Raw genomic sequence first — 886,597 nt, 5'->3', positions numbered from 1 at the left:
GTTTTAAAGAATATTTTAGAAGGAAAACATGTTGAACAGCCCATTTTCCACTACGCCCCCAGCCATAACTGCTACCATTGGTCCGTAGCATGTGCCTCTGCCTGCCATAGGAACCAGGTTGCCAGGCAACCTCACCATCTTATGCCCTGTATCATTACTTCAGGCCCTCTTTAAGCCTAAACTATGCATTTTATTGACATTATTTTCTCAGCAAGTTATTATTATCTTTTTTAAGGGAAAAAAATGTCATCTGGTATATGAGAAAACATTTGACACCCCAACATTTTTATTCATCAGCTTTCACTGGGCTATTCCAGAAATCTTGAACAGTTATCACTCACTTTTTGTTTTTTTTTTTTTAAGAGAAACAACTTCTCTTGACCACAAACCTTGCTTCCTTCAAGCTGTGACTTTCTCCTCTCTGTTCACTTCAGATTAAGCTTAAGTCTTCTCCCTTTTAAAGAGCATTTTTCACACTTGTGTTGCACCCTTGAGTTTATCCATCCTTAAATGGTTACACATCAAAACCCAAATCTTAAACGCAGCAGACATCAAACATTTGGAGGCCTATGCTTGTATGTCAAACAAGGCAGAGGGTGATCCCCTGATATTCCATAAGAAGCGGAGAGCTTGAAATGAAGCAATGCAGGCTCAACACGGTTTAAATGTTATTTTATTAAATACCTCTCATTCAAGGTTTCAATGTAACAAAGCTATTAAGATCTACCAACATTCAGAACAAATTGGGGTAATTGTTTCATTTCCCTAGGTCATGCAAAGATTCTGCATCAAATGCTTTTCCAAATTCTGTTAAAACGTGATATTTATAATATATATTATATAATGCTTACATTAGCCCCATAACAGTAACAGTGCTAAAAGTGTACTGCTTTGTCAGACAACTGACCATATCAAGCTAAGGATTTCATTAACTTAGGAAAAGATGGTTTTTGCTTTGCTTTTCTCATTTTCAAAGACAGTGCAAAAAGAGTTATTTTCTTTCTCCAAAGAGATGCACTAAATACAGAGTGATTTCCTTATTACTCATCAGGTTAACAGAGACAATGAAGGAACAGACCTAAAGACATGCATAAACTTTTTTTTTCTCTTGTGTTTTTTTTTCTAACTGCATTTATTTAAGATCAAATTCGTTTTCCCTTTTGTGGTTTTTGTGGCATCATAAGAAAAAAAAAAAAGGATCAAAACATTCTATCCCACTTCTCCCTCCACCTTATTAGGCTTAAATGTAAAAAATATGTAATCTAAAACACCAGTTAGTGCTGGCCCCTCTCACAACACCTTCTCAACATTCTCTCTCCCTTCCCATGAACATCTTAAGTTTTTGCAGTGTGTGATTCTTTCTTTACGTAGTTACCAAATTATGCCAAATTTGAAGGACACTATAGTCCCGAGCATGCCTAGTGCACTCAGTCTTGAAATTCTGTTTCAATGTAAGGAAACTGAAAGTACATGTTCACACATGCTGAAATTATTCAGTTACCCCCATCGTTATCTGTTCCCTTTCTCTCCAATGCGCCCATCACTAGCACATGCTGTTAAGAAGGCATACCTGTGCCAACACCCCAAAGATACAGGAATACGGTCTTTCACCAAGAAAGTGCTCAGTAGACAAGTTTAACACACACACACACACACATGAAAAGCGTTGCTTTATGTTTTCAAATCAGGATTTACTGACACACCTATCCACAAAACCATTAAAAAAAATCACAACAGGGATAAAAGATAAAAATCAGGGAACAATGCTGCCTTAGAGAGAGGGGGAATGGTTTACCAGCTGCCTGAGCAAAACATCCCCTCCCCCCAAGCACCTTCTTTATACAACTACCCCTTGATACACAGTGGATATATGTAGGCGCTCTGCTCTGTAGTCAGCGTCCGCTTTACATCAAGCATAACGATTGGCTAATGAACCAGCCATATAAGAAAAAGGGGCTGTCCATTATCAACTCCCACTTTCCCGTTGGGTTTCTGTTTCGTTTTTCCCTTCCAGACATTCTGCAGGATGGAATATGAACACCATTCCCTAAAGATCAGTAAGTACAGCCTGTGACACAATCCTTTGGAAAGGGGAGGGGGTGGGGGAACTGGAAATCTCATTTTTAACTGGGTTAGATGGAGAGAAAAGAAGGTAATTTGGGAGGTTAATGAGAAAAGAAAGGGTTTAACCAGCATGGCTCAGTTCTTCGATGAAATTTAAATTCAGAGCAGGTCCCTTATTCCCGCTCCATAAAAATCAGTAACCACAAAGCCCTATTCTGCAGGTGTATGGATACACGTACACACATCCGCTATGCATCAGACAAAAATCTCATTTTTTTTTTATACTCATGCAAGACAGAACAGCATAGGATTTCAAAGTCTGCTTTAGAATCAACCCATATTATCATTAAGGGGCAACAGCCCCATATACAAACCCCCACCATTACCTCCAGTCCCTACTATGACATTTCTTCCACCATTGCTGCCCCTAGGACAGACAGCAGCAGCCTCTCAGGCTTCTAAACATATGTTACACTTCATTTCTTTTCACTATTTTAATTGCCTCAAGTGGCTATTTGCCCCTACCCTTTGCTTCATTTAAAATCCATTATTTAGCATTTTATTTCTAATAAACTTTAGTCCTAATAAACTTTAGTCCTAAAAAGTATTTAGTTCCAAGAATCCAGCATCTCTTGCTAGAGCCAAGATTACAAAATACAATAAAGAAGAAACAACTGGGGTGGGGCAAGTCAGCTACAAGATGGCTGTAAATTTTTCAAGAAAAGAGAAATATATATATATGTGTATATATATATATAAACCTAAGCATTATTATTATTTTACTTCTTAAAGAAACTCTCCTCGTTTGTGCCCTACTTGCCCCTCTTTCCCCCGTTGTACTCTTTTTCTGGGGTTGGGGGGGGATTTTGTTTTTTTAAATCACAGAGTTAGCGGCTGCAGAGCTCAACAATGATGCTCCAGTGATTCCACGCCCGCCTATCAGCTGGCAGGGGGAGGGGCTTGGAAGGTCACCACTCATGCCCACATCTCACTTGCTAAGCTCGCTTTTGGGTTTTTGCATATTCTTGGCTCTCTGCCCAAAGGACCTGCCAAGCAGCGGCTGCCACCGGTCTCGCTGCCTCTAAAACAGCAGCATGAATATTCAGCCCTGTTTCACAAACAATATATATATATACTCTATCTTTTTTAGCAATTTGTTTTTTTTTTTTTTTTGAGAAATTTAAAAACACCTTCGTACAGCAGAAACAGACACGATGGATCCATGAAAAACAACAAGAAGCCGGCAGCTGCCCCGAGCATCGGAGTGCATGCAGGGTTTCGTGCATTTATGGCAGCCACCGGTTTATTTTTCAAAAGTTTTTTTTGTTTTTGTACTTTTTTAAATCTTCAGAACGAGCTTGACGGTCGCTGTCACTTGGGCATGCCGGACCCACTTGCCAAGAAGAGGTTTCTCCATTCAAAAAGCTGAATGCTGACCGAGGAGGGTGAGTTTTCCATGCAGGAGAGGAGGAAAGGGAAGAGGGAAGACAAGAAAAGATGGAATTAGACCGTGTTCTTTACAGACTTCATGGCCAAAATATTGAGCAAACTGGTATGCAATTTCAACAATGTGGCAACTTATTGTGCAAAGCCATAGAACTAACAAATATATCTTAGTTAATGGTAGCCAAGCCAGACTCAGCAAAAGTAAAAATTGAATTTATTTAGTCCAACACTCATTACATTTATTTACTTTAGAAGAAATGGATCTTCTCTTTGGGGTGCTTAACTTAGATTCCTTTTTTTTTTTTTCTAGAAGTGAATGACATGCATGTTGGAGGCCAGCTCTTTTAAACACAGGTCTCAGTCATGTCAGTACTGTACCCATGCGCTCATGTATTTGGATACTAAAGCATCGTGTATCCTTTAGGAAGGTGCATCCTTCAATCATTGCACTGTAAGCATGTATGAATTCTAGCACTAGTATGCCGATGTGCAGATTCTGTGACTCTTACAGCTTATTTATATACAAACCTGGTACTTGTTCACTGATATGTATATTCACTGTAAGAATTCTGGCTGTATATTTGACGGGGAGAGAATAAATTACTCTCACCAAATCTTGCCGAGCACCTTCATGTGGCAACTTCATTCATTATATAATATACAGGCCAAATCTCAGCCAGGAGATACTAACATATGAAAGGAAGGAAAAAGAAAAATTCAAGTTGCCCATGATGCCTCAGCATTAGGGAAAATGAAGGTTGAAGTGATACTGTTGACACGTAAAGCAAAGACAACCCTGGTGCAGATACATGTCATGCTGAACCATCCATGGACCTGGTACAGGAGGAGATAGAGCACAGACACAGAAAAAAAAATGAAGAGGACTAATTACAATTTTAGGTGGACCCCTGACAATAAAAGAGTTGGTCTACTGCCAGTTTTATACTATAAATCCTATATGTTTAAATCAAGAGGGTTCACAAAGAGCATACCAAAAATAGGAGAAAATGGCAATGCTATGAAAAAGAAAGCTGCAAAAAGCATTTCCCACAAATTTAAATTCTCTAATTGGAAAAATAAAAGCAAAGTAGTACGTAGGTGATAACAGCTTAGGGAAACAGTGGACTTAGAAAGAGAAAGAGGAGTTCCAGAAAAAAAGGTGTTGAAACAGCCAGAGCAATTGTAAGTGGCAAAAGGTGAGATGCTTGTAGAAGATAAGGCAGCAACACAGGAAAGCAAGAGTGATATAGAACAGGCCATAAAGCAGTGGCGTAGCCACAGGTGGGCCAGGGGCTTAAGCCCACCCAACATTAGCACACGTTTAGCAGTAGCTGGTGGAGATCCCAAGTTCTGCCAGCTGAAGACTTCCCCCTGATGGTAACGGAGACACTACTCTCCATGGGACTGTCACCTGCGCATGCTTGCTGTAGACTGCCAAGGTGGAAAGAAGCATTTTCCTGCCAGCTGAGATATTTTTTAGTGTGGTTTGGGGGGGGGGGGGGGGGGGGGGGGGGGAGAACACTTGGTGACCATCCACCCAAAATCTGTTGTCTGGCTACGCCCCTGCCATAAAGCCAAGTGCACAGGAAGTACTGAAGGCACACCAGGAAATGGTTGGCGGTTAAGCTTCAGGCCAGGACAGGGGAAAGACTAAGTTAAACCTAACAACACACATTTAAAAAAATGATAAGCAAGATTAACAAGGCTGTAATCTACATAGAAATAAACTGCAATCAATACTGTAAAGCAAAAAATCATTGAACTGTTAACATAAGGACACAGGACCAGAACAGAAGAAATGGGGGTGTTACCAAAAATTATTTAACTTAAGCTACAGTATGCTGCACTAACAGATGACAACCTTACATGTATATAGTTCAGTAACTATCTGAAAGTAACAGCAGAAGCAAAGCTAAAGAATAAGAAGGAAACCGTGAGGAGAAAGACCAAAACAACACATCATCAACTAAAGCTGAAACAGAAACACTCTTAAGCAGCTTATACAGCCATCCTTATACAGTATGACAGAGAAGCAGAATGGTTAAACAACTTTCAGAAGAAAATGGAAAAGGCAGAACGGTCTAAAACCAAAGAATCGAAAAGTAGGTTATGAGTAGGTCCAAATCGGAGGAATCCTGCCACGATGCCCACCTTTGGCTCAAACATTTAACGTCTCTCCACCTTGATCTAGCAAACTGCACAAACTGATCGAATAGAAGGCCACAACACAAACATTAGAGGTTAATAACAGGGAGAACATTTTTCCTTCCAAAGAGAAACTCAAGTAACATCCCCCCCAAACTACTATTGCTTACCTACAATTTATAACCTGTTCAATGCAGTAAAGGAAGCTAGGATATATGATTAGATATATTTTAATAGTGTCACAGTTAGAGTTCAAATTTATTTGCTATACCACCAACCATAGCTATCTCTTAGTGGTTTGAAATAAGGAAAACAGCTATTTACATTAGCATGTATTACAATTACAAAAGCAGAACATAAAAGCAGGAATTCAATTTGACTGCAACAAAAGAGGATCATATAGAATCAAAGATCAATTGATATTGAATAAAACCTTCATGACCAACTGACAGAAATACTGAAAGTCTGCACAGCATGGACTGTCTATAACCTTTGATAGCATCCCATGCTCTTGGATAACAAATTGCTGTGAAAATGTACAGACTGAATCCTACAGTGATCGAGTACATCAAGATCAATGTGAAAATATTGCAGACCACACTCCATCTGAATTAGGAATAACAAATACTATATCTTTATAACATCCAAGAGCTAGTGAGGAATATTTTAGGGCGATTCCCAATCACCTCTAATCACTGTTTCTTTGTTTGACATTCTGGTCAACTCACTGGGCTATGGATTTAGCTTTAATCCAGAGCTAATTTTTATTATTATTATTATAATCCTACATCAACATAACACTTTCTTAAGTTTACAATCTGGTAAAACAGACAAAACAGACTGACAAAGACACAAGACCTTTAAGTTAAAACAGGTAGCACTGCATTTGAATGATCGTTATTTAACAGAACAATTCCAAGTAATGAAGAGTTTCTCAAAAGATATCAGGATGACACCTGATCTGAGGAAAATGTGTAAAGGCAACCTTCCATAATGGAATAGGAAAAAAAACTGGTAAAACAGATACATGCAGATTCAGTAGCAACAAAGAGGCAAAGTTACATGTCTCATCATTGGGTATAATGTGTCGATATTAGAAGGCATATATACAGAAAGGCACCAAAGGTAGCACATATCATTCACTGGAAATGCTGTAAATATTTTAACATTACTGTATTAAAAAAACAAAAAAAAACACACAAAACAAACAAACAAACTGGGATCATGGCCCTGAAAGAATTGAGGAGAATAAAGAAATTGTGGTGATCTGAGACATTCCTATTTCCATTGATAAGAAGCTGGAAAGTCAGACACTGTGTGAAGGAGTAAAGCAGAAGGACATTGCAAACTAAAGTGTTGATACCAAACAACTATTCTGTACTAAATATGAAGAAAAACATCCTCAAGCACCAACAAATGTAATCAAAGACCAATATAATGTGGCAAAAAGATACAGAAATTGTCCTAACTCTATTAGGTGCCATCAGCCTGATTAAAAAGAAATCTCAATTACATAAACAAGTACATCAGGTATTTGAAAGCAAAAGCCAAACATGATACACAAACATTTGGAGGGTCACACATTTTGGGAGAGTCCTAATAATATTTTACGAGCAATCATATAAAATTCTGATATAGCTTCAAAAGTAGCTCTCTATTTCATATATTCTAACATTGTTTTATCATCTCTCTTTTATATAGGATGAAACAGCTCTCCAAACACACTGCAGATCAAAAAGCTCTGTGCAATTCTGTCTCAAAGTTCCAAGACGTCTTCTAATATAAATGGATACCCATTAAAAGTACAACAAATGATTTTATACTTAACATTGCGATCAGGTGGGGTTTATATCGAAGTGCTATAGTTTTGACAATGCTAGTTTGTTTAATAACCTAGCCCAAACTAAAAATCTCCCAGTAGTCAGTGTCCCTTGATGTTGAAAAGGCATCTGATTATATACAATGGCGTTATCTTTTCACAGTAGTGGATTGATTTGGCTGTGGCTCCAATTTCATAAGCTATTGTAACCAGTTGTAGAAATTGGTTTAATTTGATTACCTTACTGCTGGGAGAGCAGGGGGGTTGGCTGGAGGTGTCCTGGGTTGCCAGGGAGATATTTAACTAGGATGAATTCCTGCACATGAGCAGTTCATGCCAAAGAGACTTGCACTGACACCTGAGATTTTAAAAGTGCTAAAAATAAGTTTTAAAAGTATGTGCATTAAATCTAATTGCAGAATTTAGGTACTAGGAGATGGGATTGGTATGCTATGTACTCAAATTTGCTCAAGCCATATACAAATTAGTCTGTTTTTGGGAGGTTCTCATTTGCATATTTATGGGTAAAAATTGATAGAAATGTTTACAGCCTTAATGTTAGGGCATGGCTGTGATCAAAAATGTGAAGTCTGATCCAAAAACGAAGGGTTTATCTAGTGTTTTTGACTAAAAATTCCCATTAAGAGTGTCTGTATGTTAATCTGCATTCAAATAGAGCTCTCTGATTGGATGATCAGCTCCTATTAGAAATCTGCACGGTAACAGAGAGAAGAGAGCAGCTGAAGATTTGGACTGAGAGGACATGCAGCTTTGAGCTCAGTGTGTAAAAAAGGAAAGAATTGTTGTTTGATCTAAGTTGACTGAAATTATAAAAGAGTGCCTGATTTTGTGGTAAATGAGAAAATATGAGTGAAAAGAGATTGGTGGAGAATTACAAGTTTGAGGTTTCTCTACTGAGAAAAGGATCTGAATATTTCAGGATTACTTGAAGTTTATGAAGAATAGAAAAGGGTGAATTTCAGTTTAAGAGTGTTTAAATCCTATAAGCTATATAAAGGCTAGGTAGATTTAAGCGCCTGTAAGCAAGGAAACCTTAATATTTGATCTGAAATAAATATTTGATCTGAGATAAATGTTTGATCTGAATTATATTCTTTGGTGAAAAGGAGATAAGTTAGAAAAAGAATCTTTGGAAATCTTTGGAAGTTTGGTTATTTTATTTTCTTTAGCTTAGCACTCAGTCCAGGTTCCAGCTTCAGGCAGGCTGATCTAAAGACTCACACACTGCAGGGAGGCAGTATTTCTCCTTTTATTTTATGTTTAAGTTTAGGGAGAAGAATCTATGGAACACAACTTCTAAAGAAGAGATCTCTTGAAGACTGAGTCTGCAACTGGAAGGTTTCCTTCAGCTAAGTACTGTGAAAGAAAAGTAAACAACTTAATACAGGAGATTGAGGAAGAGAGAGAGAGACAATTCACACTTTTTCTGAAACTCCTGTTTATCACCCAAGTGAACTGAGATTTAATTTTGAAAATAAAGGAAGAAGGAGAAATCCAATTAGAATAATTATACCACTATAAGACTAAGCTTTTAAGGATGATGTTTTATTTTATGTTCACTCTGTCTCTTGTGAGCTGAGCACAGTTAGTTCCCTCGGCTGGCACGACTACATATTAGAGGTATTTTGATACTGTGTTAAGTCTTACCACAGACGGGTGACACTATGTTCAGGTACTCTTTGAATAACCCTACTCTAAGTTAGTCATTGAGAATATCACATTGGATGATATAATTCTGAATAGGAGCATGCACCAAAGTTGTCCTCTATCACCACTGCTGTTTAACTTAACAATATAGCTGTTTCTGCTAAAATATGGCAATCCCAATCTCTAAATGGCATCAGGCTCCCCGAAGTAGAATGGCTGACTATAAAATAACCCAATAAATAGAGTGTGATTGTGAATAACACCTTTCTACTTCTGAGGCTTTTTTCCTCCTTTTCAAGAACATTATAAGGTGATATTAGAAGAACCTTGTACACTGAATTGGTGAAGTTATATTTTGTTGGTTTCATGTTATCTACTACACTCTTGTGTTTAAGATTAGTGGTTAGAATACCAGCATCTACCCACTTTGCAATGGGATAAGCATGGTCGGGACACAGGCAGGGCTCCCACTTACACACATCATTTAAAGAACAGGATAAGTTATTTATTTTATCTATCAAATTTATATCATGCTTATCCAGCTCATCTATGCAGGTTACAACTAACACTCATAAAACCAAAAAACATATCATACAATAATATATTTTAAAAAAAACCCCATATAACATACAACTCTAAAAAATAAAAAGAAACCCTACATGTGGCCTAGTTAAACTCTTAAATAAAATGCCTCATGAAACAAATATATTTTAACTATTTTTTTAAAACATTAAGAGGCAGATGCAGCAACCAAACGTAAAAAAATCTAAATCGTTAAAGTCCCTAACGATTTTAAAATAACGAAAAATGCACCAAAAAAAAAAGTCACACATGCTGAGATCGGTATTGAAACGTACAATGTATCAAACAATCACAATACACATCGTTAATCGGCCCCCAAATCATGCGCAGAGCAGCCAAGCGTTATGTTAGCTGCTCTGCGCATGCCACAAACAGTCAAAACACAGTCAAATCACAAGCACATGGCTCCCAAATCAAATAAAAATAAAAAAGGATCGGGAGGGGGCAAGGGCGCTCATCAGGAGCGTCCTGTACGGACGGCCTTGCCCCCCCCCCCCGCTGCTCCCCACTTTCCGCCGCTCCCCCCACCCCGAAAAAGCAAAATTCAAGCAGCCCCTGCTCCCCTCCCTTCCTCACTACTCTCACCTCAGCTCCGCCTCCCGACATCCTCCGTCCTGTGCCCCGCCCCCTTTTGGGGTCGTCGCTGCCATTCCCCTCCTCCATCGGGCCCCCCTCCCTCTTACCGGGCCCGTGCAGCGCCTCTCTCCTCTGTCCGAAGGCGCTGCACGGGCAAGAAGAAAGCCTGATGCCTGCCTTTGCCCAGCTTCGATGGCGCGTCTTTCTCCTGCTGGGCCCACCCCTTTCTGACGTCGGTAACCTACGTAGGTTACTGACGTCAGACAGGGGCGGGCGCAGCAGGAGAAAGACGCGCCATCGCGAAGGCAGGCATCAGCTGATTCAGCTTTCTTCTTGCCCGTGCAGCGCCTTCGGACAGAGGAGAGAGGCGCTGCACGGGCCCGGTAAGAGGAAGGGGGGCCCGATGGAGGAGGGGAATGGCGGCGACGACCCCAAAAGGGGGCGGGGCACGGACGGAGGATGTCGGGAGGCGGAGCTGAGGTGAGAGAGTAGTGAGGAAGGGAGGGGGGCAGGGGCTTCTAGAAGTTTGCTTTTTCGGGGTGGGGGGAGCGGCGGAAAGTGGGGAGCAGCGGGGGGGGGGGGGGCAAGGCCGTCCGTACAGGACGCTCCTGATGAGCGCCCTTGCCCCCTCCCGATTCTTTTTTTATTTTTATTTTTTTATGTGTTTTCTGAGGTCCTTTGGACCAATCACAGCGCTTTTAGCTCTGCTAATGTGCTGGGATTGGCTCAAAGTTTGTTTATTTTTTCACTTAACACTTTTTCCTGGCACAGAGCTGTCCTAACGAGAGGTCCAGACCTCTCGTTAGTTTTCCTGCCTTTTTCCTGCGTAAAGGCAATCGGAAAAGGTTAGTGCATGTCGTTTCAATGGGGTTTTCACACTAATTGCTCATCTCCATTCCGTTTTCGTTAGCTGCTACTGTCGTCGGAAAATAGGCTTAAGTGCATGGAAAGGATAGGAAATTCTTCCCTGAGGGCTCATTTAACGATGAAAAACGTTTAGTGCATCTACCTCTAATAATGAATTCATTTGGAACATTTCCAGAGAAAGGGTGTTCCACATACAGTAGTTGGTCCAGCTATAAAAAATATGAACAATCTTTCTCAAGACGAATCTGCTGAAAAAAAGTTATGTGAATCCCTGCCACAGAGCTGGTGTAGGTGTGAGCACCTAAATGTTAGGTGAATATATACTCGGTTACACTAGTATTCTATAACAGAACCTAAGTTTCTACAAGAAGATCCAAAAAGGATAGGAATAGGGTAGGACAATGGAAATCCACAAGGAGCCCAAGGGAAGTCTCACAGTACAAAACAAAGAAGTTTACTGATAAAAGCACCACAGTTGGGTCTGTTCAATTGTTGTGCTTCATCAGTAAACCTCTTTGTTTTGAACTGTGAGACTTCCCTTTGTCTCCATGTGGATTTTCATTGTCCTACTCTACTCCTTTCTGGATCTTCTTCTTGTAGGAACTTAGGTGCCTAGGTTCTACCCTACTCCTCTTCTTTTTGGATCTTTGTCTACGTAGGGTATTTTTTCTGGTTTTGACTGTCGGTTTCTTGTTTCCAGATTAGGATGATGGCTTTCCAAGCGTGGGACAATGTTCTTAACTTTACCCAAGTTCCTACCACATGCCCTCAGGGTGCCTAAATGGAGGTGTCCAGTTAGAGAATTGTCCCTTAAGTATTTAACTGTCTGTGCTTTTGTGGTGGATTGAGGAGTCAGTGCAAGGTATTGTGGCACCCTGAACCAACTTTTGCATTAGCAGCAACCCCCTTGCACCTGCCCACATGAGTTGCCTTGCTGCCAGCTCCCTTGCCCACCCACCAGCATACCCCGACTCACCCCCGAAAGGTACTGGGGGTGATGGGGACAGGAGTAATCTCTAGTTACTCCTGTCCTGGAAGCTGTCTTGGGACCACATCAAGATCAGCAATAAAAGGAAAGGGAGAACAATGAGGTGGGTAGGACAAAATAGGAGACTGAGGGGCTCACTGGTAGGATTTCCAGATAGCTCCTGATCATCAGGGACAGGAGAAGACAATTCTGAGATTACATCAGTTGCATTCAAATGGGGTAAAATCAGGATTAGCTCCGAGTTTACTTCCATTGCATTCAACTGGGGTAAATTGGGACTAGTTCTATCCCTGATGACCTGAAGCCATCTGGATGTTGTGGAATTTTCTGGCCTTTTATTTTGGATCTGCTTATTTCTGTGAGTTTCCACTGATAGTGGCAAGACAGGAATTTCTGGCTGACAACAACCTGACAAGATCATTGCCATGACATCCCAACCAACTTTCTTGTTGCAAACAAACTGACCAGACCCTTCATTTGTCATGACATCCCAACTGTTTGTTACTAAGCAGAGGTGTGGCAAGGACACTAAGACCCTATCACAGGTCTCCTATGTACTTACAGGATTGCTGATTGGGTGATATATGAGGTGGTCCTTTGTGTGATGGGAAGGATATATAAGTAACTGCTCATCTAAAGAGACTCTGAAATAGTCAGGATGGCAGGAGAGGTTCGTCCTTGCCATAGTCTATTTCCAGGGGGGGGGACTCTTCCCCCCACCTTGATAGAAACTAATTCTCTATAGCTATGAATCTTTCTTTCATTCTTTCTTTCTCTGTCTTCTCTCTGTACGGTGACCGTTGTATGAGGAACAAACTCTTTCCTTCCTTCTTTTTCTCCTTCCTTCCTTCTTTTTCTCTTCTTTATATAATTAGTCTAATTACTTATAATTACCAGAGGTACTGATGTTAGATTTTGCAAGTTTGGTATAACTTGAAACTAATGTCTGACGCTGTGCTGGTGGGTGAGTAATTAAAAGACTATTAATTCTAATTCCTGTACAATTTTTTCTATAATATTTGATAGAATTCGTGTTTTAGCGAATAGCAAAACAAATTGCGCAGCCTAGTACATGGATTAGCTGTTTTAGCTCCTACATCAGCCCTCAGGTGCAAAAATCAGCCCCTTCTACTACCACCATTCCCAGTACCTCCCCCTTTCTCTTCTATCCACTCCATGCTACCCACCCATCCAGTATAACTCCCTCTCTCTTCCCTTTCCCCATCCATCATCATCCTTTCCCTCCCTTCCACCCACCTATTCAGCAAAGCGAATGCTACATACCTGTAGAAGGTATTCTCCGAGGACAGCAGGCTGATTGTTCTCACTGATGGGTGACGTCCACAGCAGCCCCTCCAATCGGAATCTTCACTAGCAAAAGCCTTTGCTAGCCCTCACGCGCCGATGCGCACCGTGCATGCGCGGCCATCTTCCCGCCCGAAACCGGTTCGTGCCGGCCAGTCTCATATGTAGCAAGACAAAGAGAAGGGAAGACACAACTCCTAAAGGGGAGGCGGGCGGGTTTGTGAGAACAATCAGCCTGCTGTCCTCGGAGAATACCTTCTACAGGTATGTAGCATTCGCTTTCTCCGAGGACAAGCAGGCTGCTTGTTCTCACTGATGGGGTATCCCTAGCCCCCAGGCTCACTCAAAACAACAAACATGGTCAATTGGACCTCGCAACGGCGAGACATAACTGAGATTGACCTAACAATTTTTCCAACTAACTGAGCGTGTAGCCTGGAACAGAAAAAACATGGGCCTAGGGGGGTGGAGTTGGATTCTAAACCCCAAACAGATTCTGAAGCACTGACTGCCTGAACCGACTGTCGCGTCGGGTATCCTGCTGCAGGCAGTAATGAGATGTGAATGTGTGGACAGAAGACCATGTCGCAGCTTTGCAAATCTCTTCAATAGTGGCTGACTTCAAGTGGGCTACCGACGCTGCCATGGCTCTAACATTATGAGCCGTGACATGACCCTCAAGAGCCAGCCCAGCCTGGGCGTAAGTGAAGGAAATGCAATCTGCTAGCCAATTGGATATGGTGCGTTTCCCCACAGCCACTCCCCTCCTGTTGGGATCAAAAGAAACAAACAATTGGGCGGACTGTCTGTTGGGCTGTGTCCGCTCCAGATAGAAGGCCAATGCTCTTTTGCAGTCCAATGTGTGCAGCTGACGTTCAGCAGGGCAGGAATGAGGACGGGGAAAGAATGTTGGCAAGACAATTGACTGGTTCAGATGGAACTCCGACACAACCTTTGGCAAGAACTTAGGGTGAGTGCGGAGGACTACTCTGTTATGATGAAATTTGGTGTAAGGGGCCTGGGCTACCAGGGCCTGAAGCTCACTGACTCTACGAGCTGAAGTAACTGTCACCAAGAAAATGACCTTCCAGGTCAAGTACTTCAGATGGCAGGAATTCAGTGGCTCAAAAGGAGGTTTCATCAGCTGGGTGAGAACGACATTGAGATCCCATGACACTGTAGGAGGTTTGACAGGGGGCTTTGACAAAAGCAAACCTCTCATGAAGCGAACAACTAAAGGCTGTCCTGAGATCGGCTTACCTTCCACACGGTAATGGTATGCACTGATTGCACTAAGGTGAACCCTTACAGAGTTGGTCTTGAGACCAGACTCAGACAAGTGCAGAAGGTATTCAAGCAGGGTCTGTGTAGGACAAGAGTGAGGATCTAGGGCCTTGCTGTCACACCTCCTCCATAGAAAGAAGTAACTCCTCTTAGTGGAATCTTTCCTGGACGCAAGCAAGATGCGGGAGACACCCTCTGACAGACCCAAAGAGGCAAAGTCTACGCTCTCAACATCCAGGCCATGAGAGCCAGGGTCCGGAGGCTGGGATGCAGAAGCGCCCCTTCGTTCTGTGTGATGAGGGTCGGAAAACACTCCAATCTCGACGGTTCTTCGGAGGATAACTCCAGAAGAAGAGGGAACCAGATCTGACGTGGCCAAAAGGGAGCAATCAGAATCATGGTGCCTCGGTCTTGCTTGAGTTTCAACAAAGTCTTCCCGACCAGAGGTATGGGAGGATAAGCATACAGTAGACCTTCCCCCCAGTCCAGGAGGAAGGCATCCGATGCCAGTCTGCCGTGGGCCTGAAGCCTGGAACAGAACTGAGGGACCTTGTGGTTGGCTCGAGATGCGAAGAGATCTACCAAGGGGGTGCCCCACACTTGGAAGATCTGGCGCACCACTCGGGAGTTGAGCGACCACTCGTGAGGTTGCATGATCCTGCTCAACCTGTCGGCCAGACTGTTGTTTACGCCTGCCAGGTATATGGCTTGGAGCACCATGCCGTGACGGCGAGCCCAGAGCCACATGCTGACGGCTTCCTGACACAGGGGGCGAGATCCGGTGCCCCCCTGCTTGTTGATGTAATACATGGCAACCTGGTTGTCTGTCTGAATTTGGATAATTTGGTGGGACAGCCGATCTCTGAAAGCCTTCAGAGCGTTCCAGACCGCTCGTAACTCCAGGAGATTGAGCTGCAGATCGCGTTCCTGGAGGGACCAGCTTCCTTGGGTGTGAAGCCCATCGACATGAGCTCCCCACCCCAGGAGAGACGCATCCGTAGTCAGCACTTTTTGTGGCTGAGGAATTTGGAAAGGACGTCCCAGAGTCAAATTGGACCAAATCGTCCACCAATACAGGGATTTGAGAAAACTCGTGGACAGGTGGATCACGTCTTCTAGATCCCCAGCAGCCTGAAACCACTGGGAAGCTAGGGTCCATTGAGCAGATCTCATGTGAAGGCGGGCCATGGGAGTCACATGAACTGTGGAGGCCATGTGGCCCAGCAATCTCAACATCTGCCGAGCTGTGATCTGCTGGGACGCTCGCACCGGCGAGACGAGGGACAACAAGTTGTTGGCTCTCGCCTCTGGGAGATAGGCATGAGCCGTCCGAGAATCCAGCAGAGCTCCTATGAATTCGAGTCTCTGCAATGGGAGAAGATGAGACTTTGGATAATTTATCACAAACCCCAGTAGCTCCAGGAGGCGAATAGTCATCTGCATGGACTGTAGAGCTCCTGCCTCGGATGTGTTCTTCACCAGCCAATCGTCGAGATAAGGGAACACATGCACTCCCAGTCTGCGAAGTGCCGCTGCTACTACAGCCAAGCACTTCGTGAACACTCTGGGCGCAGAGGCGAGCCCAAAGGGTAGCACACAGTACTGGAAGTGACGTGTGCCCAGCTGAAATCGCAGATACTGTCTGTGAGCTGGCAGTATCGGGATGTGCGTGTAGGCGTCCTTCAAGTCCAGAGAGCATAGCCAATCGTTTGCCTGAATCATGGGGAGAAGGGTGCCCAGGGAAAGCATCCTGAACTTTTCCTTGACCAGATATTTGTTCAGGGCCCTTAGGTCTAGGATGGGACGCATCCCCCCTGTTTTCTTTTCCACAAGGAAGTACCTGGAATAGAATCCCAGCCCTTCCTGCCCGGATGGCACGGGCTCGACCGCATTGGCGCTGAGAAGGGCGGAGAGTTCCTCTGCAAGTACTTGCTTGTGTTGGAAGCTGTAAGACTGAGCTCCCGGTGGACAATTTGGAGGTTTGGAGGCCAAATTGAGGGTGTATCCTTGCCGGACTATTTGAAGAACCCACTGATCGGAGGTTATGAGAGGCCACCTTTGGTGAAAAGCTTTCAACCTCCCTCCGACCGGCAGGTCACCCGGCACTGACACTTGGATGTCGGCTATGCTCTGCTGGAGCCAGTCAAAAGCTCGTCCCTTGCTTTTGCTGGGGAGCCGAGGGGCCTTGCTGAGGCGCACGCTGCTGACGAGAGCACGCGCGCTGGGGCTTAGCTTGGACCGCAGGCTGTCGAGAAGGAGGATTGTACCTACGCTTACCAGAAGAGTAGGGAACAGTCTTCCTTCCCCCATAAAAACGTCTACCTGTAGAGGTAGAGGCTGAAGGCTGCCGGCGGGAGAACTTGTCGAAAGCGGTATCCTGCTGGTGGAGCTGCTCTACCACCTGTTCAACCTTCTCTCCAAAAATATTATCCGCACGGCAAGGCGAGTCCGCAATCCGCTGCTGGATCCTATTCTCCAGGTCGGAGGCACGTAGCCATGAGAGCCTGCGCATCACCACACCTTGAGCAGCGGCCTTGGATGCAACATCAAAGGTGTCATACACCCCTCTGGCCAGGAATTTTCTGCACGCCTTCAGCTGCCTGACCACCTCCTGAAATGGCTTGGCTTGCTCAGGAGGGAGCTTATCCACCAAGCCCGCCAGCTGCCGCACATTATTCCGCATATGTATGCTCGTGTAGAGCTGGTAGGACTGGATTTTGGCCACGAGCATAGAAGAATGGTAGGCCTTCCTCCCAAAGGAGTCTAAGGTTCTAGAGTCCTTGCCCGGGGGCGCCGAAGCATGCTCCCTAGAACTCTTAGCCTTCTTTAGGGCCAAATCCACAACTCCAGAGTCGTGAGGCAACTGAGTGCGCATCAGCTCTGGGTCCCCATGGATCCGGTACTGGGACTCGATCTTCTTGGGAATGTGGGGATTAGTTAATGGCTTGGTCCAGTTCGCCAGCAATGTCTTTTTGAGGACATGATGCATGGGTACTGTGGACGCTTCCTTAGGTGGAGAAGGATAGTCCAGGAGCTCAAACATTTCAGCCCTGGGCTCGTCCTCCACAACCACCGGGAAGGGGATGGGCATAGACATCTCCCGGACAAAGGCCGCAAAAGACAGACTCTCGGGAGGAGAAAGCTGCCTTTCAGGGGAGGGAGTGGGATCAGAAGGTAGGCCATCAGACTCCTCGTCAGAGAAATATCTGATGTCCTCCTCCTCCTCCCACGAGGCCTCACCATCGGTATCAGACACAAGTTCACAGACCTGTGTCTGAAGCCGTGCCCGGCTCGACTCCGTGGAACCACGGCCACGGTGGGAGCGTCGAGAGGTAGACTCCCTCGCCCGCACCAGCGAAGCTCCCTCCGCCGATGTCGTCGGGGAGCCTTCCTGGGAGGCTACCACAGTCGGTAACGCAAGCGGCACCGATGTCGGAGACCTCACCCCGGGCAAGGGGCCAGCCGGCGCCTCACTCGACGGTACCGGTGGCGCAAGTACCCCCGGTACCGGAGGGGAAGGGGGCAACAGCTCTCCCAGGATCTCTGGGAGGACGGCCCGGAGACTCTGGTGCAGAGCGGCTGTGGAGAAAGACGTGGAAGCCGATGCAGGTGTCAATGTCAGAGTCTGTTCCGGGCGTGGAGGCTGTTCCGGGCTGTCCATAGTGGAGCGCATCGACACCTCTTGAACAGAGGGTGAGCGGTCCTCTCGGTGCCGATGCCTACTGGGTGCCGACTCCCTCGGCGACCCAGAGCTCTCGGTGCCGATACGGGAAGGGGACCGGTGTCGATGCTTCTTCGACTTTTTGGAACGAAGCATGTCACCGGAGCTTCCCGGCACCGACGAGGAGGACGTAGAATCCAGCCGTCGCTTCCTCGGGGCCAAGGCCGAAGAAGGTCGGTCTCGTGGGGGTTGTACCGCAGGAGCCCTCAGGGTAGGGGGAGACCCACCCGAAGGCTCACCGCCACCAGCAGGGGAATGGACAGCCCTCACCTGCACTCCAGTCGAAGCACCACTGTCCGACGACATCAGCAGAAGTGGAGGTCCCGGTACCACCGACGCAGCCTTCTGATGTCTCAGCCCCAATGCAGAGGGTTGATGCCTCGATGCACTCGCGGCCGAGGACGGAGGTCTGGAAGCTGTCGACGTCGATGCACTCGATACTCCCGGTGCCGATGAAGAGCCCGAGAACAAAACGTTCCACTGGGCCAATCTCGCTACTTGAGTCCGCTTTTGTAAAAGGGCGCACAGACTATAGGCCTGTCAGTGAGCGAGATTACCCGGGCGCACTGGGTGCACTTCTTGAAGCCGCTGGGAGACTTCGATGACATGGGCGGAAAAATCATGCCGGCGAGATCAAAACTCGTGATTGCGTAAGGCACCAAAAAGAGGAGGAGAAAAAATTCGACCCGAGGCCTCAAAAGGGCCTACCTCGAAGACGAAAAGAAACTTACCGGGGCAAAAACTGAAAATAGAAGAAAGGGAAAACGACCGAAAAGGTCTTCTTCTGAAATCCTTTTTTTTTTTTTTTTTCTGTAGCGAAAAGTTAAAAGAGACGCGCGAGGTCAACTTAAGGGGCGCGAACGGCGTAACACGACTGTACCGAGCGCGGACAAAAGAAGACTGGCCGGCACGAGCCGGTTTCGGGCGGGAAGACGGCCGCGCATGCGCGGTGCGCATTGGCGCGCGAGGGCTAGCAAAGGCTTATGCTAGTGAAGATTCCGATTGGAGGGGCTGCCGTGGACGTCACCCATCAGTGAGAACAAGCAACCTGCTTGTCCTTGGAGAACACCCCCTCTCCCAACCATCCATCCAGCATTGCCCCTTCTCCTTACCCTCCCATCATCACTCCATCTCTATCCCCTCCCCTCAGGTCCAGAAACACCTTCTCTCTTCCCTCCCCTCTCCAGAATCGCCCTTGCTCTCCCACCCACCAGTTCAGCATCCCTCCCTCTCTCTTTCCTCCCTGTCAGTACAACATTTCCCCTCAAAGTTTAAACCTCCTCCCTTCTTCTGTGACCTCCACCACTGCTGTCCCACTGGGCCTGCAGTAGCAAAGCTGCAGTAATAAACATCGTGGAGCCTCAGAGCCCATGTGTTCGCAAAAGAAATGTCTCTTTTAACACATACGGAATGCATCACAGGGGGCAGGGCCTTCGCAAGCACATGGGCTCAAAGTCTCCTGGTAATTACTACTGCTATTTGTTTGGTTGCTGAAGCGGGGACATCAGCAGCAGCTGGCATCCTTTATGTAGTGCGCCCCGAGTCAATGCCTCACTGGCTTTCTGTTAAAACAGCTCTGCCACAAGCTAAGTTTAAAATCATTTTGTTGTACTTTTAACGAGTCTCCACTGTATTGCACAAAGTTTTGAATTTCATAAAACCTTTGAATTGCAGGAAACTTTTGATCTGCACATGACTGTGAATGTGATTATGAATGAAGGGTGAAAAATGTTTAAATCACAAGATAAAAGAAAAAATAATTATTATTAATGCATTTGAAATTAAGAATACAAAGATAGACTTTTGGAGCTGTGATTATGCTATATCCTGATATTGAGATTATGGTTGACATTGTTAACATTTCATATGACTGCTCCTAAAATTTCATAGTTCTCTCAAAAACCTGTATGACCCTCTTAATGTTTAATTGTGTATCAATTACATCTAATGAACTCCCAGAGGCACATTGCAAGTGCTGACGATGCACACTGGGAGGAAATTTCAGAGAGAGAGCACATCTCTAACATACTCTGGCTCAGTCATGAGATTCATGTCTGTCATGGATGTCCAAAACTAACCCATTTGGAGACAATACCCCATGTGCACATCTTCTGTGAATATGAATCTCAGCACCAGTGTGCAATCTTTATTGTGCTCATTCTCCTGGATCCTTGGAATGCATCCTCTTTTTGTTACATTATCTAAAGTTCTCATCTGATCAATGCTCTCCCCCATACCTGTGTAAGTTCCTCACTGAAGAGGTGCAGCTGGAGCCCCAGAGCAGTGGTAGTGCACGTTCAGCCACTTGCTGTCTCGACGGTACCAGACCCGGGTCTCTTCAGACTGGGTGGTACGAGGTCGACCCTGCCCATCAATGTACTGTGTCAGGCGGATGTACGCAATGCAAGCAGCATCTTCACCAATGACATGCACATGCGGGTTCAGTATGGTGGTGTGGATGGGTTTGCTGTTTTTGGACAATACTGGCGGAAAGGAAAAAGAACAAAGAATCAATAAAGAGATGTGCTGACAGGTACTCACAGCTCAAATGGGTGAGCCGTCCCCTTTCACGCCCCCGATTCCTTAATTTCACCATTCCATCATAACCAAACTATTATGGTTGCTGTGTCAGTTCAACTGAATATGTAGCAACAAAGATCAACAAAACATTGTAGATGATGGGGCTCATTTTCAAAGCACTTAGACTTACAAAGTTCCATAGGTTATTATGTAACTTTGTAAGTTTAAGTGCTTTGAAAATATGCCTCAATATCATCTACTTACTGGACTAACAACACATCTGTGAATAGCTTTTGAGCCTTATGCTCTCTTCATTATGTCAGAAACAGACAGCGAAAGCCTTTCTCCACCACCGCCAACTCCAGGCTCCGCCCATTCTGCCTCGCCTCACCCTATGCTTGGAATAAACTTCCTGAGCCCTTACGCCAAGCCCCCTGCCTATCCATCTTCAAATCCTTACTCAAAGCCCACCTCTTCAATGTTGCTTTCGGCACCTAACCTTTATACCTTTCAGGAAATCTAGAATGCCCCAATTTGATGGCCCCTACTTGACTAACTGTATATTTGTCCTTTAGATTGTAAGCTCTTTGAGCAGGGACTGTCTTTCTATGTAAATTGTACAGTGCTGCGTAACCCTAGTAGCGCTTTAGAAATGTTAAATAGTAGTAGTAGTAGAGAGAACAATCACAGTGGGTTTAAACAGTTCAAAGTTAGCTAGGCATGAGGTTTTCTATATATTATTATTTATTTTGGATTTTGCTCACAACTTTAAACCTTTTCAGTAGCAGATCAAGGTGATTTACATTCAGGCACACCGGATATTTCTATGTCCCTGGAGGGCTCACAATCTAATTCTGTACCTCAGGCAATGGAAAGTTAAGTGACTTGCTCAAGATCACAAGGAGCAGCAGTGGGATTTGAACCTGCCACTTCTGGATGTCAAAACTGGTACACTAACCACTAGTTTACTCCTCCAAGGTGCAGCTCCCACAGAAAAGAAACCCCACCTAACAGCCACCTTTACTCTCTCATATTGCAAACAAATGTCATCAGTCTGAAAGGGCTTACAATCACTTGTTTTCCAGCAAACACATTAGTTAGGAATAGTGTCCATAAAAAGAGGGAATCATAAGGAATACAAAAGAACAAAGCAACAATGTCAGAAAGCAGCTGGAGAAAACTAGATTAACTCCAGGCTAATAAACAACATGGGGCCATCAGAGACAAAAAAACCCCAAAAAAACAAAGAAAACTTTATGAAATCAACTGATACTCTGGATTCATGGACTGAATATGAATGAGAAAACTAGAACATACAACTACCACTAGACCTTACAATGATGGGAACTTCCACATACAAAGTACAAATCAAGAGGAGATAACGTGTCAGTACTCGTGACAATTTAAAACTGAAAATTTTTTCTCTTTTTCTCTGTCATCTGACTGCAGTATTCACCCTGTCTTTTTCTGATTTCTCTTCTTCCACATTTTCTCTTCACCTGGCACCTGTTCTTTCATGAAACATTTCTCTATTTTTGCCTTCTTTTCCTCACCATCATCTTGCATCCTTCATCTACCGCTGCCCATCTATTGTCATGCTTTTCCACCTGCTCCTGTTTCTTATTCTTTTATCTCCAGTCTCTCTATCCTGCCCATTACCTGACCAGACCTCAATTTCCCAGTTCTTGTCTTTTAGCCCTCTTATCAGGTCTCCATGCCAACATTCTCCTTGTTCTCTGTTTCAAATCTTATTCCCACTTTTTCAATCCTTGATCTTCTCCCCCTCACTTCCTTTTCCAGACTATCAATTTCCCTCTGCCTCTCACTCCCCATTCAGCACTCCCATCTTATCTCCCTTTCTCTTTGAATACCATCTCCATATACCTTTCTCCCTCCTCCTCCACCAGACTACTTCAGCAGAAGCAGTAACACAGTACAGAGGAGACAAACAGAGAAGGTGCATGTTTACTAACCCAGTAGATGCTGCTCCTGCTTCATACAAGCTACACCAGAGCCACCAAGGCAAACTAGCTTAAAAGACACATGATACCTCCAAAGGAGCTGCAGGCTTTATATGTTGGACAACACTGCTTTAAGCAATCCCCCCGCCACTTCCTGGCAGCGAACATGACAACAGTCATGTGTGGGAGGCAGTCCAATCAGACTGGCTCATACACAGTGAGATGTTGACAAATGATACCGAGTTTATATCGGGAAAAATTGCACTGGCTTCCCATCAAGGAACGAGTTGCCTTCAAGGTCTGCACCTTGATTCACAAAATCATCTATGGCATAGTTCCAGAACATATGCTAGATTTAGTTGACTTACCACCCAGAAACAGATCTAATTTCTCCCGATCTTATTGAAACCTACACTATCCGGATTTTTTGGCCTCAAATACAAATCTACATATGTCACCAACTTTCCTTTCTTGGGTACTCGATTGTGGAATGCCTTACCTAAATTATTTAAATCAACCCAGAACTATCTAAAGTTCAGAAAATTATTAAAATCCATCCTATTCAAAAAAGTCTACTCTCCAGAAACAACATAATCAGATCAGTTTCTTCGGTTTCAGATAATCCAGAAACACTTAAATTTATTTTCTTTACTATTCTGCTGTTTAATATAATGCCAAACTTTAAGTTACTGTCTGTACTGTTTTAATATACTATTGTATTGTAGTCCTGATATAGCTGATGTAAGCCACATTGAGTCTACAACCAGTGGGAAAATGTGGGATATAAATGCTTTAAATAAATAAATAAATATGGACCCAATCAGAGATGGCTATGTGTGTTATGTGTATGTAGTAATTATTCTTTTTCCATACATGGTTGCCATCAGAATCACAAGAGGGTGGTGTAACAAAATAGCTCAGCAGAAACAATTTTAACAAGTGAAACTGAACTACTTTTGAAAAATTGTGTTTAGAACAATTTAAAATTTCTGTAGGTGTTGAATTGCATTCTGAAATTAATTTTTTTCATGGGGAGGGTGAGAGAGTGTTTATTTATATTAAATCTTTGCAGCACAGAATATTGCAAACCTTCATCAATTTTTAGCTGCTGAAAAATACTTTTAGCAGTGAAACTAAACACAGCCATCCACAAAAAAAAAAAAGAAATCATGACACTCAGAAACCCACTGGGAGTGCAAAGGCTAATGTTCAATAGGGAAGAGAGTCCTTGTAAACTTACACACAGAGGACAGCTTAACAGAGTAATACAGCAAATACAACATTAAAATAAAAACATCTGTAATTTGAAGTTCAAGATTAACATTCTCAGAACAGAGAAGCATAATCTAAACATGGCAGGATTAATGATTTCATAGAACCTAGGCAAACAAGTATCCTCCCTCCCCCCCCCCCCCCCCCAATAAAATAAAAACATTTTAAAATTCCCACAAACGGGGGATGGGGGGACTGGCAGAGGAGAAAAGCGCACAGTGATGGGGAGAACAGACTGATATCAGGGTAGGGGTAGTTCTAGCCCTTTTCTACCAACTCTTCTGCCATTAAAATCTGCCTTGGCAGTCAATGCATTTTAAACCTTTGAGAGGGATACTCAGCACTTTTCTGGTTTGCCTATATCTTAATCTTGCTCTCTCAAATTTCTATGGTAAAATCAAATTCAGATGCTCCAGATACCAGTGAGGAGGCAGAGGCAAAACAAACTCTGCCTTGTAACAGATTGTTTCTTCCCCAATACTACAGGGCAAGCAATTGCTTAACCACTGAGGAAGCAGCCTCTAGATTTGTCCAATGTGATGCAGAAAATGAGATTCCAGGATCCTATCTGTGCTTCCGGAAAGATGTGCAGTATCAGTATGTGAAGAGATCACACCAGTCAACCTTATGTGGCTTTTGATGCCATAGTAAATCGCTTGTTTACTCTTTCCAAAAGTACAAGAACTAGGGGGGCATGCTATGAAGCTACCATTTGTAAGGCATACATTTAAAACACAACTGAAGATGATATTTTATCACTCTAAGCTCTGGAATTTGTTGCCAGAGAATGTGGTAAAAACAGTTAGCATAGCAGCGTTTAGAAAAGGTTTGGACAAGTTCATAAAAGAAAAGTCCTAATCCATTAAAAAGGTGGACTTGAGAAAATCCACAGCTTATTCCTGGGATAAGCAGCATAAAATCTGTTGTACTTGTTTGAGATCTTATCAGGTACTTATGACCTGCACTGGCCACTGCTGGAAAAGACACTGGGCTTGATGGATCTTCGGTCTGTCCCACTATGGTGATGTGTATGTACTTATATACTATGAAGAGATACTAATCTTTGCAGAACAGCAGTTAAATACCATAGGCCCGATATTCACACCGTAGGAGTTAGCCAGACTGATTCCCATCATTTATGCTGAGCTGAGAAAATCAATGCGGGGCCATTTCAAGTGACTGGCATTGAATATTTGGGTGTTTTTTTTAGTTGCTTTTAACTTAGCCAGCTAAGCCGATATTCAGCGCTGGCTGGTTAATTTGAAACTGGCCTAAGATAGGCCTATTTTGACAGCCCAATCTGGCAGCCAAACTTAGCTGGTTATGCACTAAATATTAGCAGAAAGCCCTTTATTATGCAACATAACCGGTTATTCGCTCAGCGCTAACCAGAAATATTCAGCGAGAAATAACCAAAATATTAATGGATAGCCACTTAATTGCCATTTAAATGGTCATTCCTGGCTTGTTGAGTGGTTTTAAACATTGGTCGGCATGTCTCTCCGAATGGACAGGGCTATGAGGATAAGTTAGGTAGTAACCCCAGGGACTTGGCCAAAGAAGCCCAATGAATCCACCATTTGTTTTTCTAATTTTGGGTATGCAAATATTTAGGCTCTAATTTTAGAAACATTAGGCTCATTTACACACGTAAAAAGCAATGTTATGCATGTAAATTGCCACATGCATATAAGTAGCAATTTTAGAAAAGGAAAAGACTTAAATTTTGATATAATAGAATGCAGGGAAATAGATGTAGAGGTGTGTTCTGGGCAGTCCTTCAAAGTATATATTTATTTGTTATTTTAGAACAGCAACACACATCCTAAAACATATTTTAGAATGGAAATGTTTTTCTATTAGCATTGATATCTGCCCCACACATAGCTTTGCTTTCAGACTTATGATTTGAAGGACTGCTTGATGGTTGTGAAATAGACACCACTCTGAAAAGGAAGTCCAACTCCCCCAAGGATAAGAGTTACTTTTAGAGGATTTAGATTTCCTTTGCGGGTTCATCCCAGATAGTAGCTATAACATGATCAAGTTTGAGCTACTATCTGGGATGAACCCCCAAAGGAAATCTACTGTAGCTGCATTTCATTTTTGAAAAGGCAACTATAATAAAATGAGGAAAATGGTTAAAAAGAAACTAAAAAGATCAATTGCTAAGGTTAGGACACTAAATCAGGTTGGACCTTATTCAAAAATACCATCTTGGAAGCCCAGTCCAGATGCATTCCATGTATTTGCAAAGGTGGAAAGAAGAGAAAACAGCAGCCAGCATGGTTAAAAGGTGAAGTAAAAGAGGCCATTACAGCCAAAAGATTGTCCTTCAAACAGGGGCGTAGCTACAGGTGGGCCTAGGCCCACCCAATCTCAGCTCAGGCCCACCCTGTCTCAGCCTGTGCACCAATCAGGACTTTGTTTTTCGGGCTGACCTAGAGTCCGGCTTCAGGGGAGGACCTCCTACAAGCTTACCTTTGCGGCCAAGTTGGAGTGGATGCTGCTGCTGCTGCTCTATTGCCAGCAGCACTTCTAGCAAAATTGACCCGGAAAGTTATTTATTTGGAGCTCCCCCCTTCCCCCTGCTGTGCTGTGCTGCTGGAGAAATCTGGCGGTCTGCAGCAAAATCGGCCGGGAAGTTGTTTTATTTAGACTGGAGCTCTGGGCTAGCACTGCTTATGTCTTTCTAGAAACTGTCCATGCAAAACGTTCTTCCTCTAGTTGGGAAAGAAAAGATCAAAATCTCCGGCAGCTATGAGGAGACGTCAGGACCGCATCTCCCTCCTCTCCAAATAGGGCAATCGGATCAAGATCCTCTGCTCCCCTCCAGCAAAAAGAAACAGGTTTATTTATTTATTGCATTTGAATCCCACCTTTTTCCCACCTATTTGCAGGCTCAAAGTTTATGTATCCACAGCATGGATCAGAGGAAAGCGGCTGAGGAAGAAAATAGGGACTCCTCTTGAGATAAGATGAGACAGCCTTAGTCATTCAGCACAGAAGAGACCCCCGGCAGGCAGCAATAATAGACACAAAACATATAAATAGCTCCAGAAGTCTTCTGTGCTCCCGAGTCAGCCGAACTGGGAACGGGCCCAGTCTAGCAGAAATTTGAGAACAGGGTCTGGGGGGAGGGGGGTACCAGCTGCTCTAGCTTCAGGTAAATTCACAAGCCTTAAAGACGCTCTTCAGTTACTCCAGTGGGATAAAGAACAAAAACCACAAGAGATGGAATAGCTGTAAATCTAGAGGGGAAAAAATACTAACAATTTACAAAATTAATTGCAGCGGGGGGGGGGGGGGGGGGGTGTGGAATCCCAACTTTCAAAATGCTGAAATGTTTCCTCTCTGCTCAGGGCTGAAAAAAAAGCTTGAAAATGCAATACATTAAGAGATGTCAGTGAACCATCTTCAAGTGAAGTTTCTCGATAGCAGGGGAGGACAGGAGGATTAGGTTGCTGTTAGACAGACCCTTGTTTTAGTTTCTTTCACTCCTGCAGGGAGGAATGTCCTGATAAGAAATTACAATCCATCCTCAACCAGGGAAAAAAACACTGAAGGGGGAGCGGATTGCTGAATATCAACCTCATGGTGCCCACTCATATTAGCTCTGGGCCCACCCAAAATATGATGTCTGGCTACGCCACTGCCTTCAAAGAATGGAAAAAGAATCCAAATGGAGAAAATAAGAAGCAACATAAGCACTGGCAAGTCAGATGCAAAGTATTTATAAAGAGGGCTAAAAGAGAATATGAAGACACCGCTTTTAACTCTTAACCCTTACTCACTTGTTCAGTACCCATGTTTTATCATTCCCATCTTAGTAGTTCCCTTATCCCTTATTTGTCCTGTTTGTCTGTCGTTATTAGATTGTAAGCTCTGTTGAGCAGCGACTGTCTCTTCATGTCCAGTGTACAGTGCTGCATACGTCTAGTAGCGCTATAGAAATGAAAAGTAGTAGTAAACTTGCCACAGAGGCTAAAACTCACAGTACAACTTTTTCAGGTACATCAGAAGCAGAAAGCCTGTGAGGGAATCCTTGGGACCGTTAGATCATGAAGGAGCAAAAGAGGCACTGAAGGAGGACAAGGCTATAGCAGAGAAACTGAATGAATTATTTTCTTCTGTCTTTATGGAAGAAGATGTAAGAGATCTGCCTATACCAGAAATGATTTTCATGGGTGATGAATCGGAGGATCTGAAAGAAATCTCAGTGAACCTGGAAGATGTACTGAGCTGAACTGACAAATTAAAGAGTAGTAAATCACCTGGACTGGATGGTATACATCCAAAAGTACTGAAAGAATTTAAGCATGAAATTCATGATCTGCTGTTAGTAATATGTACCTTTTGTTAAAATTGTCCGTAGTACCTTAAGATTGGAGGGTGGCCAATGTGACAATGATTTTTAGAAAGGGTTCAAGGGGTGATCGGGGAAATTACAGATCGGTAAGCCTGACATTGGTATCGGGCAAAATAGTGGAAACTATTATAAAGAATAAAATTACAGAACACATAGACAAATATGGTTTAATGGGACAGTCAGCATGGGTTTAGCCAAGGGAAGTCTTGCCTCACCAATTTGCTTCATTTCTTTGAAGGTGTGAATAAACATGTGGATAAAGGTGAGCTGGTTGATGTAGTGTTATCTAGATTTTCAGAAAGCTTTTGATAAAGTTCCTCATGACTGACTCCTGAGAAAATTAAGGAGTCATGGGATAGGAGGCAAGGTTCTGGTGTAGATTAGGAATTGGTTATTGGACAGAAAACAGAGGGTAGGGTTAATGGTCATTTCTCTCAATGGAGGAGGGTGAACAGTGGAGTGCCACAGGGATCTATACTGGGACCGGTGCTATTTAACATATTTATCAACAATATGGAAATCGATATGACGAGTGAAGTGATTAAATCTGCAGATGATACAAAACTATTCAAGGTTGTTAAAACACGTGTGGACTGTGAAATATTGCAGGAAGACCTTATGAAATTGGAAGACTGGGCATCCCAATGGCAGATGAAATTTAATGTGGACACATGCAAGGTGATGCACATTTGAAAGAATAATCCAAATCATAGTTCCATGATGCTAGGGTCCACCATGGGGGTCAGCATTCAAGAAAAAGATCTAGGTGTCGTTGTAGATAATACGTTGAAATCTTCTGCTCAGTGTGAGGCGGTGGCCAAAAAAGCAAACAGGATGCTAGGAATTATTAGGAAAGAGATGGTGAATAAGACCAAAAATACTATAATGCCTCTGAATCGCTCCATGGTGTAACCGCACCTTGAGTATTGCATTCAGTTCTGGTCGTCGTATCTAAAATAATATATAGCGGAATTAGAAAAGGTTCAAAGAAGAGTGACCAAAATGATAAAGGGGATGGAACTCCTCTCATATGAGGAAAGGCTAAAGAGTTCTTCAGCTTGAAAAAGAGACAGATGAGGGGAAATATTTATTTATTTATTTGTTACATATGTATCCCACATTTTCCCACCTTTTTGTAGGCTCAATGTGGCTTACATAATACCAATAGGCGATCGCCAATTCTGGTATGAAGAAAATACAGAGTGACGTTGTAGTAGGGTAAAGTTCATGTGTGACAAAAACATTTGGGGATCGTAAAGAGGAGGAAAGGTTTAGTTATTTCCAGTATGGTTTTGGTTTTGTTGTGTTGCAGGGTTCAGGCATTTAGGTTGGATCATTAGGATATGCCTTTATGAACAGGTTAGTTTTTAGTGCTTTCCGGAAGTTTAAGTGGTCATAAGTTGTTTTCACGGCGCTTGGTAAATTGTTCCATAGTTGCATACTTATATAGGAGAAGCTGGATACATAGGTTGTTTTATATTTTAGACCTCTGCAACTTGGGTAGTGGAGATTTAGGTAAGTTTGTGATGATCTTGTAGTGTTTCTGGTTGGTAGGTCTATGAGTTCAGTCATGTATCCCGGCACTTCACCGTAGATAATTTTGTGTACCAGGGTGCAGATTTTGAACGCAATACGTTCTTTGATTGGGAGCCAATGCAATTTTTCTCTTAGGGTTTGGCGCTGTCGAATCTCGTTTTGCCAAATACGGATGTTAAAACGCAAATAGGAAGACATATTTTTTCACTCAATTAATAGTTAAGCTCTGAAAGTCTTTGCTGGAGGATGTGGTAATAGCGGTTAGTGTACCTGGGTCTAAAAAAAGGTTTGGCCACATTCCTGGAGGAAAAGTCCATAGTCTGCTATTGAGGCAGATATAGGAAGGAACTGCTTGCCCTGGGATTTGTAGTATGGAGTGTTGCCATGATTTGGGTTTCTGCCAGGTACTTGTGACTTGGCTTGGCCACTGTTTGGAAAACAGGATACTGGGCTAGATGGACCATTGGTCTGACCCAATATGGCTACTCTTATGTTCCTTGATTACTGGCAGGTATTTTACTCCGAACATCTCAGACTCTGATACTGTAAAATGTTTAATTACAATAGAAATGATTTGTACCATAGAACCTACTTTGAAACCCCTATATAAAATAGCACTCTGGTATTTAGATATATGTAACGAGACCTCCTTTTCATATATAGATCTGAATTCAAAGCCCAAATGTAATGATAAACAATAGACACAAGGCTCAGATGTTATAAAAAAAAAAAAACAGAAAGCTTGGCATCAGGTAGAATAGTGGAAAAGTGACTTCAAAGGAAAGCAATAGGGCATTCTTGGGGGCACTGCAGTGGACTTTATAAAATGCCCCCAGGTACACATCTCACCTTTGCTCCCTTACCTTGTCTGCTGAGCTCCCCAAAACCCACTTCCCCCAACTGTACACCACTACCATAGCCCTTACAGGTGAAGGGAGCAACAATATGTGGGTATGGTGGGTTTTGGAGGACTCAGTTTCCTCCACAAGTGTAACAGGTAGAGGGAGGTAGAAGCCTGGGTTCACCTGTCTGCAGTGTGCTGCACCACTACTACACTACTCCAGGGATCTGCATGCTATTCTAATGGACCAGAGTATAACATTGGAGGCTGGAAAATATTTTTAATCATATTTTGTGGGGGTGGGAGGGGGTTAGTAAGGGCACCTTTTTGTGCAGAGTGGAGGAGTAGCCTAGTGGTTAGTGCAGTGGACTTTGATCCTGGGGTAATGGGTTCAATTCCCACTGCAGTTATTTGTTATAAAAACCGGTCAAGTTCAAAAAGTCTAAGTTTTAGTCCTGGATGTTTTTGTTTTGTTCCACTATGGCTGAAAAATGTCTAAGTCTTAGGAACGCCCAAGTCCTGCCTTGAACACACTCCCTTCAGATTTAGACGCACTTCAGACGGACTTCAGAGAAAAAAGTCTAAAAAGAGTTTTCGAAAATACTGATGTTTTTTTGAGAAAAACATCCAAATGCAGACTTATGTCACTTTTTGGATGTTTTTCTCTTTTGGAAATGAGCTTGATAGTAACATTGTAAATATCAACAGATAAGGACCTGCACAATCCATCCAGTCTGCCCAACAAGGTGGCCAGAGTTGAATCTGGTGCACTGTACAGGTTCCAGTTCTTCATGATATAAGACTGGCAATTTTGGGGCCCAGTCCTACTTTCCAACTGCTTCAAAGCCCACTCCAGCCTTGATCCTGATCTGTTTTTGCCATTTATAGGACCCAGACCATAGAAGTCTGCCTGGCATTGGCCATACTTCCCAACCTCTTAAGCTGCTGCTCAACCTTGCTCCAGTTATGAGGTCATTTAAGTTTTGCTTTAATTGTATTCCATCCTTTTTCTATATAGTGTTCCTCTGTGTTTATCCCACACATTCTTGAATTCCATCACCATCATTTTTGTCTTTCCAACCCTCCTGCAGGACAGCATTCAAGGCGTCCACCACCCTTTCTGTGAAAAAGTATTTTCTGACATTGCTCTGAAGTCTCCCCCCTTAAACCTCAACTCATGACCTCTAGCTTGACTGCTTCCCCATCAATGAAAAAGTTTAGCTTGCATATTAATACCTTTTAAATATTTAAAAATCTGTATCATATCCGCCCCCAAGTGTGAAAGTGTCCTTCTGGCTTTTCAGAAATGTTATTTTGTTGCTATCTCATGCTGACACTAAATTATGAAATTACTAAATTACTGTAATAATCCAATAATATTGTCTTTGCTTGACAGAATAATATATTTGCCACCTCCTAATTCATTCACATCCTCATCTTGAGCCCCATGACAAAACATGCATCAACTCACAGTTGTCAAAGTAAAATTTATGGAAGTCCATGCCCTCTACCAGGTTCCCAAGTGCTTCCGGTTCAAATGAGGTTAATCCAGGGTCACAGATCTTCCTATAAACAAAACACAACTTTTAGATTCTTTTCTTTGTACTTTGCACTCCAAAGTACATCTGGCCTCCAGTCGGTAGCTGGTTCTTGATGTAACATCCTCAAGGAGTTAATAGAGGCAATTTCATTTAGATTATGAGGACAAGTTCCTTCCACCACATTTATCCTAATCAAAACTTGCATTCCTCCCCCAACCTGTAGCACTCTTTTGATCATCACTTGGTACCTCTCTACCTCAACTGTCAATTGGGACTTACGTGTAAGCTTCAAAGTCTCCATTGTTGATAGCTTCTATCAGCTGTTCTGTTATCTTGATAATTTCCTGTTTGCGCACTGTGGGTAGGAAAAGAAGAGTATATAAGAGAATGTAAGCCGCATTGAACCTGCTTTGAGTGGGAAAGAGCGGGATACAAATGTAATAATAAATAAATATATCTAAGCTTAGGTTGTAGCAAGCAGAAAATTGATTTTGTTTTTCTTTTAGAAATGCTTCTCTCTGACCAGTTTGGAGCACAAGAGCCCTGTCTTTGAATTTATGTCTACACAATGGGAAGATGAGCCGTTGATGTCTATCGAGGTGATGGAAAATCTGGAGCTTCAAAGAGAAATGGTGGGAGGAGTCCAACTGAGCTGGTGAGAGGAAAAGCGCATTTTAAAGCTTCTAATTCTGATACTAATGCTGAGTTTGACAGCAGCAAAGTGATAAAAGAGCGAAAAAAGTCAACAAATACATACTACTATAGGAGCACTGAAATTATGCATACCATTTCAGATAAAAATGAAACACATCCATATGTAGTAGCTAGTCCTGCACTGAATTTAGCACTACATATACACAACAGCCACAACTTTTAATGTGATAAGCTATTTAAATGTGGTAATAAACCTGGCATATTGCAAGACAAGAGATCCAATTTTATTGTAATGACTCAGAACAGGCAAGAATGATTCAGTACAAAACTAGCACCATCAGCAAAATCTTTGCAGACTAAGAATCTTAATCAGGCAAAGGATTTTGATAAGGCTACTTGCATATTTAATGGGAACAATTCAGTTGTCAATTTTAGGACCTCAGAATATAGAAATATTCTGATTTCAATACAAGGAATTATCAAATCTCTTGAGGCATTAAATGCTAGAAAAAAAATACGAGAATAGATATTCAGATCAATTTAAACCCTGTGGTGAGACGGCCATCCTTGGACTGTCAGTGGCACTTAACTGCACACTGCCACTGAAAATCTGGTGCAACTGCTACAGCATTATTTGTTTAGTGTTGGGGCAGTCTGGCAATCTAGAGTCAGGTGGCACTGGGATTTACCTGGTTAGTGGAGATACTCAGTACACTAACCAGGTAAGCGCCTGGATAAAGTTACATCCCCAGGTACTGGTCTGAATATTGCCAATAGCCAGATGAGTTCCAATGGCCACCTGTAACCCGAATATTCAATGCCAGTGTTTGGCTTGGGCTCAGCATTGAGTATCTAGGTCAAATTTGGCTGGCTATTTGCCCCAACAGCAAATATGTGTATAATGAAATGACAGCAGAGAAACTGCTCACTAACACATTTCATCAATGCTTTTTTTTCTAGTAAACAAAGTACCTGTATTCACATGCAGGATAATTTTAAAGGGTGGGGTGACCACTGAAGGACCTACCCCATAACAGTCATGTCCCCTGTAACCAGCCATAGAGTCTACGGAAAGGTAGTACTGCAAATATTACACCAGTCCTTAGAACATACCACTAGTTGTTAAGAGAGAACTAGCTGGACTGCCACAAATCTCTACACAGAAACTACATTCTCATGAAATACTTCACCTTAAACACATATGCAAAATATGGATATAGCCTTACCAACCAAAGAGTAAATGACCACGTATAAAAAATACAAACATTGAACTGGAAACCCCAAGAAGCAGACTCAGCCTGCAGTACAACACTGGAGAAATAGGTTAACAAAATGCACTTCCTCATGTACTATACAAAACAGAAAGATATCAGAGATGCTGCACATTCAAATTCCCAGAGCTGACATATTCAAATCACTAAACCAAAGCTAAAAATATTTTTCTACCTTTGTTTGGACAGCTGTGGCTCTGTAGCCCGGGCTCCCACATTTTACTGGGACTGAGCTATTGTGTGCTGGCATCAGCATGGGCCTCCACATTCTATTGTGGGAACTGAGGGGATTGGCTGTGGACACTGCTTCTCCCATGGGGGCATTAGAGCCTGGGCTATTCAGTAATACTTGGAAGCAATGGGTCAGTTTTCACAGGCAATGGAAAAGGTGCTGTGCTCAGTACCACCAAGTGCTCCCTGAAAAAAGTCCAAGCTACATTAAATGTAGAGCTAACAGTCAAATGGGCAATGACCCACAACCACTTGGCTCTTATAGACCCATATCACTGTTAAATCTGACTAGCAAGTTTAAGATGATGATCTTGCAGAACGAATTAAAAACGTATTACCTTGAGTGAATATTGATCAAACTGACTTTATCCCTGGTAGATAATCATGAATTAACATGAAAAACTCATACCAGCAATTACAGCTGAACCGGAAACAGGGGGGGGGGGGGGGGGGGACAACAACAAAGGAATGCCTAATTTGAGAGCTTAGATGCCAAAGAAACATTTGACAAGGTAGCCTGCAAAAGCCTGCAAATACTTACAGAAGCTACTGGCGAAATACAGTTTTCTGGGTAATTTAGATGCAGAGCCAGGATACTGATGACAGCAGATCAGGATTTAATCTACCAAAGATATTCTCTTTCTTCCATTCAATCTGCTTTAGATGTAGAAACCCCTAGCCTGCAAACTAATGACATTACGTAGACTAAAAGGGCAGCAGATTGGGAGAAAAACATTAAAGCTTGCCATGTTCACAAATCATATGCTTTTGTTTCTAAATAGGTCAGAAAGCCACCCCCTGTAATAACTGAGGCAGTTACAGAATTCGGCAACTTTTCAGGATTTCCCATGAATCTTTGTGATGTTACAAAAACTAATTTACCTGCTACAAATGCTACTGCTGATGTTGGAAAATTTGCATTCCCAATTTCTAAACATTCCAAAACAGGAATTTCACTGGAAGAGGGTAAAGGAAAGCAGCATTTTGGTAGGCAAGAACAGGATTTCATTACCCAACCAGCAGCTATACAGAATCATTGTTCAGTTGGGATTCAAGGATCACCCAACTATTCCTTATTGAAATAAACAAGGCAATATCTCCTAGGTCCTTAACAGCTTTATTACATTACACTCTGAAGAAAACTCCCTTGTTAATTAAGGGGTTTAATTTTCTTTTATTCAGAACCATGGTGCCTCCTTGGAGATTAACAAAAAAAAAAAAAGGTCAGCACTATCTTCAGCATTTCGCCCCCAGCTGGAACCGTACTTTAAATTCGCCGATGACACAAAATTATTCAGGGTCGTCAAGTCGCAGGAGGAATGTGAACGATTACAGGAGGACCTTGCGAGACTGGGAGAATGGGCGTGCAAGTGGCAGATGAAGTTCAATGTTGACAAGTGCAAAGTGATGCATGTGGGTAAGAGGAACCTGAATTATAGCTACGTCTTGCAAGGTTCCGCGTTAGGAGTTACGGATCAAGAAAGGGATCTGGGTGTCGTCGTCGATGATACGCTGAAACCTTCTGCTCAGTGTGCTGCTGCGGCTAGGAAAGCGAATAGAATGTTGGGTGTTATTAGGAAGAGTATGGAGTCCAGGTGTGCGGATGTTATAATGCCGTTGTATCGCTCCATGGTGCGACCGCACCTGGAGTATTGTGTTCAGTACTGGTCTCCGTATCTCAAAAAAGATATAGTAGAATTGGAAAAGGTACAGCGAAGGGCGACGAAAATGATAGTGGGGATGGGACGACTTTCCTACGAAGAGAGGCTGAGAAGGCTAGGGCTTTTCAGCTTGGAGAAGAGACGGCTGAGGGGAGATATGATAGAAGTGTATAAAATAATGAGTGGAATGGATCGGGTGGATGTGAAGCGACTGTTCACGCTATCCAAAAATACTAGGACTAGAGGGCATGAGTTGAAGCTACAGTGTGGTAAATTTAAAACGAATCAGAGAAAATTTTCTTCACCCAACGTGTAATTAGACTCTGGAATTCGTTGCCGGAGAACGTGGTACGGGCGGTTAGCTTGACGGAGTTTAAAAAGGGGTTAGATAGATTCCTAAGGACAAGTCCATAGACCGCTATTAAATGGACTTGGAAAAATTCCGCATTTTTAGGTATAACTTGTCTGGAATGTTTTTACGTTTGGGGAGCGTGCCAGGTGCCCTTGACCTGGATTGGCCACTGTCGGTGACAGGATGCTGGGCTAGATGGACCTTTGGTCTTTCCCAGTATGGCACTACTTATGTACTTATGTACTTATGTACTTTCAGTCACACTGAGAGGGAGAGGCAAGATTCCCTGGGCCTGGCCTTGAAAGGGGGCCTGGTTGACCCAGTGGCATGGGGGGCTTGAGCCTCTCCATTTTGGGCTCTGTCCCGTCCAACTGCAGAATGGCTAGCAGGGATACCCAAGCCCTGCCAGCCAAAGAGCTCCGAAGCCCGAACCGCCGCTGGTGTAAGGTCAGCAACATGCTTTCTACCAGCTGATTCCAGAATTCTGTGCATGCTCAGTTTGCACACATGAACTGAGCATGTGCAAGGAGTGTTGGCATCAATGATTAGAAAGCATGATGCCAACTTCTTTACACCAGGGGAGGTTCGGGCCATGGAACTAATTGGCTTGTGGAGCTTGGGCATCCCCACCAACAAAGGTAACAATTTTAATGGGATGTGAGGGAATGGAGCCAGGGAGAGAAGAAAAAGGAATGAGTGGTCACAGAGTCCCCCTCCCCCATGGGCTGCTGGCTATGTCCCTGCATTTGGTGTGGCGGGGTGGGGGGCCCCCTACGAGTGTTTGCCTCGGGCCTGCTTTTGTCTCTCAGTGGCCCTGTCTACGTTCCAAACTAGGGTTATCTGAAGCACACTTTTAAAGATAACTAATAACTTTGAAATTAGGCTTTTCTCAGAGATTACGATTGGTAAAAGAGGCAAACTACTAGAATTTGAGAAAACAGAAGGAAAAGGCAAATTAATAAAAGGCCCTATTTAATAAACTATAGTACAAATAGCTTGTTCTATTTCCCATGAAGTTTACTAAATGACGGTACCTCAGTTTAATAGATCATGGAGGAATTTAACTCACATTGCTGCAGCAGAGAAAAATTGCATGTTATGGACCACAGCAATGTGCGACTGTGGACTGACTAGGTTTATTTAAAGGGGCATTTAGCTATCTAGACTCCCCAGCCCAAATATATGAATTAAAACAAAATAACTAGGGCAGTACCAAATATTTGTATTCGATTTAGCCACGAATAATGCCCTGAATACATTATTCGTACTCGTCCGAATAGTGATTTAAATTTGAATACAAATAATCTGGGGCTTTACTGTGCTAAATCCTACTGAAAAACACTTGCTCTGATTTCACGTTGCTTCTTTTATTTATTATGTTAAAGCTCAATGCTCATTATTGGTATTCAGCCGAATAATATTTTTCATTATTCGTATTTGACCAAATAGTAAAATATGTTATTCAGTACAGCTCTAAAAATAACACTCCCAGCTCTCACTGGCTTCTTTTCACCCCAACAAAAACCCATCAAACTCCTCCATCTCCAGTCCAAATTCAGCCTTGCTCCTTCTCAAACCTGTCCCTATCTTGTTTCATCCAGTAAGGCCCCCTACTTCTAGCTAACAGAAGTCTGAAAATGAAGATGTGCAGAAATAATGCCCATTCACTTCTGTCTCACTAGCATCAAAGGGCAAATAGGAGCTGCAATGTAGCCAGAAGGCAGTGCTGGCACAAGGGTATCAGACACCCTAGGTAAAACTTCAACTGCGCTACCCCCTCCAGGGATGCGACAAAGCCCTACCGCCTCCATATAGGTCAACATCTCCCCTTTCACTTCCTACACATATGAAGTTGCCATCAACTCCCCTTTCCCCAACAAGTTGGAGAGAATCAACACTTCCTCTCCAACTCTCCGCTCTCCTCCCCAATTGGGAAGCATCTCATCTCCCCTTCACTACCTTCAACCCACATCCAGCACCTTCCCCCCCCCCCAACTCCTTTCCCACCCTACTCCTGGGCTGCTTGCTGCCTCCTACCTCCTCCTGCATGAGCCCCCTGTTAAAAAACAAATGAGAGCTTTGTGTGGGCCCTGTAATTACAGGCCCATGCTGAAGTGCTACCGCGTTCCACCCTCCTCTGACAAAGTCTGCCTCAGAAACACAGAAAAATGTAGGCAGATAAAGACCACATGGCCTAGCCAGTCTGCTCATCCATGCCATCTACACTCCCTATCACTCCCTTAGAGATCCTATGTACTTGTCCCAAGCTCTCTTGAATTCAGATAGTTTTCATCTCCACCACTTCCACTGGGAGGCTGTTCCACGAATTCACCACCCTTTACATGAAGAAGTATTTCCTCAGGGTACTTCTGAGTATCCCTTTTCACCTTCAGTCTATGCCCCCAGAGCATCCTTTCAACTGAAAGACTCACCATTTATGCCGCACATGTATTTATCATATCTTCCCTTTCTCGCATTTCTTCCAAAGTATACATATTGAGATCTTTATGTCTGTCCACATACACTTTATGATGAAGACCACCATCCACTTTAGTAGCCACCCTCTGGATTGACTCCGTCCTGTTTATATCTTTTTGAAATTGCAGTCTCCAGAGTTGCACACAATATTCTAAATGAGGCCTCACCAGAATCTTATACAGGTGAATCATCATCTCCTCCTTCCTACTGGTCATTCTTCTCGCTATGCACCTAAGCATTCTTCTAGCTTTCATTGTCACTTTTTCTACCTGTTTGGTCACCTTAGGTTCATCACATACGATCACACCCAAGTCCTGCTCCTCTTTCATGCACAAAAGTTCGCCACCCCCTAAACTGTATTGTCCCCTCTAGCATGCAGCCCAGTTGCATGATCCTGCATTTTCTTTTAGCATTAATCTTAACTGCCTAGTTCCAGCCCATTCCAATAGCTTCACTAAGTCCTTCCCCATGTTATCCACACCACCAGGGGTGTCTACCCTATTGCAGATTTTCGTATCATCTGCAAAGAGGCAAACCTTACCAAACGGCCCTTCAGCAATATCACTTACAAAAATGTTAAAAATATCCAGCCCAAGAATCAAACCATGTGGCACACTACTGATAACATCATTTTCCTCAGAAAGTGCTTCATGTATCACTATACTCTGTCACCTTCCAATCAACCTGTTCCTAACCCAGTCACTTTAGGGCCCATACTGAGGTCACTCAGTTTATTTATTAGTCATCTATGTGGAATTACGTCAAAGGTTTTGCTAAAATCTAAATACACCACATCTAGCATGCTCCCTCGATTCAATTCTCTGGCCACCCAGTCAAAGAAATTAATCAAATTTGTCTGACAAAATCTGTCTCTAGTGAATCCATGTTGCCTCTGGTTCTGTAATCCACTGGATTTCAAAAAACTTACTATTCTCGGTTTTAAAAGTATTTCCATTAATTTACAGACTTACTGGCTTGTAGTTCCTAATCTCTTCTTCCACTTTTGAGAAGAGGGACCACATCTGCTCTTTTCCAGTCCTCTGGGACCACTCCCGACTCTAGAGAAGCATTGAAAAGGTCAGCCAGTGAAGCCAGTAGAACTTCCCTAAGTTCCTTCAGTACCCTTTGGATGTATGCCATCCAGCCCCATCGTTTTGTCCACCTTTAGTTTAGCCAGCTCTTCACGAACACAATCATCTGAAAATCGTTCAGGGACTACCATCCCTCTCTCTGTTCCTATTTGTGTTTGTCTTTTAAGGTCCTTCCCCCAGCCCTTCAACTGTGAATACATAACAGAAATATTTAGGTTCTACATATTCCTCCCCTTTACCTTAGAGTCTCACAATGCCACTTTTGCACTTCCTCCTATCACTAACATATCTTTAAAAAAAATGCCATGACCCTCTCCATTTTACCATATTGGCTATTTTTTCTTCCATCTGCATCTTTGCTTAACTGACTACCAGCTTCTCTTAGATTTTCCAGTTAATGTCACTTGTCTTCCTCTTTCTATAATCTCTTGTAGTTTATAAAGGCTAACTTTCCTTACCTTTTCAGCTACTACTTTTGAGAAACCAAGGGGGCCTCCCTTTCCTCTTACTTTTATTTACTTTCCTTACAAAAAGGCTTGTTGCCCTTACTATAGCTCCTTTCAGTTCTGCTCACTGCTTTACACAGATGTTCCCATCTAGACTGCAATTCTTTGACGTAATCCCCCATCTCAATAAAGTTAGTTTTTTGAAGTCTAGAACCTTCACTTTTGAATGAACCACCTCCACACCCATCTTAATATTATACCACATCATCTGGTGATCACTGGATGACAGATGATCACCTACTATAACATCAGAAACAATCTCCCCATTGGTAAGCACTAAGTCCAATATGGCCCCATCCCGTGTGGGTTCCATTACCAACTGCTAGAACAGTTCCCCCCTGTAGAGAGATTCCAGGATCTCCGTGTTTCTAAAAGACCCCACAATAAGGATACCCCAATTAACATCTGTATTTTGAATGTCTTCAATTAAATCTCTGTCCATTTTTTCTGTCTATGAAGGAAGCCTGTATATTACGCTAAATGTAAACACATTTGTCATTCCCTCTTTACATATTGTTCCACAGTGCTTCTTCCTTACCCTGTAGGCCCTGCAATTGTGTGGCTTTTATATTACCTTTAACATATAACGCCACTTCCCCTCCCTCCCTTTCTTCCTATCTTGTCTTTCCTGAACAGATTATAGTCCGGTATAACTATATCCCAGTCATGGTTCTCTGTGAACCATGTTTCTTTGATTGCCACTAAATCCAATTAGCCTCTTCCATCACAGTCTCAAGATCTAAAGCCTTGTTTTCCATACTTCGGGCATTAGTATATACTGCTTTCCAGACATCACCACTTTTTCCCATTTGTGTAGAGGTATTTAATGCTTCGCTTATAAAAGGGATTGTACTTACTTGGTGGCTGTCACCACCCTACCCCAACAATTCTACTTTAAAGCCCTCTTCAGTAGGTTAGCCAGTCTGCTGCTAAAGACACTTCTTCCCTTCTTTGATAGATGGACACCATATCTACTCAGCAGTCCTTGGAAAAACGATCCCACGGTCCAGGAAGCCAAAATGCTCTTGACAACATCTGCCCGGTCACATATTGATCTCCAGGATGTGAGCTTCTCTGCCTTGGCCTTCACCCTCAACAGGGAAGATCAATGAGAACACAACCTATGTACTTGTCTGATTCATTCTCTCTCCCAGAGCCATGAAGTCACTTTTGATATGTTCCAAAGGGTACCTTATCAGTATCATTTGTGCCAACATGGATGAGCAACATTGGATAATAGTCATTAGGCTTGATGAGTCTCAGCAAGCTCTCTGTAACATCTTGAATTTTGGCACCTGGCAGACAGCACACCTCCCAGGACATCGTGATGCCTCTGTACCTCTCAGAAGAAAATTGCCAACCATCACTACCTTTACCTTTTGCCTCTTAGTGATCACTGATCCAGCAACTTAGGGGATTTCAAGTTCCAACTCCTCTCTCTGGGATGCTCTCAACCTCCTCCACTTCCAAGCTGCATATTGGTTCTTCAGTTCAAAGGCAGGTGCAGTCATGGTATTGATCCTGCAGGGTCTCGTGATCTGAGTCCTGTTGTCCTCTTTCAGAACAGCTTCTTCCCCACTTCTGGAAATGTTTGATGCTTCATGAAGCATTTCATTGATGTATTTCTGACTTTCGTGGATGCTTCTCTACCCTGCCACCTCCTCTTTCAGTTCTTTTACTTTTTTCATGAGGGATTCAAGCTGAAGACACCTTGTACATGAAACCATCCGCTCTCCTAGGATCACATTTTCTGTCTGCACAGACACAGAAGCCTAACTGGGGCAACAGCTTTGGTAACATGATGTTTCTCAACCATACTGCAGTTGCAGAAGTATTTGCACCTGTAGAAGGAAAACAAAAAATAGAGCACTACCAAAGTCCCTAACTTCTCTGCAGCTGTCTTCTTTTGTGTAAGGTCTAGCCCTCAGGAGTGCACGGCCTTCAAAAGAGATTATTTAGGTCACCTCTACTTTTGAAATGGAGGTAAAAAAAAGAAGCAAGCAAGCAAGCAAGCAAGCAAAGAAGCCTCTTAAAGAGAAAAGGGATAAGAGCTGGATAAGGCAGTGCTTCGGAACAGGCCTGTTTTTACAAGACCAGCACAGTGCTCACTCTGGTATAAGCTGGGGCCTCCATGGGAGGAGGTAAGGGGTCAGAACAGCATAACCAGCAGGAAGGTGGCTTCAGTGCATGCTGGAGCCAAGCTACCACCCCCAAATTCTGCTTCCCCTTTCACAGGATAGGAGGGATTGGACACTGCACCCTTGTCTCTACACCTATGAACTTCTGTCGGAGTAGGAGGAGTGAATAGTGGAGAAGGGTGGGAGTGTTAATGGGCCTTCATTTGGTTGAAACTTGAGGAAGCTTTAGGAAGGGACAGGGTTTACTTTGGGCAGTGGACAGAAGGCTATGGGGACAAGGGTTATGCTTGAGGGGACAGGAAAACAGTGAGTGGCCAGGGTTTTATTTTACATATTTGCACCTGGGGGGAGAGGTATAAGGGGGCATCATGCCCCTTTAGAATGGCCCTTTCCAGTCTGCCCTGAGAGCCTCAGTAAGCATGCTAACCTTCTACTGCACCCAGAGAAAATTTAGCTACCCCCTTTGAGGTATAGCTCATTTTCTCACAATAGCGTCAGTCACAAATTTTTTCACATAGATGTGCTGGCTGTCAAGATAGGTAACATTGATAGGTAGCATTGTATATTAACGAGAGCCTTGACTCAGATAGATTACAAATTCAGCAGGACACAAATCACACCTTTGAATCACTGTGGGTTGAAATTCCATGTATAAAAGGGAAAAAAATGGTGATAGGAGTGTACTACCGTCCGCCTCGCCAGGATGAGCAGGTAGACACAGAAATGATAAAAGAAATCAGAGACGCGAACAAAATGGGCAATGTGATAATAATGGGTGACTTCAATTATCCAAATATAGACTGGGTAAATGTAACATCGGGACACGCTACAGAGATACAATTCCTTGATGAAATCAAGGACAGCTTTATGGAGCAACTGGTGCAGGAGCCGGCGAGAGAAGGAAAAATTCTAGACTTGGTCCTTAGTGGAGCGCATGATCTGGTGAGGGACGTTATGGTACTGGGGCCGCTTGATAACAGTGACCATAATATGATCAGTTTTGACATCGACCTTGAAGTAACTGTACACAGAAAGTCAAATACGTTAGCGTTTAACTTTAAAAAAGGAGACTATGATAAAATGAGAAGAACGGTAAAAAAAAAACTTAGGGGGGCAACTGAGAGAGTAAAAACTGTACAACAGGCGTGGACGCTGTTCAAAAATACCATCCTGGAGGCCCAGGCCATACATATTCCGCAAATTAGAAAAGAAAGACGGAAGTCCAAAAGACACCTGGCCTGGTTGAAAAGTGAGGTGAAGGAAGCTATTAGGGCTAAAAGAAACGCCTTCAGAAAATGGAAGAAGGAACCGTCTGAAAATAACAAGAGACAGCATAAGGAGTGTCAAAGCAAATGCAAGGCGCAGATTAAGAAGGCCAAGAGGGAGTATGAAAAAAAGATAGCATTAGAGGCAAAAAAACATAGTAAAAATTTTTTTCGGTATATTAAAAGCAGGAAGCCGGCAAAAGAATCGGTTGGGCCGCTGGATGACCGAGGGGTAAAAGGGGCGATCAAGGAAGACAAAGACGTAGCGGAGAGACTGAATGAATTCTTTGCTTCGGTCTTCACCGAGGAAGATTTGGGTGGGTTACCGGTGTCGGAAATGGTATTTCAAGCGGACGAGTCAGAGAAACTTACTGACTTCACGGTAAACCTGGAGGACGTAATGGGGCAGTTCGGCAAACTGAAGAGTAGCAAATCTCCTGGACCGGATGGTATTCATCCTAGAGTACTGATAGAACTGAAAAACGAACTTGCGGAGCTACTGCTAGTGATATGCAACTTATCCTTAAAATCGAGCGTGGTACCGGAAGATTGGAGGGTGGCCAATGTAACACCCATTTTTAAAAAAGGCTCCAGGGGAGATCCGGGAAATTATAGACCGGTGAGTCTGACGTCGGTGCCTGGGAAAATGGTAGAGGCTATTATTAAAAACAAAATTACAGAGCACATCCGAGGACATGGATTACTGAGACCAAGTCAGCATGGCTTTTGTGTGGGGAAATCTTGCCTGACCAATTTACTTCAATTCTTTGAAGAAGTGAACAAACATGTGGACAAAGGGGAGTCGGTTGATATTGTGTATCTGGATTTTCAAAAGGCGTTTGACAAGGTACCTCATGAAAGGCTACAGAGGAAATTGGAGGGTCATGGGATAGGAGGAAATGTCCTATTGTGGATTAAAAACTGGTTGAAGGATAGGAAACAGAGAGTGGGGTTAAATGGGCAGTATTCACAATGGAGAAGGGTAGTTAGTGGGGTTCCTCAGGAGTCCGTGCTAGGACCGCTGCTTTTTAATATATTTATAAATGATTTAGAGATGGGAGTAACTAGCGAGGTAATTAAATTTGCTGATGACACAAAGTTATTCAAAGTCGTTAAATCACGACAGGATTGTGAAAAATTACAAGAGGACATTACGAGACTGGGAGACTGGGCGGCTAAATGGCAGATGATGTTTAATGTGAGCAAGTGCAAGGTGATGCATGTGGGAAAAAAGAACCCGAATTATAGCTACGTCATGCAAGGTTCCACGTTAGGAGTTACGGACCAAGAAAGGGATCTGGGTGTCGTCGTCGATAACACACTGAACCTTCTGCTCAGTGTGCTGCTGCGGCTAAGAAAGCGAATAGAATGTTGGGTATTATTAGGAAAGGTATGGAAAACAGGTGTGAGGATGTTATAATGCCGTTGTATCGCTCCATGGTGCGACCGCACTTGAGTATTGTGTTCAATTCTGGTCGCCGCATCTCAAGAAAGATATAGTAGAATTGGAAAAGGTGCAGCGAAGGGCGACTAAAATGATAGCGGGGATGGGACGACTTCCCTATGAAGAAAGACTAAGGAGGCTAGGGCTATACAGCTTGGAGAAGAGACGGCTGAGGGGAGACATGATAGAGGTATATAAAATAATGAGTGGAGTGGAACAGGTGGATGTGAAGCTTCTGTTCACGCTTTCCAAAAATACTAGGACTAGGGGGCATGCGATGAAACTACAGTGTAGTAAATTTAAAACAAATCGGAGAAAATTTTTCTTCACCCAACGTGTAATTAAACTCTGGAATTCGTTGCCGGAGAAAGTGGTGAAGGCGGTTAGCTTAGCAGAGTTTAAAAAGGGGTTGGACGGTTTCCTAAAGGACAAGTCCATAAACCGCTACTAAACGGACTTGGAAAAATCCAAAATTCCAGGAATAACATGTATAGAATGTTTGTACGTTTGGGAAGCTTGCCAGGTGCCCTTGGCCTGGATTGGCCGCTGTCGTGGACAGGATGCTGGGCTCGATGGACCCTTGGTCTTTTCCCAGTATGGCATTACTTATGTACTTATGTACTTATGATCTGCATGCACCTGCAGGCAAAGCAGTTCATTCCATTTATTTTTATGCTAAGATACATTATTGCAAAATAAGGTAAGTTACTATCAAGCAATTGTTCTGAATTGGAAAATAACTCATGTTATTGCAATAATGCAACAAGTAAATAGACATCAAAGATTTTTATAGATACCTCCATATTAAGGAGGCAACTCTGTAACTGCACACCTACCTTCATTTATAAAATACTAGTGTAACTGAATATATATGTGGGCGTATTGCTTGGGAGTGAGCACTTAGCCACAGAGCTAGTGTTAAGTGGGTGCTTCTAAATGCAGATTAATGGGCGTGTAATATGTTATTCTTTAAGTCTGAGCCCTGCTCAGATTCTAGCACTTAGGCACATATTCATGTACATACCATTATTCTAATCATTTATGCACATAATCGGAAAGCAAATGTTAGTGCCGATTTTATATAATAAGGGGTAAATTCTATAGGTGGTGCCTAAAAATCTGTGCCAAAATGTTTACGTGCTGAGCACTATTCTATAAAAGATATATGTCCTTTATAGAATAGCGCAGTTCGGTTGAATTCTGTATTTACGCGTGTAAAATTTTGGAATGTCCCCGAAATGCCCCTAGCCACGCTCCCCAAAATTTACATGTGTTAGGATTTACACGTGGATTGCTATAGTAGAATATGATGTGTGTAAATCCTAGTTAAGGCCAATTAACACAAATAATTGGTTGTTAGCAGCCAATTATTGGTGCACATTGGCTTAAGCAATTAAGTTGCGCTTGCAGATTTGTTACATGTGCTGATTTGCATGCGCAACTTTAGTCGCTGTTTATAGAATCCAAGGGTAAATCACTAAAACTTAATTCAAAAATCACAGCAGACAGAAAAGCTGTAGAAGGATCCCCATTTAAATAATTGCATCCAAAACCTTTCTGGAGAGAATATACTTGAATACTGCAGTGGCTGCATATCAGTTCAGCAACTCTAGAGCTTTTCTATGGAACTGGCAATGAGAGAATAAATGCCAGAAATGTGTCCATTAACATTTTCAAAATTACTATTTTGAACTCCTGTAAGTGCAATTTAAATTATTCTATAAAGGTATTATGGTATTCCTAACTGTGCTTTTTGATTAGGTATAATCCCTGAATAGAAGAGCAAGACATGCAGTGACCACAAAGCCAATCTCTCCCACTGTTTTACTGAATGCAGAGCTCAAGAATTTTTAGGCATTAATCTTTTATTTGAACAACATTGGTTACATGTTCAATACAGGATCTGTTATATTGTTTCTTGTACATAAAAGTACTTTTCTTTGGTCTCTCTTTATATCTTAATTCTTTGCTAGTTCCTTATCAGCCACATAGATGGTCGCAGGTACTAACCAACTTGTTGTACCTTCTCTGTGAAAATTTGTTTTACCTTGCTTCCTCCTGGGAATCAGCTTTTTGCTGTGTTGTACCCACTCTTTAGAATTCTCTTCCTGTGGATATTCGTTGTGAACCCTCATTACCTAAATTTAAAGTGCTCTTAAAAACCTGGCTATTTTGCCAAGCTTTTTCAGAATTTGTAGTTTGATATCTTTGCACTTTTATTTCCATTTTCCCCTCCACTGTGTTCCGTTATATGTTTGTTTTAGGATTAACTATTGTGTCCCAATTCCAATGTTTTTGTTTTATTGTCTGATGTTTGGATACTGCATTAGTACTGTTCTAGTATTATGTTCTGTTGATTTTGATTTTATTGTTCACTGCCTTGATGGCCTCCAAATGGCAGTACACCAAATGTTTCAAATCAATAAATAAAACAAATTGACCTGTCCACTGTAAATGAACCATCAATTTACAAATCATCTTACTGGAAGAACAAAACAATAAAACGAGATGGACCCAAGCTCAAAGAAGATTTGCTAGCCTATCTATGCCAGTGTTCTTCAATGTGAGGTCTAAAGACCCCCGAGGTCTACTTTCTGCCTCTCTACCAAAGCGCATGACAGGAAAGGGAAAGTGGATGTGGGGAAGAGCTGCATGCTTGAAGGACAAGGCATTATCTCAATAAAACAAAGAGAATGCATTTGTAAATGCCCATCTCCAGTGAAAAGCTGTCATTGACACACACTGATCAGCAGTGTTGCGGCCCTGAATGAGAAGATATTTGGCAGTGGCTCTCCTTCAGCTCATTTGGCTCCAAAAGTAGCCTGAATTTAATTAGTGAAGCCCACTGAGCTCTGCTAACAAGAAAGAAGTATATTATGTGCAAATAAACACTCTGGAAAGTGTCATCTAGGTTAATCATGTGGGATAAGGAATTGGAAGAAAATAGGCTGGTCTGGGATTCATAAAAATAAAAGGCTACATTTACTAATGAATGGCAAAGTTTATTACACCTGCTCCCCCAATGCTGAAGAGGTCATTTAAAAAAATTTTTTTTTAAAGGGATTCAATGCCCTGAACTGAAGATCAGTTATCATATGATCTTCTACTGCATCAGTTTAGGGATGGCACAGCCACCAAATCTCAGATCAGCGACGACAAAGCACCGGTGGTAATGAGCAGTGGTTTACTGAGAATACATATTTCTTCCTGCAACATTCAGCAGAGTGCCATGGAATATCATCAGTGTAACATTAATTGTATTCGGGTGGAGTACATGACAACCACAACAATATATCCTGGTATATTTTAAAAAACAGAAGGCTGCATCTCTGAAAAGGTTACTATGTTCAAGTGGCTAGATTACTTCCCATGTAGCCTTTCTGCATGTGACATCTGAAATTTTGTGCTAGGCACTCTAATGAAATGGACAGGGCTATGTATCTGAGAACTGTCCGGCTCTAGAATGGAAAAAAAAAAAAAGAGCACAGCCAGAGATCTTGCTGATCATGCATACCCTACCCTGTACTGCCAATGCATTACTAGAAAAGAGTGTACTCTGTCACTGCTTAAAAAAAGCTGCCCCAAATTCCCACCTGTCATAAAGAGTATTGCTTTAAAGCAGCTTACACTGCCACATTTCTACGTAGAAATTGAGAGGTTCCAGTTACAGCCAGCGGACAGTACAATGTAATCTCTACTTTTTGCACACGTGGGGAGAGAGAAGGGAACACAAGGATGAGCCAAATGAAGAAGTTAAAAGCCACTACTAGTAGTTCTACTAATCCACTACTGCCAGCCAATGGCTAACTTACACGGTGCACCGTTAACAGAAAACGGAACTACTGGAGTGAGTATGGGCTCCGACTGAGCACGCTCTAACTCCACTGTCTGTCCTGGGCTGTCCCAGGCAAGAAGTTTCTCTTCACATGATTGCGTGGCTGCAAAACAAACATAAGCATTAACCAAAATTTAAAAAAATAAAAAAAATAAAAAAAGAAGCCATGAAGCAGCAGTCAGAAATTAACGCAACACACAAACACATGAAATAAGGAAACGCTTCAGCCATAGATATGAAGACAGCTCTCTTTCCAGTCCCCCGGAGTGTCTGCTGAGCATACTCTGAAGGAACCAGAGAGCCGGTAGCGGTCAACACAGGTGTGGTACCCTCTGGGAAGCAGAGAGATTCAACCAGAGAAATGAATACATTCGCAGATCAGTCACTGAGGGAGGAAAGAAAAGGGAACATTGGAGCATGCTCACTGCAAACCCTTGTGGGGAAGGGACTGAGGAAATGGGGTTACCAACTTGCTTGTCTTCAGCAGCTAGTTCATTGCTGGTACAAAATTGTTTATTCGTTTTATCATACCATAAATATATGTATCTTTTTTGTCAAAACAATATCAACCACAGTGTCTTGAGAATAGACTTTTGAGTTGGTTTGTAATTTTTGGTCATTGATTTAACAAATTCATAGCCTTCATTATCTACACAGTCTAAGTTGGTACCAATCAAACATACATAACTGATCAAAACACTGTCACAAAAATAATTATCCCTTCAACTTCCTTTAAAATCACCATGGTCATAGTATTGAAAAGCTAGCAACTCCCAGGTGGGGAAAAGTGAAGGTTCAAAAGGAACAATAAAAAGATCAAGGGAGGAAAACCAAGAATTGGCCAAACATATCAGAACTGGAGACACCATCGCAACTAGCAAAACAGAACAGACATTAATGCAAAGAGAAATCTTCATGTATATATTTTTTGGCCTACAGTTTACTCTTGTTCCTATCTGGCTCCCAGCTCATTTGGAACTTGCCTCTATTGTGATAGGGCATCACAAGACCTCAATCACAACTATCTACAGTTTAACTCCATAGCATGTCCATCCCGAGGAGTAGAAGCCAGGCATAAGAACTGAATCCAGGTCCACATGGTAATGCACAACACTACCATGAAGCCACAGGGCCAGCCTCAATCTTTGAATCTTGATGGTCTTGCATCTTTTTAGGTTTATTATTTTGCTGAGGGGGGGGGGGGGGGGTCTCCTGCCTACCCATCAATATTTTTGGTACAATTGATTTGGTGTAGGAGCCCTGACTGACATTTGTTTACATTTTGCTACTGAAGCTCAGCAGGATCAGCGCATTGTGTTAATTTACATAGCTTTACTGCTGCACTACAGAGGAAGATTAACATATAAATGCTTTCAGAAGTGATCCAAGCCCTATAAAAGATGTGAAGCATGAATTAGAGCAAAAACAAAGCATAAAATTCTGATAAAAGTGGTATAAGCAGATATCTCAGGGTAAATCAAAGGGTGTATGTACATAGGAAACACAATATATAAACTGCTTATTATTTTGTTCAGGGACAGCCATACTAATACTTGTGTCTTTATCAGTATCCTATGCTACTTCTATCTTCAAATAAAAACAATCCAATCCCAAAATTCTGAAAAAAATCACAAAGCAGTGCAACTTATTAATAAACACAAAATATATTTAAAATCCAGGTGTGCTCGTTTTCGATGTTTATTCTTAAGATAAATAAGGGGTTGACAGTTTCTTAGAAAGCTTTTCCTTCTGGTATTCTTCTTTCTGGAAGGTACCTGCACCGACTTCACTGAAGCAATGGTCTATTACTCTCCAAGACATGATGGCGATAGAAAAGCTCTTGGCTAAAATGTAGAAACTGCCCTGCTGGGAAGCCTTCTTGAGAGTGAGGGGCCCATACTTGGACTCAGTGCCACACAGGGCAGCAAGTTCCCTTTCTGCGTTAAGGGCTAGATTCAAATTCCACATATCACGCCCCAAAAATTGGCACTGTAAATAAATATGCCTAGGTGTGTTTTTTTTCAGCATGGTTTATAGAATATGCCTAGCAGTGACTTGACTAAAAGTAGGTACAGCCGTTTATACCAAGTAAAACTTGGCATAAATTCTCACGTCTAAATTTGGTGCATACCGGGTGTATTCTGTAACAATGTGCATCGTTTTTTTTTTTTTTTTTTTTAGAAATGCTCACAATCTGCCAATTCCACACCCCATGGATGTGCAGAATATGCTCAGCAAGTTATGCACGTAAACTCTAATTATAGCCAGTGTCAATAATTGCTTCTTAAGTGGCAATTATCAGCATTGATTAGCTTAAGCCAATTGAGCACGCAAACCCAGAATATGATCAGATTTGAGTGCGAAACTCAAGTCGCACTATATAGAATCCGGAGGTACATAAGTACATAAGTAGTGCCATACTGGGAAAGACCAAAGGTCCATCTAGCCCAGCATCCTGTCACCGACAGTGGCCAATCCAGGTCAAGGGCACCTGGCACGCTCCCCAAACGTAAAACATTCCAGACAAGTTATACCTAAAAATGCGGAATTTTTCCAAGTCCATTTAATAGCGGTCTATGGACTTGTCCTTTAGGAATCTATCTAACCCCTTTTTAAACTCCGTCAAGCTAACCGCCCGTACCACGTTCTCCGGCAACGAATTCCAGAGTCTAATTACACGTTGGGTGAAGAAAAATTTTCTCCGATTCGTTTTAAATTTACCACACTGTAGCTTCAACTCATGCCCTCTAGTCCTAGTATTTTTGGATAGCGTGAACAGTCGCTTCACATCCACCCGATCCATTCCACTCATTATTTTATACACTTCTATCATATCTCCCCTCAGCCGTCTCTTCTCCAAGCTAAAAAGCCCTAGCCTTCTCAGCCTCTCTTCATAGGAAAGTCGTCCCATCCCCACTATCATTTTCGTCGCCCTTCGCTGTACCTTTTCCAATTCTACTATATCTTTTTTTGAGATACGGAGACCAGTACTGAACACAATACTCCAGGTGCGGTCGCACCATGGAGCGATACAACGGCATTATAACATCCGCACACCTGGACTCCATACCCTTCCTAATAACACCCAACATTCTATTCGCTTTCCTAGCCGCAGCAGCACACTGAGCAGAAGGTTTCAGCGTATCATCGACGACGACACCCAGATCCCTTTCTTGATCCGTAACTCCTAACGCGGAACCTTGCAAGACGTAGCTATAATTCGGGTTCCTCTTACCCACATGCATCACTTTGCACTTGTCAACATTGAACTTCATCTGCCACTTGCACGCCCAATCTCCCAGTCTCGCAAGGTCCTCCTGTAATCGTTCACATTCCTCCTGCGACTTGACGACCCTGAATAATTTTGTGTCATCGGCGAATTTAATTACCTCACTAGTTATTCCCATCTCTAGGTCATTTATAAATACATTAAAAAGCAACGGACCCAGCACAGACCCCTGCGGGACCCCACTAACTACCCTCCTCCACTGAGAATACTGTCCACGCAATCCTACTCTCTGCTTCCTATCTTTCAACCAGTTCTTAATCCATAATAATACCCTACCTCCGATTCCATGACTCTGCAATTTCTTCAGGAGTCTTTCGTGCGGCACTTTGTCAAACGCCTTCTGAAAATCCAGATATACAATATCAACCGGCTCCCCATTGTCCACATGTTTGCTTACCCCCTCAAAAAAATGCATTAGATTGGTGAGGCAAGACTTCCCTTCACTAAATCCGTGCTGACTTTGTCTCATCAGTCCATGTTTTTGTATATGCTCTGCAATTTTATTCTTAATAATAGCCTCCACCATCTTGCCCGGCACCGACGTCAGACTCACCGGTCTATAATTTCCCGGATCTCCTCTGGAACCCTTCTTAAAAATCGGAGTAACATTGGCTACCCTCCAGTCTTCCGGTACTACACTCGATTTTAGGGACAGATTGCATATTTCTAACAGTAGCTCCGCAAGTTCATTTTTTAGTTCTATTAATACTCTGGGATGAATACCATCAGGTCCCGGTGATTTAGTACTCTTCAGCTTGCTGAACTGACCCATTACATCCTCCAAGGTTACAGAGAATTCGTTTAGTTTCTCCGACTCCCCCGCTTCAAATATTCTTTCCGGCACCGGTGTCCCCCCCAAATCCTCCTCGGTGAAGACCGAAGCAAAGAATTCATTTAGTTTCTCCGCTACGGCTTTGTCCTCCCTGATAGCCCCTTTAACACCATTTTCGTCCAGTGGCCCAACCGACTCTTTGGCCGGTTTCCTGCTTTTAATGTATCTAAAAAAATTTTTACTATGTATTTTGCTTCCAACGCTAATTTCTTCTCAAAGTCCTTTTTTGCCCTCCTTATCTCCGCTTTGCATTTGGCTTGGCATTCCTTATGATCTATCCTGTTACTTTCAGTTGGTTCTCTTCTCCACTTTCTGAAGGATTGTTTTTTGGCTCTAATGACTTCCTTTATCTTACTGTTTAGCCACGCCGGCTGACGTTTAGTCTTTTTTCCCTTTTTTCTAATACGTGGAATATATTTGTCCTGAACCTCCAGGATGGTGTTTTTAAACAGCATCCACGCCTGACGCAAGTTTTTTACTCTGCGAGCTGCTCCTTTCAGTCTTTTTTTTCACCATTTTTCTCATTTTGTCATAATCACCTTTTCTATAGTTAAACGCTAGCGTACTTGATTTCCTAGTTTCACTTCCTTCAATGCCAATATCAAAACCGATCATATTATGATCACTGTTGTCAAGCGGCCCTCGTACTGTTACCCCCTGCACTAGATCATGAGCACCACTAAGGACTAAGTCTAGTATTTTTCCTTCTCTTGTCGGCTCCTGAACTAGCTGTTCCATGAAGCTGTCCTTGATTTCATCAAGAAATCTTATGTCCCTTGCGTGTACAGATGTTACATTAACCCAGTCTATATGCGGGTAATTGAAATCCCCCATTATTATTGTGTTGCCCAGTTTGTTTGCGTCCCTGATTTCCTTTAACATTTCCGCATCCGTCTGTTCGTCCTGGCCAGGCGGACGGTAGTACACTCCTATCACTATCCTTTTCCCCTTTGCACATGGAATTTCAATCCACAGTGATTCCAAGGAGTGTTTTGTTTCCTGCAGAATTTTCAATCTATTTGATTCAAGGCTCTCGTTAATATACAATGCTACCCCTCCACCAATCCGATTCACCCTATCACTACGATATAATATCTAAAGGGCAGTTCTAGAACTGTGCACCCCCACTTATGCAAATAGATCTCATACATATTCATTGTGGAAATCCTGAAAACCAGGCTGGGAAGGACAAGAGTAGAGGACCCCTGCTTTACAAAATTGAAGAGGTGCAGTTCTTGAACATTTCCGACATGGATTTAGAAGCATGCCCAGTATGGAAATTTTGCTTCTTTCAATAACTGTAAAGAAGAAAATATTAAGCAAAGGAAGTCAGTTGTATTATTAAAATTCGACTTATCAGCTGCATTTCATAAGGTCGACCAAGAAATACTTTTGTACAGACTGTCTGAATGTGGCAATGGAGGTACAGTGTTTGAATGGTTTAAGAAATTTCTGGTTAACAGCTCTTATGCTGTGAAAAGGAGGAGGATATATTTCAGGGTTTTTTGTGTTCACTATGAAGAGTACCTCAGGGCTCCACCCGCCTGTCTACTATTCTTTTAAATATTTTTTAATATTCTTTGAGATTAGTGGGTATGGGGGATCAGTTGTACTCTTATGTGGATGATATGTTTTTAATACTTACATTACCAGGAGACTCATCATTACGGAAGTCCAAAACTGTGTTGTGTATTGAAAAGGTTGAGAATTGGGTTTGTTCTAACAAGTTAAAGTTGAATGCTACTAAGACAAAAATTCTTTGGATAGGAAATAACTAACCTATTCTTTCAAACGGGAAGGATAACAACATAAGCACTGCCATACTAGGACAGATCAAAAGGTCCCATCAGTGGTCAATCTAGGTCACAAGTATGTGGCAAGATTCCAAAAGAAGAAAACAGATTTTATGCTTCTTATCTTAGAAATACACAATGGATTTTCCCAAGTCCATCTTAACAATGGCTTATGGACTTTTCTTTCAAGAAAATAACCAAACTTTACCACATTCTCTGGCAATGAACTCCAGAGTTTAATTACACGTTGAGTGAAGAAATATTTTCTGTTTTTTTTTTTCTAAATGTATTACTTAGTAGCTTCATTGCATGCCCACTAGTCGTAGTATTTTTGGAAAGAGTAAACAAGCAATATAAGTCTACTCATTCCACTCTACTCATTATTTTATAGACTTCTATCATTATCTCCCCCTTAGCTGTCTCTTCTCAAAGCTGAAGAGCCCTAGTTGCTTTAGCCTTTCCTCATAGGGAAATCATCCCATCCCCTTTATCATTTTTATTACCCTTACCTTTTCTAAATCTGCTATAATACAGTGACCAGAATTGCACTCAGTATTTGAGGTGCGGTCACACCATGGAATAATACAAAGGTACTGTAACATTCTAATATTGTTTTCTATTTCTTTCCTAATAATTCCTAACATTCTATTTGCTTTCTTAGCCACAGCAGCACACTGAGCAGAAGGTTTCAATATATCAACGATGACACCTAGATCCTTTTCCTGGGCAGTGACTCCTAATATAGAACCTTGTATCATATAGCTATAGTTCCTCTTACTCACATGCATCACTTTGCACTTGCTCACATTAAACTTCATCTGCCATTTAGATGACCAGTCTCCAAATCTCGTAAGGTCCTCTTGCAATTTTTCACAATTCTCTTGTGATCAACAACTTTGAATAATTTTGTGTCATCAGCAAATGTAATTACCGCATTAGATTTAGAGATCATTTAAAATTTTTAAAAATAAGCGGCCCCAGCAAAGATTCCTGGAGAATCCTACTATCTATCCTTCTCCATTGAGAATACTGACCATTTAACCCTACACTCTTTAAACCAGTTTTTAATCCATAATAGGACATTAGCTTCTATCCATAGACTTTAATTTCCTCAGAAGTCTTACATGAGGCAAATACCTTTTGAAAATCCAGATACACAATATTGACCAGCTCACCTTTATCCACGTTTCTTCACCCCTTCAAAGAAATGTAGTGGATTGGGGAGGCAAGATTTCCCTTGACTAAATCTATGTTGGCTTTGTCTCATTAATCCATGTTTATGTATATGCTCTATAATTTTTTTCTTTATAATAGTCTCTACTATTTTGCTTGGCACTAATGTCAGGCTCACTGGTCTATAATTTCCTGGATCACCACTGGAACCCTTTTTTAAAAATTGGCCACCCTCCAATCTCATACTGGATTTTAAAGATAAACTGCATATTACTAACAAAAGCACTGCAATTCTATCATACTCTGGGACATATATTATCCGGTCCAGGTGATTTGCTATTCTTCAATTTGTCAAATTGCCCCAGTACATCTTCCAGGTTTACAAAGATGTGTTTCAATTTCACTGACTCGTGTTTATGTTTATAAACGCATTTGATATACTGCTATATTTCTAACAAAAGGCCATAGTGGTTTACAAAAATAAAACCATTAAAGAAAGGCATGCCAAATTTTAGACAAAAAAGAAAGCAATCAACCAAGGCAGCAGTCAAATCAATTATAGCCAACTTTCTCAATTTCTCTATTCCTGCCTGCCAGGGTCTCAGGTCTCCAGCATTAGCCCTCTTGAGATGCAATATGCACAATCTATATGCATGAGACAGATCTGCATGCCCTACCTCCATGGCATGCAAATTTACCTCATGCTTATTCATTGTGGGTATCCTGAAAACTGGACTGGCTAGGTATGTCCGGAGGACTGGTTTGAAAACCCCTGGTCTAAACTGAGGCTTCCTGTGCCTATTATCTGTGCTTTATACTGATACTACAGTAATTTTAAAATAGCCCCCTTAAATGCTAGCCTATGGAACTGTATTAGAGAATTTATATGCTATGAAAAGCTATTCCTTAAGCTCTTTTGCTAAGTGAGCAGAGCAATTTAAAATAAAGTCCCTGAGGTTAATTATGTACTTCTAAGTCTACTTTTCTCAAGTTTAAAAAACAATTTCATATCAAATTCTTACCAGTGACGCTCTCTCCCTCTCTGGAAGTCCTCTCACAGTACCTTTTCTGGATAGTTTAAATATAGTAAATATATCAAAAGTTTTAGGTTTTGTAGTTGATTCTTCCTTGTCCTGTGAAGCTCAAGTGAACCACTTATATAAAGAGTGTTTCTTTAAGTTGAAACAATTGAAGACTATTTGCCTATTTTCATGATTCTCAATTTGCAGTATTAGTTCAGTCTATATTAGACTGTGCCACTGCTCTTTATTCTGGCATCTCAATAAAATTGTTAAATAAACTACAGTTGCTGCAAAACACTGCTGTAAAGGTTAATTTTTAAGAGATCATGGTTTGAGCATGACTCCAATGTCAGCAGCAGTTCTTTGGCTCCCAGTAAAAACTTGTATAATATATAAGTTGGCATGCCTGACATTTAAGATATTACATGGCTTAGCACCTGACAGTGTTACAGAACTGATTTTAAATTACATCAGGAAGAACAGCTTCAAGGTTACAGTCTACACCAATGTTGATTTTTATCCCCCTCTTTTAAGGGAATTAAATATAAAGGTGTATCGGAATCTACGTTTTCCTATAAAGCTGTAGAGGTTTGGAATGGTCTTCCTTAATTAGACTACAACCATCTTATGAGAAATTTTGTAAGCTTAAAACAGAATTATTTCAGAAATTTTTAAGTTGAATATTACAGAACTGTATCTTTTAGGATGGTATTATAATGTATTTGAGAAAAGTTAACCGTTCTGGACCCTATCTGGGGATGCTGTGATATATAAACTCTAGATTAGAAGTACATTTTTTAAAATGAGCTCATATCTTCAGAATGCCTTTATAGATCGCCATAGGATATGTGAAATTTGCACTAAAAGGAATTTAGTCATAAGATATATGATACTCAGTGAAAAAATTACTATGTTGGACAGAATTCTTATGTTGGCACGATATGTATAAAGAATCAGTGTGTCATGCTGCGTTGTATTATCTGGAATGTGTAATATCGCTGAAAAATATGTAATCTGCGCCTACACACATAGGTCTCCAACATGGTTTGCATTTTGGCACTAATGTACTTGAGCGAAGCGGAAATCCATAAAACCTTCCAGTTTCAATATGCTGTTTGGCATCCATGGTAAATTCTCTGATGAAAAATGCCACAGGAAAACAAAGAAACTGAAGTGACACCCAAAGAAGATGAGGTAGAGAAGCATCCATCTCTCATAATAACTAGGGATATGCATTCGTTTGAAATGACATGAAGAATGTCAATACAGGAACATGACAGTAGAGTGTACTTAAGATATGACAATAATAGTTTATTGCTTATGTTTGACTTATTCTTGCTGTACACTGCATCTTGAGTGAATTTCTTCAAAAAGGTGGTAAATAAATCCTAATGAACAGAATTAATTCTGGTTACTTGAAGAATCATAATATTAATATGGCTCACTATAGACCATTTCATAGTTTTCATATTTACTGCGAGTTCTATATAGCATAGTTACAGAGTATCAATATTTTATTGTGTGTCCTGACTACATCATAATAACAAGACGTCAATGAAGATTTGATTGGTAATCTAGATAAGGAGCAATAAGGATTATAACTTGCCATAGGCAGGTTGGTTGATTTGCTTATTTATTTAGAACATAGCTTGAATTTAGTGTGTTTTTTGATCAGTTAGTAACCTGGTCAAAATGGTTTGAGTCAGGTTATTTAAAAAACTTTTTTATGCGACATTACTTGGTATCACTTTTTCTTTAGCAATTCATATCCGAGGTGTTTCGCCTATCCAATTGGCTATATGAAAATGCTGCTTTCTGTGTAAGCAATAACTTAGTACAATCAATGAAAACAAAAAGAGGAAACCCCTTTGAATCAAAGCACAAAGCAAAAAAGAAAGCAGGGGACGACCAATACAGTTCCAATTCAATATTTCAATCAGTTGGTATTTGGATTAAGAAGGCCACTAATTTGTTGACTACTGAGGCAGGCGCTCTTGTGCCAAAAATGCAAATCTGATTTGAGATCGACTAATAAAATAGTTTTTTACCCTTGAGTTAGAACTATATTGGTCCTCCCCTACTTTCTTTTTTGCTCAGTTCAATCAACTCCACTAAATATGCTGAAGAACTTAAGGAGGAAATGGTTCAACAATTCCCCCTTCCCTCCACACCAGACTTGTTACAACACAGTCTTGTATGCTCCCTGAAGCCATGAAAGCATAACAGACAATTTGGACTTTGCTTGGTTTCAGGAAGGATATTTTTATTTTCCTTTGGAATTGTTTCTAATCTTTTAGCATTTTTTGCACAAAATATTTTTAAAAAGTACTTTGACTTGGACCTACGAAGTTCATATTCAAAGGGATATTAAATTTGAGAAAGATCCTCTTAAAATTAGCTTCTTTCAAAATTTACTAGAGCTAAATGTGCAAATTTATGTTCCTAGTTTCACTTGGCTCCTAAATTTAGGATCCTTAAACGCAGTTGGGATGAATTTAGGGCAAAAAACCCCAAAAGCTAAACACTCATTTTTGATACTGGGTAAATTCTAAGCAAACGAATGGCAGGCCTAAAATTGACTTACAGTTTTCTAAATATGGAGGAATTTTCAGTTGAAAACTTTACGAAAGTGCAATGAGCATATGAATTAGCTTGTGTTGTTGGTGCAGAGGTATGGTAATTGTTATCAACCTGGCATGAGTGTGTATGCTAACTCATACATTAACTGCATAATATGCTGTGTGTGACAATGGGCATGGACTGTGCATTACAGTTAGTGCATGGTATTTTATCAGGCACTGTCATTTGTGCAATTAACACAGATTACTTATCAGCATTCAAATAGGAAGTGTTATGTGCAATCACACTGTCACTACACTTACTGTATGGTAAAGCATTTTTCTATGTAACTCTGTGAGCACATGCTGGGAATACCCCAACAGTCAGCACAGGGCTTTTCCCATTTGTTAATTTTTGCATTTAAGATGCAACAGTGCAAACCTCTATTACACTTAGCGTTTAGCACACGCTTATTTTTAGCACGCACTAAAAATGCTAGTGTGCCTTTGTAAAAGGCCCACTAAACTTAGGAGCCCTCCTTTGTTCTCAATATCAGGCCTTATGATTACAATAGGTGAGAACATGGCAAATGATTGCATACCATTCGCTATATGATGAATCTTACGATATGGTACTCCTTTGATTATGTGTTGTGTTATCTGTGAACTGCTTTCTGCTTTTTTTCATACATGAAAATGTATTCACACATTATGGGCTTTGTTTATTACACATGAACATTTTGAGGAACATAGGAATTGATCATTGATCAGTACCCACATATTGCAAAGTACTGGTGACCTTTTCTAAATTTATTGGGGATAATTTTCTAACAGGGTACCTATAAAAATTTCCAAAAATATGCCTATTCAATAAAGGAAGGATAGGTGCTTAATGCCTATGTGCCCTTACAAAATAGGCTCTTAGGACTAGACATAGTAGTGCACAAATTTAACCTGCTCCAAGACAGCTCCAAATATATGTATGCACATATGTATTTTATCAAGTACACATGGCTCAATGCCGATTCCACCCATTCCACCCAAATTATGCCCCCGGGATGCCTGTGTGTGTATCAGAAAAGCAGGCATGAATTTCTGTGCACCCACTTTTACACATGTAGACCCCCATACAATTTTATAAGAGCCATTTCAGTGTGAAAGCATGCTGTATGCATGGAGAATACTTTATAAAATTCAAAACAATGTTCAGAAATTTGCCAGTATGTTGGGCAGACCTTCACATTTCTAACTAAACTTTCCTTGGGTGGACAAGAAGTTGTGGTATGAGGGAGGCAGAGAATGGTATGAACATTTCAAAATTAGAACTAAACCAAAACAAACAGCAACAATATAAATGCACAGCACAACAAAGCCACCTAAGTAAAATGAAAACATACAAACAGCAGACCAGAACTGCAAATGGGAACACACGGAGTAAAAGATGGGAACGCCCCCCTACTTTATAAGGAACTCATTTAAGATATGGGACGACCGATGAGGTAGCCAAAACATGAAAAAAAAAAAAGGGAGGGAGGGGGGAGAATGGATGGGGTAAGACAGCAAAAGCTGAGCGGACAAAATCAAAGATTAGGAAAGAAAGGAGGATGGGTTGTCAGAATTTGGGAAGATTTCCCCTCTGCACTGTCATGTTTCTAAAGAAAAAAGAAATCTTAAGTGTCAGTAATCCACTCAGCCCTGAAAGAATGAACAATCAGGAAATTAACCTCTTCAGGAACACAACACTCCATACTCTTCCTTCTACCACAAAATGAAGAATAGCTAAGGTGCTCCGAGTCCCACCATCCAATGACTGAGCATTAATTAGAGCACATGCAACCTCCTCCCACAAGGAATGAGAAATAATAGAGTGTTTCTGGTCTCTTCCCCCAACAACCTACCAATAATCAAAGTGCTGTCATTTTCTTTTCTGAATGAAAGCAAAGTTACTTACCTGTGACCGATATTCTGTAGAGACTCGGGAACCACACTGACAGGTGACATCTCAAAGCACCTACCATAAAATACATTTCTAGAATTTCCTAGGAAAAGCCTGAGGATATGCATCAGTTTCCTGTCCTTGTAGCTGTGTGTCTTTCCTAAGGTCTGTAATTAAAGCAATCAGCCAAATACAAGAACAGTAGAAAGGAGGATGTGACTGATGGTTTCCAAAGAACACCGGTTACAGATGGCCACTTTTTAGTCTCTGGATGACTCATGTTTAGGAGATTCCCTGGCCAAGAATTATTGTATCAACACAAAGAAAAAAAAAAGAAGAAGGGACAACAAGCGCGCCAGCAGAGCACAACTTTTGATAGGTTAGCATTTCCATTATTTTCTTAAAATGAAGACAACCTTAAATAAAAGATAACAACCTTTGCCGCTACTGCTTTAACTCTCAACATGATCTTGAAGAACAGCTTGCCAGTATGTAAAAAATGGAATGTCCGGTTCTGGACTAAATTCTATATTGCACCTTTTGAAATCCCTTCAAAGGCTGACTTCAAATGGACCACCCATGAATCCTTGATTCTGACTTTATAGGTCTTTATATGTCCTTTTAAGACCAAGCCTGACTGGATGTAAGTGAAGCATATGCAATCTGACCTCCAATTGGTGTTCTTTTCAACAAGCAATGGCAGGCTTGTTGGAGAAAAGGAAAGAGCTAGCTGTACAGGCTTTCTAAGTTTTTTCTTCTGCTCCAGATAGGAGACAGTTCTCATACAAATAAAAGGGTACAGAGCTTATTTATCTTTGTTGGATGCATGCAGCTGTGGCAAAAATATTGAAAGGTTGGTTAAGTAACCAAAGTGGAAGTCCATCATGACCTCAAGCAAAAGGTTGGAGCACACATATAACACCACACATTTGTGCTGAAATTTCATATTAGATAAGGCTACAAAGACAATCTCTCCAACTTGCAAACTGAAGCGACTGCCACATATACAAAACACCTTCCAGGCCAGAGGTCATAAGGGACTCATCAGCTGAGTGAAAACCATATTAAGGTCTCATGACAGTAGGTGGGTTCTAGAAGGAACATAAAGTATATTGCTGTCAGTCTTCCCTAGTATCCTGCTTCCAAAAGTGGCCAATCCAGGACACAAGTGCCTGTCAAGATCCCAAAAGTGTAAAACAGATTTTATGCTACTTATCCCAGGAATAAGCAGTGGATTTCACAAAGTCCATCTGGATAATGGATTATGGACATTTCATCTAGGAACGTATCAAAATCTATTTTAAATGTTAAGCTGCTTTTACTAGATTCTCTGCCAATGAATTCCATAGTTTAATGTTGAGTGAAGAAATATTTTCTAGAATTTGTTCTAAATGGAAAAATTATGTTCTTACCTGATAATTTTCTTTCCTTTAATCATACCAGACTAGTCCAGATTAATGAGTTGTGTCCATCTACCAGCGGAAGGAGACAGAGAAAATAGTTCCAAGGAAACCGCCCCTTAGGGTACCGTGCAGCCTGGAATGTTCAGTATTTTGAATAGCCAAGCAATGGAGCTCTGAAGTCTAGAAGAAAACACAGTTAATACCAAACAGGCAAACTCTTGGCAAAAAGGCAACTGCAACCTCCCCTCACAGTAAAGTAAGCGGGAGGGAATGGTCCATACTGAGCTTGCCCAAGCACATAGAGACCTACCCCTGAATCTGGGGAAAGAACTCCGTGATCCCAAGTAACAGAAGTCATACAGAGCTGGCACAACAGCAAGTGGCAGGAGATTGAATAGAGAAGATGAAGTAGCCAGTGCTGTAGGACATCCCACTGTACTGAAGCATTGTGGAACAGCCAGGGATACCTAAAGGAAACAACACTCTGATAGACTTCGGACAGGGAGGGCATCTGGACTGGTCTGGTATGATTAAAGGAAAGAAAATTATCAGGTAAGAACGTAATTTTTCCTTCCTTGTCATCTACACCAGACCAGTCCAGACTAATGGGATGTAACAAAGCCGTGTCCCAAAGAGGGAGGGGAGAAAAGAAGAATGCAGAAGGTTGAAAAATCAACAAAGCTATACACACAGCAAAAACAGATCAGCAGAAAAGGATTCGAATATTTGAACCACCAGGCTACCAAAATGGAACAGAGTTAGACACTAGAAAAGGAACTGAAGCCGTAGGACGTAAAATAAACATCCTGAGGAAAAGAAAAAAATTACATACCCCTGTCCTGAGAGTAGCAAAAGAAGCAGCAAAAGATACTCATGCCAAAGGACCCCCCTTGGAAGGAAGGAAGGCAACAGTCGTTTCCAAGTAACAAGGAGAACAACTGTCTCTCCTAGACCAGGATCCACTTCTCCGAACCCTGGCAGGATAAAGACTAACTCCCAAACCTGCCGGTCTGCCTTGAGTACAAGATGGACGGATGAAGCGATCCTAACAAGTACTAGGAGTACATAACCCCAAACAGTACACCATACTTCATAGAAGAAAGGAAGCAAGGCCCAGGAACCACCCAGACCTGCGCTTAGTGAGAAAATCAAACTCCACAGAACAAGAAGAGACTCCAGAGTCGAGAGAACCAACTAACTGGAGCACTAGTCTTTCCAGGAGAACGATGAAGAAAAGGGCAGCAGCATACCAGGGTACAACCGTAGAAAAAGCGTACTCCTCAACCAGCTCACTCTGGACTTAGGGATGAAAGAACAGAGTCAAGAGAACAAAAGGAGACAAAAAGAAAGAGTCGAGAGTCACACTAAAAGGAGCAGAGACGAATTCAAACTCCAGCAATGGAGAAGCTTCTCGCCAGCCACCAAGAGGCTACGGCAAGAAAAGGTGCCACAGGAATGGTAGCTAACAGGAGACAAGACAGCCTTGTCTAGCAATCTAAACTGCGGTATGCCACAGCTGCCGAGAAGTTACTGTAAAGAAAATAAAGAAAAGAGCTGGGGTTGACTGATAAGGTGAAACAGTGCCCAACAGGCAAAGGTGAAAATACGCTCCACAGTCAGAGACTGAACTGTGCTCAAGGGACAGAAACGAAGCTGTGCTCATCAGGCAGAGTAGTGTTCATGCTCAGCGAGAACAAATGGATTTGCACTCAAAGCACACAAACTGAGCCACACACCATGGGCAGAGAAAGAGTTGCACACCTCTGGCAAAGATAGAAATGCACTGAAGAAGCAGAGAAGAAGCTGAGAGTAACAGACAGAGGATGAGCAGTGCCCCACTGAAAGAGCTGGATGTTAGAGGTACTTGCAGAACTGAAGCTGCGGTAGCAATGGAACTGTGTATAAAACGCAGACAAGGAGCTACTTTCCACACGCAAACAAGGAGCTGCGCTCCTGACACCGGTAAGGAGCAGTGCTCCACATGCCAAGGAGCTATGCTTCCTACGCAGACATGAAGCTGTGCAGCACCTGCAATCACAGAGCTGTGCTCCACATACCACCCTGGAACTGCACCCAATCTACAGAGAAGAGTTGTGCTAAACACACAGAGATGGAGCTACACTCAACAGGTGGTGGAGCTGCGTTCCATACGCAAAGAGAGAGCTGCATGCCACACACAGACAAGGAGCTGCGTTCCACAGGCAGACACAGAGCTGTGTTCTACATGCAGATACAGGACTGCGCCCCACACTAAGACCTGCAGAGAAAGAACTACACTCAATATGTGACAATGGAGCTGCGTTCAACATGCAGAGATGAAAGGTTGCAGAATAAGCAGCGAAGGAACTTCACTCAACATGCCATGACAGAGCTGTCCTCAACATACAGCGATGGAGTTAAAGCCAACCTGGAACTATGGAACTGTGTCCAACACGGTGGAACTGCATGGAATAATGAAGCCGTGCTCAACATGCAGCGATGGAGCTGTGCTCAACATGCAGCGATGGAGCCGTGCTCAACATTCAGTGATGGAGCTGTGCTCAACATGCAGTGATGGAGCTGTGCTCAACATGAAGCATGCATAGACAAAGCCCCGGGGAACAGCCAGAGAAGAAGGTGCTGCCAGGAGGTCAACAAGAAAGGAGCACAACTTGTGGAAATGCAGATTTGGCGCTGCACTCCCCTGGCCCAGAGGAGCTAAAACTACAAGAAGAGAAAGCCCGTGCCCCAAGAGACACTCTTGGCCCCCAAGAGGTCTCTTGAGCCACAATGACCACCCTCCTAGGCAATCGAGATGGAGCAGCAGTCAATGTAGAGCAAGAACTCCTGCCAAGAGGGAGGTAAGCACCACAGATCTGGAATACTCAGACCATAGGGAGCAAAATGCAGCCGTAAGGCAGTGAGGAAGAAACAAGTCTCGCCTGGTCAGGAACAAAGAGGAAGCTGGCCACTAACAACAAACTGAGGAAAAACCAGCTAAGGGAGAGTCAAACTCCACACCTAGAACACAGCCACTTCCAAGAACAGAGCCACTTCCCTGTAGAAAAGTAGATAAAAGCATAGAGCTAAGAGACAATAATCCAGATGCACAGCAATAGATCTGCTCAGCAGGAAAGAACTGCGCCTCTTACAGAAAAAGGAAGGAGTGCCAAATGTACCAGGAGAGAGGCGCCTGAAACTAGAAAAGGCAAAATCCGCCTTTGCCAGGCTAAAATTCCCACCCGAAAGCAAGGGAATGCAAGGAAGAGCTGTGGCAAACTAGTCCTAAAAAGGCACATTCCCATAAAGAGACTGTGAGCTGAGTCCAAGCAAAAGACTGGCAAGAATGGCGCTCCCGAGGGTACTCAGAAGAGGGATTTGAGCTAGCAGTTGCACATCAAGGGCAACTTGGACCTCCGCCAGAAGGACAGTACCCTTCAGACAAACCAGAGCAGACAGGAGGGATCCATGGGTACGAGAGAACCAGAACCTCCCTAAGGAAGGGAGGAAAAACTACTGCCAAAACAAGAATCAAATAGCAGGCGTCTCCAGCAAGATGCCTGAAGCAGCAGAGACCGGACAGTCTGAAAAAGAACTGACCAACAGCCGCTGACAGGAATGAAAAAATAGCCCTGGACTAAAAAGACAGAGCCTGCAGCCAAACGGAGCCAGCAAGAGACTTCCCCCACTTTTGGAAATGGCAGATTAAGACCTCCGAACTGCAAGGGTACAAGTTCCAGCAATGGGGCCGCCCTCTGAACCAGCCGCTGTCTAGGACCGTGAAGAGGAGAAAAACAACTGAGTTTCGTGATCCAGACACGAGCTGTGCCCCACAAAAAAAAAATCAAAGCAACTGGTACCAGCTCGGAAGGGTCCAAGATCAGAATCAGACGCCGGCCAGCGAAATTCAAATAAACTTCGCAAGCGGCCCCCTAGAATACATTGCCAAAGGCGGGAAAATAAATCAGGTAACAGGCAAGAGAAAGAAGGAAAAACAAAGTTTATTCTTTTTTTGTTTTTAACAGTCTTCTTCACTAGTAACAGGAATAAATAAAGGTTTACCTCAGAGGCAGAAAAGGAGGGGGGGGGGGGGGGGGGGGAACCAAAAAGTTTCTTCTTCCTTTTTTTTTTGTAAACAACCTTCATCACTAGTGACAGGAATAAATAAAGGCTTACCTCAGAGGCAGAAATTCAGATATACCCACCACCACAGAAGAGAACAACCCCCACTCCATGCCATAATCAACCATCACCCTGCTAGAAAGACAGCCAGGGGAGGTAGGGGAGGGAACCAGGGTCACTGGATATCACCCTAGCTGGCAGATGAGGAACTCAGGACCACTGAGTATAATCTAAAACTAGCCCTAACATGGCTACCAGCAAACCCCTGGATCCACTGTCACCAGAAGAATCTGGGACAGGAGCTACCAGGCTGCACGATACCCTTAAGGAGTGGTTTACTTGGAACGATTTTCTCTGTCTCCTTCCGCTGGTGGATGGACACAACCCATTAGTCTGGACCGGTCTGATATAGACAACAAGGAAGTACTATTAGTAACTTGGTCTTCTTTTTCCACAATATGTGCCAACTGCAATATGTGGAATCCTTATAGAGTACATCTCAAGACAAGACTTTGAAACACAAAAAATATCTTCAGCTTTTATGCGAGACAGGAGAATGAATGCAGAGATCTGCCAGCATATCAGGCAACAAAGTTTCTCCATTTGAAATTGTATGATCTAATAGACTCCTTTCTAAAAGCCAGAAGCACTTGAGATATTACACTGGCGAGACCAAATAACCTATCAGTTCACTTTCAGCATCTAAGCAATGACGACAAAAGATTGAACATTGGGATCTTATCATTTTCATTACTGAGGTGTAAAAGGGGCACTCAGGGAAGACAAAGCCATAGCGGAGAGATTAAATGAATTCTTTGCTTCGGTCTTCACCAAGGAAGATTTGGGAGAGATACCGGTTCCAGAAACGGTATTCAAAACTGATGAGGTGAAATGGTAGAGACTATTATAAAGAATAAAATTACAGAGCATATTCAAAAGCATTGATTAATGAGACAAAGCCAACATGGATCTAGTGAAGGGAAATCTTGCGTCACCAATCTATTACATTTCTTTGAAGGGGTGAACAAACGTGGATAAAGGTGAGCCAGTCGATATTGTGTATCTGGATTTTCAAAAAGCATTTGACAAAGTACCGCATGAAAGACTCCAGAGGAAGTTGGAGACTCATGGGATAGGAGTGTCCAATTGTGGATTAAAAGGGGGGGGAGGGGTATTAGAGGGGATATATAAAATGCACAGCTTGGTGAATAGTATTGAAGTTGTGTTTGTATTGCCCTTTTCTATTTGAGACACTTTTCACCAATAAAAACATTCAAACATAAAAACTGGTTAAAAGATAGAAAACAGAGAGTAGGGTTAAATGGTCAGTATTCTCAATGGAGAAAGGTAGTTAGTGCGGTTCCCCAGGGGTCTGTGCTGGGACCGCAGCTCTTTCACATATTTATAAATGATCTAGAGATGGAAGTAACTAGTGAGTAATTAAATTTGCTGATGACACAAAGTTAATCGAAGTTGTTAAATCGCAAGAGGATTATGAAAAATTACAAGAGGATCTTATGAGATTGGAAGACTGGGCATCTAAATGGCAGATGACGTTTAATGTGAACAGGTGCAAAGTGATGTATGTGGGAAAGAGGAACCCGAACTATAGATACGTAATGCAAGGTTGCACATTAGGAGTCACCGACCAGGAAATGGATCTAGGCATCATCGTTGATGATATGTTGAAACCCTCTGCTCAGTGTGCGACGGCGACTAAGAAAGCAAACAGAATGTTAGGTATTATTAGGAAAGGAATGGAAAACAAAATGAGCAAGTCATAATGCCTTTGTATTGCTCCATGGTGCGACCACACCTCAAATATGTTCAATTCTGGTTACTGCATCTCAAAAAAGACACAGTGGAATTAGAAAAAGTACAGAGAAGGGCGATGAAAATGATAAAGGGGATGGGGCGACTTCCGTATGAGGAAAGGCTAAAGTGGCTAGGGCTCTTCGGTTTGGAGAAGATGGCTGAGGGGAGATATGCTAGAGGTCTATAAAATAATGAGTGGAGTGGAACGGGTAGACGTGAATCGCTTGTTTACTCTTTCCAAAAATACTAGGACTAGGGGGGCACACAATGAAGCTACAAAGTAGTAAATTTAAAACGAATCGGAGAAAATATTTCTTCTCTCAACGTGTAATTAAACTCTGAAAGTCTTTACCAGAGAATGTAGTAAAAGCAGTTAGCTTAGCGGAGTTTAAAAAAGGTTTGGATGGCTTGGGGAAAATCCATTGCTTATTTCTAGGATAAGCTGCAAAAAATGTATTGTACTGTTTTCTTGCCAGGTACTTGTAACTTGGATTAGCCACTGTTGGAAACAGGATGCTGGGCTTGATGGAACTTCGGTCTGTCCCAATATGGCAATACTTATGTACTTATAAGATTGAAAAATGATCCAAGCTGATGTGTGTCCTGATGGATAAATCCTGGGAAATTTGAAATCAAATTTGTCCTGGCCACAAGAGGGTTATGAAAATCAGTGTCCTGTCCCTTCTGAGTTTCAACAAGATTTCTACTACTAGAGCTATCTAAGGATGCATGTACAGAAGTGGAGGACTAATCTAGATGTCAGATCAGCAGGCTGAGAACTGGGGAAGTCAGGGTTCAAATTCTAATTCTCTCACTTAACTCTCTGTAAGCTTGGGCAGGTCATTTCACACTCCAATATATCAAGTACAAATGGATTGTAAGCTATATGGATCAAGGAAATATCTGAAGTGCAATATTTGTATGCCTTGAGCTTGGAATTGGAATGGCCTACAAATAAATCTAAACCCAAATAAATGAAATGGAAGGCATATAATGCCAGTTTGCTTTCTAGAGCTTGTGGTTTTCTGTTATCATCTGGAGCAAAACATCTGTCTTGGGGTTCCACACTGAAAGAAGATTCTGTTTGCTACACTCTGACTCAAGGACCACTTATGAAGATCCCTCTTTCTTTAAGCCTATCTTTAGGATTCAGCACTAGAGAATACCAGTGTGTCCCCATCCCTGTGAGTTCTGCCCCCATCCCAACCTCATCCCCATAAGCCTCGAACAGTTATGTAGTAAAACACCAGAGATATAGAAAGAGATGCATTTACTCCTGTACTGTGCAAAATATAAAGATGGCACATGCCAGGAATGGTGTTAGGGGAGTATGGCTACGGCAACTGCCCTTGGCTGCTGAACAGAGAGAACCCCAAGTCTGCTGGAAGCTGAAGAAAGTGCAGCCTGGTAGTGGGCTTTGGGATTCCCTCCCAAATTTCTGCCCCCCAGTCATGTCTAACACCTGCTCTGGCAAGGTGTACATTTCAAATCTGACATACTCTAATACAAAATAGAAAATAATATTATTTTTTCTAACTTTTGTTGTCTGGTCATTTTATTTTTTAAAATCACATTTGTCACAGGCTTTGGTTTCTGCTTCCCTGTGTCTTTTCTTAACTCACTCACCAGAGTCTCCTGTCCATTTGACATCTCTTCTCTCTCCATCTTCCATCTCTGTGCCCCTATCATTACCCATGTTCAGCATCCATTTTTTTGTCTCTATACTTCCCAGTCCATTATCTCTCCTATCCCTGCATCTATCATCACTTCTCTATGTCCATATCATCTCCCCCTGTGTCAAACATCACCCCTCCTCTATATCCCTATGCCCCCATTTCCCTGCTCTCCCCCATGACTAACATCTCCCCTCTGTATCCATATACCATCCCCATGCAGCATCTCCCCTTTTTGTCCCTGTCCCTATGCCCCCCATTCACATCATTTCCCCTCTGTTTGCTACCTTCCAGTGTCCAAGCTTCTCCCCTCTCTTCCTCTTTCACACCAATGTCTCTCTCTCTCCCCAACCCCACCAAGCTTCTTTCCCTATCTCTCCCCCCTTTCCCCACATCTGGCTCACCTGCCTGCCCTCCATCCCGATGTGGGTTCAGTATTTGAGTCCATCTTCCTTCATCCCCTTGGTGTGGCATCTATTTCCTGTCCCTTCCCTCCTCCCTACTGCAGGTCCAGAACGTCTTTTTCACTCCCTCCAGCTTGTTCCCTCCTCCCTACTGCAGGTCCAGCACCTGTTTTCATTCCCTTCAGCTCCCCCACTCCTCCCATGGGTCTCTAACCTCTCTTCCTTCCCTCTCCAGCTCCCTCCTCCTCCTCCTCACATCGGTCCAACACCTTTATCCCTTCTCTCCAGCTCCCCTCCTCCCATAGATCCAGTACCCCCTTCCCTTCCCCTCCTTCCATGAGTCCAGTACCCCTCCCTTCCCTCCCCCCCCAAAGGGTCCAGTACCCCTCCCCTCCCTCCAGCATCTCCCCCTCTCCCTATGGGTCCAGCCAACAACCTCTCTCCTTTCTGGACCTCCTCCCCTTGGATCTGGCATTTTTTTCTACTTTCTACTTGTAACTTACATGCTCTTGTGGCCAGGTAGCGATTCACACAGGCTGGTTCCATGGCCTTCCTTCCGCCATGTCTCACCCTCTCTAAAGCAACTTCCTGTTTAGCAGTCAAAACGGGAAGTTGCAGTAGAAAGGGTGGGATGCGGCACAAGGCAGGCCATTGTGAATTGCTGACAGGCTGCACGAACATATAGCAGTAGGTAAAAAGAGGTGAAAAACCTGCGGGGAGGAGGATGGGAAGTGAGCAAAGGACTTTTTTTTTTACCACGGTAAAAAGGTTTTTACTGTTCCCATGGGGTGGTAAAAACTTTGTTTTTGCGGTAATTCCGTTTGCAGTGTTACCATTACTGTGGATTTACCATGGTTTACTGTGGTAACCGTAACCATGTCATTCTTTATTGAGCACCAAAGGAACTGTTACCTTCTTTATTAGTTCCATGGCCCCTGTGCTTCAAAGGTGCTTTTGCTGTTTTTTTGTTTTAAAGACTCGGCCACATCTTGGAAGGCTGAAGGAAAATTTTTACTTATTTTCTAGATCCTGATGATTTTGGCAGCATGTGTAGCGGGATGGATCATTTTCCTTTCTGAGGTATCGGCAGCAGATCACATGGTTGGTTGTTTCTGGACATCTTTTGCCTAGTCTGACAATGCTTTGAATGTACTTGGTGGTCTTTTCTGCCATTGTCAGATAAATTAGATACTCAAAAGGAGGAGGAATTAAAAAGCAAAAAAATCCCAAAGAAAAGATGACTCATGGAAACGTTTACCTCCTGGTGGAGGAGTCTAGTATAGTGATAAGAAGGCCAGTGTTAATAAATCAAGGCTGATGGCAATGGGTTTCCCAGTAACTCTCACACCAAACACGGGATTTAACATTAAAATAAATTTATTCCAACATTAATAAGCAGATGCTCAGAAAACAAAAGGAGTAAATCATGACTGATGGCTTGTCAGACACCATGGAACAAGATGGACTTGCCTAAAAGAACATCAAAAATAAGCAAAAAAGTAAAACTCAACAAAAAAGGAACTAAGATGGGCAGAAACATACAAGAAAGAAATCTACCTCTGATGAATAAGTAGAGCAGTAGAAATGACATGTCTGTTGGTAAGGCAGAAAACAATTAACTGAGGCTTGCCAAACAATTACAGGGGAACTATCCTGTATGCAACAGAAGACTCTACTGGTTTTCCATAGAAAGCTCTAACACATGGCCTATGTGTGTAACATTGAATGACAGCACTCCTCAAAATGACTCCATGATTCACCATATCTTCAGAGATTGAGCTGCCCCTCCCCCTCAATGAAGCAGTTAACATCATAGAGCTCCCTGCACTTCAGAAATGAACATGCTGTTTTCATTTCCTTAATTTCAAGCCAGTCTGACAAAAAAAATCAAAATCACTTTTTTTCCAAATGCAAGACACATACGGTAAGAGGTTATGTTTGTTATATGTTAGCCTACTTCTAATAAAAAGCAAGTTACAGGAAACTGGGGGTGAGGGAGGGGGAATGCTAGAAGGCAGGAGAGGGCTGTGGAACTTACTGGACGAGAAATAGAGAGCAGGTGCAGACTCAGTCTGTGCTGTGCTCTCACTCTGACTGGACTCTTGCAGCAGCGAGGACCCATCTCCGGGGCAGAGAGGGGGCGCTGGCAACCATGCAAGGAATTAAAAACAAAACAAACCCTTTGTTATAGTCAATAAAATAAAAATAAAAACGAAACCAATGGACAACAAAAAAGGAAGACACTTCTCAAACATATCCAGCTCATCAGAATAAGGAGAGGCAGCACACAATGACAGGTCTGTCTGACACCTCTTGTCTTGCTCACCCTACAGTCCTCTCGTTTTACATCTGTACCGCTTTTAACCTTAGTCAGTGGATGAGACTCCCATGCAAGGGCAGACATAGCCAAACAGGGGATAGAATGACAGATTTGGTTTGGGGGGGGGGGGGGGGGAGGGGGATGGTGATAAAAGAACTGCATGATACATCAGAGAAATACAGAGAACTAAGCTGGTCACACCTGGAATGTAAAAGTTCTGATTTGTTAATTGTAGGCCAGTAGCATTTATTTTGCCCATGCAGCCTCTAAAAGGGGGTGGCGGGGGCAGAGCATACCAAACAAAACTTACTTCCAAAAAGTTGCTTTGACGCCTCCTTCTGACTTTTACCAACAACAATATTCACCCTGCCCCAACAGCTAGAGACATGCATCTGTGCCTTTCCTTTCACTGAAGGGCTGAAGTCTTGTGGTAACAGCCAGGTGAGACTTCAGTTCAGCAGCAGGTGGTCAGCAGCCCATAATTTCCCTGGTTGTTGGGGCAAGGTAAGTGCTGTTTTGGTGAAAGCCATTGGGAAGTGACATGGCAACTTTTAAAAAAGTAAGTTACGTTTGCTGCAGTCTGACATTTTTAAGTTTTGATGGGCTAAGGGCTGGCTGCCAAAGGCCAGGCGAGGGGTTGGGACGAAGGGGGAGTCTCTTCTCCTGCACCCATTATCATGGGGGAGGGGGCTATGCCACTGTTGTAGGCTGTTCATTTATTGTGTTTTCAGTGGTAGTTAGGAACTGTCACTGTTAAGCAGAGGTAGAAGAGCGTCTTGGACTCTCAGGGGAGAGATCCCTGCACATAGACATGGAAACCCCAGTGCATACTCTGAGAAAGCCAGTCAGTACTAGAAGAGGTATCTGTACCCAGAGAAAGACAGTGTGACCCTCCCATGCCTGTTAGTACTTGGGCCTGAATACTGTTTATTAGACCCAGGGTGAGGTGGCACAGCCACTGGCTGCTAGACTAAGCCCATATTCCAAAGGCTTGAGGGCGCATCACAGAGGAACCAAGATGTTTCATGCTTTGTGTACGACTAAGGCTCAGCTAGTAGTATTGCTTTTTGTGAATTACTTGTGCCTAATAAAGTTGTTGGACCCTTCTACTATGAACCCTCCTTTGTTACACACCATTACAAAAGCCACATCCTCAGGGGCAGGAAGGTGAGAGGAACACAAACATGTTTTCAAACCTGAACCATTTGCTTTACCCTGCGTACACATTTTAAGCTTCTAATCTTTCCACTAGCTTTATCTATCACTAGAATCTGTTGATTTCCATTTATAAGCTCTTTCCAAACTACTGCTTCCTACTTAGGAGTTACAGAAGAATCACAGGACCAAACAGAAAAACAGCATCACTCTTCATGCCCACAGCCCCCAGGAATTTCTACATCTTAAAATTACACAACTGCAGCTGTGTCTCGCAGGTTGCACATTGCAACTTGCCTCTTCCAAGTTCTAAGGCTTGTTTTCCCAGAACCATGATAGCTTATGACCCACATGTAAATCTTCTTGGTTCACTTCAGTACAGTGTTGGTGACAGAAATGCATTTGATAGTATAGTAAATGATGGCAGATAAAGACCAAAATGGTTGCCCAACAACGATTTGCCCACTTTGAATAGATATTCAGACATTACCATATCTTTCTACCCAATGTCCCTCCCCTAACCCATCAAAATCCTACCACTGCCTGTCAGAGTTGCAAAGGCCGATTCACACAGGTTACCCCCAATGCTATCTTGCTGTTTTGGGCTGTAGCCAGGTGTTTCCCAGTACCTCATTTCCATCCTCTTGCCACCAGGGATCCTCTCTGCTTATCACATGCTGTTCAGAAGGCTATCACTTCTGTCTCTGCCATCTCCTGTAGGAGAGCAACCCAGGCACCCACCACCCTTCATGTGAAAAAAAAGTTCTTCCGATAGTGTCCCTATGTTTATCCACTCAGAACGTTCTAATGTAACCCCCTAATTCTAGAACTGCAGCAACACCTTTTAGTATTTAAATATCTTCATTTTATCCCTCTGATTCACCTCTCCTCTAGGGTACACATATTTAGATCCCCGAGTCTCACTTCATGACTTCTGATGCAGACTGTACACCATTTTGTTACGCTTTCTACAGAATGCTGTTAACCTGTCTATCCTTTCTGAGAAATAGTCTCCAGAACTAACATAGCATTCTAGATGAGATTTTACCAATGACATGAACAGAGGCATGACCACTACCTTTCTTCTGTTGGTTATGCCTCTCCCTATGCATCCTAGCATCCTTCTGGTTCTAGCTACAGCCTTGTCACACTCTTTTCCTACCCCAAGAGCATCAGGGTTTATCAACCTAGGGTCTCTCTCCTTAACTCAATGGTGCACACACGTGTTTCTAAAGAACATAGAAAACATGGGTATGGTCGAGCCCTGAGCCACAAGCAAAGACCAGTTCTTGGAACCCTCTCTCATCCTGTGAACATTTAGCATTCTCCGTTCCCCATGCAGCCAAATCCTCAATGGCAGTAAAATGAGAATCAATTTCTTGCATGAACTTTAGTCTTCTTATAGAAAATCAATGTCTTAAGAGATGGCTGGAAAGAAAAACCCCTACCCATTTCTATATATTAGACTATAAGTGGATTCTGATGGTTGAGGTTCAAAATCAAAAAATCCACTCAGAAAAATCTCAATCTCAGAAAAAGTCTCATACTAGAGACCTTTTAATTTCACTTAACATGGGATTTGAGTGGTAATCACTATAACCTTGCCTAGTCAAGCGGGATCTGTGTCTTGTGTATCACAATTTAAAGCAAAGCAGAGAAAAAGAAGGAGGGTACTATGAATAGCCCTTCCATTGCTTATACTATCACAGTATTCAGGGCTAACTAGCTCAGGATGCATACTTACCTTTCACATCTTCATCCTCAGTGGTGGTGTTGCAGCTCTCAGTTGACCCCTAAAATGTCAAAGAGAGGACATTAGTCAATGAATTTTGCAAGAAAGTTTTGAGGATAGATACAGTCCCTCCTGTGATTTTGTTATCATTTACATACCTAGGAGTTTACTGCCCAGAGGGAAGGGAGATAGAAGTAGAGGTAGAGAGAGGACCCTGGGACTGGGGGGATCCATCACCAACAGGGAAATGGTTATGTGGAAGGAGGTGCCTGGGAATGCAACACAAAGGGACAGACACAGAGATCCTTATCGGTTTTCAGCACAGAGGGGAAAGACGTAGACATGGAGAGAGGTGCTGGGGGGGTGGGGGGGAGGTCGGGTCACTAAAAGTCTGGAATAAAGTGTGGAAGTTTGGCAGGAAAATATTTTGCTTTCCATGATTAAGTGCGGCGTGCACTTACCTTAATGCCATCAGTTGCATTATGGACAACAGTTGTTTGTGGTTCCTTAAAAAAAGGAGGAGGGAGAGAAGAGAGGAGGAAATATGTAAATAAACATTCAACTTAAATATTTCTTATCAGCAGTGTTAAAGAAAACACTGCAACAAACTGTATATTACACACATATGCCTACAGATATATATATATACAAGTCCACTGACAAAATAACAAGCACACGTACACAGATGTTCATATACATACAGACTCATACACCTGTGTATTTACACAGCAACACTAACACACAGACAGGGGCATACACAACATGTTTAAACTTGGGACTACAAAGTCACACTCAACTCGCACAAACAAGCAGACCAACATACAACACACAGTCAACATACAAGGATATACACAGGTATTGTCACACTCCAAGTCTGCATACATAAAGGTCCTACAGATACACACAGCAGCTCATAACCAGGTACAAAAGCATCTGTACACATTAGTGCGTGCATAATCACGCTGACATGTGTGAGTTCACGCTACATAGTGAGCTTATTTGCACATACAAACAAGCATACTCTGAAATGTGAACATACGCATGCTAATCTGCAAGTATATGAGCCTATTTAAAAGTGCCAGAGCTACCCAGGTCCAGGAATGAGATCTTGGGCTAGTCCTGAAATTCTGTCAACCCTATCCTGCGGCATTATTGGACCTGCAATACTGATTCCATTGGGCTAAATCTGGGACTATAAATACCATGCTGTCTTGGCATGCGAGTTCAACACTACAAATGGACAAAAGGTTTCCCTTCTGTAACTGGTTAACTCTGCAGCTCCAAACAGTCTACCAACCCACACTCTTTTAACCCTGTCAGTTGTCACTAATATGTTGACAACAAACTCGTTCATAGTAACATCACACAACCTCACACACCAAGGTAACACAATTATACACACACACACTATAATGGAACTAATTTATTTCTTAGGGTGGGGAAATATGCACTAAAAGGAAATGTGCAAGAAGCCAAAGGCCCAGCTTGGAGAAAACTCCCCTTCATTTATACAAAATACCGCCATACTAAGTTTGGGCCTAGGACAGACACAACAGTTGCAGCCACATTGATTTCACATTAATTTCTGTATGGTGTGGATGAGTTGCAAGCAACCTGTCTCCAGTTTCTAATAAGGTAAAAGCAAAGGAGCAGATCTGAAGAAAATCTTAATATTTAAAAGAATTTTATTCACTACAATCGATAAAAAACCAGGTGCCTATTTTTGAAGCCCTTTCAAAAAAAATTATCAATACATGACAGAGTATCTCATTTCTTTGATTCTCTTTTTCATATCATAAGATCTTTTATTATATGTCATAGTATCTGAGCATAATCATTTCAAGCACAGAAACTGACTATACGGTAAGTTTGATTTTAAGGATCTATGCTGATTGCTTCTAAAATCCAACAACTTATTTACATCTGTTGGTTTATGATAAATATCTGTCCTAAACTCCATCCTGAATGCCAATATTTATGTCTAGGAATGACACAGCATTGTTTTTTTTTTATCATAATGAATTCTTATCTAAATTGTTAAGCTATACATGAAATTCTTGAAGATCCTCTTGCCATCCCAGATCATAAGGATGTTGCCAATATATCTCTTCCATAAGATTACATTCTTATCATACTTATATACTGTAAAAAATATTTCTTCTTAAAAATCCCTATGTATAAATTTACCAAAGAGGGTGCCATACTGTCTCCCATTGCTGTCCCCTTAACTTGTTGATAAAAACACCCATTAAAAGAAAAATAATTCTTAGTCAGTGCAATAGATGCCAATTTGACAACAAATTCTGTATGTACTCTCAACAGAAAGTCCCTCTGCCTTGCTTCTTGTTGTGGTTAAGCTGGTGTATGATGACTCCACATCAAACATATCTAAGATAACATGTCCAGTGCATCTAGCGGTTCTCAGTATGGTAATCATATCTGCTGAACCATGAACGCAAGATGGAATTAGTTTAACAAAGGGCCTTAAAAATGTATTTGTGAATACGGAAAGCAGTTCTAGTACTGATCGTATAGCAGAAATAACTGGTCTACCTGGAGGTGATTTCAAACACTTGTGGATCTTTGGGAGTACATAGCAGGGGCGTAGCCACAGGCGGGCCCGGGTGGGCATACCCAATTTCGGGTCAGGCCCACCCAGCAGCAAAGTTCCTGACGGCAATTCCAGTCGCAGGCTCCGCTCGCAGTCGCAGCGGTTCCCACACGCTGCCTGCCAGTGCTGGCTGCCGCTCAATCTCCTTGCGCTACTAAGCGCTAACCCGGAAGTCTCTCCTCTGCAGGAGAGACTTCTGGGTTAGCGCTTAGTAGCGCAAGGAGATTGTTGAGTGGCAGCCGGCAGGCAGTGTGTGGGAATCGCTGCGACTGCGAGCGGAGCCTGCGAGTAGAATCGCCGTCAGGAACACTGCTGCTGGGCGGGCCTGCAAGGAGGGTGAGATGCTGCAGCTGCACGGGGGGGGGGGGGGGGGGGGGGAAGATGTCGCATGGGGGAGGGAAGACGGGGGACACAGCAGCTGCACAGGGGGAAGGGAAGATGGAAAGAAAGATGCTGCACAGGGGGCAGGGAATATGGAAAGATGAGGCTTGGTTGGTGGGTGAGGGAGATGCACGGGGAAAAAGGGAGAGATGCAGCAAAGGGGCAGAGGGGTGAGGAAGGGAGAAGTCTTGGCTGTGTATGAGGTGGAGGGGAGGGACACATGCTGCATACAGAGGGGATAGGTGGGGAGGGGGAGAAATGGTAGACATAGGGGTGGAGAGGAGGGAGAAATGGTGGGTATAGTGGTGGAGGGAGGGCGGAGCAGAGAAAATTTTGTGCCCACCCACTTTGGGCTCAGGCCCACCCAAAACTGGCTGTCTGGCTACGCCACTGGTACATAGGTCATTGGTAAGACAGGGTTCTTAACTTCTAAATAGTCTAATTCCGTTTGTGTGAGGAACTGCCCTTCCTATATCTAACAGTCCTTTAATTTTTTTTTGGATGGAGGGGGTAGGGTCATTTCTGAGTTTCTTTTAGTAACATACATGGAGGTGTCATTAAGAAACATTTCATACATCTTTATTAGGGGGAGGGTGATGCTGGGCAGCTGCCACTTGCTATTTCTCTTAACAATGGACATATCTATATTAGTAGAGTTATTTTTTGAAAAACAATTTTCAATTTTTTTATGAGGCTTTTAATATATAACAATTCAACAAAGAACAAGAAAAAGGAATAAAAAATACAACCATAATCACAATAATTTTCAATGTTCGAACAAATTTAAAAAGGTTCACCTTAACATTAAAAAGCATTGTATGATGGAGTAGGGCTAAAAGAAAGACCTTAAACTGTCTTCTCAGTTAAGTTCACATTTAGAGATTATAATATAATATTCCCTATTCTGTATTGGGGAAATCGCCCTCTCCCCACTGCTTAACATGGTTTCCATATTTATATTGTCTTTTGTTGATCTTTTCCACATTTGTCCCAACTGAAAAACCTGTTAGCTGAAATTAGCTCTGGATGGAGTTCTGTAAAGTGATGCAGACAGATCAAACACATTTTCTGAGTCACTTCTCAGCCTATGTGTTTGATCCATCTGCATCACTATACACAACTCCACCCAGTTTCTGTGCATGAAAAGATGGTGCTCAGATACTGTGACATATAATAAAAGATCTTCTGATATGAAAAAGAGACTAAAAAAAAGGGATATCCTATGTCATGTATTGATAATTGTTTCCAAAGGGCTTCAGAAATGGGCATCTGGTTCTTTTATCTATTGTAGTGAACAATTTTTTTTTAATACAAGATTTTCTTCAGATCTACTCTTTTGCTTTTACTACATTGGATCTTGCAGATCGTCTGCCCTATTTTTTTTTTTTGGCCCAGCCTCTAATAAGACAAATGCATTTAAGCTTGACTGCTTAAATACTTTAAATTTAAATGCTTTACTTTTTGTCTATTAGATTGTAAGCTCTTTGAGCAGGGACTGTCTTTCTTCTGTGTTTGTACAGTGCTGCGTACACTTTGTAGCGCTCTAGAAATGTTAAATAGTAGTAGTAGTAGTAATTACATGTGTTTGAGGGGAGGAGGAAGGGCCTTTGTCTTTATCCTTAGTAGCTTATAGTTGCTTAGTCTCCAGACCAGGACATTCATAATTTCCTAAGTGTTGTGGTTTTGAGATTAGTGATGAGGTGTAGAGAGCCAGACCCTTGTGGACACTAGCAATAGGTTTCAGAGAATTATGAATTGCCCTGAATAAATGGAAGTGTCCCATGGAAGGAAGCAGCAATGAGGAGCTGGGCACCCCAGATTGACAAATGCACAGGTTCCTTCATCATAAAGCACAAAAAGGGTCTTCTCAGACTGTCATAACCTTGCAAGCTCTAGCCTCACATCATGCAACTCTCCTAACTATATCCTAGGCCAGTTGTTGGCAGACACTTAGGGGCAAGTATTTCAAAGATTTGTCCAGGTAACTTTAAAACTTGCCTGGACAAATATTTCCTTTTCAAATTAGCAGCTCACATATTGGTTAAAGTTAGGAGTGGCGAAAGGTACTCCATAAGTGTGGATAAGTTCATCCAGGTAAAGTTAACTGAATAACTTATCAAGTATCTTGAACCAAACATCAAGCTGTTGCATACAGTAGTATGACAACTCAATGTATGCCACCTGTATTGCTGCAACTAGGCTCTGCTAACTACCCCCCCCCCCCCCACCAAAAAAAAAATCCCAGATCTTACATTACAGTAAGACATCTCTTTCTACCCTTAGCTCCTTAAATACACTTCCTCCCTCTCACCTAGGCATTTTATTCTATTGTTCTGTTGCTTCTACAGTTGAAAGGGTCCTTCTACAAAGCTGAGCCTTCTAGTGCCACTTATATTATATAATGGCTAGAGAGGACAACTAGCTCACTCCATTATTCCCAAAATGCAGAACGCTTTATCTCAGTCACGGCACCAGCAAATAAAAGCCTATGTGCCACTGAATGTGAGGCTGACATCACACTTCCCATCTGGAGGCAGAGCTGGCCCTACCATTGAGTGATAGTATTTTCTGCACATGGCCCCACTTTTTTGTCTTGCTTTTCAGCTCCTGCTGTCTTATGCAAATGAGGCCCCATATCTCCATGGGCTGCCCCTGTCTGTAGGAGTTAAGCACACTGCAACCCTATTTCTCCCTTGTGTGTCCTTCTTGCCTGTTGGTGCCACTCTGACCCCAAATTTGGCTTTCATTTCTGTAGTGCAAGAGAACAGACGGATGAACAATACCCACTGATCTAATCACTGGCTGGTCACCCGCAGAGAAGTTCTGAATGGGAACCTGCAGTCCCAACCTGTGCTACCATGAGCTGGCAAAAACAGTTACATTCCCCCACCCCTCTATGGCAGTGGTATCACCTGGCTCCAAGCTCACAATGGATAGACTGTTTCACTCTTGCGTTCTCTAAGGGTTAAAGAGACACAATCGGTGCTGTAAAACCAGGAATTTAAAAGCTGGCCTAGAAAAAGGGGGTGTTGGAACCAGGCAACTGCAAATGAGGCTAACATTGTCATAGCTCCAGTGAGACCAATTCTGATTGATCTGGAAGTCTAAAAGGAGGAGGAAACTGATGGGCCAAAACATCCCAAACATGAATCACCTGCAACCATCTTTTATATCTTTCAATCTTTTGACTGTCATTTTAACAATGCCTTTCAAGCCACATTAGAAGGGCTGGCATCTACTCAAAACCATGAGCTGGCAGAGATGATGTAAACTGAAGAAGGAGGGATGCAGCCACTAAAAATCAGCTGCTTAACTAGGACCAGGAGCATCCTAAGCCAGAATCATGCCACGTGTGACACTCCCATAGTGCCTCGCCCAGCCTACTGCACCATGGGCACTGCAAAGGAGACAATGGACATGAAGCGACTTTCACGCTCCCATTTCCCTTACACCCTGTGTACCACACCACTTACACAGCCCACGGGATGATCCTGACTAGGACAAGCCATTCTTGGCTGCTTTAACATGGTTATAAATCAAAGGTACTAGTACTAATCCTCAAGGTCCCCAAATGGGTCTGATTTTATAGAAGCTGAAATGTGCAAATTAATCTGGCTGTCAGACCTAATACAGCCAAATACCCTGAATATTCACTATAAATAACCTGGAAACCAGACCTGCATGGAAACTTTAATCATCAGATTTAATAAAACCAAAGACCACCAATTTTCAGCTTTCCAGTTTATTCAACCTGAGAATGTCCCTTTAACACCTGGAACTTCTGGTCTGGTGTTTGTTATGGGAGTAAGATGATTTGCCCCTACCTTCCCCAAGGCAAAAACAAACAAAGATGATGAGAACCACTGACAACCACTTAATCACCATGGACAAAGATTTCAAGCAAACACAAGACAGGCACAGCACAAGAAGCATTCCACATTCCCCACAGAACAGTCCAAGCAAGGAAAACCCAGGAAGTATAGAGGGGGAAGATACCATTGATGTCTGTAATGGGGTGTTTTCTTTTGCAGGGCTTACTATGCTGTTTTTGTTGTTGCTCTGTGGCTGAGATAGAAAAATAGATGGTTTAGTCCAGCTAGTCAAGAGTCTGAAATTTCACCTTTTACTGCCTCCTTCACCAAATCTTCTTCTGTACTCATCCTGGTGAGGGGATACACCTTTCATTGGCCAATTTCATCCAAAGCACCACAGAGCTCAGAAGCTACTACCAGGTTTCAACTAAATACCTGAACTTGGGTTTTTCAGTATGGTAATGTTGATGAAATGACTCATATGATTGTACACATCAATGGAGATGCAAATAAAGATATACAGGAACAGAGTTCTAAGTCAAAGTTCTAGAAGGAAGGGGTGAATGGATTGGGATGCTGCTTTCAGGCTAGTGTATTATTATGACAAATAATACACTGGCCTGGCACGGATTCTAATTCTATTCTGGCCAATCTTTTAGAGTATACACAGATGGGTTGTATTTATGAGCCATGCCAAGAAAGGCACAGCAGCTCTTAGAAAGGAGACTTAATTCTCTACACTCCCAGCACACATCAGCATGACCCCATTTGTGATTTATAAGTTCTTAGAAAGGTAAAATGAATACTATGAGACACATATGTTTGCACACTGGGTGAAGTTGCTATTATTGAATGTTTTCTTATATTCAGTTTTAATTAAGACTGATGGGCTTCCTTTATGTGTAACCCCCCCCCAAACAAAAAAAACCCAAAACCCTAACCAGCTGGCCTTTGTCCTCACTTTAGAGTACACCAAGGTAAGAAACATGGGTTAACAGCTTATCAGGCAGCAAGTTATGGACTACGATATCGACTATTTCAAGAATCTGAAGACAGATTTTCAATCCCAGCTAACATCCACAGAGATGCAGCACAGGCTGGGTTCATAATATCCAATGTATGTGACTGGAAGAGGCAATTAGACCAGAGTAAAGAGACAGAAATCCATTTGAAATTGTGTGTTCATAGACATTTGGGTGCCTAATTTTTGACTATTGAATCTACATTCCTCTATTTGAACAAGTTCTCTTTCTATTCCATCTGTCCTGGGTTCTCTAGTCCATTGTTTCTCAGTCCTCTCTTGGCTCACCACAATGAATTTACATGGGATAACTTATGTATATTGGCGAACCACTGCATGTAAATATTAGTTCATGCTTATTTATTGTGGTAATCCTGAAAAACCAACTGGTTGAGAAGCATGGCTCTAAATCTATTAATGAGCCAAGTAGCTGATGGGAACTGCACAAAAATCAAACTATGTGGAAGTTAGGCAATCACCTAATTAATACCAAATTACCTGTTTTTGACCTGCATATATAGATATACACATATATCCTGGTTTGTAAGGCTATTAGTCCAGTAACCTAGTTTAGCTGGTTCCCAGGCAGCTGCCTAGACATGGCAATGTATTCCTGTATATTATATTATTTTAGCTAACATTAGTATAATAGTAAACTGCATATTTTTTGTTAAGTCAGAGCCAAGTCATAATAAAAGTCAGATTCCTCACATTCCTTCCCATCTGATAAGGAAAGAGGCATCAACCAGAAAAGAGTTTTTCCCTACATGGTCAGGGATTTCCCTATTGGCTGATAGCCAGCCTGGAATGATCAAAGCTGAGGTATATCCTTGAGTGTCTTTCAGGCTCATTTTCGAAAGAGAAGGGCACCCATCTTTCGACACAAATTGGGAGATGGGCGTCCTTCTCCTAGGGTCACCTAAATCGGCATAACTGAAAGCCGATTTTGGGCGTTCCCAACTGCTTTCCTTCGCGGGGACGACCAAAGTTCCCGGGGGCGTGTCTGGGCGTAACAAATGCGGGACTTGGGCGTGCCTAACACATTGGAATCCTCGACCCATAATGGAAAAAAGAAGGGCGTCCCTGATGAGCACTTGGCCGACTTTACTTGGTCCCTTTTTTCGTACGACCAAGCCTTAAAAAGGTGCCCTAACTGACCAGATCACCTCCGGAGTGAATTGGGGATGACCTCCCTTTACTCCCCCAACGGTCACTAACCCCCTCCCACCCTCAATAAACAACTCTAAAAATATTTTGTGCCAGCCTCAAATGCCATACTCTGGTCCCTCGCAGCAGTATGCAGGTCCCTGGAGCAGTTTTACTGGATGCAGTGCACTTCAGGCAGACGGACCCAGGCCCACCCCTCCCCACCCCATATCTGTTCCACTTGTGGTGGTAAATGTGAGCCCTTCAAAACCCACCAGAAACCCACCGTACCCACATCTAGGTGCCCCCTTCACCTCTAAGGGCTATGGTACTGGTGTTCAGTTGTAGGTAGTGGGTCTTGGTGGGGGGGGGGGGGGGGGCTCAGCACACAAGGTAAGGCAGTTATGCACTTGGGAGCAATTTGTGAAGTCCACTTCAGTGCCCCCTAGGGTGCCCGGTTGGTGTCCTGGCATGTCAAGGGAACCAGTGCACTACGAATGCTGGCTCCTCCCATGACCAAATGGCTTGGATTTGGTCATTGTGGAGGAGTGGCCTAGTGTTTAGGGTGGTGGACTTTGGTCCTGGGGAACTGAGTTTGATTCCCACTTCAGGCACAGGCAGCTCCTTGTGACTCTGGGCAAGTCACTTAACCCTCCATTGCCCCATGTAAGCCGCATTGAGCCTGCCATGAGTGGGAAAGTGCGGGGTACAAATGTAACAAAAATAAATAAATAAATAAAAATTTCTGAGATGGGTGTCCTCAGTTTCCATTATCGCCGAAAATCGGAGACGACAATCTCTAAGGACGACCTAAATTTTGTGATTTAGGCGTCCCCAACCGTATCATTGAAACGAAAGATGGACGCCCATCTTGTTTCGATAATATGGGTTTCCCCGCCCCTTCACGGGGTCATCCTGAGAGGACAGTTCCTGTGGGGGGGGGGGGTTGCTTCATTGGGGGGCCTGCTAGCATGCAAATGCATGCTGGACAGGGCTCACCATTCCTCCCCAATGGTCTGCAAACCCTAACGTCAGCTCCGAGCTGGCGTAGAGTTTGCTGCGGCCAGCGAGCCAATCTTTGGAACGCTGGTCACTGATCATTGGGGATGAATAGGTTTAGCATGCATTTGTATGCTACTTGCGCTAAAAGCCCTGTTTTGTATGCTTTTGCATGCTAGTTGCGTTCAGCGCCCGTGAGTGCGTTGTTTCATGCTCTTGGGGGCTCTGATCATGGGGCGGTAGCAAATGCAGGCGCTAGTATGGTGCTAACAGCCTCTAGCGCCTTCATTTGCTTCTGATCATCGGCCCACCACAGAACAAGAGGCATGGCTCCAAAGCCCTCAGAGAACTAGAAGCATAGAGAGACAGCTCTGAAGTTAAGGCATATATGGAGTACCTGGAGGAGGGGAAGGACGTCCCTCTTGAACTCTCAGAGGAACCAGCAATAATGGACTGAGAAACTACTGAACAAGAGAACTCCAGCAAGTAAGGGTAGTGTGGGAGGACACATGTGAATATATGCTGTGTAGTGGGAGATGAACTGCCAGCCCTTGTTACAGAAGGGCTACTTACCTGAACTGGAGAAGTGAAAGTAATTCATTGTTGATATTCTTACTGAGGTGATGAACTTACTAAGATGAACTATTTGAACTGATTGGGGGAGGGGAACTGTGTGAAGCATTGTCAGGGCCTTAAAGACTATTGCTATGGGCGGCTGGGCCCGTGGAGTTTATAAACTGTTGGAAAGAATTGCTTTCTCAGACCATTATCTGGGAACTTTTCTCCTATGCCCAACTAAAGCCAATCCATGATGAGGGGAACTAAATTTCAGAGGAATCCTCTCCAGATCTGTGTTTTGTGAGAAGAAACAAGCATGCAGAGAAGGACCGGCTGACGCTCCCAGAGACAACAGCTGCTGTCCCGAGAGACTACAATAGTTTTAGCCCAATAAGCTGTCTGAAGAAAGAGCAAGTGCCACACTTTTTCAATGCGTGTATTTGTAGCTTAATTTTCAAAATATATTATATAGGTAGTCTCCCTTTGTATATTAAAGTGTATGCATGACTTGCAATAGTATAAAGTACTGAAAGTTCCCTCCAAAGATCATATGGTGAATGCTTCAAGTACTTTGATTCCCACACAGGTGAAGATAGTTTGAAACCCTCTAGACACAGGTGTTAAAAGAGAGCGGCTGAAACAAACTGATTTTGGAGGGAAGGGCAGCTGGATCAGCCCGGGAACTCAGGAGCTAAGCCTCGGCCTTCTCTCATGCCATCCACTGCAGTCTAAGGGCCGATGGTTTGCAAATTGTTGAAGCAGTTGACTATGATCTTATTTATCCTGAAGCCCTATTGATTAGACTAGATGTATTGTACCCTGTTTTTATGCTACTTGTTTAATATCCTCCTTTGATTTTTTTTTTTTGTCTGACTGGGATCAACTGTTGGCTACTATTTTTCTACTTGCTTTCCAAAATCAGTGGTTTTGGGTGATTTTAATATTCACTCTGATATGCTAATTTCTTTTCAGAGTCATGATTTTATTGCATTCATGGTTTCTCTGGGGTTTGACTAAATAGTTGATTCTGTTACTCATTATGCTGGTTATATAATGGATCTGGTTTTTGTTTTAGAACTGCCATCTGCTGCTTTAAACGCTATATTCCTCTGACTTGGTCAGATCATTCTTTTTTCTATTAACAAGGTTAAACCTACGGATTCTGAGAGGAAGTGATATCACCAGGAGAGATGGCTGCCTGAACTGAAGGCTCTGTTGTTAGCCGGCATAACTTCCCCCTGATATGCTGCTAGAGGTGCTACCTGAGCTGACTGAACTGAGTTTGTGTTAGTGAAGTCCTAGGGAGCATACACAGCATCTACAAAGCAGCTTGAAGATAGGAAGGCTCTGTTGCAGACCAGAGATCAGGCACTGAGAAGATCACGTGGTAGTGGCATGCAGGAGTCGCCAGACTGATGAATGGAGACTCAACATCGCTGGGAGCGTTGGTGGGAGTTACCAAGGTGGATCTACACGAGTTCTAAGAGGATATGAAAGTGGATATCTCCTTTGTGAAGACACAGATTTGAGATGCAGTCCAGGAGCTTAAATCTGATTGGCTGTGCTGATATGGGCACCCGACTCGATGTAGTGGAAAACTGCATGGACACTTGTGAAGAGGGGGTGCCAGGTGTGCATTCGAGTACAGTGGAACTGAGATTGGAGTATTTGGAATTGGCCAACAAAGTAGAGGACATGGAAAATCGTGCCCACCACAATAACTTAAGAGTGTGTGGAGATCCTGAGTCAGCAGAATACAGGAATGTGGCAGAAGTGATTAAGCGGCTGGCGTCATGGCTTCTGCAGAATGACACATCTGATCCACTGATAGAGTGAGCACACAGATCACTGGGGCCCTGGTTGATGGACAGAGTTAGAGATATTATACCAGATAGGATGCAGTCTAAGTGGCAGGGGAAGTTATTGAGGTTTATTTGGCAAGGGTGATGGTTACCTTGTTTTTGAGTAAGTTTTATTGGGGGATAGCAGTCTTGAATCTTAAGGAAGTTATACCAGGCAGTGCAGTTACATGCCTTATTGAAATGGCAGGTGCAGAAGTGTAAGTAATGGGTGGATTTTGAGCAGGGGGATTCTCTAGGTGTCCCCCTAATGCATTTACTGTGGCCCCTTGGAGGACTGGTGGAAGTAAGGCATGGGAGGCAGAAGTCCTTGTAGATGAACTACCTTAATGATATGGGTGCAAACTAGGAAGTGGTCAATGGAAAGGGAGAGATCAGGAGCAGAAGTGGAGGAGTAGCCTAGTGGTTAGTGCAGCGAACTTTGATCCTGGGGAACTGGGTTTGATTCCCACTGCAGCTCCTTGTGACTCTGGGAAAGCCACTTAGCCCTCTATTGCCCCAGGTACAAATAAGTACCTGTATATACTATGTAAATCACTTTGAATGTAGTTGCAAAAACCACAGGAAGGTGGTATATCAAGTCCCATTCCCATTCCAGAAGGGCTTAGTTCATGTGGGGCAGTTCTGAGATGCTTGTAGGGGAGGAATTAAAGATTTTGGGGACCTGCAAGGGGAATATCACCTGCAGTTGAGAGATTTATTTCCATATTTGCAGGTCAAACACTATATACAATCAAGTCTGTTGTTTTTAGAGTACCCTTGCCAGTCAGTCAGGTTTTTAGGATATCCACAATGAATATAAGATTTGTATATAATGGAGGCAGTGCATGTAAATCAAGTTCATGCATATTCATTGTGGATATCCTGAAAACCTGATTGGCAAGGGGTACTCCAGGACTGTACTTGGGAAACACTGGTCTAAGAGATGTAACACCTGGGGACATTGCCAGGTACAACTGGATAAAATTACTTCTGTGTCTTTAGAGGAGAAGGCATTGTGTTGGCATTGTGTGTTTTTTAAATACTGGAACCCTTGGTTCCAACAGAGTTGCATCTTCAAAAGCAACACGCACACAGAGATGAGAGAAAATAGAGTCATTATATGTCTGCTGATACCCTGCAAATCTATAGATTGTGGCAGTGGGAATATAGTACTGGTGTTATGCAAGTGAAAACCACTACTATTCTAAAGCTATAAGAACTTGTAATAATTCAGCTAAATATATATTTTCTCTTGTTAGTTCACTAACTTCACCATGCTCCTTATCACCTCAGGTTCCTTAGTTCAGGAAGCTTGGCCCAGTTTTTTTTTGTGGATAAGGTTAACAAGATAAGTCAGTCATTTGCTGATGGTATTTCTGTGGCATGTTCTTTAGTTGATGCAGATTTGTCTAAGAGTTGGTTGGTTATCTATTTAGCAGTTTGGTTAAATTTTAACCAAATTTTTGTAAATAAAGTGTTAGCTGATATGAATTCTAAAACATCGATCTTAGACCTAATTTCTTCTCCTTTTATATGGAATCCTGAAATGGGCCTCCATACATCTACACTCAACCCTTCCCACAATGTTGTAAAGATGCAGTGTTTCTAATTTTGATCCTCAGATTCTCACAAAGTATCATCCTCTTTTAAATACGCCTTTTATCTCTAAGGTTTCGGAAAAGGTAGTGGTGTTTCAATGACATCAATTTACTCCAACAATTGAGAAGTCATCAAATATTACTAAGCAGTGCTGCTAAACAAGTCTCAGTGCTATGGTTAATATGAAATCCAGATTCAGGCAAATTCATGATAGTTATCTCACTTGACTTGTCTGCTGTGTTTGATCTGGTTGATCATAGTTTACATTTACATGTTTATCAGCTCTAGGGGTAGGGGGTCCTGTTTTTGACAAGTTCGCTTCTATTCTAAAAGATTACTTTTTTTTTTAATGAGTATATACAAACTCTTCTTTCTCTTCTCATTGGTTCCACAGGGCTCTGTGCTAGCACCAGTTTTGTTTAATCCTTTTCTAACTCTGTTGATAACACTTATTCAGTCTTTGGGAGTGAGCCCTTATTCCTTAGTGGACAATATTCAGCTGGTTTATGTGGTTGATCCAGATAACGTATCCTTTGATGCACTGAAAATGTCTCTCACAAGGACTGCTAGTTGGCTAAAAGTACATCATCTTAAATTCAATCCAGGTAAGCACAAGGCGATGTTGATTACTGATTGCTCTATCTTCTCTGCTGTTTCATCCATTATAGAGGGATGACCTAACCCTAACTGCACTTAAAATCTTGGTTTTCATTTTTACTCAGCTTTATCTTTTGAACATCAAGTGGCAGCAACCACTAAATCTGCTTTTTATGCTATGTGCAAGATTAGATCTGATAAATCTTTTTTTTAGACCATTAAGTCTCCATTTTGCACTTCTGACTATTGTAATATCAGGTATAATAGTATTTGGCAGTCACTCCTCAAACGTTTACTGTTTGTTGAAAATACTACAGTTCATTTTACGTGCAATCATGTTACTGGCCTATGGAGTGAAGTTTAAAGTACTGTTATTAGTCACTAAGGAAGTGAAGGTAGGCTGTCCAATTTACATTTTGATGTTCTTATTTTGCATATACCTGGACAGGTTCTTAGCTCATAGACTGTCTATTTGTATCACTCCCTGATAATACCTATCATGAATCTACATACTCTTCAGACTTCTATATTTTGCCATGATTACTTTGGAATGCCCTGCCTAAATATTTGTCTTCAGAAGTCTACGCCTGAGTTTAAAAGCATGGCTGGAGACATATTTTAATGTAGCTTTTACAGGGGAGTAATACTTTTTCTTTTCTTCCTATTTAATAGTGTTATGATCATTGTAGACACCATACTATTTCAATGAAGGGCGGTATAGAAAGTGCTATATAAACACTTTAAACTCCCCAAACTATAGATGGAGTACTGCCACACTGAACGCTCTTTTCAAAGTGCCTCCATCTCCAACCCTCCTCCCTTCATTTTCTCCCCAGTCTATGGCTGAGTACTTTCATGACAAGGTTCACAAGATTAACCTTGAGTTCTCTGCCAGGACACCTCCATCTCCCCTTCCTCTACTTCATTCTCACAACCTTCTTTTGCTAGGATATCTCCATCTCCCCCTTCCTCTACTTCATTCTCACAGCTTTCCGTTAACCCCTGCTGCACTTTCTTCCTTTCCTAAAAACACCGAAAAACAAACTGCACATCTTTCGTCCTCCAGATTCACTACCTGTTTCTTTGATCCCATTCCGCCCATCTACTCAGCTCAATCTCTCCTTCTATTATCCCTTCTATCTGTCATATCCTCAATCCATCACTTTCCTCTGCGACTGTTCCTGATGTCTTCAAACATGGCTTTTGCCCTCTATATAAGACAAACGGTCCTTGCCAAAGTCTCCAATGGCCTGTTTCTGGCTAGATCCAAACTATCTGCTGCTTCTGACACTGTTTATTACCTTCTAGTCTTCGATATGTTGTTTTCCTCTCGTATCTCCCATCAAATGTTTATTGTAAGATCTCTTCTCTTCTCTTTATACTTAATCCGTTGGTGCTCTGATCATCTCCCGTGTTTTTTAGTATCATCTTTATGCTGATGTCTCCCAAATCTCTCTCTTTATAACAGAAATTTTAGCAGGAATCCAGGCCCAAGTCCAGTGGCGTTCCTATGGGGGCTGACACCCGGGGCAGATCGCCAATGCGCCCCGCCCCCCCAGGTGCAGTCCCCCCCCGGTGCACGTCGCTGGGGGGGGGGGGGTTGTGCCACGCGCCTGCCGACTCTTCGTTTTCATGCTCCCTCTGCCCTGTTGGAACAGGAAGTAACCTGTTCCGGGGCAGAGGGAGCATGAAAACGAAGAGCCGACAGGCGCGCTGCACCCCCCCCAGCAGCGTGCACCCGGGGCGGACTGCCCCCACCGCCCCCCCTTGGTACGCCACTGCCCAAGTCTCAACCTGCTTGACGGACATTGCTCCCAGGATGTCTCATTGCCTCTGAAACTGAACATGGCCAAGACTGAACTTATCCCACCTCTTCTCATCCTTCCTTTATGTCAGCTAATAACCATGGGGTTATCTTTGACTCCTCTCTCTCTTTCTCTGCACATATCCAACACATTGCTAAAACTTGTTGTTTCTTTCTTTGCATCATCATCAAAATCTGTCCCTTCCTTTCTGGGCACACTTCAAAAACCCGTATCCATACACTCATCACCTCAGACTCAGATTACTGCAACTTGCTTCTCACAGGTCTCCCACTAAACCATCTCTCTTCCCCATCTGTTCAAACGTTTGCTGCATTACTGCCAGTGTTGATACGCTCACATAACCCCTCTCTTTAAGTCATTTCATTGGCTCCCTATCCATTTCCATATACAGCTCAAACTCCTCTTATTGATTTACAAATGCATTCATTCTGCAGCTCTTCTCTTTTCCGCCATATACTCTTCCCTAGGAAGTCACTCTTATCTATACCCTCCATCCTCCACTTCCAGCTTCAGACTCTGTTCCTTTTATCTTGCTGAGTCATATGACTAAAATAGACTTCCCAGGTTGGTACATCATTTTCTGTCTCTGGCCCTATTCAAAGCTAGGCTAAATGTTCACCTTTTTGAGGTTGCTTTTAACTAGGGTTACTATATGTCTGGATTTCCTCGGACATGTTCTCCTTTTCAGGGGACTGTCGGGGGTCTGGACAGTATTTTTCCAGCCTGCTCATTTGTCCAGGTTTCTGGGTGGGCAGGCTAGCTGGCAGTCAGGTCTCAGGGTGCCCTCCCTAAATGTGCCTTAATGTGCCCTGGTGGTCTAGTAATCTTGCAAGGCCACCTCTTGAAGTCTCGACAGCCAGTTTGAAGTGGAAGTGACAGCGAGCAGATCAGCAACAGTGGAAAGGGCGCATTAAGGTATGTTCAGGGAGGGCACCCTGACTTGGGGAGTGGAGGTGGATGGATGCAGTCATGTGACTGGGTGCAGGGAGGGAGGGGGGGGATGGAAAAAAGACTGATGAGAGAGACGTACATGGAGGAAGGGGAAAGACAGCACATAGATAGAAGGTGAAGGAGAGAAGAGGGGGATATGCTGCTCATGAATGGGAGGGAAAGGAAAGGGGGACATGCTGCTCATTGATGTTAACTTTTTTAGAAATGTAAATTTTGTCTAGTTTTGTATTTAGCAGTGTACGGAAGAAAATGCATTTCTTTTACTTTTACCAGTATTGTCACTGCTTATAGAGTCTGGCTTTCTTGGGAGGGTCAAGGTGACTGTGCGGTGGCATTTTATTTTCTGTGTCCTCATTTTTTGTTTCTGCAAATATGGTAACTCTACTTTTAACTCTTAACCCCTATTCATCTATTCAGTACCCATGTTTGTTTTAATCATTCCCATAACAAATAACTCCTTCATCCCTTATTTATCCTGTTTGTCTGTCTTGAATAGATTGTATGCTCTATTGAGAAGGAGCTCTCTCACAAGTGTTTAGTGTACCGCACTGCGTGCGTCTAGTAGCACTAAAGAAATGGTAAGTAGTAGAAAATGTATTTCCTCCATAACATTAAGCTTGGAAGGTTACACTACAAACTCTTTTACTAAAGTCAGATGAAAGCCCGGAATGCAGAACCTAGAGTACGTTCCCCGAATTACAAAGCCGCCTTATTTTTTTAATTAACAAGTTAATTTATGTGTTTTTCAATGTATCAATGTATAATTGCTATAACACTATCCACCACGAAGGAACGTTTCATCCTAGCTAATTTTCTGAGTCAACTAAGCTGTAACAGTCCTCTGAACTGATGGCCTTAGTTCACATTTCAGACAAACAAATCCTTAGCTTTCAATTTCCTTTATTGTACATTCATCTCATTAGTTAACTTATGGCATCTGCTGGAAACTAGAATCATCTAGGTAGCTGTTCCCCATGGCTGCACAGAAAGTTGAACACAGTTTAGCAGAATACTAGAAAAATACTGGGCAGACTGGATGGACCGTACAAGTCTATCTGCTGTCACTGTACCTGAACCTAACTTGCCATGACTATGAAAAGGCATAAACTAAATCTATATAAAGTAAAATTTAACAAAAATAGTCTGAACACCATAAATGGGTTTTTTCTTACCAACCATTACCATCTTAACTGATCCATATTAGATTTAAAAAAAATAAAACACTGTTTTTATGGTTAAAAGTAGTGTAGCGGCTGTGTTAGTCCACTTTATAGACTAAAAACAAAAAAGGAAAATAAGATCGGCAAAAAAAATGATATCAGAATTTGAAAGCTAGTCAAAAATGTATGACATTAATCCAATAAAAAAGGTTATCATATTTTCAGTGTTTGATTTTTATTAATACGCTGCCTTTAAGATTGGCTAATTATCAAGTGACAGGAATAATTCTTTCTACAGAAGAGGATAAATATTTTCAAACAGTAAACCATGGGCGTAGCCAGACTTCAGCGGTAGGGGGGGTCCAGAGCCGAGGTGAGGGGGCACATTTTAGCCCCCCCCCTGTCACCATTGCCGCCACCCCCCCCGCCATTGCCGACACCTCCAACAACTTTGACCCCCCCCCCCCCCGCCGACGACCCTCTCAACCCCCCGCCCGCCGTCGCCTACCTTTGCTGGCGGGGGAACCCAACCACCGCCAGCCAAAGTCTTCTTCCTTTGTTTGGTTTGTCAGTCTGACGTCCTGCACCAGTCCTGCATCAGGACGTCAGACTAAGAAACCAAAGGAAGAAGACTTTGGCTGGCGGGGGTTGGCATCCCCCGCCAGCAAAGGTAGCAGGCGGCGGGTTGGCAGCGGGAGGGGGGGTTGAGAGGGTTGCCAGCAGGGGGGTCCAGGGCCAAATCGGCCCCATAGCAGCTACGCCCCTGCAGTAAACTGAAGCCTACAGAGTCCGATAACTAGGGGGTTGTTATTTGAAAATTTAGAGTTTACTTTTCAGGGCATCTAGTGCTTTGGCAGGCTAAGAAACACAGTGGGTTATCAGTGCATGTGTGTCATAAAATAAATTTTTCAAGAAATTATATGAATTCTGTTAAATGTCAAAAAGTGCCATCTTCTTCAGAATCCCAGCATGCTATCGCAAGCACCTTCATTACCCCCAACAGTCATCTTTCTCGCTCTATGTATATATAATGTGACCCACTGAGCAAAAAGGTGCCAAATGTTAGGTTACAAATAACAGAGGAAAAGGCTGTAAAAGTTTGGAGGGGGGGGGGGGAGGGGGGGACTTATTTTTGAACATTTTGTGTACTATAGGGACTATGCAAATTTTTTCACAACTTTGATGTTTTTCATGTTCTACAGCCTAAAAATTATAGGTACCTAAGGTGGGATATGTGATTCCTGGGGTAACTTAAAAAAAAATTGTAATTAGTCCATACCTGAGGCTGACATGCTGCAAAATTCTATAGTTTAAATCCTTCTATCTTGTGGTATATAAATAATCCACATACCTCACTTTTGGTAACTTTTTGCTCAGTGGGTCACACACACACACACACACACATACATTCTCTCTCTCTGTCACCCCCCCCCCCCCCCCCTGTTTTATTTCAAACAATATAAGTTTAAAATATGGAACAAAAATTAAGTTACATAATTTACATGGTGTTATCTGCTGATTAAAATTCCTTTTGTAGAAATGGTTTCTCCTATTTATTTATTTTTCGGTTTATCTATCACCTTTTCCTAAAAAGGATACCTATACCTAAATTCTCCCTTCCCTTCTTCAAGGTACTTTCTCACTTCCTTTCCCTTCCCCTATGTGCTCTTTTCTCTCTCTCCTCCCCCCCCTTCCCCCTTCCTTTACTCTGTTCTGTGGTTCACCTGCTTATGGAGTGTCGCAGCTTATTAAGATGAACAGCTACAACTACTGTGACCTCCACCTGGACCATGTGGCTTAAAACAGCATCACTATCCACCATGGCCCCTTGGCTTCCATGCAGCTAACATTATCCGACTATGACAGCAAGAGCCAGATGTTTGTCACTGGACTGCAGCAACAAAAATAGCTTTTTTTGGAGGGGGGTTAACAATCATTATAACCAGAAAAAGTTATCCAAATAGACACAGCCAGCCCCTATCACTAGGCATCTGCCTGAAGCAGCATAAATCTGGGGCACTACAAAGTTATCAACAGCACTTAATCACACCAACGGCTGACAGCGTGGTCTACCTGGGGACAGCTAGGGTCTTCAGCTGTTCCGGGGAAGGGGGGAGCTGAAGGTATAACTTGTCTGGAATGTTTTTACGTTTGGGGAGCGTGCCAGGTGCCCTTGACCTGGATTGGCCACTGTCGGTGACAGGATGCTGGGCTAGATGGACCTTTGGTCTTTCCCAGTATGGCACTACTTATGTACTTATGTACTGAATACCCTTGGGTTAGCCCTGCAAACAGATTCGATGAAGGGATGAGTGGGTTCTTACATTACATACTGAGTACATGGTATGGTTTTTCTACTTGCTGCAACATGTTCAAACAGTGTCCTGACTAAATGAAAAAGAAAAATATCATGCAAAAGGAGGAGGAGTTATGTGTTTATGAGTGTTGTGCATGCATGTATACCAAAATGTGTGGGTGGGTAGGATTCATGGGGAAGGCAGGGTGCGTATGTTAATGTATCACTTCTCGGAAATCCTGTGTAAAGTCATTTACAATTCTGTACAAAGGTATTTGAAAATTCTGTGCATAGTTTAGTTGTAAGTAATTTGATTGCACAGAATTCCTCCACCAGGTCTGAAATTCCCCACCTTTTCTCTCCACAGGTTCCACTCTATCCAGCTCTCTTAATCCCTCCAACCACAGTTCTCAATTCTCACCCCCACTCTCTATTCCTCTAACTCCCAGCAAGACCTCTAATTCTCTCATAAGAACAGCCATACTGGGTCAGACCAATGGTCCATCTAGCCCAGTATAAGACCTCTCTTGTCTGAATCCATGCTGACTTTAAATTTAAATTTGGTGGAGACAAAGTAAATTATTCATTCTGGTTTCTACTAAGGAAGATGTAACGCAACAACACATGAAAATATTTCATGGTGACAATTCCAAGGAACTAAAACAAATTTCAGTAAGTCTGAAAGATGTAATAGGTCAGACTGACTCATTGAAGAGCAGTGTGAGGGGGGGGGGGGGGTTATAGAACACTGCCCCTCACCCTTAAGAATAGACCTTCAGGTAGTCTCAGCCACCTTAAAACCACTAGTCCCACCCAAAGAAGGGAGACAATAGGGAGTGGAGCCAAAATGACAGGAACCAGGAAATATAAAAGGCAGGCCCAGGGAAGGAAGAACTGAAAACCCCAACATATGCTTTACGACACACATTTAGCTACTATGACCTGTCTGAGGTAAGCCAACCTTTTGATTTGAAGACTTGGAAGTCTTGATCTGAGGTCTGGCTAGAGCCAGACCTGGAAACCTAGTGATAGACTACCTGACCCTGTGAACTAACAGGCTTCATGATTAAGAGAATAAAGTGCTTGCCTTATTTTACAACTTTCTCCAGCTGTGATATTTAGAAGGCCTGCCCTCAACCCTTGCTCACAGTATCACATGTTATGGCAGCGGTGGGATTTGGAGCTTATCCTGCCTGAGGAAGCTGGATCCTTGACCTCTAGGGCTATTAATGATACTACACTGGGGCATTGGGCAAAAGGGGTTAGTCTTGCCCTAGTTGGGGGGGGGGGGGGGGGAGTATATCTAGTGCCAGATGGGCAGGTTTTATTTTTGTATACCTGTGTACTGTGTGGTTCTGGCCGCTAATGATACAGCAAAACTATGGAAGGGCAACTCCAGGCCTTAGTGTAGGGCCAGCAGCAGGTGCAACAAGTAGTACAGAGGCAATGGGAGTACCTGCAAGCCTTTCAAAGATCTCTGGAAGGCCAACATAGCTTTCTGACCCAGGTGACACAATCCTTGCAGTCTCCCAGGTTGCACCCTCCGCAGTTCCGGTGTTACCAAAGATGGTACCGGAGGATGACCAACTCTGAAAAAATCGCCCCGTCTTGTTTATTGGCCAGAAGTGTCATGAACAGCTCTTCTAGGGAATTTACTGACCAGTAGCAGCCAAACGGCATTCCAAGATGTCAATTTCAATGCGGAAGTAAAAGTCACCATTTTGGAGAGGGCAGGCTGCACCCAAGAGGCCTACCGTCAGCGTTTTCAGAAGAGATTCCTGCAAGTTAAAGAAACCCCCCAGAGTTTCTTCTACCGCCTCATGGAGGTGGCCTGGAGATGGCTGCAATCAGAAGGCAAGACAGGCCTGGAGATTGCAAGAGTCATTCTCCTGGAACAATTCCTTGAAGGGTTACCCCCACCTATAAAACAGTGGGCAAGGCGGTACCCTAAAGGACCCCAGAGTGTGCTTTAGAAGTGGCTGAAGCCTTATACCAGGTACATAGGTAAAAAGAGAAACTGAGTAGACAGTTTGGTAAGGACAGAAAGAGGATAGAGATAGAGTGGCAGTAGGGGAGGAGGATGAGGGGAAGATGCTGGGCACCTTTGAGGGGGGAAAGAGGGTGAGGGTAGGTCAGAGAAAGGAAGGGGTGATGCTGGTCATGGAGCAGGGGAAGAGAAGGGAAGGACAGATGCTAGACAATGAGGAGGGGGAGAAGAGAAGGGGAAATGCTGGGCATAGAGTGAGAATAAGCAATAGAGGAGGTGATTCTGGACACAGGGCATGGAGGAGGAAGAGGAGGGGGAGTTAGTGAAAGACTGAAGAAGGAAAGCTGTAAGTAGATGCAATATAAAAAAAGGGGGTGATTGAGAACTGAATGAGGAGGAAGCTTAGTGGATAGGGGAGCAGAAGAATGCATGGAAAAAAAGATCAATGTTAGAGATGAATGTAGAAGAGCAACTGAAGGTATGAGGAGTGAGAAAAGAAATAGCAAATGGATAGGAGACCATGTGAACAGAGTTAAGAAAAGACAGACAAAGGGAAATCAAAAGCCAGAGACGGGAAGAGATGATTAGAAAATAAAATGACCACACAACAAAGGTTAGAAAAACATTTTAGTGACTGGAATATGGCAGTTTTTTGAATTTACAATTGCATCTTTACATTTTGCACAGTACAGGGTGAAATGCATCTTTCTCAGTGTAGCACTATATGCAGAGTGTGGCTTCTTGGAGCTTCAGTTTAATTTTTGTCTACATATTACTGTTTTCAGTTAGTGGTAATTTATTCTGCACTTAGTAAGAGTCTGTCACTGTGCTCAGATGTGACCCATGCCAGGTATTCTGTTAGCATGGAGTTTTTATGTAGGGATCTGTACTAATCTGAGATGTTCTATTTTCCCAGTAAGTGTATTAACATGATAGAGCCCAGAAAGTGAAAGTGCCTTGGTGCTTTGTAGCTTTTACTATATGAGACGTGGGGTAAGGAATAATATATTGTAGAGGAATATATTCGAGTTATTCCCCAAGTTTTCCACGTCATCACTGTGACCCCTGACGCAGGTGCTAGTCACCGAAACATGGCCCGTGTCAGGTCTTTTTGTCAAGGCTCATTCATTAAAGAACTGTGTTCCATTTTTAAAGGCCCGTGGTGCTGTTTTTTTTGTTTGGACTTTAGTTTGTACTTCGTTCCCTCTCTTTTGCTATTAATGACAAAGCAAGAATCAGGCATTTTTTCATCTAGTGAATTCAATGGAAATGTCCTAGTTCTGCTCGGCACCCACAAGAGTCAAATGTACTGGGTCGAGGTCAGTATTTTTAATGTTATATCATGTTAGTCCTACTGCTACGTTTCAATTTGCCATTTCTAAGTCTACCTCATTGTATTTATGCTTATTTTTGGTCATTTCACTGTAAAATTGTAAGTTTTATGATAAACAGTACCTGCTGTACCATCTTGAGTGAAACTTTTGATATAGGTGGTTAATAATTAAATTAATTTATTTAACTGCTACAATTTTATAACCAGTGACGCAAAGATTTTCTTTCTTTATTTATTATATAAGCCTTTTTTCTTGCATCAACTGCCAAGCCAATGTTCTGAGTGAGGAGAGCCTCCCTCCCCATTCCTTAACCTGAACTTCTTGAGGAGGGCACCATCTCACCCCTTGCCTCAGGTAGCAGATTGTCTTAAGCTTCTGCCTGTGGGAGGAGGAGGCACACATCTGAAGTTTTTGCCTAAGCCATCAGGTACTTTTGGGATGAATTTGAGCTAAGCCCCCTTAATCTATTTATTTGTTATATTTGCATCCCACATTTTCCCACCTTTTTGCAGGCTCAATGTGGCTTACATAATACTGTAAAGGCATTTGCCAATTCCGGTAGTGAAACAAATACATGATGATATTGTGGTCGAATAAAGGTACATGTGTTTCTGGTACAATGGAGATAGAGGAGAGGAAAGGATATATAGAGGGGCATAATGGAACAGAAACGCCTATCTCCATGGGCGTTAATCTCCGAGAACGGGTCCGTGAAGGGGCGGACCGAACCGTATTATCGATAAAAAATAGACGCCCATGTTTTATTCGCCAATGTGTGAGCTGGGCGTTTTTGCTTTTCAGCGATAATGGAAAGGGAAAGTGCCCAGCTCAAAAACGAATAAATCCAAGGCATTTGTTCGTGGGAGGGGCCAGGATTCGTAGTGCACTGGTCCCCCTCACATGCCAGGACACCAACCGGGCACCCTAGGGGGCACTTTTACAAAAACAAATAAACAGGTAAAAGAGCTCCCAGGTGCATAGCACCCTTCCATTGTGTGTTGAGCCCCCCAAATCCCCCTCAAAACCCACTGCCCACAAGTCTACACCATTACTATAGCCCTAAGGGGTGAAGAGGGGCACCTACATGTGGGTACAGTGGGTTTGGGGGGGTTGGACGACTAATAAGCATTAAGCAGCACAATTGTAACAGGTAGGGGGGATGGGCCTGGGTCCACCTGCCTGACGTCCACTGCACCCCCTAACAACTGCTCCAGGGACCTGCATACTGCTGCCTGGGAGGAGGGTATGACATTTGAGGGTGAAAATAAAAAGTTGTGAAACATCATTTTTTTGTGGTGGGAGGGGGTTAGTGACCACTGGGGGAGTCAGGGGAGGTCATCCCCGATTCCCTCTGGGGGTAATCTGGTCATTTAGGGCACTTTTTGGGGCCTTATTCGTGAAAAAACAGGGTCCAGGAAAAGTGCCCTAAATTCTAGCTACAAACGCATCCATTATCGGCGAAGGGCGCCCATCTCTGTTCGGGTGATAACCACGCCCCAGTTCCGCCTTCGACACGCCTTCGACACGCCCCCGTCCACTTTGTCCGCATCCGCGACGGAGTGCAGTTGAAAGCGTCCCAAATTCGGCTTTTGATTATACCGCGTTATTCGTTTTTGTGAGATAAACGCCCATCTCCCGATTTAGGTCGGAACTTGGGCGTTTTTCTCGTTCGATTATAAGCTGGTTAGTGTCCATTACTAGTTTTGGTTTTGCTATGTTGAGGAGTGTAAGTGTTTATGTTGGGTCGGTGGGGTATGCCTTTTGAACAGGTTGGTTTTTAGTGCTTTTCTGAAGTTTAGGTGGTCATAAGTTGTTTTCACAGCTTTTAGCAATGTGTTCCATAACTGTGTGCTTATATAGGAAAGGCTGGATGCATAGGTTGCTTTGTATTTAAGTCCTTTGCAGTTTGGGTAGTGAAGGTTTAAGTACGTTCGAGATGATCTGGTTATGTTTCTGAGTGGTAGGTCTATGAGGTCTGTCATGTATCCTGGGACTTGGCCGTAATAACTACTGCTAGAGCACAAGCTGCATCCTCGACCTCCTTCAAGAGAACATTTGTTTTTGTCATCCCATTAAATAGGTGAATAGTATTTACCCCACATCCCGCTGAGTTTGAGCCATGTCTGCCATCTAAAATGTCTGCTGTGCTAAGGGTCTTACAATAACTTGAATGGCAGTGACAGTTTCACAGCGCATGAGAATCATAGGCATTTGTGCTTCACCCCCTATGGAACTCATTTTCCTATTTTTTGGTCTATGGTGGTATGAGCAATTGCCAATATTCCTGTCCTACTGAATCTAATAGAATTTCATGGCATTGCTGCTAGTTATCCCTGCTGTAGTGACATTCACCATACCAACAAGTTGGCAGATACTGTACAGGAAAAAGAAAAACTAGTTAACTTTTTTTGTATTTTATTTCTCTTTGTAACGAGGGTTTGGGACAGGGAAGAGGCACCTATGTAGTTCCTGTATATGAATGCAGAATGGTGATCCAGTTACACATGATTCACTCTCAACTGCTGGAAAAGCTGCAAAGAAATGCATACGAGCAGGCAATGTCAGTAGCTACCAGTTTATGCCACTTTGCTGGACTATATCAGACATAGAAACATTGTGATGGTGCAAAGCAACAAGACCCTACAAGCGAGAGTGGCTGAAAATATGCAAAGTGAGACAAAAGCCACATGTCCAAACAAACAAACTGCCCTAGATTTCTCACAACAAAAACAAGAATCCTCTCATTGGCTGGAGGAGCATATAAGACAAAAGAAATTGGCCAGGTTTGAATGACAACAACCCTTTATTTAGTAAGACCAATTGTGATTTATCTGGGGCATGGCAGGGACTGCTGTTTGTTATTTCTTTTGTGAGGACATGGACCAAGTGACACATAGATGTCCCCCCCCACCCCACTTTGAATTGACATGCAGAATACAGTGATGAGAGGCTGGCGTGCAGAGCATGAAGATGACAGGGTAAGGGAAGAGGATGCACTGGCGGCAGGCAGCTGAGAGTTGCTCACCATTAAATGCACACTGGAACTCGACTTCCGTTTCTGGAAAGAGCAGTTGGAGGGGGATAAAAGAGAAGGAGAAAGGAAATAGTAATAAAAAGGAGCAGAAAAGAGGCTACCAATAAATCAGCAGGGCAGCAGAAGAGGGGCTGGCTGCTTGTAACTTGGGGACAGGAAAAACAAAAACCAGCAGAGGGGTACACAGTACGAAAGGCAAATAGGAAGCAAAAAAAAAAAACACCAGACAAAATATTAAGCTTGGCCAAGTAGGGAAGCAGTTTTACAAGGGAGACAGAACCCTCATTTCAGGATGAGGCCCTCTATATTCATCCATCATCCAGGTATTAATGCACATCAAGGAAGAGAGCTGCCTTGTAAAAGGGAATGTCAAGATGCAATACCTTTGATCATATCCTTTCCAAGTAGACACAAATGTTGTTGGCTCCAACTGCCCAAAGTTAACCACTTTTTTTCAGATTACAAATTACGCACTGCCAAGCACACTATATGAAAAGTTCCTTCCCCACACACTGCACAGCCACACACTGCACAGTCTTGGGACAGGGACAAAATGCCAACTTCACAGCTCATATACTGCACAGCTCCACAACAGGGCCAGAAGACCCCAGTCAAGGCTAGATGATTTGGTAGAAGAACCTTGCTAAACTCTAGAATCCATTCTGAAGAAATGTTATAACAGATCAGTAAGCCAACTACTTTTCCAGTATTCCAAATTACTTATATAATAAACATGTAAAATGAAGTCTCCAGCACTGCATTAAACATCAATCCAACATTTCTCTGGTTCTGGTATAATCACAGAATCTCATCCCTAAGAATGCAAATGCTTCAGCTGAGCAAATACACTTCTATAAACCAACTAATGCGCCAGTACTGGGTTTTAATATCCAAGAGCAAGACATTTTACAAGTTTAGAATGCCTTGGAATGGCAGTTAATAACAAATTCATCATAAAATACAAAAATAACTGGACCATTTAAAATTTGAGATATAGGGTAATCACCTTACATAAATTTGCAGTGGAAATATTAAACACATGCCATGTATATTTTAGGGCTGTAATGCAATACCAGTTTCTTAGCAGGAGCTCTCTTCTCCATCAGTTTCTTACTCAAGAGAATATGAAGCACTTAAGTACTTATCTTTTACAAACACTAACATTTCTTCTGTAGAGAAGATCTAGACATCTCCAAATTCTATCAGCTGGTTTTGTACAAAAAAGGAATACATTAAGACATTTTTGACATATTGACACTGGAATGAACACCTGAATCCGGCCTTGAAGCTGTTGGATGGTTCTGTTGGGCTTTATATAATTTTGTTTATGACTACTAATCCAATTCAAAGTTTAGTCCAATTTTTCTGAGTCAGCTTTGACCAGCTTCCCATCATGTTCTATTTATTTATTTTTTAAAAATGCATAAACCTCACAATCTACTATTTTTGGCAGTGTAGAAGAAAACATTCTTAATATAAAACACAAGAACAAGAAAAGCTAGTTAAAAATGTTACAACAAAGTTTCTTCAAACAAATATAAAACCTTCACAATATCCTTTCTGGGTGTGCAATCATCGTACAATGAATTCAATTGAGTCTGCCTTCCAATGCCTGTATAAAGAGGAATTTTTTCAATACCTTCTGAAGCCATTTTACATTCTTAAAAGACCATATATCAACTGGCAAGGAATTCTAACTTTGGGCCCGCAGTATGAAAAATAGACGACTTATACTCATCTAATTTTATCACATGAAATGTTGGCACATCTTCAAGATCTAGATGGTTGATATACATGCAAACTTGCTATGATAAGCAAGTAGACAATTATTTAGAATCTCAAAAATAAGTAAATAAAATCTCATATTTAATCCTCTATTCAAATGGAAGCCATTGCAATTTGTTGTTAAATTTTTTTAAAAATTAAGGATAAAAGAGAACAATACAATTGTAGTAAACATTAGGAAAATTCAAACCAAGTACAACAAGACAAACCTTTGAATGTACAGACAAAACATTATGGACATAACATCTTCTTTCTTGCAAACATTGGATATACAATTGAAGGCAGAGGAACAATTTACATACAGCCACCCACACCCATAATCAATATCCAGAATCCAAGTCAAGCTGTGGTGGAAAGTTGGGGCAGGAATCAGTATGGAACGGAGTAAACTGCCACTGTGATGTCAAACTACAACAGAAAATATGCTGGGGATTATATGCTTGGGGTGATCAAGAAGAGGCTAAATTCTATCAAGGTGCAATAACAGAAGTAGCAGGACACACAAAAAACTGGAAAGGCATTAACAGCAATAACAAAAGACTTTACTGGTGCAAATCATCGAAGGAACCCAATGCGGTCATAATTAGGCAAGCTACACGCATCAAGGATTAAATTCTTCAAAGTTATCTGAACTGTGTATCATCAAACATGTGTCAGGTTCCCTTGATGAGTTGCTCCCATAAAGTTTTTGTGGTTGTCATACTACCTTTCTTTGCATATTCTGGCATTTGTGTTGTTGCACCTAGGAATTATATGCTAACCACTTTGTTCATTCCTACAAGAAACAATCAGTAATCTGATAGATTGGTACATAGTAGAACACCCATTTATTTATTGAAACATTTTTTAAACCACTCTATCATATAACTCTAGGCAGTTTCCAAGTCACATATATAATAAAATCATTGTAAGAGACACACTGTTCTTCAAACACAACACAAAATTAATACAGAAACATCAGACCTTAATTGTTGGCAAAAGCTAGTGTAAACAGCTGAGCCTTCAAACACTTTCGGAATTGTACAATAGAACAAGTTTTGTACAAAGCTTCAGGCAATGCATTCCAAAGAACAGGTCCTTCAAAACCAAAAATAGAAGAAAGATATACATCTAATCTAACCTATCGAAAAGAAGGAACTTCTAAATATAGTTTATCACCAGATCTCAAAGGTCTTGTCAGCATGTGAATCTTCAAGGAGTTGGACAACACTAGAGGCCCATTATCATTCAATGCTTTATGTACTAAGGTCAAAACCTTAAACGTGACCCTCCCACCCATCTTAAGAATTCAAAATCTAGTTGAAGCCTGATTGGAATTAACCATACATTTGAGATCTCAAATAATAATAAAGCCCTTCTGTACAGAAATTCTAAGTCAAAAAAATTTGATTTTATATATTCATGCTTGTAAATGAAGATATTAAGATCTTAAATTTTGTAGGAAAAGCACATGTTTTAAATCAAAAATTCCATCCTCTGGTATCTGGAGCATTTTTGAATATTAATTGGAACTCTGTGTCAAACTGTATTGCAAAAGAAATATATAGAATCAGGCATGAAAAGTGGTGATTCTATAGAAGGGCTGAGTATATTAAATTTACTAACAGAAGTAGTAACAGGACACCAGCAACTCATTCACCAGAGTTTCAAGTGATCATGAAGTGCTTAGGGCCTGATGCACTAAACATTTTGCTGCCCAATGAAGAAAGAGAAACTGGGAAAAAATTCTTAGGGGCCCTTTTACTAATCGTTGGTAAACCCACCATGGGCTAACTGTACGCCAATCTGGAGCTACCGCCGACCCAACGCGAGCACTGGCGGTAGTTCAACCCCCAGCGCGCAGCATTTCATAAGTCTGGGGTGTTGTCATCCAGGCCTTCCATTGAAGTTCAGTGATGTTTGGAGGATGTCGTGGACAATCTTTGAGCTACTTCTCTCACATATTTGGGACTGCTTTTGATGAACAGATATTGAAACAGAGCTTCTGCTGAGCAGCAACCCATGTTTGAAATGGCAAGTGTGAAGTTTTAGCCAGGTTGAAGTTGATAAGCTTGATTATTGAAGGCATTTTCCTGTACATTATTGATGATTATACAATGCACAGACAGAGTGAGACTGAGCAACAGTGTGCACTGTACACAAATTTGAGTTGGACACGTTTTGATTTTGTTTGTTTTCACATGGAAGGCTAAATGATGTGAGAAAAGCATCTATATATAGCCCTTTGAAAAAGTGGGCATTTTATTTCATTTGCTCATGGATCATGGTGGGTCATCACTGAAAACCCTTCCATATTTCACTATTTATTTATGACTGAAGTCTTGTATTCCTTTCCAGTCTAAGCCAGATAGGGTAGGTTATACATGATATGTATTAGTTTTTGACCTCCCCTTAGTTTTTGAGATTTTTGTTATTCTTGGGAAGCATTTTTTTTAAACAAGTGCCTTTCCTAAGATTCAAGGAAATACTAGCTAGGTCATTTCAGAACTAGACTGATTATCTCCAAATCTAGGCTGTGTACAAAAAACATATATAAATAAAACATATTCAATTAAAATTATCAGAAAATGGGGGAGGGGGACCATAAACAAGATATTGGTTGATGATATCTGATGTTATTTTGTTATGGTTGTAATTTGCTATATTACCAATAAAATATTTGGAAAAAAAAAATTATCAGAAAACACCATGAAACAACATTATGGCTGTGTTAACCAAACAACAAATTTATCCAGTTATTCAGCTGCAAGAAAAGGTCTGCTAGAAAAAGAATGCTTTCAAGTGCTTTTGAAAAGTGAGCAATGGCTAAGATATAAACTGAGGAAACATATTCCACAACTTCAGACCCACAAACAAAAAAAGAGAATCTCTATATTCTTTTAATCCAATGTGCCTAAATGAAATAATATCAAGCAGTCATTTGTCTGTGTATCTTAAGGATTATGTTAGTTTATAATCTTAAGGGTGGTGGGTGGTAGTACCTACTCTTCTAGGTTGAGTGGTGGAAATGTCTTGTTAATGTGCTTCATCAACCAAGCATATTTTCTCTGAATTTGCTAGTTCAGAGGAAATGGTACAGCAAGAGAATTCAAGATTTTTTCCTGTGTTTCTGATCTGAAAATTCTGGATTTAAAGATCCCAAATGATTCCCACTGAATCTTGTGTGTGTGTGTGTGTGTGTGTGTGTGTTTATGCCAGGGAGTAGGCAATGCACAGAAGCAGTCTAAGTTACTTTCACACTTGTTACTAAAAGTAAGTTCTAGATTAAAGGAACAGTCTAAAGATACCTACAGCAGATCCCAAGGAATGGTCAGTCCTTGAAGTGTTTTATGCAACATGTTCTGTACCCACAGAAATTATATATAGTGAAGCCCCCATTACTTTATCTCTGCCTCCTCATAAATTAAACATACTGAACTAATGCACCCAAAACACATATTTTAAGGAGTTTCTCTTTTATTTATTTATTTCCATTTGGAGTTTGTGTCTCCCAATCTCCCAAGGAGTCCTGGCCATTTAAGGGAGTGACTGGAGCTTCTGAGATCCTGGATGAAATAAATCAAGATGATGGGAAAGAGAAAGTCGATGGGATTTGATATACCACCTTTCTGTGCTTACAATCAAAGATGTTTACATATTATATACAAGTACTTATTTTGTACCTGGGCCAAGAGAGGGTTAAGTGACTTGCTCAGAGTCACAAGGAGCTGCAGTTGGAATCAAACCCAGTTCCCCTGGTTCTCAGGCCACTAAGCATTAGGCTACTCCTCTACTGGATGATCTGGAGATGTGTTACATTTGCTGAGACCAATAAACAATTGGAAGCTGAAGTTATGTCCAAGGTGTGACAAAGAATGTGGATATAGTGACATTTGCAGCAAGATTTAAGTCTCAAACCTATGTGGGAAGGATGAAGCAATATGTATATGCTGGGGTGAAAAAGAAGGGGATTCTTAAACCTCATGTTAAACACAGTAGTCTAGAACAGAAGACACACTGGTGTGCCACAAAAATTTGGCATATACAGCAAGCATGTACATTCTTTAAGAACCGTGAGAGAAGATCCACCAGCAAGCGGAAAACTCAAGCACCCCACGGTAAAAACAATAATTTGTAAAAAGTGGGAGTACGACCAAGGATACCAGAAACTGGAAGATGTTCTTAAATAAAAAACTTTATTAAAGGTTTGAAGACTCGACACGTCGTGTTTCGGCCGTCAGGCCTGCATCAGGAGTAGCAAAAGATACAGTGAATCAGCTGAAGAAGGGAAGAGCTGAAGGCAGGAGATAGCCCAGATAGCAGGAAGTGCAAATGACTTTTGACCTTTTCCAGACAGTTTATTCCAGAAAATGATGTTGTAGCTGAAGAGTAGGTATTTGTAACAACAGCTGACTTCTGCGGTCGAATATCGGTAATAGTGCATCTTCTAGAAAGCAAAATATTGCAGCACCTCCATTCCGACAACACAGGAAACAACCAGCCAGTTTCTGGTATCCTTGGTCGTACTCCCACTTTTTACAAATCATTCTTTAAGAACCACCTGTACCTGCCAGGGGTGTAGCCAGACCTCGCCGGAAGAGGGGGCCAGAGCCCGAGGTGGGGGGCACTGTTTAGCCGCCCCCCAAGCCGCCGCCGCCACATTGGACCCCCCTGCCGGCGATCCCCTTGAACCACCCTCCCGCCACCAACTCTCCCCCGCCATCGCCGCCTGCCCCGCCGCCGCATCAGATACCTTTTTTGCTGGCGGGGGTCCCTGAACCCCGCCAGCCGAAGAGAGTCTTCTTCAGTGCTGGAGTAGCGCATTCGTTCAGCTGTTTCAACGCCTTACATCCTGCACCTTGCATGTAGCCCCGTGCAGGACGTAAGGCGTTGAAACAGCTGATCGCAGGAACTTCGTTGAACGAAGGCGCTACTCCAGCGCTGAAGAAGACTCTCTTTGGCTGGCGGGGTTTGGGGACCCCCGCCAGCAAAAAAGGTATCTGATGCGGCAGCGGGGCGGGCGGCAACGGCGGGGGAGAGTTGGTGGCGGGAGGGGGATTCAAGGGGATCGTCGGCAGGGGGGCCAGGCCCCCTCAGGCCCCATGTAGCTATGCCACTGGTACCTGCCAGCTAAGGAAAGTAAACCCTCAATACTAACTGCTGCCACAAGCTCCATCTAGAAATATTGCAGGTCTGTTGTCCATAGGTTATGTTTGCTGCTTTGTTTGTGACTAGGCTATTTGCCTGGTTTTCCATTACTTCAGAAGTATCTGGCTGTTACTGAGATGACACTAGAATCCGAATATAAATTTGTTTTGTATGACAAACTGTAAGTAGCTCCAAGCTGTGTACAGATTCTAGAATGGGTAAACGTTTCTTGATATTGACAGTAACTTCTGTATGAATTTGTCTATCAATGAAAGCAATATCAAAAAACTGTATGCAACACATCAGTCTCAGATTTCTGAATGATAAAGTAAATGAGATTAAAACTTCTTTGAGAAAAAAAGTAAAATTTATCAACTGGTTAGAAAACAAATTCAATTTATGAATATTTCCCTTGCATCATCTTAACAATACAATATTTAGAATGTTCAACAGTGAATTTCAGTGCTTAGGACTAGATTCTATAAATCATGCCTAAAACATCAGCGCTGAAATGAAGTACGCATAGGTGTATTCTATAAATGCGATGACATTTCAGTGCAGTTTATAGAATACACCAAATGCCTGTTCACGTGACTAAATTTAGTCACGAGCAATTACACCAAGTAAAACTTGGTATAAATGCAGATGCCTAAATTATGCATGAACAAGTGTATTTTATAACCATGTGCATAGATTTTAGAAATGCTCACAACCCACCCATGGCCACACCCCTTTTCTACTATGCGACATAATTTACACACATCATGTTATAGAATACACTTAGTTCTGCAAGTAAATTCTAATTAATACCAATGTGTCAATAATTGCTTGTTAAGTGGCAATTATTGGCACTGGTTGGCTTTTTAACTAATTAAGTTGCACGTGCAAATCTAGAATATGACTGGATTTGAGTTTGCAACTTTAAGTCGCGCTATATAGAATCCTGCGGTTACTGCGTTACATCTGAACATCAGGTGTCACAACAGAAGAGAGGCTGAGAACCTCTGATCTAGAATGAAGGAATAAATATGGCACCTAACCTAGCACATAAAAACACAGAAGTATTAAATTCGAACCTAACACATACGAGCAACATAAAATACTCAGAGAGAAGTGCTTTAAATTAAAGAAATGCAACATTACCAAAATCTCTCAAAAGGGCAAGTTAGAAAAAAGAGGAAGAACACCCAATAACACAAAGGCAAGGACCTTTTCATTGTTATTAAGTTTATTTTGTACACCAAAAATCAACTGTACATTGCTTAACCTACAAGTAGAATTTATCTAACTTCTGCTCACCTGGATCAGGCCTAGCTGAGAAAATAGCCCTATATTTTATATCATGCCCACTAGAAATCAAGACTATCCTTTACTCCAGGCCTTTCTACAACACTCCTAGTTTAGAAGCCAGATTGACTCAAATCTAAAAGGAAAGAAGAGTCAACTGCATCACTTATAGTGAGAGCTAGTTCTCAATGAAATGGCACCAGCTAAAATGTTTTAAGGCAGCACATCCTGCCCATTTTAGTGTGAAAGAAAACCGATAATTTAGAGACCCCCGATATAGTGAAACCTATAATGAGAATAGGATGAGAAAGATTAAATTCATCAGAAAAGTGAAATACAAATAATAAATTAAATTTATATTAAGCATAAAGTCCACGAAAAAGAAGCCAAAGAGCATGTTCATCAGCTTGCTGTGTCCATCTGGCTTTTGCTGAAACTTAGTTATCGTCTACACTTAAATTATGCAAAGATATATAACAGTCTCATGCCCTATGTTTATCATACTCATTTCTAATACCATCAAGATCAGTGCTTCCCAAACTGTTCCCCAATCTGATCCCATTTTAAGACTTAATTCATATGACCCAAATGGCAATGAAACAAATAAACTTTCCTTTCCTTTCTCATTCACATCATCCCTGTCCCCCTCCCTTTTACCCAAAGCATGAAAGCAACAGCAGCAGCAGTCAGAACAGGACCCTGCGTTTCAGTAAGCACACAGATCACAACACTCTACATGAGTTTTCAGTCTAAAAGGAACAAGAGGAGGGAAGCAAGGCCTGTGAATGTTCTATGACTCACATGCCCCATATTGACTATTACTAGGCATAGATCACAGTGGAGATCCAGGAGGGGGAGCAGCCCTGTTTCAGTGACCCAACCCAAGGTGCCAACTCACAGTTTGAAAGTCACTGATCTAGATCCTCTAGATCAACAGCAGTCAACCACAGTCACTGAAGTGAAACAAGCCAGTCAAATTTTCAAGATTCAACTGCATCTGCTACAGAAATATTTCCTAGATATTTTGGGGATTCCAAAAGAAGCTTTTCCTCCAATTGTGAAAGCCTACTATATTACTGACATTAAACCAAATTCGGGAGTAGTTCCGGATTTAAATCTTACACAATTTCTTACACAATCACTAGAGACTGTTACTGAACGCACTACTCTCCTAGCGTCTTTTGCTTTCGAGACTGATAGAAATAATATCTTACGACTTTACTTCAGATCCATGGCAGCTCAGTTTTATGGACTGAAGATACAGATTTTCCCAGATATTATTAAGTCTACTCAGAAAAAAAGGCAAGAGTTTTTAAGGGCTTAGGTCTCGAATTCTCTCCCTGGGAGGAACATTTAAACTAAAATTTGCATGTAGATGTCTTGTCTCGTTTGGTAATACCCATTATTTTTATTTTATTTTAGTTACATTTGTACCATGCGCTTTCCCACTCATGGCAGGCTCAATGCGGCTTACATGGGGCAATAGAGGGTTAAGTGACTTGCCCAGAGTCACAAGGAGCTGCCTGTGACTGAAGTGGGAATCAAACTCAGTTTCTCAGTTCCCCAGGACCAAAGTCCACCACCCTAACCACTAGGCCACTCCTCCACTTTTACGTATCCTCCTCCACAATTATGTATTCTTTGACTCAGAAAAATTGAAATGCCTTGTAGTAAATAAGGAAAGTGGGGACGGTAAAGTCTCGGTGACACCAGTAGGGAGCTGAAACCGCTGATAAAGTTTGGAACCCCATCCTCCCAGTTTTCTCTAATTTTTCTTTTATATTATTTCCTTGTATCTTGATCACTATGTCTTTGTGGACTAAGTATCTATGACATTTTCTGAAAATCCATGAATGTATAATGGATGGAGTTTCTTTCTTTTTTTTTTTTTTGATGCATTGCCTGATTGCCTACATTTATTTTATGTGAATGTATTATTTTTGAAATCTTATAAATAAAATAATAATAAAAAAAAGATTCATTTGCATCCATTGTATGCAAATGCGTCTTGTATATACATTGCAGATATCCTAGAAATCCAACTGGCTTATGACACTCAAGGACCAGTTACCTACCCCTGCTTAATACCAATTTGAACACCTGGAGACAAATATTCATCATGGCACTATCCATATAAAGTTATAGGTATATTCAGTAGCAGTACCCGCATAAGTCTCGTTGAGTATATGAATATAAATTTATACAGTTATCAGAGAATTTTACATGGATATCCTATCCATATAAAATTATACATGTACACTCAATGGTAGCACTTACATGGATAGCAATGAATATCACCGTTATCCATATACGTTTCTAGCATGTCAAAAATCCTGTCTAAAATTAAAACAGTAAGCTCTGGTTGTACAGCCATTCCACTTGGGGGAAACTTTTTTAAAAATTATTAATTCAGTTGTCACCCACTGCCAACCATCATGGTCACCTGGTTAACAACTGTTTAACACCAAGTTCATATATATCAGTCCCAGACTTTGCACTGTATAGTTGAAGTCTGTAATAATCTAATCTGCTATTCTTCTCTCATGGTTTAAAAAAAACAAAACCAAAAACAGTTGTAAGAGGTAAGTATGTTTGTCGACTTAATTTCACCTAGGAAAGCAAATAAGTAAAAGTAAAGGTTTAAATAGTTTGTAATGGGATGAAGGGGTCATAAAAGTTCTTTTTAAGTGAATGGTGTTGCTTGATAATAGGGAATATAAATTGTTATGATCAATTTTATATATCTGGATAGCCTGCACTTTAAAATATATCTATTTCAAGTTTGTTGCCTTTTAACCTCTCTCCTTTAAATCTGCTGTACAGTACGAAGCTTGTAGGATATTGTAAGCCAGGCTGGCCAGTATCATTTTAGGTCTTGCAATGCTGTCCTGTTTACTTGTGACATTAAGGGCCTCTTATCAAGCCTCACTAGCGGTCCCCGTGCGGCAATGCCGACAGGACCCACTCAAAGTGAATGGTCTTTTGTTGGCATTACCACACCGGGAACCGCCAGCACGGCTTGATAAATGAGGCCCTAAGCTATCAGAACTGCTTACTGTATCTCAGCCGCAGAAAGCCAACTAAATGGAAAACAGATTTGCATGTATTATATCTTCTAAATTAATAGCAAAGCTTCTTTTTTTAAATACTGGAAAATGTCTAAAACCATTTATAGCTAAAGCACAACTTCATCTTGAATCTGTACTGGATTTTCTTTTTTGGGGGGATTTACCAGTCTGATTTAGATAAATATTACCTATGGTTAATTTGTAGAACCTTTCATCACTCACCAAACGCCTTAAAAAACTAATCCTCTTGCAATTTAATTAATTCCTAACCTATAGAACTTTGTAAGTCTAAGTGCTTTGAAAATGAGCCTCTTTATGTACTAAAACTGTTTCCCCTCAATGGGGAATAAAACTTAGTAAATCCCTTGTTAGAACTTACAAAAATGAAATTGCAGATGTGGGGAACATATCCTTTAACCACCTGGGGACAAATACATCTAGTTAATATGCTACTGGCCTCAAAGTGGCTATATACCTTCCAAATGATCCCCTTAAATCTAAAAAGACAAGATGAGTGCAAACTGGGTCAGCTATTACAAAACTTTATCTGGAGAGGGAAGAGACCCCCCCCCCCCCCATATCTGTCTTTGCAATTAGTACAAACACCAAAGACACATGGGGGAATGGGTCTCATTAACATTTGATATTTAACAATAGCCAGCAGGATGCGTCATATAAATGACTGGTACAGAGACAAAGGTTATTTTGCTGTAACTGGGGTGGAAACAACATTGTTATCAGGTATTCACTTTAGTCATATCCTGCATACAAGAACTAGATTACCTTCTCATATTTCTACTCATAACCCTCTATTTAAAGCCACCAGAGAAGTGTGGCGCTGGGTGTGCCGACATCACCGTTTTTCTGCATCAGTGACTCCATATTTGTCAATATGCAATAATCCTGCTTTTCCAACAGGTCTGGGACAGCAATGGGCGAAAACAGGATTGCAAAATTTGCTGCAGGGGCTTGACTCAGAGGGCTGTTTGAAGCCTTTTGCGGAATTGAGCCAGGAATATCACTTGTCTCCAAATTCTTATTTTTCCTACCTAAAGCTTAGATATTATGTCTCTTCTCTTGAACGGACAGATTTGACTAAAGATGTCCAAGATACACTGTTAGAGGCTTATACGTTAGGTGTGCAGTTAGCAGTTCCTCTAGCATTCTATCACCAATATCTCAAAGACACAACTCCTTATCTGGATTGTGGTCAGGGCCGTGCCTAGGGTCTCTGGCGCCCCCCTGCAGACTATCAGTTGGCGCCCCCTCTCCCCCGTGAAAATGATCGCTCACCACTTGCCACACTGACAGGAATTGTCAGCAATATTCTTAGAAACAGATTGCTATACATTGCAAAATAAGATAGCAGATGTAAATTCTCAAAGTGGACATATTCCAAACACTAAAATGAAAATAAAATGATTTTTTTCTACCTTTGTTGTCTGGTGATTTTCTTTTTCTGATCATGCTGGCCCAGTATCTGATTCTGCTGCTATCTGTCCTCTTAACTCCGTTTCCATGGCTTCCTTTCCATTTATTTCTTTCCTTTCCTCCTTTCTTCTTCATTTCTGGTCCTCAGCTTCTGCCTATTTTCTTCATCCATGTGCAGGTTTTTCTCCTCTCTTCCTTTTCCCTCATTTCATCTCCTTCATCTTTCTTCCCTCCCCTCTATGTCCAGCAATTTCTCCTCTCTCCCTGAGCCCTGCCCTCCCAATCCATGCCCATCCATGCTCCTCTGTCCCCTGCCCCCTCCATTCATCCTTTTCCAGCAATTCCCCTCTCTCCCTGAGCCCTGCCCTGCAATCCATATCCATCCATGCCCATCTGTCCCCTCCATTCATCCCTATCCAGCAATTCCCCTCTCTCCCTGAGCCCTGCCCTCCCAATCCATGCCCATCCATGCTCCTCTGTCCCCTGCCCCCTCCATTCATCCCTTTCCAGCAATTCCCCTCTCTCCCTGAGCCCTGCCATCCCAATCCATGCCCATCCATGCTCCTCTGTCCCCTGCTCCCTCCGTTCATCCTTTTCCAGCAATTCCCCTCTCTCCCTGAGCCCTGCCCTCCCAATCCATGCCCATCCATGCTCCTCTGTCCCCTGCCCCCTCCAGTCATCCTTTTCCAGCAATTCCCCTCTCTCCCTGAGCCCTGCCCTCCCAATCCATGCCCATCCATGCTCCTCTGTCCCCTGCCCCTCATTCGTCCTTTTCCAGCAATTTCCCTCTCTCCCTTCCATGACCGCCCCCCCTCGCATCCATGCTCTCGTCTCTCCCCTGCCCTCCCGCTCCCATTGTTCAATTCAACTGCCCGCCCTCTTCTCTCCTCCCAACATCCCTTTTCTTTTTTTTTTCTTTTTAAATTTACCTCCGTAGCGGTTCCGGCAGCGTCAGTGAAGGAGGCGGCGCTCCCGACGTCGCTAGCCTTCCCTTTGCTGTGTTCCGCCTTCTTCTGACGTCATTTCCTTGACGTCAGAAGAAGGCGGAACACAGCGAAGGGAAGGCTAGCGACGTCGGGAGCGCCGCCTCCTTCACTGACGCTGCGCTGCCGGAACCGCTACGGAGGTACATTTAAAAAGGAAAAAAAAAGAAAAGGGATGTTGGGGGGAGGGCGAGCGAGGTGAGCATGGTGCGGCGGCGCCCCCCAGAGGGAAGCGCCCCCCTGCCATGCTTACCTCGCTTACCGTGTTGGCACGGCCCTGATTGTGGTAGCTCGCTGGGTGGAAGATCTCGAGTGTGCCCTTCCCACATAACATTTACAGGCTTTTATCCAAAGGATAAACAAGCGGCATAAGGCTGAATCTTTGCGAGACCCGCCATACAAATTTGAATTGTAGCTGCATATTTCTCCGTTTTGAGCATTTAAATCTACAATCATGCATAATACAGCTTGTCTAAAGTGCCACTGGCCTAATGTGACTCTTGGCCATCAATTGTGGCACTGCAGAGAAGTGGTAAACTTTTGGCAAAGCATCTTACAAAATTTGGATACTTACTGGGACTGTTCGCTTGCACGAGACTCACTTTTTCTTTTTGGAGCATAAATTATATAGCCCCAATACCCACTGGATTTAAAACTTTCCTGAACTATGCAATAACCTTTGGAATAAGAGTAATCTTACTGCATGGACATTTTTTAAAGGGGCTTTTGACCCACTGTGGTAAAAAGGGCCATGGCGCGCTGGAAAAATGGCCCTCGCTGCTACTGCAGGGCCCTTTTCCCCGCAGCTTAGTAAAAGGACCCCTAAATGAGTATATAAACAAACACTGCAAATCATGAGTATGCAAATTAAAAACCACTGTACTAACAGTATAACAAAAAAAAAAAAACCCCAACAGATAAGAACGTTCGCACATGAGCTCACCAAAGTGATACCATATGATTAAGAAAGTGGTAGCAATACCATTGAAAAGAAAACATGTCATCCATAAGTAAATAAATATGCATGGCTTCTGTTTTTGTTGCTCTGAACATCGGTCAGTGCCTGGTTATCTTCCACATGACCACAGATACCCAGATATTCAATGCCAGAAGCCAGCTTGATACTGAATATCTAGTCTCAGTTCTGCCTAGGGCAGTCATCAGCTTAAAACAGCTGCTAACCACAGCTGGCTCAACTGATGCCTCAGAATCAAATTGTGTGTGTACGTGCAGGCAGACGGATGTGTAGCTCTCATTTTATATATTACATACAACAACTTATTGGACATGTTTATTATATATGTACAAGTGTGTGTGTGATTGTTGAGTTCCATTGGCAAAAATCTCAAAGGGGTGGCAGGGGGACCTAGTGGCCTGAAAGTAAATTGAGGGGAGACACAAGGCTAATATTCACCTAGGGTGCCTAAATATCCTTTCACTGTCCCTGGGTTTAAAACAGGCTCTGGAGGACATATCTATTAATATGTATTAGCTTGATAAGTCCAGGAATTACTATGTTCTGCATCTGGGTATGATCAACATTCCAGGTCTTTCCACAGTTATCTGGATTGGCCACTGTCAGAGACAGGAAACTGGGCTTGATGGATCACTTATTTGACTCAGCATGGCACTCCTTTTATCATTAAATATGACAACAGGTGTATTTTTTCAGACTGTGTTTGGTACGCATTCTGCCATGGGGTTCTACTCACACTAGTCATTGCTAGATTGAGATCTCTCAGGATGGGGCTGCTGCAGTAGGCAAATCACACTTAACAGAAGCATCTCATTAAGGAATTATTGACACACAGACTATAACACAAGTAGGATCTGGCTTGCATAGTGCATACAAGTTAAAAAATAGAAGTTAAGCTTTAGTTACATTTTCATTGTTTGAGTTAGAGGGCAACCAGAACCTAATTTGTGGTTTGTTAAGTATGTATACATACATGGTACCACTGGAGAACAATATGTAGGACATTTTAAATGATATATCTGTATGACTGCTGCTTTTATGTTTTTATGATCATTGTTCAATTATGTGTACTTGATTAGGAGTTAGGTTTGTTTTACCAGGTAAGACTTATGTCTCATGCGATTTTCAATAGCAGTGTGTTTGTAATGCTCCCTTGCTACATATGATATTTGTGCTTCAATTATTTTTAGCCTGTTATTGGGATCTTACGATGCCATTTTTTCATGCACTTAGATACTATAGTACTTATTTTCATGTGAGATTTATATACACACGCACACATATGTTGATTGGTGGTTTACACCATTACTAAAATGTTTCTGCTCTATCAGCGGCTTTATACATTTTTTACTCACATTTTTTTTATTGATGTAGGTTTTCACATAGTTTTCATGCTTATGGTTTGTTTTAGCACTTTATTCACTTTTTTGCTTCTTTCTATTTTGGTTTTCATTCCATTTTCTTGCGCATCATTTTTGTTTCCGTTTCAGTATGTTATCTATTAAGGCAGCTAGCCCATACATTAATATAGTTTATAAGTAGAATGTAAATCTGTTCTTCACTATCTTTGTCATTTTTCTTAGGCAATTTCATTCACCTCACTCCTTGGATTAGTTTTTTTGTTGTTGCTACTTCCAGTAGTATGGTTTTTATTTGATAATGGACACTTTCCACAATCGATGGACACTTTCCACAATCGATTTACTTATATTCCTGCAGATGTGTACGCTTTGTAGCGCTATAAAAATGCTAAATAGTAGTAGTATGTTGGATATGCAGTCATGGTTCTTTTCTGTGTATGTATTTTGGTTCTTAGCCATTCAGAAGATAGCACGGTATGTCTATTAACTTTATACATTTATATAAATGCACCTTATACATATTCACATTTGTTTAGAGTCTCCTCACACAATAAGCACTACACATTATTTATATTACAGTATGTTTTGCATACATTTGCACTTTCTGCATTAAATGCACTTGGGTTCCATGTTTTAAGTATTTATGGGCACCATCCTTAAATGCATTTTATATGTTAATATTTGCACTTTATGTTCCTCATAGCACGATTTTTATTGTGTCTTTATTCTTCTGTTCTTTTTGTATATTCCTTTATTATCCCTATGAGCATATGGCATTTATCATTTCATATTTATTTTTTTAAATTTGTTCAACTTCATTATTTTATTTTACTGGCATCCGTCTCTGCTTGTTTTTATTGTATAGATTTGCACATTTGTATATATTTAATTACACGTGTATTTTTATGTCTGTTAAGGACTCCTGATGAAGGCATAGGCTGAAACATGGACCCTGTAGAATCCATGATCCAGTGACTGCTTGCATACTACTTTGATTGTGCTGACTACAAGGGAATACATATAATAAAGACTTACCTACATTTCTTAATTCAACACCTTGGTCATTCCCACTCTTGGGCTTGCTTGTTCTGACTTTTGTGGGATTGTCTATCTTTTTTTTTGGACCAGCAGCTAAGGGCCAGCCCAGCCTGTCCCCTGCATGTAAAAAGCTGCCACTCCCCCCTACACAGAACACCCCCTCCTGGCCAATTGTCCCTGGTGGTCTAGTGGGAAGTCGGGGTAGGAGTGATCCCCTAATTGCTACTACCCATATCCATTCCACTGCCAAAACGGTTGTCTCAAGACAATACCTGCCCTGACTACCCACCAGGGGATGGATGGTAGGCCCGGGGGTAGGGGGAGGCCTATGAGTGGGCCCGGGCGGAGGGAGCTCAGTCTTTCTATGCATGAATAGGGAAGGGGGAGGGAGCCAGTCTAAAATTTTGTTTCCAGCTGAAACCAAAACAAGGCTGGTATTGGCGCTGAAGTGAAAACCGGAATTCTGTTGGCCTGTAGTTTGGGTGGGGGTTTAACTAGCACATAAATCTACTCCAGGATCTGGGTAAATGGCGAGTCTTCTCTGAGTTCACATAGTTTGATCTTTTAGCCCTCAAATTGCTGGTATCACCGAGGTTTTTCTTGATTTCATCTTGAGTCCACGTGACACATGGAGGCATATTTTCAAAGCACTTAGCCTTCCAAAGTTCCATAGGCTTCTATGGAACTTTGGAAGGCTAAATGCTTTGAAAATATGCCTCAAAGCCTTCCTTGCCCTGCGCCTTTTCATTGAAACACTCCCTCCCTCCCTCCCTCCCTCCCAGAAGAGCAGTCCTACTGGAAGTATAAAAGTTCTCTGAAGGCTCATCACTGCTCTGACTTTCTGGGGTTCTTTAGTGCAGTAAACGCACACACAGGCAGCAGCCCCCTTTCTGTCTCGCTCTGCTACCATGACTTTTCTTTTAGCTCTCCTATAAAAAATTTTAGTTCCTTTCCCTGCTACTCAATTTTGTTGATTGTTTACGGCTTTGATTATCCTTGGTGAAAAGTGCCTAATAAACAAACATACCTCTCTGAAGAATCAATCACATGAATATAGATAATAAACTATGAGGCAATTGTACAGCCAGTGTTACAGTTTGCCTGAAGCACAACAAATCTAAGTCAGGCCCCTTGATTGCCTGTAACATGTGGGGCTGCTCTCAATGAGATATAAACCTCAGCTATATGCATTTGGGTACTGCATGTATTTAACAGGTTTTATATATCATCTTACCAAATACTATGTATTCATTCAAATTGGTTTACAGTAATGACATAAGACAGAAAAACAGATATACAAGACCGAGTTCATTCTCAGTGAAAAGGAGACTTCTAGAACTCTGCTAGCTGAGGAATCTTGGCAAGTTAGAAAAATCGTTCCTTTTCATGTCTCAATACTGCTATTAGTGTATGTAAAGTCTTATGGGAGTATAATTAAAATGTTGTCATTTTGTTTTCTAATTACATAGTGTGCTTATGCTTGCTTTAGAGTGTACAGTTCCATAAAACTGACTCATCTCCCCCACTTTCTTTGCCAAAGAACACACGGTCTCATATACTACTAGTCAGTTTTACAGTGCCCCATATACTTGTCAAAAAGTGAGGAAATGACCCTCATTTTCTTAAAAAGGTGGCTTTAAAACATTAGGAAACCTGGTTTGTCATTCATAATAAACATGTCCACTGAGTTGTTAGGAGCACAAAGGAAAATGTTCTATCTGATAATTTTCTATTGCTGTGAACAGTCGGGTTTGCTGGGTGCATTCACTAATGGAAACTAATAGACCTGGAAGACCAAAAGAATCTGTGAGAAAGTGAATCTTAAAGTTTTGCATTTCGACAACTTAAGCCTTTCCCACCTGGTCCGAGTACTTACCTGGCTAAACATATAGGACAAACATACAAAGCAAAAAACAACAAAAAAACCAAAGAGAAATTAAACATGTTTCCCCAATATTTCAAGAAAGAGTTAAATTGAACTGTGTCAAAAGAGAAATGGAAAAATTTAAGACAGTGCTCGAGCTGTCACATATAATAACAAAGTACATTTGGCAAACCGGAACTTAGCAAACCGAGACCCAAAGGCTACACCGCTTTTGTGAAAAGAGCCATCATGCTGGTGAAGAAAGCAATCTTAATAGACTGGCTGGAGGTCAGGGGACCATCGCTTCAGACATGGAGAATCCAGATGATATCCCTATTGAGGATGGAGAGACTAATATGCAAAGAAAAACCTTGCAAAGAGCTCGATCTATATATAGCTAGATGGAGCCCATTCCTAGACACTATGCCTTCTAGAACAAGAAGCCAATTATTGAATGTATAATTTTGTGCCTTGTCATTTATTACGAATGTTAACATTTAGAATGGGGGGGGGGGGGGGTAGATGGGCTAGAGGGAAGGGAAGATAGGGAAGGGAGGGGGCAGAGTAGGGAATGATAGGGTAGGGAAGTTTTATAATGATGGAAGCTGTTACATTATAAAGATTGTATTGTTTAATACCATCAATAAAAATGATTTAAATATAATAACAAAGTACAACACGTGCACCCCAGCATTGTAAGCAACAGACATGCTAACTCGGCCAGCCTTGACTGTTATTTTGAGTGGACAGAAAGAAAACTGACCAGAAGAAAATTTTCTAGTCTGTTATACTCTTTCAACAGTCACCGAGATTAGACTTTATTGTACTGGGCTCATCAATCCACTCTGTAGTGCTTTGTAGAAGTGGATATGGATCTCCATGCAGCCATCTTGCATCTCCCTCAGTTGAGGCACCTCTATTTTCTAGAAAGGAAGTAGAGACTGCTCTTGTAGAACATGCTTCGATAAAATCTGAGAGGGTCTTTTACTAAGGCACTATCACATTTTTAGCGCACACTAAAATTGTGGGCACGCTAAACGTTAGAGACGCCCATAGCTTCTGGTTTTGAAACATTAAGTTTAAAGTGATTTGATGACAACCAGGTAGCAACTGTAGAGAGTCATCCAACTGCAGGGTTGCAATATTACAAAAGTTGAGAGCCATCCATATAATGTTTAATCCATAATTCTGCAGTAAAGTAGCAGCAGGGACCAGGAAAATACTGGACTCAGGACAGATCCTTGCAGAACTCCATTAAATTAGTTTCTTTTTGACATTGAATTCATTTTCCAAAATTATCTGAAAAGAACCACCAGTCAAAAATGAGCAGATTCCAATTGACTGCAATCATCTAAGAATACATGATCAATCAGGTTAAAGGTTGTCATGTCAAGGGAAATAAGAACAACTCAGTTTCCCTTCCTGTTTCAAAAACATCTGTAACAAAACCCTATATTATGCCCTTTCCTACAAGAAACTGAATTGCATGCAACACACTGATTTCATCTAAGAAATCAACAAGCTGCTCATGCACAATCCTTACCATGATTTTGGCTACAAATGGCAAATTTGAGATAAGTCAATAATTTGCTAATCTTCTGGGGTCTTTTGAGGCGTTCCACTACAGTGGCCATACCATGGTACCTTTCCAAGAAAATAGCATTAACCAAGGGCTGAAGGATAAACTTCAGAAAGCAAGACAATTAATCAAATGAATCACCATAGGATCCCCAGTAATGTATACATTATTCACAGATTATTTTAGCTAGTAATGCAAAAGATAACTAAATTAAATCCCAAGAGATTGCTTTTGAACCCAGAAACATCATCCACAGCATGACCTGAATTTGCAGTAGAGGGGAGGAGCAACAACCTTGGCTCTCAGCTAGTGTGGTTTTTTATTAAAAAATAAATCAGAAAGAGATCAGGACTATTTCAAGTTTGTAAATTAAGACACTGACTCATATAAATGACAAATCCTCTCTATATATCGACAAAGATTTTCCCCACATTGGGAATTTATGACACACTGAGTTAGAATCTTCATACAACTTGCTTTTTATTGCAAAAGATGCTGAAAGCTTGCTACTAGAGGAAGATATACTTATTTCTATGACTTGTCCTGCCATAAGGACTTAAATACAAGACAACCAATGCGTCCAACTTCTCTTACATAAGCACATGACTGCAGCTTGATTGCCACATTTTATGCTCACCTTCTTGTACTTCAGGAAAGGTTGAATAATAGTTAAGGCTGGGAGAACTTCTCTCATTTCTAAGATGTCCAGCTGTAGACTTAGTTCTGCCTTGAACTATATTCCATGCACAGTACTAAGAATCACTTCCCAAATGTGACAATGCTATATGGAAAAACATACTGATGCAGATTTTCATACTTCTGCACATTCCTTCCAACTAACCAGGAAAAATCTTCCATACAAATCAGCTTTAAGAAATGAAGAACAGGTTCTCCTTAGCCACTGGCCACAAAAATTGATAACCAGTTCTGTGGTGTTCTACTGTGAAATTTTGTCCGGGGACCTGTCTCCAGGTGTAAGGATCCAACAACTGCCACAGATGTCGCTTCTTTGATTCAGTAGCAGCGGCGTAGCCACAGGTGGGCCTGGGTGGGCCACTTAGGGCTCAGGCCCACCCAACAGTAGCACATGTTTAGCGGTAGCTGGTGGAGATCCCAATCTCTGTCAGCTGAAGACTTTCCCCTGATAGCAACAAAATTCTACTCTCCACAATACTGGCACCTGTGCATGCTCAGTTTTCAATGCATGCCTGCTGCAGACTGCCAAGGTGGAAAGATGCATTTTCCTGCCAGCTGAGATATTGTTTTGGTGGTGGTGATGGTGGGGGGAGAACATTTGGTGCCCACCCACTTCTTATCTAGGCCCACCCAAAATCTGTTGTCTGGCTACGCCCCAGTAGAAACTGAACCCCCCTCCCTGAAAAATATTTTGTCCTCCAGCAGCAGTTATAGACCCTTTTTGAGTAAAAACAAGTTCTTAAGTGGATCAGCTGCTCAAATGATTCTATAGCGGTCTTTTGCAAATCAGTCCCCCAGCAATAATGTCTCTCTGTTTCTGGCCACACAGTTTTCTTGACAGGGTCAGTTTTTGGTAAGAAAGTGTTCCAGATAGGGAAGAGTCCTTGTATAGGAAGTAGAGCTATTAACAAGATCATGACTGCTCAGGCAAGACCAAAAGAGCGCTGCATATTGAAAATCAAAACACAAAAATATCTTATGACTTTTGGAAAACCATATGTACAGGTATGTCTCCTACAGGCTGAGAGGCAAGAAAATTCTCCAAAGAAACTGCACAAACTACACTTACTTAGACTTAGGTCTATCTGGGCACCTTGGCCAGTGTCTCCCAATGTTCCGATCAACCACAACAGCTTCCATATCTTCCCAGTTGGTACCAGGGTACTAAAGATCTTTTTAGATAATACTACATCAGATCTTTTTTGGCCTTCCCTTTTTCTCTTTCCAGCTGTTGGTGTCTACTGCATTGGGATTTTAGGATGTCAGTAATTATGCAGCCTTATATGATATGTCCAGCCAGCAGGACCCTTCACTCAGCTACAATAAAATTTCAGAGCACTCACGAGTCACTTCTTTGGATCTCCTCACTAGCAATATGGTGGCACCAAGAATTCTTCACAGGCACTGCTGATGGAATACATCCCATGTGCTATCTTAGTAGTAATTTTCCGTGTTTCATAGGCACAGACTGCAGTCGACAGAATAGATTTATAGAGCTTAATTTTCACCTTCGTATTGTTGTAGCTCATATTTGATGCATCCACCGAAATACTGATGCCATCATGCCAAGCCTGTGACTGACATCTCTCTTGACACTATCATCACTGGACATAAGGTTACCAAGATAAGTGAAGTTGGAGGAGTGACCTAGTGGTTAGGGTGGTGGACTTTGGTCCTGGGGAACTGAGTTTGATTCCCACTTCAGGCACAGGCAGCACCTTGTGACTCTGGGCAAGTCACTTAACCCTCCATTGCCCCATGTAAGCCGCATTGAGCCTGCCACGAGTGGGAAAACACGGGGTACAAATGTAAAAAAAACAAACAAACAAACAAAAAACCACATCGTTGGTTACTGATAATTTCTATATGGTTTGACCACCAACTTGTATGATCTCAGTCTTTTCATTGCTGACTCTCAGTCCAATCTTCCCAGTGGGTTAGTTCCTGTAAGTTCTCTCTTATTTCTCCCATCAGTGTAATAACATCAGTAAAGTTCAAATCTGGGAGCCAGTTCTGATTGCTCCACTGAATCCTAACATCTGGTCTGTTCTGTAGTACACACCGAGGGAAGAATTTCAACTTGAACTGGCACATTTGGACAAAACTCTGAAATGCCAATTTACAAATCAGGCAACACCTTCATGTTTCTTTGCGTGTTTAGAAATTAATTGGAATGTACCTGTACTTTGGGGATACTGGGCTTATTTGGGGATACTGGGCTGATCACTTGTATTTCTTCCAAGTGATGAGCTATTTCCAAGAGGACAACAACTGTTGGCCTCAAAGAACTCTCAAGGTTTTTTATTTTTGTTACATTTGTACCCCGCGCTTTCCTACTCAAGATCAAGAAGAAACTTTGAGAAGAGAAAAATCAATAAAACAGTTAACCATCCTAGATGACATCTAGTACCCAAAGTTCCTAAACGTATTTATTTCAAGTGGCACCAACCTGTGGGCGATAAAAGGCCACATGCAGAGACTCACTTTGGGGCCCCTCTGAATAAGTCAGTAGAAGATGAAAAACAAAGCCACATGTGAAAAGTACAACTGCTCATGTTTAGGGCCGGTCCTGGCTCCAAGTCTAAAAGAAATCCTTACTTTTTCCCTTGACCTCTAATTTCATTCAGTCTCTAAAAACCTCTCTCTTCGACTGGTTTTTGATGAGCTCCATGTTCTTCCAAATTATCAAAAATAAAAGAATTGATGACCACTGAGGAACCTGACTGGAAGGGACAAAAGGCAAAAATCTTGATAACTACCCCACAGATTGTCCTGAAGCTATCATCCAGTAAGCACTCTGTTGCTCAAAACAGGTTGTGAAAGGCAAAGGAAATACAGCCTAGGTCTCTGTCGGGCCTGAGAATGCCTCTCTGTCAATTTTAAATTTTTAAACCAGGGGGATTATTGTCTTTGAAAATCAGGCCCAAAAGCAACTGAATTCAAGGCAAAACTTCTGGCTTTACAACCTTTTTATACAAGCAAATTTCATATGCCTAACCACATGTTCTTTTACAGGAAGGGTCCTTTCTACCAATATAGCTGCAATTTTGGCTACTTTGCACTAGTGGTGTTCCCTTATGAAACCCTGAGTCATGCTTATGGCTCTTCTGGCAGAAACTGCAAAACTTAACTGTGTGAACTGTTACTTTCCATGGCCCTAATCAGTCTGAATTAGCATCCCAATAAGCAAGTCTACAGGTAAAAGTATCCAGCTTTTCCTCTCAGGTTCATTATGTCATGTTAGATTTTACTAGTCTTCTTTCTGAAGATGAATAGCAAAGTCTTCCCCTCCCCCCACACAAGAAAAAGAACAAATAAAGGATCAAATTCTCTCTTTTGGACTGTTGGATAATTGAGCGAATAGAGAAGAAAAAAAATGAAGCTCAAGCTTCCTGCAAAAATGTTGTTGCCAGCCAATCAGCCTAAAATTTGAGACTTCCCCTGATTGATAGGAAAGCTTCACAGGAATCAAAAACACAACCGACACACCTGCTGGCTCTGAGGATCGACTCTCCTGTTCTGTGTGAAGCTCTTCACTGGAAAATCAGAGTCTATACGCAGCTTGTCACTGAATCCAGTGCTGGCTCACTCTCTGAGGAACCTCACTGTTTGTCACATAGAACCAGTTTCAAGGGGCTTTTGCCACTTAGAGGGTAAATGTCTAACAGGGCGCCATGAGCAAATACCTTCATAGCTGCTATTTCATAAAGACAAGAAGATGCCTACTTGTTTCTATAAAATACTAGTGGCACATAATGTGCCTTGAACAAAGCTGCCATCACTTAACACCTGCTGGAGAGCTAATGTCAATAAAGAATGCACTTTATACAAATACAATCATAAAAAAGGTATAATTTACATGCATACATGCAAACTCCACCAGCGCTCTGCCCAAAACTCCTACCCTATGCCAGTACATGCCATCATACCAAAGTGTGTACTTTTATGCCAGATTGTATTTTGTAAGAGGTCACTCATACACTTACGTAACTCATGAGTGTGGGAATGACTTTATAAAATTACCTTCAATATGCTAAGACTCACTGGAAAAATCTGACATACAAATCAAAAGAATAGGTGAGACTACAGCCAGAGTACCCACCAGAGGCCTAGATACACCAGAAAAGAAATCCTTCCAAAGGCAGATGGTCCTTCTATCTTAAGTATTACTGGCAGAGCCTATAATTCTTGGATACCAAGTCATAACTTTAGGCGTCCTCTAATTATGTTTTGTGTAGCCCAGGCAGAGGGAAGAGCCATTAAAAAAAAAAAGCACAAATATATATATATATATATATATATATATATATATATATATATAAATGTGTGTGTGTGTGTGTATTATTTATATGTCAGCATTTCTCAGATTTTGTGTATGTAAATGTCAGTCAGAAACTACATGTTTAAGTGCCAGCTTTTAGAAAACAATACACCAAGGAGCCTCCAATTAAGAACTGAATGAAGCAGCTTTACTTCTGGTTATTAGTTTAGTTTATTAAAATATTTTCTATATCACGTTTTCACGCGCCACAGCAAAATGGCCTATGGACAGGGATTTTCACAGCAGAGCGGTAAGCACAGTTGCCCCCTCAATGTTGGGTGTGTACTCCAAGCCCGAATGAGCACTTGGGTTTACACTTATGCCTACCTTGGAGCAAGCATAAATGCAAGCACACAACTTTTTTTGAGCTGTCAACATGAAAATACATGCTTATTTTTTTGGTTCCTGCCCAAACCATATTACCATTTAAATAATACACCCTCTGGCTTTTACATACGTAAACAGCAGCTTTCTAAAACTGCTGTTTATATGTGTTAATTCTACTATTTACACGTGTAAAGCCAAGTAAATGTTCTAAAATACTTCCGAAAGTCACAGGACAAACTCATTTTGCATGATAAGAATGCTACCACTACAGAGCAACTGCACAGTTTTTCACTGCTGAATTCAAAGCTCAAAACTGGTAAGGAGGACTGGCATTTATAAAATGCAAGAGTTACATTCTATAGTGCAAAGACACAGTAAACCAGCTCACTGTATTCCTAGGTCAAATCTGACAGGTTCTGTAGGCAGGATTCTAATGACCTAACACATGTGAATTAAGGCCTCCAACCACTACTGAGCAGGGTCCGCACCTGTAATAACTGTTTCAAAAGAGTGGTGGAAAGTTGGTAGCAGAAGACATACCCTACCTACATTTTTAGCTAGGTGGTAGAGACCCCCTAAGACATGAATCCAGACTTAGGCACTTGAGATGGCATATCTACCAGCGGACATACATGCTTGTCATAAGTCTAAGTTGGTCTCCAGTTCTAAATCCTCTCAACAGCCAGTCAAGATCACCTAGTCTAGTTTCTAATGCCATCTCACTCTTGAACCCTCTATCAGTCACAGCAAATGTAGGAATTTCTACGTGGATGTTTGTTTCCTCAAGTAACAGGTAGGTATGAACTGCAACAGAATTTTCTCTGAACAGTGGAATAAGGGTTCTACAGCTAACTTCGAACCAAACCTTTCTTGTCACAAAAAGACCAACCTACAGTGTTTAAAGTAGTGTAATACATTGTGTACCAGCATCCTGGCATGAAAAACTGACACTACTCTTCACTGCTCCCAATCCTGCCATTTCATTTCTTAAATGGTCAGCTTTGAGAAAATGGGGCTATTCTATTCATCACCACTCCTATGAAGCTACAGATTCATGAAGTCTCGCCACTTTTCTGCTAGAGATTTTAAAGTGTTATTGTATGCTAGAGGCCAACTTTAGAAGGGAAGCCAGGAAAGACCTCTTTAGAGGGGTTGAGCACCTCGTCCCTTAGATTTCAGTGTGCTGCAGCCCATTTTCCAATCTTCACACTGCAACATAAGTATTGCCATACTGGGACAGACCAAAGGTCCATCATCCTGTTTCTAACAGTGGCCAATCCAGGTCACAAGTACCTGGCAAGATCCCAAAACAGTACAATACATTTTATGCTGCTTATCCTAGAAATAAGCAGTGGATTTCCCCCAAGTCATTTAAATATTGGAATATGGACTTTTCTTTTAGGAAGCTATCCAAACCTTTTTTTAAACTCCACTAAGCTAGCTGCTTTTACAACATTCTCTGACAACAAATTCCAGAGCTTAATTACATGTTCAGTGAAGAAATATTTTCTCCAATTCGTTTTAAATTTACTACTTTGTAGCTTCACTGCATGCCCCCTAGTCCTACTATTTTTTGGAAAGCATAAACAAGTGATTTGTGTCTACCCATTCCATTACACTCATTATTTTATAGACCTCTATCATATCTCCCCTCAGCTGTCTCTTCTCCAAGCGGAAGAGCCCTAGCCGTTTCAACCTTTCTTCATAGGGAAGTCGTCCCATCCCCTTTATCATTTTGCTGCCCTTCTCTGTACCTTTTCTAATTCCACTATATCTTTTTTGAGATACGGTGATCAGGACCGGAATTGCATACAATATTCGAAGTGTGGTCACATCTTGGAGCAATACAAAGGCATTATAATGTCCTCACTTTTAATTTCCATTCCTTTCCTAATAATACCTAACACTCTATTTGCTTTCTTAGCCACTACCACACACTGAGCAGAGGGTTTCAACATATCATCAACGAGGACACCTAGATCCCTTTCCTGGTCGGCGACTACATTAAACGTCATTTGCCATTTGGATGCCCTGTCTCCCAGTCTTGTAATTTTTCACAATCCATTTGCGATTTAACAACTTTGAATAACTTTGTGTCGTCAGCATTGTCACACAAGCTTTCACTGGCAGCAAGAAAGCTATCTTGCCTCTCTCCACAATTCCCAAGGCAGCATACATTTGGAAAGGTAGTAAAGAATCACTTTTATATCAAATATTTCATGCAGAGGGTACATGTGTTTTTGAACTCACCTTTACTCCATCTGTTTTCTTGTTCAATAGACTCTTGGCAGCTGTAACAATAAACAGATAAGAGGCAACTTAAGAATATAGAAAAAGAAAATTGAACAGCTTTCCTTTTATCCTACCCAAACAAAGGTTCATCAAGGTGACAAATTCAACCCCCCATTTCCCTATCTACCCAAGTTTAGAAATGAATAGTAAGTTACCCTGTTACCTGCACCAATTTCTCATGATTGGTGTTCCAGTAAGAATACTGCCCAGTGGAACAACTTTCTTCACCTGCAACTGGGAAAATTATTAATAATTTTGTAATTCTAGCCCAGTTTCCGCCCACTCGGCCCCGATGCACAAAGTTTACCATGCTAGGAACGTTTACTTTAGACCAGTTGTAGACAGTCTAAAGCAAACATTAAGCGAGTAATGCACAAAGGGGTATTCCGTAGCAATAACGTGTGTCGTTAACTACTGAGAATCCTATGCAAATACAACACAACAAGCTCATTAATATTATAATGAGCATTCTGTGAGATGCACAGAAAGAAGTGCCTAACTTTAACAAGCTAAATTTTATGGCAGCTGCAAAGGTTACCTGCCTGTGCTCATCTCCTCTCTGTGCTCTCCCCATAGAAAATCCCTAGTGGTCCAGTGGACCCCATCTTGACCCCTCCCCCAGGCTCCAAAATCTCCCCCCTCCCGGTGTGCCCCTGCAACCTCTTCCTAGAACCAAAAATCCCTGGTGTTTCAGTGGACTACATCCCAACCCACACCACCAGGCACAAAACCCACCCCCTGGTGGTCCAGTGGACCCCCTTCTCAAGCCCTCCACTCTAGTGATCTCCCTCCACTTCAAAACATTGGGGCGTTTTTTTCCTTATATGGTGCTCAGTCCCTCCCAGTGCATCCCAGGATGCACCAGAAGGCTGGGTGCCGCTGTTTTGCAAAGGGTGGGCCCAGAGGCAGGAGAGAGGATGTGTTGCTAATGCTCTCTGCCTCCAATGTTTTGAAGGTATGGGGAAGGGGTATCACTAGAGTGAGGGGGTCCACTGTATCACCAGGGTTTTAGGGGGGGGGGGGCGGACAGGTGCAGGAGAAGGGGCTTGGGAGGGGGATCCACTGGATCACCAGGGATTTCTTTTTATTCGGGGGGGGGGGGGGGGAGGGGTCCACTGGACCAATTAGGGATTTTGTGGAAGGGTGGGGGTTACTAGACCTCCACAGCGCTTTTTGAGTTGCACGGGGGGGGGGGGGGGGGTTCAAGAGGGAGATCTGCTGGACTACGGTGAACCCCCTCTTGAGCCCCTCTCCTTGTGCAACTCAAAGAGCTCTGTGGAGGTCTAGTAACCCCCACCCTTCCACAAATCCCTAGTGGTCCAGTGGACACCCCTCCCCCGGTGCAATTGGAAAAAACAAAACTCTGTGGTGGTCTAGTATCAAATGTATTCGACAGTTCGAGTCACAGAGACGGATGCACAAAGGGGGATCCGTACACATCATTCGTATGCCATCCCCTTTGAGTATCGGTCGCTGTTTGCGACTCTGTGAGTTTTCCCATGGCACCTATATTTACAAGTTGCCTTTGCACATCTGGTCCTCAGTTAGTACCAGGGCTGCCATCTAGCGGCATATGCTTTTACTTGCAACATCCCAGAGGTTAGTTTTTCTCTGTTTCCCCTCCCAATTCAGCCACGGTAGCAAGAGTACTCAGCAACAGGCCAAAGTATTTCCAGGTATTTTAGGGTAGAGAAAAACCTGACTCAAATGAATGGGGTCCAGCACTTGCCACAGACCAGCCCTGGGATACAAGTAAATAATATCTGAAATCAGAGTATATTTTGTGAGGAAGGGACCTCAGTCCCAAAAACTACTGTCTTGAACGACTTGTTGGCCTTAAGCAGGTATCAGCGCTACCCAATTATACTGTTGGTTTTCTTTTAATTTTCTTTTTGGTAAAATGACACTATCTGCTCTCTGAAGTATGAGACCAGATTATCACTTGCCTTTCACTATTATTTTTATGTTGTACTCTCTTTTATTTCCCTAATATCTATAAAACATTTCTTTAAAAATCTTCACCAATGGTCCTTTCAAACTAGGTTTGGTTCAACATCTGTCCTGTGACTTGAATTAACCAAGAGGTGCTGATACAGAGATGCCAAGAATGAAGGAGGAGGGTGCGCTCTGCGGTAGAGGCTACTATGTCTAAAATACCTCTGTGGTTTTCTGTGTATACTGTAGCTGTCCCCCTACAGGGTGAATAAGGGGAATATAACAAAGATCCAGGGTGCTATGGTTTGGTTGGGAAGAACATGGAATAAGACCATACTGCACTGAAGATGGTAATACAAAGCAACAGCAGCAGTCAGGCTCAAAACTGGAGGTAGCTGGAATCAAAAACAACATGTAAACAGAACATCCTCAAAGAACTCCTCTGTGAAATACTACAATAGAACAACCCAAAAACACGCTTCGAAAAGGATATAAAGGGAATTTCAATAAAGGGTACCTAAATTTCGGCAGCACTTGCATGCACCAATTTATAGAACTGGTGCACTTATGCATGTGATGTCACAAACTGACATTTACTCACATTATGTGCTAAGCTCTATTCTATACAATTGGAGTGCTAGTCACATGGAGTGAATTCTATATTTGGCACCGAAAGAAGCGCTGTTCTATAAGCCATGCTTAAAGTTAGGCACAGTTTACAGACTAAAGTTTACGGCCGGGAATCGCGACTAACTTTAGGTACGGTCATTTGCACCAACTGAAATGTGCTCCAAATGTACGCATCTAAATTGGGCGCATATGCCCCCTTATTCTATAACAATGCACGTAAATGCTAGGAACACCCCTGGTTCTGCCCATGACCCTCCCATTTCCACGCCCCTCTCTTCTACTCACACAAAATCAAATCAGTGCCAATAATTGCTTGTTAGGCCAATTATTTGTGCTAATTAGCTCATTATTCAATTGTGTGCACAATTTTTGGTGACTTTTATAGAATTAGGGGGTTGGTGTGTAACAGCAAACGGGCTGTACCAATGAGCATGTCATGGGAGTTCTGCCTAGCAACAGGTGCCCATTACAGATTATTACTGCCATTGATCTGGCTTTGTGCTACTATTCTAAAACAGGTTAGGCATGCCCTAACGATGTGCTAAGTGCATTTTTTCACACCTACATTTAGGCACCACTTTATAGAATTGCCCCTACAGTGGGAGCAAGACAGAAGTCCTCTTGACATGTTGTCCTTTAACACAGAGATAGGCAATTCCGGTCCTCCAGAGCCCCAGGCAGGTCAAGGTTTTCAGGGTATCCACAATGAATACGCAGGAGACAGTCCCGCATAGCAAGGAGGAAGTGCATGCAAATCTCTCTCCTGCATACTCATTGTGGATAACCTGACCCACCTGGGGTTCCTGTGGACCGGAATTGCTTACCCCTGCTCTAACATGCTCCCTTCAAGGTCATTACTAACCACATATAGACCGGGTTCTATAGATCTCTCTGCATCAGTGGTAACATATCAATTTTCACCACTACTCATTTCTACAATGCTACTAGACCAAATACCTGATTCTAGTTACGAATTCTAAACAAATATAAAATGCAATTTAATATAATTAAGAGAAACGCAGTGGTCCACAATATTCCTGCAACCTATATTGAAGAACCCAAGTCTCTTAGAGCAGCTCAGGAGTAGACTCTGCTGTGAGAATTAGAAAATTCTGCAGCACCGTTTAAGATTCTGCTGATACTTCTATGAGCATTCTTGCTGCATACAATAGCCAATTTTTACTGAATCTCTTAGCAGGCACACAATTTTTACTTTTATAAAAGCCTTTCCTGCAGGTAAAACAGGATTTTCACACAGAAAAGGTTTTATAAAATTACTCCCCACGTGGCCCATGTAGGGTCACTTGGGTTGCCTCTTTACTACATTGTGGATTACTATTATTTTTTGGCCAATAAACGTTTTAGAAGCTCTTACTTCTAGTTTGCCTGTGTCTTTTGGAACTGTACTTTGACTTTTTTGTGGAAGTTGTGTGGAACTGTTTTTTTCTTCCACTCTTGGTTTGTACTTTAACATGTCCTCGTCCCTCTTCCCCTCTAGCTGCCTTTTCCCATTTCCTTCTCTTACAATACTCTTCTAGATAGGCTTTACTTTAATTAATATATTTATACTATTAATAATTCCAGCTCTTTAGATATTTTTCATCAGCCAACATTAAGCATATGAATCTGTTGTTGGATCCATCAGATACGCATGCTTTCATCCACTAGGCTAATTCACTTCAGCCAAGCAATACATCGGATGAGCATGTAATCATCATCCATCCATACTTTTCTTACTTTCAGTTTTTCAATTTTAGTTAATTTAGTTTATATAAATGAGTACTTAGCTCAGGGGGTCCTTTTACTACGGTGCGCCAAAGAATGGCCTGCGCAGATTCATATGCATAATGTTTGCTGATGAAAAATATCTAAGGAGATGAGCTTATTAATAGTATAAATACATTCGGAAATAACCAACAGAAAGGGAAGAAAGGACACAACAGAACCAGATACCAAGAAAAAAGGCAACTAATAAAAATTAACACATCCATGTCCCATACTGAACCTTACAAACCAATCCAAATGGGTTACGTAAACGCCAGATCAGTAGTAAATAAAACAGAGACTATAACAGACTGGATCACTAAAGACAATCTTGATCTCCTATTCATCACTGAAACCTGGATTCATGACCTTAAAGACCCCATAATCTTAGATTTATGCCCACCAGGATACAAAATCACCCACTAGACAAGAAACGGTAAAAGAGGAGGAGGAATAGCCATAATATACAAATCTGAGTTCACCATTACAGCCACAGCCAAATCCATTCTGCCACAACTTGAAATCACCTCAGTAAGAATTAATCACCTAAACTTACAGGAACACCTTAACGCAGTCCTGCTCTACAGACCGCCAGGCAACTGGCAAAATTCACAAACACACTTTATGGACTTCATCTCGAATACCTGTGTCTCTACATCAAATCTTATCATAATAGGAGATATCAACCTGCACCTTGAAGATCTCAACTCAACAAACAACCAAGAATGTGATCAGTTCCTACAACTATGGGATCTTCACAGGACAAACACGCAGCCAACTCACATCAAAAGACACATACAAACTCGATCCCAACTCAAACCTTATACTAACAGACACAAAATGGACACCTACACCATGGTCCGACCACTTTAAAGCAAACATCTCCCTCCAATGGCGAACGAAAGACTCACCGAACAAACAAGAAGGAAAAACCTATACCACGAGAGGAAAAATAGACCCGGTAATATTCTGGCAACAGATCTACTACAACGGATGGACAATAAAGGCAGACACAAACCAATTCCTCCTAGAATGGGACGATAGATGCAGATCCATATTAGACAATATTGCTCCAACCCAAACCAGAACCTCACACAGAAAGAATTCAATACCATGGTTCAATGAAGAACTGATAAAACTTAAAACACAAGTTAGAAGGTTAGAACATGCATGGAATAAAAAGAAAGACGACCCCACACTTAACGCCTGGAAACAACTCCAAAGAATACAAGTATACCATAAGACAAACTAAAAGATTATATTACAAAACTGAAATTGGACCAAACTACAAGGACACAAATAAACTCTTCCAACTCGTGAATAAACTACTAGATATTACACCAGTCACAACCAACAACAAAGATGTACCAGGAGCAGACAATCTCGCGAGATATTTCAATGAGAAAATCGTACAATTGCGACTTAAGATACCTGTCAGTACCATCGACTATGCTGAATTCCTTGAATGTCTAGACCCAGACCCTGGCGTATACTCAGCAGACAGAACCTGGACCAACTTCGAGACATTATCAGAGGACATCATCTCCCAAACACTCAAAAGATTTGCCAAATCTCATTGCAAACTAGACATATGTCCAAACAACCTAATGACATCTGCTCCTCAACAATTTATAACAGACATTACGAAACACTTGAATTATATGTTACAAAATGGACTCTTCCCGAAGGAAAAGGGAAATATTCTACTCACCCCCATACCCAAAGACGCAAAGAAAAGTGCCAGTGAACTAACCAACTACAGGCCAGTAGCATCCATTCCCTTAATAACCAAACTAACGGAAGGGATGGTGACCATACAACTCACAAACTATTTAAATAAATTCTCAATACTCCACGACTCCCAGTCAGGATTTCGGTCTAACCACAGTACTGAAACTGTTCTAGTGACACTCATGACTAAATTCAAACAAATGATTGCAAGTGGAAAGAACATACTACTTCTACAATTTGACATGTCAAGCGCTTTCGACATGGTTGATCACTGAATACTACTACATATCCTTGAGTACTTCGGAATCAGAGGTAACGTTCTCAATTGGTTCAAGGGATTCCTAACCACACGATCATACCAAGTGACATCTAACTCAACCACTTCGGCCACATGGATACCTGAATGCGGAGTCCCACAAGGATCCCCCCTCTCACCGACTCTATTCAACTTAATGAATTATTTACAAGTTGTCTTTGCACATCTGGTCCTCAGTTAGTACTAGGGCTGCCATCTAGCGGCATATGCTTTTTTTACTTGCAGCATCCCAGAGGTTAGTTTTGATGTAGTAATGATGATACCCTTGGTCAAACTATTATCAAACCAAAACCTCAACCCATACATATACGCAGACGACGTAACGATCTACATCCCATTTAAACAAGACTTAAAGGAAATATCCAATGACATCAACCAAAGTCTCCATATCATGCATTCATGGGCGGATGCATTTCAGCTGAAACTTAATGCAGAAAAAACCCAATGCCTAATACTCACATCTCAACATAACCCAAACTAATTCACCACCATTAACACACCAAACCTGAACCTTCGAATCTCGGACACCCTAAAAATTCTTGGAGTTACCATCGATCGACACCTAACACTTGAGAGCCATGCGAAAAACACAACCAAGAAGATGTTCCACTCAATGTGGAAATTAAAAAGAGTAAGACCTTTCTCCCCAAGGACCGTTTTCCGTAACCTGGTATAATCAATGGTGCTCAGTCATCTAGACTACTGCAACGCACTCTAAGCCAGCTGTAAAGAGCAAATAATCAAGAAACTTCAGACAGCCCAGAACACTGCAGCTAGACTCATATTCGGTAAAACAAAATATGAAAGTGCTAAACCCCTACGAGAAAAGCTACACTGGTTCCCTCTTAAAGAACGCATCACGTTCAAAATATGCTCCCTAGTTCATAAAATCATTCACGGAGATGCACCAGCCTACATGTCAGACCTGATAGACTTACCACCCAGGAATGCTAAAAGATCATCCCGCACATTCCTTAATCTGCACTTCCCCAACTGCAAAGGTCTAAAATACAAACTAATGCATACGTCAAACTTTCCCTACTTGAGCACACAGTTATGGAACGCATTGCCGCGCAACTTAAAAACGATTTACGAACTAACTAACTTCAGCAAACTACTGAAGACCCATCTCTTTAATAAGGCATACCACAAAGATCAACAAATGTGAATATATACAACTCCTCTACATATATTCAGAACTGTCTTACACTATCTGCTTTATATCACTATTGTGTTTATCATTATCATGTTACCCAATATCCTCCTGTAACACTAAATATCTATCTTCTAATATATTTCCACCATTCATGATGTACTGTAAGCCACATTGAGCCTGCAAAGAGGTGGGAAAATGTGGGATACAAATAAATAAATAAATAAATAGTTTCTTGCCCCCTTCATTGTATGCATGCTGAATGGTGCATTTTAGATAATAGGAGTTACTTTAATTAATGGCATTCCACTTTATTTTCTAATGATTTTTGTATATCACTTTGATTAGCTGTGAAAGATGGTATATTAAGAATCTAATAAACAAACTGGGTGGAGTATAGATTCAGACTGGGTGAGGACTAAACAATGCAGTCAGCGGGGGCAGATAGTGCATGCTGTCAAATGTGCAGACAACACAGGTTCATCTGCACGTTCGCTGTACCTGAAAATAATGCACACTGTCTGTGTGGAAACTGCAGGGAGAATGAGGGACAAACTCTGAGTAGTTACTGCAGAGCCCTTGCACTTAAGGCACATGCTTTTAGCTGTTAACCCACATTATATGATATGTAGTAGTAATCTAACGCTCTTTAAAGTAAATATGTCCCTTAGATTGTAAGCCCTCTGGGGACAGAAAAATAACTACTGCTTCCAAATGTAACTCATCTTGAGCTACAAATGAAAAAGGTGTGAGCTAAATCACAAATTTTCATCTTTTGTAGCTCAAATCACCAGACAACTAGTTGAATCAGTCACTGGCTAAGTGCCTTCTGATGTATGTTACAAGTACATACCAGGCAGGCCAATTCTACACATGACGCTCAAAATTGTGTGCACCCAATTTCCATGCACAATTTAATTCAGCAGCAATAATTGGGCACTAATAATCAATTACTAATTGGCATCAATCAAAATTTCCGCCCATATTTTTTAGGCACCAGGATCCACACGTAAATCCTAAAAAGGGGCACGGGCGCATAAGGGGCATTCCTGGAATTTACGTGCAGTTTTACAGAATAAGGGAGATCCACACATAATTTAAGGCACGAGAATTTGCACTAGGTTTTACTTGCTATAAATCCTCGCGTCTAGAATTGTTCATGGTTCCCAGCGAAAACTGCTATTCTATACACAATGCCCAACTCCGAGTGCCGTATATAGAATAGAGCTTAGTGCAAAATTTTATCAACGTCATATATAGAATTTAGGCCTTTATGTGCAGTGACCCCACCAAAGAATACAGATACAAGCTTGAAGTTACAGGAACGGTCAAGTGCAAGAAAAGCAATGCGTTGTCATTAACCCGTGACTGCTATCACTGAACAACTGCTTTAAAATAAGGTTTACTAAATGCCAGGTGTGCTAAGGCCTGCGTCTCATTGTAGAGAAGGGGGCACCCAGTTACTGTGCAGTTAAAGGAAGCGGAATTGAGAGAGTGGGTCAGAGGAAATGACCTATCGTGATATAAGGAGTCATTCACATATATAAGCAATACTATAAGACGCCAATGCTAGAATGGCCAGGGCCTCTCAGAAGCCACAATTGAGTCCTGGCAAAATTGCCACTAAGGGTGTGGTGATTAACTGAGAAAATGGTGAAGGAATGAGGATTTCCCCAGATTTCTCATGGGAGACAGTTAATGAAACCATCCTCTATCTGTTAAGGCAAAACTTCAAGATAATTCTGAGGTTCACTACAAGCAATAAATAGAATATTAAAAGATTAATAAATTAATGACAATAAAAAATTTTAAGTGAATAAATAAATGGGGGAGTCCTCAGTATAAAACAGTCTAATCCTACTAAAATGGGGGAAATTATCAAGAATTCAGGAGGGGGCTATATGTCACATCCAAACAATATTGGACAGCCTTCCCTCATCATTGCACACATCATAAGGCTCTCCTCATGTGTCCAAACCCAATGTGATATGGTATAAAAAAATGTTCTTCTTTCTACTCAATGTGTAATCTATAATAGTTCAGTCTTACAGATTTATTTCAGTCAAAATAATGAGCACACCGACATAACATGGCTAGTCAAAAATCAAAATAAAATATGGTAGTTCACTGAGGTCCCAAAAACACATGATAATAAACCGGAAGCTAAACTTATCTCAACTAGAATCCAACATGATTTTTGACTAGCCATGTTATGTCTAGTTATTCAGCTTCCTACAGATTGAGAATCGCTGTTGGGGCAAAATTCTTGGTGAAAAATCATAAAATATAGTTACCAGAAAAAGACCAATCAGCCCATCCAGTCTGTCTAGTTATCTTGGCACACACTACTACAAATATATCTCAGCTGCCAGCCATAGTGTGGGAAAGCTTTTAAAATATCTTTCTTTTAGGTAAAAATAAAAAGGCAAATGGTACTGTAAATGATACAAGGTAAAAAAAAACAAAAACAGAGAATGAAAAAAAAAAAGATGAACCAAAAATATGTAACTGTTTAAAATAAAATATTTAAAGTAAGACAACATGACCATGTTTGAACAGAATACATCAGGGTCCAACACTGGAATCAAGCTGGTCATTCCTCAGATGATTTGAGATTTTTAGAAGGAACAATGGCTAATATACTCTCGTGATACAGTAGCTCCCAAGTGCCTTAATAAGAAAGTAGAGTGGACTACTATTTAATATGGGAGCGGATTTGATAACACTGACATTTCTTTCTTTGATTGTTGGGTTGACATTAGCTGTTGTGCCCTATAAAAACCTTGGCATTTTTTGACAGTTAATCATAATGCCAAAAGGCAGATGTAGTCTCTTCCAGCAGGTTTGAGGTTATTATAGGGTAAAATTCATCAAAATATTCACTTAAAAAAAACATTATAACCTATGGCTTTAAGTGAATATTTTGATGAATTTCAACTGTTTTTGGTAAAACGAAAAATACTTTCTCTGTTATGTAAAAGGAGAAAATTTCGTTTATGGGATATTGACACTGAAGCACCCTGATGAAGCTGTTTGTGAAACTTGGATCCATGTTGGTGCAATGAATGGATTTCTTTGGACTTTTAATAATTTGCAGTAACAAAAGGGACCTTAATTTGAAAATCAGCTACCCTAAATGGAAGAACTACATTATCCTCAAGTTAAGATAAGTAATAGTTTCATTCAGTATTTTTGTAATTGACAGTGAATGATTCTTTTGAGGACAATCATGTTCAATGATAGAAAACAGGTCACCACTGCGAAGCTATCACAGATTGGGCACAGAGGTTTTTCTCCTAGCGCATTATACTTATACTAAAAAAAAAAAAAAAAAAGAAGTGTCATCTGACTCTGCTTTCTTACCATGTCTCTCAGTGGGTGTATATTTATGCAGACTGGTTAAAACCATATTTGATGGGTTGTAGTGAGTTAGCAGTTCTGATCTTAATGCATGTACATGACTTCTAAGAAATGCCAAAGACCAGATGCCATCTCTTCTTAAATGAAAGAACACTTAACTCACAGCACTATTCACTTGGAAGACTATTCCATAAGGTTGGAGCTGCTAAAGAGAATGTTCCCTTCCTTCAGGCTGGTGCAACACAGTAAGCATGGCAGGAGTGTGATGATGCTTTGGGGTACCAAAGGCTACTGTGAGCACTGCCCTTCCTTTTTTGCAGGCCCTGTCTACACTATACAGGTTGGCTTTTTACCGTCAAGCCACACGGTGCAGGAAGGAATTCGGGACTGTGAGACTTGCATCCAAGTTTCTTCCTGTACCATGTAGCAGTAGAGGTAGACTCAGCCAAGTAGGCAGCACTCATGCCAGCAGAAGTGGGGGTGGAGCTCTGCCTGCTAATTAATTGGATAAAAGTGTTCAGTAGGAGGAGCCACTAATGTGGCATCCAGAGTTGGTGGCTAGGGAGTGGTAGTTTGGGGAGCTGTAGAGGACAGTAAGGATATACATGGACAGTTTTGGTTAGTTTTCATTTTATTTGGCCTTTTTCCTTCCCAATTTTCATACTTCTGTTTGTTTCACACATAATATCTGTATCTGTTTATGCAAATTTATGCAATTTACAATCCAAAGATAAAACTAACCAAAAATGTATGTCCTGTGTATATCCCTACTGTCCTCTACAGCTCTACAAACTACTACTCCCCCACCCAGCTCTGGATGCTAGAAACCCTTACCCTTGAAAGAAAACACAATCAACATAATTGCTACCTATTAGTCACTGATCTCCAGTTCCTCTACTCAAGCAACTCCCAGCTCATCTAAAACACATTCCAAAAATAAAAAATATATATATTGAAAAATGAGAACAGGAACCTGCAACAAGCATGCAGATCTGGTTAGTAGATTCAGTGTCAATGATGTGGCCATAATGCCAAGTTAAGTGATACCCAATCAGCAGTATGCTAATATCAGCCAGTGGACATGTGCATTGCTCTCCATGGACATGCAAGCACCAGCATGCAGCTTCACTGGCAGTGAAAGCACTGGGGAGGAGAGGAGGGTAAATGTATCAGGGGAAGTGGCTTCGGGGAGTTCAAGTGGTTGGGAGACAGAATGACTCATGCCACATACCTTGCTCAGCCAAGTTGGCAGCGCTCATGCCAGCTGAAGTGGGGGTGGAGCTCTGCCTGCCAACTGATTGGACAAAATTGTTCAGTGGGAGGAACCACAATAAAAGCCACAAAGCGCCCAATCAGCAATGAGAAAGATTTGTAAGCCAACCAACAAACACAATTAATGTTCTGCTGATGCCTTCCTATTCAGTTGCTTCATCTCTGACTCTTCTGTGTGTGTGTGCGCACATGCATAGGAAGAAAACTAAGTTTTAAAAATTAAAGTTTCCTTCCTTTGCACGCACGCACACACATACAACACACGAGTCAGAGATGAAGCAACTGAATAGGAAGGCATCAGCAGAACATGGGTTTATATTACTTCAGCACAGCTGGCACACATGAGTTCTGAAAAAACACTGGAAACACAAGCAAGCTGTGACAAAAACACCAGCAGCTCATACTTTTTTGTAATTAAACACAATTTTCTTAGCCAAGCAAAAACCAGCCAAAATAAGCAAATGCTCCGATTGTTAAAGAGTCAGAGAATTGCTCTCAGCGTTGATTTTGCTGTTGGTTTACCCTGATCTCAGTTTTCAAGCACAGACTTCAATTTAAAATAAATAAATAAAAAATGCAGATAAATAGCAAAAGCAGAAAAGGTTGTCGGGATATTGTGCGCATAGCGCAGATTCTATAACGGCAATTGTATATGCAATTATTGTTATAGAATACTAACACTAAGCCCACATTCACACACCGAACTTTAGGTGCAAGCACTTATGCCAGCCAAACGGTTGGTTGTAAATGCTTGAGCCTAATGCTAAGCAGTTAGGCATGTAACTGCAGGTCTTCTACAGCCCACATGTGTAACTTTCTGACACACCCCTGATAAGCCATGGCCCTCCTAACTTCACACCCTTTGCAGTTGTGCACTTTGGAATTTGAACAAACAATTTATAGAATACTGACTAGGGGCAGCTACACGCAAGTGCTAATTGCTACCAATTTAACACCAATTGTAGCCAATAACTGGTCATTAATGGCAATTATCGGCATGTTAGTTAAGTTACACATGCAACCACCCTTATCACATAACTTGCATGTGCAACTTTGTGCGCTAGTCCCAAAGTTAGATGCACAACTGCTTCTTATTTTAGGTGCTTACCTGGAGCCTATTCTATAAAGAAAAGTAGGCACCTACTTCCTTTTACAGAATACTAGCTTAGCAGGACAAATACGCACATATATTGTAGACATGGCTGCAGAGCTGGTGTAAATACCCGTGCCTAGATTGATTTAAAAATCATGCTTAAATGATAGTATTCTATAATTTACACATGTAACTGTGCACATTGCCCATGTTCCACCAATGTGTATGCACACCTTCAAACTATTTGCCATCGCTGTTTAGAGAACAGCATGCCTAGCTGGAATATTGGCACCTATGCATGAATGTACGCATGTATGTGAATATAATCAAACGACAGGAGAGAGAGTCAAACTACACACACAGGAACGAAGAAAAAAAAAGAACCAAGGGCCATCAAGTATGGGACAATCAAAAGTCCTTTATTAAAAGGCCCGAGACAGCTCACCCAAGCCAGTAACCAGAGCTTTCCAATCTAAAATGCAAAACGTAAGCAGCACACTGTCAACATACCAGCGTCCATGCATTTTTATTTTTGGAATATTTCTTCATTTGACCCCTGACACGGGCTTATTTTGTTCACATGTTCGTATATTCTTGGTGTCTAGCGCTAGGCTCATCCTTAAGGGGGTAATTTTATAATGGGGTAAAAGAGGTTCTACATACTGGTATATGCTCCTGAGGGTGAAGAATGGGCAGATCTGGGGTGAGATCAGCACTTATGCATGTATGTGCACTGACTCCTACCAGCACATACATGTATGCACAAAGTTATACTTGCCTCATAGCTGTTGAATGTTTGCATGAGAACATTTGTGCAATACTGTGAATTGATCTAGGATCCTATTTTATGAAAGCACATGCAGGCATATTCTGCAGGCACATTTTCTCACTTTTTCCTGAGGATTACTATTATAAAATTACCACCCCCTTGCCTCACATGGTAGAATAATAAATAAAAGAAAGAACCTGTATTACAGAGCATATACATAAGAATGGATTAATGAGACAAAGCCAGCATAGATTTAGTCAACGGGAATCTTGCCTCACCAATCTACTACATTTCTTTGAAGGGGAGAAATAAACATGTGGAAAAGGTGAGTCACGCGATACTGTGTATCTGGATTTTCAAAAGGCATTTGACAAATTACATCATGAAAGACTCCTGAGGAAATTAGAAAGTCAAGGGATAGGAGGTAATGTCCTATTGTGGATTAAAAGATAGAAAACAGAGAGTAAGGTTAAATGTCAGTATTCTCAATGGAGAAGAGTAGGACAGTAGGGTTCCCCAGGGGTTTTGTGCTGGGACATCAGGGAGTGTTAAGGAGCTAAAATTTCTAGATGTAATAAATGACTGCTTCTTGGAGCAACTGGTCCAGGAACCAACGAGAGGGGGAGCTATTTTGGATCTAACCCTTAGTGGAATTTGGGGCATAGTACAAGAGGTAATAGTGTTGGATCCGATGGGAAACAGTGATCATAACATGATCAAATCTGAGCTGCTATCTGGAGTGAAGTCACTAAGGATATCTACTGTAGCAGCTTTTATTTTTCAAAATGGCGACTATGACAAAATGAGGAAAATGGTTAAAAAGAAGCTGAAAGGGTCAACTGCAAAGGTTAGGACTTTCAATCAAGCATGGCTGACGTTTAAAAATACCACTGTGGAAGCCCAGACTAGAAATATTTCACATATTAACAAAGGCAGAAAAAAGAGCAAACGACAACCAGCATGGTTAAAAGGTGAGGTATTAGGACTTTAAATCAGGCATGGACATTGTTTAAAAATACCATCATGGAAACCCAGACTAGAAGTATTCTACATATTAAAGGTGGAAAAAAGAGCAAATGACAGCCAGCATGGTTAAAAGGTGAGGTGAAAGAGGCTATTAGAGCCAAAAGAACGTCCTTCAAAAAATGGAAAAAGGATCCAAATTAAGAAAGTAAGAAGCGACATAAGCACTGTCAAGCCAGAGGAAAAGCACTGACAAAGAAGGCTAAAAGAAAAAATGAAGAAAAACGTGCCTCAGAGACAAAAATTTAGTAATGCTTTTTCAGGTATATCAGAAGCAGGAAGCCTGAAGGAAATCTGTGCGACCATTAGATCAGGAAAGAGCAAAAGAGGCACTCAGGGAGGACAAGGCCATAACGGACAGATTGAATGAATTATTTGCTTCGGTATTTACGAAGATGATATAAGAGATCTACCTATACCGGAAATGGTTTTCAGCGGTGATGATGCAGAGGAACTGAAAGAAGTCTTGGTGAGCTTGGAAGATGTACTGAGCCAAACTGACAAGTTAAAGAGTGATGTCACCTGGACCAAATGATATACATCCCAAGGTATTGAAAGAACTCAAACATGAAATTGCTGATCTGCTGTTAGTGATCTCTAACCTGTCAATAAAATCGTCCGTAGTACCTGAAGACTGGAGGGTGGCCAATGTGATGCCGATTTTTAAAAGGGGTGATCCGGGGTGATCCGGGAAATTACAGACTGGTAAGCCTGACTTCAGTACTGGGCAAAATAGTGGGAATTATTATCTACTATAATAAAACTCACCCTCAACATTCTGAGGACACTGACGTCAGTGAAGCCAAGCCCTGACTTCCTTCAAAAAAGTTCGAAGGTTCGTGGTGGTGAAGCCACCAAAATTGCTCCGGGCCCCGCCCTCGGGGGCGGAGCAATAGCAGAACGAAGGGGTTGGCAGGGAGGGAGGCAGGGAGGGGGGGGGGGAATCGCTCCGGGCCCCGCCTTCGTGTCAAACGTCATGACATTGGAGGCGGAGCAATGGCAGAACAACGAAGGGGTTGGCCAGGGAGGGAGGGAGGGGGGGTGTTGGCGACGAAAACCTTGCTAGCGCCCATTTCATTTGCTCTGAAACAGGCCTCTTTTACTAGTAAAGAATAAAATTACAGAACAATTAGACAAACATGGTTTAATGGGACAGAGTCAGCATGGATTCAGCCAAGGGAGGTCTTGCCTCACCAATTTGCTTCATTTCTTTGAAGGCCTGAGTAAACATGTGGATAAAGGTGAGCCAGTTAATGTAGTATATCTAGACTTTCAGAAAGCTTTTGACAAAGTACCTCACGAGAAAGCCCTGAGAAAGTTAAGGGGTCATGGGATAGGAGACAATGTCTTTCTGTGGATTAAGAACTGGTTATTGGGCAGAAAACAGGGGGTAGGGTTAAATGGCCATTTTTCTCAATGGAGGAGGGTGAATAGTGGAGTGCTGCAGGGATCTTTACTGGGACTGGTGCTATTTAACATATTTATAAATGATCTGGAAATCGGAACGACGACTGACGTGTTTAAATTTGCAGATGGCACGAAACTATTCAAAATTGTCATAACGCATGCGGACTGTGAAACTTTTATGAAGACCGTAGGAAACTGGAAGACTGGCAGATGAAATTTAAATAGACAAATGCAAAATGCACATTGGGAAGAATAATCTGAATCATAGTTATCCGATGCTAGGGTCCACCTCAGGAGTCAGCACTCAAGAAAAAGATCTAGGTTTCAATGTAGACAATACACCGAAATCTTCTGCCTAGTGTGTGGCTGCAGCCAAAAATGCAGTAGTATGCTGGGAATAATTAAAGCATTTTAGTGACAGTCTATATACATGGAGACAGGAGGGCAATGACAGTATATCTGATTGAAACATCAAAGCATTTCAGTGACAGTCTAACAGGATAGACGGTCACTGAAATGCCTTGATGTTTCACTCAGATATACTGTCATTGCCCTCCTGTCTCCATGCATATAGACTGTCACTGAAATGCTTTGATGTTTCACTCATATATACTGTCATCTACCAACATTTGCTTATTTCTGATCTGACGAAGAAGGGCAACCTTCGAAAGCTAATCAAGAAATGTATTAAGTTATGTCCAATAAAAAAGGTATCATCTTATTTTCTTTTCCATGTTTTATTTTATTTCTATTGATTACCTTTAAAAGTGGACTAACACGGCTACCACACCTCTCTACTGGGAATAATTAGAAGAGGGATGCAAATTAAGTCCAAACACATTATAATGCTTCTGTATCGCTCCATGGTGCAACCTCACCTTAAGTACTGTATTCAATTCTAGTCGCCGTATCACAAAAAGATATAGAGGAATTAGAAAAGGTTCCAAGAGCGACCAAAATGATAGAGGGAATAGAACTCCTCCCACATGGAAAGGATAAAGAGGTTAAGGATATTCAGCTTCGAAAAGCTAAGGAGGGATATGATTGAGGTCTACAAAATCCTGAGTGATGTAGAGTGGGTGGAGCGGAATCGATTTTTCACTCATTCAAAAGTACAAAGACCAGGGGACACAATGAAATTGCACAGAAATACTTTTAACACTAATAGGAGGAAATATTTTTTTCAATCAAAGAATAATTAAGGCCTGGAACTCATTGTTGGAGGATGTGGTAACGGCAGTTAGCATGTCCGGGTTTAAAAAATGGTTTGGACAAATTCCTAGAGGAAAAGTCCATATTGAGAGGGGCATGGGTGAAGCCACTGCTTGCCCTGGGATTGGTAGCATGGAATGGTGCTACTAACTGGGTTACTGCCAGGTACTTGTGACCTGGATTGGTCACTGCTGGAAGCAGGATACTGGGCTCGATGAACCACTGGTCTGATCCAGTATGGCTATTCATATATTCTTATAAATGCTCTAGAGATGGAAAAAACCACAAATTGTGTGTGCCATTCTGGTCACAGCATCTCAAAAATGATACAAAAAGCTTGAAGATGAGATAACTGAGGGGCGATATGATAGAGGTTTATAAAATACTGAGTGGAGTGCAACAGGTAGATGTGAATCACTTGTTTACTCTTGCCAAAAACACTAGGACTGAAGGCATGCAATTATTAAGCAGTAAATTTAAAACAAACCAGAGAAAATATTTCTTCACTCAAAGAGTTTTTTCTGTCCCTGGGTGACTCACAATATGTGTTTGCACCTGAGACAATTGAAGATTAAGTGACTTACTCAAGATCAGAAGGAGCTGCAGTGGGATTTGAATCTGGCTCCTCTGGTTCTCAGCCTGTTGCTCTATAATAGCTATTGAAGCTGCTTCATTTCTCTTCAGACCCCCAAACAAGACTAAGTCTGTCCAACTTCTAAAAGTCTTTTGTCCTTCTCAAGTAATGACAGAGCGTCCTATGAACATCCAAACAAAAAAACAGAATCCGAAAAGTTGCCCCAAGGAAAAGCAGGCAGAGAATCAGACAAGGGAAAGGGAATGGGACTTGATATACAGACTTTGTGCTTGTTTTTTTTCAACTACATTCAAAGCGGTTTGCATAGTATACACAGGTACTTATTTGTACCTGGGCCAATGGAGGGTTAAGTGTCTTGCCCAGAGTCACAAATGTCTCGGGAGAAAAGAAGAAACAGTGGGTGACAGGCAAGACCTGTAACTCAGAAATGCATCTAGCTGATGAGATAGCTACCAAAAATGCCACTTTTAAAGGAGATTCTTAAACATATCCTGCCTCAGGGACTCAAAATGAGCTCTAACTAAGGCTGACAACACCAGGTTGAGATCCCAAGGAACAGTAACCCTCCTGAGGCAGTCCCAGATGCTTAATGCCCTTGAAAAAAAATGACACGTCTAGATGCAGGACAAAGGATGACCCCAAATTGGGCCCCAAATAGAAGCAATTGCTGCCAACTGGACTTGAAGGGATGACAGAACCAAACCCTTATCCATGCCCTCCCCTGGAGAAAATCTAAGATTTCCCTCATGGAGGCATGGAGCAGAGAGACTTTTGCATCACACTAGTTCTCAAATATTTGCAAACTCTAACATATGCTAAGGAGGTGGACCACTTCCTGGAATTTAATAAGGAATGAATTCCCACTGAATAGCCTTTCTTCAACAACCTCGCCCACTCAAAGCCATGCCATAAACCAAGAACCAAGCTATGTCCAGCATTTCAACAGGCAACTGGAAGAGCAAGTTGACAGACTGAGGCAGAGGAAAAGGATCTTCAAGCTTTAACCAAACTAGATCTCTGTACCATGACAACCTTGGCCAATCTGGAGCCACCAACACAACTTTCTCGTGATGAGCCTTGATCCAATGAAGTACCCAGCCTATCAAAGGCCATGGAAGGATAAAGTACAAGATCCCTGCTACCAGCCACAGTTGATTGAACCAATGTGTTCTTTCCTGAAGACAACGGTTCCTTTCTGCAAATGAAAAACCTTGGAACCCTTGCATTAGTTGCAGTGGCCATGAGATCCCTGACTGGGAGACCCCAACATCTTGCAATGGCCCAAAATGCTTCCTCTGATAAAGACCACTCTCCTAGATCTAGGACATTTCTGCTGAGATATTTCACTTCAGACAATGCTGGACCCCACCACATGGGTCACTGAAAGCAAGTAGAGATTTTGCTCTGCCTATTCTATGAGCTCAGCTGCTTCCTGAGCAAGTGGGTGATTCTTGATGCCCTCTTCATGACTGACATAAACCATCACCTTTGCATTGTTGGACATGACTGACCACCTTGTGGTGAATTAGATCCTAAAATGCCAACCGACTGATGGACCATGTGGCCTCCACTTCGGTCCAATGTCTTTGGCAATGAGCTCCCCAGCCAGAAAGACTGACATCTGTGGTCACTAGAATCCATTCTGGGGTTTCCAGTTCCATACCCTATTCCAAATGCTGACTCGACAACCACCAATCCAAATTGTAGCACACTGCTTGCCTGAGAATGAAACGGAAGTATAGGGTATCTCAATGAGAAGACCAATTCAACAGCAAGGACTCCTGTAGAGGGTGCATCTGTGCTCTCACCCAAGGCATCATTTCAATTAAACTCTGGAATTTGTTGCCGGAGAATGTGGTGAAGGCGGTTAGCTTGGCAGAGTTTAAAAGGGGGTTAGACGGTTAAACCGCTACTAAATGGACTTGGGAAAAATCCACAATTCCGGGAATAACATGTATAGAATGTTTGTACATTTGGGAAGCTTGCCAGGTGCCCTTGGCCTGGATTGGCCGCTGTCGTGGACAGGATGCTGGGCTCGATGGACCCTTGGTCTTTTCCGAGTGTGGCATTACTTATGTAATCTTTCTAAAACCAATAAAGAAATCTGCATCCACCACAAGGCAAGAGTGGGGGCCAAGGGATCCCTTCAACACAGCTGTATGGCTTTCTTCTCCACCAGTATGGTTCAACATAGGAAACCTCTCATGCCAGGTGGAGCACAAGAGGAACGTCCATAAACACCAAATAAGAGTGGTGACAAGGTGAAACTGCGAGATCAGTAGACAAATATGATGTACCACCTGAGATAACATGATGTCTCTTTTTCCCTATGGGGTATGTTGATAACAATGCCCTCTACGTCCTACTGTTTCCCTCTTCCCTCCCATATATTCCAACTTCAACTTGCTTCACAGAGTCCTTTAAATTGCATCAGTACACATACCCCATAATGGGTTCTGGTGTACACTGTACTATACGTATAGTATCACAAGTCATAACTGCCATCTCTGCCTCTCTGCCCAAGTTTCCTCTTTCTTGTCCTACACAGACCCTACTTGAATACCTTCTACACTTGTCAGAGTCTGGTCTCAAGACCAACTCTGTAAGAGTTCACCTTAGTGCGATTAGTGCTTATCATTGTCGTGTAGAGGGTATTCAAGCAGGGTCTGTGTAGGACAAGAAAGAGGATCTAGGGCCTTGCTGTCACACCAGACGGCAAACCTCCTCCATTTGGAAAAGTAACACTTCTTTGTGGAATCTTTTCTGGAAGCAAGCAAGACTCAGGAGACACCTTCTGAAAAACACAAGGAGGCGAATCCAGGCCCTGAGAGCCAGAGACTGGAGGCTGGGATGCAGAAGCAACCCCTCCAGAAGAAGAGGGAACCAAATCTGACACGGCCAGAAAGGTGCAATCAGGATCATGGTTCCGCAGTCTTGCTTGAGTTTCAGCAAGTCTTTCCCTACTAGAGGAATGGGAGGATACGCATACAGAAGGCCTGTTCCTCAATGTAGGAGAAAGGCATCTGACACTAGTCTGTCGTAGGCCTGAAGCCTGGAACAGAACTGAGGGACCTTGTGATTGATCTGAGTGGCAAAAAGATCCACTGAAGGGGTGGCCCCATGCTCAGAAGATCCTGCGGACTACACCCATGTTCAGTGACCACTCGTGAGGTTGCATTATCCTGCTCAACCTGTCAACCAGATTGTTTATGCCTGCCATGACAGCGAGCCCAAAGCCACATCTGGATGGCTTCCTGACACAGAGGACGAGATCCGGTGCCCCCCTGCTTGCTGGTGTAAAACATGGCAACCTGATTGTCTGTCTGAATTAAGATTACTCGGTTGGACAGCCGATCTCTGAAAGCCTTTAGAGCGTTCCAGATCGCTCTTAATTCCAGGAGGTTGCAAGCAAAATATAAAAAACGTTTTGCCAGAGTCTTCTGGTGCATGTGCAGGGAGCACTGTACATGCGCGAACTGATTCCTGGGCCGACACAGACGTCGACCCACATGTTAGAACAAGCAGCCTGCTTGTCCTCGGAGAACATATGATATGTTTCTTAAAATACATTGAATGGTCTTATTACCTATATCTTTCTTCACTTCAAAGTCCTTAATCTTTGGTAGCATCTACAAGAATCATAGCTAAATTTGCAGATCTATACTTTAAACAGTGCTTGTAATCTAAACACCATTCCCTCTATATGGACCCTCCCCACTACTACAAGCTATGCGTTATGCAATTATTTCTTTTGACTAACAAATATTATTTACCCGACTTACGACTCAATGTCCTCTAGTATTCTCAGGCATTCTAAGGTAGAGAGGAGTGGCCTAATGGTTAGTGCAGCGGACTTTGATCCTGGTAATCTAGGTTTGATTCCCACTGCAGCTCCTTGTAAGCTTGGGCAAGTCACTTAACCCTCCACTGCCCCAGGTACAAAAACTTAAGATTGTGAGCCCTCTAGGAACAGAGAAAGTACCTGCATTTCATGTGTACAGCGTTGCGTACATCTAGTAACGCTATAGAAATGATTAGTAGTAGTAGAGGCGTGCCAAAGAGACTTGGGTTCACCAATAAGGATTTCAGTTCGAGCATCAGGGGGATAGGACCACCAGCATGATTTTCTCAACAAATGGAAAAGCTTCCAAGATAGCCAGCTTCGGGCTTACTCAGATACCTGCTCTGCTTAACATGACAATAGAAAGAAATAAAAGCAAAAGTCTTGCAATGGGACACAGGTTATTCTCAGGAACCCAGCCTAAGTGTTTTTTTTATGGGCACAGGAACAGCAACAAGGATTTTAGTCATAGCATCTGAGGGTGGGATCACCAGTAGGCTCCTCCCAACAGATGTAAGTTTCCAGTCAACCAGTATCAGGCTTGCTCAGATATTTACTCACTTCATATTGTTCCCTCCATTCCACGAACAGCCAAGGCTACTCTCAGAACTTACTTCTCTAGCCAATGGGATACAAGCTTACAGTTAATGAATAATGTTCTAGTTCCATTAACAAAGGAAGCATGCTGCAGCTGGGGCAATTGTCATGGCTGTCCCTCCTCTTTTCCCTATGACACATCTCTTTCTGAATAAGAATACACCACAAAGAATGAAGGGGCCAGCTGTGGATGCAGCACTCTGTGTGGCCAACTGTGCTGTCAGTCAGTTAGGATGGCGAGAGAAAAGAGGGAGAAAAGGGAGACGGAACAGTAGGACATAAAATACTTGCAAGCTTTGAAGAAAGGGGGAGGAACAGAGACTTGGATTCTAGTCTCAGAAGGGGATTATCAAAAATCTACACACCCCCGTCTTTAAAAGAGGTGGTTCAGGATAAATTGTGATAGCACATGGGATAATAAAAGCCTTCAGCTGATCTCCCTAAAAGGGATATGGTTCAGATCAGGGTATCAATAATGTAATCAATCTATAGCTGTAAGCCTGCAACTCATCCATTTAAGTTTCTTTAAACCAAACAGGACCCAAGAACATAAAAGTCATACTGAGCCGAGCCAAACCAAAGGACCATCAAGCCCCGAAACCCATTTCCAATGTTGGCCAATCTAGGTCAAAAGTACCCTGCAGGATCCCAAAGAGTAGAATCTATGCTTTGTTGCATACACAAAGATTTTGTACTCAATAGCACACTTGTAGACGCATAAGAACATAAATGTTGTCATACTGGGACAGACCCAAGGTCCATCAAGCCCAGCATCCTGTTTCTAACAGTGGCCAATCCAGGTTACAAGAAATGATTCAAAATTTAAATGATGGCACACTTAACAGAAGCCTCTAACCCCATTATTAAATGTGTAGTTTATCCCATTAAGAAACCTCCCAAGCTTTAGTAACCAGTCTCAGTCAACCAAAACAGTTTCAGGTAAGCAGCAGAGCAGCGCAATCAAAGTTAGACAGGACAGCAACACAATATTTGAAGAGCTGCCGACATTTTGAGGAAGATTTTCTGTGATTTCAAATGCAATACAGATTTTGCACACACTTTATATAATCTCCCTCGTTTGCAATGCATAAGCACGTTTACATGAATGTGAAATAAAAATGCTATTTTGTTAATCTGATGACACAGTACAGGATCCATGGCATCAAACAGTGATACTGGAAGCAGAGAAGTTATCCTGTTTTTGTGCCTTTACTGTATTGATGGCTCCTTAGTGCACTGCTGTACCAAGGGCTGTGATGAGACTCAAATATGGAGGGATGCAACAATTACTCCCAGCCCATTATCTCTTCTCATTGGCGATGGTGAAGTGGACGGTCTTGTCCATGTGACACAGACCCACAGATTTGACTCCACCTGAAACTGTATCCAGCAATATTACTTGTGGCATAAAATCACCAATTCTTTTCTATCCTCAAAGGGCTCATAATTAACTGGAGAATAAACACTTAAAAATTAAATCCCTAATGAGTAAGGTGTTTTCAAGCATTTGAGAGACTTTATATTGCAAGCAACAGCAAGCTCACTGGTACTTTATCTAATAATCGCTCTCCTTAAACATGACGACAGACAGGATTAAAGTTAACAGGATATTCAGAGACATAACTAGTTAAATCAGGACTGCTGAACATAACAATATAAACAGTAAATCTAACTTAACAGGATATATGCTTATTTCTTCAATAAAAAATATTCGAGAAAAAAAAAAAGATATGCTATTTATGTGGCCTGATGAAACTAGTTACCTTTAACTAGAAGGTCTTGAATATCAGTGCTAATTAACCAAGTTTTAACCTGTCTCCAACTTCTTTCAGCTAACTTCAAGTTGCCAGATCATAAGCTATCCAACATAGGTCAAAGTCAACTAGATAAATAAATCGCTCTGAATATTGAACCCACTGTTTTCAGCAAAATCAGTAGTGCGTCGTTCAAGCATACAAGCAGTAGCGCATGACAGCATTCATATAATCTCTTCCTCCTCCCTGCCTATCTGCTGAGCAGTTGACTCAGATTCATTTTTTAAATTTAAGGAATACCTCCAAATTCTGTCTTTTTTTTTTTAAGTTTGATATTTCATGCATGTGTTTTATCTACTTTGAATTATAGTAATGGACTCCTGATTGGGTTACCCAAAAACATTTAGAGAAGGTGCAGAAGCTGGCAGCCTGCTTTTCAGTTGGCCAAAGTATTCCGAGGGTAGTTCCCCTTCTTTGCTTTTTGAAATGGATGACTATTTGAGCCTGGGCACAATCATATCCGGTCATAAGGGAAGAGAGAAATTATTTGTCTTTCAGAAAAAAAGAAATAGTTAAATCGTGGCTCTTCTACAGAGGAACAGCTGAACCCTTTTTGTGGAATAGAGAATTCTTACTGCTGGTGGCTGTGTATCTGTGGGGAAGCCACTGATTTTGTATTTGCTTTTTTTCTTGTTATATTAATTTTAAATGAGGTTATTGCTTGTGATAATGTTATCTTGTGTCTCAAGACTCCCTAGGTGACTGTGAAGCCCAGGAGGAGGGATGGAAATCTTAAAAATGATATTAGGCGAGTTCCCACCCGGACAGTTCCCACCCACTAATTCCCACCAAGACAATTCCCACCTAGGACAATTCCCCCTTACGGGGACAATTCCCTTCAAGGACTTTTTTCCCACCCTCCCTAGCCTTTTTTTTTTTTTTTAACCGAATGTTTATTTCTTGTATCGGGTCCCAAAAGTCCTGGCAGTGCTTTTTTTTTCGTTTTAATGGCATCTGAAACAAGGAGGTTAGAGCCGCATACAGATGTACATAGGGAATATATAACAGTGGAATAACTTTTCATAGGTAGAGCAGTAATTTGTTATAAATCATAATCAGTGTGTCATTTTGAGGGGCTGAATTAGGTTGAAACCTAGTTTGGGGGGTGGGGGGGCATCTGGAAGGGGAAAGGGATGTGTAAAAGATAATGTTGTGTGGGGTGTGTGAGGGGGTACTAGCCCCCAAACGATGTGGAAAAGGGAGGGAGATTATTTGTCCTAGTGTGTTTTGTATTTTTTGGGTTATGGGTGGGAATTGTCCTCCCTGGTATGGTGGGAATTGGTTCAGTGGGAATTGTCCAGATGGGAACTGGTGGGTGGAAACTGTCCAAGTGGGAACCGACCTAGAACCCTTTTAAATATACTGGATGGGCATCCAGGTGTCCTGGAATATTCAATGCTTCTATACCAGAAAAAGCCACAACCAGGCATCACAGAAAAGGAAGGTGAGCAAGAAGCCAAAATTTATGAAGACGTTTTCATTTTAAAATCATTAGGACCAAACAAAGAAGAGAGCAAAGAGAAGAATGGTGAGAACAGTTACAGGAATCAAGAGATTAAAGACAGATTCTTCCCTTCTACTTTTTTTTTAACACCTATTTGTTGTTATAGTAGTACTGATACCTCTCCTTCACTATCAACCACAGCATTCTACCTGGCAAAGTCCATCTCTAAGAAATGCTGTTGGAACGGTCAGTCTCTTCTCTTTTCCATATGACCTGCTAGCCTATTTTACAACCTCTAACATTTAAGTAGCCTTCTGCTGCCTTTGCCATTATCACCTTCAGGACCAGAACAGTGAGCAAGGACCAGTGTGCATTCAAGGCCTAATCTTATAATCAGGGTGGAAATCTTACCTGAGAAATTCCGGGACACCAACATAGTTGTGAGGATTGCACCCTAGCACAAGAGAAGGAAAGCAGACAGTAATCAAACAATGAGACTTGTGCTGCACAGAAAGCACTAAAAGTTTATTTTTCAGTAAGAAAACTTCCTCTTCTGTGTTTGCCCTTTGTCATTTGGCAAATAACCAGCAGTCACATTCAGAACACCGAGGCTTCAGCAGGTCACAGGCCATTCCTCAACCAGACTCTTCCTGCTACTAGATATGGTTTTAGAAAGTCTGAGAGACAGATGCCTTGAGGAGGATCAATATTAGAGGGGGAACATAGGGCAGACACAGAGGTTAAAAACCTGTATCCATCACTAAATGTCTCTTGAAAAAAAAAACAAAAACAAAACGAAACTAAAAACACATAGGATTTAATATAAAGTGTATATATCATTGCTGAAATTCAGTAGGGTTTCCCTACACATCTGAGATTACAGACATCCCTTCCTAAGTATAAAGCTGATCTCAAAATATTCTTGCTTTCCGATACCATTGCCTGATCTTCTCTTAGCGCTGACCGGATGTGAGATCTACTGTGTGACAGCATACTCCAATTGTGGTTTCCTCCCCCCAACTGTCCTATCCTATATTGTAGTTCTACAATCCACTACAAAAATCAACAGGGGTGTGGAAATATAGAAAATCAAATTTATTCAAAAAAAAATGTCCCACCATAGACAAATCAAAATACTGATAATATATAGGAAGGAAAAGCCTGAAAGAGCTCCAAGTCCATACGACTTATAGGTATTTTAATGTATAGTTTTTGGGTGTTGGAAAACTCATTTGGATTGTAAATTTTGTAAAAGAAACATTTATGAAGGGAAGATGAATATAACATGCATAATAAATGGTGTCCATATAATTTTTTGGTAAGCAATACTATGAAATATAAGAAAGTGTTAGAGGGAATCCAAATTGCTAAACACTGTAAGATGGAGGTTCAAGGAGTCGAAAAGGATAACGGAAAATATGGTGGAGGTGGACATATGGCAGTCTATGCACCCAACAAACTAAAAGGTCAATTTTATGGTGAGTTAGAAAATCCTAAACATACAACAGATTTTAGTGATAGGTGAGAATTTCAATCTTACCATGAATCCAAAATTAGGTAATTCAAGGAAGGAGGAGGAATAGGATAGAAAAATCTTTAACATTTTATGAGGAATTTAAACATGGTCGAGGTCTGAAGATTTTAAAAAGAGGAAAAAATTATACATACTATTCAGAAGTACAGGGTCTTACTCCAGACTAGATTAATACTAATGGATACGTTAATGGCAGGAAAAGTGGTCGAATCACACCTTGGTTTGGGTAAAAGTTACATATCAGAAAGTTTCTAAAATGATTACCCTTTTCGCATTCGAATGAGAAACTTTTAGGGAAACCCGAGGTGTGGAAAAAAAGTGGAAAATGATCTGGAGGAATACTTCATCAAGCAAAATAATAATGGGGAGGTGGACCTTTGGGAAGGCAAGTATCCAACAAACCTGATATCCATTGCCGCTCCCTAAAAGTGGGAGAAGGCTAGGAAAGGGGAGGAAATGGAAGAGGACATTAAAATTCTAGAAGAGCTGCATAAAAACAAACCTTTCAACTAGATTATATGGACAACTTATGAGGGTCTGCTGAAAGTTACAAAAACTGGAAGCAGCAAAGGTAGTTTATAATCTAGATCAACTAAAACATACTTTGAGGAGGAGGGGACTAATGTAGGAATATTAGCAGCTCACCATTTGACAGCAAAAAAACTAAATATTGTTATTCTGATGGTGAAGACTACTGGGGGTGGTATGTCAGAGAGATGAGGATATTAGACAATGTTTTGTACAATTTTATAAAGATGTATATACAAAAGACCAAAGTATCAGAGATGGGACTAGCAGATGACTTACAAGAACTAGAGCTACCGAGGCTCTCAGGTAAATGCTCAGTTGATGGAGAAGGAGATTTCAGTTATGGAGGGGACAGAGGCTGCTAAAAAAATTAAAAGATGCGAAGGTTCCAGGGTTGATGGGCTAACATCTTAATGCTGTTCTTGGATGCCGAAGGTGCTGTCAAAGTGTAGCTCACTGACAGGGCTACAACATTCCCAGACCTCCCTGGAAGGGAAGTTGGACTCTGTGCTGCTGAAGGGGAGATGGTGGAAGGAGGTGTACTTGGTCTGGAATAACCTTCTGAGTCTAGCTTTGTTGCCCTGGTTAAGATCAGAGGTAATATCAGTGTCAGGGGTAAGAAGAAGAAACCTGATAAAATAACTTTAGAGGCAGTTTGAGATGCTATTGCTCAGTTACAAGACACTCTACTGAAAAGATCTGATAAATTCAGTTCTGGCCAGGAGTTGCCATTGAAAGAAGGTCATGCTTTCAGGATAGGCTTGTCACTCATCAAAAACTGAAAACCTTGAAGAACTATGCACATCATTTAAATTTATGCTGCCTTATTTTCCCTAAATCTCCATTTTTGACACCGATGGATATGTTTAAGAACTACCTAATGGGGATTTTGCAGATCCCCAAAGAATCTCTGCCACCTATTGTAAGAGTATATTATGTGGCTCCAACCAGCAGGAGGCGAGGCGACATGGGGCAGAGGACAGTTTTGATCTTTCTGGATGGATCAGGACAGTTATATCCAAAGCTATTTTGATCAACTCCTTTGCTTTTCAACCAGATAAAAACTGGGTCCTGAGATTGTATTTTCATTATAAGGACATTGCTTTCCTGGGTCAGGTGGTGTAGATATTTCCTGACCTCTGTAGGGCCACTCAGCTTAGGCAAAAGGCCTTTTTATTTTTTTGTTACATTTGTACCCTGCACTTTCCCACTCATGGCAGGCTCAATGCAGCTTACATATTGTATACAGGTACTTATTTGTACCTGGGGCAATGGAGGGTTAAGTGACTTGCCCAGAGTTACAAGGAGCTGCCTGTGCCTGAGGTGGGAATCGAACTCTCTTTGGCACTTAAGTCACAGTTTTTGGCAATCAAAAGGTCTTTATTCCCTGCAATTTCCATGTACATGTTTTGTTAAAATTGAGGCTCAAACTGACCAATTTAAGAATTTTCTGGAAGAACGGTAGCCCTCTGCTTGAATATTAATATCTACCCTTACCTCAAATGTGAAGTAAAAGTCTCATCTGATTATAATACTAGTACAGGAATAACAAATTTCCTTATTTTTCCTAATCTGGTTAACAAATGTTCTCCTGCTTAACTAGTATTTCAGTGTTCCTCTTCTTTATTTTCCTTATTACTTGAAAACTTGTGGTGTTTGTAATATATCATAACTATTTTTCAATTTACTGTTGTTGTAAGTAACATTTGTCTTATATCAAGAACTTTTGATTTATAACTTCAGTAAATGCATTGAGAAAACAAAAAATAATGGAAAAATGAGGCATAGTCAGGGCTTCTGATTTTAGGTTTTAACTGATAAAGACCAATAAAGTATCTGATGCACAAAATTAAAACAGGTGTTTGCTGGATAAACACTGGAAAAAACATAATTTTCTCTAGTACACTGAGACCTTTCCCCGACCCCTGGCTTGTTTTATATATTTCAATCAACTGTTGGGCCTGTGCCGACAATTACCATATTTGAATCAGCTGGAAAAGGTACTCAGCAATAGTACCTGTAGCATAAATACACCAATATTTTGTACCTTGAAAGAACCCCTAATTAGCTAGAACATAAACACTTAATTTTATCATGTAAAACCATAAGAACAGAAACCCTACGTACTTTGGCTGTGAGTAGCTATGTTTAATGCTTAAATAAGGCTTACATTTTGACCACTTATTTCTGAGTTAAAATATTCACCTCATTCTGCACACAGCTATATTGTTTTGATATAATATGAATAACCAAAGTTTCTCTCTTTATACTATGAATTTATGCTGAAATATTTGCTTCTGTATATGACTACTTTATTTCATACAATAAAGAGCTTCTGTTCAATTAAAAAAAACAACAACCCTAGAATTAGATTTAAAGATATCTGTTAGAAGTAAGAGTATGAATATGAATGTGATTGTACCGTGACTATGTCCACAGGCTTATCTCGGGAATCATGAGTTTCAAAAATAAAAAGATCTGACATAGAATGTACTGAAAGGGATCAAAGACTGGACTGGTTGGTTGAGGAAGGTTCTAATCAGATGCCAGAAGAGTTGGGATCAGAGGCTGGGCTACTAGGATAGAGAAGGTTAGAATTGGTCATCAGGCTGGTTGGGATCAGAAGGTTCTGATCAGACGCCAGAAGGATTAGGACCAGAGGCTGGATTGTTAGAAGGGAGAAGATTACAATCAGACACCAGGCTGGTTGGGTTGAGGAAGGTTCTGTTAAGATACCAGAAGGGTTAGGATCAGAGGCTGAGCTAGTTAGGATGGAGAAGGTTACAACTGGACAACAGGCTGACTGGGTTGGAAGGTTAGGACCAGATGCCTTTTTTTTTTTTTTTAAATTTAGGAAGCAGAAGTTGGTAAGGCTGAAAATACAATTATGGTAAAACACAAAGATTTTTCCCATGAGAGTTTGTGCCAGAAATCATATGGGTCTCACCTTCAGCTTTCTTCTGGCATTGAACTTTCTCAGGCATTCTACAGTCTCTTGTCTGTGCATCATGGACGCCACCGTAGAACGTTGCTGGAAAACAAAACCTCAAATAATCAGCAGTGGTCTTGGCAAGACAGTATAACACACAATCTGCTTGTTTTCATTTCTGTATGGGCTGCACACATACTAATAGGTCTGAACTGTTTCTTTTCCTTATTTTACCCCTCCAGATCTCCTGTGATTCTTTAGCCCTAACTGGGACCTGTCTGAGCTCACTGGTTCTTCCTCTCATCCTTGCCTATATTTCTAATTTCTCATTTCTAAATATGGCCTCCTCCCACAAACATACTGTGGAATAGTCTAATGCAGTGTTCTTCAGTGCAAGGCCCAAGAGCCAATGGCAGCCCCTAGAGACCTTTGGGGCAGCCCCCATTATCTTTCTGGATTTTTGTTCGATTACTCTCTGCTCTTCTACCTAAGCTTGTTACATGAAAGGGAGAAGTGGATGGGAGGAAGAGCCACATGCTTCAAGAACAAAGCATTTCTCAATAGAAGAAGGAAATGCCCACCTCCTTGATAATACCTCCAATGAAGAGTTCAAAGTCAGACTGGAAGGGATGGATGCCATTGACACACGCTGGTCAGAAGTGTCGCAGCCCCATATAGAAACATACACTATTTGGTGACTCTCCTTCAGCTCACTTGGATCCAAAGTGGCTATGACGTAAAATTAGTGAAGACCACTGGTCTAATGACTACTCAGAGAGGAGCATGAGCAGACAGCTTCAAAATAGCTTGAGAATACAGAAACCTGGGTGTTTGATATCCATGCATTCTCAGGAAATTAAGTCTAATTGGAAATGTATCAAACCCCTAGAGCTCACTAATAGCAACTCACACAATACCTTGCCCTGGTAATAAGCTGATCTTTGTGCCACTCATTGGAATACTTACACAGACCCATGGGTGCTTGAGAGCCTGATCGGCTGTGATTCGCTTTGCAGGGTTTATTGTTAGCATCTGGTTGATCAAGTTCTTTGCTTCTGGAGTAACTGTGTCCCACTCAGGTGATGGGAACTACAGGTGAAGAAAGAATGGAAAATGCTCATTATACCTCTATGTTTGCCTCTGAGCTGTAACAAAGATCTTTGGGTCTGTGTTAAAACTGCACACAGCTGTGTACAGCCAGTTGACTGAGCAAGTGGTCACTAAGGAGGCAATCCTATAATGGGGTGGTGCGTGCATTTATTTATGCACACATTATGTAAGTAAACGTACAGAATACTAACACTAATGCGCACATATGCATCTAAATGTCAATGCTCCCCCTAAACTCTATTCTGAAAGGGCATACACAGGGGCAGGGCATAGGAGGGTGGCTTCTTACGTGTGCACCTTACAGAATACTGTAAGTCACATGCACCCTTGCTACATCTGAGTGCCCACAGTTACACCAGGTGTTTTGCTGGTGAAACTGTGAGTGCCTAGATTTTGGGCACCTCAATTCCACATGATGCTGTCATTCTATAACAACATCTAGGCACCCCCCAGATGCCAATACAGAATAGCTCTCACCCTGTGGCATCAGGGTGCCTAAAGGGAGATGCTCACTAATAGAAACACCTAAATCCCTTGTTTTTATTTATTTAAACATTTTCTCTCTGCACGATTCTACTACTCTTGGTGGATGTTGACCTTTTCTGATTTTCAAAATATTGTGCAGACTATAGTTATATCAAGGGTGGACTATTGCAATTCTGTATTTGTTGGGCAGACTGGATAGACTGTTCAGGTCTTTATCTGCCGTCATTTACTATGTATGCATGCGTTTGGGGGTATCTAATGCTAGAGTAAAAGCTTTACAGGTGGCACAGAATGCTGCTGCGAGGGTGCTTGCAGGTGCTTTGAAGTGGGATCATGTGACTCCCACTTTGAAACAGGTACATTGGTTACCTGTGTGTTTTAGGATACAGTTTAAAGTACTATATTTGTTTCATCAGACTGTCTGTGAGAATGTTCCATGATATTTACAGTCTGTAATAAAATTGTTTTTATCCGCTAGGGTTTTATGGTCTGATTCAGTGAAGAAGTTAGCAACTGATTTGTTAGTGACTATACATTATGCTCTTATGAGGGCAGCTTTTTCAGTTGCAGGTGAAGTTTTATGGAATGCTTTGCCTGGCTAGTTGCACCTTTGGGCAAATGCAGGACAATTTAAGAAACTTTTGAAAAAGTATTTTTTTTTTTCAGGCTTTTGCCATGTGAGGCAGTTGAGGACCGGCAGCTATTAGTTGCTATTTTTAGGAGGATTTATGGAGATTGTGTTGTATTCTTTTCAAGAAGTTGCTGAAAACGTTCCTATTCGAAAAAACATACTCCATCAGTAACTCTGCTGTTTAGTCATTATTATTGTTGTTAGCGTTACATTCTTATTCTTCTGTAACATTCATGTATTGTACTTTTCTTCTTTTTATAATTCATATAAGCCACATTGTGCCTGCATTTGTGGAAAAATGTGGGGTAGAAATGAACCATAAATAAATACATAAATTTGTATTGTATGTGTTTTGATTTTATTATTATGTATGTTATGCTGCGAACCGCGTAGGTTTAAGTGGGGTATAAGTTTTATAACTAAATAAATACACTTATAATTTTAAAAGATGACACACGCACACATACAACAACATATTCACTAAAACAAATCCATCACTAAAACAATAAGGAGCTTAAACATCCAGCATTAAACCACCGTAAAAGCTTGGGCAAAAAGGAAAGCCTTCAAATGTTTACATAACTGAAGACGTGAAGTCATACCTCTTAAAGGGCAACAAATTCCACTGTCTCACACCCTCGATATAAAAAAAAATAGTCGAATGGTACTCATAGCCTAGTATGATGAAAAGTAAGAATATCAAGCAAAAGTTTGTCTGAAGAATGCAATGCACAAGCAGGCTGATAGAACTTCAAAGAATTAACCACAGAAACTGGCACATCCTTGCTTCAAGCCTTAAAAATTACCAACAATATTTTAAATCTGATTCTCCATTGATGGGTAACCAGTGCAATGCCTTAAGTACTGGCATAACATCAGCCAAACGAGGGGTATCAGTGAGCAAACAAGAAACGACGGATCTTACCTAGAGGTAACCCAAGATACAATGCATTATAGTAATCAAACAAAGGAGTGATCACACACTGTAGTACAGACCTAAAGTTAATGGGTGTCAACTGCTTCAGCCGCCTAATCTGACACAATTAAAAATAAAAAAGTTTCTGAACAGATGCACGTATCTGAGTTGAAAATGACAAACTAGAATCAACCAACCACCAAGTTACTTTAAGTTCTGCACGATGGGAATTTTCAAAGTATCAAATACAAAGGTTTCTGGAACCAAAGAAGAAGTCTTACCAAACAAAAATAAAATGCACTAGGAGCCTGATTGACTGACAGCCTTTTTCTCCACACAAAATGGAAGAAAAACTTCAGTAAATGAAGTCATTAAGTTATCTGTACAGTGAAAATAGAATATGAAACTTAGGATGTGTTTGTTCTTTCAAAGAATCTGATAACTAGATGACTTTACAGATGATGCTGGACAAGTCCCTAGAGTCTTGATCTTGACTCCCAGTCCACCAAGTAGGGCAGCTTTTCAAGCTATCCCTAATGAATAGGCAGAGAGATGTGCATGCAGTGGAGGGACTACACATGCAAATCTCCTTCATGCATATTCAATAGGGACAGGCTGAAAACCTGGTCATTGGTAGCCCTTGAGAACTAGGAGTAGGAGTGAAGATTTGCATGCACTGCTTTCTTCGTATGCAAATCTCTCTCATGCATATTTATTATGGATATCCTTAAAACCTGACTGGCCAGGTGGTTCCTGAGGACTGGGTTGGAAACCACTGCTCTAGAGCAGATGTTCCCAACAACCAACAGCAGGGGGTAAGAAGCACCATGACAGCACACCACAGCTAAGTGCTGCTTGTCTCCTGCCTTCGTTCCTTCTCCTCCTGGACCAGAAGCAGCTCTTTGGTTCTCCCCCGGAGAGGGGGGGGGGGGGGGGGAAGAGGGAAAAGTGCTGCTGGACTGGGAGATCGGAAGAAGTGCTGCTGATCCAAAGAGACAGAAATGGAGACCTGTTGCTGGTCCAAGGGGACAGAAATGAAGAGGTGCTGCTAGACTGGGAAAGGGGGGGGCCAAAAGGGATATGTGTGTGTGAGAGAGAGAGAAGGGGGCAGTGGTGTGTGTGTGTGTGAGAGAGAGAGAGAGAGAGAAGGGGGCAAATTGGATGTGTGTGTGTGTGTGTGTGTGTGTGAGAGAGGGGGAGGGGCATATACTGGCTGAAGGCAGATGGGATATGTGTGAGAGAGAGAGAAGGGGAGGGGCATACTGGCTGAAGGCAGATGTGATGTGTGTGACAGAGACAGACATACTGGCTGAGGGCAGATGGGATGTGTGTGTGTGAGAGAGAGAGAGACAGAGAGAGGGGGGAGGGGCATATTGGCTGAGGGCATATGGGATGTGTGTGAGTGAGAGAGGGGCATACTAGCTGAAAGCAAATGGGATGTGTGTGAGAAAGAGAAGGGCATATTGGCTAACGGTAGATGGGATGTGTGTGAAAGAGAGAGGAGCATACTGGCTGAGGGCAGATGGGATGTGTGAGAGAGAAAGAGGGGGTAGTCTGGCTGGGGCAGATGGGATCCATGAAAAAGAAAGGGCAGCCTGACAGAACAGATGGGATGTGTGAGAGAGAATGAAGCAGACTGGCTGAGGGCAGGTTGGATATATGTGCAAGAAAGAGGCAGACTGGCTGAGGGCAGGTTGGATATATGTGCGAGAAAGAGAGGCAGACTGGCTTGAGGGCAGGTAGGATATATGTAAGAGAGAGGAGGAGGCAGGCTGGCTGCAGGCCTCTATGGAAGAATAGGCATCAACTTGAAACACTTTTCCATATTTTCACTGAATTGCTGCCTCCAGACACTCTGGAACCTTCTCTCTTCCTCACTGAAACATTGTAAAATGAGGGCATAGGAAATACTATAGTATATTGGCAGATGCAGAAAAGGGATACTCACAGCTAATAAAAGCCCAAATCTCCCTTTAAAACTGTAAAAGCAAACGTGTGCCTAAATTTTACCAAGTTTTAAGACAGTCTACACTTTCAGTTTAAAAGTGGTTGTGGTTGAATTCATTGTATGTTCTGAACACAAGTTTATTCTGTGTCATTACTATATGCTATTTATTTTTAATTTTCATTTGGTGTGTGCGAAGAAAGGTGCCTAGGTTCATTGAGGACTATTTATAAAAAAAACAAAAGTACTTCACAAAAGCAAAGAACTTGCACATAGTGACCAATCAGATTTCGGTTTCATTTTCCCAGAGAAAATATAAAATTGGATTGGTCACTATGTGCAAGTTTAGTGGAGAACTTTTCTCCTCTTTTTATAAATAGGCCTCGTCTAAATCTCAATGTTCATTTTTACTCAGTTTGTAAGAACACATCACCTGTCAACTTGGCCTAACAGTTTATATGAGAGTGAAATGCAGGGGCGTAGCTATGGGTGGGCCTGGCTGGGCCCAGGCCCACCCAATTTCGGCCCAGGCCCGCCCCAGCACCCATTGCCGGCCACTGCTGCTTTTCCTGTTGAGCAGCAGGGCCGGCGCTACAAAAAGAAGAAACGCTAACGGCGCTAAGGAAGACGAAAAATGTTACAAAAAAAAAAAAGCGCGGCACCGGCAGGCACTGTCTAGGCAGCCTTGAGGCATTGGCTGCTGGCTCGCAGGCTCCTCCCGTCTCCTACGTCACTGCAGAGAGGGGAGGTGCCTGCGAGCCAGCAGCCAATGCCTCAAGGCTGCCTAGACAGTGCCTGCCGGTGCCGCGCTTTTTTTTTTTTGTAACATTTTTCGTCTTCCTTAGCGCCGTTAGCGCTTCTTCTTTTTGTAGCGCCGGCCCTGCTGCTCAACAGGAAAAGCAGCAGTGGCCGGCAATGGGAGCTGGGGCGGGCGCTGGCATGCAGGGCGGGCCTCGTCGAAGAAAAGAGGGAAAACATGGAAGAATAGGGAGAAAAAGAGGGAAAACAGATGGAAGGATGGGGAGAAAAAGAGGGAAAACAGATGGAAGGATGGCAGAGAATGAGGGAAAACATGGAAGGATGGCAGAGAAAGAGGGAAAACATGGAAGGATGGGGAGAAAGAGGGAAAATAGATGGAAGGATGGCAGAGAAAGAGGGAAAACAGATGGAAGGATGGGGAGAAAAAGAGGGAAAACAGATGGAAGGATGGCAGAGAATGAGGGAAAACATGGAAGGATGGGGAGAAAGAGGGAAAACATGGAAGGATGGGGAGAAAGAGGGAAAACATGGAAGGATGGGGAGAAAGGAGGAAAAACAGATGGAAGGATGGCAGAGAATGAGGGAAAACATGGAAGGATGGCAGAGAAAGAGGGAAAACATGGAAGGATGGGGAGAAAGAGGGAAAATAGATGGAAGGATGGCAGAGAAAGAGGGAAAACAGATGGAAGGATGGGGAGAAAAAGAGGGAAAACAGATGGAAGGATGGCAGAGAATGAGGGAAAACATGGAAGGATGGGGAGAAAAAGAGGGAAAACAGATGGAAGGATGGCAGAGAATGAGGGAAAACATGGAAGGATGGGGAGAAAGAGGGAAAACATGGAAGGATGGGGAGAAAAGAGGGAAAACATGGAAGGATGGCAGAGAAAGAGGGAAAACATGGAAGGATGGCAGAGAAAGAGGGAAAACATGGAAGGATGGGGAGAAAGAGGGAAAACAGATGGAAGGATGGCAGAGAAAGAGGGAAAACAGATGGAAGGATGGGGAGAGAAAGAGGGAAAACGGATGGATGGGGAGAGAGACTCTGGATGGAAGGATGGGGAGAGAAAGGGGAGAGACTGGAAGGATGCAGAGAGAAAGGGGAGAGACTGGAAGGATGTGGAGAGAGAAGGGACACTGAACAGAAAAGGGTAGAGTGATACAGAGACACTGGTTAGAAAGAGGGAGAGAGAGACATTAGATGGAAGGATCAGGAGAGAGGGTAGATGGATGGAAGGATGGGGAGAGAAAGAGGGAAGACGCTGGATGGAAGGGTAGGGAGAAAGAGGTGACACTGGATGGAAGGATGCAGAAAGAAAGAGGGGAGACTACTGGAAGGATGGGGCGAGAGAGGGGAGACTGGAAGGATGGGGAGAGAAAGAAGAGAGCTGCTGGATGGAAAAGGAGAGTAGTGAAAGACTGGAGAATAAGAGGAAGGGGCATGGGGAGAACAAGGGTGAGAAAAAGATGAAAAGCCATAAGTAGATGAAGGAAATTAAAGAATGGATAGTAAGAATGAATTAAATCAGGACAGAGAGAGAGAGAGAGGCAGAAAAATATTGAAGAAAGCAAAGAAAAAGGAGAGAAAAATGAGAAATGGCCAGGAAACCGTGTCAGAAGAGTTAAGTGAAAATGAAGGAAAGCAGAATCTAGAGACTGGGAGCGACACAATGAGAAAAAGTAAATGGCCATACAAGAAAGGTAAAGAAAATAATTTTATTTTTAATTTAGGATAAAGTAATATGGTACCTGTGTTAATGAAGTTTCAGAGACCAATACTTCCTTCCTTAGGTCAGGCGAGGATACCGTAACAGCATTATACTGACCTGAGGCAGGAGGTTTTGGCCTCTGAAAGCTCACTGAAAAGGGTGTTAGGCTATTAAATAAATTTTCTGAAATCTGATGCACTGAAAAGCAGCACTTTACCCTGTGTGACAAATGCATCTGATTAGCGTGACTAAATTTTGCTGGGGGAGGTGGGTAGAGAGAAAATTTTGTGCCCACCCACTTTGGGTTCAGGCCCATCCAAAATTGGTAGTCTGGCTACGCCACTGGTGAAATGTAACAGAACATGCCAACTGTGTCTTGGTCTGTATGCCAGTTGCAGTTACAGCGAATGCTACATACCTGTAGAAGGTATTCTCCGAGGACAGCAGGCTGATTGTTCTCACTGATGGGGTTGACGTCCTCGGCAGCCCCCTCCATCGGAAAGTTTACTAGCAAAGGCCTTTGCTAGTCCTCGCGCGCCCATGCGCACCGCGCATGCGCGGCCGTCTTCCCGCCCGAAACCGGCTCGAGCCGGCCAGTCCAGTATGTAGCAAAACAATACACTTCAAGGGAAGACTCAACTCCAAAGGGGAGGCGGGCGGGTTTGTGAGAACAATCAGCCTGCTGTCCTCGGAGAATACCTTCTACAGGTATGTAGCATTCGCTTTCTCCGAGGACAAGCAGGCTGCTTGTTCTCACTGATGGGGTATCCCTAGCCCCCAGGCTCACTCAAAACAACAACCATGGTCAATTGGGCCTCGCAACGGCGAGGACATAACTGAGATTGACCTAAAAAATTTACCAACTAACTAGAGTGCAGCCTGGAACAGAACAAACAGGGCCCTCGGGGGGTGGAGTTGGATCCTAAAGCCCAAACAGGTTCTGAAGAACTGACTGCCCGAACCGACTGTCGCGTCGGGTATCCTGCTGCAGGCAGTAACGAGATGTGAATGTGTGGACAGAAGACCACGTCGCAGCTTTGCAAATTTCTTCAATGGAGGCTGACTTCAAGTGGGCTACCGACGCAGCCATGGCTCTAACATTATGAGCCGTGACATGACCCTCAAGAGCCAGCCCCGCCTGGGCGTAAGTGAAGGAAATGCAATCTGCTAGCCAATTGGATATGGTGCGTTTCCCTACAGCCACTCCCCTCCTATTGGGATCAAAAGAAACAAACAATTGGGCGGACTGTCTGTGGGGCTGTGTCCGCTCCAGGTAGAAGGCCAATGCTCTCTTGCAGTCCAATGTGTGCAGCTGACGTTCAGCAGGGCAGGAATGAGGACGGGGAAAGAATGTTGGCAAGACAATTGACTGGTTCAGATGGAACCCGACACGACCTTTGGCAAGAACTTAGGGTGAGTGCGGAGGACTACTCTGTTATGATGAAATTTGGTGTAAGGGGCCTGGGCTACCAGGGCCTGAAGCTCACTGACTCTACGAGCTGAAGTAACTGCCACCAAGAAAATGACCTTCCAGGTCAAGTACTTCAGATGGCAGGAATTCAGTGGCTCAAAAGGAGGTTTCATCAGCTGGGTGAGAACGACATTGAGATCCCATGACACTGTAGGAGGCTTGACAGGGGGCTTTGACAAAAGCAAACCTCTCATGAAGCGAACAACTAAAGGCTGTCCTGAGATCGGCTTACCTTCCACACGGTAATGGTATGCACTGATTGCACTAAGGTGAACTCTTACAGAGTTGGTCTTGAGGCCAGACTCAGACAAGTGCAGAAGGTATTCAAGCAGGGTCTGTGTAGGACAAGAGCGAGGATCTAGGGCCTTGCTGTCACACCAGACGGCAAACCTCCTCCAATGGAAGAAGTAACTTCTCTTAGTGGAGTCTTTCCTGGAAGCAAGCAAGATGCAGGAGACACCCTCTGACAGACCCAAAGAGGCAAAGTCTACGCCCTCAACATCCAGGCCGTGAGAGCCAGAGACTGGAGGTTGGGATGCAGAAGCGCCCCCTCGTCCTGTGTGATGAGGGTCGGAAAACACTCCAATCTCCACGGTTCTTCGGAGGATAACTCCAGAAGAAGGGGGAACCAGATCTGACGCGGCCAAAAAGGAGCAATCAGAATCATGGTGCCTCGGTCTTGCTTGAGTTTCAACAAAGTCTTCCCCACCAGAGGGATGGGAGGATAAGCATACAGCAGGCCCTCCCCCCAATCCAGGAGGAAGGCATCCGATGCTAGTCTGCCGGAGGCCTGAAGCCTGGAACAGAACTGAGGGACTTTGTGGTTCGCTCGAGATGCGAAGAGATCCACCAAGGGGGTGCCCCACGCTTGGAAGATCTGTCGCACTACCCTGGAACTGAGCGACCACTCGTGAGGTTGCATAATCCTGCTCAACCTGTCGGCCAGACTGTTGTTTACGCCTGCCAGGTATGTGGCTTGGAGCACCATGCCGAGACGGCGAGCCCAGAGCCACATGCTGACGGCTTCCTGACACAGGGGGCGAGATCCGGTGCCCCCCTGCTTGCTGACATAGTACATGGCAACCTGGTTGTCTGTCTGAATTTGGATAATTTGGTGGGACAGCCGATCTCTGAAAGCCTTCAGAGCGTTCCAGATCGCTCGGAACTCCAGAAGATTGATCTGTAGATCGCGTTCTTGGAGGGACCAACTTCCTTGGGTGTGAAGCCCATCGACATGAGCTCCCCATCCCAGGAGAGACGCATCCGTGGTCAGCACTTTTTGCGGCTGAGGAATTTGGAAGGGACGTCCCAGAGTCAAATTGGAGCAAATCGTCCACCAATACAGGGATTTGAGAAAACTCGTGGACAGGTGGATCACGTCCTCTAGTCCCCCAGCGGCCTGATACCACTGGGAGGCTAGGGTCCATTGAGCAGATCGCATTTGAAGGCGGGCCATGAGAGTCACATGAACTGTGGAGGCCATGTGGCCCAGCAATCTCAACATCTGCCGAGCTGTGATCTGCTGGGACGCACGCACCCGCGAGACGAGGGACAACAAGTTGTTGGCTCTCGCCTCTGGGAGATAGGCGCGAGCAGTCCGAGAATCCAGCAGGGCTCCTATGAATTCGAGTTTCTGCACTGGGAGAAGATGGGACTTTGGGTAATTTATCACAAACCCCAGTAGCTCCAGGAGGCGAATAGTCATCTGCATGGACTGCAGGGCTCCTGCCTCGGACGTGTTCTTCACCAGCCAATCGTCGAGATATGGGAACACGTGCACCCCCAGCCTGCGAAGTGCCGCTGCTACCACAGCTAGGCACTTCGTGAACACCCTGGGAGCAGAGGCGAGCCCAAAGGGTAGCACACAGTACTGGAAGTGGCGTGTGCCCAACTGAAATCGCAGATACTGTCTGTGAGCTGGCAGTATCGGGATGTGTGTGTAGGCATCCTTCAAGTCCAGAGAGCATAGCCAATCGTTTTGCTGAATCATGGGGAGAAGGGTGCCCAGGGAAAGCATCCTGAACTTTTCTTTTATGAGATATTTGTTCAGGGCCCTTAGGTCTAGGATGGGACGCATCCCCCCTGTTTTCTTTTCCACAAGGAAGTACCTGGAATAGAATCCCAGCCCTTCTTGCCCGGATGGCACGGGCTCGACCGCATTGGCGCTGAGAAGGGCGGAGAGTTCCTCTGCAAGTACCTGCTTGTGCTGGAAGCTGTAAGACTGAGCTCCCGGTGGACAATTTGGAGGTTTTGAGGCCAAATTGAGGGTGTATCCTTGCCGGACTATTTGCAGAACCCACTGGTCGGAGGTTATGAGAGGCCACCTATGGTGAAAAGCTTTCAACCTCCCCCCGACCGGCAGGTCGCCCGGCACTGACACTTGGATGTCGGCTATGCTCTGCTGGAGCCAGTCAAAAGCTCGCCCCTTTCTTTTGCTGGGGAGCCGCAGGGCCTTGCTGAGTCGCACGCTGCTGACGAGAGCGAGCGCGCTGGGGCTTAGCCTGGGCCGCAGGCTGTCGGGAAGGAGGATTGTACCTACGCTTACCAGAAGCATAGGGACCAGTCTTCCTTCCCCCGAAAAATCTTGTACCTGTAGAGGTAGAGGCTGAAGGCTGCCGGCGGGAGAACTTGTCGAATGCGGTGTCCCGCTGGTGGAGAGACTCTACCACCTGCTCGACTTTTTCTCCAAAAATGTTGTCCGCACGGCAAGGCGAGTCCGCAATCCGCTGCTGGAGTCTATTCTCCAGGTCGGCGGCACGCAGCCATGAGAGCCTGCGCATCACCACACCTTGAGCAGCGGCCCTGGACGCAACATCAAAAGTGTCATAAACTCCTCTGGCCAGGAATTTTCTGCACGCCTTCAGCTGCCTGACCACCTCCTGAAAAGGCTTGGCTTGCTCAGGGGGAAGAGCATCAACCAAGCCCGCCAACTGCCGCACATTGTTCCGCATGTGTATGCTCGTGTAGAGCTGGTAAGACTGGATCTTGGCCACGAGCATAGAAGAATGGTAGGCCTTCCTCCCAAAGGAGTCTAAGGTTCTAGGGTCTTTGCCCGGGGGCGCCGAAGCATGCTCCCTAGAACTCTTAGCCTTCTTTAGGGCCAAATCCACAACTCCAGAGTCATGAGGCAACTGGGTGCGCATCAGCTCTGGGTCCCCATGGATCCGGTACTGGGACTCGATCTTCTTGGGAATGTGGGGATTACTTAGTGGCTTGGTCCAGTTCGCAAGCAATGTCTTTTTCAGGACATGGTGCAAGGGAACAGTGGACGCTTCCTTAGGTGGAGAAGGATAGTCCAGGAGCTCAAACATTTCAGCCCTGGGCTCGTCCTCCACAACCACCGGGAAGGGGATGGCCGTAGACATCTCCCGGACAAAGGAAGCAAAAGACAGACTCTCGGGAGGAGAAAGCTGTCTTTCAGGAGAGGGAGTAGGATCAGAAGGAAGACCCTCAGACTCCTCGTCAGAGAAATATCTGGGGTCCTCCTCTTCCTCCCACGAGGCCTCACCCTCGGTGTCAGACACAAGTTCACGGACCTGTGTCTGCAACCTCGCCCTGCTCGACTCGGTGGAACCCCATCCACGGTGGGGGCGTCGAGAGGTAGACTCCCTCGCCCGCATCGGCGAAGCTCCCTCCGCCGACGTAGTCGGGGAGCCTTCCTGGGAGGTGGCCGCGGTCGGCACCGCACGCGGTACCGACGTCGGGGACCTCAACCTGGGCGATGGGCCAGCCGGCGCCACGCTCGACGGTACCGGAGGCGCAAGCACTGCCGGTACCGGAGGGGTAGGGCGCAACAGCTCTCCCAGAATCTCTGGGAGAACGGCCCGGAGGCTCTCGTTTAGAGGCGGCTGCAGAGAAAGGCTGAGAGGTCGATGCAGGCATCGACGCCAGAACCTGTTCCGGGCGAGGAGGCTGTTCCGGGCTGTCCAGAGTGGAGCGCATCGACACCTCCTGAACAGAGGGTGAGCGGTCCTCTCGGTGCCGATGCCTGCTGGGTGCCGAATCCCTCGGCGACCCAGAGCTCTCGGTGCCGACACGGGGAGGAGACCGGTGTCGATGCTTCTTCGACTTCTTCTGAAGCATGTCACCGGAGCTCCCCGGCACCGACGAGGAGGACGTAGAATCCATCCGTCGCTTCCTCAGGGCCGAGACCGAAGAGGGTCGATCCCGGGGGGGCTGTACCGCAGGAGCCCTCAGGGTAGGAGGAGACCCACCCGAAGGCTCACCGCCACCAGCAGGGGAATGGACAGCCCTCACCTGCACTCCTGACGATGCACCTCCGTCCGACGACATCAGCAGACGAAGTCTCGGTACCACCGACGTCGATACAGTCGCCCGATGCCTCGGCGCCGATGCAGAGGTCCGATGCCTCGATGCAGTCGATGGAGCGGCAGCCAAGGAAGATGGTCCGGACGCTGACGACGTCGATGCACTCGATGCCTCCGGTGCCGATGCCGACGAAGAGCCCGAGAACAAAACGTTCCACTGGGCTAATCTCGCTACCTGAGTCCGCCTTTGTAACAGGGAACACAGACTGCAGTTCTGAGGGCGGTGCTGGGCCCCTAGACACTGAAGACACGCAGAGTGCCTATCAGTGAGCCAGATTACCCGGGCGCACTGGGTGCACTTCTTGAAGCCGCTGGAAGGCTTCGATGTCATGGGCGGAAAAATCACGCCGGCGAAATCAAAAGCCGAAATGGCGAAAATTGAAGCACCAAAATTTAGAGGGAGAAAAATCTCGACCGAGGCCAAAAGAGGCCTACCCCGACAACGAAAGAAAACTTACGGGGCAAAAAGTAAGAAATACGGGAAGGGCAGAAAACCCGAAAGGGTGTTCCGGAATGCTACCGGAGCGCTTCCCGAACTTTTCTCAAGGAAAAAAAGGACAAAAACACGTCGAAAAGGACGCGCGAGGTCGACTCTGTGGGGCACGAACGGCGTAACACGACCGTACCGAGTGCGGACGAAAGAAGACTGGCCGGCTCGAGCCGGTTTCGGGCGGGAAGACGGCCGCGCATGCGCGGTGCGCATGGGCGCGCGAGGACTAGCAAAGGCCTTTGCTAGTAAACTTTCCGATGGAGGGGGCTGCCGAGGACGTCAACCCCATCAGTGAGAACAAGCAGCCTGCTTGTCCTCGGAGAACTGTATTTGTTATGTATGTTGCCTAGTTAGTTAACTGTTTAACAATAAAATGTCCATTTTAAAATCTCTGCTGCTCAGAGCACGGGGGTAATCGGTTGAAATTTGTTCAACTTAGGGGGTACTTGACTTGATGTTGAGAAACATCGCTGTAGAGGATAGCCCCCCCCCCCAAAAAAAATGGGTTGGACAACAATTAAAAATTCTAATCGCAATTAATCACTTGATCAAAACTTTTGATCATGATTAATCACGGTATGCATTTTGGGCATTTCTCTCGCCCATTCCTACTGATTCTCTCCTACTGAACACAATCATCTCTCGCTCTCACCCTCTGCTTCTTTCCCTCATGCCCCCTTCACCAGCCTTCACCCAGATTCTCTCATGCCCCCTTCACTATGTTTACCCATGTCCCCTGGATTTTTGAAATGCAGACCCCCCCCCCCCACCGTCTACTGCAACAGCTTAGTTCCAGATTTTCCCTTCTTTTTCACTGCCTCAAAGTCCTTTTTCGTCCCCTGAACGGCCAGGCTCTGTAGCTACATGAGCTACACTGTGCAGGAAGTTGGGGAAGTCTTGCAGGACTTGAACCCACATGACTTCCCCAACCTCTTGCATGACGCAGCTCATGTAGCTGCAGAGCCTGGTCATACAGGGGAAGAAAAAGGACTTTGAGGCAGCAAGAAAGGGAAAATCTGGAACCCGAGCTGTTGAGGTAAATGTGAGGGGCGGTGCATAGCTCGTGTCCACGTAAAAAAAACCGCTATTAATGCATTAAAATAGTAACACTTTAATAGCGTAAAGTGTTAATTGCCCACTGATAGAGGTCTATAATGAGTGGAGTGGAATGGGTGGATGTGAATCATTTGTTTACTCTTTCCAAAAATATTAGGACTAGGGGAAACGCAATGAACCTACAAAGTAGTAAATTTAAAACAAATCGGAGAAAATATTTCTTCACTCAATATGTAATTAAACTCTGGAATTCATTGCCAGAGAATGTGGTAAAAACAGCATAGCAGGGTTTAAAAAAAGGTTTGGATAGGTTCCTAAAAGAAATGTCCAAAAGCCATTATTAAGATGAACTTGGGGGAAAATCAACTGCTTATTTCTAGGATAAGCAGCCTAAAATGTATTGTACTGTTTATGGATATTGCCAGGTACTTGTAACCTGGATTGGCCACTGTTGGAAACAGGATTCCGGGCTTGATGGACCTTTGGTCTGTCCTAGTATGGCAAAACTTATGTACTTATAACTGTATGTGATGCACGAGAAGTAAACAGTAAGAAAGTCAGCCAATCTCTTCCTCCTCCCCTTCTCTCCAATGCATTTTTATATCTGTGGTTGGTCTTTATTCTAAAGAAATAATTACAGGTCTATGCCTTATAGCTCCCTTACCTATCAAGCAACACCAAAGACAACCTAGCATTTTGAAAGATAAGTGATTTCCAGACAGCAGTGAAATGAAGCAGCCTGATCTAGGGGTCACCTCACAGCAGGGATCATGTTTAAAGTGAATTCACAAGATGGATCCTTCAAGTCACAACATAATAGAGCCTCAGAGTTACTTTCAATTCAGACAACTAGGGCAGGCACTGCTTGAAAAATTAGGTAGCAATGCCCTCAGAGCACGCAGTACAGATCCAACGGGTACTGTGCCTCTGACAGCTTCATTCTTACACTCCATAGCTTTCCATTAATGTAGCCACTGCCACCCTTATGTCATTATGGGCTTTGTGACATCACAGTTGTGTTTCATAGATCATGTGCGTCAGTATATCATCAGTATAATAGAAGAGCAAGTTATCATAGTACGAGGCTGAAAGAGGGGTATACTCTTGAGTGACGTAAGGAGATATTTCTTCCAGAAGGCAGTATTTCAAGTCCCATTTCCCTTTCCATAAAAGGAAGAGCTGTGCTAAGAAAACATGGAATGAACACCAAGGCTCCTCAGTTTTGGAGAGGTGAAAGTAAAGCCTGAGATCACACAGAATCTGCAGTGCTGCAACAAAAAGTGGGCCTTAATCTTCTAAGTGATTTACAGACGTAAAAAACATTGAACCAGCATGAACTGGTGGTATGAAAACTGCCCTCCCTCAGTACAGATAAAGGTCTATACCAGAGGCTTACCTGGACTCCGGCGGTAGGGGGGGCCAGAGACAGAGGGAGCGGGCACATTTTAGCCCCCCCCCCCCCCCGCCACCACCGACCCCTCCGCCGCCATTGCCAGACCCCCCCCACCACCAATGACTCTCTCCATCCCCCCCCCGCCGTCACTTACCTTTGCTGGCGGGGGACCCCAACCCCCCGCCAGCCGAGGTCCTCTCTTCCGTTGCAGGCTGCAAGTTGCAAAGCTTCCTGTTCTTCTGAGTCTGACGTCCTGCATGTAAAACGTTGTACGTGCAGGACGTCAGACTCAGAAGAACAGGAAGCTTTGCAACTTGCAGCCTGCTGCAACGGAAGAGAGGACCTCGGCTGGCAGGGGTTGGGGTCCCCCGCCAGCAAAGATCGGCGACGGGTTGGCGGCGGTAAAGGGGCCCAGGCCCCTGTGGCCCCACACAGATACGCCCCTGGTCTATACATGGTTCCACAACAGACAGACACAGTACAAGCTGCACTAAGAGGAGGCATCCCTTGGGGCATTTAAGATTTTTTTTTTTTGGGGGGGGGGGGGGGGGGCAGTGTTGTGTGTATATAGCATTTCCAACTTTCATGCATATTTTCCTGAGAAAAAAGATACAAAACCCTATGTATGTTTTATACCAGTGGCAAGTCTGCAACAAAAACTACTCATGCACTATTGTTTTCAAAACTGGACCAAAGCCCACGGTAAAAAGAATGTGCGGTCTTTGTCAGCATGCCGAAAGTTGAAAAAACAGACCCATAAAAGATAACTGCAGCTTGGGATAAATCCACATACCAAAGCCTTATTACTGTACATATAATCAAGGCGAAAGCAGAGTCCAGTTTAAGGAAAAGTGTCACAGACATCTGAAAGTAGCAAGTTACCTGCTGCAGAGGCCAGCTCTGAGCTTACTCCTCACTGGCTCTATAAAGTGAAGTGGAGAGGGTGGCTGATAGATGGGAGAAGACAGACATGACATTGCAAAGTTTACTTACATCATATGCTCCGGCTTTGATCTGCTGATATAATTTATGTTGATCTTCATCCCAAAATGGTGGGTAACCCACTAGTAATATATACAGAATCACCCCTAGAAGAGAAATTTCCATGTATCAGTGAAATTTATTCCAAGAGGTTAGCACCAGTAAAGAATAAGAGACCTGCGACGGCTCACATACTGCAATATGAGCTATCCGGTGCCCTGTTTTACCAAACTACAAAATAATCCAGCCAATATTCAGCCCCAGAGATCAGTGTTTTTTTTTCTCCTTTTTTTGTAAACACTGGATGCTATGGGTGTCTTTGAACCCAGAATATTCAGTACCAGGCCATATGTGCATACCAGTGCTGCATATCTGATTCTTTGGTGGCCACCAGAGCTATCTGGGTACTGCTGATAATCAGTCCTGGAGCTTGGATAGCTATCTGGGCACAATAGGACAGTTTTTTCTCTAACCTCACTCATCCTGGGCAGCACAACTGATTATAGCCGGTCCCTGGATAACTTCTAGATCCAGTCCTAGACCACTCTAGCATTATCTGACTAGTGTCAAGGTAGTCTGACCAGATATTCAGCAGCACTATCCAGTTAGGAGCCAATCAACAACAGTTAACTGGGTAGGAGCTGTTCCAACCTGGTTAAGTGCCACTGAATACTGACCCTAATGTTTTTAGCTTGTACTATTAGTACTCTGCACTGCTTCTTGTGCAGTAACTTATCAGAAGAAGCATCACCATCACAGCACAATATGCAAGCTACATTTCATAGCTATAGTCAATACTCCCATTTCCACAGAACTCCCGTGTTGTATGCACACACATGCACATATGTAGAACTTCAGGGGAAATCTACGTCACATACCTGCAAAAACCTGCCAGTCCCATTCACATGCACTTCCATCACGGACACAAGCCCTTCCCCAGATTTCCTCTTCCAGCTTTGCTTTTCCTCCTCCTTGCTTTTTAATGGTCTCCACTGCCACCCCCCCCCCCCCCAATTATCTCTCCATTCAGCTCTTTGCTCTCTCTAAAGCATCTCTACCCTCTATGCTTCTAGTTTCTCTTCATTTGTCACTGCAGCTCCTTCCCCAGTCTTCTTTCTTGCCCTCCACCCTTCAGTTCCATTGCTCAGTTGCTTTGCTTTATGTCTTGAATCTTTTCCAGCTCTTCTTCCCATCTACCTTCCCCTTCAGGCTAGCAGGAAGATGGGGAATCTAACTGTCCCACGCACATTGTAGATCCTAAGTACATAAGTATTGCCACACTGGGACAGACCAAAGGTCCATGAAGCCAAGCATCCTGTTTCCAACAGTGGCCAATCCAAGTCACAAATACCTGGCAAGATCCCAAAAAAGTTCAATACATTTTATGCTGCTTATCCCAGAATTAAGCAGTGGATTTCCCCCAAGTCAATTTAATAATGGTCTATGGACTTTCCCTTTAGGAAGCCGTCCAGATCTTTTTTAAACCCAGTTAAGCTAACCGCCTTTACGACATTCTCTGGAAACGAGTTCCAGAGTTTAATTACACGTTGAGTGAAGAAAAATCCTCTCAGATTCATATTAAATTTACTACTTTGTAGATTCATCGCATGCCCCCTAGTCCTAGTATTTTTGGAAAGTGTAAACAAACAATTCACGTCCACCCATTCCACTCCACTCATTATAGACCTCTATCATATCTCCCCTCAGCTGTCTTTTCTCCAAGCTGAAGAGCCCTAGATGCTTCAGCCTTTCCTCATAGGGAAGTTGTCCCATCCCCTTTATCATTTTCGTTGCCCTTCTCTGTACCTTTTCTAATTCCACTATATCTTTTTTGAGATGAGGTGACCAGAATTGAACACAATATTGGAGGTGTGGTTGCACCATGGAGCAATACAAAGGCATTATAATTTATTTATTTATTATTTTATTTATTGCATTTGTATCCCACATTTTCCCACCTATTTGCAGGCTCAATGTGGCTTACAGAGATCTGTTATGGCAGTGCCATTCCAGGGTGTCAGATACATTTTGTGATGCAAAGATATTAAGAATGTGAAATAGGTTCTAAGAAAATAGATATAGAAAGATGATTGTCAGAATGGGGTGGATTGGTGAGGTGGTATAGTTAAGCTATGGGTCCTTTTTGTAGGTCTTATTGAAGAGATATGTCTTCAGGGATTTATGAAAGTTAGATATATCGTCGATTGTTTTCAGGTCAGCTGGTAGTGCATTCCACAAGTGCGTACTCATGTAGGAGAAGGAGGTCGCGTGTACAAGCTTGTGTTTTAATCCCTTGCAGCTGGGTGCAGATTAAGAAACTTTCGGGATGATCTTTTGGCATTTCTGGGAGGCAGGTCCATGAGGTTTAGCATGTAGGTCGGGGCGTCTCCGTGGATGATTTTGTGTACAATTGTGCAGATCTTGAACGTGGTTCGTTCCTTAAGTGGGAGCCAGTGAAGTTTCTCTCTTAAGGGTTTTGCACTTTCATATTTTGGTTTTCCAAATATGAGTCTGGTGGCGGTATTTTGGGCTGTTTGGAGTTTCTTGATGGTCTGTTCTTTGCAGCCAGCGAACAATGCATTGCAGTAATCCAGGTGACTTAGTACCATTGACTGTACCAGGATACGAAAGATAGATCTCGGGAAGAAAGGTTTTACTCTTTTGAGTTTCCACATGGAGTGGAACATCTTTTTCGTAGTATTCTTCACGTGGGTTTCAAATGTGAGGTTTCGGTCAATGGTAACTCCAAGAATTTTCAGATTGTTTGAGACGGGAAGAGAAAAGTTTGGAGTGGTTATAGTGATGAAGTTGCTTGTATTATGCTGTGAGGTGAGTACAAGACATTGTGTTTTTTCTGCGTTAAGTTTTAGCTGGAATGCATCCACCCAGGAGTGCATGATTTGGAGGCTTTGGTTGATCTCGTTGGTGATTTTGCCTAGATCATGTTTAAATGGGATATAGATCGTGACATCATCTGCATATATGTAGGGGTTCAGATTGGCTAGTAATTTAGCTAAGGGTATCATCATCAGGTTGAAGAGGGTAGGTGAGAGGGGGGATCCTTGGGGGACTCCACATTCGGGTGTCCATGGGGCTAATACATCCGCGTTCGTTGTTACTTGGTATGATCTTGTGGTCAGGAATCCTTTGAACCAGCTAAGAACTTTACCTCCAACTCCGAAGTATTCTAGTATATGTAATAGTATTCCATGACTGACCATGTCGAAAGCACTGGACATGTCAAATTGTAGGAGGAGAATGTTGTTGCCAGTTGCAATTGATTGTTTGAATGAGTTCATTATAGACTCTAGTACCATTTCAAACGAGCTCACTTTTGTTTTCCATTCCTTTCCTAATAATACCTAACATTCTATTTGCTTTCTTTTCTTTTTTTTTTCCGTAAATATCTTTATTAAAGAACAGGTTTATACATGTAACGCATGTCACAACAACAAACACTGAGAGCAGTCATGGAGCAGCAGCTAATGTTTTAAGAACTAGCCAGCTACAAGCAAACAAAAACAATGCTTTCTATGTACATGAAACAACCTGTCCATTTTCTTTTTTCACCCAACAGACATCCCTCCAGCCTCCCAGCCTCCCCCTATCCCCCTCCCCTCCTCCTTCCCTCTTCCCTTCCACCCCTCCCCCCTCCTAGAGAAGAGAACCCTAAGAGCCATAGAGCAGCACCTTGCACAAGCACCATAGGGACCTATATACCCTGTAGCATTCCATAGCAGAAGACCGAAATCTCTGTTTCTCCCAACTGGCCATCTGTAACATCTTTGAATTCCAGCGTTGTAGTAGTGGCGCCTTCTCCTCCACCCAGTAAAGCAGTATAGTTTTCCTAGCTAGCATTAGTGCCACACGTATGAACCGGCCCTGCGAAGGGGACATCCACTGCTCACACAAGCTAGTATCATCCCCCAAGAGCAGGAGACTGTAGGGCTCCTCTACTTGCACACCGGTTACCCCTCTCACCAACTCAGGAACTCCTGACCAAAACTCTTGTAACTGCACACACTCCAGGAAGCGATGGATCAAGGTGTCCACCCTGATTTTGCACCGCATACATTTATCATCGTCCCAGAGTCCCATTTGTTGTCCTTTAGCTCTAGTGATATATGTACCGTGTAGGAGTTTGAATTGCATCTCCTGCAGCATAGCACTAGGTGAGGTTTTGAACGCTAACACAAAACATGCCGCCAATTCCCTCTCCGTAACGTCTTTTCCCAGCTGCTCCCCCCATCATCGCACCAGTTGCCCCCAGCCCGCACAGGGATGATGTTCTCTGCTCACTGCATACCAGATTGCTAATTTATTAGCTTTGGCCGGTTCTTGACAGAAAAGCTTATTCAGAAGAGTGAACCCTATCCCCCCTATCCCTAGCTGAAGTCAACGATGTACAGTAGTGCCTTAACTGTAAAAAGGAAAAAAAATCTGACTGGGATAGCCCCCATTGCTCCCTTGCCTGGTCAAACCATGAGGGGGGGGGTCCCTCCCCCCAATGAAACAAAGTGTCTCACATACCGACAGCCTCCCTTCACCCACGCCCGAAAGCGGGAGTTCCCGTTCCCCGCTGGGAAGCACGGATTATCAACCGCTGATAAGAAAGGAGACGGCCCCGAAGCACCTCCCACATGACATCTCCACCACATCCAGGCCTTACGTAGTGGCCGGCATAAGCAGTGCAGTCCTCTCCAACAGTTGCATCTGCAACAAATTGAAAGCAGAGTATGGGGACGAGCAATCCTCCCATATGTATCGTGGGGTGAACCTCCCCACCCCGGTATGTAATTCATGTATCCAGGGGTGTGCTGGTAAATTTTTAACAACAGGCTCTTTCTCCGGACGTAGCCAGCTCTGCAGTTGGAAGGGCCAGGGGTGGCCGGGTGGGGGGGGGGGGGAGCAACACTTGCCTCTCTCCTCCCTCCCTTCGTGTGGGTACGCTAGGCATATCTTTGCTGGCAACCAATAAATGGACTGCCACCACTCCCAATGTCTTGCTCTGATCAGCATGCTGAAACTTCTCACACATGCTGGAGAAGTCCCAGCCTACTGCTCAGAACTGGAAACAAGGAGCTGGGAGCAGCAACAGTCTATTTACTTGGCTGGCAGGGCTCAGCATCCCCACCAGCAAAGTAAAAGAGAATTCAGCAGGGGGCCCAAGCCCACATTTTGGAAGCCAGTTATTAAAGTAGCCATGGAGGGCCCTACTTTAACAACCGGCTCCCAAAATTCATAAAAACTTAACAACCGGCTCTTGTGAGCCTGTGAGAGCCTGCTCCAGCACACCACTGCATGTATCCATCTAAGCATTGCTGCCACATTGTACAGACGTAGATCGGGGAGGTTTAGTCCCCCTCTATCTCGGAGGTGAGCCAGTTTAAAAAAGCTTATTCGCACCCTGCGCCCCCTCCAAAGAAAGGAGCCTACACACCCCTTATACACTTCCATATCCAGGTTGGTGATCTGCATAGGCAGCATCTGCAACGGGTATAAGATCTTTGGGAGCATGACCATTTTAACTAAGGCTACCCTACTTAACAGTGTTAGAGGTAAATCCTTCCACCGCCGACATAGCATTTTGATGTGCTCCAACTTTTCCTGCACATTCTTACGATAGACCGCCTCCAAATCCCTGTGAAGGTATACTCTCAAATACTTCAGCGCACCCGCTGCCCACGCCAAGGGTAAAGCAGGCAGCTGTCGGCACGCACATGGGGAGGAGACAGGCACGGCTTTGGACTTCCCAAAATTTATTTTTAACCCCGAAAAAGAACCAAACTGCTGAATAAGAGACACCAGTGTAGGAACAGATTCTGAAGAATTGCCTAAATATATGAGCATGTCATCGGCAAACAGATTTATCTTAAACTCCTGAGACCCGACTTTAATCCCGCCCAGATTCTTTGAGTGTCTTATTTTTATGGCTAGTGGTTCTAAAGACAGCACGAACAGCATGGGGGACAAAGGGCAACCTTGCCTGGTACCCCGTTCTAATTTGAACTCTGAGGTTAATGCCCCATTAATCAATATCTGTGCCGTTGGGTGGCTGTACAAGGATCTAATACCTCCCAGAAACTCTCCCATGATGCCAAATTGTGGGAGCATCCAAAATAGATAGTCCCACACTATTTTATTGAATGCCTTTTCTGCATCAAAACTCGCTATTATGGCATCTCCCGGGGTACCCCCCGCATTTTGTAGTGCTGTCAGCGCGCGTAGGACGTTAGAAGAGGCATATCGCCCTGGGACAAAGTCGGTCTGGTCTGAGTGTATCAGCTCCGGCAGTATCTGCCCCAGTCTCTTAGCCAAAATACTCACAAAAAGCTTAATGTCCTGGTTGAGGAGCAAAACTGGGCGATATGAACCTAGCAAATCCGTGTCCCTTCCTGGCTTAGGCAACACCACCACATGGGCCTGTGTTAATCTGCCTCCTCCTTCCCCAGTGGTACACAGATGATGACATAGTTCCTAAAACAGAGGCCCGATTTTCCCACCCAGGATTTTATAGAACTCAGGGCCTAGTCCATCTGGGCCAGGTGCTTTCGCCAGTTTGAGCAGCTTTATAGCCTGGCTTATCTCCAGCACTGTGATGGGGCAATTAAACAATCCCGTTGCTCTTGCATTAATTGCGGTATGCTAAGATCCTTGAAAAATGATTCCCTCTGCGTTACATCCACCTCCCCCTTGTCATAGAGGCCCAGATGATCAAAAGCAAACACCGGCGTTAGTGGCTGTTAGCGCCATAGTGCAGGCGTTTGCTACCACCCCATGATTAGAGCCCTTGAGCGCGTGAAACAACGCGCTCGAGGGCTCTTTGCACAAGCAGCATGCAAAGGCATGCTAAACAGGGCATTAGGTATTCCTCCCCAATGATCAGCGGCCAGCACGCCAAAATTTGGGTCGCTGGCTGCGGCAAACCCTACGCCAGCTCCGAGCTGGCGTTAGGGTTTGCCAATCATTGGGGAGGAATGGTGAGCCCTGTCCAGCATGCAGTTGCATGCTGGCAGGCCCAAAATCAAACCTGCCACCTGCCAACAGGGGGCTGGAGGTCCGGCAGACCTCCGGTCCCCCCCCCCCCGACGATCCCACTCCCCCAGGTTCAGGGAGGCCTGGAGATCCGGTGGGTCTCCAGCCCACCCCAACTCCCCCACCCCCCCCAGCGTTGTCTGACCGATCTCTGGTGGTCCAGCGTGAGGATAAGTAGTAGTAGTAAGGACAACCCCCCTCCCAGCCCCCCTACCTTTAGTTGGAGGAGGAACGTAGCCTCTTCCTTCTGTTGACCTACAGCCCCCCCCCCCCCCCCCGTCGCTCGCTGGATGGCTGGGTGGGAGAGGGTTTGGCAGGCGGCCACTTGACATTTTCTGGGGTTTGGGGGGGCTGGAGATCCACCGGATCTCCAGGCCTCCCTGAACATGGGGGGGTGGGATCGTCATGGGGATCGGAAGTCTGCCGGACCTCCAGCCCCCGTTGCTCGGGGCAGGGGTAGACAGGGCCTGGTGGTCTCATGGACCTCCAGCCCTGTTGATCATGAGGGTTTGACAGGTTTGGGCTTTTGACAGCCCCGACCTTCAAACAAGTGCGGGAGGATTCTGCTGAGCGCATGCTTGGCACAATTCGCCCGCACTTCTACCCCATGATCAGAGATAATTGCGCTGCTTAAATTTGCATGCATTATCTCTGATCATCGGTGCGGTAAAGCCCCGCGCTGTTCCAGCGCTATTTGAAACAGCACGGGGCTTTTGATCATGAGGGTAAGAATGCCTTATAAAATTCCACAAAAGCCTTCTGGACATCCCCCTGTGCAGTCTCCAGCTTCCGTCCTAGCGATCTGATTTTGGTTATGACCTGCTTCGCCTCTCTTTGTTTTACCAATGTAGCCAATAATTTACCCGCTTTATTCCCCCACCTGTACATATTGAATTTGTACATGGAGATGTCCTGATCGGCCCTACTATTCAAAAGATCATTAATCTGCTGGCATATAACATTGTATGCCTTCTTCACCCCCTCGTCCCTAGTCACAATATGATGGCCTCTTAATTTTTGCAGCTGATCAGATAGAGACATCAGTTGTTTCTCCCTTTCACTGCATATCCTTGCTGAGTAAGCTAAAATCTTGCCCCTCATTACCACCTTGCCCGCTTCCCAATAGGTGATGGGGTCAACCGAGTCAGGGTCATTTTCTGTAAGGTAGTGATTCCACTCCTGTGCTATATACTGACGAAAATCCTGATCTAAGTAAAGAGTGGGGTTCACGCGCCACATCCTTGTTCTCTCTCCCTGCTGCCAGGAGACATCCACCCACACCAAACAGTGATCTGAAACTGCCCCATCCTGTATATCAGCCGCCACCACTCGAGACAACAAGGAAGGGTCAAGCAGTATGCAGTCTAGTCTCGCATGCACCTGAGAGAAAAAGGTAAAGTCATGATTATCAGGCTGCAATACCCGCCAAATATCCAAGAGGCCCAGTTCTCGCATGACACTTTACCCCTCTGTCCAGCCAGGTTTGCAATCTGGGCTTGACAGAGGAGCAATCTATTAAGGGATCTGCAATTATATTGAAGTCTCCCCCCACAAACAGTTGGTACCCGGATATGGACACCAGGTGCGCCAGCAGCCAGGAGAAGAAGGAGTGGGAGTACACATTAGGAGCACAAACAGAGCACAGGGTAACCTTCTTCCCCGCTATTTCCCCCACCCATATTACAAACCGCCCCTCTGGGTCCTAGATTAGTCTATGCTGAGCTATCTGATGCTTTTTGTGAAACAGAATAGCTACCTCCCTTTGTTTGCTGTTGAATGAGGAGAATGCTAGCTCCCCCACCCAGTTGCGCTTCAGTTTGAGGTGTTCAACCTGCAAGAGATGGGTCTCCTGCAGCAACATAACATCCATCTTCATCTTAGCACAATATGAAAGAATTTTTGTGCGTTTTAAGGGGAGTGAATGCTATCTACATTCAAGGTGCCGATCCTCAGATTACTCATAAGTTAGAGAGCTAGATGTCATGCAAGCCAGCCCTAGGTTAATATCAGATCAGTCGGGAAGGCGGCGTCCCAGCTGCACCTCTCCACGCTCCCCTCTATTGCAGTACAAGTAAAATCCCTATTATAGCAGAGCAACAAGAGGAAAAATAAACTCCTCCCAATGGCTACCGGGTCCCCAAGACTCCCCTCCCACCCCTTTGCCTGGCTCCCCTACACCCCCTCTCACAGCTCCTCCCTCCCCCCCAGACCATCCCCACCCCCACACACAAGGCCCAGTCTGCACAAATATTACACTCATCAACTTCATCATCCATCCTGACCCCAACACGCACACTCCTTCCACCCCTTCCTACCCCTCTCCCATAGTTCCCCTCCCCAACAACACCCAGTGTTACAACTACCCCTTAGAGGATGCTCCCTCTCCCCACCCAATCTTCCTTCCCCTCCCCTGAAACCAACAAACTGCAATATTGACCTCCTGTCCATGTCTGGTCTTCCAGGCAGTCCTCCTACAGCCACCAATACCTCAACAGCAGTCATCAATGCAGTCAATGAGGCAGCTCAGGCAAATACTGTATGTCAGTCTTTCAAATCAAATCTCCATTCGAGGGTGCTCAACCACTTATAGTCTGCTTTCGTATAATTAACTACAGCCTTCCCTCTTCAGCCAGTGTAAAAATTTCCTCAGGAGGCAGGTCCAACAAAACAGGACACAGGATCTCAGGGTCAGCGAAAGTCGCAGCCCCCTCAGCAGGTCCTCTATGTTAATCGCCCCAGAAAGGCCTTAAGTTTCTCTGGTGATTCCATGAATAGTATGGCACTTTCATGCACCACCCGACCTCTCGCAGGATATTGCAAGGAGAATTTTACTCCTTTATTGAATAATTGTGAGCAATATGGCGCTAAACGCTGGCGGAGGTCTGAGACAAGCGGGGAAAAAATCTTGAAATAACAGTAACTTATGCCCTTGGTAAACCACCTCTTTCTGCTGTCACCACTTAAGCATAAGCAGGGACTTTTCAGCATACTTGAGTATACTGGCAATTACCGGGCGTGGTCTGGCGGTTTGATCTCGGAGCACTCCCACACGGTGCACCCGCTCTACTCGCAGCTTTTGCCCCTCCTCGACTAGGCCCAATTCCCTGGGCAGCCAGACCTCCACCAAGTCCCAGATTTCCCTGTCCTTTAGACTCCAGCTGCTCTATTATTCTTATGTTATTTTGACGACTTCTGTTCTCCTGGTACTCCAGTTTGTCCTTCAGCAGTTTGCAGCATTTCTCTAGCCCTCCAACCTGGGAGGCCATGTCTGCCTTTGCATCCTCCTGTTGCGAAATCCTGTCCTCCGCCTGTTGTATGCATGTGTTTTGCGAGGCCACGCTCTCCCTAAGCTTGTCCATAGCAGCATGTAATTTAGACAGCTTATCATTCAAAATGTCCGTCAAATTCCGTGTCATTTCTTTTATTGTTGCCTCTTGTAGTGTGAACACGGGTGGAGAGGCAGCGCACCCCGATCCTCCCTGTTCCGCTGTCATCTTGGCCATGTGTACGCCTCCGCACTCTCGCACAGGCCGTGGGGTCTTCGCTGGCATACCTGTGTTGCAGGCTTTCCGGGGCGCCCCAAACTCCACCACTTTGTGCCCTACCCTTTGGCACTGCGAATCGCCACCACTTGGGTCCGTCACGGGGGTGGGGGGGAGCACATATTGAAGCAGATTTATCAGTAGGAATGGGGAGAGCAGCCAACAGGCATCCGCTCAGGTCGCTGCCATCACGTGACCCTCTATTTGCTTTCTTAGCCGCTGCTGAACACTGAACAGAGGGTTTCAATGTATCATTAACAACGACATCAAGATCCCTTTCTTGGTCGGTGACTCCTAATGTGGAACCTTGCAGTATGCAGCTATAGTTCGGGTTCCTCTTTCCAACATGGATCACTTTGAACTTGCTCACATTAAACGTCATCTGCCATTTAGACGCCCAATTTCCAGTCTCGTAAGGTACACTTATAATTTTTCATAATACTCTTGCGATTTAACAATTTTCAATAACTTTGTGTCATCAGCAAATTTAATTACCTCACTAGTTACTCTCATCTCCAGATCATTTATCAATATGTTAAAAAGCAGCGGTCCCAGCACAGACCCCTGGGGAACCCATTGAGAATACTGACCATTTAACCCTACTCTCTGTTTTCTATCATTTAACCAGTTTTTAATCCACGTGACTCTCCAATTTCTTCTGGAGTCTTTCATGAGGTACTTTTTCAAACGCCTTTTGAAAATCCAGATACGAAATATCAACCGGCTTGCCTTTATCAACATGTTTTGTTCACCCCTATGCTCTGTTATGCTGGAAGGGAAATACCAGGAACTCTATCAGCCACAGGCTTTCTGAACTGTGGAAGGCTTTTTCTTTGAACTAGTATAAGGATAAACATCCCTGACAGCTTCTAGCTGTTCTAGCTGTTGCAGCTCTTTGTGATCTTGCCTGCCAGTGAGCCCTCCACTGCCTCATGTATGAACTTCGAGAGTAAGCCCTTCATGGACAGAAAAATACCTACTGTATCTAAATTTAGCTTGCTTTGAACTACCAAGAAAGGTGTGAGCTTAATCCAAATCTCCCCCTACTTTGTGAGCCAGCAAGAGAACTAATCCAATCCAGCTCTGAGATGTTCTCTCAGGCTGGCAAAAGGCTGACGCGTCCCAGTGATTCGGCAGTCGTCAGCGGTGTGGTCTGTGACAGAAAAAGTGCAGCAGCTTAAATGCAATTTCTGTGATGCAAATAGCCTCCTGAAATACACTTACATTTAGGGAACTAACTCTGTAGGAATGATGCTTTTAGTCCTTTCCTCTAGCGACTCAAACACAAATCTGTGACCTTCCCCAGTAAAAACTAGTAGGAAAGCAGGTAAGCTGCTACTTCAGAAAATGTTGCAGGGTATTTTTATAACTATTACCTGCTCTCTTCCAAATAATAATCCCCCTTCTCACTCTTCTTCACTCTCCAGTCTCTCTTCTTCCATTTCCTGCTCATCCCTCTTCCTGTGTTCCTTTCCATACACAGAGGATAAGTGAACTACCATGATATTTATCAATGTTCTCTTTTTAGGAGTGGGGCTCTTTGCTTACTAGTAGAAAATAAAGGTACCGTTTTCCACAGTCTTCCATGCAAAAGATCTTCTGACAACATTTCTCAAAGAGGGAATAAAGCTCCATCATCTTTATATCTCTAAAAATCTGAATGGTTGCAGATATAGAGGCCCTTTCCTCTGCACTAAGCACACTTGGATAGGCTGCCTATACACGTTACTGGTTTTGTGTTCTAGAAGCTCTCTATGGCAAAATGCAAGAACTACCAATGCTAGGGAATGGAGTCAAGGAAAAACCTAGTAAAAATACAAATATCTCCAATGAACACTTGTCACAATACTTTGGTTGCTCAAAATCAATCTATTTAAACTTTAACAAAATGTCTAATACAAAGGAAAAAAAGTCTCAGAGAACAACATGGCCCGTGCCTTATTCTTTACTCAATCATTGGCTGGAAAAAACCTCTCTGAAAATATTTCAAATATATTTTTATATTTTTTCACACAATCTTGAATTTTTTAACCCCATTATGTTCCACTGTGCTTAGTAAATCAAAACTTAAGTTTATAAGTGGAGCATAGCAGGAATAAAAAATTCAAGATAGTGTGAAGAAATATAAAAATATATTTAAAACATTTTTAAGGACATTTTTTCAGCCAATGGTTGAGAGTGAAGTACAAGGCAAGATACAAGTACTTCAGCAAGTTTTAGCAGTAAAACAGAGAGATCATTCTCAATGTACCCTGGCTTAGAAGTAAGGTTCATAACTGTCATGGTATGTGCAAACCTAATCCACTCTGAAATAGTACCCTGAAGAAGAAGAGTTCGACAGGGCATATATGCAGAGGATTAGACCTTGGAGGAAGTTTGAAAATGCAAAGTGAATATAAGCATTCTTTCATCTGCCAGCAGGTGCATCTTATATGTTTTGCACAATTTTTAAAAATGTTTTATTCCAAACAAAAAACATACATCGGTTACTTGAAATCACAAATTTTGTTCATTAGGATTTTAAATGAGTTTGAACACATTGGGTACAATATTAAAACAAAATTTAGTGGGTGCTGTTAATTGGACAGGTCTGCTATTGGTAGTTTTGCAAATTTTTCTAGATAGTGCCTGCAAAAATTCCTCTAACTGCCTTGGCACTATCTGTCTGGATAGCATTACACCAGAGTTAAGTTACAGCATGGGTGGAATGTACTGTAGTTAGTTATTCCACCCTTGCACTAACTTAATTCTGGTGTAGCGCTATGTACCAGGGGTCTGTCTAATGTGCTGAATGGTCAGATCAGTGAAGGTTGGATAATCTAGACTGTAATCCGACCTTCGCTGATCTGACCATTCAGCATATACGACAGACCCCTAGTGACATCACATGGCTTGTCTTTCCGTTTTCCATACCTGGGACCTTACTTTTACCACCTTTGTGTGCCCAGACCCTGTTTTTGCTGCCTTTGTTTCTGCATTGTTTGAAGGGTTACCATTGTTTTCTGTATTATCCGACTTTTCATTTATCCAACAAGAAGTCAGCTTGGAGAAAAGGCGGCTGAGGGGAGATATGATAGAAGTCCAAAAAATAATGAGTGGAGTTGAACGGGTAGATGTGAAGCGTCTGTTTATGCTTTCCAAAAATACTAGGCCTAGGGGGCATGTGATGAAGCTACAAAGTAGTAAATTTAAAACGAATCTGAGAAAATATTTCTTCACTCAACGTGTAATTAAACTCTGGAATTCGTTGCCAGAGAATGTGGTAAAGGTGGTTAGTTTAGCAGAGTTTAAAAAAGGTTTGGACGGCTTCCTAAAGGAAAAGTCCATAGACCATTATTAAATTGGACTCGAGGAAAATCCACTACTTCTGGGATAAGCAGTATAAAATGTTTTGTACTACTTTGTAATCTTTCCAGGTCTTCGTGACCTGGATTGGCCACTGTTGGAAACAGGATGCTTGGCTTGATGGACCTTAGGTCTGTCCCAGTATGGCAATACTTATGTACTTATGTAAGTCTGACCCGTTTAACTCGTATAATCGAGACTTTACTGTATTATAAATAGCAGCGGTATTAGTCTGCTAACTGTACAGCAAAACAGTTTACTTTAAAATGCAGTCTTAAAGCAAACCATTTAGATATACTCATAGCAGCTGAATATCATCGCTTCAGAGCTGCCAGCAAGGACTGCATTCCAAGTACATTCAGCACCTTCAACCTATCCGAATACAAGCACTAAATATACTTTTTTTTTTTTTTTACACATCGCAGCTGGCATTAAAAAAAAAAATTCTGCCAATTTCTATGTTGCTCCCCTTTTAGCAAAAAAAGTCAATATTTCTTTACAGGCTATTTCAAAAAATTGAGCTCTCCAAGGCTAATTGGTTATAGGTGTCATCCAGTAGACAGCAACAGTGAATCTTGCAGCAAAGAGCATTTTAAAAATCATTTTCTTAGAAGTCTCTTGAACTATCTGTTGTACATAAGCCCACTAATGTAAACCCTATAAAGCCCACTATTTCACCAATGATGTGAAATACGTTGACCCAAATGGTTAACCACCAGTGGATATATCCATCACAGAGGAATACAGGAGCCCCTGAAACTACCTCCTCTCTTACAAAGAGAAGGTTGGATACCTTTATGCTCTATGAAAAAAGTATGCCATAAAATTTATACACAACTGCCTTAATATGCTGTAACTGTCGAACCACAACGCTCCTCATTCCTCCTCCTCCAGATGTACGACAGACTGATAATGTGCTTAAAAAATTCCTGTTCAATTATATTCGGTATCCCTGGGACCCATCCTCTCTTTTTTTGCTTGTGCTTTAAAAAATGTTGCCATGCTTAATGAACAAAAGTAAACTCTTGTTTTCCCAGTTCTCAGTTTCCAAAAATCTTATATTTTAGCTCATACACCAGTTTGGTGAATCAGTTTTGTTAATGAAGAGCTTGCCGCTTTCCTCAGTACCAGACTTTACTAACAAGTAGAGAATTAATATATGCTTCCAATATCAAGAATTCCTGGGATCTTACCACATGCCCAAATGTCCACAGGTTTACCATAGGGATCTTTTCGTAGGACCTCAGGGGAAAGGTAACCTGGAGTACCAGCAAACCCTGTTTGAAAAGAAACAATAGAAAGCACTGAAACACATTACACATACTAATGTTAACATCTTTTCTCCCACAACATCCATTCTTTTTTAAAACTATGTACATGGCTGTGGCACTAATGTTTTAGTCACTGAATTAAGATAAAAATTCTGGGACATGGGTTCAAAGCCTACTCTTCTGCTGACCCTATTTGGCTTTAAATTATATTTTAATCACCTCTTCCCTTCTGGGATCACCCATGTAGGGTAAGCAGCAACTGCCAGCCTGACTTTCCAACCCTGAGTTGGCTGTGTGTGTGAAGCCCCTTCCATAAAGAGGTTTTCAAAAAGATAGTTTGTGTGTTAAAACTCTGTGAAGCAGTTTTAATAAGACATATTTGTTTGCTGAAGACAGGATGCCAATTGAAATGAATCTTTTCTTGTTCTCCCTAACAACCCCAGTTAGATCTCAGAGTCTGCTATAGGAGAAGGGTAACAGCTATACAAGTTACTGAACTTCCTGTGTGAAAAGGAATCACTAGCTGTGATCGAATTGTACAAATAAAATCAGTACCCTTCTCCACCACCGCCAACTCCAGGCTCCGCTCATTCTGCCTCGCCTCACCCTATGCTTGGAACAACCTTCCTGAGCCCTTACGCCAAGCCCCCTCCCTGCCCGTCTTCAAGTCTTTGCTTAAAGCCCACCTCTCCAATGCTGTGTTCGGCACCTAACCCTTACCGTTCAGTGAATCCAGACTGCCCCAATTTGACTGCCCCTATCGGACCGACCGTTCACTTGTCTATTAGATTGTAAGCTCTTTGAGCAGGGACTGTCTCTCTTTGTTAAATTGTACAGCGCTGCATAACCCTAGTAGCGCTCTAGAAATGTTAAGTAGTAGTAGTAGTAAAAGTAAATGATTAGTGTATGTTTAAAAAAAGTTATAAACTGTGCAGGTGTAACAGAAATATTTTTGATAGTCAGGCAAATTTCCCACCCTGATACTTAGAGAGGGCAAGTGAAGTGGCCCTAGGGAAGCTGTGAGATTCATGAATGGGATGTGGGAGCAGAAAAACAAGGAAAGTGGAGTGTGGATTGAACTGGATAGAATAAAAGGTTGGCTGAAAGGCTGCAATTGCAGAGTTTAGTCCACTGAAGGCTGGGATTGTAAAGGAGTTAAAACAGAACAGAAAATTTCTGTGTATCTCTATCTGTACTTGAGAAGAGGGGGAGGGGTTCTCCTTACTGCTGGAAAAACTGCAGTTACAGGACTTGGTCAAAAGAGGGCTGAGGTTCCAAAACAGTGAACACAGAGGGGGTCTTTTACTAAGATATAATAGCGTTTTTAGCTCGCAGTAGATATCAGCTGGCAGTAAACACCGAGACGCTCATAGAAATATAATGGGTGTCTCGGCGTTTACCGCTAGCTGATTTCTACTGTAAGGTAAAAACGCTACCGTGGCTTAGTGAAAGACCCCCAGAGTGATTTCTTTGCTTTGTGAAATCTGTGACACCTGTCAAGAGTAGTACAGACCACAGCTCACAGAGGATTGGGAAATCCTAACAGAGTCATTCATAGAAGTTTTTGTTGGAATTTTCCTGGGGAGAAGGGAAAGAAATCTCACCCACCTCAAGTGGAAGCACCAGGCGCCACATATACAAGGCAAATGACGGAGCTGGGCTATGGGGCTCCTGCCAGATCAGTCCCTGAACCCAGAGATTCTCCTGAGGGGCATTATATGTGCAATTCAAAATAGCCATAATTTCAAATAACTATGGGATCCCATTCTACATAAACTGAAATCTTTCTACATTTGTACTGTGCTTATCCATCAGAGCTTTTCCAGGAGGCTAAAACAATTGTCTCTGAGCCAGTTGTTTGGCAGTGGTAACACAGAAAAGACATCTCAGTGTGGCTCATGGGCACGTCAGGGACTGGAAAAGATGATAAAATATCTATAACAGACCTCAATAGCTTAAAAATGTTCCAAGGAGTATTCCACTTTAACGTTAACACATCTTGTAGGAGATACTCCTCACGTAAGTTTGGTCAACATCACAACGGCCAAGGAAGGGATCTTAACAGTCTAGAAAGTTTATACTTAAAACATGAATTAGCTTTTTAAAATGAATAGTCTGGGCCAAACCTTCTATTTTTTTTTTAAATTTGGTAATATTAAATCAAAACTTTCAAGAGCAGTACTCTTAACAAAAGAAAAACAAAGTTATATTTCCTGGTGCACATATATCATAGATTGCCTATATTTGTGGATGTTTTATCAAGTGAGAGTTTTATTACATAAGACTTTTTGGCAGGTAAAAACTTCCTCACTGCCCAATATGCAACAGTCTATCATTCCAATGTACATAAAACTTTATTAGGGCACAATGGAAGAAACATGTCAACCAATCTGGTAATCTGATTGGCTAAAGGCCACAAGTGCATCACAAAGAAAGGCCAAACAATGCCATACCCAAGCCATGGGCTTGCTCAATTTAAAGTACATACTGTACATATTATTTAAAAGCCTAAAGCATGCTAAACAACTCTCTTCTGCCTGTGTTATAGAAAAGCCTACACTAGTGATAGGAAATAGACACCAGATCTCGAGAAGCTAGGCAAGTTTCAGTCTCCTGTCTTTCACTCCATCTTTCATACATGTCTACTAAAAAGACTTTTTTCTTCCTTTTTTTTTTTTAGCCCAACTGTTTGCTCCTTTGGGTTTAAAACTCAATTGGAACACGTCTCTACCAGGCAGCAGGAAAATTGCACTAGTATCACATTGAAAAACAAAGCAGGGGAATCCAAAATGGCTTCCATATGAGCACACAGAGAAGAGGCTCTCTCAGCACCCGGTGATCTTTTTACTTTCTTTGTTTCCTTCTTTCTCATGCCAAAACAGAACAGTAAGGCACAGGCTGCCTCCTGCATGCAGCCTTCTTCATCCCTGCGACAGCGCCAGATTACCAGCTTTGCTTAGTGACCTTCTCCACAACAGGGCATTCCGGCTAGTCAGGCTTTAAGGAAGAGTCCTGACTTTAGGAGTAACATTTCACTCAGCCCCATAGGTCCCACCGCACCCCTGGCGCAGCACAGCATGGCAGCGTTGGAGCTGCTAAGTGCTTTGAAGTATAAACACAGAGTTTTGTGACTAGTGGGAGCCCAATGCTTCCCTTTGCCCCATCGGTGGAACAAAAAAAAACAAACCTTATGGAAGATTCTGCTAAGGTTATCAAGGATACCTTTGAAGGAATTTCTAGACTGTCTGTCCCGCGGCTAGAAAGATCAGAAAAAGTGACACTTGACTATACAGACGACCCTGGAAGCTCTCTATCAAGTTTACTCTAGTATATGCCCTGCTATGAATTCAAATATTTCTAGAATCCAGAAGTTGGAGGCTCAAAAAGGGAGTTAGTATAGGCAAACTCTCAGAAGCAACAATTGAAACAAAGTCTTCTTTAATTCAAGATAGACTAGTTTATCAACACAAGATTGAGAATTTTTTAAATTATATTAGACATCTTAATATAAGAATTCTAAATTTCCCTAAACTATTGACATCAAGTCCAAAAGACTTATTTCATAGTTTTTTTTTTTGAACGAGACCTTTAATTATTCAGATGAGAGTCTACCACCTCTTCAAAACATCTATATTTCTGTGCCTAAATCGCACCCAGCCCCCGAAGCTGCTTGTTTGCTTGAACTTAATGGATATGCTAGAAAGTTCAATGGAAGGAGTTGTCTCCAGGTCTAAATTAATGATTTCCTTTGTTTTCCTCCAAGATAGAGAAGCATTAATGAGACTTTTCTTTAGAAAAACTGAGTAATTTTCTTGATGGTAAAATATCTACATTTCCAGTTGTATGTTGCTGGATCTAGGCCTGGTGGAAAAATTTCTTTCATAGAGACAAGTGATAAATATGGGTGCTAAATTTCGGTTAATGTTTCCTTGTAAATGCATTGTTTCTTTGGAAAATCATACTTATGTTTTTCGTGACCCATCTCAACTTCAGTTCTTTTTAGAGGGTAAAAGGAGCCTCTGCTGTAGTTTCACAACTGTGAAAATATTGATGAATGCTGCTCATCATTCTTTGTTCCTTTCCTGTAGGAATATTAGTTCCTCTATAATTTGTATCTTGGATCTCCCATTATATGGACTTTTTCTAGTGAAATGTAACTAGTTTTCCTTTACTATCTTTTTCTTTTGCTTACATTTCTTATAATGTACCATTATTTCTATTCTTGTAAAAGTTTTGAAATTAATAAAGAAAGGGAAAAGAAGAACAAAGCAAAGCTCAGACTGGCATCACATCCTGCAAATGCTCTTTGTCAGAACTGGTATGGCCACCCCCTATTGATGTGTAGGGTCACTGTCCACACTAGGAGCGCTTTCATGGTTCTGACTAATGCACACTCAAGGGGGATGTTGAACCTGTATATCGCAACACTAAAAATCCTGAAGGACATTGCTGCATGAAGTCCATTCTGCCTTGCCCCAGAGATAGAAGTTATGGTTGTTAATAAGAGATAAAAAGTTGGAGGAGAGGGCTCATATTGGACGATTTGACAGAAGTGGCTGCAGATAAATGGGTGACAGGAAAGGTGGGTCTGACAGGAGATAAAAGGCTGCAAAGGTGTTAACAGGACAGAATCAGGCTGAGAAGAGAAGCAAAAACAGAGAAGGGTTGATTTAGGAAAGAGAGGAACTTAGAAATGAACAAAACAGGGACACAGAGAGATGGAAAGAGATGGTGAAAAAAAGAAAGTACATCTGTAAAAAGTACATGTATACTTTCCATATGCGGACTTCGGAAATTTTTCAAAACAAAGTGTGTGCAAAACTACAGTTTGAGAATTACACCAAGAAATTAAGTGCTTATTTCTGATCTTTAGCATAAAACATATGGCAGGATTATTTTTACACACACTACTATATTTTCCTAAGTCTGTGCATAACTGCACTCCCCCCCCCAACCCTGTCCCCAGAAACAATGTCACTCAGCCTCTGTAAAGTAATGTGTGTAAAGGATGTTCACATATAATCTTATATGCATGTCAGGCATGACATCTGCTAATAACCTATTTCTGCACATGAAACACTCCTTTACCTGCAGGAATGGTTTTGAAAATTACTCTCATAATTTAAAATAAATTATTCATTCCATGGTAATTTTGACTCGCTGTGATTTAACTAGGAATTTTGTCATAAAATGCACTCTACAACTAGGCTGTAGCACCATTATTGAGGAGGTAGAAGGGGTTCCACTATTTATAATGTCCCCCCGATCTCCCTCACTGCAGCAGCTGTCCTCAGCCAGAGGTCATGGAACACAGTTTCATCTAGAATCTGGTATGTGTAGGCTCCAGTTTGGTTAATGGGTGGTTAATGGGTGTCACTATTGTGCAACTGCAGAAACTTCTTTCCATCAGGGGCAGTGCTTACAGTCTCCGCAGCACACTTGACCCGGGCCTGTTCATTAAGCAGAAGGTGGTGCTCAAATGAATGTCTCTCACGTGGCAGCGTATAGCACTGCTACTGATGAGTCTTTTTACATCAACTGTGCCTTTGCTCGGTAGATAACTGAAGAACCTCCCAGACTAACAACTATCATTAGACAAGGATAGATTTTACTGACTTCTTCATATACCACACGCTATACCCCTCCCCCCCCACACCTTTTACCCATATATGAGAGAACTACTAGCAGCTAGATTTCCTGAGCACTACCTGTTTGAGACAAACAATAATTAAAAAATATATACATTTGTTCTTACCAAACCAGGCCTGTTGGTCCCCCTGCACTTCTATGGCAAGCCCGAAATCGGCCAGTTTCACTGCAGCACCCTTGGTTTTACTTGCCAGCAGCAAGTTCTCTGGCTATGGATGGGTGGGGAGAGAAAAACATCATCATTAAAATCATCCATTTTTCTTTGGTTCAGTTTCTTGTTCAGAAATCCTTTTTTTTTTCAGCCCCCACCCACCATCTGCCTCTGAGAAAAAAAAAAATCTATCAGGAGGCAACTGATGCAACTCTGCCAAACAAGTTTACTAGACTGACAGGTTATCAATAGAAATCAAACAAAATAAAACATGGAAAAGAAAATAAGATGATACCTTTTTTATTGGACATAACTTAATACATTTCTTGATTAGCTTTCGAAGGTTGCCCTTCTTCGTCAGATCGGAAATAAGCAAATGTGCTAGCTGACAGTGTATATAAGTGAAAACATTCAAGCATTACTATGACAGTCTGACAGGGTGGGAGGATGGGGGTGGGTCGGAGGTATGCATGGGGACATCAAAGCATATCATTGATATTCTAACAGGATTGGTGTGGATAGGTGAGGGGTGGGGTGATCAACAGAGACATACAGCTTTATGGTTTATAATGGGCTAGGAACCCCAGATCCTTGTTAACTCCTTTCTGTTGGGTGTTAAAATATTCAATCATTCTGACTTCAAAGGTCTTACGTTCTTGTATGGTTTTAAAGTTACCTTTCATGAATCTCACTGTGAAGTCACTGGTACAGTGTCCTGGTCCTGTAAAATGTTGACCAACAGGCGTGGAAACCCTGCTGGCACCAGTATTGTTCATATGATGTCTATGTAAATTGAATCTTGTCTTAAGCATCTGGCCTGTTTCTCCAATATAGCATCCTTCGTTGTTTTCACTTATATACACTGTCAGCTAGCACATTTGCTTATTTCCGATCTGACAAAGAAGGGCAACCTTCGAAAGCTAATCAAGAAATGTATTAAGTTATGTCCAATAAAAAAGGTATCATCTTATTTTCTTTTCCATGTTTTATTTTGTTTGATTTCTATTGATAACCTTAAGAGTGGACTAACACAGCTACCACACTCCTCTACTAGACTGACAGATAAGACTTCTAAAACTAATGCAAGAACCAGGGAAACCCTTTACATATCTCCCCCACCCACAAAGATCATAATACTCCACAAGTGAATTTGAAAATGCTGTAAATAGTGGCGCTGCAAGATTACCCCAATTATCACAACACACAGAGATACGGTCAGTAAGGCCTTCATGAATATTTTCAAGACTTAAAACCTTGCTCACACCTCTCTACCCCTTCACACAACCACTGTAATATCATCTGCTTATTCTGTTTGGACTTCATGAAAGAATGTAGCTCACAAAAGCTAGGCAAGAAATTTTCTTTTTTTTTGCCTTTTGACCTTTTAGTTTCATACATACACATGTACTAATATTCACTTCATACTATCAGTCCTCAGAGAGAACGAATTGATATCAGCTGGTGGGTGAGCACAAATAGGACTAGAAACGAGGAGGAAAATACTGTTTAATTTTGCATAGAGCGACAGTATTTACTGGGTGAAATAAGTGTTTGAAGAGATTTTACCAAAAGGTATTGTTTTGCTATGAGAAGGTGAGAGCTTTTTCTAAAAAGCAGCGATAAGTGGCCTTTAATTCCCAACCTCCCCCCCCCCCCATTTTCCAAGGACCCCAAACACATTCTTTGATTTATAGACTTTAACCCTAATCAAGAGGTTCGGAGGAAAGACTTCACAAGAGTCAAATAGAGGATTAACATCAACATATGAGTAACCATGACTTTCTCAATATCCTAATTATAGTCCTTTTTACAGGTCATTAACTAAAATAAATTACACCAAATTTGAAAGATTTAAAAACCAGGTTAAGCATCCTTCACTCCCAACAACTTAATGCAACTAACAACTCAACAGCAGCAGTCCAGTTGGTGGAAGGTTATGTACGCCCAGTTCAAAAAACTCTTATCCCTCAGAGAAAAAGTCCGATTGCTGGAGAAAAGGGTATTAGATTGGGCGGAACCGATGCAGACAGAGGTACATAAAGATGACTATTACAGACACAATACAGTGGTTTCATCTCTCGTGCAGTCTTAAGAGAAGAAAAGTCACCTGGGTATCATCACCCTAGTATATAGCAGAAGCAATCCTACTCTCAAGATCTGCTCTCCATGTGATGCAGAATTCTCTTGCACAGGAGGAGATGTCTTTCCAGGAGAGAAGGCTTAGGACTGCCACTGTAGTTGGAGATTTGATCATTACGAATGCAGATAGCTGACAGATGGTGGGCATGAGGATCACTTGGCAACTTCCCTGCCCAGTGCAAAGGTAGAATTTGAGGGTATGCTTGGGAAAGCCAGCTGTCCTGGTACAAGTGGGTATCAAAGGTGCAGGAAGGTGCAGTAGGGATGTTCTGGAAGCCAAATTTAGGATTTCAGGTCGGAAATTGAAATTCAGACCCTCCAAGGTAGCATTCTCAAATAAACTCTGTTCAAGTGCAACAACCCTGAGGTAGGCTGAGCTCCAGAGTCTTAATACATCCACAATGATGTAGGGAAGTAGATTTTAGAATTACTTGCAACTGGGCAACATTTTGAGAAAAATGGAGCCCATTCCAAAGATATGGGCTCTATTTTAACTAGAGAGGAATTAGGCTGCCAAAAACATGGCATGCAGGATACAAGTTATAATATAATTTTTTTTTAAATTGGGATAAAGGCTGAAGTGGCCCAGGTGCATTTTAATAAAGATCTGAAAGATAGAAATGATTCCAATTAAACCCTATCTACTGGTGGACAGCTTGTGAATATAAATAAGAACCACAAATTAAACTGTCTGTATGAAAATGCCAGAAGTCTAAAAATTAAGACTGAAGAGTTAGAGTGCATGGCAGTAAAGGGATCAAGGGCATTGGAGCTGACTCTGTGGGTGCTGTGGGTGCTTGAGCACCCACAATATTGAGAAAATTCCTTGTATGTGTCCAGGGAGGGGTTATTTCCATTGGGCTTAGCACCCCCAATAATTTTGAAAAGTTGGCTCCTATGATCAAGGGTCATGGATCTGATATACCGCCTGTGATACAACTACAGCGGTTTACACTTATTATGCGCAGGTACTTTCTCTGTTCTGGGACAAAGGAGGACTAGGTGACTTGTCCTAGGTCACAAAGAACTGCACTGAGAATTGAACCCAGTTGCCCAAGTTCTTACCCACTGCACTAATCATTAGGCTACTCCTCCAGCTCCCCAGATAAGCATCAAAAATTATTAAGTAGTAAATCTTAGTGGAATACTTTAAAAATACTGAACAGTATAAACTATGAGGTACAATATAGCAGGACCTTCAAATATGGGAGACCACCATGGAAAATTGCATCACAATGGCATCTCAACCATAATTTGCATGACTGAACCTATGAGTCCAAAGTAATTTAATTTGGTGAAATTAAAATGCAAATATGTTTGGCTTATAGGACCAATGATGTAAATTATGGTTGAAATACCATTATGATGGAGTTTACTGTGGGGTATATTATACGTGGTTATATTATACATTCTATATTTACTCCTGGGAGAATTCTGCAGAATTTAAACAGAATTCCTCACCCCAGCAGAATGTACAAAATTCTGTAAATCTTGCTGGCATAGACTCAACTGTGTATGTGAACCAAGGGGCTGTACGGAGGGTGGATGGAGCAGAGTGAGGCGAGCGTGCCACATGCGAGATCTTGAGAAAATTAAAAAGTAATGGGACAGGAGGCAATGCTCTACTGTGGATTGGGAAATGGCTAAAAGATGGAAACAGAGTAGTACTGTGCTGAGACTGGTGCTTTTAAAATATTCATTAAAGATTGGAAACAGGGAGTAAGGTAATCAGATCTGTGGATGACTCACAATTGAAGCTGTAAAATCGCAAGTTGACTATGAGGAGTTGAAGAAGATATAATGGACCGTGGGACTGGGCATGTGAATGGCAGTTGAAATTTAAACGTGGACAACTGAAAAGTGATGCATATAGGGAAGAAATATCCTAACTATAGGTACTGGATGTCACCACCAAGGAAAAGGATCTTGGGGGTAATTATGGCCAATACATGAAAACTTCAGCTCAGTGTGTGGTGGTTAGGATCGAAAAAAAAAGGAGAGCCTGGAATTATTCAATAAAGTCCTCTGTATTAATCCATGCAAGTTGAGTACTCTGCGCAGTTCTAATTGCACCATACCTAATACAGTGGTGGAAATAAGTATTTGATCCCTTGCTGATTTTGTAAGTTTGCCCACTGACAAAGACATGAGCAGCCCATAATTGAAGGGTAGGTTATTGGTAACAGTGAGAGATAGCACATCACAAATTAAATCCGGAAAATCACATTGTGGAAAGTATATGAATTTATTTGCATTCTGCAGAGGGAAATAAGTATTTAATCCCTCTGGCAAACAAGACCTAATACTTGGTGGCAAAACCCTTGTTGGCAAGCATAGCGGTCAGACGTCTTCTGTAGTTGATGATGAGGTTTGCACACATGTCAGGAGGAATTTTGGTCCACTCCTCTTTGCAGATCATCTCTAAATCATTAAGAGTTCTGGGCTGTCGCTTGGCAACTCGCAGCTTCAGCTCCCTCCATAAGTTTTCAATGGGATTAAGGTCTGGTGACTGGCTAGGCCACTCCATGACCCTAATGTGCTTCTTCCTGAGCCACTCCTTTGTTGCCTTGGCTGTATGTTTTGGGTCATTGTCGTGCTGGAAGACCCAGCCACGACCCATTTTTAAGGCCCTGGCGGAGGGAAGGAGGTTGTCACTCAGAATTGTACGGTACATGGCCCCATCCATTCTCCCATTGATGCGGTGAAGTAGTCCTGTGCCCTTAGCAGAGAAACACCCCCAAAACATAACATTTCCACCTCCATGCTTGACAGTGGGGACGGTGTTCTTTGGGTCATAGGCAGCATTTCTCTTCCTCCAAACACGGCGAGTTGAGTTCATGCCAAAGAGCTCAATTTTTGTCTCATCTGACCACAGCACCTTCTCCCAATCACTCTCGGCATCATCCAGGTGTTCACTGGCAAACTTCAGACGGGCCGTCACATGTGCCTTCCGGAGCAGGGGGACCTTGCGGGCACTGCAGGATTGCAATCCGTTATGTCGTAATGTGTTACCAATGGTTTTCGTGGTGACAGTGGTCCCAGCTGCCTTGAGATCATTGACAAGTTCCCCCCTTGTAGTTGTAGGCTGATTTCTAACCTTCCTCATGATCAAGGATACCCCACGAGGTGAGATTTTGCGTGGAGCCCCAGATCTTTGTCGATTGACAGTCATTTTGTACTTCTTCCATTTTCTTACTATGGCACCAACAGTTGTCTCCTTCTCGCCCAGCGTCTTACTGATGGTTTTGTAGCCCATTCCAGCCTTGTGCAGGTGTATGATCTTGTCCCTGACATCCTTAGACAGCTCCTTGCTCTTGGCCATTTTGTAGAGGTTAGAGTCTGACTGATTCACTGAGTCTGTGGACAGGTGTCTTTCATACAGGTGACCATTGCCGACAGCTGTCTGTCATGCAGGTAACGAGTTGATTTGGAGCATCTACCTGGTCTGTAGGGGCCAGATCTCTTACTGGTTGGTGGGGGATCAAATACTTATTTCCCTCTGCAGAATGCAAATAAATTCATATACTTTCCACAATGTGATTTTCCGGATTTAATTTGTGATGTGCTATCTCTCACTGTTACCAATAACCTACCCTTCAATTATGGACTGCTCATGTCTTTGTCAGTGGGCAAACTTACAAAATCAGCAAGGGATCAAATACTTATTTCCACCACTGTATATAGCGGGGTTAGAAAGGGTAAAGAATAAGGGAAAGCAAAACAAAGGAGATGGAATGGCTTCTTATGAAGAAAGGCTAAACAGGTTAGGGCTCTTCAGCTTGGAGATGGCTAAGAAGAGACATGACATAAGTCTATATAATCATGAGTGGAGTGGAATAGGTAAATAGAGAAATGGCTGTTTATCGTTTCAAATAGTACTAACACAAGGGGACACACCACTGAAGTAATAGCGGAGTGGAGGAGCAACCTAGTGGTTAGGGCACTGGGCTAGACATCCAGGGGTGCCTGGTTCAAATCCTTGTGATCTTGGGCAAGTTACCTAATCCTCCATTGTCTCAGGTACAAAATTACTTAGTGATCCCAGCAGGGAAATACCGTATGTATGTATGTATGTATGATTATTATTATTATTATTATTTGTAGCATTTGTATCCCACATTTTCCCACCAATTTGCAGGCTCAATGTGGCTTACATTATGCCGTAATGGCGATCGCCATTTCCGGGTGGAGAATTACAAATGATATTACATTAAGGTGCATATATGGTAAAGTATAATACAATATGATATTGGATAGAGGTTCTTAAGTGACAGAGTAGATTATAACATTAGTTAGATAGTCAACTGTAAGAAGTTCATTTCTGATGTGAGAAATAAAGTGATAGTGTGAATTGTGCAATTTTCACTAGTATCCACTTGATTGTTGGTCCGGTGTAGGGGTACGATTTTGTCTAATTCATGTAAGTTTGTAGTCAGGATGGACCGTTTTGGTATGCCTTCTTGAATAGGTCCATTTTCAGTCATTTTCGGAAGATTGTTAGGTCGTGCATTGTTTTTATGGCCTTCGGTAGTGCATTCCATAGTTGCATGCATATGTAGGAGAAGCTGGATTCATATGTGGATTTATATTTAAGTCCTTTACAGCTGGGGTAGTGGAGATTCAGGAATGTACGTGCTGATCTGTTTGTGTTCCTAGTTGGCAGGTCTATGAGGTCTGACATATAGATCGGGGCTTCACCATGAACAATTTTGTGGACTAGGGTGCAAACTTTGAACGCAATTCGTTCTTTTAGTGGGAGCCAGTGTAGTTTTTCTCTTAGGGGTTTGGCACTTTCGTATTTCGTTTTTCTGAATATAAATCTGGCTGCTGTATTTTGGGCAGTTTGAAGCTTCTTAATGATTTGTTCTTTGCATCCTGCATAAATGGCGTTACAGTAATCTAGATGGCTTAGCACCATTGATTGTACCAGGCTGCGGAATATTTCCCTTAGAAAGAAAGGTTTGATTCTTTTTAGTTTCCACATTGAGTGGAACATTTTCTTTGCTGTGTTTTTCGCATGGCTTTCGAGTGTAAGATTCCGGTGAATTGTAACTCCAAGAATTTTCAGACTGTCTGAGATATGAAGGGTGTAGACTGAGGTGTTTATGGTGGTGGGTTTGTTCGTGTTATATTGTGAGGAGAGAATGAGACATTGTGTCTTTTCTGCGTTTAGCTTTAGTTGGCATGCATCTGCCCATGAGTTCATTATTTGGAGACTGTGATTGATTTCATTTGTGATTTCGGATAGATTGTGTTTGAACGGGATGTAGATCGTGACATCGTCTGCATAGATGTACGGGTTAAGTCCTTGGTTGGATAACGACTTAGCTAATGGTGTCATCATTAAATTGAAAAGGGTTGGTGAGAGCGGTGATCCTTGTGGTACTCTGATGTATCTGATGTAACTCACTTTCAGCTACTCCTGAAAAAGGTGTGAGCAAAACCAAATACATAACAAATAATAAAATGGGACGCATATTTAAATAAAGTAGTTTTCCACTTTATGTACAATTAAGCTGTGGAATTTGTTGCCAAAGATGTGGAGAAAACATCACAGGTGCATTTTAAAGAAGTTCTTGAAGGCCAGAGAGGTTTCCCACCAAACCACATGGCCAGTGTGAATGAAACGGTTTGCCACCTGGCTTGGAAAGAAAATTTTCTTCTTCACAGGTGTTTATGTTCAAGTATAGAGACTCACTCATTAAAAAAACTTGGGTGCCATTATTGTAAGCAAGGTGTACATTAACCAGCAGCTGGTTGAACATATACTTTTCCTATCTGTAGTTTTCTGGCAGCTATATGAATGGTAACAGGCTGAAAATCCACCTAAATGATCCTATACTATCTATATAATAAAAGGACAGAGGCAGGACAAGCCAGAAAAATTATCTGGACAGTGACAATACTCAACCACTATCTAGACACGCTATACATTTAGGTTTTGGTTTTTTTTTAATTGGATTTGCTGGCGGTAGCAGTTATAAGAATCGGGTACTCAGATCTCAAGCGAGAGTAGGGAGTGGGCCAGTGGAGTAACACAGCTGGACAACAGGTATGAATGCAAATTAAGTATTTAAGAAAATTCTTGGCCTGTTCCTTTCACAGGGCCGCGATATAGGGTAGAGAAACTTCTGCAGTTTAAGTACAGTTTGTGACTGCCAGGGTTACCATGCCCCAAACGCAGCCAACAAATCTGCGGTTCTCCACCGGCCAAACTTCAAAATAAAAACCTATGCAGTTCAGTCTGATAAATCAAATGGCTTACCATAGCTAGGTCACAACAGTAAGATTTATTCAGTCAAGGCATAGGCTGGGGTTCTCTTCTTCCTCCCCTGGCCTATCTTTTATATTCCTAATGGCTCCACCCCTCCCAGCTCACTTCCTCCCAGGGCGGCTCACATGCTCTTAAGGTATTCCTGGCTATTGAAGGGACAGGTCTTAAGGTGGCCCTGGCTATCGGAGAGACTTTCCTTAAGGGAGAGGGGCAATGCTCTGTAGACCCCCCCCCCTCACAGGTACGAACAATATCTGCATAAATTTATTAACTGATAGAAGCAGGTATGACCTTGAGAACCATGTTAATTCACTGTCTACAAACAATGGGCATACACTTGACTTTGAAATATTCTTATAGCATTCTGGTAATTTGAAATGGCAGTATGCAGGTGATGTTCTGCATGCTCTGAAGATTGTGTGGCTCCTGGTCTGAGACAGACCCTCGGACAGGGCCGTGCCAACACGGTAAGCGAGGTAAGCACGGCAGGAGGGTGCCGTCCTCTGGGGGGTGCCCCGCTGCACCATGCTTACCTCGCCCTCCCGCTCCCATGTCCCAACTGCCCGCCCTCTTCTCCCCCCAACAAGATCCCTTTTAAATTTACCTCCGTCCGGCAGCGATGGCGAAGCGTCAGTGAAGGAGGCGGCGCTCCCGACGTCTCTACTAGTCTTCCCTTCGCTCAGTGTTCCGCCTTCTTCTGACGTCAAGGAAATGACGTCAGAAGAAGGTGGGACGGAGGTAAATTTAAAAGGGATCTTGGGGGGGGAAGAAGAGGGTGAGCAGTTGGGACATGGGAGCGGGAGGGCAGGGGAGAGAGGAGAGTGGATGGGAGGGCAGCGATCATTTTCACGGGGGGGGGGGGGGGAAGGGGCACGTGCGCGCCAACTGTTCATCTGCGGGGGGGGGGGGGGGGGGTGCTGGGGGCGCCAACTGATCTTCTACAGGGGGGCGGCGCCCCCCTTGGAAGCCGGCCTGACATTGTAAATGCACTGACATTTAGGTTGGAAATAAAGTTGAGGCAGTCATAATTTCCAGCCTATTTTACAAAAGACATCACAGTGTGTATTTCCCTACAGGTGCAGCAGGATCAAACATTATCTGAAAGCACGTTTACTAAAAAAGCAGCATCACTCTGGGCCTTGTACACATGAGCAACAGGGCTTACATGTGGAGGTGCTAATTTTTGCTACATACATATTAAGAACAATATTCCAGATAATTATAGGTATAAGAGAAGGCAACTAAGGAGCTAAGCTCCTAAAAGCAATTTTTAAAAACATTTTAAAGGTCAATTTATAATACCAGAGGCCTAAACATGTATAGATGCTATGCAAAGCTTCTAAAATGACCTGTATCTCTAGCTTTTCGTAGGCAAACCTTTGTTCAAGGGGTGCAATGTATCGATGATATGGTCCTCTCGTCACTTAGGGGGTTGTTTACTAAAGCTTACCTCGAGTTATCCGCAGCAGGGCCCATAGGAATAAAATGGGCCCTGCTGCAGATAACTTGAGCTAAGCTTTAGTAAACAACCCATATATTTTTTTTTTGTTCAATCATTTTTATTAATTTGGATATAACAATAAAAAAAGAAATTAAGTACCAATGACTTAATAAAAGTTAGAACATGTACACTGACTTATAGAAAAATTATGGACAGTGTTTACATCATCTCTAGAATCCCTGATGCTGTTACATTACAGGTAATTATAACTATAGGAGTAAACATATTATTAAATGTTAGAGGTGAAGAAAAGAAATTATTACAACCCATATTTTTTGTTACATTTGTACCCCACGCTTTCCCACTCATGGCAGGCTCAATGCGGCTTACATATACAGATACTTATTTGTACCTGGGGCAATGGAGGGTTAAGTGACTTGCCCAGAGTCACAAGGAGCTGCCTGTGCCTGAAGTGGGAATCGAACTCAGTTCCTCAGGACCAGAGTCCACCACCCTAACCACTAGGCCACTGCTGCCTCTGAATGTAATATTGTCCTGCACACTAAGCTTGTCGCAGCAGCTATATGTGATCTTGGGGGCCTTTCCACGGATGTCTGGCCAGCTACTTCAAACAGTTGTCAAGCTTTATAGCTCTTTATCAGATAGCATATGTTCTTAGACCTTATGCAGTCTTTTCTTTGTGAAATGGAAATATAATTGGTCATTGATGTTTTCAATGTCCTTTTTATGCTTCACTTTGTTCCAGTAGGTTCAGAACGTCATATGCTAAATTGTGCTCCATTCTGTTGTTTCAGCAGTACAGTTTATGTATCTCTGTTCCCTTTTTGGTAGGGCTGTAGCTAGATGGTGGCACTGCTGCTGTAGATGTTTTGAAGCTGGCAGCAGCACTTTCCTAAAATTTACCTCAAGAAGTTTATTGTCAGTCTTTACTTATGTACTGGCTACTCTTTTTTTTTTTCTTTTCAATTTTTGAACTCCTTTATTTGGCAAAGTGGCTTACAGGCTACACTTCTTATGCAAGGGTTATATAGCTACTTCATTTTGTACATCATGGCATTTTAGTACAAAACTAGCTGTTGAGCCCTTAAAAACGGGCTAGTAAAAGGAAGGGGGGGGGGGTTGAAAGCCCCCCCCCCCCCAGAGTCCCCTCCGCCACCCCCCCACCCGGGCCGGGTAACTGGCTTCACTATTCAAACCGCCGGAACGCAGCACACAGCTCATCTGAGCTGCCGTCGGCCTTCCTTCTTCTCTGCGTGTTCCGCCCTCGTGTGACGGAACGTCGGCGAGGGCGGGACACAGGCAGGTAAGGAAGGCCAACAGCAGCTCAGATGATCTGTGTGCTGCGTTCCGGCAGTTTGAATAGTGAAGTCAGGTACCCGGCCCGGGTGGAGGGTGGGTGGCGGCGACTCCGGGTGGGTGGGGGGAGCGGTAGCGACCGCGGTTCCCTCACTCACAGGTGCGCAGGTTCCCTCTCTGTCACGCCCCTGTCATCACGTATTGACGCGGGGGCGGGACAGAGAGGGTCTCTACTGTGCATTTGCGAGTGAGTACGCCTCTTGCCATTTATATGTTTGATGCTTAGTGGTCAACAGTTTAACACAGTTGCATCTAGCAAGCAAGAGGATTCACATGCATATGATAAAAAATAATTGTTAGATAGTTAACAAATTTTAACAGCTGTTTGCAGTGCCAGATTCTATAAAGGTTGCTGAAATTTGCATGCCTAAGAAGCATGTGCAACTCAATTGGTTAACAAGTAATTAACAGTCAATAACTGGATGTTATTGATTATTGGTATTAACTTTCATAAATTGGGATTTGCAACTCGCTGTGTGCTATTCTATAACACAAGTTGCACAAAACCCATAGCACACAACCCAATACAGGGTGTGGCTTGCGCAGGTCAGGGCATTCTGAAAAGTGGCATGCTGTGTTACAGAATTTGGCAGAAGTACGCCCAACTTATATGCCAGGATTTACACCAGGTTTCAGCTGGTCTAAGTCCTCGCAACCAAAGTTGGGCACAGGAATCAGCGCTTTGTGTGATTCTATAAGAAGTGCTAATCCTGGAGCATTGACTTTTCTCAGCACCATTTACTGAATCCAGTCCCTTATGTACAGGTGCAAACATTTGATATTTTGCTCTCACTTTCCCAAGGTTCTGGCATATGTCCTGGTACATCAGCAGTTGTCCCATGTACGGTACATCCTTAAGGTATTGTTTCAACTTTGATTTGTTGATTTAAAGGTGATTTCTTTAGTACCTTCTAAGAATTTTCTGTGATTGTTATGATCTGCTGCTACTGCTTCTTCTATAGTATACTTAAATGTCATTTACCATGACACTGATCCTTTTGAGGCCTGCTAGAACATCTAGACTATCAGCATTGCCAAAAAGCTGTACTACCCTACTGACATTCTCTATGACACTGAATCCTGTGAGATGTTCTAGCAAGCCTCAGATGATTCAGCGTCACAGAGAAAAATCAAAGGAGCAGTACAGCCTGATGGCAACATTGATATTCTCAGCCATCTGTATCCTTATGCTAGTGCCAAACTCCATAATATTGTTCATCATCTTTTTTCATCTAACTGAACGTTCCAATATGCATCGTCAGCATACATGACTGAAAATATTTTTGCCTTGGCCATATCTAATAGAGTTTCTTTTATTATAGGGCATCTGACATTTAAATTTCTTCAGTCTTTGAAGATCCAGAGCTTTTCCCTGGCTTCTCTTCTGCTACTGGGCTGTTGATCGCTTCTTCTAAAGGCTCTGTCACTTAGATGATGATGCATTCTTTTACTATTTGGTTTACAGTCTTCGTTATTCCCTCTCTCAGTGTTATTGGGACCCCATGTGACAGATGTCGCAAATGCTGGAGGTGTAATGTCCCTGAGCAACTTTTTGATCCTTCAAAGACATCCCTGCATCAAGACAGAATTTGTGTCACGGATAGCGTTTGTTCTTGTGTACTAACTGCACCCAAGTATGAGTTTATTGAATGAATTTCTGGCAAAAGACTTAATTTACAAGATTCATGCATTCATGTGTTGGTCCACACATGCAACATAAGAGGCCATTTTATTAACATTTTTTGCGTGTAAAACCATTTAATGCATGTATAAAAGCTTTTATAAAATTATCCCAAGGGTTACGACTGTGAAAGTATGCATGGTGACAAAATGGCATGTACTTTTATGTAATGCGTGTGTGGGTGTATTCTGGAGGGGGGGGGGGGGGGGGGAGTTTCAGCAGAGAAGAGGTAAAGCCACAAAACATATCCGTTCTTTATAAAATATACACAGTTGTAGACTGAAGCTGCAGACATTTATTTACACCTGCTCAGGAGCTGGCATACAATCTAGATGCCATTTCTGATGGTTTAACGCTAGCATTTTATAAAGACACATGGGTGCCTGTATGTCTCTATTAAATAGGCTTCAAACAGGTACTCACTCTGCCTTAATACACAAGCAAACCTGTTATAAAATAACTCTCTAAAGGTACACGCTAGAATTCCAACTGGCATACTCTTTGCTTGATCTGCTAATAGCACACATTGGCACAATATGACATTATACAGTTTCATTTCGGATTAGCTTGGCTTGGTTGTAATTCTCTGGTGCTACGGCTCGCATAACACTGAAAAGGTCTTCCTAACTCATCACACTTGCAGTTGCACTCCCAGCTGTAGTCTATTTGGCACTCGATCTCTTGGGCTTAAGCATAAATTTCTTGTTGCACTGCAGATGCAACTTCCACAAACCATTTTGAAACATCACCATGTATTGTGTTTATGTTTTGTATGGCCAGAAGCTCATGGTCAGGGCTGCTGCTTAGTTCATTGTTGTCCATTACTACTATGTGATGTATCATTTTCCTTTCCTGTCCACTGGGTCTATTTACCAAGCTGCATAACTTGTTACTAATGAATGCATCCAATTACCAATAATAAGAGCCATAGTAAATAATGTACGTTATTGTATGCTGCAGGTTAGTAAATAGGCTCCTTTGTTTGCATTATCTGGCAAGGCAATTTTTCTTTACATAGTTTCATCACGTTATATAATAGACTTGAGTTTCTGCCAGTTTTATATCATGCCCCACAATAGCCACAGCTTAGAGCGCACAGTATGCTAGTTCTCTCACTATGATGCCTTGGTGCTTTCTGCATTTTTGGTTGACCAAAATGTTTTATGCTCATTATGATGCACCATTATGATATGTATGTGGCCTGTTGCTGGGTTAACGGGCGGGTTTGTCAGAATTCTCATCTGAATTTATCATTTGACTAATCACTCCTCAAATAATGTTTTAAAGTATAATTACATCAACCAACCATTTAGGCAGCCAGACAATATAGAGATCTAGTATCTCTGCACGAGAAGCGTTTATGTTCTGGTGGGCTTAATGCTTTTTAGTGATCTTCCCTATTTATAGGTGGATTATTTGAATGCTGCTGCTGCTGCTACTGCAGCATAGAGCATTCTGTGTTGCAACCCTTATTTTCTTACTTTTTCATTCAGTCCTTTTACAGTTTTGTGCTTCTTCCACTGTATTGTGAAAATTATTCAGTCTTTGGAAAACACAACTTGCCACTTCCATGATCTCAGAGACTGGAATTAGACTGGTAACTGTAGCTGAGGCATGAACCACTAATTATGCAGATTCCTTGTTTTCATTTGCAGAGGGAATCCCATTCTTACACCACATTTCACAAACACATTAAGGCTTGTTATTTTTTCAGTCATTTATTTCTGACGATTATTCACGAAATGCTCATTAAAGTGATTGTCGTAATACAAAAACAGCATACAGATAAATCAATAAAGTTCTGTTTTGTGGTGTTGTGTCTTTTAAATTGATTTTACTAAGGCGTGCTAACAATTAGCACACGCTAAATACTGCGCAGCCCATTATATACCTATGGGTTGCATAGTACTTAATGGACAAGCTTTGTTAGTGATTGCTACATCTGTTAGAGCGCTTTAGTAAAAGAACCCCTATATTTGTAAGCTGCTCAAGACCCTTGGGATGTGCAACACATACACTTTTAAAAATCAATTAAAATTGGGGCAGGGGTTCACGTGATGCAGTGAGAGCAGGCAGATGCTAGTCACACCGGCACCAGGGCCCCAACCTCCCATATAGCTGTAAACTGATTATTTTTTTGGACCGACCTGCCATTCTGCTTATTCCTGGTGTGGTGGCGATTTATATGGGCAAATTTAATCGGTGATCTGGAAGGGACATGTCCACAAAACTAGCACAGAAGGAGCAGGAGGACAAGACGGAACAGAGTCGGCGCTGGCTGAATTAACCAATATGGTGTTTTTAGCCCTTGGTCCCCAACTGGAAACATTATCTGCCCAGATAATTTATCTGCCCTAGAGAATTTAATGCCCTTGGAGGATCAGTCCCAGAGGTCCACAGATTTGGAGGCCTTGAAAGCGCAGGTTCTTCAGCACGTTGAAAACAGATCCTGCTGTGGGCACCTTCGCATCACAGGCATACCGGAGGCGCTGCCCCAATTCCGAACTCATCCCGGCTCTGGAGGGCTGTCTGGCATCTGAGTTCCTGATGCAGGACGGCCTAGGACCCATGCGCACATCTCCCGGACCAGAGGGCAACCCGGGATTTGCAGCCATGGGTGATTCACAATGAAGCTTCATAATTACATCTACAAGTTTGAAATCAGGCGCCAATATAAAACAAAGCATGAGGATCTGCAGTATGAGGGCCAAGCTGTGCCTCTCTTGCAAGATTATTTGTGCTGCTCTAGATGAGAAAAAGTTGTGCTTTATGTTCCTATATCCAGTAATCCTTAAGGTACATCATGAGGGTTGCCGGCATGTGCTGGATGTAATAGCTGGAACATATGATTTTCTTAACACTCTTGCCCCCTGTGCCAGAGGACCCGATTGAATATGATGCAGTATGCTTGGAACTTTATTTTTGCGATGTATATTTGCTGGACAAAAGACTCTGTTTTATAGATGACTTACTGTTTCTGGGAACGGCGGGTATAGCTCTGTGTGCTTGGCTAAGTTTGGGTTGGGTGTGTGGGTCTGCGGGACAGTGAATGTCTACTGTTTTTTGGCGTTTAATCTGGAGGCTGGGACCGCAGGGGCAAGCAGTGCTGGTAACGGCACTTTTCGGACTCATTGTTACTGTTTGATGGCACGTTAAAAATAGTTTCCTGGAATGTTTCTGGTATTACCGCCCTGGTTAAGAGAAAGAAAATATTAACATTGCAGAAACATGAACACAATGATAGTGCCTGTTTACAGGAAACAAAATTAACGGATCAAGAACACCTGAAATTATGACAGGGCTGGGTGGGAGAGGTGTTCTTTTCTTCACCTCCTCAGAAAAAAGCTAGGGTAGCGGTGTTAATTTGAAAGAACTTGCCTTGTGAGATGAAACTGGTATGTAAAGATGTTGGGGGTAGATATATTATGCTATTTCTTAATTATGGAAGGGTCCCCTTTAACTTGTTAGTGGTGTATGCGCCTAACAAATATGATTAGGGTATTTCATGGAACTGGCTAAGCTGGGAGCACTGGATCTCTCCATGCCTATGATCCTGGCAGGAGACCTTAACCGAGTTATAAGTACATAAGTATTGCCATGCTGGGAAAGACCAAAGGTCAATCAAGCCCAGCATCCTGTTTCCAACAGTGGCCAATCCAGGTCAAAAATACCTGGCAAGATCCCCCCAAAAATACAAAACATTCTATACTGCTTATCCCAGAAATAGTGGATTCTCCCCAAGTCCATTTAATAATGGTCTATAGACTTTTTCTTTAGGAAGCCGTCCAAAACTTTTTAAAACTCTGCTAAGCTAACTGCCTTTACCACATTCTCTGGCAACGAATGCCAGAGTTTAATTACACTTTAAGTGAAGAAATATTTTCGCCGATTCGTTTTAAATTTACTTGTAGCTTCATCGCATGCCCCCTAGTCCTAGTAATTTTGGAAAGCGTAAACAGATGCTTCACATCTACCCGTTCCACTCCACTCCTCTATCATATCTCCCCTCAGCCACCTTTTCTACAAGCTGAAGAGCCCTAGCCGCTTTAGCCTTTCCTCATAGGGGAGTCGTCCCATCCCCTTTATCATTTTTATTCCCATTCTCTGCACCTTTTCTAATTCCACAATATCTTTTTTGAGATAAGGCAATCAGAATTGGACACAATATTCGAGGTGCAGTCGCACCATGGTGCGATACAAAGGCATTATAACATCCTCATTTTTGTTTTCCATTCCTTTCCTAATAATTCCTAACATTCTATTTGCTTTCTCAGCTGCAGCAGCACACTGAGCAGAAGGTTTCAACGTATCATCAACGACGACACCTAGATCCCTTTCTTGGTCCGTGATTCTTAACGTGGAACCTTCCATGACGTAGCTATAATTCGGGTTCCTCTTTCCCACATGAATCACTTTGCACTTGCTCACATTAAACATCATCTGCCATTTAGACTCCCAGTCTCGTAAGGTCCTCTTGTAATTGTTCACAATCCTCTCACGATTTAACGACTTTGAATAACTTTGTGTCATCAGCAAATTTAATTACCTCACTAGTTACTCCCATCTCTAGTCATTTATAAATATGTTAAAAAGCTGCGGTCCCAGCACAGACCCATGGGGAACCCCACTAACTACCCTTCTCCATTCAGAATACTGACCATTTAACCCTACTCTCTGTTTTCTATCTTTTAACCAGTTTTTAATTCACAATAGAACACTACCTCCTATCCTATGACTCTCCAATTTCCTCTGGAGTCTTTCATGAGGTACTTTGTCAAACGCCTTCTGAAAATTCAGATACACAATGAGGCATATTTTCAAAGCACTTAGCCTTCCAAAGTTCCATAGGTTTCTATGGAACTTTGGAAGGCTAAGTGCTTTGAAAATATGCCTCAATATCAACTAGCTCACCTTTATCCACGTTTGTTCACCCCTTCAAAGAAATGTAGTAGATGGGTGAGGCAAGATTTCCCTTCACTAAATTCATGTTGACTTTGTCTCATTAATCCATGCTTTTGAATATACTCTGTAATTTTGTTCTTTATAATAGACTCTACCATTTTGCCCGGCACCGACGTCAGACTCACCGGTCTAGAATTTCCCAGATCTCCTCTGGAACCTTTTTTAAAACTCGGCGTTACATTGGCCACTCTCCAATCTTCTGGTACCATGCACAATTTTAAGGATAAATTACATATTACTAACAATAACTCTGCAAGTTCGTTTTTAAGTTCTATCAGTACTCTGGGATGAATACCATCCGGTCTAGGAGATTTGCTACTCTTTAGTTTGTAGAACTGCCCCATTACATCCTCCAGGTTTATAGAGAATTCATTAAGTTTCTCCGGCTCGTCAGCTTCGAATACCATTTCCGGCACCGGTATCCCACCCAAATCTTCCTCGGTGAAGACCGAAGCAAAGAATTCATTTAATCTCTCCGCTATGGCTTTGTCTTCCCTGATCGCCCCTTTTACTCCTCGGTCATCTTTTGCCGGCTTCCTGCTTTTAATACGGTCCTCACAAGGACTTTTACTAACCACACCCTCTCCAAAAGACATTACACAATGTGATACCCGCAAGCGAGCCTTCTCTGGAGTAGTCCCCACACTCTGGAATGAACTGCCTGAAAGGCTGCGCTTAACACAAGACTATCTCTATTTCAGGAAGCAGGTGAACGCTTGGCTCGTCAACCAGGCCTAACTCACACACACAAGGAGTACTCAGGCTGCATATACTGCAGCAGGACATGTTTACCCACTCCTACTCTAGCTGAGATAACATTTAACCATTTCTCTGACCTCATGTGCAACTTTCTTTAAATCAATCACCTTATTTTCTAATGCTTCATACTTTCTTACCCTTCTATATGTTACATCTTTGCTTTACCCTTCGCTATCACCTACAATGTTCTACTACTTATTGTGTTGACATTGTAAATAGTATATCATGCCATACTTTGTATTGTTTTTGAATATTTTTACTGCTGTAATTGTCTACTGCTCATGCTTGATCTATTCTTACTGTACACCGCCTTGAGTGAATTCCTTCAAAAAGGTGGTAAATAAATCTAATAAACAAATAAAAAATATACCTAAAAATTTTTTTACTATGTGTTTTGGCCTCCAACGCAATATTTTTTTTTAAGTCCCTCTTAGCCTTCCTTATCAGCGCTTTGCATTTGACTTGACATTTCTTCTGCTGTTTCTTATTATTTTCAATCGGTTCCTTCTTCCATTTTCTGAAGGATTTTCTTTTAGCTCTAATAGCTTCCTTCACCTCACTTTTTAACCATGCTGGCTGTCGTTTGGTCTTCCGTCCTCCTTTTTTAATAAGCAGAATATATTTGGCCTGGGCTTCCAGGATGGTCTTTTTGAACAGCATCCACACCTGATGTAAATTTTTGACCCTTGCAGTCGCTCCTCTAAGTTTTTTTTTCACCGTACTTCTCATTTTATCATAGTCTCCTTTTTTAAAGTCAATGTTAATGGAATTTCAGTTTCATTGTATGATGTTTTTATTTTGTATTCCAAGATATTTTCTACATATTTTTTGATCATGACTAATTCCCAAGTGATTTCTTGGGTTATTTTTTTTTTTTGCTGATTGCGAACTGCTTAGAACCTTGTGTTATCAGCGGTATAAGTATTATTATAAATAATAGTAATAATAGTATAGGGGCAGGGAACAGGGAGTCTGCATTCAAAGCTAATAAATGAGAAAGGGAACACATTTCTCCACTACTTCCCATCAGTAAGACTTATAAATGGGCAGAGCAGTGTCAAGACTGAACAAGAGGTGGAGCTGACAGTGTGCTGAATGGCCAGGGGCTTGTCTCACAAAAGAGAACCTTCTTGCTGCCTTCTCCATGAACCCAGATACAGAGATTCACATAAACGAGCTGCACACAACATGGCACTGGTAGGAGTTTTACAACAAAGACTGCAGAAACCCGAGGAACTCACAAATGTGGGGCACTTTATAGAACAAAACCGAAAAAGAGTCAGTAAAGTGTCCAAGTCCAGACACCTGGAAAAACCCTGCAGCACGAGAACAAGACCACAGGTTGCAATACAGTACAAGGACATCTCATACAGGATGTATCAGTAAGACATGCTGGACTAGGAGGAAAGCTCTATTAAGTTAAAAAAAAAAAAACCCCAAAACTAATATTTTCTCTGAGCAGAAGACTGAGGTACAGAAGTGGGGGCATTCTATGAATTTAAAACTTAAAATAAGCTGTAAAAGGAAGCCCCTGAAACTTCTCTATTGTAGAGATTCTCTGCAATCCTCTGCGTATACCCTGGGAGTCCTGTTTGTTTAAACCTACAATGAATTGTTGCCTGAAAGCAAACATGTCGTATGTGGAATTCTTGAATGAAATGAGATAGACGAATGCCGAACTGCTTCTTTTTTTAATACTAATACTATATTACTGCTAAAAATTAAAATTTGATATATTATTGGTGATTTACAATAAGCACATTAAACTTCACTTCTTATGTTTTCTGTTTCGTATCAAGGGCACATACAACACTTTTGCTTTCAGGCGACAAAATCATTTTTTCCAGAGGTTTAAATCGCTATCAGATTCCAAGGTGATATTCACTTTGAACAGGGCATAGAGGGGGTTTAAGCTGCATGAAGCAGCAGGTACTATTCTGGTCACATTGTTGGGCTCTGGACTTACCATATAGGTCTTCATCTGCCGTCATTTAATATGTGATGTCACTAGATAGATACCCCTTAGTGCACACTTCAGGAGTATGCCAGCCTGGCATAATAGAGGTCTATAAAATAATGAGTGGAATAGAACAGGTAGTCGTGAATTGTTGGTTACTCTTTCCAAAAATACTAGGACTAGGGGGCATGCAATGAAGCTACAAAGTAGTAAATTTAAAACAAATAGAAGAAAATATTTCTTCACTCAACGTGTAATAAAACTCTGGAATTCATTGCCAGAGAATGTGGTAAAAGCAGGTAGCTTGGTGAGGTTTTAAAAAAAGGTTTGGATATCTTCCTACAAGAAAAGTCCATAAGCCATTATTAAGATGGACTTGGGGAAAACCCACTGCTTATTTCTAGGATAAGCAGCATAAAATGTATTGTACTGTTCTGGGATCTTGCCAGGTACTTGTAAGCTGGATTGGACACTGTTTGAAACAGGATGCTTAACTTAATTGGCCTTCAGTCTGTCCCAGTACGGCAACACTTATGCTCTTATGTTTACCAACACATGGACATTGTATTTGCTAGGGTGCCAAAAAACTAGCTGAGAAAGAGCAACTTGACCTAAGCAATATTCTAACGGATATCCTCCACAGCTAGGCTACAATGCCAGAACTCCTAAATATCCAAATAAAGCTACTCAATGACAAGACTGCAATGCCAGATCTCAGTATACAAAGAAAACCTCTACAGTAACAGCTTTGTTGAACAGTCAAAGCGTTCCCATGCCAGATTCTCTTAAAACCCTAACAGAAGCATTTCACTGCCAGGATGCAGAAACAGTTGGTGACTCTATGAAATCGAGTCCGATACTGAACTAGAAAGCCTCACGATGCTAAGCTGGCCTACCGTCTAACCATTCATATTTCCTCTTCATTGTAGTAGCACCCTGAGTGCCTTTCTACAATTCATCATTACAGAAATATTACAGAAAATGCTTTTAAGGAGGAATTACTGTGCATTTTTTTTTTTTTTTAAATTTATAATAAGTTTACACATTTTTTTTACAAGACGTACTCTTGTTATTCAGAAGAACAGTAGGAAACAATAACACAGAAAATGAAATATCATAAAGGCGAATAAAATCAACTTTCTTAGACCACCATCATTTAGGAAGCGTGACTAAATCATAGAGGAGATTTTTCTATTACATATATCAACTGTGTATACAGCAATAGGTAGCAATAAATTCAAATATAAAGGCTACATGTGGTTACCTATCCTATGTTTCTATTTCCAACATTATTATTATTTTATCTTTTTTAAATCAAGAAAAGCTTTTAATTGCTCTGGGGAATAAAAAGTATATTTCGCCTCTCCATATCGGACCAAGCATTTACATGGATAAGCAAGAAAAAATGTTCCCCCTAAATTCAATGTTTCCTGTTTCATAGCCAAAAACAATTTTCTCCGTTTTTGAGTTAATTTGGTAATATCTGGATAAATCCACATTTTTCCCTTCAAAAAACACATTTGACATCTAAAATAAAGTCTTAGAACGACATTAAGATCTTGTTCAAACACGAAGGAAACTAGAAGTGTAGCTCTCTCAGTAGCATTCGCCATTGACTGTTCCAAGATAGCAGAAATATTATTCACATCAATATTTATATCCTCTCCTCCTTTTTTCTTCCAGGGGTTCTTAGGCAAATAATAGATCTTATTAAGAGGGGGAATAGCATCCTGTGGTATTTTCAAATTTTTAACCAAATATCTTTTAAATAAATCCAAAGGCAAAATCCCAGGTACTTTAGGAAAATTAAGTAGATGGAGATTTAAACGCCTGTTGAAATTCTCTATCTACTCAATCTTTTTATGGGGAGCTAATTTATCTTTTACCGTGGCAAACTTAAAATCTTGAAGCTGTTTCACATCATCTTGAATTTGTTTGACCCGAGTGGAAAGATCTTCTTTCACTGACTCAATTGTCTTAACAAGGTCTTCAATTTAAGATTCAAAGCTGTTACTTGACCTGAGGATTTCTGAAGTGTTGAGTCCATCTTGTGAAGCATCACCCAAATCTTTTCCAGATTCACCTCCGATGGTGTATCAGGGACTCCAGTCGCACCCCGAGTCCCACTCTCCAGGCTCTCTCGCTGCCACATTGGACCCTCGCTAGGAGCCTTGCCTGTTACACATCCAGAAATGTGCTGGTTGCCTCCCAGCGAAGCATTGGACGCTGGACACGGAGGAATGTTGGAATCAGAGGGGGGAGACAGAGATGTTTCGTGTCCCAGCAGAGACTTCGCTCCTCCGACTTCCTCTGCAGTAGGACTCACCCCCCTCAACTCTAATGAAGAGGCTCCGGCGAGGAAACGATCTAATCTCTGCTGGATTGGGGACGACGTCGAGGTAGGTGGAGGAACAAACCTCAGTCCCTTTTCTCTTTGTATGAGGCATATTTTCAGGAATAAGTAAAGAAGAAACCAGCTACGGATCAGCGTCTCTCACAACGCCAGGATCACACCGCCATCTTGACACGCCTCCACTGTGCATTTCTTAATCTGAAAATTGGGGAGTTTTCTCTGGTTCATAATTTTATAAAACATACCCAAAATGAAATGAGGAATAGAAAATAATTGAGTTTCACTGACCTCAAACACCACATCTCGAACAACTGCTGATTCTTATATCACAGGGCAGGCTGTAAGAACACATCCTGACCTTATATGTACACATTCACTAACAATCTCATACTCAGTTCTGCTCAGCTGGAGGAAGGATATTATCCTTCCCCTCCTCACACACACACTTTTCTTTTACTTTTTACTGTTTCCCACCCAAAGCCCATACAATCACCTGTTTTCTATCCCTAGAACAGGGGTCAAATAATTCCAGTCCTTGAGAGCCTCAAGCAGGTCAAGTTTCCAGGATATCCACAATGAATACACACAAAATAGATCTGCATACCAAGGAAGCAGTGCATACAGATCTATTTCTGCATATTCATTGTGGATATCCTGAAAACCTGATCTGCCTGGGGCTTTCGAGGACAAGAATTGTGTACCCCTGCCCTGGAACAAGCTCTTTACGATGAAGTCTGGGTTAGAAAGTGAATGGAGACAAACTCAGCAGCTTAAAGAAAGGGGCACAGGGAGAATCACTGTTTCATTTTTTTTGTTTATTTTCACCCCTGCTTTTCTCCCAAATACAAGAAACCAGGCATATTCTTTAACAAGTAGCAAATTTGACCTATTCTTCAACCAGATCTCCATCTGACTCATCTGCCAGTGACTAACAGAACTCTGTACCGAGTCCAGTCAATACATGGAAGATTCCCTCGAAGTCGGAAATAACTCAGATCACAAGCTTGACACTACAAATCATTAATTGCAGACCATTTGCTTCTATTTAAAATGCAGTCCAACTACCCTCCTCTCCTAACCCTGTGTTCAGCACTCTTCTGACAGTGTCTGCCACCTCAGAGCAAACCTTACCTTCAGATCCCTGTGCACAATGTCATGCTGGTGAATGTGATTCACGCTCTCCAAGATCTGGTGGATACAGTGACTGCAAAAAAAGTCAAAAGAAAATGGGAATTAGACACTTCTCAATTCCTAAGTTTCAGCACAGACACACACACACAAACCCTGTGCCCCCCCCCCCCCCCCCCACTCCCCATCAGAAAGCATTTCTCTGCAAGCTCCACATAGAACGAATGGAATAGCACATAAGACAAAATGGAGGACAAGAAAAGATTCCTCAAACTAGTCTTTTGTCTCAGCATAATTAAAGAAAATGTGAATGGAATTATTACAGGAGGGCCCAGGTTATTGAACCATATCCAGCCATTTTCAGACTTCATTCTACTTCCTTTAGGGGATTCTTCCATTTACTGAAGCAGCAAGAGAGATCCATAAGCTCCTGGCTGCATTGAGATATAAAGCTTTGAGCAATTGTTTTAAAAATTATTTGTACTTTTATTATTTGGAACTATTTTTGAAATGATACTCTGCTGCACTTTTTGTCATGTTAGGGTGTGGAATAGGAAGGTGTCACCCACATATAAATCCGCAGTATGTGTGCATAGCCCCCATTTATTTTTCTCTTCAATGCACACTCAAAAGTTGCCGCAGCCCAGTCTGAAACTTGTTGCCTAGCAACAGATGCAACAGGATTTCCGAATAAAGTGGTCTGGGATTCCCAGAGAGCGAGGCTCCGGATCTCTCCCCCCCCCCCCCCCCCCCTTAGGCACAAGATGTTTTCCTTTGTCTGCAGTGGGGTGGGGTGATGCACAAGCTTGGAGAAACAGCTGGACCTATTCCACATTAAAGACCCCCTGAAAGTAGGTAATGAGGGAAAGTCAGAAGGATCTGGGAAGACAATCATTTGACAATCACCTTTAATGTTTTATCTGCAATACATATTACACACATGAGCCCACAAGCCTCACTGTCTGCTGTTCAGGTACAGACACCACTGACATGGACAACAAAAATGTAAAAATACTCTAAACAGAGGAGTGATCTCCTGTGCTAATTATCCCCTTTAGCAAATGCACAATCCATATCACAGGAGCACACAGGAGAAACTATGCAGACATGCTCCATACAGCTACCATCGAAAATAGTAGACAATCCAAGCACCACTGAATTCTCCATTCCACAAAGAGAGAAAGAGAGCAGGAAAGTGCCAGAGGTGGTGAAAGTAGTAGTACAATCTATTTACCTAGTTTTTTTGCTCGCCACCCCCCCCCCCCCCCAAAAAAAAAAAAATTGCATGTGTATGTCCAATTCTTTCTTTGTTGATATGGTTTTTATTTCATATTTTGTACTGTCTTCTTGTAGCTTGTTAGCCATATTGAACTTGAATTTGTGCGGAAAATATGGGGTATAAATAAATAAAGAAATGCAGTAAAACCACTTTTGGGGAACTTGGTTACAAAGAACCCATGGACAACATTAACATCTCAAGTGTGCACACTGTTTCTAGCACTTTCACAGGAATAAAATCCAACACCAGTAAGCAGTCCCCTGCTAAAGTGAGACACCAGTGGTAAATCTGACTGCTTTTAAGATAGTAGAAAGTGTGAGAAAGCACATCAAATTTTGCTAGCTTAGTGAAATGCCACAAACAGGATGTATTTATTTGCAAGCTTCACTCAAGCATCAGAAACAGCAAAGGCTCCTGGGGAAGGAATGCATGTAGTTGAGAGGGAAGTGCAGGTTCCAATTCCAGCCTTGGAAATGCTGCAGAAACATCAGTGTCAACCTCTGAGACAGGGACAGAGAAATGCTGGGTTCTGAAAGCAGCTGTAGACAGTACTAGGAGCCTCAGCAGTGCATTAGGTCAAGCATGTGCACCTTAGCTCCAGCCACTAGGTGGCAGCTAAGGGCAGTCTAGCTGACAGCATATTCTGACATTTTCATGCTGAAGGGAAACACCTTCCCCCTCCAACTCTCCTTAATCTGTGACTATGCAAGGAGGGTAACTAAGCCTTAGAATCTCAAATATGCTACTGCACTATCTTCCTTCCTCAGTCACAGTGGAGGACAAAACCATCTGGCAAGAAGACAGGGATTTGTCCAGTCAGTGACTGCATGAGCAACTGGAGAACAAAATACTCAAGGAAAATCAACTAGACAACTAATCCTGTGAAGCAAGGACTCTGGCATGGCCCTACAAGCCAAAAACAAGTCAAGCCAATTTAACTGGTACAGAAAAAATACTTATCAAACCAAAACAAAAGTGTATTAGCCTTCATATCTCTCTCTCTCTTTTTTTTTTTTTTAAGTTTGTGTGATCTTTTTAAAATCTAATTTGCTTTCTTCTTTCCCATCTCCCTCATGTATTTTTGGCCTTTTTTCTTCAGTCTGTACATATGCACTCTCTCTCCCTCTCTACTTCCTGCCCATCTTTCTAGTTTCTCATATTCTCCAGTTCTTGACTATTAGGGAGCTAACCTACTAAAGAGCATAAAATGTACCTTTCTGCAGAGCTGTGTATATTTGCTATACGCTAAAATCAGGAAAATAAGCTTCCACTCTATTCCTTTTACTCATCCACTGTCTCACTTGCCTTTAGACTCATGCATCTGACAAAGTATTTCTTCTTAAATTCTTCCATTTTGCTTTGGATCTACTCTATCTCAGCCTCTCCTTCTACCTCATTCCTTCACAGTCTCCCTCCTGATTCTATCTCTCACATCTAGATCGCTCTATGATTGTCCTTCCTTCACAGTTCTCTCCTGCCTCCTCATTTCCTTTCAATTTCACCCCTGTCCCTGAATCTTCCCCAAGCTTTCTCTTTTCCCTGCCTCACTACCATATCTCCACAACTTTCCCTCCCACACTGCTGATAAGAGATCTGTGCTCTTTATTTCTGTGGCCAGAATCTAGAGACAGTGGTAGTGGCAGGAGGTAGGCAGAAGGAAACTTGGCTAATCTTATGCTTTAAGCAGATGATCAAAAGCCCCGCGCTGTTCCAAACAGCACTCTAAAATAGTGCTGGAACAGCGCGGGGCTTTACCGCACCGATCATCAGAGATATTTGCATGCAAATTTAAGCACGCAATTATCTCTGATCATGGGGTAGAAGGGAGAAACTTATATGGTGTATAGCCCTGCCCAGCACATCCCAGGATACACTGGGCAGGGCTGGGCGCCCCATTTTGCAGCGTTGCAGGAAGAGGAGGGAGGCAGGCTACCTTCCCTCCTCCAACACACAAGGTAGGAGGGACTGGACCACCAGGGACCCCTCGCTGGGGGACTAGGGGGGGCTGGAGACCCACCGGATCTCCAGCCCTCCTTGAACCTGGGGGGGGGGGGATCGTTGGGAGGGGGGGATTGGTTGGTCACCTTTGCTGGGGGAGTTAGGGGGGGCTGGAGACCCACTGGATCTCCAGCCCTCCCTGAACCTGGAGGTCCACCGGACCTCCAGCCCCCTGTCGCTGGCAGGTTTGTTGTTGGGGGGAATGCGGGCCTGTCAGCAAGCAAATGCATGCTTGAAAGGGCTCACCATTCCTCCCCAATGATCTGCAAACCCTAACGCCAGATCGGAGCTGGCGTAGGGTTTGCCGTGGCCAGTGACCCAATCTTTGGCGCGCTGGCCGCTGATCATTGGCAAGGAATACCTAATGCCCTGTTTACCATTCAGAGCCCTCAAGCTCGTTGTTTCACACGCTCGAGGGCTCTGATCATGGGGCGTTAGCAAACGCCGGCGCTAGTATGGCGCTAACAGCCTCTAGCGCCGGCGTTTGCTTCTGATCATCCCCCTGCAAGTTTGTCATTCTGTGAGGAAAACAGGAGTTCTTAATCTTTTTTGGTTCTCACACCCCTTTAAGTGATCAATTAAACCCTCACACCCCCTTCCTAAACCACGTGTCCACTAGTTACTACTGACAGCTATACATATCACTAACCATTGGCCACCGACAGTACTAAATTGTCACTACAACAGTAGTGCAGTTATACTATCCATAACAGAGTTTCAATAAACTGCCTCAGTTTTCAAGGCTCTTCTCCGTACCTTGGCTGACCTCTGTACACTATTGGTTTAAAACCCCTGGATAGAGCCAAAGCCTGGTGTTGGGCTAGCATCTGCTTGAGCCTTCTATGATTCATCAAGCTCTACTTTGCCCTTGCTGAGTTCATTGCAGAACCTGCATGACCTTTATAACCCCCCAAAAAGATGTTTTTGTTTTTCTTAAATGAGATAACTGGATTTCTTGAGATAGCAACAATTGGTTGGGTTTGGATTTAATTAACTGCCTTCCAAATTCGAGCTCAAAACAAGTTAGTTATATTTGATGTATTTGGTGGGGGGGGGGGGGGGGGGGGTTGAAATGAGATCACAAGGAGTGTAAGTGGAAGGCATGGGATTTAAATCCTGGCTTTCAGCCCACCATTTTAACAACCTGTCCACACCTCCATACCACTGACTCTTAAAATTCAGCAACATCAGAGGTTTATACCAATCATCTATATCCAAAGAAATTAGATTGTGAATGAAATGCAAAAGAAAGCCATTGTGTTTATGTTTATTAACAAACTATCACGAAACACCTAGCCACCCGCCTGGGGTTACCCTGCTGGGTCTATTCCCAGCAAAGTTCAGGTCCGCCTGCCGCTTGTGCTCTACACTAGCGCCCTCCTTCCACTGACTGGGTCACAACTGCCGCTGAGTGAGTCTCCCGCTCTCCAATTATCCTCAGTGATTTCTAAGTTACTAGAGCCACACTCCCAGTGGTCTCAGTTCCCAGAAGCACTCATAGACCAAACACACAAACCATCAGGATTCTTTATCAGTCCAGACAGAGGCAATAAACAAAATATTGTTTATTGTCTTTTTAAAAAATCCAACAGTGGAACAAAATAGTGCAATCAGCAAACAATAACAGGTAACTGAAATATGGATCAATTATAACAATAACTAAACATTTGTATACTATCTAAACAGTACCTGGGAAGATCAGGACATGTAATTCACCAAGCCTCAGCAACGAGTTCTATCTCTCTTTTCTCCCAGGCTAAGACTGAAGCAACAGCCAGCAACAATTGCTGGGTAATTTCAAACTCCAGGCCAATCAGAGCACAGTCAACAAGTTTTAAAAGTATACTGCTCACAGTACTGTAGATTCACTTCTTCACTAAGTTAAACTAAAAGAGGGTATGTATTTTTCTATAACAGCTTTAATATAAAACATGTACCACCCGATGGCCAAAACAGAGAAATGAACCTCAAGAGTTAATAAAGGCAATTTTACAGGTTTAAAACACACTGTTCTATCACACAAATATACCACCATTTCTGAATACAGGTCACATCAGTTTACAATGTACAAACACAAACAAATTAAGCAGAATGGAAATCAAAATATAATAGGAAATACTCATACACATAAGATAAACTTACGCTTAAGATAAAATTAAATTAAAACTTAAAAAATACAACTTTAAATAAAATAAAACCCTGAGATTGTGTCAGACCACAGGACAAACCAAAGCGTCATGGGCCAGAGGGTCCAAAGGCACACGGAAAAAAATGAGTCTTTAAAAGAACTTTAAATTTAGAAAAAGATAATTCTGAACGATTGTAAGGAGGCAACTGTTCCAAAGGAATGGTGCCAAAAAAAAGCTGAATTGTGTATAGACTCATAATGAGCTACTTTTGATGAAGGATGGACTAACCAATGAGCATCTAAACATCATAAAGTGCAAGAAAGGGTATATGGAATTCTTAAAGATTAAAAATAGGGTGGAGAACCTAAACAAAGTGATTTGACATGGGATCAGCCACATTTACGATCAAATTCCCACTGCTCTATCTGGTCTGTGTCATGTACCAAGCAATTTTCACTCAGGCAATCTGAAACTGGCCTAAGGTCTACTTTCTACAACAGAAAGCAATGCCCCAGTGAAAGCCTGCCTCCCTCCTCTTCCTGCACAGCTGATTAACTGTTGGAGGAGGGAAGGTAGCCTGCTGATTAACTGTTGGAGGAGGGAAGGTAGCCTGCCTCCCTCCTCTTCCTTACACAGCTGATTAACTGGCTGGTAGAACACTACCATCTCTGAAAAGTTGTATTTATTTATTTTTAAAATGTATATTCCACTCAGTCTTAAAAATTCTACACTTGCCTGCCTAGTGGTAGGTGGCAGAGCTAGACAAAGTGATGGGGCTCTACTGACTGACCTTTTCAATTTTCCTTTACAGTCTGGAGAAGTCCCAGAGGACTGAAGAGGGGTGCATATGGTTCCTCACCATAAAAGCAGCAGCAAGCAGGAGGTTGGGAACTACAGGCAGGATAGTCTGAGTCTGACCTCTGTGGCAAGTTGATGAAAACGCTTTTAAGACAGAGGATAGTGCGGTTTTTGGATTCTAATGGATTACAGGACCTGAGTCAGCATGGTTTCACTACAGACAGGTCTTGTAAGACAAACCTGATTAATCTCTTTGACTGGGTGATCCAACAGTTTGATTTAGGGGGAGCACTTGATGTGGTGTACTTAGATTTTAGCAAAGCCTTTGACATGGTTCTGAATAGCTGACTGAGCGCCTTTGGTATGGGCCCTGAAGTGACTGACTAGGTTAGAAACAGATTAAGTGGAAGGAGACAGAGGGTACTGGTAAATGGAGTTCATTCTGAGGAAAAGAAAAGAAGTTACCAGTTGTGTGTTGCAGGGTCAGTCCTTGGCCAGGTCTTTTCTGACCTTTTTGTGTGCAGAAGGGCTTTCTGGAAAGGTTTACCTCTCTGTGGATGATACCAAACTTTTTCAGAGGGTAGACATCTCTGATGGTATGGAGAGATCTACTGAAGCTAGAAGAATGGCCCAGAAATTGGCAGACAAGATTTAATGCTACAAAAACCCAAGATAGTGGTACAATATAGGAGGTGAAGAACTTCTGTCCGTAAAAGAAGAGCAGGACTTGGAGGTGACTTATCTGACAATCTTAACGTAGCCAAATAGAAAGAAAAGGCAACAGCCAAAGTCAGAAGGATGCTTGGGTACATAATGAGAGGAATGGCCAGCAAAAAAAAAGGAAGCGATAGTGCCTCTGTCTAAATCTCTGGTGAGGCCCTGTTTAGAGTACTGTGTACAATTCTGGAGAGCACGCTTTCAAAAAGATATAAAAAAGTTGAAGGGCGACTACTAAAATGGTCAGTAGTCTACATCATAAAGCATATGGGGACAGACTTGTAGAACTCAATATGTATACACTGGAAGAAAGGCAAAAGAGAGGAGATATGATAGAGACATTTAAATAACTCCATGGCATAAATGTACAAGAGGCAAGTCACTTTTAATTGAAAGGGAACAGAATGAAGTTAAAAGGGTATAGACTCAGGGGTAATCTAAAAACCTCTTTATGGAAAGGGTGGTGAATTCATGGAACAGCCTCCTGGTGGAGGTGTTGGAGACAAAAACTGCAAAACTGTATCTGAATTCAAGAAGGCATGGGACAAACACATGGGATCTCTTCGGGAGACGAGGAGATAGTATATGGTATGGATGGGTAAGAAGGGCAGGTCATATGGCCTTTATCTGCCATCATTTTATGTTTCTGTAAGATTTTAGACAGTGTTGGGGGAGCAGCTGGCTGTTTTGGTACATGCAGGTTACCGATGACTTAGGAAACTGTGGGAGGGAGATTCAAGCTCTTAGGTAAAAGAAATTGAAACCCCAAACCGCCAGGGTAGCATTCTCAGAAATGCTCTTCATTCCACAAGAGACAGGCTGAGCTCCTGAGTCTCAATGCAGGAAAGATGGATTTAGATTTGTAAGAAACTAGGCAACACTCTGGGGAATGGGGAGCTTATTCTTAAAAAAAAAAAAAAAAAGATACTCCTTATTACAGGCTACTGGCATCAAGGAGATAGAGTAGCTTTTAAACCACGGTTTTTAGTAAAGTATTTCTGAAAAATACTATCAAAACAGAAAGTTAGGGCATCCTGATAGAGTTTGCAATAAAGGCATAAGTAATCCAGGTGCCTTTAGGGAAGAGCAGACAAAAATTAGAGATCACAAACCATCCCTGTCCACTGCTAAGCAAGTTGTAGATACAAACACCACGCTCTGTAATGTCTATATACAAATGCTAGAAGCCTAAAAAATAAAATGTGAAAGTTAAGAGTATATACCACCAAAAGTACTGGCAGAAAGAGGATAACCAATGGGATACTGTGATGCCAGGGTACAAATTATATTGCAATGACAGGGTGGATCAATTAGGGGAGGGGAGAATGGCACTACATGTTAAAGAAAATATTAAATCAAATAGAAAACATTCTACAGGAACCAGACTGTAATATGGCATATTTATGTTTAGAAAATAAATGTGTTAAGGAAAAGAGAATAGTGCTGGGGGTACATCACCACCAACCTGGCTGGAATGAACAGATGAAATTTTCGCAGAAGTTAAGGAACATTATAATAATCCCTCAATTACCCCAATATTATCTGGTTAAACATCTTAACAGGAAATGCCAGGGAGCAGGATGAAATAAATGACTGCCTCATGGAGCAGATGATTAGAAATAGTGAAATGCACAACGTAACTTTTGGGCCACTTGGCAAAAATGTGATCATCTCTGTGAAAAGGTAACTAAAGTCTCCAGAAACAAAAATATGAGGTTTTAATGAATTCTGTTGGAGCAAACAATTTGTAATATAAGTTCAACCCCCCCCCCCCCCCATCCTTTTATGTGAAAAAAATAAAAAGTTATAAAAGTTCAAGTGTACAGCTTATGCAGACTGTTTATAGACCCATGACATGAAAAAAAAAAAATCAGCCACTCTCAACATTTTGGATTTATTACTTTAGTCACCTTCTCCCAGAGATGGTCACAAATGATCATAACATGCTCAAAGTGAAGTTAATAACTAGAGTGAAAATACTAAGGAAATTAACTCCATTAGCATTTAACTTTCAACAGGACAACTATCACAAAATGAAGAAAATGGTAAAAAGCTAAAACAAGCAGCTGTAAAGGTTAAGAATTTACCTTATATGTTGACGCTGCTTAAAAATACTATCTTGGAAGGCCAGATTAGATGTATCCCACATATTAAAAAAGGTGGAAGGCCAGCCAAACAACAGCCAATGTGGTTAAAAGGTGAGGTAAAAGAAGCTATTCTACCCAAAAGAATATCTTTCAAAAAGGATCCAAAGGAAGAAAACAGGACATAACATAAGCAATGGCAAGTTAGATGCAAAGCAATGAAGGCAAAAAGAATATTAAAAGAAGCTTACCACAGAGGCAAAAACTAATCATAAAAACTTTTTTTCAGGCAGATTAAAAGTAAGAATCCTGTGAGGGAGTCAGTTGAATTATTAGATCATTGTGGAGTAAAAGAGGCACTTAAGGAGGAGAGGCCACAGCAGAGACACTGATTCTTTGCTTCAGCCTTTACTAGGGTAGATGTAAGGGAGCTACTCATGCCAGAAATGGTATTTAGAGGCAACAATGCAAAATAACTAAAATAAATCTTGAGGAACGTAGAAAATATAATAGGCCAAACTATCTAAACAGCAGCAAATCACCTGGAGCAGATGGTATTGAAAGAACTCCAAAATTAACCTATCATTAAAATCATCTATAGTTCCTGAAGACCACTGCTTTATTACATTTATAAATGATCTAGAAATGGGAACAATGAGATATGATCACATTTGAGGATGTCACAACATTATTCAAAATTGTTAAATCATGTGCAGATTGTGGAAATTGCAGGAAGACCTTGGGAAACTGGAAGACTGGATATCCAAATGGGGGAAGAAATTGAATGTTGACAGGGGAAAAGTGCTGCATATAGAGAATAACCCAAATTACAGTTACACAATGCTAGGTTCCACATTAGGAATCATCAACCAGGAAAAGATTTACGTGTCATCATACGCTGAAACCTTCTCTCAGTATGTGGTGGTGGGCAACAAAAAGCAAACAGAATGTTAGGAGTTATCAGGGAAGGAATAGACAATAAAACAAAAATATTATAATGCCTCTATCATTCCCTGATGTGACCACACTGAATATTCTGTGCAACTGAGGTTACTACATCTCAGAAAAGATAAACTGAATTAGAAAAGGTATAGAGAATTGTGGCTCAAATAATTAAGAGGATGAAACGACTGTTACGAGTACATAAGTACATAAGTAATGCCACACTGGGAAAAGACCAATGGTCCATCAAGCCCAGCATCCTGTCCACGACAGTGGCCAATCCAGGCCAAGGGCACCTGGCAAGCTTCCCAAACGTACAAACATTCTATACATGTTATTCCTGGAATTGTGGATTTTTCCCAAGTCCATTTAGTAGTGGTTTATGGACTTGTCCTTCAGGAAACCGTCTAACCCCTTTTTAAACTCTGCCAAGCTAACCGCCTTCACCACGTTCTCCAGCAACTAATTCCAGAGTTTAATTATGCACCACTATCAGGAATCCACCAGAAACTCTATATTAAGCTCATACTCTTCAAATGTTTTCCTCGCTCCTTTACGAGGGAAGGCTAAGAGGTTAGGATTCTTCAGCTTTGAGAACAGATAGCTGGGGGAGATACGATAGGGTCTATAAAATCCTGTGTGGAGTATAAAGAGTAAGTGAAAATCGATTATATACTTTTTCAAGAAACACCATGAAATTTCAAGTATAAAACAAAATGGAAAAAAAAATATTTTTTCATTGAGCGTAAACCTCTAGAACTCTTTGCTAGAGGATGTGGTAAAAGCAATTCACATAGTTGGGTTTTAAATAGTTTGGCCCAAATCCTGCAATAAAAATCTATAAACCATTATTAGAGAAGATCTGGGAAAGCCAGCTCATCACTGGGGTTAAGCACTATGGAATCTTGCTACTTTTTGGGATCTTGCTCTAACCACTAGGCCACTCCTCCACATATCACCAATATAGGCGAAACTGAGTGTACGGCAAAGTTACAAACACCAATTAGGTGCCAAGAAGCAGGTGCCACACTGGGGTGTGCTTAGCACCAGTTCTAGACTGGCTTTTAGGAATGAGTAAGTCATTACAGAATACCAATGCAAACCTGCTTTGGTGGCACCAAAAGATAGGCGCAATCACTTACACCAGGTTGATGAGGTTTAAGTGGACGCATCTAGGAGCACCAATCAACATGCACAACAGAGTCTACTATAAGTTGTTCATATTGTTTGGCGACATGCCCATGACCCATCCGTGCTCTGCCCATGTGTACTTCCAACTTACAGTTCTCTGCTATAGTACTTAGATACTACTTTATATAATAGCACCTACTGCATATATGCATGTCACTGCTGTTCACTGGTGCCAATAAGAATTGCCCCGTTAGTCTTCTCAGACATGGCCTTAGTGGATAGTGCTAGCCACAGTCACAGTTCCAAAATCTGAAATAGTTTAAAAAAACTCAATATGTCTACTCCCTTCTGGCATAAGTCAAAGTGGTGTACAATATAAAAAAATTATATATATATATATATATATATATATATATATATATATATATATACACACACACACACATACATACATATATATATAAAGAAAAGGAGTATATATGTATATATACATACACAAACACAAAGAAAAGGATGGTAACTAATCACCCAGATATTCCATTTAAGACAATTTCAATCTCCATTCCAAAATAGTTCAAAAAAGGTTTCTTGCTTTACTTTCTTTTAGTATCTTCATCCCCTGCTTTCCTCTTCTTCCCGACACATATTTTGTACCCCACAGTTCCAGACTTACATAGATGTAAACACATTCCAACAGGCGATCCAACCCAACCAGAACAATGATGCTTGCAATATCTTCATAAATTTCATAGGGGTTTTGCAATTACCAAACACCGTGATACAGATGCAGCATTATTTTCCCAGATAAGAGCCACTAAACTGCTATACAGTCTGCAACACAAACTTATCATAAAGGCTTAAGACACTCAAAATGTACTTATGAGAGGAATACACATTCAAATAATGGCTGAGATAGAAAAAATGAAAGGAAGGTAATTTTACAAAGGGTCATGATGTCTGAGTGAGGAAGATTTGGAGAGAATATAAGAACATATTTATTTACTAAGAGAGTGGTGAATACCTGAAGCAATGAGTAATAATCTATCAACACGTGGAAGACAAGGCAACAGAATTTGCAAAACAAAATTTAAAAAATCTCTTTAAAAGGAAAGTCTGCTACAATACAAATATAATAGATAATACAGAGTACTATTCAGCAACCACAAATATGAAAACATGCTGCAGGAATGGAAAAGGAGAGGCAAGCTTAAACTAAACATGGAGATTGAGAACCGCACCACAGGTTTCCTAGTTGTGCATTTATGAGAATGCATTCAGTTCACATGGACACCTCAAAAATTTAAAACGGCAAATTGCTTGCATGCACCTAGACCTATGAATTAATAAAAATACAATTGATTTGCACAGGCAAAAAAATAAATTCTTGCTCGCATCAAAATGTATGGGAAAATGAAAAAACAAAATAGTTGTAATTTGCAGAAAATTGCTAAACTTTGCTTAAAACAATGAACTTTTTTTTGCACGAGCCACACACACCCCTGGCAACTGCTTTCATAATATGTCTTTCCTAGAACCAGCTGAAATGGTCTTCTGCTGGAAGATTACCGACAGGAAAGAAGATCATCTTTCTCAAGTCTTTCCTCTCTTCATTGCTTCCCATTTGAACACTGAGTCCAATTGCTTTCTGACCTTCCTAGCTGTTTGGCTTCAGAGTTGTGCTCCTACACACCACAGAGTTCTCTTCAGCCCTCTCAACCACCACCACTGAAAGCACCACATTGTAATAAATAGGAAAGCACATGACAGAAAATGTTTGGGGTTTTTTGGTCCCAGATTATCAAATCTTCCTCCACTGATAATCTGTCCTGAAGCAGATTATGCAAAACTTTGGAAAACTTGTAACATGGTATTTTCCCACTGATAAATGAATAGATATTATTTGATTAGCAATAGCTTAATCATCTGGATTTGGCAATAGTTGGGGCCAATTGCTGAGAGTTAAATTGAACTGATTAAATTTAAATCTATTCATTTTATTCTTATTTAAAAAGAAATTAAATAGCCCATTTCGATCCATAAGTTCAAGGCAGGTTACATAAAAGGCATCAAATCCATAAGATAAACACAGTTACAATGCCTCTCCAATAAAATACCATTTATAGTAAATACATTCACATTAAGTTTAACACATACCATTTATTTAAGTGTGCCACAGTGAAAAAAAATAGATTTTCAGCTTCTTTCTAAAAAAATTTTTTTATTTTTCTCACACTGTAGAATATTCAGCAATTTCTACCATTCTACTGGGGTTCTCCCAGTCAAGTCTTTTTGCATGTTCCTAGTGTCTCTAATTTTGAAACGAATTGCAATTTCACCTCTCCTTCTCATCTTAACATATACCAAGTGAGTCTGTGCATCTGTATTGGATAATTAGTAACTTGATCTTTGTTTCATACATTTTAAACTGTAGTTCCCCTTGGACAATTTTTTGGTAAGGTGTGGAATCTACAAGTTGACTGAATTTTGGTTTTGGCACATAAACTGGCCCGAAATCCACAGACTAGATGTGGAAATATGCAAAGACTGAACTGGAAACCCCAAGAAGACAGATTCTGCATATAGTACAACACTGTAGAAATAAAAATAGAAATGCTTTTCCTTTTGTACTGTGCAAAGGACAAAAATAGCAAGGATGGACATTTCCCAAAACTAACAGAGTAGATCAAAGGCTTTCCAAAAAAAGTAATGAGCAGGAAAAACTTTGTATAAGCCTGAGGGAACCAGAAGACACAGCAGCAATGGCAGCAAAAATTTGTTGCATTCTGCTACTGGCCAAGAAACATAATCTGAATAGGGATGATATGGACCAGCACCACAGCCTGGAAATTATCCTTCTTATTGGCCTCTCAGTACCAACTTTATCTGTACTGTACTATTTTGGAGATTCTGTCCATTTACCCTAATCATTTAAGGAGTGACTTTGTAAAGCATTTTCCACGTGTATATATGTTTCACACCTGAAAGGCAATTCTATAAAGGACATCTAAATATATGAACCAATTGCATGTACTTGCATGTATTAATGATGTCACAAATTGCCATTTACATGTGTTATGTGCTAGGCGCTAATCTATAAAATTGGAGCGCTAGTCTTATGCCCCCGGGTTCTATATAGCGTGCCTAGCATTCCACGCCAAAATCCAAGCATATTCTATAACAACGCGCGTAACTTAATTGGCTTAACAAGCCAATCAGCACTTAACAAGCAATAATGAACACTAATTGACAATAATTAAAATTTACACACACAAATTACTAAGTGTATTCTGAAATGCATAGTGCCTAAATTTTAATGCGCGCAGACAAAAAGGGGTATGGTTATGGGTGGAGAAGGTAAAATTATGTATAATCATACCTGATAATTTTCTTTCCATTAATCATAGCTGATCAATCCATAGACTGGTGGGTTGTGTCCATCTACCAGCAGGTGGAGATAGAGAGCAAACTTTTGCCTCCCTATATGTGGTCATGTGCTGCCGGAAACTCCTCAGTATGTCGATATCAAAGCTCCATCCGCAGGACTCAGCACTTAGAGAATTACACCCACGAAGGGACACTCTGCCCAGCTCACCACCGCCGAAACGGGGGAGGGGAATTAACCCAGCTCATCCCCACACAAGTGGGGGAGGGGAATCCGTCCAGCTCATCCCCGCGGAGCGGGGGAGGGACACCACACCCGCCGATGCGGGGGGATCTGGCTTATCCTGCAACCGCAACCGCGGGAGGAGCTGACTGACCCTAACACCGCCGAAGCGGGAGGGGTACAAAGCAGCCCTACAGCCGCACGAAGCGGGAGGGAGTGCCGGCAGAATTTATGTCTCAATCCAGCCCCGTAAAACGGAGGGGAGAGGAATGCAGCAGCTCACTGTAACACAAAGTCGTCTCAACTCTTGAAGAATCCAAGTGAAAGAAGAACTTGAACACGAAGTCCTCCTGAAGTAACTGAAGGCTAAACTTGAACCTAAAATTCAACCAGAATATAAACAGTACAGATATCTGGGAGGGGCTATGGATTGATCAGCTATGATTAATGGAAAGAAAATTATCAGGTATGATTATACATAATTTTACCTTCCATATCATCAAGCTGATCAATCCATAGACTGGTGGGATGTACCGAAGCAGTACTCACCCAGGGCGGGACATAGAAATCCCTGACCTCAACACTGAAGCTCCAAACCGGGCCTCCGCCCGTGCAGCCACAGTCAAACGGTAATGCTTGGAGAATGTATGAGCCGAAGCCCACGTTGCCGCCTTGCATATCTCTTCCAAGGAGACGGATCCGGCCTCTGCCATCGAGGCCGCCTGAGCTCTCGTGGAGTGAGCCTTCAGCTGGATAGGCGGCACCTTCCCCGCGGCCACATAAGCCGCTGCAATGGCTTCCTGGACCCATCTTGCCACTGTAGGCTTAGCAGCCTGCAGACCCTTACGAGGACCTGCAAACAGGACAAACAGATGATCCGATTTCCGGAAATCATTGGTCACTTCCAAGTATCTGATGATGACTCGTCTCACATCCAGATATTCAAGAGCGGAGTACTCCTCTGGGTAGTCCTCCCTACGAAAGGAAGGGAGACAGAGCTGCTGATTCACATGGAAGCGAGAACCAATCTTGGGCAGGAAGGAAGGCACTGTGCGAATAGTCACTCCTGCCTCAGTGCACTGCAGAAAAGGCTCTCGACATGAGAGCGCCTGGAGCTCGGAAACTCTTCTGTCTGAAGTGATAGCCACCAAAAAGACTGCTTTCAACGTCAGGTCTTTCAGAGATGCCCTCGACAAGGGTTCCAAAGGCGGCTTCTGCAATGCTCTTAGCACCAGGTTGAGATTCCACGCAGGCACCACTGAGTGCAGAGGAGGGCGCAGGTGATTAACTCCCTTGAGAAAGCGCACCACATCTGGCTGCGAAGCCAGGGAAGCACCCTTCAGGCGGCCCCTGAAGCAAGCCAGAGCCGCTACCTGGACTTTAAGGGAACTGAGCGACAGGCCTTTCTCCAGACCTTCTTGCAGGAACGCCAACACTGAAGAAATTGGAGCAGTGAAGGGAGAAAGTGAGCCTGCTTCACACCATGCTGCAAAGATACGCCAAACCCTGGCGTAAGCAGTAGAAGTAGAGCGCTTCCTCGCTCTCAGCATAGTGGCGATGACCTTGTCTGAGAAGCCCTTCTTCCTCAGACGCTGCCGCTCAATAGCCAGGCCGTAAGACCAAAGGGAGAGGGATCCTCCATCACCACGGGACCCTGATGTAACAGGCCCTGCTCCACTGACAGCCGCAGAGGATCGTCGACTGAGAGCCTGAACAAGTCCGCATACCAGGGACGTCTGGGCCAATCCGGACCCACCAGGATTACCCTGCCGGGATGCTTTGCCACCCGGTCTAGCACCCTGCCCAACATGGGCCAGGGCGGGAACACATAGAGGAGCTCTTGTGTCGGCCACTGTTGGAGAAGAGCATCTACTCCCAGGGATCGAGGGTCCCGTCCTCTGCTGAAAAAGCGCGGCACTTGGCCATTGGCCGATGACGCCATCAGATCTAGGCTCGGCTGGCCCCAGCGCTTCGTGATGTCCAAGAACGCCTGAGCAGATAGTTGCCACTCTCCGGGCTCCAAGGTATGGCGACTGAGAAAGTCCGCCTTGACATTCATGACTCCGGCAATGTGGGCCGCTGAAAGCTGCTCCAGGTTCGCTTCCGCCCACTGGCAAAGACTCATAGCCTCCTTGGCTAGAGGGGCGCTCTGGTACCTCCCTGGCGGTTGATATAGGCCACAGCCGTGGCATTGTCCGACAGGACCCGTACAGGCTTCAACACGAGTACCGGGATGAACTCCAATAACACCAAGCGAATGGCTCTGAGTTCCAGGAGGTTGATAGACCACTTGCCTCTGCAGGAGACTAGAGCCCCTGCGCTGTCCTTCCCAAGCAGTGGGCTCCCCAGCCCATCAAAGAGGCGTCTGTCGTGACGACAATCCACTCCGGGGTCACCAGAGGCAATCCTGCAGACAACTTGTCTGTCTGCGTCCACCAGCTCAGCGCCTTGCGCACTGCTGGGTCCACGGGAAGGCGCACAGCATAATCCTCCGACATCGGAGTCCAGCGCAGCAGCAGAGATAGCTGTAGTGGTCTCATATGAGCCCTGGCCCAGGGCACTACTTCCATCGTGGCCGTCATAGAGCCCAACAGCTGCACGTAGTCCCAAGCCCGAATAGGAGAGGCTACTAGGAACTAGTCCACCTGAGCCTGAAGCTTGACAATCCGATTGTCTGGCAGGAACACTCTGCCCACTTGGGTGTCGAATCGAACTCCCAGATACACCAGGGACTGAGTCGGGCGCAGCTGGCTCTTCTTCCAGTTGATGATCCATCCCAGGGAGCTCAAAAGAGCAACTACCCGGTCCATAGCTTTGCCGCACTCTGCATAAGAGGGGGCTCGGATCAACCAGTCGTCCAGATAAGGATGGACTTGTACTCCTTCCTTTAGCAGGAAGGCCGCTATGACCCCCATTACTTTGGAAAAGGTCTGCGGAGCAGTAGCCAACCCGAAAGGGAGGGCTCTGAACTGGAAGTGTCGTCTCAGGACTGTAAAACGCAGAAAGCGTTGGAGAGGAGGCCAGATGGGAATATGCAGGTACGCTTCCTTGATGTCCAAGGAAGCCAAGAACTCTCCTGCCTTCACTGCCGCTATAACAGAGCGGAGAGTCTCCATGCGAAAGTGCCTCACTTTCCAGGCCCGATTGACCCCTTTGAGGTCGAGGATAGGCCGGACAGAACCTCCTTTCTTTGGAACCACAAAGTAAATGGAGTAACGTCCCTTGCCAATCTGATTTTTTGGCACCGGAACGACCACACCCAGGCGGATCAGGTTGTCCAAGGTCTGCTGCACTACCACAGCTTGACCGGAGACTTGCAGGGAGAGAGTACAAACCCGTCTCTTAAGGGTTGGCAGAACTCTAGCTTGTAGCCGTCTCTGATGACTTCCAGCACCCACGCGTCTGAAGTTATAGTGGTCCACTCGCCCAGAAATGAGGACAGCCGTCCTCCAATCTGCACTGGGGCGTGGACCAAGGCCCCGTCATTGGGTACGAGACCCTGGGGGAGGACCGGAGGGAGCACCTCCGGGACGGCGGTCTCTGCGAAAGGAATGCTGCTTGGGGGAGAAATTCCTCTTGAAGGAAGAGGGGGCAGAGGAACCCGACTTGCCCGGGCGGTATGGAGGTATCGGGACGAGTACTAACCCGAGCCCTGACCTCTGGTAATTTCTTGCCCTTAGACGTGCCGAGATCGGTCACGATTTTGTCCAGCTCGACCCCAAAGAGCAGCTTGCCTTTAAAAGGCAATCTAGCCAGGCGGGATTTAGAGGCGTGGTCAGCAGACCAATGTTTCAGCCAAAGCCACCGCCGCGCAGAGACTGTCTGAGCCATGCCTTTAGCTGAGGCTCTCCAGACATCATACAGCAAGTCTGCCAAATAGGCTAAGCCCGATTCCAGGGCCGGCCAATCAGCCCTCAAGGAATGATCCGAGGGGGAAGCCCGCTGCACCATAGTCCGGCACGCCCTGGCCACATAGGAGCCGCAAACTGAGGCCTGCAAACTTAAAGCAGCTGCCTCCAAGGACGACCTTAAGGCCGCCTCCAATCTTCTGTCTTGGGCGTCCTTTAGGGCCGTGCCACCTTCCACCGGCAACGCCGTTTTCTTAGTCACCGCAGTGATTAAAGAATCCACGGTAGGCCACAGATAGGCCTCACATTCCCTCACAGCCAAAGGATAGAGGCGGGACATAGCCCTAGCCACTTTAAGGCTCGTTTCCGGGACATCCCATTGAGCCGCAATTAAGGTGTGCATGGCATCATGCACGTGGAAGGTTGTAGGCGGGCGCTTCGTCCCCAGCATAATGGCAGAGCCAACAGGGGCTGAGGGAGAGACGTCCTCCGGAGAGGAAATCTTCAAAGTGTCCATGGCCTGTAACAACAGGTTGGGCAAATCCTCTGGGCTAAAAAGCCGCGCTGCAGAGGGGTCATCCGCTCCATCCGAGCGGGGATCTATCTCCTCCAAGGAATCCGCAAAGGATCGTTGGGAGACCTCAGACACGCTGCCCTCATCTACATCGGAGGAGACAAAAGTCCTCCAAGGCCTGGAAATCAACCCGAGGGCGTTTACCTCTGGGAACCTCAACCTCTTTATCAGAAGAGGGAGCAGGGGCAGCGTTTTGCATGAGGAAAGCCTGATGCAGCAGCAAAACAAACTCGGGGGAGAAACCCCCCAGACTGTGCACTTCCGCAGCCTGGGCAACAGCCCTAGACGCACTCTCAACCGGCGCTCGCAATAGCGGGGGAGAGACATGCTGCGCATCCAAAATGGCGTCCGGCGCGAAACTCCGTGAAGGAGCCACGCGGGAAGAACGGCGCTTAACTTTAGCCGCTTTTGTGCCGTCGCCCAAATTAAGGGCGTTCATGGCATTAATGTCTCCAACCTCAAGGGCGGCCCCGAAGAAGCCGTCCGAGCCGCGTGGCCGGCCAAGATGGCGGAGGCGAGGAGCGGGGGATGGGCGTTTATGGCGGGAAAAAAACCGCCACGCCGGAGGAACGACCGGGACATTCATCGGTCACTAAACTATCACCCATCAAGGGCGAATCAGGTTGTAAAACCCCCGCATCCCCTCTAGAAGCGCTCCAGCGATCCGGGGAGCGACCCTTTGCGCCCTCGCCCTCCGACGCCATTGCCACGAGGAGAAGAATCGGGGAACCCCCTGCCCGCTATAAAAAGGTAAAATTACCTGCTTGCCGCTCCGAGCTGTAACGAACTGGTGTCCCAGTGAGTAGCTGCAATGAACGTTTAAAGAAACGTCGAATTAAACGCCTTTAAAGATGTTTAAAATTTTTTTTTTTTTTTTTTTTTTTAAACGGAGCCAGCGGGAGGGGGGAGAAAAGGAGGGACCTGGCACCACCAGGTTTGCACTTGCTCAAAAGAGCCCTCAACCCCAGGCCTCAACAAAACCTAAGGATTAGGCTTGGAGGCCTAGCCAGAGCTGCTGCTGTGTGTGACCACCACCTGCTGAGATAGAGAACATACTGAGGAGTTTCCGGCAGCACATGACCACATATAGGGAGGCAAAAGTTTGCTCTCTATCTCCACCTGCTGGTAGATGGACACAACCCACCAGTCTATGGATTGATCAGCTTGATGATATGGAAATGGGCATTTCGTGGGTGATCCAAAGTTTACATGCACTGATGCAGAATATGGCCCTCTGCATTTAAATCTACATGCCAGGATTTACACCATGTTTTCACTGGTGTAAATGGAGGCACGTAGTTTTAGGAGCTGGGATATCAACTAAGCATATTGTATATACTGTGCCTAAATCTAGGAGCTGGTTACAGAATATGCTTAAGCAGAAATGTTTTCTGCATGGATTTTTTTAGACACCATATACAGGAACCCCCCCCCCCCCCCCCCTTGGTGCATAACAAGTAGACAGCGCATGTGTGTCATGGATATTTTGCCAACATGCACACCTTACAGAATAGTATCAAATGTTCACTTAGGTTCGCCGGCTTATACCTGCTATTGACCTAGCATAGGTTTCAGCGTGCCAAACGCAGCTTTAACCTTTGACTATTTTATAATGGGTTAGGTGTGCCATAATGCCATTATAGAATTGGCATTAAGTGTGCCTCTTTGTTGCGCCTACATTCAGATGCCACTTTACAGAATTTATAAGTACCCTATAGAAAACAACCTTATATATGGGTAATCACTTTGATGGTCTGGAAAATCTGGCTGAGAATACAGACCCCCGGGTCTGGGTTGAAAATGATTATGATTAATGTAACAACTAAATCAAGGGAGACAAAAAGCCTGCTGCTAGATGATTCTGCTTACTGCAACTGCTGAATAATAATTTACTGGACATTTGAGCTAATGATGAAATAACTTGAGATAAATGCTAGACATAACACATATTTCTAAGCTAGCAGAATGATAAAGAACACGGAACTATGCCGTGTCCATGAATTATAACTTGCTTTTGGGAAATCATAGCCTTGTCAGCATTAAGTGACTTGACATGAATTAGAAAGATAATAGGTCAGCTTGTTACTAATATGCTGGATGGACAACTGCTGACATATTGTGATATTACAACAATTTTCCATGGTTCGGTTGAACTTTCATAAAGGTAATGATTAGTGAGTAATATTTTCCATATGATGCTGATAACATGTGATTCCTGAATCTAATGATGATGTAGCTTTGATTGCTTACCAATAAAAAGAAGAGGGCTGAATTGTAGGATCTCTGCGATTCAAGAGACTCAGGAGTTTGCTCCGCATTGGCCTTTGCTTTTATTTATTTATATATATATATATATATATATATATATTTTGTGTATGTGCTTTCTTTCAATTTCACTTCACCTCTTCAGGGGAATTTAGGATAAAGAACTGATAGGTTCCCTGGTGGGGGAGGGCATATAAAGATCAGCCTAACCCTACACGCTTTCAACTTCTCAAGGGGCCAAATACTACAAATGTAAAGATCTCAGCTGCTATTTCTTATATAATTATATATACTTAAGTTTTCCATGCAAATTTTATTTTTTTTTGGACCATCAGAAACAGCAACACCGCAGTGTACAACTGCTTTTCTGTTCGCTCCCAATCCTCACCACTCCTTTTTTTAAGACCATAAACTACATTCCATATATGAACTTAATTTTTTATTTATTTAGCTTTTTGATATCGGACCCACTGCCAACACAGCATGTTGGCACACTAAATAAGATAATGGACCACTACCCTAAAGGTGGTGTTGAAACACTGGCCATGTTGAAAGTGGGTCTGATATCAAGAAGTCATATATTATCCACTCCTACCCTAGCTGATAATGTTCAAGCACCTTTCTGACCTCACTTGCAACTTTCATTAAACTAGTCACTTATTTTCTTACTCCCTGTTACTCTATTTTATCAATCTGTGTGTTAAATCTTTGCTTACACACTATGCTGTCTATTAAAATGTTGTATTATGTATTACATAAGTACATAAGTATTGCCATACTGGTACAGACCAAAGGTCCATCAAGCCCAGCATCCTGTTTCCAACAGTGGCCAATCCAGGTCACAAATACCTGGCAAGATCCCAAAAAAGTACAAAACATTTTATACTGCTTATCCCAGAAATAGTGGATTTTCCCCAAGTCCATTTAATAACGGTCTATGGACTTTTCATTTAGGAAGCCGCCCAAACCTTTTTTAAACTCCGCTAAGTTAACCGCCTTTACCACATCAAATTCCAGAGTTTAATTACACGTTGAGTGAAGAAACATTTTCTCTGATTCGTTTTAAATTTACTACATTGTAGCTTCATCGCATGCCCCCTAGTCCTAGTATTTTTGGAAAGCGTGAACAGACGCTTCACATCTACCTGTTCAACTCCACTCATTATTTTATAGACCTCTATCATATCTCCCCTCAGCCACCTTTTCTCCAAGCTGAAGAGCCCTAGCCGCTTTAGCCTTTCCTCATAGGGAAGTCATCCCATCCCCTTTATCATTTTCGTCACCCTTCTCTTTACCTTTTCTAATTCCACTTTATCTTTTTTGATATGCGGCGACCAGAACTGAACACAATATTCGAGGTGCAGTCGCACCATGGAGCGATACAAAGGTATTATAACATCCTCATTTTCGTTTTCCATTCCTTTCCTAATAATACGTAACATTCCATTTGCTTTCTTAGCTACCGCAGCACACTGAGCAGAAGGTTTCAACGTATCATCAACGACGACACCTAGATCCATTTCTTGGTCTGTGACTACTAACGTGGAACTTTGCATGACGTAGCTATAATTAGGGTTCCTCTTTCCCACATGAATCACTTTGCGTTTGCTCACATTAAACATCATCTGCCATTTAGATGCCCAAGTCTCCCAGTCTTGTAAGGTCCTCTTGTAATTTTTCACAATCCTCCCGCGATTTAACGACTTTGAATAACTTTGTTTCATCAGCAAATTTAATTACCTCACTAGTTACTCCCATCTCTAGGTCATTTATAAATATGTTAAAAAGCAGTGGTCCCAGCACAGACCCCTGGCGAATCCCACTATCTACTCTTCTCTATTGAGAATACTGACCATTTAACCCTAGTCTCAATTGGCTGACTTTTATCCACGTTTGTTCACCCCTTCAAAGAAATGTAGTAGATTGGTGAGGCAAGATTTCCCTTCACTAAATCCATGTTGACTTTGTCTCATTAATCCATGCTTTTGAATATGCTCTGTAGTTTTGTTCTTTATAATAGTCTCTACCATTTTGCCCAGCACCGACATCAGACTCGCCGGTCTAAAATTTCCCAGATCTCCTCTGGAACCTTTTTAAAAAATTGGTGTTACATTGGCCACCCTCCAATCTTCCGGTACCATGCTCAATTTTAAGAATAAATTACATATTTCTAACAGTAGCTCCGCCTATTCATTTTTCAGTTCTATCAGTACTCTGGGATGAATACCATCCGGTCCAGGAGATCTGCTAATCTTCAATTTGTAGAACTTCCCCATGACATCCTCCAGGTTTATAGAGAATCATTCAGTTTCTCCAACTCGTCAGCTTCGAATACCATTTCTGGCACTGGTATCTCACCCAAATCTTCCTCGGTGAAGATCGAAGCAAAGAATTCATTTAATCTCTCCGCTATGGCTTTGTCTTCCCTTATCATCCCTTTTACTCCTCGGTCATCTAGCAGTCCAACCGATTCTTTTGCCGGCTTCCTGCTTTTAATATACCTTAAAAAATGTATTGTGTGTTTTTGCCTCCAATGCAATCTTTTTTTCGAAATCCCTCTTAGTCTTCCTTAGCCAGAGTAATGTAATACTACAATACACTATAATGTAGTATATTATGCTATACTTGTACTGTTATTTGAACATTTTTACTGCTGTAATTGTTTATTGCTTATGTTTGACTTATTCTTGCTGTACACTGCAGTGAGTGAATTCCTTCAAAAAGGCAGTAAATAAATCCTAATAAATACATAAATGGAATGAAGTATAAAAAGGACCAATGAGCATTGGGAGCAAAGAAAAAACAGTTGTATACTGCAGTGTTACTACTTGTCATTTCTGATGTTCCAAAAGATTATGTAATTGTATAAGAAATAGCAGCTGGAATTCTTACATTTGCTATAGAAAATAACTGCATACAAGTAAATATACTGATAGGCACTCAAGGGCTTTCATGTGATCAGAGGCACAGTCATTCCCAGTGGTGTACTCTGGGCGGAGCAGGAGTAAAGTTGCAATGTACACATGTACTTTAGAAAATATATGCATGTACAAGACTGCTCAGGCTTATAAGATGTGTGTTTTCTCAAAATCTTTGTAGGCACTTTATTATAAAGTTACCCAATAAAAGTATTATCTTGGCAACACGTATAAAACAGTTTTGGAGGACTGATCCTATGGTGTCATGCAGTTGGTTTTAGCATATGACTTAACCCATTCACAATAATAATAATAATAATAATAATATTTGGTGGATTCTCTTCTGCTATCAGCGCACTTTAAGAGTTTTCATCCTCTTATCAGCAGTTACAATTGCTAGGAAAAACTCTTAAGTGAGCTTCATTCCAATCTTGAAAAGGGTAAGATTGCTCTGCTTGTGTCTTTAGACTGCTTTCAATCTCATTGATCGCTCTCATCTCATCTGTCACTTGGCTTTCTTGGGCATCTTTAGCACAGTACTGCAGTGGTTTACTTCTCTTTTAGAACATCGGATTTTTACAGTAGTTCAATCTACATCTACCTCCTCGTCTTATACAGTTTCTTGTGGTGTCCCCCAGGATTTGGTTCTCTCTCTCTTTTTAATCTTTTCGTTGGTCCACTTGCACTGCTTAATCAGACCTATGGCATTAGTACCAACTCCTTATGCAGACGATTTCCTTATGGTCTTTTACACTACTCCTGCATCTCTTACTCTATGCCCCCTTCAGGATTGTTTACAGAAGATAGTGGACTGGTTAAAGGAACATCGCTTGATCCTCAATCCTGATAAAACAGTAGCCCGCTGGATCACAGGCTTTTCCTCTTTCATTCCTTCTCTAACACTGGTGCTTTTCACAGGCAAGTAACTCCTGTCACTTCATTCAGATACCTAGGGATACTTCTAATCTCAGCATTATCGTTTGAGCCGCAGATCTCCCAAATTTTAAAATCTGGTTTCTTCTTTCTCTGTCGACGCAGAGCAGTTCACAATATCCTGGATTCAACTTCACTTTCATCTCTGTGTTATGCCTATGTCAACTCCCGTTATGATTATTGTAACTATTTATGCAGGTATCACTAAGGCCAATATTAAACATCTCCAGACCCTTCAGAACACTGCAGCTTCTCTCATTTGTAATGCCAAATGGCATGATCATGTCTCTACACTGTTACAATGTTTGCATTGGCTTCCAAACGAATACCGGATTCAATTTAAAATTCTTCTGATGACATTTAAAATTTTGCATACAGCTACTCCTTCCTATCTGGCAACCCAGGTTATCCCTTATACACTCTGATGTACACTTTGTTCTTTAACTAATAGGTTTGTTTTGCCTCCACCTATGAAGGCAAGATGGGAATCGACACACTCCTATGCATTTTTTTCCCATGCCCCAGCCCTCAGGAACTTGCTTCCTTAAAACCTCAGGCTAGAGAATTCATATAAATCTTTTTGCGCACTTCTGATGACACATTTTTTTCAATTTGGCCTTCGGATTATGAAGGAAGCTTTGATCTGGTTTCAGGGTATCCTTCAGTTCACTGACTGATTTCTGCAACGGGAAGAAAACATGAAGGAAATAATTGATGACTTTATAATGAAGTTAATGTAACTGTACCAAAGTTTTTACTAGTTTTGTCTGTGATTGATCGAATGGTCTTGAGAATCTGAGCTTTACTATCTATTATGGAGTTCCTTGTACCTTAGGTTTGTGGCTATTTTTAATCATTTTAATTTTACTGTAAACCATTTTGGTTTAAGGAGAAATGGTATATCAAGTGTAATAAACGATAAAATATAATGGGGTTAATTTTTATAAAGCCTGTCCAGGTGTGTTTTGCATATGAAAAATCATATAAAACAGCACAGGGGTATATGCATAAAAAGCAGGTGCACCAAAACACAGTACCTGCTTTTAAACTATCTGCACATAGTCATGGCTGGGGGTGTAGATTGTATAGAGCTAGGGTGGAATTGTAACATACACACAGTTTATAAAATACACTGTACACAAAGCATAATCAGAGCTAGTGCAAGGGTAGTGGTGCTCTAGACAAACCTTCTGCTTTACATCTCCCCCAATTTCAAGACCCTAGCTGAAGCCCCATTCCCCCCCCCCCCACCACCACCACGATTTTTATAATTAAACATGACAAGTGATCACACTAAAATTCTAAGCCTAACACACACACATTTGTACCTTCTTTGAGGTGTAAACTTGTAGGAGAGGAACCTCAACCAGAACCATGAGCTCCTGTAGCTTAGGTTAAAAAATATGCTATTTATTCATGCTTCCAATTTTTACCTATTTCTTTTCAATTTGTATTGGGGCAGCTGCCCTCAGTTTTTCATTTTGCATTTCTTTTTATTTACTCTTATTTCACAAGAAGGCATTCTCTAATATGGATGAATATGCAATTTCTGCAGGACTGATTGACCAGCCAACCCCCTTCCAGGAAGCAGGCACTCCATTAAGATTGTAACTTTCAGCAAGTAATGTTTACATAATTAACACTCCACTGTTAATTGCTGCCAAAAGACAAACTGGTGCTTTTCTTATACTGCATAGCATTCACTGTGAAATGTCCTCCTTTCTCAAGGCATAAGCAGTGATTGGCTCAGGCACTGACAGGAAGGGGAACATTTATATGTAAGAGTTTGGAATGGGTTGCCAAGAAAGATAAAATGTTTACCTTCTTATCTATTTTCAGAAAGCTATGAAAACATATTTGACTTAGTTGCAATGCCTAAGTGTAAATGTATGATTTTGTTGGAAATCCATGCATATGTATTCTTCCATTGTGGAAACTCTTAAGATGTTAACCACAGCGAACCCTGCTTAAGGGATGCAAGCGGTATACAAAACTCCTAGATATGAATTAAAAAAAAAAAAATTTTTTAAGCCACCAGTTTTCGCCACTGGCTCGTAAACCCTGGTGGTCCAGTAGCCCCAAATCTTCCTCCCCTCCTGTGATCTAATCTGGCCCCACCCTCCCACCCCAACTTCTACAAGAATTCCAGGAATATTGGCCCCTCCCTCCTAGTGCCCCCTCTCCCTCCCTGTGACCTGATTCCCCCCCCACCTTTCAAAATAATCTGCCCAGCCTACCAAATAAGGAGACAATTCCCTTATTTGGCAGACTGACCCTGTCCAGACTGACCCAGGGTCCAGTGCATGGGGTCAGGCACTGCTATTTCCCATGATGGTGACACTGGAGAAAAGGGCAAGTACGCATCTCCAGACTCTTAAGGTACAGTGGGGGAAATAAGTATTTGATCCCTTGCTGATTTTGTAAGTTTGCCCACTGACAAAGACATGAGCAGCCCATAATTGAAGGGTAGGTTATTGGTAACAGTGAGAGATAGCACATCACAAATTAAATCCGGAAAATCACATTGTGGAAAGTATATGAATTTATTTGCATTCTGCAGAGGGAAATAAGTATTTGATCCCCCACCAACCAGTAAGAGATCTGGCCCCTACAGACCAGGTAGATGCTCCAAATCAACTCGTTACCTGCATGACAGACAGCTGTCGGCAATGGTCACCTGTATGAAAGACACCTGTCCACAGACTCAGTGAATCAGTCAGACTCTAACCTCTACAAAATGGCCAAGAGCAAGGAGCTGTCTAAGGATGTCAGGGACAAGATCATACACCTGCACAAGGCTGGAATGGGCTACAAAACCATCAGTAAGACGCTGGGCGAGAAGGAGACAACTGTTGGTGCCATAGTAAGAAAATGGAAGAAGTACAAAATGACTGTCAATCGACAAAGATCTGGGGCTCCACGCAAAATCTCACCTCGTGGGGTATCCTTGATCATGAGGAAGGTTAGAAATCAGCCTACAACTACAAGGGGGGAACTTGTCAATGATCTCAAGGCAGCTGGGACCACTGTCACCACGAAAACCATTGGTAACACATTACGACATAACGGATTGCAATCCTGCAGTGCCCGCAAGGTCCCCCTGCTCCGGAAGGCACATGTGACGGCCCGTCTGAAGTTTGCCAGTGAACACCTGGATGATGCCGAGAGTGATTGGGAGAAGGTGCTGTGGTCAGATGAGACAAAAATTGAGCTCTTTGGCATGAACTCAACTCGCCGTGTTTGGAGGAAGAGAAATGCTGCCTATGACCCAAAGAACACCGTCCCCACTGTCAAGCATGGAGGTGGAAATGTTATGTTTTGGGGGTGTTTCTCTGCTAAGGGCACAGGACTACTTCACCGCATCAATGGGAGAATGGATGGGGCCATGTACCGTACAATTCTGAGTGACAACCTCCTTCCCTCCGCCAGGGCCTTAAAAATGGGTCGTGGCTGGGTCTTCCAGCACGACAATGACCCAAAACATACAGCCAAGGCAACAAAGGAGTGGCTCAGGAAGAAGCACATTAGGGTCATGGAGTGGCCTAGCCAGTCACCAGACCTTAATCCCATTGAAAACTTATGGAGGGAGCTGAAGCTGCGAGTTGCCAAGCGACAACCCAGAACTCTTAATGATTTAGAGATGATCTGCAAAGAGGAGTGGACCAAAATTCCTCCTGACATGTGTGCAAACCTCATCATCAACTACAGAAGACGTCTGACCGCTGTGCTTGCCAACAAGGGTTTTGCCACCAAGTATTAGGTCTTGTTTGCCAGAGGGATTAAATACTTATTTCCCTCTGCAGAATGCAAATAAATTCATATACTTTCCACAATGTGATTTTCCGGATTTAATTTGTGATGTGCTATCTCTCACTGTTACCAATAACCTACCCTTCAATTATGGGCTGCTCATGTCTTTGTCAGTGGGCAAACTTACAAAATCAGCAAGGGATCAAATACTTATTTCCCCCACTGTACACTCTAGGAGGGGGTCAGGGGTGGTGCCACTATACTCCAAGAATTTTTCTTTTAAAGTTGGGGCTCCTAGACGAACAGGGATTATTTGTGGAAGTCATGGTGGTGGGAGGAGGGGAGGGGAAGGGCTGCTAGACTCCCAGGGATTATTTTTGGAAGTTGGTGCAGGAGGTTATCTTGGGACAGGGTGTTTGGGTCACAGAGGGATCTCTATGTCACCTCAGACCTGGTGGTAGGTTTCTGGCATAGTGCCCTCACCATAGACATCAGCACACACTCTATATTGCTGCTGATTAATTAAAAAGCTCAGTAACATGCATTTTAATGAGATATATGCTGATGTCTACCGAGCAAGTTAACCAGCACAGAAACCTTTTCTACATCCAGTAGCGATTAACTGCATGCTTCTGCCTGCGGTAACTTTCTGCATCGGCTCCTCTGTGATCTTGTATCTTGGAAGACTAGCCTAATAGTTACTGCAGTTGCAAGAGAACTAGCAGAACTGGGTTTGATACCCACTGCAGCTCCTTGTGACTCTGAGCAACTCACTCAGCCCTCCACTGTCCCAAGTACAAAATAAGTACCTGCATTTAATATGTAACCCGCTTTGACTGTAACCACAGAAAGATGGTATAACAAGTCCCACCCCTTTATCCTTATTTTTAACAAGACGTCTGTCACATCAGCCCATTGAACTGCTGAGAATAAATAGATTGTCCTCTGACAAATACACAGTATAAAAGATCCTTCATCCATATTTGTTTTAAACCTTTATTTATGCAAACAGCAAACTGGCCAACGGCCAAGACAAAAGAAACGACAAAAAAACACACTAAAGTGCACAAATACAGTATAATACATGAGCAGTAAATGACGAATAGAAGTCCCATGCTCTCTGGTTCTGCTTGATCCAGAGGCGCACGTAACAGTTAGCCAATCTCTGTAAGATTTTTAAGGAAAACACCCAAGACCCAACCATACAACCATTCAAAAGCCAGACATACCGAATACACACCTACTCTCTCCCCCCCTCCCCAAATAAAAGGCTGCAGTTCCCACAACATATACAGTTCAACACAATAAAAGGCCAGATGGTCCAGAAGAAGTAGATGACAAAACTGAATCATCATCTTAAAAAAAAATCTAGCCACACAACTACATGTCTACCACTATCTAGTTACCGCTAACACTAACAACCACTACAGGAATCTTGGGCCTCATCTTGGGCAAGTCAGTCAATAAACAATTCCCTATGATTCATATCATCAATGAATACCACTTAGACTTTCTGGGAATAACCTAGACCTGGCTGAATGAAAGCGAACGTGTCCCATTAACTGAACTAGGCCCACAGGATTCATCAGCTAAGAACAGGGAAGTGGGGTGGATGGGTAGCAGTCCTGATCTAAGATACAATCAAATTGTGCAGAGTTGCTATCCTCCATCTGTGAGAGTCTGAACACTTTTAATCCAGCTAGGAGATAAGGAAATGATCTGGCTGCTTGTGGTCGCAACATCACATCTGTGCAAACTCCTGAATCTGGTGTCAGAGGTAACTCCAAGCTTCCCTAGGTTAGTGATCACAGGAAATTTCAGCCCACATATTGAAACTCCAGACAACACCATTGCTACTTTCCTTGATACAATGGGAGCTCTAGGATTCACCCATGTGATCACATCACCAACCCATGAAAAAGGCCATATGTTAGATTTGGTGTTCTGCAAGAGGACGATTAAATTAAAGTAATGGCTAGACCCATGTCAATCTGGTTTCAGACCTCAGTATGAAATGCAGACAGTTCTTGCGCCCCTTTCCAACCATCTCTACAGAGCCCCTGACAGGTTATCTGCCTCAGTACTAGTCCTGCTGGATTTCTCAGCAGCATAATATCATGCTTACATGGCTGGTAGAAACAGGTATTTGGCAACAGCACAGCATCACCTTGTGTACTGAACTGCAGAGTACCACAGGGATCCATACCGTTACCTATTTTGTTTAATATCTACTTCAAGCCCTTGGCTGAGCTACTTCAGTTAACAGACCCAAAATTTTGTATCTATGTCAATGATGTGCAGCTAGGAAATACAGGAGAGGAAGTCCAAAGTACACTCAAAACTGAGCGAAAGTACAAAAAAAAACCCCAAAACACAAGGAGCCTTCAAGAGTGGGAGCGTCGACCCAATACTTTATATGTCAACAGACCCAACACGGTCCGTGTTCCGGCAGAACGGCCTGTGTCAGGGATCTATTAATGATGTTCAAGTATATCATATAGTCATGAAAGCTATGACGTGACCCACTGTCACAGTCTTACCGTGACTGAACCTCACTGACCCAGAATCCTGTGGTGATGTCTTCCCGCTACAGCGCTCGCCCTCTTCCTGGGGCATGCATGCCACAGCTCAGCAAATCAGGGCTGACGACAGGATGTCGGAGGAGGGACATCGTCAGGGCTGAGCATTTTTAGGCCAGCTCAGCCCCTCTTACCACGCCTTTGCAACAAGCAAGCCTTGTTCCTGACAAAGCTGCGCTCCTAGTTCCTGCTTAGCCAAGCCCTGTTCTCAGTTCCTGCCAGAACAGTGTTCCTGGTTCCTTCTGAAGTCTCGCTCCCGAGTTCCAGCTGTACCAGCTTCCTGCTTTTGTCTCTCTGTGTAGGCCTTGGAGGTGACCTCTCTGCCACAGTCGGCCCTGCGACCATGGCCCAAGGGCTCACTGCTCTGAAACATGACATCCGAAGAAGTTTGGCGTCTTTTCTTAGTGTCTTGCTCCATATCACGATATCTTTCTCTCTCTGTATGAGAGTGGATTTTTATCATACGAAGCCGTCATTTTTTTTGTGCAAATACCTATACATGAGTATTGTTTGGTTGAATTGCCAGACTGGGCGAGTCCTTCTGTGGACCCAATGTCTTTCAAGATGGCTGCAGAGGAGCTGGGGGCTTTCCCTCCATGTATGCTCCTGTCAGTACCTTCCCCTGTGTTGTCTGTCACTACTAGTGTTACCTCAATCACGGAGGGTGTTTTGATTTTAGGGCCTGCTCTACTCGGAGCATCCAGTTCTATCCAGTTCTAGTTGGATTTGGGCAGGGCAGTCAGACAGACATGCCTGGTCCCCTTGGTTATGGGGCCTAGGCCTGTCCTCTGTTTTTTTTTGTTTTGTTTTTTTAATGCAGAGGCATACCTCATCCCCTTACAGCTCTGGTTCCCCACTCCTGCTGGTGGTATGTGGCTGGGAACGCACCAACAGCGGGTCCAACACAGCAACCACCCTTGCCTTGCCTCTTCTGTCGTGGCCCAGGATAGAACTGGAAGGTGGCTGCCTCTCAATTTAAAGGTCACAGGTTCAAGGCTGGTTGGTGCTTCAATTAAAAATAAAATAATAATTTTAAAAAAGCAATTAAAAAAAGCAAAACAAGACAAGAGTTTAGGGTCCTCCAGGGAGGGCCACATGGGTTGGAATGGGGGAGGTTTGTTCCGCTTGTCCTCCTCCTTTGGTTGTAGCCACAGTGCCCCTCATCAAGCCCCTCTGCCTTCTTGGTGGGAGCCGTCCGGATACTGGGATTGATTTGATTGGGGCTATCCTATCCTGGGGCCCCCAAGGGACCGCGATATGATATGCTCCCTCGCAGGTATGGAAATGCTGCTCTCGCTTCTTATTCCTTTTACAGGAGGATCCAGGTGCTGACACCCATGAGATGGTCAGTCAATGGTCTGGAGGACCTGAATCCCTGATTACAGTGCCTTTTTCGATCATCCATAATCCAGTTCCCGTTCCATCTGATGTGGCTGCTGCATCTTCGGTTTTGCTGAGATTCTACATTCAGTTCCAGGTGAAGTTAGAGCTCCGTACCTCACAGTTACAAAGGAAACCTACAGTGTCAGTCTTCAGAGGCTCAAATGGGGAGGGAGAAAGGAAAAAGAAGTAGGGTGTATTCCTCTTCTGATTCCTCACTTTCTTCCTCCTCCTCTTCATCTTCCTCTTCAGTAGGTCTTGGGTCTTCTTCCGTCTGCTCGACAGGTACGATTGGCGTTCATCTGCCTTGGTAGCTATGACTGAGCTTTTGGGCTGTCCCTATGTCCATGTGGACAAAAAAAATTAAGAGGATCTGTATATCTATTTAAGCACAAAAAATATAAATAAAATCACAGTCCAAGGTTGTCTCAGCCGATTCGGCAACTTAGGTTTCAAGGAATATGGTGAATTGGATACAATCCTTTCTGCACCTGGCGAGCATAAGAATCCAGCTCAGTGCACACCTGTCCTTTGCCAAGCCGATACTATATTGGATGCTTACCAGCATTCTGGAGGGTGGTGTTAGCTATATTATGATGAGGAATGAAGGGATAAATGGAGGACAGCCTCCACATATTAGGAGGTACTCAGGAGATAAACCTATGCTTACCCACATGCAGAAATCATCTGCATGTGTGTGCCACCTGTGGTGCTGATCTCCTTGCCTCTAATGCTCTAGAAGGCAGTTCCTGTCATTGCAACATCTAGTATATGCCTACAGTTCCTTTATCTAAGAAAAGATCGCGAGGCCTACTACAACCGTAACTTATCATATCGAGATTGACTACTTTTCCATGCTGACTAGACTGCCGCAGGATGGATGGTAGTTTTTTGGACCTGGTGTCTCAGGTCCAAGCGGCTGCTAAAGTACCTTTTAAGGGTCTTTTCAAACCTTTACAGGTAGACTCATTTTGCATGTAGAGCTATTCCATTGGGCTAAGCTTATCCACCAGTTGTCAGCTATGAAGGCGAGGATTTTCCAAGATGTATCATTTTGACCCGCTGTCAGCTGGTATAATAAGGACTGTGAGGTCTGGTTAAGTCCTTGTCCGAGTTCTTTGGTATCCAGGCACGACAGGAAGCAGAAGTTTCTAATGCAGACTGGGAACATTTCAGATGCAGCAGGTTTAGCACAATCTGAAGGGTAGCCTAATGTCAGTGCAGTGGACTGTAAACCAGGGAACTCAGGTTCACATTCCACTTCAAGTTTCGTTTCAGCCTCTTGCTGGGGCTCCGGGTGTGTTGACTCATGGATACCCGAGTGGGTCAAGTCCAGTTGACTAGATTCATTCTTCTTCACGAACTGTCCCCCACATGTGTGGCTTGTGAAATGTGCCCAGACAGGCTTTGCAACAGGTGGGTCTTTTTCTGGTGGTGACTAATGGGTGGACAAGGTGATCAACAGACAGCTCATTGAAAGTTAACACATTACTTAGAGAGCTGATATTTACATACCCAGCATGTGCCCGGCATACAGAGCCTGGTTGCAGAGTCCTTCTCTTATTTCCAGCTGGCTCGTTTTGGCTTTGGTCTCCCAAGTGGCTGCCAAGGGACTGCGGTGCCTTTGCACCTATGGAGCTTGGAAGCTGAGAAGTTGGTTGATGCTAAAACACTTTGACCTAAGACCATTTGGAATGCTTACTTAGCAGGTTTTCATAGTATCGATTCCTTGCATCTGCGCACAGACAGTGGGTGAGTCTTGGGACCGTGGTCTAGTGTAGTAAATCCTCTATGCTGAATCTCTTGAGTTCATAAGGGGCGGTGGTGTATCATTTGGCTAGTCTTTTCCTTTTCCTGAAGGATGTTGGCATGAGAAGGCTCTCTCATACAGCAAATGCTTAGCAAGTGCTTGGTTTTGGAGTTCTGCCACCACTTCCGGATTCCCGAGCGCCCATCACCAACAAGACACTCAGAGCCTTGTGGCACACTTTGCCTGCTGTAGCCTTCCTAAGTTTGAGGTTGTTCTTTTCTAGCGGCATCCTGTTTGGCTTGCTTTGCTGCTCTGTGGGTGGGCTACTTGATACCACTTACTCCTCGATCATCGGGGGGGGGGGGGGTTGTTTGGGTTAAGTTCAGTTGTTAGTAGACATAGTTCATGTTAGGATGGACAGATCCAACAGAGACCAGTGCTGTGAGGGCCAGGTTTTGGTCATGCACCATTCTGTTGGACTGATGACTTGTCCTTACCTCAGTATTTCTGGGTATATGGACTGTAGACCTCCCTCCCCTCAACCTTCATTTATGCATGGGGACGGCTTGCTACCATCCTGATACCAGTGTGCTGCTGTACTCAGAAGTACTGTTCAATCTTTGGGCCTCGATCCTGATACCAGTGTGCTGCTGTACTCAGAAGTACTGTTCGATCTTTGGGCCTCGATTCCCTACATTATGCCCCTCTCCTTTTGCATTGTGGCTATGCCCAGTGTAGGTGCTGTGGGATTGGATAAAGGGGTATCAAGTGCATTTGCGGAGGAAAGTCTACTACTTCTCAAGGGTATGTATGGGGCCCTCAGTAATTTGGGATGCTTTAATCCTTTACATATAGTAGATGCAGCACCTCTTTTGGCTTTTGTTCCCTGTTTTTTCCCCTGTTCCTTTCTACTTGCTGCAAGTCCGGTAGGCGGCCATATTCAGTTTGGAGCCTGGGGCATGCCTGCATACTCCTCCAAGCTGCTGACTGGCCTGCACCTGGGACTGGATGACCGAAGAGCTAGTCTTTCCTGGTGGGGGTACGCATTGGCAGTTGGAGTTTACCTCAAGCAACTGATGAACGTGATTGTGGACGATTTGAGGATCCTGTTGGAATGCTTCCTGTTTACCATGTCTGTGGGGTTGGACATTATCCCTCGTCCCGCTGTGTTTAGGATAACTTGGACTGGGGTGTGGTGAAGATCAATTGGTGGACTGTGTGATGGTTTACTGAACATGGTAGTCATCGGTTTAAGCATCAGTGGGCTGTTGTCATGTGTCCTGATCTGTATGGGCCTGATGGTGTCCATTTGTCTGCTGTAGGTCTGGAACTGCTGTTGGAACAATTTGGTGGTATAGAGCTATAGCTAGTGCTTTGGCCTGCAGCTTTGTTTTCTGGCTGGGGAGGGGGACAGGCCAGGGCCTCAATGTTCACCCAGTGGTGTACATTCGGCCACAGCTCAATACAGATGTGGAGGTACACGTCTTCAAGGTTTAAGCCTTGCTGTTATGGCGGGTTAAGGCATTGCTGAAGACAGGCATCAACATTCACCTGCTGTTGTATATTGGGCCCAGCTCTTACTATATGTTCTAGCTTGTTGTCTTCAATCATTAAATAATCACAGACTGGTAACTACCTTCTCCATCTCAAGCATGAATCCAGTCAGCACTGTGCTTTTTCTCTTTTTTTTAGCTCCATTTTATTGGAACAATTTACTTTTGGCACTACAAGTGGAGATATTTTATCAGAAATTTAGATCTAACAAAAACCCATTTGCTCTCTCTTGTTTTTAATAGTTGATTTTTAGTTTTTGCAGTGGATAATGTTGGAGGATGGAAGGCATATGCTGACACCATTATCTAATACTCTTATCTCCTTATTTTATAGATTCTGATTGTATCTTTCCTGTTTTAATGGAGTTCTTTTCTACCTTTGAAATTGTTTTGAAGCATTGTACACTGCTTAGGCATGTTCCCAAATTAGGCAGTATAGCAAATAGCAATAACAATAATCACTGGTTATTCTAAATGGGCAGGAGCGATGTCCACTTGCTTCTGCCCAGCGCAACAACCTGTTCAAAACGGCTGCTGCGACCTCTAGTGGCAGCCTTGCAGTACTTGGAATTTCTCTGCTACAACCTGGAGGTTAACCGTGTACCTGCCAAGATTCAGACCAGTGCCCGGTTACCTCCACAGCTAACGTTAGGACAGCTTTTTTTGTCTCAGACAACTTACATAAAGCCATCCTCAATATCATATTCTTAAGGAATAGCTTTCCTCTACTGGCTTACTACTTTTCCTCTCATGGCCTTCTCTCCATCTGCCTTTCTGTTGTCACTGTTGCTCCTCTCCCCTCCAGAAATGGGGAAATATCTACTGTACCCGAAGATAACTCACCGTGCACTACTGAAAAAAGCATGAGCAAAATGTAAATCCCTCGGGGATAGCATATGATCCATCCTATGATCAATTGATACTTCATAACCACCGTTTTTCCAACAAAGCATTTATTTCTAAAAATTATATCCCACCTAAAAAGCTAACCCCCCCTCTTTTACAAAGCTGCACAATAATAACGACACAGCCCATTCACTTTGAATGGGCTGTGTCAGCATTACCACACCGGCAGCTGTTAGCACGGTTTTGTAAAAAAAAAAAGGGGGGGGGGGGGTAAGCAGTTTATTATAAAAACATAAAATAATATATATCAATAAAACCACAATGACCATTTATAATAGCACTCCTTAGAACAAATTATAACAATTTAAATTTCCTGAAAAGCTTCTACAAAATAATGCATTTTTAAAGCCTTTTTTAAACTGTAAAAGGGAAGCACAGAATTACAAAGGGCCAGGAAGAGCATTCCATAACACTGGATTTGCAAGAGAAAAAGCACTTGTAAGGGTGGTAGTGTAATGTATACGTCTCAAATCTGGGACAACAACTTTCCTTGCCATATCTGATTTCAACTATCTGTTAGCCTGATACAACTTAGAGAATGACACTGGGACAGAGCCTGCAGTAACTTCGGGGATGGGGACAGGGAGCAGCCAAACTCTGTCCCCGTGTTATTAGCCTGATACAACTTAGAGAATGACACTGGGACGGGACCTGCTGCAACTGTGGGGATAGGGACGAGGACAGAGCTTGCGGGGACGGTGGGGGGGGGGGGGGGGGGGGGGGAGACAAACTCTGTCCCGTGTCATTTTCTACTTTAAAGCCTGTTAATGAACTGGACTGTTATTTATGTTTGAGTGATGCCTACAACAATAATTTGATTTTTTGGAAAAAAACAAGCAAACATGCTGGCCACAACTAGCAAAATTTGCATGGGGTCCTGTGTGGATGAGACGATGGTGCAGGGAGGAGGGTTTTAGATTTCTTAGGAACTGGGCAGCATTCTGGGGAAGGGGGAGCCTATTCCGAAAGGATGGACTCCACCTTAACCAGGGTGGGACCGGGCTGTTGGCATCGGAATTTAAAAAGGAGCTACAGCAGTTTTTAAACTAGAAACTGGGGGAAGTCCGACAGTCACTTAAAAGTGCATGGTTTGGGATAAGGTATCTTTCAAAGATATCTCCAAAACAGGGAAGATAGGGTATCCTGATACTGAGGTTGAAAAGAGATGTAGTAGATCAGGTGTCCTTAAAGAAAAAGAAAAATCAGACAAAAGATTGCAAATTAATACTGTCAAGTACTGAGCATGATGTAAATAGGAACAACAAACAGTTTGAAATGTCTATATGCCAATGCCAGGAACCTAAGAAATAAGATGGCAGAGTTAGAATATATTGCACTAAATGAAAAATTAGATACAATAGGCATCTCTGAGACCTGGTAGGAGGAGGATAGCCAGTGGAACACTGTCATAACGGGGTACAAATTATATCGTAGTGATAGGATGGATCGAATTGGTGGAGGGGTAGCATTGTATATTAAGCAGAACCTTGAATCAAATATATTGAAAATTCTGCAGGAAACAAAACACTTCTTGGGATCCCTATGGATTGAAATTCCATGTGTAAAGGGGAAAAGGATGGTGTTAGGAGTGTACTACCGTCTGCCTGGCCAGGATGAATAGAAGGATGTAGAAATGTTAAAAGAAATTAGGGATGCAAACAAACTGGGTAATACAATAATAATGGGTGATTTCAATTACCCCGATATTGACTGGGCAAATGTAACATCAGGGCATGCTAGGGAGGTAAAATTCCTTGACGAAATCAAGGACTGCTTTATGGAGCAGCTGGTACAACAGCCAACGAGAGAAGGAAAAATTCTAGACCTAGTCTTTAGTGAAGCACATGATCTGGTGCGGGAGGTAATAGTGCTGGGGCCGCTTGATAACAGTGATCATGATATGATTGGATTTGATATTAGCTTTGAAGTAAGTATACATAGGAAATCCAATACGTTAGCGTTTAACTTTAAAAAAGGAGACTATGATAAAATGAGAAGAACAGTGAAAAAAAAAAAAAAACTTAGAGGAGCAGCTGCAAGGGTCAAAAATTTACATCAGGCATGGATGCTGTTCAAAAACACCATCCTGGAAGCCCAGGCCAAATATATTCCACTTATTAAAAAAAAGGAGGACAGAAGACCAAACGACAGCCGATATGGTTAAAAAGTGAGGTGAAGGAAGCTATTAGAGCTAAAAGAAAATTCTTCAGAAAACGGAAGAAGGAACCAACTGAAAATAATAATAAAAGCAGAAGGAACATCAAGTCAAATGCAAAGCACTGAAAAGGAAGGCTAAGAGTGACTTTGAAAAAAAAAGATTGACCCGGAGGTAAAAACACATAGTAAAAAAAATTTTTAGGTATATTAAAAGCAAAAGAATCGGTTGGACTGCTAGATGACCGGGGATAAAATGGACGATCAGGGAAGACAAAGTCATAGCAGAGAGATTAAATTAATTCTTTGCTTCGGTCTTCACCGAGGAAGATTTGGGAGAGATACTGGTGCCAGAAATGGTATTCAAAGCTGACGAGTCGGAGAAAATGAATGAATTCTCTATAAACCTGGAGGATGTAATGGGGCAGTTCTACAAATTGAAGAGTAGCAAATCTCCTGGACCAGATGGCATTCATCCCAGAGTACTGATAGAACTGAAAAATGAACTTGCGGAGCTATTGCTAGTAATATGTAATTTACCCTTAAAATCAAGAATGGCACCGGAAGATTTGAGGGTGGCTAATGCAACGCCAATTTTTGAAAACGGTTCCCGAGGAGATCCGGGAAATTATAGACCGGTGAGTCTGACGTCGGTGCCGGGCAAAATGGTAAAGATCAAAAATTACAGAGCATATGCAAAAGCATGGATTAATGAGACAAAGTCAACAAGGATTTAGTGAAGGAAAACCTTGCCTTACCAATCTATTACATTTCTTTGAAAGGGTGAACAAACATGTGGATAAAGGTCAGCCGGTCAATATTGTGTATCTGGATTTTCAAAAGGCGTTTGACAAAGTACCTCATGAAAGACTCCAGAGGAAATTGGAGAGTCATGGGATAGGAGGTACTGTCCTATTGAGGATTAAAAACTGGTCAAAAAGTAGAAAACAGAGAGTAGGGTTAAATGGTCAGTATTCTCAATGGAAAAGGGTAGTTAGTGGGGTTCCCCAGGGGTCTATGCTGGGACTACTGCTTTTTAACAATTATAAATGACCTAGAGATGGGAGTAACTAGTGAGGTAATTAAATTTGCTGATGACACAAAGTTATTCAAAGTCGTTAAATCGCAGGAGGATTGTGAAAAATTACAAGAGGGCCATACGAGACTGGGAGACTGGACATCTAAATGGCAGATGACGTTTAATGTGAGCAAGTGCAAAGTGATGCATGTGGGAAAGAGGAACCCGAATTATAGCTACGTCATGCAAGGTTCCACGTCAGACTGACCAAGAAAGGGATCTAGGTGTCGTCGTGGATGATACATTGAAACCTTCTGCTCAGTGTGCTGCGGCGGCTAAGAAAGCAAATAGAATGTTAGGTATTATTAGGAAAGGAATGGAAAACAAAAATGAGAACGTTATAATATCTTTGGATCGCTCCATGGTGCGACCGCACCTCAAATATTGTGTTCAATTCTGGTCGCCGCATATCAAAAAACATATAGTTGAATTAGAAAAGGTGCAGAGAAGGGCAACGAAAATGATAAAGGCGATGGGATGACTTCCCTATGAGGAAAGGCTAAAGCAGCTAGGGTACTTCAGCTTGGAGAAAAGGCGGCTGAGGGGAGATATGATAGAGGTTTATAAAATAAAATGAGTGGAGTTCAACGGGTAGACGTGAAGCATCTGTTTACGCTTTCCAAAAATATTAGGACTAGGGGGCATGCGATGAAGCTACAAAGTAGTACATTTAAAATGAATCGGAGAAAATTGTTCTTCACTCAAAGTGTAATTAAACTCTGGAATTCGTTGCCAGAGAATGTGGTAAAGGCAGTTAGCTTAGCAGAGTTTTAAAAAGGATTGGACGGCTTCCTAAAGGAAAAGTCCATAGACCATTATTAAATTGGACTATTTTTGGGATAAGCAGTATAAAATGTTTTGTACTTTTTTTGGATCTTGCCAGGTATTTGTGACCTGGATTGGCCACTATTGGAAACTGGATGCTGGGTTTGATGGACCTTTGGTCTGTCCCAGTATGGCAATACTTATGTACATCCTGCTACCAGCACATCTTCTAAGAAGACATCTTCTATTGTAGGAAGGACTGTGGAAGACATGAGAGCTAGATTGAATCCTGAGATTGGTGATGACTTCTTATTCATCCACAGAATAAAAAACCATAACAGTGCTTCATATGGCATATTTTCCCCTCTAGGGCATACAGAATGGGTTGTTATTTTATACCCATAGACATTTTAACAGTGTGAATTAGGATTCCTTGGTATAGTAGAAATCAGCTATTGTTGAGGTTGGGCGGGTAGAGGGTGGTGGTGGGAATGAGGGCTAGTATAGCTGCTTGTTGTTATTACTGTTTTCTATTTGTAATTTATACACAACAGTTGCACAGCATATTGTTCCATTTTATACTTTAATAAAAAGATTTAAATATAAAATCATAAGTGTTCGAGCCTTCTGCAGATGAGGACAGAGCCCACAGGGCGGGGACAGAACTTGCAGGGACTGGGTAGGGACGGAGACAGTGCCTGTGGGAATGGGTCGGGGATGGAGACAGAACCTGCGGGGATGGGGTGGGGACAGAGACAGAACCGACGGGGAGGGGGCGGGGACAAACTTTGTTCCCCTGTCATTCTCTAATACAACTGCACTACATTTCTCAGATATGCAGGAGAAAACCAAAAAACTCTGATACATCAGTATTAAGATCTTACATTGTATTCTATGCTTTACAGATAACAAATGTAATTGCTTTAATGCTGGCAAAACATGTTCAAATCTGGTGATGCGACAAATCAGATCACCGCCGCATTTTGATTAACCTGTAAAGAATGAATTTTAGACCGAGGCAAACCTAAGGAGCATTACAAAAATCTAATCAATGACTGGCCTAATGGCTCAGTGGCTACACTGCAGGCTGCTGGGCAACAGAATTTACTTTTTGTGCCAGACAGGGATACCACTAAGGCAGTGCTCATAGCCCCTACCGGAAAAGCCTACATGCCGTGACTCTACACCATCACCTACTGGCCCGTCTTTGGATGAATATGTACTGGGTTCTGTAGTTAGCCGCAATCTGAATCACTTTGCCAAGGACTGTCACTTGGTTGGACTAAAGTGAGCTAGGTTAAAATGAACAGTTAATGATGACAAAGCCCCAGTAGATGGTCCCAATTAAGCTGGATAGCCAAAGGAATAGAAGGAAAAGTGCCAAGCCAAAAAAAATAATGGAAAAGAAAACCAGAACTAAATTGCCATGAAATCTGCCTGCTGACAAATTAGAACGGATGGTTATTTGTTACTATAATTTGAGTGTTCTGACCCGTCTGTTGTGAGTATTATTCATGTACAAATCACTTACTGCTGATCTACATTTATAATCGTGTTATTACGCTTTAACACTACAACTGCATCTCACATCTCAGCAACCCTCAATTACAAGCCACTGCTGCACAAAATGACAGCCAACCAAGCAAAAGCACATCTCCAAGTAGAGGCTCAGCTCCTCAGTACAACGGAATATAAAGTTCTCTTTCCACTCTGATGGATCTCTAAAAGGACTAGCACCAAATGAGAGCAAGAGCAGGAACAGCTTCTGTGGCCTGTGATCTGGCAAAGGATTAGTTCAGCTACTCTGCAATCATCAACATGATCAAAACAGGTATAGAGGGGAGAACAGAATAGGAAATGGACACACTGAACAGATGGATTACTCATTGATTAAGGAGGCATTCGTATGGACTCTCTGAGATACTGTGCAAGTCAGAAAACAAGATTCTGTTCCCCTCCCTAGGTCTACACTTGACACACATGCCTGCATAACCCCGCTATGTCTATATCTCATAACCTCTTTTCTCCCTGAACACTATGAGTCTGGTAGCAGGTTTTTGTGTTTTTGTTTTAAGAAGCAAATGGGTTGTGAGGGGGGATTGGAATCTGTGATGCTACTGACGCACAAAGGAATGTTTCCCTGATGGATTCTACAGCATAAATCAGTCTGGACTCCGCAAATATCCACCCAAAATCCAGTATAATTAGAAAAAAGGAGAGAAGCTATGTGCACAAGACTTTATCCAAAAATGGACAAAATCTCAGGATGTGCTAGACCCAGCAGACTGAATCAGACTGGACAAAAAAGCCAAAACTTTCTCCCCCCCCCCCCCCCCTTAAATCTTGTAATCTTTTTCTCTGGAATTCACATCTCTGCTTTATTTTCTGTTCAGATAGTCACAGCCTATCAGCAGACACCTCATTAGTCATGCTTTTCAGAGTTAACAAACACCTAGCCCACAGGACAGCATGTACCCACTAAGACACCCAGAGAGTGCAGTCCTATGCTACCCCACCCCCTCAAGCGAATACACCCAGAACAACCTATGCTCACAAGGATGCCCAGAGCACAGAAAAAAATGGAAAACATCACTCCTGTGCAAATACTTTTGTCTCAAGCTGGATTTGTTGCTCTGCCATAGTACTACATGAGTCACTGCAAGAAAACAAGTTCAGGGTCCAGTTTCCTGCCCATAGTAGTGGTAGAGAGGGGGAGTGAGCAAGTACCGACAAAAGTCGCAACAGCTAATGGTCAATCAGCAGAACTAAGAGGGTTTTAAATTACAACAATCATATAACAAATATATTATATGATAAATGTCAGCAGGATACAAAATGATACTTCATAATGGGCAGCATGGAGGAACATTTGTATTACACAGATACTTTCCTAGAAAAGTTCCCTTCACGTAACAGGCCAGCAAAGGTGTGGGAACTGTAAAGCGGAATTTGGACATTTAAAAAACAACATATGTAAACATATACACATACATACACAGAGTCCAGAAAAATCAGGACCCTTACATAGTTTCAAAATCATTTGCAATTGTTTGAACCAGTGGCATACCTAATATACATGTCGCTCGGAGGGGCGGGACAGGGCGGTGCACCCCCCTCCCCAGACAACACATATAGGGAAGTGCATACATGCACCCCACAACGCAGGCAGAGAATACCCCCTCCTCCAAGTGAGAGGGTACGCGGAGCTGGCACACAGCTGTCGGCTCTGAAGGTCTCCTGTCCTGAACAGGAAGTTGACATCAGAGGGGGCAGGGGACCTGCAAAGCCAACAGCTGTGCACCTGCTCCATGCACCCCCCTGCTGCTGGCATCCAGTGTGGACTGCCCCCACCACCCTACCCTAGGTATGCTAGAATTTTGAACATTTAGTTTGACCTCTGAAAATACATTAGTCTAACTTCCCTTAGCAAATGCTTTGCGCTGTATGCTTTATTTTGTAGCAAACATTTAATTGCAACTTTATCTTCTTCACTAAACGTTATTTTCCTAAAATAGATCTTAATGGTCATTTCCTGAATGACATCATTTTGAAAACCAAGATCATCCAGTATTTATAGCATCTTGCAGCAACATTTGTTTTTGGGTTATTTCAAAAAAATTGAATCCCAACAACCAGGTCTTGCCTTGATCACTGAGACCTTGCTATTGTCTTCTGAAGATCCAACCTTGAAATTATTGTGCCCAACTGGGTATAATAATATTCAGCTATCTAGGTTTAACAAAAAAGGGGGAGGGGTGGCCATTATTTTAAAATCTTTTTTTAAGATGAAGATTCAGGAATCACTGAATAACGCAGGCTTAGAACTAATGGTACTTGAACTTTCCGATGAATGCTTAGAAGGTAAATGCTGTTGTGTTTTATTGTCCTCCATCCAAATGGTTGGAAGTGAGAGATGAGTTCTATAACGTAGATAAGAACATAAGAGTAGCCATACTGGGTCAGATCAATTGTCCATCTAGTCCAGTATCCTGTTTCCAAACAGTGACCAAGTCAGGTCACAAGTATCTGGCAGTTGCTTCCCCATGTCTGTCTTAATAGCAGACTATGAACTTTTCCTCCAGGAACTTGTCCAAACCTTTTTTAAACCCAGATAAGCTAACCACTGTTACTACATCCTCCAGCAAAGAGTTCCAGAGCTTAACTATTCGTTGAGCGAAAAAATATTTCTATTTGTTTTAAAAGTATTTCTTAAAAGTACTACTGAAGGGTTTTACTGGTTATGATTATATGCTTTTATTGGGTGATACTGACATTTAGAGAACAGTTCACATCACAGAATAAAAGATCTGCTAGATTTTTTAGAATTTTATATCTTTGTTGCCTGAAATTTCACCAGTCTCATGAAAAAGGTCATCATTTAGATTTGCTTGCATTTTCGTCACCCTCATTTCAATTTTGGAAGATTAATAATGTAGATGATTTGGTCAGACCAATTTTTATTGAAATTTACTATGTACTGGAAAGAGAAAAGGAAACGGAAAGTTACAATGCCAACTTCAGTAATTTCAAGAGGGAAAATAGCTCATGATAAAAATTCGATCCTGTGTCCATACAGGGTAGCATTTATTAATAATTGGAATATTATATCTAAACAGGTATTACATTTAATTGCTCCTGAGACAAGGAAACAAGTTACAGTTCAAAGGAATAATCCTTGGTTTGAAGCAGAATTGAATGCTCAGAAACAACAGTGTCGTAAATTAGAGCGAGTTTGGCAGAAAAATAGAACCGAGGAGAATAGGGCTGTGTAGAGAAAGGCTGTTAATTTTTATAAAGGTTTGATTAAATCTAAGAGAAAAACTTATTATTCTCACTTAATTGGTAAAGAATTATTTAATCAGAAGAAACTATTTCAGATAGTGAATTATTATATAAAACTGACTTTTATATCTCAGACGGATACTCTATCGTCCCCCTCTATGCAGTCACTAGCAGATTACTTTCAGGGAAAAATAAGTAATTTAAAAACAAAAATAGCTTTATTCAAAAAATCCTGAAAATTATTAGAAATCCCTCAGACTTCAATCTGTTCCTGCAGATGGAGTCTGGTTGGATTTCAAGCCCATTTATGTAGATAATTTGCGTCTGCTATTTAATCATTATACTACTGGTAAGAGGAACCCGAATTATAGCTACGTCTTGCAAGGTTCCGCGTTAGGAGTTACGGATCAAGAAAGGGATCTGGGTGTCGTCGTCGATGATACGCTGAAACCTTCTGCTCAGTGTGCTGCTGCGGCTAGGAAAGCGAATAGAATGTTGGGTGTTATTAGGAAGGGTATGGAGTCCAGGTGTGCGGATGTTATAATGCCGTTGTATCGCTCCATGGTGCGACCGCACCTGGAGTATTGTGTTCAGTACTGGTCTCCGTATCTCAAAAAAGATATAGTAGAATTGGAAAAGGTACAGCGAAGGGCGACGAAAATGATAGTGGGGATGGGACGACTTTCCTATGAAGAGAGGCTGAGAAGGCTAGGGCTTTTCAGCTTGGAGAAGAGACGGCTGAGGGGAGATATGATAGAAGTGTATAAAATAATGAGTGGAATGGATCGGGTGGATGTGAAGCGACTGTTCACGCTATCCAAAAATACTAGGACTAGAGGGCATGAGTTGAAGCTACAGTGTGGTAAATTTAAAACGAATCGGAGAAAATTTTTCTTCACCCAACGTGTAATTAGACTCTGGAATTCGTTGCCGGAGAACGTGGTACGGGCGGTTAGCTTGACGGAGTTTAAAAAGGGGTTAGATAGATTCCTAAAGGACAAGTCCATAGACCGCTATTAAATGGACTTGGCAAAATTCCGCATTTTTAGGTATAACTTGTCTGGAATGTTTTTACGTTTGGGGAGCGTGCCAGGTGCCCTTGACCTGGATTGGCCACTGTCGGTGACAGGATGCTGGGCTAGATGGACCTTTGGTCTTTCCCAGTATGGCACTACTTATGTACTTATGTACTGCATACTGGGCGTCTAAATAGCAGATGACGTTTAATGTGAGCAAGTGCAAAGTGATGCATGTGGGAAAGAGAAACCCAAATTATAGCTATGTCATGCAAGGTTCCACGTTAGGAGTTATGGACCAAGAAAGGGATCTAGGTGTCATCGTTGATGATACCTTGAAACCTTTTGCTCAGTGTGCTGCTGCGGCTAAGAAAGCAAATAGAATGTTAGGTATTAGGAAAGGAATGGAAAACAAAAATGAGGATGCTATAATGCCTTTGTATCGCTCCACGGTGCGACCGCACTTCGAATATTGTGTTCAATTCAGGGGGGCGAGTGTACTACGAATCGTGGCCCCTCCAATGACCAAATGGCTTGGATTAGGACGTTTTTGAGCTGGGCGTTTTTAGTTTCCATTATCGCTAAAAAAAAACAAACGCCCAGCTGAAAAACGTCCATTTTTTCGAAAATATGGTCTGTCCCGCCTCTTCACGTACCCATTTTTGGACATAGACGCCCATGGAGATAGGCGTTCGCGTTTGATTATGCCCCTCAATGTAACTTTGTAAGTCTAAGTGCTTTGAAAATACGCCTCTTAGTAATTCCTTAAACTATATGATTGTGTTTGTTAGCTCACAGGGTCTGCCTGTTTTCTTCTTCCTTGTGATCAGAATTGAACTAAAATTTTGGGAACTTGCGCAATATAAGCAATAAATTAGATTAGATTTTCCAGACACCGTGTGTGTATGTAAAGTTAAAGATATATAGATAGGTATACACACACCTGTATATTAGGGTTGTAAGTCAAGGAGAAATTAGGTCTTACCTGATCATTTTCTTTCCATTAGTCCTTCCTACTATTCCAGAACTTGTGGGATAGTTGTGTCCATCAACCAGCAGCTGATTAGTGTTAGGTTAGCAAGTTGTTTAAGGAAGTTGTGTTTATTCTGAGTTTCTCCTTACTGCTTGTCTACATAAATACTGAGAAGCTGAACTGGATGCCAAAAGAGATGTCTCTGCTCAGTTTTCAGTTGATAGACAACTATCTCAAAGGTTCTGGAATAGTGAGAAGATATGTAATGGAATTACAGTTTTTAACTGCACGATTAATCATATAACCCAAATTCAAAGAGTTGAAATAAAGTTAGAATGTACACAATTGTTGAATATTAAGAAACTGGGGCTGTATTGTGCTTAAAAATTGTAATAGCAATTAATCAAGCAATTAAAGTTATTTCATGTATTTCCCATTGCAGTTCTTTGTGACTAATCTAATCTAATTCAATCCTGCACTTCTAGATGCTCTAACTCTCAAAGGTCCAAAGTGATTTACAATACGAAAAAAGAGAAATTAGGTCCCACCTACTAATTTGCTTTCCTTTAGTCCCTCCGGACCGGCCCAACAAGACTGGTGGGTTTTACATGCCTTCCAGCAGGTGAAGACTGAGAACATTGAAACTTGACAGCCAATAGGAACAGAGCTCAGCTCCTCAAAGTCTCAGTATATCAGTAGCAATGCCAGAAGAAATGAGAGAAAAATACGAAAAATCTGTGCACCGCTAGACTGTACAGCCACGGAGAATGATAGTGCAAATGCATGCTGGCTAGGACCAACGCCAAGTGCATAGGAGTACCTATGCATGAAAAGAGGCATCTATAAGTAATGTGTCTTTTTTGTTTTTTTAAATAATAATAAACCTTAGTGAGGAAGAACACTTTCCATAAAGACAAATACAAGAAACCACTCTGAAAACATAAATCCATCAAAGAAGAAGAACTACAACTGAACAGGGAGAGAGCTGGGCCGGTCCAGAGGGACCTAATTTCTCCTTCCTTATCGTCCCTCCAGACCGGTCAGCAAGACTGGTGGGAAGTACCAAGTAGTCACTTAAGTGAGGGACCGAAGCAGCCCTGCCGACAGGACTCTTTGACCGAACACAGCATCCTGGCACACTTGTATATCCATTCTGTAATGTCGAACAAAGGAATGGAGAAAAGACCAGGTAGCTGCCTTACAAATTTCTACTGGACACACAAAGAATACTCTGCCCACGATGTAGCCTGACTTCTAGTAGAATGGGCCTTAACATCACCTGGAATAGTCTTACCCTTAAGAAGATAAGCTGAAGTAATGACTTCTTTAATCCATCTAGCTAAAGTGGCCTTAGATGCTGCCAAACCCTTGCATCCGCCCCCCCTTGTAAAATAAAGAAGCGGTTCAACCGTCAAAACTCTTGTCCACTTGACATACTGATGCAAAACTCTTCGAACATCTAGCTTATGCAGCAAACGTTGATCCTCCGACCCCGTAGAAGACCCCAGGGACAGCAGAACGATAGTCTGATTAATACGAAAAGAAGACAAAACGTTTGGTAAAAAAGAAGGAACAGGCCGCAAAACAACACGATCGTGTAGAAACTCCAGGAACAGAGATCTGCACTAAAGAGCTTGTAATTTATTATTATTTATTATTACATTTGTACCCCGCGCTTTCCCACACAATGCAGGTTCAATGCAGCTTATTCAGAGACGCGTCTCACTGAAGAAATGGCTACTAGAAGACTGCTTTCAGAGTAAGATCCTTAATGGATATGGAAGACAGTGGCTCAAAGGGAGGACGAACAAGCACAGAGAGGACCAAATTAAGATCCCAAGATGGAAAGGCAGGATGCAGAGGAGGACATAAAATACTGACACACCTCTCAAAAACCGAATAACATCAGGATGAGTAGCTAAGGACTTGCCCTTGAGTTGTCCTCGAAAACAAGACAAAGCAGCAATCTGAACCTTTAGAGAGGCCAATGCTAAGCCCTTCTGGAAACTGCTCTGAAGAAAGTCCAAGACTTGAGAAACCGAAGTATGGAGAGAAGAGATCTCCCGATCTGCACACCAAGCTTCAAAAATTTGCCAGATGCGCACATATGCCAAGGAAGTAGACCGACGGTGAGAACACAACATTGTATTAATGACAGTCACCGAGTATCCGTGTTTCATCAGCCGAGCACGTTCAAAAGCCAGGCCATAAGACAAAATCGAGCTGGATTTGGCATGAGCACCAGGCACTGAGATAACAGATCGATTGAGACTGGAAGATGTAGCTCGGGAGCTAGAGCTACAAGTAGTCAAGGGAGATCCACATACCATGGACGACTTGGCCAATCCGGAGTTACCAGGATTACTGGACCTGCGTGCCACTCTATTCTTTAAACAACCCTGCCTATCAGTGGCCAGGGAGGAAAAACACACACAGAAGTCCCAATGGCCATGGACAGAGGAGAGCATCCAGTCCTTCCGAGTTCTGTTCCCTTCTGTGTCTGAAGAAGAGTGGAACTTTGGCACTGCAAAGAGTCGCCATCAAATCCATCACTGGGACACCTCACCAGTGAACTATCAATTGAAACACCTCTGAACTGAGAGACCATTCCCCTGGATCCAACGTCTGCCGACTGAAAAAGTCCACTTGAATATTGAGTACTCCCGCTACATGTGATGCTGACAGATCTTCTAGATGACGCTCTGCCCACGAAAGAAGAATCGCTGTCTCCCGCACCAGTGCGTCTATCGGTGCTGGAAAATGGAAGAGACTAATACAAATAACAAAATTACAGAGCATATATATCAGCATGGATTAATAAGACAAAGCCAACATGGATTTAGTGAAGGGAAATCTTGCCTCACAATCTACTACATTTCTTTGAAGGAGTGAACAAACATATGGATACAGGCGAGTCGGTCGATATTGTGTACCTGGATTTTCAAAAAGCATTTGACAAAGTACCTCATGAAAAACTCCAGAGGAAATTGGAAGTCATGGGATAGGAGGTAGTGTTCTATCATGGATTAAAAACTGGTTAAACGATAGAAAACAGAGTAGGGTTAAATGGTCAGTATTCTCAATGGAGAAGGGTAGAAATTGGGTTTCAGCAGGGGTCTGTACTAGGACTGCTGCTTAACATATTTATAAATGATCTAGAGATGGGAATAACTAGTGAGGTAATTAAATTTGCTGATGACACAAAGTTATTAAAAGTTGTTAAATCACAAGAGGATTGTGAAAAATTGCAAGAGGACTTTACAAGACTGGGAAATTGGGCATCCAAATAGCAGATGATATTTAATGTAAGCAAGTGCAAAGTGATGCATGTGGGAAATAGCTATATCTACGTGATGCAAGGTTCCCCATTAGGAGTCACCGATGAGAAAAAGGATCTAGGTGTCATGGTTGATACGTTGAAACCCTCTGCTCAGTGTGCTGTGGCAGCTAAGAAAGCAAATAGAATGTTAGGTATTATTAGGAAAGGAATGGAAAACAAAAACGAGGATGTTATAATGCCTTTAGCAACCACACCTCGAGTACTGTGTGTAATTCTGGTCACCGCATCTCAAAAAACATATAGTGGAATTACAAAATGTACACAGAAGGGCGACAAAAATGATAAAAGGAGACAGGACAACTTCCCTATGAGGAAAGGCTAAAGCGGCTAGGGCTCTTCAGCTTGGAGAAAAGACAGCTGAGGGGAGATATGATAGAGGTCTATAAAATAACAAGTGGAGTGAAATGGGTAGATGTGAATCACTTGTTTACTCTTTCCAAAACTACTAGGACTAGGGTGGACACAATGAAGCTACAAAGTAGTAATTTTAAAGCAAATAGGAGAAAATATTTCTTCACTCAAAGTGTAATTAAACTCTGGAATTCGTTGCCAGAGAATGTTGTAAAAGCAGTTAGCTTAATGGGGTTTAAAAAAGGTTTGGACAGCTTCCTACAAGAAAAGTCCATACGCCATTATTAACATGGCAGATGGGAAAATCCACTGCTTATTTCTAGGATAAGCACCATAAAATGTATTCTACTGTTTTGGGATCTTGCCAGGTACTTGTGACCTGGGTTGGCCACTGTTGGAAACAGGATGCTGGGCTTGATGGACCTTTGGTGTGTCCCAGTACGGCACACGCTTATGTTCTTAGGATATGTTTTTTCACATAATAAGCTAATTATTTACCATTTTCCCTTTTGATCTTCCTTTCCGCCTTTGTGTGTGTTTGACCAATACCCTGTCCTGTAGTTTATGGAGTTGCTTTCTTGCGTTTGATGTTTTTGATTGTGATTTGCTTTGTAATAAGGGTGATTTTATCAAATCTGAATAAACATAAACTAAACTGTCAAACCTCGATACCATTAAAGAACAGAATACTTCTAATGCCCGACTCTCATGGGGTGGGGGGGTGGGCAGGGTTTTTTTTTTAATAGGAAGTCAGGAAGCATAGAACACACCACTCATTTCAAAATAGACTAAAGAAAAGTATTTTACATTACACTCCATTTCACCGCACCCTACCTCAATATCCAAGGCTTCCTCTCCCAACGCACCTTGCATCATCAAATCTAAGATCTTGTAGACTGAGTGCTCTTCATGCTTCAGCACCAGGCACTCTGTCCTTCCTATATAGTAAATACAGGGACCTGTCTCCCAGGATTCTTGCTGCTTATGGACAAGGTTTGTGCAGTGCAATAAGTACAGGGGACTGAGCCTCTAGGTCCATCAGATTTACAGTCTTCAAGGCGGATAGCTTTATGCATGCATTGAACCTCACACATAATCTCGGCTATGTCAGATATAATCCCGAGCTCTCTAACTTACTGCTGGTAATCTTCTTAATATTTGCACAGTGCCAAAGAGAGCCTTCTTCTCGAATGTATAGAGAATAATTTGTATAGGTAACATATCAAGATGTGCTTGAAAGGTCTTTAGAACTGGACCAGTTTCTGCATTTTCTTGTCACATCTGCTATGCAATCTGTGCAGCACCTGAGTCCCCTGTACCCTTCAACTGCACAACCCATTCAGCGCCTGAGTCCCTTGCGCCCTTCTACTGTACAACACGTGCAGCACCTGAGCCCCCTGTGGCTCTGTGCTCTATAATCAATGCAGCAACTGAGCCCCTATGGTCTTCTAGGTTCCTGCTGTGCACACAAAGGAATTCAGCTGCTAAGATGTTCTTTTTGTGAATCCAGGCTTCATTTGTACTGATGAGATCAGGCATAATATTACAAGGAAAGCCATTATGCTTGAGGAAAGGCTGCACATTTGAACACCTATGAATATGAGCTCAACACAGCCTTTAGTGGCATCAGAACAGCACTGGCTATTGAGAGGAGCTGATACTAGAAAATTAGTACAGGGACTCAGCTTCTAGGAGTTTCTGGTAAAGAATAAAGTATAGTGATTTGGCTCCTGAGAGATGATGTTCAAGCAATAAGACGCGACAGGCCTGTGGTGTAATTACACATGCTTAAAGGTATTGTTACAGCACAGGGCCTCATGTGTGCCTAACTGCACTTCAAGACAGTTCAAAGTATATTATTATTACAATTAGAAAGCTGATGACTGGAATACAGGAATACACAAAACCAAAACCAATATTTTCTCACTGTGTAAGTGCTACATGTTAACTGTGTTATTTCTTAGAATGATATGGTAGCTTTATACCTAGACTCCAGTTAACCAGTCGGATACAGGAAATAGGTGTTTTCTCTGTTTCTCAGTCACACTGAGGGAACAGGCATCCCAATCTCGCTGCCCAAGCATTTCTCCACTGACCATTCAGGAGCAGGAGAATCTGCTGGCCACCCGTACACCAAAGAGCCAACACTTCCCCTGCCCATAAATAGGCCCAGGGAATCAGCATTTCCCTGCTACTCAGTCACATCCAGGGACAGGGTCTCTGGCGCTCAACCAAGTCCAGAACAGGCGCTAGAAGAACAATCTCAATTTGAGTCACAGCCACATTACAAGACAGTGACGCAGTCCCTAATCGGACGTGGCTCTGTCCTTATGCAAGTTCCCATTTAATACTGCCTCTGAAAGATGGCAGCCATCTCTGCCCACTTAGTTTCAACAGTGTTGTGAGAGACCTTTTCACCTTTGAGACTGCAGTCTCCTTGTTATAATCGATAAGCAGAACTTGCTACTCTCTCCTCACACACCAGGTCTCTTCTGCAGGGAAGGGAGTTGGGACTAGAACACCGTCAGAGGAGGCGAAAGGGCCATGAAGACACAACAAACATGGAGTTGCCATAGCAACCAAGCTGAAGCAGGTTATCATAGCAACAGCAGTCAGACGCATGCAAAAAAGCAAACTGCACAATTAGAGGGGCGGGGGTTTATCAAAAGAGAACACTTCTATAAGTGAGGCTTTGCTCGGACAGAGACCACCAATAATATCCTCCCATCTTTAGGGGGCAGCAGGCCAACTGCCACACCAGACAATCATTGATCAAACTATCTTCACCTGGCATCTGCTTCACTGTAATACTCTCTGGCCACGATGTCTTCAAACAGCTCCCCACCAGTGACCCTGCAATCAGAGCCAGAAGAGAGAAGAGTGTTAAAAGGACGTTATAAGACAAAATCACAAGCACATCCCACACACCGCCCACCACAAATATGAATAGGATAATCTAATCTGATTTGCAAAAAGTGCTTTCAACAATTCATCTATCTAAAACAAAAGCAACAAATGCCCTATACATTATTTTACAAATACAGAGCTGGAGATGCCAAAAACGCTTGCTGGAAATGGCACGTCCCCCTTGAGGTGGAAGTAGGGTTGCCAATTAAATCCAGAATCTCCCAACAGGGTTGATCCGGTCTTGGCCTTACCTCAATGTATGCAGGAACACGTAGCCTTGCTTTTCTTAGGAAATCCAATGGGGAAATCAGAACAAGTCCCTGCATGCAATGGGTTAAGCCCAAGACTGGATCAACCCTGTTGGTCAAATCAGGATCCAGTTGTCAACCCTAGGTGGAAGTACATAGACTGTAGAACTGTTCATTTGGTATCACATTTCATAGCCCAGAATACTAAGAACACTATGGTCTGTGGGAAAGAAGTCTACAATTTCAGCTTTTGTTTAAAAAGTAAGAAAACAAACTCCTACAGCTCAGCATAGGTGTGAGGGATTAATGGCAGGTCCTGGATTATAGTAGGGTGAATACATGTTCATTAAAATGAGGCTGATGGGCTCATCAGGAAGGAAGGATGACACTCTTCTGATTTAGGACTGACATTAGAAGAAGCTCTCTTCTAATTCTCAATCAGGATAACTGTCCAGAGAAAGCTGCCAGGATCAGGGGTGGGACTGAGATAATGTGGACGAATATATGCTGATTAAAAGATGCTTTTAAGTATCTTAACAAAATTAAATCTGCCTTGAAGGACTGCTTACTAAAGAAAAGTTGAATCTTGGTGCACAGATCTAACAAACTTGGACACAGAAGAAAAAAAACTTCCCACCACCGCTAAGTAAATCAGAGATTCAAAAGAGGTCAATTGGGTGTTTTCTTTTCTGAAAAGACTAGTCAAATAGTAGCAGACTCTACCATCAGAGAACAGCTAATGAAAAGCTCCTTTCACGCCTTCAGCTACTTTAAGGTCCGGGCAACTATCTGGTGGTAATTTTAAATCCAAAAGAAGGACAATTACTCAGTCCATTGTTGCTGACATGAGGCATGTGTCTCAGCTAACCTGCTATGCTGTCATAGATAAGGTTATCAGACATCTCCGGTGTTCAAAGATTGTCCCTGAACTGAATATCCCTGTCCATTACTTCTGAATGAACTCACAACCTAGTTCATCTCGGCATGATAGATTCAACTGCTCTATCACACAAGTCAATTACTGAGACCCACAAAAACAGTCTGCATCATAACCCAGTGAGTTACAGCACTGAGCTGACAAACCAGTGCAAGCCCTGTACAAATCCAGAGACACAGAAACAGCTAATGTACCTGATTATAACTCACCTTGAGCTACTTACTACTGAAAAGGTGTGAGCTAAATCCAAATAAAGACTCCTAGAGCCTGTGCTATTAGCTACCCATTAGGAGCTAGCTGCTAACCATGACCCATCTGGGGAGCTCTTGAATGAATGTGCCAATGTAGATACAGCAGTGCAGAAGTGGTCAAACTCTTCCCACTTAGAGAGTCAAACCAAAATGCACATACCAAAGAGTCTCACATATTTGGATGACAAGGGTGACCCCCCTCTACCAGTGTCTCTCAACCCTTCCCCCTATTGAAAATCATCTCTCTCATCCCTGCCTCCCATTCCTTCTCATACACACTCCACCATCACCACTTTTAGCTCCCACACCCCCACCCGAATTCCTTGTGCAAGACCCAGACTTGGAACAGGGTTGGCTCGGGAGTCTAGGGTGAGCATCCTATCCATAGGTCAGGTTCTAACCTTGTGACCTCTCTGCTCTCTCCATTTCCAGGCCCTATAACCAAGTTATGAGCCTGTTCCACTCCAGCTCGTCAGGTTCCATATCAGGATTTCCGTCTACCTGCTTGACTGATTCCTGTGTCTGGTAAAATCAAAGTGCTGATGTCTAGGGTTTTGCTCCACTCTAAGACCAGTAATTTGGATTTAGAAATATTACTTGCATTTCCAAACTCCAAGCTCAAGCTAAGTTACGTATTCAGGTAGACAAGTTATTTCCTGCCCAAACTGGAATACAGTTTAGTTTTACCTCAGGCAATGCAGATTGAAGTGACTGTGAAAAGTCATAAGCATTTCAGTGGGAGAAGTAGGTTTTGAACCTTGGTTTCCCTGGTTTACAAACCACTTCTGTAACCATTAAGTTAATCCTCCACTAAGCATTTTAAAGGGCCGATGCTCAAAACCTACCGCCGGTGTTAGTGTGCCGCCAAATGCTTTAATTGTTTCAGTGTGGACGCTGAAACCATTAGCACAGACTGTATTTATACGCAGACATTTAGTACACTGCTGGGATTGTTTAAAAAAAAAAAAAAAGAGCTCTAAGGCGTGTTACGCCAGGCCGGGTGCCTAATGACACCTCTTCTTTCTTGCCAACCTGACCACCCTGCCCTGAATGGGCTTCCCTGTCACCATGCACACTCAGCATTGGCCTGACTTTAAAAACAAAACAAAAACTTTGGTGGTCCAGTAGACCCTGACTCCCTCCCCAAACAAACTATTAAAAGCCCTGGTGGTCCAGTGGACCCCTGACCTCCCCTTTCCATAAGTTTTGAAAAAGCCCTGGTGGTCCAGTAGGATTCCAGCCCAGCAGGTCCACCCTGGTAGGCAACCCCCACCTCAAACCCCTCAGTAACCGATAGGGAGGCAGGAGGAAGGAGAGAGTGATGCCTCCTCCCTCCTGCTCTGTGGAGAGTCATCAAAATGGCAGCTCCCCGCCCAGTGCATCCTGGAATGCATTGGACAGGGCCTAACTACCATATAAGTAAAGAAATCTGAGCACACTTTCCTCCCTTGGGTGGCTGAGCAGCTCTCCTAGCTCCTGAGAACCAATCAGCCATGAGGAGCAAGAAGGAAGGTTGCACCTAAGCTACTACCAGATTCATAAATTTCATGGCATGTCATGAAAATGTTATATTACACCAAGCAGTCCCCAAACATTTTGGACCGAATGCCACCCTGGACTTTTCAGATTTTGGACCTTCATCCTCACCCCGAATGAGCCTGCCCTGCCTGTGTCTACTTTAACTAGCAGCAGAGATTATAGGTACAATCCAGTCGATGGGAAGGCAGTAGGGGCGGAGGGTTGGAAGGCAGCTCTAGACACAGGAAAAATGGTGGTGATCTGGAGGAAGTTCCTATGCCATGGAAGTGAAATTTCTACATGTGGTGGGGGAGAAGGATCATAAGAGAAATGAAGCCCTCCAAAAGATACCCAAATAAATTTCTATGGGAGAAGCAGCTCCAGCAGCGGAGGTATACATACTTTATTTACGGATTATTTGATATACTGCTAACCGCCATGGCATCTGGGCGGTTCACATTAAAAGCTCAGACAGCATAAAAACGGTTACAAAAAAGAGAGAAGAGAAAGAAGCAAATAATGGGAGGGTACAAAACAGAGGGATGACTAGACAATGGGGGAAGAAACCAAGAATAGAGCGGAGGTAAGAAAGGCTGTGATGGAAAGGCCTGACTGAATAACCAGGTGTTCAAGAGTGTTTCTTAAATGTGGGATATGAGGGCTTCAGTTTAAGCAGTGTGTGTCGCATCCAGACATACAACAGAGGGGGAGGGGAAGTGTAATAAATGATGTTGTGAAGAACATAATAATCAAGGGCAGTGATAAGGTATAAGCAAACTTGAGATGTATTCCGGTGCTGATGGGAGAAGACCTTTGTATACCAGCAAGAGCAATTTGTAGGTGATCCAAAAAGATACAGGTAACCACTGTTCTTGCTGCAAAAGAGGGGTAACATGATCAAAGTTTTGGGCATTACATAAAAGTTTAACTGCAGTAGACTGTATACCTTCCCCTTTTATCTCCCTTCCCCTTTCATCTCCTCTCTTGATCACAGACACACATGAAAGTATGTGCACAGACACACACTAACATACCAACCCCGCCCCCAACACACATACACAAGCATTTACAAGCAGCATGCAGAGGAGTTGGATAATGTTCCACAAACCTTGCTCTGCCCACTTGTTCAGAGGTACAGAAGGTGAGGAAGGAGAGCTGAGAAGAGCAAGCCCTGTTTGTCTCCCACTTCGTGTGTGGCTCTCTATCTTTATCTGGGTCTGTGCTTGCCTATACACCAACTAAGTATTAGAATCAGGGGTGGTAAACGATAGCAATCAAAGCCGTGCCCCCAAATTTTAATCATACTTTTCCATTTTTTTTAAATGTTGACCTAAACAGCCTTTTGAATAGATGCTCAGCATGACTGATTATCCTTTACAACATGCTATTCAATTAGAGGTGGGCAACAATGAAAACTCTTAATCAAAATTAATCGTGCTATTAAAAGTTTTTATTAAATATGATTAGTCGTACCTCTGGGCTGGATGGCTTGGTACTACTAAATTCCCACTGCATGGAAATTTTTCAAACCTGCTGAGTATAATGAAAAGTTGTATACACACACTTCCTTTCCACGCATATTGCTCCCCGGGTACCTACCTTTCTCCTCTCCTATTGCATCCTTCCCCCTGTACATACACCCAAGTGTCTCCCCTTCTGCTATTAAACCTGTTAACCCTGACACACAGACACCCATTTCTCTTCTCTCCTGCTGATGACCCCCCCCCCCCCCCCCCTCGCATTTATCTTAACATTTATCTGGCTCTTCATAGGTCTCCATCAGCGAATCCCACATGCAACTGACAACGATGCCTTCCATCTGCTATATTATGGCAAGATGAAATAGGATAGGCAGGGGAGAGAAAGCAATACTGGACAACAGACAGAAGTTAAAAATTTTGATCATGATTTAAAAATGTAATTGTAGTTAAAATTAAAAAAATAATAATCACAGGAGCAGTGCACTAAATGCCCACCCCTAATTAGAAGGGATCTCAGAATCAGATCTCCAGGCACACTTTACCCTCTTTCATGCCCTGTCTTTTCCCAGGAACTAAAAAGTACACATGCCCTATCTGCATACTTCAAGCTACATCCTCATATAACCTCTACTCTGTCTATATCCTTTTAAAATCACCAAAGAAAGCGAACAATCATTTTGTGTGGCTTCTTTCATTTGCAAAGCAATACAAAACCTACATTTTAAAAAATTACTATCATTGATATGCTGCTTGAAAAAAAAAATCTCACTCTGTACCCATCGGCATTTAACCCCCTCAACACCTCCTCCCGGCAATTACACCCTTCCTCTTTCTCCAATTATTCACCCCTTTTTCACACTACTCTCCCAGAACCATTCATCTCCTATTCCACTGCCCATTTCCCACGCAAGGTTGCAGATCCCGTGTCCAGTAGCGTAGCCAGGAACTTTTTACAAGGGTTACGTCTCCCTGCTGCCCCCAGCTGCTACTACTACCCTCTGTCTCCCCCCCCCCCCCCCCAAATACTTTAAAATCCTCTTGGCTTTAGTCTTCACTTGGGCAACGGCACTCATAGGCTGGCGGCAGCCTGCTCCGGGACCTCCTCCCTGAACCATCCCACCCATTCTGATGCAATCTCCTGTTTTGTGAAAGGCAGGAGAGTTCAGAGAGGAAGTCCTGAAGTACACCGCAGGCAGCCTATGAGTGCCGCTGTCCGGGTGAAGAATAAAAGCCGAGAGGATTTTAAGGTGGGAAGGGCCAGGTCTGACAAGAGGTGTGTATGCCACTGACACACCTAGTTTAAATACACCACTCCCCATGTCCATACTGTTTTCTTGCTCCAAAATGTAACAAGCACATCATCCCGGGGGCAAAGGGATGAGAAGGCAGAGGACTCAGACCACACATTGCTCTCCTAGACCCAGTAGAAGGAATGGGGAAATGCGGCTTAAACACCCAAAATGTTTACTCAAGATAGCCAAGAAGAATTAAGCCTTGAGCTGAGTTTTGTTACCACTGCTATGGTATTTACAGATTAATGGTATATCAAAGGCTAAATCAAATAGGAAACTTGGAGTTGGGAGTGCTTTCCTGTGGACAGAAGACCAAATTGGGGTTGGAAATAGGAGACTACTTTTGCCAAGTTTTCGAAAGAGAAAAACCTGACACCTGCTGTGCTCTATGCCTTTCCCTTGCCCCCTCTACTGCTGCACCTTATCCCTCACTTCCCCCCCCCCCCCACCCCCACCACCATCTGCTAGGGTTGCCATCTTAGAAGAAAAAAATGACACATAGATATATTCTATTTCATAAACTCTGATGTTATGACAAACTAAAATTATGTTAAAGTTTTGATACCCGTTCAGTAAAACTAATATACAATCCCTCCACTGAAAAATACTATATAGAAACACCTTACCATACCATAATAGTACCAACCTCAAGGACTTAAAAAGCTCTCATGGAAACAGGAAATTGCATCAGAGGACGCGGGACATTGGAGAGGAACAGGAACGGGCCTGAGCTCGGCCGGAGGCAGAGTGCTTTAAATGCTTGCTGCCACTGATGCACGGGGAGGGAAAGAGAGGTCAGGTCAATGATTTTAAAAAACAGCTTCTGTAGTGCCGGTTTTGGGGGTCTGCCAGCAGCCAGCCTAGCCTTTGGAAAACTGGCCAGGCCGGCTGAGAAATGACCAGTTGGCAACCCTACCTGCACCTATTGAGGAAGCCCTGTGACTTAGCAGTTTCCCTGGCAATGAGGTGGGAGAACATGGTCTATCTGTGAGCCCTCTGGTTCTCCTGTTCAAACAGCCACATGAAGAACCAGGGGAGATAAAGTGGACTTGAGCCCAGGTGAGGACACAGATACAAAATTTGGAGTTACATGCTACTGAAATTGTGAGCTACAGTTCCCCCCCCCCCCCTCCCCCATGTTTCTGCTTGGGAAAATTGTTCTGTCATAGCCAGGCAAATGTGAATATGCACTGAGGGTGGGGGCCTTCCCACCTTGCGCTTTCCATTTCCCAAGAGAAATAGGGGAGGAATAGTGTGAGACAGAGCTAGATTTTTTTTATCCAACACGCTGCTGTGAATGCTGGAATAAAGTTTACTCTTTCATTTACTGAATTAAAAAAGTACCTGTATTTGGCTTGAGCAGTAACAAGAGTGAAAGAAAGGGAGAGATGGGGCAACCTCCTCTGCCCCAAGGACTCCTATACAAGTTTAATCACTTGTAGGATCAGTAGCGTAGCCACAAGTGGGCTGAGGCCCACCCAGAAGTGGTGCAGCTTTGCCGTGGCTGGCAGGTCTCCCCAAGCCCTGCCAGCTGAAAACTCACCTTTCATTATTGATGAGCTGAAAACTCCTAGCATCTCTTCCTCCCCTCCCTTGCTGATGATCCAGCATCTTTCCTAGTCTCTCAACACCCCCCCCCCTCCGCCCACGTTCCTTTTTAAAAAACTTCAATTCCAGAGGTTGCAGTCTTCCATCTGACACAGTCCTGCTTATGTGGAAACAAAGTTGCGTCAAAGGGAAGGGTCTGGGGCCAGAATGAACAGTGTGTATGAGTCACTGCTTGTTGCCGGTGACCTCTAGAACTGAAGAGATTTATTTGTGACATTTATATCCCACATTATCCCAAACAAGTTTGAGTTCAATGTGGCTTACAATAAACAGTATAGGATACATAACAAAGAATAATGCATAAGAAAGTAATTTGTTGTAAGAATCCAATTTTACAATACAATTTTTACAATTGAATACAAATTTTACAATTTATAAAGGTACACAGGGAGGGAGGTAGGAGAGTATTTGAGAGACTGGGAGAAATGCTGGATTACCAACAGGAGTGGGAAGGGAGAGGTGCTGGACTACAGGGTAGGGGTGGAGAGAAAATTTCATGCTCAGATCCACCCAAAATTAGCTGTCATTACTCCTTCATGCATAGGAGACAGCTCTTTTGGTGCCAATGGCTGCTGAACATACTACTATTGAGAAAGCTTCTTCACTGTGTCCAGACAGGGGTAATTTGTATTATGTTTGGAACCCCTAATCATTCTGGTGCATATGCCTTCAAGTCTTTTTTAGTCAATAAGTTCATTATCATGTAGGGAACTGGATAGTGCAGCAAACATGACAGTTTGTACCATATGGACTCAGTAGTGACAGAGGTGAGCACTGAGACTGGAGGATTTGTTGAACTATGAAGGAGACCTGTCCTTCCCTTTGCTTGCTATGTTTGCTTTGTGATGGAAAAGGAAGAAGCATCATTGTTTTCTTTTTGCATTTGTGGTTGGAACTGGATTAGCTTCTGAGAGCAAATAAAGGCCTGCAAGCTTCCTCCCTAGTGAAGTGGGAAGAAGGGGAGGAGAACAGGCTGCAAGGTACTTTTGAAGTGAATGACTTTTGGACTCTTAATTTTAAATAATTTTGTATTGGTTGCTACATGGAGTAAACCTCATTGCCCATTTTTCTTTTGAGTGCAGAAACCTATTATTGGGGGATTCCTTTGTGTGTGAGAGGGGATGGGGAGAGAGGTCGCACTCAGGGATGTAGAGGAAAGAGCAGTAGCTCTAATTCCTGAGAAAGTCAGAGACAAATGCAACTCTTAAAATAAATCAGCTGAAGTCCTCCGCTATCCATCTGCTGATCAGCTAAATACCTGCATTATGTGTGACCTCCACCAAATACCCAAGTGTCACTCGAGACCTAAACTCCTCTGAAAAAGACAACTATTTTGTGTTCCATGACTGTCCCGACTCCCCATGCCAAGACACAGGTCCATCTTTTGCCCCATCTGTTCCCTCTCTTTCCTTTGTTTGCCTCATCCCCTTCACCTTCCCTCTTCTCTTCTTCCACCACAGCTAAAAGGAAAAGCAAGGAACTTCGTACCTACATTTGGCGCCTACCACATCAGACAGTTCAATCCCACAGAATGAACTACAACATGCCCCACAAAATCCTATGCTGTTCTTGTAAGACCTCCTCACACCATACGATTCAAACTGATGGCAATGAAAAGATTGAGGATCAAATACAATAGAGCACATGGATCAAGGAGGATGGAAGGGAGAGTGCACCATGGACTGAATCAGAGGGGTAACTGGACTAAATAGGAGAAAGGTAAATAGAGAAAAAAAAATAAAAATAAATTCTTTCAAAGTATTTAGCATACACCTTCCCACTGGTAGATCAAAGCAAGCTATATTCAGAAACAATAGGCATTTCCCTATTCCCAGAGGGCTCACAATCTAAGTTTGTACCTAAGGCAATGGAAGGTTAATCAATGGACGATGCAGATAAAGGCTGCAAGGCCCGGTTTGCTTCCTCTCACCATAGGCCATGGATGATGTTTGGTTTTCCTTCCATTTTTACACAACTAAAGATACTCTGTGCTTACCTTATGCTTTATTCACTTCTTTTGCTGTTTTTCCATACATCTCCTTCCAGCAGGAGGCCATTTCATACATCCATTATCTTTTCAGTGAAAAATAATTTCTAATATTGTTCCTAATCTGCCCCTCTTGACCTCTAAAGATCATGATATCTTATTCTAGTGTCCTTTCTACTGCAAAATATATGCATCTCAGAGTCACTTTAACAACCTATGGGGCCCTGAGAAAACTCTTGTGGATGGACCTCCCTCGGTCCAGCAGTTCTCTCCACTCCCCCCTCCCCCCACTTCAAGTCCAGCAGCCCAACTTCAATAGCCCCCTGCCAGTAAGCTGCTTCCCAAAGAAAAAAAAATGCAGCATAAAGGCCCAGAGCCACTGTCTAGGCCATACTACTGATGGGTCTGCTGGTTCCACCCCTCAGATACAGGAAGAAAACATCAGAATAGGCAGGACCAGCAGAGCCATTAGTGGTATAGTCTAGACAGCAGCTCCTTGCCTTTGTACTGCTTTATTTATTTTGCTGGAAGAAGCAGGGCTAGCAGGGTGGGAGTGCAGTAAGGAAACTGCTGGACTGGGTGGGAGGAGGGCGGCTGGAAGGTAGATGCTGGACTAGAGTGCAAAGATGCCAAGGGTGGCCCTTCTCACCCCTATGAGTGAGACTGAAGGCCGATGAGATTTTTCCTCACAGTGAATTCAGGGAATACTTTTATTACAATGGTGAAGGGACTGAGGGACTGCTGGCTACTCTTAATGCCAAATGTCTTCATGTGCACCTAGAAATGGATTTCAGTATCGTGGGTGATATATTACATACTTAAACTCAATTATTTCAAACACTGACCAGGCAGTAAAGGTCATTGAGGATTCTTTCCTGCCCCCGCAAAGGCCACTATACCACCAGGCCCTTCAAGGTAGGCTCAGGGAGGGCTGCAACCAGCAACCGGGCAGAGCCTCTGGGCCCAGAGGCTCTGCTCAGTTGTCTGATGCAGCACACTGGTGGTATAGTGGCTTTTGCGGGTGCAGCAAAGAATCCCACTCTTTCCTGCCCACTGCTGCTACTCTACATGGCGGCGCCGGTGCTGCTGGGTATTAAAAATTGTTGTCAAGACTCGCAAGAGATTACTGTAGTAAGTCTCAGAAGCTATTTTGAAAAACACAGGTACAGTAGCGATAGCGGGCAGTAAAGAGTGGGGTTCATTCCTGCCCCCGAAGAAGCCACTAGACCACCAGGCGCTTGAAGGTAGGACCAGGGACAGCTGCAGCGGTGGGCACTGGACAGGTGGGGCCCCAATGACCTTTACTGCCCAGGGGTCCCCGTCCAGTCAGTCCACCCCTGGCACTTACCAACACTAAACCATATATACATCTATGGAAACAATTCAACTGCAGTGTTTCATAATTTAAATCTGATCAAAGTCTGCTGCTATAAAAACAACCACATCAACACACATCAAATCTGCAAAATATTCTAAAACCTTGCCTGATGTTATGACACACTAAGTACTACTATTAAGTAGTAAATTTAAAACCAATAGGAGAAAATATTTCTTCACTCAACTTGTAATTAAACTCTGGAATTCGTTGCCAGAGAACGTGGTAAAAGCAGTTAGCTTAGCAGGATTTAAAAAAGGTTTGTACAATTTCCTAAAAGAAAAGTCCATAAGCCATTATTAAGGTGGACTTGAGAAAATCCACTGCTTCTTTCTGGGATAGACAACATAAAATCTGTTTCACTGTTTTGGAATCTTGCCAGGTACTTGGACCTGGATTGGCTGCTATTGGAAACAGGATACTGGGCTTGATGGACCTCCGGTCTCTCCCAGTATGACAATACTTATGTTGTTGTAAAATTATATTAAAGTTTTGATGTCATCTCAGTAAGGCCAATATACAGTCCCTCCACTGCAAAACACTATGCACAAACTTGGTGCAAAAACACAACTCAGAACCTTACCATACCAAAATAGCACTAACTACCAGGACTCAAAGAGCAATATCTTTATCAGGGGGAAATGCAGCACTGTAAACATTACACCATGCCCTCAAACACCATTACACTACCTGATCAGAAAACAGAACAAATGGAGCTATTACAGATCTCTACACGGAAACTGCATGTTAACACAATACTGCACCTTGGTCACACGAGCAAAACACAAGCAGACCTACAACAAATATGAAACAAGAGACCACAAACCATTAATAGAGATATGAAGGCAAAAACTGAACTGGAACCTTCAAAAAGTCAGAATCTGGATATAAAGCAATACTAGAAATGTAAGATATCAAAGATGCACATTTCCAAATGCTAACACATTTCAATTAATAAAATCAAAATAAAATATTTTTCTACCTTTGTTGTCTAAGCATCATATTTTTCCATTCAGTTTGATCCAACTCTCTCTCTCTCCTGCTTTTCTCTTTTATTTTTACCGTCTTTCCAGGATCTCCTCCTGCCCACTTAACATTTTCTTCTCTCATGTCCACAATCTATTTTCCCTCAGCATCCTTCCCCTCTGCTTACAGTGAAACTGATGGCTAAGATGGCAACTCAAACGGCGGGTCTGCTTCCAGATCTTATCCATCAGGATCAGGTAGGTTTTGTGCAGTCCCAACAGGCAGTTTGGAATGTCTGTAAGGTTATGGCAGCTATGGGGTATTGTGCTACTGGAAATATTCCTTCGCTGTTTCTTAGTTAAGTCTGGATGCCCATAAGGCATTTGATTGTGTGTACTGGGGTTATCGATTCCTTTTATTAGATATAGTTTTGGGGAGCCCTTCTTGGATATCATAAAAATCTTATATAATAACCTTGTGTCAGCTGTGTTTGTCAATGGGGGTGGGGGGGGGGGCTCACTGATTACTTTTCTTTGGCGTGGGGCACCCATCAGGAGTGCCCTTTGTCACCATTGTTATTCATTCTCACTTTAGAGCCCCTCTTGATTGCATTGCAGGCAGACCCTGTGGTCAGTGGCCTCACTATTGGTGAGGAAGAAGTGAAATGTATGGCCTTTGCTGATAATGTGCTGTGAGTCCTCACTCACCCACACCACTCATTGCATCGGCTTTTGCACTTGGTGCAGTCCCATGGTGGAGTTTCTGGCTTGGCACTTAATCTTTGTAAATCCGAGGCTCTAGCCCTGGGAGGGTACCAATATGATGATTGCGGGGATGACTTTCCATTGAAGAAGGTGCATCATAAACTGGCTAGCATATCCTCAAGTGCTGCATTATATTAGTGTACTGGATAAATCTACTTTGAATGAAGATGCCGTGAATTTGATCTCTGAGACACTACTTTTGACTCGAACAACTAAGGCAGGTGTATCATTTTATCAGATCAGCTTACATAGCTTGGCACCTGCTTGGGGCTATGGCACTCTGGCTGGAGTTTGGAATCTGAATTTACAACCTGATGAGAGGGTTATGGGTGATGAGCTTCAGTTGTTCATGAAACATTTGAAGCATCTTGCTCGTACTGTATCCTTTAAGGAACAACAGAATACATTTCTGCTCCACCAGTATATTTCCCCTCATCGGGTGTATGTGGCTCGACAGACATGGCTGAATGCACATGGTATGGAGCTGAGCCGGCTATGCTGGTGCATATGTTCTGGACATGTCCCTTGATAAAACCTTTTTGGGTGCAGGTGCTGAATTACCAGTCTATGATCTTGGGTAGATGTCTTACCGCTTCGAGCAGACATTCAACTGTTCTTTAATTTTGTTTCTTTAGGCCTTATCTTCTTTTACACAAGGCCTTTTTTTGGCCAGAAAGTGCATATTGATGTGCTGGAGGAAGGCTGCTGCCCCTTCAGTGACTGCCTGGAAGAATGAACTCTTTCATCTAATGAGACTGGAGAGACTGATGTTGGACGGATCTCTCCTAAGGTGTGGAAAACCTTTCAACAAATTTGGTCCCCAGTGTGGGATCATTTGCCACATCATACTTGTAATTATCTGTTGAACCTGTAACTTGAAGTTCTTGTTTTGGGAGGAGGGGGGTAAAACTGTCTGTGTGCGTCATGACTGTCGGTTCAGCTTGACGTGAAGAATCAACACATGCGGTCTGACCCATTTGGTTTGTGTTATTTGGTTGGGGTAGGGGTGGTGGTGGTGGGAGGGGTGAAAATTGAAAATCACCATGTTGTATTGCCTTCTGGTCTGCTTTGTTGCTTTGTTGTTTTGCGTAGATGTAATAAAGATCAATTTTAAAAAATTACTTTGATAAAACAGAACTACAACCAAAGTCCTTCATTCCTCTTATAAAACCATATGATACTATACAATTGTATTATCTACTCCACACCCATGTGAAAAAGAAATGGTCTCTGGATCACACAAGCTTGACTATATTTTTGAAATACATAAGAGATGCTGTACTGGATCAGACCAAGGGTACATCTAGCCCAGTATCTTTCAACAGTGGCCAGTCCAGATCACAAGTACCTGGTCGAGTCCTAAAAAGTAGCAAGATTCCATGCTACTTTACCTCAGGGATAAGCAGTGGCTTTCCACAGGTCTACATTAATAATTATGTTTATGGACATCACTTCCAGGAATGTGTTCAAACCTTTTTCAAACCCAGCTACATTAACTGCTTTTACCACTTGCTCTGGCAACAAGCTCCAGGGCTTAACTATTAGTTAAGTGAAAAAATAGGAATTTGTTTTAAATGTGCGACTATGTAACTTCATGAAGTGCCCCCTAGTCTTTGTACTTTTAAAAAAGAGTAAACAAATCGATTCACATTTCCGATTCATTCCATTCTGGATTTTATAGACCACTATATCATATCTCCCCCTCAGCCATTCCTTCTTCAACCTGAAGAGCCCTAATCTCGTCAGCCTTTCCTCATATGAGACTCATTCCATTCCCTTAATCACCCTGGTCACCCTTCTTTGTACCTTTTCCAGTTCCACTGCATTAGTACATTTACTTACATTTTAAAAACACATTTTGGAAAATTTAAAGTAGAGTCATCACAGGACATTAATGTGTCACTAAGTTATCTACAAATCTTGGGAAATACCATGAAATGAGGCCAAATTCACAACAGGACTACCACCAGCCAGCTGGCAAGGACAAAGCTGAAAAGATGGACACTCCAACAGCTTGGAAAAAAAATGCTCTGACTTATCAAAAGTAGTGTACACTGAAAAAAATGAATTTGCAACAAGAACTATAAACAAAGTGGCGAAGTACATTTCATTTGTCAGTTTGACTGTATTGCTTCAAGAAGCAGGGGCTGTCCATTGGTATGGACCTAAGTGTGACTGACTGGGTTAGAAACCGATTGAACTGCAGGGAGACAAAGGTGAGAAGAAGTAAATGGAGTTCATGCCAAGGAAAGGGAATCTACTTGTGGTGTGCCACAGAGATCTGACTCTGGTGCAACATTTTCATAAGCATTATAGCAGAAGGGCTATCGGAAAAGGTTGGTGTTTTTGTACATGATACCAAAATCTGCAACAGGGGTGGAAGAAGAAAGAAGGGATCTGGAGAGTCTGAGGGATGCTCTAACTGGCAGCTAAGACTGAACACTAAGACTGGAGGAGTGGCCTAGTGGTTAGGGTGGTGGACTTTGGTCCTGGGGAACTGAGGAACTGAGTTCGATTCCCACTTCAGGCACAGGCAGCTCCTTGTGACTCTGGGCAAGTCACTTAACCCTCCATTGCCCCATGTAAGCCGCATTGAGCCTGCCATGAGTGGGAAAGCGCGGGGTACAAATGTAACAAAAAAAAAAAAATAAATAAATATAGTGTCATGCATTTGGGTTTCAAAACCCAAGGAAGAGGAAAGTATAGGTGGACTGAAGCTATGTACAAAAACAAGCGTGACCTAAGGGTGAACATATCTGACTATCCTACAGTGGCCAAACAGGTAAACAAGGGGACTACAGTGGGGGAAATAAGTATTTGATCCCTTGCTGATTTTGTAAGTGTGCCCACTGACAAAGACATGAGCAGCCCATAATTGAAGGGTAGGTTATTGGTAACAGTGAGAGATAGCACATCACAAATTAAATCCGGAAAATCACATTGTGGAAAGTATATGAATTTATTTGCATTCTGCAGAGGGAAATAAGTATTTAATCCCTCTGGCAAACAAGACCTAATACTTGGTGGCAAAACCCTTGTTGGCAAGCACAGCAGTCAGACGTCTTCTGTAGTTGATGATGAGGTTTGCACACATGTCAGGAGGAATTTTGGTCCACTCCTCTTTGCAGATCATCTCTAAATCATTAAGAGTTCTGGGCTGTCGCTTGGCAACTCGCAGCTTCAGCTCCCTCCATAAGTTTTCAATGGGATTAAGGTCTGGTGACTGGCTAGGCCACTCCATGACCCTAATGTGCTTCTTCCTGAGCCACTCCTTTGTTGCCTTGGCTGTATGTTTTGGGTCATTGTCGTGCTGGAAGACCCAGCCACGACCCATTTTTAAGGCCCTGGCGGAGGGAAGGAGGTTGTCACTCAGAATTGTACGGTACATGGCCCCATCCATTCTCCCATTGATGCGGTGAAGTAGTCCTGTGCCCTTAGCAGAGAAACACCCCCAAAACATAACATTTCCACCTCCATGCTTGACAGTGGGGACGGTGTTCTTTGGGTCATAGGCAGCATTTCTCTTCCTCCAAACACGGCGAGTTGAGTTCATGCCAAAGAGCTCAATTTTTGTCTCATCTGACCACAGCACCTTCTCCCAATCACTCTCGGCATCATCCAGGTGTTCACTGGCAAACTTCAGACGGGCCGTCACATGTGCCTTCCGGAGCAGGGGGACCTTGCGGGCACTGCAGGATTGCAATCCGTTATGTCGTAATGTGTTACCAATGGTTTTCGTGGTGACAGTGGTCCCAGCTGCCTTGAGATCATTGACAAGTTCCCCCCTTGTAGTTGTAGGCTGATTTCTAACCTTCCTCATGATCAAGGATACCCCACGAGGTGAGATTTTGCGTGGAGCCCCAGATCTTTGTCGATTGACAGTCATTTTGTACTTCTTCCATTTTCTTACTATGGCACCAACAGTTGTCTCCTTCTCGCCCAGCGTCTTACTGATGGTTTTGTAGCCCATTCCAGCCTTGTGCAGGTGTATGATCTTGTCCCTGACATCCTTAGACAGCTCCTTGCTCTTGGCCATTTTGTAGAGGTTAGAGTCTGACTGATTCACTGAGTCTGTGGACAGGTGTCTTTCATACAGGTGACCATTGCCGACAGCTGTCTGTCATGCAGGTAACGAGTTGATTTGGAGCATCTACCTGGTCTGTAGGGGCCAGATCTCTTACTGGTTGGTGGGGGATCAAATACTTATTTCCCTCTGCAGAATGCAAATAAATTCATATACTTTCCACAATGTGATTTTCCGGATTTAATTTGTGATGTGCTATCTCTCACTGTTACCAATAACCTACCCTTCAATTATGGGCTGCTCATGTCTTTGTCAGTGGGCACACTTACAAAATCAGCAAGGGATCAAATACTTATTTCCCCCACTGTACAAAAAGCCAGAATTTGCTTGGGTGCATAGGAAGAGCAAAGGCCAACAAGAAAAGGGAGGGTCTACTGCCTTTGAGTAAGTCTCTGGTTAAGAGTACAGTTCTGGAGGTCTCAACTTCAAAAGGATATAAACCAGCAGAAATTGATCCAGGAAGTAGGTTTTAATATGGGAAAGGGGATCAAGATATTTAAATATTTTCATAATACAAATACAACGAAGGCAGGCTTTGTTCAATGGCAAAAGAGGCTTTAGAAAGAGGCCATGGGATTAGGGTAAAGTTAGATAGATTTAAAATTAATTTAAGGAAATATTTATTTCTAGAAAGGATGGTGAACACATGGAACAGCCTCCTGATGGAGGTAGTGAAGACCAGGATTGCATCAGAATTCAAGAAAGCACAGACGATCTCTGAGGGAGAAGGAAGAGATATTAGAATTGAGCAGGCAGAATGGATGGGCCGTATCGTCTTTATCTGTTATCGGGTTCTATGTTTCTACAGAAATGTTGTGATTATATTGCTTCCACATTCATTACTTACGTTTTGTACTGAAATATAGCTCTTGTAAAATAAAATAAATATATATATATATATATATATATATACTAAGGATATTATATTTCATCTAGAACACTGAAAAAAAAAAGCATCAATTACTGTGGAAGACTAGAGCACACTTTCCAGATAATACTGGAAAGAGGCTCATTTACCAAAGGAGAGTATACTACACTAGTAAGACAAAAATGTGTAGATTTACCAATTAGAATACACACCATGGTAGTTTTCTTTAAAACAAAACAAAAAGTACCAGCAGCTGCCTTCACCTTTCATTCTGACAATTAGCCACAGTTCAAAAAAGTTCCCGGAAGGTGACCAGGCAGGAAATCTATATGTTTATTACCAATTTTGATATACCATGATTTAACACTGCCTGAAAAGAGTGATTTACCAGAGATGTACACCATCAAACCTATAAATGGCAAGTGACCGACTCACCTGCAAATGCGCAGTAGAGACTTCCCTCTCTGTCCCACCCCCGCGTCAAGACGTGATGACGGGGGGGGGGGGGGGGGGGGACAGAGAGGGAAACTGCGCGGAAGAGGAGGGAGGGAACCGCTGATGTCGCTACCGCTCCCCCCCCAAGGTAGCCGCTACCGCCCCCCCCCCCGGAGTCGCCACCCCCCCCCCCCCCCTTCACCCGGCCCGGGCCCTCTCTTCGTTATTCAACTTACAGCAGCGCCGAAACAGCAGCAAGCAGCTCAGCTTCAGCTCCCGTCGGCCTTCCTTCCCTGCCTGTGCCCCGCCCTCGCCGACGTGATGTCACACGAGGGCGAGGCACAGGCAGTGAAGGAAGGCCAACGGGAGCTGCTGCTTGCTGCTGTTTTGGCGCTGCTGTAAGTTGAATAACGAAGAGAGGGCCCGGGCCGGGTGAAGGGGGGGCGGGGGCGACAGGGGCTACCTTGGGGGGGGGGAGGGGACATGGGAGGTCTCAGGAGGGGGGGCCTTGGAGCTGGGAGGGCTGAACTGAAGGGGGCCTTCCATCCAGCTGGCTGGGAAGACGGCACGGGGGGGGGCCTTGGAACTGGGAGGGAGGGCAGGGGGCCCCTTACAGTTGTGAGGGAATGGGGCCCTTACAGTTGTGAGGGAGGGAAGGGGGCCTTGGAACTGGGAGGGAGGGAAGGGGGCCTTGGGAGCTGGGGGGGAGGGCCTGGGGCCTTGGAACTGGGAGGGAGGGAGGGCAGGGGGCCTTGCAGCTGGGAAGGGGGGAGGACTGGAGCCTTGGAGCTGGGAGGGAGGGACAGAGGGGGCCTTGGAGCTGGCAGGGAAGGAGGATGGCAGGGGGCCTTGCAGCTGCAACGGGAGGGGGGCCTTGGGAAAAAAAAACCATTCCAATATGCGCCCGTTTTAACGGGCTTAACGGCTAGTTCTGATATAAAGAGAGAGCGAGAGAGAGAGAATGTTCTTTTCACATAGTCACATTGTACATCCCTCAAATAGATCAGATCCTTGCAGCCCTGCTTATCTGGATTTTTTTTCACCAGCAGAGAACAGGATAAATCCTTTGGTTACTGCAGCCCTGAAAGTTTGCTCCAGAGGTACTCACAGGTCAAAGACGAGGTAGTGGAAACCTTCCTCAGAAATACTGTCATGAAGGCGCACTGTAAAAAAAATGAACAAAGAAGGGAAAAGCAAATTACATTTCATGAACTGAACTGCTGCAAAGCAGTGTCCTAGGAAACAGCGTTAAAGGACAATCTTTGGTCTCTTAGCTCCCACCTGCTCTGTGATGGTTATGCAGACTCAAACTTCAGGACATAAGTAACGGATCATCCCCTGCTACCAGAGGCTGTGGCACGAAGCCACCTGCAGAACCCTGTGGAATACCCTAAGCAACCTGTCATCTGCGGCATGGACTGAAGGGCAGATGTGGCAGCTTCCACTGTCTGCAGTATAATTACAGGTTAACATGCACCACTTAAAGCAGCAGCACTGGCAGAATCTCTCTTACATAATTCAGGAGACAGCTAAAAGCTCAGGAGACAGCTAAAAGCATTCAGATTTTTATTTTGCCACTTTCAGTTTTATTTCACTGCTGAGAAGTTGTCAGAATGAAAGGCTCTCTTACTTACTTACTCCTGGCCTTCCTTAATGTAAATGTCTCAGTGTACTGCAGTACGAGCCCCATGCAGGTATGACATCGACACATATAAAAGTGGAAATACAGCATGAACCACAGGGAGAGCGGTATGAAGGAGATTTTTAAAACAAGGAGGGGAGGGGGGGTTAGGAGGTACACATATGCTATTCCAAAAATGTATAAAAATAAGAAGTACAACAGGACAATAAAAAACAAAAAAAGAAGATAAAGGGGTAAGACAACAAAAAAGCAGCAGGAAGTGAACTAAAATAATAGACAAGCTGATGTTCTGAAGAATCCAGCTAGGACAGCAGCTAGCTTTCAAGACAAATGCAGAGAAAAACAAGAATGAAACATTCAGTCTTTATGGCAATACCCTACACGATTTTCTTAAAAGTGGTAAATAAGCAAAGCTATAGCCTGAATTACTCACCTGTTAAACTTTTGGTTTAATCCTGCCCACTGACTTCTTGGTCTGCATTACTAAAATTGTGACACCCTCCCCCACCATGTGTAGGGACACTGAACAAGAGAAGAGCAGCTAATCTTATTCAGGAACTGTATCCTTGTAGCCATCTGTAAAGCTGAGTGCTAGTTAGAAAAAAACAAAGGCGTCACTATGCTGATTTCCAATTTAACTGCTTTAACCTTGGGAGAAATGAAAGGTGATGAGCAAAGGGACAAGGGATAGCTGAAGGGCCATGGATATAAAAATCACCCCAAATTCAGTCTAACCACAATTCCCTTCATTCTATAATCCCATCTGCAAAATTGCACATATAGATTATAAAATTGCACATACAGGTTATAAAAGGCACTTAACTTAATTGGCTAATTAGGTGTGAATCCATATTAACATTAATTGGGACTAATTGGCCCTCATTTGCAGTTAGGCTATTCTATCACTAAGTGCTATAGTACGTAACTTTACTAGCAGTGTGGATGTGGAAAGGGCGTGACTGGGGTTTGCCAAGCACTGATGCACTAACCTTTTACAATACTGTCAGTTACACGCGTAAATGGTCGAACTTAAAATGCATATACGTCAACTTACGCTATACTTTATAACAGGACCTAAGAATGCCTAATGGTTAGTGCAGTGGCCTGAGAATCAGGGGAACCAAGTTTGAATCCCACTGCAGCTCCTTGTGACTCTGGCCAAGTCACTTAACCTTCCATTGCACCAGGTACAAAATAAGGACCTGTGTATAATATGTAAACTGCTTTGACTTTAACCACAGAAATGCCATATATCAAACCCTATCCCCTTCTACAGAAGTCGTACTTAGTGGACATTATCCTAGCACCTAACTGTAGCTGTCCTTTATACAATTACCTCCGATATTGCTGACTAGAATTATTCAATTTCAGGAGAACTTATGAGTTGACAGGAATTGTTTTACAAGTGCATTTTTTTTCCAGTTTACAGTAAAACTAGTACATATACAAATTGGCACTACTACAATTACATATGTTCGGTTGCTACACTCAGCAGTTGCCACTTCTATCAAAGAGAATTTGTATCACTTGCTCTCAGTTCTGGGATGATGAGAACAATCTGTTTTGTAACTCCAGAAACGTCAAATTCATTTCAGCACCCACTCTTGGTAACGTTTGGCCTCCTCTCACAAAGTTTTGCCAAGTCAGTGGCGCGTAAGCTTCACCTCACAGCTGAAACGGCTGAATATGCTGCCTGCCAATTTCTTACACCATGTCACTCTTCAAAAGACCATTTTAGCTAAGAAAACTCAAAAATCTGGCAAGGTTGAAATGTTCTCGAAGGGTGGAATCAGGCTAAAATGGAATGCACTGTATTTCAGACATTTTTCTCTCAGAAAGACAAAGTGCTGTGGCATTTATGTCCCTGCCTGCCCTCCAGAAACATCAACCCTCTTTCCTTTCTCCTCCCCCAGCCCTCCACTCTACCTAGCAGTTGGTCCCTGCTAAGTATGTAGTACCAGCATTGCTAGGGCAGGAACAAGACTTCTCCTGCCCTCCTCCCACAGAACAGAAATCATTTACTTCAATTTTCAATTTACCTGACTTTGGTGTGAGCGTATTGGAACTGTTCCTTGAACACCTGCCCTGAAATGAGTTCCCCATCTTACTAGTTCAGTTCACATTTTCTAATTTTGTTATCAGTTAAACTAATCTCACAATTACACATCTCAATGATTTCCTTCCTATATCCAGATAATTTGTAGTGTACCGTGAATCCAACTGTACCATGTCCCTCCTCTCAATGAAACTTATACAAGCACTAGACAGAATGCAGGAGGACCTTACCATAAGCTTTCTCTGACACCCCTTTCCTACTGCAGTCAGATAAAGTAGTCTGGCTGCCATGTTAGTCCACCTGAATGCACTTAGAGAAAGGTCAAACAAACAAAAGAACATAAGGTGATACTTTTTTATTGGAGTAAGTTAATAAATTTTTCACTCTAAGATGCCAAGGGTGGACTATCCAAATATAGAGATTTACTGCCCCAAACAGTGAGTTTTGAAGGCCAAAGAGAGATTTTTCAGACAGTGTGTCTGGGGTATAAATTTTTTAATATTTAAGTGTCATATAGCTTTGTAAGTGAAAAACAAAAAGCAACAAAATGCATTTGCCTTTCTTTGTTACCTAGGAAAGAAAATAGACAGAGTGAATGCAATATGCGCCCAATTTTCAAAAGGATTTACCCATATGTAAATTCTAAGGGCTGAAAATTGCTCAGCAGACTCTACCTTTTACAGCAGCGAGGCCCCGATGCTCAGAAGCAAATGCAGGCACTAGAGGCCATTAGCACCAGTCTAGCACCCACATTTGCTACTACAAAATGTTCAGAGCCGGCAAGCACATGAAGTAATGGAGCTCACCGGCTTGGAACACAATGATCATGCAAATGCATTCTAAACAGGGTCATAATTATTCCTCCCCAATGATCAGCAGACAGCGTCCCAAATAAGGGTGCTGCTCCTGTGGAAAACCCTACGCCAGTTCAGAGCTGGCATTAGGGTATGCCAGGGCATTGGGGAAGGATAGGAAGACCCTGTTCAGCATGCCCTTGCATGCTTCTAGGCCCCCCACTCCCTAAACACAAGGGCAAAGAGGTCTGGTGGACCCCTATACCCCCTCAGCCCTCCACCGTGAATACATTGAACCCTGGTGGGCCAGTGGGACCATTGCCAGGCCCAGCCTGCTCCCCCCCCCCCCCACCGAAAACTAGGCATGGGATGTGCTGGGTGGGGCTTAACCACCATATAAGGGAACACCCTTATATGACAGTTAAGCCCCACCCAGCACATCCCAGGATGCACTGGGCAGGGTGCCACCATTTGAAGCGGTGCCCACAGGAGGAGGGAGAGCTAGTCCCTTTCTCTTGTTTGAGGCTAGGAAACTCTTTTAAAGGCATGCAGGGGCTGGAGGGTGGACAATGCTAGACCACCATGGCTAGCATTTTTTGGGAGGCGGGAGTGAGGCCGGGCCAGGCAAGGGTCCCACTGGACCATCAGGGTTCAATGTATTCCCGATGAAGGGGTTATAAGAGTGGGGGGTGAAGGGTCTGGGGGTCCACCAGACTTCTAGCCCCTTATGTTTGAGGGGGTGGGTTGGGGGGGGGGGGGGGGTCTGGCTTTAGGTCTGACAGATCCGGGCTTTTCTCCTGCTGAGACCTGTCAAACCTCTTTTCTGCAGGAGAATTCTGCCTTGAGCGCATGCCCAGGCACAAACCTCCCACAATTTCCCCCTATGATTTACACTAATAACATGCCTATATTTGCACATTATTCACGTTGATCATAAGGGCGTTTTTTCCCTGCAATGTCCTGGCAGTAATTTTATGGAGCTGTTCAGAAACAGCACAGGGAACTGATCATCGACCCCTGAGAGCATGTTACTTTGCACTGACCGCCATGCTTGGCTGCTGGCACCACCCCAGGTTTAAACACGAGAACAGAAGTAGCTGCTCTTGCATTTAAACCAGTGGTAGTACCAAGAAGAGCACAGTGGTCAGAGCAACACACACTCTTGTCATTGTGAAGGCCCCACATGGAGTATTGTGTTCAGTTTTGGAGGCCATATCTTGCTAAAGATGTAAAAAGACTGGAAGCGGTGCAAGAAAAGCTACAAAAATGGTATGGGATTTGCGCTGCAAACCTTATGAGGCTGAGACTTGCTGACATGAGCATGTATACCTTGAAGGAAAGGAGAAACATGGGTGACATGATACAGATGTTGAAATATTTGAAATGTGTTAATCCACAAACAAACCCTTTTTTGGAGACGGGAAGGCGGTAGAACTAGAGGACATGAATTGAGGTTGAAGGGGGGGGGGGGGGGGCAGGAGTAATGTCAGGAAATATTTTTTCACAGAGAGGGTGGTGGATATGTGGAATGCCCTCCCGTGGGAGGTGGTGGAGATGAAAACGGTAATGGAATTCAAACGTGCATGAGATAAACACAAAGGAATCCTGTTTAGAAGGAATGGATCCATGAAATCTTAGAGGACATTAGGTGGCGACGCCGGCAATTAGGAAGCAAAACCGGTGCTGGGGCAGACTTCTAAGGTCTACACCTGATTGTGACTGAATAACGATGGGCTGGAGTGTACATTTTAAAGGGTTTCAATGTTAGCTTCAGAACTTAGTACAAGAACAGTGCTGGGCAGACTTCTACGGTCTGTGTCCTGAGAATGGCAAGGACAAATCAAACTCAGGTATAAAATATCACATACCATGTAAAATGAGTTTATCTTGATAGGCAGACTGGATGTACCATACAGGTCTTTATCTGCCGTCATTTACTATGTAAAAGCAACTGTCGCACGGAATACTAACAACCATGTCTTAATGCCCCTATCCAGGTGTGTTTTTTAATTTTATTAGGATTTATTTACCACCTTTTTGAAGAAATTCACAAGGTGGTGTACAGTAAGAATAGATCAAACATGAACAATAGACAATTACAGCAGTAAAAATATTCAAAAACAATACAAAGTATGGCATGTTATACTACTTACAATGTCAACACAATACGTAATAGAACATTATAGGTAATAGAGAAGGGTAAAACAATGATGTAACATATAGAAGGGTAAGAAAGTAGGAAGAGATAGAAAGTAAGGTGATTGATTTAAAAAGAAAGTTGCACATGAGGTCAGAGAAATAGTTAAATGTTATCTCAGCTAGGCTAGGAGTGGATAAACATGTCCTGCTGCAGTATATGCAGCCTGAGTACTCCATGTGTGTGTGTGTGAGTGTGACAATGTATCGAGCACAAAAACTAGGAAGCGTCAGTACTATGGACTTTTCTAAAATTGCATTGGTAACACGTAAAACTTCATTAAATCGCAAAAATTCATCCAGCTGCACTAATATAGATTTTCAACTATCTTTCCCAAGGTAGGCAAATTACATCAAGCAATAACTTGCCATATCTGTAACGTCTGCAGAAGATTTTTTTCAAGATGGGGTAAATTATTGATTGCTTCAAACAACTAGGAACGAATCCTGCTTCCAGGGAATGATTATGAATAGATGTTGAAAAAACAGGAATTGCAGCATCTCCTAAGCCTACAATAATATCCAAAGTACAGGGGACTTGTGTTTGACCATTAGGAGAGCAGGTTAAGTAGTAGTAGTAGTAGGTTCAACCACAGTGTTAGTAACAGGATGCAAAACACTTTCATTTGGCCAACCCAGTCTGTCACAGGCCTGCCCTTATCAAAATACCTAGTTTCTTTTATTTCATTTTTTATCAGCTAGAATGGAAATGTCCTGGAGATTGCAATTTCTCTGTTTTGCAATGATAGGGTGAATCAAATTGGTAAATGGATAGCACTGTATATTAAAAGACGGCACACAAAAGAATAAAAGTTCTGCAGAAAACAAAATACACTATGGAATCTTTATGTATCGAGTCCAGACTTATTTTGCATTATGGAATAAGTTTCTTCATAAATATGGCCAAATTTAAGGGTGGGGGATGGAGGAGGATTAGGAGTCAGAGTATTTTTTTTATTACATTTGTACCCCGCGTTTTCCCACTCATGGCAGGCTCAATGCGGCTTACATATTATATACAGGTACTTATTTGTACCTGGGGCAATAGAGGGTTAAGTGACTTGCCCAGAGTCACAAGGAGCTGCCTGTGCCTGAAGTGGGAATCGAACTCAGTTTCTCAGTTCCCCAGGTACTGAAGATGTAAGTAAAGCAGGAACCTGCTATGGTATGGGTATGGTTGGGGGGGGTGGGGTGGTAAGGATGCGTACATGCAAGTGTTATGTTAGTGGGGTATACAAAATTTCTCGACGGAATACGAAATCCACTGTTTTTAATTCTGGATAAGAACCCACCAGTGGGCGACTTGTTAGTATTTTATTTTGGTACTATTGTGGGTATATGATTTTTCTTGTATTGGATTGAATTGTTCCTCATCAGATTGAAACCTGTGGCTTTTTATTTTTTTCTTGCGCTGTAATTCTGATGAATTCTTAAATTTTAAAATATATATATATATATATATATATATATATATATATATATATAATTTTTAAAGGAATCTTTATGAATAGAAATTCCATGTTTATGTTTATTAAAACTTGATATACCGCCGTTAAAAAAAAAATCAAAGTGGTGTACAATTTAAAACAAACTCACATAGAAACTGGAAAGGAATTACAAAACAGACAGTGAATGTATAGTAAAATCAAAAGATTAAAGTTAAAACAGAAAATAGGGAAAAAAAAATAAAAAGGACCGCTAGTCCCATGTTTACAGCAACTGGGATTTACTACAGTCTGCCTCACTACAATGAGACAATAAATTGTTCAACAGAAATTAGGTAAACTAAAATTTGGCAGCAGAAAAATAATGGGAGATTTCAATTACCTTAATATTGACTGCTAGACATGCTAGGAAGGTAAAATTTCCACATGAAAGAAATGATTGCTTGATGGAGCCACTGGTCAAGGAATTAATGACAGGGGGCGCTACTTCAGACTTGGTACTTACTGGACTACAGGATTTGGTGTGAAAAGGAACAATTTTGTGTCCACTTGGCAAATGTAACCATGAACAACTGGATTTTATATGTGGCACCCAAAATCGAGCACCGATATTCGAGCACCATTCCAAGAGGTGTGCCCAACTAAACTGGCTAACGAGTCAATTAGTGCCAATAATTGGGTATTAACTGGTACAAACTTGATCTGGGCCCACCTCTTACTACGTGCTATTCTATAATGTGCGCCCAAATCCCACAGCGCAGAACCAGAAAGGGGGCATGGCCATGGGAGGTGCATGAGCTGGTCAGGGCAGTCTTAAAATTTACACGCAGAGTTAGAGAATACTGAGGATGTCCACTAAAATTGGGCACTGGGAATTACACGTGGTTTCAGTAGGTGTAAGTTCTGGCGCCCACATCTGAGCACTGAAATTGTTGCTCAATGTTATTCTATAATGGAAGCTCACTCAGTGCCCATTACAGAATAGTACTGAGTGCCAATTTTTTTCGGTGCTGATTTTTGAGCACCATTTACTGAATCTAGACCAAACTGCTTAAATCTGATTTATTAACTGGAAGAACACCAAAGAAAACTACTGCACTAGAATTTAAATTTCAAATGAAAATGAGGTCAATTGTTAAAAAACTAAAAGGAGTAGCTGCAAAAGTTAAGAGTTTACATCAGGCATAGGCAATGTTTAAAAATTCCAACTTGGAAGCCCAGATCGGAAGTACTCCGCTGCATTAATAAAAGGTAGGAAGGAAGGCCAAATGACTGTTGGCATGAATAAATGGTGAAGTAAAAATGCAACTGCAGCCAAAAGAACATATTTCAAAGTGGAACCAAAAGAAGAAAATAAGAAAAAACATAAGCACTGGCAAGTTAGATGGAAAGCATTGAAAAGGGAAGCAAAAAGAGAATTTGTAAAGAAGCTTGCTATTATACAGGCGAGAATCCTGTGAGGAAGTGGTTTGATTGAGGGGGTAAAGAGACATTCAGGGAGAACAATTCCTCAGCAAGACTAAACAAAATCCTTGCTCTGGTCTTTCCTAAGAAGGATGTTGGAGAGATATCCAACATGGGAAATGGTATTTAATGGTGATGATTCAGAGGAACTGGAACATCATGGTGAAAGAGTAGCAAATCACCTGGACTACATGGTATACAATTCAGAGTTCTAAAACAACTAAAGAAATGAAATTTGAAATGTATCATTAAAATCATTTATGGTACCTGATGATTGAAGAGTTGCCAACATGCCAGTTTTAAAAAGGGGCCTCAGGAATGATCCTGGAAACTACAGACTGGTGAACCTGATGCTAGTGCCAAATGGTACTACTACTACTACAACTATTTAGCATTTCTATAGCGCTACAAGGCGTACACAGCGCTGCACAAACATAGAAGAAAGACAGTCCCTGCTCAAAGAGCTTACAATCTAATAGACAAAAAATAAAGTAAGCAAATCAAATCAATTAATGTGAACAAGAAGGAAGAGAGGAGGGTAGGTGGAGGCGAGTGGTTACAAGTGGTTACGAGTCAAAAGCAATGTTAAAGAGGTGGGCTTTCAGTCTAGATTTAAAGGTGGCCAAGGATGAGGCTCAGGAAGTTTATTCCAGGCGTAGGGTGCAGCAAGACAGAAGGCGCGAAGTCTGGAGTTGGCAGTAGTGGAGAAGGGAACAGAAAAGAAGGATTTATCCATGGAGCGGAGTGCACGGGAAGGGGTGTAGGGAAGGACGAGTGTGGAGAGATACTGGGGAGCAGCAGAGTGAGTACATTTATAGGTTAGTAGAAGAAAACATTACTGAACATATAGACAGATGATGGATTTAGCCAGGGGAATTCTTACCTCACCAATCTGCTACTTTTTTTTTTAAGGAGTAAATGAGGCTAAAAGTGAACCAGTTGATAGTGAGGAGCATAATCGAACGCTTATCTCCATGGGCGTCTATGTCTGAAAACGGGTACGTGAAGAGGAAGGACAGACCGTATTTTCAGAAAAAAATGGGCGTCTTTTTTTTGTTTCGAAAATACGGTTTGTATGGACCAAATGCCATGGATTTGTTCATTTCTGAGCTGGTCATTTTGGTTTTTTTTAGCGATAATGGAAACTAAAACCGGCCAGCTCAAAAACGTCCCAATCCGAGCCATTTGGTCATGGGAGGGGCCACGATTCGTAGTACACTCGCCCCCCTGACATGCCAGGACACCAACTGGGCACCCTAGAGGTCAGTGCGGTGGACTTCAGAAACAGCTCCCACATGCATAGCTCCCTTACCACGGGTGCTGAGCCCCCAACCCCCTCCCCCAAAACCCACTACCCACAAATGTACAACACTACCATAGCTCTTAGGAGTGAAGGGGGCACCTACATATGGGTACAGTGGCTTTTGGAGGCCTCCCATTTACCAGCACAAGTGTTACAGGTAGGGGGGATGGGCCTGGGTCCGCCTGCCTGAAGTGCACTGCGGTACCCACTAAAAGTGCTCCAGGGACCTGCATACACGCAGGCCTCTAGGACTTGTTGCTGCTGTAGAACCTTGGCACACCAGTTGACACCTGAAGACTAATGTCTCCGAAAACGTTCTTTATTGGAATAAGCACGTTTACTCACAGTTAACTGCAGATCAGAGGTTGTGCCCCACTGGCAAAGAGTCTCCCTGGTACTGAGATTAGCAGTAGGTCAGAGCTGGCAGAATGCTGTACAATGCCCTCTTTTCAGCAACATTCAAGGGAAGAACTAAGTTCTGTAACGTGGGTAACACATGAAAGGGATCTAAAACTGTGTTACAAAAATGGCCACTACCTCATGGACTACTGGAAACAAAACAGAGCACACTCTGACCCAGTAAGCAGAGGGAAAAGCACCATGGGAGTAGAGCCTACCAACTACCAACATCATGAGCATTTAACACAAGCTAGTGGAATCACGGGGCCCAATACCCTACACTCACCACAATGCATTGCTGATGTGACTCTGCAGTGCGCATAACAGAAAAGGTGTCACACTCACCCGAGAGCCACATCAGAACCAGGGAAAGGCTGTCAGAGGATAGAACACATTCTGCTATCATGGAGGTGGGTACGGCATTTGTAAAGAGGGGTTTTTTTGGTGGGAGGGGGTTAGTGACCACTGGAGGAGTCAGGGGAGGTGATCCCCGATTCCAGCTGGTGGTCATCTGGTCAGTTGGGGTATTTTTTTGGGACTTGGACCTGAAAAAAAAGGGTCCAAATAAAGCGGACCAAATTCTCGTCAAAAATGCCCTTCTTGTTTCGCTTATCAGCTAAAGACGTCCATGTCTCCTCAGCCGATAACCACGCCCCAATCCCGCCTTCACCACGCCTCCCACACGCCCCCGTCCACTTTGTTCGTTCCTGCGACGAAGTGCAGTTGAAGACGACCAAAATCGGCTTTCGATTATACCGATTTGTTCGCCCACGGGAGAAAGACGCCCATATCCCGATTTGGGTCAAAATATGGGCGTCTTTCTCTTTCGAAAATAAGCTGGATAGTGTTCTTGCAATTTCAGAAGGCATTTAACAAAGTCCTACATGAGAAAATTAAAAAGTAATGGGATAGGAGGCAATTTCTATTGTGAATTGGGAGATGATAAAAGAGAAAACAGAGAGAGGAGAACTGCACAGTCAGTATTCTGAATGAAGCAAGGTAAACAATGAAGTAAACTTAAGATTTATACTAGGGACTAGGGCTTTTTAATATACCTATAAGTGATTTTGAAAAAGAAAACAATTGAGGATCAATCAGAGATAAAAATATTCAGATTTGTTACATCAAAAGTAAATTGTGAGAAATTGCAGGAGGATCTTACAAGAGTAGGAGATAAGCATGCAAATGGTAGATGAAATTTAATGAAGACAAGCACGAAGTAAAAAATCTCAACCGTATTTAAATTGATACTATGTTCTATATTAGGAGCCAGGCAAGCAAAAAAAAACGTTCTAGGCATCACCATGGATATGTTGAAATTGTTGATTCAGTGAATAGCAGCACTCAAAACACTGCACTGATGGGCCGATGAACAAAGGCAAACGCGAGCGGTAGACGCCATTAGCGAAGGACTAGCACCTGCATTTGCCTTTGCCCTATGAGCAGAGCCAGTGAACATGTGTAACAATGAGCTCGCCGGCTCTGAGCGCAAGTGGCATGCAAGTGGCAAGCGGATTGCTCTTGCCCAGAAGATGCCACTAGACCACAAGGCCATTTAAAGGTAGGCCCAGGGAGGGCCTTGGGTGGTGGAAGGGTAGAGAGGTTGGAGGTTGGGTGGCCAGCCAGCTCTCTTTCGGGAGGGACCCAAGAGGCAGTGTTTTTGGTATCAGTTCCAGCCAAAACTCAGTGGCAAATTTTGGTCACGGATTTGGTTTTGGTCGGCCTCTAGCACAACACTGCTGAAGGTAAATGTCCCCAATTTAAACTTACGTCATTTGAAGGAAAACTGTTTTTCCTTTTATTTTATTTATTAGGATTTATATTTACCACCTTTTTGAAAAAATTCACCCAAGCAGAATACTGCCTGAATAACTTGGACATAGGCAATAAGCAATCAGAGCAGTAAAAAACATTTAAATATCAGTACATACTATAACATCATAGGTGCCCCGTATAAGAGGCTTGGGGAGGCCCCAACCACTACTTCCCCTCCCTGTGGCCGCTTGCTCTCCTTGAAAGGCAACAATAAATCACAACCTTCCGCTCCATATGTTCCACCTGCTCACTCACTTGCTCGCTCTGCCTGCCAGCAGTGGACTCTTCAACTTCGTATCTGCAAACAAGCGCCAGACGCAGCAGCTCTTAATCCCGCCCTTCAATACAGGAAGTTACCTCATAGGGGGGTGCGTGCAACCTACTGAGCCGCTAGTGGCACACAGAGAGCTATGGTCCCGCGGTTTCTCATTATTTGGAACTACGAAGTTTGAGAGTCAGCAGCCGGCAGGCAGAGTGAGCAAGTGAGGAAACGGGTGGGATGCATGGAGGGGAAGGTATTTCTTGTTGAGTAGTAGTCCAGCAGAGCTGCCGGTGAAGGACTGAATATTGGAGGGGGGTAATGGTGCTGGTTGATATTGGGAGGGACGGGGGACACAGAGAAAAATAAGGTTTTGCTGGATGGTAAAGTAAGGGGAAATGAAATGAGGTAGTACTTGATAGAGGGTTGGAGGAAAGAGACTGGACGATGGTGGGAGGGGAAAGAGACAGGGGTGATGCTGGATTTTGAGGGGAGGAGAGAAATGAGGCAATATTTTGGGGGCAGATAATACTCTTGAGTGTATTTAGCTTGCATGTTACAATTATTAACAGAGATATGGGGGGGGGGGTCCTTCCTTGCTATGTTCAGAACTGCTGACACAGGTGTTGCCACCCCAAGGACTGAAATTTGCCATGCCACATTGTATCCCATTCCCACCCTGCCCTAGCCCCTCCCATTCTGCTCTATCCCCTCCCCACTCCAGCCTCCCCAAACATCTGAGTCACCAACCGCCTATGTATAACATAGTATGCTACTACCAAAGGGGAAAGCAGAGGAAGGTTATATAGACAGATAAGACAGAGTAACAGAAGTTTCATATGCTAACAATTAAATAATTGTGCATGAAATCATAAAAAGTGCATCTGTTGCAAGAAACTCCTGCTACACTTACAGCCAGTGCTAGTCCTTATATGTGTGAGTAGCTAGTTAGTTGCTTCTTTCATAAAGGCTTGGGAAGAGTCATGTGTTTACTTGCGTCCCCAAGAAGAGATATTACATAAACAAAAGCTTTTTTGGGAAAAAGGCTCATTGGGTGGGTGTCACATTGTATGATTTCCTTGGATACTCTTTGGAAGGACATAGCGAACCTGTGGCCCATGTCCTTTAAGATTCCTAAAGATCCGAGTTTAAATTTAGTCCTGAATTGTATTGGTATCCAGTATAGTTTTTGCAGAAATAGTAATGTGATTATGGAGCAGTATGCAGGTCCCTGGAGCAGTTTAAGTGGGTGCAGTGCACTTCAGGCAGGCGAACCCAGGCCCATCCCCCCCCCCCCCCCACCTGTTACACTTGTGGTGGTAAATGTGAGCCCTTCAAAACCCACCAGAAACCAACTGTACCCACATCTAGGTGCCCCCTTCACCCCTTAGGGCTATGGTAGTGGTGTAAAGTTGTGGGGAGTGGGTTTTGGGGGGGGGGGTTGGGGGGCTCAGCACACAAGGTAAGGGAGCTATGCACCTGGGACCAATTTCTGAAGTCCACTGCTGTGCCCCCTAGGTGCCTGGTTGGTGTCCTGGCATGTCAGGGGGACCAGCGCACTATGAATGCTGGCTCCTCCCACGACCAAAGGGCTTGGATCTGGTAGTTTCTGAGATGGGCATCCTTGGTTTCCATTATTACCGAAAATCGGGGATGACCATCTCTGAGGTCGACCTAAATTTTGCAATTTGGGCATCCCCAATCGTATTATTGAAACGAAAGATAGACGCCCATCTTGTTTCAATAATATGGGTTTCCCTGCCCCTTTGCCGGGACGTCCTGCGAGGACGTCCTCAGGAAAACTTGGGCGCCCCTTTCGATTATGCCCCTCCACCTCTCCTACAACCTCCTATCAGTCATATTGCAACATTCTGAAACACTTGGAATTGGTGCCATTTTAGCCACTGTAGTCTTAGTGCTGGCTGGCTGGCTGGCTAATCAAGTCACTTTCACAGTTTGCCAGATCTTGGTAGAGAGATCTTAAATGTTTGAGCCAAATGCTGGGGATTCCTTCTGGGCCAGGACTTTTCTAGTTTGGAACGTTTCTCTGCCTGGTTTCCAGCTCCTGTGCTATTACTCCCATCAAAATTTCTTTGATTTCTAAAATTGTTAAATTTACAATTTAAAAAAACCAAAAAAACCTACAGCCTCCAGATGAATATAGTACTTAAAATGGGATATAAAGAGTGAGCTAAACAAGAGAATTACCTTCCTCTTTCCTACAGCTTATATCTCCCACTAATGTATCAAAGAGCACTGTTGGCTTTCCTGGAGATTATTTGCATTGCCTGGCAACCTTCAGGTCATCTGAGATAACTACTCCTAGGTTTCATTCTTGTTTAACTGCTGCACCACAAATGCAAAATGGTTATGCTTTATTTTTTAATTTAATGCTCCTGCAATATTACTAACAATGATTTTGAAAAGTACTGCCTCTAGCACCAGGGTTGGACAAGATTTTGGTGCTCATAACCAGGGGCATAGCTTTGGTTGGGCCCAGGCTGGGTGGATGGCGGGGGGGGGGGGGGGGGGGGGGGGATCTACTTGTTCTTAAGGCCCACCAATAGCCAGTCACCCACACCAGCTATTTTATTTTTATTACATTAGTACCCCGCGCTTTCCCACTCATGGCAGGCTCAATGCGGCAGGCAATGGAGGGTTAAGTGACTTGCCCAGAGTCACAAGGAGCTGCCTGTGCCGGGAATCGAACTCAGTTCCTCAGTTCCCCAGGACCAAAGTCCACCACCCTAACCACTAGGCCACTCCTCCACTGTTGAAGAAATCCACAGTGATCGCTCCAACTGCAAGAAGCCAGCAGCATTATCTTAAGTCACTGGCGCTATAAACCCGCTTAGTCCTTGTGGAACATTTTCTGATATAATCTCATGAGATCAGCATTGGGCAGTCCTCTCCTGCCAAGATGCAATATGCTGAAGGTGCCAGTAACAATGGCTCAAAGTACTGCCATCGTCATGTAGCTTCTTCCTTGCAGTCAGGTTTGGGTTACTCTATGTCTTGGGGGATACTCACCAACTAAGGTATTTTAAAATCTTCATATGAGTTTTGATATCAACCTTGAAGTAACTATACACTGGAAGTCAAATACGTTAGCGTTTAACTTTAAAAAAGGAGACTATGATAAAATGAGAAGAACGGTTAAAAAAAACTTAGGGGGGCAACTGAGAGGGCAAAAACTGTACAACAGGCATGGACGCTGTTCAAAAATACCATCCTGGAGGCCCAGGCCAAACATATTCCACAAATTAGAAAAGAAAGACAGAAGTCTAAAAGACAGCCGGCATGGTTGAAAAGTGAGGTGAAGGAAGCTATTAGGGCTAAAAGAAACGCCTTCAGAAAATGGAAGAAGGAACAGTCTGAAAATAACAAGCAGCACCATAAGGAGTGTCAAAGCAAATGCAAGGCGCAGATAAAGAAGGCCAAGAGGGATTACGAAAAAAAGATAGCATTAGAGGCAAAAAAACATAGCAACATTTTTTTTCAGTATATTAAACGCAGGAAGCCGGCAAAAGAATCGGTTGGGCCGCTGGATGACTGAGGGGTAAAAGGGGCGATCAAGGAAGATAAAGACTTAGCAGAGAGATTGAATGAATTCTTTGCTTCGGTCTTCACTGAGGAAGATTTGGGTGGGATACCGGTGTCGTAAATGGTATTTTTTTTTTTTTTTATTCTCTGTTTCAATTTTAGTAATCTAAATAACTAACCTCTCTATTGCAAATGTTAAGATTACCATTAATTTATTAACACATACTGTTGTGTTGGTAACATAGTAGATGACCTGTACAGTCCATCCAGTCAGTCCAACAAGATAAACTCAGTACAAGGCAGTGGATCCCAAACCTGGTCCTGGAAGCACCACCCAGCCAGTCAGATTTTCAAGATATCCACAATGAATATTTATGAGAGATCTGCATGCACTGCCTTCACTACATGCAAATCTCTCTCATGAATATTCATTATGGATATCCTGAAAACCCAACTGGCTGGTGTACCTCGAGGACCAGGTTTGGGAACCACAGGTATAAGGTATGATGTGATACCACATACATATACATTATCTTGATTTGTTCTTGCTATTTTCTGAGCACAGACCATAGAAGTCTACCCAGCACTGGCCTTGTTCTCCTTCCTGAAGCTGAATATGTCTAGCCACATTCAGGGCAACCGCAGAAGTCTGCCCAGAACTGGCTTCGCTTCCCAATTCCTAATGTTGCCATCTAATCACCGTTAAGCTTGTTTAGTTTCACGCCTTCTATACAAGATTCCTTTGTGTTTATCCAACCCATTACCATTTTAATCTTCACCACCTCCTGCCGGAGGGCATTCCAGGTATCTACCACCCTCTCCATGAAAAAGTACTTCCTGATATTAGCACCCCTGTAACCTCAATTCATGTCCTCCAGTTCTACCAACCTTCCCATCTCTGGAAATGATTTCTTTATAAATTAATATCTTTCAAATATTTGAACATGTATTGAGCAAAATTTGCTCCCAGATATCAGTGTATTTGTACAGCAGGCTACAAGTGGGGGTCCATGTGCCTCTGGAGAAGGGGATTTGTAGGGGGGACAGACTGCCTCTGGGGAGGGGGCTCTGTACAGCAGGCTGCAGGGGAGGGAAGGGCACGTGTGCTCTGCTCTTAATCACAGGGAATGGGGATCTCTACAGCAGATTTTAGGGGGATCCTGTGCCTCTGCTCTCAGTAATCACAGAGAAGGGGGGGATCTGTACAGCAGACTGCAAGGGATCTCTGTCCCTTTGGTCTCAGGCCTCGATGCTCAGAGCTACCACAAGCTGTACTGTGCAGTTTGCACTGGATGTGCATACAAGTTATTGTATACAGAATACTGAGAGGGCTTCAGCACGGGTATTAGGGTGTGCAATACAGACGGCCACAAATTGCATTTAAATGTTATGAAGTCATTAGGCATTCTGTGCAATGCACAGATGGAAACACAGCAATGCACAGACTGAAGCACCTATCCATAACATTGAAAATTTTTCACCAGGTCCGAGGTGGCTTAAAGTGTCTGGAAAGGACAGTGTGTGTCTTACACATTAGTCACACTTGTATGAGAGGAGGATCCAAGGGAATTGCAAGACTTGTGCCTTTTGTGCCAGTTATAGATACACAACAGTAGCAATACATTGACAGGGGAATCAGAGGATTGTGTCAACCATACATCACTTTACAGCAACCCACTCTACATGTATAACACACATGCAAAGGGAATTTTTCCTGTTTCATTTTAAAGAAATTTTTTTGTGTTTCCTGTTTCTCCTGCATGATGGAACTGCATCTGCGCCTTCATATACATTTCCCCACCTGCCTGCTTGTTTGGCCTGTGCGCGCACACAACAACACTGTCGCTTACCACAAGACTGTACTGTACATGTTTTGGATGCTTTCCCTTTCAGACTAGTTGCAGGTTTTCCGTGCATCTCATTTGCATGGCATTAACTTTAAGCATTATACATTATTCACTCGCACATGGCTGTACCGCCGACTTTTGAGCACTGACCACTCAGTAATCATAGGGGAGGAGGATCTGTACAGCAGGTTGCAGAAGGGGCATATGCTTCTGCTCTCAGGCCCCGATGCTCAAAACTCTGGTGCTGTACTGAACAGTGCCGGAGAAACAGCGCATCTGAACTCCCTAATGCTCAACGTTAATGAGATGCAAATGTAGGCGCGCTCATAGAATAGACATTAGGGAGTTGTTTAGAAGTTAGGGGAAGGATGGTGTCTGGCACATGTGCTCAAGTGTTGTACGCTAAGCACAGCTCTTCAGCGCATGCCTACAACACCAGAGGGGAGGAGGGAAGGAGGAGGAAGAGGCGCTGGTTGTCAGTTACTGAAATACCTTTATCACGGGTGCATGTTCTGAAGCACACATTGGCATCTGTTTTCTGCGCCTCTAAATATAAGCATTTCAACTTTTTGTTTAGTTTAGAATGCTTATATTTAAACACAGGAAACAGGTGCCAAGGTGTGCTTTCATTTTTTGGGTCTGCTCCAGTGGTGTGCTGGAGCCGGCTCGCACCGGCTCGCAAGAGCCGCTTGTTAAATTTACTGACATCTTGTGAGCCGGTTGTTGGCCAGTGCAAGCCGGCTCGCCTCTGCTCCCCCGCTGCCCCGGTCGTCCATCATCCGTCTTCCTCTGCTCCCCGACAGACCTGGTTTCCTTCCTGCGCCGCTGCTTGCCTTTAAAAATTTTATTTTCTTTCAAGGCGCGCCGTATTTCCTGTTTGCGCGAGGGCGGAGCCACGATGTGAGGGAAGGGAACGGAAGGCTGAAACTGAGCTAAGCCTGCTGCCTTCGCTTCAACGCCGGCGCGCCTCGAAGGAAAATAAAATTTTTAAAGGCAAGCAGCGGCGCAGGAAGGAAACCAGGTCCGTTGGGGAGCAGAGGGAAGACGGATGATGGACAACCGGGGCAGCGGGGGGGGGGGGGGGGCTGGAAGAAGGCAGATGGAGGGGAGGAGGGCAGGGGGAGACGAGGGTTGCTGGACATGGGTGGATCATGGAGGGGATGGCAGGGGGAGAGGAGGGTTGCTGGACATGGGTGGATGGAGGGCAGGATTGCTGGACATGGGTGGATGGAGCATGGAGGGCAGTGAGGAGAGGAGGGTTGCTGGACATGGGTGGATGCAGGGCAGGGGAGAGGAGAGGAGGGTTGCTGGACATGGTGGATGGGGGGCAGGGGAGAGGAGGGTTGCTGGGCATGGGTAGATGGAGGTCAGGGGAGAGGAGAGGAGGGTTGCTGGACATGGGTGGATGGAGGGGAGAGGAGGGTTGCTGGACATGGGAGGATGGAGGGTAGAGGAGGGTTGCTGGACATGGGAGGATGGAGGGGAGAGGAGGGTTGCTGGACATGGGTGCATGGAGAGCAGGGAGAGGAGGGTTGCTGCTGGACATGGGTGCATGGAGGGTAGGGCAGGGGAGAGAGGAGGGTTGCTGGACATGGATGGAGGAGCGGGAAGGGAGAGAGAAGAAAAAATGCTGGACATGGATGGAAAGGAGGGAAGAGTGAGGAATGAGATGAGAAGAGGGAAAAGGAAGAGAGGAGAATAACTGCACATGGATGGAGAAAATAGGCTGAAGCTGGATCCACTGGACTGGACAGTCAAGTCTGCGGAGGATCCAGCTTTTACTTACAGATGTAGGGCAAGAAATGAAGAAGAAAGGCAGAAAGTAAAGAAATAAATGGAAAGGAAGCCCTGGAAACGGAGTTAAGAGGACAGATAGCAGCAGAATCGGATACTGGGCCGGCATGATCAGAAAAACAAAGTCACCAGTCAACAAAGGTAGAAAAAATCATTTTATTTTCATTATAGTGTTTGGAATATGTCCACTTTGAGAATCAGGTGCTCAACATTAAAAGTTTATTTTTATTTACTTATTTTTGGCATTTTATCCCACATTAAACATGAATTAGATTGCCCCCCCCCCCCCCCGGCTATAACCAGCTCTGCAATTTGGGGGGGGGGGGCGCAGAGGTGGACGGGGATGGACGCAGAGGTGAACGGGGGGGGGGGGGGGGCGCAGAGGTGGACCGGGGAGAGAGCCTGTTGTTAAACATTTACCAGCACACCACTGGTCTGCTCTGACTCGCACACGTTCATTTCTCACAACCAGAGTTTAAGGGCTTGCACGTTGTTTCCTTCTGTTTCCAAAACCAATAAAACTGGCAGATTTTAAAGAAAGAATCATGAGAAATCCTCTCTTCAAGCACCTTAACGCCTGCTCCGAGCTGGCATTATTTTTTACAGTGGAAAGGTGGCTTTGTTTTGTGCATGGTTCTCCAAGCATTGGGAGGGAATAGGAAATGACCTCATTTACATCCGTTTGACTACATTAGCATGCTATTTGGGTTAAACTTTGGCAAGCTCGTTGTTTCCCGCTGTAGAGTTTTCTGAGCATTCTGCGCTAATTAATACGGGCGCTAGTCTGGCAAAATGGCCTCTAGCACCTGCATTTTTTTCCGAGCATTGGTGCTTCAGTAATCACAGGGGAAGAGATCTTTACTGCAAACTGCAGGGGATCCCTGTGCCTCTGGAGAGGGGGATTTGTACTGGGGGGGGGGGGGGGGGGGCGTGTGCCTCTGATCTCAGTAATCACAGGAGAGTATGTGAAGGGGAATGGGCTTGTGCCTCTATTCCCTAATTATAGGGGAGGAGATCTGGTGCAGCAACCTGATACTGAGATCTGTACTTCCGTATTACATATAAAAAAAAAAAAACAATAAAGTATTTCTGCCAATTAAGCTCCTAGCTGAGAGAAACACAAGCTGTCTACTCTCCTCTGTTCCCACCATCAGAAAGCCTTATGCTAACCAAACATTTTTTTATATACACATATGAAACAGTTTAACTAAGTGCTGAACAAACACACACAGACCAACTAAGATACGAAGCTTATACAAGGCATTGACAAGTCAAACAAATCTTGTCCATATTGCAGGAGTGTGTGTGCATGCAGCACCAATAAGGATCCTTCCTGGTTCCTCATTCATCTAAGTGTAATACTGACACGCCTCCCAAGATGCACTGAAGAAAGGAGGGAGGAGACAGCACTGCATACAATACTGGCAATTCTAGACTCATTTAAATGGGCACTGCTCCCCCAAGGGAACAATTTCAAAAGGAAAGAACATGCTGGCTCTCAAGCTTTACTACAGATCGGCCTCGCTGCAGATAGGCATATGGAAACAAAGAGGGTCTTGTTGCTCTGAGTTAAAAAAAACCCAAAACTGATTTGTCTTCTGCTCAGACCCTCACTGCTTCCTTTTCCAACTCATGCTGGAATCTGGAACATGGGGAGGGAGTCAGAACACCGAACTACTCTTTGGGATGATATAGATATAAAATTACCTCCGATGGTAACACCTCGTGTGGCTAGAACCGGAGTGGAGGAGTGGCCTAGTGGTTAGGGTGGTGGACTCTGGTCCTGGGGAACTGAGTTCGATTCCCACTTCAGGCACAGCTCCTTGTGACTCTGGGCAAGAGACACTTAACCCTCCATTGCCCCAGGTACAAATAAGTATCTGTATATGTAAGCCGCATTGAGCCTGCCATGAGTGGGAAAGCGCGGGGTACAAATGTAACTAAAAAAAAAACAACCTCAAACACTGCTCCTTCTCCCATCATTTCTATAGTGCTACTAGACGTAAGCAGCGCTGTACACTGAACACGTAAGAGAAAGTCCCTGCTCCACAGAGTTTACAATCTAATCAAAACAGACAAACAAGGGATAAGGGAATTTACTTAAGGTGGAAATGATAAAACAAATAGCAAAAAAAGCACCAAGAGCCTTCAAAGACAATTCCTTTAATTGTATAGCCTGAACATCAATCTTCCATAAAATGACCCGATACTGGCCGTGTCTCGGCACACAGCGCCTGCATCAGGGGCCAAATGGGTAACAGCGTCAAAATGATAAAATGTGCAGAGAACAAGCTTTCTCCTTTGAGTGTATATTTATTTATTTTATTTATTGCATTTGTATCCCACATTTTCCCACCTATTTGCAGGCTCAATGTGGCTTACAGTATTCCGCTCTGGTTATCGCCACAGCGGAGTAAAGATACAATTAATAATTACATAAGAACATGAGTAACATAATAGGATAAAGCATTAGATTTAACAAGATCAAAAATGTAATAACAGTTAAAGCAGTAATGCGCTAAGGTTCAAATGATGGTATGTTTTATTGAAGAGATAGGTCTTCAGTGATCTCCGAAAGTTGATTAAGTTGCTCACTTTTTTCACATCAAGTGGTAATGCATTCCAAATCTGCGTTCCTATGTAGGAAAAACTAGATGCATGTGTTAATTTATATTTTAGGCCTTTGCAACTGGGGAAGTGAAGATTTAGGAATGTGCGTGAAGATCCTTTGGTGTTCCTGGGTGGTAAGTCAATAAGGTCTGACATGTAGACCGGGGCATCTCCATAGATAATTTTATGAATCAGGGTGCAGACCTTGAACGTAATACGTTCCCTAAGTGGGAGCCAGTGCAGTTTTTCTCTTAGGGGTGTGGCACTTTCGTATTTTGTTTTACCAAATATAAGTCTGGCTGCAGTGTTTTGGGCTATATGAAGTTTTTTGATGATTTGTTCTTTACAGCCAGTGAAGAGTGCATTGCAGTAATCCAGGTGACTTAGCACTAATGATTGTACCAGTCTGTGAAATATGTCCCTTGGGAAGAAAGGTTTTACTCTTTTGAGTTTCCACATTGAGTGGAACATTTTCTTTGTTATGTTCTTCGTATGGTTTTGCAATGTGAGGTTTCGGTTGACGGTTACTCCAAGGATTTTCAAGCTGTCTGCAACAGGGAGGGAGTAGTTTGGTGTGGTTATAGTAGTGGATTTACTTATATTATATTGTGATGAGAGAATGAGGCATTGTGTTTTTTCGCATTAAGTTTTAATTGAAATGCATCCCCCTATGCGTTCATGATTTGGAAGCTGTGGTTGATGTTATTGGTTATTTAATTTAGATCATGTTTGAATGGGATGTAAATCGTGACATCATCTGCATATATATATATGGATTGAGGCCTTGGTTGGATAATGATTTGGCCAGAGGTGTCATCATTAGATTAAAGAGAGTCGGTGATAGTGGTGATCCTTGGGGGACTCCACATTCAGGTTTCCATGAAGCTGATGCATTCAAATTAGATTTCACTTGATATGTTCTTGCAGTTAGGAAACATCTAAACCAGCTAAGCACGTTTCCTCCCACTCCGAAGTATTCTAAGATGTTTAACAGTATTCCGTGGCCCACCATGTCGAATGCGCTAAACGTGTCAAACTGCAGGAGAAGTATGCTGTTACCCGTTGCAATTGCTTGTTTAAATTTATTTAGAAGAGTGGTTAAAACTGTTTCGGTACTGTGGTTTGATCTAAATCCTGACTGAGAATGATGAAGAATAGAGAATTTTTAGGTAGTCATTGAGTTGCTTATTTACCATACCTTCCATTAATTTGGTTACCAAAGGAATAGATGCTACTGGGCAGTAGTTAGTTAAGTCATTTGTTTTTTTCTTTGAGTCCTTCGGAATTGGGGTGAGTAGAATATTTCCTTTGTCATTTGGGAAGAGTCCGTGATGTAACATGTAATTTAGATGCATTGTTAGGTCTGTTATGAATTGAGGGGCAAATTTTATAAGGTTGTTGGGGCATATATCTAGCTTGCAGTGAGATTTGGCAAATCTACTGATCGCTTGGGCAATAGTATCATCCAAGAGTGTGTCAAAGACTGTCCCAGTTTGATCAACTGGCTGCTCATCAGGGGTTGGATCTAGATATTCAAGGAATTTTACATAGTCAGTGGAGTTAGTTGGCAACGTAAGATGTTAACTTTATTATTTTCTCGTTGAACTATTTCTCAAGGTTGTCCGCTGATGGGGCATCATTGATGTTTGAATTAACCGGTGAGGTGTCTAATAGTTTTTTCACAAGTTGGAAATGTTTATGTGTATCTTTATAATCTGGCCCTATTTTAGATTTGTAATATGATCTTTTGGTTTGTCTAATGGTATATTTGTATTTTCTTTAAAGCTGTTTCCAGGCGTTAAGTGTGGATTCGTCTTTTTCTTCCAAGCTCGTTCTAACCTTCTGACTTGTGTTTTCAGTTTTTTTAGATCTTCGTTAAATCAAGGTATTGAGTTCTTCCTGCATGAGGTTCTAGTTTGCAGTGGTGATATACTGTCTAGTATACTTTGCATCTATTGTCCCATTCTAGGAGAAAGTATTTTGAATCTGTTTGTGCAGACCATTCGTTCATGTAGATTTGTTGACAAAATATTACCGGATCGATTTGGCCTCTTGTGGTGTAGGTTATACGTTGTTGACTTTGGTGTATATCTTTAATTCACCATTTTAGAGAGAGGTTCAATTGGTCGGACCAAGGTACCTCTGTCCACTTTATTTCTGTTATTACGAGATTTAAATCAGAAGAGAATTTGTGTGTAATGATGTCAAGTGTATGTTCTTTAATGTGGGTTATTTGCATGTTTGGCCAGTGAAGATCCCATAGTTGGAAGAAATCTTTCCATTCCCGTACATGAGTTGAGTTGGGGTCTTCTAAATGAAGGTTGATATCCCCTAATATGAGTAGCTTCAAGAAAGATACACACGTGTTCAATATGAAGTCCATAAAATGTGACTGGCGGTCATGCCAATTGCCCAGTGGTCTGTACAACAAGATAACATTTAGGTGGTCAAGTAGGTTGGAGTGATTAACTCTAATTGAGGCAATTTCAAGATGAGGGATTATGGATTCTGCTATTGTTGTTACAATGAAGTGAGATCTGTAGATAACAGCTATGTCTCCTCCTCGTTTTTCATTTCTTATCCAATGGGTAATCTTGTATCCTGAGGGGCATAAATCTAAAATAATAGGGTCTTTAAGATTGTGAATCCAGGTTTCGCTGATGAAAAGAAGATCAAGTTTGTCTGTTGTAATCCAGTCTGTTATTGTTATTGTTGACTGCTGATCTAGCGTTTATGTAACCCAGTCGGATTGTTTGGCAGGGGTCAGTGAGGTTCGAGGAACTGTTAATTTTAGTTAGTTGTCTGGTCTCTTGGTATTTGGGTAAGTTTTGATTTTACATTCCTTTATGTTGATTATATGCATAAGTAGTAGATTTTCCTTTGAGTTGATTATTGTATTTTTGGTGATGTGCCTTAAGTTTGTTTAGTCTACAAGCTTTGTGGATAGTGGGTATTTTGTAGTCTGAGAGAGGGGTGGTCAATACATGGTATAGTAGGGATAAGGAGTAGATTATTAGGAGCAGCTTATCAGTACACATTTTGGCTTTAACTTAATACGGTGCAGTAGGAGGTGATGTAGATCGTTTGACCAGCTTTACAGCACAGTAATAACTATTGAAGTCAGTGGACAGTGATACAATGCATTAAGAGTTGATGGAGATCAGAAATTAACAGTGCATAACCGTAAAAGTAGATGGGGTACAAAACTCAGTAGTATATTGTAGTGAGAGCAGTAAGAGATCGGTTACCATCAGCTCAAATCATATTAGTATCAGAGAATCATATTAGTAGCAGAGACAGTCCCTTTATAAGTTTGTTTCACAGATCTAATTATAACAGGACCGTCTCTGCTACTAATTTCACCATTCTGACACTGTTACATATTTGACCCCTGATGCAGGCACTGTGCTCCGAAACATGGCCCGTGTCGGGTCATTTTATGGAAGATTGATGTTCAAGCTACAAGATTAAAGGAACTATGTCCCTTTTTTGAAGGCTCTTGGTGCTTTTTTTGCTATTTGGACTTTGTTCTGTACTTTGGGCCCTCTCTGTGCTGCTGTTGGAATGATAAAACAGAAATGGATACTGAACAAGTGAATAAAAGCAGCTTCAAAAAGGTGGACTTTTAGCCTAGATTTGAAGACGACCAGAGATGGAGCTTGACATACTGATTCAGGAAGTTTATTCCAGGTGTATGGTGTAGCAAGTTAAAAGGAACAAAGTCTGCTCACAATTGAGAAGGGTACAGCTAAGAGATTTACCAATGAACTGAGGGGCAGATGCACTAAAACGATTGTTAAAGCCCTTCCCTTACCGATTCCTTAGCGAATCGGTAAGAAACGGGCATGCATCAAGGAAATCGCATGAAATTGAGCTGCTCACTGCTAGCTGATTTGCATGGGATTTCCTTCCTAGCCAGTCGGCCAGCTGAGCATGTGCAGAGCAGCCAAGCGTTATGCTGGTTTTAGCAGTCTGTATGATATGTGCAGAGAAAGAGAGGGGGGGGGGGGGGGGGGGGGGGGGGGCAAAGATGAACCCAAGGTTACGAGCTGATGAGACAGGGAGGATGAGAGTTTTATCCACAGAGATAGAGAATGAGGAAATAGGAGAGGTGGGTTTAGGGAGAAAGATAAAAAGCTCAGTCTTATCCATGTTTAGTTTGAAATGCTGGCGAGACATCAAGGTAGCAATGCCAGGCAGGCAGGCTGAGACTTGGGCCTGGATTCCAGCTGAAATGTTCTGGAGAGGTATATCTAGGAGTCATCAGCATAAAGGTGATACTGAAAACCATGGGAGGAGATCAGAGCACCAAGGGAGGAGATCAGAGCACCAAGGTAAGAAGTATAGATGGAGAAAAGAAGAGGTCCCAAGACAGAGCCCTGAGCTACACCAACTAATAGTGGGACAGAAGTGGAGGAGGATCCACCAGAGCTTACACTAAAAGTACGATGGGAGAGGTAAGAAAAGAAAAAAAAAAAAAAAAAGAGCCCTGAAATCCAAGTGAGGACAGCGTATCAAGGAGTAGGTGGTGCTCAACGGTGTCAAACGTAGCAGATAATTCGAGAGGATACAATAAAGACCTTTGGATCTGGCCAGGAATAGGTCTTTGGAAACTTTAGCAAGAGATATTTCAGTTGAATGTAGAGGGCGAAAGTGAGATTGAAGTGGATCAATAGCTTGAGATGAAATAAAGTGAAGACAACGGCAGTGAACAGTACCTTCAAGTATCTTGGATAGGAAAGAGAGGAGGGAAATGGGGTGATAGCTAGAAGAACTGGAACCTATAGAAACCCAAGTTGTTGTTATATAGGTCAAATCAGGAACATAGGGAGATGCATCTTTTAATGCTCTCCTCGCTTTCAACCAAAAGTGGTCCTACTCCACTCTGGGCAGAGGAAGCACCCACCTAGGGCAACAGAATTTGACGGAGTAGATATGGCTCCAATGTGGCACTTTAAAGTGTGGCTTTCAGCACACAGTACCACAGTGGCGTTCCTAGGGGGGCGGTGGGTGCGGTCCGCCCCGGGTGCATGCCGCTGGAGAGGGGGGGGGCCTGCGCCTGTCTGCTCCGCTCGTTCTGTGCTCCTTCTGCCCCGGAACGGTTACTTCCTGTTCCGGGGCAGAGGGAGCATGGAACGAGCGAAGCAGACAGGTGCACAGCACCCCCCAGCAGGTAAAAATGCACCCGGGGGGGGGGGGATCATTTCACCGGGGGAGGAGTCGTTTCGCTGGGGGGGAGGGCGCTGCACCGTTACATATGCTGAAGTAGAAGCGTAGTCCAGTGCAGTGCTTCACAACTCAAGGCACACCCAGCCAGCAGAGTTTTCAGGATGTCCATTAATGAATATGCATATGAGAGATTTCACTTATGCATATTCATTGTAAACCAATGGACTAGGTGTGCCCTCAGCATTGGGTTGGCAAAACCATGATCTAGTGGTAAAGTAGTAGGCTGTGAGCCAGGGTTCCAATCACACTGTGACAATGACAAAGTCACTTCACTTTCACAAACGTAAACACCATTTACTAACCCACAGTACAACAGTACACTTGTGAGACATTTTACCACAGGATTCATTAATACGTGGTACTGGTACCCCTGGGTTTGGACGGAAGGCAGGAGCAATTCCCAGTCGCTCCTGCCCTTGTGATTCTCTCTTTCAAAATGGCTGCTTCAACCTGCAGCAGTGCATGTTTAATGGGCCTAATGCCTTCTGAGGATGGGGAAATGCCCAGTGTGCTTGAATGCAATACACCTTTAACTACCAATGAAGAAGGTATGAGCTAAATCCAAACAAATTAAAAATAAAGTTGAAAAGGCACTTTTATTTCGTTCTATGGAAGACCCCAAATTTGCAATGGCTTTCTTTTCCTCTGATAGTTGTTATTAAGGGACTAAGTACACTTGCTATATATATCTTGTTGTTTTGTTTGTCTGTGAAGGCTGCAAGGAGGAGGAATGTGTGTATCCCTTCAAGCAGTGGGGTTCCCAAATCTGTCCTGGGGGAACCTCAGCCAGTCAGGTTTTCTTGATATCTGCAGTGACAGAGGTGAGCCAGTTGATACTGTGTATTTGGATTTTCAGAAGGTATTTGAGAAAGTACCTCATGAGCAGCTCCTGAGGAAATTAGAAAGTCATGGGATAGGAGGCAAGGTCCTACTGCAGATTAAGAACTGGTTAAAAGATAGAAAATAGAATAGGGTTAAATGGTCAATACAGTGCACTGCATTTAAGTGCACGTCGGATAAGCGCATGCCGTACTTCGGTCCCATTTTTGGCGCCATCAATTTCTATGGGGACAAACTTTGGTTTAGCGCACCACTGATAAGTGCAAGATTCGCTTATATGCATGGTTTAAGACCGCTCCTCTGCAGGAAAGAGTCCGCATAAGCGCACGCACGGAATATGGAAGCTGATTGACACATGACAAAGGGGCGGTAAATTTGAAATCTCGTTAACTGCCACAGGCAGAATAAGCGAAAGAATGTTGTTAAGAGTGTACACTGGAGTCAGAGCACAACTGTAAGACTAACACTGGCTGAACGAATAGAAGTTCTTTAAAAATTAGAAAACAAAGTCAAGCATCAATTGCAAAAGAATATGGTGTCAATCCCAGTTAAATTTCAAGTATCTTGAAGCAGAAAAAATCAGTTTCTAGAAGACTGACAAAACAATACAAATCCACACAGGAAACGAATTTGCACCTTGTGACATTTTCAGTGCTAACGAAAACAGTCTCTACTGGCGAGCGATTCCTGATGGAACACTTGCATTCAAACAAGCCGAAACTACAGTAAGTAAAGACTGACGATCCTCCTTTGCTGCAATATGGATGGGAGTGAGAAGTTGGAACCACTCGTCACTGGAAAGAGCAAACAGCCCCATTGCTTCAAGAATGTTAAGCGACTTCCTGTGTCATATGAGGTTAACGCAAATTCATGGATAACTGAGGAAATTTGGAAGCAGTGGCTAAAGAAGTTAGACACTAGAATGCAGGCACAAAGGCGTCAGATTTTGTTGCTTTGTGATAATTGTGCTGCACACAGGGATGATGTCAGGCTGTCTAACGTCAAGGTGGTCTTCCTGCCAACAAAACACTACCTCTATGATCCAACCTATGGATCAGGGCATAATAGCCAATTTCAAACAACATTATTGGGCTCTTGTGCTACGTTGTCTGATGAGCGTTATGGATGACCAGACTGGCAAGGATACACGTGATGTTGAACTGGCTTGTAATCTATCACTGTTGGATTCCCTACATATGGAGAAAGAAGCCTGGAATCATGTTACACAGGCAACCATTGTGAACTGCTACAAGTGGGCAAGCTTTGTTAAGGATGTGGAGAGGGACGAAACAGATGCAGCTGTTGCAAACACGTCAGATGAACAGGCTATTGACATCCCAGCCTGTGTTACTGAAGAGGAGTTTCATCACTATGTAGCTGCTGATTACAATCTACAAACAGCTGATGACAGCACTGATGTTGAAGTATGCGCCTACACGCAGGCAACAGCTGATGATGAAACAGATGATGGAATGAGCAGCGAGGCACATGCTGACAAAATTCAACAACCTCCTATCACTTTTACAAGACTGCTGGAGAGTCTCAACACCGTGTGGGCCTATCTGGAGGCCACTGCATGTCAGTGCTATGACAGTTTTTACAGCAGACGTAGTCTATGGAACTCACAGACACAAGAGTGTACAGAGGACTATGACTGATTACTTCAAGTAAGCCTAACGTCAGTTAACAAAGACTGTATACTGTATGTATAAACAGTACTGTACATATGTTTATCAGATGACAAACTTCTTTGGGTCATAATGGTTAAGTGCACGCTCCGGTTAACTGCATGTATTTCTTTGGTCTCAGACCCTTGCACTTAAGCAGACTGCACTGTATTCTCAATAGAGAAGGGTAAATAATGGGGTTCCCCAGGAGTCTGTGCTGGGACCACTGCTTGCTAACATATTTATAAATGATATGGAAACAGGAATAACAAGCGAGTTGATTAAATTTGATGACACAAAGATGTTCAGAGCTGTTAAATTACAAGAGGATTGTGAAATATTGCAAGACTGCCTTACGATACTGGGAGCAAATAGAATGTTAGCAATTATTAGGAAAGGAATGGAGAACAAAACTGAGATTATAATGCCTTTGTATTGCTCCATGATTTAGTCGTGTCTGAAACAGGTGTAGATTTTTTTAAGTACTTTTTTGCCCTGGATCTTTTTTTCTGTTTTATTATTTCTCAAAAACATCCAGATTTTAAGCCCGCCCAAAACAAGCCTCCAACAGTCCCTCTTGCGATTTAAACAAACTGCAGAGTTAAATATCCTAATTTTTGAGTTTTGAAAATCATGCCAGAAGTTTTTGCAAGAAAAACATCCATCTGCTGCTTTTGAGACATTTTTCTTGGAGAAAAGAAAGATGAGGGAGATATGATAGAAGTCTATAAAATATTGAGTGGCATGGAGCAAGTAGAAATGAATCGCTTGTTTACTCTGTCCAAAAATACAAGAACTTGGGGGCACACAATGAAGCTACTAAGTACTAAATTAAAACAAATCAGAGAAAACATTTCTTCACTCAATACGTAATTAAACACTGGAATTTGTTGCCAGAGAACGTGGTAAAAGTAGTCAGCTTAGCAGGGTTTAAAAAAGGGTTGGACAAGTTCCTACAAGAAAAGTCCATAAGCCATTATTAACATGGACTTGGAAAAATCCACTTTCTGGGATAAGCAGCATAAAATCTGTTTTTACTCTTTAAAGATCTTGCCTGGTACTTGTGACCTAGATTGGCCACTGTGGGAAAACAGGATACTGGGCTTGATGGACCTTTAGTCTGTCCCAGTATGGCAACGCTTATGGTCTTATGATATGAATGCACTATTTCCACTGCATGCAAATTTCTCTCATGCATACTCAGTGTGGGTATCAAGAAAACCTGAATGACTGGGATTCCTCCAGGACAGGTCTGGGAACCACTGCCTTGGAGTATGGGCTGATGTGCAGGCGCCAGCGGGGGTGGGGGAAGCATGCTCCTACTGCCAACTTCTTCCACCCTTGGGGAATTTTAATGCATAGAATTCCTTACCCTTAGGATTTTGATTTTGCAATCCGTCTGCACATGTGCACATGAAAAAACACATTGCTATCAGGCATATAAAGCCTTTCTACAATACTTCAATGGAAAGAATGCAGGATGTTTCCTGTCAATTAAGTTAGCATGCAGACCCTTTAAAAAGGTAGCATTACTTCTAAAATCCGAATTATATGAAGAACACTGTATCTGTTCAACTGTCATCCCAGTTATAAAAACTTCCCTGATGGAGTACTAAAGTTAAATTCTTCAAAGACTGCAGATTAGTGTTTTATATTTTTCATGGTTTTAAATTTATGGTTTGTATGTTACTGCTCAACTGTAGTTAGGTTTTACTTTATAGATCATTTTGGGACAACTGTTCTGAGAATTTAAACATATAAAAACATTATTCAGCAACATTCCAACCCCGAGACAAGCTCCCGAGTGAGCTGCAAACTCCTGCTCAGACCTCCTGCCACTGTCCCCATCCTGAAGAAAGCCTGGAATTCACAACATTCTCGTCTCAGAAGTGTACATGCATCAGTATGCTCCAGCTCTAGAGTTAGCGGTCTAGGAAGTGCTCCTTTGATAAGACACATTTTGGAAAGCCAGCAGCATTCATCTGTGCCATGCAAAATACTAATTTCCTGTTTCCTGGCTCCATGCTTCCCCCCTCAACTTTATTCTCAAGTCCTTTGGGAAGTGGAGCATACATAGCAGCAGAAGAAATTCTTTAGTGACCCTGCTTTATTAATATACATACTATTAATGTACAAACTTAGGATGTTATGTTTGATGATTTTATCACGTGTAACCTGTCACAGAACTTATTTGGACTGGTGTGATAATATTTTTCCAGAATAAAAAATTCACTTAGGTAGCAAAACATCAGCATAGCATTCTACTGCAAACAAGAGATATGTTAAATGAGGCCTACTGCAAACGTTTGAAAAAATATTAAACCCTTATCAATTAAATAATCTGCATAAAACTCCCAATTCTTTGCATTTACAGAAATTATATATCTGTATAATCTTGTTATGTTTTATAGAAGCTGAAAGGCACACATTTTCTTTGATGTATGCTCTATTTCTTTGAGGTGTTTTGATTTTGTGTTGTGATGTAGTAGTTTTTATAATGTTTATGTTTTATATGTAATCTCCTTCAAGTTCATTTGTTGACGAGTTGGAATAAAACAACTATCTAAATAAAATATCTTTTTCTACATTTTCTCCTCTCAATGGTCTCCATCACTACCCGCCATCTCCGTCTTAATGGAGAATGAACAGGCAGCTCTATGAATCTTTCTTGTTCTGATACTTTCCTCTCAGCACCACCTTCTGGTTGGCATGGATTGCTCTCTTTCTTCATCTCTCACAGTACTACCTCCATGGCAAACAGCCACAGTCAGACTCAACAGACCAAGTTTAAACCTGTAGCACTCATAGCACAGTTGCTTTTTCCATTTTTCATATGGTACAGAAGTCTTTGGAAGTTGAGGTATCTTTCAAAGGGCCCACAAAGAGATGATGTAGCACATGAACTCTTGAGATCATGCAGGAATCATTTTCAAAATGGTCCTCCATCACATGTCCTCTTCTAGACATGTGTGGGCTGCTGTTGCTGGGTTTCATCCACTAGCCCACTGAACATCATGGTTGAAGTACGTTAAAAAGTTTACATTTCTAAAACTGGTGGTAGGTCTCCTAAACTACATAATCCTTGCTGCACAGCAGACTCTCTGCACAGTGCTGATGTCACTTTTTACTGTACAAAACATGCTGATAATAGTACTAGTCTTGTTTATCATTGTCATATTTAATGCATATTAGCAACAAACTTAAGTAGAACTCACCACCAAATCTAAAACAATCCCCCCCCCCCCCCCCCCCCAGATACTCAAAACTATTTAACCAGCCAGGAATGGCTCCTGGCCAGTTTAATAGCAGTTAAGTGCCTAACTGCAGATATTCAGCGGGATTAGCGGCTAGCTGGTTAGGCACAGATTTTCAGCGCCTACCTAGATATGTTAAGCATTCAAAATATGCCACTTAAATATCAGGCCTATTTTTGACCACTAAAAAGTTAACCAGTTAGCGCTGAATATTGCTGAGAAATCTTCACTGGTTGCCAGTAAAGGCACGAGTTATATTTAAACTGTGTACTATAATCTTTTCAATCTTGAATGGCCTGGTTCCGGCCTATTTGCTAGGTTTAATAACTTTGTCACATCACCATTGTGGCTTATCAGACAGATTAGCTTTTTTATTGCAATTCCCAAATCCCATAGGGGTCATTTATAGATCCATTTTTGAAGGATCTTTTTCCTTTCAGGTGGCAAGATGGTGAAATTCTTTGCCCTCAAATATAAGGTAGATTAAATAGTGTAAGGCAACATTCAAAACACAATTGTTTAAACAGTAAATTAAGTTTTGTAACTCAAATTAAAGCATGTAATTCACAAGATATGCCTTGTTTGACCTTTATGTAAACTGCAATGAAGTCTTATGGGGATTTTGAGGAGTATAAGTGTATTATGGTATCAGCATAGCCGGTTAACTTTTTAGAGAACAAAATAAACCTGTATATTTGATGCCGGTCGCCAAACACGACCCGGAACTGAATATCCAGGTTTAACGCTGGTGGCGGAGAGTAAACATGCTCTGTTTTCAAAATCCTGGACATCTAAGAGAAGTACAAATGTGTTTGTTTATGGCAGGGGCTCGCAACCTGTTCCTTGGGACACATTCAACCAGTCAGCTTTTCAGGATAGCCACAATTAATATGCACAAGATACATTTGCTTAAATGGAGGCGGTGCATGCAAATCTCTCTCATAGATATATATGCATTGAGGATATCCTGAAAACCTGACTGGGTGAGCCTCAAGGACTGGGCTGAGAACCTCTGATTTATAATATCTTTTAAAGATGTGTGCACTACTCTGACAACACAGAAAAGCCACTAGTTTTACACTACCCAGGCTTCAGATAATTGGGCCTTGATATTCAAAGGATTTATGTTTCTAACTTTGAAAGTTATGCCCATAAATTGACCTCTCTGAAAATTTACTAGGGCTGAGTGCGTAAATTATTACTAAACTAGTAAAAGAGGCCCGTTTCGTAGAGAAATGAAACGGGTGCTAGCAAGGTTCCATGCCCCCCTCCCTATCTCCTCCGAGTTCCAGCCCCCTCCCCTCCGAGTTCCATGTCCCCCTTCATCCCTCCCTCTGTCTCCCCTCTGAGTGCAAGCACAATCTGTCCTACAGCAGCCCCTCGCCTTCCAGCTTGCCGGCTGTACTTTAAAAATTGTTACCTCGGGGTCCGGTGTCCGCAGTGAAGGTGAGCGGCGCTTCAGCCTGCCTTCCCAACTGTCTCAGCTCTGCCTCTGGTCCCGCCCTTCCAGAAACAGGAAATGAGGGCGGGACCAGAGGCAGAGCTGCGTCAGATGGGAAGGCAGGCTGAAGCGCCGCTCGCCTTCACAGCGGACGCCGGACCCCAAGGTAAGAATTTTAAAATTACAGCCAGCACGCAGGAAGGCTAGGGGCTGCCGCAGAACAGGTCGTGCTTGCAGTCGGAGGGGAGACAGAGAGAAGGAAGAAGGCGCGGGGGAGTGGATCTCGGAGCAGAAGGGGGGGCTGGAACTCAGAGGAGAGGGGGGCCTCAAACTCAGAGGGAGGACGGGGGGGAGGGAAGGGGCGATTGTGTACTCACCTCGAACACTGTGTGACTGGCTGGTGCTGGCTTCCCTTCCCTCTCACTTCCCATTGGTCCGTCCTCTGACGTCATCACCAGGGTGGACCAATGGGAAGTGTGTTACAAACCCAGGCATCCAGACGGAGGTGCAAATTATTATATAGGATTATTATATAGAAAGTGGATGGTAACAGGGGCGGATTTAGTGCGTGGAAACTAAGAGCTTAGTAATGATTCTTAGCACCAGGCTCATAAAACTAGGCAAATGAATGGTGGGCCTAAATTTACAAGCATAACATTTAAGATCCTGAATTTTCAGCTGAAAAGTTATGAGGCTAAATTAGGCTGAAAATAAAGTACAAATTTAGGAGGCTCCCTTAGGAGGATAGCATTTTCTGAATATTGGGTCCTTTGCTTTTTAAACCAGAATTAGGTCAGGCCAATGGCCTCATCAAGCATAGCATCCCACCTCTGACAGTGACCAATCTGGGTCACTCAGAAGTATCCAGCATAGTGGTGTTCACATCCACTCCATATGTCACCAAAGGGTCAGGTTTCAGGATATCCCTAATGAATATGCACAACAAATTTGTATGCTTGCTACCTCTCTTATAAATACATCTCTCCTATGCATACTCATTGAGGACATCCTGAAAATCTGATCCACTGGGAGCCCTCCAAGACTGGGGGTGAAAACAACTGATCTAACAGATCCTCAAGAGAAAATCCCCTCCCTGTTGTCCATCTCCCTGTAGTAAGAGGTAGCATTCTCCAGTCCCACCTGGTTAATAAACCTGACTTCCAAACATTTTTAAACCCAGTGAAAATGCTGGCCTTGACCACATCCTGTTACAACAGATTCCACAGCTCAGTTATGCCCTGAAAGAAAAATAATTTCTTAAATTTGTACTGAATGTTCTACAGTAGGTTTAAAGGAGTGACCCCTAGTGCCATTATTCTTTGAAAGGATAATTAACCATCTGCCTATTAAACCTGACCAGCACACTCATGATTTTATCATTCTTTGTTATATCCCTTCTCAGTTGTGTTTCTCCAATATGAAGAGCCCTATCTATCTATTTAGACCTTCTTTATAAGAGTTGCTCCATACCCTATTTTGGTTGCTTCATTCTATAGCTTTTCGTGTTCTGCTGTATCTTTTTTATTATGAGGTGACTATAACTGCACACAATACTCAAACTATTGGTCATTCCATAGATTTATTCAAATGGATCATGAAGGAGCAAAAGGGGCACTCAGAGAGGACAAGGCTATAGCTGTGACACTGAATGAATTCTTTGCTTCAGTCTTTACAGAAGAAGATGTAAGAGATCTACCTGTACCAGAAATGGTTTTCAAGGGTAATGATGCAAAGGAAATGAAAGAGATCTTGGTGAACCTGGAAGATGTACTGAGCCAAATTGACAAGTTAAAGAGTGATAAATCACCTGGACTGGATGGCATACACCCCTGGGTACTGAAATAACTCAAACATGAAATTACTTTGTCGTTAAAATCGTCGTTAGTACCTGAAGATTGGAGGGAGGCCAATATAACGTTGATTTTTAAAAAGAGTTCCAGGGTGATCCGTGCTTCAGTGTTGGGCAAAACAGTGGAAACTATTATAAAGAATAAATTATGGAACACATAGACAAACATGGTTTAATGGAACAGAGTCAGCACGGGCTCAGCCAGGGGAAGTCTTGCCTCACCAATTTGATTCATTTCTTTGAAGGTATGAATAAACATGTGGATAAAGGTGAACTGGTTGATGTAGTGTATCTAGTTTTTCAGAAAGCTTTTGACAAAGCTCATGAGAGACTCCTGAGATAATTAAAAAAAAATCATGGGACAGGAGACAATGTCTTTCTGTGGATTACGAATTGGTTATTGGACAGAAAACAGAGGGTAGGGTTCAATGGCCATTTTTCTCAATGGAGGAGGGTGAAGAGTGGAGTGCCGAAGATCTGTACTGGGACCGGTGCTATTAACATATCTATAAATGATCTGGAAATTGAACATGAGGCAATTGAATAGTTTTGTGCTATCTGCAAATTTAAAGTTGTCAAAGCACCTGTGAACTGTGAAAAATTGCAGGAAGGCCTTAAGGAACTGAAAGACTGGGCATCCAAATGGCAGATGAAATTTACTGTGGACAAAGGCAATGCACACTGGGAAGAATTATCTGAATTAATCAGTTACCTGATGCTAAGGTTCACCTTAGGATTCAGCACCCAAGAAAATCTAGGTATCAGTGTAAACAATACACTGAAATCTTCTGCCCAGTGTGCGGCAGCAGCCAAAAAGCAAACTGGATACTAGGAATTATTAGGAAAGGGATGGTAAATGAGACCAAGAATATTATAATGCCTCTGTATCACTCCATGATGCGACCTCACCTTGAGTACCGCGTTCAGTTCTGGTCATCGTATCTCAAAAGGATATAGCAGGATTAGAAAAGGTTCAAAGAACAGCAACCAAAATGATAAACGGGATGAACTCCTCTCATATGAGGAAAGGCTAAAGAGATTACGACTCTTTAGCTTGGAAAAGAGGCAAGTGAGGGGGGATATGACTGTGTTGTAAACCACTCAGGATTTTGTAGAACAGAGGCAAGTGAGGGGGGATATGACTGTGTTGTAAACCACTCAGGATTTTGTAGAACAGGCCAAAGTGACTCGATTTTTTACTCTTTCAGAAAGTACAAAGACCAGGGGACACTCAATTGAATTACATGGAAATACTTAAAACAAATAGGAAAAAATACTTTTTCACTTAAAGAATAGTTAAGCTCTGGAATTCATAAGAAGTTAAGAACAGCCATACTGGGTAAGACCAGTGGTCCATCTAGCCCAGTATCCTGTTTTCAAACACTGGCAAAGCCAGGTCACAAGTACCTGGCAAAACCCCAAATCATGGTAACACTCCACACTACAAATCCCAGGGCACGGAATTGCTTCCCATGAATTTGTCTAAACCTTTTTTTAAACCCAGATACGCTAACCGCCATTACCACATCCTCCGGCAAAGAGTTCCAGAGCTTAACTATTCGTTCAGTGAAAAAATATTTCCTCCTATTTGTTTTAAAAGTATTTCCATGTAACTTCCTCGAGTGTCCTTAAGTCTTTGTACTTTATTGGAATGAGTAAAAAATCGATTTACTTCTACTCATTCTACACCACTCAGGATTTTGTAGACTTCAATCATATCTCCCCTCATCCGTGTCTTTTCCAAGCTGAAGAGCCCTAACCTCTTTAGCCTTTCCTCATACGAGAGGTGTTCCATCCCCTTTATCATTTTGGTCGTTCTTCTTTGAACCTTTTCTAGTTCCGCTATATCTTTTCTGAGATACAGTGACCAGGACTGAACGAGATGCTTAAGGTGCGGACACAACTCCAAAAGCATCCTATGACTAGAGGGAGACGATGCAATGGTCTAACAAATCCTGAGCTATCATTTATGAAATTAAGAGCCCCCCCCTTCAAGTGGAAATCTACTGGTAATCCCTAAATTTTGTTTTCCTCTGCATGGGTTTCTCTGCTGTTGACAAGGAGACAGCCCTTTCTACAGTGCCAGAAATGCATATTCATAACCTTTTCTGCTTGCTGAGTCCAGCCACCCTCCCAGTCCAGCTGTTCTCACTTTCACTGGAACGTACAGGATGCAACAGCAGCAGCCCCCACTCGGATAAACTGGCTTTTAATTAAGAAGCTGATATTCATGATCACTATGTAAAACTGCAACACAAGCATTCTCCTAGAAATCATCTGCTCTGATTATCAAGGATTGATTCTGACAGGACAACTAACACAGGCAGACTGCAAGCAAGTAGCAGAATGGCCGGAATAGCAGGCAGCACGTACTTCTGAGAGGTCCAGAAACACCTCGAATGCTCTGACTTGCATTTAGTGCTGAAAAGCATGCATGTATGAACATACAGCCTTACAAGGCTGCCTTCTACTTGCTGAAGAGAATGTAAACAAGGAACCTTTTTCTTTTTCTTCTTCCCTCACATTCTCATTGGCACTCTTTGCTGCTGCCATCTGTCTAGTGGCCATTCCCACTGAAAATGTTAGACCTACTCATGCCACCCCTTCCCTCAAGGAGACTGTAGAGCCTGGGTTCGTAACACAGTTCCCATTGGTCCGCCCTGGGGATAACGTCACAGGGCGGACCAATGGGAAGTGAGAGGGAAGGGAACCCAGCACCAGCAACCGGAGGTGAGTACAGAATCGCCCCTCCGAGTTCCATGACCCCCTACCTCCCTCCTTCCACTCGCGTCCGAGTTCCATGGCACCCCTCTACTCCGAGTTCCACTGCCCCGGGTTCTTTGCTCCCCTACCTCCCTCCATCCCTCCTGCCACTCCCGTCCAAGTTCCACACCCCCCCCCCTCCTCCGAGTTCCACCGGCCTGCGCGAGTTCCACCGCCCTGAGCCTCCCTCCCTCTCTCTCTCTCTGTGGCCTCCGAGTGCAAGCAGGACGTGTGCGGCTGCCCCTCAGTTTCGTAAGCGCCGGCTGTTTAAAACTTTTTACCTCCTGGTCCGCTGGCAACAGTGAAGTCAAGCAGGCACGGCATGGCGCTTCACACTGCCTTCGCTTTCGCTTCTGTTTCAACTGTGCCTCTGGTCCCACCCTCATTTCCTGTTTGCAGAAGGGCAGGACCAGAGGCACAGCTGAAACAGAATCGATACCGAAGGTAGTCTGAAGTGCCGTTCCGTGCCTGCTCGAGTTCGCTGTTGCCGGCGGGCCATGAGGTAAAAAGTTTTAAAGAACGGCCAGCACTTACGAATGGGAGAACCAGCCGCACACGTCCTGCTTGCACTCGGAGGCCACAGAGAGGGAGGGAGGCGCGGGGTTGTGCAACTCAAACAGTGGGTGCATGGAACTCAGAGGACACGGGACAAGAGAGGGGGGAGGGAGTCCTGGAACTCCACCGGAAGGGGAGGGTCGGTCCTGGAACTCGAAGGGGAGGGGCGGGTACTGAAACTCGAAGGGGAGGGGGGAAGGGGAGGGGTGGGTCCTGGAACTCGGAGGAGAGGGAGGCAGTTAAGGGGGTCATGGAACTCTGAGGGAGGGAGGGAGGGAGGCAGGTAGGGGGGCATGGAACTTGGAGGGGAGGGGGGCTGGAACTCGGAGGAGGGAGGGAGGGAGGGAGGTAGACCTTGCTAGCACCCGTTTCCTTTCTGTTGGAAACGGGCCTCTTTTACTAGTTTCTTTATAAAAATAGCCTCACAAAATCTGCAACAATCACAAGTAAATGCACCTGTATACGTTTAGACCTTGTCAGGAGTTGGTGGTTAAATGAGTGAAGTCCGCGCATATTTTATAAAATACTAGTAAAAAGGCCAGTTTCTGGCACAAATGAAATGGGCGCTAGCAAGGTTTTCCTTGAAGTGTGTGACCGCTTGGCCCGCCCCTTTTGCAACGCCCCCCCCCCAGCGTCCGTCACCGTTCCCCTCCCCCCAATGTGTCTGTTGGCACTGCACCCCCATTCCACCCCCACCCATGTCGTCGCTGCCGACGGTCCCCCCTCTCCGAACACCCTCCCCCATCCAACTGACCTGCCGAAACAGAAGATTTTAAGAAGCAAGACGGTACTGCAAGCAGCCAGCAGGCATTGGCTGTACACTCTGAAGCCGCTCCTCCTGTAGCCTGACGTCAATGCCCCTGCAGGTCGAACCCGTAGAGTAACATCAGAGGCTACAGGAGGTGCGGTTTCAGTGTGTACAGCCAATGGCTGCTGGCTGCTTGCGGTGCCGTCTTGCTTCTTACAATCTTCTGTTTGTGTTTGGGCAGGTCAGTTGTGTGGGTGGGCATTCTGAGAGGGGGGAGCGGCTGCAGTGACGACCTGGGTGGGGTTGGAAGGGGGGGTGTAGTGGCTGCGGAGTCATCGTGGGTGGGGGTGAAGCGTTCACTGCCTCTGGGGGTGCGTGGCGGCAGGGGCAGGGAGAGAGGTTACAATGTTCTGTTAACGTTTGGGCAGGTCAGTTGTGTGGGTGGGCGTTCAGAGAGGGGGCAGCGGCTGTAGCGATGACCTGGGTGGGGGTGGAAGGGGGTGTAGTGGGTGTGGCGTCATCGTGGGGGTGGGGGGGTGGCGCGTTCACTGCCTCTGGGGGTGCGTGGCGGCAGGGGCGGGGAGCGAGGGGAATTGGTGGATGGCTGGAGGGGGGGCAGGAGACTTGTGCCGTTCTGTGGGTGGGGGGCGTGGCGGCAGGGGCGGACCTGGGTTCGTGAGTTCATTGTTTTGCTTCCCCGCCTTCAATGTCATCACGTGTTGACACGAGGGCGGGGCAGAGAGACATGGTGAGTCTGATGGCTTCACCACCATGAACTAACGAACTCTTTAGGGAGTTTGCTGTTGGCTTCAGCAGGTTGCCTTCAGAACGCTGAGGTAGCGTTTTATGTACAGATGGGGCATGGCTGAGGGCGGGTCTATGAGTGAGGGTGACTGGTCCTGACAGCCTAACCTAGGAAGACTACAGGAATTCAGTGCTTCACTGCCACGGAGTGAGCTTCAGAACGTTCGAGGTGGGATTTATTTATAGAGATATGTTGTGTACTTCAACCAGTGCTCCACCCAAACTGCCTCTTGAACATGCCTACGCTCAGGTAGTGAAAACAGGTGAGAATATTCTCCATGTTCCACTTTTTTTAAATATTTTATTTTTTAATTTTCTAAATATTAACAAACAGGTATCCACTTGTTGCAGCAACACGGATTAAACAATTATAGGTATAGATACTCCTTACAGAATGTTGTAAAGCAAAAGAAACAAATTTCTATTGGAGTACAAAGAAAAAAAAGGGAAAAATAAAACCTTTAAATCCTTCTTAGACCTCAAAAGTCTGAGGGGGAATGAGAGAAAATATTTAGGAGAATCCACAAGAAGTAAAACAAGAGTAATGCTTAACATGAGTTTAATTCACCCCATATAACACCACTATCCAACTTGGACTTGAATCTTCATCCCTAGAGATTGTTTCTATCCAAAAAGGACCACAGTTGTTCTAGACTGAACCCCCCCCCCCCCCCCCCCCAAAATTTAGTACCTCCATACTTAACCAAACATTTACATGTATAAGACAACAGAAACGATGCACCAATATTTTTAGCTTCTTGACGCATAGCAAGAAATGCTCTTCTCCTTTCCTGGGCAGCCTTGGGAACAGCTGGATAACTCCAAATCTTCTGCCCATGAAATAACACCTTAGCATTATGAAAATGGTCTCATGACATAATTAAGGTCTTGTTCAAAAACAAAGGATATCACCAAGGTAACTCTTTCCATAACTTCTGAACGTGATCCTTCTAACATTTGTGATAAATTATTCAGATCCAAACCTCCTCTTTTAGATACACTCCCTCTGGCTCATTACTTTCCAGAACTTTAAAGGAATTTGATACAAAGTAAATCCTGTTCCAAGGTGGAATCATTTCATAGGTAAACTTCAATTAAATACTTCTTTAAAATCTCTCCAGGAGAAATACCAGAAAGCTTGGGAAAATTAAAGAGACGGAGTGTCAGTCTCCTATTTTAGTTTTCCAATTGCTCTATCTTCCTATAAAAGAACAATTTATCTTTAGCTAGAATAGATTTTTTTTTTAATATTTATCTTTATTAGAACCACACAATGGCAAGAACAATAGCATCCGTAAAAGGAGATATAACAATACAGCGTAGTAATTTTTCAAGTTTGATTCCCCTTCCACCACCCTCGTCCCAACCCCCATACAATCACTGCGATGGACCAGACCGCACATGTTTCTTCATGGCAGTCTAAACCATAAATAGTAACAAACCATCATTCCCCTCCCCTCCCCAAAGTCAGTACTTCAAGTTATAAATTCAACAGATAGCTACGAGCACGGTGTGGTAAACAATCCCACAATGGGGACCAAATTTGTTGAAAGGACTTCCAGGCTCTAGGAGACCGCCGACTAAATCTCTCCATCTTCATTACATTGAATACTTCATTCCTCCGGCAGTAACTGATGGGGTTGCAACCTGTCTCCAACACATCAAGATAGTCTTATGCAGCAGAAGATTGTTTCCTTGTGATCAGGGCCTAAAGTTCAAAAACAATTGAATGTTCGCTCGGACAGGCAGGCTTCTGCCCAATATTGCTGAAAGGTGACGTCTGTACCCGCACCCAAAAAGGTCTTACTGAGTGGCAGATCCAGAACATATGCAATAATGTAACCGGGTCAGTTCTACAGCGCAGGCATTCTACCGTTGCTGCAATTCGCGCCAAAAAGGCCCGATGAGGGGAAATGTACAAACGGAGCAAAAACGTATATTGTTGATCTTGAAAAGCTAATTAATGTGTAAGATGCTTCAAGTGCTTCATGAGCAACCGCAGCTGATCACTTGTAATTCATTCTTCCATCAATAAAGTCCTGCTCCAAACAGTGGCCAAAGAGTCAAAGACAGGAGCCAGACTGCATAAGCTGATCTGATAAAGTGATAAACTTGCTTTAGAAGTGTGGGATAAGAGCAAAGTTTTAGAAAGTGAGTCTGCAGCATCTTCATTTAAGGTAGAAGCATCCAGCGCACATACATAGTGGCACGCCTGATGGTAATCTAGTCAGTCACCAGATTGCAGACCCCACTCTTCCTGAAGCTGTTCAAAGGATTTCACAGATCCATCACCAGGTCATGAACATAAGTCAAACCACGACATGACCAACGTTTTAAATACAACTTGGTCTCGTTAGGATCCAAATCCTTATTACCCCAGAGAGGCAGCAATATGGCAGAGGAAAAGGGAAGTTTCAGCTGCTTACAAATAAATTTCCAATCTTGGCGCATGTTTTTTTAAAATAGGATGTGCTGTAGTAGCCATCAATTGCAAAAGGTGTGCAGTATGAAGATAGTATAATAGGTGTGTTGGCGCCAGTAACTGTTGTTCCAGTTGAATAAGGGTAAAATGAGTTGTTCCTTTTATCCAGTCCACTAGATGCCTAACAATGCAGGCCACATTGTAGCATCTCAAATCAGGCAGTTTTAAGCCCCCCCCTTCTCAAAGGGGAGACAGAGTGGAGATAAAGAGACTCTAGGCCTTTTATTATATCAAAGAAATTTGTTAAAACTCATCCCAGTTAGTAAGGTACACAGGAAAGGTCTGTAAGACAGAGCCGTTGCGGGAATAACAACATCTTATATAAGACTATTTGGCCTGTGAGGGACAGTGGCAATGGTGCCCATGGCGCAAAAATATTCAAAGTCTTTTTGAGTAAAACAGTCTAGTTTTCCCAATAGGCCTCTGTCACCTTAATGGTCAAATAAACTCCCAGATATTTCATTTTATGCTGCATCTTCTTCAACTATACAGAAAAAAAGCAACACTGGGCCTTTAAGACTGGGACAATTAAAATTCTTTATTAATGACCCGACACGGGCCGTGTTTCGGCGTTAGACAACGCCTGCCTCAGGGGTCAAAGAAAAACTCAGTAATGTACACGTGGTCTAACTTCAATGCCCCAAACGTCAGTGAGAGATATTCGCTAATGGCCACACAGGCGGGAACAGAGCTCAATAAAAGAGCCTTCTCTGTCGCACAAAATAGCGGTATTAAAAAAAACAGAGAAGGCTCTTTTATTGAGACAGAGAAGGCTCTTTTATTGAGCTCTGTTCCCGCCCGTGTGGCTATTAGCAAGTATCTCTCACTGACATTTGGGGCATTGAAGTTAGACCACGTGTACATTACTGAGTTTTTCTTTGACCCCTGAGGCACGCGTTGTCTAACACCGAAACACGGCCCGTGTCGGGTCATTAATAAAGAATTTTAATTGTCCCAGTCTTAAAGGTCCAGTGTTGCTTTTTTCTGTATGCTTTTTGTGTATGCTGTTGTACCCTCTCTATCTGTGCATCTTCTTCAACTGAAATGGGTCACCCCAATCAGCATATTGATACCCTCCCAGGGCCATGGCCTCAGATTTACTAAGATTGAGAGGGAAACCAGACACCATGCCATGAAAGTGTATCAGGTGCAAAAGCCTCCTCAGTGATCGGGCTGGGTGTGTAAGAACACACAGCACGTCATCCGCAAATGCCATACATTTTACCACTTCCCTCCCAATAGTAAGGCTGCTGAACTCGGAGTCTGCCTGCAGTACAATCAACAGGGGCTCCAAAGCTAACATAAAAAGCAAGGGAAACAGAGGGCATCCCTGACGGGCAAAGGGAAATAATCCGCAAGTCCTCCATTGACTAGCTAGAGTACATTTAAAGTCCTGAAGAACTTTTACAACTTCTTTAAGCTGATAAAACTGAGTAGCAGAGTCTTCTTTCACATTAACCACAACAGTAGTCAGTGCAGAAATTTTTAAAGAAAGTTTTTACCTCTGCAGTGGACTCTGTCACAGTGGTGTTTAAACGTTACAGAACCCTCCAAATATGCTACAGGGTCACCCCCATGGCAGGCTCAGAGAATAACTTGGGCCCTGCATTGGCCGTATCTTACTAAGGATATAAAAAGTCTTGCAAGCGGTTCAGAGAAAAGCAACGAATATGGTATGTGGTTTACGTACCAAGACATACATGGAGAGACGTGGAGGGGCATAATCAAACGGGGCGTCCAAGTTTTCATGAGGGCGTCCTCGCAGGACGTCCCCAAGAAAGGGCGGGGAAACCCGTATTATCGAAACAAGATGGGAGTCCATCTTTCGTTTCGATAATATGGTTGGGGATGCCCAAATCTCAACATTTAGGTCGACCTTAGATAATGGAAACCGATGACGGCCATCTCAAAAACGATCAAATGCAAGCCCTTTAGTCATGGAAGGAGCCAGCATTTGTAGTGCACTGGTCCCCCTGACATGTCAGGACACCAACCGGGCACCCTAGGGGGCACTGCAGTGACTAACTGATGCACTAACTGAACGGAAAAAGCCCTTCCCTTACTGATCCCTTAGCGATTCGGAAAGGAACAGGCATGCGTGACGGAAATCGCATGCAAATGAGCTACTCACTGTTAGCTCATTTGCACACGATTTCCTTCCTAAGGAGGGGAAGCCAGTGCAGAGCAGCCAAGCATTATGCGTGGCTGCTCTGTGCATGCCAAAGACGGCTTCATACATGCCAAAGACGGCTTCATACATACAGACAAGCTGCATGTATAATAGCCGTCTACAACCTTAAATAAATTACCATCTACAACCTTAGAAAAATACAAGTCAAGGTGAAAACGTCCAAATGCTCGTCAGGGACGTCTTTTTTTCTTTTTTTAAGAGTATGGGTGAAGGACGTCTTTTGCTATGCCTCCGTCCCTGCAAAGGCAGTTGAGGACGTCCAAAATGTGGATGTTTCTGTGAGAAGGACGTCCATGCCTGGATGTTTCTATGAGAAGGACGTCCATGCCTTTGCTATGCCTCTGACACCCCCTTTATTTATTTGGATTTTGGATCACAAGTAGCAGCAGTGGGATTTGAACCAGCCACCTCTTGATTACAAGACCAGTGCTCTAACCACTAGGCCACTCCTCCACACCATTCCCTTCAAATTTGGACGTCCCTGTAGGGGGGGGGCAGTTCAGGACATCCAAAATGTTTGAAAGAAGGACGTCCACGCCTTCACTATGCCTCCGCTGACACACTCAAACCTCCTCCCCCAGGGATCTGCATACTGCTGTGATGGACCCAAGTATGACATTTCAGGCTGGCAAAAAAAGTTTTAAAGTTATTCTTTTCAGAGTGGGAGGTGGTCAGTGACCACTGGGGGAGTCAGGGAAGGTCATCCCAGATTCCCTCTGGTGGTCATCTGGTCAGTTCGGGCACCTTTTTGAGGCTTGGTTGTAAGAAAAAATGGACCAAGTAAAGTCGCCCAAGTGCTCGTCAGGGACACCCTTCTTTTTTCCATTATCGCCCGAGGATGCCCATCTGTTAGGCACGCCCCAGTCCCACCTTCGCTATGCCTCCGACAAGCCCCCGGGAACTTTCGATTATGCTGATTTGGGTGACCCTGAGAGAAGGATGCCCATCTCCCGATTTGTGTCGAAAGATGGGCGCCCTTCTCTTTCGAAAATAAGCCTGTTAGTGACCTAAACTTGTATACTTTGGAGGAAAAGAGAAATAGGGGCAATATGATAGATCCGTATAGATATTTGAAAGGTATTAATCCACAAACATTTTCCAGAGAAGGGAAGGTGGTCGAACTAGAAGACATGAATTGAGGTTGAAAGGGTGCCGACTCGGAAATAACGTTAGGAAGTATTTTTCACTAAGAAGGTGGCAGATACCTGGAATGCCCTCACACAGGAGGTGGTAGAGATACAAACGGTAATGGAATTCATAAATGTGTGGGACAAACACAGAAAAATCCTATTTAGAAGGAACAGATCCAAAATAGCTTAGCGGAGATTAGGTAGAAAAGATGGTGCTAGGCAGACTTCTATGGTCTGTGCCCTTATCGAGGCTGAATAGATTTGGATGGGCTGGATGGAGCTTTTCAGGGACTTTGAAAACAAATCAGAAATTTTAGAACAAGCCCACTTCTATGGTCTATGCCCTAAAAACAGCAAGGATAAATCAAGATCGGGTATACATATGATGTTATCACATCATATCATATGTAATGAGTTTATCTTTTTTGGCACACTGGATGGACCATACAGGTCTTTACCTGCCATCATCTACTATGTTACTATGTATTTTTACAAAAGCCTTTTCGTGAGTACAATGGGTACATCTGATTCAATAACTCCTCATATGTTAAAGCTGCACTGGCTCCCTGTTAAAGCATGAGTGCGATTCAAGCTTGGGGTTATGATTTTTAAAATACTTTATGGTACAGCTCCAGCTGATTTGGGAGTGACTCAACGCCTTTCTATGTGGTAAATCTGAGCGATTACATAATCAGGTTCTTTTAAATCATCCTTCTGTGCGTAACATTAAGTATGTTAGATTTTTGTCCACACCTATTTCATATCAAGCAGTTACCTTATGGAATTCTCTTCCTCTTGAGCTCCAAGTAATTAGATTATTAAACATGTCAGAAGTTATTGAAGACTTTTTTTTTAAGAAGAAAATTTATCTGCTCTGATTCTTAAGATTTTTTTTTTTTTACACAAAGGTTTGTCAAATGTACTGTTGAATAGTATGATCTATTGCAAGTATTATGAGAATTTCTGAACAGCTGGTTCAGCCTTATGTTATTGTTACCCGCAGTGAACCATAATATGGTATTTGCGGGCTATAAGACTTAGGTAATGTAATTTACTCACAATAAATAAATAAATAAATGATCCAGAAAGTGGAGGAAAATCCAAATGAGAGGATTTTGTATTGAGAATTTTAAGGTTTTGTTCTTGACAACACCTAGATCATTTTTCCTGGATGACAACTCTTAACATGAAAGTTAGCATCATTTAGCTATAGTTTGGATTATTCTTCCTTATGTGCATTGTCTATATTAAATTTCATCTTTCTCGATTCCCAGTCTCTCAGTTTCACCAACCTACTCCTGCAATCTCTCTGTGTCTGCTTGTGATTTAACCACTTTGAATAATTGTGTCACCTGTAAATCTGATCACCTCACCTGGTTCCACTTCCATATCATTATAGTGCCTAGAACACTCCAGCATTTAACTTTCTCGATTAAGAAAACAGACCTAGTTAGTCTGAACCCTTTTCAACAGTTTCCAATACACAACAGGATATTGGCTCCTCTACTTCGTAATGGTCATGGAACCTATTGAAACAATTCTTCTAGGCTCAGTGAGACATGCTTCCATGATTCCTGCAGTCCTCTTGGTGAATGCCACTTCTGAAACAAATGACATGTCATCTATGGGTGTCAGAATTTGCTCTCCTTTATCTGAACCATGGTTCTGTAATGTCCAAACAAAACAAAAAAAAATGTTTCCTTGTAAGAAAACAAGTTTACACTTTCTCACCCATATTTCATGCCCAAGTATCCCTACAAGACTGCAGACTATAATTCTAGCCTGCTGTAAAGGCTTCAGATGAGGCTGTTTTCCTGTCTCTCCTTTCTTTGGGTCAAAAGACTTGGCATCCAGCATTGCCATGGAAGCAGTGTTTGTGAAACCAGGATGAACACACAAAAAAATCTTAATAGAAACACTGTTCAGGCTTTGTGTTCCAAGCAAATGGGCCTGGTGAGAAGAACTGGCAGTCTGCCTCCATTCATTCTTTTGCAGTGATTCTTCTGAATAGATCCTGCAAATGTGTGACAGGAAAAACAGGAAGCGGGGGGAAAAAAAAGAGGATGGTCAGAACAAAAAGTGTGGCAAGTGTGAGCCAAGGTATCTTGGAGGATATCCTGGGTTACCATAGAAAGGCACGTAATATGGGCCTGTTAGCAGTAACTGTTTGGGGCTTCTTAGTACACAGCCAACCAGGTTATAATGAACCAAATACATAATTAAAGTATTTAAAAATCATAAGTGCAAATAGGCAATAACTGTATGGAACAGGCTTGTTCAAGTTCAGTCCTCAAGGGCCACAAAACAGGGCAGGTTTTCAGGATATCCCTGATTAATGTGTATGAGAAAATTTCTCCCGGGCCATGGGTTTATAATGCTACGTTCAAGATGGCATGCAAGCAGCATTATTCTCATAACCTGGGATTCAGCAAACTGTGGTACTGGGATCCTGCAGGTTGATGAAACCAGTGATACAGCAGGGTGTGGTAAAACGTGATCTTTTACCGCAACTTCATGAATTCCCCCCTTAATTTATTCCGACTTGACTTAAATTATCCCAACATGACAAATTATTCTGACAAAATTAAATTAGTAACCTTACTTACATTATCCCGACTTGACTTAAATTAACCTGTCACTTAATGTAAGTCACAGCAGGGAAAAGTGAGCAGACCAGAAAAAAAAAAAAAAGATTAAATAGTCCAAAACACACTCCAAATAAGCAGTTTATTGAACAGCAGTGGAGGAGTAAAAACTGCGCCCAGCTATCTAAATTTCGTCCTTCTGGAATGTGTTGGGGCCTAACATACCAGATGCTTAACTATAAAAACGTATACCAGCCAACAATCTGTTGTCAATTCATCCAATTAATCCAGAACACTTAATTTATCCCAATAACCTATATTAACCCAACCTGACTTAAAATAATTTATGTATTAATTACATTTTATATACCGCCAAAGGCCTACACATAGGCGTCTAGGTGGTTTACAATGTTATAATAAAACTAGAGGTAGGAGAGAGTAGAAGAAAGTGGGGGGGGGGGGGGGGGTAGCATTGATCAGTGAAACTGAGGAAAAGCTAAGGTGAACAAATGAGTTTTTAAGGCCTGTTTGAAAGCTGGAAGTGAAGGTTGGTTCCTGAGACTAGAAGGCAATTCTTTCCATAGTTTAGGAACTATATACCTGAAAGCAGAGTCATGGAAGATGTTGAGACAGAGAAGAGCGGGTCGGGAAGGATAAGCAGATCATCGTCAGCGGAGCAGAGGCAACAGAGCAGGATATAGGGAATAATTAAGTTGTTGAGGTAAACGGAGGGTGGGGGGGGGGGGGAGAATGAGACTTAAGTCATATCGGGATTATTTTGTCCCAATTTGACTTAAATTATCCAGATGTGATTTAAATTATTCTGATTTGACTTAATTCGAGTTGGGCTAAATTAACACGATTGGACTCAAATTATTCTGACTTAAATTAACGCAACGTCACTTAATATACCCTGAAAGGACTTCAGTTTTTTCAACTGGATTTAAATTAATCCATGACTTAAATTATCCTGACTTGATTTAATTTATCCCTACAACTTAAATTAAGTCACAGGTCAATTCGAGTAGGAATAAATTAAGTCATGCCAAGATAATGTATCTCAACTTTACTAAATTTATCTTGAAGTGACTTAAATTAACTAATTATTTAAATTATCCTGACAACTTAAATTAGAGCATGTTAGGTAAATTTTATTTATTTTATTTATTAAGATATATTAACCACCTTTATGAAGAGATTCACCCAAGGCAGTGTACAGCAGGTACAGTTCAACATAAAATCCATAATTTTCACAGCATAACAATAGCAAAACAACCAAGAACAAACTCAAACACAGCAAATGAGGTAAACTTGAAAACAGTAAACTGAAACCCAACAACAGAACTACAGTGAATCAGTATCAAAAACATATACATTCAACAGCACTGGAACTCAAATACTAGAGATACAACACAATGTTAGCACAATACCAATGATACACCCAATAAGCATACACTAGAACATTCAGCTAACATAGATATCACAACAAAGATTTACAACTCGGCTCACCATACAGCTGAGGGACCAAAAGCAGACATATGGTGGGAACAAGATGCTTGGTATAAAGTCAGCTGGGACAATTCGATGGCTAGCTAAACCCAAGGCAAGTTCGTTGCACAGTTAAGCAAGAGATAAGGAACTGATCACAGGTGCAGAATAAGTGTATAGGCTTGGGAGAAGGGCCAGGCTTTCACCTGCTTCCTGAAGTAGAGGTAGTCTCAACTTACTACTAATCATTTCTATAGTGCTACTAGACGTACACAGAGCTGTATACGGGACATGAAGAGACCGTCCCTCCTCGACAGAGCTTACAATCTAATTAGGACAGACAGGAGAAATAAGGGATAAGGGCATTACTAATGTGGGAATGATAAAACATGGGTACTGAACAACTGAGTAAGGGTTAGGAGTTAAAAGCAGCATCACAAAGGCGGGCTTTTAGCCTAGATTTGAAGACGTAGCTCCTCTGGGAGTAAATTCCAAAGCATGGGGGCTACTCCTGAGAAGGCTCGCTGGAGGGTATCACATCGTACAATTTCTTTTGACAAAGGCACAGACAGTGATGATCCTTGAAAGGACCTTAGAGGTCTTAAAGGTGTGTAAAGGGCTAACTTATTCTTTAAGTACTCTGGTCCATTTTGTCTGAGGACCTTGAAAATCAAACAGAGTTTTAAATTTAGCCCTATCAATAGAAATCAAACAAAATAAAACATGGAAAAGAAAATAAGATACCTTTTTTATTGGACATAACTTAATACATTTCTTGATTAGCTTTCGAAGGTTGCCCTTCTTCCTCAGATCTGAGGAAGAAGGGCAACCTTCGAAAGCTAATCAAGAAATGTATTAAGTTATGTCCAATAAAAAAGGTATCTTATTTTCTTTTCCATGTTTTATTTTGTTTGATTTCTATTGATAACCTTAAGAGTGGACTAACACGGCTACCACACTCCTCTACTTGAAATTTAGCCCTGTAAGGTACTGGTAGCCAGTGTAGCTTTTGCAGGAAGGTGTGATGTGGTCACGCTGCTTGCAGCCTTCTATCACTCGACTGTCATCAGAAGTCACAGCAGCCATTTTTTAAAACACAGCAGTGCCCCCTAGGAAAACAACCTACAGTGCACCACAGAAACTGGCATCCACACACATATGAAAGACTGGTTACATCTGCTCCAAACCTCTTGAGTGTACAAAAACCCATGCAGCCAATTGTATATTGGCAAAACCAGACGAACTGCCGAGGAAAGCCTGCAAGAGCGTAAGAGACACCACAAGCTCTGCAACACAGAAAAATCAGCTGTGGCCCTTCATATTAAAGCAACTGGTCATACAATTAGATTTGAGGGCACAAAAATCTTAGAGAAAGAAGACTGTTGGTGACCAAGAAGAATCAAAGAGGCAATAGAAATAGCAAGTCACCCCAATAACTTCAATGGAGACAAAGAGCTCATCCTAAACAAAGCATGGCAACCACTCATCCAAAAGAAATGTAGTGCAAAAAGGACTGGGGCCGAGGACAAATGTCTTCTTCCCCCCCCCCTCAAAGTCTTAGAATATGACCTAATGAAATTCCTGTCCCCTCTAGAGTCAGAACTGTCCCAATGAATTTCCAGGTTCATTCCCGCCAGAATTTAAAATTGTGAACAAAAATCTTTCCTGTCAACATTCAAAATTCACAGTCAATGGACTATCTCACCTCAATTTCCTGCCGAAATCATCTCAAACCCCAGCCAATCAAGTTTGAGGACCCACTATATATAATGACAAACTGCACACCTCACAACTGCAAACCCTGAAGAAATCTACAGCACGATGGCTGAAATGTTGGTTCCACTTACAAACAGCAAGACCCAGACAACTGCAACAATCATGACACCAGCTGCGGAAGCCTAAGAAAACAATTTAAGTCAAACCAGGATGACTTAAGTCACAAAGAGATACACTGGGTCCACTTGGGATAAATTATCCCCACATGACAAACTATCCTGATGTGACAATTATTCCAACATCACTTTAATTAAGTCAAAATTAACCCAACATGACTTAATTTAAGCAATATCAAGATAATTTAAGTCACGTCTGTTCTGTCCTCTGACAGCCTTTCCCTGATTGTAATGTGACTCTGGGGTGGGTGTGACCAGGGTTGCCAGGTGGAAATTTTTTTTCCAGCCCAATCCAGGCCAAAAAACAGCCCAAAACCCGCCCAAACACAAACCCCGCCCCTGACACCCCCACCCCCGCGTCATCACCCCCGCCCCCGCCGTCATCAACCCCGCCCCCGCCGTCACCGGCCCCGCCTCCCACGTCATCGGCCCCGCCTCCCCGTCATCGGCCCCGCCTCCCACGTCATCGGCCCCGCCTCCTCCGTCATCGGCCCCGCCAACCACGTCATCGGCCCCGCCTCCCACGTCACTAACCCCGCCCAAAACGTCACTAACCCCGCCCAAAAAACGTCACTAACCCCGCCCCCCCGCGGCCGAAAAAACCGCCCTGAAGCCCAAAAACAGCCCAAAAAAACCGCAACCCGCCGCGGGCAAAAATTTCCCGCGGCGGGTCGCGGAAAACCGCCCAATTGGGCGGTAAAACCGTCCACCTGGCAACACTGGGTGTGACACTTTTTCTGTCATTCTCACTGAAGAGTCACATGAGTGTTGCATTGTGGGGGGTGTAATCAGGCAATGTGACTTCACTAGCCTGTCTGCATAGAACTGTTATATGATTGGTTATACTGTTGCTAGTTGGCAGGCTCTGTTCCCATTGGTGGTTTTCCCCCTGCTCACTGGGTCAGAGTGTGCCCTTTTTCTGTTCCCTTTAGTCTGAGGTAGGCTCCATTTGTTAGACAGTACAGACCCTTTCCTGCGTTACCCTCTGTTACATAGTTTTTATCTTGAATATATCTTACTAAAAAAGATATTATACTCCATTCAACCAGCTCTGACCTAATGTTTTCAGAATCACGGAGACTCTTTGCCATTGGGGAAAAACCTCTGATCTACAGTTGACTGTGAGCAAACATTGTGTTATTCAAATAAAGGACTTTGAGAGATCTTCAGGTGTGAACTGGTGTACCAAGGTTATACGTCAGGATATAAGACTTAGAGGCCTGAACAATGTCAGGATAATTTATCCCAAGTGGACCCAATTTATCCTGACTTAAATTAACCCAACATGACTTAATTCAAATCAAGGTAAGTCCAGTTGGGAAAAATATCAAGTCAAGATAAATTAAGTCACATCAGCATAATTTGTTACAAAGGGATATATTATTTGATGACCTAACTTATACCATGACTTAATTTATCCCAACTCGATTTAAATTAACTGCGCACGAGAGATCCAAGATGGTCGACAGAATGAGACTAACAGCTGGCTGCTCAGAGTTGGTCTCTTGATTTATGCTTAATTGAAGAGGAAAAAGTAAGGGAAACCTTAACCTGCGCTCCCAAACTGGGATGAGTTTTAATCCTGTGATATGATGTTACATTTCAGGAGTGAGCCACAGGGGTTCTTACTGCCGTACCAGTTCAGATAGAGTCGAGGGGGCTTGAGGAGAGTGTTTTGCTCAGTCTGCCTGCGCGAATGTCTCTGCAGCTACTGGCATTTAATTTGCCAACTCCTAGCAAAGGAGGCACTTGTGAGTCCTATCACAGGAAGCCAGCTGGGAGCAAGCTTAAGATGGGGATCCCCGCTTGACTTGTTTTGGAGTGCGACAAGCCAGGAAGATCAACAGAGCTACAAGTTCCAGTGGTTAATCAGGCCCTAGCAGAGGAACGGTGACCAGAGCTTAAGCCAACGGACAAGTCTATATGGAAGGCATTCACCACACTGAAAAAAACCACAAAAAAACAGAATAATAGAATGGACCAAATGGAAGAATCTGCCGAGACTATATCTGCACGGGTTTTGAAGGATGAGACAACTGTAGAAGAAAATTTGGAGATCATGGAGATAGAATGTAAAAAAGCATAAGAAGATTCAAGTAGTTAATTAAAGGGCCCTTTTACTAAGTTGCGGTAGGGCTACTGTACGGGTAGTGCAAATATTGACCCTATTGCCGGGGTAGCGTGGGCGCCCGGCAGTAGTTCCGAAGTTGGTGCATGCTGTTTCCTGTGGTAGAAAATAATTTTCTATGTTCTACTATGAGGGGTGTTCCTGGCGGTAACTGGCAGCAAAGCTACACTGCTGCGCACTGCCTGAGCCCTTACCGCCTTCTAAACAGGGGTTGGTAAGGACTCAAGCAATAAATAGCTGTGAGCTAATTTTAATATTAGCATACGGCCATTTACTGCCCCATTTTTAAAAAGACCTTTTTCCTGCTGCAGTGAAAAATGGCTCAGCACATGCCAATTTTCACACCAAAACTAGCAGGCCACTTTTTACCGCGGCTTAGTAAAAGAGCCCCTAAGAACTCTACAGATACTCAGTACAAGTTGGAGCAAGTGGAAAATCACTTAAGAGCTTGCAACCTTAGAGTTTTGAACTTTCCTAAGGTTAATGCGATGTCACCAAGAGAATTATTTAAGAAGTATGTGACTGAAGTACTGAAATAACCTAGCAAATCTCTACCCCCTATTAATAAGATTTATTATCTACCATTTGAAAACAGACAAAGCACAGAGTATGCAGAGGTAGCATCAAGTGCAGGATTAGCAGCCGTCTCTCCAAATAGCTTGAATACAGCTGGATTTTAATAAACATCTCAAGATTTAGTAGAGTTCCGTCCCATGCTATGCTAGGCTTCTGGTGTCTTTCATGTTTAAATTCTTGTATGATTCAGTTTTGCATTGCTGCACATGGGTCAAAAATTATGGTGTTTTCCTGACAAGGGTAGAGAGACTCAGGAGCAATGTAAGTCTTTCTTGGCCCTCCACCCATGTATGCAGTAAAATAATGGTGCATTTTTTTATTCGTTTTCCACAAGTATTTGGTAAAAGCTCAGAATTACAATATATTTTCTATGATTCGAGACAACTAATTCTTGATAAGTTTCCTGTTCAGCTTGATGGAGACTCTCCTGTTTAGAAAGAGGTAAATCGGGCATTGTAAAATGTCACCATCTTAGGCCCTTTTTGTTCATATAACCTTTCTTTTAAGGTTCTCTCTGTTAATATTTCTGAAGGATCTCTATAATTTGAGGCTATGAGTGGATAACTCTTTTTGATATTTTCTTTATGCTGTTTCTTAGTAATTATTTCTATTATGTTACCCTATTTTCTAGTCAAGTATTTTACTGCTTGTAAATTTTGTTGAAACTTCCAATTAAAAAAATGTAACCGAACACGACTTAATTTATCCCATCTTTAAATTAACCCAACAACTTAATTTATCTCGATTTGATTTAATTTATCCCAATTTGACTTAAATTAACCTGTGACTTAAACTTAGTCACACTGGGATAATTTATCCCGACATCTTGCCATGTGGTCTACCATCATGACGCAAGTTTTAAATAAGTAACTAGTTTGGAAAAACAAAATCACAGAAGAAAAAAAAGCTGTTGTACATCTTAAGTGGCCTCGCGCGCAAGTTTCTGTTGACTATCATGGATCCGGCAGAAGTGTCTTTAAAATGGATAGAGAATTTAAGTTGAAAGTGGCAAACACTGAATGTTATCTGAACTGGAATGATGTGAGCTGCAACTGGACTTCAGGAGATGGAATATGTAATAGATTTCTCCAAATTAGGGGGTCCTTTACTATGCAGCGGTAGTATGTTTATCTGACGGTAAATGCAGAAACGCCCATTATATTTCTATGGGTGTCATGGTGTTTACCACCAGCTGATTTCTACTGCTAGCTAAAAACGCTACCGCGGCTTAGTAAAAGACCCCCTTAGCATGTTTATCTAGTGTAGTGCCAGAGACATTTGCAAATTAATCAGGAAAAAATAAAACTGAGAGGACTCTTTCGGGAGACCGAAGGCAATGAGGTAGCCCAGTGGTTCCCAAATCTGGTCCAGGACGCACCCCAGCCAGTCAGGTTTTTAGGATACCCAGGATAAATACTCATGAGGGAGATCTGCATGCACTTCATTGAAATCTCTTATGAATATTCATTGTGGTTATCCTGAAAACCCGACTGGCTGGAATGCCTCCAAGACCAGGTTTGGGAGTCACTGAGGTAGCCCATTCACATAGCTAGTTGTCTTATAAATCAGTGGCATTAACTCCTAGTCCTTGAAAGCCACAAAGCCAGCCAGATTTTCAGGATATCCCTAATGAATATGCATGAGAAAGATCCGCAACCTGTCTGACTTCCTCGATAAGATCAGCTTCCTCAACCCAAGACAGAAAAGCTTCCACCAACTTTTCAGGTCTAAGCCATTGTTGACTTTATCCATATTAAGGAGAAAAACTTGAGGCAGGGCTGTAGCTAGAATGTGGGCCCAGGCCCATCCAATCACGGCTCAGGCCCATCCATTCTTTCTGACCCTCCAATCGGCGCCAGTTGGCACAGCATTTTACTTCAGTGGCAGCGAATAATAGAAGCCCTCTGCTCTCCAACCTGCCTAATTTTTCTTGCCTGCAGCATGCAGTCTGCTTGAGAACCAGAACTCTGGACCTGGATGGTTTTCACAGTGAGAAGCCAGCAGAACAGAAAACCAGCCACCCTAAGTGCTGGTTTTTTACCAACAATCAGTTTCACTCCCTCCTCTGTTGGCATTGCGGTTTGCACCAGATCACGTGAAGACCTGCAGGCAGCAGTGATGGCATCCTCTGAAGGTAGCACGGGACCTCCTAGCTACATGCATGCTGATGAATCTGCATGCATGTAGCTAGAACACAAACTTCCTGTTTCCATAAGGTTCGGATCCTGCAGAGCTGTTAGTGCATATGCGGCTGGCAAGTACCATGCTGCCTTTTGAGGAAAACATCTGAAAATCTGGCCACTTTGCAGGCCTTAACGACTCAAAGTGAACACAACAGATCTGTATAAACAAGAATACAGTCAAAGTACAATGATCTATAATTCAATATCACGGAATGTGGTAACTCAGTGGAACAATAGACCATGGCAACTGAGGAATCAAATGTCAGCACAGAAGTATTTATTTATTTATTTATTGCATTTGTACCCACATTATCCCACCTCTTTGCGGCTTACAATACATCATGGATAATGGAAATGAGAAGAGAATAGATTTTAGGTGTTACAGAAGGATTTTGGTTTGCATGGTAATGGAATACATGATAGTAATATAACAAAGGCATTATTAACATTATTTCACATGTTTTGATCTTCATGGTATATCTTGTCGAAGAAATGGGTCTTTAGTAGTTTACGGAAGTTGGTCAGTTCATAAGTCATTTTTAGGTTGCGTGGCAGTGCGTTCCAGAATTGTGTGCTCATATAGGAAAAGGTTGATGCGTGCATTAATTTGGATTTTAGACCCTTACAGTTGGGGAAATTAAGATTGAGGAATGTGCGCGATGATTTTTTAGCATTCCTGGGTGGTAGGTCTATCAGGTCTGACATGTAGGCTGGGGCATCTCCATGGATGATTTTATGTACCTAGGGATCTGCATTTATCAGCACAAATTCAGTTTGTTTATTTTTTGCATATAAAATCAATTTAAAGTATGTTAACCTATGAATTAGTGTATATAAAGTTGATGTCCCATGTACTATGTTTTTAAACTAGAAAAAGTGTGATATGAACCAAGAAAAAGCTACAAATTCAAAAAAAATGAACTAACTTTTTTTTTCTGTACACAGAGGTTTCAAAGCCCAGAGTGGGAGCGTGTTAATCAACCATTCTGCAACACAATTAACTAGATCTGTCTCCTACAAATCAGACTGAACCTTCATATCAAACTAGGGGATAGCTTAGATCCAACTTAAACAGCCATCCTCGCAAGGGTTTGAAAACTGTGTCAGATAGGTTGGTCTGTCACTGATTATTGTAATCACAATCATACAGGTCTAATCCCATAAGTGGTTCAAGTGTGGCTAACAATCACATAACCATATAATCTAATCAGAAAAATATTGCATTCAGAAAAGTAAAAAATCCACCTATACTATTTTCAAATACTTCTGAAATTAAAAAAAAGCTTTTAAATTTCTATAAAATAAAGTATAAATCGGTGGTTATCTAATGAATAATGGATTATTAAACTGCTGAGTAAGGAAAGGAACTTATTCTGCATTCTCTTAAGACATATCCCCCTGCAAGAAGGAAAACCCAATATGTAAGGCGATCTTTTGAATGTAAATCCTTCCTACTCGAAAGAATATAAATTAACTCCACTAACTGTGGTGGAACCGGTCCATTAAGAATTTTAAATACAAAACAAGAAAAACACTATCCAAGCATTCATCGACAGCCAATGTAATTGGAGAAACATGATCAAACTTCTGTAATTTAAAAACTAACTTAGCTGCTGTATTCTGAAGCAATTATAATTGCACTATAATGCAAGCCTCAAGAGAATCAAACATATAAATGGCAAGTGACCGACTCACCTGCAAATGCGCAGAAGAGACTTCCCTCTCTGTCCCGCCCTCACGTCAAGACGTGATGACGTCAGAGGGCGGAACAGAGAGGGAAACGGAGTCGGACTGTCGGACGCTGCCGCTGGAGCCTGGAAACGAATATCGTGCGCACCAACCTCCACCCACCTCCGTATCGGGCCCCCTGCACTGACCTGACAGCGCCTCTACTACTACTACTACTATTTAGCATTTCTATAGCGCTACAAGGCATACGCAGCGCTGCACAAACATAGAAGAAAGACAGTCCCTGCTCAAAGAGCTTACAATCTAATAGACAAAAAATAAATAAAGTAAGCAAATCAAATCGATTAATGTGACCGGGAAGGAAGAGAGGAGGGTAGGTGGAGGCGAGTGGTTACGAGTCAAAAGCAATGTTAAAGAGGTGGGCTTTCAGTCTAGATTTAAAGGTGGCCAAGGATGGGGCAAGACGTAGGGGCTCAGGAAGTTTATTCCAGGCGTAGGGTGCAGCGAGACAGAAGGCGCTAAGTCTGGAGTTGGCAGTAGTGGAGAAGGGAACAGATAAGAAGGATTTATCCATGGAGCGGAGTGCACAGGAAGGGGTGTAGGGAAGGACGAGTGTGGAGAGATACTGGGGAGCAGCAGAGTGAATACATTTATAGGTTAGTAGAAGAAGTTTGAACAGGATGCGAAAACGGATAGGGAGCCAGTGAAGGGTCTTGAGGAGAGGGGTAGTATGAGTAAAGCGACCCTGGCGGAAGACGAGACGGGCAGCAGAGTTTTGAACCGATCTGCTGCTGCCTGCAGCGCTTTCACACGGAGGTGAGAGGCACTGTCAAGTGCAGGGGGCCCAGCACGGAGGGGGGAGGGAGCGGTGGCGAGGAGGGTAGCTGGAAATCTCGCCCGTTTTAACGGGCTTAAAGGCTAGTCATTTTATTTATTTATTTTATTGCATTTGTATCCAACATTTCCCACCTATTTGCAGGCTCAATGTGGCTTACGTAGTTTTGTTATGACATTGACTTCATGTTTCCTGCAGCAGCAAGAGGAGGAGAGGTGTGGCTTAGAGGCAAATTCCTTTGGCTGGTGGGGTTTTTCCTTCCTCTCCAGCCTTTTAATGGGTGCAGTAGGTTTGGAGGAGGCATGAGCCCAAAGTGGGCCCTCCACGCCCCGTGGCTACACCACTGTTGCACACCATGGTTCTGTCCCTGTGTTACACAGCTAGATGTGAGTTAAGTCTATAAGGAAGCACTGTCGAATCACACTATATTACTGTCCTGTGTTACACATATCAATGTGAGTTAGGTTTATATGGAGGGAGAGTACACTCATGCAACATTGATTATTATTGGAGCCTATGCTACAGAGCCACATCTCTAGTCATCGAATGCATGCTCTAAGGTGCCACTTGACCACTTGGTTTACTGCAAATCACAGAACAGATCACCAGGGCCCACATCATAGCAATGGCAGTGATACTTTTAAAAAGTTGTTGTGGCTTCACTAATACTTGCATCAATGATTCTTGGTACTCAAAAGTTTTCACAATGCTGTGGAAATCTGATTAATTTTATTTTCTAATCTGTAACCCCAAAAATAACTTAGAAGAAAGAGAAGTAACAGCTCTCTAATTAACCGACAGGCAGATGATCAAAAGCCCCGCGCTGTTCCAAACAGCACTCTAAAATAGCGCTGGAACAGCGCGGGGTGCTATCAGACCTGTGATCAGAGATAATTCATGCAAATTTAAGCAGCGCTCAGCATAATCCTCCCGCACTTGACAGGTCTGGGCTGGAGACCAATGAAAAGAGAAGGACGTCCATCTTTAAATCGGAAGGTGGACGTCCTCAACTGCCCTGTTGCAGGGATGGCCAAATTTCAAGGGGGTGTTGGAGGTATAGCGATGGGGCAGTTGAGGACGTCCAAAATTTGGACGTTTCTGTGACGGGGTAGTAGAGGACATCCAAATTTTGGACATTTCTGCAATGGGCAGTTAAGGACGTCCAAAATTGGATGTTTCTATGAGAAGTCTTTCTCATAGAAACATCCAATTTTGGACGTCCTCAACTGCCCCGTCACAGAACCGTCCAAATTTTGGACATCCTCAACTGCCCTCGCTGGCAGGTTTGCTGTAGAGTGGAATGGGGGCCTTCCAGCATGCAAATGCATGCTGGACAGGGCTCACCATTCCTCCCCAATGATCTGCAAACCCTAACGCCAGCTCGGAGTAGGCGTACGGTTTGTCATGGCCAGCGACCCAATCTTTGGTGCGCTGGTCGCTGATCATTGGGGATGAATTCGTTAAGCGCTGATTAGCATGCATTTGTAAGCTACTTGCGCTAAGAGCCCTCGAGCGCGTTGTTTCACGCGCTTGAAGGCTCTGATCATGGGGCGGTAGCAAACGCCGGCGCTAGTGCGCTAACAGCCCCTAGCACCGGCGTTTGCTTTAGATCATCTGCCTGTGAGAGGAAAGTGACAACTTCTTCCCTGCCATCTCCCCCCACCCCCACCAGGTGATACAGAGGACACTGCTTCCCAAACTCACCAATGTTTGGGTGTTTCAAAAGTCGACAAATCCGGGCTTCACGTTCCAATTTCTGATGGTCTAAAAGAGAAGGACAGAGAAGAGGGAATGAAATGCTGCTTCATGTGCAAATGTTTCCATTCACAGAAGCTGCCTCCAGCTTGAGGAGGCAGAACTCGATGCCAAGCTTGCTTTATTTTTTTTTTTAATACTGGGACACACATCTGAAATGAAAATTTATGCATAGCCAACATATAAACTATATCATTGTCAGAGGTAAATATAACTCATGGCCTTCTCTACAGTGTTCATGGTAGTTTCTAAGCAAAGTTTCCCCCTTTTATTATCTCCAGACAAGCAAAGGCTACAGGATTTTGTTTCTGATCAGGCTTGTGACAGATGTTGGATTAACAGCCCTGGAATCTGAAGACCTTAGTTTATTCAAAGAGCAGGTAGAGCACAAGCAGGGCCAATACAAGCCTCTCTCCCACACGGTCCCACCAGATAACCAGAAAGGTCAGCGGCAGAAGAACAAGTTTCCCAGTTACATTATAAAGTCTCTGGGCAGAGACATACCGTACCTTAATGGTACCACATATGCCTAGTAATGTCACAGAACAATGGGCTAATACTCAAAGCCAGTTCTCCGGGCAGCAGCATCTACTACCTGGATCACTAGAGTGCACTAGGCCCAATCCCTGATTTTCAGCAGCTTTATCTGGAAAATGCCACTGAATATCATGTCTAATCACCTCGGCACTTTCTGGGTAGTTCTGGGGTAGTGTGGAGGTGGAGTTAAAGCAGAGACAAAAGTTATCCAGGTATCGCTGAAATTCACCAGTATTCAGAAAACTATCCAGGCAAGTAAGCTCAGCTGCTCCACTTCAGAACAGTTAAAGTTAAAATGCTTCAGTCACGTTTGAAGTCAACACTGACTGTAGTGTTTAATTAATCTGGGAGAATAAATATCTCAGAACAGACATAGAGAGCACAGGAAGCAACAGTGCAAGATTTCCTGACATAGGAGCTAACGCAGGAAGCTATAGCATGTGGAAGTGTGTGGTTACTGAGAGATCTAAATGCAAAATTCTGTCCAAACAACTCCAAAAGGGGTTTGGTACAGAAGTTAATATACACATTACACATCACCGTAGCCCAGTAGCCTGTTCCAAACAGTGGCCAATCCAGGTCACTTCACTGGCTCCCTATCCGTTTCCGCATTCAATTCAAACTTCTCTTATTGACCTATAAGTGCATTCACTCTGCTGCTCCCCAGTACCTCTCCACGCCACCCCTCGGGTACTCCGTTCTGTTGATAAATCTCTCTTATCTGTCCCCTTTTCCTCTATTGCTAATTCCAGACTCCGTTCCTTTTATCTTGCTGCATCTCACGCCTGGAATAAACTTCCCGAGCCTGTACATCTAGACCCCTCTTTGGCCGTTTTCCAGTCCAAACTTAAAGCCCACCTCTTTACCACTGCTTTTGACTCCTAACCACTGCTCACTTGTCCTGTCCTTTTATCCTCACCTCTTTATTCCCTTACCCTTAATTGTTCTGTCTCCTGTCTTACCTAGATTGTAAGCTCTTTCAGCAGTGACTGTCTTTTTGTGTATGGTGTACAGCGGTGCGTATGCCTTGTAGCGCTATAGAAATGATTAGTAGTAGTAGTAGAATCCCTGGTCTAGATGGCTTTGTGCCAACTATAAAAGCCTCAAATTCTTGATCCTTGCTGTTAGATCTTATGTATGCTCATTAACAACTTTAGCCGCTTTATTTGTTGCCACCAAAGAGTACATTGCATCTCTCTCACAACAAAAAAATTTAATGGTTTCATCGTGGTTGAGTTTCGAATAGCAAGAGTTCTCAACCCAGTCCTCGGGACACACCTACCCAGTCAGGTTTTCAGGATATCCCCAATGAATATGCAAACTTTAAATCTTAGCTGAGTTCCCTGATTTCAATCTGACTACAAATATTTATCTACTTATTGGAGTAATCACTGTTATCAATATACATAATATCAAACTTCTTTATTAGACATATACTTTAGAAAAATTAAGTTTTATACATCGGTGACATTCCTCTAAAACTCTCTGGCCCAAACCTCACTACATTAATTCAATACTCACACTCCTTCCTACCAGCTATGTTGTACACGGTTGTCTCTCTTAATGTTCTAACCTCAATAGCTCTTAAGGTAAAATTATGTATAATCATACCTGATAATTTTCTTTCCATTAATCATAGCTGATCAATCCATAGACTGGTGGGTTGTGTCCATCTACCAGCAGGTGGAGATAGAGAGCAAACTTTTGCCTCCCTATATATGGTCATGTGCTGCCGGAAACTCCTCAGTATGTCGATATCAAAGCTCCATCCGCAGGACTCAGCACTTAGAGAATTACACCCACGAAGGGACACTCTGCCCAGCTCACCACCGCCGAAACGGGGGAGGGGAATTAACCCAGCTCATCCCCACACAAGTGGGGGAGGGGAATCCGTCCAGCTCATCCCCGCGGAGCGGGGGAGGGACACCACACCCGCCGATGCGGGGGGATCTGGCTTATCCTGCAACCGCAACCGCGGGAGGAGCTGACTGACCCTAACACCGCCGAAGCGGGAGGGGTACAAAGCTGCCCTACAGCCGCACGAAGCGGGAGGGAGTGCCGGCAGAATTCAAATCTCAATCCAGCCCGTAAAACGGAGGGGAGAGGAATGCAGCAGCTCACTGTAACACAAACTCGTCTCAACTCTTGAAGAATCCAAGTGAAGGAAGAACTTGAACACGAAGTCTTTCTGAAGTAACTGAAGACTAAACTTCAACCTGAAATGCAACCAGAATAAAAACAGTACAGATATCTGGGAGGGGCTATGGATTGATCAGCTATGATTAATGGAAAGAAAATTATCAGGTATGATTATACATAATTTTACCTTCCATATCATCAAGCTGATCAATCCATAGACTGGTGGGATGTACCGAAGCAGTACTCACCCAGGGCGGGACATAGAAATCCCTGACCTCAACACTGAAGCTCCAAACCGGGCCTCCGCCCGTGCAGCCACAGTCAACCGGTAATGCTTGGAGAATGTATGAGCCGAAGCCCAAGTTGCCGCCTTGCATATCTCTTCCAAGGAGACGGATCCGGCCTCTGCCATCGAGGCCGCCTGAGCTCTCGTGGAGTGAGCCTTCAGCTGGATAGGCGGCACCTTCCCCGCGGCCACATATGCCGCTGCAATGGCTTCCTTGACCCATCTTGCCACTGTAGGCTTAGCAGACTGCAGACCCTTACGAGGACCTGCAAACAGGACAAACAGATGATCCGATTTCCGGAAATCATTGGTCACTTCCAAGTATCTGATGATGACTCGTCTCACATCCAGATATTTAAGAGCAGAGTACTCCTCTGGGTAGTCCTCCCTACGAAAGGAAGGGAGACAGAGCTGCTGATTCACATGGAAGCGAGAAACAATCTTGGGCAGAAAGGAAGGCACTGTGCGAATAGACACGCCTGCCTCAGTGAACTGCAGAAAAGGCTCTCGACATGAGAGCGCCTGGAGCTCGGAAACTCTTCTGGCTGAAGTGATAGCCACCAAAAAGACTGCTTTCAACGTCAGGTCTTTCAGAGATGCCCTCGACAAGGGTTCAAAAGGCGGCTTCTGCAATGCTCTTAGCACCAGGTTGAGATTCCACGCAGGCACCACTGAGTGCAGAGGAGGGCGCAGGTGATTAACCCCCTTGAGAAAGCGCACCACATCTGGCTGAGAAGCCAGGGAAGCACCCTTCAGGCGGCCCCTGAAGCAAGCCAGAGCCGCCACCTGGACTTTAAGGGAACTGAGCGACAGGCCTTTCTCCAGACCTTCTTGCAGGAACGCCAACACTGAAGAAATTGGAGCAGTGAAGGGAGAAAGAGAGCCTGCTTCACACCACGCTGCAAAGATACGCCAAACCCTGGCGTAAGCAGTAGAAGTAGAGCGCTTCCTCGCTCTCAGCATAGTGGCGATGACCTTGTCTGAGAAGCCCTTCTTCCTCAGACGCTGCCGCTCAATAGCCAGGCCGTAAGACCAAAGGGGGAGGGATCCTCCATCACCACGGGACCCTGATGTAACAGGCCCTGTTCCACTGGCAGACGCAGAGGATCGTCCACTGAGAGCCTGATCAAGTCCGCATACCAGGGACGCCTGGGCCAATCCGGACCCACCAGGATTACCCCGCCGGGATGCTTTGCCACCCGGTCTAGCACCCTGCCCAACATGGGCCAGGGCGGGAACACATAGAGGAGCTCTTGTGTCGGCCACTGTTGGAGAAGAGCATCTACTCCCAGGGATCGAGGGTCCCGTCCTCTGCTGAAGAAGCGCGGCACTTGGCAATTGGCCGATGACGCCATCAGATCTAGGCTCGGCTGGCCCCAGCGCTTCGTGATGTCCAAGAACGCCTGAGCAGATAGCTGCCACTCTCCGGGCTCCAAGGTATGGCGACTGAGAAAGTCCGCCTTGACATTCATGACTCCGGCAATGTGGGCCGCTGAAAGCTGCTCCAGGTTCGCTTCCGCCCACTGGCAAAGATACATAGCCTCCTTGGCTAGAGGGGCGCTCTTGGTACCTCCCTGGCGGTTGACATAGGCCACAGCCGTGGCATTGTCCGACAGGACCCGTACAGGCTTCCACACCAGTACCGGGATGAACTCCAAAAGCGCCAACCGAATGGCTCTGAGTTCCAGGAGGTTGATAGACCACTTTGCCTCTGCAGGAGACCAGAGCCCCTGCGCTGTCCTTCCCAAGCAGTGGGCTCCCCAGCCCGACAAAGAGGCGTCCGTCGTGACAATCCACTCTGGGGTCACCAGAGGCATTCCCGCAGACAATTTGTCTGTCTGCATCCACCAGCTCAGCGCCTTGCGCACTGCTGGGTCCAAGGGAAGTCGCACAGCATAATCCTCCGACATCGGAGTCCAGCGCTGCAGCAAGGAGTGTTGAAGTGGTCTCATATGAGCACTGGCCCAGGGCACTACTTCCATCGTGGCCGTCATAGAGCCCAACAGCTGCACATAGTCCCAAGCCCGAAGAGGAGAGGCTCCCAGGAACTGGTCCACCTGAGCCTGAAGTTTGACAATCCGATTGTCTGGCAGGAACACTCTGCCCACTTGGGTGTCGAATCGAACTCCCAGGTACTCCAGGGACTGAGTCGGGCGCAGCTGGCTCTTCTCCCAGTTGATGATCCATCCCAGGGAGCTCAAAAGAGCAACTACCCGGTCCACAGCTTTGCCGCACTCTGCATAAGAGGGGGCTCGGATCAACCAGTCGTCCAGATAAGGATGGACTTGTATCCCTTCCTTTCGGAGGAAGGCCGCGATGACCACCATTACTTTGGAAAAGGTCCGCGGAGCAGTAGCCAACCCGAATGGGAGGGCTCTGAACTGGAAGTGTCGTCCCAGGACTGCAAAACGCAGGAAGCGTTGATGAGGAGGCCAGATGGGAATATGCAGGTACGCTTCCTTGATGTCCAAGGAAGCCAAGAACTCTCCTGCCTTCACTGCCGCTATAACAGAGCGGAGAGTCTCCATGCGAAAGTGCCGCACTTTCAAGGCCCGATTGACCCCTTTGAGGTCGAGGATAGGCCGGACAGAACCTCCTTTCTTTGGTACCACAAAGTAAATGGAGTAACGTCCCTTGCCAAGCTGACTTTCTGGCACAGGAACGACCGCGCCCAGGCGGATCAGATTGTCCAAGGTCTGCTGCACTGCCACAGCTTTGACCGGAGACTCGCAGGGAGAGAGTACAAACCCGTCTTTTAAGGGTCGGCAGAACTCTAGCTTGTAGCCGTCTCTGATGACTTCCAGCACCCACGCGTCTGAAGTTATTGTGGTCCACTCGCCCAGAAACGAGGACAGCCGTCCTCCAATCTGCACTGGGGCATGGACCAAGGCCCCGTCATTGGGTACGAGACCCTGGGGGAGGACCGGAGGAAGCACCTCCGGGACGGCGGTCTCTGCGAAAGGAATGCTGCTTGGGGGAGAAATTCCTCTTGAAAGAAGAGGGGGCAGAGGAACCCGACTTGCCCGGGCGATACCGACGGGCTTCCTGCAACCGTCCTCTGGAGGTACCAGGACGAGTACTAGCCCGAGCCCTGACCTCTGGTAATTTCTTGCCCTTAGACGTGCCGAGATCGGTCACGATTTTGTCCAGCTCGACCCCAAAGAGCAGCTTGCCTTTAAAAGGCAATCTAGCCAGGCGGGATTTAGAGGCGTGGTCAGCAGACCAATGTTTCAGCCAAAGCCACCGCCGCGCAGAGATTGTCTGAGCCATGCCTTTAGCTGAGGCCCTCAAGACATCATACAGCAAGTCTGCCAAATAGGCTAAGCCCGATTCCAGGGCCGGCCAATCAGCCCTCAAGGAATGATCCGAGGGGGAAGCCCGCTGCACCATAGTCAGGCACGCCCTGGCCACATAGGAGCCGCAAACTGAGGCCTGCAAACTTAAAGCAGCCGCCTCAAAGGACGACCTTAAGGCCGCCTCCAATCTCCTGTCTTGGGCGTCCTTTAGGGCCGTGCCACCTTCCACCGGCAACGCCGTTTTCTTAGTCACCGCAGTGATTAAAGAATCCACGGTAGGCCACAGATAGGCCTCACGTTCACTCACAGCCAAAGGATAGAGGCGGGACATAGCCCTAGCCACTTTAAGGCTCGCTTCCGGGACATCCCATTGAGCCGAAATTAAGGTGTGCATGGCATCATGCACGTGGAAGGTTCTAGGCGGGCGCTTCGTCCCCAGCATAATGGCAGAGCCAACAGGGGCTGAGGGAGAGACGTCCTCCGGAGAGGAAATCTTCAAAGTGTCCATGGCCTGTAACAACAGGTTGGGCAAATCCTCTGGGCTAAAAAGCCGCGCTGCAGAGGGGTCATCCGCTCCATCCGAGCGGGGATCCGTCTCCTCCAAGGAATCCGCAAAGGACCGTTGGGAGACCTCAGACACGCTGCCCTCATCTACATCGGAGGAGACAAAGCCCTCCAAGGCCTGGGAATCAACCCGAGGGCGTTTACCTCTGGGAACCTCAACCTCTTTACCAGACGAGGGAGCAGGGGCAGCGTTTTGCATGAGGAAAGCCTGATGCAGCAGCAAAACAAACTCGGGGGAGAAACCCCCCAGACTGTGCACTTCCGCAGCCTGGGCAACAGCCCTAGACGCACCCTCAACCGGCGCTCGCAAGAGCGGGGGAGAGACATGCTGCGCATCCAAAATGGCGTCCGGCGCGACACTCCGCGAAGGAGCCGCGCGGGAAGAACGGCGCTTAACTTTAGCCGCTTTTGTGCCGTCGCCCAAATTAAGGGCGTTCATGGCATTAATGTCTCCAACCTCAAGGGCGGCCCACGAAGAAGCCGTCCGAGCCGCGTGGCCGGCCAAGATGGCGGAGGCGAGGAGCAGGGGATGGGCGTTTATGGCGGGAAAAACCGCCTCGCCGGAGGAAGGACCGGGACATTCATCGGTCACGAAACTGTCACCCAACAAGGGCGAATCAGGCTGTAAGACCCCCGCATCCCCTCTAGAAGCGCTCAAGCGATCCGGGGAGCGACCCTTTGCGCCCTCGCCCTCCGACGCCATATGCCACGAGGAGAAGAATCGGGGAACCCCCTGCCCGCTATAAAAAGGTAAAAATTACCTGCTGTCCGCTCCGAGCTGTAACGAACTGGTGTCCCAGTGAGTAGCTGCAATGAACGTTTAAATAAACGTCGAAATAAATGCCTTTAAGGACGTTGAAAAATTTTTTTTTTTTTTTAACGGAGCCAGCGGGAGGGGGGAGAAAAGGAGGGACCTGGCACCACCAGGTTTGCACTTGCTCAAAAGAGCCCTCAACCCCAGGCACTCAACAAAACCTAAAAATTAGGCTTGGAGGCCTAGCCAGAGCTGCTGCTGTGTGTGACCACCACCTGCTGAGATAGAGAACATACAGGAGGAGTTTCCGGCAGCACATGACCACATATAGGGAGGCAAAAGTTTGCTCTCTATCTCCACCTGCTGGTAGATGGACACAACCCACCAGTCTATGGATTGATCAGCTTGATGATATGGAAACTCCAATTTACATCAACATCATCGATTTTCTGATAATATTTTAACATATCAACTCAAAATGCACATCTTTACAATTCCGTTCTTCCCCTTAACTGCACTAGCATAATAGCCCTCGAATGTCTCCAATGTCAAAAATTCAATCACAAAGATTGTGTGATTCCATTTATCTGTTTGTAATTGGCTATACACCGTCACTATGTTTCCTCAATTCTCATTTGTTGAATTGAGCATTCAAAGCGAGATCCACCTTCTCCAACTTAATTTAAATTCCTGTTCCATCAAAGTTCATTTGTTCTTATATCTTATCTGTTCTTCCATTTATCCTTCTCGAGTCATCTGTCCTTCTTTCCTGCCACTTGAGGTATAAATCCGAACTCCTGCTACACCCTACACACTGTGTTTCGCTGTAATGCGTCTTCAGGGGTAGTGACTATAACAACAACGACAAGGCCAGGGCTTACAATCCTATATACATTTCATCAATTTTTTTAAGTATATTGCCTTTTAATGTTCTTACCTTTAGCTTGCTTATTACTGTATTCTAATTATACATGCTGACCGGCCCTGGAGGAACACTCGCTGGGACAGGGAGAAAATGGCGATCAGGCGTCTCTCAACGTCATATCCTGTATGTTAACGTCGAACCTAATTTAACTCATTAGTGGATCTGCGTCTCACATCAGTAAACCTGCCCACTCCACCTCTTTATTTAACCCTTTCGGGGCCACTGTGCCCCAGTCAAATATCAATCTTTGCTCCATCCTTAACAATTTTTGTAACGTGTAATGAATATGCAAGAGATAGATTTCCACAGAATGGAGGCAAAACACGAAAAATCTCTCATGCATATTCACTGTGTTAAACACATTCACAAAACAAGGGTAAAGATATTCCAATATAGTTGTAACATACAGTACATGTAATATATTATCACAACTATGCATTACTTCAAAAATATTATATGTTGCAGAATATCCTAAATCATCATAAAATCTGAAATCACATCATTATAGTGCTGTTTATCCATCGTGGTGTGAGCCAATGTGGATTTTTCAAGACAGACTGTTGGAACATCGTTGGGATAAAGTACATCATTATGTCGCTTCTTTGTCTTCAACATTAGCAAAATTCGCCCCTTCCTTTCTGAACACGCCACCAAAACCCTTATTCACACCCTTGTTACTTCTCTCTTGGACTATTGCAATTTACTTCTCACTGGTCTTCCGCTCAATCACCTTTCTCCTCTCCAATCTGTCTAGAACTCTGCAGCTCGACTTATTTTCCGCATGAATCGCTATGCCCACACTAGCCCACTTCTCAAGTCGCTTCACTGGCTCCCTATCCGCTTCCGTATTCAGTTCAAACTTCTCTTACTGACCTTTAAATGCATCCACTCTATGACCCCTCGTTACCTCTCCTCTCTCATTTCCCCCTACATTCCTCCCCGTGAACTCCGCTCTCTGAGCAAATGTCTCTTGTCGTCCCCCTTCTCCTCCACTGCTAACTCCAGACCGTTCCTTTTATCTTGCTGCACCTTATGCCTGGAACTGCCTTCCTGAACCCATACGTCTAGCTCCATCTCTACCTGTTTTTAAATCTATGCTGAAGGCTCACCTTTTCACTGTTGCTTTTGGCTCCTAGCCGCTACTCATTTGCCCTCCTCCTCCCCTATTCCTCTTTACCCTGTAATTCCCTTGCTCGTAATGTCTTGTCTGTCCGTTTTACCTAGATTGTAAGCTCTTTGAGCAGGGACTGTCTCTCTATGTCAAATGTTCAGCGCTGCGTGCGTCTGGTAGTGCTATATAAATGCTATTAGTAGTATTAGTGATTGGACTTTTGTTAACCCCATTGATTAGCACAGGGTGTGTGCTATGTGGTTCAATGAGTGTTGTTCATTAGTGTCATATGTTTAGATTGTTTGGATAAACAGCCCTATAATGATGCGATTTCAGATTTTATGGTGTTTTAGGATATTTTGCAACTAATAATAAACATTTTTGAAGTAATGCATAGTTGTGATAATATATTCCATGCATATTCACTGGGGATATATCCTGAAAACCTGACTGGCTAGGTGTGTCCCGAGGACCAAGTTGAGAACCCTTGCAACAGAGGTAAACGATGTCACTGAACTTCGCGTGGTTGCGTTTTGATGCAATTGCCATTCTGATTATCATGCTGCAGAACTGACAGACTACTTATATTGATTATGTCCAGGATCAAACTGATAGGGTCAAAAGGTACAGTACCAGCCCCAGAGAACCAAACCACACTGATAGTACAGGAAAGAGACTTGCTGATACAATGGCGTTTAAAGCCTGGGTTAGCTGAGCTGTGTCATGCAGCTCTCTGAAATAAACCACTCAGCAGCTTTTCTAACCTGCACAACCTTCCAAAGTGCTGGCTGAAAAGTACTCTAATTCCTTCGTAAGGACATACATTTAGTTGTCCAATCCCAAAATGAAAGCTCTACATTACTCTCTTTATTCAGCGAGTAAGCACAAATACTGCTGGCTTTGCAAGTCCTGCTTCAGAGGCCACGTCATCTCCGTCCTGCATCACAGACAATGTGTTTTTGTTCTATCGTGTTTAATAATGTTCCTGAATAGTTCTCACCTTAAGTAAGAGCACAGATTAACTGCTTCAGGGATGGCCCTGTTTGTAATCAAACAGCAACATGCACAAGGGTAAGAAGAAAATACTTCGCTGCCCCTCCCCCCATCACACTTGCAGGTATTTGATTCTACTGTGCCAAACGTCAGACCTTGCCTTTCACTCAACACAAGGTACTGCAATGCTTAGAACATCCCCACCTCCATCCTTGCAAGGAATAATTTATCTGTCAACACAGTCCCATCTCTCTTAACTTACTGTTTTTTTCATTCTGACAGATCTGCCAAATTCTCCAGTTCCAATAGGGAGATTTGGGCTAGTCCTGGCTTTCCATGAACTCCATTCTGGTGTACTATGAAACCCACCACACTTTTTTTAAATGGATAGAATGGTGGACTACAAATACGATTAAAGTTCAAAACCAGGACTGGACAAGGCGCCTCCCTCCTAGAACTGGGTAACTTAGTTGCTCCGCTATTATTCTCTTTCTATAGCTCTCCCCCACTTATAACCCCCTTTCTAGATAACAGATCTAGGCAACTACACAAAGTTATTCTTAGTCCTAAAATTGTTGTAAGAAAGTGTACTGCTTTGTAAGAAAACGAAGGTTTTCCACGCTTTGCTACTCATATTTCATGTCCAGTTAGACCTCTAAGGGTATATTTTTAGCCTAAGAACATAAGCATTGCCATACTGGGACAAACCAAAGGTCCATCAAGCCCAGTATCCCGTTTCCAACAGTGGCCAATCCAGGTCAAAAGTACCTGGCAAGATCCCAGAACAGTAAAACAGCCTATCATGGAGGATTCAGAGGGGGCTGTCTTCCTGTCTCTCTAAGTGACAGATCTGATTGCTAGCTAAGGGCAAAAGATGAGTTCTTTTCTAATGGCAAAAGATGAGTTCTTTTATGTGCCTGAAACGCTCAGCCTCACTATTCTGCCAGTGGGAGATTATTCCCACAGTACTACCTTATTCCCCACTCATTTGGAAATCAGAGCACGTGATCTGACTGCTGGTGGCCACTGGAGATATGGGTATGCAGAACGCCCTGGTTTATAGGGGCCACAACTTTCTCTGCTGGCAAGAGCAGCTGATCCAACCTGTTCCTGAACCATAATGCAACAGAACTCTGTAGCCAGTCAATGGGATATGTAGGAGGGTGTGTGTGTGTGTGTGTGGGGGGGGGGGGGGGGGGTGACCTTTTGAAATAAAATATCTTTATTTCATTGGTTTGGGTCATGCTTGGTCTGTGTATCACTAAGTGAAAACAGAATGAAAAGAGATCTGTTTTGTTTAGTAGAGAGGAACTTAATTTCCTGATCTCCCTTTGTTCCTTCATTTGGCTTTTAAGATCAAAAGAAAATCTGTCTACTCTCCTTTCCTTTTTTTCAGGCCTTCTAATACAATGTTATTTACAACGTGATAAAAAAAAAAAGAATGCCTTATGGGAAGGTCATATCTGTCTATCTGTGACTGTTTCACCAGATAAAAGGGGAGGGAGATTGTGTTATCTTTTGGGCTACATGTGCATCTTCCTGTCCCAGCTTGAACTTCCTTAGTTTCAAGGTTGGCTGCAATGCCCATAGGTCATGTGGCAGAACATAACAGCCAACCTGGAAAGAAAGAGCAGGTGGTAACAGGGGGAGGGGGGATAGACTCAACAAGCAGCAGGAGAGAGACCAGCAGATGGAGGGAGAAAAGAAGCGTCCCCGAGTGTGAAACTGACGGACATCGCATGTGTACTTACATATGTACCCTTTCAATGCTGATTCTTTGGTTCTTTATAAAAAGAAGTGCTCACAGTCTATGAGAGAGCTCAATGCAGGGCAGTAGGCACCACTCTTGGCACTTATCCACCTCACAAGCCCCCAAAGAGCAACTCCACAACAGACCAAGGACCCTTACTCCTCTTTCTAAGGCTAAAATCATGGGGATACTATAGGAGAATACACCCCTGATCTCTAAGGCAGAGACTCCTCCACTGAAGCACAAGGCTGTAAGATGAAGAGGGCAAGCAAGGCCATCACCCTGTCTTTTTGAGTCGGCCTGTAAATTGACATGAAAGGAAATGCGGGAGGGAGAAGAGAGGAAGGTGAACGGTGGCAAAGATAAACTGGAGGAGAGCTAAGTAAGTCTGGCTACATTTATAACCCTCGTCTAAGTTAAGCAAAAAAAAAAAAGGGGGGTATATTATTCTTAACCAGAGCACTTTGCTAAAGTACTCACTTGTTTAATTGTGCTCCTGAAATCTTTTTCAATTATCAATCAGTTTATTAAAAACCTTTATCAACATATAATATATCCTTCCTGCTTACTAAATAGGCTCAATCCTATGAGCATATATTGAATTAACCCACTTATACACATTGAGGAATCCTCCTATCATAACACTCTCAATATCTTCGCATGCGTTTCAACAAATCTTTAAGAGTTTCGGTTTTAAAGATTTGTTGAAACGCACGCGAAGATATTGACAGTTCAAAAAGTTGAAAGGTGTTGACTGGATTTAAGAATCGAAGAGCATGGGAATATAACAGATTGGTGGATTCATTGAAATGAAGGAACTTTTTGAGGTCATGCCATTTGAGAACTTGGGGCAGTAGCGCTTTACAAATGATAAGCAGTAGTAGTAATTGGTTGGGGGTAGTAGAACTTGAACTTGATCATCCGGTAATGCATATAACCTGTTTGATTAGGATAAGAATATTGTTAACAAGGTAAAACGAGAGTGTTATGATAGGAGTCCTCAATGTGTATAAGTGGGTTAATTCAATATATGTTCACAGGATTGACCCCATGCACATGCCTAGCTTGCCTATGCCTTACTCCAGCCCTGAAGAAGTCCCAGCATAGACTGTGCATTTTCCTTACATCTTGCCAATCATTTCAGGTTAAGGAATTCAGAATCTCTCCCCCACTTTGAGAAGTAATCCACTGAACAGCTGAATATATGCCAGGCTAAAAGGGATTAGCACTTGCTCACAAATGAGTAACCTCACTAATCTACAAAATGCAATCTTGTTTGTAAATCCAGGCAAAGAGCTTAGAAATACATTTCCACCAGGACCTCACTCCATCAAGCACATTTCACTGCAAACTATTTCTCATTTCACAAAGTCTCTCACACTATGAACAGTGGCTCCTCTTTACAACAACCCAAGTGACGCAAGCCTGTAAAGTATTTGTGATACAGCAAATTGTTACAGCTGCAGTCAAAAAAGACACTTGTTTTAAAACCATTCATTTAAAGACCACATTATCTAAAATGTAGTTACTATGGTAAACACACACACATTTCTTACTGGCATTTCCCATTTAAAATCCCTCTGCCCTATCTCAGAGTCAGAGTCTTCACCTTCATATTTACCACCGTGCCGTCTCATCTTTCCAAATATTTTTCTCATCAGGAGCACAGTGCCGAATCCGCTTAAATCATTATTCTGCTAACAAAATGGAATTGTTTTACATTCTCCAGCAAGCAACTTTTCTCCCTCAGTCCCCCCTCTAATGAATGCTACACCAGAGACTGCATTGCCCACCCACCACTGACAGGCATTTTTCTCTTGCTTCCTGCACTGACCAGCACTGCTTACCGCTCTCTCCTCACTTCTGCTGCCATTGCTGCCATGGAAGTGGGGCCTTGAGCATCTGCACATGCTCAAGGCCTCGTTTCCAAGTCAGCAATGGCAGAAGAACAATGCCGGTCAGTGAGGGGAGGGGGGAAGTAAGAAAGAAGTACCGGTCAATGCAGGGGGAGGGGGAAGCAAAGAAATTTCTTCTGAGTTGACTAAGCCGAGACCCCAATGCCCTTGCACATTTACGTGCTCAGTTACACCAAGTGTGCCCTATACCAGGTTACGCTGGGCTTCTATGACAGAATCTGGAGCTGGAGCTCCAGGTTCCATTAAATGTAGCATGATATGATTAATTTTCTGGAAAACAAGATACATATATATTAAAAAAAAATGTTTTGCTAATGCAGCTTGTTCAGAACCAGAAATTGACCCCATCCCTCTGAAGGCAGTCCAGGAAAGTGGGGGTGGACCAAGAAATCTCAACAGCCAAAGGTCAGGAGAAGCAACTTTATTCAACAACCCACGTGTATATGACGTGACACGGGGCTGTGTATCGACGGAACAACCGTCTACTTTAGGGGTCAAACACTTACAGTTGGAAATCACAAAAAAAAAATGGGTGCAGAGTAATATATCTTGTAAAGATAAGCAGCTATGGAACAGTGAAAACCAGTCGGATGCCGTAAAGCCCATCAAAATGCTGAATGAAGTTGCTTCTACTGACCTTTGGCTGTTGAGATTTTTTGGTCCACCCCACTTTCCTGGACTGCCTTTTGTATTACACATGGGAGTTCTTACCTTTACCCATCCTCCTGAAGACAATTGATAGCCTGGAATAACAGGACTATTAATGGTCAACCAGTGTAACAATAGAACCGGCAGCGTCAATACTGGAAAGTAATCACCACCATTCTCCAAAGAACAGAGTCTGCATACTGACAGTAATCAAAAAGGCTGGATTTAAGAGAAGAAAGACCATCTACATTTCCCTTGTGTAAAAATCCCTAAATTGCCTTCTAAAATCATAATTGCATTACCTGTATTTAAAATAAACTTTATTTATACCTGAGAATGTGTTCTGAGCAAATGCCTTAAGTATTATACAGTACAGGTTAATGCAATTCCCCAAAATTATATATACCCTTTCCTACATCATCATTTACATATAGAATAGGTTCTCACAACATGAGCATAAGAATAGTCATACTGGGACAGACTGAAGGTCCATCTAGCCCAGTATCGTTTCCAACAGTGGCCAATCCAGGTCACAAGTACCTGGCAGAAACCCAAATAGTAGCACCATTCCATGCTACCAATCCCAGGCCAAGCAGTGGCTTCCCCCATGTCTATCTCAATAACAGACTATTGACTTTCCTCCAGGAACTTCTTCAAACCTTTTTAAACCCAGATATGCTAACCACTGTACACACCCTGCAACAGCGAGTTCCAGAGACACTCAATTAAATTACATGGAAATATTTTTAAAACAAATAGGAGGAAATATTTTTTTCACTCAAAGAATAGTTATTTCCTATTTGTTTTAAAAATATTTCCATGTAATTTCATTGAGTGTCTCCTGGTCTTTGTACGTTTTGAAAGAGAAAATAACATTGATTCACTTCGTCATTCTACAACACTAAGGATTTTGTAGACCTCAATCATACACCCCACCCCCCCCAAGCCGTCTCTTTTCCAAGCCGAAGAGCCCTAACCTCTTTAGCCTTTCCTCATATGGGAGCAGTTCCATCCCCTCTATCATTCTGGTCGCTCTTCTTTGAGCCTTTTCTAATTCCACTGTATCTTTCTTTTTTTTTGTTTGTTTGTTTGTTTTAAATATGGTGACCAGAACTGAACACTATACTCAAGGTGAGGTTGCACCATGCAGTGATACAGAGGCATTATAATATTTTTGGTCTTATTTTGCATCCACATGTGGAGGCGTAGCCTAATGGTTAGTGCAGTTGCCTGAGAACCTAGGGAACTGGGTTCGATTCCCACTGTGGCTCCTTGTGACTCTGCCAAGGTACAAATAAGTACCTGTATATAATATGTAAACTGCTGTTACTGTAACCACAGAAGGGTGGTATATCAAGTCCTTGTGACTCTGCCCCAGGTGCAAAATAAGTACCTGATATAATACGTAAATTGCTTTTATTTTTAACTACAGAAAGGCAGTATATCGAGTCCCATCCCCACCCACCCCATGCCCTCTCCTAATAATTCCTAGAATTCTGTTTGGCTTTTTTGCCCGCTGCCACACACTGGGCAGAAGATTTCAGCACATTATCTACAATGACACTTAGATCTTTTCTTGTTCTGACCCTCAAGGTGGATCCTAGCTTTGGGTAACTATGATTTGGATTGTTCTTCCCAATGTGCATCACTTTGCAATTCTCCACATTAAATTTCACCTGTATAAAAAGAAGGCACCACATAAAACTGCCCCCAATGTGTGCCTTTGCATTGGCAAGGGATTCTTATATCTCTTCTACACTTTGGTTCCAATCTAGTGCCGAGAATGCTTTCTCCCTCATGGCCCCAGAACGGCTCATGGGAATCACTTACTATAATCTTTTATTAAGTTTCTGATTCCACCTTATGGTTAAGTTCTGTATAAAAATACATCAAGAAGAGTGGCTTCCTTTGTGACACGCCCCCATAGTATTCGAGACTGAAAAAATGCAGGATCAGCTTTTAATGAAACACGAGGGCCAGGTTCATCATTGTATTCTAAATTTACAAACCATAAAGACCGAGAGTCTGGTCACTGAAAAGAATTACCTTCTTCCCACTGAGCCTGCACAAAGATAACAGCAAACTGTTAAGTAGCTACCAGCACCACAACATTTTCAAAAGTAAGAACAGGTTACTGTGTAAAGCATCCCAGGGGAGAGGGCTGGGCCTAGAAGGCAGCTAATGCTGGGGATGGGGAATGGGGCTAGGACTGGCAGGAGACTAATGTTGGGGATGGAGGAGCTGGTCCTGGAAAAAGGCTAATGCTGGGAGGAGGGGGGGGGAGGAACACTGAGAGGGATGGGTTGCATAGTTTTTGTTTTTTTCATAACTCTTTAAGAAGTTTGAACCTCTCTTTCCTGTTTTATGGAAAATAAGGTAAAAAAAAATAATATTTGAACTGAAACAAAAATTTCACCTTGAAGCTCTAAAGCGAGAGTTGAAAATTAAGCAAAAGTGAGAAGAGGACAAGAATGAGCCCCATGAAATAGAATCGCAATGACTGACACTTTTCTCTATATTCAGTTAATCTGATGAAAAGTGAAATTAACCTCTGTCATCTTGTTCCTTTCATCCTTATCACTTATAACAGGTTCCTGAAAGAAAAGCACACAAAGCAGAATATAAGATTCTGGTTTGAAATGCATCAAGACCACATATGTCCACATGGCACCACTTCTGCCTGAACACTGCTGCCAAAGAGTGATAGACTCAGAAGGAAGCTCAGAATCCACATAACCACAACCTGTTGTCAGAACTCTATCCTGAAAGAGGTGCTGAGAGAGGACCTACTGAGAGGAAGAAAACTTCATTGGTGTATCTTACCTGCTGGAAACTGCATCAAATTGGGGGGAAAGTAAACTTGGGGTTGAATAGGTAATTACAATTGTCTTTTTTTTCAGTTAAATTACTCTGCTTATTTAGCAAAGTCAGTTTAAACAATAGTATAGCCTTTCAAATCTCCATTAGGGTTTTATATTAATAGTGTTTTAGAGTGTAGTTAGTATTTAAGGTTGCATTTTAGAGCTTGACATAACATCAGTTTACAGCAGAGATACCAGATGAAGGAAGCCTCTGTTTAATAATTCCCTCCTTCCTCTCCCCCCCAGGTCATCTCCCACCCACTCCAAGGCTGATTGTCGATTTATGGGCTCTCCAGCAAATTAGAAGGAAGACATAGTATTGTGAAGTAGATTTTTATTGTGGGGGGGGGGGGGGGGAGGGTCTTTTTGCAACAAGTGCTGTGCCCGATTTATTTTAGGAAAGGGTTTATTTAAATTCTAATTTTATATTTCTTTATTTTTTTCCCTTATCTTAGTAGAGAGAACTTGGGTTTAAATTTTCTTTTTAAGGAGCTTCTTTGCTTGCTTGTTCCAGGATTTATTTTATACCTCCATTTCAAAAGAAAAGCTGATGTAAACAATCTCTTTTGAAATTCCTGCACTTCTGAGGGGTTAGACCGTACACACAAAAAAAATGTGGATGCTACTTGTAGCCTGCAGGACAGCTGAGGAAAAGTTTGGGACTTTGGTAGGACTTTTTCTGTTTTCTTTCTAAAAGCAGAAATACTTCTCCAACTGCTGGGAAACATCGTGTCACAAAAGCTGCTACCCCCCACAGCTTCTGCTTCTGTGCAGACAGAAAATGTGATCCCCGGAGAGGGGCTGGTTCCATGTGCAATATGTCTTCAGCTTGAATCCCTTATGAAAGAAGTTAAAGAACATAGAGGTGGTGGCAAGGCTGACATCCCCGGAAGTGTGCTGTCTGCCAGGTACCAAAATTCAAGATGTTACAGACAGCTTGCCGAGACTCATCAAGCATAATGACTATTATCCAATGCTGCTCATCCACGTTGGCAACAATGATGCTGCTAGATACCTCTCCAAACGTATCAAAAGTGATTTCAAGGCTCTGGGAGAGAGGGTGAAGCAGACAGGTACACAGATGGTTCCCATCGATTCTCTTTGTTGAATCAAAAGGCCAAGGCAGAGAAGCTTGCATCCTAGAGTTGAGTATGTGACTATGCAGATGGTATCATCAAGAGCATTTTGGCTTCCTGGACCATGGGATGCTTGTCCAAAGGCTGCAGAGCAGAGATGGGATCCATCTATCAAAGAAGGGAAAAAGCGTCTTCAGCAGCAGACTGGCTAATCTACTGAAGATGGCTTTAAACTAGAATGTTGGGGTAGGGTGATCAATACCTCTACACAAATGGGAAAAAGGGGCAATGTTTGGAAAGCAGTATATACTAATGCCCAAAATATGGACAATAAGGTTCTAGATCTTGAGGCTCTAATGGAAAAGACTGATTTGCATTTAGTGTTGATTACAGAGACACGGTTCATAGAGAACCATGACTAGCGTATATTACCTGTTCAGGAAAGACAGTGGGAAAAAAAGGGAGGGGGAGTGGCTAATAGTAAAAGTCAACACAATTGCAGAACCTACAGGGTAAGGAAGAGGCACTGTGGGTCAGTCTGAAAGAGAGAATGGCAAATGTATTTACATTGGTGTGATATACAGGTCTCCTTCACAGACAAAAGGAATGGACAGAGATTTTAATTGAACACATTCAAAATATAGCTGTGAAAGAGGACGTACTACTAATAGGTGATTTTAATTTGCCAGATGTTGAAGGGGATATCCCCTATTATGGGGTCTTTTAGAAGCAGAGAGTTCCTAGATTCTCTACAAGGAAAACTATTCCAGCAGTTGGACTTAGTGCTTACTAATGGGGAGAGTGTTGACGTATAGTAGGTGATCATCTGGTATCCAGTGATCACCAGATGGTTTGGTTTAATATTAAGATAGGTGTGGAGAGGGTTCATTCAAAAATGAAGGCTCTAGACCTCAAAAAACTAACTTTATTCAGATGGGGGATTACCTCAAGGAATTATTGTCTGGATGGAAATACCTGAAAGAAGTTGGAAAGCAGTGGGCATTACTGAAAAAAAAAGTAAGTAAGAGAAAAAGGAGGCCACTTTGGTTCTCAAAAGTAGTAGCTGAAAAAGTAAGGAAAAAGGTTAGCCTTTATAAACTACAAGAGATCACAGAAAGAGAAAGACAGGCAACAATATCTGAAAAAGCTGGTAGAGTAGTCAGGAAAGCAAAGATGCAAATGGAAGAAAAATAGCCATTAACAGTAAAATGGGGGTGGGGGAGGCAAGACATTTTTTTAGAAATGTTAGTGATAGGAGTTAGTGCAAGAGTGGCATTACGAGACTCTTAAGGTAAAAGGGAGGAATAAGCAGAAGCTGATAAAGATAAGGAGGAATTGCTTAACAAATATTACTGCTCTGTTCACAGCTGAGGGGCCGAGAGCAGTACCGCAGAAAAAACAAATAGGAACGGAGGGGTGGTAGTCCCGAAACAATTTTCAGAGGACTGTTCGTGAGGAGCTGGCTAAACTAAAGGTGGACAAAGCAATGGGCCGGATGGTATACATCCCAGGGTACTGAAAGAACTAAGGGAAGATCTAGTGGCTCCACTAGCTAACCTTTTCAATGCTTCTAGAGTCAGAAGTGGTACCGGAGGACAGGAGAAGAGCCGATGTGGTCCCTCTCCACAAAAGCGGATGTAAGGAAGAGGTTAGGAACTACTAGCTGGTAAGTAAATTATGGAAATACTTTTAAAACAGGAGAACAGTAAATCTAATGAATTACAGGACCCGAGGGCAACATGGTTTCACTAAAGGTAGGTCTTGTCAGACAAATCTGATTAATATTTTTGGCAGGGTGACTAAAGAGTTGGATAGAGGGAGAGAGCTAAATGTGGTGTATTTACATTTTAGCATAGCCTTTGACACAGTTCCCCTTAGACAAATAATAAATTAACTGAGTGCCCTCAGTATGGGTCCTAAAGTGATAAATTAGGAACTGGTTGAGTGGAAGATGACATATGGTAATGGAAAATGGAGCTCATTCTGAGGAAAAGGATGCTACCAGTGGTGCGTTGCAAGGTTCAGTTCTTGGGCAGGTTCTTTTTAACATTTTTGTAAGTGATATTGCTGAAGGACTGTCTGGTAAGGTTTTGCCTCTTTTTGGATACTAAAATCTGCAACAGAGTAGGCACCCCTGATGGTGTGGATAACAAAGCAAAGCTAGAGGGATGGTCTAGAATTTGGCAGCTTAGATTTAATGCTAAAAAATGCAGGGTAATGCATTTGGGTTGCAAATACGCAAGAAAACGGTACAGTTTAGGGGATAAAGAACATTTGTGCACGAAAGAGGAGTGGGACTTGGATGTGATCATATGTGATGATCTTAAGGTGGCCAAACAGGTAGAAAAGGCGACTGTGAAATCTAGAAGGAAGCTTGGATACATATGGAGAAGAATAGCCAATAGGAAAAAAGGAGGTGATGATGCCCCTGTGAAGAAACAGAGTGTTTTGAGCCTGTAAAATGTATTAGATATTTTCCTGCATTGATTATGTTCTGAAGTGTATTTCTCCTATTTGGCAAGCAGGTGGTGTTTCTTTGCTGTAAAGCTGTTATAGGGAACTGAATGTTCTTTTTCTTTAACACAAGTAGGAAGCAAGCAGCATACATTTAAAACTTGTTGACTGGGCACTGATTGGCCTAGAGTTTGCAATTATCCATCAGTTGTTGCTGGCTGTTTCTTCAGTCTTAGCCCGGGAGGAAAGAGTGACAGGTCTCTTTGCTGAGGCTCTGTGAACAGTTAAATATCCTGATCTTCCCAGGTACTGTTTAGACAGTACATAGATGTTTAGTTAGTGTTATAATTGATTAATTTTTCAGTTACCTGTTACTGTTTGCCGATTGCACATTTTTTGTTCATTGTTCCAGTGTGAGTGTCTGGACTGAAAGAATCCTAGTAGTTTGTGTGTTTCTGGTAACTATGGAACCACTGGGAGTTTGGCCCCAGTAACCTAGAAATCACTGGGGATAATTTGAGAGCAGGAGACTCACCCAGAGGCAGTTGTGACCCAGTTGGTGGGAGGAGGATGCTAGTATAGAGCACAAGTGGCAGGCGGACCTGAGCTGTCCTGGGGATAGACCCTCTAAGTGGCAGCAGGGTAACCCCAGGCAGGTGGCTAGGTGTTTCGTGACAGACCTTATATAAGACTCTGGTGAGAACTCATTTAGAATGCTGTGTACAGTTCTGGAGACCATAACTTCAAAAAGATATAAACAAGATAAAATCAATCCAGATGGTGGCTACTAAAAAGGGGATTGGTTTTCGACATAAAGCATATGAGAACAGATTTAAAGATCTCACTATATATACTTTGGAAGAGAGGCAGGACAGGTGAGATATGACAGACATGTAAATACCTATGTAACATAAAATGCACAGGAGGCGAGTCTCTCAATTGAAAGGAAGCTCCAGAACAAGGGGGCACAGGATGAAGGTGAATGGGGATAGACTCTGGAGTAACCTGAGGAAGTGCTTCTTCGTGGAAAGGGTGGTGAATTCATGACATGGCCTTCCAGCAGATGTGGTGGAGACAAAAACAGTATCTGAATTCAAGAAAGCTTGGGACAAGCACATAGGATCTCTAAGGAAGGGATAGGGAGAGTAAATGGCATGGATAGACAAACTGGGATAAGTCCAATGTAGGCCAACGCCGTCTTGCCGTACGCTATTCCGGGACTACCGCTGGCCCAACAAGGCCACCACACACAGGTCAAGCACACCATTTCAGGGGGAAAAATAAAAACCCCAGAAATGGTTAGCGCAGCAGTAACTGGGCATCGCCACGCGCTGACCAGTTACCACAGGATCCCTTACCACCATCTCAGTGGGTGACAGTTAAGTGTTCTCTGTCACATGGCCATGCAGTAAGAGTTATTGTACCGCATGGCCATTTTTTTTTTTTTTAGGGATTTTACCTGTTGTGGTAAAAAGGGCCCTGGCACATGGGAAAAAACGGCCCCTGCGGCTACCGCAGGGCCCTTTTTCCTGCAGCTTGGTAAAAGGACCCCTCAGTTCCTAAATTTATGATCCTAAATCTGTGCTCTATTTTCAACCAAATTTAGGGCTCCTTTTACAAAGCTGCAGTAGTAATTCCGGGCACAGCAAATGCGACAAAACCCATTAAATTTCTACAGGCTTCATCACATTTGCCGCGTGGGAATCACTACCAAGGCTTTGTAAAAGGAGACCTTAGTTTGGTAAGTTTTCAGCTGAAAATTCATCATAATTTAGTAGTTTCAAAATTATGCTTATAAATGTTGACCTGCCATTCATTTGACTAGATTTATGAGCCTAGTACTGAAAATCAGTGCTAAGCTCTTAACTTTTTCCCCGCCTTAAATCCGCCCTCCCATTGTCACCCACTTTTTATGCTCCTAAATTTAAGAGTTTAGTGAAACTGAGTATAAATTTAGAACTCAAAGAGGCCAAGCTAATAGCATAAATCCTTTGGATATCAGACAAATTGCGTTTTGCCCAATTTTAACCTTATCCAATACAATCAAATCATAAAAGGTATCCAAGATTATACAGAAAGTGTAGGGTGATGTGATCCAGACCCTGTAAACAACCACCCAACTATGAATAGCAGCACACAGATGACTTTAGTGCTACACATTCTCAAAGGAAATCTACATGGGTGTTTTACCCTTTGAAATCTGGCTGCAAGTTAGACAAGCTAGAACTATGCTATGTTACCCAGATAGGCTGCAAAAGAAGTGAGATATTCAAAAACGCCCCCAAATCAAAATGCACATTAACACACACAGGGCTAGTGTAACTCACGCTGGGAGCTCAAAACCAAATCAGATAGGCTTGGGGCCCCCTGTTGCATGGGGAGCCAGAGCATCCATCTTGGTTTCACCCCTCCTAACATTAACCATGCAACCTGGAAACTCCTGTGTGCACAGAGGCTGTATGCAGGCCCACACAAAGCACCAAAACACCCAGAAGCACATGGTTGGCTGAGTAATTCTGGTACTGTCATCTCAATAATGATGACTGATCACGGGAAGAAGCAGAGCGATAAACGCTCCTAGGAGAGAGAGAGAGAGGACATTAAATCAGACCCCAACAGTGCCAAAATGACCCAGAGTCATAATATAAATTTTTTAACAACCATCTAAGTGCCTCTGAGATCAGCACATCACTTGACAGACAAAACAAAATGGGGCACTTTAAGAGCATTAAAAGACTGTTCTAATGCTTAGCAGGGGAGGGGCTTGGGAGGGAATGCCATAAATACAGAAAGCCTACCAATGACTGATCTATTTTACAAAGGCTGCACAGCTCAGTCCAAGTGCTAAATTCATTTCCCACACACCTCATCCACCCAAGGGGATCCAAAACCTAATACCACAGGGGTCATCGAGAAAACACAGGCATCTCTCCTCGTCTCACCCCATTTTATCTCTGCTGGAGCACTTATGGAAATAAGTCTCCAGAAACAACCTTGGAAAAGCACTAAATAACTTATCAGCAAGCTACATCTAGCTAACTCCTTTACTGTGGGGAAGACTAGCTTAAGAACTGCACGAGCGCTAAGGGGTGGGGGGGGGGGGGGGAATTCTGATGAAGCCTGCTAAGTTGCCCTCTCACCTTCAGTCCTTTGTGAAGGAGTTTCTGTCAAGTCTGCCCCTTCACCGATATTATCAAGGACACCCTATTCCCCCAACCCAGTAGTAGGAAGCTATATTCTGTGCCTCCTACTAAAACGATTTTCTTGTACAGAATGGATATAAAGAAATGACTGGCTCAGACTAGGGGGAACAGAGGAAAATTCCTCACAGAACGCATGGAGCTTACGCTCCACGATGTACGCCAGTGCATCTATGCCAGGGGTTCTTAAACAGTGGTTGCCACTCCCCCAAGGCATACAGGAACAGGTCAAAGAGGGTGCAGAGAAGGGTCCTGAAGACTGAAGCAATATAGACAGAATGAAGACCGTTATTCCAGGGGCCTAGCCAGATCTCGCGGTGGGAGAGGGCCAGAGCACGAGATGGGAAGCAATTTTGGTCTGCTGCCCCACCGCCGCCCCCCCCCCCCCCCCACACTGCTGCAGCAAATGCCTTGGCTGGAGGGGGTCCCCAACCCCCGCCAGCTGAAGCCTTTTCTAGCACCAGTCTCTGGCGCCATCACATTACCTGCCCTTCTCTGGCGCCATCACATTACCTGCCCTGGTCTCTCTTTGCCCCTCACGTCCTGTGTGCTCCTTTTACTGAAACTGCTCAATTTCACCAGTGACTGGCGCTGGACAAGGCTTCAGCTGGCAGGGATTGGGACCCCCGCCAGCAAAACCAGGGGCCCAGAGGAAATTTGCCCAGAACAGAAACAGACTGATTGCAGGTGACTATATGCATACTGTACTGTCAAAAACTGAACCACAGTTTCAAACGTTGTTGGAAGGTAAACAGCAGCAATGCTCCCACTAAGGGCGATGAAACATAAGAGGGTTTTTTTTTTTTGGTTGGTTGGGGGGGGGGGGGGGTTGTTTTGTTTTTTTTTACTTCATTTGTACCTTTCTTCTCCAGGTTGCACAATCATGTTTTTGTGACAAAGGCTGTGACCTAATGACTGAAATTAATGAATTGTTGTTGCAATGCTGTGCTTCCTAGTATGTATCATTTTTAAATGGTCATTTTATTCAACATTATGTACAATTTATGTAGTGTTGTATCTTTAAGCTTGACTTCTTTCTGCGACATATGTACTCAAGTAGTCACTGGTGGACAAGGTGTTTTAGAAAGTTTAAAAAAAAAATCCTGATCTACACGAACATATGTGGATCCCCTAAAAAAATGTCCCTGGCAGTGTTCAGACATCCCCCGACATGTCCTGAAAATTTAGTGTGGATAAGACATCAAACAAAATTTTACTAGAAAAATGCACTAATGGACATGATGATCTCATAAGCCTTCTTCACATTGGTTTCTCCTTGATTTTCATCCTATTTACCAAACAGAACTGGAGGAGTAGCCTAATGGTTAGAGCAGTGGGCTGAGAACCAGGGGCGCCCAGGCCAAATCCCCCTGCAGCTCCTTGTGATCCTGGTCACTTAAGGTAAAATTATGTATAATCATACCTGATAATTTTCTTTCCATTAATCATAGCTGATCAATCCATAGACTGGTGGGTTGTGTCCATCTACCAGCAGGTGGAGATAGAGAGCAAACTTTTGCCTCCCTATATGTGGTCATGTGCTGCCGGAAACTCCTCAGTATGTCGATATCAAAGCTCCATCCGCAGGACTCAGCACTTAGAGAATTACACCCACGAAGGGACACTCTGCCCAGCTCACCACCGCCGAAACGGGGGAGGGGAATTAACCCAGCTCATCCCCACACAAGTGGGGGAGGGGAATCCGTCCAGCTCATCCCCCGCGGAGCGGGGGAGGGACACCACCCCGCCGATGCGGGGGATCTGGCTTATCCTGCAACCGCAACCGCGGGAGGAGCTGACTGACCCTAACACCGCCGAAGCGGAAGGGGTACAAAGCTGCCCTACAGCCGCACGAAGCGGGAGGGAGTGCCGGCAGAATTTATGTCTCAATCCAGCCCCGTAAAACGGAGGGGAGAGGAATGCAGCAGCTCACTGTAACACAAACTCGTCTCAACTCTTGAAGAATCCAAGTGAAAGAAGAACTTGAACACGAAGTCCTCCTGAAGTAACTGAAGGCTAAACTTGAACCTAAAATTCAACCAGAATATAAACAGTACAGATATCTGGGAGGGGCTATGGATTGATCAGCTATGATTAATGGAAAGAAAATTATCAGGTATGATTATACATAATTTACCTTCCATATCATCAAGCTGATCAATCCATAGACTGGTGGGATGTACCGAAGCAGTACTCACCCAGGGCGGGACATAGAAATCCCTGACCTCAACACTGAAGCTCCAAACCGGGCCTCCGCCCGTGCAGCCACAGTCAAACGGTAATGCTTGGAGAATGTATGAGCCGAAGCCCACGTTGCCGCCTTGCATATCTCTTCCAAGGAGACGGATCCGGCCTCTGCCCATCGAGGCCGCCTGAGCTCTCGTGGAGTGAGCCTTCAGCTGGATAGGCGGCACCTTCCCCACGGCCACATAAGCCGCTGCAATGGCTTCCTGACCCATCTTGCCACTGTAGGCTTAGCAGCCTGCAGACCCTTACGAGGACCTGCCAACAGGACAAACAGATGATCCGATTTCCGGAATCATTGGTCACCTCCAAGTATCTGATGATGACTTGTCTCACATCCAGATATTCAAGAGCGGAGTACTCCTCTGGGTAGTCCTCCCTACGAAAGGAAGGGAGACAGAGCTGCTGATTCACATGGAAGCGAGAACCAATCTTGGCAGGAAGGCAGGCACTGTGCGAATAGTCACTCCTGCCTCAGTGAACTGCAGAAAAGGCTCTCGACATGAGAGCGCCTGGAGCTCGGAAACTCTTCTGGCTGAAGTGATAGCCACCAAAAAGACTGCTTTCAACGTCAGGTCTTTCAGAGATGCCCTCGACAAGGGTTCAAAAGGCGGCTTCTGCAATGCTCTTAGCACCAGGTTGAGATTCCACGCAGGCACCACTGAGTGCAGAGGAGGGCGCAGGTGATTAACTCCCTTGAAAAAGCGCACCACATCTGGCTGCGAAGCCAGGGAAGCACCCTTCAGGCGGCCCCTGAAGCAAGCCAGAGCCGCTACCTGGACTTTAAGGGAACTGAGCGACAGGCCTTTCTCCAGACCTTCTTGCAGGAACGCCAACACTGAAGAAATTGGAGCAGTGAAGGGAGAAAGTGAGCCTGCTTCACACCATGCTGCAAAGATACGCCAAACCCTGGCGTAAGCAGTAGAAGTAGAGCGCTTCCTCGCTCTCAGCATAGTGGCGATGACCTTGTCTGAGAAGCCCTTCTTCCTCAGACGCTGCCGCTCAATAGCCAGGCCGTAAGACCAAAGGGAGAGGGATACTCCATCACCACGGGACCCTGATGTAACAGGCCCTGCTCCACTGACAGCCGCAGAGGATCGTCGACTGAGAGCCTGAACAAGTCCGCATACCAGGGACGTCTGGGACAATCCGGACCCACCAGGATTACCCTGCCGGGATGCTTTGCCACCCGGTCTAGCACCCTGCCCACAAGGGCCAGGGCTGGGAACACATAGAGGAGCTCTTGTGTCGGCCACTGTTGGAGAAGAGCATCTACTCCCAGGGATCGAGGGTCCCGTCCTCTGCTGAAAAAGCGCGGCACTTGGCCATTGGCCGATGACGCCATCAGATCTAGACTCGGCTGGCCCCAGCGCTTCGTGATGTCCAAGAACGCCTGAGCAGATAGTTGCCACTCTCCGGGCTCCAAGGTATGGCGACTGAGAAAGTCCGCCTTGACATTCATGACTCCGGCAATGTGGGCCGCTGAAAATCTGCTCCAGGTTCGCTTCCGCCCACTGGCAAAGACTCATAGCCTCCTGGCTAGAGGGGCGCTCTTGGTACCTCCCTGGCGGTTGATATAGGCCACAGCCGTGGCATTGTCCGACAGGACCCGTACAGGCTTCAACACCAGTACCGGGATGAACTCCCAACCGAATGGCTCTGAGTTCCAGGAGGTTGATAGACCACTTGCCTCTGCAGGAGACTAGAGCCCCTGCGCTGTCCTTCCCAAGCAGTGGGCTCCCCAGCCCATCAAAGAGGCGTCTGTCGTGACGACAATCCACTCCGGGGTCACCAGAGGCAATCCTGCAGACAACTTGTCTGTCTGCGTCCACCAGCTCAGCGCCTTGCGCACTGCTGGGTCCACGGGAAGGCGCACAGCATAATCCTCCGACATCGGAGTCCAGCGCAGCAGCAGAGATAGCTGTAGTGGTCTCATATGAGCCCTGGCCCAGGGCACTACTTCCATCGTGGCCGTCATAGAGCCCAACAGCTGCACGTAGTCCAAGCCCGAATAGGAGAGGCTACTAGGAACTAGTCCACCTGAGCCTGAAGCTTGACAATCCGATTGTCTTGCAGGAACACTCTGCCCACTGGGGTGTCGAATCGAACTCCCAGATACACCAGGGACTGAGTCGGGCGCAGCTGGCTCTTCTTCCAGTTGATGATCCATCCCAGGGAGCTCAAAAGAGCAACTACCCGGTCCATAGCTTTGCCGCACTCTGCATAAGAGGGGGCTCGGATCAACCAGTCGTCCAGATAAGGATGGACTTGTACTCCTTCCTTTAGCAGGAAGGCCGCTATGACCCCCATTACTTTGGAAAAGGTCCGCGGAGCAGTAGCCAACCCGAAAGGGAGGGCTCTGAACTGGAAGTGTCGTCTCAGGACTGTAAAACGCAGAAAGCGTTGGAGAGGAGGCCAGATGGGAATATGCAGGTACGCTTCCTTGATGTCCAAGGAAGCCAAGGACTCCCCTGCCTTCACTGCCGCTATAACAGAGCGGAGAGTCTCCATGCAAAAGTGCCTCACTTTCCAGGCCCGATTGACCCCTTTGAGGTCGAGGATAGGCCGGACAGAACCTCCTTTCTTTGGAACCACAAAGTAAATGGAGTACGTCCCTTGCCAATCTGATTTTTTGGCACCGGAACGACCGCACCCAGGCGGATCAGGTTGTCCAAGGTCTGCTGCACTACCACAGCTTGACCGGAGACTTGCAGGGAGAGAGTACAAACCCGTCTCTTAAGGGTTGGCAGAACTCTAGCTTGTAGCCGTCTCTGATGACTTCCAGCACCCACGCGTCTGAAGTTATAGTGGTCCACTCGCCCAGAAACGAGGACAGACGTCCTCCAATCTGCACTGGGGCGTGGACCAAGGCCCCGTCATTGGGTACGAGACCCTGGGGGAGGACCGGAGGGAGCACCTCCGGGACGGCGGTCTCTGCGAAAGGAATGCTGCTTGGGGAGAAATTCCTCTTGAAGGAAGAGGGGGCAGAGGAACCCGACTTGCCCGGGCGGTACCGATGGGCTTCCTGCAACCGTCCTCTGGAGGTATCGGGACGAGTACTAACCCGAGCCCTGACCTCTGGTAATTTCTTGCCCTTAGGCGTGCCGAGATCGGTCACGATTTTGTCCAGCTCGACCCCAAAGAGCAGCTTGCCTTTAAAAGGCAATCTAGCCAGGCGGGATTTAGAGGCGTGGTCAGCAGACCAATGTTTCAGCCAAAGCCACCGCCGCGCAGAGACTGTCTGAGCCATGCCTTTAGCTGAGGCTCTCCAGACATCATACAGCAAGTCTGCCAAATAGGCTAAGCCCGATTCCAGGGCCGGCCAATCAGCCCTCAAGGAATGATCCGAGGGGGAAGCCCGCTGCACCATAGTCCGGCACGCCCTGGCCACATAGGAGCCGCAAACTGAGGCCTGCAAACTTAAAGCAGCTGCCTCAAAGGACGACCTTAAGGCCGCCTCCAATCTCCTGTCTTGGGCGTCCTTTAGGGCCGTGCCACCTTCCACCGGCAACGCCGTTTTCTTAGTCACCGCAGTGATTAAAGAATCCACGGTAGGCCACAGATAGGCCTCACGTTCACTCACAGCCAAAGGATAGAGGCGGGACATAGCCCTAGCCACTTTAAGGCTCGTTTCCGGGACATCCCATTGAGCCGCAATTAAGGTGTGCATGGCATCATGCACGTGGAAGGTTCTAGGCAGGCGCTTCGTCCCCAGCATAATGGCAGAGCCAACAGGGGCTGAGGGAGAGACGTCCTCCGGAGAGGAAATCTTCAAAGTGTCCATGGCCTGTAACAACAGGTTGGGCAAAACCTCTGGGCTAAAAAGCCGTGCTGCAGAGGGGTCATCCGCTCCATCCGAGCGGGGATCTATCTCCTCCAAGGAATCCGCAAAGGATCGTTGGGAGACCTCAGACACGCTGCCCTCATCTACATCGGAGGAGACAAAAGTCCTCCAAGGCCTGGAAATCAACCCGAGGGCGTTTACCTCTGGGAACCTCAACCTCTTTATCCGAAGAGGGAGCAGGGGCAGCGTTTTGCATGAGGAAAGCCTGATGCAGCAGCAAAACAAACTCGGGGGAGAAACCCCCCAGACTGTGCACTTCCGCAGCCTGGGCAACAGCCCTAGACGCACTCTCAACCGGCGCTCGCAATAGCGGGGGAGAGACATGCTGCGCATCCAAAATGGCGTCCGGCGCGAAACTCCGTGAAGGAGCCGCGCGGGAAGAACGGCGCTTAACTTTAGCCGCTTTTGTGCCGTCGCCCAAATTAAGGGCGTTCATGGCATTAATGTCTCCAACCTCAAGGGCGGCCCCGAAGAAGCCGACCGAGCCGCGTGGCCGGCCAAGATGGCGGAGGCGAGGAGCGGGGGATGGGCGTTTATGGCGGGAAAAAACCGCCACGCCGGAGGAACGACCGGGACATTCATCGGTCACTAAACTATCACCCATCAAGGGCGAATCAGGTTGTAAAACCCCCGCATCCCCTCTAGAAGCGCTCCAGCGATCCGGGGAGCGACCCTTTGCGCCCTCGCCCTCCGACGCCATTGCCACGAGGAGAAGAATCGGGGAACCCCCTGCCCGCTATAAAAAGGTAAAATTACCTGCTTGCCGCTCCGAGCTGTAACGAACTGGTGTCCCAGTGAGTAGCTGCAATGAACGTTTAAAGAAACGTCGAATTAAACGCCTTTAAAGACGTTTAAAAATTTTTTTTTTTTTTTTTTAAACGGAGCCAGCGGGAGGGGGGAGAAAAGGAGGGACCTGGCACCACCAGGTTTGCACTTGCTCAAAAGAGCCCTCAACCCCAGGCCTCAACAAAACCTAAGGATTAGGCTTGGAGGCCTAGCCAGAGCTGCTGCTGTGTGTGACCACCACCTGCTGAGATAGAGAACATACTGAGGAGTTTCCGGCAGCACATGACCACATATAGGGAGGCAAAAGTTTGCTCTCTATCTCCACCTGCTGGTAGATGGACACAACCCACCAGTCTATGGATTGATCAGCTTGATGATATGGAACCCCATTTACTAAGCTGTGCTAGTGGCGACACAGCCCGTTCACTTTAAATGGGCTGTGTCAGCATTGCTGGGCGGAATAGTAAACAGGGGGGGGGGGGGGGGGGGGTTAACCTTCCATTGTCTTAGGTACAAATTTAGACTGTAAACCCTCAAAGGACAGGGGAATACCTAGTGTACCTCAGTGTAACTCACTTTGAACTACCGCTGGAAAGACTAAGCAAAAAAAAAACCCACATATATATATATATATATATTTTTTTTTTTTTAAGAAAAAAAGTTAACTGCAAACTATGATTTAAGACTTAGCTCTAGTTAGGCTAAGCTCATTTGAATGGAAGGTGAAAACATTTGCAGTGCAAAAACCAGAAAAAAACGTTTCCCCTCCTTTAGAAACCTATCTTTATTGTTAGAAAAAGCAAACTCCCTCCTCTCAAAATGACACGACATTCAGCAAAATACTACATTAAAGGTTGTCAAGTACAATCTAACCCAGGGGTCGGCAACCTGTGACAATCATGGTCGTTGTCTGAGCAACATGAAATTGGTAATGAGCTTCCATCCACTGACGCAGGAATCCCGTGCATGCTCAGTTCATAAACTGAGCATGTGCAGCAAGTGCCAGTGTCAGCAGCTCAAAGCGCGGTTGACTTCCCCTGCTGCTCATACAACATGGGGAGCTCAGTCAGAAAATATCTTCAGCTGGCAGGTATTGGGCATCCTTGCCAGCTGAGGTATTAATTTTAATGCTCTGCTGCAAGGGGGGGGGGGGGAAGTTAGGCAGAGAGGAAAGCCGTGGGGGCACGCAATTGATCGATATGGGAAAAGGGGCACACACTGTACAATAGGTTGCTGAACCCCGATGTTGTGTGCCCAATGTGCATATATTTTATGGATCCAGCAATTTGACAGAGGGGAAGGTAGCAGAACGCACAAATGTATAATGGAAACCAATATGGTCTTAATCTGGACTCACATTAATAAATAAAGCATTTATAGGCAAAATACAGACTGTATTTCAGTATGGAGGGGGAAGGGGAGACTGGATAAAACATGTATTGTTCCCCAGACATCAGTATATACACACACACACATTATGCAACTTTTTTTTTCTTCTATTTCTTTTTGTAACCAATTACTCCAGTTTCCATAACAACCCAAGACAACTCTTTCAAAATGTCTTAGTAGAACTTGTTTTTCCCAATCACTTTCAGGAAATCTTGGCTCTTTAAGGTCTGCTCTCATGCCACTTCTGTGGAACAGATCGAGAAATACTGTGGGAACTGTCAGCGAGGCAGAAAGGCAGGTCCCTGCTGCTGCCCCCCTGCCCCATTGTGTACCCTTCTGAACTCGAGACCCAGGAGAGAGTCTGCAAACTTCAGCGCAGGTGCCAAAAGCATTACTCATACAAGCTCTGAGGCACCGTCCATGCAGCAGTGGGATACTATAAAAGTCCATGTCTCTGATTACAAATCAGGAAAGAGCCAGACCTAGCATTAAGGTTCACCCTTCCCCCACAAACCTTTTTTTTTTTTTTTTAATCTACCTCGGGGTCCTGCTTCCCGATGCTCAAAAGCAAATGCAGGGACTAGAGTCCATTGGCGCTGGACTAATGCCCGTATTTGCAAACACGTCATGCTCAGATGCAAATAACGTGGAAACTAACACACAGCTGAAGATATAAAGATAACTCTGCACGATCATACCTAAACCTCCACTACCCAAGCAGCAAAGGACTCAGGGGCGTAGCCAGACAGCAGATTTTGGGTGGGCCTAGGCAAGAAGTGGGTGGGCACCAAGTGTTCTCCCCCTCCCACCAAAAAAATATCTCAGCTGGTGGGAAAATGCTTCTCTCCACCTTGGCAGTCTGCAGTAGGCATGTGCTGAAAACTGAGCATGTGCAGTTGCCAGTATCATGGAGAGCAGCATTTTCGTTACCATCAGGGAGAAGTTTTCAGCTGGCGGAGCTTGGGATCCCCACCAGCTACCACTAAACATGTGCTACTGTTAGGTGGGCCTGAGCCCTAAGTGGGTGGGCGCCAGCCCACCCAGGCCCACCTGTGGCTACGCCACTGACACAAATACAAATCCACCTATGCATCCAGCTTTTCCTACCTAAGCGCATAACTATGGAACGCATTGCCAAAAGCAATAAAAACTACGTTCAACCATCTAAATTTTCGGAAAGCACTAAAGACAGACCTGTTCAGAAGAGCATACCCCACCGACACAACATAAAAATACCTGGTCACTTGCGACACAATGTAACCAAAGACCGTAACGGAAATTACCTTACTCTTCTTCCCCCTTTCCCTCTCTAAGCTCCCCCCCAACTGTACCTACCATACATGTATCTCATTCTACCACAATATCACTTTGTATTCATTCATACCATGTATTTGTTCAGACCGAAATCGGCTAACGCCGTTAACGGTTATATGTAAGCCACATTGAGCCTGCAAAAAGGTGGGAAAATGTGGGATACAAATGTAACAAATAACAAATATGAATACAGAGGAGGGAATTTCCTATTCCCTCCAATGCACAATGAATAGAGCAGCTAGTAAGGATGCCCTTACTGCTGCAGAACCTACGCCAGCTCCGAGCTGGTGTTAGAAGGTGCTGCACATCTCCCCACCCGGCTTGGTGTACATGAGATTCAAAAAGGCCGTGTACCGCTCCTCCTTCTCGACGGCCAAGAACTCCAAGTAGAGCAGATGCACGCGCACAGGACAGGAGACATGTAGTGTCAGGCTGAAGCACGCCTGCATGACAGACACTGTCATTTCCACTTCACCTCCAGTCTGTCGATCTGCTGCTGGGGTGGGTGGGGTGGGGGGGATTGCCAGTACTAAACTGCTAAACTTTAATTAAAGTGGGTAGGAAGTACCTTTCAGAAGACTGCCTGAACCGACAGCTCCTCCTCCCCCCTCTGCGCGTTCTGGGCATGCGCTGAAGAGCCATGCTTGACACCCGATTCTTCAGCGCAACCGCCAGGTGCCATCCTCCCTCTAACTTCAAAACAGCTCCCTAATGTTCAGTGCTGACATTGCACCTAAATTTGATGTCGTTAGCGCTGAGCATTAGGGATCTGTGTTGTACTGCTGTTGTGGCGGTATTTTCCCGACACTGTACTGAACAGCATCAGAGTTTTGTGCATCTGCCCCCTGGAGTTCATGACAAAGGATCTCCTGGGACTTGAAATTTCGGCTTTAAGAATACAGCCTGATTCACCATGCTTTCTTGCGTGCTAGTGAACGGTGCAGCACAGCTTTGCTCAGCCACCAAGGGATTTAACGCACCCTCTCAACTCTCATGCTGCCAATAAAAAGGACACAGGCAAGGCCCAGAAAGCTTTTGAAACTAATAACCAGTGAGGCAATCTGTTTCAGGCATTCTCTACAAGAAAGTACTGCAAAAAGACCTTAGGCAGCTGGAGATGGTGGGTACCTCTGTACTCTTTTTCCACGGGTAGACCACTTAAAATTCATGGCTGCGGAAAATTATGTGCACCGATTCTAGAGTCAAGAATTTTTCCCATGTAAAATTCTATGACTAGGAAATTTACATGAATAAAATTACTGTAGGGGTGACAGTGTAGAGGAAATGACACACACAAATTATCTGTATGTGAAAAAGGGCCACAGAAAGGACAGAAGGAGGAGGCTGGCAGTAGCACCACAAAGGCCCCCAAACAAGCAAACGTCTTCCTAAGAAAACACACCATACCCTCCACATACAACCCTACACTTATGTTACCTGTCTAGTAGCCCTTTAATATATGTTGGTTGTTTATTTATTATTATTTTTTTAGACAAATTGAAATTGTTTGCTTTTATAAATATCCTACTATAGGTTACATTATTTCTTCACCAAGTACACCATTTATTCTTTTTAAGGCTATACTGTTGTATTATTTTGGCATATTTTAATATGATTGTTCTTGATTTTGTCTTATTGATCAGTACCATTTGTCATATGTTTGTACTATATTTTTATAATTATTTTTTATAATTATAATTGTATTTACAGAGTTTTATATGTATCTTTAGACCCCTGACGCAGGCCTTGGGCCCGAAACACAGTCCGTGGCAGGTTGTTGTTATTATAATAAAGATCTTCTGCCAACCATCATTTGCTTCGCTGCTTTTTGTTCATCATTCGTGTCCGGCGAAGTGAGTTCTCCATGGTCTTTTTTCTGTTCCTAAGATACACACCCCTACACCCCCCACCTCTGCCCTCCGCATACACCCCTGCACTTACCTGTCTAGCAGCTACAGCACAAAAACACATCCCTCCCATACAAAAAAGCATGCACACATCCTTTTTCACATACACATCTCTGAAGCAGTCTCCCAGTGGCAGTGGTGGAGACAAGGACTGTATCTGAAGTCAAGAAAGTTGGACAGGTACATAGGAATTCTAAGGGAGAGAAGGGATAGTAGATGGCATGGATATGCAGACTGGATATGGTCTTTATCTGACTTCACTTTATACACAGATCAAAAAACAAGCCAGGCAACATTATGGTGGAGCACTGCATGAGACATTAAGCTGTCTATGAGTGATATGAGTGGTATTTCGCTGAAGGGGTAGCTTGGGGGTGACTATGCCAGCAGTCTCTATGGGCTTTCCTGGGGGCTATTATTTTGGTGGGCGTTAGGGGTGTATAATTGTTGAGGGACATCAAGATTTCTAGGACATATATTTGTTTCGGGTGCGGTTGTATGTGGAGTTTGGGAAGGAAATGTATTTTATTGTTTGACATATTTACTTTATATAGTTTTATTTATTGTAAACCAGGCAGGAGAGGAATTTGCCTAAACTGGTATGACATGAAGGTGAGTATTCAGAGAGAGAGAGAGGCTGATGCGAATGAGGGGAGAGGTCTAGCTTGCCGTAACCGGTGTTTGTTTTCTTTGGGGGATGTAGGAAAGGGGAGGTAGGCTGAGAGCTCTCTCAATCAAAGAATATTTGGACTGCCTGAACAAAGTTAAAAAGCAACAGCACACTTTAAAAGTAATCTTCATATTGTTCTTCTGTTAGAAAATTTACTTGTGCCCTTTAAAGCTATAGATGGTTAATCCACCTTCAAAAGTAACAGTTGCACCATAACTTCTATATGAAAGATGAGGATTTTCATTGTCGTAGATGGGGAAAACAGTTGTACAATTACACAACTATACTTAAATACTTATGAAATTTCTCTTTATTGAACGAACATCTTAAATGGGTTGTTTTTTTAACTCCATATATTTTCCTAGTCATTACTTTAATTTTATTTAACTTTAAGTAATGCAAACAGAAATATATGTAGTTCAACACTTTTAACAATTTCCATTCCTAACCGTAACCCCCCACCTCCCACCCAACCCTTCATATTCATCTTATTATAAGATTTAATAGTTTGTATTCAGGATCAAGGTAAACCATCAGTCTGATTTTTATTTTTTAAAATTATTATTTTTTAATAGTACATGCAGACTTCTACTTAACAAGTTACTCTGTTAAGAGACATCAAGAAGCAGCAAGCGATGTTTTAATTTAGTGGTTCATATGATTCTCATAGTGAAGGGGGAGGGGAGGAGGGTACCAAAGTGGGCCCCTGCTTGAATAATGGTGAAAGGAATGGATTTAGAAGAAGGGATCATGGTATGAGGCTGGACAGGAGTAGACCAGGACATTAAAAAATTTCCGTAACATGGGTGTGGGCATTATAACTCAGGAAAACGTGAAACAAGCAAAGATGATCCCTTAGCAGTGGGGAAATGACACTGAATCCAGAGATCACAGAGATTGTGATATTTCTGAAAGAAAGAAGGTGATTTATTTTTCTCTTTGGGGGGGGGGGGGGGGGAATTCTCAAAGCTTACTGTGCTTGCAATGTTTGATTTAGACTGGTTGTAGCCAGTCTAGCTCGCATGTTATTCAGTGTCTAATGCAGAAAGGGGTTCTTAATGGTTTTTACAGTTCTGTTCGCAGTAGAAGCTACTGATAGTCTTATGCAAATGTATTACAATGAGCTCATTAGCATTAAAATGAGCATTACATATGATGCACAGAAAGGATTGCCTACCTTAAAGGTTTAAAATGTTCCAGCAGGTCTAGAGCTGTTGTTGCATGAGGGCACCTTCTCGGAAGAGCATTTTAACAGTGATGGAATTCAAAAAGGCGTGGGATGAACACAGAGGAACTCTAAGAAAATAGATGGTATAAAAATTTAGGCTGGAAAGAGCTTCCAAGGCAACTTCAGTAACTGGAACGGAGGACAGTGCCAGGCAAATTTTTATAATCTGGGTCCCACAAATGATGAGACTTATTCGGATAGGCTGGATTGGGCTTTGACAGCAACTCCAATAGGTGGAACATAAGGGCAGAGTTGGGCAGACTTCTGTGGTCTATGTCCCTGAAACACCAAAGAAAGACTCGTGATAAAGTATATAATATCACATTCTTTGTTGATTTAATCATGAATTGATAATGAATTTGACTGTTGGACAGACTGGATGGACCGTTCAGGTCTTGATCTGCCTTCACTTACTATGTTACTATGCTATTTTTTTTTTTAAACAATATCTGCCCATGTGTGTGAAATGTGCCATGTGCATATATTATATGAATATGTACTACACGTAACAGTAGTGTTAAAAGGTTGTCGTGGAACATTTGTTAGTAGTATCTGTACGTGTGTGTGAAATGTGCCATGTGCATGTATTATGTGTGTGTGTGTTCCAGAAATAACAGCACTGTTAAAATGGACATATGTGACATGGTTGCCACCTTTTTTTCTTCCCTGGGCATACGTATAAAATCAATGCTTACCGCGAAACTGTTCTACGCATGTGCTAGGTTCTTTCCCTACAGAGTCGCTTGCAGAATTTCCACGCATCTCGTTTGCCTGTGATTTCCTTTGAGCATCAATCGCTGTTTCAAAATCGGTAAGTTAAACTGCAGATATAGACGCATGCGATATTTAACAACAACTTCTGAGGATCTGGGCCTGTGTTTCTATGTGACTCAGTTTGTGATTGGCTGTATATTAAGCTTTGAAGGAAGATAAGATAGATGCTACAAGAAGTAATTTGGGGGTAAACAGCAAGAGTTCAGTTCACCAAAGCAATACTTTAACCTATAACTTTAGGGGTAGGCTGGGACTGACAAATATTTCAGCATGCTCACCATGTCCAAAATGCAGCAACACGGTAGATAATGAATGTGGGGTACCAGTATCATGTCACTCCTCTATTTAAATGTTTACACTGGAATCAATATCCCACAAGAAGCCAATTTAAAATGATTTTTAGTTTTTAAAGCTCAGTTGGGGTTCACACCACTATACATACATACACATTGAGATCTATATATCTATCTATATCTGTATATCTATATATTTATATTTGACACCCCCCCCCCCCCCCCCCCCCACCAAGGAAAGCTCCAGCCTTATTGCATCCTCTCATAACCAGAGTTCCTCGCAGGAAAGTTTAATGTGTGCACCATGGCCTCTGTTCATCTGTCAAAAACTACAACCAAATCTTTTCAATTGTAGCCCCTCGGCTATGGAACTGATTGCCAACTGGAAAAAGGCAAGAATGAGATCTGATGATGTTTCAAAAATCCATGAAAGTTGACTTTTTGACATAATAAAACCATTAATGTCAGTTAAAAGTAACTGCTTCACTTTGCTATTGTATAATTGATTGCTGGACAGCACTTTGCAATTAGAAAAAAAAGAGGTATAAAATAAAATGAAATTATGTTTAAAAAAAAGTTTCATTTTTTCCATTTTCTCTCCATTATAACTTTTATAAAGGTTGATAATTATATTATGGATTTTTTTGTATGCTTGTCAGTATTTTGTTGTAATTTTTAGGGCTGCACATTAATCAGGATTAACGCGTTAATTATTAAATTACAATTAATAATTAACTGCCTTCCCTCCCCTGCCCACCCACCCACACAGTCGGTCCAGCATCTCTCCCTCCAATCACTCCTTCTACATGTATTTTACAGAAGCCCTGCAACAAAGTTGTATCAATACAGCTCTATATTATATCTGTATATATGTTGTCAGGTACACACATCACAGACACATGTAATAAACACTCCTTGCTTTTAAAACTTACAATCTAATAAAGAAACAGAGACAAGAAACAGATAAAACATCGGGGGGGGGGGGGGGGGGATATAAAAGAATGTATCCCATCAATGACACTTTAGCTCCATATATGGAGGTGCATTCCCTCAATTACATCATTGTAGCTCCATATATAGAAGTACATTCCAGTAGTGACATTAAAAGCTTTTGTAATACTGCTCAGCAATGAGCTAGCTATTAGCTAAAACTCAGTTAAGCAGGCTGAGAGAATCATTTAATGTCTTCTAAACTGCTCATTCAGAAACTGGAAAGCAGCTCTTTAGTTCTCTGACAAACCTTGCCAGAAGAAAAATGAAAACAGTCACCTACAGTGTCACTGGCGATCACCCCATCTAGATTAAAAAAAGGCCCAATGAACTTTTGCCATAATTTGTAAGGAAGTCATAGTTCTTGCTAAAAAAGAGTTGGGGCCTCTTACAAAGCCATGCTACCGATTCCCGTGCGGCAAATGAAAGGAAGCCCATTGGAACTGAATGGGTTTCCGCTCATTTGCCGCACCAGGAATCGGTAGCACGGCTTTGTAAAACAGGCCCTTAATTTGCTAAAATATCTATGGCAATTCTTTTCACCACATTACTGTTTCAAGCATAGGTGTCGGGTTGGGCAACAAGGGCTATGGCCTTATCAATTTTGGGCAGAGCAGCAATCAATAAAACGAGCTCCATTTTGTGAGCTGCACAGGTGCTTTCAAATGAAAGCATCTCGAGTGCTGCTGGAACCTGGCACCACAGAGGCTGAATGGGTCCAGAGCACCCTGGCTCCTCCTTTTTGTGTTATGTACCTCCAGTTGATCAACCCCTATCATCCAATGTGAACGGGAAGTTATAGAATCCATAACCAGAGAGTTGCAGAGATCAGTGGAATGATGGAAAGGGAGCATGAAGGAGGGGGATGGGATGAGATCAGAGGGCAACACAAGAAAGAACAAGGGGTTCTACATTAGATTCAAATATATATAGTTTCTGACATATGTTGAACTCACCTTTCTTTTTTAGCAAAATTAATTTAACATTCAGAGACTCTACAACTTACAAAATTAATGGGAGAGTCTCAAATCAATGGCAGTCAGTTCCAGATCTTAACAAAACATTAAAATGAATGATTTAAATACTGGATGATGGGAAGCCAGATTCATGTTGGTTCTCCTTGACTTGATGGTTGCTTTTGATACCATAGTTCATCAAATTTTGCTAGCAGGTTAAGAGATTTTGATTTGGGAGGCTATACATTGTTTTTAGAAGGGAGAATGTACTAGATGGAATTCTATTTTTCACCAAGACTCCCATCTTGTGCTGTACCTTGGGTCTCAATTCTTCCCCCTTCTTCTATTTGATAATTAAAGCAAACTTCTGGCAGACCGGATTAGAGGCAAGATCTCACCTGAATTTGTATTCAAGTGATACAGGGGGTGAAATTACAATTCAACCGTCACATTTTTAGGGATGTGATTGTGATTAATTGATCATCGAATGAGCTAATTTCATTATGAAACCTTCTTTTATGGTGTTATGTCAATTACACTAGTTACTGCCATATTTAGAACATGTTATGGTTGTTCTGTATGGATTACTGTAATTCATTGTATAATTCACTATATAAGGGCTTGTCAGGAACCAAGCCCAAATGATTATGGTTTTTAAAGCATTTGTTCACATAACCCCTCTATTAAAAAGAGCTATATTGGTTATCTATTCAGCGGAGAGCACAGTTTAAGTTGGTTGCATGCATGTAGGTGAGCTGCAAATCTACTTCATCCTTTTGTATCTCCTGTCAGCTATCACAAAAGGTGGTATTGAACATCCAAATATTAAGCTTGCAGGGAATAAATGGAGCTCTTTCCATTGTAATGCCATGCATTATGGACAATCCAGTGTGACTGTCAATATTTTAAGTTCTGCAACTTGATGAAAGCTTGGCTTTTTAAAAATATGTTTCCAATTATTGTTCTTGGGGAATGTGATGTGCAATGGGAAGGACTGAGTATTGCTTTAATTTGTGTAGTCCACCTTAGAACTTATATAAGGTGCAGGTGAAATATCAAAAGTACAGTTATATTTATTTTTTATTTTATTACATTTGTATCCCACATTTTCCCACCTATTTGCAGGCTCAATGTGGCTTAGGCCTCCTTGAGGTCAAATAAAACAAAATGATTAACTGTATCAAATAACCATCTAGAGAAAACCAGAGGGTATGTGATCACAAAAAAGTTCTCTCTGAATACTTCTGTTAGGCAGGGGAGTATTGCAAAGTCTGATACTCAATGGTATCACACTGCTAATTAATAACTAGGTCCAAAGTTTAGGGGAGTTTATTGTATGCTCAACTGGTTAAGGGGCAGATGATATCCATATAGGGCATTGGTCTTTACTAATTTTAAAGCTGGGGCCACTCTGGATCTAAATGAGATCAAGGAGAGTCGCCAACTATTTTCCTACGTGGGATTACAACACTGCTGACCAGTGTGTGTCAGTGATATCCATCAGGGAAGGCTCTCCACGGAGTGGATGAACACGAACTCCCACGGGGTGCAAATACTGAAAGACAAAGTAGGAAATGGACCAATGACTTCAGGACGACGTGACTATAGTGGTATAACAAAAATAAACTTTATTGTAGACTCGACACAGTACTGTGTTTCGGCCCCAGGCCTGCCTCAGGAGTCTTGAGTGATGTAGCTCAATTATTGAATAACTGGTTAGTCTTGAGCAGTATCCAAAAACATATCTCAATTACTGGATGGTCTTTTTCCTTTTGAATTTACAGGTAGTTTCGTCCTGCTACACATCTCTTTGATGATCGTGTGAGTCTTTGATTAGACCATCCAGTAATTGAGATTTTTTTTGGATACTGCTCAAGACTAACCAGTTATTCAATAATTGATCTACATCACTCAAGACTCCTGAGGCAGGCCTGTGGCCGAAACACAGTACTGTGTCGACTCTACAATAAAGCTTATTCTTGTTATACCACCATAGTTTCATCGTCCTGAAGTCACTGGTCCATTTCCCACTTTGTCTTTCTGTCAGTGATATCCATCATCACTAGTCTGCGTCTCTCTCAAAAACTCATCTTTACTTCAGCTTCTCTATCAAACCTTTTCCACCTCTACACTCTATACCGGTGTACCATCAGTCTCTATCAAACCCCTTGACCAACCATTTTCTCTCAATCCCCCCTTTGTAATAAAAACAAAAGTCTATCCATTCTCCCTGCTCGCCATCAATCCCCCAATCCTCCTGCATCTCCCTCACCCAGTCTCCAAAATCCATGCTATTCCCCTCATTCCCAATCCAAGTCCTGCTCTCCCATCCTTTGTATATCTGCCTCTAGACCTATACCCAGCCAAGTTCAGCATCTCTATGTATTTCCTGTGCTGCAAGGAAGAGGCCTCATGAGTAAGTTGAGGTTGGGCCTAGACAGAACCCAGACAAACACAGCGAAGATGACTAAAAACAATGGCCAGACAATGTGAGAAATCAAATGTACTTTTTTACCCTAACAACAATAATATATTCATGTGTAGCCTAGCTCTTATTTAACCTTTTAATAGCAGTGCGTTTATTTTACTTAGTAATATTTATGTCTAGGAATTTTTTTATATTACTATTAACATTTATGACATAACATACACTTGAAGAACTGGTTTAATATGTTTATGTCATTTTTATGCGCCATTTAGGTTCGTTATGTCCCATTGGTTTAATTTATTCAATCTATTTATTATGTTATATGTTGTTTTATTGTTTTTAGACTCCTGACACAGGTCTATTAAGCAGAAACATCACTCTTGAAAAAAATCTCCAAACTTGGTGAAGGGTCCATGTCCAGACCAACCCTCACTCAACTCACTCCAGTGGTCAGATCTTTAACAAAATATATAACACTAGTAAAACATGCCCGTTTCTTGCGACAATGAAACGGGCGCTAGCACGGTTTCCTTCCGGACCTCCCCCCCCCCCCACCTCCCTCCCTACTCACCCCGTCTGCGTTCCTCCGCCATTGTTGGTGACCTCGGCTCGCCACCTTTATTTTGCTGACGTTGCTCCGCCCTCGACATCATCACGTTTGACGCGAGGGCGGGGCCCTAACACTGTGTTTTCGGTGGCTTCACCACCATGAAGGCTTCGAACCGGCAGGAAGTGCCCTGAGGACCTGACAGTGACCTCAGTGTCCTCAGAACGTTGAGGGTGAGTTTTATTATATAGGATGGTAGCAGAGGACACTAATAGAGATATGAAGGCAAAAAAATAAATAAATGAAAGCCTCATCAGAGTCTGCATGTACAGCAATACTAGGAGACATAGGGACTGAAATTAAAGATTTCAGAAATATGCATTTCCCAAAACTGAAAAAATAATTTTCTACCTTTGCTGTCTGAGCATTTTATTTTTTCATTCGCTAAGTTTGGACTCAGTCTCTTTTTTATTTTTTTCAGCTTTTCATAACTATCTTTCCAGGATCTCCGGTCCATTTGACATTTCCTCTCTATCTATGCCTACCATCCATATTCTGTTTGTATTCCCATCTCTCATGCCCAATATCTCCCCTCTGTGCCCATCTCTATCCTTTCTCCTGTGTCCAGCATTGGCCCTCTGTGTTCATCATCACCCCTTTTCCAGCACTGCACCCCCATGTCCACCAATGCTTTTCTGTGTCTGTCTATGCTCCCTCCCCTCTAGCATCTCTTCTCTATGTCTTTGCCCCACTCCAGAGACAGCATCAATCATGCTTTCTCCCCTACCCCTCTTCTGCCTGCATCTCTTACAATTTGTCCCCTACCTCCCTCCCCCCTTCCTAAGCTGGCATCTCTCACACTCTCTCCACCTCCCACCCCAAAACTGGTGCATCTCAAATTCTCTCCTCATCCCCCACCTGGAGCCAGCACCTCTCACCCCTACCCCCACCAACCCATAATCTGGTCCCTCCACCTTACACCGCATGTCTAGCATCTATTCTAGCCCAGGCATTTCTCTGTCTTTCCACCTCTCTCCCTCCTCCCACCTACAATCTCTCTGCGGGTCCAGGCATTACTTTCTACACCCCCCCAACCCCTCCAGGTCCTGCAAACTTGCTTGTCTTTGCTGGTAAAGAATGCAAGCCACTTCCCAGCCATGAGGTAACATAGTAACATAGTAGATGACGGCAAAAAAAGACCTGCATTGTCCATCCAGTCTGCCCAACAAGATAAACTCGTATGTGTATACCTTACCGTGATTTGTACCTGCCTTTTTCAGGGCACAGACCGTACAAGTCTGCCCAGCAGTATTTCGCGCCTCCCAACCACCAGTCCCGCCTCCCATCACTGGCTCTGGCACAGACCGTATAAGTCTGCCTTCCACTATCCTCACCTCCCAACCACCAACCCCTCTTCCCCCACCTGCTCCGCCATCCAATTTCGGCTAAGCTTCTGAGGATCCATTCCTACTGCACAGGATTCCTTTATGCATATCCCACGCATGTTTGAATTCCGTTACCGTTTTCATCTCCACCACCCCCCGCAGGAGGGCATTCCAAGCATCCACCACCCTCTCTGTGAAAAAATACTTCCTGACATCTTTCCTGAGTCTGCCCCCCTTCAATCTCATTTCATGTCCTCTCGTTCTACCGCCTTCCCATCTCCGGAAAAGATTTGTTTGCGGATTAATACCTTTCAAGTGTTTGAACGTCTGTATCATATCACCCCTGTTCCTCCTTTCCTCCAGGGTATACATGTTCAGATCAGCAAGTCTCTGCTCATACAGTGGGGGAAATAAGTATTTGATCCCTTGCTGATTTTGTAAGTTTGCCCACTGACAAAGACATGAGCAGCCCATAATTGAAGGGTAGGTTATTGGTAACAGTGAGAGATAGCACATCACAAATTAAATCCGGAAAATCACATTGTGGAAAGTATATGAATTTATTTGCATTCTGCAGAGGGAAATAAGTATTTAATCCCTCTGGCAAACAAGACCTAATACTTGGTGGCAAAACCCTTGTTGGCAAGCACAGCGGTCAGACGTCTTCTGTAGTTGATGATGAGGTTTGCACACATGTCAGGAGGAATTTTGGTCCACTCCTCTTTGCAGATCATCTCTAAATCATTAAGAGTTCTGGGCTGTCGCTTGGCAACTCGCAGCTTCAGCTCCCTCCATAAGTTTTCAATGGGATTAAGGTCTGGTGACTGGCTAGGCCACTCCATGACCCTAATGTGCTTCTTCCTGAGCCACTCCTTTGTTGCCTTGGCTGTATGTTTGGGTCACTGTCGTGCTGGAAGACCCAGCCAAGACCCATTTTTAAGGCCCTGGCGGAGGGAAGGAGGTTGTCACTCAGAATTGTACGGTACATGGCCCCATCCATTCTCCCATTGATGCGGTGAAGTAGTCCTGTGCCCTTAGCAGAGAAACACCCCCAAAACATAACATTTCCACCTCCATGCTTGACAGTGGGCACGGTGTTCTTTGGGTCATAGGCAGCATTTCTCTTCCTCCAAACACGGCGAGTTGAGTTCATGCCAAAGAGCTCAATTTTTGTCTCATCTGACCACAGCACCTTCTCCCAATCACTCTCGGCATCATCCAGGTGTTCACTGGCAAACTTCAGACGGGCCGTCACATGTGCCTTCCGGAGCAGGGGGACCTTGCGGGCACTGCAGGATTGCAATCCGTTATGTCGTAATGTGTTACCAATGGTTTTCGTGGTGACAGTGGTCCCAGCTGCCTTGAGATCATTGACAAGTTCCCCCCTTGTAGTTGTAGGCTGATTTCTAACCTTCCTCATGATCAAGGATACCCCACGAGGTGAGATTTTGCGTGGAGCCCCAGATCTTTGTCGATTGACAGTCATTTTGTACTTCTTCCATTTTCTTACTATGGCACCAACAGTTGTCTCCTTCTCGCCCAGCGTCTTACTGATGGTTTTGTAGCCCATTCCAGCCTTGTGCAGGTGTATGATCTTGTCCCTGACATCCTTAGACAGCTCCTTGCTCTTGGCCATTTTGTAGAGGTTAGAGTCTGACTGATTCACTGAGTCTGTGGACAGGTGTCTTTCATACAGCTGACCATTGCCGACAGCTGTCTGTCATGCAGGTAACGAGTTGATTTGGAGCATCTACCTGGTCTGTAGGGGCCAGATCTCTTACTGGTTGGTGGGGGATCAAATACTTATTTCCCTCTGCAGAATGCAAATAAATTCATATACTTTCCACAATGTGATTTTCCGGATTTAATTTGTGATGTGCTATCTCTCACTGTTACCAATAACCTACCCTTCAATTATGGGCTGCTCATGTCTTTGTCAGTGGGCAAACTTACAAAATCAGCAAGGGATCAAATACTTATTTCCCCCACTGTACGTCTTGGAACGCAAATCCCATACCATTCTCGTAGCTTTTCTTTGCACCACTTCCATTTTTTTAACATCTTTCGCAAGGAACGGCCTCCAAAACTGAACACAATACTCCAGGTGGGGCCTCACCAACGACTTGTACAGGGACATCAACACTTCCTTTCTCCTGCTGATCACACCTCTCTCTATACAGCCTAGCAACCTTCTCACTACGGCCACCGCCTTGTCACACTGTTTCGTCGCCTTCAGATCCTCGGATAACATCACCCCTTAGCTATGTCCCGCTCACATGGTTACAGAGGTTGCCAATGGAGGAATCAGGAGATGACACAGGGAAGGCCCCTGGGCCACCCAAAGTCCACCGGCATTAATCACCAGTGAAGACAAGCAAGTTTGCAGGACCTGGAGGTGGGATATATAGAAGGAAATGCCGAACCTGCAGGGAGTGAGTGGGAGCATGGGAGAGAGGCAGGCAGAGAGACAAAGAATTGCTGGATCAGCGGACAGTGGGAAGGAGGGAGACAGAGGAAGAGCATAGGAGGGCATGGACGGCTTAAGCATTAGACCGGGTGAAGCTCTGGCCCAAGGGTGAAGGCGATAAAAGGCACCAAAATACCCAGCCTCCGACTTTAGTTAGTCTACAGGTAAGCCTTTTCTCCCCCAAGCCCAAGCTCCGCCAGCCAAATAAATACAGTGCTGCCGCTCCCTTCTTCCTCTAGCTGAAGGCCCACCGCCAACTTCTGTAAAAAGGAAGCAGAATGAGGATGAGAGAAGCAGCTAGGCACTGTATTTGGCTGACTGGGCCTCAGCATCCCTGCCAGCAAAGTTATGTTCTACGCACAGAGGAGTGGGGGAATACATTGTCCCCCATCTAGTCTACCTTGGACACCCCCAAAATTGGAGGGATGGCTATGGCCCTAGTGAGAGGATATGGCCAATGCAAAAATTATTATTTAGTGTTAAGGAGGCAAGACCTTTTACTCTATGCCTCTCTCTATACCACTTATGCTCCCACTATCTACACAATACCACATTCACACACCCCCATCCACCTAACAAACATACCTTTGTGCAATGTTTAGAGCTTAAACTTTTTAGCTCAGTAAAGCTGCTATTTCTTACTTACTTTCAACTGTTGTAACCTTGCTTTGAGCACCAATGGAAGGTTAAGTAAACTCTAAAATCTCCTTTTAAAAAAGTTAAGACATGGTTCCCAAAATCATAGCTGGCTATGGTACGGTTATATATCAAAATTAGATCCCATAGGCTAGACTGAGGATCTGAATCCTGCTAAGATTCTTTTCACACCCATCAGTGCCCTCTTCTCTCCCCTCCCCCACCCTGGTACTAAATAGGTCACACCAAGAACAGACAGCACACCATGTCATGAGATCTAGCTACAATACCATGAGCCTTGCCTAAAGAGCCAGAAAACACATTTTGGCAGTAAGGGAAATGGCTGTGGTTATATTACATTTCTATACTGCCTTCCAGAATCCAACCCAGCATGGTTTACAAGACACAAAAATAAAACAATACATAGTGATATGGTGTATTCTGTGTGAAAGGCATTTTGAACTGTGGGCCTCAGTAGCCCATCTATTTGCCCTGGTTACCACCATATTGTACAGTTCTGCAGGAGCAGTCATTTGCGTTCGGGTCCATTTAGCTTTGAAAGGAGCAGACTCGGACCTCCAAGACTGTTAGATGTAGCATTAATGAACTAGAAAAAGGGAAGTAACATTTCTAAACCTTTATCTCTGTCCTCCTTCTGCACATCTTGTGCATGAAATAGCAGTGAAAGAAGAATCTCAACACAAAACTTCCGTAATTTTAAGTAACACACATCTATGAAGCTTTCTCCACTTCACAGGCTCACACCTCCCCCCCTCAATCACATGAAAGTATTCTCTCAATTATTCCTAACCAGCTGGACTCCCCTTGGATTTCAGACCACACAATATTACTATAATTTGTTTGGACCAATATGTACTCTTGAGAATGCTCGAGATGTAGCCTATCATGTCCGATCTCTCCCACTCTCGGACATTCAATACCAGAAGCCTCTCTGTCAAGAGCCACTACTACAGACACAACTTCTCGCTCCACTAGCCATCCCATCTTGGGTTGACAGTAGCAAGATGGCTCATAAAGCTCATAAAGCTCAGCAAAGACCACAAGAGTGTGTAGTGTGGACCCCCTGGAAATGAGGATAAGAAAACAGACCTGTGAGTGATGCAGATATCAGATGTAATTAAGGCAAGACCTCTTACACCCTGGAATTGCTCCAGGAGCCTGGCAGTAAGCCACAACCTCAAAAGCAGAGACTGAAAGCATACACAGTGCCGCTTCGACTGATACTTTGAGACGAATAAAGAAAGTATGCTCCTCTGGCAAAGTGCATACATCTATCTTCCTTATTTGTCCACTTCTCTCAGCTTCCAGCACACACATGTAGTGTACGAAAGCAGTGCAGAAGCCATACACATGAAATATAACTCCAATTCATGCTTGGCCCACAGAGCTCCTGAACCCCCACCCATCACCAGCCCTCACTCTAGACTGGCAAGCTATGGTTTTGTTCTTTGCTTAAATGCCACTGATAAAGAAACCAGCAGAAAAGCCACATACGCATCTGTCAACTTGGGAAAGGCATTTTGAAGTCAAAGTAGAATTCAATCTGCCGAAAAGAGGATAGAAGGGTAAAACACTAGACACGAATGAGCCATTTCAGAGCTGCTATGCAGTTAAAATTTATCACAGTAAATATAAAAGGAACAAAGATCAAAACACCCTACCCCAGTCACACATGAAGTAGCAGACCCTCCCCGAATATGGAATTAAAATTTAGAAAAATGCCAGCAAGGGGGGGGGGGGGACTAGTGAGCCTGGTGAAGAAGGCTGCCTGAATCCACAGCTCCTAAGAATGCTGTGAATAATCCTCGCACATCTGTGGGCAGAAACAGTTCTTATCTTTACAACACTCAAATAATTGGTCAGAGTCCATAGCCTCAAAGAGTACCAAAAGCATGAGAGACTTTCTGACACCATGCCAACAGATAAAAGTGATTATCCCTCTTTGCAATTGATAATACAGTGACGGATGAGATTATGTCCTTAAAGAAATCACGCAAGACAATCAAGGGACGCTCAGAGAATTAAATAACCAACTCTCACAGATGCAAATTCGCACTGAATCGCTCTTTTCTAAAATCCACAATAATCGTCATCCTAAAACCAGATAGGGACCACAGCAGGATAGAGAACTACAGACCCATCTCCTTAATCAATATCAATAATATATTGATTTATTTGGATTTATTTTCTGTCTTTTTGAAGGAATTCACCCAAGGTGGTGTACATTACGCTACAATATTGGCCACTCATTTAAACAAAAATATTACCATCCCTGATACACAGATCAGAATGGCTTCACCCCAGGTAGATTCCCAAATGACAACTCCAGACTACTCTGGAACATTCTGTTGAGCACCTATTCCTTCAAAGACCTCCAAGTGGTCCATTCCTTGGATGTGGACAAGGCATTTGACAGAATTGAGCAGAAATATCTCTCGTGCACACTGAAATTGTTCGGCTTTAGTGATACGTTCATTCACATGATTAATCTACTCTGTGACCATCCAATAACCTCTATTATGATCAACGGCAATTGTTCTCCGATATTCCCCCTGAATTGAGGCACCAAACAGGGATACCCACATTCCCCCTTACTGTTCAATCTGGCTTTAGAGCCTTTGGCTCTTGCTGTAAGGACTAATTCATTAATTCAAGGAATTAACTTTTATGATGAAAATTACAAAATTGTTAATCTATGCAGATGACATCTTGATGTATATACTACTACTACTACTACTTAACATTTCTAGAGTGCTACTAGGGTTACGCAGCGCTGTACAATTTAGCAAAGAAGGACAGTCCCTGCTCAAAGGAGCTTACAATCTAAAGGACGAAATGTCAAGTTGGGGCAGTCTAGATTTCCTGAATAGAGGTAGGTGGTCAGGTGCTGAAGGCAACAGTACATGCCTTCCCATCAATACTTACCTTCATAAACTCATTTTCTACTATGTCAGGATACAAGATTAATAGGACTAAATCTGCTCTCATACCGCTATCCAAATATACTATGAAACACCATGTCACTAATTTCCTGTTTAAAAGAGAACCTGACAAAATTAAATGTTTAGGTATTTGGTATGGCACTAACCCAGAAGAAACCATCAACTTAACATGGATTTGATCCTTACTATAGTAAAAGACAAACTTGAGAAATGGACACCACTTTTCCTTAACTGGTGTGGTAGAACCAAAAGCCATCAAAATGGTACTAGAACCCAGGATAAATTTTTTCCTATACAACTGTATTAAAAAAAATGATAGCATCATGTCTACATTTATTTTGAAGAATAAAATTCCTCAAATAGCTTTGGCTAAATGGAAATTGTCTAAGGACAAAGGAGGCATTCATTTTTCAGATTTTAGAATCTATCATCCGGCTTTTCAAGTACCTCAGGACATCAAACGGTATGATATCTCTTCCTCTCCCACTGTCCTAGATACTAGTGTAAGAATGATCTATTAACAAACCCTATCACCTTCATCTCCTGCCCACCATATATAAAATTTCAATATCCCCCAAATTCCTTTATATTATATCCCCCAAATTCCTTTATATTAAAGTTCACATCATGGATGTTGAAAGAATTCCTTTAGAGGCTACAAAGTAAAGGAAAAATGGTCCACTACTTTAGGAAAATTGGTACAATACTTTAAAATTCCACATTCCTATATAAATTGGAAGATCTGGAAATCAGCTGCTATATGGGTAATCTTATTCCTTCTGATTCCTTCGCACAAAATTACAACCTACCACACACTGAACACTCAGGGTCCTGTTCACTAAGGTGCGCTAGCGTTTTTAGCACATGCTAATGATAGAGACACCCATATACTCCTATGGGTGTCTCTAGCGTTAGTGTGTGCTAAAAACGCTAGAGCACCTATAGCAGAGCTTAGTAAACAGGGCCCTCAAATTGGTCTCTTCTCAGCTCACGTCAACCCTAATGAACAAAGATAAATATAAACCTTCAACTTCTAGCTTCTCTCAACAGATTAACTTTTAACTCGATTCACAGAAAAACCCGTTTCTAAAACGTATAAAAGTGTTCAAATGACAAAGCCTTGCTCCAACCGTTTGTTAGAAGACAAATGAGACAGGCATGACACAAACTGGCAAGAATTATGGTCAGAATCAATCACACTCACTATGTCTGCAGCCACAGACCCACTGTGTCTGCAGCCATTACACAATCATTTTTTAAACTCCACAAAGCTTACTGGACACCCACCCACTATATTATCTAAACTTTCCAACACCTTCCACTCCTAACAACTGCTGGTCTTGCCACCAAGCGGAATTTGAGACTTATCACATCTTATTTTTTACTTTTACAATGTACATATTGTTTGGGAAGGAGTTTGGGAAAGAATAGTTAACATCATACCAATTGAAAACCAACATGCAATTTCCTATGAAATTGTCATTCTTAAATCTGCATGCCCAGACCTCCATATATCTGAAAAACGTAATGGTTATAGCTATACATCCAATAATTTTACACAAAAAAGATAACTCAAATCTTCATTTTAATGAATGGCGGTCTCCAGTTTGTGCAATTAGGAAGTATGAAGCTTTAAATGCTCTCCAACTTCACAACATATTCTATACTCAAAGGACATGGTCTCCTTTAGACAGTGCGTTTTTTTCCAGCAAAAAAGGTGCTGGTACTCAAATGCCAGGCCTCCATTCAGGGGTAGGGTGATCACTGAAGGACCCACCCCACAATAGCCAGGCCCCCTGCAACCAGTCACAGAATCTATGACAAAGCAGAATTGGTATGTAGAGTCTGAGCTCTTTCATTAAAACCTGGGGACCATGTGTCAATTTTAGCAGACAATGGAAAAGGTGCTGGTACTCAGTACCCCATCAAAGAAAGCCCTGCCATTAGATGACTATTGTAACATCTTAAATTCCAATGTGGATCCTCAACTACTCATCTTTACCCTCTCTCGTTTACACCTTGACCCCATACTGCATGTTGCAACTCAAATTGGTGATGTGATTTCCATTGTTTTAACCTGCTTACTAATTTTGCATATTTCTTATAGGTTTACTTGATACTATTTCAGCACTACATCTGTACTCATCTTCAAATACAATTATATTTGTATCATCCTTTTCTTTTATGTTGTTCAATGTGTTATAATCACAAAAATTCAATACAAAGAATTTTAAAAAGAAAAATGCCAGCAAAACCTGAACTGGACCCCAGGAAGTCAGTCTCTGTGCAGTGTAACACTGTAGGAAGAGACAGAAATGCATTTTATCCTGTACATCAGAAGTGCAACTTTCTCAAAACTGCCAGATAAGAATCAGAGAATAAATAGGGGACATACTATATAAACTATGGGGGATCAGGAAACATAATTATGGCAACAAAATATATATCCTGCCACCAGGCCACAAACATAACCTAACCAGAGATGATACTGAGTATCACCCGAGTCCTGGAGCTGTCCTTGTTATTATCCTTTCTGTACTTTGTAAACTTAATTTTATTGCTGTATATTTTTTAAACTACTTTCTGTATTACTTTGGCAACAAAGTCTAGCAAGACTTGGTCTTCACTCCCAATCCTCGAGGGTTTCCAACTGGTAAAGTTTTCAGTCTATCCCTAATGAATATGCATACTAACAATTCAGGTCTTAAATCCTTTAATTATTGGTTAATTTTAATTAATCCCTCTATTATAACCTAAACCTTACTCATCCAAATTAATACAATGATATTATATCAAAAATCATAACTTTATTCAATTTAAACCTAACTTCCTAATAAAAATAGTGGGGATTAAAACATCCACTGATGCAAGGTATTCAACAATTATAACACTTTAAAGTTTCTTTCAATTCACATATCCCATCACTTTGTATAACATACACTTAGTAAATAGACTTATCTTATTTTTCATTCCAGATGAAAAGATGTGTATATGTTCATACATCTAATTCATATGCAAGTGTCAGTTTTATGTCCATTGATGAATAAGGAGCAAAAACCACTAAGGAAATTTTCACTATCCTCGTGGTGAGTCAGTATCCTCTGAAACCATTGATTCCACTCCAAACCAGATCTTCTATCAAGTTCTTCTCACAACAGTGTTAGAATCCCACATATATCCACAATTGTCCACAGATCTCAACACAGGCCGTGTTTCATTACTACTTCTTCAGGAGATCCAACATATGAATATACAACATCACTAAACATATCAAAATTATCAAATCATATTATAAAACATACATTCTTAAATTTCTTACCAGCTACATTTCGACGCTAAGCACAAACACAGGAAATCCCGTTCTGATACTAAACATCATCATGTTAGATTGAATGATCTAACTTTATGTGAAGCTCCTATTCTTATACGGACATCAATAATGCCCAATCAACCTCCTTATTGAGGCCATCTGGGTGAACAGTCCTCCAATTGAAAATGAATCGTTGTTCCCTACGGATGAGTTCTCTTTCTACGTTGCCATACCCATCCTGCATACAATTAATGACAACAAACCTCAGATCGTTAACTGAATGATTATATTGAAGCCAATGGCTAACTAATGGAGTATCTATTTTCTGTAATCGAATGTTACTCAAATGCTGAGCAATACGTAATTTAATTTTCCTCGTGGTTTCTCCTATATACCATAGCTGACAAGGACAGCATATAGCGTAAACCACATTTCGTGTGTTGCAATCTGTATGGGATCGCAACTCAAAATATTTATTCAAAGAATGTATCCATATTCGAGTTGTACATAATGCAAATTTACAATATACACACGATTTACAGCTGGTATGTCCCCCCACTTCTTGATAACTATTCTTTCGATAAAACTTTTTCTTAGATGGATCACTCGCGCAAATCGCGTAGAAATAAGAAAAATAAAAGGATAACATTCTTAAATACATCTAGTGACTCATCCGGAGAGGAAATAAATAAGACATGTCATAGTTTAGATAGTTCCTCTGCTGACAATAAATCAGGGAGTCGGGCTGATAATGTGGTAGTTCCTACAGCCCCTTTAATGACTCGAAGTCGGAGAGGACGGAAGAACTGAATTTAGTGGTGAACATTTCCTCAAAAAATCTATCAGAAACGGATATATCTGTTTTATCTATGGGTTTGTCATTCGTTCCTACAGTCTTTTATGATGCCTTCTCAGTAAGATACCATCTGCAAAAATTCTTTAGGAAGTTAAAACTTCGTGCTTTTTTTGATAATAGAACTGAACATGAAGTGGATAACACCTTAATGACTAAAGAAAATTCGGTTACATTTTTGGGTAAATATAAATCATCGTCTTCATGGTTACCACCCGGAGTAGTTGATCCGGCTGTGGATACTTTTCAAAAATTGGTTATGCGTGATGTAGAGGAGTTAGAAAAACAACATAACCCCGTTCGTCAGAATCTAACTAAATTGCAGAAAGCTGCATTATATAATTTGAAACAAGATGAATCTATAATTATAACTCGGGCAGACAAAGGGGGTGCAGTTGTTGTACAAGATATTAGTCAATATGTACAGGAAGCGTTATCTCAGTTGTTAGACGAAACTTCCTATAAATTATTGACTTCTGATCCTACCGATAAATATGTACAACAAGTGATAACCATGTTAGAAACAGCTAGAGATCGTAAAATTATTTCAATGAAAGAATATAAATATCACATAAAAAACCTAATGTGCCGAATATCTACTTTTTGCCAAAAATTCACAAATCGGTTATGAATCCACCAGGGAGACCTATTGTATCATGTAGAGGGTCCCTTTTTGAGCCTTTGTCTCAATTTCTGGAGTATCATTTACATTCGCAGATGATGCGTATACAATCATATGTTAAAGATTCTAGTGATATGCTGGAGTTTTTGAATGGGATACAACTGCCTCCTGCTCAGCAGATTATTATGTTGACGTTGGATGTGACATCCCTTTATACGAGTATTCCACAGAAGGCATGTTTACGAGTCATAGAACATGCATTAGAACAACAAGATATTACTCAATCTAAGATTCAGCTTTTGTTACAAATGGCGAGTTTTGTTATAGAAAAAAATTATTTCCGATTTATGGATCAATTTTATTTACAGGTAAAGGGAGTTGCCATGGGAGCGACGGTTGCCCCGGTGGTTGCCTGTTTATACATGGCCTTGTTTGAATCTTTATATGTATATACCTCTGTATACAATACATCTCAGTTAGTTACTTGGAAAAGGTATATCGATGATATTTTTATTATATGGTCAGGAACAGAAAATGAATTACATGCCTTTGTGGAATACTTAAATGGGTGTGACATTAATATTCGATTTGTGGTACAATCTAAAGGGTTGAAAGTGCAGTTTTTAGACATAGATATACAGTTGGTGGATGGGCAATTCACCACAGGTGTATTTAGAAAAACTACAGATAAAAATGCTATTCTTCATTTCAATAGTCATCATCCGAGGAAGTTGAAAGAAAGTATCCCGATAGGCCAATTTTTAAGAATCAAACGGCTGTGTTCTAGTCCCGTGGAATTTAATCAACAAGCGATTTCCATGGCAGAAAGATTTCAAAAACGGGGATATCCGCAATATGCGATTAAATCAGCTCATAAAAGAGCAAGATACGCACAAAGATGCTGGTTGAACAGTGGGGTATCCTCCGGGAATGAAACTACCCCCCAAGTTAATTGTATTCTTCCTTATTACAAGCAAACACGTGGGATACAAGATATTATTCTTAAGCATTGGTCTGTGTTATCTCTCCATCAAAGTTTACAGATTAAACCTAGATTTGCTTGTGATAGAGATAAGAACATAGGTGAAATCCTATCTAAGAAAAAGTTTTATCGAAAGAATAGTTATCAAGAAGTGGGGGGACATACCAGCTGTAAATCGTGTGTATATTGTAAATTTGCATTATGTACAACTCGAATATGGATACATTCTTTGAATAAATATTTTGAGTTGCGATCCCATACAGATTGCAACACACGAAATGTGGTTTACGCTATATGCTGTCCTTGTCAGCTATGGTATATAGGAGAAACCACGAGGAAAATTAAATTACGTATTGCTCAGCATTTGAGTAACATTCGATTACAGAAAATAGATACTCCATTAGTTAGCCATTGGCTTCAATATAATCATTCAGTTAACGATCTGAGGTTTGTTGTCATTAATTGTATGCAGGATGGGTATGGCAACGTAGAAAGAGAACTCATCCGTAGGGAACAACGATTCATTTTCAATTGGAGGACTGTTCACCCAGATGGCCTCAATAAGGAGGTTGATTGGGCATTATTGATGTCCGTATAAGAATAGGAGCTTCACATAAAGTTAGATCATTCAATCTAACATGATGATGTTTAGTATCAGAACGGGATTTCCTGTGTTTGTGCTTAGCGTCGAAATGTAGCTGGTAAGAAATTTAAGAATGTATGTTTTATAATATGATTTGATAATTTTGATATGTTTAGTGATGTTGTATATTCATATGTAGGATCTCCTGAAGAAGTAGTAATGAAACACGGCCTGTGTTGAGATCTGTGGACAATTGTGGATATATGTGGGATTCTAACACTGTTGTGAGAAGAACTTGATAGAAGATCTGGTTTGGAGTGGAATCAATGGTTTCAGAGGATACTGACTCACCACGAGGATAGTGAAAATTTCCTTAGTGGTTTTTGCTCCTTATTCATCAATGGACATAAAACTGACACTTGCATATGAATTAGATGTATGAACATATACACATCTTTTCATCTGGAATGAAAAATAAGATAAGTCTATTTACTAAGTGTATGTTATACAAAGTGATGGGATATGTGAATTGAAAGAAACTTTAAAGTGTTATAATTGTTGAATACCTTGCATCAGTGGATGTTTTAATCCCCACTATTTTTATTAGGAAGTTAGGTTTAAATTGAATAAAGTTATGATTTTTGATATAATATCATTGTATTAATTTGGATGAGTAAGGTTTAGGTTATAATAGAGGGATTAATGAATATGCATGAGAGAGATTGATGTATCCCCTACCTCCACTGTATGGTAATCTCTCTTATGCATTTTTATTAGGGACACGAGCCAACAAAAACAAGAACACTGGTCTTCACTCCCAGTCCTCAAGAGCTGCCAGCAGGTTTGTTTTCAGGATATCCCTAATGAATGTAAATGAGATTTGCATTCATGCTATCTCCTATATAGAAATCTCGTATTTGTTTTTTCCAGCTAGCTTTTGGGGACGGGGCACTGGGAATTTGACAGTAACTGTAGGTATTATCTTGTATCTATGCCCCTTATTCTCCATCTTTGGTTTGAGCATTTATCTTTCCTGTGATATATTGTAGGTGTTTTCCATTTCTTATTGGTTTTGTATTTGTAAACTGCTATGGTCTGCAAGTCAGTTGACAGCGGTATATCAAGAATAAAATTACCTAATCTACTGATGGCCCTTGAGGAATGGGAGCGAAGGCCAAGGGCCTAGAAATTTATGGTAGAATAGGTGACAGAGATGGAATTAAATATAAAATATAAGGTATATAGATGCAGCAGCTGAATCAATCTTTCCTGGCTTAAGGAGTGCCACTAAGATACCATGCAAGCATTATTTGACCAACAAGAAAACCGCCAGAGCTTCCCAGAGAAAGAACACCTTGACCAAGAAAGGGAGAAACAGATTGTGAGGGGTGTTAAATAAGCAGAGGGGGCAAAGGTGCAGATTATCACAGGGGAAACAAGACCTCACCTTCCACTTGGGGTTTCAGGAGGAAAAAAAACAGGATAGAGACAAACATCAGACTGCCATTAATCTCACAGCTGCACAATTTTAGGGTTCTCTTTGCAATTCTACAAGTGTCACTGTCCAAATTCTAGAACAGAAAATAACCTGGCAAAAACTCTTTATTGGACAAAGGGAGAATAAATCTGCCATTTCAGAAAATCGACCCAAGGAGGGTGTGGGATTGGGGAAGGGGCAAGCAGGTTCACCATGTCCTCCCCCCCCCGTTTCCAACAGGGCATGTGCTCATAGAATGTCCCTCCTCCCAGCATGTGGTATACATGCACATAAGGAATTTACAGCTCAATTTATCCTCCTCAGATAGAGTGGAATATCTCTTGCCTGTAAATGCAGCAGCTGCGCCTCTGTCACAAGTCAAACTTGGCACAGTCACAGCTGAGTTTCTGGAGCTTGCACAGAGAACAAGAGCAAAGAGACAGGCAGGATTGAGATACTCAGCAGTCAGCATAACCCTCTTTCTCTTACACTGTAGAGCAGGGGCTCTCAACCCAATCCTCAGAACACACCCAGCCAGTCGTTTTCTGGATACACACAATTAACATGCAAGAGATCAGCACAGATGGGAGATACTGCATTCAAGTTTATCTCAAGCTTATTCATTGTGGATATTCTAAAAAATGCCCTGAGAAATGGGTTGAGAACCACTGTTCTACAGCGATTGTATACTTTGCCCTAAAACAAAGATATTGCGACAACACCATGGCATTAAAAAAAATCCTGTCTACAAAGAATCCCAGTACCAGTCAGGATTGATACTATCCATAAAGAAGCATGGGCTACAAGGGGCAGAAAATGTATGTCCACAGACTTCTGTTGCTGCCACAGCGAATCAGCTGTGTAAGCGTGTGAACCACCACTCTGCCAAGAAATCCTGTGGTGTTTTGGGCCCCTCTCCTTCCCATCCTTTAGAAATGCACCTAAGGAAAGGGGAGGCGGTGAGGCTGCAACACTAGAACCCACCACCATCCGATGCAGCATCTGAAAGCTTGGCAAGGGATTCAGATCTAGGCAGGAACTGAAGAGATGGCAGGAGAAAAGGCAGAAAAAGGAGTGTGGGTGCAGGGATCAAGATGGCGGCGCTAACGGTTGTGTGAGCCCTGGGCTCCGCGGTTCCAGCGATCGTAAAAGCAGACAGAAGTTCTCTTTCCGATTAAAAAATGGGAAAGAGAAAGGGGAAAACGCAGGCCCTTACCTCCATGGTGCCAACGTCGACTCCAATCTTGAAGCAAACGACGTTGGAGAGCTTCGGAGTCAGGACTCCGGGCGAAAGAATGCCTACTTCGATGAGTTCGACTCCTTCGGGAACCGAACGCAGCGCTGAGGGAGTGACGCTGAGTCCTCCCGATTCCACCCCCCCTCCACAACCCGGAAGTGTGATGGCGCCGGCAGGACCGCAGCAGTTGGTGAATGTAGCCGAGCTGTTTGCGGAAGGAGGATCTTTCGGCGCACAGACTCCTGTGATGGAAACAACGAGTCGGGGACAGACGCTGGACGCTGCCCCTAGAACCCAGGATTTACCTTCTGAGGATATTGGAGGTATGAAGAGACCAATGAGGGTGACAATGGAGACATTGTGGGAGGCAATCCAGGGGGTGAACAAGACATTACTGCAGATGAATGTTTCTCTTTCTGGCGAAATTAAGGACTTAAAACAATCCTATCAAACATTGACTAAAGATGTACAAGAACATAAAGGGCAAATTGAGGTGATTGAAAATGAAGTAAAACAACTAAAGAATTTAACAACTACTTTGATTAAAGATAAAGAAACCCAAGAGAGAAAAATAGAATATCTGGAGAATAATGGGAGAAGAAATAATCTGAGGTTTCTGAATTTCCCCAAGTCACCCTTAATCTCAGCAGTGGATATGCTCAAGAAATATTTCAGTGATATATTGGGGATTCCTATGGAGGGATATCCCCCTATAGTGAGGACCCAATATATTTCAGGGATAGCGAAACATCCGATTGAACAACCACAGATAACCCCAAATTTAAACTTGACTGAGTTTCTTGAAAACTCTCTGGAGCTCGTAACAGAGAGAACCACGCTGATTGTATCATTTGCTCTTGAACTTGATAGAAATAATATTCTGAGACTTTATTTTCGCCATTTAAATGAAATTTTTCTGGGACAAAAAGTTCAAATTTTTCCCGATATGGCAAGAAGTACACAAAAAAGAAGGAAAGAATTTCTCTCTTATAGATCTAGAGTTGTTAAATTGGGTGCTACTTTCTTGTTAAAGTTTCCCTGTAAATGTTTTGTAACTTTTGAAATGAATAATTATATATTTTTTTCCCCTTTGAAATTGTTAGAATTTATCTCATCTAAAGAAAATGTTAAGTCGCCAACTGTGTTGCTTCCCTAATTACAGTGCTGTTAACGTCGGCTGTAGACATCCATAGCCCCTCCCGTTTTATTTTTGATTAATTATATAGATTTAAATTTCCTAGTGTCTTGATCCACTTATTGGGGACAAATGTAAACTATTTTTTTCCTGTATAATTTAACCTGTTTAGGTTATTGTAATTTGATTACCTTTATTTTATTGCTGATATTTCAAGTTTATATTATTGGATGTAAACAAAAAATTATAAATAAAGAAATTAAAAAAAAAAAAAAAAAAAAAAAAGAAAAAGGAGTGTGGAGCAAAATCTGAAGCTACTTAGGGTAGCCAGAAATTCACCTTGCCCAAGCTTCAGCATTAGGGAATCCATACTGCAAAAGTAACCTACAAATTCAACAGGAACGTCCACGTTCAAAATTCAACACCTTCTTGGATAGAAAACAAAACTCCATTTCTTATAGAAATGATTGTTAGCATTATCATGGCTTTATACCAAGTTAGGACCCCCCCCAAACCCTCAGGGGGAGGGAGGGAGGTATCAGGTCAGGTGGCAAGCAGCATAGCAGCTGCAAGGAGCAAGAGGCTGACATCAGCTCCAGCAATTGCTGAGGACTTATCATAACAATGAATTTGCCTCTCCTCCGTTACAAGACCTTTTAGGGTGATGGCAGTTGAGCAGCTCCAGCACAGGGGCTGGCAGTGAGGGGCAGATCCAGCACAGTTGCTTACAGTATCTGCACAGAGAGCTCTCCTTCATCAACTTAAAGAAAATGTGCACCCCTCCCTGGGCTGCTTGGCACTTCAAAACCACTCACGTCATAAAGTAATTCACGCTCGCTCTGCTATGATTTTGAAAATGCATAGCCCAAGTCATAATACGGGAATTCTCTGAAGTGCTCCTCTAGGCACAGCATTGTTAGTTGGGAAACTCAAAGCATCACATCAGACTGACACTGAAAGGCATCCATCCGTAACACAACCACCAGCATGGACCAGTCTCTGATATACGTCTCTTGACTGTTCATATTTTTTTTAATTGATCTACAGGTATTTTTACTGATGTATTATTTTTTTTGTTTGTTTGTTTCTTCAACAAGTCATACAAAGCAACATGCTAATCCAAAATCCAACTTCAAATTTCAAATCTCATACACAACAGAACAATAAACATACTGGTTTACATTGTAACTGTCACGACAACCAGCAGAGTAAGGGTCACTACAGCCTTTAGTTTACATGACCTTTTGTTGCGTTCCCATTTCCCTTCTCCATTACTATACCACCACCATTCATACATCTGCTCTTACACATCCATCCTCCCACCCCTCTAAACCTACATTCTCATTTCACCTTCCAGGGTTATAGGTCGCTCAAATCTCTACTTCATTGATCCCCTAAATTTTGGGGGGGAGGAAAGCTGTGTTTTGCCTCCCTTTGAGGTATGTGTCCTTCTTAAATTTTTACCTCTCACCATGTTTGTTATTGAGCTTATCTGGTCGAAATACTGTGAATTGGTTTCAAGTCATGGCATTTGTGCCTTCAGCTTTTCTTTAATCCACACTCACAGTCCGGTTTTCATGAGATGTCTAAACAAGGTGTTACTGCAATACGTTTACCTCATGAATTACACATATGCTGTGTTAAAATGTAGCTGTAGTCTCAGCACATCATTTCCTCTTTTCTTATTGGTTCAAACCTTGGTGTGCCAGTGAATGAATGCATGTTTGTTCATATATGCAAGTCTGTTTGTCATAAGATATACTGGATACTTTTAAATTCCCTTTTCTCAACATGCATGCTATGCAAAGAGTTCCCCTTTTCAATTTTAATTTTATCAGTATTCCTTTTAATAGTCAAAGATGTTCTGGTTGATTTATGCATGTTAATTTATGCATGTTAATGGAATTCTTATCCAGCCTGTACTCATACACCACTACACTAAAAAAAAAAAAAAAGATCTTAGAACCTTTTGGGTGTCTTCCCTATCAAAAAAGCATCATGTACAGTTTGTCTTGTTTCTCACCTCTTTTTGTTTTTTCATACATATTTTTATATTTATGTGATTCTTTAATTCATCATCCATATGATTTTACTCCGTACGTTTCTATTTTAATGACTCAGATCTATGTATATTGGACTCCTGAAGCAGGCGTTACCGCTGAAACATGACCCGCATCAAGTACTTTTTGAAGGTTATGTAATTCATTGCATGATTCTATGTCAAAATCATTTATTAAAGGTTTTTAAATAACTGTCTGGCTGCTCCCCATGATGTCCCTCCATTACCCTCAACACGTTACCCCAAGTGTGCTATTTTATTAGAATATTTTATTGTATTCTATTGCAAACTGTCTTAATTTAACTTGATTTCATCATTTATAATCCACTTTTTCAATCCAAAACTGTAGAGAACGGAGTATTATAGGCTAAACTTTATTCAAGAAAGGAAATATCATCAACCTTCCGAAAGTAGTGAATTTAAAACAAATCGAAATGAAACAAAATAAAACATGGAAAAGAAAATAAGATGATACCTTTTTTATTGGACATAACTTAATACATTTCTTGATTAGCTTTCGAAGGTTGCCCTTCTTCGTCAGATCGGAAATAAGCAAATGTGCTAGCTGACAGTGTATATAAGTGAAAACCTTCAAGCATTACTATGACAGTCTGACAGGGTGGGAGGATGGGGGTGGGTCGGAGGTATGCATGGGGACATCAAAGCATATCATTGATATTCTAACAGGATGGGTGTGGATAGGTGAGGGGTGGGGTGATCAACAGAGACATACAGCTTTATGGTTTATAATGGGCTAGGAACCCCAGGTCCTTGTTAAGTCCTTTCTGTTGGGTGTTAAAATATTCAATCATTCTGACTTCAAAGGTCTTACGTTCTTGTATGGTTTTAAAGTTACCTTTCAGTATTCTCACTGTGAAATCACTGGTACAGTGTCCTGGTTCTGTGAAGTGCTGTCCCACCGGGGTGGGGGCCCTACTGGCTGAATTGTTCATATGATGTCTATGTAAATTGAATCTTGTCTTAAGCATCTGGCCTGTTTCTCCAATATAGCATCCTTCGTTACATTTTTTACACTGAATGATATCTACCACATTGGAAGATGAGCAAGTGAAAGATCCCTTTATGTTGAATATCTTTCCTTTGTGGGTAACTGTGGGGTCCTGTGAAATATTTTGGCATATTTTCACACCCAACAGAAAGGACTTAACAAGGACCCATCCTCCCACCCTGTCAGACTGTCATAGTAATGCTTGAAGGTTTTCACTTATATACAGCAACAGCGCTTAGACAATGGCCAAAACCCATCGTTGCCTTCAGAACTTGGCTAGTGTGGACAGTTTGAGTCTTGTCACTATGTGTCATCAATGAAGTGTGAACTCTTTCCCAACAGTGCACATACTAATTAAGAAAGAGCGCACAATCTTAATGACATTGCTCCCATGACAACATAAAAGAAAAACCCAAAACAAGACAACCATCCACTCACATAACCAACATGGAAAAAGACAAAATGAAAAATTTTCTAGGCGTACACCCCTAACAAAGTACTCAAGTACTTGGGGGGCGGAAATCAAGCTTAAAAGTGGTGCAACACAGTATACAGAAGAAACCCTCTTTTTACTCACTATATGATTGGCCTCTTCTGGCCAGATGATTTCTAATCACTCCCAGGCACAGAACAGAACTGTAGATTAAGAACATTTAACATGACAGCTCATCATGGACACCTCCTGAAACACTCTCTCCTAATGCACCTACACATCACTTTAAAGGAGAACTTCAAACTACTAGAAAAGTCGTCTATTATGAAATGTCCACCTACTAAAGATACATGCAAGTTATCAATACCATTAGGAAAATCCACAGTACCCAGGATATTTATAGGTGTACAGCACTCAACTCCTCATTAAACTGGTTCATCCCCCAAGCTTAGAAAGTTACAGAAGGACAGCACAGCTATTAGGTTCACAAGAACAGTGAAGCTGTGCTGGACAAGGGGGTAAAACACTTTTCACAAATATTTATTAACAAATTTATTTACCACATTATCTGACAGTCTAAGAAGTTCACAAAAATACACTCATAATAAAAATATCACCCTATTAAACACAAAAATTAAAAGCACTCTAAACACATGTGCTTTTAGACTGATGCATAAATACAGAGCTACTAAAACAAAGATACTTACCTGTAGCAGGTATTCTCCGAGGACAGCAGGCTGATTGTTCTCACATGTGGATCGACGTCTGCATCGGCCCAGGTATCGGCATTTTCCCAGCAAAATAAACAAAGTTTTGCTAGAGTCTTCTAGCGCGTGAATCGCACGCACCGCGCATGTGCGGACGACTTCCCGCCCGTCGCATGAGCGTGCCTCCTCAGTTTAATCAAAAAGCATATAAAAAACAAACAACAACAACTCCAAAGAGGAAGTGGGCGGGTTTGTGAGAACAATCAGCCTGCTGTCCTCAGAGAATACCTGCTACAGGTAAGTATCTTCGCTTTCTCCGAGGACAAGCAGGCTGTTTGTTCTCACATGTGGGGTATCCCTAGCAACCAGGCTCACTCAAAACAATGAACATTAGTCAACTGGGCCTCGCAACGGCGAGGACATAACATAGATTGACCTGAAACCATAAACAACTAACAGAGTGCAGTCTGGAACAGAACAAAAATGGGTCTAAGGAGGATGGAGTTGGATTCTAAACCCCGAACAGATTCTGCAGCACTGACTGCCCAAACCGACTGTTGCGTCGGGTATCCTGCTGAAGGCAGTAGTGAGATGTGAACGTGTGGACTGATGACCACTTTGCAGCCTTGCAAATCTCTTCAATGGAGGCTGACTTTAAGTGAGCCACTGACGCAGCCATGGCTCTAACACTATGAGCCGTGACATGACCCTCAAGAATCAGCCCAGACTGGGCATAAGCGAAGGAGATGCAATCTGCTAGCCAATTAGAGATGGTGCGTTTCCCGACAGCCACTCCCCCTTTAAAAAGGGGTTGGACGGTTTCCTAAAGGACAAGTCCATAAACCGCTACTAAACGGACTTGGAAAAATCCAAAATCCCAGGAATAACATGTATAGAATGTTTGTACGTTTGGGAAGCTTGCCAGGTGCCCTTGGCCTGGATTGGCCGCTGTCGTGGACGGGGTGCTGGGCTCGATGGTCTTTTCCCAGTGTGGCATTACTTATGTACTTCTGTTGGAATTTAAAGAAACAAACAACTAGGCGGACTGCCTGAAGGGCTTTGTCCGCTCCACGTAAAAGGCCAATGCTCTCTTGCAGTCCAAGGTATGCAAACTACTTTCGCCAGGGCAGGTATGAGGACGGGGAAAGAATGTTGGCAAGACAATTGACTGGTTCAGATGGAACTCCGACACCACCTTAGGGTGCATGCGGAGGACTACTCTGTTGTGATGAAACTTGATAAAAGGTGCATGCACTACTAAGGCCTGAAGCTCACTGACTCTACGAGCTGAAGTAACAGCCACCAAGAAAACGACCTTCCAGGTCAAGTACTTCAGATGGCAGGAATTCAGTGGCTCAAAAGGAGCTTTCATCAGCTGGGTGAGAACGACATTGAGATCCCATGACACTGGTGGAGGTTTGACAGGGGGCTTTGACAAAAGCAAACCTCTCATGAAGCGAACAACTAAATGCTGTCCAGAGATAGGCTTACCCTATACACGGCGATGATAAGCACTAATCGCACTAAGGTCAACTCTTATGGAGTTGGTCTTGAGACCAGACTCTGATAAGTGTAGAAGGTATTCAAGCAGGGTCTGTGTAGGACACCAGATGACAAACCTCCTCCATTTGAAAGAGTAACCCTTCGTGGAATCTTTCCTGGAAGCAAGACTAGGGAGACACCTTCAGAAAGACCTGAGGACGCAAATTCTAAGCTCTCAACATCCAAGCCATGAGAGCCAGAGACTGAAGGTTGGGATGTAGAAGCAACCCCTCGTTCTGCGTGATGAGGGTCAGAAAACACTCCAATCTCCACAGTTCTTCGGAGGACAACTCCAGAAGAAGAGCGAACCAAATCTGACGCAGCCAGAAGGGCGCAACCAGGATCATGGTTCCGTAGTCTTGCTTGAGCTTCAGCAAAGTCTTCCCTATTAGGGATATAGGAGGATATGCATACAGAATGCCTGTCCCCCAATGTAGGAGAAAGGCATCTGACGTTAGTCTGTCGTGGGCCTGAAGCCTGGAACAGAACTGAGGGACCTTGTGATTGATCTGAGTGGCAAAAAGATCCACCGAGGGGGTGACCCACACTCGGAAGATCTTGCGGACAACACCCATGTTCAGTGACCACTCGTGAGGTTGCATTATCCTGCTCAAGCTGTCGGCCAGACTGTTGTTTACGCCTGCCAGATAAGTGGCTTGGAAGAACATGTCGTGACGGCGCAGCCAAAGCCACATCTGGACGGCTTCCTGACACAGAGGGTAAGATCCGGTGCCCCCTGCTTGTTGGTGTAATACATGGCAACCTGTCTGTCTGAATCAATATGATTTGGTTGGACAGCCGGTCTTTGAAAGCCTTTAGAGCATTCCAGATCGCTCGCAATTCCACGAGATTGATCTGAAGACCTTTTTCCTAAAAGGACCAGGCTCCTTGAGTGTGAAACCCATCTACATGTGCTCCTCACCCCAGGAGGGATGCATCCATCATCAGCACTTTTTGTGGCTGAGGAATTTGGAATGGACGCCCCAAGGTCAGAATGGATCGAATCACCAACCAATGCAGAGAATTCCGGAAGTTGATGGACAGTTGGATCACATCCTCTAGACTCCCCGCAGATTGATACCACTGGAAAGCTAGGGTCCATTGAGACAATCTCATGTATAGACGTGCCATGGGAGTCACATGAACTGTGGAGGCCAGGTGCCCCAGAAGCCTCAACATCTGCTGAGCCGTGATCTGTTGAGACGCTCGAGCTATGGACAGAAGGTTATCTGCCCTTGTCTCGGGAGGATAAGCTCGAACTGTCTTTGTGTTCAACAGGGGTCCAATGAATTCCAACTTTTGCACTGAAGTGAGATGGGACTTTGGGTAATTGATTACGAACACCAGTAGTTCTAGCACCTGAATAGTCATTCGCATGGACTGCTGAGCACCTGCCTTCGAGGTGCTTTTCACCAGCCAATCGTCAAGATAAGGGAACACATGCACTCCCAGTCTGTGTAGCGACACTGCGACTACTGCCAGGCACTTTGTAAATACTCTGGGCGCAGATGAAGGCCGGTTCCGGGGGGCCTGCATAACAGGAGGCCTTGAAGCAGGTGGAGGCCCACTAGACACCTCACTGCTCCCAGCGCGAGTTGATCTCTCAGCAGCCATTGCCTTTCTTCCCAACGTCGATGCACCTGTCGATGTCGCCGACCTCGGTACCGATGTCAATGTCGAAGGACCGGACTGAGCCCCAAAACGTTTTTCTTGCTGGGCTTCTCGAGACACTCAAGTCCGTTTCTTCATGCAAAGACACAGACTACAAGCAGCTGGGCTATGGTCGGGCCCAAGGCACTGGATACACCAAGCGTGGGTATCGGTACCTGAGATAGTCCAGTTGCACCACATACAATGCTTGAAGCCGCTGGCTATCTTTGATCATATGGAAGGGAAAACGGCTTCGGCGAAATCAAGTCGCAATTGTGCCAGTAGAAAGAAAAAAAGGGCACAAAAGAAAAGGGAAGAATCCGATCGAGCGGCGTAAATCTGGCCGTGTTGAAAAAGAAATAAAACTTATAAAAAAGGGATTCAAACTAAGAAAAATACGGGAAGGTAAATTTTTTTAAAAAGAAATGACGAAAAGGAAATATATATATAGATATATATATATATAGATATATAGATATATAGATATATATATATATATATATATATATATATTTCGTAGACTGAAGACTCTTTCCTGGGCCAAACGAAGAGAAACCGAAAAACGCTCTCTCCATCACGGACAAGAAAACGGGCGAGAAGTCATCCATGCACGCACGGTGCGTGCGATTTGTGCACTAGAAGACACTAGCAAAACTGTTTATTTTGTTGGCAAAATGCCAATTCCTGGGCTGACGCGGACGTCGACCCACATGTGAGAACAAGCAGCCTGCCTGTCCTCGGAGAATCAATATTCTCCTTCTAAAAGGGGCACATCAACCTAGCTGATTTGGAGTTGATTTAAAATCCTGGTCAATCTTTCCTGTTAAAATCAACCTCTTGACAATACAGTGAAGTCACTAGTCCAGCACTGCCACTTGCAGAATCCTCACCTTCCAAGCTTGACTGACACTGGCAACAGTTTCTAAAATATGAGAGTATTCCCAATACAAGTAATTTACATTTATATTGGAAGCAGCAGAAATGAAATTAAATTGATTTTTAAATCCTATGGACTGTACAAAGATAAGTCCTCAGCAAACGAATGAAGGTAAATAAATAAAAATAAAATAGACAGCTCTTTCTGCAGCAGCTCCTTTGAAATAGGGGTGTGCATACCCAAAAAATTTCATTTTCGTCCATTTCCTATGTTTACAGAATTTTCGTGTTTTTTTTTTTTATTTGTTATATTTGTACCCCGCGCTTTCCCACTCATGGCAGGCTCAATGCGGCTTACATGGGGCAATGGAGGGTTGAGTGACTTGCCCAGAGTCACAAGGAGCTGCCTGTGCCTGAAGTGGGAATCGAACTCAGTTCCTCAGGACCAAAGTCCACCACCCTAACCACTAACCACTGCTGCTGTTGTTTTCTGGGGCAGTGTGTCAGTACAGTGCGCTCTAGGGCACACTATTGGGCACATGGAAAACAACAAAATTTCATGGGTCTTTTGCCTGCTATTTTGGTTAACAACATCACGGGAAATATCTTTGACACTTGCCATGTTCTTTCAAATGAATGCACATCCCTGGTGTGTACCAATGGTTGGTACATGGCTGGCCAAACCCTAACATCCTTTCTTTTCGAGAAGACCCCACCACTTATCAGCATCCTGAGGTATCCCCAAGATGACAGCTGATTCCAATGCGGACAAAGTATAATTTCCACTGTATGTTTCCCCCTTTAGGGACCACTTCCCAACATACTCATTTATATATATACTAGTAAAACATGCCCGTTTCTTGCGGCAATGAAACGGGCGCTAGCACGGTTTCCTTCCGGACCTCCCCCTCTCTGTACTCACTCCGTCGGCGTTCGTCCGCCATTGTTGCTGACCTTGCACGCCATTTTCAATCTGCTGTCATTGCTCCGCCCTCGACATCATCACATTTGATGTAAGGGCGGGGCCCCAACACAGTGTTTTCGGTGGCTTCAGCACCACGAAGGCTTCAAACCAGAAGGAAGTGCCCGGAGGACCTGACAGTGACGTCAGTGTCCTCAGAACGTTGAGGGTGAGTTTTATTATATATATATATATATTTTTTTTTTTTACAGGTCCTAAATTATAAGAACATAAGAATAGTCATATATTGGGTCAGGCCAATCGTCCATCTACCCAGTATCCTGTTTTCAACAGTGGCTAATCCAGGTCACAAGTGTCTGGCAGAAAACCAAATAGCAGTAACATTCCATGTTACCAACCCAGGGAAAGCAGTGGCTTCCCTATGTCTATCTCAATAGCAGACTATGGACTTTTCCTCCAGAAGCATGTTAAAATCTTTTTTAATCCCAGATATGTTAATTTTTCTGATTCTACTATATCTTTTTTTAAGATACAGCAATCAAAACTGAACGCAATACTCAAGGTGCACCATGGAGTCAAGCAGAGGCATTATAATATTCTTGGTTATTCTGCATCCCTTTCTTAACAATTTCTAGCATCCTATTTGCTTTTTTGGCCGCCTGCTGCCGCACACTGAACAGAAGATTTCAGCGTACTGTCTACAATGACACCTAGATCTTTTTCTTGAGTTCTCACTCCTAAGGTGTACCCCAGCATCAGGTAACTATGGAACACTGCCCCATACTATAAGGAGTATTTAAAGTCTGATGATTTTTAAAAAATATTTTAAAACGTTATTTCAGCGAGCCTCTGGTCTTGTATAATATTTATGATTATAATTGATAATTTATCTGTATGATTGAAGACAATGTACATGTTTATGTGCCTTTTATAGTTTCTGTTTTTGCATGATTTATGTATTTTGTAGACAGAACTGTAGATGATGCAGGCTATATATTTTTTAAATAAAAAGGTAGGTGTCTGAACAGCAGGGCTTCCCAAACCTATCCAGGTCACCCCATGGCCAGTCAAGATTTCACAATATTCACAAGGAATAAGCAGGACATACAATTTCCATACACTAGACACCTAAGAGTATATGCAAGTTTCATACACATTCCTTTTTAATATTCTGAAAATTCAGTTGTCTGTGGAGTCATCAAGACAAGTTTAAGAAGCTCAGAATTAGAGCTTCATGCTTGTACTTCTGTGGCCCAGAGCCGAAGAGGCAGGCAATGTTCCATGTGGTCCTGGTTAACCAGGGCACATGTCACATTATATGTTGTTCCATCTGTATATGCAGAGGGTATTGGAGAGAGGGTACACAGTTATTGAAAAATTAAGTCATTACAAGGTTCTGTGCTTTAGCATAACCTAATATTCAACTACACAAAGACTGAGCCGATACACCACAATTCCACTCTGCCCAATATCCTACCCAGCAAGGACCATACCATGTTATATTTGCACCCTGTGCAACTTACCCAACCACTTCAACACTGACAATGAAAGGAGACTGTGGGCTGGGAGCAATCTTTACACTCCTCTATATTTGCATCCTGTCTGGCCATACCACTGGCACAGTTCTTGGTATGGCACTACATCTAACATGAATAAATCTTTTGAGGCACATCAGGGAATTAGAGAAAGGACCATGTGATCTTGCTTGTTTTAATGGCATATCTGAAGGATTATTTTCCTACCTCCCCCCTTCCTATATTTATCAGGACACATCTGATTAGATATTTCTTAGAGTAGTAATATTCAGTACAAACTTCCCAGCTGTGCTCACTTGGCATTTTAGTTTTTACTCAGATCCAATTAGTGCAATGCTCTCCTAAACCAATCTGAAAAGAAGGGGGAGAGAAACAATTCCTTCCACCTAGCCATCACATTTTTCTCCTATAAGGTACATTTTAATCAAAGCTGCCTTCCTACTTGAAACTATTAACCCAAACATCATACACCTGGGGTTAAATGGAATGGGAATATCTGTTACAGCCTCAGAAGATGTTCTCGCCTTCCTGTATTTTGTATCTTTTCAGAGTTAAGCAATATGAAAACCGAAATTCTCTGGCCACATGCCCACCAGCACTTAACATCTGGAGCACAGCCCATTGCATATAAACGCAAGTGGGTAAATATATTCTTATTACTTTAGTCTGCTGTTCTAGAACCATAGTCGAGACTGAACAGTGCTGACCAAATCCAACATTTCCCCTTATTCTTCATCTCATCTTAACAAAGTGCCTTGCAAAAATCTTCACACCCTTGTACATTTTCACATTCCGTTATCTAAAAAAGGAAATTTACAATGCATTAAAGGAGTTTTGTTTTACTGATCTACAAAACAATTTCCACATTCCTTTTTTAAGGTTTTGAATTTTTTTTTTGTTAGTTTTCAGGGTAAGCACATAAAGCAAACAGGACACATATCTGTTTCATCCATATTCAATAGAAATTACAACATAGCCATCGTCTGTTCCAAAAAAAGTCCCCTAAATATTCTACACATTCAATGAAAATAACAGATATAGAAATACTCAAAATGTGTCTTGATTGTATAACTCCTCTTCATAACTTGACTCAATACTTGGTGAAACCCCTTCTGCAGCAATAACATCCAGAAAGTCACTTAGGCTCAGAATCCACCCGCTTTACACAATGGGATGGTGTTGTTTTTGCCTATTTTCAGCAGTATAGCACAAGTCTTTCCAAGCTGACTGGGGATAATCTGTGAACTGTAATCTTCAGGTCTTGCCACAGACATTATGTTGAATTTAGGGCTGGGCCAATGAAAGACATTCACTTTTGTCTTGCTGAACCAAGTATTGCTTTAGCTTTGCTCTTCAGATCACTGCACCATTAAAAGGTTAATCTTCTCCCCAGTCCCAGGCCTATACCAGATTTTCTTCCAGGATCTACTTGTACTTTGCATCATCCATCTTTCCCTCGATCTTCACAAGCCTCTGCTTCCACAGCTGCAAAGGGATGGTGTTAACAGGGTGATGTGTGGTGTTTTTGTTTTACACTACACAAATTGCTTAGCATGGAGACTAAAATGTTCCACTTTGGTCTCAGACTACAAAACCTTCTCCCATATGCATTCACTATGTCTGGTTCTCTTCTTGCAACCCCCTTAGACAGGCCATGTTTGTGGAGTAATCATGAAATTGCTGAACAGTCAACATTTTCCCCAGTCTCAGCCTCATGGTGACCTATCCTTTATCAATGGCTACTGACTTTGGGAAGACAGCCTAATCAAGGTAGCCTCTTGGTGGTTCAAATCGTTTCCACTTTACAATGACAGATCAGACAGGCCCACAATGGATATTCAAAATATATATATTTTTGAAATGTATAGCCTTCCCCCAATTTCTACTGTTGATTAACTTTGTCCCAGAGTTTTCAGCACCTCCGTGTTCAACTTTAGACCTTTGCTTCATAGTCTCTTCACACGATAGCTTGTTTCTTAGTATAGGAGTATTTAAATTAGCCCAAATACGGAGACTGGATGCTGGTGGCTCTATTTATTATGGTCTTTGTTAGGGCAATTTTTGGAAACAGAGCAATTTTGGGTTTGCTATGACAAAGGGTGTGAAGATGTATGAAAACCAGACTTTGTTTTTTAATTCGTAACTGCTTTTTCAATATTTATATAAAGGCTCTTTCACATTAAAAAATGGAGCATATGATGTATAGATCAATGAAACAAACTCTTACTTTAATACATTCTGAATTGAATTCTTTTTAGACAACAGAATACGAAATATGTCAGGGTGTGAAAACATTTGTAAGGCACTGTATATATAAGTATTATAGGACCTAAATCCGCCCTGAAGGCCCTATTCATGTCTTGTGGCTCAATCACAATGAGGCTCTCTCTTTGGACAGCATATGCAGCGTTTTCCCAAGTCCGGTCCTGGAGTACCCCTTGCCAGTCAGGTTTTCAGGATATCCACAATAAATATGCATGGAACTTGATTTGCATGCACTGCCTCCATTATATGAAAATCTTTCATGCCTATTCATTGTGGATATCCTGAAATCCTGACTGGCATGGGGTACTCCAGGACCGGACTTGGGAAACACTGTGCTACAGGACTTGTGAAGCGTTTTGTAACCATATCTGTTGTGGGTTTCAAAACATATTGAAAACTTCCAATGCACCCAGACACCCTCATGAAGAATGATGGAAATGCACCACATGGTCACAAACCATAGAAATGTTGAAAAATAAATAAATTGCACTTTACCAAATATGCTCAACAGCTTTAGTATTTGCTCAATAGCTTAATAATGTCATAGCATTATTTAGGCAATAATCTCCCATAAACAGGACCATTCACAGGCAGTCTAGTTCTTACGAGAGTATTTCAAGATCTGACTGAAAAGTTGATCATTACTTTAAACTGGACCTCTTCAGAGTTTGTAAAGATTTATTTCATCTAAAATAAAAAAATCAAGTCAACCTATAGCTCTGGGTTTGGATTAATGGGCCAGCCTTCTGCATCTAAGCTAGCAAAGAATGCTACAGAACCACCACTCACCACCTCTGGTGGCTGGGGAAGACCCTGTCATTGTACTATAGTAACAAACAAAATAATTTTCATGTAATCTGTTCACCTGAGAAGTCACATACTGAGCAGGAGAGTCTAGCCCTAGAAATATGCAGGTGCCACTAACTGAGATGAAAATGCTCCTTCCTGGGTTATTAAGAAGGTAATTTATAACAGGAAACCTAGGTATAATGTATGCACCTTTTCTGCCCAAGTCTAAATAAAGAGATCCACTGTTCTTAATCAATTTAAGCCTACACAGACTTATTTTTGCATGTAGACTTTTTTTTTTTTTTTTTTTTAACAGGGCACCTCTGACAAGTAGCACGATTCAGAGGACCAATGACTACACTCTAACAAAGTGAGTCTAACGATCTAGATCCCCACTGTGTATGGTGGCCCATATATTTTAATTGGTAGGGTCAACTTGAACTTTTTGTGTTTTAAGTTTTTATCAGTTCATTTAAGCAATACATCTCACCAAAACGAGCAATAAGTACAACTTATCCTCCCCTCCTCCCGTATTTCCCCTTCTACTATGAATTATTTGGGCATTATTGTTTTGGGCTCGATTCTGTATTTTGCTTGGATCTAGTTTTGTATTTTATGAAAGCGTAAGACATGCACTTATATTCCTTTAGAAAACTACCTCCCCAAAACCTACTGGCCAAAGTTACTTATATCTGTTCCAGAAAAGGAGTAACACTGTTCATGTTGTGTGTCAGTAACAATCTGTGCTTATGCTTCTATTTCATAAAATACATGAAAATGCCAATCCTACCCCTCTCCATTCATTCTACACCCTGAGAACACCTACGTTAGGTGCTCCATGCATCTACTATTATGCATCTATACACTGGAACAATGTTCTACGTTCCTTCTTAAGCATGTAAAACATTGTTTCTATGCTCTCAAGCCATTTATAGTTTATTAAAAACTTGATATACCAACAACAAGTTGGTCAAAGTGATTTACAATGTAAAATAATATTAATAAAAGCATGAGAGGAACACCATTTAAAAAAAACAGGAGAGTAAACATTCATCCAGAGGAAAGAGGTGGGGCATGGACATGCAGTGTTGACCTTAGCAAGAACAGGATGTGACTCATAAAAGAGAAACCAACACCTCAAATATTAATGTTAATATGTCCAAAGGCTAGTTGAAAAATAATGGGTCTTTAAAAGTTGCTTAAATTTTGGAAATGAGAGGAAGTGACGTCACCGCCACTGATGGCAGCTTAGTTTCTGAGCTCCCGCTCCCTGAATCACAAAACGCGTTAAAAAAGCACTCCCCAGCCACTTTAAAGGTGGCTGCAGCATTCCTTACCGCTCCTCATCGGCAGCAGCATGAGCAGAGCAACTTCAGCGCGGCCAAAGGAGGTAGATAAATCGACGGGCGGCGGGGCAAGTAAAACGGCTAAGCGCCACGAGGCAATGGCGCGAGCCACCCCGTCGGACTCAGACTCCGCGCTGTCGATGTCAGAATCGCGGAAGCCGCCAGCTAAAAAAGGAATCTCAGGCGAACTTCGCCAAATGCTTGCAGGTATACAAGACGATATTAAAAAATCGAAGGACGAGATCCTGGACAAAATGGAGGTACTTAGCTCTGACCTTCGCGAGCTGGGCAATAGAGTTGAAGAGGCAGAGGCAAAGTTGGAAGAACACTCTGAGTCACTGCTCTCGCACGAGGCCCACCTTCAAACTCTGGAACAACAAAATAAAGAACTCATATATAAGCTCGATGACCTGGAAAACAGGGGACGTCGGAACAATCTTAGATTCCGTGGAGTCCCCGAAGGAGGTGAAAAAGAAGATGTCCCACTTATTATACAAACGCTGTGTGCCTCCCTGCTGGGCCCTGAGGTGGCAACGGCTAAGATAGAAATTGACAGAGCACACAGATCCCTCGGTCAGAGGCAGGAGAACAGAGCAAGGGACATTATTACGCGATTCCACCGGTATGAATTGAAAGAACAACTGCTTAATTGTGCCAGGAAAAAGATTGACCTGGAATATGGTGGAGCAAAGATCTCTGTGTTTCAAGACCTTTCACAGTTTACTTTACAGCAGAGACGCCTCATGAAACCGGCCCTGGACATTCTAACTAAAGAACACGTGGCATACAGATGGGGCTTCCCATTTTCGCTGAACTATACTCTCCAGGGAACCAAAAACAGAGTAACATCACTTTCTGAAGCTTGGGCATCCCTGCAGGCGGCGGGCATGGTGAAAACTAGCAAACCTCCAGGGGACTTAGCATCTGCCACGAAGGCCAAGCTACAAAAATGGCAGAGAGTCCCTTCCACTACTAAAAGGAACAACTCGAAAAGAAAAGTCACCATGGAGGAGACCTGAACTGTTGCAGTGGCAGCTTTATCACCTTATCATACTTGAGGCCGCACTTTGCAAGGCGGCTGGAGGGATGACGGTTCTGTCTGTGCCAATTGCTGGAAAAGCAGCAGGGAGTAAAAACTGTAATGTTATGTTTTAAGACTTATGTTACTTTAGCAAAAGGGTCCTTCAGACCCCTCAATATTGGGAGTTTTGAGAGTGGAAAAGAGGGGTGGGGAATGTTGTGTTCACTGTTGTAATGTAGCTGGGGAAATAGGGGGGAGGTAGCTTAAATATTAGTGGGGCGAGCTAGGGTCCCTTATGAAAATGAATGTATTTAGCACTGGGCAGGAAATCAAGGGACCTTGGTAATTTAAGGGGTGATTCTGGGAGGGGCGTGGGAGCGGGCTGTGGAGATGAGGGTGAGTCACTTTCTCTTGTCCCACTCTGGGGCCATGTGCTTCCGAGTTGGTGTTAGAAAAGAGGGGTTGGGGGGGATAGGGGAGAATAGGGGGATATTTAGAAGGCAAAGAGGGGGAGGGGAGGGTAGGGAGCATCACAGGGTTATTGGAACATTTATACATGGAATGACTGGAACCCATTTGTTTAGCTTTGACCTAGAATCCTGGTAATGTGTGCGGACCTTAAAGTACTATCATACAATGTGAGGGGGCTGAACATGCCTCAAAAAAGGCAGAAACTGTTTAAAGAATTACAACAGATAAAACCGCATGTTGTTCTGCTGCAGGAGACACATCTCCGTAGGGTGCATGAACGGCTCCTCTCACATTCAGACTATCCCAATGCCTTTTTTGCCTCCTCAGCAGATGGGTCCAAGAAGCGTGGGGTAGCGGTTCTGTTTCACAAATCCATTACGCCCCAAATTCTAACTGTTAAACGTGACCCGGGAGGGAGATTCCTGATGCTTCACATTATCATAGACCAAGTCGAACTCACACTTGCATCCATATACGCGCCAAATGACCACCAGGGGTCCTTCTACACCAAAGTAAAGAACATATTAACTACATTCACCAGGGGTTCCCTGATTTTGGGGGGTGACTTTAACGAAGTCATGGACCATGCGCTGGACAGATCCGGGTTACCCCAACAACAGGCGTCGAGCGACTCGAGGGCCCTGGGTTCTTTGGCTAGTTCCCTGGGGACATTAGATATCTGGAGACTCAGTCATAAGACCATGAGGGACTATACATTCTTTTCCCCCGTACATAAGTCATACTCTCGTATTGATTATATATTCTTAGACGTTTCGCTTGCTGAGAGGGGGCCACAAGCAGGAATTGGTAATGCGACAATATCTGATCACGCTCCGGTATGGGTTACCTTGCCAACCATCAGGACTGAGGCCAAAGACAAAAGATGGATGCTTAATACAGACTTGCTGCAGGAGGGGGAGGTGGTAGATGGATGTAAAAAGGTCCTGAAGGAATACCTGGAGCTAAATATGGAGTCGGGTCCACCCCTTGGAGTGGTATGGGATGCAATGAAGGCAGTTTCACGAGGCTACTTTTTACAGTTAGCTAGTAAGCGTGCGAGAATCCGTAGGGCCCAGCTGGCACAGTGCCTGGCAAAGATTAGGTGTCTGGAGGTGCAACACAAGTCAGGTGGTTCTCCAGAGGTGCTGGAGGAGCTGCGGGGCCAGAGGCTGCAGCTGGACTCCATCTACTCTGAACAGCTAAGTTGGATACAAAATAGAAACCGGGTCCGATCTTACGAATTTACTAATAAAGCAGGGCGTCTCCTGGCTATAAAGCTACGAAGACGAAAGGTGGACCGTGCGGTAACACATATTAAGGGGGAGAGGGGTGAAATGTTGAATACAGTTGAGTCCATAAGGAGGCGCTTTAGTGAATTTTACCAGGGGCTCTATGCACAAGAGATTAATCCCCCCGCGGAATCTATTCTAGAATACTTAGCTGACAGTGGCCTCGCCTCTTTCACAGAGCAGCAGAGGACTATGCTGGATGCCCCGGTTACTCCGATTGAGATACAAAAGGCAATTCAGCATCTGCCCTCCTGTAAGTCACCGGGACTGGATGGCTTACCCAATGAATTTTACAAGACATTTGCCTTTGAGTTGGCCCCGTTGTTAGCGGACCTGTTTAACCTGAGTGGGAAGGGGGAGGCCCTGCCTGCTTCCATGCTGGAAGCCTGGATTGCGGTTCTGCCTAAACCGAACAAGGATCACACAGAATGTGGGTCGTATCGCCCGATATCTGTTTTGAATGCAGATGTCAAAATCTTAGCCAAAGTCTTGGCAAACCGCCTGGCACCCTTGCTTCCAGCTGTCATTCACCCTGACCAGGTGGGATTCGTTGCATATAGAAAGGCTTCAGACAATACTAGGCGAGTGGTTGACCTAATGTACTTGGCGAAAAAAATGGAAAAGCCCCTATGCCTTCTTAGCCTAGATGCCGAGAAGGCCTTTGACCGTGTGCATTGGCCATTTATGTACAAAGTGATGGAGGCCTTTGGGGTGGGACCTCAGTTTCGGGGCTGGATTCAAGCGTTCTATGAATCTCCTAAGGCTTGTATACGAGTTAACGGGGGCAACTCTGCAACGATTCCTCTACATAGGGGTACTAGACAGGGCTGCCCCTTATCTCCTTTGCTATTCGCAATGGTGATGGAACCATTCGCCACCAGGCTTAGGAATAACCCTGATATCTCGGGTCTCTCCATAGGTGGTAGAGAACATAAGCTAGCCTTATTTGCGGATGATGTGCTGTTGTTTGTTACTCGCCCCCTAACCACTTTCCCCGGGCTCTTGGGGGAGATCGAAGAATTCTCGACTGTGTCGGGCTTTAAAGTGAATATGTCTAAATCTGAAGTCTTAAATGTGTCTCTCCCTGGGGAGCTTGTGGGAACGTTGAGATCTACATATGCCTTCAGGTGGGCCGACAGGAGCATTCGCTACCTGGGGGTCAATCTGACGGCCCGCCTCTCCGAACTCTTTGCTGTAAACTACAAGGGCTTGGCCGGGACACTCACGGAGGACCTTGGGAGATGGGGTGACCTGGATCTCTCCTGGTTTGGCCGCATAGCCGCTGTAAAGATGAATGTGTTGCCGCGCCTGCTCTACCTTTTTCAAGCCCTCCCAATCAAGATGCCCAGGAAATTCCTAGTAACATTGCAGGAACGTATCATGCGCTTTATCTGGGCGGGGAAACGTCCGTGGCTGGCGCGTTCGGTCCTATACCAGGATAAAAATAGGGGAGGGTTGGGGGTACCCAACTTGGCCTGGTACTATAGGGCAGTTCAGGCGCGCGCGGCAGTAGAATGGTTTCAGGATTATCCTGATCGGCAGTGGGTGCAATTAGAACAATATACCTTGGGTGCACGACCCTTGGGGGCGCTCCTGTGGATCCCGAGATCACTTAGGTCCTTAGAGGGAGGCCTGTGTCCTTCCATATATGTTACCCTTTCTAATTGGGACAGTATGTTTCCCCGTGGACGCACTGAGCTCTCCTGTCTGTCCCCTATAGCACACAACCCACTATTCTACCCCGGTACGTTAAAGGGAGTATTCACTAGGTGGTACAGGGGAGGTTTACAAAGATGGGGCCAACTGTTTGAAGGCGATTCACTGTTGTCATATACAGAGGCTCTTGAGAGATTCCCTATAATAGGGTCGGACCGGTATGCTTACCTCCAATTATCCACCTTTTTTAGGACACGGGCAGTTCGGGAGGTAGTGACCCGGGAAAAATCCACACTTGAAACCATTTGTGAGGGGCCACCTAAAACTAGTGGGCTGGTCTCGCGCCTCTATCACATTGTCAGTAGGCAATCCCAGAACTATGCGCTTCACAGGAAGGGCTGGCAAAGGGAGTTGGGGTTGACAATGGGGGAGGCATCATGGGAGAAACTGGAGCGGGATGTGTTGAGGGTGTCGTCTCATGTGCCCTTCAAGGAGAATGCGGTAAAGGTGCTGTACCGATGGTACCTGACACCTGAGCGCCTTCAGCGCATTTACCCCACCACAATGGGAGTATGTTGGAGAGGTTGCGGTGTAAAAGGCACAGCGGGGCATATATGGTGGACTTGTAGGAAGATCAAAGCCTTCTGGAGATCTGTGCATAATAGGCTGCAAAGTTGGATGGGTAGCCCACTACCTTGGAGCCCAACCTTTTTTCTGTTTCTGGTGGGGGTTGCACACCGCCCTCAGACCCAGCAAATTTTTCTGAGGCAGGCGATATGCGCTGCTAGAGTGGTTATTGCAGCCCATTGGAAGCAGCCTACAACACCACCAATAGCTAGGTGGATTCAAAAATTGAAGCTCATCTGTGAACTGGAAAGGTTATTAGCTGAGAGGCGCAACCAGGTGAACAGATGGCACAAGATCTGGGAACCTTTACTTCTTCATGTATAATACGATTGCTGTTATCGGGAATGTGATGTTGGTTTGTGGGGGGGGGGGGATAGGGTGGGGGGGGGGGAGTGGGTGAAGGGGTTTAACATATATACAAAACTATAAATCTTGAAGTCAATGGCTGAGCTTAAAGAATAGTCTCCTGGGCGCACTCGTCAGGCAAATATTGTCTGGGTGGATGTGTTTGCAGTGAGAATCTCACCATGTGTTGTATTATTGGTCATCCACAATACCATAAATTGGTTCTGTACATTTGAAATGCACTATGCTGTACACGATGTGCTATGTATTTAAATCTATGGTTAAAGTACCAATAAAGACTTCATGAAAATTAAAAAAAAAAAAAAAATTTTGGAAATGAAGGTTCCACTCTAACAGAGACTGGGGGATCATTCTAAGATTTCGGGGCCAGATAGAGAAAAAAAAAAGCTGCAGAAAGTGTTGAATCATAGTGAGCTGACTTAAGTGGAGGTATGGATAGATGATTACATCCATTTACCTTAAACTGTGATTAGGGGTATAGGGATGTACTCAGCGGTGTGCTGGAGCCGGCTCGCGCCAGCTCGCAAGAGCCGGTTGTTAAATTTTTTAAGATCTTGCGAGCCGGTTCTGCACGGCGAGCCAGCTCCGGTAAACGAGGTAAGCATGGCTGAAGGGCACCACAAGCCATGCTTACCTCATCGCCCACGTTTGCCAGCCCCGCGCCGCCCTGGGGGGTTTACACCTTTTTATTACCTCGGTCGAAGCGGCCGCATCATTGAAAGCCCTGCTCGTCTCTAGCCTTCCCTTCGTGAGTTCGTTCCTTCAGAGTCCCGGCCATCTGACATCATTTCCTCTTTCCGCAAGGGCAGGACTCTGAGGGAACGAACTCATGAAAGGAAGGTTAGAGACGGGTAGGGCTTTCAATGGTGCGGCTGTTTCGACTGAGGTAATAAAAGAGATTTAAACCACGCAGGGTGGAACTGTGGCTGGAAGAAAAAGGGGGATGTTGGGGGGAGACAAGGGCGGGCATGTGGATATGAATGGGAGGGGAGGATGGGGGTGAAGGAGAATCACTGGACATGGATGGGAGCGGGAGGGGAGGGCAGGGGGGAAAGAGGAGAATAGTTGGGTATGGATGGACAGAGGGGGCAGGGAGGAAAGAGGAGAATAATTAGGTATGGATGGACGGAGGTGGCAGGGAAGAGAAGAGAATTGCTGGGTATGGCTGGATAGAGGGGGGCAAGGGAGAGAAGAGAATTGCTGGGTATGGTTGGATGGAGGGGGCAGGGGAGAAAAGAGAATTGCTAGGTATGAATGGATGGAGGGGGCAGGGGAGAAAAGAGAATTGCTGGGTATGGATGGATAGATGGGGGAAGGGGAAAGAAGAGAATTGCTGAGTATGGATGGATGGAGGGGGTAAGGGAGAGAAGAGAATTTCTGGATATGGATGGAGGGCAGGGGAGAGAAGAGTTGCTGGACATGGGTGGATGGAAGGCAGGGGAGAGAAGAGTTGCTGGACATGGGTAGATGGAGGGGAAGGGAGAGTTGCTGGACATGGGTGGATGGAGGTTTGCTGGACATGGATGGATGAAGTGGGGTAAGGAAGAGAAGAGAATTGCTAGATATGGATGGAGGGCAGGGGAGAGGAGAGTTGCTGGACATGGGTGGATGGAGGGGAGGGCAGGGGAGAGAGGAGGGTTGCTGGACATGGATGGATGGAGGAGAGGGCAGGGGAGAGAGGAGGGTTGCTGGACATGGATGGATGGAGGAGAGGGCAGGGGAGAGAGGAGGGTTGCTGGACATGGATGGATGGAGAGGAGGACAGGGGAGAGAGGAGGGTTGCTGGACATGGGTGGATGGAGGGGAGGACAGGGGAGAGAGGAGGGTTGCTGGACATGGGTGGATGGAGGGGAGGGCAGGGGAGAAAGGAGGGTTGCTGGACATGGATGGATGGAGGGCAGGGGAGAGAGGAGGGTTGCTGGACATGGATGGATGAAGGGCTGCTGGACATGGATGGATGGAGGGCAGGGGAGAGAGAAGAATTGTTGGACATGGATGGAGGGGAGGGAAGGGAAGACAGGAAGGAGATGAACATGGATGGAGGGGAGAGAGAAGAAATTCTGGACATGGATGAAGGGGAGGGGAGACAGAGGAAGGAGATGCACATGGATGGAGGGAAGAGAAGAGAAATGCTGGACATGGATGGAGGAGAGGGAAGGGAAAGAAGAAATGCTGGACATGGATGGAGAAAATACGCAGAAGCTGGATCCACTGGACAGTCAAGTCTGCGGAGGACCCAGCTTTTACTTATGGATGTAGGGCAAGATATGAAGAAGAAAAGAGGAAAGTAAAGAAATAAATGGAAAGGAAGCCCTGGAAACGGAGTTAAGAGGACAGCAGCAGAATCAGATACTGGGCCAGCATGATCGGAAAAACAAAGTCACCAGACAACAAAGGTAGAAAAAATCATTATAGTGTTTGGAATATGTCCACTTTGAGAATCAGGTGCTCAACGTTAAAAGTTTATATTTATTAAATACTTATTTATGGCATTTTATCCCACATTAAACATGAATTAGATTGGAACCTTGGATCATTTAATTTTTTTTTCCCTGGAGAGAGTAATGCATTACCACCCCCCCCCCCCCCCCCCAGGCTCTCTCCCCGGTTATAGCCAGCTCTGCAATTTTGAGGGGGGGGGACGCAGAGGTGGACCGGGGAGAGCGCCTGTTGTTAAACATTTACCAGCACACCACTGGATGTACTGTTCTAAGCATAGCATAGAGTAGTGTCAACAGCCAGCTTAAACCATCCCTAAGCAGAAGCTTTACCAGTAGACACTCAATTCTTAAGCAAATCTTCTTTATTAAAGTACTCAGAATAAACAAAGAAAATCCAACTTACAGTTCAATTGCTTAAATTGATAGAGTGGCCTAATCAAGGCTGAAAATAATGCCCAAGTATTTACGTTTGCCTTTGGCTAGGCCCACTCCCAAAGTTTTCTACCATGTGTCTCCCCGTCAGGGGTTGAAGGGGAGGGCTTCAATTTTGTCATAATTGATTTTAAGACCTGTGAAACAACCAAACGACTCTTCCTCCTTACGATTACCCAATGTGTCTGTCACACATGAACCCTACTCTGCCACAACATCACTCTGTATTTGTTCATACCGATATTGGTGATCGCCTGTACGGTAACATGTAAGCCACATTGAGCCTGCAAATAGGTGGGAAAATGTGGGATACAAATGTAACAAATAAATAAATGAGAATGGCTGCCTTCTGCACATAAAGTCTGCATCTAGCCACCCCAGAGGCAAGGAGATGGCCAGAACCTCAGCCCAGCTGAGAGAAAACGTTGTAGCACTCAAAGGAGAACAAGGGGAAGAAACATCTTGATGGAATTTAAGATTTAAGGAGGGATCAAACCTAGAACAGATGCTCATCACAAAAGTATGCTACCAACACTGGGCTCTCTAACACAGCCCGCAGGGGCAGAGAGGGAGAGCTGGCCCTAGCTCAGAGCTAACAGCCAATAGGGAAAGCTCACAAGGAGTCAATCACAGGACACTGCAAATTATGGGGGGGGGGGGGGGGGGGGGGGGGGGGAGCCTCAGTACACAGTGCTTTTACACAGACAATGCAATAAATACAAATAATACTCATTAAATACACACAACAATATACCCTGCTTCTATGAATATGCAGGCAGAAAAAGGAACAAAGATGAAATATATAAGGGTAATCCTAAGTGCAAAGCTTTATGGGTAAGAGAGTTCTGAAAATAGGATGATACTGAAAAGGTAGCCAATGTAATTTTGCCAGGAAGGAGGTGGCATGATCAAACCTAGGGGCTGTACATAGCAATCTGACAGCTCAGTTTTAAAGGGTCTGGAGTTTGCAGGCTAAAGATTTAGAAATCCCACAATAAGACAGTATTACAATGGACAATATGCGGTACTAGAAAAGCATATACTACTACTACTACTTAGCATTTCTGTATGTGTAATGCTTTGGGATCAACATAACTGCAAATAAAATGAAGTCTTCTGAAAATGAAAAAGCCTGGTTTTACTAAAGAAGCTAACTATGATGCAAAAGTTAAAGCTGAGTCAAAAATGACTCCTAGATATCAGAGAGAGAAAATTACAAACAGGTCTTTGAGAAAGAACAGGGGTAACAGAAGGAGTAGAATGAAACCGTGTGATCCAAAAAGCTACTACCTAAGAAGGATTGAGCACTAGTTTGTGGTTAACTAGCCAGTCGGCAAGGGTGTCAAAGCAATTTTGTAATGGGGTGAGGTGCAGAGCAATATGCATAAATGAAACACCTGATATTGTGATCCTGTATCAAACGTGGCCAGAAGACTTAATATTGAAAAGGGTGGACAAAATGGAACCCTGAGGGACACCACAAGTCAGTGGTTGGGGACTGGACAAAGAAACAGTCAAGAGAAATAAGAAGGGAATCATGCTAAAACAGAACCTGAGAGACTGATTTTGCAAAGATGGTTAAATAGAGTGGAGAGACAGTCTAAATCAAACACTATGGAAATATTTAAATATACAGTGAGAACAATTTTTCCTTGATCCATTATAGCGTGAAGTTTTCTTAATAATGCAGTTATTGTGGTTTCTGTACTATGAGATGAACAAAATCCGGTTTACCGGGGATGGAGAATAGAGAGCTGATTACAATGTGAGAGAAGCTGATCAAAAACAATCTTTTCATAAAGATTGGATAAAAATGGAAGATATGAAATCGGACGATAATTTGCTGAACAAGCTAAATCAGAGGACATTTTGGGGGGAATTGGGGGTGACACCTGCTTGTGACTACATTTCATCGTAACACATGAGAAACCCAAATTCAATTCCTGGATACGAGTCTGCTTATCAGGTCAGTAGGGGCAGAAAATACAGTATAAGTTGCATTCATGGGTTTCACGGCGGCAGGTGGGTCCGAGTTAAGGTGAAATCTCAGCCACTGCACAAAAGTGACTCCTATAGATAGGATTCAGTGTGCAGGACTGCTGCATTACAAAGGATACCATGGTCTGAAGTAAATAACTCACGTCACTGCAATTTGTTGGTTGTAACAGGAGGTGGTAGGGGACTAACTGGAGATGAAAGCCCCAGACACTTCAGCATTTAACCTCCTAGTACACTCCCCACAGTTACAATCCAAACTGGTGATGAGTGGTATTGGGTCAAGTTCATACTGAACAGGAAAGAAGGAAGAAAAACTAGACCATAAAAAGAACCCAAAACAATGGGACTCTCTTTATAACTTGCTCAAGGATAAGTAATAAAACATTTATTAATAAAGAGTGTCTTTCTATCAAAATATGAACCTTTTAAGATTACTAACAACATTGGGTTTCTAATTACACAATAGACTTCTCGAGGCTGAAGGCACTCAACAAATGCCTGAAGGAACCCATTAATATTAAAAACCACAGTCAGCTCTTGAAACTTTCACCAGTGGTGCCAACTGAAACCATATCTCAAGATGAGTTTCTCAGAGGACCTGTACATAATTATACATCATGGGGGGGGGGGGGGAGGCATTTCTGTGAGCCAATCTACTGTGTGAACAGAAAACATGATTTTACAAGGCACAGGATTATTTCAATTAAAGAAGCAATGCTGGAAATTCTGGAATGCCAGTTCACCTCTATAAACTTTTAGTTAGATGAGGACCCAGAAGTTAGCAGGCTTTCTCTAGCGATGAACTCTTCCTTAAGTTTACACCCCATCAATATGGGTTACGGCATCAGGCACCGTTATTTATGCCATTTTCCTTACAGTGAGTGCTCCTGTATCTTAATAACGTTGTACTTATTTAGAAACAAAAACAGGAAAAAAAACGAGTTCACCCTCTGGCTTCTAACTGCAGATGTTCAACATCTGGGTCCGTATCATCTCCCCCAAGCCTCTAGGAGGGCAAGATTTTAGCTGCACGGAGCAGCAGGTGCAGCTCTGGCAGCATTGATGGGCAGACCGGATGGACTATGCAGGTCTTTATGTGCTATAATGTATTACGCTACTTTAAGTGAAACTTTTTCACTGGGCTAATAACACCATGACTAACCTTCCAGAGCTAAGTTTCCTTCATCAGACCAGTGAAGGACAAGGATAATGCTGACTGAATATGTCCATAAATCAGACTGAAAGAATGGTGTTGAGTGTTTTCAAAGCGCTCACATTGCCAAGTATAAGAATTCAGGTAAAGGTAGGCGGGAGGTGAGAGAATTGGGGGAGCCTCCCCTTGAAAGCACAGTCAAAGGGGATGGTAGGGATCTTTCAGAATCAGACAGCGATTGCCTTTTTATTCTTTCAAGCCCAACAGAAGCTATAAAAAATTAAAACAAAAAGGTGTCATTGTCTATCCATCGGCAAAATAACTCTCCGAAAATGGAATGGAATAAAACTTGGGATGTATTAAGAAACAATAATTAGTTAATTAAATAAAAACATATCAATTGAGCCAAATCCAACTAGAGGCTACAAAGAAAAAAAGCAATCAGTGAAACAGGGAATTCTTCCTTTCAAACCAGCACACCCTGTTCTCTTCTCTTTCAACCCTCAAACTGTCCTAACCCCAAAACCTAAACCCTGCCTTCCCACAACAATTGCCTCACCACTCCCAAACTCTACCCACTGCAACTGGAAAAAAGCACAGCAAACTACTCCTACTCCCACAAATGGTCCCCTCATCCCCACCCCCAGGAAACTGCGCACTCCCCCCCCCCCCCCCCACACCAGCTACCCCCCACAGGCACAACACAAAGAGCACACACACTACATTCAACAGATACAAATACACCAAACATATAGAGGGATTACAAATAATTCCCTAGCTGCAATATACAGCATTTTAAGTTATTCAGATATACACTGGACTTCCAAGGACTACAGAAGCCAGTGCAGAAATCTGAGTCAGGGTACAGACCTGGTGGCTTGTTTTATTTCATTATTTTTTTTAAATATCACCCTTCTTGTCAGTGCATATGCCTATCACCGCTCACACTCTGACAGAAGAGGCTTATCTGGCAAATAACATGCAGATTCTGCAGATTACTGCTGCATTTTTTAACACGACAGTAAGTTGCATATTCACTGCTTACTGCATAGCTGCAGAATTTTTTTTCTTGTTAATTTTGCCATAGAAGCCACATGCTGAGCCATGGGCATGTGGCTTTACCGCATTGGCTTTCTGCATCATCCCCACATAAAATAAAGATAAATATAACTCTTAACACAGATATACACATACATATATATGAACATGCACAGATCTACCAACCCAGAGATACATGTGCACAGAAAAAGCACTGACAGAAGATATGTGCGCTTGTGGCTCTCCACCCCCCCCCCCCCCTCCAAAAAAAAAAAAACACACACACACACACAGGGGTTGGACAGAATTCCATAAGACATGTTCTACAAACTTTCTCCACTTCTTTTCTTCTTACTGCTTCAGCTTTCGTTCATTGTTTGTTTTAGGAGTGACATTTGGCTATGTTGTGGTGATGGCTCCCATTCTGGCTCAATGTGCCCAGCATTTCTGGCAGACTATTTGTTTTGCCTGTTAATCTTTGTTTTATAAGCTATTAATTACGTAAACCTCACTGAGGTCACAAAGAAAATAAAGACAGCTCAGTTCCCACGGGTGGATTGGGGAGATAGCATGATCTCAACCAACACCAGCCACTGAGTGAGCATCTAATAAACATGATGAGAGGTGACCAAGCCACAACATTTCAAGTCCAACTGTTTACCTTTTATTTTTTGGCTTCAAAACAGAAACGTGTCGCTCGCCAGATTGCTCGCACTGGAGATGGGAAATTCGAGTCAGCACTATCTAGGATATTTGCAGGGCTTCTGATTTTAGGTTTTAACCAATAAAATATCACCAACACAAACAAAAGGCATTTATTGGATAAAACACTGAAAACCCCACTTTCCCTAACATTGTCTCACCAAACCCCTTGGAGCTACTTCTGCAGATTCCTCCTCAACTCCACAAATATATGTATTTCATTCCACAAGGAAAAAAAAAATTACCCAGCAATAGCACCTGAGACAAGAAAACCTTGAAAAACATATTTATACACCCTCAAAGGACCCTTAATTAACTATACAGTGGAAAAATAAGTGTTTATTTTCCAAACACTCAATAACAGAAGCACTAGACACAGTGACCGCGAGCCTCATGCAGGCACTGGTGCACCTTGCATGAATCCGGGCAACACAAACAAGGTAAAGTGGAGACCTTAGCTAACAGCCAACCTTGGTGATGGTGTCTACCTGGACCTTACACTGTAGCCCCCAGCCATTATTGGGGCAATTCTATAACATAGGTGCTTACATTTCTATGCACACCTAAGTCTTTAGAATACTAGCATTTATGCATTAAATTCCAGCATAGTGCTTAAGTGCACTTCTGCAAATACCCACTTAACTTACCTAGCACTATCTGTAAAGAGGTGACTATATGGGCAGGACATAGGCGGAGCTTCCACTCACACACCTAAATTACACAATACTGTAAGTTATATGTGTCCCTGCTGCACTTAGGTACGTTCTATGGTTGGTCTAAGCACAAGTACCTACATTTTAAGCTGATTACTATCCAGTTATGCTAGTATTTCTATAATAGAAAGTGGGCACCTACTATCTGTAAGGATATAGGCTTCTAATGTATGTCCTCTGAGCGCCTGGAGATGCCCAGTTATAGAATTGCCCCCCCCCCCATACCTCTAAGATAGAGGGAGCATCACTCTACACCAGTGGTTCTCAACTCAATCCTCAGGACACAACTAGCCAGTCAGGTTTTTAGGACACCCACAATAGTGCATGCAAATCTCTCTCATGCATAGTCATTGTGGGTATCCTGAAAACCTAACTGGCTGAGTGTGTCCCATGGACTGGGTTGAGAACTCCTGTTCTATACCAAGACTAAATTCCACTGGGTGGTTATTGGGGAGTGGTCAAGATGGCACCTACACTCTGAAAGCTGCGAGGTCACATTGTTTGGACTGCCAAAAGTTTCTGGGTTTTTCCTATTATGCCTCATACCAAGAGAAAGGGGACCGTCAAGGCTTTATAAATTGCCTGGAGAGGTGTGAGTTCAGAGGCCTCAACACTATGGAGGGACGGTGATGGAAGAAGACATGGGGAGGATTCTTGGGCACGCTACAGCCAACAGCAACTACTACTACTACTCTACTACTATTTAGCATTTCTATAGCGCTACAAGGCATACGCAGCGCTGCACAAACATAGAAGAAAGACAGTCCCTGCTCAAAGAGCTTACAATCTAATAGACAAAAAATAAATAAAGTAAGCAAATCAAATCAATTAATGTGGACGGGAAGGAAGAGAGGAGGGTAGGTGGAGGCGAGTGGTTACAAGTGGTTACGAGTCAAAAGCAATGTTGAAGAGGTGGGCTTTCAGTCTAGATTTAAAGGTGGCCAAGGATGGGGCAAGACGTAGGGGCTCAGGAAGTTTATTCCAGGCATAGGGTGCAGCGAGACAGAAGGAGCGAAGTCTGGAGTTGGCAGTAGTGGAGAAGGGAACAGATAAGGTAAAATTATGTATAATCATACCTGATAATTTTCTTTCCATTAATCATAGCTGATCAATCCATAGACTGGTGGGTTGTGTCCATCTACCAGCAGGTGGAGATAGAGAGCAAACTTTTGCCTCCCTATATGTGGTCATGTGCTGCCGGAAACTCCTCAGTATGTCGATATCAAAGCTCCATCCGCAGGACTCAGCACTTAGAGAATTACACCCACGAAGGGACACTCTGCCCAGCTCACCACCGCCGAAACGGGGGAGGGGAATTAACCCAGCTCATCCCCACACAAGTGGGGGAGGGGAATCCGTCCAGCTCATCCCCGCGGAGCGGGGGAGGGACACCACACCCGCCGATGCGGGGGGATCTGGCTTATCCTGCAACCGCAACCGCGGGAGGAGCTGACTGACCCTAACACCGCCGAAGCGGGAGGGGTACAAAGCTGCCCTACAGCCGCACGAAGCGGGAGGGAGTGCCGGCAGAATTTTAAGTCTCAATCCAGCCCCGTAAAACGGAGGGGAGAGGAATGCAGCAGCTCACTGTAACACAAAGTCGTCTCAACTCTTGAAGAATCCAAGTGAAAGAAGAACTTGAACAAGAAGTCCTCCTGAAGTAACTGAAGGCTAAACTTGAACCTAAAATTCAACCAGAATATAAACAGTACAGATATCTGGGAGGGGCTATGGATTGATCAGCTATGATTAATGGAAAGAAAATTATCAGGTATGATTATACATAATTTTACCTTCCATATCATCAAGCTGATCAATCCATAGACTGGTGGGATGTACCGAAGCAGTACTCACCCAGGGCGGGACATAGAAATCCCTGACCTCAACACTGAAGCTCCAAACCGGGCCTCCGCCCGTGCAGCCACAGTCAAACGGTAATGCTTGGAGAATGTATGAGCCGAAGCCCACGTTGCCGCCTTGCATATCTCTTCCAAGGAGACGGATCCGGCCTCTGCCATCGAGGGCCGCCTGAGCTCTCGTGGAGTGAGCCTTCAGCTGGATAGGCGGCACCTTCCCCGCGGCCACATAAGCCGCTGCAATGGCTTCCTGGACCCATCTTGCCACTGTAGGCTTAGCAGCCTGCAGACCCTTACGAGGACCTGCAAACAGGACAAACAGATGATCCGATTTCCGGAAATCATTGGTCACTTCCAAGTATCTGATGATGACTCGTCTCACATCCAGATATTCAAGAGCGGAGTACTCCTCTGGGTAGTCCTCCCTACGAAAGGAAGGGAGACAGAGCTGCTGATTCACATGGAAGCGAGAACCAATCTTGGGCAGGAAGGAAGGCACTGTGCGAATAGTCACTCCTGCCTCAGTGCACTGCAGAAAAGGCTCTCGACATGAGAGCGCCTGGAGCTCGGAAACTCTTCTGACTGAAGTGATAGCCACCAAAAAGACTGCTTTCAACGTCAGGTCTTTCAGAGATGCCCTCGACAAGGGTTCCAAAGGCGGCTTCTGCAATGCTCTTAGCACCAGGTTGAGATTCCACGCAGGCACCACTGAGTGCAGAGGAGGGCGCAGGTGATTAACTCCCTTGAGAAAGCGCACCACATCTGGCTGCGAAGCCAGGGAAGCACCCTTCAGGCGGCCCCTGAAGCAAGCCAGAGCCGCTACCTGGACTTTAAGGGAACTGAGCGACAGGCCTTTCTCCAGACCTTCTTGCAGGAACGCCAACACTGAAGAAATTGGAGCAGTGAAGGGAGAAAGTGAGCCTGCTTCACACCATGCTGCAAAGATACGCCAAACCCTGGCGTAAGCAGTAGAAGTAGAGCGCTTCCTCGCTCTCAGCATAGTGGCGATGACCTTGTCTGAGAAGCCCTTCTTCCTCAGACGCTGCCGCTCAATAGCCAGGCCGTAAGACCAAAGGGAGAGGGATCCTCCATCACCACGGGACCCTGATGTAACAGGCCCTGCTCCACTGACAGCCGCAGAGGATCGTCGACTGAGAGCCTGAACAAGTCCGCATACCAGGGACGTCTGGGCCAATCCGGACCCACCAGGATTACCCGGTCTAGCACCCTGCCCAACATGGGCCAGGGCGGGAACACATAGAGGAGCTCTTGTGTCGGCCACTGTTGGAGAAGAGCATCTACTCCCAGGGATCGAGGGTCCCGTCCTCTGCTGAAAAAGCGCGGCACTTGGCCATTGGCCGATGACGCCATCAGATCTAGGCTCGGCTGGCCCCAGCGCTTCGTGATGTCCAAGAACGCCTGAGCAGATAGTTGCCACTCTCCGGGCTCCAAGGTATGGCGACTGAGAAAGTCCGCCTTGACATTCATGACTCCGGCAATGTGGGCCGCTGAAAGCTGCTCCAGGTTCGCTTCCGCCCACTGGCAAAGACTCATAGCCTCCTTGGCTAGAGGGGCGCTCTGGTACCTCCCTGGCGGTTGATATAGGCCACAGCCGTGGCATTGTCCGACAGGACCCGTACAGGCTTCAACACGAGTACCGGGATGAACTCCAATAACACCAAGCGAATGGCTCTGAGTTCCAGGAGGTTGATAGACCACTTGCCTCTGCAGGAGACTAGAGCCCCTGCGCTGTCCTTCCCAAGCAGTGGGCTCCCCAGCCCATCAAATAGGCGTCTGTCGTGACGACAATCCACTCCGGGGTCACCAGAGGCAATCCTGCAGACAACTTGTCTGTCTGCGTCCACCAGCTCAGCGCCTTGCGCACTGCTGGGTCCACGGGAAGGCGCACAGCATAATCCTCCGACATCGGAGTCCAGCGCAGCAGCAGAGATAGCTGTAGTGGTCTCATATGAGCCCTGGCTCAGGGCACTACTTCCATCGTGGCCGTCATAGAGCCCAACAGCTGCACGTAGTCCCAAGCCCGAATAGGAGAGGCTACTAGGAACTAGTCCACCTGAGCCTGAAGCTTGACAATCCGATTGTCTGGCAGGAACACTCTGCCCACTTGGGTGTCGAATCGAACTCCCAGATACACCAGGGACTGAGTCGGGCGCAGCTGGCTCTTCTTCCAGTTGATGATCCATCCCAGGGAGCTCAAAAGAGCAACTACCCAGTCCATAGCTTTGCCGCACTCTGCATAAGAGGGGGCTCGGATCAACCAGTCGTCCAGATAAGGATGGACTTGTACTCCTTCCTTTAGCAGGAAGGCCGCTATGACCCCCATTACTTTGGAAAAGGTCCGCGGAGCAGTAGCCAACCCGAAAGGGAGGGCTCTGAACTGGAAGTGTCGTCTCAGGACTGTAAAACGCAGAAAGCGTTGGAGAGGAGGCCAGATGGGAATATGCAGGTACGCTTCCTTGATGGCCAAGGAAGCCAAGAACTCTCCTGCCTTCACTGCCGCTATAACAGAGCGGAGAGTCTCCATGCGAAAGTGCCTCACTTTCCAGGCCCGATTGACCCCTTTGAGGTCGAGGATAGGCCGGACAGAACCTCCTTTCTTTGGAACCACAAAGTAAATGGAGTAACGTCCCTTGCCAATCTGATTTTTTGGCACCGGAACGACCGCACCCAGGCGGATCAGGTTGTCCAAGGTCTGCTGCACTACCACAGCTTGACCGGAGACTTGCAGGGAGAGAGTACAAACCCGTCTCTTAAGGGTTGGCAGAACTCTAGCTTGTAGCCGTCTCTGATGACTTCCAGCACCCACGCGTCTGAAGTTATAGTGGTCCACTCGCCCAGAAACGAGGACAGCCGTCCTCCAATCTGCACTGGGGCGTGGACCAAGGCCCCGTCATTGGGTACGAGACCCTGGGGGAGGACCGGAGGGAGCACCTCCGGGACGGCGGTCTCTGCGAAAGGAATGCTGCTTGGGGGAGAAATTCCTCTTGAAGGAAGAGGGGGCAGAGGAACCCGACTTGCCCGGGCGGTATGGAGGTATCGGGACGAGTACTAACCCGAGCCCTGACCTCTGGTAATTTCTTGCCCTTAGACGTGCCGAGATCGGGCACGATTTTGTCCAGCTCGACCCCAAAGAGCAGCTTGCCTTTAAAAGGCAATCTAGCCAGGCGGGATTTAGAGGCGTGGTCAGCAGACCAATGTTTCAGCCAAAGCCACCGCCGCGCAGAGACTGTCTGAGCCATGCCTTTAGCTGAGGCTCTCCAGACATCATACAGCAAGTCTGCCAAATAGGCTAAGCCCGATTCCAGGGCCGGCCAATCAGCCCTCAAGGAATGATCCGAGGGGGAAGCCCGCTGCACCATAGTCCGGCACGCCCTGGCCACATAGGAGCCGCAAACTGAGGCCTGCAAACTTAAAGCAGCTGCCTCCAAGGACGACCTTAAGGCCGCCTCCAATCTTCTGTCTTGGGCGTCCTTTAGGGCCGTGCCACCTTCCACCGGCAACGCCGTTTTCTTAGTCACCGCAGTGATTAAAGAATCCATGGTAGGCCACAGATAGGCCTCACGTTCACTCACAGCCAAAGGATAGGCGGGACATAGCCCTAGCCACTTTAAGGCTCGTTTCCGGGACATCCCATTGAGCCGCAATTAAGGTGTGCATGGCATCATGCACGTGGAAGGTTCTAGGCGGGCGCTTCGTCCCCAGCATAATGGCAGAGCCAACAGGGGCTGAGGGAGAGACGTCCTCCGGAGAGGAAATCTTCAAAGTGTCCATGGCCTGTAACAACAGGTTGGGCAAATCCTCTGGGCTAAAAAGCCGCGCTGCAGAGGGGTCATCCGCTCCATCCGAGCGGGGATCTATCTCCTCCAAGGAATCCGCAAAGGATCGTTGGGAGACCTCAGACACGCTGCCCTCATCTACATCGGAGGAGACAAAAGTCCTCCAAGGCCTGGAAATCAACCCGAGGGCGTTTACCTCTGGGAACCTCAACCTCTTTATCAGAAGAGGGAGCAGGGGCAGCGTTTTGCATGAGGAAAGCCTGATGCAGCAGCAAAACAAACTCGTGGGAGAAACCCCCCAGACTGTGCACTTCCGCAGCCTGGGCAACAGCCCTAGACGCACTCTCAACCGGCGCTCACAATAGCGGGGGAGAGACATGCTGCGCATCCAAAATGGCGTCCGGCGCGAAACTCCGTGAAGGAGCCGCGCGGGAAGAACGGCGCTTAACTTTAGCCGCTTTTGTGCCGTCGCCCAAATTAAGGGCGTTCATGGCATTAATGTCTCCAACCTCAAGGGCGGCCCCGAAGAAGCCGTCCGAGCCGCGTGGCCGGCCAAGATGGCGGAGGCGAGGAGCGGGGGATGGGCGTTTATGGCGGGAAAAAACCGCCACGCCGGAGGAACGACCGGGACATTCATCGGTCACTAAACTATCACCCATCAAGGGCGAATCAGGTTGTAAAACCCCCGCATCCCCTCTAGAAGCGCTCCAGCGATCCGGGGAGCGACCCTTGCGCCCTCGCCCTCCGACGCCATTGCCACGAGGAGAAGAATCGGGGAACCCCCTGCCCGCTATAAAAAGGTAAAATTACCTGCTTGCCGCTCCGAGCTGTAACGAACTGGGGTCCCAGTGAGTAGCTGCAATGAACGTTTAAAGAAACGTCGAATTAAACGCCTTTAAAGACGTTTAAAAATATTTTTTTTTTTTTTTTTAAACGGAGCCAGCGGGAGGGGGGAGAAAAGGAGGGACCTGGCACCACCAGGTTTGCACTTGCTCAAAAGAGCCCTCAACCCCAGGCCTCAACAAAACCTAAGGATTAGGCTTGGAGGCCTAGCCAGAGCTGCTGCTGTGTGTGACCACCACCTGCTGAGATAGAGAACATACTGGGGAGTTTCCGGCAGCACATGACCACATATAGGGAGGCAAAAGTTTGCTCTCTATCTCCACCTGCTGGTAGATGGACACAACCCACCAGTCTATGGATTGATCAGCTTGATGATATGGAAGAAGGATTTATCCATGGAGCGGAGTGCACGGGAAGGGGTGTAGGGAAGGACGAGTGTGGAGAGATACTGGGGAGCAGCAGAGTGAGTACATTTATAGGTTAGTAGAAGAAGTTTGAACAGGATGCGAAAACGGATAGGGAGCCAGTGTAGGGTCTTGAGGAGAGGGGTAGTATGAGTAAAGCGACCCTGGCGGAAGATGAGACGGGCAACAGAGTTTTGAACCGACTGGAGAGGGGAGAGGTGACTAAGTGGGAGGCCAGCAAAAAGCAGATTGCAGTAGTCTAAACGAGAGGTGACAAGGGTGTGGATGAGGGTTTTGGTAGAGTGCTCGGAAAGAAAGGGGCGGATTTTACGGATGTTGTAAAGAAAGAAACGACAGGTCTTGGCAATCTGCTGGATATGAGCAGAGAAGGAGAGAGAAGAGTCAAAGATGACCCCAAGGTTTCGAGCTGAGGAGACAGGGAGAATGAGAGAGCCATCAACAGAAATAGAAAACGGGGGGAGCGGGGAGGTGGGTTTGGGGGGGAAAATGAGAAGCTCCTAAATAATTAAGCACCAACTGATAGTACCATCTCTCTTAGAGTGGATATATAATGGAGAGATGGGGATGGACCTTTGAATGATGTTTGGACATATCAATGGTGAAGCTATAGGGACTGCCTGCCCTGCTTCTCCCTCCCTTACACTCCCACTTGGTTTTAATGAAATTGAGCATGCGTGAGCTTCGCACATGCTCAATTTCACTAAAATTGAGCAAGTGTGCCATGGCGGGAATGCAGGGCAGGCAGCACAGAACAGAGTATCGCCACAGGGAGACTTCTGCTGGCACGGCTTAGAGACCTCCACCAGCCCAGGTATGTGGGGTTGAAGTGGGGGCACAGAGCAGCAGAGAGGAGAGGCAGAGTATGCCCCCCCCCCCCCAAAAAAAAAAAAGTCAAGATCTGGCTATGCTTGTGTACTCATGGCTCATTGCTTCTGTGAAGATCTTCATGCTCTGCTGGAATTTGAATCAGGGACCTCTTCCTCCATGAAAGAAGACAGGCCCAGAGTAAGAGATTTACTTTCTCTCAAAGTGGGGGATACTCATCATTCTTCCACTGCAGGGATTCTAATGTGTGGCCCTCTGCATTCACTATAGGATCTTAAGACAGGAGACCAGCTTCGTCTTCAAACCATAAGAGACAGAAGAAAGACCTTTCTCTCCCAATTTCAAACCTTCTGACCAGAATACTTTCAGGCTTTGCTGATCAGTACCCTGGATGGTATCACTGTGGCCACTCTATAGCAAATGATTACCACTCACTACAATCAAAACCATGATGCGTTCAAACCTTAGTAAAAGTGTTTAAAGGCCCCTCTACGCATACCTCCACAGCTGTTTAGCTAAGTTGCTTACTTGTAACAGGTGTTCTGCATAGAGAGAAGGGTTAATCAGGCACACAGGCAAGGGACAACATTGCACAGCACCAGGATGGACAAGCTCTTCTCAAACTCATAAACTAGTGTATAGTTCTGAGTGTGTGTGTGTGGCCCTTCCCTATGTACATTGGTGTCCTCAGTTCCAAAGCTCTCAAAGAGGGCAAGGATTGTGTGCCTGATTACTCCATCTGTCAATGGAAAACATCTGTTTCAGTTAAATAAACTTAGCTATCTAGCATGCAGGATGTAATCAAGCAGACAAGCTGGTGACATCCAAGCTCAGGACAACTCTGTTTTATAGATAACTTCTCCATTGTAGAGAAGTGGAATGATTAGATGAGTGTGCAAGAGTTGCACTGAACACAAAGAGGGGTTGTCGAGTACTGCTCAACTATACAACGTGCTCCCTAATTCTTTAAGCCTGCACACTAAATTTCCAGCTAGCCTGCAAATTTGAACAGGCAAGTTATAGAATAAGGTCAGTTGTGAAGGTAACAATTCAAACATTGGCTGTTAATTGGAGTTAAGTCAATTATTGACTATAATTGGCCTTATCACCAATTAGCAGTTATGCGAGTAACTGCCCTTAGTCACTATTCTCTAAGTTGTGCATTCAAATTCCAGAGTACGCAGTTTCAAGGGGGGTGTGGACTTGGGAGGGGCATGGCAGGTCATGAACATGTCAGACAAGTTATAGAATACTAGCATTTACACCAGTCATTGAGCTAGCACAGGTGCTCGCCGCTAAAGTTAGGCATGTAAACGCACACTTATATTCGGGTTCTATGATGGCAGTGTTGCATACAAATGCTGTTATAGAATTCAAGCTTAAGGCACATCATTCTGGTGCCAAAATTTCAGTGACCTTTTTACCCCTGTCTGACTGAGGGCTGGTCTAAACAAGGACCAAGCAACTGCTTTGGAGAAGTCCCACTTGTTCTTATCTACGATGTCTGATTGAACTAGATAGAGATGACTTATAACAGTATTTGATACATGATGTTAGCCAAGCAGTTACAATCCGCTTTGCTACTGGAATGCTACCTATTGTAGTTGAAGGAGATGAAGAAATCTGTGGACTTTAGTACAGAGAATGGAGGGACTTCTCACTTAGAAGCCTGTGTGATTTAAGATAAGGTGTTGGAAACACTATTTCTTCACTCACATGGAAAGGTATGACCACCTTTGACAGAAGTTCAGGAACAGTGCATAGTACCATATAATGAAGAAATTGAATATAAGGATTACACGAGTAAGATATAAAATTCACTAATTCTTTAAACGGTCACTAGAAAAAGTGCCTTCCAAGTCAGATTCTTGAGAGATGATGATGCCATAGGCTCAAATGGAAGTTTCATGAAAGATAAGAAGGACACTGAGGTGTGTCCCCCCCCCCCCCCCCCCGATTCATGAGGCTTCTGTACTGGTGGTTGTAACACAAATAAATGGAGTTTCTTTACCACACCTAATATACCAACTATGAAAAGAGCCCTTAAACAGTGTACAAAAACTAATGTTAAAATATGTAACCAAAAAGGGAACAATTCATAAAAAATATATGGAAATTAAAATGGGTGCAGAGATACCAAGCAGCAAAATTGTTTCATAAAACTAGCTAAGTGCAATAATACTATTAAGCGCCCACCATCATGAGAAAATAATGATAAACTATAAAAGCCATGAATATGCATTAAATAATTATCCATGAAAGAATCATATGACCAACTTGTCCAGTTAGCCTGCATCATAGAATTTCAACGCAACAAAGTTGTGTTCACAAGAGTATGCTGCAAATGGGCAAAGGAAGCTAGAGGTAAAGGAAGGAAATAATTGTGGTGAGCCTTTAAAACTTTAAAGATATTATATCTAGCTATTTTTATTATAAACAATTTTGATTGCTTTTACTTGGCATCTGTACCAATTGATAAACACCAAATATATAAATATATAAAACTACAGCAACAAAACACAGCAAAAATACTTAAAAAGGACATTCATAAAACATCCAGAAACCATGCCTTCCGCCGTTCACAAAATGGTCAAGAGGTAAAACATCCCACAAGGAAAATGCAAATCACCTAACTTATAAGCAATAACCTAACTGCAAGGTAAAAAGGGTCAGCAAACAAAGCCTGTTGAGATGACCACAGATTTTGTCCAGGAACATAAAGTTTCAACAGATTTGTTAAGCAAGAAGGCACTCCTAAAGACATTTGTAGACCAGAACTTGGATATTAAACCGGCTTCTCTACTTTACGGGAAGCCAGTGCAGCTCTCTTTAGGTCAGGGGTCGGCCACACCAAGCCAGTCTGGTTTTCAAAATATTCAGAACTAATATGAATGAGATTGCCTCTGTTGAATGCAAATGTATCTTCTGCATATTTATTTTGGGTACCCCAAAAACATGACTGTCTGGGGGTGTCTCAAGGACTGTGCTGAGAACTTCAGCTTTAGGGGGTTACATGATCTGAATGTTTTTTCTTCCTTTTCATCAGCTTTGCAGCAGAAAGCTGCACTAATTGCCACAGCTTTATGTTGCTTTTGGGCAGTCTGTGAAGAAGTCTATTACAGTAATCGATACATGTTAAAATTAGGGCACGCTCCGTCGACACAACACCTTTTCCCTGAAAATAAGAATGTCATTGGTAAAGCTGTCAGAGTAGAGACACAAAAACAACTGCAGCGACTTGACAATCCATTCTGAATTACTCATCTAGAGCAGGGGTTCTCAAACCTGTCCTGGGAAACTAGCAGCCAGCCGGGTTTTCAGGATATCCTTAATGAATATGCATGAAACAGATGTGCATGCCTGTCATCTCCATTATATGCAAATCTCTCTCATACACATTCATTATAGTAAACTCCAAGTAATTATATATTTCTCAACAAAAATTCTTTATTCAATATCAAAATTTAAAATTCATATAACTCACTCACCTTGCATACTACCCTATATTTAAAATCTTACATTCCATTCATACATACACAATTACCCTCATCTAATTCACTTGTTACATTATATTTCATCTCAAATGCTATGGACTAAACAAACCTTAACATGTTATAACAGGGATATATAGATCAGTTCAAACAATCCATTCACTAAGATCACATAATGTTACTAACATATTAAGAGTTTTATAATTAAAATGTTGTCCCTTTAGTCCGTATCCCTACAAATATTTCTTTGTTCATCGTTCTATACTTGATTTCATATTCTAATCTTTTTCAGTGATGCAGTAAATCTTCTCCAAATGACCTGTGTACTATGCGTGCTGCATATACTATTTACTATTACTTCCCCTTTTCAACTGTAAATTCCAAAGATCCATTCATTCAGGTACAAATAGCAGCTGCTCCTTTCCCTCCTGGTTACCTCCGATGCCTATAGCAGAATCCACTCCATATGTTAAAACCTGACACAGTTCTATGTTTCGCTCAAGGTGTCCTCAGGGGTTTAACTACATCAACATACTTCAAAAGCAGCCAATGAATGAATCCAACAATCCTGAATATACCCTTACTCTCCCTTATGCCTAATCATATAATTGCATACCGTATCCATACTGCCTCTAATTCACAGTCACAAATCCAGGGAGACCTCTGACAGGTTATGGGAGCAATGGAGCAGGTATGATCTGAACGCCGAAGCATGCTCATTACTTATCCAAAACCCAATTGACAGAATACTGTCATTAGGAATATCCTGCAAACCTGACTGTCTGATAGTCTCCCAGTTCAGGTTTGAGAACCCCTGATCTAGATACTCCCAAAGACCTCACAACATGAAAGAACATAAGACCTGCCATACTATTCTAGAAGATTCTATATTGGAAAAGACAAAGGATGACTTTTACTGATCTCGTTACTTCTTGAACAAGACCTTAATGCTATATTGAAATTATATTTTTGTAACTCTCAGTCTCTATTTTATAGTCATAGAGTATGGATTTATCCAGATGTCACTAAGCCTACTCAAGATAAAAGGAAGAAATTCCTTTTAAAAACCACTACTTTCTGTTGGCTTACTCCGTAAATGTATGGTGCAATATTTGGAGTTAAGTATGGCTTTTTTTTTTTTTTTTTTACATTCTAGAGCAATTGAGCACCTTTCTGGACCTGAAAAGATCTCTGGTGCAACTACAATACCTACTAGTTACATTGGAATTAATAATGTTTTGTGGTATATTCACGTCTTGGCATTGTTTGAGGTCATTTTATTTTTCTGGTTTTTTTTTTTTTAATTATTATTAACCTCCTTATCTTACTTGCTCACTCCCCCCTTTTTATTAAGTGGTGTAATGAAGAGCTCTATCTTTAATCTTAAAGAGTATTTTTTCCTCACTGATAACTGTTTTTACTCAATTTCTGTAACAAGTTAATATTTGTATATATTGTTTCAAAACTTGATAAAAATATTAAAAATTAAAATAAAAAAAAAGCTGCCACACTGGGCTAGAGAACTCCTCTGTCTAGACCAGCATCCCCCGATCAGATATACTCCCACCCTGGAGTGCTACACTACCGAGTAATGCCGACACCTAATGAGCTACAGTTTTTCCATTGGGGTAGGGGGGGCGGGTGCTGTGAACTCAGTTCATTTGGATACACGTGTACTTTCAAACAAGGGTAAAACTGCTATGCTTACAGCAGTGGTTTACTTTGGCACTGGCACAGATTTTCTGTGCGCTAATATTATGTCTAATGCAAGAATAATAATCTGCTCTAAGTAGTAAGTGTCCTCCCCAGGACCTTTAGAATGGGTGCAACACACAGCTAATTTTACCAACTACCCAGGTCTAAAGAACCAAAAATTGTATAATACTGCACAGTATGACCCCACACAAACCCAGGCTACTCTTATGTCAACCTGCTAGCAAAATGCTGTTAAGTGCCAAGTATAACCAGAAATTTCACACCCTGGGTGACTAGAAAAATTCAGAAACTATCAGGAGCACTGAAGGACCAAGAGGAGATTCGTTCAAAGTCATTATTAGAGAGACCCTCCTCCCCCCCACCAAAAAAACGTTTATATAGGGGGAAAGAGGGCAATGACCTCCAATAATTTATATGGCACCACTAGACTATGGAGTGCTATATGAAAAATCACAGAAAATCTTGTCTGGGTCATAGACAGGAGGGTATTTTTACACTGAGATGTATTTTACTGTGTGCTTAATATTCATGTCAACTGCTTTGGAGCAGCTATAATACAAGTGGTATATCAAAGGTAACCACCATGCAATTTCTCAGAGACCTGAGCACATGGAGGTTAAGTGACTTATTCTAAGTCTCAGTAACTGACAACCGAAGACCTGGACCAAGGATTGAGGTTTGTGGCTCTGTGCTTTCAATCACTATGCCACCTTAAAAGCTGTATCCCCCTCCCATTAAAATTCACAGATACATAAGACCTCTTGGCTTTCCCAGGAATTTCTCCCTCTCCCCCCCCCCCCCCCCCCCCCATTTCTTGACATCACAATCAGTAGCCTAGTGGTTAGTGCAGTGGACTTTGATCCTGGGGAACTGAGTTTGATTCCCACTGCAGCTCCTTGTGACTCTGGGCAAGTCACTTAACCCTCCATTGCCCCTGGTACAAAATAAGTACCTGAATATATGTAAACCGCTTTGAATGTAGTTGCAAAAACCTCAGAAAGGCAGTATATGAAGTCCCATTTCCCTTTCCCCTCACACTCATCCTCCTTTCACAACAAATGCATGTGTTAACACCTGTTTTCTAAAGCAAATACCACCTGCTCTCTGCAGGAATGGAGGTTTGCTACCAAATCTCAGGAGAGATCCCAATCCCCTCCCTGCCGATTAGACTCAAACTCTAGTCCTCTTGACACCCTATGGAATTCCTTAACTGGACACAGCCCCACATCTCAAACAAAAGGGCAACAATCTCTCAATTTGCAACAGATGCCATGAAAGCGATCTGGCATCTCACAGCAAACTCACCAATGTCTATGAAGCATGTATAAACAAGCATGCCACTCCCAGCAGAAAGCCCAGATGAGAAGCACACATATTTGATAAGCATTTATTTTATTGCCGCAGTGGCCAGGCTGATACCAGAACATTTCAAACAGGAAACAAACTGGAATCAAACAATTTATAACTTGAAAAAAGAAAACTATTAAGGTGAAAGGAGGCCAGCAGCCAGCCACCTGCCACCCCCCCCCCCCCCCCCCCCCCACTACTGTGAAAAGGATCTTTTAAGTGCACACAGTGTCTCAGACCCATGGGAGAGAGATGGTGGCAGCAGCTGAATGGGAAGGCCTAGGACAGATTAGCGTTTCTCTAAGTCTCTTACCAGCTAATGGTTACCAACCACCGATGACAGCAACAGGGCTAAAAATAAGAGTTTTGGGGTGTTAATGGTGAGTCACCAAGCATATGGGTGCCAGAGGGGAAGGCTGCCCTTGGGAGTGGCATAGTGGCCCTTCTCTGAGCTGTCACACTCACTGGACCCTCCCTCCTAGGGAACAGAAAGGAGGTAGAACAAAGGGGGAAGAGACAGTTCTACTGTCAGCCTTGAAAACACCATCACTTAACCTCTCCCTCATTTATCGTCTATACAGCAAAGCAAGAACAGCTCTGTGTACTTGGGAAATCAGGGGATGACTGGGAGCACAGAAAGAAAAAGAAATCATTTTACAGGCTACCCAAGCTGCCTTTCGGAGAAACAAAGCAGACAAAGGAAGGTGAAACTTTATCGGCAAAGCCAGTATGCCATTTATCCCTGAATTCAGTCACCCAGACTAATCCTTCCCATCACCCCCAGCTCAGGAAAACCACGATGTGCAAACAGCAAAGGATTTCAAAGTAACAGCTTGCCTGCTGCACACACACAGCCACATGTACCTTCTGATCTACATGATGTCCCCTAAGAGGAAGGGCTTACACCCTTCCCTGTGGGGACAGAGAAAGAGAAGAGATGGCTTTCCTCTGCACAGCCTGCAGGAGACATCCCTCAGCAGTGCCGCAGCACAGGAGTGACTGCACCCTGTGACCACAGCTTCCCAAGCCTGTCCAGGGGACCCCTCAAACAGCTGGATTTTCTGGTTATCCATAATGAATGAGAACAAGATAAATCTGCATGCATAGGCAAAAGTATTTTCTGCATATTCACTGCAGATACTCTGGAAACTTGACTGGCTGGTGACAACTTCAGTAAGCTGTAGTTAGCAGGTACAGCCCTTCCATCTCTGTGGTAGCACTGAAAGGTCACAAGGACCCATTTGGGAAGTAACTCTTAACTATTATCTGTGCTAATGCAGAACACAGCTCTGGCTATGGCCAGACCACCTAATTCTATAAAACTGGGCACCAAACTTTATGCTCAGTGCACAATTAAATTTACTAACTGGCTGTTAATTGGAGTTAACTGGCATCAATTGGTAGCTGCACATGCAACCAACCTTAGTTGCTATTCTAGAAGCTGCGTGCGTAACTTCTATGGGTCATGGCCATGGGAGGGGCATGGGTGGGTCAGAGCGTGCCTGTGAGTTACGCACACATATAGAATACTAGGGCTACGCGCTTAACTGCCAACAGACACAAGCTCTTACAGCAACCTCTGACATGGCAGAAGGGAAGGCTGCCCTTGGGAGTGACACACTGGTCCTCCTCTGAACTGCCACACTCACTGCGTAAATGCTTGCGCTTAAGGCAGGGGCATAGCCAGACCGGCAGAAGGGGGTGTCCAGAGCCCGAGGTGAGGGGGCACATTTTAACCCCCCCGCCTCCCAGAGCCGCAGACCTTCCCCATCCCTTTCGACCTCCCTCACCCGTCAGAACTCACAGAAACAGAATCCAGATCAGCGAACGCGCCGGAGTCCGGCGCTGAAGAAGACTTCGGCTGGCAGGAGTTGGAGACCCCTGCCAGCAAAGGTACCTGACAGCGGCGGGGGAGGGTTACCGGCAGCAGCAGGGGGGGTGAAAGCAGGGAGGCCAGGGCTAAATCTGCGGGGACCCATGCCCCCGTGGCCCCACCTAGCTATGCCTCTGGGTTAAGGTTAGGTGCGGAACTGTGAACTTACACTAGTATCTATAACAGAGACTGCCATTATAGAATTTGTGCCCAGCGTGCATCATCCAGGTGCCTAAATTTCATCGCCATTTATTGAATTTACTTTCAAGTGACAGCAAAAGTCGTGAACAGGGAGAGGAGCAGAACACACAGCTATCCCGTGCCCTGGCAGTGCCGACCCACACTGAGCCTCAGCTCCAGGAATTCAACTCCAATTAAGGAGAGGTGAGAAAACGAGAGCCATCACAATTCACAAACACCATTTTTTAAAGGATTTTTGTTTTCGGTTACTAAATATTTACAATGCGTATGGTGGCTCTTCCTGTAACAAAATCATAAATCAGTGTGCTGTGAGCATTGTACAGAGATACATTCTTCTTTTAACTGATCGGAAACACGGGGGGGGGGGGGGGGGGGATAGTTAAAAATTACTTCTGTTTGGTTTATTATGAGTTACCACATACTGTATTATACTGGGCTTTGTAAACTGCTTAGGTATATTTATTATGATTTTGCAGTGGACAGCGCGTAATTGTATTGATAGCAAGTGGCTGGCATGTACTTCTGAAATAACCATTTCAAGAATGAGTACAGACAGGTGGGGCAGACTCTCAATCACACATGCTGCCATCAGAGCAAAACACACATTTAAAACAGTGATCATAACAAAAAGTAAGGAACTCAATAAAGCTATTTCTGTACAATATTTACTAATACACAAACTCTGTCTTAGGAAACCATCTTTATATGCAAATATATTTGCTGCCTTGCAGGCTCTTTGTCCACCATCCCCCAAATAAAGAACAGACAATGCATACAACACTAATTAAATATTTCACACCCACCAGCTATGAATTGCAACAATAACCCACACGCTGAAGTATGCAACTCCGTAGACCTTGTGCCAAAGAAGAGGAGCCACCCCCCCTCCCACCCCCCACAATTTTCAGACCCTGCTCTTAACTGAAGCACAAAAAATATCTTCCAACCCCATCTCTCTTCCTGAGCCCCCAAAAGAGAACATAAACCGCTCCAAAAGCCCGAAGATCGAAAGTAAATGCAGGAGCTAGAGACCACTAGCGTCCGCATTTAGACAGCACCCATAATCAGAAGATGTCGGGTGCAAGTGCACAGGGAATACCGCACAGCTTGTTTAAATTATATTTAAATGAGTTTTACAGTATTCCGCTTGTATCATCAGAGCACTGCACTCTGATGGAACGGGCTGAATAGTGCCTTAACCCTATGTCAGCTCAGCGATGGCATTAGGTTTAAGGCTCTTCCTCCCCCCATCCATGCTAGGTAGCCTGGGCTGTCACTGTCACTGTCCAGTGGACCCTCCAATGGCTGAGGCTTAGTACCCTCCCCAAGCCTTCACATCCCCCCAACACAGTAGCACGGGGGGCCTGGAGATCCAGTGGACCTCCAGCCCCAAACTCCCCTCAGCCCTCCAAATCCCTGGTGGCCCAGTGGGCTACATACACCACCCCCCCCCCCCCATGGTGGTCTAAAAGCCCCCTCCTCCCCCCCAAACCTCACTGTGTGATAGAGGAGGGAGTATCACTCCCTCCTCTCCAAGCACTGCCTTCAAAATGGCGGCACCCTGCCCAGCCCGGACCTGTCAAACCGTTGAGGGAGGACTGTAACTGAGCACATGACCAGGTACAATCCTCCAGCACTTTTCACCCGATTATCAATGCTAATTACGCACCTAAATTAACAAGTTATTGGTGTTGATCACTGGGGAGTTAATTCCCCGCATTGTTCCGGTGCTATTTTTAGGGTGCTATTTCAGAACAGTGCGGGGAATTGATCGAGGCCTCAGTTCCTGAAAAAAGCTAGAAGCCCAGCATGATGATTTGGAAAGATGCCCCTTGATGTTCATTATGTCCTGGTATTACTTTCCTTTCACATCCTGTGTTACAGGATCCTGCAGCAAGAGACTCATTACTAACAGCGCTCGGTTCCTCTCTTAGGAAGGACACAAGGTACTAGGGCGTTTCATCAAAACCTACAACTAAAAAGGATGCTCAATTTGTCCCTCACTGTAGAAGAACCCACAACTTCTATGCGAACTGGGGAACCCAACTCTAAACACATGAATATAAGGAATTTGTCTTCTCCTCAGTCTGACTGTGTGTGCCACTGACATACAACCCTCCCAGCACAGCACAGCACAGCAGCCCTGATCATGGACAGTCACCACAGTGGCCCTTAGGGCTATTCCAAGTTACCGGTTCTCAAACCCTTTCACCCAGCCAATCAGGTTTCCAAAACATATGCAGGAGATGCATTTGCATGCAAGTGGATTTATCTTATGTACATTCATTATAGATGATCTGTACTGGTGCACCAAAACTGCAAGACCCACCACAAAGCAAAAAGGCTTCATAATCCAATTCAGAACATGGAACTTTTCACAACTTTTCAAATTGTAAGCGTTTCCGATTTTTTTTCTATAGGTAACCACCTACACAGCATGCATGGGGAGCGGCTCAGGGACACTGTCACAAGCTGCCAAGCTTGGAGCAAGCTCTGGACGCCAGAGGAGATCTTATGTAATTCGGAATGTTGCCATTCCCAACTCACAGAGATGCACACACAGAATGTAGGGCAGAGGTTTTCAACCCAGTCCTTAGGGCATACCCAGCCAGTCGAAGTTTTCAGGATATCCCCAACCACAACTGGCTGGCTGGGTGTGCCCCGAGGACTGGGTTGAAAACCCCTGGTATACAGTGTGCAGAAGCCAAATGCACAGGACACACGTATCACTGATCAGAGACATTCTAGTGTATAGTATCTTGTTCGCACATATATTGCCCCATTCCTGGCAGGTCATAAAAGCAGGAATTGAGACTGCAGGTCAGTGCATCTCAAATTTTACCAGCATTTTAGAACAGAATCTGCTGACTACAGTCTGTTCTAAAATACAGGAGAAAATGGACATTTGTGTGCCAGGTACATGCAGCATAAAAATGTATATAATATTGATGGGTTCAAAGCTGGAAAAACAGGTTCTCTTTGACCTTAGAAACATAATTGTTATTATCCTGACATTGCACAGTAACCATTTTCCCTTTCCAGTGTGTGTGTGGGGGGGAGGACAGAAACCACTGGGGCATTAAGGGGGCAACCCTTCCCCAAGCCCTCCACTGGAGTGCTGCTCAATAGCAGCTGTTTCCCAAATCCGTAATATGCTTGGGTAGCAGGTGTAAATTCCAACATCAATCTTTTAGGACACAGACATTTAATCTCCTTCTGAAATGGGGAATGTCTATTAACTTGACCACGCCCCTTTGCAAGATAAACACTTAAGGAGAAATTAGGTCTTACCTGCTAATTTTCGTTCCTTTATTCCCTCCAGACTGGCCCAGCAATGATTGATGGGTTGTGCCTTCCAGCAGGTGGAGATGAGAACTACGATTCTGAAGTGAGCCTGTAATACTCATGTCCAGCCTCAGTTTGAATCAGTATTTCCTTACCAAAGCCAGAGTGGAAGAAAAGAAAAGAAAGTTGTATCTGTGCCACACAGCAAACAAGCAACAAAGGCTGGCTCAAAGCACCACAACAAGGGTTTGGAAATTAAGTGCTTGCTTGGTTTCATTTATGCAGTTATTCTTTTTAAATTCTTTGGAAATGCAACAACAAACTAGTGAACTCTGCAGTCTTGAAACAACTATCTCTCTGCTAAGACAACAAAAGAAACAACAACTAACTAGGTCCAAAAACACAGCAAAAAAAGCAGAGGGCACGATGAGCCGGTCCAGAGGCACTAAAGGAAAGAAAATTAGCAGGTTAAGACCTAATTTCTCCTCCCTTAGCATCCCTCCGGACCGGCCCAGCAATGACTGATAGAAAGTACCAGAGTAGTACATTTACAGACAGGACCCGTATAACCCTGTGGTAAGCACACGCTCACCAAATACCAGTTCTTGACGGGCTTGAACATCCAACCAGTAGTGATGAACAAAGGTATGAAGGGACGACCAGGTCGCAGCCTAGCAGATGTCTAAAAGAGGGACTAAGGACCGATCACTCCGCCCAAGAAGAGGCCACACCTCTTGTGGAATGATCTCAAACTCCTTGCAGGACTACTCTGCCGGAAAGAAGGTAGGCCGAAGTAATCATTTCCTTTCTATCGCACAATAGTAGCTTTAGAAGCTGCCAGACCTTTCCGACAACCTCCCACGAGAACAAAGAGATGGTCTGATCTCTGCAAGTCTTCCGTCCTCAAAACTCTGCACACATCTAACGTCAGACAATGTTGTTCCTCCGAGCCTAAAGCTGAACCCAAGAGGGGTAACACTACTGTCTGGTTCACATGACAAGATGGCAGGACCTTAGGTAGAAAGGAAGGAACAGGCCACAAAACTACTCTCTCTCTGGAAAAATACAAGAAGGGGGGCCTACGTGAAAGAGCCTACAATTCTGACACCCACCAGGCTGAAGACATTGCAACCAAGAACACTGTTTTTAAGAGTCAGATCTTTGAGAGAAGAGGTCACTAGAGGCTCAAACGGAGGACGAACCAAAGCAGACAGAGCCAAGTTCTGATCCCAAGATGGAAAAAGAGCACGCCTAAGCAGACACAGATTAACACCCCTGAGAAACCTGACAATATCGGGAATGGTCGCCAAGAACCTGCCTTTAATGCACCGTCTAAAACAAGCCAAGGCCGCAATTTGAGCCTTTAGAGAAGCCAGAGTCAAATCTTTATCAAAACCATCTTGCAAAAAATCCATAATTTGAGTAACAGAAGCATCCAAAACCTGAATATCACGATCCGCACACCCAGCCTTGAACACACACCAAACACAAACATACATATTGAAGGATAGCAAGACTTTAGTATAGTAACAATGACCTTTGCAGAATACACTCTCTTTCTCAGCCAAGCCCTTTCAAGAGCCAAGCCGAAAGACAAAACTGAGCCGGATCCAGCATGAAAAGCTGACCCTGCCCCAGGAGATCTGCCGAGTTTGGCAGTTTCAGAGGGGAGTCTGCCACTAACCACATCAGGTCAGCATACCAAGGTCTTCCCAGCTAATCCAGAGCTATGAGCACCACCAGCCCCCAGTGTGATTCGCTGAATGAAACGGCCTAGAAGAGGCCAAGGAGAAAACATGTAAAGAAAGGTCTCCAGCCATGGCTGAAACAAAGTATCGATGCCCTCCGACCGACGTTTCCTTCAACTGAAGAAACGCACCGTCTTGGCATTCTGACGTGTCACCATGAGATCCCTCATCGGGACACCACAATGGCACACTATGCAGTCACAGGCCCCCAGACTCAGGGCCCACTCTCTTGGGTCTAGAGTCTGATGACTGAGAAAGTCGGCCTGCACATTTAGCGCCCTGGCTGCATGAGTGGTGGACAGATTTAAGAGACTGCGCTCTGGAGCACAGTTTCCTTTGCCAGCTGGTAACTTATTGTGCCACCTTGACAACTGACATACGCCACTGCTGTTGCATTGTCAGAGAGAATTCTAACCACTCTGCCCAAAATTAGGGTGTGATAGGATAGGATGACCAACCGTATCACTCTGGTCTCCAACAGATTGATGCTACAGGACGTTTTCTCCTGGGACCATAGGCCCTGTGCCAACTGCCCCAGACAATGGGCACCCGTGAGACTGGTGTCTGTTATGACAATCATCCATTCAGGGGAATCCAACAGGACTCCCTTAGAGAGATTGAGAGTAAAAAGCCATCAACTGAGAATAAATCGTGCTAGTGCTCGAAGTGGCAACCTGTCCTCCAAAGAACCCAACAGAAGACTCCAGCAGGACAGCAGAGACCGTTGTAGCGGACACATATGAGCCTTGGCTCATGGCACCACTTCTATAGTCGCTGCCATGGAGCCGAGAACCTGAAGGTAATCCCTGGCCCTAGAAACCGGAGGGCGAAGGAGAAGCCGAATCTGATCCTGCAGCTTGTGAATCCAAGCAACAGGAAGCAACATGCAACCCTGAAGGTAGTCCAGAGTCTGAGAGGGAGCCAATCGACTTTTGAGAGGATTCACTACCAAACCGATAGTCGGTAAACTGAACAACCTTGGCTGTTGCCTGAAGACATTCCTGAAATGACTTCGCTCTGACCAGCCAATCGTCCAGATAGGGAAAAACAAGGACACCCTGTCTGCAGAGAGCCGCCGCAACCACCACCATTACCTTGGTAAAAGTCTAAAGGGCCATCGCCAGCCCAAATGGCATGGCAAAGAACTGATAATGGCGCCCCAACACTGCAAACCGAAAGAATCTCTGATGCTGTTGAAGAATCAGAATGTGACGATAAGCCTCGGTCAAGTCCAATGCTGTGAGAAATTCTCCCAACTACACCGCAACAATGACTGATCGAAGAGTCTCCATATGAAACAAGGAGACCTTGAGAACTCGATTTATGCCTTTGAGATCTAAAATGGGTCGAAAGGTTCCATCCTTCTTTGGCACTACAAAGTAGATGGAATAACGCCCTGAGTCTACTTCCTCCCTAGGAACAGGGAAAACCGCCCTGAGACTCACAAGCCTTGTGAGGGTATCCCTGACCGCCGCTGACTTCATGTGAGAACCACAGGGAGACTCTAGAAAGGCATCTGGAAGAGAACAAGCAAACTCTAAAGCGTACCCGTCGTGAATAATGCCAAGGACTCACTGATCCGAGGTTATCTGGGCCCACCTTCAATATAAAACTCTCTCAAATGAGCCCCTACAAGGATTAGAGGGTGGGCCCCAACGCCTTTATTGTAAAAGGCAACTCTGGGCTGGAGAAACCCAACTCCTTTCTCGGCCTCCACGACAGGCTCCACGAAAGGACCGAGAATGCTTGAGAAAATGAGATCCAAAAACCAGCAAAATGTCCAGCCCGAAAACACCGAAAGCCAGGTGGCCTCTACTAACCAGAAAGCCACGTCCTCCCGAACAAGGGCGGTCCTCCAGAAGCTGAGGCACTTTGGACTCCCCCCAAACTCTTGAACAACTTGTCCAACTCCTCACCAAACAACCAGGTCCCCCTAAATGGAAACTTACTGAGTTTAGACTTAGAAGCCGCATCCGCCGACCAACCACAAAGCTAGAGAGAACACTGGGCAGCTACATTGAGAGCCATAGATTAGCCGAAGCACAAAGTAAATCATACAGTGTATCTGCCAAAAAGATAGATTCCATCTCAATCTGAGAGACCTCTGCATCAATCATGGATAAGTCATCAGAAGATCTGTCAATGACGTGCTCCAACCAACGAAAACATGCGCTGGCCACCAAAACTCCACAAATGGCAGCCTGAACCGCCAAAGCAGAAACATCAAAACAGTGATTTAACAAAGACTCCATCCTACGATCCTGAGGGTCCCTTCAATGCTGTACCTCCATTTACTGGAACTGTAGTCTTTTTGGTGACCACCAAAACTACGGCGTCCACTACCAGCGACTTCAAAAGGCCTTATCCTGGTCAGAAAGAGGGTAACGTCGAACCATGGACCTGGCAAAGCGAAAGGGAGCGACCAGAACCTCCCACCAAGTTTGAACTATGTCTCTGATGTCCTGATGCATGGAAAAGGACCGCTCTGACTCTGTAGCATGTGAATCTAAAATGGCGGCGTTCCCGTCAGAATGGGACCCGCCGGTTTGCTAACACACAACTCTCCAGCTGGGGCTGTGGCCCCACTAGTGCTGCTAGAGTGCGCTGAAACTAACTGTTCATGAGCTCCCGCAGACACAGAAGCCGTGCAATATTTGCAAACACCAGCTATCGACACCCCGCGATGCTGACAAACTGCACAGAGTTTCAACTTTTCACTCATGGCCCCCAAGCAGAACAGAGCATATGAAGATCCAGCAGAGAGACAGCCGCTCCAAGCCGGTAACAGAGCAGAACTGGCTACAACCAGCAAACCAAGGCAGAGACTCCGTCTGACTTTTTTTTTTTTTCTGAGGAAAAATAAGAAGTGGCTGTCTCCCCTCAGCACTCAATCCCCCTTCCTTCGACAAGGTAAGGCACAAAGTCCTAAGAAGGACTACAGGGTGTGGAAGGGGGGAGGGACATAGCCACTCAAGTTTAGCAACCTCTTGGGCCTCAGCCTCTGCCAGCAAGCTTACCCTGACGGAGCACAGATAGGAGAGCCTGAACCGGTTTCTTTTTTTTACTTTTCTTCAAGAATCTCTCTTTTTTTTTTTTTTTTTTTTTTTTTTTAAATTTTGCCTGTATGAAGATAAGAAGAAAGAAGCAGAAACCAAAAAGCAAGAAGAAAATAATGAGACTGAAGGGCTCACCACACCAACCACCTGCTGGAGACTGAGAATAACAATTCAAACTGAGGCTGGGCACGAGTATTATAGGCTCAAGTTAGAATCAGAGTTCTCAGTCTTCACCTGCTGGAAGGCGTGCACAACCCACCAATCATTGCTGGGTCGGTCCAGAGGGATGCTAAGGAAGTACCTATTTATGCACAAACTAAATGCAGATAGGGTTTGTAAAATGAGGGTCACAACATCACACACTTTCTCAAACTTGGAAGCACTTGATAAAAACATGTCCCTTTGTTGGTAAACGTCACAATATAAACATGGAACAAGGAGAACTTCCTATGTAGGAAGACTCTACAACTCCCATTAAACAAACATTCAGAAATACTATTTGCCTTTGAGAAACTCACAGACTCACTCAACTATTAGCAATCAGAAAAGAAATAGTTCATTAGCTATATTAGTAACATTTACAGGCTGCCCTCATCTATCTGCTGACTGGCATGTCAAAGTTTCACATTACAAATACAGGAGCATCTTGTTTACTGGTTCCCAACAGATTACAGAAAGAGAGAAAGAAAGATGAGGTTCATAAGTCGGGCCTGTTGGCAACCTACCTTAAAGTGGATCAGAAAGAAAGTTTCTTTACTGGGCACTCCCACCATAGATCAAAAAATGCGCCAAACTCCCCATATCCCCTCCAGAAAGCTTACAGACCTTTTGAGGGGAGAAGGGAATGCCTTTCGCTCAAGATGGCATCCAATGTGGAGGTACCTGAAAGTGAAGGCTGTCACTCGGCCACCTTGAGTGGGGGGGGGGGGGGGTCCCACAAGGTTTAAGGAAATGGTTTCTTGTGTATTACAGGGGAGCACACTGGGAGGAAGGAACATGGGAGTTACTGTCTGGCTGAGAGGACTCTTGAAGGCATGTAAAGCAGGCTTCTCTGTTTTTAACACATCTTTTGTTTGTTCTGAATATCAATTTAAAAAACTGAGTTACAACAGAAAAAAAAGGAAGTTTAATTTAATTTATTCTTTCATTATCTGCCAATACAGCTAATAACTGAGTGGAGAACATTAAAATCACACGTACTTCATAGCTGTAAATACATTTGGAATTTCGCCACTGAGAGATGAAGGGAGGTGTGTGCAATGTTGGAGACCACACCTTCAAAAGGATATAAACTAGATGGTCCAGGAGCCATTGCCTGCAGACAGACAGATGGACTGAACCAGACCCTAAGTGCTTTTTTTTTTTTCGCATGCAGTGAAATCGCTAAAGAAAACCAAGTTTCCTCGCCAGCCTTCATAAACAAAAATAATTTCATCCAGTGTCATCTAATTTTTCTTCGGAGTTTCCTCCTGTCCCTTTGGGTTTCCAACTCAGTCAGAACTAGACACCATAAACCTACACTCACAGCTTCCTGGAAAACAGGGAGCCCCTCCCTACTCACTTAGCTCTGACACTGCAGGGACAGCTTGTGTAATGAATTGGGGCTCCTTTTGAACCCTGCTAACACACAACTTACATCCTGCCACTAGGTGTAGCAATTGCATGACTAAACACCCCCCCCCCCCCCCCACACACACACAATTCTTGACACCCTAGCCAGGAGTTAAGAACAATACCTCTGCAGAATCTCCAGTTAGCGCTGAACCAAAGACGATGCAAATATGGAGGGGTGAAAGGGCAAAACTTAAATTATAGGTGTGTCCAAGTGCGCAAGGAGAAGCAGAGGCACCAGGAATAGCCAGAGAGTAGCTGCCAAGTGCATAGAGCCCAATAAGGTACAGTGCAATTTGCTGTGCCATTCTCCCTGCAGCTAACAGCAGGAGACATGCTTAATTGCACAGAGCCAGTCTGCGACACCTGTGAGATTTTACGGCTCATCCAATAAGACTGGCTCTGTGGCAGCCAATGACAACATATCTGCTGGATGAGGCTTTGTGATGGGGTCAGCATGTTGAGTTGATAGAAGAGCCTGGTGCAGCAAACAGCCTCTAGAATGAGAAAGAGGGCTGGCTGGATGGGAGGGAACGGGCAGGAACAGATGAGAAGGTGGAAGAGTTGAGAGGGAAAGGGGTTCAGCGTCTGTCCGGAGGTAGGGAGAGGACAGTAGGAAAGACAGAGGATAAAAGAAGAAAGGGACTGGATGTCAGTCAGGGATGAGTTGGAGGTGATGAGGGAAGGAGACTTGAAAAGAAAAAAAAATGAGAAGGGGGAAGAGGGCAGGTGAGAGTGGGAGATAGAAAGGCCACAGGTAGGGAAAGGGGGAGAATGAGGGCTCAAATCAAACTGTGAGCAGAGATGCACTGAACAGAGAAATGGAGGAAAAGAAAGATGAAAGTGAATGATCAAATATCAGATGCAAAGAAAAAAAAAATAAATGAAAATGAGACCCTGAAAAAGAACTTAGATTAAGACTGACACAAGGGAAATGGAGAAACTGGAACCAACTTGATTAGTACAGATTAAAGCAGAAAATTTTAAAATGTATTGTCAATCTTTAGGGATTGAATTATGTCAGGTTTGGGAAATGTCCATCTTTGCTGGGGTTTTTTCTTAGAGAAGAAAATGCTCGTTTCTCTTTTTGCAGTATTTCACGGCTCAGTGTAGCTTCTTGGGGTTTCCATTTCAGTTTTTGTCTGAATATTTCTGCTTTCATTTTGTAGTCCCTTATTCTGCATTAGGTGATGGTCTGTCTATGTTCAGTACTTGACCATGGTAAAGGAATTCTACTTACATACAGTTTTGTGTCGGGATCTGTAGCAGTCCAGCTTGCTCTGAGTTCCAATAGGAGGTGTATCCATGTTCTATCACCTGTTGTAATATGTTTCATCGATTGGTTTGTTGCTGTTTGGTACAACAGCTTTGCTATACGGGTCTGAAAGTCTTTTCTAGGGTTCTGTATTTCTCCACAATGTACCTGATAACAGAGTTTGTGATGCTCTTAGTAAGGTGGCATCAGACATTTAAACTGCTTTTTGACATGCTAAGTAGTAAGGGGAAACACCTTAGCTCTGCTCGCACCCACTGCTGGGGTAATTTCTGCAAAAGCAGGATGCGTTTTACAGAACTGAATCTGCAGTTTATGCTGTCCCATCCTGTACAGACCCCAGACTTTGTTCCCATATAGGGGTAGGTGAAACTCTTAATGCTTCCTGGTATGTTTGCCTCAGCTGTTTGACATTAACTTTTTAAAGGCAATTGTGCCTTAGGTGATTCAGCATTTACTAAATGCAAGATCTTTGGGGAGGGGGCAATCTGAAAAATGTAATAAAAGGGGGTCCCATCCACAGAAGTTTGCCCCCGTGGTAATGATCCCCGAGTAATTAACACAAAACCAAATAATCAGTACCCTCAGTATGATGATCATAAGATAATGATTGTTACTCTGTGCTAGAATAATGATCCTGGGGTAAAGATTACTCTACCTCAGGGTAACTTATTATTATCCCAGTTAGGGACAGCAATGATCAGTACTCCAGGATAATCATCATTATCTAGGACTAATTACATTGGGGTCACTACTGTACTAAATTAAATACAGCTAGATTTTGTATTAAGATGATATCTACATGACTTAAGCTCTTTGCAGGCTGCTAGCTAGCAGTGTTTTTTACATAGCTGTGTTAATGTGGAATTATCAATCAAGTACTAAAACATGCAACTGAAAGTCTGAAAGTCTGATATGTCACGATTGGTGAGGGGGGGTTGAGGGGGAACGCCAGGTTCACAAGTCACACAGAGCACAATTATAGCTTCGTACAGTGCGGATCCCTCTTTGGAGTCTTTACTGCTGGTTGTACAAACCCCTGTCTTCTCACTAACCACTACTGTCTCCATGGAGACAAGTTAATTCTGCTGTTCGAAAAATGCTGCTGATGAAAAAGGGAAGACAGGATCTTCTTACATCCCCAACACAAAGACAATGACAATGACAAGAACTATCACAAAGCCACCCCAAACCCCAGGATACAGGGACAAGACTGCATCAGTAATCCTGGTAACAATTTTATGTTTTTTGTTTTTGCAACAGGAGGCTTAATCCTTCTGCTTTGATTATGATCATGACATAAATTTGTGTTCCCACTGTTGTCAGATGGTAGAGGGGAGGGGGAAGGGGGAAATGGGACCTGATACACCGCCTTTCTGAGGTTTTTGCAACTACATTCAAAGTGGTTTACATATATTCAGGTACTTATTTTGTACCAGGCGCATTGGAGGGTTAAGTGACTTGACCAGAGTCACAAGGAGCTGCAGTGGGAATCGAACTCAGTTCCCCAGGATCAAAGTCCAGTGCACTAACCTCCCCATACTGTACAAATTCTCGATGTGAAAAGAGGAGGGGGGGCCCCATCGTCAGCTCAAAGCTGTGACTTTACAGTAGATCAAAGCCAGCAAATACTCTTGTCTGTAAATGTATGTGGTGTACCAAACTCACTGTACTTGTGATTTATCCCAGGTTGAACACCTGGAAACCCAAGAGATACACAGATAGATTTCTCAGCTGAGCCACCTTGGAGACACTGCAAATATTGTGCTGCCAGTTGGTGGACTTCACTAGAGATTCTTACATCCGATGGATCAATATAAATTGAAAACAAAAATCCACAGGAAACTCAGAATTTCTGGTAGAAAACTGTAGGAAACACAAAAATTCTGGAGCCCTGAAGGGTGTAAACTAACAGTTACCTATTTCTACAGTCTGACCTATGCAATCTGTTCTCCCCTTCCAGGAAGCCTGGCACAATTGCTTAGGCTCCTAGAAATCCTGCATTGTAGGTGTATTGTAAATAAATTACCATTATTATTAGGTACAGCAACCACCAACGTCAGAGAAACATCAGTGGTGTGACATCTACCAATGGCCAAGAAAGGCCCCAAGCATGACAGCTCCAGCCTGTTAGACTCACAGCACCCTGCTCTCACTAAGTATTGCAGGTTTTGAACATTATTTTTTCTTAATCAAATTTAAAAAACAAAAAAGAAACCACAGCTCTAACAAACTGCAGGAGCGTTGCAGAAGCTGCAGCAAGTGCCTGAAGGCAGGAGGGAATTCTGTTCCAGCAGGTGTTTTGTTGATTTTAATTACATCCAAGCCAGAGTGTTTGCACTCTGTACACACATGTTCTCTTCACAGACAAGCCCAGATGAGCAAGGAAATAACACACAAGAAACGACTTCACTGTAATCGTAGCAAAGAGACATAAGGTTCACTGACTAAGCTATGGGAGGAGTGGCCTAATGGTTTGTGCAGCGGGCTTACTGAGGAATGCGCTGAGGCATTCTGCGATAAGTCCCGAATGTGCATGCACAAGCCATGTACTAAAAAACGTATTTTGTAAATTTTCTGGGAGTGGGCATCTGGGGGCGGAGAGTGTGTTTTCCAGTGCTAATCAGTTAGCACATCCACATTGCCAATGCTAACTGATTAGCGCATGAGCACTTACTGCAGACAAAATAAGTGGTGGTTAGGGCTCACACAGCTGCGCACCAATGGCAACGTTAGCACCTGGCCATTAATTCAGAAAATGGAAAATCAGCCATTTTCTGGCAGCAGTAAAAAAAAAATGGCCTTAGCGCACAGGAAAGACCCATGTAAAGGTACACTAAGAACACTTCTTACTGCAGCTTTGTAAAAGGACCCCTTAGAAAGCCCTGCTGAAAAATTGTGGCCTAGTTGCTATGAACAAAAAAAAAAAAAAAAAAAACTTTTGCTGAAATGGGTCATGCATATAGGAAGTGCTCAGCAATACAACCGAATCCCAACTCCTAGAATCAGAAAGGAACAATATGAGCAAGGTAGCCATCAGCACGCAACCGATGAGGACAGTGGGATAGACGCATATAATCCTTAAAATACAAGACGATGGAAACCAGTGCAAGAGCACTTCAGCTCAAAACCACTAGTCTAATGGTTAGTGCAGCGGGCTTTGATCCTGGTAACCTGGGTTCAATTCCCACTGCAGCTCCTCGTGACCCTGGGCAAGTCACTTAACCCTCCATTGCCCCAGATACAAAAAGAGGTCATTTTACTAAATTTACATTAGGCACTAACATGGATCTAACTCAGCTTAAAGGGTGTACCGAAGGTCATGCTCATGCATCCTGCAGTAACGTGCTAATCTGAGAGTTAAAACTTTTTTAAAGATTTTGTGGTGGAGGCATGTCAAGGAGCGGAGAGTGGATAGTTCTTGTGCTAATCAGTTAGCACGTCCACGTTACTGAGCGCTCACTGGTTAGCGCAGAATTACCACGTGAATCCTTACCACCAACAGGGGTAATGACTGACACGGTAATTTTTTCAATAGCAATATTTACACACGGCCATTATTACGAAAAATAGAAAATTGTGCATTTTACTGCTGCACTACAAATGGCCTTAGTGCACGGGAAAAATCCACACAATGGCGTGCTAAGGCCAGTTTTTGCCGCAGCTTAGTAAAAGGACCTCTAAGTTTATTTTCATTTAATCAGTTTAAAACAAAAAACTTCCCATCATGAAACAGAGATTACAATAACTATAATGAATATGACAAAAATCAACATTCAAAAGATAAAAGCATATACAACAAAGAACAAACAAACACAAAATGAACCATCCAATCAGAGCCTGGAGTAGGCATATGTATAGGAAAAAAGATTTTCAGCTCATTAATCGAGTTTTGTCTTTTTTCATCACATTTTTGGACGTATTTTCCTGTTCATTTCAAGACAGTCAAAAAAACTTTATCACAATTTTGTAATGCTCGTCAACAGAACTGATGGGCCATGTTTATTGAGTTTAGCATGTGCTAATGGACTCTGACATGCACAAAGTGTTGTGCACAGTGGCGTAGCCACAGGTGGGCCTGGGTGGGCACAGGCCCACCCACTTTAGGCTCAGGCCCACCCATAAGTGGCACAACTCTGATGTGGCTGGCGAGCCTCAAGCCTCGTCAGCAGAAGACTCTCAGCATCTCTCCCTCCCCTCCTCCAAAGGCATTTTGGCATCTGTCAACCACCCAACCTCTCTGTACCTTTTCAATTTTTCAATGTTTCGCAAACAGCGACTCATACCTGCAGCTCGTGCCAGTTCAGAGCCTTCCCTCTGATGTAACTTCCTGTTTCCACAATAGTGGTATATAAAACAAAAAGTGAGGAGAGTGAATGAGGATACCAAAAAATATATTTATTCACATGAAAAATAAAAATAGTGGTACCAGGTCAGAGGGAAGGCTCTGGACTGGTAAGAGCAGCGGGTATGAGTCACTGTTTGCTGACAGTGAAGCACTGAAGATTTGAAAAAGTATGAAGGGAAGGAGGGGAGGGTGGAATTGAGAAATTATTGGTCGTCGGGGGGGGGGGGGGGGGGGAGTGCAGGGAGAGATGCCGGATGGGATTTTTATGCCCACTCACTTTAGGCTCAGGCCCACCCAAAATTGGGTGTCTGGCTACGCCCCTGGTTGTGCAGTTCATTTTATTTCTTCAGGCAGTGCAACACTTAGCGTGTGTCAACAGACATGGTCTTATGTGCATTAATTCATAGGTTAACACAAATAAGGTCAATTTTCCTCTGAAGCACAGATTTATTTTGACAATCAATAAAAGTACATGGAAAAGAGGTTTAACGTGTATTGAGGATTTTTTGACCAACAATTGATTAGTATTTGATACTTGTCTGAAGACATTTTCCCCTTAAAAAAAATTAAAGCATAAAGCATAGGTAAGTGGTAATCAAATAAGCTGAGTGGCTTGATTAAAAGTATTGTAAGAATTTCTAGGGTACTTTTTTTTTTTGTTGTTACAAGCAATTTAGATTGGCTCAGTGGACAACTGCTGTAACCCTGTATGGCTTTTCTTATGTTCTTAAAGCACAAAATTATGATGAATTACACCAGTCCCTATAGAGATTTACATGCAAAATGGTAGAAGCTATTCTAAAAAAATAAAATTAGTGACCATACAGAGATAGACAATAGCAAGAATGAGTTCATATGGGTTTAGCACAGGCAAGTCTTGCTTTAACATTTATTTACATTTTGTTTTTGGTTTTTTTCTTTACAAGGTATAGTCAAATATCGACAAAAGTAAGGCAAACAGGAACCCTGCAAAACAAATATGCTTAAGAAAAAACGTATATGCTTTAGGAACTTTCAGGGCATCATGAACTGTGGGAATCCAAAGTCAAAGCCTGTCCAAAAGCAAAACATGTACTCCCCCACCCCATCTTCACCACCTCCTACACTGCATCCACATTCACAGTTGCTCCTAACATAAAAGGCCAGTATTCAAAGGACTTTAGCCACACACCATGCAAACTTTGGCCCCCCAGACATTGCCTTATCAACTTGGAACTCCTCTCTACACAATCTAGAACTAGCCATGATAGCTCTTGTGTGTTACAGATGAAGCTCCATCGCTATATTAACTACCCACATCCCTAACAGTCATGCTATTGATTTCTGCTTTCTTCTATGTCATGTTTACAAGCATCCGGTCATACTCTAACACAAGGCCTAAAACCTAATAGACTACAGTGCCCTGCAAACTTCCCATCAATGCTTCCAACAGAACATATGTCAATACTCATGGAGGTAACTATGCTCCCTACAAACACATGAACACCTGTGGGAACAAATGAGCGACTCTTGGCCACTCACTTTTCTTGCCCTTTCTCTAAAGCCTAATTTAGAGTCAAAGCACATAGGATAGCTCTCAGTTACGCACAAGCAGCACAAACAGACCCAGGCTCTTTAAATTTAATCTGTCTCAGCATGTTATTTTGTCTTTTATGTGATTGTTATTTATGTTTGACTTGTGCTCCACTTTGAAGTTTGATGACTTGCAGGATATAAATAAGTAAACACATAAAAAATACTGTTAGTAATGTGCTGTCCTAGCAGCAGCATAAGAGACACAGCATAAAAATATAGGCCTCAGGATTCATGCTCACTACTGCTTGATAGAAAAAGATGGCAGCCAACACCAGTAATTCCTTGTGCTTCCCCCAGCACACACCCATCCATATTCCTGCAGGTGGTTCACTGGGACCATAAAAATAGAGAACATAATAGAAGATAAGGCCTATACAGTCTATCCATTCTGCTCATCCCCCCCCCCCCCAGCTCCCCTCTCTCAGAAATCCAATGTGTTTGCCCCATGCTTCCTTATTCAATTACTGTCCTGGTCTCCATTTCCATCAGAAGTTGGTTCCATGCATTCACCACCATTTCTGTACAAAAGTATTTTCTTAGATTACTCCTGAATCTACTTCACATTCACCCTCATCCCACGATTGTGTTACCCACTACTCCTTGTGCTACCCACTACTTTCCCTCTTTACCTTATATATATTGTAAACCATCATAAGAACGTAGTAGCCATACTGGGTCAGACCAATGGTCCATCTAGCCCAGTATCCTGCTTACAGCAGTGGCTAATTCAGGTCACAAGTACCTGGCAGAAACCCAACTAGTAGTACCATTCCATGCTACCAATCCTATGGCAAGCAGTGGCTTCCCCCATGTCCATCTCAACAACAGACTATGGGATTCACCTCCACCCGCTCCACACCACAGGATTTTGTAAACCTCAATCATATCCCTCCTCAGCCTTCTCTTTTCCAAGCTGAAGAACCCTAACCTCTTTAGCCGTTCCTCATATAGAAGCAGTTCTATCCTGTCTTTATTTGCAGTATATCAAATAAAATTGAAATGTGACCACATTTCAAAGCCTCCCTTCCATTGACAGAGGACTGTATTCTATGCATTTGTACAATGAAGATATTTAAATGTCCATCTTAGCTTCCTTTCTCTGCCTTCCCTCCAGGTTATATATATTTAGATCTTTGTCTGTTCCCATATGTTTTATGACCAAGACCACTGACCATTTTAGTAGTTAACCTCTGGACCGATTCCATCTGATTTGTATCACTATCTACCCTTTGGCCACTTTAAGATCAGATGCGCCCACCCCTGATCCCATTTTTTGTTTCTGTACAGAACTTCACCCCTATACTATATAGCCAATTTGGATGATTTGCAACCCAAATCCACTTTGGCATTAAATGTTTAGCTGCCAAATTCTATAACCTAGACCACTTTACAAGCTTTACTTGAGCTCTCCCTACTGTTTTCCCATACCTTCCAGAGTGTCAACCCTGTTGCAGATTTTGGTGATCATCAGGGAAAAAAGGACAAACCTTTCTTGGAAGTACTCCTGCAATATCACTTAAGAAAAAATGTTGAAAAAATCCTGATGACAAATACCTGTGGCATACCACTACCAACATCCCCTTCCACAGAGTGAGAACTCCTTTTACCACTACCCTTTGACACCTCCCACTTTACCAGTTTATAACCCAGTCTGTCACTCTAGGGCCCAGAGCCAGGATGCTCTGTTTATAAGTCACCCATGTTGAAACATGTCAAAAGCCTTGCTTTAATCTCAGTATAGTATACTACATCTAGGGTTCTTCTTGGTCATACACTCTGGTTATCCAATGAAAGAAATAGATCACCCTACATGAAAAGGCACTTGCAGACAAATGTATACATGATGCAATCTCTAATAGACAGTGCCAGACCTGGACTGGGAAGTAGACAGATTGCTGATGGCCTCTATCAGCTATGAAATTAGTGGGAGTACAATAAGAAGTAAGGCATCCTAGCCCCTTCTATTTCTGCTTTCAGGGTCCAAGTAGTTTTGAAAACCATTTAAGAGAACATTTGGAAGTTTCTCTGCATTTTATCTCCCTTCTTAACTGCCTATTTAAGTCATCATAGCAATGGTCTGTGGACAGAAGCCATGTCTTGGATTTCTTCCAGAATCCTGAAATCACAGATCCCAAAACACATCTGTTAGTGTCACCGTTGCACAATGGCCAATTACCCTCCCACTCCCAGTCCTGTGTACCTGGTCATCATCCCCAGATGACCCCCAGGAGTGAAAACCCCTGCAACACTGCCACTGAGCTGACTCTTAAACCCCACTTTATTGGTGGTGGGGGGGGGGGGGGGGTCAACATTAAAGACCTGATCACAATCCTCCTAACTTGAACCATGTTTGCTAGTAACTAATTTTCCAGAAGCCTTTGTTCTGTGTCTTGCCTAGATTTTAACCTCCATAAAGATTGAACACAGTCTCTTACATGTATTTGTACAGTGCTGTGCTTCTCAACAGTGCATGTAAGAACTTGCATCTGCTATTTTGTGACATGTCCAAGATGCAACCTATGCCACTGCTCTTTTCCCATTCAGCTTCACCTCCAGAGGTCTACAAAATCCTGAGTGGTGTAGAATGAATAGACATCCAATTTTTTACTTGTTCCAAAAGTACAAAGACTAGGGGACACTCAAGGAAGTTACATGGAAATACTTTTAAAACAAATAGGAGGAAATACTTTTTCACTCAACGAATAATTAAGCTCTAGAACTCTTTGCCAGAGGATGCAGTAACAGCAGTTGGCGTACCTGGGTTTAAAAAAGGGTTTGGCAAAATTCCTGGAGGAAAAGTCCATAGTATGCTATTGAAACAGACATGGGAAGCAACTGCTTGCCCTGGGATTTGTAGTATGGAGTGTCGCCACGATTTGGGTTTCTGCCAGGTACTTGTGACCTGGCTTGGTCACTGTTTGGAAAACAGGATACTGGGCTAGATGGACCATTGGTCTGACCCAGTATGGTTACTCTTATGCTCTAAGTAACAGGAGAAGGAGGATATGTTGGAGAACTTTTACCCAGATGGGAACCTAGAAACTAGGCTTACCAACTTAATCCAGAATCACCTGACAGTTGATCCAGTCTGGGGTTTACCTAGTAGTAGTAGTACTGCATGCAGGACTTGTAGTTCCGATTTCCCCTTTTCATTCCTTAAGAAACGCAAGACTACAAGTCCATGCTTGTAATGGGGTAAACACAGGACGGCAAATCTAGATCATTCGGCAACTGTACTGGAAACTGGCATCCTCATTCCCACCCGCCCTATTGAAAAGATAAGGAAATTCTACTAAAATAGTTTTCTTTCTAAAGAAATACAAGTTGTTGCTTTTTTTTTTTTTATTTACATTTGGAGGCCTTAGTGATTTTCTCAATGCTCAACAATGTATGATGAGAGAGAGAGGGATTGAGGATCATGGTGCCTCAGTTCAGATGATTTAGTTACACATTTTTATATTCTGCCCTATCCGGCTCTTATGCTGTAATCTGCCCAACACACATAAAATGAGAAAAACAAATAGAAGATAAACTAACATCCACAAAATAGGAGCAATTAAAAAGCAACAATAAAAATATGAGATAAGGACACAGACATATCTAAGATGAGGCTTGCATAAAAGATTAAGCCTTCAACTGTTTCCTCAAACTAAAAGGGTGGAGTCTGAAGCAGTTCAGTTAAAGCACCAGAATTTGCACTATTTGGGTATTGAGAGCCACCACTCAGTCATGTGCAACTTACTACTCGTCAGCTCGACCCTCTGCCCTCTAAACGGCTTCAGATATCTACTCACAGTCTTCTTCCTTTGGTATTACACATGATTACACAAAGCCTGACGCCTGGTTTTGTACCTCTTTCTTGGAAAAAAGCTTTAGTCAAGTCCATTATGAAAAAGACAACACTGGATTCTTCACTTCTGGAAAACTACTGTCCCGTTTCCAACCTCTTGTTCATCTCTAAACTTTTTTTTTTAATTTTTATTTATAAAATGTAATGTACTATACATTCAATAATCCAAATCGAATGAGAAGAAATAGAATTAAAAACAAACAGGAAATAGACAGAAAATAATCAATTAGTCCATAATAGAAGGACCAAGGATAAGGTAAAGCAATATGGGAAAAGAAAAAACAACAACAATGTAATAACAGGCAATGGAATGAATATAGCAAGTCGGTTAATGATTAACTATGGGAACTGCCACAACATTTAGTAAGCCTTATCTACTATAATAAAATGCACCCTCAACGTTCTGAAGCTGACTCCATGGCTTCAGTGAAGGGTTCTTAAGTGTGTCATCGACTTTGACTCACCATCTCTCTCTGCCCCGCCCTCGCGTCAAAACGTGATGACATCAAGGGCGGGTAATCAGAAGGCAGGACTGAGGGAATGAACTCACCTCCAACGTGAGAGAGCATAATTGCTGGGTGGCTGGAGGGGGGGCAGGGGAGACAGGAGAATCACTGGATGGCTCGGGGGGGGGGGGCAGGGGAGACAGGAGAATAGCTGGGTTGCTGGAGGGGGGGCACTCACCGCCAACGTTCTGAGAGAGCATAATCGCTGGATGGCTTGAGGGGGGCAGGGGAGACAGGAGAATCACACACACTCTCTCTCACAGACACACTCGCACCCAGTCTCACTCTCTGTCACACACACACACTCGCACGGTGCTGCCAACCACGCAGAGGGGGGTCCTGAGACCACAGAGGGAGGGGGGAGGTATCTCTGTCACACACACACACTCTCTCATAGTCAGTGTCTTTCTCTCACTCTCACACAGTCTCTCAGACTATGTCTCACACTGTATCACATTCACTCTTTATGTGTCACACAGTCACTCTCACACACTCTTGGTCTCAAACACTCTCTCGGTCTCAAACACTCTCTCGATCTCACAGAGAGTCTATGTATCGCACACATACTCTCTCACACTGTCTCACACACTCTCAGTGTATCTGTGTGAAACACACTCTCTCACACTCACTGTGTCTCACATACACACTCACACACACACACTCGCACCCAGACTCACTCTGTCACACACACACACACTCTCTCTCTCTCACACAGTCACTCTCACACACACTCTCTCAAACATACTCCGAGGAAAACCTTGCTAGCGCCCGTTTCATTTGTGTCAGAAACGGGCCTTATTTACTAGTTCATAATAAACAATGAATCCTGAAGCTGTTTAGGGGCAAGTGAAAGAGAACATTATCAACCATATAGTATAAAATAGAAAATTAAAAAAAAAAAATCAAATTGGCCCACCCAAAAGCAGGACTCAAGGTTTAAGGTCAATAAGTCCCTTTTTCTGAGTACAGTCCAAAAATGGAATCAGGAAAAAGTACTGAACAGAACTTCCATAAACATATCCCTCACATGTCCAAGGCATAATTCCAAAACAATAATCTAATCAGGTTCCAGCAGAAAGGTTAACGATAACTTCTTACGGTCAATAACTCCATGGAATTCTCTAAAAGAACCATAAAATCGAAAGTGTATGCTGACTGTCGTCCAGAAAGATCTATGAGATGCCTTTCAGATAGTGGACTCTTCTCTCCCTTCCAAGCTGAAGAGCCCTAACCTATGTAACCTTTTCTCATATGAGAAGATTTCCATCCCCTTTATCATTCTGGTCGCTCTTCTTTGAACCTTGTCTAATCCAGTTATATCTTTTTTTGAGATACAGCAACCAGAACTGAACATGCTAGTCAGAACTTGAGCACACAGTTTATAGAATTAGGGAAGTGTGTATTTGAGACATGGGCATACACATGAGCAGGGTAACTTGTATAATATACTGTAAGTTAAACACGTATCTTTGGCATCTAGGCACAAGCATTTATACTAGACATATGGCTGGCAGTAGATGCTCATGCCCAACTGCATACATATATGTATACATCCCAGTTAAGCTAGTATTCTCTAAAGCAGTGCTTCTCAACACAGTCCTCAGGGCACACCCAGCCAGTCGGGTTTTCAGAATACCCAACAACTCTGATAGTGGTTCCCAAACCTGGTCCTGGAGGCACCCCAGCCAATCAGGTTTTCAGGAGGTAGTGCATGGTAATCCCTCTCATGAATATGGCTGGGGTGCCTCCAAGACAAAGTTTGGGAACCACTGGACTATGCATAGGAGATATGCATACCAAGGAGGCAGTGTATGCAAATCTCTCTCATGAATGTTCATTGTACAAACTCTTACAATCTGACTGGCTGTTTGTGCCATAAAGACTGGATTGAGAAGCAGTGTCAAAGAATCGTATGCATCTACTTTCCTTTATGGACCTGGCTCCCAGGGCTCTCTTTTATAGAGTTGCCCTTATAGCAGTCTTGAATATCTGGATTGTTAATAATCTGTGTGGTGACTATAGTTTAGGCCTTTCCAACAAGCCTAAAGATAACACCTATCTGGACAGCAATCGAATAATCGCCATCATCTCAAAATTTCACAGCCTACCCCCCACTCTGTCCTGCCACCACCATTTTCTCATATGGGTAGTATCAGGAAATTAAGACAGATTTTTCAGCCTTTTGAAAATATACATACTTCAGTACTTTTTTTTTGTCTTCAAGGAGATACTCAGTGGTACTGAGTACTGGCTCTTTTCCCATTTCTTACTAAAGCTTACCCATGGTCCCAAAGTATTAATGCACATGAAGACAACCCCCCTCCCCCCAAGGAAGCAGAATCTTCAGCCAATTCCCTGCAGGCTCACAGGAGATCGTGGAAGCCCACACTGCAACTAGCACATCATAGTCAGCTCATGCAAAATGTGGGAGACACGGGCTACAGAGGCAGATCTGTACAGATAAGAAACGTAGAAAAAATAGTTTTAGTTTTGGATTAGTGATCTTGAATATGCCAACTTTGGGAATGTGCAGAATCTCTGATCTCTTCACAATTTGAACAGTAGTAGAGAATATTCATCTCTTTATTATTCTAGCATCACTATGCACAGAGAATCCAACTTCTTTAGGTTTCCAATTCGAGTTTTGCACATTACCAAGTGGTGGTCATTATTCTATACTAGTAAAAAAGGCCCGTTTCTGGAGCAAATCAAATGGGTGCTAGCAAGGTTTTCTTCCCCAACACCCCCCTTCTCCCTCCCTGCCGACCCCTTCGTCGTTCTGACGTCATTGCTCCGCACCTCCTGAACGCACCATACGCCATTGCTCTGCCCTCGGTATGTGACGCCATTGCTCCGCCCTCGATGTTATCACGTTTGACGCGAGGGCAGGGCCCCGAGACTTGGCGATTTTGGTGGCTTCACCACCACAAACCCTTCGAACCCGTCTTGAAGGAAGTGACGTCAGTGGCTTGGCTTCACTGACGTCAGTGTCTTCAGAACGTTGAGGGTGAGTTTTATTATATAGGATTTGGCAAGGCTCTAATCCATCCTTTGTGTACTGTAACCAGACCAAGGTATTTTGTGAGCATGTAGTTTCTGAGCAAGGATTTGTAGCAGCCCATCTTATTCTCTTTTCTAAGGACTGGACTGGTGTCTTTTCATACACTGTGTGATTGGTTACAGTGTATATACCTATGAGTTCTGGCATCTTTTGTGCTGGAAAAAAGGCACTGCACTTACTACTACTACTACTATAAATCACTTTTATAGCGCTACCAGTCGTACGCAGCGCTGGAAGCCTTCATTTGAATATCAGCCCAAAGATAGCTTTTCTCCATCCTCCAAGACTCAGGACGAGTATTCCAAAGACTGGGCTTCATAATTAGTGGCTGTGGACCTCACAGAGGGTGCTACAACCAACTGGTTCTTGACAACCTCAATATTGTATCCTAAACCTGCAGAACTAATGAAATCACTGAAATAACCGAGGCTACCAACATTTAAGGCTCATTGAGCAACTGCTAACCAGTGCAAATGTTTTTAGAGTATGAGAAATCTACTAACAGGGCTTCAACTGGTCAACAGCCATGCCAATCTGTACTACCTTGCTCAAAAGACTGGGAGGCCTAGCCTACAAAGGGTCAGTGACTGCAACACAGCTCTAACCTTTACGCAATTGGTGCCTAAGCCACTCCACCAATTGATGACTGGTATTTTGGATTTTGCTCACACCTTTTCCAGTAGTAGCTCAAGGTGAGTTACATTCAGGTACACTGGGTATTTCTCTGTCCCTGGAGGGCTCACAATCTAATTTTGTACCTGAGGCAATAAGGGGGTTGACTTGCCCAAGAACACAAGAGCAGCAGTGGGATTTGAAATTGCCACCTCTTGATGTCAAGCCTGGTGCTCTAACCACTAGGCCACTCTTCCCTGTGGAGGCTTATAAGGGATTTCTTTTACTGAATGGATTGTACTATTTGTGTTTTTAGTTTGTGTCGTTATGGTATATTGTTGCAATTTTACTTTGGTTGTGATGTTTAGTACTATTGTACCACACAAGGCGTACTACTGCTAGATATTCAGTAGGATCAAAAGTCACATTAAAGGGGTATAAGTAAGTAAAGGGATTTGGATTGAGGGAACCAAGCCCAATAAGAGCGACAGCGAAAGAGAGATCTGAACATATTGTGAGAAGTGTACAACAATGCTTGTGCAGTAGGTGTGGACTGTCAAACCCCGTTTCCAACAAATAAATTTCTTAACATTCTGAAGCCATCACAGTACTGTCTCTTTAAAAAGCAGACAAATGAGTACAAACATTACTTTTGACTAGCTTTGTCTTATGGTGGGTTTTTTTTTCAGATTTTGTCCCAATGAAATCAGATATAGAAAAAAAATAACCCTTGAACAAAATAGTGTACAATGATTTTCCGGGGGGGGGGGGGGGGGGGGGGGCTGGGAGCAAATATATTTTTCCTGAGAGCCTTGCAGCCAAAAGGCAGGTCAACTGGGCTTACTCTTGCTCCAAGTGGGAATAAATATAATTAAGGCAAAGGCCTGATGAGAACAAATAAATGTTTATTTAGTAGGGTGGTAAAGTACAACTTTATAAGAGGGCAGTCCTGCTTTTTACAGTAACTGTCCTATGTCTTACTAAGTAGAACTAAATGCACCACTGTCCAGTTTTCAAAGATGGCCAAAAGGAAAAGGATTTCATATGACACGAGCAGATCTAGGATTTTAAAAACAGAAATGCACAGGACATTGTCATCCCTTTTCTTGCCCCCTCTTTTACTATTTTCTAGGCTCTTCTTCATCTTCCCAATGGTCCTCCTCTGTCTCCCCACCTGCCCCCTTAAGTTCTTTCCATCTCCTCTCCACCCCCCATCCCCCATTAAGGCCCTTTCATTTCTCACCACCATCGAGTTCCTCTCCTTCTCCTCCTTCTCTTCCTTAGAAGGTTCCTCATCCTTCTCCCTCAGGTCCCTTTCAGTTCTTTGGAGCACAGTATGGTAGGTAGTGGCAAGCGATCAAGATGAAGACACAAAGCGCATATGCTTTGTCTTCATAGCTGTGTCATCATCCCCCCCCCCCCTCACCTCACCCACCCCTAGATCTGTACTTCTTTTGTAATCAAAGCATAGGAGGAGCAGCCCCAGAGATTAGGAGTATGTGCTTTTCTTCCCAAGGTGCCATTACTACTGCTAATCTGACTGCCAGAGGAAAAAGGAGGTGGAGAAAGGTTAGTCTTTTAAGTAAACTGGGGATGAAACCCTGACCCCCAATTATTTAGATAGGTGAATAGTCATGCATGGATAGATGTGGAGATGAGGTGGAACCTAAAAATGAAAAAGTTAAAACTGCCCCAACTCCTGCTTGTTCTGACTTATCTTCAGCCTTGGATTTACCTTTCATTATTATGATTATTATTATGATGTTCTTGAGTAAGTCAGTACATAACGCAAAAGCAGACTATGGACATTTCCTCCAGGAACGTATCCATCAATTTCTGACCAATTGATATCCAGTTCAACGAGGTCATTATCAATTGTGACGCCACATCTGTTTTGCCCTTCCTTGGCCTCTTCTTTTCTGGTTTCCAGTTCATGGCTTGCCTTGGTATGTGAAGTACATTCATTCTTTGTAGACGCCCAAACTAGCTAAGTTGCCGTAGTACCTTACCAACTGGTGGCTGTTTAGTTGTCTTGCAACACTTCCGTTTTAACCTTGCTACTGGACATGTAGGATTCTTCTTAAGCTATGTAAATCAAAACCATCTGGTCTGTTGTGGAGAGTTTTCATTATTGGCCAGGTTTCTGCACAGTATAATACTGAGATACCCATTCTGCTATTATATACAGTGGGGGAAATAAGTATTTGATCCCTTGCTGATTTTGTAAGTTTGCCCACTGACAAAGACATGAGCAGCCCATAATTGAAGGGTAGGTTATTGGTAACAGTGAGAGATAGCACATCACAAATTAAATCCGGAAAATCACATTGTGGAAAGTATATGAATTTATTTGCATTCTGCAGAGGGAAATAAGTATTTAATCCCTCTGGCAAACAAGACCTAATACTTGGTGGCAAAACCCTTGTTGGCAAGCACAGCGGTCAGACGTCTTCTGTAGTTGATGATGAGGTTTGCACACATGTCAGGAGGAATTTTGGTCCACTCCTCTTTGCAGATCATCTCTAAATCATTAAGAGTTCTGGGCTGTCGCTTGGCAACTCGCATCTTCAGCTCCCTCCATAAGTTTTCAATGGGATTAAGGTCTGGTGACTGGCTAGGCCACTCCATGACCCTAATGTGCTTCTTCCTGAGCCACTCCTTTGTTGCCTTGGCTGTATGTTTTGGGTCATTGTCGTGCTGGAAGACCCAGCCACGACCCATTTTTAAGGCCCTGGCGGAGGGAAGGAGGTTGTCACTCAGAATTGTACGGTACATGGCCCCATCCATTCTCCCATTGATGCGGTGAAGTAGTCCTGTGCCCTTAGCAGAGAAACACCCCCAAAACATAACATTTCCACCTCCATGCTTGACAGTGGGGACGGTGTTCTTTGGGTCATAGGCAGCATTTCTCTTCCTCCAAACACGGCGAGTTGAGTTCATGCCAAAGAGCTCAATTTTTGTCTCATCTGACCACAGCACCTTCTCCCAATCACTCTCGGCATCATCCAGGTGTTCACTGGCAAACTTCAGACGGGCCGTCACATGTGCCTTCCGGAGCAGGGGGACCTTGCGGGCACTGCAGGATTGCAATCTGTTATGTCGTAATGTGTTACCAATGGTTTTCGTGGTGACAGTGGTCCCAGCTGCCTTGAGATCATTGACAAGTTCCCCCCTTGTAGTTGTAGGCTGATTTCTAACCTTCCTCATGATCAAGGATACCCCACGAGGTGAGATTTTGCGTGGAGCCCCAGATCTTTGTCGATTGACAGTCATTTTGTACTTCTTCCATTTTCTTACTATGGCACCAACAGTTGTCTCCTTCTCGCCCAGCGTCTTACTGATGGTTTTGTAGCCCATTCCAGCCTTGTGCAGGTGTATGATCTTGTCCCTGACATCCTTAGACAGCTCCTTGCTCTTGGCCATTTTGTAGAGGTTAGAGTCTGACTGATTCACTGAGTCTGTGGACAGGTGTCTTTCATACAGGTGACCATTGCCGACAGCTGTCTGTCATGCAGGTAACGAGTTGATTTGGAGCATCTACCTGGTCTGTAGGGGCCAGATCTCTTACTGGTTGGTGGGGGATCAAATACTTATTTCCCTCTGCAGAATGCAAATAAATTCATATACTTTCCACAATGTGATTTTCCGGATTTAATTTGTGATGTGCTATCTCTCACTGTTACCAATAACCTACCCTTCAATTATGGGCTGCTCATGTCTTTGTCAGTGGGCAAACTTACAAAATCAGCAAGGGATCAAATACTTATTTCCCCCACTGTACATACATCTTTGGTCGAGTTGTTAGCTTCTTTTTGCCCCACATGTTATTCAATCTGTAAACCAATGACGCTGCTTTACCCATTCTAATTTTTATTTCTTTCAGTGTTGTTGTCTTCTGTTACCAGACTTCCAAAATAGGTGACTTCAGGTAATTTTTCTAGTTCAACTTCTTTTAATTTAACTGTAAACAATTTTTTATTGAACAGGGAAATAAAGATACATTAATTGAAACAGAACCGTGGTGTTCAATATATTTTTTTACAAGATTCAATCCTGCCCCAACTCCCTACCCCCCACCCAGCCCCTACATCCATCTGATTCCAAGGGTTTAGAAATAATCTAGGAAGGATTAAATCGCTAGACCTATAAACAACTCGTGTAAGCAAAAATGTCAACCTAATACAGAACAATAAACACTCAAAAAACTCTTTTGTACTCCTGACTTACTAAGTCACACCCCATTCCCACCATACTGTGTAATCATTCCCTATGAACTACAACTAAGGTGACCCGTTATCTGGACTCTTATGACCCCAGGTCACCATAGAACAATAACGTCTATTCCTACCCCCCTACCCCCAACCCCATTCTGGCAGAGAATCCCAGAACTTCTTTTAATTTAACTGCTGCGTTATTTGCTGTATTTATATTAATTTTTTTCTTTTTTTTGCTAGATAGTTAAACCAGTCTACCAAAATGTCTGGTCTACACTGCCCGAAGAGAACTTGCCAAGAAGGCCACATTGTCTGCAAAATCCATGTCCTCTAACTGCATGTTTTCAAGCCATGCAACTCCTGCATTTTGTGACTCCTACTGCATTCCACATTAACCAGTCCATAGCTAAGCCACATGACAATAACGACAATACACAAATTTGCCAGACTCCAGTTACTATTTTAGATCAATTCTTGTAACCACCTTCCACTCTTGACACAGTAGTCACTGTTCTCATACAGGTTTTTAAATAACTAATTAACTTGGCAGGTATTCCATATGGTTTCATAATACTCCTTAACCTATTTCTTTTGATGCTGTTAAATGCTTTTTCAAAAATCTACAAAAATTTGTAACTACTGGAATTATAAAAATATGATCTATACAGATCTGTTGGGCCTAAACCTTACTTGCTCTTCTTGTATTAAATTGTCCACCTGAGCTTTATGCTTGCTAACATTCATTTGTAGACTTTTTCAGATACAGAGGAACAATTCCTCTTTGATTAAATCACCTTTCATTACTTCACCTCAATCAGCATCCAATGCTGTGATCACTAGCCCATGTCTCTCATGTAGCACATTTGCAGATACGCTGATGGCATCCAGAAAAGGCCATTACAATATCTGTAGGCCTATCTTCTGATTTTTCCATAACTGAACTGCTCAAATTTTTTTTCAGCCTCATGACTAGATTTTTTTCTTCTCTGGAAAAGGTAACGTGGGTTCCATTCAGCCACTATGATCACTGGATATAGACAAGAAAGGCGAGATTCCATAGGAAATCAGCACAAGAGTGGAACCACAGCAAAAACAAAAGACCAAAATAAATATATTGATTGTACTGGATAAATAGCACAATAATTTAAAACACAATCATAAAAACCACAAATAAGGAACGCTGTGTTAAAAATAATCATTCAATATGTCATAGAACTCAACAGTCAATGTTTCGGTTTTTGTTGCATCAGGGGTAATGTCCAGCTTCTATTGATGTAATCCACGTAGAACCATGAGGTAAACAGCAGAAGATATATATCATTGTTAGCAGTAAAACACAAATCCTAAACAGTATACAGGACTGTCACTGCCTTTAAGAATAATCCATGCATCCATCTTGTGTCTACCAATATTTCTGCAAAAATAATGCAACGGAAAATACCCCAAAAGGGGTAAACTGTTTCCAAGGATCAATTTGGTTATTATACCTATTGGGATAGCATCTCTGTCTAAAAATACATACAGCACAACCAACTGTCAAACACTTTTCTGTGCACAATTTTTTCAGCACTATGACTATCCATATAACGAATATGCACATATTTAAGACAGCTTTTTTTTCTGTCCTAAATTACAAGAGAGGGGCACTGAAAATCACTGCCATCTGGATTACTCTGGCTCCCCCACAGCTCCACACACTGACTGCTATAGCACTCTCTAATATTGGAACTAACTAAATAAGACCTTCTGAATAATCGGCCCAAATGCTGCCGAGTATATAACTGAAATGGCAGCTATTTTACTGTAACAATACGTTGCTCATAATTATGACATATTTTTGGCCTACATTCTCTCTTACAGTGTGACCTTTGTAGCCAAGTAACTGACACCCCTACCGATGGGGTCTCTGCATAAGATAAAATAAAATTCTAACAGAAAGCTGATCTTAGATTCACATTGAGTGCCCTATGATCCATGAGCAGAAACAATCCCTCTCCTGGGCACGCTGCCTAACAGCTAAAGAAAACAGCTGATGCCAGGCAATTCTGTTTGTTCTTCCAATTCTCTCATCACTAGATCACCTACACTCTCCAAGAGCAAACAGCTAGAGCACACTGCTGCAAACGTTAAGAGGTCATTTTAAGATGTTTTTGTGTGTAAAATAACTAAGTACTTATAAAACCACCTATGACATTAATACCTAGATGTACATCCTACCAATGCATTTATTTGTGTGGTGTACGTTTAGGCGTTCCAAGGGGCAGAGTTAGGCAGAGCTGGGATAGATTCTATATGTGTATTTATATAGCTTTTCAGTTTTTACCTTAGCGGTGAATCCATAATAAAAACACCATTTTGGGTAGTATATCTTATGTTTTAAAATCCTCTTTGGGATAACTATGTAACAGTGTCTTCATGCTACTGCATTTTTATTTTTAAGACCTGCGGAGGGGTATTTTTGATATGATGTCTAAGTCCGATGGACATTTTGCACACAACTTCCAAAATCCAAAATAGCAAATATAGCGATTTTCGAATCAGCAACAATTTTTTTTTTTTTTTTTAAATGGTCACTTGCTAGGTATTTTTGCATTCTGTGCATTTTATCTTTTGGTCTATTTTCAGAAGAAAAAAAAAGTCCAAGTGAAAAACGCACAAAATCAAGCCATCGAGATGTAGAAGGAACCAGCATTCCTAGGAACCAGGCCACACAGACATCTCAGCAGAGCAGTGGGGCACTGCAGTGGACTTCACATAAAAGCTTCCAGGTACACATCTCACCATTACCTCCTTATACTGTATGGTGAGCCCTCCAAAACCCCAGAAACAAAAACAAAAACCAAAAAAAAAAAAAAAACAAAACTTACTGTACCCAACTATACACCACTACAATAGCCCTTATGGCTGCAAGTGTCACCTATATGTGGGTACAGGGGCATTTTGGGGAGCTGACACTTTCCACCACAAATGTAAGAGTGGATTAAGAGCCTGGGTCCCCTTCTCCACAGTGCACTGCTCTGACCACTAGGTTACTCCAGGAACCTGCTTGTTGCTCTAATAGGACTGGCCATAACATCTGAAGCCGTCAGAGGTTGGTATATACTGTTTGTTTTTTTCACATCTTTAGGGGGTGAGAGGGGGGTCATTCTTTTACCCCTCTAGGAGTCACCTGGTCATTTAGGGCACTTTTTTGTGGCTTACTTGTTAGTAAAACAGGTCTAGCTCAAAACACCTTGTTTTAGTCCTGGACATATTTTTTTTGGTTCCATTATGGCAGAAAATTGTCCAAGTGTTAGGAATGCCTTAATCCCACCCTCAACACGCCTCCTTCTGATTTGGATGCACTGCAGACGAAATGCATAGATAAACATCTGCAAAATAGGTTTGAAAATAGCTATTTGAATGTTTTGGAAAGCAATACGTCCAAATGCTAACTTATGCCACTTTTTAGATGTTTTTCTCTTTCAAAAATGAGCCCAATAGTCACTTGTTTTCATATAAATAAGTATGCTAGTTATTATTTTATGAACTATTTCTTATTTGAAGTAATCATATGGTTCCTTTTGCTACTGATTTGAATATTTAACCTTGGTACTATTTTTCTAACACCTACCTGCTCCAACAGTTCTCTCGCCTCTGATGCAGCCCAAGTGGTGGCAAAGCATGACCGTGTCGAGCACTGGTCTATAATTAACCTATGTGTTGTACCCTATTTAATAAATTACTCTATGGACTATTTATTTGGTGTGCTATATTATCTCCATCTTGGCATCTGCAAATCAGCTGCGTTGTTGCCTTCTTGAATACGCATCTATCCCAGGAAACTTAGGCTGAAAAGTTACACCTGCCTTCAAACAGGTTCAACTTTGTGTGGGAGTTTTCAGAGAAGCTATTTTCTAAAAGGCACACATGTTGAAAACATGTGACTTTAAAGCCCAAGTGCTCAATTATAAATCCATCCTCTAAGAAATGCATCAGTGTCTGAATGAAAATGTTTGAATACCCTGGTGGGGGGGAAAAGAAATCCTTAAACGATATTTCACAATTAAGCTTCTACAGGTTTTGGTTCAAATCCTGCTATACAGTGGTTCTGCAATACCAAAAGGGCAATTCTATAACTGTGTGCATAAGCACCAGGATAAAGAACAGCATACAGTGCAAATTAAGGGAAAGAGTGACAAAATAAAATGTTGATCAGAACAAAAAATATTAATGCAAAATAAGTGTGCAAAGGCCCTGCAAACAGCACATCCCCCACCACCCCCTACCTCATCAACCTTTCGGTTTTGCCCCCCACCCCCATCATGCGCATGATCATATGCTGTCTCAATGCTGCACAATGCCCTTACACTCAACTTCCTCTAAACTTCATGTTGGCCAAATCCCTTTCCGCTTCAGATTTCTCTGAAATGTTCTCCTCTTGCCCCCCCCCCCCCCCTTCTGTCTTTAGGTGCTGGTGCTTCAATAGCCTCTCTCAACGAACTCCAAGCCTCACTCTGTATATTAAAATGTTCTATTACGTACTGTGTTGACACTGTAAGTAGTATACTATGCCATACTTTGTGTTATCTGAATATTTTTACTGCTGTAATTGTCCATTGCTTACGTTTGATTTATTCTTACTATACACCATCTTGAGTAAATTCTTTCAAAAAGGCAGTAAATAAATCCTAATAAATAAACAAATACAGGGTAATTGGCATGTAACTGCACAGAAAATGTGGGCGGCGCATGGGTGCATCTCCAAGTTATGCATGTAACTTAGAATACTATTTTAAGCACAAATCAGGGAAACACTGAGGTGAAAACATTTATGCCCGCCATTAATTTGGCGTTCAACTTTAAATGCATCAATGCCAACTTACACTAGTAGTCAATAATGGCATCTTGGCACACAGATGTCATTACAGAATTGGAGCTCAGCATCGACGTGCCCAGTTATAGAAATATCCAAGTCTCTTCTATAGAGAAAGGAAAAAAAAATCACTAACAGACTGTCCTGTGATCTGACTTCAAAAATCTGTTCTTCACCATTCCAATAAAAAATGGCAGTTCACGGGGACCCAGAATCTAATAGTACCTGCAGCTATCATTCAGTTAGCCAAGTCAGGGGGCCAGGGCTATAGATCACTTCTAAACACCAAAAAAGGAGCGGAGCAGAACATACCACTCTGACATGAAGAAAGACAACTCAGCACATGAAGAGTGTGCACGAGCCTGAGGAGGAAAAGTTCTCAGATTTTACTGGAGGCCTACCCTCTCCTAATTAAAGGATCTACACTCCACCACTACAGCAAACGGGAGAAAAAGCTTTGTGTGCTCTTTAGATGTCTATGTGACATTTGGACTGCAGTCATCATCCCAGGGTAGAGTATCCCCTAGGGAGCAGCCCTAAATATAGTAGGCAGCTAAGCCAAGAGAAGGGGAAAGTGGGAGGGGGATTTTACATACAAATCAAAGCAATCCACTCAGCCCACACAAGAAAAAAGGGGGAAAAAAGGACCTGAGAAAAGAACTTGTGGGAAGAAAAGTCAAGGAAAATGGTAAAAGAGCTATAATTCAACCCTCCACTGCATTTGAACTTAGCAGCTTTCTGTACATCTGAATGCGCAAATTGCTAGAAATCTCCTAACACAACTAAAGAAAACAACTGCTCCCAGTAAGGGAAGTTTAAAAAAATATATGCCAGCAGTCAAAAGCAGAAAAGTAATTAGAATCTAGAAGGCAAACAAACAGGCCTTGCCTAAAACATCAGGCTTCTCCCATTCTCAAACATATTCCCTCTCCTACCCCACCCACCCCTAGGAGGGAGGGCTGTGGTTTGAAAAGGAAGACCAACTCTATATTTAATTACTGTACAAGACCTCAAATTATACGTTATTGAAATTCTTCTATAGCTATACATATCTTCTGGCTCGATACAACTGCAATAATGCAATAAACGACCAGGGGCATCAGTAAACTGGGCACAAGGACCACGGCCCAAGTCTAATAAATAATCAAAAATGTACACAGGCTGTATGCTTTTCCCTTCCCAGCTCCTCTTTCCCTACCTGTGCCCTGGAGCTTCTAACTTGGCCACTCCTCCTGCCACCTGTGTCTCTTCTTCCTCCAGAATGACTCACAGATCAGCTGTTTGAACTCCACTGCTCCATAATCAGAGCCATGTATAGTCCTAATAGCTCATCTGTAAACTTCATGAGAAGGGGAGAGATACAGGCAGCAGGAACAGAAACTGGGTTAGAAGTACCAGGCCACTGCGACTGGGGCAAGGGGAGGGGGGGGAGGAGAGAAGGAGCAAGGGAGGATGACACCAATGGCATAGGCAGAGCCAATTATTTGGTGGGCCCACATTGAACATGAATTGGCACTAAAGCAATGTGGTTGCTAACATCACCTCCAGTTTTGTTTTTGACCTGGGTCGTTACCACTGACTGGATGGCTCAGACACCAAACCAGAGGGGCCACAGCCCTCCCAGGACCACCCTGGGCAAAGCAGAAAATCTTCATTTAGTTTTATTTCATTTGATGATATACTGCTTTCACTTCCATGTCAAGATGGTTTCACAAGGTAAAAAGAAATAATCATGGTCAAAACAAACAACAAAAAGCAATTAACTACTAGCCAGATCCTTCATAAAAGGTGAGAACAAAGAACCAGGTCTTTAGGGCCAATTTAAAATAGATGGGATTATTCTAAATGGCAGTGGCGGACTAGCACGTTCCAGGAAGAGGGAGCCTGGCAAAAGAATTCTAGATCTGCTTTATTTACTAAGGAAGAAAGAGGTAATTTGCCAGAGACCTGAAATTTCGAGAAAACAGGTGATAATCAAATCTACAAGGAATACCGGAGAAGAAGAATACAAATTTTGAAGCATATTTTCAAAGCACTTAGACTTACAAAGTTACATAGTAACCTATGGAACTTTTTAAGTCCAAATGCTTTGAAAATGAACCCCAAAGTATGACTGAAAATGAAGATCATGAAGTGTTTACAATAAGAAACTGGCAACTGATGTCGCTCCTTGAGCAGTAGTAGTACAGTCATAGATCTTGCCAAGGGGGATAAGGGCTTACAGTGGAAGAGTTGAAGGAAGAAAAGAAAATCTTGGATTGGGTGGGAAGGGCCAGATTAGGGAACTGGGGACAGCTACAACTAGAGAGTCCGAGTTGAAACTGTGGAGGAAAAACAGCAAATCAGAAGTTGAGAGACTGGGAGAGAGGGGGCTTGAGATGGAGGGGAAATGGGAATGTGAGCATGGAAAATTATCATTAGTAATTGTCTCAGGACTCTAGGACAAGCACAGAAAAATAAACTGTCCGGACAAAAGTAGGGAAAAAAATGCATTTTCAGTTTTGTGGCTGGAATGTGTCAGCTTTGGAACTGTGCAGGTCTTATGTCTTTGTATTTTGCTCAACAGAAAGGGACACAGTCTTTTCTCCAGTGCTTGCAATGAATACAAAGTTTGTTCTTAGGCTGTCCATATTGTCATGGGTATCTGCAATAAAAGCTTTGAAAGTCTCAGTTCAACACTCTGGGTATTCTTTTTCAGCTCTTGCCCCACTCCCCTGAGGTCACCACCATAGTTACCAGAACTTTCCACAGTGATACAGTTCATTCAAACTCAAAAAGCCAAAAGGAAAACAAAATTCCACAAAACACTGCTTTATTTTCAGCAGCTATTTATTTATGCAGTACTCAGTTCAGTCATTCCACCACTAGGGTGTCCCCTTTCACCCTCAACCCCTTCTCCCTTTCTCCTTTTCACTACCCTAGGAGTCTTTCAATACAGAAACAAAAATTCAGTGTCTTTTTCTCATAGCTCTTGTTCAAACCCCAAACACTGAAGGCATAGGATTCAACAAAAATACAGCCTTGGCTTTTCTGGCTCTTGCCAAGACTGTGCAGCCCTCCTCCTTTCCAGTGTTTATAAGCACACTGGATCCACCCGCAGCGGCGGTTGACATCTTTCAACTAGGTTTAAAAAAAAAAAAAAAAAAACTTGCAAGATAATGCTCACATGCTTAACTCCATAAATTCAATGGGATTGAGGTCTTCTGCTCCTTCAGTCTCCTGGCAGTTTGACTCCTTCACTTCCATTTCTACTGAGCTTTCGTCTGGTTTAAAGGGGGTTTGTTCAGTCCATGGGCTCAAGATCCTCCTCTTCCTGTCTCAACTTCCTCTCTTCTACTTCTGCCCCTCGATTGGGCTGAAGGGCATGCCTCCGTCTCCCAGGATCCTCTTTCCCTTGAGGGCTGTCCCTAGGCTGAGGTTTACTCTTCACTCCCCTTTTCTTGTTTCTATTGCTAAGATTAGGGGGGCTTCCAGGGATACCTTTGCTGTTCTTCCCCACAATATCTATGCTGGCCTACACATTCCTCATTTCTAAATTGTGATCACTTCTGTATTTTATGAAGGTCTTGAGTGCAACACAGGAGGGGTATTCTGCTAGCTGGTACTTTCCCTGTAAGAATCTATAGCAGTTTAGGTTTTGTGGCATGTGCAGTATTGGTGTTTTAAAGCGTGGTATAAACCCTGGATAGGTTAATGCCAGTTATATTTTGTTTGTTTTTTTTAATCATTGAACATTAGCTGCATACTTGATGCTTTTCTTTAGCAATGTCCTACAGGGAGAGGATTTAACCTCCTCTACATTGGAGGAATGCAATTCCAAAAGGGGAAAATAATAAACCAGAATGCCAGTCACACAGACCAATATCTGTAACTTAACCTTGATATAAAATATGTAGCCAGTTCACTGGTTAGCAGGGTAGGCAAGGTTCTTCCAAAGCTGATAAAACCACCAAGTGGGCTTTGTGCCACAAAGACACGCAGTAGATAATGTTTTCAATTCTCAACCACTGAGAAAGCCTCTGATAGACTACACTGCTATTTTATTTTAGAATTCATATTAGCCAAGGTGGGAGTAGGTGATCATTTTCGACTAGTGGGGGGGGGGGGGGAGTTTAATAAATTGCAGAGGGGCACTCGACAAGGCTGCTCCCTGTCACCACTATTGCTTGCCTTAGAGCTTTTCGCCCATATAGTATGAACCATTCCAATAAAAAAAAAGTGTTACCAAGGGCGTGGGATTAACACAGAGAATCTCTAATTAGAAAATGAATGATATAAAAAAACAAAACTTAAAAGGTTGCATATGCTTGCATGTCAAGTGGTGCTTAGATGGAGACTCTGGCTGAATCAACTAAGGCCAGTGCTGGGCTGGCTTGTATGGTCTGAGTACGCATATATCAATCAGGTTTAGGATGAGCTGGAGCGCGCTTCAATGAAACTCCAGTAATTTGGAATGTGAGGACAGTGCCGGGCAGACTTTTATGGTCATTGTCCTGCAAATGACAAGACAGATTTGGATAAGCTGGAGTGGGCTTTGACAGCAACTCCAGTAGTTGGAATATAAGGACAGAGCCGGGCGGACTTCTATGGTCTATGTCCCAGAAACACCAAAGAAAGATCATGATCAAGCATATATCACATTCATTGTTGATTTAAATCTTGAAATCGATAATGAATGTGATTGTTGGGAAGACTGGATGGACCATTCAGGTATTTATCTGCCATCACTTACTATGTTATTATGTTCATATTCAAGAAGATAAACTATAAAGTAACATAGGTGGTACCTGACCCCAGTTAGATCAGCACATGATTTCCCTGGGATGTCAGACAGGTGCTGGAGACAGTATGGTTAGTCCATATATAGTGAAACTGTACGAAGATTAGGCAATACTGAAAATTCGTTCAACTTAAAATAAAAAATGACCAGAGTAGAAATTTCATGGGATCTTGGGGTCTTCATCCTCAACCTGAGTAGTCCCAATACCAGCCAGACCCAACAGTCCCTTGGTCCCTTGATTAGGCAGTGCCTCATTGCTGACGGACTTTATGTGGCATCTCTTGGAAACCAGTGGACCCCTGCCACCACCACTTTCTCTGAGTTAATGGGGTTGACACAAATATGGAAGATGCACAGTAAAGAGAAGGTAGCCATGTGCTAGAAAAAGATGGAGTGGAAGTTTGATGAAGTGTGGGCACCTCTGTAGATAGGAGACAAGACAACACCAACCAAGAGTGCTGGGTATTCCCATAGCGTGATTTATATACTGTAGACACAGGTGCTGAAGGCTGATCTATGGCCCTTTATTGAGTTTATTGTTAAGTGACAACATATTTAGCATTTAAATACAATATTCAAGAGACAAAACAGGAGTAAACCAATTTGGAACTTTAACATGATTGAGAAGGTAGTGCAAAATGTACCAGTGGTCTTTGGTATGTATAATATCATAAAAAACATATCTGGATGTATTACCAGACTCTCAAAAATACAAACAAAAAATTACATTGCTGTCTTTTCATAGGCAGGTTTGTTGCCGTTTGAGTCTGGCACTTACGGTTACAGTATGGCAAGTTTGCTAAACAGTTCTGAGTATCCTTTTGGCAGGGCTTCTGTAATACTTCAATGTGTTTAGCAGTGGAGGTCATCTGAGCTATAATTTGAATATTTTTTGTATGATGAGTTGAAAAGGGAAACATCTGAATTCTGTCTGCACCCAATATTGGGGAAGTTTCTGTTACAAAACTCGAAGTACAGAATTTATAATAGTGTTCTGTTCCAACCCCTTTCCATTAAAAAAAAAAAAAATTGGTGATCTGCTACATCAGTAGAGTCTTTGTCCCAAGTTTTATGACCCCCATTTAGATGCACATCCACAACTGACTCTCTTCATCTCTATCTAAGTTTTATCAAATACACACATAAGCAGTGTTAATCATGGACCCACAAAGCCTCTCTCATGGAGGCCTCCTGGCTTCAAACTTCCAAATCATAAAAGAAATGGATGACCAATCAAATCCCTTTCAATCAACCCCTCCCCCCCCCCCCCCCCCCCCACCACCTGCTCCCCCTCAGGGGCTGTCTCTGAAAAGCCTAAAAGTAGGAGAGTTCAGGTCAGACTCTATAGGGAATCAAATCACTATTACACAGAAAATGTATATACTTTCTTGCATTGACAATTGTGTTAATAAAATAAATAACTATCATTGATTCTCAATTAGAGTTTTGCTGCTTTTCCCCATTCAAATTTGTGTCCTTACATTCAAAGCAGGTTTAGTTTGTGTGGTCACTTAATTTCTCAGAGTTTCTCCTAGCACCCCTTAGAGCCTGAGTTTCTACAGCTATGCCAATTCCTTATCTTTAGAGAGCAACTGGTCTAGAACAGGAATGCGCAAACTACTTTCATTGGGAGGCCAAAGGGAGTATCCCTTGGAGAAAGAATTTAGTGTGAGTGTGTTTGGGGGGGGGGGGGGAAGTTAAACAGGGGGAGAAGAAGGTTTATAAAACAGGCACCAGTGCAAGGCTGAAGGGCCAAGCTGCATAGGCGCCATTTTATTCAAAACCTGTTTGGGGAAGTGGCTGCTCCCCTTGCACCCCCCCCCCCCCACCTCTGGGGTTAGTCCTTCCAACTCATTTTTCCTACAGGAGTGGAGAAGAATCCTTAAACTGAAACGAGAAAGAGCTTCCAGCTTATTCTAGATTTTTATGACATCCCTAATGAATATGCATGAGCAAGATTTGCATGTCCACTACCTCTGATGTGTGCAAAAAAACTCATTCATATTCATAACGGATTTCTTGAACATCTGGCTTTTTTTTTTTACAGCCCTCGAGGACTAAACTTGAACAAGCCTGTTCTAGACTCATGCCATAAGAACAGCCATAATGGGTCAGACCAATGGTCCATCTAGCCCAGTATCCTGCTTCCAGCAGTGGCCAATCCAGGTCACAAGTACCTGATAGAAACCCAATTAATAGCACCATTCCACGCTACCAACCCCAGGGCAAGCAGTGGCTTCCCATGTTCATCTCAATAACAGACTTAGGACTTTTCCTCCAGGAGCTTGTCCAAACCTTTTTAAACCCAGATATGTAACCGCCGTTACCACATCCTCTGGCAATGAGTTCCAGAGCTTAACTATTATTTGAGTAAAAAAATATTTCCTCCTACTTGTTTTTAAAGTATTTCTATGCAATTTAACTGAGTGGCCCCTGGTCTTTGTATTTTTTGAATGAGTGAAAAATCAGTTCACCTCAACCCGCTACACACACAGGATTTTGTAAACCTCAATCATATCCTCCCCTCAGCTGTCTCTTTTCAAAGCTGAAAATCCCTAACCTTTTTAGCCTTTCCTCGTATGGGAGGAGATCCATCCCCTTTATCATTTTGGTGGCTCGTCTTTGAACCTTTTCTAATTCCGCTATATCTTTTTTGAGATACAGTGACCAGTATTGAACACAATACTCAAGGTGAGGTCACACCATGGAGCAATACAGAGGTATGTATTATAATAGTTTTGGTCTTATTTTGTATCCTCCTAAAAATTCCTAGCATGCTGTTTGCTTTTTTGGGCTGCTGCCACTGCACACTGGGCAGATTTCAGCATATTGTCTACAATGACACCTAGGTCTTTTTCTTGAGTGCCAACTCCTAAAGTGTACCCTAGCATCACATAATTATGATTCAGATTATTCTTCCCAATGTGCATCGCTTTGCATCTGTCCACATTAAATTTCATCTGCCATTTGGATGCCCAATCTTCCAGTTTCCTAAGTAAGGTCTTCCTGCAATTTTTCACAAACCACACGCGTTTTGACAACTTTGATTGGTTTTGTGTCATCTGCAAATTTAAATCACCCCACTCGTCGTTCCTATTTCCAGATCATTTATAAATATGTTAAATAGCACCGGTCCCAGGACAGATCATTGTTATCCCAGTTATTTCCTCCTCCTGCTGGTGTGCATTGCTGAGACACTTCTCTATTACTTCTACCCACTTCCTCCCCTTTTTGTGGCTAGCTCCTAACTTCAGACAGCAAAATATTCCTAGCATGGTATCAGAGCCTCTAGTCCATTTTATTTATGTTCTTGCTTTTATACAATTCCTTATCCATTTAATTACTAAAGCACTCTTAAAGAGCACCATAAAAATCTCCACAACTAGAGATGTCATCATCCACCCTCCTTCACCCCCCCCCCAAACAACACACAAACACACTCTTACAAATATCCAGATTTCTGATTTATTTTTTAAACTTAACCATGCCCAAGCATGTATTTGTCCTACCAAGTTAGAGTAGAGGAGTAGTCTAATGGACAAAGCAGTGACCTGAGAATCAGGGGAGGCCAGTCCAAACTCACTGCAACTCCTTGTATCCCTGAGCAAGTCATTTAACCCTCTATTGCCTCAGGTACAAACTCAGACTGTCAGCCCTCCAGGGACAGATAAATACTTACAGTACCTGAACATAGCTCACCTTGAGCAAGTACTGAAAAAGATATGAGCCAAACCCAAATAAATAATGCATAGTTGCCTACAAAGAACACAATGGCATAGAAGGAACATAATCTGCTACTCCAACCAGTTATTTGGAACCTTTAAATAACCAGAGACCACATGATACAGACATGTGGAGGGCAACTAGGCACCTACTTTGGGGATGTTTTATAAGGCACATGGCTGCCTAAGTATCTTTCTAAAACTGTCCCACAAAAGCTGCAGAACTTGCTGATAAAATGTAGTCATGAACCTTTACAACAGTTCGGGAGCAAGTGTAAATATTCATAAACTGTGACTCCACTTGCATTTCACCTCCCAACCACGGAAAATACCCAAGTCAAACAGAAATGGAGAAATTAGATCTTACCTGATCCTTCTTATTATTCCAGAACCTGTGAGATTGTTATGTCCATCAATCAGCAGATAGAGATAGGTCGCTATTTGATCAAATGCTTAGCATCAACCAAACACCTTAGAAACCTCGGATGGGCCTCTGAAATAGTGGGAAGAACTAATGGAAAGAAAATGATCAGGTAAGACCTAATTTCATCTTCCATTACATAGTTTCCCACTATTTCAGAATCTGTGGGATGTTAAAAACAATCCTTAAAGTGGATGGGATCCTGCTGCCGCCACCCTGAAGACTGAAGCCCCAAAACTGGCTTTCGAGCACATCACAACATCCACTCTGGCAAAGGTATGAAGCGTCAACCATGTTGCCAACTTGCAAATATCCACCGGAGACAGTAAGGTAGCTTCCGCCCAGGATGTAGCTGTACACCTTGTAGAATGAGCCCACAAGCAAATAAGCTGCCGCGATAGTCTCCTTCAGCCATTGTGGACTTGGAAGCCATGAGGCCAAGCTTCTGTTTATCAAAACGCACAAACGGTCAGTCCGATTTACAAAACTCATTCACGACTTCCAGATATATAATGAGGACTCTACACACATCAGGAGGCTTCAAGAAAGGAAACTATGCCTCTTCGTTCTCTCTGCAAAAGAACAGAAGCTCCACAGATTGGTTGAGATAAAATTGTGACACCACGTTTGGAAGAAAAGAAGGAACCGTGCACAGGGAGACCCTCACCTCTGAAAAGTGAAGAAAGGGATCGCGACGAGAGAGCCTGGAGCTCCAAAACCCTACGTGCCAATGGAACAGCCACCAAGAATACTGTATTTAGTGTAAGATCTTTCAAGGTGGCCTTCCAGAGTGGCTCAAAAGAAGGCATCTGAAAAGTCCAAAGAACTAAATTAAGGTTCCACTCTGGACACAGTGTACAAAAGGGAAAACAGAAGTGGCCCGCTCCCTGCAATAATTAAACGATAACCGGGCTAGCTGCAAGTGACATCTTAAGTAGTCGGCCCCTGAAACAGGACAAAGCCAAGTTTTAGATAACCCAACACCAATCTCTTCTGAAGATCTGCCTGGAGAAATGCTAGGATGTGTATGATCTGAGCACAGACGGGAGAAAGTCCATGCTCAGAACACCAGCCCTAGAACATCCTCCACACCCTCACATACACCTTTGCATAGAGAGTGTTTCTGAGCCTGAAGAAAGGTAGCAATGACCAAATCAGAGAAACCTTTTCATCTCAACTGAGCCCTTTTAAACAGCCAAGCCACAAGACCAAAGGGGTACAAATCCTCCATAAGCACTGGACCTTGCTTCAGTAGGATGTGTACCTGTGGAAAATGGAAAGGACCCCTATCCAGCAGTCAAATCAGGTCAGAGTACCACAGCCACACAGCCAATCCAGGGATACAAGAATTATTCGATCTCAGTGCAATGTAATCCTTTTCAACACACAGCCTACCATGGGCCAAGAAGGGAAGGGACACAGTAAATGTGTCTCTGGCCAGGGCTGCAGTACAGAGTACAGCACCGATCCCCATCAAGCCCAGTTCTTTCCGAAAGCTGAAGAACTTGGTGACGAAAAGGAATGCTGAAGTGCCCATTAAGTCCAGAAGCGGATAACCCCATTGGTCCACTATCAACTGAAAACCCTGGCTGGATAGTTCCCATTCTCCTGGATCCAAGAAGTGCCTGCACATTCAAGAATCCAGCGACATGAGCTTCCAACAAGCAGAGATTTTTCTCCGCCAATTCATGTGTAAGGTCACCTCACCACCCTCGGACAGCTGCGGGTTCCACCTTGCTTTGATATAAGCCACTGCCATCATATTGTCAGAGAAAGCTTGGACCGGGGCCCCCATCAGAAAGGGAGCGAGCTGCCCTGAGCTCAAAGCAATTTATTGACCACAGACTCCTGTTCTGTCCAGGTGCCCTGTGACAGATGGAACTTCTAATAAGCTGCCCAACCCGACTTGCTGGTATCCATTGTCATCACCTTCCATTGTGTTTTGGGAAAAGGAACTCAAGATGGTAAAATTCCTGGGAGATAACCACTACTGCATACTCAGTCTGGCAACCAGCATCAAAGGAATATGAAGGTCATACTTTGGTGACACCGGAGACCAGCAGCTGAGAAGAGATTCCCGTAATGGCCACTTATGAGCCCTTGCCCATGGCACCACTTCAATTGCTACCATCACTGACCCCAGAACCAGGATGCAGTCCCAGACCTGGGCCTGTCTTCACTGAGGAGAAGAAGAATCTGTTGAACTACCCAGAGTCCATGAGAAAGATCCTCTCCCATGCTGTGTCGAACAGAGCGTCCTGATACTGTGGCGTCTGCATCTGCTCTTCTCAAAATTGATCACTCAACTCAACGACAGCAGAAAATAGACAACTTTGAACTTCGCCACCACGGTGTCCGAATAGGATGACACACGAATGAGCCAGTCATCGAGATACTGGCTAAATCCGATTCCCTGGCGCCAAAAGAAAGGTCACTGCCACCGTCACCACCACCATAACCTTGGTAAACATGCTTGGAACTGTGGTGAGACTGAAGGGCAAAGCCCTGAACTGGCCGTGACAGCCAGCACTGCAAAAAAATAGAAACCTCTGATGCAGCGGTCATAGAAGTATATGCAAGTATGGAGTGCAGGAGTAGCCTAGTGGTTAGTGCAGCAGACTTTGATCCTGGAGAACTGGGTTTGATTCCCACTGCAGCTCCTTGTGACTCTGGACAAGTCACTTAACCCTCCATTGCCCCAGGTACAACTAAGTACCTGTATATACTATGTAAACCGCTTTGAATGTAGTTGCAAAAACCAAGAAAGGCGGTATATCAAGTCCCTTTCCCTGAGATAGAGGGCAATAAGAAATTCTCCCACTTGAGCCAAGGTTATGACTACTCACAGTGTCTCCATGAAAAAGCGGGACCTTTGAGATCTAAGACCAGATGAAAGGTGCCTTACTTTTTTAGGACAACAAAGTAGATGGAGTATCTGCCTTGTTCCTGTTCGGCCTGGGGAACTATAACAATGACCCGGCGCACCAGTAAGGAATATACAGTGGTCTGAACATCAACCGCCTTGGTTCCTTTTCAGCAAGGAAGCTACCAGAAGAGAGGAGTGACCAGGCAGGAGAATGGGAGAACTCCAACTTGGAACCTTCTGTAAGAATATCCAGAACCCACTGGTCTGATATGATTTTGGCCCACACCTCCTGAAACTCCTGAAGACATCCTCCCACCAGAGGATGAGAAGAGTGAACCAGCCTCGCATCACTGCAAAGCTCTGGAGGCATTGGGAGCTCTAGCTGACTGAGAGGATGACTTCCTGTCCGCATCAAGGAAGATGGGCTTGCCTGGAAGAAGGACTTCTGACCATATTGCTGACACTCAGGCCGATACTACCTGCTATTTCGAAATCGAGAGCCCCCTGAAGACGGACGACCAGAGGTTTTTGGCTTATCCTCTGGCAACCGCTGTGGCTTAGTGTCCCCCAATTCTTTCACCAAGTACTGAGATCAGTACTGTACCCCAAAAGGGCAGTTTAAATAAGACATGACTTTGACACTGCATCCCCTGCCCAATGCCACAACCAGAGTTGACGACGTGCCATGACAACCAGACATACTACAGTCCGTAACATGTAACATGTCAAACAGCATCCGCCAAGTAAGCGGACCCCGCTTACAGCTGGGTATTATGGCACCTGTCTTGTGTTGCCGACTGCTGATGCCACTTCAGAGATGCTCTTGTTATGAACGAGCTGCACACTGTCGCTTGAAGTGACAAAGAGGACACTTCAAAGGCTTATTTCAGCAAGCCTTCTAGCTTTTTATCCTGTAGGTCTTTTAGGGCAATGCCCCCTCCCACCAGCAAGGTGGTCTTCTTAGTTACCACTGTAACCGGGGAGCCCACCCTGGGAAGCTACAATTTATCTTTCTTCTTCGGAACTAATGGGTAGAGGAGAGCCATGCTTTCCGCATCCGGTGAAACCCATTCTGCTGTAATCAGGTCCTGAATGTATTGGGAAGGCCTTAGAAGGACCTCTAAGCCCCCTCATGATCGATGAAGATGGAATTCCTGACACCTAAGCAGAAGGCTCCTGAATGGAAAGCACCTCCAGTGCCTCAGAAATAAGAGTACTGACCTACTCTCTATGAAACCTCCTCAGTACTTTTGGATCATTGCCCTGCTCAGGAGGGATCTCCTTCAAACGATGGCTGCTCTGAACAGACCAGGGCTACATCAGATAGGTAGGGAAAAGCAGAGAGATCCTCAGTTGCCCACTCCTGGAGGTCTAAAGATCTCTTAGGAGCCGGAGGGGCAGCGGGGCGAGAAACTGAAGCACCTTGCAGCAACTTGGACTGTCCCTGCTTCAGTAAATATGCCTCATGTAAGAGCAATATAAACTCCAGAGAAAACAAAGATGCAGTTGATTGCTCTGTCAGGCCCTAAGGCTGTAAAATGGTGGCTGTACTCCGCAAATGATCAGAGGCTGCTCCTCACTGCCAGTCAGCCCCATCAAAATGGTGCACACTTCTGTGCTCTCCTGCATCAAACTTCGCACCGGCCCTGCCAGAGAGCCCCAAGACCCCACCGAATCCAAAGATGTGCTGCCTCCAACCATTTCCTTAGCGTCCCTTGGGATTCCCGGCTTGTACACATTGCAATGCCCCAATGCCTGCTGGCAGGTTCCAAAGAAGGAACACCAATTAACTGCCTCTGCAGAGTTGCCATTCACCAGCACAGTATAACATGTCCCAAGTAGGTCAGGATCCCTCCCCAACACCAAGCAGAACATGTAGCCCTCCAAGGGTTTCCTTTAGTTGAATTTACCACTGCTGACTGCTCCCCCCAAACTCAGTCTCCGCAAGTTTTCCCACATATGAGAAAGACTCAAGACTACTACTCTGTCCCAAGCTCTCCAGTGAACTTTTTTTTTTTTTAGAAGGTTTTTGCGCTGAAGAAGGAAAGTTCCACAGGAAACAGGGAAAAGGTGAAGGAGGGGAAGAAATAAATTCACGGGGCTCTTCAGACATTGATTTGAAGATCTTCAGATATGACTCTGCAGACTCAAGCCACCTGCAAAGCTCAATTGGGGACTAGTAGACCAAATGGGCCAGAAGCAAAGCACTCGGCACAAGAAGCTGAAAAGTGTGTCTAACCACCTTCTGGAGAAAGAAAATACTGAGGAGCTGGACTGGTTACAAAGAGATATGTCTCAGGTCTGTTCTCAGTTCTCTATCTCCACCTGCTGGTTGATGGACACAACTATCCCAAAGGTTCTGGAATAGCAGGAAGCTACGTAATGGAAATTCATGTTCTTGTCACTATACACAGTATTAAACAGGGGATAATTTTTAAGTGCTATTTTACATGTGTATGCTACACACACTTGAAAAAAAAAAACACTGGATAAAAATTACTCCCTTAAAGGCCATAGACACCATCTTAAAGAGTACGGGGTCAATACTCAAAGATTTAATTGGGTAGGAGAGGCTCCAGCCTGGTTAAATCGTGGTGATCGGCAGCACTTAACTGCACAATGCCGCAACAGCACCAGATGATAGTGTGGGAGTGATCCAGGGTCAGAATCAGGGGAGGAGCCAAAAGTTATTTAGTCAGTGCTGGTGCCCACATAAGTAACTGGACATGGAGGAAAACACAAAAGGCTGTCCTCATTTTGTCCAGTTAGTTATGTGGGTAAAGCACTGAATATCAGCTGCAAATGCATAACTTCCAAATGCCACCAAAGACCCAGATATTCAGTGCTGGTGTGTAGACTCACCCTATTTGTCCTCCCTTACAATACTGTATTCACCTCTCGAATATTGTGCTCATTGAACAATGACAGTTTAATGTTACCTGGCACTAAATTTGCCCAGCAAGAACAAACCAGACATCAAGCTTTCTTTTTCTTGGCCTCAGCCCTGCTATTCCTTCAACAAGAGCTGCCCCCCACGAAATTTAAAGCTCTTCTCAAAACTTGGTCATTTTCACAAGACTATGGAGTCCCACCCGACAAAGCCCGATTCTAGTGTCTGAAGAACTGTTTTGACTGCTAATCTTGAATGACTGCTTTCCTCTGTACCGTCGAATTAATGGAGTTCATTTCCTTCTTTTATTTGCTTGTATTTTTGAATTGTAAACCACCTTGGTCTGTCCGGTTATACGCAGTATAGAAAATTCAATAAACCATATTCAGTGCCAGGTAGCAGAATGTCTTTTTGTTTGGGAGTGCCCAGGCTCCACTCCCAACCCTGCCTCAAACCTTCCCTACCATCCCATAGTCCTCCCATGGTGTCCACCATCTCTCCTCCCTCCCTCACCATGGTTTTCACTATCTGTCCTTCCTTTCCTCTCATCTGCCCCCCCCCCCCCACCATGATCTGTAGTATCTCTCTTCCCCATCTCTCCCTTCCCCATGGTCTCCAGTTTTGCTCCTTCCTTACCTCCCCCCCCCCCCATGGCATTTAGCATCTCTCTCCTTCTCTACCACCGTACCACTACAGCCAGGCATTTATACCCTTATCTCATTCCCCGGGGCAATGACTATCAGCTACATAAGAGGCATCACAGGGCCTTGAACATGTGCAGATGTTCAAGGAAGGAGTGGCCTAATGGTTAGTGCAGTGGGATGCGGAACCAAGTTCGATTCCCACTGCTGCCTAACGGTCAGCAGTGTGTTAAGATCCTGGAGAACCAGGTTCAATTCTCTCTGCAGCTCCATGTGACCCTGGGCAAGTCACTTAGCCCTCCATTGCCCCAGGTACAATATACTTAGCCCATAAGGGACAGTGCAAGTACCTGAATAATTATAAGATGTAAACTGTTCTGATTTGCTATGCAAGGTGACAGTATAGAAAATAAATTTTAAAAAAATGCCTGCTGGCTCTGTGCCTTCCAAATTTCTTGTGTTGGAGGGGACAAAAGTCAGAGGCCTTTAGCATGCAGATGAGGCAGAGAATTACAAATTTGGGGATCCCATGGAACAATCCACCTATTCCAAAGCCCTAAGTTAGCTGGCAGAAGTGTTTAAAGAAATGCTGACCACAGCTAGCTGAATACTGACCTGTATGCATTGTTCAACTGAAAACCAAAGAAGATGACAAACCTGCGAGATGTATTCCCATAACGTATGTACAAAATGACAATGCTGACAGCAGAGTTTGCACCAACTGCAGAAAATAAATGTACTTTTGGGAATCTCTGCCACTGCACAGGCCACTAAATAGCTATTTGAGCACTTCTAAAATACAGGGCTACATGGTTCAAACAGCTTATCAACTGGGGGGAGTACAGTCTAATTCAGACTAATTTAATTAAAACCTTGTGGACAGAAGAGGGGCAATGAGGAATAAGGGACATATGAGCTCAAAGCCCAAATCTTTTAATGCACCTAGTAACGCCTCTGTGCACTGAATAAAGTAAAGAGCAGAAGCTTTCTTCTGTCTGCACTCCCTGCATTTACCAGGTCCGAGACAGCGTAGAAGGGTTCATGGATAGCATCTTATGCCAGTTTTTCAGATTTAACTGCCAGCTTGTCTTCTTTGGCAACCAGAAGGAAGCACCTGCAACTTTCAAAGGCAGAAGGGAGGTAACAGAAACCAAACTAAAAGCACCACACAGACGCCTGCTCTTATGCATTTAAATATTTACTTAAAAAACTGTTATGTGCAAGAAATTTTTGAGATGCTCATATTTAAGACCTAGAGAAACAAGCGCCAACGTGTGCTGGCACTTCCTTTTTCTTTTGGACACGCGCAAAAAAGAAGCCACACTTACCATGAAACCTGTGCGCATGTGTTCGGGATGCTCCCCTCCCATTATCCACAAGTTTTCTGTGGATAAAATTTGAGTACATTTACCTTTCTCCATGGAATGGTATTACACTCACGGTAAAAGCCACGTGCTCGGACATCCACTCGCAGCTCTACAGTGAGCCTGAGTTGACCCCAGAAAACAAAATAACCCAGAAGTGGGTAACATGATTTCAAATATTGTGCAGATCCAAATAAAAGCAGCCTTGCTTTCAAAAGGTAATTTTTCCCAATTCTCTCTCTGGCAAAACTTTGGTAAATAAAGCCCAAGAGTTCTTTTGTATACCATACCTTATGCCAGACAGAAAATGGGGAGAACTTGCCTCCCTCATCCTATTTAACAAGAAGAAATTAGGTGGGCTGCTATGGTAGATGCATGTGACTATCAGCACATCAGGTGAAAGAGTGTATCCTTGCCAACATGTCAAGGGAATGTTCAGTGTGCCAGGTGGGCATCCATGTGCATCTAGTACCATGTGGAGCAATGTACCAGATGGAGGTGGGGGGAGCGTGTGCATCAGATAGGTGTGTGTCAGCACATGAGAGAGGAGCAGCAGTGGGGAAGTGAAGGGGTGGGGCTTTGTGGACAGGATTTTCCAGTTTGATGACAGCTGTTCATTCTTTTTTTCACAGATCTCCTTGGAGCAGCGCATGCATACTGCAGCACAAGAGAAAGAGATCAACCCTATCCTCTGCTTGAACATTTGCTGGAGTGCTGACTTCTTTCCTGCTGCATTCTCACGCTGCACCCTTCCGCTCCTCTCTTCAAAAAATTTGGAACACATTCCCTTCTCTTCAGCTTCTGATCTAACATGAATACACGCACTGGACTTTTCCTCTGTGTCTCACTCGCTCTCCCTTTCTGATTTACAGAGCTTCTGCACTAACTGCTGCATTGCAGATGAACTTCTTAAAGTGGACAGGCTGTAAGTGAGACAGCAGGACAGCGAGTCTTCTGAGGTATACCCAGGCAGACAGAGCTCTGTGTGCAGCATGAACCACCTCCCATCTGACATCTCTGTACCAGGGGATCCCCCAAACCCTCTCATCGCCACTCCTTCTCCTTAGGAGGTCATAATCAGTATAAAGGGAGACCTTCCATTCCCAGCATAGGTACCAACATTTAAAAATGATTGACAGTGCCAAGAACAATATAAATTATCCCTCTATGGACACAATGGAGGAGCTTGCTCAATATCGGGGGAGCTCAGCACCTATTGCACCCATAGAGCCAGCTCCTATGGTTCCCAGCCTGATTCCGAAGTACTAAATAATATTATCCAGGCAAGGCGACAGATTGAAGGACATATCCCTCAAAACTGGCTGTATTCTCAGCACCTAAGACATCACCCTCACCCGCCCCCATAAAAAGGAGGGGGTATAACCATGTCCACATCTATTCACTCTTGAGGTCCATCTGGCCTGCTCCAGAAATCTCCATATTCTGGCCACCTTTCGGACTATCCTCACAATGACCTGTCAAAGTATCTCAGCTCTGCTCATGGAAAGGTATCTCTTCCCAGCTAGAGGGAGGAAATAAGTGTTTGGGACAGAGGAATCTAACTCAGTTTGCACATTGATACAGCTCAATAGTCTGCGTGGAAGGTGGCGGTGGAAACTAAGACTATATCTGAATTTTAGAAAGCTTGAGACAAGCACAAAAGATCTCTAAGGAAAAGAAGAGATAGCAGCCAGTATGGATAGGTCATGAGGTCTTTATTGGCCATAATGTTTTAGATTTCAATGTTTCAGACTTTCGACAACAAATCTACCCACTTTGCCCCTTCCACCTCTTCTCACCCCAAACATTTATCTGTGAACTCTAGCCTCAGGACAAAATCCAGTCAGCAAGCAGATCTTCACAGAACCTTAAGGGATATTTACCCATCCAGCATTAAAAGGTATCCCTAGTCAAGGTCTAGAGGGAAGCCCACTTACAGAAATGATAGAAAAAGAATTACATTTCAAGATAGATGAAAGAAAACACTGAACGTCGACCGAAATACAGTCTACTACTACTACTACTTATCATTTACTGTAACAAATTACCTAAAAGAGATTTTATGCAGGAAAAAAATAATTTACACCTTTTATTTTGATAATTTATGAATTTTGTAATAGCTACATTAGTAATTTATTTATTAATTCTGGTTTACGTATCTGTAAGAGATGGATTTGTACCAGTAAAACACTGATAGTTTGAAATTAAAGCAAACCGTTGCCTCAATTTGGAACCATTTTACTGAAGCTTAACACACGCTAAATGCTGCACATCCTATTTTAAACCTATGGACCAAGTGGCATGTCTGTATGCTAATGTCCATTAACGTGTGCTAAGCTTTAGTAAAAGGGCCTCTTAGCTACAAGGTAATAGATATAAACAAAATAAAGTCCAATTAAAAAAACAGGCATCACCTTATTTTCCTAATCTGATAAATGTTTTGGCAAGCTGTAGAAGGCATAGCCTTTTTTTTTCAGATCGGTTAGAAGCAAAAGATGACAAAATTAAAATATATTTAGTAAAACATGCTTTTCATATATAAATTCACTATATATTTTTTTGTCATCAAAACTAATCTGAAGGTTATGCCTTCGAAACCTAGTCAAAAAATGTATTAAATGAATCCAATAAAAAAAAGGTATCAACTTATTTTCCCTTATTTTGTTTTACTACCTTTAAAGTGGACTAACATGGCAACCCCACTACTGTACCTATAAACTTAAGGAATCGGCCCTTTTCTTTTGATCTTCCATCTCCTTTTTCACACATTTGTTAGGGATTTTTTCATGAAGAAGATCTTTGTACTTACACAGATAGAACTGGCAGTAGCTAGCTCTCTTCTTCCTTTGCAGAAGTGGGGGGGGGGGGGGGGGGGTTAAAATAGTCCACATCTACTATACTTGAAATGTAGCTCACCTTGAGCCAGCAGGAACTAAATCCAAACAACAAATAAAACTCTTTTTTTCTATTATGAAGTATCCCTTATCTTTCTGGTAAGGAGATTTAGGGGAGCAGTTATCAACATGGGCTACTGTTAAAATGGGTTATTTTACCAGCAACTCCTGCTATTGTACCACAGGTCCTATTTTATGCAAAAAGAGACCTAGTTGCCATTAACTTCTCCCCTAGTGGTAGATTTAACTTTCCTGTTGACTCTAGGCACTAGAGGAGGCTGGCTGTCCAAAATTGTGAGGAGTCCTTTTACTAAAGGTGCAAAGAAAAATGGCCTGCGGTAGTGCAGACGTATGTTTTGGGAACACACAGAATCATTTTTTAGCGCACCTGTAAAAAATGCCTTTTTTAAATTTTTGCCGAAATGGACTTGCAGCAAAATGAAAATTGCTGTGCGTCTATTTTGGGTCTGACACCTTACTGCCAGCCATTGACCTAGCAGTAATGATCTACGCGCGTCAAATGCCACTTGACACGCACCAGAAAATAAAAAATATTTTTCGGACATGCACCAAAAATGAAATTACCGCAAGGGCCACATGTTAGCCGGATGGTAACTCGGAACTAGCGCACGTTGGGCATGCGTAGGCTCTTACGCAGCTTAGTAAAAGGGCCCCTGAGTTATGGTGATCTAGGTGCATCGGTTGGCTGGTCTAATATAAGGATGCGGTGGTACAGGTCATCACTCCCAGAGACAGGGGTACACAGATTTCTTACAGTCAGACAGTTAGACCTAGGCTGTTACCTACTCTGCCTCGTGAGGTATCTGCCCTTATGTCCTTCATAAGCTTCACCATATTGGGACAGACCAAAGGTCCATCAAGATCAGTATCCTGTTTCCAACAGTGGCCAATCCAGATCACAAGTACCTGGCAGGATCCCAAACAGATTTCATATTGCTTATCCCATATAAGCAATGGATTTTTCCCAAATTCAACTTAACTGCTTATGAAACTTTTCTTCCAGGAAGTTGTCCAAACCTTTAAAACCTGCTACGCTAACTGCTTTTACCACATTCTCCGACATTGAATTTCAGAGTTTAGATTACATGTTGAGTAAAGAAATATTTACTACCTAGTAGCTTCATTGTGTGTCCCCTAGTGCTTGTATTTTTGAGAAGAGTAAAACAAGCAATCTTCGTCTACCCGTTCCACCTCATTCAGGGCCTCCATTTATCAAACCATGATAGTGATCCCAGTACGGTAATGCCAGCAAAGCCCATTCACTTTGAATGGGATTCGTCAGCACTGCCGCGTGGGAACCACTAATGTGGCTTGATAAAAAAATTTTAAAAAGAGGCCCTCAGGATTTTATTGACCTCTATCATATCTCTCCTCAGCCATATCTTCTCCAAGATGAAGAGCCCTAAACACTTTAGCCTCTCCTAGTATCCCCTAGTACTTGTATTTTTGAAAAGAGTAAAACAAGCAATCCTCATCTACCCGTTCTACCTCACTCATGGCCTCCCTTTATCAAACCACGCTAGAAGTCCCGGTACGCTAATACCAACAAAGCTTATTCACTTTGAATAGGCTTCAACAGCCTTGTTCCGTGGGAACCGCTAACACTGCTTGATAAAAGAGGACCTCAGGATTTTAAAGACCTCTATCATATCTTCCCTCAGCCTTCTCTTCTGCAAGCTGAAGAGCCCTAGTCCCTTTAGCCTTTCCTAGTCATCCCATCCCCTTAAACTATGGAGAGATACAAAGGCATTATAATATTCTCAGTTTTATTCTCCATTCCTTTCCTAATGAGTCCTAACATTCTATTTACTTTATTAGCCGCCACCGCACACTGAGCAGAGGGTTTCAATGTATCATCAAGGACACCTTAATTATTTTCCTGGGCAGCAACTCCTAGTGTGGAACCCTGTATGTATGGCTATCGTTTGGTTTTCTCTTCCCTATGTGCATCACTTTGCACTTGCAAATATTAAATTTCATCTCCTATTTGGATGCCCAGTCTCCCAGTCTTGTAAGGTCCTCTTGCAATTTTTCACAATCCTCTTGTGATTTAACAACTTTGAATGACTGTGTCAAAGAAATTTGATCATCACACTCATTAATCCTATTTCCAGGTCATTTAAAAATATGTTAAAAAAAAAAAAATAGTGATCCCAGAACAGATCCCTGAGGAACCCCACTATTCACCCTTCTCCATTGAGAATACTGACCATTTAAGCCTACTCTGTTTTCTTCTACCAAGTTCTTAACTTGTGGAACCCTGTATGTATGGCTATCGTTTGGTTTTCTCTTCCCTATGTGCATCACTTTGCACTTGCAAATATTAAATTTCATCTCCTATTTGGATGCCCAGTCTCCCAGTCTTGTAAGGTCCTCTTGCAATTTTTCAGGGCATTCCCGGGCCACTCAGAACACTGGTCAATTCTGACTTATAAATCATGCTGGATGCTTTTCTTATACGTAAGTAAATAAAGTTTCTCCTTTGTTATTTTCTTAAGGAAGATGGGTAGAGGGGGAGTTATATAAGTCAACTATATACCCTAATTTGTGTAGTAATTTTCTCTCCTTTTCCTACATCGGGGTTAGCTTCTGTAATGTGGTGTTTTAAATAAGCTATTTTTTTCCTTCAATTATGGTTATGATGGTGCATTTAATTGTAATGTGATCTGATTCTTATTGTATATTATTTTTCAAAGTTTAATAAAATTAAATAACGTCAAAGACTTAAAATGGGGGGGGGGGGGGGGAGATGTTCACACCCTGGCCTCTCCATAATGCTCCTTTTCTCCTAAAATATGGATTTTAAAGCATGATGCAAAGTGACAAATACACAACAGGGATGTTCATTTGTTACTGCACATTTACGCCTGTGTTTACAAAGGTGTGCGCAATAGGCATGTTAGCATTTTTAATGCGTGTCAAACGCTAACACACCTACAGGAACGTATTGGCGCGTTAGCGTTTAACACTCCTTAACTTTAAATTCAAGTTAAAAATGCTAACGTGCCTTAGTAAATACCCCTTAGTTTGTCAAGGTACTTTAAAAATGTATAAAAATTTTGATTTAATACACTTTGACCCATATGATAAGTAGTAGTAGTAGTAAACTAATGGGCATAGAATTTTTCTCCTTGTCTATTTAGCCACTCTCCCATGTATTGTGGTCTGAGGAAGGGATAATTGTACCATTATTGTTTCCTATTTCTTTTTTCCTCTTAAAAAAACAAAAAAAAAAAAAACAACTTTTCTTTGTGTTATTCTCCCCAATTTTCATGTAGCAAGTGAATATTTGTATATTATGTTTGTAAACGTATAAATAAATAAATAAATAAAAACTAGAACCTCACGGAGACATACCTCAATACCGTGGTTCAATGATGAATTGAAAAAAACTAAAAACACAATCCAGGAAACTGAAACGTGCATGGAAAAAAATTTAAAAATAAGCGCACACTGAACGCTTGGAAACAACTACAAAGGAAATACAAATACGCAATAAGGCAGACCAAAAGGTCGTACTACAAAACTAAAATTGGGCCGGACTACAAAAACACGAAGAAACTATACCATCTCGTGAACAAACTACTGGACACAACGCCGGTCACCACAATCAATACTAACATACCATCTGCAGACAACCTTGCTAAATATTTCAATGAAACAAATTCATAAATCTACGCAAAGCCCTACCTAGGAACAACATGGACATAGAAAACTTCATTAATGGTCTAGACCCAGCCCCTGGTGAATACCCTGCTGAGCAAATATGGTCAAATTTCACCCCCCTCAGCGCCGATACAGTCACTCAGGCAATTAAAAAATACTCCAGTAGCCACTGTCAACTGGACACATGTCCCAGCTACCTAATACAATCTGCCCCCCCCCCCCCCCCCCCATCGCTTCATAACAGATCTCACATCCCACTTAAACTTCATGCTACAGCAAGGTATCTACCCCAAAGAAAAAGGCAACATCCTGCTCACCCCAATACCAAAAGACACCAAGAAAAAAAACAGACGACATTACCAATTCCCGCCCAGTAGCATCTATCCCTTTGGTAGTCAAACTAATGGAAGGTCTGGTGACCAAGCAACTCAACGACTACATAAACAAATTCACAATACTACATGAATCACAATCAGGATTTCGACCCCTACACAGTACTGAAACAGTACTACTTACTCTCCTAACCAAATTCAAGCAGGAAATAGCAATAGGCAAAAGCATTCTCCTCCTCCAATTTGACATGTCAAGTGCATTCGGCATGGTCAACCACAACATACTACTAAGACTTCTAGAATACTTCGTAATCGGTGGGAACACTCTCAACTGGATCAGGGGCTAACCACAAGAACGTATCTAGTGAAATCAAAATCAAACATCACCATGGAAACCAGACTGCGGAGTACCGCAGGGATCACCACTATCACCGATCCTTTTCAACCTCATGATGACGCCACTAGCCAAGACCTTATCCACCCAAGGCCTTAACCCATTTATCTACGCTGATGACGTTACATTATATATTCCCTTCAAACATGACTTGGCAGAAATCACCAACGAAATCAAACTCAGCTTAAACACCATGAACTCATGGGCTAACGCATTCCAACTAAAACTCAATAAAGAAAAAAACACACTGTCTCATCATCTCATCACAATACAATACATACAAACCCATAAGCATCAACATCCCAGGATACATCCTCCCTATCTTAGACTGCCTGAAAATTCTTGGAGTAAAAATGGACCATAACCTCTCACTTGAGACCCAAGTGAAATCCACCATAAAGAAAATGTTTTTCTCAATGTGGAAACTCAAACGCGTGAAACCATTCTTCCTGACGGAAATATTTCGAAACTTGATACAAACAATGGTACTAAGTCATGCAGACTGCTGTAATGGAATCTATGCGGGATGCAAAGATCAAATCATAAAAAAACTTCAAACTGCACAAAACACAGCATCCAGACTTATATTTGGAAAAACGCGTTTTGACAGCACCAAACCACTCAGAGAAAAACTGCATTGGCTACCAATAAAAGAACGAATCACGTTCAAAATCTGCACGACTGTTCATAAAATCATTTACGGCGAGGCACCTGGATACATGACAGACCTCACTGACCTGCCAACCAGAAATACCACTAAATCTACACGATCATACCTAAACCTCCACTACCCAAGCAACAAAGGACTGAAACATAAGCATCCAGCTTTTCCTACTTAAGCGCACAACTATGGAACGCACTGCCAAAAATAGTAAAAACTATGCCAGACCACCTTAATTTCCGGAAATCACTAAAAACGGTCCTGTTCAAAAGAGCATACCCCACCGACCCAACATAAAAAAACATGGACACATGCGAGACAATGTAACTCCAAAGAACGTAAAGGACATTACCTGACCCTTCCTCCCCCCCTTTCTAAGCTCCCCCAATCTACAAGGGTATGATACATACCTGTAGCAGTTGTTCTCCGAGGACAGCAGGCTGATTGTTCTCACGACTGGGTGACGTCCGCGGCAGCCCCCACCAACCGGAAATAAGCTTCGCGGGACGGTCAGCACGCAGGGCACGCCCACCGCGCATGCGCGGCCGTCTTCCCGCCCGTGCGCGACCGCTCCCGCCAGTTGAATGACTAGCAAAAAATATGAAACACACAACTCCAAAGGGGAGGAGGGAGGGAAGGTGAGAACAATCAGCCTGCTGTCCTCGGAGAACAACTGCTACAGGTATGTATCATACCCTTTCTCCGAGGACAAGCAGGCTGCTTGTTCTCACGACTGGGGTATCCCTAGCTCTCAGGCTCACTCAAAACAAGAACCCAGGTCAATTAAACCTCGCAACGGCGAGGGTATAACAGAAATTGACCTACGAAGAACAACTAACTGAGAGTGCAGCCTGACCAGAATAAATTCGGGTCCTGGAGGGTGGAGTTGGATTTACACCCCAAACAGATTCTGCAGCACCGACTGCCCGAACCGACTGTCGCGTCGGGTATCCTGCTGGAGGCAGTAATGAGATGTGAATGTGTGGACAGATGACCACGTCGCAGCCTTGCAGATCTCTTCAATAGTGGCTGACTTCAAGTGGGCCACTGACGCTGCCATGGCTCTGACACTATGAGCCGTGACATGACCCTCAAGAGTCAGCCCAGCCTGGGCGTAAGTGAAGGAAATGCAATCTGCTAGCCAATTAGAGATGGTGCGTTTCCCGACAGCGACCCCTAGCCTGTTAGGGTCGAAAGAAACAAACAATTGGGCGGACTGTCTGTTGGGCTGTGTCCGCTCCAAGTAGAAGGCCAATGCTCTCTTGCAGTCCAATGTGTGCAACTGACGTTCAGCAGGGCGGGTATGCGGCCTGGGGAAGAATGTTGGCAAGACAATTGACTGGTTAAGATGGAACTCCGACACCACCTTCGGCAGGAACTTTGGGTGGGTGCGGAGCACTACTCTGTTGTGATGAAATTTGGTATATGGAGCATGAGCTACTAGGGCTTGAAGCTCACTGACCCTACGAGCTGAAGTAACTGCCACCAAGAAAATGACCTTCCAGGTCAAGTACTTCAGATGGCAGGTATTCAGTGGCTCAAAAGGAGGTTTCATCAGCTGGGTGAGGACGACGTTGAGATCCCATGACACAACAGGAGGCTTGATAGGGGGCTTTGACAAAAGCAAGCCTCTCATGAATCGAACGACTAAAGGCTCTCCAGAGATGGCTTTTCCTTCCACACGATAATGGTAAGCACTAATCGCACTAAGGTGATTCCTTACTGAGTTGGTCTTGAGGCCAGACTCTGATAAGTGCAGAAGGTATTCAAGCAGGTTCTGTGCAGGGCAAGAACGAGGTTCTAGGGCCATGCTCTCACACCACACGACAAACCTCCTCCACTTGAAAAAGTAACTCTTTTTAGTGGAATCCTTCCTAGAGGCAAGCAAGACCCGGGAGACACCCTCAGACAGACCCAACGCAGTGAAGTCTACGCCCTCAACATCCAGGCCGTGAGAGCCAGAGACTGAAGGTTGGGGTGCAGCAACGCTCCGTCGTTCTGCGAAATGAGAGTCGGAAAACACTCCAATCTCCACGGTTCTTCGGAGGACAACTCCAGAAGAAGAGGGAACCAGATCTGACGGGGCCAAAAGGGCGCGATCAGAATCATGGTGCCGCGGTCTTGCTTGAGCTTCAGTAAGGTCTTCCCCACCAAAGGTATGGGAGGATAAGCATACAGGAGGCCGGTTCCCCAATGGAGGAGAAAGGCATCCGACGCTAGCCTGCCGTGTGCCTGAAGTCTGGAACAGAACAGAGGCAGCTTGTGGTTGGTCTGAGAGGCGAAAAGGTCCACCGAGGGGGTGCCCCACGCTCGGAAGATCTTGCGTACCACTCTGGCATGGAGCGACCACTCGTGCGGTTGCATGACTCTGCTCAGTCTGTCGGCCAGACTGTTGTTTACGCCTGCCAGGTACGTGGCTTGGAGGAGCATGCCGAACCGACACGCCCAACGCCACATCCCGACGGCCTCCTGGCACAGGGGGCGAGATCCGGTGCCCCCCTGCTTGTTGACGTAATACATTGCAACCTGATTGTCTGTCCGAATTTGGATAATTTGACAGGACAGCCGATCTCTGAAAGCCTTCAGTGCGTTCCAGATCGCTCGGAGCTCCAGGAGGTTGATCTGCAGATCCTTTTCCTGGAGGGACCACAGACCCTGAGTGTGGAGCCCATCGACATGGGCTCCCCACCCCAGGCGAGATGCATCCGTCGTCAGCACTTTCGTGGGCTGCGGAATTTGGAATGGGCGTCCCAGGATCAAATTGGTCCGGATGGTCCACCAGAGCAGTGAAGTGCGGCAACTGGTGGAGAGGCGGATGACATCTTCTAGATTCCCGGTGGCCTGGAACCACTGGGAAGCTAGGGTCCATTGAGCAGATCTCATGTGAAGACGAGCCATGGGAGTCACATGAACTGTGGAGGCCATATGACCCAGAAGTCTCAACATCTGCCGAGCTGTGATCTGCTGAGACGCTCTGGTCTGCGAAGCCAGGGTCAAGAGATTGGTGGCCCTCGCTTCGGGAAGGTAGGCCTGAGCTGTCTGGGAATTCAGCAGCGCTCCTATGAATTCCAGAGACTGAGTTGGCTGGAGATGGGACTTTGGGTAATTTATCACAAACCCCAGCAGCTCCAGAAGTTGGATAGTGCACTGCATGGACCGGAGGGCTCCTGCCTCCGAGGTGTTCTTGACCAGCCAATCGTCGAGATATGGGAACACGTGCACTCCCAGCTTGCGTAGATAGGCCGCTACCACCACGAGGCACTTGGTAAACACTCGTGGGGCAGAGGCGAGCCCAAAGGGCAGCACACAATACTGAAAGTGCCGTGCGCCCAGTCGGAATCTGAGATACTGCCTGTGAGCTGGCAGTATCGGGATGTGAGTGTATGCGTCCTTTAAATCCAGGGAACATAGCCAATCGTTTTTCTGAATCATTGGCAGAAGGGTGCCCAAGGAAAGCTTCCTGAACTTTTCTTTGACCAGGAATTTGTTCAGGCCTCTCAGGTCTAGGATGGGACGCATCCCCCCTGTTTTCTTTTCCACAAGGAAGTACCTGGAATAGAATCCCTGCCCTTCCTGCCCGGGTGGTACGGGCTCGACCGCATTGGCGCTGAGAAGGGCGGAGAGTTCCTCTGCAAGTACCTGCTTGTGATGGGAGCTGAAAGACTGAGCTCCCGGAGGACAATTTGGAGGCAGGGATGCCAAATTCAGGGCGTATCCGCACCGCACTATTTGGAGAACCCACTGGTCGGAGGTTATGAGAGGCCACCTTTGGTGAAAAATTTTTAACCTCCCTCCGACCGGCAGATCGTCCGGTACGGACACTTGTAGGGCGGCTATGTTCCCGTGGATCCAGTCAAAAGCCCGTCCCCGGCTTTTGCTGGGGAGGCGCAGGGGGCTGCTTAGGCGCACGCTGTTGACGAGAACGAGCGCGCTGGGGCTGTCCCTGTGCCTGACGAGGCCTTCGGGCCGGCTGGTTGTACCTACGCTTTGCAAAAGAATAGGGTGCAGCCTGCCGTGCCCGGGAAAAACGCCCACCCGTGGGGGCGGGTGCTGAAGGCGCCCGGTGGGAGAGCTTGTCGAGAGCGGTTTCCCGCTGATGCAGTTGGTCCACCATCTGCTCGACCTTCTCACCGAAAATGTTATCCCCCCGGCAAGGGACGTCAGCCAGTCTCTGCTGGGTGCGGTTGTCCAGGTCAGAGGCACGCAGCCATGAGAGCCTGCGCATCACTATACCTTGGGCCGCAGCACGAGATGCCACGTCACAGGTGTCAAAAATCCCCCTGGACAGGAACTTTCTGCACGCCTTCAGCTGCCTGACCACCTCCTGATAAGGCCTGGACTGCTCCGGCGGGAGCTTATCGACCAGGTCCGCCAGCTGTTGCACATTGGTCCGCATGTGGATGCTCATATAGAGCAGGTAAGATTGGATGCGGGTCACGAGCATGGAGGATTGGTAGGCCTTCCTCCCAAATGAGTCCAGAGTGCGAGACTCCCGCCCCGGGGGCGCCGAGGCGGTATCCCTCGAACTCCGTGCCCTCTTGAGAGCAGAATCCACGACCGCTGAGTCATGGGGCAACTGGGGCCGCATGAGCTCTGGGTCAGAGTGGATCCTGTACTGGGACTCTGCTTTCTTGGGAATGGTGGGATTAGTTAGTGGTCGCACCCAGTTCCGGAGCAGCGTCTCCTTCAGGACATTGTGCAGCGGTACCGTGGAGGACTCTCTAGGTGGTGATGGATAGTCGAGGACCTCGAGCATCTCGGCCCTCGGCTCTTCCACAGAGACCACGGGAAAGGGAATGCTTATAGACATATCCCGCACAAAGGAGGCAAAGGAGAGACTCTCAGGAGGTGAGAGCTTCCTCTCCGGTGACGGCGTGGGGTCCGAGGGAAGGCCTGTAGACTCCTCGGAGGAGAAATATCTCGGGTCCTCCTCTTCCCCCCACGAGTCCTCGTCCTCGGTATCGGACATTAGCTCATGTAGCTGAGTCCGGTACCGGGCCCGGCTCGACGTCGAGGCACCAAGGTCTCGGTGTCGTCGAGCGGTGGACTCCCGCGCCGGCGGGGACGGAGCTCCCTCCATCGACGTCGACGGGGACTCCACCTGCGTGGCTGTCGAGACCGGCACCGCAAGCGGCGGCGGTGTCGACTGCCCCGGCGCCGGGCTAGAGCTCGCCGGCGCCACAGTCATCGGCGCAGAGGGCGCAAGCACCCCCGGCGCCGGCACAGCCTGGCGCATCAGCCCTTCCAGGATCCCCGGAAGGATGGCTCTGAGGCACTCGTCCAGGCCCGCTGCCGGGAAAGGCGGTGGGGCCGGTAAGGGTGTCGGTGCCGGAAGCTGCTGGGGGCCAGGAGATGGCACCGAGGTGCCGGAACCCCGACGCGTCGGTACCTCCACCACCGACGGAGATCTCTCCTCTCTGCGATGACGCTTCGGCGTCGACTCCTCTTCAGGGTGCACCGAGGGCTCCCGGTGACGGCGCTTCTTGTCTTTTTTCCGGTGCACGTCACCGGTGCCGGAGGGCATGGAGGAGGAGGAGGTCGATCCCCCTCGGTCTCGGGGTACCGGGTCCGACAGGGTTCGGTCCCGTGGCTCACGAGTTGAGGGAGTGACCGGGGCCGACTGCCCACGCGGTCTCTCTACCCCACTCTCGCCGGCGGACCGGCGGGCCGACGGGACCTGTTCTCCTGGGGTCGCTGCCATCGGTGCCGATGTCTCGGGCATCGATACCGGTACCGAAGAACCGGCCTTCGATACCGATGCCGTCGAGGTCGACGTCGAGGGGCCGGCGCAAGTTCCAAAAAGACGGTCCCGCAGAACTTGCCTCGCAACCTGAGTCCGTTTCCGGAGACCGAGACACAAAACGCACGACTTGAGATTGTGCTCCGGCCCGAGGCACTGGAGGCACCAAGCGTGGGTGTCGGTCTGCGAGATCGGCCGGCCGCAGCGACCACACTTTTTAAATCCACTCGGGACCTTCGAGGACATCGACGGAAAAATCGCGTCGGCGAAGTCAAAGTCGGCAATGGTGGCTAAAATCACACCACGAAAATTGTAACCGACCGAGCGGCCACTAGGCCGCAACGAGGCGTCCCCGCTAGAAAGCGAGGGAAAAGAAGGAGCGCGTGCTCCACACGCGCAAAATTCTTTTTTTTTTTTTTTTTTTTTTTTTATAAAAGAGAAAGAAGAAAAAGAAGAGGCCGAACAGGCCAAAAGCGACGATCCGCGTAAACGCGGTCGAAAAAATCCGGCGGCTGAAACGAGAGAGAGGGGAACACACAACTCTCTCAGTCGCGGAAAAAAAGTAACTGGCGGGAGCGGTCGCGCACGGGCGGGAAGACGGCCGCGCATGCGCGGTGGGCGTGCCCTGCGTGCTGACCGTCCCGCGAAGCTTATTTCCGGTTGGTGGGGGCTGCCGCGGACGTCACCCAGTCGTGAGAACAAGCAGCCTGCTTGTCCTCGGAGAACCTACCTTACATGTACCTTATCTATCACAACATCACTTGTACCATGTATCTGTTCAGACCAGAATCGGCTAACACCGTTAATGGCAATATGTAAGCCACATTGAGCCTGCAAAAAGGTGGGAAAATGTGGGATACAAATGCAACAAATAAATAAATAAAACCTTTTCTTTGTGTTTATTCTCCCCGATTTTCATGTAGCAAGTGGATACTTGTGTATTATATTTGTAAACTTATAAATAAATAAATGAATGAAAAAAAATTGATTTCTGTGCATTAAAAGTTCTAATGTGGGTTTCATTGGTTTTTAATATGAATGTGTGAAACAAAAAATCTGAAGTTAGGGAGAAAAACAAATTTTCTGGAAAAAAAACAAAAACATTTTTTTCTTGTGAACAATCCCTAATATACAAAGAAGGAAAATTTTAAACTTAAACATGGTGTTATGAAAACATGCATACACCAAGGTGGCCTTCTGTAGCTGTTAAAAAGTAACTCAAGAGATCTACTTTGGGTCAGATTATATTAACTCCAACACATCACATCATCATTCATATCCTCAATGAAATGTGTATAAAGACAAATATTTATTGGGGTTCTCATAAGGTAATTGATTCACTCCTTCCCATGTAAACACCAGGGCAGTCCAAGGCCAACCATCCTCTCAACACAATACAGAAATTCAGTCCTTAAACTTCACAGCTCCAACTCTCCTCCCTCTTTGGCTTCATAGGATCACTCTCTTCCGGAAGGAAAAAGCCAAATACATCACACTGAATAAAGAATACCTCACAGAACAAGTCTAACCCCAGGTTCTCCATTCCCCTTGAGAAACTTCTAACTCCAGTGGGGCTTGCTGAAAAGGTCTTCCAGAATCCCAAAGCAAATATGGGCACACAGCAGCAATAGCATGACTCATACGCATGAGATCAAATGTAAAAGTTATCTCTGATCTGTTGGCATTCATCAGTTCAGGAACAGACTCTGACATTGGGGGGGAGGGGGTAGTAAAAAGTCAAAAAATAAAACTTCCTCATCATGCATATCCCCCAAGTCCCTTTCCCATCCAGCTAGCTGGCGCTCTCCATAAAGGTGAAGAATTGAAACAGATGAAATTGTGCTTTTTACAATATCGTATATTGTAATTTCCAGAGTCCCATTACAATATACATTAAAAGGAACAAGTTTCGGATCAATTTGCTTTGCCATATTTAAACCCCACAGGTATAATTATGGAGTATAATTGAATGCAGAGAGAACATATGTATTCATACACATTCACACCCCCAACCCCAACATATTAACAAAAACTGAGCAAAGTGTTAAATAAACTTTCAGGAAGCATTATATCTATGTGCTTTCTGAACTTTAAGCAATCCTATGGAAATGGATTGTCTATCAGATACAGGGTTTATTTGCATTCGTCAGCAGTAGGGACGAGATCTTACGTAACTAACCTGTGGCTTCACAATCCATCAATTATAGAACTTCTCTGCTGCACTTATGACCAATAAATCACTCTTTAAATGGCCATTAAACTGAAAACACTGCTCTAAACATACCTCTCACAAATGCTTAAAAAGATCTGTCACGGTCTATATTCCACAAGTGAGAGTCTCACAAATCAAACCCAAGTCAGTATTATGGGCTATGGAACAAGATGCACCACTGGGGCCATGGCCCAACCAATATTTTGCCCACACAAAATGAGGAGCAGGGCCAGAGATTGGTTGGTTTGTTCCCTCCAACCACAAAGGTGTTATGCTGCCCCATTCAACATAATGAAGAACTATACCACCTCACTGAGGTGGTTCAGAGGAGTTTCCACAAGAAAAGTCACATTCAGCACATATACAATTAGCAATACTCCTCCCTCAGGACTGTCTGAAAAGTATGCAAGATTGTGGTTGCATCAGGCTAGAGAGATGCAATTCACTCATAGGGATGAGGGAAAGCCCTACTGTTAACCCACTCTGCATCACAACAGAGGAGTACGCGCAAATACAGGTTGGGCAACTGCGGAGTGGAAATCCCCTATAACGCTTAAGGCCTTAGAGAGCAACTAGTCCAGGAAAGCCCTTTCAGACCAAGGTAAGTCAATGAAACCTGCAATCACACTTTTTTTTCCCCCAGGAAAGATGGTAAAAGATAAGCCCAATGACAGTCAACCTCAAAGACATTTTTTCTAGGTAAGGGGGATCCAGATACCAACGTTAGAGTGTCCAACTATCTAGAACCTTTTCTGCAGCAAATGAAAGGATCAGCACAGCCAAATAAAAGGATCTCCGGACTCTGGCACGCAGTCTCTCCTGGGACGGGAGAAGGCAAACTCACCTCTAAATCTGAGCTTTCATGTTTGGGTTTTTCTGCTATGAGAGACTTTCATTATTAGTAAGATTCAGACATACGTATATTAAAAACATATTACATGAATTCTCTCTCATTGTCTGATGTGCTAGAACATGATGTTCATGTGAATTAGAAAAATACTTGACTTCTCGAAAGACCTTTAAAAACGGATCTGAGGTAGGGATGAGCTAAAGATTGGAGAGAAATGAACAACCAAGCTAATGACATGAAAAGGCACTCACTCTTACAAGAGATCAATCCTTTATAGTACCCTAACAGTGCTGGTCTGAAATTCCTCAGTGGGTTAAAGTATATCATTGGTAAAATATGGAATCTGAGCACATCTCATATCTGCCATTCAATTTATAGGACAACTTAGTACCAAAAGGAAATAGAAGGGCAGCATGAAAAAGGTATGGTCAGCTACTAGCAGCAGAAAGACGCGTGGCACATACTTATACCAATTAAATGTAAAAAGGCACGGTTAAGAGCCTTCAAAGACTGATAGGGCCAGTTGATAATGCCTTAAAAAGCAAAGATAGATACTGATACCAGCTAGTCTCTCCATCCAACCATCAGAAATCGAGTCCTTGGCAAAGAAAGCAGAAAGAGCTGCTCTTAGGCTCAACCATTGTTGGGTACGGAGTTTCCCCACTTTAGGAATAAGCCATTCAGAGCTTGCCTTATGGAGAGAGAAGTGGTCTTGTGTTGCACCTCTCCAAAGCACATAACATTAACCAGAATTTAAGTTTAAGATTTATACTCCACCTTTACTGGTCGTGAAGTTTCCACATTTATTTCAAATTTGATATACTACCCCATCAGAGCAGTTTACAATGTACATAAAGTAGATAAAAATAAATGAATAAATAAATGTGGGAAATAACCAAGAAAGAGAAACTCATATTTAGTTCAAAAGGAAATAGAGGTTAACATATTTTTCTATGTATTGCAGGCTCAGGCCCACCTACCCCACATAGAAACCTGCTGAATTACGTACTTATAGAATAACATGGTGGGAGGGGAGGGGGAGTTCATCTTCAGGGAGGATCTGAAGCTAGCAGAGTTGCAGCTGGAGGGCAAATAATAATGAGTTGTATATAGAAGGACCTGCGACACTAAACTCTTGTGGCTTGACAACATAAAAAATTCTAAAACAGGGGTGTCCAACCTCAGCCCTTGTCAGGGTTCCAGGATTTTCACAATGAATATACACAAGATCTATTTACACACAATGGAGGAAATTCATGACAAACAGATCTCATGCGCATTTAATGGAGAAATTCTGAAAACCTGACTGGATTGTGGCCCTCAAGGACTGAGGTGGGACACCCCTGGTCTAAAAGAAGGGACCACCAAACATTTTGCTACATGTATCTCAGTCTGATCATGGAGTACCCCCTGCCAGTCAAGTTTCCATATCCACAATGAATATGCATGAACTTGATTTGCATACACTGCCTCCATTATATGCAAATCTCTTTCATGCATATTCATTGTGGATATCCTGAAAACCTGACTGGCAACGAGTACTCCAGGATCCGACTTAGGAAACACTGCTCTAGAAGAGGAAGAAAGGAAACCCTGAACAACAGGTGCCATGCACCATCCTTAGAATTAAAAAAAAAATAAATAAATAAAAAAAGTCAGCCTGTGGGAAACTGGTAACCAAAAGGTTCCTCCCCAAGAAAAAAAGCAAACATAGTCAAACCTACAGGTCCCTGAGAAGTTTCACGGCAATATTCTGGACAATCTGTTAATGTCATATCCAAATCCTATATATTCTGAACCAGCACATTGCAATAATTCAGCTCTGTTCAAGACTGATTACAATATCAAATAACAGAACTATCAAAATTCTTGCAACACACTTTCAATCTTTATAAAGATAAGAAAATAAACTATAGTAAAGAACACACTATGATGCTCATTTTCAAAGCACATAGACTTACAAAGTTAATAAATATGCATTAAAGACTTGCATATAATGGAGGCCGTATATGCAGTTCATGCATATTCATTGTGGATATCCTGACTGGAAAGGGGTACTCCAGGACTGGACTTGGGAAACACTGCTCTATAGCTCCTGTTCTTTAATCCAGTACTTCTCAATCCAGTCCACAGTGAGTATTATGCATGAAAGAATTCTGCATGAACTGCCTCCCTGGTATGCAAATCATTCTCATGTATATTCATTGTGGATATCCTGGAAATCCAACTGACAGTGTGTTCTGAGCACTGGATTGAGAAGCACTGCTTTTTAGTCTACCTACTCCAGTGCTCCCAAACCTGGTCCTGGAGGCACCCCAGCCAGTCAGGTTTTCAGTATATCCACTATGAATATTCATCAGATAGATTTGCATGCAGTAGAGGTAGTGCATGCAAATCTCTCTCATTAATATTCACTGTGGGTATCCTGAAAACCTGACTGGCTGGGGTGCCTCCAGGACCAGGTTTGGGAATCACTGATCTACTCCAAAATACTACCTGTTCCTTACATCTAGCCCACACCTGTGATAAGCAAACCCTGGAAGACAACACAGTGAACCCAAGTGCTTGATGTTAACCTTCTGTTTGTTAAATCCTCAAGAACACCAAGTTGGTCAGGTTTTCAGGATACCAACAATGAATATACATACCAAGGAGGCAGAGCATGCAAATCTAATCTCCTGCATATACATAGTGGATATCCTGAAAACCTGACCAGCCTGGGGCTCTCGAGTACTGGAATTTCTTACCTCTGATCAAATACACCTAACCTTTAGTGCATTAACATCGAAGCTACTGTATATCAAAACAAGATCTACTGTAGACTTGGTGAAGGAAACCTCCAACAAAAACATAATTCTCACCCAGACTCCTCCTGCTCCATCAGAATTCAGACCCATACTTTTTTGGTAGGAGAGCTATCTAGGTGTACCTCACATTTGGTGGCATCGGGGGTGGGGGGGATCATCCTGCATATGGCTGAAGAAGCAAAGGGACTACTATGCCCTACTTCACAGAAGATCTCCAAACAAAACGTGAAGCATAGCAGAAGTTAAAACGGTCAGAAAAAAACGCAAAATCAGGAGGTGGAAAAAAAATGTAGGAAAAAGGGCCAAATTAATTATGAGCCAGGCAAATACTGTATTCTGCAAAGACTGTTTTTAAATCTAATTTAGATCTATTTTATCCTCCCCATCCTTTTCCATTTCCTCTGTTCTGTGGCCTGGCAGCTTCTTGTATTATTTGCTGCTTCTACTCCTTGTCCAGACTATCACAGGCAATGACCATTAGGTGCTGGGCAACTTGATGCTAGAGGTTCTTTCCTGGTTTGGTGGCAACTCCACAAGTGCTAAAAAGGGTCTCTCTCTAATGCCTCTTTTCAAAGCCCACAACAGAATCCAGCCAATCAAAGGCTAAGCCAATGGCATGCAAAGTCAAAACAAGATAGATGTATGCTTCCAACATTTCACAAAATTAGGCACATTTCTCCAGTCCCTCTCTCCACAGTCCTTTCCCCTTCTCACGTGGTCCAAACTTAACTCAGCACTTCCAATGCACCTCGATCTCCAATTCTTTCATCTCCCACACAACCTCTCCTGCAGCAGCAAAAGTGGCTGTGCTAACACCACAAGAATTATACGGCTCAAGGGCCAACTGGCTTTGCTGATAAGATAGGGGGTGGCTTGCTGAACCTATCAACTTCTGCCTGGCCGGCCCTCTGCTAACATCTTGGTCTGGTCCCATTTCCATTAACATATAGACAGAAGGGCCTTCTCCCTAAATTAATCTGGCCAGAATTTGGAACAAATGATTGCATGTCAGAAAGATACCTACCAACTGCCATCCAATAATCAATTCAGAGACAGAACCAGCAGTAGGTGCTTTGCACTAGAGAATTGCATGGGGCCAGAAATTTCACCCGTCCCCACTGGAATCTAACCCATTCTCACCTGAATCTCCTCCATCCCCGCCTGTCCCCTGTGCTAAAATAACCCGACTTAACAGTTGCCCTTATTAATAACTTCCCCTCTCAGTGCTTACTGGGATTTCAATGCTATCAACCATATCCATTCATTTTTTTCAGTGCTATTATAATTGCTATGGCACAAGGAAAGGATAGGTAGGCTGGCCTGGCACTACACTTCCGTGGGAACCCTGTAGGCCCTACGTCCACCCCACAGGAATCTCGTGGACATGGGGGGATCCCTGAGAGAGTCCCGCAGGGACTGTGGGATTCCCAGTAACCCCGTTCCCATGCAGCTCTCTACTTTGCACTGATCACACATACACAAGCAGCCAGTACAGTTTGCCCCAAACGTCAAGCCTCCACAGTAACTACTCCTCATACTGGGAAGATAAGATTTCAAAGGCAGGAGACAGAAATAGTTGAAGGAGCGGTCCCCAAGACCAAGAGATACTTCTCTCACTATACTACCAGAATTACTATTTCCAGCATGCATAAGAGGTATGACCAACACCTTACAACAATCCTGCCCAATATATATAATAGAAGGCAAGGACTAGCAAGCTCAGCTTTATACCAGGTCCCTCCTCTAGCATTTAGGCAACCAACTCTGTGGCTATCACCAAAAAAATCATTATATTACTATTTTACTAAGACTTAAAAGTAAGAGCATTGCATGTCAGCAGCCAAAATCCTCTCTTCTACTACACAGAAATGAATGCACACACTCCCAGAGCATTCAGACACTGAACATAGACAGGATACAACATGCAAACCTCTCACGCATACTCTTAAGGGTAACCTGAAAATCCAATCTGAACCTGGAACCCGCCCCCCACCCCACCCCCACCCCCAGCTTACCCTCCAACATTTCAGCAATAGGACAAGAGACTTTCTCAAGCTTATAAAAGCAAGTAGACAGATGACGATGGCTCTGTCCACATGGGGGATGTAGGAGTGGGGAAACGAAGGACAGCTGGACAAACCACCGGTTCAACAACCCCGCTTTATTCTTCAAAAGCTTAAAAAAACTCGACATGGCAACCGTATTTCAGCGACACCGATATAGAATTTTCCATTCCTACACTGTCTTTTTAAAGACTTGCACAGACCTTCTTGGCTCTCAATGTCATTTCAAATTTGTGTTTGAGTCCCATACCAGCAAACTCCAGAGGCAGGCACCTTGTAAGCCAAAACACAGTTGCCATGTCGAGTCTTTTTACGCATTTCAAGAATGAAGTGAATTTGTTGAACCTGTGGTTTGTCCAGCTGTCCTTCGTTTCCCCACTCCTACATCCCCAGTTTGTTCTCTGTGGGATTCCTCTTGTTCAGCTACCGTTTGGCTTCTGTCCACATGGGTACACCATCAGCTCTACATGTAGATCTTCACATTGCAAAACACACAAATGCTACAGTTGAGCTCACCTACGGAGTAAATATCCTTCAAGCTGGCCACAGTATCTTCCTTTTGCAACACAAAATTAAGAAATGCTGTAGGTTGAAGCTCTCCAGATAGTTAGTCGTTTATACAGCTGGGCAGTTTTTAGGAAAGGAAAAATGAATTCTTACCTGATAATTTTATTTCCATTAGTCCCATCAGATCAATCCAGAGACTTGTAGGTTGTGTCTCTCTACCAGCAGGTGGAGATAGAAACTCCAAGGTTTGTTATATGTGGACCTGTGCAGCCAGCTGAACCTCAGTATGAACGATACCAAAGCAGTGGAATGGAAACAATAGAAAACTCTCCTGACATTGTCAGACCAATTGCCCAACATACTTCCACCACTTCTATATTTATTTATTTTTTTTAATCAAACAAAGGAACATTCAGAACGGAACCCAAAAAAAAATAAAAAATAAAAAAACTACCCAACCGCAACAAAACCGCAGACAGTAAACCCAGGGGGGGCCTCTGGATTGCTCTGTTGGGACTAATGAAATGAATTAATTTTTCCTTCCAAGGTGTCCCACAGATCAATCCAGAGATTTGTGGGACGTACCCTAGCAGTCCTCAAGTAGGACGGGACACCCCCAACCCGGCAGAAATCACCGACGAGCTGCCACATCCACCCGATAATGACGAGTGAATGTATGGACCGAAGCCCCCCCTGAAGGTTTATGTAGGCGACCGCCATCGCATTGTCTGAAATAACTCAAACTGGGCAACCGTGGAGAACAGACAAACTCCCAAAGTTCCAGACGAATCGCCCGTAACTCCAAGCGGTTGATGGACTATGACGCCTCCGTTGAACTCCAAATGCCCTGGGCCGTCTGTTGCAGGCAATCAGCCCCCCAGCCACACAGTGACACATCCGTGGTCACTATCTTCCAGTCCGGGGTTGCCAGAGGAAAGCCCAACACCAGATTCTTTTGAATGAACCACCAGTGCATGATTGTGTGAAGATGGGCTGAACATGGCACTCGAACCTCGTAATCCTCCAAGAGCGGAGACCAATGGCTCAGAAGGTGCCATTGGAGGGGGCGCATGTGAGCTCTGGCCCACTTTACCACATCCAAGGTGGAGGCCATGGAACCTAGAACTTGTCCCAAGCCCGCATGTTCAGAGTTTGAAACAGCGCTCGTAACTAAGCCTGTAACCGCTGTGCTCGAGCTGAAGGAAGAGAAACTATCCCTGTATGGAAGCACACCCCCAAGTATTCCAGTATTTGGGAAGGTGCTAGGCTGCACTTCGGGAAGCTGATCATTCAACCAAGCGACTGAAGCAACCAAACCACTTTGTCGGTTGCCCGTTGAGTCTCCTTGAAAGAAGACGCCCACACAAGCCAGTCATCTAGATAGGGATGGACCTGAATCCCTTCCTTCCTGAAATAGGCTGCCACTTGGAAAAGGTCCGAGGCGCTGTGGCTAGGCCAAAGGGCATCGCTTTGAATTGAAAATGACGACCGAGCACTGCAAAGCGAAGAAAGCGCCTGTGGGGAGGCCAGATTGGAATGTAAATAGGCCTCTGAGATCAAGAGCGGTCAAAAACTCCCCTGGCTGTACTGCTGCAATCACTGATCGGAGGGTTTCCATGCGGGAAAAGCCAAACCCGTAAGGACCCGTTAACCCACTTGAGATCTACAATGGGTCACCAAGAACCGCCCTTTTTTGGCACCACAAAATAAATGGAGTATGAACCGCACCCTCTTTCTGCTGGGGGTACAGGCTGGACGGCACCCAGCCATTGAAAGTTGAGGAGGGTGTGTCGAACAGCCCGCACCTTGGCGGGACATTTGCAAGAAGATTCCAGAAAAGAGTCTACTATCAGACGAGCCAATTCTACCTTGTAGCTGTCTCTGATAACCTCCAAGACCCATTTGTCGGATGTTACTCTGGTCCACTCCACCAGGAATAGGGACAGTCTGCCCCCAATAACCAGCTGGATATGGACCAGGGCCCCATCATTGGGCGAACCTGGCTGCGGGCTGGTTTCTGTTACAGGAAAGGAAGGCCCGCCTGTCACCTCGAAAGGGCTGAGGCCTCTGAGAAGACCTTGCTCTCTGAAAAGAGGCCCCACGACCTGGACGGTAACGCCATGTATCCCTAAACTTAGGTCTAGGTCCCGCTGGTCGTACAAACTTGGACCTGTCCTCCGGGAGGCGCTGGCCCTTAGAATCACCGAGGTCCTTCACAATCTGTTCCTAGTCTGTCCCAAACAAAAGCTTTCCCCCAAAAGGAAGCCTTGCTAAATGTGACTTAGAGGCCATGTCTGCAGCCCAATGCAACAACCACAGCCAGCGACACGCGGTGACCGCTAGGGAAACCTCCTTCACCGAAGCCCTCAAAAGATCATAAAGAAGATTTGCAAGGAAGGCTAAACCAGACTTCAAAGCCAGCAAAACAGCCACGAGATCTTCCGGAGAGGAGGCTTTCTGTACCCACGATAAGCATGCCCACGCCGCATAGGAGCCACAAACTGAGGCCTGCAGGGAAAGGGCCGCTACTTCAAGGACAGCTTCAAGCAAGTCTCCAATTTACGATCCTGAGGGTCCTTGAGCACTGTGCCACCCTCCACAGGGAGCGTGGTTTTCTTAGTGACTGCTGTGATTAAGGAATCCACCGTAGCGACCTTCAGCAAGTCTAAGTCAGGAGCAGGTAGCGCGTAAAGATGCGACATAGCTCTAAGCAACCTTAAACCCACTGTCCGACGTATCCCACTGCGCCGAAATAAGGATCTTCATGGCCTCATGCACATGAAAGGAACGAGGTGGGCATTTGGTGCCAGACATAATAGAGGGCACCGGACCTTTACCCCCTGACGAATCGGGGGAGAAATGGCCAAAACCTCAAAAGCCCTAACTATCAGGGAGGGAAGCTCTTCCCTGCGAAAAAGGCGGCCAGCCGTCGCATCATCCCCCTCCTCAGAGGCCAGGGTGACCTCATCTGCCAAATCCAAAGATTCCGAGGGACAGCCCGGAGACAAAACCGGGCCATCTGTGTCAGATAGCTCCTCGGGATCCAAAATCTCCACCCGGGGATGTTTTGGCAGGAAAGACAGAGGTTGCAGCAACCGAAGTTTGCTGAGGAAGAGACGGGGCTGCCTGAAGAGAAAGTCCTGACTTATTCAAAAGAAAGGCATTGTGCATTAATAAAACAAAATCAGGGGAAAAAGGAACTGCAAGGGACTCCCCTGCTCCTGTACATCACTTCCCTACATCGGAGCCTGTGCCACAGAAGCGCGCTGCGCCTCTTGTCTATCAACCACCACGTGCGGAGCGGGTCGCACCTGAGAGGAAAAAATGGTGCCTGCCAACATGCACTGCACTAACTGCCCCAAGGAAACCGCTGAAACTAACCCCTGTGCTTCCGACTCACCGGATGCCTGAGGGGAACCCCCATCGCGCTGAGCACCCGCTGTGGGCTAACGGCGACAGGACTCACACTCCCTCGATGCTGCTCTCTGGCCCCCACACAAGCAGCAGCGCTTATCCACCTCAGAAGGCACTGACATGCTCCACAAACGCCTGCCCCAAAACTGACTCGGCAGAACGTCTAGTTCCTCCGCATGATTAAACAAAAACAAAGTCTCTTACCAGTTTTTTTTTATAGTCAGGAGAGAAAGGAAACACCCAATTAGGCCAACAGCCCTGGGCGATGGAGGAAAGGTAGGGGGAGACCGGGAGGGACCTGGCACCACCAGGTGTACCACAAGCTGCAAACAACCCCTGTCTGTGCTAAACTAGGCCCAAAGGACACCCACCAGTAGCCAGATCAAACCTGAGCTGCACAGAGATGTTCCTCCACCTGCTAGATAGAGAGAATACTGAAGTTCAGCTGGCTGCACAGGTCCACATATAGCAAACCTCGGAGGTTCTCTCTATCTCCACCTGCTGGTAGAGGGATACAACCCACAAGTCTCTGGATCGATCTGTGGGAGGCCATGGAAACTGAACTTAGAATACAGATTGGAGGGCTGCAGCGAACACTATAGTGTCATATCACATAAAAACCAACAGCAATTAAAGACAACTGTCACATTAACTATAACCCTGAAATTTTTACTGTCGAAAGGGACCCGACCAAAAATGACAAGGGCTGCCAGTTAATCAGATACTGTACGGTCAGTCTGAATATACGAGTACTGGATTTGCACATACTGGTCACAGGCTCAGCTCGTGAGGGTTTTTTTTCTTTTAAATTATTTTTATTTATTGTCACAAGCAGTCAAATACAAAAGTTCAAACATTACCACAGCAGTATAGTTGCAACATACAGTGAAAGGACATTAGCAGTATGAAACTAGAACCCTCCACAAGTGACCTAAATAAGAAACTCAAATGACTTATGCCATCCCCCTGTACCCCAGCCCATCCAAGGAGTCATTTTGCCACTCTTGGGTTACCCATGTTTCTTCACAGGAACTCCAGGAAAAGATGGCCAGCCTATGAGTTTTAAAATGCACACCACTGATATACTCCGACAGCCTTTGGCACCCAGCACTAGACGGATGAGCTCTCCTGACCATCCCACAAAAGTAGTGACTATAGCTGCCAATTCTTCTCTCAGTCAGCAGCAGAAGACATTCCATGACATCAAAGGAAGACGGATGCACTGTTACTGCCTCCTCTTATACATGAAAGATCTCCTTGGCAAGCCAGGCAGAACACCCTAAATCCTCGGTATTCACTCCCAGTCCTCAACTGCAAACAAAACAGGGTTTCAGGATATTGTTAATGAACATGTATGAGAGATTTGCATACCTACCTCTTGTATGCAAATCGCTCTTATTCATAGTTAAGGATATCCACTGTCCTAAATTGTCTTTCACCCTTCATACAACAGTAGTTGTGTGTAATTCACATGATGCAGGTCCTTCTGGCAACCAGCTAATATTAAAAGGGTTACATTTACATGCAGTTGACTCTGTCTTGATTGGACCGCTCCAATTCTTTGTACAAGGTTTACACTTTAAAAAGTCAGCTGCACATATGACCAGTCAAGGCTGTAAAGAACATATTTACCCAGTATAAAAACACTTGCCTTGGCAATCAGTTACTTGGCATTCGGAGCTTAACATTTGAGCCCTACCTTTGTTTGCAGTCTTTCTTGTTGTTTCATCTCCTGCTCATCTGTTGAGATCCAAGTTTCAGGCATGCTATGTCGACATAATCCACCCCTAAAGAGGTTCAGCTCACTATTACTTGTAATAAAAGCCCATCTTGGGCTATGCCCATTCAATGGAATGCATTGCATAGGGACCATTGTCTCCAAAATGAACTCTTTTAGAACACTAATGAAAGCATGGCCCCAGCTCTTCACTAAAGCATGCATCCAATTTGGATATCTGGGACAATTCTGGCCGAGGGCCCAAAATTCAGCCAGAGGCGGACAACGCCTCTGCTGTCTGCCACCAGCGTTAAACCCGCATATTCAATGCCGGGGAGAGGGGGCGTTCACGACTATAAAGTTAACTAGCTATTCTGATATTCAGCACTAACCGGTTAACTTTTTAGCAGTTAAAGATAAGACAGCTATCTGCTGTCCTATCTGACCACTAAACTTATCCAGTTAGGCACTGAATATTGGCGCCTAACTGGATAAGTCACACGATACAGATGGTTATGCGCTAGGCGCTAACTGGCAATATTCAGCACAGATAACCGGTTATCTGCTGCGGAATATTAGCAGTTAGTTGCCAATATGCTATTTAACCGGTCAGTGGCCGTATCTGGCCAGTTAAATAGCTTTGAATATCAGGGGACGAGTTACCTTTCTGCTGATTTTAGGCATTTTTCCTCTTCTGCTTGCATTAGGGGCAACTTTCAAACAAAATGCATGACTGTAAAGTCTGCAGGCACGTTTCCAGTTGATTTTCAAAAGGAAAAGAAATTTCCTTTCAGAAATTGATGTGAATGGACTCTCTCAGATTTGTGCACGTACTTTTCATTTATTTAAATAAATGTATATAACCTTCTTATAACACAGGACTAGATGGGGAACATAATATAGGAATTAAGTGCACCCACAAAGCTAAAATAAATTAAAATAATTCTATGAAAAAACAAGCATGAGAAGGGATCCAAGATGGCCAACCAGGCAGCCTCTTAGCTCAGATATTTTGCCTTAACTTACTTTCCCGTTGGCTTTGTTTCATTAATTCTGGGATGCTGATGAGAAAAAGTGAAGAGTTGAGGTCCCCTGCCTGCTTCAACTCGTTCGCCAGGGTCAGAATTACTTTCTATTCAGGGCTTTGTCAGCTATTCTCAGGCACAGAACGTTCCCACAGGGGTGAGCTATACAAAGGCCTTTGGGCTATGATGAATCGCCGAGTCCTAATGGCCCAATTCTGCTGCCAGAAGCTCAAGTTCCTGACCTAGAAACATTGTGAGACTTGGAGGTAGGTGACATTTTGGCCTTGGCAGGAGGAATGTTGACCCAGGAAGACATTAAAAGAGAAGATAGAAAAAAAGCGAGGTGTAGCCCCTTAAACCTGATGTATGTCTTACATGGGGCATTGATGGACCTGCCTGCAAGGTTGCGGACTAGTGTATTGGTGTGGCCCTTAAAAGCCATATGGCAGGGCCTGGCTAGGCTGTGGTCCTTCGATCCTAGATGTAGTAGATTACTACCCCTCCAAGGGAATGAGGCGTTTCGCCCAGGGGATGAAAATTCTATATTGAGATCCTGGGGAGAAGGGGATAATGTACTTATACACTATTGGTTGGAGCCCAGTGGTAATCTTAAAACAATGGCCGAATTAAACCTAGACGTAGCAGATTGGGGGGTATGTTTTGCATACGAACAGCTTAGACATTATATAGCTTCACTCCCCCGAGCTGCACTTGGTGTTGATCTGACCACTAAGATGGGGGATTTATTCAAGATGATATCAGAGGATCCTATTTCGATATCCATATTACACAAAAGGCTGTTACTGGCTAGGCCACAGGGAGATCTCACACGAGTGGCAGCAAAGTGGACAGCAGACATACAAAGAAGGATCACCCCGGGAGATTTGTTGAAGGGTTGGAGAGGAGTCCTGAAATGGACGCAAAACGCAAACCTTCGAGAATGCCAGGTCAGAGTGATATACAGGGCATACACCTCTCAGTCTCGACTGTGTCAGATGGGATATATAGAATCAGCCCAATGTAGACGCTGTGGTGCGTCAGACAATAACTTCTACCATGCTTTCTGGAAGTGCTCAGCTATAACAGCTTTCTGGACCAGGATAGTTAAATATTTAGAAAGGATAGGAGGGAAAACGGTTAATCAGCAGCCTATGAGTATTCTGTTGGGTTGTCACGCTCCAGTGGAGGGGGGTACGAGATACCAGAATGTAATGGCCCATAAGGCTTTTTTGGTGGGCATGAAGTGCATACTTGTTAACTGGACACAAGAACTGAACCCCTCTTTTTGGCAATGGAGGAATCACTTACATGACTTACTTATGATGGAGCTCCAGGACTCTCTGCTTAACCTTCAGACACAAAGCAATTTTTTCCTTACCTGGGAAGGATATATTAACACCTTGTCCCATAGGACGAGGAGTCATATTATTAATAAACTTGGAGCATTGTCCAAGCTTCCCTCGGCAACTAATGGAAACTAAATGGGAATAGTGTCCTTTTCCTACCACCTTTTAGGAATTGGAAAGAACAGTAGAGCAGACCAAGGCGGGGGGGAGGGAGGGTTTAGGAGGGGGGGGTAGTAGGGGGGGGAAGTCTATTTGGAGTTATATTAGCCCTTCCCCAGTATGGTACAGACATCTTTCGGGGAGGGGTAGGAGGGCCATCAGACCACAGGCCCCCTGCTCTCTTGCGGAGGGGAGTAAATTCACACATTAGGGTTTGATCTTAATTCAAGGCTTTGTGAATGTAAAGCTGACACCTGAAGGTGGTTATATTTTGGGGATCAAAGCATTTGAACATATGGTGTCAATTGGTAGAAGGGAAAGATGGGGGGGAAAGGGTTGTTGGGAAATTGCTGTTAAAAGATCTTGTTGATTAAATGTCAGTTAGTAGTACAAAGGGGGGGGGGGATAAAGTTAAAAGATTAATGGAGATGAGTAATATCGTACAATTTCTGTACTTGGTGTGTGTTAATTGATTGTAGAGACATTTACATTCTGTAAACGCCATTTTTTTGTGCTTCATTAATAAAAACTGTTGAAACCAAAAAAAGAGAAGATAGAAGAGATTGGTGCTGTTGAGATACCATTAAAGTCCCAGTGTTAGAGCAATAACTATCAGAGGTGCTAGGTGAGGACGCATCAGGAAATTTAGGAAATGGGGTAGCCATGGCACTGTTGTCTGTTCCTCCACTGAACAAACCTACAGTCATCTACTGGACTTAATATGGTCAGCAGTGACATCATTACACCAAGTCTGCTATCATTCATTCAATTTGCTTCTCAAAAACATTTCTAAAACCCAACCTGTTGGATTTCTAAATTACTTCTCAAAGGATATGGATTTACTGAAGGGAATGAAAACCCTGAAAGAGGTTCAGTCGGCACTGGTGGTGGATAAGATGTAAGTACAAAGGAAACTGGAAAATATTGGAGAACAACACTAGGCATCTCTATTTCCGGTTACTGAATTTCCCACAAACCCTTAGACTGTCACTTAAAGATCCATTATGCGTCTTCTGGGAAACAGAACAAGAAACCTGCAGAGAAAGGAAAAGCAGGGGACTTCTCCAGTGATAGCTTGGATTTAACTGGTCTACTGGAATCCCCTGGATACGTTTAAAGGCCAGCTTAGTTGATACCTTTTGTTTTCGCCCAAGATAAAGATTCTGTCATGAGCTTCTACTTTCACCATCAGAATGATGTATTTCTACGTTCTAAGTTAAGAATTTTTCCAGATGTACACAAAAGCACCCAGGAAAGGAGGAAGCAGTTGTTGGCTTTCAGACCAGATCTGACCTTAGGGAAAAATAAAAATTTGAGTTTAGAAGTCTTCACATCAGGGGCGTAGCTACGGGTGGGCCTGGATGGGCCCAGGCCCACCCAATCTCAGCTCAGGCCCACCCAAATGACGACGACTGGAATGGCGACTTTTTTTACTCGAAGTCGCAGCGATGAACGGGCGGGCAGCGCTTCGGTAGTAAAAGCAACAAGGAGGCAGGTTGACTGCTCCGTCATTCGCTTCCCTGCTTGCCCTCTGCGTCCCGCCTTCCTCTGACGTCATTTCCTTTCGGGCAGGCGGGACTCTGAGAGGGCAGGGAAGCGAAGGACAGAGTCGAACCTACCTCCTTGTTGCTTTTCCTACCACTGCAACTTCGGGAGTGCAAACAGCAAGCAAACCTGTCAGCTGCTTCATCCACGTTGTCCTTACAGGTGGCTGGGAGATGCTGCGAAGGGGGAGGGGGGGAGACGCTGGTCAGAAGGGGGATGGGCAGAAACAGGATGGGCAGGGGAGGGAGGAGAATTGCTGGACAACAGGGATTGATGGAGGGGATAGGGGAGAAAGGAAATTTGCTGGAGATGGATGGAGGAGGAGAATTGCTGGGGATGGATGGAGGGGAAAGGGGAGAGAGGAGAATTGCTGGGGATGGATGGAGGGGAAAGGGGAGAGAGGAAATTTGCTGGAGATGGATGGAGGAGGGGCAGGGGAGAATGGAGAGTTGCTGGATGGAGCGGAGGGCAGGAGAAGGAGGAGAATTGCTGCGGATGGATGGAGGGGAAAGGAGAGAGAGGAAATTTGCTGGAGATGGATGGAGGAGGGGCAGGGGAGAATGGAGAGTTGCTGGACGGAGCAGAGGGCAGGGGAAGGAGGAGAATTGCTGGACATGGATGGATGGAGGGGAAAGGGGAGAGAGGAAATTTGCTGGGTATGGATGGATGGATGGATGGAGGGGAGGGCAGGGGAGAGAGGCGAATTGCTGAACATGCAGGGGACAGAGGACATTTGCTGGATATGGGTGGATGGAGGAGATGGCAGGGGAGAATGGAGAGTTGCTGGACAGATGGATGGAGGGAGGGGAGAAAAGTCAGGAAGGAGATGCGCATGGATGGAGGGGAGGGAAGAGAGCAGAAATGCTGGACATGGATGGAGTGGAGGGCAGGAAAGAGAGGAAAAATGTTGTACAAGGATGGAGGAAAGGAAAGATAAAGGAAGGAAATGCACATGGATGGAGGGGAAGGGAGAGAGGAGAAATGCTGGACATGGATGGAGGGGAGGGAAGACAGAGGAAGTAGATGCGCATGGATGGAGGGGAGGGAAGACAGGAAGTAGATGCACATGGATGGAGGGGAGTGAGGAGAAATGCTGGACATGGATGGAGGGAAAACTGCTGAGTTTAAGGGCTGGTTTGGAACACGTTGAGGGCAGATACTGAAACTCGGGGAAGGATAGGGACAGGGCTACAGATGGTAGACAGGACACATAAGGACACAGGAGGATGGTGGACATGGTGAGAAAAAAAATATCAAATGGAAAGAAGACACTGCATAAAACAGAAGACACTGGGACCAAAGTGAATAGATCGGACAACAAAGGTAGAAAAAAGTATTTTATTCAGAATTTATTAATTGGATTATGTCAGATTTTTGAAATGTGCATCTGTGATATTTTGCATGTAAGTTTCAATTTTTCTGGTATTGCTGCATGCTGAGTCTGACTTCTTGAGTTAACTTTCCAGTTCAGTATTTTGCCTTCATTTTTTGATTTCTAGTTCATTGTGTCATGTCTGTTGTGTCATGTGTTTTTCATGTGTAATCAAGGTGCAGTATTCTCTAGCGTGTAGTATTTGCAGCCCTTTTTGTTTTGCTTTTTTTTTTTTTCACAAGGTAGTGTATTGGTGTTTTAGAGCCTAGTGTAATTACAGTTCTGCCTTTTCAAGCATAAGGTTGTAGCTCATCCTGTCCTTGGAATTAGTGCTGTTATGGTTTAGTAAGGGTATGAGTGAGTTTTTGCACAAGTTTGTGTATAGCATTTTGCAGTAGAGAGATTGTGGGATAATGTAATTATATTTAAAAATATCAATTTTTCCATTAAGTAGGTATGTGGTTATACTGATGCAGGGCAGCTGTTGGGCAGACTACTTAGAAAACCATCATCAAATGAATTCTAAGGCATTATTTTGTAGGATCCCAAGAGACACTACTCATATAGACAGTGCATGCCCACCCATATTAGCTCTGGGCCTACCCAAAATCTCAGGTCTGGCTACGCCACTGCTTCACATATTTTCTCTGATCCATCTTAGTTACTGGCTTTTTTCTTTTTTTTTTTAACAAAATGGAGCAGTTGAAGCTTTTGGAGGTGGTGGTCTTCTTAAGAATGAGCATAATTTGTTGACACCGGAATAGCCTTAACGTATTCTTTTTTACTTCTTTCCTGCTCAGAGGATTTTCTTTGGATCCTCTATTTTTATGGGATATCATTCCCTAAATTTCCTTGAGTTTTGCAAGATTTTCTTTCGTTATTTCTTTTGTATCAAGTTTACAATATACCATCAAAATAAATGTCTATCAATACAAAATTAACACAAAACATCCTTAAGTACATGCTTCCTTTGAAATCCAAAATTATAATACTCAACCCTGGGGCCATCTCCACAAAGCCATATATGCATACGTGCTTATGTATTGGATACATTTTCATATGCCCATTTTGGCACATAAAAAATAGTATTATGCACAGAATTGCTTTTGAAAATTGCCTTTTGTGTATTTTTGTTCTAAGCTTTCTTTTCTTTTATTATTATTGAGTGTCATGCTGTCTCCACACTAATCAGTATGCTATGTGACTATTGCAATGCTAAATAAGTAGCTGTGAACACCCTGTGTGCTGAACACCAGAGAGATAGCAGGGTGACTGTAACCACAAAGATACATGGTGAAAAAGTAAGACCCTGAAATATGCCACAACTGAACAGATTACCAGTGCAAATTAACAACACATACAGAACCAAATTCTGGCTTGCAGATAAGGACCAATTAGCTCACCCAATCTTCCCCCATCATCATTTCAAGCTTCAAGGATTGCTTCAAAATATGAAAAAAAGCTTGAGGCCATTAGACTTTTCTGCTCCTGGATAAGCAGCACAGTGCTATGGGAATGAGATTTGATCTATCACAGAATGATCAGGGCTAGACATGGTGGGGATCAGGGCAGAAATCTGGTGGAGAGGGGAGGAAGGGCCTCAAAGCAAAGCCTGCTAGCAGGTTGCACCTCCAACTACAGACAGGCTTGAAGGCCTTTGACACAGGGACCTAGAGGTGCTTGTGTAAATGCCTTCTATGGATCAGCTATAGTAAGTACTGCAGAACTGCAGTCCTGTCCACCAGATACAGAATGCCCTTGCTCTATCTTGTCCTTGAATCTTAATGCCACGTCAGATCCCTGGAGGTTCAAACGCCTCTGAATTTTCTGCTGTGTCTGACTAATAGGAAAGCTCTAGGATCAAGTAACATCTGGCAACCTTCTGAAGATCATTGATAAAAAGCAATATGAGGTGCCCTGCCAAAGAGCAAGGCCAGGACCATAGGACAGCTACTAAAGAGCAGGGAATGGAAGTTCTCTCTTTTTACCAGTCAGGATGAAAGTAATTAAAAGATAAAGAGCTAATTGTCACAGTGTGATCAGCAGTAAATTTGCAGAGGTGAAAAGTGTGTTAGCTGTGTTTATCCAACACAACAGTAAGAGAGAGTAAAGTGTTACAATGGGCAACTTCCTAAATCATCAATGAAAGAGGATAAAGATTCCTGGTATTTTCATACCCCCTACAGACAGCAGCACCTCCAATACCACACCAGCACCCTTCTCAACTCTCCCCTTGCATTTCCAGTACCTTTCCCCCACCCCCAATGAACAGTCATGTGTACAAGTCTGAAGCTATCAATACTTTCAAAACAGATGGCCTTGTGTTTGTCAGGGGTGGAGGGAGAGGAGGAAGAGGGAAAAAGTGTTGCAAATATTTGCATTTAGGATTTAGCTCATGCTTCAGCTCTATAGAAAGAGGGGTTGAGAATATGCCCAGACTAGGATGTATGCACACGCCAACAGTTCCATAACATCACTATACCTGATCTGCTAATTGAGGTTAGAAAAAAAAAAAACACAAATAAACCAGCTTGCTTCTTAAATCAGATATGTCTCATTGATCATTCACAGCAGAGATCCTGAAATACAAATATTGTCAAGGGTGTCAAGAACACTGAAAACACCCATCCACAACTGGAGAAACAAAGCCAAACACTATGAGGTACTACAGATAGGGGATGCTTGCAACAATATTTCTGAAGCAGGAAGCTCAGCAATATTTTACAACTCCGGGGTCTTAGCACTGTGCGGCGCAGATAAATGAACCCACCGTGAAGGGAAAAGGGCACCAGTCCAACCTAGGGTATGAGTGGTCCTGCATTATGAATCTAACCTTAAGCACTCAATCAGATCAGCCATCTCGTTTAGATCTGGTAACTTTACACCTTCCACAACCACAAGCAAGCAGGCCTGCCAGCAGCTGAAATCCTGTCCATGCTGCGCTTGTCCCTTTATAAAATATACAGGGTAAAGTGAGAGGTGACCTGGGGTAACCCCATATTCTCTACCAGTGAGTGCAGGCTAGTATCCGAGCCTGAACATTGGAAATGCAGCACAGAACTGATCTCTTTCGTCAGCTCTCCATCACCCATACACTCCAGGCAGCAGTCAATAAAAATTTCAGGGAACATCCCTCATCCCAAGTCACTTACACAGGACCACAACACCCCAGGATGCCCCTCTTCCAACTTCACTCGCCTAATATCTTCCAACATACCAATACACCTTTCAGCATTCCACAGAATACCACAGAAAGGCCTAGCTGCCTATTTAGGCCCAGTTCGCAGTAAATAGTTGAGAGGTCATTTCTGAGACACACTATGCCGTGCTGCACAAGCGCACAGAAATGGCAAAGAGCAACAACAGTAAAAGAAAAAAGCATTTCTTACTTCAGAGATAAGCACGGCTTGCTCTTTTATGAGACAAAAAAATTAATTTCTCTCCCAGACCATATCATATTTACCCATAAACCTGTTCCCCTATTAAGGTGTTTCCTTTAGAAATTTAAATGTAATGTCTGGCCATTTCTGACCCAAACACAAGGTAAGCCAATGTGAGATATGCTCTACAAGCAAGGTGGACTTGTTCTTAAGATGACTGAATTTGGAATGTGTTAGAAAGATGTGTGAAACAGACAACAGCCAAGGTTGAAGCCCTGATGGCTGGCACTACTACCCTCAAGTTTCAAACCTGTGCCATTCAACTTCTTTTCGTATTTGCAGAAGGCATTATTGGGTTGTGCTAATGAGAAGGCGCAGATTAAGTTGGTAAAAATGGTTATCAGCCTTATTAGCTAAGAAGACATTTGATTTGCAAGTATAGGTGCTTTGCCATATGTAATTAAAACTCTGCACCTCTATTAGTATAACAACTGTGGTGTCAAATTTTACACCTGATAAACTCACTAGATGAGCACCTGTTTCTTTTTTTTTTCTTATTTGAAATTATGTTTTATTGAATCAAATCAACAAGATCAATGTACACAATGCCAAGTAACAGCGCTTTAAGATGCGGTAAAACTATTACAAACGAAAACCTCACATATTTTTGTTCTTTGCTCATCTCAACACTACCTTCCAGAAACCCCCAATAAACCCGACCCCCCCCCCCCCCACTATGACCTGTTTCTTATATTTCTACTTGTTTACCATCTCTCCAAAATGCTGAATCCCCGATTAAATACATAAGCCTGGGAGAGAGACGTGTGAAGGTCACTAGGAGGCGTATTTTCAAAGCACTTAGCCTTCCAAAGTACCATAGGTTTCTATGGAACTTTGGAAGGCTAAGTGCTTTGAAAATATGCCTCTAGGAGTCCTAAGTCACTTACACAAAATTTTGACACCCCTATAAGTCTCTCTTCCATAAACCTTTCACAGGATCCCAGCATGTCTACCTCAAATCATTCAATGTCGTGTTACTTATTTTTAAGAAAAGGCAATTTGCATCTTAAACAAAATGAGAATGTCATAATATCTAGACAAATATAAGTGAAACAAATCTAGAAACCTTTCAACTGTTTAAAAAGCTATAAGACAATTAAGTGGGAAATTTACAGACTAGACAAAACATTTCAAATGTATAAAGATTAGTTAATGACATTTAATTATTCAAGTTGTGAACTATGTGGTAATAGCTGCACTGCACTGTTATACACATACATTTGCAAACTTAACTCTTGCACGAAACTGATGTTAAAAATTATAAAAAAAAATTTTAATAAAAAGTGTAAGACAAAATTCCTTGTACACAATTCCTCTACCAATTCACTTGTGAGCAGAGAAAAGTGAATATGGAGTTGACCTGTACTTGCATTCATCAAGGATGCCTCAATGCCAGTTTTTAATCACTTCCATGATTTTACCATGACCCAGACGGTCCCAGCTCAGAGTCCTCCAGTTTGCATGCAAGCATCCTGCTCTTGAAGGGTGCAAGTCTGATATTAGAATCTTATCTTACCACCTTTTACAATTTCCTGACCACATTACAGACCAGCAGAACCCACAAGTTACAAACCTTCCACACCAGCAGAATATGCGAGGCCTTTAGTACCATCCAGGTTTCACTAAATTTCTGCTACAAATATTAGAAATTTGAATTCTTTATTCTGTATATCAAAGGCCAGCGCTGATATTCCCACATAAACATAAATACTCCTGAGGCAGACTGCAACAGCACAGTGACGCAGCTAGCTATTTGCTTTCTAATCCACTTCAGACTGCTGTTCCCCTAACCTCTACACAGAAAGATGTGGCCCTAACACTGTAAACCCAAGCTTGGCCACTGAAAATCCCTCAGCTCAACTTGCACTATTCAGTCAGTAAAGACACAGCTCAACTTGCCAGGAGTTTTAATGCCATGTACTAAAACCTTGAACAGTCCTGCGAGATCCACAGTGCTGAAGCTAAGCATTGAAATCTTACAATGCCAAGGGATGAGGCAGGCACAGTGGCAGGGAAGCAGCGTCCAGCTCCTGACTTCGGCCAATCTAGAAAAGGCAGGAAAACCTAAGCTGGGAATTGTGGCAGATTCTGGTTGTCATTTCAGTTACAGGAAACACAAACCCCTTCCACTGCCCAGGCACTCTAAGTAACACTAAGGTCTGCACAAAAGAGACACACTGAACTTACACAGCAACCGTACCACACTTTAACAGCGCTATCTCACAGGACTGCTCAACAGTACCACCTAGCAATTGAGTGGAGACTCCATGATTGCCTAGGGCACCGGTGTGGACTAGGTGAGATGAGGAAAGGGTAAACTGGAGGGGAAAATCATGGGTAGTTTTGAAGGGTACCAGATCCCAGCCTTTGCTCTGGATAAAGCTTGATGCTTAAAAGAAGTGGCGGGGAAACCTGCAAGTTCAACCAAAACAAACACAAAGCAAGCCATGCCACTGCAAGGTCCTGTGCATCTGTGTGCATGACGGAAGCACAAGGGCCCCCTGTTCCACCTGAGGACAGGGAGGGACCAGCCCCGTTCAAGGTGTGTTCTACTTACAGAATACATACACATGCAGCTTAGAAAGACAGAGAAACAAAAGCAAGCAGTGCTTGGGGGGGGGGGGGGGGGGGGGAGCAATTCTGTCTCATGTTTCTTGCCCCCAAAAAACTGCACCACTACAACCAGGAAAGGTGACCAGGCCTGAACTGCCTAAACAGGCACAATGCCAAGGTTTGGACAGTTTCATTAAGTACAGTGTTGTTTCCTGTATCTCAGTAATACTGCCATATGTCAAAAGGTAGCGGACACTATCGCCAAAATTCTACAAGTGGTGCTTAAAACTGCACATGCAAATTTACATGCGTCCGCAATTTAACTGATTGAGCCAATTAATACAAATAATTGGGTGCTAATAATCAATCAGCATTATTTGAAATGTATGCAGGCATTTTAAGGCACCAGGATTCATGCATAAAGGGGGGCACGGCCATGGGAGGGTCATAGGCGGATCAGGGGCTTTCCTACAATTCATGCGTGCTGATATAGAATAAGGGGGATCTCTGCCTAATTTAGATGCAAGAATTTACACCATTTACACAAGGGTTTACTTGGGGGCTCATTTTCAAAGCACTTAGCCTAACAAAGTTCCTTAGTAACCTATGAAACTTTGTAAGGCTAAGTGCTTTGAAAATACGCCTCTTGGTGTAAATCCTCACATCTGAAGTTAGGCGCTGATCCTGGCACTCAGCGTATTCTATAAAACAGCACCTAACTTTCGGTGATAGAATTTGGTCCTATATGTGGCTTCAATCTCCTCCCTGACTTAGTCATGGGGGATGCACTGCAGGCCTCCTGGCTATCTCATGTATCATGAGAGAAACATGCAGAGGACAAAGTCTCATAACCTGCGAAAACATTTTGCATTTATCTGAAAGCGCACAACTACTTTTTTGCTCATTTCCACTATAACAGGAACAAATAAGTCTAACACTAAGGAGTCAGCCCACAATATGAAAGACACTGCATAGCCCTTAATTACACGTTATGTCATTCCCAAGTGGTCTGGTAACAAGAAGGGTAGGTGGGCACTTGGAGGGGAATAATCGAACGTCGCCGGCGATCTATTTTGGCGGCGGCGCAAAAGCTGGCCGGAACCGTATTTTCAAAAAAGATGGCTGGCCATCTTTTTTTTCGATAATACGGTGTGGGCCAGCGAAATGCCTTGGATTTCGCCGGGTTTGAGATCGCCAGTTTTGTTTTTCCGTGATAATGGAAAAAAATGCCGGCAATCTCAAACCCGGCGAAATCTAAGGCATTTGGCTGTGGCAGGAGCCAGCATTTGTAGTGCAATGGTCCCCCTCACATGCCAGGACACCAACCGGGCACCCTAGGGGGCACTTCAAACATCTTTTATAAACAACCAAATTAGCTTCCAGGTGCATAGCACCCTTCCCTTGTGTGCTGAGTCCCCCAAATCCCCCCCAAAACCCACTGCCCACAAGTGTGCACCATTACCCTGGCCATAAGGGCTGAAGGGGGGCACCTACATGTGGGTACAGTGGGTTTTGGGGGGTTTGGGAAAGCTGAACATTACCCACCACAAGTGGAACAGGTAGGGGGGATGGGCCTGGCTCTGCCTTTCTGCAGTCCACTGCAACCAACAACAACTGTTCCAGGGACCTGCATACTGCTGTCAGGGTGCTGGGTGTGACATTTGAGGCTGGCATACAGGCTGGCAAAAAAGGTTTGTATTTTAATAATTTTAGTGTGGGAGGGGGTTGGCGACCACTGGGGGAGTAAGGGGAGGTCATCCCCCATTCCCTCCGGTGGTCAGTTGGGGCACCTTTTTGAGGCTTGGTCATGAAAATAAAAGGACCAAGTAAACCCGGCGAAATACTGCTTATCACCGGGTTTTATTTTTCCATTATCCGCGAAAGCCAGCCATCTGGTAGCCACACCCAAGCCTGCCCATGTCCCGCCTTCGCTTCGCCACCAACACACCCCTTTGAACTTTCGCCGGCGAGGCAAAGGGAAAGCGGCGAAGCTATCACAAAAGTAGCTTTCAATTATACGCTTTTCGTTGCTTTTGCGAAATCGCCAGCTATATCCCGATTTGTGTCGGGAAATAGCCGGCGATTACTTTCGATTATAAGCTGGTTGGTCACAGGGTCCTTCATGCTACAATTTTTGTAAAGTAGAGAAATTACCTCAACCGCAGTAAGAAAAGTTACACCGATGCAAACTAGAAGTTACTTCTCATCAACAAACCAAATGCACTTCTTTGGATATTGTGCTGAAACACCAATTTGAATTACTGCATTTTGATTAGTAATGCAATCTGCTACACGTCAATTAGGCCTGTGCTAATCTGCCATAAAGCTATTATATAAATTCCTGCCCCAAACATACACACAAGACCTTAACCAGTTGGAAAAGTAAATCCCCTGAAGCTGATATTTGAGGATACACTTCAGCCATGGCCCTTGGATATCACAACACAACAGAAGCAGCACAGACTGCCTCATCTTGATCTCATCACTGACTAAAGTACGATGAAAATAAAAGGCCAGAGGATTCAAAGGCCTATTACTACAGTATTTATTAGACCTGATTTTTCTTCCCTTATGGACACTACAGATAACACCACCTTCTCCCACTAATGTTCCTAGCAAGCTTGACCAGATCATTCCACTATTCTTAGCCGCAGGTATTCAGTTAGCCTACAAAGCTCCTCATGAAAAGACACTTCTTGTACCATCATGTAATCTGCTGTCCAGCATTCAATTTTGACATTTATATAGTGCCTGAAAATCAAATACCCTACAAATTAAAGTGCTGTAAATCACCTGGACCGGATGGTATACGCCCCAGAGTACTGAAAAAATTCAAACATGAAACTCCAGATCTGCTGTTAAGAGATCTGTAACTTGTCATTAAGTTCATTCGTAGTACCTGAAATTGTAATATTTTAAAACGGGATCCGGGGTAATCTGGGAAATTACAGACCAGCAAGCCCGACATCAGTGCTGGACAAAATAGTGGAAACTATTATAAAGAATTAAATCACTGAATCCAGTGACAAAATACGGTTTAATGGGACAGAGTCAACATATGTTATGTTATTATGTATTTATTTATTTTTATTACATTTGTACCCCCGCGCTTTCCCACTCATGGCAGGCTCAATGCGGCTTACATGGGGCAATGGAGGGTTAATGACTTGCCCAGAGTCACAAGGAGCTGCCTGTGCCTAAAGTGGGAATCAAACTCAGTTCCTCAGTTCCCCAGGACCAAAGTCCACCACCCTAACCACTAGGCCACTCCTCCACTCATGGGTTCGGCCATGGGAAGTCTTCCCTCAATTTGCCTCATTTCTTTGAATGAATGAACAAACATGTGGATGAAGGTGAGCCAGCTGATGTAGTGTATCTAGATTTTCAGAAAGCATGGGACAAAGTACCTCATGAGCAACTCCTGAGAAAATTAAAAACCCATGGGACAGGAGGCAATGTTCTCCTGTCGATTAGGAATTGGTTCACGGATAGAAAATAGCGGGTAGAGTTAAATGGCCAATTCTCTCAGCAGAGGAGGGTGAAGTAGTGGAGTGCCCCAGGGAGCTGTACTGTGACTGGCGCTATTTAACATATTTATTAATGATCTGGAAATGGGAACAACGAGCGAGATGATTAAATTTGCAAACAACACAAAACTATTCAAAGCTGTTAAAAATGCATGCGGATTGTGAAAATTGCAGGAAGACCTCTGCAAGTTTGAAGACTTGGCATCCACATGGTAGATGAGATTTAATGTGGACAAATTCAAAGTGATGCATATTGGAAAGAATAATCAAAATCATAGCTGTTTGATGCTAGGATCCAACTGAGGAGTCAGCAACGAAGAAAAGAGATCTAGGTGTCATCGTAGACAATATACTGAAATCTTCTGTCCAGTGTATGGTGGTGGACAAAAAAGGCAAACAGAATGATAGGAATTTTTTGGAAAGGGATAGAAAATAAGACAAAGAATATTATAATGCCTCTGTATCGCTCCATGGTGTGACCATACCTAGCATACTGTGTGCGGTTCTAGTCGCCATATATTAAAAAAAGGTATCGCAGAATTAGAAAAGGTTCAAATGGCGAATAAAATGATTAAGGGGATGGAACTCCTCTCATATGAAGAAAGGTTTAAGAAGTTAGGATTCTTCAGCTTGGAAAAAAAGATGGCTGAGGGGGTGGATATGATAGAGGTCTACAAAATACTGAGTGGTGTAGAATGGGTACATGTAAACTGATTATTTACTTTCAAAAAGTACAAAGATTAGGGGACACTCGAGGAAGTTTCTTGGTACTACTTTTAAAACAAACAGAATTAAATAATTTTTCACTTAACGAATAGTTAAGCTCTGGAACTCATTGCCAGAGGATGTGGTTTCAGCGGTTAATGTATCTGGGTTTAAAAAAAGGTTTGGATAAGTTCCTGGAGGAAAAGTCTATAGTCTGCTATTGAGAAAGACAAGGGGAAAGCTTGTTCTTGGAATCAGTAGAATGAATCTTACTACTATTTTGGTTTCTGTCTGGTACATGTGACACTGTTGGAGAAGCAGGATACTGGACTAGATCCAATACAGCTATTCTTCTTACGTTTGTACCATTTATCCCACTCCCTGCCTCTGCACTGTTCTTCCTGAGAACAAAACCACCAGCATTCATAACCGAATGCCGAAATCTCAACACACTAACTTAAACAATATATATATTAAACTAAGAAGAAAAAAAGTTTTAAATCCCAGTTTTCACATCAATCAAATTCATATACCTCCCCCAAAACACACACTCTTTGAAAGCAAAAAGAGCCCACCACCCCATCGGTAGTACAATGCTGCTTTGCCTCTGCATTCAAATGCATTGTCATACATCATTTGAAACAACTTCATACACAGAAATAAATAACATTTTTTTAAAAAGGGCTTTGCAACAGAAAACCAGAACCACAGTAAGGGAGAAATATGCAATGACAGTTTTAAGAGTTAATCTCAAGTAACTTCTGTGTAGTGTGAGGTGTGCAAAACCACAATATCATCAGGAAGCAGGCGATACAATCAGTAACAAGCAAAATGTAGACAGACAATCCATAAGAGAAATAACTCCAGTTTTCAACTGATGAAAAAGTCTGACTACAGGAGATCCAAAAGGCAGCGTCTTGCTACACTGTGAATATAAAGAATGCTTTGAATACCTGAGAGCTAGAAACTGTACCCACTAACCAGCACACCTTGCCTCACCAACGAGGTTCTTTCCTGTCATGCTACTACCAAAACAAACACATTTGGGTGCAGCATCTGCAGAGGAGGAGAAAATCAATGAGAGACGCCTCAATAATCAATCCTAAACAAATTCTATGCAACAGGAATTTCTCATCCTGAGGATCCATCAATTGATGAAGTCTTGAGGCATGTGCTGAAGGCTACATAGATAAATATAAGAGATCACAGAAGTTGAAATTAGATGTTTTAAAGATGAAGATGAGCAGGATAAAAAAGCAGACCAAGTCATAAGCCATAAAACTTTTAAGGACCAACCAAATTTAAACGAAAATTCTACTGAAGCTCTGCTGTTCCCCTCCCCTTTCATTCTATGGAAGAGAAAATAAGAAGGCCCACGCTGGGCACACTCACCTCTGGCGGACAGCTTTTTGGTATTGATAATTTTTGCAGCATATTCCTGGGATGTGCTCTTCTTCACACATCTGCGCACTACAGAGAAGGCCCCCCTAGAATTAATGCACAAAAGAAAAACAAAACACAGACTAGAGCTGTGAAACTGAGGCATGAGCAGAAAGAAAAAAGTGCTACATGCGAGTTAGGGACGGTCACGGACACAACCATTATTTCATACACACACTTAGAAGGAATCAACAATTAAGAATCACCCCCCACTGTTTGTTTTACATTGAGCATAAGAGCAGCGACAACGAGCAGGAGTTTGCAGCACACAAACAGGGAAGTGCAAGTGCAGAAGTTCACTTAAAAGGCAGAACGTGTTGCCTGAAGGTAGAAGAGAAGGAGGAAGAGCAAAGCTGCTGCTGCTCCGGCGCCGTACAGGGGAAGACGGGCTGGGCGTCCATCCTCTCCCCACCCGGATTACCGGCACCGATCGGAGAGGTGGGGCGCTCACACCCACCGCCACTACGCATTAGAAACTGAGGAACAGCATCCTGAATCCGGGGGAAAAAACAGGATCTAAATCGGGAAAGCGGAGTCCGGGTGCCCGATCGTCCCATGCAAAGTGTAGGCACTGCAATGCAGCCAGCCAGGGAGGGAGGGGGATCGGGGATCGTGCCTCATGCCTGCAGCCCCGGGGCACTGAACTTGGCTATGCGGCGGCGGCGGCGCTGGCGCTCCCCGTGGCCCGTACTTGCCGAGCTCCTCGTAGAGCTGGTAGTCGTCGGTAAAGCGGGTGCACGTTGCGGTGGTAGCCATGTTAGGACTGTGGGATCCGCTCGGGCATGGGGCAAGGAGGAGGAGGAGGCTGTGGCGGGTCTGGTCTGGGCAGGGCGGCTGCTGCTGTTGCTGTTCTTCCCTCCCTCTCTCAGCTCTCTCTCTCGTCTCTGTGCACTGCACAGTCACCGCGGGCCGGGGTGGGGAGGGAGAAGGGCGGCCCAGCACCGCGAGATTTGCCGGGGACACTCCCCCCTCTGGCTGCGGCCGCCTCCCTGGCGCGGGGGGGGAGGGGGACTCCTTCGAGTCTACGAGTGCTGCTCGTGTATGTAATCCCCCAGTGCCACCGTAAGGGGAGGGGCAACACTCGTTTCTCTCTTGGAAACCGCTATATCTGTACTCAGCGCTATACTATCTTTCCTTGTACAGGGCGCGCTAAAGCGCCTGCAGTGTACACACCTCTGTACGATGCCAAAGCGAAGAATTAATGAGAAGCTGCTGCTGTGCAGTCCGCGCCTGGAGTACTAATTCTAGACCAGCGGCAGGTGCACAGCGCTTTGCAGAAATATAACTGGATTATTTCCTTAGCATGTGATAGACACGGCATTATTTTTTATTTTAGAATTTCAACATGACATTCAAGCATGAAAAAGATAGGGAAACCCCTAAACATCATTCATTAGTCCATAATATTGCTGGAATCAAGCAGGAAATAAAAACTATAGAAAAAGAACAAAAACGTTAACCGAGGGGAACTACCGTCTCAGTCAGACCTCCACCCAGGGCCGCCGGCAGGGGAGAGCAAGATTTCCCCAGGCTGGGGCCGGCCTCCAAAGGGGGCCTGCCGCCTTCAACAGGGCATTTTTTTTTTCCTACCTACTTCTCATTAGAGGTGTTGCTAGGCAGGGCCGGTCCTAGCAAGTGCAGGGCCCTATACAGACCAATTTGATGGGACCCCACCCTAGCTCCAGGGCGGGCCACCACTCCCTCCTAGCTCCAAGGCCCCCAGCTCCAGGGCTTCCCCCCCTAGAGCCCCCAGCTCCAAGGCCCCCCTCCCTCTCCCCCCCCCCCCCCCCCAGCTCCAAGGCCTCCCTCCCGGTCATTTTTTAACACCCCCCCCCCTCCAAAATCCAGTACTTGGTATGCCGAGAATACAAAACACTCAGGACCTATAGAGCAATTCTACCATACCATAAGCAGTCATTTCTACGAATCACACAAAGAAAAGGAAAACATCTTAAAACACTACAGTGAGCACTAGAACATCAATTCACCTATTGTAAAATGAAACCAGACAGAATAGTACAGATCGTCGATCCTGCACAGTCAATGCCAACTGAAAGCCATGTCTTTTTCACAAACACAGATACGCCCTAATTCACTATAGAATAAGTAGTAATATTTAAACTTTCTAGTTAGACAAAAATTAAACTGAACCCCCAAGATGCCAGACTCTGCATACAATGCAACACCACAGAAAAAGAAAATGTCCCCTAGTACTGTGCAAAATGTAAAGACAGCAGATGTAAATTTGAAAAAAAACTAACAAATACCAATCACAACTTTACAAATTAACAAATAGAAATAAAACAAATATAGAAAATAAAATAATACCATTTTATTGGACTAATAGATTTAGCTTTCAGAGGCCAAAACATCCTTCCTCAGGTCAATATAGTATAGTACTGTTACAGTATCCTATCCTGACCTGAGGAAGGGGGTTTTGTTCTCCGAAAGTTAGCCAAAATGTATTAAAATTAGTCCAATAAAAAGATTACCTTGTTTACATGTTCTATTATAAACATTTATTAACACATCTACAATACTACTTTATCCTAAAGCAAAAAAATAAAAATATATATTTTATTTACAGTTTGTTGTCTCTAGTTTCTGCTTTCCTCATCTTCTTTTCACTGTCTTCCTTCCATCCAGCATCTGTCTTCGGTCTCTCTCTGCCGTCCAGTGTCTGCCCTCTCTGCTGCCTCCTCCATCCAATGTCTGCCCTCTCTCCCTGCTCCTTCCATCCACATCTGCCCTCTATCTCTGCCCCTTCCATGATCCATCCACCATCTGCCCCGTCTGCCCTCTCTCTCCCCCATCCATTCACTGTCTGCCCTTTCTATCCCTTCCATCCACTGTCTGCCCTTTCTCTCTGCCCCTTCAATCCACCATTTGCCCTCCCTCACCCATCCATCCAGGGTTTGCCCTCCCTCTCGCTCCCCCATCCAGGATCTGCCCCTTTCTCCGCCCCTTTTTTTCAGCCCCAAGTTCCAGCCCCACTATCCCACCAGTCCCCCATTTCAGCCCCAGCCCTTTTCTCCCACCAGTCCTGAGCTTCAGCCCCCCAGCCACTTCTCCCTGTCCCCTTTTCAGCCCCCAGTTCCCAGTTTCAGCCCCTGCCCCTTTTCAGCCTCCAGTCCCAGTACTAGCCCCCTTATCCCACCTACCCTCCTTTTCAGCCCCCAGTTCCTGCCCCCTTCATCCACATGCCTTGTATTAGGGCCCCCCTTTTCAGAACCATTCTCCCACCTGACCCATGCATGCCCCATTTTCCCACCAGCCCCAGGCATGGCCCCCATTTTCCCATATTGCCCCTTATCAGACCCCAGTGCCAGTCCCCTTCTTCCATCCCAGAACCCCCTCCCCAGTCCCCTTCTCCCATCCAAGAAACCCAGTCCCCTCCCCACCCATCCCCTTCAACCATCCAAGAACCCACTCCCCACCCCCTTCTCCCATCCCTGAACCCCCTCCCCACCTCAGTCCCCTTCTCCCATCCAAGAACCCCAGTCCCCTCCCCACCCGTCCCCTTCTCCCATCCGAGAATCCCCTCCCCAACCCCAGTCCCCTTCAACCATCCAAGAACCCCCTCCCCACCCCCTTCTCCCATCCGTGAACCCCCTCCCCACCTCAGTCTCCTTCCCATTTGAGAACCCCTCCCCACCCCACCCTTCCCCCACCTGAGAACCCCCACCCCACACCCTTCTCCCATCTGAGTCCCTCCCCCGACCCACCTACCAGCTCCGTTCTCCTGCCGCCCACCACCCTCACTGCCTTTAAAAAAACAATTTCGAAGCGCCGGAGTGACAGGCAGCGCCGGAGTTACAGGCAGCGCCTCGCGTCTGCCCTGCTACTAAAAATCTCTTCAATGTCGTTCGGGCCTTCCCACATTGAGTCCCACCCGCCCTCACGGTAATTGGACGTTACGTCAGAGGAGGGCGGGACTCAATGTGGGAAGGCCCAACGACGTTGAAGAGATTTTTAGTAGCAGGGCAGACGCGAGGCGCTGCCTGTCACTCCGCGGACTTGACTGGAATTAAGAGAACAGATATAGATCAGCAAAACCAGAGACTGGGACTAACGTGATCAGAAAAACAAAATCACCAAACAAAAGTAGAAAAAATAATTTTATTTTCATTTTAGTGTTTGAAATATGTGCAATTTAAGAATTAACATCTGCTGTCTTATTTTGCACTGTACAGGAGGCAATGTATTTCTTTCTGTTTTCCTGGAATTGTGCTGCATGCAGAGTCTGGCTTCTTAGGATTTCAGGTTAATTTTTGCCTGTATTTGAAGAGGGGCTATCTCTGTTCTGCATGTGTGACTGCAAGGCCAGTGTCTGAATAGGGACCTTTTTGTTAGGTTCTGAGATTTTGATAACACATTGGGCTCCTTTTACTAAGCTGCGCTAGCGATTCCCATGTGGCAAATGCAACAAAGCCCATTCAGTTCCTATGGGCTTCATTGTATTTGCTGCGGGGTAATTGCTAGCGCAGTTTAGTAAACGAAGTCCATTGTGTTTCAGATTTGGCAAGACTGTTCTCCTAATTCTTAGGCTGTATGCTAATTTACTTTGTGTCATTTTGGGTGTTGGGACAGAAAAAAATCACAAGTTAGTTCTCATCATCTATACTGGTGTAATATTTTCAATGATGCTTTTTTATATGCTCCACGCTGGTACAATGGGTGTGGCTACTATAGGGGCGGAGCCATAGTGATCCCGTCCCTAAGGTTGCCCTATAAGAGTATTGGTACCTTTTTTCCTACAAAACAAAAAAGCACTGGCCACCACTGCTGCTGCACTGGCAAAGCTTCCAGTGGCAGGCATGCTGCATTGGTCTTGTCTACTGCTCAGGTGTGCTGGCCGGCATTAAGTCTTTTCTGCCACCGCAGGTCCTTCTTCCTGCCTCATCCTGCCTTCTCTGGGCAATGTACTTCCTGTTTCCGCTGCAGGAAGAGGATGTGTGACAGCAGAAAAGAGTTAACGCATTTAACTCAGGTCCCAGCCAGCACACGTGAGCATGAGCACAAGCACAGGTAGGCCAGTCTTAGCTATTGCGGGGCCCTGTGTATACCCCACCCTCAGCTCCTTGTCTAGCCCTGCCCCCTTTTGACAAGATGTGTTTTTTAAATTATTTATATGGACTGCTTGGGGGGGCCCCAAGCCTCAGAGGACTCCGCTCTCCCTCCCCCCTAAGCCTTAGGGTGCCATGCCCTCTCATCTCCTCTCCACCCCACCCCACTGAGCCACAGGGTGCCCTTTCCGAACCTACTTTAATGTACCCTGGTGGTCTAATGGCCTCTTCCGGGCAGGAAAGAACCCTACTAGTTCCTGCTTGATGCCGCTGCTGTATTCTTTAAAATGGCTGCTGAGTCGTAAAGCAGCAACCTTGTGAGACTGCTTGAAGTCTTAGCAGCCATTTTGAAGAATGCAGCAGTGACAGCAGGCAGAGTGGGGTTCTTTCTAATTCTAATCATCTAATTCTAATTCATTTAATCATCTAATCATCGTCATCTAATTATAATTATCTAATTAGATTATTATAATTAGATGATGATGATTAGAATTAGATGATTAGATGATGATGATTAGAATTATTTTATGATGATTAGAATTAGATGATTAGATGATGAAGATTAGAATTAGATGATTAGAATTAGATGATTAGAATTTGATTAGAATTAGATTATTAGTAGAATTAGATGATTAGATGATGAAATTCGATGATTAGATGATGATGATTAGAATTATATGATTAGATGATTAGAATTAGATGATGATGATTAGAATTAGAGAATTAGATGATGATTAGAATTAGATGGTTAGATGATGATGATTAGAATTAGATGATTAGATGATTAGAATTAGATGATGATGATTAGAATTAGATGGTTAGATGATGATGATTAGAATTAGATGATTAGATGATTAGAATTAGATGATGATGATTAGAATTAGATGCAGATGATTAGATGGTGATGATTAGATGATCAGATGATGAAATTAGATGATTAGATGATGATTAGAATTAGAGAATTAGATGATGATTAGAATTAGATGATGATGATTAGAATTAGATTATTAGAATTAGATGATGATGATGATTAGATAATTAGATTATTATAATTAGATGATGATGATTAGAATTAGATGATGATGATTAGAATTAGAGAATTAGGTGATGATTAGAATTAGATGGTTAGATGATTAGAATTAGAGAATTAGATGATGATGATGATGATGATGATGATTAGAATTAGATGATTAGATGATGATTAGAATTAGAGAATTAGATGATGATTAGAATTAGATGATGATGATTAGAATTAGATTATTAGAATTAGATGATGATGATTAGAATTAGATGATGAGATGATGAAATTAGATGATGAGATGATGATGATTAGAATTAGATGATGATGATGATGATTAGATTATTATAATTAGATGATGATGATTAGAATTAGATGATGATGATTAGAATTAGATGATTAGATGATTAGAATTAGATGATGATGATGATTAGAATTAGATGGTTAGATGATTAGAATTAGATGATGATGATTAGAATTAGAGAATTAGATGATGATTAGAATTAGATGATGATGATTAAAATTAGATGATTAGATGATTAGAATTAGATGATGATGATTAGAATTAGAGAATTAGGTGATGATTAGAATTAGATTATGATGATTAGAATTAGATTTAGAATTAGATTATTAGATAATGATTAGATGATTAGAGGATGATGATGATTAGAATTAGATGATGATGATTAGATGTGGTTTCATGGTATGGTCTCTGTATCCCCATGAACGTGGGCTTGGAATTTTTTGTTTCCTGCAAGTGAAATATATGTAAAATATTAATGAGTAAAATTTAAAAAAAAACACAACACAACACAACACTGCTGACTGCCAGCAGCTGAACAGTGACCCAATAGTTGCCTGTGTGCCTTTATAAAAGAGGTATCTACTTGGCTTCCCTCATACCTACTCTCATAGAGGAAAATCATTCTTCTATCCACAGCTGTAATATTAAACCAGCAGGAAGAGCTCTAGATACTTGTGGCCTATGTTTTCATATCGAACAATTTACACAGATAATCTGGTTTAAGAGTCCTGGATACAGGCTTTGCCCGTTAATCAGACCTGAAAGAACAGACTCAAATACTATATAATAATGCAGGAGATTACAGCAATCAGCCGCTTGACCAAAACAGCCAGAAGGCAAGGAAGGCATCAGCTTCTGTTCAGATTCAGTAAATCTAACAAAACCCACAGGTTTAAGTATGTATTTTTCATTATTATATTTACAGTCTGCTTTAGGAACAAGGAGGATCACAACAAGAACATACCCAAGTAAAACAAAACCTAAAACAGAGAAAAAATATAACAAAACAAATACACGTACACTGACCCCTGCCTCTCACACTCCCTCTGTCTCAAAGAAGAGAGCTACTACCCTATCCTGCAAGCCATGAATCACAGTAATCTAATCAATTAATATTCTCAAATGATCCTGGAAATAAGAAGGCTTTGAACTATCTTGAATACAGTATTATCAAGCAGAACTCTTAAACAGTCCTGAAAATTACTCCACTCTTGTACTCCTGCAACTGAAAAAGTGCTGGTCTGAGTCTCTTTGAAGTGAATCTTCCTTAAGGATGAGATAGTCAAGTAGAGAACACCCTCTGATCTTGGTGGTTTATTACACCATAAGATACCCAAAAGCCCTTCCCCCTTATTAAAATAAAGGACAAATACATACATAGACAATGTTTATAGGCCTTACAAAAAGGCAGACCTCTTGATTTTCAGATCAAAGCCTAAAGGGATCAGAGTATTCAAAGAAGAAATTCAACATTCTCATCTGAGCAGCTCCATTTCAGTGCCCTCCTGACTGATGCTCTGGTCCCACACAAAGTACAAAATATCAAATATCCTCAGGGATGCCAGATGGCAACTGAAGATGCCTCCAGTTACAGACACCAGGGATGTGCACAACCAATTAATTTTTGCACTTTTTTTCAGAGTTTTCAGTTTTTGGGGTGGTTTTATCAATTCTTTTCACACATTTGTTTTTAATGCACACATCGTATGCACATTAGAACTTTTTAATGTGTGCAAATTGATGGTGTGTTTGTTAATGCATAGGTTTATACTCTAAGGTCTCCGCCACGGGAGACTCTTGGAAAAGTCTCCTGCACCGGGAGACTCTTGAGTCCCTCGGCCCTGTAGCTGAGCTGTGTGCTGTAATCCACTGCTAAAGAGCACACGGCAATCCACAAGGCCAGATCATTATACTTTATTGTAATCCCTTTGTGTCAACTGCTCCTTCAAAGGTAGTTCCCACCACAGCATTTCTCAATAAGCATAGCAGTTCAACAGCATAGTATTCAAAACAAAACAAAAAGAAAAACCCAAAAGGTTCCAAAATCTCAGCAGTTCATATAAAGCAGTTATGCAAAGCAATTCTTCAAACAAAGTAGCTCAAAAAGGGCTCAAACTCCTAGCAGTTCATGTATAGCAGGTATGCAAAGTAATTCTCCAAACACAGTAGCTCCAGAAAGGGTTCAAACCCTCCCCAGCAGTTCATGTCAGCAGTTAGGCAAAACAATTCCCCAAACACAGTAGTTCAGAAAGGGTTCAAACTCCCAGCAGTTCATGTATAGCAGTTATGCAAAGTAATTCCCCAAACACGGTAGACCAAAAAAGGGTTCAAACTATCCAGCAGTTCATGTAAGCACTTATGCAAAACAATTCCCCAAACACAGCAGTTCTGAAAGGGTTCAAACTCCCAGCAGTTCATGTATAGCAGTTATATCCAAAACCACCACTCCTCCTCTCTCCCTTTCAAAAGAAATCTAGGGAGAGTGGCAAGGGTCCCTTCCCAACCAGGCCAGCATTATACCCTGACCACCACCTGCATGACTCTTCTGTGGTAAACCTGCTCTCTCAGCTCCCCTCGTGGGGATAGCCACCTTTTCCCTTCTTCTACCAGGCTCTTCTCCCGAGCAGCCCTCTCCTGTTTCACCTCCTTTCCTTCCAGTTTAGTCAGAGCAGCAATCTCCATCGGCTCCTCTTGCTCTAGTTCCTCCCCCTTTTCTTGTCCTTGCCAGTCCATAGGTTCCTCCCCACACCCATTGCTCAGCTGCTCTCCATTTGCTTGATTGGGCAGGTTCAGAACTCCTTCCCTCATCTTGGCTCTCTGGGACAGGTTTTTCCAACTCCCTTCTCTTGTCCTTCTCCTGACCGCCTCTGGGGGCTGTTGGGGATTGAAGTCCCTGTTTCTACCCTGGGACCTACTCAGGGGCTGCTGGGAATTCTAGTCTTTTCCTTTTCTCCAATCCCCCAGGGCAGGGGTAGGCAACTCTGGTCCTCGAGAGCCGCAGGCAGGTCAGGTTTTCAGGATATCCACAACGAATATGCCGGACATAGATTTGCAAGCACTGCCTCCATGGTATGCAAATCTATCTCATGCATATTCATTGTGGATATCCTGAAAACCTGACCTGCCTGCGGCTCTCGAGGACCAGAGTTGCCTACCCCTGCCCCAGGGGAAAAGATTCCTTCCTTTCTCTACCCAGTCTCCCTCCCTCTCGAGACTCCTTGTTCCTCCATGTGCCTTCATTCTCCCTCTCACCCTCATATTCCTCACAATACACATACAAAGGTTTGCAAGTACTAACATTTTTAAGGTGCATCACATGAACCAAACAAACACCCATGAATACATATCCTTAACAAGCCCAGTATGTGACAGCAATGCTTTTAAAATGTGGGTCTGCACTGGACATGCAGTCTTAATCAGCTGCTGATTCCTTTTTTGGAGACAGACTGTATTTGAATTCAAGCAAACTTGGGACAAGTACATAGAATCTCTAAGGGAGAGGAAGGGATAGTACCGTATATGGCACAGATAGGGTTGTTTTCCCAAAATAATCTCCATGCCAAACCAGGGAATTTAACATTAAAAAGTAAATATTTTATTATTTGAATTATATTTAAATGTTAATTAACAATCAGTTGAATTTTACCAACTTGCAAATTTAACATATGTATTTCAATTACAGGTTTGCAACACCATTCAGTTTAGTCTCTAGAAACATTGACAGCATTTTCAGATAAGTATATATATTGGTCACATAAATCATTTAAGCATATTGCAAAACTCTAGATTCTATAAAGTTTCTTTTCTCTTATCTCAACAGGTAAGTTTTCCCCTACTCTCTTTTTCTCTTTTAGTTTTCTCTTATTTATTGTTCAGGTTCCTTTACTATTTTCACTTATGTGCACATTTTTAATAGTTTTAGTCACTTAGCTGTTCTCTTTGTTTTCCCTCTGGCTCTCTTAAACGGTGGGCTCCTTTTCTTCCAGGTGATGATCTCCAGCATCAACTTTCTACCAGTCTTCAACCCTAACTCTAACCCTAACCCTAACTGTAATTGCATATTGCTCATGTTTGATCTATTCTTACTGTACACTGCCTTGAGCGAATTCCTTCAAAAAGGCGGTAAATAAATCCTAATAAATAAATAAATAAATAAATAACTTCCTTCATGAGTGCACACTTTTAAATGAGTTCTGCCTCAGCAAGTTACTTTTTGTGTCAGCTAACTATTATTTCAAATTAATCAATTAATTGTAGAACCCTTCAGGGCTGGTGCTAGGGTTTCTGGTGCCCTCCTGCAGCCTATTAGTCGGCGCCCCTACCCATCCAGGGGGTGGGATCACAATGGCTCCTATAGTAGTCACACCCACAGTAGCCATACCCCTTTTACCAGCCATGGCACATATAAACAGGCATCATTGAAAATATTACACCAGTATAAAAGAAAAATAACGTGTTTTTTTTTTCATTATAAATAATTTCTGTATGCTGTTACAGCTCCAGTATACCCAAAATGACACAAACCAAATTAGCATACAGACCAGGAATTAGGAGAACAGTCTTGCCAAACCTGAAACAATATGTTACCAAAATTTCAGAACCTAACAAACAGATCCCTATTCAGCCACTTGGCCTTGCAGTCACACATGCAGAACAGAGATAGCCCCTCTTCAAATTCTTAAAAAATTAACCTGAAATCCTAAGAAGTTAGACTCTACATGCAGCACAATACCAGAAAAACAGAAACAAACACATTTCTATACAATGCAAAATAAGACAGCAGATGTAAATTCTCAAAGTGGACCTATTCCAAACACTAAATTGAACATAAAATTATTTTTTCTACCTTTCTTGTATAGTGACTTTGTTTTTCTGATCATGCGGGTCCCAGTATCTGATTCTGCTGCTCGCTATCTGTTCTCTTAACTCCATTTCCAGGTCTTCCTTTCCATTTATTTCTTTCATTTCCTCCTTTCTTCTTCATTTCTTGCTCTACATCCACAGGTAAAAGCTGGGTCCTCCGCAGACTTAACTGCAGGAGGTATAGAGTGGGTCCAGCTTCTGCCTATTTTCTCCATCCATGTGTAGTTTTTCTCCTCTCTTCCTTTTCCCTCATCTCCAACAGTATACATCTCCTTCCTCTCTCTTCCCTCCCTTCCATCCATATGCATCTCCTTCCTCCATCCATGTCCAGCTTGCTTTATTTTGAGAGTACAGTGATGACGGCTATGTGGGTAAGGGGAAACTGAGACTGTCCTAATTGGTTTCAACGTTTTGACGTCACTTGATCTCCTGTCTATTAAACCTCCTTGGTATTACTACTACTACTATCATTTCTATAACGCTACTAGACGTATGCAGCGCTGTACACTTGAACATGAAGAGACAGTCCCAGAGACAGTCCCTGCTCAACAGAGCTTACAATCTAATTAGGACTGACAAACAGGACAAACAAGAGATAAGGAAATATTAAAGTGAGGATGATAAAATAAGGGTTCTGAACAAGTGAATAAGGGTTAGGAGTTAAAAGCAGCATCAAAAAGGTGGGCTTTTAGCTTAGATTTGAAGACGGCCAGAGATGGAACTTGACGTACCGGCTCAGGAAGTCTATTCCAGGCATATGGTGCAGCAAGATAAAAGGAATGGAGTCTGGAGTTAGTGGTAGAGGAGAAGGGTGCAGGTAAGAGAGATTTACCTAGTGAACGGAGTTCCCGGGGAGGAATGTAGGGAGAGATGAGAGTGGATAGGTACTGAGGAGCTGCACTTATAAGTCAATAAGAGGAGTTTGAACTGAATGCGGAAATAGATAGGAAGCCAGTGAAGTGACTTGAGGAGAGGGCTAATATGAGCATAACAACACTGGTGGAATATTAGTCGTGCAGCAGAATTTTGAACAGATTGAAGAGGAGAGAGATGGCTAAATGGGAGACCTGTGAGAAGCAAGTTGCAATAGTCTAAGCGAGAGGTGACAAGAGTGTGGATGAGGGTTCTGGTAGTGTGCTCAGAAAGGAAAGGGCGAATTTTGGTGAGATTATAGAGAAAGAAATGACAGGTTTTAGCAGTCTGCTGAATATGTGCAGAGAAGGAGAGGGAGGAGTCGAAGATGACCCCAAGGTTACGAGCTGATGAGACAGGAAAGATGAGAGTGATATCCACAGAAATAGAGAATGGGGGAGGAGGAGAGGTTGGTTTAGGGGAAAAGATAAGAAGCTCAGTCTTGGTCATGTTTAGTTTCAGATGGTGCTGAGACATCCAGGCAGCAATGTCAGACAGGCAGGCTGATACTTTGGCCTGGATTTCGGCTGAGATTACTAGTGTGGAGAGGTAGATCTGGGAGTCACCAGCATAAAGATGATACTGAAAACAATGGGATGAGATCAGAGTACCAAGGGAAGAAGTATAGATGGAGAAGAGAAGAGTTCCTAGGACAGATCTCTGAGGTACACCAACTGACAGTGGGATAGAAGCAGAGGAGGATCCACTAGAGTATACACTAAAGGTACGCTGGGAGAGATAAGAAGAAAACCAGGAAAGAACAGAGCCCTGGAATCCAAGTAAGGACAGCGTATCAAGGAGTAGGCTGTGATCAACAGTGTCAAAAGCAGCAGATAGATCGAGAAGGATGAGGATAGAATAGAGACCTTTGGATCTGGCCAGGAACAGATCATTGGAGACTTTAGCAAGCACTGTTTCAGTTGAATGAAGGGGGCGAAAGCCAGATTGAAGTGGATCAAGAATAGCTTGAGATGAAAGAAAGTCAAGGCAATGGCGGTGAACAGCACGTTCAAGTATCTTGGATAGGAAAGGGAGGAGGGAGATGGGGCGATAGTTGGAAGAACAGGTAGGGTCTAATGAAGTTTTTTTACAGAGTGGTGTGACTATGGCATGTTTGAAGGCTTCAGGAACAGTCGCAGTGGAAAGTGAAAGATTGAGGATATGACAGATAAAAGGGATGACAGTAGAAGAGATAGTGTTAAGTAGATGGGTGGGAATAGGATCAGAGGAACAGGTTGTTAGTTTCGAGGAGGAAAGAAGATGTGTAGTTTCCTCTTCTGTGATTTCAGAAAAGGAAGAAAAGGAGGCAGCGGTTGGAGGGTTGAGAGAATGTACTAAGGGAAGGAGAGGTGGAGGTGACCTGGTTGAGAATTCCAAGTTTAATCTTGTGAACCTTATCATGAAAGTACTCTGCCAGAGTCTGGAGGGAAAGTGAAAGGGGAGTTGGAGGTGAAGGCACTTTGAGGAGAGAGTTCAGTGTGGCAAAGAGACGTCGAGGGTTTGAGCCAAGAGAATTTGTCAACTGGATGTAATATTCCTGTTTGGCAAGTAAAAGAGCAGACTGGAAGGAGGTCAGCATCAGGCTTGATATACACTCCATACGAACAGCACATGTCTTTCCATTTGTATGTAACTGTGAACCATACCAAAAACACAAGTTTAAACATACCATATGCAAAAAACAGGGAAATAAATGAACTGCAGATATACCACACACATACAGAAAACCCTTACACATTGTCTGGTGTGCTGCTGTGGCAGGTACTGTGTAATTCTGAAAGATTAAACATAAACTGCCATACCGAAAAATGAGAGTACAAAGAGAAATACTCATAAGTTACCCAAGAAGGATGGTCTACATCAGGGGTTCTCAACCCAGTTCTTGGGACACACTTAGCCAGTGAGCTTTTCAGGACACCCACAATGAATATGCATGCGATTCATTTGCACGCACTGCCTCCATTGTATGCAGATCTCTCTCATGCAGATTCATTGTGGATATCCTGAAAAACTGACTGGCTAGGTGTGTCCCAAGCACTGGGTTGAGAATCCCTGGTCTACATCCATCTGGCCCAATATACCTACCAGCACTGTCAGGAGCAAATTGTTGGAACTGAGAATTGATGTATTCCTCTTGTTTGGAGGGAGGGCTCTGAGCTCTGGACTAGGACGAGAATAATGCTGTGGTCAGGGTCAGTTGATAAACAGAACACATTGAGCTCATGAGCCAGGCAAAGCCATGGCAATTTTCAAAGAATGTATTATTGTTCATTCTCACCATGCATGAAACCATCAACAATGTTTGAAGAACCTAAACTTCACACAAAAATATGAAAAAATCAAAAACAAAACCCATGGTTGCTTTCCAGAGTTGACCATATGATTCTCCAGGAGTACCACTAGGGATGGAGGAAGGATACAAGTTTGATGGGTGGTGCTGTCCTTTTCTCTATTTGCTCACCAGCAATTTGACAAACAATATATGGTCTCTTCAGTTTTATAATATGTGATGCAACTGCCAGGCAGTGAAACTGACCTATTTAGAACAATCTATTTTGGCTTATTTGGAACAGCTGGAAAATTTCCTGTGCTCATTTATCACTATAAACAACTTTTATGAAAAGGGCAAGAACCAGTGGCAGTCTGTCTTCTGCCTCCAGATGTGCCAAGTCCTTTGTCCATGCTATGGTTGCTTCCATGTCTTAGTATATATAATGCCCCTAAACAAAGCTGGAAAAAGCGGGGGTCACGTGACGCGATGAGCAGGAGAGGACGCTGATTGCGCTGCTCCTGCCTTCTCCTCAAGAATCTTATAAAATAATCGACTCCAATCAAGCTACAAACTCCCAAAATTAGCAGCTAAACCTGAGAAAACATAGAGAGGTCGGAGAAAAGAGGTTTCTGGCGAATATGGCAGCCAAAATGACCAGAAAAGAGAAAGAAAAGAGCCGTCCCCTGGATGACAAGATGGCGGCTCCGGCGAGCCCAGGAACATCGGCAGTGGGGTCCGCATGGGCCGCGGAAATCGTAGGAGAGGTCACCCAGGCGCTGGAAGCTATCTTGGAAAAAAAACTGAGCACGCTGGACAGAAAGTTGGAGTCCTTACATGATAATGTGCATCAGATTCAAGTAGATATGGCGCAGTATCAGCAAAGGGTGAGCGATACAGAAGACCGAACGAACAACATAGAAACAGAAGTAAACCGACTGAAAAAAATAATCAATACTTACTCCGATAAGATTGAAGACCTCGAAAACAGATCGAGACGAAATAACATCTGAATTATAGGGCTCGCCGAAGATCAAGGTGAGCGGGACCTGGCGGGATATTTAGAAACTTGGCTGGCCAAAGAACTTCAGCTACCAGACACGTGGGGACCGCTACGAATCGAGCGGGCACATCGACTGGGCCTTAGACAAGCGGCAGAAGGTAGGCCAAGAGTGGTTATTTGCAAAGTTTTAAATTTTGCCCACAAAAATGCTATTTTACAAGCGATGAGAAGTGGCAAAGAACTCCACAGCGGCAATCGAAGAGTCCTCTGCTTTCAGGACTATTCGGCTGCGGTAGCAGCACAAAGGAAGAAATTCTCCACGATATGCTCTGACCTGGTGAAGCATAAGATCAAATTTTCCCTGTTATATCCAGCCAAGCTGAGAGTGAATCATCAATCGGGCACCAGGATTTTTGCTACAGCGGAAGAAGCTAACGAATTCATACAGCAGTTGGAGGGAGAGAAATGAAGCGCTAACGTAACCACGTGCGTGCAGAGTACATTTCTTGGAACCAGATAAATAGAGTGGGAACGGAGAAAGTTTGGATATGCGACAAACGATATCAGACTGTTAATTGGCAGCTGATTTACACTACAGATCAAAACTGCTTGAAGAACAGTGGAGAAAGAAATCTAATATGGAGAAATGATATAAGACTGAGATTCAACACAATACAACGCTGACAGAACTTAAAGAATCAGCAGGAGACATGACTGTTAGAGCTCAGTTTGTTGGATTACAACTGCTGCCGATATTGGATTTAGAACTATGGATGGAAGCCTGAATGACCAACAGAGCGAAATGATATACTAGAAGAAGATCATTGGTCGTCATGACGGTAACAGCTGAGCCAGTAGGATGTACAGAGGCCATAGATCTCTGGAAGCAGAAACTTAATGTTACACATAAGTGCAGAATTGATTATGATAATGTTTATAATTCTGGTTTGCTTTATTGGGTTTAAGTGTTTGTAAGTTCAATATGCAGAAAAAGGGCTAACCCACAATTGTAGATTGGGGGGGAAAAACTTAGGAGGGAGGATATAGAACAACTTGGCTGGCGTGTGAAGAGAAGGAGTAATAATATAAACTACTCTAGGGACCAAGGAGAGGTGATAAGATTAGAGAGAGCAGGGCCATTAAGGATAGGGATTCTCAGGGAAGGACACGTATTGGAATATATGATTTATATTTGAATGAGGAGAGGCGTTGGAAGTGACCTCATTCCGTAAGGAATAAAGAGGATACAGAAAGGGGGGAGGAGGGTATTTAGGGAGGGGGAGGGTATATGGGTGGGGAAGGGAAAGAGAAAAAGAACTAATTTGATACTACAATTGTTATATGAGTGGAGAGAAAGAATTCATAACTGGATAGTAGGTAATGGGGAGAGGAGCTGGGGGCTGGGCTGGCTCCTCTCAGGCACCAAGAACAAACAAGTTTGGACATGGTTGGGCTACATTAGGCACATAAATTAAGGTTGTAACTTGGAATGTCAGAGGCATTCCCTTGCCCATTAAAAGATCAAAAATTTTGAGACACCTTCAATGAATTTGTGCTGATATAGTGTTTATGCAAGAAACCCATCTGACAGACACCGAACATGCTAAATTGAATAAATGGTGGGTGGGGGATTGCTTGGCCTCTGCAGCAGTAGAAGGGCGCAAAAGAGGGGTGGCAATTCTTATTAGAAAGGGAGTCACAAATCAAATACATAAGATCGTAAAGGACCCAGAGGGACGATATATTTTCTCCCTTATTACAATTAATAGACAGAAAATTCTGTTGGGCAGTATATATGCACCAAATGTCCTAGACCTTAAATTTTACAAAAAACTAGTAGCAAAAATTACGCAATTGGAACCTGTGCCCATAATGTTAGGGGGTGATTTCAATACGACTTGGGATCCCCAACTAGATCGTTCCCACCCCCCTGGAACTGCTCAACGGATAAATACTAGGGGACTGCCTGATTTTTGTACAACGCTAGATCTCATAGATGTTTGGAGGACGCTACATCCTGGGACCAGGGAATATACACATGTCGAGAGCACATGGAACCTCCTCTAGGATAGATTATCCGCTTGCCTCGCGCACACTCTTCACAACAATTAGGGATGCAGACATAGGACCGTGTGTCATTTCAGATCATGCGGCGGCATATCTGACTTGGAATGGAGGCCAGGAAGAAGAGAGGCTAAGGGGATGGACGTTCCCGACTTATCTAGTAAAAGATGTGAAGTTTAGAGAACACCTGCATGAGAAATGGGCGGAATATAAACATTTTAATGAGGGGTCAGTGACAGAAACTACTAACTATTGGGAAGCCGCAAAAGTAATTTTAAGAGGCGAGATCATAAGCTATACTACTCAATACAAACGCTCAAGAGATCGGGAAATATTAAGATTAGAGAAACAACTTCGGGGAGTAAATAGACAATATGGTTTGAATCCTTGCCCTCGACTCAAACAAGAGATACTAGAAATACAAACCACCCTCAATTCTTTACTTCACGATAGAGAATTGAAATCCCAGGTCTATTATCGCTATCAACTATATAAGCATGGGAGTAAAGGAGGTAAATTCTTGGCACGAGTTATTGCCCTTAAATATGCAGCCAGAACCATTACTACTCTTAAAAATGAGACAGGGAACCTGATACACACCAATAAAGAGATCAGAACAGCATTTCAAACATACTACCAACAATTATATAGGTCCACAGAGCAAGATGGACTCCCAGGGGAAATGTACATGCAAAATATTAAGACCCCGAAGTTAAATGAGCAGGACCGCAGTCGACTAAATGCTGAAATTAGCGAAGATGAGATTACATGGGCTATAGGACATAGTAAACTAGGCAAAGCACCAGGCCCTGATGGGTATAAAGCAGAATTTTATAAAGTAATGGGGGAATCGATAATACCCACATTAGCTAAGGTGTTTAATGAGTGGATAGAAAGCGGTAGAATGCCGGAACACTTGAACCTGGCTCGTATAATAGTGTTCCCTAAACCTAACCAAAACGTGCAATTGGTAACATCATATAGACCCATATCACTAATCAACCACGAGGCTAAAATATTCGCAAAAATTTTAGCAAATAGACTAGGCCGAGTCTTGCCCAAGATTATTCACGAAGCTCAGGTTGGGTTTATGAAGGATAGATCGGTAACAAAGAATAGTAGACGAATTCTGACATCACTGGAACATCTGGGGCATACTAAAGAACAAGCCTTAATAGTTAGTTTCGACGCTGAAAAGGCATTTGACAAAGTGGAATGGCCCTTCTTCTATTCGGTAATGGAAGAATATGGATTACAGGGAAAGTTTATGCAGGCGGTAAGAGCGCTGTATAAAGATCCCCGTGCACAGGTAATGGTCAATGGAAACCTCTCGGAGGAAATTCATATTGGTAGGGGAACGAGACAAGGGTGCCCGCTGTCGCCATTACTCTTCATGCTATATTTAGACCCACTAATTAGGGACATATACGAGTGTACAGCAGTGTCTGGAGTGGATATACAACAACAGCAGTTTAGTGGCAGCATTTGCTGATGATCTCTTAGTGATTTTAACGAGCCCGAGAGATGCTTTGCATAATCTACTGGAAATCTTTCGGGAATTTGGTGAATATTCGGGGTTCACATTAAATTTGGATAAATCAGAGGCCCTAGCTATAAATTGCGAAGACCACAGCCTTTGGCCAACAGATTTCCCCTTAAAGTGGGCAAACAATTATTTTAAATATCTAGGTATCTTGCTTCCGGTAAACACAAAGGATTTATATAGTTGTTTAAATATTAAAAAGTTACGAGAACAGACAATGCAACAACTAGACTCATGGAGTAACCTAACGGTGTCATTGGCGGGGAGGATATGTCTCGCGAGGATGGTGATACTGCCGAGATGCTTGTATGCCCTTCAGACATTGCCACTGCAACTTAAACAAATAGACATAAAATATTTCTATAAACTAGTGATGCGTTTCTGCTGGGCTGGGAAGCGAGCTAAGCTTCAACAGAAATTCCTGTTGGGTGGATGGAAACAGGGGGGAATGGGGATTCCAAATATCAAGTATTATAATATGGCTTGTTTGCTGCGGCAGGTAAGAGATTGGTTATTTTCCACTCAAACCCATACTCCACTTGAATATGAAGAAGCTTATTTTGCTCCGTATAATCTTATAACACTACTACATACTCAGAACAATATGCTTCCCAACAGAATTAGACATAGTGTGCTATTGCTGCCCATCAGAGACGCCTGGAGATTTTTAGGAAAATTACTGGGGGGAGACCCATCTGTCACGGAACTATTGACAATTAGGGGTAACCCGATGTTCTTACCGGGACTAGAGAATCGAACATTTATTACTTGGGAACGAAATGGAATAGCTAATTTGCAGGATGTATTATGGGATGATGGGCATATAAAAAAGGTGTCACAGCTACAGACCATAAGGATGGCAAGTTGGAAGGACCACTTTGCGCACTATCAATTACATCATTATGTACGTACTCTTAACAGAGAAGAGCTCAATAAGAAATTAGGGGAACGAATTAGTAAGTTCTATGAGGCAATTTCTGAGAATGCTCCATCCATTTCCAACATACATTTAAAACTGTGGGAGTTGGTGCCTGGGAGGGAGATAGATCAGCTTCGGAAACGGTGGGAAGCAGATCTGGGAAGAGAACTGACAACATGGAATATTACTACACAAATAAAAGATATTCCCAGGATAATAGAAGGGGCAGGCCTTAGAGAATGCACATTTCGAATGCTACATAGAGCTTATTTCACTCAGGTGCAATTGTATAGATCGGGAGGAATCCAGACGGCTACCTGTTTGAAATGTAATAGGACAGATAATACATTATACCATGCGATCTGGGTCTGCCCATTAATACAACGGTATTGGAGACAAATAGCTGCATTCTTGTCTACTACTGTGAACAGTAAAATTAAAATGAATCCACTGATGTTAATACTAGATATACGAGATACATATCCTAGATTAAAAGCAGACAGAATAATGTTTTGCCGCAAAGTGTGCCTGGTGGCTAGAAAATGTATAATGCAGCACTGGACTTCAACACATCCACCAACCTTCTGGCATTGGCGCAACCAGATACATCAGCTGCTGACCTGGGAAGCAAGAGAAGCGAAAGGAACACACAAACGAAAAATACGTTTTCTTAACATTTGGGGGTGTTACTTGGATGGGATGACTCAAAGAGGGAGAAGCCAAATTCTTAACACTATGTAACAATAATTGTATTAATTGTAGTGGATCAATATACATATAATAGGCTAAGTAGGGAGGGAGGAAAATATATCAGTATATAATGATAGATTGGATAAATAGTATTGATGTGAACATTGGATATTAAAGCGATAGAGAGGATAGGGAATGGAATGGAATTAGAATAATTAGGAATAGCATTAAAAACATGAGACATTAATAGATGATCTCACTTTATTACACAATTCTTTAATTCATGATCAACAACTTAAACATCAGCATGCTAAATCCCAAAGAGGGGGATGGGTGGGGAGGGAGGGAAGGGGGGAGGAATATGTAAAATGATGTTGACAGAAGTTGATGTTATACTTGGTTGACAGAGTTGTATAGGTACCAAGATATGATGTCAAGTATAATGACATTGCAAATAATCTAATAAAAATGTTGAAACATAAAGCTGGAAAAAGCAGGAGGTAAGAAGCACTGTCTGTCACTATTTTTTCCATATGGGTAAGTAGGTGTGCATATTGACCATTAGAGACCTCTATACCTTTTTTATTCAGTTCATGTTATGGAATTCGTATTACATTGGTAAGAGTTCATTTAAAAAGACAAAATATATACGTTAACCCAGATGTCACCATGGCAAGTTAGGATTTCTTTGAACTAAAGCCAGAACTCTGAATCTAGTAGTCCCAGCTATATTAGGGTAGTTGCTGGACATTCAGCCCATTGTTTTTCCCTACAGTCAAAGTTAAACAACATTAAATTTTTACATAGGCTTCTAACAGCACAATTCCTCAGGAAGGTCATCTAAAACTCAAGACTTTCAGGAAGAACCTGCCTGTCCACTATGGTGAAAGGTAACTGCTGGTCCTCCTTAGGCAGTCCTAAACACATAGGCCAAACATCCCTGATCCTTTGAGCATTTTCCAGTAGCAGCCACTATTTAATAACTCCATCGGCATGTCAGATGCTAATAACTACACGTGCTTAAAGAACCACTGACTTCAAAACTGCTTCACAAGTATCATGGGCAAATAAAAAGCTATACCACACACACTTTCCACCCCAATTTTCTTTATTTTTGTGCTTAGATTTTCTGGGTTTTAAGAGTCAGTTAATTAACTTGCTTTGTGCTTATACCTCACAGGACCCTCGTCGTACTGTGCAACACTAATGAAGTCCCTGGTTAGAGGCCATTTTAGGGGCACAGTTTCCACCTCCCCCCCCCCCCAGCTCACCTGTCATCCACTATAAAGAGGATAAGACGAGTGAGAGCTAGAAGAGGGTGACAGACAGCTATAGAAGGCTGGGAGTGGTGAAAAAGAAGCAGTTATAGATAGGCCTGGCTCATCCACTGGACCCCTAGTTCTATAAACTTACACACACAACTTTATGCAAGTTATAGAATAGTGTCGATTATTAGATTACATACATAACTTTCTGCTAATTGGTGTTAACTGCTAATTAGGTGAATAATGTGATAATTGGCATTATCTGCCCTTACATAAATATGGTAATCTACTCAGAAGCTGAATGTTAAATGCAACTAAAATGCTCAAAATACATTCAGGTAAGAGATACATGTACAAGAGACAGGAAAAAAAACGGAGAAAAGAGCTCAGTTTACCTTGAAATCTAAGCCCACACCACTAACAAGTAGCAGCAAGAGAAAATGCTACCCAAGGGAAACATCAGCGATAAGAAAACCTCCATATCAGACATTATCATTTTTTCTTAATATTATCATTTCTTCTTAAATATTAGTATCCATATAACAATAGAAAAAAAAGAGATCCAATACTTAGCTTGTTCAAGAAGTGGTGCTTTCATTTTATATGACATAAAAATTCCATCACCCTATGCGGTATCTTAAATGAAAAGAAGACGCCGGCATAACGAAGGGGAAGTCAGATCCTTCAATGTGCTCTGCAATTTCACGGGGCACCTTAGTTCTCAATAGTGGCCTTGTTTCGCTAATGCTGCTTCAGGAGAATCTATTGCAACCTATCTGCCCTTAGCCAGGATTCTGCAAATTGCAAAACCCATAGCGTGCAACTGCAGGAGGGGGGGGGGGGGGGGGGGGGGGGGGGGTCAAGGACATGCCTTGCACTTACGCGCACTAGTTATAGAATCCTATCAGTTATGTGGCTAACTGCCTACAGTTAGGATCCAGCATTTACAACAGCCATTGAGCTAGTTAGTAAGTGCTCACGCCCGAAGCTAGATGCATAACTGTGGACTTAATGCTCCTATTTGTATAACTCACAAATGGCAAACAATATTGAATTGAATTATGTGGGAGACTCCAAAACAAAATAAATCTCTTAACTCCCACTACACAAATTATATCCACAGTCTTGTATAAATATGCAAACTGTATTCAACAAATAATAAAGTTCAATTAAGTTGAAAAGATGATTTTCTAATTCTTGGTGACTTCAGCGGTGCCATTTGCCTGTGAAATCACATTAGCAAGATAATCGGCACACACCTCCTCATCGGTTCACCCAGTTAAATGAACTTATATGCAATCCTTATTCAATTTTGAAGTAATAAAACTATTTAGTACTCATCTTAAATATTGCCAAACTGGGGGCACTATGTCCGACATGCATGTTTGCCTCCACGGGCTGTCTCAAGGACTGTCCCCTGAAAAAAAAAACCATCACTGCATGAGAATAATCTTTCACTATTCCCAAGCAGATAGAACATACAGTTCTACAGCTTTTATCCATAGCCGTCTCTAGCGCTAGCTTAGCTTATATTTATGGGAAACCCCTGCTGAGATGGCGACGGCGTTTTACTAGCAAATTTAAATACTACTTCCTAGAAGTGAGGTCATTTCCCCCTCCACTCTGAGTGGTCAATCAGAGCGCAATTCCTTATAATTAATCTATAATAATGACATCCATTCTAACTCCAATTTTACATCTTCTCTCCCTCACTCATTTCTCCTTTATCTCCTCAGTTTCCCCTTTCACTTTCTCCCACCAGTCTCCCTTATTCTCCTCACCCCAAAGTCACTTTCAGCTGTTCTCTAGAATTTAACATCTATCTACTGAACCTCCTTCCCTCCCTACTTTCATTTGTTCCACTACTCTCCACCGTAAAGCACTTACAATATGGTGACAAGACATCCAATGATGTACCAAAGGTGCTTGTGTGTTCTGAGTTACTATGCGAGACTTATGTTCTGTAAGACATACTTTAATCGGATGGGTACTTCTCCCCACATAGATCATATTGCAGGAACATACCATAATATAGATAACATTTTTAGTATCACAATTAGTGAAACCTCTTAATGTTAAGACCTTCCCTGTACATGGACTCTGTTCTTCTAAATCCACTCCTGCCACTGTCTCTTCTTTCTTCCACACTGATATAAACCATGTAAGAGGGGAGTAGAAGTGCCTGTGACAGGAAGGGCAATCAAATTAGAAATGATGGATGAGTTGGGGTAGGGCAAGAGAGGCCTAGAGAGACATGAACTTGCAGAAGGATAATTTTCAAAATTAAATGGGGGAAATGAGGGCTCAGGGTTGTGTGGAAAGTGAAAACAGAAACTGGGATTAGGTTAGATGGGAGCATGGTAATGGAAACGTAGAGATTGGGGAAAATAAGAGGATTTAGAGATTATAGGGAGGGGAAGAGAATAGAAATTCAGGATAGCATGGACTAAGTGTTATATGGAGATATAAGCAGGGACTTGGGAGAGTGAAGATTCAGGTATAGAGGGAATGGGGACCGGGAGGTCGCATGGGGACTTAAGTGCAAAGACTAGGGACTGCTAGAATGGAATAGCAATGACAAGAGAATTAGGTTGGACTGGAGGGATGTAATCAGATTTGGGAGAGAATGGAGTCTCAAGTGCTGGGGGAGGTTAGAACTTCAGACAGCGGGGAACTGGGTGAGGCTGGGGATATGAATTGGAGTTGAAAAGCTGGTAAGTAAACAAGAGGTAAAAACTTGAGGATTAGGAAGAACTGTGGGCATAAGAGGTGGAATGGAAGAACAACTGATTGAGAAAGATGCTAGCAAAAGATGTTACAATAGTGGTAAGGAAAGAGGTAAAGAATGTGATGAGGAGAGCATAAGAGGGGGCAACTGGAGGCAATGAGTGAGCTTGGAGAGTGAGAAAGAAATGTTTGGGAGAAGAGGGGATGGCTGTAGAGAAAATGAGGATGATGGGGGGGGGGCTAAGAGAACTAGAAAGTGACTTTGGGGTGAGGAGAATAAGGGAGACTGGTGGGAGAAAGTGAAAGGGGAAACTGAGGAGATAAAGGAGAAATGAGTGAGGGAGAGAAGATGTAAAATCTAGCTATGAATAAACCAGTAGAAATAGAAGATGTGATGAAAAGATTAATTTTAGAGACCAGAAGGCAGGAAATGGAGACTCTGAAAAAGATTGAGGAGGGAAATTAAAAAAAGACTTGTATTAACATGATTGGAAAAATAAATTGTAAAAAAAAAAAAAGCATTTTATGTTTAGTGATTGGAATATGTCAGCTTAGAGAATGTGCATCACATTTGAATTTCCACGGTATAGGAGGAAATACGTTTCTGGGTTTTTTTCTCCTGTTACATCAAAGATTCTCAACCTAGTGCTTTGGGTCACAGCAGGCCAATCTGGCATTCAAGATATGCACAATGAATATGCATGAGAAATTTGCATGCACTGTCTCCATAGTATGCAAATCTGTCTCATACATATTAATTGTGGGTATCCTGAAAACCTGACTGGCTGGGTGTGTCCTGAGGACTGAGTTGAGAATTCCTGTGTTACATTAAAGTGTTAATTAATTCTGCATATGGGACTTGCTAATGAACATACATTCAATATACACTGCTAGCAAGATAAATTCTCTCAATGTTCTTCTTACCAGAGGAAAGACTTCAGATGCTCTGCATTCACTCCCTGTTTATATTCGTGTGAATGACAGACTGCCTCGTATCTCTTGCAGACGATTTTCTGCTGTAATAGGATACGGTGCAGGCTCCTCATAAGTCTGAAAACCTCCACTTAGTGAATTTAATGCTGTTAGCTGCAGTTATGTTTTAGCATAACTGTTTTGCAAATAGAAAAATTATTTGTAGCTTAATCGACTGGGTATGCTCGACAGAGAGCCCCTGTTTCTCGAGTGCTTCTTCAGGAGCTGTGCCCTCGGCTACTGATTCTGCCGAGAAAAAAATGTGTCAATATAACATTTCAGAGAGAGGACCGAGGAAGTTGTGCTGTAATGAGTTCTGCAAGAAAAAAAGCCTACCTTCGCGAGTCCAGCTTGTTCCTACTGCGGGACTCCTAGCAATCAAAATGGCTATCTCATCCTTCCAATCAGAAGGGACCTTTATATAGAATCTGATCCTATGTGCCTGAAGTTACAGCATCCCTAGAGCTGGCATAACTGCAGCACGGATGTGCATGTTAAGTGTAAGCCCTGACCATGTCCCACCCATATATACACCCCCTTACATTTACATGTTGCGTCACTTATGTGAGTCCTTATAAAATATAATTTATCATTTATGAAGTTTCTGCAAAACAAAATAGTTTTCAATATATAAGATAAATGTAAAAACAAACCTAATTAATTAATAGGAACGCCATAAAATAGATAGGAAAGCACAATCACTCAAGACCAGCCATACAACACACAAACATCCAGCTTAAAGTCTAAAACAATTACATTATTATTATTATTATTATTAGCATTTGTATAGCGCTACAAGACACACGCAGTGCTGAACACCTGATACAAAGAGACAGTCCCTGCTCAAAAGAGCTTACAATCTAAATAATACAGACAGACAAGACAGTTACGGGTGAAGGAGTAATGGGAACTAAAAAGCAGCAGTGAAAAGGTAGGTTTTCAGCATAGATTTGAAAACAGGTAGAGATGGAGCTAGACGTATATAAAACAATTATATAAAAAGAGATGGAGCTAGACGTATATAAAACAATTATATAAAAACAAACACCCATATGCTTGCTCTCCTTCCCCCCCCCCCCCCCCCCCCGTCACAGAAGTTCAGCCAGTAATGACATCATAGTCCAAAAGCTAGTTTGAAAAAATGTCTCGGAAAGATGCATAGGAATCATCTAACCTTAGATTCTGAGGAAGCGAGTTCCAGAGGGCAGGGGCAAGAAATAAAAACGGATGATCGAGTAGACTCCCACTTTTGCTGTTAATGTACACTTACGATGGCAAGTGCTAGTGTTCTGTACATTTATGTATTTATTTGTTTATTCATTCCATTTGATATACTGCAATGGCCTTGGGTAGGCATCTAAGTGGTTTACAATCTTATACAAGAGGACAGAAAGGTAGTAAAAGAGGAAAAATTGAGAAAGGGATTTTAACAAAGAAAAGAAAGGGTTAGAAAGGAGGAAGGGGGATTAGGAGGAAGAGCCAAGATATTATAGGAAGAGGTGAGTTTAGAGTAGCTGTTTGGAGGCAATAACAGTCGGTTGATTTCTAATGTGATGTGAGAGTTCATTCCGTAGTTTGCAACCCAAGTAATAGCAGTGTCACGTGAAATAATGAGACGAAGAGTTGATAGTGAGGAGAGTGAGAGCAGATTGCGGTCAGCGGAACGTAAGCAATGGAGAGGTGTATAGGGAATGAATAACTTGTTAAGACAGGATGGAGCAGAGGACAAATGGAATTTGTATACCAGCAGAAGAATTTTGTATTTGATCCGGGCAGTGACAGGATGCCAGTGTTCAGACCGAAGGAGTGGGGTGACGTGGTCAAAGCAGTGGCGGTTGTGAAGGAGTTTGACAGCCGTGGATTGAATTAGTTGGAGGCGTTTGACAGTATATAAAGGAATGCCAGCAGAAAGAGATTTACAGTACTCTATATGTGACATGACAAGATCCAAATGTAAAGGATGAAGGAGAGAAAGGGGAAGGAAAGGGTAAACAGAATGCAATGAAGTGCAAATAAAGAGGAATGGACGACTACATCTACCTGGGGCTTGAAAGAGAGTTTTGAGTAAAAAATGGCACCTAGGACCTTGATGCTGCCCCTATAGGATAGAGAGAGGCCATCAAGAGAGGGGACAGGAGGAACTAAGGCATGACAGCGGGGTGCTAAACATGCAGGTGCCCAGTTATAAAATTGCCCTTATTTGTAGTATCAGTGGCAAAATTTTCCTTCACTATTCTCTTCCCATGTATGTAGAAGAAAGAAAAAGGGTCCCTGTAGGCTGATTATATTTTCTGTATAGTCTCTAAACAGGTACATGACATCCATACTAGAAAAATAGCTAAGGAAGGCTAGTAAGTGTTGACATAAAAATACCCATTTATTGGGCCCTCTCCAGGTGCACAAAAATATACAAACTTAGAGCAATGAAATCAATAAGGCAGATAGGACTAGATTCTATATATGATGCCTAAAAAAGTGGCACTGAACAAAACGTGTTTAGCGCTAGTGGGCATATTCTATAACGCCATGTAAATTTTAGGAATGCCCATGACCCACCCAAGCCCCTCCCATGGCCATGCCCCCTTTTGAGATCCGCATGGTCACTTTATGGAATATGCTTAGCGAGTTATGCACATAAATCCTAATTAGTTCCAATTAGTGCTGATAATTGCTTATTAACATCCAATTATCGGCGCTGATTGGCTTGTTAACCAATTAAGTTCCACATGTGACTTGACTATGCATGCTGATTTGCGCACAGAACTTTAGTCGCCATTTATAGAATCTGGGGGACAGTCCATAAAAATATAGTAACATACCAATCAATATCCAGCTGCCTGCAATCAGCACGTTTTTAAACACTCAACATCACCAGATAATTTAGACCTGGATATTCAATGCCAGGCCATTGTTATGAACCTCTCCAACACCCCAAGTTCCAGTCTTCCCTAGCTATGATTTCCTCCTCCTAACTGACCCCCATTCTCAGCCCCTCCTTGCATGGAAGGGCGGCTGTCAAGATTCTCTATCCCCACCTCCCATACTCTCTTTGGACCCCCAGCCACTCTTGGGACTTACCCAGAGGTAATCCCTGGTGGTCTTGTGGGACAGGACAGGAGTAGTCCTACTCCTGCTATGTTAAACTCTGGCTTTAAAAATGGCTGTAATGACCCCTAGTGGTTGTCTTACTGTACTACTGCTAGGGGGTTGCCCTTAAATGGAAGGACAGATGACAACTAGTGGTAGTACTGTGAGATAACTGCTAGGGCCATTTCATCACTTTTGAACCCAGAGCCCGATGAGGCAGGAACGGAGGGGGTCTGTTCCTGCCCCATCCCACTAGAACATCAGAGATTACCTCCAGAAAAGTGTTGGGGAGGTGATCTTGACAGCAGCCTTTCCATGCAGGTAGGGGCTTGAAATGGGGATTGGGAGTATTGAGTGATTGGGGGAGATCAGAGCCAGTGGGATTGGAATTTGGGGGGGGGGGGGTGTTATGTAATGGGAGAGGGGATTTTGTAACCAGGGAGTATGTTGGCAGACTGCAGTGGGATCGGACCACAACCCAGAAGTTTTGTAGGTGCTGGCCGATATTCAGTGTTAGTACCCCCATAGCTAAGTGGCCAAAAATAAGACAGCCTTTTGTGCGGTCCAGTCTGGTCACTTAGCTATATGGGTACTGGCACTGAATATGGCCCTTGCTCACAGGTGCTGGCTCCTCCCCAGCCTTAGTCCCAGAATGCCATGGCATTGTACAGATTGTACCTGGGCAGTTAGCGAGAATATTCAACAGGGCTGCCTGCTTAAACCATGCTCAATATTGACCCCATAGTAAATGAAAAACAAAGTACGGTGATCATAAGAAATCTCAAACCTGCTTACAGCATTAGTGTCCCTTGATCTCACTTGTGGTGCACTGTTGTATCTGTCTCCTTTCTCCTGTGGACATGCTTTGCATCCTCTGCAAGTTCCTCTCAAACTCTGGGGACGTCTCCTCTTTCTCATTCTTAGTGCTACTGATTTTCAAGGCCCTTAAAGGAAATGGCCCAGAGTACTTGAAATTATTTATTTATTTATTAGGATTTATTTACTGCCTTTTTGAGGAATTCACTCAAGGCGGTGCACCGTAAGATTAGATCAAACATGAGCAACAGACAATTACAGCAGTAAAAATATTCAAAAACAATACAAAGTATGGCATGTTATACTACTTACAATGTCAACACAATACGTAATAGAACATTATAATTGTTAGTGAAGGGTAAAGCAAAGATGTAATATATAGATAGGTAAGGAAGTAGGAAGAGTTAGAAAGTAAGGTGATTTAAAGAAAGTTGCACATGAGGTCAGAGAAATGGTTAAATATTATCTCAGCTAGGGTAGGAGTGGATAAACATGTCCTGCTGCAGTATATGCAGCCTGAGTCACTTCTTGTGTGTGTGAGACTAACAAGTTAGTTACTTCTTCCATTAAAGGCCTGGTTGAAGAGCCAAGCTTTCACCTGCTTCCTGAAGTAGAGATAGTCTTGTGCTAAGTGCAGCCTTTCAGGCAGTGCATTCCAGAGTGTTGGGGCTACTCTAGAGAAGGCTCGCTTGCGGGTATCACATCGTGTAATGTCTTTTGGAGAGGGTGTGGTTAGTGAAAGTCCTTGGGAGGACCTTAGTGTCCTTGGTAGTGTGTGGAGGATCATCCTAATTTTCAGGTACTCAGGGCCATTTCCTTTCAGGGCCTTGAAGATCAGACATAGAGTTTTAAATTTAGTCCTGTGTTGTACTGGTAGCCAATGAAGTTTTTGTAAAAATGGTGTGATATGGTCACATCGCTTGCAACCTTCTATGAGTCTTGCTGCTGCATTCTGAATCAACAGGAGCTGGTGCATGCCCTTTGTAGTCAGACTATTGTATAGTGCATTGCAGTAATCCAGTCTTGATGTTATCATGGCATGTACAACTGGGATAAATTTACCTTCTCGATGTAAGGAGAGAGGCAGCATAGCTGTTGGAAATAGTAGAAGCAGCTCTTGAAGGTTGCTTGGATTTGGGGAATCAGAGTAAATGTTGAATCTAACTGTATTCCAAGGTTCTTTTGTGATTTGAGGGGGGTTCATACTTCCCAAGAGGGATTTTTATGTCAGGCATGCATCCAATTGTGTTAAGGACCCAGAGAAGCTCGGTTTTACTTGGGTTCAGGCAAAGTTTGTTGTGTTTAGCCCATTCTTGAATTGATGTTAGATAGGTAATCAGTTTATTCAAGGCTGTAGGTAAGTCGGGTTCAATGAGTATGAGTAGCTGCACATCATCCGCATAGATGTAGAACTGAATGTCCATTGACCGAATCAGCTCAGCTAGAGGCTTGAGGTAGATATTGAACAGAATAGGTGACAGTATCGATCCTTGTGGTACCTCGCAGGTCAGTGTCCATGGTGGTGATGAGTTGCTGCTTGGTTCAGATCCTACCTATCAGACAGGCACTAATCCATAATGTTTGGCAGCAACTCATCACCACCATGGAAACTGACCTGCGAGGTACCACAACATTATGGATTAGTGCCTGTCTGATAGGTAGGATCTGAACCAAGCAAGTACTGTTCCATTGATACCTGTTGATACCTTGAAGAACTGGATCTCCCCCTACACACCTCCAAGGTCTCTAAGGTCTTCCCAAGGAGTATCCCTAACCACATCCCCTACAAAGGACATCACATGATGTGATACCCACAGGTGAACCTTCTCCGGAGTAGCCCCACACTCTGGAATGCACTCTCTGAAAGGCTTTGCTTAACACAAGACTATCTATATTTCAGAAAGCAGGTGAAAGCTTGGCTCTTCAAACCAGCCTTTAATGGAAGAAGTAAATGACACTGGCTGCAGATACTATAGCAGAACATCTTTACCCACTCCTGACCTAGCTAAGAAAATGTTCAAGAACCTTTCTGACCTCATTTGCAAATTTGTTTAAATTAATCACCTTATTTTCTTACTCATGTTACTCTATCTTATCTATCTATATGTTTCATCTTTGCTTTTACTCTAGGCTGTCTATGAAAATGTTTTATTATGTACTAGTAAAAAAGGCCCGTTTCTGACACAAATGAAACGGGCGCTAGCAAGGTTTTCCTCGGAGTGTGTATGTTTGGGAGAGTGTATGTGAGAGTGACTGTTTGAGAGTCGGAGTGAAAGTGTGATTGTGTGAGAGAGAGCGTGAGTCTGGGTGTGAGTGTGTTTGTGAGAGAGTGTGTGTGTGAGAATGAGAGTGTGTGCAAGTGTGTATGTGAGACACAGTGTGAGTGAGAGTGTGTGTGTGTGGGCGAGAGAGAGAGTGTGTGTGAGACACAGATTCTCTGTTTGAGTGAGTGTATGAGACCAAGCGAGTGTGTGAGTGACTGTGTGGCACATAGAGAGTGAATGTGATACAGTGTGAGACAGAGTGTGTGAGAGTGAGAAAGACATTGTATATGAGAGAGAGAGTGTGAGCCGTGCCCTCCCAATCCATGGCCATCTGTCCCCTGCCCCCTCCATTCATCCTTTTCCAGCAATTCCCCTCTGTCCCTGAGCCCTGCCCTCCCAATCCATGGCCATCCATGTTTGTCTGTCACCTGCCCCCTCCATTCATCCCTATCCAGCATTTCCCCTCTCTGCTTGAGGCCTGCCCTGCAATCCATATCCATCCATGCCCATCTGTCCCCTCCATTCATCCCTATGCAGCAATTCCCCTCTCCCTGAGTCCTGCCCTTCCAATCCATGCCCATCCATGCTCCTCTGTCACCTGGCCCCTCCATTTTTCCCTATCCAGCATTTCCCCTCTCTGCCTGAGGCCTGTCCTGCAATCCATATCCATCCATGCCCATCTGTCCCCTCCATTCATCCCTATGCAGCAATTCCCCTCTCCCTGAGTCCTGCCCTTCCAATCCATGCCCATCCATGCTCCTCTGTCAACTGGCCCCTCCATTTTTCCCTATCCAGCATTTCCCCTCTCTGCCTGAGGCCTGCTCTGCAATCCATATCCATCCATGCCCATCTGTCCCCTCCATTCATCCCTATCCAGCAATTCCCCTCTCCCTGAGTCCTGCCCTTCCAATCCATGCCCATCCATGCTCCTCTGTCACCTGGCCCCTCCATTTTTCCCTATCCAGCATTTCCCCTCTCTGCCTGAGGCCTGCTCTGTAATCCATATCCATCCATGCCCATCTGTCCCCTCCATTCATCCCTATGCAGCAATTCCCCTCTCCCTGAGTCCTGCCCTTCCAATCCATGCCCATCCATGCTCCTCTGTCAACTGGCCCCTCCATTCATCCCTATCCAGCATTTCCCCTCTCTGCCTGAGGCCTGCTCTGCAATCCATATCCATCCATGCCCATCTGTCCCCTCCATTCATCCCTATCCAGCAATTCCCCTCTCCCTGAGTCCTGCCCTTCCAATCCATGCCCATCCATGCTCCTCTGTCACCTGGCCCCTCCATTTTTCCCTATCCAGCATTTCCCCTCTCTGCCTGAGGCCTGCTCTGTAATCCATATCCATCCATGCCCATCTGTCCCCTCCATTCATCCCTATCCAGCAATTCCCCTCTCCCTGAGTCCTGCCCTTCCAATCCATGCCCATCCATGCTCCTCTGTCACCTGGCCCCTCCATGTTTCCCTATCCAGCATTTCCCCTCTCTGCCTGAGGCCTGCTCTGTAATCCATATCCATCCATGCCCATCTGTCCCCTCCATTCATCCCTATCCAGCAATTCCCCTCTCCCTGAGTCCTGCCCTTCCAATCCATGCCCATCCATGCTCATCTGTCACCTGGCCCCTCCATTTTTCCCTATCCAGCATTTCCCCTCTCTGCCTGAGGCCTGCCCTGCAATCCATATCCATCCATGCCCATCTGTCCCCTCCATTCATCCCTATCCAGCAATTCCCCTCTCCCTGAGTCCTGCCCTTCCAATCCATGCCCATCCATGCTCATCTGTCACCTGGCCCCTCCATTTTTCCCTATCCAGCATTTCCCCTCTCTGCCTGAGGCCTGCCCTGCAATCCATATCCATCCATGCCCATCTGTCCCCTCCATTCATCCCTATCCAGCAATTCCCCTCTCCCTGAGTCCTGCCCTTCCAATCCATGCCCATCCATGCTCATCTGTCACCTGGCCCCTCCATTTTTCCCTATCCAGCATTTCCCCTCTCTGCCTGAGGCCTGCTCTGTAATCCATGCTCCTCTGTCCCCTGCCGCCTCCATTCATCCTTTTCCAGCAAGTCCCCTCTCGCCCTTCCATGCCCCCCCCCTCGCATCCATGCTACGCTCTCTCCCATGTCCCAGCCTGGCCCGCCCTCTTCTTTCCCCCCCCCTTCGCATCCATGCCTCGCATCCATGCCCCCCCTCGCATCCATGCCCCCCCACCCCTTCGCATCCATGCCCCCCCCTTCGCATCCATGCCTCGCATCCATGCCCCCCCCTCGCATCCATGCCCCCCCACCCCTTTGCATCCATGCCCCCTCCTTCGCATCCATGCCTCCCTTTTTTTTTTTTTAATTCTTTTTAACTTTACCTCCGTGGCGGTTCGTGCAGCGAAGCGTCAGGGAAGGAGGCGGCGCTCCCAACGTCTAGCTTTCCCTTCGCTGTGTTCCGCCCTGTTTTGAAGGCGGAACACAGCGAAGGGAAGGCTAGACGTCGGGAGCGCCGCCTCCTTCCCTGACGTTTCGCTTCCGGATTTGTTTGTTTTGTCGCGAGGGCGGGGCAGAGACGGCTGGCTGGCTGGCTTGAAGGGAGGCTTCACACCACGAATCCCCGAACCCTTCAGCCTCAGCCTGGGAGTGACGTCAGATGGCTTCAAGGCTTCAGGCTTCAGGCTTCAAGGCTTCAAGGCTTCAGACTTCCGGCTTCAAGCTTCCGGCTTCACAGAAATCTTAGTTTCTTACCTGTAACGGTAGTTTTCCGTGGACAAAGGATCTTCTAGCCACACCTCTGAATATACGCCACGATGACGTGCGTGACCCGGCTATCCAATAGTAATGCTTAAAAAGTAAAAGCAATAAAGTTAGCACATTCCCGCCCAGATATGCAGTATAAATACCGTATGACAGCCAAGACCAGTCAGTTTAATAATATAGCTACGACAACCAGGGAGGGTAGGGAGGGATGGTGTGGCTAGAAGATCCTTTGTCCACGGAAAACTACCGTTACAGGTAAGAAACTAAGATTTTTCCATGGACAAGATCTTCTAGCCACACCTCTGAAGACTCCCAAGCATACACAGGTAACAATCATGTGATAGATCAAACATGACTAATCCAATAAACATGATGAAAGAAAATTTGTTACCTGTGGTAGGAGGAGGAGGACAGTTGTCGTTTACATTACCTCCTGAAGGATCGACAGTCCAAATAATTAATCTGTACGTGAAGCTGCATGGAAACAGTAATACTTTGAAAAGTATGCAGGGATGATCATGTAGCTGCCCTAGAGATGTAAAAATGAAGTTGAGGTCGCCATAGCACTCAACGTATGAGTTGTAACATGATGATGTGAAGTATGTTGATTATAACAAATTTTTATATATTGAATAACAACTGAAGAAAGAGTACATTTAGAGATTAGATGTCGATTTTTTTTTTTTTTTTTTTTTACATTGTAAGAAAGACATAACTGCGAAGGTATATGACCACCTGATGTACACTGTAAATAACTTGATAATGCGCTTGTTACAGTCCAATGTGTGCAATCTATTATGTTGAGTAGATTGATAAGGAGGTAGAAAAATTACTGGTAAAATAACCGATTAATTTCTGCGAAAAGAAGACTCTACTTTTGGTAGAAAACTCCAGATAAGATCGTAGTATCAGATCATGATGTACAACTTGAGTATATGGGGTGAAAAATACAAGTGCATGTAGTTTCCTAAGTCTTCGAGGTGAAGTAATAGTAATAAGAAACTACGTTTTCCAAGGAAAAACATTGAAGGTAACCCAATGAAATGGTGCAAATGGAGGTTACATGAGGTTTTTTAAAACCAAAGAAAAATCCTATACTACTGGGGGTAAGTGAATTGGAGATTTACGATTCAGAAGATCTTTCAAAAATCTGTTTGCGATAGGATGTGTCATTACTCTGTAATCATCAATCAAACCAGAGAAAAACAGAAAATATGCGCAATTTGGACCTTAACTAAAGAAGTAGCCAAACCTGAGAAGGATAAAAAGAGGAAATATTCCAAAAAATGAAGAAATTAGGCAAAATTTTAGGTAAATCTCATGTGTTATACAGTCATAGCGAAATCTGTTCCAGTTAGACAGATAAACAAGTCTGATCGATTGTTTTAGAAGGCAAGAATACATTAATAACTGGTTGAGAAAAACAAAACAAAACCGAATAACCTATCTGGTTACTTGAAGATACCAATTGGAAAGATGGAGTTTATTGAGACTTGGATGAAGAAGTTGACCATTGATCTGCTAGATGAGGTCTGATATTGCATGAAGAAAACCATGGAAGGAGGACAGTTAACTGCATTAGTCCAGGAAACTACGCTTGCCTCGGCCAATATGTTGTTATTAGAATTGGAGGAAAGACGTAAAAGAGAGAATTTGCCCAAGAAATAGTAATACTTCTGCGGCTATCATGTTCCTTTAATATCACCTTGAACAATATTTATGACAGTTGTATTACTGTGAGGACGCAAAGAGATGTACCAGAGTATAGTGCAAAGCTGAAAAAGGTCGTGAAGAATTGTGATATCACTTGTGTAAGACAAGTATCCTGCTTAACACATCTGCAATGTGATTTTCCCACTCTGATAGATAAATCACTTGAATCACAGAAGGGAGTGATAGAATTAGGGTCTAAAGTCTGACAGCTGCTTGACACAGATGAAGAGAGCTCATAAGCCCTTGCTTATTTATAGAAAATATTGCCACCTTATTGTCTATACTAACCTATATCACTTGGGATGGAAGTAGATGTTGAAAAGTTTGAACAGCCACTCTGACCGCTCTGAATACGAGAAGAGTATGGAATAGAAGCTGTCCTGAAGTGACCAGTGGCCTTGTGTTGACAAGGGTCCTAGATGTGTCTGTCCCCCAACCAACTTAGGATGCATCTGTAGTAAGAAACTTGGTTGGAAAAAGGTGATTGGAACGGAACTCCTACAAAGAGATTTAGTTCATATGACGTAAGAGGATGTCGATACTGAATCCACTTTCCCTTAAAATACCACTGTAGAGGCCTTATGTGTAGTAACACTAGCGGCAGAACAGCAAATGTTAAAGCCATATGTCCCAAAAGAATTTCGTGATGGTACTGAATGAAGATAATGAACTAATTGTATGAGGAAAATGAGCTCGCGGGAGTGGTGACTGTGGTATAGATTATACAGAAACCAGATCCAGTCCCATGAAAGTCAACTTCTGTATCGGGATCACCTGTGACTTTTTTTTTTTTTTTTAATTGATCAGTAAACCTAACCTTCAAAAAGAATAATGGTAGTCTGTAAAACTTGAAGATTTTGTTGTGGAGACTGGGCTACCATCAACCAATTGTTTAGATATGAAAAACAGGAGGATTCCTTATCAATGTAACTGAACAATTTAAAAAGCAAATGTACAAACAAAGGAACCAAAAAGAGATCTCTCACAACTTATGTTTCCCAAACAAGGTCTGTATTTAAATCAATAAATTGACCTAATTGAGAACACCCTGAGCTCTGACAGTAAGCCAAAATGTATGTTTGTACTGGTAATTTTGTCCTTGACAGACAAACCGAAGGTATCGTCTTGAATAGGGATGAAATAGTAATATGTAAGTCATCATCCTGTAGATCTAGGGCTGAAAACCCTACTCCTTGATTTAATGCAGGAAGTATTACAAGTAAAAATGGCATTCAAATCTTTGTTTTGGGAGAAACTTGTTGAGTTGTGTTATATCCAAGATGTAGGGGTTGTGAAAATACTAGAGAATAACCATTTTGAAGAATATCCAGAATCCACATGTCTAATGTTATTGATCTCCAAACAATGAAAACGTGTTGAATTCTGCTCCCCACCAGACTCTGCCACTTGGAAAGGTGAAAAAGAAGGAGAAAGCTTTTGCTGCTGATGTGTCTGAACAGGCTTCTGAGAACGCTGTTCTCGAGTTGGTCCAGTGTGAAAATATGTGGATAATGAAATTTAAATTGATAAGCAGGACATTGATAAATAAAAGATTTACGCTGTTGAAATCTGGTTCCAGAGGTAAAGAAAGGCCACTTCTTATAACTGGATTTAAAAAATTGGTGTTTATCCTGCTCCGAGGTATCAAGTGTTATACCCAATCCTGTTCATTATACCCAGACTGTAAGCTCTCTCTTGTCAAATGTTCTGGTAGCGCTATAATATAGTATTGGTTGTACCACCCTTCTTAAAAGCTTCAATTAGCTGTTTAACACAATCTTAAACGATACAGGGATTTGAACTCACAACCGCTGGATTAGAAGCCAAATAAGAAAGCACCAGAAGAAAGGAGCATCAGGCACCTTTCATAAACAATGAGCACCTAAAACTGAGGCTCTTAAGCATGATAACCATCTTGAAGGAATTAAAGAAACTACATTTCTGACAGAAGTATCAAAGTGATCATATAAAGTAATGACCATTTGTAAAGAAAACCCCTACTAAATTGTCATAATCTGCTGAAAAAGAGGCATATCCTGTAGAGACATTAATGATTGTAATTGGGACAAATCCTCCCAATTAGTAGATAAATATACTATGTGATGAAGTATATAAACATAAATAGGGGCAGATAGCATAGGAGAGTGATAATTCTTTTTTGCTAATATATCCATAAACTGGAAATCCGTTATTCTTATACATCGTAGATTACACCACCAATGATGCGTGGGTAAGCTGACTCTTATGAAGACTAAACAGTTCAAGAACCTTATATTTAGTATGTATTGATCCTTAGGTAGATTGAATAGAATATTGTATATCAATCTATGATGGTCCTGAAGCACCTGAGGTATAAGGAGCTTGACCAAATTTAAACACTTAGTGACTTATGCTTTTATCCTTAGAAACCTCTTCATGAGAAGTTAGAGAAAAATGCAATGCATGAACCAATCTATGTAAAAAACGTTTGCATAATATTCATCACTTAGAGAAAACTCTTCCCTGATTAGTGTACTACATATAAAACGTAGCAGGGATTTTCTGCCCTGTCTGAATAATATGAGTGTTAGGAAGAGCTGATACAGAGAGTTGTGAGTTCACAGACAAATTGATTGGAAGAGAAGAAGAATGAGATACCCACCACAGCTTCTGCCCCTGAGGAGTGAGAGGACAAGAAGCTACGTAGATGAAATCAAATGCAGTGAGACAGCTTGTTCAGAGTGAAATATAGAACCCGAAGGTTCTGTAACCCTCTGTTGAGTCTGTATAATCCTGAAATTGAACTGTGACGAGACTTTCTGGACTTCGAGGTTGTTTTTTTTTTTTTTTTTTTTTTTTTTTAAACCTCCGATACAGAAGCCTATTTACAATTGTTGTTAACTAGGCAACGATACCGACAACATCCATGCCCAGATGGACTGACCTGTCAAGATGGATGGTTCTGACTGCCCTTCCAAGATGCTGAATTGGGCGCCCATGCCCGACGTCGACCTCATAGCCGACTTCGTCTGGACATCGACCTCTGGAGATGGCAGCGGTCACAAGCAAAAACATCCTAAAACGTTTGCTGTATATACCGTGAAGAAAAGATGTAATCCCTGACACTGAGGTAAGGGGGAAAGCAGTAATTGAAGACACCTGATCCCCGGGCAGTAAGGCAAGGGGGAGAGCAGGATAATAATATTCTCCATTAGAGCTAAAGTCTCCGATACCTGTAAAGAAAGTAGTGAAAAACTTACATTTAGATGGATGGCGATGTTGGGGTAAGTACCCTACCTGACATCGATGTCGAGTTCACTTCCTGAATTCGATCGTGACGTCACTGTTCGAGATCGTCGATCCCGTGATGAACGTCGACGTCGATCCACAGACCTGCCCATGGAGTCAGGCAAACACTCTCGAAACGTTTGCTGTCTGATGGGCGAGAAATTGTCCTGATCCCCGGGCACAGAGGCAAGGGGGAGAGCAGGAATTGAAGTCACCTGATCCCCGGGCACAGAGGCAAGGGGGAGAGCAGGGATAATATTATTCTCCATAGCAGCTGAATCATGCGATACCTGTAAAGACAGTACTGGAAAAGATTTGGTAAGAGAACTTACATATGAAGAGTACAAAGCTGTTAAACACTGTTTCTATAAGTAAAGAATTTACTACATCGTGAGACAATACAAATAATTTTGACTGACTGAATAGAAAAAACCACCGGGTCGCTCTGTCAGCGCGGAAAAAATAAAACTGACTGGTCTTGGCTGTCATACGGTATTTATACTGCATATCTGGGCGGGAATGTGCTAACTTTATTGCTTTTACTTTTTAAGCATTACTATTGGATAGCCGGGTCACGCACGTCATCGTGGCGTATATTCAGAGGTGTGGCTAGAAGATCCTGTCCATGGAAAACGTTGTCCTGAGAACTTAGGCTTCCGGCTTCAAGCTTCCGGCTTCACAGAACGTTGTCTTCAGAACGTTCACGGTGCGTTTTATTATTATGTATTGTGTTGGCATTGTAAAGTAGCATACTTTGCCATACTTTGCATTGTTATCTGAATATTTTTACTGTTGTAATTGTCTGTTGCTTATGTTTGACTTATTCTTACTGCGCACTGCCTTGAGTAAATTCCTTCAAAAAGGTAGTAAATAATTCCTAATAAGTAAATAAATAAATAATCACTTTTAGGGCATAAGCTGTACCCTCTCCTCTCATGCTCACTCTCTCTCTTTCTTTCTCTCTCTCCTTTTAGTCTATCCAGTCACTCAGGACATGATGTAGTAAGATTGTGTTAGATGTGTGCTGACACATAGAGGGGTAATTCTCTATAGACTGCCTAACGTTAGGTGCTGGGATGATGTGCGCTAAGCGTAAATTCTATAATGGTGGTGGTGGTGGGGGGGGAACTGTACACTAAGCTCTTGGCTGTTTAAATTGCCTGTCTGGGGCTAATCGGGCATTTTCAGTGCCATACTTCCCTCCCATTTCTAAGGCACTCCTTTCTGGCTTTTCCGGATTATACCATCCCCACATTACTTTGAGTGGTACTAATCTGGAGCAGGTACCTAGAATGTTTTTCCTGTTACTGGGCAAGGCAGGATGCCGCCATTTTGAAGGTGGCACTGGAAGAGGCAGGCGTGTGCTACTTCCTCCTCCATCACGGAGGTATGGGGAGGGGCTGCTAGACCACCAGGGCAAGAGGGGTGGTTGGGTTTACGGCCCACTGAGCCACTAGGGATTTTATTTTTAGGTGTGAGGCGGGTTAGGTGGGCTGGAGATCCACTGGATCTCTAGCCCCCCACGACCTCCAGCCCCTATGTCGCTGTCTGGGGGGGCTTAGGATGGCACTAGGCCACCAGGGCCAAAGCGATGGCAGGGGTCTAAGGGTCCCACGGACCTCCATCTCCTACGTTTGACAGCCCAGACCTGTCAAATAAGTGTGGGAGGCATGATCCTCCTGCACTTTTCCCCTATGATCAGAGCTAATAGCATACCTAAATTTGCATGCTATTAGCTCTGATAATAATGGCATTATTGCCCCGTGCTGCTCCGACGTTAATTTTATAGCGCTGCTTGAACAGCGCAGGGCTTCTGATTATTGGGGCCTAAGTCTGTTAACAAGTCAGCATGCAGTAAATATCAGCATGCGAGCTGGTTAACACTTCCACACCCCCTCCTAAAAATAAATAGAAAAAATTTATCATGCAATTACCGTGCACACAAACAGGTAAATTACCTCATGACACTTTTGTGCATCCTATAGTAAATGCTTTTCAGCTTCTAAGCCCACATTAGGGCTTAGCATACTTTAGCAAAAGGGCTCCTGAATTTTTCTCCTAAATTCTGGTGCAAAAATATGAGCCAAGATTTACTACAATTGATTTTAGGTGTCAACTTTTATTTAAAAAAAAAACCCTACCATGTAAGAACAAAATGTAGTCTTGACTATGATTCTATGATCTGGAAAGTTGTCTGTCCATGATACAGTAACGGTGTACAGCGCAGAAGAAAGAAATTGCAACACTGACATTTCTGTATAAAATTACAATTTAATATCAGTTGAATTTTTCTACTTTGACCTGGAGGAATTCTTTTTTTTTGCATTTATTGATGCCTGAAAAGTGAGTATGCCCTGCAAAATCTAATCTATTCTAAATAGTTCATTTAGCTTTTATTCCCACAGTTAATCATTTTATTTCCTTTTCTTCCTAGGGCAATATTTCAACCCAGCAGATTCAAAAGGCTGAAATGTTTGCCCAAGGGTGTACAGTGATTCTTTTTATTAAAGAAGTTGTTTTTTGCCAAAATATTGGGTCTGGTATGTATATTCCCACCTGGCAATTCTCCAGTTCCATGCTGATCTTACCATGGAGACCCTGTCCTTGCAGCAACTCCATAATGAGCTGGAAAGAGGAATGCAGGAGTGTTTTGGGGCACATCTATAAGCCGGCACCTAGAAAGTGTTTTTAAATATATGTTCACAATTTGTATATAGTAACTAAGTGCTTCAAATACTCAAGCACAAATATTCTCTTAAGTACTTTAAAGATGTATTTTATATTTAATGATGCATTACTTATACAAAGCTTTTTTGCCTACAGTGACAGTATTTTCATTTTCACTGAGCAAAATAAGGTTAGAAGACTTAGCAAGTACATTTTACAAAGCTATGGTTCCTTTATTCTCCTTGTTTCCCCCTCCTTCCATATGTCATTCTTATATTTTTTCATTTGGTTGTTTCCTATTTGTACCATTTATGGACAGTAATACTAATGTATGTACATAATGACTTGGCACATATTTTACATAATATTAACGTATTTTTTTCATATGGAGGAGGAGTGGCCTAGTGGTTAGGGTGGTGGACTTTGGTCCTGTGGAACTGAGGAACTGAGTTCAATTCCTACTTCAGGCACAGGTAGCTCCTTGTGACTCTGGGCAAGTCACTTAACCCTCCATTGCCCAATGTAAGCCGCATTGAGCCTGCCATGAGTGGGAAAGCGCGGAGTACAAATGTGACAAAAAAAAAAATATATATATATATATGTTTCTGGTTTTATTTAAGTGTTCTCCTGATGTAGACTTTTACGACGAAAGATGGCCTGTTGAGTACCTTAGAAGAATAAACCATTTTTACCTTATCCATCCTGGTATTTAGTCTTCATCCACCTCTACGTTTTCCTGTGGAAGTCCTTGGTTTTCCTATCTCTTGGAACCTAGAGGTATGTGACACTTAAGTGCATCAAAGGCACCACCGATTGACAATTATAGTAGATGCTTGTGTGCTCTAAGTGCTACCTTATAGAATAGCACCTAGGTCTTCCTTTACTAAGCCACGGTAGTGATTCCAGGTGTAGCAAATGCGACAAAGCCCATTCAATTCCTAAGGACTTCGTCGCATTTGCTGCATGGGAATCACTACTACAGCTTAGTAAAAGGAGCCCCTAGTGCACAAAGTGCTAGAGCACCCAACTTCAAGGGGTCGTATAGGTGGGCGGAGCATGGGCAGGACATAGGCATCTCCCAGTTATGCATATAACACCGAATTCTATAAAAGTTGCTAAAAATCGTACACACTAATTTGGGCGGGTGCCCAATTTGTGTGTACAATTTAATTGAATAACATGCTAATTAGCGCTAATTGGTTTGTTAATAAGCAATTGTTGGCACTAATTAGATTTAATTGGAATTAATGTGCCTACATTTTATGTGCGAGTTCAAAAAGCTGGCACAGAGATGGGAGGGTCATGGGCAGGATGGGGGCGTTCCTGACATTTACAAGCATTGTTATAGAATGAGGGAGGATAAGCGCCAAAATTAAATGTGTATATTTGCACTATGTTTCAGTTGGTGCATTTGCACCATTTCAATTGGTATTATCGAAATAAAAGATGGACGCCCATCTTGTTTCAATAATACGGGTTTCCCCACCCCTTCGCGGGGTCATCCTGCAAGGACGACTTCATGAAAACTTGGGTGCCCTGTTCGATTATGCCCCTCTTGGTATACCTAGCCATTGACATGGCATAAGAGGGCACACTTAAATATGCTAGTATTCTATAATGGAATCTTAGAATTGGCTCTAAGCACATGACATTGGGATGTCTGAACTTGAAGCACCAATTTCTACAATTGCCCTGTATGTCTGTCTGAAAGAGCAGCTTGGAAAATGGCACCTGGAAGAATATTCCCAGCATTCTAGAAGTCATTGTTCTTAGAGGTTATTTTCTTTTGAGGGATGCATAGTCCTGTAATTTCCATATTGCACACCTATGGGGAGAATTTTAGCCTTATTGAGACTTGGGCCAACTCCACAATATCTTTCATAAAATTTCTGCTTAGGTAACTGCAAATAAAGAAAATAACTAGACCAAATAATGCTGCTTTTGATATTTCTTTACTGTGTTGTACTTTGGCTTTATGGATTACAGCGTGAAGTGATACATTATCAGATTAGCATTTTGACTGGCAGCACTTTCGTAGAATAGTTATTTGTAACATTGCTTTTACGAGTAAATCCTCTTCACTACATCCAGCTTTGCCCTGAGTTGATCCCAGTTCTGCTTCTCATCTCACATTTTCCACATCTATGTTCAGCACTTGCTTTTTTCTTTTTGTCTTGCAATTGGTATCTCATGGGGTAAGTACTAGCCCTCCATTGTGTTCCCCTCTACAATTGTTCTCACTTTGGGTATCCTTGATTTCTGCATTCATCTTCTCTTCTCACCCTCTACTGATGAACACCAGATCTTTCTATCCCTCATCATTTCTAAGCATCTCTCCACAATCAGCTTTTTTTTTTTTTTAATTTATCTTTATTAACATCAATACAATACATGCGTTCAGTATGCCAGACATTTTACTTTCCTCTATTATATCGAGAGTCTATTACAAGTGTCCGTTCAATGGAACGCTAGTGCACTAGCACCGCACAATTGCATCAACATTTTCCGTTTCCCCCCCCCCCCCCACCGTACTATTAATACCCCTCTTCTGCCCCTTAAGAAACTCTTCATTCAGAAAGAAAAAAGATTCACACCCTTCTCAAACAGCCAACTTATACACATCCCTTACCTATCCCCATCCCTTCCCCCCTTCCCCTTATGGTACCTGTAATTAAGACATATGTTTGAAAGAACCTTAGTTCCTTGCGAGCTCCTCGAGCCGTTGCCACAACATTGCATATTGTCTGCCTTCCACATTTGCAGATTTCCTATACAGTGAAATCTCATAGCGTGCTATCTCTTGTACTTTTACCAACCAACATGCATACGAAGCTGGGTCCTCACTTGTCCAAACCCGCAGAATGGTCCTCTTGACCGCCAGTACTGACATGTACAAGAATCTCCTCTGCGGCCGAGACAAGCCTTGTGCAATTAATTCTGATTGATCCCCCAGCATCAGTGCTTTATATGACCACTCCACCGTTAACTGTAACACCCTATTGAGCATTGCAAACACTTCATTCCATATTATCAATTTAGGACATTCCAAGAAAGTATGTAGGAAAGTGCCAGTTCCCGACTTACACTTAGTACATCTGTCTGAGTCCCACATGTTCATTTTTTTCCCCTTCTCACAAATAATATATGCCCTTTGTAGCAGTTTAAATTGGGTTTCTTGCCAATCTGCCAATTTTACATACAATCAGCTTTTTAACTCAGCCTGAACTAGATTCCACTTGCCTTTTCTCCTGCCCTACAAAAATCTATGAAAACCCCCTTCAGTGTCGTACTCTAGGGTGAGTTGTTTTCATGAACAATTTATTTTAATCTTCCAAATAATCTGTTTTTACTCACTTAGCTCATGCTCCTAAATATTGAGAATCCATCTCAGCCTTTTTTTTAATGTAGGGCCCTGTTAACTTATCTGTGCTAGAGGCATGTTAGCATTTTTAGTGTGCGCTAAGCACCAGTGGCGTAGCTATGTGGGGCCATGGGGGCCTGGGCCCCCATAGATTTGGCCCTAGACCCCCCTGCCAACGACCCTCTCAACACCCCTCTCTCTCTGCCAACCCGCCGTCGCCTGCCTTTGCTGGCGGGGAACCCCAACCCCCACCAGCCGTGGTCCTCTTCTTCCGGCGCAAGGCTTTGTTCTGTTTCTGAGTCTGACGTCCTGCACGAAGCCTTGCGCCGTAAGAAGAGGACCTCAGTTGGTGGGAGTTGGGGTCCCCCGCCAGCAAAGGTAGGTGACAGCGGTGGCAGGGGAGGGTTGGCGGTGGGAGGGGAGTCAAGAGGGTCATTGGCAGGGGGGGGTCAAAGTTGTTGTTGGTGGTGGTGGCGGCGGCGGGGTGTGTTGGCAATGGCGGGGGGGGGGGGCTAAAATCACCTCAGGCTCTTGACCCCCTTCCCGCCGAAGTCTGGCTATGCCCCTGCTAAGCACTAGCACGCGCTCATAATAATCCTATGGGTGTCTACACGGTTAGTGCGTACTAATTTTTAGCATGCACTAAAAATGCTAGCGCATCTTAGTAAACAAGGCCCATAGTTTCAATCATGATAAAACAATATTCTTTATATAATTTTTTTTCTTCAATATAATTAAACACTAATTGAAAAAAAAAAAAGAAACAAACTTGGAAACCAACCTACCTTGCGTTATCTCAAAAGCTTTTGTAGAGCCACTTGTCACAGGTCCGAACAAGGACCATGTTTCACAACAATGAAAGCTTTAGAGATAATGCAGATCAGTTGGTTTCCAAGTTTGTATTTTTGAATTGGTCTGTTAACATACTGAAGATGAAATTATATAATTAATAATATTGTTGTATTATGATTATAACTGAGATACTGTCTAGGGGCCCTGTTTACTAAGCTGCACTGTAGGTGTGCTAACTTTTTAGTACGTGCTAATGCTAGAGACATGGAGGGGCATTTTAGAACAGGGACGACCATCTCTAAGGGTGCCCAACTCTAAGGACGGTGCCACGAAGGGACGGGGCAACGCGTATTATCGAAACAAGATGGACGTCCATCTTTCGTTTCGATAATACGGTCGTGGACGCCCAAATCTTGACATTTAGGTTGACCTTAGAGATGGTCGTCCTCTGTTTTCAGCGATAATGGAAACCAAAGACGTCTATCTTAAAAACGTCCAAATCCAAGCCCTTTGGTCGTGGAAGGAGCCAGCATTTGTAGTGCACTGGTCCCCCTCACATGCCAGGACACCAACCAGGCACACTAGGGGGCACTGCAGTGGACTTCACAAATTGCTCCCAGGTGCATAGCTCCCTTACCTTGGGTGCTGAGCACCCCCAACCCCCCCCCCCCAGGTCCGCCTACCTGAAGTACACTGCACCCACTACAACTGCTCCAGAGACCTGTATACTGCTGCGATGGACCTGAGGATGGCATTTGAGGCTGGCATAGAGGCTGGCAAAGTATACTTGTTTTTTTATGGTGGGAGGGGGTTATTGACCACTGGGGGAGTAAGGGGAGATCATCCCCGATTCCCTCCGATGGTCATCTGGTCAGTTCGGGTACCTTTTTGAGGCTTGGTAATGCGCTTCGGGGGGTGGGGATGTGACACAGGGAGTGATGAGCCAGGGAGATGATGCACCGGGGGGGGGGGGGGGGGGGAGGTGCAGTAGCGACCTGCCCCGGGTAGCGAACAGGCTAGGAATGCCACTGAATCTATATAACAAATGTACCAAACACAAAGCTACAAAAGATGGGATTATTGAAGATTCCTTCAAGAACATTTATTTCACCATGAATTTTTCTAACATTAATTTCATTAAAAAGCTTAGTCCTAAGGGATCCCACATGCCTGTCCCACAGTTTCTTAAACTTTGACACAGTCCCCATCTCCACGACCTCCACCAGGAGGCCATTCCATGAATTCACCACCCTTTCCGTGAAAGAGTATTTTCTTAGATTCCTCCTAAGCCTATTTCCTCTTAACTTCATCGTATGCCCACTCATTCCTTCATTTGAAGAAGGCTCCAGGGCCGTGCCGATGCGGTAAGCGAGGTAAGCGCCGCAGGGGGGCGCCCACCTCTGGAGGGCACCGCCGCGGTGCTTACCCTTGCCCCGTGCTGCCGAGGCCTTTAAATCTTTTGGTCGCAGCAGCGTCAGTAAAAGCGCTGCCGACCAGTGCCATAGCAAGGGCGGGGCGGTGGGGCGGTCCGCCCCGGGTGTCACCAGAAAGGGGGGTGCCGCCGCTCCCACTGCTCTTCATCCTGGCACCCCCCCCCCCCCGCACCAGCCCTTTAAAAATAAATAAATAAATAAATAAAAATAAATTGTCCCGCCCTCCTCTGACACAACTTCCTATTTCCTCTAGGGCGGGACAGTGAAGGAAGGCCCAATGAGATGATCGGATTCGCTTCTTTTACTTGCACACGAGGTGCTGCGCTCGCTATCGCATCGGCAATTTCTTTTTAAAGACCGGGTGGCAGGGAGAAGACGAGGCAGGGTGAGGGTGGGGGACAGATGGGGTGAAGGTGGGGGGGACTCGGATAGCAGAAGGGACTGGGTGGGAGACAGATGGGGTGAGGGGGACTCGGATGGGCAGAAGGGACTGGGTGGGAGACAGATGGGGTGAGGGTGGGGGGCACTTGGATAGCAGAAGGGACTGGGTGGGAGACAGATAGGGTGAGGGGGACTCGGATGGGCAGAAGGGACTGGGTGGGAGACAGATGGGGTGAGGGGGACTCGGATGGGCAGAAGGGACTGGGTGGGAGACAGATATGGTGAGGGTGGGGGGCACTTGGATAGCAGAAGGGACTGGGTGGGAGACAGATGGGGTGAGGGGGATGGGCAGAAGGGACTGGGTGGGAGACAGATGGGGTGAGGGTGGGGGGCACTTGGATAGCAGAAGGGACTGGGTGGGAGACAGATGGGGTGAGGGGGACTCGGATGGGCAGAAGGGACTGGGTGGGAGACAGATGGGGTGAGGGTGGGGGGCACTTGGATAGCAGAAGGGACTGGGTGGGAGACAGATGGGGTGAGGGGGACTCGGATGGGCAGAAGGGACTGGGTGGGAGACAGATGGGAGAAGGGGCATGGAGCTGGAACTGGGGTCTGAAAAGTGAGCAGGAGGGAGAATGGGGTCATGCCTGGGGCAGGGGTGGATGGGAGAATCAATGGATCTGGAACTAGGGGCAGCCGCAGGTGGGAACTGGGAGCCGAAAAGAGGGGGCAGTGAGAGAGGGGGGATAGATCCTGGATGGAATGGGGAGTGAGAGGGAGGGCAGACCCTGAATGGATGGCAGGGGGAAAGAGAGAGGGTAAATGGTGAATCGAAGGAGCAGAGAGAAAGGGCAGACAGTGGATAGAAGGGAGTGAAAGAGCAGACAGTGGATGGAAGGGGGCAGAGATAGAGGGCAAATGCTAGAGGGAAAGGAGAGAGAGAGGGCAGATGGTGGATGGAAGGGGGAGAGAGAGATGGCAGACTGGGGCAGATGGTGGATGGAAGGGGCAGAAATAGAGGGCAGATGTGGATGGAAGGGACATTAGAGAGGGCAGACACTGGATGGCAGAGAGAGAGAGCGAAGACAGATGCTGGATGGAAGGAAGATGGTGAAAAGAAGATGAGGAAAGCAGAAACCAAAGACAACAAACTGTAAATATATATTTTTATTATTTTGCTTTAGGATATAGTATTTTAGCTGTGTTAATAAATGTTTATAAATAGAACATGTAAATAAGGTAATCTTTTTATTGGACTAATTTTAATACATTTTGACTTAACTTTCAGAGAACAAAACCCCCTTCCTCAGATCAGGATAGGATACTGTAACAGCACTATACTGTATTGACCTGAGGAAGGAGATTTTGGCCTCTGGAAGCTAAATGTATTAGTCCAATAAAATGGTATTATTTTATTTTCTGTATTTGTTTTATTTCTATTTGTTAATTTGTAAAGTGGTGATTGGTATTTGTTAGTTTTTTCAAATTTACATCTGCTGTCTTTATATTTTGCACAGTACTAGGAGACATTTTCTGTTTCTGTGGTGTTGCATTGTATGCAGAGTCTGGCATTGGGGGTTCAGTTTAATTTTTGTCTAAATAGAAAGTTTATGATTACTTATTCTATAGTGGATTAGGGTGTATCTGTGTTTGTGAAAAAGACATGGCTTTCAGTTGGCATTGACTGTGCAGGATTGACGATCTGTACTATTCTGTCTGGTTTCGTTTTACAATAGGTGAATTGATGTTCTAGTGCTCACTGTAGTGCTTAAGATGCTTTCCTTTTCCTTGTGTGACTCGTAGAAACGACTGCTTATGGTATGGTAAAATTGCTCTATAGGTCGTGAGTGTTTTGTATTCTCGGTATTCCTAGTACTGGATTTGGGGGGGGGTGTTAAACAATGACCGGCCCCGGGTGTCAACTACCCTAGCTACGCCACTGCTGCCGACGTTTCCCTTCCCTTGCACTCGTTGGTTCCCTCAGTGTCCCGCCTTCTTCTGACATCAGAAGAAGGCGGACACTGAGGGAACCAAGAGCGCAAAGGGAAGGGAGACGTTGGCAGCGCTCCGCTTTCACTGACGCTGCTGCAACCGGAAGTAAAAGATTTAAAGGCCCCAGAGTGCGGAGGGAAGGGCAGAGAGGCATGGATGGGAGGGCAGAGAGGCATGGATGGGAGAGTAGGGCCCAGGGAGAGGACAAATTGCTGGAAGGGGAGGGGAGAGAGGATTGCTGGCTATGGATGGAGGAGGGAAGGGCAGAGAGGGACAAGGATGGACATGGGGGCCCAGGGAGAGGACAAATTGCTGGAAATGGAGGGGAGGGGAGAGAGGAGGATTGCTGGCTATGGATGGAGGAGGGAAGGGCAGAGAGGGACAAGAATGGACATGGATGGGAGGGCAGGACCCAGGGAGAGAGGAGAAATTGCTGAAAATGGATATAGAGCAAGAAATGAAGAAGAAAGGAGAAAAGTAAAGAAATAAATGGAAAGGAAGCCCTGGAAATGGAGTTAAGAGGACAGATAGCAGCAGAATCAGATACTGGACCAGCATGATTGAAAAAAGAAAGTCACCAGACAACAAAGGTAGTAAACATTATTTTATTTTCATTTTAGCGTTTGGAATATGTCCACTTTGAGAATTTACATCTGCTATCTTATTTTGCAATGTATAGCAATTTGTTTCTAAGAATATTGCTGACAATTCCTTTCAGTGTGGCAAGTGGTGAGCGATCATTTTCATGGGGGGGGGGGGGCCTGATCATTTTCACGGGGGGGGGGGGGGGCCAACTGATAGTCTGCAGGGGGGCGCCAGAGACCCTAGGCACGGCCCTGGAAGGCTCACCTCCTGTACATTAACACCACTGAGATATTTAAACGTGTCTATCATATCCCCTCTCTCCTGTCTCTCATCTAGCGTATGCATGTTGAGGTCCCTAAGCTTGTCTCTATGTTCTATGACCGAGACCACTTACCAATTTTGTAGCTGTCCTCTGGACCAACTCCATCCTGTTTATATCTTTCCATAGGTGCAGTCTCCAGAATTGCACACAGTACTCTAAATGGGGCCTCACCAGAGACTTATACAAGGGCACTATCACCTCTTTTTTTCCTGCTGGTCGTTCCTCTCGTTATGCAGCTAAGCATCCTTCTGACTTTGTCCATTGCTTTTTCTAGCTGTTTGGAGACCTCAAGGTCATCAGACATAATCACCCCCAACTTCTGCTCTTCTTTCACACACAGGAGCACTTCACCCCCTATATTGTACCGTTCCCCTAGATTCTTATAACCCAAGTCCATGACCCTGCATTTCTTAGCATTAAATCTTAGTTGCCAATTATTGGACCATTCTTCAAGCTTTGCTAGATCCTTCCTCATGCTATCCATAACTTCTGGGGTGTCTACCCTATTATAGAGTTTGGTATCATCTGCAAAGAGATAAACCTTACAAGACAGACTTCTGCAATGTGACTCACAAAGATGTTAAAGAAAGCTGGCCGAGGACCAACCCCTACAGTACACCACTGCTAACATCCCTTTCCTCAGAGCAAGCTCCATTTACCACTACCCTCTGACTCCTTCCATTTAACCAGTATTCAACCCAGTCAGTCACTTTAGGTTCCAAACCAAGGGCACTCAGTTTAGGCAATCTTGGTATACTATAGCCCACAATCCTCCTAGGGATATATGGTGAAACTTCAATTTGAATTTCCCTACAAGCTTTCAATCAAAAGCTGTACTGTAGAACAGTCCTCATCATAATTTCTTCTCAAATGAATCAAAAACCTGGCAAAATGTCTAATAAAAGTGGTGCCATTCAGTGTGTCCATTTAACCCCCATGGCTGTATTATAGTGTGTAATTTAAATATCCATCTTTGTTCCCTTTGACTTGATGCTGTGTCCAAATGACCTCCTTAGTTCAAAGAGCTAAATGAATGGGACAAAGAGGCACAATGTTTATTTAATGGTACTTTCACAGTTGCTTTTTTAGATTACTTTTATGTTCTGACATTCTTTGTCTAAACAATCTAGATGTGTTTGCAAGGACACAACATTTTTTGATGGGCAGGTAGCTAAAGTTCTTATTTCATATTCTTTATCATAAAGATTCACAAAACTTATTAATTCCATTGTGTCATTGCAAGTTAAATATCTATTTATAGTCGACATAAGTATATTTAATAGTTCTTCATCTAGTTCAAGCAGTGGGGATGAATTAACTCCTTCATATTTTTTAGCCCAGCCTCAACGGGGTCAGGACAACAGGAAAAGTTGATGCAAAGGTCAGGCACCATATCAAGGACAGACAAAACACCCAAGAATCAGGTCACAACACCATCAGACTTAAATGTAGTTATTTCACTTTGTGAAAATGTGGTTGAAGATAAATTATCCCTGTTGTTGAATAGAATTTATTTTGTACTAGCTAAAGATTTGATTTACTTCAGACTCAAGTAGATTTTGAATGTTTTATGTGACAATTAAACATTAGATTGTGTTTATTTATAACACTGAATATGATCCAAGCATATAACCTATAGTTTTATTTATTAATTTAATTAGGATTTATTTACTGCCTTTATGAACAAATTAGTTAAATTGAAATCGAAGAGAGTACCTCCAGTAGTACTTTGAAACTGCTGCCAGAGATCACAGCAGCCATTTTGTTGCAGGAGCCATGATGGGCAGGAGTGATAGTCACTCCTCTTTGTTCCCTGGACCATCAGGGATTTTAAAGGGGGGGCCTACAGGGAGTGGGAGGTTGGGGGAAGGAAGGATTGAATTGGGCAAGGCCCCAATTCTCTTCTGGGGGAAGGAAGGGATGAAGGATCTGAATCGAACAGACCCAATGCTTCCTGGGAGGAATCAGGAAGGAGGGAATAGACTTCCCGAGCCTGTACGTCTAGCCCCGTCTTTGGCCGTTTTCAAATCCAGGCTAAAAGCCCACCTCTTTAACACTGCTTTTGACTCCTAACCACTACTCACTTGCCCTGTACTCCTTTTATCCCCACCTCTCTTTAATTCCCTTACCTCCTAGTTGTTCTGTGTGTTTGTCCTATTTAGATTGTGAGCTCTTTGAGAAGGGACTGTCTTTTCGTGTATGATGTACAGCACTGCATATGCCTTGTAGCGCTATAGAAGTGATAAGTAGTAGTAGTAGTAGTAGTAGTAGGGAGGATGAATAGCAATGGTGTATGGGGGGATCTGAATAGGGGGGCCCAAATGATTTTGGGGATTTGGGGGAGGAAAGGGGATGGAAATACTCTTTGGGGAGGAGGTTAGGTGGGAGAGGAGACTACAGAATTTCAAGTCGCTACCCAGAAGTTATTCTGGCAGTGGCTGATATTGAGTGCTTATGCTGGGATAGCTAATCACGCAAAGATAGGACTGCTTTTATGCAGTCCCATCTGCCTGGTTAGCTATCCAGGCACCAGCACTGAATACTCAGACCACCTTGGCATACATAACCCAGATAGTACAGGGGTGGTCAATGCAAAGAGGTGGGAAAATGTGGGATACTGTCGCGTGCTCGAGGACCTTGGCATACTGTCAGGCTTCTTCCCCGGGAGCACTGGGTTCGTGAGCCCATGGGCCACTACCGTGGAGCGGCAGTGGCAGGCAAGATCACCTCCAAGGTAGAGATGAGACAAAACTGGACCGGAACCCCGGACTGGAGTTCTACACCGGAATACACGGAACTGGAACGCACCGGACGGGTGCGCACTGGAGTGGAGCCCGCTGGACTGGAACACACTGGAGGGCCCCACAGGACTGGAACATACAGGAGTGAAACCCGCTGGACTGGAACACACTGGACCTAGGCTTCACCTACGCTTGACCACCTTTCCCCGAGGGTTGAGCCCTCAGGTTCTGGCAGCCGGTAGGACTTACAGGAAAACCCGGAACTGGAACTTGCAAGCAGGAACAGCAGGAATGAAGATCCAGGAGTGCCCCCTGGCACCTAGGCGCAGGCAAGGCCGACAGGCAGGGACTGTCCGGATTCTGGCAGTCGGCAGGTTTAAACACAATGACTAGTAAACTGTACCTAGGCTAATAGAAACGCTATACCCAGGCAAACCAGTCATACACAAGAAACATACACAGAGCACACTCAGGAGACTTGAAAGCTATACACCAGCTAACAACAAAGCTGTGCCCAAGCTAACAAGTCATGCACTGGAAACAAACACAGAGCACTAGCAAAGCTATACACAGGCTAACAAGCCACACGGTGCCTAAGCTGGCTAGTCTAAACAAACACAGAGCACTAGCAAAGCTATACACAGGCTAACAAGCCACACGGTGCCTAAGCTATCTAGTCAAACATAGAAACTCACACAGAGCAAACACTGAAACAGTGTACAGAGCACTCTATACACCAGGGCCCTAAATGAAATGCAAAGGCCAGGGCTGTAGTCTCTAAGTGATTAATAAAGCCCTTCCACACCAGAGGCACACTGCAGCAATCACCTTGCATCCAAACAGAGGCTTGACACACAGAGAAGTCAGCCCAGCGGGAGCCATCTTGGATACTGGCATAGAGGAGTTGGCGGCAGCCATCTTGGAAAAGGCATAGCCCACACAGGTGAGGTTCAGTAGGGCAATCAGCACACAGAGCCAGAGAGAAACTAAGACAGACACAGAGACAAGCAGAAGCCAGCACAGCCACTGACTCCCAGAAACAGGGTAAGTCTGAGGGTGGTCACAGCCACAGACGTAACAGATACAAATGCAATAAATAAATAAATAAATATTCAGCGGTACTACCGATTTATATGCGGAGGTGACCAAAGACCAGTGTGTAGCCAAAAGTCTCTTGAAACTCTTTTATTACCAGCAATTCACATAAAACCACCTGGAGAGGAGACAACCATAAAAGGACTCTATACGGGCCATGTTTCGGCTATAGTACCTGCATCAGGAGTCCACAATACATAGGTCTGGAAAGGCCTCACTGTTCCTGGTTTTTGAAATCAAGCCACAGTAGAAAAATTTGACCTGCATGACTGAATATCACCACATAGCTGAACACAGGTGTTTTAACCAGGTAGGAGTCCCTTCCGCCCAGTTAAATCGCTTTGAATATCAACCTCCCCCCCCCCCCCATGTGTTAACATACTCTATACTCTAACATTATGGAGACAGAATCGAAGAACAAAACTAAAAGGATACAGAACTAAAAAAAAATAGTTCATAGTGAATGAGGTCATGATAGCTAGCTAAATGAATAATCAAAATTAAGAAGAAGAGAATATATATATTTATTTATTTATTGCATTTATATCCCACATTCCCCCACCTATTTGGACTTAGTGAGGTTATAGGTTCTCACTGTAGGCCTTGTTGAAGAAGAATGTTTTCAGAGATTTTCGAAAGATAGATGTTTCTTTGATTGCTTTCAGGTCTGTAGGTAATGCATTCCATATCTGCGTGCTCTTGTAACAGAAGGTAGTGGACTGCATCAGCTTGTATTTAAGTCCTTTGCAGCTGGGGTAGTGCAGGTTGAGAAATTTGCGGGATGATCTTGTGGCGTTTCTGGGAGGTAGGTCCACAAGGTTTAGCATGTAGATTGGGGCGTCTGCATGAATGATTTTGTGTACAATCGTGCAGATCTTGAACGCAATGCGTTCCTTAAGTGGAAGCCAGTGAAGTTTCTCTCTTAGGGGTTTTGCGCTTTCTTATTTGGTTTTTCCAAATATGAGTCTGGCGGCTGTATTCTGGGCAGTTTGGAGTTTTTTGATTGTCTGTTCTTTGCACCCGGCGTATAGTGCATTGCAGTAGTCCAGATGGCTTATTACCATTGACTGTACCAGGGTGCGGAAGATGTATCTCGGGAAGAAAGGTTTTACTCTTTTAAGTTTCCACATGGTGTAGAACATCTTTTTTGTCGTGTTTTTCACGTAGGTATCAAGAGTGAGGTTTCGGTCAATGGTGACTCCGAGAATTTTCAAGTTTTGTGAGACTGGAAGAGAACAGTATGGTGTGATTATGACGTTGAAGTTTTTTGTGTTATGTTGTGAGGTGAGTACAAGACATCGTGTTTTTTCTGCGTTAAGTTTTAATTGGAATGCATCTGCCCAGGTGTGCATTATTTGGAGGCTTTGGTTGATCTCGTTGGTAATTTCATTTAGATCTTGTTTGAATGGTATGTAAATTGTGACGTCATCTGCATAAATATAGGGATTGAGGTTTTGATTGGCTAGTAGTTTGTCTAGAGGTATCATCATTAGGTTGAACAATGTTGGTGAGAGAGGGGATCCCTGGGGGATTCCACATTCAGGTATCCATGGTGGTGATCTGTCTGCATTCGTTGTTACTTGGAATGATCTTGTGGTCAAGAATCCTTTGAACCATTTAAGAACAGTGCCTCCTACTCTGAAGTATTCTAGTATGTGTATTAGTATTTCATGGTTGACCATGTCAAAGGCACTAGACATTTGGAAACACTGACCTCCTTGATGATACCCCAGAGGTGTAGCCACCCACTTTGGACTCAGGCCCACCCATCAGCAATGCACCCTTGACAGCACTGGAGGCAGGCCACTGCAGGGGGCTCGAGGGGGATACAAATTTTTAAAAAAGGTTATGTGGGTCCTGGCCCATATTCAGCTGAGACCCGACTAACTGTCTTAGGTGAGCCCTGGCTGAATATCAAATTGGGATCTGCATAAGCTCTGGCAGTCAGCATAGTGCCATTTAGCCCCATATGTCAGTGCCAGGACCAGCACATGGCCTGGCACTGAATATCTGGGGCTAATTTAGCCAGCCATGGTCAGCGTTAAAAAAAAACCCGACTGACCACCAGAAACGCCATAAGATTTATAAATCTCAATCTGTCAAATGCTGGAGAAATTGCCGAGTAATTGGCAGTTTTATACATATGTGGTGGGATTGCTCAAAACTTCATCCATTTTGGACAGTGGTCTGGGAGATATGCTATGGATCACAGGACAGAAACTAAAACAATCCTTTGCATTAGCAATGTTACGTGTCACTAAAGACTCTGGTACTTCAATACTGGACAGGCGTAACCTTTTTGCCTTTTTGATACTATCAGCAAAACTAACCATTGCTACTAAATGGAAGAATCCCCCAACCGCAATGGATTGAATTACAAAACTTCATCAAATCAGGGCTGTTCTACTAAATAAGTTGGACCTGTACCTTTCAGCTTTTTGTCTGTCACCCTACCCTTGTGTCACTAGCTAGCGCTGTGTGGGTTGCATGTTGCTCCAGTCCCTTTTAGGACCCCTCATTGTTCTTTTTCCCTTCCCTAGTACGCTTGGACTCTGTACGAGTGGGTTCCCGTTCGGCCGTTCGGCCCATCTGACTGGTCTATCTCCCTTTTTTGGTGGTGCTAGTTGATTGTCCTGAGTGTGCGGGGCTTTGTGGCTGTGGTATTGCTTAGCGCCTGTTTGGTCCACCCTAGGCCTTGGCCAAGGTCCTTCTTAAGCCTCAACCTAGGCACAAGGGCTCATGAACAGTTTAATACTGTGATTGACTCCTTGTGAGCTTTCCCCATTGGCTGTTAGCTCTGAACTAGGGCCAGCCCTCCCTCTGTGCCCCTGCGGTCTTCTTAGCATGCCTTTGTGATCAGCAGCTGTTCTGGGGGCTGATCCCTCCTTAATCTACTGTAATTCCATCAAGATTTTTCACCTTTCCACAAGACATCTCCTCAAGGCTTTTCCCAAGTCATTCCTCATTTATTTTCTCTGAGTTCTGCCCCTAATTTTCCTTGAGTGTTACAGCTTTTCCTCTCAGCTGGGCTGAGGTTTTGGCCATCTCCTTGCTTCTGAGGAGGCTAGATACAGACTCTATGGTTAGAAGACCACAATTCTTTTACAAGCAACTGAACTGTAAGTTGGATTTTTTTTTTAAATTCTGAGTACTACAATAAAGAAGATTTGCTTAAGAGCTGAGAGTCTACTGGTGAAGCTTCTGCTTGGGGATGGTTTATGGTGGCTGTTTAAGCTACACTATACTTTGCCTACAACGATATACTTGCCTAGAACACTACAAAGCCCCTGTCCACACCCCCTTGAAATTACACGCTATAGGAGTTCCACACATAGTGTTATAGAAAATGATGTGCATATAACTCCAAATTAATGCCAATTAACATCAACTGGTTGTTAGCAGCCGATTATTGGCACTGATTGGCTCATTAATCAATTTGTGCGTGCAAATCGGTTATGCGTGCTGATTTGTGCACGCAACTATAATCGCCATATTTAGAATCCGGGGTTTATGTCTACATGTTGTTTTTTTTTCTCACCTCTCTTTTTTTTAGGAGGGTGGTTTGCTAATCTCATCATCTCCCTGATAAGTATGTATATTTTACACTGCACTTGTAGAATATATTGTATTGCTTTACTTTACATATGCATTCAGAGTTGGTTTAGTTGTTTATTAGGATCTTAAAGGTAGTAGATTATATTTGATTTATTACTCTTTTTTGTACATTGAGCACATATGCTGTGTTTCTCCCCCCCCCCCCCCCCAATTACTCTGTATTGTATTTTAAGAAGAAAAAGTAATAAAAAATTAAAATGCAAAAAATAAAATGCTGAACACCGTCAGCTGAATATCTACCTCACTGTATTCTATGAAGAGGGGAAACCTGAAATATTAAAACTGGGGGAAAAAACCCCTCTGAAAGTACATGGGTGCTGAACAGATTCGCCTATCTGCATTAGGTGCAGAGCTTTTGCAGTCTTTGTATGCTACCAAGAATGAAAGTACGTCATAATCCAATAAGACGTACCTCCCTCCTGATCTATTAAGTGCGAGGCAAAGCAGAGAACAATTGTCCTTAACACATTGCAGTATAAGGTCAAATAGTGACAGCTTCACATGCTAAGCGCATCTTAGAATCAGTCAAACTGCACTGCTGAGAGACATGGAAATAGTGCCCTCTGGGGGCCACAGGACAAATTGTCAACACTTCAGTAACAGCTCTAATCACCTGTGGTAAAGAGCAAATTGGGAGCCTTTGATTAACTGCTAATCTAAGATTTTAACAAGTCAACCTCAGGAAGCCAGATAAGTCATTAGTAAACCTACGCCTGTGTTTACAAAGGTGTGCTATAGGCACATTAGTGTTTTTAACACACGTTAAATGCTAACGTGCCTATAGGAATATATTGCACATTAGCGTTTAATGCACCTTAACTTTATAGGTGCGCTAAAAACACTAATGCGCCATAGTAAACATACCCTCTATTATTTCTCGGAGTCAACTCTACAGTTGCTACAGAGTCACTAGTACAAGGGAATTAGGCACGAAAGGTGTACCTTCAGGCTTGCACTGCCACTTCTCCCTATTCACTTTCAGGCCCATAAACCACACTCCATCTCCTAATATTTAGATAATTACTCTTTGATCTCCCAGTCCCTATCACCATTCCCTGCAGAGCAATCTTTAAAAAAAAATCATAATTGGATTAGGAAGGGGAATTTCAAAGGTTGTTTATGCATGTAAATACAATTTACTCAGGTAACGGCATTTTTTGAAAATTGCCCATCCTAAAAACTTCTCAGATTATGCATAGGCCAAAGGGAATGTATGCTTTCAGCTGAGCTCCTCTTTGAGAAATGGTGTAAAGCCAACATGGACTTTGCACAAAAATGTGCAGTTTGATCAGCAGTAAATAGATGCAAATTGACAGAACAGGAAACTAGTCCTGATGTAAAAACGTGCTGTATTTTAGCCTTTTTTTTTTCCAATTTATTTATTTACTTCCCTATTAAATCAGAATTTTTACTTCACCTCTGAATAGCCAGGGCTTGGCCAGGTGCAGGACAATGACATCCCAGCTTGTGATGCAAATGAATCATCATTCAACAAATATATACAATGTCATAATAAGTAATAAATACATAACTCATAAAATATCAAACAATAAAATCAATAAATATATGACAGTAAGCATCATTAAAAAGGAATACATATTTGTAAACAACTGAAACTATAACAACCAATAATTAAACATTTATAAAAAAACTTTAAAAATCTCCAAATATCAATAAAATATTTAAAAGTAGCAGACACATCAAATAACATCCAACACTTTGAACAGGTATGAGAAATCCTTTGCTTTATCCATCTCTCCCTCCTCATCTTGTGACCGGCATCCTTTTTTTTGTTCTTCTTGCCCAGTAGCATCCACCTCTGTCCAGTAAAAACCTCTCTTCCACCAGCTGAAGCATCCTCCTCCTCTTCTTTCTTTCTTCCACCCCAGGTCCTCAACATCCTCCTGCCTCTCTTCCCCCCTCCCCATACCCAGCTCCAGAAGCATCCAGATTTATATCTCTCCTCACCTAGCCCCAGGAGCATTTCATTCTCTCCCCCCCCCCCACCATGTCCCCCTTTCTCATCCCAGCCCCAATAGTACCCAGACCCCTCTCTTCCCTCAGCCAGCACCAGTATCCTCGTCCACTCTACCCCACTTTTCGGTGTCCGCAGTATTCATCCAGGATTGTCCCTTCCTCCTAAAAAGTGCACTCTCAGCTCCAGTACTGGCACTAGCACTGGCACACTTGAACAGGACTGGTGGTAGACATGCTGACAAGTCAAACACAGCGAGGGCGACAAATTATTGATGTACAATATATTGTAGCTTTATTGCAGTCATCTGAGACTCAACACAAGTCGTGTTCTGGCCAAAAGCCTTCCTCAGGAGTCTAAAAATACATATATATAAAACAAAATAAATCACTAAAACATAATCACATTAATCAATAAAAATCTTGACACAGTATAAATAAATACAAATTAGCATATAGATATATAACTAAAATACATATATTATTGTTGTATAGAAATGGTGAACAATGTTACAAGTAAATAAAAGTAAATAAAAAATATTACAGGTAAATGAAAGTCTATGCACAATGTAAATAAAAGAATCAATTAAAAAATTACCACAAGGGCCACGTGGTAACCGAGCGGTAACTCCAATTTGGTGTGCATTGGGCGTGTGTAGGCGCCTACATGGCTTTGTAAAAGGGCCCCCATATGAACAAATATATACTGCACTCTTGTCCTTTTCAAATATAAAATTCTCATAAAAGAGATGATATTCTAAGGGTGATATTTTGAAACAGATACAAGAAATTGGGAGTAACATTAAAACTAAACGGGTCCTGTGAGTGCGAGTATATACAAACTATTTGGTATCAACAATGAAATATGGTTACAACTGAGGATGCAATGTTTTTGAACTACGATTGAAAACGTAGTACCGATATAAAGCACAAGTCGCAGTTTTGAGGTAACAGTGATATTGATTAAAAATGAAAAAGAGCCGTAGGTGTGCAAAGCTATTAGCGTGTCTCCATCTAATAAATCAAAAACAAAAAAAGGAAAAAAAGTTATAAGCGGCGGTCTTTTAAAGGACAACACTGGATAAAGCTGCTCATAAACTATGATTTTTTATTTATTTTATTTGGTGCATTTGTACCCCACATTTTCCCACATAAGCAGGCGCAATGTGGGTTACATTAAGTCAAGAGTATACAATATAGAGATGGCACAGAAACAGAATGTGACAGGAGGGTAAGGTACACGGGATGATGTAAAATGACTAACTTATTATACCAGCAGAAAAAGTTGTTGAATAGACATGTCGTTCAATGTATAATGAGCCGGGAGCTCTCATATATGCAAATGAATAATGGTGGGAAAATTAAATTAAACTGTCTGCCATGATGGTGTAGTTGCTGAGTTAAAGCTCCAAGAGCAATATACCATTAAAACTAGTGTAGATAGGATAGCAACCCCAATATAGCTATGGTTAAGCTATTATTCATGAAAATAAATAGTTTTAACACTAGTTTTAATGGTATATTGAAACCCCTTTTTTAAAATAGCCACCCATTGCGAGCCTTACGAGATGTCCATTTATGTGTTCCCATACTATACAGTATACACACATTTCTATTGTCAGTTTTTCACACTTTAAACTTTAGTTTCCACAATTAGTTTCTTTGCATAAACACACAGTAGGCTCAAACGAGAGGTAAGCAGTGAAAATGAGAAAAGACTTAATCTTTGAAACAGGCTGAGTTCTATAAAGATATGAGAGGCTGGTAGAACATAGGTATGTTCAGCCTAAAGTGGGGAGAAAAACACCACAGATTTTGAGGCTAGTGGCAGGGATCAATGCTTCTAAGCAACATTCCTCCTAAGTATCTATAAAATAACTAAAGCGATTAATATAATTAAGCATCTATTGTTTAACAGAACGTATTTAGATATTAAACAAAAATAAATGAAAATGCAAATATAACATAGAGTCAAAACATGAGCTGGAGGCCATGTTAATATTGAGTAAAAAGGAAAGATTCCATAATCAGGTACATTAATATGAGAAGAGAACCTGAGTTCACAGTGGAGAAACAGTTATTTGATTGGAGAAGAATACCAGTTATAAAAGTAAAATCATTCTGCTGGATTGAAGATTGTCTAGGTAATATTGAAGCTCGTCTGGCGAATCAAAGGATTTAGTAGCGTTGTTGATGGTTTATGTCATACACACTGGGTATTGGAGCCCATATCTAGCACTGATCGATTTCAAATGGGCTCTCATTTCCAGGAAAGATTTTCTTTTCCTTGCTGTGGTTCTTGAGAGGTTGGGGACTATTAGAACTTTTTTTCCTTCAAGTTGGCGAGCAGGAGTGGTTCAAGCCACTGACAGGATCTGAACCGCATGTTGGAAACGCAGGAGTTTAGCAACCACCGGCCTAGGACTTGTTTGGGCCTGCTTCATGTGGGATGAAACATGGTGAGCACGTTCAAATTTGACTGGAGGGTCAAAGGTTATGTTTAATACAGCTGGAATCCATTTGTTAAGAAATGCTATCATATTGGAACATTCAACACTTTCTTTTAGACCAAGTATTCTTATGTTGTTCCAGCGGGATCTATTGGCTAGGTCCTCTAGCTCCAGCCCAAGCTTTTTGAAACGTTTATCAGTAGTTTCCTGGACATTCCTCTTTGCTAAGACTTACCCCTCAACTTACCATGTTGATTGATGCATCCCTTGTTCACGCTGTTAGTTTCTCCCCTCCTATTTGCTTCTTTTATGCTTGCCTAAGCTTTTAACTTTGTACTCTTATTTAATTCTCTGTAAGCCACATTGCGCCTGCATGAGTGGGAAAATGTGGGATATAAGTAACAAATAAATAAATAAATAAATAAATAAAATACTGCTCTGTTTGTAATGCGCTGAGATCTGCTTTATGTTCCAGATCAGTTATTCTTAATTGAAATGTGGCTAAAGAGGCTGAAATAGCTGTAAGTTCAGATTTTAAATTGCAGGTCATTTCGTAGTGATGAGAAGAGAGATCTCTTAAGGATTTGAGTTAATTAAGTACGGCGTTGGTAGCAAGCACTGAAGACTTACCCGGCGCCATTTTCTCAGGGGTTGGTGGATCATGTTTAGATCTTTTAGTGCTTTGTTGAAGAGAAGATAATGGATCAGACTTGTGATCTTGCACCCGACATTAAGTGCAGTTCATGCAGCAGAAAAAAAGGTAGTTAATGTTCTGTAGAGACACTGAAAATCGCCAATGTCCTATATCAAGGAGGAGAGCAAGTTGCCTAGGCTGCCATTCATGTCTCCAGCTCACTAGTGCCTCCCATATTTTTAGTATTATCAATAAATTGTTTCCCCTGGTTGGAAGTACATTGGTCTCCCCACAGCATAACAATCTTGTGTTGTGCTTTTGGGCAATCTGCTTCTTCTTCTTTTCTCATTGCTAATGCTCATAGGCATAGTTTGCCTGCTTTGTTTTGAGGGCAAGGGGTAGGGGAGGTCATAATGGTGGTGATGGACGGGAGTCCTGATTTAGAACCAGAACCTAGAGCCCTGGGAGGCACATGACACTTCATATCCCCCCCTCCCCCACACACACTAAGTTACACTTACTTATACTCCATATTAAAATCACAGGCCCAACTCATTTGCATAGTCTTTTAGGTATTCAACTTGAGGGACTTCATAAGACTTAATAGATAAGTGGACAACAGTCAGGCACAGATCATCACCAGCAGTCAGATAATAATAGGGGAACTCACTCTTCACAGATGTCTGTCATGCTAGCACTCCAGGACACAGTACACCATCCAGCTTATAATCGAAAGACAAAAACGCCTATATTGTGACCTAAATCGGGAGATAGGCGTTTATCTCCCAAAAACGAATAACGCGGTATAATCGAAAGCCGAACTTGGACGTTTTCAACTGCACTCCATCGCGGAAGCGTACAAAGTTGACGGGGGCGTGTCGAAGGCGTGGTGAAGGCGGAACTGGGGCGTGGTTATCGGCCGATCAGAGATGGGCGCCTTTCGCCGATAATGGAAAAAAAATATGCGTTTTTAGCGAGAATTTAGGGCACTTTTCCTAGACCCTGTTTGTCCACGAATAAGGCCCCAAAAGTGCCCTAAATGACCAGATAACCACTGGAGGGAATCGGGGATGACCTCCCCTGACTCCCCCAGTGGTCACAAACCCCCTCCCACCACAAAATATGCCGTTTCACAACTGTTTATTCTCACCCTCAAATGTCATACCCACCTCCCTGGCAGCAGTATGCAGGTCACTGGAGCAGTTATTAGGGGGTGCAGTGGACTTCAGGCAGGTGGACCCAGGCCCATCCCTCTCCTACCTGTTACAATTGTGCTGCTTAATGCTTATTAGTCATCCAACCCCCCAAACCCACTGTACCCACATGTAGGTGCCCTCCTTCACCCCTTAGGGCTATAGTAATGGTGTAGACTTGTGGGCAGTGGGTTTTGAGGGGGATTTGGGGGGCTCAACACACAAGGGAAGGGTGCTATGCACCTGGGAGCTCTTTTACCTTTTTTTTTTGTTTTTGTAAAAGTGCCCCCTAGGGTGCCCGGTTGATGTCCAGGCATGTGAGGGGGGACAGTGCACTATGAATCCTGGCCCCTCCCACGAACAAATGCCTTGGATTTATTCGTTTTTGAGCTGGGCGCTTTCATTTTTCATTATCACTGAAAAACAAAAACGCCCAGCTCACAAATTGTCGAATAAAACATGGACGTCTATTTTTTTCGAAAATACGGTTCGGTCCGCCCCTTCACGGACCCGTTCTCGGAGATAAACGCCCATGGAGATAGACGTTTTCGTTCACTTATGCCCCTCCATATATCATTCACACAGAGAAAGTGATTTCTTATCCACTAGTGGGCTGAGGCTGCCATTTTGAGACAATACCACTGGTGGATTGCTTCTGCCCTCCCACTACCCAACAGGGAGATTCCCAGTAGGTGTTGGGGTAGTAGTAGTAGTAGGTGTGTGGTGGTAGAATTGGAAGGGGAGAGGCTTGAAAAGGATCAGGAGTCAAGGGCAGTTTTTGTAATATTGGTCTGGCCCTTTAAAACATAGTAGGCCACACTTGGGGCACATTATGTTTGTGTTGCTGCTGCTGGGGACACATAAATTTAATATTGGATTCATTAACTTGTGGTACTGAAGCATTGCAGCTTAATGAATCCCATGTAAATTTATTGTACAGTAAAATAGCACAATCAGACTTATTTTCGAAAGAGAAGAGCGCCCATCTTTCGACACAAATCGGGAGATGGGCGTCCTTCTCTCAGGGTTGCACAAATCGGCATAATTGAAAGCCGATTTTGGGTGTCCCCAACTGCTTCCCATCACGGGGACGACCAAAGTTCCCGGGGGCATGTCGGAGGCATAGTGAAGGGGAGCCCTCCAGAACCCACTGTACCTACATGTAGGTGATACCTGCAGACATAAGGGCTATTGTAGTGGTGTACAGTTGGGTACAGTAGGTTTTTGGTGGGTTTTGGAGGGCTCACACTTTCCACCACAAGTGTACCAGTTAGAGTGGGATATGGGGCTGGGTCCTTTCTCTATAGTGCACTGCACTGACCACTAGGCTACACCAGAGACCTTCTTGCTGCTCTAATAGGACTGGCCATAACATCTGAAGCTGTCATAGAGGCTGGTATGTATTATTTCTCTCACAGCTTGGGAGGGGGTTAGTGACCACTGAGGGAGTAAGGGGGTTTATGCCTTAATCCCTCCAGTGGTCATTTGGTCATTTAGGCAACATTTGGTCACTTAGTCGTGATTGAAACAGGTCTAGCCAAACAATTTTTAATTTTGGCCCTAGACGTTTTTATTTGGTTCCATTATTGCAGAAAAAGTCTATATTTTGGTGCTGCCCATGTCCCACTCAAAACATACCCTCAACACACCCCCTTGAAATTTGGACAAACTGTGGAGCAAAATGTCTAAAATCAGGGTGTCGAAAATTGCAACTTGGACATTTATGAGAGAAAAACGTCCTTCTGCCACCTTATGACTTTTTTTGGATGTTTTTTGTTTTGAAAATAAGCCCCTAAGTGTAACTGTGTAACTGGTATAACTGTAAGCGCCTACATTTTAGGTGCTGTGTACTAGGTTATGCTACCATTCTACAACAGCATCTGGATGCCTATACGCCATTACAGAATGAGGCTCCACCCCGCGGCATCAGGACTAAATGGAGACACCCCCACTTACATATTAACATAGTAAGTGATGGCAGATAAAGACCAGAATGGTCCACCCAGTCTGCCCAACAGTCACATTCATTCTCAATTCTAGATTAAATAAACAATGAGCGTGATATTATATACTTGATCATGGTCTTTCTTTGTTGTTTCTGGGACATAGACCGTACAAGCCTGCCCGGCTCTGTCCTTATGTTCCAACTACTGGAGTTGCTGTCAAAGCCTAAATGAATCCATCTTGTCATTTGCGGGATACAGATCGTAAAAGTCTGCCCGGCACTGTCCTTATGTTCTAAATTACTGGAGTTTCCATCGAAGCACATCCTAAACCAGATTGCTATATGCGGGACTCAGACTGTACAAGCCAGCCCAGCACCAGCCTTAATTGATACAGCCAGAGTTGCCATCTAAGCACCACTTGACAGGCAAACACATATGCAACCCTTTAAGTTTTTTTTTTATACCATTCATTTTCTAATTAGAGATCCTCTGTGTTCATCCCAAGCCATTTTGAATTCTGCCACCATTTTTTTCTCCACCACCTCCTTAAATTCTAAGCCCCTTAGGACAGGCCAGAACTGAAGACGTGAATAATTAGATCTAAAAATCCTAATCAATGTGCCCCTTGTCAAAATACTGGTGGTCTTTCTCGTAAAAAGGCAGTAAAAAACTGTGCCAAGTGAGCCCAAAAGAAATGCTCTTCAAATTGTTCTAAAATGCCACTCTAGCAGTGCTGCTGGATCCCATTTTATGCTCATACTCACAGCCTGACTGAGCCATAATGACACTCTAGGGATCTATCATGTCCACTGCTTCCGAGTCCAGTCTGCTAGTTCTTCCTACAGATGGTCTTCCAAGTCCACTGTCAGAATCCCAAGATGATACTTACTGGAAGAAGCAGCAAGACACAATCTCTTTACTCAGATCATCCTGTGCAAGAAATGTAGAGTTTTCACACATTGTTGATGGGTTCAGTGTGTGCTGACAGGTTAAGTGTGAGTTTTAGTACAGGATTAACAACCTGTTGCGAACTATTTGTATTCCACAGACTAATTAGTGTCTTCTCTGTTCCTTCTGCAAACTGCTATCACAGCACAGTGAAAAAAAATCAGAAACTCATGGATTTTAACTGTCTTCTTTCTGATTTGATACCTCCACCCTAGCAATCATTTTCTCTTCTGAAATCCCTAGCTGTGGTCCCCTTTTCTCCTTCTGACAGAAGTGCCTTTTCTCATAGGCAATAGCACCCTTGGTTGAGGGCGAATCCATCTGTCTGTCCGTCCATTTGTTCAGATGCATATATTTGCTTATGCACAACTGTAAGTGTACAGAGATCAAGGACAGCTAGTAGTCAAATGAGTGGCCTAGTGGTTAGGGTGGTAGACTTTGGTCCTGGGGAACTGAGGAACTGAGTTCGATTCCCACTTCAGGCACAAGCAGCTCCTTGTGACTCTGGGCAAGTCACTTAACCCTCCATTGCCCCATGTAAGCTGCATTGAGCCTGCCATGAGTGGGAAAGCGCGGGGTACAAATGTAACAAAAAAAAAATAAACAACACAGCATCAGAGTGGTAAAGGTGTGGTTTGACATGCTGGTAGAAGTTGCCAGACCCTGCCTATGAACTTGTGGCCCACACTGAAGGGGCAATATAAAATAATGCAGTAGACTTTGCGCACAATTTTGTGAACCATGGGTGCCCTATATTCAAATGAGCTGTGTGCACAAGCTGTGTATAAAGACTCGAGCGGACATCCACATACAGCTCATTTAAACTGCATAGAAATGAACGTATTAACTATTAAACTCAGATGTAAAAAAGTGCACAAAAGAACCAAAGACTGAGCCCAGGGTTTTTAACACTAGAGTTTTAATGTCAAGTCTGAGAAGGAATAAAAGTTTAGATTGTTCTGTGGTTAGCTTTTATCCCTATTCTGCTCTTTACTGCAAGCATGAAGGACCTGCAATGTTTTCCTGGATTTGCTGAGGGGGATGAGACATAGAATAGCAGATAATGAAGAGCCCAGGAGGAGGTGTTCTCCTTTACTGATGGTCTTCTGACAGTGAACAAATACTAAGCTCCAAGAAATGGAAAAGGAAAGAACCTCAAAGTAAAGAACACATTGAAGAAGAAGTAGAGGTGGACCAAAGAACTTCCAGCGGCCAGGCATAAACAACTAAAATTTTTATTGCCAAAGCACCCAAATTGGAAAGACCTGACATGGGGCTGTGTTTTGGTGGAGAACCACCTGCCTCAGGGATCAAGATGCTCTGTCAGTTGCAATTTGAGATGGAAAGATGATACTGGAGAAAACATGCAAAACTAGCGAAAAAAAAGCACAGCTGGGTACAAATACTGAAGCAGATTCTAGCGCCAAAAGGTGAGCGATAAAACTTTGTGATTGTGGGAAATTTTAATCTTCACTTAGACAATATGGAAAATCAGGAAGTAAGAGCATTTTATGAATTTTTTATTTAGTTTAAAAATTTGTATGTTGTTAACAATGGAAGCTCGTATGTGGGTGGACATCATCTGGATGCTATTATAGCTCTGATTATCAGAGCAGGGGCGAAGTTGGTGGATATGTGTACCTGCACTATACAGCTTTGTTCAGATTGTAGTCTCCTTGAGTTTACACTTAGATTAATGAGTAAGGGTGAAAAGATGAAGCAGGAAAGACCTAAAGTGTTATCAAGAGTTAGGACTAATGCTGAACATATTTGGAAGGTGGTTTCAGATCTATTGGATGACATGGAGGATAAAACTGAAATTGTATTATTTACAAAGTGGTTTCAGGTGGTACAAAAATCACTAACCCCCTGTTAACTAAGCTGTGTTATTCAGAGGCCCTTTTACAAAGCGGCGGTAAGCCCAACGTGAGCTTACCGTCAGTGGCGTAGCTAGGTGGGGCGCCAGGGGAGCGACCGCTCCCCCAAACGGAGTTCTGCCAGCGGCGGTGCCTATTTTATTCTCGTTGTATTGCATTGAAAATGTGCGCCGGTGGAAGTCCGCTCTCACACCACTTTCTCTCCCCCGCACCGTCAACCTGGTTCCGCTTCTGCTTACCGTGCACCAATATGGAGCTACCGTCGGCCCAATCGCACACCATTTCCTGCACTAGGGAAAATAGGGCAGTATTTTCTAGCGTGGCAGTTGCCTGACGGTAAACATACAGTGCTGCATGCTACCCGGTTACCGCCGGGTTAGCATGGGAGCCCTTACTGCCACCTCAGTGGGTGATGGTAAGTGTTCGCCCTCACATGGTCACACGGTAAGAACAATCTAATCACATGGCCATGGCTAGGGTTACCATATGGCTCCAGAAAAAGGAGGACGGATTGAGCCAGCCGGGTTTTACTTCCATTGCTTTCAATGGAAAGCAATTGCTTTCAATGGAAGTAATTGAGCCAGCCGGGTTTTACTTCCATTGCTTTTCCATTGAAAGCAATGGAAGTAAAACCCGGCTGGCTCAATCCGTCCTCCTTTTTCTGGAGCGATATGGTAACCCTAGCCATGGCTATCTTCAGCCTTTTTTACCCATGGCGGTAAAAAGGGACGCAGCGTGTGGCAAAAAACAGCCTCTGCCGCTACTGCAGGGCCTTTTTTTTTACTACAGCTTAGTAAAAGGACCCCTCACTTTGAACGGGTTGTGTCAGCTGGGGGGGGATTGAGACAGCGCCTATTAAACAGTTGAAAATGGTATAAATTAATAAAGGAATATAAAAAGATGATAAAAGAAGAAAAGGGTAAATATCACTCTGATCTAATTGGGGGAAATCATAATTTGGTAAAGACATTATTTCATATAATACGAACATTGTGAAAAGACCCTGGTAGGACTAGAAATTGTTCCTTGTGTCTTCACTGTTTCCTGTGTGGTGTCCTTTTACAAACCATGGTAAGCACTAGCATGTACCGCAGCCGAGGCGTCCTGCAATAATTTTGCAATGTGTACATGCAAACAGAGTGCTAAACATTTTGATTTTTTTAATTGGGGGTGGAGAGCAGAGAGTAGGTATTTCTGCGCTAATCAGCACTTCCGCATTCCTGCACGCAGACTGATTAGTGTGTGATTAGCACACGAGTCCTCACCGACCACAAATTAGGTGTTGGTAAGGGCTCATGCGCTTATCTTTAATGGCCAGGCACTAATGACAAAATTAGCCCGTGGCTAAATTCAGAAAATGGAAAAGTCAGCCATTTTCCAGCTGCACTAAAAATGGCCTTAGCATGCGGGAAAGACTCGTGTAAAGACAAGCTAAGGACACTTTTTAGTTCAGTTTAGTAAAAGGAGCCCTGTACATTTAGCCCCACTGGGGAAAATAGGTATTATACATTTTATTTATGCAGGTACTGTTATGTTGGTGTTCCCAGTTGGAGAGTCATGACAAATAACATTGGGCCCCTGGCGTGTAATGGCTTACATGCATGCAGTGCGCATCAAATCGGCATTACCTCCTGGCTAGCGTGTGCACCTGGCAGTAATTCTGTGTTTGGCGTGCGCTGAAAACCCACAGGGGCATTCCCGGCGGTAATCGGCAGTTGGCGCACACTGGATGGTTACTGCGTGGATAACGCGTGAGCCCTTACTGCTAAGTCAATGGGTGGTGTTAAGGGCTCAGGCTGTAAATAGATGCCCACTGGTTTTAATTTTGCCGCATGTCCATTTCCTGGCCTAACCCCCCCCCCCCCAGACACGGTGGAGAAATGGTCCAGCGTGCATCCAATACACGCGCCCACACTACCACAGGCCACGTTTTGGCGTGCCTTTGTCAAAAGGCCTCATTGCCTTTTATGAATGATGGCTTTTCAAGTGTGAAATATTGGACCGATAAGAATGTATTAAAGATTAATCCAGACAAAACTATGCTACTGTGGGTGGGAGGGCAACATGCTGAATTACCTCAAACAACTATAGATCTAGCAGATGTTACTATTTCTATATTCCCAGAAATAAAAATATTAGGAGGGATAATTGATGCTAAACTATCCATGGAATCTCTTGTTAATATATGGTGGTGTGATAGGTATTTTATAATTTAAAGCTCATTAGACACATTTGTACATTTTTTGAGCCTAAAAATTTGAAACTTTCACATAATACAAATGGGATAGAATTAATGTTATATTGATGGGTTTACCTGATAGGCAAATCCGTAGGTTGCAAGTATTGCAGAATGTGGTAGTGAAAATGATCTGGGAGGGTGTTATTCTGAGCATGTCACTCTGTGTAAAACCCATTGGTTACCTGTAAAAGCTAGAATACAATTTAAAGTTGTAATATTTGTTTTTTAAATTTTATATGGAATGGCACCAGAATAGACGTGTCACTTTGTGGGCGTCTATGGTCCAGGGCAAAGACTATGATCATACTCTGAAATTCAGCTAGCTTTGCCAAGATTTCCACAATTCGTTTACAAACTATAAGATGTAAAACCATTATCTGTTATAGACCCATCTTGTGGAATTCTTCACCGAATCAGCTTAGAATGATTTCTTCTTCTTGAGTGTTTAGACAACACTTAAAAACTTGGCTCTTTTGAAAATATTTGTTAGCTGTGTAATTTAGCTGGATATTTAAGGAATGAAGTGTAAATGAAGTGAAATGTGATATTTTCTATACTATTATTGCAGGAGCGTAGCCATGGGGGGGGGGGGGGGGGGGGGGGGGGGGGGGGCTTACACACTTTGGGCTCAGGCCCATCCAGAGCTGTACACCCTTGACAGCACCGGTATAGGGGAGCAATCTGAGCTCCTTGATCCTACATCTCCCTCCCCTCCTTCCCTTAAAAAGCCTCTCTCAAAGGGGTTTCTGGCAGTGACTCGCATGCTGCCTGTGGCTGACTCAGAAATAGGGGCGTAGCCAGACACACAATTTTGGGTGGGCCTGGACCCAAGATGGATGGGCAGAATCCTGCCTGTCCCACCGGTGATTTTCAGGCTTGCTTTCGAAAGAGAAGAGTGCCCATCTTTCGACACAAATCAGGAGATGGGCGTCCTTCTCCCAGGGTCGCCCAAATCGGCATAATTGAAAGCCGATTTTGGGCGTCCTCAACTGCTTTCCGTCGCAGGAACAACCAGAGTTCATGGGGGTGTGTCTGAAGCGTAGCGAAGGCGGGACTGGGGCGTGCCTAACACATGGGCGTCCTCGACCGATAATGGAAAAAAGAAGGGTGTCCCTGACGAGCACTTGGGCAACTTTACTTGGTCCATTTTTTGTTATGACCAAGCCTCAAAAAGGTGCCCGAACTGACCAGATGACCACTGGATTGAATTGGGGATGACCTCCCTTTACTGCCCCAGTGGTCACCAACCCCCTTCCACCCTAAAAAAACAAACTTAAAATATTTTTTGCCAGCCTCTATGCCACCCTCAAATGTCTAAATCAGTTCTGGCAGATGTACATACCATGAGGTTGAGCATCATGAATCAAATCTTTCACTAAAACATGTTTTTCAGAGACCATACATTAAGGGAAAGGGAAATGGGACTTGATATACCGCCTTTCTGAGGGTTTTGCTACTACATTCAAAGCGGTTTACATATATTCAGGTACTTATTTTGCACCAGGGGCAATGGAGGGTTAAGTGACTTGCCCAGAGTCACAAGGAGCTGCAGTGGGAATAGAACTCAGTTCGCCAGGATCAAAGTCCACTGCACTAACCACTATTCAGGTAAAAAGACATGGGTTTGAGAGCTGGTGATGGGCTGTGTTCAGGAATTTATATGCTCCTCTGCCCAAAGTGGAAGAACTGAAGATAGGCAAACTGGATGGGCCAGTTTGGCCCTTTTCTGCCATCACTGACTATGTTAAGAGATGCATCTTCTCTAGCCTTCAATCTGCAAGGGAACTTGTCACCTGCCAACTAAGGGAAGAACATGGGGGGAAAATGTTGTAATAATTGTTAATTTTCCTCATTCTTTCTGTAAGCAAACACTCATCCAACCCTTTTCTGGTATGGTGCAATGCTATTCCAGTACTGTTTAAATTTCACACCCAGGAATTGTACTAAATCTTATTTAATTGGTGCCCCTTGACACATTTGGAGCAGTGCAAATAAAGCCCCTCCAGACACTGGCGTGCTGTAGTTTTGCTTCTGTGCTACACTGCATTGCGACAGCTGGAATATATTGAGCCCAGCAGATCTTAAATCTTTTCTTGTTTCATGTGCACAGACATTGCAATTCCACCGTGCAGAGAATGACAGACAGTGATATAATACCTGTGTATGATCTCAGCTACATGGCCAGCTTTTGTGCTGGGATCGTTCTGGGATGTTTCCTCTTTTCAAACACAGAAGCCTGAGGAAACTGCTCTCTCTTAATACAGACCTTTTCAATACACAATGGACTATAAAAAAAATTTTGAATGTGAGCCCACTCCTGTGATATTTCCCACAGGGGAACCTCCTTCTAACCCTAGGGACAAGGCTTTTACCCTATGCTCCAGGAAGCCTTCTCCCACACCTTTTCTGGTCTGTCCATGATGAGACACAAACTAAGACTAGTCAGTAAGATGCAGGTTCTTTTAATAAGTCTAAATTAAACAGCATACAACATAAACTTGTAATAAAGGTACATGCCACCTATTTCTGCACTCTCTTACTTAAGGCCTCTGCCTGACCTTGCTCAAACACACAATCCAGGCCACGGTTTCCTACAGCTTACTTTACAAACAAGCAAGCAATGGGACCTTTTCTTCATTGAGCCTGACACTGTTGGGAAACTGTGGGGTACAAATGAGATAATAAATAAATAATTTATAACAAGGATTAAATCACATTCCTTTTCAACCATCCAAGTAGCTATGGGGTATTTCTTATTAACTGACTTGTCCTCCACTGTGCTACTTTACAAACTAGGGTTTGTCACCCTTCAAGTTAGCTACAAGGGTTTGGCTTTCCCACTAGCCCTTCCCTCACTATGCTATCATAACCAGGGTATTCTCTATGCCCTTGTTCCCACAGACTTCCATACCACATTATATAATCCTGGGATGCACTGGGTGGGGTTTAGCTAACATATATGGCTTAACTACCAGGATGCACCGGGCACGACACGGTGTTGCCATTCTGAGGAGGCACTCAGCAGAAGGAGGGACTCCTAGTACCTCCTCCTTCTTCAATGATAGGAGCGGGTTTGGGGGGCACCGCTAGAACACCAGGGCTAGCCTTCGGGTGGGAGAGGATCAGGGTCTTGCCCAGTAGTCTCACTGGACAAACAGGGTGGTTTTTTCTTTTGGAGGGGATGTTATATCTTTGGGATGTGGGGGGCCTGGGGGGGTCCATCGAACCACCAGGTTTGACAGGAATTGTTATTGATCATGCGCTCAAGCTGTGCTTAATGCATAGCTCTTGAGCGCATGCCCAGGCACAATTCTCCCGCAGAACTGGAAACAGCTTAAATTTGCATGTCATTAGCACTGAGCATTAGGGAGCTGTGTTGCAGCGGTAAAACTCCGGTGCTGTATTGAACAGTGCTGGAGTTTTGAGCATCGGGGGGGTCTACTACTACTACTACTATTTAGCATTTCTATAGTGCTACAAGGCGTATGCAGCGCTGCACAAACATAGAAGAAAGACAGTCCCTGCTAAAAGAGCTTACAATCTAATAGACAAAAAATAAATAAAGTAAGCAAATCAAATCAATTAATGCGAACGGGAAGGAAGAGAGGAGGGTAGGTGGAGGCGAGTGGTTACGAGTCAAAAGCAATGTTAAAGAGGTGAGCTTTCAGTCTAGATTTAAAGGTGGCCAAGGATGGGGCAAGACGTAGGGGCTCAGGAAGTTTATTCCAGGCGTAGGGTGCAGCGAGACAGAAGGCGCGAAGTCTGGAGTTGGCAGTAGTGGAGAAGGGAACAGATAAGAAGGATTTATCCATGGAGCGGAGTGCACGGGAAGGGGTGTAGGGAAGGACGAGTGTGGAGAGATACTGGGGAGCAGCAGAGTGAGTACATTTATAGGTTAGTAGAAGATGTTTGAACAGGATGCAAAAACGGATAGGGAGCTAGTGAAGGGTCTTGAGGAGAGGGGTAGTATGAGTAAAGCGACCCTGGCGGAAGACGAGACGGGCAGCAGAATTTTGAACCGACTGGAGAGGGGAGAGGTGACTAAGTGGGAGGCCAGCAAGAAGCAGATTGTAGTAGTCTAAACGAGAGGTGACAAGGGTGTGGATGAGGGTTTTGGTAGAGTGCTCGGAAAGAAAGGGGCGGATTTTACGGATGTTGTAAAGAAAGAAACGACAGGGTCTAAAAGCTTTCCTTTTAAATTCCCTCTCTCACATCCCAGGAAGGCAATGCTAATTAGCCCAGCTGGAAGCCTGATGAGTCATCACCATTCCTGTCTCTCCTGAGCACAGCCATATGCGCCTGGTATATGAGGCTTGGGGAGGCTTACCGCAAGCCGACCCAACAAGCCTCCTCAAAGATAGCCAGGGTACCATGCAGCACAGCATAACAACACATAGAAAGAGCAAAAAGAGCCCATTAGAGCAGATGCAGTCTGCAGCAATGGGACCTTCCACTTCTGCAGTGCACCACCAACCACCTCGATGATAGCCACTACTCGGGACTCCCGTTCCCTCACCACCACACTGCTGCCTGCAGCAGTCTCCACCCTAATGATTACAGCATGCCTGCCATGGGAACTTGGCCTTTCCCCTATGATGTGTCCTGCCTCCTCTGATGCAACTTCCTGCTTCTGTGAGGGCGGGACCGGGACGCATCATAGGAAGAAGGCTGAGTCCCTGAGGCAAGCACTGCACGCCGTAGACTGATTCACATCATCTAAGAAAAGAAGGCAAGTGTCTGAGTCAGTGGCTTAGCTAGGTGGGGCGACAGGGGAGCGGCTGCTCCCCCAAATGGAGTTCTGCCGGCACTGGTACATATTTTTTTCTCAAGTCGTGTTGCATTGAAAATGTGCGCCTGCAGAAGTCCACTCTCGCGCCACTTTTGCTCCTCCCACTCCGTCAACCTGGCTCCACTTCTGGTCTGAGTCCAACTGCTTCTTTGGGGAAGGTGGGGGAAGGAACGGGACTAAGGGAGAAACTGGAACCAGGGGGAGGGAAAGAGCAGGACTAAGAGGGAGAGACTGGAATGGGCAGGGGCAGAAGAGAGTTTGCTTGCATGCTTTTTGGTTGACTGAAGTGGGAGAGAGACCTGAAGGTGCTGCTTTGTTGGTCCTGGGTGGGGGTGGAAAAGATCTTGGTCTTTGGCTGAAATGGGAGAGAGACCTGAAGGTGCTGCTCTGATGGTCCTGGGAGGGGGTGGAAAAGATCTTGATCTTTGGCTGAAATGGGAGAGAGACCTGAAGGTGCTGCTCTGATGGTCCTGGGTGGGGGTGGAAAAGATCTTGATCTTTGGCTGAAATGGGAGAGAGACCTGAAGGTGCTGCTCTGATGGTCCTGGGAGGGGGTGGAAAAGATCTTGATCTTTGGCTGAAATGAGAGAGAGACCTGAAGGTGCTGCTCTGATGGTCCTGGGTGGGGGTGGAAAAGATCTTGGTCTTTGGCTGAAATGGGAGAGAGACCTGAAGGTGCTGCTCTGATGGTCCTGGGTTGGGGTTGGGGGTGTAAAAGAACTTGTTTGCTGAACCTCTGGGAGAGAGAGAGTTGAAGGTGTTGCTCTGATGGTCCTGGGTGGAGTGGGGAAGAAGGACAGGCAGGCAGGCAAGAAAAGGAAAATAGGCAGGAGCCTGGAGGAGGAGACAAGTTATAGATGGGGAGAGCGAAGGGGTAGAAGAGAGCTTGCTGAACCTGTGACAGAGAGAGAGCTGAACCAAGGTGCTGCTCTGATGGTCTGGGAAACAGACTATTATGGATGTAAGCCCCACCTCTGACCCTGCTTCCATTAGCCTCCCCAAACAGCAGGGCCACTGACCGCCTATGAGCACAGCCCTTCTGGCTTCATAATACATAGCCTTCTGGGAATTGTAGTCAAAACCTCTTTTAAAGGGATCAAGCCTAAAAGTACCTAATTTGAACAGAGAACTTTCCCTGTTTTTTTCTGCTTCTATCAAGAGACTCTATCAACTTCCATTCAACCAGTTCCTAACCCAATCAGTGACTAATAAACTGAGTGCCTATACCAAGGACACTCAGTTTATTTATTAGTCGTCTATGCAAAGCCATGTCAAAGGCTTTGCTAAAATCTAAATACATCACATCCAGAGTACTCTCCCAAATCAACTCCAGTCACCCAGTCAAAGAAAGTAATCAGATTTGACTGACAAGACCTGCCTCTAGTGAAATTTTCTGTTTTTAAACCATTTTCATGAATTTACCCAACCTCATCCTTACTTTTGCTTTTGTGGAGAAGGACCACATCTGCTCTTCTCCAGTCCTCCAGGACCACTCCTGACTCTAGAGAAGCACTGAAAAGGTCAGCCACCTGAACTACTAGAACTTCCCTAAGTTCCTTCAGTACCCTCAGATGTATGCCATCCAGCCCCATCGTTTTGTTCACCTTTAGTTTAGCCAGCTCCTCATGAACACAGTCTTCTGAAAATTGCTCAGAAACTACCAGCCCTCCGTCCCTTTGTGTTTGCCTTCACCTCTTCATCACTGTCTGTGCTGGTTAGCACTGGTTCTTCCAAGTCAGGCATCCAGTGATTGATGGCTGGGTGTGTCTGGGGTGTAGAACAGTTCTCCCTCCAACTTGTCCAAGTACCTGAAGTGAGATTTCAACATGTTGAATGTCCTCTCTATCACAGCCCTGGTCTTCTTGTGTGCCTTATTATACTTTCCTTCAGTTGCCTCCTCAGGGTTGATTATGAGGGCTACCAGCTGGGTCCTGAGAGGAGAATATCTGTCACTTGAAAGGGAAAGAACAGAAAGGATATCAGTGATAGTGTACCTGATGTTGTGCGAGTTGGCACATCACTACACTTGTGGTCCCAGAGCCTTGCAGGGCTGGTTGTTCCACATAGTGAAAGAATATCAGAACAGCCATACTGGGTCAGATCAATGGTCCATCTAGTCCAGTATCCTGCTTCCCACAGTGGCCAATCCAGGTCACAAGTACCTGGCAGAAACCCAATTAGTAGCAAAATTTCATGCTACCAATCCCAGGGCAAGTAGTTTCTTCCTTCAAGCCCATCTCAATAACAGACTATGGACTTTTTCTCTAGGAAAGTTGTCCAAACCTTTTTTAAACCTAGATATGCTAAATGCTGTTACCACATCCTCCAGCAATGAGTTCTAGAGCTTAACTATTCTTTAAGTGAAAAAAATATTTCCTATTTGTTTTAAAAGTGTTTCCATGTAATTTCATTGAGTGTCCCCTGGTCTTTGTACTTTTTGAAAGAGTGAAATATCGATTCACTTTGACATGTTCTAAATCACTCAGGATTTTGTAGACCTCATGCAGGTGGTCTTATTGCTATGGGTGTACAGTCAATGCCCCCTAGCACAGAGGGGAAGTGTCCTACCTTACAGAATTCTGCCATCATTTGGTGTTGTTGCTGCTTTTATTCAGGGAAGAGAATACTTTGGATTTCTTTGCTGAGAAAGGCCTATGGAAACTGATCTATGCAATATGAGATGGCTGGCTGGATAATGTCTGCTGTGGCCTTGAGTGGTGTCTGAAAGGATCCAGGGGTGAAGAATGCTAGTGTTCTGGTGACCTTCTGTTGCACTAGCAGGGCTTGTCTTTTCCATGCTGTAGGTTCTATCTGCTTCCAGTTGCTGGCTTATGTGCACAGTTGTCTCCTTATCAAATCTGAAACTGTGCAGTCATAGTTCCTCAGTCATGTTCATGAACTGTGTTCTGGGCCTGTATGTTCTCTGCACTGGGGCCCTCCTCCTTCTCTGTTGCCTTTGTCTCCTGTGAGCCAGTGCCCACAGGAGCAACACCTCACAATCACTCATGTTTGTACCCAACAGCACCAGCTATGGCATAGACACATACTTAAAGTGGGACAAGCAGAGGGACACAGTCACTGCAAGAAACAGACACACAGACAAGCAGAGCACAGGGACACAGACTGGCACTGACACTGAGAAGGAGTGAGAGAAAGAGAGAGAGCTTTGGAGGGAGTATGTGGAAGGGCAGAGTCTGGAGCTGTGGAGAAGTGTATGGGAGGATAGATGTGGTGGGCAGATATTAGAGAGAGTAAGCAAGTCAGTGGTAATGAGGCAGAAGATGATTTAGTAAGGGCAGAGGAGTGAACTGCTATGGATTTACAGCCTGTCTCACTGATTCTTTTGGATTCATAATAAGTAAATGAAAACCTTTATTAGAGGAGCTAAATTCTACAATGATTAGGATATATACAATGATTAGCTAAACAATCATTACATCACTGGTCTCTACATCTAAGCAATGCAAAGAGTTCTTAGACCAGGAAAAGAAGCAATAATGCACTAAACATACAACATCACTGGCCTCCATCATCCAAGCTCTTATCATCAGCTGGGGGGGCCTGGTTCACAGCGAGAGCCAGGAGCTTTTTGGACTAGGAACAGACCCTCTGCACAGTACGTCTACTCACAGATGAGCCCCCACTCTGCTGTGTCAAGCCCTCCCTTTTTATTAGGCTCTTAGCTCATGTCCAGAGCTAAGGAAAGTTACAGAATGCTTCTAAGGAAAATTACAGAATGCATCTCTGTTTAGGACTGTGGGAACGTGGTCACATGATTTCCAACTCCAGGTGGTCAGGCTGGACCTGGAAACAAGAACCATTCTCCCCTTTGCATACCAAATTAGTTAGAGCTGTGTCTTATCTTCTGCATTCCAACTTATTTTTGTATTTACAAGAAAAGTTACTTTCGGTCAAAGACAGAGTTTATTTATTTATTTATCTATTGCATTTTTACCCCACCTTTTCCCACAGAGTGCAGGCTCAAAGTGGCTTACAGTAGACTGGAAAGACTAGCGCCAATCCAGCGGTTTTACAAATACAATATTTAAATACACAAATAGTTAAAGTAGTGTAAAGGGAAAAAAGAATAGAAATAAGGGATCTAAAATGGTCAATTTAAAGCTGTTAAAGAACTTGGGAGTTCATGAGAGATCCTAGGTTGAACTCCAAAGGATGAGAAGATGTTTGCTCGTTGTGACCCCCCAAGACAGTCAGAATAGTGATCGACTCCTCTCTTTCCCTCTCCTTCAACCATGCACTGAGATGCCAAAGAGCAGCACAGCGTACCAGGTCAGAAGTGACATTTTTCCATTTTAACCAGTTTAGATAGCAAGTGTAGATGTGGGCTCATTCTTTGCTGACATCAATGGAACATACCATATCTGTGAGGTGTCTGGTCTTGGCCAGTGCACATCTCCGCGCCAGAGAGCGTAGTGAAGGTGGTTAGCTTGGCAGAGTTTAAAAAGGGGTTGGACGGTTTCCTAAAGGACAAGTCCATAGACCACTACTAAATGGACTTGGGAAAAATCCACAATTTCGGGAATAACTTGTATAAAATGTTTGTCCGTTTGGGTAGCTTGCCAGGTTCCCTTGACCTGGATTGGCCGCTGGGCTCGATGGACCTTTGGTCTTTTCCCAGTATGGCATTACTTATGTACATTTGTATCCCACATTTTCCCATCTATTTGTAGGCTCAATGTGGTTTACATAGTTCCAGAGCAGCACTTGCAGGCTCCAGTGTAGACAAATACAAGGTGATGTTGTGGTTAAGTAGTTCGATAGAGTTAATGTGGCGCAACCACATTGGGATCATGAAATGGAAGATTTGTGTCCAGTCTGTACCGTGATTTAGTTACGTTGTGTTGCAGAGATCAGGCATCTATGTTGGATCGGTGGGGTATTCCTTTTTGAACAGGTGAGTTTTTAGGTTTTTCCGAAAGTTTATGTGGTTATTCGTGTTTTTCAAGGCTTTTGGTAATGTGTTCCACAGTTGTGTGCTAATGTAGGAAAAATATATATGTATACCCGAGTTTGATTTGTAGCATAAGTATTTGTTGAGAGAAAAAATATTTCCTCCTATTTGTTTTAAAAGTATTTCCCTATAACTTCATTGAGTGTCCCCCCTTTTTGAAAGAGTAAAATAAATAAATAAATAAATTCACTTCTACTCATTCTACACCACTCAACACACTCTTTTCCCCATAAATTATCGAATGCTATAAAAACAATGCGTGACTTGACAGCCTTCTGGAAGTTATTGAAGATGCACCTGTTCGAAGAGACTTAAAATAAGAATCCTCCTTGTAAATGGGCCCGCTGCTCCAGTATGGGGGGAGGAAGCTGCCCCCCATGAATAGCCAGAACTTCACAAAACTGCCACCAGGAAATACTTCAAAAACATTCCTTTATTTTCCAGATTCATAAACAAAACTTCACTCCAGAGTAGAGACTTGCTTCTCAGGCAGGGCTGTTCTGCCTTGCTTAGTACATCAGTCAATTACACAAAGACTTTGCCCCCTTCCCTGAGGGGAATGCAAGAGCCCTTTGGAAATCCCTGCTTTTTTTGTCCCAGCCAGTAACAAACAAATAGTACTTGTCCCACAAGCAGGATTTCCCCTCAAGACAGTTAATCACCAAGCAGCCTTTACTTCCAGAAGATGCAATACTTTTGGGACTTCCTCAACCCAAGGTATTTCAGCCTGCACTGCTCCTCTCCTCCTGAACTGAACTCCTCTTCCCACCAGACAGCCCTCCTTCATAAACAAGCCTTCCAACTTCAGAGGTTCTCAAAATAATCAGGTTTCACCAAAAAAAAACAGGCTTCTCTACTTAAGCAGGGTTTAAACCAAAATAAATTCCAAAACCACGTAGGTTTCCAAACCTTCAGGGGCGGCCTTCCTCAGCTCTCAAGCTCCCATTCCATTCTGCCTTCTGCCTCTTGCTCAGCCTCCTTAACCCCCTCCTCCACCTGCTTCTCACCCCCCCCCCTTCCCTCTATAGGTGGGAGGCATCATGTATTGATTACGGAGCCAGGGAACTGGGCTTCTTCCTTCTCCCTCCCTCTTGTGGTCAGAGTGGGTATATGTTTTAAGCATGTTTCAGGGACAAGTGGTTTTCATAAGTTAAAAAAAATAAAAATAAATATTTTCTTTCATGCAGATCTCTCATTTGTTTAAACATAACTAAAAGGGCTATAAGCCCCTAATGCAGTCCATTGGTTTTCTTATATTTTGTCCTTGCGATGACTTATACTGTGCCAGAACTGGAAATACAGTGAGACAGAATAATAAAATTTGGTAACAGCCAAAATTTATTCTCACAAAATGCCTAGCACCCACCTGGGGCTAACCCTGCAGCCATTTAGAGGATCTATATCCCCAGCACAGATCAGGTCTGCCAGCACCTGCCGCTTGTGCTCTACACTAGCATCCTCCTTCCACCGACTGGGTCCCAACTGCCTCTGAGCGAGTCTCCCACTCTCAAATTATTTCCCAGTGATTTCTAGGATACTGGGGGGCCACATTCCCAGTGGTCCCACAGTTCCTAGAAAGCATCACAGACCCAGGATTCTTAGTCAGTCCAGGACATCAGAGCCAATAAACAATTATGTTTATTTTTATAAAAGTATTGAACAGTGAACTATAAAAACAGATGGAAAATAACTGGCAAAATAACAGGTTGCTGCTTTCCCTTAGCCATCATTATTCATGGGACTCATCTACATACAAACACACAGCCAAGAGACAAACATTACCCCCTGCCCCCCACATGCCTTTTTCAACAGGACTTCAAGAAGAAATACATATATATCACAGAACTGCACTTTTGCATGAAGGAAGTTCTGCACTCCTTATTGAATATCTATGTTTTTAAATAGTAGTAATAATATTAAGTGCATTATTATAATATACCACTGCATTCCAAAAACAAAAAAACAAAAGGAGCAAGTTCCCACAAACCATCTTTCTTTTTTGATCTAGGCACTGGAAAGAAAAGATGTTAAATGCTCCCAGGTATCAACCTAATTCATGTTTAATGTGGGATATAACTGCCATAAATGAGTAAAAAATTGATAAAAATTCTGAATGTTGCGCACCTGATTCTCATAACATGATATCTGTTTTAGTGGCCTTTTACTAGGAGCAAAACAAATCTCTGAGTCTGCAGGAAGATACAACATGCTAGGGTGTCCCTATAACGAGAGCCCTACCAAATGACACACTGATTAGGATTTATAACAAATTACTACTCTTGAAAAGTTATTCAGTTATTATACTTCCTCTATATACATCCGTATTCTGCACAAGCTGACATGTTTGAAAATATGTGAGATTAAATAAAAATGCTACCAGCAATGAAGAACGACAACGTGAATGCAGCAGTTCATAGCAGGTTTGATTGCTTTGCTTTGAGTGTACATGGAAAGACGGCTGCGCGGGGTAGAGACAGGAAACGGAGATTAATTTCAGTGGCTTCAACGTTTGGACGTCATGCCTTCTCCTGTTCTCAATCTAACCTTCTTGTCTCAATCTAATTCTCTTGGAGGTCAATGTGCGTGTAATGCGTCTGCGCGCACGAAGCGTCATCGGTGTGCGCGCAGCGTCACTGTGTGGACTACGTGCGTGTGGAGCATCAGGTGGCAAGCATGGCGGAGAATCGCGCGGTGCCCAGTGATCTCTTCCCGCACGTGCTTGGCTTTCTCCGGGACAACCACTTCCCGAGCGCTGCCCGCGAGTTTAGCAAATCTGCTGGCGTGGTGAGTGCTGGACTTGGGATATGGAGGCGCACACGTGCTCGGAAACACTAGAACAAGGAATCGGTGGTGGAATTGGGGCAGGCAGCAGGAGAGGGGTGCGATTGGCGGTTGGGTTGTGGAAGGGAGTCCGAGACTTAGGTACTGGGGGAGGTGAACTCTAATTACTGACTTACCGGAGTGTAGAGGTGGCTCTTTGTAGTTGTGTAAGTGGACGCATGCGACAAGGTTTATTTTATTTTTGTTACATTTGTACCCCGCGCTTTCCCACTCATGGCAGGCGCAATGCGGCTTACATATATTGTATACAGGCACTTATTTGTACCTGGGGCAATGGAGGGTTAAGTGACTTGCCCAGAGTCACAAGGCGCTGTCTGTGCCTGAAGTGGGAATCGAACTCAGTTCCCCAGGACCAAAGTCCACCACCCTAACTACTATGATCTGGATACTGTATGCCATATTTACAGGGATATAAACAGGTGTTTATCTTTGGGTTTTGCATAAATACATCAGAATGGATAAACGCGAAAGAAGATGGTAGCCACGGATAGACTAAACTTTTGATTGGACTTTAAAGGGCAAGTATCCATTCTCTTGCATTTGACGAAATGGTCAAGTGGGAATGATAGGTATATTACTACTACTACTTATCATTTCTATAGCGCTACTAGACGTACGCAGTGCTGTACACTTGAACATGAAGAGACAGTCCCTGCTCGACAGAGCTTACAATCTAATTAGGACAGACAAACAGGACAAGTAAGAGATAATGGAATATTAAAATGAGGATGATAAAATAAGGATTCTGAACAAGTGAATAAGGGTTAGGAGTTAAAAGCAGCATCAAAAAGGTGGGCTTTTAGCATAGATTTGAAGACGGCCAGAGATGGAGCTTGATGTACTGGCTCAGGAAGTCTATTCCAGGCATATGGTATAGCAAGATAAAAGGAATGGAGTCTGGAGTTAGCGGTGGAGGAGAATGGTGCAGATAAGAGAGATTTTTGAACGGAGCTCCCGGGGAGGAGTAGGGAGAGATGAGAGTGGAAAGGTACTGAGGAGCTGCAGAGTGAATGCAGTTATAAGTCAATAAGAGGAGTTTGAACAGTATGTGGAAACGGATAGGGAGCCAGTGAAGTGACTTGAGGAGAGGGCTAATATGAGCATAGTGACATTGGTGGAATGTTAGTCATGCAGCAGAATTGTGAACAGATTGAAGAGGAGAGAGATGGCAAAGTGGGAGACCTGTGAGAAGCAAGTTGCAGTAGTCTAAGCGAGAGGTGATAGAGTGTGGATGAGGGTTCTGGTAGTGTGCTCAGAAAGGAAAGGGTGAATTTTGATGAGATTATAGAGAAAGAAATGACAGGTTTTAGCAGTCTGCTGAATGTGTGCAGAGAAGGAGAGGGAGGAGTCGAAGATGAACCCAAGGTTACGAGCTAATGAGACAGGAAGGATGAGAGTGTTATCCACAGAAATAGAGAATGGGGGAAGAGGAGAGGTTGGTTTAGGTATATAAGAGGTACCGAGAAGGAAAGTATTATGACGTGTGTAAGGTGAGTCTAATCTTCTTATGTCTTCTGCATTTCACTTTCTTTTCTCGCATATCTACGTACCCTTCCTTATCAGTTCTACTAGCTATTTTTTATGCCCTTATTTTATTTTTCTATTAAGACTTACTTTCTGACTTTTTGGAAAAGAAAAAGTTTCATCAAAGGTGGTACATAACAAATAGAACTGGTCACAGGCAATTTACAGTTTTAAGGAGTAATTTTATAACAGGGTGCCTATAAAAAATGTTTAAGAACACATGCCCATAAATGGCTAGATGGGATACCAAGTTACCCAGGACTCTGTAAAATCTGGTGTTAGACAGTGTAGAATCCAGAAAATAAAAATAGTTTAAACTCTAATCAGACCTTATTTTAAGGTAGTGGAGGGTTATCATATAAGGGAAATGGGACTTGATATACCGCCTTTTTGAGGTTTTTGCAACTACATTCAAAGCGGTTTACATATATTCAGGTACTTATTTTGTACCAGGGGCAATGGAGGGTTAAGTGACTTGCCCAGAGTCACAAGGAGCTGCAGTGGGAATTGAACTCAGTTCCCCAGGATCAAAGTCCACTGCGCTAACACTAGGCTACTCCTGGTGAAAGGTTTGGTAACACAGATGATATTTGGAGGTTCCATGTTTTGCAGCATTTGAAGACGGGATAGCTGAAAATCGGATAAACCAGTCCAATACACTATTAAAATAATGCAGTTAAAGAACTACAGCTTGAACCACCAAGCACAGATGTATGTTTAAATAGAACCTTGTGTGTTTAATTTGATATAATCATCAGTACAACTTTTTTACCAGTTGATTAATCTGAACCTCATTAGTAGATGGAAGATTAAATTATTAGGGATTTACTTAGATTCCCAACAAAGTAGAATTTTAAGTGCCTAAAATAGTTGGAGAATCTTTTGGTTTGCTATCCTTCCTGTACCCACCTGTAAAATTTTCTCTGGGTTTAATTTTAAACTCTTCAAACTCATCCATTCTTAACAGAGAAAAATGAAGGCAGATAAAGTCCAATTTGCCCATACATGCCTTCTACTATCCCTTCTTCTCCCTTAGAGATCCTGTGTACTTGTCTCAAACTTTTTTATTCAGATAGTTTTCATCTCCACCGGGAGTCCATTCCACGAATTCACCACCCTTTCTGTGATGTATTTCCTCAGGTTACTTCAGAGTTTATCCCATTTCAACTTCATCCTATGCCCCCTCATTCCAGAGCTTCTTTTCAATTCAGGCAGACTTGTTTCCTGTGCATTTGTGCCACGCAGGTATTTAAACATCTATATTGTATTTCTCCTCCTGCCTTTTTTCCCCAAGTTATATATTGAAGTCTGTCTGTCCCAATAAGCCTTATGATGAAGACCACTGGACCAGCTCCACCCTGTTTTATACCCTTTTGAAGGTGTGATCTCCAAAATTGTAGACTATATTCTAAAGGAGGTCTCACCAATACAGGGGCAACATCATCTCCTTTTCCCTACTGACCATTCCTCTCTCAATTCACCTAAACATCTTCTAGCTTTCGCTGTCGACTTTTCTACCTGTTTGACCACCTTAAGATCATCACATATGATCACACCAAGCCCCGTTTTAATGAAAAGGTTCCATATTTTCTCAAATGTTTTATTATCTTTCAAATGATGTCAGTTTTTTTTCCAGTTTAACTGTATCCCATACTTGTAACCATTCATTCCATCTACATTTCCAGTGTTTTTCTATTGCATATCTTGCTGACAAATAGACTGAACTAATAAATTGTTTTCATTGGATAGACAGGGGATTGGGCTCTCATCCTAATATTGCTGTCTCTGTTGTCATGGGAAATGTGGTCTTTTTAAGAGAAATGACAGCACAACTTAAGTAGAGCCTTGGTGCTGTAATGGCTTCTTAAGCTGGATTGCATTGCATTCAACAAATCATATTCTTTTCTATATTGTTGCAATCTATTTGCAACTATTGCTTTTGAAACTTTAGGTATAATGGAAATCTGTGCTACTGACCCATAATTTGAACAACTCTGGAAAATGCTTTATAAAATTAATCCCATAATGACATAATAAAAATTGTTCCCGTCTCTGGGAAAAGGTGACTAAGAGGCATATTTTCAAAGCACTTAGCCTTCCAAAGTTCCATAGGTTTCTTTGGAACTTTGGAAGGCTAAGTGCTTTGAAAATGAGCCCCTAAAGTAGCAGACCCAAAATGTTGAGAATGGTTGATCCCCCCCCCCCCCCCCCCCAATGTTATGAGCCCTTAAGTAGTCTGTAAAAATTACTTTTGAATTTCTGTAACTTTATTTTTTCACATAAAAGTATGAGGTTTGAATAGTTGTATTATGAATTGATTGCAGTAATAGAATTCATCAGAACATCATTTTATTTGTTTCTGGAGACCTTTGTCACCTTTTCCCAGAGATAGTCACAAATTTGGGAAAGGCAAATTAAATCACAGAAATAACCAGGACTTGACAATTCTCAGTCCTCAGTTGCCATAGTACATAATTTTTGCCCCCCCCCCCCCCCAAAAAAAAAAATTGGTTTATAGTCCAGGTTGCCTTCACTGCAGAAGTGGGCTCTCCAGCTGTATTCATCGCACAGTGTGACTCTCTGTAGGTTTGAGCTGCGTGATGCCAGAACAACTTGCTGCTCTGCTGTAATCAGGTTACATTAATATATAGTATAAAACCATTATATCAGGGCTTGACAAATCTTGGCACCGGGTCATCATGGCATAGAAATTGCACACTTGGGCGCAGGATAGATCTACCTCCAGTGGTATGTTTTCCCACTTCGCACCATGGTTCAGTTCTGTAAGCTTGAGCCGTATGGTGCAGGAAGTTTGGGAAGTCTCGTGGGACTTGAGACTGTGGGGTATGAGCTTACTTATAAAGTAGGAAGCATACTGATGCAGCCTGCAAGGTGAGGGGACTAGGTGGCAGTGTCAGAGAGAGCTTTTAAAATCGCAATTTAGATCCCGATTTGTTTTTAAAGTTGCTCTTTTAATAAATATTTACTGGCTGTCATGGCTGGCTTTATGTTGCTGGACTTACTCTGCACTGCAACCATTTTTTGTATCTCCTTTCTTGCTATCTGGTTCTAGTAATCCACCATCTCCAAGTCTACCTCATTGAGTATATTTATGCTTATATTTAGTCATTTTACTATTATACTGTTAAATTTGTAAGGTTTATGTCAAGCTGTACCTTGGGTGAATTTCTTTGTAATCAATAAATAAAGCTGGCTTTACCTTCCTTGAATCATTTCTCTTTATTTTGCAGAAAGACCAGGATCCTAATGCAGCTTCTCTTTTGGAAATCTTCAACTATTGGCTGAAGTAAGTTTGCCTGGAGGAGCAGAGTTCTTAGTCTGAATTTTACATGGAACCTAGTAAAGGGCAGGTTAATTGAGGAAGAGATGAGGGCATTTCTGAACCACTTGGATTTCAGTTGTGTATATCATAAAAATGGTAACGTTAGCCTCTTCTGAGGCTTTGTGGATCCAACTGTCCCATACCACAAAACAATTTTAAAAGCTGCACTTAGGGAATTAAAAAAAAAAAAGGCAGAGGAATCTAACAAATGGCACTAGGGCAAGAATTGCTTAACAGGGACTAAATAGTTGGCTGCAGAAGCCCCATAGGTCAAAAACTGGTTTTCTCATTAGCAAAAATAAAAATAAGCCCCTCCAGTCTAATTCTCCTTCAGATTCCCGTACTATCCACTCTCCTTTGCCATATTCTCCACTTCTCTCTCTCTACCCTTTATCACATGCCCGGTCTTCTCCCTGCCTTCTAAATTATCGCTGTCTTACTGTTGCATGGTACAAAGGAGCATGTGTGAGGCAAGGGTAGCAGGCAGTTTGAGCCCATGATTCCCGTCCTTGCTGTGCCCCACCACTTGTGACTATTCCCTATGTGAGCTTTGTGTCATAGTTTGGGAAATACAAGTATGAAATAAAGTCTTGTAAACATCAAAACATTTTGGGGTTCACCCCACTTCTGTTTTTCTTTTAATGGGAAGGTAGTATCCACTTCGGGAGAATTGTTTGAGTAGAACAATGTTTTTTACATACTCGAATAGGGTCTTATAAAATTTCCCATTGTATGTTGCTACTTTATGTAATACAAATGTAGAGGCTTCCATGGGTGGAGAGGGGACAGGATTGGTACTTAGACATATAGTTACACCTATGTCAAGACAGGTGTAAAAGTGTGTACCTAAATTCGGTGAGTTGATTTTATAACAAAGGCCCACGGACACTGTTAATATGTGTCCCAGCTTGAGACCCATCCACTGGAATAGTGGTGGGCCGAGTTACATAGCTTAAACTGCTGAAAAGCACTGGCTAGGCCTGAAAATCTGATGATGGCCTTGTAGCTGAGCGCCAGCGAAAGCAGGGCCGCTTGGTGAGCCTTATTAAAAAAATTGTGTGATAGTCAAATACAGTGTAAGAGCTAAGATGGAGGAATTAATGGCAAGGATTGTAAGAAGTTTGGTTCATAAGATGGAGTCTGTCTTTGTAAAGATGGCACCCAGAATCACAAGATATAAAACTAATCTCTCCATATTAGGAAAGATGTTTACAAGACAGGAAACTGTCGTTATTAAGAAATATTATAGAGGGAGGGGGAAGAGGGAGCAGGTGGGCACCTGACCTGTGGTTAAGTATGATTCACAGATGAAAAAAAATTGAGTCCCCATTGAATTGTATGGACAGCAGTTACTATATAAGATTTGCAAATCTGGGTGTGATTTGGAGTTTTTCCCCAACGCTACCCAGAGGGCAGAACTACGGTCGGTCAATCTGAGAATCTGACTGATGAGGGTGCCAGATTGAAGTTCCAATTGGTGAGAATAAAGATTATTTCTATCACTTGCTTTTCTGGTCTATGCCTCAATTTCTTGATTGTCTATCTGTTTCTTGGAACATTCTTACACAAATAGTGTTCACATAAGTAAGGTATCTTTTACCCCTCAGTACATTATGTGGGAGAATAGATGCACTAAGTTACACTTAGCCACGAGGAGTAAGAAAGCCGAGGTCCTGGGTAACAGACTTAAAATGAGCCTTCTGAAACCCACTCTTTATCTCCGTGGGCACAGGTCCCCCGGAGGTCTAGAGAGGGATAATTAAAACACGTATGAAGTAAGTGCAGCTTGTGCATCTGTCAGCCTTCACAGCCTTGTTGGACAGCTTTGCATTATAAGGCATCTTTTACAGAACTTAGATTTGTTTATTTTGTTCTTTTTAAGAACCGAGAGAGACTTAGTTCAGTTGAGGTTTGCTACCAGACCTGGTGGGGGGTGGGGGAGTTATCAAGCTGCACTAGGGCTTTAAGTTGTGGTGTTTGCCCCTTAACGTGACTTAAAGGGACCTAGCGCATCTTGACTTAATTTATTCTGGTGGTTATTTAAGTCACAGTGGGTTAAATAGTAATGAGATGAAAATACATATAAAGCAACTTGTTATGTAAAAAACATAACATGACTTTCGGTGATATGGACAGAAAATGATGGTAAAATATTCCTGGGCGCATCAGGGCTCAGAGCTGCGGCCTCATGTCATTCCACCCCCCCCCCCCCCAACAAAAAAACAAAGCACTGAACCTCCAAAAGTCTCCCATCGCACCCCGTGCCACTACCTGTGAGCCCTAATGATCCAGTGGTGCATGGGTAGGAATGATCCCCAATCGCTCCTACCTTTCCGGCGCCACCTGTTAAAAAGGGGCCTCTGTTGGTAGTCTCGTAGTCTCATTCTGCTACCCCTATGGGAGCTGGTGGCTTAATCGGGGGGGGGGGGGGGGCTGATTTTGCTGATGTGCTTCGGCGGTGGGGTCAGGTTTGGGAGACTCTGAGAGCCCTGTCTCTTGCCTGGGAGAATTAAGCCGCAGCTTTGTGGCATGATACTCCCGGGCTGCTGGAATAGCACTGCTTGTGAGGTGGCTGTCAAGCAATGTTACTCTTTTTACTACAGGATTCATCAACCTGCAGGACTGTTATCCTGCAGGCTGCTGAATCCCATGGTAAATCAAAGAGTGGTAAAAGCTCATCTTTTACTGCACCTTGATAATTTCCCCACTAAATGTGAAACCGGATTGTCTTATTGTTTTGCTATACTACTGTAATTGTGTGTCTGTTGTACTCCCCTTTAGCATCTATGTAGCGTTCCATAGTGGGGTGCTTTACACCAGATTATGTACAGGTACAAGTCCTCGGTAAGCACAGTAGACGTGGGTGCTTGTGGTAAGAGGAGATAGTGATCAGCTGAAAGCTTCTGTGTATGTCTGGGAAAGCAGGATTTTACCATTGGTCTCGTTCCCCAGCGATCTGTCTTGGGACCTCTCCTCTCTCTATACTTTTTCCTTTGGTGCTCAGATGTACTCCCATGGTTTTCAGTACACTGACTGCTCCCAGATCTACCTCTGCACCAGGAATTTTGCTAGGCCCAAGTCTCAGCCTGCTTGTCTGATATTGCTTCCTGGCTGTAACGTTGCCATTTTTTTCTTTTTTTTTTTTTTTGTTATATTTGTACCCTACGCTTTCCCACTCATGGCAGGCTCAATGCGGCTTACATGGGGCAATGAAGGGTTAAGTGACTTGCCCAGAGTCACAAGGAGCTACCTGTGCCTGAAGTGGGAATTGAACTCAGTTCCTCAGTTCCCCAGGACCAAAGTCCACCACCCTAACCACTAGGCCACTCCTCCACACAAGCTGAATGTGTCTAAAAGCAGAGGATCTTATCTTTCCCGCTAAACCCCCTTCCTCTGTATTCTCTTTCTGTGGATAACACTGTTGTCCTCCCTATTTCTTCAGCTTGTAATCTTGGGGTCTTCTTTGACCACTCTTTCTTTCGCTGAGGACAAGCAGAATGAAAGATCCACACTGGTGAGTGATGTCATTGATGGAGCCCTGCCACAGATACATTTCCCCGAATTCTATTTCTAGAAGCCTTTACAAGTGATAAGCTGTGAAGTAGTATTAGGGGTCGTGAAAGCACAAACTACTTTTTTGGTGCCGAGAAATCTGTTCAATCGACTTTGTCATCAGCATTGGTCCCGATGGTTTCCGGAGTTGTATCGAACACTGGGAGATGCCTGCCTTGACATTGAGTGTTGGTAGCAGACACTGGGGTCGAGCATTGTCCAACTCTGTCCAAGGACAATGACGTATTCCACTTCATCCTCATTGATTCTGAGTGACCCCAATACCGTGTGTTGAGCGGAGGCCGAGAGGATCGGCATTGGTCACCTTTGAAGCATGGTGTCAAAAGCAGAAGGGCATCAACATTGTTGGTACTCATCTGTGGATAACACTCATCCTTCCTGTCTCTTCAGTTTATAACCTTGGAGCTATCTTTGACTTCTCTTTTTCTCTGCACATATCCAACAGACTGCTGAAACCTGGTGATGACTTTTCTTCATAACATCACCAAAATTCATTCCTTCCATTCTGAACACAGTACCAAAACTCTTATCCACACTCTCATCACTTCCCATTTAGGTTACAGCAACTTGCTCCTTACAGGTCTTCCACTGAGCTCTCTCTCCCCTTCAATCTATTGAAATTCGGATACCTGATTTATCTTCTGCCAGTGTTGCTATGTTCACTTAACCCGTTCTCAAGTCACTTTGTTAGCTCGCTATCTTTTTCTGCATACAATTCAAACTTTTCTTACTGACGTACAAGTACATTTCATTATATAGCTCCTCAGTTCTCTCTCCTTTATTATCTCTTCCTACACCCATTGGAAACTCTGTTCCTTTCATCTTACTGTACAGTATATCTGGAATAGACTTCCTGAATTAGTATGTCAATCTCTTTCTCTGGCCGCATTCAAATCCAGAGTAAAAACCCACCTTTATTGAGGTTCTTTTAACTCTTAAGCAATTATTCACCTGTTTAATTAAAAATGTCTCTTATTCACATAATACATGACGCCTCCTAATCTCTTATTTGTCCTGTTGGTCTTGAATAGATTGTAAACTTTGTCAAGCAGGAATTGTCTCTGTTTTCAGTGTTGTGTATGTCTATTTATGTTGCAGAAATGACTAGTAATAGTCCTTTAATATAACCAGTACGACACTTCTCCTTACTTTCCAAAGCTGGAGTAGCATTGGTGGAACCTCCTTTCATGCATTGGGAGGGATCCCTTGATGTAAGATTTTGAGGCTGTATGGCAGTCCATTTCCTTTTGGATACTTATTTTTTGTGTTGCTTTTCTATCCTCAGATCCCCAGAAGCAAAGAAAAGGAAGCTGGTAGCAAATGGACCGGCCTCAAAAAAGGCAGCCAAGAAAGAATCTTCCAGCAGCGAAGACAGTTCCAGTGAGGAAGAGGAGCCACCTGCAAAAAAGCCAGGTTGGAGCTGATCTTTGCTATAGAAGTGCCTAATCCCTGTGCAATAGACCAGGAACAGGGATAGGAGTGGACAAGCACACTTCTTCACTCATGCTTTCCCTTTATCCCACTAATGCCACTGTACTGGCCAGAAGTAGGAGGAGGAGAGTGGTAGCCCTTAAGACCACATTCTCTCCTTCCAGAAAAATATTTTGACCATGTTGTACTTTTATTGCCCCTCGTTGTTCGAAGTCTGGCTCTCAGCAGCAGAGAAAGAAGATGCAACCTAAGTGGGACGGCACAGAGTGGTGAGGGAGTGAGAAAGAGGGTTTGAAGCCTTTTAGAGAGGGTTTGATTGGGAGGGAATGAGAAGAATTGAATGTTGTGCTTTTATACATTTTTAAAGATAATACGTAGATTGTGTCCTTATCTTTATGGATTCATAGCTCTTCAATCTCAAATGTGCTCTTCATGATGAGTCTATATAAGCTTATTACAATATTCCTTAGCATCCCTCTGGACCAGCCCTGAACATTCTCTCCTTCCAGCAGGTGGAGACTGAGAACTCTGACTCGCATGAGAGCCAATAAGAGCCCTGGCCAGCTAGAGAGAGAGCCAGTATTCTCAGTCTTGAGCAGTGAATTTTATGGGGGGGTTAACTGTCCCATGAGTCCTCTCTGATATGCTGGTCAGCTGCCCACATACCAGAGAAGTCTTCTAGAAGGCTATTCCTAATCATCTGACTGTGTTTGTGTAGGAAAGTATAAATGCTCCCTATTACCCATTCCAACCCAAGAGGTTATTCACTTTATATGTTGTATAAGAAAGAGAAAAGATAGGTTTCAGAGATATATGGCTTTATTCTTACCAAAGCAATATAAGGCGATCAGGTACACAAGCAGGAGTGGAGGTCTGTCTGACAGCATCTCAGCATGACAGCCTTGGAGATCTCCACCCCACCCAAATTTGCTGTCAGTTTTATACTCTTCTGCTTGCATTCAAATCAATGGGCTCTCATACCTTTCTATGATAAAGTTGTTTACTTCGATGACCCCCCTTTTCATGCCCAACCGTAGATGCCTCACAGGAAAGCCTCCCTCCCCTTCGGACAGATGGTCCCTCCCCTATCTTATTTTGGGACTTCCCTATTCCCCTGTTGCTACCTGAAGATCTTAAGATATTTCACAATTTTCCATCTATGAAAACAAGTCTCCTCTAACTCAGATACCGAGATAAAGGAAACCATTTCACAGATGAGAGAATCCATTTTGATTTCAGATTCCTTGACCATTCTTTTCCCATTCAGGCCTCAGTCTGGGCTTTAGGCTGGACCTTGCTTTACCAGCAGGCCTCAAACTGTACTATAATTCTACAGCAGGTGGAAGGAGGTGAGCCCTTCAGTCTCTTTCTCATTTCTCCCTTTTGACTTTAATTATTATTTTCAATGCATTCTGTGCTCTGGTGTTTCTCTTCAAGTTGGAGGCTGAGGCCCGTGTGGGTTCTCAGTAAGCCTCAGAGGTTCTACACTTGGGTGGCCGGGTCTCTCCCTCCTAAAATCCTCACAAATGTTTGATTTAGTGCTGCTAGCTTCAAGTGACTGAAGTTTTGATTTGCACTGCCTCAGCCCCTTCACGGAAAGGGTGTCCTGAGAGCTGGGAGAGACAGCCACACTGATTTTGCATTAAAAAAAAAAAGACAAAGCAGCTCTATTTTGGCTTCCTTCAGCAGCCATCCCTTTAGCTTAGGTTCACTGTTGGTTGGCTGTCTTTCCTTGCTGGAAGAGTTCCAGCGTTTACAACCCCCCCCCCCCCCCCCCCCCCCCCAAGAAGCTGAGTTCACCGGTTTCTGCGAGGGCAGAGAATCTGAGGTACTTCAGGGTTGTTTTCAAAATGGGTCTTTTCGACAACTTTTAGTTGGCTTCTTGCTCTGCTGATTTGGTGGGTCTTTTCGACAACTTTTAGTCAGCTTCTTGCTCTGCTGATTCGGTGGTTCCTTTTGAAATGGCGTGGATTTCTCCTCTTACCACTGAGGGAGCTCTGACAGTGTTGGTTTCCGTTTTGGCGGGAAACGCTGCCATTTTTAGAGAAAACTGCCAAGGCAGAGAAGCCAGTTCCTTTCACAGTCGCATTGTTAGGGGTTTTTCTTCTCTACCCTTCTCATCACCAGTAGGACCGTCTGGAGAGATGAATTCCTTACTGCTAATCATTTCTATAACGCTGCTGGATGTGTGCAGCGCTGTACACATTATAGGCAGGTACTTTTTCTGCTGAATTTGTTTGGCTGCTGTACTAGCTTTTTTCTTTTTATTAATTCTGCTCCCTCTGCTCCATTTTCTTTTACTGCTGAGGGGTTTTCAGCAGTTATAGCTAATATGTGGAATTTTTTACCACTAGATCTGTGTACTGAGACTAATTATCAGACTTCTAGGAAGTTGCTTAAGACGAGGCTTTAAAAAAACATTTTTTGCTTTATTTTGAACATTTTTAGTTTTTATCTTTTGATTATTTTTGCTATGTTTGTTTTGCTAGGTTATGAATGTTAACATTTACATTCTTGTAAACTACCTTCAGCCACTTTTTGGTGAAAGTGGTATAGAAATTCTCAATGTTTTGAGAATGGGGCTAGTGGTATGTAACACAGTAAATGACAGCAGATAAAAGAGCAGCACACGGTCCATCCAGTCTGCCCAACAAGGTGACCAGAGCTGTGCCCACCATTCTGTGCAGGCTCAAATCACCCATGCTTAAATGCCGGTTGCCAAGTATTCACCATGCCGCCCATATAGGCAGCCAAACATGATGAGGATGATATGTGGTTATAACCATGACTCCCAAGTATTGCTGATAGTAACTTACCAGTCAAGATGACTTCTCCCTTCCCCCTGAGCTGCACAGCACCCTCACTCGTAGCATGTGACAATAAAATAAAGTGATATACAACACTGGAGTTGCTGAAGCTTCACAGTAGAAGTCCGTCTGGCATCGACCTCTGTTCCTCCAGTGCTGGAGATGACAAACTTTCTTTGTCTTTTGTGGGACACAGACCGTAGAAGTCTGTCCAGCATTGGCCTCAGTTCCCACTACTCTTGCCCAAGATAACACCTCCATGCTGTGTTTCCATGCTCTTTCTGTTTAGACATCCCCTGTGTCTATCCCATGCATTTTTGAATTTGCTCACTTTTTGACTGCCACCTCTCCTGGAAGGGTGTTCCAGGTGTCCACTACCATCTCTGTGAAAGACCATTTCCTGATGTTACTCTTAAGTCTTCCTCCCTGCAACCTTCATTCATGTCCTTTAGTTCTACTGCTCCTACGTCTCTGGAAGAGGTTTGTTTATATATTAATACCTTTCAAGTACTTAAATGTCTGTATCATATCACTTCTCTCCCTCCTTCTCTCTAGCATACACATGTTCAGATCCTCCATTCTCTTCTCATACATCTTATGGCGTAAACCTTGTACTATTTTTGTCGCCTTCCTCTGAACTGCCTAAAGTCTTTTTATGTCCTTGAAGAGATACGGCCTCCAAAATTGGACACGGTACTCCAATGGGGCCCCACCAATGATTTGTACAAGGGCATCAATACCTCCTTTCTTCTGCTGGCTATGTCTTTCTCTATGCAGCTCAGCATTCGTCAGGCAATAGCCACAGCCTTGTGACATTGTTTTGCTTTCTTGAGATCTTCAGACACGATCACCCCAAGGTCTCTCTCCTGATCTGTACATGTCATTCTCTCACCCAGTAGCACGTACTGCTCTTTTGGATTTCTGCACCCCAAGTCCATCACTTTGCACTTCGTATTGAGGGAGTGAATTGCCTGGGATTGTGATATTGGGGATCGTGAGATGGAGGATCAACTGAGGCAGGGTAATTGTGTGAGGAGATCAGTACTGGGGGAGTATATGAGGTTTTGTATGACTTTGAGGAAATGTGTGAGAGGATTAGGGATTTGGCAGAAAGGAGAGAGGGGAATGGGACTAGAGTTGGGGGGAGAGACTCCTATACCATTCCAGATCATCTTCCTTATCTTGAGCATCCTTTTCTGATCTCAGAATTGAGGTCCATATTACCCCGGTACTTAGAATCATCTTAACCTCCCAGTTGTCTTCTGTTCCTTCCACCATTGCTGAGCATTGCTTTTCATCTCCAAATACATTTTATAGACACAGCACAAGATTGGATATCAACTTTTTTATAAGAAAGTAAAGTGTATGTTTAATATGGAAAAGGTTCAAATTTACTCAAATATTGCCATATATTTTCAGAAAATTTGCCACAGTTTTTATAATAAGTGTTTTTGAATATTTTCCTAGCAGCAAACTTGAAACTATGAATGAGACTTTATCTGGAGTATTGTGTCCAGTTCTAAAAGTTGTATCTCCAAAAGGATTTAGGCAGTAGAGGCTTTCAGTGATGCCAGACTTGTGGCACACCTGCCTCTGTGAAGGAAGTAGTGCAGACATTGGGGGATGGGGGTGGAGAATGTATGATCAACAGAAGAGCTAGGAAGCCTTGAAGGCTTTGCCAACAAAGACAAAGGGGGCAGTCGCATACAGGCTCTGTACAGTGGACAGGGCTAGATCCCACTAGGCTATGTGCCTTTAAGAGGGGAGGGGGGAGAAGTTACAGAGAAGAAATTAGTTTTCTTAGCGCAGGCTGCAGATGAATCCATGAACTTGTGGGTTCTGTCCATCTACCATCAGTTGGAGATAGAGATAACTAACTTTAGTGAGTGGTACTGGACGACCAACCCCTCCATAGCCTAGTATATTTCTATCTCCAGCAGGTGGTGTACGTCTCCTTACCAGCTCCTGGATTCTTCTCTTTTGGGACTCCTCCTGGGCAACAAATCCTCAACACCCAAGAATACGCGGTCGAAGTGGACCGCATACAAGCTTCCAATAGAGCAGTAATCACTGTGTCCAAAGAACTGTGCTCCTCAGTCAACCTCTCAAAAAACCAGGCCATAAGACCAAAGTGAGAGGGATCCTTCACTCTGTAAAGGACCCTGAAGGAAGAGCCCGGAGTCGAGTAGAATCCGAAATGGAGGTGCCACAAGGAGCTACACCAGATCTGCATACCAAGGGTGCCGTGGCCAATCTGGAGCTACCAGAATGACTCGACCCCAGTGGCGAGTGATCCAAAAAGAACACTGGCCACTGAAAGGCCACGGAGGAAACACTATCGAAGCAGCAGCTGAACAACCAGTCCTGTCAAATCGCCCTCTCTCACTCTCCTAACCAAATTCGAGCAGGAAATAGCAATAGGCAAGAGCATTCTCCTCCAATTTGACATGTCAAGTACATTCGACATGGTTAACCATAACATACTGCTAAGACTCCTAGAATACTTCGGAATCAATGGTGGCACTCTCAATTGGATTAAGGGTTTTCTAACCACAAGAACATATCAAGTGAAATCAAATACAAACATATCGTCACCGTGGAAACCAGGCTGCGGAGTACCGCAAGGATCACCACTATCACCTGTCCTTTTCAACCTCATGATGACTCCACTAGCCAAGACCCTATCCGCCCAAGGCCTCAACCCATTTATCTATGCTGATGACGTTACATTATACATCCCATACAAACATGATCTGGCGGAAATCACCAACAAAATCAAGCTAAGCTTAAACATCATGAACTCATGGGCAAATGCATTCCAACTTAAACTCCATACAGAAAAAACACACTCATCATCTCATCCCAATACAAAGCATACAAACCCACACACATTAACACCCCAGGATACACCCTCCCTGTCTCAGACAGCCTGAAAATTCTCGGAGTAACAATCGACTGTAACCTCTCACTAGAGATCCAAGCGAAATCCAACATAAAGAAAATGTTTTTCTCAATGTGGAAACTCAAACGCGTAAAACCATTCTTCCCGAGGGAAATATTTCGTAACCTGGTACAGTCCATGGTATTAAGCCACGCAGATTACTGTAATGGAATCTATGTGGGATGCAAGGATCAAATCATAAAGAAACTTCAGACCACCCAAAACACAGCAGCCAGGCTTATATTTGGAAAAACACGTTTTGACAGCGTCAAACCACTCAGAGAAAAATTGCACTGGCTACCAATCAAAGAACATATCACCTTCAAAATTTGCACGACTGTTCATAAAATTATTTACAGCGAGGCACCGGGATACATGACAGACCTCATCGACCTGCCAACCAGAAACACCACAAAATCTGCACGATCATACCTAAACCTCCACTACCCAAGCAGCAAAGGACTCAAATAGAAATCCACCTATGCATCCAGCTTTTCCTATCTAAGCGCATAACTATGGAACGCAAAAGCAGTAACAACTACGCTCGACCACCTAAATTTTCGGAAAGCTCTAAAGACAGACCTGTTCAGAAGAGCATACCCCACCGACCCAACATAAAAATACCTGGTCACTTGCGACACAATGTAACCAAAAACCGTAATGGACATAACCTGACTCTTCTTCCCCCTTTCCCTCTCTAAGCTCCCCCCAACTGTACCTACCATACATGTACCTCATTCTACCACAATATCACTTTGTATTCATTCATACCATGTATTTGTTCAGACCGTAATCGGCTAAAGCCGTTAATGGTTATATTTAAGCCACATTGAGCCTGCAAAAGGTGGGAAAATGTGGGATACAAATGTAACAAATAATAATATTTTGAGTGTACAAATAATGCACAAAAGGCTACCTTTTTGTTTCTGTTCTAGAACCAAAATTTTTTTACATTAAGCTCAGAAGTATCGGCAAGTGATAGAAGATATCAAAAGATAATATCCCTCCGAAGTAACTAAATCCCCCCCAATCCCTAAACCCTCCCCCTAAATCCCAGCACAATTCCTCCCCTTCCCCGCTCCATCCTAGCCTGGAGCATTTGAGTGCTGTTCCCTTGATGATTTGATAAAGAACAGAAGTAGTGCCCCAGAGTTTCCCCAATGACCCTCACAGGTTTTCAAAATGTTCACTGTCATCTGGATCAACTCTCAGCCATTATTGTTGGGTGATATAATGCTTAATTTGTAGGTATGAAAAAACATCTTAACTAGATAAATCATAGCATTCTTTTAGCTCCTCAAAAGAGCGTAATTCTCCCACATCCAAAAAATCCTTAAAACGAACCAGGCCATGTTCTGTCCATCGCACAATGGCTGGTTTCCCAAAGGCCGCTAAGAACCCTGGGTCTGACTGATATAAGCAAAGTAAGAAGGACCCCTGTAGCTTCTCAGTTTAGGTTTAAGAAAACTCCATAATAATAATAAGTGGTGAACAAATGGATTGGAAGATAATTGACCATAGACCCTGGAAGAGAGAGGTTTGTTCCATGGCAGTAACAATCAGTAAGGAATCTTGGCTCAGGCCGAGATTAGTTTCAACTATGATGCCCAATAATACCACTGAATATTAGGAACCCCATGCCTTCCAAATTCAACAGCACTGCGCATCACTTTTCTATTCAACCGCGAAGGACGGCCTTCCCAGAGAAAACCCGAAATTTCTGCCTGAAGCCTCAAGAATTTCATCTTAGGCACCAACAATGGCAAAGCATGAAATAGAAACAATAAACGAGACAGCACATTCGTCTTGATTGTTGCAATCCAACCCCACCAAGATAACCATCCACCATGTAAATCCCTGCGTCAGCTGTTCCCAAACTGTGCGCCGAGGCACCCTAGTGCACCACTGCAAACTCTCAGCGGTGCCGTGCGCATCGCTCCCTACTTCCCCTCCCACAGGTCCAGCATCTGCTGCTTCTTCCCCTGCCACCGCTGCAGTGCTTGCAGCTTACATTTTCTGGCCATCCGCGATTCACACAGGCATTACGGGGCCTTCCCAGTCTGCCACGTCCGTCCTTCGCAACAGGAATTGCATCAGAGAGGGCTGGACGCAGCAGACTGGGAAGGCCCCAGAGTACCTGTGTGAATTGCGGACGACCTGAAACTGTAAGCTGCAAGCACTAAAGCGGCGGCGGGGGGTGGAAAAGGAAGCGTCGGCGATTCTGGACCTGCAGGAAGGAAGGTAGCGAGCGAACGAGCTGGATTTAGAGAAGGCAGAGGTGTGCTGGTGTGAGAGGAGGGGTTGCAGAGAAAGGGAGACCCATGTGGCAGGAGGGAGGGGGATGCCGTGGAGACCCGTGTATCCTGGGGGTGAGGGTGGGGGTGCCGCAAACAGAAATAGTTTGGATGTAGAATGAGTAGAAGTAAATCAAAAAAACTTTGACTCGATCCAAAAGTACAAAGACTAGGGGACACTCGAAGTTACATGGAAATACTTTTAACACAAATAGGAGGAAATATTTTTTCACTCAACAAATAGTTAAGCTCTGGAACTCTTTGCAGGAGGAGGTGGTAACGGTGGTTAGTGTATCTGAGTTTAAAAAAGGTTTGGACAAGTACATAGTCTGCTATTGAGACAGACATGGGAAGCCCTGGGATTTGTAGTATGGAGTGTTGCCACAATTTGGGTTTCTGCCAGGAACTTGTGACCTGGCTTGGACACTGTTTGGAAAGCAGGATACTGGGCTAGATGGACCATTGGTCTGACCCAGTATGGCTACTGTTATGTTCTTACGTTCTATGGAGTAAAGTCACAGAAAAACACACAGCAGTGGTGACACCACCGCCGTGTGTGTTTTTCTGTTTTCTTATTTTCAATGTAACCCCTGCCCTAGGTATTTGCTGAAATAAAGGAATATAATTCAAAGAAAACAACTGAGAAATATCATGAGGAATCTGAATGCCTAAATATTTAAAACCAAACTGAGCGGACCGAAAGGGGAAATGATTCCTATCCCTACTGTGTCATAGTAATGCCAAGTAATTAAGATTTATCTTAAAACACGATAATCTACAAAAACCCCCACTTAATTTGCGTAATATCACTGGTAAAGTAAGTCTGGGCGCTTGCACATAAAACAGGATATCATCAAACAGTGCTATTTTATGTCCACCCCCCCCCCAACCCGTACTCCTTTAACTTCTACCAATAAACAAAGCAAAGGGGAAAACGGGCACCCCTGCTGCGTACCCCACTCAATAGGAAAGACAAAAGAATTTCCCCCATTGATCTTAAGCCTTGCGACAGGAGTCTAATACAAACACATTAAGCATCCCAGAAGGCTATGACCAAACCCCATATGCTGCAACACTTGCCATAGGTAGGACCATTCAACCCTATCAAATGCTTTCTCAGCGTCTGTACTTAAAAAGGCCACCAAGTTACCTCGCCATTTTGCCTTCCATAAAATGTTCCAATGTACATCGAGTATTATCAGCCACCTGTCTACGAGCCACAAAGCCTCTATGGATCAGCTTGGGAAAAACCCGTCCCAAGCGTTCAGCCGAGACCTTAGCCAAAATTTTGATATCTAAATTAAGTAAGGAAATCAGGCGATAAGACCCACAAAAGTGTAGGGTCACACCCTGGCTTTAGAAGTACCGAGATCCCCTCTTCATTCAGGCAAGCATTTCTCACCCGTAACAATAGGGGGCCCACCTCACCAGCAAAGATCTTTAAAAACTTTGCAGAAAATTCATCCAAGCCCAAGGCCTTTCCCCCTTTAAGTCCCTTTATTTCAAAATTTCATCCAACCTAAAAGGAACCTCCAACTGATCACACTCGGAGCTAGATAGACCAGGTAAGCAGAGCCAATCCAAATATTCCTGAATCTCAAAATTCACAAATCCTTTACCCTGATGTAAAGAGTCTGATAAATACTGGACGAATTGATCGCTAATATCCCCATCTTGGTAATAAAGAGCAGAATATCTCATTGCAATTCAGAAATAGAAATAGGTAGATAAAAACTGAACAGGAAGCACCAAGAAGCCAGGCTCTGCATGCAGCGTAATACCGGAGAAATAGAAAAATGTATTTCCTCCTGTTAAGGGGGGGAGGGGAAGATATCAAAGATACACATTAACACTCCCAAGGCTTGTATATTAGACTTGTTGACAAAAAATGGATCTTTTCATTGGCTGAAGGGAACAGCTTCATGGGTCATTAGAACATGCAGACCAGCTATTTTTTTTCTTGGGGCCACTGTTTGCCTACGTGGAAACGTTTCAGTTTTGCTAACCCTGAGGAGAGGAGTGGGGGGGGGGGGGGGTTTGGAAGTGAGCCACACAGTCCACTCTTGCACTCTCAGTGAAACTATCTGCTTATTTCTGTTCTTTCCAACCCAACGGAAGTTGAAAAGAATTATGCAAAAGAGTCGGGTGCAGAATTGCCACAGGAGCTTGATGATCTGTCTGCGGTGAGGATTTTCCACCGTGAGGAGCTGCCAGCGCTTATTTCAGATGCCTTACAAGCCCTCTCGATTGAAGATCCTGGGAGTGGCACAGCCTCCTCTGTTAATTCAAGGATGGCTAGTACCAGAAAGCCTGCTCGAGCTTTTCCTTTGCATGACTCCATCCAAGAGCTTATTTCGGTTCAATGGGCTGACCCCAAGGGACCTTTGAAGGTTGCCAGGGCTATGGGGCAATTATACCCTCTGAATGAGGAACATTTGGCTCGCTTTGCAATGCCTAAAGTGGATGCCCTGGTCACGGCTGTGACAAAGAGAACTACCCTCCCTGTTGAAGGAGGTGTTGCCCTGAAGGATATTCAAGACCGCAGGCTTGATTCAGCTCTGAAGCGGTCCTTTGATTTGGCAGGTCTCACTGTTCGGGAGTCTGCATGCAGTTGTTATGCTGCTAGAGCCTGCCTGGCTTGGTTACAGCAGGCAGTGGAACAGCCCGGTGATGGAGCGGAGACCTTATCTGAAGTGGCTCCGCGGATGGGGTCGGCCTTGTGCTTTTTGGCTGACGCCCTTTATGAAATGGTCAGAGCTTCGGCTAAACAAATGGCTGTAGCAGTGGCGGCTCGCCGCACTCTTTGGCTATGACATTGGGCGGCGGACATGGCCTCTAAGCAAAGGTTGGTGAAGTTGCCCTGTCAAGGCCTTCTCCTGTTTGGTGAGGAGCTGGAAAACATTGTTAAAGTCCTGGGGGATTCCAAACCTCAGCGCTTGCCCGAAGATAGGCCGAAGCCTTAATCTAAGGGTCAGGCGGTCCCGCTCCTCTTACAGACCTCGCTTCCGTGAAGCTAGAAGGTACCGCCCGGGGCGTGCTGCTGGGTTCACTTCGCGTGCCCGCTTTCAGCAGAGAAACTCCTTTCGCTCGGACAAACGTTCCACAGCTGCCAGTTCAAGGCCTGGAGTTCAGGGACGACCCTCTCAATGATGGTGCGCCGGCCCCCTCCTCGTTTCCTGTCATTGGAGGAAGACTTTCCCTCTTTTTCGAGGAGTGGGCCAAAATCTCCGCAGATCAGTGGATCTTGGACCTGATCAGAGACGGATACCGAATAGAATTCGATGCCCCGGTGAGAGACATGTTTGTGAAGTCCCGATGCGGTTCTGCCGCCAAACGGGCGGCGGTAGAGGAGACTTTGCACAGTCTGTGCCGGATAGGGGCTGTGACCCCGGTGCCTCCTGCCGAACAAGGTCTAGGCTGCTACTCCATTTACTTTGTGGTGCCACGAAAAGGCGGGTCTTTTCGCCCGATCCTGGACTTAAAAGAGCTAAACAAGTCCTTAAGAGTGCGGCATTTTCACATGGAAACCCTGCGCTCCGTCATTGCGGCGGTACAGCCAGGAGAGTTTTTCACTTCTCTGGACCTGAAAGGAGCTTACTTGCACATACCAATTTGGCCCCCGCACCAGAAGTTTCTGCGGTTTGCGGTATTGGGAAAACATTTCCAGTTTCGGGCCTTGCCTTTTGGCCTCACCACAGCTCCCCGAACCTTCTCCAAGGTAATGGTGGTAGTAGCTGCCTTTCTCAGGCGACAGGGTATCCGGGTTCACCTGTACCTAGAAGACTGGCTCATCAGAGCAGACTCAGAAAAAGAGAGTCATCTAGCTACAGCCAGAGTGGTTTCAGTCCTTCAATCTCTGGGCTGGGTCGTCAATATGGCCAAAAGTTACCTGACCCCCTCGCAATCTCTAGAATATTTGGGGGCTAGGTTCGACACAGCCTCGGGCTATGTGTTTCTTCCCAAGCAAAGGCGGTGCAAGCTTCAGAATCAGGTCCGTCTGCTCCTGAGGATGCCCCGCCCGTGAGGTTGGGACATTGTCCAGCTGTTGGGATCGATGACGGCCACCTTGGAAGTGGTGCCATGGGCGAGAGCGCACCTGAGACCTCTACAGTATTCTCTACTTCAACGATGGTCTCCAGTATCTCAGGATTATCAGTGCAGACTTTCTTGGCTCCCTGCGGCCCGCCTCAGTATGGAGTGGTGGCTCTCGGACAGCATGTTGCAGCGGGGAATGCCGCTGGCGCTCCCCGATTGGTGCCTAGTGGTGACAGATGCCAGCCTGAAGGGCTGGGGCGCACATTGCCAGAGGAAGCATGCCCAGGGTCTGTGGACGCTCGACAAGTCGGAGTGGTCTATCAACCGCGGGAGTTGAAAGCGGTGTTTCTGGCTCTTCTGGCCTTTCAAGTGACCCTGGAAGGATTGGCTGTCCGAGTGATGTCGGACAACACGACAGCAGTGGCCTACATAAATCGACAAGGCGGCACTCAGTGCAGAGCTCTAGCCGCGCAGGCCGAACAAATTTGCCACTGGGCCGAGCTGCATCTACAGTCCCTGTCAGCAGCTCACATTGCAGGTCAGAGCAACGTGCAAGCTGACTATCTAAGCAGGCATCAGATTGATTCAGCGGAGTGGGAACTAGCAGACGATGTATTCCTGCAGATATGTGCCAAATGGGGCAAGCCAGTGATGGATCTTATGGCGACCAGTTCCAATGCCAAAGTCCCGTGCTTCTTCAGCAGACGGAGGGATCCTCGCTCTGCCGGGTTGGATGCCTTGGCTCAACCCTGGCCCCTGGGCTTGCTGTATGTCTTCCCTCCGTGGCCCTTGATAGGGCGAGTGCTCCTGCGGATTTGGCTGCATCCAGGAGAAGTATTGCTCATCGCCCCGGATTGGCCCAGGAGGCCTTGGTATGCGGACCTCCGACAGATGCTGTTGGAGGCTCCCTTTCCGTTACCTCTGGTTCCGCACCTGTTGTCACAGGATCCGGTGGCCATGGAGGACGCCTGCCGCTTTGGTCTTATGGCATGGCGATTGAGAGGGCGCAATTGAGAGATAAAAGCTACTCAAATAAGGTAATTTCCACTCTCCTGCAGGCCCGTAAGCGCTCCACTTCCGTGGCTTATGCCAGGATTTGGCGCCAGTTTGAAGTCTGGTGTGTTTCAAGAGTGCTTTCTCCGTTGCGGGCTCCTGTCTCGCCGATTCTGGACTTTTTGCAGGATGGTGTACACAAAGGCTTGGCCTATAATTCCCTGTGGGTGCAAGTGGCAGCATTGGCCTCCCTGCGTGGCCAGGTTGAAGGCGTGTCCTTAGCTGTACATCCAGATGTGGCTCGGCTTTCTTAGAGGGGTGCTTCGGCTCCGTCCTCCCGTGCGGGCACCTTGTCCAGCTTGGAACCTGGGGTTAGTATTGAAGGCCCTTCAGGGGGCTCCCTTTGAACCGCTTCGGCGTGCTTCAGAGAAAGATTTGACACTGAAGGCCGTCTTTTTAGTGGCCATTACCTCAGCGAGACGGGTGTCAGAGCTCCAGGCGCTGTCCTGTAGAGACCCTTTTCTGCAATTCTCAGAGTCAGGGGTCACGGTTCGGACCGTGCCTTCCTTCATGCCTAAGGTGGTTTCAGCGTTTCACCTAAACCAGCCTGTTTTTCTTCCCTCCTTTGTTGAGGAGGAGTTTCCAGATTCATTTGGGCAATTGCAACTTTTGGATGTGCGCAGGACTGTGTTGCAGTATCTGCGAATTACAAATTCTTTCAGGACCTCTGATCATTTTTTTGTACTGTTTGCAGGTCCTCAGCGTCTAAAGCCACTATTGCCTGTTGGCTCAAAGAAGCTGTCTTTTCAGCATATCTGCTGTCTGGCAGGGCTCCGCCTGAAGCCTTTAAGGCACATTCCACAAGAGCGATTTCCTCTTCCTGGGCCGAAACTGGAGCACTATCTGTTCATGAGATTTGCAGTGCTGCAACATGGGCTTCTAAGCTCTCTTTCGCCCGACATTACAGGCTGGATGTGGCTGCCAGGAGGGATGCGCGTTTTGGAGCACAGGTGCTAGCGCGTGGTGTGGCTTGTTCCCACCCTATTTAGGGATTGCTTTGTTACATCCCATACGTAATGGGTTCATCTGCTTGATGACAAGGAAGGGAAAATTAGGTTCTTACCATGATAATTTTCTTTCCTTTAGTCATAGCAGATGAAGCCATGAGCTCTACCTGTATGATTGTCTGTATTGCAGTGATTCTGATTTTAGGTGCTGTTCTTGTTTCCTGAAGTTATATTCCTTCCTTGGGGAGTGGGAAAACAGTCTTCAGGATTCTTGTTACAGTTATAGGAGGATGAGTTCATTCCCTCCAGTTCATGTTTTGGGAGGATGAGTTTATTCCGTCCAGGAGGATGCAAGTATTCCCTCCGTTTATACAAAGTGGAGGACGAGTTTATTCCCTCCAGGAGGATGAGTTCATTCCCTCCTTTTTTGGAGTTTATGCCCTTGTTAAGGGGCCATCGTTCGCTGTGAGGAAAGTTCATGTTATTCCCATTGCGGTTTGCCATACTGCTTTGGAAGCTTCAAATACTGAAGAGGCAGTGGAGCTAGCTGGCCATGAGGCACTATGAAAAATTGAGTGTTCTCTATCTCCCCCTGCTGGTTGATGGACACAACCCATATGTAATGGCTTCATCTGCTATGACTAAAGGAAAGAAAATTATCATGGTAAAAACCTAATTTTCCCATTTTTGAGGATTAGTGTAGCGATCAGCACATTGTTCTGCTGTATAAAGTATAAAAAGGAACAATATGCTGATTGTTGTGTATAAATTACAAATAGAAAACAATAATAACAACTAGCAGGTATAATAACCTTCCCACCACCACCACCACCCTCTACCAACCCCAACAATAGCTGACTTCTAGTACCCCAAGGAATCCTAATCCACCCTGTTAAATTGTCCAGGGGTACAAAATATAATCCGTTCTGTATGCCCTAGAGGGGAGATTTTTTAATCTGAGGATGAGAAAGAAGTCATCAATAATCTCAGGATTTAGTCTAGCTTTCTTGTCTTCCACAGTCCCTCCTGAAATAGAAGATGTCTTCCTAGAAGCTGTGGTGGTGACAGGATGTACAGGATCCCCCATACAAATTTTGCTAGCTGTGGCTAGCATGTTTGCTTATTTTTCCAAAAAATAAAAATATTGTCATCTGCATCAGTCAAGCATAAATAACAGTCTAGTTCGTTAGCAGGCTTCAAAGTAGAAAGTGACACGGCAACAAAGTTTGTCCCCATCCCTGTGCGCTCTGTCCCCATCCCCGCGGTTACTGCGGATCCTTGTCCTCATGTCATTCTCTATGTCATGTACAAAGTTACAGGGATAAGAAGGTTTACATGACATCTTATTATGGGTAGGGCAGAAATGAGTGCTGAAGCTTGTTGACTCAGTTTCTCTTGTCTTTAGAAGCATTGCCTGTACCTGGATGCATTTATGGTTTCTTTCTTTATTCATAAGCTTATTCTTTACTTGGGAAAATTTATTTGACCTGCATAATTTTTGTCCCACCTTCAGCGATCCAGTCAGCAAAGGTGACAAAGCCTGCAGCTAAGGCGACAAAGCCTGCAGCTAAGGCGACAAAGCCTGCAGCTAAGGCGACAAAGCCTGCAGCAAAGGCAGCCACGAGTAGCTGCAGCAGTGAGGACTCCAGTGAGGACTCCGAATCTGAAGAAGAGGCAAAGAAGAAGCCAGCACAGGTGAGGAAGAGGAGTTCCTCCAGCTCCCTTCTAAACGTGTTTCTTTGCATCATTTTCATGAATCTGCCACTGCTGCCCTTTTAAGTATAACTGCATAAATATCTACTTGTATTTTTTTTTATTCATAAACTGGGCTTCTGAAATGAGAAGTAATATTTCAGCTGGAAAGACCTCTCTGCTGATTTTGATACCTTTTGTTGGGTTAATGTGATAGATGTTCAGAACTGAATTTCTGCTGTTACATAAGAGTTGTAGTTTTGGGTTGGTTGTCTCTGACTGGTCTGTTGGACACCGTGACCCTTTGTCCATTCACATGTTATGGGGTTAACTCTGCAGCCACCTAAAGGGTCTGTCCCAGCACTGCTCAGGCCCACCTGCACCTGTGCAGTGCTCTATACTGGCATACCCTCCAACCCACTGTACTGGGTTTTTCTTGTCTCTGGGCGAGTCTCCCACCTGCAAGTTATTTCCCCAGTGGTTTCTGAGGATACTGGGGCCACAATTCCAGGGGTCCCACAGTTCCTAGAAAACATCCCACAGACAAAGAACACAAACCACCAGGATTCTTAGTCAGTCCAGGACAACATAGCTAATAAACTAATAGGTTTATTATCAGAAAAGTGGAACAATGAACGGTGGGGGGTGGGGGGGGGGGGAGGTGTAAACAGCAAACAATAGCAGGTAAATTAACAGGTATCAAAATTTTAACTCTGCACTTTCTTACTACCTGATTAGTATCTGGGGAGTTCAGGAAAATAAGTGTTCTCAGATTTTGAACAGGGTCTAGGTGCAGATATATTTACTCTCCACACTCACTCTCTGAGACTGGGGGATTCCAGCACATTCTGACTGGATTTTGTACTTCAGGGCCAATCAGAGCCCAGTGCATTAGCACTGAGGGGTATTTTGCCAATAGCAATGCAGGTTACTTTCACTCAGGGCTTAAGCTGAAAGGAAAACAGTCACTTCTGAACAACTTTAAAGCAGAGGACAGACACCACCTGCTGGCCAAACAAGAGAAATGCATGTTATAAAAATAGTAATACAAATCACAGGCATGAAGATCCCCTATTTTGCCACAGGGATGTCTTCCCTAAAGTCCCCACCTTCTTAGATCAGCATCAGTCCAGTTCAGAAACTTGTGAGTTGTGTCCATCAACCAGCAGGTGGGGATAAGAGACTACAGAATTGTGAGCTCTGACCTATAAGGGCATTGTGCAACTGTACCAGTTAAGTATTCCGTTAGCAAAGCTGTGTAATTCCCCCAAAAGTGAAGAATCAGAATATTATTCCATCCTTCATAATTCTTCAACAGTAGTCATAACAAGAAAGAACTAAAAACACAAATGAGAACTTGATAACTGGAAGAATCTTGAATTCAAAACAGTGAAGAACCACTTCATAGCAGGATACACTGAAGGGCGGGAAGTGGACAGATCTGATATGATTAAAGGAAAAGAAAATTAGCAGGTAAGACCTAATTTCTCCTTCCTTAGTGTTGACATCAGACCAGTTCAAAAACCTTTAGGACGGGTCAAAGCCCTCAAGTTGAGTGAGATGTGAGACACCCCTGCTGGCGGAATAGAAGCATCAAAGGAGGCCCATGTTCTTACTGCCACATCTAGTCTGTAGTGTTCGCAAAATTATGCAAAAAGGACCATGTTGCCACAGAGCATGTATCTGCTAAAGACACTGCTTTTATTTCTACAAGGAATGGACTTTCAGAACAGAAGGGCTTCCCTATCAGAAAATATGCCAGAGCAATTGCTTTTTAGGTCAATCACACAGTAGTCACCTCAAGAAGCTGCCACTCCTTTCTTTGATACTCCATAGAGAACAAAGAGACGATCTCATGAGAACACAGCGGACATCCAAAACACACATGGGCTGAAAAACTGGGGGAACCTTGGTGTCTTTTCTTGTGGCCATTAGATCCAATTGCAGAAGACCCCAACGCTAGACGATCAACGTGAATTCTACTACTACTACTACAAATCATTTCTATAGCGCTACCAGTCGTATGCAGCGCTTCACAATTGAACATGAAGACAAAGACAGTCCCTGCTCAAAAGAACTTACAATCCTCTTTGGACAGCTTCCATTCTTGTGCATCCGGAGTATGTCTGCTGCCTGTAGATTCCACTCTCTGGTGTTTTGAGCTGCTGACAGGTTGGATAAGTGGCTCTCTACCAATGTGGCATAAGAATCTTAATTATAGCGCTAAAGGGACACTCCTGGTCCCTCCTTGCCTGTTGGTGTAGGCCACTACCGAGGTTTCAGTGGAACTTTGGAAGTCTAAGTGCTTTGAAAATGAGCCCCATAGCGCCCTTGCAATGTAAAACCTCATACAATCGCAAGTCCACACCTTGGTATACTAAGGAGTTAAAAACACTAAAGACACAAACTAGAAAACTTGAAAGAGCATGGCGTAAATTGAGGTCCAATTGTACACTAAACATGTGGAAATCAAGTCGACAGAAATACAAATACGCTATCAAACAAGCAAAGCCTTCTTTACGGAAAAACTAGCGTCAGTCGGCAAGGACGCTAAAAAGCTTCAATGACTCTTGAATTCCTTCCTTGATACAAGCAGAACTGTGTCCGCACAATCAGATTGTCCCTCTGCTGCTAAACTTGCTACATATTTCAATGAGAAAATTCAATTGTTAAGAAAACCACTCTTTAGCAGTACTGCTGTCATCGAGGATTTTCTCAAAACACTGGACTCACCTCCAGGCCAATGCCCAGCAGACCGTAGCTGGACCACGTTCAGTATTTTGACAGCTGATACTGTAGCAGGAGCGCTATCCAAGTTCTCCAAGAAACATTGTGGCCTCGATATATGCCCTAGTCATCTGTTAAAATCTGCTCCTGAATGCTTCATCATAGATTTCTCCTCCTACTTAAACTTCATGCTCAACAAGGGTCTTTTTCCTTATGAGCATGGAAGCATTCTTCTCACACCAATTCCCAAGAACCCAAAAATAAAAGTTGATGTCCTTTCAAATTATCGACCAGTGGCATCTATCCCATTACTTGTTAAAACAATGGAAAGTTTGGTCAATACCCAGCTAAATGATTATATGAAGAATTTCGACATACTACATTGCTCACAATCAGGGTTCCGTCCGCAGTTTAGTACCGAAACAGTATTGGTTACCCTTCTGTCTAATTTTAAAAGAGAAATATCCACTGGGAACAAGATGTTACTACTCCAATTTGACATGTCCAGCGCGTTTGACATGGCGGATCATGAGCTTTTACTCTACCTGCTGGACACATTCCGTATAAGCGGGAACGTGCTAACCTGGATCAAGGGTTTTCTATCATCCCGTACCTACCAAGTCAAAGCTCGTTCCAACCTTTCTGCACCTTGGAAAGCCACTTGTGGAGTACCTCAAGGCTCACCCCTTTCTCCAACCCTTTTCAATGTTATGCTGATTCCACTAGCTAAAGCATTATCTAAGCTTGGCCTTAACCCATTCATTTATGCGGACGACGTGACCATCTATATCCCATTCAAGTCAACTCTAGCCGAAATCTCCGAACAAATAGACGCCAGTTTTTCCATCATGGATTCCTGGGCAAAGGCGTTTCTGTTCAAGCTTAATCAAGACAAAACACAATGCCTAATCCTTTTGTCCCAGTACAATAAAATAAACCAAGGTACACTCATCATTAAGGACTACAAGCTTTCGATCTCAAATAGCCTGAGAATCCTTGGAGCTCTATGACTGGGCCCTTCACCATTCCAGTGGGGGGGGGGGGTCCTCTGGCTGTACCATAATTATACAAACCTTAAAGCCAATTTCTACATTCTGCAGTCTCCTTTCCCATGCTATAATAAGTGGTTACTGGTCTCAGTTATAGTATATCCAAACTGTTTAATTGTCCTGTGTTCGTTATCCTTCATGTGGAGGAATAGCCTAGTGGTTAGTGCAGTGGACTTTGATCCTGGGGAACTGAGTTTGATTCCCACTGCAGCTCTTTGTGAATCTGGGCAAGTCACTTAACCCTCCATTTCCCCTGGTACAAAATAAGTACCTGAATATATGTAAACCGCTTTGAATGTAGTTGCAAAAACCTCAGAAAGGCGGTATATCAAGTCCCATTTCCCTTTCCCCCTCCTTCCCCTTTCCCTTCATGTGAAAGAGAAAGAGATTTGATATACCGTCTTTCTGCGGTACAACCAAAGTGGTTTATATTTATTATATGCAGGTACTTTCTCTGTCCCTAGTGGGCTCATAATCTGTTTTTTGTACCTAGAACAATGGTGACTTACCCAGGGTCACAAGGAGCTGCAGTGGGAATCGAATTTGGTTCCCTTGGTTCTTGGGCCGCTGCACTAACCATCAGGCTACTGTTTTATGATGTTGGATTTGAAAGTGTACTGAGAGCAATAGCCTTAAGTGTAAGATTACATCATGGTCTCATTTCTTTGGTTGGGGTATTTATCTTGCATCGGCTAAACTTTAGTAAATTTGTTTACCTTTGTTCTGGGCTTCCATTTTTTTCTTCTCTCAACACCATTATTTTATGAGGGCTGAGGTATATGGATGAAGATGAAAAGATTTGTTTTACTGTATGTTTATTATGTTTACTTTTTGTTGTAGAATGCTGCAACCTCAAAAGCAGCCCTGTCCAAGTCTCCAGTTACACCAAAGTCTTCAACTGGTGTGGTGAAGGCTCCCCCAAGTAAAACAACCCCCGCAAAAGAGAGCTCAAGTAGTGAGGATGAGTCAGACAGCTCAGAAGATGAGAAACCAGCTTCAAAACCCAAGCCAAAGCCTGGTAAGGTGTAAGCAGTAGACCATGAGAGGCATGAGGTAATCTACTATAGATGTCGGGGCATGGTGCACTAGATTTGTCCAGGAACCAACTATTCCATTGGAATGGAACAAGCTGCCTACCTCAGTGAGGCTTATTACAGATACAGTTGCATTAAAGAATCAACTCATAATTGTTCTTTTCACTCATAGCCCAATGCACAAAGCTTACCAAGTTGTAAGTGTTTTTTTTTTCACAAGTAATGCACAAGGGGGTTTTCTGTGGCTCTGAGTGCAGTTAGCAACTACTAAAAACCCTATGCAAATGTATTGCAAGGAGCTCATTAGTATTAAAATGTATTCTGAGCGATGCACAGACCTGAGTACTTACCTTTACCATGCAAAATTTTACGGCAGGTCTGAACCTGCTGTCAGAGGGAGCAGTCTGCTCCACATGGTAGGCAAAAGTCCCTGGTGGACCCTAAACCTGCGCCATCCCCCCTTGCAAAAAATCCCCGGTGGTCTAGTGAACCCCTCCCTCCCCGTACCTTGAAAACGATGGAGGCGGAAGGGCAGGGGCAACACCTCCTCCCTTCTGCCCCTGGGCTCGCCAGAGGGAGGAGGTGTTGCTCTTGCCCTCCCGCCTCCATTGTTTTCAAGGTATGGGTCTGGGGTCACTAGACCACCAGGGCAATTCTTGCTTTGTGGGGGGGGGGGGGGGGGGGTTCAGGAGTCCACTGGACCACTGGGATTTTTTGCAGTGGAGGGAGGTTCGCGGTCCACTGGACCACTAGGGATTTGTTCCTTGGTGGGTTCGGGTGTGGGAAGTGGTCCACTGGACCACCAGGGATTTTGTGCAAGCTGTCAAATGCTTTTGACAGTTTCAAGTTGCAAACAGCAACCAATGCACAAAGGGGTTCCTTGAATCTCATTTGCATGCAAGTCAGTTTGTGCATTAGTCGCTGTTTGCGACGCAGTACTTTTTCCTGCGGCACCCATATTTAACAGGTGCTGCTATACATCAGCCTCACTGACCTAACTCATACATATTCAGTGTGGATATCCTGAAAACCCGATAGGACTAGGTGTACCCCGAGAACTGGGTTGGGAACAGCTAGGTAATGGAGCTTGGGTGGTAGGAGACTTATTGCAAAGGGCTGCTTGTTAATCTGTCTCTAACTTGCAGGACCATACAGTGCTGTGCCACCTCCAGGTGCTGAACCAAAGAAAGCCATGGTGAAGACTCCATTAGCCAAGGCAGCACTGAGTAACAAAAAGGCAGAAAGCAGTGACTCAGACTCCTCTGAGAGCAGCAGCGAAGATGAGGCACCTTTGCCCAAGAAAGGACCACCAGGTGTGTAACCAACGATGAGCTCAATAAACCCTGGCTTAGCTGTTTGCTCCTTGAGCATATGGAGGAGTTAGAAGTTCAGCTGAAATAACACTTGCCGTCCTTTGGGGGAAGGGAGAAGAAAGAGAATTGAATGCTTACTAAAGTCTCCAATGCTTACTAAAGTCTCCAATGACCTATTACTGGCTAAATCCAGAGGTCAATATTCCATCCTCATTCTTCTTGATCTTTCTGCTGCTTTTGACACTGTCGATCACAGCATACTTCTCGATACCCTGTCCTCACTTGGATTCCAGGGCTCTGTCCTTTCCTGGTTCTCTTCCTACCTCTCCCTCCGCACTTTTAGTGTTCACTTTGGTGGATCCTCTTCTACTTCTATCCCTCTGCCTGTCGGCGTATCTCAGGGTTCTGTTCTTGGTCCCCTCCTCTTTTCTATCTACACTTCTTCCCTTGGTTCATTAATCTCATCCCATGGCTTTTCCTACCATCTCTATGCTGATGACTCCCAAATCTACCTTTCTACCCCTGATATCTCACCTTGCATCCAAACCAAAGTTTCAGCGTGCTTGTCTGACATTGCTGTCTGGATGTCTCAACGCCACCTGAAATTAAATATGACCAAAACCGAGCTTCTCATTTTCCCCCCCAAACCCACCTCCCCGCTCCCCCCGTTTTCTATTTCTGTTGATGGCTCTCTCATTCTCCCTGTCTCCTTAGCTCGAAACCTTGGGGTCATCTTTGACTCTTCTCTCTCCTTCTCTGCTCATATCCAGCAGATTGCCAAGACCTGTTGTTTCTTTCTTTACAACATCCGTAAAATCCGCCCCTTTCTTTCCGAGCACTCTACCAAAACCCTCATCCACACCCTTGTCACTCTCGTTTAGACTACTGCAATCTGCTTTTTGCTGGCCTCCCACTTAGTCACCTCTCCCCTCTCCAGTCGGTTCAAAACTCTGCTGCCCGTCTCATCTTCCGCCAGGGTCGCTTTACTCATACTACCCCTCTCCTCAAGACCCTTCACTGGCTCCCTATCCGTTTTCGCATCCTGTTCAAACTTCTTCTACTAACCTATAAATGTACTCACTCTGCTGCTCCCCAGTATCTCTCCACACTCGTCCTTCCCTACACCCCTTCCCGTGCACTCCGCTCCATGGATAAATCCTTCTTATCTGTTCCCTTCTCCACTACTGCCAACTCCAGACTTCGCTCCTTCTGTCTCGCTGCACCCTACGCCTGGAATAAACTTCCTGAGCCCCTACGTCTTGCCCCATCCTTGGCCACCTTTAAATCTAGACTGAAAGCCCACCTCTTTAACATTGCTTTTGACTCGCAACCACTTGTAACCACTCGCCTCCACCTACCCTCCTCTCTTCCTTCCCGTTCACATTAATTGATTTGATTTGCTTACTTTATTTTTTGTCTATTAGATTGTAAGCTCTTTGAGCAGGGACTGTCTTTCTTCTATGTTTGTGCAGCGCTGCGTATGCCTTGTAGCGCTATAGAAATGCTAAATAGTAGTAGTAGTAGTAGTAATGCAAGATGATGGAAAGTGTACAACCAAATGCAGCTCCTGGTGACCACTAGCAATTAATGATGAAAGCGGCTCTTGAGTAGATTCTCATAATTAGGGCTCAGCTCTTTGTGGTTCCATGGCTGTAGAAAGGCTGAAAAATCAGGGGCTTTCATACTGGAATAGCTGTGAGATTTTAGGACAAACTGGGCTGTGGGGAGGGAGGAGAGAGTAGTTGATTGGCAACATATTTGGAAATCCTTTTCCCTCTGCAGCTGATTCCACCCCTTCACCTTTGCACTGATTAATCCGCAATTCCAGGAATAACATGTATAGAATGTTTGTACGTTGCTTGCCAGGTGCCCTTCACCTGGATTGGCCGGTGTCGTGGACAGGATGCTGGGCTCAATGGACTCTTGGTCCTTTCTCAGTGTGGCATTACTTATGTACTTATGGAGGAAAAGAAGATGAATAGTACCACCTAGAATCACATATCCCTCCTCTGCCACCTGAGGCCTGACCAGTGCTTTATACTACATGCACCATGGTGTCCAGTGCAATTTAAAGGGTGTGCTAGGTCTTGTGAAGCAGAGGATAATACAAGGCCTAAGGTACTCCTGTTCCCACAATCGTTTGCTTGTACAGTCCGTGTGGTGAAGGTGGGGGGATGGAGAATTGAGAGAGGTGAACTAAAGAGGGTTGGGGGCTGGATTGTGTGCGCAGAAGGAGTGCATTAATGTTGAAGGAGGGACTTGAGGAATGGGGGAGTAAGTGTGAAGGAGGATCTAGGAGGAGACTGGGTTTATGCATGTGTGTATGTTGGCAGTTATGATAGAGAGAACAAGAGAGCACTGGTGGTAGGGAGAGGAAGGGGGAGAGAAGAGGGTATGAGGAGAGAGGATGCTGGGGGGAGGGGTTGATGCTAGGAAGAGGATAGCTAGAGCTAGAGAAGGGACACTTCCCAAGATTCTGTAATTTCCTCTATGCCCCCTTGCACCCTCCTAAGATCTAAGAGCTTGACTTTTCTTCTTTCATATCCCAAATCTTAATTTTTCTATCTTTTCCCCATCATGGAGATTCTCCACTGATAAAATGGTCAAACTTACATGCAGAGTGATTTAAATTTATGCAAGTGTGCTGCGGAACTTCTGCATAACTTCCCAACTCTTGCCCCAGAATCTACCTTGAGCTGCTGCAGAAAATTACAGACTGTGTTTATAGAAATATGACTGCAGGTAAGAGCCAAATGGTCCATCCAGTCTGCCCATCCTCAGTAGCCACTAACTTGCTTCTCCTTCCTTGTCATCTATACCAGACCAGTCCAGACTAATGGGTTATGTTCATCCACCAGCGGAAGGAGACAGAGAAAAAGGTTCCAAGTGATTTGCCCCTTAAAGGGTATCATGCAGCTGCTCTTGGTTGCTTGCAGTTAGCTCCTGTCCCAGTTTGTCTGGTTGACAGTGATGGTGTACTTGTAGCCCGTGTTTGGGTATTTTCAGATGATACTCGGTACTCCTGGGTCCCTCATCTACCAGCTAGGGTGACATCCAGTGGTGCTGGTTCCCTCCCGCTCCCCTACTTCCCCCGGTGGTCTGGCAACTTTATCTGCCCTTTGAGGCTTCTTTTCTTTGGTTGGAGGCAAGTATGTCTGGTTTCATCTGCCTCTGAGATAAGTTATATTATTTCTTTTCTTTGAGCAGAGGCTGCTCATGGCACATATTGAGAGAAAAAAACCCAGGGGATAAGGAGAAAAGAAATGCGATTTACTTTTCCTCCTTCCCCGTGGTTGTTATTTTTTGCCTTTTTGGCGGAGTCATATGTGTCTGCTTGCCTCATAGTGGAGTTTCTTCCTAGGTAGATTTTGGTGGGCTTTGTGTTTGAGTTGGATGTTCCCCCGCTGTTCTCTCAGGTTTTCTCGAGCAGGAAGAAGATTTTTTTTGCTTTTCTGGATAGTTTCAGCAGCAGTTTTAGGTCTGTTTCTGTGTCCTATTCTTTGACGAGACAGGGTTTCTCAGGGTCGGAGTCCTTTCCATGCAGTTCCTGCCTTGGCTGTCATTGTTCTGGTGGTCTGGTCGCAGAGTTCCTTTTGTCTCTGGGCCTCAGGGGAGCATCGGCGCCTAGAGTGGGATCCTTACTACCTAGCTCCTTTTGGTTTTGGGCTCTCTGGGGGACAGTACCTGTTTTTTCTCTAAGGAGCACTGATGGCTCTGAGTTCAGCCCATGGACTGGGCATGTTTTAGTTTCAGGCTTCCTGGTCTGTGGGGCTGTTTGGTGCTGGTTTGTTCTGGCTTACCTGCTGGTACACCTTTCTTCTCTCGTTTTCCCGCTCAGGAACCAGAGGGTTGGTCACAACCGTATTCTGTGTACTTTGACCTTCTCAGTGCTGGTGTTCAGAAGCTGTCCTCCTCACCCTGAGGGCGGGTTGAGCACAGGCAGCACTGTTGCTCTCTAGGGTCATGCTGTAGGGCGCGCTTCTGGACTGTCTCCCTTTCTGGGTGAGTACAGTGGTCCTTCCTGGGGGGGGGGGCATTCTTCCTTGCAGGTTTTCGGGACCTATTCTTTATGCTCTCCCTCGAGCTCTTCTCTATTGTGCATCTGCAGCTGCTCCTGCCTTTGCCTCCCCCCCCCCCCCCCTTTTTCTTATTCTTCAAGAATGTGGAGCTGGGCCTGGGTTCCTCTTCCTTCCTTTTATGCCTTGCTTTCAAGAATTTCTGGTTCGGTGCACAGTTCTCTGCCTGGTATTTTTGGCACACCGTCCATTTTTGTGGGGACAGGTGCCATGAGCTTGTTGGATAAGAGGGTTAGCTCGGGCTACTCCTCTGTATTTTCTGGTGCTGCTACATCACTGTTTTTGAAGTGCACCTCCTAGTCGGTTGTTCTGAGCCACTCTTCAGAATCTGCTGTCTAGGGTGCCCCTTCTTTGAGGTTAGATTGCTGGATTTCTGTTCCACGCCATGGCATTATCTTTTCTTCCAGGCAGACTTTCCTTTCTATAGTTCTGCTCTCTGGTGGCTGTGGCATTTCTTGCTGTCCGTTGGCAGGGGCCCGTGTTGTCCCCTTAGCCGCAACGCTGGGTTGCAGGCTGGCTGGGATTCTACATCTTGTGTCGGCTTTCCCTTTTTGAGTGTGGGACACCTCTGCTGTAGCAGGTTTGGTACCTTTGGTTTTCAGTGTTGGGCAATCTGCTCGCTCTCTGGTGGTGATTGCACCTGCATCTTAATGAAATGCTCACCACTCAACTGGATGTGTGGCCATGACTTTGTGAGTTGGCATGACCCTATGCCTTTGAGTGGGGCACGGCTAATCCTGAGCTTATTTGCCGCCCTGCGATCTTTGTGGCTGTTCGCAGTTTGTCCTTGTCTGGCGAGCGTCAACCCAGATAGGCGTGGGCCTGCGGTTGCGTTTTTCGCTGGGTGCAGTTGTTTCCTAATATGTCTGGAGCATATCTCCCTCTCTGCGGGTTGACCTTCTGTCATGGTGGGATGACAGCTTCGCCTTGATGTGTCGGATCCTGTCAGTTCCTGCGGAGCGCTGTTTTTATAGGCTTGTTGCCCACAGCTCCTTCAGTTGGTGTGCAGGTCAACATCTTGCATGTGACCTCTTTTCTACTTATTGGGCATAGCTCCGTTTCTGCAGATGGCGCACAGCTCCATCTCTGGAGATTGAGCACAATCTGTTTCTGCATGTTGAGCAAGGCTCTTTCCCTGCATGTTGAGCAAGGTTCTGTTCCTGCAGGTTGAGGTGCAGCTCCAACTCTCTTCGAAGCACAAAATTTTCTCTACAGGTTGCGCAGTTCCATCTCTGCAAATTGGGTGCAGCTCTATCTTGGCATGTTCAGTACTGCCCCATCTCTTCTTGTGGCATGTGACAACTTTTCTGCTTGTTTAGTGCAACTCCTTCACTTATTGAGCTGAGTTTACCTCTTTGTCAACCGCAATGCTGTTTCTGCGGGAGGGATTACAGTATCATCTCTGGATGTGGGGCATGCCACCTCTTGGAATTCTGCCCAGGGCTACTTTTCCACAGGTTGGCTGCCATGCCTTCGTTACCTCTGGGCCACAGATTTTTTTGATTTGTTGATGCGACACAGGTTGGATGCCTCTCCATCTCTGGAGCTGATATGCGTCATCACCTCTATCTGGGTTACTCTGTTGAACAGTCTTTGGGTAGCAGTGTGGCAACCCCTTAGGGTGCGACTTCTTCCCAAGGTAGTCTGTTTCCTTTCTTCCTGGTTCTTCCGAGACAGCTTCCTGGAAGGGTTCTGGTACTCTTATCCTAGTCCTTATGGGGTCTTACTCTCCCATACTCTTGGGTGCTGTTTTGGACCTAGGTTTCTTCCTTCCTTGCTTTTGATATTAGCAATATCGACTCTTTGCGATTTCTGTCTTGGGCCAGGGTTCACTTCAGCATACATCTTCTCTAGTTATCCTCCTGCCACTGACACTTATTCTAGTTTTATATGACTTCTGGTTCTGTTTAGACATGGAGTGGATCTGGACGTACTTGGGTAGACCCGGCATGGCGCGTTATCTCATGCTTAACCTCCTGAATGGAAGGCTTGTGATTGCCCACTGCCACGCAGGAGTGGCAGGGTCTTGCACCTTGGCTCTACAGGTTTGCATGTCTGACTTTGTGTTTTCTTCTAGAGCTGTAGAGCACTATTATTGGCTATTCAAAATACTGAACATTCGAGGTTGCATATAGCTACCTGCATGGTGATTCATAGCACTAATGTGTATCGGCATGTGCTAATTGAAAATTGTCAGAGGTCCATCTCAGGAAGAGAAAGTCCAGTGAGTGAATTGTTTTGGGTGGTAGTACATGTGGACCTGATTTTGTATGCTGCCTGTAAAAAACCCACTGCAAAAGTGTTAGTCCCCCTCACTGACTACTACGCTGTTAAATACTTTTATGAATCTGGCTTATTTTCTTTTGCAGCCAAAGCCACTGCTGTTACACCTGTGACTTCAGGACAAAAAGCTGTGGCTAAGAAAGCAGAATCCAGTTCTACACCCCTAGCTTCAGGACAGAAAGCTGTGGTTAAGAAAGCAGAATCCAGTTCTGACAGTGACTCTGGTAAGGAGGTCGTGGTTACTTCAAATCCCAGTTTCTTTCTTCACCCCGTGTTAAGATCCTTTAATGCAGTGATCGCCTTCCTGAGGCTGTGAGAAGCAATTGGTGGAAATTAGAGTAGGACTGAGATATGATAGCGTGCTATTGGCATGGAGTGAGCACAGTAACATATTACTAACACCTATCCCAAAAAATACAAAGAAACCTGTGAATGACGTTACCAACTACCGTCCAATTGCATCCATACCTCTAATCACCAAATTATTGGAAAACAGAGTGACCTCACAACTTAATGAATATATTCAGAAATTCTCCATCCTCCACGAGTCCCAGTCGGGCTTCCAACCTGCCCACAGCACTGAAACGGTTCTTCTAACCTTAATATCTAAATTCAAACTTGAAATAGCAAACGGATACAACATCATCCTCTTACAATTTGACTTATCCAGTGCTTTTGGCATGGTTGACCATTCAATCCTTACCAAACTCTTGGACAAACTTGGGATCGGTGGCAACATTATCAACTGGATTAATAACTTCATTACTACCAGATCCTATCAGGTCAAAGGAGCTACAAATCTATCATCCCCATGGTCATCAGAATGTGGAGTACCACAGGGATCTCCACTTTCCCTGTTACTTTTCAACCTTATGATGATCCCCTTGGACAGAATATTAACCAAACATGGTCTAAATCCTTTCATTTACGCCGATGACTTCACCATATATATCCCCTTTAAATTCAATTTATCTGAAATCCACGACAAAATCAATACTGCCATTACCACTCTAACCTCCTGGGCTAATGCTTTTAAAATGAAATTAAATAAAGAAAAAACGCAGTGCCTGGTTCTCTCTTCCCAATACTCCCCTTATCTCCTGACTACTCTCAACACCCCTGATGTAATACTTCCCATATCTGACAACTTACAGATACTGGGAGTAACGATAGACAGCCATTTATCTTTTGATAACCACGCTAAACTCACCGTGAAGAAAATGTTTAATATGATGTGGATATTGAAACGAGTGAAGCCTTATCTCCCACTCAACACTTTCCGGAACCTGATACAGTCTACTGTTATTACCCACGCCGACTACTGCAACAGTGTCTTTTTAGGATGCAAAACCCAAATACTGAAGAGACTCCAGACTGCCCAAAACACGGCTGCCAGACTTATTTTTGGCAAATCAAAATTCGAAAGTGCATCACCTCTTTCAGCAAAGCTTCACTGGCTCCCCATCAAAGAAAGAATAAATTTTAAGATCAACACAATGACCCACAAGATCATCCACGGTGAATCCCCTGGCTACATGAATGAATTGATCGACCTCCCTGCTAGAAACAGATCTATTTCTTCACAAACTTATCTTAACCTGCACCTTCCCAATTGTAGAGGAATTAAATACAAGACCTACTACGCATCCAGTTTCTCCTTTGTGGGCAGCCAGCTTTGGAACGCTATACCCAGACCAATCCGATTAATAAACAACTTCTTGCCCTTTAGAAAAATGCTGAAAGCTCATCTCTTTAAGCAAGCCTACCCAAATGCCCCAACCTAATCTCACCAACTTCCACCCCAATTCTGTTCTGACTTAAATACCAACCTCCCATCCTTCTCTTTCCATCTCTCCTTAATTTTAGCCCTCCTTACCCTTTCTCCCAAATTACACTATCCTATCCTGTCTACCCTCTTTTATCCTAGTCATATATTATCTAGCTCAACTTATCATACACTACTAAGCCCAACTTTACATTGTTTTGCTACCGTTTTATTAAAATTCTATTAACTTTGTATTTCAAATTACTATGTAAGCCGCATTGAGCCTGCATTGTGTGGGAAAGCGCGGGGTACAAATGTAATAATAATAATAATCCTGTTAAGAAATACAAGCAGCTTTGTTGCTACTGTTTGTTTAACCTCCAGTATAAGTAAGAAATCGGGATGGTGGAAAATCATTTGGGGGGGGGGGGGTGTGCACTTTAAATTCAGACTCGGCAAGTGCATTGCATCGCTGTCATAATCCTTTTTTCAGATTCCTTCTATTTAACAATGGCCTCCCTGTGCTTTGACCTCCCAGCTTGTTGCCAGGCTTGGCTTGGTGTATCTTATGTCTATAGTTTTCAGGATATCTGTGAGACAGAGATTAGCATGTAGTGGAAGCAGGTTGTTAAATGGTGCAGGCAGAAAAAAATGGATAACGGGAGGAATATATTCAGTCATTCACCTGAGTGAGGTGCATACCAGAGCTCCTAACCATAGTATGATCAGGAAATATTAAACATTAAAGGCTGGTTAAAGTATTAGATTATCCTGAGGCTTGAGATAATGGACCATGTTTTTAGATCAGTACTGATTTGAAGGGAAATTCCTTAAGTAGTAGTTTTCCCTGTGTATTTTTAATCTTTTGCTGTCATATACAACTCTGGTCTGGGGGGGGGGGATATATTTTATAATTTTTATTATATAATTTTATCTCTCTTGTTGGAAATTAAGAAATCTAAAAGGATCACAGGAGCCCCATTTGGCATACTAGTGAAGTTTATGGGTGTCACCTCAGCAGTGCTTTGACCCAGAAGCAGTCCTGGCACAGTTTACTGTCACTTATAAGAAGAGCTACTGATACCAGCTCTTCATTCACAGCTCCCAGAAATTCTTCCCTTTAGTTCTCTCTTTAGCCCTGATCTTGTCAGCAATGTTGCCACAGTAGAAGTCACTATTGAACATTGGATCCTCGCTTCTCCCAAGGGCAGGAGCTATAGATGCTTTCCTCTACTGCACCCCTTCCATTCAGTCTGGGAATATGGAACCTGAAGCCTAAAATCACCGTAAATTTAGCTGTGCACTTGATGTAAAGTTGGGTCACTCTTGTTACTGTGCTTTGATCCAGTTCTTAACCAGCTGTAATTAAATAATAGCCCAAGCAACATTTTTCCTCCATTATTGACTTTAGAAGTCATCGTACAGATCAGTGGTTAAAAATTAGCATCCAGACTTTGCTGCCCTCAGGAGTGTACATTGCAGTACATTTCTACTGCTCGTATAAGGAAGGGAAATGCTATATAGTCCAGACCTTTTTTTTTTTTTCTTAATCTTAGGAATGAGTAGAAGGCCTTTGTTGTGAGCTGTGCCCTATAGGCTATAGATAATAGTAAATGACAGCAGAATGATCCATTGTCTGCCCAGCTGCAATTTATCCATTTTAGATAGATGCACATACAAATTCCTCTATGAAACTCAATACCAGTTACCCCTTCCCCCATATCCCTCACATGACCCATTAAAGTAATACTTTTTAGGGTTGAAGCTACCACGCTGTCCAGGATGGCCCCTCCTCCCCCCCCCCCCCCATGCTTTTTTGTAGATGCAACAGTTTTATTGTTGCAACTGCTTATTCTTGAAGGTATCCCCCCACCTCGTCACACCCTCATGTTTTCTCATAAATCCGTTAACAAATGGCTCTGGTGTTTCTCAACCAGAAGTACTTTTACCTGTGTTGAACAGGTGCTTTCTCTAGGGCGGGGTTATGGCAGGGGTTTCATAGCAGTTTTATGTTTTGAGATGGTTCAGCCTGATGCCAGCAGGTAGGGGCTGTTAGAGTGAAGTCACTCAAAAGTGGCAACTGATTTGTATATTCAATAATTGAAGAAGCATTTTTTTTTTTTACACCTAGATTCCAGTTCTTCAGAGGAAGAGGCTGCTGCTAAGCCTGTTCCGAAGGCAGCACCAGCAAAGGCTGCAGCCAAGCCAGCTCCTGTCAAACCCACCCAAGCGAAAAAGGCCTCTACCTCCTCTGACAGCTCAGGTATGAGATGGTGGTGACACTGAATGTGTTAACATCTTCACAGGCTTGCTCATGTTTGTGTAATCACTCTCCATTTCATGTTTCAACGATTTTTATTGATGAATTATCAAAAGTACAGATAGTATACGACCAGAAAATATACTGAAACACATAATCTAGTAAACCACTGTGTTCAAATCAAAATTGAACTAAAACTCATCAATTTCTTCCCCTCCAAACAATCAAACCCTCAACCCAATTCCCCCTCCTTCCCCCCCATTTTCCTCCCCCTAACAAACATACATAAAAAAAAAACCCCATGAGTTCCAGCGTCTGTAGTGGGGGAGTATCCTACTCAAAGAAAACAGAGAAGCAACCTGCCAGCATCAAAGAATTATTTACTCTAGAGGTTGTTCAAAATCAAACTTCTCGCTCTATGTGGAAGAGACTGGATATATGCATCCCATGTTTCCGAAAACAACAACTTCCGTCTTGGGGAACAGCGAATCACTTTCCATTTAAAACGTGGTAGGGTTTTTTCCATTATCCTTACCAGAGTAGCCAGAGTTCGGCCGGTGGGGGGTCCAGAGCCCGAGGTGAGGGGGCACATTTTAGCCCCCCCCCCCCCCACACACACACACATTTTTGACCCCCTCCCCTGACGCCGCACCTCCCCCGTCACTTTCGACACCCTCCCGCCAGGTACCTTTTTCTGGCGGGGGGGTCTCCAAGAGTGGCGGTCTCCAAGTCTGGCGCGTTTGCTGATCTGGATGTGCAGGACATCAGGACTCACAGAAACAGAATCCAGATCAGCAACGTGTCTGAGACTGACACTGAAGAGGACTTCGGTTGGTGGGGGTTGGGTACCCCTGCCAGCAAAGGTACCTGTTGGCGGGGGAGAGTTGGCGGTGGCGGAGGGTGGAAGCAGGGGGGCCAGGGCTAAATCTGCGGGGGCCTATGCCCCTGTGGCCCCACCTAGCTACGCCCCTGATCCTTACAGGTTGCTCTTCAGAATGAAAATTGCTGATTTAGGGCTAGATTCTATATATGGTGCCAAAAAAGTGCTGTTCTATCAACCATGCTTAGGTGTGATTAATAGATTAGCGCTTAAGCCCGGGAGTTGGGCCTAACTTTAGGCGTGGCCATTTGCACCAACTGAAATGTGGTACAAATGTACACTCCTAAATTAGGATTAGGAATAGCAAACAGGAAGAACCTCTATGTTGACCAAAGCAAACAACGAATTAGGCACATATCCCCCCTTATTCTATAACAATGTGAGTAAATGCTAGGAGCACCCATGCCCCTCCTATTTCTGCACCCTTTTTTCAGATTGTATGTAAAATTTAAGCATGTAAAGTCCAATTAAATTTAATTAGTACCAGTAATTGCTTGTTTAAAAGCCAGTTATTCATCTAAATTATGTACGCCCAAATTTGCACATGCAATTTTTGGCAGATTTTGTAGAATTAGGGGGTTAACTTGTGTTTTTTAACTTGAAAACATTTTTATTGAAATTTTTCAAAATTACAGTGCAAAGCAAATGAAACAATAGAGGCAAAATTCAACAAAAGAATGTGAAGAAAATTAGATAAAACACAAGGTCCTGCGCAGTATAGTAGAAAGTCCGTTTATTCCAGAAAAGCCCCCATTTCTTCTTCAAGGCAAATGGACAGAGTAATATGAACACTCTCTTATGCAAGAGACTCTTAACAAAATGAGATTACATAGAGGATCAATACAAGGAGAAAAAACTTTAATAGTCCTCAGCCACCCACTACATCATAAACTGATAGAGCTGTACCGAATAGCATATTTTACTATTTTGGTCAAATACAAATAATGGAAAATATTATTCAGCCAAATACAAGTAATGGGTATTGAGCTTCAACATAACAAATAATTAAGAAGCTCAAATCACAGATCAGGTGTTTATTTCAGTAGGATTTAGCACAATAGAATCCCAGATTATTCGTATTTGATTTTTAAATCACTATTCATCCGAATACAAATAATGTTTTCAGGGCTGAATCAATTTGAATATGAATGTTTGGTACAGCCCTAATACTGGAACATAATGTGCATTTTCCCCTTTCTAAACAACAGAGAAGCAAACTTTTGATTATTGGTGGGAATTTGCTTCAGAGCACTGTAGAGCGGCAGACATCACACTACCTGTTTGTTGTTCTCAGGCTTTGCGGTAGTTAGCTTGACATCCCCTCTAGATGATCATGTGTTCTCTGTGTCCAGGTTGTGTCTGTCCTTGGTATGTGTGTGTGTGTGTATATATATATATATATATATATATATATATATATATGTATAATACAAAGACAGTGAAGTCTGTTTGGTGTGATGTACTGGGGATTGTATTAGTCGCTGATCTATCTTTTGCATGTGTTGATACTTTCCTACTTACAAACCTTTTTTTGTATATTTAAGACACAATATCAAGTCCCACTGCTATCTGCATAAAGCATTTTCCAGTCACACAACTTTGTTTTTCTAAGAAGCCACCTTAACGTTTGGTGTGTGTTGTCTTGTATTTATAGCGAGTGGTATTTTTGTCTTACTCTTTTTTTTTTTTTTTCTTCTGTTCCAGATTCAGATAGTTCTGAAGAGAGGGTCCCTGCAAAACCTGCAGCTAAAGCTCCACCCCAACCCAAATCAGCTGCAACCAAAAAAGCAGGAAGCAGCTCAGACTCTGACAGCAGTTCTAGCGACTCTGAAGAGGAGAAAAAGGCTACTCCAGCAAAGCCAGCAGTGAAGGCGGCTCAGCCCAAAACTATACATCCAACCCAGGGGAAGAAAACTCCAGCACCCAGAGACAGCAGCTCTGAATCCGAAAGCACCAGTGATGATGAGGAAAAGAGAGGTAAAACTGCAAAAAAGCAAGTGGTGGCAGCTGCAGGCAAATCTCCAAAAAAGCAAGGGGTGGCAACTGCAGGCAAATCTCCAGGCACAGCTGCAGCCAAACCAGCTGCAAAGCAAGCGACAAAGGTGGTCCCCACCAAATCAGCTGTGGTAAAGAAGGCAGCAGCCAGTGACAGCAGCAGCTCCTCTTCCGAAAGCTCCAGTGATGATGAGGAGGTGCCTAAACAGGCCAGTGCTACGAAGCCAAAGCCCGTGTTGGCAACAAAAGCCAAAAGCAACGGCCCAAATCCAGATGCTGGGAAGCTAGTAGAAAAGAAACAAGGTGTGTCTGAGCCGACTCCTAAAAGACCTGCCCCTTCTATAGCTCAGAAGCAGGCAGTAGCAAAAGCAGGAAACAGCACAAGCAGCAGCAGCAGTGACAGCAGCTCAGACTCAGACGCTAAGGAATCAGCAGCAAAGAAACTGACTGTACCTGTGAAAACACCCGTCAGCACGCCAGATGGGAAAAAGGTGACAACAAAAGACGACAGCAGTGAGAGCTCAGATTTAGATGATAAAGTGGAAAAAACAAAAGGTAGCACCCCCAAAGCAAAGAAACTGGGAAAGAAAAAGAAAAAATCCAAAGCAGAAGAACCGGGAAAGGCTGCAGATAGCACCTTATCCATCAAGGAGGACCAAGTGAACGGTGAGAAGCCTGTCTGTCCATCAGTCTCTCTGGTTGCTTGATTAATATTTGAGGTGCCCACGTGATCTGTGCAAGTCCCTTGTCTCCATTAGCAAGTGGGCCTGCATGATGGTTTATTTTTAATAGAGATTTTATTTAAAATAGATGCTAATGAGAGGATCATAACATTTTGGTTTTCATCCAATACAAACATCAGATTATAGAGGGGATTGTGAGGTTGGAAGGCAAATGAACAGCAGCACAGGTTGATGGTAGTTGGGTCTTGTTCAGGAAGACCTTAGGAAACTGGAAGACTGGCTATCCAAATTGCAGATGAAATTTAATGTGGACATGTGCAAAATGATGCACATTGGGAAGAACAAATCGTAGTTCCCTGATGCTAGGTTCCACCTTGGGAGTCAGTACTCAAGGAAAAGATCTAGTGTCATTGTGGACAGCACACTGAAATTTGCCCAGTGTGTGGTGGTGGCGGCGGCCAATAAAGCAAACAAAATGGTAGAAATTATTAGGAAAGGGATAGAAAATAAGACAAAGAATATTATAATGCCTCTGTGTTGCTCCATGGTGTGACCACACCTTGAGTATTGTTTGCAGTTCTGGTCACCGTATCTCAGAAAAGATACAGCAGAATTAGAAAAAGGTTCAAAGAAGAGCAACCAAAATGATTAAGAGGCTTAAGAGGTTAGGATTCTTCAGCTTGGAAAAGATGGCTGTGGGGGGATATGATAAAGGTCTACAAAATACTAACTCATTGCCTGAGGTTAGTGTATCTGGGTTTAAAAAAAGATTTAGACAAGTTTCTGGAGGAAAAGACCATAGTCTGTTATTGAGATAGACATGAGGAAAGCCACTGCTTGTCCCTGGGATCAGTAGCATGAATCTTGCTACTATTTGGGATTCTGCCAGGTTCTTGTGACCTGGATTGGCCACTGTTGGGCTAGATGTACCATTGATCTGACCCAATATGGCTATTGTTCTTATATGATGCTGTTCCAAAATCCTGACTTGCAGCTTCTGTGTTAGTGTGGGCCTGGACCCACAAGCAGTTTTGCCATTTTGCATCACTGCTTGTCTTAATTTAAAGTTTGAGTTTGAGTCTCAGTCATGATTGCTATCTCTGGCAAAAATTCCAGTCCATTAAAACACTGTACTTATCTCTATATATAAAAGGCACCACCAACGTTCTATGAAGCCTCCAGCCGGAAGTGTGAAGGGGGAGAGATATCCGGTTTCCCCATGAGTGTCTGCCCCGCCCTCGCTCTCTCTGTAACTACTACTACTTAACATTTCTAGAGCGCTACTAGGGTTACGCAGCGCTGTACAAATTAACAATTAAGGACGGTCCCTGCTCGGAAGAGCTTACAATCTAAAGGACGAAATGTCAAGTTGGGGTAGATAAGTTTTCCTGAGAAGAGGTGTAGTGATTAGGTGCCGAAGGCGACATTGAAGAGGTGGGCTTTGAGCATTGATTTGAAGATGGGTAGGGAGGGGGCACGGCATATGGGCTCAGGGAGTTTGTTCCAGTGAAGGAAAAAACACAGCAAAGCACGAAATCAAATTGCTCTCTCTAACAGTGAAGGACTCAGAGGGGGGAGGGGACAGCAAAGCACGAAATCAAATCGCTCTCTCTGTAACAGTGAAGGACTCAGAGGGGGGAGGGGAGAGAGGGCAGGGACACACACTCCCACATGCACACAGAAGAAAACCTTGCTAGCCCCCGTTTCATTTGCATCAGAAACGGGGCTTTTTTACTAGTTATTTATATTTTGCTCACACCTTTTTCAGTAGTAGCTCAAGGTGAGTTACATTCAGGTACTCTGGGTATTTATTTGTCCCAGGAGGATCCACAATCTAAGTTTGTACCTGAGGCAGTGGAGGGTTAAGTGACTTGCCCAAGATCACAAGGAGCAGCAGTGGGATTTGAACTGATCTGAGCTGCTGCATCACGTCTTCATGCAATGTGCCCCATCCCCTTTGTTGTACAACAGCATAGGTGCCAACTCCGTGGGTGCTGTGGGTGCTCGAGTACCCCCAATTTTTCACCCACCGGAAGTTCCCTTCGTCCCTCCTCCCTCCCTTCGAGTTCCAGGCCCCCTTCCTCCGAATTTTAAAAGTCATCATCTTACCTTGTCGGGGTTACGGCTGCAGCAGTGGTGAAAAGCGTGCAGGCTCGGCGTTTAGTCTTCCCTTCTCGCTCTCTCAGCTCTGGTCCCGCCCTCGAGAAAGAAGAGAAGACTGAACTAAGCGCCGAGCCTGCATGCTTTTCACCGCTTCTGCCGCTGTAACCCCGACGAGGTAAGATGACTTTTAAAATTTGGAGGAAGGGGGCCTGGAACTCGAAGGGAGGAGGGGAGCCTTGGAACTCATGAGGGAGGAGGGGGGCCTTGGAACTTGGGAGGGAGGAGGGGGGTTCCTTGGAACTCGGAGGGAGGGGGACCCTGCAATTTGGAGGGGGGAGACGACCCTGGAACTCAGAGGGAGGGGGATGACCCTGGAACTGGGAGGGGGGAGGGGCCTGGACCTTGGAGGGGGGGAGGGAGGGGGAGGGGGAATGCACCACCTGTTAAAAAAAAAAAAAAAAAGTTTCTGCACCCCCAATTATTTTGAAAAGTTAGCTCCTATGTACAACAGTACTGGCAGCTGCAAGACATCCAGTGCCATTCATGTGTGGCCTAAATTCCCATCTACTTTGTCAGATTGTTATAATTTATGTTATAAATTATTTATTGCATTTGTATCCCACTTTTTCCCACCTATTTGTAGGCTCAAAGTGGCTTACAGAGTGTGGTTATGACATAATCATTTCGTAATAACAGGTACAATTCTTAAAGTTTGAATGTTGGTAAGAGAAGATAAGCATATTTCATGATAACAAGTATAATTCTTATTGTTTAAAGATTTGGTAAGGGAGGATAGACGGGAAGTGTTAGGTAAGTTAAAGGTGAACTGTAGTGATTGTGTGATTTGTTGAGGTAGTTTGTAGGCTATGTATTTTCCTTGTGGGCCTTTTGGAAGAGATGAGTTTTCAGAGATTTGTGAAAGTTATTTAAATGATCAATAGCTTTCAGGTCTGTAGGTAGAGCATTCCACAGCTGCGCGCTCAAGTAGGAGAAGGTGGTAGCGTGTGTCAGTTTGTATTTCAGTCCTTTGCAGCTGGGGAAGTACAGATTGAGATATTTACGGGATGATCTTACAGCATTTCTGGGAGGCAGGTCCACAAGGTTTAGCATGTAGCTTGGGGCGTCTGCGTGTATAATTTTGTGTACTATCGTGCAGATCTTGAACTCGACCCGTTCTTTGAGTGGGAGCCAGTGGAGTTTCTCTCTTAGGGGTTTAGCACTTTCATATTTATTTTTTCCAAATATGAGTCTGGCGGCTGTGTTCTGGGCTGTTTGGAGTTTTTTGATAGTTTGTTCTTTGCAGCCAGCGTATAGTGCATTGCAATAGTCCAAGTGACTTATCACCATTGACTGTACCAAGGTGCGGAAGATATGTCTCGAGAAGAAAGGTTTTACTCTTTTGAGTTTCCACATTGAGTGGAACATTCTCTTCGTTGTATGCTTCACATGAGTATCAAGTGTGAGGTTTTGGTCGATAATCACTCCAAGAATTTTTAGGTTTTGCGCAACAGGAAGAGAACAGTATGGTGTGGTTATTTTGGAGTATGTGTTTTTGTTGTGTTGTGAGGTTAGTACAAGGCATTGTGTTTTCTCTGCATTGAGTTTCAATTTGAACGCATCAGCCCAGGAGTGCATGGTTTGGAGGCTTTGATTGATCTCGGTGATTTCGTTTAGATCCTGCTTGAATGGGATGGAGATTGTGACATCATCTGCATATATATAGGGATTGAAGTTTTGATTCGCTAGGAGTTTGGCTAGTGGTATCATCATTAGGTTGAAGAGAGTTGGTGATAGGGGGGATCCTTGGGGGACTCTGCATTCAGGTGTCCATGGGGATGATGTGTCCGCGTTGATTGTGACTTGGTATGATCTTGTGTTCAGGAATCCTTTGAACCATTTGAGAACTGTGCCTCCTATTCCGAAGTATTCTAGTATATGTAATAGTATTTCATGGTTGACCATGTCGAAGACGCTGGACATGTCAAAATGTAGGAGGAGTATGTTGTTGCCGGTTGCAATTGCTTGTTTGAAAGCGTGCATTGCCGATACTAGTACCGTTTCAGTACTGTGATTTGTCCGGAATCCTGACTGTGATTCATGCAGAATTGAGTGTTCGGTTAGGTAATCAGAGAGTTGTTTCGTCACTATGCCTTCCATGAGTTTAGTTATGAGCGGGATGGATGCTACTGGGCGATAGTTAGGTCCATTGTGTTTTTCTTCGCATCTTTTGGCAGTGGGGTAAGTAGGATGTTTCCTTTCTCCGTGGGAAAGAGGCCGTTTTGAAGCCTGTAGTTTATGTGCCTTGTAAGGTCTTTTTTGAATTGTTTGGGGGCTGATTTTATTAGGCTATTGGGGCAAACGTCCAGTTTGCATTGTGACTTAGCGTATTTTCCGAGCCATTTTGAGAATTCATCAGAAGATATCGTGTCAAACTCGGTCATGATCGATCTGCTGGGCATTCCCAGAAGTTTGTCTCCTACATGCCACATCTGGTCTTCATCTGCCTGTGGAGTCCTAAACTGAGTTGAGCCTGAGAATTGGCCTCTTGGCTCAAATGTTACCACACTGTTAGTAGCTGCTGTTATTGTGTGTAACAGACGCAGGTAGTCAAAAATGGCAGGAAGAGATGATGCTATTGCCCAAACTCCTATATCTGCAAGTGGCAGATGAAGTTCAATGTTGACAAGTGCAAAGTGATGCATGTGGGTAAGAGGAACCCGAATTATAGCTACGTCTTGCAAGGTTCCGCGTTAGGAGTTACGGATCAAGAAAGGGATCTGGGTGTCGTCGTCGATGATACGCTGAAACCTTCTGCTCAGTGTGCTGCTGCGGCTAGGAAAGCGAATAGAATGTTGGGTGTTATTAGGAAGGGTATGGAGTCCAGGTGTGCGGATGTTATAATGCCGTTGTATCGCTCCATGGTGCGACCGCACCTGGAGTATTGTGTTCAGTACTGGTCTCCGTATCTCAAAAAGATATAGTAGAATTGGAAAAGGTACAGCGAAGGGCGACGAAAATGATAGTGGGGATGGGACGACTTTCCTATGAAGAGAGGCTGAGAAGGCTAGGGCTTTTCAGCTTGGAGAAGAGACGGCTGAGGGGAGATATGATAGAAGTGTATAAAATAATGAGTGGAATGGATCGGGTGGATGTGAAGCGACTGTTCACGCTATCCAAAAATACTAGGACTAGAGGGCATGAGTTGAAGCTACAGTGTGGTAAATTTAAAACGATCGGAGAAAATTTTTCTTCACCCAACGTGTAATTAGACTCTGGAATTCATTGCCGGAGAACGTGGTACGGGCGGTTAGCTTGACGGAGTTTAAAAAGGGGTTAGATAGATTCCTAAAGGACAAGTCCATAGACCGCTATTAAATGGACTGGAAAAATTCCTCATTTTTAGGTATAACTTGTCTGGAATGTTTTTACGTTTGGGGAGCGTGCCAGGTGCCCTTGACCTGGATTGGCCACTGTCGGTGACAGGATGCTGGGCTAGATGGACCTTTGGTCTTTCCCAGTATGGCACTACTTATGTACTTATGTACTTATGTACTTATCTGTTTATGGCTCTGCCAGTGCCAATCCCGCGGTCCTTTTTCCAAAAATTAAATAGAAAAATGTTTGCATATATCTGGAATAAGAGACCACCAAGGGTAAGGCGGGAAGTGTTGTTCCAAACTATAGATAAGGGTGGAATGGGAGTCCCCAATTTCAGCCTCTATTATAAGGCAGCCCAACTACGCATACTGGCAGACTGGACTCCGAGAACCACTAAGAAATGGTTACACTGGGAAAGGGCTTGGATGGGAACCCATTTTGTAGGAGACATATTATGGAAATCTGAGAGAGAAATATTGGCGGTAATGCGTAGAGTGCCAATAGGATTGAGTCACTTATTAAATACATGGCTGCACGTACGTAAAAAGGTGTTCCCGGAAAGGAAATATTTTCTGCAAATGACAATTAGGGGCGCCCCGGTTTCCCACTAGGGGAATCAGAAAATACATATAAACAATGGGCGTTTAAAGGGCTATATGCATTAGACCAACTATGGGATAAAGGGGAAATAAGGAACTTCGAAGAATTACAAGAAGAGTATGGGCTAGAAGAACGTGACCTAGTATATTATCATTGTTTAAGAAATTACATCCTCCGAAGGGCAAAGGAGGAATTAGAATTGGCAGAAACGAGGTTGGAACAGACTATGAGAGGAGGAGGAGGTCGAGGCAGCATTACCAGGCTCTACAGTGCACTGTTACTCCTCTCGGCACCACAAGAATATTATACGGGGAGATGGGAAGAGCTACTGCAGAACAGACATACACCTAGTTGGTGGGCAGGAAGCTTCAGATATCTACTTAAACCCTCCATCGCCCAAGCCACAAAAGAGAGTGGATACAAAATCCTATATTGGTGTTATTACACACCAGATAGGTTGCATAAAATGTACCTGCAGACCTTGGCAGCTTGCTGGCGAGAGTGTGGAGGATGTGGCACCTTCGTACATATTTGGTGGGAATGCCCTAAAGTACAGGCATACTGGACCCAGATTATTGAACTAGTAAGCAGGGTGGTGCAGGTGACATACCCCCAGCAGATAGACATATGCTTGCTACACTCCAGGCCCCTGAGAAGCCGGAAATATGAACATATATTAGCAATTCAATTTCTAGTGGCAGCAAAGATGGCGCTGGCGAGGGCCTGGAAGACAATAGCAACACCCACTGTCAAAGAGGTATTAACTAGAGTTGACTATCTGCACCTGATATCGAAGCTGACAGTTATAAGAAAAGGCCAACTACACATATATCAGAAGATTTGGCAACCATATGAAAATGTAAGAAATGAGTTATTGTAGGAATGCTACATGGAGGGGAAAGGGAAGGGGGAGGGGTAGATTCCATAGGGGAAGTTTAGTTATGTTAATATAACACCAAATGTTGAATTAGCCGAGTATAGAGAAATGTAATGCAAGTGTGTATATAGGTGGCAATGATCATTGTTTTGTATAACTGTTATATTAAAAAATAAAATTAAAAAATGGCAGGAAGAGATGGCAGGTATTCATGGATGGTCCACCCCCCCCCCCCCCCCAAATCTCCTTTTACTAGTGACTGAAATTGTGTTTGCATGTACATGATGCATATTTACTCCCAAGTCAGCGCTTTGGCTTCTGTTAGTAGGTAATAGTATGTATTAGTATGTTATGTATGTATATAAGTATAAACTAAACCTATGTATAATATCTAGGGTGTGGAAATATAAAATCATTGGATAATACTAAATTACACTAATTTCCACCTGATGAAAAATGATATGAAACTGTAAATGTAGCTTAAACGGGGCTAAAAAGATCCTCTGTTCATCATTCTTTCCCTCGCCCCAAGCAAAAATTTCCTAGTGCTGGCAGTCAGCGGTTTGAAAGATAAGTGTTCTTTCAATACCATATTTTTTGCATTATAATGTAGTCCGGCTCAGTATAATTGCTAAATGCTGAGTGACATCGAATAAGATACACCATTTTTTTACTCAGTATAATTGCAAACGTGTGAGTGACATTAAAGATTACGTATCACTCCTGGAAGGTTTTTTTGGCCAATGATGAACACAGGATCTATTTAGACCCATTTAAGCTCTATTAGATGGCTACAGTCTAGGAGCTCTGTGAGGCCTTTTTCCTTCTTACATTATTCTTAGAACAGTACTACATTTACAGTTTCATATCATCCTCATGGAATGCAACTTGCGGAGTCCCTCAGGGTTCACCACTTTCCTCTACATTATTCGACATAATGATGATCCCATTGGCTAACGCCCTATCCAAGCTGGGCCTAAATCCATTCATTTACGCTGATGACGTAACAATTTATATATCTTTCAAAAAAGACTTGGCTGAAATCACCAACCTTATCAGTCTAGGTCTAAGTACAATGAACGATTGGGCAAACTCTTTTCGTTTGAAATTGAACTCTGAGAAGACGCATTGTCTTATTATATCATCGCAGTATAATAAATACAGTCCCACCACTTTAAATACTCCCAACCTCTCCCTACCTATTGTGGATAGCTTAAAACTTCTGGGAGTCACAATCGATAAACACTTAACCCTGGAATCTCAAATAAATTGCACCACAAAGAAAATGTTCTACTCGATTTGGAGACTCAAACGAATAAAACCTTTCTTCCCTTGAGTTGTTTTCCGTAACCTGATTCAATCAATGGTGCTGAGCCAATTGGACTATTGTAATGGAATCTATGTCTGATGCAAGGAACATTTACTTAAGAAACTTAAGACTGCCCAGAACATGGCAGCAAGACTGATTATTGGAAGATCTAAATTTGATTCTGCAAAGCCCCTTTGGGAAAAATTGCCCTGGCTTCCCATCAAAGAATGAGTTGCCTTCAAGGTCTGCACCTTGATTCACAAAATCATCTATGGCATAGTTCCAGAATATATGCTAGATTTAGTTGATTTACCACCCAGAAACAGATCTAATTCCTCCCGATCTTATTTAAACCTACACTATCCGGACTGTTTTGGCCTCAAATACAAATCTACATATGCCTCCAACTTTCCTTTCTTGGGTACTCGACTGTGGAATGCCTTAACCAAATTAGTTAAATCAACCCAGAACTATCTAAAGTTTAGAAAATTATTAAAGTCCATCCTATTCAAACAGGTCTATTCTCCAGATGCAACATAATTAGATCAATTGCTTTGGTTTCAAATAATCCAAAAACACTTAAATCTATGTTCTTTACTACTCTGCTGTTTATTATAATGCCAAGCTTTAATTTACTGTTTGTATTGTTTTAATGTACTATTGTACTGTAGTCCTGATATTACTTCGTAAGCCACATTGAGCCTACAACCAGTGGGAAAATATGGGATATAAATGCCTTAAATAAATATAATTTTTCATTAGGTGGAAATTAGTGTAATTTTGCATACAAGTATATGCAGCACTGTGGTTCCAAAGTTAACCTTTTTACTAATGCTTAGCAGCTAATGGGCATTAGAATACGCTAAGTGCCACATGGTCCATAGGAATAAAATAGAGTGTTCAGCATTTAGCGTGCTCTAATGTCCATTAACTTGCACTAATCTCTAGTAAAAGGGCCTCTCTCATCATTCACTGTATTTTGTTTTTAAGTTACATTTGTACCCTGTGCTTTCCCACTCATGGCAGGCTCAGTGCGGCTTACATGGGGCAATGGAGGGTTCAGTGACTTGCCCAGAGTCACAGGGTGCCTGTGCCTGAAGTGGGAATTGAACTCGGTTCCCCAGGACCAAAGTCCACCACCCTAACCACTAGGCCATTCCTCTACTCCTGCCATGGGCGTAGTTTGACAGCTTCATTTGTTGGGGGGGGGGGGGGGGGGAGGTTAGCACATTAGCATATTCATTTGCATAGATACATCATACATATTCATTATAGTTATTCAAAACACACACACGCAAGCCTAGAACACTGAAAATGAAGTCAGCATATATATATATATATATATACACAAGCAGGGCAATACTGGTAAGAGAGAAACAGAAATGTTTTTTCCTTAGCGTCCCTCCGGACCGGACCAGGATTGGACTGATGGGTTGTGCTCGCCTACCAGCAGGTGGAGACTGAGAAAAAACTCTGACTCTAGAGAGCCAATAGGAGCCCTGGCCATGTGACCTTAGCCTCAGTATTTTCTCAGTCTCCCAGCAGGTAGGAAGTGAGCCCATTAGTCTCTCTCCTTTTCTCTTTAGATATGACAGATATTTGTGATAATTCTTCTGTGCCTGGAATCTTATTTAGAGGCTTGACAGGGTTCCTTTCTCTTCTTTCTTTGACAGCCTCGGGGGTGTTAAACTCGGGTGTCTCGAGTCCACCCCCTTCCTCCCCATCTCCCTGGCTTAGCAGGGAAGGGCCGTCCCTTTCTCTGGAAAGGTGTACCGTCTTTGGGAGAGGCAGCCATTTTAACAGGCAGCTGCTTTAAAAGAATTAAATCAAATAAAAGGAAATTCAAAGAAGCAGCCTTTCTTTCCCAGACTTCTAACGAGCAGGCAGCTCCAGTGTTTATTATGATTGAGGGGTTATAAAAAAAAAAAAAAAAAAAAAACAGAAGAAAATAATTCAGTGTCTGTGACTTTAAACAGCGATTTTTCTAGTCAGATTTAATTTCCTCCATTTTCTTGCGATTTGGCGGCGGCAGTTTAAACAAATGAAAAAAAAAAAAAAAAAAAGAAAGGTGCGAACCGCGTAAGCGCGGCCACCTGTTTTTTCCGATATGGCTTAAAAGTTCAAACAGCTGCTGTCGGTCAGCGTCGCGCAGTTCACGCAGCCGGAACGTGTAAATTTTGCTCTCCCTTCAAGGTTTCTTCGGGTCCGGTGCTGCCTCCGGTTTTTTCGGGGCCTTTTTCGCCGGCTGTTGTTTCTTCGCCGTTCCACTGGGCTCCGCTTGTTCGGAGGTGTCGGGCGCGCTGTCGACGATCGCCACGGGGCCAGTGGCGCGAACGGCGGCCATTTTGTTTCTCCCTCCATCTTATCAGTCAGGGATCTCTCTGCTGAAGGTAAGGCTGCAGTTCATAGAGCAGTTCGGCTCCAAGATGTGTACACTTTTGTATGTGCTGAACGGCGTATTCTAAAATGATCTTCACATCAGCAGGCAATATTTGGTTGAAAGGGGGCTCCTTTCATATATGGATATATAACAAGCTTTTCTTCTTTTAAATTTCTATGTATCACGGGGCTGTTAACACTAGTTTTTTCTGGTGCTCAGTCATTTTTCATTGCCTGGTGAAAAAATCTACATCTTATCATAATATCATAATTCATTTCAAGCATTTTCCTCAATAGCTGTAGTATTATACAGTGTTTTAAGAACTTTAGAAACTTTCTCTATAGGCATAAGTAAATTTCTGTCTTTCTCATTCCCTGGTGAATAGGACTACATTGTCTAAGAGTCAATTGATTGATACTTTGCAATTCTGACCATAATATCTTAGTTCCTTTCAAGCATTTTACTCCATGCCTATGATGTTATATAGTGTTTTAAGAACTAGACAATCACTCTCAATGACTGTAGTGTTATACAGTGTTTTCTTTTTCCGACTTTAAGAAGCCTTCTCTAGAGGCATACAGTATATTGTTCAGATGCCATGGGGATATATCAGCTCTTTCATATTCTCTGAGGGACAGTCCTGTCTACCAAGCTCCCAATCACTCAGCTGCCTTAGCAGGCATGCTTTATTCATGTCTTCCTTCTTTTCCAACTGCCTTGAAGCCTCTCATATTTCATTTAGCTTTCTTCTGGTTTTTACAGGACATATGGTCACTTAGAGAATAAAGTCATCCTTTCACTTAAAGATAGTGGACGGTCCTCAAACCATCTACTCGTGTTTGTCTCTACTCTATCAGTTCAGCATTGGCAGATTATAAACATCCTGGTTTGGTCCAGTATGCCTATACATACCATCTGCTATCTCTTCCTCTTCCTTAGAGACCTGATGTTATATCAAGCTTTCTTGAATTCAGATACAGTCTTGTCTACACTGCCTTCACCAAGTGGCTGTGGCACAACTTCACTTTTTTCGTTACAGGTAATTTCCAAGTTTGTCCTTTTTCATTTTCATTCTATGTGCCTTCACTCCAGAGTGTTCTTTCAATTGGAAGGGGATTCACTCACTTCCTGTGTATTTATGCCATAGGTACATAAGTATGGTTATGCTGGGTAAGGCCTAAAGTCCATCAAGTCCAGCATTCATATCTAATGGGCATAGGTACATAAGTTTTGCCATTCTGGGGAAGCTCAAATGTCCACCTTTCTACAGCCAGAACAGCATTAAAGGAAAAAAAAAAAAAAAAAAAAACAACCTCTCACGAGAGTATCGAACAGAAATCTCTGCTCCAAAAGCAAGGCTTTGCAGTAATTCTGCAAACTAACGCATACAATATTTGCCATGGCTGTTCACCACTAGGAACACTGGGACCCTGGGCCTAGGTTCGGTGTTTAACCTGAAACAAGCTCAACATTCATATCTATTGGGTGTGAGTCTGGTACTACTACTACTACTACTTAACATTTCTAGAGCGCTACTAGGGTTACGCAGCGCTGTACAATTAACAAAGAAGGCCGTTCCCTGCTCAAAGGAGCTTACAATCTACATCTCAGTGAGGGAGGACGCATGACCGTGGTACATGGATTAGTGGTATGTGGATTAGGGAGATCCAAGAAATTACAGGCCAGTGAATCAGACGTTCATACTGGGACAATTTTTTTCTGTCCGGAGCGTACTACCATAGCTGGTGGACTCCTATATTCAGAACTTTCTATATTCAGAACTTACCCAACTATGGAACGCCATAGAGATAGGGTTGGAGTTTGTAGCCCTATTTAACTGGTGTCCTTGGTCACCCTTCCTCTTCTCCTCAGGATCCAGAGAATGGCTAGTTTTTTGCTTATGCATTAACCGGTCATTTTCAGCAGTACTCTCTCTTCCGTTCTTTTATAGATCTAAGAGGATGTTCATTGCGCTCTTAGGGTCATTTCATTCTTACCTAGACGACTGCCTAATTGAAGAAAGTCTTATCAGCAGAGTTCTCAGGTCAAGCACCGGGTGTTGCATTTCTTACAGTCTCTAGGTTGGGTGGTGATTGTAGCCAGGCCTCTCATTTGATCTCTCATTTGATCTCTCATCAGATATCTCTGATTTTCTCTTCGTTTAGTCAGGTTGGCGCACAGTCTTTTGTCTCCTCTGCAACATCCCAGTTTATAGTTTTCTTGGTGACCTTGGGCCTTCGGCCATTTCCTCGCTCTATTCTGCAGAATGCAATTTACTTTCTAATGCCCAAGAAGGAATTTTCCTTCATCCTATTGCGAATCTCAGGGTCATCAATTGCGCTATTTAAGTGTCATCTAGTTATCTCAAGAACCTTAGTTCTGTCATTGGGATGCTTCGTGCAGTACACTTTTTGGCAGAAGCTTGTTTGTATATATATATATTTTTTTTTTCTGGGGGACCTCAGCAATTCGTTTTACCTTCGGGTGAATTTTGTTTTCCCTACTGACAAACAAGGCGGAGAGAGCTATGTTGGTCCTTGTCATGGCAATGGGTTATGTCATCCGCCAAGGAGGAGTTAAGAGTATACTCTTGAGTTTGTACTCATTTTTCTTAGGTTGTGTCACCCTGCATTTAGGTGAATGGACTCTCATTTTTTCAGCCTTACTTCCTCACTGCGACACTTCAGGGCTATCTCTTTTTGCCTTCAGGCTCACGAACATTTCTTGCTTCTTCTGTTCAGCAACAGTCTTGACGGAGACAGGGACAGATGCCAACGTCCAGCAGGGGTTTTTCAACCTTCTTTATGCGTTTCTTCCGTCATCTCACTAGGTGTTTACGCAGAACCAAGGCACCCTTCTACATCCGGACCCCCAGTCACTCAAACTTATGGCGTGGTTACTGGGTCCGCAACATCTTTGATATTTTCGCAGGTAGTACTTCAAGTTTTAATTGCTTCCAGACAGAAATCTACATTAAAGTCCTATGAATCAAAGTGGCGACAGTTTACTCTGTGGTGCTCCTCTCGCCACTTCATTCCACAAACAGTATCCATTTTGCATGTTTTGGAATGTCTTCTGCATCTTGCGAAATCTTGTCTCTTACTCATCCATTAGAGTTCATTTGGCAGCTCTATCAGTGATGCATGATACTGTTGACAACCGCACGCTTATGCAGCATCCACTGTCAAAGCGGTTTCTTAAAGGAGTCCTGCACCTGTACCCCCCCGCTTCATCCACCAGCTAGGTGAACTAGATGAACAGACTCTTAAAGTTCTGTTTTCTAGTAGCCATAACTTTTTCTATAAAGTTTTCCTCTTCAAGCAGTGTTTCCTAGTAACCATTGCAGCAAGTAGATCTATGTGTGGAATACTTCTACGGTTGGTAACTTCTTTTTGGTCTGCTGTAGTTTAAAGTTTTCACCTTTCCAAATCAGTTTTTTCTTATTGGTTTTGTCCTTCTAGCCAGTAGGCGTAAAAGTTTTCATTGTTTCTAACCCGCTATATCGCGAAGGATCAAGGAAATGAGAATGTCTATTTCTCTTCTCGCTGAGAGGGCAGTTCCACAGCGTATTACAACATATTCCACAACTTCAGAAGCGGGCTGTATTCTTACTATGGCGATTTTTGGTGCTCTTGGTGCACATTGGTAAGTTGGCAACTTAGTCCTAGTTTCATTTTATTTGCTCATTGGGACACACTACATGTTAGTTGTCGCCAGGTGGCCTATGCAGCATGAACATTTCTCTGCAGTTTTCATAGGGTCCCTCCCTTCAGATTACTGCTTTGGTACTTCCCATCAGTCCAATCTGGTCCGGTCCGGAGGGACGCTAAGGAAGGAGAAATTAGATCTTACCTGCTAATTTGCTTTCCTTTAGTCCCTCCGGACGACAGGCCCCTCCCATGTTCTCTCTACTCTTTAGCTTCTTTTATTAAGTAGGAAGTGTATTCAGTAGGAAGTGTATTCATTCCTTTACGATTCATGGAACAATACTATATATATACAGAACTTTACGTGGTCTATATCACTTCTCTGGTGGTTGCTGGTGAGCTCAATTGCTGGAATCTATCTATAAAACCTTAAATACGCCATACCACTTCTCTGGTGAGAGTTGTGGCTGAGCTCAGTTGCTGGAATATCTATGAAACCTTAAATATGATTTACCACTTTTCTGGTGAGAGTTGCTGGTAAGCTCAGTTGATGGAATATATATAAAATCTTAAGTGGGCCACACCACTTCTCTGGTGAGAGTTGCTGGTGAGCTATAAGACAAGTGAGCCATACCACTTCTCTGGTGAGAGTTGCGGGTGAGCTATATTATACGTGAGCCATACCACTTCTCTGGGGAGAGTTGCTGGTGAGCTATATTACATGTGAGCCATATCGCTTCTCTGGTGAGAGTTGCTGGTGAGCTATAGTACAAGTGAGCCATACCACTTCTCTGGTGAGAGTTGCTGGTGAGCTGTAATACATATCGGGCCATACCACTTCTCTGGTGAGAGTTGCTGGTGAGCTCTGATACTTGGCATTGCCGAGTGCTTTGTGGCTGCTAGGATTCCATACGGCACAGAAGGTCTTTCTTTCTTTCCTGCTTTGTTATTCAAATACTGAGGCTAAGGTCACATGGCCAGGGCTCCTATTGGCTCTCTAGAGTCAGAGTTTTTTCTCAGTCTCCACCTGCTGGTAGGCGAGCACAACCCATCAGTCCAATCCTGGTCTGGTCCGGAGGGACTAAAGGAAAGCAAATTAGCAGGTAAGATCTAATTTCTCCTTTCTCCTGTACGCTGCAAAATACAAAACTAAAAAATAAATATACATTTCACAAAGCAGGCACATCTCAATCTTTAAAAAAAATACTAAATAAAAATATTTTTTTTTCTTTTCTACCTTTGTTGTCTGAGCAGTTTTATTTTTCTGATTCAGCTGGTCCCACTCTCTTCCACTTTCCGTGTGTCAGTCTTCTAAATTCTTTTCCAGGTTTATTTCTTCTCTCTCCTCTTGTCTTTCTTTCCCATTCAGTCACCAAGAAGCTCCACTCATCTTCCCCCCCCCCCCCCCAACACCCCTAGTCGCATCCATCTTCAACTCTTTTTCCCTTCCCCCACCCACACCCTCTAGTCCATCCGTCTTCTGCTCCCTCTCTCTCCCCAACAACCCCTAGTCCCATTCATCTTCTGCTCCCTCTCCCTCCCTACCAAGTCCCACTCATCTTCTCTGTTCCCCCTTCCCCCCACACTCCAAGTCCCATCCATCTTCTGCTCCTTCTTCCTCCCACCCACCTCCCCTAGTCTCATCTTCTGCTCCCTCTCTCTCCCTCACACCCCCTAGTCCTAGCCATCTTCTGCTCCTTCTCTATCTCTCATTTTTTTTACCCTTCCTGTCCAGGCCCGCCCTTGTCTTTCTCGATCTCCTTGGAACTTGCCGCCACTGCCACAGCACTGGAATCTTCCAGTGGCACCCTGTATTGCCAATCCCCCCCAAGCCGCTGGCAGCCTCAGCAAAAGCAGCACACATGCTACTTTAGACCTGCCCCGGAAGCCCTTCTATCTCCTTCAGCTTCCCGCCTATTCGGGAACAGGAAGTTTGAAGGAGAAAGAAAGGCTTCTAGGGGCAGGTCTAAAGCAGCATGCGGGCAGCTTTCTTGGAGAGGTTGCCGGCGGTTCTGAGGATTGGAGAAAAGTGTATGGCAGCTCAGCTCGTTTGGGGGGTACAACCCCCCCTTACCCCCCCCCCCAAACTATGCCCATGATTCCTGCATAGATTTATATAACATAAATCATGGTACAGTTGATCAGAAAGATACCTGTCTTAGAACACTTACATGTTAGAAGGCAGTTCTAAAACTTTGGAATATCTTATCTTGAGTACTTCAGATCAGTAGGGAATGTGCTGAAGGAAACCTCTCTCTTCTGAAAGAGTGGAGACTAATCTTTACTACTCAGTTGGCGTCCCTGGATTTCTGCAGGACTTGTGTCTGGCACGCATTTACCTCTTCTGCCAGAGGCCCCCACTCTACTGTGACATCTAGTAGAAGTGACCCCAAAAATTATCTATTATTTTAATTTCTTATATACTGCCTGCAAGCTTGAACTCTATTGAAGCAGTGTACATTCAAGTACAGTTTGTATTTTTATGTCTCTGGAGTGCTCATAATATAACTTTGTACCTGAGGCAGTGGAGGGTTAAGTGCCCAAAGATCATAAGGAGCTGTAGTGGGATTTGAACTGGACTTCCCTGCTTCTCAGCCCGCTGCTCTAACCATTAGATTACTCCTCCACTCTTCTATTTGTGGAGCCATCGGTGGTGAACCCGTGTTGAAGCTTAAAATTTCTAGTATCCTGAAAGTCTTAAGTTATTTAGATATATCCCTTGGTCCTCTGATAAGACACATACTGAGAAGAAAAGGTGTGACTTGTGTCGAAGTGGAGATCATTGTTAGTGTTGTGTGTACAATGTGCACATAACAGGGAAATTTCATTTTCTCATATACGTATTATGTATTCAACAGGTAAATCCAGCAAGAAGCGGAAGAAGGGACAGGATACTTCCGAAGACCAGGGAGGTGACAATACACCAAACAACAAGAAGATAAACTCCAAAACACCTAACACGTTTCCCAAAATGAAGCCCAAGGTGTGATAAAGTGGTAGCTGTTTGATGGGTGGGGAGTGATAACTGAACTTATGTTCCCAATAAGTTCACGGCTTGTAATGCACATAGCATTAATATCTCGTACGCTGTATCATACAGATGAAGTTTAAATTTAATGTAATAAAATTGAATGCTTATTTATCTCTTTTATATAGAAACACAGAGTATAAGGTTAGAGGGCCTGTCTATAGTCTGCCCAACCACCACAGTTGCTCAGCTCTGCAATCCCTTCTTCCTCAGATTGTGTGCTTGCTTCACGCGTTCATGAATTCAAATACTGTCCATGTCATCAGCAAAATAAATATTTCCTTTCTTATCGTCCCACCAGACCAGTCCAGACACTGGTATTTCTCTGTGTCCAGCAGGTTGTAGGTATGATCCGTGTGCAGCCCAGAGTAACTTAGTAGGGTTGAGTCCCGGTCTTAATAAGACTGAGACTAAATTCTGCCAGACCACTCTGGGCTGCACAGGGATCAGGCTTCATTTCTGTCATATCTCCTCTATCTTGTCTTTTCTCCAGTGTATATACAGTGGTGGAAATAAGTATTTGATCCCTTGCTGATTTTGTAAGTTTGCCCACTGACAAAGACATGAGCAGCCCATAATTGAAGGGTAGGTTATTGGTAACAGTGAGAGATAGCACATCACAAATTAAATCCGGAAAATCACATTGTGGAAAGTATATGAATTTATATGCATTCTGCAGAGGGAAATAAGTATTTAATCCCTCTGGCAAACAAGACCTAATACTTGGTGGCAAAACCCTTGTTGGCAAGCACAGCGGTCAGACGTCTTCTGTAGTTGATGATGAGGTTTGCACACATGTCAGGAGGAATTTTGGTCCACTCCTCTTTGCAGATCATCTCTAAATCATTAAGAGTTCTGGGCTGTTGCTTGGCAACTCGCAGCTTCAGCTCCCTCCATAAGTTTTCAATGGGATTAAGGTCTGGTGACTGGCTAGGCCACTCCATGACCCTAATGTGCTTCTTCCTGAGCCACTCCTTTGTTGCCTTGGCTGTATGTTTTGGGTCATTGTCGTGCTGGAAGACCCAGCCACGACCCATTTTTAAGGCCCTGGCGGAGGGAAGGAGGTTGTCACTCAGAATTGTACGGTACATGGCCCCATCCATTCTCCCATTGATGCGGTGAAGTAGTCCTGTGCCCTTAGCAGAGAAACACCCCCCAAAACATAACATTTCCACCTCCAGCTTGACAGTGGGGACGGTGTTCTTTGGGTCATAGGCAGCATTTCTCTTCCTCCAAACACGGCGAGTTGATTTCATGCCAAAGAGCTCAATTTTTGTCTCATCTGACCACAGCACCTTCTCCCAATCACTCTCGGCATCATCCAGGTGTTCACTGGCAAACTTCAGACGGGCCGTCACATGTGCCTTCCGGAGCAGGGGGACCTTGCGGGCACTGCAGGATTGCAATCCGTTATGTCGTAATGTGTTACCAATGGTTTTCGTGGTGACAGTGGTCCCAGCTGCCTTGAGATCATTGACAAGTTCCCCCCTTGTAGTTGTAGGCTGATTTCTAACCTTCCTCATGATCAAGGATACCCCACGAGGTGAGATTTTGCGTGGAGCCCCAGATCTTTGTCGATTGACAGTCATTTTGTACTTCTTCCATTTTCTTACTATGGCACCAACAGTTGTCTCCTTCTCGCCCAGCGTCTTACTGATGGTTTTGTAGCCTATTCCAGCCTTGTGCAGGTGTATGATCTTGTCCCCGACATCCTTAGACAGCTCCTTGCTCTTGGCCATTTTGTAGAGGTTAGAGTCTGACTGATTCACTGAGTCTGTGGACAGGTGTCTTTCATACAGGTGACCATTGCCGACAGCTGTCTGTCATGCAGGTAACGAGTTGATTTGGAGCATCTACCTGGTCTGTAGGGGCCAGATCTCTTACTGGTTGGTGGGGGATCAAATACTTATTTCCCTCTGCAGAATGCAAATAAATTCATATACTTTCCACAATGTGATTTTCCCGGATTTAATTTGTGATGTGCTATCTCTCACTGTTACCAATAACCTACCCTTCAATTATGGGCTGCTCATGTCTTTGTCAGTGGGCAAACTTACAAAATCAGCAAGGGATCAAATACTTATTTCCACCACTGTATGTTTAGATCATTGTCCCCACATGTTTTGTGATGAAGACGGTTGACCAATTCCAAATGGTTTACACAGTACTTGAAACGAGCTCTTACCAGATTCTTGAATAGAAGAAGTATCACCTCCTTTTCCCTACTGGCCATTTTTTTCTCTGTGCACCTAAGTATCCTCCTGGCTTTTGCTGTTATCTATCTGTGTAGCTAATCTTAGGATCATCGACTATATGATTATCCTTACTCTCGCTGTGCACAGAAGTACTTCACCCCCTAAAATGTACCACTACCTTGTGTTTTTGCAGCCTAAATGCATAACCCTGCATTTTTTTTTTTTGAGGGAGGTACTAAATTTTAGCTTTCATGCTCTAAACCAGTACAAGCTGCAAGCAGTGTTTAACCCATTAGTGCCCAATGTTCCCATATGTGGGAACAAATATGGGAACATTGGGCACGAATGGGTTAATATGAAGACCAAATGCCACTTGATGCCGCAATGCAGATAAGGAGAGCAGCTCTCAAGAAATCAAGGCATACTGCTGGTGTAGGTGATTGAGGTGCAAAATTCCGTTTGCATGTTATTTTCTCTGTAGAGATCTTAGCAGTCCCAATTGCTCTGTTGTACCTATAGTAGGTGTGTTGGTGTTGGTAGTCATGCAATTTTAATCATAGTAATTAGTGCTACTGTTGTATGGCAGGTTTGATACATGTATGTGAGTTAGGATTCTTTTTCAGGTTTTGTATTTCACAGTGTGCCTGGTAATAGAGAGAATTAATGTTGCTATTGCTCAGATGACAGAATTGGAATATATTTCTTATGGTGAAATGTCTAGTTCTAATCTGCAGCAGTTGGTGGGGGAGGGGGAAGGTAGGGTTTTTCTTGGTGAAGAGCTTGTTTACATTTAATTCATAAGAACTGATACACTGTGTGGGGTCAAACGTCCATGAGAGTCATGTATGCAGTGTGTCACATATGTGGTTGAGAACCACTGCTCTAGACCCTTCCTCAAGCTTCTCTAGATCGCTCCTCTTTTTTTTCTTTTAATCTATACCTTTTATGGTGTCTGCCCTGTTGAAGAGTTATGGCATCTGCTTAAAGGCAAACCTTTCTTCCTATTCTTCAATGTCACTTATGAAAATGTTGAAAATCGCTAAACCAAGGACCCCCGTGTGGCACACCACTGGTAACATCACTTTTCATTGGGGTGAATTCCATTTACTGCTATCCTTTGTGCCCTCCCAACAGGGCTGGTCTTGGCAATTGTGGGGTCCTATGCACACCAGTTCAGTGGGGTCCTCTGCCTAGGCACGCCACTTGTTGACGATATGTTTAAAAAAATATTTTATTTATGATATTTCAAATAAAGGCAACTCAAGTAAAACTTCACAGAAAAACGGATTCAAATAACACAATGTTATCATAGGAAACCTAGTATTGAGCTGAATAATTTCTGGTTATTTTCATTGTTTTAAGTCCACTACAATTAGGAATTCCAATTCTCATAACTTAGAATAAAGGAAAAATATTAATTAGCTAGCTAAGAAAAGATCCAGGTATGTGGACAGAGAACTTTCAAATGCTCCCATTACTGTAACCAATATGGAGAGGCAACACCGGAGATCTCCTAGTAGCCAAAAAAAAAAAGGCAAGTACATAGGCTCCCAAAAAGACTAAAGAGAAAATTGCAACACATTTACAGTTAGCAAAATTTTCCCTAAATCAGCTATAGCAACATTTTGACACAGAAAAGCCCAACACCTACCCTGCTCCATTCTCCTCTCTCTTGCCACACATCCTGTTGCACCCTTCCCTCACCCTGCCCCTCCACAACCAAATGTCCACACTAGGGTTGCCATCTCAGAATGTATGTACATTCGCTGATTAGTTCATAAACCCTGTCTGTTGTTGTGACAAACTATAAAATTAAATTAGTTTTGAAATCACCTCAATAAGGCCAACACACTGCAAAACACTAAGCACAAACTCATGCAAAACACACTCAGAACCTTACTGTTCCGTAACAGCACTAACTCCCAGGACTCAAAGAGAAACAACTCTGTGAAAAGGCAGTACTGTAAATATTGCACCAGACCCTAAAACCCCAATACACTATCTAGTGAGAAAACAGAACAAACGGGACTGCTACAGATCTCTACACAGAAACTACATGCTAGCAGAATAATGCACCTTGTTCACATGTGCAAAACAGACCATCAACAAATGTAAAACAAGTAACCACAGATCTGTAATAGAGATATGAAGGCAAATATCTGAACTGGAAAACACAAGTCAGGCTGCATATACAGAAATACTAGAGAAACAAAAATGGAAATGCAAGATATCAGAGATGTATATTTCCCAAAGCTGACATGTTCCAACTGATAAATTCAAAATAAATTTTTTTTCTACCTTTGTAGTCTGAGCATTTTATTTTTCCATTTGATTTGGTGTGCGTCTCTTCTGCTTTTCCTGGGTCTCCTGTCCAATTGACATTTCTCTCTCCATGTCTGCCATCCATCTTCTCTCTGCATCCCTAGCTGTCCTGTCCAGCATCTCTCCTTTGTGTCCTTGTTTAGCATGTGCCCTCTTAGTGTCCCTATCCACTCCTTTTCCAGCATTGCCCTTTGTCCTTGTCTATATTCATACTCCATGACCAGCATCTCTTGTTTGTGCCCTGGCCCTCCTCTCTCTCTTCCCTTTCTCCCACACCCCAGGTCCAAAATTTCTCCCTCTCTATCCCCTGCCCCCATCTCATGGTCTCCTCTCAGTCTGTAGATCCAGCGTCTGTCCTCCTTTGTTCTCTCCATCCCCCGATCTGATCTCTACTTTCCAGCAGTTCCAGAACATCTGTCTTTCCCTCCAGCCCCTCCCCTCGTCCAGGTTCAGCACATCTCTAGGCCCCCCCCTGTGTTTAGCACATCTCCATCTTGTATTCCCTCCCTCCCATAGTCTAGCATATCTTTATCTCACTTTTATTTCATCCCCCCTCCCCCCAACATCTTTTTCCCTTCTTTCCACCTCAAATCCATTGGAGGAGTAGCCTAGTAGTTAGTGCAGCGGGCTTTGATCCTGGTGAACTGGGTTTGATTTCCACTGCAGCTCCTTGTGACACTGGGCAAACTACTTAACCCTCCATTGCCCCAGGTACAAAATATGTACCTGTATATAATATGTAAACTGCTTTGATTGTAACCACAGAAAAGTGATATATCGAATCCTATCACCTTTCCCTCCCAGATCCTGTAAACTTGCCTTATCCCCAGTGCCGGCATTGGGGATGAAGCAAGTTCAGAGGATCCGGGAGAGAGTGAGACACACAAGATTCAAGATGAGAAGGAGAGAGAGAGGGACATGCCAGGACCACTGCCATGGGGCCCCTTAAGGGATCTTGCATCACATCAAGGACGCTCAGCTTATAAGTCGCCTCTGCAGAACAGTGTCTGAGTTTTTGCTGAAATCCAAGTACACTAGGTCTAATACTCTCCCCGATCCAATTCCTGGTCACCTGGAGGGAGGCTTTTGTGCCCAGAGAAATGTTCACACCTGCCCCCATCTCAGGTTCACTCTGCTTACATTAAGAAACATAATCAGATTCTTAGTCTTCAAAAAAAAAAAAAAAAAAAGGTATGTCACATGGCAGGATAAACAACAGAAGCAAAAGCTTAATTCCTCTTCCTCACTCCAGACTCACTCCTACCAGCAGAGGGAGACAGAGAACTATTGAACCATGTTGGCATGTAAGGCACTAAACAGCTCAGGATTAGCCAGTATTTCTCAGTCTCCTAGCAGAGGTAGGTGAGTGCCTGTGCAATTCTCGGTGGTGGTCCATCTGGTGAGTGTGCCATTTTGGCCCCTTAAAAGAAAAAAAAAGAAGGGAAAAAAACAACAACAATGCAGCCTTAGCTGGTATGGGGCCCAGCTGTTTTTGGACTTCTGCCCTCTCCTTTTGCCAAACATACATAGAATTTAAAAATATCCATAACCATTCTTCTGTCACTAAAACCTACCAAGAGAATGTAGGACTACCACATATTGTCAATCAAACAGTAGACTAACAGTTATTCTATCAAGAAATCCTTAACAAATCATCACTGAACAGCCGTTACACATTTAAGTTGACTCTCATCCAGATATTTTTTGAAACCAAGTTTTTAATAATCCTATAATTAGTCAGTCATTCTTTGCTTCAAAGGAAGCAAGTTCCACAGTTCTGGACCTTACACAGACTCTGGCAATACCTGGGGATGATATGTGGTTACAACCAAGACTCCATCAGTTGGCTGCCTGTATGATTGGCATGGTGAAGACTTGCAGAGATGGGTTTGTTACTTTTTTAAAGTACTTAAGTAAAAAGTAGAAGTACTGGCTTCAAAAGGAGTGAAGTAAAAGTAGAAAGTCTTATCCAAAAAATTACTCAAAAGTAAAGTACAGTTCTTAAAACTACTCTTTTTTTTTTTTTTTTTTAACTACAGAGTAACAAGTATTCTTAACAGGTTGGACCATAGAATCTAGTATGTTTACAAGCCAACTTCCAGGGGAGCACACAAGGTCTTCCCTAGGGGAACCCCCCCCCCCCCCAAAAAAAAAAAAAAAAAAAACCCTGATCATTGCAGTGGGCAGAAAAACATTAATACACCTATTGGAAAACAAAACAAGCTGGATTAGTACATATCATTTCTACACAGACACTTGATTTTAACAGAATACTCAGCCTTTTTCACAAATGAACAGAGGTAGTCCCTCATGAAGTATAGAACAAATAACAATAAACTGAAAATAGAAATATGTAATCAAAAATTAAACTGAACCCCCAAGAAGCCATACTCTGCATCAGTGGCGTACCTAGGGTAGTTGACACCCGTGGCCGGTCATTTTTTAACACCCCCCCCCCCCCCCCAAAAAAAAAAATCCAGTACTAGGCATGCCGAGAATACAAAACACTCAGGACCTACCATACCATAAGCAGTCATTTGGACGAGTCACACAAGGAAAAGGAAAGCATCTTAAACACTACAGTGAGCACTAGAACATCAATTCACCTATTGTAAAACGAAACCAGACAGAATAGTACAGATCGTAGATCCTGCACAGTCAATGCCAACTGAAAGCCATGTCTTTTTCACAAACACAGATACACCCTAATCCACTATAGAATAAGTAATCATAAACTTTCTATTTAGACAAAAATTAAACTGAACCCCCAATGCCAGACTCTGCATACAATGCAACACCACAGAAACAGAAAATGTCCCCTAGTACTGTGCAAAATATAAAGACAGCAGATGTAAATTTGAAAAAAACTAACAAGTACCAATCACCACTTTACAAATTAACAAATAGAAATAAAACAAATATAGAAAGTAAAATAATACCATTTTATTGGACTAATACATTTAGCTTTCAGAGGCCAAAACCTCCGTCCTTGGGTCAGTACAGTATAGTGCTGTTACAGTATCTTTTCCTGACCTGAGGAAGGGGGTTTTGTTCTCCGAAAGTTAGTCAAAATGTATTAAAATTAGTCCAATAAAAAGATTACCTTGTTTACATGTTCTATTATAAACATTTATTAACACAGCTACAATACTACTTTATCCTAAAGCAAAAAACAAAATATATATTTTATTTACAGTTTGTTGTCTCTGGTTTCTGCTTTCCTCATCTTCTTTTCACCATCTTCCTTCCATCCAGCATCTGTCTTCGTTCTCTGCCATCCAGTGTCAGCCCTCTCTGCTGTCCCCTCCATCCAATGTCTGCCCTCTCTCCCTGCCCCTTCCATCCACATCTGCCCTCTATCTCTGCCCCTTCCATTCACTGTCTGCCCTTTCCCTTCCATCCACTCCACTGTCTGCCCTTTCTCTCTGCCCCTTCAATCCACCATTTGCCCTCCCTCTCCCATCCATCCAGGGTCTGCCCTCCCTCTTGCTCCCCCTTCCATCTAGGATCTGTCCCCTCTCTCTCTGCCCCTTTTTTCAGCCCCCAGTTCCAGCCCCCTTCTCCCCTCTGAACACCCCCACCCCAGTCCCCTTCTCCTCACCCCTTCTCCTGTCTGTGACCCCCACCCCAGTCCTCTTCTCCCCTCTGAACACCCCCACCCCAGTCCCCTTCTCCCCTCCCCCTCCCCTGTCTGAGACCCCCACCCCAGTCCCCTTCTCCCCGTCTCCCGTCTGAGATCCCCAACCCAGTCCCCTTCTCCCCTCCCCCTCCCCTGTCTGAGATCCCCACCCCAGTCCCCTTCTGCCCTCCCCCTCCCCTGTCTGAGATCCCCACCCCAGTCCCCTTCTCCCCTCCCCTTTTCCCCTCTGAACACCCCCACCCGAGTCCCTTTTGCCCCTCTCCTTCCCCACCTCAGTCCCGTTCTCACTACTGTCTGAATCGGCGAAGCAGCATCGCAGGCAGCGCCTCATCTGCCCTGCTGCTTGTAAAAAAATCAAATCTCCTTCTCGTCTTGACGTCGACTCGGGCCTTCCAATCAATCACTATGTCCCGCCCGCCCTCGTGGAAGTTACCTTAGAGGAGGGCGGGACATAGTGATTGATTGGAAGGCCCGAGTCGACGTCAAGACGAGGAAAAGGAGAGATTTGATTTTTTCACAAGCAGGGCAGACGAGGCGCTGCCTGCGACGCTGCTTCGCCGATTTTTGTTTAAAGGAGGCGGCGGGAGTGGAGCACCCCCCACCCACTGGCACCCGGGGTGGACCGCCCCCACCGCCCCACCCCCCCCCCCTTGGTACGCCACTGCTCTGCATACAGTTCAAAACCAAAGAAACTGAAACAGTGACACATCCCTTTGTACCAATTAAAAATTAACAAATCAAAACCAGATAATAAGCTGATACCTTTTTTATTGAACTAACTTATTACATTTTTTTACTAGTTTTTGAAGGCCAAAACCTCCTTCCTAAGTCAGGACCAAGTATACTACAGCACTATACCATCTTGACCTGAAGAGTTGGTTTTTGTCTCCAAAAGTTAGTCAAAAAATGTATGTAATCCAATATAAAAGTGTCACCTTATTTTTTTTCTTTTATTTATATTAACTTTTAAAGTGGACTAAATTAAAGATAAAATTATGTTTTCTACCTTTGCTGTCTGGCCATTTAATGTTTCTAATTGTGTTGGTCCTAGTCCCTGGTTACTGCTTTCCTTTCTTCTTTTAACTCTTTCCAAGGGTCTCCTGTCCATGTGTAATTCTTTTTTTCTCTTCTGTCTTCTTCACCTCTTTAACTATAACCAGCTCCAACACTGATCTGTTCAGGCTCTGTGGGTGCTATGGGTCCTTGAGCACCCCCAATATTGAGCAAACCCTTTGACTGTATCCAGAGAGGGGTAATTTGTATTGAGTTTAGCATCCCTAATCATTTTGAAAAGTTGACTTTTATATCCCCGCCTATCCAGTCTTCCCCAGTTTCTCTCACTATCCCCAGCCCATAGCCTCTGTCTCTCCCTCCTCCCCCTTTATTCAGTATCACCCCATCTCTCTCGTCTCTCCCACCACTCTCATCCAGTCTTGTCTCGTTTCTCTCCTCCCCATCCAGTCTTGCCCAATTTCTCTCTTCCCCCAGCCAATAGCCTCTGTCTTCCCCCTTCTTTTATCCAGTGTAACCCCATCTCTCTCTGTCATTTTCTCTCTCTCTCCCCCCCTCCCTCCCCACCCACCCATCTAGTCTTGCCTAATTTCTCTCTCTTCCCTCCCATCCACTGCAGCACAGTCTTGCTCGCCCCCCTCCTGTGCACCACCACCAGGCCCAAGCTAATAAACTACCATGGGACACACACAGGATTGACATCAGTCCTGGAAGTTTATATCGGAGGAGGCGGGCTTGGCACAGAAAGCACTAGTAGAGCTGCAGATAGCCAAGTCCTGAGCATCTCCTATGGTAGTTTATTAGTTCAAGCCCAGCAGAGGTGCAGCGGGAGGGAATGAGCAAGACTGTGTTGCAAGGACATGATGGATGGGAGGGGAGAGGGAGTGGGCCCTGCATGCAGTGAAGGTGCGGTTCAGGCTGAGGAGGCAGCTGAGCCTGACAATAACAAAGTAATAGCCAATCAACAGCTGTTCTGGGCAGGTATAGAGGGAGGGGGATGTATGTGGTTGGGTTCAAACTTTTGGTCCAGCTCAGCTATATTTGGAAGTTTGGGCCAATCAGCTGCAAGCCACGTCTGACATCACTTGGAAAGCCTGTACAGGGGGAGGGATGCAAAATACTTTATTTTATTTTTAGCTACTTTCCAAATTTGTGCTTTGTTTCTAAGTACAAAAGTACAGCTTAAATGTAACTTCTTACAAAGTAAAAAGTATTGCAAAAAAAAAAAAAAAAATCCAACAACTCATTACAAGTAAAAGTCCTGCCAGTTGTGCTTAAGTACCGTTACAGAATACTTGTTACTACCCATCTCTGGAGACTCGACAACCAGTGTTTAAGCATGGGTAACTGGGGCCAGCGCAGAGTGGTGGACAAGGCTCTGGCCACCTTGGTGGGTAGACTGGATGGACCATGTGGGTCTTTATCTGCCATCATTTAATGTGTTAACTTAAAGTTCTATTATAAGTAATAGAACTTTAAGGTAACACATTAAATATCTAAATAACAAGGTTTTAACTCTTGAGTAGGCAGGAGAGTTTTAGGTGAAGAATACAGAGAAACAAAATTTTGAAGATAATCAAGGATTAAACATACAAAATTCTGAAAACAAAAATCTTAATTGAAGTTTAATATATACTTTTTTTTGTTACATTTGTACCCCGCGTTTTCCCACTCATGGCAGGCTCAATGCGGCTTACATGGGGCAGTGGAGGGTTAAGTGACTTGCCCAGAGTCACAAGGAGCTGCCTGTGCCTGAAGTGGGAATTGAACTCAGTTCCCCAGGACCAAAGTCCACCACCCTAACCACTAGGCCACTCCTCCACTCCACTTGATGTACTGCCCTAAGATGCACCATCTAGGCAGTTTACAATACAGTAAAATTCAATTCCAGCTTTCAGTGGAAGCCAGTGAAGTTAATTAGATATGGTGCTGCATGCTGAAAACATTTACCCCCTAGAATTAGTTTAGTTGCCACATTTTGTACTCCTGAATATACTCGAATATAAACCTATTCGAGTATAAACAGAGTTAAGTTCCCCCCAAAAGGGGAGAAACTGTTAATTTGAATATAAACCAGACTTGGAGAGACCGGTGCTGAGGGGACTTTTGGCTGGCGGGGGTTGGGGACTCCCGCCAGCAAAGGTACCTGGCAGGGGAGGATTGATGGCGGTGGGAGAGGGGGGGTCGAAAGGGATGGGGGAGGGGTGGCGGTGCCAGGAGGGGGGTCAAAAGTGGCGGGGGAGGCTAAAATGTGCCCCCTCACCTCGGGCTCTGCCAAAGTCTAGCTACGCCCCTGCACTGAAGGAGCTGCAAGTTAGTATTTTTGAAACCTGTTTTGCAGACGTCTGTCTATGCTTTTTTGTCTGCAGTGCAACCAAATCACAATGGGGTGTGTCGGGGGCATTTCAAAGGTGGGATTAGGGTGAGCTTAGGGCTTGCCTAACACTTGGACGTTTTACAGCCATAGTGGAACAAAACAAAACGGCTAGGGCGAAAACTTCAACATTTTGGTCTAGACCTGTTTTTCTAATGAATAAGACACAAAAAGGTGCTCTAAATGACCAGATGACCACAGGTGGGATTCAGGGATGACTCCCCTCACTCCCGCAGTGGTTACTGATCCCCTCCCACCCCCCCCCCCCACCCCCACACACACAAAATGTGAATAAAAATAGTACTTGCCAGTCTTTATGACAGCCTCAGGTGTTATAGCCAGGTCCATTAGAGCAGCATGCAAGTCCCTGTCCCACTGATGATGTAAACCGCACTGAACCCTAAATGGGATATTAGCGGTATATAAGACCTTCATTGAATTGAATGGAAGTTAAAGCCGGTAACTTTGGGGGGGGGGGGGGTGGAGGAAGAAAAATGCTTGTAACAGTGGGGAGACTAGAATATAAACAGGGATCCCCATTTTTAGGCTTTTTTTTTTTTTTGCTCCAAAATCTCAGTTTACATTTGAGTATATACAGTAATTGAAGTTTTTTTAGTAGTCTTATCTCTGGAGGGCCTAACAATGCAATATTACAGGTGTGCTAACACAATGGATTAATAATAATCGCACGTGCATAATCTCAAGTAAGTGTTGCATGCAATGTAACATTTTAGGCTCAAAAACCAGATTGTGTGAAATTTAGTATGATAGTGGGACAGGTATTCCTGTAATTGTGTTGCCACAGCAACTTCAATAATTTTAGTTAGAATTAACCACTGGATGATACTGTATAAAGTATCATCTGATTTTCTCCCTCCATCCCACACTTTTCAATAAAAGGAATAAAATTATCTTGCCTATTTGCTATAAAAAGACTCTTTTTATAAGGACTAGTTTTATTATACTAGTTATCTGATCTAGGAGTACTTCAGCATATCTTAATTAAACTTGCCAAATTTCCTAACTCATTGACATACCATTTAATCAGTACTGAAAGAGAGGTCCAAAGATGGTCTCCTGGGCACTACTCAATCTTGTGTTTGAGAATCATTTTCTAAGCTGCTCTTCATGTGTTTTGACATTACTACTTAGTAGACTGTCCAATATATATATATATATATATATTATTTTTTGTTTGTTTGTTTTTGTTTGTTTCTTACTTTAAACTGAAAAAAATCTGCAAAGTAACATCTGTGTCCAAGATTCCAAACTATCTCAAAAACCTCTCTGGAGCAGAGTTTCCACACTGGGGGTCAGGACCCTAAGTGTGGTCAATGAAACTGTGTTTTGGGTCGTGACCTATGCGGGCACCTCCATAGGACATCATTATCTTGAACTTCCCCAAGTTCACACACTTTCTGTAGTTGCGTGCTTTGGGGCTATGACAGTAGAAAGATTGTTGAGCACTACTCTAGACAACTTTCAGAGATTTTAGCTAAATAAAATGTTTTTCTTTTCAGATCTATCTGTTGCTTATACTTTTTAACATGCATTCTTCATTTCTTTATAGAATCTTCATCCTGTAGTCTTAGCCAGATTCTCTCTAGTTTCTTTACACTCATTTTTTTTAAGGCCCAGTAATTCCTCGGAATACCATGGATCTATATGTGATATAGCAGCTTTATTTAAGAGGAACAATTTTGCCTAACTCTCCCTGCACTTTATAATTCCAATCTACTATCTACTAGAAATTGAAATGACAGATTTAATGCAGGGGTTAGGTTTACAACAATTTCCTTCCAACAGGTAACTGAATTAGTTTTACCTCTAGATAATAATTTATCCCTCTGAGTAGTAAAGGACTCGGTACAGGGACCAATCTTGATCTTTTTACTGTGTTCTTTATCCATTGCTCGGTCTCATAAAATTAACCTATGAAGTTGGGAAAAGCAACAAGATGGCTGCATGTCTGTCTGCCAAGAGCATCATATGATCCTACACTCCCAATGCAACTGTTTGTGTTTTTGATTTATCATAAATAAATAAAATGTGTTAGGCACTAATGCACGCCTAATGCAGCTTAAAATAATGCACTGCAGGAGATGCTTAGCTGTCCTGTGTTAACTGCTAAATGTGCATGTGTCAATTGCATGCAAATACTTTTTTTTTGAGGGTGTGTATTGGGGCGGAGAGTGGGCATTCCTGTGCTAAACAGTACATCTACATTACAACGCTGCAACTGGTTAGCGCAGGAATACTGCTGAGCTCATACCACCTACAAAAAGGGGTAGCAGTAAGTGCTTACTTGGTAATTTTGTAAATGTTAAGACGAGGCTTCTCCTCCCGCTCTCTAGCAGGCCTCCCTGGCCTGTGGCTCCTGAGCAGAACTCCGGCCAGTCTCTCCCCAGCACCCTGAACACACCAACCTTCAGGATCCTAGGTCCCTTGTTCACTCAGGGTGACCTTGGTCTTAATATGCAAATTAGATGTAGATTAGACAGTTCCCAACAGCAGCATATTCATCAGGCAGCTCTTTATTCCAGCCGCCCCCCCCCCCCCCCCCCCCCCCCCCCCGGGCACACTTCTTCCAGCTTAAACACTTTCACAGGTCTTCCCACTGAGCCCTCACACACAGACACCCGGGCCCAGTGCTAACAGTCCCTCTGCCCTGAACAGGATGTTCTTCCCTCACTCTGAGGGTACAGCTCTGTCCTCCAGCCCCTGGCTGCTAGTTTCTTGTTCTTAATAAATAGCTCTATCTACACACAGTCCACCAAAAGTCCACAGAATTCAGCCAGTACCTTCAAGGGGATTTTCTTCCTCCGGCTGCCAGTTCTCCAGCTCCTCTCTCTTCTCCTTCTCCTTTCAAAACTCGGGTAGGTATAAGGTGGTTAATTAGCTTCTCTACTCCTTTAGGCTCTCCCCCCTAATTCCAGGCAGGACACAACCCACATCCACCTACACCTGTTTCTAGCCCAGGACTCTCCTTGGACCTAGCAACCTCCACCTGGACATTCCCCTACTGGCTCCCTCTAGTGACTCATCCTGGACATTTCCCCCCATTTCTATGGGAACAGCGCCATCTAGTGGCCACCCAGGATAGGACAGCCCCTTATTCTTCACAATGATTGCAAGCTAATGGCAACATTAGCACATGAACCAAAGGAGTGGAAGACACCCTACACAATTTTGTAAATGATTGCAAGCTAATGGCAACATTAGCACATGAACCAAAGGGAGTGGAAGACACCCTACACAAGTTGCAAGACAGCCAATGAACATAAAAATAGCCATACTGGGTCAGACCAATGGTCCATGTAGCCCAGTATCCTGCTTCCAACAGTGGCTAATCCAGGTCACAAGTACCTGATGGAATCCTAAATAGTAGCAACATTCTGTGCTGCCAGTCCCGGGGCAAACAGTGGCTTCCCTCATGTCCATCTCAATAACAGACTCTGAACTTTTCTTCCACGAACTTGTCCAAACCTTTGTTTAAACCCAGATACACTAGCCCCTGTTACCACATCCTTCGGCAGCAAGTTCCAGAGGTTAATTCTTTGAGTAAAAAAATATTTCCTCCTTTTAGTTTTAAAAGTATTTAGTTGTAATGTCATTGAGTATCCCCTGGTCTTTGTACTTTTTGAAAGAGCGAAAAATCAATTCACTTCTACCCATTCTACACCACTCGGGATTTTATAGACCTCAGTCGTATCCCCCCTCAGCCGTCTCTTCTCCAGGCTGAAGAGCCCTAACCTCTTTAGCCTTTCCTCATACGGAAGAAGCTTCATCCCCTTTATCATTTTGGTTGCTCTTCTTTGGACCTTTTCTAATTCAGCTATATCTTTTTTGAGATATGGCGACCAGAATTGAATGCAATACTCAAGGTGAGGTCACACCATGGAGCGATACAGAGGCATTATAATAATATTTGTCGTATTTTGCATCAATTTCTAATAATTCCTAGCATCCTGTTTGCTTTTTTGGCTGCTGCCACACACTGGGCAGAAGATTTCAGCGTATTGTCTACAATGACACCTAAATGTTTTTTTTGAATGCTGACTCCTAAGGTGGACCCTAGCATCAGGTAACTATGATACGGATTATTCTTTCCAATGTGCATCTTTTTGCATTTGTCTACATTAAATTTCATCTGTCATTTGGATACCCAGCCTTCCAGTTTCCTATGGTATTCATGCAATTTTTCACAATCCGCATGTGTTTTGACAACTTTGAATAGTTTTGTGTCATCTGCAAATTTAATCACCTCACTTATCATTCTATTTCCATGTCATTTATAAATATGTTAAATAGCTCCGGTCCCAGTACATATCCCTGCAGCACTCCACTATTCACCCTCCTGCATTGAGAAAAATGGCCATTCAAACCTACCCTCTGTTTTCTGTCCAGTAACCAATTTCTAATCCACGGAAGGACATCGCCTCCTATCCCATGACTTTTTTAAATTTAATTTTCTCAGGAGTCTGTCATGAGGAACTTTGTCAAAAGCTTTCTGAAAATCTAGATAACACTATAATGGCACAGTTTATTCTTCAAAATCAATATGCAGAGTGCGCTGACAAGATATACCCGACACAGGCCGTGTTTCAGCATTCAGGCCTTCGTCAGGGGTCCAGTCAGATCAGCAGCACATCTGTACAATTGTACTGATTCTCTCTGTTGTCAGTGCTTCAGTTGCAGAGCTAATAGCGTTGGCAAAAACTGATATTGTCTCCTCTCGTAGAATAAACTGTGCCATTGGCTTTGTTGGAACTTGTGTATGGTGTCTTCCGCTTCTTTGTTGGTTCATTGACTTTCTGATTTGGTTTCCTGTTGCTGTTTGTAACATTAGTACATTGCCATTAATAGAAAAAAATAGAAATTCGGCTGTGGTAAAAATGGCCTTAGTGTATGGGCAAAACCCATGGAAGTGCATGGTAAGGTCGCATTTTACTGCAGCTTAGTAAAAGAACCCCTCAATGATGCTAGGCTCCAGCAATTGCAGCAGGAATGAGAATGATGAGGGATATGCAGCTTTGGGTTCAGGCAACAGACTTTCATAACCCTTCATTAACTGTCAGGTCTTGCCAGGTAGATCTTGGGCAAGTTAACTTAACTCTCCATTGCCTCAGGTGCAAACTTAGATTGTGAGCCCTCCAGGCACAGAGAAGTACCCAGTGCACCTGAATGTAACTCACCTTGAGCTACTACAGAAAAGGTGTGAGCAAAATCCAAATAAATAAAAATATAGTTTAAGGACGTAGTCTGTGAACCCAGTTGCAAATACATGCAGAAGAAAAGGAACAATGGTTCCTAAAGGACAGCAGAAGTTCTATATATTGATGTCACATTGTGGTTTGTTTGGGGTTTTTTTCTCTCTCATATCTCCTTTCCTTTTTCTCTGTGACACAGGACTCTCAGGTAAATACTCCATTCCGGCGAGTAAAAGAGGAGGAGATTGAAGTGGACAGTCGGCTTGCAGACAATTCCTTTTCAGCAAAGGTAAGGAAGGAGAAATAGATGGGCTTATCCGTATGTTTATTACCACAACAGGTAATGGGGTAGATAAGCCAGGCAACGTGGGTTCTCCTATCGTCTCTGAGCTAGGTGTGTTGTAGAGATACTGGCTGTTTATATGATCCAGCTGCAGCTTGAGAGTGGTGATATAATAAGAGGAGGATCTGGTGTCACAGTGATCACTGCCTGAGCCCAGTATAAAGGAAAAGTGCATTAGAGTCCAGAAGATGACAGTTTGATAAAGTTAATGCTGGTGAGCAGACAATATACAAAACATTTTCAGCTTTTCTGGAAAAATGGACTTGAAAACAGGGTGCAAATGTTACATTTGTTTTTCTTGCACCTAAATACATTTTTTTTAAGTACCTAAAAATGAAAAATATTCTCTGAAAAATAATTTCCAGGCTATAAATGCAGTAAATTAAAACAAATTACAATTTATTAGTAGTATAAAAATATATTGGTAGCAGAAGGCAATTTCTTAGCAGTTATTACAAAAATGTAATTAAATCAGTAACAATTATCAGTGCAACTAATAATTGTTCTTAGTACAACCTTAGGGGGTCTTTTACTAAAGCTTAGCTCGAGTTTTCTGCAGCAGGGCTCATTTTATTCCTATGGGCCCTGCTGCAGATAGCTCGAGCTAAGCTTTAGTAAAAGACCCCTTTAATCTTTCCTAGTGGAGGAGTGGTCTAGTGGTTAGAGAACTGGTCTTGCAATCCAGAGGTGGCCGATTCAAATCCCACTGCTACTCCTTGTGATCTTGGGCAAGTCACTTAACCCTTCATTGCCTCAGGTACAAACTTAGATTGTGAGCCCTCCTGGGACAGAGAAATATCCAGTGTACCTGAATATAACTCACCTTGAACTACTACTGAAAAAGGTGTGCGCAGAATCTAAATAAATAAATAAATAGAACAAACCAAAAGTAACCACGTACCATTAGCGCTGAATCTCACTTAGCAGCTTGGTAATATCTTTCTCTCAAACCCTGGGCTATAAGGAATAAAGCACTCTCGCCACCTGAATTGTGGTATGAGCAAGAATTGGGTCCTCGGCTCCAGTCAGGTCATTGTACCCCTCCTAGATGCCAAGCTGGTGTATTGCAGCTGGATCCTGCATCAGCCATGGCAGAATGCAAAAGGTTATGTAGATAAGGTACCTCAGCTCTGCAGCATGTCTTACTGTCTCTGACATCTTGGGAGAAGGCTGGCTCAGCAGGTGTATGCCAGCCTCCTGTTATGGTCTCTTCTCCTCTTAGTTGTTGCTGAAAGGCTACTCTACTGGATCTTACTCAGTATGACACATTGCTTATACTTCTGACTAGTTACATCTCTGAGCACTGGGTACTTCCCTATCATCAAGCCGATCAATCCATAGACTGGTGGGTTGTGTCCATCTACCAGCAGGTGGAGATAGAGAGCAATCTTTTGCCTCCCTATATGTGGTCATGTGCTGCCGGAAACTCCTCAGTATGTTCTCTATCTCAGCAGGTGTGTGGTCACACAGCAGCAGCTCTGGCTAGGTTTCCAAGCCTAATTGTTTAGGTTTTGTTGAGTACCTGGGGTTGAGGGCTCTTCGTGAGCAAGTGCAAACCTGGTGGTGCCAGGTCCCTCCTTTTCTCCCCCCTCCCGCTGGCTCCGTTAAACAAAAAAAATTTTTTTTTTTTAACGTTCAAAAAGGACATCCATTTGCAGCTGCTCACTGGTACAAGTCGTCGCTGCTCGGAGTAAGAAGCAGGTAATTTTTACCTTTTACTAGAGGGCAGAGTGTTCCCTGAACGGTCTCCATGTGGCTATGGCCGCGGATGGCAAGGGCGCGAAAAGACACTCCCCGGAACGTGTTCGCGTGCCTAGCGAGGAAGTGGGGGGATCAAAGGTAGAGTCGCCCTTTTTGGGCGCCCTTTCGGAACCGGGAGAGTTCACCGGCTTTTCCTCCGGCGCGGCGGCCTTTCCTGTCTTAGGCGCCCATCCCCCGCTGGCCGCCCTCCCGGTCGTGACCGGCCACGCGGCTCGGTCGGCTTCTTCTTGGGCTGCCCTTGAGATGGGAGACGTTAACAACATGGTCGCCCTTGAATCGGGCGACAGTAAGAAGTCGGCGAAATTAAAACGCCCTTCTTCCTGCGCGGTTCCTTCCCGGAGTTTCGCACCGGACGCCATTTTGGACGCGCAACACGCCTCTCCCCTGCTACTGGGAGCGCAGATGGAGGGCGCCTCTAGGGCCGCGGCACAGGCTGCAGAAATGCACAGACTGGGGGGTTTCTCCCCTGAGTTCATTTTGCTGCTGCATCAAGCCTTTCTTATGCAGAACCCTGCCCCTGCCCACCTCTCTGATCGGGGTGATGAGGCCTCTATGCTTAAGCGCCCTCGGGTGGATCTTCCACCCTCGGGGGACTCGGTCTCCTCTGATGTGGATGACGGCAGCGTGTCTGAGTTCTCCCAGAGATCCTTAGCGGAATCGATGGAAGAGACTGATCCTCGCTCGGACGGAGCGGATGACCCCTCTGCAGCGCGGCTTTTTCGCTCAGAGTATTTGTCTAACCTGCTTGTGCAGGCCATGAGCATTTTGAAGATTGCTTCTCCGGAGGAAGGCTCTCTCTCAGCCTCTACTGGTTCTGCCATTATGCTGGGAACGAAGCGCCCGCCTAGAACCTTCCATGTTCATGAAGCCATGCAGACCTTAATTTCAGCGCAATGGGATGCCCCTGAGGCGAGCCTGAAAGTAGCCAGGGCTATGTCCCGTCTGTACCCCTTTCCTGAGGGGGAACAGGAAGCCTTTGTCTGGCCCACGGTAGATTCCTTAATCACTGCCGTGACTAAGAAAATGGCGCTGCCAGTGGAAGGTGGCACTGCCCTGAAGGACGCCCAAGACAGGAGAATGGAGGTGGCCTTAAAGTCGTCCTTTGAGGCGGCCGCTCTGAGTTTGCAAGCCTCGGTTTGCGGCTCCTACGTGGCTAGGGCGTGCCTGACTGTTTTGCAGCGGGCTTCCCCCTCGGACCCTTCCTGGAGGGCGGAATGGCCGACCCTGGAGTCGGGGTTGGCCTGCTTGGCAGACTTGCTATATGATGTTTTGAGAGCCTCGGCCAAGGGCATGGCTCAGACAGTCTCTGCGCGGCGGTGGCTCTGGCTTAAGCACTGGTCTGCTGACCATGCCTCTAAATCTCGCCTAGCCAAGTTGCCTTTTAAAGGCAAGCTGCTCTTTGGGGATGAGCTGGACAAGATCGTGACGGAGCTCGGCACGTCCAAGGGCAAGAGGTTGCCGGAGGTCAGGACTCGGGCCGGTAGTGCCCGTCCTGGTTCCTCTAAGGGCAGATTCCAGGAAGCCCGTTGGTATCGCCCGGGCAAATCGGCCTCCTCTGCCTCCGCTTCCTTCAAACAGAACTTCTCCCCCAAGCAGCATTCCTTTTGTAGGGACCGCCGTCCCGGAGGTTCGTCCTCCGGCCCGCCCCCAGGCCCAGTGCAGATAGGAGGAAGGTTGCCCTCGTTTCTGGGTGAGTGGACCAGGGTAACTTCAGACGCTTGGGTTCTGGAAGTCATCAGAGACGGCTACAAGCTCCTTGCAAATCTCAGGTCAAAGCAGCTGCCGTGCAGCAGACTTTGAGCAACCTGATCCGCCTGGGCGCGGTGGTCCTGGTGCCAGTAGATCAGCTTGGCAAGGGGCGCTACTCCATTTACTTTGTGGTGCCAAAGAAAGAAGGATCTGCTCGGCCTATTCTCGACCTCAAGGGAGTCAATCAGGCCTTGAAAGTTCGGCACTTCCGGATGGAGACCCTCCGCTTCGTAATAGCTGCGGTGAAAAAGGGAGAATTCCTGGCCTCCCTGGACATCAAGGAAGCTTACCTACATATTCCCATCTGGCCGCCTCATCAGCGCTTTCTGCGCTTTGCAGTGCTGGGCCGACACTTCCAGTTCAGAGCCCTCCCGTTCGGGTTGGCTACGGCTCCGCGGACCTTCTCCAAAGTAATGGTGGTCATCGCGGCCTTCCTCCGCAAGGAGGGAGTGCAAGTCCATCCCTATCTGGACGACTGGCTGATCCGAGCCCCTTCCTATGCGGAGTGCGGGAGAGCTACAGACAGGGTCATTGCTCTTCTGGGCTCCCTGGGATGGATCATCAACTGGGAGAAAAGCCAGCTGCGCCCGACTCAGTCCCTGGAGTATCTGGGAGTTCGATTCGACACCCAAGTGGGCAGAGTGTTCCTTCCGGACAACCGGAGCGTCAAGCTTCAGACCCAGGTGGGCCAGTTCCTAGCCTCCTCTACTCTTCGGGCTTGGGACTATGTGCAGCTGTTGGGCTCCATGACGGCCACGATGGAGGTAGTGCCCTGGGCCAGGGCTCATATGAGACCACTAAAGCACTCTCTTCTGCAGCGGTGGACTCCAGTCTCGGAGGATTACGCCGTACGCCTTCCTTTGGATCCAGTGGTGTGAAAGGCGCTGAGCTGGTGGCTGAGGCCAGGCAAGCTGTCCGCAGGAATGCCTCTTACGACCCCAGAGTGGGTTGTCGTCACGACGGACGCCTGCTTGACGGGCTGGGGAGCCCACTGCCTGGGACGGACAGCGCAGGGGCTCTGGTCTCCTGCAGAGACGAAATGGTCCATCAACCTCCTGGAGCTACGAGCCATTCGGTTGGCGCTTCTAGAGTTTCTCCCGGTACTGGTGCTGAGGCCTGTACGGGTCCTGTCGGACAATGCCACGGCGGTGGCCTATGTCAATCGCCAGGGAGGTACCAGGAGCGCCCCTCTAGCCAAGGAGGCCATGAAGCTATGCCTGTGGGCGGAAGCGAATCTGGAACAGCTGTCGGCGGCCCACATTGTGGGAGTCATGAATGTCAAGGCAGACTTTCTCAGTCGCCATACCTTGGATCCCGGAGAGTGGCAACTGTCTGCTCGGGCGTTCTTGGACATCACGAAACGCTGGGGCCAGCCGAGCCTGGATCTGATGGCGTCCTCGGCCAATTGCCAAGTGCCGCGTTTTTTCAGCAGAGAATGGGACCCTTGATCCCTGGGAGTCGATGCTCTTCTCCAGCAGTGGCCGGCACAGGAGCTTCTCTACGTGTTCCCGCCCTGGCCCATGATGGGCAGGGTGCTAGGCCGGGTGGCAAAACATCCGGGCCGGGTGATCCTGGTGGGTCTGGATTGGCCCAGACGTCCCTGGTATGCGGACTTGGTCAGACTCTCGGTGGACGGCCCTCTGCGGCTGCCAGCGGAGCGGGGCCTCTTACATCAGGGTCCTGTGGTGATGGAGGATCCCTCCCCCTTTGGTCTTACGGCCTGGCTATTGAGCGGAAGCGGCTGAGGAAAAAGGGCTTCTCAGACAAGGTCATCGCCACTATGCTGAGAGCAAGGAAGCGCTCTACTTCCACCACTTATGCCAGAGTTTGGCGAACCTTTGGTCGTGGTGCGAGGCAGGCTCTATTTCGCCCTTCACTGCTCCAATATCTTCAGTGTTGGCGTTCCTGCAAGAGGGGCTGGAGAAAGGCCTGTCGCTCAGTTCGCTGAAAGTCCAGGTGGCGGCTCTAGCCTGCTTCAGGGGTCGTCTGAAGGGGGCTGCCCTGGCTTCACAGCCGGATGTGGTACGCTTTCTCAAAGGAGTTAATCACCTGCGCCCCCCTCTGCACTCGATAGTGCCTACGTGGAATCTCAATCTGGTACTACGTACCTTGCAAAGGCCGCCCTTCGAGCCCTTGCCAAGGGCATCGCTGAAGGACCTGACGTTGAAAGCAGTCTTCCTGGTGGCTATCACATCAGCCAGAAGAGTTTCTGAGCTCCAGGCGCTGTCGTGTAGCGAACCATTCCTGCGATTCACTGAGGCAGGAGTATCGATTCGCCCAGTGCCTTCCTTCCTGCCCAAGATTGTTTCTCGATTCCACGTGAATTAGTAGCTTTACCTACCCTCCTTTCGTAGGGAGGATTACCCAGAGGAGTACCCTGCGCTCAAATACCTGGATGTTAGACTGGACATCATCAGATACTAGGAAGTGACCAATGATTTCCGGAAGTCGGATCATGTGTTCGTGCTGTTCGCAGGCCCTCGTAAGGGTCTGCAGGCATCTAAGCCTACAGTGGCACGTTGGGTCAAGGAGACGATCGCGTCAGCTTATGTGGCGGCGGGGAAGATTCCGCCTATTCAGCTGAAGGCACACTCTACTAGAGCACAAGCAGTCTCGATGGTGGAGTCCAGATCCGTCTCCTTGGAAGAGATTTGCAGAGCGGCTACTTGGTCATCGGCTCATACCTTCTCACGACATTACCGCTTGGATGTGGCCGCTCGGGCCGAGGCCCAGTTTGGGGCTTCGGTGTTGCGTTCAGGGATTTCCATGTCCCGCCCTGGGTGAGTACTGCTTCGGTACATCCCACCAGTCTATGGATTGATCGGCTTGATGATAGGGAAGGTAAAATTATGTATCATACCTGATCATTTTCTTTCCCTTAATCATAGCCGATCAATCCATAGCCCCTCCCAGATATCTGTATTGTTTGTGTTCTGGTTATATTTCAGGTTCAGGTTCAGTCTTCATTTCCTGTTCACGAGGAATTCGTGTTCAAGTTCTTCCAATTGAAGTCTCTTCGAGTTGAGACGAGTTTATGTTACAGTGAACTGCTGCTTCCTCTCCCGCCGTTTCGGCGGTGGCTGGATTGATAACCAAATTATGCCGGCGCTCCCTCCCGCTTCGTGTGGCTGTAGGGTAGCTTTGTATCCCTCCCGCTTTGGCGGTGTTAGGGTAAGCCAGCTCCTCCCGCGGTTGCGGTAGCAGGATAAGCCAGTTCCCCCTGCGTTGGCGGGTGTGGTTTCCCGCCCACCGCCCTGGCGGTGGTGCGCTGGAATATTTCCCCTCCCCCGTTTCGGCGGTGGTGAGCTGGGCAGAGTGTCCCTTGGTGGGTGTAATTCTCTAAGTGCCGAGTCCTGCGGATGGAGCTTTGATATCGACATACTGAGGAGTTTTCGGCAGCACATGACAACATATAGGGAGGCAAAAGATTGCTCTCTATCTCCACCTGCTGGTAGATGGGCACAACCCACCAGTCTATGGATTGATCGGCTATGATTAAGGGAAAGAAAATTATCAGATATGATACATAATTTTACCTTAAGGTTTATTAATTTTGCTATACCACTTAATTTATACAAGAACACAGCGGTTCACAGTAAAAAGGTAGAAAGGAACTCCATTAATGGAATAGGAAAAAACATTCAACCAAAAACAACAGGTACCCAAGAAAAGGAGTCTGCTAGTCCCCCTGAAATGACACCCCAAACGCAATAGCAAAATAATGCAGCTTCAATAACCACTTAAATCTGGTCAAGGAACCTTCTGCTTCTAGGCCCTTTAGGAGGGCATTCCAGAGTACTCAGAGGTACCTGGATCTATTACATCTTGCTAAGTACAGGATATCTCTTGGTATAAGAGTTCACAGTATGAGGTTACAGTACAATAGCTTTCTCTTGTCCGTCTGTGTACTGTATCTCCTTAAGGGAAATTCTGGGTTAACCCCTTGTTAGGGGCTCTTTTAGGTTTTCCCTATGGGGATGAAAAAGCACCTGGATACTGAAGCATCAGTGTTATATGGACAATGTTTTATCATTTAAAAACAGTTCTCTGATTGGATGTACTGGTCACATGAATTCCGTCTAGGCCAATCAGGTTTGGGTATTTACATGGACAGTGTATGAGGTATGACATAAGTACATAAGTAATGCCATACTGGGAAAAGACCAAGGGTCCATCGAGCCCAGCATCTTGTCCACGACAGCGGCCAATCCAGGCCAAGGGCACCTGGCAAGCTTCCCAAACGTACAAACATTCTATACATGTTATTCCTGGGATTTTGGATTTTTCCAAGTCCGTTTAATAGCGGTTTATGGACTTGTCCTTTAGGAAACTGTCCAACCCCTTTTTAAACTCTGCTAAGCTAACCGCCTTCACCACATTTTCCGGCAATGAATTCCAGAGTTTAATTACACGTTGGGTGAAGAAAACTTTTCTCCGATTTGTTTTAAATTTACTACACTGTAGTTTAATCGCATGCCCCCTAGTCCTAGTATTTTTGGAAAGCGTGAACAGACGCTTCACATCCACCTGTTCCACTCCACTCATTATTTTATATACCTCTATCATGTCTCCCCTCAGCCGTCTCTTCTCCAAGCTGAATAGCCCTAGCCTCCTTAGTCTTTCTTCATAGGGAAGTCGTCCCATCCCCGCTATCATTTTAGTCGCCCTTCGCTGCACCTTTTCCAATTCTACTATATCTTTCTTGAGATGCGGCGACCAGAATTGAACACAATACTCAAGGTGCGGTCGCACCATGGAGCGATACAACGGCATTATAACATCCTCACACCTGTTTTCCATACCTTTCCTAATAATACCCAACATTCTATTCGCTTTCCTAGCTGCAGCAGCACACTGAGCAGAAGGTTTCAGTGTGTTATTGATGACGACACCCAGATCCCTTTCTTGGTCCGTAACTCCTAACGTGGAACCTTGCATGACGTAGCTATAATTCGGGTTCTTTTTTGCCACATGCATCACCTTGCACTTGCTCACATTAAACGTCATCTGCCATTTAGCCGCCCAGTCTCGTAAGGTCCTCTTGTAATTTTTCACAATCCTGTCGCGAGGTGACTGAGGTGATGATGTTGCACAGGTGAGGGTGAACTCTAATCTGGGCTGCTATACATACAGTGTTGCACCCAAGGTCTTTTAGGGCCTCAACATAGCTTATGGAAAGTCCTGGGCCCCTATGTCCTTGGTAAAGCACACAAAAGATCAAGATCCAGTGTGCAGGAATACATGGCAGTGTGGTTCATAGCTGGCAAATGTAGGCCTCAGCTATAAAAAGATATGGACAGGTGTTACTCCTACAGAGCTCTGCTAACAGCTTGACTACATCTTCCAGCAACAAATTCTGTAGCTTAATTATGCACGGAGTGAGCTATGAGAAATTCTGACCAGGCACTTCGTTCCTCCCCTTTCTCAGGAAGGTGGCCCATGAGAGTTAGTTTGCTAGGGTCAGGTCCCATCCAGTTGTGGATGGTGATTACCTGACATTTCATTGATGGCAATGCCAGGAGGCCTTTACTGTTAGGTTGTACAACATTTCTCATGCGTTCCTCTCTGTGATCCATAAAGTTGGCTGCAGTGTTAATAGCATTCAGCTGCAGGTTTGGAGTTCTGTTTCTCTATCAGAAATGTGTCAGTCATAGCACTATTGGTTCAAGGAATTTAGGATAGAAGTTACTGTGACTATTCATCAGAATGGCATGATAGGGAGAGTTTTCTTATGATTCTAGGTATGACAGGGCATTTCTATATGTCCTTTTCAGAGATTGACACTAAATGGTTCTCAGATATGCTTTCTTGGGTCTCTGAGAGCTTCAGGCTCCTTTCTTGATCTAACAAGTTGGCAACTGTCCCACGCAGGAAAGGATTCTTGGATTTTCCTTTGTCAGATAACTGGATCTTCCTGCAGATTTGGCAGACTTGTAAGTTTCTGCTAAATAACTGGCTATGCAGGGAAAGTCAGATCAGGAGAGTTGCTTGGGCACAATCAGTTTTTCAGGTGCACAGTAGGATAGCTGATAGATTTCAGGTAATCAGTGATTACCCTTCCCCTCTCTGTGAAGTATAAGGAAGTTTCTTCATCTCTAAAAGAGAAATTCTTTGTCTTTGGAGGAAAAGGCTCATGGCCTCAATGGTGTTCCCCCCCCCCCCCCCCCAAAAGATCTTCCATTTCCATAATCACCTTGAGCATAGTCCTTCCAACAGATTCTAGGCTCCATAGGCATCTTGAAGATGGGCACACATACATCTCTCGTATTTTGCTCTCCTTTTGAATGATCTCTGTGTGTCGAACCATGCCTCTTTCTCATCTCTGTGGAGGGTCCTGAAACGGATGAGTGAGTGGCTCTCCACAGATGTCTCCTGAATGGAATGGATCAGGCGACTTCCTAGTTAGTCTCCTCAGATACGAGCCTTGTAGCAGGGCCGTGCTGATGCAGTAAGTGAGGTAAGCGCCGCAGGGGGGCGCTTGCCTTCGAGGGGCGCCACTGCCCTGCCGTCCGTCCGTCTGCTCACTTGCAAAATCTTTCACCTGAACTTGTGATTCTCCTATTTCCGCTGCCCTCCCCTTTTCATGCAAAGGAGCAGTATTAATTGAGGCAGGCACGCTCTTCAAGTTACATGAGAATACAACCAGATTGCTATTTATGCTTCAGTTTGGGGCTAGCTCCTCAGTCAGGGTGAGTTTCAGAGCTTGAAACAGCATTCAAATTAAAGAGAACCTGAAATTTTAAAAGTGCTAAAAATAAGTTTTAAAAGTATTTGCCTTAAATCTAATTGCAGAATTCAGGTGCTGGGAGTCTGTACTTGGTTGTCATATGCTCAGATTTGTTTAAATCATATGCAAATTAGTCCGGTGTTTTTCACTAAACATTCCCATGAGTGTCTGTATGTTAATCTGCATTCAAATAGAGCTCTCTGATTGGATGATCAGCTTCTGTTAAGAAATCTGCCCGGGAAGTGAACAGAGTGAGAGCTGTCCTTTGCCAAGAGAGACATCTAGCTGTGACTTCCTGTGTTTGTTGACTGAAGTTATAAAAGAGTGCCTGATTGTGGTAAATGAGAAAATATAAGTGAAAAGAGATTGGTGGCGATTGAAGTTTCTCTAGTGAGAAAAGGATCTGAATATTTCAGGATTACTTGAAGTTTATGAAGAATAGAAAAGGGTGAATTTCAGTTTAAGAGTGTTTAAATCCTATAAGCTATATAAATGCTAGGTAGATTTAAGTGACTGTAAGCAAGGAAACCTTAATATTTGATCTGAAATAAATATTTGATCTGAGATAGTTGATCAGAGATAAATGTTTGATCTGAATTATATCCTTTGGTGCAAAGGAGATTAGAATGCAATAGAGTATTTCTTTCTGTTTACCAGTACAGTCAAATAATTCCATTCCACTTAAATAATTTTTTGTTATATATATGAGGGAGTAGTATCTGGATTTATTGTAAATCAAATTGATTCCATTCACAGGAATTCATATTCACCTTCATGCATTCATCCGATATTATCTTTTAAGGATGACGTTTTATTTTATGTTCACTCTGTCTCTTGTGAGCTGAGCACAGTTAGTTTCCTCGGCTGGCACGACTACATATTAGAGGTATTTTGATACTGTGTGAAGTTTTACCACAGACGGGTGACATATATAAAACATTCTCCTTGGATAGGATGTGATATGTGAAAATACATTTTGCTTTAATGAAATTGCTAAACTTTAGAGTCAGAGACTTATCAATGAGGGATACATACAGTGCTATTTTTTCCTGAGGTCCGGCTTATTTGCCTGCTCCCTTCTGTTCCTGCTCTGCTGGATGGGGGGGGGGGGGGGGGGGCGCCGCCGCCGCCGCCAACCGATAGTCTGCAGGGGGGCACCAGAGACCCTAGGCACGGCCCTGCCTTGTAGGTTGAGGAGGAGTTCTTGTCCCAGACAGCTCAGCTGACAAGGGAGCAGTAGGCCCCTTTGGGGAAATCAGTGAATACCAGCATGAGGTTATGAAATGATCTGTAACCAGATTTATTTCTGAATGGTAGAAGTGACTGCAAATAGAGATTTGAAAAAATGAGTACCAGTTGTGTTAAAAAAAAAAAAAAACCTGGGATGAGACTCATAACTAAATTTGCAGTTAATGATTTTGTTTATTTTAAACAGTTTTTCTGTTTTGTTTTGTTTTTTTGCTGTATTAAGATGCAAAACAGTAATGTGTTGGGCTATTGTAAATATAGAAAAGAAAAGAAGCTTTTACCTTGTCCTCCCCCCCCCCCTCTTTCCTGGGGAGGGGGCATCTTGCAGAGAGCAGGGAGACACAGAGGACAAGCTGAGAGCCAGCAACAATGCTAGCACCTTTTGCTAGAATGCTTAAAGTGTTTAGAATACTCCAGCACTGCTATAAAACAAAGAACTCAGGTGTCCATAAATGCTAGATGTGTGTTTATAAGGTTTCAGCAGTTTGTAACGGTGAGAGAAGGGCAGACTTGTTACCAACTTTCCGATTGGCTGTCTAAGAGCCCAGTACAAGGCTCCTGATTTGCTGGCTAAGGTACCCAAAGCAAGCTAGGAACTAGGGGAGGGACAGTGTGTGAGATAGCAAATAGGAGCCAGGATCTGCTAAGAGGCACGAATTTGGACCAATGAGGTGGCAGGAGGCAGTCTGATCCTTAGATTGGCGCGAATTTTGAGCCAATCCAGGGGGCAGGAGGAGTGGAACAAAGAAAAAAAGTTTTACAGTACAGCAGAGGCTGCCTGGGAACAACAGGAGGCACAGCAAGGCAATCGAGGCTACAGACAAAGAAAGGTGGCTGAAAGCATGGCCTGAGAGAAGAAATCGGACTCAGACAGAGGGGGGCATGCTCAGGCAGGCTGGAGGAGGATAAGATCCAATCAAGGCAAGAAGAGGCAGCTGCAGGCTGACAGAGGACCCACTGATGAGCTCCAGATGAAGAGAGAGCTGGTGAGTCCTGAAGAAATACGGGCACTCAGGCAGAGAGAGCAGCAGAGGGGAAAGAGAAGGGGGTCTGGAGTGTGTTGGGAGCAGTGCAGAGCGGAAGAGAGGGAGAGCAGCTTGGTGAGGTCCCTGAATCCCAGAAGTCCCCCCAGGGCATCTCTCTGTGTGAGTGTTTGCCTGTCCAGAGAGGAGAAAGCCGGCTGTGAGACTGTCCTGTAAAGAAGAGGCTTATGAGAAGCAGCCCCACAAGAAGAGACAGCCCCCCCCTTGCACTGAGTGCCCAGACAAGAAAAGGAACTGTGCTTTTTGTGTGCCTGCCTCAGAAGGGATCTAGCCCAGAAGCTTGCTGGTTTGAGCATCCACAAAGAGAGAGAGAAGAGGCATCCCCCTGCACTGAGTGGCCAGACTAAAATTCTCCCGAGGTACACAAATGTTGCCCCCAACATTTCTCCCAATACTTCATCAGATAACATTACATGCACAGTTCTAGGTTAGGCACATCACAGTAACACTTCTCACATTACTATGCCTGTCTCAATACAGGTAGTAATTGTCTGACAGATACCTGGAAGGATTCCCTTTATTTGATCGGGAGGACCTCCTGGGGGGATACAGGTATTCAGGAGGGCCAACACCAGCATCCTCTCCTATTACTTCAGGTTCTACTTCCCCCTTTACATCAGGCTCAATTTCTAAATCTGGCACTTCTCTGTTTGGGACTACATCTTCTCCTGCAACGTAAGTACCAGGCTCTCCCAACAACACATACAGTACACTGTCATTGTCGTCATCATCATCAGTATCTTCAATATCAGATATCTCAAGTAACCCCAAGGTGGACCCTAAATCACACATGGCATCGGGTAACACCTTCACATGGTTTCTGTGCACTACTTTGACAGGACCACCTTCCTCAGGGACAACTCTGAGGCTACTTCCCCCAGGTTCGTTCACCTGGTCTATCACATATATTCTGTCATCCCACAGGTCCTGAATCTTGTGGCAGCCGGGAAACCTCTGGACTCGCAGCAACACCCTGTCTCCTTTCTTCAGTAGGGCCCCCTTTGCTCTCCGGTCGTAGCACCTCTTTCGAGTCTGCCCCTTCTTCTCGGCCACCTGTCTGGCAATTTCCCATGACAAGGCCATCTTGTCGTGATGTTGCTTGACCCAGCCGTCCAAGTTTGTTGCGGTGCCATCCTCTTCTCTAGCAAACACATCTGAGAACATTCTTGGATCTCTCCCAAACATGAGGTAGAATGGGGTATAACCTGTCGATTGGTGGATCTGACTATTGTAGGCAAGCATCAGTTCAGGTAGGTAGTCACCCCAATGTCTCTTTTTAGAGGGTGGCAGCGTTCTCAACATCTCATGTAGGGTTCGATTAAAGCGCTCACACTGCCCATTACCTTGAGGGTGATAGGGCGTAGTTCGGCTCTTTCTTATCCCATACAACTGGCAAAGGTTCTTGATCACCTCCGACTCGAAAGCCCGGCCCTGGTCTGAGTGTAGTCGTTTTGGGGCACCATAGTGGACTATCCAGTGTTCGACTAGGGCTCTGGCGGCAGTCAATGCAGTCTGGTCTCTAGTAGGGACTGCTACAGTATACCAGGTGAACATGTCAGTTATAATCAGCACAGTTTCAACCCCGCTATCTTCTGGTTCTAGAACTGTGAAATCTAGTGCAAGGACTTCTAATGGGTATGAAGTCTTGAAACAATTTAGAGGGATTTTCTCTCTGGGTGCCACATCTCTTGCCAAGAGACAGCGTTTACAGTCTCGTCCCCACTTTCGGACATCATCATGAATCTGCAACCAATAGTATTTTCTTTGGATGGCTCTTGTCACTCCCTCCTCAGCTCTGTGTCCCATTTCATCATGGTAGGTGGACAAGATTTCTGCTTTTAAACACTCTGGGACTACTAACTGATCAATTTGCTCTTGGTCTCTGGGGTTTTTAATCACTCTGTATAAGAGACCATCTTTCAACTTCAGTCTCCCTCGCATTTTCCACAGCTTTTTGCTGTCTTCGGACCAAGTCTCAAAATCGTCTGTCCTGGCACTCAAAAAAGCTTCGATTATGGGGTTTAAGGTGTGATCTGTTCTCTGTAGCTCTCTCACAGTGAGGTCAGACAGGTAAAACACTTCCGACTCTGGTTCTCTCACAGGAGGGCTATTGGCTCCAGCACGGATGTTTTGGCTTTGGGCCTGGAACCGCTGCTGAATCTCGTTGGCCTCCACTAACCAGGACTCAGCACCACCATCTTCCCCAGCTTCTGATTCGTGTAATCTGGACAGTATGTCAGCATTGGTATTCTGTCTTCCAGGCTTGTATTGCACCTCAAAGTTGAAGTCAGCCAACTGGGCTAGCCAACGTTGAATTACTGCTGACACCTTCGCTGTATCTAAGTATCTCAAGGGATTATGGTCTGTCTTCACAATGAACTTTTTGTATACCAGGTAGTCGCGAAACTTCTCGGTGATCGCCCATTTCAGAGCAAGGCGCTCCAATTTAAAAGGACTGTAGTTTTTGTCATTTCTCTCGCTTTTGTGTAGGCCCCGGCTGGCATAGGTGACTACTCGTTCCACACCATCTTGTTCTTGGCTAAGTACTGCCCCTAATCCAATCCGGCTGGCGTCAGTAGTCAGTATGAATGGCCTACTGAAATCGGGATATACCAGGACTGGTGGTGACATCAACTTCTCTCAGCAACAGCACACAGCTGCTGTACGGCTTCAGACAACCCATCTTGTTCTCCGACTGCAGCTTTTACGCTGGCCTCACTCCTCCTCGACAGGAGCCTAGGGTTACGATTCCCTTCTACTGGAATATTCTCTTCTTCCTCTGACCACTCAATTAACAATGAGAGGAGGTCTTCGTAGGATAGTGTTTCAATATGGGCTTTCTGCCTCTTGATTTCTCTCCTTAAGGCCACATCATTCAGCCCGACAATGAGAACCTCCTTGAGTGCCTTCCCTATGTTCGGTATGACAGTGGCTTCCCTTTTCAGGATTTTGGCAGCTTGCTCCTGCAGACAACACCCAAACGCGCGTATAGTCTCCCCAGGCAGCTGTCTTCGTGTATAGAACTCTGACAGCCTTAAAGGGAGAGGGACTTCGTCTCCAAACTCTTCACCAAGTTTCTTGAATAGGGCCTCTACATCTCCTCTGTCTTGGGGGCTATACAGCTTCATTACATTATAGGCGGGCCCCTTCAGATGATCAAGAACTACTTCCCACTGATATTCAGGGGGAACACTCAAGACCTTCAGGGCAGATCTGGTCTTCTCGGTCCATTCTTCCACTGAGAGGTCGCCAGCCCTCTGCGGATGGCCACTGAAATCCGGTATCCGTTTCTCTCTTGGTATGTAGAGGGCGGGGACTTGAGCTGGAGGAGGCGCTGGAGGAGGTGCTGGTGGCGGCTGGCTAAACTTTTCTATAATCGTCCTTGCCAAGCGACAGGATTCCTGCTGAGCCTCTCTTTCTCGTTCCCAGGCTGCCTTTTCTTCCTGGAACAACTGCTTCAGGGCTTCAAGCTCCTCTTTCCAGTCGGCACTCATCTCTGCTCCTTCTTGGGCGTGCTGCATATAACCAGAGGCCTCACCGACTGCCCCACAACAGAGAGCTAACCAGACCTGCTAAAGCAAAGCTTGCACAGAACACTTTCAGTAAGATTCTTGTCAGGGTATACCAGACAAGGATCTTATACAAAACACAACTTTCACCAAATACTAAAACAGAATTCTAACACAAGTAGGATCCTTACTAAAGATGGTGGACTAGGTAAGGAAATCCTATGTCCGTGACGCCATTCTTGTAAACCCCCTAGTCGTGGAGCAGGTACATAAGTACATAAGTAGTGCCATACTGGGAAAGACCAAAGGTCCATCTAGCCCAGCATCCTGTCACCGACAGTGGCCAATCCAGGTCAAGGGCACCTGGCATGCTCCCCAAACGTAAAAACATTCCAGACAAGTTATACCTAAAAATGAGGAATTTTTCCAGTCCATTTAATAGTGGTCTATGGACTTGTCCTTTAGGAATCTATCTAACCCCTTTTTAAACTCCGTCAAGCTAACCGCCCGTACCACGTTCTCCGGCAATGAATTCCAGAGTCTAATTACACGTTGGGTGAAGAAAAATTTTCTCCGATTCGTTTTAAATTTACCACACTGTAGCTTCAACTCATGCCCTCTAGTCCTAGTATTTTTGGATAGCGTGAACAGTCGCTTCACATCCACCCGATCCATTCCACTCATTATTTTATACACTTCTATCATATCTCCCCTCAGCCGTCTCTTCTCCAAGCTGAAAAGCCCTAGCCTTCTCAGCCTCTCTTCATAGGTGAATTTGAATAATGGAAGAAATAAATACATGACTGTCACAGTTTTAAATAGGGTTCCCAAATAAACTCCACACAACCAAGGGATTTAGCAAGAAAAAAATATTAAAGGTTTTATTAAAGGGTAAAAGGGATAGAGGGTAAAGTAAATAGAAACACTTGTTGGTTATGTTTCTTAAATGTTGATATCAATCTTTACAGGTTGATGGTATTAAATAAAATTAGTGCAAGATGTTAAATGCTTTGAGATAAGTTACAAAGGAAATAAAGGCAATAACAATTTTAAAACTACAATTTCAATAACCAAGACCCCAACCCCACTCCTGCTGTAACACAAAATATCCCAAACATGTACACAGCTCTAATTAGTGTACTCAGATCTGATATATATATTTTTCAGTTTGTGTGCACACAAAAAAGTTACCGGTATGTCAAAATCTTCGCTAGCATCGCAGCTCCCTTGCGTTGGGTACCTTGGTCTTCTCTACATCCACGTCTTCTCGGTTGGAGAGGTCAGCCCACGAGCTCAGGAAGTCCAGGACACCTACTGCTCTGACTAAAAAAAACTCAAAAAAGGAAAACCCTGACTTTCTGTGCTCGGTGTATGTGCTAACCTCAATCAGTAGTTTCTTTGGCAAGGAACTTGTGGACTAACTAGATTCAAATAAAACAGATAAGCGGGGAAATTCCTATCTAAACCACCCAAAACATGACCCCTTTTTGTTTTGTTCTACAACCACCCCAAATCTCACTGATGGACGGCTACACTAACTCCCCTAGAGGCAGGCACTCACAGGACTCAAGGCATAGGCATGGCAGCTGTTCCCCAAGGCAGGCTTTTGTCTGGATCCCCGGAGGCAGGCATAAACAAAAAAAAACACAGTGTTCACTTTTAGTCTGGCCACTCTGTGCAGGGGGATGCCTCTTCTCTCTCTCTCTTTGTGGATGCTCAAACCAGCAAGCTTCTGGGCTAGATCCCTTCTGAGACAGGCACTCAAAAAGCACAGTTCCTTTTCTTGTCTGGGCACTCAGTGCAAGGGGGGGGGGGGCTGTCTCTTCTTGTGGGGCTGCTTCTCGTAAGCCTCTTCTTTACAGGACAGTCTCACAGCCGGCTTTCTCCTCTCTGGACAGGCAAACACTCACACAGAGGGATGCCCTGGGGGGACTTCTGGGATTCAGGGACCTCACCAAGCTGCTCTCCCTCTCTTCCGCTCTGCACTGCTCCCAACACACTCCAGACCCCCTTCTCTTTCCCCTCTGCTGCTCTCTCTGCCTGAGTGCCCGTATTTCTTCAGGACTCACCAGCTCTCTCTTCATCTGGAGCTCATCAGTGGGTCCTCTGTCAGCCTGCAGCTGCCTCTTCTTGCCTTGATTGGATCTTATCCTCCTCCAGCTTGCCTGAGCATGCCCCCCTCTGTCTGAGTCTGATTTCTTCTCTCAGGCCATGCTTTCAGCCACCTTTCTTTGTCTGTAGCCTCGATTGCCTTGCTGTGCCTCCTGTTGTTCCCAGGCAGCCTCTGCTGTACTGTAAAACTTTTTTTCTTTGTGCCACTCCTCCTGCCCCCTGGATTGGCTCAAAATTCGCGCCAATCTAAGGATCAGACTGCTTCCTGCCACCTCATTGGTCCAAATTCGTGCCTCTTAGCAGATCCTGGCTCCTATTTGCTATCTCACACACTGTCCCTCCCCTAGTTCCCAGCTTGCTTTGGGTACCTTAGCCAGCAAATCAGGAGCCTTGTACTGGGCTCTTAGACAGCCAATCGGAAAGTTGGTAACAAGTCTGCCCTTCTCTCACCGTTACAAACTGCTGAAACCTTATAAACACACATCTAGCATTTATGGACACCTGAGTTCTTTGTTTTATAGCAGTGCTGGAACATTCTAAACACTTTAAGCATTCTAACAAAAGGTGCTAGCATTGTTGCTGGCTCTCAGCTTGTCCTCTGTGTCTCCCTGCTCTCTGCAAGATGCCCCCTCCCCAGTAAAGAGTGGGGGGAGGACAAGGTAAAAGCTTCTTTTCTTCTCTATATTTACACTATTTATTTTTTTAATGGAAATTTAAGCTAAAGATATTTTTTATGCAAAATTGATGTGATGGAGTGTCATAGAATTACCTGTTTAAAAAATCGCAGCAGGGTTTCAATAAAATGTTTGTTTTAAGAAATTCGATCTGTTTTGCTATTGTGGATGTGCTATTTGAATATTGAATGTGTTGGTTGTGGGGAGTGTCAGCAGTGGGGAAGTTAAAAGGTGACATTTTATGGTGGTTCTTGATCTGGGGTTACCGGGTTATGGTGCTTTAAGTGCAGATATAATTTTGAAATACTGGTTTGTTTAAAAATACATGTTTCTCTTGCAGAAAGGTTCTCAAGGTGATTGGGGTGAAAAAGCCAACAACGTACTGAAGTTCACCAAAGGAAAGTCCTTCCGACACGAGAAAACGAAAAAGAAGCGAGGCAGTTACTGCGGCGGTGCCATTTCCACCTCCGTCAACTCCATCAAGTTTGAGAGTGACTGAATTTGGGAACTTCAGAGGCACTTTTAATCCCCTCTCAACCGTTAGACATTGCATAAGCAGATATGGATTCACTTGGGTCTATTTGTCTCACGGCTGTAAATTGTGCTTTCTACGTGCTCTGCTTGTCACTACATAGTACATCAGTAGTTTCAGCTGTGCACAAATGGAAGTTCAACATCTGAATAATCTGTGAACGTGTACAGTGCTACTAGGTAGTCATGTATGCACACAAGGTCTACAGCTTATCATCCTGTCCCATTGGTGGGTAGTGAGGAATGTTTGAAAACTAGCCTGATGTATAAATATTTATGGAACTTTAATTGTATATTGAATCCGGTTGGTCTGTTGTTGTGTGACTGAGTACAGAAATGTTCATTCTTCATGATCGCTTTTGGCAGCAATATTTGCCTGAATCCCACCAGTACATTTTTTTTTTCTCATATAGTTTTAGATCAGGGTCTTTAAAGCCAGTAATCACTGATGTATCTGAAGACTCTTTGGAGGGAATTGTGACCTTTAGAGGCACTGTGATTTGCAGCACTAATATCCCTTAGTAGTTCAGTGGTGGTCTTGCTCTGGGAAGCGGTCTTTTGCTTTTGTTAGTTTAATGGTACCAACATTTCACCTTCATTTCCTGCAAGAGTGGCGAAGAGACTGGGACTTTCTTAGTGCAAAACTGTTACTTCTTTATTAATAGGGAATACCTCTGGATTTGATAAGTGCAAAAAAAATGAATTTTAAGGGGTTTTATTTTTCTTGTGCATTAAGGGGACAAGATCTACTGGAGTATTTTGCCCTTTGTGAGAGAGGCAGATTTATGTAAGTCCTTCACTTGATTTGTACAATGTGATTTCAAATGGAATTGGTAGGAGTAAATGAATTCAGTGGAGTGGGGCAAGTTGCAGTCTGGTTAGGCAGAAGAAACACTTAAACCTCATAACTGATCTGTTTACTGCTTTATGTTTGAGAACATGATTTATTTAGTCGTTGTCTTTTTTTATTTTTAATTCCTGCATTAGTCCCCTCTATCATGACAGAATACATTGCTTGAACCCACAGATAGTAAGAGCACTAAGGAAATTTTATTGGGACCCTACACGGTCTATGCTCCGTTCGGACATCACCAGCGACCCCTGAAGAAGGCTTTTTTTGGCCGAAACACGGACCGTGTAGGATCCCAATAAAATTTCCTTGGTGCTCTTACTATCTGTGGTTTCAGTCTGGTCTTTCTGGATTTCTTCCGTTTGATTTATTGTTTTTGTGTTTTTTTGCGGGAGTTTTTGGACTCTCTTTTGTTGTTCTAGAACACATTGCTTGACATAGCCAAGTCCATGAGTGGTGCTTGAGCACCCAGAGTGTTGAGCAGACTCATTTTATATAGGGATGGGTAACTTGTGCTGAAGTTAGCACCCCAATCATTTGTTCACAGTTGATCCCTATGGGTGAGGCCTCTGAGTGGATATGTATATGCTCTTATATATGACCAGTTCCTCAGGTCATTTAACAGATTTGCAAACTGTGATGGGTTATGCTTTGTACAGAATAATTTCTGTCACTGGTGGGCAGCCTGACCTAGTGCCTTCAGCTTGTGAAGGAAACGAGCTTAGGAATGAGAGAGCCTTGCTTTGAGTGCCTTACTTCTATGAAAGGGAGAAGTTTTTCAATTTCACTAGCAGTACAGTATCGTAGAGGATGATTAATTTTCAGGAGTAACTTTGAGGTTACTGAACTGTCACAATTTGAAGTACACTGTACTTAATTCCAATCTAATTTTATATTATGCTGTCATGGGACTGTTGAAGAGGAGAGATGGGTTCACCAGCAGGTATCTTTCTAGAGCTGTACAGTCTAATGTGGGAGATAGGGGGCAGCACACAGGCTGCAGCAGTGACCTGCTTATACTCTAGCTGTAGGTCTGTTTCCACTGAACTTATGTTTTCCCTTACTGAGGGCCCCGTTTACTAAGCCGCGCTAGAGGCGCATTAATGCTTTTAGCGCTTGCTAACCATTAGCATGCGCTGTGTAGTTGCCTACACAGGGCGCGCTAATTTTGTGCACGCACTAAAAACGCTAGCGCACCTTAGTAAACAGGGCCCTAAGGGAGATGCTTTCTCAGCTCCCAGGGAGTCTGCTCTTTATACCCAGTTCAGTCTCTTGTCTGTACATTTTTCTGTTTAATGCAAAAATGAAAGGCTTCTAGTTTTCTAACCATAATTATTTTCCAAGCTATCCACCAAGCAGTCTTTTACAAAAATAAAGAATTTTAGAAAAATCAAAGTTCTAAAGTTGTGCTTATTGGAGTTTTAATGTGAAAGGAAATCTTAGTTTTTCTCCTGACTAGTTAGCTGATCCTTGATATTTGGATACTGTTTAAGTGCTATTGTAAGTGTTGCTGTTGATCAGCAGCTGGCATTCTCTCACTCCTCAGGGCTTTGCATACTGCTCTCACATAATCATTATTTCTTTTTCTCAATCTTGTTTCTAAAATTTCTGGTTTTATGGTATGTAGTTTTTGGTATTACCTTAGTGTGTGACCCTGAAGGAGTTAAGGAAACTTTCCTTAGCGTCCCTCCAGACCGGACCAGGATTGGACTGATGGATTGTGCTCGCCTTCTAGCAGGTGGAGACTGAGAAAAAAACTGTGACTCTAGAGAGCCAATAAGAGTCCTGGTCATGTGACCTTAGCCTCAGTATTTTCTCAGTCTCCAGCAGGCAGGAGGTGAGCCCATTAGTCTCTCTCTATCTCTTTCTCTTTTAGAGGTTAATAATGACAACAATTATGCTACTTCTTCTGTGCCTAGGAATTCTCTGTTAGACGCTGGTCAGATAGGGATTTCTTTTCCTTCCTTTCTTTCTTTTACAGCCTCTGGGGTGTTACACTCAGGTGTCCCGAGTCCCTTAGTGTGTGACCCTGAAGGAGTTAAGGAAACTTTTGTGATTCTGGATTACTACAATTCTCTCTACACTGGTCTGACTATAAAGGGTCTGCACCAGTTCCAATTGATTCAGAATGATGCAGCAAGATTGATAGAAGGTTGTAAGTGACACTAGAATATCACAGCATTTCTGCAAAAACTTCACTGGTTAACACTTAGCCGAGATTGGGTGACAAGAGCCAGTAGTGGGAGGTGGGGATAGTGCTGGGCAGACTTATACGGTCTGTGCCAGAGCCAGTGGTGGGAGGCGCGGGGCTGGTGGTTGGGGGGTGGGGATAGTGCTGGGCAGCCTTATACGGTCTGTGCCCTGAAAAAGACAGGTACAAATCAAGGTAAGGTATACACAAAATGTGGCACATATGAGTTATCTTGTTGGGCAGACTGGATGGACCGTGCAGGTCTTTTTCTGCCGTCATCTACTATGTAAAGCTCTGAAATAGCCAGAGAAATAAAAAGCTTTCAGAGTTTGCCAACTGTAAATTTATTGCCAACTTCATTGAATGTAATTTGAATTATAGTCTACTTTTTCAAAGATCCTATCAGAAAATACCATAGAAACATAATAAAAACATGATATATACATTTTACACTGCTTAATGGCTGTGTATCATAAAAATACAGAGAATCAAATATGATCATAACTAATAAAGTACTACAGAATAAAGACATGTCTAAAAGGTGAGATACATTACTAAAGTTCATGGACATCTGAGATAAAAATGGTTTCCCCTTGGATGTGGTCTTTTGGGTTTACATTTTGTGTCTTTATTTTATTTTTTTCTTTTTACTGTTTTCTTTTAGCATTATCTATTTCCTTTGTTATTTATGGAATGCAAATTTCTAAATCTTAAAAAAAAAAAAAAAAAAAGATAAAGACAAAACGAGTTTTAATCAAATATGTATGTATATATATAATTTTGTCACCTTCAGTGGGGGAGGGGTGCACTCACGCTGCTATCCTGGTCTGGAGGTAGTGGCTGCTACTTTAGGGCCAAGTATACCAAGGGCTATCTAGAGACTAGAGGGAATTCTGCCTGTGCTCTGCTATTCCCTTCAATCAATCCTTACCCCCCCCCCCTCCCCCGGTTCCAACCAGCTTTTACCCTTTAATGAAATCTACATGAAAATAAACCAGTAAGTTCCAGAATTAAGCTCTATATTGTACAACAGCATTAGGTTTTCAAACAAAGAACAAGAAAATAAAATCACTTCCCTGGGGTTAATGCTAAATTTCATAGGCTCCAGTCATTATAAAGAATTAAAGATCACTTTACAACAAGTTAAGAAACATTTCATTGCAACTTGCAAACATTACAAAGCATCACCCACTTCCAAAGGTGCTGGGCAATTGTAACTTGCAGTGTTCTAGGCAGCTTCAAAATCCTGTGCCAGATTTTCAGCCTTGCCTACAAGTGCTGTCTCAACTAAGGAGGCTTACAATACTAAGGAGGAATTATTTCTCCCTTCCTTCTTTCACCATTAAACTGCAGTATTCCTGGGAGTAACCACCTTCTGCATTCACCAACCCTCTCTTTAGTAATAGTGAATCAACAGAGCTCCCACACTCAGTAGCTTAATTAACTGCAGCATTCTAAAAAAGGCACCAGTCTACATTCACCAGACTTCATTTCAGTTAACAAGTAAATCCTTTACCATAAACAGGGCTGGCATTGCGGGGCAGGGGCAAACAGTGCAGCTGCATACTTCTTCAGTGGATCCATCTGGAGCCTCTGATATTACCACAATGGAAATGCCATATGGATTAATTATTTGAATGGAACGACTTTTGGTGGATTTTAGAACAGAAATCCAAAGGGCACTTCCTTAGGCCCCTGGTTCATTCTACTATACTAAATGATCTGGAAACTTAATTTGTCTCTGCAATATATTGCTATGTTTGAAATTGGTTTAGGGGGCAGGGGAGGGTGTGGGGGTGGATTGACATTGTGTGACGAGAGCTCTGTATATTAGTGATATTTGGTTTGTGTTTGTGCTATGTTGTTTGTATGCACTTTTTGTTGGGGAAATACTAATACAGATATTTTAACAAAACAGGACCATCAATATTCATACGAAACATGACAAAGGGGTGGAAAATGCATCCAGTGAAAAAAACAAAAATGCTATATTCCAACGTAATGTGCAAGCTAAAAGCAAGGAGGGGAGGGGGAATATGAAGGAAACCAAAAGGGGAAGGTGCAAACAGGGTGAATACACTGAAAGAGATATACGCTGCCAGGGGTATAAAAAGAAATACAGATCTGTGCACTGTGACTACGAAAAATAAAGAAGAAAAAGAAAAGACCATGCTCTATCAGGAGCCATGCCTTGGTCGACTCAAAACGCCTGATGTACGGTGTCGGTCCAAAAAGGGGAAGTACTATAAAACCAAAATAAAATGGAGGATCAAATTACTGTCAAAATATAAAACAGTGCACCAAAGAACAACTGAAACATACCTGTGAAGAGAAATCCTCCAGTCACAAGAGCCAACATATTCATTAATGACAGAGTCTTAACTGGGAATAACTTCAAAATATTCTTTATCTATAGTACATTTCTACCCCACATTTTCCCACACACGCAGGCACAATGTGGCTAACATAGGATAACCAAAAATGACATGACAATAAGAGGAAATGGTAGGAGAAAGGAGTAGGCAAGGAAGGGGACGGTGGCATAACAGGTGCAGGGGAAGGTAAGTGGGACTGTTGATCGGTAAGGGTCCAATAAATGTTAAAAGCTGCCCTTTCCTTGATCAGATCTCCTTCAACCTTAGGTCACAAGGGGTTGATCCCTGAGTAGTCAGACCATAGTTTTGTTGGTATTAAAAATAAACAAAAAACAACGAAACATAAATATCAAGAGGTTGGATCCCTTTTGCCTTGTCTTCCCGCCATCTTTTCTTCATGTTAGCCTTTCTTTGGATTTTTGCCTTGGCTTGTTGGTGATTCAGTTTATTTTCCTTGGTATTGATGTCATCCTGCCAAGCATAGAAGCTCTTCTAATAATGGTTTATCAATTCTTGGATCTCCTGATCATGCTTATTAAACCAGTCTTGGCATTTGCTGTTAGAGAGAATTCAAGTCTCTCCCCACAGGAGCTTATGAGGATGACAGTCTCCTACTGTGGATCAAATTCAACATTTTTGCATTGAGTCATTGGAGGAAAAAGTCTCATTTGAGTCCTGGAGTCCTTAAACATTGATCTTCCAACTGCATTGGTTCTGGTGCAATCATTGTTTGAGAGCTAGTTTGATTGCTATGACCAAGCAGATATTTTGGTGATCATTCCAGCAGTCACCAGCTTCTGGCATGTCTTGAATTATCTGGACATACTCCCTTTCCTATCACTTGCCTTTCTGAGACAACTTTCCAGTACAATGTGACAGGTCCAGACCTGCTGCCACATTTTTTCCTGTTCAGTGGCACTGGACCTACAGCAGCTACTTCTGGAAAAAAAATTCAGCACAGTGTATGAGTCATCATGGGATTACAGGCCCCACAATGACCCTGCTCATATGACAGGAAGCCCATATAAAAGGAGAGAATGGGGGGAGCATACGTTATTTATTTGTTGCATTTGTATCCCACATTTTCCCACCTATTTGCAGGCTCAATGCGGCTTACAATGTTCCGTTATGGCATTCGCCATTCCAGAGTAAAAGATATAGTTGGGGTTTCATAGAGAATAGGATGATACTTTGCGATCAAATGGTGGCTTACAGGCCTCAACTGGAACTTTCAGGAGTTGCTACTCCTGTGGGGCCCTTGACACTCCACTGGACAGCAGTGCAGTTTCTGAAGTAAGAGAGAAGATGACGGGGGAGGAGAAGATCAGAGCAGGAGCAGTATTGGAGGGGATGATAGTACTTCCTGATGATTTCTGGAAGTGGAACATTCCTGCTCCATGTGATGATTCCTGGGGGTTGGGCATCTATTGGCTATGTGAATCCATATTTCAAATCCAGCCCTGCTGATGTGGGGCTAGGGGAGAAGCAAGTTTTTTGGAACTAAAATGTAGCTAGGAAGGTGACCTGGGAAGTGAAGTTGAATTCACCAAAATATAGGAAAACTCATATGTTTCCACAGGTCCTGCCATGATCCCCTGCCTCTTCCTATATTCATTTGTGAACTTGGCAAATTTAGTTTAGACTTTTAGATTGTCCAATATAGATACATATTGTGGCACCTTCTCTAGCAACTGACAGTCCCAACTATTCAGGAACTAGTTTCTTTGAATCTGTACAGAGCAGTTTTTGTATATATGAGGGGCAGTGGAACACTTTTTTGGGTGGCAGGGCCTAGCAAATCAATCTCCAGCCCAGTTCTCAAGCACTTGAAGGGTGGTTGGTGTGCTGGGCAAAAACCATTCTGCTGCAAATACACATAACCGTTATTACACAGAAAGACACGTGAGCATACATTGAACACTTGACAGCATATATCAAATTACACAGAAATATACATGGACATATGACAACATATATCAATGAGGTTGAATTAGTATAAATTTGAAACTTGCAAGCAGAAACACCAATTGTCAAGGCCTCAGAAATTAAACTATATGTCAGGTATAGTGAAACTGGCTTTGGTTACAGTCTTATCACCTTGTTCATATTTCTAGAAAGCTCCACCCCTACTTTCAGTAGTCCTGTAAAACATCTCTTCTTTCCTAGCGAAGCATATTGGTAACAGTATAGAAAGAAAGCTAAAACCAGTAGCAACTGGTTTTCTCTAGTTACTCTCATACATTGTAAGGAATCCTGTATGGAAATCAGGGTGGACACAGGCTTTTAAAAACAAGAGCTACCTGACCTGTTTTTCAGGAGTTTCATTGATCTCAAAAGCATGTACTACACAGAGAAGACAGGAGGCTTGTGAGATAAAGGTCTAGATAAAGAATATTTGTTTTCCCAGGAGGGAAAATATCAGTGTCCCTGCTCTGAATTAAAAAAAAATATGTGCGGAGGTGTGTAATAGTCACTATATTAAATGGTACAGTGAAGTATTGGACTAGGCACCTGACAGAAATATCTCTTATATCAGGGAATAGTGTGGGAGTGCTAGCTGTGATCTCCAGTTTTATCTTCCTCTGCAGGAGTCACTGTAGTAAATAATATACTGCTGCACCGTTTGTTGCTTTCTGTTCCCTATGTCCCCTTCCCTCCCCCAGGCTAACGTGTCCCCTTCTCAAATCTCCTTTGCTGTCATGATTCTTTCCTCTGGATGGGGCAGTTGCAATAAAACAAGAAATGGTAATATATACTGTAAAGCCTTCATGCCCCCATACTGTTGAAGGCTCTGTGCATTCGCATTCTGCTCGTATGGCAACAGGCAGTGTATGTCAGAGTGGGTGGGACACACAGCGCCTTCAACAGTTTGGAGGCACAAGTGTCATGGCATGTATTATTTGTTGCTTTACTGTCACTTTCTTGCCAAGAAGGAACCATAGCAACAAGAGAAGTTTGAGAAAGGGATAAACCGGGCCGAAGGAGGGAAGGGACAAGAAGAGATGCTGGATCTGGTTGGGGGAAGATGCTGGTTTGTTGAAGAGGGAGAGAAGGGGAGATGCTGTACCTGGTAAGGGTAGGGAAGAAAAGGGATGATAGAGTGTGTCAGGAGTGAGAGAAAGTTCTGAGAAGGAGGAGCATGCCTGGGGAGGGAGGAGAGAGAGAATATTTGGGGAAAGGTGGAGGTGGAAGAGAGTGTGCCAAGAGGGGTGTGGGAAGGAAATGATAGATGAGGAGAGGGCAAGGGGGAGAGAGAGTGTGCCAGGAGGGGAGAAAATGTATTGTGAGGGGGAGGAGAAAATGCAGTTTAAGGAAGGGGAAGGGAATATGAAAGACAGGAGAGAGGAGGGTAGGGGAAGGGAGATGAAGGAGATAGAGAAGGTGGCAAGAAGAAGGATGAAAAAAGGCAAGGGGGGAGAGAGAGTGGTGAGGAAAGGAGCAGAAGAGATGAGGAGGAAGAAGAGCTGACAGAAGGGTGGGGAGGAGAAATGAGTGGGAAGGGACAGAAGTGGAGGGGAAAAGAGGGGAGAGAGATGAGCAGAGGAGATGAAGGAATGAGGGAAAAGATGAGAAATTAATGGAGAGGCTCAGAAGAATCAGTGAGTGAGGAGGAAGAATTAGGAGGACAAGAGCAAGGGGTGTGTGTATGCTACAGGGGGAGATGAGAATGGAAGAGTAGTTGGGATAAAGAAAAACAAAAGGAAAAGAGAAAGCAAAAGAAATGAAACCTATAACATAGCAAAAGAAACATGACAACAGAATGGAAAACTCTAGAAGACATGCTTATAGAATAAAATGAGTACCCAAAGAAGGAAACTTGAGGGGAGAGGAAATCTGGAAAAATAAAAAAATGAATTAAAAGAGAGGAGTGGCCTAGTGGTTAGAGTGGTGGACTTTGGTCCTGGGGAACTGGGTTCGATTCCCACTGCAGGCACAGGCAGCTCCTTTGACTCTGGGCAAGTCACTTAACCTTCCATTGCCCCAGGTACAAATAAGTACCTAAGCCGCATTGAACCTGCCATGAGTGGGAAAGCGCGGGGGTACAAAAAAAATAAAAAAAAATAAATCTAAAGAATAGAAAGAAAAACAAGAAACATAAAGGAAGAGAATAAGAAGAGATTAAGAAGCACAAAGATTTGAAAATATATTGTGTCATCCTGCTCCAGTTACAACAAACAGGTGGTAGAGTTGAGGTTGTAGTGATTGTGTGTGTGTGTGTGTATGTGTATGGAAGTGAGTGTGAGCAGGGGAGGGGAGGACAGGAGAGAAAGCTTATTGATGCTAGTGTGAGGGGAGGGGGGAAGTGCCCTCTATGCAGCTAATCGGATCTTCTTTCCCCTTGCCCCCTCCGGCCAAAAAACAGGCAAACTACATCTATGGATTTATTGTAGAAAATGGTGTAACTAGATAGATTGTCAACTTTTTGAAAAAAAGAAGTCTAAACAAAAATGGTTTTTGTGTCTGGTGTACAGCGCTGCTTATGCCTTGTAGCGCTATAGAAATGATAAATAGTAGTAGTAGTAGTAGTAGGTCTACACACCAACATACTCCAATTCTCTCTCCCTCACTATAGGTGCCAACTTTTTGAAATGATTGGGGTGCTCTACACAACACAAGCTACACTTTTCTGGACACAGTGAAGAAGCTTGCTCAATATTGAGGGTACTCAGAACCTACTTCACCCACAGAGTCAGCAGCTATATCCCTCGCCTTTAAACTATGTAAAATACCCCAGGTTCAGCTCATCTATTAGCCTGCAGCAGCAGCAGCAGCAGCAGCAGCACTCACTTGCTCAGGGAGTAATTCTATAAGGAGCTGCTCGGTTTTAGGCAGCAAGAATATGTATAGATGACAGTATTCTAGTCATTTACACATATAAGTGTGTGGGCGCATACAGATACAACCCTTTTTGGGGTGTTATTGGGGTACCTGACAGCATAAATTCTAAAAGGAATAGGTCTGTGGTAATACTAGCCTTAGTGAGTGAAGTGTCAGAAGCAAATGTGTTCCTTCTTATTCTTAGATCCAAGCTCACTACACCCTAAATAATAGAAAAAGCTAACTCCACAGCCAAGTATTATGAAAATAAGAGTATGCAATTATTTACAATAGCAGCAAAGATAATGTACAAAGAAGGCAAGAATAAAGACACAGAAAGTCTTATCATAGAAACAGCTCAGAGTAAACACACATAAATTCCTAACTAGATTCCTAAGTAAAAGAGGCACACTAAGCCCATAGCGCTTATACAAATGTACATGGCACGCATACAACCTGATGCAGACTTCTAACCGGTGGCAGAGTGTTCCTCAGATGTTCAATCAGCTTCAGTGCAGTCTGCTCCTTGGATGGATGTCAATACAGCAGCCTTTTTTCTCAGATAAGAGCCCCTTTTTACACAGAAATCACGGGCTGCAGCTGTGCTGATGTACATTCTGGCCTTGGAGGTGATGCGCACATAACACTGTTATCCCTATTATTATGAGTTCAGGGCCCCAATATTGTCTCACTGGCTCCACACTGATAGGGTCACCTTGACAAGAAGCTGGGGTTTCATAAACAATGTACAATTTGCCAGCCACAACATCTCTCCAGCTGCATGGGAGACTCCAAGCGTCCTTGGCTGTTCTGGCCATGACGCTGATGTTGATAACACCCTTGTTCTTGTAGCACATTGGGACCCTTGTCAACAGTCTTCATCTGTACGCAAGATCACAGCTTCAGCAAATAGCAGGCTTTAGCAACAAAAGTTGGAATAACTCTGAGTCTGCATCTTAAGGTCAGGTTGCTAATGCTGGGTAGTGCCATGTATTATAATCCCATATATCTTTGTTATATAGGAACACATATAGTGCTTTTTTTTGCTCCTACAAGTGGCCACACGTTTGTGTACAAATGACCTCTAAGAGAATACTGACTAGTGGAAAAGTACATGCTGTGTTTTGGTGGTACATACTTTGCAAGTGGATATGCACATGGACTGAATTTGGGAGCTACATGGGCAGAGTGTACACGTAAATGTGTAAATTTAAATGATAGAACTCTATCATTTATGCACGTACATGCTAACATCTAGGTGTGAGCATTGGTTCAAGTGATGACACCATCCCTTGGATTCTATATATGTCATCCAAAATTGCGCACCCAAGTTATGCATGAATTTAATTAAGTAACGAGCCGATAACTAGCAATAATTGGACACTAACAACTATGGTCTTTTGGTTTTTTTGTTGCCAAAATGAATTGTTCAGGTTGTTAATCAGCAGTACTACTTTTAGCAGCTGGTCTCATTAGCCATCACAGTCCAAAAGAGTAGGGGGTGTGTTTATTTCTGTCTTTAAATAGTACAAGGGATTTACAAATTCAGCTGAAGTTGAGACTCCTGAGGCAGCTGCACTGCGCGCTGAAACGCAGGACAATGTTGAGTCTTGATATCATTTTTATAGATCCCTATGGACTGTATTTTTTTTAGTTGATCTTTGTGGCATTTTTAATAAATATCCCTTCGTTGGCTCTTCTTTGGTTGTTCCCCTTTTCATTTTATGTTTTCTTTATTTCTGCCTTTTACCAGCCTTTGTGGAGGTTCCCCATTTGTTGCAATTTTTTAATCAGACTTCAGACTGTTTCCCTGAAGGCAACAAACAGCCGGAGAGGTTTAAACCAGATAGGGTAGCAAAATATGAAAGACGGATAGCTGGAAGGAATTGCTGAAAGATACCAAAGAAAGCTAGATACATCTGTCAAGAATTTGGGAACCATTAGGGTACAGACTCCCAGTCGCTGTATTGGCCCAGAAGAAAACTGGATCTTTTTTTGTAGAGCATGATATATTCATTAAAAATGAGAAATGATTGCATATGGATGAACAATTCACTGTTGCCTTAGAAATTGCAGTGTTTCTTCCAATAGAAACTCTAGCCTGATCAGTGCAAAATGACATGAGGTTAATTTTATCAAGCATTTTAAAATGGTGCTGTCATGGTGCTGCCATGACCCTGTCATACTTACCCATGGAGCAGCTCAAGCACGGTGTCCTTCCACATTTGCTGTTGCACATGCTGCAGCCTGAGAATGATAGGGCTACTGGCAGGATGACAGAGAGATGCTGTAGAGTGACATCATGGACCAGGGCGCTTTTATGCAAGCTCATCCCCACCTTGAGTGCCATTGCAACTGGGCCCACTTGTTTCCTGGTTCCTGTTGCCAAGTCCACTTGTCTCCTGGTTCCTGCTGGCCAAGTCCACTTGTCTCCTGGTTCTTGTTGCCAAGTCCAGCTTGTCTCCTGGTTCCTGCTTACCAAGTCCAGCTTGCCAAGTTTGCTTGCCTCCTGGTTCCTGCTTTCCACATCCAGCTTGTCTCCTGGTTCCTGCTTGCCTCCTGGCCTCTCTGCTTGCCAAGTCCAGCTTGTCTCCTGGTTCCTGCCTTGCCAAGCCTCTGTCTTGTCTCCTAGCTTTGTGCTGTGCCTAGCTCATCTTCTTCTCTGGAAGTGACTTGTGTGCCATGGTTGGGTGTCCGGCTATGGTCCTAAGGCTCACCATCCAGAATTACAAGAGGTGCCTCCAGTAGTCTGTTCTATAATGGAATCTGAGTGCCAGGATTCCATTATAGAATATTAGCATAATCTGGTATCAGTTCATTAAGGTGCCCACAGTTGCACCAGCCATAGAACAAAATTCTGTAATTTATGCCATGCATCCCGCTACTGTTCTGTCCATGTGTAAGCCCCCTTGCAAATAAGTACTATGTAAGTTAAGTTGGTATTTCAGATTGGCATTAAGGTACCTGGCCACAGGCATGGAGTGGAGGAGTAGCCTAGTGGTTAGTGCAGCAGACTTTGATCATGGGGATCTGGGTTCAATTACATGTTAGTTTTGCCATTTGTGTGCGCTAAACACATGGTAATTATTTTTTCATTACTTTTTTGAGGGGGAGTATCAGGTGCAGAGAATGCTAACTGGTTAGCACATGGTTAACATGAAAGCCCTTACCACCTCCAAAATAGGTGATGGTAAGTGCTCCTATGGTAATTTTTGTAAATGTCCACACCCCTTTTACTAAAGGGTTGCTGTGAGGCAAAGGATCCCATAGTGAACAAAAAGAAAATAGCCTTTTTCATGTCTGCAGAAAAAATGGCCTAAGGGCGTGCTAAAGCCATTTCATACCACAGCTTTTTTTTTTTTTTTTTTTGTTACATTTGTACCCCGCGCTTTCCCACTCATGGCAGGCTCAATGCGGTAGGCAATGGAGGGTTAAGTGACTTGCCCGGGAATCGAACTCAGTTCCTCAGGCCCAAAGTCCACCACCCTAACCACTAGGCCACTCCTCCACTCCTTAGTAAAAGAACCCCTAAATTACATGGGCAAGTCCTATGCTTTCAAATTTCTGATCCTCTGAATAGATAACTTTTGACTGTGGGTATTGATCCAGGCCTTCAGTTGATTCAGATGGTGTGCTTGGGGGATGGCAATTTGCTGTGGGCTTGGCTTGCAACTGTCCTTATATTTCTGGGCTGTTTTGTCTTTTTTTAATCCTGCTATGCTTTAATGCTTTTTATGTTGTGACTTGCTGTGAACATTCTTATGGGGGGGGGGGGGGGGGGGGAGATTCTGCTGGTACTGTTGTGTTTATCTGTTTTATGTTATTGTGTTTCCTCATTGTATATTGCCATTTTTATTGTATGCCTTTATGGATCAAATCTGAATAATAAATAAATACAGATAAAGTGGGTCAGTCTAAGTAATTTTTATTTATTTTATTATTCTTTGGTTATTAATTATTTATATATGTCTTGTTGACAGTTAAAACATTTTTATTGACCATATGATACCCCGAGCGAGGGTTGACAGCGGGCCTGTGAAATAACACAGTCAATCAAAGAGATGTAAATGAAAACAAGTGTTTATTTAATTGAATCCCCGAGGCCTGTTACATCACAGGGCCAGGAACACATAGTAAAACACCTCTGTAGTTCAAGAAGCACAGTCTTAATCAGACCTCTGGCTGACAGGCCCAAAATAAAAGTCTGTGTCTGGTGAGGCTGCCACGTTCTAAACACAGCCTATAAATTCTTCTCAGTTCTTCTCTGAGGGCCCTTTTTACTAAGCCGCGCCAAATTGGAGTTACTGCCCGGTTACCACGTGGACCTTGTGGCAGGGGCATAGCCAGACTTCGGCAGGAGGGGGGGCCAGAGCCCTAGGTGAGGGGGCACATTTTAGCCCCCCCGCCTGCCATTGCCGCCGACACCACCCCACCATTGCTGCTGACACTGCCCGCCAGTCATTGTCGACCCCGCAACCACCAACTTTGCCCCCGCCCCCGATGACGACCCGCTCGACCTCCCTCCCCCCGCCAACCTGCCGTCGCCTACCTTTGCTGGCAGGGGACTCCAACCCCCCGCCAGCCAAGGTCCTCCTCACAAAAGGCTTCCTTCTGTTTCTGACGTCCTGCACAGATGTCCTGCACGTTGTACGTGCAGGACGTCAGACTCACAGAACGAAGCCTTGCAGATCAGGTAGGTGACGGCGGGTTGGTGGCGGGAGGGGGGGGGGTCAAGCGGGTCATTGGTAGGGGGGCAGGGCCCCCCCAGGCCCCACATAGCTACGCCACTGCCTTGTGGTAATTTCAATTTTTGTCGTGCGTCCACTACGTGTGTCTGAAAAATATTTTTATTTTCTGGCACATGTAACGGACGCGCGCAGGTCATTACTGCCCAGATTCTTTACTGCTAGGTCTATGGCTGGCGGTAAGGTCTCAGACCCAAAATGGACACGCGGCAATTTTGATTTTGCTGCACGTCCATTTTCGGCAAAAAAAAAAAAGAAGAGGCCTTTTTTTTTTTACAGATGTGCTAAAAAGTGGATCGGCGTGTGCCCAAAGCTCCCGCCTCCACTACCACAAGCCATTTTTCAGCATGCCTTTGTAAAAGGACCCCTGAGTTAGTTCCAGATCTGGCTCCAGCCAGACCTTCGGGCACGACTTTCTAGTCTCAAAATCAGGAAAAAGATGGCTTACCTCAGCCAGGTCATGATTACTAAACATAAGTGGTAATGACATACCTTGGGCTCCAGTGCTTCCCTCCAGGGCTTCCTTAACCTCAGTCTGGCCCTGTCTCCTCCTGTCTCAATTCCTCCTGGGGTGGGACCAGTAGTCGTAAGGTGGCTCAGGCTATCAGAGGGACTATTCTTAAGGGAGGGGGTGGTAGTGTTCTATAAACCCACTCACAGATCCCTAATCAGGGCTGTGCCAAGGGTCTGTGGTGCCCCCCTGCAGATGATCAGTTGGCGCCCCCCCCCCGCAGACAAACAGTTGCGTGCGCCCCTCCCCCCCCCCCCGTGAAGGTGATCGCTGCTCTCCCGCTCCCTGGGCCATGTCCCAACTGCCCGCCCTCTTCTCCCCCCCCCCACAAAATCCTTTTTAAATTTATCTCCGGCCGTGAACGAAGGCGCAGCGTCAGTGAAGGAGGCAACGCTCCCGACGTCTCTAGTCTTCCCTTCGCTCAATGTCCTCCCTTCTTCTGACATCATTTCCTTGACGTCAGAAGAAGGCGGAACACTGAGCGATGGGAAGACTAGTAGAGACGTCGGGAGCGCCGCCTCCTTCACTGACACTGCGCCTTCGTTCGCTGCCGGAGGTAAATTTAAAAGGGATCTTGTTGGGGGGGGGAGAAGAGGGCGGGCAGTTGGGACATGGGAGAGGGCGAGGTAAGCATGGCACGGCGGGGCGCCCCCCAGAGGACGGCGCCCTTCTGCCATGCTTACCTCGCTTACCGTGTTGGCACGGCCCTGTCCCTAATTATTCATTTTTATTGATTTTTTTTTATTTCTTGTCTGTTAATTACTCTAAAGTATCTTTGTTGTGTATCATTGTATTTCTAAATCTTTTTCAGTTTCTTTTATTATGACTCCCTCTCTGGTAGTTGCCTAGACATTCCTACCTGTGCCTTGTGCTGCGAATTCAGGTGCATCCTATTTCAGTGTGTTTATAATCAGTTGGTATGTGCTTGTATATTTACCTTTTATAATTACAGTTTGTTTTCTGTTACTGACAGAGCTCTTTGTACTTTCATAACACCATGTTCCTGATGGAGGCATTCACCAAAACTTGGTCAAGACAGGCTTTGCTTTTAAAAATTAACATAGAGGTTTACACCAGCATGTTTAAAAAACGGTTTTTAATTGACCACTGTAGAAATAAAGGTATTTTCAGACAGCCATCTTTTTATTCAGGTCTTTGGGGAGGAGTCTTAGGGCCCTGTTTACAAAGGAGTGCTAGCATTCTTTAGTGTGCACTAACTGTGGAATATTGTGGGCGTCTACACAGTTAGCACGTGCTAAAGAACGCGAGCACGCCTTTGTAGATAAGGCCCTGATTTGATTTTTTGCTCCATAATTTTTATACGTGGGGCTGGTTATAAAGTCTGAGGTTTGGTATCGTTATTGAGGATTTTAGTTAAAATGGTATTATTGTAATAATTTTTATTCATCTGGATATTTTTATTTGTAATATGCTTATATTGTTTTGTAATCCACTTTACGGCATTGCCATAAGCAAAATATCAAATGTAATGGATTAAGAGCCCCATTTTACATAGAAGGTAGAGACTGGAATTGATGATATTCAGGTTGGAAGATCTTCAGTTTCAGTGGTATTTTAGAAAAGGATCTGACAGTGCAGAGCTTTTTAAAAAATACCTCCAGGAGTGCCTGTGTATTTCCTGGCACATGCAGCCATTTTACAAATGTACACATTGGGGGAACTTCTATACATGGTGTCTTAAAAACTGGTGCTGTAAAACCACGCGGTTAGCGTGATTCTATAAACTACGCCTACAGCCTACAGCTCATGCGCTGTTCATGCACCTAAACTTTAGGTGCACCCATTTAAGCCACCTACAACCAGGTCTAAATACCTGCACCTAAGTTAGGCGCAGATTGAGTGATTTCTATAATAGTGCGCATAGTTTTTTAAAATGCCAACAACTCGCCCATTCCACACCCATGGCCACACCCCCTTTTTGACTGTGCGCATTAGAACTTACGTGCACCGTGTTATAGAATACGCCTAGAAAGTGTCAGGCTGGTCGTGAGCCCTTGAGCCTAGGCCAAGGCCTACTAGTATAGCTTTTAGGCCAAGACCTAGGATGGACCGAACAGGTACTATACGCTACCCCAGCTACCAAGCCCTGCATAAACACACGCAACCAACTTCCACTTCCAGAAAGGGGGAGATAAGGCATTTAGGCGGGCCTCATGGCCTATCGGGAACCCACTTGCTCAGAATACAGTCATGCGGGCATCACGGCCTAACCGGAACCGATTCAAACCCAGGGAAGGGAGAAAGAAAAACAAGGGGTCCCCATGGGGACTAGAGCACCAACACACTAAGTGCTCGCTAAGGACACAAGGGAAAAATGAACTAAGAGAGGTAACTATAGGAAACACGTCAGGCTGTACCCCACAGCACACAAAGGAAATGAGAGACTGAGAAATATGGATACAGAGAGCAGAGACCCCCAGCAGACAGGAGAGGGAAAAGCCAGCAAAAAATAGAGAGCCGGGCCTGAGATGCACCCTGCTCAGAAAGAGCAGTACACAGTAATAGCGAGGGTAGCGACAGCAAAAAAGAATTAAAATAGTCACAAGGGAAAGACTGCTCCAAATACTCAGCTGCCAGAGGCAGGCAAAATACTGCAGACAGAGGGAAGAACAAACAAACAAGCCCCACCGAAAGAAACAAAGGTCCGGAGTCTGCCACAAAGACAAGAAGCACAACAAAATACAAACACAGCACAAAGGGTTACTCCAAGGGAAACAAACAACCCGGAACAGAATGATAAACGAGCTTACCACAAAGCACCAAAGTCAAACAGAGGAAATCACAGGTGAGGGAAGAAGGGTAATCAGACACAGGCTGGAAGCAGCAAGGGCTACTGCAAGGAAGGAGAAAACAAACTCCACAACAAACAGAGCAAAATCTCAAACAGCGCAAGGTAAGGCTTCAGCAAAAAACAAAGGGCAACGCCAGAGCAAGGGTTGTAGGGAAGGGTAAGCTTAAGTAGATCAGACTGACGTCAGCTGAGCCCAGATGGGCCAATCAGGAACGGTTCCAGGCATTCCCCTGTCTGACTAGCAGAGTTAAACAGAATCATAACAGAAAGTTGTGCATGTGCATTCTAATTAAAGCCAATTAGTGCTGCTAATTGGTTGTTAAGTACCAATTGCATTGATTGGCTTGTTAATCAATTAAGTTGTGCATGCAATTTGGCTATGCAGCCAAATTAGTGTGCACAATTTAAAGCACCATATATAGAATTTGGGGGATTTGAGAAAAATGAATGGCATGAACCTGCCAGCTTCTATGTGGAGGTATCGGCACTTACACATGGAAATTTTGCCACGTCCACATGTAAAAACCTACACATGTATGTTCCATCAATTAAGCAGCAAGACTGCAATTTTAATGTGATTTCATTTTGGAGCTAGAAAGAAGCTACACGGGATTAAGGATTAAGGGGCCCTTTTACTGAAGTGCGTAGGCGCCTACGCACATCCAATGAGCACAAAATTGGAACTACCACCTAGCTACCACATGCCTTGGGTGGTAATTCCATTTTTGACCCGGGTCAAAAGCACGCGGTAGAAAATATTTTCTACTGCATGGTGCTTACCTGGCGGTAATTGGCAGTTTATGTGCGCTGGCCACTTACTGCCTGGTTAGCGTGTGAGACCTTACCGCTAAGTCAATGGGTGGCAGTAAGGTCTCAGGCCAAAAATGGACGCGGACTGGTTTTAATTTTACTGCACGTCCATTTTTGGCCACAAAAAAATGTCTTTTTCCAGGCGCACTGAAAAATGGACATGCATACATCCAAAACACACACCTATACCAGCACAGGCCATTTTTAGGCTCGCCTTAGTAAAAGGACCCCTAAGAAATGAACCAAACACAGCGAAGGTGACAAAAAATAAAACAATAGACGATGTCTAATATAAGGAAGCTTTATGCAAAACATCCAGGACTCCTAATGTAAGAAAGCTGCGAGGGATCCTGTTCTTTTGTTTTATTGCCATGACTGCGATGACTGCCATGAATGAGCACTTACAAAAAAAAAAAAAGTTGTGTATACCTTTGAGCTGGTATAAAACCCAACATGGATAGTTTTTAGACCCAAACCACAGCCCCTTCAAATCTCCATGTGGTGTGGATCTGCAAGTGTAGATACCGGCTTTCTGTAATTGCAATCACTATTTACATGTGTATGCAATGTACACATGCAAATGCCACTATTTACACATGGATATGTTTCTAAGATAACGGCCTACATGAATAGAGAAAGTAAAGAGTACAGAAGGCATTGAGATAAGAAGATATGAGAGCAGGAATAGAAAATATACAAATAAGTACATAAGTATTGCCGTACTGCGACAGACCGAAGGACTATCAATCCCAGCATCCTGTTTCCAACAGTGGCCAATCCAGGTCACAAGTACCTGGCAAGATTTCAAAACAGTAAATAAGCACTGGATTTTCCCCAAGTCCATTATAATTATGGTCTATAGACTTTTCCTTTAGGAAGGCATCCAAACCTTTTTAAAATCCCGCTAAGCTAACCGATTTTACTACATTCTATGGCAACTAATTCCAGAATTTTGTTACACATTGAGTGATGAAATATTTTCTCTGATTTATTTTAAATCTACTACTTTCTAGCTTTATTACTTGTCCCCTTGTCCTAGTATTTTTGGAAAGAATAAACAAGCGATTCACATCTACCCGTTCCACTCCACTCGTTATTTAAAAAATCCACTTATGATTGAGAGAGAGGGAGAGGGAACAGAGGACAGAAGCAGAAAAGAAAAAGGGAGAAGGACATCAGAATAAATGAGGAGGAAGAGATTTAGTGGGGAATTCATCAAGGTGTGGTAAAAGATCCCCTTTTATCGCACCTTGATTTACCACCGGATTCAACAACCTGTGGTATCCCAGTCCTGCAGGTTGCTGAATCCCAGGTTAAGAGAATAATGCTACTTGCAAGTCACCTCGCAAGCAATGTTATTCCTGCAGCCTGGGAGCATCAGGCCAAAAAGCCATGTCTTGATGATCCTGAGTCGGCACAACAGGGTCCTCCCCCCCCCCCCCCCCCATCTTCTAAGTATTAGGACACAGCTTTGACGCCCGATGCTCTTGGCAAAAGGCTGGGAATATTTTACCGTGATTTTTGGGCCCTAATGTGACTTGTGCTGTATCACTGCAAGTCGTGTTAGGGTATTTGCGTACTAATGAAATGCAAAACATTGTATTTATATTCCCTTCCTTTATCTCTCTGTTCCTTCTACCCTCTCAGTTCTCATTGCATTTATTTTAATGGTTCATTGTAAGCCGCTTTGAGGTTGCAAAACTGCGGCAAAAGGCGGGGTATAAATGATCAAAATAAATAAATAAATAAATTATTATCATCACTTAACTCATGGCAACTTAAATATCACTGCGGTATTTTTTGTCAGGCAGCATTAGGGCCATTTAAGTCACGTTAAGGGCCAAATAATGCAATTTAAGGCCTTAAAGCTGCTTGATAAATTCCCCCCTTTAAGGGGGACGTTATCAACAGGGCCTACTGTTAAGTCAGGCCATTTTACCACAAGCAGGGTTATTTTAGCACAGGGTCCCATTTTATGCAAAGAATTGGGACCCTGTGCTGAAATAACCCAACTTGTGGTAAAATAACCCAACTTTTAACAGCATTTCACATTGGTAACTTTTCCCCTTAACAGCAGAACATGTAGAGATAAGAAAGTTAGGGCTGCATTTCGATTAACATTTTTAATCACACAATTAATGGTGGGACATAGACAGCGGTCCATTGAGGGACACAGGGATGGACTGGGGGGCACACATTTCCTCTCCCTACCCCCACTGCCCTCCCGTCGCATCAGGTGGAGAAAGGATTCACAGTTCAAGATATACAATGGCATATATTAGATCAAGTACAAAAGGGATGGGAGGGTGGTCATTATGAAAATATATTGAATTACAAGGAACAACATTGGATATTTTTGTTGCAGTCAGTGTCCCCTAGGGGGCTGAATGCTGAGTGGTTGTGTGATTGGTGGGAAAGATCAGCTGATTAATTTATAACAGAGTTAGATGCCGAAACCATGTTTGCTGAGGAATAGTAGTCGGCAGGAGGTGTCTGGCTAAATGTAAGGTAAGGAAGCTTCAGAAACTTTGAGGGGCTTCCAATGTTTTAGAGTAAGCATCACAAAATATGAATACTTATATATTACTAGGAAAAAATGCCCGTTTCTGAGCGGAATGAAACGGGCACTAGCAAGGGGCCCCCTCCCTCCGTCCCTCGAAGCTACTTGCCTTGTTCGCTGTGGGCCGTTTCGGCCCTCGAGTGTCAATAGCTCCGCCCTCGACGTCATGACGTTTTGACGCGAGGGCGGTGCAGACACTCCAGGGCACACCGGATATCTCGGGCGCCTCAACTTCCGTGGAGGCTTCAGAACGTTGGGGTTGCCTTTTATATATATAGATTATTGTTTTTGTAGGGGGTTTGTCCTTGAGGAAGCAGTTGCAAAACATGAGCCATGTCAGACAATATACCCCTGGGCCGACAAAAAAGATACAGTGGGGGAAATAAGTATTTGATCCCTTGCTGATTTTGTAAGTTTGCCCACTGACAAAGACATGAGCAGCCCATAATTGAAGGGTAGGTTATTGGTAACAGTGAGAGATAGCACATCACAAATTAAATCCGGAAAATCACATTGTGGAAAGTATATGAATTTATTTGCATTCTGCAGAGGGAAATAAGTATTTGATCCCTCTGGCAAACAAGACCTAATACTTGGTGGCAAAACCCTTGTTGGCAAGCACAGCGGTCAGACGTCTTCTGTAGTTGATGATGAGGTTTGCACACATGTCAGGAGGAATTTTGGTCCACTCCTCTTTGCAGATCATCTCTAAATCATTAAGAGTTCTGGGCTGTCGCTTGGCAACTCGCAGCTTCAGCTCCCTCCATAAGTTTTCAATGGGATTAAGGTCTGGTGACTGGCTAGGCCACTCCATGACCCTAATGTGCTTCTACCTGAGCCACTCCTTTGTTGCCTTGGCTGTATGTTTTGGGTCATTGTCGTGCTGGAAGACCCAGCCACGACCCATTTTTAAGGCCCTGGCGGAGGGAAGGAGGTTGTCACTCAGAATTGTACGGTACATGGCCCCATCCATTCTCCCATTGATGCGGTGAAGTAGTCCTGTGCCCTTAGCAGAGAAACACCCCCAAAACATAACATTTCCACCTCCATGCTTGACAGTGGGGACGGTGTTCTTTGGGTCATAGGCAGCATTTCTCTTCCTCCAAACACGGCGAGTTGAGTTCATGCCAAAGAGCTCAATTTTTGTCTCATCTGACCACAGCACCTGCTCCCAATCACTCTCGGCATCATCCAGGTGTTCACTGGCAAACTTCAGACGGGCCGTCACATGTGCCTTCCGGAGCAGGGGGACCTTGCGGGCACTGCAGGATTGCAATCCGTTATGTCGTAATGTGTTACCAATGGTTTTCGTGGTGACAGTGGTCCCAGCTGCCTTGAGATCATTGACAAGTTCCCCCCTTGTAGTTGTAGGCTGATTTCTAACCTTCCTCATGATCAAGGATACCCCACGAGGTGAGATTTTGCGTGGAGCCCCAGATCTTTGTCGATTGACAGTCATTTTGTACTTCTTCCATTTTCTTACTATGGCACCAACAGTTGTCTCCTTCTCGCCCAGCGTCTTACTGATGGTTTTGTAGCCCATTCCAGCCTTGTGCAGGTGTATGATCTTGTCCCTGACATCCTTAGACAGCTCCCTGCTCTTGGCCATTTTGTAGAGGTTAGAGTCTGACTGATTCACTGAGTCTGTGGACAGGTGTCTTTCATACAGGTGACCATTGCCGACAGCTGTCTGTCATGCAGGTAACGAGTTGATTTGGAGCATCTACCTGGTCTGTAGGGGCCAGATCTCTTACTGGTTGGTGGGGGATCAAATACTTATTTCCCTCTGCAGAATGCAAATAAATTCATATACTTTCCACAATGTGATTTTCCGGATTTAATTTGTGATGTGCTATCTCTCACTGTTACCAATAACCTACCCTTCAATTATGGGCTGCTCATGTCTTTGTCAGTGGGCAAACTTACAAAATCAGCAAGGGATCAAATACTTATTTCCCCCACTGTAAGTTAACACATTATTTCAAGAATTTCTAAATATATCTATATATATAAAAGGCAAGACCAACGTTCTATAAAGCCTCCAGCCGGAAGTGTGAAGCGCCAGAGATATCCGGTTTCCCCATGAGTGCAGGAAAACAGCACAGCACGAAATCCCTCTCTCTGTAACAGTGAAGGACTCAGAGGGGGAGGGGAGAGAGATGCCCTCACTCTCTCTGTAACACAGAACAGCAGGAAACTTAACACTGAAGGACTGGACTCCAAGGGGGGAGGGGGAGGGAGAGAGGGCAGAGGGCAGGGACACACACTCCCACATGCACACTCTGAAGAAAACCTTGCTAGCCCCCGTTTCATTTGCATCAGAAACGGGCTTTTTTACTAGTAGATTAATAAATTAGCGATATACATAAAATAAGGAGTATTAAAGACCGAGGATGACGTCAGTGCATAAGTCTTCATGGTATAACTTCATTCCATCGAGCGGCACAACTGAGGTCGTTGCATTTCACTCCATAAGCGGTTTATACCAAGCTCAACTTTATTTTTGAATGACTGTTGACAACATATAGTTGAAGCTAAAATTTCTTGCCAATTTAAGAGACAAAATACAAAGATAGCATATGTCAATTCCCAAAACTGACACATTCCAATCAATAAATGAAAAATAAAATTATTTTTTCAAATTTATTTTTGTCTGGTGATTTTTTTTCTAATCATAATGGTCCAAGTTTCTGCTTCTTCTTTCTTCTATCCTCTTAGTGTGCTGTCCAGGTCCTCCTGTCTATTTGCCATTTCTTTTCCATCTTCCTACCTTCTTCATTTCCTCATTGATTTTTCACATCAGCTTTGTCCAATTTATTTTCTGCCTCTCAAATTTCATGTCTCCTTCTCATCCTCCAGTCTTCAAGCTCCTTCTGTTTGCTGTTTCTGTCTAGCTCTCCATCTCGCTCCCACCCTTGTCAAACATCTCTTCTCTCTTTCCTTCTTCTGCATCCATATCAGACATTTCTCTTCCCTCGTGTCCAGGTATCTCTCCCTGATCTTCCCTGCCACCTTCCTCCATGTTCAGTATGTCCTCCCATCTCCCCTTTCCACTATGTCCAGCATGCCCCCCCCCCCCCGATCTTCCTTCCTACCTTCTTTCATGCCTCTATTCCCATCTTCCTCCATTTCCAGCATACCCCCCGATCTTCTTCTGTGTCCAGTACATCATCCCATCTATTTTTCCATCACATACAGTGTCTCCCCCTGATCTCTCCTTCCACCTGGCCTTCTCTCCAACATCATCTCCTGATCTTTCCTTCCACCTGGCTTTCCTTCCAGCATCTTCTACTGATCTCTCCTTCCACCTGCCTCCTCTCCAGGATCTTTCTCCGATCTCTCCTTCCACCTGGCCTTCTCTCCAACATCTTCCCTTGATTTCTCCTTCCATCTGACCTTCTCTCCAGCATCTTCTACTGATCTCTCCTTCCACCTGGCCTTCTCTCCAGCGTCTTTCTCTGATCTCTCCTTCCACCTGCCTCCCCTCTAGTGTCTTGCCCTGATCTCTCCTTTCACATGTTCTCATCTCCATAGTCTGTGGTAGAAACCAAAAATTGCATCACAAGACCTGGGAGCTCCAGTGCATGCCCCCTCTGATACAACTTCTGAAGTCAGAGGAGGTGGCTTCAGCAGACCACTCAGGAGGCGCATGAGTCCTGAGGCCCATGCTGCCATTTCCTTTATGCCACTGCTATCCCATATGGGGAAGGGTGGAATGGGAGATGTTAGCTGCTTTTGTCCCAGATACCAGGGTGGGGAAGTGAGGAACATGGTGGCAGCTTTGAAGGGCCAATCCAGTGAGGCAAGGTTTCGGTGCTCCGTGCTCTTGTCTCACTGGCCCTCCCCAGTGTTCAGCACATTCCCAATTCCACCCCAAAATGGTCTGCCATTTTTCTTCTCCCATCCCTTCCCCAGTGTTCCTGCATCTCCCCACCCAAATCTCTCTTTCTCCTCCTTCCCCATCCAGCATTGTGCCTTCTTGCCCCCCTCCCCCACCATCACGGTCCACCTCCTCCCCTCAAACCTGCCCTTTGTCTCCCTATTTCCTTCTTCCTAGGGTCCAGTATACCCCTCTCCCAACCCAAAAGTGCATCCTTCTTCTCCCTCCCTTGCCCCCTCATGTTCCAGTATCTCTCCCCCTCTCTCCTCCTTCCTCATCCCTCTATTACTTACCCCTTCCCTTCTGCCCCTTCCTTCTTTCACTTCCCATCCATTGTGTCTCCTCTCCTCCATCCTCTTGTTTCTTCCTGCTCTCTCAGTCTGAAAGGAGGAAGGGGGAGGGGAGTAATTCCAGAGGAAAGAGAAGGAAAATAGGGTGAGGAAGCAGCTGATTCACACCTCACACTCCACAGTACTCACACCTGAAACCCCCCTTGCACTCACAGTCACACATCTGCCCCCATTGTCACACCCCACACCCCTCCATCCGTCTGTACTCACACACAGCTTACTTATATCCCGGCCCTGCCCGCACTTGCAAACCTTCTTGCTCCACATACCCCCAGCACTCACACCTCCGCCCAGTCAGTATTAATGGATTTTAGGAGAGAGGTTATTCTCCCCCCCCCCACCCCCCGATCTGCTCCTTTCCCTCAAGTCTGTACTTGTCCCGTGACTCCTTCCCAGTGCTGTGAGCAAGAACTAGAAACAGCGGGTGTAGAGCCTCGTGCTGTAGCGCTTCCAGCTGGGCTTTGCCAGAACCACCCCCCTCAGCAGCAGGAAATGCATCAGTGGGGGCGGTCTGGCAGAGCTCAGCTGGAAATGCTGCAGCACAGGACTCTGCACCGCCGTTTTTAGTTCCTGCTCTCTGTGGCTGCACTGGGAAGGAGTCATGAGATGAGAACAGGAAGGCAGCAGAGGCGTGAGGGGAGACAGCAGGGGTGCAGGGGGTGTGGCAGCAAGAAGGGACAAAGCAGATTGGGGAGAGAGAGATACATACTGGAATGCGACAGGCAAGGGAGGGAGAGTAAGGCACTCAGTCCAGCAGCATTTGGGGGGGGGGGGGACGACAACAATGCCTCCCTCACTCCTTCCAAACTACGCTCATGCAGCTACCCCAGTACTTCCCAAGTCTAGTCCTGGAGTACCCCTTGTCAGTCAGATTTTCAGGATATCCACAGTGAATATGCATGAACTTGATTTGCATGCACTGCCTCCATTATATGCAAATCTCTTTCATGCATATTAATTGTGGATATCCTGAAAACCTGACTGGCAAGGAGTACTCCAGGACTGGACTTGGGAAAAACTGAGCTACCCCAACAGCCATTGAATAGGTACTGCACCTTCGGAGGTGGCCTGAGCCCAAAGTGAGGAGCCCAGGTCTCCAAGGCCCCTCCCCTCTCCTGTGGCAATGCCACTGATTAAAGGCTCAATATCTTCCTTTCTCCCACCTCCAGATCCAACTCTCTCTCCCTTCCTCCCCTCTACCCCCAGGTCTTTATCTCCCTTTCTCCCCCCCCCCCACCACAGTCCAACATCTCTCTCATTTTCTTACTTCCCTCCACCCCCTCCACCCCATGTCCATTATCTCTCTCTCCCTCTCTCCACTTCCCTCCCTCCATCCTTCTCTTCCTCAATTGGCATCTCTCCCTATTCCCCCCATGCATAGTTCAGCATCTCTCCCTCCCCATTTAGCCCTGCCCACAGGGCCGTACTGATGCGGTAAGCAAGGTAACGCTTGCCTTCGAGGGGCGCCACTGCCCTGCAGTCCGTTTGCTCACTTGCAAAATCTTTCATCTGAACTTGTGATTCTCCTATCTCCACTGCCCTCCCCTTTTCATGCAAAGGAGCAGTATTAATTGAGGCAGGCACACTCTTCGTTACGTGAGAATACAACCAGATTGCTATTTATGCTTCGGTTTGGGGCTAGCTCCTCAGTCAGGGTGAGTGTCACAGCTTGAAACAGCATTCAAATTAAAGAGAACCTGAAATTTTAAAAGTGCTAAAAATAAGTTTTAAAAGTATTTGCCTTAAATCTAATTGCAGAATTCAGGTGCTGGGAGTCTGTACTTGGTTGTCATATGCTCAGATTTGTTTAAATCATATGTAAATTAGTCCGGTGTTTTTCACTAAACATTCCCATGAGTGTCTGTATGTTAATCTGCATTCAAATAGAGCTCTCTGATTGGATGATCAGCTTCTGTTAAGAAATCTGCCCGGGAAGTGAACAGAGTGAGAGCTGTCCTTTGCCAAGAGAGACATCCAGCTGTGACTTCCTGTGTTTGTTGACTGAAGTTATAAAAGAGTGCCTGATTGTGGTAAATGAGAAAATATAAGTGAAAAGAGATTGGTGGCGATTGAAGTTTCTCTAGTGAGAAAAGGATCTGAATATTTCAGGATTACTTGAAGTTTATGAAGAATAGAAAAGGGTGAATTTCAGTTTAAGAGTGTTTAAATCCTATAAGCTATATAAAGGCTATGTAGATTTAAGTAGGGTTACCATATGGCTCCAGAAAAAGGAGAACGGATTGAGCCAGCTGGGTTTTACTTCCATTGCTTAAAGCAATGGAAGTAAAACCCGGCTGGCTCAATCCGTCCTCCTTTTTCTGGAGCCATATGGTAACCCTAGATTTAAGTGACTGTAAGCAAGGAAACCTTAATATTTGATCTGAAATAAATATTTGATCTGAGATAGTTGATCAGAGATAAGTGTTTGATCTGAATTATATCCTTTGGTGCAAAGGAGATTAGAATGCAATAGAGTATTTCTTTCTGTTTACCAGTACAGTCAAATAATTCCATTCCACTTAAATAATTTTTTGTTATATATATGAGGGAGTAGTATCTGGATTTATTGTAAATCAAATTGATTCCATTCACAGGAATTCATATTCACCTTCATGCATTCATCCGATATTATCTTTTAAGGATGACGTTTTATTTTATGTTCACTCTGTCTCTTGTGAGCTGAGCACAGTTAGTTTCCTCGGCTGGCACGACTACATATTAGAGGTATTTTGATACTGTGTGAAGTTTTACCACAGACGGGTGACATATATAAAACATTCTCCTTGGATAGGATGTGATATGTGAAAATACATTTTGCTTTAATGAAATTGCTAAACTTTAGAGTCAGAGACTTATCAATGAGGGATACATACAGTGCTATTTTTTCCTGAGGTCCGGCTTACTTGCCTGCTCCCTTCTGTTCCTGCTCTGCTGGATGGGGGGGAGAGGGAACGGGGGTGGGGGGGGGCGCCAACCGATAGTCTGCAGGGGGGCACCAGAGACCCTAGGCACGGCCCTGCCTGCCCATGGTTCTCTCTTCCTTCCCTCCCCCCCCCCCCCCGCAGCCACCCGAGGTTCTCCAAGGTTCTCATCAATTCCCTCCCACCCTTGGCTCTCTCTCAATTCCCTCCCCCCCCCCCCGCAGTTGTCTCTCAATTCCTTCCCTCCTCCCCCTGAGGTTCTCTCTCAAATTCCTCCTTTCCCCCTGCTCACCCGCATGTACAGTTGGTCTGGCATCTCTCCTTCCCCTCCCCAACTGCCTGCGGCTCTCTCTTCCCTTCCCTTTTCTCCCAACCCGGTTTACCTTTTCAGTAAGTCTTCAGCCCTACAGCATCAGTGGAAGCTGTACTGAAAGGCTGCCTGTGGCTTGCACCAGGTCTTTCCCTCTGACCTGTCCTGTCCCTTCTGATGCAACGTCCTGTTTTTGGAAGGAGATAAGACAGGTCAAAAGGAAAAGGCCCAGTGCAGGTCGTAGGCAGACTTTCAAACAGCTGCCGCTGGCGCTTCAGGACAAAGACTTACTGAAAAAGTAAACAAGGTTGGGAGGGAAGAGGAAGGGAGAGAAAGGTACCGGTGGTCTGGGAGGGGAGGAAGAGGCGGAAGATAAATCAAAACAGACCAAAAAACAAGGGAGTAAGAGCGCCAGAAAAGTTTAATGGGACCCTTCACAGTCCGTGTTTCGGCCAACAGGCCTTCCTCAGGGGTCTAAAATAAAACAAAACAAATAAATTAACATATGTACAACTTAAATATGAAAGTACAATTGTTCCAAAATTTAAAAATTAAAAATTAAAAACATAAAAAGTGAAGGTTAAAAACAATTTAACAATGAGTCCAATGAGTCTGGCGCTCTTACTCCCTTGTTTTTTGGTCTGTTTTGATTTATCTTCCGCCTTTTTTGTGTTTTGTTCTGATTTCACGGGAGATTTGGACTTCTTTTTCGTGTGCTAGGGGAGGAAGAGGTGCAGGACTGACTGTAAGTGTGAGCGTGCAGGTGGGGGAGGGAGCCAGGTTAATTATTAATCACGATTAAATTTTTTCATTATTAATAATCAACACATTAATTGTGGCAGTAATTGTGATTAACATGCAGCTCTAAAGAAAATGTAAATTAAAAAAATGCTAACATGCAGGTTAGAATATTGTTTCGTTATGAGAAATATTTTCTGCTTTTCCTCCTATGCTGACTAGCTAGTCCAGTGGTATATCAAGGGAAGCAGAGATTGGATTGTAGTTATCCAGATGCTGATCTGGGGGGAGGAATAATTTTTTTGGGGGGTGGGGTCTTTTACTAAGCTGTGGTAAGCCCAATGTGGGCTTACTGCTCGCTAAACTGGAAGTACCGCTGGGCTACCACAACAGCCTGGCGGTAGTTCCCACCCCCATCGCATGCCATTTCCGGTGTTACAAAATTTTTTTTTTTTTTGTAGTGCTGATGTTTGCCCAGCGGTGATCAGGCAGTGCGTGGCAGGTTAGCGCAGGAGCCCTTATCGCCTCCTCAATGGGTGGCAGTAAGTGCTCCCCCCGAAATGGCCAAACAAATGCTTTACATATCGCACAGCCATTTCTTAAAAAACCCCAGCCCTTTACCTGCTGCGGTAAAAGGGGGCCTCAGCGCATGTTGAAAACACGTGCCGACACCAGTGCAGGCCTCCTTTTGCCACAGCTTAGTAAAAGGACCCCTGGAAGAGTAACCAGGACATGAGAATATAAGAGTGGGCCTTTGAGCCCACTCAAGGCTCTACTACATACCATCCCTAAAGAAATCTGAGCTAAATATTCAGGAATGTGGCAAAACTTTCAGCACATACAGGGGCTCAAAGACCCCATGTTTATTTGTGCTTTCAGTACAGTCTACAGGACTGGAGTTGGGAGAAACAGTGGTGATGACAGTAGAGAAAGGAAATATATTAGGTAGCGGATGATTTAGTTTTTAAATTGATTCATGGTTTGAACTCAGAGGATGTGGCAGAATTGCTAGTAATTCCATCATTTGGACATCACATTTCTTTCCTTCGCACTTTGCAAATAGGTTATCCTACCGCTAAGGACATACGTCTCAAGTCTATTTATGAGAACTCATTTTCATATCAGGGAACAAAAATTTGCAATGCGTTTCTATGGGAAATAAGAAGCTTCTCATCCTATTTACTGTTTAGAAACACTTTGAAAATGTTTTAATTTGAATAATAATTTGCTGATGCAATGCTGTTTTGCTGAAATATATTTTTAAGTGTACTTCCCTCTACTTGAGTAGGTCTATCTTTCTGTAAACAACTACGTATCCTTAGGGAAAGCTGGTGTTATAGAAGATAGTAATAGAATAAATAGAATAGATGTTGTACATGAGAGGAATAAGAGAGGGGAAAATGCTGGACACAGGGAAGCGAGAGAGGTAACATGCTGGACACTAGGAGGCAAGAAAGAGAGGGGAGATGCTGGGTGTGAATGGGGAGAAGGGAAAATGCTGGACATGTGAGGAAAGAATGAGAACAGAGATGTTGGACGTAGGGGAGGAGAAAGATAAGAGATGGTGGATATGGGAGGGGAAGAGATATTGGAAGTGAGTCTTGGAACACATAGGAAGTAGAAACCCTACACTCAACACCAGGGTAACTCTACAGTGCCTCTCTGAACAGCAGAATGATCAAACATGGCCACTTTCTTATAAAGTTTATGACATCAGACGCTCACATTAACTGATCAAGTTGTTAAGGACGCCTATCAATCTTGGCGCCTTAGAAAAAATGACACCATTCAATACGTGAATTGAGTCCATTCGGTTCCAATGATTTCAACCGGAAAATCCACTTCTGTTCCTGCTGCAGAAGTGCCCGGCGATCATCCCCTCATCTCGGGGAACAATGATCAGTTAATGTGAGCGTCTGATGTCATAAACTTTATAAGAAGGCGGCCATGTTTGATCATTCTGCTGTTCAGAGGCACTATAGAGTTACCCTGAGCCAGTTTAAAGTACTGTTGGCATTCGATTGTTGAATATTCGTTGCTATCAAGGTACTATCTGTGAGTGATTGTGCCTTTATTCTCCATTTGCAGAGACAGCCCCACCACCAAGACCCTGAAGCAGCAGCACAAAACGCTGGCCATCGTCGGCTTGGGGTGAGGGGGAGAAGGAACCAGCTCCAACTGAAGAATCTGCAAGTGCCGGTAGCACGACCTGCTGAAAGATAAGTTTTCTTTCAGTTTCAAATAACTGTTCTCACGTAGAAAAATGTTTTTCATGTGGATATAACTGTTGAGCATTTTTGTGCAAAGACATTTAATTGATAGCTAATTGATTCAAAATGAGGAATATTTGAATGCTCATTGATTCAAATTGAGGAATCAGTGTTATAATATCAACATTGAAGTTGTTTTAGGCCAATGATGAACAGAGGATTTAATAAGATCCGTTTACGCTCTAGTAGATCGTGACAATCTAGGAGCTCTGTGAGGCCTTTTTTCCTTCAACATATAGAAATATATAGAAAGTTTATTTGGATACATTTTCATCACGTGGAAAGTAATTGTTGTTTTATATCTAGCGATTGTATATTTCCACACCCTAAATTTGATTACGTCAAGTAATTTTTAGCCATTATTCATCAATAAACCACTTGCTTTGGAACTACATTTGTTTACCCCCTTCTTCTTTTTGTGTTTGTGGATCTTTGAAACATTCCTTGAGAAAAGGCCCATTTCCACACTCTGATAGTTTCCCAACACTGGATGTATGAATCCTCCCGCCCTGCTTGTCTATGTAATACATGATTACCTGATTGTCCGTTTGAACCAAAGTAATCTCTTTGGATAACCAATTTCTGAAAACATTTGGAGCATTCCACATTGCTCTTAGCTCTAAGAAGTTTATCTGTTGAAGTCTTTTCTGAGCAGATTAAGCACCCTGGGTCCAGATGAGAACTGTTTTTTTTAAAGAGAAAATAATTTTAAATACTTTTTTTTAAGTACAGCAGTAACCAGGATGTCTGGGAGCAAAAGAGTCAAACATTGCATCAGGATGTTACATTACAGCTTAAAAAGTTCAAACATTCTGCTGACAGCAAAAAATACACTTTAGGCTAGTTTAGTACCTGTAAAACAGGAAACATCATTTATGTTATTCTGTCCAAAAGTATATGTAAAACTCAAAAACAACAAATCCCTAATTTTACTGGTAAAAATCTGCAATAGAATAAACAGAAACCAGGAAAATGTACTAAGAGGAGCATTCTCAGAAAAATAAACACCCACGTGGCAGTCTGATAAGACCACTAACGGGTGAGGCATGGCGCTTCATTCATTGGGTAACTCACTCTCCTTGTGATTTTGTGTATATGTGCTATATTTAGTGCAATTGTGTCCTTTTAGACTCTCTCCAACCATGTGCACTATAATAATTCACTAGCCAGCTTCAACAACAGATAAAATTAAAATTGAAAAGATAAGAAAAAATATGCACTTATCTTATGAGCCCGGTGCTGAAAATAACAGACACCAAGAGCTCTGTAGATATAATCACGTTACTCTTGTGCTCATGCAGAAAGACTGCTCTCCCCTGGATGTCAAGATTTGACCAACTCTGCAGGTTTCAGTCCAACTTTCCTGAGGGACTCAGATTAGGGCTGTCTCTCCCCTGGATTGCTGCTGGCTAGTGAATTATTATAGTGCACATGATTGGAGAGAGTCTAAAAGGGCACAATTGCACTAATGGTTGGGAGGCAGGGCTAGTGGTTGGGAGGTGGAGCTAGTGGTTGGGAGGCGGGGCTAGTACTGGGCAGACTTCTACGGTCTGTGCCCTGAAAATGGTAGATACAAATCAAGGTCAGGTATACATATAAAGTAGCACATATGAGTTTATCTTGTTGAGCAGACTGGATGGACCGTACAGGTCTTTTTCTGCTGTCACCTACTATGTTACTATCTAGCTCATTTTCGAAACAGAAGGGCGCCCATCTTTTGACACAAATCGGGAGATGGGCGTCCTTCTCTCAAGGACGGCCAAATCGACATAATTGAAAGCCGACTTGGCGGTTCCTCAACTGCTTTCCGTCCCGCGGTTGACCAAAGTTCAATGGGGTGTGTCGGCAGTGTACAGAAGGTGGGACGGGGGCGCGGTTAAGAGTTGGGCGTCCTCGGCCGATAATAGAAAAAAGAAGGGCGTCCCTGACGAGCATTTGGCCGACTTTACTTGGTCCCTTTTTGTTCACGGCCAAGCCTCAAAAAGGTGCCCAAACTGACCAGATGACCACCGGAGGGAATCGGGGATCACCTCCCATTACTCCTCCAGTGGTCACCAACCCCCTCCCACCCAAAAAACAAATTAAAAAACATTTTTTCCAGCCTCTATGCCAGCCTCAAATGTCATACCCAGCTCCATCACAGCAGTATGCAGGTCCCTGGAGCAGTTTTTAGTGGGTACTGCAGTGCACTTCAGGCAGGCGGACCCAGGCCCATCTCCCCCACTTGTGGTGGTAAATGGGAGCCCTCCAAAACCCACCCGAAACCCACTGTACCCACATCTAGGTGCCCCTCGTTACCCTTTAAGGGCTATGGTAGTGTTGTGGGTAGTGGGTTTTGGGGGGCTCAGCACCCAAGATAAGGGAGCTATGTACCTGGGAGCAATTTGTGAAGTCCACTGCAGTGCCCCCTAGGGTGCCCGGTTGGTGTCCTGGCATGTGAGAGGGGACCAGTGCACTACAAATGCTGGCTCCTCCCATGACCAAATGGCTTGGATTTGGACATTTTTCAGATGGCTGTCCTTGGTTTCCATTATCGGTGAAAACCAAGGCCAGCCATCTCTAAGGCCGGCGATCTCAACATTTAGGTTGACCATCTCTTAGGTTGACCTAAATGTTGAGATTTGGCCATCCCCGACCGTATTATTGAAACGAAAGATGGACGCCCATCTTGTTTCGATAATACGGGTTTCCCCGCCCCTTTGCTGGGCTGTCCTTACAGATGGGCACCCTTAGAGATGGGCGTCCCCGTTCGATTATGCCCCTCTATGTTACATAGATACAAAATCACAATGAAAGTGAGTTACCCAATGAATGAAGCGCTATGCCTCACCCATTAGTGGTCTTATCAGACTGCCACGTGGGTGTTTATTTTTCTGAGGGTGCTCCTCTTACCTATGAAAAGTAATTTTTGTATTAGTCCAAAAGTATATGTAGGCATGACCTACATCGTTTAGAAGCAAGGTTGTTAGAACACAAGTCAGATCTGAAAAAGGCATAGGAAGAATGAGTCTTTAGTGGTTTATTGTGGTAAACATGGACATGGAGTCATGAACTTGAAATGTTTTGTGCTTGATTGCAAGGCAGGTTTATTTATTTATGGCATTTATACCCCGCTCTTTCCCGCTCGATAGCAGGTTCAGTGCGGCTTACAAAGTGTGGTACAGCGTATCATGGAGGTAATACAGGTTTGGGAACAATGTATCAACGAGATGACATAATTACATACAGTAGGTTCAGTGCGGCTTACAAAGTATAGTACAAAGTAATGCATGGATGATACAAAGTGTAGAACAAAGTATGGAACAAAGTGTTGTAGAGATGACATAATTACAGAGAGTATCGCATGGATGATACAAAGTATGGAACAAAGTGTCGTAGAGATGACATAATTATATAGAGTAAGACAATAGTAAGAGATGTGGGTAAGGGGTTGGAGTGTGGGTAATACTAGTGGTGTGGAATTATGTTTGAGAATTAGGCCAGGTCATTAGGTTGGATTGGTGGTGGGGGGGGGGGGGGGGGGATAGATACAAACATCTGCATAGAAGAGGGGCAAATCGGATTCATAAATTGAAGTCGTTAGAATCAGTAGGGCTTAATCAGACAATTGATTGGAACATCTTCCTGTAAATGCTGCTCTTTGCAGTTTTCTATTTGATACTGCTCTATTTGTTCACAATTTTTTATTTGAAATCAGTGCTTTAAATTTAGTTGTCAACTTTATATTTTATGACAAGGTAACACCAGCAGAGGGAGCACAAAATAACCCTTAAAGCGCATGCATCGGTGTTTCTGATTCTATAGCGCCATTTTGAATCTTAGCCTTCAGCAGGTTGCTGAGATGTACGCAGTGAGCTCCAAGTTTGTAAGTTACAATGTTGTGTTTGTTCTTGTTGTATCTTTCACATTTATCTTTGACTACTTTTATTATGATGTTTTTTTAGATTCAGCCTGCTACACCAATTCTTCTGTCCTGCATTCATGACCCTGAAGAAGCCGGTTTGTCCGGTGAAACAGGTCCTGTTGTAAAGGCCTCTTAAAGCCTAATATTCTTAAGGCTTTAATATCCAAGAAGTGTAACCTTGGCACATCAGCACACCCAAAAGTCTCTTCCTTTTCTGAAATTTACTTTACTGAATAAATGTAGATAGCTTACTCAGTCAGTAGATGTTAAGAATTTCATGCCCCAAGGCAAGAGGCTTCGTAGTTCTGAGAGCTGCAAGGGTGGATGGAGGTAGAAATCTGAAGAAAGGAAACGTTGCAGAGATGGGAAGGTGATTAAATAGATGAAAGCAGTTCAGAGATGAGTTGCTGGCTTTGTGCAATAACTTATGAGAAAGAATGATGAGGTGAAAAGATGGAGAACAGAAAGACAAGTGCTGAAGTGGCAAAGATGGAGAATGAGTCTCATGGAGACAGGGAGGTCAGGAAAAGCCCCACATAAGTCCAGGGATGGGGAGGTAAAGAGGCCAATAGGGACAGAACATGAGATCAGGTAGCAGGGGTGTTCACAGAGGGCAGTCCTCGACTGGAAAGAAATGTGATACCCTAGTTGACCCATTAGGACAGAGATAGTAAGAATAATCAGGAAACGATAGCAGGTAGACAAAGGAGCCAAGCTTGGCTGAGAAGGGGAGGAGGTCTTTGTAGAAGAACAGACCACTAGTAACAGACTTTATACAAACAAGCAGGGGTGGTTGTGGAACAAGTGAGGCTACATTTCATACAATGCATTGCTCATATATCTTTGCAGTGAGGACTGCAGCAGTAAAAATCCTTAGAATAACAGTAAAGGCATTAAATATATTTTAGGGCTACACTATAAACTAGTGTAAGGCTTTCAGGAGACAGAACACCTGTCAGGTCAGGCTTATTAAAAGCTAAATATTAGCATTTTAAATTCAAAAGATATGTTTGCTGCAGTTGATTTGCTGAATTTATTGAAGTCCACTACAGTGCCTGGTTGGTATCCTGGCATGTGAGGGGGACCAGTGCACTTTGAATGCTGGCTCCTCCCACGACCAAAGGGCTTGGATTTGGTCGTTTCTGAGATAGGCATCCATTATCGCCAAAAATCAGAAATGACCAAGTCTAAGGATGACCATCTCTAGGGACAACCTAAATGTTAAGATTTGGGTGTCCCCGACCATATTATCGAAACTAAAGATGGACGCTCATCTTGTTTCGATAATACAGGTTTCCCTGCCCCTTCACTGGGACATCCTGCGAGGACGTCCTTGTCAGCATTCGTTGTTCAGTTATGGTCCCAGGTCCAGTCACATGGGGTGGAACCACAGGACCCAGCAGCAGCAGCAGCGCCAGCTCTCCCTCCACCACCCACAGCAGAAGCTCTACCTCCACCACCCACTGCAGAGTTTCTCCCTATACCACCCACAGCCTTTGCCAATGGTGGCACAGAGGAAGAATATGCAGAAGGGGGGGGGGGCACATCCTCAGCAGAGGCCATTCAGCCAGAGGAAGCAGCTACTGTGCCTTGCAACACAATTGCTGGGCCACAATGTGCACCTGGAAGATTACCACCACAAGAAATTGGAGCTGCAAAGGGAAGCGGTACAGGTGCAATGGGAAGTGGTACAGCAGCTCCAACGGCTGGAGCACAGCATCGAGGGCCTACAGCATGACCTGAAAGCACATAGTACAGCCCTGATGCAGCAACGTGCAGTCTACTTCCACCACTGCACAGCAACCACCCGCAAAGAAGAGGAGCTTGAGATCCTCAGCCCCCCCCAGCCTTTTGGGTTCTGTGCCCAGGTTGCAGGGCAAACCACAGACCACAAGGTAGCCAGACTTCCAGTTGGCAGCTGAGGCAGCAGGCTGCCTTGTGGACACAGAGAACAGTGGGACCTCATCAGAGGAGGACTCTGAACAGAGTTCCCCTGCAGCACCGACAGCTGGACTGCCACCAGCTGCTCAGGAACACGGTGGGAGGAGTAGGAGGGGCTGGGGACAGGGCGGGGAAAGTGATGGGACATGCTGGGGGGGGGGGGGGTGCTGGGAGGTGGGAGGAAGGAGTGTGAGGGTTGGAGGGAGGGGAATATGCACAGAGCGGGTGATGGTGTTGGGAGGGGGTGGTGGTGGTGTGTAAGTAGTATGTGATAGCAATAAATGTCAACTTACTCTCACACAAAACTTGTCTCGAGTCTTTGCCTGGCTCTGACCCCCAGCTGGTGTGCACTCTGCTCTGCTTTGTGGGCGGGAGGTGGAGGGGGCTCTTCATCCTCTTCATCTGGGGCCTGCTGCTGTGGTTGCTGTGGCTCTTCTGGGAGGGCCTGTCCTCTGCGCATTGCCAAATTATGTAGCATGCAGCAGGCCAGGAATATCTTTGACACCTTTTGGGGGCTGTACAGGAGCTCCCCTCCAAAACGGTCCAGACATCGGAACCTGTTCTTAAGTTGTCTGAAGGTGCACTCGATGATGCCATGTGTGGTCCAATGTCTACTGTTGTAGTTCTCCTCCAGCCCTGTTTGTGGGTGCACTATGGGGGTCATGAGCCAACTCCGCTGTGGGTAGCCTCTGTCACTTTTGGGGAGAAAGAGGATGAGAAAGATGAGTGTGTATTGTTTGGAGTGGGTACCTTGTGGAGGTGGTGGGGGGGGGGGGAATAGTGGGTTGTGGAGTGAGCTGGAGGGAGACAGTGCTGAGGGTTGTCCGGTGGAGGAGGTATAGTTTGGTCAGATCCATGCTGCACTGACCTAGGAGCCATCCGCCGGTGATCTCCCCTTTCTCAAACCTGCAGAAGATTCTTGAGTGCTGCAATATATAGGCGTCATGGGTGGAACCTGGGTATCGGGCACACACATCTAGAATCTCCCCCTGGGTGTCACGCACAACTTGCATATTGAGTGGAATGCTTTCCTGTTCCTATAGGTGGCCTCTCATGCCCGGGGGGGGGGGGGGGGGTGTCTGAGTGCAACATGTGTGCAGTCAATGGCGCCTATGACTGAGAGGAAGCGAGCTACAGCGTAGAAGTCAGCCATGTTGGAGTGGAGGAGTGGCCTAGTGGTTAGAGTGGTGGAGTTTGGTCCTGGGGAACTGGGTTCAATTCCCACTGTAGGCACAGGCAACTCCTTGTGACTCTGGACAAGTCACTTAACCCTTCATTGCCCCAGGTACAAATAAGTACCTGTATATAATATGTAAGCCGTATTGAACCTGCTATGAGTGGGAAAGCATGGGGTACAAATGTAACAAAATAAAAATAAATACAAAATAAAAAAAATAAAATGTTGTTCTGCAGGACCTGGGGGGGTGGGGGGTGGGGAAGGTGATGTACTCAGAAGTGTGAGTAAGGAAGGTATCAAGGAACTGGGTGAGGCAGTTAGAAATGGAAGGCTGGGTGAGACCCGTGTTCACAGATAGGACAGACCAGAAACTCCCAGTGGCCAGAAAAGATAGAGAAGCAGTGATCTTTAGGTGCACAGGGATGGGGTTGTTCCTAAGGGTACTGGGCTGCAGGAGGGGTTGGAGCTGGTCACAAAGGTGCTGAATGGCAGTCCTATCAAACCGATACCTAGTGAGACACTGCAGGTCAGTGAGGTCTAGGAAACTGCTACAGGGCCTGAAAACTCTGGGGCGTGAGTACCTCCTGCGGTGCCTCCCCTCTTCCTCCAACATGTGAGCCACCTGTGCATTTAGTGCCTCCATTTCCCCACACTACAGGTGCAATGCAGTGACACCAGTGCTCACCTCTCCCTACCAACTTGGTGAAACACAGCAGCAACAAACAGAAGCTGACACTCACTCTCTCAACACTCTCCCACCACCGACAAACAATGCGGTCACACACAGCAGAGCCACACTGCAAGCACTCTCTGACCCACTACAAACTCTTCTGCCACACCCTCTAGCCACTCACTCTCCAAGCAGCAAAGGACAGTCTTCACAAACATGCTGCAGCAGCACACAGGAGAAAGAGACAAACAGAGACAACAAACAGGTAAGGGAATGAAATGTGAACTTGGGGACAGTGAATGGAGAGGAATAGGGGGAGGGGATGGGGAGATAGAGGAAGGAATAGTAGTGTCTGGGTTTGGGGACTAGAAGGGGTAGGAAAGCTGAAAAGGTAAAACACAAAAGAGGCAGGTGAGGCTGAAAACATTCCGACTAGGGCATACAGACAAAGGTAACAGGTACTCAACAAACTCTCAGCTTTCTCTCCCAACAACGATCTCGCCACTCTCCAACTCCACAAAATCGATAATGGGTCTAAAGACGAGTTCCCCCTTACCCTGGTTACTTATATTTCAGGTCTAACTAAGGACGCCCATGTTCCCGCCCATGCAAAACCATTTTGCTATCCGTTATACATTGGAGACGCCCATCTCGTAACACCGCCCATAACACAGCCTCTGTGGGGACGTCCATAGATGAGCATCCTCGTGCTGAGGACATCTTTTTACGGCCCTGTTTCGATTATTGGATTTGGACGACCTTCTTTCACAAGGACGCCCATGTGCCTTTTGTTTCGCTTTTTGGATGCCCTTCTCTTTCAAAAATGAGCCCAATAGTAACATAGTAAATGATGGCAGATAAAGACTTGTACGGTCTATCCAGTCTGCCCAACAAGATAAACTCATTTACATGGTAATGTGATACTTTATATGTATACCCAAGTTTGATTTGTCCTTGCCTTTCTCAGGGCACAGACCGTAGAAGTCTACCCAGCACTGTTGTACTAAATTCTGGAGCTAACGTCGAAGCCCCTTAAAATTTACACTCCATCCCATCCCTATCTATTCAGTCACAATCAGGGCACAGACCGTAGAAGTCTGCCCAGCTCCCATTTTGTTTCCCAATTATCGGCGTTGCCACCCAATCTCCGCTAAGATTCTGCGGAACCATTCCTTCTAAACAGGATTCCTTTGTGTTTATGCCACGCATGTTTGAATTCCATTACCATTACCATTTTCATCTCCATCACCACCCGCTGGAGGGCATTCCACATATCCACCATCCTCTCCATGAAAAAATACTTCCTGACATTAGTTTTGAGTCTGCCCCCCTTCAACCTCAATTCATGTCCTCTAGTTCTACCGCCTTCCAGTCTCAAAAAAAGGTTCATGTGCGGATTAATACCTTTCAAATATTTGAACATCTGTATCATGTCACCCCTGTTTCTCCTTTCCTCTAAGGTATACATGTTCGGGTCAGCAAGTCTCTCCTCGTACGGTTTGCATCGCAAATCCCATACCATTTTGTAGCTTTTCTTTGCACCGCTTCCAGTCTTTTTACATCTTTCGCAAGATACGGCCTCCAAAACTGAACACAATACTCCGTCTCCAAATGGGGCCTCACCAATGACTTGTAGAGAGGCATCAACACCTCCTTTCTTTTGCTGGTTATGCCCCTCTCTATGCAGCCTAGCATCCTTCTGGCCACGGCCGTCGCCTTGTCGCATTGTTTCTTCACCTTCAGATCCTCAGACACCCTGAATTAAAAGCTAGCTTGTTCAGCTACGAGTGCACTAGCCCAATCTGACAGTGCTGTGAGCATGTGGTGAGGCCCTAAGAGCACTCATTTCTGCGTAGGCAAGACCAGGGCTGCTGAGAGGGGGGAGGCAGGGGGAACAAAATTCCCTGGGCCTCCAAGGGGGGCCCAGAGCCAGGGTCTCTCTCTACTTCTCCTGCTCCCAGGCCGCCGGCGCTACAGTCCCTGGTCTCACCTGCCTGCCCTCAGCTCCATCGACAGCCTCCCTCCGTCCGCCACAGGCCCCCTGCATTCAAATCGGCAGCGCCTCACTTCCGTGTGAAAGCGGCAGGATCGCCTCCCCTCGGGCCCTCCCTCACTGTGTCCTGCCTTGTCTGATGTAACTTCCTGTTTCCGCGAGGGCGGGACACACTGAAGGAGGGTCCGAAGGGAGGCGATCCTGCCACTTTCACTGGGAGGTGAGGCGCTGCCGATTTGAATGCAGGGGGCCTGGTGGCGGACGGAGGGGGGGGCTGTCGACGGGGCCTGGGGTGGGCGGGTGGAGACCGGGGACTACGGCCATAGGAGCCGACTCTCTGGGTGCTGTGGGTGCTTCAGCACCCCCAATATTAAGAAAATTCCTTGTATGTGTCCAGGGAGGGGTTATTTCCATTGGCCTTAGCACCCCCAATAATTTTAAAAAGTTGACTCCTATGACTGCAGCGCTGGCGGCCTGAGAGCATGAGACACGACACTGGTAGCGCTTGGGGGGGGGGGGGGGGAGGGCGGGGCCCGGCTCAGTCTCTCGCGGCCCTGAGCAAGACATTTGCACTCGGCACTGAGGCTGAGCCTAAACAGGGTAGATGAGTTAACATCCTTGGGCTGGACCAGTGAATGTGGGCGTAAATGCCTTGGGAGGAGGGGCGGAGCAAGCGGGAGCAGGGGCGGAGGCGGAGCTCGAGCCGGCTAGAGAGCATGCGAGCTGTGCTGCTGGCCGCCCCGCTTTTCATTTCGGTAGCCGTGGGCAGTGGGCGAGGAGAGGCGGTGAGCAGGCTCCGGTGTCTCTGTAGCGACGTGGGGAGGTGCAGAAATGGAATCCAACCTATCCAGACTGCCGTTCCGAGTGTACGAATTCGAGCGGAGCTTTGATGAGCAGGGGGCGATCGAGTGGTTTCAGGAGAACTGGTGAGTAAGCGAAAGGGGAACGGATTCGGTGCTCGCCGGACCGCAGGTGTATCTCTCCCTGTACAAGTGGTGCGTTCTTTCGATCCTTTTAATTGCCTCCCTTCTCCCTGTGGTTGGCATCTATCTGCAGTCTGGGTGATGGTCGAACGATCGTGCAGGATTGAGTACTTGGGTTCTGTCTATGATAGACACTAGGGCCGTAGGAGCCAATGTCTCAACATGATTTTGGGGGGAGGGGGGGTGCAAAACCGAATGGAAACGACCCCATTTCTGGACACAGTCAAGGAGTCTGCTCAATATTGGGAGTGCAGGGCTGAAGCACCCACAATGCTGGCTTCTGTGCCTAGGGCAGGGGCGTGCGCTTTGAACTGCTGAGTTTTTGAGACATGTTGCATGAGGTGATGAAGCCGGCTTCATCTGATAGGACCGTGTTCAGAGGCTGGGCTCTGGCGTCGCACATCGAAAGGCATAGCGTGCATTTCACCCACTCGCCTTATCAGGCTTGTGTAAGCCACACTGTCCAGCCGTTTGTAAATACACGTACCAGACAGCATGACCTGGCTTCAACCGTAGCTTTCGGATAAATTAAAATCTACTTCTGTAGAGCCCCCTCAAATCTTAGGCATGGCTGCTGGGCACTACACAAAGTAGACAGCCACTGGTAACAATGGAACTTGGACTTTTGTGCCTTTTTTTCCTTTAAATTTGCAGAATCCTACACAAAATGTACAGTTGAGACTGGTGTTTAAGGTAGCAGGTGGATATTGATTGCAGCTCAGTGTACCTTCATGGAGGGGACTTTGAGGCATATTTGTTTTGTTACATTTGTACCCTGTGCTTTCCCACTCATGGCAGGCTCAATGCGGCTTACATGGGGCATTGGAGAGTTAAGTGACTTGCCCAGAGTCACAAGGAGCTGCCTGTGCCTGAAGTGGGAATTGAACTCAGGACCAAAGTCCACCACCCTAACCACTAGGCCACTCCTCCACTCCTTACAAAGTTACATAAGTAACCTATGGAACTTTGTAAGTCTGTACTTTGAAAATCAGCCCCTTTGTGAGTTTGTGTCCGAACCTGCAGGATGCTGGGCATTCTGTTTAAGCAGAGGAGCCAGCTCTAAGTGTTGAGGAACTCCCCCCCACCCCTAATAGTGAGCAAGCTCCTTTGTGTCCAGGGAAGGTAACTTGTATTTTGTTTTGCAACCCTGATAACTTTGAAATGTTGGCACCTATGTTTGTAACCTGTGCTCCTCTCTTGTCTTTCATAGGCATTTCCTCACTCGCAGCATAACATACTACCATTTCATGAAAGGTAGGATTAGTGCATAGGTTTGCCTAAGTGTGGTATCATTTAAAATAAGTAGTGCTAATAACTTTATTTTCTTAGCTTAGCTTGGTCAGTGCATATTAAAACCTAACCTGAAAAGGTGAATTTTATTCTTTTTGTTTTACTTATCATAATACAATTCATTGGATATAGGTTTGTACACTTATTTATTCATTAAACTTATATCCTGCTTAATCCATAGTTCTTAACAGATTGCAAAATTACATAATTTAAAGACAAACCAGACTCCACATCATAAAATAACTCATTAAACCAGTTCAAGCCTTCAAAGACAGGTATTAAATCATCACTCATTACCCCAACTATAAGATTGCATAAACAGTGTTTCCAGCTCCATTTTAAATTCTCAAAACTCTGTAATCTAAGTCCAAGAGGTAGTTTATCCCAGTACACTGGTCCAGCAATGTGAAATATCTTATTTCTGTATATGGTGTGAAGTAAAAAAGGCTGATAGTTAAGGTTTGACCACCATTAGGAGCCTATGTACCAGTGGCATAGCTAGGAGGGGCCACTGGGCCCCCCCCCCCCAAGATTTCATCTGAGCCCCTGGATTTTGGTGCGGTGGGGGGGGGGGGGGAAGCAAGGAGACCGGAACTGAAGAAGGCTTCGGCTGGTGGGGGTTGGGGGTATTTGTTGCTGTGGGGTGTAGCGAGGTGGTGGGCAGGCAGACTAAAATGTGCCTCCCACCTCAGGCCATGGTCCCCTCCCGCAGCGAGGTCTGGCTACGCCCCTGCTATGTACCTGTGTAGATCCTTCCCAGAACCCCAGACATCCGCGTGTCCTGTGCAGTGGCATTTATTTATTTTATTTATTGCATTTGTATCCCACATTTTCCCACCTATTTGCAGACTCAATCTGGCTTACAATAATACCTCATAGCAAGCGCCAATCAAGAGTAGATAAACAATTGGTTACATAAAGAACAAGTGTAACATAATGGATATATTCAAGTCAATAAATCAGGAAATAGGTTAACAAGTACACAGTGATGTGCTAGAGATTCTATTATTGATTATTATGGGTAAGCCTTGTTAAAAAGGAAAGTCTTTAATGATTTTCGAAAGTTGATAAGGTCGTGAATATTTTTCAAATCAAGTGGTAATGCATTCCACAACTGCGTGCCAATGTAAGAAAAGCAGGACGCATGAACTAGTTTGTATTTTAGACCTTTACAGCTATTTTTTATTTTAGTTATATTTGTACCCCGCGCTTTCCCACTCATGGCAGGCTCAATGCGGCTTACATATACAGGTACTTATTTGTACCTGGGGCAATGGAGGGTTAAGTGACTTGCCCAGAGTCACAAGGAGCTGTGCCTGAAGTGGGAATTGAACTCAGTTCCTCAGGACCAGAGTCCACCACCCTAACCACTAGGCCACTCCTCCACTTATTTTTATTTATTTATTTTTGTTACATTTGTACCCCGCGCTTTCCCACTCATGGCAGGCTCAATGCGGCTTACATATACAGGTACTTATTTGTACCTGGGGCAATGGAGGGTTAAGTGACTTGCCCAGAGTCACAAGGAGCTGTGCCTGAAGTGGGAATTGAACTCAGTTCCTCAGGACCAGAGTCCACCACCCTAACCACTAGGCCACTCCTCCACTTATTTTTATTTATTTATTTTTGTTACATTTGTACCCCGCGCTTTCCCACTCATGGCAGGCTCAATGCGGCTTACATGGGGCAAAGGAGGGTTAAGTGACTTGCCCAGAGTCACAAGGAGCTGCCTGTGCCTGAAGTGGGAATCGAACTCAGTTCCTCAGTTCCCCAGGACCAAAGCCCACCACCCTAACCACTAGGCCACTTAGGGAAGTGAAGTCCCAAGAATGTGTGTGCTGATCATTTAGCGTTTCTAGGTGGTAAATCAATAAGTTCTGGCATGTATGCCGGAGCATTTCCATGAATGACTGGGGGAGGGCAAAAAGTGGCACCTGTGGAATGGTTGGCAGAGATTCCAAAGTGTTCCACTGCCTGAGCCCCCTCCCATGCTACCTGTGCAGTAAAGAAGTCGGCAGTGTGTTTCAGCTGCTGCTGCTGGTACTCCCATGCATGCTTAGTTTATGCTGCTGAACTGAGCATTGGCGGCTGAAGCAGGCCACCAACTCCCTTGAGCATGGGAAGGGGCTCAGGCATTGGATTGCTTCAGCTGGTAGGGCTTGGTTATCCCCTATCCCCACCAGCAAAAGCAAGATTTAAAGCTGCTGAGGGGGGGGGGGGGGTTGGTTGGAGAAGAGATGAGAGAAAATGCTTGCCTACACCCCTAGAAGCGTGGACCTCAAATGGAGAAATTGTTTAGACATTAGGGGCCCTTTTACTAAAGCTTAGTGTGTGCCAAATGTTTTTGCAGTCACAGAATCAGATGAAGTATGAAGGAGATGGAAAGTACCAGGTGTATGTACCTACAGCAGGATTACCCAGAGTTTTCAAAGGGGAGGGGGCACAGAGGATATTTCATCCTCTCAGAGGACCAGGCTTTGAGTGGGGTGGGGTTACCTGTCTAACTCCTTTGCTTATTGGATATTCTGGGGAAAAGGGAAGGTCCCTAGGGTTCCTGGGGATATAGCATGGAATTTGACAAGCTTGACATACCTCCAAGGGCTGTGCCCTCTGAAGTATACTCCTACTTAGTATGAGCCCATTAGGAATAGAGAAAGTACCTGTATATAATGTAAATGGCTTTGATTATGCCACAGAAGACAGTATATTAAATCCCATTACCATTAGCCATAATGTGTCTGTAGTTCATTCCCCTCTGTGTCATACCTCTCCTCTTTCACTCTCTTCTCTTCTTACCCATTTCCTGTCACCCTAACACAGTTCCCCCTTTCTTCCCTCTCTTACCTTGCATCATTTTTCTTGATCTTCCCGTCAGTTTCACATAGTCTTTCCTGTCTTCTACCCCTTCTTCACCCCACCCAAGGAATTTTCTAGCTCTATAGGTCAGGTTGGCTTGTTTGCCGCTGAGGGGACCAGGCCTACCTGTCAGTTTTGCTATTGTCACACGTCATGTACTTTTTTAGGGGCCTGTGAAACCCTGCCAGGCTTTCTGCTGCTGCCAAAGGAAGAAGGAATGGATGAAGACTACCTTTGTAGGTTACATATGTCTGGCTATCTGAAGGCTAAATGTAACAGGCTAGAAAACAGTTCAGTCAGCTAATTTTGTCCTTTGGGAATCCCTCACCTTCAGAGTGTACAGATATTTTGATTCTGTTTTTGGGTTAGTAGGGCAAAGCTTAGTTTCATTACTTTCTATAATGCCTTTCCATAGGCATAGCAAAGTGATTTATAATACTGTATAAAGTTTATGCTAAAAAAAACCGCACCACACTAATTGATGCCAGTTAGGCTCCATGTTTGTTAGCTGACACCCATTGGGAGAAACAGGTTGTGGAGGAAAATCCATTATATGGCAAAGCATAAATAAATTGGAGCATTCATTAGAAATTAAATCGGATCTGGATACTTAACTGAGAATGTCAGACTTGTTTATCTGGCCAGGTGTGACTACTTGAACTTAATCTGTAAACTGAATTAATTGAGACACTCTTCAGGAAGAATGGCTTAGGCTTAATTTGCACGTTAGGATGAAATTAATAGTAATCCAGTTATCCTATCCCACTGTTTAGTGTGATGAGGTGACATGATCCTAATCTGGATGCATCATGCTATCCAAAATTCTGTTCTTTCAATCCCTTTCTGTATTCTGTCCACTTTATAAAGTAACTAGTAAAAAAAGGCCCGTTTCTGATACAAATGAAACGGGCGCTAGCAAGGTTTTCCTCGGAGTGTGTATGTTTTAGAGAGTGTATGTGAGAGTGACTGTGTGTGAGAGAGAGAGAGTGAATGTGCAAGTGTGTGTTTGTCAGAGAGAGAGTGTGAGTGTGTCTGTGAGAATGAGAGTGTGTGCAAGTGCGAAAGTGAGACACATTGTGAGAGAGAGTGTATGAGACCAAGAGAGTGTGTGAGTGACTGTGTGACACATAGAGAGTGAATGTGATACAGTGTGAGACATAGAGTGAGTGAGAGAAAGACATTGTGTGAGAGAGAGAGTGTGTGACAGAGATGCCCCCCCCCCCCCCCTCTCTCTCTGGTGTCTAAGCGTTACTGTGGAGGAAGCTGAGCTCTAGCTGTGCTTCAAGGAACTGACCAATCCTATTTAATAGAATGCACCTCCAACATTCTGAAGCCGAGAAACCTCGTGTGGTTGGTCACTTCTGCTTGTGATGAACCCGGAAGTACATGATGTCAATTCAGGAGATGGATACAGAGAGCAGGAATGCCTCAGTCATGCAATCAGCTTCAGAATGTTGGAGGTGCGTTTTATTATATAGGATTACCATCACCATCTTGAGTAAAGTGGTATGGTAGCTGTGTTGGTCCACTTTTCAAGGTAATAGAAAGAAATAAATCAAAACGGAGAAAAGAAAATAACTTTTTTTTTTTTTTTTAAATTGGACTAACTATACATTTTTGATTAGCTTTTTTTTTTGTTTGTTACATTTGTACCCCGCACTTTCCCACTCATGGCAGGCTCAATGTGGCTTACATGGAGCAATGGAGGGTTAAGTGACTTGCCCAGAGTCACAAGGAGCAGCCTGTGCCGGGAATCGAACTCAGTTCCTCAGGACCAAAGTCCACCACCCTAACCACTAGGCCACTCCTCCTTTCAAAGTTAACCCCCCCCCCCCCCCCCTTTCAGGTCAGAAATAAGCAAAAAGGAAATTTGAAGGCAATCCAGGAACATAAGACCTTTGAAGTCAAAATGATGAAATATTTTGACACCCACCAGACAGGATTTAACAAAGATCTGGGCTTTCTATCCCACTATAATTATACTGCTCTTGTCACCTTCTTATCAGCCATCCATCTCTCTCCCCTTCGCCCTCTTCTGGTGAGACTGTTATCGGAATGCTTTTGTGTTTCACTTATGTATTCTGATATTTGTCAACCATTGCTTATTTCTGATCTGAAGAAGGGTTACCTTTGAAAGCTAACCAAAAATGTATTAAGTTAGTCAAGTAAAAAAAGCTTAATTTATATGCAGTTGAGATTATCAATAGAAATCAAACAAAATAAAACATGGAAAAGAAAATAAGATTATACCTTTTTTTATTGGACATAACTTAATACATTTCTTAATACATTCATTGTGGGTATCCTGAAAACCTGACTGGCTGGGGTGCCTCCAGGACCAGATTTGGGAACCACTGCTTTAGAGGGCCATGGTCCCTATGTAGAGCATCAGCATGTCAGGTTGAGGCTGGAAGACACCAGTTCATCTAAAGCTAATAGAGCCTATTTTTTTTTTTTTTTAGAATGGTTCATTTAAAAACATTGTCTGAATCCTTGTGTTCTTCCTGAAAAATTGATGACATACACACCAGGGGCGTAGCCAGACCTTACGGTGGGAGGGGGCCAGAGCCTGAGGTTGGGGACACATTTTGAGTGCCGCCTTGCCCCCACGCCCATCTACCTCGCCCGCCTCGCCTCACAAACAAATACCTTTGCTGGTGGGGGACCCCAACCCCCGCCAGCCGAAGCCTTCTTCAGCACCGGTCTCCGGCGCAGCCGCGTTCGCTGCCCTGCTCTTCTTTCTTCTTGCCCCTCCTGTGCACGCTGACGCTCCTTTACGTGAAACTGAGGAGCGTCAATGTGCACAGGAGGAGCAAGAAGAAAGAAGAGCAGGTCAGCGAACGCGGCTGCACTGGTGATTGGGGCTGAAGAAGGCTTCAGCTGGTGGGGGTTGGGGTCCCCTGCCAGCCAAACCAGGGGCCCTGATGAAACTTGCAGGGGCCCAGGCCCCTTTGCCCCCCATAGCTATGCCCCTGATACACACACATCTCATAAACCTTCTTGTCTTTAGAAGACAGATGAAAAAGGTTAGGATGCTTCACAAACGCCAGAGGGAAGTTCTTTGGGATGATGCAAGTATTAGCAGTAATTTTCAGTGATTGAGATCATGTTCCACACAGGGGCATAGCCAGACAACAGATTTTGGGTGGGCCTAGGCAAGAATTGGGTGGGCACCAAGTGTTCTCCCCCCCCCTCCCCCCCAAAAAAAAAACATTATCTCAGCTGGTGGGAAAACGCTTCTTTCCACCTTGGCAGCAGGCATGCACTGAAAACTGAGCAAGCGCAGGTGCCGGTGTTATGGAGAGTAGCATTTTCGTTACCATCAGGGGGAAATCTTCAGCTGGCAGAGCTTGGGATTCATACCAGTTACCTCTAAATATGTTCTACTGGGTGGGCCTGAGCCATAAATGGGTGGGCCCTGGCCCACCGAAGCCCACCTGTGGCTACGCCACTGGTTCCACATGCCCGGGCTTAGGAGTGAGGTTCATTCCTGTGCAACTCTAATCCCTTTGGAGAAATTGCCCCAACAAAACATCAGAAAAGAAGGTAAAGTGTGTAACCTTTTAACAGTAGAAACCTAATCACCTCCAGAGCAAACTCCAGGGAATACAGGCATTATTCACTCTGGATGTCGTAGGCTTCTGTATGCTCTTGGTAGCTGAGGATGGAAAAGCAAAATGGGGGAGGGGGAGCCCTATGGTACAAAAAAAGCAACAATTAAACTAAAAAGACAAGGACCAGCAACATGAGATGCTAGAAAAAGCCCACCTCATCTTTTTGCTTGTTGGAATACCAAGGTGTGGCAAACACTGGGAAAAGCAGAGTTTGGGGGTGGGGGGGGGGGGGGGGGGGAGATTTGCACCTTCTAGCCTGAAATGCTGTAGGTGCTAGTGCTGAATCAGTCCTCCTGGCTGCAGCCAATATGATTTCTGTACCCCACCAAAATAAACAGAGAAAGTAGACCTAAGAACATCTTTTTTTTTTTTAGGTGATAGGTTCTCTTAAGATCTGGGTCATATTTTTGAGTTATGAAAAAAATATTGTGGCTTATATGTCTTAAGTGATTTTTTTTTTTTTTTTAGTTTCTCTTATTTTGTCTTGAGTGCTGTTCTTGTATAAATTATAGACTCTTTACATGACATCTTGTGCAGGTATATTATTATTTTAAGGCAAAATTTTGAAAGATTCTGGGCCATTCTATCCAGAGGTAACTGAGGACTGTGCTGAAAGCATAGGGCAAACACCACAATAGAGTGGTGGGGGTTATTATCCTTATTATCCTATTATTGCGCCTGCATGTGTGGGAAAATGTGGGATATAAGCAACAAATAAATAAATAAATAAATAAATATAGAGCTACACCAAAGTACTTGAAAGATAGTTTTGTTTGTGTATCGTCCTGTTTGGCGTTTGAGGTCTGAGACAACAGTGGGAAGAAGATCTGATGTGCTGTCCCGCACTAGATATTGTGAAACTAGATGTGCCGCTTTTTCTGTGGCTGGGGTACAGCTATAAAACGGTTTAGAAAACCAATTGAGATTGTGCTCTGAACTTTTTACAGTTTAAGTGGTTATTAAAAACTTCTTTCTTTGTGGAAGCATTTATGTAAAGACGGCTGTTACAGTGGCGCAGTTCTGATATGTCATGGATATGAGACATCAGTGGTAGCATATGCTTTCCATGTAGTTTATTGATTTTATTGTTGGTGTTTATGTATTTTGCTTTGTATGTCTTTTTTGTCAGAATGTGGGTCACCACTGATGTGATTCCAGTACTCTGCGAATAGTTTTTTTTTTCTGTCTCTTTTCTATCAATAATGTAGTTCCTTTCTACACTTGATATTAGTATTTATTTGATATATTGTAAACCGCTTAGATATACCACCTATGAGCATACTATCGAGATACAGCATGTCAAGTATTTTGGAGTCTGTGATATATATATACATATGCATATATATATATATATATATATACACACACACACAATATTAACTTATAGGTTTAAATCTTTAATTGGTTGCATTACACATACATTTTAATATTGAAGACAACCGTTTTCTTATTAAATCTAAAACAAAAACTTTATCTCAAATTTTTTATATTTATATATCACAAATCCAATAAAACGGATCACATGCACACTCAATCTTTCATTCATCCACATCAATTTAGTATAATTTTCTAATAAATCATTAAAACATTACACGTATTAGATCATCACACATCAACTGGACCTTCTTATATAACTATCTTGACATGTCCTATCACATATCGTGTCTATTGTCCCTTATTAATCTTAAATAGTATAGATATTGTCCATCATTGCTGATTTTCCACCAGATGTCATATGGATTATCTTTCACTATATTGGGACACCAGGACACTTCTCACTTCGTCAAAACTTGTTATAGGTCCAGTAGAAATGTCCATAAAGTTTTCTTTTAACCTGAAACTTTTCCAGACTGTAGAATGAAACATAAAACCCGACACAATTGTGTTTCGCCAGCTATGGCGTCTTCAAGGGTTATTCATTCGTCCGGCTTCTAATAGCAGCTAGGAACACACCTCCGCTAGCAGCATGGAAGGCAAAAAAACGCCCTCACATGCATATATATATATATATATATATATATATATATATATATAATTGGCTTGTAATAGGTAAAAGCAAAATTGGTTGTGAATATAGATCGATTTCTAACTTGGGGCCAAAAATATACCACAGGAAGTAGCAGAGCAAAGAGGCTTTCTGGGAGTGACACCTTGCAAAATGCAATCTTGTTTTATATACTTTATGTGGAGTATGTTGTATTGAATAAAAATGCAGCGGGAAGCAATTATATGTTCAAAATCTCGGCAATTGCCTCTGTAGTTGTATTTGGTTTATACCGACCGTCATGTCAGTGATCACACACCCAGTGTGCACTGCTGGCACCATTCTCTATTGGTTGGTGTCAAACCTGTTTACACTCAGTGTACTAGAGAATTGCTAAAGAGGTTTGAAGAATTTCAGAATTAGTTACTCTAAGGTAATTCTATTCTCTAGGATTTATAAACCACTGAATACCAATAGGTTCAAAGTGGAGTACAATAACAGCTTACATCTAAGCAAACTTTCTACAAAACTTTGTATATAGAAACAAATACATTAAAAATTAATCAAACTGTAACAAGCTTTCCTTAAAGGAATAGTATTTTTAAATACAGGACGTAGTTGGATACCATAAGAAAAGCCATGCTGAGGAGACCAAGGTCCACAGACCCAGTGTTAACAGCGGCCAGTCCAAGTCACAAATATCTGTCCGATTCCAAAGATTTGTTTCTCAAAGCTCATTTCCAGGTATGAGCCTGTACCTAATTTATGGCTTTTTCTTCTAGGAAGTAGTCCAAACTTTTGAATCCTGCTGCTGTTTGCTTTGACATTCCTCCAGCAACAGATTCTATGGCTTGACTGTGGTATAAGAAAATACTTTCTACAGTTGTTTTGTTTTTTAGTCTGTTGGCCCTTGGTTTTATGGGGTGTTCTCTTGTGTTAATATCTGAAGTTTAAACCACAGTTCCCTATTTAACTGTTCCACCCCAGTCATGAGTTATAAACATCTCGTATCCCCTCTCAGTCCTCAGCTTTTTCATGAGGTGATCCATCTCCATCATTTTGTTGCCTTCTCAAATGATTAAGTTCTGCAATAGCCTTTTTGAGGCTGGGCAACCAGAACTGCACACAATACCCAAGATGTGATCTTACCAGGGACTTAGCAAAAAAACATATTCTCAGTTTTGTTCCACGTTCCTTTTTGAATAATCCCAATGTTCAATTTGTGTTTTTGCTGGCTGTGACATGCTCATAATATGAATCTAATCATTGCATAATGTAGCTGGCATAGATTTTCTTGAGCTAATATTGCATTGCCAGGACAATACAGGAGGTGCTCCCTTTCTCCTATGTCTGGTTGCTTTCTAAGTCAAAAACAACAATTTTTTTTTCTCGATTTTTTACATGGGGGGTTTTCAAACACAGCCTTGCTGGAATATAGTGCATGGCATGCTGGTGGGAAAGGAGGGTGTCTGGCGCACACAAACAGGAAGTTTAAAGTTAGAAGGAGATGTAGGTTTACATTGGGGAGAAATGGCCTAGAATTGTGTGCTATATCTACACTGTTGTGCTGAGCTGGTAGGGGCAGACAGTTCGTGAAAGATGCATGCCTCTGATATGGTCAGTGATGACTTGCCTTCACTATGGACAACATTGCAAGCCCACAAAGTATCATTTGCTTGGATTTAGGAGTAGCCTAGTGGTTAGTGCAGTGGACTTTTATTCTGGGGAACTGGGTTCGATTCCCACTGCAGCTCCTTGTGATTGTGGGCAAGTCACTTAACCCTCCATTGCTCCAGGTACAAAAATAAGTACCTGTATATATGTAAACCGCTTTGAATGTAGTTGCAAAATACCACAGAAAGGCGGTATATCAAGTCCCTTTTCCCTTTCCCTTTCTATCCAAAGATGCCTTTTTATTTAAGGTAAAGGTTTATGTTGCACATACAGAAAACATGTGTTTAATTTGGCGTGGCAAGAATTACACAGCAGCAGTTCCTGGGGAGAGGTTGATTTAATAGGGAGTGACTTGTGTGTGGGCTATCTTGTTTTATTACAAGACTGGAGCAGTAGATGAGGCTCTGACGTACATCCACGCCTGCCATGAGTGAAACATTTGCCAAAAGGCAGTTGGCACTTCCTGCAGAAATGTGCTCTGAGCTGAAGAGCATGCTGCGTGTTAGAAATTTCCCTCACTGTAAGGAAAGTTGTTGCTTCATCTAATCCATTGATTTCTAAGGTGGATTTAAAAATGGTGTGGGGGCCAGCCAGGAGGTAGATCAGTGCAAGGGGTTGTGCGCCACGGACTTGGGTTTGATTCCTGGGTTGTATTCTGCTCCCTGAATTGGCTGGAAACGCTGCAGAGGCAGTACTTACAGCCCTGAGAAGGCACTATCCTTGTTGGTATCATAATGCTGTAATCCTTAATTTCCAATTCAGAATAGTGGTGCCCAATTAATCAACATTTAAATATCCAAACTTTCTGATCACTAAGGAATTCTCTGGTGAGCTCAGCAGTGCTTATTGCTTATACATAGAAATAGCAATGCGTCCAGCTCCCACTTCTTCATTGGCTCGCCCGATTAACATTTCTCTATTTATACTTTCAACTAATTCTTATTCTTATATGGAAATCAAATGATAAGTACTCATCTTTATAGATGTCAGACGGAGGGGTTTTAATGACTGACATGCATGTTTCGCCCAAAACGAGCTGTCTCAAGAACAATCCCCTAGAGAGAAAACAAATAATTTAATGAGAACCACTACATAAGTCATACCTAAATATTCCCTTGCAGTGACCCATTAAGTGTTAGAGATTATTTTCCTTACCCTAAACCGTCATTGGCCCCAGCTCTGCTTTTACTTTCTTGGAAAACCCCTTGCAAAGATGGCGACAGCGTTTCCTCAATCTATTTAATTTCCGGTCACTTGGGGTTTGTTTCCATCCATTGAATCCCCTTTCCACTCCTGTCTTGTCCAGCAGTACTCTGCCTGGGAGGCCTGGGGACCACGATTCCCTGTAAAACCTTTCACCAGTATATCTGGGATTCAGCCAGTAAGATTTGCTGTTGCTTGATGTCATCCTTCCTCAGAAGCTGTGGGTCTGGTCAACTCAGGAGGTAGAAGTCAGGCTTGGGAAAACAAGACCTTATTTTCTGTACAGCACTGCCACTGAGCATCAAACTGGCTCCGTTCAATAGTGGTTAGGGTGGTGGACTTTGGTCCTGAGGAACTGAGTTTGATTCCCACTTCAGGCACAGGCAGCTTCTTGTGACTCTGGGCAAGTCACTTAACCCTCCATTGCCCCATGTAAGCCGCATTGAGCCTGCCATGAGTGGGAAAGCGCGGGGTACAAATGTAATAAAAATAAAAATTTATCACATTTCCTTATCTCCGAGTCCCATGCATGTAAGGTCATATTTGGGGACAGTTCAGGGGGTACACATGGAAACAATTTTTTTCCCATTGGTCAATGCATTCAGGTTGGATCCTTTGGAGGGATTCACCATCAAGGCCCAAAGTATAGTTTAGTGTATCCTAGACTGCCCTTCAAACAGTTTTTCAAAACAGTTCACAATGAAATAATTTAGAATTAAACGGTGAAATGTGTGTTTTTATGGTTTATTGTTTAAATATTTTAAAAATAGAGAAAAAACCCCAAATATAAAACACAGTAAATCATTCCCAATTTTTTTTTTTGTTTTCCAACACGTTTTTTTTTTTTCTGATGAAACTACTTTAAAGAACAAATAGGATCTATATTTATGATCTCTTTGCTCCAGGTATCCTTCAGGGGCTCCCCGCATACCTCCTGATTAGTGGGCAGCCTTTGGGGCTGGATTTCTGATCCTTCTGTGCAAATCTTATTCCTATGTATTCGTCTCAGTGGTTCCAATTGTTGGACAACCTGAGGTCTTTGTGGGAGTGGCATCCAGTACTTGCTTCTCAGGATATTCCTCATCATCTTTTCAGGTCTCCTAGACTCCTTTGGGGGGGGGGGGGCTCCTTACCTCAGCAACTGAGCTTATGATAGGAGCTGGAAGTGATCTTTAACTTTCATTTCACTCCTGGCTCCTTCAGCACTGGGTATTCTCTCAGAAATCTGCTCTTTCACCTTCAGACAGGAAAACTAAGCCCTTCTAACACCTTTCAACTGAAAACCCACCTACCTAAGAATCTATAAGTAGAGGTCTCCTGCTTCCCACAGGCCGACTGTAAGATGAACCATACTTAAGAGCCACTGGCTTATGTAGCAAATTCAGGAGGGGGTGCTGTAGGAGCATGGTTTACACCTCTGTAGTATAATGAGATGGTATGGTTCTGCAGGAGCCTACTGGCATAGTCGATGTCATGAAGGATCCTTTATTATGGGTAAATAAAGATTTCTTACATAATTGTATCTTTTGACTTCTCAGCATGGTTATTGGCTTTGCAACTGAGGTTGAGATGGTTAAGGAAGAGGGATACAGCAGGGGCGTATCTGGACTTCAGCGGTAGGGGGGGCCAGAGCCGAGGTGAGGGGGCACATTTTAGCCTCCCCTGGCGCCGCCGATTCCCCCCGCCACCATCGCCGACACCCCCGCGCCATTGCCAACACCCCCTGCCGCCGCCAGCACCACTTCCAATAAGTTTGACCCCCCCTCTCGACCCGCCCACCCACCCACCATCCATCGCCGTCTGTACCTTTGCTGGCGGGGGACCCAACCCCCCCCCCCCCCCCCCGCCAGCCGAAGTCTTCTTTCTGTGTTTGGTTTCTTCTGAGTCTGACGTCCTGCTGCACGTACAACGTGCAGGACATCAGACTCACAGAAACAGAACGAAGCCCTGCAGATCTCAAAGCTTCATTCTGTTTTTGTGAGTCTGATGTCCTGCACGTTGTACGTGCAGCAGGACGTCAGACTCAGAAGAACCAAACGCAGGAAGAAGACTTCGGCTGGCGGGGGTTGGGTCCCCCGCCAGCAAAGGTACGGATGGTGACGGCGGGTTGGCAGGGGTGGTGGTGGTTGAGAGGGGTATCGGTAGGGGGGTCCAGGGCCAAATTTACGGGGGCCCAGGCCCCCGTGGCCCCATAGCAGCTACGCCCCTGGGATACAGTGCAACAGGTTCAACAACTTCAGCACAAGAGCCACATTTTTGTGACTATGAATTTGTTTGGTTGGCAAATGTGACTCAATTTAATTTATTGGGCAGAGGAAATTCCTCCCCCCCCCCCCCCCCCCCACCAGGACTTGGCACTATTATTTAAAAGAAAGGTATCTGTATTTTTCCCTTAAACAAAAGCCCACAAAGTGCCTACTTATACCTGATGATCTGCAGATAACTTACTCCCCCTCCCGCCAGCATACTTGGCTTTGAAAGTGCCAAACTACTTGTGTATTTCCTCCAGGCCAACCTAGCCCTAAGCTTGCCTCCATGAGAATGTGAGTAAAAGTACCTGCCTTGTGGAATGTCACATACTTTGCCCACCCTGTCTGGTAAACTTTCAAAAGACCTTTTATTCAGGTAAGTAACTTTGAAAATCACCCTCTTAAATTTGTTTTAATTAAAAAAAAAACTGCTTATAAATGCCTGGATGAATGATCTTTCCAGCAAGTAAGGAATTTTGATTATCACAGAGGCCTAAGGGCAGGGATGATTGACTCGGCAGCTCTCAGACAGGTAACTACAACTTGTGTTAAGACTAATTCCTGAAAATGAAAGCAGATAAGGCCAATCTGAGTTCTGGTTATCTGGATATGTACCAATTACTGATTCACTCTATTCTAACAGTGCATTCTTATTTCTCTTGGGCCAAGATGCACTAAACGAGCCATTAATGAGCAAGTAGTAAACCGTGGCATGCACGAAAGGCCATTTTCCTATCAAGGTAGCAGCTAACGAAAAAACAGAATGCAAATGATCGAAAGGCTATTATAATGAGCAGTACTACCATTGCAAGGCTATTATAATGAGATGCACTAACGTTTACCGATTCCCCTTACCGTGGAAAACCTAATGTGAGATCTGCACCTCTCGTTAGGCTGGGGCTGCTGTGAACGGACCCATGGAGACCAGTGGGAAAGCGCCTAACACCCATGTAAAAAAAAAAAAAGAACAAGCTGCGTGTACCAAGTGCTCGTCAGGGACGTCCTTCTAAAGTGCCTGACATGGATGTCCTTCAGGGACGTCCCTGACGAGCACTTGGCTTTCTTTTTTCCATTCCAACGCCGCCGCTCCCCCCTCCCCCTGCATTGAAATGACAGCTTCCCGCAACCCTGCCCCCGCCGCCCCCCTTGAGGCTGCCGCCGCTCCTCCCTCCACCCGTCTCCCTCCGTCTGCCACAGGGCCAGGCCCTCACAGCGCCTCTCACCTCTGTGTGAAGGCGCTGCAGCAGGCAACAGCTGATCGCCTCCCTTCGGACTTCCCTCCTTTCCTCCCTGGCCCGCCCTCGTTTGACGTAAGTTACTTACGTAAGTAGCTTACATCAGATGAGGGTGGGCCAGGGAGGAAAGAAGGGAAGTGATCCGCTATTGCTTGCTGCAGTGCCTTCACACGGAGGTGAGAGGCACTGTGAGGGCCCGGTGGCAGATGGAGGGGGGGTGGGTGGAGGGGGGGGAGCGGCAGCGGCAATGACCTCAGGGAGGCAGCGGGGGCGGGGCCACAGGGGTGCAGAGGATGGCGGGGAGGCCAGGGCTGCGGTAAGCTGTCATTTCAATGGAGGAGGGAGTGGTGGCGACGTCGGGGGGGGGGGCGAAGGACGTCCATAAAGGACGTCCATAGGCACAGCTCGTCCTTTTTTTTTTTTTTTAATAGTAAAGGATGTCCTTGGCATGCGCAGAGCAGCCAGCATAACGCTTGGCTGCTCTGCGCATGCTCAACTGGCTTCCGAGGGAATAGAGAATGCAAGTGAGCTACAACGAGCAGCTCATTTGCATTCCCTTTCCTTGATGCATTGCCGTTCCCTACCGATTCGGTAAGGGAAGGGCTCTTTACGTGGGGTTAGTGTATCTGCCTCTTGGTGACTGGGCACAGCTTGGACAATGATCCAGAACTGCTTCTCATGCAGATGCTGAAGCAAGTATCCCAGATATATTTTGGGGGTGATCATCTTCCACCTGTAAAGCCTGGTTTATATGCAGGAAAGGTCTCTTATAAATCTGGATGACCACATATGTATAAAAAGTGCACATAAACAAAGTATGTACTTTACGTGATCTGCTTTTGGTGTTTCTGGGGCCATATTTATTTATTTATTACATTTGTACCCCACGCTTTCCCACACATGGCAAGTTCAATGTGGCTTACATCATAGCAATATAAAGAATAACAAAGTCGTAAGGAATTAAGCGTTAGGAGGTAGGCGTAAGGAAGATGGAAAGGAATAGATAAGGGATAGTAGTAGGATAATAGATTTGAGCAGAGGTGGTTAGTGTAGTTTATATAAAATATATGCATATATACACATAGAAAGTGTCGAAACATGTGCACTGAGATTTTGCCCACTACAGTTGTTACTTTTGGATGCCTGTATTATAAAGATACATAGGTGTCAATATTGCACTTATGAAACAGGCAGGTTTTTGGACTTCTCATGGCTTTCTATGTTAAAATCAGGCCCCTTAGGAACAACTTCCAGGGTTTTTGATGGCGGGGAGGAAGGATAGTTGCTAGGCTGAACCAGGGGCGTATCTGAGGTTCGGCGGTAGGGGGGGCAGGGGCTAGAGTGAGGGGGCACATTATAGCCCACCCCCGGCTGCCACCGCCCACCCCTACCGCCGTTAACCCTCCCTCCCTCCCCCGCCTACCGCCGTCACCTACCCCAGAGGTCCGCTTCCTCCTGCCGGCTCCTGGGCCCCCGCAGATTTCGCCCCGGACCCCCCTACCACCGTTAACCCTCCCTCCCCCCCCCCGCCTACCTCCGTCACCTACCCCCGAGGTCCGCTTCCTCCTGCCGGCTTTTTAAGATATTGCTTCAGCTGGCGGGGGACCCCAACCCCCCGCCAGCCCAGACGCGGTCTTCTTTAACTTCTTCATCCTTGTCGTGCTGTGAATGCTGCATGCATCCTTCCTTAGTTCCAGTTGGACGGAGTCTGACATCGCAGTACGTTGACGTTACAACGTGCTGCGACGTCAGACTCTGTCCAACTGGAACTAAGGATGCATGCAGCTTTCAGCACAACGAGAATGAAGAAGTTAAAGAAGACCGTGGCTGGGCTGGCGGGGGGTTGGGGTCACCCGCCAGCTGAAGCAATATTTTAAAAAGCCGGCAGGAGGAAGCGGACCTCGGGGTAGGTGACGGAGGTAGGGGGGGAGGGAGGGTTAACGGTGGTAGGGGGGTCCGGGGCGAAATCTGCGGGGGCCCAGGCCCCTGTGGCCCCAAGTAGATACGCCCCTGGGCTGAACCTGTGGCATCCTTTCAACTGCTCTGTCGATCAAGCATGTTCAGGGCAAAAAAGCACATTCTTATCTTATAGGTAATAAAAGCTCTCTCTTCTGTTCATTAATGGATCTGCAGACATTTCAATTATGTTCTAAAACAATGTAACTTTAATAGCAAGCTCTACAGTTTTTTGGGCTAAAAAAACTTTCATAGTGTCAGCATGGGTTCAGCCCAAGAGAAGTCTTGCCTCACCAATTTGCTTCATTTATTTGAAGGTGTGAATAAACATGCAGATAAAGGTGAGTCGGTTAATGTAGTGTATCTAGATTTTCAGAAAGCTTTTGATAGTTCCTTATGAGAGACTCCTGAGAAAATTAGTCATGGGATAGGAGGCAAGGTTCTGGTGTGGATTAGGAACTGGTTATTAGACAGAAAACAGAGGGTAGGGTTAAATGGTCATTTCTCTCAATGGAGGAGGGTGAACAGTGGAGTGCTGCAGGGATCTGTACAGGGACCGGTGCTATTAACATTTACAAATGATATGTAAATCGGAACGACGAGTGAGGTGATTAAATTTGCAGATGACACAAAACTATTCAAGCTTGTTAAAACATGTGCGGACTGTGAAATATTGCAGGAAGACCTTAGGAAATTGCAAGACTGGGCATCCCAGTGGCAGACAAAATTTAATGTGGACAAATGCAAGGTGATGCACATTGGAAAGAATAATCCAAATCAGTTACCTGATGCTAGGGTCCACCTTGGAGGCTCAGCACTGAAGAAAAAGATCTAGGTGTCGTCGTAGATAATACGCTGAAATCTTCTGCTCAGTGTGTGGCAGCAGCCAAAAAAGCAAACAGGATGCTAGGAATTATTAGGAAAGGGATGGTTAATAAGACTGAAAATACTATGTCTCTGTATTGCTCCGTGGTGCGACTTCACCTTAAGTATTGCGTTTAGTTCTGGTCGCCATATCTCAAAGGTATAGCGGAATTAGAAAATGATAAAGGAGTTGGAACTCCTTTCTTATGAGGAAAGGGTAAAGAGGTTAGGGCTCTTCAGCTTGGAAAATTCTGAGTGGTGGTGTAGAATGAGTAGCAGTAAATTGATATATATTATTACCAATTTATCTTCTGTTGCATCTCTACAGTACAGTCAGGCAGACACCTTTCATTTAACGTTTTATCCAGTTTAAATCTGTGCTAAGGATCCCTAAGTGACACACACAAAGGTTGTCTTTTTCTCATGTGTTTGGGGGTGTGACCTTTGGTTGGGCCTGTGACAGGGTGGTGAAACTTCATTCAGGACTTCAACTCCTCTGTAATTTTCTTTTCTGTAATTGTGTGGTAAGTTTTTATTTTTGTAAACAGCCTTAGTATGCAGAGCACAGTATGGCAGACCTTGGCATAAACATATTTGGCATAAACACTGGAAAACGTTCCTGGCTATAGTACTTGCGAGGTGAAAACTACCTGTAATGCTGATACTAAATTCAGATAACTGGCATGACAATTACTATGTGGGTTGCCAGATCTTTTTTTTTTTTATCAAGTGACGCTTTAAACTGTGTACCTGTAATCCTTTTTTATTAGCTGCTATAAAACACATCCAGGCAGGTTGTGCTATAAAACACAAAGTCAGGTTAAGATTTCTCATTTTAAAGTAATTAGTAAACGGGACACTTAAGGGAAATATCTTCCCCTTCCCCCCATCTCCGGCCCACCCTACCCCTACCCTACTTAATTCATCCCTTACAGCAAGTACCCCTTACTAACATAAATATAACTTCCTTGCTATACCACAACAGCTTGCCTAACCAGGCAAGTACAGCGCTGCGTACGTCTAGTAGCGCTATAGAAATAAGTAGTAGTATGTAATCTACCAAGGCATTTCACCAAACTGGATCCAAAAACAAAAAAACCCTCCCCCAAACCCTTTCTACCTGTCTGTCATTACTGGAATTACCCATACTTACCCTTTGCTCATCCAAAAAATAAAGATGAGGGAATTGAAGAATCATGTCCAAAGAGAGGTTTGACTGATCTGACCGTAACTTTCTCTCAAAGAATGAGACTCAACCCAGAACTTAATTGGGTAATGATCTGACCAGGAGAGTGGAACAACTCATGCTGAATCCTAGAACAATCCCAGGTCTGTACCCAAAAATATTAAATCTAAATATGACCACTCTAATGGGCTGGAGTTTGAATAGCCAATTTGATCTAAATCCAAGATATGAATTAGACGATATACCCCCTCACTTAAGGCAAACTGAATATTAAAATCCCTATAAATTTCAAAGACTTTTTTTTTTTTTTTTTTGAAGCTTTATCAAAAACTTGAAAAGGTCAAGACAGAAGTGGAGTTGGGCCCTAGGAGCTTTATAAACACGTACTGAATCCGTCATTCTTTCCATGTAATCCCCAGGTAGGGTGGGGGAGTAAGATTTGGGGGGCCCTTCAGCCTGAGAGAGGGGGAGGCTCAAGGGGAGAGGGGCCACTGTAGGGGGAGGCTCAAGGAGACAACTCAAGTAACTTTGCCCAGTTCTTTTAAGATTGTATATATATGGCCGCCCTTGCTCTCAGTAAAATACAGGTCAATGGCTCAGGCTAAAGAGCTAGGCCTCTACAAGCAAATGGCTCATAATAAGAGCTGGGCTTCTCTTAAAAATCCAAAGTCATCTCTGATACAAAATACATTTTTCTGCAGCACAAGCTGAACTGAGTTCTCAGGGAGCTGGCACGGGAGGGGGGTCCTTTGCTCAACATGCCTGGGACTGGCATCGGTAAAGAGTCATGAAAGATGTTTTGGGCTAATGAAAGTAGATAAGGGGGTAGATGTACGTAGTTAGAGAGTACTCAGAGGGAGGGGGGAGCTGAGAATAGCTGAGAAGAGCAGAATGACTGATGAAGTCATCTCGCCAGCTGTGCTTTGCACCCCTTTTGTGTATAGTTAGAACCTGGGACCTAATGAAGTCACCCTTATTGGTTCCTTATCAACTGATAAGGGATAGCAAGTTCTGCTGACAAAGCTGGATCCCATTGGAATCCATTGGGTTGAGACAGTATAAAGGAAGCACCCCGAGAGGTGTAAGACGGAGAGGCGGATGCAGATGCTGATGGAGGAGAGAGACAGAGCACCACCGAGAGCTGGTGTGTCGTGTGATTCTGTTCCACTGTATGATTGACTGAATTGCTGGTATCCTCATTATTGGGTAATGTATCAATGCTAATTAATACTAATAAACTATATCTCTTTAACTAATTAAAACTGGGTTCCTCTTTAATTACAGACTTAGCTACGGCTGAGTCTGTACCGAACTGCCATGAGCAGATTCAAGGTTGGGAAAGCTAGATATTTGAAGGGCATATGTAACTTTGCCCAGAGAGATGAGACGGGCCACTGCTTCTGCTGCCTGATTAGCAAAGGCAGATTCTGAGAAAATAAACAAGATGCAGCCTGGAGCATCAGGCCATGGCTTTGTGACCCAATACTCAAGGGTGGTTAGAATAGAATAATGCTGTTTACAAGGTTGATCGCATGCAGTGGGCTCCCTCAGTCTTCCCCCATGTTTCTAGCTGATATAATTTTGTTTGTATTGAGTTGCAGTAGAATTTGTAGAGCTTTTCTGTTTATAGATGGACTTGATTCAATGGCTGCGCAGTTTTTACTGAGGGATACTCTCATGGTCCATGCTTTTTGAATAGGCCCTCCAGCTAGTGGTACGCTTTAGAGGGGCAGACATTTTGTTGTCCTAATGCTCAGAATTAATCTGGGCTCATTTCCAGAGCAGTTCTACCCATCTAACTCATATGGGAAGGTAGTATGTAGATATGTTTGATATCCCAGTTCCCGGTTCATGTTTGGCTGGCCAGGGATGAAGTGATGCAAGTAAAATTGAAAACTTACTTCTTTCAGAGAGCATTTAAACTAAATTGAGATGGAGCTCTGGGAAAATCTTGCAGTTTTTACATTTTTTTTCATATATAATAAAAAATATAAAAAAATTTAAAGTTGTGTGTAAGCAGGTGGTCTTGACTATTTTTACTTTCCTATTTTGAATGGCATTCTTTTTTTAAATATAAGAAATTTATTGTAAACCACTTTGCAAAAAGAGTGGTATATCAAGATAATTCAAACTATTAAACTATATATTAATCACATTTTTTTAATGAGCACTTTATGGCACAATGTGATTAAGAGCAGTACAGTTAATCTGGGAGACTGAGGTCATATTTAACACATTCTGTCTTATCAGTTCAGGACTGGTTCTGGTGCAGATGGTGCCCTCCAATTCCAGATATAAAGTAACTTTTTTTTTACAATGTTACATAGAAACATGAGAAATGATGGCAGATGTTCGCATTTGTTGAATAGCTTTTTTTTTTAAACATGTAAATCAAGGCAATGTAAATAAAATATATGACTTCAGAAAAGAGATTCGATTAAGGAGAGTCGCACAAGAAAGCATTCATATCTAAACAATAGCAGCAAGTCATTTGGGAGGATGGACATTTTTTTTCTTTTGTTCCTCATAACACTACACCACCCCAGGATCCTGTGGTCTCAAAGTTCTTCAAAAGCCAAAGTGGGGGGAAAAAATGGTTTTTAATGCCAATCTTAAACCTATTCAATGAATTCTGAGCGCAAGGAGAGGGAGATTATTCCAAAGAAACGATGCCAAAAAATAAAAAGCACGCTTGTTGATTCATAAACCTGAGGTGGGTTGGGAAGAATTAACCAATGGTTGTGTGAATGGAGAAGTCGGACTGGTACATAAGGGATAGTTAGCCCAGCCAAATAATCTGGCAGAACTGTATGAAGTGCTTTGAAAGTCGGCATAAGAATCTTTGGGGTCCTTTTACAAAGTTGCAGTAGTGTAGGCGTGGGTTTTGGGCATGCACCGATCCATTTTTCATCGCGCCCATAAAAAAAAAAAGGCCTTTTTAAATTTTTGCCGAAAATGGACTTGTGACAAAATGAAAATTGCTGCGCGTCCATTTTAGGTCTGAGACCTTCCCGCCAGCCATTGACCAGTAAGACGCTGGGCGAGAAGGAGACAACTGTTGGTGCCATAGTAAGAAAATGGAAGAAGTACAAAATGACTGTCAATCGACAAAGATCTGGGGCTCCACGCAAAATCTCACCTCGTGGGGTATCCTTGATCATGAGGAAGGTTAGAAATCAGCCTACAACTACAAGGGGGGAACTTGTCAATGATCTCAAGGCAGCTGGGACCACTGTCACCACGAAAACCATTGGTAACACATTACGACATAACGGATTGCAATCCTGCAGTGCCCGCAAGGTCCCCCTGCTCCGGAAGGCACATGTGACGGCCCGTCTGAAGTTTGCCAGTGAACACCTGGATGATGCCGAGAGTGATTGGGAGAAGGTGCTGTGGTCAGATGAGACAAAAATTGAGCTCTTTGGCATGAACTCAACTCGCCGTGTTTGGAGGAAGAGAAATGCTGCCTATGACCCAAAGAACACCGTCCCCACTGTCAAGCATGGAGGTGGAAATGTTATGTTTTGGGGGTGTTTCTCTGCTAAGGGCACAGGACTACTTCACCGCATCAATGGGAGAATGGATGGGGCCATGTACCGTACAATTCTGAGTGACAACCTCCTTCCCTCCGCCAGGGCCTTAAAAATGGGTCGTGGCTGGGTCTTCCAGCACGACAATGACCCAAAACATACAGCCAAGGCAACAAAGGAGTGGCTCAGGAAGAAGCACATTAGGGTCATGGAGTGGCCTAGCCAGTCACCAGATCTTAATCCCATTGAAAACTTATGGAGGGAACTGAAGCTGCGAGTTGCCAAGCGACAGCCCAGAACTCTTAATGATTTAGAGATGATCTGCAAAGAGGAGTGGACCAAAATTCCTCCTGACATGTGTGCAAACCTCATCATCAACTACAGAAGACGTCTGACCGCTGTGCTTGCCAACAAGGGTTTTGCCACCAAGTATTAGGTCTTGTTTGCCAGAGGGATTAAATACTTATTTCCCTCTGCAGAATGCAAATAAATTCATATACTTTCCACAATGTGATTTTCCGGATTTAATTTGTGATGTGCTATCTCTCACTGTTACCAATAACCTACCCTTCAATTATGGGCTGCTCATGTCTTTGTCAGTGGGCAAACTTACAAAATCAGCAAGGGATCAAATACTTATTTCCACCACTGTATATAGCTGCGAATTGATCGTAATTTGCGAAGTGCAAAAAACTGGATAAGAACTGAAGCTATCTGAACAAAGTTTTGAATCTAATATAACACCTAGATATCTAACGTACAAACATAAACATTGCCGTGCTGGGACAGACCAAAGGTCCATCAAGCCCAGTACCCTGTTTCCAACAGTGACCAATCCAGGTCTAAAGTACCTGCCAGGATCCCAGAACAGTATATTTTATGCTGCTTATCCTAGAAATAAGCAGTGGATTTTCTTAAGTCCATCTTAATAATGGCTTATGGACTTTTCTTTTAGGAAGATAGCCAAACCTTTTTTAAACCCTGCTAAGCTAACTGCTTTTACCACATTCTCTGGCAATTAATTAGAGTTTAATTACATGTTGCGTGAAGAAATATTTTCTCCAATTTGTTTTAATTTTACTACTATGTAGCTTCATTGTGTCCCCCCCCTAGTATTTTTGGACAGAGTAAACAAGTGATTCATGTCTACCCATTCCACTCCATTTATCATTTTAAATACCTCTATTCTATTTCCCCTCAGAAGTCTTTTCTCCAAGCTGAAGAGCTGTAGCCGCTTTAGCTTTTCCTCATATGGAAGTCATCCCATCCCCTTTATCATTTTAGTTGCCCTTCTTTGTACCTTCTCTAATTCCACTATATCTTTTTTGAGATGCGGTGATGAGAATTGTACACAGTATTCAAGGTGTGGTCACACCATGGAGCGATACAAAGGCATTATAACATCCTCATTTTTATTTTTCATTCTTTTCCTTTTACCTAACATTCTATTTGCTTTCTTCGCTGCTGCTGCATACTGAGCAGAGGGTTTCAACGTATCATCAGTGATGACACCTAAATCCTTTTCCTGGTCGGTGACTCCTAATGTGGAACCTTGCATCACGAAGCTATAGTTCGGGTTCCTCTTTCCCACAGGCATCACTTTGCCCTTGCTCTCATTAAACGTCACCTGCCATTTAGACTCCCAGTCTCGTAAGGTCCTCCTGTAATTTTTCACAATTCAAATCAAATCAATTCTTGTATACCACTAATATCCCCTTTCCAGGGTTCCTCTTGCGATTTAACAACTCTGAATAACTTTGTGTCATCAGCAAAATTAATTATCTCACTAGTTACTCCCATCTCTAGATGATTTATAAATATATTAAAAAGCAGCAGACTGGAGACATAGTGGGGGGGGGGGGGCGCTTAGCGAGGATGGTGAAAGGAGCCCTTAGACCTCACTTTATTGCGGCAATTAAAGATAGTGCGGGGCAGGTGAAGACAAGGGCAGAAGAAATAGCTGAGACACTCTGGAGTCATTTTGCAGCATTGTATCAAGGGGGGGGGAAGGGGACTTAGAGGCAATAAGAACCTATCTGAGAAAATCGGAGTTGCCACAACTCACTGCGGAGGAGGCAGCAGGGTTAAATGAGCCGATAACTGCTAAGGAAATCCAGAAAGCTATTAAAGCATTAAAGCTCTACTTGGCACCCGGACCAGACGGTTATTCGAGTGAATTTTATAAATTATTGGGGAATCAGCTTGTAGGGCCGCTGTGGGAATATTATATGGAGGTGATAGAACAAGAGACTTTGCCCCCACAGGCGAACACAGCATTAGTCAGCCTAATACCAAAGGGAGGGAGAGACCTGTTGAGTCCTGGATCGTACAGGCCGATATCATTGATTAATGTAGACCTCAAAATCTTGTCACGAATATTGGCAGATAGACTGGCTCCTCTGCTGCCCCGGCTTGTCCATGAAAGCCAGGTGGGCTTTGTTAGAGGTCGACAGTCAGTGCTCAATGTACGCAAGTTGTTAGCGGCTGTGATCCACGTGGCAGTAGAAGGAGAGGGTGGTCTTATAGTCAGTCTAGACGCAGAGCGCGCTTTTGACAGGGTGCTCTGGCCCTTCATGTTTGAAACTTTGCAATGGGTGGGGATAACGGGCTGGTATCTGCAGGCCATAAGAACACTATATTCTTCACCAAAGGCAATGCTTATAATTAATGGGGTCAGAACCCGGGAACTAGACATAGACTGTGGGACACGGCAGGGCTGCCCCCTGTCCCCTTTGCTGTTTGTGCTCTCTTTGGAACTGTTGCTGTGCAAGGTGCGGGCAGAGGAGGGGATACGGGGAATACGAATCCAAGAGGTAGCAACGAAAATTCTTGCATATGCAGACAATCTATTATTGCTGCTGGATGCAGGCCACTCATCCCTGTACTGTTTATTAGAGGTGCTGCAAAGGTATGGGAACCTTTCAGGCTTTAAGCTTAATCTCACAGAATCGCAGGGGCTGCCATTGGGAGAGAGAATAAGGGACAGCTGGAACGGGGAATTCCCATTGGGGTGGGCAGAAGGCAATATCAAATATCTAGGGGTTCGGGTGTCAGATGACCTGTCAGTTCTGTACAAATTGAATGTATTTCCACTGATGATGGAGACTCGAAGGCTTCTGCAGCTCTGGGGCGCCTATCCCATTTCGTTTATAGGCCGCATAGCGCTCTTTAATATGATGATAGCGCCCAAGTGGCTTTATTTATTCCAAATGTTGCCACTATATTTGCGGAGGAGGGAGGAGCAGAGGCTGTCTCAACTGATTCAGGAATTCCTGTGGAGGGGCCGGTGCCCCAGACTGCCAATGATGGTATTGCAGAAGCCTAGGGCTCATGGGGGAATGGGGTTGTTGAATATAAGATATTTGGTGGTGTCCTGTATACTAAGGCACATTAGAGACTGGCTGGCTGGTACGCAGAACTTCACACCAACTGACATAGAGACCTTGCTGTCTCCCAAGGAGCACCTGGGATGGCTGTTACACACCACAGGGAAGAGGCCGCAGATGGAAATCAGGAAAAACCCATTCGTCAACTCAGCAAGAGTAGCATGGAGATGGCTGTGCCGGCGGCACAGATTCTCTTCTGCAGCAACGCCCTATCTGCCATTAAAACATAACCCGGACTTTCCAGTGGGGACCTCTTCAAGGACCTTTGCTGAATGGCATTCCCGGGGGATTCAATACCTATACCAGATACTGGATGAGGAAGGTCAACTTAAGAAATTGTCAGAGCTGCAGCGAGAGTTTGGGCTACCGAGGGCGGACTCCCTCGCATATTACCAAGTGAGACATTATGTTCACTCATTGGGCTGGATGAACTTATGCGAAGATGTGCAGGAGATAATAAGTTCGGCGCTGACTCTGGGGGCCCAGAATGTGGTGCCGCTGAGATTCTTTCACAGAAACCTCCTAGACTCGACGGAGGATATAGATTACAGAGGTTATGCACAGAAGTGGACGATAGATCTAAGGGAGGAAGTCACGGAGACTCTGTTCACAGGGTTTCTGACTAGCACACGGAAAAGTGTCACGTTCCCTAGTGACTGGGAGCTGCAATATAAGTTTGCGCTGAGACTCTATGTGGCACCTAATCGAGCATATAAGGCAAAGTTCGGAGCCTCTAGGGCATGCTTGAAATGTGGACAAGATCCAGCTACTCTGAGCTATATGTTTTGGTTATGCCCGCAGGTGCACAGCTTCTGGAGAGCGGTGGTGGGAGCCATTGAGAAGTATTGGAACTGTACAGTGCCTTTACAACCCTTGCTTTTATTTGAAGATTTTAAAAATGTAGGTCTCCGAGTGCCGGGCTTGAAGGGGTTTTTGCAACGAGCTATGCTGCAGGGGAAAAGAGTACTACTGACAAATTGGAGAGAGAGTGCCAGCCCAACTCTGGCCCAATGGAGGGTACAAATGATAGAGACGTGGAGTGCAAGACTTTGAAACAGAAGCGGGTAGACAACTGACAAACACCTGGAGTAATTTCTGGGACACTCTTCAACCAGCAGCCAGGAGCAGACTTCTTAATTGTTGAACATGTGTGATACTTGAAATGTCCTGCTATGTCTAGAATGCCACTAACTTGAGGAGTAGAGGAGGGAGGGAGGGGGAGAGGGGGAAAAGGAAAAGGGATGGGAAGGGGAAGGGAGGGGAGGGGAGGGAGGAGGTAGCATAAGGTTGTTCAAAAGAAATACCCAGATATCATGTTGATGGTAATAGTTATAAGAAGTTAACATGTTGTATTACATTGTGATGTGCTATGGTTGCAGTACATGAATGTATCTTTTATGCGAATACCAGTTAATAAAAAAGATTTAAAATAAAATAAAAAGCAGCAGACCTAGCACAGACCCCTGGGGAACCCCGCTAGCTACCCTTCTCCATTGAGAATACTGACTATTTAACCCTACTCTCTGTTTTCTATCTTTTTTAGGGTTTAAATCTTTTTTATTGACTGAAAATCAATGCAAACCAACAAAACTTCAACATGAGCATTGTACAAATGCAAGTAAATCATTTACATTCCAGTCAATTAAGTTTTTCTTTTATCCCCAAACCTCCCTTCCCCCTCCCTAATCCTGCTACTTATATAGTTCAACATGTTATTGGTGACCATACATTATACTCCATTTATTCAACATTCCCCATTACATAGCCCACATCTGTTTTCTATCTTTTAACCAGTTTTTAATCCACAATAGAACACTACCTCCTATCCCGTGATTTTCAGTTTGTTTGGAGTCTTTCATGAGGTACTTTTTCAGATGCCTTTTGAAAATTCAGATACACAATATTGACCAGCTTACCTTTATCCAAAGAGCACAGCTGTAACAGACAGAAGCATAACCTGTAATCCAGCAGACTGTGGGTTTTTTGAGGATTTAGCATATGTAACCAACTTAAGACTTCCAGATGTTTTTGAAGTAGGGCAAAGTTGGGAGTGATACTGGGAGTTAGACGATCAAGATGTCATCTGCATAAAAATACATATTAAGACCAAAAAACTGTTATAGAAGCCAGAGGACTGAGGAAGAGATTAAGAGAATTGGGGACAAGAAGAAACAGAAATAACACTTAGATAGCATGTCAGTCTTGGCCTCTTTGAATTTGCAATTATTATATAGGAATGAAGAGAACCAATTGGCAGCCAACCTGTCTAGTAGTAGTTTGATTAATAAGTTGAAAAGCAGAAGACAGAATCTAATCATACTGTAAGAACAACTAGTCCACTGAGTTTACTGTATATCTCGCTAAACAGTATTGCTAAAATGGTCATTGTATTTTAACCGGTTCTAAAACCAGACTGACGAGGCTGGAAAGCAGGAACTGAATCTTAATGATGCTGGTTGAAAAAAAAAGACTTAACTTCAATAGTTTTGGTAGAAATAGAAGATTGGAGACCGGTCTATAATTATCTGGAGCTGATGGTTCAGAATTAGCGTTCTTAATGATGAGGTGAATTATAGCTATTTTTCAATGAGTCTGGAACAATCCCTTCCATTAAACTATATGGCCTATCCAGTCTGCTCATCCATACCATCTACTATCCCTATATGCTTGTTTCATACTTTCTTGAAGTCAGATCTTCATCTCAACCACCTCCAACTGAGCAGCTGTTCCCTCGCATCTACCACCCTTTCTGGGGAAAAAGAAATATCCTTATTCACTCTAGGCCTTCATTTACACCTCTTTTCAATTTGCTAGTTTCTACTATAGATTCCTTTTGTTATCTGGGAGTGAGAAAACGGGTTTCTCAGGTTATCATGTCAAGCTTTGGTACTTTCATAATTTCTTGGATATCTTCTCTTTACATACTCTGCCTCATGCATTTCTTATCTCTGTATGAACTATTGTAACTCAGTTTACTGTGGTATACCTATACACCACCTCCACCTACAGACCCTACAAAAGTTTCAGCCCGCATTGACTTATAAGTGCATTCACTCTGCAGCTACTCGGTACCTTTCCACTCTCATCTCTCCCTACACTCTCCCCCCCCCCCCCAGAACTCCGTTCACTGGGTAAATCTCTCTTATCCGCACCCTTCTCCTCCACTGCTAACTCCAGACTCTGTTCCTTTTTATCTTGCTGCACCATATGCCTGGAATAGACTTCCTGAGCCGGTACGTCAAGCTCCATCTCTGGTCGTCTTCAAATCAAAGCTAAAAGCCCACTTTTTTGATGCTGCTTTTAACTCCTAACCCTTATTTTATCATCCTCACTTTAATATTCCCTTATCTCTTATTTGGCCTGTTTGTCTGTCCTAATTAGATTGTAAGCTCTGTGGAGCAGGAACTGTCTCTTCACGTTCAAGTGTACAGCGCTGCGTACATCTAGTAGCGCTATAGAAATGACAAGTAGTAGTAGTAGTAGTTTTTTTCTCTATAATGCCCAAAGACATGATTATATCTCTGCATAGACTACACTGGCTCCCTGTCAATTTCTGCACCTGGTTCAAAGTCCTTTGCTTGACTCACAAAGCGCTTCATATGGGAAGTCCTCTGTACCTCTCCTCTGTTATCCCTTAAATGCCTAACCACACCCTACACCCTTTGTTCTCTTTATGCTCACTGTTTAATTCTTCCCTCCGTTAAAAAAACAAAACACATTATGCATCTACCAGAACTGCTGCATTTTTCCCTCCCCCCCCCCTTTGCTCCAAAACTGTGGAACAATTTGTTCAGCTTTCATTTCCCAAATTTAAATCTTTTAAAAAAGACTATTTTTTGGCTAATGGCTGAGATGGAATAGATCAGTGTTTTCCAAGTCCGGTCCTGGAGTACCCCTTGCCGGTCAGGTTTTCAGGATATCCACAATAAATATGCATGAAAGAAGAGGCAGTGTATGCAAATCAAGTTCATGCATATTTATTGTGGATATCCTGAAAACCTGACTTGCCAGGGGTACTCCAAGACTGGACTTGGGAACACGGGAATAGATGACAAACGTGTGTTTATTTTTTTGTGCCTCCTTTGTCTCCAATGAGTAGCATAGCATGTGCAATTTTATTATTTGGTATTCCTTTTACAATCTTTTATTGTGCTTTTTTTGTTTGTTTTAATTGTAAACCATTTTGGCTTCCTTCTGCAGAAAAGGTAGTATATCAAAAACATATACCTTTATAGGAATAATTGTTTTGTTAGGTCACAGAGGTGAAATGGATTGCAGATCTATAAATCAATACTTTCCAGATCTGACTTTGCTTAGTGTTCAACTATTCTTATCTTTTGTCCTGTTCTGAAGCACCAAGTTGTGTGTACAGTTTCTATGCAAAGGTACTACCTGCAGGGCATTTCTTTAGAGGTGGTAGATAAATTCATGACACAGCCTTCCAGTGGAGGTGCTAGAGACAAGACAGTATTGAAGAAAACTTGGGAAGCATAGGGGATCTTTGAGGAAGAGGGGGTTGTAGAGACTGGGCTTTTAGCTCTGATAGGTTACATTACATTCCTATGTCTTTTTTTTTATATTCCACTTACACCACAGAGCAGGGCCGCCGAGAGGGGGCCGGGGTCGATCTCTCTCTTGCTTCTGTGTGCTGGGACTGAGTTTGGTCCCGGCACACAGGAGCAGGAGAGAGACCCCAGCGCCAGGCCCCTCCCTTGGTGGACAGGGAGGAGCAAGCACACTGATGCAGGAAGGTAGGGTGCTGGGGGGGGCGGGGCGGTGGCAGCCGGAGTGAGTGAGTAAGGGGTCGCAGTAGCAGTTGTGTGGGGGAGGGCAGTGGCTGTGTCCTGATTTCGGGGGGAGGGGGGGCGGCTGCGGCAGCTTTCCCCTGGCCCGGCTCTTGTGTCTTGGCAGCCCTGCCATGAAGTTCAAAGATGATTCTAGACAAAGAGCTAGAACATATCTGTCATGTTGGGTAATCCTCATGTTGTTAGTAAACACTTCCTTTTGAATTCAGTAGTGCATCTGAGCGTTACAAACTGTAAGATAATCTGACATGGCCAATTGCTATCAATTACTGCAACAAAAGTAGTGGTTTTGTGTTTCAGTTACAGGCTGTCTTGCTCGTTTTTCTCAGTAAACGGGCTGTCACTTTTGGAAAGAACTGGAAAGGCTTCAGTTCTGATGTGAATAGTATTTTGTTTACCAAACATGGTATATGTATTTCTAAGCTAAGGTAACTAAGAGGTAGAAGCCAGCAAATTCTCAAGATTGTGTTTAATGATTTTTTTTTTAATAAAGAAATAGTGGTTGAAAGTGGAGGTATCTTAAAAAAAAATGGCTTTCCAGTTTGCCTGTGGCAAAATCCTTTTGACTCTCTAGGCCTCGTGGTATTTGATCTATTTTATTGTGGTTAGTTCAAAACCAGTAATTTTCCAGTGAGTACCTACATGCCAGAATTATAAGGACCCAGGCAGTGTAGTCATGAGTAATTGATACAAATGACTGTTAATGATTTATAATTGGGATCACTCTGGATGTTTCAATGAGCACTAGTAACTTGCAAGCTCACTATGGCCTCAGTGGGTTTTTGCTTAATTTCTTTTATTTAACTTGTCCCTGGAATAGTAAAATGTTTTTGCATTTTGGTTGAAACTCCTACTAAAGTTCAGTATACTGTGTAGAATAATACATGTAGTCAATGGTGTTTATCAGATAACTGGACGCGTTTCCTTTGCTTGCTCTCCTTGACCACCTAGTTCTTGTTGCTTATGAAATTGGAAGCGCACTCCTATCCTAGGTCAGTTTCAGGATTTTTTTTTTAAACTGGTGGAACATAAGAATAGCCAGCCCAGTATTCTGCTTTCAACAGTGGTGAATTCAGGTCACAAGTACCTGACAGAATCCCAGATAGTAGCAAGATTCATGCTACTGATCCCAAGGACAAGCAGTGCCTTTCCCCCCCCCGTGTCTGTCTCAATGGCAGACTATGAATTTTTCCTCCAGGTACTTGTCCAAACCTTTTTTTTTTAACCCAGAAACACTAACCGCTGATAACTACTACTTGTCATTTCTATAGCGCTACTAGACGTACGCAGCGCTGTACACTTGAACATGAAGAGACTGTTCCTGGTCCACAGAGCTTACAATCTAATTAGGACAGACAAACAGGCCAAATAAGAGATAAGGGAATATTAAAGTGAGGATGATAAAATAAGGGTTAGGAATTAAAAGCAGCATCAAAGAGGTGGACTTTTAGCTTAGATTTGAAGACGGCCAGAAATGGAGCTTGACGTACCGGCTCAGGAAGTCTATTCCAGTCCTATGGTGCAGCAAGATAAAAAGGAACAGAGTCTGGAGTTAGCAGTGGAGGAGAAGGGTGCGGATAAGAGAGATTTACCCAGTGAACGGAGTTCCGGGGGGGGGGGGGGGGGGGGAGTGTAGGGAGAGATGAGAGTGGAAAGGTACCGAGCAGCTGCAGAGTGAATGCACTTATAAGTCAATGCGGGCTGAAAATTTTGTAGGGTCTGTAGGTGGAGGTGGTGTATAGGTATACCACAGTAAACTGAGTTACAATAGTTCATACAGAGATAAGAAATGCATGAGGCAGAGTATGTAAAGAGAAGATATCCAAGAAATTATGAAAGTACCAAAGGCGTCTCAAGGTGTTAAAAAAAAAAAAAAAGAAGCTTGACATGATAACCTGAGAAACCCGTTTTCTCACTAACACATCCTCTAGCAATAAGTTCCAGAGCTTAACTATTCATTGAGTGGAAAAATATTTCTTCCTGTAAAAAGTAGTACCACATAACTTGAAAGCCCCTTAGTTGTCTTACTCTTTGAAAGAGTAAAAAAAAAATCAGTTTACTTTTACCCGTTCTACATCACTCAATATTTTGTAGACCTCTATTACATCCACCCTCAGTCATCTTTTTCCAAGTTGAAGAGTCCTAACCTCCCTAAGCCTTTTCTTATATGAGAGGAGTTTCATTCCCTTAATCATTCTGGTTGCCCTTCTTTGAACCTTTTTCTAATTCAGCTGTATCTTTAAGATACTGTGATTTAGAATTGCACACAATACTCAAGGTGTGGTCACACCATGGAGAGAGAGAGGCATAATCTTATTTTCTATCCCTTTCCTAATAATTCCTAGCATTCTGTTTGCTTTTTGGCCACTGCCGCACACTGGGCTGAAAAGTTCAGCATATTGTCTGACATCTAGATTTTCTTGGGTGCTGACTCCTAGAGTGGAAGCTAGAATCAAATAACTGATTTTATTTATTCATTTATTCATTCATGACATTAGCCCAAAATAGACTCAAGTTCAATGTGGCTTACAAACAGTAAAGTGAATAAAACATAATAATGTACAGAATATAACACAAATTAAAAAGGAAACAAAAATCTATAGACCATTGTTAAACTGACTTGGGGAAAATCCACTGCTTATTTCTGAGATAAGCGGCAAAAAATTGAACTTTTTTGGGATCTTGCCAGGTATTTGTGACCTGGATTGGCCACTGTTGGAAACAGGAAGCTGGGCTTGATGGACCTTTGGTCTGTCCCAGTGTGGCAATACTTATGTACTTAAGTTCAAGAAGCAAATAAATTTAAATTTTTGGATTATTGTTCCCAGTGTGCATCACTTTGCACTTGTTAGCATTAAATTTCATCTGTCATTTGGATGCCCAGTCTTCAAACTTCCTAAGGTCTTCCTGCAATTTTTCACAATCCGCATGCATTTTGACAACTTTGAATAATTTTTGTCATCTGCACTTAATCCTCACTCATTCTCACTTCTAGATCAGTAATAAATATGTTAAATAGCACTGGTCCCAGTACAGATCCCTGGGGCATTCCAAAATGTTTCTATCCATCTACCAATTCCTAATCCACAGTAGAACATTGCCTCTTTAATTTTCTCAGAAGTCCTTCATGAGGTACTTTGTCAAATTCTTTCTGAATATTTAGGTACACTACATCATCCAGCTCACCTTTATCCATGTTTGTTCACGCATTCAAAGACATGAATCAAATTGAGGCAAGACATGTTTGATTCTGTCTGTGTTCAGTGATTTTTATTCTTTATAATAGCTTCCACTATTTTGCCTGGCACTGATGTCAGGCTTACTGCTCTTGAATTTCCCAGGTCACACCTGCGTCCCCTTTTAAAAATTGGCCACCCTCAGTCTTCAGGTACTAAGTACAATTTTATGACAGGTTACAGATCACTAATAGCAGATCTACAATTTCATATTTGAGTTCTTTCAGTACCCTGGTGTGTATACCATCCAGTCCAGGTGATTTACTACTTCTAAAGTTGTTGATTGAGCTCAGTATATCTTCCAGGTTCACAGTTTTTCACTTCCTCTGTATCATTTCCCTTAACCATCCCTGGTACAAGTAGATCTTACATCTTCAGTGAAGACTGAGGCAAAGAATTAATTCAGCCTCTGCTTATGGCCCTGCGGTCCCTGAATATCCTTTTTACTCCTTGATGATTTAATGGTTCCTCAGATTCATTCACAGGCTTTCTGCTTCTTATAAACCTGAAAGCTATTACTGAGTTTTTGCCTCAGAAGAAAGTTTCTCTTTGTATTCTCTTTTTTGGCCTTGTTGATCAATGCTTTGCATCTAACTTAATGCTTATGTTGCAGCTTGCTTTCTTCATTCAGATTTTTCTTCCATATTCTGAGATGTTCTTTTGGCTGTAGTAGGCTTTCACTTCTCCCTGTAACCATGCTGGCTGTCATTTGCTCTCTCTACCTTTATTAATATGTGGAATACATCTGGTCTGGGCTTCCAAAATAGTATTTTTAAATGACGTCCTAACCTTTGCAGCTGAGCCTTTCAGCTTTAACCTTTTTTTTTTTTTTCATTTTATCATATTTACCCTTTTTGAAAATGCCGCTACAGTAGATTTCCTTAGTGACTGCACTCCATTTAAGTCAAATTTGATCATGTTATCACAGTTTCCCAGCGGACCCAACACTGTTACCTGTTGTACTAAGTCCTGCTTTCCACTAAGGACTAGATCTAAAATAGCACCCACTCTTGTTGGTTCCTGGGCCAGGTGCTCCATGAAGTAGTCATATCTATGTCTAGGAATCTTACCTCCCTAGCACACCCTGATGTAGTAAAAAAACAGAAGGAAGGGTGATAACTCTAACAAATTTTGACTTATAATTGTGGATATTTGAGCACTTAAGTCAAAATTTGTTAGAGTTATCACCCTTCCTTCTGTTTTTTTACTACAGACTTTTTCTTCCAATAAAAGTATTTGAGAAGTTTTTACTCTGTAGGTGTTTTTGGAAGGTGGAGGAGCCTATGATGTTAGCCACTGCAGTTGGTGTCCTATTCTAAAGGTACCCTGGGCTTTTGAGGCTATTTTTTATAATATAAATAGTTAAGCAGTATACCATGCCATACTTGTATCGTTGTTCAAATATTTTTACTGCTCTAATTGCCTACTGCTCATGTTTGATCTATTCTTACTGTACACTGCCTTGAGTGAATTCCTTCAAAAAGGCGGTAAATAAATCCTAATAAATAAACAATGACGGTGGTTAAAATACTCCTCCTAGAAAAAAAAATCTTTTAACAGCCTCCTCAGACAAAAAAAAAGTTACACTAGGTATGCCACTGCCCTTCTTTTCTACTTTTCAAGAAACTACCGGGTTGATCGAGAAAAATTCATAAAGAAAAGCTAAGGTGCATAGGTACCTGTGAAATCTGCTATATGACAAAGCGCATCCCTTCTCAAACTGTGGTTGTGACCCCAGACATCACATGCTGTGTTAGGAGTTACAACCTGGGTGTGCACTACATAATGAAATACTTAGTGGGGTCATGGGCATCACTGCAGCTGTGAACATGGGGTTGTGGCCAGACATTTGAGCAGCACTTAGTGAAAATAACCCCCCCCCCCCACTGTACATATATGCACATCCCCCTCCCAGGTCCCAGGGATTTGCATACTAAAGGATAATATTAACAACCTAGTTTTCACATTTCACCTTTGATATACTAATATCTAAGCTGTTTACAATAATTTATTAAACATAAGTAACCTTCAGGGGCGTTTTCAAAAGAGAACGGCACCCATCTTCCGACAAAAATCGGGAGATGGGCGTCCTTCTCTCAGGGTCGCCCAAATCGCCATAATCGAAAGCCAATTTTGGGCGTCCTCAACTGCAGTCCATCGCGGGGACGACCAAAGTTCACAGGGTTGTGTTGGAGGCATAGAGAAGGCGAGACTGGGGCGTGCATAAGAGATGGGCGTCCTCGGCCGATAATGGAAAAAAGAAGGGTGGCCCTGACGAACATTTGGTCGACTTTACTTGGTCTATTTTTTTTTCACGACCAAGCCTCAAAAAGGTGCCCAAACTGACCAGATGACCTCCTCTTATTCCCCCAGTGGTCACCAACCCCCTCCCACCCTTAAAAAAAAAAAAAAAAAAAAAAAAAAAAAATTTTTTTTTTTGCCAGCCTCATATGTCATACCCAGCTCCTTGACAGCAGTATGCAGGTCACTGGAGTAGTTTTAGTGTGTGCAGTGCACTTCAGGCAGGCGGACCCAGGCCCATCCCCCCCCTACCTGTTACACTTGTGCTGGTAAACGTGAGCCCTTCAAAACCCACCCGAAACCCACTGTACCCACATGTAGGTGCCCCCCTTCACCCCTTAGGGCTATGGTAGTGGTGTACAGTTGTGGGGAGTGGGTTTTTGGGGGGGGGGGGCTCAGCACCGAAGGTAAGGAAGCTATGCACCTGGGAGCAATTTGTGAAGTCCACTGCAGTGCCTCCTAGGTTGCCCGGTTGGTGTCCTGGCATGTGAGGGGGACCAGTGCACTACGAATGCTGGCTCCTCCCATGACCAAATGCCTTGGATTTGGTCGTTTTTGAGATGGGCGTCCTCGGTTTCCATTATCGCCGAAAATTGGGGACGACCATCTCTAAGGTCGACCTAAATATTGACATTTCGGCGTCCCCGACCGTACTATCAAAATGAAAGATGGACGCCCATCTTGTTTCGATAATAACTGTTTCCCCACCCCTTCGCTGGGTCGTCCTTGGAGATGGGCGCCCTTAGAGATGGTCGTCTCCGTTTGATTATGCCCCTCCATGTGTCTGTCTTTTTCTTTGTTACCTTATATTTTATGTATATCTTAAGTACGATTGTAAGATAAAAAGGATTTTAAAAAAAAAATGTAGGTGGGTATAACTGGAGAAAGAGGGTGCTATAGAGGTGTCATGACTATTGCTCTTTTCCTTCATTTACTTTTGTAGACCTTCAGACTGAAACTGGGCTCTGTTCTCATCTTTATTTCTTTTCAATAGTTATTGTTCCCATGCAGTTAACTTTTTTGTTTGTTTGTTTTTGTTTCTGCCCCTGGTGCTGATGAAAGTAATGGAGTTGCCTTCTTTTCTTTTACAGGAACAAGTCATTTGTCTTCTCCATGGTCTATGCTGCTCTAATATTTGGAGGCCAGTATGTCATGAAGGAGAGGCGAAAGTTTGAACTGCGTCTGCCATTGATTCTGTGGTCCCTGAGCTTGGCTCTGTTTAGGTAATGGGTTGGTTTTGCAATGTCGTCTTCTGTGGGTGACACTGGGGCAGGGTCTACATATTAAGTACACCTTGTTTCTGTCTCCTGGGATGACAATGGCAGCAGAACTGTGTTCAGCCTGAATTTTATTGGAAAATGAGAGAGAAATGAAACTGAAGGTTATATTTAATGTATTCTTTTATTCCAGTACTTATAGAAATCTCATAATTTGCAGTGGAAAGTTTTCAAGGGGAGGGTATATTATGCTGTTGGCTGCTTTGAATGGGGTGGGGGGGGGGGGGGGGGGGGGAGGTGGAGAGACCTCTGAAGAAGTGTGTAAAAATGTACCCTAGTATCAGACTATAAGCCAGTTTTACTTGGGGGTGATTTACACTCAGAAAAATTGGGTATCTAATTACCTGATCTTTTCCAGTTTATCCTGTATAGGCAACAAACTAAACTACCTCAAATGTTTACATTGCATAAGAACATAAGCATTGCCATACTGGGACAGACTGAAGGTCCATCAAGCTCAGTTTCCAACAGTGGTCAATCCAGGTCACAAGTACCTGGCAAGATCCCAGATCAGTGAAAGAGATTTCATGCTGCTTATCCTAGAAGGATTTTCCCAAGTCCATCTTAATAATGGCTTATAGACTTTTTATTTTAGGAAATTAGCCAAACCTTTTTTAAACCCTGCTAAGCTAACTGCTTTTACCACATTTTCTGGCAACAAATTCCAAAACAAAGGTATCTGAATTTTAAAAAAGTAAATGTAAAAACCTAATATTCTCAAAAGTAAAGATATTGTCTAAAACTTCATAACAGACAAGATTACAAGCCATAGAAAGGATTGCACATAAAGAAAAGGTGGTGCTAATGACCTAAATCGGATCAACCAGGAGGCATATACTGGAATTCTTAAGCAGTTTTTCATACAACTTGAAGTGGCAATGACACTGTCAAACAGAAGCAGTGTCACTCAGCTTGGGTAGGTGACACCTGAGGTCTAGTGATCACTGTACTATGTAGTTCAGTGTAAACATTGAAGCAGAACTAGTCTACACTAGAACAAGACTGTTATTTCAGAAGGCCTGACTTATAGCCAGATGTTCAAAAGCAAACGTAGGAACTAGAGGTCAATAGCTCCCTACTAGCGTCCACGTTTCACTAATGATCAGCGGGCAGCGTGCCAAACAAGGGCATTGCTCCTGCTGCAAACCCTACATTAGGGTTTGCAGAGCAAAGGAGAAATGGGGAAGTCCCACTGGAAGAGGTTTGACACGTCCAGGATTTTCTCCCGGACTTGTCAAACCTAACCCCCCCCCACCACACACACACACACACAAAACGCAAAAACCCTGGGACCACTAGCTTCCCCCTCCCACCTGCCAAAATGCCCTGGTGGACCAGTGGGACTGCTAGCTTCACCCCCACTCGCCAACATGAATTAAAATGCCCTGGTGGTCCAGTGGACTGCTATGCTCCCTCCTGCCCATGGCCTACCTGGGTTGTGCGGGGCTGGGTGGGGCTTAACCTTTTTATATGGGACTTAAGCCCCACCTAGCACATCCCAGGATGCACTGGGCAGGGTGCTACCATTTTGAGGAGGCACCTGAAGAGGAGAGATGGAGTGGTAGTCCCTCCCTTCTCAGACTACTACAACGAGGTAGGCCACAAGCGAGGGAAGCATTGGGAGGGGGGGATAGCAGTTCACTGGACCACCAGGGCATTTTAGTTCATGTTGGTGGATAGGGAGGGGGGTGAAGCTAGCAGTCCCACTGGACCATCAGGGTTTGTGTGTCTTGGGGGGTGGGGGAGGACCTCCAGACCTTGTTTTGGGGGGGAGGGGTGCAGGCTTAGGCATGATAGATCCAGGAGAAAATCCCAGACCTGTCAAACAACTTCTGCGGGAGAATTGTGCCTTGGGCACATGCCCAGACACAGTCCTCCCACAGAAGTACCCCTATGATCAGAGCTAATGGTGTACTTAAATTTGCATACTATTAGCCCTGATCATAGGGTAGTTAGCCCTGTGCTGTTCCCGTTCTAACTTTAGAGCGTTGTTTATTTATTTTATTTTATTTTATTTATTTATTTATTGCATTTGTATCCCACATTTTCCCACCTATTTGCAGGCTCAATGTGGCTTACAAAGACCTGTTATGGCATCGCCATTCTAGGGTAACAGATAACAATTAGTGTTACAACAAGATCAAGGATGAGAAAAAAGATCTAAGCGGTCAATTATAGAAAGATGTTTTTCCGAATAAGGTGAAGTGTTATAATTAAGCTATGGATTCTCGTTGTAGGCCTTGTTGAAGAGAGAGGTTTTCAGAGATTTGCGAAAGTTAGTTATTTTGGTGATTATTTTCAAGTCAGTTGGTAGTGCATTCCACAGCTGCGTGCTCATGTTAGAGAAGCTAGTCGTATGTGTTAGCTTGTATTTTAATCCTTTACAGTTGGGGAAATGTAGATTAAGGAATTTGCGGGCTGATCTTTTAGCATTTCTGGGGTCCATGAGGTGTAGCTTGTAGGTCAGGGCATCTCTGTGGATGATTTTGTGAACAATCGTGCAGATCTTGAACGCGATACGTTCTTTAATTGGGAGCCAATGAAGCTTCTCTCTTAGGGGTTTTGCGCTTTCATATTTTGTTTTTCCAAATATGAGTCTTCAGACGGGAAGAGAAAAGTTTGGTGTGGTTATGGTATGGAATAGCGCAAGGCTTCTGATTATCGGCCCATTAGTTAGTTTCTCCCTATGGATAGTAATATGGGGGCCTAAATATTCTTATGCTTGACTTTTATTCTTGCTGTACACTGCCTTGAGTGAATTCCTTCAAAGGTGGTAAATAAATCCAAATAAATATCTTGGATCCTTAAACATCTTCTTTAACTAAGGGTAGAAAACATGGGAGCGTGGCTGATGGAATGATTTTCAACCCTTCCGTGAATGTTTATAGCTATGTCCTCGCTGTACACATTTGCTTGAGAGAAGGGTGTGGATAGTGTGTGTGTGTCGGGGGGGGGGGGGGGGTGGATGTTAGTAGGCACTTTAAAAGGAGCAATTCCCCAACTGCTTTTTCCCTATACCTGTTGCTGTGTTGCAGAAGCTGGAATTGGTCTCCCATAGAATTGCATTGGGCCATAAGTGTGTGATTTTTTTTTTTGGGGTGGGGGTGGGAATTAGATCTATGGACTCATCTAATTGGCCTTGTTTTTGAAATTTTGTTTTTACTAGCTTTTCCCACATGCCAAATTTTGATCCTGACCCATTAAATTTGGAGAGTTGTTGTTTTTTTTCCATGGAAAAATATTCTTGATGCCTTTATGTATAATTCTTTCTAACGCCTGTTAGGTTGGGAGGAATAACGAGGGGCATTGAAAGGATGACAAATTATTGTCAGGCATGTTAGCAAGTGAAGGAGAATTAAATTGACTTTCTTACAGAAGCAGGAGAAGAGTAAGTGAAAAGAATTGAGGGTGCGGATTAGAAAGAGGGCAGATAATCTTAAATCCATTTTTGCTCTGTTGTGTACTTGCCTTGGTTCTGGTGTGAGTGCTTTTTCCTTGTCACTGAGGAGAGGTAGTATTTTTTTAAAATTTATTTTATTGCATTTGTATCCCACATTTTCCCACCTATTTGCGGGCTCAGTGTGGCTTACAATACATTGTAAATAATGGAAATACGATTTGTTACAAATCAGTTATGGATTACATTGTGAGAAGTTAAGCGAAGACAAAGTCAAAGTATCGTTAGGGAATAGGACAAGGAAAAGAACAATGGAACAATGTTTTCAATAATAAACTAAATAACAATACGAACTTTAAAGGGTAATATACAATAGCCATTCATAACATATTCGTATGTTCTTGTCTCATCCCTCCCCTCAACCCCTTCCCCTCCCTCCCTATTAACTCCATCGACTCAACCTTCCCCTTCACTCTGTATATGCAACTAGACAGAGGCGTTCTGAGAAGATGACCATTGTTCATAAAGATCCCAAGTTTTATTGTGTTGCAACAAACGTCCTGTCCATAAGGCCGTAAGTTTTGACATCAAGCAAATATAGTCCAACTTACACAAAATTGCTTGTATATCCGGAAGAGATGGTTGTTTCCAGGCCGCTGCCAGTACCAACTTGCTTGCTACAAACAACTGAGCAGCAAGTTGATGTATAGAGTTCTGAACTCCCACTGGCTTAAAATGCAACAAACAGTGGTCCATTTTCATTGGATAGTTCACCCCAGTCACCTCACATAAAAATTTCAATACCCCTGCCCAGTAGCGCTGTGCATGTCTACAGGCCCACCAAATATGAAACATATCTCCTATTGCACCACATTGTCGCCAGCACAAGGCTGACCCCGTTCGGAACATTTTAACTAAACGTTGAGGGCTATAGTACCAGCAATATAGTATTTTATGCCCACTTTCAACCATGGCACTAGATACCGAGACTCTAAGCAGGGATTTAAATGCCAATTTCCACTGTGGAAATGTATATATCACCCCTAAGGCAGTTCCCCATTTAGTCAGATAGTGTTCCACAGGGCTATTGTAAGAAAGCAGAGCCCCATATAGTCTCGAGATGCTTCCCCTTCCCCCCCCCCCCCCCCCTTCCATCAACCCAGGCTCCAACCCTGTTTCTGGTAAACAAAGCTCTCCCTGCGCCCTTCATGTGATGAAATTCCGCACTTGATAGTATTGAAAGGCTTGTAAGGGGGAGAGCCCGTGTTTCCTGCATAGCTCCTTGAAAGACACAGTCCTATCTCTGCTTCTGAGGTTCACTCAATAGTGCATTTATTTTAAGAGGTAATATAACCTGATTGTTTATTCCACATCTCTGTCAACTTATTATCTTGCTGACCTATAGGAGTCCTTTGACCCCTGATGCAGGCGTTCATACGCCGAAACACGGACCGTGTCGGGTCTCTGTTATAAATAAAGAACTACATTTTTCTCAATCCTGAAGGCCCAGTGTTTGCTTTGTTTGTTCGTTTGGTTGCTTTTGTATGCTGTATTCCCTCTCTTTTGTGACTGTACTAGTTTGCAGAGACCCATGTCCTCCCATGTACGATAAGCAGTGTCCTGCGTTCCTGGCCCAAACTGGGGAGCAAAGCGAAAATATATACACCCCGGAAAGAACTTCTCTCATATCTTGCCCCAGATAAGCAAGGGCCACCGAATCAAGGGTGGACTTCACTTAATTATCTCTCCTAGATCCTGTCTAGACAACCATGGGACAGCTCTTAGCGGAAAAGGTCCCATCCATCCCTGCTCCACCCTTGAGAGGTCGTATTTAAGATATGGACAGAACTGAAAATACATTAGAGACCTGTTCAGGCAGTGTTTCCAACCCTTTCAAGCTCATGTTGCGCCTAAATTAATGTGTGGCACACAAGCCTCTACAGGTTAGGCAGTGTGGACTTGGACAGGATTCGCTTGGCCAAAAGAAGGTAAGCACTGAAAGCTGCAGCAGATGCTGGAAGGTCTTGGAGGTTCAGGAGGGGAAAAGTGTGAGGTTGGGTGTGTACTGCAGAAAGCAGGGCTCAGCTGTCCCATTAATGATCCTGCACGCCAGGGCTCATCCTGTAGCTAGGAAGAAGAGGTATGCGACTTATATAGGTGCTTAGAAAAGAGGTGCATGCTTAAGAAGCACCACATTGCTACAAAATGTTGACAAGGGCCCAGCTGCTAGTCTGGACCAGAACATTGGACAGTGGTGACTCTTGTGGCATATTGGTTGAAAAGGCCCCCTCCCCCATTATAGTACATTCTAGAATACTGAAGGATTAACAGTTATTGCTTCTATTACCCTACCTGCTACTGATGTTAAACATCTGCAGTTTGCTGTTTCCATCTTCCCACCCTTGTGCAATGATAAAACAGGAGAAGAGCAGACGTGGGAAGTGATAAATTTAAACAGAGCTGTGAGGAGTACTTCTCCGCTAACCTGCAGAGTTAAAAGTCCATTAGGTATGCTTATTCAGAATATTTCTGCATATATCATACTGATCACGAACACAAAGAAGAAGAAACAAACTGTTTCATCAAGCAAGCAAACAAACGGCAAAGGCAGCAAAGCCCCAAAGCAAGTGGTGTGGAGCAAAAACTTTATTGGTTGGTGAGCAAGACTCAACAGGAATCGTATTTTGGTCATGAGGCCTGCATCCGGAGTCTGTACCCAACACTTGCTTAGTCAAAAAACCAAAATAAGTGATAATCATATATAAAGCAGCACTAATGTCAGTAGAAAATGACACACAGTATAAAATGCACAATCCAGTACCGAAAACATCTGCCACAACGTAGCGATGCCAGTTTCCTAGAGCTGTTGCCAGCTCTAGGAAGCTTTTCCCTTATATAGTGGTTAAGCCCTGCCCAATGCATGGCAAGACGCTGCAATTTTGGGGGGGGGTGCCCAGCAGGAGGGAGGGAGTCCTAGTCCCTCCTCCCTTCTTTGAGATATGTTGAGGGCTGCCGCTAGTCTACCAGGGCTAGCCCTCAGGAAGGGGGAGGGGTCAGGGTCCTGGCTGAGGAAGGGGGGGATTACGTCTTTGGGGGGGGGGGGTCTGGGTCCACTGCACCATGAGGCCCTCATCTTTGGGGGTCTCCTCATTCCTCTCCAATGCCATGGCAAACCCTAATGCCAGCTCTGAGCTGGTGTAGGATTTGCCACAGGAGGGGCGCCCTTGTTTGGCACGCTGCCTGCTGAGCATTGGGGAGTAATGTGGGAGGCCCAGAACCAGTGAGCTCATTATTTCACACTCTAACGGGCTCTGAGCATTCGGCTCTGAGTCTCTAGTGCCCACATCTACTTTTGAGCATCGGGGCAATAGTGCAGGAAGTGCTGTGGTGGTCTGTCATAAGCTTCATGACATGCCAGATGGCAGAGCAACACAATTTTTTTTGCACCATGCAGCCCAAAGCTATTAAGTAGTATGCAATGAAAACAAATGCTTGGATTTTTTTTTTTTTTTTGCTACAGCAGGTGGAGGGTGATACATAATTCAGTACTTCTAAGAACCATGGCTTCTGTCCTTCAGCTGGGGGTTCAAAACTTTGATAACTCTTTCATGGACTCTTAAGACAGGAAGGGGCAGCTGAGGATGAAGGGGCAGGGGATGAATGAGGCAAGAGATTGAATGGGGAGTGTGATTGTTAAGAATCATGAGGGCTTGAGAGAAGGTATACTAATTTAACATGTTTAACAAGGTCATATCATATATGTACCCAGTGGTGTGCTGGAGCCAACTCGCAAGAACTGGTTGTTAATTTTTGTAACATTTTGCGAGCCAGTTGTTGAGGCAGGGCGAGCCGGTTTGCCTCTCCTCCCCCCCCGAGCCACAGGGTCCCAGCACATACCTGAAGGTTGCCACCCTGGTGGTCTAGTGGATTCTTCGGGGCAGGAAAGATCCCCAGTCTTTCCTGCCGGCGCTGACCCTCCCACTGCCGCATCGCTCTTTAAAAATGGCTAATGAGACTTCCAGCGGCGGCCTTGCGAGACTTTCGCTGAAGTCTTGCGAGGCTGTCCTTGCAAGTCTCAGCAGCCATTTTAAAGAGCGATGTGGGAGGGTCAGTGCCGGCAGCAGGCAGGAAAGATGGGATCTTTCCTGCCCCGAAGAATCCACTAGACCACCAAGGTGGCTGCCTTCAGGTATGTGCTGGAACCCTGCAGCTCGGGAGAGCAGGAAGGAGGTCTGGAATAGGAGGATGGGGAGGATACTGAAAAAAAAAAAGTTGTATTTTCAAACATGCTGGCTTGTGCATTCAGATGTACACAGAGGAAGTATAATAAGGGAATGACTTTTCATAGAGTAGTAATTTGTTGTAAATCTTGGTGTCATTTGGAGGGGCTGGTTATAGGGACACCCTAACCCTGTTGGTGCAGAGATTGTTTTTTTTTTCTCGTGGTAAAGGGCTTCTAAAACAGACATCATGTTATGAGAATCAGGTGCTCAACATTCAGAGTTTCTATCTATTTACTTATTTATGGCATTTTATCCTACATTAAACATGAATTAGATTGGAACCTGGGAGCATTTAAAATGTTTTTCTTTTCTTTTTTTATTTTCTGGAGATTAGTAATGCATTCCTCCCCCCCCCCCCCCCCCCAGGCTCTCTTCCCAGGCATAGCCAGCTCTGCAGTTTGAGGGGGGAGCGCAGAGGTAGACTGGGGCCACCAGTCTACCTCTGTGCCCTACCCCCCCAAATTACAGGATTGGCTATATCCGGGGAGAGAGCCTGTTAAAAATTTACCAGCACACCACTATATGTACCTAAATTTGTGATGCATAACCAAGGCTTGTAATTGGCCTGAAAATACATGTGAATTTACAATGTATACCATAAATCCTTGGAATCAGAAGCCCTAAATGTTAATGGTGGTCATGCTGCACTGATTTGTGTAAGTTCATCATGTGTGTGGTCACAGTAGCCTCTTCTCCCCACTTGTGCCTTAATGTAGGAATCTGCGGTTGTATGAGGTAAATGGTCAGCTCTCATTATCTGGTTCAATCTTCACAGCAATTTTTTAAAATTTTTATTTCCAAAAAATACAATTAAGCACTGAAGGCGCAAATACAATAACAGAAAATCACCAAGTAATACTCTGGACTCGTTCTGCAAGAAGTATGACTGCACCTAATGTGTCCCTAAGGTCCTAGCCATGCTGTCTCCAAAGGAGGAATAATTTCAAAGTGGAAATATTTATTATAGATAAAAATGAGCAAATATGACAAGCAAGTTACAAAAATATACTGAGGATTACACAAAATAGATATATGGATACATATGTGTAGTTATACAAATATGTATTACAACAATTGGGACATTGAAAAATAAACCAGAGCTGATAACTCATAAACAGTATTCTACATATATGCTCCAGAACACAAATCTTAACTACATGAAAATATTGCAATCACGAATCAAATATCTATATAAATAAAATTCCCCCCTCAGAGTTCTGAAGCTCACTCCATCTGTGGCAGTGAAGCCCTGAACTCCTGTCCTCCTGGTAGGCTAGACTATTGGGACTACTCATCCTCAGTCATAGACCGGCACTCAGCCACGCCCATCTGCTCCCTAGGCTACGCCCCATCTGCACATAAAAAGCACCCTCAACGTTCTAAAGTACACTCTGAGGCTTCAACAGTTCGTATGTTCGAAGCTCTGTAACCATTTTTAAGCACACTACATCTCTGCCCCACCCTGACCTATCAGAGTACATCTCTGCCCTGCCCTGACCTATCAGAGAAGGGAGGAGCGTCACAGCTGCACCGCTCTGACCTATCAAAGGGAACTGAAACAGGAAAAGGGAGGAGCGTCACACCGAATGAGGGACCTATCAGGGAAGTCAAATAGAAGAAGGGAGGAGCGTCAGAGGTGAAGGGGTCACTCGGGAGGAGCGTCACTCGCTTTGCTGTGCACATGTGCTGGAGGAGTTCTGCACCCGTTTCTCCTCCCTCTGTTTTCTCCGGTGGCCTTGGCAGCTGAATGTGGAACTAACGAGGGAGCTGGCATCTGCCAAAGTAAGGCAGCTCCTGCTGTGCACTCTCCCCTCCTGTCCTTTCAAGCAGCGAATACGAGCTGGGACTGAACAGGCAGCACAAAACTCCTTTTTGTTTTGTTTTGTTTACACTTGCACAGCTGACAGCTGGTCGCTGCCTGCGGTGCCCCTCTTCCTTTTTACAAACATATTGCCACATTTCCTCTTTTTCCCTCTTTTCTTTCTCTACAAACACAGTGCTTTTTTTGTGCCGGTACGCAGCGGTACGGCGTACCGGCACCTTTTTTTTGCTCCCCCCGCCCCGTGACGGACGCAGTGCCAGCCCCCATTTCCGGCCGCTGCTGCTTCTCCTGTTGAGCAGCAGCGGCCGCTACACAAAGAAAAAGATTTTAAAAAAACTTCAAACCTGGCTGAAACGCGGCACCCCGGCACTGTAGACAGCCATTAGGCATTGGCTGTTGCCCCGCAGCCGCTCCTCCTCTTGCCTCTATGTCACTGCGCTCCTCCAGGGTCTTCCTCCAGGGGCAGTGACGTAGAGGCAAGAGGAGGAGCGGCTGTGGGGCAACAGGCAATGCCTAATGGCTGTCTACAGTGCCGGGGTGCCGCGTTTCAGCCAGGTTTCAATTTTTTTTTAACTTTTTCTTTGTGTAGCGGCCGCTGCTGCTCAACAGGAGAAGCAGCAGCGGCCGGAAATAGGGGCTGGTGCCGCGTGCGTCGCGACTTCGTGCCGTTCGCGGGAAACTTGGCAGGGAGAGGGAAACCAACAGAGGGAAGGATTGGGGAGAGAGAACAACAGAGGGAAGGATTGGGGAGAGAGAGAAAGAGGGAAAACAACAGAGGGAAGGATTGGGGAGAGAGAGAAAGAGGGAAAACAGAGGGAAGGATTGGGGAGAGAGAAAAAGAGGGAATCCAACAGAGGGAAGGATTGGGGAGAGAGAGGGAAACCAACAGAGGGAAGGATTGTGGAGAGAGAGAAAGAGGGAAACCAACAGAGGGAAGGATTGGGGAGAGAGAGAAAGAGGGAAGGATTGGGGAGAGAGAGAAAGAGGGAAAACAACAGAGGGAAGGATTGGGGAGAGAGAGAAAGAGGGAAAACAACAGAGGGAAGGATTGGGGAGAGAGAGAAAGAGGGACAACAACAGAGGGAAGGATTGGGGAGAGAGAAAAAGAGGGACAACAACAGAGGGAAGGATTGGGGAGAGAGAGAAAGAGGGAAAACAACAGAGGGAAGGATTGGGGGGAGAGAGAGAGGGAAAACAACAGAGGGAAGGATTGGGGAGAGAGAGGGAAAAACAGATGGAAGGATTGGGGAGAGAGGGAAAACAGATGGAAGGATTGGGGAGAGAGGGGAAAACAGATGGAAGGATGGGGGGAGAGAGGGGAAAACAGATGGAAGGATTGGGGAGAGAGGGAAAAACAGATGGAAGGATGGGGAAAGAGAGAGGGAGGATTGGGGAGAGAGAGGGGAAAACAGATGGAAGGATGGGGAGAGAGAGGGAAAACAGATGGAAGGATTGGGGAGAGAGGGGAAAAACAGATGGAAGGATTGGGGAGAGAGGGGGAAAAACAGATGGAAGGATGGGGAGAGAGAGAGGGAAAACGGAAAGATGGGGAGAGAAAGAGGGAAGACGCTGGATGGAAGAATGCAGAAAGAAATAGGGGAGAGAAAGCAGAGCTGCTGGATGGAAAAGGGGAATAGAGAAAGACTGGAGAATAAGAGGAAGGGCATGGGGAGAACAAGGGTGAGGAAAAGATGAAAAGCCACAGGTAGATGAAGGAAATTAAAGAATGGATAGTAAGAATGAATTAAATCTGGACAGAGAGAGCCTGAAAAATATTGAAGAAAGCAAAGAAAAAGGAGACAAAAATGACAAATGGCACAGAAGAGTTAAGCGAAAACAAAGGAAAGCAGAATCACAGACTGGGACCAATATGGAAAGAAAAACAGTCACCAGACAACAAAGGTAGAAAAAAAATCATTTTATTTTCATTTTAGTGTTTGTAATATGTCCAATTTGAGAATTTACATTGGCTGTCTTATTTTGCACTGGGTATACTGGAGCTGTAAGAGCTTACATTGATTATTTATAATGAAAAAAATCACGATATTTTTTTCTCCTATAGTACTGTAATATTTTCAATGATGTCTGTTTATATGCGCCATGGCTGGTGTAGGGGGTGAGGTTAATGTGGGTGTGGCTATCATAGGGGTGGAGCCATATGTGGTGACCCCGCCCATAATGAGTACCGGCACCTTTTTTTTCTACAAAAAAAGCACTGTACAAACATGACAAGGGGGTTGGAAGAGGAGGTCCTGCACAGCTCTCTCCACTGTTGCCACAGGCTAAGCAACAGTTCAGGCACAAGGAGGGGGAGGATGAGGGCCAGAACAGGTACACAGACCACCGATGGAGGCGGAGGAGGGGGTCCTGACAGCACAGGTGAAGGGGGAGGGGCGACCCACAGCCCTGAGAGAAGGGCTGCAGGGAGACCTGAAAGGAGGGGGGGAGACTAACCAGACAGGGAGATGAGGGGTCCTGCGACAACACAGTGGCAGACGCAGACGGAGGGGTTCCTTCCAGCAAACATAGGGAGGGGGGATGTATCTCCGTCGCACACACTATCTCTCACACACACACACTCTCTCTCTCTCTCTCACACACTCACTGTCTCTCTGTCTCTAACACTGTCTACAACACATGCTATGTCTCACACTCGATCACATTCACTCTCTATGTGTCACACAGTCACTGTCAAACACTCTATCACTCTCATACACTCTCGCTCACATACCCACGCAAACACACTGTCAATCTCACAGACACACTTGCAGCCACACACATTCAATCTGTCTCTCTCACAAAGTCACTCTCACACACACTCTCTCAAACATACACACTCCGAGGAAAACCTTGCTAGCGCCCGTTTCATTTGTGTCAGAAACGGGCCTTATTTACTAGTAACAAATAAAAAATAAGTTTACTCTTACTTCACTCATACCAATCACCCATCACATTCATTTAATCATTTTGCTGGACATTTTTATCTAATCAAGAGTCAAATCCAGATCACAAGTCAGCAAAAACGCTTGTGAATTAGTTGAGGCAAAACCCCATGTCTATATGAATATCCCTACACTGGATGAAGATACTCGATAAAGAATTTTAGTCATTTAAAACTTTCAATACCAAATCCTTTGTATAGACCATAGAGTGCAACACTGAAGATCCTTTTTAAAACGCTGGACTGGAGAATATCTTTGTAGAAATATCAATTCAAATCACGTTTTATAACCACCACAGTTGTTTTGGTCTCATGGTGCATGAATTTCCTCAATTAGACAAACCAACAAATTTATTGCTCAACTGTTTGGGCAATCAATTGAAGTTAAATTTGAATAAAATGCAAATTGTATTTTTTTTTTTTTACTGTCATGTCATCCATCAAATGATCCTGACTGTTTCAAAATGGGAGATGGTTCATTTCCCATTTTAAATAAAATCCGGAATCATGGAGTTATTTTGGATTCTTAAAATTGAGCCTGCCATGAGTGGGAAAGTGCGGGGTACAAATGTAACAAAAAAAAAAAATATATATATAAGGTTTTGAAAATTATTCAAACTGTGTTCTGTAAGTTGAGAAGCATTCATTGAAGGAATTGTTGGCCATCTTGAATTTTCAAATGGTAATTCAGAGTTTGATTATTCCTCATTTCGATTTTTGTAATGGATTACTAGCAGGATTACTGAAATATACTTTGAAGGCCTTGCAAGTTACACAGAATTCAGTAGCCAGAGTACTCGCTGGATGCTTGCGTTACGATGTATATTTCACCAATTTTTCAATAGCTTCATTGATTGCCCATTGAACAAAGGATTAAGTATAAAGTATTACTGGTGTTTGATTATTACTAATTCTGATTTGCCACAAATATTTGCTTTGTTGAAAACTCAAAAAACATCAAGGACTCTAAGATCCTCTGCTCAATCCTTATTGGAAATACCTTCTGTATGTGACGTAAGGTTGGAAGAATAACAATTTTTGGAATTGTGGGTCTGAGTTGGTGGAATTGCTTACCTGTATCTTCTAAGAACAGTGCAGGGCATGGTTTTATTTAAGAAAAGATTTTTAAGACTTTTCTTTTTTCAGCAGGTGTATGGGATGAAATAGATGTCTGTGTTCAATTTATGTTTTTTAAATAGATCTCAGTATATGCTTAGGTAAGAACTCGGACTTGTTTAATACATATTAGGTTGATAAAGCTTGGGTTATTTTTAATATGTTTATTTCTTGTTTTTTTAGGGGGTCTTTTACTAAAGCTCAACTCGAGTTATCTGCAGCAGGGCCTATAGAAATAGTGGGCCCTGCTGCAGATAACACGAGCTAAGCTTTAGTAAAAGACCCCCCCCCCCTTAATGTCTTGTGTTTGTTTTGTTTTTTTTTCATTGTAAGCCACCACAAACACTTTAGATTGTATGGGTTAGTGATGTAAATAAAATTTAGGCTACTTGAAAATTGCCCTACTTCTGTGCAGATAAGGCAGTTTGTAATATGTGTACTGCTATCGGGATTAGGATGGAGAGAATGTGTGCACTTTTACTTTTTCAAAGTGTGTTTTTTTTTTTGTTTTTTTTTAATTACTTGGGTAGCTGGGATTCACTGGTTTCCTTTCTCCTCTCCCTCTTTCTGTTTAATTGCAGTATTATTGGCGCTTTACGGACAGGATGGTACATGGGACATATTCTAATCACCAGTGGATTCAAGCAGTCTGTGTGCGACCAGGGTTTCTACAAAGGACCTGTGAGCAAGTTCTGGGCATATGCTTTTGTCATAAGCAAAGTGCCAGAACTAGGTGAGCGGAACTTTGAATATTTCTACTGTAGCTTCATTAGATAGAATCATCGACTTATTCCATGTAATGACCCCCTTATCCTGTTGAAGGGTTTATTTGATGTACAGGTACCACTGCTTTGGAGCATCAATGTAACCAGTGTCCTCCCTCGTCAGATACTGCAGGGGAGCAGAGCCTAAGATGTTAATGTGAAAGATAAAGCACTGCAAGATACTCACATTCGTATTGCACTTGCCAATGTTTGCACTCCCATTTCACCGATTTTCTCTTCATATTGGTCAGTCTTTTGCTCCTTTGAACTTCTGCAGCTCCTTGCAGCCTTCTTATTCAGGTCCTAGACTGAGGAAGCCAGTGAAATGTATGGGAGCCCTTTAATCAACAGTTTGCAAAATTCATAATGTCTGTGTATTTTGTACATGGTTTAGGGCTTATGGAAAGGGAATCCAATTTATAAAAGGAGGAAAATGAGTTGGAAAAAAAGTATATAAAAGCCGGTGACCATGTACTTCCTTAGTCTTAAGTGAATCTTCCTATTCACCAGCTCCTTTTGTTAGCTACACTGGCTGTGATGATACCAGCTCTTTAGAGCTTGTTTGTTTGCTGTGGCTTGGTACCGTTTTCCTCCGATGCTTGCTTTGGCCTCTTGCAGTTCAGCCCTAGTAACTTGTTTCCCTCTCCTCTCTACCTACAGGTGACACGCTTTTTATTGTGCTGCGCAAACAGAAACTGATATTCTTGCACTGGTACCACCATATCACAGTGCTCCTGTACACTTGGTATACCTACAAAGACATGGTGGCTGGAGGTGGCTGGTTTATGACCATGAACTACGGCGTCCATGCGGTCATGTACTCCTACTATGCCCTGCGGGCTGCGCAGCTTCACGTGCCCCGCTTTTGTGCCATGTTCATCACGCTCACCCAGATTCTACAGATGGTGATGGGCTTGGCAGTAAATGTCCTGGTCCACTCCTGGATGCAGGATGGCACGTGCCCAAGCACCTGGGAGAACATATTCTGTTCATCTGTGATGTACTTCAGTTACCTGCTCCTGTTCTGTAGCTTTTTCTACAAGGCATACCTGAAAGGGAAGGAAAGGGCAAAAGCCGATTAATTTGTTCATGTTTGTACTCGATGAAACCTCCAGACCTGGTATGATTTCTCAGGAAAATGTTACAGTCCTCTACTTTAAGTGTAGGTGATATGTTGAACTTCATGTTTTGGCAGCATCCTTTTGTATTAGGGGATGTCAAAAACACCTCATTCATATACCAAACTTCAGCCTCCCACCTCTGCCGTCTGACTTGCTGACACCCACTCTTTGCTGTGGTGCACGTTTTGTGCATCTCCTAAGACTCGTTAGTTTGGCATGATTTAAATAATACTTGTTGTAACCAGTTTTGCATTTTGTGTTCCATCTAGCAGCTAGTTCTCATATTTGTTTGACAGCAACTGGTAGAAATGAATCTTCCTCTTAATCATTTCTTTGGTCATTGCCCAAAGTCTGAGGTGGGACACGGACCCTTAAAATTTAGATGCTCTTCTATGTTTGATGCTCACTTTGCCTCCAGCTGGAGACAAAATCCTGATTTAGGAAACCGTCCCATATGTAGTATCTTATCACCTAATTTTACACAACGCTTAGTAATAATCAAACACCAGTAATACTTTATATTTAATCCTTTGTTCAATGGGCAATCAATGAAGCTAAGTAATACTTTCACACAGATCTAGGTTAGAAAAAGAATAGATTTTTTTTTTAATTTTTCTGAATATCTCACAAAAGGTATAAAATGGGAGTTTGATACTGTGCTCTTAATAAAACTAATGAGGGGCACTGTTGCTTCTAGAAAAAGGTGGTTGAAGCTGCTTTTTTGTAAAGCAGTAAGGGCCTGGTTTACTAATCTTGTCACGTATTACTATGAAAGAGAAACACTAGACAGTTCACCTAAATCTCAGTATTTTGGGGAAGGAGGTTTGAGGAAACGTTTTACAGTAATGCTTAGTCCAAATGTTCCCAACTCCCATGGCCCTAAGACTAGGCCCTTCACCTGGTCCAAATTTTTGATTTACCTGGCTAGCTCCATTTTAAGTGTAGAATCTATTCACCTTTTCCTACCTTCACCTACAACCAGCAAATTAAAGTGACAAATTGGTAGTTTACACAACTTCAGCACGGTATTTTATCCTGGTTAGAATTTATAAATGAAAATGCATGCACTGGGAATATTGATGATGCTCATGTGTAAGCTATTAAGAATTGAAAAGCAATCTTAAACAAAACAACCAAAAGAAAAACCTCCATGTGACATTGAGACTTAATAACATTCCAGTGATTTGGATACCCACAACAAGGGATGTGTGTTTCTTACACACAAAATAACTAAACATGGTATTAAAAATAGTGTTATTCATTTAGTATATTATAAAATTTAATTGCATTCTTTTGATCAAAAGTAAACATTGTTTTGGCACTAAAACACATAAGTATGTAGTAACTTTGTAATATTTCTGTGAACTTCATGGAAAGCCAAATGTGTGTTTGTGAAAATGATATGTGGGACTACAGCAATGCTTCCCAAAATGGTCTTGAGGAACACCCCCCCCCCCAAAAAAAAAAAAAATAAACAACTTGTATTTTTGGGATATCCCCAGTGAGTATGCACAAGAAAAAAATTGCACACATTGGTGACCCAGTATATATAAACTTCTGTTGTGCATCTTCAGTGAAGATGTCATGAAAGTTTGGCTGGCTGTGGGGATCCTTGGGTGAAGCTGAGGAAGCCATGGGCTCCAGCTCTATTCTGTCCCACTAAGGCTGTATCTCAGAGGTAGCAAGCTTTTGTCACTCGTATAAATGGCTGATCATCCACCGATGAGCTGCTGCTTTCTGAGAGAAAGAAGGACCCATGCATTGAGAGAAGCCCCAGGCTCATAAAAAGGGTGTTTAGAGAATACTGGACTTAATATTTGATTTAAGGCTGTTTGTACCACTTTCACAAATAGAAAAAGTTATCATGTGACACTGTTAGATTGGAATATCATTTGTAATCAATTCCAGAAAGCATGTACACACACCTTAATATACATAGAATAGGCAGCAATTTGCTAAATTTGGGATGTGGATCTCAAGGCCTGTAATGGAATCCTGGAATGTGGCACTCCTGCTTGTGACTTCATTTGGGGGGGGGGGGGGGGAGGGTTCCTTAATGCAACCTCAAAAGAATCCTTGATAACCAATCTCTTAATTGAGTCAGTGTAAGAACTGGAGCATAGATGTTAGGATGCATTAGGGTGGCGGGTTTTTTTTGTTTGTTTTTTTCGTTGTTGTTTTGCATCCATCTAATCTTCTACTTCATATTTACTTGATCTCACTTTTGGTGGTATTTACTTTGTCTCACATATCTGAGATGGTTAAATTAAATTTGCTCTGCAAGAGCTGCAGCAAATCAGTTGTTTTTCCAGGACCAATATGATTACTGAGGATGTATCTGGTGGTGGTGGTCTCTGTCAGGAAATTTTTAGTGGGGTTTGGGTTTTTTTCTTTTTTTTTTTTTTTTTTATTATTCTTTATTAATTACAAATTATACACCAAGTATTACACTGGTAAAGAAAAGGTACATTTGTCCATAATTTTTAAAAGAAATATTCAAAAAAAATAATGAATCCTGACTAAGTACACACTAGTCCTCAAAATTAGATCCAAGATTTACAATAACCGGAGAATATAGTAACAATTTTAAAGAAAACAAAAACCGGTCTGGGGTTTTTTTCTTATAAGTTTAAACAATGCTTTCTTAAGAGCCCTAAGCCAGGGGCCTTAAATGAAATAATCCTTTCCGGTCTGTGCTGATTTTTCAGTGTTAACTTGAAGGCTGAGTGAAAGTCATTTAAAAATGTGTTTTCAGAGCACTGGGTGTGAAACCTGAAGGTAATTATGGGTCTCATCTTGTATGGTTGCTTTCTTTTCCACTTCAGTAGGCCTTGGAAGATTGGACTTAAGTGGAAGGTGCTGTTTTAGGACCTGAAAAGCTGACTGGCTGGCTGTGATCATTCAGTTTTTTAGGGTTTGTTTTGTTTGGATCTTTGTATAGCTGTGTATCTGGAAAGAAATTGGTTCAAGGAAACTAAATGAAGGGAGGAGCATCCTCAGGATACTGAACCAGTTTTCCTACTGGGCTGGGTTTGGTGAGGGAGGCTCATCCTGGATTGGGTCATTCAAGGTGAAATTAGTACTGATTAGTTAATACATAATGGTTGCTGGTGTATAATCTAACCAATTTATATTTTTGTATTAAAGATTATATTTTCTTGTCAAATTTTAGAAATTAATTTAAATATGAAGTACTCAGATAACAAAGGGGTGCTTTTGCTTGTATGTGTATTTATTTTTAATCTTGAATAAAATGTTTTTCTTAAATCATGTGTCTAATTTTGTTTTATAGGAAAAAGGAAAGGGTAAAACAAATTGATAGTGCATTTAGAGCACTAATATGCCAGAAAGTGATGATACAAAAATCAAATCGGGTATCCCAAAGCAAAATATAAATATCTGTAAAATATATATGTACAATTTACAAGAATAAGCTTATTTTCCTTGCCTAATATAGTTCATAAGTCACAGTAAACAAATACTAGCTCTCTATATAAAACGCACCTCCAACGTTCTAATGAAGCCTGAAGCCTGAAGCCCAAGCCGGAAGCTGTAGTTGTGTAGATCGCTGTTTGCCCATGAGTGTCTGCCCCGCCCTCGCGTCACAACGTGATGACGTCGAGGGCGGAGCACTGACACTTGCCGAATCGCATCGCTCACCCGTTGGTACGCCACGAAACGTTACGTCACACGCATCACGAACCTAAGAGAACGACGGCCATTAAAAAAGTAAGGAGTATCAACAGTTGCTGCAACTCGGAGGGAGGCGGGGAGGACCCTGGAACTGGGAGGGAGAGGGGGGACCCCGGAACTTGGAGGGAGGAAGAGGGGGGACCCCGAACTTGAAGGGAAGGGAGACCCTAGAAGTTGGAGGGAGTGGGGGACCCTGGAATTGGAAGGGAGGGGACAACCCTGGAACTCGGATGGAGGGAGGAAGGGAGGGGGGATATGGCCCTGCAACTCGGAGGGAGGGTGAGAACACATTTAGCCTAACAATCCCTTTCAAAACATTAATTGCAGAAAGGCAATACCTTGCTAGCGCCCGTTTCATTGGTTTCCGAAACGGGCCTTTTATCCTAGTATTATATGAATGACACAAAACTTCAATTCAATTCTTGTATACCGCTAATATCCCCTTTCCAGGGTTCAGTGTGGTTTACATTCTAGGTGAGACAAAAGCAGATAGTGTGAGGTATGAGAAACAATAGAGACCACTGGTGTAATGGCATGAGACTAAAAACATTAAAGGAAAGGATAATGGATGATGAGACTAAGGGAAAATTACAATATGGTAATTGACTACATTTTCATGTGGTAACTGCAACACCTTTTAAACTGTTGGTGTTCCTAGCATCTGCCCATGCCGTTATGCAGAGGCTATACACTTACTATGCATTGCCATGAATGCACTTAGATGTTGCATTATCAGAGTAATGTAATTAACTGCAAGGGGCAGCCCACGTCCATTCACTGCCGCTTTCCACACCCATACAGTTCAAGCAGAAAAAGCATGTGCTGTCTAGGTACCATGTTACTGCAAGAATTAGAGCATGCTATTAACTGCTTAATGCACATCAGGAAAAGGCCACCTATGTCTCAAAGGTTATTTTAGAAATCCAAAGGAAAAGAAACTGCAATCCCGAAACAATATCGGGGAAACATTTCCTTCATGGGAAGGAAGAGGGATGGCTGGACTCCTGCTGGATGAGGCAGTGGAGACGCACTCAGAATTCAAAAAGGTATGGGATAAACAAAGGTTTCCTTTAATAGCAAGAAGATGGAAACCAGGTATTGGGATGGAAGAGTAGTCTAATGGTTAGAGCATCAGGCTGAGTAGCAGGGGAGCCCAGTTTAAATGCCACTAATGCCTTTTGTGACTTCAGGCAAGTCATTTAAGCCTCCATTAACTCAGATTGTGAGCCCTCAGGCAGGCTGGCTCAAGGGACTGTGGTACCCTGAGTCGCCTTTTGTAGCACTGTTCTCCCCCCCCCCCCTCATTGTAGTAGCTCTCCCTCTGGTATCTTCCCCCTTTCTCCCAAGTTCCCTCTTCTACCCCCTCCCCTCCCCAATTCTGTGGATACTGGACTGTGGGCAGGTGCAGAGGGGAGAAGGATTGCACTATGGGCGTAGTTTGACTTTCATTTGGGGGGGGGGGGGCAAAGGATGGGGTGGAGCATATTGGCATATTCATTTGCATGCATATATATATATATATATAATATGCTAATATGAAGGAAGGAAAGGAGAAAGCTGGGGTTTTTTTGGGAATAACCATAATAAATATGCCTGAGATATCAAGCCCGCTCTTTCTCCCTTCCTTCCTCCTTACCCAGCAGTCCCTCTTCCTCTCCAGTAGTATTTCCCCACCCCTTTTCCCATACCATGCAAGTTGTTGATTTTAGAAATGCATAGGCTCTTTATGTAGATCCTTCAAGAGGTAGTGAGTCATGATTTAGGCTCAAACCCTTTCTGATGTTTTGGTGCCACCTCAGTAAGGCCAATGCACAATCTCTCTACTGCAAAATGCTATACACAAACTTGTGCAAAAGCACACTCATAACCGTACCAAACCATAACAGCACTAATTCCAAGGACAGGACGAGCTGCAACTTTATGCGTGGAAAGGCAGAACTGTAATTACACCAGGCTCTAAAACACCAATACACTGCCTCATGAAAAAAAAACAAAAAGGGCTGCAAATACTACACACTAGCAGAATACTGCACCTTGATCACACATGAAAAACATGACACAACCGATATGACACAAGGAACTAGAAATCAAAAAAATAAGAAGGCAAAATACTGAACTGGAAAGTTACCTCAAGAAGTCAGACTCTGCATGCAGCAATACTAGAGAAATTGAAACTTAAATGCAAAATATCGCAGATGCACATTTCCTAAAGCTGACATTCCAATTAATAAATTCTGAATAAAATACATTTTTCTACCTTTGAGGATTTAGTTTTTCTATTCGCTTTGGTCCCAGTGTCTTCTGTTTTATGCAGTCTTTCCATTTGATATTTTTTCACTCATCATGTCCACCATTCTCCTGTGTCCTTATGCGTCCTGTCTACCATCTGTAGCCCTGTCCCTATCCTTCCTCCAGTTTCAGCATCTGCCCTCAAAGATTCAAATTATTGACTGGAGCTAGTAACGGGTTAAAAATAACCATACTTTGAGATTATTTTATGGCACCAGTTATTTTTTTGCCAAGGTTTAAATGTTCTTATGATGCAACGTGCACGGGGCCATGCTCCTGTGTGTGCCGTTGCCAACTTGCCTCCTTTCTCTGGAAACAGGAACTTATGAGGTGAGTGAGGGAGGAGGAAGGCTGGCAGCAGCACGCGCAGCAGGAGTATGGCCCTGCCCACGTTTGCATTATGCTTTGCTGGGGGGGGGGGGGGGGGAGGGAGTGAGCGAGAGGCAGGGAAGGAAAGGGAAGAGCGTGTAAGTTCGTGGTTCTTCCAGTTTGCCAGGTAGGAGCAGCTCATTTGGAGGGGGCACTGCCCCCCTCACCCCCCCCAAACTACGCCCATGAATTGCACCAAGCTTTTGGTGCCCTTTTTCACTGGCATCCTGACCCGGTGCCTTAACTTGTCCATAGGCTGAGCCAGCTCTCCCTCCAGGGACAGAATAAAGCTCACTGTAGCTAAATGTATACCTCTTTTTGGGTTTACAAGTCATATAGGAAAAAATGAGAAAATGTAGCCAGGTAAAGACCATATGGCCTATCCAGTCTGCCCATCCATGTCATCTATTCTTCCTATCACTCCCTCGGAGATCATATGTACTTGTCCAAGCTCTCTTCAATTCAGATACTGTTTTCAACTCCACCAGTTCCACCAGAAGGCCGTTCCATTACTTCACCACCCTTTCTGTGAAGTATTTCCTCTGGGTACTTCTGAGTCTATCCCCTTTCACCTTCATCCTATGCCCCCTTCTTCTAGAGCTTTTTTTCAATTGAGAGAGACTCACCTATGTATTTATGCTGCATAGGTATTTAAATGTCTGTATCATATCTCCCCTCTCCTACCTCTTTTCTAAAGTATACATATTGAAATTTTTAAGTCCCCAATCTGCTTTTTGGCAAAAGACCAATGACTATTTTAGTAGTCGCCCTCTGGAGCAACTCCATCCTGTTTGTCTTTTTGAAGGTGTGGTCTAATTGAGGTCTCACTGAGCCTTATACAGAGGCATCACCTCCGTTTCCCTACTGGCCATTCCTCTCCCTATGCATTCAAACAACCTTCTAGCTTTCACCGTTGCCTTTTCTACCTGTTTGGCCACCTTAAGATCATCACATACAATCGCATTCAAGCCCTGCTCTTCTTTAGTTCACAAATGTTCTTCACTCCCTAAACTGTACCCTTTCCTTAGGTTTTTGCAGCTCAAACGCAGGACCCTGTATTTTTAAGCATTGAATATTAGCTGTCAAATTCCAGACCATTCCTCTAGCTTCATTAAGTCCTTCCTCATGTTATCCACACCATCAGAGGTGTTAGCCCTATTGCAGATTTTGGTATTGTCCGCAAAGAGGTAAACCTTATCGGTCAACCTTGTGGCACATCACAGGTAACTTCCTTTCCTCAGAATGAACTCCATTTACTACTAGAAAAATCAGAACAGCAGTTAAATATCTGAAGGAGGTCTTTTACTAAGCTGTGCTAGACGCTAGAGGTGCCTGTGTATTCCTATGGGACTCTCTAGTATTTAGCGAGCGCTAAAAACACAACCAAGAAGATGTTCCACACTATGTGGAAATTAAAAAGTAAGACCTTTCTTCCCAAGGTCAGTTTTCTGCAACCTGATACAATCTATGGTGCTCAGTCATCTAGACTATTGTAACGCACTCTACGCCGGCTGTAAAGAGCAAATAATCAAGAAACTTCAGACAGCCCAAAACACTGTAGCCAGACTCATATTTGGTAAGACAAAATACGAAAGTGCTAAACCCTTACAAGAGAAACTACAATGGCCCCCATTTAAAGAATGTATCACGTTCAAAATATGCTCTCTAGTCCATAAAATCATTCACGGAGATGCACCAGCCTACATGTCAGACCTGATAGACCTACCACCCAGGATTGCCAAAAGTTCATCCCGCACATTCCTCATCTTGCCCTTCCCTAACTGCAAAGCTCTAAAATACAAACTAATGTACGCGTCAAACTTTACCTACTTGAGCACACAGTTATGGAATGCATTGCCGTGTAAATTAAAAACGATCCACGAACTAACGGACTTCTGCAAACTACTGAAGACCCATCTCTTTAACATGGCATACAACAAAAATCAACCAATGTGACTATACACAACTCCCCCACATATATTCAGAACTGTCTTACAATAACTGCTTGTTATACTACTACCATGTTCTATCATTTTCATGTTACCCAAAATCCTGCTGTAACACTAAATGTCTATTTTCTGATATATTTCCATTACTCATGATGTATTGTAAGCCACATTGAGCCTGCAAAGAGGTGGGAAAATGTGGGATACATAAAAGGCACTTTTATTGCTTTTCAAAGAGGAGCTGGGGCCATTTGCATGGAGCAGCAGTTAATGAACAAACGAACCTACCTTCCTAACTTGCTGGCCATTTCAGTGTGTGTACATGCGCCATCCACTACATTTTTAGAGAGGGAAGAAAAGTTATTCCGTGAGCATGCTGCTTTTGGAAACCCATGATGTTTACCCAACAAAGTACATGCATCCTGGCCAGTTTAAAATTCCTCACTGATGGCATCAAACAAAGCACTACTTTAGTTATGAAGGTTGGTTTTGCCAAAGCAGCTCACACGGAGAATCTTGTTTCTCTGTTGTAGTTGTAAAACTGGCTGCTGCTTTTCTACATGATTTAAAGCTCGGTGCTGTTGAAATAGGTCATTGGGGAAGGGAGCCGTCATCAGTCAGGTGTTTTGTCATCTGGTGCACATTTTAATTTAAGCTGCTGTTTGCTCATAAATTTGCAAACTTTTCTGAAATTTTGAATGTCAGGACGTATTTTTTCACTGGAGGTGGTGGAGATGAAAACGGTAACAGAATTCAAACATGCGTGGGATAAACATAAAGGAATCCTGTTGAGAAGGAATGGATCCTCAGAAGCTTAACTGAGATTGGGTGGCAGAGCCGGTGGTGGGAGGCAGGACTGGTGGTTCGGAGGCGGGGCTAGTGCTGGGCAGACTTCTACGGTCTGTGCCCTGAAAATGGCAGATACAAATCAAGGTAAGGTATACACAAAAAGTAGCACATATGAGTTTATCTCGTTGGGCAGACTGGATGGACCGTACAGGTCTTTTGCTGCCGTCATCTACTATGTTACTATAACCTCCCTTTTCACCTAATTTTACAGCAGATAAAGTACAGTATTTTTGAGCATAGCAGGGCACAGCCAGACATTTGATAATGTTTGGTACCCATAATTTTGTGCTGTTCTCACAATGATTGGCCAGAATCGCAGGATTATTACGGAGCTGTCCTTTTTGAAATTAAAAACTGTCCTTAAAATATCTCTTCACTTAGGCATTTTACCCCATAAAGGTTGTTCTCAGAAGCACAAGTGCTAGGGCCAATCTATAGAAACTGATATGGGGGTTGTGGTTGAAAGACAGGCTGCAAGAGGCCTTCAGGTTCCTTTATACTGCAGCCTATCAGACTATACAACTTCACTACTCTCTTCCTTCTAATTTATATGGCTTTTATGTAAACAGCTTAGATGCACATGTGATGGGTACTATACAAAGAACTGATTAAACTTGAAGCATGATTATGGGTGTGGTGAGGGCCAGCCCAAGGTATCGGGCACCCTAGGCCATTGCTTCTCAACCTGGTCTGAGGGGCACACCCAGCCAGTCAGGTTTTACATAAGTATTGCCATACTGGGACAGATCAAAGGTCCATCAAGCCCAGCATCCTGTTTCCAACAGTGGCCAAGCCAGGTCACAAATTCATGGCAAGATCCCAAAAAAGTACAAAACATTTTTTTAAATTTAATTTATGCTGCTTATCCCAGAAATAAGCAGTGGATTTTCCCCAAGTCCATTTTAATAATGGTCTAAGGACTTTTCCTTTAGGAAGCCGACCAAACCTTTTTTAAACCCCGCTAAGCTAACCGCTTTTACCACATTCTCTGGCAACGAATTCCAGAGTCTAATTACACGTTGAGAGAAGAAAAATTTTCTGCAATTTGTTTTAAATTTACTACTTTGTAGCTTCATTGAATGCTCCCTAGTCCTAGTATTTTTGGAAAGATTTAAACAAACGCTTCACATCTACCCTTTCCACTCCACTCCACTCATTATTTTATAGACCTTTATCATATCTCCTCTCAGCCATCTTTTCTCCAAGCTGAAGAGCCCTAGCCACTTTAGCCTTTCCTCATAGGGAAGTCGTCCCATCCCGTTTATCATTTTTGTCGCCCTTTTCTGCACCTCTAATTCCACTACATCTTTTTTGAAATGCGGTGACCAGAACTGAACACAATATTTGAGGTGCGGTCGCAGTATGGACCGATACAAAGACATTATAATGACCTCCATTTTTGTTTTCCATTCCTTTCCTAATACCTAACATTCTATTTGCTTTCTTAGCCGCTGAAGCACGCTGAGCAGCACACCTAGACTCCTTTCTTGGTCCGTGACTCCTAAAGTGGATCCTTGCATGATGTAGCTATAATTCGGATTCCTCTTTCCCACATGCATCACTTTGAACTTGCTCACATTAAACGTCATCTGCCATTTAGATGCCCAGTCTCCGAGTCTCGTAATTTTTCACAATCCTCTTGTGATTTAACAACTTTAAATAATTTTGTATCAGCAAATTTAATTACCTCACTAGTTACTTCCATCTCTAGGTCATTTATAAATGTTAAAAAGCAGCGATCCCAGCACAGACCCCTGGGAAACCCCACTATCTACCCTTCTCCATTGAGAATACTGACCATTTAACCCTACTCTCTGTTTTCTATCTTTTAACCAGTTTTTAATCCACAACAGAACACTACCTCCTATCCCATGACTCTCCAATTTCCTCTGGAGTCTTTCATGAGGTACTTTGTCAAATGCCTTTTGAAAATCCAGGTACACACCAGCTCACCTTTATCCACATGTTTGTTCACCCCTTCAAAGAAATGTAATAGATTGGTGAGGCACAATTTCCCTTCACTAAATCCATGTTGGCTTTGTCTCAATCCATGTTTTTGAATATGCTCTATAATTTTGTTCTTTATAATAGTCTCTACCATTTTGCCTGGCACCGACGTCAGGCTCACTGGTCTATAATTTCCCAGATGTCCTCTGGAGCCTTTTTAAAAAATCGGCGTTACATTGGCCACCCTCCAATCTTCTGGTACTACTCGATTTTAAAGATAAATTACATATTACTAACAATAGTTCTGCCAGTTCATTTTTCAATTTTATCAGTACTCTGGGATGGATACCATCCAGTTCAGGAGATTTGCTACTCTTCAATTTGTCAAATTGCCCCATTACATCCTCCAGGTTTATAGATATTTCATTCAGTTTCTCCAACTCGTCAGCTTTGAATACCATTTCTGGCACTGATATTTCTCCCAAATCTTCTTCGGTGAAGACCGAAGCAAAGAATTCATTTAATCTCTCCTCTACAGCTTTGTCTTCCCTTATTGCCCCTTTTACCCCTCGGTCATCTAGCAGTCCAACTGATCCTTTTGCTGGCTTCCTGCTTTTAATATACCTAAAAAAAAAATTACCATGTGTTTTTGCCTCCACCGCAATCTTTTTTCAAAGTCCCTCTTTGCCTTTCTTATCAGCGCTTTGCATTTGACTTGACATTCCTTATGCTGTTTCTTATTATCAGTCAGTTCCTTACATTTTCTAAAGGATTTTCTTTTAGCTCTAATAGCTTCCTTCATATCACTTTTTAACCATGGCAGCTGCTGTTTGATCGTCCATCCTCCTTTTTTAATACGCGGACTATATTTTGCCTGGGCTTCCAGGATGGCATTTTTGAACAGCATCCATGCCTGATGTAAATTTTTGACCCTCGCAGCCGCTCCTCTAAGTTTTTTTTCCCACCAGCTCCCAGACCTCAACCTCCAAAGAAGTCCCTAACCATGTTTCCCATGCTTGTTGGTAGGAAAAGGGGAGGAGTGCAACCATGGTCCAATATGGTACCATCGGGAGGCGGGGCTGGTGGTTGGGAGGCGGGGATAGTGCTGGACAGACTTGTACGGTCTGTGCCTGTGCCAGAGCCGGTGGTTGGGAGGTGGGGCTGGTGATTGGGAGGCGGGGATAGTGCGGGGCAGACTTATACGGTCTGTGCCCTGAAGAGCACAGGTACAAATCAAAGTAGGGTATACACAAAAAGCAGCAAATATGAGTTATCTTGTTGGGCAGACTGGATGGACTGTGCAGGTCTTTTTCTGCCGTCATCTACTATGTTACTATGTTACATCTAAGCGGGACAATATCCCCCTCCTCTGTGGCCTCTTAAAAATGATAGTTTCTAGTGCAGTAGGTGCTCTGTGCAAATTCAGTTTAGTATCTGCACTTAGCAGTATATCACAAATTTGAAAAAACTGAAAAAAAAAAAAAGGGAATTTTAACAATGGTCTACTCCTGTAGCTGAGAATGAGATGGATTGGAACACAAACTCCACCCGAGTTCAGCCAGTTTATCCCAAAAGAGACCAAAGTATGCAGTAGAACTAGGGCGATAAACTTTTAATTTACTATATGGGAATAGTAAACACAACACCCTCCAACTTTCCCTAATTCCCACCCAAACTCTCCTCAAAGGATCTAAAAATAAGTGTGGTGTAGGCTTAGAGACTGAACTAAGATCCTCTGGCTGAGGGAAATCAAAGATGGAAAAAGGAGTCAACAAATCAGCTTTGTGTCAAACCCTGTACACATGGGCGTCCTCAACCTAAAACTCTCTTGGATGGCCTTCATCATAGCTGCTTGATAGTACACTCTCAGGTCTGGAAGACCTACCCCTCCCCTTTTCTGCAGCATAGAAAGGGTAGCAATGCAAAATTTGGGCTTCCTACCTTTCCAAATAAATGCTTGAAACATCTTCTCCCATATCTTAAATTGTGTCTTTGGGATAGCAATTGGTAAATGACAAAATAAAAATTTGGGCAAGACCATCATTTGTATGACAGCCACCCTTCCCCACCATGTCAGACATAAATGATTCCATCTAGTGAATAAGGATTTTACCTCCAAAATAAGTTTATGGGCATACCATTTTTTCAGTTCTTATGTAATAATAATACCCAAATACCTACCCCCCTGAGAGGCTAACTTAAAAGGTATCTGTTGTTGTTGTTGTCTCATAAGGTTAAAACATAATGCTTCAGTTTTATCTATGTTTACTTTAAAGCCAGGCAACTACCTGAATTTCTGAAGCTCCTGCAAGAAAGAGGGGATGGAGGCATCAGGCTGTTCCATAAATATCAAGTATCATCTTCCACTATGTTGATCGGGTGAATGGAAGAATTTGCTCGAATTTTGCAAGCCCAGGGCTCCAAGGCAAATGCAAATAGCAATGGGGACACGGAACAGCCCTGCCGAGTCCCTCGATAAAGAGGAAATGCCACTGAAGTTACCCCATTTACTACAATAGAACTTTTAGGGTGGGTATACAGTGCCCTAATCCAAGTCCCAAATGCCCCATCTAGCCCTGTCTGATTCATCACCTCAAACAAAAACCTCCACTCAACACAATAAAAAGCCTTTTCTGTGTCCAAAACCACACAGAGCCCTTTGGTTTTCCTCCGCTGTAGGCAATCTATCAGATCGAGCACCCTCCTCATGTTATCCCCCAGCTGTCTAACCCTAACAAACCCAGTTTGGTCACAATGTATAATGTTGGGTAAAACCACCTCCAACCTAGTAGCTAAATTAAAAAACAAAAAAAACAAATGTGCTCTAAAACAGTTTTTATGTATAAACAAAGGACTAAAAAGGAACCTGAATAAAAAAGTGATTGTGGAAAAATAAATAAGGATGAAAAAGTTATTGAGGGAGAGCGCTACGTGTGGAGGGGCATTTTCGATATGACGTCTAAGTCCGACTTTAGACGTTTTGCAAAAACATCCAAAATCTGAAAAAGGAAGAAGTTCATTTTCCAAAAAGAATAACGTCTATCTTTAGTTTTAGAAAATACTGTTTCTAACAAGGTTTTGTGTTTTGGTCCATTTCAAACTAAAAATGTCCAAGTGAAAAACTTAGAAAAATCAAGCCATTGGGATGTAGGAGGGGCCAGCATTTTTAGTAGACTGGTCTCCTAGACATCCCAGAAGATAAATGGGGCACCCTAGTGGACTTCAAAATCATGTTCCCAGGTACACATCTCACCAGTGCTCCCTTAGTTTGTCTGCTGAGCCCCCCCCCCCCCCCAAACCCACTGCCCACAGCTGTACACAATGGCCTTTATGGGTGAAGGGGTGAAGGGGCACCTATATGTGGGTACAGTGGGTTTCTGGTGAGTTTTGGAGGTCTCACAGTTTCTACCACAAATGTGACAGGTAGAGGGAGATAGGGAGCAGAGTCCCTCACGCCATGGTGCACTGCCCTGACCACTAGACTACTCCAGGGCCCTGCATGCTGCTGTAATAGACCTGGCTTTAACATCTGAAGCTGTCATAGAGGTTGCTAACTCATATTTGCATTCACATTTGTGTGTGTGTGTGTGTGTGGGGGGGGGGGGGGGTGGTAGGGGGTCAGTGACCACTGGGGGGGTATTGGGGGGTCAGCCCTGATTCCCTCCAGTGGTCATCTGGTCATTTAGTGCACCTTTTTGTGCCTTATTCGTTATAAAAACAGGTCTAGCTTAAAACGTCTTAGTTTTAGTCCTGTACTGTTTTGTTTTGTTCCATTATGGCTGAAAAACGTCCAAGTGTTAGGAACACCCAGATCCTGCGGTTAACATGCCCCTGACATGCCCCCGTTGAGATTTGAATGCAGTTCTGGCGGACTTCATAGAAAAATGTCTAAAAATTGGTTTTGAAAATACGGATTTGGACGTTTGGGTGAGAAAAACATCCAAATGCAGATTTATGCCACTTTTTGGACAATTTTCTCTTTTGAAAATGAGCTCCATAGTGTATTTAGATTTTAGCAAAACCTTTGACACAGTTCTGCATAGCCGATTAATAAATAAACTGAGTGCCCTTTGTATGGGCCCTAAAGTGACTGACTGGGCTAGGAGCTGGTTAAGTAAAAGGCAACAGTGCGTAGTGGTACCTTTGGGTACTTGAAATGAAGAATAGCTTTTCCTGGAAGACAGGTGCCCTGCACTCCAAGGGCCACTGGCATAGCTGCCAAGAAGGGGGGGAGCAGGGGGGACAAAATTCCCTGGGTCCGGGCCTCCAAGGGGAGCCCTGCGCCGCAGTCCCACCCGCCCTCTGTCGTCGACTGCATTGAAATCACAGCGCCTCTCACCTCCGTGTGAAAGTGCTGCAGGCAGCAGGGCAGCAGATCGCCTCCCCTTGGGCCTCCTTCCCTCCCTGTGTCCCACCCTCGTCTGACGTTAATTCTGAGAGGGCGGGACACAAGGAGCGAAGGAGGGCCGAAGGGAGGTGATCTGCTGCCCCGCTGCCTGCAGCGCTTTCACATGGAGGTGTGAGGCGCTGTGATTTCAATGCTGGGGGCCCGGCCCAGTGGCGGAGGGGACGGCGGCAACCTCGGGGGGGTGGAGGGGGGAGCAGTGGGGGCGGGGCCAGCCTTGCCCCGGGCCCGGCCCAGTCTCTCGGCGGCCCTGGTCACTGGTTTGAAGCCGGTTCATGCCTGACACCTATTAATAACACAGGAAACCTGGAATGTAAAGTCTGAATTACAGTAGTGTCCAAGAAGCCTTCTTTTCTGTTAGGAGTTAATGGTTAATAATAGGCTATTTAGAATGTATTTTAATATGTTGTATGCTGATATGTACAGCAAGTGCAGAAACCCTTTTAACATGCAGCAGCTGCTTGTTACCTGCACGTTGCAGCCTGCAGTAGCTTTCTGCATTGGCCCCTGAACTGATTGTAACAGGATATCTTTTATTCTGTTTCCACCTTGGGGGCTGAATGGCTGCCTCCCTTCATTTTAGGTCAGCCTGGAAGCTGTTTTTTTTTTTTCAACATACGTGTGGGTTTCTCTTACGGTGGTATCTTCCTTAGCCTTGCTTATGGGGTTCCCCTCAGGATTACCCCCTTATAGGATAGGGTTAATTTTGGAGTTCTGTTTTCATTTTTATGTTTCCTGATATATCACAACAGATGGGCATAATATTTTATTTTTAATGAGTGCTGGTCTCTTTTTGGGACATGTCTGGCTGTACTGAATGGCTCTATTAGTGATTCTTTTAATGTTAAGGGTCTTAAATGACCTGGAAAAAAAGATGTTTGTGTTTAGAGAAATTTCAATGATTTATTTTTTGAAAGACACCTAGTATAAGAGTAAGGAATTTTCATTGTTTAGGAAAAGGGGTTAGAAGTATTGGTTGCCAAAGAGTGCCCTCTGGTGGTTTATAAGCTCAAAAGGAATTGCTACAAATTTTTTTTTTAGGCTTAATTGGTAGGACCACTTTTCACTCTAGCATCAGTTTATTGTTATGAAGATGAAGATGATACCAGATCTATGCAGTGATTTAGAGCGGATAATTTTCAAAATCCATTTTTATTTGTAAAAGTGGTTTTTATATGTGGAAATAGATTATTATAAAATCATGCATTTACTATGTGTGTACAGAGATGCCAAGTTACCCAATTCCAGGCTGGAGATTTTGCAACAGTCCTAGATTTCTGACCACCCTATCCTGGTGCACTATAAGACTTGCAGCACTGATTTCAATGGGCAGAATCAGGCGCTACAAATCCCACACTGTTTTAGCATGTTACTTCGAAACCAGGACTGGACAAAAAGGTCTCCAGCCTTGAACTGGGTAGCAAAGTGGGTAAAGTTACTATAGCTGAGATCTCCCTGTTATTACTGAGCTTCTGTTTGTTTTTCCTTTACAGTTTACCCTGGAGGCTATATAGGAAGCTATTCCAGATTTAAGTAAACTGGTTGCTTGGCAGATGAACAATTTAAATATGAAGGTTGTACAACAGTTTGAATTCAAAGTCTAGGCCAGTGAGACCAAGGTTTCAGATGTAAAGATGTGACTGAACGACTATCATCTCAAGCTGGGGACTTTACAATCTCTGGAGGAGGCTCTGATGAAAAAAACAAAAAAACATGACCCTTCAAAATAAAGTAAAAGCCCTGGACAATGTAGCAAGGCAAGACAACTTCCAATTGATGAACTTTCCCAGATTGCCTTTTGTCTCACCAATTGATGTTTAAAACAAAGACACTTAGTTGATGTGTTGAAGATTCCACGAGATAAAGGCAAATTATTTGCCACCTCTAAAGAAGCAACCCGCAGTAAACATAGAAAAAACATAGAAACATGACAGCAGATAAAAGCGATATGGTCCATCCACTCTGCCCATCCTCTGTAACCCCTAACTCTTCCTTTTCCTAAGCGATCCCACGTACTTATCCCCTGCCTTCTTAAATTCTAACACAGTCCTCGACTCCACAACCTCCACCGGGAGGCCATTCCATGCCTCCACCACCCTTTCTGTGAAATAATACTTTCTTAGATTACTCCTAAGCCTATTTCCTCTTAACTTCATTGTATGTCCCCTCGTTCCAGTTTTCCTTCAGTTGAAAAAGGCTCACTTCCTGTACATTAATGCCCTTGAGATATTTAAACGTTTCTATCATGTCTCCTCTCTCCCTCCTCTCTCCCTGCGTATACATGGTGAGGTTCATAAGCCTGTCCCTATATTTTTTGTGTTCCAGACCGCTTACTAATTTTGTAGCCGCCCTCTGGATCGACTCCATCCTGTTTACATCTTTTCGTAGGTGCAGTCTCCAGAACTGAACACAGTACTCTAAATGGGGCCTCACCAGAGACTTATACAATGGCACTATCAACTCCTTTTTCCTGCTGGTCATCTCTCTTTTATGCACCCAAGCATCCTTCTGGCTTTGACCATTGCTTTTTCTACCTGTTTGGAAGCTTTAAGGTCATCAAACACAATCACCCCCCAAGTCCAGAGTGAAGGAGTAGCCTAATGATTAGAGAGGCAGACTTGTTCAAATCTCACTGGTCAAGTCACTTAACCCTCCATTGCCTCAGACAGAAACTTTGGGGCCCTTCAGGCTTACCACATGCCAAACAGGAACAGTAGTCCCCCTTCCCCAGTGAGCGCCATTTCCAGCGCTACAAAAATATTTTCTATTTTTGTAGCACCAGTGTTTACTCGGCAATAATCGGACGCGGTTACCACTGGATTAGCACAGGTGCCCTTACCGCCACCTCAATGGGTGGTGGTAAGTGCTCTCGTTGAAATGGCCACACGGTAAGTGGTTCAGTTACCGCACGGCTATTTCTTTAAAAAAAAAAAAAAAAAAGAGACCAGCCTTTTACCCACTGCGGGAAAAGGGGACCTCAGCACTCATCAAAAACACATGCTGATGCAAGCGCAGGCCCCCTTTGACTGCAGCTTAGCAAAAGGACCCCTTAGACAGGAAGTCCTCCAGGGACAGAAAATACGCACTGCACATCTCTTTAATAGCTTTTGGGATGGCAAGGAAAGGGAGCTTCATATACCACCTTTCAGTGGGTTTTGCAACTACGTTCAAAGTGGTTTACATGGTATATGGTACTTGTACCTGGGGCAATGGAGAATTAAGTGACTTGCCCAGAGTCACAAGTAGCTGTAGTGGGAATTGAACCCAGTTCCCCAGGATCATCAAAGTCCACTGCACTAATCACTAGGCTACTCCTTCACAGCAGGTGATACATAAGAAATCAAACATATAAACGGCAACCGACACCTGCAAATGCGCAGTAGAGATTTCCCTCTCTGTCCCGCCCTCGTGTCAAGACATGATGACGTCAGAGGGTGGAACAGAGAGGGAAATGGAGTCAGAGTCTCTGATGGACGCTGCCGCTTGGAAACGAACATTGCGCGCACCAACCTCCACCCTCCCCCCATCCCCGCCGCCGCTCCCGCCCTCCTCCGTATCGGGCCCCCTGCACTGACCTGACAGCGCCTCTCACCTCCGTGTGCAGCTGTATAGTACTTTAAAACAAAACTCCCTGGATTTGAATGGATAATCCTGGAGAAAAATGATTTGGTACGTTTGGGGGCAGCTGCCACATCAACATCTAATTTATATATCTAAGTGCCAACATTCTGCCATATGGAGGGTAATTTTATAAAAGCTTACCTAAGTGGGGATGCCAAGTAGGCACCTATGGGGTTCTTTTGTTAAAGTTCATGAGGAACTGTAGATGTTCAAACAGGAGGTAACAGAAGTTGAGCGTCAAAACTGCAGGTACACGCGTAAGTGCAGTTAGGTGCTCTTCTATAACTTGGCGCCTAAGAGTTCCCATGTGTAACTGCAACAGGAGGTGTTCCCACTATTTTAGTTCGCACTCTATAGAGCACTCCCATTCGCTTGTAGACGCACCCATTTACATTAGCCTGAAGTTGGGAGCCAAAATGTCAACTTACACCAGTATTCTATAACAGATTGGTGCATTATTGTGCCACTACAGGATACTAGTTGAGCGACCTAACTTTAGGTGCCAAAGTTTGAAAGCCCTTTATTGAATTGACCCTAAGTGCATTGGCGCCAATTGCAACTGTAGTACCACATGCTAATGGCCATTTTTACAGTGGAGGAGTGGCCTAGTGGTTAGAACACCTGTCCTGCAATCCAGAAGTGGCCGGTTCAAATCCCACTGCTGCTCCTTGTGATCTTGGACAAGTCACTTAACCCTCCATTACCTCAGGTACAAACTTAGATTATGAGCCCTCCTGGGACAGAGTACCTGAATGTAGCTCACCTTGAGCTACTACTGAAAAAGGTGTGAGTGAAATCTAAATAAATAAATAAACCTGCTTCACAAATTCTGGCCACACCCCCTAATAGGTTCCTTGTTAAATTTGCAGTTACCACATGTTAATTTCTTGCGTTATGCTTTGTCAATTGCTAAATTTAATGCACTTTAGTAAACTATCCCCAAAGTAGGCATTTTTTTAAAACCTCTAGAGTTATTGGAGGGCTTTTTGGAAGTGTTGTCTGTGTCTTATTTCAGTACAAGTAGGTTAGCTGCTATATCTCTTCATCTGGCCTCTGACCCTTTTTAATTTGTTGTAAACTTTTGTTGATGAAGCAATATATCAAGTTTAACCAGTGCATTTTGCTGGCGAAAAAGGTGCCGGTACTCAAATGCTGGGCCACCCATCAGGGGTGGGGTGATCACTGAGGGACCCACCCCACAATAGCCAGGCCCCCTGCAACCAGTCACAGAATCTATGACAAAGCAGAATTGGTGTGTAGAGCCTGAGTTGTTTCATTAAAACTTGGGGACCATGGGTCAATTTTAGTAGACAATGGAAAAGGTGCTGGTACTAAGTACCCCCAAGTACCCCCTCAAAAAAAAAAGCCCTGAGTTTAATTAAACTTGGTATTTGTATATTTAAAATTTTAAAAATAAAATAAGAAATAACTCACACTCTAGCAGGGAAGAAGAAATCCATTTCATCTAGAGATGATGATCAGCCAATAAAGAGCACTTTCAGGATATTTCATAATCCCCATTTTATAACACTGGAAGAGTTCAAAAAAAGTTTTAGGGCCCTTTTTACTAAGCCACACTATAGGCGTGCTAGCTTTTTCAGAATGCGCTAAAAATTAGCCTGCGCTAATGCTAGAGATGCCCATAGGAATATATGGGTGTCTCTAGCGTTTAGCGCACGCTAAAAATGCTAGCACACCTTAGTAAACATAGCCCTTAATGTTTGTATTCCATTACTTCTAATTTAAGGGCTTACTTCTTTTGAGTGTTTCTCTCGAGTGCTTCCAGCTTCCAGATCAGCCCAGTGTTCCCTTTAATTTTATTGTGTCACTTTGTGATTGGGCTTTATTATTATTAATATTATTATTTTTTATTTCTTATGTGTTGCCACAGCCAGGACAACATGAAGATCCAGCTTGTGGCAACACATGAGAAATTCAGATGAGGATCATTACTTAGCTAAGGATATAAATGAGCCAAGAGCTCATTTGCATTTCTCAGCTACATTTTGCAGAAACAGGTACTAGCCTGCAAACGTTTTTTAAGGTTGGTATATAGGACCTAGGGTATAGATCAGGGGTAGGCAACCTTGGTCCTCGAGGGCCACAACCCCATAAGTACATAAATAATGCCATACTGGGAAAAGACCAAGGGTCCATCGAACCCAGCATCCTGTCCACGACCGCGGCCAATCCAGGCCAAGGGCACCTGGCAAGCTTCCCAAACGTACAAACATTCTATACAGGGCCATGCCAACACGGTAAGCGAGGTAAGCATGGCAGGGGGGGCGCTTCCCTCTGGGGGGTGCCGCCGCACCATGCTCACCTCGCTCGCCCTCCCGCTTCCATTGTTCAACTTCCTGCCCTCTTCTCCCCCCCCCAACATCCCTTTTCTTTTTTTCCTTTTTAAATTTACCTCCATGGCTGTTCCGGCAGCGCAGCGTCAGTGAAGGAGGAGGTGCTCCCGACGTCTCTAGCCTTCCCTTCGCTGTGTTCCGCCTTCTTCTGAAGTCATTTCTTTGACGTCAGAAGAAGGCGGAACACAGCGAAGGGAAGGCTAGAGACGTCGGGAACGCCTCCTCCTTCACTGACGCTGCACTGCCGGAACCGCCACGGAGGTAAATTTAAAAAGAAAAAAAAAGAAAAGGGATGTTGGGGGGAGAGAAGAAGAGGGCGGGCAGTTGAACAATGGGAGCGGGAGGGCAGGGGAGAGACGAGAGCATGGATGCGAAGGGGGAGGGGAGAAGAGGGCGGGCCAGGCCAGGCCAACTGGGACATGATGCGACATGGGAGCGAGAGGAGAGAGAGGAGCATGGATGCGAGGGGGGTCATGGAAGGGAGAGAGGGGAATTGCTGGATAGGGATTAATGGAGGGTGACAGAGGAGCATGGATGGGAGGGGCAGGGCTCAGGGAGAGAGGGGAATTGCTGGAAAAGGATGAATGGAGGGGGCAGGGGACAGAGGAGCATGGATGGGCATGGATTGGGAGGGCAGGGCTCAGGGAGAAAGGGGAATTACTGGAAAGGGATGAATGGAGGGGGCAGGGGACAGAGGAGCATGGATGGGCATGGATTGGGAGGGCATGGCTCATGGAGAGAGGGGAATTGCTGGAAAAGGATGAATGGAGGGGCAGGGGACAGAGGAGCATGGATGGGAGGGGCAGGGCTCAGGGAGAGAGGGGAATTGCTGGAAAAGGATGAATGGAGGGGGCAGGGGACAGAGGAGCATGGATGGGCATGGATTGGGAGGGCAGGGCTCAGGGAGAGAGGGGAATTGCTGGAAAGGGATGAATGGAGGGGGCAGGGGACAGAGGAGCATGGATGGGCATGGATTGGGAGGGCAGGGCTCAGGGAGAGAGGGGAATTGCTGGAAAAGGATGAATGCAGGAGGCAGGGGACAGAGGAGCATGGATGGGAGGGCAGGGCTCAGGGAGAGAGGAGAAATTGCTGGACATAGAGGGGAGGGAAGAGAGATGAAGGAGATGAAATGAGGGAAAAGGAAGAGAGGAGAAAAACTGCACATGGATGAAGAAAATAGGCAGAAGCTGAGGACCAGAAATGAAGAAGAAAGGAGGAAAGAAATAAATGGAAAGGAAGCCCTGAAAACGGAGTTAAGAGGACAGATAGCAGCAGAATCAGATACTGGGCCAGCATGATCAGAAAAAGAAAGTCACCAGACAACAAAGGTAGAAAAAAATCATTTTATTTTCATTTTAGTGTTTGGAATATGTCCACTTTGAGAATTTACATCTGCTATCTTATTTTGCAATGTATAGCAATTTGTTTCTAAGAATATTGCTGACAATTCCTGTCAGTGTGGCAAGTGGTGAGCGATCATTTTCACGGGGGGGGGGGGGAGGGCCGCCGCCGCCAACTGATAGTCTGCAGGGGGACGCCAGGGACCCTAGGCACGGCCCTGATTCTATACATGTTATTCCTGGAATTGTGGATTTTTCCCAAGTCCATTTAGTAGCGGTTTATGGACTTGTCCTTTAGGAAACCGTCCAATCCCTTTTTAAACTCTGCTAAGCTAACCACCTTCACCACTTTCTCCGGCAACGAATTCCAGAGTTTAATTATATGTTGGGTGAAGAAACATTTTCTCCGATTTGTTTTAAATTTACTACACTGTAGTTTCATCACATGCCCCCTAGTCCTAGTATTTTTAGAAAGCGTGAACAGATGCTTCACATCCACCTGTTCCACTCCACTCATTATTTTATATACCTCTATCATGTCTCCCCTCAGCCGTCTCTTCTCCAAGCTGAATAGCCCTAGCCTCCTTAATCTTTCTTCATAGGGAAGTCGTCCCATCCCCGCTATCATTTTAGTCGCCCTTCTCTGCACCTTTTCCAATTCTACTATATCTTTCTTGAGATGCGGCAACCAGAATTGAACACAATACTCAATGTGCGGTCGCACCATGGAGCGATACAACGGCATTATAACATCCTCACACCTGTTTTCCATACCTTTCCTAATAATACCCAACATTCTATTCGCTTTCCTAGCCGCAGCAGCACACTGAGCAGAAGGTTTCAGTGTGTTATCGACGACGACACCCATATCCCTTTCTTGGTCCGTAACTCCTGGTCCGTCGGCTTTTCATGATTTCCCCAATGAATACGTACAGCCTCCATTGTATGCAAATATATCTCATGCATATTCATTGAGGAAATCCTGAAAACCCAACTGGGTTGTGGCCCTTGAGGACCGAAGTTGCTCACCCCTGATCTATACCTTAGGCTCTATATATTAACCTGCAAAAATGTTTGCAAGTTAGTACTTGTTTCTGCAAAATATAGCTGAGAAATGCAAATGAACTCTTGGCTCATTTATATCCTTAGCTTATCCTCATCTGAATTTCTAATGTGTTGCCACAAGCTGAATAAAATTAAAGGGACCACTTTGGAGACCCCCCCCCCCCCCAGATCCCCCTTCCTTATTTGGAAATATGAACCCTGGTGGTGCAGTCTTCTGGGTGGTGGTGGTTAGTGATTTGGGGGGGGGGGGGGTCTTCTAGGGAGGTGGAGCAACAGGAAAGAATAGCTTCCTTGTTATTTGGTCAACCTTCCAGGAATAATGCAGCTTGTGGTGTTTCCCGCAAGCTGTATTATTCAATGCTTTGCATCTCATTACCGTATATCCCTTGGTACCTTAAATTAATGTTCACATTATTGCCCTTATGAGGAGAGGTTAAGAAGGCTAGGACTCTTTAGCCTGGAGAAAAGGCGGCTGAGGGGTGATATGATAGAGGTCTACAAAATAATGAGTGGGGTAGAGCGGACAGATGTGAAGCGTTTGTTTACGCTTTCTAACAATAATAGAACCAGGGGGGGCACAAGATGAAATTAGAATGTGGTAGGTTTAAAACAAATCGGAGAGATCACGTTATGCAGTGGAAGCGGCAACAGTGATTCTGTGCTGCTCCGAGGGACTCGCTCGTTTCTAGCCCTCAGGTCTCGCTAAATCCTCCAATAAAAGATATCAGACCCACAGGAGATTCGGCAAAGGTATATGGAACAATATTTTGCGCCCATGCCGATCACCAGCACAAGGAAGGGCGCAAAAAGTGAGAAAGAAAAGCTGCCTGGACCCATCGAAGAAACTAAGATGGCGGCCGCGTCTTCCCGCAACGAGGCAGAGTTTACCGCCAGACAGCTGGAACAGCTTGTGGCAGCGGTTAGCAGCGCATTGGAGCCCCGTTTCACCTCACTGGAAAACCGGTTGGGGAAAATGGATGGAACACTGTCAGACATTGCCAGCAGAACTACAGAGGCGGAGAAGCGGGTTTCTGACCTAGAAGATAATTGCCAGCGATGGATACCGGAAATAACTGGACTGAAAGATAGGTTGGAGCGCCAGGCAGAGAAACTAGATGACTTGGAGAATCGGGCACGGCGTAACAATCTTCATCTGGTCGGCATCCCGGAAAGTGCCCCTGAAAAAAATCTTGGCACGTTGTTAGAAGATTGGCTCTCCAAAGAATTTGCCTTGTCAGACAGCAGGGGCCCTCTTTGTATCGAGCGTGCACACCGGCTGGGTCGGGCCTCCCAGAGTGGGCAACGGCCGAGAGTTGTGATTATCAGAGTGCATAACTATCAGCATAAGGAGGAGATATTGAGAGGATTTCGTCAGAAAAGGGAATCCCTGCGATATGCTGAGGCACAAGTGCGCATTTTCCAAGACTATTCCACTAATGTGCAAGAACGTAGAAAGAAGTTTCATCCGATTTGCACAACGTTAGTGGAACAGAATGTAAGGTTTATGCTCCTCTATCCCGCTACTCTAAAAATCTTGCATGCAGGGAAGTGGGTCCCCTTCACTTCAGACCAGCTGGCTATGCAGTTCATAAATCAGGAACTGAAGAAGGAAGGGGGCACTACCTGATCTAGCACTATAGACTGAGTTATCATGGGGCAAAATTAATGTAAATGACATGGCCTGATCGGTAATGTGGACGAGGAGAAGAATCGTATATATGTATGTATGTATGGAGGGGGATAAGAATTTGTATGACACTGATGGGAGAGGGATAGAGGGCTGGAGGGGGGCTGGGGAACTCAGCACATTGTGATCCCACCTTGATGGGGTTAGTCCCGTCAAAGGTATTGAAGGGTCAAGGGGTAGGGCAAGGAAGGGGGGAGGGGGTTGGGAGAGGGAAGAGGGTGACAGGGGGGAAGGAATGTTGTAATTGTACTAGTATGGGATGGAGACTTATGTGGTACTTAAATGTGTGGCATGATGTTAAATGTATGGAAACTTCGGGAGAGGGGCTGGGCTCCCGGAGTTGGTTATATACAGGAAGTTTGAAGGTGCAGGGGCAATGGGAGCATGGCTAACTGCAAAATAGTCTCCTGGAATGTGGGAGGGATTAGTTCTCCAATTAAGCGGCATAAGATATTAACACATTTGGCGCGCCTGCAGGCTGATGTGGTATGCCTGCAAGAAACGAGACTGACTGACGAAGAACACCTTAAATTAAAACGGGCATGGGTAGGACAAGTTTATTTTGCATCCTCAGGGGCACGACGGGGAGGTGTGGCAGTCCTGATGCATAAGAGACTAGCACAGTCATCAGAAGTTATTTTGAAAGATGTAAATGGAAGGTTTCTTTTCCTTAAGGTGTGGCTTCAGGGGCGAGAAGTATATCTGTTAAATGTATATGCCCCGACACCTTTTGAAAAACAATTCTTTCCAGATCTATTGAAATTATTGCTTCCATATCAACAAGAAAATGTTATATTAGTAGGAGATATGAATACCCTTATGGATCCGAGCGAGGATTGCACTGGTGTCAGAAGTGGCGGATCCCAGGGTGGGCAGGATAGGGGGGTGCTAGACACATTGGCAACTACTATGGAACTAGTTGATGCTTGGAGACTCTTGCATGTAGGAGAAAAAGACTACACACACAGATCACGAGCACACGAGTCATGGGCTCGCCTAGATTATATACTGATATCAGTATCAACATTCCCCTGGGTGACAGAGGCTCAGATAGGTCAAACAGTGGTTTCTGATCATGCACCGGTGTGGGTGACGCTGGAGGCCGCGAGTGGGTTCCAAATTACACAAAGATGGAGGTTTCCCAACTACCTAGCTAAAGACCCGGATTTTCAAGAGTTCGTGCGTACCAAGTGGGAGACCTATGTTGACCACAATGCTCAGCACTGTTCTGACCCCAAATTATTTTGGTGCACCGCTAAAGCAGTGCTGAGGGGAGATATTATCTCGTATATGGCTGCAAGACGGAAAAAGGTATCTGCTAGCCTTTTAAATCTACAACATAGGTTGCGCAAGGCAAAGCAGAGGTTTTTACAATCCCCATCTAAGGCCACTAGAGATACATATACATCACTCCAGGTAACAATAAACACGTTGATACAGGAGCAGACCCAACGATGGATGGTGTTTCAGAAATATCGGCTTCACCGTTTTGGTAACAGGACGGGGAGGTTATTGGCTAGGCTGGTAGCCTCCAGGGATGGTCAGCGAGCTATAACTGTGCTAAGAGATAAACAAGGGCGGTTGATAAACAAACCTGAGAAAGTGAAGCAAATACTATTTGAACATTTTCAAACATTGTATAAAGCTAGGGATACCCCACGGAGAGCGGATATTGACAATCTCCTAGCACGTGCTGGAATGCCCAAGTTGGAAGAAACAGCTATAGAGGGGCTGGGGTTACCACTTCAAATTAAAGAGTTGCAACATGTGATTAAAGGCTTAAAATCTAACTCAGCCCCGGGAGTGGACGGGTACTCCGGGGAATTCTACAAGCTCATGGTAACTTCTTTGGTGGGGGATTTATTTGAATATTACAACTCGGTTATTCAAGAGGGTAAATTACCAGCACATGAGAATACTGCTGTGATATCACTGTTGCCTAAGCCCGGAAAGCCTGTAGAGGAACCTGAATCCTACAGGCCCATTTCACTCATCAACGTGGACATCAAAATTTTAGCTAAAATTCTGGCGAATAGATTGTCTCCGTACATGGCAGATTTGATTGGCACAGCACAAGTGGGGTTTGTCCCTAATCGTCACTCGGTGTGGCATGTGCGGAGGATATTACTCTCTATTGCGCAGAATGGGATTGGGGGAGAGCCGGCTATGCTGGTCAGTCTTGACGCTGCTAAAGCTTTTGATCAGGTGATTTGGAGTTATCTTTTCAGGGTCTTGGAATGGGTGGGCTTCCCTGTGTGGTCAAGGGCCGCGATTCAAACGCTATATTCGGGTATGACCGCTCAGTTGCTTATAAATGGTGGCCAGACTACTGACATGGAGATACAGAGGGGAACCAGGCAAGGGTGTCCTCTGTCTCCATTTCTTTTTGATCTATCGCTAGAGCCATTGATTCGCCTGCTGAATAACACACCAGAGGTTAAGGGAATTATGCTTGGGAGAGAGAGGCAGGCAGCGATAGCTTACGCTGATGACATAATGCTGCTACTGGAGGACCCGCAAGTGTCCTTAGAGAAGGCGTTAGAAATAATAGCAGAGTTTGGAACGCTGGCAGGGTTCTCCTTAAATTTACAGAAATCGTGTGCTTCGGCCTTAGATGAAAAATTGGAACAACGGTGTGGAGGGCAGTTTCCTCTTAAGTGGGTGGTGGGTACCCTGAAATACCTGGGGGTACAGATTACTAAAGATCTTGAACAATTGTATAAAACTAATGTGGAACCCCTGATAGAGATGACTAGACGGAAACTTGTGATGTGGCAGGATCTGCCTATATCGCTATGGGGGCGGATTGCATTGGTTAATATGATCCTAATACCAAAATGGTTATATGTCTTCCAGCAACTACCATTATATCTGACAAAGAAGGATGAACGGGTGGTAGATAGGTTGATACAAACGTTTCTTTGGAGAGGGAAGCGACCTAGACTTGCCATGGGAGTTTTAATAACTCCGAGAGAGGGTGGTGGTATGGGCCTTTTGAGTCTAAGAAACCTCACGATTGCATGTTCAATGAGGCACATAAACGATTGGTACAGGGGAACCTCGGACTTCTCTCTTACAGAAGTGGAAACATCTTTAATTGAAGGAGTGCATTTTAGTCACTTGTTGCACTCAGGGGGGCAGTTACCGCGGGGGGCATTCCAGCGTCACCCACTTCTGAAATCCTTAAGAGCCACTTGGAGATGGTTGTGTAAGAGGCATCATCTCTCAGCTAAGACAACTCCATTCCTCTCCATTTGTCAAAACCCAGCTTTTCCACCAGGACAGGGGCGTAGCATATTTGGAATATGGGCAAATAAGGGTATTATATACATTGATCAGGTAATCAACGAAGAGGGTCACATTAAATCATTTAGTGATTTGCAGAAGCAATATGGAATCACCCTGGGACAGTATTTTGCCTATTACCAACTACAGCATTATATCTCCTCACTGCTTTGGACTGACCTAACTGAAGATGTAACTGACATCTTAGCGGAGAATTATTCTTTAGGCTCACAATTGTCGGTCCCTCTGAGGTACCATCATAGACAGCTGAAGGATACCATGGCCGAAATAAATTATGAGAGATTGGCCATGAGTTGGAAGACTGATTTGGGGTGTGAGATTACCACTGACCTCTGTCGCTTGTATATAAAGGGTATATATACGTTGAGGTTCGCTGTTTATCAGCGGGAAAAACTATACCGCTTTATAATGCGAATGCATATATCGCCAAAGCGGGCCATGCTGGCAAACATTGGGGGGACTGGGGTCTGCCCGAAGTGTAGAGCCGGAGCCGCTTCCTTGGGGCATATGTTCTGGCACTGCCCTATGGTGCGACATTTTTGGCAGAGCCTGCTGCAAAATGTGGATAGTATGTGGGACTGCTCGTTGGTATATGACCCGCTGCTTCTTTTTCACCAGTTCAAGTTTACCTCGGATCCTCCGGCAGGGTTTAAGGGATTTATGGGAATGGCCATTTATTTTGGCATCATATCTATTCTGAGGGCTTGGCTCTCCCCGTTGTGCCCTTCCTTACAAACTTGGAGAACACAAATGATACAACAAATGAGGGTAGACAGATGCGGCGTTCGACAATGGGATAGTGTCCCTGGATTACGATTCAAGGCCCGATGGGAACCCATGTGGAATACCCTACCACATAAAGGGAAAAGTCACATATTAAATTTCTGACCCATACATTGGAGCAGGATGGGGAGGGAAGGGGGAGAAGTTAATTGGGTAGGGTGGAAGGGGAGGGGGGAATAACTTGCCAAAGTTAACTGAATGGCTCTATATATATGTGCTTAGGTATCATTTGTTATATGAGTTAGTAAGATGTATTTACCATGTTTGGTTTATATACTCTGATATTTTCAATATAACTATGTTGAGTGGTAAAATGTAGGGAATTATGGCACTTAAAGGGATGGTTGTTAATGGGGGGAGGGTGGGGGGGGAAGAAATCAAAAATTACTTAATGATACTGGATTAACGGTTGGTATTATTGCTTTTGTATTCTCATTGCAAAGTTGTTATAATTTTGTATTTGCCAATAAAAAATGATTTAAACATAAAACAAATCGGAGAAAGTTTTTCTTTACTCAGCGCGTGGTTAGACTCTGGAACTCATTCCTGGAGAAGGTAGTGACGGCAGCTGGCCTTGCTGAGTTTAAAGGGGGTCTGGACAGATTCCTGAAGGAAAGTCCATTGATCGTTATTAAATTTTGGGTTTTTGCCAGGTTCTTGGGGCCTGGATTGGCTGCTGTCGGAGACAGAGTGCTGGGCTTGATGGACCTTTGGTCTTTTCCCAGCGTGGCAGTGCTTATGTACTTATGTACTTATGTAGGGAGCAAATAACAAGTGTTAAGACTGTAATACACTTTAATAACTACCCCCTTAGTTGATAATATTTAGGAAAGTGGGCATATATTGTTATTTATACCGCAGAGTGACTGTTTAAATTAGGATGGAAACCTTCCTCACTCTGCTGCTGGATTTATGGGGAGAGAAGCACCTTATTTCCTGCCCTGTGGATTTGCACAATGATTCATGTATTTTGGACTGGGGATTATGTCATTGATCCTAGAATGTGCTAGACCTACTATTTTATTGTTAGGCCATAGCTTAAGTAAGATTAGACCCAGTCTGAATAATGAGATCCAGTTAGTTGATTACCTGCCTGTTGCTGCAAGTTGGGTACTAGTGTATTATTGGAAATTCCTTTTAAAGCCTTTAATTGCTTTTGTTCCAGAGTGCATGGGATGTATTTATGTTGGAGAGCTTTCTTTTTTTGTAAAGGAGAGTTGTCCAAAAGCTGCTCTTAACTGGAAGCCTGTCACAGATGCAGCAGACAGAGGAGCTTTTTCTTTCATTAATACTGGTCTATCATGACCTTTTTTGAGGATTCTGACCTTTTTATTAAGGGGTGTGATGGAGAGGAGATTACTAGCTTGGTGCTGAGGAGAAGGGAAATGTAGTGGGGATGGACAAGGAATCCCTGAACATTTTGGAATCTAGGGATCCTTTTACTAAGTGGCCTGCGGTAGTGTGGGTGAGTGTTTTTGGCACTTGCTGTGCCATTTTTTACCACGTCTGAGAAAAAAAGGCATTTTTCAATGGGCCGGAAACCTGGCACGCGTTAAAATGGTAAGTAGCATGCACCTCTTTATGGCCTGAACCCTTACCGCCAGCTATTGACCTGGCAGTAAAGGCTCACATGCTACTCGCATGGTAATCATGCAGCATGTGTCAATGTGACCGCACTGCCAATTACCGTTGGGAACACTCCCGCCGTAGAAAATAGTTTTCTACTGTGGGAACCAGCGTGCGCCAACTTTGGAATTCCCGCCGGACACCCAGCCTACCCCGGTAGTAGTACAGATTTAGCATGTGCTACCTGAGCGTTAGTCCCAGGGGCGTAACTACATGGGGCCACGGGGGCATGGGCCCCCGTAGATTTGACCCTAGCCCCCCCTCGCTGCCAACCCCTTCGACCCCCCTCCCACCACCAATCCTCCCCCGCTGTCGCCGTTGGATACCTTTCCTGGCGTGGGTCCCCAACCCCCGCCAGCCGAAGTCCTCTTCTCCGGCACGGCCGCGTTGCTGATCTGCAAGGCTTCTGTTTCTGTGAGTCTGACGTCCTGCACATACGTGCAGGACGTCAGACTCACAGAAACAGAAGCCTTGCAGATCAGCAACACAGCTGCACAGGAGAAGAGGACTTTGGCTGGTGGGAGTTGGGGACTCCTGCCAGCAAAGGTACCCAACGGCGGCGGGGGAGGGTTGGCAGCAGTGGGAAGGGGGGTCAAAAGGGTTGGCAGCGAGGTGGGGGTCAAAGGTGGCGGTGGTGGTGGGGGGGGGTCAAAAATGGCAGTGGGGGGTCAGCGGCACTGGGGGGGGGGGTGTAAAATGTGCCCCCTCACCTTGGGCTCTAGACCTCCCTCCTGCCGAAGTCTGGCTACGCCCATGGTTAGCCCTACTACTGCTTTGTAAAAGGGCCCCTAATGCAGGGTTCACACAAACAAAATAGTTTAGGTGATGATTTAGAGACCAATTTTCAAACTGCTTGGCTATCTAACTTTGGGATTGATTGATTGATTGATTTATGTATGTATGTATGGTACGGTACACTTATACCCCACACTTTCCCACTAAAGCGAGCTCAATGTGGCTTACAATATTACAAAAGGTTACAATGCAAGGAGGGTAATGACACAAAAGTCATTAGGAGCATAAATGGACCCCTTTGAAACATTTGGATAGAGAACTTTCCTGAAAACAGCCATAAAGAATCTTCTAGTTGTTTGGTGCTGTCAGCACTTAAGACTGTGTGAAAAAATAATTGAAACTAAATAAATGAATATTCTATTTGAGATCGAGTTTCACAATCAACCACCAGACAGGAAAAAATCTTTTCTATCGAAGGTGAAAAATCAGCTTTGAGAAAGAAACATGTCATCTCAGACTTCATAGCAACTGAGGAACGCACAACAGCTATCTGTGAGATCAGAAGACTTCATATATTATGTTTGCTGTGGATTAGAGAAATAAGCAGGGTTACATTAGTACGTGTTGAAGCTTGTACCATTTTGTGATTACAAAATCCATGGAATTTTCTGCAGTACAGAGGTTTACAGGCCAAGATATTCATCTCCTCAGTGCATTATGTCAATTTTGCACTGCCTACTGTAATCCAGACAGGAAGACTAAAAGGATAATAGGAAAAAGATTTGCTGAAAAGGAGGATATAAATAAAGGAGGTATCAAAAATACTCTTGACTGGTGGTAGACCAAAAGCAAGGACATAATGGATGAACACATTATCATTTGCTGAGGCAGACGAACTTTATAACACATACTGTACATATGGGTAGAAGATTAGCCTAAAGCAGTGCTTCTCAACCCAGTCCTCGGGGCTCTCCCAGCTCATCAGGTTTTCAGGGTATCCACAATGAATATGCACGAGATATGTTTGCATATCAAAGACGCAGAGAGTTCATACTATCTCATGCATATTCATTGTGGATATCCTGAAAACCCAATTGGCTGCCAGTGCCCAAAATACTAGGTTGAGAAGCACTGGCCTAACAGTTAATACAGCGGACTGGGGACCAGAGCAGAAGCGTAGCCAGGTTTTAACTTCAGGAGGAGTAGACCCTTTGTAAAATAGGCGCTGGTGTGAAGCTGAAGGGCTTAGCTGCACAGGTGTTATTTCATTCAAAATTCATTTGGGGGAGCAGCTGCTCCCCTTGCATCCCACCTAGCTATGCCTCTGAACCAGAGGGCCCAGGTTCAAATCCCACTGTAGCTCCTTGTAACCTTAGGCAAATAATTTAACCCTCTACTGCTTTCGGATGGCCAGGGATGGTGCTGGCAACCTCACACCACTTAGGGCCTGCTGTGGAAATCATCGTGCTTGTAGTAGCCTTCATGTGAAGCGTCTGTTCACGCTTTCCAAAAATACTAGGACTAGGGGGCATGCGATGAATTATAATGTAGTAAATTTAAAACGAATCGGAGAAACTTTTTCTTCACTCAACGTGTAATTAAACCCTGGAATTGGTTGCCAGAGAATGTGGTAAAAGCGGTTAGCTTAGTGGAGTTTAAAAAAGGTTTGGACAGCTTCCTAAAGGAAAAATGCATAGACCGTTATTAAATGGACTTGGGGAAAATCCACAATTTCTGGGATAAGCAGTATAAAATGTTTTGTACATTTTTGGGATCTTGCCGGGTATTTGTGATCTGGATTGGCAACTTTTGGAAACAGGATGCTGGGCTCGATGGACCTTTGATCTCTCCCAGTATGGCAATATTTATGTACTTATGTATTCATAGGCCATTTGCAGCTTGGTGCATGTGCACAGGGAGCAGAGAGATATAAGCGTAATTTTATACACTGGTTTTGAATGTAAGACACTGATTTAAATGTATAGAAGGCCTCTTTAGTACTACTACTACTACTACTACTATTTAGCATTTCTATAGCGCTACAAGGCATACGCAGCGCTGCACAAACATAGAAGAAAGACAGTCCCTGCTCAAAGAGCTTACAATCTAATAGACAAAAAATAAATAAAGTAAGCAAATCAAATCAATTAATGTGAACGGGAAGGAAGAGAGGAGGGTAGGTGGAGGCGAGTGGTTACAAGTGGTTACTAGTCAAAAGCAATGTTAAAGAGGTGGGCTTTCAGTCTAGATTTAAAGGTGGCCAAGGAAGGGGCAAGATGTAGGGGCTCAGGAAGTTTATTCCAGGCGTAGGGTGCAGCGAGACAGAAGGCGCGAAGTCTGGAGTTGGCAGTAGTGGAGAAGGGAACAGATAAGAAGGATTTATCCATGGAGCGGAGTGCACGGGAAGGGGTGTAGGGAAGGACGAGTGTGGAGAGATACTGGGGAGCAGCAGAGTGAATACATTTATAGGTTAGTAGAAGAAGTTTGAACAGGATGCGAAAACGGATAGGGAGCCAGTGAAGGGTCTTGAGGAGAGGGGTAGTATGAGTAAAGCGACCCTGGCGGAAGATGAGACGGGCAGCAGAGTTTTGAACCGACTGGAGAGGGGAGAGGTGACTAAGTGGGAGGCCAGCAAGAAGCAGATTGCAGTAGTCTAAACGAGAGGTGACAAGGGTGTGGATGAGGGTTTTGGTAGAGTGCTCGGAAAGAAAGGGGCGGATTTTACGGATGTTGTAAAGAAAGAAACAACAGGTTTTGGCGGTCTGCTGGATATGAGCAGAGAAGGAGAGAGAAGAGTCAAAGATGACCCCAAGGTTTCGAGCTGAGGAGACAGGGAGAATGAGAGAGCCATCAACAGAAATAGAAAACGGGGGGAGCGGGGAGGTGGGTTTGGGGGGGAAAATGAGAAGCTCGGTTTTGGTCATATTTAATTTCAGGTGGCGTTGAGACATCCAGGCAGCAATGTCAGACAAGCACGCTGAAACTTTGGTTTGGATGCAAGGTGAGATATCAGGGGTAGAAAGGTAGATTTGGGAGTCATCAGCATAGAGATGGTAGGAAAAGCCATGGGATGAGATTAATGAACCAAGGGAAGAAGTGTAGATAGAAAAGAGGAGGGGGACCAAGAACAGAAATTAGGTCATGCCTGAAATTATGTGTGCTGCCAGTAGGTGCATACTTACAGTGAAGGCATGCTCAGGGGAGGGGATTGAGTGGAAAGTGGCAGGCAGGGCCAGAGAGGTTCAAGGTGGTATCAGCCTACCTGTTCTCTCTACTGCTTTCACTACAGGTCAAAGACTGCCACACAAGGATTAGGCCACTGAGGTGCTACCATGAGTTTCAACACTGGGACACGCCACTCTCTGGACAGTAAGCCTGAGCCTCAAGCAGGCCCTGAGCAATGTGAAAATATTCAAAAGCACATTTCAAGAATTTGACTCGGATACTATTTGCTTAATTTGACAAGCAAGTAAGCATGCACTGCACATAATTAAGAATAAAATCAAGGTAGGTGCTGGACTAGTTTCTCATGTCTTTATATGTAATTGGAGTATCTTCTACAACTACAAAGATTCATGGTTATAGGAATGTATAAATTGCACAGTCGAGAAAGTCACTATTGCACTCAATAGAAGAGCTAAAGCTACAGGTTAATATTTTTTTCAATATTATTAATTTATCTCTCAGAAGAAAAAGTAGAAAATGGTAAAATTGACAAAAATTGGCAAAAGAGACAAATTTATCAAATTGAAATTACTTATAAAACGGGAGATATACCCCCCACCCTTTTACAAAGCTGCACAGTAATGCTGACACAATTTACCATACACTTTTCACAACGACAAATAGCATTTTTAGATACATTAGTAAAGCAACAGACCGCAATTCACTTTTGCATTTTCAGAGCAATCACCCATTGGCTACTAAGCACAGTTTACCCTTCTCTCAATATCTTAGATATCACAGAATTTGCACGGAAATGGAACTTTAAAAAAAAAAAATGTCTAAAAACCTTACGGGCAAACTAGCCGATCGAGGATACCCTGCCAAAATTCTACAGCAAGCCTATACTAGAGCAAAACACAATTCAAGGGAAGCATCATTAGCTCCACGTCAACGCAATACGGATTCCAATACCACACAAACGTTCGTTTTGCAATACACCCAGGTGGCACCCGTAGCCACCAAAATTATCAAACAACATTGGAGAGTAATGCAAAACCATCCTGTTTTTAAGGAACAGGACACACGGATAGCATATTCTCGCAAATCCAACATTAAATAAAAACTGGAACTCGGAGGAGATGGAGGGAGGGAGGGAGGGAGGGAGGGAAGGAGGGGGGCTGGAACTCAGGCGACAGAGAGGGACAGAGGGAGGGAGGGGGCCATGGAACTCGGAGGGGAGGGAGGCTGGAACTCGGATGACAGACAGGGAGTGAGGGAGGGGAGCGTGGAACCTTGCTAGCGCCCGTTTCATTCCTCTACGAAACGGGCCTCTTTTACTAGTAATATATAAAGCAGATGGTCTGCCTTATAAACTGAAAAGTATCCGAGGGCAGAATTGCAACCAAACAAAACCAAAGTATGAAATGGACAAAACTCAACTCTTCCGCTGTACGTTTCCCCAATGTGGCCATAACATCACTTTGTATTTGTTCTCACCGGAGTCTGCAAATGCCTCTCTGGTACTATGTAAGCCACATTGAGCCTACAAATAGGTGGGAAAATGTGGGATACAAATGTAACAAATAATAATAATAATAATAAAAGGTGCTAGAATCTGAATGTAGTGTCTTAACAAGGGATTTTCTTACATGTTAAGCCCAGATTCACCGTGGCATAAATTAGGGCTTTTTAAAAATATATTATTTTCCCAGTCTCATACTAATATTAGCATTAGTGCACGGTACCTGTAAAAAGTGAACGCAGGGGTCCTTACCGCCTCCTATTTAAAAGCTGGTAAATGGTCCCACATGAATTCCATGTTAGCTAGTTGATGTGCAGTAATGTGAATGCGTTAGTTGGTTAATGCTTTTATGCCCATTCTCCATCCACGGCACATCCTCTCCAAAAAAAATATTTTAAAAAATAGGTAATGCACAGGTTAGTACGCAGTAACAGGCAAAATACCACAAAACGCTTTAATGTGTTTTGCAGTAAGTCTTTTTTTGGCAAGCTAACCATGTGTTTATCGTTTATTTATTTACTAGACTGTCACTTATTACAAAGAGTAAATCAGAACGGTTTACAATATAATATAACAATAAAATCAATGTTAAAATACTATAAAAACACACTTTGAAATCCATTTCTGATAGAAAAGCACAGCAAAACCAATGAATTGTTTGTGGGGCTAATAAAAAGAGTGTGAAGTGACTCCAATGGGTCTACAATGCGGCTCCTAGACTTAAAAAAAAATGTAGGCATTCGAGATCATATTATGCCTATTCTTTTTGCATTGCAGGCATAATATAATCGCAAACGCTCTGTTTTCAAAACATTGGTATTAGCATTCAGGGTATTCTATGGTATGGCTCCTAAATATGTTTGTTATAAGCTACCAAGCTATGTTCCTAAGCGACTGCTTCACTCCCAGAGTGAGAGACGGTTTGCTTTGCCCTCTGCTAGAGCTTTTCTATTAGAGTGTGCTCATGCACGAGCCTACTGCAATTTTCTGATTTGGTTATGGAATAGGTTGTCTTCTTTACTGGGTTTTCGGAAGGCTGTAAAATCAGTTTTTGAAACACTATTAGAACTTACGTTGAGGAAAAGTTGCTTTCCACTGTTTTCTGTCAATTGAAATTGTTTGACTGTTTTTTAGGGCTTAACACTCTTTAGTAAAAGGTCCCCTTTGTGTCATCCGCAAATTTGATCACCTCATTTCTCATTCCTTTCTCTAGAGCGATATGTACTTTTCCCTTCTAACACTCATACAAAGTCCATGGGTAAAAGTCTCAATGGACTTTGCAACTCTCCACATAGTCTTGAACATTGACCCTAGAATGGATCTTGGAAATCGAATACCATAATTTGGCAGGAGAGATATGGCTGTGCAGTGCAATTCTCCTTACGTTGTTATCAACCATTTGCCTGCCATATTGCTAATAAAGCCTAAAAGGGTTTCCATGACAAATCTGCTCAGTTTCTGAGGGCATTAACAGGGCCACCTAGAATTAGGCACTTAGGGGTCCTTTTAGCAAGCTGCAATAAAAAGGGACCTGCGGTAGCAGCAGGGGCCATTTTTGCTGCGTGCCAGGGCCCTTTTTACTACAGCGGGTAAAAAGTCCCTAAAAAAGACATGGCCCTGCGGTAAGATTATTTTTACTGCATGGCCATGCAGGGGGGAGCACTTATCACCACCCGTTGAGGTGGCGGTAAGGGCTCCTGCAGTAACCTGGCAGTAACTAGGTAGCGCACAGCACTGCCCAATTACCGCCGGGTTAACACTGTGTTAGAAATTACAGAATTATGTTTTGTAGCGTCGTAAATGGTGTGTGCTCAAGGCAGAACTAACGCCGGTGGCCGCAGCGGGCCAGCATGAGTTCCATGTTGCCACGCAGCAACTAGTGGCATAGCTAGGGGGGGCGCCAGGTGAGCGGCCGCTCCCCCAAACGGAGTTCTGCCGGCGCCTATTGAAAATGTGCGCCGGCACAAGTCCACTCTCGCGCCGCTTTCGCTCCCCCCCCCCCCGCGTCCTCGACCTGGCTCCGCTTCTGGCAGCAACCCTTTAGTAAAAGGGCCCTTTAGGGATAAATTCTATATATGGCACCAAAATAATGCTGTTTTATAAGCCCCGCTTAAAGCTAGGTGTGGTTTATAGACTAGCACTTTTGCTGCGAATCATCACTTTAGGTGCAGCCATTTGCACAAGCTGAAATGCGATGCAAATGTACGCCCTGTTATTCTATAATAACGAGTGTTAAATTTAGGATCACCCCCGTTACTCCCATGACTCTCCCATTTCCATGCCCCCTTTTTCAGATCGCATGTAAATTTTAGGCGCAAATCCCGTGCCTAAATTTACGCACATAAATGCCAATTCAATCTAATTAGTGTCAATAATGTTTGGTTAAAAACTCTGTTATTGGCACTAATTGGCTCATTATGCAATTACATTGCCCGCACACACATTGGGCACATGCCCAGTTTTGCATGCACAAAGTTTGGCGCCTTTTCTAGAATTTAGGGGTCAGAGAGTGTCTGATAGGAGCCTAATATATAAAGCAGGCTTGTCCAACCTTTTTCTATCAGGGTCCAGGAGGGCCAAAACTCACACTATCGTATTTTGCTGCATGTTTTGTCAAATGGTGGCATAATACAACCATGCATTGTCCATTTCCCAACCTTCACCCGAGGCAGTGGCATAGGAAGGGGGGGGGGGGCGGTGGGGAGGTCCACCCCGGGTGCACACCACCAGGGGGGGTGTCATCTCCATTGGTTCCTTGCTGCCTCTGCCCCGGAACAGGTTACTTCCTGTTCCGGGGCAGAGAGAGCAAGGAACCAATGGAGCCGATGCAGCTCCCAGCGATGTGGACTCGGGGGCGGATCGGCCCTCCCGCCTGCCCCTCCCTTCTAAAGTAAGTAACAATGCGCTCGGGGGGGGGGGGAGGGTGCGCTGTGCTGCACCCCGGGGGGGGGGGGGGTGCGCAGCGATGACCCGCCCTGGGTGTCAGCCGCCCTCGCTACGGCACTGACCCAAGGTCTCTCTCTCTCATGTATTCCCCCTTCCCCAGTCTTCACCCACTCTTTACCCTTACCTGGCTTCAGCTGCAAAAGAAACAGTGGGATTCCTGCTTCCCCACTGCAATACAGCTCACTGAAACAGCCTTGATTTTAGCCTTGATTTTAGCTAGCCAACTGACTCTGTATCACGCATCTTGTTCCCATCATATATCTGCTCTTGGTTCCTCAGCTATATGGTAAGCCGTATTGTAGAAAATCTTCAACATCATATCTATGTTAGTTGAATGTTCTAATGCATGCTTATTAGGTGTATCATTAGTATTATGCTAATACTGTATTATATCTCTAGTGTTTGAATTTCAGCGCTATTAAATGTGTATATTTTTAATACTGTTTCACAGTAGTTCTATTATTTTATTTATTAGGATTTATTTTACCGCCTTTTTGAATGAATTCACTCAAGGCAGTGCACCGTAAGATTAGATCAAACATGAGCAACAATTACAGCAGTAAAAATATTCAAATAATACAACGTATGGCATAGTATACTATTTACAATGTCAACACAATACGTAATAGAACATTTTAATTGATAGAGAAGGGTAAAGCAAAGGTAGAATATATAGATAGGTAAGAGAGTAAGATGAGTTAGAAAGTAAGGTGACTGATTTAAAAAAGGTTGTACATGAGGTCAGAGAGAAGGTTAAATATGATCTCAGCTAGGGTAGGAGTGGATAAACATGTCCTGCTGCAGTATGTGCAGCCCGAGTCACTCCTTATTTATGTTTCAATTTACTGTTTTCAAGTTTATTTCATTTATTGTATTTATGTTCATTCTTGGTTATTGTACTATTGTTATGCTGTTAACAAAATTGTGCATTTTTTGTTAAACTGTACCGGCTGTACACCGCCTTGGGTGGATCCCTTCATAAAGGCGGTTAATAAATCCCAATAAATAAATAAATAAATAAATAAATAAATTAAATAAATAAAGACCAACCTGAACTTCTAGCACTACATAGCTCAAGCTTATAGAGAGTTGAGTCATGGCAGGGAAGCAGCAATCCTGCTATAAGAATTGGCAAGCTTCTGAGGGTCAGAGACAGGCCGGATTCTGGCCCTTGGGCCGTAGGTCGGACAAGCCTGATTTCTATAAAGGAAAGTAGGTGCCTCCAATCCTTCACAGCTGGGTATATATTTTATTACATTTGTACCCTGCGCTTTCCCACTCATAGCAGGTTCAATGCAGCGTACATATTATATACAGGTACTTATTTGTACCTGGGGCAATGGAGGGTTAAGTGACTTGCCCAGAGTCACAAGGAGCTGCCTGTGCCTGCAGTGGGAATCGAACCCAGTTCTCCAGGACCAAAGTCCACCACTCTAACCACTAGGCCACTCCTCTACAACACAGGTAGCATTTAGGTGCAACCACTTTCAGCAGACATAGAGCCAGAGTAAATGCTTCTGCCTAACTGCCCGAGATACATGCGTAGCTTATAGTGGTCTTTTAAAAAACCATTTCAGTTCTTTTTATTGTAAACTGATCAAAAAATTACACACATGCTAAATCTCAATAAACAGCATGTCAAAAGAGAAGATAAACAGATCTAAAGAATCTGAATCATTCTTGCTTCTAATGCAAAAATTGTATAATAATATCAATCTAGTAAACAAAAACATTTATAAATCTGTATTTTAATATTCTTCATAAAAGTCTTTGTAAACTAATCAAACTGTACATTTATACTAAATGTAAAAAAAAAGTATTTCACAAAAGATCATAAATTAGTATATACAAAAATTTGATTCATTCTTGTTGCCAACAGAAGTGTCCTATAGTAAATTTGTCAATAAGATTTTTAAAAAAACAAACAACCATTCATAACTTGTATGTTATTTTCTTAATAGTCCTAGGGAAATGAACTCTATAAGTTACGCATGTAATAACTTGTATGTTATCATTTTCTTAATAGTCCTAGGGAAATGCACTCTATAAGTTACGCATGCAACGGTGAGTCCTGTTCATTCCACTCAAATGTGCACCCACCTGTCAAATAGGCATGTGCTATGTAAGATGCATGCATATTTACAGAAGAGCGCTTAGGCTAATGTTTTAATCACATATGTGTGTATTTGGGACCAGATTATATATATGGCACAATCCCCCCCCCCTCAAAAAAAAAAACTGGCACTGAAAAAAACCAGGCTTGGAGCCATTCTATAAACCTCATCTAAAGATAGGCATGGTTTCTAGAATACGTGTAGCAGCCATCCCTCAACTAAAATTTAGGCACAGCCATTTACGCCAACTAAATCCTGGTATTAATGCCCATGTCTTATTAAGGCAGGGATTGGGCATATTCTGTAACAGTGCTCGTAATTTTCAGGAAGGCCGTGACCCACCCATGCCCCTCCCATGGCCACGCCCCTCCCATGGCTACACCCCTATTGTAATCCAGACATTAGAATTTTTACACACACCTCTTTACAGAATATGCTTAAATCCTAATTAATGCCAATTAGTGCCGATAATTGCTTGTTATTGTCCAATTATCAGCACCGATTAGCTTATTAAACAGTTAAGTTGCATGCGCAAAATTGGCCACATGTGCAGATTTGCGTGCACAACTTTAGTCGCTGTTTATAGAATCAGGAGTTGGAGCATAAATCTTGGCATCCACTGTATAGAATTACCCCTTATCCCCCAGATTCTATAAAGGGCACTCAAGTCTCTGCACCCAAATTTGGGAATGATCCAGAGACGCATGTGCAACCTAATTGATTAACAAGCCAATTAACATCAATAAATGGATGCCAACAATTAGTGATGTTAATTCGCACCAATTAGGGGTTCTGCGCACACCTGGCTGTGTGTGCTTCTAAAAGTGCCTGGGTGCCCAGATTGCATCGTGTGGAACCCAGAAGGGGGCATGGGTGGGTTAGGGGCATTCTCAAAATATGCACATGGTGTTATTGAATTCTGGAGATGCGTGCTTACTCTGGGGCACATTTTACAGAATAGCGCTGATCACTGATTTTTCCTGGCGCCTATTTTTCAATGCATTTACTGATTTTGGCCCTATATGTCTTTTGGCCTTAAAAAGTATGTACTAACTGGCACAAATTTTGCCAATGGGGCTTTCCATGCAAACCCAATAAATTATGGGGTTTTGTACATTTTGCTTCGGAAGCCTCATCAGTGTTTATCTTGCTACAGAGATACTTGGCTTGCAAGTGCCCATCTAGAACTACGATTGGCACTAGCGGTATTTGGCTGTTTACTACAGTAACTTAGTTTCACTGATGGTACATTTGGATTTTCCCACTGCAGTGTATTCGATTTGGCCCTTTTTTGCCTGGACTCCTCCTGACGAAGGCATA

The 886,597-nt window shown here is 43.7% G+C and overlaps 3 protein-coding genes and 2 long non-coding RNA genes across 18 annotated transcripts; 3 read left to right on the top strand and 2 right to left on the bottom strand.

The window, feature by feature from the left end:
* Positions 1-656: 656 nt before the first annotated feature.
* On the bottom strand, positions 657-563,724 carry CAMK2G (calcium/calmodulin dependent protein kinase II gamma). Of its 8 annotated transcripts, none has more exons than XM_030203383.1 (22): positions 563,481-563,724; positions 562,742-562,836; positions 360,727-360,786; positions 298,635-298,689; positions 279,593-279,658; positions 225,212-225,284; positions 201,093-201,195; positions 195,260-195,343; positions 180,157-180,251; positions 163,839-163,961; positions 162,891-162,974; positions 158,293-158,335; positions 144,046-144,108; positions 131,884-131,924; positions 77,099-77,143; positions 76,650-76,698; positions 73,469-73,573; positions 49,409-49,534; positions 32,785-32,860; positions 32,436-32,530; positions 20,703-20,948; positions 657-3,500 (listed from the first exon to the last, which is right to left on the bottom strand). In XM_030203383.1, exons 1-21 carry the CDS (start codon positions 563,543-563,545, stop codon positions 20,716-20,718), a joined length of 1,779 nt encoding a protein of 592 aa, XP_030059243.1. In that variant the 5' UTR covers positions 563,546-563,724; the 3' UTR covers positions 657-3,500; positions 20,703-20,715. The 8 variants fall into 8 exon arrangements, with proteins under 8 accessions (XP_030059243.1, XP_030059242.1, XP_030059245.1 ...); XM_030203382.1 differs by having other exon boundaries at positions 657-3,496; XM_030203385.1 differs by lacking the exon at positions 73,469-73,573 and having other exon boundaries at positions 657-3,496; positions 563,481-563,723.
* LOC115470333 lies at positions 100,679-214,180 on the top strand. Its single transcript, XR_003942185.1, has 3 exons — positions 100,679-100,741; positions 213,171-213,227; positions 213,691-214,180. It is a non-coding gene; the product is annotated as an uncharacterized LOC115470333 (long non-coding RNA).
* LOC115470332 lies at positions 512,228-514,723 on the bottom strand. Its single transcript, XR_003942184.1, has 3 exons — positions 514,664-514,723; positions 514,285-514,288; positions 512,228-512,263 (listed from the first exon to the last, which is right to left on the bottom strand). It is a non-coding gene; the product is annotated as an uncharacterized LOC115470332 (long non-coding RNA).
* An 83,210-nt stretch (positions 563,725-646,934) lies between the features above and the next one.
* On the top strand, positions 646,935-749,134 carry NOLC1 (nucleolar and coiled-body phosphoprotein 1). 5 transcript variants are annotated; one of them, XM_030203381.1, is made up of 13 exons: positions 646,935-647,083; positions 651,916-651,971; positions 656,866-656,993; positions 672,602-672,618; positions 672,682-672,783; positions 677,397-677,574; positions 678,736-678,903; positions 685,349-685,486; positions 689,159-689,290; positions 691,872-692,828; positions 709,998-710,122; positions 727,119-727,208; positions 746,426-749,134. In XM_030203381.1, the coding sequence occupies exons 1-13, from the start codon at positions 646,973-646,975 to the stop codon at positions 746,582-746,584; spliced, it is 2,361 nt and encodes a 786-aa protein (XP_030059241.1). In that variant the 5' UTR covers positions 646,935-646,972; the 3' UTR covers positions 746,585-749,134. The 5 variants fall into 5 exon arrangements, with proteins under 5 accessions (XP_030059241.1, XP_030059240.1, XP_030059238.1 ...); XM_030203380.1 differs by having other exon boundaries at positions 672,661-672,783; XM_030203378.1 differs by having other exon boundaries at positions 672,602-672,783; positions 691,872-692,164; positions 692,198-692,828.
* A 40,018-nt stretch (positions 749,135-789,152) lies between these two features.
* LOC115470328 (elongation of very long chain fatty acids protein 6-like) lies at positions 789,153-844,640 on the top strand. Of its 3 annotated transcripts, none has more exons than XM_030203375.1 (5): positions 789,289-789,368; positions 790,636-790,679; positions 827,886-828,017; positions 842,212-842,363; positions 843,055-844,640. In XM_030203375.1, exons 3-5 carry the CDS (start codon positions 827,908-827,910, stop codon positions 843,474-843,476), a joined length of 684 nt encoding a protein of 227 aa, XP_030059235.1. In that variant the 5' UTR covers positions 789,289-789,368; positions 790,636-790,679; positions 827,886-827,907; the 3' UTR covers positions 843,477-844,640. The 3 variants fall into 3 exon arrangements, with proteins under 3 accessions (XP_030059233.1, XP_030059235.1, XP_030059236.1); XM_030203376.1 differs by lacking the exon at positions 789,289-789,368 and adding an exon at positions 790,532-790,547; XM_030203373.1 differs by lacking the exon at positions 790,636-790,679 and having other exon boundaries at positions 789,153-789,368.
* The last annotated feature ends 41,957 nt before the right edge of the window (positions 844,641-886,597 follow it).

This window comes from Microcaecilia unicolor, chromosome 5, assembly GCF_901765095.1.
Source record: "Microcaecilia unicolor chromosome 5, aMicUni1.1, whole genome shotgun sequence".
In the NCBI taxonomy this organism is placed as follows: domain Eukaryota; kingdom Metazoa; phylum Chordata; class Amphibia; order Gymnophiona; family Siphonopidae; genus Microcaecilia; species Microcaecilia unicolor.
Note: the sequence above shows the minus strand (reverse complement) of the source record. Positions and strands in the feature narration are given on the sequence as shown.

Coding starts and splice junctions, on each gene's coding strand:
- NOLC1 (XM_030203377.1), top strand. CDS start 646,973: ATGGCGGAGAATCGCGCGGTGCCCAGTGATCTCTTCCCGCACGTGCTT. Junction 647,084..651,915: donor TTAGCAAATCTGCTGGCGTG/GTGAGTGCTGGA, acceptor TTTATTTTGCAG/AAAGACCAGGATCCTAATGC. Junction 677,575..678,735: donor AAAACCCAAGCCAAAGCCTG/GTAAGGTGTAAG, acceptor TCTAACTTGCAG/GACCATACAGTGCTGTGCCA.
- CAMK2G (XM_030203383.1), bottom strand. CDS start 563,545: ATGGCTACCACCGCAACGTGCACCCGCTTTACCGACGACTACCAGCTC. Junction 180,252..195,259: donor TGTGGACATTTGGGCATGTG/GTAAGATCCCAG, acceptor TTTCTCTTCTAG/GGGTGATTCTGTATATATTA. Junction 32,861..49,408: donor TTCTGTTAACGGTGCACCGT/GTAAGTTAGCCA, acceptor TCCTACCCACAG/TGCGCAAACAGGAAATTATC.
- LOC115470328 (XM_030203373.1), top strand. CDS start 789,274: ATGGAATCCAACCTATCCAGACTGCCGTTCCGAGTGTACGAATTCGAG. Junction 789,369..827,885: donor GAGTGGTTTCAGGAGAACTG/GTGAGTAAGCGA, acceptor TTTCTTTTACAG/GAACAAGTCATTTGTCTTCT. Junction 842,364..843,054: donor AAGCAAAGTGCCAGAACTAG/GTGAGCGGAACT, acceptor CTCTACCTACAG/GTGACACGCTTTTTATTGTG.